Source organism: Cotesia typhae, unplaced genomic scaffold (assembly GCF_013202065.1).
Source record: "Cotesia typhae breed Kobodo isofemale line unplaced genomic scaffold, CoteBio_Ctyphae contig_23, whole genome shotgun sequence".
Classification (NCBI taxonomy): Eukaryota; Metazoa; Arthropoda; class Insecta; order Hymenoptera; family Braconidae; genus Cotesia; species Cotesia typhae.
Window position 1 is genome coordinate 466,140 of NW_027423729.1, and position 1,134,569 is coordinate 1,600,708.

General features: G+C 29.1%; 81 protein-coding genes, 3 long non-coding RNA genes, 2 other non-coding genes and 2 pseudogenes across 158 annotated transcripts; 42 read left to right on the forward strand and 46 right to left on the reverse strand.

The window, feature by feature from the left end:
* Positions 1-11,317: 11,317 nt before the first annotated feature.
* Positions 11,318-38,171, forward strand: LOC141524713 (lachesin). The gene is made up of 10 exons (XM_074238723.1): positions 11,318-11,459; positions 18,030-18,121; positions 20,091-20,197; positions 21,249-21,434; positions 27,982-28,065; positions 29,316-29,436; positions 30,798-30,935; positions 32,858-32,977; positions 33,898-34,068; positions 37,629-38,171. The coding sequence occupies exons 2-10, from the start codon at positions 18,052-18,054 to the stop codon at positions 37,952-37,954; spliced, it is 1,323 nt and encodes a 440-aa protein (XP_074094824.1). The 5' UTR covers positions 11,318-11,459; positions 18,030-18,051; the 3' UTR covers positions 37,955-38,171.
* Positions 38,172-63,392: 25,221 nt separating this feature from the next.
* On the reverse strand, positions 63,393-65,017 carry LOC141525031 (odorant receptor 4-like). The gene is made up of 3 exons (XM_074239281.1): positions 64,856-65,017; positions 63,839-64,538; positions 63,393-63,736 (listed from the first exon to the last, which is right to left on the reverse strand). The coding sequence occupies exons 1-3, from the start codon at positions 65,015-65,017 to the stop codon at positions 63,393-63,395; spliced, it is 1,206 nt and encodes a 401-aa protein (XP_074095382.1).
* Positions 65,018-65,781: 764 nt separating this feature from the next.
* On the reverse strand, positions 65,782-67,230 carry LOC141524950 (odorant receptor coreceptor-like). The gene is made up of 3 exons (XM_074239144.1): positions 67,225-67,230; positions 66,458-66,824; positions 65,782-66,125 (listed from the first exon to the last, which is right to left on the reverse strand). The coding sequence occupies exons 1-3, from the start codon at positions 67,228-67,230 to the stop codon at positions 65,782-65,784; spliced, it is 717 nt and encodes a 238-aa protein (XP_074095245.1).
* A 3,134-nt stretch (positions 67,231-70,364) lies between these two features.
* Positions 70,365-74,909, reverse strand: LOC141524951 (irregular chiasm C-roughest protein). Its single transcript, XM_074239145.1, has 6 exons — positions 74,519-74,909; positions 73,564-73,693; positions 72,558-72,757; positions 71,896-72,216; positions 71,283-71,804; positions 70,365-71,200 (listed from the first exon to the last, which is right to left on the reverse strand). Exons 1-6 carry the CDS (start codon positions 74,907-74,909, stop codon positions 70,641-70,643), a joined length of 2,124 nt encoding a protein of 707 aa, XP_074095246.1. The 3' UTR covers positions 70,365-70,640.
* Positions 74,910-78,057: 3,148 nt separating this feature from the next.
* Hppy (MAP4K3-like protein hppy) lies at positions 78,058-104,162 on the forward strand. 8 transcript variants are annotated; one of them, XR_012478801.1, is made up of 20 exons: positions 78,058-78,671; positions 78,763-78,820; positions 79,199-79,354; positions 79,834-80,066; positions 80,148-80,411; positions 80,491-80,686; positions 80,766-80,869; positions 81,148-81,215; positions 83,132-83,185; positions 83,558-83,628; positions 84,088-84,234; positions 84,447-84,622; positions 84,703-84,907; positions 85,003-85,186; positions 85,275-85,552; positions 85,635-85,718; positions 85,785-85,877; positions 85,959-86,085; positions 86,151-86,462; positions 104,002-104,162. XR_012478801.1 is itself a non-coding variant. In XM_074239416.1 (19 exons), exons 1-19 carry the CDS (start codon positions 78,561-78,563, stop codon positions 86,248-86,250), a joined length of 2,694 nt encoding a protein of 897 aa, XP_074095517.1. In that variant the 5' UTR covers positions 78,058-78,560; the 3' UTR covers positions 86,251-86,793. The 8 variants fall into 8 exon arrangements, 6 of the variants coding, with proteins under 6 accessions (XP_074095517.1, XP_074095516.1, XP_074095518.1 ...); XR_012478800.1 differs by lacking the exon at positions 104,002-104,162 and adding an exon at positions 86,800-87,567; XM_074239416.1 differs by lacking the exons at positions 83,132-83,185; positions 104,002-104,162 and adding an exon at positions 82,459-82,497 and having other exon boundaries at positions 86,151-86,793.
* On the reverse strand, positions 90,712-123,220 carry Gefmeso (Guanine nucleotide exchange factor in mesoderm). Of its 3 annotated transcripts, none has more exons than XM_074239412.1 (5): positions 122,384-123,220; positions 98,811-99,518; positions 97,009-97,946; positions 95,765-95,860; positions 90,712-94,783 (listed from the first exon to the last, which is right to left on the reverse strand). In XM_074239412.1, exons 1-5 carry the CDS (start codon positions 122,463-122,465, stop codon positions 92,024-92,026), a joined length of 4,584 nt encoding a protein of 1,527 aa, XP_074095513.1. In that variant the 5' UTR covers positions 122,466-123,220; the 3' UTR covers positions 90,712-92,023. The 3 variants fall into 3 exon arrangements, with proteins under 3 accessions (XP_074095513.1, XP_074095515.1, XP_074095514.1); XM_074239414.1 differs by lacking the exon at positions 122,384-123,220 and adding an exon at positions 103,483-103,889; XM_074239413.1 differs by lacking the exon at positions 122,384-123,220 and adding an exon at positions 103,220-103,889.
* On the forward strand, positions 110,887-114,599 carry LOC141524820 (uncharacterized). Its single transcript, XM_074238920.1, has 5 exons — positions 110,887-112,503; positions 112,607-112,648; positions 113,725-113,928; positions 114,013-114,191; positions 114,277-114,599. Exons 2-5 carry the CDS (start codon positions 112,624-112,626, stop codon positions 114,457-114,459), a joined length of 591 nt encoding a protein of 196 aa, XP_074095021.1. The 5' UTR covers positions 110,887-112,503; positions 112,607-112,623; the 3' UTR covers positions 114,460-114,599.
* On the forward strand, positions 114,696-116,675 carry LOC141524941 (uncharacterized). Its single transcript, XM_074239128.1, has 3 exons — positions 114,696-114,735; positions 114,806-116,559; positions 116,626-116,675. Exons 2-3 carry the CDS (start codon positions 115,365-115,367, stop codon positions 116,673-116,675), a joined length of 1,245 nt encoding a protein of 414 aa, XP_074095229.1. The 5' UTR covers positions 114,696-114,735; positions 114,806-115,364.
* A 1,876-nt stretch (positions 123,221-125,096) lies between the features above and the next one.
* On the reverse strand, positions 125,097-129,389 carry LOC141524876 (serine/threonine-protein kinase VRK1). 4 transcript variants are annotated; one of them, XM_074239012.1, is made up of 9 exons: positions 129,270-129,353; positions 129,001-129,072; positions 128,492-128,705; positions 128,254-128,379; positions 127,949-128,145; positions 127,611-127,848; positions 127,319-127,516; positions 126,582-127,062; positions 125,097-126,191 (listed from the first exon to the last, which is right to left on the reverse strand). In XM_074239012.1, the coding sequence occupies exons 3-9, from the start codon at positions 128,655-128,657 to the stop codon at positions 126,047-126,049; spliced, it is 1,551 nt and encodes a 516-aa protein (XP_074095113.1). In that variant the 5' UTR covers positions 128,658-128,705; positions 129,001-129,072; positions 129,270-129,353; the 3' UTR covers positions 125,097-126,046. The 4 variants fall into 4 exon arrangements, with proteins under 4 accessions (XP_074095113.1, XP_074095114.1, XP_074095115.1 ...); XM_074239013.1 differs by having other exon boundaries at positions 129,311-129,328; XM_074239014.1 differs by having other exon boundaries at positions 128,492-128,686; positions 129,270-129,285.
* Positions 129,390-130,070: 681 nt separating this feature from the next.
* Positions 130,071-137,059, forward strand: LOC141524819 (RNA-binding protein 25). Its single transcript, XM_074238919.1, has 11 exons — positions 130,071-130,261; positions 130,595-130,737; positions 131,076-131,469; positions 131,564-131,758; positions 131,849-131,970; positions 134,253-134,449; positions 134,515-135,166; positions 135,364-135,997; positions 136,071-136,246; positions 136,352-136,498; positions 136,792-137,059. The coding sequence occupies exons 2-11, from the start codon at positions 130,630-130,632 to the stop codon at positions 136,882-136,884; spliced, it is 2,718 nt and encodes a 905-aa protein (XP_074095020.1). The 5' UTR covers positions 130,071-130,261; positions 130,595-130,629; the 3' UTR covers positions 136,885-137,059.
* A 12,186-nt stretch (positions 137,060-149,245) lies between these two features.
* LOC141524866 (lachesin) lies at positions 149,246-193,467 on the reverse strand. 4 transcript variants are annotated; one of them, XM_074238999.1, is made up of 9 exons: positions 180,018-180,075; positions 177,499-177,536; positions 172,322-172,532; positions 165,933-166,096; positions 161,342-161,527; positions 160,931-161,126; positions 159,881-160,009; positions 155,587-155,877; positions 149,246-153,213 (listed from the first exon to the last, which is right to left on the reverse strand). In XM_074238999.1, the coding sequence occupies exons 3-9, from the start codon at positions 172,374-172,376 to the stop codon at positions 152,954-152,956; spliced, it is 1,281 nt and encodes a 426-aa protein (XP_074095100.1). In that variant the 5' UTR covers positions 172,377-172,532; positions 177,499-177,536; positions 180,018-180,075; the 3' UTR covers positions 149,246-152,953. The 4 variants fall into 4 exon arrangements, with proteins under 4 accessions (XP_074095100.1, XP_074095101.1, XP_074095102.1 ...); XM_074239000.1 differs by lacking the exons at positions 177,499-177,536; positions 180,018-180,075 and adding an exon at positions 193,117-193,467 and having other exon boundaries at positions 165,933-166,093; XM_074239001.1 differs by lacking the exons at positions 177,499-177,536; positions 180,018-180,075 and adding an exon at positions 193,117-193,467 and having other exon boundaries at positions 165,987-166,096.
* A 21,110-nt stretch (positions 193,468-214,577) lies between these two features.
* Positions 214,578-215,545, forward strand: LOC141525067 (B9 domain-containing protein 2-like). Its single transcript, XM_074239381.1, has 3 exons — positions 214,578-214,816; positions 215,025-215,285; positions 215,370-215,545. Exons 1-3 carry the CDS (start codon positions 214,729-214,731, stop codon positions 215,543-215,545), a joined length of 525 nt encoding a protein of 174 aa, XP_074095482.1. The 5' UTR covers positions 214,578-214,728.
* A 178-nt stretch (positions 215,546-215,723) lies between these two features.
* On the forward strand, positions 215,724-218,272 carry LOC141525066 (tectonic-1-like). Its single transcript, XM_074239379.1, has 5 exons — positions 215,724-216,140; positions 216,212-216,445; positions 216,517-216,682; positions 216,771-216,970; positions 217,034-218,272. Exons 1-5 carry the CDS (start codon positions 215,724-215,726, stop codon positions 218,123-218,125), a joined length of 2,109 nt encoding a protein of 702 aa, XP_074095480.1. The 3' UTR covers positions 218,126-218,272.
* Positions 218,273-218,678: 406 nt separating this feature from the next.
* On the forward strand, positions 218,679-238,770 carry Rhogef2 (Rho guanine nucleotide exchange factor 2). Of its 14 annotated transcripts, none has more exons than XM_074239366.1 (26): positions 218,679-219,386; positions 219,897-219,914; positions 219,987-220,295; positions 220,374-220,447; positions 221,071-221,314; positions 221,796-221,845; positions 221,933-221,990; positions 224,196-224,515; positions 224,597-224,668; positions 224,941-225,165; positions 225,630-225,905; positions 226,302-226,595; positions 226,677-226,823; positions 227,025-227,138; positions 227,221-227,319; positions 227,404-227,690; positions 227,769-228,058; positions 228,161-228,340; positions 228,421-228,492; positions 232,192-232,318; positions 232,797-232,878; positions 232,966-233,018; positions 235,385-235,644; positions 235,791-237,667; positions 237,914-238,114; positions 238,275-238,770. In XM_074239366.1, exons 4-26 carry the CDS (start codon positions 220,385-220,387, stop codon positions 238,374-238,376), a joined length of 5,493 nt encoding a protein of 1,830 aa, XP_074095467.1. In that variant the 5' UTR covers positions 218,679-219,386; positions 219,897-219,914; positions 219,987-220,295; positions 220,374-220,384; the 3' UTR covers positions 238,377-238,770. The 14 variants fall into 14 exon arrangements, with proteins under 14 accessions (XP_074095467.1, XP_074095466.1, XP_074095469.1 ...); XM_074239374.1 differs by having other exon boundaries at positions 218,680-219,386; positions 220,374-220,471; XM_074239365.1 differs by lacking the exons at positions 219,897-219,914; positions 219,987-220,295.
* LOC141525068 (uncharacterized) lies at positions 232,175-235,086 on the reverse strand. 2 transcript variants are annotated; one of them, XR_012478798.1, is made up of 3 exons: positions 234,138-235,086; positions 232,504-232,567; positions 232,175-232,311 (listed from the first exon to the last, which is right to left on the reverse strand). It is a non-coding gene; the product is annotated as an uncharacterized LOC141525068 (long non-coding RNA). The 2 variants fall into 2 exon arrangements; XR_012478799.1 differs by having other exon boundaries at positions 234,041-234,224.
* Positions 238,771-239,760: 990 nt separating the features above from the next.
* On the forward strand, positions 239,761-240,560 carry LOC141524823 (uncharacterized). The gene is made up of 3 exons (XM_074238925.1): positions 239,761-239,998; positions 240,113-240,349; positions 240,422-240,560. The coding sequence occupies exons 1-3, from the start codon at positions 239,846-239,848 to the stop codon at positions 240,557-240,559; spliced, it is 528 nt and encodes a 175-aa protein (XP_074095026.1). The 5' UTR covers positions 239,761-239,845; the 3' UTR covers position 240,560.
* Positions 240,561-240,833: 273 nt separating this feature from the next.
* Positions 240,834-242,589, forward strand: LOC141524822 (protein arginine methyltransferase NDUFAF7, mitochondrial). Of its 2 annotated transcripts, none has more exons than XM_074238923.1 (4): positions 240,834-241,155; positions 241,224-241,616; positions 241,684-241,797; positions 241,869-242,589. In XM_074238923.1, the coding sequence occupies exons 1-4, from the start codon at positions 240,844-240,846 to the stop codon at positions 242,397-242,399; spliced, it is 1,350 nt and encodes a 449-aa protein (XP_074095024.1). In that variant the 5' UTR covers positions 240,834-240,843; the 3' UTR covers positions 242,400-242,589. The 2 variants fall into 2 exon arrangements, with proteins under 2 accessions (XP_074095024.1, XP_074095025.1); XM_074238924.1 differs by having other exon boundaries at positions 241,224-241,520.
* LOC141524821 (CWF19-like protein 2) lies at positions 242,585-245,235 on the reverse strand. The gene is made up of 3 exons (XM_074238922.1): positions 245,081-245,235; positions 244,796-244,999; positions 242,585-244,699 (listed from the first exon to the last, which is right to left on the reverse strand). Exons 1-3 carry the CDS (start codon positions 245,162-245,164, stop codon positions 242,639-242,641), a joined length of 2,349 nt encoding a protein of 782 aa, XP_074095023.1. The 5' UTR covers positions 245,165-245,235; the 3' UTR covers positions 242,585-242,638.
* A 25,423-nt stretch (positions 245,236-270,658) lies between these two features.
* LOC141524953 (uncharacterized) lies at positions 270,659-273,712 on the forward strand. The gene is made up of 10 exons (XM_074239146.1): positions 270,659-270,760; positions 270,826-270,916; positions 271,010-271,255; positions 271,326-271,577; positions 271,641-271,886; positions 272,040-272,285; positions 272,364-272,612; positions 272,684-272,932; positions 273,057-273,302; positions 273,365-273,712. Exons 1-10 carry the CDS (start codon positions 270,659-270,661, stop codon positions 273,610-273,612), a joined length of 2,175 nt encoding a protein of 724 aa, XP_074095247.1. The 3' UTR covers positions 273,613-273,712.
* A 25,690-nt stretch (positions 273,713-299,402) lies between these two features.
* On the forward strand, positions 299,403-370,485 carry LOC141524954 (dipeptidase 1). The gene is made up of 12 exons (XM_074239147.1): positions 299,403-299,696; positions 307,057-307,422; positions 336,177-336,457; positions 337,460-337,616; positions 349,640-349,772; positions 355,534-355,684; positions 359,312-359,381; positions 360,667-360,843; positions 368,245-368,329; positions 368,507-368,582; positions 369,058-369,196; positions 370,201-370,485. Exons 1-12 carry the CDS (start codon positions 299,403-299,405, stop codon positions 370,288-370,290), a joined length of 2,019 nt encoding a protein of 672 aa, XP_074095248.1. The 3' UTR covers positions 370,291-370,485.
* Positions 370,486-379,878: 9,393 nt separating this feature from the next.
* Positions 379,879-394,121, forward strand: LOC141524714 (uncharacterized). The gene is made up of 7 exons (XM_074238724.1): positions 379,879-380,175; positions 386,462-386,553; positions 387,207-387,309; positions 387,547-387,678; positions 391,381-392,046; positions 392,287-392,572; positions 392,664-394,121. The coding sequence occupies exons 2-7, from the start codon at positions 386,479-386,481 to the stop codon at positions 393,163-393,165; spliced, it is 1,764 nt and encodes a 587-aa protein (XP_074094825.1). The 5' UTR covers positions 379,879-380,175; positions 386,462-386,478; the 3' UTR covers positions 393,166-394,121.
* On the reverse strand, positions 390,970-391,042 carry Trnat-ugu (transfer RNA threonine (anticodon UGU)). Its single transcript has one exon. It is a non-coding gene; the product is annotated as a tRNA-Thr (tRNA).
* A 2,460-nt stretch (positions 394,122-396,581) lies between the features above and the next one.
* Positions 396,582-406,292, forward strand: Sans (SAM_USH1G_HARP domain-containing protein Sans). The gene is given in 8 exon segments (XM_074238725.1): positions 396,582-396,837; positions 397,658-397,801; positions 401,355-401,581; positions 401,584-401,624; positions 401,723-402,028; positions 402,176-402,496; positions 402,599-402,815; positions 403,041-406,292. Coding segments are annotated over 8 exon segments (1,536 nt in total). The 5' UTR covers positions 396,582-396,814; the 3' UTR covers positions 403,298-406,292.
* On the reverse strand, positions 406,155-410,440 carry LOC141524717 (HUWE1-associated protein modifying stress responses). Its single transcript, XM_074238726.1, has 5 exons — positions 409,649-410,440; positions 409,325-409,396; positions 408,864-409,038; positions 408,570-408,712; positions 406,155-407,464 (listed from the first exon to the last, which is right to left on the reverse strand). Exons 1-5 carry the CDS (start codon positions 409,839-409,841, stop codon positions 407,322-407,324), a joined length of 726 nt encoding a protein of 241 aa, XP_074094827.1. The 5' UTR covers positions 409,842-410,440; the 3' UTR covers positions 406,155-407,321.
* Positions 410,441-411,595: 1,155 nt separating this feature from the next.
* Positions 411,596-419,962, reverse strand: LOC141525069 (sorting nexin-8). Its single transcript, XM_074239382.1, has 10 exons — positions 419,550-419,962; positions 418,582-418,709; positions 415,828-415,960; positions 415,560-415,753; positions 415,355-415,472; positions 414,736-415,195; positions 414,421-414,637; positions 413,905-414,093; positions 412,031-413,834; positions 411,596-411,937 (listed from the first exon to the last, which is right to left on the reverse strand). The coding sequence occupies exons 1-9, from the start codon at positions 419,572-419,574 to the stop codon at positions 413,727-413,729; spliced, it is 1,572 nt and encodes a 523-aa protein (XP_074095483.1). The 5' UTR covers positions 419,575-419,962; the 3' UTR covers positions 411,596-411,937; positions 412,031-413,726.
* Positions 419,963-420,832: 870 nt separating this feature from the next.
* LOC141525070 (UBX domain-containing protein 7) lies at positions 420,833-423,885 on the forward strand. Of its 4 annotated transcripts, none has more exons than XM_074239383.1 (8): positions 420,833-421,042; positions 421,149-421,394; positions 421,605-421,879; positions 422,064-422,388; positions 422,460-422,593; positions 422,685-422,898; positions 423,164-423,252; positions 423,320-423,885. In XM_074239383.1, the coding sequence occupies exons 1-8, from the start codon at positions 421,003-421,005 to the stop codon at positions 423,476-423,478; spliced, it is 1,482 nt and encodes a 493-aa protein (XP_074095484.1). In that variant the 5' UTR covers positions 420,833-421,002; the 3' UTR covers positions 423,479-423,885. The 4 variants fall into 4 exon arrangements, with proteins under 4 accessions (XP_074095484.1, XP_074095487.1, XP_074095486.1 ...); XM_074239386.1 differs by having other exon boundaries at positions 422,685-422,841; XM_074239385.1 differs by having other exon boundaries at positions 422,064-422,337.
* Positions 423,886-424,280: 395 nt separating this feature from the next.
* On the reverse strand, positions 424,281-426,473 carry Jwa (PRA1 family protein Jwa). 2 transcript variants are annotated; one of them, XM_074239393.1, is made up of 5 exons: positions 425,997-426,473; positions 425,651-425,868; positions 424,995-425,108; positions 424,554-424,656; positions 424,281-424,419 (listed from the first exon to the last, which is right to left on the reverse strand). In XM_074239393.1, the coding sequence occupies exons 1-4, from the start codon at positions 426,194-426,196 to the stop codon at positions 424,568-424,570; spliced, it is 621 nt and encodes a 206-aa protein (XP_074095494.1). In that variant the 5' UTR covers positions 426,197-426,473; the 3' UTR covers positions 424,281-424,419; positions 424,554-424,567. The 2 variants fall into 2 exon arrangements, with proteins under 2 accessions (XP_074095494.1, XP_074095495.1); XM_074239394.1 differs by lacking the exon at positions 424,554-424,656 and having other exon boundaries at positions 425,997-426,472.
* Positions 426,474-426,503: 30 nt separating this feature from the next.
* On the forward strand, positions 426,504-433,412 carry LOC141525071 (uncharacterized). 5 transcript variants are annotated; one of them, XM_074239389.1, is made up of 9 exons: positions 426,646-426,794; positions 427,175-427,588; positions 428,239-428,444; positions 429,055-429,266; positions 430,173-430,633; positions 430,809-430,961; positions 431,209-431,563; positions 431,875-432,143; positions 432,243-433,412. In XM_074239389.1, the coding sequence occupies exons 4-6, from the start codon at positions 429,110-429,112 to the stop codon at positions 430,839-430,841; spliced, it is 651 nt and encodes a 216-aa protein (XP_074095490.1). In that variant the 5' UTR covers positions 426,646-426,794; positions 427,175-427,588; positions 428,239-428,444; positions 429,055-429,109; the 3' UTR covers positions 430,842-430,961; positions 431,209-431,563; positions 431,875-432,143; positions 432,243-433,412. The 5 variants fall into 5 exon arrangements, with proteins under 5 accessions (XP_074095492.1, XP_074095490.1, XP_074095488.1 ...); XM_074239387.1 differs by lacking the exon at positions 428,239-428,444; XM_074239388.1 differs by lacking the exons at positions 426,646-426,794; positions 428,239-428,444 and adding an exon at positions 427,012-427,027.
* A 677-nt stretch (positions 433,413-434,089) lies between these two features.
* On the reverse strand, positions 434,090-434,966 carry LOC141525074 (transcription elongation factor 1 homolog). The gene is made up of 3 exons (XM_074239395.1): positions 434,786-434,966; positions 434,564-434,691; positions 434,090-434,404 (listed from the first exon to the last, which is right to left on the reverse strand). Exons 2-3 carry the CDS (start codon positions 434,677-434,679, stop codon positions 434,272-434,274), a joined length of 249 nt encoding a protein of 82 aa, XP_074095496.1. The 5' UTR covers positions 434,680-434,691; positions 434,786-434,966; the 3' UTR covers positions 434,090-434,271.
* Positions 434,967-435,587: 621 nt separating this feature from the next.
* Positions 435,588-437,471, reverse strand: Rpn7 (regulatory particle non-ATPase 7). Its single transcript, XM_074238688.1, has 5 exons — positions 437,239-437,471; positions 436,783-437,134; positions 436,118-436,446; positions 435,860-436,028; positions 435,588-435,799 (listed from the first exon to the last, which is right to left on the reverse strand). Exons 1-5 carry the CDS (start codon positions 437,381-437,383, stop codon positions 435,625-435,627), a joined length of 1,170 nt encoding a protein of 389 aa, XP_074094789.1. The 5' UTR covers positions 437,384-437,471; the 3' UTR covers positions 435,588-435,624.
* A 4,240-nt stretch (positions 437,472-441,711) lies between these two features.
* Positions 441,712-473,329, reverse strand: Tdg (Thymine DNA glycosylase). Of its 2 annotated transcripts, XM_074238687.1 has the most exons (10): positions 472,405-473,329; positions 471,772-472,319; positions 454,145-454,212; positions 453,672-453,889; positions 452,223-452,638; positions 451,505-451,646; positions 448,885-448,954; positions 445,258-445,407; positions 444,123-444,265; positions 441,712-444,043 (listed from the first exon to the last, which is right to left on the reverse strand). In XM_074238687.1, exons 2-10 carry the CDS (start codon positions 472,071-472,073, stop codon positions 441,929-441,931), a joined length of 3,624 nt encoding a protein of 1,207 aa, XP_074094788.1. In that variant the 5' UTR covers positions 472,074-472,319; positions 472,405-473,329; the 3' UTR covers positions 441,712-441,928. The 2 variants fall into 2 exon arrangements, with proteins under 2 accessions (XP_074094788.1, XP_074094787.1); XM_074238686.1 differs by having other exon boundaries at positions 471,772-473,329.
* A 5,214-nt stretch (positions 473,330-478,543) lies between these two features.
* On the reverse strand, positions 478,544-481,640 carry LOC141524703 (polynucleotide 5'-hydroxyl-kinase NOL9). Its single transcript, XM_074238697.1, has 4 exons — positions 481,375-481,640; positions 479,675-481,135; positions 479,163-479,595; positions 478,544-479,070 (listed from the first exon to the last, which is right to left on the reverse strand). The coding sequence occupies exons 1-4, from the start codon at positions 481,540-481,542 to the stop codon at positions 478,820-478,822; spliced, it is 2,313 nt and encodes a 770-aa protein (XP_074094798.1). The 5' UTR covers positions 481,543-481,640; the 3' UTR covers positions 478,544-478,819.
* Positions 481,641-482,575: 935 nt separating this feature from the next.
* Ash1 (histone-lysine N-methyltransferase ash1) lies at positions 482,576-493,874 on the forward strand. 2 transcript variants are annotated; one of them, XM_074238779.1, is made up of 5 exons: positions 482,576-483,316; positions 483,387-490,287; positions 490,380-490,583; positions 490,680-490,863; positions 491,321-493,874. In XM_074238779.1, exons 2-4 carry the CDS (start codon positions 483,493-483,495, stop codon positions 490,821-490,823), a joined length of 7,143 nt encoding a protein of 2,380 aa, XP_074094880.1. In that variant the 5' UTR covers positions 482,576-483,316; positions 483,387-483,492; the 3' UTR covers positions 490,824-490,863; positions 491,321-493,874. The 2 variants fall into 2 exon arrangements, with proteins under 2 accessions (XP_074094880.1, XP_074094879.1); XM_074238778.1 differs by having other exon boundaries at positions 482,577-483,316; positions 490,680-493,874.
* Positions 493,875-493,906: 32 nt separating this feature from the next.
* On the reverse strand, positions 493,907-499,110 carry LOC141524747 (uncharacterized). 2 transcript variants are annotated; one of them, XR_012478756.1, is made up of 9 exons: positions 498,830-499,110; positions 496,738-498,551; positions 496,551-496,679; positions 496,293-496,461; positions 495,968-496,219; positions 495,610-495,889; positions 495,182-495,506; positions 494,238-494,457; positions 493,907-494,144 (listed from the first exon to the last, which is right to left on the reverse strand). XR_012478756.1 is itself a non-coding variant. In XM_074238782.1 (8 exons), the coding sequence occupies exons 1-8, from the start codon at positions 498,954-498,956 to the stop codon at positions 494,302-494,304; spliced, it is 3,252 nt and encodes a 1,083-aa protein (XP_074094883.1). In that variant the 5' UTR covers positions 498,957-499,110; the 3' UTR covers positions 493,907-494,301. The 2 variants fall into 2 exon arrangements, 1 of the variants encoding a protein (XP_074094883.1); XM_074238782.1 differs by having other exon boundaries at positions 493,907-494,457.
* A 318-nt stretch (positions 499,111-499,428) lies between these two features.
* Positions 499,429-501,540, forward strand: Uba4 (Ubiquitin-like activating enzyme 4). Of its 2 annotated transcripts, XM_074238787.1 has the most exons (6): positions 499,429-499,677; positions 499,918-500,131; positions 500,259-500,557; positions 500,622-501,086; positions 501,162-501,331; positions 501,407-501,540. In XM_074238787.1, the coding sequence occupies exons 1-5, from the start codon at positions 499,500-499,502 to the stop codon at positions 501,311-501,313; spliced, it is 1,308 nt and encodes a 435-aa protein (XP_074094888.1). In that variant the 5' UTR covers positions 499,429-499,499; the 3' UTR covers positions 501,314-501,331; positions 501,407-501,540. The 2 variants fall into 2 exon arrangements, with proteins under 2 accessions (XP_074094888.1, XP_074094886.1); XM_074238785.1 differs by lacking the exon at positions 501,407-501,540 and having other exon boundaries at positions 499,430-499,677; positions 501,162-501,355.
* On the reverse strand, positions 501,288-503,262 carry Galt (Galactose-1-phosphate uridylyltransferase). 2 transcript variants are annotated; one of them, XM_074238789.1, is made up of 6 exons: positions 503,042-503,262; positions 502,888-502,967; positions 502,643-502,812; positions 502,365-502,570; positions 501,965-502,193; positions 501,288-501,890 (listed from the first exon to the last, which is right to left on the reverse strand). In XM_074238789.1, the coding sequence occupies exons 2-6, from the start codon at positions 502,928-502,930 to the stop codon at positions 501,429-501,431; spliced, it is 1,110 nt and encodes a 369-aa protein (XP_074094890.1). In that variant the 5' UTR covers positions 502,931-502,967; positions 503,042-503,262; the 3' UTR covers positions 501,288-501,428. The 2 variants fall into 2 exon arrangements, with proteins under 2 accessions (XP_074094890.1, XP_074094889.1); XM_074238788.1 differs by having other exon boundaries at positions 502,888-503,262.
* Positions 503,263-503,613: 351 nt separating this feature from the next.
* Positions 503,614-505,436, forward strand: LOC141524754 (proteasome subunit alpha type-6). Its single transcript, XM_074238790.1, has 5 exons — positions 503,614-503,772; positions 503,962-504,056; positions 504,604-504,685; positions 504,759-505,188; positions 505,251-505,436. The coding sequence occupies exons 1-5, from the start codon at positions 503,697-503,699 to the stop codon at positions 505,306-505,308; spliced, it is 741 nt and encodes a 246-aa protein (XP_074094891.1). The 5' UTR covers positions 503,614-503,696; the 3' UTR covers positions 505,309-505,436.
* Smd2 (small ribonucleoprotein particle protein SmD2) lies at positions 505,424-506,283 on the reverse strand. Its single transcript, XM_074238791.1, has 3 exons — positions 506,135-506,283; positions 505,715-505,970; positions 505,424-505,611 (listed from the first exon to the last, which is right to left on the reverse strand). Coding segments are annotated over exons 1-3 (363 nt in total). The 5' UTR covers positions 506,137-506,283; the 3' UTR covers positions 505,424-505,506.
* A 104-nt stretch (positions 506,284-506,387) lies between these two features.
* Positions 506,388-510,189, forward strand: LOC141524749 (uncharacterized). Its single transcript, XM_074238783.1, has 8 exons — positions 506,388-506,526; positions 506,703-507,314; positions 507,382-507,737; positions 507,824-508,430; positions 508,500-509,155; positions 509,225-509,700; positions 509,780-509,891; positions 509,988-510,189. The coding sequence occupies exons 1-8, from the start codon at positions 506,511-506,513 to the stop codon at positions 510,141-510,143; spliced, it is 2,991 nt and encodes a 996-aa protein (XP_074094884.1). The 5' UTR covers positions 506,388-506,510; the 3' UTR covers positions 510,144-510,189.
* A 125-nt stretch (positions 510,190-510,314) lies between these two features.
* On the forward strand, positions 510,315-517,503 carry Spg11 (spatacsin). Its single transcript, XM_074238780.1, has 8 exons — positions 510,315-510,651; positions 510,951-511,811; positions 512,267-513,067; positions 513,227-513,399; positions 513,485-513,759; positions 513,850-514,017; positions 514,131-517,123; positions 517,275-517,503. Exons 2-8 carry the CDS (start codon positions 511,000-511,002, stop codon positions 517,501-517,503), a joined length of 5,451 nt encoding a protein of 1,816 aa, XP_074094881.1. The 5' UTR covers positions 510,315-510,651; positions 510,951-510,999.
* A 453-nt stretch (positions 517,504-517,956) lies between these two features.
* LOC141524746 (rho guanine nucleotide exchange factor 38) lies at positions 517,957-522,470 on the reverse strand. The gene is made up of 5 exons (XM_074238781.1): positions 522,272-522,470; positions 521,948-522,125; positions 521,434-521,552; positions 518,214-521,300; positions 517,957-518,143 (listed from the first exon to the last, which is right to left on the reverse strand). Exons 1-5 carry the CDS (start codon positions 522,359-522,361, stop codon positions 517,958-517,960), a joined length of 3,660 nt encoding a protein of 1,219 aa, XP_074094882.1. The 5' UTR covers positions 522,362-522,470; the 3' UTR covers position 517,957.
* A 463-nt stretch (positions 522,471-522,933) lies between these two features.
* LOC141524750 (putative GTP-binding protein 6) lies at positions 522,934-526,716 on the forward strand. Its single transcript, XM_074238784.1, has 4 exons — positions 522,934-523,288; positions 523,563-524,764; positions 524,832-525,033; positions 525,209-526,716. Exons 2-4 carry the CDS (start codon positions 523,742-523,744, stop codon positions 525,454-525,456), a joined length of 1,473 nt encoding a protein of 490 aa, XP_074094885.1. The 5' UTR covers positions 522,934-523,288; positions 523,563-523,741; the 3' UTR covers positions 525,457-526,716.
* Positions 526,717-527,354: 638 nt separating this feature from the next.
* Positions 527,355-694,233, forward strand: Plexa (plexin A). 2 transcript variants are annotated; one of them, XM_074239313.1, is made up of 12 exons: positions 527,355-529,654; positions 580,644-582,004; positions 646,094-646,276; positions 681,447-682,184; positions 684,297-684,422; positions 685,248-685,289; positions 685,857-687,997; positions 689,357-689,570; positions 689,802-689,982; positions 690,760-691,470; positions 691,935-692,080; positions 692,189-694,233. In XM_074239313.1, the coding sequence occupies exons 2-12, from the start codon at positions 580,850-580,852 to the stop codon at positions 692,363-692,365; spliced, it is 5,814 nt and encodes a 1,937-aa protein (XP_074095414.1). In that variant the 5' UTR covers positions 527,355-529,654; positions 580,644-580,849; the 3' UTR covers positions 692,366-694,233. The 2 variants fall into 2 exon arrangements, with proteins under 2 accessions (XP_074095414.1, XP_074095415.1); XM_074239314.1 differs by lacking the exon at positions 685,248-685,289.
* Positions 648,041-652,709, reverse strand: LOC141524857 (uncharacterized). Of its 2 annotated transcripts, none has more exons than XR_012478763.1 (3): positions 652,403-652,709; positions 649,837-650,238; positions 648,041-648,529 (listed from the first exon to the last, which is right to left on the reverse strand). It is a non-coding gene; the product is annotated as an uncharacterized LOC141524857 (long non-coding RNA). The 2 variants fall into 2 exon arrangements; XR_012478764.1 differs by lacking the exon at positions 648,041-648,529 and adding an exon at positions 648,896-649,392.
* A 475-nt stretch (positions 694,234-694,708) lies between the features above and the next one.
* Positions 694,709-703,156, reverse strand: LOC141525044 (NPC intracellular cholesterol transporter 1). Of its 3 annotated transcripts, none has more exons than XM_074239316.1 (9): positions 702,195-703,156; positions 701,729-702,067; positions 701,349-701,675; positions 700,561-701,002; positions 700,137-700,373; positions 699,751-700,053; positions 699,061-699,628; positions 698,512-698,997; positions 694,709-698,334 (listed from the first exon to the last, which is right to left on the reverse strand). In XM_074239316.1, the coding sequence occupies exons 2-9, from the start codon at positions 701,830-701,832 to the stop codon at positions 697,874-697,876; spliced, it is 2,928 nt and encodes a 975-aa protein (XP_074095417.1). In that variant the 5' UTR covers positions 701,833-702,067; positions 702,195-703,156; the 3' UTR covers positions 694,709-697,873. The 3 variants fall into 3 exon arrangements, with proteins under 3 accessions (XP_074095417.1, XP_074095419.1, XP_074095418.1); XM_074239318.1 differs by having other exon boundaries at positions 701,349-701,670; positions 702,195-703,155; XM_074239317.1 differs by lacking the exon at positions 702,195-703,156 and having other exon boundaries at positions 701,729-702,080.
* Positions 703,157-704,313: 1,157 nt separating this feature from the next.
* LOC141524740 (endothelin-converting enzyme homolog) lies at positions 704,314-708,885 on the forward strand. The gene is made up of 11 exons (XM_074238770.1): positions 704,314-704,388; positions 704,702-704,923; positions 705,014-705,133; positions 705,203-705,347; positions 705,422-705,645; positions 705,725-706,002; positions 706,069-706,127; positions 706,213-706,264; positions 706,355-706,559; positions 706,697-706,864; positions 706,934-708,885. The coding sequence occupies exons 1-11, from the start codon at positions 704,350-704,352 to the stop codon at positions 707,108-707,110; spliced, it is 1,689 nt and encodes a 562-aa protein (XP_074094871.1). The 5' UTR covers positions 704,314-704,349; the 3' UTR covers positions 707,111-708,885.
* A 640-nt stretch (positions 708,886-709,525) lies between these two features.
* Art4 (arginine methyltransferase 4) lies at positions 709,526-715,819 on the reverse strand. Of its 3 annotated transcripts, none has more exons than XM_074238768.1 (8): positions 715,226-715,819; positions 714,241-714,381; positions 713,643-714,137; positions 713,246-713,512; positions 712,730-712,952; positions 712,362-712,645; positions 710,983-711,119; positions 709,526-710,185 (listed from the first exon to the last, which is right to left on the reverse strand). In XM_074238768.1, exons 1-8 carry the CDS (start codon positions 715,356-715,358, stop codon positions 710,075-710,077), a joined length of 1,791 nt encoding a protein of 596 aa, XP_074094869.1. In that variant the 5' UTR covers positions 715,359-715,819; the 3' UTR covers positions 709,526-710,074. The 3 variants fall into 3 exon arrangements, with proteins under 3 accessions (XP_074094869.1, XP_074094868.1, XP_074094870.1); XM_074238767.1 differs by having other exon boundaries at positions 709,526-710,203; XM_074238769.1 differs by lacking the exons at positions 709,526-710,185; positions 710,983-711,119 and adding an exon at positions 711,433-712,268.
* Positions 715,820-716,708: 889 nt separating this feature from the next.
* Positions 716,709-789,780, forward strand: Alg10 (alpha-1,2-glucosyltransferase Alg10). Of its 3 annotated transcripts, XM_074239333.1 has the most exons (6): positions 716,719-717,308; positions 717,561-717,906; positions 718,254-718,405; positions 759,241-759,291; positions 759,358-759,615; positions 759,693-760,042. In XM_074239333.1, the coding sequence occupies exons 1-6, from the start codon at positions 717,114-717,116 to the stop codon at positions 759,909-759,911; spliced, it is 1,221 nt and encodes a 406-aa protein (XP_074095434.1). In that variant the 5' UTR covers positions 716,719-717,113; the 3' UTR covers positions 759,912-760,042. The 3 variants fall into 3 exon arrangements, with proteins under 3 accessions (XP_074095435.1, XP_074095433.1, XP_074095434.1); XM_074239334.1 differs by lacking the exons at positions 759,241-759,291; positions 759,358-759,615; positions 759,693-760,042 and adding an exon at positions 789,666-789,780 and having other exon boundaries at positions 716,709-717,308; XM_074239332.1 differs by lacking the exons at positions 759,241-759,291; positions 759,358-759,615; positions 759,693-760,042 and adding an exon at positions 718,481-719,732 and having other exon boundaries at positions 716,709-717,308.
* On the reverse strand, positions 719,996-756,736 carry Glcat-p (Glucuronyltransferase P). Of its 2 annotated transcripts, none has more exons than XM_074239338.1 (6): positions 756,638-756,736; positions 729,068-729,137; positions 724,596-724,816; positions 722,056-722,437; positions 721,827-721,984; positions 719,996-721,688 (listed from the first exon to the last, which is right to left on the reverse strand). In XM_074239338.1, the coding sequence occupies exons 2-6, from the start codon at positions 729,069-729,071 to the stop codon at positions 721,290-721,292; spliced, it is 1,164 nt and encodes a 387-aa protein (XP_074095439.1). In that variant the 5' UTR covers positions 729,072-729,137; positions 756,638-756,736; the 3' UTR covers positions 719,996-721,289. The 2 variants fall into 2 exon arrangements, with proteins under 2 accessions (XP_074095439.1, XP_074095437.1); XM_074239336.1 differs by lacking the exon at positions 756,638-756,736 and adding an exon at positions 733,613-733,885.
* Thoc7 (THO complex subunit 7) lies at positions 761,624-762,795 on the forward strand. The gene is made up of 2 exons (XM_074239340.1): positions 761,624-762,142; positions 762,452-762,795. The coding sequence occupies exons 1-2, from the start codon at positions 761,708-761,710 to the stop codon at positions 762,623-762,625; spliced, it is 609 nt and encodes a 202-aa protein (XP_074095441.1). The 5' UTR covers positions 761,624-761,707; the 3' UTR covers positions 762,626-762,795.
* Positions 762,761-764,215, reverse strand: LOC141525055 (alpha-ketoglutarate-dependent dioxygenase alkB homolog 6). The gene is made up of 5 exons (XM_074239339.1): positions 764,064-764,215; positions 763,515-763,691; positions 763,312-763,419; positions 763,111-763,209; positions 762,761-763,042 (listed from the first exon to the last, which is right to left on the reverse strand). Exons 1-5 carry the CDS (start codon positions 764,112-764,114, stop codon positions 762,785-762,787), a joined length of 693 nt encoding a protein of 230 aa, XP_074095440.1. The 5' UTR covers positions 764,115-764,215; the 3' UTR covers positions 762,761-762,784.
* Positions 764,437-770,753, forward strand: LOC141525051 (lisH domain-containing protein ARMC9). Of its 3 annotated transcripts, none has more exons than XM_074239329.1 (11): positions 764,437-764,468; positions 764,572-764,889; positions 765,940-766,321; positions 766,561-766,725; positions 767,008-767,268; positions 767,498-767,809; positions 767,887-768,014; positions 768,872-769,171; positions 769,739-769,791; positions 770,375-770,405; positions 770,595-770,753. In XM_074239329.1, exons 1-11 carry the CDS (start codon positions 764,452-764,454, stop codon positions 770,740-770,742), a joined length of 2,115 nt encoding a protein of 704 aa, XP_074095430.1. In that variant the 5' UTR covers positions 764,437-764,451; the 3' UTR covers positions 770,743-770,753. The 3 variants fall into 3 exon arrangements, with proteins under 3 accessions (XP_074095430.1, XP_074095431.1, XP_074095432.1); XM_074239330.1 differs by having other exon boundaries at positions 765,943-766,321; XM_074239331.1 differs by lacking the exons at positions 767,008-767,268; positions 767,498-767,809.
* LOC141525053 (uncharacterized) lies at positions 770,954-773,109 on the reverse strand. Its single transcript, XM_074239335.1, has 2 exons — positions 773,003-773,109; positions 770,954-772,266 (listed from the first exon to the last, which is right to left on the reverse strand). Exons 1-2 carry the CDS (start codon positions 773,028-773,030, stop codon positions 770,954-770,956), a joined length of 1,341 nt encoding a protein of 446 aa, XP_074095436.1. The 5' UTR covers positions 773,031-773,109.
* Sns (sticks and stones) lies at positions 778,506-816,917 on the reverse strand. Its single transcript, XM_074239327.1, has 17 exons — positions 816,793-816,917; positions 816,383-816,556; positions 792,630-792,818; positions 790,343-790,522; positions 789,664-789,954; positions 789,213-789,512; positions 788,948-789,084; positions 788,714-788,867; positions 788,336-788,638; positions 787,901-788,176; positions 787,535-787,825; positions 787,260-787,438; positions 786,543-786,963; positions 785,256-785,408; positions 784,036-784,163; positions 782,786-782,972; positions 778,506-781,110 (listed from the first exon to the last, which is right to left on the reverse strand). The coding sequence occupies exons 1-17, from the start codon at positions 816,869-816,871 to the stop codon at positions 780,680-780,682; spliced, it is 3,873 nt and encodes a 1,290-aa protein (XP_074095428.1). The 5' UTR covers positions 816,872-816,917; the 3' UTR covers positions 778,506-780,679.
* Positions 816,918-945,338: 128,421 nt separating this feature from the next.
* Positions 945,339-951,246, reverse strand: Rip11 (Rab11 interacting protein). The gene is made up of 6 exons (XM_074239190.1): positions 950,851-951,246; positions 948,868-948,906; positions 947,728-947,974; positions 947,218-947,596; positions 945,803-946,657; positions 945,339-945,705 (listed from the first exon to the last, which is right to left on the reverse strand). Exons 1-6 carry the CDS (start codon positions 950,879-950,881, stop codon positions 945,544-945,546), a joined length of 1,713 nt encoding a protein of 570 aa, XP_074095291.1. The 5' UTR covers positions 950,882-951,246; the 3' UTR covers positions 945,339-945,543.
* Positions 947,667-974,600, forward strand: LOC141524981 (uncharacterized). 2 transcript variants are annotated; one of them, XM_074239199.1, is made up of 4 exons: positions 947,667-947,670; positions 972,403-972,578; positions 973,069-973,338; positions 973,437-974,600. In XM_074239199.1, exons 2-4 carry the CDS (start codon positions 972,429-972,431, stop codon positions 973,644-973,646), a joined length of 630 nt encoding a protein of 209 aa, XP_074095300.1. In that variant the 5' UTR covers positions 947,667-947,670; positions 972,403-972,428; the 3' UTR covers positions 973,647-974,600. The 2 variants fall into 2 exon arrangements, with proteins under 2 accessions (XP_074095300.1, XP_074095302.1); XM_074239201.1 differs by lacking the exon at positions 947,667-947,670 and adding an exon at positions 972,655-972,757 and having other exon boundaries at positions 972,437-972,578.
* On the forward strand, positions 954,898-961,523 carry LOC141524980 (Na(+)/H(+) exchange regulatory cofactor NHE-RF3). Of its 2 annotated transcripts, XM_074239197.1 has the most exons (3): positions 954,898-955,448; positions 955,530-955,955; positions 960,904-961,523. In XM_074239197.1, exons 2-3 carry the CDS (start codon positions 955,536-955,538, stop codon positions 961,246-961,248), a joined length of 765 nt encoding a protein of 254 aa, XP_074095298.1. In that variant the 5' UTR covers positions 954,898-955,448; positions 955,530-955,535; the 3' UTR covers positions 961,249-961,523. The 2 variants fall into 2 exon arrangements, with proteins under 2 accessions (XP_074095298.1, XP_074095299.1); XM_074239198.1 differs by having other exon boundaries at positions 954,898-955,955.
* Positions 961,652-962,781, forward strand: LOC141524955 (uncharacterized). Its single transcript, XM_074239148.1, has 2 exons — positions 961,652-962,575; positions 962,659-962,781. The coding sequence occupies exons 1-2, from the start codon at positions 962,138-962,140 to the stop codon at positions 962,779-962,781; spliced, it is 561 nt and encodes a 186-aa protein (XP_074095249.1). The 5' UTR covers positions 961,652-962,137.
* On the reverse strand, positions 964,637-966,627 carry LOC141524880 (small ribosomal subunit protein eS4-like). Its single transcript, XM_074239025.1, has 4 exons — positions 966,610-966,627; positions 966,050-966,308; positions 964,958-965,357; positions 964,637-964,855 (listed from the first exon to the last, which is right to left on the reverse strand). Exons 1-4 carry the CDS (start codon positions 966,610-966,612, stop codon positions 964,732-964,734), a joined length of 786 nt encoding a protein of 261 aa, XP_074095126.1. The 5' UTR covers positions 966,613-966,627; the 3' UTR covers positions 964,637-964,731.
* Positions 965,886-966,026, reverse strand: LOC141525099 (small nucleolar RNA SNORA16B/SNORA16A family). Its single transcript, XR_012478802.1, has one exon. It is a non-coding gene; the product is annotated as a small nucleolar RNA SNORA16B/SNORA16A family (small nucleolar RNA).
* Positions 967,657-971,655, forward strand: LOC141524913 (uncharacterized). 4 transcript variants are annotated; one of them, XM_074239083.1, is made up of 6 exons: positions 967,657-967,985; positions 968,361-968,774; positions 969,427-969,633; positions 969,903-969,996; positions 970,249-970,456; positions 971,368-971,655. In XM_074239083.1, exons 1-5 carry the CDS (start codon positions 967,878-967,880, stop codon positions 970,305-970,307), a joined length of 882 nt encoding a protein of 293 aa, XP_074095184.1. In that variant the 5' UTR covers positions 967,657-967,877; the 3' UTR covers positions 970,308-970,456; positions 971,368-971,655. The 4 variants fall into 4 exon arrangements, with proteins under 4 accessions (XP_074095184.1, XP_074095185.1, XP_074095186.1 ...); XM_074239084.1 differs by lacking the exon at positions 971,368-971,655 and adding an exon at positions 970,700-971,352; XM_074239085.1 differs by lacking the exon at positions 969,903-969,996.
* Positions 974,601-974,995: 395 nt separating the features above from the next.
* Positions 974,996-1,000,856, forward strand: Sap47 (Synapse-associated protein 47kD). 6 transcript variants are annotated; one of them, XM_074239191.1, is made up of 9 exons: positions 974,996-975,399; positions 979,175-979,408; positions 979,559-979,644; positions 982,580-982,701; positions 994,839-994,976; positions 995,228-995,367; positions 995,577-995,713; positions 996,220-996,408; positions 999,054-1,000,856. In XM_074239191.1, the coding sequence occupies exons 1-9, from the start codon at positions 975,266-975,268 to the stop codon at positions 999,275-999,277; spliced, it is 1,404 nt and encodes a 467-aa protein (XP_074095292.1). In that variant the 5' UTR covers positions 974,996-975,265; the 3' UTR covers positions 999,278-1,000,856. The 6 variants fall into 6 exon arrangements, with proteins under 6 accessions (XP_074095292.1, XP_074095293.1, XP_074095295.1 ...); XM_074239192.1 differs by having other exon boundaries at positions 974,997-975,399; positions 996,223-996,408; XM_074239194.1 differs by having other exon boundaries at positions 974,998-975,399; positions 999,084-1,000,856.
* Positions 1,000,857-1,001,573: 717 nt separating this feature from the next.
* Woc (zinc finger protein without children) lies at positions 1,001,574-1,008,151 on the forward strand. The gene is made up of 5 exons (XM_074238739.1): positions 1,001,574-1,001,718; positions 1,002,430-1,006,599; positions 1,006,688-1,006,809; positions 1,006,890-1,007,037; positions 1,007,248-1,008,151. The coding sequence occupies exons 2-5, from the start codon at positions 1,002,450-1,002,452 to the stop codon at positions 1,007,520-1,007,522; spliced, it is 4,695 nt and encodes a 1,564-aa protein (XP_074094840.1). The 5' UTR covers positions 1,001,574-1,001,718; positions 1,002,430-1,002,449; the 3' UTR covers positions 1,007,523-1,008,151.
* Mrpl19 (mitochondrial ribosomal protein L19) lies at positions 1,007,655-1,009,959 on the reverse strand. Its single transcript, XM_074238740.1, has 3 exons — positions 1,009,814-1,009,959; positions 1,008,638-1,009,382; positions 1,007,655-1,008,452 (listed from the first exon to the last, which is right to left on the reverse strand). The coding sequence occupies exons 1-3, from the start codon at positions 1,009,878-1,009,880 to the stop codon at positions 1,008,323-1,008,325; spliced, it is 942 nt and encodes a 313-aa protein (XP_074094841.1). The 5' UTR covers positions 1,009,881-1,009,959; the 3' UTR covers positions 1,007,655-1,008,322.
* A 157-nt stretch (positions 1,009,960-1,010,116) lies between these two features.
* On the forward strand, positions 1,010,117-1,017,328 carry Oseg2 (intraflagellar transport protein Oseg2). Of its 2 annotated transcripts, XM_074238670.1 has the most exons (7): positions 1,010,117-1,010,267; positions 1,010,533-1,010,703; positions 1,010,776-1,010,888; positions 1,010,956-1,011,141; positions 1,011,225-1,011,313; positions 1,011,531-1,014,676; positions 1,014,937-1,017,328. In XM_074238670.1, exons 1-7 carry the CDS (start codon positions 1,010,232-1,010,234, stop codon positions 1,016,443-1,016,445), a joined length of 5,250 nt encoding a protein of 1,749 aa, XP_074094771.1. In that variant the 5' UTR covers positions 1,010,117-1,010,231; the 3' UTR covers positions 1,016,446-1,017,328. The 2 variants fall into 2 exon arrangements, with proteins under 2 accessions (XP_074094771.1, XP_074094772.1); XM_074238671.1 differs by lacking the exon at positions 1,010,117-1,010,267 and having other exon boundaries at positions 1,010,419-1,010,703.
* Positions 1,016,963-1,024,431, reverse strand: Sec71 (ADP ribosylation factor guanine nucleotide exchange factor Sec71). The gene is made up of 10 exons (XM_074238672.1): positions 1,023,802-1,024,431; positions 1,022,971-1,023,482; positions 1,022,460-1,022,878; positions 1,021,952-1,022,356; positions 1,021,199-1,021,870; positions 1,020,849-1,021,090; positions 1,020,452-1,020,732; positions 1,019,221-1,020,372; positions 1,018,956-1,019,159; positions 1,016,963-1,018,601 (listed from the first exon to the last, which is right to left on the reverse strand). The coding sequence occupies exons 1-10, from the start codon at positions 1,023,929-1,023,931 to the stop codon at positions 1,017,468-1,017,470; spliced, it is 5,151 nt and encodes a 1,716-aa protein (XP_074094773.1). The 5' UTR covers positions 1,023,932-1,024,431; the 3' UTR covers positions 1,016,963-1,017,467.
* Positions 1,024,429-1,027,049, forward strand: LOC141524680 (membrane protein BRI3). Its single transcript, XM_074238673.1, has 4 exons — positions 1,024,429-1,024,557; positions 1,025,929-1,026,042; positions 1,026,523-1,026,668; positions 1,026,766-1,027,049. Exons 2-4 carry the CDS (start codon positions 1,025,973-1,025,975, stop codon positions 1,026,895-1,026,897), a joined length of 348 nt encoding a protein of 115 aa, XP_074094774.1. The 5' UTR covers positions 1,024,429-1,024,557; positions 1,025,929-1,025,972; the 3' UTR covers positions 1,026,898-1,027,049.
* A 1,473-nt stretch (positions 1,027,050-1,028,522) lies between these two features.
* Black (glutamate decarboxylase-like protein black) lies at positions 1,028,523-1,031,136 on the forward strand. The gene is made up of 2 exons (XM_074238749.1): positions 1,028,523-1,028,833; positions 1,029,672-1,031,136. Exons 1-2 carry the CDS (start codon positions 1,028,552-1,028,554, stop codon positions 1,031,046-1,031,048), a joined length of 1,659 nt encoding a protein of 552 aa, XP_074094850.1. The 5' UTR covers positions 1,028,523-1,028,551; the 3' UTR covers positions 1,031,049-1,031,136.
* A 39-nt stretch (positions 1,031,137-1,031,175) lies between these two features.
* LOC141524731 (alanine aminotransferase 1) lies at positions 1,031,176-1,036,033 on the reverse strand. The gene is made up of 5 exons (XM_074238748.1): positions 1,035,681-1,036,033; positions 1,034,409-1,034,857; positions 1,032,530-1,033,304; positions 1,031,895-1,032,163; positions 1,031,176-1,031,801 (listed from the first exon to the last, which is right to left on the reverse strand). The coding sequence occupies exons 2-5, from the start codon at positions 1,034,835-1,034,837 to the stop codon at positions 1,031,523-1,031,525; spliced, it is 1,752 nt and encodes a 583-aa protein (XP_074094849.1). The 5' UTR covers positions 1,034,838-1,034,857; positions 1,035,681-1,036,033; the 3' UTR covers positions 1,031,176-1,031,522.
* A 4,758-nt stretch (positions 1,036,034-1,040,791) lies between these two features.
* LOC141524916 (sodium-dependent nutrient amino acid transporter 1-like) lies at positions 1,040,792-1,045,691 on the forward strand. Of its 2 annotated transcripts, none has more exons than XM_074239090.1 (10): positions 1,040,792-1,040,972; positions 1,042,563-1,042,658; positions 1,043,096-1,043,155; positions 1,043,257-1,043,753; positions 1,043,895-1,044,269; positions 1,044,349-1,044,538; positions 1,044,608-1,044,784; positions 1,044,872-1,045,148; positions 1,045,221-1,045,315; positions 1,045,431-1,045,691. In XM_074239090.1, the coding sequence occupies exons 1-10, from the start codon at positions 1,040,958-1,040,960 to the stop codon at positions 1,045,602-1,045,604; spliced, it is 1,956 nt and encodes a 651-aa protein (XP_074095191.1). In that variant the 5' UTR covers positions 1,040,792-1,040,957; the 3' UTR covers positions 1,045,605-1,045,691. The 2 variants fall into 2 exon arrangements, with proteins under 2 accessions (XP_074095191.1, XP_074095192.1); XM_074239091.1 differs by having other exon boundaries at positions 1,042,575-1,042,658.
* A 143-nt stretch (positions 1,045,692-1,045,834) lies between these two features.
* LOC141524924 (uncharacterized) lies at positions 1,045,835-1,046,959 on the reverse strand. Its single transcript, XM_074239102.1, has one exon. It carries the CDS (start codon positions 1,046,716-1,046,718, stop codon positions 1,046,296-1,046,298), a length of 423 nt encoding a protein of 140 aa, XP_074095203.1. The 5' UTR covers positions 1,046,719-1,046,959; the 3' UTR covers positions 1,045,835-1,046,295.
* A 165-nt stretch (positions 1,046,960-1,047,124) lies between these two features.
* LOC141524923 (uncharacterized) lies at positions 1,047,125-1,048,218 on the forward strand. The gene is made up of 2 exons (XM_074239100.1): positions 1,047,125-1,047,460; positions 1,047,648-1,048,218. The coding sequence occupies exons 1-2, from the start codon at positions 1,047,384-1,047,386 to the stop codon at positions 1,048,105-1,048,107; spliced, it is 537 nt and encodes a 178-aa protein (XP_074095201.1). The 5' UTR covers positions 1,047,125-1,047,383; the 3' UTR covers positions 1,048,108-1,048,218.
* A 149-nt stretch (positions 1,048,219-1,048,367) lies between these two features.
* Borcs5 (BLOC-1 related complex subunit 5) lies at positions 1,048,368-1,050,269 on the reverse strand. The gene is made up of 2 exons (XM_074239099.1): positions 1,049,754-1,050,269; positions 1,048,368-1,049,518 (listed from the first exon to the last, which is right to left on the reverse strand). The coding sequence occupies exon 2, from the start codon at positions 1,049,376-1,049,378 to the stop codon at positions 1,048,560-1,048,562; it is 819 nt and encodes a 272-aa protein (XP_074095200.1). The 5' UTR covers positions 1,049,379-1,049,518; positions 1,049,754-1,050,269; the 3' UTR covers positions 1,048,368-1,048,559.
* A 139-nt stretch (positions 1,050,270-1,050,408) lies between these two features.
* Alas (5-aminolevulinate synthase) lies at positions 1,050,409-1,054,397 on the reverse strand. Its single transcript, XM_074239092.1, has 4 exons — positions 1,054,312-1,054,397; positions 1,052,861-1,052,915; positions 1,051,039-1,052,324; positions 1,050,409-1,050,843 (listed from the first exon to the last, which is right to left on the reverse strand). The coding sequence occupies exons 1-4, from the start codon at positions 1,054,312-1,054,314 to the stop codon at positions 1,050,592-1,050,594; spliced, it is 1,596 nt and encodes a 531-aa protein (XP_074095193.1). The 5' UTR covers positions 1,054,315-1,054,397; the 3' UTR covers positions 1,050,409-1,050,591.
* Positions 1,054,398-1,055,758: 1,361 nt separating this feature from the next.
* Drat (Death resistor Adh domain containing target) lies at positions 1,055,759-1,062,947 on the forward strand. 2 transcript variants are annotated; one of them, XM_074239096.1, is made up of 4 exons: positions 1,055,759-1,055,909; positions 1,060,612-1,061,158; positions 1,061,237-1,061,418; positions 1,061,500-1,062,947. In XM_074239096.1, exons 2-4 carry the CDS (start codon positions 1,060,625-1,060,627, stop codon positions 1,061,915-1,061,917), a joined length of 1,134 nt encoding a protein of 377 aa, XP_074095197.1. In that variant the 5' UTR covers positions 1,055,759-1,055,909; positions 1,060,612-1,060,624; the 3' UTR covers positions 1,061,918-1,062,947. The 2 variants fall into 2 exon arrangements, with proteins under 2 accessions (XP_074095197.1, XP_074095196.1); XM_074239095.1 differs by lacking the exon at positions 1,055,759-1,055,909 and adding an exon at positions 1,059,739-1,060,036.
* Positions 1,062,948-1,063,522: 575 nt separating this feature from the next.
* LOC141524925 (uncharacterized) lies at positions 1,063,523-1,067,552 on the reverse strand (annotated as a pseudogene).
* LOC141524956 (uncharacterized) lies at positions 1,067,441-1,074,552 on the reverse strand. The gene is made up of 11 exons (XM_074239150.1): positions 1,073,723-1,074,552; positions 1,073,478-1,073,577; positions 1,073,303-1,073,413; positions 1,073,057-1,073,212; positions 1,072,927-1,072,968; positions 1,069,779-1,069,786; positions 1,068,481-1,069,287; positions 1,068,302-1,068,401; positions 1,067,859-1,067,969; positions 1,067,600-1,067,755; positions 1,067,441-1,067,543 (listed from the first exon to the last, which is right to left on the reverse strand). Exons 1-11 carry the CDS (start codon positions 1,074,550-1,074,552, stop codon positions 1,067,490-1,067,492), a joined length of 2,475 nt encoding a protein of 824 aa, XP_074095251.1. The 3' UTR covers positions 1,067,441-1,067,489.
* LOC141524918 (uncharacterized) lies at positions 1,070,035-1,072,370 on the reverse strand. Its single transcript, XM_074239094.1, is given in 6 exon segments — positions 1,070,035-1,070,157; positions 1,070,345-1,070,581; positions 1,071,124-1,071,274; positions 1,071,341-1,071,534; positions 1,071,536-1,071,742; positions 1,071,744-1,072,370. Coding segments are annotated over 6 exon segments (1,248 nt in total). The 5' UTR covers positions 1,072,143-1,072,370; the 3' UTR covers positions 1,070,035-1,070,097.
* Positions 1,074,553-1,075,339: 787 nt separating the features above from the next.
* Positions 1,075,340-1,082,144, reverse strand: LOC141524957 (uncharacterized; annotated as a pseudogene).
* LOC141524920 (uncharacterized) lies at positions 1,077,839-1,079,855 on the reverse strand. The gene is made up of 5 exons (XM_074239097.1): positions 1,079,044-1,079,855; positions 1,078,794-1,078,896; positions 1,078,609-1,078,719; positions 1,078,368-1,078,523; positions 1,077,839-1,078,128 (listed from the first exon to the last, which is right to left on the reverse strand). The coding sequence occupies exons 1-5, from the start codon at positions 1,079,853-1,079,855 to the stop codon at positions 1,078,078-1,078,080; spliced, it is 1,233 nt and encodes a 410-aa protein (XP_074095198.1). The 3' UTR covers positions 1,077,839-1,078,077.
* A 577-nt stretch (positions 1,082,145-1,082,721) lies between the features above and the next one.
* Positions 1,082,722-1,084,308, reverse strand: LOC141524921 (odorant receptor 10-like). The gene is made up of 5 exons (XM_074239098.1): positions 1,083,551-1,084,308; positions 1,083,367-1,083,466; positions 1,083,162-1,083,272; positions 1,082,878-1,083,033; positions 1,082,722-1,082,797 (listed from the first exon to the last, which is right to left on the reverse strand). The coding sequence occupies exons 1-5, from the start codon at positions 1,084,306-1,084,308 to the stop codon at positions 1,082,744-1,082,746; spliced, it is 1,179 nt and encodes a 392-aa protein (XP_074095199.1). The 3' UTR covers positions 1,082,722-1,082,743.
* Positions 1,084,309-1,085,076: 768 nt separating this feature from the next.
* LOC141524958 (uncharacterized) lies at positions 1,085,077-1,089,030 on the reverse strand. The gene is made up of 10 exons (XM_074239151.1): positions 1,088,146-1,089,030; positions 1,087,981-1,088,080; positions 1,087,772-1,087,882; positions 1,087,544-1,087,699; positions 1,087,417-1,087,458; positions 1,085,816-1,086,672; positions 1,085,641-1,085,740; positions 1,085,452-1,085,562; positions 1,085,212-1,085,367; positions 1,085,077-1,085,133 (listed from the first exon to the last, which is right to left on the reverse strand). Exons 1-10 carry the CDS (start codon positions 1,088,970-1,088,972, stop codon positions 1,085,077-1,085,079), a joined length of 2,517 nt encoding a protein of 838 aa, XP_074095252.1. The 5' UTR covers positions 1,088,973-1,089,030.
* Positions 1,089,031-1,089,584: 554 nt separating this feature from the next.
* Positions 1,089,585-1,091,458, forward strand: LOC141524833 (aquaporin AQPAe.a). Its single transcript, XM_074238946.1, has 6 exons — positions 1,089,585-1,089,733; positions 1,089,834-1,090,009; positions 1,090,081-1,090,224; positions 1,090,559-1,090,792; positions 1,090,886-1,090,966; positions 1,091,095-1,091,458. The coding sequence occupies exons 1-6, from the start codon at positions 1,089,709-1,089,711 to the stop codon at positions 1,091,242-1,091,244; spliced, it is 810 nt and encodes a 269-aa protein (XP_074095047.1). The 5' UTR covers positions 1,089,585-1,089,708; the 3' UTR covers positions 1,091,245-1,091,458.
* Positions 1,091,459-1,094,073: 2,615 nt separating this feature from the next.
* LOC141524834 (protein lethal(2)essential for life) lies at positions 1,094,074-1,102,140 on the reverse strand. Of its 3 annotated transcripts, XM_074238950.1 has the most exons (4): positions 1,100,685-1,102,136; positions 1,098,783-1,099,025; positions 1,095,295-1,095,516; positions 1,094,074-1,094,302 (listed from the first exon to the last, which is right to left on the reverse strand). In XM_074238950.1, the coding sequence occupies exons 2-4, from the start codon at positions 1,099,020-1,099,022 to the stop codon at positions 1,094,195-1,094,197; spliced, it is 570 nt and encodes a 189-aa protein (XP_074095051.1). In that variant the 5' UTR covers positions 1,099,023-1,099,025; positions 1,100,685-1,102,136; the 3' UTR covers positions 1,094,074-1,094,194. The 3 variants fall into 3 exon arrangements, with proteins under 3 accessions (XP_074095051.1, XP_074095048.1, XP_074095050.1); XM_074238947.1 differs by lacking the exon at positions 1,094,074-1,094,302 and having other exon boundaries at positions 1,095,041-1,095,516; positions 1,100,685-1,102,140; XM_074238949.1 differs by lacking the exons at positions 1,094,074-1,094,302; positions 1,100,685-1,102,136 and having other exon boundaries at positions 1,095,041-1,095,516; positions 1,098,783-1,099,733.
* Pde8 (phosphodiesterase 8) lies at positions 1,101,386-1,112,110 on the reverse strand. Of its 4 annotated transcripts, XM_074238942.1 has the most exons (20): positions 1,111,589-1,112,110; positions 1,111,163-1,111,344; positions 1,109,994-1,110,097; positions 1,106,971-1,107,030; positions 1,106,705-1,106,895; positions 1,106,540-1,106,599; positions 1,105,878-1,105,944; positions 1,105,637-1,105,804; positions 1,105,333-1,105,547; positions 1,104,952-1,105,100; positions 1,104,640-1,104,776; positions 1,104,437-1,104,544; positions 1,104,157-1,104,356; positions 1,103,802-1,104,080; positions 1,103,611-1,103,737; positions 1,103,403-1,103,534; positions 1,102,867-1,103,028; positions 1,102,673-1,102,802; positions 1,102,519-1,102,586; positions 1,101,386-1,102,368 (listed from the first exon to the last, which is right to left on the reverse strand). In XM_074238942.1, the coding sequence occupies exons 2-20, from the start codon at positions 1,111,233-1,111,235 to the stop codon at positions 1,102,291-1,102,293; spliced, it is 2,508 nt and encodes an 835-aa protein (XP_074095043.1). In that variant the 5' UTR covers positions 1,111,236-1,111,344; positions 1,111,589-1,112,110; the 3' UTR covers positions 1,101,386-1,102,290. The 4 variants fall into 4 exon arrangements, with proteins under 4 accessions (XP_074095043.1, XP_074095042.1, XP_074095044.1 ...); XM_074238941.1 differs by lacking the exon at positions 1,111,589-1,112,110 and having other exon boundaries at positions 1,111,163-1,111,394; XM_074238943.1 differs by lacking the exon at positions 1,111,589-1,112,110 and having other exon boundaries at positions 1,110,289-1,111,216.
* A 755-nt stretch (positions 1,112,111-1,112,865) lies between these two features.
* On the forward strand, positions 1,112,866-1,113,957 carry LOC141524835 (uncharacterized). Its single transcript, XR_012478759.1, has 2 exons — positions 1,112,866-1,113,430; positions 1,113,716-1,113,957. It is a non-coding gene; the product is annotated as an uncharacterized LOC141524835 (long non-coding RNA).
* Positions 1,113,958-1,114,548: 591 nt separating this feature from the next.
* LOC141524831 (uncharacterized) lies at positions 1,114,549-1,116,641 on the forward strand. Its single transcript, XM_074238944.1, is given in 5 exon segments — positions 1,114,549-1,114,952; positions 1,115,476-1,115,763; positions 1,115,766-1,116,090; positions 1,116,188-1,116,421; positions 1,116,500-1,116,641. Coding segments are annotated over 5 exon segments (1,134 nt in total). The 5' UTR covers positions 1,114,549-1,114,705; the 3' UTR covers positions 1,116,540-1,116,641.
* LOC141524832 (decapping and exoribonuclease protein-like) lies at positions 1,116,527-1,118,109 on the reverse strand. Its single transcript, XM_074238945.1, is given in 5 exon segments — positions 1,116,527-1,116,718; positions 1,116,721-1,116,777; positions 1,116,857-1,117,224; positions 1,117,290-1,117,513; positions 1,117,643-1,118,109. Coding segments are annotated over 5 exon segments (1,083 nt in total). The 5' UTR covers positions 1,117,933-1,118,109; the 3' UTR covers positions 1,116,527-1,116,574.
* Between the last annotated feature and the right edge of the window lie 16,460 nt (positions 1,118,110-1,134,569).

The window sequence follows — 1,134,569 nt, forward strand, 5'->3', positions numbered from 1 at the left end:
AATAAAACAAAACATAAAAAAATTATTTTTTAAATAATAATAACGTAACAATTTTTGATTAATGATATAAATAAATTATACATACCGACAATCAACCTTAAATCTATAAATGCACTCAAAATAGTTTATTTAAATCAGTTTTATCACTAATATTCAATTTATATATATATATATATATATATATATATATATATATATATATATTTCTAATAAGAAAAACTTAATTTTACTTTCTTTTAATAATTTTATTATTCTTTTTGAAACTAGAAAAAAATATTTATTTTTTTATTAAAATATACATTTAACTAATAATACTTTTTATTTGATTAATATTTAATAGCAGTATTAATATTTAATTAAATCAATTTAATTAATAATTAATTAACTCATTTAAATATTAGAAAGCATTTAGTAAAAAAATTATAATTTACTGTTATTAAGTGCAATAAAATATTATTTTCAATCTAGAAGAAATGTCTATTTTAATAATTGAAAATGCATTAGTATAAGCTATATTAATTTTTAAATTAGTTCATTATAATGATATGGAATTCTTTAAACTTGAAAATTACGCCTTCATTCAAACGATCGATTATCAGTGGATCGATTCTTTCACACTCGGTTTTATCAAAGATCAATTCTTTCGATAAAATTTATTGCGATTCTCGAGATCGATTTTTCTTTTGGAATCGTGCATCCCTATTCTAACTTAGAACTTCTAAGTACAAAAATACTAGAATATACAACTTGAACATAGCTATCGACTTTCATGCCACCTAGAACTAATTTCATACTGTTAAATTTGGGAGTCGGTGTGCGCGCGCATCGTAAAAATTCACCCTCATCAATTTTCTCCAACGCGCCAAAAGAAGTATAACTTCAAAAAAATTTTTTTTTTTCAAAGAAAATAAACATTTAATAAAAACAGGAAACAAGAGGAAATCAGTTAAAATAGTTAAACTTAACTCAGCAACTAAATTTATGATAATAATTATCTGTTTAATTTCCTGTCTTAAAACTTGATATTCGTAACAATTTCAGCAGAACAAATTGAAAGTCGTTTATTTTTTATTCACGCAATAAATTAATGTCTGAGTGAAAACATCGGAAGGATGTAATAAATTTAAGTGGTATTAATTTTTATCTGACTGAAGTCGAGTAAAGAGAGTACGAAGATGGTAATAAGCACGCATGGTAGTAAGTAGTATAGTAGTGTGTTTTATTACACCGACAAGGATCCACGTGTATTACTTACTTGAGGGAATTTATTCAAGACTGGCAGTCATCTTGACAAATGTTTAGACTAAGGTGTGCTAGTGGCAAACCAGACAGCAAAGCCCTCGAATAAACTATTATATATAAGAATTGGGTTACGCTTCATTTCCACTGAATCCTTTATACCCTTTTGTCATATGACAGCTTTCATTATTTTCCAACAATTGATCCTTTATCTTCAACAAGTAGCTGTCAAGATCGTGACTTTCATTTTTAAATCATTTTTATCAATAATTTTGGATTGTTATTGTTATTAAATTTTTATTCCATTATCAATTTTATAAAATATTTCATTCTTTTAAAAGAAAATTTATTAAAGAGAAAAAAAAATTGTAATGTATTTCATATAAAATAATATTTTTCAATAAAAATAATTACACAAGTAATTTTGGTCGATTTTACTGTAAGGAAGATTATGTCAGCCCACAAACAACAGTGGAATATCGCGGAGTATGAATAAAGATACTTTTGAACTTCTGAGAGCCACACAACGATCGAGAGATTTTTTTCCCTTTAAACTTCGAGTAGAGGTATTACTTGAATTGGAATTACTTTTCTCATTATGGTGCATCCAAGAGGAAAATCTTTTCTTTATTCCATTCTTACTTTTATAATTTACGCGGTAAAGGACGAAAATGAAGACCGAGAGAAATTAAAGAACGTTAATCTTTGACAGTTGCTGCAGATTACTGTGTGCTCCTCGGTGACTCCCGACCCTGCCATTACTTTATAAATTTTTATACCTACATTTTTTATTTATAAGCTCATTTACTTTTTTTTTTTTTTTTTTTTTTTTTTCCATATTATGACTTCTCAACTTATAAGGATTCACAGGATCAATATATGCGTGTTCAATAATTTTATAATTTTATAATTAGAATCTTTCTTTAATATTATTAAATCAATTAATGCGATTAATAGAAATCAAGAAAGTTAAAGTTTTTTAAATACATCTTTATCAATTATTTTATTTCACTTTTTCTTGTTAAACAAAGCGTTAGTAACAATCTTAATGCCATCGAAAGATAAATCATTAATCAACAATACTTATAAATAGTTGTTAATCTAATAAATTAAGTTATATAATTAAAATCCTTTTAACCCATGTTTCTAATATTCAGTATAATTACTTGCAATTTTAATAGCACATGAAAAAAAAATGATTCTCCAGTGAAGAACAGAGTTCAATATTCGGGACCGAACTTAATCAAGAATTCATTATTTTAATGGATTTTTAAAAATAAATTTTAATAACATTAATAGTGTAGGTTGCCACTTAGCATTCGATTAAAAAACTTATCCTTTTCTTGTCGAAGAAAATAATAACTGATTACAGCGATTATACACAAGTACTCAGAGAAATGATTTTCTTGGATACGACATATTAGAATGGCAGTATCAATATATGCCCTGCTGTACGACGAAAGCAATAGAATATCTTTCCCGAGTGTCATTATTCAAAACGAAATCGGGTCATAAGTATGTATAACAACATTTACCTTTTTATCACGTCCCTTTCCGTTTTGCCATCGATGTTTGTTAGTAAACTGGGGAACGATCGTCAGGGAGATCGCGCATCTTGTCCTATCGAATTCCTATAAGCAACAATAACCGAGTAAACATATTTACATCTATATATCTATGTATCTGTAAGATTGCCCTTTGATGGTCCTCAACAATTTGGTCGTACTCCTCTCGGTCTCTTTGTCTGCGTGGCGTCTAGTCATGATCGTCTATTTAAACACGACGACAATGAGAAGGAGGAAGAGCAAGAGAAAATGTAGATTACAAAACCTGGTAGTCTGCTAGCAGAACATAGTACATAGGAGAGGAACGAAGCGTCCTTATAATATGAGGGAAGCAAGGGAAAGGAGGGGAACGTCTTCTCCTTCTACACTATATACCCTCAGTTCTATTCCTCGATAAGGACAATATTTCTCTCATTTTTACTACTGTTCCACCCCAGTAGACTATAACTAGTACTAGACTTAGTCCCAGTCCCAGTTGGGGGTGGAAACCTACTGGCACTATTTCTGGTGCCGAGAAAGAGAAAGGATTTTGAGATAACGTGGGACAGGATGACATACAGCGGCCAGTCTGAGAAACTCGACATATATATATATATATATATATATATATATATATATATATATATATATATATATATATATATATATATCTAAGTAAATTAAAGTAAAGGCACAGAATGACTCAAAATAATAAAATAAAATTATGAAGAAGAAGCCACCGTGTGCGGCAATCTTCCGGTGTGGACTGCACTGACTAGTGAGTATAGTGAGCTTTGGTGAATGTGTTAGTGACATATCATGTGGCCGTTCATGTGCCCCGTCCCCGCCGACTCAATGTACCGAGAAAAATCGCTGACTTATGCCCTCGCGGTGAATTCATACTTTTTTTCTTCATAAACTGACTGCTCGGTCTCTCTTTAGAATGGTGCTTTTCCCTCATTCGTATGTTTGGATGGATGAGTGGATGTGGTAGTAAAGGTATGACTCTTTTACGTTTACATTGTACCCAGATTTTTAGCGATTAATTTCCCCGGCATTGTGCGGCAGCCTACCACGACGTAGACGTAAACATATATACAGACTACTCGTTGCACACTCTGCATTCTCACTGGTAAACAAACTCTCAATGGTGGGTATTAAAAAATATCCAAGGTAATAGCCGCTTATAGTTTGCTTGCGAAGATAAAAAACATTTCGATCGACTAGTTTTTTTTTTTTTTAATTTTTTTCTACTCTCATTTACTCAGGTATTTAATCTTTTATTGGATCTTTTATTGTATGGTGAATATGCTAAAGAGACAGTTTTTTGTTATTAAAAACGGTTTCATTATTTTTTAAATAATCCTTTTTTTATTTTTTCCTTCTAAAGACTTTGATGCAAATCTGACTATTTTATTTAATCTCATGATGGAATTTTCGGCAAAATCAGTTGATTTAATCGAAAATTGTGGTTGTTTGATATTGTTGAAAGATGAAAAGATAGAACGCTATTTCGGCTATAGTTAATTTTTTAATAAGGAGAAATTAAAGTTTTTTGTCCCGAAACATAAAAGTGGCCATAACTCCTTAAATAATGACTTTAGGGGCAAAATAGGCCATTCTAAATCGTCGAAAATTAAAATTTGTATTTCCGGATCTTTCAGTGGCCATAACTCCAAAAATAATGACTTAAAATGTAATTCTGACCACTTTCAATTGTTACTCGGGAAATTTCCTACAAGAAACTGTGTTTTATAGAGAAATAATTTATTTTTTTTAGGCAAATATAAATTAAAAAAAAAAATACTGAAGCTTTAAGGAAAGATATTGTCCTTTGGTAAATGAACGAGAAACAGAGACTACAAGTATGAACAACAATTAAGCACCGTGGGCGTATAATGTATAAAAATAAAAACTATAGCGGTGATTCTCGACTGTTATACCGTTTTATGCTCATATCTATACGCTATATCGTACATTTTTATAAATATATATCTACATTCTACGATGGAGAAAAAAAGAGTGTCATTTTTAATACTTTCTTTTTCTTTTTTATTTAAAAGCGTGTTGCCTGAAGAAATAATATGTACGATACCTCTTTCCTGCTTCAGATTCTTGGGCTGTATTGTTGAGTCTTACTGAAAAATGGGCAGACCGTGGTGAGTTAAAAAAGTGTATAAGATAAGGTAAGAATTAAAAAATGATAAATAAAATAAAATAAAAGCTTAAGCGAAGGGGGAAAATAAAAATATTTGAATGGTATCATTTGACATTTGATTGTTGCTGGAAGCAAGTAGTTGAGCTCGAGGTAAAACTCGACGTTCAATATTCCAGTTGGGCTCGTGCAAACGGCGTAACCCCATAAAATGCAAAGGTTTCTCTGAGATTGAAATCATAATGTCGCGGTGTTTGCCCCCTTTACTGGAGATATAAGGACTAACGTAAACGAGGATCCTTACACGTGTGCTCACATCTACTCTTTTTACTCCTCTTTTTTATTTTATTATATTTTATTTCGTTTGTTTTTGTCGTTTTTATTTCATTTTTGTTGCTCTTGCCTCTTTGGCTTATTCCCTTATATGTACAAAGAGCTTTATAAACCCATACTATACATAAGAACATAACAGTGCGTTATATCGTAAAACATTACGAAGAGCCACACCTGTAAAAAACATTTTACACAATGTCCGTATATTTCTTTTTTATTTCAAATTTGTTAACACGTCACTTTTTATCTATTTTAATTTATAAACTTTATCTTTTTTTAATAAACACAACTCTTTTATTTTTTTTTTTTTATAGAAAATCTAGACAACTGTTAATTTTCTATGTTTCATCTTTTAATTCATTTTTGAAAAAGTTTTTCTCTTTTTATTTAGTCATGTCACTATTTTTACCGACCCGGGAAAAAATCATTATATTTTGAAGTCCAGTTAAATTTTACAAGCGATTTTTTTACTCAAAAACAAAATTCAATTCACATAAAACTATCTTTGTTAAAGAGAAATTGTAAGTAAGTGTTTGAAATAATAAAGTATATGCTCATGATCTCATCTGTTAAAAGTTTGTAAAACCGATAAAAAAATACCAACTTTATATTCACTTAAAAATAGCTTATATTTTTAATAAAAACGTAAAAATATAGCTAGCAACCTTCCGAAAAGTTAGTTATGTACGTCCGCATATAAAAAAAGTTTCAAGTCGATATTATAATCCCCAGGATAAATAATATATAAGATAAAAGATAAGACATAAAAAATTTTAAAAAGAATTTCGATGATATGCCGAACGGCGTGACAGCTGGCCGTTGGGATAGTAACAATATCTCAATATATACCAACAACTCTAGTTTGTCCCGCAGTACAAGATTGTTAAAGCTTGATATGGGATAGATATGAGCCCTGCGAAATAGAAATAGAGTAGAGTAGAGTTGAGTTGAATAGTGGAGTGAAGTAGAGTGGAGTGGAGTGGATAGGATAGGAGTTGAGTCGAGTTGATTCGAAAAGAGCTAGAGCCAGAGCCAGAGCCAGAGAGACAAACATTGAAACAGCACATAGGGTTTGAGGCACAACTAGAAGTGAATATAGAACGGGAACAGTAGACCGGGTAGGTATGAGTGGGTGAGACCAGGAAGTGGCTTCCAAGTAGGATACAGTTTAGACTGAGAGGGTGAAAGAGAAAATACCCGGTAGTAAAGAAACAGCTGGCACATACTGGCGACAGCCCGCCCGTCACTAACTCAACCTCGATACACACGCGCCATGTGCGCCGATCTCAACTATACAACAAACTTCATTGATGTTGGGGTGAAAAGAAGAACGGAAGGCTATGTTAGGACTTACGAATATTGTATTCACTGTGCTGCACTGGCCGGACTTAACTCTGTCTTTCTTGTTTTAACTCTATAGGCCGTGCCTTTCCGTAAAAATTAAAATTTTTTTAAGTTAAAGTTGGATATATCCTGAATTGTCAGATTTTCTTTGATTTTCCAGAAAATTACGATTCTTGAGATGGAAATTCCTCATCTGTTTCATCGGTAATGTCAAAAAATTTTTTTACGTTTTACCAGGTTGGACCTTCTCCGTAAAGATGAAGGGTCCGGGCAGTTCTTGTACTAATTTCTGGTAGATTGTATACACAGTAGTCCGTTAAAGTTTAACTAAAAGACGGAGTTGAAGAACCGAATAACTGAAAATAAAGTACAGAACTAAGCAACAAGAGCAATAGTGCCGGATTGAGCCACCAATTTTTCATCTTTCTCCCGTGCCGGGCTTAAGAAACTCTCTTGGTTTTCATGGCTAAAGGACGAAAAGATCATAAAGATGTGAAGGGGAAAACTACAGCATCAAGAGAGAGTAGTTCTTAGAATGGAGAAAGGAGAAAGGAGAAAGGAGAAAGGAGAAAGGGCCACAGTAAAAGAGGGAAAAAGATCCCGTACAAGTTTTCTTTGCGACAGGGACTTTACGAGTCAAGGACTTTATTTTGGCTTGATCGGAAAGGCTCGGACTTAAAAGTAGTTCCCGGGAAAAAAAGTACCGGTCACTTTTCTTTATACACTTTATTTGTCTTTATTTTGGATTTTCAGCGGTATTTACTTCGAGTTATAGTTATAGTTGCTGGTAGCTGTACCGAAACATATAGTTGCGGTTAAGAGGAACTTCTTGCTGCAATTTATACATCAAAGCGTCATAATTATTTGTATGAATGTGATGTATACTGATGTGGGTAAGATGTAGGTAGTAGGTAGTAGGATGCGTTGATTTTATGCCGTAAGCCATTCAACGTTTCAACACAATACCTTACTATGATGAGAGGTATCCTTAAGAGACAGAGGAAAAGGGGATTCATCTTTAAAGCTCATCGTTTATAATTGTTATTGTCAAGCGTCTTATTCACGTATCTCATGTTTCATGTTTCCAGTTTAGTGTTTCGTGTTATGCTATACGACTTCTGGATAACGAACCGCATTAATTAATTAATTCGTTCAGACGGGATTATTATTATTTTTAGATTGTCATTTCGAGGATTTTCGGTTAATTGAGAGTATCCTTCTGAAATCTCTTTTGTTAAGATATCAGATATTGTAAATCTTCAAAGTATAGTCTGTTGAGTAATATCAACAGAAAACAATTTATTTATTTTAGTTGTTTTTTTGTCCTGATATATATTATTTTAAAAATTAAATAAAAAATTTTTCCCGTTTAATTTTGTGAGAACTCAAATATTCGCTTAATTCAAAAAAATTTATTCCAACCTAATTGAAAGTATAATTCACCTCCAACAAAAGAACCAAAAAACGAAAATTCAGTGAATTCAAGATCATAAAGTCCTTTTTTATTAGCGTCTTTCACCCTCATTCGGAAAAAAAAAAAAAAAATATCAACAATAACCCAATAAATCACTCTGGTTGATATATCTATAGATACGAATAAATATAAATTAAAGTTATATTGACGGACGTGATTAATTTAATGGAGAAGAAAAGGAGTAACATAAAGAAGTTAATGCGAAAATTTCTGAGCAAACTGTGCAGCAGTATCAGAAGTAAGCGAGTACTGGCAATCTTTATAGCCATTATCCGCATGTTGTATCGATGATTCGAGCAAGTTTTCTCGGCCAATCGAGCAGTAACGATGGTAGTTGTACCCCATTCGCTTGGTATACGCCAGTCGTATAATCATCGATATTTACCGAGCTTCGTGTGAGGGTTTCAAGTTGTAAAACTGCCGTTCTCTCTCTCTCTCTCTCTCTCTCTCTCTCTCTCTCTATATATATATATATATATATATATATATATATATATATATATATATATATATATATATATATATATATATATATATATATATATATATATATATATAAAAGCTAGACAGTGTATTCAGCACATATATATAATGTAAAACAGTGTTTGTTGATACATCTACAGCAATAGAAATAGGGGTAGCGTAAAATGAAGTGGTAGTTGTTGTAGTCTGGAGACCTTGTCGTTTATTCCCTCTGCTACCTTTCTCTCCTCATTCCAAAAGCATAATGCTACGAAAATACGTGGCAATGGTATGCTTCATCAGGTGTCCATGTTCCGCGACAATGTATTGCGAAATAACGTTGAACGAGCTATCGTAACACACTTTTTATTTTTTAATATTTTTTATTCAACATTATTATAGAATAGCGAAGACATTTTATTCATAAAAGCTATTTATTGCCCGAAATATTTTTAATTACATTTTTTATTCACTGATGGTATATATCATTTGGTATTATTTATTTTTATTTTTATTTTTCCGTTTAGTTTACTCATTTTTCGGAGCTTAAGTGGAAAAAAGGTCGACAGGTGATTCGCAAAAGAAGTAATGTAAAAATAGGTCGCATTTAGCCGGGCAATATGCGAATTTTCCATTGCGCGCGTAACTCTTTCTCGTGTTTACTCAATTCTTGACGAGTGTAAATGAAAAAAATCTCCCCGCTAGTATGTGCGTGATAATGCTCGGGATATAACAATAATAGAGCTCGTTGCTGGAAAAAACGTTAAAAAAATTCTGGATTGTATCAACAAGTCAATAGTCGGAATTTTTAACTGGTATATTAAAATAATAGTCAATTTTTTTTTTTTTTTTTTTTTCTATGTGAATTCGTTTAAAAATTTTGAACAGCTCCCATACGATTTTCAGAGCATTTTGTAACTGATATTTTGTAATCAATTTACTAGTTATTCATTTTTACGGTATTGAATTTTTTTTTACAATACGATTTTGTTTTTTACAAATTTTAAATATTTAACATTGATTGAGTAGAAAGTTATTTATAAATAATAATGAAAAATAAAAAACCTTTATAGCCAAATAAATAATAAATTAAGAGATTAATCTGGAATATATATGTATAAAACTTAAGATTGTTGCGAGGTAAGCTTATCAATCGTAGTCATCATAAATATACTAAATTATATCAGAGAGTTAATATGTATGATTACATATTAATTGTACATAAATCTACTAACTGTTTTATTTAATGATTTTATTATTATTGCTGTTATTGTTATTGTTGTATAAAAAAATAATATTGATTTCAAATAATTTATAGATATAGCGCACTATATCAGGTGGATTGCTCTCGCAATAATTAATCGATCGCAATTAAATCTCGTGGAAGTAGAAGTGGAATATTTTTGATAATGACCCAAATTGGTTGATTAGTTTGGGAATAGCATGGATGCTCCAAATTTTTTTTTTTTATTTATCTACTAATCATATTTCTGTAAATTATAGTGAAACAACACTTTAACTATAAACTTCATGTCAAAAGTTCAATGTTTAATGATTAATTACACAAAAACTTTTGGTCAGATTTTTTTGAAAAAATTATTTCATTAGTTTTTAAATTTTTTTTCAAAATTTTCTCTAATTTTTCATCTCAAAATTAATTTTTTAAAAGTAAGTGATATTACAGCAGAAAAATGAAACTGAGTATAAAATACAATACAGATAAAAAGCTTAGATATTAAATAAGCTAACTTTTTGAAATTTTTCTGCTTTAAAATAATAAAAGCAACCCTTTTATTTTGAGTGGAGCTAAAAGACACTTTCTAAAAGGATAATCAAGTGTCTTATGAGTACCCGCGATTAATTTCTCAAGGCATGTCGAGAGTTGGTATGTTACAAATTAACATTAGTGCTTTGATAATGCAAGGGATTAAGAAGACTTGCCTGGGGTTTACGTCCTGTTTTTTCGCGTTAAAACCTTTTAGTCTTTCACACTTTGTAACTGTTCTTTTACCAACTAAATGAATGTATATATATATACATTTATATGTACAAACTTTACTTTGATATATATCTTACCTCGTGATATTCGTGAGTGAAGCATGTTCGTTCATTTAATGTTTAAGCAGCATAGTACGGGATGGGAGTAGAGTATTTGCGCGCGCGTTGTCTTCTCGCGCCGTCTCTCTTCATCCTATTGGTCTTCGCGTACGCCGAAAAGCATGAGGTGGATTTTAACGCGGTACCAGCAGTTTACCGCCGTCAAGTCGACCCGACGGACGCGCACCAAAATCACTGAACCTCTCAACAAGCCAAAGGACACGTGCACCTTTGCGTGGTTACTTTTTTGCGGCAATTAATAAAACGTTTCTCCACCTTAAAAAAAAAAAAAAAAAAAAAAAAAACTTAATAAGAATTTATTCATGTTTATTTATTTTTATTTTGTTTTTATCTGTTTTATTTTATTTGATGGTGACAGTGAGATCCTTTATTAATTTTAATTTAAAAATTAAATTAGTTTTGTTGAAGGCGAATCTAAGATGAAAAGACTGAAAGAAAAACTAAAAGTAGAAGTAATTATTTATTTTGTTTGAGTTTAAAATGACAAAGAGTATGACTTTTAAAAAAAAGTCACGTGATCGGCTTATAATTTTTTTTGATGGATGAAAAAATTTTTCAAGATTAAATGTTGAATTTACATCGTTAGTGTGAAGTGGTGAGAGTTTATCCAAAGTTGTAATTCTATTTATTTTTTTTTAATTTATTTTTTTTTTTTTTTTTAATATTTATTTTCTCATTTTTATTTGGAAGAACGCTGTCGTTTTTATTGCTGTTCGCTTGCTCAGTGTTTTCAATTCTCGCGACTCTGGTGCTTGGCAAATTGACATTGGGAATTTGCCGAAGATCAGCGGTAAGCCGAGATTATTATTAATATCCGACGAAATTTCTCGTCATAAGTTTTCCCGGGAGGGATTATCTATGACGTTTAATGATATACCGTCTGGAATCGGGATAAGGGTTTCATTAGTTAATCATTAAAGTGTTTTTACTCTGTAATACGGAGGATTTAATTAATCTACCTAAGAGAAAGTATGACTTCAAAGTGGCTTAGAAATAGTCTAAATGTAAACCATTTCTTGCAAATTTTTCATCGATAACGTAATACATTGTTAAAAAAAAAAAAAAAAAAAAACATAATAAGTAAATAAACAAAATAAATTAAAGAACTGTACTGAAAAAAATGGTAATTGGTAGATTGATTTAAAAAAAAAGGATACTTTAAGTTAATAGTTATTTTTTAAGGTAAAAAAATCAACTTTTTTAATTTAAGTCTCAAGAATTTTTTACTGTTGAAAATTATAATGAGAGAGGTTTTATCGTCGGTAGGTTGGGTACAAAGCGGGACAAGTTGCAATGATTGACGTTTAGTTTGTATAAATTCCAATAAAATGTGATCTGATAATCCAATTAAAAGTTTCGGTTGCTTAACATCTTGGAAGATATTTGAGAGTATAAAAAAAGTTATTTGAAACACGAAATTTTTATGGCTTCCCCAGAGATTCTTAGATGACTCTGATAATTTAATTAAAAAAATATTTTTTTTTTTAAATATTATCCATCCATTTATTTGTTCCACAAATAATAATAATGGTTATTTTTTTATTAGTTATTAGTTTAAGTGACGCGCATTATTCTTTAATTAAGGTATGATAGTATAAAATATGTAGAAGCTTAACTGTTTTATACTCTGTAATTAATTATAATATCTGACAGATCAAATTATTAAATATAATTGTTTATTTAAAATTAATGTTAAATGTCCACAGTATAAACTTTGTGAGAGATCATATAGACGTTTCGAATTTTTTTTTTACGGATTAAAATTAATCTTTTTTTATAAATATCATTCAGTTTTTTCGGAGGATCGTTAAAAAATTATTATGACATTTATTTGATAGGAATTGGTATTATATTATTAAACTGTTCTTTAATTGCCAAGATTTATGCTCGTTTCAGTTAATTTGATTCCATAAAAACTTTTTTCCGTAATTGGGGATTTATTAATTATTTTATTTCAAGTGTTGGTTTTTCCAACCCTAATGTCAAATAAAACTGCTGGGAGATTTATGCGTCAGAAATTTTATTAGATATCCGTCTGGCATGAAAAGTAAATTGTATTATTTTTATCCCAGAGAACTGACTTTCAATAAATTTTAGGTTCAATAAAAATTTTTCGCAGTAAAAAAAATTTTCTTGTGTGTTTTATGAGACAATTTGACTGATATCATAGCTAGAGAGAATTTTGTATTCCTACAAATTCTTACAAAGAAGATAATGAACCTTACTAATTAAGCTGCAACAAACTAATGAAGCAAATAGCAAGGATTAAAATTTGGAGCAGAAGTTTATCGTTAAAATTTAAAATCCCTTATGACTTGTGATCAACGTATATCAAAAACTAAGAAGAGATTCTAGCTCTACAACGAATTTTACTCAAAATGCTCTCATCACTTGGACGAGATTAAATTAGCTTTAAGTGTCAAAGTATCTTAAGTGGGTTCAAACCGCGAAAGTTTAACCGTTAGTTCAAATTCAATTGAAATATTTTTTTATTCTATCTTAATTGAATATAAGGTAGGGATTTATAGAAACTAACTTTGAATCAAAAGTAGTCTGATTGGGTATTTAGTTAGAGGCACGTTCAAAAGTGGCTCAATTTGTGAGAACAACTAAACTTGAGAAGCTTTCATCAGTTGACTTTTCCTTAAATTGTTAATAAACTCGCGTAGACAGTAAAATTGATTTTAGAGTTGAAGATCCTTTAAGCTCCTTTTAACTTTTGGTTAATAGCTACATTGATCTTGTACTGTTGTATTATTTATAAATAGCCCATGATCGTAAAAAAATATTAATCATTCACGGTCAATGTTAAAAGAGGTTTTTTATTGGTATACTTTATAGAGTTAGTAAATTTAGAGTTAGAAAAATATTTTTGGATAAAATATAAATTACCTAATTTGAAAATAGGATTAAAATTTTTGAATGACAAACTTTTTCTATTTGTCTTCAAGTGTTATTTACTTTATTCGTGAGGAAATTTCTTGAATTAATTCAAACTGAATATCTTGAAAAAAAAGTGAAATTTGAAAAATAATATTTTTCTTAAATTAAGTGAGTTTTTTTTTTAATTTTTTCAGTATAAAAAGACTATATTACCTCGGCCGTAATATTATTCAGTCTCGGAAAAATATAATAAAATAAACACAACGAAATTTCGTTATCAACACAACAAAAATAGTTTTCATAGTTTGTGACTAAAATAACTTAATCAGAAAATAAAATCTTATTGTTAAAGTTGAATAGAAAAGTAGGCCCGAAATTGATAACATAAATACTGTGCGGCGGACGGTGGTCCACAATTTATGGGCATTGTAATGACCCTTAATGTTCGCGAGTAGTTTGAGGAAGAAGTAATGAGCGTTAGGGTGTGGAAAAAGAGAGGACGCTCTTGTCCGTGATCCCGAGAAAGAGAGCCCTAGTATAAGGACACCGATAACTTAACAGCCGAGAATGTCGCTAATTTTCTTGTGCATCTTCTCAACCTCCAGCCTTACTTTTTTCCACTATTTTATCTCATTCATTTGCACTAAGATGCATAATAATAAATTGTCAACGTAAATCCGTTCAATTTAGCCCGACTATACTGTAGGCTACTCCACTGGTCTATTATTTTAATTTTATATTCCTGGTTTCTTCATTTTTTTCAGCTATTACGGTCTTTTTTATTAAGTTTTTTTGCCATTTAAATGACGAATGGCCTCATAAGCTATTCATCATCAACATGGTCATTCCGATTCTGTCTTCATTCTTATGCAAAATATACCACATCCTATGGATCATTACGAATGTCAAGGACAGAAATTTAACGTTCGCTTAATATTATCAATGTTTTTTTTTTTTTTTTTTTCTCTTCTTCCGTAGAGTAGTACAGTACAGTACAGTATATAATACTTTTAATAAATTATGTTTCCTATTCATTTCTCTTTATCGTATTTCTGTTTCACCTTTCTTCGTTCTCCCGATGCTAATGTTGATGTTAATACTTTTTTTTTTTCTCTTATTTCTTTCACTATTTTTTGTTTATTCGAGTTGAGTAATGAGATGTTATATAAATCATGACATTCCGCAGAATGGTTTTGAACGAACCGATGTTTAATCTCAGTAAAGTTCTTGACTAGACACAGTTACGTCGAGTAGTGTGCATGGTATTCGGAAACGCGCGGTAACTGTCCAAATACGATACGTCGGTATAGATGTTCGAAGGCTATCAATAACGAGGGTATTCAAGTTACAATCCTACATCTCGTTCTTGTCGATATATCTTGTTTAAGTTGTTTGCCTGTCTCTCTTGTCTAATTATACAACGTCAATCAATTGTCCATTGTTTGATAACTCCTAAAATAATAAATATCTAAATTGATAACATTTTTCATACTCACCTTTTTTTTTATTTCTTCTTTTTATTTGTCAATAGTACAGCTTTTTTTTTTTTATTCATAAGAAGACTGTTATAGATTTTTATAATCAATCAATTAATTATTTTGACGTCCATTATTTCAATCATAATTACACTTTTGGATATATTATTTTCAATTTATATCACTCAAGGCAACTATCAACAATAAATAATTTTGTTTTGGATTTATTACTCTGAGAAAGAAAAATACATGTGGTAAGAAAATTTTCTTGATGCAAGAATATTATAAATAATTTGTCAAATCGATTAAAACAGATTTGATTTAATTTGATATTTTTTTTTATCAAAAAATTAATAAATTAAATTAATTCCAATAAATCCTGGACAATGTTTTTTTCTTTTTCTTAGTTCAACAGTCAAATTATTCAAATTATGTATCAAAATCCATAAATGGATTAAATTTTATTTTTATCAGTATGTTCGACAATTCTTCCACCATTTTTACAATTTAAGTAGAATAGATTTTTTCAATTACAGGAAAGTGTATTTTCATAACTTACCACTTCAATAACTTTTAAATGATAAGTAATAGAAAAAATTCTTTAAATTGCTTGTTAAGCTTTTCCTAGAGATAAACTTCTTTCATCATCTTGAATCTTTAATAATTTCTCAAAAAAGTTTATTTTTATAATAAATTTTTTCCACTAAGTAATACAATAAGAAGAAAATTTAGCATTTTTGAATAGTTTGGCGGTTCTATGAGCTAGTTCGATTGTATCTATTATTGAATTATTGGTTGCTAATCTCACCACAGCAATATTATTTTACCTGTCTGACTATTTTACAGTTTTTTATTATTGAGTTGTGTCGGAAAAAATAAAAAAAAAATTTTTTCTCGTTGAAATTAAATTTATGTAAAATTTTAGGGTTGAATTTGACGAAAAATTTTGAGTCTATTATTGGTAAATGTTGATACAGAAATAATAAAGTTATTAGATATTTTTATGAAACTACAATAATTAACGTTAATGTGAAAAATATTAAAAAGTAATTATCAATTATTGAAAGCAGCGAAATGTAAAGTGTTTGTAAAAAAATATTATATAAAACATAACTTTTTGTTATTCTGGGACAAAAATTGCACCGTTGAATAACTCTCTTGGGAAGGATATTCCACTTTGGAGTTGGTTACGACACTGTGCCGTGGTTCTAACGGCATATTAACGCGCTAAAGTATCTTTTTATTTTTTTCTACCTTTCCTTTTTCTCTCGTTCTGTCTCCATTTAGCTTTAACTATCTCGCATTATAGCGGTCTTTTTTTTTCCTTACTGGGAAGCAAAGAACTGGGCTTGCATCCCAGCCCCTTCTCCGAGGTCTTTGCTAAACCACCTCACGCTCGCTTCCTCACGAAAAAATATGCATGTGTATTTTTATGAAAGCCAAGTGTATAAACTTTTGAGATACTAAATTTACCGAATTCCACCGCTAAGAGAAAATACGTTTAAAAGAATAAAAGAATCATACAATAAAATACCGATACGTAATGTCAAAATTAATTATTTCGAACGCGCTCGAAAAATTTACACCGAATAAGATAAACAAGATACAATAATCATCATTATAATATTCCACATTTTTATTTATAACGATCGAACTTATTTACGATTGCCTATTACTGAAAAATAAGTTTTTCCAAATTAATTAAAAATATTTTTTTACTAATTATAAGTTATATATTCATTAATTACCTATTAATTAGTTACACTAATTCGTTAATTAATTAAAATTTTTAATAGTGTTAATTGAAAGAGTTTTGACTACATTTTACTGGATTTATTTTAATTTTTAATTTATTACTTCGATTCTAACGCATCCGTATGAGCATCATAGTATTGCATCTGATGATTAAATTAGTGAAATACTAATTAAATATCATACAAGTCGTCGAATCGAATCTGAGATAGGATAATTAATTTATAAGTTTTAGTCGTTTGATAAAAAGTTTTATTTTCAGATAATGCGACCTGTATTGATAAAAAATTCAAACTTCATATTTTCTGCATTCAATAAAATAATTTATTGGAAATTTTATATTCAGCTTACGTTCGTTCAAGAACTTTGGCTTCATTAAAAATAAAAGCCTTGTAATGTAGAAGATTTTTTTGGATTTTAAATCTCTTGTAAAATTTACATTGCCATAAATTATATTCTGCATATGTCATTGAATTTAAATAAATATTAATTTAATTTAATTTTGTTTTACAGCAGTTTTAAACTGATCTAGAAATTATTTGTCAATCTATTATTCAATTAGATACTGAAATCAAGTTTCATTTTTGACATATTTTGTGAGGGAAGATTGATGAATTTATCAAAGCGTTAGATTGTACACCTGAATATTTTTTTGCAGATTGCGACAAAGTTAAAAATTAAGAAAAACATTCGAAATAATTTAATATTCATTTTTTTTTTCTTTAAGAGTACTGCGGTTTGATTGACTCTTAAAATTAGTCAATATTCACTAATTTAATAAAATTTTTATTAATTCATGTGTAGAGATCATAGAAGACTATTATTTCCACCTTTTACGTATCTGTACAAAATTGTATCAGCTGAGTTTTAGTAGATTTATATTAAATGAACGTTATCTTAGAATAAAGCTATTATAAGATATCGACGAGATCTTACCATCAGGAGATTAATTAAAGTTAATCAAATTTTTAAATAAAATTAAATTTAATAAACTTAATTTGATATTTTAGTGATTGGTCGAACATGACATTTTACCGTCTTTATAATCACTTTACTTTAAGATTAAAACTAGAAATTCAAATTGCGCGCAGACGCGCGCCTTAATTTCGACCAATAAGGAATCGGGGACCATATTTTTTCGATATTTCGATATATTTCGATACTAACCAACTTCAACTCAGTCATGAATTTTATATTATAGTATAATTACATTTATTTTTGAAAATCATTGTAAATAATAAATGTTTCAGAAGCGTCCATGATCGAGGCAACATGATCCACCGTGGTAGAGTCCTCTGGGTATTGCTGATTGCATTATTTATATACCCAAATGACAATTTAGGTGAGTTTTTATTTTTCAAATTGATAAATAATTAATTAAAGCTTAAAAATAAATGCCTCTCAACTTATTCTGAAGCTTGAATTTAAAGCTGTATGCGACAGTTTAAGTAGTTTTCTTGTTGCACAGTAGATGTCCCTTGAGAACGATCGCACGGTGTCACTAGAGATTCTGCATAACGCTTTGTACTTTCCCACAAACTAAACTTTATTTACACGTGTAAATTTATATTTATTTTTATAAATACACTTACACGCGACATCTATGATAAAGACACTTGGGAAAGTGTCAACGAGTTGTGATGTATCAAAAGTAAATATCTTTCTTTATAAAAGCTCATCTGAAGAGAAGAGACGGATTTTTTACATACACACATTTATCAAAGTATAACTAACGATAATAAATGTCGTGTCAAAAAATCAAATGCTTATATAGTTGACAGATCGCTGGAGGAAATAGTTATTTATCATTGAATAAGTTTTAGAGCTGAAATAAATTTGCAGCGCTTTGATCCGGTTATTTCTATTCACTGTTACGGTAATCCTTGTTGCTAAGTGACAAATTTTATGCTAATTATTTTCAGATTCTTTAATTCTATTAGTCAAATTCTCATGAAATTTTAATACTTTATTATTTAATAGTGGTTTTATTTTTTAATTCTAAAAGATTTTAATATTCAAATTAATTTAAAGTCAACTAACTGTTAAAGAAAAAAATTTTTTATTTTAAAAAAAAGTCTTTTGATATTCAATAAATGTTTTCAAAATTTTACTTTTCATGAATTTATTTAAATAGTTAAATTTAAATATTTTTAAGTTCACATCAAATTCAAACCAGCTGATACAGAATATCTGATACTTTTTAAATAAGTAAACCTCAATCGATTTGTAGTGATGAAAGCTACGGTCACGTTATCAATGAACTTTAAATTACTAATTTAAATCTACCAGATATTTTCAATGTGAAAAATTAAATAATTCACCTGCTCAGTATCGTTAAATATTTTTTTTTATCCGTACGAATTAATAATTGAAAATAATAATACCCATGACTATCTTGAATAAAAACAAAAAATTCTTGAGGAAGTTCGAGGAATGGCCTATAGAATTAATTGATTTTTAGATGTTTTTAATTACTTCGAATTCAATGAAAAAGGAAGATCTAAAAGTGTGTGTATTCTTATGTACCCGTTTCAACGCTCCGTCCTTGTTCAATGTTTTGTCATTCTTATTGCGATGCTGTAGTAATAAAATTATATAAAAAAAAAAAAAATCAAAGTAAAAAGGTTACTTTCCGGGTAGTTTTAATAATTCTAAAGGCACAAAGAGGAAACTAAACAAGTAAAGCGTTATTTCATTAGATTAAATGAAATTACACGCAGTATAAGAAAACATTCACAATACGAACAAAAGGTTCAATGGTATATAAATACATATTTTTATCTTTTTAACATCAACCTTCGTGGAAGTTTGTACTCTAGCTCCAGCTTCAGCTCTCCGTACCGTAATAGCTTATTTTACACTTGGTTTTACTGTCAGTTTCCATTCAGCCCCTTATTGTATTCCATGTGGTTGGCTTGCGTAGCGTCGAGCTAGTTGGAAATTTCTGGTTTCACCCGGATATGAGTAAGGAGAGAAAACAAAACGTAATTTTCCTCTCTTCGTCCTCGTACTCTTACTTGTATTCATCCATGCACCAAGGTCCGTAGTCGTAGTTGCTGTTGCATTATATCTATATATACCTAGTAATAGCAGTAAGTAGCAATAGTAGTAGTACTACTAGTAGCAGTATCTCGTGTAGCACAACCTGCTATTTGTTGTTAGTACAGAGCAAAGTTGCTCATTTAAGCTACATCTCAAAACAATACGACCGACTATAAAATAATTTTCCACCGGTCTTTGCTATGTTATTGTTATATATATGTAACTATATAAATATTGATAAAGATGTATGGGTATGTTTCGCCTGACAGGTGGAGCCTTTCAACCTGAATTTGTGGCCCCGATTGCCAATCTTACGGTACCTCTCGGACGAGACGCTCTCTTCACATGTCTAGTGGAGCATTTGGGTGGTTATCGGGTAAGTAAAACGTTATTAGCTTCTCTAGTCAGATCTTAAGTCTTAAGTCACCTCGTTGACGTTGAAAAAGATTATGAAAAGACCCCACATTCATCTTTCCCAATGATACTCTTGTCTACTTTAAATTACGACAACTAAATCCAAACTGACATTCAATTACTTTTTTCTTTTCAATCATACATCCAAAAAAGGAAAGTTTTATTATAATAATAATAATATAAATTCAAAATTTTATTTCAAGCGAATTCTTATTGATTCAGAATTCGTGATTCATTACTGATAATTGATGTTAACTGCTATGAGTATCATCAATTAATTTTGTGTAAATAATGTTGTGTATGGTAATTTTATCAATAATACAATTAATGTATGTAATTTGATTGTTTTTATAAAAAGATTAAGTAATAATTAATGATATTTTTGAAATATAATATTCTTCACAAAAATATTATCAATTGTACAAAGCGTTATATCAATGAATTTTTCTGTTTAAAAACTGTGTAAATTCCATATATTGTCGCGAGTTTAATCCTTCGATGTGAGTTGTTTATGTGATTGATCCTTTGTATAATTTATCAATGAAAATAAATCCGCTGTTCTGTTTATTTAAGCAGAGCTATTTTGAGCTACACTAATATCATGTTACTCGAGATATTTTCATTTGGTGGATGAATTATTACCACAAGAAATGTATTATTGGTCGGCTATTACAGAAGAAATATTTTTAGTGAAATGTCATTTTAGACACACATGGTATTGAATGATAAACGCTAAAATTTAACACATTAATTCAGTTTATAAAATCAACAAAATATCATACTTCAAAAAAATCCAATAAAAAATAATACCTAACTAAAAAAATAAAAATAAAAAAAAAAAAAAAAAAATTCAAATATCAAATTTCGAGATTCCGAACCCAAGAATTTTATTGACAGCTCACTCACTATTCGCTGAAATGCCACTTGAATCTATTAACAGCTTTATCTATAGCCGGTTGACAAATGAAATCAATCTACGGTAATAACCCCTAGAAACCTTAACGAAATTTCAGGTCGGATGGGTGAAAGCAGACACAAAGGCGATCCAAGCGATTCACGAACACGTGATAACCCACAACCCGCGAGTCCAGGTCTCGCATAACGACCACTCAACCTGGAATCTCCACATCCGCGGTGTCCAGCTTGAGGACGCGGGTCTCTACATGTGCCAAATAAACACAGACCCAATGAAATCCCAGGTAAGGTTGAATCTTTATCTTTATCCTCTATCATCAGGATAAACAAATTAATTTTGAAATGCCTTACTTACATTGGCCAGGACAGTACAATATCAAACAAATAGTTATAACCATATCAGGTAAATTCTATAGCTCTCGATTCCCAATTAAAACCACTCAGCGATGTCACATTGCGCGATTGGTTTGTCTATGTCTGAGCAGACTAAAATAACCTGTACCTAGTGTGGAACTAAAAGCCATACATCGGTGTACCTGGGGATGGAGTGGTATAGAGCGTAGAGACTACTTGGATCTACAATCTACAACCAAGTAAAATCCATACGGATAAAGTGATCAAAAGCACTCGACAATGAATCCGGGATACGTTAATCCACAATACCAATCCACAATCCTCTGCTTTTCACCCTTTCATCCATTCGCCCTCCCGACCTCTTTACTTCGCTTGACTCCTCTTCCTCCTCTTCCTTTTCCTTCAACTTTGTGCTCCCTGCTCTCGATGTCCCTTCCCTGCTCTTTCTCCCTCTGGCTTGGTTGCTCCTCTTTGGTTAGCCGTGCAAAGCACACTGATCAGGTTAATTTCGTGGCTACAGAACGAACGATCAGCGGCGTGCTGGGGCACATTAATTATGACCTCTATAAGCTTTGAGTGGACGGCCAAGTTTCAACGGTTTATCCAATCCATTTTAATGCTACCAAATGGCTCGCTCAGTTTTAAACAAGATCGCTCTGATAATATCGAGTACCACCAGCTATTCGTTGTTACACTATACAATGTCGAGTTTTAGTTGTCAAGTACCACCTCGATATCAACTTCCATCTGAAATACATACTTTGATCATGGATTAATCAAAATCATATATCATATATCATACGTTTTATTGCTCTTCAGATAAAATTTATTGCTACAGATAAGTTTTCAGTTGCATCAACTCAACTGAAAGTAAGATATTTGATGTTTAGAATAACAACAATAGCGAAGATGTTAATAAAAATAAATATTAAATCTTTAGTATTTATTTTCATGTGCTTCTATGTTTTACGAGCCTTTCGAATTAAACTCACGCTATAAGTAGCTTTCATTCCCATAATACCTTGCGAGCGAAGGTAATGCCGTTTTGTGAGTTGTTCGGGGTCCAACTCAACTTTCTGACGCATCAAAGTTTCGGGTCTTGTTTTATACTTGGGCGTCTTACACTCCTTCCTTTTATACCTCATCTCTGTTGTAAGCTTCTTCTCTGCTCTGTTGTTCTTACACTTCTTACCACTGGTTCATCATCTCTTGCTACTTACTCTCCTTCATGATTTTCTTTGCTTCCTCATTACTCTTCTTTCAGTTCAACCAGCCTATCTTATAATATTCATAAGCGTCTTTAGTAATATAACTTTAATACTGTAATAAGCTCGTCGAGTAATTGCTAAATAATTCTTGCATCGACACGCAATTGTTTTTTTAATTAATCCGCTAAAAATTAAATGATATTACTTTTCTTTATATATTTTTTTTACTCTTCATTTTAAGTACTGATTATTATTTGTATATTTGTAATTTTAGATTGCTCTATAGTTTGAAAAATAAACTTAAGCTCATTAAAAAATATTGGATGTATGTCAGTTGAATTTTAAATAAATTTCAAATATTAAGAAATCATAAGGGATCGTCTGTTGAAATCAGAACATAATTTCAACAAGTAATTAATTAGAGAATCGAATCTTTCGAGATATAACCATCAGATTTTTTATAGATTAAAATAAATTTTAATTTAAACGTGTTATAAAATTATTTATTGAAATATTAAAAAGTTTTTATAAATAGTAATTTAAAGAAATGAAAAAAAAAAAAAAAAAAAAAAATCTAAGAATTAGCTTGATATAATCATATCAGAAAAATTTTTCACAGGAAACAATAAATTATTTCTCAACAGCAATAGTGATACCCTTGCAACCTTCACCTCACTCTGGAATCACTCTGTATTCAGAGTCAGAGTGAAATCATATTGAAATCAGTGTGGATCCAGAGTGGTTTTGTGCCTTTTTTCCAGAGTCAAATCACAGTGAATCCAGAGTGATCCCAGAGTGAATTCAGAGTAATCTCAGAGTGAATTCAAAATGAAACTAGAGTGTTTTCAGAATGTCTTGAAAATGTTTTCAACGTGGGTTTAGCGCTTTTCAGAGTAAATTCGAATAATTCTCAATTTTGTCCTTAGTATATTTATGATAACTTTAACACGAGTGTAGTGCATTGAGTTTTCATAATTTACCTAATTATATTAACAGTTAGACGACAAATGGTTAATAAATTGATAATCATATAGCATTTTTCAACTACATAATTAACAATCATTTCATTCTACAAAATAAGAGATAACAAATTTTGTAATTTGAAAATACTTTCAATTAGTTAAAGGTCTATTTTTATCTTTATTATATTAAATTATGAAGTCAACAGGTGAATTTAGTATTATACATTATTAATTGGTTCCCTATTTAAAAATTTTTAAATGTTATGAATTTTTGTATGAGACTTAAAAAGATTTTATTTTGAAAATACTAGAAATTCACATAGGGATCCGTTTGATCCCGGGAAAAAAAAATTATATATAATTCTATAGAACCATATATAATCTATATATAATTTCATATAATTTATATATAACTATATGTCTTTACATATGTTTGTTTTTAAGATTATATGTAATTATATAAAGCTATATATAATTGCAAATAATTTATATATAACTACTGTACGTCACTACATACATTCGTTTTTAAGATTATATATAATTTTTATATAACTACATATAATTACATATAATTTATATATAACTATATGTCATTACATGTATTTGTTTTTAATATTTGATCGAGCTAAATTTTAAATTATTTTAATTTTAAATTATTAAAATTTAACCAATTAAATAATTGTCTTCGAATAAATTAATTTATTAATAGTTAATAAATCTTTCTATCAGTGTATATTGATAATTAATAATTTACAAACGAAATAAAAAATTTTATTCATTACGCATTGATTATGTATACGATTTGCATTACTTGTAGTTGTTAAAAACCTTGATATTCAAGTAATTCTCATCGGTAAACTGGTAAAGAATTAGTCTTTCAAGCGTCAGGTCCCAGATTCGATTCCCGAGCGTAACGGTTGTTTTTTATTTGATTCCACTCTGACTTTAGTCTGGGTTCACTCTGGTTCCACTTTAATTTAATTCTGAGTTCACTTTGATTCCACTCTGGCTTTAGTCTGGGTTCACTCTGGTTTCATGCTGGAAAATAGGCACAAAACCACTCTGGAACCATCATGATTCCATAACGTTTCCAGAATTTTTTCAGACTGATTTCAGAATGATTTGAAAGTCGCAAGGGATATGTCATAACCTAAGACTAAATTATTTTTTGAAGTAACACTTAAAAAATAAGAATAAAAAAAGGAAGATTTATGTGAAGAAAAATACTTGATAATGATGTTTATTTAATTTATAAGTATTTTCAGTTTTATTTATCGCTATGAGTTTATACGTAGCACATAATTATAAAACAATTACGAGTAACCGCGAAAGGAATGGCCAAAGTTTGTCGCGAGACGCAGGTGGCTGGCTGACGCGTTTAGCCGTTTACTACTTTTCAACATTTTCAGTAGTAGCTAAGCGCCTTTCCTTCCCTATTTTCCCACTGAAGTCTTTATATTATCTTTCTCTTTCTACTTATCGTTATAGTTGTCGTTCTCACTGTACTTTGCTTCCAGCATACCAGCATACTGGGAGCTTTACGTCCTCTTGCGTACGCGGTACACCGTTTGCGGCGTTACATTTCCAATACCAAATGCCGTAAGCCGACTGCAAACATCTTAAAGTAACTAATTGGCAACGTTACAGTCATTCAATCGATTACAACCTACAAATGCTTAACAAGTAACAATTGTAAATTTTTTTTTGCATGTCATAAAATTATAGTTGTTGCTATTTGTGATTCAAACACTTATTGATTATAATATATTTTTTATCGGATGACCATTTAATAGTCGATAGTTACCCGGTAAGATTTACAGAACTATCGCTTTTCATCATTTTATCAAGTAGGATCCTATCTCAATTTTTCTTTTACGATGGGCCAATTACTTTTCGTTTTCGTTTTCGTAAAAGCCAAGAATACTAGCTCGGTCACTCTAATTTCAACGTCAAGTCTTTCTACCGTTTTATTTCTCAAACTAGCCCAGAATCAGATTTAACTTTTATGCGGCGGGCCTGTATTATCTATATATATATATATTTTGTTGAGGTTAATGTATGTTCCAAAAATTACATTAAATTGTAAGTTATATTTATCTAATGAAAATACATTCATCGAATGGTCTAAAAATTAAAAAAATATAGGTATATCTTCAAAGAACATTTGTCTTTCAAAGTCAAGGACTCAACTATTCGATGAAATCGATTTATTGAATCATTAGCTTAATAAATCCTCTTGATGATAAATTTCAAATAAACGTTTGAAAGAGACGAAGGCGGGTTTTTAATTGATTAAAATTAAGAAGCAAATAGTTAAATGTAAGTAAAAAAGTAAATGTTGGAAAAGTTAGTCAGCAGAGTTTATTAATAAATAATATATATTTAAAAACTAACGAACCTCTTAAAGAGGTAACAGAGTTAGCAGAAGTTAGAGGTAACCACTCGAGTTAGGAATGGAGAAGTGCGTGGACTTACTCTCCTCTCTTACTCGACTCGGCATAAAGCAGCTCGACAAGTTTCACTACTGAAAATAGGCGTAGTACAAGTTAATCCTTGACACCTTCGTTACGCGGTGGTTGCTGTAACAACGTCCTCGTCTTCAGCAGCAGCAGCATAAAGTACACTTGTTTGTACATATTACTATCGAATTCTCTCTGGTAAATTTAATTTTCATAAACGCTCGCTCGTATTAGTTGAACCTGTTGGTAAATAGAGGAATAAAGTTAAGTGACTTTACGATTTTGCCGGTGGTACATGTGTTGTACATTTTCAAGTGTGCCACCAATACAGGGGATGTGCATATATAATAAAGGACTCTGTGACTGTGTGACTGTGTGTTGTGTGAGAGATGTCAGATGTTGGATCTAGGATGTTGAGGAAAATAAAGCGCGAGGTAAAATAATTTAGCTTGATGTCTCTTGAGAATTTTTGAGCGCCCTAACTCTCAATATTTCAAGGCTCCTAGCCAAGATGCCGTGGCGTATTCACTTATTACAGCGGTATTTCAAGAGTACAACCAGCCACCTCCTGTGTGAGAAACCAGGAGACAAGATAGAGCCAACAAGACAACTTAGTTATAATGATTGAAGTTCACTGCTTGCTTCTGCCTCTTTGTCCTCCTCTCTCCTTCATTCTCCTTCATTCACTTTGTGACCTTCTCGACGACATGACTTTCGTATAATTACATGCGTAATACGACAGCTGTACTACTTTAGACTTTTTTCAACAATTTTTAATAATAAATATTTTTCTGCTACTCTAATCCTTTGCTAAGGGAAAATATTTTATTTTTCAGCTTTTACTTTTGTTGAAATTTTTTTCAGAGCTAAGAATCTGGGACAAAATTTTTTGATGTTGCTTATTTAATAAGCCTTATTAGAGTCCTAAAAATCTGAATTTTTCATTATACGAAACTCGAAGACTTGCTGGATGGAATCAGCTTTTTTTATACAAGTCTATATACCTAGGCTTGAAATAAAACCCACGCTTTAACATTCAAGAATGATCGATAGCGATTGTATGATGAATAGAAGCAGAGTTACAATAAACTTATATATCAAAAAATGAATAAAATAGTTTTTGCCAGGATAGAAAAAAATAAAATATTTTTTTTTTTTATAATTCAAATAACAAGTCTCTTTAAAATTTATCGGTGGTACTTAAAAAAGGTGACTGATAGATGTACAATGACCAAAGAGTTACGTGGTGAAAGCCAAGGACTTTATCAATGAAAGGGAATTGAGCAGACTGAACAAGGTGAATAAAAAAAAAAAAAAAAAAAAAAAAAAAAATACCCTGGGTTAGAAAGAGAAGGAAAAGGGAGAAGGGAATAGTGTGGAGTGACTTTAATGCAAAGGAGATAGAGTAAAAGCGGTATAGGCTTTTTGAGGCGGAGGCGAGAGATATTCATTCACTTGAATGTGGGTGGGTTTTCTCTATTAGGTGGGCGCCACTGCCACTGCCACGGCACGGCACGCTACGGATAGGATAGGAGGAGAAACCATTTCCATAGTTTTTCTTTATGTCACGTATTTCAAAGGCAACACGGTAGTCAGTATAGTGCTGTACTGAAGAGAAGCCCAAGACGAAGACGAAGACGAGATCTTTTCCCATTTCCAACTGACGGTATTTTCTCCATCTTCTTTCGTCAAGAAGATGGCTTCGTCGGAGTTATATTTTACGTCCTACTCGCGCTCACGCTCACTTACAAAGCTCGCTCGTATCTTACTAGAGTTTCAGGATGTTGTAACTTCAATTAAAATTTACTTGTCAAGACATTTTCACAGTTTCCGACCGTTTTCTTGCAGACTGGAATGCTTTCCATCGAGGTACCACCGGACTTTGTGACTAATGAGACGTCAGGGGACGTCATGGTTAGTGAAGGTAGTCAGGTAATCAAACAAAATAACTAACATAATTAATAAAACTTTTACATTTTAATAAATAACTTCAATTTTTTATTAATAATCCGATTTTTTGTGTAAATATACTTATATTTTATGTAATTTTGTACTTCTCCTTTGATTAAGTCGTTTTAGTAATTGTTTAATTTTCTTATCTGCTTTAATTTATTTTTACGAATTATTAAATTAATTTTTCTTTTAATTTCATCTATTTCATTGAAAAAAAATTTCTCATATTTTTCTAAATCAAAAGGGATCGATTTCAACTATTGGTCGGTTTTACATGGAATGACCCATAAAAAAAATAAATTTACGATAGTGTATTTATTTACATAAACGGAAAAAACTAAACTGAACTGGCTTCGATATAAAACGAAGATAATTGTATTAAACTAAATATTTTGTCAAAATTTAATATTACGTTTATTCTTGAAAAAATCATTTTCCTCAATATCAAAGCTGAAATATGTGAATTTATAGAAAATTAATTTTAAAAAATTCTCTCGGCGGCATTCGATGCTTTTTTTTTTTAAGTTTAAAAAGTATCTTTGAAGACTGAAGTTGATTAGTCAAATATTTCGAAAGTTATTTAAAAAAAACTTGAAAAAAATTTTTTTCTTGGTTTTTAATTTTTTTTTTTCCGAATGAATTAATTTATTTCTAAAAATCAAGCAATTATTTTTTTTATTTGATTTAGAAAATTAGATCAACTTGAAATTAAACAGAAAAAAAAAATTGTTAGGGTAGTTCAATTTATTTTTCGCTGTAGTACGCCCTTTCGACAAAAACAAAACCATTGTCAAAATCTACTCGATAAAATTTCCAAAATAAGCAACCGGGCTGAATTAATGCAAGTGGACTTAATTGTGTCACAGTAACATGATTTGATCGTTACCTACGGTTATATCTACTTTAGTACAATTTCCAAGCGTTATATAGACAATAGATGATGACAGAAGCACAAATACCCGTAAGACACATACACCTAGCTTCAGTATATTACACACACACACAAGCATTGTAGGTCGTTATTATATACACATACATATTGAAGTAACATTAAACGTATACCAAAATGCATTGACTATCTTCTAAAACGTAAGAGACTGTTGTCTTCTTCGTGCATCAATGATACCATCGAAACTAACCATCATCCTCTATTCTCTCAGTCGCGTCTCACTCATTGTGCTCTCATCCTCATCCTCGTATAGTTAAGTAACGTTGATGATTGTCGACAGGTGAAGCTGACGTGCCGAGCAAAAGGCGTGCCTTTACCTCGCGTCAATTGGAAACGTGAGGATGCCAAGAATATTGTTATTCGTGAGCCAGTGGTTGCTTCCAATGGTCAAAAGTCCAAAGGTAATTCCTTCGATCAAATCTCTTGTTCTATTATACTTTATATTTTTTTTTTAAATTACGTTTATTTGACGTTCAAGAAATCCTGAAGTTGAAAAATGAGATTCCAAATTCTTTTTTAACTTATAAATTTATTCGATTCGGTTTAGTTTACACGGAAGATTTATTACAATGCTTATAAAAAAATTATCATAAAAAAAATTTTATATATAGAAATTAAAAAAAATTAAAAAAGATCAATCACATACAAGTGCTGTTTAGCAAAGTATTATTAAGCTCAAGTATTTTATTTTTGCTGGACTAATGGACAATAATAAATTTATCGCAGTTATAAATTATATCAAGATAAAAAAAAACTGGATTATATCTTAATTTTTAATACAAACATGACGAAACGATGAATAATTAAACTACTTCGATTTTTAAAACTCATAAATAATTATCACATGCTGTTTCAGATTTAATGTTACTAAAAATATATAAAAATTAAAGGCAAAATCAATAAAAACAATTTTTTAAAGCTCCTAAATTTTTAAATTTGCTACAAATTCGTTAGTTTTTCAATAAATAACCGCAAGCTGTCAAATATAAATTTAAAATTGTAAATAGTAAAATAATAATAAAAAAGACTTATTACTTAAAAAAGAAAATCCAATCTCAAGTAATGGCTCTGTAATTACCTACGTATTCCAAGGCAGAATCTTAATTACTATTTCTATTTTATATTAAATATGAAATTAAAATGCATTCGTAAAATTTAATATTTCAAGTAAAAACTAGTTTCAATTATATTCATATTATTTTAATAATCTATATGTAATAATTGAAAATCAATCAATAATTTTGAATTCAAAAATTCAAATTTTTATATTTTTTTACTTTCATCCGACAAATTTTTATTTGATTGTATAACAACATCAATGAAAGTAAAAATTATATACTTTGTATGAATAAATTGACTTTGCAACGAAATTCAAATACCATATATTTGATGTGGCTTGTTAGTACATTTTAATGCATCATGATATCAATTTAATTATTACATTTACAGTTTAATATTTGTTAATTTAAATGATAAAATTTTTAATTTTTGAGTACTCGAAAATATTAAATATTTCTGATGTTTATAGTAAATTTTACATGATGGCTTTACGGAGGAAAAAATATTAATAAAATAATTACTCAATGTTACCTTAAATAGTGTTTTAAGGCCATTGCTGGAATAAAATGAATTTATAAATTTTTTCCAAAAGAGATGATCGACATAAGTTAAATTAAAATGTATAAAAATGATATACACCATTAAAAAAAAAAAAAAAAAAAGAAATAAAATATAATAAAAATAAATTTTAATATTATTCAAGTCTCATCAGTGAGTGAGTACCATGGTGAGGAATTACGACTCACAAAGATATCACGGCATGATATGGGTGCATATCTGTGCATTGCGAGTAACGGAGTGCCACCGGCCATCAGCAAGCGCATCACGATCAACGTTCATTGTGAGTATAATTAGTAATTAGAACGCGAGTTGCGGGTTAGATTGGGTGCTCTTGAGGGATGTTGCTTTACGGCTGTACTGGGGTAGTGTATAGTAAGTTAATTGTGTATATCAGTAAAAGAGGGCTTAGCTATTCGGATTGTAGGGTGTTGTGAGTTTAAAGAGGTTTATGTTGGTAAGTCGGCTCTACTGACTTTTGAATATAATAAGGGAGCATTCTGATATCAATCCTACGGGCATATAAACCTTCTCTTTAACATAAGTTAGTAGTAGGCTTATTCATCTTATATTCATTATTCATTACCATTATCATTATCATTATTATTCTACATAATAAAGCATACCGGGTCCGGGTAGACGCAAAAAACTTTATTACGAATTATTATAATACCAGTTCAGAGTTTTAATTGGCTTGTCGGCACATCTTCAGCCCGCATTATCTTTGTTGTAATTATTTAATAATTAATCATTATAATTATAATTAATAACGACCCACAGATAATAAATGACTATTGATTGAAAGCCAACGGGCACCTGCTTTGTTGGCTGAGATTGACTGAACAATATTCTATAAATTGATCATAAAAATTATAAGCCAGAGGTTGATTTGATCCACGTAAAACTTGTGAATTCTTTGTTTGGTTTAAAACCAATTAACCGGTTAAAAGCAATGGAAATATTCAAGAGGATACTAAATTAATTGAAAATCAAGTTAATGCTTTTAAACGGTTTCAAGTATCATCAGAACAAATCATTAAATTAATTATTGTCGGTTTATTAAATATTTGGTAATTCAATACCTATTTGTTGAAATAATCAATTCTCACTATATTAACAATTAACTATTCATTTTTTAACTTATTAAAACTACGATCCTTATTTGTAATGATGACAAAATAATGTCTCCAGACACATTATTTTTTCAAGAGATTAGCTAAATGTCCGATTGCTTACTTTATTTATAATAAGGTTATTTTAAAACCTATAATCATTAATTCGTTTGTCTGAGTATTATTGCCTCTTCAATTGAAAAATTAATTTATTGCTTATTTATTAAATCAATCGCTCATTATCGCTTTCATGTCGTCTGGTTTGATAAGATTGTGAATAATTTGCAATAAAAAGAATTTAATATTTTTACCCCTTTTAAATTGTACTATTGTAAATTTAAATAGAAACATAAAATTTAAAATTTAACAAAGTTAGAAAACTAGAAGATTGATTTAATTTTCAATGACTCCGAAATGTAACTATATTGTTTATTTTATAATTAATAATAATCGATAATGTCTGTCTTAAATGGGTGTTGAAAAATCTTTTTTAATTAAATGCTTCTCCCAATAAATATTTTTAACTTTGCAAATAACTGACGAATCAAGTACTGAAATAAACCTATCAATTAGTTCTCTGTCAGTCTGTTTTGTCAATACCTATTACATTTTCTCTATAAATAACTTTTTTTAGCTTTTTAGAAATTATAAAATGGATATGAATTTATTTCTATAATTAGTGACGTCATGTTATATTTTTGACGATTGAGAGTTATTTAAATTTATGCATTTTCAACCATTGCAATATTGAATAAAAATAAATGTATTGTTATTTTAATTTTTAATATTATTATCAATTTAAATTCAAGTGTTAAATAACTATATTAAATTTATACTGTAATAACGATAATTGAAGATAAATGTCTCATGTTTTTCACTTAAACGTAGTCTCTTTGGGGGGCGTGCAATAACCCATTAGACAGAGAATTCGCATCGTTAAAAGATAATACCGTTGTATAAATCAATTTGGTAGCAGCATACGATAAAACATGCAGCAAATAATTATTTGTCAGGAAAAATAATCCGTAAAAAAATATAATTAAGTTTTTATGGTGTATCTGAGTGTTATAGAGCAATGTTTTTGGGTTCGCAGTTCCACCGACAATTCATGTACCTAATCAATTAGTGGGAGCACCACTGGGTACTGATGTAGCGTTGGAATGTTTTGTTGAAGCTTCCCCTAAGTCTATTAATTATTGGATGAAGGACGATAGTAAGTTATCTCACAACTATCCTAAATCTATGAAATTAACTTATTGTTTACTATAAACTACAATTTAATGTATTTTGTTTGGAGCACACTAAAAAAAAGCTACTTGATTCAAGAGAAATATTTTTTTTAAAAAAAATCAATTCTTGAATTAAAAACTTGTAATTCTTGATTCAAGAGAAAAAAATTATTTCTCAAGTATTTTTAGTATTTTAAATTAAAATAATTTTTTATCAACCAAGGATATAAAATTTTTAAACTTTTGAATTGAGTTGTTTTTTTTTTTTTTTTTTTTTTTTTTTTTTTTTTTTTCAGTATAAAAAAATAATTTATGAATTGCTATCCCTGAAATTTAATCAGATAAAAATTTTTATTAAAATATTTTTCAAAAGTTAATACTTTAGCGTAGCGCAAGAACGTCCAGAAATGTCTGAAATAAATCTTATGATATTTTTCCATTGTATTTATTTATATTTGAATATAATATATAGTTTATTTACCGAGAAGTTATTGTTCAAATGTTCTCAATACGGTTGACCGATGTCACTCGTTTCCGTATCGTAGGATTTTAGATCACTCGGGCGAGCAAAGCTTCTTGAGTAAAACTTTCGATAAATTTAGAATTCCCTCGGGTACTGCACTTGCGGTTTTTAGCACCCAGGGATAGTGGTTACGGTGATGGGGATGCTATAAAGGTGCTTGTGTAGATGGAGATCCAGGCCAACTGAGAGAGAATTAAACCGATGGACGGACAGTCGGGCGCCCGACAGAGAACGAGCTGACAGGCATCAGGAAACGTCTTTCTTGCTTGTTTATTTAATACTTTTTCATTTTTGGCTCTTTGCTTAAAGACGTGACTTTAAGTAAAATAAATTTCATATGTTTTTTTTTTTTTAGTTTTTTATGTCCCCGTATTTTTTCAGACGACATGATAATATCTGGAATACGACACGAGGTCCAAGTCATACCCAAATCAGCATTTCAAGTTAAAATGATTCTTACTATTCGGAATCTCCAGAAACAGGATTTTGGATCGTACACGTGTGCCGCGAAAAATTCACGCGGGGATGTTGATTTTAGTATCCGTCTTTATGGTAAGAAATCATATACATCTACATATTTATTAATAAAATCGTTTACTTTAACTGTCATATTATAAATTTAAGTTATTATTTCTTAATTTAATGACAATGTCACAATTTTGAACGTAAATTGACGTTATAAAAAATTAAGACGAAAATTCTTTTATAAACATTTTAATAAATTCATTAATTAATTAGTCTTGTACGTATGAGTGTACTTACTATCTTATTTAATTTTCGATTACGAATTAAATCCGATTTAATAAAATTAATTTTGTTCTTGTCATGTTAAAAAATTATTAAACGCCGCTGTGGGAAGACAACTGCAATTAAATTGAAGACAGTCGACTGGATTATTTTTCGGTTTTATTAGTTAAAAAAATGAACATTTAATGTAAACTGTCAGAGAATGTTAATATTTTTTAACTCAATTATTTTATTTCATACAATTATGTAAAATTTTCATATCTTCAGGATTGATTATCTTTGCACACGAATATTTTTTAAGTAAGTCACTCGAAAAAACGATTTCTCGTATTTTAATTCATGGAATATTTAAATAAATTAATTGTTTATTAACCACTGTAACAATTTACTAGTAGGAATGTTTCATTATTTTATTTTGTAGTAAGTTGTAAAAAACAATTTATTTTTGCGGTCTTTTTCGTGACCTAAAGTAATTGTTTAGATGTGAGTTCACCTATTTTCAAGGTTTTCAATTTCAAAGATGACCGCAGATATATAAATGAATCGTTCCAATCCGTCTAGTTAAAGCGTGAAGTTAAGAGAATATTGAGATTAGGGTGGGTCAAAAAAATCGAATAATTTATTTTTGATTTTATACTCTGAAAAATAGGTTCGTAGACACCTAAAAAGAATTCTCTCCAAGTATAAGCTCTTAATTATAACGGGAAGGTCCTCCGCTTTGCGGGTTTCTATTTTTTTCGAATAATCAGATAAAAAAATTTATATCTCGCTTCCAACTGCTTGGAAAAATATTCCATGGCATAGATTTTGTGAGAAATTGAATGCTTTACAAAAAAGGTCTCTTATGACTTTTTCAAAAACTCAACCGATTAAAAGATATTCATAGTTGAAGTTTGGCTATTTTAAGGAAAATATTCGTTTTTATTATGAATTTTATAAGTCGATGAAAAAAATTATTTCGGATTGTGGAACTCATGATTTTGTAGAAATTTACTGCTCTACAAAAATGGTCTCTTATGATTTTTGATTAAGTGAAGCCGTTACGAGATATTCATCGTCAAACATTAACGAATATCAATATTTCCAGTTTTTGATCAATAATTCGATAAATTTTAATTTAAACTATGAGTTTCAGGAAAATTTACATAAATTTGAGTTTCGATCGATAAAGAAATGTTATAATAAGTTAGATAAAGAATTATTGGAATTATCATTGATTTTCCTTGGAGAAATGCCTCAAGAAAAGATTTCTTTCAAACGTCCTGGTGCTGTTCATCATGCTAGATGGATGGCTAAGGCCATTTATAGTTTGAAAATGTATCTATTCAGAGATGAATTCAAACTCTCTCAGAAAGAATTGCATGGTCTTCGTCATTTCTGTATTTTTATAGTCACATTGTATTTAAAAGCTTGGTTTTCATCAACTTCTGCAACAACTGCTGCTTATCATGACTTGCAGTTTATGAAAAATTTATTGGAGTACAAACATATCAATCCTTTGATTTCTTCAGCTACGTGTGAAAAAATGATTTCGCACTTATGGTATTTGAGCGATGAACTTGCCATTTTATCACTGTTTGACGATGGCGTTCCATTAGAAGTAAAAAAAAGTATTGTTGAAGCTGTTAATACTCGTGAAGGTACAGATTCTAAAGCTAAAAGATTTGTAATTGCTAAAAAAGATTTGAATTCATTGGCGCAGAGAACTCTGAGTGACTTTGTGTCTAAAAAGTCATTAAATCTTTTCAAAATCTTCGATCTACCGTATGACTTTCTTGATGTCGATGTTGAATTATGGCCTACTAATGAGAGTTATCTCGAAAATAAAGAATACTTTCAACAACTAAAAGTTGTCAATGATTCAGCAGAGCGAGCTGTTGCATTAGTTAGTGAATATAATCAATGCTTGACAAAAAATGAAGAACAATTCCAGTACTTATTGCAAGTTGTCAAAGAACATCAAAAAACATTCCCAAATTGTAATAAAAGAAATTATTTATAGTAATAGCGTACTGTTATGTTAAAAATATAGACAATTATATTGCAATTGATAATTCAATAAAAAATTTATCTATAAAAAAGTTAAATACTGGTTGTTTCTCACTTGATTCAATACTTTTCATATTAAATTTGACAAAGAAATATGTCATTCACTTCAAATTAAACTAATCATTGGCTATATGTCGAAAAAAATGCTCTAATTTCTTGTTTTAATGCAATCAAACAAGCTCAAGACTGAAAACAATATTAAAAAAATTGTTTATAACATTTCTTTATCGATCGAAACTCAAATTTATGTAAATTTTCCTGAAACTCATAGTTTAAATTAAAATTTATCGAATTATTGATCAAAAACTGGAAATATTGATATTCGTTAATGTTTGACGATGAATATCTCGTAACGGCTTCACTTAATCAAAAAATCATAAGAGACCATTTTTGTAGAGCAGTAAATTTCCTACAAAATCATGAGTTCCGCAATCCGAAATAATTTTTTTCATCGACTTATAAAATTCATAATAAAAACGAATATTTTCCTTAAAATAGCCAAACTTCAACTATGAATATCTTTTAATCGGTTGAGTTTTTGAAAAAGTCATAAGAGACCTTTTTTGTAAAGCATTCAATTTCTCACAAAATCTATGCCACGGAATATTTTTCCAAGCACTTGGAAGCGAGATATAAATTTTTTTATCTGATTATTCGAAAAAAATAGAAACCCGCAAAGCGGAGGACCTTCCCGTTATAATTAAGAGCTTATACTTGGAGAGAATTCTTTTTAGGTGTCTACGAACCTATTTTTCAGAGTATAAAGTCAAAAATAAATTATTCGATTTTTTTGACCCACCCTAATTGAGATGTATAATTTTTCTTTACATCTGCGAGTCTTACTTAAAATTTAAGTAGAACAAATCAATATTAAGTCAGCCAACATATAAAATATAACTTTTGTATTTTCTTTTTTCCGTGAGAGTTGCCGAATCCATTTTAAGCGCGCAATTATGATTAATTATTAAAAGACACAATTTCTCGAGACATCGCTACTTTAAATCAATTAAAAAAAAAATTAAATTAAAAGTTTAAGTCTGAAAACATTTTAAGATTAATAATAACTGAGTTCTTCAATAATAAGCAAAAAAATTCTGATAGTTTTTTGTAATATTTTAAATCAAGACCAAAAATATCTACTTCAGCTGATATACTTTATCTACCGAATATCTTACTTTAAAATATTAACTATAAAAAATAATTCACAATTACGACGTGATTGAAACGTTTACTCGGTATAAATTATAATTAATCGCCAGACTATTCGAGCTCTTCATCATTTAATAGCGATTGAACGATTTTTAAATAAATTACAGAGATATCGGGGCCATCGAGACCGGGAAACCCTGCTCCAACGTACTACGATGAAGAAGAAGACATAGAAGAAATAGTATACGGATCGGCGGACCTCGAGAAGATAGAAAATAAAGCGTACGCGGTAGACAACACGGTGCAAGGTCACATGGGAAATTTCTTTGGAGCTTCAAGCCCTTCCCCACCGACAAAAGTGATCCGAAGAAGGCCGATTTCCGGTACTGGTTCATCTCCAGGAAATCGTGTTTCAGCCTCTTCTCACCCTTATTTCCACAAACTGACTCACGTCTGGCTGGTGATTTCGTTAATCATAAAATGCTTCCTATGAGTAATTGTTGCTCTATTTATAAAATTAAAAAAAAAAAAAAAAAAAAAAAAAAATTAATTAATTAATAAATAAAAAAAAAGCCTTGCGGGCCTGTACTACATATACTACATATACTACATGTATAAGCTTAAAAATATTATACATAACATAAATAAATGAAGTATAACAGCGTCGTTGCTATATTGTGGAGGTCTAAACTTTAGACAGAAACGGACATATCGTTATAGTGAAATTGTTTTTTCCGGCTAAAAAATAATATTTAATATATGTTATTGTCTTGGAGAGACACTTTAAATTGTGCAGCTTGTATGAAAATATACATATAAATATAAATATACAAATACATATATAGATGTAAAAAACATATATTTTTTTTTTTTAACAAAGCTGACACAATAAGAGCCGAATCGCTTTACGCTGGAAACAGATGGCTATATCTTCCAGCCTAGTGTGTAAAATTATTAAATATTGTTACTGAATTTTTTCAATCGTTTCGAGTATGAAAAAGTCTATCCAATACCGATAATATAAATTAATGAAATAATTTTTTAACATAGTGAAATTATTTTAAAAAGCAATTATTTACAACACCTGCATTCAAACTTAGAGGTTGAATGTGTCTGTTCAGTCGATCGAAACACTCGTAGAAAATTTCATATGGATTCGTGGTCTCATACGGAAACCAACTAGTTTCGGATCTATAGAAGCACTAGAAAAGAAATTGGATTGTTTTTGCAAACTTCGACAGTTTATAACTTTATTTCAGATAGTCAGAATCGCGTTTGTTTGTTGTAAACTTTGATAAATTAAAAATACAAGTCTAGTAAATTTTAAAAAGCGTTCAGTATCGATCTTATTCATAAATATGATTGTAGTATACATCCAATAATTAAAAAACTATTTATATTCTTATTGTAAAAATAAATTCAAGTTATCAGAATTTTTTTTTTTTTGTTAATTATTGAGTGTGCAATTACTTAAAATTTGAAAAAAAAAATTAATTCAAAAGCTTAAATGCAGGTGTAATAAAAAAAAAAAAAAAGACACTCGGTAGTGACTGGACCCTTCTCTAGATTCATATTATTTTATCCTTAATACACGATCTTAATTCCTGGAATGTGTTCACGGTAGATAGTGATGATCATGAAGCATATTCGTGTATTATAACATGTAATTAAATAATAAATGTAAATAAATAATAATAACAATTAAGTCTGAACGGTGAGTATTACGGGCATATCAAAAGTTTAGATAAATATCACTTTTAATTGTTTACTAACTTTTATATGCTTGTAATCTAGATACATATTATTATTAATACATATATCCATGTTATGTAAAGGACATGAATATAAATAAATATATTTAAATGAGATGACTTTCAAAGTGACAGCTTTTATGCTCGATACAATTAACAAGGTTACATTTATCATTATCGATATTATTATCATTATTGTTATCAATATCAATAGACATGAATTCAATTGTTAATTTTGCATCTGAATTTGACAGGATGTCGTCAGGAAAATATCACGTTTAATATTTCCATTGTTACCGGTGATTCATTTAAAACTGTTAAATTTACTATTTTTTCCGATTTTCAATTGTTATTATTATTATTCTAATTTAAAATATATTTTTAGATACTGTTGATTGTTTATTTTGATTAATCGGAACAAAGCGTAATCTTGAATAGATACGGATCCTCGAATGGTGTAAATTAAGTAAAGAGGATTGTAAAATAAATATAATAAAGAAAAAAAGGAAATAAACTTTTTGCTGGTGCAAATATAATTTATTAAGATTTATTTCTAGTGCAGTATCTTGTATACTAAGTAAATAATACAATAACAAACTGTTACAGCAGCGAAGAAGTAGACGAACGCGAGAATAAAGAAGAAGAAGAAGAAGAAGAAAATGGAGAAGAAGGGTGAGTAGCGAGGGTGAAAGTTTTGATGGTAAGACGTGAGTAGAGTGATGTAATAGTGATGAGGAGTACAAGAAAGACATCACAGAATGGGATGGATTCGCACGAGTCCCGGATAAATATAAAGGATATTTATTCCTCTAACTATGTATGGATAAATAAAAGTATATATTTTATAAAAAAATCTTTAGTTCGTTCATAAATAAACACAACTGCCCGAACATCTGGCGCGGACGTAATTCATCGTGAATTAATTTAAGGGTTTGTGTGTAAAAGTGTGTGTAAGAGTGTGTAAATGGCGTGTGTCTTCGTTTCTCTTAGTAACTGCTTCCTTAAACTCTAGACGGTGCCTTCCTTCAACTTATTTGTTCTATACTTCTATTCTTTACAGCGAGGTTCAGTAAAAGTAGTATAGAACTAGAACCAGAACGAGAATGAGAACGAGAAGCTAAACCTGAACCAGAAGTAGTGGAACGGGACTGTAGTATGATAAGGGGGGTTTAGAGCCCCTTTCATTAGGGTCTGCTGGCACCATTTGGTGGCTCGCTTTTATGCTGATTTTATTTCACTTCTTTCGCGAACTTGAGATCTCAGTAATTGTGCGGTTTATATTTTATTACCTCTGGCTGGATATAATGGCCGCGTAAAATATGGCTCGTCGAACATGCTCCCATCACTCTCTTCTTCTTCTTATTCTTATTCTTTTAATACCTTAAGTTATTCTTATTTTTATTCGCTTTTTAGTTCTGCTTTAAAGTTTCTTTATTTTTATACCTCTGTGTTTCTGGCTCTATCATGTGCGTTAGACAAAATAATAGATTGCGAGCGGTTCAAGAAGACGACAGTAAACGCGGCTCTATTTCACCGAGTCAAACTTTATTCTTACCAAATTATTACGAGAGAAAAGGAGGCAATAAAACTAGTTTTAAAAACACTTTTATTAAAGATAAAACGTTGAAAACTTAAAAGTTATTTACATTCTATACGTTTTCTGACTTTACTTTCAACAATTAAAAGCTTATTATATATAAAATTATAAAAAAAATATTAACAAGAACCAGATTTTAAATAAATTATTAATTTTTAACTCGATTGATGATTTCTATCTTATAAATTGAATTTTACTTTATATATAATACTTTTTAAATCGATTAAAATAAATTGCCGGGATAACGAATTTAAAAATTCATAATTGAATATTTTATGAAATAATCGCGATATCACGTTAACAAGATTAAGCCAATTATTTATTAATGAATTCATTTACATTTTATCGGCAATAAAATTTCATTATATAAGATTAATTTTATATTTATTAGTTTATTTATTATTCAAAATTTTTCGACCAAAAAAAATTTTTTTACAAAAATATGATTTTTTTTTTTTTTTTTTTTTCAAGTTAATTTATTAAAACCGCTGTTAGATTAAATATTCTTTCTGTTAAAAAGTTGTTTCAATTGATTATTGTGCAGACATTTAATTAATTAAATGAATCAATTTAAATTTGAATGACTACAATGAATATATTTATTGGCACAGTGAATGAAATTGACTATCACTTTCAATGAAATAATAAATTTAATTATTTCATCACTTTATATTGAATAAAATAAATGAAATATTTCTCTTTGAAATTTTTTATGTAAGCTATTTAAAATAAGGAATAATAAAATAATTAATCAGTTGAAAAACGAATATGAAGTTCAAAGTCCCATTGATATTATTACATAAAATTTGAAGTAAAAATTAAGAAGTTCGGAATCTAGAAAAAATTTTAATTGACGCCTTGCTGTTAAGCTGTTAAGCTTAAAGTACTGCCAGTAAAATATAATGGTTAAAACTAGCGCAGTATAGTACTAAAAACGTAAAATAAAATTTGTAGAATATTATGTCGAGTTCAGGAGACACGGCGAGGATCTCTAGCGCACGTGCCTAGTGTAAGGGGTAGCATTCAAACACTTGGCACCAGCCGGCGCCTGGTATGTGACATGAATATTTGTTTCTAATAAGATATGCCACCGTACGGTGCCGCCACTTGACGTGCAAGATTCACCGTCAATCCCGGAAATTCACATAGATCGAATAGAAACGATGCAAATTCTAATACAAGAACGAGACAACAAAATGATCGATTTTAATCAGAAACCATAAGAATTATTTTTACTTTTTTTTTTTTACTTGTAAGGAATATTAAAAAAAAAAAAAAAAAAAAAAAAACATTTAAAATTATTTGATAAAATAAAATCATTTTATTTATTTAAAAATAAAATTTTTAATCGAGAATTGAAATTTGAAACTTTTGAAAACTTTACCGGGAACAAAAATATTTTTCGCTTCACATTTAAATAAATAATAAAAAATTATTACAAACTTTTCAGTGAGTTTGATCAATTTACATAGATCTCATAAAAATGAATCGAAAGCTTCGGAAGTAAACAAGACACAAACATAAATATAAATCCAAGTAGATATGGGAATAAAGGACATGAGAATTTCGACAATCAACTGATAGGGATTTACAAAATAAACAATACTAAAAAATATACTGACATGATTGCATGATAGGGAATGTGATATCTTTGTCCATCGACAACATGAGAATAGAATTTCAAAGCCGTGGGATGTTGGCTACCAAAAGTTGTTTTAAATCCAAGGTACAGAAATATCAGTGTTAATGAATGGCATAAAAGCCCGGCCCTGAATAATGCATTCCTCTAACAAGCTCTCGATGTTGCAAGCTCTCGAGAGTCGAAAAAACACTTGCAACAGACACCCCTACTGTGATTCAACAAGCCTTCTTTACCTTTTAAATAAGTCCGAGCCCGACTTTATATACCCGTTCAGCATTACGACCTTCGTCTATTAGTCTGTAGACAATGCTCTTGAATTATATTACCCGACTTATCGTTCCAATTAAACATTGCATGTTAATATTTTCTTTGGAAGAATTTTTTTTTTCTCTTTATTTATTCAGTTTTATGGAACTTAACGCAAATTCAAGTTTACCTTTAAAAAACAATTTTTCTTTTTTTTTTTTTTTTTTTTTTATTATTTAGGTATTATGAAAAGTTAATAAAATCAAATGAGTTTTAGCATTCTATTCATTTTTTAAAGGTATGTATTTTTTTTTCAAATACTTACACTGACGCTGAATAAATAAAATAATAATAAAAAATTTTTTAATAAAACAAAAGGCTGAATCTCGGAACCGTGAGCTTGAATTATTTTCGTCCAAACCGAGATTCTGTGACTTTCATAAATATTTAATCGAGCAGAAGTAGAAAAGTATAAATAATAACTTAAAAAAAGACAAAAAGTGAGGATAATGATAATAATAATTTAATATAATTCCTAATATGTTTTTAATAAGATAAATAAATTTAAAAGTTACAATAAAATCATACTCGGCATAACTATTGCACGGTTGAAGTATCAAAGTAAATATTTTTATTGATCTAACAGCTACAGGAAATATGTCTTTACATTTTTGAATTTCTCATGAACTATGTATACAAAGTAGCGGAAAATATTTATTGTTGCATTTTAAGTTACGTATTCGTTTGATATTTCTTTGACATTGAAAATAAAACGAGTAATAATAATAAAGAGGAGACTTTTTTTAATTTTTTTCTTCAATAAAGCGGTCGAACAATTGTGTGTGACGAGTGGACGGTCTTAAATAAAGGAAAATAATTTTCTTTTTTTTTTAAGAAAGCTCATAGTAGATGATGTCTGTCGGCCGGTGATGGGGACGGGAATACAAAGAGAGTCATCTCTATTTCCGTTTGCAATCGATAAGCCGGGCGAACGATGGACACGAGGAATGCGGCTTCTTTCACGAGAATCTATTAAACAAAATGCACGAAAAAAATAAATTCAAGTTAAAGTAAAGGAACGGACAAAATAAAATAAAGTAGAACAGTGTAGTCGAGAAAAAGTGAGTTTGTATAAAGTGGGTACTGAATGAAAGGAGAAAATCACTGGATTTACAACGTGGAATAAGTTTAGTGCATCTGAATAAATACAAGCAACTTTTAAATCCCGTTTTATTAAAATTTTAATATAAATCTTCAAATGTTTATGAGCACATACTGTTCTTTTAACTCTTGGTGAATTGATTAAAGTAAAGAATTTTATTTTTTTGAGATGCCTTTTTATCTTTATTGTATTATTCCAAGTCATGGAGAAGGGATATAATCCGTTTCCATATAACTTCTGATCTGTAACTAAGAGACTTCAAGCCGGACATTTTAACAACTGATTAAATGATTAAATAATCAAGTGAAATGAAGCAAATTTATTTTATACTAATACGATTATAAACTCTTTGATTTACAACTGTTTTTTAAAAATCAAAAAAGTCACTGAGCAAAAAAGATTCAAAAGAACATAAACTAAACGAAAACACCCGTCAATATAATTTTTTTTTAACACGATGACAAGAAAAAGCGCTGAATATGTCACCCATTCACTTCATCTCTCTTTCAACAAGTTTCCACTCTTTTATAGAAGTGCACGTCGCATTAACGAGTAAATGGATCACGTTCTTTTCCGCTCGTAAATAAATACATACTGGACTTTGTTCACTCATGAAAGTGTACATAAGCTCATAAAACTTCACATTAAACCTTTCTCTATTCGTTTCCTCTTGACTTACGTATTATTTTTTTCTTCTACAACTACTTTGCCCTTTATGTATAAAATGATAATTTATATTCCTCTCTAGTACGTTTGTACAGGTGCAACAAGATATAAATATAAATATTATTGTTTTTTTTTTTTTTTTTTTTTTTTTTTTTTTTTTTTTAGATTTTCCATCATTGTTTAAAAAAATTCAAGGGCAGTCCATCCCTATTGGTTGATTTTTGAGTTCGAAAAGAAAAATTAATATTAAAGAATATATTTATCACCTATTCATATTTCTCATCTTACTTCATATCAACCTCACTCTCAATCCAATCAATATAGGTTATCATTTTCATCCCTCTCTTCATCAGATATAGTCCGATCGGAAACTCATTCTTGTTTACTTCTTCTATACCTTCACTTATCCTAAGGCATTTACGCATACAATAGGGACACTGGCCGTCTCGGATACTCGTCTAGCCTCAAGAATCCTTGCACGTTTTGGGAATGCTATCGAGACGTTTAAGTGCGCGCACGAACAACATTCAACAGCCTCTAGAGTTTCTTCATCCTTATATTATTATTGTCTATATAGGTATATATACATATTGTGATTAGGTCCTTTAGACGTATATTAAGCTGTATTACCCTATTGCGATGTTATTGACTTATGCCAGAAATTAGATACTGCAAGAGAGATTTTAGTAATCCAACTCTTCTTATTAACAGGTATTATGCACAAAATAATCAACTTCTCCAAGTTTCATCACTAAAATAACTTAATTGAGCTATATTCTACCAGAGCTTTTAATTAATACTTAATTAGAATTTTTCAAAATTGAAATATTGATTTCAGAATAAAAATTTAATTAGTTTGAATTAATTACTAACTCGTAAATGAAGTAACTTTTTAATTAAATTATTACCATTTTTTAAATAAAAATATAAAATTTATTTTAGTATAAAAACTCTGTACTTGAGTATTTTGCGGATTAAAATCTAGATTCACTTTGGTACTCCAAGTGATTTTACTTCGCATTCACTCCTGATTTTTTACAATGTAATAATAATAGTAACTAAATTTAAAAATAATTTATCGCTCCTAAAAATATGGTTGTAAATTTAGATTCTTGGGAATTAATAAAAAGTGGAGCACTAAAATGCTGAAAAAACAACTCGAGTTTATGATGTATTGGATTTTAAAAATAAAATTGTTTTGTAATGAATATGAAACCGATGAAAAGTACTTTAAAATGGAAAACTATATTCTCTTTTTATAAAGAAGAAATTTTTACTCGATGTTTAATTTAAATTTAGTTATTTATTTAAATTTTATAAGAGTAAGTTTAATAAATCCTTTGAGTATTGATTCGTAATGTAAGTCAATATTATTCCAATATCTTACGCCTGAGTTCACTTCAGAGGTTACCATTCATTCATATTTGGATGCTAATGAAAATTCATACTTTTTTTTAAATTTACATAACTTAAGTATTCTAAGTAAATAATTATAATTTCATTGCTTCGTTTCAGAGATTACTTATTTTTAGTATCGGTGAAGGGCTTTGAAACTTTTTGATGTTAACAAAACTTAGCATCAAGCTCGATAATTCTGAGTATGAATTTACGAATAAAACGGAAAAACATTAAAATTAAAAATAATTTTAATTTTACCTGTCTGATTATTAAAATTACAACATGGATAAACATGCAAAACAACCTATTTTAAATCTTCAAACTTTAAAAAAAAAATACATACGCCCAACGTGACCATCTTATCAAGGATTATGTGCATTATCTCTTGTACATTTAACATGATGAAGTATTTGAAAATTTAATCATGTAAATGATGGGGTAGTCGATGTATGTACGGAAATACTGATAACATCGACGTCGGTCAAGCATTCAATACAGCAATACCCATGAAAATACACTCTGGCGCTCCTCCGGAAGTAGTACTACTATAACACGAGATATTTCACAATACCCCGCAAACATACACATACGAAAATTTACAAAGTACAGCGGAGATAAATGTTGGTGTGTGTTGAAAGAGATGAAAAATAAAGTTTAAACAGTTATTTAACCAATGATATTGTCTTCTTTTCGGATTCTAACTCGTTGTGACCCACACTGGCATGTCCACAGGCAAGAGGAAGTGGTGACGCTCGAGAATAAATTACTGGAAAGTTTGTTGTAGGACGAATTCACGCGCTATCTGTTTCAATTCCCCCGAGGGCTGAATGCGATAAAAAAAAAAAAAAAAATATTGTTTAAATCTGTTTGTCGTAACTTGACCAACGTATTTATTTTATTTTATTTTACTTTACTTCATTATTTTTACAATCAACACTTGAGTTTGCTCTTTCATTTACCGTTTCTCTGATATCAGTTATTATACTGCTATATTATTATTATATTTTTTTTTATTTAAATTTAAAAAATTATATATCTTTTTTTTATTGTCTATTTTCAAGGGATGAAGCATGAAATTGTGCAGTAAAAAATTATGTGATAGAGATATTTCGAGTCGTAAAGATATACTGATGGTTGAATGATGATAAAGATAAATTAGATAGTCAACAATATGACCAAATATTTTTAAAAGATAGCAAATATTTTTTATTTTTACATTTTCTACCATCTTGTTATTTGTCAATGTGTTAATTATTATTTTTTTTTTTTACAGTGAAAGACTATTGCTTATGTAAATAATTAATTGAGTGATTTGCATATGAGAGCTTTCAGAGTTAACATAAAAATATTTTCAGACCAAGCAAGGGTATCTTTACAGAGGTAAATAATGTTAAAACAAAAGCAAACGTAAGAGAATTTTTAATGAAAAAAAATTTCTTTTATTTTTATTTAACGGCCGTATTTGATGGTAATTCGGTGAAAATTTACACAGGTCAGTAAAAAAAAAACAAGGTTAAAACTGCAGATCGAGTTACTTTAATTTAAATTGATCTTGATAATTACTCGCATTTAACATTGCAATTCTGTGTAATTACTAAATGAGCGAACAGCGGCAATAACTAATATACCAGGTGATTTTACAGTCATTTTAAAAACAATTATGGTCGGTGCATCAAAGTAATTGCCGCAAATATTAGTCTCTAAAGTATTTTGCTTTTCATTACAGTTATACAATTACCTGCGGAAGCTGATTTACTGTGGAAATATTTGACGAGTCGAGTATAGTTAAATAAGAATTTTGTTAGACAACTTACGAGCAAGTAAAAATAAAATTAAAGAAAACTTGAGTATTTTTACAAACACTTGGGTAAATAGAGTTTTCTGGGGTTTAATAGACATACGAATAATTTATCAAATCGGACAAATAGGACATGGGTAAAATGATGTTTCATGCATTACATATAGATATACATAACATTGTGATTGAGAGAACAAGATTTCTCAATGGTGTCGTAGAGATTTTATTTTTTTTTTCTTTTTCCAAATCATTGTATATTTATATGTCACTGAACGTCGCTGAGTGAATGCTTGTTAAAATTCGAAAGCTATATTTTACTCTACATTTATTTCTTCATTCTTAAAAAATTTTTTTTTCCTATAAATTTTATTATTATGAAGGAAATTTCAAGTATAAAAATTTGTATCAATTTTAAATAGACAAAATTTGAATTTTAAAATTTTTAATTACTGTAAAAACATAGTATTTAATACTGTGTTTAATTAATAGCTCCATTTTTGTAAACAGAAAAAAAAATTTCTGTTTAGTGTTTAAAAAAAAAAAAATATGTTATAAGCTTACACCCGAGTTTTAGAGACGTAATTTATCTGTCTGACTATTATTGACTCTTACCACTAGTTATTTTTCTGAAAGGCAATATCTTTATAGCCAGAGGCCAGAGACATTACAAACTGCCGTCACGGAGAAATCATGTGAGCAATGAACACATGGTTCTTGATTCCTGTCGAAAGACGATGATCGAGAAGGAGTCGTCACAGAACGTCGAGCAATCCCGCAGACGGGCGTAACACCGTCAACGACTATCGTTAATCAGAGGAGCACATCCCTAGAATCCTGTTTTCTACAGGGTAACACGTGTGTTACTCCTGTTCACTTCCTCAATGTCAACTTACATTCCTGGTTTACTCGGAGACAAACTTCTCTCTATTAAAATTATCTTATCTATTACTTAAAATCCTGAGCTCTAACCCAGTTAAATAAATTTATTTCATTATCGCATATATTATAATTTATAATTATCCTAGACATTTATTTTCAATTGATTGCTATCCGATAATTCCGCCATTAAAAACTGTTGTAAAAGTCCCAGATGTTTTAACAACATTTAATATTTACTTTACTTTTATTATCACTCATAATTTGAATTCATAATAATTTTCTACTTTATAGTTTAATTTTTGTGCAAAATAATTTTTAAGTTTTATGCTTAGAAATTTTAATAAATACTTAACTTTAAATGAGCAAGAGACAAGTAGAAGTATCCGAGGTTACATGTAAGGAACCGGATATTTTTCATTACTTTTATTTTATTTCTACGATTATAAGACGAACAAAAGAGAGAAAAGACGCGCCTGGTCAGCAGCCGACAAAAAGAATGCCCGTGAGAAGACGCAGAGTCATTTCTTTCTATCGTTTAATTTATTTTATTTTATTCTATTTTATTATTATTATTTTTTATTCTATTATTACTTTATTTTATCATTATTATTTTTAAAATATTTTTTTTTCTATTTCATTGTTCACTAACTGCTGATGCTTAATTAATACACATTCACAATTAGAATAAATGAACAATCTATTTCAGTGACAATTGAACAAGAGAACCGATAAATGTCAGTATCAGAAATTTCACAAGCCGCAGTTATTGATCAACGGAATTTGTCGAGAGTATGAATAATAACAACAATAATAATAATAAAAAAAAAATGAAGAAAAACATATTAAAATTAAAACAACAATGAAAACAAAAATGAGAATGAAAGCAATAATAACAATAACAATAATAGTAAAACAAACACCAAATGAAATAAAACGGAGATGAATGGGTAATTTTTTTTTTATTAATACACATTATTAAATACACAACAATTCTATTGTTTTTATGGTTTAATTTTTGAGTCTGGTGAAACTCCATCGTTATTGAATAATTCAGTAGATAAGAGGCATCTGTAGAGCCTGGCATCGCTAAGAGGAAAGACAATTACCAGGAAGCAGTACGAGATAACAACGCAACAACAAGCGGCATTTCCAACCTCGGCCGACTCGCCCGGATATGGTACTCGAACAACAAGCTTGCTTCCACCCCCTGCTTTCCACAACCATACAACTGTACACCCACACTATCATCTGTTTCTCTTTATCTTCTCTAACTCTCTCTCTTGACATCATCTTCATCACCTACTGGTACTATTCCCTTCTATAACTTAGATACTACTTACTTCGAGTAATGCGAGTGAGTCGTCCTTCAATCCCCTTTTCTCAGTTGAGGTACTCCTGATGACAAACAGGCAGCCAAGCGCACGTTTAACTCCTCTCGCTTTTTGTGTTATCTTCTACCAGGTACTGTTTGTATCAAGATTACAAATCTTAATTAATGGTATGTTTTTTTTTTTTTAATTATATCCTGCTTGCATTCAAAATTTTTATAATAATATAGAAAAAATGTTAAAAATTTAATAATTAAGCTTTTTTACTAAATAGTGGGCTTTTATTAATTAATTTATTATTATTATCATAGATAACAATAAAAATAAAACAGTAACTTCACACTCAGTGACTTGGAATTATTTGATTTTATTCAGACATCATTAAAATTAATAATTAAAGTTATCTCAGAAGTAAAATAACCGTTATACTAAGAGAAAATATTAATTAAAATTGATAGTTAATGTTTCAACAAAAACTGGAATAATTGAAAATAAAACAAAATCACTAATTAGCACTTCGATAGAGAAGTAACTTGAGTAAAGTTTTATAAAGAGTTGAGTAAGAAAATAAAGTAAATAATAAAAATAAACATAAACGTTTTTAAAAATAGCTCAACTGATAGAAATTTTCTCAAACAACACCGTTAAAGTATCCTCTCATCGTATAATCCTTTTGATAGATAAGGACCTCCAAAAATTTCTTGGTTAGTTATCTTTAGGGCTTCTGGACTCTCCTGGTATCAATATATATATATATATATATATATATATATATATATATATATATATATATATATATATATATATATATATATATATATATATATATATATATATATATATATTGTATGGATGTATACATCTAACAGAGTAGATGTACATCAGTTGCTTCCACATCATGATGTCCGTCGGCGTTGTGCGGATCTCGAACAAGCTCATTCCATCGGTAAAGTTTCTAGGCTATTTGGTAGCCTCCGGCGGAGCATTCCAAACTCGGTAGGATAGGATCTAGTTGCTGGCCGTTGCTTGCGAGAATAAGATGGATGTAGTTTAAATATAAGGTACACTTAAATAAGAGAGAGCTTCTAGAAGTGGGGGAGAGAAAGAGATAGTTTGAGGACATGAGAGAGCTGAAGATAAAGTTATAAGTTATAGTGTAGAGTAAGAGGGTTGTCCACAACCGCGTGTTTTGGGAGAGGAGCTTTCGTCGTTGCTTCTCTGAAACTAGTGTTACACTCAGCAGAACTATATTCTGAACTACACAGCTACTGTCTATGTATATAATATCTTTAACGAATCCTTCTCGGAAAACACGGTCAAAGTAAAACGATGAGCACGGCTTGGCTCTGTGATTAAAGAAAATTATGGAGCACCAAGAGATAGATAATTACAGACAAGCATACGCTGTGTCCACTACCACTGCTCGCGTTATTCCGCATTTCTCTTTTCATTCTCTACTATTCTACCGTACTATCCATTTGCATGGATATAAATGTGTTGCTATTATTTCAGAGTATGTTTGATGCTACCGCCGTTACTGCTGTACCCAGCACCCAGCTCTACTCTTCTACTCCACTACTCCACTATATCTGCCTCCATAGTGGTTGTTCAGTCGCGTGTGTCCATGAAACAGGACCGCAAAATATTCTCCACCTGACCATACACGACAGTATTTGTGTCCACTGTTGAGAACCAGCGCGTGATATAATTCGAGACTCGAGTTTTACTAAACCCAAGAGAGTGTTAAAGTACAGAGACACCTGCGACCGTTTATCCTCTAGTCAGTCTCACTAATTTCCTTTCATCTACTGCGAATTTTCATTCGTTAAAAGTATGTTATTCATATGTTTGTACATATGAAACCCGACACACGACACGTTTATTAGCGTACAGCTGGTTGCCTTTTTTTTTTATTTCCACTGAGAGATATCAAATGTTTTATTTTTCAAATTATATAACAAAAAAAAAAAAAAAAAAAAACAGATATCAAATGTCAGAATATCAATTATTAAAAACAATTGTTAAATTTTATTGAGCTAATTTTTGTATAAATTAATATTTAAAAAAAAAAACTAATAAGGTTTTAATTAATAAATTTGGAATTTCAACAATATTTTATAAAAATGTTTAATAATTATTTTTCAAAAGTTGAATAAAGTTTAGTAATTGTGTTTCATTAAATCACTAAATTTTCGTGAACTTTTTCAGCGCTTAATTATATTCTCGAGTAAATATATTTTTTTTTAAACTTTTTTGGGTAGTGATTTGAAAAAGAACTGTCTAGCTATTGTGTGTGTCTCATTAATTGTATTAACTTCACGAATAATTATTTTCTAGTTCTTTTTATCGAAAAAACAAAAAGCTGGAAAAGGAAGTAAAAAAAAAAAATTTTTTTACAACCCCGAGACCCGAGTTTACTTGGAGCCGCGTAATTTTCCTCATGGTTCTATTGTCCTCGCGAACTAACGCGATTTTCTCGTAGGAGAGACCCCTGAGCGAGATGCTGGTAGTTGTAACATAGACAGACGATCCAATTCGACGTTGAAAAAATTTAACTTGGAAATTTTGCATGCCCCACACTCCCACGCACCTCGATTACATATACATACTGAATCAACGAGAGAATGAGAATCTATTTTACCTAATTACGTTATAGGTCCAGCTCTTCATTTGCATTAACGACACACGAGCTTTTTATTCCGATCATAACGCAGCGATCGCCTCTACTCGCTATTGAGCTTGAACATCCTCATTATATTCATTTGCATTGAAATAAAAATATAATTTATTGTTGAATACCCGGTAGCTTTTTTTACCATCACTTTTTTTCATTAAATAATAAATAATTATCAAAAAAATAAATCACAAAACATTAATATTTTTTTTTCTTTTTATTCTCATAAAAAATATAAATTTTATTTTGATTTTTCAAATATTAAACATTAAATCGATTGATAATTTCCAAATAAATTAATGGATGTAATTAATCAAGTGAATATTTTAAATTTATATAATATAAATTTTTGCGATGAATAAATTTATTGTAATTAAAAAATTCCAGTGTCACTTTGAACAATTTGAATAGAATTTTATTTACATGAATATATGAGTGATGTATAATTCTAGCACTTACACGATTAAATGAGTGTAGTGGATTTTCAAGCTCATATCTGATAAAATCTATCGGAAAATTACACGCATTAATTGCTGACATGTTCCATTAACAGTAATTAAATTGTCGATTTTCAATGACCATTATGTCACTCAAACTAACTATTAATAATTTCCATATTTTTTATTTTATTAAAAGCCGAAAATATTAAAAAATAAGCAAAATTAAAACACTTGACGAAAACATTAAAAATAATAATCAGGAATTATGAATGATGAGTGGATTATTGAGTGGATAAAAAATAATGATTGATGGATTGATTTATTGGCAAATTAAAGGGGAAGGGGCTGGATAAATTTTGACAGTTGAATGAGTTGTCGGAGGTGAGAAAGGGCATTTGTAAGATACGACAGATGACATGGTAACGGGAAAAGGATGTTAGATGGGATCTTTTCTCAGAACTTTCGGTGGAGCATAGAATGCCCCTTTAACAGAGCACGTGAAATTCTACTACTTTGTCCATAATTTAGTTAAGAGCGTCATGCGTGTGACGTGCACAGTATAGAATAGATCGGAACAACCGAACCGCGAATAGAACTGGCGTATGGCCAACCCCTGGATCCAGGATCCGTGCAGTAAGTGACTTATTATCTAGACCGTTTGTATTTGCTGCTGCCACACTAGAGATCCCCTCACCCCTCTCACTCCACTTGCCCCATTTCTCCCTAGAGGGGGTAGTTCACCAGTCTATCGGCATGCATTACCGCGGGCGTACTCATCTTCCAATAAAAACATTACCCATATTTATTGTTCCATTGTAATTTACTTCTATTCCCAGCAAATTATTGCTACCAATTTCTGAATAATTAGGAGGCGTGACCCCTTTATCGGTCAGTTCAAAAAATTTTTTTAACATCAATAAATCGATCATTGTTATTTTTAATTTTAATTCTCTTACATGTTCTACGTCTGGCTATTTTTTACAACCTACATCTCAAAGGTTAACTTACATAAAATCATTAAATATATAAAGTTAAATTTATAAATACAGCAGTCTTCTATTTTATCTTCTTTTTTTTTCTTATAATTTTTTTTTTCTTCATGATGTGTGTATTAAAAATTTTTATAATCTTTAAAAATTACAAAAATCAGGAAAAAAATTCACATTTATATAAAGTTTAAAAAACTGTTATAATATAATAATCTCTTATGTACTCATTCAATGTAAACATGTTTTGCCATCTGGCCAATTGGCTTCGGCATGAAATAAATTATACCGGCCGACATGATTTTTTTTTTCTGAGATATAATAAATTTTTTTCACTAATTTTATAGTGCTGATACCGAAATCAGACCTTATTTTATCATATCACATCAGATTTTTGATAAAATGAATATATTCGCAATTTTTGATTGCTCAGTAAAAATGAATTAAATTAATAAGTCATGGCGCTTTTTTTATCGAATTAAGTGACATCTTGTGAGAAAATATATTAGTTAGAACCTCGACGCGACCATTCGAAACGTGTTACATGGAAAGAAGCCTTTATAGTTACTTTGTTTACAAACGGTTTGCTAAAGTCAGTTTATTTATTTAAAAAAATTGTTTACATTTCATTATTGGTGTTTAAAATATTCAATTGTTGTTTTGTGATTTAAAACTGTCGGAAAAATATAATGTTTTCAAGAAAGTGTCGTAATAGTCCAGATACATTTTGTTACATTTGTGGAAATTTTATGACTTTGAAACAGAAATTGAAAATTACTGAATTTGTGGAAAAGACTTATAATTCTTATTTTGGCTTTAAAATTCAACTCAGATCGTGGATTCCGAACTTTGTATGTACTATTTGTGTTGAACTATTAAGGCAGTGGACATACGGCAAAAAAGTATCTCTACCTTTTGGTAGACCGATGATATGGAGAGAGCAAGTCAATCATTTTGATGACTGTTATTTTTGCTGTACCAATGTAAAAGGTTTCAATGCTAAAAATAAAAACAAAATAGTCTACGCAAATGTAACCTCAGTAACACGTCCTCTTCCGCACGGCCCAGATATTCCAGTGCCTCTTTTAACTTCAATATCTGATCTTAGCTCAACATCATCAGAATAAAATATGCAGCGTCAAGAATCTAATGAAGTTTTTGAACCAATTTTAAATCAGCCTCAGAAATTCACACAGGGTGAATTAAATGATTTAGTTAGAGATTTAAATCTTACTAAAGAATCTGCTCAACTTCTGGGATCTAGACTTAATGCAAAAAATTTGTTAGCTCCTAATACACATTTTGCTTGGTACAGGAAACGTGAAGAGGAATTTCTTCCGTTTTTCAATCAAGAAGAATCATTAGTTTATTGTCATAATATTCCTGATCTCATTAGGAAGTTAGGAGCCGAATATGTTCCTAGAGAATGGAGACTTTTTATAGATTCCTCGAAAAGGAGTTTAAAAGGTGTTCTATTACACAACACGAATCAGTATGCTTCTGTTCCAGTCGCTCATTCTGTTCATTTAAAAGAAACTTATGAAAACTTAGAAACAGTACTTGATATAATTAAATATGAAGAACATGGTTGGCAGCTATGTGGAGATCTAAAAATTATAACTATGCTGTTAGGTCAGCAGTCAGGATACACGAAATATCCTTGTTTTTTATGCGAGTGGGACAGTAGGGCACGAGCAAAGCATTACGTTCAAAAACAATGGAATCCTCGTACAAATCTGAAACCGGGAACCAAAAATGTGATACGAGAAAATTTAATTGATCCTAAGAAAATTTTATTACCTCCGCTTCATATTAAACTCGGTATGATGAAACAATTCGTTAAGGCATTGGATAAAGAAAATGATAGTTTTAAATACTTAAGTAAAAATTTTCAAGGTTATCAGATGCAAAAATAAAAGAAGGAGTATTCGATGGGCCACAAATATGATCTTTAATGACCGATGAAAAATTTGACAAGACATTAAATACAACTGAATCAGAAGCTTGGCTGGCGTTCAAAGATGTTGTCAACAATTTTCTAGGAAATCACAAGCATCCTGACTATAAAAATATTGTGGCAAATTTATTAAATAAGTATCAAAAATTGGGGTGTAATATGAGCATAAAACTCCATTTTTAGATTCACATTTGGATTTTTCCTGATAATCTTGGTGATTATAGTGAAGAACAGGGTGAAAGGTTTCACCAAGACATCAAAACTATGGAAACAAGGTACCAAGGGCGATGGAATGTGAATATGATGGCTGATTACTGCTGGTCGATAAAACGTGATATTATTGACGATTCCCATAAAAAAATTACTCCCAGACGTAATTTTACAGATAAACGCAAAAGATCTCACTCAAAATAGATTCATAGCGACTATTTTATATGACATTTTCTGTAGAAGTTTTCAAATATATGTATTTATAATATAATAATTGATTATTTTTTTTTAAATTAAGAAAAAACCATTTTTCTTGTTTGTAAAAAAATCTGATGTGATAGAGTAATTATGTAGGTAATTTTATGTTTATAACACTATAAATTAGTGATATTTATCACTCATATCAAAACAACTTTCAAAAAGTCCTCTTTTGTCGGCCGGTGTTATCTATCTATCTATCTATCAATCTACAATACTAGTTTATACCCTTTTATGTCTCTATACATATGATAAAAATAATTTATCGAATCTAGACTTGAAGTTCCGTTGAAATATTTATCTTGCTACATAAATGTTTGCTTAAACGGGTTTAACAAGAGTCTCAAGTTTTCAAGAAAAATCAGATTAGTGGTTTTCTGCGTTTTTGAACTTTCTTGTAAATTTTAAAATATAAAAAGTCGGTAAAATATTTAAAATAAATTATCTTTCAATACTAAAGTGTATTAATCAACTAAAAAATAATTTTACGATATAAACTGACTAATAAAAAAATTCGCCAGCTAATTTATTTTAAAAATAAAAATAATTAAAAAAATTTTGTATGACCGTTCGTCCAAGACTACCTTGTATTTTAGTTTGTTTGTTATTTTTTAGTTTCATTCTATTTTAATATCTAGTTTTGCTGCATTTTGATACAACAAAGTTTCGAATTTGTTGAGCACTATATTGTCCCGGTACTCTGTGATTTTACCAATTCACAAACCCACCTTGTATATTTACCAATACAACAATATTTATATAGATATATACATACACATACATACATAAATACAATGAAACTTGAGGACTACGCATCAAATAGGACACTACTGTATACTGCTGGTACTATATACAGTGAGAAAGTTTAACGTTAAAACTCGGTAAAAATTTTTCGTATTCTTCTCGTGAAAAGACGATGCGAATTGGAGACTGCTGTGTCAGCTGGGAAACGCGTTTATATATATATATATATATATATTATGTACTTTTATTGCGATAAAGTATTGAACCTAAAACTTAAATTTAATCTGGGCTGTGTCCATCATACCTTATATTAATACTTGTAAAACTTTGAAATGTCTATGATCAGAATATTTTTATTAACATCAATGAATATTTTAAATAAATATTAATTTTACGGAGTTCGTCACTCCAAAAATTATGAAACTGGGCCCTAAACCTTAGTCTCATATTTTTATCTTCTGTAATAATTTTAATCTATGCGACCTTCGCCCAAAAATTTAAATTTACATAAAATAATGATTTTATTTAACTCATATTAAATAATAAAAATAATATTAAAGCGTAAATGAATGGGTGAATAAGGTAAATACAATCAAAGTCTGAAACACTTTGGCTAATTTCCTTTGGGGTCACAAAATTACACAAGAATCTCCGCACGAGTTCCTAATTACTTATGCAGTTGGCTCCAGAGCAACAAGCAAATAAATATATGCATACATATGCCTATATTTATATGTATAGAGAGAGGGAAAGAGAGAGAAAGAAAGAGAAATAGGTTGACACTTTAGTGGTTTCTATCATCAACGCAAGTACGTTGGAAACAAACCCGTTAAATTGTGGTTTTCTGCATTTTGTTCACGAGCTTTTGAATATGTCACTTGGTGTTTGTTTAGCTGGCGTGAGATGAAGGATCGAGCAACAAGTTAAAGCGTGACGTGCCCGTCGGTTCCAATATATATATATATATCTATATATATCTATAGTTTATATATATATATATATATATATATATATATATATATATATATATATATATATATATATATATATATATATATATATATATACACATATATATAGTACAAGAAGAAGGGTAAAGGGTCAGGGTGAATAACAGTGAATACACGTGGACGCTTTGAATTTTCCAAGAGTTATACAAGCTCATGAAAACGAGCATCGATTTACTCTCACCCTCATATGTGCCTACTCTATCTCTCAACTATTTTTATTTATTATTATATTCAACCCCTTCATAAATGTCCGAACACAAAAGCACTCACCAACAATACCCAAATATTATTCTACGATCAATTAATGTTATTATTGAATAATAACCTGTTAATTAATTAGCCATTTTAATGGAATATTTTATTGCATATCTTTTGTGTTTATGATTTTCAGAGTCTAAACACAAATTGTAAGTTGAATTAATTAGATGTTTAAAACGTAACTTGAATATTATCAACGTACACTGATAAAACAAATTAATTTTATTAAAGAGAAAAAATTTTGAATCTTCTTTCATATTTTAACTCGATATTGAAGTTTATGAACATATATTCATAGATAAGAGAATTATTGATTTTCATGGCTTTTAGTTTTGTAAATATTATTTTTAAAAATCCGTGATTGTTTTTAACAAAAACAAAAACATTCTGTTTACTTTATGAATAAAAGCAACAATGAAAAAATTTCAATGAATTTTCATTGATTTTAATAATTGTAATCGATGTTAGAAAAATGATGATATTTTAAAAATGAAAATGACTGTATAAATAAATTTTTAACTATTTTAAAAAAAATGTTTCGTTATTCATTAAAGCTTTGAAGTACTTGGAGTACTTAATCGCGCCTCTTTCATGCGACTTTTAAACAGAATTTCAATGAATTTATGTTGAAAATATAAAAAAAAAAATAAAAAATTTTGTCGGTTTACTAAATTCAGCAAAAGATGTTGCATCAAGGTGAAGAAGAGTAAAGAGCAGAGTACTGAGATAAAGAGAATGAGGTAGAGACGTAGCTGTATACTGTATATATAGTTACCGGTAACACGTCTCTGCTCTCAACCACTGATATTGCCTCGGGCAGACCAAGTTTACTTACAACTTCACTATCAACTTCTCAATATTCATTCCAATTATATATATACACAAATCTGGAACCGGTTATTTTATAAGATGAAAGAAAATGATATCATAAGTCTATCAATCCATCAGTAAAAAATTTTTTAATCAATAATGACAAATTTTTTAATCATTGATAACAAACTTATGTTCCGTTTAAAAATGTATTAAATTATTTAATTACAACTCGAGATGAATTTTATAAATTATTCATCTTTTATTTGACTTAAAATTTTCAATCTAGAAATTGTAATTACATTTTAGTGTAATTGAATAATCATACATCAAACAAAATCAATTAGATTGTAATACATTTATGTTTGGTAGTAAATTAATTCTGAAGAGGAAAAGTTAAATCGCAAATATTAATAACAATAATAATGATAATAACAATGATGACATTAATCTGACGGAGTTATTGCTGTCGAGGTCTTATCACGGATGTGAATCCTCTTTTGTTTGTTAGTTCATCATCGTTAATTTTACCGGTCTTTGTGGGATGTTGTATGTGTGATGAATGTATGAATGTATGAATATACATAAATGGATGTATTTAATGAATATATATGTATAAATATGGAATATGTGTATATAAAGTGGGCGCGCGTATTTCAAACTTTATTCTTCTATCTTTGGAATTAGTTCAGCCTGTCTTGGCACGTCTTTGTCGAGCTGTTGGTGATAAAGTTTAGTATGCTAATTCGTAGAACAGCTGCGCGGATTCCCCGCCCAACCAGAGTACCCGTGGCGCGCCAAAATTATTGAATTTAAATTGCGGTAATTAAAATGTGTTATACCACAGATTTTACCGGATTGTTAATTTATTTTTTTGTATATTTATGATTTATTAACGGCTAAAATCACACGGTTTTTACACTAAACAAACAACAACTCAAAAACTACCTTTCAGAGTTCATTTAACCGAGGACGTGAATATTACTCCAGGGTTTAATTTACCCATCCTTTCAGCTACGGATGTAATTTTATGGTTAGTTTAATGATTATAGTTATTTTATTAACTATTATCATTCAAAGCGCAATTAATTTTGTTACAATTAAAATTAAAATTAGTTCTTTTTTTAAGATCAAACTGTTACTTAATCAAAAGTTATATTCAAACCTCCGCTCACTAATATAGAGTAGATAATAATTAACATTTTGTAAAATATTTATTGAAAAATTTAATTAAAAATTAATTTTTAAAATATTATATCTGTTTAAATATATCGATTATAATTTATTAGTAACAAAAAGAACTCATCAGCTTTGTAAACGGTTAATTGAAATAAATTCCAATGTTAATAAAAAAAAAAAAAATAACTCGAATGTAAAAATCAATTAAATATATTATTAAGTATATTCATTGCTTGAATATACTGGCTGACCAATTATTTTGTTGAAAAAGCGAAGAATTATTAAAGTATTAGTATATTGCTGTTGTTATTATATCGATTGCAATTAATTAAATGGAATATTTTTGTAGTAAATTACTTTGAGAACAAACTTTGTTTGATCCCATTGAATTTAATGGAACAAATATCAGTAATATTTTACCTAGAATCAAATTATTTCAATTGCACCGCATAATTATTTACTTAGACCATAATTAATAATTATAAAAAGGACCATTCGGTGAATCCAACAACTACTAAAATAATAATTTTCGAAATGAATGCGAGGATAAATTTTTTTATGATTAAAATACTAAAAATTTTTAGCCAACATACATTTTTTTTAAATTCTTCAACTGGAATTAAAATATTAAAATAAATTTACAACAATAGATTTTGGTAAGTTTAATTGATTTAAAATATAAATGCGTTCAAAAATATAAATTACGATTCTTCTCTATAGGTATCCGAGAGAATAAATAAATTTTTAATGGAATAACTTGAGACAATTATACGACAATCATATCTGAATATATTAAATAATCTTATAAACCTTCCGGAGATATATCTATCTCAAATGAAAATAATTATTGCAGTGTAATGAAATTTAAAATAATTAAATTGTAGAATTTAAATATTTAAAGCTTTTTAAAAAAATTTTTGTTCGTAGAAAGATTCTTAAAATTTTTAAAAAAATTATACCACAAGTACTCATTAAAAAAATATTTAAATTAAAAAATTCTTAACAATAAAATGTATGTTAAAAATGTTGAATTCGATAAAAATAAAAAATAAATAATTTTAATTATAGATAAAAAATTGAACTGCCAATAGTAAGGATTTGAAAATAGATTTAAGGATTAAAAAGATAATTCAACGTTGAAATCTTGAAATATAAAGAAAAAAAAAACCGATAAAATTAATTGTATGAAGAACAATGGTCTCACTTAATGGAGCATTGAATCGACAAATCAATTAAGCGACAGCGTTATCTGGTTTGAGTTCGAAAGCTTTAAGTTTGTAGTAGTAGTAGTTGGACGGGAGTACTTAAAAATAGTTGAGTCTGAACATTAGGTAACGGTAGCTAAAGCTAATGTTTGGAAGGATAACTGCTGGCTGGATCGGTTCCATCAACAGACAGCAGTTCATACGTTAACGCCTCAGCAGCGTTGTGCGCTTTTCAGCTTTTCACACACGGGATGAATATATAGGGGGTAGGAGCTGAAGCTACAAAGAAAAGGGTAAGGGCAAGGGAGAAAATAGAGGAGGGTAGCATCACACTGGCAACCCGCCAGACAGCAAGTAACTTATTATATCTGGCATTAAATTATTATAGAGACCGCGTCACCTTCCTTTTCGCCCTTTCGACTCCCACTTTCACCCACACACAATGGGCACAGTGAAGTGCATAGGAAACGATTAAATCCAATGACGAATTATAGAATTATGTTTTCGTATTCGAGGCACACACACACACACCTACCTATACACATACACAAAACGTCTTTTCATGTACACATAAAAGCTAACGACCTCTTTTTGTGTGTCACTAAATTTATCTCAAATCTGCGTATTTAAATTTTAATAACATTCTGTTATTATGCCTCTCTATATCTGTATGTTCTTACCAATATACGTTAAATTTAACATTCAATTATACGTCTGCCTGATAATGCTTTTACCTCTGTAAATTAAATTATTTTTGTCCGTGATTTGTTTTAAATATTTATAAATATCTTGGTAATTATTTGTCACGTTAAATAATGTAATCTTATTCCATTAGTGCCAGTAATTTTACATTCAAAATTATTTGATTAATAATAGACAAGAGAGAGAATATGTAAGTCGAATCGTATTACTAATACTAATAGTATCTACTGGTACTACTTCTGCTATACTATTGTTCAAGCTGATCTTGCTTTCATACTAATACTATAATCATTATGTATACTACCGAGTGTTCACTCGTACTTGGTGCAATATTACGTTCTCACTGTCAATTAGTAAGTATTACAACTCTCGTCTATGAGATTATGTTTCACAAAAGAAACAGGCGCCTATTGGATTGTATTTTCCATTCAACTACTGTTACTCTTTAATAATATTTCTTTTTACACTTCAGAAATTTCATTTTTTAATTAAATTTATTTTTAATTCAAATCAGGGTTGATCTTTGATCCTTAAAGACCCTGATAGCCAACGTTTTCTCAGAAAGTAATTGACTTCCAGTAGTTACGGTTAACTTCAGATCAAGTTTGCGGTAATTATTTACTGACTTACACAACAACAGTGGTAAGAAAATTCAAGAAAAAGTTAACAACCAAACTTGTATTTAAATTTCCTTTTAACTTTACTACAACTTGACTAAAACACTTGAACTGCAAGTCTTGACGTCAAATTACAAAGTAACTTATTAAATTATAGGCAACTTGACTGAAACCGCTTTGCCAACTCTTGCCGTAAAGTTGGTTTCAACTTGATTGCGGCCGTAGATATTAATAAGTTTCAGTTATAGGAGAGCTTTCGGGATTATCTACAGCTGATAATAATTTTACTGCTGCTGGTACTTTATTGACTGTAGAAGCTTTGAATAACGGAACTGGGATTTCCCAATAACCATTTGGTAGCAAGCTGACATCCATTCATTGAAGCAGACTCACAACTTCAATCTTTAATAACATTTACTCAAAAATAATAAGTCTCATTACAGAAAAAAAAGACACCATAGTTTTAACAATATCCGTAAAATGAGGTAAATTCATATGATAAAATTTTCCTGCTGTTAAATGATACTCCTTATTCAATCTTTGCATAATATATATAATGTCCTTACGCGTACTAATTGGAAAACTGTACCAACAACAACTATAAACTTCTATACGTGAGTCTTGAAGCCTTGATGATAATTCATCACCAGCATAACAGTATATAAATATTTGGGCTGAAAAATACAAAATTGTACCGATGGCATCTTCAAAAACCATTCTCATGTTATTGTTCTTAAGTGCTACAAAAATCATTATTACTGAAACAATTAATATAATTAAATGTTATTTATATTATTTTTTTTCTTTGGATTTATGTGAACCATATTTTCGATTAAAAAAGTAGTATTTAAAAGACTTACTCATTATGTTCAAATGAATTCCACTTATAATCAGTACTGTCAATGTTATGTAATTAAAAGATTCGCGTAATTTATCCATCAATATTAACACATACCGTTGACGATAAATAATTTTATAAAAATTATTACGTTCAAAAACTTTATTATTGTCGACTAAGAAATTTTCAATTTTCATGTTGCTAATCTTCACTTGGCCGGAAATATGTGACGCCAAAACAAGAAAATATAAATCAATACCACAACTGACAATATTATAAATTACAAATTCGAAAGTACGACAGGCAAAACGAATTAAATAAATAACAATCGGTATATCTGCTAAATTCCAACAATCTGAACTCATGGGCGTAGTACGTATGTAAACGGTTGTGTTATCATCTGTCAAAACAGTATAAGGAATACTTTCTATGATAAACTTTGTTGTGTACAACATCAACGGCGTCAAGATTCCATAAAATAAGATATTATTCAATGATGAATATTGTCGCATAATCTTTCTAGACTCATTGTCTTTGATTGTATGCCAATCATTAATAACATTTTTAACAATAAATAATATATTTTTATGGTTTAAATTCAACAGAGATATCTTAATTATAGCTGACACTATTCCAAATATCATTCCAAATAATGAAGCTATTTCATAACTTGTTCCACAATGGTCGAGTAGTTCTTGGATCAGAAAAATCCCTGAAGTTATCTGAAATGAAAAAAATTCAATTAATTATTACTTTAGAGATACTATAAGGATCTATAAAAAATTTGTTTTTCAGGGAATCAATGGAATAATGATCTAAAAGTACAATATTGACAAAAATTTAAAAAAAAAAATTTTTTTTTCTGTCAGTATTAAAATTTTTGAACATTATTAAGCTTTTATGGCATCTGTAATGCAATTTAATTCTCATTAATAAGCTAATCAAAATTCTCTACCAGAACTCGATAATAATATAAATTAACATAAATTGTAATCAGTGATCTAACAATAAAATCATACCCATTTAAAATCAAAATTACCAAGTAGACATATAATAAAAAAATCCGGATTTTCCAAAAGATGTTCCTCGGTTCCAAAGGCCACGAACATATTATTTTTATTATATATCTGTATAATTTAATAGCTTTTATTGATTCTTCTGTCCATTTTATTGTTTCACTTTCTGTCACTTTGCTCTTCATTGTCAAAATTTAACTGAATATTATTTAAGCGGTTGCATCATGCAGACAACAGAAAATATTAATTTATTGATGACATTATATATTATTCATAGTCGGATCGGCGTAACTCATGCAGTAGTAATGATGGTTCATATTTCGGATTATCAATATTTAATTAGAAAATATTTGCTTATTTATTTCTATACAAAATATTCTTGGAAACAATATTAATTTATGTATATACATTAATTTTATATTTAGCAAATGCGCATTGGTTGAACTTATTTTTCGTCGACAAGCAGTTCATATTTATATTATAGGTCGTATCAAAAAATTGCGAGTTGTTAGTGATTTTATTTGTACATACTAGATATTAAATATCAGATCTACTTGATTTTAATTGATTAAACTGAGTCAAATTTTAATTTAATGATTTTTTTTTTAATGTTATAGTTTACGTTAACAAGTGAAAATATTCAGTACAATAGAAGAAAAATTATTGAGAGTGGTGATCGATCAAGAAAACCTGAAGGTTGGTTGATTTTTAAACTTTAGAATAGCCAAAGAATTTTTTAATATTTTAATTATTTTTGAATAAACAAACTGAATTAAATTTTTAAATGACACTTGACCGTTCTTCTAAAAAACTATTAACTATTGCTAAATTTAAATAGTGCAGATTTAGTAAAAAATTTTAAAATTCAACTAACAGTATACTCTCTTAATAAAAATAAATTTCAACAAATACATATTCGGAGTACTCATTATCATTTAACACTCTATATTTATTCAAAAATTATCAATCTCATCACAGAAAAAAAAGATATTAGTGTTTTAACAACACTTGTAAAATTTTCCAAGTTCATACGATAAAATTTCCCTGCTGTTAAATGGAATTCTTGACTAGTTCTTAGCATAATATATTTTATATCCTTACAATGTTTCATCGGAAAGTTATACCAACAACAGCTATACACTGAAAAACACGACTCTTGCATAGCCGATTTCAATTTTTCCCCAGCATAGCAGTAAATAAATATTTGAGAAAAAAAATACAAAATTGTCCCAGCAGCATCTCGAATTACCGAACTAATATCGTGATTTTTTAGCGCTATAAATATCATGATGACTGTAACAAACATTGTTATTATTGTTATTATTATACAGTTATACTGCAGATAATTTAATAATCATATACAAATTTGTGAAAATATTTAGTAATGTATTAAATTTTAATTTTTTAATTTTTAGATAAATGATCCAATTTAATCATGAAGGATGAGAGAGATTTTAGAAAAAACATTTACACAGATTTAAATTAATTACACTGAGAAAATAAAATATTTCTTTAAAAAAATATTTCTGGATACAAAAACATAAATTTTTGATAATTATAGGGAACATAATTTTTTCTTAGTATAGTTCAAATTTGTACATGATAAAAAATATATTGAATCATACTTATTATATTTAAATGTATTCCACTTATCAAAACTACTGTAGGCATTATATAGGTGAATGATTTATGCAACATGTGCATCAAATCAATTAAATGTTTTTGTCGTACTATAATTTTATAAAATTTTGTTTTTTCGAATTTCCCGTTACTGACAGTCATGAAATTTTGAAAATCTAAATTTGTTATTTCAAACTGCCCGCAGATATGCATTGCCAAAATAAAAAAGTACATGTCTATTCCACAACTGGTGATATTGTAAATAATAAATTCAAAAATACGGCATGTAAATTGAAAAGCGTAAATGACAATATTTGTGTCAGAAAAATCCCAACATTTAGCGCTCAATGGAAGCAGACAATGAAATCTCTCCTTTTGTACAATTAGAGAGTTTTCTCAATTTGTTGGTAATATTACGGCAGCTTGTCCAGCTGTTAACTATATGGTTGGGTTCATTCAAAAGCATTCGAACAACAGCGTTACTTAGCTCTTAATAATTCTAACAATGATTATGATCAAAATATGCCTATTTCTTCTCATTTAATTAAAGAATTCGATTGGTGGTCTAATAATATATTTATATCAAAATGCCCTATTAGAAATTCCAACTTTAAAATAACTATTTACTCGGATGCATCATCAACAGGCTGGGGAGCTTCTTGTCATGGACAAATTAGCTTATGGACATTGGAACTCGAGAGAAAAATCCTATCATATTAATTATTTAGAACTTTTAGCCTCATTTAACAGTCTAAAAACATTTGCCTCTGACCAACATGATTGTGAGATTCTTTTGAGAATTGATAACTCTATCACCATCGCTTACATTAATAAAATGGGAGGAACTAAGTATAAATATTTGAACGATCTAGCTTTTGATATTTGGTCTTGGTGTGAATTAAGAAATATCTGGATATTTGCTTCTTATATTCCTTCTCAGGATAATATCGATGCAGATAGAGCTTCTCGAATTGAAAATATAGATACCGAGTGGGAATTATCTCCCTATGCATTTAAAAAAATTACTCGACAACTCGGTAGACCAAATATAGATCTTTTCGCTTCAAATATTAACAAAAAATGTAAAAAATACTGTTCTTGGCATCGTGATCCATTAGCAGTATGTATTGATGCGTTTACTATCAATTGGAGTAACTTAAATTTCTTTGCATTTCCTCCCTTCTCTCTAATTCTAAAAATTTTTTAAAAAATCCAAACAGATAAGGCTTGTGGGATTTTAGTAGTTCCAAATTGGAGTGGTCAGCCATGGTACCCTTTATGGTTATCTTTACTAGAATCAAAACCAATTATTTTCCAACCAGATGCTAATCTTCTTCTTTCTCCTTGTAGAACAATTCAACATCCTTTAGCCTCGAAACTATCCCTGATGGCAGCTCGACTATCCAACAGGCATTTCTAAAAAAAGGTTTAAGTAATGACTCTGTTAACATTTTGATGAAATCTATTTCTGCTACAACACTTAAACAATACTCCAAACCAATAAGAGATTGGACATCTTACTGTATATCTGAAAATATTGACATTTTTAACCCAAATGAAGAAAAGGTTGTAGAATATTTAACATCAAAATTTAATAATGGAGTTCTAAGTATAGTTCTTTAAATACTATCCGCTCTGCTTTATCATTAATATATGATAAAGATTTAGGAAAAAATTTTTTAATATCGAGACTATTGAAAGGTGCTTATAATATTCAACCTACTAGACCCAAGTATGATAGGATTTATAGTTTAGATCCTGTTCTCGAAAAATTAAAAAATCTAAACCCACTTAATAATTTTAATTTACACCAATTAACAAAAAAATTAGTTGTTTTACTTGCAATAGTTTCTGCACATCGGGTCCAAACGATTTCTTTAATTAAAAGATCTAATATTCATAAAAGAAATGATGGCTATGAAATTGAAATCCTTGATAGGATTAAATCCTCTCGACAGGGTGCATTTCAGCCCCTTCTGATTATCCCAAAATTTAGTAATATTAACTTATGCGTAGCTTCGACATTACAACATTACCTAACTGTCACATCTACTATTGTAAATAACAATGACTTTCTTTTTCTAACAATTAAAAAACCTTATAAAAAAGCATCAAAAGATACAATCAGTAAATGGATAAGATCCTTTTTAACTGAATGTGAAGTTGGTGAAAACTATACTTCTCACAGCCTTAGACATGCGTCTACTTCAACTACCTTAATCAAAGGAGTTGATATAAATATTATTAAAAGTCTTGCAGGATGGTCTAATAAATCAAAAGTCTTTGAAAAATTTTATAACAGACCTATAATTAACAATAAGACCACGTTTGCGTCATCAATATTGTCTTAAGATTACTTATTATCTAACTATTTGTTTTACTTCATTTAAAAAAAAAAAAAAAAAAAAAAAAATATACCTTTTCACAATTTCAATTTGTTATGATTAATTTAATTGTTCATTATTACTAATAAAAAAAAAAAAAAATTTTATTTTCTTTTAATTGAACTTTACTGTTCCTTATTTAATATTTTACTTACATGCTACAGCTCTGAACATCTACCTAGTGATCTCGAGAACGAAATTTGAAATATAATTATGTAATCGAGCGAGGTCGCCGAAGGCGACCTCGCTCGATTATAATTATATTGATGATTTCGTTCGAAGAGATCACTCCCACCCATCTTTCACCCTCCCAGTGATCTCTTCAAATAAAGCTTTAGCTAAACTGTAATGAGGATAAATAAGTCGGTTACCTGGGAAACGCTTTATATTTGTTTTTACAGTTGAACTTTGTGATGTGAATATGCGTACAAAGACGGTACTACCTAGTGATCTCTTCGAACGAAATCATCAATATAATTATAATCGAGCTTCGGTCGCCTTCGGCGACCTCGCTCGATTACATAATTTCACGAGATATCATGTTATATTTTATTTATAATCGAGTATAATAAATTATAAAAATTATCATAAATATGGCCCGTATCAGGCAATCAATGTTTTATCGAAAGGTATTTATTTATTTAGCCCGATATAAATGCGTATAAAGACAATATGCATAAATGTATATGCCAGAATTTTTAATTTGGCGAATGCGCCGTTTCTTCTGTTGAGAGAAAATTTATTTTAGGGTTACAGAAGGATTTATCATTGGTTGAATAAACTTCAATGGTGTGGTGAGGAAATTTGGTGGGGTATTTGTTATTTTATAAGTGCACTGACATTAGAAATTATTTATCAAAAGTAATCGATATTTTCCTTGTCTTGATTACGTTCTTTACGTTTTTCGCTCATAACTTTTTTAATAATGGTTCAATTAGAATTTTTTTTTTATATTTAAAAAAAAAAAAAAATAATAATAATAATTCGAGCTAATTTTTGGATAAAATTTGTAACAAATTTTTAATTATTAATTTTAAAATTTACATTTTAAAAATAGTACTCAAAGCAAAATCTAACTCGAAAATTGTCATATTAAATATATTAAAAAAATTTATTTTTGTCACATTAAATGCAACCCCTCAATATCCGGACGTTAACCCATTCATATGGTCATTACCCCTGTCGATAATCAATCCCAAGCGTACCGAATAGATTTTGAAGCATTAGTTATTTGCATATTTTATTATTACTCGCAACAGTTGTCTATAAGCATAAATAAACATGGATATATATATATAAATGTATGATTCCTTTTGTGTACTTAGATCTGGTGACCCTCACGCTACCAATTCATAAGATAATTGTTATCAAATCTAGCCAGCTTTTACCGGTAATTTACTATGCACACTTATTTCGTAACACTCGCAATGTTTGCGAATATCTGTTCGTATCGTGTACAACCAAATAAATTCTAATCAATATTCTATACATTTTATTTATTACAATATTAACAATAGTCTTAAATAAATACAAGTATTTTTTTTTTTTTTTGTTGATCTTACAAAGCTCCAATTAATATTATTTATAAATAATAATAACGCATTAATAATTATATAATCACTGTTAACATTTCACACGATAATAGAATAATTAATATTTTAATAAAGAGCGATTATAATTAATAATATATTCTATAAATACAACAACTGATGCGGAACAATAAATAATTCTTCGATGAGTATGAAATGTAAATATATAAAATTAATTTATTAATATAATTAATATCTAATAATTATTTGACTAATTAAACAATAGTAGGTGGCTGAAGAACAGCGGGAGCTCTTCTTATTTTTAATGCTTCAGGACTGAGCGTCCTCGAATGTTTAACAATCTGATTGTAATCATACATAACAGCAAGTCCGCCTTCGGAAGGGCTTTTCCTTACATAAACTTTACTAGCCGGTGAGGCCGTAGTTTTCTGCCTATTTATCGAGGGTGTTGTCGTATAAAACGCATCCGCGGCAATGCTATTTTCATCTTCTTCTTCCGCGCGCTTTTTCTGATATTTTCGGTGTCTCGCTTTCAATATCGCGTAAAATACTAATCCGATTATTACAAACAATAATAGTAACCCAATACCACCAGCGATAGCTATTATTTTTATTTCCATTGGATCTCGGACTATAAGCTTCAAACTTGTCGTATCGCGTCCCTTTTCGCTTTCAATCAGTAGGTTGTAAACACGCGAATCTTCTCTTTGTAAATCACGTATTTCTAATTTTGCGTAGTAGCAGTTTGTTGTTTCGTTACTTTCTTTTATTGGTTCTAGTGGCAAGGCTTCATATTTTGGTTCAATGCTTTCACCTGAAAATTTATTATTTTTATTATAATTATAATTTCTAAATGAAGATCGTTTTTATTTTTAATAAATTATTATCAAGCAAACCTGATCGTATGTGTGAACTGCCCCATTGCCAAGCAATCAATCTCGGTGGTGGTCTCGAGCAAAACTTTGATTTCAAAATATGAAACGAGTCACCAACCCAGGCGATTGATTCATCCATACTCATGTTATCACTAAGACGATCATTGTCATCATCATTGTTATGATTATAACGACGCGTTTGAATTTCCGGCGGTCCTGATACATGTAAAATGAATCGTGTATCACTGGACATTTCTCTGCGGACACTATTTATGATGTTGAAGGCAACGCATCGATATTCTCCTTCGTTGCTCCAGATAACGTTTTTCAAACTGAGTCTCCGCGAGCCTGTTTCTCCATGAACAGAATTATCGATGGTTTGCGGAACACCACCTCTCAAATGGACCCACCGATATCGTGCCGGTGGATTAGCATCGAAATCGTCACATTCAAACGGATCAACAGTGGAGGCTAACAGTGCGGTTACTTCTACATCTCCTCTGGTCTTATTCATTCGGTCATTTATTCTCATTCGCGGGCCGTCTAGTGGAAAAATGCTCAAGTTAATAAATTATGCTATGTTACAGGTCAAAATAAATATCAGTAATGATAATGACAATTAATTGATAATTACATTGAATGTCCAATCGATAATTTGCTGGTGAGCTTTCACCAATTACATTTATTCCCTTGCATGTATAAAGTCCCGTGTCTGTTTGTTTTACAGGTTCAAAACGTATTTCAGACCCGCTCATTGTCCCGTTACGGTTGGTTAAATTTTGGCCAAATGAGTCAATAGAATTACTGCGTGTTAGTGGCACTGAATCTTTGTACCATCGAATTGCTGCTGGTGGATTTGCGTCAGCTATACATTTTATGCTCATGAAACTTGCCGAGTCTTCTAATGCTGATGTCAATAAACGTGGACTAGTTTCGGTATGTACTTCTGGTGAGTCTGGAAATTAATCAAAGTTATTATATCTTATATATAATTTGAGTTGAAAAAAATTTTACAAAATCAAGAACATACAGACTTTACAAAATACCTTTTAAAATTTTGGATAATTATATTTTAAGAATTTAAAAATCTTATAATAGAATTTAAAAATTTTTTAATCTTGAATATAATCAAATAATTTTTTTTTTTATTCCGTAAAGTGACAAAAACATTTGATAAATTTATCACCGGTAAAATTTAATATAAAAAAAATTTTTAAAGAGCCCATGATATTCTAGAAGGTCTAAGTAATTTGAACCTTGCATTGAAAAAGAAAAAAATAAGTCATAAAAATTTACAGTGAATATCAAGTCGACTCTCAGCAATAGCAGGTAACGGACTGGACGAGTGTAAACTGAGACACCTGATAGGTAGACCATGATTCTCCCTAGCTCCTTTGACCCTCAGCAAACTATGCGCAGCCCAAGTTTTAGGGCTGTCGACTTCCGTGGCGTTGGTTTGCTCTCTCAACGGTTCTACCTCATCTCCGCCGATAAACCTGAAGCAATTAAGGTAAATTAAATCTCAATTATAAAGTAAAATAAAGTTAAGTAAAAAATAGCACATTAACCCAAGTCACAGGACTTGAGCGTAGCTGAACTGAAGGAGCGGCTAGCTCCATCAGACCATGAAACGGAAAAGACTATCCTTTTGGACGACAGCCCTTCCTACTATGCTTCGAGGACGTCTTGTTACGGACTCGTGCTTCTTGTATCTTACAACTTACATTTACTCGTCATTCTACTTTTAGATTTTTACTATTAATGTATACTAATTTATACTTACGAAGAGATTGTAGAACATATCATATGAATATGTAATAAAGCTAAGATACTTTTCAACATTTTATTAGCTTTTGAAAAAATATTCTCATGGATTTTAACATAAAAATTAGGGCTTCCAGTCGCTAATTTAATGTTTGCATTTTAGTAACAAGGGAAAATATGTTTTTTCATTAAAAATCATTCGCTCAAGCTTTAATTATTATATCATGTTTATGTAAAATATTTAATTATCAAACAGATGAGATGACTAATGGAGTAATTGTCTTTAATTTTATTCCCATTTACAAATCATAGAAGCCTAAAGTAAATGAAAAAAAATTTATATTTTTTTCATTGATTACAAAATTTACTTCGTGGGAACTTATTAAAATAATTCAACGCCCTGCAGTGATACAAGGAGCAAATAATTTTAGCTTAGGGGTGAAGTGCAATCGAGCCGTAAAAAATTCATTTTAAAAAAATTTTTTCAACAGTTTGCTTACAACACCCTACTAAGTAGATACATATGTGTGTGTTTTACCATTTAATAAGTGCTGGTGGATTGCCATAACGAGATACACAGGAAATAGTGACCTCCTGGCCTTCTCTCAATGTAATCGCTCCAGTCATGATTGTGCCACCGTATTCTAAGCTCGGCTTTCTTGGCTTAACTAGAAAAATTTATCAAGGTTAATCTAGTCCATAAAACGCGAAAAAAATATTTTTGACTCGAGGATGAAATTTTCTGGCTCAGAAAAATGTTAAGGAAGACAAAAAAATTATTAAATAAAGTCAAAATTTCTTGAGCCAGCTCCAAATTTTCTTGGCACAAGAAATTGTGATAATTAACTTTTTTTCCTTTTAAATTGTTCATTTTGTTTACGTATTTTCCAAAAAAAAAAATATCTCAATAAAATCAAATATAAATTTCGTTCAAAAAAATGAAAATTAAAATGTTTGACCCCACTTGTAAATATTAAAGAATTTTTTTAATGATTTAATTTTTTAACAATGGTATTATATTGCACTGAGCAAAAACAAAAGTCTTCAGTGAAGGTATAAATAGTCCAAGGTTTTTTATTTTTTCAATAATTATCATATATTCTCGAATTGAAAACATAAAACTGAATTCTCTTAAAAAATGATCTAAACACAGTATTTTTAATAAAAGTATCATTGTTTCCATTCACTTATTTCAGATCTTTCTAATCAAGAATTAATTTTCTTCTCAATGAATACAAACAATGAATATAAACAAGAAAATCTTGGACAAAATAATAATTTCTATAATATGTAAAAAAAAAAAAAAAAAAAAAAAAAAACAAATAAAATTATTAAAGATTATTCCCACAGAGATTTATTAAATGCACACGCAACTTTTCAATATTTCTATTTTGACATTAATTAAATAAATTATAATTATTTAAAAAATATTGAGTAATTGCAAAATCTAGGATTTATCAGACAAGTAAAATTTCTTCCCAAAAAAAACGTACCCCTCACAAGAAGGCGTGAGGCCAAAGACGTTAATGCATCCTGCCGAGTAAAATCCCCAGGTGTCACCTGGCATTCCCATAATCCGTCGTCAAAATCGAGAGATGCACGTCTGATAAGAAGAGTGCAATCAGCATCCCCACCACCGCCACCACCACGTCCGTTAGCCCACTCGTATTTATCAGGGTGCATGCCAACGGGTTTTCGATCTTTCTGCCAAATACACTGGCCCTTTTTATCCTGGACCTTGCAAACCAGCTTAACATCTTCACCGCTCGAAACTTCTTGATAACTCGGCGGAGTCTCGATAAATCTCTGCTCACTATTTACACCCACAAAAACCACCCCCGACATAAAACACGCGACAACTATCGCTCTTATTTTCACGATCATTATTATTTTATTTAAAATAAATTTATTAATATAAAACTTCCCAACAGGTTTATACAATTCAATTACACACTTTCTAACTATGAAAAATGATAACCATATTTAATAATAATTTAAAATAAATTAACAACATGTAACTGTTTTCCATTATTTATTGATTATAATAAACAAACAATTAAACTTGACATTTAAAGAAAAAATTAAAGTTCATTTTTAGTATTTTATTTTTAAAATAAATATTTTCAAGTCACCTCAGTTCGACGCATCGCGGATTTAAATTAAAGCGGTAAATTTGAACTTTTCCCTCGTCTTCTTCTACTGAGAAGAAAACTTAAGATGAGTTTAGTTAGTAAATAAATAATGAGTATTCTTTAAAATTAAAAATTCGTATTAACGGATTAATAATAAAAGTAACCTAAGCTCTTTGACAACAACAACAGACTGGCGAGTCCTGGTGTAAGCGGAAGACACAGAGCCCCAAACGGTGTGTGCGAAGCCATGCGTGCGTATCCAACCCTGTCTCCTCTATATGCTTCTGTCCTTATTTTTCGAACACGTCTAGGCTGTTATTGTTATTGTATACGCATATGTATATACAAATATATGTAATACAACTCTAAAAAGTCATCATAGCATACACCATATTTAATACATCTTTATATATTTTATTTATTCATCAGTGTATTATATTTTGCTGTATGACTAGTTGGGTGTATACACGTGTGAACGTGTTGAACCACGCCTTGCAATTCATTGCATTACATTGCATTAGGCCATGTCCAACAATGAAAAATCATCATACGTTTTTAACGTATGTAGATACAATTTGCAATATATATATATATATATATATATATATATATATATATATATATATATATATATATATATATATATATATATATAGATATTATTTTTCTTCCAGATTAAATTTTCTTCATTGTTCTGCCTACATTACTCTCATACTCTAATAATCATGAGAGCTATCATTATCATTACATATATTTTTTATCATTCGATTTATTTGGATTCATATTGCAATTGTTGTATTTTATTTTAGTAAGACAAGATACGAGTTGTTTTCTTTTAGTTATATTTAATTAATATTACGCTGTGAATATGATGGTAATTATATTTGTGGAATTTTTATTAACAATATTTATCCAGGTCAGTTGTTTGGAAGTAAGATTCACTTTCTACATCCACAATTCAGGTTAATTTGAATAATAATCATTGAAGAGTATTCTTGAGTAGAAAATTCTTGATTTATTATGCTAACGAAATTCAATTATTTTTACTGGTATCCTAGGTTTAATAATCAGTCTAAACAGTTCAATGTCTTGTAATACTATTTTTGAAATATTACAATTAAAATTTAGTTAAGATAATTTCTTCTTTTTATTTTTTACAGAATGACTTCAAATTTCGAATATACTGAGTGAAATGATAAATATATATTGAAGGATCGTTAACCTGAAGTGTTTATTTCAAGCAGATTAACAATGACTAAACGAGTTTTTATTGGATTCGAATCCACCAGAAATATAAAAATCAGTTTTAGAAATTTATAAAATTTTTAATTTTAATTTTTTATAAATTTTAGCTCAAGCTCGTTGAAAATAAGTTCTTTCCCGTTGTTTTAAGTCTATCTTCTCTTTACAGATGCTATTAATTATTTATAAACTAAACTAATAAGATATTCTGAATATTATTAACATAAAAAGGATCAATTATATTGGTAAAAAATTTAATTTCAATTTATATAAAATTATTAATTATAAAATAAAAAAAATTGATTTTATTGTTATACTAATTCGAATCAGTAGATGATTATTGCATGAGTGCGTTCTGGCCGAATCCCTTCTGGCGGCAATCCCTTGTTACCCTTCGTAGGTTCTGTTTCCGTTTAAAATATGAGGGGCAGAGTAGATAAATAAAAAATACCTTCACTGAATATATGATAGCATTGCGATAGACTGACATTCTTTGTTTTCTTTTTTATTTTAAACATATACTTAGATAGTTGAGTTAAATTCAATGGATATGATAAACATTTCCCGTTAATTGAAAGTTACTTGACTTGGACTAAAAGTCACAGGACTCTGACCCCAGGTACCTTCATCCGGAAAAAACTTTTTATATAAATTGCATATTATTTTATTGTATAATTTGTGCTTTCTTTGATATCTTATAATGACATAATTATTGTTATTATTTTCGCGTTATTCATACTGAGTTCAACAATTTTTTTAATTAAATCCAGTAAGTAATGACATTTTAATTCAATTATTGGTAAAGTGTGAGTAACGTTAAATTTTTTAAACACGACATATCTGTAATTAAATTTCAATAAAAGTATATCAATACTTTTTAATTATTATTTGTAAACTAAGGAAGTATTTGATAAAACGCTGTCAATATTTTTAAATCTCTTTTACGATTTTTCGTGTTTTATAAATTTATTTTGTTGTTTATTTTTTCTTTTGATATAATATTCTGTTACGGAATATTTTTTTCCGCATTCTCAAAGTTTGCTGATGCAGATATAAGTATTTAAATTTTTAATATTTAATTTCTAACAGTTAATTAATATAATGCAAATTAAAAACGTCGGCTAACTAGGAAAATTAAGTTAGTCGATATTTAAAATTTTTCAGAATTTTTTTTATTAATTTTTTAATTTATTTAACGAAAAAATTAGTTTTAAAAAATAATTAAAAAAAAATTGAATTTTAAAATTTTACGTCAATTTTTTTAATTATTTTTTTTCTTGTCATAATTTATTTTACAAAAATTCTAAAAATGATCAAATGTCTACTACATTAATTTATCTAATATAAGACGAGAATCTTGGATCTAAAAATCCATTCGAAGCAAAAAAATTAATAAGATAAGACGTTAAATTAAACATGTAATTATCAGGCTGATAAAATTAGTGACAGTTTTAATAAGTAATTAAAATTTTGGCACATTGACATTGTTATTAGCTATGAAACTAAAATTTTGTTTGTTTTTTTTTTTTATTACTTGAATTAGCAATAAAAAAATATTTTCAAAAAATTGCACGCATAGTTTTTAAAATTTTTTACTTACGGAATTTTTTTTAAAAATTTTTTTGTAATAATTTTATTAATTAAAACAATTCTAAAAAAGTTTAGATGGCTAACTTAATTTTCATTTATTAGTTTCTTCTTTTTCTGTCATATCTTTTTGACTTCGCGTTACTTTCTCTGTTTATCTGACATTATTACTGTGTTATCTCAGTACATTATTGTATTTTTGTGTAATATTTAGTATAATACAGGTATATAGAAGATTACAAGTAAGTATAGCAAGTCTGTCTCGATGTGGCAGCACCAGCTGAAAGAGGCCGCGAGCTGTAGACTAAAAAAACAGATCCATACGCGGCCAAGTTCAGTCCTGTTGTGAACAATGGCGACCATAGCGACATTTCTATCGAACGTGTGACATCTCGCTAAATAAATAATAATTATAACAATAATAATAACAGTAACTTATTGTGTAATTTATAAACTATTGGAATCACAATAAACTTAAAATCATACTACTGTACATAATATTACTTATAATAGTGACAGATATAAATAATTAAATGAATAAATAGTAATAAAATATAACGAATGTTGATATACAATGGCGGTAAATGCCAATGTACTCTCAAGCGACATAAGTAGACGAAATCCACAAGATGAATATGAACTTATTCAAAGAATTGGTAGTGGGACTTACGGTGATGTTTATAAGGTATTTTAAATAAAAATTCTCCAACATTTTCTTACTCGAAATTTTATTATTTATCATCCTTAATTTAATCTTCATTGTTTTAATGATTCAGGCTAAAAGACTGTCCATGAATGATCTTGCTGCGATAAAGGTTATCAAGTTGGAACCAGGTGATGTCAAGTGTTTTGTTTGTTCTTTACTATTGTTAAGATTGTTTTTTTTTTTTTTTTTTTTTTTTTTTTTTTTTTTTTCATTTATTTAATCTATACTATTTTTTTATGACACTAAAATTGACCGACATTAAAAATTTTTTTATGACACTGAAGTTGACAGATATTAAAAATTTTTTAGAATTTTATAGCAATTAAATTATTATAAAAAAAATTTAATTAAAAAATTTCACATGTGAAAATTTTCAAAAGCATTTTTTTTTATTGTAATTAATTTATTTAAAAAATTTTCCAAATTAACAGCCGACCTTTAACAATTTTAGATTTTTTTTCTATCAATTATAATCGAAATAAAATAATAATTGTATCGTTTTACAGGTGATGATTTCGCTATCATACAGCAGGAAATTTTAATGATGAAAGATTGCCGACATCCAAATATTATTGCCTACTATGGTAGTTATTTGAGACGTGATAAATTGTGGATTTGTATGGAATACTGTAGTGGTGGTTCATTACAAGATATTTATCACAGTAAGTTTATATTATAATTGTTATTTGTTTTTTTTTATACTTACAATTACAGTCTGGTAATTGTTGTTTTATTTACGAGCCGCAATTTTTTTCTTACATTTTCAATTTAAAATTCTACATCCGGATAAGTAGGTATCTAATTTGCGATAAAATTTTTGTGATAATAACAGATAAAAAATAATAAAAAAAATTCTAAAAATTGATTAAATAAATTTTTATTAAATAATATTTTAATTTATTTATTTGACCGATTTAGATTAATCTAGATATATCTTAATAAATCTTTTGTTACGCATAATTACAATTGAATTATTATTTACTTGAATCAATTTAAAATTGAATCATATTATTATTATTTTATTCATTATTTATTATCAATGGAATACATTACCGTAGCATTGATAAATAAATTCACTGAATTAATATAATTTGAAATGTATAGTATAATTTAAATTAATTAATATATTAATTTAAAATAGTTACTGGACCGCTAAGTGAAATACAAATAGCATACATGTGCCGTGAAACGCTTTTGGGACTGGCGTATTTACACGGAATGGGTAAAATGCACCGAGACATAAAAGGTGCAAATATATTATTGACGGAATCAGGCGACGTTAAGCTAGCAGACTTTGGAGTGTCTGCACAAATAACAGCAACTATAAACAAAAGAAAAAGTTTTATCGGTACACCTTATTGGATGGCCCCGGAGGTATAGTATTTACTTTTTTAAACTATCTAAACTAAAAATCCTTTCTGAATTATTAATCTTATTAATCAATGGGTTAAATAGGTTGCGGCTGTTGAAAGAAAAGGCGGGTATAATCAATTGTGTGACATTTGGGCATGTGGTATCACGGCGATAGAACTTGCAGAATTACAACCACCGATGTTTGATCTCCATCCGATGCGTGCATTATTTCTCATGTCCAAGTCGGGATTTAAACCTCCGACATTGAAGGATCGCGATAAATGGAGCCCGACGTTTCACAATTTTGTTAAAATTGCGCTGACTAAAAATCCGAAAAAACGACCGACTGCAGAAAAATTATTACAGGTTTAGATTTTTTTTTTTTTTTTTTTTTTTTTTTTTTTTTTTTTTAAATCATAATTTTAATAAATCATTCATTTTACAGCACGCATTTTTTCAAGGAGAAATGAATAAAAGGCTGGCATTAGAATTATTGCAAAAAGTATCGAATCCGAGTCACATGTTTACTGATTTAGAGGCTGACGAAGACGGAGCAGTGCCAAATGTACCTCAGAGAATAGCTTCAAGACATACATCGAGACCTAAACCAAAGAGTCCTATCTCTCAATTAGACAGTGATGGTATTAAATTAATCATTAATCATTTTTTAGATTTTTGGGAAAAATAAATATTAAAAATTCATAATATTATTTATTATAGATCGAATTATCCTTGATAGTGGAACACTTCAAAGAGATACTACGCCACCAATTGACGGTGGTAATCCTGTTTGGGATATTATGGACATCATGAATAATGTTAAGGTAATTTAGCTGTTTTATTTATTTATTAATTTTTTAATAGTCGTAATATAATAAAACTATGATGCTGAGAATTCCGATAGAAGATAAAAAATAAAATACATATGTTGTGCACATGTGATCTATTTAATTATTCTCTTGAAGACACGTGTTTTTTAACCTAATTTCTCACATTAATTCTCTACAATTAACATCTGTGTTTTAAAATCCCTGCTCTATGTTAAAGTAAAAATAATTAATTTTATTACAATATTTGTATGATAATTGGAAATATTTCTTAGACTGTCCATAACTGCGATGTTCATCCTGATTGTGGTATTGGTACAGCGTTCGACGACGTTCCAGAAAAGTGAGTAATTATTAACTAATGAATATTTTTTTACTATGTATATAAATATTAAACAATAGTATAGAATACATCCTGGTGAGATGAATGATAACCGTGGATGAATAAATGTAATTGTAAATTTATAAATTAATTATTAATGTACAGATCTTTAAATTGCTTTCTATTTATTACATTAAAAGCTTTAATAACGACGGACTTAATCCAAAAAAAAAGTACAAGAACCACACGAGTCTGTTAATTAGTGTAAAAGATAAATTTCAAATTGCATTTGGCACGATTGCTTTGGCTATCATTTATTTAAGTCGCTTTCATAATTTTTTACTTGAAAAGAAAAAAAAAATTATAAAGTAAAACATTTTTCTTATTCTCAAAAAAATTAATTCATGTTCTTCGAGCTTTTTGTTATTTGTCTTAAAAAGTACATAAAAAAAATTACATAAATTTTTTGTATTAGTAAATTGTCCCGTCGAAGCAAAATCGGCACTGAAATATTTCATATGAGTCTCAGGTAAAATTAATTTTAAAGTAAAAGTATTTTTTTTTTTGTTTACATTTATCACATGTGCAATCCATTAAATATTTTTAATCAAAAATTTTCACAGTTAATTAATCATATTTATTCCAAAAATTTAATTAGATCCACTTAACAAATTAACAGCAATGACTCAACAGTAGACAATTGAATTATTTAATTAATTAATTCAATCAAAATTTTATTTATTTAAAATACAAGTGCATGGTAGTTTTTTTTTTTTTTTTTTTTTTTTTTTTTTTTTACTAAACCGTATCGCATGGTATGAAATTTTAAAGTTAAATCTTTATTATTTCTTAGTTTAATAAATCAATACCGTAGGTAATGAAACTAAAATTAGCCGACAGCGAAAAATTTTCATTTTTTTTTATTAATTGAATTAGCAATAAAAAAATATTTTTAAAAAATTGCACGTATAGTTTTTCAAATTTTTTGCATGTGCAATTTTTTCTTTTAATTTTTTTGTAAAAATTTTATTAATAAAAAAAATTTAGATGTCGGCTAATTTAATTTTCATCCGTAGGTATCACTTTAAATACATTAGTTATTTTTCGACCGTCATTTATCACGACTACACTCATTAAAAAAAAAAAAAAAAAAAAAAACTGTCGATTACCAAAAAAAAAAAAAAAAATCCCTAAAAATTTTAAATTCAAAAAATAATTACTATCAAATAAATTGGTAATTTTTATATGATTTCTCTCTCAACAGGAGTCTATTGCAGTACATTGATGAGGAGTTGTTGCTAAGGTATCGGCAGGTAACCTTTTCCCTTGCCCCTTGCACTTACGCTTTTTCACATCATGCATTTATTTTCATTATCAATCACATTTAAATTTATTTCATCCATTAAATTTTTTTTAAAAATACATTTAAACTCCCATGTTTAGACTCAATCGACAAATTTTTATTGAAAAATGTTTTCTTTGGTTTCTTGCCAGATAACGCTTCAATTAATTCTTATACGAATGCCTGCAAGTCTTATTTGTTTTTATTATTTTATTTTTTTTTTTTATTTTACTTTTAATAACACATTAATCAATCAACAAACAAACTCGTAATAGCTATGGTCTTGTACTTGTTCCTTATTAAAACATATTTTTATTTATGACAAAAAATTGTGTCAACTAATAAAAATATTGTAGGGTATTTATTTATAAGATGATAATTTTGTATGGATATGAACATGAATACGGATATGGATGATTAGTTTATAAAATAACCAATTGTTAATAAATAATAATATGCTGGGATTAGTTAGTTGAATTTATGATGCGTGGAATAATATTAAAAAAAAGATAACAATCAGGAGAAATAAATTGGGTCAATGTAAAAGTTATTTATTATGGTCATTGAGTGTGTGACAATAGTTTTATATGTGCAGGGGAAATGCAATGTCAATGGTTGATGGTCATTGTGACCAGCTATACTCCCTGCAGTAAGTACATATCCGATTTGATAATTTGAATTTTATTTGCAGATTTTTTTTTTTTATTTTACGCACTAGTTAATTTTTTTTTTTTACAAGACACTTTACAACACTCAGTATCAAATAAAGAAAACATAATAAATTTTTTTTTTAATTTATTTCTAGGATAAAAAATACTAATTGCTAATAATTGTCATTTTTATTTAATACACTGTTCATTTATCATTTTTCAATTTTAATAGACAGCGACTTAACAATACATTAACCATCGTTGTATCATTTTATTATTACCAAATCACAAATGTAAAATATTATTTTTTTTTTTTATTGTTATTAGTTTGTGAACGGATAAAGTAATTGAAAAAAAATTATTTTTTACAGGGCGACACTCCCACTCGGTGAATCTTCGGACAAGTGTGAAGTACATCGAGGCTTTTACTCCAATTTACCGGGTAAGAAATTACAATTATTCATGTTTATGTAAAATAAATAATGTAAACAAAAAAAGTCACTGCACTGTTGTGTTCTCAATATGACTTTAAATGTAAAAAATTACCGAGAGAAATTTTAAAATGGACATTGCTTTATTGTTTATTATAATTTATTTACATAAAGCATGTGGGTGCATGAATTTATTAGTGTAAATATTTGTTTTGTTTAAAAAAAAAAAAAATTGCCGTAGATTTTATTTTGATGATTTTTAGAGTAAATATGTTTGATAGTTGGTTTTGTTCAGTACATGCTTAAAAAATATCCTGCAAAATACCTTCAAGTTAAAGTATAAAATCAAAAAATTTTCTGTTATAAAAAATAATAAAAAAAATTTTTATTAGTAATTAGTGTGTTGAATATATTATTTAAATATGATAACTAAAAAGTAGTAGCGTATAAATAGTAGGTTGGGTGTATAGGGTCACAAGCGAGTCCCAGACGACACAGCTCTGTGGACGAGTTGTATGGTTTAGTCAGCGGTTCCTTGTCTTTATCATCAGTCAATGGCCAACGTCAACGTTCATTGTCAGACAGTGGACCTGGAGATGATTCTCCGCGGTACAATGGTAGGAGCACGTATCTTGTACTTAGAGCATGCTCTAGATTGCACTAATATATTTTTTCGTTCTATCGATCCTTATCAGTTTTTAAATAAAAAAAAATCGTATTAAAAACACTCAACATTATTTTATACATTGTAAATAATTTGGTTACTTTTTAATTTATTTATTTTATTTTTTAATTGATTGTTAATATTAATAAATGTAAATTGATACAGGTGACAGAGAGTCTACGGGTAATGGCGAAGAAGAAGGTATTGGACCAGATTTATTATCTGATACTCCACCAGTTCCACCGAGAAGGAGGGATAGAAAGAGACACACTCCACCTAGGCCTACTAGCAATGGTTTACCTCCTACACCAAAAGTTCATATGGGAGCTTGTTTTTCAAAGGTATTTTTTATTTAAAAAAATTTTTTTAAATTTTAAATTCAACTTTGTCTAAAAAATAAAAATTTCTAATAATCCAATAGGTATTCAATGGATGTCCATTAAGAATACATTGTACAGCTAGTTGGATACATCCTGATACAAGAGATCAGCATTTATTAATAGCCGCCGAAGAGGGTATTTATAATTTAAATTTAAATGAATTACATGAAACGGCAATTGATCAATTGTATCCAAGACGTACGATATGGATGTACGTTATCAAAGATGTCCTTATGTCTTTATCAGGTAAATCAAGTATTAATTTATTTATTTAATTCCTGTACAGACTATAAAGTGAATCACCCATTTACATTGATTAAATAAAAATACTCATGTTACAGGAAAAACACCGCAATTGTACAGGCATGATTTATTGGCAATGCAGAGTAAGCAAACCCACAGGTTTTCGTTGCACATGAATAAAATACCTGAACGATTAGTACCGCGCAAATTTGCGCTCACTACTAAAGTCCCGGATACTAAAGGTTGTAGCAAATGTTGTGTCGGACGGAATCCATACAATGGGTAATTTAATAACGATATTGATTCATTTTTTATTGTGTTTGTTATTAAATTATAAATTGGCTTTATGTGACTGATTTTTTATTTTTAGATACAAGTATTTGTGTGGCGCGACGCCAGCTGGAATTTTCTTGATGCAATGGTACGACCCGCTAAATAAATTCATGCTGCTGAAACACTTTGACTGCATATTACCCTCGCCATTAAATGTTTTTGAGATGATAATTACTCCGGATATGGAGTACCCCATGGTTTGTGTATCCGTTAAACAGGCTTATCAACAAAATAAATTGAAACTTGATTTAATAAATATGAATTCTGGTGCCAGTTGGTTTCATAGCGATGAATTGGAAGATATTGACGGTTCTGGTAATTTTGATATTTTTTTTATCATAAATTCAACAACATATAGTGAGTGAATGTCTAAAAAATGAATTATTTATTTTTTCAGCCACTGTAATTCCAAGGCGAGAGAACCTTCATGTAATTAATGTAACACAATTTGAAAAAGACTCTATTCTTATTTGTTATGACAGTAAGTTTTTATTTTATCAGTGGTTAGTGGGAAAAAATTAAAACTAAATTAATTTCTATATTTCAGATGTTATTAAGTTTGTTACTTTACAAGGAAAACCTCGAACAAGTAAAAAACAATTGTCTGAATTACAATTCAATTTTCAAATTGAATCAATAAGTAAATTTAAATTATTTATTTATTTTTTTTTTTTTTTTAATATTATTCATTTGTATAAATAATAAAATGAAATTTTTTTAGTTTGTTTACCTGATAGTGTACTGGCATTTCATAAACATGGTATGCAAGGACGAAGTTATAAAAATGGTGAAGTAACACAAGAAATAAGTGATGCTAGCAGAACGTATAGGCTGCTTGGGTCTGATAAGTAAGTTCATTAAAATTTTATTGACTAATTGTGTTATTAATAATGGTTTAATATTTTTTTTACAGAGTTGTTATGTTAGAAAGTCATTTAGTTCATTCAGGAACGTTGAGTGAAACAGAAGGAGCTGATTTGTACATACTTGCTGGTCACGAAGCCAGTTATTAAAAAACGCCTTTAATTCTGCATGCCAATAAATTTAAAGACGGGTTTGTGCATCAACGTATCACTCAAAATAATAAAATAAAATAAAAAATAATAGGAGCTATTTGCGTTTAATACCGACAGCTGAAGATTAAGCATAAATTTGTGCAGTTAAGATGAATATTAACTAATTAAGTTTCCACAACCACCAAAAGGAGACGATTTTAATAAAATAGGTAAATAAAATTTAAAATAATATGTAAATTTGTGATTGCGTCTTCGTATATTATTGAAAATATTCAGAGTTTTAATTGCCGGGATAATGTGATAGATATTAACGATTCCAGTTATAAAGACAAGCTCTTAAGTTTTATTTGATTTAAGCCCTTTTTTTATTTAAACAAATTAATAATAATTAGCATGTTTAATTGATTTTGAGGAGATTTTTTGAGATTATTGTTAAAAGTTTATTTTCTATCAATCAGTAGATTATGAATTTTTTTATGTTGTTTATAATTTCATTTTTAATCGACCAAAGTTTAAATTTAAATTATTTTTTTTTTTAATCAACAGGCTGACCAATATTTTAAATGTATACATTGTTTTTGTTCAAACAAACTGCAATTACAAAAAGAGCTTAACATTAATTAATAAAGTTAATAATATTTTTATAAAATTAATATTTCAAAAATTTTAAATGTCGAAAAATCACACTTATCATTTTTGAAAAAATCAAGTCAAAATAATAATTAAAAGTATTGAATTAAAAATATTATTGTATTCATAATAAAAAATAATATTTATAAATATTAAATACCAAGTTAATTATAACGCACGAGCCATTTAAATCTTTTGATCTTCATAATCTGAATGAGTTTGAAAAATTTAAAGATCAAAAGAAATTTATACACGTGCCGGGTGATAAACTTGAAGATTTTTTTTTTGAACATTGTGAAATACTTAATAGATTTAGTTACTCAATATTTCCATTATAAGTCATAACTTGAATGATGATCCAAAAATACATGGAAAGTTTTCATCTGTTGACTCTCAATGTGTGGTCTCATTGCTTTTACTTTTATTACTTTCATCTCGATAATAAATTTTCCCTGTATCATCATCAAGTTTTTATTTATTACCTAATAACAAACAATCATCAATACTTTTACTTTTTTTTATTGCAAACAACTAATTATTAATTATAAATAAAACTATGTAAAAAAAAATTAAAATTATTTTGGATAAAAATAAATTGTAATAATTACCAAAATAATTTTGATTATTTTAATTATAAAAAATAGATTATGAAGAAGAGTATTATAATAAAAACATTTAAATATTTGTCAGCTTGTAATAATGAGTATTAAAAATTCATTATAATTTTTTTCAGTATAAAAAAAGTATTTGTCGTGCGGTAAATATATCACGTTACAGATGCCATAAGGGCGTGTAATTATTATGCGCCCTTCTAGCAAACGGCAACCATAAGGACGTGTAATAAATTGTTTTTTCAGACGGACTTAATTAGAATCTTCAACCGTAAATTTTTTATTATTTCAAGGGGGTATTGTGAATTTTAGGTAATTTTTTTAAAGTGCTGTAAAAAAAAGGCAATCAATATTTTTACTATCCATTTTTTTATATGTTATTTATTAACATTACAAGAATACATAAAAAAATAAAAAAGTAAAAAAAGTTGTAAATTTTTTTAATTTTTGAACTTTTTTAATTTTTTAATTTTTTTCTGTATTCTTGCAATGTTAATAAAAATAACATATAAAAAAATAGATAATAAAAATATTAATTGCCTTTTTTTTACGGCACTTCAAAAAATTACTCTTTTAACTTCTGAAAAAAATTTTGTTTAGTTTAATTAATGTTACAAGAAAAAAAAAAAAAAAAAAAAAAATTACTTTATTATACGTTCTTACAGCACCTGTAACGTGGTGTAAAATTTTATCAACTAGAGAATTAGATAAATAAATAAATAAAAAAAAAAAAAAGTGCCGGGTGCACACGTGGTGTAAAATTATTTTTAAACATTACAACAAAATTATTTCCATTAATTATTATTGTAAATAACGCCTTATTAAATTTATATAAATTAGGACATAACGTAATTTTCAATTTTAATTTTATTTTTAAAAATAATAATTTAATTTTAAAATAATATTTTATCACTTGACATTTATTTATTCTTTGTAATTATTTTATTATTATTATTATTATTATTATTATTATTATTATTATTATTATTGTTATTAAAGTAAATATATAATTATCACCACAAACGCTATGCACGTTAGTGACCGCTAAGTTGTTATAATTAATATACGTACTTTCGCTCGACTAAACCGATAATAAAGACGAAAAATAAATGTTTGTAGCTTAATGTAAAAAAAAATTAAAAAAATATGTTATTCTTCTAAGTGACAGAAATTTTAAATTAAATTTAATTTATTTTAAAATTCACATGTAATCAATTAAAATAATCCATTCATCGTAACCATGAATGTCTTCCCTTATAATAAAGTACGTAATAATAAGAGTAATAATGATAATAATAACGATATAAAATATTGAAAGGATCCATTACCGGTTATAGTTAATTATTTTTTATATTAGAAAATAAATTAATATTATTGAAGAGTCATTAATCACAAAAAGTATATGATTAAATAATAAATGATAATAATAAATGGCATATATTTTCAAATAAATATTATTTCATTTTTCACGGACAAATTATTACATATCTTTATGCAGTGATAATTAATTACTGGATCTCATTTATATTTATCTGTCAGTAGTCATTACTTTTCTTAAATTGACAAGTAATGGTTTTTTTTTTTTTTTTTCTTACTATCAAGACAATAATTTTAAATATCATAATATATTATTACATAATTTATTTGATTATAAACATCAATGTAAAGGTATTAATTGTTAATTGTTAAATGTATCTATTACATAAGGTTTAATTGTATGGAAGAATTACTACGGTATCACTTCGGACGACCATATGGTCAGAGAATATAAAATAAAAAAATCAATGTCTTTGTACTGACTCTTATGAATCATGTGATGAATTTTAGGTATAATAATTTTGAACATATGTCACTAGTATGAAATTATAGCAGAAGTTTTTTTTTTTTTTTTTTTACTAAGAATATTGATTTTTTTTACTTGTTAGTTTTATAGAAAATTTTTCTTTTTTGTAATTAGATCATTATTTTTTTTTCTTAATTTTAGATTTATAAAAAAATTATTAGAGAGGACATAATTGATTTTTTTTTTTAAATTAAGGTAAAAGACTTAGCTATTGACACTTGCAATTTTATTTTAATTAAAAAAAATAAATCAACTCTAATAAATTAATAAATTAAATTTTTGAATTATAAATTTTAAGAAAATTCGTTTTTTTGAGAATATTTGATTTTTTTAATTAGAATAAAATTGCGAGTGTCAATAATTGGGTCTTTTACCTTAAAAAAAAAAAAAAAAACAAAAATGTTTTTTCTAATCATTTTAAATCTTATGATTTTTTTTATAAATTTGTAATTAAAAAAAAAAAATAATGACCTAATTAGGTCGTTAGATTTCTAAATTATTTTTCCGGATATTGTTAAAATTAAATTATGCAAAACTATTAATTTATTATAATTACACAATTGTTAATTGAAATTAAATAGACAATTAAAATAATTAGCAATTAATACCTTTTATTTGAATAAATTATATGATTTAATATTACAGTAGAATTTTGCCTTTAAATATTAAAATTTTTTAATTTAAAATAATTATAAATAAATCTCTTCAATAATTATATGTAAAAAAATTAGCACAGCGAAAAAATGTACCTGCTCGATATGACCAGATCGATAGCTTTGCCTCTGCTAATTTTTAATTAATTAATTTAATCCTATTAAAATTTTGTGTCAAAATATTTTTTTGGCGGATATTAAATTTTTATTTAATTTTATTTGAAACATTTGAATTACATATACGAGGCAAAGCTGTAACGTATAAGAAGAAAAATAAAGAGAAAATATATCTATATATAAATAAATAAATAAATGAAGAGAACATATATTTAATATAAAAGCGTAAAACGGCAATTCTTAATTGAATAATAGAAATAGTTAAAAAAAAAATAGTAAAAAATAGCGGGAAAAAAATCTTTGAAAATTAAGTAGCTGACTATTAAAAAATGTACCTCAAGTTTTACCTTCTAATGTTTAACTAAAAGTTTAAACAATCGATAGTTATAGAAAATAATAAAATTATTCTTGCAATAATTGAGAGTTACTCTCAGCACACCTAATATTACTGTTTGTTTTATTAAATTATTAATTACCAAATGTTTTTTTCTTTAACTTCTATTACTATTAATATTAAACAATTATTAATTAAATAAATAAATTAATAAAGAACACCATTAATTAAACAATAATCATAGTAAATATTAAAACAAATGAGATTATGTTTTAATTATCGACTGAAAAAAAAAAAAAAAAAAAAAAATGGGGATTTAGGTGGATAGATCGCATGCTAATAGTTAATATTTAATATTATTATTTATCTATTGAAGCATATAAATAAATTAATAAAGTTATATATGTGTATAACAAATTATTAATAATATTGTCACTATTAATAATTTTAATTAAAAAATTTGTTTCTTTTTTTTCGACGCTCTCATTTGCCGTAATAATTTTTTTTTACAAAATATGTCCCGAAAGAAGAAAAGAAATGATGAATAAAATAAAACAATTAATTTATTATTAATTATTCAACTATTTATTTACTTATTATGTATACACACGACTAGCCAAAATTTATTGTAAATAGAAGTTCTGATAATAAAAAAAAGTTAAAATACAAGTTTTTCTTACGCTAATCCTTAATTATTTTTTTACAATTTTTTTAGATTATAATACTAAAAATTAAAATTATTATTCTAATTTTAATGGCAATTTACGTTAAAATTGCAAAGTAATTACATATTTTTTAGTTTGATAGATTTATTTTGGGCATATTAAATTAGCGGTGAGCTATAATTTAATAATTTATTTAAGGCCACTTTGTTCTGGGTTAAAATTTTAATTATTTTATTGAGAAAATATCATTGAAAAAATGTAAATTAAAATTAATTTTTTCAAATTAATGTTTCAATATTTTTAGAGCCAGTTTTTTAATCCTGGATAAAATTTTATCCGAGATAAAAGCCAATAAAATAAAAAAAATAAATAAAAACACTAGCCACTAAAATAATTGAATAACTTTAAAAAAAAAAAAAAAAAAATTAAATTGTAATATTTGATACTACAAGGTTATTACACAAGAAGAAAACACTATCTACGAATAATCTTAACGAAAACTAATAAAATTGTAACTGGTGTAATAAAAAAAAAAAAAAATAATAATAATAATAATAATAATAAACTTAGATAAACATTGATTGTACGTTGTCTGGAATAAATGATAATAATAATAGAATATATAAAACAAGTAAAGATAAGTTAGATAAATTCAATAAATGATAACTGGTTTAAAGATAAGAATTAAATAAATATAAATTGACAATCTTTAATTAAAATCAACACAATTATTTACTTTTTATTTTTTAAAAAATAAAAATAATAATAAAATGAATTATCTTATAGACAATTGAATCTCAATTGTACTTTATGGCAAATTTATATTAACTTTAATCATCCAAACAAATTAAATAACTTTCAATTAAAATATTGATATGTTGATTTTAACAATAATCATAAACTATTATTAAATAACATTACAGAGTTTCTATTTGTGCTTGCAGTTGTCCCACCATTTTTTTAACCCAACCTGCCTGACTCTGCCCCGCTGAAACATCAGAGTTATTTCTTCCCTCATTGCCATTTTCGCTATAAAATTCGCCGTTGCTCGTCAAATAACTGGGAATCGAAACAGGAATGGCGCCCCTCTCCTTAACAGTAATTTTAACGCACTTTTCAATATTTCCAGCATTGCCAACAATTAACCTAGTGCGTACTTTCAAGTTATCCGGCTTGAGCGCAACGTCAGGTTTGCTGTCTTCGCAAATAAATTTGGTATTCCTGATTGTTTTCTTCTTTACAGGCACAGGTGGCGCTACTTTTGATTTTCCCACGGCTCTACAATTTACCGGCGCTCGAGAAGAACTAACCTCATTAAGCGACATCCTAAGTTTGCTTTTAACGAACGGCGAAACAACTTCCTCGCCGTCGCTGAATATTGCACTATCCCTAAAGGCGTCATCAGTCTCATCAACATAGTTTTCAATAGATTCAAAGCATTTTTCATAATAATTATCACCGTCGCTCGGCAGCCTCTGCCTGTCAGCAACATCCTTGTCCACCACATCATCTTCATTGTTGTCTAAATGACTGTCAGAAATTCTAGCGCAAGATTCACCGCGCTTGATGTCAAAAAATAGCGTTGACGGGTCTGCATAGTCAGCCTGGGCAATGCGAGCCCCAAGTCCAGAGCTTCCTTGTTTGTAGTACATGTCTGTCAAGTCCATCGATGAATTGCCAGGCATGCATCCGATCGGTTCATCAACATCCGTCGAAGATTCTCTGAAAAGTCTCGACTTGCTGAATTTCTTCTTCTTAATTTTGCTGGCAAATCTCTTGGTCTTATCAAACTCGTCGACACATTCAAGAGTCTCCGCGCTGACAGTGGACCTCAGCCCTTGCAATCTACTGCCAGCTTTGGACAGTACGTTCTTCAGCATGCTTCCGCTGATATTTACCCTGTAAATTTTGTGATCTGGATGAATGTTCGCACTGTTGGTGGTCTGAGCATCCGAGTCAGCGTCCGTCAGATTATCCTCCACTGAGTAAAACGAAGCAGACGTAGACTCCTTAAATTTATTGCCCAAATTAATCTTATTATCCGCAGTGGTGTACCGCTGCTCCACATCATCGATATTTATCTCCGCGGGCTTGTCAGAGGCTATTGTAAAAGGCCGCTCGCTCATCGGCTTACCGTCTCGCTGCAAGAACCTAGCCTTGCTAATCTGCTGCATATCTGTTCCCGTCCCCGACCCCGTCGACGGATTACTTTGATTTATCTGAAAGCTCCGGGGCAACGATCCGCTTTTCTGCGGAGAGCTCGGCAAGTCCTGACAGAGTTTTGTCAGCCAAACTGCAGGCCTGGTTGGACTGTCAGAACTAGTCTTCGAGCATCGCTCACTCTTCAATTCATCCCACACACCATAATGAGTATTACACAACGCGTCGTTATTTTCACCGGTATCAATATCTTTGCCGGCCATTTTGTCGGCACTCGCGGGACTGTTCTCGCGCATGCGCAGTGCAGTTTTAATAATCTTGCTCTCCGTGACGATACTCTGTCGCTTAAAGGCTTCAAACGCAGCTTTTTTTTCTTGAACCCGGTTGATTTTGTTGTTAGATTGAACTTGGTGCTTATTATCATCAACCCGCAAGTTGTTGTACTGGAGCTGCAAACTGGGCTGATTATCCCGGGAAGATAAACTGTTCCAGGCGTTGTTGGATCTTACTAGTCTGTGCTCTCGCCTTACTATTCTGTTTGGTCTTACTCTAGAATTATTATTGCTATTATTATTGTTGTTATTGCTATTACTATTGTTAATATTGTTAAAATCAGTTGAATAATTTTGTTCACCGGTGTCACTGTCATCAGAAGTGTCAACGGACCTTTGATGTTTTTTAAACCGTTGATTTCTGACATTTGCGAGACTGTTATTTCGCTGTTTTTCCAACAGACGCTGAAATTCCTGGTTTTGCATTAAAATGTGCCCGACTATTTCTTCAACAGTCCGTGGTTGTGCTTGTTCTTGCGGTATTTGTTGCAATTGTTGTTGTTGTTGTTCGTTAGTATCTTTATCTTTGGTATTTATGTTTGCAGAAGGTGAATTTTTACTTGACAAATTATTGTTATACGTGTCATTAACAGCGCTGGTGTTGGGACTTGCTGAGTTCGCAGTTTCGGGCGCTGATGAGTCAGCTTGTATCAAAGAATCGGTAGCTTCAGTAACTATGTCTATATCTATATCTTTTTCGTCGTCGAACTGGTTCAGGGAGATGTAAGATTGGAAACCGGGTTCAGATTTACGTCGCCAGTTTGTAAAACGATCCTTCACTTTAGAGGTACGACCGTCGAGAGATCGGTTCAGGCTTCGATCGCGATTCACATTCGGGTCTTCGGTTGATTTTCGAGAGGATGCGGGTGAATCTGGGGTTGATTGATTTTGGTTTAGCTCCGGTGTTTTTGAGGATATGGTTTTCTTTAATTTTTGACGGATGCCGGCTTCTGAGCGCCGGCGCTCTTTTTCCAACTTTCGACGCTCCAAATACTCCGGAGGCGCTGAGTACAACTTCTTTGCGGATCCCCGGTCGCTCACGTTTGTGTTTTCGTCCTCGTGGTGGGTTTGTCCGAGTTGGAGGACTAATTGTCGGGCATGGATAGGAATCACGGCGTTGTAGTTTTCTAGCATCACTCGTTTTATTTGAAGAGCCCACTCGCGTTTTTGTTCCAAGTTTCGTGCCTTTAATAATAAAAAAAAAAAAAATCTTCATTAATTGATGAAAATATTTTTATTTTTTGTATAATTTTAGTGTAATTATTTGACTTTACTTTTTTGAAAATTTTAAAACAATTTTAGATTTTCTTAAAAATTAAAATTTTTGGTAATTTTAAATAAAAAAAAAAAAAAATTACAATTTTTTTTTTTGAGGTAGAAAAAAAAATCAGAGCTTAAAAATTATATTATTTATTTTTCTATATGTATATATATATATATAGAAAAAAAAAAAAAAAGAACTTTTTTTTGTAACTACTAAAAAATGGAAAAATAATATTTATTGTATGATGAAGACAAAGATAAATTTCTCAAACAAATAACAAATTTCGGACATGAAAGGGTTATTATAAATTACACAAATCAACGTGTGCGTTTAAAAAATATTTATGTGCGAATAGTGAAGCCATAATGCATAATATATACAGCGGAGTTATTCTTTTTTATACAATCTCATGAAGAAAATTATCTGCTCCAGCAGCTAAACATCCAGGCTGGGTAAAAGATAAAAGTCTCTCACTATATATAGAAGGCGAGAGTGCCGAAGGTGAATGTCCCTATTACTGATCTTTTTTTAATCTTAATAAAATTGGCTCAATTATTAATTATTTATTTTCTTTGTTTTTTTTTTTTTTTTTTTTTTTTTTTTTTCAAAAAAATGAAACCGTTGCTTTTTTATATCAAACAAGTTTACATAATGTCGTAATTAGACTTAAAAATCAATGAACTTGAATATCAAGAAATACGACTTTTTAATTCTTCATAAAATTTTTTTTTACTTGTATGTAAAAATTTATAGTATTTACATACATACGTACGTAATTAATCAAGAACATAATTTGGCTAAAATTATAAATAATTTTTTTAAAATTTATTTTACTTAAAAAAAAAAAAAAAAAATAATAATAATAATAATAATAATAATAATAATAATAATAATAATAATACCTGTAATGTATATTGCAAACGTGGATTATCAAATGGAATAACGTGAAAACTACAAGGCTCACCGGGTATACTTTCAATCAACATCAAGTTAGAGCACTGAAAAAAAAAATTATTTTTTAATATAAATTTCTTATAAATAAATATGTTGCATATAGATGTCATAAAATTGTATTATATGTAAAATTCATTTTTTTCTTAGTTAAATAATTAATAAATGTATTATACTTGTAATTATTTGAAATTAATAGAATTTCAAGGAAAAGAAAATTTTTTATGTAAAATTTATATTTATTTTTATTTTTATTACTGGTCCTGGAATTTTAAGGGCGTAAAATAAAATTTTATTTGACTAAAACAAATTACATTTGTTTTCAAGTCAGTCGAGAAATAAAAAAAAAATTTTTCTTACATCTATTGTAAGCCCTCAGGGGGTCAATTATATAAAAGTGGGGCTCCGCCTATTTTTAGCTGTAAAAATAAAAGAATTGTGGTTCAGTTCTTCTTATTTGTCGGCGAATCGATAAATAAATTTGATGATCAAAAGTGAATGTTCCTTGTATTGTACTTTGAACGTAAGAAAATTGAAAATTTTTATTTGATTTCTAATTTTATGCTATTTTCTTTTAACATTTCAATTAATAATTCAGTTGAACATCAATTGATCCTAAAACTGTTAAATTTTTTTTTTATTTTTATATTCCAAGAAGTTAACTAAATTATTATTCTTTTAAAGAAGGTTAGTGCAATAATGAAATAAAATATGTGTTATATCTTGAAATTTAATTTTTTAGACTAGCTTATCTGCAATTTATATGAACTGGATACTTTATGGCATTTCTCGTTTAGATGATCATTTTACAAAACCTACATCAACACTCCATATTTAGCCAACGTACCAGGAAGCCTACTCTCATTTAATGATATATATTAATTTATATGAAAGCATTAATATAATCCAAAATATCTATAAATTTATCAAGAAAATTACAAGTATGATTTTAATTAAAATAATTTTTTTTTACTTTTTAAATAAAAAAAAAAAATATATATATATAATAATAATAATAATAATAATAATAATAATAAAATATATAATCAGCAAATTTAAAAATAAACGGCATAAAACTTTTATAGAATTTTAGCTGAAAAATTTATCACACTAATCGTGGCTAAATAAATAAATAAATAAATAATGAATAAAATAGGGAAAAAAGCATAAATATATAAAAATGATAAATGCATACCATAATATGAGCTTTGTAAACAAGTAAGCCATCTTCCTTTTTTTTGGTCAATAGCAGCATCCGTTCGAAAAGAAAAGCATGTCGTGGTGCTTTAGCGCCCCTCATTCTGAATCTACCCTCGGCGATCAGCTCCCCACTGGTGGTAAGATCAGGACCAGACCATCCGTAAAGGAGCGATTGTATCTCCTGAACCCTGACGGCGTGTTCGTGCCGTCGCTTCATAGCATTTATGTGTTTAGCGATACCAGTCATAGTAGCCAATGCCTCTTCAATAATATTACGATCGTCTTTAGCTTTACCGAACAAATCCTTGTCTCTCCTCTTCCTAGTCTCGTCAGCCTCGTACTCCTTTGACAAGTTCTCCAGCAGCAAATGGTACTTTAATATTCTCTGTACCGGCTTAAGAAGAAACGAACCGAGCGGCAATGCATGACCCAGTGCAGCTTGTCTCTCACGAAATGCCTTAGCAGTATCATCACGACTCATCAGATCCGTAAGTACCGATACTGTACGTGGATAATTTGTACAGTATTCCGTGTAAACCTTGAAGCCGGAGTTGTGTTTAGTAAATGTATTAGCGACGCTAACAGGATCTAAACCGCAGGCTTCTATTTCCTTTAGAAATTCGCTGTTGAAACGGAATATGTCCTCGATATTGCTGAACAGATCGTTCAATTCTAGATCCTGCAGCAACGAAGCAGGATCGTCTCGCCAAAATATCAAGTACCCTTGAATTACTTGCCGCAGGTGCTCCACGTATATCGCCTCAGTGTCCACTATTTCTAACAGTACTCGCTCTACTGGATTTCGTTTTGGATCGCAATAACGGGCACGGTGATACAAAAGTGGCGAATCTTCGATACTTTGGCTATTTCGTCTGTTTATATTGTTTGCATTTGTCGCTTCAGAGGCTGTCACTACGCCACTGTCTGCAGAACCTAAAACAACAATTATTACATTTTTTATTTATCTTTAAATTACTAATGATAATAAATACAATGACAAGTTTTTTCAAGGTTATTTTAAAGATTTCTTGGGCTTGTGTAAAAACTATTAGACTACTCTCTCAGTCTTTGTACTTGTATAAGGTATCATTTCTCATCAACTTTGTCTTCCATATAAAAATGAAATCCATTATTGTTCAAGCTGGTAATAATTGTGTTTAACTTATAATTCGAGTTATCATTTGTTGATCCATTGTCTTTCGTAATTATACATGGAGAAATTTTATTTACACAAAAGTCTTTAATTTGTAGTTTCTTTTTTGTCTAAGGCTAGAAATTGACACTTAAATTTATAATTTTAGGACGATAAGATATTATTGTAAAAATTTAATCAATTAAAAAATTTTTTCAAATTATGAAAGCGTAAATAATAATTAGTATTCTGCCAAAGTTTCAGATGCTGTTTCCGGAGTTATTTTCAAAAAGTATAGGTTTTTATTTTAATTTATAAAAATAAATTTTTCTTAATTTATTATTATTAAAGAAGTTGAAGTCAAGAATATTGTACTTGAGTTAAGGTAGCCTTTCTTTCTGGATTTAAATTTATCAGGTTATGGACCTGGAACTTTTTACTTAAATACATTTAATGTAAAATTCTTTGCACGTAAAATACTTTATTTATTCATGTGTCATATAAAGTGCTAGACAACAACAACACAAAAAAAAAAAAAAAATTGAGTTCATGAACGCCAGAGAAGTTAGTCTGATAAGAAAAAAATTTGGAACAGAGGTTGACTGTTAAAAAAAAAAAAAAAAAAAAAAAAAAAAAATTCTGTATCTGGCGTTGATAAAACTAACCTTGAGAGCTGGCACAGGTATCGGCCAGTGACTCGACTGAAGCCAAATAGGGATTAGCGGAACAAGCGTTTCCTTGATTACTGCATCCACTGGAGGACGTGCTTGAGGCAATTGAACTGCCTGATAGTGGACGGTCGAGGTGTTTACGTCTCCTGGTGGCATAATCGGGCATCAATCCACCAGCATTCCCGTCGGTCATTTCTTGTCTGAACAATCGTTTGTCATCCTTATTGGGGGCTACTGCCAGCGCCGAGGAATTATTGCTCTCATTTTCCTGGTGCTGATGCTGATGTAGATGGGTGAGGTGGTGATCAATAGCCTTATCTTGAGCACTAAAATCATCACTAACAGTTATTTCAACTTGGGCAACTCCTGCTGACTCAACTCTACTCTCGTTGTCTCTATACTCGATCCGTAGCTCCTGCATCGGTTCAAGATGCTGCTGCTGCTGCTGTTGTTGTTGTTGTTGTTGTTGTTGTTGTTGTTGTTGTTGTTGTTGTTGATGCTGAGACTGCGGCTGTGAGTTTGCACAGATGTGACCGAATATGGAGTTACGTTGAGAATGCGCTACCAGACTTAAACGTTTTTGAATCGCTGCTGGTATGTGCTCCCCGTGGTGATGATTGTGGTAGTAGTTGTTACAGTCGGTCTTACGTGCCAACTCATCAAACATACCAAGTAACTGCGGCACCAAATCTGTAGACGCTCCTGAAACATTTTTTAATCACAATAACATATTATTATTATTATTATTATTATTATTATTATTATTATTATAAAAAACTCAAAATTAATTTTATTTATTAACTATTAATAAATTTTATCAGAATAGATAAATATTGAAATTTAAAAAATCGATTTTATTAATAAATAAATAATTATAATGCATGGGAATTAATAATATAAAGAAAAATTTAAATTTCTGATGAATTTTATTGTTTACTGACAATATTTACAATTCATTTAATATTTCATTATTATGTTTTATGATAATATCAGATCATTGTTGTTATCAAATTATGTGATTTAAAAAAAAAAAAAGAAAAGAAATACTGAAATTAACAGAAAAAAAATTTTTTTTGTTAATAACTCTCAAGTTAAAATTCTATCTTAAATTATCTTGAACCGCACAACCGATAATTAAAGCATAAAGCCCAGAATTTAACAACAAATTGGTTATCCAAAAATGGCAACAAGCAAACGGTACTTTTACCCTAATTACACTCTAATTATTCGCTTTTACACTGGAAGTGTATTTTGGTGGCCTTTTCCGATAAATCCCTCTGAAAAAGAGTCAAAAAAAAAAAAAAAGCAATGTTTACATGAATGGTCTGTGGGGCGATCTTTGAAATAAAACAGACTTCTCGAGGGAGCGAGGGAGCAAATAAGACCTAAAAACAATGTTTCTTTACTTGGTACTAAAAGAATATACAAGTGCCCCCCCCCCCCTCTTTACACATACATACACAAACATGGAACAAACTGGAACATAAACACAAATACTGATGTGAAATAGTATAAAAATCAAAAAGCGTGTACTGTTAACAGTGCAATATGTAATGTGTAACTAAACTAAGGAATGAACTGCAGAAAAGTTTGTCGTGACTGCTACATTGGATACACTCAACTCACATCTCACATGTACCAGCTAAGCACCAACATCTGAGTCTGAGTCTGCAGCATGGCAGTCTACAGAGCAAGAGCAAACCAAGATCATTGAACTCAACCCGGAGCAATAGCTACTCCGGGTAGTGCCTTTTCTTTCTATGCCATACCATATCTCTTCTCTTGTATATATATATATTTATACCCATACACATATTTCTCAAATAATAAAACAACTTTTTTTTTTATTGGTATTTAACAAACGTGCACGTGTTATTGTTATTTATTTACTATTCAGGGTTTACTTGTTTTATTTATTATTCATGAGCACGAGAATTAAGTTTGGGTGTGCTGAGATAAAAGTTATTCTACATTATACATATAATATAATAATACTCTGGTGCATAATATCTCGAATAAGTTTAAGGTATGGTATCGAAAATAGTGTAGGGTATTTTTGGTGGAGTTGCTTCTTCATCTTCCGCTACTTCTTGTTCTTAATCTATTTCTCATTTTATTCTCTCTATTCATCTTTTATTGCTCTTATTTATCATCATCATCATCATCTTCTTCTTCTTCTTCTTCTTCTTGTCTCGTTTTCATATTAGTACAGTCAGTAGTTTATTTTGTTACTTGTTCTCTTTACTTAGCATACTTGTTTGCCTTTTTAGTTACTTTTTATTCATAGATCTATAGGCGTAATGGATGTCTCTGATCTCACTCACGGGCAATTTATACCGTCCAAATGTTACGCTAATCGATCTACTTATCATTTATAGTTTGTGTGTGTATATAAATATATATAAATATATAAATATAGATATAAAAAGATGCCTGTGTGTGCATGTGTTTATATTTAAGTATCAATTACTATTCATAGCTTCTCACGGTGTTAGATGTTATGTTGGATGCTAGTTTGTTGATGCTGATACGCCTGATCCGGTACTTAAACCTCACATCACTGATTAACTCTCTACTTACTCAATCCCGAGTTATCTTTATCTATTTCTTATTCTATTCTCTATTCTGCTCAGAGATTACGAGGCGCCAAATTAATATTATGATTTATCATTACCAATATTTTGAATGGACCGTTTAAATTGTCTAAACTAGTTTGTCTGACCGGGGTCAGAGTTTTTATTTTTACTATTTTTAGTTACACGTGTAACTTATTAGTTTTTTAATTATGATTATCAGAGCAATAGATTTGGAGGAAACTAATTTGTCAAACTTTTAATGAAAATTCATAATTAATAAAAATTTAATTAAAAAAAAATCTTTTCAAATTCTTAGGAACCATTTTCACATCCAGCAATTTTAACAGCGAACATGCGGATGTATTATAAAACAGTAGTAATTTTTTCCGTTTATATTTATATTTCAGTAAGATTTATTTCTGCTGGTGTCGCTAATCCTGGGAATGCTTGCGCAACTCCTGCATTTTCGAGACTCCATGTCGCGTCACGTGTGTATTAACGTCTAAGCGACATTCCACGTGCGTGATTGGCTTTACACTGTACATAAGTTTAACATTTGTGTTGTTGCATGAATGTTTTACATACACCATTATTCTTAAAGTTAACCCGTATTTTTTGCCATAAAATTCATTGCGTTTCTCCACCGATACAAGATACGAGATAAAGACACATTAGTGACAAATATTAATGCATAGACATACACAATATAGCAGCGGGTGGAAATTCCGTTGAAGACGCGAGAAGGTATTCGTGCTCAGGATGAATCACGGATGCCTATAAGGCTTACATTGGCGTAACATATTATATTTTCTCTCCACGATCCATTGTTCTCTATTATACTTTTTATAATGTACTTTATATTATCTACTATACACATTGTGTCTATGTCACATGTGTATTATGTCCTTACATCCTTACTTACCTGTACTGACAACAATTTTTTATATTAATATTTGTTAAAAATTTTTATTTTCAACAATAGTTTATTGTTTTACCAAAGTCAAGTTCGTTTCATTTATGTACTTAAATACAGACAAATTATTTACGCTATTATATGTTGAATTAATGAAACAAGATAGCAAAACTAATAACAAACGTTATCAAGAATTTTTTTATCAAACAGTTGCTTAATATACTAAAAATAGTAACCGTTTATTGTACATTTTTCGTGTAAATTAATTTAGATTATTCAATTAACTTGATAAAAAAAATATAAATTTTCCATAATTTTTTAATTCTTCGAAAAAAATTTTTTATGCTCCAAATAAAATCAATAAAAATATTCAAAGTTTTTTTTAGTAAAAAATAAATGTCTGCTGATCTATATCAAGTTCATCGATATATAATCGATGTATGCGCGATTAAATAATAATTCACGCCATCTACAATGAAAAATGTAATCAAAAGAATGTGATTATTAAGGGGAAGGACGGCGGGGGAAGATGGTCGATCTTAACAAGCATCGAATGTTATAATTCTACCTTTGAAGTATTTTTCTGGTTAATAGTCTACTATCAGACAAAATAGGTAGAATTTACATAATTTTTCATGTAAAAATTCTTTGTAAAAATAAAAAAATTAATTAAAAACTGAATTGCAATAGATCAAACAATTACGTTGCAAAAAAAAATTTCTTATTCAAGATATTTTTTTTTTAGTTGTAATTATTGTGATAATGTTTTTAAATAATTTTTTTTTATTGAAATTAAAATTACCCGTTTTTTTTTTTTTTTTTTTTTTTTTTTTTTAATTTGTACTCTGCAAGATCAAAAAAATTTCTCTACCCTGTACTGAATTTTTTTTTTGATATCAATGATTTATTTTTACCTATTTTACAGTTTCCGGGTGATTGTCGGTAATATCATAGAAAATCATAATTACAACTGTCAGTTATCAACCACAAAATAATAATCATAATAATAATAATAAATATAAGTATATAATAAAGATTTATAAAGAAAGATTACAATAAATTTTTCTAAATGAAAGATTAAAAATCTCGAGATAAAAGCAAAGAGAAATGAGAAAAGATAGATAAGCGAGTAAATATTGGAGATTCAGTGTGATTCTTATATGAGACTTTCACTCACAATTTAAATAACTTAACTATTTTTCTTATCACGTATTATTCACAACACACTAGTTGGCACGGGTTTACATATAATACTCATATAGTGTATTCATATTATTATCATTAGATATAAAGTGTACATAGGTGATTTTAAAACGCGAGTTGCTTTTCACCAGAGCAACAGGTAGACACTAAAAAGATATAAAGAAGCCTATAGCCTTCTAACCGCTAGCCGCTAAACTGAGAACGTGCCCACTCACTCTACTATATCCCATATTATATATATATATATATATATATTTCAACTCTTTACTCGATATACTCCACTCTTACTCTGTACTAGTCGGTACACTGTTCTACTGAGCACTAGTACCAGATAGATAGATATATGCTAGTCACTACTCAACATCCTTACTTGCATTGACTTTAACTGAATCAGAGTTAATAGTTTAGAAAAAATGTATATCAAATGACTAACTTCATACTATATACTATATACATGCACACACATTTATCTATATCATTATTGTCATTACAGAGTACGAGTATTATTATATACAGCAGAGTCTAATGCATTAACATGAAATGTGGAATCGCAATCTAGTCCCAGTGTCCCTAGTTTAAATTTTAGCTGGAATAAATTGACAAACTCTAATATTACTTATAATGACAGTGAGCCATTGCCATGAGAAATAACTTTTTGAGAAGAAGAGGAGGAGGAGGAGGAGGAAGAGGATTCATCATCGCGATTAATGACGACATGACGAGGCACGTACGTTGCGGCGTATGACTCATTCATGGTATATCAATTCTATCCATATATATATATAGATTTATAAAGAGTTATAAGTTGTACATTGAGTTAATATGTATGTAATAATATAATGGATATATGTATGTATGCATATAGAAAAGATCGTTTTATCAATTAGAAATTAATTTTTACCGGGAATACCTAACGAGTAACAAGTACTCTACTCTCTTGTTAATTTATTTATTAGTCGTTGTTTGATTTATTTATGACATATACTGGTTCTAAAGAAATACCAGATATTGATAAGAACAGCATTTTTTGACACAAATAAATTATAATTTTTAAAAATTCAAATGTGTATGATAATTGTATGTAAATGTTATTATTTTTTCTAATGGAACCCGCAAATATTGATAAGTGTAAATATTTTTCAGCACAAACAATTTTTAATTAAAAAAATTAAATCTGAAAATTTTTTAATAATTTAATTCGCTGAAAAAAAAAAATTGTTATTACCAACAATAAAAAATATAGCTATAAATAAAATTTAAAACCCCATTAGTATAAACTTTTTGCAATATTTTTTTAATGATACTTAACTTAATTTATTTGGTAATTCCATAAAAAATTACAGAAAATTGTAAGTCGGTTGCTAACTTCAGTATAATTTATATAAATAATCTGATCGTTTTGAAATGGTATATAGTTTTTTTGTTAATTAAGTACATCTTTGAGGTAACAGTGAAACACCTGTGTGTACTTATATGGCGTTGTCACGAAATTAGTACGCGGGTTTTAAATGAATTTTTATGTAGGTACTGTGGTATTGTATATATATGCCGTGTTTTACGGAGAAAATAAAAATGAAAATTAAAGGCGATACTAATTTAGTTTTTAAATTATATATGCCCGGATTAATACATTACGAAATCACTCGTTTTTATTTATTTGTTTTATTATGTGGTTTTTGGTAATTAAAGTATGAGGGAAATGCATAAGGAAATCAAGAGGCTATTTTATTCTCCGTAAAAAACCGAAAATTTTTTTACTAAACTCAAAAATAAAAGCTCAATTTACCTTCCAAAACATATACTATTTATTTTAGAAGAGTACATCGACTTTTATAGGCGTTAAAAAAGTGTATTATTAAATAATTTTTTTTTTTTTAATTGAATTAAATTTATAATAATTATAGTTACGAATTATGATGAATAATTCGAAGGATCTTTGAAGATGATTTTGTAAGTTATGTATTTTACTATAATTTTTATTATAATTGCTGTTGTGCAATAATTGAAAAGGTTTTATTAGTATGCTTTCATATATAATATTTGTATTATGTCCTTATTTTATTTGTGTTTTTTAGTGGCTCTAGACTTCATGGCTGAATAAACTTAATTATCTGTCTGTCTAACTATCTGTATGTAGTAAATACGATTGTAGACATATTTATTTTAGTATCTCTTTTCTAACAATAAATTAAGTACCTATTCAATACAAAAAAATAAAAAATTAATTTTTTTTAATGTTCAGAATTAGAATTATCAACTAATTAAAGTTTAAAATTTTTAACGCAATTTTAAAAACTAAAAATAGCTCAATAACGTAAAAAAAAAAAAATTATATTAACCATTTTTTTAAAAGAATTATAAATTTTTTATGGATAAATATTTTATTATAAACAATTCTCAATTCTCATCTAATTTTAAATACTTCTCAATAGTTTTCATTTACAAGCCAAAGTATACCATAATAATTTTTATCATTTTACTTATCATAAAATAAACTTAGAAAAAAAAATTCAGACGCCAAAAAACTTAAATAGCAAAAGTGATATCATTTGTTTTTTATCAAGCCAATAAAAATTTTTTATGGTCGATGGTATATTTTGCTATTAATTCTATAAGTAAAACAATTATAAAAAAAATTGATAGTCAAATTTTTTACAGCGAAATCAAATATAAGTGGAGCCATATACTTGTGCGTAATCGTTTTTTTATATTAAGAAGACGATAATGGTATAGACAAACTAATTATAAACGGTCGAAATGAGAGCTTTAAATCGAAATAAATTTTTTTTTAAAATACATATTCAGTAAATTCAAATAATTTACAGCTTTTATTTATAAAGTTCACTTGAACCAATAAAATTGTAAGTAGCAAAGTTGTTTTAGAGCAAAAAGAAATTTTCTTGGCTCAAAAAAATTTTACGTTATTCAAAATGAATTTTTTTAAATTCAAGTTATTGGAGTAAGTTGAACATTGAAATATTTACGATCGCACAATACGATACTTTTTAAAATTTAAAAACAATACGTATAATAATAACTAAAATGATACTATAAAGTTGATAAAATAAGACAGACCTAGTTAATAGCGGTAAATTTAATGTAGGAAGTAAAATGAGCTCAAGTTAAGAGTTAAGTTAGGAGTAAATTTTATAAAATAGCAAATAGCAATTGCCAATAGAGTGAGACAACCCGTATCTGTATGGTGAGAGTTTGTGATTTTAAAATGAGTTAAGTATATGAATATATATGTATATGAGCATTGAGTATATACCATCCAATATAGTTTGTTATTATATTATTATATTATCTATATACATAAATATAAAATAAAACTATACCGAGCGGTGGATTATGGAGTCGGATTTACCGAGCGTTAGGCATTAGATATGTGAGCATTATACAAGACAATAATAATTGAGTGTGTAGTTAATATAAGTATAATAATAACTGAAAAAAAATCTTGTTGGCTTTCTTGTATCAATTTATATTATGAATTTTCTTATTAACAAAAAATAAAATCCCGCATTAGTAAAAAGTAAAACTAACCAACTAACTAACTAGCTACCAACAAACTTGTACGACAGAAAATGTTAGCATGAGAAATAGCAACAACAACAGCAATAGCAACAATAACTAAACAACAAGATCGCGGTCGTCGCCGTCATCGTCGTCGTCGTCGTCGTCGTCGTCGTCCGAAAGTGGAATTCTTGGCATCAACGTGGCGCCACTCTCAGCGTCGAATGCTCTCTCTTCTGTCTCGGATATCCGACGGCAGATCATTTTTCTTTGGAGAAACGGCGCCTTGCATTGCATTTCGCATCTCCTACATCTTTTAGCAGTATGACCGGATAAAAAGAGAAAGATAAAGTTGTTAAAACTAATTTTTTTTAAAAACCCTTATGCATATACATAGCACATGTACGTAGCATGAGACACAAGATTCGGAGAGAGAGAAAGAAGGAGATTATAATACAAACTAAAGTAAATTTACTCTGTGGTACTCTACTCTGGTTTTCCGTTACATTCACCGTGAACCAACAACCAACTTTGTTACCAACTATGTTATGTTGTTATATATTACATTGCCAAGTGAGAAAGAAAATGAGAGACCTCGTACTTGACGTTCATTTCAGTAAACTTGATTGCTCTGATTAAACTACCGACATATTATATTCATTTGCTGATCTTATCGGTTTTCATTCCAGCTCACAAATTCCAGTTTGATAATACAATAAATAGGTCAGAAGTTTTATGGATAATATGAGAGCTGATAAAAAATATCTTTGTTTGGTAACTGGCATTATTCGATTCAGTATTTTTAGTCAATAACGAAAATACTCTGTTTTTAAACGAGGCTTTCATGGTTCAAAAAAAATTATCATTATTGCAATTTTTATTTCTTTAAAATTCATTGAAATACTCTTACCGGAAATGTTTTAACAGAAAATCATTTTAATAATAAGAATTTTACAACAATGCAACATTTAATTAAACGAAATAATGAATAAGAAACTTTCTAAGGCATTTGAATGAAAAACATTTTACGACTCTACTTAGCACATTCGAAAAATTATGCATTTCGTTACTATTGTTTAAACTTTTTAAATTTAAGAAAAATTACGCTACACTAATTAACTTCAACCATTACAAATATAAAAAACAAACAAATATTAAATTCTATAATTATCTGACATATTTATAATTTTCAAATTATCGAGTGAAATCAAAACAACTTTCTTTAAAAATGTTTTCAAATTTTTTTTTTTTTTTTTGAAGTAATTCCACTTTATTAAATGGATTTTCAAAATATCTTTCACTAATAGCTCAAGCTTTAAATAAATTAATACCCTAAGATTTGGCTTCAGTGCATATATATGATCTAGAAGTTACTCCAAAATTATTTCTAAAAAATTTTGACTCAATAAATTTATAAATAATCAATTGAAATAATTTTTTTTTGTAAAAATATTGAATAAATTACTCAAACAATGATATCAACTACAATATGAGGATTCGAACCCTCTACTGTAGACTTTTCAAGCCTACGCGCTATCATCTAGCTTGAAACCGTTAGAAGGAATCGGATCAATCTTGTATAACAACAAATTTTGAATACAAAACAAAAATTAAAAAAAAAACGAATGATTTAAACATTCGTCATCATTATTTCGAAGTTTTTTCTTATTAAAACTTTAATGACTAAGTATTTAAGAAAATATTCAACTCTTCCTTTTAAAATAAGCGATAAGAGTAGCAATTTTACAAACATTTAATTAAAGAGATTTAAAAAGTAAAAAAAAAAAAACTAAAAGTAGTTGTTGGTAATTTAATGAAAATCGACGTTGAGAATAAAAGTCCAAGCAGAGTAAAGTCGTGAAGTCGTGAAGATTGAAAGGGAGTAAAAAATTTAAAAAGGATAGTCGCATGACCGTATAACTATCTCGTAGGGGGTTCGCGGATAAAAGTCATTGGATCTTCTTTACTTAATCTTATTTTTTTTGTTCTAACTAAACCACATTTACGTTGAGTTAGTTTTTACAGAGCATGCCGGAATAAAGAACACGCCAGAATCTCCTCACATATTATATATATGATACGGCAGCTTTTACCCCATACTTAGAGAAACTACTCGACTAGGCCATATATACAGACTCAATAAGAGAAGACATATATGTATACATAGTAAAGTAGAAGTGTAAAAGTATCGTATCAGGGCTTGGCAATAGGCAGCTGTGTTGAGAGAACATAAACCGGTCGTCCGGATGAACCAGAAGTAATATATTATAATATGTAGGAAGAAGTAAAAATAAAAAAGAGAGCAACTACTCGGTTGATGTAGCAGCTGATCGTCTTTATGTTACTAATATACAATACACACGTGCGGCACGTGGCCGACTCACAACATACAACATAACAACTACAACTCATCCTACGTATTCACACACGTTAATAAAACACAACACTAGTTCTCTTGTCTGCAGTCAAGTCTGTCTTATATTATCCTTATGTATATCATTTATAATTTATAATTTGTAATCTAATTCAAATACCGGTACAGTGCAATCTTTCTATCATTAGATTACTCCAATCGGGCATAGGATTTATATAAGTTTATTAGATCAAGATTCGAGTCTTCATTTTGGTGCTTTATCTTTGAAAGATTTATATTAAAAATTATAATCAAGATTAAAAAATATTTTTTAAAAGTTATTTATTTAAAAAAAAAAAAAAAAAAATATTTTGCTTACTCTCAATAAGTCGTTTTTTCGGGAATTTTTTTCTGTAAAATGAATGCATTAGCCAATTAGCTTGTTTATTCAGCTTCACTTGGTTCGTTTAGCCTCTATGAGCATTTTTTACATCAGAGATATCCGATTTCAAATGAAAAAGGATCCTTGTGTCTTGAATCAACTAATAAGAAAACAGTTAGCCTTCATTTGACCCACGGCACCACATAAACGTCCTTAGAGAAATAATAAAAAAATTATGATATTGTGTCATAAATACATCTTGATTATTTCTTTAATACTCGTCACGGTCAAATTTGCTTGTGAAAATCATTAACACCAAAGAAAGTAGGCAGACGAATAATCAATAGAGTTTGTGGGTAATAATAATTATTGATAAATATTTATATTCTAGATTTAGATACACGGGGGAAATTTTAACGACCTCAAAATTTTATTTTGACTATTTTTAACTTCAGAACTATTCAATTTAAAAAAGTTTCTTTATACAAAACTTGGTTCGAAATTTTCATTTTGGCAAAAGAAAAAAAAATTCCAACAGAGTACTTAAAAATAAACATCAAGGACTCAAATTTCAATAAAGAAAAAAATTAAATGTCTGTACAAGAGATTTCTCAATGTTCTCCCGTGAAAGAAAAGAAGAAATAAAATAAAATAATTTTCGAAAGACTGATAAAAGTTAAAACTCGATACGAGTCCAGACGACGGAAACAAGATTGAGACTGTGACCCGAACCCCAACCCCAGTCTCGACTCTGAATCCCCATTTTTTTTTTTTTTTTTTTTTTTTTTTTTTTGTTTAAAATGATTTCTCATTTCTTCTCTCCTCGCTACTTATAATACACAACAAGATAAACTGACGCCGTAATTTCAGACACGGGGGATGTGTTGATCATATCCGATTGACGGCTTGAATGGATGCGATGTTATTATTGTACACAAATAAAGAAAACAAAATTATTTATTGCAGCGTAAGCACGCCGGTAAATAATTTATAATCAATACTTATGTACGTTTTATGATATACGTGTAAAAATATGAAACTGAATCTTTTCCACTTATGCTGTATGGTTCGAGTGTACATATACATATATATATATATATATATATATATATATATATATATATATATATATATATATATATATATATATATATATATATATATGGACTGTAAATTGTTTAAAATGATTTACAGGGTCAGATGTTGTACCGGGTTTACGTTAAAAATGCTGTTACGCCATTGGTAGGCTTATGAGAATTAGTATGTTGTATGTTGTATATTTATGTGAGTGAGTGTCTTGTATGTTGTATGTTTATGTATGTAACATAAGCGAGTAAGAGAAATATAGGAGTCAACGCAAAGGAAAGCGCGTGGGAGGCATCCTCGACGTTAATACGTTGGACCTGTGCTTTGTATGGGATTCTTGTTCTCAATCTTAAGCATGAACGAACAGAGTTAACTTTAGTATAGTACAATTTCTTCCATTATATAGCCACATATATGAGTATGTAAATATGTGTATGGTTGAAACTGAAACATAATAAAGATAAAAAGGCGAGTGATATTATAATGGGGCACAGAAGTGTCCAATAGAGGTTGATGGATTCAATGAGGCTGGAGAAAATAAAATTGAAGAGCAAACCGGATTTCAAGAGCGACATGTTCACATGTTATGTCTTAAGTCCACGGTATTTTACTTAACTTGCGAGTATCGTTGTTCTAACTCACCGGGATAATTTACCTTTTACCTTATATGTTATATGGTTATAATGTAATAAAAGAAATTAAAAAGAATAGCTAATGTACCGACTTTGAAAATTTAACCATTAAATCTTAAAGCTTGCTCTTGAATGTCCGACACAACAAAATGGAGACAAGTTTATGAAATGGCTGCCAGTTTCTGGGAATAGAGGGTCTGTGACGTTACCGACGCTCATAAAATTAATAAGTTATTGCCCTGGGGGTCAGCATCGCTTCAGTTACGGAGTTCTTTGAAACACAAAGGGTAAAAGTAAATCAAATAACGTTTCTCGAGGTTTTATTGTATACTTTCAGTTGAAGATGAAGCATTTTTGTTTAATATTTTCGTTCTAACTTCATTCAAATTCGGTTCATTGTAATAATCTGGAGGCTGATGACGATAACAATGCGTATTATATTTTTCTACAGACCTACATACAGAAACTTCTAATAATATTTTTAAATGCTACTCGACTATTTAAGACGATAATTTTTTCGGGAGTTGTGTCACGAGGACAAATAATCTTAGAATCAAAAGAGATCATTTACACGGAGAGAAATGGATGTCGTTTAACACAATGTTAGTATGGTCTCCAGACCCATACCAAAATAGTATGTGTAATATTACAATTCAGTATTGTACCGAGTCCCATAAGTATGGCGTTATTTACTATGTAGTATAGTAATGGTGGTATTGTGTTTTTCACACGTATGTATAGCAGGCTTTGCAAGACAGTATGGTCTTGAGACCCATACTACATTGCAGATGACGCAATGGTACTAGTGGTTCCCGCTATAATTTGTGGCGTGTTAAGCAATTATACTATTGTCTTACCGCCAAAACTATATAGTTCTAGTTACCATTCATAACCGATAAATAAAATTTCTAGAAAGTTTGATAACAAAAAATAGTTAAGTTGACCTAAAGTGAAGTAAAAATTGTAGTGAATCAAAACAATACAAATTAAAAAATAATAATTTTTATCTTCGATTGTTCTCAATCCGTAAGTATTTACATTAGATAATATATAACCAAAAAATTATAAACTTATATAAATTATTTAATTTTAACCAAACTAACCTAAAATTGAAATATTTTTATTTTAGATTGTTTTTTATTGATTATGGAAGGCGACCAATTATTGCAACGTAAGTTTGATGCTACGGCGTTATTTTCTTTTTTTTTATAACCTTGCTTTCTATTATTGTGATTGTTATATGATGATTATTAATGCCATTGATCAATGTATTACCTATAAATTTAATAATGATAATAAATTCAAAAACATATTTACAATCAAGACGCACTAATATAAAATTGGAAGACAAAATTTTTTTAACTTCTTGATGACTATAAATGTAATAATTGTATTAAATGAAATAATTGTAATATTATATGTAATAATTGTATTAAAAACTTAAAAATTCACTTAACTTTTAATACCAGCTCAAAATGTTAGAGGTAAAAGAAAAATTGAAAAGTATACATAAATTGGATATGACTTCTTTTGAATTTATTGTCATTAATAATGTATTTTTCTACATTTCATTTTATTATTTCGCACGTATACGTACACATATAATTTTAATTTTAATTTTTATTTTATTTATACCCAGCTGTCCAAGTTACGCTCATGACGCCAAATATTAGTTTATCTAATATTTTATCTGATCCTTCTGTCGGCCTAATTAACCTTTCAGCAATAACATTTTATGACCCAAATGAAATATTAAAAAATTATTTGAGTCGGGATTTTGAAGGGTTAGCTATTTTAAGTTCTTTTCAGAACAACCCTCAAAAAATTCTTCCTGACGATATGAGAACTTTATTAGTAAAAAGGTCATTGATCGCGAAGTTAATGTTGCATTACGAAAAATAAATTTTGAAGTTGGGAAGTATCAATTAGAAAAATTTGTGTAGGTTTGAAAAAAAAAAATTATTAAATATTAGTGTTCTCTTAAAAAAAAATAATAATATTTTCCTATTAATTTTTTAATTTTCTTCCTCACAGCTTTACTGCTTATTAATCAATTAACCATGCACTGCGTAAGCTTTCTTTTATATGATTTCATACGTCTCTTAATTTGTTCTATTAACGCACTTAAAAATAATGACAGAAAGTACTAACATTTGATTTTAATTATGAAAGTATAAAAATATTTTTATTTACAAATATACAATTCTTTTAACTATAAAATTGATAAAGTTAGATTCATAAAATTAGCTGAAGAAATTGAAGAACAGTTTCACGAAGAAGCAGGACTTTATTACACACCTTTTTGCCAAGAGAATGATGTAAGAATCAATGCTAGTGGCAAACTGTGGGAACGCTACAATCTCGTTAAAAAATTTCTGCGAGATGGCAGAATTTTAAAATCCACACCTCAACGAGAAAAAATTAGCAAAACCTCTTCCCTTCCAGCAGATGGTATTTATTATCATTTACTTATTTATATACTCTTCAAAATAATAAACTAATATACTAACTTTATTCTTCTATACATGACTGTAGAGACAATCATTGAAAAACTTAAGTGGCTTGAAACAAACTTTCAACCTTTTGATCAAGTCGAGCAATACTGGATTGATACTTTTGATGAACGGCGAAACTCTTTAATTCAGCAAAAGGATAAAAATGAGTCAGTTTATTCGAAATTTGAGTGCCTGAAAAACGAGAACGCTGTAACTCTGGTAATAGATGCAACAGTTCTTTCTTCTGCTTAAGATAAAATGGTCGCTACGATAATTTTTTGATTTTAATTTTAAACAATTGTAGATTCATCTTGATTTTAAAAAAATTCTACCGAGTGCATCAGATGAACACATCGAAGAGTATTGGCCATATTTATGTCGATTTATTAGAGAATACTCGAAAATTGATGAACAACTTTACTCCAATGCAGTAGCTCAAAATTTAATTTCATTGCTTGCTGAAGAGCCTGATGGTAATTTAAAATAATGTTTATTTAAATTAATATAAATCGTATCATTTTAATTTATTTACTAATCATGATTGACATTTACTAATATTTAGTTCTTTTTAGATAACAATGGAGTTTTAATATTATTATTATTAGCTCACATGCTTAAAAGCACGAGTATTAAGCCAGCTGCCCCAAAAAATCTGGTAAAAAGAGGAAAAATTTGTCTGGAGATACTCCACCTCAGAAAAAAATGATAAAAGTGAGCAGCTGAAGGAACCTGACTTTGTGAATGATTTTTAGCAATTGTGAAGGTAAATATTACTTTTACTCACCTATATCTGTATTAATTTTCTTCGATTTCATATGTAATTTAAATTCAAGATTGACTCGCAAATTAACGAACGAGTCGAAGAAAAAAAAAGAGTCGCTGCACAACAAAAGAAAACTGTTCAGCCGTACATGCTGTTTGTTGGAGGGCCTGAAAAGTGCACCAGTTTTTATGTCATTATAGATGACTATAAGTACAAGGTCGATAATCCTCTGAATGCTTTGAAATTGAATTTTGAACTTTTTTTTCTTCGGAAATTACGAATTTCCGGAGTCATGCTACAATATCTGGATATTCATCCAGAAATTTTTATTCAAGACATCGACTGTTGGCAACAAATACCCAGTAAAAATAAAAAAAATGACCGGATTCATCAAGTATAACATGAAGATTAAACTTTAAATATTTTAAGCATCTTACTTAGTTTTTAATAACAGTTAAAGTTGAAGTGATAGTGTTACGATATAATTAAAATAAGATATTCTATTATATTTATTTTAAACGATTGAAGATCGTGATTCAATAATATAAAGTAATTTATAATTTATAACATAATAATAATTTATAGTTAACCATTAATTATATTAAATTGTGATACTGAATCATTTAAATATGACTTCATTTAAAAGATATGAACACTTTTTTAATTTACCACTTTTAAGCGATAATATGACAGAACAATCATTATCATTTATTTCCAACCTATATAATTATAACGATTTATCTCGTGCTCGTGTACAAAACATCATTGATAGCTGTTCTAACTTCGTCAAAAATTCACCTCTAAACACATTTATAACAGGATTAATACAACGCTTAGAAGACTTGGGTGAAAGATCAGAAAATTTATATGATTTTCGTGAAACTCAAGATGTTTTGAGTAATCCTTTCAAAGATTTAACTAGTGAATTTAAAAGATTAGAAGCTTTTAAAAGTAATGGTACGTACGTTCCTCCTCAAAAAATAAAAATTGGAGAAAGAGAAGACTACCGGAATAGTGAAGGCGTCACGAATCGTGTGAAAATTCCAGTCACGATTGAGTATATTTCAATAACTGTAACATTGAAGAATTTTTTGGAATTGCCAAATATTTTTGAAAGTATCCAAGATTATATGGGTAGTTTATCAGATGAATCTAATATACTTCAAAATGTTTTACAAGGCCAGCTATGGAAAGAAAAAAAAAAATCTTTTGGCGATAAATTGGTGTTACCATTGGTATTGTATCATGATGACTATGAAACAAATAATCCCTTAGGAAGCCATAGAGGCCTGGCAAAAACGGGTGCAGTTTATATAAATATCCCTTGCTTGCCCCCCAATCTTCAATCTAAGTTGGAAAATATTTTTGTTACATTACTTTTCAATTCTCTGGATGAAAAAGACTTCAGTTATCAAATTATTTTACATAAATTACTAGAAGAATTAAAAGAACTTCAGACTACTGGATTAATATTATTTGAAAAAACTCCATCGGAAAAAACCATTTTTTTTTCATTACTCACTGTTGTTGGTGATAATCTGGCTATGAATGCTATTCATGGTTTTATTTGCAGTTTTTCTGGTAATTATTGCTGTAGATTCTGCTTAATTGATCGAAGTCAGATAAAAGATACCTATCAAATTGATGAGTCTTTACTTAGGACACAAAGTCAGTATGAATTTCAAATAGAGACCAAAAAATTTGATTCAACTGGTATCAAAAGTTCAAGCTGCTTCAATTACTTACCAGGATACAATGTGATCGACTCTATGTGTGTCGACGTTATGCATGACATTCTCGAAGGAGTTTGTCAATATGACTTAGGCAAAATATTTAATAATTTCATTTTTAAAAAAAAATATTTTTTGATTTGAATACGCTAAATAACAGAGTACGGGGATTTGATTATGGTCTTCAGCAGAAATGTTATGTCTCATTAGAAATATAAATCTGATATTAGGAGATTTAATTCCTACGAATGATGAACATTGGGACCTTATCATTTTACTGAAAAAAATTGTTGACATAACAACAGCTAAGGCCCTTCATAAAAATACAATTACATATTTTAGAGTACTTGTTTCTGAGTATATAAAAAAACTTTTGGCATTATTTCCAAGCTCTCTTAAATTTAAGCACCACGTGTTGACTCATTATCCCGATTTATTTTTCAAATTTGGACCTATTGGGAACATGGAGTGCTCCATCTATGAAAGGCTTCATAGACATGGGAAAATTACATCCTATAACGCCATAAGTCGTGTCAATATCTGTCATACTGTAGCTGTAAAGAATCAACTGAAATTCAGCAATTTACTCCGAAATTCTAAGAGGCAAATCGAATCTTTTACTACCGCTCCACTGTCTAAAATTTTAAACATCGAAACGGATTCTAATTATCGATTATTTGCACACTGTCTTCCTGCTGGAGTAATAAATGTTTGTTCAACGTCGTCTATAAAGTATATGGGCCAGGAATTGATGAAAAATACAGTATTGATGATGCCCGCTGAAAACGGACCATTATTTTATTATATATATAAAATTTTTTTGGAACAAATTAAAAAATTAATTTTGGTCGTTACATGTATTGATGAATATATTTTTGATGAACACTTTCAAGGATATGAAATTAGTATGAATCATAAAAACTGGTCCTGTTTATTTTACTCAGACTTAAAATTTTGTACGTTGACAAGGTGTGTAACAGCTGGAAATGGAAAAATTTACATTCCTAAACGCTGGATATAAACTATCATAATTAAATCGTGTATAGTAATAATATGAAAAAAAAATAAAATAACAGATAAAAAAAAATTTTTTAAATAATTTCTTTCATACTTTTTATAAGACAGACATAAATTCTTGTCATGTTTGTTTTCATTTTGCTTTAATAAAACCAATTCATATCAAAGTAGAAATCAAAAAAAAAAAAAAAAAAACAATCATGTTATGAAATAATTAATATCATTTACATAATATAGTTCGGACATAACCTACTGTTGCAATTCAATAAACATTGTTGTTACTCCAATGCTGTTATAGCTAATATCGCAATATTGGCTAGGTCTACCTGCCATAAGAATTGTACATACGACAAGCCAGTATGGGCCTGAAGGCCATACTAGCATTGCGGCGTCCGCGATAACTATTGCCGATGTTACCATTCCCGCAATGGTCGAATCATCTATGTCTACAATTTCATAATGGATAAAAATCTTCGATACCATACTGTATGGCGTTCTCGCCTATACTGGTATGGTGGTATCCACCATCCATTTCTCTCCGTGTACATACTGTAGACTTTGATGTAAAAAGTGTCTTTTGTCCTAAAACTCTTCGAATATTCGTAGAAAGTTTCTATTCTTTAAATTATATCAGAAAAAATTATATTCGATTTTATCTAAAAACTTTCGAGTAAAAAAAAAAAAAAAAAAATTGACTAGATTTAAGAAAAGAAATTTTTTCAAAAGACGTAAGTTATTTTGGAGTACGAAAAAATTTTCTTGGGGCAATAAAATTATTTCTCCTACGATGAATTATTTTTTGTATTTTTATTCACTTATTAATTTACGAAATTAGTGCGGTTAAAGTGAGTAAAGAAAGCGAAATGTTAACATCAAGTTCCAAGTCAACGGTCTTTTACTTAATGTAATATCGCCTTCTAACTCAACCACCAAGATAATTTACATTCTACCTTATATGTTTATAATTTATAATATAATAAAACAAGTTAAGAAGCTCACGTACTAACTCTGAACATAAAAGTTGTAAGACTTGCTCTTGGTTTCATTTGGTATTGACCTAAGTTTTTTATTTAGTTAGTATTTTCTATTTCTATTTATATTGTTATTGCACTTGTGTGGGTTATGGGTATGTGAAAAGTTAACTTTTGATTCAAGTCATACAGCGAACAGTAAGTTACGGTTTACGGTACGCCAGACTACTCACGGAATAAAATAGTATACTAATACCTAATTCTGTGTGGTGTAAGACAAGACAAAAAGAAAAGAAAAAAAAAAGTAGAGGATGAGCATGAGACTAAGCCAGTTGAGATAGAGAGTAAGGTCTAAAGGCTACCTGTAATTGACAGTGGAATGTCGAGGCGACATAAGACATAACATTACTATACATTAGTGTCTCAGACACTACACCAGTATCTTCTTTTTTTATTTTGTTGGGCTATCTATTGGTCTCCACTTCCACTCTATCTATACTAGATGTGAGTACTTATATTTATATTATACTGGTATGGTACGGATACTGGGCTGGGATCTGTGGTCCGCACTCTGTAACTTTACTACATTAAATCTAAGTGCGTGGGCGTACATACAAAGATACGATGAACTTTCCTGTCAATGTACGTTCTGGTGGTCTTGCTCGTCCAGGACGATATGATGCCACAGACAACTCTGATGATAACACTGCCATCATATCCAGGACCTCCGGTTTAGGTCATTTCTCTTTAACATTTTATGCATTACACTTTATTATTATTTTTTTTTATCATTATCGGTGTTAATGTCATAGTTATCGTTGTTCTCTACAGCAATAAAAAGAAATTAGTAACAAGTTAAATAAAAAAGAACATTAAGATTTGTCGGTAAGTGTGACTTTATCAATAAATTTAAATGGTTGTATGTATTGTCTATCTGTTATCAAACGTCAACTATTTTCTTATTCTTACTCACTTTCATTAAACAAATTACAAGTAATCGTGAGAAAATTACGATAATAACATCTTGCAATGGCTAGTTTAGCTTATGCATCATGTTTACTATATTTATTTTATTTTCAATTTTTTTCTGATTTAATGAGAAAACTTTGTTGATATGAATATTGTTATTACATAGTTTGTCTGTAAGAGTCTTTAGTATTTTTTTTAAGAATCATTTATTAGAGGAAATTAATGTAGGGTAAAAAAAATTTTTATTAAAAATATACCGACTGTTGACTGAATTTTTAAGATTTTTTTCGGGCCCATATCTTTGAAGATCAAGAGGGACACTTTTAAATATCTAGCCACGATATTTACCTCGTTGAATCTACGGAAATAATTTTTAAAAAATATATATCAATAATCTATGGATCAAGAACTCATATTATTTGATCCTCATATTATAAATACTAAAATTCTTTTATGTATATATTTTTTTTTCTCTGAATAAAAAATTACACTAAGGCTTGTGAAAATTTACATCAAAATAATTTCAAGTCATTAAAAAAAAAAAAATTTGTTGTAAATTTTTTAATTAATTAATTATTTGTCCATTTTTTCGACTTTTTACAATCTCAAATATATTTTTTAAAACAATTTTTGTAATTGTTGTTGTTGTGGTTTGTTGTATAGCTCGCATGATATTATTTATGGATTTATATAAAATGAATATGAATAGGGTAGTGCAGAGAGTATATATTATACTTTAGCCACATGATGTGAGATACATCTTGCATGAGATGACGCACATATGAATGTGCATATATAATAGCTACTGTAGAATTCATTCCTGCCATGCCACAGCACACCACCCATCAGTAGTACCAAGTCCGCAGTATCCAGTACCACCGTACAAAACAACATACAACATACAACGTCCAACACACAGCATACAGCATACACGTTATATTATCCACTATCCTTGTAGCGATGCTGCATCCGGCAGACCCGGGTATTTTTTTTTTTCGCGCCCTTTTTATCACCGACTCTTGAGAATCGCTCAAGTGCTTTTGCAATACTTGTTTATTAATGTGCTACTGATTTTATTTTAGCTTTTTTTAGAGTCATAAAGACGTCATACGTCGTTTGCTTTTTTAATCTATGAATAATTGTCTAAATTCCAGACCCAAGCCCTTACTCTTAATCTGACTCTTTCTCTTTCTTCAATTTTATTTTAGAAATTTATAGTTATCATTACATGTTACGCTTCTTTTTCTTGTTAAACCGTTTAAGCTATCGATAATGTAATTAGCTTTAAATATTTTTAACATTCCTATTATATCAAGTTGAGATTACATTTCTACTGTAAATTATTTATTCAAGATTAGAAGTAATGAGAATTTTTAAAAATAAGTCAACATTGCACGCCTCAAATAAATAAACAAAAAATGTTACAACTTTCATTTTAGACAAAGCTAACAAGTATAACATGGAAATGTTTGAGGCTTCGCCTAATTTTTTTAAAGAATAATTTACACGTTGGCGAAATTGATAGTCAAGGAGGTCTAATCGCTGTCGATGTTCAACAAAAAGATTAGATAATAATAAATTTAGTTTTTTATTATGCTTAAAATTGTAATTTATCTTACTGGGTTTGATTTTACTCAATATCAAATTTTTATAAATTTTTTGTTTAAAATAAAAGTTACAATTTGTACAAGTTTTATCAAAAAATTGCAAGTTAATTAATCGTCCGAGTGTTTGATACGAAATCAATCAAGTTTTATGTGTTTTTCAAAATGTTTTATATTTAAATGTTGAATTTCTTCAATTCCATTTATCAAGAATTGGATATTAAATTTAATTTGAGTCATCTAAAGCGTGGAGATTTTAATTAACTAGAGTAAACATTCGTTGGTAAAACTGGGTCTAAGTTCACTGAAGGCTTAGTTGTTCTACCAACACACCCAGAGATAAGTAATTAATCATCTCTGAACATGATTCCTACAGTTTTCCTCGAAATACATCAATATTGTAATAAAAAAATGAAAATTGTTATTTCAGAGTTGAAATTTTTTTCTGCATCAATCTGGAAGCAATAACTGAATAATCGAGTCGATTCATTGAGTCTTTCGTGAGATGTCTTGTTTATGTTACGCACAATATACGACAGACGGACACCAGTGACAAGATGTATTTATGGCTTTTTAAACATAACCTTGAAACTTGCGGAAAGTATTCCGTCAAAAAATAAAAAAATTCTCAAAATAAAATTAATCAAAATTTTTTTTTGCACTAGTCTTCAAAATTAAAATTAATAATTTTAGTAACTATAAACTTTGTTGATTAATTTTTTTGGAATAAAAAAATTGAAATTTTTGACTTTTAATTAAACTCTCAGATTAAATTTTCTCGTCTAAATAATTTAAAAACAATATTCCAATATTCTGCATTGAATATTTTAAATGCATTAGATTTAACACAAGCGTCATTATAATAACGTGTCAGTGTAGTATAAAAACAGTAGAGTTGATTTAAGATAAGTGTACTCAATTAATATATATATGTATATGTAAGCTGCTCACAGAGTTCAATAATGAATGAGCTTGGTTGCGTTTGAGGCGTGCAATGTTATTTAAACGTCAACGGCAATCGCGTAAAACGTAAACTTATTACCTGAAAAAATATTAAAAATACATGCGAAATATAAATATTAATGAATAAATGTAAATAATTAATTTAAATCAGAATATTGTGGACCAAAATGATTTTATATTGTTAATTAATTTATTTATTTTAATTAAAATCAACTATAAGTACAATTTTTAAAAAATATTTTTTAGTTCTAATTTAATAAATTAAAAATGTCGGCTAACTTTATTATTATTTTATTTTCATTTTAGTCTACAATATTTTGATTTAAATTAATTATAGAAGAATTTAGAGGTAATTAGAGGAATAAATGTAAATATTAATAAAAAATATAATTACCGAAAAAGTCCTCCCATGAAACAGATCCATCTGAGTCGGTTCCAGTGTTTAAATTAGCTCCTGAAAGTTGTTCGTTATCCATTGTTCTTGTCAATTGTCCAGTACATTGACAATGTAAATTTATCCACTATTAAAACATAGCTCAACCTCAAATGTAACTCTCTCACACACAAAAGAGTTTAAATAATAAAATGTGTATACATTATTCACTCGGCTTTCAAGTACATTTTCATATTCGATGAAAAAAATAAACAAATGAATGAATGAATGACTGGCTGGCTTATAAAAAAGAAACAAATCTTTCTCTTGTATTTAAATTTAGAAATTTATATTTTTATTACACGTTACACAGCCAACATATAAAATAATATGGTAAATAGTTGTTTAAAGGAAACAGAGTGCCTACAGTCCGCGCAATGACAATTGAATGGACAAAACATGACATGCACGACATACGACGTTAACTTGTTAACCGCACGGGCGCGCAGAGTAAACTGAACAAAAAACCGAACACTCAACTGGGACTCGCGGCTCGTACTCGTAACTTCTATCGTATCGGATTATATCGACCCTCGGATATTGCTCTTCTGTTGCTCTTTACTCGCCGTCGACGCAACGACATAAAACTAACGACTAACTCGACACTACCACAAGCTCAGCTACTCTTATGCATAGTTATCAATCAAATAAATATATACTAATTAATTATACTTTAATTATTAATTATACCGTCATTTAAATTATCGTACATTGTGAATTACATTTGAAAATAGCAACATCTGTCAACTTCGGTGTTATAGAATTCAAAAATTTCCGCGCGAATTTTTAAATTATGAAATTAAAATTAGCTGACGTTTAACAATTTTAGATTTTTTTTTTTATCAATTAAATTAGAACAAAAAAAGTATTTTTACAAAATTACACGTGTAATTTTTATAGAAAAGTATTCAAAAATTTGTAATACACTAATTTAAGTGTAACAAAAAAACAGAAAAATATTTTAAATGTGTGCTAATTTCAAAACATAATTTTTCTTCAATATATTTTTCTTCTAAAAATTATTTAGACATCTGGTAACATTTACAGTTGGAAAAGGAAGTTATTGATATTTTAAGACGAGGTTTTCTAGGTATGAGTAAAAATTAAAAGGCAAAAAAAATAAAAGTGCCAACTTGACTGTTGGCTTACAACCGCAACGCGGTTAAAGTCTTGTATGTACACATCACAAATCAACAAACTTGTCTAGCAGGCATGGTTTTATTATTATTATTATATATAAAAAAAAAAAAAAAAAAGAAGAAGAAGCTAATGAGTTAATAAAAATGTAGATTTACTTTTTATGAAGATTGAGATGATAATTAAAACAGCAGACAGACATCTTTCATTTTTAAATATTGATAGAAAACAGAGCGGAAAGTTTATTAGAAAATTCATGCAAGTATTTTTTAATTTAAATTAATTATAAAATTATTTATGGTTTTCCAGGCGATTGTGAAGAAATTAAATAATATCTCTTATTATTAATGATGTAAAAAATCAATCAGTGAAAATTGTAAGTTAACTAATAATGGTTATTTATTTATTACATACGACAAATAAATTTCTATAAATATATATTTATCGCAACAACCTGTCGATGAAGTAATTTTTGAAAGAAGAAAAAGGAAAATTATTATAATGAACTATTCTGGTAAAAATTAAATAATTAGTATACTAACACAGTTCTTAGTAAATACGGCAATCAAAATTTCTTACGACTGTCAAATAAATTATTTTTTAAAGTATAAGTATAGAGGTACTTTTTTATTACTTTATTTTTTAAACATTATTAAATATACATACATTAACATCATATTTCCGCTGGTGAATGTTTCGTCTGGATATTTGTCGAGTTGAGGGACTTATTTATAGAATAGTACCTACGGTTTGGTATGATGTAAAATTAGGACGGAAAAAAAAATTCGAGAGTACTAAAGAAATTTTTCTATATAATATTTTTATTAATATTTACATGAATAATAATTAATAATGTTAGCATTTATTAATTTAATACGAAAGTCAAATTCTTTTCTAAATTTTTACTGACCAAACTGATAAATATAAATTTGATGACAATTATTGTTTGATAAATTTTGATTAATTGTATTAATTATTGAAGCATGGTCAGTTATAAAAGTCATAGATAATAATGATTAAACTTTAAATATTTTGTTTATATTTATTATCATAGTATCCCAAGCGTAAGCATTTAATTATACATTTAATGACTTTTAATTAAGCACTACACCGACATTAATTAAATTTCCACAATTTTAATTCTTTTTAATGTATAATTAATAATCAATGCGGTATAGATTATTTTCAAAAGGTTATATTATATTTTCTTCACTATTTTTATTTCAATTTTAATTTATAAGTATAATTATAATTACATTACGCAATTCTTTTTCTTTTCTTTGACTTACAAAAAATAGTAGAATAATACATAAATAATAAACGCACACTTTAATTAATTTTTAAGTAATGATAATTATTTGATAAGATAAACTACTAAACAGACAAAATTGATAATGTATTAAGGAATTAAACATACATAACTATTAAACAATGATAATATAAAATAATTGAAATAATTAATGTCAACTCATTTAACTAATTCACTAAAAAAAAAAATAGAAAAATAATTTTTTGACAATGTTTTATTATATAAATATTAAAAAAGAAATATCAAACGAAACTAAACAGATTTTTTAAAAATAAAAATAAATCACAATGATATATATTATGAATACATAATAAAGAAAATTTTTAAATAAATAAATGATACAATTAATTAAACGAAATTCTAAAATGGAAGTAGAATTATCGAGTTAAATTAAATTTATGTCAGTATTAAAATTGTGACAAATACACAACTACTATTTTGATGGTTTTCAGTTGATCTTAATAATATATACAGATTTAAATGATCAATAGATAAAATTACAATGATAATAATCATAGTAGAAGTAATAAGATTAATAAACAAATGGAGATAATACAGTCTTATAAAAATTGGCGAGACATGTGTCTCAGGCGTAACTTATGAGAGAAGCATATTTTAGATATCTTTTACATTAACTTGACAACGTTCCATAAACCCTCTTTACTTAAAAAAAATTATCCAATTATTTAATCGATTAATTAATTAATTAATTAGTTAACTTAAGTATCGCGATCCAAATGCCAAAAGGGCGTATAAGTTAAAACATACGCCTTTTTAACTTTGGAAATTTATTTTTTTATTTTTAGAATAAGAAAGTGTTAATAAAGCGATTAGTAAAAAAAAAAAATTTTATACGCCCTTTTGGTATTTGATTCGCGATATACAGTAATACTAGCTGTAATAAAAATTACATTTTTTTTTTTTTCAAAACATATTATTAATTAATTTTCGATACTTTGTATTAATTGTTTTTTTAACTCGTACTGCCAACGACTACGTTGATTTTTAACTGTTTTTTTTTTTTTTTTTTTTTTTGGAGTATTGCAAAGATAATGATTATAATTATATTTTTTTTTATTTCAAGATCAGTTAAACAATAATTTAAGTAGATTCCAATATATAATTTGCCTCTTTATTTGTGACATTAAAATAAATAAATAATAATGATTTTTATTTTATCACTTACGTTTTTGTTGTGCCACACGCGAGCGAGTTAAACGCGGGGACATTGTCGTGGTTTTAGCCGCATTGGATTGTTTATTTCTTTTTAACTGAGCGACTTCTTCCATAGCTGGTGTCATCCACTTAACTTTTAATTCATGACTGCAAATAATAAATTCATAAATTAATAACGTAATTTAAAACAAGTATTACAACTAAGAAATGGCCATAAAATTATTTTAAATTTCTTTTATAGTTTTATAAATATAATATTTTCTCTGAAGCTCATAATTGTCTAAAATAACGCGTTAAATAATAGCCTTGTAAATATATTTTTCGTAATAAATATCCTTGACATTGAAATGCAAGCTGATACTCTATTCATGTAAAGTGTCATGGAATATGAAGCCCATCTAAACATTTTACGGTTTGGTGAACGCGAAAAAATTAACGCCTTTGAGCGTAGAGGTAAAAAATTTCTACGAAGGCCATGACTTAAAATTTTTTTTATAATTATTTGTATTTAAATAATAGATGTTTGCGTCAACTTACTCATACGACTTAGATTTTTGTTTCAATATGCCAGACTGCCGATCTTTCATGCGTTGAATAACGTGAAGCATAGCGTAAGTTGGTAAAGACGGTGGTGAGGGTAACAATTGTGGGGGTGGAGACGGTGGCGGAGTTAAAGGTGAGTTTATCGGTTGAATAATAACTTTAGCAAGTTTATCAGGATGACGTGCTAATACTTCTTCCCAGCAAAACTCCTCAGCTTCAATAGCTGCTTGTGTATTTCTTGTTATTCTTCCTTCTCCATTAACTGGCTTACAAGGTCTTCGTTCTCTTAAGTATGGCATTTTTATGGGCCTTTCACATGAATTATTTTCATCGGAAATTCTCTTACGGCGTACTGTCGACTGTGGCGTGCGTTCTATTTTGCCACCGCGATTAAATAAACTACGTAAATATGAATAATTTGGTTTCGCCTCAAAATCCAATGATGCAATGTACTTCATGTATGCCATTATTGCAGCTGTAACATATATATAAATATAAATATTTTTTTTTTTTTTAAATAAACTCAACTTGATAATCTATATTATTAAGAGAATGAGTGAAATTTTGTGGCCAGAGTTTTTATAAGATTTCGAGACAAGAATTAGTGCCTTTTGGTTTTATATATTTTTAAGTAGTCAATTTTTTATGTTAAGTTATTTCTGTTAACTTAAATGAAATGCATTATTTACAAGGATTTCATGATAATTATATTGATAAACTTTAATAATCACCTGGAGGTTTATTTTCAGGAAAACATTTTCGCATGAAGAGTGGAATATCTGATAAAAGTGCTTCTTTTTGTGCGTGAACTTCTTCTGGATTACAGAACGATCTCATGCCGCCGTCTTCTTTTTCCCAAGGTAATTTACCACACAGCCATTGTAATATATTGTAGCCTAGTGTTTCCATATCACCTCTTCGTGAATGAGCTAAAAGAAAAATAAAAGAAAAAAAAAAAAAAATTGTAAAATACCAATAAATTTAATATTTAAAAAAATCTTAGAGAAAAAATAAAATATTTACTTCCATGATGAGCATCTCTAGATGTAAACTCCAAAGTCCCTTCATGAGCCCGTCTTTCATCATGTACAAAAGGTTTGTGAATACCCGCTGCTGTTTTAAATCGATAAGCTAATCCGAAATCCACCAAGTACGCTTGAGGATTATTAGATATTTGCCCGTTGAGTTCCAACACAATATTCGATCCTTTGACGTCTGCGTGAGCGTAACCGTGACTGTGGATGTACTCTAGTGCGTCTAGCTGTTATTATAATAAAAAAAAAAAGCAAATATTTAATGATCAGGGTGATAAAAAAAAAATCTTATCTGTTAATATTTGATTTTATGTTTTAAATAATCACCATTTGAACGGCAAGATTGTTGACGAGTTTAGTATGTAATTTGCGTCCACTGGATACAAATAATTTACCCACATCAACTCCGTAACGAGGAATTACAAGAAACCTAAATCTTTCCCCTTTCCACACATGAGATCCTGCTCCTTCGTAAGTCGGTATTCCTATTCGACTTATTTTTTGTGATTGACAATAGTCTTTAACTAAAATTTAATTAATGTAAATATTAAATTTAAATTGACATCCTTAAAAAATATTAAATATTAAAATATAATAATTAATTAATAAATAAAATAAAAAATAATATTTACTCATATGTTGACGAGCAACTCTAATATAAAAATTCATTTCTACAAAAAGAGGGCCGTTGTGGTGAGGTTCAATTTTAATGACATATTTGGCATCTTGTCCAACAGTCTTGTTCACATCATCCGATGCTGAAAAAAATATAAATGACTTATAATTTAGACATTTAATTATTCAAACACGTGGTTGATCGAAAAACCCTTAAATAAATGATAATGAGATAATTAAATAAATGATAATTACCGAGATAAATATCACCAAAGCCTCCGCAACCTAATCGTGATCCTAATTTCCACTCTTTTTGCGTAATATCAGTCAAAATTTCACCAGAAGGTAAACGTGCTGGCAAACGACATCCTGGAGCAGCGACCCGCTTTAAAGGACACTCTTCTGCGCGACGAGGTGCCATTATAGGATTTTAATTAATTAAATACAACACTAAAACAGTCCATAATTCCTAAAAATATCAATTTAATTTAACTGATGTTGAAAATTAAAATTATTTGTTAAAAAAAAGAAAAAAATAATAATAATTAAAGAGAACGTCAACTTTTTTTTCAGAATACAAAATCGATAATAAAAAATATAAATAAGGTGTTACGTCTCTCGAACTGGAATTACAACACAAAAACAGTAAAAGTATTTTATAAAATAATCGATTGTCATTTTAATTAACGATGTGTTATATTAATAAACCACTAAAATACTTTTTAATATTTTAATAATATATATTTATTTTGTAAAATATTTACCCATGAGTATGTATCAAAAAAACAAATATTAATGTAAATAAAACATTGTTTAATTACTGCAGTATGGCAAGACTTTTAATAAAAATCAATTTGTTTATTTAAATTATTATATATAGTATTAATGTAATTTTTAAATCGCGGTTTTTATTATTTTTTTAATGTACACAATATATATATATATATATATATATATATATATATATATATATATATATATATATATATATATATATATATATATATATATATATATATATATATATATATACAGCCAAACAGAAACTGAGCCACTAGATTTCTGCCATTTTACACTCAAGCGCTTAAGTAAAAGTGACATGAACGCTAGGTTCTAGAATTTTATTTCAAGTCAATCAAATAATCAGCTGAACAAGAACCCGGCGTATTGACCATTTCTTTTAGCCATTTGCTTTGTTTTTTTGGCAATAGATGACGCAGTGATTATTATATGCAATGTTCTACTGTTCCTGGTGGATGTTGCGGAAAATTAAATAAAGTGAAAGCTTTCCAACGTATCGACGTAGTTTTTAACTCGCCCGGGAATATTTAAATGTAAATTAAGTTAGTTGACATGTCAGTTTTTTTTTCTGATTTTTTTTAAACATGATTTGTTTGTTAAAAAAATTCTTAAATATCTGTTAAATTGATTTTCATAATATTTAATATCAATTCAAAGTTTTTAGACATAAATTTTTACGTTTTCGTTTTTGGCGCCACTTTTTTGCGCGGCGCGGCAAATTAAAATTTTGAAAATCAGTTTCCAAAAACTAATAAGTAGTTTGCAATGATACTTGATATTTTTATGATCATGGAATTCATATTTTTGTAAAATTTAATTAATTATTATAAGTAATTATTTTTCCGGTCTAATAATAATTTTTTTTTTTTTATTTAAAAAACTGAAAAACTTATACGGACGAATAGTACAACAGTGATATATTACCAACAGTTGGTTAAGAAATAAAAATGTGTGGTTATAATTTTTATAGAGACACTCTCTCTGCCAATGAGATTCTCCCCTCGTATTCACGACTTGATCCCTTACTGAGACACGGTATTGGTAATGGAGGCAAGATCACAATTATAATATAACGTATAAATATATAAGAGTGGATTACAGCAAGGGTGTATTGAGTGTTAATAATCATAAGTAACAGTTACTATTGTTTATTAACCACAAATGTGAAAATTAAAAGATGATTTTAGTGTAAAAAATTAATTAATACAATATTAATTGTAAAAGGTGAGTTACTGTAATTTATTTAAATTAACACATCGCTATCTATTTAATGGTTAGGTTGCTATGGCCTCCATTAAACTTAAGCTTGGATATTTTTTTGCTACAAGCTCCGAAATTGTTTTCCACCATCAATACGTTTTTTCATCTCTCGTGTCTTCATAATAATTATGAGTGATTAACCCCAGTTTTATGCTTATTAATAAGCTGTTTGTTTTGGAACTTGCTTGTTTCAAAAGGACGCGTGTCAAGATGTCATAAATTGATTGATATATCCACTCATTACCTTTTATACACAAATATAATTTATTATATTAATAGTTTATTATTTTATTTCAGTTTTACGAGTGATAGGAATTTTCAATTAATTGACAATGTCATATCCTGGACAACCACCGATGGGCATACCTGGTATGCCACCAATGCCATACATGGTTGGTGCTCCACCGCCTATGCTTGGCAGTGTAATGCCAATGCCACATGTAAGTAATATTTTAAAAATACATTTTTCATATATATATATATATATATATATATATATATATATATATATATATATATATATATATATATATATATATATATATATATACATCGTTTGAAGATATATTTTCGTCTTTTTTATCACTTCAATACAAATTATAAATAGTTCATTCTTAGCAAGGATATTGAATTTATTTATTTTATAGAATTATCAAAATAACAGACGTTTGGAAAAATTTTAAAACAATAACAATTTTTTATTTGTTAAAATTTCTACATGTCAATTTTTTTACAAAAAGAACAAAAAAAACTTAATAATAAATTTTCTGTTAATTAGATGATACCAACACCTGTATCTGCTATGCAAACATCAGCGCCAGCAGTACGTTACACAAGAACCCAACAACAGCAGCAACAGCAGCAACAACAACCGCAGCAAGCACCTCGACCAGAAGCACCAAAACGCCGCGAACGTGAAAATGGTCCAGCGGTTACTGTTTTTGTGGGCAATATTATGGAGCGTGCGCCCGATATTATGATAAGACAAATTCTGGGTGCCTGTGGTCATGTAGTATCGTGGAAACGTGTTCAAGCTTTCGGATTTTGTGAGTACGCTGGTCCAGATGCTGGTTTACGAGCCGTAAGACTGCTTCATGATATGGAAATCGGTACAAAACGTCTAGTTGTTAAAGTTGATGCTAAAACAAAAGTTGTGCTCGATCAATTTAAAGGTAATTTTATTCTATGTTTTCTGAAATTACTATTCTCTTAATAATATAGATAAGTAATTAAAATTGACTAATTTCTTTTACTAATTTTACGTAGCCGAGAGAAGAAAGAAATTAAAAGGCGGACAATCGCCTTTGCAGGATGAAACTCCAAGTGAGAATGCTGATGGTGACGACAGTGATGATTACATGGATGAAGGAATGCGTGTTGTTGATCAGGATGCATTAACTCGCATTGCCCATATTATAAAAGAGCATGCTGCTGAAATAGAAACAGCCCAAGCTGCTACTGGTAAAATACTTGAATTTTACTTTTTATTTTATAAAAGATAATTTATGATTGCTCTCATTATCAATTTATTATTTTTTTATTTTTTAACAGATGCGAGAAAGTCAGAAGATTTGTTAAAATCAAAGGGATTAAATCTCGATGACGCTGAAATAGAAGAAAGCAAAAGAGACTTGATAACACGTGAGATTGGCAAATTCAGAGAAGTTATGAAGGTAACTATCATTCTTATATTCTGTTATTAACGCAATTATTATATATTTTTTCTTAATATCACTCTAAATAAGAATTCGTAAATTTTTCACGCTTAGTACATTGAAAAAGTATTTCACGTATTTGAATGAATCACAATTTTAATTTTATTGCTCTTTCACGAAACCTAAATTCCGCGATAATGAATACTAAACTGTAATCTATTTGAATTTAAAATGTAAAATTTTAAGCTGACATTTGAATAGCAAAGCAATGTTTACTATTCAACCGTTAATTGAGCTTCACTTTAAAGGATTGGGGTTGAATGTTAACGGTGAGACACAACATATTCAAATACAGATGTATATCATATATGTATATTTATATTAATATTAATATTATTATTATCATCATTATGACTATGATAATTTGTTATTCGTAAGTGGTTGATGGTGAAATGTGTGTGTATATGTGTGAGATTGTTGTAAGCTTTGTTCGATGATGCGGTGATTCGTTGCTGTAATTATAATAACAGGCCGCGTGAGTTACACATACAAGAGAATACTAGGAATGATTTGATGCAGTATATGGGAACATCACTCCCCATACAATCACCCATTCATTTGGCTCTGACGGGAGTCAATTGCAAGTACATCCCTGTTATTTTGTGTCAAGGCAGCTGCAGCCTTTTTGGTAAGTCAGAGTAATTATGCACCAAAAAAAAAATCTGAAAAAAAAAAAATTATTTTAAGCCCGCGTCATAAAACTAACATCAAGTATTTTTATTATATTTTTTAGTTGATTAAATTAAATTAAATTAATGAATACTTTAACTGATAGTTTGCTAATAGCTTTTTAGGTAAATTTCGAATTTAGAATTAGCTGTTAAAAAGAAAAAAAAATATACATTTATAGTTGAGACTGTTGAGTTGTGTTTATTTTGTGTAAACAGCTTTTCTGTCAGCATCTCGATCAGATACATGTAGTGTACCTAAGTGACTTCTTCTTCTCCATACCACCCTACTACGGTACTACACCATACCACACTGACTGACCAAGTCGACTTACAACACTGTGAGTAAAATTGACAACCATCAACCAACCATGATAATTAAGTAACCATCCGGTTGTTTGTTGTTTGTTATAATTTTTTTTGCTAGTGTTACTGCTCAACTCACCTCAGTCTCTGATGGACACTGATAAATTTTATTTTATTTTTTTAATTTTTTCATCTACTCATTATTAACTACAATCATTAATTTTTCACTCATATGTGCATTTTTTTCATAAATAATTAGCGACGATGCATTATTACATTATAGTTATTTAAATAATTAAAAAAATTTTTTCGTAGTTGAATTTTAAAATTTTTACAAGAAATATTTAATACTGCATCGTTAAAAAAAAAATAATAAAATTAGGTGTCTCTTATTAACTTATTTTTTAATCATATAAAAAAGCGTGAATGGTTTTAAAAAACGGGAAAAAAGCAATCGTGCATTTAATCTTCAACAGTTGGCTGGATCCTCTTGAGAAGGGAACAATTACAAGAGAACAATACGCGAGACACGTTGGAATCGGTTGGAAATCGGTTGATGTCCATGATACATAATTGAGTGAACGTCTACACTTCGTTTATTAATCGGTATAATCAATATATACATATTTATAATAATCAATAATAATTATTAACAGGCATTTAATAAAATAGGTGCACTGACAATGTTGTAAGTACATTGTGTGGCCTTATTCTTTATTTTATATAAACTAAGTAATACATACATAAGAAAATTATAAACGAACCCGCTTACTTAATTATTTTATGAAAAAACAAAAAAAAAAAAAAAAAATAATAATAATAATATTTATGCTTTATAAAAAATATCATGCGTATATCTTAAAAAATTTGCACCTAGGTGAATTTGGTTTGTTTACAAGAATAACGTGTAAGATGCTGCTGCTGGTGTAAGATCCAATGGAGTGAGTATACTATTAAACCAACCAAAAAGAAAAAATTTAATAATATCAATTATAATAAATATATATTAATTTTAATTATTAATCAATGATATAATTATTTTTTAATTAATTTATTATGTGCAGAAATTGTTTTAACTTTCACTGAGGATGATATTAATTTTTTTTTTTTGTATTTTTTTATTTTTAAAATTTTATTTTAGTGACAAGTATTTAACTTTACGATTGCTAGTTAATTTAATTTAATTTTTCTTTCTTAATGATGATGAATAATTATTTATTTGATAACGTTGGATTAATGTTTGGATATTTGATTGTATTTTTTTAGAAACAAGAGGAAGAAAAGGCTCAGGTTAAACGAAAACGTGAAGCTGTTGAAAAAGAAGAACGTGAAAAACGTGAAAGAGAAAGAAAAGACAGGAGAGGTGACGATGAGGGTAGAGAAGAGCGGGATGGTGACTTTGGAAGCCCTGTATCCCATAAAGCTCATAATGATCGGAGGGACAAACGTCGATCCAAGTCTCGGTAAATTATTTTATTTTTAATTGAAAAGTAAAATTAAATAAAAAAATTAAATTTATTAATTTCAGATCTAAGGAGCGTGAAAGAGATCGTGACCGAATGCGGAACGACAGAAATCGTGAGCACAATCGTGACCGTGAAAGAGATCGCGATCGTGAGCGTGAACGAGATAGAGACAACAGAGGTGACAGAAATGACAGAGATCGGGAACGTGATCGTGAACGTGAGCGCGATCGTGACAAAGACCGCGACAGAGACCGTGAACGTGATAGAGAGCGTGAACGAGAGGAGGTGAGAAAGAGTGAGCGTGAGATAATGCGTGAGCACGAGGAGGAGGAAGAAGCTAAAGAGCGTAAAAAGATTGAGAGGCGAGCGAGAGAAAAAGAAGCCGCTTATCAAGATCGGCTGCGTCAATGGGAGGGACGCGAGCGCCGCAAGCAGAAAGAGTATGAAAAAGAGTTAGATAAAAAGCGCGCCAAGCGCGAGGCGAGGGAAAAAGAAGCGACGCGTTTGAAGGAATTTTTGGAAGACTATGATGATGATCGTGATGATTCTAAGTACTACAAGGGTAAAGAATTGTCGCGGCGACTTGAGGAGCGAGCTTTGGAAGCTGAAGCTGACTCACGTGACCGGTGTGCAGAGCGTCAAGAACTTCAACGTCTCAGGGATAAACTTTATGCTGACGCTTCTCATCCTGATCCTGCTGCCGAGTTTGAGCGAGTAAGTTGGACTTTACAGTTTAACGTAATTAATTATTTTTTTTCTGTTTAATTTGATAAGTAAACTGATAAAGTTCTCAAGTAACTTAGTAATTATAAAGTTGTTAATATTTGTTTCGCGTTTTCAATGCCACAGAGACATAAGCTGTTTTTTTTTTTTTTTTTTTTTTTTTTTTTTTTTTTTTTTTTTTTCTTTAGTTAAAAGCTGAACGAGAAGAACAGTATAAACCGAAACCAATTATTACGATAATTGATGAAGATGATGAAAAAATAGAAAAAGGCAAAGACGGAGTGATGCCGCCTATTGAAACCGAGCCGATTGACAGTGACAGTGATGATGATGTACAATTTGAAGAAGCGCCTCTGCCAGAACCCTCGAGAACTCCACCGCGTCATCATCATCACCATAGACGGCATCACCGTCATCATCAAAACCACCATCGTGACTCTGATAATATTGACGGAATGGGCTCTGAACAGAGCAGAGATGGTACTAAAGACAGACGTATTTCTTCTCCGGGCATTCAGGTGATAGGTACACCAACTCAGCCGCCGCCGACGCACGACGAGGACTCGAGGATGTCATTGGTCAGCGAACCTGAGAAAACCAGTGGCAGTAACTTTGTACCATTCGCTATGGGTGGGAGTGGTAATCGAAATTCAGATTATAACTCTGGTAATAAGACACCTGCCAGCCCGAATTCTGCTAATAATATGCAAGGTGCCCAGCAAACTAAAAAGAAAACGCGGATGGATGTCAAGGATGTTTTTAACAATGACGACGATGATGACGGAACGAATAACTCGAAAAAACGTAAACTTGTACCTCTAGGTAATTATTATTTTTATTTTGTGGCTCGGATTGATGTTGACTGTTCATTTTTTTATTGATTATTAATTTTCAGACTACGGTGACGAAAAGAAGAAAAAAGGCGGTGACGACTCGAGTAAAGGAGGTAAAGAAGAAAGCACGAAGAGTCAAGAAGAAAAAAGAAAGCATATTAAATCTCTTATTGATAAAATACCAACTGATAAGAATGCTCTCTTTGGTTATCAACTTGATTGGGCGGTTATAGATAATGTAAGTTTTAATTTAATTATTTCTTAGCGGGAAGTTAAAAAAAAAAAAAATAAATAAAAATAATAATAATTATAATAATTTGTATTTTTTTTTTTTTTATTTCAGACACTAATGGAAAAAAGAATACGCCCGTGGATAAATAAAAAAATAATAGAGTATATCGGTGAACCTGAGCCAACATTAGTTGATTTTATTTGCAGTAAAGTTATGGCTGGCAGCTCGCCACAGGGTATCCTCGATGATGTACAAATGGTAATTATCGTTAAATATTTATTCATAGAACGTATTAACTTTTAATTAAATCATATCAAATAATTTGATCGATTTAATAGTATTAAATATTTACATGACTTGAATCCATTTTCATTTGAAATTTATATGGACAATTACAAATTCGTTAAATCTTAATGACTTATTGATTGTTATATTTTATTATCGAAACAAATGTAATAATGATTGATATTTGTAGTTGTTTGATAAAAGTTATTAATCGATGAAAATAAGTTTTAAATTATATTAATAGATCATAAACAAATTTGTTTCAGGTATTAGACGAAGAAGCTGAAGTGTTTGTGGTGAAAATGTGGAGGTTATTAATCTACGAAGTTGAAGCTAAAAAAATGGGCTTAGTTAAATGAATCAATAAATTGTAAAAAGGACAAAAATAATCGATAATTTAAAGAAATAATTGAAAATAGAATTTAATTACTCTTGACTTGGGTTTATATACTGAGAAAATGTTTTCTTGTACGATGTAATAATTAGATACCATATACATACATAAATTAAGATTAAAAAGAAAATTAAAAATAACTACGGACATGTTTTATTAAAAATTATAAACAAAAAATTAAGTAATTTAGCTTTTAAATTATGACAGTTGCGACTTAATTGTAAGATTTACTATAATTATGAATACGCTAATAATTGATAATAAAATATCATAATTCACTTTGAATGCTCTGAAAAGATAAAGAAGAAATACAATTTCCATAATGCTTTATACACAATTCAATTTATTTATTTGTTACAATTTTTCTTGACTTTGAGGTCAATCTTACATTGTAAATTAACTAAAAATATAAAATTTTAAATTTAAATACTATTACAATATAATTATTTTGCATTTAGTAGTCTTTGATACAAAAGTAGTTTGTCATAAATCATAAATCATAAAAAATAAAATAAAAATACCGATAAAAGGATCGGAGCAAGGATAAAAGAAACAAAAGCGATACTTGTTACATTCAGCAGCGAGCTGAAAATATAATAGTACTTGTACCGCGTACTAGACACATTTAATATAAACGTGTCGACAATAAATTGTGAACTTAAGTAAGGATCTATTAAATACTCAAAAAGCTTTTACATACTCAGCAACAAATAATACCCGATGTCAATCCTTATTTTTATGCTACAACTGTTATTTAAAGGTGTCAAGAGTGGATCATAAAGAGCGATAACGTATTTTTATATTTATATATATATTAAGGAGGTACTGCCGCAAAGAAAGACACCAATAGGTTATGGCTATTGGTTTCTTTCTCACATACTAAAAAAAAAAAAGAAATTTGAATAGCGCGCCTTAATTTTAACCAACTAGAAATTTGAATTGCGCGCCTAAATTTTGACCAATAAGGAATCAGGTCCCATTTTTTTTTGCAAGTTTCGACTATCGACTAACTTCACACTTTAATATATATATATTGTCGGGATGAATAACGGTCGTTTATGTTATTTTCTAGCGCCTTAGATCTAGAAATCACTGAAATTTGAAAAATTACCTAATCAAATATCGGATCCAAGTGTAAAAACATTTGTTAGAATATAATCTAGCAATTGTTTATTGGATCCTATATATTCTGATTAAATTTTTCGAAAATCAGAAATTTTTCCGTTAAAATTTTAACCGTTTAGTAAGAAGCCATTTTAAGCGCCATGATTATTAAAAAAAAATTATTCGTATAGAATAATAGTAAAGTTAGCCGACGTTTTTTATTTTTTCATTATTTTTCAATAATTAAATTAGAACTAAAAAATAATTTTTCATAATACTGAAGTTAGCAGTCAGCTGGCAATTTTAATAATTTTTTTAACAAAGGAATTACAATAAAAAAATTCTTCTAAAAATTTTCACTTGTAATTTTTATTAATTTTCACATGTGAAACTTTTTAATTAAATTTTTTTTTTTAATAATTTAATTGTTACAAAATTCTAAAAAAATTTTTAATGTCTGTCAACTTCAGTGTTATAATTTTTCAAGTTTTTTGTAAATAAATTTTTTTTTTTTTTTTTTTTTTTTTTTTTAATAATTTTTCAATAAAAAAATTCTGAAAATTTTTAAATGTCGGCTAAATTAATTTTCATTCGTGTAAAGGACACTTGAAAGTGCGCGTATTTAAAAATTGACGAATATTGTTAGAAAAGTGATTTTGTACAGTACGTCTTTAAGTGAAGTTGTAGATTAAAGGGAATTGTTGGATGATATTAAGGAACTGTCAAACATTAAGTCTGAGGAGGAGGAAGAAGAAGAAGAAGAAGAAGAGAAAGGTAAGAGCTGAAGGGGGTAAAAATTGAATTTAAAATAAATTATTATCTATTCATATCACGTACGTGTCAGTGGAAAAAAGCGAGATAGGTATCTTAAAGAAAAGTATAAGATGGAATCATAAGGGATGCTTCGGGACTTGATAAATAGGTAAGACTGATACCGGAAAAAGATGATGGTAAGCGACGGAAGCTGAAGAGTTTCTTCCTGTCGAGTCTGTAATTTTATTATCCACTTTATTCGTTGAATTTACTCGCTAGTGAATGAAGATTCAATGAACAACGCGGTGAAGAGGTAACGAGAGTACTGTATAAATTAACAGTAGTATGAGAAAGAAGGTAAACAGAGAGGATAAGTTATAGTTATAGTCTTGTTGGTAATGTGAAAATCACATTTTACTTCGATGGTTCTTGAATAACCGAGTAACTCCGGCTCGAGGTACTCCTTGCATCACAATGAGTAAATGAACATTCATAACGCGTAACTCCTCAGAATAATTATTTATATTTTGTTTTGTAAATAGAGTTTTTGAATTTATTGAGTTGAGTCGTACCATTTTTCGTCAATTTACTGAATGAATGCTTTTAATATTTATATTTATTCAATAAAGGCAGATTTTTTCCTTTTTTCATAAATTTCATTTTATACAATCAAAAAGTAAAATTTATTTATTGTAATTTTGATTTAATTAAAAAAAAAACTTTTCTTAACTAAAAAAAAAATTATAAATGGAATTTTTTAAATGATATTAGAAAAACGATCGCTATTCTTACTTATAGTAGTCCTGATAAATCTACAGCGCGACAGTATAAGACCCGTAAATCTATTGCACCTAAATGTATGGGGCTTATATTTACGCGGCTTGATTGCAAAGTTCTTATATTCCCAGTACGTGGATTTATTAGGACTTTTTTACATAAATTGAATTTTCACTCGGTTTAAAATTAGCAGGGGTATAAAAAATTATATTAAAATTAGCCGACGTTTGATTTGGTTTTTATTCATACATTTTTAAAAGTTGGAGATTAATATTACTATATTATAATCATTATTTCAAGTTTATAAAATATTTGTGATATTATTTAAATCATAAATAGACATCTTGATTGAAGTAAAATATATTAAAGCTTTTCAAAAATTTTACACATTTAAAAGGTTTTAAATTTTAACGAAATAAAATTATTCATATATAAAAGTTAACATTTGTCTTTTAACTATTCATATTTTCTTGAATATTTATTGACAATTTTACAATATAGTATTAAAATTTTTAAATATATTGATTTTCATACTCCATGTTAAAATAATCTATTTTTTATCACAAAAAATTCGATATTTTAAAAATTAATAATTCATCAAAAATAAATTTTCATTGAGTAAATTTATCATTTATACTCAGTTATAATAAAATGATATTAAAATAAATTCTATCGATCATACGCTGGCCAATATATTTGTTACAGTAAATAAAAATCTTTGTACATGCATGTACATTAAATTTTGTTATTCTTTTATTTTCAAGGTGAAATATCGGGAGGGAAAAAAATTGAAAATAAGTAAATACTATTTTATCAAAAGGTATGCATTCACTTTGTACACGATTTTACGGTTGCAAACGTTAGGAAACATTTGTCAGGCGAAAAAGCCCGACTGAGTAATATTTCTTTTCTTGATCTTTGAGAAGCTTAAGCTACTCTCACTCTTTCTTTATATCTAAACACATACATATATTATATAGATGTGTGGATCCTTTGGAGCTTTTAGGGAATATATAACTAGAGTACTAACATACATAAACTAAAGATTTTTATGAAATGAAAAAAATATTCACCCGAGTACCACCTTTTTATATTCACATATTATTTCGAATAGACTACCATATTTATAGTTTGAGTATTAACTATAATAATTGTAGTAAAATGTTAAATATTCATTGCAAAATTAAAAAAAAAAATAATAAACTCTCTGAGTTGAATTGCGGCGTGATTAAGTAGGTGACGTATTATACGATAAGTTTATTCATAAAAGGTACCATTGAATGTAGTAAAATGGTAATAAGCAATAATAGCAGCGCTTAAAACACATGACATAAATGTATCTCTGAGGATCTATCATTGCTATTTAATCTACGTGTAATGTACAACACCCGTCGCATAACAATACAGATAAAGATGCTTATTATTTTGTAGGACCGACAAGTAAAGGATAGTATGGAAGTTAGAGAATGCAGTTGAACTGCTGCCGCAGAAACGCCAAGATGAAGAAGCAATTATTCTAATGGAGGCTCTTCTGGTGTGAGAGATTCTGCGCGGGGAATTGGGAGATACGACGACTGAGACAAGTAAGGTAATCCATGAATAATTTTCTCATGCCCTTCGCATGCTTCGTTATATCTTATACCTGTTAATATTATATTAAACTTGGTAATCCTTAAATGCTATTTCCACCACTCTAAAATACATTGTCATAATGTATATACGTGTAAATTGGGTTTTGAATATTTTAATGCTCTCCATACATTTTACATAAAACAATTTAGATAATATTTCAATTGGAAAAATTTTATCACTTTAAACCGTTTTTTAGTAGATTTCATAGAAATCTAATTATTCCATTGACCTTTATGCAACTTTTAAAAAATTTTACTATATTTTTAATAATTATTATTTACTTTTCCGGTAAGTATCATTGCTGAAAATATTATCTTTTAGCTTGAGTTGAAATTCTCTGGTGGTAACTTAAATATTTTTTTTACTCTTTACGATCTTTCATGTATACTTATACATAAAATTTTAAAAATGTACAAAGAGTAATGACAGTGGAAAGGGGTTGTTGGTTTTAATGTAGAAATATTAGTGTAAAAGGTTGAAGGTAAGAAAAGAGTAGGTAGATACGAGGGTTGATGGTTGGGTGGTTTGTTGGTTGGTTGGCAAATGCTCGGAAGGGAGCTGTAGAAAATTGAAGAGATGAGCACCAGCTATACACGTTAGAGTGTTGTGCGTCAACCGGCTGACGATGCACTTAGCAATATTAGTAAAGCTACCACTGCCACTCACTGTTACACGCTCTCTATATTCATATTATACTTTTGTTGAATTTTTATTTTATATTTTAACATTCTGACATTTGTTGATCTGGTAATCGTTTTATCAAGAAGATTTAGTTTTTTTTTTTTTTTTTTTTTTTTTTTATGTTGCTCTACCACTTGGTAAGCTTATTTTTATTTCCATTCCTGATGCTGATAGCTTAAAGCCAGTTTGTGTTTTATATTTCTGAATTTTTACATAAAATTTCAGATTCAGATAGATTTCTACTTCAATTTTGATGAATTTATTTGATCTTAGATAGAATTCATTCGCTATTCAGTTATCGAATATTTACCTCACCGACACTTGAATCTAGTTCATGCGTTAGGTTTTTTTCTTTATCGATTTTTTTTTTTATTAATAACAATATTGTAAGAGCTTTTAGAGGTATAAAATTCCGTGTAAATATTTTATGCAGTAACATTGTATTTAAAACTCTGGTATTGTTTATATATATATATATATATATACATCAAATTATTGAAAATGTTGGAGGAAAGATAATTCAAGTATTTAAATATTTTATAAATTTTTTTTTTTTATTTTTAAGATGAAATTTACTGTGCAAATTCTAATGACATATTTTTGTTGTAAAGTGATGACATTATTGTTATTATAAATTATTCGGATAGTGTAATTTCATCAATATCGTCGTCTCTTTAAATAATTTAACACATTTTAAAGTTCTTGTGTTCTTAGATTCATAGTTCATCGATTGAATTTGTCTCGAGATTAATTATGTAGTCTTGAGTTGCAAAAAAAAAATTCCGATGTAAATGAACTTAAAATATTTAAATATTAAAAGAAATAAAGTGGATAATGTAAAAATATGTTTCTAATATTATCCATCCGCTTTATGAAAAATAAATTATCATAAAAGGCTCCAAAAAAATATAATTTAATTTTATAAAATAAATTAATATTAAAGTATTTAATAGATGAAATAAACGAAGGCGTTACGATAAAACCAGGGATAAATTTAAGTAGAATAGAATGCCGCCTTTTTCGTGTAGTCGTAGTAATTCAGATATTCGTTTTAATTTTCTAGTATGTGATTTCTTTCAGTGACAACTGCCTCGTCTGCTCTCTTTGGCTACGTTCATTGTTAAAACTTTTTTTTTACTTTAATTTCACCTCTTGTTTTATTATCTTTTAATTAAATAAGTTTGAAGTTGTGGAATTACAATTTAGTGCTGAATTGATCGTTAAATATAAGAAAAAAAAGAAATAATAAAATCGAAGTATGTAAAAAAAAGGATAATGAAATAGATATTGAAAAATATGGAGGATATATTGGAATAAGTGGAATAAATGGAATTGAGTATATTGAGCATCGGATGATAGCGGATGTCAGATTATAGTAACAGGTTTTTACAGCGTGTGGTGATTTTTTTTATTTCTTGGGCCTCTTTTCATTCGTATTGTATATACATTCGGAGCATTGATAGCCGTAGGGAAGATTGTGTGGCAAAGATTGAATTGCTCCTTTGGGATAGGGAGAGTGAGTGAAAACGACTCAGTTCTTCGTTCACAAGATTGAGAGTGTGATGAAGGATGGTTTCTTTTTAAAGTTTTTTTATTTACTTTATTTTTTATGTTACTGTTTTCCTTTAATTTTTTTTTTCTTCTTTCAAACCTCAAATTTTTTGTGTTTTCTATCTTTAGAAATTTTTCCACTTTATTTAATCGCAAGCAATTTAGTCGTTTTATTTCTCAAGTAAAAAGCGTGGTTCAATGTCGAGGGGTTACACTTATCCATAGGTCAACTGTGAAAAGTTTATGACTTTGAATTCTAATAATATTGAGTTAAAGCTTTTTTAATAAAAGTCAATAAACTATTTTAGCTACTGTTAGTTTTGTCACACTTAAGAATAATGATTATAAATATTCTTAAAAATATAAAAATCATATTTTAACTACATTGAAAAATCTGAATAAAAAAAAAAACATAAGGTTTGAACTGACACACTATGATTGGATAAGGCTGTTGTCTATAAAAAGAAAGTAAACAAATATATAACTTAGTAAGATGATGAATGAAATATCCTGAAAAATTTTTGTTAAAGTAAAAAAAGTCGATTGTGAAAACCGTCAATTTATAAATGACGTAGAGTAAGAAAAAAATTGTAGTAAGTGGCATGTGACCATGACGAGTGACAGGATAAGAAAAAAAAAAAGGGACGTGCAGTAGGGGTCAAAAGGAGAAGAGACGAAAAAAATATAGAGCTTGTGGGGTAACTGAGAGTGTATATAACTTGGGGATAACGGATCGCAGTGTCGTGTAAAATCGATTGACACAGTGGAGGCAGTTTGAGAAACTGGAAGGACATAAAGAAGATTGGACGAGCTAGGATGTCTACTCACGTTAGTGGTACTTTACGGAGGAGCTTGCGTCTAAACTCGGTATCCTTCGCTTTATTTTATACATACCAGTAAGTTACTAAAGTTTGATGTATCTCTGCTGCTAAAGTCTCCGTTGTATGTATATCTTCCTCCTTACACCTAACTTCATGTATATTATCTTCGTCATCTGGAGTAGCAAATAGACTCCACACTCCTGCCTGAATAATAACACCCCTAGAATATTTTTTCTACCTCAGTCGTCATCCGAACGACTCGACTCGTTCACCCTCTGCCACCATTATAATGCCTCCCTCACTTGTAACCTAACGACTACCCTATTGCCAATTCGAAATTTTATTTTACGTCTTTTTTTTTATTCTATTATGTTATTGTTATTTTTATTATACTGTACGATGCACGTGTTTACTTATACAAGTACATTTATTTTGTTTTTTAGTCTGCTTTAGTTGCTTTTAACATCGAAATTACATTTATTTTTACGAAGCTCTTCGAATGTAGAACAAGTGGTTGTAACAATTTTTATACATTTTTTTGTCAACATTTATTCTGACTCAATTTTAATTAAAAATATTAGTTGCCACGCGATCAAATAATAGACTGTTAAAAATTAATACTATGCATTTGAGTTTTGTCTAAAAAAAAAATTAGATCAAACTAAAAATATAATGGGTTATAAAAAAGTTAAAAATTTCTTATACTTAATTATACATTCTCTGCCTGTATTGATTTTTAGATTTTTTTAAGCTAATAAAAACATTTCGTTGGCGAATTTTTAGTATCGGGCAGTGTAGAAAAATAAACTCATGTAATTGAGATTGATCTACTTTAAAAAATCAAGTTACCAGATAAATGCAATTTCTACCGTTGTCTGAATCTTCTATTTATATTATTAATCGAAACAAACAAACATATAGCTTAATTTATATAAATATATCGTACAAAAGATTTATCGAGTATAAGCACAGATTCGTCAATCCATTATATCTCCGTAAATGACACTGCTGTCATCCTTTGCCATCAATATAAAAATTGATTGATTTTTTATTTTTATTTCGGCCATCAATTTATTGATTTAATACCTTACCTTTGGTATTTTTGTACAGTGTAATAGATTGTTTTATGTAAAAGATTGCTTCTTTTGTCTGATTTCATATTATTTGTCAAATTACAGAGCACTTTTCGCTATAAACATTAATTATATTTTTCGATTAATAAATTCAGTACAATCTTGGATTAATTGAGAAAAAAAAATAAAATAAACAACAAATATTTAGCTGAAAATAAAATTTAATAAGTAACAATGTATTAGGGTGATAGTTAGTGACGGATACGATATCAGCGGAAATAGCTGTGTGATATCCTGAACAATCCATGCGTACATAATGTCATATACAAATAGAATCTATGGGTACAGATATAATAGAAGTACGGGATAGTCCAGTCAGTATTGGACAATGTTATGTTATGAATTATGGCAGTGGTTTCCACGGATATTCCTGTGACACACTCACACTCTTCCTAAACCATTTCTCTTTGACCCCTTGCCCTGACAATACTCGAATAATCGCCCGGATATACTCCGTAAATCGTTGCACTTGTTCATAAGAAATATTATTTATAACATCCGGATTTGCTACAACACTACTTTAGCTCTCTTTTACTTTCTATTCATACATATACATCGAAACACACCCTTTTCATTCATACATTACTTCCATTATTGTGTGGGACACTTTAATATCAAAAATAAAAAATTATTTATTATTGTTTATTTCGCTCGAGAATTTTATTTCAAATTACTTTTTTCGATACCGGTAACACTCTGTTAGTTTCTAGAGAATTGTTTTTTTTTTTTTTTTTAATTTCTACACTATTAAAAAAAAAAAAATAAATTTGAGTCAAAAGAAAAAATCTCGAACCAAAAATAGTTTTTTATCCTAATCAACTTTGAAAAAATAAAATTAATATTGGGATTTCCCGTCAGGATTACAGATGCTTTCAGATTTCCGAGGCTTTTTCGAATAATTCGAATAATTTATTTTTGAAATTAATAGATTGAATTTATCAATTATTTAAAGTAGCGGATATAAAATAATTTTAAAAAAATCAATTATAATTTCAATGGATGTAACGTAAAAAGAATTAATAAATCCATTCTCTGAACGGATGTGGAATTTTTTCTCCAGCTCCATATTTTTTTTAAAATACAATATTTGAGCGTCGAGAGAATTAAATGTTTGATTTAAATATTTTATTGCGTTTAACCCAAAGGTATCTTAAATAACACACCAAGCATGTATGGAGATGCAAACGAAGTAGTATAAAAAGCAAGAAATAAATGAAAGCACCGAGAGTTGGACAGTTAGAGTTAATTGTAAATAAAAATATTTTTCCAATGGGTCTCTTTAATTTTATCATTTTCTCCAGCTACTTTACTTGTTCTCTATCTCAACATTTACTTCTCAAACTCACAAACTCACTGAGTTCGCCCGATGCAAATGAAATTCCGCGGGTTCGCGTTCATAGATCGTTGTGTGTGGCGCATTTTGGTTCTATCCCTTCTACAAAGGTATCTTCTCGTTTGCCATCTGAACAAACCGAACGCCTATAGAGGAAACCGAGCAACGTCTGAGCTATTCTGAAAATCTACTTCATTCTTTCTGTTCTTCATTTATTTTAAATTTATACTTATTCTTTTTGTTATCATTTTTTTCTTTTAAGTTAGTGTACAGTAGTTTGAATAGTAGCAACGACATTTTTCAGCTAAACCAATTTTTTTTAAGCAAAAAATAAAAAAGTATGAAACTTCAAAAATTTTCAAAACGCTCAAAAAAAATTATTTATTAATTTTTCTCAAATTTATTTGGTTCAACCAAAAATAAGCAATACCACAATAAAGTATTCATTTGCTTGTATACCAAATTTCAAAGTTCAAGCTTGGAAAATTTAATTGACATGAGTAACGATCGTACCTCCTCAATAACAATAAATTTGTAACTAGATTTTGAGGCTGGTTTTATCATTACAAAGACAGTATGAGTCATTCGGTGTTATTAGATTAACATTATTGTTGTAATAACACTAATAAGCTTGTTGATAGTAATACGATGGATGGATAGTTGGACAAAGGATTGTTTGAGAGCTAGTTCATTGAATTACCATGCTCATAATATCTACACTCTACCATTGATATTCTCTTAATTAGCTTTGTATTTGAACAGATATCGAGTTATTTCTGTGGTGCTTCTGGGCATGAGTTATACATAATAATACAGTTAAATTAATTTCAATTAAATTTTTATTTCCTGTTAAAATTAGTCAAAATAATTTATAAAGTCAACCCAACTCCCTACTACAATAAATAGAAAAATGTGTTAATATTTACAAATCGAAACATTGAATAAATATTTATAAAAACGAATAGCACAGCAATGAATTGAATAAAATTCTTATTGACTTGAGGGAATAAAATACTTTCTTATTATTTGTTTGACGCGTAAAGGAGTTTATTGGTTCCCTTGCGATTTTTCAAAGTTTACTCAAGCACAGGCTCGTTGGATCTTATCCTTCTCAACCTACCAGCAATCCACTCTTCATTCTTTCCTTTAACTTTCCTTCTTATAGTCCATCTTCAATATCCTTACCCTTATCCTTCAACCCCTATTCCTACTCCTATTTCTTTTCCTTCTCCCACATCTACTATTGCTATTACTGTAACTGCCTTCCTAGTCCTCCTCCAGTTTCTCCTTCCACTTCCACTTTTGCCGCTGCTATCCATTGGAATTCTCTTAGAAAACTTTCCGATATTCATATCTGCTCGCTAGTACATCAAAAATTCCAAGCCCGCTTCTTCGCTTGCTTCCTCTATTCTACTTCCTTCTTTACTATTCAATTCTATAATATAAAGAATTCGCAGCCACTTACAATATCAGTGATCCTTTCTTCTTCTTGTTCTTGTTCTTGTTCTTCTTCTTGGACTTTTTTTTCTTATTCACTGATTTTTTTAACTTAACTATTGATAAAATGGATACCACAAATATTTCTAATTAAATTCCTACTCACCTTCCTTCCATTTCCTAACATTTCACTGTTTCAAATTCCTCTTACGCTTTTAATTGAAAATTTACTATTTAGTATCAATTTTAACTGCCAGTTTATTTATTTGACTAATTATTCCTTTTATTTACCATTCGTTATCTATTTAAACACCAGTGTCTAGACATTTTTAATTATTATCCAAGTAAACTGTCAAAATGTCATTAATTAAAATTTCAAATTGCCGTATCTTGTTTCTGAATTGATATAATACTCTATTCATGCTCAACTCACTTTATTGACTTTAGTATCTCAAGTTAATTACGTTTTTCTTTTATGTTTTATTATCCAACCTTTGTTACTTGAGACAAGCGAAAAGAAAGATCTCGGCACTTCTTTGACACACGAAAAAAATTTTTTTTAGTATAAACATCTGTTTATTATTTTATAAATATAGTTGACGATGAACTTCAACTAAAATAATAATTTTAGGTACATTCAAATATGTTATCTAGAAGAAAATGATTGCTCCCAAAATAACATATCCAGTATCCAATAAAAACTTATGATTAAAAATTTTTTTCTCACTACTTCACTTCCTTATTCTTTCAAGTTACCAATTAGATTTTGACCGGTGGAAAAACTTTTTATTTAATATTAGTTCCTTTAACTATTAGATTCAGACATTTTATAGGTAGAGAGAATAAAAGTTTTAACACAATATAAAATATTTTTTTACCAATCTCTGATACTTTTTCACCAATCTCCCAGGTCAATAAAATGCCGGCTATAAATTCTTATATGTTGAAACAAATTATTTGGGAAAAAATTGATTTTAATCGATAGAAACAAAAAAATCGAAGAAAGTTTGATTCTATCAATTTTTAAAATTAAAAAATATAACATACAATTAAATAGAAAATATATATGTATACTTATAAAATAATTTTGTAAATACTTGCCGTTATCACGACTCGGCGGTCAATAGCGAATAGTTTGTGGCATGAACGTCACGTTTCTGAGGACATGTAGAATAGTTCATTAAGATGAATAGTTGTTGTGGGTTTGCCAACCTGTAGAGTTTCCACCGCAATAGATCGCAATTGTTTGTATTTGATTGAGTGCCACTCATTTGTTAATAAACTTTTCGACGTGAAGCTCAAAACAACTCAAATTACTCTATTAAGTATAATAATAAATAAATAAATAATTAATGGAGAGAAATAAAAATAGGCGAGGTATTTTTTTTATGTATCCAATTGGTCTTTATTATTTATTGAGATATGTATCATCGGTGCCGAGCTAAAACAATGTAATGCTCGTTGTTTATCGATACATGTTCGTGTTTGTATGGGCTTCAGTACTTAGAGGATATAGTGTTTTTCGAGCGTTCAATTTATATATAATTATATGTATTTTTTAAATCAGTTATTCATCACAATTTATTTTTTATACTTCTCATACATTTATACACTATCGATTTCAGCTTATTTCTTTCATAATAATTTAACAGTGTGTAGATTAAAAAATTTTCCAGTTGAATTTATTTTTTATTCATTGATTTGGTATTGAATTTTTTAAACATAAAATATGCTGTGTACTAAAATGTAATAACGCAGAGTTTAATGTTTTTTGTTTTTAATTTTTTGTTAACTGAAATAAAATTAAAATGTAAATGAATTTATTTTTTTTTTTTTTTTACAAAGCGAAGATAAAGTAGATTGAAACATTGAAATGTGAATTTTTTTTTATAAAAATTTACATTAGGCCGTAAATTTTAATGAAAATAACAGAACAGAATGAATCTATAGATATCATTTTTTAACTTGACTGCCGCTGAAATTCTGCCCTACTTTTTCTATTGATCAATTGTTCTCTTGGCAATTGAAAAACACTGTCCCAATTATTGTCATTATCTAATTGAAAGTGAGTAAAAAAAAAAAAACAGTGAACAATTTTAATTATTTTAGATAATAAAAAAAAATATTGACATTTCTCTTGGAAGTAAAAATAGTTTAACGGAAAAATATTTATTTAACAATGACTCGTATACCAGTAGTCATCTATATCTATTTCAATTTTCAAATCAATTTGTTCAATTCATCCATTCACATAAATACATACCTTGTATAATATCATTTACATACACAAAAGTTAAAACCAACAATTTCGCTGCAATCATGAGTAATTATTCAATCATTATACTCTCTATATTAAATGATTTTTTATTTCTAGGATAAACACACTAGCTTTCAGTAAATAATTTTTAAAGTAAAATTATATTAAAATTGTGTAAATTTCAATTCATGTAAAAAAATCTTAATTAAAGAAATTTATCAAAAAAGTAATTTTTGATCTTAGCACCCACTTTGGCTCTTCTATAATATAATATTTAATTTATTAATAATCTGATCCAATACATCGACACATGCATCCGTCTACACCCACACATTCTATAAATTCAACCACTTGATTTTTCCATCTAATTATACATTCGATTGAAGCTTAATAAACATTTATCGACGTACATTTGTACAAACTGGACTTGAATTAATATTTATCTGCAGAGTTTATTTAGTGGTATTGAATCTGTAGTTCCCTCACCAAAAGTTAGCGCATAATTTTATCCCGATAAACCATAGTAAATATTATACTTAGCAGCAAAATTTATTACTTTGTAACTATATAGTACACTTGTTTATTATTTATTCACATACTCTTATGTAGATGTAGATGCAATCACTAATTATTTTTGTTTATAAAATTTATTTACCTTTTAGGAGACCCGGGACAGAATGAAAATATATTTCTTTTACCGCAGTATATATTGTATTTAAGCAAATACAAATATTAATTAATTTTTAATAAAAGAAGAAAAATTTTTAATTTGCAACTCTTCTAACAAAAAATTACTTCATGCTATTTAATTAATTATTATTAATAGAAAAAATTTTATATTCCGTAAGAAAGGCAACATTAACGAATAGAAAGGAAAATAATAGTACAAACTATATATATCGTGTCTGAGCAACCTTAAGAAGAATTTAAATATTTTTTTGAATTTTAATATTAATATCGCGCCCCAGATAATCACCAATTATTTATTTACAGTTCCACTGCATTCCACCCCGGGTTATGTCCATTTCCGTGGGTATTTGAGTTAATTAACTGATAAAGAAACGATTCAGATCTGTTAGGAAGTTTATATTAACTTTGGATACAGTTATTTCATTAAAATAGCCCACCTGAGGCGATCTTCGATAATTCAGTAAAAATATAACAGCATACTTATTATCGTTATAACTTTGCCATAACTTTGTTTCAATCATCAATCCGATAGCTGCATTATTTTCTGAAGTTATATTGTATATTATCCTACGATACCGCATTATACTTCACCTTTTTAATATTTTTTTAAGCTTGTGAAATAACTTTCATAATTTATTATTAACTTTACATTTTGGCACAAAACACATTTATATTACCAATACATTCCATACATAAACTTTTCAATTTATTAAAGTTTACTTTTTAAAATCAATATTTATTACTATTCTATATCTTTATTATCAAACCGTCATGTCATACCTCTGACGTGGATATAATTAATATTTATTGTTACGTAAAATAGAATAAAAATCAACTGAAAATATACCATGACGTATTTACACAATTAATACGTTAAAAAGTCTACACGGATAACAATATTTATATTTATATTTACTAAATTTTAAATATTTACTGATATTTTCAAAAGCTGCTTACGTTACAATAATCGATTATTTATATTTACTTTATTTTATAATCAAGCATCGAAATATATGGACATTACTTCTGTTTTATTTACACTTTATTCGAATTTATATATTTTCTATTTATTTTATATTTGTTACAGATATATTTATTTATAGTGGCACGTTTAGCGTGTATCAATTTAAACTGTAGGGAAATCCGAGGTAAATATGTCACATCGGTTTAAAAATAAAAAAGATATTTTCTCGTTTACTATTTATTCGCATTATTTAGATTATCAATACCCGAATCAATATTTTTAATATGACTTTTCGAAATTATGATTAAAAAATTTTAATCATAGTTTATTGAAAAAAACTGATTGATTCAAGAAAAATATTTTTTCCAAAAATAATACTCCATTTTATCTCGGATCTCCTTTTGAATATTAAGTAGTAAGAAATTTCAATGCTCTTTATTTATCCTTATCAGTGTCAATAATTATTTACAGTTAAAAAAGCCGGAAAAGAAATCATTATGTTCATAAGCTTTTAACAAAGAATTCAACAAACAAAAATTTATTCGTCAAATCACAATACTCTTTTTAAATACATATTAATATTGTATTTCTTATTTGGCACTGCTGTTTATTAATTAACGTTTATATTCGAATATAAAATTGTATAGTTGATTTAATTTGCCAATACTGCTTTTGAACAATGAAGCGAATAATGTATTAGTTCGGTTGAATTTACACTCATCCACTGCAGCAATTATACGTTTAACACTTGTATAAAATACGTGAGAGTATTACACTATAAATTTATTCAATAATTATTATATTATAAATTATAATATTTATATTTATATATTTATAAATAGACTTTAAATTTAACTAATAAATAGTGTTTTTTTTTTTTTTTTTTTTTTTTTTAAATAGCTTACGTAATAACGTTGTGAATTATATTGATTGTACAGTGAATTATTAAAATAATAGATAATTTAGGAAAACTCTTGATAATAGTTGTGGCTGCAGAAGTGCCCTCCGTGTTAAGGGGCGTTTGTCCTGTTGAACCACTTTCCCTGAGGGATCCTTGATAAATACGATTCAGTCTGTGTCCATGGCGCTCGAGTGACTCGCTCAAATCGTCTTCATTCGGCACCTCGTTGTTTTTCCTCGAGTGCTCGGTTAAATCCATATCTTTTTAACAAATTTAATTAAACTAATTAAATTTGAGAGCTATTTATTCAAATCCAATTACTGAGATAGTTAATTACACACTGAAAAGTTCAGTTTTAATTTGTCTCATTGATTTTTAGTAAGCTCCCTCAGTCATAAGGATTATTTTTATTATCATGTAAAATATTATTTAATTTTTAAACTCAAAATTATGACTTAAAATTTTATTCTTCTAAAAAAACGAAAAATTAATTTAAAGAAATTTGTTATCAATGTTTTTAAAAAACTAAGAATTTTAAAACAACTGTCAACATTTATAATTAAAAACATTTCATTACCGGGCCGAAGTAACGAAAAAAAAAAAAAAAAATAATTAAAACACGTCAATCAAATTGAAATTAAAACGTTTACTGTTATTTGTGACGACGAAATAAAATGTATTTATATGTAAAATTATATACACTCAAATAAATTTATTATTTTCTTTTCATTCGGGGAAAAAGCATTTGCTTTGGAAGAACAACCGTAAAATAGTCGAATATTTCAGATAAATTGAAAAGATAAATAGTCTAAAATTTGTGGAAATATTAAAAATGAAGATGCCTAAATGAAATGAACTGTTAAGTTGTATGCACAGCTATCTAAATATAATCTGATTACGTTTAGCAAGTTCGAATAAACTGCATGCATGATTAAGCATTTCAATGGCTATTAAACCTTTTGAATAAATAATTTTTTTGTTGAGATGATTTTGCCTGATATTAATTCGCAATAAAATAGTATTCAGATCATTAATTCCAAATTTTCTAAACTAAACTACCTTAATATATTTCTCTTGAATATCTAATAATTTACGTTGAGAAAACGGATAACTTAGGTCACCCAGAAACGGAATAAATTGAAAGCTCTCTGCTGTGGATTTCAGCTGATATAATTCTGCTATTATTGTTGTATTTTATTAATTATGTTATGAATTCGACATGACAATCGATTTACATGGAATAGCTTGTTATTATGCGGATTAAAGGATCATATACAGTTGTTTATTATTGACATCGCTTGTTATACCTTAGATACTGCATTAAATTTGCCATTGTTGTTTTGCGATCCTAAATAAAAATTTATTATGATAATGATAAATTGCAAAGATTAAAATGAAATATTAAAAAAGTTAGGTTGTTATTTAGTTAGTGATATTCATTAATATCAGAACGAAACTGATTGATTAATGAACGGAAAACAATATAACAAACATAAAAACTTAGTCGAGCTTTTATTGGATTCTCATAATAAAATTAGTGACATAAACTTTAGTAATAAATCAAAGAAAATGAATATCGAATTTCCAACACACAGAGAGACATAAAAAATTGGTTTCACTTTTATTTAATTCAATAATATTTTATTATTTTAGTTCTTTATTACGGCAAAGTGTGAATTTCATTTATTACATTCAATTTATCTTTTAATCCCGGAAAATTGGGATATCTCGGGGCGCAGGGTATCGAGGGAGAACGAGGACACCCGACAACGAGTAAAAGAGACAAATAAATAGATTCGATAGAGAGGAAAAAGTTGAATATCGCAGTTTAGCAGTGATAACACTTGGTGGACTTTTATCGATCATGTCTGGCAACACATGGCTTACACAATTTCAGTTTCTGTTTCAGCTTTCATCTGCCCAACTGATAAACGATAACTAATACGTTCAGGGATATTGTTTCTATTGGCAACTTTTGTCCTAACACCTCCTGCACGTGATCAGGTTTTTTTTAACATTATCGTCCTACTTTTTTATCTCCTTCCGTTATACATTTCCGATCGTTTTTTAATTAGGATTTCTATCTGCTCAACTCTTCTCAAGCATTAGGCACTTTATTTTTCATTGCTTTTGTTGTATCAAGATCTTTTTTCATTAATTTTATTTTATTTTAGTCTATTTTATTTAATCTTCCTAGTGTTTCACGATGAGCTTAGCACCTTCGACTTCACGGTTCAATAGTTAATCTAGATGGCTTATCTGATCGCGTGACTTTACGAGATGCAAACGCATTCTAAGATAAACTAGATATGCACGAGACAGCGAGCTTTCTCTCGTGTTTACTCCGGGAAATTGCTATGCTAATCCATTCCATTCTATTGTAAATTAAAAATATGATATAGTTTTTGCATAGAAAACAATTATATGTGAAAATTACAAAAAAGGTTGTGTTAAAATTACTAAGACATTTTTTATACTTTTATTCAATGCATTTTTTCAATATAACGCAAATTAAATTTGATAATTGAGTCTTGACAAGAGCAAAAATTTTTTGGTTTAAAAAAATTTAACGAGATCTGATTTTTGATTTGATTTTTTTTTAAATAAAATTTAAAACTCCAAAAATAACTCACCATAAAGTCGTATATTACTTTCAGCTTCACCAATAGAATTTTTTGAAATACACTTATAACCACCTAGATCAGTTTTCTGTAAATTACGTATAATTAATCGCATTTGTACACTATAGTCAGACATCCTTTCCTCGGACATTGTATACTTGTGATTGGTTATTATCATTTCACCGGTTTCACGAGTCCAATAGTTAATGGCTTTTGGAGAAGCTTCCACTTGACAAATCAGCGTGACATTTGTCCCTGCTGGTGCGCCAACTAATTGGTTCGGAACTTGAATCATTGGATGGACTGAAATTTAAAAATAAATTCGTCCAATTATGCTTGGTTACAGAGCTTTATCAAAGAGAGGTTTTGTTGAATGAACATAAGCTACTTTTGTTCTGGGATACAAATATGTAAGCTACTTGTCCCTTTAAAATTTAATTTAAAGTTTCTAGTAAGTACAGTTCTGACGGAAGAAACATATAACTGCTTTTCATTTTGAATCAGCAGAAAATAAGATTTAAAGTTCTGCTTAATGGTATTTCTCCTTAAACCACAAGTTCAGTCAGTTTGATCGGTTATTTAATAAATAATTTATCCATTATTTTATCATGAATTTTTGATGTATTGGTTTAGTATTGTCGTTTCAAAAATTTATAAAATATTCAAGAGTACATTTACAAAATGCATTAAGATAAATTTTCACATAAATAAAATATTATTGTTATAAATATTTATATTAATATTATTGTTATAAATATTTATATTAATGTCTACTATCAGTAAAGTAATACATTATTAAAGTGCCGCAAATTCAATCATCTGAGTTTGTCCAAAAATAATCACATTTAAAACTTATTGCAAAATTAAACCTTCGAATAAATTTCCAGTCCTCTCTATGTAGTAATGTCCTAAATTTAAATTTATCTAAAAATAAATCTGTACTCCGCAACTAATTAAAAGTTTCCCATAGTTTTAGTTGTTTAGAATCTAAACCAGCGTTCTACGCTAAATCAATCGTTTGCGCGGATCCTCGATATAACCGTCCTCTACGCAAAAGATCCATGAAATGCAAACGATTTGCGGCTTAACATTGCAATTGTGGGCATTAAACCAAGCTCTCATTGAGAAGAGAATTTAACGACCAATTAATTGAGTGTAACCAATTGTTGGCTTTTATTTCCGTATTTTAAATTAATATTAAGATGGCCTGCAGGGTTAAAAATTTTTCAGATTTTTTTCAGTATGATGAGGGAGAGGATAATAATTATAATAATAATTATTATTATTATTATGCTTGTTTAAAAACAAATTTAATAGCGTGGATGTGATCAAAGTTTGGCCACTGATACTCGATAATTTGATCAGATTGTGGCATTAGATAAGTTTAAGAAGGACAAACATTGGCGTCGTGTAATTTGAGTGTATATGAAGATTGGTATATTGCCTGGTTGTCGCTACATAGTTTGCGGTTTTATTGCTGGAAGCAACGCAAGTAGGTTTTAGTTAAGTTACATATTGTTTCACTCTCTATGTTGCAGAGCTTTGCTGTTGTGTGGGTTAAACAACTACATAGGCGTGGAAGTAGTACAGTAATACAGTATGGGGTTTAGGGAAAAGTCTGCAGTGTGCAGACGTAGAGTGGAAACGAAGGATGTGGCAAACAGAAACGCTCAGGATAATATCGTTTTGAGATACAAGGACACTTAGATATATTTTGTTAAGGTAATAAGATAACGAGGAAGGCAGATTCACTTTACATTATTAGAAATTTAGAAACTTCACAGCCCGTTAAAATTTATTTGTTCCTGATGCTAAGTTTATTGATGCTAATACTTATTAAGGAAAGCCGACACCCAAATTCAAGTCCCGATATCTCATAAAAAAAAATTTTTCAGACTTATAAAACACTAAGTTTCTTGTAGGAAATTTCCCGAGGTACAATTTAGAGTGGTCAGAATTGCATTTAGAGCAAGTATTTTAGGAGTAATGGCCACTTTTATGGTCCAGAGTCAAAAATTTTAATTTTCGAATTTTCGAATTTTCTTCAAGTCCCGATATCTCCTAACCAATAACTTTCCGATTATTGAAAATTTCCAATTTTTTTTTAGTGGGAAGTTAAAAATCACACATACAAGGCGTATACAAATTTTTACCCTCGTCGGTAATATTATTTTCCCGTTGATTTAGCGATTCGCGAGGCTAATTTTTATCGATCTCCTATTCCCAGTTCCTGACGGGTAGCTAGTGCCGCCCCGCAGGCCCTATTCCGCGATACCCATGGGAAGAGGGAATAATATCCCGCTCGCCTCCACCTACTCGGCTAGAGTCACCTCTAGTGGGTGAAAATGTTCAGTAATCTGCGTTGTAGTACGCACCTGGTAAAGTGAACCCTTTTGAATTTCTCCTGTTTTTTTAGTAATAGAATTGATCAAAACAAGAGTATAAATAAGTAAAGGTATGCTTTTCAATTAGCCTCCTAGCTTCAATAATCCGCATTACTTCGTTTGAACTAAAGGCTACAGAGCTATAAGCTAATTCAAAGTATGTTACTGTTTGAAATGTAACACACTCAAACGATCTAATAACTATTTTTTTAGAGGCGCTTTTAAAAAGCGTATTTAGTTTGTGACTTTGGAGTTCAAATAAAAGTATCTGTAGTCTATCTGTAGTCTCGCGGATACACCAGTATTTTGAGTAATAAAAAAGTAAGTTAAGTATGTTGGATGGAAAAGACGAACGAATTGAAAGGTTTTTTTTTCGAATTTAAAGTTTATTGTAATGTTTTTATATAAATTTTATGGCTTCTTTTTTTACATAATGTAATTTATATATTGATTCTTTTATTAGCTGTGAGAGCGTCCACAATTGGGCATAGTGCCAAATATTTAAGGTAATTGACCTGGATTAAAACTCGATTCAATTTTTTGTTCCTTTAATTATGAAATTGCTCTATTTGTTAATTTTTGTTTGAATGTTTTCGAAATATTTAAACTAAAAAAGTTATTTACTTGTATTAAAGTAGTTTAATTTTTCTATTTACGAAATAGTTGGTAAAGTTTTAACAAAGCTTTTGTAAAACTATTTTCTGCATCGTCTACGCTTGTGATAAATTGAAAGTTGACAATTCGTATCAAATAGTTAGCAACTTTTTGCATAATTGTCTCATAATAATCCTTGAAATATATTCAGAATTAACAGAAAGTTTGTTTTAATTTTTATTTATTCTGATCAGCCACAAAACAATTTAATTTTTGACAAGATAATAATCAGAAAACCTTTTAGAGCTGAAAATAACTGATAATAATAAAATTTTTTCTTTCAGCTATCCTATCACGGCTAGAAGCTTGATTTAACTGAAATTAACCGCTTCCTTGATAAATTAACCAAAAAAGGTAAAAGAAAATTAATACCGGCTGTGTCAGCAGATCAAGGCTATAAGTCTAGCATGATCACGCGGTTATTCAATGAGGGTGAATTATCAGGATGGGTGAAGGCAAGTCGGACGTCTACGTCGGGTTGGCGTGAGAGTACATCCAATTTCCTTGGAAGAATTACCTCAGGCAATATTACTAGCCAAAGAGAGACGGAGACGTGAGCTTCAGCTTGGGTAAGTAACCTGCTACATTTACACCAGACCTTATTTTATAAAGTCACATTCTATATACATACATCTACGTACATACAATGGTAAGACTCATTTATACATAATACATGGTTTTTAAAACGTAATTTTATTATCTTTCTTCCACAATGTAGTTTCCAGTTGTTTTATTTTTTTTTGTTTTCTCATTTCAATGCCGGTTTTTTACCGGGTTTCTTTCTCGGCAAAAGAAAAGGCACTCGAAGCTAGGGTCTGCCAGCCCTTATAAACCAACTAACTACTCTATACAGTATAGTATAGTAGTGTGCGAACTTTCTGGTACAGCTATTTGCACTCTTATATATAAGCTATATTTTATACTTTCCTTTATTTTTAAAACTTTTTATTTGAAACCTCAGCTGGCTCTGGCTGACTGGCTGCCCAGAGTTACTAATATAATGCAAGAGCAGTTATTTGAGTAGCGACCTTATATTTAAATTATGCTAAAAGCAACTCTAAGTATCTCGATGGTGTTTGCTTCTAGTTAATAAGCTAAACTAAAGGATTGTTACTGATGCCGATGATGTTTTAACCTGGCTAGAACTGTCAGTTGTTATAGTTATTGTTATCGTAGTTTCTGTTATTGTTGTTCTGTTTGTTTGCTGTGTAAATACTAGAGCTTGGTGAGAAGTGTTAAATATAAGTAAGATTTTGATATTTACTTACAGTTGACATGCAACATCATCTGTTTACTGACCGATGGAGGCACTCCGTTACTTGCTATACACATATAAGTTCCCATTTCGCTTCTTGTTACTTTTGTTAAGATCAGTATCTCGCCTTGGACTGAAGTTTCTGTAATTAAAGTAGTTTTTAGTTAGTAATATCTACGGAGAAAATTAAATTATTTCATCTACAATATTAAAATTTTTTGTGTAATTATCTAAAATCGAATAATAAGAGAATAAAAGATTAGAAGATAACTACTACGATATGAAATGGGCTATTTGCATTGTAGCTTCAAGTTCAAATAGTTAATTGAGCGGAACAATCTAAACCCAGTGACGGATAAATTAATCTGTTATCTTAGTTAATCAGTGCTATTCGGATCCTCAATAGACAAATAAATGCACTTCTGACAGAACTGAAATTTAGTCAGAAACTAATGCACCAAACAGGAACAAGGTAGTTTAGTTCCTAAAGAAGAAACTGATCAGTCAATCCGGTTAGTTCGCAATAGTATAGATCTTGGTTCTCTTAGTTTATGGACTACTCTTGTAATCAATCGCGGTTGGTTGAATCCTTACATTTTAAGAGAGTATGAACTTGTTAACATAAAATTACTCTATGACGATCTTAATAATTTAAATTGATAATTTATACTGACGTTAATCTTCTGTTTTATTTTAAATTAAATTAGTCTTAGTGAGCTTTTTCTGCAATAAATTTTCTTTAAGCTTAAGAGCAAAATTCTTGATACAATAATTTATTTATTATTCAACTAACTGATAAATGAAAAGCTGCTCTGATTTTATTATTAAGCTAATAACTTTTAATGGATTTAATACAAAAAATAGTTCGAAAAAAGTGAACTATTTAAGTGATCATTTAATAATTGAAAATATTATCTCTGAATTATCGGTTGATAATTTCAGTCAATTTATTTCAATTCGTTTTCATAAAATATTAAAACATAACTTACAGTCAAACTTTAAAATTCCTTACAACTTCTTAAATTAGATTGACCTATATTATTGATAAATGAATAAAAATTACGTCTTATTTTAGTTCCGCCGTTGATGTCTCTAACAATAATGTCCCCGCGATCCTCGCGCCGCCAAACTATTTCCGGTTTAGGGTAACCTCGTGCTTTGCAGGTTAGTTTTGCAGAGCTGCCCTCTGGAACCATCATGTCGCCGGATGTTTCTTCGGATATAATATCTGGTGGAATTACTACTTCCAGGAAAGCACTCTGTCGATTAAAATTGAATTAAAAATGATCTCATTGACACTTATGTAGATGAAAAAAAGCTAAAAGCGACATTAATTGATAGGAGTAAAATTATTATTTTTATTGGGTAATTGTATTGTCGAAAATCGGTATTTTTATCTTAGACCTTAGACCTACTTTACTATTTTATAAACGGATATATGCTTGACATAAAAGAATGATAAAAAGAAAAATACCTGGCTTTTCATAGGATCAGTATTAACTTGGCACATGTAGAGTCCACGATCCTCTTGCTTAGCATTCTTTATATGAAGAGTCCAAGTATTGTAGTCATTGTGGGTGACAGATAGACGGGCATTATTCGTGATAACATGTTCGTGGATTGCCAGTATTGCTTTTGTGTCTGCCTTTATCCAAGCTACCTGTCCTCAATAAAATAATCTGTATTGTCGAATGTTAAATTTACTTGTCATTTTATGTCATTAATTGTGGGATTTGGTGCATACAGGTGTATACAAGATATCTAGGTCTAATTTTAGGAATAATTAACAATACTAGATTACTACAGTCAAAATACTTTTTTTACGAAGTTTTAAAATAATTGAAAATAAATTTTAAGAATTTAGAAAATTTTTCGAAATTCAAGAAATTTTATCCTTAATCCTAATTAATCAATTAATTCCTAAAAACGATCTTCGATTAATTTAAAATGTTATGTTTTAAGTCAAATTCATTTTTTTTACAACAGAAATTTTTTTTCAACGCAAACAAAAAGTTTCCAAAAAATCAAGATAAAATAGAATCAACCCAACGATATTTTGACTTTAGGATTTCAATAACGGTTACTTTAGACGGACTGTGTAGGTATATGTGCATCTAACATATATGTATAACACTATAACATAAAATGAAGGAATGAAACGAAAGCAATTTCGATTTTTGTTATAAGAGATTAAACTTCTTTCTCCGTTGATCTCAATCTATTTAATATTATTTGTAAGTATAAGTGTACTTTACATTTTATTATGTATGCTCAAACATCCGTTTTTCCCGTCGATTTTGCCTAGATTCATTCGAGCACATAACATTCTAAAAGACGGACTTACTACCATCCGGTCCCTTTTATCCTCTTGAGAGTATTTGTATATTGATACCATTTGCTGTTTGTGCAATACAAGTAAAGAAAAAATGGAAACCAGGTCTTCGGAATGTCTAGCAAATAGCCATTGATTGGTGTATAGTACACACCATTTTATATTCATCTGTATCAATACCTATACCTATAGTATAGGCTTTTTTTTTTTTTATTTTAAGTATCATATTCTTTTTCCTTTGATCCTCATTCCATGCCGAGAGATTTCAAATTTAATGTCACACTCTTCAGAACTTTTTTGAAGCTCAAAAAAGCTCAATAATCTCTTTGACACGCACACTTGTAACTAACGCCCTTTTTATTTTCAACATTTTTTACTAAATTTTCTTACACTTTTTCCGAACACAGAGATAATAAAAAAACGGTTAACCGTATTCTTGTAAGTGATAACAGAGAGGAATAAAAAATTCAGTACCGTGATGGACAGAGTTTTTTCTTAGTATTACTTTTTTCATATTTTATGCGGAAATTCGAAGCTCGAATGAGGCACGAGGAAAACCCCATGTCCTACATTGCACCAGACTTGAAAAGCTCCTCACCTCACATCAGATGTATATAATGACATAGTTATACGCACACAGTTGGTTATTTAAATAACCACCCAATCTTTCTTTTTCTCTCAACATTATATACTGCCGTGAGCGCTTTCATATGCAAAATAACTGTGCTCTATTGTGTGGTTCATTGTAGAAGCAGACGCCTTCGTCCAGTCTACCACCTCGTTTATTTCCCTTAACAACATACACGCCTTAATATATATTTTTTTAAACTTATTTATTTATTCTTTTTTTTCGAGGGCTACTCTATAACATTCGCATTTTTTCCTCGTTTTCATGTTAAAATATTATTGCTTTTTATTCTTCAGTAGTACTTTTGTTTCTCGAAAATGAGGGGCCAGAGAGTGCGTATTCATGAATAAATTTACTAATTAAAACTTTTGTAATTTGTTATTGTATAGTTCAACGATGAACTCATTAGTAATACCCAAATGAATCTTCTATTTTAAAGACAAGGATGGATTTTATTTAGAAATTTTTGTCATGGTTTGTTACCGCGATTTATTATGATTTTTTTACTGTTAAATGATATTTTCTAATTCAATAATAAAATTATTAACATTTTTTAAAAAAATAATACATTCGACTAAACACTCTCGTGTACAACAATAATTATTGTTGTTCAGAAAATGGAACCGGAATCCGCCAATATTTTCATCTGTAATACTCTGTTTAATTTGATTGAGAACATACATACATTTTACAAAACTCTACATTAATTGTTTTCATTCTGTTAATGAACAATGCATGTAACAAGAAAACGCACTTATAATGCAGGTGAATTAATTTGAGGTATTACCAGGTTTCTGTCGCGTTTCACACAAATTTACATTATTATATTGCAATCACTTATACTGTTTCCTTGAAAATAACAATTCAATTGACGCAATGGATCAATCAGAAAAAAAAAAAAGTGATCGCAAGTAATGAGAACGTTTAGTGAATTTAATTTGCAATCAATTAGTCTGATCCTTTCACAATTTTCATTTATCAAATAATGCTCGGAAAAGTTTGTAACAATAACATGCGCATGCAATTTTGACTTAATAATTGGACTAGTTGTATAATAATCAATTGCATGCACTCCAACATGCCCTGGGGCTTTAATATACGAAAATAATTGTTTTAAACGTTAAATATTTTGCTATTATTAACTAGTATTTGTATTTATTGGGATTTTATTTTAGAAATTCGATTACATAACCCCGCATTACTAATCAAATGAGTTTATTATAGTTATTGGTAATTAATAATTTTACCGATATTGATAAATACGAAACTTAATTAATTGTCCGGGATTATTTATCGTGAATTTATATTTCCATATATACATACTTTGATATGAGATTGAATTAATTACTCGTTTATATTGGTTATCACATGCAGCTTCATTGAGAGTAATCGTTGAATAAGTATAAACTATTAATTGATGAAAATTTTTAAATTATAAACTGCTTCGTATTTAAATGTGTTTTCATATCAAGATTTTTTTCACATTCTTTTACTCGAGTCTTCAAAAATTTTATTTTATTTTGCCTCAGATTTCCTTCAATGAATAAATTATTCATCACACTCCACATATTTTCCCGCTTTTCTCTAAAAAAAGTGTATTCCAGTTCGAATCTGTATAATTTTTATGAAAAGCTAATAAATAAAATATAAATAAAATTTAAAAAGTTCCATATGTGAGACAGTTGCGTGACGGTTTTCCCACCAGAATACTTAAAAATGTTTCATCGGTGTCGTCATGACGAGGAAAACGTGTCTGCGACACATTGCGCTAAAAACTTTCTACAAACTATAGCCAGGTTGTTCGATGAAACTTTAAACTAAACCGTCTATATACAACTGGGTGTATCAAGATTGTCGCATCACGTACTGGCCCACCAGAGCGAGGTATCAGAATCCTTTCATATATTTATGCATACATGTTCGCATATATATTTATACATGTAGTACTATTGCTATAATACATAGCTTAGATACATATATTGTAATATAAGCGACTAGATGGGGTGCATTAATTCACGATAGTAATAAGCGTGTTTAATTCATTTATTTATCTTATAATCGCTCCACATAGCATGATTAAACTCCATACTTTCTATAAGATCCTATAACGAAGTTATAATTCCTAGATCATTAATATAAATTACATACGTTGGGGTGTTTTATTTTCTTTTGTTCTAGTTTACGATCTGATTACTTACAAAGTTAATGATTTGATTAAATAACATAGTAAAAAGTTACTTGGATTTTATTAATTCAATGACACGATCGTATACTATCAAATTTTAATTATTTTAATTGAAATAAAAAATTATGTAAATAAATTTGATCGTAAATGAATAAATGGTATCAATTATTATTCATTTAGCGTACAAATTTTTCATAGTCAACTCGGTACTTTTAATCCCTGATAACCTTTTATGTAGAGCTTAAAAGTCCAATTTCATTCAAAATAAGCGTATCAATACATGTCAATTTGAAGCAGTTCAATTAACGTTGAAATTTTAATGAACAATCTTTCACAGCATTAACATTTTACCGAAAAGTCCAATAAATAAATTTTGTAATTGCAATAGCTTAAACTGAAAAATTTAAGTTAAAAAATCAATTAATACTGGTCTTTTAACATCTGATAGCTGAATTATTGCACGCAACATTAAATAAACTATTTATTTGCCTCTTTTAATAATTTAATTTTTTAATTATCAGCGTGAAGCATCACAGGCGTGTGCATATAACGCGTATGCTCTGTTTAATTGTGAGTAACAAACTTGCGTGCATTGTGCTTTATTCAAAGTATGATATATTATGACGTGCTATATATGTATATTTAATATTTGGGAATATTTTAGTGGTCATTTATTTATGTATCATTTATCATAGTGATTAACTATCAATTTACTTAAGTGGCTATCATTTATTTATTAAATTATTTATTTATTTATTTATTGAGGTGTGCATCGATGCAATGCTGGTGTGGAATGCAGGCACACGCATGTATGTACATAGTGCAGTCAGTAGACAACAAGGTCGATTGCAGGTGCATCGCAGGCACGGACTTTAGTCTCTTTTGTCATCCCACGTAAATGTTGGTAAGATTATAGTTACCCGGGTAGTCTTGCCGCCACTGTGATCTCCACTGGTGTAGGAAGAAGGACTCACCCTGTATCCGCCTAGGTTGTTCACTACACAAGTGAATGTTGCGTCTCGACCTTGCGGGATCGTTACATTTTCCAAAGGATACAGGAAGTCTGGTTCCAAGCCTCTTACTACTGTAACCAATTATATATAGATAGATTATAATATGTTTTGTCATAAAATAGTAACGAAGTAATTATTGGCTCCGAGTTTTCTTTCGCCAAAATTCGTAGGAAGAATTATTTACGAGCGAGTATACATTATATACGACATATGTACACACATTGAGGATGCTATTTATCGTTGGGGAGAATAACACACAGCAGAGTTTCTAGTATAGTTCTAAAGTAACACACCACATCGCACTTCATGTTTTATGAGCGTATTTACATGAATTTTACATTTTATAGGCTACTTAATGCGACATCACGTCCTCGGGTTCTGTCGCCTAACCGTCACCGATCTTATTATGAATCAACGGGGTTTGTTATAGTTATGGTTATAGTCATATACTTATATTATGTATAAATGTGTTGCTGGAAGCTTTGAATAAGTTCAAGGTATAAAAAAATTTTTATTCGACACTTTTTAAAGTTTTTGCTTTAATTTTCATAGAGACGTTAAAATACACCCCTAAAAAACAAATGATAATATTTAATGTCGACAAAAATATCTGTGTTTTAAAGGCTGTAACTTTTACTGGAAATCACAGTCTGTAAAAATTAAAATGTTATTTCATTCCGAAGCATCAGGTTTCTGCTTCAAAAAATTTTATTATTCGTTACATTATTTACATTAAGACCGAGTCCATTTCGTTGACAAAAATTTTTATTTTATGGCTAAATAAATAAACGATATTTTTAATATGGATACATTTTTTAAATAACAAATAAATATTTCTCCGAGCTCTATCTCTATATCTGAAATTGTATATTTCAACCTGAAATTATTTGCTCAATAATATTTTGAACTTTTCCCGTGCTTTATTTGAATTTGGTGCGTTTTATTGACAATTTCCGTGCGGTTATCGTGATTTACTTCGCGGAAGTAATCCTTTGACATTCATAAAAATTATGTGATATCGGTCGATTGACTAAATAACTATTAACCGACCGAAACAATGTACAAGTTGGTACTTATTTTGCATGAGTAATAAACAAATATTTCATATATTCTGTAAACAAGATTTATTGCCCGATATAAAATCAAATTAATTTACATCTATTGTATAGCAAAAAATTTATAATTTAAGTTAGAAGAAAATTTCGTAAAATTAAAATTTTTTTCCGCTTTAAAATTGAAACTTAAACGAATTCCAATGAAAGCCAAAAAGTAAATAATTTTTCGTCAGCTCATGCAATTTATGAACTTTAATTTTTGCGCGGTTTTAAAAAATAAGTTACGATAATTTTTTAGTAGTTTTATCAACGAAGAGGAATTAAAAGAATAATAAATTTCAGTTAAGGTTACAAGCCACAAGATAAAACCATAAAAATATAGTCAGAAAAATTAATTTCCAATTAAAACAAAAAAAAATTGGATAATTTATTTTTACTAAAATTGAACCCTTTTGTCGGTGTAATAACGCGGGAATAATTAACAGCCGTGAAAAAATTTATTGTATTTCGGGACTGATTTTCATTGGTTCTCGGATGACACGCAATGACTCTCCAGAGAACAGTGGCGATATAACGTCGGTAGATCTCGCGCTAGCTATCTATCGAGTGTAGTATTGCAAATAAAAATAATACCATCCCGTCACCGTGTGTTTGTGGCTTGGTAGTGGCTCTACTCGGTAAACGTCCTTAGAGAGTAATAGTTCTCGGTCAAAGGTTGGTTGTCTTGGTGTAGAGCGCATCGTATTAGCGGGCGAATGCGACGGATGTTCATTAAAATTACCCGTACGTCCGTTTCCGTTTCCTGGGTCTAGCTCGGTTCATTTTGTCAAAGTGTGGGCGGTCATAGAAATAGGAGCAATATACCTGGATCACTACCACCAGGAGTCGACGTCACATCATTGGGGGTAGAACAGAGGGAGGAAAAGAGAGAGAAAGAGAGTGAAGAGACGAAAATAACTGATGGAATAGATACAGAAGGAAGGAAGGAAGGAGAGAGGCTAGTCCACCGGGGAATCAGACCCGACAGACAGAATTTCCACGGCAAACAAACTCCCATTGAGCCCTGCGGTAGCTGTTGGTATAACATTCTCTATAGGTATACTTTGCTACCGTCTCTCTCTCTCTCTCTCTCTCTCTCTCTCTCTCTCTCTCTCTCTCTCTCTCTCTCTCTCTCTCTCTCTCTCTCTCTCTCTCTCTCTCTCTCTCTCTCTCTCTCTCTCTCTCTCTCTCTCTCTCTCTCTCTCTCTCTCTCTCTCTCTCTCTCTCTCTCTCTCTCTCTCTCTCTCTCTCTCTCTCTCTCTCTCTCTCTCTCTCTCTCTCTCTCTCTCTCTCTCTCTCTCTCTCTCTCTCTCTCTCTCTCTCTCTCTCTCTCTCTCTCTCTCTCTCTCTCTCTCTCTCTCTCTCTCTCTCTCTCTCTCTCTCTCTCTCTCTCTCTCTCTCTCTCTCTCTCTCTCTCTCTCTCTCTCTCTCTCTCTCTCTCTCTCTCTCTCTCTCTCTCTCTCTCTCTCTCTCTCTCTCTCTCTCTCTCTCTCTCTCTCTCTCTCTCTCTCTCTCTCTCTCTCTCTCTCTCTCTCTCTCTCTCTCTCTCTCTCTCTCTCTCTCTCTCTCTCTCTCTCTCTCTCTCTCTCTCTCTCTCTCTCTCTCTCTCTCTCTCTCTCTCTCTCTCTCTCTCTCTCTCTCTCTCTCTCTCTCTCTCTCTCTCTCTCTCTCTCTCTCTATTTATCCACCCACACACACCCACACACACACACACATACGTACAAAAACTGGATTGGGACAATGAAATAGAGCCAAAAGCTTTTCGTAACCATGTTCAATTGTTCTCTGTGTTATTCGTAAATAAACATAGACGGGATGGTAAAAAATATAACTGGAACGGAAAAATAAGCTAAAAGATATGAGGGTCGTCTTGAAGATCAAGTACGTTTGCATCAGGAATTTATTACCTAGAGCAATATTCGAGTTAATGTTAACATTTGCTTGGGATGTGTATTAGGAAAATCGTTTGCGAGTCATCTTTTTTTTTTTTTTTTTTATTTTATGGTCAAATCACTTTGTTTTATTCCGGCGATGGAATCCCCGAATCACTCGAGCTTTATTTTTTTATCTCAAATATATTTAGACTCATATGCTACGAAAGTTTATTTCAAATACTTCATTTTGGTGTTTATAATTTTTTTACTTTTGAAAACAATCTTTTTTTTTTTTAGGGGGGGAAAAAAATTTTTGAATAAAGTAAAATTGAATCAAACTAGAAAAAATTTCTTAGTTCAAAAATTCTTCTGCTAAATTTTTTGAAACATGACGAATAATATTATTTTAAGATACTTTTAAGTATGAATTTATTTATTTAAGATTAAAGTTTTTACATGAATAAATATCTTAGTCTTTCTGTCTTAGTTTTTTCTACGTATTATTTACAGAAGTATTTTTCCGAGAGCTAGCAGAAACGGGGATGCTGAAAGTTGTGGTAATGTTTAGTGGTGAAGGCGGAAGCAAAGGTTAAGCTATAGTTGGTGAGCCTTGGGAGGAAGTAATAATGGTGATTGTTTCGAGAAGTCGTCTAAGATGTTCTTTCTACTACACCGAATAATGCTCGAGAGAGCACAAAGCTGTCGGTTTCTATTTTTAACATTTACTGGTATACATGTTGCAGTCAGATTATTTACTAAGTTGTAATTCTAATAAAAATATCTGAGCAATTGACAGATTTTAAAATATTTCACATGACATTTCTTGAATCAAATAATGACTAACAAACAGTCAGATTAAATTTAAATGAAATCCGACTTTAGTTTTCGAGAGAATTAATGTCAAAGTTAGTAATTATAAATTTATATTTAAAAACGTAATTTGATAATGTCGTTTTGTAGAAATAAATTTTTTTAATTTTTGTCGTAAAGTTTGAAAATATTTTTGCTATTTTGAGCACGTAAATTTCATATTTACAAACGAACTTCCGCATTACTTCCTTTCAAACACATACTTTGTCTTTTCATATCCATCGAAATATAATTTCGTAATATAACTTGCTCATCGAAGTAGAGAAGTTAATGAAATCATAATTTTAGCGCATCAAAATTATTGACAATTCTTGTCTTTGTCTCTTCATTTAATATAAAAAAAATTTATCATACATGATTATAATTATATTTAATCATGAATCATAAAAATGTATTTTTTATTTTTCAGACGAAAAATTTCCGAGTAAAAAAAAAAACAATCTGATAAAGCTGCGGCGATAAAATGAACACAGCAAACAAAAAAAAGAGCACAGAAAAAATACAACCATCAATTTAGCAGACCGAGTATTAAATAAAAGTAAATAGCATCAATGACACGCGCACAGGAGGTAAATAAAGACAAATGGTGGTTACGGAGTAAAGCGTATTCCTAGGTAAGTGATGATTCGGTTCAATTTAATACAGTAACTGTAGATATAATGATATAACTCAAAGACATTTCACCTCGACAACTTTGCTGTAAATGTGTACGTGGTCCCATCCCCCAAAGGACATTCTTGTCATATACCATTTTCTCTCTAATTTGACGGGAAACGTTGCCTCCCAACCGTATCGCGGTGAAAACCAACTCGACATTTACCGTAAATATTTTTATAATATCACTATATATACAGACATAAATACAGTAATAGTTGTATATCAGAGAAGTAAATACGATGAGAAGTAACGTTAGAGTAGAGACGACTTGACATTTACTTGGATTTTAACGGCTGCTCTTGCCGTCTGGGGAATTTCGTCGAATGCTTTCAACTAATACCCAGCCAATAAAAATCTATTGACAGAAAAAAATATAAATTGAGGTAATACAGTGTGAAATGAGATTTCTTAAGACAAATATTAGAACTGCATATCCACAGACTCGGTAGAGCCTGGCGTCAAGTCTCATTCAAATCCATTGTAAAGTCTTGTTTCAACTAGTTGCCGACACAAAATCTCTTTTACAAAGTCACTGATTTGAAAGTTAGTTTTTAAAAATAAAAAATAATTAGTCTCAGGTTTGTTCGTGATAAACTATTAAAAATAAGCATAAAAAGTTGGGAAAGCAAGCTATGAGATATTAAGCTGTAAGAAAATTAATTTTTATAAAATTAAAAGTGGAGTAAAAAGTTTCGGCAAAGACATTGTTCGGATGGTGGATCTGAGACCGTGGCAATATAAAAAGTAACGTGAAACAGTCGTGCATTATTCACAGCATGAATTATTGATGAGTTGAGTGTAAAATATGAACGACGTCGAGTCGTTATCAACGACTAGCAGCTTGCCATGGGCATTGAGGCTCCATTTCGGTTATACGTTGCCGTACAACGAACAAATGGGATGGGATAGACGACACTGCGCATATTGTATTACTTTTCCTCATACTACTCCACTACACTCCTTTCTCACACAAGACATTTATCGTTTTCCTGTGAGAGTCTTATCAGAGCTAGGACTCGACTAGTTTTTTTATCATTTTTATAATGTGAAACTTATCATTTTACGTCAATCATTTTCTCATTAAAATTGTTTAAGTTGTCATTTAATATTCTTTATGATCTTATCGTTAAATTTATTTACGAGGTAAAGCAAGTTGTAAATTATAGAATATTTTTAACCGCTTAAATACTTATCATATAAATACATTGGCCACAAAATTTTGCTTATTCTCTTAATAATTATAGATAAACATATCCTCGAATAACAACATCAACTTTTAAGTAAATAATTAAAAATTAATTAAATTTAAATTAAGCAAAGTGATGACAGTGACTGTACAGTCGGACAGGATGCTCGCCTTTGGAGTAAATTAATTTATATGACAAATCCAGCTGTATCGGTGTATCAGAAGCAGAAGTTTGAGCTAATTCAACGGTTTACGACTAGTAGCTACATCATATACTAACAGCAAACACCAATATAGCTATCCACGATCTCTCAACAAATGCCACGAGCTGCGAGTGACACCCTCCCTGAATTCAACCCAACAGCTGCCGGTGTTCTCACAACCGATTTGATATCACAGATAAATACTACTGGTCAACCAATCGGTCGTTTTATTTGATGGATTGCAATTTTTATAACATTCAATGTCAATGTTCGATTCAATGTCCTCGGTAATTTTTGACATCTTAAATTTCATTTTTTAGTCAACTATTGACATTTTTATTCACCTAAATGTTTACTTTTATCGGTTGAGCTGCTTTAGTCGCGATAAACAAATTTATTAAATATTATTTACCAATGGGTACTCCAAAAACAGTCAGCAGGCCGACGAAAGTGCGATGGCAAAGCATTGTATAGCACGGGTAACCAAACTGACTGAAGCATCCGGCATCAGAGCGAAACTAGATGAAGAACTACGTCGATGAAATTTTATTCCACGACCTCTCTTGCCCTCCGGACTGCTCGTTCCACCAGTCTTTCACCTTTTCTGTCCTCTTTGAGCATCCCTAAAATGAAAAGTATTCCAAATATTTTTATTGTATTAACGACAGTTACGTGTTTTTTTTTTTTTATTTATTATATTATATTTATTCATTCAACTGCGAAATGTTTTATTTCACAATAAATTTTATTTATTTTTAATAAAAGCGTGCTTATATTTACAAAACGAATATTTTTGACAATATAGAGATAATAAAATATTAGCTCACTGAAAGCTTTCAAAATAACTCTCGAGAATTTATTTATTTTTTTTTTTTTTATTAATTCAGTAGTCTTGGCTTGAGGAATTGTTCTTGATTAACTAACATTGTATTTAATTCAAGAATTCTTCTTCTGGGTTCATAAGATCAAACTCTTCAAAATTATTTTTTTAGTTCAAAATTTTTTCTTTTAATTAAAATTTATTTTTTTATCATTGTAGAAACTTTATAAAATTTTCGGTTGTTTTTTTAATGAAATTCATTGATTTAAATTAACTTTATCTATTTCATTTGTATATTTATAAAGCGTATAAATAAGTTTTATCATCTAAAAGTTATATAGAGAGAGCACAAGTATTTGAATAATCGTAATGCAACGGATTATGAAGATAAAGTGATTGGTGGGTAATACGCGTGCAAGTGATACGATTGAGGATTTATAAAAGTAAAAATTACAATATTATATACACACATAACGATAACGTTTATCATTATTTGCATTCTACGAGCACGTTATCTCTATATAATATACGTTTTATTATTGAAACTATTGAAACATTCGATTTTATTTAATGTTGTCCCAACTAGTCTTCATTTAATGATCTACCGATATTTTTAATTTAATAATTTTAAAAGCTTTTCTTACTCAATCAACACGTGAATTTAAACCCGTATTATGCAAATGTAAAAGCATATAATGGAATAATCGTTAATCGTTAATTGTTGCTGGCTCTTGTTGTTTCGTAGCAGCACACACGTCATTTCAATCGTTGTAGGACGTAACGAACGATTACTGTCAAGTTTGATTAATAACCTGGCCATTTGAACGTCACACTATAAAATCCAGCAGCTTTGTATTATTTCGGTATTTGTCATCCGTTCATGTTAAGACACAATACAACGTATGCTTGCAGACGCGTTTTTAAGTACTTTGTTACAAAATTTTGAACTAAAGAGTACTTACAGTTGCATATTAAATGAATGTCAAAATTTCTAACGCGAGTATAAACAATACATTGATAAATTATTTATTTAATTCAAAATTTTAATGAATCTACCTGTAAAAAAAAAAATATATGTAGAACAAAAAAATGATTTTTATTTTATAGGTTGAGACTTAAAAAATTTATAGACATATCAATTCATCAAAAATGATACATAAACGTTTCTTGACAATTATTTTCAGCAAAAAATATTTAAAAAAATGAAATTTAGACGAAAACTCGATAATAGAATGATTAAAATTCCCCAGCTATCACCAATTAAATATATTAAACTGAGTTCATCGTCAGCGCAATGTAATTGCTCGCTAAATTAAACAGTACTGATAAAAAAATAATGATAAATTTCATAGGATATGATAATAAATTCGAACATAATGTAAGAGGTCTTGGATTCTCGTCTTGGTTGCAGTAATTCAAGGAGAAATTTAAAGCACAAAGTTCATTGAATAATCCAACTTAAGAAATTGATTGTCCCGCGGTCTTCTCAGATTTAAGCTATAAGACAAGTCTGCCGGAGACAAAATCAATTATAGCGGCTCCAGAACGGCCCTGGTGAAACGTCAAAGACCGTCTTAAACTAAAACGAACAGAGCGTAGAGCTGAACCGAAGAATCTGGATTTTATAGAAGACAAAAAACAACTAAAAATATAATAAAAAGTAGTCGAGCAAAAAACGAAAAACAACCATCAGAGAGCAGAGAGTAGAGTCAAGTTGACTGAACGACACCAGAAAGACCTGTCGATATTGCGACGGGACTTTTGCATTTTTTCCACCACCTACTCCATTAACATCTCATTATGAACACTTCACTGCTCTTACCATCTTCAGCATCACCGTTTCGTCTTTCGCTCACAGAAAACACTTTTCCTCTTTTTTCATCAACCGTGGAAAGTTTTTTTCAGCACACCTTAGCTGTATCCTTACAACTTTCATTTCTCATTTTCGTGTACCGCAAAAATATCCAAGTTCTAACTTTCATTAAAATATCTCGCTAGCGAAACAACTTCCTTGTACTTTATTCTGTCATCAGTTATTTTTTTCCGCTCTTATATTCAATTTTTTAATTTAATTCACTTTTATTCTGACGACGGATCATTTTTGTGTAATCAATAACAATAATATAATAGATAACGAAACAAATTTATTTGGACATACTATAATATTTGTCTTGCTGCATTTTAGACTAAAATTTTATTCAATGTAGGAATCTTTATGATTTTATTCAAATATATAATACTCCAGCAAACAATACATCAAAGACAATCTTGAGATTCATGAAGACGAAAAAGATAAATTATTGTCCTGGAAGGGGTTTCGTGTTTTAAAAGGTTGTTGAATTTAAAAGATATTAATCAATTCGGCCAATTCTTCAGTTAAAAAATTATCTTCTCGATAATTATCAAAAATTTATATTCACCATTTTTGCTGTTAGAAATTGTCTCAGGGTATCAGATTGAAGTTTAATTAATTAAAAAAACCCATTAACACTGACAGTTGATCAGTCAAAACAGATTATTTAACAATACATCAGATATTTCGATATAACCTTTTTGCTTGAACAAAGCAAAGTTACTGCGCAGTAAAACAATTGAAAAATAAAAAAGTTAATAGAAAGAACGAAAAAGGTTAGGTATATATTGTTCCAGGTACAGAACGTAAAGTACAAAATGTATAAAAGAAAGATAATCCACACAAGACGTCCAACTTAACAGCAATAGGATTGCAAGAAATAAAACAGAGACAATTTTGTTACACAGTAATACAAGGTTTATGTTCCGTTGGGTTCGCAAGAAGTATTATTTTTATTAATATATATATATATGTATATATATATATATATATATATATATATATATATATATACGTCTATGTCGATGTATACTTTATAAAGATATAAACCGTAGATTTCAGACTAGAAGATTGTTTGGTTCAAGAAAATCACTCGTCTCTGGTATTAAAAATTCACCGGTTAAATTTATTATAACTGGTTATAATAAAAAATGACGCGGAAATCTAATGAAAAATGTCAATGATTTACAGAGTTGAAGGTTTATGAGTAATTCGCGAAATCCTGGGGATCTACGTGACTTTAGTTTGACTATTGAGTGAAGGAAATAAAAAAAGCAGTAAAATAAAATATGCATAAAGCTAATAGAATAATAGAAAGAATGAAAAGATATGTTAGTCAGAATAGAATATAAGGAATAAGAAAAAAAGAAAAAGGGTGGAGTGTGTAAGAAGCCCTATTATTTCCTGCAGTGTCACGGAGGCGTAATGGAAATAACTATGGCGTAGCGGGTGGAATAACAGTTTCGTGAGGAAATTGCGAAATCGCAGATGAGCTGAAGCCGGATTGTATACTAGTTTGTGTGTTGTCTTCGTCTATATTAATGTATACGTGTGTATTAAGAAACACGTTTCATATTCAGCACACACATAAAAGATACGTTGAGCTCGTTGTCTCCTCGTGTTTCGTGTACCGTGTATATGATGTTCGTAGTCAGCTGGGTGGCCACGAATAAGCTTAAGGGTTTGTTGAGCTAGCGGAGGTATCAGGATCGGGATGCTGTCTTACAAATATAATATAATCCACATAACCGAATTAGTCAGGTGATGTAGAGCGGGTGTCGGATGCGGAGAACAATGACAGGACAATGTCTAATGTCTGGTGTCTAGTTTCTAATATCTTGTGATTTGCTTTGGGAACACTTGCCTTACTTTACTTCTGTGTGACTTGGGACTTGGGACTCTCACATATTCACCCCCCCCCCCACACACACACACACACCTCACACTACTGTCTACTGACAAAGACCCGACAAATTAATATAAGATACACTGAAAAAAATTTGACTTTCTTGTCTTAAAGATAGAAAATTATAAAAAAAAAAAAAAAAAAAAAAAAAAATGTCATGAAACTCTTTTTTCTGCTTAAAAAATTTAATTTAATTTAATTTTTATTCAAATATAAATAACATTGCTTCTTTTAATTTATATGTTGACTTTTCCGATTGATCAACATGCTTGGATTTATCAAGACTGTTATTTCGTTAATTAAATGTAATTTTTTTTCCCTAATTAATTAGGATATTTGTTCTGTCATATCGCATCGGAAAAATATTACGCTTGTGTCCATTTAGTAGCAGTTAAATTCATCTAAAGCTTATTTATTTGATTATTTCTTTACAAGATTGCTCGTTAAATTTTTAATAAGTGTAGAGTGCTAATAAAAGAATAACAGGAAGGCAAATTGTTATTTTTGCAAGGTTTTATTTATCTTATTTTATACAACGTTGTTTGTTATTTATTAAGATTCTTAAAAGCTTATTACACTTTTACGCTGCCGTATAATTGTCATTTGTACTTTGTTCTCTGAAATAGAAGGAGAACTTTTGCATGGCTGACATTTGCACGGGTCTTTTAATTAACTCCGTCATATAAAAGAGAAATAAATAAACTTAAACGGTCCATAATACTATTTTTTTAGATAACTAAAGGTTACTGTAAATATTAAAAATCCTTTGACGGAAATAGATTCAATTAAAGTTTACTAATTTTAACTTATCAAATGATATAAAGAATGGAGTAAAATTTTAAAGTTAACATAAAATTAATTATAAAAATGGCATTAAGATTTAGTCACACAAAACATGCAAAAATATTAAAAATTAAATGACATGATCAATGGCAAAATAAAATTAGTGACGTTAAACTCAGTTAACTCTAAGAAATGAAATTAATAATTTAAAAATTAAATAATTTGTACCTCCGTTAAAATTATCCAGCAAGACGAACAATTTTGGTCTGCAAATAGAAAATTAACTTTGAACTATAAGAAGCAATCATCAGTTAAAAAACCCAAAAAAAAGACTAAGGAAAAGTATTTTCCCCAAGGGGTTAATGCACGCTGTTCTCAACTGGTTCTCGCAAGCTCGTTAAAAAGTAACCCCCCTCCCCAACCGACTGAAGTTACAAACTAACTCCTATCGAAGGTTACGCAATTATTCTGGTATAGTCTGGAAATGACCGAGTATATAACTGAGAAAAATAACTTTTTAAACTTTTCAATGTTTAATGTTCAAACAAACTTCGCTATCAATTATTCTTTTTAGTTTACTTTGAAATGTATATCTTAACTGTATATCTATTATGTATATATTAACTTACTTGATAATTAGTTTTATAATGTTGGTAAGATTGACGTGCCGTTTACTAAGAATAAGAATTTCTTGAAAGTTCTCCTTTAAATAATTTTATTCTTAGATCAAAAATATTTTTTTTCAATCAATTATTTTTTTCCTTTCACACTGCAGAACAAACAAAGCAAAATGTTTCAATGTTAAGATGCTACAATAATTAATTACTCGTTAGTACAATGCATAAAACTTGTAACATCATATTATAATGCAACAACAATGCACCTGCCCCGTAACTTGTATGAGTCTAAACAAGATAAACATTATTGTATACGTTAAAATATTTGACATGCGTACAACAATACATAAACTTGAGATGTTATGTGAAGGCCGGAACAACTTGTCAATAAATTTATAATTACATTGTACGGTAACAAAAATAACAAAGCTGTACAATTAATAAGAGTGTATTACGTATTATAAGCTGATACATCAGTGTGTCAATTTATTCGATATAGTTTTAGATTCTTAACACGTGTCAGGTAGTTGGTAGAAATTTATCCGAATGCCCGCTGGATGCCGACGTGACTCTTCGCAATATAAACTTCAGGTAGATTTTATATGTGCGCCTAAAGGAGATTTTGTGTGCTGAGAAGGTAAAACTATGGAATTTCATTTTCATTCACGTCAATTGATTCCGGAATGATACGTGATAAAAGGTTAAAATAAAAGTTCTCTATAAAAACCGATGAGAGTGATGCGCGAGCAAGATAATATTTTTCCGTTATTATTTCCTTCAGTAACCTAACTACACTATCCAAGTTAAAGTATTTTGGGATGTACGTATATTTATAATAATGATTTTATAGGTTTAAAAGTGAAGCGTCTGAGTACGTTTATTTGTAGGTAAGGGCACAAAAGAAGACCCGAGGGCTTGAAGAATCGATTTCCGCCGGAAATTCTCAACATTAACACACACTACCTCACTGAGAAATCGGAAAACTGTCACCCGAAAAATAGACGTTTGTTGCGGTTTATGTATTAATATTTACCGTATTTAAAAACTCTTTATAATACTTTAAGAGTTAACTATTTTCGGGCGCTCTCATTGATTTTCAGTGACATTTATGTTAGGAAAAAAAAAAAAAAAAAAAAAAAAATAGCTAACAGTCACCTTTTATAATCTGGCTAAATAACTGAAAAAAATCTTTGACTATAAAGTGATTAAGGTATTCAATAAAATTTGATTTGACTCCAAAATATGAGTAGAGAATTTTTTTTGAGGATTTACTATTACAATCAATTTGAAAATGACGATAAGGCGTTTATTGAAACGATAGTAGAGTTAGAAGGGCTTTGTGTCAATTGCTAGAGTACTCGTACAATGTTACAGAAGAGAACTAGTGTCAAATTTTTAATACGAACAAGTATCCGTTATTCGATATGCAGGTTACGTCGGAATTTTTATATCGCGGAAAATATAGTCGAAGTATGAACGTATGATCTGCATGATATTTTATATGATCAAATGATCACGTGTGTAAACATGTGTTTCCATGCATGAATATATCAGATAGTTAAATTTCCTTTTTATAGCATATGACATAAAAAATATAAAGCATGTGGCATTTTTATAATATATGATCCAGTTTGTGAATATCTCATTATATTTTTTAACTATCAGAAAAATTCTTGCTTTCTTTATTTTATACTGATAATTTACAAGCTGTAAATTATTAATAAAAAAAAAAAAAAGCATACTGAGACCAAAAAAGCATTCTACTATTAAGAAAATTTTCAATAATTTATGACGAAATCCTTTTTCAGACAACAATTTTTTTTTCTCAGTGTAATCTTAAACTTGTATAAAAAATGTGTTTAACACCAAGTACAAATCCTATATAAAAGAAAATGAATTTATAACGTAGAGATGTCATTAAAGTCCGTAATAAAACATGAGTAAGGCAAAAAAATAATTTAAAACGAGTTGCAGGCGGTAATGATTTTTAATGTATAAAGAGAGGAAAGCAGGCGGAGTTAACATTAACATTAACTAAGAAAAAATGCCAGTGAGGAATAAAGTACAGTGGTTTGGAGTGTCAGAATGCACACTCTGGGTCTGGATATAATAGCAAGTGCATGTATGTACCTGAAACGTAACTGCGATAGCAGACTGGCTTTGGTCTGACTCCAGGTGAACTAGAGGCACTTTAAAATCGGTTGAGTGCCCGTTATATGAGCTTCTGAGCATTCTGATTCTGCTGACCACTGCTAAGTCCAACGCTCGCCCCGATTCACACGCTCTACGTGGTCCGCCTTCAAACCACCCCCTATCTTCTGACATCATCTCTCTTCGCATATGCTGCAAAACTCATTTTACCTAGCTCCACCTGCGCTCTACCTCTTTCTGGTATTATTTTTTATTAGTGTGTGCAGTCACTATTTTATAACTTTGATTGCAAGTGGAACTTGTTTTTACTTTATACGCAAATTGATTTAGTTAGGACAAAATTCATTGTACCCGTGAGAAAATTTGCTGATATGGTTTGATATGCACCTTATAAATTCATAAATGTCGATAAATAATTTTTAACATAATGTCTTCATTTAATATAAAAAAAATATTGATCGATAAATAATTACTTAAAAGAGTTCCAAAATTAATAATTTAAGTAATTAAAATAAATATCGAAATTGGTTCATCTTGTAAAATTTTCTTCAGACTCATGTTTAAAGTCGACAAACTTAAAGTTAAGTATAAAGTTTGTGTTTGTAAAATATATTGGCTCGCAAGCTGAGTCAGAGCAAGAGAACTCGTCAAACGAACGAGAAGACACACTCTAGATAATTAAGAACGTGACGTGGCTCAAGTACAAGTTATTTAAGCCACGATGATGAAATGACTAGTGTAATTTGTTTCCTCTGTTAAAATAACACTGTCTGTAATTAGTATTACTTTTGCCCCGTTTTTTTCTTCCCCGAAAAACGTTTCTAATTTCAACACTCGGATACAGAGTGAGGAGAATATCAATTATACCTTACAAATGCAAATTAAATTTAATTCCTTTCGTAAAACTACATTCACGTGGATGGCAAAAAAATATTTTTTTAAATTAAACATTAAACATTGAAAAAATATTTTTTTTTCCACATTGAAATAAATTATTAAAGCAATGTTCAAAGTGATATGAAAAGCAACTTTTATCTTTTTATCATTTAATGCAATTAATTCTCAGTTGGTTTAACGCTAAAGAATGTAATATAGGGGAATCTTTGTCGAAATAAGACAGGTGGGGTTCACCATTCTTTAATCCACTTTTATTTCTTTCTCTTTAAAACGGTTTTACTGTTAAAGAGGAACTCGCACACAGGTTTGGAAAATAGCGCGAGTTTGGAATTTTGAAGATGGAGTTTTAAACTGATGCAGTTGCTGCTCCAAACACTAGTCAATATTCAACTCGGAACCTCATGTTTCAACTCTATACATGCAAACATTAAACGTATGTATACATTGAATTGAGCGTTGAGAGTAGGTCGTTGGTAAATTGAAAGATGAGCTTTCAATGCAATAACTGAGTTCCATATCACAGGATCGGCTTTGATGTTTATAGATTTACTTATACATTCACTAACTAAGTAGAGCAGCTATATGTTGATAAATCTAAACTTGTATTTACAAACACAACATAAATATACAAATCAATAAATGAACACGTACTCTAGGCAAATATGTATATTTATATCTATAAATACAGGATTATCAAATAATCTTAAATACCCACGAACATTAATTATATTAATAGCATTAAAATCTAAAGCCGTCTTAAATTTTTTTCTTCGTAGCGTTAGACGTAATAAGATTTTGTCGGGAAATAAATCATAATACGAATGATAGAAAAAAATTTTAAGTACTAATCGAGCTTAAAATAGTTTAGTTTTTGGGTTTAAAATCATCAAAAATTTTTATATATATTTTTATGAGGCAAAATAATGTGTTATTAATTATTCAAGAAAAATTGAATGAACTTTTTATTTACTGTAGTAAGATTAAACTTTTGTTTATCTTTTTAAGACGCAACTTTTGAAAAATATATATTGTGTAATATCGTATTGCATTTATATATCAATATCTGCATATCTTTACAGCTATAAATGTATGTGTGTATTTCCACAAGAAACTTAAAGAGTATATTGGGATGAATTTTTAAGAAGTTGGAATCTTTCGCAAAACTTTATGAAATCTCGGTCGTAATGTTTACTGAGATTGAGATTATACCGAGTGCTACGAAAAACCTCAAGAGTCTTGGATGCGGGTTTCAAGTCTGACTTAAACTCTATATTTTCACTTTTTCATAATATAAGTTATTGTCAAGTAATTCAGTTTTAAGTTTATTTAATTCAAATATCATATGCAATTTTTTAATATAATTATTCTTAATAGATGTATCAATTCGATGACTGGATATGTCCAATTAATTAGATATAATATCTAATTATATTTAATCAGTCTAATTGACCCGCTCGAAGATTATTTCGATACATCGATTGACTTCATTATATTCAATGAAGTTGATTATAATCCTGCTTAAATAATTTACTGCTCATATCAATTAGAGATATTAACTGCTAATAAATCTGATTCGCGAATCGCTGTACATTCGAATATCAATTTTTTATTATTTCAATATGGTAATTGATTAGTTATTTCATAAAGAAATTTTTTAAAATAAAAAATTTCATAAAAATTTTTTTTTTTGTACGAGAATTCTTTCAAGGTTTCATATCATTCTCACCGATAGTAAATTTATTATGATATGTATTTAGGCTGCATTCTAAAACTCTCTATCTCTAGATACATTATTAAGAAATGAGCTTGTATTATTTAGATCAATGCTAATTATATAATTAAAAATAAACTGTTGAAAGTTACCAGCAAACTTTAATAAGTAATAACAATCGAAAAAAAAAAAAGTTAAATTAAAATCTCTTAAGTAGTTATAAATTATTAAAATGTACCCGGCTAAGTATTAACGTCTTGCACTGCGGATTATGTTTGAGTGCAGTTATTATTTATTCACTGAATTTATGAGCTAAGAACTTAAATTATGTCGCAGCACCTTTTTGCGTTAGGTAAATTTAGGGGGTAAAAAAGGTTTTCATTCGCACAAATGTAATTTTCATCGCTCCCCTAAAACTCGTCTGAAAATAATTAAATAAAAAGATAAAAAACAAACCGACAGTGTTATTGTCATTAAAGTAATTGAATTAACAAGTCTAAAAAAATTGATGTAATTCTGAGTGATAAACGGCGTTAAGCTTTGGGTATTAATTAAATAAAACCCGACTGGTGGTTTTAAAATAAGACCGCTAATGAAGTTGATATTTAACCGAGCTGAAGAACATTTTAATTGCGCTATTATTACTACAGAAATAGTCATTTATCAGTTCAGTTATTTTTGTCATCAGCTTGCAAGTACATTAATGAAACAACAATTGAATTATAAATTACACAACAACAGTTAGACAGAAATGCTTTTGTGAGAAGAGGTTAAAGTGATAAGAGATAGATAGAGAGGAGTGTACAGAGGGTCGCAACTTGTTGCATTCCCGGTGACATACTACGTCCTTCTACACTGTTTCCGTCTCTGAAGGTCTTCACGGTTTATCAAATTTCACCTGATCGGATATATTGACGTGTATTGAAATTTTTTTAACCTGATTTATCGTCCCATTTTGATCATGTGAACATGTAATAAGAAGCTACCTATTTTATATCACATTACGGAAAAAAGTTATTATAAAATTTAAAATTAGTGAAAACTTAGAAAAATTTTCAATTAAAGTACTTAATAAACTTTTAATTTGGAAAAGTTAAATAAATAATTCACTAGCGCTTAGAACTAGTTGATTATTTTCGTGCTAAGATAAAACTCAAACAGCAATGATCGCTCACGTTATCTCACCCGAGCTTGGAGTTTCGTTCAAACTCTTGCTCCTCGGTGCTAATCACTAGGTGTTGAATTTCCTTATACTCAGTCTCGTTATATGCTTGCCGATGTTTAATCATCCTCTCGGATGAAATTCAAATTTTCAACCTAATTGAATCCCATCATGTAAATTGATTAGCTCCAATCAAGAACTTCCATTAACTTTACTTTTTTTTTTGTTTCAATTTGAATAAATAATTAAGCTATCAGTTTACTTTGTCGACAAAATTTATATTAGTTTTGAAAAATAATAATTTATTTTTTTATTAAATATCTTGCTTTCTATACAAGACAATAATAATTTAAATAAAATTTTGTCTCAAAATGAGCGTCTTATTTTGCTCGGGATTCCCTTATTATATGCAAACCAGGATTATTATAATTAAGTAAAATTAAATAATTTTTTATACAAAAGCTGGAAATAAAGTACGGAACAAGAGAGCATAAGATGGGGTTACATAGCCAGTTGGAAATGAGACTGTTTCGGTAGCAGTGGTATCTAAATCTTAGCTAATAGTTCCGTCTTAGCGTGGCGTGTCGCGTAATTTAACTTCATGGCCTCGTCTGTGTAGTTTCACATCTCTCAACACTAGTTCCCGGTGTATACACTGTACACTATAGACTATCACGTAGCGTAGAACAGCATCCGCTATTCCCCCGAGCAAAAGATTACTTGTAGGATGTAGTCTAGTCTACAATATAACCAAATCTACTGTCTGCAGTAAGAGTGTAAAGTTTGCTATCCTCCTTCAACTCTACTGAATTTCTCATGTTTTCCTTTCGCTAATTTACTGTGTATTCATATATACATATATCTGTCTTTTACGGTAAAGTAACCAAAGTGTTGCCAAGTCTCAACTCCTCAGGGCAATGTACACCGTATTAACACTCTCATCTAACCTTAATGAATCTCTCACTCTAGTTTTACTTTATCTATATATAATGCTACTTACCACAGTCACATATGAGCACGATTACCCCGTCATATCATCTCTTGTCATGCTCTTCTACCTCTAACTTTTCTTACGCTGTTTCAAGTTTAACTCTTCAGACTATTTCTACTTAATTTATTCCCCAGTTAATAAATGGTTAATTACGTTTTCCAAGATAAACTTTTATTTGTCATAAAAAGTTTTTTTTTTTTTTTTTCATTTTTATTTATTAGCTCAAAGTAGAAAATTTAAGAAAAAAAAACTACAACGACGGTATTTTCCATCGGAAAGTACCGTCTGTCAATCACTTAGCAAATCAATAAGATTTAATTGCAGTTGGTTTAATAATTAAAAAAAAAAAAAATTATTTTATTTAAGAGGAATATTTTTAAGACCAATTTTTTTAAAAAATTGGAAAAATATTGAGTGTTAATTTCTGAGTAATTCAAAGAACAATTAAAAAATTAATAAATTTTTTACCACCGCGCTTTCCAAATATTTTAATGATCTTACTAAGTTATGATCGTTAAATTTAAATGGGTACTTAAAAACTTGTGGCTTTATCTGTGAGTGTGAATCAAATTGAGCATTAAAACCGTCAGATAAACAGGATAAAAAAAACTTATAGCATTACATCATTTTACGTCGGAAAGAATAACCCTCGGTCGTTTTGTCATTTTTAGTGTCCGTATAATGCTCATAAAATTGCCGCGATCACTTGTCTTTATTTATAATTAACAAAAAAACATAACAGAACTCTTCAATTTTCCATTTGTTTATCGTTAATTGAATGAAATACGGTAGCGAAATTTTTAAAATAAAATAATTAATAGATATTTATTCAATGTTATTGACACCGTAACACACAAAAAATTTTTTTAATAATAATCATGTTTTTTAAAATTTCAAAATGTTTATTAAAAATTAATTGACTACATTTGATAAAAAATACTTGTTATAATTAAAATAAAAATAATATTTGCACTTAGTTATATACTACAGGTTTGATAGAAGGCTGAAGTGATATAAATAATTTTGCAAGTAAATTTTGAGTAATGAATGGGGAAACGGAAACGCAGTAATTAAATTTGAATATTAAATAAACTATTTGAATAATGGATGTCGATGATATAGAGTGTAATTATAATTGAATAAAGTTGAATGGAAAATAGTTTAAGTACCGGAATATTAAAAGGTATACGAGCTCAAGCAGAATAAGGACGAAAAGAGACAGATAGGAAGCGCGTAGAGGTATAGTAGGCTAGCTGGTGGCAAATGAGAAACGCAAGAGTTAGAGTAAAGGCGTCGCAGGAGTATACCGAGCTTGGAAAAGCTCATTCCCAAGCTCCAGAGCCCATCTCACACTGTACGGTTCCTGGGGACAAATTATTTCCCCATTTTATGGCCGGCTAAAATATAAATCAAGGTCTAAATTAAATTCCTCTCACCCGCCAACCAGCAACATTGGGCGCGTACGCTCACCAAATTTTCCAACCACCTACAAAGACCCTTTTAACTCCACAGTACCCATGTATGCATAAAAAATTATAATAACCCGGATAATGCTTTAATTTTTTTTTTTTTTTTTAATTTTTCGTCAAGTTATTCTAGTAAATAAATTTCTGGTGGTATTATTCAACAATTATTGAAATATATAAGTCTAGATTTAAATTATTCATCACATTGCATAATTATAATTGCATTTTTATAATTACACAAAGCTATAATGTTTTGATATTTTATTTACTATTACTAGAATAGTTGTTATTCATAATTCATAATTTATGATTCATGATTAATGGAATTACTTCTTTAGCTTTTATATTCATAAAACTGGCGCGCGCGGGCTGTGATGGATTTATTTTCACAAACTTGACCTCATACTTTTGTGCTTAGTGAAAAACTTTCACACAACCATCTCAATTTATTTTCAATCACATGTTAAATTAAAATCTTTTGATGAAATTTTTTTTCAAATGTATGATGTTTCTTTGTAACCATAATATGGCTGCACTATTCGAATAAAAATTTGCATGGTTTATGTTACATAATTTTCGATGTTACATACACCAACCTTGCATTAATTTTCAATCAGTCGATGTCGAAAAATGTAATATAAGCTTGGGCACATTTCATTTACTTCTAACTGACGTGTTTTTAATTTAAAATTTTATGAAATATATAGCTTGGAGCTATTTTACTGATGGTTTGTTCGAATCGTTAATCGCATGGATCAATCGAAATGCTACCACAAAACTGTCCGATAACCTCTGTCATGTAGCCTCGGGATCACATAGCTTTACGTATATCAGACATTGTATTTGACTATTGCTGTATTATCCATCGTGGGTAGATACAGTTATAGTTATAGATATATACTTATTATACACATGAATCTCCATGCAAGCATGTGTGGAACTATATCGATTACTGTGTTACCGTATAGAGTTGGAGTGTATGAATGTGCGCTCCTTTCGGAGTCACGCCATCCCAAATCAGTAATGACAAATTCAATCGGCGCAATTTCACGGATGAATTCATACACCACCGCTGCCATCGAGTTGTCTATTGTTCGAACTATTAGTCTTTTTGGATAGTAGCAAGTTTAGCTAATTGCTATTTATCATTTTTGTTATTGTTTTTTCTTTCTGGAGAAATTTACTAAAAGTGACACAAATATTGGCCAAAAATTAGTAATTAAAAATATTTTCTAGAGATATCTTTTATTTTGAATGTATGTTTTATATTTCCACATATACTTACAATATACATTTTTTTTTCATAAAGATAAAATCGATGGCTTCAGTGAAAAAATGTTTTTCAAAATACGGAACTTTATCAATCACTCTTGGTTCCTAAAAGCAAAGCAATACAATACTTGAAAACATTCCAGCAAAATCAACAATGTCATGTCCCAGCAGCGAATCAGGAAGCGCGAATTTAGTTGAACCATCACGTTTATGCTCTTTTCTACGTACTGTTGAAAAACCCATTTGACCGATGAGTTTGCGGTTGCTGTATAGAGCGTTGAAGCCTTTGATAATTCAACTCTCACGTCGGTACCAGCCAACTTGTATCTGTTCCTCCAATCTCTAGTAGCGATACAAAAAAAAAAAAAAAAAAAAAAAAAAATAAATAAATAAATAAATAAATAAATACGAAACAATTATATACACTGATGCTAATGCACTCTATAGAAATCTTGGTATTGTGCAGATAAATCAAAGTGAAATTATTTTGAAGTAAAGATGATATTTGATTACATTTTAATTATGAAAAAACTATTAATTTTTAATGTTTTTAAAATTTTTAATTTTTTATTAGGTCTTTTTAGCTTTCATTAAAAATTCTGATTGTTAATAAAGCTTATTGATAAAAAAATAAAATTAACCAGACTGTTCATATTGAACTAGACAAAATGTAAATAATATTCAAGTAGTATAAAGCTTACTTGATACTTCGTTAGTATACCCCTTCGTTAGTTTATTCATGCATCAGTTCGTTGACTAGCAATAAGTATGAGCATATATGGCAAGGGTATTTATGTATGAGAGCGAGAAAGAGATTTAGAGATATATAGGTAGAAAAGTATAAAAGAGAGAATGAAATTCAAGGGTAGAAGGATGCCACTAATACGATCTAAGTTGTATTACTCGAGCTATGTAAATGAATTTCGTTTAATTATCCAGGGAATAGGAGGTGAGGGGAAAAAGGTCTCTAATAGAACGAAGACCAGCAGTTCACTCTAACATTCACCATTTTAATCTATCTCATCACCCCATAGTCTCAGTTTTCTCCTCAGATATACATTCTGTATAGGAATGAGAGAAAAAGAGAATATTCATGTTATTACTACTAGCACTGGTACTGTTACTGCTGCTGTGTTATATACCGTTAAAAAGTACCCGTGAACTTACTACGACGGCACTTTGCCAGAGCTGAATTTCTCTTACTTCCTTCCTTCCGAAACTTTTTTGAGCTCGCTCCGTCTTACTCTTTTGCTTACACCTTCAATTTATGTATATATTTAAATGATCTCCGTCTGACGAATGGAACTCTTGAACGTTTCTCACCCAATTCTCCTCACCGTTTTACATCCTTTTATACTCTGACTCAGAGAGCTTGACTTTTTCACCCTTTTCCGACGACAAAATCAATTTTTCAGTCAAGAAACTTTTTTTCATTTAAGTGTAGTAATTATCCTTTTAATTTAACATTCCGTTTTCCGTTTTTATGGACTGTTTAGTTTTCATTTCATTATCTTTGTATTATTACTAGGAATTCAAATTGCAATATTATTTCTTTTTTATAAAGTTTTTTTGATCATCATAAAATATTTTTGGTTTAAAATAATTCTGACTGACAAATAAAAAATTTCCATTCTCTTGATTATTTAATTGCTCTTATAACTGTATGGACTGCAGAGATAAAAATACGAAAAGATATTTAAAATACGCAGGAAGGGTGACATGTGAGAGAATAAAAAATTACGTAAATTAGTGTCAATTGCGACCGAACCGTTAAGGTCTGAGGGATGATATGGGCGGATTGCAGAATGAGAGTAGTAACTAAACACCCGTAAATGTATATGTATCTGTATATGTAAATCTATAAATACATGTACAGAAGAGATAGTGTAAGAGAGACGAGTCGGTAGTACTGTGTGTGATTGATGAGCCAGTGATAGCGACGTGTCTGCACTCGACACCTCGGCACTGCCACCGGCCAATGCATATTCATCGGACAGTATAAATAATGCCTGTTTAATACATAAATAAATATAACTTGGCCGTTCATAATGTTACAGCGGCCTTAATTTTAACTGACCATGTTTTTTCAACCCCGATATAAATATATGCGATGCATTGTATCTTGTATGGCTCTGAGATTTACTACTGCTTTAAATTTTCAAATTTATTCACGTAACTGATATCTCTAGAGAGATTTATCTCCGGTGACACCAGTATCGCTTTATTAATTTTTTATTTATTTATGCTAAACGTGCTACTTATTTTTTTTAAATAACAACGGCTTAATTTAATGAATATTTAACTTAAAAATTACTTAAATTCATTTCAAATAAAACTTACTAAAGGAAGTATTTAACCAAAGACATTATGATACCTCTACGCCGTTAAAATAACTTATTATAACTGTCATGATAAACTGGATGTTATTTAAAATTAAATAAGTTTTTGAATTCATTATTTCTTTTATTTATAATTCGATAATTTGAATTAATTATGAAGTTACATGTCAAGCGATATTACATGTTAATTAAAAATTCATGACATACAAGAGAATAACAATGAGATATAAAAATTTTAATTTAATATTAGATCTTAAATCGACCGCATTTTAAACATTAAAAAAAAATTTTTAATTTTATCATTCAATTCGCTAAACTATGTAGATATTTATTTTTAAGTAACTAAATTCAAAAACTTTTTAATTGCTTTATATTATAAAATTTTAATCACTTGAAGCAGTCAAACGGTAAAGTAGATAGTAAAGTTAATCTTTTTATTGATAAGTTTCAGAAAATTAAATTATCTAATGAAATAAACTCCTAATTAGTAAATTATAAACTGCATTAAAGCCGAGAAAACACCTGCATTATCCAGTCTTCTTTTACTTTTAGTTTCACTTTTAAAGATAATTATATTTTACTTAACTAAATAATACCGCGGAACTTAGTAATTTTTTTTAACAAAAATTTTACCCAAAACAATAGCTTCCTGAGTTATTAAAAATTTGTTATTGTTTAGTTAGAAGTTAAAAAAAAAATGTAACGACTTCTCAACATAAATTCAGCGGTGATGAAGAGCTTTTAATTATTTTCCCGAATAATAGCCTCTTCAAAAACTAATTTACTCATGAGTATAAAAGTTTGTTTATGTTTGCGAGGCTATCAATTTTTTCTAAATATCTTTATTTAATATAACAAACATCTACAATTTTTATTGTATTTTTTCCCAAAAAACGAACCAAATTTTCTTAATTAATTTTTTTCCGCATAAAAATTCATGATAGTTTCAAAGCTGAACTTTTATTCAGAAAAATCATCTCAAAGTTTTTTTGCTGAAGCCATAAAAACTTTTTTCGGATCAAGTTTTCTAATTTATAACAAAGTATCATCTTCCATCAAAATGAAATAAAAAATTCTCGATGTACCTTCAAAGAACTCGCGAATTAATCTTCCAATTTATCCTGAAGCAATTGAACAATATTTACTAACAATCTTCAAAGGATATTTTTAAAGTTGAAGAGATAAAACTCAACTTGTTGACTCGAAATTGAATTTAGAAAAGCATTTGAAACGAAAATCAAGCTCAAAATGAGAGAATAGAATAGTGTGTAGTAGTAATCAATTTATAGGATAGCGTGTGATATGAGTTCTTATGTAAGTACCGCATGTATAAACGATTCACTGATCAATTAAGCCCATTTGCGTGCCAAGTAGCCAACGATCATGCTCCCAATGCTCGTGTTTATGCCCAATGTTATATACTGCTATACCTTTTGCAATATAATACTGATCCGACCCGCTTAAGTATATACTGTATACGCCTACATTTATGTCCAATACTGGAAACATTAGCGTGTACGTTTGCTGTGTGCTATACGGGTATACACTGCGCGTATAGTAGGTAACTCTCTACGTCAGAATAAAGAGTTAAGACCGACGCAAATTACCCCATATGTGATATATATGTAATACAGAACAGAACAGAGCATAAACTTGCGGAATAGTATTATATAGTATCTAGAAGAAGATGGGGTTATCGTGCCAGTTAAACTGGCATGCCGAGGTTAGAATTACGACGCGATCGCGTGCTAAACGATTCCGCTTTAGTTTTAACACTGGCAAACTGAAACACCACAAATCTCCCCTTATACTCTTCTCATATTACTCATTTCAGCTTTTTTTTCATTCCGAGCATTCACATGTACTTTATTATTCTTTTACGACTGCTATATTTAATCCGCTGAACGAGCTCGTATTAAAAATGGAAAATCCTGGCTCTGGCGGTGGTTCTATTTTACTTTGCTTCTATTATTTTCTTTTTTATGTAATATTTTAACATCATTGAAACAAGTCAATATCTTGAATCAATGTTATCGCTTATCTTAATTAAAAAAAAAATTCTTATTTAACAGTTTTAAATTTTTGAGCTTTCTGTAATTTTTCATAATCGACTCAATACAAAAAAATATTTGAAAACTCCATTATTTCACTGCATTTATTATTCAAAACAAAAAAAAAAAAAAAAATGAAACATAAATTTATTTCAGTAAATTCTTTTATATTTATCCTGATTTATGTTATTCGAAATTCCTTTCTTTTAGAATCTTTTAGAGTATTGAATTCTAAAGTACGTCAGCGTGGATGCCGAGGTAAAAACGTATACATATACACATATATACACCGATACAAACTAAAATATCTACGTGAAGTATATCTATACTGCGAACCGCACAAGAAAAGTGAGAGACAGGCATGTGGGAAGCGAAACAACCGAGCACGTAACTAGAACGTAGAGTGGAGAAAAAAATAAACAGTGTACAAGAGAATGAGAGCTGAAAACGATTCGCGTTAGTTCTGAAAAATGTCCTCTCTGTTTTTGCACTTCTCCCTTTTATCTACTCACAAAATAAGTAGTACTTTGAATTTCATCGCCAAATAAATACCGTCTGCACTCTTGATCAATATAAAATTATTTATAACTTGTAAATTCAAGTTTCAACAGTCAAAATATTAATTATTCTTTGTATAGTATAAAGAGTAGAAATGCATAGTGGTGTAAATTACAATTTAAATCTAAATTAACTAACTTATATGCAGAGAAATATAAGTGAAAGAAAATACATTGAAATAAGTAGTAAGTGACACTTGCGGTCAAACACACTTAGACTCTACCCACATTCTCCGGTATGTCTGTCGTTTCTCTTTGAGGTTTCCCACACAATAGTAGCTTTTGGTAATACCACTCGCCAGAGAACAAATGTCCGTGACAACAAAGTCAAACGATTAGTGATTAAATAATTATTTATTTAACAAGTAATTAAAAAATGTGGAAGTAACGGAGAGAAATCTTAGAAATTGTGATAAAAATATGAACAATTTTAATTACCGATACCGTGAAACAATCAACCTTAAACAACGACAATGAGTCGTTCATTATAACGTGAATCAAAATGCTGACTCAATTCTTTTCTTAATTTACGGAATTAATCCAAAAGGTACTGGGTAAGCGAATGTACTCGGAGTGAGCAAAAAAATTAAAAATCTTTTTTATCATTTCAGTAAAAAAAAAAAAATATTTACCTTCTAGATAGAAATTTGAATGATGAATAATCCTCTGTTAATGATTACCTGAAAGTCTCAAATTTACATACAACAACAACAGCAAAAACAAAATTAAAGAAACTAAAATTTATTTCACCACAAAAAATTTTGATCACTAATTTTTGAAAAAATTTTGCTATTTTTTAGCGAGCGGGGGAGTAAAATAAAAATTGTAATTTTAAAGAAAAGTCACTAAATAAACTTGACGAAATAAATCGCGGAACGCGTGTCACGTGGGAATAGGTAGATAGAGATAGTGAACGAGAGCTTTATCAAGCACGTTGTATCTTGCCGATGCTTCGACGGAAACTGCATTCAGGGATGCTCCCCACCCTGGTACGGAGGCAGGACGACATGCTTTTGAAGCAAGGATGCTACGACGCGCGACGTTGCTCCGCCTACTTTTCGAAGACCAAAATCCATCCCCGCTTTCAGTCTTAGACTTTTTGGTTAAACTATATTTATAACTATATGTTTATGTGTCGTTATAAATATGTGTCTCGGTAACTTTAGGAAATTCTTTGCTTAAGGGATTTGAGTATTGATATTTTGTCCAATCCGGGCAATAACTTTACTGTGTGACTGGATCAACAGGTCATTTTTAAAGTCGAGAGTAAGTTTGTAGAAAGATTTCAGGTACGAAAAGTTTAAAATAAGAGTAGTTGCGGATTTAAAAAAAAAAATGTTAAGTAATGGAAAAAATTTTGGGAAATTTAAAAAAAAAATGAAGGTAAATTTATCATGAGAAATTTTATAAATTTTGCATTAAAAAGGAAATTTATTGGAATAAAAAAAATTATTTCACTTCGTTATTTTATTACGAAAATTTATTTCTTTTCCTAAATTAATTGAATGCTTTCTCATTTCTGTAAAACGTAGAATAAAAAAATTCTTGTTTAACTCACCAAAGAATAAATTTTTTAATTAAGTCTATCGCTAATTGTGAGAGCAAATATCAGAGAAACGTCAAGTATAATGAAATTATTTGACAAGATAAAAAGAATCCGCGGTCTTTGAGTCGAGGAGAACTTTTTTTTATATTTATTCTTATAAAACTCGACTGAATTATTTAGTATAATTTTTTAAATTTCAGACATAAAATTCTGATTATTTTCCGTACCTACTTAACACCTGTTGCGACTTATTACTGTAATTTAATTTCTGTATATGTCAGGATCAAATAAAAAAATTTTTGCAGTAAAAAAATAACAGAAGAAGCATCGAGAAAGCACTTGGATTTAAATTACATTAAAATGTAATAATAAAATTGTTACGAAAATGACTTTGGCACATGGTTTAGCAGACACATTATATTGTAAGAAGATTGTTATGAAAAAAAAAAAAAAAATGAATATAATAACATGAAAGTAAAATGATAAAAGGTTGAGCGAATAGTGTATAGAGAGCCGTCTGAGTCCTGGGAGAGGATCACCAAGACTCCTTCTAGGAAGTCGTTGTTCTCGATCGCGACATTGAGGTCGAGTGTTTTTATTCCATTACCCGTGCCACAGCAGCAGCCTCTTAACCACTTACTTAACCCAGAACCTTGGCTCTTTCCTTGTCTATACTCGTACTGGTCCCAGTATGATCCTCTTTACGCTCGATGGCATTCGACAACTCAAATATTATCGGCGATTTCTAGGGTCTTCTTGTCGTTTCGTGTACACGAGTATAAACTCTACATTCACGAGTACATACACTTTTACTAACTAGATAGTTTTCAGATCCAACTTGTCAACTTGACACGGATAATAAACCTGATAAATCATGTTGACACTTCACTATCTCAATTTACTTTCTTTTTCTCGCTGTTTACAGATAATCCTTTTTCTGTAGACCACCATTAATATTGACAAGAGATATGACGGTTTTTAAATCATGCATTTTACCAGTTTGAATTCATATCTTTGTCATATTTTTCAATTCTTCTCTGGATTTCGATCTTAAAAATACAATTGAATTTTCTTTCCAGAATATTGTTTTCAATAATTAAAAAATTCACTTGCTACATTTTTTAGATAAGATACCAGAGAGCAACTTGAAATAGAAATAAATAATTGATATGGATTGGAAAGCCTTTAAATATTAATTATTCATATTATTGAAAATATAAATCCACAGTGAAAAGTAACAAAAAATTTTCGACCTCTTTTTCGACTGTCTTCGTTAAGTATAGATAATTAATATAAAAGGTTCTAATTAAAAATATATATATATATATATATATATATATATATATATATATATATATATATATATATGTATATATATATATATATATATATATATATATATATATATATATATATATATCTATATATCCTTCAAACTGTATATAAATGAAAAATTTTCTCATTCAAGTAATTATTCCGGTCATAATTGGCGTATTGCAAAATCAATAGTAACCCGAGATAGGCGATATAAAGCGTGATAAATACGATTATGAGTTAAATCAGGTGTAGAGACTAGAGAGCCAGCTTCAGATATAGAGATAATCTATATATGACCAAATTGCGTATACTTTTGATGCATAAGCGCCAGTCGACCGTCATGTTTATGTTAATGTAATTTTGTACTGCGACGCGAGAGAGGACTGAAATAACGACTATCCAAGAGATAAATCGTTTTTGCACACACACGTGTGTGTTGATAACAAAACTGTATCTGCATAGTAACATCCACGGGCAGGGCGGGAATGTCCACTAAAACGGGCAACTATTTTCGCGGAAACACCCCTGCCACAATTGAATCGTTCTGTATCCAAGTTGAACGAACCCTAAACGTATAAGCGTCCTCACACTTTTTATTATTTCATTCCATTTCTCTCTGGTTCACTTTACTCCGATCTATTTATTTATTTTTTTTGCATTTTACCATTTTAAAATGCATGTATATTTCATCGGTTCCCATATTCCACTACAATTATTTTTCGTATTGAAAAATTCAAAGGCCCAGAGGAAAAAACTTTTTACTATCTCCAATCCAAACTCAAGATTATTTTACCTGGTACAATATAAACATTATAAACATCGAAACATGTCGCCGATAATTTAATTTTATATAAATATATTCTAATTATCGAATTCTAGACAGATAATTGGAGAGTTATCTAAAATTCAAATTAAATTTTCAATCATAGATTAACTTGAATCTAATTTCATGTTAAGTAGGCCCATCTAATTTTAATGAAGCTTAACATAGAATTTATTTCAAACGCAAAAAAGCTAAAATTAAGGTTACAGAAGTAAAAAATTGATATTGATGATATATTCTTCAAGAAATCGCCGTTTATTGAAGAAATCATGAATAGCAAATTTTATGTCGATTGAATAAGTCAATTTATTCAACTCGTCTTACATAAAGAGAAATGTATTTTTAATATTTTATCACATTAATAAAACGATGAGAAATCGTTATTTTTATACTTTTTAAAATAAAAAATTTATATCAATTTTTGGCGAGTCTGAGCAAATCCAAATTTCAAATAATGTATTTTTATTTTTGGCACACAAATCGATTCATATACGCCTTTCCCTATATTGATATATAATTATAATTGATATAATTATAATTGAAGTAAGATACAACAAAGTTATTTTCATTTTGCTGGGGTAAACTCGAAAATAATCCTTTTATATACAGTTATTACCACTAGCTCAATACGGTAATAGCATAAATCTTTTTGTGCTGATTTAATATTAACGATAAATTTAGCTTCGAGTATTTTATTGGACGCAAAACGAAAAGTCACTTGATTTTTTTAAGGCGAGAGTAGAGCACTTCGCTTATGAAGCGTACGAAATCAACATTTCAAAATAAGAAAGTTATTTTTTAATCACCATATTACAGTTTTATTTTTTATTATCAACGAAATTTGTGAGCTAAATGTTAATTATTTAATTACAATTTTGTCAAACTATCACGCTTCATTACATAATTTGAATGCTTTTAGCTATTTTTAATTTTAATCAACAGCATGAAAGTGGTTTCAACGATCAAATTAAATGTATTTTGCACACTAACAAACTGTCCTCATAACATAAACCTTTTGAAGTTCAAAACATTATTTATTTTCAACTAAATGATAATAATACTCTCTTTGAACCTGCTGTCAAATAAAAGCACCCTCGACACAAGCGATAATTATTCATAAGCTATCGAAATTTTAGCTTTTCTAGATAGAAAAAGTTCTCGTCATTTTATACACAAATTGTTTGCAACTATTAATGACAATTACATATTTTTGTGAAGTATATACCCGGGAAAAAATTTTTTTATGAAATCTAATTGAATTTCATGAATGACCAAATCTCTGATTTTGTAAAATTCCAAAAAAATTTTTTTAATTTCACAAAATTTTATAAAATTTTAAAAGAGACATTACATTTGTTTAGAACGTTTTCGGATATTCAATCAATAACAGAATTGCGGGTACTTTTTATAATTCATAAAAAACAACTCGTCTCCATTTATTGAAACTTTATAAAGTTCTCAACGTATTTCACTGATAAACTCTCAATAAACAGAGACGAAACGTTGGAAATCAACAGTTGTTAATTTAAATTGATTTTGACTGATATATTCGAAACATCCGTAATCCTGTTATTCATTACAGAGCATGTTTACTACAAGGTTAAATTAATATTTCTAACCATGTCAGATGCAAACTTGCAACATTAATGTAGGCCAGATGTTATTTTCGGTATCCGCTGAAAACAACCTTGGAATGAATGTAAACAGAAGTGTTACCAATGTTAAAGTAAAATTTTTTACCTATTTCTATAATGCAAACTCTATACCTCGTATTTAAATCACTGAAAAATATTTGACATGTGCATTGAATTTAACACAATACGTGCCACTGGAGTACATAGTTTTGCAGCCTCTTGAGGATAAAAGTTCTCAGTGATGAAGAGTGCGCATTAATCCCGTCTCTTTAAAGTCACCAGAGAATCCGTCACTTTTTTTACAACCGTAACACCAAGTCCCCGTCCAACCTCACGGATAATAAAACAAAAAACATTTATGTTCAATATAAAGCAATGTAGGTAACAAATTCTGGGACGTGTTAAATTAGTGGTGGGGTTATAACATTTTTATTGCTGTGTCTAGATTTTATCTCTGGTTACTGGAGTTTGTACACTAGGATTACGTTAAGCATTGACGTCAATTTCCTCAACAAACAACACGTATATCCCACATTCATGTGTATGTTTTTCTTTGGTTGTAATTGTATGATAGCGTAGAAGATGAGTGTGTGTCTATGTGAACCAATATCGGCTTGCAAGTGAAGGATGCCGTACACGTTGTGCGTTTAACTATGGGAAAACTCTACCAAGAAAAGGCTTTTATCTTCGATTTCTTGGACGCGAAAAGCCATGCCATGCTACACTATACTGTACCCGTCTACTTTCAACAACTGGCACGTTCTTCCGATAATGATTGTACTTGGTGTGTGTGCTAGAAAATTTTTACTCTACATTTTTTTTTACGGAAAACTTTTAATGTAGAATAGCAGAATAGATAAATTTATATTAGTCTGTCATTAGATAAAATCCAACGAATAAAATGTGTTGTAAATATAATTTTTACTGCAGTTGTGAATCTAATTACTCCACAGAGAAAATTAAATTCTTGTCAATATCAAGGATTGTAAATTTTATCGCACGGTTGGTAGATATTTTAATGTAGATAATTTATTTAATAACTTAAATAGTATTCTCAATAAAAAATAATTTCAATACTGAATTAACTTCATTTTAGTCATCAATTTTATATTATAGGACCATTGAGTCCAAAATACACAGTAGGTCAAAACTAAATAGAATAGAACAATTGGCATCGTATTTTAATAGTATCAATTATAGAATATTAAATTATGTAAAGCTGTATTTACATTGATCCATTGAAATGTCTTTACATGTCAACCTAGTTGGTAATGAAATGAATTCTTAATCATTTCCAAAATCGAAGTGCCGAACTTTATATGATATGAAATAATGTAAACTGTGGATTTATGTTATAAAATGAAAATAGAGAAAGATCTGAGCTTCAACAGTTTATTAAACAAATATGTGCTTGTTATTTCAGTGGTCATTAGCTATAATATAAATATTTGCATTGTTTTAAAAAATGTTTCGAGTGAAAACAGAAAATTAATGTCGGCCATGCAGTATTTTGACCTCAAAAGTGCAGTATTTAAAAATAATCAATAATTTGAGTATGGATATTGATATACAAAGCAAGATAATGAGAGTTATAAAAAATGTTTAAAATAAAATGAAATTGAAACTAGAAAAGTTGCAAGATGTTGGATATTTCTCGAGCGTGAATGTTTGCCGAAGGAAACGTTGGGTGAACGATAGAAATTACACGCTCGAAAGAGTTCTTATAGTCGCCTTGGGTGGTTCTATGCGATTCATCTGTCATTTTAACGTAGAGTTTGTACACTTAAATAACGTTGAGACGGCTTTCCTCAATTTACGAACACAGCAAATGGGTTGAGTAATCAAAGGCACTTGGAGCATTAAGATTCTAAATTATATAACATCCACCTATGCGGTATAGTCTAGCTCGACGGCTGTAACTCTCAAGATATTATCGGTAAAATCTTTTTTTTAACATTCCATCTAAATTATTAACGCCAAAAATTGTCCGGTTATTTTTATCGTCATTTCAAAATTTTTTAAAAACTTTTTAATTTAATTTTTTTGTATCAATCATATTTTTTTGTGACTGGATCAATATACCTCTTCACCATGTCTCTGAAAGACTTGAAGTCATCATTTTTCTCTTCCTCAAAAGTATTTGAATTTGATCCCAGCAGAATCGGAAGATATAGTGTTATTATATAACGAACACGTTTATAGCGAAATGATATATACGTCGGAGCAAGTATCCAATGATGGGGTTCTCGGGAAAATTCCTTGTGGGAATTATTTAGAAATAGTGCGAGGCAACTTGACAGGAGAAGGACGTCTGACTATTTTGGTGGGTCAACAGTCCCTTGAGGCTGAAACTAATCACGTTTGGTTTCTCTCTGGGGTCGGATTGTTACAGAGTCTTGACGTCGCTATGGAACATTCATTCACTTGACTCTTGCTCTGGCTCTTAGTCTAGCCTAGCTCCTCTATATCTACGCCTTCAAGAGAAGAGACGTTTAGAAGTGTTGAGTTACGAGAATAGTCCAAGTTCAGGTTACCATCATCTTCTTCAGCATTCGCCATTTGCCATTCGCCATTCAGCATTCAGCATTCAGCATTCAGCATTGAAGCTGTCTCAGGCTGTACCATGAATTTGAACGAATCCCCTTCAAATTTTCTGTCGTCCAATTTAATATTTGGGAATCACGTGTTCCTCTTAAATTTATCTCGAGTCATCTTTATAACTGTATCTATAGAAAATCACGTTCACCTATCTAGTTAGATTATTTAGGCGTATATTTATAAATGAGCCCAAAAATTAAACATTAAATTAAACTGCTCATAAATTTTTGAACTCCGGTAAAAAATGGTTTAAAATCTTATCAACTTAATATATATAAAATTGTATTTATAAGTTTAAATTCAATTTTCTATAAATTTAATAATGATCTTACCCCAGATTCATCAGATGTTTCCATTTAATCTTTAGATGCACCAATTTAATAAAGTGGTAATCTGTTATTGTATAAATGAAGAAATGCGATTTCGTTTTCTTCTATCTAAAGATAATTTCTCAGTGATTGATTGAATTGGTTAACACTTCAATCAAGAAACTGATGCCACACTGTGTTAGTTAAAAGTGTTTTTTATTAATTAAAAAAACCACAATTTGTAGTTAAAAACTTCTTCATAATTAAATTACATTTTTTTTATTGAATCCTTAATTTTTAAAAAATATTACTACCGTATTGTAATGATTATTCTTTTTATAGATAATGAAAGCACAGCAATTTTTTGATCGATTCAACAGGATGGACCTAGCAGGTCCCCTCTGTCACAGAAATATTTTATCACGTAGATATTTCCATATTTTTACTATCTGAATTCTTAAATTCTATGAATTTCATTAATATTTAGAACTATTCCGTCATGCGCGATTTTTTTGAAAAAAAAAAAAAAAAAAAAAAAAAAAAATAAATAAATAAATAAAAAGAGTCATAAGCGCAAATTACAAAAAAAAATTTTTAGTCGACTCTGCAATATTAGAATAAAAGGAGAGCATGGAGGCAACAGATGTGCGACGATAGGTTTACGATAACCCTCGGTTTATACGGACCAATAATGGAAATCATTAAATAATCTTGCTACCAGCAGTACGCGAGAATTAACTGCCCGGTTGTTAATTTTATTATTAAAAACGAATTTCAAATTTTCAAAGTGCAGATTATATGGTGTAGTTAAAAGTACTAAGCAGTATTTATTTCGCAGACGAGGATTCCTGAAAGTTAACATAAAAAAATTGATTTAAAAATGACAGAAGCGTATAATCTCGTAGAAAAATTGAAAGATAAAAAGCTGTAAGCAGATTTCAATTCAGTTTCACGACTACAAGACCAACAAAGTCGATAATTTTGATGATGTAATAAAAATAACAATAACTATCAGCAACGGTGACAGTGACAAGGTAACAATATATTACGTCCAAAGTTGATCCCATTGAATTTTTGTAATCCATCCGGGGAAGGATACCGATAGTTTTCCCATCCTACAAACAACCGTCCAACTTAGTTTCAATTCACTATTACGTATAACGTCACGTAACAGCGTTACACGGAAGCCAAATCGAGAGCAGAATCCGTGTGCTGGTGTAGTATCCGAGCATTAGTTTCCAGCACCGTCTTCGCTTGTCTGAAACCAGATTTCCGTAGAAATTCCAACCTCGATTCACCAGCCCAATATAAATACGGGGCTGAAGCTGTCTCGCTTCCTCCCGCTCAACTCGATTTTATTTTTTTTTTTATTTTATTTTTATTTATTTATTTTTTTAGTCTTCTAGGAAACACAAGTTGGTATCTTGGAATTCACGAAATTCAAATATCCGTTCATGAGAATACGTATCCAATAAGAAAAAATATTAGTCAAGACACTTTAATATACATTGAAAATAAACACACCGAGCTATTCTATTTTTTTTATGTTTCAAGAGTTTTTAATAATGTCTGAGTTATTTTTCCTACTAACTGTGAACCAGTTTTACTTTTATTTTGTGTAAAAACTTTTGAATAAGTAAATAACAAATATAACCGAAGAATTTTGAATTAAAATTTTAAGTCAACAATAAAAATTTTATCGTTCATTTTTTTGAGAGGTAATTTTTCATAACTAAGTGATCGATTTATCCGTGATGGGGAATAGGTTACTATCGCTTTTGTAGCACGATCAATTAATTAAATTTTACGTATGAATTATTCAGCAAAAGGTAAAAATTATAATGCAGTAAAAATGAAGCTTGGAATAAGTGATGCTCATTGTGACGGGTCTAGGTTGTTGGGCTGAAGTGCCAGTGCTCGAGCGAGAAGTCATCGCCACACCTAGCGCTAGCCTGAGGAGCTACTGCCGGAAGAGCTCAAGATTCAGACGTTAGTCAAAGAAATAGAGAATAAAAAAAAAGAATCAAAAGGAAAAAATTGCTGGACTGTGTTTCCGTGGCGGTCGGAAAATAATAAAATATAAAAAGGTGAAATAAGAATGGCGAGAAGATTTTCTAGTGAAAAATAAAAGTTGAAAGCAACAAAGCCGGTTTCTTGACTGTCAAGAGGTTGGCTGTTGTCGTTGAAAGAGTGTAGGAAACTGCCAGCAGAGTTAGTATGGGTTTCTTTACCGCTTCTTAAGCTGGGTTTCGTTGTAATGACGAACAGAAAGGAGTGAAAAAACGAGAGAGCGAGTGTATAGTGGTAGACGAGAAACCCAAACCGGGAAAGGTGTACTACGACACGGTATATAAGTATACCAAGGGAAATTCATCGCGCAAGAAAGGAAAATAGAGTAAGTGAAGGAATAATGTCGTAAATGAGCGGGGGAATGAGAAAGATAGAAAGTGTGGTGAAAAGAGAGACGAGTGAGCATCGACTCGCATTCCAAGCAGGCCCCCGTGAACTGGGGTTCATTATTTTCTCGTTATAAGTTTCTACAACTCCAGCTTGTTGCCGTAACGCCGTTAACGCGACGCGCCGCGAATTGTTAACTGACGACAACCTTATATACCCCTTATACATAACTATATAATGTATATATGTATTAAGCTTAAACTTGTTGGGCACGACCATTTCAATACCGGTTTTATATAAAATATATATTATTCAATTTAACACGAACCACTGACTAAAGTAAATTTCATCTCAACTAGATAATCTATGGACATCATGTTGTTATTGTTTGGTATAGAAATACATATTAGTTTACGATCCACTTTAACTTAAAGTTTATTCATATTTCATTGAAAACTATATTTATATTTATGTAGACTCGTATAAAGTTTTGCCAATATTCAGTAAACTTTGTTAACCGATTATAAATGATTGTTTAACATTCGATGATTTAACAACTGACATGACATAATCAAATAATTTATTTATCATTTATAAATTTTTTTTTTTTCAGAAAAATACTTATTAAACGTTAAAAAAATTTTTTTGAAAATTTATCTATCCTAATATTATAAATAAAAAAAATTTGATTGTTTGTTTGCATTAAATATGCTCCCTTAAAATTGATTTTTAAAATATTTGGATATAAATATAATTTTAGGTGTAAAATTAAACCCGGAAAAGGTGAACAAACCTTTTACTTGTGAGCTTTACCGTTGTTACTTGTACAGAGTTTGTATGTGTGAAAATAACCCGCAACTTATCCCATGAATTAATTTCGCAATGGAATCGCTTATACTACATTAACTTTTAATTTGGTAAACGCCTTATTCCAGGTATATAACTGCACCATGTATTCATATTATGTCTACTGTTCGTTTGCATTTTTAAGTAATAGATTGCCTCGGGAGTAACGGTTGTCTCTGACGGCAGGCTTATTGCACTCAGTTTGTTTTTTTTTCTCCAGCTTTATTCATTTATTTATTTATTTTATAATTTCTATCTTGCTTCCTCAATTCTATTTTGACTTTCTTGTTTTTCTGAATGAAGTTGCCGTGGGCTCTAAGCCTTTCTCCTGCATTCACATCACCGGTTTTATTTACGGTAAATGTCTGTTTATTTTCAATCACTTGCATGAAATAATGATACATATCGTCAAATAGTAGAGTATGGCCAAATATTACTTTTCAACATTTTGTTACTTCAAAAATAACAGGAAAAATATTTTCAATAGTGATATTTATTTTTTCAACTAATAATATCTCGTATTGTTTTAATTAAAAGAGAGTAAATCCAAACAAAAAAGCACTATTATTATTTTTGAAAGTCTTCTATAATAGTATCGTACATGAAAAAGTTTTTATCAAAATATATGTTGATATATACTTCTTATAAAAATTTTTTTCAATTGTAATTAAGAAGTATGAAATATCTACCAAAATTGGCCAAAAAAAAATTTTTAATCAAAATAAAAAATTCTTTCTGGTTCAAGATTTTTTCTTTCGAATCAAATTAATTTATTGTATCAAAATATCTCAGAATTTATAACATCGAATGCTTTACAGTAAAATCAACAATCGAAATTGAATTAAATTTTTTTTTAAATTAATCATCGAAAGGATTTCAATCGAAATAGTCATTTAAATTAATATATATTTATAAAATGACCTACATATTATTTAATATTGACATCTAATATAAACTCTCAATTATCTCAAAAGTTTCCATTAACTGGTAAATATAGTTATGAGCTACTTGAATTTGGATTGGCAATAAAGTGGAAATGTCATATCGAAATGTCAACGGAAACAGGAACCATCTTGATAATAAAATCACTTGTTGGATTTCCTGTATTCGTGATTTACGTTCTTGGCTCGGGTGCTTACCGGTAAAATGTAGCAAGCATTCTGCTGAGACTAGGGCTGATGTTGCCCAGACTATAAAATCAGAAGCCTGGATCTAAAATCTCAATGCTCAATACTTAAACTCCGTCGGTTCTATTATAGGTTTAAGTCTACGGTCTAGCTTAATAGTTGTTTTGAGTGTTTGTATACAGCATCATAGATATAGATTTAGAGAAGTCGGCGATAATCTTATCCTTTGCCTATAGCCCCTCGGGCTCGTGCGCGTTTAATTTCCACCCGCCAGCGAGAGATCAACCCAATGCGATTACATTCCATATTTCTATTCCGAATTCCAACCTGATCGCCTTCAGAGCCAGAGATTCTTCCCTTCTCTCATACTCAACTAAACTTCCTCGCTTACGCTTCCTTTCTTACCGTTCCAATTTAACCCCACCAAGTAGTTTTCTCTCCAAATCAGAGAAAACCAATTAGCACACGTTTTAAAACCCCTACACTTTAATTCTATTTTCTTTACTCTCTCTCTCATTTATAACTTTCTTTTATTTCTTCAACAAAAACTTTTTCATAGAAATTTTCATTACAACTTTTTCATTTTTTTATTTTCATTTCTTTACTTTATTTATAAGAATTATACGGCTTTTTTTCGCTGTCCGAAGCAACAATCTGCTCTCAATGTCGAGCAATAATTTTTTACTTGTTACTATTATTTATTATTTATTACGTAATAATAATTATTGCCTGAGAAACATCACCTGTGTTACTTAACATTCAACACATACAAATTCTACTCGAGGACAGCTTTTCCGACGCTTTGCAAACGAGGAAAAGACCATAAAAGGTAAAAAAAATTAACATTTAATAGCTAGAGATCACTTTGGTAATTTATATACAACATTCCCCGGAACTGCAATAGTATAATCATGATATATTCACACAAAGTATATTAAATAATTCCATTAAATTCAAGATTAATGTTGCACGCCTTACACGCGAATAAACGTTCGGTCTGCTCTATTATCAGAAGTGGGTTTAGTCGGGTATGCTTATCTTAAATCATCTCTTTCATTTTAAGGTTAACACCTACTGCTTTGTTACATAAACTATGATAATATCGTGGAAATCATCCAATAAACGGACCTGATATTTTTTCATCTTCTCTTCCTTGAAAATTAATCTTCTTAAAAAAATATCATTGAGACCTATATTTGATTAGACTTAAAGTTAATCTGGCAATAGAAGACGTTTTCAGGATATCCGAATTTTTTTGAGATAGCTTTTAAATTATTTTTGACCATAATTAAATTTTTTATAGGTAAATTTTGGGGATTTTTTTTTAATTCGTAGTACAGAGTAGAAAATTAATCTATACTATACCGACTGCCGGCAAAAATATAATAACAGAGTTTGAATTAAAATAGAACTGAGGAGAACTTGCGCAATATGTACTACGCCAATAACTACACATCATCACTGAAGGAAGGGAGAATTACCACGTAATAAATAAAATCGTAAAGTTTTTCATTAAATAACTAGATTGTAAAAAGTCGGTGTAAATTCTCGGTGTTGGAATGAAATAATCAGATAATCCTTGCAAAGCTACAGAGAGCTGGCTTGTGTTTCTAGCTTATTGGAAATCCAGATTAGGACTTTTATACCGGTATCTAATCACGGAAATTTTGCTGTGATGTAACAATCGTATATTTTTCAGACTTTCCGTCAATTTTTAATATAGTACTTTATTTTCAATGAAATTATTAATTATTCAATAAAAAAAAAAAGACTCTTCTGTAGAATCGTTTCAGCATTTAATTATTTAATTAATAAAAAAAGGAAGCTATTAAGCTTACGATAAATTAGAGTTGAAAAAAAATTATACCAAGTAATTGTTATCTCTCATTACACGTCTCCAAAACATTACTCAACCACCTTTTTCATTTAACTTTATTCAAGCGTTAGTATTCCATTAAACATGCATCACTCGAGATCCTTTGTTTTTCATCTCGTCTTCACATTATACACGTAACATAGCTTCTTGTGATTATAATTTATTACGTAAGTAAAAAAAAAATAAAAAGGTTTAATAATAATTCATCATTTATATAACATTTACATTAGCACATAAAAAAAAGTTTTTATTGAGTTAGTGTAAAATTCTGTGCTGAAAAAAATAATTTTTATAATTAATCAGATTCGATCAATAATGAATTTTTTTTTGTATAAATTAAATTGTCAAAAAAAATTCCACTAAGTCTCTATACTGTAAAAAAATAAAAATTTTTTTTTTTACTCCTTCAAGCTTAAATAAAATGGTGTTAAATTTTAATAATAATACAATTATTCTACTATCAATTAAAACACCTACAGAAAATAACTCATTTTGAAACGTCTAAAGAGATTTCCGCTCTTAATCAAATGTAAATGAGGAATTGATTTTAGTTTCGGCTGCCGAATGACTTTTCAATCAAATTGTCGATAAGACTCGCATGTAATTTATGGAATCTCCGGTGATAGGTTAATCCTTTGATAATAAAAAGAATTCGATAAATTATTCCCTCAAAAGTAGATTTTTTTTAGCATAATATCAAATTAGATTATCCATGAATGAAATGATTGGCTAGTTTACATAAGTTTTAGCGAGTTAGTTGTTATTCCAGTGAGTTAATTTTCCCTCGAATAATTTCGGTGAAAATAAGACCGCAGACGTGCGTGAATAGACGTTGCCATATCTAACGAACAAGATTAAGGTGTACTAAAATCAAGAGGGAAGAACAGACGTTGAAGTCAAAGTCGAGAGGAAAAAAGAAATAGAAAAATGTTAAGCTATAGGGTAGCAAAAAAAGGATAAGTTAAGTAAAGAATGGTCAGGAAGAATAGTAAACGTATGCAACAACCCACCGAAAGCACGGTTCAGTTAGCATAGCAACGTCAGCAACCAAGACTTGGGATAGTATCCATACCCGTGTATACTTTACTTGAGCTACTGAACTCGACCAAGCTCACTCCCCTTCCTACCTCGGCTCCCACCTCCACTCTTCCTTCCTCCCTCCCTCCGTTGGCACGCCGTAATAATACGTAATATCTTTACTGTTTTAGGCAGCCGCTCGCATTATTCGGATGCCAAGCGTGCCATGGAAGTTTAATTTCGAATCGTATTATATTCGCGAGCGTTGCAATACGAGACTTAGAATAAGGAGGGGGAGAAGAAGAAGGTTTCGTTCAAATTGTCGGATAAAAAGAGATAGATAAAAAGAATGGAGTGATATAGGGATGCTGGTGAGAGATGAAGAATAGCATTAATGCTGGAGAAATTATATCTACGTCTACACATATATTTATATAAATATATGAGAATGCTACTTTACCATCTATATAATACGGAGAAGAAGACAAAGATAGTGGCTTAATAGCTCTTTGGAGACTGAAGACGAGATGGTTACAGATACACCTTACCGGAAAATAAAAAAATAAAAAAACCCTTTTGGGGTAAACTACTTCACAGTGTGAAACAACTTTTTGTAGGGAGTAAAAAGTGAGCGGGATAAGAAAGAAAAATAAATAAAGTAACAAAAGCGAAAGCGAAAGTTAATGGCGAAACAAGTGGTATGTACACGATGACTCGCCGAGTCAGACAACGTCGCATTGCTCTCTGGTTTAACTACTTACGGCGCGAGACTACGATTGAAATTAAGTGGATTGGTTGTTATGTTTCAGTATTTTTCCAAGTTTTTCCTCGTGAATTTTATTTGAGGTATTTAATATTGAATTTAGAAAAATTTTGGGGAGTTAATAATATATAATATCTTAATTTTCCCTCTTGCCCGTACACTTATAATATCGAAAAAAAAAAAAAAAAAATAAAATCTTTTAAAGTTTTTATTGGGATTTTCATCATTAATAAAAAGTAATTTTGGCTGTTATGTTTTTGGATAAAATTTATATTTTATTTTTTTGAAAAGTGCATAAAAAAATGGACAACTTGAAAAAAAAAAAAAAAAAAATATGGAAAATTAATTCTTTAGAGATGAAATGTAAAAAAAAATTATAGACATTATTATTCTATGTAAAATATTGAGAATTACAATTTCAATTTTTATATTTAATATTTATATACTTTTTATAGTTTAAATGGTCAAAATAATTGAATAACCCGTCCATTGAATAAATAGTAACATAATGTACAAAAAGGACAAAACAGGGAATAAAATGGTTTATTGTAATACAGATAAGAGGAACATTTAAATGTATCGGGTTCCCATATCATATTCATATGATACTATCAATATCTGAATAAATTGAATCGCATTATTATCAAAGAGGAAATATTTATTATATTTTTTTAATACTTTGAATCTTCAAAATTGATAAAAAAATGACGTTTAAAAAAGATTTAAGATCTAAACGGAATGTTATTTCAAAGCGGATAGTTTAAAATTGTATAATAACAGATATTTTGTGATAATAAAACAAAGGATTCTCCGGTATATTCCCTCATATATATATATATATATATATATATATATATATATATATATATATGAAAGTTTATGAGCGACATTAAAGTTATATTCGGGAATAATCTAAACCAGCTATTTTACATCGAATCCTTTGAAATAAAGGATAGCGTGTCAGTTAAAATCAGAGCAAAAAATCAGGAGTAAAAATCTGAAAAGATTTATCTGGCTGTAAGAATTTACTGGTTCTAGTGTCAAGTGACCAAGGATTCATGGAATCCTTACCGGATATAAAAGAGTTCTTGTTCGTGTTCACGTATGTACTACTATCTTGAGAATAGATGAACGAGAAGTAAAATAGAGATAATAAAAAGTAAAATAAAATAAAATAAAACAAAAAAAAAAAGGTAAAACTAAATAAAAGGCACGCGGTGTTTTATACACGGATATGTTTTAAAAGTACCGGAAGTTAAAGCTAAGAGTAGTTTTCAAGCTATTACGATTTTCACGAAGGTACATACAAAGAGTACATGATTTTATATCGTTCCGAGTCACGCACATGAAATTACTTTTATTACTTTCTTATTCACATCCGCTATCAAGGCTTTTTTTACTCTTATTCATGTCTCATTAAATCTTTAATGCTGATTCAATAAATTAAGACGACTCTGCAGAGAGTAATGAGTGAGTTTAAAATAAATTAGAATAAACAAACAAGCCGGAAAAAAAGTGGGTATACAAGGGTTGCAAATAAAATATATATTAGAGACAGTAGTCACGAGTACACGTTGTTGATTATATTCGATTAGCAAGATAGACAGAACGTAGAGAAGGAAAACGTGACTTGCTTTACTTAGTTTCTTTTACTTGTATACACGTACACCTCATTTTTATTTGCAAATGTCTCTTCACTTCTCTATATATCCAACTAATTTTGTTTGACATTCATTCGATCCTATATATTTTTTCATTCTCTCACACCCATACCCATACCTATACTCTATACTCTATACTCTATACTCATACCTCCAGTTTATTCAATAATATGTTATATCGTATAATCCACCGTACAGACAAGTGAGATCCAAGTTCCTCAGGAAATACATTTTTTTATTATTTTTATTATAGGTTAAAAAGATTTATCAAATTTAAGTAAATACTTTTATTGCTATTATTATTATCTATATTATTAACTAAAATATGAAAAATTTTACTAAGAAAAAATGCAAAATAAGTAGAATAAAAAATAGAAAAAAAATTAATCATATTCATATAGAGAATAATATTTAGCTCTCTCAGGCTGCGTAATTAACGCTCATTTAAATTTTCGGGTGGATCTCATACAGAACTTACTAACGACATACTACTTCATTCCTGATTCACTCGTTTCGCTCTAGATGTAGAATTAAGAGCCTCACTGCAGCGTTGTAGTTTGTGTCTACTCGACGAAAGGGGTTATATTCTGTTAATGCATATATTTTCTATGCATGTCCGTTTGAATATTTCGTAAATATGTATACCTGCATACATGTTATATCACGTTAAAATTTACGTAATTATCAATCCAATATACCATCCATATTACTATTTCAATCTCGGTGTCATTCTCCACACCTATAATTAATTTACGAACCTTAAGTATGTTGTCTACAGACTTGTAAATTTTTTTTTCCTTTAATAATACTTAATAATGATACTTTAGATCTTATATCACCGATATTAATTAATTACAGTCAGTAATAATTATGAATTCTATTTTTAAAATTAATAAAATTCTAATAAAAAAATAATAAGTTATCATAAAAAAATTCTAAATGAGAAAAATTGACTTAAAGACTTACAATTGCTAGTATATTGATAAAATAAATGACCGAACAGTAATATAACTGAACTAACAATTACTCGGAAAAAAATCTTATCTAAAAAGTTGTCAAGTAGTTCTTTGTATTATCAATCAATTAAATAAAGTACTTAAAATATAGCTCGAAAATACAAAGCTAGTAGATATAACAAGTTACAGCGTATTATATCTCGTTTATGCCCAATCACCTAGTTAAAACTTGATTACTCTTGTAATCATTGAATAATCCATTTGAATTAACTGAACAATAGCAGTTGAATTCAAACTTAGTAAGTACTGAAGCGATCGATCGTTTTGTCACGGACGTACATCATCAGAGTTATATATATTTAAATTCTCATTTAGCTTTAACTGTTAAAGCTTAAGTCTTATCTCGGCTTATCAAAACGATATTAAATTTAAAACACTGATAAAAATTCAACCGTCCTTTATATTCATCCAAACTACTCATCTGCAAAAGTACACCATCAAAAGAATTTTAAATGAGCTGGTTTCTAACGTGAAAAAAACTATAAATTTTTAAAAAATAAAATGTTTCTAGCTAACAGGCTTTTTCGCATTTGCCGTTACGGTTTTCTTCGTTCTATATCTCTCAGAAGTTCATTTTTTCCTCTACATATGTGTATACATACTCACACATACATGTGTTCTGTATTTTCTTACACCCACGTCAAAGTACACATTTACATTCACTTAGAGTCCTCTTGAACTTAAAGTCCCACACACGAACCTCTTGTATTTTGTTGAATTCTTATTCGGTCTGACTGATCTTTTTTTTTAACGTTATTCACTCACTTTCTTCTTTTCTCCCGAGCCCTTTACTTTTTTTAACTCTATGGGTCTCATGGCTTACCAACTACAAGTTCTACAATACTTTTCCCCCGTAATACTCAGTATCCAGCCTGAAAAGTTAATAAAGGTAAAATATATTATTGTGAACCTTAGAAAAAATACAATAGTGAGAGCGTGTCTTCTGTCGATAACATAACTTTATATTTCTTTGTTACTGGTATTTCAAATGCTCTTTTTTCTCAAGTGTTCACTTCTTGTAAATTATTAATAGTTTCATAATGATTGCTTTTGAATTATTCATCGAATTATAAATACCATTTTTTTTTTTTTTTTACTTAAAAACAGATAGTTTCAATTATAATAATAATATTTCCAATGTATTAATTCAGACATTGTTCATCTTCATTATCGTTATCAGTTTTAATAGTGTGTTACTCAATCTAAAACATCCTTTCAACGAGTCCATTAATCTATAAAAGTCTTTAACGGAAAATGTTTCTTATTATTATCATTAAAATTTATTCCTCGCCTCGAATATTCTCGGTACTTGCGTCATTAAATCGCTCAAACATATAGTGCTATAATAAGCGATAAATTATGTTTAATAAAAAAATAAGTTGCGTTCCTAAAACAAAAAAAGGCGTACATCAAAAAAATTTTTTTTCAAACTTTTCACTTTAAAAATGAAACTAATCAAATTTTTTTCATTTTCTTAGTAAATTTCTACTCTTCTAATTTTCTTGAGCTACTTAAAGCAAAAAAAAAAATTAATTTTACGCCCTTTTTGCTTCAGGAACGCAAAATAAAATAATTAATCCGACGATATTATTTTCCAAATTGTCCCAAACGTTTTCACAAAACAGCACTTGATGTCAGACAATATAATTAAAATTAAAAGAATGTTCTTATTCCTACAACGTAAAAACAATGATGTTATTGTAGTTTTTGTTATACATTGTCTTTTACCTTTTTAGTACTCGACGCAATAATCAAAAAAATAATTAAGCACCACTATAACTCTATTGTTTAACACGAATTCCGGTAATAATTAAAAGTATTGCGGTTTCTATTTGTGTAAATATAGTGGAATAGTAACTAACAGTCGACTATTTTACTTTCGGAATGTTCATATTATCGTTTTAAAACAGTTAATATGGTAAGCAATAACTGCAGGTGCAGGATTATGGAGATATATTGCGACGGGACAGTTTATAACTCCGTTGTTTACGGTAAACCTATCTCAACTGTCTCCGAATGACCGTGTATTTCCACAACTAATTATGTATTTCATCGTTCATTACTTTTTTATTTTTATAACTTAAATCTTTTTTTTTTTTTTTTTTTTTTTTTTTTTTTTCTACTCATACTCACAAATATACCCCACTGGTTTTATTTCTTTTCTCTTTCTATCTTGAAATAACTTCTACCTAAAAGGTCAAAAATAAAATTTGACATTCTAAAATGTTAATTTGTTTTTATTGGATTAATTTACTAAATGAATTGTAAATTTTAGGGAAATGGAGACATTTTTTTATTGTTTTAAATTTTCTGAAGTAATTATTCAAAAATATACGTCGGATATTGATTCTAAACGATTTAAACTTATTTAATATGGTTTAGTTATTTTTGGTTATTCTATAAAAATAGTGTCACAGCTATTGAACCAATATCGATAAGATATTATTATTTGAAAACTGAATTCATGAATTAATATCTTTTTGAAATTAACTTTTAAAAGATTTCGATATATTTGGAAATGTGAAAGGTTCTAAAGTTACATGACTAATTTTATTTAGCTATAAATTAGAATGTATCAAATTTTTATGAGCTTGAAAAATACACGAGATACTTGTATATTTTTGGAGTCTTTGAATGAGTGAATAATTCAATCAAAATAAAAATGCGCACACAGGAAAAAAAATTTATTTGAATCAAGGAAACAATTTTGAAGAATTTTATTTTTTTAATTTGAGTAGAAAAATTTTTAATAAATGAAATTACTGTAATTAAAATTAACTTAGCAGATAGTAGATAATTTTAAGAATTTTTGTAACAAATAAATTATGGCAAAAAAAAATTTATAAAAAAAATTGACATTTAGAAATTTAAAAAAACTCCAAATGCAATTTTTTAAAAATAATTTTTCAGAAGAAATTTATTTGTTAAAAAAATTAAAAAATTATCAAGTGACAGCTAACTTTAATGTCTTATTACTGTAGTAAAAATAAAAATGAAAAAATCTATGCAGTTTATCTAAAAAAAAAAAAAATAGTTCCCTTCCGTACCTATTCACCGGAAAATGAGCGGCTTTTTGTTCAGCTGGCGCCATCTGTAAGTTCTCAACCATACTGACCAAATTATAAACACAACAAACCACTGGGCATTGAACTGTCATCCATCACCTGTCATTTCGGTTGCTAGTCTGGTTGTTACCAAACAAACGGCCACAGGGCGTCTTAAAAATTTTTTTTATTCAATCAATAAATCTTTAGTCATCATAAATAGTTATTTAAATCAATAGTTATTATAAATATAATAAAATGTCACATTACTATGGCGGAGCTTCATATATTCGGACGAATAGAATCAGCGGAAAATTTTAAAAAGTCTATTTTATTTTGTAAATGGAGTTTTCATACCGGTAAGTAATTATTATTATTGATACTAGCAACTTGTGAACTCTAAATAAATAAAATTTTGCATAACACTGAAGTTAGCCGTCAGCTGTTAATTAAAAAAATTTTTTTAATAAATTAATTACAATAAAAAAATGCTTCTAAAATTTTTCATTTGTAATTTTTATTAATTTTTACATGTAAAACTTTTTAATTTAATTTTTTTTTTAACAGGAAGTGGCTGGAAATTATTAAATGGAAATAGTGAAGGACAAACTCAAGAGTGTCGTGATTTTTATCGCAAAAAATTAGCCTGGGATCATCCGATCGACTTGCACTATACAACGCACACGCTGCAAGGCTCACCAAAATTATTACTGCAAATTTTTTCACGTGATAATTACGGTAGAATATTATTCACTGCCTACGGTACATGCTCGGTGCCGATGATTCCAGGATTTCATCAAATTAAGTGTCACACTTGGAAACCAATCGGTAGCTTTTTTTTTTTTTTTTTTTTTTTTCTTTTTTAAATTAATCCAAGAATAATAACAATAATTGACAGTTAAATAATTTTAGGTAACTGGCAAGACAGATTGAGAGATAAGTTTTTGGGTATGACATTACAATTAAAAACTCCTAGTCTTCTAGCAAACAGTACTGACCGGTTTGAGTTATTAACTGAAACAGAGGGTGATGTTGAGATAAACTTTCAAATAATAACCCGGAATTTTAATAAATTCGGTTGTCATTGATAAAAATATCACAAGTCACAGTGAAAATACCTACGTGTAAATTTATTACATTAGTTATTCGTGAGAAATTTATTATTTAATGCTCGATATAAAATTACAGTACATTAAGAATTAATCGTGATTATTACCACCTCAATTCTTCATTATTTAGTAGCAATAATTACTAATAAATTATTCAATGATGATGTCAACGTCAAGCTTGCAATCCGAGTATATTTTAGTCTCAATTCTGTTAAATTTAATAATTTATGTCCATTGCTTGACGACAGATAGTTACAGTACCTTGACAACTTGTATGAATGAAACCGAGTGTAAGAGTTCGTCGGAAAATTATGAATTAATAAATGAATCCAGCACTAGCGAAAACATTAATTATTTCACTGAAATGATAAATACTGAAAAGGATTTGAATCCCACTGACGTTCATATTACTAAAAAAGTCAATGTTTCTAACATATTTACGTCATTTTATCCAACTACGACGAGTTCTCATTCTGTAAATAAATTATCTAATTATTCAATAACTGCAAATATCAATAGACAATCAGTACCAATTGTTAAACGAATTACTGATCCTTGCACGTGTGATTTTCAGGTAAAAAAAATTTTTTTTTCACATAAATAATGATCTGTTTTAATTATATTTCATCAATTTATATTTTTCAGATGTTAAGGTGTGATATTAATTGTTGTTGTGATAATGATTGCACAGATTTTCATTTGAGTGTATTTTCTCACTGTTCTGATCATAAAAGAAATAAATATGACAGTCGTTACTGTTACACCAAAGAATTTATACGTAAAAATAATACTGACTTTATCTTAGAACGTATCGCTAATAATTTATTTTGTATATCATACGATAATTTACCACCGATTTATAGTAAGAGCAGCTCAATTGTAAGTTTTTCTATTAATAATTCATGAAAATAACATTTGAGTTGTATTAAATGATTAAAATAAAATTTTAGAAAGTTACAAATAGAGCAGAGTTTGACGAAATATTAAAAATTAAACTCCAGTCTGAATTTACGTGGTCTCAAAAGCCGTATGTGCCTTCACAATTAAATATGAAAAATCCATATCAAGATGGTGACATTTTATGGACAGTTAAATCCAGATCTTTCCATCCTTTAGGTATTATCTTTTCTTGTATCAGACAATTTCAAATGAAACCGTATTGAATTAAACTATTCATTTTTAATGACGTTTGTTCTACTTGCAGAATTACCTATCAGTGGATTTACCAATCACTGTTTGTTTCGAAGAAGTTTGACGTATTTAAGAGAATCGAATTTCCACTGTCTCCAAACAAAATTAAATATGAATAATAATGATCTTTTTATTGAAGCTTATAATAATTTTACAATTATATCTTCGCCAATATTTTTAAATTCATCTCTTTATAATATATCAACAAATCAGGTAGTCAATATAATTTTTATTTGTATAAAAAAATAGTCAACACTTATTTTATTTTATTTTCAGAGTTGCCCAAAAAATATTTGTATACCAATTGAAACAATGTATTGTCTGAAAGCGTGGTCTATGTGTAATACAACATTGCAACCAAAATCTTCTTGCAAAAATGGTACCTGCTATAATATCGTTGAGCGAATTCTTTATACGATAACACACAACGGTACAATGGGTGTACAAAAAATTCAGCTAAAAATTCTTCTCGGTAATTTTTCAACGAGCTATCACCAACATTTTGAGGTGAAATATGAGTGGACCGAACATTCAAACGACCAAGTAATTTATATAAGTGGGAATCCCGGTTATATTACCGGTAAGCCGATAATAATTGGTACTCTAATGAAATCAACGTCGAAAAATATTATCACGGAATTTATTTTCGTTAACAAAACGGATTACAAATTAACAGTGCCTTTGGGAGGGAACAAAAACAATTATTGCTCTGAAGAAAATAGATATACTGTTAAATTTAATGAAGATTTAAAATCAAAGTGCCTCATTTCATTAGAAACAAATAATTTAACTGTTGATACTTGCAACGAAATAAATAAAAAAATAATAGCGACATACTATCAACAGACATTAATAAATATAACGTCTACTGAAGGTTATAAATTATTTATATCAAAAACAAGTAATATCACGAACAATAACGTTACAAACTGGAATCAAATGTTATTGAACAAGCTACCAGCGCGAGCCACTGGCCAAAAGATTAATGACAAAATATCCTGTTGGAATTTAACGACGTCCATACATATTGATATCCTATATTCATTATTACCGAAACCCGATGACGATACTACGTATCATAAAATAGTTGGAGTGGCAATAACTCTCAATGAACGTAATGTCAGTTTATCAAAATGTTCTATAGTTGATTGCACGGATAAAATTGATCATGAGATAAACAGTTTTGTTAAATTTCACGACGTATCAATGCCAGATAATTATTTTTTCACCGGAGGCCCTAATTTAGATATCAGTTTGCCTTATGACTTTTTTTATCCTTTTATAAGTGGCTCTAATTCTTGTCAGTGTAACATTATAATTATTAGTATTAATTTAATTAATGTAATTATCTATAAATTTATTATTTAAGCTACAAATTTAAAAATTTTATACTTAAATATTTCGATGCATTTAATTTAATTAAACATTTATTTCAAACGATCAATTCATTTCATTTACATTTGAGTTATAAAATTTTAATTATAATTTATAAATTATTTTTATTGTATATTGACGATATGAAAATTAAATAATAATTATAATAATAAAATAAAAATAATGAAAAAAAAAAAAAAAAAAAAAATTTCTCCAAGAATCGAACCCAGTTTATTAAATTGAAAAGTAAGCAAAAATTTAAAGCGTTGAACTAATTAACTAGTAGAATATTTTGATGATAAATAATAAATCGCGCTTAATTAATACTGAATGAACGAATTAAAAAATAATAAAATTTTATCATTTTAAATTACAACTTATTGATTATATTTGGTGATACAAATAATTTCTATTACAAGAGTTAACGTGAAAATGCTTTACAAACGAGTTAGTGCGCCAGGCACACTTGTAGCGGCGCGACATCTTGACACATTTCCCATGATGCATTGCGGGATTGTAATACTTTCTTATACATTATCTTAGCGTTACTCAGTTTTAAACAAGATGGCTGTAACTTGTTGGTAGACTTTTTTATATTTTTGTTCATTATTTTTACGTGGATTTTATAAAAAATAATAATATCAAAACAAAGGTTACTTAAATAATAAAAGGTAGACAAAAACATTAAACGAAGTAACTTTTATAAATTTAAATGTTTAAAGTAAATAAATAAGTGCCTCGGTAAAATATATCTCGGTATAATTAAACCGAGTTATTAATTATCCAAGTGTCAATTAATACAACATTACACCATTTATTAAAACAATTAAGGGGACCAGTTTTATACTTTATTATACTTTTTATTATTATTATTATTATTATTATTATTATTATTATTATTATTATTGTTAATCTTAGTCTTTTCTTCTTTTTGGCCCATTTTAAATATTTATATATTTATTATTCTTTTGATAACATGAATTATTATGATAGCGCGTCATCGCAATGTGCCGTGAAAGTATAATCAACGAAACAATTATTATTTGTGTCAGTAGTAATGTTAATCTGTGTTCACATATTATGACAATAGTCTTCCTATTTTTAATAACGTCGATAAATCTAGTGTACAATAAACAATAACTTATTTTAGAGTTACAAGCTACTAGTGTTCAATATCATTTTATTTATTAACATTCAAATTTACATCTACTTATTTTATTTACCTGGAGTACATTACCAGTCATTTAAATGAGAGGTAAGAATTCATGTTATTTATGTTACTGAAAATCGTAGTCATCCGACAGTTTGACATTAAAAAAAAAAAAAATTATGAAAATTAATTTAGCATGATATTAAAGTTAGCAGTCACTTCAATTTTTTTTAATAATTAAATTTGCTCCAAAAATTATTTTTAAAAAAATAATTGATATGTCGAAATTTTAAAAAATTAAAAATACAATTTTTTTTTTTTAAATTAAAAATTGGTCAAGATTACTAACTTTAAAGTCATAAAAAATTTTATCACCCTTGAAAATAATTAAAAATGTATATTAAAATTTAAGAATATCTTCGCTTGCATTTTTTAAAAATTATTTTATATTATAAAAAAAAAAAAAAAAACAATTATATACGTTGATAAATTGTGCAATTGTCTTGAGAAAATAAGTTTCAATTTATGTATGATAGTAATAATAATAATAATAATAATAATAATAATAATAATAATAATAAATATCAATTATCATGATAACGGAATTATTTAAAGTAACGATCTGTCATCAAGGTAAGGAACATTCCTCTGCAGACATCATCATTGTGTATTTATTATTTTTGACCGTAATATTTGTATTGACAGCGAATTATCTACGAAAAGTCGGAAAATGTGTCAATAAAATTTATTAAATAAGTTACTAAGAAGCTAAATGATCGAGTGAATAAATAAATGTCTGACTACTGTGTCAATTGACAAAACAATATTTTCACCATGACACTTATGCTACGTCTTGATATCACGAATATAAAAAACCGAGTTTTAGTATTAAAAATAGCAGACTAAGACTTTCTGTTGAATTTTTACAATGTATTTAAATAATAAATAATAATACACTAAGCATAGGTAAAAAATCAAAAATGTGAAAAAACCAATTGCAACTTAATAGTAAAGGTAAAACAGTATTGGGTATTGTTTATTGTCCATCTGATAATTATAATAATAATAATAATGTTATTGAAATGGGTTTAGGATGTTTGCAGATGATCAAGGTTATTAAAAACTTCCGGATGAGCCACCTGCCGATAGTAGAGCAAAGAGCACCAGTATGAGCATTATTAGCATCATGAGTATGTTCATTGACGCCTTTAGACGTGTATTCTTTATACACTCGACTCACTGTATTCACTATAAATGCACTTATTAACTTAAACTCACTAACTCACTCATTTAATGTAAAATAAATAATAACTACAGTACCTACTACTAAAGGCGTGTCTACAGATTAGATAAATCATTCAAACAATCCTTTAATACCGTTGTTTTCGAAAAATTTTGGATTAATTTTAAATACGCATACAATGCTGGTGTACATTGCTGGTTTTACTGGCAGTTTACCTATTTTTATTATTATTATTATTATTATCATACATTTGATAATTCAATTGATGTAGCCCAAGCGGTTGTAGAGATTAAAAGATTAGCCATAAACTAATTGATTGTATCATAATGTTTTAACTGATAACAACGATTTGAATGTTATCTTTTATCAGTTAAACGTTGTAGGTATTGTAATTGCGGCGTTCAGCGTTTTATTTGCATGCTACATGCTGGTGTGTGTGTGTGTGTGTGTGTGTGTGTGTGTGTGTGTGTGTGTGTGTGTGTGTGTGTGTGTGTGTGTGTGTGTGTGTGTGTGTGTATATGTGTAATTAATGCTGGTGATTTGTAGGAAGATTGGCCGGGGAAGATTGGATTGGGCTGGAGAGGAGAAGGTGAAACCTGGAGTCAAGGTGTGGCGGACAACGAAGGGATGAATGGAACGACTGCGGTACGGCGTGTTGTTGGGGCCGGTGGAGGCGGAGGTGGACAGGAACCACCACCCGTTGCTACACTCGTCGTATACAAGGACGACGCGGGCTACGGGATGAAGGTGTCTGGTGATAATCCTGTTTATGTACAATCCGTCAAAGAAGGTAACTTTCTTTTTATTTTTAGTAATAGCTTACGTTTTTTAGTTTTATTTATTATAAAATGATAAAAATACTATTTATTTTTAGTAAACAGAATGTTTTTATTGCCAGGTTAATTCTATGGCAATAATGGAATATTTGTTATTATTTTAATACTTCATATAAGCTCATCTTGATGTTACACTCATCCAGACCTTTCATTTGAGCACCCACATGATTTTTTATATATTTTTATTTATATAATATTTATGAAATATACAGAAATTAATGTGGACATTTTTTAATTATCAAATTTCTATAATTAAAAATTTATATTGAATTTTTTAATTACATCATTAGATAATTAAAAAATATATGGTAAAATGAGTTCATTCAGACAGTTTTAAACCTTAACATAAATTGAACAATCATTTAGATTTGAAAGATAATAATTATTGAAGAAAATTATAAACCAATTATGATAATGTGATATTAAAATTTCTAGGTGGTGCCGCCGAAAGAGCTGGACTAAAACAGGGCGATAAAATCATAAAAGTAAAATAATTTTATAAAATTATACAAATGTATATTTATGCTAAAAGTTTATAGTTATAATAACAATGTTAATGTCATTATTTTTAGGTAAATGGCGTCAATGTTATGCAGTCGACGCATACAGAAGTTGTGCAGCTAATAAAATGTAAGTTAATAAAAAAATCTCATATTAAATTTACGAGGAAATCAAGTAACATCAATCAAAAAGATAATAAAAAGTTGATTTAATAAAAATGAAGATTCTTTGTCATGCTCAGTTAATACAAGCTATATTTAATTGTATATTTATTAAATCCAAGGTCGTTGCTTTCATTTTATTTACAATATTGTATTGATTGTGGCAAATTGTCTGTATACTTGCCCTAGACCATGTGTGTGAGCTGCGTATGCACCAATAACACAATGGCCCGCGGCGTTAATGATGTAAGCACGTGTGTTTATAGCGGTGACTCGAATTAAATTCATTCTTTACGCGATTTTCTTGATTACTTTATACAATTATCGTTTTTTTCCTTTTTTCATTTTCATTATTTTTTTTTTTTTTTTTTTTTTTTTTTTTTATTATTTTTATTACATTTCATCACTACACTTTAAAATATATTTAAAGTATCGTTGATGAAAAAACAATAACAAATACTTAATTAAATAAAAAATAAATAGAATTATTTATAATGATATTTTGATATTTAATTCGTTGGAATTTAAAATAATAACATAAAAAAAAAAAAATTATGAATTAATTTTCAAGGCGTTACTGATTTCAATTTTCACTTTTATTATCAATTTCAATAGCAATAATAAATTTAGTTTATAAACATTTATTGTGTATACCCAGTCAGTGACGCCTGACACATATTTCCGTCCGAGTATTACGTTATTGCGACAAATACTCGTAATTAAATTTTTTAAATTTACATTTCATACGATTAGTTTCTTTAAAGCGACTCTCTGCATTGCCAGCTACAATTAATATTCAATAGCCAGGTTAATTAATCAGTAACATTATTTTGCAACTTGAACTCTTATTATTAGTAATGGTACGATGATTTTTTTGCTCTCAAAAATATTTAACAATTTGTTGGAGATAATCAAGTTGTTTAGTTTAAAAAAAATAAACAAATTATCGCGAACAATGTCCATTAATCATATAATTTGATGTGTCATATTTAAATATTCATATTTCAATTATAATGGTGTTTTATTTCATCACTGCTGATACTAGTTAAATTATTTAATTAATAATTGATTAGTTTTAATGTCAAGTTGATTTTTTTTTAATAAGAAAAATTCTTAAAAATCCTAAAATTGTCAGTTACTGTGTTTTAAAATTGAGCAGCCGTATTGTTGAAAATTAATATTTTAAAATTCATTTTATATCTAATAAATTAAAATCCACGCACAGTTTTTAGTCGTGTATCTCGTCATTTATATTAATATAACACCTGAAAGTCAAGATGCCTGGTTTGTTGAGATTTCCTCATTTTATTTTGACGCATCACAGACTCTGACGCAGTTTCGTCCATTCCGTTGACTTTAAGAGACGTGTTTTATATTATTATTTATTCATTTATTTATATTTTTATTGCAGTCTATTGGTGTTTAAGAATTTTTAACCAGCAAATAAACATTTTTTTTTTTTTACACGAATAAATATATATAATTACTTTAAATAATTAAAATTATCGGTTGAATAATATGAAAGAACCAACATCTTATACCGTATCTCATAAATGGCACTTAGAAGGTCCTCTTGAAATTTATGCCAGTAAATTAAAATTTTTAATCATAACTAAATAATAAAATCAATAAAATTATAATATAAATCTCGAGTCATTACTCATTTTTTATCCTTTAATAACATTTAATGACCTGCCTTTTAATTTTAATAATTAAATTTTATATTTTATTTGATAATTTAATTACATAAAATGGGTAAAATTAAAAAAAATGATCAAATTTATTTTCATAAAAAAAAAAAAAAAATAAATTAAAAAAAATTTTTTAGGTATAATGTAATAAATTAAGCAAAATAAAAAAATAAAAAATGTCGGCTAACTTTATTATTATCTCCTTGAAGTTTATTTTCGTAGATTACGTTCAAATAATTATAACAATAATAACCAAGACCAATAAAAATTATCAAAAGTTTATTACATTCCAAGAACCCATTAAAGTAACTTCAAACTACTTAAAAAAGATAATAATTATTTAAAAAATGTATTACAATAAATAAAATAAAAAGTATCTAATTGTAAACTATGAAAACATATGTTAAACAATTCTAAACGTCAGAGCGCAAAAATATCTTATGAGTCATAAAAAAGTAAAAACCTTGAACTTGTATTTGCAGCATCGACGCAGGTAGTTTTGACAGTGCAGCAAAAACCACTGGGTACAACATTGGCCGCGTTGCAGCAGCAAGTGGGAACAACTGTGGGCAATCAGCAACAGCAGCCGCAGCATCAACAACAAAGGCCGACGAGTTTGTCGGCAGCGTCAACAATGGTATCACCTTCACAATCCGCTACTTCTTTGCATCGGGCATCAACAGCACCAGCCGGTGGTGCTCCTTGCACTGCACGTATAACTGGACCCCAACCTGTCGACGTAAGTCACAGTAATTTGGGCTGTAGTAGTAATCATACTAATATTAATATTAATCACAATAAAGTACGACATGCTCTTATTTACACCCTCGCTTCTGTTGCTAATCATGTTATTGATTTTTCTGCTTTATCTGTTATTCCTAAGCTTACTTTTCCGTTTTTACTGGTTAGAGCACCGTCATTTACTGATTTCATCTCCACTGCATTTAATAAAAAAGTAAGATTACTATTATTTTACTTATTTTATTTATTTACTTTTTTTATTAACTTATTTATTCATTTATTCATCAATATTTTTTTTTTTTTTTTTTTTTTTTTTTTTACTATTATTTTTTTTATTTTTTTTTTTTTTTTTTTTTTTTTCCATTTTATCATTTAAACATGGGTTTCTGGTTTATTTTTATTCCTACGCACACTGATAGATAAATATTAAATTATGGCATTAAAATAATATAAATAGACATTAAAAAAGAAAAAAAAATATTTTAGCACGAGAAAAAACGTCAGTTGGAGACACAACGTGTTCATACATTTCAGCTGATGTTAGAAAAGGAGCAGAGTTATGTTGATAAATTACGAAGTGAACTTGCTAAAATGGGTATTGGATCCGGGAACGTATCGAGCGTCGCAACATTACAGACTGAGTTGGCTGGAGCTGAAAGACGAGTTCGCACTCTCCAGGATCAACTGGCAGCAATAACAACCAATGATCAGGTACTATATTAGCATTAAAATAAATTTAATAATAACTAAAAACAAGGACAATTTAATGGATAAGTATTTTATTGAATGTTTAGTTTAAATAACCGCTATTTTTAGTTAAGTGTTTTAAATTTATAGTATAGATGTTAACTAGTGATTAGTAAGAATGTTTATTGTAATGATTAGTTGATCGTTATCATAATTTTAACATGTTAAATAAAAAAAGGTGAAAGATCTAATACCAGCATATTTTTTAGATATCTTAGATCGTCTTTAAATAAAATACACGATTTATAATTAAATAAAAAAAAAAAAAAATCTATGAAATAGTTCTGGTATGGGATATTTGACCTTGGTTTTAATTAAAAATTTTATCTAAATTTAAAAAAAGCTTACCCATTCGTTGGAGACCGGAGATAATAGTGCTTGCGCTAACATATATGTTTACTAGCTAACCTGCTGTTATTGTCTTACAGCTTTGCTCATTGGTAACAAACGCCTCGTCTCCCTCTGGTCATTATTCCAGTTCTGGTAGCAGCAGCGGTGGTGGTAGTGGTGTTGTTGTTGTTGGTGACACACCGCCACCCCTGCCCTCACGTAAATCCTTGTCCATGCAGAGTTTGTCCCCACCTCCGTTGCCTCCACGACCACCTCCACCCACCTCAAACACGCACAACGTACAGTTGGAGCTGGAGAGACAACTGCTGATTCATTTAACGCCCCCAACCACCAGTCATGGTATACCTAACTCTGTAAGTAGTGTCATCGACTCATCACACGTGTTAATGCTGCCAATTTTTTTTTTTTTTTTATCATTCTGTTGTCATAGTTATGTTTAGTTGTATTGAGTGAGAATCCTCCAATTGTCTTCCTCATTAATTCATTAATTACATTTTTTTATTCATTAATCAATACGCACATGTGCATAATTTAGAGGAGTTTTAAGGACGTATTTATCAATTCCTGGATTAAATTTGGCACTAACAACACGTCTGTTATAAAGTTTGTTATAAAATTTTATTACCAAAAAATCTATAATCAACTAACTGATGGCTAATTTTTGTAAATAATTAATTTCTGTGTCTTTTTTTTTTTTTTTTTTTTTTTTTTTTTTAATGTGAATAATTTTTAAAATTATCAATTGATAGTTTTCGCAAGACGCGCACTTGGGGTCACCGAATTCACTTAACAAACATCAACGTACTAAATCCTCACCGGAGCAATTGAGTACGACTATGATCTCACCGTCTGAGGCCAGTAGACTGCTGATAGCATCGGAATCGATGAACGATCTATCACCATCCAGACACCATCTCGGACATGGACGTCTAAGCGGGATTGATTTAGATGATCCTATCCATATCACACCCCCGGGAACACCACCGCCGCCTTATCCACAACCGAGTCCTGGGATTGATGTTTTGTCGGCAACTCTCAATGAGGTCAGTTACATTTTTTACTTTTATTAATATTATTTATTTTATTTCTTCTTATTAATTTATGATTGTATTAATTAAATATAGTTTTGTCCGTTATTGCTTCAGAGTGCAGATAGTTTTCTGACAGTAACCCCAAACCGTCAGTCTTTGAATGAAAATAGTCCTGGATTACCCCAAATTCAACAACCTATTATGTCGATGGAAGACGATGATATGAGTGATCAAGAAGTGGTAAAACTTTGTTTCATTAATTATTAATACTGTTCTGTTTATATCTCACAATAATGAAAATAAAAGGTTGACGCTCAAGTAGTTGCCAAAAATTAAATTTTAATAAATTAATTTTGGTATATTACTTAAAATTAGCCGACAGGTGCTTACTTGATTCGTCGTGATAATTAATGTCCTATAATTAATTTTTTGTATTATTAGGGTCAACTTGAAGATCATGGGCCATTTAAATCTTTATCTAGATTATGGGAACACCATGCACATCTTTCTGTTTTTATAAATTACGTTCTATCGAATAGTGATCCTTCAAGTTTGGTACGTTAGTTATCAATATCACATGTATTTTTTTTTTTTTTTTTTTAACGATATATTTAATAATTGAAATAAATTTTTTTAGTTATTCTACTTGGTAACAGACTTGTATAAGGAAGGTAATGCTAAGGAAATGAGAAAATGGGCATACGAAATTCATTCTAGCTTTCTAGTACCTGGGGCTGTAAGTATTAAACTTAATAATTATTTGTATATCAGGAATGTTTATAAAAATGTGTTTAATAATATATGTATTTTCTTTGTTCAGCCTCTACGGCTTAATAACGTAGACGAGAATGTAGCACGCGAAATAGATGACGTTCTTTTACGAGAATCTGATAAGGAAGAAATACTGCGTAAAATATTTTGGAAGGCTCGAACAAGAGCGAAGGAAGAATTGAATGAACAGTTAGCAGACTTCCAACAAAAAAGGACAGCAGGTCTTGGGATGCTATTTGGGCCAAGTGACGCACAGCTTGACGAAAGCGAGTCTGATAAATCTAAAGAAACTAAAATTATAGAGACTTACCTCCTGCCGAAGATGGACCCGTATTTGTACGTGTCAAAGCTTATCAGTAGCATCAGTGACATTACTGAAAATTTTTTAATTAATTTTTGGATTTATATTTACAGAGAAGACATTGAAAAAGATCAATTGGATCTCCGTCAATTTACGACTGCAGCTGGCTTAGCAACGATATTAACTAAAATATTTCAAGTACGATCGGTATCGCTCGATCGTGTGCCTACTTTTGTAGCTAAGGACAAATCAAACATTAAAGCCCGTTTGCTTACCGGCAAAACTAGAAAAATGGCAGTAAGAGGTCATCATTTTGGAGCGCATCAATATTTTACTGTTACGTATTGTAATCATTGTCAACTTATTATCGGTGGAATCGGTCCGCAAGGATACCAATGCAATGGTAAGTTTTTCAATAATTAAAAACAAACATTACTGACAGTTACAATAAGATTTTTTTCTTCTTTTACAAATAAAAACATACGATTATTAATTTTATTAATAGATTGCTCCCTAAGTGTTCACCGTCAATGTGTTCGTGTAGTCGAAGAAAGTTGTCCAGGACCATTGCCACGTAAGGAGCGTGGTAATGATCGTATCAGCAAGCTTATGGACCGTATAAGACCAGAAAGAAAACCACCATCGTCTCATCATCACCATCACTCACCAAATCAAATGCATCTAAGTAAATATTTTAAATAATTTTATAAATATTTAAAAATCAATAATTAAATAAATTGAAATAATATATTAAATTAAATGTAGACAATAAATTATTTTCAGTTGAACGTTCTAAGCGTCTTGAGGAGGAAAATTTATTGGGAGACTGCGAAAATGGTGAGTATAAATATCCACTATTTTTATTAATTTTAAATAGTTTTTAAATCTTGGTAATAATATTTAAGTGAGAAAACTCCAGTATAAAACATCAGAAATGCCCAAGAAAAAAAAAACTAATTTTCAAATTTATAGTTCATAAACATTCGAGTTTACAAATGGCTATTTTCCAGTAATCTTAAAAACATACTTAAATTATTATATATATATATATATATATATATATATATATATATATATATATATATATATATATATATATATTTCTTATCTGTAGATCATTAAGTCATTACGACAGCTATTTATATTTATGTATGCGTAATATGATTAGTCGCGGTAAATTGACCGCTGCGTTGTCCCTGACTCATGTACTTGAAACATCTTAGTATTAGGCGCTATCAGTGGCCACTCAGCCACAACACAATACTTGACTAATACATTTAAAAAAATTATCAAATATCAATTAACAAGACATTTAAACTGTCTTTACGATAATCCCGTTCGACAAAGCATTCAATTATCAACCGCCTTAATATACATTTGTGCTTTGTTAGTGTTAACGTCGCTCTAAATTTAATTAAAAAAAAAAAAAAAAAAAAAAATATAAACCAAATTACGTCAAAAGCCGACAGCGTTGTTTGTGTAAATTGTAATGTGAAACAAATTATTGTAAAGGAAAAGACAGATCATATGGCACAGTAAAAAAAGGCAAACGAGCTTTTCAATTAAATAATTAACATACGAGTACTTGTTCTCTTCTCGTTGTATTATGATCATATGACTCGTAGGCGTTTCTACCCGACACGTCCCCTCGACAATCGCAGTGTCATTAAAACAATGCTGGATCTCAGTGGTTATTTAAACATATGCTACTGATGTCGAGTGTAATAAAACAATTAACTCAAATATATATCTTGTATATGTGGATACGTTGTGTGAAGGAGAAGGTGTGATAAAATTTTGAATAAAGTATCAGTATCATAAATCATTTACTAATTCAATCTACCAAGTGGCGGAATATCGCTCCAAAAACAAGAGAAAAAATAAATAAAAGTAAGCGAGCTGACTCTCAATGTAAGATTGATGAGCAGAGCATATATGTGACTACACCGTAGTAGCAGTATGTTGGATTTTTTTTAGTTCTCACATGTGTACAACATACCTACTACTAATACGGTATTTCTCACTACACTTACAAGCTACTCTACGAATAGTATACCATTTAGGATGGACCGTACGTACGGATGGGATACCAAAGTTCTACGAATACAGAGGAAGGAAATATGCGGGATGTAATGTGAGAAAGTTTTGTCTAGTAGTGGGAGACCGGAAATAAACCGCCGACTGTTGAAAGGAAGTGTTGAGAATTAATTCTCAATGTTTTAATAAAATTAGCCATCAGTTAAATTCAATTTTTTGGTGATGAATAAGAATAAGAAAACTTTTATTACACGTATGTTTATATTTAATTTAATGTAAAATTCACTGTTGAAAATTTCTGTGATATTATATAAAATAATTAATCGTATTATTTTTCATGAGAATTACTTAGAATATTTTTAAATTTATTTCCAGTGAGTAACACTTTTTAAAATGGAATTACTTTAAAGCTTGATAATTAAATTTGCTCATGTAGAATAATTTTTTATCAGATAAAAAAGTAAAGAAGCTTACATTAAGCTTTGTGTGTCAAAGCGACATTTATATATATTTTAATTTAAATAAAAATTTATCAGAATTAAAATTTTAAAATCGTTTTTTAAAAGTGTAATTTTTTTTTTTTTTTTTCGTGTTTTTTATTAATGTGTATGTTAGTGTGTAAGTGTATATGGATTAATACTTACAAATAAAACTATAAATAATGCTTGAGGTAAAAGTTACGGATAAATTGTTGGAGGGAGAAGATCATGACTCCCACTACCAGAATGTGGATACTAATTTTTCACCCCTGATGTCTACAGCCTTTGGCAACCTAAAATTGTCTACTGTGAGACAGAAAAACAGATTTCATCGCAAGTTCAAGACTGACGGTAACGTGAAACATCAACGTTTCAAATTTAAAGCACTTACTGTTGGCTAATTTTTTATTTATTTAATTTTTATAATTTTAATTTTAATTTATTACTTTATGAGAGTAAATAAAACAGTTGATTAATTTTTAAACTAAAATATTTAAATAATAAAATTTTAATTGTAAATTCGCCGACAGTAAGAATGTTATTTTAAATTTAACTGGTGAATAAATAAATGAAAATAAAATAAGTGAAAGAGTAAAATGAATAAAAAAATTGTATTTAGGAATAACGAAGAAAACAACAAAACCGAAGAATTTACTCAGTAATTCAAGCAAAAAAAAAACAATAGCTGTTAAAGTTTGGGAAACTTTTGGAGCTGTTAAACGTATCCGTGGGAGCTGTAGTGATGTGATTAATACGACAGATGAATTAATTGTTCACGTGGATTGTATTCCCGCAAGTGTACGGCGTCTTTCGATCGATGACAATTACGGAGAAACAACTGACACATTTGACATCAATAATTCACTTTATGATCAACTGGAAAGTTACAATTTTAATAATAACTGGAAAGGTTTGTCTGCAAAATCATTATTGCTGATAATTTATGAGAAAATATTAATATATTTTAAGCAACAATTAAAATTGTAAGTAGGACGTTAGTTATTAAGTGGTAATTGTTATTTTATTAAAATTATTTTGTCATTTAAATATACGAGTCATAGCATAAGAATAATATTTTTAATGTGTACTTAATGTATGTATTTTACTATCGCGTGCTACAAATATCTTCTTGCACGTGTATGCAACGCAGTAGTTGAGTTCTAATATAAACCGCACTCAACAAGACTTAATGTCTTTTCTGTTACTTACCAGGCGTACATTTTAGTCTATAAATTCAAATATCTTTAATATACTTAATTGCCAATAAATAAATAAATAAATAAATAAATAAATAAAGCACAAAAATTTAATCTATAAATATGTATTTTGTAGCTAAATTCAATATTTAGCCCCTAAAAAAATTAATAATAAGTCAATGAGATTAGGATGGTAAAAAAAGGGGGTACAAGGGCACGTGTCACACGTCGCGTGTCCACGGTAAAAAATTAAGGCAGTTATTTTCATCATAACATGCACGGGTGGGTAAAAAAGCTGTGTCACGCTTTTTCCTTATCGGTCCTTGTTAGTAGGGGAAAAAAATAACTTTTACCGGAAACTTGATCTTTAAGTCTTTTCCTTAAACAATTAGTCAATTATGTTCAACAGGGGAAAATGTGTAAGGTCTTTTATCCTGGAGTAATTTCTCATTTATTGTTGGTTTAACTCTGAGCGTGTAATGCGCTAATACATAATATTGGTAGCTGTCGAACCAAAATAATAAAAACAAAAAATAATTTTAAAAAGCAGAAAACGATAAAGAGAAAAAAAGAGAGAGAGGTAAATCTAAACTTGGTACTGGGGATTTTGTAAGATTTAACTAACTTTCATGAGTTATGATCTGATAGTTGGCTTCTTGCCAAAATATATCACGATTGAATAAATATGTAAAGATGATAGAAATCACAAGAATTACGAGGTGAAAAAATGTTTTCATGCCAAGATATTATTTATATTTTATTTTATTATATTTAAATTATCATAATTACTATGATAATAAATGTTGGGTGAATTGTCATTTTAGGAGAGCATCGCGGAGGCGGCGCAAGCGGAAACACCCGTGGTAGTGTTGAAAGAGGACGTATTTCCGGTTACGGCGATCATCTCGATAGTATGGACGATCCTTCTTCACGAGAAGATATCTCTGAAATGTAAGTTGTTTTTTTTTTTTTTAATTATCTACATAATTGAATAAAATTTTATTTATTAATTAATAACATTAATAAATTACTACAAATTTTGTTATTAAATTGCCATTAAAATATTTTTGTATATTGGTTGCCATTTTTAAGTAAAGGTTTTTTTTTACAAGTAAACAGAGAGTATAGAGAGTTACCTTTAATTATAAGGGTAGTAGTCCATGTATTTATGTCTAATTACTGTAATATAGTACTGACCATCTGCATACAGACAAGTTCAAAATGTTTAATATTAACAATATTTATTTGATGTAAATAAGAATTTATTTATATAAAAATTATCATCAATTTATTTATTTTATTTAAATAAACAAAGTTGTTAATTTTTTTTTGATTAAACAAATTTTTTATTAAAATTAATTAAAAAAAAATAATTTTAACCTATTTCTACGTGTTTGTAATGTTATTAATATTTAATTTTTGTCATCAGGGTGCAGCAAAATATTTCCAGTAAACCAAAGACGTCAAACATAAATCGGTCTGAAAGTTACAAGGAGCGAATACATCATAAGGTAATATAATATTACAGTTTATCTATGAAAATATTAATTTTTTTGATAATTTTAAAAATGATAATAAAATGAATACTTTGATTTTAGCGACAACTTCGTGAAAAGCGAAAGACCAGCGATCCAAATCTATCGAAAACAAAGTAAGTTGATAAAATATCTATAATTTACAAGTTATTTGACGAATTTCGGGTATTTAAATTTTGTGAAAAGATTTGACCTTCACTGTGTCGATCTATAACAACAAGTATATTTGGCAAAATATAATATCAAGCTGATTGTAGCACCCACAACATATACACGTGCGCAGACTCGCATATTACCTCGTCGCCGGGACTCGAGTTCTGTCTTTCTTTCTTAATGCTTCCTCCTAAAAGCTACGTCGAAGTTTAGTGTGACGTTAGACCCGTGTTTTTACGGACGTAAATATCACTTCTGGTGTATGACAGTGTGTCTAAACATCAGTTTCACAACTATCTCTAGTCAGAAACTTTTATTTGTAATTTAATAACTAATTGCTACTGAAAACTTAAATCATCAATTGCCGTATCAAAACTACAATCATACAAAAAACAATATTTCCTAAAATAATAATTAATCGTGCCTAAAATTTTGTTTTTAAAATTTTTAACCATCCTAGTGGTATTAGTTGAGAATATATATATATATATATATATATGTATTATAACAGCTTCATCGCCAGTGGCCTTGCAAGACTAAAATAAATATTCACTACAAAATACATTCATAAAATTTGAATAATTTTTCTTGGATAAAATTCTTCTTAAAATATGTCATAAAAAAGTAAAAAATAAATTTATAGTTTTATTTAAAAAAAAAAAAAATTATAATTCGCAAAAATTTCTACGTCTTATCAGCAAAGTTTACTCAGTAAAACGATATAGTAAAATTATTTCTTTGACCTGCCGCTCCCGTCATTATAAGTTACGACAGTGGAAAAATATTAATTACATCACTAGAGTACATTGTAAACGTAATTTAAAAAAAATCTAAACACAATAAATTAATATGAATATAAGATCGATAATATTAAATCGTGTAGAGTATCAGAGGATGACTTTTCATTGATAAATAAAAATATATAAATACATAAATCAATAGTAAAAGTGTTAGAATAGTTAGAACAGTGAGAAGAGACGACTACCTCGTTATAATTATCTTGATAGCTAAGTATTAGGGCTGTTTTATTTATATTATTTTTATTTTTTTATCCAATCGATTGAATAAAATCAATACTTAACGATAGCCATAGGCTCAGCCTCCGTCCGAGTATCTACACAAGCGCACTATTCTGTGATACTGTTCATTGGTGGATTTATATAAACCATACGTACTGTACTAGAGAGTACTCCCGCCGGTATTTCCATACATTAACCACCAGCACCAGTAATTGCTCATCCTTACTCAGTATATAACCAACTAACACGTGAATTAAAATAGGGACGAGACGAGAGGCAAGAAGATAATCAACAGCACGTAGATTGTGTGTATGAACACAGATAGATAACACAAATAGATTATACAGTTCACTTGGCTTTAACTGTCGTGGAGTAAACGAGGGCTGGTGGGTGGCAGAACCACCATCTAGAGCTTGATTAAAGTGATTGAGGAGCGGCTTCGATAAGACTGTTAAATAAATGCGTCCACTGACTCATTTAATATATGGATATATTTTTATATTAATTCATAAATCTAAATTTAATAAAAATATTTTTGCTTTTGGTTACTGTGATTTATAAATTATAAATAACTTTTTTTCGAGTTCATTCGATTTTTTTTTTTTTTTTTTTTTTTTGCCAAATTTATAGATTGTATATTTTAATAGTAAAAAATGTCAATGTACTCTACGCGAGGTAGTTTATTTTAACAAAAACAAATCCTCTGAGTGACACATTTGTTGACAACCTTTGAAATAACTTTAAAGGTTTCACAGATTAATCTAACAAGAGGTAATTCTTGTAGGGAGGTGAGAGTAAAAATAAATAAATTAAAAAAGGAAAAAAAAAAAGGAAAAAAAAAAAAAAAAAAAAAACTTTAAGAGGAAAATAACAGAAGAGAGACTGGGATTTATTATTATCATATTAGCGACGGAATTTTTATCGGTTGTCAAGGAGGAGGGTGTATTTATATTTGCATTAAAAAACATAAAACGGAGGTTCACTGGTATATTATTATCTATATAAAATAATAATGAGACAACGAAGTTCTCGACGAGGACGTCCTCGACCTAATTCCCGTGCTGATGATACTATTCCCGATATTATAACGCGTAAAGACGTAGCTTCGTCACATGAAAGGCCAGATGGTCTTGAAAAAAGTTTAAGCGCCGATCAAAATTGTATTAACGTTAATTCTGATAGAGATAGCGCGACTCTTGGGCACATTGAGCGCCGAACTCGCTCTGAGAGGTATTTAATTACTGGTTATTAATTATTATTAGTAATTACTAATTAGTATGATTAATTATTAATTAAAATTATTTTTTCAGTGACTGTGAGGCGACAGTTGCATTCCCCGGTAATTCTGCTGGCAGTTCATCAAATAGTAGCCTATCAACACGAAGTTTAGATAGTCCGAGTACTAGTTTAGAACAAGTTCACCCAGCAAATGCTGGTCATCACACATCTAACTCGTGGGATAGTGACGTTGATGTCGAACCAGATCCACCGGATTGGAGCCATGGAGTTACCGAAGAGGTTCTCAGTAATCTCAGTAACTCTGAAAAGAAAAGACAAGAAGTTATTAATGGTAATTTTATTTGAATTTTTATTACTCTTTATTTAATTATTTTTTTAATTAATTTATTCATAACATCAATTTTTTTTTTTTTATCATCAAAGTTAATAAATTTATAAAAATTTAATTTACAATAAAAATTTTTTTAAATATTTTAGAATTATTCCACACGGAAAGGTCACACGTACGTGCTCTAAAAGTACTTTCATACGTCTTCCACAAGCCATTACTTGAGTCCCAAGTTCTTCCATTGGACCAAGTGCAATTATTGTTCTCAAACTTAGACGAAATGGTGACTATCCACTCGCGTTTTAACCAAGCAATGAAACGTAAAAAAAAAGAAAATCCATGTGTGGGTGACGTTGGTGAGTTAATACTGGAGATGTTTGACGGTGAAAATGGTGAGGCATTTGAACGTGCTGCCTCGATATACTGTGCTAAACAACAGGTCGCATTGGACGCATTGCGTGACAGACGTCGTAAAGACCCGAAGCTTAATTCGTTTTTAAACGAGATTGAGGCGAATCCTCTGTGCAGACGACTGCAGCTTAAAGACCACATTCTGACAGGTATGCTCCGATTGACAAAATATCCATTGCTATTTGAGAACTTGGCTAAGTACACACCCAATAGCTGTGAAAAAGAGAAAGTAGCGGTATTGCGTGCTGTCGAGCGCAGTAAAGAGATACTGAGCTTAGTAAATCAAGCTGTGCGTGAAGCTGAAGATTGTCAACGGTTGACCGAGATACTGCGAATGATTGACAGATCTGCTTTCGACAAATTCGACCACCCAGCGGTCCAAGAGTTTAAAAATCTAGATATTACTAAACGTAATTTAATATTCGAGGGTCCCTTGCAGTGGCGTATCGTTAGTCGCCCGAAGCCTGTTGATTTACACGTGGTGTTACTCGACGACACGATACTCCTTCTTCACCGGCAGGACGACAAATATATATTGAAATTCACCAGCACCAATCCAGCTAACTCTGTGCTGAGTCCTATTTTCAAGATGTCTACAGTGCTGGTCAGAAATAATGCCGTCGACAAAAATTCACTGTTCTTAGTCAACACCTCGCAAAAGGGAGCACAAATTTACGATTTAGTCGCGTCGTCGCCTGCTGAACGTAAGTTGTGGTGTAAGCACATATCAGAAGCCGCTGAAGCCTACAAAACACGCAACCTAGAGGGTAGAAGACCATCACCGCCTACTGTCTTGAACGAAGAGCCATCTCCGCCGCCAGAAGTCCCGCTTAACATGGACGCGAATGCGCCTGATAAAAAAGAGTCTGATAAAGCTGCGACACAAGAGTCTGCAACAAAAGATAACGATGTTCAGAAAGAACAGAATCCAATAAGTACTGAGACAATGACAACAAACACGCAGCCTGAAGAGACTCCCGAGACTCCGGCGACTGAAGAGTCTTCGAAATCAAAGCCCGAAGAACCTCCCCAGTCAGATCAGAATCAAGACCAACAACCACCGCCTCAACAGCAACAGCCATCAGCGTCAGGCCCGTCTTCAGGAATTGGAGAATCAATGAGACTGGTTACTTGCACACAGTGCTCACTTATTGATCCTGTTGAAGTACACGCAGAAGTACGGCCAGTACATGTCGCTGAGCCAGTTCTCACGCCGATCGAATCGCTCAGACGGAAAGACGAAGTTATTAAACAAGCACTCGAGGAGAAACAGTCACTGGTCGCGGATATTCTCAACATCCCCAAGGAAGATTTCGAGCATGTCGCTGATATCGCGTCTGAGCCCTCAGCTGTCGAGAAAGAACCTGCTGAATTGATACTCGCGGCTATCAGTCAAGCCAACCAGTTGGTCGGTATTCTTAACTCCGCGTTGGCTGTTACGGAGACAGAAGCTGTTTTGGCTACACGCGGCACTAATGCTACTGCTAGTACTGGTTGTGACGCTGTTGGATGCCCCGTTCCACGGTCACATCCTCATCCACACCAGCCTGTGATTCCTGTTGTAACTCTACAACCTATTTGCCATTCCCTTACAACACAACTTTCACAGCTTTTGGTGAGAAATATTTTTTTTTTTGGATTTTAGATCATTAAAAATATTGGCAATTATTTACAAGTGGAAAATTGACATTAAAAAAATTTTTTTTTAATCTGTTTGTTATTATAAATTTATTAAAAAAAAAAAAAAAAAATTGCGTTCAAAAAAATTAAAATTAAAATGGTAGACCTTATACTTGTAAATAATTACCAAAATATTTATAGAAATTTATTTTAAATTATTTTTTGGTTTTAACAAAAACAGAAAATCGTGAAAGAACGAGATGAGGAGCGGGATAGATTGCGTAAAGAGTTACGACGAAGCAGAGAGCGGCTTCATGCAATCGATGCTGATGCACAACGTAAGGATAGAGAGCAGTATCAGTTTTCTACAAGTACCATTCAAACACCGACAGATCTCGGGGATCATATTTCCACAGATGCCACTGAAGATATTAATAAAGAAGTAAGAAACGTAGTACTTAATAAAATTAAACATAATATCTTATTACTGAGTCCTCTCTCCCAAAATATGTAATAATCAATTTAAATTATCTTCTAGAGGTACAAAATAATTGCTTAAATTGTCATATTTAAATAATTTATATTGATATTTTTTATTTAAGGAATTCGTCGATGCATGTGGTGATCCAGACGTCGAATTAGAAACGAATGATAACAAGAAAAATACAACAGCAACAGAAATGATGGGCGATAGTGTTGGTTGATAATATAACATTACTAATTAAAAACTAAATTAATTTAAAAATAATATTACTAATTATTATTTTGTCCACTTGGTGCATTTGTAGGGCGTTTATTATGATGTTCAGTTTTAAATAGTAACGCTCGTACTGAATATGCGAATGGAAATAAAAAAAAAAATAAATAAAAAAAAAAAACCATAATGCTAATAATTAAAAATAATAATTAATTAATTAGCAAGCTATTTGCTATAGATGTGTTATCCAAACACATGAAATTGTTAAATATCAAATTTTTTTCTTTGCTGAAAAACGATAAAAAAAATTAATTTTTAATGATACCTTTATTCCAAGGATTTTATGTAAATAGATCGATTTATTATTATTAATATTTTTTTCACTCTATTATTATTAGATTTTTGTTGTCGTGAATTTATATATCCTATTTTTTGACACGGTATCAAGTCACATCATTGACTGAACAATTGAATTTTTTTGTAACGAAAATATTTATAAATACGTAAGATTTTTTAATACAGTAAAAATATATCAATTAAAAATTTTTGCTATAATATTAATATTTAATTATAAAGAAAAAAAAAATGATTCTAAATCAGCGAATGTAATTGAAGGAGAATTTTTAAAAATTTCATATAAATTGTACTTTAATAATTTTTTTTACCAGTAATCAAGCATAAAAATTTATTAACGAATGAAAAAAAATACTTTGTCCAATTAATACTTTTTTATTATTGTCTTTTGAGCTATATACACAAATAATAATCAACTAAGTAATTAAATAAATAAATTTATAGTAATATTATAATTAAAAATAAAAATGTAATGAAGCAGCAATGTTTTTAGAAATTTATTATTCTAATTACATAAAATCTTTGTCTTTATTCATTTACAATTATTATATTATAAAATTTATAAAATAGTGATGAGATACCATTATTATAAATATTATTATAATGTACATGTATAAAATATTTAATAACATTATTTACTATTGTATTAAAATTATTTTGTATTACATTTATTTTTATAAGAACAAGTTCAGAAATTTATTCAAGGATTTTGTTGTAATATTTTTTTTTTTTTTTTTTTTTTTTTTTTTTTTTAATTAATTAAGAAATTTTTTAAGTAATTTTATTTTTAAAAAATTGCATTTTTAATTTTTTAAAATTTCTACATGTCAATTTTTTTTTTGCCATAATTTTTTTGTTACAATAATTTTTAAAACTATCGAAAATCTGCTAAATTAATTTTTATCCGAGAATTTTAACAATCAAAAGTCTAATAAAGACATTTAATTCGATAGTTGACGTATTTAGATTATGCTTAAAATTTTAATTTAAAATCAAATGGAAATTATATACTAGCGCCCTCTAAGTTATTATTATTTACTCGAAAAAAATACAACTTTGAACGGAATAATATTATACAGGGTAATTTTTAGTTTACAATATTTTTATTTTGATATAAATAAAATGCGCAACGTCGAAATTAAAGCATTTTTACGAAATCCAGATTCTGTTAAAGCTAAGGCTAAAGAATTGTCAAGTTCAGAACCTGAAATAATTAAACAAACTGATACTTTTTATATTGTACGACATGGGCGACTCAAATTGCGAGTATTTGAAGTAAGTATTTAAATAATTTATCTTTCATAAATTTATTTTATTTTTAAAAATTTATTTATTTAAAAATTTAGACCCTGAAGTCAACAAATTGATTATATTTATAATTCTTTAAAGGATAATTCAGGAGAATTAATTATCTACGAACGTTCAGATACTAAAGGACCTAAACTAAGTAGCTACAGAAAAGTATCATTCAGTGACAAATCAGGATGCGATGGGATAAATGATATTTTAACTAAAACAAATGGCAAATTGGGTACGGTTAAAAAAACCCGATTATTGTACATTGTTGGACAGTCACGCATTCACATTGACGAAGTCGATCAACTGGGAAACTTTATGGAGATTGAGGTAAATATTTTTGTTATTTTTTGATTTATAAATTCATTTCATCATACTAATTTTGTTTTGTTAAATGTCCAGGTTGTTTTACAAGACAATCAAGATGTAGAAGTTGGAGAAAAAATCAGCAATAATCTGATGAAAGAATTGGGAATAGCACAAGATGATTTAATTTCTAAAGCTTACATTGATTTATTGTTAAAAAAAGAAACCAGTTAATTTTTTTGTCAATAGTTTTTTATTTAAAAAACATTTTTTCAGTATCACAAAAAATTTCCGATGAGAAAATTGGTGAAATCTACTTTATCATTATATATAAATGTTTTTATTTTTTAAATATAGGTTATGTCAATTACATAACACAATAATAAACACTCATGTGTATTTTATTTTAAAATTGTTTGCGCGCTAATAAATAATAAAAAAAAATATGTACAATTAAAATGTGAGAACATTTTTTTAATTTATAATTATAAATAAAAAGTAGATAATTCTGAATTAACATGAGACACTTGGTAAATATCCGAAGCGCAAAATTATTTTTAAGTACTTACGAAAAATTAGTTAATCGATCATCAGCAGCATTGATGAAACAGTACTCATCAAATGCATCTGAAGAATCAAGTAAAAATAAAAAACCTTCACTACACAAACACCTGTATGCTAAAATAAAATCATGTGGACCTATTCCTGTGGCTGAGTACATGAAAGAAGCACTGACAAATCCTACAGCAGGATATTACATGCTAAAAGATGTCTTTGGTGCCGAAGGGGATTTTATAACGTCTCCAGAAATTAGTCAGCTCTTTGGCGAGGTACTTTTTTATCTGATTTTTTAATTTTCTATAAAAATACATATTTAAAAGGTGATTTATATTTTCAGATGGTAGGAATATGGGTATTGAACGAGTGGAGAAAAATTAGTAGTGACAACTTTCAATTAGTCGAGTTGGGGCCTGGAAGAGGGACGTTGAGTAGAGATATTTTAAAAGTATTCAAGCAACTTGAAGCGCTGTATAAATTGTCTCTGCATTTAGTTGAAATCAGTCCTGCTTTGTCAGAGATTCAGGCTACGAAATTGTGTACATCTTCTAAGGAAGTCACCCCAGTTTTAATTAGTAATAGTGATAATAGCAATGAAAAGCACTATCGTGAAGGAGTTACGGCTGATGGTACTCAGGTATTTTGGTATTATTCTATAGAACATGTACCAAAAAAATTTAGTATCTTTATCGCTCATGAATTTTTTGATGCTTTACCTATCCACAAATTTCAGGTAATTTTATTTATTTATTTATTGATCATATCTAACTCTAACAAATGCAAATAATTTTATTTCACAGAAAAATAATGGAGCATGGCATGAAGTTTTTGTAGACATTGACCCGGAAAATGAAGAAAAATTTCGATACGTAATGTCAAAGTTTCCTACTTTGTCAAGCAAACTATTTATATCGGTAAGAGAGTTGATGTAATTTAATTACTTTAAATAAAGACAAAAATAATTAATCAAATTGATAATTAATAGGAAGACGAAAAAAGAGATCACGTAGAAGCGAGCCCGCAAATGATGGTGATAATTGATTACATGGCGACGTTTTTGAAAGAGTGTGGAGGGTTTGCATTTATCGCTGACTACGGCCATACGGGAGATAAAACTGATACTTTTCGCGCGTTTAAAAAACACCAGCAGCAAGACCCGCTGGTTGACCCAGGAACTGCGGATCTTACGGCAGACGTCGACTTTGCAATGATTAAAAAAATAGCTACTAAAGGCGACAGAACGATCGCGTTTGGTCCGGTTAATCAAAAAAAATTTTTATTAGATCTAGGTATTGATGCCAGGCTAAGTATGCTGTTACACAAAATATCAGACGCTGACAGAAAAGATTTAATATCCGGATACAAAATGCTAGTTGATGAAGATAAAATGGGCAAATGTTTTAAAATTATGTCGCTATTTCCATCGATTTTGAAAGACCACTTGATATCGTGGCCAGTTATAGGATTTATTGACAGCAAAACTAATGAAAAACTTAGCGGAGATAAAGATAAATAAATTACTTTGAAAACTCCGACTTGGAGGGGAAGGCGCAGTGTCCTCTTGCAGCTTCCACTGGCAGGTACTTGGCTGCCTAATTTTTAAAAAACAGTAACTGCAAAATTTTTATTTCTAACAGAACCCACTTAATAGCTTTGCTGTAGGGTTCAGTGAATTGTTTAAAATAAAATAAAAATAATTGATTATTTTTATGATTATATACATTTTTAAGATTACAAAATTTATTATTTATTCTGTTATTTAGATTTACCAGTGCAATCATATTTTCTCCACTGGTCAGCAAATTCCATAACTTTTTTCTTTTGCTCGTCAAATTTTTCTCTTCTAGGCTTCCTCCACATGTGAGAGTCCAAGTCAAGGATTCCTCCAATAATCTCTTGAGCGAAATTCTTGGGAAATAATTTTTCATCTTCTATAACATGAGCGAAACCTCCTTGAGTTCCAAAGTTAACAGCAAAGTACGGCAAGCCTTTAGGAATAGCTTGTCGAACATTTTTTCTATCAAGATCAACGACTTTTTTGTTCGTCGACCACTCCATTTCGCACTCAAGCAACGCCTTCTTAAAGTACATCGGCGCCATGCTGCCAACTTCTTCCGGCAAAGGTACACACTCTACATACATGTGAGGATAACGATGTCTTCCAATGTAAACTTCAAAAAATACGGCGCATTGATTGCTGTCCGTAAACATTTTAGTAAGAGCCTTTTTAATTCCTTCCAGCTCCTCCCAGATATCCTCATCCAAGAGCGTTTGTGCGGACACGTGGTAAACTGGTGCAATAACACAGTGCCCTGGAGTGAGAGAAACATGCCAAGGAAGACTGAGATAAACTTTGGAGCCCAATGCAACAATCAAGTGCTTCTGCATCTCCTTGGAATCAACACACAGCCGACAATTGTCCAGACTTTTCTCCCTTCGCTGATGTTCCTTAATTGCACGCATCTTATCACGGTGATCCTGCTTCGCGTCGCTTTCACCACGAGTAATTCGTTCCTCAAACAGTTCGTCCATGTCCATGCTCTTAGAAGCCATCTTGACAAACGCCGCGTCGTCGTCGTTAACCGAAAGTCCTTTCTCTCGTTGAAACATGTCTTGAAGCGAGTATTTGTCGTCGTCGGCAAAGTATCGAACTCTTTGCCCTCCTTCATGAGAGTCCACTTTTTTGTTCTTCCGTCTACCACCTTGGGGCTCTTGGTACTTGCTCCTAGGCTCCAATGGCTTCGCCATGCCTCTGGAGTTGATCGTTGTAAGGATAACATTTTCTTCTCTCCCCAAATTTTCACGAGGCTTGGGCTTGTTATTACGAGCTTCTCGCGCCTCTTCCAGTTCTTTTTTCAGTTTTGCTGCCAATTCTACGTCTCCCATTAATTCTGCTTTGATACATTTGGCTCCCAGTTGATTCATCTCGTCGTCAGTTATAATTTTCACCGGAATCTCCGGGGATTTTTCTTCATCTTCAGCTTCACTATCACTCGATGATGATTGCACCGTCATATGATAATCATTTGAAGCTATTAAATTCAACTTTGCATTATTGACAAGACTAGCTTTTCTGTCAGCCGAACTAAAAGCCTTAGAGTTAGTTTCTTCCATTGCAGATTCGTTAGCTTCAGGCTTCCGCCAATTCTTGGACGAACCCGACTGTCTGGAGCTCGAATAAGAACTGGAACTTTGCGCACCATCACCGTCATCCGGCCTTTTGAAGGCAAATTTGTTAGGCAAGTACCGACTCCTGTCGTACTTATCATCACAACTCCGACGATATCGCTCATGGCTTCTTGATCGAGAGCGACTACGATCTCTGTGAGACCTTTTGCACTCTATTTTCCTCTGTCTGTCACTCTCATACCTAGATTTGTTGGAGTATCTAGAATTTCTCTCAGCTTTCTCGATCATCTGCTTAATTTCCTTCAAAGAACCCCATCTTTCAGCAGCAATCTCTTCCAAGCTCTTTCCTTCTTCTCGAGCCTGTTCCTGGACTCTCTGTAGACTCTTTTTCAGCCATTCTGGATCCATGCCCAACGCTTTAATTTTTTTCTGCTCCTCAGGTAACCCAGTGCCGCCATTTTTCCAGTACGGATTTAATTCTTGAGAACTCTGTCCGGGTTCTGCTATAATACTACCCTCTTTTTTATCTTCCTTGGGTTTTTTCTCCCTAACAGAGAACAAAAATGATCCCGAAAGATTCATCCATTCATCTCGCTCCACTTTTTTATCTGCAACACTTGATACAGAGATTGACTTCTTCGAGTCGTCTTTTTCGACCCACTGATCACCTTCTTCTTCACTGGTACTCTGTAATTAATTGCAAATTATAGGAATTAAATTACATAAATACAAAATAATAAATAACAATTATCTTTTAGTCTTATAATAAACATATAAACTTACGTTACTAGAACTGGAAGAACTGCGTCTCCGCTTCTTCTTCTTTTTGGACTTCTTAGACTTTTTTTCTTTCTTTTCTTTTTTCTTTTTCTTCTTAGATTTTTCAGATGACAACTTAGCATCTAATTCAGGAAGCATCCATTTATCATCACCACGTTGTCTAGCTCTTTCAGCTTGTGCTTCTTTTCTATTGAACCTTTCTTCAGCCTGTAATTATTTACATCAGTAAAAATTCAATAATTAATAACTATAAAAATTTTTAACTTTATTATTTAATTTTTATTATACCTCAAGTAAAATTCGTTCTCTTGTTTTTTTTATCGCTTCACGCTCAGCTTCTTTCACTCTCGAGCTCTCAAATTTGATAAACATTTTTATAATTATTAATTATAAACAATATTCAACTTTAATCCTTGTATTTACGTACGACTGTTGACGTTTTGTGACTGATTTTAGGTTACTTTATTTTGGGCACTAGAAGAATCGGCATTATCGACATAAAAGTAAATAAAACTTATCGTCAGAGGGTAATTCAGATTAGACAACATAAAGATAACTACTGTAACTAGGAGATAGGTATGGAAATCACAAGTGTTGATACTATAGTTTTAAGCTGTAAAGCGCGAGAAAATTTAAAATGATATTTAAGTTAGCTGTCACTTGACAATTTTTTAATTTTTCTTTAACAAAAACTTTAATTCGTTTTAAAAAATTGTATTTTTAATTTATTAAAATTTCTACAAAGTCCATTTTTTTTTGCTATAATTTATTTGTTAAAGAAAATTAAAACAATTGTGCAGCTAAATTGAATGTCATATTTATTTATTAGAAAAATTATTAAATATCGGCTAAATTAATTTTCATCAATTTGCATTTGATTTGAAACAAAATTTATTGGAATTTATTTTTATTGGGGTGATTATTTTTCAATAAAAATTCTGAGCTTTTAAAAATTATTCACGGTGAATAATATAAAAGAATAAAATAAACATGGGAGTGATTTGAAATTGTGCATTCCTCCTAAAAATGAAATTTTAAGTCCTGTATTGCATAAAATATTATTATTATAGTCGACAAGTCGAAAGAGTCACCAATCCGGAATGGAATATTTACATAATTTCCCTCTCAGTTATTTGTTTTGTGTCATGTGAAAAATTGTGTGGATGATCACTCGTATCTAAAAGCCTACAATTTTTTAGTTTTCATATTGCGCATGATAATTGATATTCAATTGCATATTAGTTATTTTGTTAGAAAAAATGATCTCTTTTATTAAAAATTTAATAAAAGTGTGATATATAAATTAAAATAATTCTGATGAAGCTTTCTCTATAAGCATAATGTTATTATTATATTATCAACCTGAATAATTAATTTAAAATTATTAATTATTAATAAATAATTAAAATCCAGGGAAATATTAGCATTAATTATCGTAGAACATTAACGAATATTCTATCGCATAAATATTTACGAAAATAATTTATCAATTAATTAAAATTGATTCACAATCGTGAAACTCAATTAACTGTAATCCGGAGAATAATAGTTAAAATTTAATAGATTAAACAACAGAATTAACGAGCTATTAAAGTAAACTTTTCTAAAATACTGATGTCAACAACAATAAAAATCCAATAAACTATATTATTCAATTAAATTAATGATCAGTAATCAACAAATTGCAGTAATTGCATCAATTACTCTGTACAGCATACAATATTCATTAATACGTAAATTTATTTACGTTTAACTGGAGTAACTAAAAAAATTTTAGGGAAAAAACGGGGCATCAGCTCGTTTAAATTTGTAATCATTAGGTAATCATTTTCATCTGCCATTGATTATTCACTGAGCAACCATCCAGACAGGCAACCATCCAAGCAAGCAAGACGACCGCAACCTCAATGTGGCTCGGAGCATCGATGAATATTGCATTGACACGTCTCGTCTCGACGCCTTTACCTATTTCAATCTTTTGACTCTTTTCTCTCTATAATAAATACCCCTAGAGCTTGTACTTTATATTCTCAGAATAAATCCTGCTAAATTACTTAATACTTGTACTCTATAGGCGTCTGCTCTTGATCTTGATATTAATTTATCTAGAAAATGGAAATAAAATTTTATCAATTTAATTCTGATAATTATTTAAAATTAATATAAAAAATAATAATTTTTTTAACAAGTATATTTTCCAGCCGGTTTAAAAAATAAAGAGTATCTCTTTATATATAATAATGGATAAGACGGGCATACCAGACAAATGTGAGATTAAATTCTGGGTAACCTAGTCCTGGTGCAGTTTCATTTTAAATTAAGACGAGAGCCATCAGACATTTCAATTGACCTAAAAATAATTTTTTAAATACATTTTTTTTTTTATGTATTACATCGCTCTGGCGATAAAAATAGCTTATTTTGATAAAGAATGACGAAAAAAGAAACAAATTAAATTGGTAAACCGCGAGGCTCAGCAGGAAGGCATTCACAAAAATTGCTCTTGCAATTTTCTGTAAAACCTCAGCCAATCTATTTTGACCGGTGCAATTTTCTTTCTACCAAAGCACGTGCATAGACACATACACCAACAAACATAAACACGCTAGCTCTAGTCCCTAGGAAGATCTAAATCCCATGGGGTTAATAGTTTACTTGGTCATTTAACTTTTTATTTTAACAAACAATGAGACTTTTAAAGTCAATTAATTGTTTTCTTTTTATTTTACCGTTTTGGTTCGTTTATCTTTTTTGTTACTTTAATTCAATTAATGACTTTTAATTCTTTTGTGTCGTGAGCAGTTTCAAATAAAATAATTGAAGAGAAATTGGTTAAACAAAGAATTAAAACTTGAATTTTATGTTGTTTCAACTTTAAATTAATTATCTCACAAGTAGTAGTAGTAGTAGTAACAACAACAATAATAATTAAACAATGTATTTTGATTTTGAAATTGAATTATAAATCGGTGTAAAGTGTTCGGTGTTTTAGTGCTCAACAGTTGTGTACATTAATTCTCAACGATAACTTTTCCCGCTCTAGCTTATCCTTTATGTTAATTATTCAAGTTCGGAGGTTATTAATTTTTTTATTAAATTTAATCCGCAAAGTTTCATACTGTTTGATTACAAATATCCAACTATGTGTGATAATTTTGTTAACGAGATACTTTCAATGCTGATTAAATATTATCTACCATTCATACTGTTGCTACAACTCCTATACATAATAACAATAATGACTGTGTAATATTACTTGATTAAATAATTATTTAAGGTGCTTTTATTAGATAGGTAGTTGAATTAATAATTATATTTCTATTACTGTGAACAATTGTTATATAAAAAAAAATTATTAAAAAATAGTATTTTGTGTTAAAAATTTTTGTGTCAAATATTTAACACTTTTTTGTGTTAATTTAATACAAAAATTTTTAACACAAAATTTTTTACTGTGCACTCACGTTACATGAATAATTAGACAAATTGTGGCATAATTTTAATTTTAAATGTTTCGCGGCATTTTATACTTATAGATGAAAACACTGCGGTATCCATATGTGGTGCAAAGTGCCCGTATGTGGTTCAAAAAATTTTTTTCTGGGGATTTTTAAAAATAAAAAATAGTCTCTCTTATTATTTGAACCAGTGATTATGACAAAGGTGACAAAAATAAAAAAAAAAAAAAAATTATTCAATCTTGAAAAATTGAAATTAATGCATAATAACCTCCAGTACTTTGCGTTATGAGGTGTGCAAATTTCTATCCGCCCCAAAAATAATAAATGAAAAAGAGACTAAATATAACTTCAATTACTGAAATTAAAATTTTAATTAAGAAATATACTAAACCATGAAATGATATTTTATCGGTGGTAAAAATATTAATATTAAAACACGTACGTACATGCAAATAAATACTTTGAGTGTCACGTTTATAAAAAAAATGTAGATGTATATATATTATACACAGATAAAAGCACAGTATCATCGCATACAGACGGTGGAGTAGAAGTAGCATAGCAGTGACTTGTCACATCGGTTAATACTAAACAGGATCCAATTTCAAGATTCGCATGTTAGAGCAAAGCCAACCGCAAACGTGTAGTTCACAGTGCGGTACATGGCTGTTATATCTCTTTCCTGAGATCCCGGAGTCTCGAGTAGTCGTATCAACTGTTATATATATGTACAACAAGTGTACGTCGTGGAAGCATGAGAGGAAGTAAGGAATAAAAGTATAAAAGTGGTAGCTAGAGGAAAGGAGGTAGGAATAGGAAGGAAACTGAGCTAGTGCTCCAGGAGAGAGAACCTAACTAGAAAAGAAAGTTAGACGAGCGAACGAATGGTGGCTGGAGCGAACGAAGATAAAGATGAGGATGAGCATAAGAAAAAGCAAGACGCCAGATAGATTAACGTACCACTGCAGTATATGGAAAAAAGAGGGTTGCGGACGCAGTGACATAGGCCAACACGTCGGATCGCATACCTGAGTTCACTACTGGGTCGAGTTGCTGCTACTTCTGTGCTACTAGTTTTGCTACTTTCTTTTACTTACTCACTCACTGACGTTTCACTCTACTCTTTGACTCACCAACTTGTAATACCACCAGCGTACCCAAGAAAATACTCCCGGTAGCTAAATGGCCATGACTCGTCGCATTGCCGATGAGGTAATATACTTTATGCGATTTTCATTTATTTTTTTACCAGTTTCGTTGATTTCGCTCCTGTTTTTCAATGCATTACTACACCCACATGATGGCCTGCATAAGCCTGGCTTGTAAGAATTTATAATTAATCTTTAACTTATGTTGAAAATAATAAAAAAATCGATATTCCTAAAATTCGTCAGTCTACTCTTTTTATTGTTGTGCAGCAAAGAAATTATCCAGTGCTTTTTTATTACCCTTACAATTTAACGAAAAGAATAAAACACAAAAAAAAAAATATAAAGTTTATTCACCACTCTTACTATCCGTAACAATAATTTACCTACGGGCATTAAAGTAAATTTTATTCTCTGATCCTTTTTTTGTTGATTTATACCGCATGACGAGGGTTCGCTAGCGCATTTTGTACTTTAAACATAAAGGAATTGTAGTTTATAATTTTAACGTCAAAGTTAAATAGATCATACAGTAAGTTCTGTTCATGCAGAATAGTACAGATATTAATTAATAATACCGAATGAATTTATTGTTGGCTGTTAATTTAACTGACTAAAACAATACCGCTAACTGCTTGAAAGTTGATGATGAACTAATGACTAACTGACAGATACAAAATTTAAGTTAAATCCAAACAAGAAGATTAAAATATGGTATTTTAACTTTAGAACGTTCGGGTGTGTATCAAAACTTTGTCATTCAATATTTTATCATTTAACGATTGGAAAAATATTTTTTTTTTTTTTTTTCCTAATGATACAGAATTATTTTGTCGTCAGTAAGAATTAAGTAATAAAATCTACAACAATAGAATTTTTACGGAGCCACCAGAATGTTTTTCGATTATTTGAAATGTTTTTTACATTCTTATTTACGTAGTATTGTCATTAATAATCTTTGTTTATTCCTCATTAATACTTGTTTTATTTTTTTATCCATTATCCTCTGAAACGCTGGCGTGCAATTTTCGATGCTTCCATTTATACTGACTGAGAATGAAGCTTTTCAATTCATGCTGCTATAAATTGGAATAAATGTCAAGTTGAAAAAATTCAACAATGAGTAAATAAATAAGTAAAAAAAAAAAAAAAAAAAAAAAAAAAAAAAGAAAATTAAACAAATATGAAATGGCATCTGTAGATATAGATGAAGATAAATTTATATTAATATATAAGTGAAGAGTCAGAATGAAAATAAATGAGAAGAGATGAGACGTGAATCACTCCTCGGCGTTGCATTGTTAAAAGCGATCTTGTTAACTGAAAGTTTTGCCCTGCCCTGTAGCTTTGCTAAGGTTGAACACGCGCAATTGTGGAGTCAGCTTTCTCAGGAGAATAAGTAAAGGTCGATCTTATTATACTATCGTCTTTGTTTCTGATTTTCAACACTGCACACTCAGCCTGTAAATGAACAGCTGAAATAACTTTTTAGTTGCATTTACACACTGAATAATACAACTACTAAATATAAAAGAATCTCATTTATTTATTATTATTTCTGTTGTTAGTACTCGTTATTATTTTTTATAATTTTTCATCACAAAGAAAATTCAATACAATATTAAAATTTCATTAAAAAATTTCTGATATTTTCATGTATAATTTTTCAAATGACTTGAGATGCTTCTAACAAGCTTGATATGGATTATATATGCCCATAAATGCATACATAATTTTTTTTAACAAGTTAGTATTGAAAATTTCTGATAGACGGTACATGGTAGTTGAATTATCTCCTTACAGGAGAGTTTTCTGTTCATTAAAATATATTAAATGATTTCTAGGAGAAATAAAATATTAAAAAATCATAATAAATTAGTTTTTGATTTAATTCATAGTTTATAAGATTCTCAAAAATGTAAGTCATACTTCGGTATTAATTAATTGATTTATTTTAATTAAAAACCGCGAATTTTTTTATATTTAATTTATGCAGTGTGAAATAAATAACTAGGGTTTAAATAGTCACATTGCAGCGGTTTTATTTTATGATAATCTAAAGCTAATGCAACTGGAATTAAGTCAATTCATGGCGTATTTCGAGCATTATCTTGACCGCGGATACATGAATGTACGAACGTAATAACAGAGTAAACGGTGTTGCTGGAATAAATAAAATTTAATTTTTTATTTCAACATATGTTTCAAGCGAAATTAGAGAGAAAAGTAGTTACTTTTAAATAATATTAATAAAATAGTTTTCATATTAAATACTTTTTTTATTCGAGAAAAAATTTTCTGGTTTATTTTTTTTATTAATTATAATTAATAATTAAACTATAGCGCATTGGCGGGAGCTTTTCAAAAAAATTGGTTGAACTTATGGGCCGTACCTTAAACTTCTCGTTATGCTCAAAAATAAATATCTCTTAATTTCGTCTGGGTATACACGATAACTCTAGAAAAGAGTCCCATTATGGACGCCATGCGTCCAAAATCATTTAGCAAATGATAATTACAAACATGCCAAGCACTTTAGTGCATCATTATTCATTTTGAGTGCATCAAATTGATAGATAATTATATGCTTCTCAAAGTGAATTTCATTTTTGTTAAAATTCAAAATGACATTTTAATTATAACTTCATCGTTTAAAGTTAATTATTCTGCATCCCTCATTATGTGATTAATTATTTACTACCAATTATGACGCTTTACTGCTTGGGAAAATAAAAAATTTTTTACTATTGATTTTTCCAGGAACAAAACAAAAAGAATAAACAAATTTGCATTTTTTTAATCGGTATTAAAGATTACGGTAGAATTACCTGGATATAGATAATATATCTATCGAAATGGAATTCTAAACCCACTCGACACTTGCGGCTATCAGATAAAAAAAACATTTCGAATCGATTATCGAAGACAAGCGAAAGTGAAATAAAAAAAAAAGCTTTGCTATCGTTAGGCGACAGGTTTTTTTTTTTATCAGTTAATGAAATGCTGCGATAAACAAAGTATAAGATCACCGAATAAGTTTTTTAAAGTTAATGAAAATAAATTTAAACGAATAAAAAATACTTAATCTGCTAAAAACTTTTTACCTGATACGCGACAAAGTCTATAAATCTCTCAAGTCAATACATTTTAATCAAATAAATTTATTCACACAAATAGTTTTACTTTTTTCAAATAAAAAATAAAAAAATTTACATTTTTTTTTTTTCTTTAAAAAATAATTCAATTGTAAATTTTCTTCCTATGTCCATTTTGATTTTTTATTTACAATAACAGAACGTTCGAGAGTGATCATTAATTCGAAGCGATGCGCCTTCGTCCATTCAAAAAGTCTTTTATTGCAAAAAAAATTATTTGTATTAAAAAAAAGTGTCCTACGACTTTATAATTAAAATTTCACCGGTTTACTGCTCACGTAAACTTCCCGAAAATCAAACATGAAAAGGTTTTTAAACTCGTTCCTTATCTGTTTCATTTTGATTTTTTTCCTTCACTTTTCGTTCATTCGCAGAGTAGGTTAAAAAAAAATTCGCAAATGGGAAAAATAAAGTAGCTAAAAATGATTGCGAGTTTCACTCGTTACAAGCCAATATAACTTGGTTCAATTTGCCGGAATGAGTTGGTAGAAAAAAATTCCCGAGAGTCAGATGTACAAGTGTGTACACCGTAGCAGCCTATATAGAAACTCACACATTTAGAGATTGCTGGAACTCAAATAGAGCAGGAAAGTACACCAGTTCATTTTGTTAGCTGTAACTGTTAACTCTCAGGGTTTCTCTTCCTCTTTATATGTACGACACATATATAGACAAGAGGATAGCAGGAAACTCATCTTCACGAGTAGAGGAGTTGAATCCGAGGACGCGCGGCTTTCTCCAAGTGGCAAGCTCTACGCCCATCGGTTGTGCATTGTTAAACTCGAACTTGTTAACTTGGTTTTGTGCTCTCAACTCGCTCGAGTACCCAGCAGAGGCGAAGAGTTGTCTCCGGAAACCAAAATGAAAAGAAAAAAATTTTAGTTTAAAAAATAAAAAAATTAGACAGACTACAGTGGTTGGATACTATTTTAGTTGGACTTTGCCACCTGTTTTTTCAATCCTGTTACAGCGTATTTGCCGCATCGCGGCCGAACCATTCGGTTGCGTTCATTTCTATTGTCTCAAAATCGTGAGTGACGTTTCAACACTCGACGTTGCCCCATAAAACATGATACGGATAATTTATTATTCGTTTATTGTTATAGACTTCTATACAAAAAATCTGTATGAATTTTTTATTCATCTGTATTATTTTTTGATGAAACAACAGTACGAATTTTTGTTTTAAGAATTTCAAATAATTACTTGTATTTTTTATAGCGAAGAAATATAAAAATATACGTAATTCAAGAGAAATACATCTTTATTAAATCAACGGAATAGCTGATATGAGTACTCAGATGTTACGTTATTAAATAAAAAATATCGAGCGGTACATAAAGATAAAAAGCAGAAAATAAATACCGAAAAGAAAAAAAATAAAAATATTGATATAAATTTGTGGGTTATAGAAGCGACCAATTGCTCCAGTTTCGCATCTCTTGCGGTACCGGACGTAAATAAGGGGTGGTGGAGTACCGAATACAGTGGTATGCTACTATATGAATGATCAGAGTCGACCCAGATGGAGAAGAGTTGGGTCGAGGTAAGCAGAAAAGTAAAAAAAAGAATGCCGGGATCGAGCTGACAGACATGGTTGTTGGTTGTTGTAATGGTAGAAGTGGCGCGAAGGCTTGTGAGGGTTATTCTGAGGGATCTGTGGGCACTGATGTCAGTTTAGTTGTGTATGGATCTGGTGGTGGTAGGCTAAAAGGATATAAAAAGAGTAGAGGGACAGAAAGCACAAAAGTGCATCTTCTCAGCTCTACCAGAGAGAAGACTCCGACGAGTTAAGGTTCAACGAAATGCTTTATGCAAGCGGTTGCGATGAAAATCCAATCAAGGTGAACGCCTCAGGCACAAACTGAGACGACTTAAGTACTTGTGGATAAGAAAAAAGCTTTAAAAAAAATATAAATAATAAAATTGAAACTCCAATCACCTTAGAAAATGCATTTCAATAGAATTTTCTGTAATTATATAAACGAGATGTTAAATTGGAATAAATCGAAACTAAATTTTTAACGAGATCTCAGAAGCAAAATTTTTATTTATATTACTTTCAAAGTAAGCTCCATAAAATTAATGAGAAGATTTTAATGGAGTTATGAGATAACTAACGTAATTTAAAAGAGCTTGTGCAAAATTGTCAAATTTTCTGATATGGTTATATATTATTTCTGATATGCCCATACACTGAGAGAAAATAATACTCCTATTAAAAAAAATATTTTTCTCAACTCAAAAACATGTATTTTTAGTAATTGAGCTTTGAAAAATGACTTTTATAAATGCACAGCAAATAAAATTTATACATTTATCGATAAAAGTAAACGTTAAAAGACTTAATTTGAAATTTTATTACGCAATTCGGTAAAAAATAAAAATTTGAAATAAAAAATCTAAAACATATATAACTTAAAATATCATAAAAATTAATCACAACTTAGAGTTCTTCATATCAATATATGTGTACCTCGAAATTTATATATCTGATTTTAAAAAATAAAATTTTATTGTCCAATAGACTATAAGTATGAATAGTATGAAATAGGTATCGAGGATCGTAGTGATATAGCGGTAACCTGCAAATACCAACAGGCATAGAGCCAGGAAGGAGGATAACTGATGATACAAGTTATACGAGTTCCCGACTATTCCTTTGGTCATAACGGAGTAATCCATGAATGACCTAAGGCTGAGGATTCTACCGCAAATCTCGGATGAGCTTACTGCCTGTATGTTGTTTTAGTTCTATAATTTACTATTATATGTTTAACATTACAGTTTATTTATTTATTTATTTATTCGCTTTGTTGAAAACCGTGGATATTTGCATTTCATTCGGTTAATAATTTATTTCAAAATTTGTATTTGTAGTTTGTAGATGCTCCTGCTTGCACATGTTTGTGTCACTTTATTATACTTGACGAATCTTATTTCCTATGAACAGAGCTTTAGATAAAATAAATAAGAATTGTGTACTGTATAAAATTGGTGAATGACGTTGTCAAACGATAAATGTTCAAGTAAAAGCTTTGTGTTTGATTTTCAAGATTGAAATTTTTTTATCTTTCTTATTTTCCTACAGAAAAATTACAATTTAAACGTTAATACACTTCCTGTTCTTTTAAGATCATTGTTGCTTTTAATCTTTTATAATTTTTTCATAGATTTTTAAATAAAATAGTACAAATCTATTTGAATAAAAACTTATAATTTTCGGATAATTAATTGTCTTTGCACAATATAAGCTAAAAATCACTTATAATGACAATTTGAGAAGTTGTCTCGAAATTAATTACTTTACAACAAACTATAACAGAACAATGAAAGAAGCTGAAAAGACGACACAATGTACTTAACTCGACTACAATCACACCAACACAATCCATAAAATTTACAACTACTGTTACTGGGTCTTGTCGAATAAGAGTAAGCGTACCTACCTCTTGCTCATCTACTTTTCCAGCACCCACTCGTGACTTACTCCTTGATCGTGCTTCGTACCCCGGGCAGATTGTCACGTCGGCCTCGTTATACTTACGCTGCGACGGGAGATGAAGAAATAAAATGATAAGAGGTATAGCCGAAGAACAAGAATAAGATCAAGAGAATGAAGAAGATGAAAATTAGAAGAAGAAGAAAAAGGGCTGAAAATATAAGAGAATATAATAAGGTACAATGGAAGAGTAAGAGATGATGATGGTGATGTAGAAATAAGAGGACTTGGGGATGAGCAGTGCAAAGGACTGAAAGACTTGCACAGTGTGAGCACATCGTTCCCACCTGTCTCTCAACAACGAAAACTTGTCTCGACCGTGCTGTCATCTATTTCTATCCCTTTTGCTTTTCTTCTTACTCATTCACTGTCTTGTTTTATTTCACAGGCTGAACATATCTCATAACTCAGTCCTCAGTACCATCAGCACCCTGACAGTGGTCTATAACTGGAAGAACTTCTCCACGCTTTCGCTAGTTGTCTGCTCTCTTAAATTCAAGGCAACTCACGGCAATGCAGAATTGACTGTATTGCTCCAAAATGTTTTAGATTTTGAAACGATCCTGTAGAAAAAGATTGGATTTTATGGAAGATAGAAATAGTGAAAGGATATAAAAAATAACTAGATTAAGATGCACAAGAACTAAACCAAGATGAAGAAGAAGAAGAAGAAGGAAGTTAAATAGAATTGAAATAAAAAAAAATCTATGGAAAAGTTTAAAGCACAAAAGAGCTGCATGCATATGTCGCCCCTGGGAAACACTGTGGCCATTACGATCCGCCTAATAGCGTCGTTTGGATTACCCACCTGTCCGATTTTTTCTTCAAATATTTTTTTTTTTGCATCGTTATTTTTTAATCTACAGGATTATGAGCACACGTAGTTTGTTTAATTGGCTGCGACAAAATTAATTATTCAGTTAGTAATTATATATTGTGTGCCAAGAGATGATACGGGATGATTACAGGTGAGGACGAGTTTAACGACGATATACTTGTTTATTTATACTTTTTTTTTTTTTTTTTTTTTTTTTCAGTTTTCGTCCCTTTTAATTTCATAGTTGGCTTAACGCGAAGCGAATTTGAAATATGATTAAAATATTTCGTTGATATTAATTTAATAAAATTACATTTACATTTCTGTGTGCAGTTGGTTTAATTAAATTATCTTATTAAAATTAAAAATGCACAAAAATAGAGATAGATTCTTTGTAATATTATTTTCAGATGATGAATATATGTATCAACAAAAATTTATAGAGACGATTAAATATTCCGGGTATTAAATATGTTAAAATTTAACAATCACTTGAATTTTATTAAAATCTTTATTAAAAGCGGAGATTCGTATCGAATTAGGTGGTTTATGATCGTTGATTTAGTTGACAGATAAAAAATAGTTAAAAATATAGATTTTAGTTTTTTACTTGAAAAAATTTTTGTCTGTACCCTGAAGCACTTTATTGGATAGCCGTCGAGCTCTCTCGATGGTTATCAACGGTTTATTACCCGCGCCAGAAAACTCTTGGTTGCATTTGCCTGGTTGCTGCTACTACTGCTGGTGGCGTTGACGGGTTTCCTTCAGGCGTCCCTTCGACAATTGATGTCTGTGGGAGGCAGATGAGTGCTTTGGGAATACGTAATTTGATTGGGGATTTATGTCTCGAGTCCTGAGGGATCTACAAATCTACAATTAAATCTACATTATCGTTCTGTTTATTTATTTTATTCTTGTTAAGTAATTATCATCCTCAATCACACTTTTTTATCTATTATGGCAAATAAGTAAATCTCTCCTTTGAATTTTTATATATTTATTATTACAGTAATAATGTTTATAATTTTCCCATGGTATAACTAGATGATTTTGTTGTTATAAATAAAATGCGAAGCTCTTGAAACGGTACATTATTCTCAACTTGTCATGTGCAAGTAATTTTCTAAATTTAAATCACCTTCATTGTATTCGCACTGTGTTTATACTAGAAAAGACAATAGAAGTATATGAATACCAAAAAAACAAAAAGCGTAAACATACCCGATGTATCAACTTTTTGTGATGATTAAGCACTACACTAAAAAAAAAAAATACTTGTTTCAAGTAAAGTATTCTTTTAAAAATTTTATATTTGTTAGAATTTATAAATATAATTTTCAATTTTACAACATTCTGAGTAAATTAAAGACTACACTAAACACTCGAACGATCAGAAAGTTTTTTCTCAATGAATTACGAGCGAGCATAATTAATTGGGTAAATATTTATAAAAAAAGTACCCTCAATTGAAAGTAAAGTTATTGACGGAAAAAATAAAATATTTAATAAACTATTTAAGTAGAATTGGTTATATAATAATAATAATAATAATAATAATAATAATAATAATAATAATAATAATAATAATAATAATAGATATGTATATGTATAACCGAAGGATCGATCAATCTTTTTTTATTCCAAACGGCCTTATATCAAATGCAGTAAAGCATCCAAGTGGTTACATCTCGAATGTCTCCACCATCTGTTGTCTCGTCGTATACTATCGGTAAATATATATAAGAAAACATGTCCGTCACACCGAAGTACAAATTGTAACATTATAGAAAGCATCAAAATAAATATACAATTTCACGATATATATCTCTTTATACATTGGATAGATAGAGCAATAGCTATATCTGTGTTATAAAATTATCTCATTGTTATGCAGGCAGCGGCTTTACGAACAAATGCTTTGTGTGTTACAGTATAAGCTGGCTAAAATAAATGCGTATAGTGTTGTTGTTGTTGCTGCTGTTGTTGTGTCTGTGTTTGTACGTGTGTACCGAAGTCTACTTGAGCAAAAGCAATGATGAATGTGTTGTGATCTTAGCAATTTTATTTGTTTGGATAGTATGAATATATTGGCGTGTTGCCGTAAGCAGTGTACATTGTTGTACCTGAGATTAATAATACAGAGAAACTTTTGAACCCTCAAAAGCTTCAAGAGAGAGGTTTTCTCCTCTTGTTTTCAGTACCTAATTGTGGTAATACCTTCTATTGTATTTTACCTTTACAACATTTATTTTCTTCAAATTTGTTTTAAGTTTCTTTTTTAAGATTCACTTACTAATTCGCCTCTGAATGAAAAAAAAAAAAAAATATTCTTTAAAGGTATCAGATTACCTTAACAGTTAAGTCTGCTCATAATACTACCTATCAAAATCGGTACAAAATATAAATCGAAATAGTTACTTGATAAAATTTATCCTGAAACTATTTTATAAATTCTAAAATTAATAGAATAAATTAAGCCAAAAGGATTTCAGTTATTCTGGTAGTTGTTGACAAAAAATAGCCCCATATTCATGAGCGTTAATTAATAGTAGCCGACTTCAAGTGGTCAAAATTTACAAGTCCGAATATAATTGAACTTGTAAACTTTAGACAAACTTTTAAACTCTGTCGTCTCATGGCATCAAATATTCCGTAAATGTATTAATTTCAGGTTTAATTTGAAGAAAAAAAAATTACTTTGGTATGTAAATAACTTCTCTTAAGAAAGCTACTTTTCATTCGAACTGCGAACGTCATTTAATATATTTCGTACTTAGGTTCTCTGAAAAAAAGATGAAATAAAATAAAACAAACTTTTTCTTTATTTAAACTTAAAGTAATATTACATACACATATATATATTTTTTATATTTACGGTGATACTATTTTCTCTTTTAGATAATTTTTTATTACACGCATAAAAAGGTCTGGGCTGAATTTTCACGACAACGCCGGGATTAAAAGACTCTTAGGTGGTAGGGAAAGAGGGTAGGAAATATGATGCTGGCAGTGCGGAAATTTTGCAATTTAGACGGCCTCCCTGGGTGGTTGTGCGAGGATTTCATGTATAACTTTTTTATTTTTTTTTTGCTACCAGTAAAACGAGATGTGTCAACCACTCTCCAATAGTGTACACGCCAAATAATTTTTTCATTACAAAAAAAAAAAATTCTGAATATCCGACTATCCATATCTTAAGCATTTATTTCGTAATAAAAATTAATTGAATTTACAGAGATCTAATTTATTATTTAACGATGTAAATTGTTTTCAATTTTAATGATTGCTTGTCAGTTAATAAGTAAAAATATAACAACTATTTTTCCTCGAAAAAAATACTATTTAATGCACAAGTAGATTTGAGTGATGAAAAGTCTATTATGATAATAAATGCTTAGCGATATAAATCGTTTACTCTTCTATAAATATTTGAGGATTTAACGGTTTGAAGGTCTTTCAGAGTAGGAGTATTATACAAGACTGGTGAAATATATGGGACTTTTCTAGAAATGCGTCTAGTTTGACAGGTGCAGAGAGTGAGAAGGAAGGGATATGGGTAAGTCCATAGACACGGATATATCTGTAGATACGGATAGAGATATATGTATGAAATGAGGAGCGAAGGAAAACGAGAGAGATAGGGTTTTCACGGCGGACAGAACCACTGCAGGATCAGGCTGCCCGGAAGGCCTGGCTGACCCGAATACGTCTTGCTTTGGGGCACAATCTCTGAACATTTTCTTCCGGTAATACTTGATGCGAATTCTCGTGCCAAGAACTCGCTTTCATATTATATATATATATATATATATATATATATCTGGGCAGATACATCTATAGTACAAATGACAAACCCTACTAAGTGTAAGCGATCATTTTAATGCTACACTATGTTGCTCTCAATTGAAAGCACGCTTATTTTTAGTTGTTTATTTCATCCATGCCAGAAGAGCGTCGTGGTGTGCTTGAAAGTTTTCAACAGTCCTTATTAACTTCTTCTTGAAATTATCTCAATTCCGGCGGGGTGTTTAATTTACAGGAAACCCGGCTGCTCGAAGTAAGGAAAGAACATTAATGTTCATAGCTGTTATTAGTATTATCTATGGTTTTAATTTGTATCCAAATATTTTTTGTGTTAATTTTTAAATGATTTAAGTGCTTGGTAATATAGCTTGATATGTTTATATATAATTTTCGATATGTTCTTTGTATCTGATGTAATAAAATTTTTATGAAATATAAAATTCTAAATTGTGATTGAATAAGTTAATTTTCATACTGATTAATCGGATCAAAAAGCAGTAAATTAAAGTGAATAAAAATATTTCATCATAAAATACTCAATTACATTTTTTACACGCGGATTAAAAACATATATGTCACGTGAATACTCTGTATAGATAACGGATGAAATTGCAAACAAAATCTTAAAATTTTAAATTTATAAAATAAATCATTTGTTGAATAACAGTTGTAAATACAAAAAAAAATGGAGAATATTTTTTTCTAGAAAAAAAAAATATTTTTACAAATTCATATCGCCGTAAATCAAAAATTTATTGATTTTTTGTGTTATCGTAAAAAAATTTACAGTGGCGTATATATTTTCATCGGATCATTTTATAAATAAAGTAAATAAAAAAAAAAAAATTCGAGTTAAAATTGAATGAGAAAGGTAGAACAAAAAAAAAGATCAGTACAAATGTACTGTGATAACTGATAACATATATATATATATATATATATATATATATATATATATATATATATATATATATATATATATATATATATATATATATATATATATATGTGTGAGTACCTAAAATATACATGTATGTAGACATCGACAGAAGTGAAAATTTAAGCATGGACAAAACGCAAACCACCTGCATTTAGGTAGTTCGATGAAATTACGAATTATAGGCATGACCACAGCCCGACATTCCGACCACTTTTCCATCAATTGAGCGCACCAAAATTACTCAATCTCTATTACTACACGGAGTTTTATTCCTTCAGTAACTTACACACAAAACGTAAAACTTTTTTTTTTATTATTTGGTAGTCTTCAAATCCGACACTTGAGATAATTATCAAAAAGCGTGTTAAAAGAGACAAAAGAAACCTGACAAATGCTCTAATAAAAACGTATAAAATAACTTTAATTAAAAAATCACTAAATTATAGAATCTAGATGAATAAAAATAAAAATAAACTTAGACAATTATCCACATTAAAATAACACTTGTCAGTTTTGTGTCAAATTTATCAGTTAAAAATGACGACAAAGGCAAAAAGAAAAATATTGAATAGAATCTGACAAAAGAAAATGTGGCTCTTTGTTCTTGCCAATAAACGCAACGAAAAAAGAAAAAATCGTTTTTTATTCACATTCTTTCATTTTTCTTTTTCCTCTTTTTCAACGTATCACCGGCGTTAACGAATGCATGCTGTACAAATCGAGATTTAAGGGAAGATGAAAAAGACAATGAGTAAAAATGATGACAATCATGAAGGGAAAAGTAACCTAAAAAGAACGAAATATTACCAAACGAAAATCAAAAGACTCAAGACTGAAAAAAAGTCAAGGAAGTGATGGAACAAAAATAAAAAGAGAATTACTATCATGATGATGATAATGATGATAATAGTAATCGAGGAAAGACACAAAAAAGATCCTGAATCCTTGGATAAAAAAACAAGTGCGTGCCTGCGTGTTTATGTGAGGGCAATTATGAATAGAAGAAGAAAGGCACTGTACGAAAACTTGCTATTGAGAGGAAAAATAAAATCTAAATAATCAGGGTTGTGGAGAAAAACAATAGGAATAGGAAATGAGTTTTTGCAAGATCTGTTGGCTGATGGACAAGTGTTACACTAGTTTCATTGGACAACAGAGGAATAGAACTAGTCTATTTATACATGCATGTATATATGCATGAAGATAAAAATTATTAACGCATGGAAAATCGTAACACCCGCATAGTAAAGTAAGCTTATGTATTCATCTTCATTATATTTTTTAATTTACTGTTATTTTATTATTGATCTTCTTTTATCGAATACTTTCGCTCTTTTTCTGGTGTGTTTGGACACAAAAATTCAATTATAGTACGTGCAAGAGCCGACAACCATAGATTAGTAATGGGTCACTAACGCTATACAGGGTATACCTATTTTTTTATTGTTGCTCTTTTTTATAGCTTTTTTATTTTTTTAAGAAGATGAAAAGTATTAAATAATTGTTGTGTATAAAAATATTATGCAAATTACAAAATTTTATTTTGGTCACAAAAAGCAAGAAAAAAAATATGAAACTAATTTTTTTTTTAACTGTTTGCAAGTAAGAGGCAATTTTGAGGTTTTTTAATACAAATGTAAACATCGTAATACATCAATAGCTTCAATTATGTCACCAACAGAATATAATTTAAGTTATAAAAAATTACGATGATGCTTAGTAAATTTTATTCTATTAAGAGCAAGTGAATATACGATGTGCATGTAAGCTTGTAAGACATTTCATACATTATGCTGATTCTAATACAACTAAAATACTAGAAAAAACATTCGTTTTATGTTCATAAATTTTTATTCAAAAAGAGCTTGCCATAAAAAAATATGATTTTAAAAGCAAACATTAAAAAGCGAATGTGTTTTAATTGCATAGAAATAAATGTATCCAGTAGTATAAATAGTGATTCGCGAGTAGGTTAATGTGTGTTGAGTGTCGAGTGCGTGAATATAATAATCTAAAATGTATATAATTTGTTAAAATGTCATATATATGAAAATATATTATGCTTTCATAGAAGGTGTGGAGTTGGATGGAATGCAATGTCTGTATGAAAATACTAGGGCGTCATCAGGTTATGCTCATGCAGCCCGAGGTATAATTAAAGGAAACTGCCATATACGGAATTAATAATGAAAAACATAAGGTGGCTCGAAACAAAGTTGCAGCTTGCTGCAGAGAACTGGAAAACAGACGCAGATATTATATAACCTACATGTTAAGCGGAACAACCAAAGGAGAGGAAGAAGAAGTGGAAGCAAAAGACGAATATAACTGAACCATGGCCTAATCAAGAAACTCCTGCGCTATTATACGGTTGTGCATATAACTACCGACCATTTCTCCGTTAATTAGATTCACAAGAAAGCACTTGCATTCACGCTTGTCTCCATACCTACTTGTATTTAAGTGTATATGTGTGTAGCTGGAATCTATCCATACAAAATACACACATGGTTGGATAATGACTCTGCAAACGTTGTAATTTTATCATCAAATCAATCGATTACGGGCGCTGATCATTAAGTTCAACTCAATTGATTAATTATCAATTGAAACAATTATCTTTAAATATACATATCATTAGGGCGTTAATTCAATTATCATTTTCCAATTCAGAATTATATTCTGCTTTAACGAAACAATTTGTATTTATAGTTTTTACAGCATATAAATTTTTAAGAAAAAAAATTATCTGATAGTCTTATAAGGCTTTATAAGGAGACCAAGCTTTTTTACTCTGTTGAGTTCATATATCCGTGGAAGAAATAAAACTGAGACCTAAATAAAATTGGCATACTTTTTTTTTCTTAATTTTTTAGATATCTCATTTAGAGTCCTCGTTAATTGAAAGAAAAAAAAAAAAAAAAGAGAGAGAATGAAAAAGAAGCCTCCAGGACGAGTAGAAAAAGCCACGGTCTCATAACTCTGATGGGAAGTACCGAGTAGCAGTAAAAGGTAAAACTCATTAAGTGTGAGCAAACCCAAGTCACTGATGAGACGCACACTGAACCTACGAATCGCTAGATATGAGGGTAGTACGTGTAAAAACGGTATGTATTTATTTCTTCCCCCATATCTTTACCCTCAATATCCTTATCCTTAACATTTTTTCATCACCATTATAAACTAAATGAATTTTTTTATAATCAGAATTTTAATTTGAATTGAATTAAATTTTTAAAATTTGATGATTTATAAAAAAATTTATATCTGTTTGATATTATTAAACGTTTCTGAATCACAGTAAGTAGAGAGCGTACTTCAAAGTATGTAGCAAAAAAATAATTGTAACATTCACAATTAAAATAATACAGCATTACAAAATGAATTTCTTTTTATTACTGTACATCGTAATTAAATGTCGTTTTGCATCAAATGAATAAAAATATTAAAAGTAAAATGTTTGCAATTAAATTCTTCATCAAATTATCATTTATAAGACTTTAATACCTTTTTACTGCTTTATTCATATAGTTAAAATAAATAATTACTTACTATTTCCAAGAATATTTTAATTAAAAAAAATCTTATTCAACGATGAATTTGACTTTTTTTTAATTGTTTCTTATTTTATATTTTGTAACTTTATTGTTATTTTTTTGTTACCACTCGAGCGTAAAAATTTTATGAAGTTTACGTTTTCTTCCATTCGACATTGTTACGACTTAATATTTCTGCAAAAATAAATACAACAGTTTGGTCTTTTTAACCTGGAACGAAAGAACGATATTTTTTTTTCTTTGAGTCTAAATTATCTGAAATCTGCGGAACCGATAGTTTTTAATAAAACCCGAAAAACCAGCGGTTATTTACATATTTACGGGAGTAATCATTTAGTTTTTATTTATTAGGTTTTATATTTTTCGACAATACCCAGGGATTTTCAATTTACGTTTTTTGACTTTGCCGTGTCTTTTGTGAAATAACCGCGAGTCCGGAGGTCGCAACAAAAGAAACGAACGACTTGCAGGGAGACAACTGTAGCTGAAAGTTTGAACGGAAATAAAAAGCTAAAAAAGAGAGAAACGAAAAAGGAAAAAAATAAATAAAAACAAATGTAGAAAGAGAAAAATAAAAATAAAAATAAAAATAGAGAAAAGAAAGAAAAATAAATGAGGAAAAAAACATCCACACAAGCACGCGTGGCTCTGTTTTGGATCAAAGCCAGTCCTTGTGTTTTAAGATATTGCTTTTTGGCGAACACGAATAGACGTCGCCAGGACATTCCTTTCGGCCTAAAAGACCTACCTATATATAAATATATATACATATACATAAATATAAATAATTTCGTATCTGCTTTGGGCTGTTCTCTTCACTTGACTGAGTTTAAAATACCATTTTCAATAGCAATTACTTTGCATAAAAAATATTCAACAAAATTGCATTTTCAGACATTTATAGATATTATAGATTTTACCTATGGTCTATGTTTAGTTTTTACACATGAATTCAATTCAATAGAACAAAAAATGAAAGCGAGCTGATTAAGGCAAGTATTTTTCTAATAATTCAAACAATTTAAATACAATTTTTATCTCTTATAAATAATCTGACGCTTTATCTTATAAAGAGAGTCACGGCGACACAGCTGAGCTCTTGATATGGAATAACATCTATATAAACATAATAATAATTAGATTGAAATGTTAAAGTTCAAGAGTGGAATTTCATAATCTGGATAGTGATTGTCAGTTTCTTATCTAAAAAATTCCTCAACGCTTTATAGCATTTCAAGTTGGTAATGAGATCCCGAGTTACTAGTTATACAGTGAACGAAGGCTTTGAGATAAAATGACATAATATTGTGTGTAATAAAGTACACTAACTCGTGGATTAAAAGTTATATAAAAATAAAGATGCCTGATACTCTTTGAAGTTGAGTAAAAAATTCTTACCAACTTAATAAATACTTAATAATACTCTATCCATTTTATATATTTCATAACTTCTAACTTTTATTTATTGTTGTTGTTGTTTTTTAAAAAAAGTGACAAACTTATTTATCATTTAAAAGCTTGGAAAAAATATTTTAGATTAATTTAAATTTCGAGGACTGTGAAAATTTTTTTTTATTATTTTTGACTTTATATTAATCTTGATTTTTCAAAACAAGTTCAGTATTATCGCAAAAAAAAAAAATAGAGAATAATAATAATAAATGTGAAAAGTATTTCTTAAAATGATTATAACAATGATCCTTGACTAATTAGCAAAAGAGAAAATGTAAATGAAAGCATGACGTATAATTACGTGTATAATGTCAGTTAATGAGATCTCACGAAGCTTGAAAGGAAAATGGTTGACGATGGATGGGAAAGAAAGCACCAGTAGCAGCAGCAGCAACTCTCATCGCTGAGAGTTAAGATCGAGGCTCTAAGTTGTAGTAGTATAAGTATAAGTATAAACTCGTTGAAAATTCGTTTTTATCCCGAAAGGTCTCAATCTTAGAGAGTAAAAGAGGATCACCAGGAGGGAAGGAAAAAGAGTTGAGATAAAAGGGAAAGAACAGAGAATATAGTTGCACGATAGTGAGCACAAGCTAAGTAAATGTGAGTAAAAGATGAAGATGCGGATGAGGATGAGGATAAATATAAAGGTGAAAGTATATAATATATAACATGTAGAGTAGATTGAGAAGTTGAGAAGGAAAAGAAAAAGAGAGGAATGTAAGAAAAGTCAGAAGAGGTAAAGGTGGTGACAGTAGAGATAGAGGAGAAAGAGCAGATTACATGCTAATGTTCCAAGTCTCAACTGTCTCAAGAAGCTGGCTTCGATTTATATAGCCAACGGAGACCTTAGTTTCTTGATATATAGTTATATCCTGGTCTAGTTCGCAGCTACCGTCCTCACTCCTGCGTTTTAATACCATTACCTAATGGATTTATTTCCAATATCAGGCTCTTGATAAAATTGAAAAATAAAATGAAAAGATAAAAAAAAAAGAATTTTTCGCATGCATATAAAAGATCAAACCCGTGGAATATTTTAAAAGCATTCCATACCGGATTTTTTTATTATTGATAAACGAAAGAGCGATCATACTCTGATACGAAGAAATTTTTAAAAAATTTTTTATTTATCAAATTTGCAAAAAAATTTTTTTCGACTTAAGAAAGAGATTAATTTTTCAAAGCTTCTGAACATTTAAAAGTTACAAGAATATTTCAAAAGTTGATAGTTGTATTTTTTAATGGTTACTGAGTACTGGTATTTTTTTAAGTAGAAGACAGAAACAAGAAACTTCAAGATTTAGAGTCTCATTCATTACGCTGTCTTTTATTCATAGCTTAAATATTTTTGAAATAACTGTAAAATATAAGTGATTTATTTTATAGGAATTAAAAAAAAAATACAGAGCAGAAAACAACAGTTCGAAAACTTAAAATTAATTTCCTTGAAAAATCTGTCAACACATTTAAAAAAAAATTTTTTTTATTTCTGAATAATTTGGAAATTTGTTCATTTCATTCCTCTCTTTTAAAAGTGTGATTGATTAACAGTAAATTAAATTTATTACTCTCTGTATTATATCGAAAATTTTAAGCTGTAATTATTATCGGATAAAACTAAATATCGTACATACCGTTTTTAATCCAACATAGCTGTAAATTAATGAGCGATGACAGCAAACGTGAAAGTCATATTATTAAGTTATTTTAATAAACTAATAATTAAATTTAGCAATTATTTTTACCCTTTGAAACTGAGTTTTTGTTTGCAATCGTATTAATTAATATTATTATTAATTAATAAATATTTACCGCACAAAAAGAGCCATCATTTTTTTTATTACAGCTGTTATAGCATAATAATATTTTTCTTTTCAACGTATAATGATACTCAATAATGTTATTTTTTTCTAAGAGCTTCGTCCGCTCGTAAAACATACATTTTTTAGGTGAATCGATTCTCTTTTTATGAGAAATAAAATATCTTATATTTTTTTATTTATTTGAAAATCGGTTGATATCGAAATTCAAAATTTTACGGATTTCAGTCTTTTAATAAAACCTACATATTTTTAAAATATGAATAACTTTTGCCGGTGCACTGATTCTAAATTCCATCGTGTCGTTCCGATAAATTTAAAGATTTTTGAATCTAAGACCTATTTTTTTAATAAAAGTTCATGTGCTAGATATTAAATCAAAAATTTTATAATATTATAATCTCGTTCTTGTATTCAAATCAAATAACACCAAAAATCTATTTCAGCAGACATTTATTGCAATCTAAAGATTTTTTTTTTTTTTAATTTAAAAAAAAGTACGACACCTAAATTACATAATTATTATATAACTATAAAATACATAAATTATAGCAATCGAAAATAGAATGATGTCTCGTGAAGCGTGTCAAAAAGAAGATCAAGTTATAACCGCCCACCATGAAGAGAAGACGACGTACCAGCGTAAGTAAAGTCTACGACCCGTGTCGTTGGGCAACCTTGCTACTTTCTGCCCCGCTTCTCCAATTTTCTCGTTTATCTTCGGCAACTTTCTTTACTTATACGTTGCCTGTGTGACTAGACATCGTTTTCTCGACCGCGGGTTCTTCGCAACAGAGCACCACTAAAACCAAGACTAAAATTGAGACCGAGAGAACCTTCAGAGGCGAGCAAGTAACTATCTCAAAATCCGAATTTAATAATCGCTTTAAATGCAATCTATCGATCTCATCTCCTTCGACCGAACTTTTATATTTTTAACCTCTTTCTCTTTCATACCAATACTTAGTTTTTCTTTTTGAACTTTTAAATTTACCACATGTTACTTTGATTTATAGTTCCATATATTTGTGAGATTTTATCCCGCTCGAGATTGAATCTATCTCTATGTTTTATTTGCTTTATTATTGGTGATAAAACGAAAATATTTTCTTATTGAATTTAAATAAATTTCACGCTGTCTCAATCATTATCATTTATAATTAAAATTTAGTATTTTTATCGTCAAGATTACAGACCATTTTTTTTTTAAGTATCAAAATTTTTTTTTTGTTTTTCAAATTAATTTTTTTATAAAAAGTTTTTATTCATAAATTAATCAGTACTTCAAACAAGATGTAAGATAAACGGAGACTCTTAAATATACAAAACAACGCTTGTTGACAACTAAGGGAACAACGATCACATAAAACATGACATAAAGTTTAGATCCTTTGTATAACTGCGATGCTATTTTACTATCTCATTTCCCCTTAGTTCAACTTTACTAATATATTGCACGTCTCTAATGCGAAATGTTAAGGTGAACTCTATTGTTACAGGATGACAATAATTCAACGTTAATCATTTTCCCTGTTTCTGTAATTGGCTTCACTTTGTTTGGTTTATCATTAAAAAAAATTCTAATAAAAACATATTTATTTGTGTTAATGGTCTCATTGAACTCAAAAGTATAATTTAACTTTTGAATCCTTGAATTTTAACGTTCAAAATTTATTTTAACGTAAAATGAATTTTTTTAAATTTATTTTATAAAAATATAAAAAAAAAAGTAGTAAAATCACAATGCAGGCTAGATAGTAATATTTAAAAATAAAAAAGAATAACTTTAGAACGCACGAAAGAAATATTTAAACATACGAGTTCTGTCATAGACTCAAAATAAATAGTAATAAAAAAAAACATAACGATTAAAAAATAAGAACTGTTATTAGTGTTTAAGAAGTCAAAATGATTTAATGACTAACGCACTGTTTTACTATAAGTATCTACTGATAAAAAACCACCGCTTTATCTAATAAAAATTTTTACTGTTTTTGATTAATGGTTTGTCAACTCTTACTATAGAATTGTCATATTAAATAGTGATTATATAAATTTGACCAAATAAATAGAATAACAGTTAGAAAATTTTCATTAGTACAAGCGTCAGCAATAACTGTAGCTTGGGATTTTATTGTTGATCAATTAATTGATAAAAATAAAAAAATTTATATTTGGTTGGTATTTTTTCGGCTGCTAGACGATCAAAAATGGATAAAAAACTTTTCATATTGGATGGACTAGTTTTGATGTTATTTGTCAGCGTAGTCAAAGGAGTTGAAAATACGGAATGTGTAAATAATGGCGAAACAGTAAGTATATTAAATGATTTTAATTGATACGATAATTGATCGTGTAATTTTGATAATTTTGTTAGTGTGAGTGGTATGACGAACATCTCTGTTGCGATAAAAATTCCATGTGCAAGTGGATAGCTTCTCAAAATAGATATAAATGCGTAGAAAGAGGTGATTGTAGTTTTAATGATAAATGTATTGAATATCAAAAGCATTATTTATGTGAATTAATAATTATAAGAGTTGTTACGTGTATTTAATTAGCAAAACTTGGAGATCCTTGTCACAATAGCTATGATTGCAGTTTAACACTCTATTCTACATGTTCACCAGCAGGAAAATGTGTTTGTAAACGAAATAATGTCCAAGTTAATGGTACCAGATGTGTACCATTACTAAACGAGTTTTGTTGGAAAGAATCGTGCGCTCCCGAAAATTCAATGTGTATTGATAACAAGTGTAAATGCAAGAGTGGTTTTTTAGCTAAGCCCAATGATCAATGTTTGATAAGTAATATTAAAAAAAGAATTACAAAATTAAATTTATCTCAACTTATTAAATTTTTTTTTCATGATTGTAGTTTTACTAAGATTACAGTGCGAAAATGATGAAGATTGCAAATTTATCGAATTTTCAAAATGTTCTTTGAATAAAAAATGCGAATGTTCAAAAAACATGATTGCGAAAAGTCCGACATTTTGCTCATTACTTATAGGGGAATTTTGTAATAGCAACCGCGAATGTGGGATCACCAATTCTGAATGTGTTAATAATAAATGTCAATGTAAAACTCAATACCTTCCCTATTTTAATAATTCCGAATGTCAACTAGGTAAGTGATGAACTTAGAGTTAAAACTTAAATTTTGTAATTAATTTTAACATTCGTTTTCTAGCCTACTTGGGAATGTTTTGTGAAGATTCAGTTTACTGTGAAAATCGCATAAAAAATACGATATGCAATGACAATATTTGTGAATGCAATGCAAATTACTTCTCATGGGAAGATAATTCATGCCGATCATTATCAGACTTATTTTGTGAGAATGATGATAAGTGCTTAAAACTAAATGCTTTGTGCATTGACAATATCTGTCATTGCAAGCCAGACACTGTACTGATGAAAGGAAAATGTTTACCGAGTACGTACTATGCAATTATGCCTATGACAAAATTTCTAAGACCCGAGATCCCAATTTCCGACGGTTTCTTTCATTCTAACCTCTTTGGAGTATGTTAAATATTTTTCTTCTATATATTACATTTATTATATTTATATATTCTATTTATTTCAGGATACTTGGGGAGAACATGCGAAAAAACATCAGATTGTTTTAATATAAAGTATTCAGTATGTTTGAGAAATCAATGCATTTGCAACGATGGATTTAGTTTATTAAACCAATCATTGTGTGCTAGAAATTTGGGCACAATTTGTTTGGTCGATCAAGATTGTTTAATAAAAAACTCTCATTGCTACCATTATTATTGCAAGTGTCGGGATGGCTACATTCAAGGTTCGCTAACGAAATGTTTGCCGAGTGAGTAATCTGTTATAATATACTATAACATGAAAGCTACGCGCGTCTGGGTGTATTTTAAAAATTTTCGACTTCTAGCGGAATTACAAGAGTTCTGTTTTGATGACGATGATTGTAAATTGATGGCAAACGCTCGGTGTTCCAGCGAAAACAAATGCATTTGCAAGATAAACTACAGAGAAATTAACGAAAAATCATGTAGGCCACTGTTAGATGAAAGTTGCTCACACGATAATGAGTGCGTTGTAGCTAAATCTATCTGCTTTGAAAATAAGTGTCAATGTGACAGCAAAAGCTCTAAGAGGCTTAATGAACAGTGTTTTCACCGTGAGTAAAATGCAAAATTAAGTACAAAAACTGTTAAAATTGAAACCAAACAAATAATCGATAATTTTTAGTATTTTTGAATAAGTCCTGTTCACTTCATACTGACTGCAAAGACATTCCTCACGCAAAATGTTGGAACTTTAGTAAGTGCGTCTGCGAGACGAATTTTGTTCAGCTGCAGTCATCTAAATGCATGCCTCTGCTAGGAGGCTACTGTACACAACATAACGATTGTGTTACAAAAAATTCAATTTGCATTAAAAATACATGTCAATGTGATTTAGCGTACACCGAAAAACTTTTCAATAAATGCAAACCAAGTATGATTAATTCAAAAATTGGAATTTAAAATAATTTTATTTCAAAAAATGAAATTCAAAATAAGACAAATTTTTTTTGGCACGATTCAGGCAGAATTTTACAGAAAATTGCATTGGTTTTCAGTTTCATTGGGACAGCCCTGTAAAAGCGACATTAATTGCAAGCTAATACGAAAAGGAACATGCTCTCAAACCAAAATTTGTGTCTGCAAGCCGAATACCTTTGCTCTGGATAAAATGACCTGCCTGCCTACTCTAAACACTTATTGTATGTCCGATGAGTGTCAAATAGAGTTCTCTCATTGTCATAGTAATAGGTGTCAATGCAAGCCTGGATATTCAGAAGTGTCTGCCTATCAATGTATGAAAAGTAAGTATCATTTTTTTTCTGCTAAAAAATTAATGAAAAATTTATTAGTGGATTTTCTGCAGCCCAATCACTACATCCTTGTACGGACGTTTCTGACTGTGTAGAGCATTTCCATTTTGACTGTTCCGAAGACAAAAAGTGTGTTTGCAAAGTTAACAATATTGCAATCAACAATTCGACATGCTTGCCAAATTTGAACGGATATTGCTGGAAACAAGATCAATGCGTGGTTTTGAATGCTGAATGCATTGATTTTCGTTGTCAATGCAAGTCTGGCTCTTATAGTGTTTCCACAAATATGTGTATATAAGAATTATTTAAGGGATAGAATTTTTTAAGACGCTGATTTTCAAGCAAAAATTATGTATGCAGATGCAGTTAGCTATTTTTTTTTTTAAAACAATCTTTTTCATTTTAGTTTAGTTTTTTTTTTTTTTTTTTTTTTTCACTTCCAAATGATTGTTAAAACTATTGGAGTGATCAAAATTATTTTTGTGGAAAGGAAGTTAAAGTAATTATGTAACATATTTCGAGCAGAAACAATAACATTTTTATTATTTCATTCTAAAATTATTTAATGCAATTACAATGATAAAAAATATTTTGGTTTTAAAAAATCAAAATATTTTTATATTTTTAATGTAATCTATTAATGTATTTGTCATCAAAGTTTTTATTTTTATTTCAATTTTTATACAATATCTTAAAATATATCCAGAAAAAAATATTAAAAAAATTGATGGCAAGAATATTTTTTTTTGATTCAAATTTATTATGCCTTGTGAATGTAATATGTTATCTCGAATCTAGACCATACTCTCACTAACAAATCATCAAATATCTAAAAGTATCCTTTCCCTCTCTCTCTTTCTCGAAAACTGAGCAACGAAAGTTAGGTTTGATCCAAGTCATACGAATAGGAGAGCGATATATACATCGAACAAGTGTACATTGAGCAAAACTGATGAGACCAACGTATACATTAGTTCGAAACTGCAAAGATTAGACAAATACATTGATGAACAGTTACAGAAATCCACCAATTGATTTAACCTCGATAGCTTGTGTGCAGTCGTAGGAAATTTAATCTTGCTAAAAATGTTTTAAAGAACTGAGGGCGAAAAAACTAAAAAAGGTATCGATTAATTGGTAAGTTTGTGAAAAAATTTTCTAACATGCCTAAGAATAGTTTGATGTCGAAATATGCCTTATCAGGCCATATTATTTTCAGTGTAAAGCCACAGAGATGATGCAAAAAAATTATTATTAATTTTTTTTTTTGTCGAAAATTCATCTTACAAAAAATTCAACCACTTTTAGAATCTGTTTCATCGAAGAATGTGCGAAAGCTGATAAATATTCTCGCCATAAAATTTTTATTAAGATTGATAGGCAGACATCTAAGTGATCTCATAAATATTCTATTATATGCACTACGGAAAAAAAAAAATTATAAATATTTTGTCACGGTAAAAAAAAAACTTTTATAACAAAAAAATTCTTTATCGATGTATTTAAATTATTCAATCAAAAATACAGTACCTCAAAGTACAAACATCATAATAATATATTCATGAATACCATCAGGATATCTAAAAATTCCTGTACACAATAAAGCAAATAAACTTTTTATTATTTATTTATTTATTTACCTAGGTATTTAAATATATATATATATATTTTTACAAAAACTTGCTATTTATAAATTTTGTGATCTCGCCATAATACAATGAATAATTCATAAAAGTTTCACAATAGAGTGTAGCGTAAGAATAAACACCAGTAGAATAAGAGAGTGGTTGAATACAACAAGAAAGGAACCAAACAAAAGCAGAGAGCCTGAAGAAGTTGTCTCTGGTTAGTTGCGTGGTTAATGAGTTTTCAAGTGGTCACTACAAAGTAAGACTGTATAATGATATATGGTCATTTCTCTCTGTTTTACTCACTAGACAATCTTTTTGCACTCCATAATATCCTCTGTCTTTGTACTTTAACGGGAGTGCCATCCACCATCCACATTTTAAATTTGACTTGTATAGTATATTACACATCTAGGACAGTAAAGTAAGAAATGTCTCAGATCAATATTTTTTATTGTCATAAAATTTGAAAAATAACTAAAAAAATTTTTTTCAATTAATTTTTTTAAAGTTTAAACTTTTTCCTCAGACCTTAAAAAGTGGAAAATAATTAATGCTCGATATTTCCTTCGAAACTTATTGAAATCTGTTATTTAAAATATGATGAAAGTATACTTGAGGCATCCATAGGTATACAATGGATCTGTTTTAAGCTGATTATTTACTTACCAAGGTATTTTTTTTTATTTTTATTCATTTACATCGAGCAGTCACACATCTGATTATGTTTACTATTTGTTCTGCACAGTTCCGGTTAAATTTACAACTCAGCCAAATGAAAAACGTTTCCACTTTAGCTTTGTCTGATTGTCTGACTTTGTGGACTTTTTCTTATTCTCAGTAAGTAAATATATTTATATTTCTATGTGCTTAATTTATGCCTGCATCTATATAAATATGTATGTATGTATGAATATATGTATATTGTATAGAATATGTGTATATGGATAGATATAAAAGTGAGTAGGCAAATCTCGGGATTCTCTCTTGTCGCTTTTACCAACATTTGGTTCTATTCTGTTTGCGGTCGAGTGGACTTTTACAAACCTACTGAACCACGCAGATTCACGGTATCCTTAACAAATAACGAGTGGTCAAAGTGAATAACCGAGTTTTTTGGTTAATTATTTCAACCGTACCAATAATATACATGCATTGTGAATTTCATTTTTGACATACTAACAATTTTTCAACTTACACGAGATAAAGTCTGGAGTAAAAATAAAATTTATCTTCTGGATGCATGATTTGTTATAGATTCAAATTCTTTTGAAATTATTCAAACTAAACTATTTGATCATGAAGTTTCATGACCGACGACAGGCGACGCTCGATCTCAATTATGTCGATAGCTTCGTTCGAAGAGATCACTTCCACCCGGTTTAACCAACTAACATTATTTTTTTTCCCTTTTCCATCCAGTGATCTCTTTATTTTTTAAAAATTAGCTGAACTTCATGCGTAATAAACAGCGATGAGCTTTTTTTTTGCTCTGAAATTTGTAAAAAAAAAGAGTGTACACAAACAGTACTACTTAGTGGTCTAAAGAACGAAGCTCGAGATTTAATTAATGGATAATTTTAATAAAGATAATATATAAATGCGTTATAAGGAGATTATTAGTAAATAACATTACGTATGGTTCTTAATTCACGCGCAAAAGACAAAGCAAGTAGAAGTGGTACGCGCTTGGTCAGACAGACGCTGAGATCATGATTTTTTGATTTTAAAAAGAAATTTAGGCAATTTATGTGTAAAAAAAATCAAACTTCTAGAATCAGATATTAGGAAATTAGTTAAACTATTTTTTATTTTTAAAAATAAAGTGAAAACAACAATGAAAAATTTATTTAATATCTAGAAATTTTCTTGAATGAGAAATAACAAAAATTCAATTCGTATTAAAAACAGTCAAAAATAATAATTTACTATTATTATTTTGATAGTAAAATCAAGTAAAATAAAGTGAAGGAAAAAGTTAGGTTTTGATTTTAAAATGGAATCAATAGACATGAAATAACAAAGACTTGAATTATCTCCAGCTGTGAGTTTCGAAGAGAAATATTCCTGGAGTCGGTCACGTAATTTTGGATGCCATTCCTTGCGTCCTCAAACTATTGAATGCTATAAACATAGTAATACGGCTGGTTATCAGAACTATGTAGGCCCGCGAGATGCATGAATTGTTGAGTATCGGGTAGTGTCTGCACCACAGAAGCTACCAGAAGACCGTTTATTGCCGCACGACTGCCCAGAGAGAATCGGGTGTGTTAGAACCAAATAGAACTCTCTGTTTGCTCTTCCATGTATGGGAGAACTAACATCGAGGTGAATGCTCCTATACCTACCATTAAAGCCTCCGAGCTCTTGGCCACCTTTGCCCAAAGTTCTCTGATGTACAAAAAAAAAATCTACACCTATATCTACGAGTCTACAAATTTAGTTATTCCGATCTAATTGATATTTCTTCTTTTCTTATCAAACACTCTATTGATTTTATTAACTAGTTTTCATTTAATTTTTATTCAATTATCAACTATGGGCTCACGTCACATCCAGTTACTTCTTTTATTGCTATCACTTACACATTTTTCGATATATTTTGTTTAATTCCACTTGGCAAGAGTCGTTTTTCTTTTTATTTTATTTTATTTCATTTTGTTTTATTTCATCGAGCTTAGCTCAATATTTTTTACATTGATTGAAATTTATAATGAATGAAAAATTTATGATTGAAGTAGTAATTCCTATTTTTATGTAGATTTCTTTAGAAATCTAACGATTGCATTTGTCCTCAAGGTGAAATTTTCACCGGATTTTGCTGTTTCGAAAACATAAATAATAATTTGTGATTATTTAGAGTGGTCCAATTTGCCCCTAAAGTCATTATTTTGGGAGTTATGGCCACTTTTGTGTTTCGGGACAAAAAACTTTAATTTCTCAAAAAAAAAAAAAAAAAAATTATTTCTCCATAAAACACATATGTTTCTTGTAGGAAATTTACCGAGGAACATTTGAGAGTGGTTAGAATTGCATTTAAAGTAATTATTTTAGGAGTTATGGCCACTTTTATGGTCCACAGTCGAAATTAGGAATTTCCGATTTTTCAAATTTTCTTAAGTCCCGATATTTTCTAAAAAAAAATTTTTTAGACTTATATAACACAAAGTTTCTTGTAGGAAATTTCCCGAGGAACAATTTAGAGTGGTCAGAATTGCATTTATAGCAATTATTTTTGGAGTTATGACCACTTAAAGATCCGGAAACACAAATTTAAATTTTCGACGATTTCGAATGGCCTATTTTGCCCCTAAAGCCATTATTTAATGAGTTATGGCCACTTTTATGTTTCTAAAACATAAATAATAATTTTCGACTATTTAGAATGCCCTATTTTGCCCCTAAAGTTATTATTTTAGGTGTTATGGTCACTTTTATGATTCCAATTAATTCAATTATGAAAAAAAAAAAAAAATCTACAGAATTATTGAATTACATCGCAAAAGTGTCATAGTTTGACGTCTTGTCTGTGAAGGGTTCATTGAAACGTGATAAAATGGAATACAGAGAAAGGTAGAGGGTTCCAAAATCAAGAAAATTATGTGACGCAGTATAGAAGTATATGAATTTATAAATGGAATTTAAGTACGCGCAGGTGGATGAGAATAATGCTATTTATTTGAATTGAATGTCATTTACGTTTTTGATGAGAATAAAAAAATAATAAATAGCTTTTAAATAATTTCAGTTACTCCTTTTAATGAAACTTTGTTCGGCATAGAAATATCAATGTAATATGTATATTTTTCATAGGTTTCGTGGCTTCAAGAAATGTTTTATGACTACGATTGTACTCACACGGCAGTTACTCTAAACTTCGAAGCAATATTCCAAAAGTCGTTTTTACGATCTCTGAGTACGTGTGTCTCGGAAACTCATAAAGATAGATGCGAACTTTTCGTTAAATAAAGAGAAAATACGTGTTTTGAAGTTTTCAATCTGAGCAGAATGGCGGCTGAAAGTAATCAAGTTTTTATTTTTTATTATTAATTTTATTATTTTCTCTTATCAATCAAAAATGATTTTTAAAGTAGTGTATATTTCTCCACTTTTTCGAAGTATCGATAGTATATCATCTCAAGGAAAAAGAACAACCATTATTTTTCTAACATCCCCATTTCGCTTAACTTTTCCTCCATTCATTAGCTAAAATTATCGAAATTCCAATACAAGAACTACTTACTCAAGTCATTTAAAACTTTCAAGCTTTCTCTTCAATGTGAATTTGAATTTATTTTACAATTCATCTTATTGAAACAAGAGTTTAAAAAATTGCGCGAAAGTTTTTTTCACATAAAAAAATTAATTAACGAAAGCGAACTTTATTGTATGATCTAAAAAAAAAATTTTATTTCATTAAGATGATTGAGATTATCCTGGACAATAGAGGAAGAAAAAAAAATAGATGAAGACCGGGAAGGGGACATATCCCTGACCCTCTCATTTTCTCATGGTCACATATCCTATTATTGAGTAATCCTCTATGATAGTATAATATTATTTCTCTATCTCTTAGAATGAACATTGAACAACCCAGTTACTCATAAATTGATGATCAATCGATGACTATGTCATCGTAGAAATAGTCGGAACAATTATTCGACCAGCGAAATAGGATTATATAGGGTAGAAATCCGTCAACTACGGTGTATGGAATTCAACGTGTTGGTTTTCGAGGTTGTGGATGAACTTTAGTTTAATACTACACCGACCAATGATAGAATGAGAGTAAGGATACGAATGATAACGTGGTGAAAAGAGAGGAGCACTGTCAACAGAACGAGATGGATAAAGATGAAATAAGAGAAGGACGATAACTGATCCTGGTACTGGTACTGGTACTCGTTGGTAGTCACTAGTCACTAGTCATTAGTCACTAGTCACTATTGCTATTACTATAACTATTACCAGTGGTTGTGATGGTGGAAGTGCTTGCGCTGGTCCTGGTGCTTGTGCTCTTACTGGCTCCGGATCCGGGTTAGCTGCCCTGGCCTCTCCCTCTTCTATTCTCTTTTGCTCACCACCGGCGTGGCTCAATGCTCTGTTAGTGGAGAACGTCGACGACCGTGAGCGACTAGGAGAGACGGCATTGATGGGCGGCTAAAGGGGTAGACTACGAAAATTTGGAACGGGTCAACACGATCGAGTGAGACGCCGTCACAGACAAAGAGACCTACTTTTTAGTATGAGTGAGCGAGTCTCCCACTACTTTCTGGTGGAGATACAAGTCCACAGAGAGTGAGTGAGACAGACAGATAAACAGATAGACTGAGTACAAGAGAGCAAAAGCGATCAACCGATTTACTGGATCCGTTTTATGGTGAAAACAATGCGGAACTGGCACAGTTCGAACTCAAGACCCGCATTCAAGTTTTCGACTTAGTAGTTTTTCTTTTCCACTTGCTTATACACTTTTTCTCAATCACCTGCTTGGCATTTAAAAGTTCCGCTGAGTGTCTTAAACTATTTAAAGCTAGTTATTTATGAGTTTAATTTCAGTCAGTCGAGATTATAACCAGGGAATTATTTTATATCTTCTTAAATCATTTTAATTAATTTTCGGATTATTGTTTTTATTTTTATTATTAATTTTTAACTTATAATAAAATATAAAAGGGATTTTTTTTTTTTTTTCAGACCAAGTATAAAGAAAATTTTTTTACAAACCGCAGTGAGTAATTGTAAAAGACTCTTACAAACTATGCAAACTTTATAGACTTTTTATGACTTTAAAATTTTCTTTCTATTTGATTTATTTGATTAAAAATTAAGTTGTAAAATAATAATGGAATGAGAAACTTGTTAAGAATGCAGGTAAGACTGAAAGTTTATTTTTTAGCAAAGAAGCGGTCGTAATTTTTTTATTTTAATTGAAATTACAATGGTTATTTTTAAACTTTTGTAAAAACATAGTTCACGTATTGCTAAAAAAAAAAAAAAAAAAAAAAAAAAAAAAAAAAAAAAGAGATTGTACAGAATTCCAGCAAACTCAGCGAGTTTTATCCTTTTCCCATTTATCTTAAAATTTTTATGTGACCCCGTGACTTTATTTGAGAAGTTTTTGTGAGATTGAAATAGAATAATAAAAATAAGATAATTTATCGGTTAGTTTTTGTGGGATCGTGAATGTGTATTTAATTAACTTCTAAATTTAAATTTTTCTTACAACTAACCATTAAAAAAAATCACCTAAATCAATATATTGAATAGATAAAATTCGATGAAATTTTGTAAATGAATATACATGCAACTGGTACATACAATATTGCAGGATCTGACCTAAGTAGTCTTATTCGTTGAAAATTTCTCGTGAAAGAGCTTTAAGATCCGTTGTCCGTGCTCGGGTGAGTCGCATCCGGATCGTCTAGATTCGAACGACGTCTCGGAACTGCTTTGAAAGATTTATACCAACCCTTTAACAGGATACCTTCTTTTCTCTCCTTTCATACATCTTTTATTTATAAAACTTTTCTCACTTTTTTTCTCTATTTTTCCCCATTTTTTATTCTCTTCTCCTCAGAACGCCCTCTTGTACTGCCCCCTGTCAGTTATCTAGTGGTCGACTGTATACGAAGCTATTCACTGATGTACTTACTCGACAGATTGCTATTGACGCAGCTACTTGATATCTGCTGGCACAGCTACCTCTATTACTATATACTACAACTACTCTATACTTGTTCTATTCCTTGTTGTGTAATACTGCAACGACATGTAAGTGACTACATCCATTTAACTTCGACGTATACTCCATGACATGGGTGTTTTAAACTCCCTATTTGTTCATCGTTTATCTATACCAGTATTTTTGTTTGAATTTTCATTTCTATTTGTTCTTCATTTAAAAAATTATAGTGTCAAAGTGATTTCAACTCATTTTTGACAGATTTCATTTTGATTATTATCTGTCGAATCAGGACTCATTAAATTAAGATAAAAGTGCTTTAAATTATGTCGTAATTTTTTTTTTTTAATCAATTAATAATTAAATGATGAATGTTTCATTAAAAATTATTTCAACTAATCACCTTTAAATTAACTGATTGGAATAATTTGTCATTCAACGAAAATATATCAGTATTTTGTACTTTTTAAATGTAAAAATATTGAGCATATATTTATTAAATGTCCAGCGAATAATTTTATCTAATTTTACACTCATGCTTTTTTTATTGATGATATTGAACAGAACGCAACTAATAGTCATTAAGAGAATTTTCTAAGTTGTATTTCACTTGGAAATCTAACTTTTACGAGCTTGAGCTGTGGGAATAATTCTCATAAAATGTACGAGTAATTTCTTTAAGCTCCCTTCAATTATAAAGTAAGAATTTACGATCTTATAAGACTCGACAAAGGGGAAAGAGAAATTAAATGATCTTGAAACAAAGTAATATTCGATATCTTGAAAACGTAATTTTTTCTTACATGAAAAAAAGTGATTCTAATTTTGTATTACGGTGGTGCTACTTTCAGCTCAGTGGTATACACATTTAAAACCACGTGTAGATACAAATTTAGAATCACTTTTTTTTTCATTGTACTCTCTTTAAGTTATTACCAGCAATTTATAATTAATAAAAATAAACTGGCGCTGAGAAGAAAATTATTATCTTATTAATTCTCTTAAAAGTAGTAAGCACTACTCGTAATTCTCACAACAATACTAAAAGTGATCTTTTCCACGGGCATTTTTACTAAAGCTTTGAGCTCAACTTTTGCGAGCAGTATATTGTCTCCAACTTTCTGTTTACTCGTATAATTTCGTATAATTCATCATACAGAATTCAAAAATAAATTATCATTTGCTGTTATTTATGTGTTTTAATTTTACTCCCTTTCTATACTTTTGAAGTTTTTTTTTTTTTAATTTTTTAAATCATAAAAAAATATTCAATTGAAGTAGAAAAATCTGCGACTTTCATTTTTTTTTATTATTATAATTTTAGCCTTACAAAAATTTATGAAATTTTTCTATTCTTATTTGAAAATTATCTTAATCAAATTTTGATTAAATTATAGCTGATGCGATAATAATTTTCACAAAATTAAAAAGTACCATTTCACATAATGTAGCTTTTCCGATAGTTCGATAACTCATTTTCAGAAATAGAAATTAATTAGAAAGTTTAGTGAAGTAGATTAAAAATAAAAAAGTAAGTATCCGGTGAATTAGGGTCTCGGCAATTTTTCCTAATATCGGGCGTACGATTCAACAACTTCCATGTGATTCTAATATTTTTTCTTCAATAAAAGCAACTTCATTTTTCCCACTTACGAGCAACTCTTGAACGTATCCGGCAATCCTAACCTACTGCTTCTGTCCCTCTTTCTTCCAGTTACTTTTTTTTACTCTATAGCGTTTTATATTTTTTTCATTTCCCACAAGCTCTACCGAGTAATCTGACCCGACAATAATTTTTTTTCTTTCTCCCAGTTACTCATTCCCGAGTATCATCGACCATCTCCTCAAGTTTCGCCGCTACTAGGTATTTTTCTTCTCTTTCGTAACTATAACGCCAAGAGATATTATATACTTCCTCTTTCTATATACTACCCTCACCACGATCTCCACGTACGTCCTTAAAAGAACTATCCGACGTACATACTATATACAAGTATATCTAGCTTATAAAATACAAGAGAGACATCTAAACAAGGTAAGAACTTGGAGAATGCCAATATTGATACTAGCAATGTTCTTTCAGATGCTACTACAAGACTGCAGAAAGTCGAGATTAGTTTATAAAGGACCCCTAAAGTCTTATGTCTCTCACACCACCAAACTTTGACAAAACATCAAAGAAAAAAACTCATTCCGTAAAAAAATTTCCGGCTGTTTATGATAAAAAATAATTAATATTCATATTATAAGAAAATCATAATCAAATAAAAATTTACGATAATAACAAAAATCATAATTATTTTTCACAAAAAGCAAGTCAATCATTTGCAGATGTCATTAATCATCTTCAGTGAATAATCAGCTCAACTCAATTACGAAATAATACAACACAATCACAAAAGAATTATGGATACAGTGAGTTGAAATAAATTATCAAGTACGTCATTGCTGGTGCTTTTTATGCAAGAGGATAAAAAATGACAGATTAATATTATAATTTTTGTTCTTTGTTTGTTTTTGAAACAGATTGTGCAAAATAAAAATGCAATAAAATTTTTCCTTTCACCGAAAAAAATTTTTTTTTCGACCAAGAATTTTTCTTCATCCGTAAATTTGTCAATTGAGTGCAATCAACACTGTATTTATTTAATTCAACATTAAGCACATAAAATTTAATTCAAATTCATCAAATCAGTAAGGCCTTGGTGCTCACCAATCGCGTTAATTAAAACAAAAATTAGACATTGCAAAAAGTAAAAAATACAGGGAAAAAAAAGTTTAAACAATCCGCTTGTGACTTTTCAAGCTAATGAACGCAGTCGTATCTCACAGGCAGACTTTACGACTCGACAGCTACTCATTCAAATAAAAAGAAAGAAGAAAAAGAAAAGAAAAACTCGGGCAAGGATAAAAAAGTAACAAAACACTCGCCATAATCATTACTCACATCATCAGACGAAAAAAAATAAATCTCACAACTAAAACGTGTGCGCAAGCCGCCACTGGGTTAAAAATCTCTTTCCATTCCTTTCGCACCTCTTTTCTCTCTCGCTCTCCCCCGTTGCCTCCAAACGTTATATTTCTTCCCCCAAACGTTATATTTCTTTACCCTTTCTTACAAAACTTCTCAGTACGGTTCAGTAGGAAACCACGGAAAAGAAATAAGTTTAGCCGGCGGAAAAAGCCCAAGAGTTTTTCTGAGCGCGGGGTGGAGTGAAAAAAGCTTTCGCTCACTTGCCTGCAGAGACCAATGAAAGCTCTTTATGGTTTTAGTGATGCATAGACAGACGAAAGCTCGGGTGTATACGAGAGCTACAATCACGGCTTCAGCGCTGCTACGAGCTTTCTGTGACTGTTTATTTATTATTATTGTTCTTCTTTAAGCTTTATCATTTTTATCTTATTCTTCGCTCACTTTATCTTTCTCTATCTGATGATTATGTAGATTCTGGTCTTGACAAAATTAAAAAAGTTTGAAATTTAAAGTTGATAACTTTTTTTTTAAGGAAGATTTTTTTGAAAAATTTTAAATGGAAAAAAAATTTTTTTCTTTCATGTTTATTTTTTAAAATCAATAAAAAAAATGTTTATGCATGTTATTTTAATAATTTTTTGGAAATTTTTCGTTTACTCTAATAACTGCATTAAATATCTGTAGAGAAAATGCATGATAAAATTTTTTTGTTTTTTTATTAACGAATTTAGAAGAGCGCCAGAAATTTGCAACTTCTAGACAAGAATAAAAAAAATCATTCCTACTATTTCCGCAGGCAAAAATTTACTTCCTTCAAACACCTCGTAGACATGGTAAATACCATCACACATGCGCGCGTGAATTTACCGCGCAGGTTAAAAGGTGATGCAGATGGCGTTGCTGCAGCCCGTTAGTTTGTCCGTTATGCGTTCGGAAAGTAGGATTCTGTTGATTCTTCAAGCGGGGATAAGGTTTGTTATCAGTGAGGGGTGGAACGGTTGCTGAGATCCAGGGGTGGGGGTAAACGAGAAGCGCAGGGGTGAGAACAGTAGGACAGCAAGTGTGTGCGGATAGGAGAAGTTGGAAAAGGGGAAATGGTTCGCGGGTAGTAGGGTTGCCATGGGAGCTACCCGGCCGGGTCTCTAAAGCACCAGAAATCCCCAGTAGTTTTACCGCGGCGACTGTTAAGCGCGCTTCGGTTAGCTTTTTACCGTACAAAAAAGCAATGTGTGCATGTGATTATGCGTGTGTGATTTAATACTTGTGTGATTTAATATTAATAATTATTTATAATTTAATCAGTGAAAACTTTTTTAAATGTGTTATCACTGCTGGTTTGGTGTTTTAATAAAAAAAATTTTTAATTCAATTTAACAATTACTCAAAAAAACATAAACATAAATAAATTATTATTGATAACAATTGATAATATGTGGAATTTAAATTTATAAGAAAATTTTTATTAAAAAAAAAAAAAAAAAAAAAAAAAAAAAACAGATTTATAATTACAAAAGAAAAAAAAAATAGTTGTTGAAATAATGTTTGTCCTTGGTATGTCGTTCTCGTTATCCTTGCAATATCCGCACCGTCAGTTTCACTGCCCACGCGTCGCCTCTGCATTTCTACTGACACTCGTTTCTCACCCAGTCGACGATGAGATGACGAGAATGCTTTAATCCTGTGCGACACACTCAAAGAGAATAATCTACCGAATAAATATATGCATATATATTACGGTGGTGAATAAAGGACATTTTTTATTATTTATTTTATTACTCCAAGTGAAGACACTATTTCAAAAGGTGCATTTGTGATTTATAATTCATTTTTAATATTGTTATTGTTCTTAATAGATTAATTGATTTAAATAATCTCAGGTTATGGAATTGCTCAAATTTAATTGTTTCAAAGTAGACATTTAAAAATTTTTCAACAAATCTTATTAATAAGTCTAAACGTGTAAATAAAATTATATGCATTAGAATAACACATTCAAAGTATACTTTTAACACATCTGGTGCGTTATTTTACACGTTACATCCGCGTTGATGAATTATGCATTTCCAATGTGTTCAATCTTAACACGCGTATTTTTTATGCTCAAGCATATTAAAATTAAATGTTTCATAGAAATTATCCGTTAATATATGTTAAGATTTAATGCATTATAAATTGCTAGTTAAATTAGCATTCTAATAAATTTATTAATGCGCAATAGAACAAAAAAAAATAGACTAGGATCTTCATACAAATACGACAATTTAAAATTTTTTTTAGCATAAATATTACAACTTATTGAATCTTACATTCTTAATCAAAATTATTAATTTACATTGAACTTACCGAAACTTAATTTACGTAGATTGATTTATAATTACTTAAAATAATTATATAATCCTTAAACCACGGAGAATGTAGCAGTACATTCCGGTAAAAATTTTCCCTTTTGAAATATTGGTTTTAAATTAAACTTTGGACTTTTTTCTTTGAGCTCCAAAAATCTTTTTCTCTTACTCTAATTACAACAAATTTTTTTACAGTGTAGTCTTATAACTTTGTGCAATTTCAGTTTTATTTATAGAAAAAAAAATTAATTACATTAGATTAAAAAATTATATGCCTATTAAAATTCTTGTGACGATTTTTCCAGTTATATCGAATAACAGTAAGCCTTATTATATTTTATTGCAAAAAAAAATCTTTGTTGTTATTATTACTAATTATAGTAAATTGGAATCAATCTTGTTATTACACGATTGTTGAGAGTTGAACTTAACTATCAGGCACTACGCTCTAGACGTCTCGACGCCGTTATTGCAATTCACTCGGCTGTGCTTCCTCGTAACTTCCTTTCTCGGTAGCTTTGGCATCTTTTGGCCAGGAAACGCCGTTGAAATGAAAAGCTGAATCGCCTGCCTGAGCCCAGCAGAGAAAACACAATTGTTATGTTTATGGCTCTGTGTCAACAATCTATTTATTGTTTTTAAAATCAATATACCTTTTATCGTTCTATTTTTAAGTTATTATTCATATTAATAAAAAAAAAATTTAAATGACGCTAGCAGTTGGTATTAAATTTAGATGAATAAATTTGTTGTTAATGAACGGTAAATTTTATCGATTGGCGTAGGCTGTTGCTATTATATTTATAAATATAAAAACGTATGAGCTAGTAATGCAAGTTAATGCATGATCAGACCGCGTGTTAGTCGGCTGCTGTGCTTTTTAAAAGAGTGCAGTAGATATTTTTTTTTTTATTATATTTATTATTGTTAACTTTTTTAATTTTTTATTTTAATACATTCAAACGATAGATACTGAATACAGGAGGAAAAAATATAATAATAACTAACAATATTAAAATTAGTGAAACGGAATGGGTATTTTGCGAAATATCTATTGGAAAATAATAAAATTTTCACGTCAATGCTCTGTATAATCAAATTATATCAAAAATTTCACGCTGATGGAGGTGATATTCTGAAAATTTTCATTAAATGCTTGATATTGGATACATACAACATTGCTTTCAAACATTATAACAATTAAAGTCGACTAACGATTCACACTTTCTGCTTGTAATTTTTGAAAGTCACAAAAACAAATATTGATAATAATATTGATTTAAAAAAAAAAAATAAAACTCAATTTTTCTATTCATAATGATTTTATTTTATTAATCGCACTTATAGCTTATCAGTACTCATTTTGTTCCGCGTATCGATCAGTTCAATAGGTCTGAAATACGCTTGATCACTTGGGTAATTTTTCTCTGTAAAATACAAGACCGTTCTGTATAATACTTACGGAAGATAAATGTGAAATTTAAATGAGCGCCGTGATGTTGTTACATATTATTCTGGGCAAATTAAGAACTACAGATTACATTCTAGAAACTAATTTTCTTATTTAAATTCTAAATTCAACGCCAAAACGATCATAGTGATGAATAGAATTTTATGTTCTTGTCGAAGTTGTTATAACAAGATAATTGATAGGAAATATAAGTTAAAAAATAGCATTTAAAAATTAAATTTGAAAGTAATCCCTTTTTTTGGTATATTGACGTTTTTCGAAATAATATTTAAGATAAAAGTTTTACTCCTTATAGGAAGAGGACTATAACTAAGCCATTGTTTCCCAGTCAACTGTCTCGGCAGTAGTATCGTCGCTTATTTCTCTCGTCAAATTAATTAACGCTAAACGACGACGGTATTTTGTGTGCTCTCACGGTAAAGATCGGACGAGTTGAATGCACACCATCTTTCTCTGTCCTCCCCTCTTATTACCACTGTCAGTTTCTTCAGTCGCACTCACTCATTCTCTTACTCCTTTCCACTAAAATTCCGCTATTATCTTTCGTACTTTGTTCACCGACTGTTGCTTTTGTTTTCACATCACTCACTATTCTAATAACACAATTCAATTAATTTAATTTTATTAACATTTATAATTTCATTTATCACTTTTATTTACATTCTAAATTGTTGGAGTACAAAAACTACTGACTTTAATTACAATTGCATCCAAGCGCGGTGAAGATTTAATTATATTATTTCATTTAAGTGTTACCATTTGATATTACCTATTCCCTCTCTCAAGTTATTTTATTTCAAGTGTTTTTCCAACCGAAAGATCGTTTAAAAATCGAATCCTTTTTCGTTCATTACATTTGAAATATGTGAGATATAAAATAAATTTTTGGTTTAAAAAAACGCACTTGGACTGAACATTTATTATTTATTAGATTATTAAAGTAAACAATTAATTTAATACATTAATTTTTTATCAAGAACAGACGTGAGATTTAATGGTAACCAAAAAAAGGGTCATAAGCTACTTCATTTAAGCGTACATATTTTACGAAAGAAATCCACTTAGGTGCGATTTAGAAGCACACTTATTTTCAGAACGTATAATTTCATACAGCCACAAAGGGTGAATTTTGCTAAAACTATTCTTACAATTTTTTGTTCCGTGTAAATAATTACAGTAGGTTAAACAGAATGTATTTAAACTTCTAGATATTTTATTTTACTTTTAAAAAAAGAGACATTTTTTGTTCACCACTGTGCGTATAATTGAAAAAAAAAAACATTAACAAAAATATTCGAAGCATTGAAATGTTGAATACATATTTTACTGCATTATATATTTCCATGGATTCCGTTTTAGATGATAAACTGAGAGGATTTTCTCTGATTTCGTTTATTATAATAGTCAAATTTATTCTTATTGTTCTAATTTAGGTTAATACTACATAAAAAAGTTGTAATACTTTTTTGCATAAAAAAATAAAGGTAAAGGTAAAGGTAAAGGAGGCATTTTTTTTTATTTTTCAATTGGAGTAGACTATTGCATTTGCCTTCACAGTTTTCATTTTACTCTCATCGTTGAATCTAATCCGACAACCAGAACAAGCCCTTGTATTTTGTACTGTCATAAAAGAAACTCGCACAACTATTTTTATTTTTAATCTTTTTTCTCTTGTATACTCCTATTACATGATTATCATTTGTTTCTCATAGTGTGAATAGAAAATCATAAATTCTATGAACGGGAACAATTATTTAACGCTTTTTTCCTTTTTCCGTCGTGCAGTTTTAATTCCAACTTTCCGAATAAAAATAATTTTCCGCAATTATGAACCTACATTAGAACTCTGATTTTTAAATCAATTTTTATATTCATACTCTCATATTTAAAATTATTACGTACATAATAATCAAGTGGGAAGGGCAAAATGGGCTTAAGAGAAAATGCTTCCACATATCAAGAAGTCTTTAGCGGTTAAGATGTGTAAATAACGTTCAAAGATACTCCAACTAGCGGTTTCTAAGTAAATTTACGAGGTTGTGCTTTGAATTGGTCTTGAAGCTTCGAAATTTTTTTTAAATTAACGATTTATTTGCAAATTAAACTACCGTGGCTTGTTATTTTGGAACAGTTGATTTCAAAATAGCGCATTAAAGGTTTTTTTTTTTTTTTTCCAGCAGATTGGGAATTCTAAAGTTGCGATCTGGATTAATAGCAAATGGAGCTCAAGCTTCTAACGATGAATTAGCATAATTAGAAGAATTTGTGGTGGAAAAATAAATAATTTAAATAGCCACTAGTCTCTGAATTTTTATACGGTTGAATTGTCTTGTTTGGAGAAAGTGAACTGCCGACCATGCGAGTAAAATGTTGTTTAACAATATAACAGATTCTATTTGCTCTCAATTCGTTTGTTATTAGCTCTGAAATTTAATACGTGAACAAATTCACGATGTTTTTTTTTTTTTTTTTTACGTTTCACGCTCGGGTCACTCCCAAATAATTCTCGAGCGATTTTAAAGCAGTCAATATTAGTTTAACTATTATCGATATTGATTAAATATTTACAAGTACGCTTGAAAATTAATTCAAAAGTATAGTAGCACGCGAAAAATTTTTTTTATTTTATTTAGAAATATGTTTTTATTATTTTATCTTATTTTATAATCATAACGTTTATAAATTGTTGAGTAACTTTCATACAAATTTAAAATTTAATACTTGAAATTTTACATCTAATGAACGTTTCAATGCAAAGAATTATTTCACTAAATTATTTCCGAGAGAATGTAATTAAATTCTCTGATAATAGAATTTTAATAATTACTAATTGCAGAGGGTATTGTCATTAAATCATCCACATTTAACTTTCATTATGGTCAAATGTCTCGATTAAAATGTTCATTATAAACATTTAATTGGATAAAAATCAAAAAAAAAAAAACTAAAACGCATAATTAGAAAATTCTCGGTCTGAGCGGATGAGAGTGAGAAATAAGGGTAGAGAGGAACAAAATATATCGAAGACTGAAGCGCTCGGCAAATACGAATAGGGATACAGTGGTAAGTCAATAAATATTGTGTGAGTTGCCGTGTAATAAGCAAATTACTACCACCCTTTCAGAATACCGTCTGTTGCATTCATGATGACGTGTAGATTTGAAGCAGAAAAATAAGTCGACCAGAATCGATGGTTAGATTATTGTATAAACACTTTCTAGATCCATACTCACGCATTGTTTACTTTAACCAAATCAATTACGTTAATCGAAAGTTTAATATAACGAAATAAGTAAATATATACTTTTAAAATTATACGCAAATATTTTTGGTTTGAAAAATAATTAATTTTTTTAAATATAAATGTAAAGCTACAAGTTTTCGATCATTATCATTATTTATCGTAATTAATAAAGTTAAATGCCTGTATTTTATATAATAGGCAGTAATTCTTTAAATTTATTTGATTGCAACTTCGTTAATATTCCGCAGTGATTAAATATAATTATTTTTATTGTCACAAATGATTCCATTGAATACAATCGGCCGCATTCGAGGTTTATAAAAATAAACTGTAAAATTTTATGATAAAAAATTAAATATTATTGTTTGTTAAAAGTGAATTTAGGTATGGTAAATAACTGGTGGTATTTATATTAGCATTGTGCATTGCTTACACAAATTATAGATCTAATGGATTAAACATGACGTTCAAGATAGTTCCCAGTCGGTCTGAGCCAAAAGTTTAAGTCGAGGTGTTGAATATACAATGTAATTAGCATTATACTCTACGTATAACTTTTTGGCGCAATTGAACGTTTTTGATTTTTACTCAATTATAGGGGGACAAAATCTTCTATTATTTTTTATAAATATTTATTATCGTGTGAAAGGATTTTTTTTTTCTCTTATTATTTTTTTTTTTATGATTTTTTTACGTAAAGTTACGCGAAAAGTTGATTAACTCGCTATACCCTACCAAAGTTCTATTTACTGAAACAAAAAAAATTCTTTAAATTCAAAAATAAATTCTACTGTGTATAGTATTCTGAACTTTACTAATATTCTATTGTAAAATCAGAATTTTAGGTGTAATTGATTTTTATTAAATTCTTTTGATATAATCAAATAAAATTCATGAAGGGAATCAATATTGAAATAAAAATAAATGCGATCAAAGAGATCGTTGGTTAGAGATAGAAATATTAAATTCTATTGAATATATTTATTAAAAAAAAGTGCCTATTTACATGTAAAAAAAATCCTGATAAATCCACGCCCCGTGAATGTAAGGGCCTTTGCATTTAATCTTATATTTAAAAATTTCAATAATATTAATATTGAATATTGAAGATAAAAAATGTTAATAATTGATGCTTTTAGCCTATAATTTTATAATTTAAAAAATAATTTTCTCATCGGGTAGTTTAAACTTGACCGTCGGTAAAACGACTTTAATTAAATGTCAATTTAACTTGATTTCACTTTATGAAGTATCAAAGGAAACCGCAATAGGGAGAGAAAAAAAAATAAAAAATAGAAAACCTTAGTAGAACGGAGGAGTAAAAAGAGATTAAAAATAGAGTAAAAATTTAAAACTTTCATAAAATTAAACGCAAACAACTCAAACAAATAAGTGTGATAAACGTACGATGGCGGTAAAAAAAATGAAACCCTTACCCTCGTGTTTCTTGTCACTCTCGAGGCGTGAAATACATATCTTATTTATAAGCTGTGTCTCCAGAAAAAAAAAATCTAAAGTAAAAGATGAGCGCGAACAAAACGAAGAAGAGGAGGAGATAAAAAATACAAGAGAGAAAGAAGAGAGAATAGATGTCTATGTATACTGTGTTAGGGTGGATTTAATAGAAGAAAAATGTTGTTGTTATACTGACAGGTTAAACTAAAGTTGAAAGACTCGTTCTTTATACTTTTTTTATCTTTTATCATTTTAACGTTTTTGACAATATACTTCTTAGGTCAAAAGTTCATCATATATTTACGATGAGTGGAGAGGGGATAAATGTTTAAGCCGGTGATCACGTTCAATCCCCCAAGTGAATCCAAGATTAATGGAATCAATGTGAAATTGGGTGCATAATATACACCCGTATACGCATACACCTCTGTATTATTAGCCTAGCTGGTTGATGTAGATTTATAATACAATAATAGAGGACCACATATTCGATAAATATTACAGAAATGGTGTAGTTATGATGCAATAAAAATTAATAGATTAGCAGTTAATCGTGTTAGAGGATAAATTATTATAATGATTCTATGTATAAAAGAGGGTTTGATATCAAATAATTCGGTGGTAAATTTGAATAGGTATGCCTTAAAGTACACAGAAAAAAAAATCTTCTTGAATCAATTTTGAAGAGCTTAATATTCTTGCTTTAGGGAAATTTTACTTGATTTAAGAATTTTTCTCTTGAATCAAGTTAATTTTTTTTTATGTGTAGTAACTTTATTTAATATCAGACTGAGCCAGAAAATTTGTTACGGGTTATCGCCAACGAAATTGGTAAACAATCTATAAGACAAAATCTAAAAAAGAGAAATTAAGTTATCGCAATAATAAATATCTATCACAATAGATCAAACGACTAATCCATCAATTTCCTCGGTGTTGTATCTTATTTAGTGTTGTCAAGCCAGCACGTAAAAGTACTTGTGGGTGGCAGGGGATGCGGTTTAACAAACTCAGAGGCGTTCTAACGAAGTTTGTATACCTCAAAGAGACCGACGTGTTCCCACGAGGTCGATCCTAATTGGATCATTCGAGTCGCACTTAAGGATCAAGGGAAAGGCAAATAGATATATATTGCTTTGGATACTTTCATTTTATTATCTCTTATGATTTTTTCACGATCTATAAATCTGTAAATCTCTAAAGACAATTTCTTAACAAAAAATTATGTTTATCTTTTTTTTTTTTACGACTAATTAATGTAACTGTAAAAAAATAAAGTCAAGGATATTACCGAGTAACAGCACGCATAAAAAAATGTTATTAAACTATTAAAAATTATTAAAATTTCAGCAATTTATTTTTATTTGTAATTTTGCACTCGTGGAAACTCAGTCCCTAAATTAAATAAATTTCATGAAATAATTTATCGTAAGCATTTTATTTGAAGCACGCGTTAAACTTGTTTAAGATGAAAACCAGTGAGTTTAGAAACAATTTAACTTGTTGTTAAGAGGGTGAAACATACGCAAGTATGCTAGAAACTACGCTAACCAAATTAAATTGAAATGGAGTATAAAGAAGAGTACTGGTAGATGTAGATGTGGGTAAAAGAGGGTTAAGGATGAGGATGAGGACGAGGGTTGAGAGGAAAAGGTTGAGTTTAGGAGCAAGCAGCAGAGAAATGGAGGAATAGAAGGTTGACCAAGTGTGAGAACGTGCATGGTCTATATCTTCGTTAAGAGAGTAAATGGAGGGTTAGATTTAACGGCTGCATCGGCTTTTCCTTCAGCTTCAACATATCCCCTTTTATCTTTTTTTCTCTTTTGGCTATTTCAACATTTTTTTATCTAGCTCTTTTCTGCACACACTTCTCTTTAATTCTCGTTCACTTTTCAGTCCCTTATACTTTTAACGAAAATTTTTTACGTTATAACTTTTAATAATGCTACACAATCGTCTATTCAAATTTATAAGTCCTATAAATTCATTTTTTTTATTCATATTATTTTAAAATCATATTCTATTCATCTTTATAATATAAAATCGAAAATTTAAGAAGAAGTAACGTGAGAAGTGACTAAAATTAGCAAAAATCAAACTTGAAGTAAAGTAATAAACAAGAAAAAATAACAATGATAATAATGTGTAAACAACAAAATAAAATAAGGAAGTTCAGAAGTCAGTTTGAGTTCTGTATGAGTCATTAAAATTAAAAAATAAAATGTTCATTTATCTGATTCCGTTACATTGTAACTGAGAAGTTTAGTTATTGAAGTGATATAAACTATTGTTCAAAATTGAATTGCTACTACAACAATAACAAAACTTGGTACTATTGTTAGCAAGTCATAATAACTAGAAACTAATAAGTATTGTGTAATTTTTTTCTGCACAATAACGCAAAAAAATATTCATAAAACTATCCTTAATCTCATTAAATTTTTCAATAAGACCGTTTTTGTTATCATAATATATTATAATTTACTAGATAACTGTTTCTGGAATTTTTCGAATATATAGAGTTTGCAACAAGTTGTCCTCTCCATTGAATGTTACCTCAAATTTGTTACAACATTTACAACCACGAGCCTCGTGTAGTGAGCTAATCAGCATTAAAGTCATTCATGTAGAAAATAATGTTATTAATTTCGATAAAAGCAATTTCATAAATTGCGCACCTTTATATTAAATTACTGTCAAAATTGAAAAATTCCAATTTGTAAGAAAAAATCCACTCAATTTTTTCCAGTTTTTCACTTCAGCTCCATATTATTCAATAAATTTATTAAATTTAAAAGTAGCAGTACAATTCTCGTTTAGTAAAAGAACTCGAGTACAATTAAAGCCTTACTGAACAATAAAAAAATTAATATCAATAAAATCTGATCACCTGAAAATCTGGCGTTTTATTACCTTATCGCGGAGTAAAATTTCTTTAATTGAATAAATGAAGTTAAAAAGAAAAAAAAGAGTAAAAATCAAGTGAATGAAGTGGTTATGAATCAGTTGTACTAATAATGTAGTATACCAGACCCGAGAGACTGTACTGACTGGCGGAAAATCGGAGAAAAAAAAAGTCGGAAACAATATCCACATACTTCACTGCGGCACGATGTTACGATGAGTATGACTATTCAGTGTATAGAAATATAATAGTAATGGAATCGTAACTCCCTGTGGAAATAGCACATATCTCCCTTCAATATAATATTTTTCTCATCGACAATCGTCATGGCTTCCCACACATTCCCACGTCTGATCTCATGAACCAAAAAATTTCAATACTCGGCATCCGAATTCTCTGGATAAAATATATAAAAAATAAAATAGATAATAATTTAAATATTATACATTCTTATAAATTATAATAAAAAATAATTCATGACTCCCTGCGCAAAGATTCATGCACTTTATTTTCTTTACAGCATTTTATTTTGTTCGAACATGACATTTTTTTTTTCTCGGCACTCCGTCACGTCAGGGAAGAGAAGAGAATTCTCTCGAGTTTTCTCGTATTGTATTTTTATTTATTTTATTTCATACAACCTTACACCTTTCAGAACCTTGACTCGATTTTTACTGAGGACATTTATATATATTTATCCCATGCTATTTCATTCGTTTTATTTTATTTATTTATTCACTTTACTTGCAACCTTGTGCCTTACGCCTTGTTTTTTAACATTTTTTACTTTTTATTTTTTACACTTACTTCTCTTCATGCGTTTTCTTTTATTTAACCACCAATGTACTTTTTATCTTTCTCGTTTTCTTTGACATGCTTTTTTTATTTTTATTTTTTGTTTCTTTAGTCTGTTTTCTTTTCTTTCTTTTTATTTTTACATGTAATTTTATTTACTCACAAGCTCATTCACAGTCCCGCTCCCGCAATAACGAACCTCAAATCCTGTGTACACAACTCTGAAAAATATATTATCCACAATCTCGCGGTAAAACAAAAGATGAAAAAAGAAAAATAAATAACCATAGAAAAAATATAATGAAATAAATTATAACATTATACTATACTAGCTGTTGTCCGCCCGCTCTGCTGGGCACTTAATAGAATTATAGTTTTAGATCTAGACTAGAAATTCGTATTGAGATGATCCCTATATGAGAGAGGACAGAAAATGTATCATTCCAGCTTTAAAAAAATAAAAAAAAAAAAAAAGTTATTCAAACAGATCAAAGATAAAAAATTTTCTTAATTAAATTTACTTTGTCATAATTAAAAGAATTATTTACGTAGTAATGTATATGAAAATTCTTTACGCAACAAATAGTTTTGTTTAATTTTGTGGAAGTATTTTTTTTTTTACAATTTAGCATATTCATAAATTAAAAAATTCAATTTTGATGACTAGATTAAAAATTTAATTAATTCTCATGTGATACCATTAATTAATAAAAACTCTTCAATAGATTTTAATTAATAATAACAATATTTAATAATTCTCTCGGCTTATAAAAATTTTGTAAAGTTGAAACAAACGAGTTTTCTTCACTTTTGCATAATTTCTGGATTCTAGTGTTATGTAGAAAGTATACTCATGTTGACACGGCAAACGCTACTGTGTTAACATAGTCGCTGTCTCTTTAAAAATGAAAGTGAGAATCATTTAAAAGTGTGTGTTCAACACATGCTTAACCTTTGGTTACGGAATTAAGTCATTTATTGTAATTTATTTATTCGTGCGGTGTTACGTAAAAAAAATTTTTTTTTCGAAAATACTTGGTAAGGTTGTAAAAAAAAAAAGAACATTTTATCAAAAACAAAGTATTAAAATTTTATCATTACACTTAATAAAGTAATGAACTATTGGCTAGTAGTAGTAGTAGTTTATTATCGATCTCTTTACCACTATCAAACTTAAATTCTAAAGTATTGATAAAAATAAGTTCCTTCTGTATATTATCAAAACTTTGTCAAAACCAAAATACAAAAAAACAATTTTATTCGCTTCCGAAACGTGATTCTACGTTCAAAGGCTCGGAGCTTTTGAACCCGCAAAGCTACAGACCTGCAAAATTTACCAGCTACACAGTTTGCATTATCGAAAATCGATACATCAATCAGGAAACCTAACACCGCGACTTTGATTATTTAAAAAAAAAAAAAAAAAAAAAAAAAAAAAAAAAAAAAAAAAAAAACAAATCCAAACCGAAATTTTCCATGCCATCACAGAAATCCCGTCACCATATAAACACGAAAAACAATTTTTCGTTTTACCTGAACACACAAATCAATCTTAATAAAAAAAAACCTCCACTCAATAACTTTATCGTAACAAATGAATTCAATAATCCCGACCAAAAAAGCATTCAAGTTTAGAATGAAATGGCACAATGTTCCGTAGTATACAAACCAAAGACCCAACTAGCGTTCAAATGACTTTTGTATTAGGCATAGAACAATTAAAAAAAATCAACTGCATAAAAAATTTCGAGCAACTAAACCGTGACGTTGCGACAAGGGTGTTTGAAAGTATAGGCGGGAATTCAAGTTTCTATTAAGCCTAACTGATCCAATTATTTAATTTGCAGTTTCACTGGATTCGCCTGGAGCTGAATCGAACAACAAGGAATCAAATAAAAAAATCATTACCATTGCATCACCACAATAGCCAACAATTGAATGCTGTAATTGTGTCAAGAGGAAATAAATTAATGAACTAGAATTTATTTATTGGAGTCAATGATTGATCGATTATGATAAAAGACATCAAGCAGTAGCTTAATACACTATATGAAGGCCAGGTGTAGTTGTCATTAGAGTCAAAGCATAAATTCAATTTGAAATAATCACAATCATAATTACAACGATGATGTAGCAGCTGGTGGTTGTGGAGTTATTAATTAACAAGTGGATCCATATCAAGTTGAAGGGATCGGAGGATGGAGAATTCTGCCGTGTGGGATGATCCAAGGATGAATAGTGCTGCTGCTACTGTTACTGCAACAACTGTTACGACTACAGATAGATTTGTAAATGAAGCAAGTATTCCTGGTGTAACAACTGCAGCCGGTAGTTTATGTGTTGGAAGGGTGGTGGAAGATGAGGAGGATCCGATCGTGTCGTCGGTTTGTCCGTGCCAGCTATTGGTAGTTACCAAACCGATAGACAGAGCGGGTGGATGCGTTGACCACTAGAGCATCCTGCCTAATTCTCAAAGTCTATTTTCGGTGAGGAGGAAAAAGAGAAGAGAGAGACTAACAAAGGAACTCGGAAGATTATCGGCAATCTCTGATCTCTGGAAGAGCTAAGGAAAGGAAAGGAAGCAGAATGCACCACAGCTCCAGCGGTTATTCCACTGGTGGTGGTGGTGGTGGTGGTGGTGGTGGTGGTGGTGGTCCACAAGAACGTGTCCACCAAGTGTCGAGAGCCTCGGGAACCACTGGCACCGGCGTTGATGCTAAGTGTCCGTATGAGAGCTATCATGCACCGATACCGGATTGCTGCGCTGCTGCGGCAGCTGCTGCGGCTCAGGATCCATACCCACGGCCACCCAGTGGCTATGACACGAGATGCTTCGAGGAATGCCGGATAAGGACGCCTTATCCAGATGAAAATACCCAGGTATGAGGTTTATTTTATATAGTTTAGACCTTTTGGGTTAGGTGATATGAATTGGTAATTTTTTGGTTGAGCAGACAGTACTCCGTAAGTCAGATATAGAATTTTATTTTTTTTCTTTTTTTTTAAGGGGATTAAAAGTTTGAACTTAAAAAAAAAATTTATATCGATGGGAAGATTAAACTCAAAAATATTATTCATGATTCAAAAGACGAAAATAATCCAGATTTTTACTTAAATTTATAATTTGTCAATGTTGATAACTTTCAAGTCCACAAACAAATATGGCAAAAAATAACAACACGTTTTTTTACTTCTTTAGTTGAAAATATGAGTGTATTTTAGTCGAACAATTTTCGAAATGAGAGAGTTAAACTATGTTATTTTAAGCTTATAAATAAACCTTTAGGTCAACTGAGAGATTTCCTAAGCAAACTCAGCTTTTATGTATTTAAAGCATTTATCTCGTATTTCACATTTCCGATTTTCTGATTTTCATATTTGTTCGAAACAAAATGTTTATGAAAAACATTGAAAAGTAGAACAATATAGTTCTGGTTTTTATCAAAAAATAATATAATAATTGTGTTATTGAAAATTGAGAATAACATCGAGATTTAATAATAAACGATTAATTAAAAACTCCAATAACTCAATAAAAAATTACCTCCAAAAATAATAATAAATTACTTTTAATTTATACAAAATTGAAATAAAAGTCCGCGCTAATTATAAATTTCAACATAATCAAAAGTATTAATCAGCTACAATAAATATTAAATTAACATAATTATTGTAATTACTCTGAAAATGATTTGTCGCACTTTAATAAATATATAATTAAGCTAATTAATTAAAATAATACTATAAATTTTTTATTTGAGCTTATATAACAATTATATTAAGTAATTTTGAGTTAAAAAAAAAAATCATAATTAAATTAACTTTTGAGTAATTATCCACGGATGATGTGATGTATATAAGTACTTTTCGGGTTTTTCCACTGTAATTAAATAACGGGATAATAATTATGATAAGTGAGAAGAAGAATGGCTTAAAAAAAGTTTTGACTGGTATATAAGAGCGGGACAAGAGAAAAAGGGAAGAGGGGAATGGGGGAGGGGGAGGTTAAGGAATAGAAATATAAAAGATAAAAGATCAAAGGAGGAAGGATAAAAGAGACCAAGTTGGGTAGCATTTAAACCGCGCGAGGGACTGAAGAGCTTTAGGCACTCTTCATCGTTCAAGTGAGACAAGTACCGTCCTATTCTGGTGCAGTTATTCGGAGGCAGACGACGAAAGCACTCATCGCTGTCGATGTACAAAACACACCGAATCCCTCTTCCAGCGAGCAAACGTCTATTAACATTGCTTCGTGTCATATGATGTGAACATGAGTACGCTTCAATTCTCACTCTATATACATTTATATATATTTATATACATATGCATATACATAAGTATATAAACACATAGAAATGACTCTATCACCAACGACAAATTTAATCTGCTTCAGGCATTTATATGAACATTCAATGAGTAAATTTCATCCAGTTCAACCACTTGATTAAATTTATTATTAGCTTATTATGTATTATGTTTTATATGTATATTATCAAACGATACTCATGCACACACTGGCGTATATATCCTGGCTTTATGTCAACCTCTGTTTTACACAATCACTTCACACTTGAATTCTTTTGAGTGTTAACATTTTTTTTTTTTATGCTATTATTTTTTAATATCATGAAAATTTCACTCGCACAAAAGATCGTTTTGATGTTCTTGCAAAGCTTAATAAGTAATCTCTATAGATACTTGGTTTTTTTTTATCAAGCGAAAAAAAAGCTCGGGAATGAGATAGTGATGTTATGATCCGGGAATAAAAATTTTTATATAATCATATAATATTACATAAAATTATATGAGTTTTGGCTTTATATAATTTTATATAATTTTATATGGTTTTATATAATGATGTACATTTTTTAACTAAACTTAGATGTAAGTAGAAATAGTTGTTTTAAGTCAGACGGGTAATACAATACGCATACTACTAGTAATGTATGAAATTAATAGTTTGTAAAAAAATCATGTACTCAAAAAAAGTGATATCTAATATCTAACTATTTTATTTTATAGTAAAGATTGTAATAATAAAAAATTTGATGCCGTTTACATCTTATAAAATATTTAAAGATCCTTTGTATGAGAAAAATTCTTCAATCTATTTTCAATTATACAAAGAGTTCAAAAAGTTTCAATCTCTAAAATCTACTCAACTTAAATTCTTAAAGATAACAATCGTTTTAAAGCACTATATTAATTAAATTTGCATAGTCTCCATTAAATAAAGACGGTTGACTGCAAATAGAATGAAAATGATTGTATAAGCTTTAATGGACTATCCACTCGATGTTCCAACAAATTTACAGTAGTAGTAATAGTTAATGGTAAACAGCTTATGGATTGCATTCGTATTGATCAAGAACTTTACTAGACATTATGAGTATGTCCGTAAAAATTTTTCCATTTGATAAAAAAAAAAAAATGTTCAATAGTCTATTGATATTTCGCATTTTATATTTACTCACTGCCAATTAAAATTTTAATTCCACAGAGACTCATCGGAATAAAATTAGTATCTGAAGTGGAAGAAATGCATTTTATTACGAAGCGCGGCTAAATTAATTGTATCTCATAGTTTTCAATTTTAGAGCAAACAAAATATTTCAGAAATTTAAACAAAACATCAGCTGACAGTATATTGCTCGACAGCGGCAGGAGATGAAATAAAACAATTTAAATCGAGAGAAAGACAACACACCAAGACTAAAATTGTATTTTATCTCGTGTTGCCGACTCTGTTTCCCATTTCGTCTCACCTACCTGCTATATGCATCGAAGTTTTAGTTTCAACGTCAAGAATCCATTGAAATAAATTCAACAGTCGAATTGGTTGGTCGAAATGAGGTTCACTGTAAATAAATGCTCGATAATATAATACTGCAATTGGAAATAAAAGTTTACGAAAATCCAATGAAATTAAATGACTATAAATTAAGTAACTATAAAACTCTTAGGGAAAATAATTTTAAATTTTACGCAACATAGATGTTCAGAAGAGGTCGTTCGTTATGTAGACTATCCAATTAATAGATAAAGATTAAATTAGAAATATCTGTATGAATGTAAATGGGTATCTACGCGAAATTGGAACGCATTTTATAATGGACATTACCATAAATCATAAAGAATTGTGATTCAAGCGTTAGATAAATAGGCTATTTATAATGTAGAAACGGCGGGTCGTTTTAATTAAGACTTCACTTTTTCAAAAATACATTTGATTTATTGATACAAAGGTTCCTCTTTTTTATATATTGGGGTATTTTATTTTATGGGTTTTGACCACTGGATACTTATTCGTTTCTGGTTAAACCTGAGCAAATTTATCGATATTTCAAAAGTATTAAATAATGTTAAAAATAAACATTTTTTTTTATTAGTAAATAATTGGTCAGTTTATTGTTCATATTTTTCATTTGCAGCCGAAAATGTAAGCTTTATCATTGTATTTAAGTTTTTAAGTTGAGTAAAAAATTAAAAGAGATTTCGCAGTTACACAAAAAAACTTCTTACGAAAAATAAAATGAACAATTATTAAATTTGCTTGTTCTTGTGAAAAGCTAAGCCATTAGCTGATTGCATTTACTAAGTTATCCATGCACTAGTTACATGTAAACATTATACATAAGCGGAACTTTTCTCTAGGTAAAAAAAATTTTTAATTTCACTCAACTTTTCTGCGGAATTCTTAATAGAAACGATAATACTTTTTATAGTTTTCATGCTCTGCACTCAATGTTTTTTATTGACGATTTGAAATAAATTTTTGCGGTAGTAATTTTTTTATAACTCACTTGAATTTTGAAAAGAAAGAAAATAAATAAAAAAAAATTTTGCATGCCTCTATCAGAATTATTTCTTGTCTTCAAAGATATATTTACTCTGTGTTGTCAATAGATGTACCTGAATCATCGTAAGAATTCAAAATAACGTCCTAGAAAAATTTGATTTGGCATTTTTTTCCTCTCTTTTATTCAACGAAAAAAAAAATTAAAATTTTCTCAATAACTAATAATTCAAATAATGTAAAATTTTGGACTAACAATAAGTTTTGATGTTGTAATAAAAAGAGTAATTCACTTGGATCTATAAAAAAACAAAAAAATACAAGCTCAACAAATAGAGTTGAAAAGCAACTAGAAGCAGTTATACAAAAGTAAAAAAAATATGAGATCTATCCATGAAACTATCCATGAAACGAAATTTTAATGTCTGTGAGGAACAGAAAAATATATGGAGTCACTTAAAAAATAAAAACGCTGATAAATATAAATTTGGAATTGTTTTCTAATAAAAGTGAATGGGCATGGCCAGAAAAAGAGCTAACAATGGGTAAAATAACAGAAATAGTAGCGGTAACAACAGTAGCTACGACATAATGATATTAAAGAGCAAACATTGAATGTCTGAGTAAAGGTACATTATCAAGTATTTTGAAGATGGCTGTAACATTGCTCCAGAGCCTCATCAAAATCCTATTAAAGGAAAGTTTATTGTTAATGGCAGTGAAGTAAGCAAGACAAAGAGTACCGCATTCTATGGCCATTGAGAGGGTCATTCCAGATTACGGCTTGCAGTTACACTTTCCTAATATTTATTATATAACTCTATTTAAACTTAATTTTCAGCTCAACAGTATCTTTTATTAATTCACTCCATTTATTTTACGTAATCCGGTTATAAATTACTTACATTTTCTTTAAATGATCTGTGTCTACGGAATAGCAATGTTTTCTTCTTAGAGATGTGGTTGCTTAGGATTACTTATATTATTGTATTGTTCTAAACCATTGTATATTTGTATACTTAATGCAGCATAATGCTTAAGAATGTAGATCTGGCTATTTATAACCCTCAATCAACTCATGGTTTGAAACTTTGTAAATTCTTTTCCATAAAATTAATTTTTTATAAAAATTTACTCTTTTAATTTTTAGATTTCAGTAGACAAAAAAAATAAACTATCTCGATATTTATTAATTTTATTTGTTAAAATAATTGTTTGCAAATATATGACAAATAAATGACTTTAAAAATGTATTTACTTGCACAAATCCGACATACTTCGCGAATGAAGTCATCAATAAAATATAGTCAGTTCACTTAACTCTACTTTTTGGCACAAGATATAAACTTAATCTCGTCCGCAGTATCGTAACCCGCAGTAAACCAATCGCAAGTCAAAACAAAGAGAGATAAGTCTAAGATGTTGAGTTCTAAAATAAAAATAATTTTTTTTACCGATCAATTCGCCTGAAGTAAGGATGGACGACGTTAGACGATTTAGAGAAGAGATCAATGCTAAACAATCGAAAGATTCGCCCGGAAAGTAAAAAAAAATTCAGTTAAGAAGTACAAAAAGCTACTTAAAGAAAAAGATGAAATCATATAAGTGTATGTGGAGGAAATGAAACGTCCAGAAGGAGTAAAAAAATTAAAAAAACCTGATAAAATGTCTGCTATACTTGAAAAGATAGATAGATAGATGTATCTGTCAAAATAACACAAAAATGGAAAAAAACAATTTTTCAATAAATTATTTGGAGCCTTGAGTTTACGTTAATGCAATAATTATTCACTTCACTGTTTATTTATTAGATAAAAGAAAAATTACTACTATTACTAATATTTGTCATTTAATACTCTGTGGTTTATCATTATTATTATTATTATTATTATTATTATTATTATTATTATTATTATTATTATTATTATTATTATTATTATTATCGACTGGGGTTTATTAAGCAACTAAATTAGCGCACTATTGATCGTACACGTTGTTGACGACTGAGAAATCCAACTAGCCACGTTTAAGCGTTCAATTTTCACGCTCGGTGGTGTTACCCAGCCCGAAATTACATTAATTAGCATAATTACACAAGTTCTGTTAGCAGAACGATCGATTCCGTTGTCTCTGAGATTATTCAATGTGTAACGTACCGGTGGGACCAAGACCTTGTTTTAATTATTTCGGAATACTGATTTCATTCGTTTATTTAACCGGAACTTTAAATATTACACCAATTTTATCCGATTTCTTTACTCTAGTAATTCCATTTTAAATCATTACCCATTCAGCTCCTAGATGACGATCGAGTATGCTTTTTTTGGTGAGCTTTATAACTTTTCAACCATTCATTCATTCGCTGCTTCTCACTTCTTTTGTACTCGATAAATTCTAGTGGAAAGACCCAATTCAGTAAACCAACTTCAACTTCGAGCTTTATGATTATAATTATTATATTAAATAAAGATGAAAAAATTTTTAACTCTTTTTTTTTTCATGTTAATAGTTTTGAGAATTTTAAACTTTTATTTTGAAAGAAACATTTCATCATTAACTAATTAATTAGGATTATATATGCCGTGTATTTTTCGTTTATCAGAAAGTAAAATTTTCTAGCTAATTAAGTAAAAAGGAACTCAGTTTATTTAAAAAAAAAAAATGCAATAATTTGACGGTAGCTCTAACTTTTCCGTACACAATGGCAAAACTTCAAACTTTCTATGAAAGATAATTAGTATGCCCGTTACGGAGAAAGCGAAATATTTCAATCCGCTTGTTCGCCATCCTTGCTTCGGATAGGCAATTTGACACGCCGAATGAAATGCTCTAAATTTTTTTCTCAGAAAGTTCAACTACATACACAACAGTTTACTGATCATAAAAATGGTTTTTTTTTTCTATTAAAATTTCAAAAAAAAAATTTTGAGTAAGAGTAACAATTAATATCAAACATTAATCATTTTATTTTTATTAAAGATTTATTCAGAAGTTTATAATTTTTATTTACATAATAAAATTTGTAGTTTGGTAAATTATTTTAAATTATTACTTGATATGAATATTTAGACTTCCGAAACTTTCATTAATTTATATTTTAATGAGTTAGAACAATAAATTGAAAAGTAAAAAAATGTCTGACTAAATCTGAGCATAACTTCGTTAAAAAAAAAAAAAAAATAAAAAAAAAATATTGGGCTGATGCTGCAATTCATTTTCTATTTACTTGTCTCGTACCCAGTGGCAAGGAAGTAAAGGGAAAGCCGTAATCCCCTGGCGCATTATATACATGTTTAGAATGTCGTGTTAAGTGTAACATAAAAATAGCATAAGTGAAATGAAAAAGTGGTTAGGTTGACCGTTATTAAAGCTGACTCAGCTCTAACAGTTAAAGTAATAGCAGCAATAGCAGGAGAGTTTTTACATTTTAAATAACAATTTCAGGAAATGCCGCAAGGCTCGCACCGGCCGCAGTCCCGTGTGGGTTTCGAGGATCGTCCGCAGTCTCGAGTGGGTGGGTACCCGACTGACTCGAGGTGTCCTAGCCGACTTGACTACGACGACACTGGAGGTGGCGGAGGTGGAGGAGGCGGCGGCGGAGGTGGCGGTATTGGGATTGGGGGTGTTGGTTACCTGGACCAAAATGATCCGCGGATGTACTGTACTGGTACATACTGCATGGGTGACACCATGATGGCTAGTACCAGGGGCATGTGTGGTGAAGAGGTCGAGCTCGATATGCGTCGGCATATACAAGCATGCGCTTGCACCTGCAATCACATGGGCTACGGAAATTACATGGATTATCAGGTAAAGATTTATGTTATTAAATTATGTTATCATTTATCATATCACGCGAATTGTTATTATTATACCGTGAAAAAATTTTTTTGATTGTAAATTCGGACTTTAATTTGATAGAAATAAAACCAAAATTATAATAAATAAAAAATTTGAACAGAAATTTTGAATTTAACGTCATAAACAAAATGATAGAAAAATTGTTACTTCCATTAAGACCGCAAACTTTTGTTTCGTTATTTAATAGTCATCCCTCCAACAGTTTCTGCCTGTGATCTAAAATTCAATATTTATTTTCCCAAGTTTTTTATAATTTTTTTGCTGTCCTCTCGATTCAATTACTTCTCTCGACGTGAATGCTAACCGCAAATATATAAAAAATCTAAAAAAAAATTAGCCAAGCGTAAAGAGTTTCGGACGTCGTTTTTACATTATTTTTTCTTTATTTCCATTTCATTTTTTCGTATCACTTTACTTTTTTTTGCTAGTTCCAACGTTTTTCCGGTAGCATCATTTGCAGCTAGGATGTTCGGATTGGAAAAAGTTATAATATTTTTCTACAATATCATACTTATTTTTTATTGAAACAAAGGACTATGAAATAAAAACAAATTACTGAATTTTATTTTATCAACGTCCAGACTTTTTTTTTAATTAACAGTACTCTAGTTCAGTAAATGCTACTAGGAGCAATCAATAGCCGTTCGTTGGAATAAAAGACTGTTACACACGATAACTTTATAAAATTATGATATAATCTAAAAAATCAGTAACTGAATCTGTAATCTCCAATTGATTTAATTTATAAGTTTTTAGTTTTCTATTTCATCTAAAAAAATTATCAATCAAAATTTAAATATAATCTGTAATCGCTCAATTATGACGACAAAATCTTTTTTAAATTAATTGGAAAAGTGATTGGACGCGTGTTCAAAGTTAATTGAAAGAATAAATCAAAAATTGGTGTTCGGAAAAAAAATAATCCATCTCGAATCAAGCAATACTTTTTTACGCTACAAATGAACTATTATTATTATAATTTAATTCTATTATAATTAAGTAAATTTTACAACAAAAAATCTGGTGAATGGAAAAAATAGAAAGAACATCAAATAAAAGAAACGAATAAAAAAGAGGTGCATAATTCTATTTTTAACTAAATAAAAGTGTTTTTCTGACGTAACCTCTAAACCGAGTAATTCTCCAATGACCGAAAAGGCAATATCGATTATCGTAACACGTCCACGGTCTTGTTAATTTATTAATTAATTACCCTAAAATACAGATTATTAACAAAACATCGGTTAAATTATCGATAGATTTCGAATTCATCTAGAACTTTAATGATAATAATTGTTGTTGTAACAACCATAATAATTATACGTGTAGTAGTTCTGTATTTTATTCTGTAGATTGTATATGCTCGGCGCATGATTATCAATAAATTAATTATTTTCGCTCTTCAATATTATTATCATCATCAACATTTCTCCAACTATTATGGCTATGATTATGATTATAGTTATTACTATTTCCGTGGAGATAACTATTTTCATGATAAATTTGATTACAAGATTTAATTACTACCATCATTAAACTAAATTTGAATCATATTACTTTTATGAATGCAAACTAATATCTTATTAAATATTTAAATTCAATCCTATCAGAGGAATTTCCAATTAATAGATCTTCAAAAGCACATTTAATCTTGACATATTTACTTATTTAATGTCAACATAAATATACTCACAAGATAAATACTTTAAATAAATAAACGCATAATTAGCGTACCTTTGTAAAAAATATAAATTTATTAAGGACAAATAAAAGTAACGAACTAGTTTTTGTAGTAATAATAATTTTTCTTTCAATTTGTTGGAACTTTGTTCCAACTTCTGTATTGAAGTTACGTTTATTCTGTATATGAAATTTTTAAATGAAGTTTAAATTTAAACTTCACTTCTGAAGTACTTAAACATTTTTATGAGACTTTCAAGTTTTCTATTATTATATAAAAAGTTTTTTTAATTTTACGCATGTCCTTCTACTAAAAATTTAATCCTATTTTAATTTACTTAGGCTTCATAGATCCTTTATAAAATTCAGAAATTGATTGGTTAGATGTAACAAAAAAATAAAAACTTATACGCCAAGATGAAATATGACTTAAAAAACTTGCACACATTTATAAATTAAATAACCTGAAAAAAGAATTGGCAATGTTCACATTTGTCAGCGTTTACACCCGAATTAAAACTTTAATAAAGTTGTCATGTAAAAATTACGTAAACTTTTCCTGAAATTAACTAAACCGTATCCTCCTCATTTTTCAACCTTATTTTCCCCGAGCGAATTTTTTTTTTTGTAATGAAAATAAAAAATTTGGAACATAAAACTTGGAGGGTAAAACTCTTGCCTCTTTTCTGAAAATAGGTGGCCGGGCACTTGCAATTCTGCCGCAGTAAATATTGTCAATTGGCGCGGTGGGAACATCCCTCTCGAAAGTAATAATCATTCTATATGCACATTTATCGATAATAAATCAGTATTAATGAATTTATGTATTAGTTATAAAGTTATAAGTTATATTTAACACAAGTTAGGAAGTAAAGCGGTAAAAGTTGAATTGAATTGAAGCTCATGAGAAAGCGTCGACCGAGAAGTTTAAAAAGCTTGACACACAGTAGGTGGATCATGAAACCACGAAAGCTAGTGTTGAGTGTAGAGAGTAAAGAGTAAAGAGTAAAGAGTAAAGAGTGAAGAGTAAAGAGTAAGCTTAAAGTGAGAGTATAGAGTAAGTAGTAGCGTAGATGAGTGGAGAAATCCGTAGGAGTGTGAGCGAGAGAGAAATAAGCAGTAGCTGGTAGTTGATGCTGGTTAGGAGTTGGAAACTGGGAGGCAAGGAGACGACGGGAACGGTTATCCAACTGGTTTTACTGCACTGCAGTTGTGAGAAATTTAACAAAGTGGTGTGCACCACCAGCAGTCGTAACCTTGTTACACTGAAGCTGGAACTAGAACTGGAAGCATACCACCCAGCAAGGATTCACTGGCTCTTATGCACGTAGTGTCTGTGCTTTGCGTTGTACAGAGCAGACCGAAGTAGAGAAAGAGAGTGATGCCCTCCAGCGCATGCTTTTCCCTTTTCTTTCTTTCTTTATATCTTGCTTTTATTTCGTTGCTTTATGTCTTTTTATGTAATATCTAATATGCATACACAACTCAATGTCGCCCGCTTTATTTGCTCTATCTATTTTTCTCAACTAACTCGTGCTACGTACTGAGATCTAAGTCCATGAAACTCTTAACGCTTGTCAAGCTTACGCTCCTTCATACTATATTATTATTAATATTTATATTTATACTATTGTTGGTGTTGTTTTTGTTGTCGGGGTAGTCTTATCTAGTAGTTGACTTAATGCCAACTTTATTTTACGTTGCCTATTTGTGTTTACGGATACCAACTTTATTTAATAGAAGAGTTTGTGTGCTGACGAATATTTTAAAAGAAATATTGAAATATCAAAATGGATACTGAGAAAAAAATTATTTTTAGTGAGAAAATTTTTTAGAGATAAAAACATATCTTCAATAATTGATAATTTATATTAATTATAAAAATAATTTTCTTGGTTCAAATTATCATTGGTTAGAATTTAATTAAAAATGTATTGAGTTAAATTGATTGATAAAAATTAATTTTTGTCTTTTTGTGCACTAAAAAAAAAATGATCATCTGGTCAGCACATAAATAAACTTAAAATTTTTTTCGGTGTTAATTTTTTATTTAGGTTAGAAACTGAGTGCGATATGAAGTATCAGAACCAACTACTTTAAGGATAAATTTTTCAGTGTTGTACCTTATAACCCAAGAAAAAATAACTTTGTGAAAACAGACTGGTTGTATTTATTTATTTAAGACGTTCCTTGGCCCTGAAGTCTAGACTCCCAGAGGATTGTACTTTGCAAATACGTAGTTATAAAAGAGAGATTTTTACTACGTAATAAGAGCACTCAAATCTGATTTATAAAAAAAATAATTTATCGTAACAGCAATAAAAAATAATTTCATACTGACGTAGATCATTATTTTTTTTCAATTAAAATAATACTTGCAATCATATTATTAATTTTTCATAAAAATTCTACAACTAGATGGTTAATTCATCACCGAGTATCGTAATTAAATAATTTACAAATTTTTTTCACTCTCAATTAATAATTGATTGGCTGTATGATTTAATTCAGGCTGTTAATTTTTAAGAGTCAATACCTTGAATATTAAATTAGTACTTAAATATAATGAAGTAACGTATTCAAAGTTTGCCTGCGTACATCAGGAGGCTGATATTGACGCAGTCTGCCTTAGACCACTTCTCTGCCAATAAGAACAGGACGGAAACGTTCTAGACCGTAGCCAAAGCCAGGTAATTTGCTGAAGGCGAATAGTATTGGAACTCGTGCGTCTGTTTGCTTGGTTATAGGTGTTGCTTCAATATAACTTGGGTCAAATAACGGGAGCATGTAAATGTATCTTCTTTCAATATTTATTGTTATTTATAGAAAAATTGTAATGTTTTTGCTTGGTCATATTTACACTGATTAATTTTATTTACTTTCAAAAACAACGTCAAATAAATTATAAACTCGGGTCTGCGAGTATTTCCGCAAAAACTCATCCATTAAAGGTGCCGCTTTATATCATGTGGGAGAGTAATATTTTATAAATTTATTGCGATGTCATTTTTTTAATTAAATTTTCGTCAACGACAAAATTGGCTGTATTTAAACGTATTGGGGAATTGAGTTTAATTTTTATCATCAGATAAAATAGTTTAAATAATTAAATTTATTAATCAAGCTTTCACTTTATATTTAAAATTAATGTTGATGATTGTAAGGTGGAGGTATGATTAATTATTACTTGACCCAATTCTCGGTTGGGTCAAACGTTATCCAGAGCTATATTTTGTGGCGCATTGTTGTGATTCTCGGAGAAATCTAGGACGTGCCACTCATCTGACTTTTCTCGATTTTTTCGTAGCCCTGGTGACTGTTTGTCGCATTTTAAACTTTAAGAAAAATCTAGATCAGAGTAACCCATTTTATTTTTTGTATTATCTGGCGACTTTTACCCATAAGTTCTGTCAAGTTTTAAAATGGTTTTTTTTTTTTTGCAATAAAAAACAACAGACAGTAAATACAGTGTCACTCGGATAATTGGTATCAGTCAATAAAATAGTTAGCGAAGACTATAAAATTCATCTAGTTCTGCCCAAGTTATATATTGTGGCCTCGACAAACGCCAGATATTTAATATTGTTTTATTAATTTCACTCCGCTATCTTATCGGCTTTGTGAAAATCTCTCGGGACTTTTATTTCACTAATTGTCACTCTACTTCGTATATTGGCAACATATTCGTTATAAATGCAATCTTTCAAATGACCGCTGTTTAAAAAATAAACGAACCAGTTATTTTCAAGATCTTTGACATTATTTTCATTAAATCGGACAAACATCGACTAAACTGTCAATTATTAAATCTGTGACCTCTCTAAAGTACCGTATTTTCGTCCTCTGCTGTTCGATATCAATAACTTATGAAGAAAATAAAAATAAGTCATCGTTTTGTTCTATCTATAAATATTTCGGTTAACCTTTATCATATTTACCCACAGTAACCGTTATCATTATAGTTCTATTTCTCTTTTAATGAAAAATTTCAAAGAGAATTAAAAAATCGGTTTTAAAAATTTTAATTTCACTAAAAATAAATTGTAAATATTTTCCAACAAAAACATGAACACAACCTCTATTTGAGTTGAGATTAAATGAGCTTAAATTAAAGCTTCGGACAATGTAAAATACTGGTATTATATATAAAACAACAACAATAAAAATGATGATAATAATAATAATAATAGTAGTAATAATACTGTAGAGTAATAGATTCAAAAGTAAATTGAAACACGAAATAAACAAAATATCACGTTTATTACTGCTCAGGTATGCACAAACTTTAATTAAAAATTTATAATTACCACAAAAGTTCATATTAACGTTTTTGCTTTGTCAATCACGCATTGTTCACAAAAAATAAACATCAACAACTATATGAAAATATTTCGAGCTCATCGATTTAGTAATACATCGTGAACTTATATATATATATATATATATATATATATATATATATATATATATATATATATATATATATATATATATATATATATATATATATATATATATATATAGATCACGCAAACGTATCTGTATAAACTGAAACCGCAGATGAATTTTTCACTCGATAAATTTTTATCAAAGTCTCGGTCGCAAAAAGTAATTTCCTAGTCCCATTCTACGTTCTCTTTGACCCTCGTTCACGCCTCCTGAAAAAGTGTATAAAAATAAAAATAAAAAAAAAAAATAAAATAAAAAAAACCGAGAGGCAGAAGAAGAAAAAAAGGAAAACACTGTCTGACGAGAGTACTTATTCTTCAGAGGAATAAAAAAATAAAAAGGTAGGGAAAGAGGAAAGAGAAGAAAGCTTGGGTCCACCCTCACGCTTTGCCTCTCAGTACATTTTCATCTTTATCGTGACCACAGTGTATATAGCGTCATGACTATATTTTTTATATTTTTTGTTGTCAGCGAGTGAAAATACCCCGGCCAGAGTACCCCTTCTGGTAGTTGCTGTGCCGGATGATGAAAGGTCGAGAGTACACGCTTTCGTAAGGATTCTTAGGTGAAGCTTTTGTTTTCAACCCTTCTTCTTCTCTTTCGTTTTTTCCTTCTTTTTTTTTCTTCATATTCAGCTCCTTATATTCTGTCTGCTTTCACTTTTTTCCGGGTGGTATATATAAATATACTTTGTATATGATATGAATGAAAGTCCCCTTCGTCTCCAGTCTCAACTCAGCAAGTAACTTCCTCTGTTGAAGGGTGTCAAATATTCACTACCCACTCGTCGGGAAAGTATTTTCTTACGTCAAATAAAAAGTCAACTCATCTGTGGCGAGTAAGTTCAAGATAAATATTTTTCTTAAACGTTCCTTGATAGTTTATAAGTTAATCCTGACTGGGCTTTTCGGAGAATACAACGAATGTAGGTGTGATTTATTATTAAGCCGGTTATCGATTCATCTGTCAATGGCGATGATATATCTTAGTTATTAGTTAGTATTTGATATGTGTTTTAATTATTAATACTGCGACTGAAATAAAATTTATTTACAATTTTTTATTATTGATTCTGTGCGCTACTCCGGAATTTTCTATAAATTTAGGTGTCTTTATATTTTATTTGACAAACATGTCAATGAATAACAATATCACGGTGATTTTTTACAATTTTGTTTCATGTTTGGATGAGTATCAGAGAACAGGGCATAATTTATCTGTATAAAAAATTTATTTACATCGATATTAACGATTGGATGTGATTTATTTTTATTTGAAATGTCTTTAATGATTTTGTAATAAATTTCTATAACAAAAAAAAGTTTTTGTTACTTTTAATGTTTAAAAATGTTTTAATTATAAATCGTTAATTAAATTTTATCAAAACCGATCATTATATTTTATCAAAAATCAATTATATATTTTAAATTGAAATTTCACGATAGTAGCATAAATTCTTGTCCTAAAGCATAATTAAAAAAATCGAATTTTGCATTATTTAAATAATTAAAAGTGTTTATAAATTAGTTTTTTACTATTTTCAGAGAATTACAAATATTCATAAATGTAGTTAATTTATTACCTGGTAAACTTACTTCACTATTAATCTACAACTGTTACTACGACTAATTAAAGTTCGCAATTAAATCGCCTCAATAATAAGTGCGTGTACTCGCTTAGTCGCTATTAACGTTAATTCTGTACTTCTATACTTAATTTGTAAAAAGAAAATAATAAATTACAATAACTACTTCTTTCTCAATTAAAACGCCATCACAAAAATTAAATTTATATTAGTAGAAAAAAAAAAATGAGTTTTAATATTTCACCAGTATAATTTAATCCCGGGAGAATCGGGATGTTGTCAAATGACTAACCGAATAGCGTGGGCATCTGGCGAACCCGTGAAAAGAATCGTAAAACGGTTGCCGTGAAATTGGCAATTGGTACAAGAAAGTGTAGCGAGCGAGTCAAAAAAAAAAAAAAAAATAAGTATGGACGGTTTTGTTGGAGTGTGAGTTTTCTCGAGAAAGTTGGTCGTCAGTAAAGCGAGCGAAATCCACGGGGGAGGCTGACAGGGATGATTATAAGGAAGGGTCGTCGCATAGAAAGCGATGGAGCATAACTAACGCTGCAGCAGTGAGGCCGCTATTACGTATATAGTCAACTACTGGTGTGCTTCCAACCAGGAAAAAAGGGAGACAAAAAGAGAGAGACGGATTTCTCTCTGGTTTTGCAATATAATATCGTCGAGCGACAATGATAGAGGAAAAAGAATGAGGGAGAGAAAGAGAACAAGCTGGTGCTGTGAACATCGGCAGGGGATGATGCTGTTATGCTCGGTATTGATGTCAAGGTCTTACATCTCGGTCGAGTCGTGGGCGACAAGCGAAATCAATAGGATCGAATCGTTACTGCCAGTTTCAAAACCAAAACTTTTATATTTTATTTTACTTTACTTTCAAAAAGTTTATTTTTTTATCATATTGTCACGTTTTTCAGATTTTTTTTGCTATTACTTCACCGTCCGGTGTATTTTTTGGTCGTTTATACCATTTTTGTTTCGATTTTACCCGTTTTATTGTATTTAGTTTTTTATCACCGAACCGAGTGAATAGAAACCTTTCAATTCTCATATTTATTATCGATTATGTGTTACAAATAATATTTATGGTCAGAAAGTTTAGTCAGCCTCGACAATAAGATAAAGATATAAACTTTCGTTTTAAGATTCCATTTAAGGGGGTTTACTTTAAGCCGGTCATTGATTTATGGTCACGTCAATGTGCATTCTTTATGCCGATCTGACGTTCTATTAAATATCGTTTCAAATGAATTATGTGGCTTTGAAAATTGCTACAAGATAGTTTTGAACGAGTTATTTTTGGTGGATTAATTTAACAGAAGTTCATAAAAAATTTATTGCGAGAGTCAATCCAAGACTTGCGGAAACTATTCTTGAGATATACAAGATATCTTGCAAAGATTGTGAATAATGGAGTTTTAGTTTATAGTTGAAATAATTGTTTCATTAACTGAATTTTTTTCCCTTATATTTTTTTGTAATTTAAAAAAAAAATAATAATAAAGAACTTATAAAAAAAAAAAAATTTTTTTTTCTTACGTACACAATTAAAAATAATTAAGTAATATTATATAGTATAAAGTATTTAGAACCTACCATAGTTTACCTCAATTTTAACAAAAATAAAACTTAAATATCTTTACAACAATTATGTTGCTATAAAAATATTTTTAGCTTGTAAAAATAAATCACTCTTAAGCTCATTTATTTTTACAAGTTTATAATAATATTAAAAAGTAGCTCATGCTAAAGCAGCTATTATTCATTCAAGTGTTAAAAATTTTAAGTGGTTTCTTAATATTAACGCATTGCCTTTTCTAACAGTTAAATTTTTTAATTAGTCCTCAACATAATTTTATAATTAGAGCTAGAATAAATAAAGCTAGAATGATTAATAAGTATTTGATAGGTCAAGTGCTTAGTTTCTAGTGTATTAGTTCATGTCACTTAATATTCAGTAACAATTGCTGTCATAAATGTCAAGTGCATCTAATTTTATACAAAATTGATTCATAAACTAGTTACGACAGGAAGTATTGATGCACTTCAAACGTAATCGGAGGAGATTAGGGAAAGCTTAAGTAGTATATTGAAGCTTTTTGTCGTTCAAGTTTACATTAACTTTTAACGTGAGAAATCAATGTTGATCAGAAACGAGAAGTTAATTAGTTTGTGTGACAACAATTATTGAAAACAGGGGATTTCCTATCACAGCAATTTTCAACTCAAAAATGTGTTTTAATCAAAGAATGTCATATATTTTCCACGACTTTCAATAAACTGTTTTCCATTTTTCATTCTTTTTCCCTTCACTTTATTTGACGGCTTCATAAAATCGTTTTGCTTAAGTGGATTTAAATGAATACAAATAAATAAATACTTCTTTTCCAGTAAATTGATCAATTCCAAGATTCGAATTCAATACCTTTCATATTTAAAATACCATTAGAACCAAAGCTGCAGTACATGTTATTGACAATACTAATTAAAGCACAATAGTTGAATTGAGAGAAACAAATCCTTTGCAAACCGATTGTCGATTGGAAAGCAGAAAAAAAATTTAGTTGGCTAATAATCGAAGATTAATATAAAAATAAATATTTTCATTGCCTCACATCCAAACTCTTTCATTAACACACTGTATAAACATATTTTTCAATTGATTTACTTGTCAGTTTAATGGATGTAGTTGACAAATAAATAAAATTTTCTCTTCAAAGAGAATTTTAATTAAAGTGAATTTCGATTACAAGCAAACAATTTTATTTGTGACTGTTGTTGTTGTTAATATTTGAAAAAAGCATCCATCTAACTGTCGGTGAGCCGCGATACAGATGTTGACAAATCCGAAGGATGAATGTTCAAGTGAAATTTGAAACAAAAATAATAAATAATAAAAAAGCAAGAAGTAAATTCGTGAAGCGCGACACCCTTCCGGCGATGCTGCTGGCCTTTAAATCTGTGTCGCTGTGGAAAATTAATAGTTCTCACTCTTTTCCTCCCACTCGGTCTAGCGCCCCGAAAAAAATATAACTCAAGTTTTTTTTTTTTTTTATAATTTAACGGGTCGCAGTTCTGCTAGTCACTTCGTTGTGCATAGGCCAGACGATTGTACCATTCTATTTTCTCGTTATTTATTTCGATTTATTTTTTCACCGACACCTATTCACCTTCGTCACTCTGATAATAATAATAATAATAATAATATAATCGTCTATATCCGTACTTAATCCGTACTTAATTTGTTAACATTTATAAAAATATTAGTAATTATAATAATAATAATAATGAATATAATAATAAAAAATTTTGAGAAAGTAATACTGAGAGAAATTTATAGATTTTTTTATGACCAATAAGATTTTATATTATTCACTTGATATATTTACTATAAACCATTATTAAGACGCATAAAAAAATGACACGATAAAAAAAAAAAGTGTCTTTTATTGGGAATAAAAAGTTGCGGACAGTAAATAATTTTTAGTAGTGAAGATTTATTTTCAATTTAAAAATTCTTGCGAAATTTTATTTTAAATGAAACTGAACTAGGTATATTTTAATCTCATAATTATCAGAAATTTTTTCCATGGAAAACTATATCTTAATTAAGAATTTCTGAAAATTTATCGATTTGGATATTCAAACATTCATTAAAAATCAGTAAATTTAACGAGAGTTATAGTGATATTAATATTTTAAGACACACTCGTAACATATTGATTAAACATTTTTATGCCGTATTTTACCTCAATTTTATGCAGCAATATGTATGCTCTGCGCAGATATTGACATCTACAATTTTATGTGTGTTTAAATACATATTCGTACGTGCAAACATATGAAGTCATAACGAATATATGAGGCGCGTTATCATGATTACGAGGCGTGTAACATCGGATATCTAAATGAATATAGTTTGTAAAATACTGGCGGTTAAATATCACATATGAAAATATTATTTCTGTCATTAGTTTAATAGATTCCAGAGTTAGTTTAACGACTTCATTATTGTGATAGACAATAATTGAAGAGAAATTTATTTTTTAAAGAAAAACTCTGAGAATTTCTTTATTCTAGCTGGCTTTCCTTGAAAATTAACTCGACTATTGAAAAATAAATTTATTTTCGTAATAAACTCATTTAACATTGTGTTTTCGCAGTATAAAATCTACGATATGGGTAAAATCACTCGGCTAACTCAGCGCAAGCTATTATAAAAAAACATCACCGAACATAAACGTTCTCCATTTCTAAAAATTATAACGTCAATTGAATAGAAGCATAAATAATGGTTTTGAAAGATATTTCACTCTTTGAAAAAAAGGTAAATATTTTTTCGCGGATCGTTAATTATTTTCCCGGCTTTCCTATTCGATCCGTTTTGCCTGACCTTACCTATATATAACTAGAGCTAATAAAAAACGACACCCTATAGTTAAGAACCATGATAATAAATAAAAATTTAATTTTTTACATTTTTGGAATTGGTCCAACTTATTCCGAAGGGCTCTTTTACACTGATTAACCGTTTTGGCCGTAGGTAAACATAAAATGAGTAAAAATTTTTCATTTTTACACTTGGCCGATCTTAATTATCTTTTGCCATTAACTTCAAATCGAACGATATATTAAAATTTATTTAAAAAAAAATATTTACCGTAAAGTTGAATTTTTTAAATAAGAAGAAAAAATTGCATAATTAATAAAAAATATCTGGTAATAAAAACTGAAGCATTCCATTAAAAAAAAACTTTTCACTTTAATCTAAAATTTATATCAATGTCGATGCCTTAAAAGCCATTGAAAAGTGTCGAGAAAAAAAATGTAAAGTAAGAATGGTGAAAGACTGAGAGAGTAAGTATAACTCGTTGATCATTGAGAGGCAATACATTAGATATTTTGATGGTGGTTGCATATTGTTCAAAGCATCACATTCTTTTCCATTTCCTCGCTTTCTTAGGTGAAGAGCCACTCTAATCGATATACAGGCTCGATGGCCTTCATTTTCCAGCTTTAAACTCCTCCAGTTCTACCTTTCTTCAGTCCTCAACCTCTCAACCCACTACCCTCCTTTTTTATTTTACCGTTATACATTTAAATGCCAAGTATTTTATTCTTTATTTTTATTTTTTCCTGACACAACCTCCAACTTCCTGCGCCTTTTCCGCCTCTTCTTTTACCCTTCCACCAACTCCCGACTACGACGCAATTCTATTTACTCAGTTCGTATATTTACGATCGTTTACTTGGTGTGAATTTATTAAATGACTCGACTGTCACATTCCCCGTGAGGGTACTTGTCGCTTCACATCTTTTCTAGAAGCTCTTTCGAAGCTCTGGAGAAACCAAAGCTTTCTTTTCGTTTTATATTCATCCCTCTTATCCGTCTACTCAATCTGTATCCTCCACCTTTCACCTTATACTCACACTCATTCCTTTAATAATCTCAATATATTGCTAGCTATTGCTTCGACACATTCTATTCATGCTTTTCAATACTAACATTAGATATACTTTTCATATAAAACATTTCACATTTCATTTCAACCCCAATCTTCTGGGAAATGATATTTTTGATTTTAGTTACTTGATATCTTAAGAAAATAAAAAACGTTTCACGCCTCATAACGCCAAGCGCTAGACTGGTGCATTACTTTCAACAGGAATTCTTAAGACGCACTTTTTCTGTAAGTCAGAATACCTTTTTTTTTTTTTTTTTTTTTTTTTTAACCAATCGAGTGAGTGTTATGGAGCGTGCACTTTTCGATTTTCCAAACTTTTGATTGTTCGACTGCGAAAAATAACATTATAAATTGCTTCTGTTCATGCTTGTTTAGACCACAGATAACCTCATTTTTCTAGATCAAATTATGAGTTGGCACTTCACTAAAAATGAAGTTTTCTCAGACTTTTCGTTGCTTTCTACATGAACCATCGGACCATTTAATAAAAAAAAAAAAAAAAGCCACGAATCCAAATCGTAAACTTTTGCACGATCTCATGACTTAGTTATATACGAAACTGCTTTCGTAGGAAGAGTAATAGATTACTTTCCACAATAAACTTTTCGTAGAACCTAAAAAAAGTGAAAAACATTGATTTTTCTGGAATTTCTGAGAAACATCATTTTGTGAAAAAATTATCTGATCCAGCCATATATGGCTCGATAAGCCTGATCTTGCCCATTAAATATAATCCCCTTTTTCTTCATTTCACCAAAAAAAGAAACCAGTCAATCAAATTGAATTTTTTTTTCAATCAAAATTTCAATTAAAATTCACAAGGATGTTATTTTTTTTCTCCAATCGAACTTTTTTAAAGGATTTAATAATAAAAAATAAAAAGCGTCTGCCACGTGTGCAAGAGAAGAAACATCTGACGGGCGTGGTTATTGCATGAGCTGATGGCTTATGATGCATTCACATGAGTACGAGTGTGAATAATGTAGAAGTCGTTAGAAGACTACAGGCTGTTGGATATCGCTCTCTTTGCGCACGGATTATAAAGACTACTATTTTATTTTATAAACTTATACTTATCTCTTTTATTACTTTTCTTGTTACCATCTCAAAAGTTTGGTAAAGCCTTATTTGCTCGTTAAATTCTTTTCTAAAAAATCCAAATTACTTTATTACTTTGTTCGTGTCTTCGCTCTTGAAACTGAAGACAAATAAGTTACAACATACTTTAGTTTTACGGCAGGATTAACGACTTATCTACCTTTGAATTTTTTTTATGCACATAAATGTACAATCTTCAATGTGTAAGCTGCATAATAAAAAAAAGCCAAGATAAAAATGATTTGTTATAATTAAAAATTTTAATTCTGAGCAAAATATTGAGGACACAAAAAATGTGTCTTATCCTTAAAACAATTTTTTCCTTTCTAAAAAAAAAAAATAATCTTTGTTAGCATTTATTCTCATTCTTCAGATAGCTTTCATTAAAAAAAATAAATGAATAAATAAAAAAAAAATCTCGGATCAAATAAATCCACTTTTCTTTTTTTATTTATATAGAGCCACGTCGATCTCGGAGATCCTTAGCGACTGCGAATAATAAATACATTTGTATGATGGACATTTTATTAAATTAAATAAATACTTGTTCGAGTCAAGAGTTGAATAAAAAATTTTACTGTCATTGTGTAAGCAAATTTAGCTACTGGAAAATGTGTCAGTATAAAATTAACTACAAAAATCAATTATGACAAAAAAAAATTGTAGGAAATTGAGATCAAAATTTTTGAGAAGTAAATTTTTAATTTTAAAATAAAACTAGTCGAATGTCTGCTAATTTTAATATCATAAATTGAAATTTTTATACTGGGTTAAAAAAAGAACCTGAGGGATTGTTGTGTGCATCAGATGGAATGATCTAAATATATGTATAACGTAAATATGTAGGCGACCATTGGATAGACGCGCGACCTAAACTCCCAGGCATGTCGAATGGAGGCATTCCCCTGTCTACCCACTAGTGGTTATAAGTTCAGTCGAGTATATGTAACAATATATGTATAACATATAAGAGTGGCAAACGAGTCTCTGATGAGATTTCGATAATAATTGTATTTTGTACACCTACATACTCTACAAAGTGTGGGAATTATATGAGAGTTTATCAGATACTAAATATCTATCGAACTCGATCATTAACCACTTCCAGCCCCCATGGAATGACATTCTTGTGCTGTATACCACGTGTTCCTTTTACACTCGAGAGCTACTGTTAAACTTATTTACCAGCCCTTCGACCTTTTTTGTGATATTTATTGATGATATACTAATACTAATAGATTTTACGATAAAAGACGTATTATTTTCTTTATCACGATCTTTAAATAGTTGAGGTCAGACCATTCATTTTTTTTTCTTTATAGCTATTTTCCTCAGGAAAATAATGGTTTATCGTTTTCTTTCGTGATTTTGAAAGTTTATTCTAACTGCTAAAAGAGCTTTAATGTATTTTATTGTAGTTTGATTCGTTAGTAATTTTTTTTTTTTTTTAAAGCCTTAAAATATTTATATTTGTCTCCCTCGCCTTCATTAAAAAATGGTATTTACAAAATTAAGTATATGTAAATTTGATAGTAACTAAATTCATCGGCTTTTGTAAACAAATGTTCGTAGGCAGTCAGTGATAAAACTTGAAGAATTATCTTAATCTCATCTAGCATTTCAAAAGTTTTTAAGGATTAAGTATTCAGCTAGCTACTAAACGTTGCGATAATCTTCATCAATGCAAATTTTGAAATAACCGAATTTGAATACTTAAATATATTAAATTCCCTTAATTAATCCATTTTGTGCAGGTTTTCATGATTACATGTAGACATGTTTCAATGTCAGTTATTATTTTTGTTATTATTATTTTGTATCGTTAATATTTTGGAATATTGCTCGTAAAATTTATTTATACTAAGCTTCAATTGTACTTTGTATTTCTACTCTTCGTGATCAAACGAATTACTATGGATGCACGTAGAAATGTAACAAGATCATTTTATCGAGTATGTAATTTGTTAATCGAGCTATCATTTTTTTTTTTTTAATCATTTTCACCGAAGTGACCGAGTCTTAAATAATTGACGTGTAAAAAAGGGGATTAAAATGATAGCAGCTTATACAAAAACTCTATGCATTGCTTTCAATTGAGTAATTTCCACAATATACTATTGAGCGATACAAAATCTGTATCTTTGTTTTTTTATCAGACGAATTTAACGTTTGCTATATTATGAATACTGCAATTTATTAGACAAATTAAAAAGGTGAAATTAATGATGCTGAAAATTGAAATGCGAGGGCGTAAAATTAACGAAAAATTTCTACCAATATAACACTAGTAGAACAAACAGTAATGTATTGATTTGAATTTATACTCAAATAACAGTTGTTTAAAATTGTAATGAGCTCTCAAGATCTTTTACATTATTTTAGGTGTTCTTTTTTTTTTTTGAACATAAAATTCTCTTTAAATGGAAAACGTTTAATGTTCTGGCTCACAACGCCAATGAAGGATAAAAAAATACATTAAATTTGTCTCTTATTATAAAAAAAAAAAAAAAATTAATTTATAAAAAATCTAGAGGAAAAAATGATTGCGTTAAAGTAGATGCTAAATAGTAGCAAAGTGAACAGAGTTCATTTATTAAAATTAAAAATTCAATGCAAAAATAGAGCGTTCGGCTTTTTAAAGTTTAATTGGCCAATAACGAAGTTTAATAATAAATTACAAAAATAAATTTAAAATTTGATTTCATAGATTATAATAATATAATATGAACAATAAAAAGATAGAAGGGAATAAAAAGTTAATATGACTTTTTATTAAAATAACTCGGGCATTTTGTCAAATTGGTTGTGTCTGAAAGAACAGAGATGAAAGCATCAGAAATCCTAACGACTGTAGTAGGAAGGTATTAGTGGTAGAGAAATAGCAAGAGCGGAAGCTACAACGAAAATCAAAGGAATCAGTTGCCACTTGAGTGCCCGTGAATGTCATTACATTATGTCGCATACCATATAGACACATTACTGCCACCCCTATAAGCACAGTACCTTATTCCAAATGTTTATGTGTACACACACCACACAGTGTCATCTCAGTGACTCGTTGGTTAAACGTAAACACCCTGTAACATAACCACAAACTCAACCATTTGAATAAATGAAATATAATAAAACGCTATCAACGGATTATTCAAAGTTCAATTCATCCAATTATTTCATGCCGTTATAAAGTTTATGAAATAAAAATCAACAAAAAGAATTTTTATTTGTTTATTTATTTTTTATTTTTTCATAAAATTACATTTTATTTAATTTTACATAAAATCCATAAAATTAATTAACATTTAACTACTTCGTACGAGTAATTATAACACTTATGTGTGATATCGAGTATAAGAGGCATTGTCAAGCACTGTAATTTATGAAGTACACTTAAATGCTGTAATAAGTACGCTATTAGCGAGTTAGTATAAATTTATTTATTTAATTAATAACGAGCGCCATCATTTAAATTTTTTTTTGTGATTTTAATGCTTAAATTTCGCAAATTAAAATAGACACTATTGTTTAAATTCTTTTAAATTTGAATTTTTTTTTATTTTAATATTTTACTCTCATGTTTGTGGCTCTAAATGAAAAATTTAATTTTTTTCCTGCTTACACCAAAAAAATTTGTATGCTTAACATGTATATGAAAGCTTATAAAAGATGTATATCTATTTTATATTGGTAAAAAAAAAAAATTGGCTTAATTCCAGAAAAAAAATTTCAAGTCAAGAGCATCACTTTGGAGAGTTACAGTTTAAGAATTTGAGAGCAAAAAATTCTTCAACTAACAAATTTTTTTAGGCCTACGTAAATTTTACTTGATTCAAAATGGTGATTATTTTCTCTTGAAACGATTTAATTTTTTATCAGAGTATAAAATAAATATGTGTAAATATAAATTTTTTGTGTGCTTGCCTACGGGTTAATGAATGTTGAGCCTTTATATTTTTTCATTGAGGATTTTTTCTATTGATCTATACTCAGTATATAAATCAAACTTTTTATCAATTTAGTGTAAGCTTTTTTCTTCAAAGGCAAATTTAAAAAAATTCCCGTCGTTCCGTTGTCAAATAGGACAGCCAATATTTTTACTTGATGCCAAAAATAAAAGAGATATGATTAATCTTCCGTAAATTTCGATTAATATCAGTAAAAAATACCGGAACATAAATAAAAAAAAAAAAAAATGTTAATTCAGGGGGTGAAAAGGTGAAGTTCTATCCTTAGATGAATTATTATAAGTAACATAGATAACACATGTGTTGAGTAAAATGTGTGACACTTGATCCAAGTAGAATGTTCATCATACGAATCGTTGTACTATAGCAATTTACGAGAGTACTCCTGGGTCGCATTTGAAGTAGAACGAACCCACCCCCATGGCGGCTGTTACCACCCTCGTCCAATTAACCCTCGTCTCTGACGGGCCTAGTTACTTTCTCTCTCGCTCTTATTCTCATTCACCCGAGTTTATCTTTTTACGATGGTGTTCACTCGCTCACTCACTCACTCACTCACTCACTCACTCACTTACTTACTTACTCACACACCCAGTCAGTCACTTACTCACAGCACTGTCTCCTTAGTATGCTTCTGCACTATATGCCTTCGATCTCACTCACGTGGTTATGCTTCGCAAGAGCTTACAAACTCACAAGGGAGCGTACCAACTGATAAAGCATCCTCCTCCGACCTACTGTATGTTGTCGATCTTCCTCTTCCCTGTATAGTAGTGTCACTGCTCCCACAGGCAGCTGCTACTCCAGCTTCAGCTTCAGCTCCGGCTCCTGTCCCAGCTTCAGCTTCAGCTATTCCATTTCTATCATACATATTACGCTTACATGTATCCGCTATGACTGATTGATCACCTGAGTAATCAATTTTGTAATTTATTCTTTGCATTTTTATAAATTTATTTACCAGAAGCTTTCCGATGAGAAGCTTGAAAATCCAAAATCGCACGCCACGTGTGCATAAAAAAATTACAGTACACGTTATAAATTTTAATGGTTATTCAATAATATTTTCTGCTGTCGTAAATCTTATATGCTTGACGATTTTCAGTCAACTGATAGTTTTATTAAAAAATTTGTTGATTGCCTTAAAAAAAAAATTAAAAATTATTTGTTGATATTATATATCTCCTTTTGTTTTGTTAAAGTAATAACCCAATTATTTATTTCGTATAATTACGCGTATTTGTCAAAGTCTCAGTAGTACTTTATCCTCGACGTGTTATAGATCGTAATATGTTACACCATTTTTCTCTGTTGATGTTTTCCGTCTTTTTCTCTTCCTGCTGAAGCTAATGATCGAATTTTATCGTTAACTAATAATTTCTTTTACAAAAACTGAATATCCCTTACCCTTCTGTGAACAAAATTTATCATCGCTTTTATTCGTAGAGGAGTTAGATAACATGTATTGTGTATTAACAACAGCAATTATCAATTTGTATTACTTGAATAGCAGCATCAAAACCCGGAAACAAATTTTATTAGGCAGCATTTTTCATCATACAATAATAAATGACCGGAAAAATATTTTACTCCATGCATTGAAGAAGAAAAAATAATATCTTTTGACTAATTAAAATGATTGTTTCAACGGATAGTAATTTTTAATATTATAATTTTTCCTACATATGATAATATTTCAACTACCAAAATACTGAACTGACGATCATTGTCTGTAATAGCAACGTTGTTGTTGTTTGTAAATTATGAGTGTGCATTATTATTGAATAAATAAGCAATGGTTGATAATTATTCAGAAATTTTCGATCAATGTAACATACCAGTGCATTTGGAATTTTAATTATCACTTTAATTGTCATAATATCAATTGTATCGTATTGATTATTGAGTATTATACTTTTGGTTGAAAATAATACACAACTTCTTCATAATTAATCACCATTTATAATAAAACGATTCAAATAATTAAACAATTGAACATACAAAATTGAAAATTTTTAAATAAAAAAAATTATCCATGAATATTATTTACAGAAATGCTGATGAATGTTTATTTGAAACCATTTCGAAGTAAAATATTTTCTTAACTAAAATTTTAGGCTACCTTATTGTGCTGAAACTCCCCTAATATAATAAAGAACATAAAAAATACCGCAATGAAAAAAAGTAATTTTATTCTCACATTATTTCTGACTCCTCTCGGTATAAGAATATTATTATATTAAAATGTCACAGTTTCCTTACCTAAATATGCTGTAATAAATGTTTCAAATTTATCAATGGTATAAACTCTATGAAAATAAATTTTTTTTTTATTATTAATAATAATAAAAATAAATAAAAGTGAACATAAAAAAAATAAATAAACAAATTAGTTTAGATGAACCAATGTTCGTCATTTGAATGTTGAAATGTAATAAGCCAGTAACGTTATTTGCTAGAGTTGAATAATACTAGTGATATTATTTGGTAGAGTTATTACTCAGTAGTGTATAATGAGGGTCGACTTGTGACTAGGTGGATGTATTTATTGGTAGAAATGTGATGGTAGAGTTAACTCGGGTAAAGTTGTAATTTGGATAAACTCGTTTATAGCGAGGACGTGATTGCGACGTAAATGCTTAATTTGCTTCAAAATTAATAAGAATCAAATTGAAAATATTGTGAATCACCTGGTGAATTAAATACTATACACTACACACTCTTACGAGCTATAAAACGTTTTTATTTTATTTTTTTACGGATTAGTGGATGAAAAGATTTGGTTGTCACTATAAAGACAACAAATCTACTACAACAAGTGTGTTCTTTTTATTTAGCAGTAGTAAAAGTTGAATTTTCCAAATATGAGGACTTACGTATAATTGTGTATATTTGAGCTAGCAATATTAAAGAATCATATATTTTGCAAGAGCTTTGTAAATTAAATCAGGAACTTAAATTAGTTTGCTGTCGTAAGATGAGATTTCTAACGTAATTTAGAGTTATCCTTTCAACTCCAAATAAAAACTTAGACTGATAATAGCAAAGAATTAAAACAAGATTTCCAATAAAAAATTTGTTGCAAAAAGAAATACAATTCTCGAACGTCTTACGGACTCAAAAGACTAGACATAGAAAATGAATATTCACCAAAAATAATAGAATTATTTATTCAGAAAATAAACGTCAACTATTAGATATCCATTATACAAAAATTATAATAGAAAGTAAATGACAAAAGTCAACACACAAAGCGGAAGATGAAAAGCGAAAGAAAGCAAAATCAAACTATAATAAAAAGCTTCTGAAAAAATAAGAGCGAGCTTACGTTAAAGGAAATTGAAGCACATAGATGATCTAGGGCATCTTGGAACTCGCACGTAGACCTTCGGAGCTAGACCCGATGAGCCAAGCTCCAAGACGACTCGACTCAACTCGTTCTGAGGCTGTAGGTTCGAGGTAAAGGCAAGCTCCCTCCCGGAGCAGACAAATTGAAATTCCAAATCCACCCCGAGGGTGACGTGAAAATATCATGCTTCTTCCATTTGTCCCTACTTCCTACTTCCTATCTTACGTCTTTGTTCCAACCTTTTCGAGACATTCCTCCTTCTCCTACTCCTTTCTCTAAAGATACTTAGTTGCACCGCACAGATACCATCCCGAAATGCATAAAATGTATAAAACATTTTTCATATCTTCTTGATACCTCTTTCATAACTGTATCGATATAAATAATGTGAGGTGAATATGCTCGTAAGAATGAGATTATTTCACGGTTGGAGGTTCGAGCGCTCACTTTTATTTTCGTTGTATTTTATTTTATTTAACATGTTATATATTTTCATTTGACATTGTATCCTTTTTCACATTCAGCGAACGTAACAGATCGGAAAGAAACAGTTAAAATAACCATGTTCAATTTCTATATACCAATCACTTGACATGCGATTCACTACAATCGATTTACTTAACTTTACAACAGCTATCTTGTTTTTTACTACTGTTCCTGTCTATGCTGTTGTTTTTATTGCTCTTATTTATTTATTTATTTACTTTTTTATAACCTTACCCGGCGTTACATCGTAGCCTACCTCGTAAACTACCAGAGTGGTACACTAGAATAGTGAATAGAGTCGCGGGTTAAGGGGTGGGAGGGATCTGAAACAACAGAACATCTGGTATTTCCATTCCTGTTGCCATTAGCTTAAACCATTGAGTCTATCTCATGTCCAGTAATTCGCACAGCACAGTTTTTCTCATTGTACTGACCGAAATAAAAAACGTTACTGGAGCAACAAAGAGGAATCGAGAAAAAAAAAGAAAATAATAATAAAAGGCTGTAGAGAGCATATCAGTTGTAAAGAGCCGCAGATACAAGCACCACCAGTACCAAAAATATCCAGATCAGGCTAGCTCGTTGAACAAACGACCGCATGATTTATCACAACGTTCCCTTACGCTCTGGAGCTATTTCATTGCTACACATTTGACCACTACATATATAGATAAATATATATGTATGTACATAAATGAGTTGCAAGGTGTATGTATACAAACATGGAGGACGTCATCCGCGATATAGCAATTTTGCGCGTCAGTTAGTACACGATACCTCCTCGTTCCTCGTAAAGCAAAATCCAATGCTTCGGTGTCGAATGTTTGTCATTGTAACGCAAGGGTGCTGCTGGTGGTACCGGTGGTGTTGGAACTGGTACTGTGCAGAATCAGAAGAGTGCAGAACTAGTAGAATAAAGTGCTACGAAATTCGAGCTCGTATATTTTACTCAAACATTGATCCAATGTTTCCTCCATACTACGATTCTCTTGGTTGGTACGATTCCACATTGGTACACTGGTGGCTAGTGGGTGGACTGATATTAAAACCTACGAAAGTTTATTCACTCGAAAAATTACTCTACAACAATTTAAACTTGGTAATTCATTTGTTTTTTTTTTTTTTTTATTTTTATTTTTATTATTTACAAATCCTTTTTATTTATTGGAGATTTTTATTTATTGCGATGGACACACTAGAAATACGCTGCTACCGCATTCAAATTGATTATTTGTTGCCGTTTAGTTTTATTTAAGTGGATTCGTTGATCAATATACGGAAAAAGTATGGCTCGATGTGGAGAATTTTGCAAACGGTAAATCTGACTGTTGCTTTTAGAGTCGTTTTTAGTGTCCAATTCTTCACTCAGCCTGTTTTATCTTTCATTGACTGTTTTTGTAATATTCAGAAGAAGCATGTTGACATGTTTTAATATTAAAGATTACAGTGTTTCACTCACTAATAAAAGTAAAAGCTTTCTACGGAGTTATGGATACTATGTTGCGAGATGAGTTCCAGATAAAAAAAAGCTTTTAGAATTTTTGATACTTCTTTTGAGATACACATGGAATTATTTCATGAAAATTAATTTATCTCGAGTTATTTTTCGATCTATTTTTACAGAATTTTTACTTTATAATTTTTAACGTTTCATTTAATTTAATCGAGTTTCAGGGAAGCTTTCTAGGACCGCAGAACATCAAGATCTGATGAATTCGATTTTTGCAAATTTTTCAATTTTCTTAGCGGGAAAAAATAAGAAAAAAAAAACAGGAACTAAATTGCTATGTACATCTTTCTATTGAAATGAAATATTTCTGATGTAATAAAACCTAATTTGAAAAAAAAAAAAAAAAAAATGAACCGATATTTGCTATGTTAAACTTCTACCTTGAAAAAAATCTTAAACTTGATAAAAAGTTATTTCAAGAGGAAAAAAGATTTTAAAAAAAGGTACAGCTGATATTTAAAGTAGCGATAAAACGTAGCTTGTTAACAGAAGTATCAGAAAGTTAAACTAGTATGAAATTCGCTCACACAAGAATCACAATGTATTATAGGTAGAATATAAAGTTGGTAGTAAACGGCTGATGATCTTTAAATAAATGAACATTAAAGAACCTTTGAAGATCGTTTAAGAAACCTATTTAATAGTTGACATAACAATTTGATTACGGTAATACAACTTTTGTACTATTTAAACTTCCGATAACTTTTGGTTGTGCAAGGTACATTTAATACTTTTAATTCTTAAGTTCTTTCTCGCTTGATGTTAAAATGTTTGAAAAGAGTTAGTATTTAAATTCAAAAACAGTCTCCAATTTGCAAGTTCGCTAAACGAACATTCCGTCGAATCTTTTCAGAGCTATTTATTTTTACAGGCTATTAACTTTCACCCTCGCAAGCTCAGATCCCAGACGTATTAAATCTATACTCCTTGGAATTTTTATTTAAATTTTTATATATTACACATTCTTCGAGTATCATAAAATTGGATTGTGGAAAAAAATGATTTATGTTTAAATCCGTTCTGAATTATCTAATAAATTTTCACCTTTATTTTTACTCGGTACTTTCAATTTTTATATCACACGAAAAAATTGTAGAGAAAACACCATGTAAGTACAAAGTAGATCAATTTTTTTTATTCACTCTATTTAGAGTTCATTTTAATTTAAAACCGAATTCTGTTTATGCTAAAAAAATCGATCAGCTCGAGTATCATTCGCTCATTAAAGTTCAATATTTAACAATAGAATCACACAAAATAGAATTTCGCATCTCATTATTGATGAGGTCTGTCTGGTGTTTAAATTTAGAAACGATTTAAATTAAATTCAAAATGTCGAGACAATGTTTATAGCATTGACATTTGTATTCTACTGAATTACTTAAAAATTTATTTTTTCAATCGATTTATGAACTATTTTTGCTTAAAAACAATTTTTACTTCTTCGATTTATTATTTTAATAACACTTTTATCCAATAATTGGATCAAAAAAATTTTTACGGGTAAATATTTGGTATGATAATAAGGTAATTGATGTTGCAAATATTGATTAGTGCAATTACCAAAGTTACATCAAACAATGATTCTCTAGTCCCGAATTGTTTGGTTTGAAACTAATTCAGGCTCAATTACTGTCATTTGCAACTCATTCAGTTCCGTTAATCATTATAATTTCTAAATCCCTTTTGACTTCAATTCTTATTGATTTATTAACTATTAATGATTTGAATTTATTTAAAATAAAAAAAATTTTCTCCACTTTTCATAAAAAAAAATAAAAAAAAAAAAATTTCAACATTCATTTATAATTTAATAATATTTTGTTAACCCCCGTGATTTTTTTTTATTCTTATCTAGCTTGATCCAACAATATTTTATCGTCATTGGTTTACTTGGTAGTGAATGGAGTCTATTTTAAAAGTGTCCAGACAACAAAAGCTGTCGCTTGAATTGTGCGGAAGCTATAAGTCTTCAAAATAAATTTTCTCGTAAAAATTAATATCACTGTATTTTTTCAGACCCAGAGTTAAATTTATGTCCAGTTAAAAAATAAAAAAATGTGACAGTTAGTGTTTGCGAAAATTCTTTTCATCATGACTCATGCTCACACGCTCATATAAAACAATGAACTATCGATTCAAATTTTATTTTACAAAAATTCGCTGCTGCCAAAACTTTGGCCCATGAATCTATAATTCAAAATCTAAAAAGTGATTATCAATCAGATTTAACAATGCAAATACTTGAAAGAGATTAAAGCAATAGAAATATCGATACCATTGAACAAAAAAAAATACTTCAGTTGAACGAACAAATAAAACGGTAAAGCGGATAATAGAAAGAAACAAAAATAAAATAAGAAAATAATGAAAAAAAAAAAAAAGTAAGTCATATCGAGGAACTCGAGTACGTTAGCTGCGGCAACCTGCTGTCTCCATTGTTGGTAATGAAATCCGACAGACTCTCTCTATACAATATATAAAATAAAACATACACCACATTCCAACATCCCCCAGTTTCCTGCATATATATATATATATATATATATATATATATATATATATATATATATATATATATATATATATATATATATATATATATATATATATGCATAAATGAATGAGAGTGGTAAAAATGCAACAAGATCTCTATACTCTTGAAATAGCATTGAAATAGAAACTAGAGAAGATACTGTACATTACTTGATAGATCAAAGTGATGCAAGTGATAAGGCTACAGCCTTTTACACTTTGAAATGTGGTATCCACTTTGTACATCTCAAATACGTTTTTTCTATATTTTTATTTTTTCGTTAGTATTTACTCTTTCAACATCATTTCTTTTCACTGTTCATACATGATATATCTGTTATGTAGTCTTGCATTATTGACTTTTTTACTACTTTGTATGTATTTTATTTAGTTTAAAAACTGTAGAGAAGAAGACAGTTGGTAGAACAAGTATCGTTTGTATAAACTTGATTGTTATCGTCGTCTGGAAAAACAATTTCTTTAAAGTTATTGACAATATATATCAACATTTATTACGCAAATAGCTTAGCAGCAGGCGTTGTATGAAAAATGTTGATGCCGATAAAATTTATAAGTTATGAGTGAGTAAAAAAAGAAAATTTTTTCAAGGTAAAATGACATTAAAGAAAAACAAAATATTTTTAAAGCAATCGTTACAAAAAATCCCATATTTAATGACTACATCCATATTTTCATAAACAGGTCCAAAGTATCGTAATTAGTTCACATTTTATTGCGGATGGTATCCAGATTAAGCTAGTTAATTTTTAATGCTTGTCAACAAATATCATCAGATTAACTTTGAACGCATCAGTTATTGACAACTATTTTAGTTCATTATTACCATTGAGTCAGTAAAATTTAACAACTTTATCCTTTTTAATCCTTTGCTATTGGAAATTACAATTAATTATTAATACTCACAATAAGCATAATATTAAAATTCATTATAGAATTTATCATTAATCATGGATACCGATTAAAATCATTAATGCGGGGTAATGTGAAACTAAATACGTTCCTTGCAGAATTACTTGATCAGAAAGCGGAATTTAAAGCTCTTTAATTCAAAATTAGTGCTCTTCAGCCCTCAAATTGATGCTTGTATTTAATTCATTAAGTTACACGATAATCATTATAATTATCAAAGATTTTGTACTCATTAATGTGAATAATGTCATTGTGTTTTTCAAATTAAATATTTTACAACTCTGGTGTTAACTACACCTGTCTAGGTTTATGCTACATTCTAAATAAAAAATTTAAACCTTCGAGAATATTGAATACAAAATTAAACCCACTCAAACAAAAACAACCAGGTAATTTTCTTCTTTCTATAAAACGATTACGTTTATAATTAATTTTATAATAGCATAAGCATTAAAATCTTTTCTCAACCTAAAAGTAATTGAAGTTTCAACGTTAAATTAATAAAAATGCTCCTCTAATGGACAAAACACCGAAAGGCAAACAAAATTATTTCATCGTTATGATTTTAACAGTTCAAAACACCAGAATAAGTATTATAAATCTAAAAAGAATCCGAACATACAAAATAATAAATTATAGTTTGAAATAAAAACAAAGTAATCATATCAAGCTAATAAAAATAGGTTGCCATTATACATTTGATTAAACCACCTCTAATAAAATCAATGATCGACATAAATTTTATCCTGATAAGATAAAAGGCAGGGACAATGTTGGTTCCTATAATTCGGTTAAGATAAATGTTTTCATCTTATTACCACTCTGGTATAGAATATCCTGAAAGTTACTAATTAAATCGGCGGGTCGTATAAAACCAATAGCAGCATCAGCATCAACATCAGTAACAGCATCTCGAGCAGTACCAGAGTAACAACTGACTAGTTTAACAAGAGTGACACAAGAAACAAAGCCCATGCATTACCTTGTCGGGGTCCTCGACTTTGCTGCCGCTCGGCACTAGATCTCTTAGCTTTGTATCAGATTAGTTGAATTAGTCTCCCGTAGACTAATCAGCGAACAAAGTTCTTCTTCATCTAGTCAACCATATCACAAGATGTCTCCATCTACTACCTTGGACCCAAACTACCACTGTGTCTTAGATTTAATCTTGAATCACCAGTTCAATTGTCACTTTATTATGCTCTATTTACTGTTACACGATGAGCTGTATAACAAGTTAACGCGCCTGGCAAACCTACCACCACCACTATCACCACCACCACCGTCATCATCACCATTACTAAATAACTGAAGGTAGATCTAGTACGGTGTTAGTTAAACAACAACCAGTACCAGTATCAGTGCTATAACTATAACTATGACTCAAATTACTACTAACCAAAGCATTCTAGCAGTAGCTCCACTGCTAGTACTAGCACTATTATCCATTCTGCCCCTTTAAAGCTAGCGAGCGTCTATCCCGTTGGGCTTTTGTCCGCAGTTCCGAACGATCGTATTATTATCAAGTTATTCATCAGATTATCGATTCTACTTTGTCTATATAACTACAACTATTATTTAGTACTATTGAGTATTATTATTGACTGGCGAACTATATCAAATGCTGATAGCCATTATTATTGGTGTATTACAGACAACGTGCCTAACAGAACTCCCAGACGTTGCGCCCTGCAACGGGACTGTGCGTTTACCGCCAACTTGTGAGGAGTCACCCAGCTCTGGAAGCAGCAAGGACCAGAGGGACCACAGTCCGAGACGCAGATGTCGGATCTTAGCACCGATATTACTACTGATAAGTGCTCTCCTACTGGGAGGACTCTGTCTACCGTTTATACTACAAACTGCCCCTGCCAATCACGAACAGAGGCTCGATGTTATCCGAAGAATTCTCATTGAAGTGCCTCTGATTGATGGGTAAGCTATTTTATCTCGTTCTAGTTGTTGTCTACTAGTCTGAATTTATCTCAACCGTTCAATCACAGGTGTTTTAGATTCTAATACAAGCATTATTATCATTGTTCATTCCAGTTTGTTGTTTTGATTAACGGGAAATTGATTAACTGTTTGTTAATGTGAAAAAATATTGGCTAAAATTTATGAGTTTATAAATTTTTTTTTACGAAAATAACAATCGAAATAAATTTCTAAAGGTTTTTTTTTGCATCTCCATGCATATAATTTTTCTATACTTTAATTAAAAATTTATTTCAAACTATATATAATATTTTCTATTAATTTTTACACTTAAATTATTACTAAACTGACACTAATTATTACCAGTCACTGATTTGTTTAACCATAATTCAATTATTTCGTGTTGACTAGTTAACTGATTTGTTATTTAACTATTCATTCGTCTAATCAATTACTCTTTGCGGGTGAATACCATTGAATTATCGGTAAATTCTAATTTTAGAGAAGCAATAATATTTTTTTAAATAAACTAAAATTTACTAGATAACCTCGCATTGTCTGAATAATTAACTAATCGTTAATTGCTCATCGCATTACAATCCGCTCACGGTAGTTTATCATTTATTCATTGAATTTTTCATTCCACATAAATCGAACCCGGCAGTTAAATATCGAATGATTAACAATTAAACTACAATTCCCCGATTATTTTGTCATAAAATAAAAATTTAGTACGTTTAAATAGCTCATTCTGTTCATTTAAAATTTTTCAAGTCTAATTACAATGAAAATAGTAACAATTTGTTTTAAGATCAATGTTTTATTATTTTTTTTTCATACGTTAGACAGAAAAAAAATCAAACTGCTTGCTTAATCCAATAGAATAATTAATTTGTACAAAAAAATAAAATGTGATTAAAGTTTGGGTAATTACGCTCTTAATTATAATAAAAATGAATTTATTAATAAAGTTGGAGTTTGTATAATTTTATGGTGATAAAGGCACAATGACTTGCCCTGGAACGTGAGGAAGTTTGTGCACAATCAACTAGGAGAGGTGAATCTCAGCAGTGACCTGGGCAGAATTGACCCCTGGGCCAGGTCCGACTGGAGTCACACGGATATACCGAGATTGCGCGCCGGACTTGTTGGTGCTCAGGTGAGTTGATTACCAATTGAATTTTGCTTTGCGAGTCTGCTGACGATGTCCACTTCGTTATGTTTGATAGTTGGATGAAAATTCAATATCAAGTCTCGGCGAAATTACTTTAATCTTTTATTAGCCAAATTTTATATGCACCCACACATATCTTGTATACACGCATTTACATGGATGTCAACTATTGTGACGTTTGTTTTACTTTGAGCTTTTTACTATTTTTTTCATTATAATTTTGATCGAATCTTCAGTATTGTTAGGAGAAAGAACCATTTTTTTTTTTAATAAGAACTTTTAATAAATGAAAAAAAAAATTTTTTTTCGAAAAATCTCAAGCTATCGAACTTTTTAATGCTAAGTAAGTTGATTTCTTTTCAATCTCCGATCCAGTAATTTCCGGCATTCACTGATGAATTTATATGAACAATATATATATATATATATATATATATATATATATATATTTTTTTTTAATCGCCTATAACTTATGAACAGTTCAATTCAGGAATTTCAATTGTCGAGCATTTGTTGTTGTTGTAGAAAATTTAATCCTCTTCACAACGATATGATGATCCATGTTTTATTCTGATACTGAGTTTTAAAACATCGAAATGTTATTCATATAAAAAATTTAATAATTCATTGACAAAGCTTTTGAAACAAAAGTTATAAATTAAAAAAAACGGATCATTTTTTATTTATGTGTATCGATATGAAAAAGTATTTTGTGAGATAAAATATTTATTTCCGAATGCTTTTATTTGCTGTAAAAATTGCCTCCGTAAAAAAAAAATTAATTTAGCAATAGTTTATCTCTACAAACTTTGAGATTTGAAACAATTGAAACTTAAATTATTTTAGAACTAAGAAAATTCACGGCTAGCGACAACAGTACTTTTTCTCAACTTCAACGGTAACTTTTTAGAGTTCACAAATAGTTCCGATTAACTTTTTTTGCACTTTCTATAAACAAGTAGAATGAACCTTTTTAGAGCAAGCGGAGGAAAAATCTAAAAAGACTCAAGAAACATTAGAAAAACGTTATAAATTGGTCTTTGCTTTGTGTCTTGTAGTCTAAAACTTCTAATTCAATTTAAAGTTTGAAATTATCTAAAATTTGAATCTTTATAAAATATATATTGTCACACGGGCAGTGTATCTCGAATAAATTACCATTTCAAGATGAATTGTCTGATAATCGATAGAGTTTATTAAACTGATTATATTCTGTAATTAATTGATTAAGTTTGAAAGTTGTTATTCTAAATAAAAAAGTTAGAAGTAAAGGACCGATAGTTGAAATTAATCATTCCAATACACTGTAAAAAATTTTAACGTAAAATGACGAAGTTAAATTTTTTTAGTTAAATCTTTTTCTTCAAAAATAAATGAAAAAAGATTCAGAAGTAAATGTTTTTTGTTTAAAATTTTCACAAAATCATTTACTCTGTATTGGGGCCAATAAATTATTTACAGCACACCATTGACTTGATAAAAACGTATTTCAATAAAATAATTGAAAAAATTCCCTCAAATTGAAATTCTTGGTTGAAGTTAATTTACTTGTTGGTAGTAGAAACAGACCATTAAAAATGATTCACGTGTTGATAGTAATTTACGAATGCAGTTACTCGGAAAAAATGACCAGGTCAAGTCCTTAGAGTTCGATAACTCTCTGCGGAATAGTATAATACACGTCGGCTGGTTCTGCTTCTGTTACTGCTACTACTACTCCTACACTTCAAAGCCGATAGTTGATAGTAGCTCAGACTACTCGATATTTCTATACTCGATATTTGTTATATGTTATATATTATACTGTACACGGGGGCGTGGACCACAACAACAACAACAACAAAAACAACAAAAACAACCTCAACTCCCCGGCATATTCCCAATAACACAGCAGCCTCTCTCACCCAGATCCCAAGATAAATTTGTCGGACGTAAGTCTCGGGATCGTGATAAGTTACGAGTATCCGAACGGGTCAACAAGTGAGCATTAACTCTTATCGAAATGTGAATCCTGTCTTTCGTGTCATCACCGTCTCTTACTATCGAAATCAAATATTTATTTCCTTAAGTACAGTATAAAAAAATGATACAAGGAAACCAGCCAAATAAACCCGTTCTTCATCTTCATATACCTGCTCTTTCTTTTTTTCTTTTTCCGTTTTTTCTTTCTCTTGACTTAAACTTTTTCATCTAATTCCAAGCAAGAGCATCAAAAATTTTTTCTTAATTTATATGACAGGCTCATTAAGAATCCTTGACTAAAGACAATGCATTAAAAGCTTTTTCAAGTTTCTTCTTGAATTTAATGGCTGTTAAATACTCTCATAATGATTGACTATTTTTAATTTAAAATAGCGATCTTACCAAACAGGAAAGTATCGGATGAACTTGTTATCGCCGTTAATTAAGAGCTTGACAGCGTTGCCTTGAGTCTTGAATCTTGAGAGTCGAGGAGTTACAAGTGAACTAGAGTACACACTAATCTATGTTCCAAGTAAGTTATCTAGGTAACATGAATCCGTAGCTGGAGCAAACCATCAGATGATTCAAATGGCCGACTCAGCGGTAACTTAATTGAGCATGAATGTCGGTAATTGACAAAGCACGTCTCGATATTGCATTTGATTCATTCTCCGTCCTATACGCATACATATACAGATAGATCTTCACAACCCATCTCGGAGCCCAATAATATACCATTTAGAAGTACATTTACTACTGATATGGTATGGGTCGTTCAGATGAATATATTCAGAGTGTACCGTGGTAACTCTCTAACCGTCACAATCATCGCTAGCCGACCTTATAACATTCGACGATTATCGAGGTAGTAGATGATGCTTAGATGACTTGTACTCGGGTTCATGTACTGTGCAATCGTCTGTCAATGCTACCACTATTATATGTCCACCAGTAGACCATCAGACCATTCCCACCGCCATTATTATTATCATCATCATCATCATCATCATCATCGGTATGACCAACACCACTAACACTGTCCGCTATTATCATTGTTGTTGTTGCTCTCTTATTATTATTATTATTACTATTGCTATTATCATTATGAGTTTTTGCGTCAGGTTCGCCGTTGGAATCTATTATCACAAGATTTTATTCCACCGATCTTCACACATAAATTTACATTTACAATGCTACATTACACTAGAATGCTATAAAAAGCATTCTACAACTTCCAGAAAAAAACTCTAATAAATATGTATGGTTCAGATTTAACTAGTGAAATTCTGATGTTTGTAAGAAAAAATTTGCTTTTATGGTGAATTTCGTTTCGGAGCGCTTAGATGAAGAAAACTGCATTGAAAAAAATTTTTTGATTCGCGAAAAGTGTTATTTTCAAAATTATTTTAGTTTGATTCACGTTTATACCTCACAGTAGTATTAATTCAAGATATTGCTGATTTTAGTATGCTCCGATTTTAGTATCCTGTGATGTAAAAATGAAATGTTGATTTCAAAATTCGAATTGTATTTAAATCGACGATGTACTGTTAAAAGGTATAATATATAATATGCACACTACAACGGCCATTATTTATTAACATCGATCCGGCATTAGTGATATTAATGCTTGAACGAGTACGACGATTCTCATCAATATTGGCGATGACGGTGCTTATGTTTCAATACTTTGATACTTTACGGTAATGAACAACCAAAATAGCAAGAGGTTCACTCAATATTGATTATCATCGTGCTCGAAACGTGCTTTAATTTTTTTAGTTTTCAAATTTTAGGTTATTTATACGTCGAGGTTGTAGTCGCGAATCAATAAGCTGTTTACAAAAGAAGTTTGTGGTATTGAAAGGCTTCCCAGCACAGAAGGTGAAGGGTTTGAATTTAACTCCGAGCTTTCACTCATTAAAAGTTTGTGATTGGATTATTGTGAGAAAAAACCTACAATGGTATTATTCAGAATGGAGTTAATAAGTATTGCTTGTTGTAAAAATATAATAACAAATTATTTTCATACATTCCGGATGCAAGTTTAAATTAATTAAATCGACGTACAACGCCGAGAAAAGACCTGATACATTATTCATTGGTAATTAATAATATATATTTGTTTTACGAATAACAATACATAAGAACAATGGAAAAAATAAATGATTTTGTTATAAAATATCGAAATAACAGGGTATTAAATTAAACAGGGTTTAAATCTAAAGTGCATTACATTCATTTAGTATCTGTGGTAGATGCAAAGTGGAATAATTGTGAATTCTATCATAGTAATTTAAATCCGTGGAACAATGATGGAAAATGGAAAAGTTAAATTTTGAGGTAGATTTATTTATAAATCTAGCTATTGTAGCTAGTCTCATATCAGAATTTAAATGAAATTTTGTTATGATATGTTTTATTTTGTCAAGTCATGCCGAAAAATAGCATTGATAAATGCTTGATCAAAAAATACTTCAATTGCCGATACTTTCGTCTTAATTTTTATAAGATTTATATAATTTCTGCAGACTGATCTTTAAAATAACTTTGTAGTATTGATTCAACAACAGTTCTGAAATTTTGATGTCACATTGATGTTACAAGCAATAAATCCAATTTTGTATTATGAATTATTCTTATTGTTTTCTGTAGCTTTTCCGACATTTTGTAAAAATTAACCAAAAGAACGGTTTTATTGGCAATAGCGCAGGTTATAAATTTTATGCACGATCCTCACAATAATGTTAGCCATACATACAAAGTACTATTGCTGCTATAGCAATACTTTCAGATAGTTATAGGGTCGGAAGGGATAGAATAAAGACGTGCGGCGAAATCGTATTTTTTTTAGAAATTTGAGGGCATTTTTTCTTAATGTGCTTTGGAATCTTGATTTATTAGTCTTATAAATATTTTTCAACAATTTTTAAAAATACATCAAAACAAGGCACCAATTTGTAATCAATAATATCTCAAGGATGTCAGGCAATATATTTATAGCGCAGATATTTGTAACTGCTTAACAAAACCAAATCAGGGTACTATTAATAATCCTGCTACAGTTATAATTAAACAGTGCCAGTAGTCTCTGTAATAATACTTCACTAAACTCGCTCGGGATTTTATATCAAAGTCTTTCCCTTAGAGCTTTTAATAATTTGTTAAATTTCGGGGATAATTTTTATGTTAATTTCACAAGAAAATTTTAAAAATGACATTAAATCTTTTATAAAGGATATTTAAAATTTTTGAAACAAGTAACTTTCATTTAACATTTAATCAACTCTATGCTATTGTTAATCCATATAACGGAAAAAAAATTATTTTCATTGAATTTAACAAAACCTCATTGTAGAAATTTCCGAGAACCCGTACATTTACTCTATAAATTTATATGCATAACATGAATTCTAATTATTTGAATTAACCCCAGGCGAGTCGGATACCGCGAGAAAATACTATCCAAACATTATTTAAAAGGGATAAAATGGTAAACCTTTTATCTCAAATCATAATTTTATAACAGTTATATTTTAAAGTTAAAAAAAAAAATTTCTATACTCAATCCTAGAATTAACTGAAAGTCATTAGTTTCTAGATTTTCTAACTAAAACAATGGAAAATAATTAAAAAATGAGTTCTTGTCACTAATTAAAAATCTATGCCATTATTATTAGAGTAATATTTAGTTAAAATACGTTTTCTTAAGCACGTACTTAAAAGTTAAAAAGTTAATACCTTCCTATAATGTAACCTTGATAAGTCCCCTCGGTGTTTCTCGAAGTGAATATTGGCTACAATCTTCTTCTGGTTCTCATCCCCTGACATTAAGTAACTGCCGGTGCTTTCCGACATAACATCATATTACCTAACAACTACAACGAAGAGTAAACCCATACAAACACGAGTAATCGGAGAAGGTAAGACAAGGAATAACTAAAGTTGGTCAATTCCAGGTCATTGCGTAACGTCAATGGAGTTTCTGAACTTTACAATTAACAAAATCTAGTCTAAAGCACGACAGTGGCAGGTGTCGATATGCCAATCACGTATCGCCATTACCGCTCCTACTCAGAGCTGTGTGATGTCGTCATTTAATCGTTGAAGGATCTGTTCACTGTGGTAACTATCCTGGTGGACGGATAGGAGTTTAGTATGTGGGCGTACATGCTAATGGTAAAGAGATGCTAGCTCATGATTGAAATTCTGATGTAATGATCGAGAGTACAGGACGAAGGAATACAGGACGAATTGAGATACTAGTTCTCTTGGTTGGTTGCTTTATATCTCGCTGATGGCTCACTAATATACCCCACAACCCAGTTCACTATTTCTCTTTCCATATACATCTACATATATCTACCTACATTTACTAATGTTTAGCTCTCCAACGATGTACGAGAGGAATATACCTAGATAGCTTTGAACTCGATCTCTAAACTTGGCTCGCACTCACAGAACTACGGGATCTATACTGTTAATGCGCTATATTTGTTCCCCGGTGACAGTCCCTCTGATTGAACGCTACAGCTAGTCCATAATTAGGTCATCCTCAATACATTTTGGATTTCATGAGAAACAGACCCTTACATACGAGTACCAGTCACTCCCACTGTAGCTCATTTTGAAGACTCAATCCCATTTGGCAACTTGACAGAACTTTTTCCGCCCTTCCCCCGCCTTACCTCAATTTTAAATTTTTTGCTTTATTGAGTGCCTCGGATTATTCTGCCACGAGATGGAAAATATATCTGATTATATTCTATTTATTAATACAAATATTAGGGTAGGAAAATCCGAGAACACGTTCAAGCTCTCTTTTATTATAAAAAATTATTTATTTGGAATATTAATGATCTCATCTCCATCTCATGGCTTTAATCTAACAAGATAGCTAATAGAAAATGAAATTATACGCATAAAATTGAAATTTTAATCTACTTGAATGTGCTAGAAATCATTTACCGCAGAAGATGATTGAGCAGCTAGCGCTTTTTGCCGAAGCGTGCAATAGATTAAAAAAAAACCTCACTAATCTTTGATGGCTTTTTTCAATTGAATTGAAAAGCTGTAATTGATTTTATTAGTTTTATTTCCATAAATATTTTGTTCATACCTGACTACAAACAAAGATCTTTGACAAAAACTCGCTTTGACACAAAAAAAAAAATTGTCAATTAAATTTCTTTATAAAGCAAAAATTTTATCGATAAATATAATAATCTGTACACAACAATTAACAGTTAAAACGTAAAATTTAATTAAAAAAGCTTACGGCCTGAAAATTTATAAAAGCTGCTTTGTTGATGTTTGTGAATATTTTTTAATTAACTTTCGTCATGTGTGATTTATCAATGTATAGATAGTTTATTTACAGAAAGTGTAAATTGATTGAATCGTTAGTAAATGAATAAATAAAAAATATGAAGTTAATCAGAAAAAAATACATTCATACCTTTATTTACACACGTGAGAAAAAAATTTCGACTTTACGCGTATAATTTCATTGTCGATTTGTTTTATTTTGGAAAATCTTGTCCCGAAAATTTGTAAACAGCTCTCAGTAACATTATACAGTTTTTTCCAATCGGAAAGACTTCTTGCCATGTGTTTATCAAACGCTTTAAAAGCAAATGTTTGTATTTATATTTCATTTTTCTATTTCAATGTTTAAAAAAAAAAAAAAAAAAAAAAAAAAAAACCCTTTTGAACATATACTCATAAAGAAAAGTAAATAATAAATTTTATTTTAAATCACAGCTAAAAAAAAATTTGCAGATACAAAAAATATTTATCTGAAAATCTATATTTATTTAAAACGTGCATTACATATTTTTCATTTCCATATTTTAGCGAAATGAAAAAGTGCATTAACATTCTCACATCAACCACATCTGTAACTACACTAATACGCTTGCTCCCTCTAACTCACTCTCATATTTACGGAAATTAATATCATATGCATATAAGTTTATATGTATGTATATGTTAATGTACAACATCCATGAGTACGCGTATAAACAGTTATGATTTAATATTCAAAATAAAATTATTCCCAAGGAAATAAATATACGGGTTTTAGCTACTTTTTATGCTCGCATGAGTTATGACTCGAAGATAAACAAAACTTAAAATTTTATTTATTTCAATACATACCTTTTGTTAATTTAGTGTACAGATAAATTTAAAAAGCCTTCGGGATAAAAACCCAAATGAGCTTCCTGAGAAAAAATTTCCGGTGTGATATGAATTTAAAAAAAAAATTTTTTTTTTCATTTTAAAATATCTCAGTTCTGGTTGGAATAATTATTTTATGTTAAAATTACAAGAACTTAATCAAAATTTTTATAATTAAGAATTTTTGCGCCGCGGAAATTAGCAAATTTTCTACATCATATTTTTCAGCAGAATTTTTTAATCAAATTCACTTAACTTTAAAACCAATTGAAAAAAAATCTAGTAACACGGATAATCGCACAAACAAACTAATAGACATTCACGTCAATCATACAAAGTGGCTTGTTCAAGTATCCTTTTAGTGATGTTCCATTCCAATATCCTACAAGTGAAACATAAAATCGATGGAGATGACTCGAATTAAGTACATTGCCTCAGCTAGAAAATTCGATTACGGAGAGCAGCTTTTAATCTTCACAATTTAATATGAAATACAAAATTTGGGCTTTTTGATTTTTTTTCAAAGAATCTATTATTTATAAAAATTTACTACGTTATTTTTAAAATAGAATTATTACCGTAAAAAAACAAAAAAATGATAATAAAATTTTTTATGTCAATACATAATTTATATTAATATTGTGTAATAAAAAATGCACCGTAAAGTAAATGAATAATTAAAAAATAAATAGGAGTGAAAAAAGAATATGAATAACGTTGTTACAGAACAAAGTAACAGGAAATTATTACCAGAGATTAAATTGTATATTTTTCCAGCAAAGCTATTTTTTATATTGCAAACCAACTAGCAAAATAAAAAACACTATTCTTAAACATTCCATTCTTATTTCATTTTACCCTTGAGTATATACCTACTTAAGTGTACTTTCTGAAAGTCCAGGAGTAAACGGAAGAAAATGTCACGATGTTTACATACGAATATTAAACATTCACAAGCTTGCTTTTTTTTTCTTTTATATTTCGCCATTTTCAACTTAATGTGCTTGATAAAATCTCACAATACCGAAAAACGCGCAGTTCACTTGAGTACTTTTTTAAGTGAAAAAGAAAAGTTTTTTTAAATAAATCAGTACTAAGGTTAAATTGAAACTTTTATCAACTAAGAATTGTTGGGAAAAGCTTAATCTCAAAAAATGAAGAAAAACATTTAAGAATAAATTGTAAATAATTTTTTTAAAGTCAATCTACCATCGCGCTATCGAAAGTTAAAAATTTTATTCAAAAATTCATTAATTTTACTACTTATTAGTTTTTTTTCACGGCACGTTTTCTTCGAATATTATTAAAATCAAAATGATCCTCTAAAAGAACCTTCGACACTAACTGTTAATTAAAAAATTTTAATTCCATTTCCCGCAAAAAAAAAAATAAAATGTAACAAAAGTTTATTTACACTTTTAATTTTAGCTCTCACTCGATGCTTTGTGAAAAAAATTTTTGTGAGTTTAATTTAATCCATGAATCTTGAACAACTCTACTATTTCAAGTAACAAATGTAAAAAAAAAAAAAAGTTACATGAATTGTAGAAAATGATTTACAGGAAAAGCAAATACTGGTGTACGCAGAAACACAACGTTCATATATTGCAATCTTTCTTGAACAGGCTTTACAAAAAGTAGTAGAATGAGAAGTGAGGAGGCTAGTAAGCCGACGTAGCATTAATAGAGGCCGTGAGGAGAAAATCCGCATTGGTAAAGTTCAACGCTCATGGCGCTTATGCATAGATAAAAGCTTGCTCCAGCAAAAGTAGCTTGAGAAGCTTAGTCAATGCTATATGGAGATAGATAAATATCTGAATACACATATACACACATACGCGCGTACACATTTTTGTAAATAAACAAAAAATACGTCCACATATAAAAACATATATCTTTATCTGTATCTGTATCTGTGTCTGTATCCGTAAATCTAGATGTAAGCGCCTTTAAACTAAACAAGACAAATCGATTAGCTTGTCGTTTTTCTATTGATTGACAAACAACATTGTTTTCCTCCCGTAAGAATAAATATAAAAATAAAAACCTTTTAAAATAAATAATAGTACATCCAATTTTAGATTAAGTGTATCGGTTTAATCGGAACTCTTATTAATATTTTGTAAACACTTATACAAAGCAAATGTTTGTTTTTCAAATCAAATACTTAAAAATTCATCATTTTTCCTCTCATTAATTTATATAACCCGACAAATTTTTTTTTTTTTTTTTTTTTTATATTTTTGTACATCGTTTATAGACACGCCAGAGGTGGGCAATTGTACAGTACAAGTTTCACAAATTTTTCAGAATTCAAACAATGCCAAATAATTGTTTTTTATTTATACACGTTTAACAACTTTATCATCTATAAATGAACGCAAGAATGACGACAAATTTTAGCAAGAATTTTATCAACAAACCGTTGCATTCTTCCGGCGATTGAAAACTGAAATATTATATAATAAAAAGGTATCAAAATTTGCAACTTCTATCAGTGATGTTTATTAACATATTATAGGAACATTTTGAACATGAAATTTCAAGTATTTGAGCAACGTCAAATTTCAAAGTCATGTGAATATGGAAAATTTTTAATAATGATGCAGATAATACGGCCAGCAAACATATTTGATGTTACACTTTTAATATCCTTATTATTAATATTAATAAACATATATTTTTAAAGTTCTCTGTCAGACGTAACTACACGGGCATTGCAAAATTTTTTTTATTATTTGATATTTATTTTCCAGCTATGTTCGATAAAGAGATATTAAATATTTTAAATAAATAAGTCAATTTTTTTTTTTCTATTTAAATTACATTCAAACAAAATGAAAAAAAATTTTAATTTTCATTAAAAAAATATATCATTTAATACAAGAAAAAAAAAAATAGAGATGCTTTTCAGATTAAAAGAATTTTTTGCACTGAAGTTGATAACCCCTTTCATTGACCCTTTCAGCAGTAAATAAAATCATCAGTGGCATATAAACCGAAGTATCAGAATTCGAATTAAAAGATCAATATTGTAGATGTAATAAAGGAAATACAACGTAAGCAGGGCAACACGATCAGAAGATTCGTTTCGCCCTTGCAATATTACTCTCCTCTGAAGTACTAGCAATCCAGTGCAATGTATCAATTGCACAATGTGCCAGGACATACAACTAGAGCCGACTAATTGAATGTCTAGTGATTGTTCGATTGCCGGCCTCTAAACTCATTCGATCTGACAATCAGCGTGATCCGGATTTTCCTCACTGCTGATGGCCCAATGCCATTCCCAACTTCTACATATAGATGTATATATCTATTCATTTATGTATTCATTTACACAATACAAACAGAACTGCAAAATTCCATACATATCCGAGACACGCTAAATCATTTAACAAAGAGTAAAGGTGAAAATTTGTATGCTTAATTTGTGAAAATTCTCAATCAAAAAAGGGTATGTTGAGTAAGTGAAAATAATGCACATCTCTTTACAGTGATATGGTATAAATTGTCAGCTGATCAACAATTACAAATCACAAACCAATCAACTTTGTTTCATTTTGTTTTATCTGAACAGATTTTTATTTTTGCACTTTCATGGACCCACTGTTCAAATATTGATCTTTGATACAGTCCGTTAGGCAGGAAAGATATGATGACTTTTACATAAATTTTAGTGAACGATCAAATAATTTTTTTCAACGATTCATTTTATTTGACTGTAAATCAAAAAAGTCTATCTTTGTTTTATTTATTTATTTTTTATTTTTTTTATTATCCTTTTATGATATTTTTATATTGATGTGAATGGAATTTTTTACTACATGACTGATTTCATTGGTTGAAATAATTTCTCTTTCCAGTTTTGGTCAGCTTATGTGCCCTGCGGCGCAGCTCAACTTAACGCTGTACAGCTGTCTCTAGAACAAATAGACGTAATACGGAGACTTGCTGAGATGAATGCTCAACATCTTACCCTTGTTACTTCTGTACAAGGTAAGGATTTTTTTCTGTCTTTGCCTGACTTATATCTCTACAAAGTTCCTATCAAGAAATTTCATTTGTGTCAACTTCTCTCATGTTATTTGAAAAATGTCCAAGTAAAACAAGTCAAAGAATTTATATCTTATTAAAAATTAATGCATAAATTGAGCATAAAATTTTTTAGGATAATTAAAGTGCTTTTCAGTAGAAAGAAAATTTTTTGGAACGTTGATGAAAGGAATGTGTTAAGAGGCTCATTTTATTTCGAGAGGCTAGTTTCGCTTGAGTACCTCGAAAATCGTTAATTAGATCGTTAAATTGTAAAAGAAATTTCAAGTGTTTTTTATGGCTTAAAAAGATTTTTTAATTAAGTCATTGACTATAGGAAATTCTGTAGTGATAGAGGTTAGTGAATTTAAAGAGTATAATTTGAATTGGAATACAAAAATTTCTTTGTAAAAAACCGCCTTTTAGTGCGAACGTGTCGAGGGAAAAACTTGAGAAATTAAAATAAGAAACATCTGCATACCACGAGGAAGAAACGTTCAAGTGGAATCTGTTTTCACGGAATAAAAAGCATAAAATACGCTTATCTTAATAGGCTTAATAAAATCTTAATAAAATAACGTTATGTAGCACTTGTACGGTATAAAAAGTACATAAATATAAAGATGGTACTTGGATAAAGGAACTTGGATGTTATTTTGAGTTCTTTAATTTAGATTATCATAAAAAATCGATTAAAAAAATCATTTAGTAACCGTGATGGAAAAAGATTCATCAATTTATCTTCTTAGCTTTGGAATTAATCATTTTAATAAATTCAAGATATAAATTAAAATATACTGTAAAAAAATTCACAAAAAAAATTTTTTGGAAACCTTCTGGCTTCATACTCCATTATGACATCTGTAACTCGACGAATTCTAAACAAAGAAATGTACCACAACAAGATAATTAAATGATACAATTACTTTAATCAATATACAAAATCATCATCACCAATATATTCACACCTTTGATTATCATTATCACTATTATCCTGGTCACAGCAAACAGCTGCACTTTAACATATTACGTGTTACAGTAGAAATGGATAAAATACACTAAAGGTATAAATAACTATCATTTGCACTAGTAATGAATTTGTACGATCAATAATCAAAGCTCAAAACTAACCAATCTGAAGCTTATAAATCTACCACCAAATCTCCCCTATCTCATTACTTAACAATAAGATCTACATTTTGTTGTTAGTTGAGACTGTTTAATTAGAGCTCATTTAAGTAGTAAAATGAGCTATTTGTCCAAATTCTATTTATTGTACAATAGTCTCCTTCGGTACAACCCTCTGTCGTTTATCTCATCTCTCTATATTGTCACTACGACCGACTCACATGCAAATTTCCAGTATTTACATGAGTCCATGATGGCAAACATGTGGGTCACGTCGGCTAAGGTCAGTACATTCGGCTAACCTGACAGTAACTTCCAAATATATTAACCTAAATTGATGAATTTCTAAAATCTCTTAAAACTTTTATCCTTAAAATTTTTGCGTACTTGTTTTACTTTTAATATTATTTTTTTAATTGTGTAACTAAAGAAAAAATATTTAATCTATTGTTATAAAAAATATTCTATCAATTTTCTGACTAAGTACCGCAGAAAAGTTTAACTTTACTGATCTGATTATAAACATCATAATGTAATAATTCTCTTGATTAATCAAGTTTAACTTTTAATGAACCATCTTAATAGCCGCGAGGTCTGTATGAATCAGTTAAGACGTTCAATGAGTCACGGAATATTTACTCAGGCATACTCATAAAGTAAGAAAGCTTCCAAAAATAGTCAGAAACCCTTCTAAAGACTTTATAACAAGGATAACTGCTGAAAACTCAATTTACGGAAATCGGTTGCTATATCAGTACCAATACCCCTTTCTCCTATTATTACTTTAAATTGAATTTCATGTAAAGTTCAGAAAACCCACTTATATTAATATTCATTAGATTATTATTTTTTTTTGCCTGACCAAATGATAGAGTACAGTCGTCAACTATTGAGCTTGAAATTCAAGTAACATAACTATAACTTATAAAATAAAACTTATAGAAGCTGACTTACTTTGTACTCCTTACTTTGTATATAAAAGTCTCATATATGGAATAAGGCTGAAACTCTTTTAAATATTTAATAAAATATAAAAATACCAAAAGTTAAAATAAATTATTAAAATGTTTTATTTAATAAAAAAAGGGAATATATTTTCGGAATAATATTTAATTCATGAAATTATTTCAATTTGCGAAACAACTTTACAAACTATAACTGTATTATCACGATAAACTATTCAATGTACCCGAGAAGAAAAAGTTATTTAATAAAATATTAATAAAACTGAAAGATTAACTCGGTCTATAGACAAAATAATAATAAAAATGGTACCAGCAATGATTTAAGAATAAAAAAAAAATTAGCAAGCAGTTTTATGTAAAAGATTACACCGAAAAATTTTAAATGTTTAGAAGCTACTAAAAAGGTACAGCTTTTTGCACCAGCCTCATCCTGTTTACTAACTAAAACTACCACCAACAATTTATCCCCCACACAAATATACACATCTGTCTTATATACGCATTAATACATGAAAGAGAATAAAAAGTTTTCACTCTGTAACAATCTTAAAAACCGAAGAATATGCTACAAAAAACTTGTCTCTTAATAGTGCGCCAACTTTTGAATTTGCTTTTTCTTTCTCACCTAGCACTTTTTATTCCTTAGCCAATACTTTTTCTTCTTTCCTCTGGTATCCTAATTTTTTTTACATGCCTTCTCTTCATCTCTGTCTCATTTTTAACTTTTTTTTTTAATGCTGCGTTACACTTTTATTTGCCAACTCAGCAAATACTGAAGAGATAAGAATCTTTTACAAAAGCTGCTTACCCTACATATGTATTAATACTAATGCACTCATATATACTTTTATTTAGTTATTTATTAGGATTTGTCTCAGGTAAAAAAAGAGAGGTCAAAATAAATTTGAGAAAATTTTCCTTAAAAAATTCATAACATTGATTAAGAAAAAAAATTATTGCATTTTTGAATCTTATGGAATAATTAATGTTAAGATTTTTAAGTGAACTGATACCTCACGTTCTAACTTGCATAATAGAATGATAGAATACCGCGATTATCGTGCAACTAATTATTAATTACTCTCTCTCTCTCTCTCTCTCTCTCTCTCTCTCTCTCTCTCTCTCTCTCTCTCTCTAAAGCACACAATCAGCTTTACTGAGGCTCACTGATGATATTAGGCAGGCGATGGACAAAAATAAACTTACCATAATAGTCTTATTTGATTTGAGTAAGGCTTTTGACTATGTTGACCCCAAGATCATACTGGTTGCGTTATTTGAGCTTGGTTTTTCAATGGAAACAATTATCTGGTTTTTCTCCTACTTATCAAATCGCTCTCAGTCAATACTGAATAATCTTGGGACTCCAATTCAGCTCCTTAGAACTTCATCTGGTGTTCCTCAAGGTTCTGTGCTTGGTCCAATCCTGTTTTTAATTGTCATGAATTCTATTGTCAGATGGTTAGTGTATTGTAACCATGGTCTGTTTGCTGATGACAAATATATTTATCTACACTTCTTTATGTATCAACTACAAGAGGCAGTCAGACAGGTCAACATTGATGCACAATTAGTTGCGGATTGGGCAAGGAAGCATGGCTTGGAGATAAACTTGTCCAAGACCAAAGCAATGATCTTGGGTTCAAATAGCAAGCTGAAACAACTGAGTAACTTTGATCTGCCACCTATTATTATAGATGGTGTCAAAATTCCATATGTTGATACTACCAAGTGCTTGGGATTACACATCAGTAGGAACCTAAGTTGAAATCATCATGTCAAGCTAGTGGTTAGCAAAGTTAATTCAGCCTTGCATTCTCTCAAGGTTCGGAAGAACATTTTCTCAACTGACATCAGGAAATTGTTAGTATCATCCACCATCTTACCACTTCTTGATTACTGTTCCATCGTATTAGTAGATTCAACATCTGAAAATGACTTGAAACTTCAACGTGCAATAAATTGCTCAATTAGGTTCATTTTTAATCTTAGAAAAGATGAGCATATAACACCTTATCAACGAGAATTGGGATGGCTTACTGTGAAATATCGTAGAATGTACTTCATGAGTTGTTACTTCTTTAAGCTACTTCAAGTTGGTAAACCCAAGTACCTACGAGATGCTTTTGTTGAGGAGACCGAAGTCAGACGTTCAGATAGGTTAGCAGCCAAAAAACACTCTCTTTTCACGTTTCCGCATTTTACTACGACCTTCATGGAGCGGACATTCCAAGTGAGTGTAATACGATTGTGGGAAGAACTGCCTGAAGAGATTGTAAACTCATCTAGTCTTGAAGTATTCAAAAATAAAATTTTTGACCATTTGTTGAATTTGGATTATTAATTTTGTTATTGTAAAGTGATAAGTTCTCTGATAATTACTGTTAGATTCTAAGTGTTAAATTCTCCAACTTTGTTCTTTTATCAGCTGTTATTAATTGAATAATTTATTGAGTATGTTAGTTGAATCAGATAAAATAAATATAAATTTTTATATTAGATCTTTATTATAGTTTATGTACTTATATAATTTTTCTATTATTATTGTATTTGTAAATCATATTGTATTTAAAATTGCCATTTGGCTTGTGCCTTGGCATTAATAAACTATCAATCAATCAATCAATCAATCTCTCTCTCTCTCTCTCTCTCTCTCTCTCTCTCTCTCTCTCTCTCTCTTTGAGCCGTAGCATCTCCTTCATCTAAGTTCTGAGTAACATAAACATAATATTCCAATTAATGCGTACGTATACGCATATATATATATATATATACAAATAAGTAATTGGAATAGATGAATGAGAGATTATTAAGTGACACAAAGCAACTTGAACTGTATATACCAACTCGGGAGAGTGTGTAATGGATATACCTACGAATATACGCGGTAATGTTTCATAGTTCAGAGAACATGTGCATCTGCAATGCGGATAACTATTCTGATATACCATTTCAACTTGATATGATGAATACCTATTTGTATAAATATAAATTTATACTAATTAATTTTATTCACGTTTAAAAATAATGTAAATAAAATATAAACTCGAGTCTGTTCGTATTCCCGAAAAAATTCATCTATTAAAAGAGCGGCTTTTATCAAGTGAGAATTTAATATTTTATGAATATTGTATTTCTTAATTTATTGCAATATCATTTTTAAATTAAATTTTTTTTTTAATAAAAAATGATTGACTTTACTTTGATATACTAAACTAGAAGAATTTACTTGAATTTATATCATCAAATAAGCTAGTTTAAGTACGTTAATTTATTAATCGAGCTTTTACGATATATTTAAAATTCATATTTATGATAGTATGGTGAGGTATGATTAATTATTACTTGACCCAATTCTCGGTTGGGTCAAACGTTATCCAGAGCTATATTTTGTGGCGCATTGTTGTGATTCTCGGAGAAATCTAGGACGTGCCACTCGTCTGACTTTTCCCGATTTTTTCGTAGCCCCGGTGACTGTTTGTCGCATTTTAAACTTTAAGAAAAATCTAGATCAGAGTAACCCATGTTATTTTTTTACTATTATTATATTTACTCGAAACAACTAAAAAAATAAAAAATCCTGCTCCTAAAAAAAGCAATACGAAGCTCTAAAAATAGAATTGATGTTTCAGGTCTCCTGGACGCTCACCGGGAAGGTAAAATCGCAAGTCTGATCGGCGTGGAGGGTGGTCATTCCCTCGGCAACTCACTGGGCGTCCTAAGGACATTTTATGGTCTAGGAGCGCGATATCTAACACTGACACATGCGTGCGACACGTCCTGGTAAGTATTGCAAATCCCCAAGGATATAATTTTCTCCATTAAAAATCTTTTCATTTCCCATAAAAAAGAATATAAATCACCAGAGACTACATTATACTCAGTACATTATTCATCCCCTGATCTATACCGAATTCGTTTTAATCCTTCCATTAACATCATACACCAAAAGTCCATACTATACACCATTCATCTCCGCTCTTCAAATCTTCTCTATAACAATAAAGCTAACAAATAAAAATAAATAACTAATGGTACCAACAAATAACCAAAAAAAAAAAAAAAAAAAAAAAATCAATTTTTCACCTAGAAACACTGCGACTGAAAAAACAAAGTTTCTTCAAAAGTCGAGTGATTACATATCCCCAACTCCCCGGAGAATTTTCTCACTACACCCAAGATAGTATTGCACTATAGATATATTTATAAATAAATAGATCTATAGTGGGCAAGTGAAAAGTTGGCTGGGATTCGTGCGTTAGAAAAATGACTTTCTGGAGTAGAGAGTTGAGAGTAGAGTGTAGAGCCGACGCCTGAGTAAACTCTTGCTGTATTCCTATTTCTTTTGTCTCTCCTACAAACTTGTATTGTATCTTTTTCCAATGTCCTCTTATTCTTTATCTTTATCTTTATCTTAATCTTATTTTGACGTTGTTTTTTTTTTATTTTGACCCTCTTGTATGTTCTGTATATATATATATATATATATATATATATATATATATATATATATATATATATATATATATATATATATATATATATATATATATATATCCTTCGGGTTTTTATTCTTGGTATTCTCTTACCGCTGGTTCTTCATTTTCTCTAACAGGAAAAAGTATTGCCCTCTGTTTGTAATGCGGTAGCTTTCTGCTTTCTATGGTAACTTGTCCAACTATTCTACTTGTACTTTTGCACTTGCTTTGCCCTAACTTTACTTGTCTCTCTCTCGCTCCCGTATACTTCAGACTGAAAACTGTAAACGTATAAAATAGTTGGTTGGAAAAAGGGACAAGTTTTCAATCCTTGCACGGCCTCTACTCGCTTTTACGCCTCCCCTGACGCCTCAGTCGACGTAACACGGGAACCATAAATAAACAGCTGGAGTACTGTTGGTGCACATGCCTGACATAAAATCACCTAGCCACTCTAGGTAAATCGTAAATTCCCATTTCACGAGCTTCTGGATCGTTCAGTACCTACCACATACACATCTTGGATCATTTAATCTGTTTGTTACCCTTCATAGTGCTACTTTTCACAGCTTGTTCCTTGTGAATACTCATAACACTTAAGCAGAACCATTAAACCCCATCCTATTATCATTCTCATGATTTTCATTATTTATCATTATCGATGCTGCTGTTATTACTATTCATTTCTTTATACGTTGCATAAAAAAATTTCATTTCATTCTTTCTCGAATTGTATAAGACTTATGGCTCGGGACAAAATGGACCACCTGAGGATTTTATTGGTTTTTAGAAGCCAATGAAACTTATATTAAATTTTTTCATGTATATCGTATCTTACTTTCGTCATTTATTTGATAGATGAAAAATATAAAAATATTTTGTGATAAATAAACTACGACTTGAAGGTATAATAGAAAAATGTTATTGGATATATGAAAAATATTTATCGAAAACTATAATTTCAATTTTAGTCAAAGGTTTTCTGCTCTAGAAACAAAATATCCCTTGGAAGACGGCAAGTTACAATCATAATAGTTTTATAACGAATAACAAATATTTATCTTGCCGACTATTGAAGATTTTTTTATTATTTTAAAAAAAAATTTAATTCTTCGAAAAATTAATAGATCCTTGATTAAATATATGGCAGTTTTTTAAATATAAAATTAGATTTTACGACATATTTTTAATCTCAGATTTATTTTTTACGGTTACCAGAAAAAATGTAATAATGAGAGTTTGAAGGATTCTTAAAAGTTTCAGAGACGTTTTGCTAGAGCCATCTTGCCGTCAACATAAAAAACTTTTAATTCAAGTCTCCAGGTGTTTTTTTATCCTTACAAATATTCTAAAATTTTATCCACTTGTTAAATCAACAAAACCTTTTGTTTAAATTTTTAACTCGAAATTTATTTTTCCCAGATCTCTCTTAATATTGACAACAGTCAATATCAACTGATGAACTAAATTTAATTGTATTTAATTGGAAAAAATAAATAAGTATAATTCTATAGTTTGGGATAAAATAAAAAAAAAAATTGTAAAAAATTGAGATAAATTCGCAAATGCTAAAAAAATTATAAAATACGCATGTTCTATTAAATCATAAAAAACGAGTCCCTCACTGTCATACTAGTAATCTAACTTACCCCTCATGAAAACAAAGATCAATATAAGTCTCGAAAGCTGTTTTTCACGGGATAAATTTTTCTGAGCACACTTTTATATCACAATAATATTATTAGAGCTGTCGGCAACTACGTAATCCCCATACTTTGACCAAAAAAAATAATAACCGTAAGAGGACATGTAATTCTTGAGATAATCTTATAAAAACGTAATGCAATATCACGAAAAAAAAAAAAAAAAAAAAAAATACACACACTATAAGAAATAAGAAAAAAGATGTACGTATGTATCATTGGACAAATTTTCACATTGAAACCCTTTTTTCCAGCATGTATGATACATACGGCTGCTATTTTATAACTCCATTTTGTTGTTATTTTTTTAAATTTTATTTTCTGACTCAAACGTTGCAGCTTTTTTGCGCGATTTACGTGTTGCTCAGCTTGTTCTGAGGCAATTACTTGTCCAGTAGCAAGTCCAAGCAAGCTTCACAACCCCCTTTGAACTTTACACGTCTCTCTGGACTAGACGATCGTGCGAGTAGCCGCCGTGCAGCTGCGTAAATAAAGTGTCAGGACCTTTTTGCTTTCTTTTATTTCTCTTTCTCTTTCTTTCTATATATATCTTAGAGTAACACGTATATACTTCTATATTTTTGAACTTCACTAACTCTTTTGTAGCCTTTCGTTCAATTTTCTCTTTCGCAGAGTACTTTTTTCAAATACGTGCACACGTTTCGAAGAACATAACCAACTCCTGAATATCGACTCACGTAACACATAAATTTATCGAGAATCAAGTCGCAAATTCTTGCGCCTCGTTCCTTTAGTTCTTAATATTAAATAAATTTGTAAAAAACGAAAGGTGAACCAACGGGAGTTTGGTTTATTTTTTTTTCTTATTTTTCCATTACACTGAAACGACATTTATGAGTTTCTAGTTTAATACAATAAAATAAGCCATTTGTTTCTTTTATTCTTTTATCTATATTCATTTTTTATTTCATTTAAGTTTTTTCTTCTTGCTGTTTTACTTCATGTTTTTTTATTCCTGTTCTATAAAATTCTATCTCGCTTGTCTTCTTGTTTCTTTTATCCCGTCCGTTATCTTTCATTGCATTAATAGCATCAAAAAGAAGAAATAATAAAAATATAAAGGCACAAATTGAGATAAAAAAAAACAATTAAATAATTAATTATTATTATTATTATTATTATTAATAATAATATATATTTATTTGTTTATGAATAAATTAATAAAAAGAAATATTTCTAATAAAACGATTATTTTTATTTCTCGGCAGGGCAGTTTGTTCTGTTGGCGAGGCCAATGGTACGCAAGACAACGTTCCAGGTCTTAGTGATTTTGGCAAGGTATTTTCATTTATTTAATTATATTGCTTTTTTTCGCTTTTTACTATTTTATGGTGAATTATACAAGTGTACGGTTAAAATGGAGGTACTTCAAGATAAGTCTCTTCTCCAGTCAATAAAACGAAAAATAAAATTTATTCCTTACATAAAAATACTAAAAAAATTTATATTTTTTCAAAAATGTTTTTGCTGAATTCAAATTCATTGAATCAAAAAATATTTTTAAATTAAAAATCGCATTTATTAATTTCATAATTCATGTTTTGGAATTAAAGAAAAATAAATATTTTTCATGATATTAATTCAAGTAGATTATTTTCTAATTAAAAAAGGTTCTTTTTAATACAAGGTTAAATTACAAGATAATATTCTCGAGTCGTTCTGTACCGCCATAAAATGCAGAAAGTATTACTATCGAAGCTTCTTTGATGTCAATCTCCAGCAAGCTAAAATAATTTTTTCAAAGTAAAATTTTACCCAAGAGAGATGTCTTTATAGAATTTCCCACTTTTCTTACATCTAAATTAATATTCAGGCATTATAGACCACTATAATTTTTATTAGAGTTACTGGCATGTAAAAAAGATTTATAAGATCACGCACCACCAATTCGAACTTTTTAATTTCCAATATAATTAGCTTAATTTACAAGCACAGTATAATTTTATTTTAAAAGAATATTATTATAATTATTTCATTTAATTCAGGAATGAAAAATAAATTTAAATTTACATCTTCATTTCCTCAGTTACGGGTTGATTTTAAATTGAATTTTTATTTTTTATTACACCAGATCGATTGTACTATTGAGTTTAATGGTTAAATTGTATCGAGAAATGTGCGAGGAATAGTAATTGGCAGAGAAAAAAGAAGAATAAAAAGAAACTGGTAGAACGAGACAAGTACATTTCATAAGAATGCAGATGGTTATCCATAAGAATTTAATAGTACGCGAATAGAATTCAAAGGCAAAAAATTTTTCCCAATTAACACCTGCGAAGTGGAAAATACTTTTACTAAATTAAAAAAAAAAAAAAAAAAAAAAGATAACATTCTGTTACCGAAATTTTGACTAATATAATTCAATAAATAAAAAATCACTTATTGATAGCAATAAATATCGATGAGTTTACAATGAAAAAATAAAATATTTACTATTAAATTTTATTTGGTAGATTCAGTAGATTTTATTTTTATGAATATACATGTTAGACAGACAGAGATGTTTAGTACACCTGTAAAGATATTTAACATAATTTAATGTATTTTTGTATTGACAACCCAGGCAGTCGTGAGAGAACTGAACAGACTTGGTATGCTGGTGGATCTGTCTCACGTATCAACGAGAACGATGAGAGCTGCGCTTCAAACCACGAGGGCGCCGGTCATTTTCTCTCACAGTGCTGCACGAGCTCTCTGCAATTCCAGCAGAAACGTGCCTGACGACGTGCTTAGAAATCTGGTAAGTTAAATCCTTCAAATGTCGAGTGTTTTTATGTTAACAATAAATGTTATTACTTTTAGTTTTATTTTCTTACGTGGCTTATATTCTTAGAAGTGCTCCTTTCTGTTCTCGTTTCTTTCTTCAATTGACCAGCTTTCATTGAAAATTATTATCAGGTTATATGATAAAATTTTGTTCAACAAGCATCCGTTTTTATTGAGTCCATAATGAAACTTTCCTTTATCTTCAAAATATCAAGATAGATTTTATCAAAAAATTTTTTTAAATTTCAATATCAATTTATCGAAACCAAAAATTTTGGAAAAAGATAAATTAAAAAAAATTATTTTTGAATTCATTCAAATGATAAATCTAAAATTTATTTTATTCAAATTTCTGATAACCGCTCTCACCCTTATCTCGATTGCGGCAAGCTCCATCTAAATCAGTCGATCTGTTTGCGAGATATCAAACGAAAAAGGTTCCGTTTATTTTTAAATTTTGGTCAACATCATCGTTTGAATAAATCAACCAATTTGAATGAATTTCGTGATAGACAGAACCGATTAAGATACGAATCTTATTCAATTTTTAAATCAATAGCGATTGGATTGCTAACTCTTAAAATTTTATTGTATTCTCGAACTATTTTTATCAACTTCTTCAATCGCTTAAAATATATTTATTTGTTTACTCCCGAGTAAAGAAATAAATTTAAGCGCGGAGAGCTTGAAAATATATTTGTTTCAGAGTTTCAAGTTCTTGAAATTAAATATTGTCAGGTATGACTTTTTTCTTCGAGTACGCAGACAGTAAAACTCTCCGATATTTAGCCCGCAGGGTCAACCAGTTTTCCAATTTTTTATAACCAAGTTTCGCTGATTTATTTGCTCTAAAAACCGACCCGCATACAAGTCTGTGCGGAAATAGAATATAACATTGCTATGTATATATTTCATGCTATAATGTGTGTTAAATAAAGAAATTGTATTTTTTGTTAATTTTTAAAAATAATGCTTTTATAAAAAAAAAAAAAAAAATACAAAATATTCGCGACTTATGGATGTTTAAATAATTGAAAATAAATTAAGCTACTGCGACGTTATTAGCCAGGACTCTAGAGTTCTATTGAAAATGTTATAATTGTAAGCTCAAGAGCCACTTAGTAAGTTTTCAAAATGATTTGCGTTTCGCAGAAGTTACGCTTTAATTTTTAGACTATTCAGTAAATTGAAAAGATTAAAATTAAAATTAATATGTTTCATAATTCAGCGATAATAATGTCGCTAATATATATTATAGTATATATTCAAAACCTTTAGATACAAGTAAAGGCTGTAATTATATAAAAAAATAAAATCACTGTGAACTTTGAATAAGCTCTTTTGTTGATGTATGCGGAGAATAGTGTCAATATTTGATTTACTTAATTTAGATTTTTTTATTCCGCGTATTTTTTTATTTTTCATTAGCCTTTTACTTTCCCACTGCTCATTTAAACTTTTAATCTTATTCTTAAAGCAGAAGTAGTTCTTAAGGGGGATAGCCACTGTGACGCTGGAAAAAATAGGCAATTTTCGGGAATTTTTTTTACTAGGATAATAAAGGAATTTGGGGATCGGGTTTTTTTTGTTTTATAAAGTATATGTTGAGGATAATTCTCCTAAATTTTTATTCAAAAATATTTTGTTATCACAAAGTTATAAACATTTTTGTAGAGCACCAAAAAAATTTCCCCCTCCATTGCCGGTACTGTAACTCAAAAACGGATTATCTGAAACAAAAAAACCAAACGGCATTTTAATCTATAGGAATGTCGCTATCGTCGCACGTAGGGGATTTTGAAAATTTTGATTTGAGAAAAAATGGCGCCATATTGAAAATTTTTTCGTCTTTTTCCTCATTTTTTGGACTCAAACAGCCTTAAAAATCTTAAAAATTAAAATTTTCAAAATCCCCTACGTGCGACGATAGCCACTAAGTAGACGAATACGAGGAAACAAAAAATTGAGAATCGGTTCATATTTACGAAAGTTACAGTACCGGAAAGTTTGAAAAAGTCGTTTTGAGAAAAACGCGAGTAAAGTTTTAAGAAGATTCTCGCAACTTTAAAATCTAGTCTTTCACAAAATATTCATACTCACATCAAACTATCAAGTCCTGGGCCATATGAGGGTTCTTCCTCCTTATCTTTAGTATTGACCTTGACTTTTTTATTTTTTTACTGGCCGTTTCCATGCGGCTTTCAGCAGCTTTAACCCGAGTAGCGTCGCGCTCAGCGCAGTATGAGTAGAGTGTTGGTCCTACTTTAACATCGAGATTCTCTAATATCTTCAGAGTTGCTAGAGCCCCATCATTGAATGTAATTGTTGAAATATATAAAGCTATTTCAACAATAAGGGAATAAGAAGAATTTGTTTTTGGGGCGAGCTGCCACACTAATGCATTGAAGCTTTCATTATTATTTTGTGTAAACCCACCGACACATCGTTCCAATAACTCTGGATTCGATAGATCTTCATAAATCGGTATTAAAGCTTCCGCAATATCTGCAGGAAGTGGTGGTTTTTCAACTAATGAGTCCAAAGTATTTGTTGCCACAGCTTTTTGAAATTGACACCACGAATTTGCACCTTCAGGACAAAGAAAATGCTGCGGATCTTCGGGTGATGAAAACTTGTGATAAAATGTTTGCCAAATAGCATTATACATCTCATCAACATCATTAGAATGACGTCTGATTGCTAAACCATAATACTTTGTAAATTCATTAATTGCTTTGTCCGTTAATCGACCTTTCCCACCTAAACTTTTCTGTGTATTTTCTTCTTTTCCTGTTTTTGTCTTCTTGTTAGTTCGTTGCTTCTTCAAAGCCCTTAGTCGACTGCCCATTCGTTTTTGCACGTGATTAATACATTCCTTTTTTTTATCTTCACCATGTCCCCATACGGTTTAGCATCACAAATATTTTTATACGTTTTAGTGTCACCATCACCTATATAGTTTACATACTTAACGTTATGTAATAACTCTGATCGCATAAACATCTCTTTTATTCCATCTACCTCCATTTGTCCAGAAGAATTTTCATGGTTTATTGGACAGTCTAGAGCATGGTCTTGCATAAATTGATCGTATTCAGCTGTTCCTTTTTTGAGCTCATTAGCGCACACATCTTACAATAACTGGATTTCATACTTACATCTACGATTTTGCCAGTGAAGTAACCAATTAGAGAAGATATACCAAATGAAGATTTAAACCCTCTTTTCTTCCAACTACCGTCACCGGAGACAGAAATTCCAGGAATGTCATTGGATTTTAAATGCTTGCAGGTTTCTTGGATTTCTTCTTTAGCAGCTTTTTTCAACACTAAATCACAACAGTTTCTAGCTGCATTTCTGATTTGTGTGACCAGACGATCGTAAAAGCTATGGAACATTGGTCGTGGTAAATCCATGAAAGCACAAAATCTTTCAGCTCCAGATAACCCAATACCAATTATCCGCATTGCAAAGATGAAACGGCGATTAATTTCATACGCATTCTTGATGAGTGGACATGAATTTATCAAAACTGGATCACATTTTTGCAATTCACAACTAGTTTAAAACCTAATCCTCGAATACTTGTCTCAGTAAAGTTTACATCACCACCACACTTTTTACACGATACACAGCCACTTAGTAAATTAAATATCGAAAAAAATTTATAATTTTGTAGCTAATACTCGAATCAATTGTACAATCAGATTTTTGTGATAATTTCCTCTTGGAAGCACTATCACGTCGTTGAGAGCCAGTATTTTTTCAGTTTCATATCTGTTGAGCGGTCGATTAAATTTTTTCCTGTCGTTTGGCAGTTTTCTTTCGTTTTTAATAACTTTACTTTGTTTACGATCCATTATTTAACAAATTTTTTTGTTAAATAAACAAAAAAAAAGATCAGAAGATTTAAAAAAATAAGTAAGTAAACAATAACGAGTACACTAAGAAACTCAATAAATTAAAGAACGAGTGTGTATTCATACAAAACAACTAAACTATGAGGTACAGTATCTCAACAATAAGAAAAAATATACGTTAAAAGTCAAATAATTGTAACGGTTGACAATCGTGAGGGAAAACAATCGCCAACCCGTACGAATCAAAGACGGAGCGAGCAGGCGACGTTTTCGTCGAAGCGCCGCGCGTAAAACGGTCAATCGACGCGCTCTTATAAAAATGACTATAACTCGAAAACTATTCGGAATTTTTCTATAAAATTTGAAATACATAATTTTGAATATATAAACTTCAGTTTAATGAAAAAAAAAAAAAAATTTTTTTTCCGAAATTTTACAGTGGCTATCCCCCTTAAAGTCTCCAACAGTGACAAACTTTACCTTAAAGTTTTATGTCAATAAAACAAAATTTATATAAATTACTTATTTATTTGTATACAAACTTGTAATTATTTAACAAAAATTACTTTTCATTAAAGCAATTGCCTAAAACTTAAATTTACTGTTTTAAACAAACTATTTAAATAATAAATTAAACAATTGTTAAGTACATTTGTAAATTGAAGAAAAAGTAAGATTGAAAGTAAGGAAAGGGGTTTATATATAAATTTTAAATTAAAAGTTGGTATAAATACTAATGATAATTAAATAGTTTTAAAAAATAGATAGCAAGAAAAAGGATCTAAAGGTGGAAATAACAGAAATAGAATAAAATAAAAAATAGTAGAATAAAATTGGATTGGTGCCCAGTAATTATCGGATATCAGCCAACAAACCGAACCAATTAGCCGAGCTGTGCACCGAAATAGTCGAGCGTGGTTAAATCGTCAATACGATCATCCACCGCTAGTTGCTAGACACCCTCGAGCTTTATGAAAGGTCGAGTAGGTGCCATTGATAGACGATTGATATAAAAGTACTCAAAGTCACTCATTAACACATTTACAATGGCATCGAGTACTTCATTATTATTAATATTATTATTGTCGTTATTGTCCATTAGAATCGCATTATTTTAAGCCCACCTCTTCAATAATTTATCTGATCAAAATTTAATCATTTTTTTGGGAAATACAATTTATTTCAGTTATTCATTTATTAATTTAATAACTTGGTAATTGTTTTGAGTATTGAAATGGTTTTTATAAATTTATAGATTTATTTGGAAAGAATTGACAGTTAAATTAGAGAAAATTAATTTTTTTTTTAGAACATTTTAAAAGTCACATGTAACAAAAAGTTATATTTTCTTTATTAATTCAATTATCCAAATGTCAAATCAAGTAATTTCGCAATCAATTTCAACAAGAACAAGCCTACTAAAACTACAATTTCAGCACATTAAATTCAAAATTAAATTCAACACCAAAATATCAAAAACGCTGATCCCGAAAAACCGCACTACTTCTCTCAAAATAAAATACAACGTCATAGATCTTTAAATCAATCAGCATAAACCATAAAATATTAAACAGTATCACTATAAAATATGCAGCGAATGCAATATTGATAAATTGATAATCAAATTCATGTACTAGATTATTAAATTGGTCTGAAAACTCCTAGTGTCATCATCATCATGACCGTTGGTGATTAGTAAATCGCGGTTGTGGTCATTGTGGCACGTTCCTATGAGATGAACTATTATGAAACTTTGGAAATTCTCCCCAAACACAGATGACATTAAAACTTGTCAACAAGTCATACAATCTCTCCTTTATCTATATACAGATGAGATCTATTCACAGTTGAATTTTAAACTTAGCTTGCGCCGTTATAATACCTCAATAAATTAAATAACAGCAATATCCTCTGGGTTCAATGATCTGTATAGTTCGAACCGGAAGTTTAGATTTGTAACGTGATTCGTATAGTTTAGTTTTACTATTAACTATCAACCATTAACTACCAACTATCGTTCGAAGTATACACGAATATTACTCAATAGTTTCTACATATTTACATTATAATACATAATATATTTATGTGAGCTAATACTAAACCATGGCATACCATGGAATAGTATTTCACGGACCGTTTTGTACCAGGTATTCGATCCAAACTTGTGTATATACATACATATGGATATGTTTCGGTACAATAGTAGTATAGCAGTTATAAGGAGACTTTGGTACAAACGTGGTGTAGTAGTTTGACTAGTTTAAAACCCACGCTATGCTACTATACATGCATACTATCCCCAAACGAATCGACGGATGCAAATACGGAAAGCCTCCGGAGGAAGGTTAGTCAAAAGTTTTCGTCGGACATCCGGCTGGCATGAGAATTATTCGATTCCGGTGCACAAGCTTTCAAAGAAGACAACAAACTCTTGTACATCAAATAAGCGCATTGCCAAATTATTTTTTTCATTCCTTTACTTATTTCAACATATCTCATGGTTTTTCAGTTTTATTTCTATCCAGGGAACTGGATCTCCTTTTTACTTATCTTTTTTTGTTTCACTCATCCATACATCAGTATTTTTATTTTTTTTTATTTGTATAAACTATATAGGCTACGGGCGCGGTAGAAAAGTTTTCAATGCTTTTAAAACGTAAATATATTGAAAAAGTATTGCAGTGAAGAAAAAATTTGTTGGGAGGAGATATTTTTAAATTTATAAGTGAGTAGACAGACGCGGAATAGTAAGTAGATAAATCGATTGTTAGTCAGTCGTAAGAAGGATTTGCTGAATAAAGTACTTTCTTTCTTATTTCGTGAATTTTTTGCAGTTTTAGAAATTTCTTCAAATGGTTTCCGTAAACATGGTGTTAAAACTTTTTAAAGCATTCTGTGTTATAGATAAGATAAGAGTTTATTGATAGTTATACGCCCTTATGTCACCCGGAAACTAATAAGAGTGATTATAAAAATTTTTTTTTTTAGTTTCAAAGTTAATAATTTTTTTTTTCTTTAATAATACTAAGTTCAAAAAATATTTTTGACGAATACACTGAAATGAGGAACCTGTTAGGGTTAATGTGACAACGTGAGTCTCAAACTAATTTATAATGTGACCTCAGCAGATTAAGTTCAGCTTAATCGATTGTACTCTTTGTTTAAAAAACTATTTTATTGCGAACTTGGAATAAGTTGATTTTTTTCATCGCTTGAATTGATACAAGAGTTACTTTTTCAGTTGATAAAAAATTACTCCTCTAATTGAACGCTTGATTTGTTCTATGATTGAAGTGTTATCAAGAATTGATTGAAATTTTCAACACTCTAATTAAAAAAGTTTATGGTAGAAAACTGATGCTTTATTCACTACAAAGAAAAACTTTTTCTTAAAATAAATTAAAAACCTAGTTTAGTTTTTTATATAACTGTTATTGCAAATGAAACAATTTTCGCGCAAGCTCTTTAAAAGAAATTTAAAACTATGTCATTGTAATTATTTAAAATTCTTACAGGCTAAAAACGGCGGCATCGCTATGGTACCTTTTTATACATACTTCATAACGTGCAACAGTACTGCAACAATAAAAGACGTGATCGGTAAGAGAATTTCTGATTTTATATAAGTCAAACTAAATTTTCTTTTTTTTTTTTTTATCAAAATAAAATATTCTACTGTTGAAGTGAATTTTCTTTTTTGAAAAAAAAAAAAATTATAACAATAATAACAAATGTATATTCATTTGAAAAATAAATTCAATCATTGTAATATTCCAGCACACATCAATCATATAAGGAAAGTAGCGGGTATCGATCATGTGGGTATCGGAGCAGGTTTTGATGGAATAAATTTGTAAGTTGATTTATTATTACTTTCATTTTTCGAAAATTATAATAATAATAACATATTTTTCTTCATTTAATGTCATTTAAAACCGAGAAAATTTATTGCTTTTAATATTAAAATCCAATATCACGTTTGACTTACAGAAAAAAAATAAAAAAACCATTCTCAGGAACCTTTTTCATCTACAATCAATCTCAGAACTCAAACACTTAGTAAAATCAATCTAAAACCTTTAAATTATTCCCAAGTTACCATTGGTGAAATGAAAAACCATTAAAATAAAATGTACTTTACTTTTTCATTATTTATGTCTATGGCTATAGACATATATAATGACAGAGACCGAAACTCTACTTTTATGTAAGACTACTTACTTTGATTCAACAAATTTTATCAATACTCAACAATGGCAATTGATTTTTCCAACTATCTCTCATCCTCATTGGACATCTTTTATATTATGCGACTATTGGCATTCCAGTACACCAACTGGACTGGAAGATGTTTCAAGATATCCTCAACTGTTGGCAACCCTTCTCGAAGACCCAATGTGGACTGAAGAGGACATAAAGAAACTAGCTGGCCTCAATCTATTGAGAGTTTTCTCAAGAGTCGAAGAGGTTAAATTAATCGATTTAATAGTTTATTTATTTTTTTTCGCTTCTACTTTCATTTTAGAAGATCTAATTGCTGCTGATCTGATAACAAACCTATTAGAATCAATCCAAAGTAACTTTTTATTTTTAAAAACTATCTGTCATCGAATTATCAAAAAAAAAAAAAAATCATTAAGTTGTTTAATCACGATTTGCAATGCAATGTGATGTAAAAACAGATTAATTAAATTTTTATAAAATTCTTTCGAATTTGATATTGCTATTATTGAGTAATTATATAAAATATTAAATTCAAAATGTTGAATAATTACTTTGTCTCTCATTATTCCGATGATGAAATAACTGGAATATGAATAAACGAAAATGTAAATGAAACTAAAATATAAAAAGTAATGCATCATAAAAGTTGAAATTCTGTAACATTTAAGTAGATTTTTACGTGTTACATTATCTCAATACTAAAAATCGTGAAAATTTCTATTTTTTGCAGTCACAATTCCATTCCGTATTTTGTTACAAAACAAACTGAGCTCTTTGATAAGTAAAAATAATATTTTTTACTTAATATGTGAATTAAAAAAATTACACCTTCATTATATACTTGGATTAAATAATAAAAAAAAATTTTGAGTAAAACTTGAAACAAAATCCACCAAAAAAATATTTATAAATACTATTTAACGAAAATAAAAATTTATTTCAATCGAAAAAAGCTTTGATTATGTTACGAAAATTTATTTTAATGCAATTAATATTTTTTTGTCTCGAATAAGCTTCAAAGTTTCAGTAAATCTCGTTTATTACTCTTTAGTGAATTCCTTATCAATAACATATATATCCATTAAAAAAATTCTCTAGTAAAGACTCATTTTTACTTGAAAGCTTTTAATAAAAAATTTCGGGAACATAATTAGCAGCTCTAAATTTTGGACTCGGCAGCAAATGGATCTCTTTAATTCAATGCCACTAAACTTGATTACTAAAAGTACCCACTATTTCATTTTCAGGTACGTGATGAGTGGCATAAAGCAGCAGTGCTACCTGTTGAGAAAATAAGCCCACCAGATAACTCAGCCTGTGCATATGGCGCATCTTGATCCTCTTTAAGAACATTAGTACCAGGATTCCTCGATTTCGGACATATTCCCAAAATTTATCACGGCCCACCAGATCCCAATGCCAAAATCCACGTGGAAAAAGCAACGAGACATTCATAAAATTAATAAATATATTCAATAATAATAATAATGACTATTATTATTATCAATCATAAATTTGCATTTACTCAAAAATTAATAAATTAACTGGTGAAAAAAAAAAAAAAAATAAAATTTAGAACTTTTTTTTTTAAACTTGATAAAAGATGTTTTCCACGCTCACTTCTCTAGACTCTAGTTTTTGAAAAAATATAGAAAAATTTACGATAAAAAAAAAAAAAACTATAAAATAAAAAAATTTGAATCACTTTCTGAAATAATATTTGCTTTACATCAATTCCTCAGGTATGCTTAGAATAATTATGTTAGACATCTGGAGTAATGTATAACTTTATTAACATAGAGGTAGAATTGAAAGTATGTTTAACGGCCGAAGTTACAATAAGGAAAAAATTAAAAAAAATGGATTAACAAATATTAGAGATTAATAGACTTAAATTAAGAAAATAAAATTATTGTCACTGTTGTCGATTTTGTTCATTAATCTTATTTATTAAATTTTAATTAATTATTAATAAAATTAATAGCTGAATTAAATTAAAAGACCGCTAGCTTTTGCAATAATTAAAATCGACCGGACGCATAGAACGATGAAATAAATTTTTAATGCTTACTGAAAAATTATTTATTGCGGAAAAAGTTCATTGTCGAGTATTTTTAGTTGCCATATATTAAAAGAATTAATTTATACTGTAATTATTCATTTTCAAATGAATATAATTTTGGTACACTTTTTTTAAAAATAAAATAAACCAAAATTATTTATTCGATCAATAAATAAAAAAAACTGGTGATTGACAGGAATTTTTTTTTTAAAACTTCGGAATGGCTCAACTGATCGGGACCAAACTTTGACATTCCAAATAGTATCGTTGCCATTAAGTTTCCTGAAAATTTGAACCAATTCGGTTTGCTAGATTTTGAGAAATCTCAAAAACAAAATTTTTAAAAAATCGTTTTTCGGAATAACTTCTAAATGGCTATATCGATCAATCCCTAAAACTAATCACCTTGGAAAATCGCGTCGACCGCCGCCGGGCCTGTCAAAATTAATTGTTTTGAAATTAAAAAAAAAAAAAATTCAAATTTTTTTCTTTTCTTTATTCACGATAAATTTACTACTGCCAAAACCAAGGGAACAATGTATCGCTGCCATTGAGGTTTTGACCTGTTATTATTACGGTCGAGTTGTACCGAAAAATTGATCAGTTCAAAATATTATTTAATTTGAAATATAAATATTCAATGCTCGATTCCATGAATTTTGAAATAGTTTAATTCTTAGCAGTAAATTATTAATTTACATAGTACACCAATATTTTTTCCATAGTCTTCCATTGTTAAACGTAAATTTTGACAATTAATAAATAGAATAATTTTTAAGAGCAATCTACCAGAATATTTAAAGATAATTCCAAAATAAATTACTTGGAGCTTTAAAATTCACAATTATGCCATTAATTTATTTTTTTCGAACACTAAAAATCTTCAAATAGTTTCAATAAAAATGTAGTGAAATAAATATTGAAATGGTCGATAAAATAATTGAAAAATGTTATTTATTTTAAAAACTGGCGGTCTAAATTCAATCAATTCGTAAAAAAAGTTTCAATAAAGCTTTCACAACACTCGCCGACAAGAATTAAAACTGCCGGAAATAATTTTTTGTTCAACACTAGTGCCAATAAAAAAAAAAAAAAAATGAATCATTGATATTACGGTAAACAACAAACTTATTCAAACTAAGTTTGTCCTTTGAATATTTGAAAAAATTTTTGATGAAATTTTATCATTAAATAAAATTTTATTTGTTAGTTTAAATAAAAATTACAATAAAGTGCAATAATAATTTAAATAAAAATTGATCACAAATAATTATTATTATAAATAACAACAACAAACAACTGCCTAGATCTCAGAATAAACAATTAATAAATAATAATTAATTATTGATAAAGTCCAAACGCACAAAAGTCAAGTTTGGAGACTTATTGCCCAGAATTACTGATGCAAATATGATTATGATAAATAAATAAATTAATAATTGAATAGATAAATTAAATAAACAAATGAAGTATAAAATCTTTTGTCAATGGTGAATGTAAAACATACACCCGTATTTGCATACTAATTCTTGTGGTTAAATATATCTACTTAAAATAAGAAAAAAAAATTAATGAGTTAATTAATATATACAATATACATATGCATACCGGGATGGCTAAGTGTGTACCGAGCCATCGAACGTAATTAATAATAAATAGACAAAATAAATTTATTATATTATTATAAATAAATAAGACAATTAATAGGACACTTTACATATGTCAGTCTTTGGATTTTCTACCAATAGACGACTCCTCACTAGGAAAAAATGAATAAATTTGATTAATAAATAAATTTCTCTAGAAATTTTTAGGACGAGTGAAAGTAGAGTGTTCGTAAGTGCGAAGTTTTTGTTATTTCGCAAATTAGTTCTTGTTGAAAAAATTATTTATATTTATTCAGAATAAAAATTATCGATTTTAATATTCATTGTAATAGATAAAATAAATTTAAATTTATTTGTTAATAAATATGAAGGTTTAAGTAAATCAAAGTTACGGCAAAATGATACCTATTATTTTGGGTGCATCCATAATGACAATCTCAGCCTGAAATTAATATAACGGTGGTGCAAAAATTTAAAAGTTTTTAAAAGTAGAATATTGATTGAAAATTTAGATTTTAATTTAAAAAGTTTTTAAAAACGCTCAAAAATAAAAATTGTCAAGTAAATTTTTAGACTTAGAATTTAAAAGATTATTTAATCTTGAAAGTAACATAAATAAAAAACGAATAAATCTTTTTTAAAAATAACTACTTGGTATTTTAAATCGTATTTAAAGTTTATTTTTCGTTAGTAAATTAAATTTCAACGTTAAAATATTTGACACCCATTGTTGCAAAAATTATTGTAAACATCAAAACTCTGTAATATAAATTTGTACAATTCTCTTCCGAATGAAAAATCAATATGTTACAAATTTAATGCAATTACAACAACGTCACTCAAATAATATCATTTTCAACAGAATACTCTCTCTCTGCTATATCAAGTTTTCAGTTTATTTTTTACCTAAAGTTTAAATAACACAAACACCTAAAAATGGCATCAACTTTCAAAACGTCAAAATACACTGAAAGCGCAAATTTAAATACCAAACACAATAATATATTTTTACAATTCCAAATAAATATTTTGGCATCACCGTCATATTAAGCCGGATCTAAAACTCGAGCATTTCTGATTGCACCTTTAGATCAAAATAAATAAAATAGACTAAAAAATGATTAATTTAGATATTTGAATAAAATTAAAATTAAAAAAGAAAATCTATATCTATAAATATATAAATATGTATAATGAGTAAATAAAACAAAGTTAGCAATGAGTCGTGAAGACTATAGATTATTTTCAAGTAAATTAAACTTAGTAAATTAAATTAAATTTAATAGTTAAATTAATTCTATTTAATTGAAGTATTCAATGCTGCTGTTTATTAAAACATTTCTCAGACGTTTATTACAAATATGTATATGTACATAAGTATGCATACATATGAATAAGTATATTATTAAATAAAAATTATAAAAAGAGTATAATAAATTAATTTGTTTATTTAAATTTAAATATTTAATTATTAAAATTTAAAAGCAACTATTCAATAACAATAATAAATTATTGATAGGTAAAAATATATAAATATAAATATAAATAAATGTATACATAATAAATTATATTATATTACATTATATTATATTATATTATGACTTTTCACTGTGAACGTTTGGTACGCTGTGAGTGTGTGTTTACTATAGTTGATAAGATATTAAAGTGAGTGAGAAAGAGTGAAAGTAACTTTATGATGACGTTGAAGAGCTCAGAAATAGAACTGAGAGTAGAAATGAAGGGATGAAAGAGAAAAAGGAATAATATGGAAAATAAGGTAAAAGAGGATGGGACGAAGAAGAATATTGTATGGAAAACAAAGATACTAGACAAAGTTTTAATGAAGTTATTTAAGCAGCAGAAACATGAAACTGCATTATCTTTAAATTTTCAACATACTAAATCTCTTATAAAATAATACATTATGGATGCTCATTATTGATAAACAGGGCAGTCTACTTGCTTTAAATTTTCCATCATTTATTTTTCATCGCTTCTATTGAATATATTTGTATAGATTATTAATTATAATTATGATCATCAATAAGCCCTATGGTCTTAGTTTGTGGGTTTAATTTTACAAGTTTAATAAACTGTAATTGAGTTGTAGACATCTCATAATTTATTATTGTTCTCAGGGTTTTTATGAGATGTATACAGCTACTTTAATTAAACTGTTTTTTGCTAAGTCTCTGAGTTTTTCCATCAATGACATTTTTTAATTATCTACGTTTTGTTAACTTTAATTAACTCTGTAATATACTGTTTTGTATTTGTAATTTGGATGTTATGAAAATAAAATTATTGGTATTTTTAATTATTACGTTACTGACTCGAATTGTTGATTTAATAATTGTGACGCTCTATCAAGAGCTTTGAAAGCAAATAATTTAATTTATATAAATAATTGAAATCTCTTTTGATTGTCAAATAAATTAATAAAAATTTTTTGAAATGTCAAATAAAATCCAAATGTAATTTTTGCGATTGGTAATGCTAAAAAATACTATTTACATTATTTAGTTACTGGCAATTTAATTTTAGGTTTATCAAATTATGAATAATGAAGGCTTTGCTTTGAAATTAATTTAATTATTTTATAAATGCGTCATAAAATATTTTGTAAACAGATTGTACAGCAATTAATTTTATTGTGTTAGATAGAATTCAATGTAAATAACAATTTTAAATAAACATATAATACTTTAATAGTTTTACATTAAGTAATCATCAATTCAACTTTAAGATTTGATTTAAATTCTTAATTATTAGTGTAGAAACACCAATTAATTAAATATAATTTAGTTAATCGTTTAAATTGATAACATTAGAAGAAATTAATAAATAATGTCATTATTTTAGCATTATTAATCTTGTTAACATTTATATAAGTCCATCAAAAATGGTAGTAAATCATGATTTATATATTGGATTATAGGGAGACGTAGCACAAGCTCAGAAGTGCAACTATATTACCCTACTTATAAAGTATAATAAATTATGATTTATCGTCATTTTAATATATATCAACAAGAGTGAGAATTTAAAAATTTCTTGAGTTAAATTTATAGAAATTAAAAGCCCTTCATCTGACACAATAATTAAATTACCAGTATTATCAATCAATTCAATCATTTTTCTGAAAATTGGCTTGTATTAAAATTCTTTACTGGTTAAATTGGTACCAACTTGTTTTAGAATAATAATTTACTAAAACAGCACATGATGAAAATTAAAAAAATTCGATTATTAATTAATTGAAAATTAATCATAAAATATCATGTGTGAAACATTAATGTAGTTTATAATTAATTGAATGTGATTTGTATTAAACAATTGACTACTTAATAAAAAAAATAAAAAAAGTGTTTTGTATTATCACGAATCAGGAACAAGTGTGAAATAGTAACTTTTTTATACAATTTTTGTGAACAAATGGAGAATAAATAAACACTCTGTGAATGAATGAGTACTTGAATATTAAATGAAATAATCATTAACATTAATTGATGATAAATGATTCTCATGTTGGATGCTGTCGAACCAAAACAAAATTGAATTATGTTTTAAAGTTTAAATTACAACTCAAAAGATACCGTTATCATATATAAATTTTCCTATTACTGCCACATATAAATCACTCAAAATTATAAATATTCAATGGGTATCGTTGAATCTGATCTTTATCAACGGTAACGCTGTCAAAAACTTAAATGCATGTCGATAGTATTTAAATTTATAAAATTTTAAAATAATAAATTGTAACAACAAATATTTAATGCGAATAAATTGAGAGTGTATGATTAATGATTATTGATTAACTACTGTAACTAGTAGTTATGATCTACGATCAAATAATACATTTATATCGTAAGAGTTATTCAGCTGATAAAATTTAAATAATTTACACGCGTTCATCATTTTTCACGTGCAAATATATGAATTTATTTATTTATTTATTTTTTTTTTTTTCTTTAAATTAAAGTAAGACTGTTTTCAATCAATAATATATTTACACTTTCAAAATAGATAATAGAAAAAAAAAAAAAAAAAAAAAAAGAGAAAAAACAGAAATTAAGAAATCAATATTTAAACTTTTTCATTTAAAGATATTTTTCTTATCATGAACGCTGTAGATAATAAATTATCGTGATGAGGTAATGCAGTATTCGACACATCCTCTACATCCTTATAAAAAAAATTACTAAAATAATATATAAAAAAATCAATCTAAAAATCGTAATTAGAAATATACTAATTAAATGCATTTTTAAATCCAGAATTAAAAAATAAATAAAATAAAAAAATGCATAAATGGGGATAACTGTGTTACTACGTGGACATTGCTGGAACAATGAATTGTACACCTTCTATGAAGGATCTTAGATTACATATTATGTTACTTGATAAACGTAAGCACTTATCTAATAAATATTATTTACAAAAAACTACTTTTCTGTATTGTGTTCTATTTAAATTCACCCCCATCATGATTCCCTGATAAAAAATTTACAAACAAAATGTACAATATTTCGTTAGTCAATCGATTTATTCATTTTCTATAATTATGATTTACTATAACTGATATTTTTTTATGAATATCAATTTTTTTATCTTCTTCAATATACTATTAGACATTGGTAAAGGGACTAGAGTATTTTGCAATTTTTTATCTGACTATCGTATCTATAACTTTAGCTTCCTATAAATACATTCCTGTAAATCATACCACTTATGAAAAGCTATTTCCTATTTAAATTATGGATAAGAAATTTTTAATCAAACATTGTTATGTATTAGATCAGTAGTATAGTAAAATCTATCCAACTTAGAGCAGCCAGAGCGACATCGTGAGACGTACGTTCGATTCCCACCCACGACCAGCAAGAAACCACGAAAATTTTTTCTCAAGTTTGACTTCTTAAAAAAATATTCTACTGAGATTTGAATTAAGAAATTTAATAATAAAAGTTTTTGCCACTTTCTCATTAGTCAAGGGAAAATTTTATAGCAAAAAATTAAATTACTATAAATAATCAATTCTTAAATTGGAATTATAAATTTAATACCATAAAATTAAGTCAGTGAACGAGAACAATGAGTTATTATAATAGCTTGGAATCAATATTTATTAACCAGATTCAATTTGATCATGCGTTAAATTCATAATCGGTTCAAAATTATACTCATTACTTATTAATCTATATTGAAATTTTCTGTAAAAAAAAAAGAAAAAAATCCAAATTTTGAATTCACACAAACGGGAATTTTCACTACAATAAAAATAAAAAGCAACGTTTTCTTTCATCTCTATTTCGTCTTGGAAGCAATTCCCAACACTATTCTCCCAATTTCCAACAGATTGTACAGTACTCACTACCAAATAACCATAAAAATAGTAACAATGATAGAAATAGCAACCGTGCTAGTAGTAGTAGTAGTAATAATAATAATAATAATAATAATAATAATAATAATAATAATAATAATAATAATAATAATAATAATAATAATAATAATAATAATAATAATAATAATAATAATAATAATAATAATAATAATAATAATAATAATAATGGTGAAGTGGATAAAGAGTAAAAGCCTTAGTGTAAAATTGTCTTGTAGTATTCGAGATGAAAATAATCACGATATAACATACACATCGATCTGAAAATCGGATTCTGCGCACAGAGATTGAAATTTGCAGCTTCCAACCCCTTCCTTGTCTCTGGCAGCTTTAGCCCCCCCATCAACTACCAGCATCCCGACAATATACAACCTACAAGAGTAGCTCCATACCTTACTATACCTTTCGCGAACAACGGGATGACAAAGCGAGAGAGAGGAAAATAACGTGATGGGTTAGCGTCGCCGCGACCGGGATACGAACCAACAGGTGATGCCAGAGACACTCCCTTGGACTTGTTTCTTTCTTAAACACCAACGTCACGGTTCCTGTCGTAGGCTAACAAAAGTCACGCGTGTTATTCATCATCGCATTTTGCAATTTGAGTAACCTTAACTAAAATTATTTATTAATTTCCGATTTTCGATCTTAAATATTAAATGTTTTGTGCTTAGAGCTTATTTCATACAATTGCAAGTGGATTATTTGAACGTGACACTCGTTTCTTTCAAAAAATGTGCCAAGTGAATTTAAAAGTGTCATTTATCGATAGTAAAATTAATACATATTGTTGTTGTCAATCATAATAATTATAAATATTCAAAAAAGTAAATGAGTAAATTTTTATATAATATTGAAAATTGTAAAGATGAAATAGAAACTAAAACGGTCACTTTCAACAGAATCGATCCACGTGGGATTAGATCCTTGTTAGTTTGCCTGAAGGTACCGCGCTTTAGGTTCATATATTTGAAATATATGTATATCTATATGCATAAATATAAATATACTCGCATCGATAGAAGTATAGGAGTATAAAAGTATGTTACAGTTACACATATGTTAATATTGATGTGTGTGTAGGGATTTGTAACTAAAAAAGAGATAAAAAGTAGTAAAACTGGAGTCAAGTACTACGTAGCTTTTTATGAAATATTTCTTTTTTTATTTTTTTTTTTTTTACGAGCACGCCACGATTTCGCTTCCAGCAGTGAACGTGATGTGATGAAGATGTGCATGAAGAGACGGCAAAATATTTATTTTTAATACTTCGCTTCTAGTTTTATATTTTTGACTGTTGTGATAACAATGACTTTTATAATTGTGTTTTTTTTTTAACTCTTTTTTTGTTTAGTTTTTTATTCTTTTTTTCTTGTGCCTTATACTTATATATTTATTTTTATCTTTTAATTATCATGGTGCGCATAGAACACTATCTGTGTGTATGCAATTATGGTAATTAGTGAGCTGTAATGCAGAATAAATGGAAGAAAAAAAATAGCCGGGTTTTTTAGTTTCAGTTTGAGTTGCAAGTTTTTGAGAGGAAACTTTTTACTTTTTGTTGCGAAAAAAAAAAAAATTCGGCTTTACTTTTTTTTTTTTTTTTGGAAAAGTTTAAAGAGAATTTTATATTTGAACTCGGATCAATTAAATTTTTTTGACAGGTTAAAGTTAACATATGACGCGACTTAATTAGTTTAGTTTGAGGGAAAAAACTGGTTATTTTAAATAGAAAGTAAATATTTCATGGGGGTACTGTTGGATGAAAATGGGATAACAAATGAATTATATTCGAATAATTAATCGAGGAATTTTATTTTTTTCCCGGTGCTTTTATATTCGAGCTTTTCTATGCGATAAAAGAGAATTCGTTAATTAAAAATGTAGATATCAAAATGGAATAATCTGATGGAAAGCGCACAAAAGAATGAACCAAATAAAAGTTTATTAACTGTATAACCACATTGTAATTTTGGTTCTTGTTAAATTCAAAGGGTAATCAGAGCTAAACGCGAGTATCATTAAATCAAAATATGAGAATCGCTTCTAACCCCTGAGGGATTCGTTTTATAAACGATGGCAAGCAAGAAGCACACGAGGAGCCCATAATAAATTAACGACGGGATCAGGTCGCGAGGGTAGAAAGGTAAGTCGCTTTACGATCACGTAAAATTTTGTAATTATTTACTAATTATTTATTACACTATTAAATCGATTTCAAAGAGTAACTCTGGCAATTTTTTTCCTTTTCTAAAATTAAGAAAAAATTATCGTGAAATTTTGGAAACAACTGCATGATTTTTAAATGCATATAGTAATAAATGAATCAAAATTTATAGACGAATAAATTAAAATTTTGAATGACCAATTTGTGAGATAAAATTCTTGGCCATAAATTTTTATTACGCTCGGGAATGTATTTTTAACTGAATAAACTGAATAAAAGTTTAAAATTCCTATGTAACACTGTCACGTTATTTTTATGTACAAATATAACCTAGCATATTAAAATTTTTTTAACTGTGGTAGTTTTTTCATTTCCGGTTAAAACTGTTTTATAAATGGAAGCACACAATCAAACACAAACACCTAAGTGTATAAACGTGTCGGCGTAAGATTGCAAAGCCGAATTCAAGCTGCACTTAAATAAATTGTCGATTGGTTTTTTCGAAGCTTTTTTTTTGAAGAAAACTCATCGTTTCAGTGTTATCGATGTGTTACACATAAATCAGATTGCACTTTTAACGAATGTTATTGATCGAAATAAAAAAAAAAAAAAAAAAAAAAAAATTGAAAGAGAATAATTCGTGTGTGAAATATAGCACGTATGAATAAAATAAATAACTCACTTTTAAGCTCGAAGATAAAGAAAAATTCCAGTACTGGTCCCCAGGGTTAAAAATTTTTTATATTTATTTTCATTGATTTCTCAACTAGAAATAATTTAAAAAGAAATATTAATACACTACATTGTTTCAACAATTGATTGAATACTTTCTTCACTTAAAATTTTGTCTTTTGACCGAAAATAAACAAAAGCTTAAAATAAGTAACAAATTTTTGTTCTCAAGTACTTTTAAAGACCAGAATAAATGAAATTGTACTTCAGCTTTGAAGTATCAAAGTTTTTTTCCTGAATTAAAAACAAAGCTTTTAAGAAATAACGAATTTTTTTTAGAAAGTCATTCTTCGACAGAAACTCTTTGATTATTTTTATTAACTCTTTAAACAAATATTTTTATCTAATTATTTTAAATGAACCCGCTGTCTAGTAACTATCCGAGACATATGGAAATATATAGTTATATTGACGGCGTAATTTATGGAAGCACTCTCCTTAATTTGAAAAGCATAATGTTGTCTGGCTAATGTCACCGTAACTACGATAATTGCTAATTACTATTGTCTCTAGCAGGTAGATATGAAATTAACATTTGCAATTAAATAACGATGTATAACAGGCATTAATTGATTAATAACTCAACTACTTGCATTGAGTAATAAATCTTTGATTAAAATATTTTGTAATTTTTTCAGTAAAAATATATACAATTTGTTATTTGTATCATTTGCAGTCTACAAGTATTTTGCTAACCTAATTTCCGTTTTCTAGTTGTTAAAAAAACATTCCAAGCATTTATCCATTCGCTTTACTTTAAAATAAACAAAAAAAAAATAACAAGCTAAAGTCATTTATAAACTTCATTAAATGCCCAATTAATCCGGAAAACCAACTCTTAATCAACTCCAAATGAATTTTTCTATACAATGTATTTCTCTCTAAAATCCTCTCGAACGAAGCACTCGATAATCATTGAACAGTTTCAATGGATATGTATTTATTTATTTTCATGTTAAAAAAGTTCCATAGCATCGAATATTTAGCTTAATGTTTTTTTCTTTGAGTAATTACGAAAATTTTGAGCGCCGGATAATTAAAATATTAATTTTTTCTATGTAAGAAAAATTAATCCTTACAAAAATTAATTTTCTCCTGAGATTTTTGACAGCAAAATTTCTATCATGATAAATCTTGACGCAAAAAATTATTTCATAAGAATAAAAAAAAAAAAATTGGAATTTTCCAAACCTTTTTTTAATCAGCCTAGACTTGAGCTTTTTGACATATTCACCACACCGATAACTTGTTCGAGTAAAATTATACATACACGGTAGGGAGTACAAATGTATAAAGAGAAATGTCAGAAACAATGAGGCGGCATTTCACACTAAGCCCTTGTGTGGCTATACAAAGTCTAAGTTTATACGTATATACACGAAGAAAAGTCTAATATCCTTTGACTTGTATATATGTTCCGTGTATTTGTAATTTTAGCAATATATACAACTTATGTATGTATTTATATCTAAGTGTAGGTGAATGTAAATATGCAGAAACAATTCAGGCTTTATTGTACGTCGAATACATCGACGGCAAATGACACTCTTGAGTTGAATCTGGAACTATGTTACTGTTACTCTATGTAGGTATATATGTATATTTATAATATGGGAGGAATGTGTTCCGAGTTAAACCGAGATCGTATAGCAGATATTACATAGAATAGAAAAAAAAAGAGAGAGATTCCAAGGATATGAGATAGTAGACAGCATGATGATAAAAAGATAAAAGAATGAACACGAGATAAGGGAGGAAATTAAATGAGTTCTCGAGCGTTGTAGCCAAGTGGAAGAATAAGTTTTTTAAGTGGTTCTCGTGATTTTTCACGTTTTACGATATAAACGTTAATACACCACGGCTTATAATTAATGGTCTGAGTTGAAACCTTCCTTTTTTTTCGCCCTTTTATTTGCGTTCTTGGCTCTTATTTTTCAAGATTCTTCATTACAGAAAATGAGACATGATTCGCGGAAATTTTTCTTATTCTAATGATTTATGATCGGAGTTAACCAACAATACTTTTCTTATTATGATAAATTGATGTTCTTTGAAACTAAACTTAAATGAGACTCAAGTAAACTTTCAATCTTCGTTTACAGCAATTATTGTTTTTGTCACCAATAAATGAATTCAGAAAAATTCATACAATACTTTTGATATTCAGAATTTTAAGTGTATTCAAATTAATTTGGAAATTTATTTATTTTTAAGCTCGGTTTAATCCGTCAGTGCTAATGATAATTAAACTGTCAAAATCGTGACGTGACTGAATAACCGAGGGTAAAATGATCTCCAACGGAACATTGCCCAATAAATATCGAATTTAATTGGGTCATATTATCGTGGATTTGTTCAGGTAAATTATTTTGTCGCAATCGAAAAATATTAAGCATGAAAAAAATAAGCTTTCATAAATTTTTCAGATATTTTATCTTTTAAAATACTAAAACACTTCATCTTAATAGCATTTTAAAAATATACAATCTCGATTCAGCATCCACATTTTTTAATAAAACTACCTACACTTTTTTTCCGTTCATTTAAATATTATCTCATGTATCTAGTATCAATAAACATGAACAGTAGCGTGAAAATGAATATAAAAGCCGCAAGCTTAATAGGTACACGATATTTTTGAAATGAATGTTCATAGAATATATCCTGTGTTATATCAACAGAGAATATTTTTTACTTGATGCAGCATTGAGCTAAATTTTTTCAAACGTGTTTTCTCCCATTTTTAATGATATGTCACTGTTAATTTTTCAATGAAATATTTTTGTTTTCTGCAAGAAGCGTTTTAAAGCATGATATCAAATTTTATTGATTGTAAGAACAAATTTAAATTTTCAATGTTTGAACTATTTAAATTGTGCAATAACATTCTGCAACCGTCAAATAATAATAAGATTTCGGGTTAGAAAATAAAGTATACAGTAAGCCAGCTAGAACCCAGAAAATCCTGCATGACGATTCAAGCATCTTTTCAGACGGAATGGAACAAACAATCCCCTGAAAAATATCTGAACTCAAGCTCACTGTGGACTTAATTCTGCTACGTTGACTAAAGTTTCTTCTTGTAACCAAATTTTATTTTACAAATGTGGCAAGATAAAGAGACATGGATGCAAAAAATATTATTTGAGATGTTATTAAAGATGAAATCCACTGGGAGTTAAAAATATATTTTCTGTAGGCTTATTCGCAATGTTGTTGTCTAAGAAAAAGTTGTTTTCACGCAAAGTCTCCTGGGATCTTGTAAGCTCAATTTTTCGGCTATAATGGTCAATTCCATGTTGAAACCTCGTGTGTGTTTGAAATATTATTTAACCTTATTTATGATAAAGATATACTTGTTAAAAAAACTACTTCAAAAATTTATAATAAATTAACTATTTCAGGAAAGCATATGCAACATTGAAAAGGCACAAATTTAGGTCAAAACTTCCAGTGATACTAAATTTAATTTTAAAAAGCTCATTTTATCATATAAATCCGCCGGAGAAAAAATTTTCCTCATTTTCTTAATTAGATAGATTATCACTAGCTCAAAAATAAAATATCTTTTTTTTGTAACAATAAAATAAAAAATTGTATTTATATAATTTATAGAAAGAGTAAGTAGTACGCTAATGGCTAAAGTTAACTTTTATAAAAGCAACTTCTCTCAAGCAGCTCTATATTGAACCCGAAAAATAAATTGTTCTCTAACAAAAGAATGTCCGAATTTATTTACGAAAAATATTACTAAACAAAATTAACTTTTCCAACACCGGAAATAAATTGTAGTAAGAACAAAAATTGTAGTTTAATTTACTGCATGTTGGGAATCTTAATTGAAGTCCCCTACTTTATTTCATGCTCTAGCATGAAATCTAGCAAATGGCACCACAATTTTTATCGCCCTTGTTACAGTTTATTTTCCGTAAAAAAGAAAATTAATTATAGTGAAACATGATATAACTGCGGATACTTGAAATGAAATTTTATGACTAGGTTTATTATAATATTTTCTGCTCATTATTTTAAGTATCTTCATTATCACGTATATATGATATAAGTAATTGAAATTATTTAACAAATTTATGCAATAAATGTTCACAATGAGAATTATTGTTATACAGAACAAAGTTCTTTCCTTCTGCGACCAATGTTAAAGCTGAATTACAAAGCATATCATTTACATTTTAATGCTTTGAAATTAACTTACAACGAAAGTGCTTTCGAATAGGACAGATGAAAGAAATGTGGGACAGAGTTAAAAATAAAATTTTTTTTAAAATGTCTCGAATTTAATATACAAATTATTTTAATATGTATAGAAAACGTAATTGAAAATATTTAGAGTAAACATAGAAACAAATCTCTTATTAATAATGATTACAATCGATTTATTTCAGATAAGGTTCCATGTCACTTTCTAATTACCTCCGGTAGTCTAATCTGGCTGTTAGTACAACTAGTTCGTTTGATAATGGTAAATCTATTTTGACAGTACATTAAATTCAATTCAAAATCGTCCACCGTTGACTATTAAATCATCAAAGCCTCATTGGTGTCTTTCAAATGCACTATTACGAGTGTCTATTACTATTGATCAGACAAATATTGACAACCAGCATTATAATTATTGTCGGTGATTATTATTCACGGGTAATAATTAGTCGTGGTGATTATAATCTTTACCATTATGATAATTTCGTAAATTAAAGCCACCACAAGTATTTTCATAGCATAAATAAATAAACCGATTTTCATAGTATAACCTGAAATACCAGCAGAGCAATTTTTTTTTTTCAATTTGACAGCTGACGCAATTGATGTTTGAATTTGAATAGAACCACCCCAATAAATCTTTCCGGTTGTTTCAACTATTCAAATCGAACAGTCTGTTAATCTCCTGGCCTAAAAGAGGAATACTGTTCACCGAACCAGAACTCCTGAAAAAAACAATAAATATCCTTCAGATTTAAAAACATGCGAAAAGTTCACAGCAGCAAAGAATTATCTCAATTAGAGTTTGTTATTCAAACGAAAAACAGTTTATTAATTCTTAAAGCAAGTTTCTGTTAAAAAATAAAAAAATGAGACGAAAAACTAATAAAAAATTTTAACAAAGAACTAAAAATTTTAAAATAAATTAATTAATTTTTTTTCTTTTTCAACAAAGCAAACTGGAATAAAAGTTTTATGAGTTTTTAGCATAAACTAATTACTCGTTAATTTATTATACATTTCCGAATAAAAATTCCGAGAATTCTTTTGTGTCCATAATGAATACCCCATCACTCGTAAACAAAAAGGATGAATTGGTCAAAGGAACTTTGAGATTGTATACAAATGAAAATTAGATTGTTAATTTAATTAATCATCGCACACATAAAGTAACAAACAAAAAAAACAACTTGAAAGTTTATTGTTTCGCTACACTAGGACTCAAACTAAACACGTTTAATTAAATAAAAAAAAAAAAATATATAAACTTATCACTGGACTTGTTTCGAGTGAAGGTATATGTTTTCAATTAAAGTTTTAGGAACGTGCAGGATGCCCCAGGGGAGCATTCATTGGCAAGGGACTGAAAGGAGATCCTGCGGTCCTGGGGCACAGTGGAATGTTCAGGTAAATTATTTCTCGGTTTTATATACTTTTAAAACTTGTCATCTTTTCGTATCTCTACCGCAACCAGCAACATAATCTACCACTTGGTATATCTCTCTATCTCTCTATACTTCCATCGACCATGTAATTAATTAAATTTATTTGATACCATCCAGCCACTACATCCTTTCTGCTAAAGCTCTTAATGCACTTTTCGCTTAGTGAATCAAATACTTCAATTATGCTTATTGCTAATGATACCTTTAATCCTCTTCAGTTAATTTTTTTACTTCATTTTCGTCCTACGTGAGTTATTTGCTGAGTTATTTGAGTAAAAAAGAGAGTTATAATATCAAAAATTTAGTGTTAAATAATGCAGACCACCAGCGCCCAGAGTTAGATAATTTTTAATTACAAAGAAAATTATTTTAGGTATACCAGGTTCTAATTATTTTTATAATTTTTTACTCTAATTCATAAAAAATCACAATATTCTTCATTTTTAATTCAAAGCTTTTTGCAAAAACTGTATTTAATTTTAAATCTTAGCTATTTGATTCAAATTTAGTGATAAAATGATGAAAGGTAGCCATATTAACTAAGGAACCTATATTAAATTTAGTGATGACTCATAAGAATAATAAAAGTAATATAATGAAGTTAAAATTAATTAGGTTGTACGTGGCAAAGTAACCACAAGGTGTCTCTGGCACGCTTGTAGAGCTTTGGGAATTGGATTACTGCTGATGCTTTTAGGAGCTTGTATGGCAACTATTGGTGAGTATTTCTGTAACTACCAAGATTAATATGTAGATATACACATTAATATGTATACATGGATGTATGTATGTACGTATATATGGAACATATGGTTTACAGCGTGCATGTAGATACATGTATATACATATATTCATTCAAAGAGAATATTAATTCCAGTCAGTGTAATCAGGATACACTCCATTGACTTTTGATGCGCTATTGTATAGATATATATCCGTGACGCATTTATTCCAGGCTACTACGCAGATCAGTTATCCGTGGCGCAAGAGATTAGAGGTAATATGACGATCAGAGTGAAGAATGAATCGAGGGGGTTTCATCTCAATAATCTCAGCTACGCTGGACCTATTGTCATGGGAGTTGGAGGTAATTTTTCCAAACATTTTTCTTTCTATTCATGTACAGTTAACTTTTAATATCATTATAACTTTAATTAAACTCTGGTGGAAATAAGCTTGGAAACTTTAATTATTCATATCAATTTTATCATTTGATGTGAATATATATTTTCTTCTGTTAGTTAATTCTTTGGGGTATTCACTCAATTTTTTTCATTAGAATTTTATCCAAGAGCAGAATGTTATTTTTTAAATTTTCTTTGTTAAGAGGAAATTCACAAAGCTACAATAGCTGAGACGGCTTTTAAATTAAAATCTGTGAAACGAATTGAAATAAAAATTTTTTTTTTAAATCAGAAATATAATAAACTACTTTTTTATTTTCATATATAGAACCAAATAGTAAATTAATAAATATAAAATACTACTAGAACTAAATATGAAAATTGGCTATGAATGTATGTATGTTAATATCAGAATATTATTTTACGAAATACAACAGTCGACTTTTTAAATAAACTTTTAGTTAATTAATTAAATTTTACGCGTTCTCTATTGAAGGGAGTATAATGAAAAAAATGAAAAGTTAAACTACATTTGTAATATTGCCGGCAAAATCCACAATACTCGGTATTACCATAAATATTAAAAATATTTTCTATTAACTCGAACAAAATATAATTAATAATGTGCGTAAAATTACAGGGAAAATTTTATGAAATATTCGATCATACATACGAAGAATTCGACCGGGCATGTATCAAAGAGATAATGCTCTGCATTAAATTGTTTTTAATGAAAGAATTAATTTAATCCGGGCAACTCGAGATACAACAGCGAGTAATATTATAAAACTTTTAAAAAATTGCTACACTGCATAATTATTTGCATACTCCACGTTATAATATACAAACAATTTATTCATACTCAAGAACCATTTATAAGAATCAATACTATTTATAAATAAAATTGCATAACTCCTAAGGGAACAATTTCTATTTTTAATTTCTAAAATCCTAAACTTTGATAAAAAATTTTATTACGCGAAGGATACTTAATCCTTCATCAATGTGTGGTTAAGAAAGAATCTAGATTCATTTTTAACTCCATAAAAAGCGGTCTATAACATTGAAGCTATTAAATTGAGCATTCAATTTCTGCACTCTCGTTCAACTAGCTCAAGAGCTTTGGAAAATACCAACGATATAGCGTATTATTCGTTCCGGCTGATAGAATCCCCGAATACCAAGAATTCGCACAACCGCGATTTCGATGGTAAATCTATTTTTATCTCTATGGAATGCAGATCGCACAATAAACGTTAATCTGTTGTTATTGACAGCTAGTATTATATATAGTTTTATAACACTTCCAAATGATGAGAATTATTTGCTTTACTCTTTTATTTGTTATCGTCAGCGATGCGGAAGCTAATTTCTACTATGTTTATTATTTTTTTTTTCAGTTTTATACAATATTGGCAACATTAAAATTCTAAAAGGTGTGACACTTATTTATAAGAAAGCTATTCCCCGTGTATATAACCTTATTATCGTTGAGGAATAATCAATCAAACTGTCCCGTATTTTATATTATATATAATATATAAATTTAGTATCAATATTGACGCAAGTACTTTGTCATTTTTCAAGAGGCTAAGACGAGATGGTAATATTTATAACCACCTAGGATGTTGAAAATAATTAAATATATAATGAAACATAATAGTGCTCCAATAATCAGTACACTGTCAATAACTGGGTCGTTTTCTTTAGTGCATCAGTGGAAAATATCTTTATTATATTACGAATGGTTGAGTACTCACTAACTGTAACGAAAATTCAATGGCTTAAATTACTCTTTTAAATAATCAGTAAAAAATATTGAACTTTTAAAATGTTTGTATTTAAAAAAAAAATTTTTAAACATATACGTCGAGTTTGATATCGAATAGAGGATTTAATATGTTAAATTAATTTGTTTATTAGATACTTGAAAAAGCTCAAGAGCACTTCAGTGTTTTGAGTTGGTAACTTTTGAAAATTACTAAAACCGTCAATTAAAAGTTTTCATCTGTCTCAAATTATGAACTTCTCTAAAACATTTTGGCAACCCGTTATGATGTTGAAGTATCAATTTCCGGTTGTGTAGAGAAATTATTCCTCTAGAAAGTAAGAAACGTTTACGTACTTAGAGATAACAATAGAAATTTTTTCTGAACAATTCCTAGCAACTGTAGATGATTTTTTCGCGAAATATATGTGTAATATTTTGATAAGGCTCTTTAATACATTTAAGATACACGGTATATATAGACGAGAGTAAATAGAGCATCTAAATCGCTTATAATTTGGTTCTATGATGCATATTGGAAATTCTATCATCTAAATATCCTATCTCAGGGGAAACCAATCAATTTATTTAAATAGCTCTTGCTACTTAAAATAAGACTATATGTCTATTAAATTTGATTGTTAATTAAAAACATGCAAATTATGTTAGTACAAATTTTTAATGTAAATATCATATGGAATATTCATAAAGTTAGTTATTATAAATATTGGTGAACATCAAATTTGTAAACAAAAATATTTGTAGAAAGCAATCAAGCACACATCGTTATACGGCACTTAACATTCTGGATACTTCATCAATTGTTAATGAAGGCTCTCAAATATACCTTTTACATTTTGAACGAAATTGAAAATTTAATACATTATTAATTAATAAATTGAAATAATTTCTCTCGAATTTAAAATTTTAATTTAAAATCAAACTAGAAATTTCAATAAACTCGGCTGAAATAATATTTTATTTTAAAAAATAATCACAGTATTATTATTATCATCATCAATATTGTAGTAATCATCCATTGAATTTATTATTATCATTCTAAATGAACTATTATCTGAGCGGCATAAAACGAATTGTCCGCTGATCGGTAGTATGATGACATGATGAGCATGTGAATGTATGTATAAGTTATAATAGAGTATTATGTACGCGTCTTTTGTCGATAAAATCAATAGAGTAAATCTACAGACAACCAGACAGACATCTACGAAAACATTAAATATGAAAACGACGATTCCAGTACAACTGGGACGCGGTGAATAATCGATTCCCCTCTACACCATATCACCTCTAGGAATTCAACAGATACGCGACATACCGCGCACTCAATATTTAATACCATTACTCTTGTACTATTTTTTCTCCGCTTACAAGGACAAACTTGAGTTAATTACTGAATTAATTATGCGTTCAAATTTTTCAGACCATAAAAATTTATGACAGTTAAAAAAAAAAAAAAAAAAGTTGCCCCCAGAGAGATTTGAACTCTCGACCCCTGGTTTACAAGACCAGTGCTCTAACCCCTGAGCTATGGAGGCCGGTAATGGTAAATATGAAAAAAAATATGTTATAAGCTTGTATTGCTCTTGTGAACTTCCACAGAATATTTTTAATCTTTGATTTTTATTGATTTAATTTAAAAATGAAAAATTATTAAAATATTATAGCTCAAATATATCACACACTAAATTTCTTTTAATAAAATCGACAAATTGACAAATAAAAATTTTTTATTGCGTTTTATCAGCAAATTGCAATGTCTATTAAGCATTTTTTGTATTTAATAAATTTATAAATATGTATATTGTGTTCTTTAATTGAAAAAAAAAAATGTCCATTATAATCCGATATTAATTAAAAATTTCCAATCGATTAGGTTTCATAGTAGTGGCAGCCTGTGTAATGACATTCGAGGCTCGTGATAGCGCAGCAAAAGTCGTACCAGCGCGTTACCGTTTCAATCAAAATTCATCATCATCAATAAAATATTCACGGAACCAGCGGCCCCGTCGGTCAACGTCATGCCAAACAACGCGGTGGGACCATCACATGGGTCTATTTCGGGAAAAACGAAGCCCAAGTCCAAGTGTTCACGATATAGCACGTAAACAATTGACTGCGGAGTTTCTTCGGTTCTCGAAAAATCTCTATGACAAGGACAAGCCGAGTCATCCGCTGAAAAAAAGCCCAAGTGCGCCGTCTTTGGTGATGAAGAAGTCCCCTTCTAAAAGGAAAGCCTCTAAGTTTTCTGGTTGCGCGCTTTTAAATCCAGAATTACTTCAAAGACACGCTTTGTCAGTCGACAATCCACAATACAGTCCTCCACGAGTCAGTCGAGAAAGCCTTGAGCACAGTAAAATGAATGACAGTCAAGTTTCAATGGCTATGGATCTTTATATTCCTAACAAAGGACCTGTTACGCTTAAAGTTAAAGACAGATCGGATACCGCGAGACGACATCAGCTGTTACGACAGACCAAAATTGAGGACCTTGATGAGGAAGAAGCTAGACGAATTCTCGCCAGAAGAAAACAACATTCTGGTAATTCTCTTCTTTTTTTTTGTTTTTTCTTATCCTACTCTAGTCTACTCACTCTTGCAAAAAATTTATACATAATCTACAAAAAGTTCAAATGACGCATATTTGTTTAGAGCATGATGAAAGTTATAATTGCAATATATAATACAAGAGTGGAGTTGATATTGACAGTAATGTATACAAACTAGACATTAGTTATTAAACTAATGTAAATTGAGTAGTATAATATAATGAACATTGCAGACTCAATAGCTTACCCGCTGGGTGCATGCACGAAACTTCCCGTGGACTTGGTTATGGCACGTAAAAGAGCATCCATAGACGTGCGATTAACCGACGAGCATGGGACCACTGGATTACTCACCCGTGGAAACACTTCGCCCCGGGACTTTCGAAAGTCACCCTCCTCTAATTTTCGCAACATGTCCTTTGATAGGATAAGTGCCTCTGAGCGGCGACCAGATCGGTCGGGACGGAAATCCAGTCTTGATTTCCGGAAGAGTCCCGACTTTTGGAGGTTCGATATTAGGTATGCTTCGATAATGGATCAAATTAATACATTTTTGGATGCAAATACTTTTGATTTTGATCAAATTAAAAAAAAATTTTTTTTTTTATAGACGATTTATAGACGAACTTGATCAACGATCGGAATCAAGTACAACAGAGAGTATTCACCAACGACAAAAATTGTATCATTCGAGGTCTGACGACAGACGCATTTCATTCGATCGAAATCGTCGCGATTCCCAAGTAAGCCGACATTCATTGAATGTGCCTGTTGTCGCCGAAGGATGTAGTCCTGAATACGAGCTCAAGTATCATGATACAAGTTCACTGGAGAAAGATGAAATACGTTCAACTTTTTCCGATGAAAGTCGCAGTACAGACACTAAAGAAAATCAAGTAAGTGTCACCGTTTCGATCGAGGAGTATCCTGTTGACGTTGATATGCCATTTACCCTTGTCGAGGAACCAGAGTTAGAAAATAATGCTACCGATAATGATAACGATAATAATAATAAACCGTCGAGTATTATTAATGAAAATGATGATTCCATCAAATTCATCGACAGAAGTTGCGATGACGACAATGAAATTGTTCTTGACGTCGAAGAGTGAAAACGTTATTGATAAATTTTTTATAAAAAACGAACAACAAGAAAAAAACGTTACGTACGTTCAATAAAGTATTCTAATAATTTTTCAGATTATTAAAATTAAATTAAAGTTAATATTTGATATAAAAAGAACGTTACAAGTAAGCTTGTACGAAGCTGAAGAATTTTAAACAAAAAAAAATATCAGTAATTATTTTATAATAATTATACTGATTAAATTGTCAATTTGAACATGAATTGTTAATTAAAAATAAATATTGTTGATAATGTGTAAGTTTAAGCAAAGCCATTAATATGTAAATGTCTTCACTTCTCAATGCCTTCTAATCAAATGTAATAATATAATTTTATAAAAGTTGCTATATATTGTAAGACTTTCCTGAATTGCGGTTTGGTAATAAGACAATCATTAATCATCAATTTTTTCATTTTTTAAAAGGGCTACCGATTTTATTTTCCGTGTTTTCCATGAAACATTTTTATCTAGTATTAATATTTTTGTTTTTTAATTTTCCAAAAAAATGTATTGAGTAGAAATCGTTTCAATTTTCAAGAAATAATAATAGAAATAAAAATTATTGGTGACATAAAACCATAAGTCTGATAAAAACTATTATGTTCTGGTGTATTGTACAAATTACTGTATCACGAGTAATTCTAACCTATTTGTGGAAATATAATATGGGTAATGCACAAATTTGGTGGATAAATTTTGTATACAAATATTTAACGATTTAAATTTAATACCTACGATATTTATTGCTATATTTATGCTAATGTATGCAAAATATATATTTATCTGCTAAAACAATGAATGACATATCTATGCTACATCAATTTCTTTCGTATTTACGCGTCAATTCACAACAAAAAAATTAATTTTTTTTTTTTTTTTATATATAAATCAATACTATTATATTTTTATACATTTTGTTTTAAGCTTTCGAAACATTTTGAGTGATAGATTGGATATGTAAAACTTTTCTTTCAAAATTTTAAGATTTTAACAAGTAAAAAATTCAAATCTTACATTAAAGTACAAATATAATTTAATATTGATCAATATTTCAATTTTAGAATTATAATAATTTTAAAAAATAACTCTAAATATTTTCAGAGAGAATTTTTTAATAAAATTAATTGATTTGGCAAAAGAAATTTCACAAACTAGTCGCTCTCTTGGATGTACAAAGATTATTTATGTTGTAAGTTAAAAAAATTATCTATAGATTTAAAAGCGATGCTCAATGAATTACGATACGCTGACAATATATTTATTACTTTAAGTTACCGTATTATGTTTTATAAAATCTAATTGTTAAGAGTAATTGAGTAAAATAACTGAACGAAGTATAATATTATTTTTCATTATTAAATGTAAGCATTACTTTTTCAAAGGAAAACATCGCTTATCAAATCATTATCCATAACTACGAATTAAACGTTACCTTGACATTTTTTATGTATTCGAGGCCTATAATATGAAAAAAAAAAACCTTTACACATTTTATAATTAAAAACAAACAAACTTTTTATAGCAAGCATCGATGAATTTTTTTCCTATAAATTTTAGCACTTATATCGAGTAATCAGGGTGTTTTTAATTAGTAACTTTTAGTTATTTGTTTTTTTTTTTTTTTTTTTTTTTAGTTTTATCAAATTCATACTCTGCAAACATGTTGATCTCGTGGCCTCTATTGTCTAATAAATAACTTATCTTATTGATAAATAAATAAATAAATAAAATAACAGCACTGTCACTCAGACGAATGATAACATTTAATGTAAAATGTCGCGTTGATTAATAATCTATTGATGTAAATATATTTTTATACCCTCCGTGAAAGCAAAAAGTAATAAAACTTATTACATAACGTTAACAAAATGTCTATCTTTAAAAATAGAATCACTATATTATACCGGTAATTTCATATCAGAGCCTAGTAAAAGAATAAAAATCTCCACATGACTTACTGGGTTAAGAATAAATAAAAAAAATGGAGATGATTACTATATAAATATACTTCTAGTCTTTTTCATGACAAATTGTTGATTTCTCTGGAATTGTGATGGTAATTTTAATGTAATATGACTTTTGAATTTGTACTGTACTGTTGTATATATAAATTTATATGACGAGAAAAAATAATAATTATTATTGTGTGCTCACGGCAATAAAGATGTATGTGATTTAAGCTGTTGCTATTGATTAACAAAATAGTTATTGTCAGTAACTTAGTTTGTTGGCGAGTAATAAAAATTAGGTTCATTAAAAAAATTTAAGAGAGATCCGGGAAAAAAGACTCGTTCAATATTTTATTGGCTTCTTCGAAAGTTAATGAAACTTTTATTAGATTTGAACGGATATCCTTTAAGTTCTTATTAATTATTCTATTGATTAAAAATAAAAATAAAAATATGAGAAGAATCGACTAAGCTGTAGGTATAAATAAATATTTATTAAAAACTATAATTTCAGCTTCAGTCAAAAATCGTAAAAAAATTCATGTTAGACATAAATGACTTATACTTTTTCCATGGAGGTATTTTGCCCAGATCTCTCTTAATGTTAAAAAAAATGCATGTCATTAAAGAATCAGCAATAATTAATAAGTAATTTTTTTTTTAACCAACGTATTGTAAAATAGTATTGCTAAATGTTTAGTATGTAATTATTATAATAAAAAAAATTACGTAAATTGATAGAAAGTATTATAAAAAATCTAAAGGTAATAACTACAGAATTATTGGATAATGTAATAATCTAAGCAACAAAAAAACATAAATAAACTGTGATGTATAATGTTCGCAATGGCTATTTAATTCGAAAACATTTATTTCTTTAAAATGAACTTATTTCTTATTTTTTTTTTTTTTTAAATTGAAAAAATTGATCAAGCCATTTTTTTATTTACGCAAATAAAATCATCGACAACAGTCAATATCAACTGATGAACTAAGTTTAATTGTATTTAATTGAAAAAAAAAAAAATAAATAAATAAATAAATGTAATACAAAAACGAAATTTTAGTACGTAATTCTATAGTTTGTTGTGAAATTCTTAAAAAATGTAATCATAAAAAACTGTATACAAATTAGCTCATTGTTAACATATCATATGACTTATGAATAAAAATATTTAATATTGAACGAATGAGTTCTTGGAGTAATTAATAAAATAATTAACGAAACACGAAATTCTATAACATATTTTTACTCAGAGGATAAAGAATAAGTTACGCAGACGCGATCGCAACCGGTCGCACAACAGGTGCACGTCTCATAGGTGAGAGACGGGGAAATCGTTGTAAAAAAAGGTAAGTAAAATAAAATAACATGAAACAAAACAAATGGAGAGAGGGAGGTAACCAAGGTGAGTGGTGGATTGAAGGGAACGTCGGTTTGCTCCATGATTCAGTTGCCTTTGCCTTTAGTCCAACGCCGGTTACTAAATCATTAACTTAAACTCTTTGTGTTCTTAACGAGACTCTAGTCAAAAGTTTTTCCGTTACTTTTTTTCTTTTTATTCTATGAATTTTAATAAACCAAAAGTGCTTCCGGAAACTCGAAAATTCACGGCAATTTTTCCAAAGTTTTCTTTATTATTTGCGGCTAATGTGAGTAAATATTTGTTAGAAAGTGAAAGAGGATGTCCTCTGAACGATTTCATAAGTACGTTTTTTAAAAATATTTTTTTGCTGTCTACTTTTAATTTAAAAAATTATTTTGTTATTGAACTCAATAAAAAAGATGAAAAAATAAATTATTTAATTAGTAATAAAAGGACGATTTAATTACAGAAGATACCCAAGAATTTCCTAGGAATTACGCAAAAAAAAAATATCATTTTTTAACAAGTATTGTCAGTTATCAGAAGTATTATCTAGTGATTAATCAACAACACTGGATAAAGAAAAGATAAAAAATTTCATTTTGTTAATTTCATCATATTTAATTTCTAGTTATTTATTTATCAAACTAAAACAAACGACACAGGTTTCCTTGTTTGCAAATTTGAAAAGAGAAAATAGTTATAAATAAAAAGTGTCGAAGTGACAAGTAGATATCGTAAATATATATTACTATTATTATTATGTTACAACAAAACTAAAAAAGAAACTCATCGTTCAGCTCATACTGCAGAAATAATAAAAAGAAGCATCAATGACTGATGATATGACTAGGACGAGAAAATTGTCATGTAGTTCGTTGCACTTGTAATTTTTCTAGTCTTAATTAAGATTTTTATCTCAGCTCAGCTTACGTGCGGACAATTTTATATAGTATAATTAAAAGAAAATGATAAGTTTTAATTTTACAGGAATCGACATCTCGAAAAAAATAATATTATTAATTAACAGAGCAAAAAATTTGTTTGTGTTATTTTTTTTTTTTTTTTTTGTTATGAAAATAGTTTAATTAAATTGAGCCAATAATTAATAGTTTAAAAATAAACAAGCTTGTATTTACACGAATAATTTATCTTAAACAGAGCAGCTCGTGATGGAGCTCTCGAGATCCTCAAAGAAGCTACGCGAAAGGATTGCAATACGCGAGATGAAGGAGGAATGACCCCTACACTATGGGCAGCTTTTGAAGGTCACGTTGAAGCATTGAGACTGCTTGTCGCCAGGGGGTACGTCTATTGTCTTTTATTCTCTAAATAAAACCATTTTCATTATTATCGAGAGTGAGATGACGATGAATAAATGGAAATTTTACTGACAGTGAGAAAAGAATGAAAATATTGAAAGAAATCAAATTGTGTTTGTTTTTCTTGGAGACGATAAAATATCATCATTATTATTAAATAAGTGCAAATAAATAGAACAATAAATCAATTACTTTTTGCTAGTCCATATGATTTTCACGTTTAGAAAGTTTTATCTTTACTTGTGTATTATCATGCTCAATAGCATGAAGTTATAGTAATAATTTAACGAGAATAAACAAAGATGACATCGATTAGATTCTAGGTTATTTATTATTATCATATATCATATCATATTATCAATTGTCGTTATTTATTAATCAAGTACTATTCCAACGACGTTAACGCGTAGTTGATAACAATAAATAAATATCATTCAACTGAGAGTCACTTTGAAACGTCATATCAATCATCAAAACTCTGAATTTAATTGTTAAAATTTAAAAAAAATATTGTTTTTTATCAAACTTTGATAATAATTGGAATTGTTTGATCGAAATTATTTTTATCTTTTAAAAAAATACTATACTAAGGCATCATATTACTTTTTTTTAAATTATATATTTTACCGGAAATAATTTTCGTTAAAAATGTGTGCGTGATACTCGAAATGTCTTTATTTTTCAAACCCATATAGTATCCGAATGTCGAAGGTACTTTTTTAAGTTTAAATAGGGTTGTCCGAGCAGTTAAATCGATAAAATGTATTAAATATAAATACTAGGGTTTATAAACCGTCGGCTTCTGAGACAAATTTAACGTATAGGAGCTTTTACGTATTAAACTTTTATTTAAAATAAAAAATAGAATCGAATAATTTCCTAATTGCTCCAAATTACAAATACTTTAAAAATTTTGTCTTTAATTAGTCTTTGTTGTATTAGTTTATCTAAAAATTTTTTTACTTTCTTACGCATAATCAGATACGATATAAATGAGTCAATTGAATTAAAAATAATAACAACAATGAATAAAAAACATTCGCAATCACTTACATTGTCTCTATATAATAATTTTATCTTAGATCATTTTTCGCTCATACAATTGATATTAATTCAATAGTTCCTTTCATCAAATCATCCCACGTGATTTAATAACACGATAATTTCATTCAAAAAATAGCTCATTAAAAAATATGTATAATATTTTTATTCAAAAATAATACGATTAAAATATCACAGTAAAATTTTTGAAACTCTTTAAAAAACATAAGTAAGCTCATGATTCATGAAAAATATGATGAAACACGTAAATTTAAATTTATATTTTTTTGTAATTCAAATTTCCGTTTCCCAACAACAATTATGAATAATGTAACGTAATAATGAACATAACAAGTGTTCGATGCACCGAACAGCCGGATAAACCACACGACAGGTGGTCCGAAAGAGCCGGAAATGTGCTATGGCGGTAAAGAGTGTAGCCATGTAGACAATAATTCCTCGCGCAAAAAAATATGTATGACTATATATAGATATATATGGATGAAGATAAATATACTCACCCGCACGTGTTTTCCTGATACAAATTGTATATAAATATATATTATATATATTTTATATATATGGTAAGAGGCATGCGTAGACGCCGGTTTACATACGTATGTTTATATGAATGTATATTATATATACGTATGAATGTATTGCGTGGATTGTTATGTACGTAAAGACAATCGGGTGTAGTGAGTGTGAAACAAAACCAAAGTAGAGTACAGTAGACCAGATAAGAGTAAAGCAAACCAGAGCGCACCAAACGAAACGGAACGTACCGGAATGGGAAGTTAAGAGATGTAATGCTTTTTAGCTACTATTATTAAAGAGCCCCCATTACCTTTACTCTGTTACATATATTATAAATATGCATGTTTATATGTTCACTTAACGCGTCATGTTATGGCACACTCAGGCGCCACAAGCCTCAAGAGAAAATAATGTTATCTAAGGCTTTCTATCTTTATATGTATTGTTGAAATCATGATATTAGAATCCCAGATATTTGGGTCAATAACTTTGTTTAATAATTTCTACCCTCGATTTTCTTTTAATTATACAACTACTATTAAAATATTATTCGTAATGGTATTATCACTTAATTATGTTTGTGTCTAAAGCATTAGGTCTGAAGCTTATTTTCATCAACAACGCATTATATTTAAAATTATACCCTAAAATCATTTGAATAACATGAGGCGCAATAAGATATTAATTCTTACAGCACAAACCTAACTATATATTTTTTTAAGTATTCGAATAATTTGTTAACTTCAATTTTGTTCAATAAATATGATACTCTAACAATGTATCTTGTGAACTATTGACATTATTAAAGAAATAAGCTTATCCTGATGTTACATTCATCAAGACCTTTCATTTGAGTACCCACATCAATTTTTCATATATTTATATATATTATATATATATATATATATATATATATATATATATATATATATATATATATATATATAAATGCATGTGGGTACTCAAATGAAAGCTCTCGATGAGTGTAACATCGGGATGAGCTTATATCTTGAAAATCTCTATCAGTTAACTTCAGTGTCTTCAATAAAAGACGTAGAATTTTTTTTTGTAATAAATTATTTGATAAAAAGAGCTTAAACATTTTCAGATGTTTCTTTTCAGATATTTCAGTATCAAATATAATCAATCATATTAAATAAAATAAACTTAGTTACTAAAAGTACTAAAATGGAAATCAACGTCAAAAACTCACAACCGTTCATCCTAACAGCAACAGCATTTTGGCGGGCAAATGACTCATTCACTCCTCGTTCATTCTCCAGTTGAAAAAAATAGCATAATTTATCATACTAGGTTCTTAAAATAAAACATATAGCCATATAACATACCTAACAATAATTAATTTCATTAATTATAATTTTTTAAATACTATATTAATTGAAACAATGACTCAAGATACGCGTTCTTAGCTGAGCTAGCCGGCTAGCAGCATAATAATTGTTACATCCCGATTCAGATACTTTTTAAAGATCTATTTATTTAAATAAATAATTTTCTTAATTAATTAGCGTGTAAAAATTACTCGGACATACTTTTTATAATTAATTGACTCGATTTTTTGGTCTAAAATAAATAAAAACTGTGGAGGAAAGTTCTCGTAACGTCTTTCTTGTAGTCGCCCAACCGCCATATTGAATTATCCTGCGCGCGCATGTCAGCTAGAATGAATTTGCATTTTTTTAAATTAGAATTTGCGCGCGTAATTTAAATTTTTAATTAACAGAACAATTTTACATGTTACTAAAAATTTATTAAATTTTTATAACAATGAAATTGTAATAAAAAAAGTTATAAATTTGAATTTTTAAAAATAATTATTTCTTTTATAAAATTTTAAGACTTTTCAAATCTCTGCTAATTTAATTAATTTTATAATTCATAAGTTTTAATAATTATTTATCAATACTTACTGACAACTAAATTAATAATTATTCCAGTGGTGATCCAGACAAAACAGATTATTTTGGTAACACAGCGCTTCATTTAGCAGCCGCACGTGGTCACGAATTTTGCGTAAAATTTCTCGTTAAATTTGGCTGCAATATTTGGTCTCTGGACATTGATCGACATTCAGCGCGTGAATTAGCAGCTATAAATGGTCGGGAAGATATTCTCCAATTTCTCGACCTCGCTCAAGCGGAACAAGAAGCTATTAATCGTAAAAAAGTAAACTGTTACGAGAAAAAGCGGAAAAGGATGCGGAAAAAGGTCATAATTATTATATTTATTATTAAAAAAAAAAAAAAAAACTATCTAACAATTATAATTTAATAAGTGACTAATTATATGTACGTTTTCTTTTTGTAGGTTGAAAGAGTACGTCAAGCGTCAAAAGATAGCTGACATAAAAGCAGAAAAAGAACAGAAAAAACTACTAAAAAATCGTGCTAAAATGGATATCATAGATACAATTAATAAAGAAAGCGTGTTACCTCATAGGCCTAGTATATTAACATTCAAAGGCCGTATGAAGCCTTCGCAAACATTTAGCGACATTGTTGGTACATTGTCAACAGCTTCGAATACAGCACGAAGACGAGGTAATGGAGCTGTTTGTCGTAAAGCTTTGGCAAAAAAAGCTGTCGCAACTGATGACTTTAAAGTTATTGAGGTAATTATTTTAATAAGTTTATTCTTCTTTTTATAATTAGATTTTACTTCCTAAAATCAATAAAAACATTTCAATATTAATTAAATAAAATAATTTAATATAAAAAGATCAAGAGTTTGATGGATAAATAGATTAATTGATTCTTAGATAGAAGGTGATGGCAAAAAATCTGTGAGAAGTCTCACGGGACTAAGAAGGGACTCAGAAGTGATGTATGTCGGTACTTATGAGACTCAAGCGCAACAACAGATAGGTAAGAGAGGAAAAATATCAGATGTCTGGGGCACCCTCAGTAAAGCTCAGAGCACGCCAGATTTATTGGGCGATCGAGATTACGATGATGACGATATCATCCACGATACCAATGGATTCGGGAAAAATAATCTTGTTGAAGAGGCTGTGCTTTTTCAAGAACCTGCTAGTATCTTCAACAGACCAGGATTTGGTTCTGTTGCTTTTAGACGATCGGTAATTTTTTTATGATTGATTATATTTATTTTATTCATTATTTAGAAGCTGAGTTATTAATTTTTTTTTTTTTTTTTTTTTTTTTTTTTTTTTTTTTTATAGATAACTGCAACCCTAGAGAATTTACCAGTAAGGCAAATTGATGATGACCACAAGTATAATGATGCCTTGGAGAATGCGATGAACAATCGAAAAAATAGTAATAACATCAACAATAATAATAACAGTATCAACGGGCGTAATAATGAGGAAATAAGCATTGGGAGTGCTGGTAGTCTCGCGAGACGACAGAATATGTGGGACGATGATCGATTATCTGGTAAAATATTAGACTTAGTTTTGAAAATATTTTAGAAATTTTTTTTCAAGTCTTTTTTAGCTTCTTTTTTTGTCTCCTTACAGTAAACACCCGCTGCTTATTTTATAATTTAAATAAATTATTATTTAGACTCTAAAAAATCTCAATTAATTTAAAACGATACTAAAATTTATTTTAACGAAATAAAAAAAAAAAATTTGCATAAAATAATAACATTTACTACAGGTGAAGATGATACTGATGAAACAGAAGAAGAATGGAGTCCACTTCAACGTTTTTTAGTGGCTAATAATTTAACATCGATACAACCAGTACTCGAAGCCGAGCAAATAGATTTAGAGGCATTAATGTTATTAACAGATAACGATATTGCTGCACTAAAACTTCCGCTTGGTCCACGAAGAAAGCTCACAAATGCAATAGCAACTCGGAAAGCTGCTTTCGTAACATCTCAACGTATTATTAAAGATAGTAAACTATAATTAACAATGTAATAAATATTAATATTATCATACAATTATTGTGTATAATATAAAATGTGAATAAATTTTTTTTTCAATTTATATTGATAAATAAATTTTTATCATAAAAAATAAATTTACAAGAACAGAAATTATTATTAAATGTTCCTTTTTTCATCAATTTATATAAGTGTTATTATTAATACGCTTACAAATATGATTAATAACATTTGTTTTTTTTTTCTTCTCATATAAATAATCAAAAAAATTTATTTTTACTAATAATATTTACTAATTAGTAATTTATTCGAGTGTTAGTATAAATTAAATTTTTTAATAATTATATTCTTAATTTACTATTATTACAGATAGACGGCGAACAAAATAATTATAAAAGTTTCTTTTTTGTTGATGAAAAAGAAGAAAATATATGAGCACCAATCGTGTATATGTCACGCTTTTCTTCTTCCGCATCTTTCACTCTCTTGTTCGTTTAATTTACTTTATTAATTTTTTAGTAATTAATTTAACGCAATAAAACATGTTCTGGTAAATCGGTTACTTACTGTATCATAATATATTTAATATTAAACTCAACGTGAGAGTGATTAGTTACACAATTTAACAAAAAATTCATTATATTTATCAATAACTTAAATTAACAGTCATAGATTAATTTATTTAACTAATAATTTTATTATGCATTTTTAATTCAAATAAATCTATCATTTTATTATTTTAAAAAAAAAAAAATAATAGATTTATTCATATGAAAATAATTGTAATTGTGCTGTAACAATAAATAATTTATTACAATTATTTTAAATTAAAACGGAGCAATTTTTTGAATTTCAAAATAACTTTTATCTTATTTACACGAATTCAATTATTAATTCGGGTGGACAAAAGAAATTATTTACAATTTTATTCATGATGAAATTAATATTTAATGAACCCGAAAAATTAAAAAAAAAAACATTAACTAAATCAAAAAAGTTTACTTTCTATAATTTATCATGAATTTCATTATAATTAAATTATAAAAAATTTAACAAAGTATGATGTAATATTTTAATTAGTTTTACAAACTAATTAATTAAATTATCAACGCTTTTGTAAGACTAGCAGTTTTGCCAATTTTGGGATAAAAATATTTTTAAAATTATTATCTGGTAAAATATTTGAACCCATGGTCATCTTAAAAACTATAATTATCAAATGACTACAAATAAAAATTTAATAAGCAAATATTAATAAAAACTAGCGATTGTCTAAAAAACAATGATTCAAACATTATAAATTAATGATAAAAATAAATTAATTAATAAAACAGTAAATTACATTAAAATATTGCTCCGTTTTTGATAAAAATTCCTAGGTAATTTTTATTTTCTGTGTTTGTATCAATCTGTTAACAATTGCGCTTAAAAAAAAAATAAATAAATAAATAAAATAAACTGTCGCAATAATCTCATTCCAATAAAATGATCTGTGCCAATTTTTTTTCTCTTTAAATTTTTTCCTACAAGATAGGACCCGAATCTATTTAAAGAACAAAACATTTATAAAGTTAGTCTCATCGTGTACTAGTTAAGCTTTAGAAAAGAAAAAAAAAAAAAAAAAAACTAGTAAAATAAAAATTGTACAATACAAATTTATTTAACTTAATGAATAAAAAAAAAAAAAAAAAAAAAAAAATTCTGATCGCGATTAAAGCTATTATTAATTCATTGCTATTATTTAATAATTAGTAAATGAATATTAATCAATATTAACTACATTACCTAGTTATTTTTTCAACTTTTCGCATTTAATGTTATTTGTTCCTTAATAAATACAATTATTAATTAATTAATTAATTAATCAATTAATATTTATAAGCATTATTTACAACCGAACAACAATACTCGTTTATAAAACAGTATTCTTCGGGGTCTCAATCGATTATAATTTAATTATTTTATAAATAATTTTGTTCTCTTAAATTTCAACTATCTCTTAAATAAATAAAATCAAAAATAAGAGTACGATTGTTAAACTATATCACATATCTACTAGATATATTCAATATACTTTGTACTAAAACGAAAGAAAAAAATTATTAGAATTAAATTAACATAAGAAAGACAAATGACATGTACGAATTAAACCTGGACCGAAAAATGATAATAATAATCAGTGTTCCCAGAAACTTTTGCTATCAGGTTTTTGAAAAATTATCGTACGCACAAAAAAAAATTTTTAATTAAATTAAAAATTTTTTGACTGAATATACATATTTTTTTTATGCAAAAATATTTTTATTTAAAATTCAGACATAAATTTACTCTTGAAAAATATTTACAAAAAAAATGATCACAGCAAAAATTTCTGTGTTAAATATTTATCACTCTTTTGTTTTAATTTAGCACAAAGAATTTTAAGGTATTCCATATTTCAAGAAACTTATAGAACTTTTTTTTTGTCGAAAAATAAATAAATTAATAATTCACCACCAAAATTTCAAATCAATTGACTACTTCAAATTATGTGATGTTTACGAAAATTATGTGACAAATGGGAACACTGATAATAATAATAATAATAATAATAATAATAATAATAATAATAATAATAAGAATAATAATAATAATAATAACTGTTATTATTATAGTTACAATAATAATAATAATAAATAAATAAGTGGGCGTATGGTTAAAAGATAAAACCAGTCCAGCCCGACGTGCTCTCGCATATTTAAATCGACCTTGAGACCCATATGCGAAACGAGGCACAGTGCGTTGCAAGTAATGTACATTTACACTAACCTTCAGTCATTATCGTACAATATTGTGGTGGTACGATAATAAATGAAGGAACCTAACTATTTTTCACATACTTTTACATATTTCACACACACACACACACACACACACACACACACACACACACACACACACACACACACACACACACACACACACACACACACACACACACACACACACACACACACACACACACACACACACACACACACACACACACACACACACACACACACACACACTAAACATATACGCGGATATAATATTAATAAAAATAGCTGCCTGAATTGTTATGGCATTTTATTATAGATTTTATGAGATTTACTAATTTATCAAATATAAACATTTGTTTCAATAAATTAATTAATTACTGAATTTAAATATTTACACTTGCTTTTGTTCATTTAAATTACAATACTTCATTATTTTTCCTGAATATCAAAATCAATACATAATGAAACATCATCCGAAATTAATTAATAAAAATTTATAGCTTGATAATCGATAGAATTATTTGAAATGTTTAGAAATAAATTGAATAAATCTCACAAATGAATTAATGAATTAATGAATTAATTATTAAATTGTCTTTTGATTGATTTGATTAAAAATCTCAGATAACTATTTATTAACATTTCCGCTTATATGTTACCTGTAGATATGTTAAACTATTTATATATATATATAATATGTATAATATTTATATTTATAATATAGAAATATACCAATTGATTAATTATGAATATACAATTATATTTATATACGTTCATAGCAGTGAGAATGTTATAGTAAACAAATCTAAGTATTTATATTTAATAATTAATATTAATATTTTCATTATTATGTAATTAAATTTCCTAAAGCTTTTATTCTACCGCATTATTCAATATTATTATTATTATTATTATTATTATTGTTAATATAATTATTATTTATATTACGTTTATTATTAGTTTTTATTTTATATCTATTGACAATGAGCTACGTTACGACTCATAATCGTAAGTAACAAAAATGTATTTACTTGTGAAAATTAACAATCTCTTAATTACTTAACTTTTTTTTTCCATTGGTGTTGCGATCGAAGTATCAAATAAAATGGAAAAGTTGTTTTTGTTGACATGACTGTTGTTGTGGTTGTTGATCTTGTAATTTTTTTAGTTGTTCAATCAATTAAGATGTAGCAATACATTGAAGGGTAGGAAGGTTTGAAGGCTATTTGATAACGGCACAATTCGTTACATGAAGCGTGAACGTTTGTGCGTAGGTGAGCCCATGTCCACGTCATGTGATGCCGGTCGCTTGTGATGCCGAGCAAATTCACTGCTTATGAATGCTGACAACTCTGATTGTCTTCCAGCACGCCGGGACATTGGTGATCCTGGATAAAATGATAAAACAATTTTTTTAATGATTACATCTCAAGACTTGAATTTTTTACTGTAATAAAAATTTTTATTTCATCCTTTACGGCTGGAAAATTCATTTAATTTCAATAAAACGTTGGTCGGTGTTAGCAATAGTTAGTTTTTATGCTATGCTACCTTCGAGATTAGTATTTTAAATTAATTTATTCTATGCACGCACTAACTTCCGGTACACTTTTGTTAACTATAATAGAGACTTGTATTTAAGTTAAAAATATTTGTCGAGTTCTTTGACATTGAGCTTAATCGGTATTGGAATTTACATTAAATAAAAAACCAAATTTTTTATTTTTATTTTACTTAAGGGGAGTATCCATTTGAATTTCAATCTAAAAGATTTCCAATAGTAAATAAAAATATACCACTGTTCGATAAAAATACGAAAATGAATAAAATGTTATCATAATAATATTTTACAATAAATTTTTATATTTATATTAAATTCTACTCAATCGAATTTAATATTTTATTAGACTACAAGAAAAAATTCTAGTTCAATACGCCTAGTATATATTAAATAGATTGAATAGAACTGAAAAAAAAATCAATGCTCATCTTGTACGCCAGGCAAATGTAGAGCATAGACAATATATTTAAGAAAAGCTAAATTTTTTTATATTTGATTTTTTAAACATTAATTAAAAAATTTAATTTGCACTCCTGAAATTAATTGATAATTTTCATTTTCAATATTTATTAATATACTGTAATTTTCTTTATAAACAAACGGAACGATTTTTTTAAAATAAATAAACCTCATCTTAACCCGTTAAGTTGCAGCTTGACTACAATTAACTATTTCGTTAACTGCAAGACAAAAAATCAGTTTCTATTTTAACGATCCCCAAAACTAAAATTATACATCATGTGTCCTCTGTTTTGCACAAAGACAATGTTGCTTTTGACTCTAACATAGTAAATGAGAATGTCAAAGAACTAGTATTAAAAAATCAACTTCGAAAAGAATTAAAGATCAATTTTATTACTCAATAACCCAAAGGATAAACTGATCTTCGGATTTTTTTAAACTAAATGATATAAAATTAAATAATTATTCACCGGTTAAGGCAATAGCTTCTCTAAAAGTATGAAGTTCTGAATCTTGATCAACTGGTTCTGGAGTTGGGGTTACAACCATACTTGCCGCAGGACTCTGTGATGGCGGGGAACCACACACCATCATACGAGGTTTTGGCGAGCTTCTGAAATAGAGAAAAGAAATAAATTTTAATAATCTGAAATTAAAAAAAAAAAAAAAAAAAAAAAAAAGTTTAAGAAGGACCCTTCTAAAAAGACTAAATTTAATCCAACCGATTGTATGAAACAATTGATTGAAATGACAATAAAAATTACCTATGAGCATGCGGTCTAGGTGGAGGTGGTGGTTTACCAGCCAGATACGCCAATAAATCTTCACGTCTAATGTTCCGTCTTTTCTTCCTCGCCCAATTCATTATTTCTTTACTTCTCTTCTGTCTCCCAATGTCAACTCCTAATTCGTTGCATCTCCTCATACCATCCAATGAATCTGTCAATAAATAAACAAAACAATAAAACCCATCGGTTACCCACAACAATATACAATACATATTGTTCTATAAATGAATTAACAATGATAATTAATTATCATCGTTATCAACGAATATCTACACAACTATTTAATGTCAATACTGTCTGATCTTGAACAAAACGATAGCTTCATACTAACAAAAGCATGACAAATATCTCGGTAATTATTATTATCATTTCAACATGAATAAAAACATTTAAATAAAGAGAAATAAATAAATAAATAAATGGATTAATAAACTTACTTTTGTAAAGAGATGTTACTGTTCCTGCAGCGGTTTGAAATGGTAGCCAAAGTGATGCACCTTGCGTACGATCTAATGAATAAATAAATAAATAAATAAATAAATGAATGAATAAATAAATAAATACATAAGTGTAATTATAAATAATATTTAAAAATAAATCGAGCTAAACAAAATGGATGTCACTTAAAAAATGGCTACACCTTCACTACTATTTACGCCCGACAAATATATTATTTGTAACAATTAATGAAATATATTGAAGCGTAGATTGCAATACTTCTCGAAAAAATCAGCCGTGAAATTGAATGAATAAATAAATACCTTTATAAAGTTGAGCAATGGCTGAAGCTGTTGTCTGAAAACCCGTCCATATTTGCTGGGAATAAATTTCCTTTTCGTTGTGTAATTGACTCTCATAATCAGGTTCTGATTCAATAGCTTCAATACACTGTTGTTCCCAATTTGAGTACCAGAGATCCATGATTTGATCTTCATCACTGCGGTCATCACTCATTTTTATTTATTATTTTTATTGAAAGTCTTTAGAAAAATTGTAAGCTGTTTTTTAACCACTAGTCTAGATATTTTATGTTGTTATTATTATTATTATTACAGTAATTTATATTATTATTAATAGAAAAAGTACTTAATTGTAAAACGAAATAAAAAAGTGATATCTATGAATAAAAAGTATATTTTAAAGACTGACGAGGGCTAAGATCTCGGATGATGATGATGATGAAGGTCAGGTCGCGGCCATTACAGAATTAATCTCGTGCTTTTATATACGTGTGCACATGTATATACATTTATATCAGGATGTAAGTGTGTGTATACACAATATATACGTATGTATGATATTGTCTTTCACGTATAAAATAAACACCAACCACACAACACTAGATTAAAATATTCCTATTACTTTTCTCGTAATTAATGCAGTATTTATTTGTAATTGGTGGATAAATCTGCCCGTTGAGACAGAAATTGCTAGTAGATGGGTAAATTATGATGGTGTTTGGCTAGATGTATGGTTAGTTGGTTGGTCGAGTTGATGGTACGTTATGGCATGGCGGATGAAATTCCAAACGATGAACTCACTCTTCCAACCAACAAATGTCTACTGCCGTATGCTCGCTACGAAATATAGTGAGCGTGAGAATTGTTACCATTCCTGGTAGCACGGTGCTCGGGAATAATAGTCATTTTACCAGATTCTCGTGAAGGCGCGCAGAGAAAATGGTCATATAATATGGTTACTGTTTCTAGTTGTCTTCTTGTCGTTGGCGCTTCATGACTAGATTTAAATAAACGCGGGAAGTTTTAAACAATGACACTGAAGTTGGCAGACATTAAAAATTGTTTTAAAATTTTATTTTAATGCAATTATTAGAAAAAAAAAAATTAATTAAAAAATTTCACATGTGAATATTAATAAAAATTACAAGTGGAAATTTTTAGAAGCATTTTTTTGTTGTAATTAATTAATTATTAAAATTAAAAAAATTTTTTTAACAAATTAATTACAATAAAAAATTTTTAAATTTGTTAAAATTGTCATAATCAACTTTTTTTCTTTTTAAATTGTTCATTTTTTTATGTATTATATTATATTTCTTAAATATGTTATTTTCTTATTAAATTTTAGTTGAATCATTAAAATTACTTGAATTCTAACGATAGTATCATTGAAAAATAATTATTCCGTCATATCTTTTAATTATTAACTAATATTATTGATGAATAACATTGTTTTTTTAGCTGATATTTTATTTATTCAGCTTGTAAATAAGAACTGAAAATCCATTTAAAAAAGTAAACAAAATATATTGTATAAATTTATTTGAATAATTTAGCTTCACGAAGAATTATTCAATCAAATTTTCTTAACGATAATACTTTTATCTATATAAAATTCTTTTGATAAAACATTTTTGTTTCAAATTACCAAAATTATATCATATAATTTTTGTTTAAAAATGGAGGATGAAAAAAAGGAGGATCGATTAAAAAAAATTTATTATGTTTATTTTACAATTGAATTTGATTTAGTCAATACAGTGTCGTTCAATAAATACAATTTACAGATTTTATAGAAAATATCTAAAACTACTTTTAATTACAATTTAAAATAATTTTTTTTTATTTTATTATTTCTTCTCATACAAAATTAATTTAATAAAATCGAGTTAAAAAAAAAAACGTTGAAAAGTAAAAAAAAACATACTGAATGGTTATTTAATTTCTAAAACGATAATTATGGCAAAATAATCTTTCGGAATTGGATAAAGTTTATTGAATATTGATAAAATCATATAATTGTAAAATCAGGTATAAAAAAAAAGTTTTAATGTCCACTGACATGAAGATCATTGAAAACAACTTTAGCCGCGTCTACCAAATCGCTACAAATTCTCAACTCCGACCAATTTTTTAATATTACAGTTATGCCGTTACTTAAGTAGTCGTCTTCTCGTGAGTTTTTCAAATAAAAAAATACCATTAGAAGACATTTTTTGTACGTAAGCACAAGCTCCGGTGCACTCTTTTCTGCTTCTTGAATTATTTTGTTTGCCAGCACCATGAAGTACAATTTGTGGTATGGTTTTGCTAGCAAAACACAAAAAGCACGTGTTTAAATTTCTAATTTATAAAAGCATGATTTTTGCGACTAAAAAATTAAAAAAAAAATAGAATTATTACCTTTGTACAATTCACTCGCCCAAGTATCAATGATCAGCTTGGTTTTTTGTTTATGATGCACGATAAACTTGTACAAGTCTTCAATCGACGCCGTAGAGGCGCGCGTTTGGACCAAGCCGACCAATTTTTCCCGCAACTTATCTTCACTGAAGTGGCAAAATAACTTCATCTTCTTCGCGTATTATTGATGTAAAACCAAGTCATTAGAAAATAAATTCAAAAATAATCAAACATTTACTACTGTATTATTACAAAACGATACTGTATTTATTATAGCCACTGCTATATGGTTTACAAACAGTAACTTAAGCTACCTGCTCTCCGACGTGTCGACGCAAACTGTGAAAATGCTTGAGTGTTTAGATTTTTCCAAAGAAAATACTGTACTCAAATTATCCCTACTGTAATTACTGTTTTACTTTTACTATTACTTAGACTATCAAGTGTCCACCTACAGGATCACTGCTAAAATATATTAACTTTACTTGCTTCCAAGTTAACTACCTGACTATGGATCCTTTACCTTCCAAAATATTCTGTACCTGGTACTATTTTTGTAAATTTTAAAAATAATTTTAAAATTATTAAATATTATAAAATATAAACGGCAGCCAATAAATTGGAAGACAACCAAAAAATTAAAAAAAAATTTTTTTGGGATAGAAAAATAATTTTATTATTTTTAAAATTATTTTTTTGATTATTTGTAAATTAATATTTTTGTAATAATATATTACCTGTGTTGTCATGAAGTATACTCTAGCCATGACAGATATGATAAATTTAAAAACAAATATTTTTGGTATACAATGTACTTAAATATTGATTAAAAGAGAAATTGATTTCAGGGGATAGATTATTGATGGTAATTAAAATTGTCATTGTTATCGGATTAAAATGACACAAATTTTAAAATGCCGCTATAACATTGAATTTTATTTAATGCATGAGTTATAATTAATTTGAAGGTAAAATTTAATAATTTCAAATACTCGAGGAAATCAATGTATAGTTATGTTTAAATATGATAATAAACCATTCGAATATCAACGTAGGTATATATATATGTCGTTAAAATGTATGATAACACACACAGAAATTTGAATGTTAGACCTTTTTGGAAACTTTGACCCAAGGCTACTGTGGAATGTGCGCAAAACAACGTTTTTAGATAATTATTAAACATTACTGGCATTTTAAGCGTTTATATTATTGTCTATTAATTTAAATAGATTTTAAATCTGTTAAATAAAAATATTGAGTATAAATTTTAAAGATTGTATCATTTTAAATATTTTTTATGAATGTAAAAATATTTGTTTGAAGTAATGACTTAAAAGTATTCCATTATATACTAAAAAAAAAGTCATTTAAAAAATAGTCACTTAAATTTATTATGAATGCACAAATATCTACAATTAAAAAAAAAAAATTCGATTTATATATTAAAATTTGTATCCAAAGTACAAAACTACTTTATACGATTTTTGTATACAAAGTAAAGCTTTAAGTACAATCAACCGTGATTAAATTTTGAAAAATAATTTTTTTATACTCTATTGCACAAACCTTAACTTATAACTGCTTACTTAAATAATCTAAATAGTTAATAATATCAGGTAAATGTACATTTCTAATACAAAAAATTTATAATTATAATTAAAAAAAATTAATAACAATTAACATGTATTAAAAATCATACAAGTGGCCCTTCATTGTCTGTAGTTCCGTTTATGTCAATGGCCGTTTTTTCCGGCAAACATTTCATTATCGTTGGTTCTATTAATTTCCACACTTCAGCTAACTGTTAGCAAAAACCAATAATTAGATTCTTTTTTATAGATTTATTGTTAATAAATTTTAATTAAAGTTACCTCTGAGTGTCCACAAATTTGAACTTTAACCAGGCTTTGTAATACAGTAGCTAGAATTTCAAGATGTGCGTGAACAAGTTGCGTCTCCATATGCAGACAGTGCAACGAAAATGAATTTCTTAATTCAACGTTAGCTATTACTGATTCTTGTGCTACCATTTTATTTTCTAAATATTCTACGGTATCAGCCTGTGGAAGAAAAAAATTATTTATTTTTACTGTAAAATTTAAATATTAAAAAAAAATATAAATAATTAGGGTGTGCCAAAACTTCCGTGAGGGACCTCTTAAAATTAGAATTTTAAGTTCCGCTTTTAACAAGAGTTGTGTTTGGGTATTTCGTCTTTAAAAAAAATCTTAAAATAGTCTTAAAATTATCCGATAATAAGTTTTCAACAATTTAAAAAGAGCGTACTCAAAAATGTAGCAAAAATTCTAATTTTAAGAAGTCCATCACGGAAATTTTATTTTGGAACACCCTAATAAACATGTATAAAGCAAATATTAATTACTAACATCGGTACCGCGTATTACACCTTGCATTTGTCGTTTTTTTAATGCCAACATTGTTGACAGCGCGCGTTGATGATCAGCACTAACTCCTCGTTCATGTCTTTCACAAAGTGTTCGATGCGCAACTAAAACGTCTAATAATAAATTCAATCTCTCGCATACCGTCGTTTCTTCACGCACCGCTTGTTGCAATGCACGTGCTGATAATAAATGAAATTCCCTATTAAATAGCAATTTGATAAAAATCATTGATCAATTCATAAGTCAGATAAATTTTCAAATTAATCAAGATCAATTTAAAAAAAAAAAAAAACTTACTTGGCAATTACATGAAATCCTTTTTTCATATTCTGCCAAATAGTTGAACCACCACTGGCCCATCCGCTGTTCCCATGGGGTTCAGCAGCTAAATTGCTCAGTTGCGCACCCAATTCAGCCATGTCCGCTGCGTAAGAGTGCGACCTTATCGCCAAACAATCCGCGATATTTTTTAATCTCGATATTCCACACAGTATCATTCGTATTTGATCCCGGCTGTTGGCGAATTCCGTCAGAGTTTCCGGGGGCACCAGTTCTTTAGCTCGTGACGATAGCTCTGACGTTGCAAATTCGTCGGGTACGCGACGAAACACATCGCGGATTTTGTATTGCGTCTCTTCGCCGGTGTAGGTGAAAAAAAATTGTACTATCGGGTCTGTTCTGACGACTGGATGACGTGCTATTAGGATGAGAAAGCGTAAGAGTGATCTTCTTCGTTCTTCTAAAAATTGCGAATCCGCTGTAAAAGAAGAAAATTCATTTTTCATCAGTTTGTTCATTTTTTACACTAAAAAAAAAATTTCAGTGAATATTTACAAGTAATTAATTTACTGATATTTCTACTCGAATTTAATCTTGATATAAATTGTAATTAAATATATTTATTGCGAATAATTACCTCCGACAATTTTTTTAGGCGGCAGTTTTGGTATTAATCGATACGGAAATCGTGCTAGGAGGAGATCATGAAGAGAAACGAAGTCATTATACCTCCTGTGTACAACTGAATTAAAAGCCTAAGATAGTAGAAAAAAATTTTTAATTTAAAATTTTAAAATATTTATTAGATAAATATTAATGCAATAAAAAATTTTAAAACATACCTTACTTGTTACTTGATACTCTACGTGTTTTAAAAAAATTCCTTTACGCTCCGGAACTAAATTAACTTTTATTGTATCTAATTTACAAATATCTGAGTACGTAAGATTCAACTTCGCTGGGTTGTTTCCTTTGTACAATCTTTGCGCTAATAGAGTTACTTCTGAAAGATCGCCGAGTACAGGAACTGGAAGCTCTGCATTTTAGAATATTAATTATTAAAGAGTATTCATTGAATTAATTTGCTTAAGTAAAAAAAAAAAATCTTACCTTGAGATTCAACATTTTCTAATAATTTATCACTTGGTTGTTTACCCTGTTGAGCAAATGCCACAAGTGCTAGTCCTTTATAAAGTCCACTGCGGCTCAAAAATCCTGTCCTACTGTCCACGAGGTCCCATATCTGTAACAATGATCAATATTTAATTTTGAATCCAGAAATGATTTTTTTTTTAAATATTTATAGTAATTTTTTTTTTAATTTTTATAAAAATAAATTCAGACTATTGACACTAATTTTAATTTTTAATTTTAGTTTTTAAGATTGATTTAAGTCAAGGACGTTTCTACTTATTTTTTTTTAACTCTCGGATAAATTAATCTATGACTTTTATTATAATCTATTGGACAAAAAGAATAAAAATTTAGACACATCTGTGAAAACAGTCAAAAAAATATAAATTGTACCACATGTCAATAATTGGAACGTTTAAGTACTGATAATTTCTATTATATTTATTAAATTACAGAATTACCTAAATTTAATATTTTATATAAAAATTATTTAAAGTATAAAATTACAATAAAAAAAAAATTTTTACATTAAATATTTACATAAATTAGAAGAATAGTAACAAAAATTATTGTTATTATAAAACATTAGCCGTTTGTGTACAACTTGGGTGAATGGTCATTATGATTGTACTATCACGATACATACGTACACAGAGAACATCCGGAGATATCGCAATGCAAGTACAACGTGGTTGATATACAATATATATATATATATATATATATATATATATATATATATATATATATATATATATATATATATATATATAAATATGTTAGTTAGTTGATCGTCCATATATAATAAAACAGGAACAAAAAACTTCAAGGTAATTTTTAATTATTACTATTTACATTTATATATTTAATTATAATTAAATTCTGATAAGCAAACAGCAGAAGAGTTTTAGTTTATAATTTTTATTTTTATTTCTAGATTTATCAATATTTATTGAACTGCAAAAGTATGTACATTAGTAATAAGTCTGGAGTAATCTTATCTAAACTTATAATTGCAGATTAAACTATAAAAATAATTATTAATTTCTTATATAAATTTTATTTTTAACTTATCATTTTATTTATCCATACATTTATGTCTATATGAATAGAAAAGATTTCATTGATGCATGACATATCACCACGGTTGCTAACAATATAGTCTACATCAAGCTAATCGAGTGTCATTAAACCTCAATCGTCAAAAGTTAAAGGGGAAAAAAATTCCATGTTAGCTTTACGGATTTTTTTTATAATTATTTATTATCTAATTTAATTTTAATTGATTTGAAATATTAATTTAATAAATTATTAATTCGTAACTTTTTAGATGATTATATCTCTCGTTAAAAGAAAGTCACTCTGTAGCAAAATCTTATTTATTATTAAATTATTTATGCGCTGAGATCATTAAGGAAAAATATCTATGTGTCATTACATCCGTTTTATCTTCTTATTAATATTCAATATCTTTTTTTTTTTTTTGAATTTGTGTAATTTACAAATTAAAATATTTAAGAATAAACGGTCACTTATTTTTATCATTATTGTAGGTATATATTCTGGCAATTATAAACAATAAAATTTTTTATGTAATTACATAAACTTCTAGTTTCCCTTTTAAAACTCCAACTTATTACAACTGTCAAAGTTTTAACAAATTCCTTTAATTTGATAATTTTATAATTTAATATTTTTATATTTTTAACAATAGAACAAATTTTTCCGTCGATAAAATTTTTAATAAATCAAAATTAAATGACTAAATTTATTTAAATTATTATTTTTCTCGGACAGTAATAATTTTTTTTCCATAATATTTTAAATTTATTTCAACACTCAAACTTTGTTCTATAACATTAGTATTGATAATTAATAAATAATTGTTTTAATAACAATTCAAAATAAAGTATTTTAATTTATTTTATGCTTAATCAATTACACTAATTTTATGTTTCATAATAGTAATTATAAATGAAAATGAATGTTTAATTATTAACAACAGTAATCGTAAAAATAAATTTATACACTGAAAAAAAATTAACTTAAATCAAGAAAAATTTAATTAAATGACATTAAAAATTATTTAAAAATTTTATAATAATACAATTATTATAAAAAAAAAAATTAATTAAAAAATTAGCAGACGTCTAAAAATTTTTTTTTATTAATTAAATTACAACTAAAAAAATATTTATAAAAAATTGCACTTATAGTTTTTCAAGTTTTTTACACGTGACATTATTTTTTTTAAATTGTTTAATTGAAATTTTTTAAATGAAAAATTTCTAAAAATTTTGAAATTTCTTCAAAATTATTTACTTGATTCAAGTTAATTTTTTTTTCTGTATATTATTTAAAAAAAAAAAAGAAAACAATAAGCGTCAAGGATTAATGTATCATTAAACAGGCGTGTAGTTAAGCTGATAATACCGTCATACCGTATACATAACAGTAATTCATCTGATAGTTAATTCTCAAGAGAGATCTTGTGATCAATTTTATTTGAATGATAATAATTTACAAAGAAAAAAAAAAGTGAGTCACTTTTTACTGTCATTATGATTAAAATTTTGTTTGTAATGTTTAAATATTAATAACCACTAGTAAGAAGAAAAACACAAGTTATGAAATAATATTATCTATTTCTCGTTCACGATTAAAAGTTGTGCAATAAGGAAGATAACTAATAATTGATTATGATTGGGAAGATAACAAAAAATTACATACCTGGCTCAAAATAGGACTGCTCAATTGTGATTTAACAAGCAATGATTTGAAGACTTCGCGTTCGACATTTCCACTGGTAGGTGAACATATCTTCTCATAAATTTCACGGTAGAAAGGTGGGATCGAGCCTGGGAACGAATTTTATAAAAACATTACCTTCTAGTCGATTGTTTGAGTTAATATATGTGTATATAATATAAGTAACCAAGTGGAAATATTACATTTTTTATTTAATTATTTTTTTTTGTCCTTTTAAAAAATCTATTTAAGTATCTGGCACTTAAATTATTGTAATAGGTAATTTTAATATGCTGGGCATCGAACTCTCCATAAAATCGTAAATTGCATGAGTTTCTACAAATAACTGTAGTTTTTAAATAATTATTTTTTAATTTAGATTACTAAATATGGAATTTGAGCATACAGTTACGCAAATATTTTATTTCATTAACACTTTCATTGGAATTAACAGTTAAAAATTTTTTTAACTCACTCCAAAAATTTTATATTTAATTTGCGATAGTAAAAATTACTTAAAGAGTTTTACATATTGCATATTAATTTAAAAATAATTATTAAAAAAATGACATTAAATTTAGCTATCGCTCCATAATTTTTTTCATTTTCTTTAATAAATAAATTATGGCAAAAAAAATTATTAAAAAAATGGACTTATAGAAATTTTAAAAAATTAAAAATTCAATTTCTTAAAAATAATTTTTTAAAACAAATTTTTTTGTTAAAAAAAATTAAAAAATTGTCAAGTGACAGCTAAATTTAATATTATTTAATTATAATTAAATAATTATATTTGAAATTTATTACTTTGTTTTAAAATTATTGTCTGCTATTTTCAATATCATTTTTCGGTGGTAGATAATTATAAAAAAAATTGTAAAAGTACTAAAACTATTTTTGAAAAATCAAAATAATGAAAAAGGATTAAATAAGTAACTATTTTTATTTACCGGACGACAAATCGGTTGACGCCATATTGCAGATAGTTAAAAATATTCTCACAACCGGTTATATTGTCTACGTATCCTGGTATATAATTTTTCTAATTAAATAAAAAAAAAATAGCAATTGAAAAAAAGTATTTCAAATTTGCGGTGACATTTGTAAGGATGTCGCTGAGCGGGAATAGTTTAAAACTGCAAGTTGCGATTGTCGGTGACACAGTGTTTGATGACGGATAAAATGATGAGGATTGGAGGTGATTTTTTTTCGGAGAACGATGAACGGACGTTCAACAACACAGTTGATAGTGACACGTCGTACGCCATTGCCATGTAGCGTGTAACTGCTTGTGCCTGGTAGAGAAAATATGTTCGTAGTCGTGACTCTGACAGCCACCACAGAACCAGCGGTATCCGCGGCCACAACACAGATATATGTGCATACGTATAAAGAGAGAGAGAGAGAGAGAGAGAGAGAGAGAGAGAGAGAGAGAGAGAGAGAGAGGAGTTTTAATACAGAGACAGTTCAAAACCAGTTCTCACATTTCCTCCTCTCTACTCCTGTCTATATACCCCGTACACTCTTTTACATTCGTAAGTGGTGCAATGTATAAGAGTATGTTCGAGCTATCTCTTTTGATACTGTGTCTTCTTCATTATATGTCTCCTTTGATGCCGTGCCTTGTCCATTATACCACGCGGATTTGATAATATCTACATATATGTCGAGGTAATTCAAATTGTTCATAAAACGCGCCATAGCGCGACCTTTATTAGATCAAATTCAAATTATTCATATGACACTAGAAATTCAAATTGCGCGCGCGCGTTAATTCTAACCAATCAGGAATCAATATCCATTTTTTCGGGATTTTCGAGATTTTTTCGATACTAAACTAACTTCAGTTCAATCATTAATTTAATTTTATTAATTATTAATAGGATAGGATTCAATTTAGCTGTCACTCGACAATTTTTTAAATTTTCTTTAATAAATAAATTATTAAAAAAGTGGGCTTGTAAGAATTTTAATAAATTAAATAGTTTCAATTCAATTAATTGTATGAAAGAAAATCAAATAATTGTCAAGTACAAACCGCTCTTGCAAGTAAAATTCTGATGATAATTTGTCGACATAAAATAGTTACAACTTTTGAAGCAGCGCTCCAAGTAGTGAGTATTTAAACTAATTAAAAAAAAAGTGAGAAATATTTTTCTTCCTTTCTTTCTATACATAAAACGTTAAATGTGTGAGTTGTGTGTCATATATACATTTCTGACACTACGTATATGTATATAAGTATGTAGACTCCTGTTTAGAGTTTGAGGCTGTTTGTTTCCCTTGGTGTCCCTCAAAGCATAGCATCGTAGTCAATGCACCTTTGCATCAATAAAATAATTGTCGCAATTTAATTGCAAAAAACGTAATTGATAACTCGGGAATAACAACAACACTCAAACAATGGACCGTGAATTAATAGAAAAATTTATAGAAGTCACAGGTAAGCGTTTAAAAAAATAAATTCTTTCACTTATCATGACTATGATATTTTATTTTTATTTCTCAACTATTTTCTCGAAAAAAATTAATACGCTTAACAATTTCAGGAGAGACCGAAGAAATTGCTATCCAGTATCTTACAATTGCTGACGGCAATGTCGAGCATGCAATCACACTGATGTTCGAAGGTGGACCTGTAGCAGCTCAGAGGGCTGCTCCAGTGGATGAGCCAGAAGTACGAGCACCTATTTCACCCACTCAGGAAATTTTGGTGCCAGAGGATCCTATGTATAATCTCGTCCGGGCTCCCAAAAGTGTCTTTGATCGATTCAGAGATTTCAGCGTTGAAATACGTAATTTAAATAACTTAGACCGGTCTTATACTACTATAATACTGAACAGAGCAATTTCTTAAAATTAACATACATTTATTATTAAAATAATTAAAAAAAAAAAATCTTCTATTATTAACTCAGGTTGATTGTTTTTAATAAGATCAACAAATCAATTATTATCTGATATTTTCTTTATCATTAGTTTGTTTATAATTATTCAACCAATAGGTAGACAAGAAGAAGAAATGACAAGACAAGCCAGTGGTGAGAAAGGACCATCTCACTGCAAAACAAAGCGCCTTGAAGATCTTTTTCGTCCACCCTACGATATTTTATTTTTGGGGACGTTCGTCGAGGCTCGAGAATACGCCAAATCAAAAAATCGTTGGCTGTTAGTTAATGTACAGAATCCACAGGAATTTGCGTGCCAAATGCTTAATCGAGATGTTTGGTCTGATAAACAAATAAAAGAAATAATCAAAGATCATTTTGTTTTGTGGCAGGTTTGTTAAATTATTTATATAATTAAAAAAACAATGAAAATTTTTTCTTTGGTATGTTTATATGATAAAATGAGTTTTTAAATTATAAATTTTTTTTTAAGTTTGTTAAAATTGTAATAATCAACTTTTTTTTTTTTTTTTTTTCAAATTTTTAATTTATTATTAAATAATTAAAAATTTTTAGGTACTGTCAGATACAGCTGACGGACGAAGATACATTGATTTTTACAACGTTCTGGAATACCCTTATCTGGCGGTAGTCGACCCAAGAACTGGAGAATGTATGCGTTCCTACAGTACAATATCAATGGATCATCTTCTAACTGGATTGAACGATGTTCTCAGCTCTCAGCCGTCACCTGACTGCAGCTCAGACTCTCCAGATGTCGAGGCCTCGCACTGCGAGCCGACTTCATCGGCTAAACGGGGTGGTCACTTTAATATTTCTAAAGATTCCGGTAGGAGAATTAAAAAATCACGCGTCTCTAATGATCCAACATCTACAGTTGGTTTGTAACTTATTTCAATGAAGTAATTAAGCACTTTCAATAATTAAATAATTATTTTTCTCGGCTCATAGGTTTCAACACTCATAATGGTGAGCCATCTGTCAGTACTAGTACTGGGAGCTCGGTGATTCGTGGCAAAAGAAGTCGTATGGAAATTGATAATTGCGATGATCCTTCTGATGAAGCTGCGATACCTAGTAAAGAAGTAAATACAGTCTAATAATTATAAATTTATTCATTAATATTTTCTTGGGTCAATTTTTTTTAATAATAAATTTTTTTTTTTTCGTTCAAAGGACTCAGTGGCTAAAACTTCTAATAATTCACCCACTGTGTCGAACAATGATAGTAAACCATCTACTTCAAGTTACAATAGTAATTTTTCAACTTCGAGTTTTAATAGTAAAGCTTCTACTTCAAGTTACGACATTAAACCTTCAACGAGCTATAAAAGTACAAAATCTGTTGCAAGTAACAGTACACATTCTACTTCAAGTACAAATGAAATTCGTAAATATAAAAATATTTTTCTTACACTCATCAAGAGCTTTCATTTGAGTACCCACATGCATTTTTGATATATTTTTCATATATATAATATATATAAATATATATAAATATATGAAAAAGTGATGTGGGTACTTAAATGAAAGGTCTTGATCAATGTAATGTCGGGGTGAGTTTATTTCTTCAAAAATGTCAGTCTGGGGTAGAATTACGTCATTTTTTTTTTTTTTTTTTTTTTTTTTTTTTTAAATGAAAATTTATTCTACAGCTAACGGAGAGTTATCATTACGATTATGTCTGCGATTACCTGACGGTGAACCAGAGACTATTTCAATGCGCGCTAATGATACTATTGAGGTAAAATAATAATTAATATTAAAAATCAACTTATACCCTAATTTAAAATATTTATTTATTTTTTTAGTGCTTCATAAAACGTATTGAGGAGATGGGATACTCACGGACAGATCACACATACTTGATTCCATTCCCAAAAACAAATGTAGGAGCATTACCTACGGAAACACAGTTGCGTGATACTATTCTCTACCCATCAAGCACGATATTTATTACTAAGGTCTAAAAAAAGATTTGTTTCGTTAATGAAAATTCACTGCCATTTTTTACTCCTTTTTAAACAAGTGAAATTCAATTAAGAAACTTTAAAAATGATTAATTTTTTTTTTATTATAATTTAATTAATATTTAAAAATTTTTTGATGAAATAATTATCAATGCCAAGTAGTAATCTCATAAGTGGAAATTTAATAGACATTTTTTTTTTAATTAAAATTATTAAATTCGTGTCTTCCACAACACTTTCTTAGTTTTTTTTTTTTTTTTTTTTTTTTTTTAAATCACATCTCACTGTTTTAACTTTTTTTTTTTTTTTAAAAAATAATATCAACATCAAGGCATTAATATTGAACTTAATTTTTTATACAACAATCCAATTGATTTAAAAAATAGAATAATCCACCAATAAAATGATTATAAGATAATAAAAATAAATATTAAATCTTAAAAATTGTAAACCAATAAAAATAAAATTTATTCATTGATACAGAAGACAATTGATGTAATAAATATATAATCTCAATTGAGAATTATAAATAAACTATTTAAAAATAATATTTTTAGCATATATATTATTTAGTAATAATTTAAACACATAAATTAAATATATTAAATTTTTTTTACATTTCTATATTTTTAATTTATTATTATTATTTATTAAAGAGCATTTTATTTTAAGCCAGCTATCCTGGTCTGATTTTAAAATTAAATTTAAAATAAAATGCTCTTTAATAAGTAAAATCACCGATCTTAGAATAATGTTAAATAATTATTATTATTGTTATAGAAAAAATAGTAATGTATGCAGATCAATTTTAATGAAAACTAAAATCTAAATTCAATTAATTTAACGTCGATGCAGTATAAAATTGAAGCACATGTATGAGTTTTATTGTGAAGGTTTTCGCGTGATCGTTTGAGTTTTTAAAGTAATGCCGGCCACATCATCTGTAGTGTGTAGTGATCGCCCAAGAAAAAAAAATAATGAATAAAATTAGACATGTTTATCTATGATTATGCCAACGCAACAGTATAATATAACAATAGAAGATTTATTTCATAGTATTTATATTTATAATTACCTAATGATTAATTATTAAAAATTTTTTTTATTGAGATTATCTTCAGAGTAAATATCAAAACCACACGACTCAAGTTTTATTAACCATTGCGTTAACGTTTCATCTAAAAAAATTAATTAAAGTATAATAAATAATAATTTTAATATTAAAATACGAATACTATAACTTTTAATTAATTTTAAATTGCTAAGCAGATTGTCAAGCATAAATGCTGATTTCTCATTAAATAGTTGTGGAAAAATATTATGAATTTTCGACTATGTAATAACAGTAATACTTTAAAGAGTCGATTTTTATCCCTGCATTCTAATTGAACTTCGTTGATCGATAAACATTATTAAACATATTATTTAAAGCAATAGTATTTTTGTTCAATAATTAATTATTTAAGATTTAAATTATTTTGTTGAATTATTTATGCGAAGAAGACTTGTTCCATACCAAGTTGCTCGAGAAACAATCCCATTGGTGTACGTTTCAGTCCAATTCCTTCGATTTTATTGACGACTTTATTTTTAATACTTCTTAATCTTAACGATGCGTGTACAAATGTTGCTGTAAATTTTAATTTAATATAAAAAATTATTTATTTTGTAGTTATTTAATTTTGAGGTAAGATGTTCGTAATTTTTACTCACAGTCAATCAGAATAACTTTGAATTAAATAATAAAATAATAAAATGTGGCAAAATAAAATAATGACTTGTTAAATTGCACTGTAGTCTCTTATCTATTGACTTTTTTAAAGATATAACCTCATTTTGATGTTACACTCATCAAGAGCTTTCATTTGAGTACCCACATGCAATTTTGATATATTTTTCATTTATATATATATATATATAATATATATAAATATATGAAAAAATGATGTGGGTACTTAAATGAAAGCTCTTGATGAGTGTAACATCGGGATGAGCTTATATTTTTAAAAATTACAAATTACTTGTGACTATTAAAAATTGATAACTTTTTTTTTTTTTGACAATTAAAAAATTTTAATAAATAAATAAAAAACTAATTATAATCGGCAATTCAAAGTTATCTTGAATAAATGTAATACTAATTACAATTGAACACGTTATTGATTTACGCACCAGAAAAAGGTAATAAAATGCCAATAAGAAACACGAGAAGTGATCCTAAAGTGTACGCAAGAAAGCATCCACCTGTGACAACAATAATTACACCAGCTAGTGGGTTTTGTTTCTTAAAATGATGAATAGCTCTTCCTTCACTGGAAACATATCCAAATACCGCAAGTACAACAGTCATCGCCACCATACCCAGTAACATTTTACCTGGGTGAATGATCCTAAAAGAAACGCCGACAAAAAAATTATTTATAGCCATTTACTTACCCAATAGCATTTAAAATTAATCAATATGCGGTCATTAAATAAAGTAGAGTAAAGATAAACAGGTTTATTTTTAGATACATACCCGACGATCAAAAAAATAACAACAGACATAAAAAAATAATTTGTCTGATAATAAAGTAGATTATTGACAACTCTATTTCCCCATTTGTCGAGATCTTTTAAATTTGGAATTTGAAAACGTGCCGACTCTAATAAAAAATCATCAAGACTGCGTAATGGTGGTAACTCCATGCCTGTATTACTTAATTTTGTTTTATCCATTATTATTGCTTATTCTTATTAATAATTTTTATTTTTTGATTAACTTTTTTTATTTATGTACTTAACTTGAATTTATAAAAAATAATTTCGATTGTTATATTATTTTTAAAATATAATTTATGCGTAATCAAATATTTTCAGACTCTGACGTGATCTCCACTGAATTCACTGAATTCAATCAACTTCACTCCAGATTGAATATATAACCTAAACTTCACACTGAACTACGTAATACGAGTTACATACATGCGCTGTATGTTTTTATCACGGAGGCTAGATATAAGGAGGACGATCGACATAGGTAAATGTACAGTTAGTGCGTCCGGAAAACTGAGGATAGATCATTTTCAAAAAGAAGCCGCTAGGGCGTCACTACGTTCGCTAATGTCCGGATCATGGCGTCCGTTTGTTATTGTTTATTAATAACACCAAATTGACATTCAGTTAGTTAATTAGTTTTTAATTAATAATCAAAGTGATAATAGTTTAAAATGGTAAATAAATGTATAGTTGATGGGTGTTTGAGTGGCCGGATAAAAGATCGTAATAAAAATTAAAATTAAATAGTCGAAACACGTCTTTATTTATTGTGCCACAGGTAATATAACCTAACTTAGTATTTTTGTAAGAAATAATTTTTATACTAATTAAATTTATATTAATTAAATGATTATAAAAAAAATTTTACCTATAGAAATTAAAGGAAATTATAAGTGCTCTTTTTTCAAAATATTTTTTTTAAATAATTTATGTTACAAGAGTCCCAAAAATTTTTATATCAGTAGATTTTAGTATCATTTTTGATCAAATTAAAAAAGAAATTGTAAAAAGGTATAACGTAATTTTTTTCTTCTTAGAATTAGTTTTAAAAAAATTGCATCGTTACCATTTTTTTGGAGCTAACGTTTTACTCAAAGTAACTTATTAAAATTATTTCCAAATATAACTTCATGTCAATTTTTTGTTTGTTTATTCAAGTGTCCAGACTTGTTAAAATTGTGGTACTGTGGATTAAAGCAAGATCTCACCCCAAAAAAAGATTATGTCTGTGAATTACATTTTAATGATCAAGATATTATTAAAACTGATAAAATATTATTGACTACTGGAATTTATGAAGAATTACCTCGAAAAAGATACTCGCTAAAGCCTGATGCTATTCCGACGTTGAATCCGAACCGTGTAAACAAAGCTTGCAACAATGAAAATAACGAAGCTCAGTATATGCAATGCCATTTATTAATTACAAATGACCATAAAACTAACTCACCACAAAACCAAGAACCAATAATTAGTAATGATCTCATAAACATAATTAATTGTGAGTCACCAAAACGCATTGACGTATTTGAAAATTTTGAAGAAAATGATAATTGTGAGAACGAAATGCAGGTAAGAAAAATTAAAATTTCGAATTATTACTCTGCAACTTAAGATAAAAGCACAAACAATTAGGAGGCCTAATTACTCTTGTTTGTTAGAATATTTATTTAAGTACTTGAGATATTGAGAAAGTGAAGCTCCCTGCCTTCGTGGAGCAAAAAAATAGTATACACTCTACGGGAAGTAAATAAAAAAGCCTCAGATCACATATTTGTCAACCTCGGCTTCGCCTCGGCCGACAATTACATGTGATCTGAGACATTTCTTACTTTTCTTCCGTAGGTGTGTAATATACTATTATAAATAATAAGAAACATTCACTATAAAAATTATCAAGTTTACTCGAATTTATTATAGCAGTGTATGAGAGTTAAATTTGAAAAATATTGTTATAAAACAAATAGTCTTTCGAAAAGAAATTATTAATTATTTTTTTTTCATATTCACGTTCTTTTCTCTATTCAATTCTTTAAAACAAAAGTAAATGAAATAATTAAAGAATCATGTTATAAGATATTTCAATAAGTCAAACAATCTGAATTATGAATATGTTAAAAAAGTTAAGTCTTTAGACATGTCTCTTATATCGTCTCCTATAAATTTAGAACTATTATTACAAAAAAATAATCATTAATTTTTGTTTATTTAATCATTTCAAGCCACGTGAGTTATCTACTCCTGAATTACGTCTTGAGAAATGTTCTTTATTAACAATTATCAACGTGTTGAAATTCAATGCTTTGCCACAAAATTGGAGTTGGACAACAGATTTAGTTAATCCAAAAATATAGTTTTATGTCATTTAGATAAAGTATCCATGAATTTAAAATTTCGTATAAAAATAAGTGAAGACTTCAATATATCAGTAAGAATTTTTAGATCTTGTAATTTATTTTTTCACAGTATAAACATAAAGTTCCGAACGTTGGTTGCTAACGAATGTTCAAATTTCTTCGAAGCGAACATTACACAGAAATATATCAGTTCTCAAAGTTATTTTCTCGATTTTTTCGCGTATTTTTGAAGATTTTGATAGAATAGCTTTCAAGAATTTTGAAAATTCATAAGAATCTAATGTTCGAACGTCAGTTTTTTTTTTTGTGGTAATGTTAACATTATACTTTTGATTAGTTACTTAACTTGAAAACGCAAGAGTCGGTAGAATTCAATACCAATTTTTCCCAAATATCTGATTTTTGGGAGTTTTTGAAGGAATTGGAAAACTGTGAGTTATGTGAAGGGACTGGATTACTTTTCCATTTTTGGCTACGGACATTAATTTTTTGTTATTAATAAATTTAAAATTTGCTATCGATTTTCCATGTTTAAAAATCGATTACCAAACTTAATAATTATTGTGTATCTTAAGTACGGAGCACATTAGTATACTCTACAATTGCCTAAAAATGATAATTCTAAGGTTTTTTATTACTTGTTAAATGAACTTTACTAGTATCATTTCTCATTAATAATAGATGTTCATCGGCGTGTTCTGGTGTGTCATTGCCTGACGAACAATATAAGAAACAAATGAATCTTTTTCGATGCTTTGCTTGTCGGCAATTGAGACGGAAATTGCAAAATCGATCGTACAAAGTCAAACCCGACATTAAAAGTTCGTACACTGACTTGAAGTACCAGGAGAGCCTGAAAACTAAACAAATTCAGCGCCTCAAACGTAAAGTAGGTATTTACTTATTTATCGTTTCTTCATGTATACTTGATTATTTACAGGTTGTGAGTGTTTAAGATCAATATTCTTTTATTTTTTTCAATAAACTTAAAAGTTTGATACAATGCTCGTTACATTACATTATCATTTCGTCAATACGGTTTAGTTTGTGAATACAAATTTAATCAACTACAATCTGAGAACTTAAATTAAATCACCTGTAAATGCCTATTTAACTATTTAACCCTTTACAGAATGAATCACTCATCAAAATTATAGAAACGCAACGACTTAATTGTATGGCAATTAAAGATGAAGCTCTAAGAGCGGAAATTTCTATTTTGCCTCCCGTGCAACAACTAGCAATTCGTGCTTGTTTTAATGCAGTAAAAGCTAAAAATGCCAAACAACGAAGATATACGGTTGAGTGGGTTTATGAATGTTTGCTACTTGGTATAAAAATGCTGCGGTATATGAACGACTCAGAGAACGTCAAATCCTCCCTCTTCCCTGCAAAGACACCCTTAACAAATATATCCAGAAGTTGGATAGCGCTTTTGGTTTCCCTAAAGCCATATTCGACACTCTTCGTATTAAAAGTTCACGTATGGAACCACATGAAAAACGGGGTATCCATGCACCATTCCTGTCACACTTTACTACTAACTGCAAATCTTAAAAATGCAAATCTTAAAAACGCAACCATTTTAACTATATCTAACAACTCTACTTAGCTATCGAGTATGATTATATTAACAAATCCGAGCGCATAAGTTTTTAGCTGAAAAAGTAATTCGTATTTGATATTTTTAAATAACTCTTTAAAAGCTTCATTAACTTTTAACAGTAGCTGGCTATTATTGTTAGACTACATCTGATTCACATTTATTTCATTCTAACAATTTTTTATTTTTCTCCTAGGTACCCTTTTAATAGATGAAGTAGCTTTAAGTGAAGCCGTGAAGCTAAATCGGAGAACTATGCAGCTTGATGGTTTTGTAGACTTGGGGGCACATACTCCGGAAAATTTAATCAACAGTCGGGCTGATCATGCCTTAGTCTTCATGTACCAACCTTTTCAGGGTAACTGGGTGCAAGTAGTTGGTAGCTTCCTGAGCAGAAATTCTGTCACGAGTGCCATTCTTCACAAATTACTCATTGAATGCATCGTATTACTGGAGAATGCTGGGTTTTATGTTGATGTCGTTACTTCTGATGCAGCTCAATGGAACAGAGGAGCATGGACACTTTTCGGTGTCAAAGATGGACAATGTAGCTGTGATCATCCATGCAATTTTGACCGCAGACTTTGGTTTATTTCGGATTTTCCACACTTAATAAAATGTTTCAGGAACAAAATTATGAAACGATTGTTTTTTTGGGTAAGCTTCTCTTATAATATGATTTTTAACACCAGTGTACTGTTATTCACGATTGAATTTTCAATTTAGTTAGCATTGGAATGAATATATTCATAAGTGACCTATTTAATTTTACAACTATCAAATTTTTCAATGATTGTATTTAATTATTTATGAAAATGTTATTTATTTTTAGACTCCAGATGGTTTTGTAAGAAAAAGTCATTAGGAAGCTTTATTATTGCATGAAATTTATCTGAAAGCCAATCTAAAAATAGCTTATCAACTAACTCCCCAGCATTTAAATCCAGAAGGATATCAAAAGATGAATGTCCCGTTGGCTTATCAGGTAATTATAATTATAAAGCTGCGAGAGTAAGTTAAAATGAATTTAAGATTATCATTAACATCGAGGTAACTGGCCTAATATTTATCTTTAATTTCTAACAATTCATATTATAAATAGCTGATTCAGTTAAAATAAATAATAAGATGTATTTATTCTTATTTTGATAAAAATTAATTTTTATAAATTTTCAATCATAACAACTGCTTATCTAATTTTAATGAGAAAAATTAAAACTTTTTGTTTTTAGCTTTTTTCGAAAAATATACAAGTTGCAATGGCGACTTATAAGAACGCTACTCCTGAGCTCAGTGATTGCGATCCAACAGTGGTTTTTATTAAAAGAGTAAATGATTTAATTGAAGCCATGAGTTCACGTACTCCTTTGAATGCTTTACGTTTAAATGATAATTGTCCCCGAAAAAGGTAATTTTTAATATATACATTAGGTCTTTTGATAGCTTCATACAATTTTTTCGCAATAATAAAGCGAAAATTATAGTTCTAAACGGAGAACCATTGTCAACATAAAACCATCATTATACCATGTGTACATGATCACATATTATAACCAATATTGGAAAATATTTATAAAGTATATATATGTAAGTATATAACTATAAAAATAATTTAAGACACTCCAATCTTATCATGACATTATTCCTACTAATGTTTGCACATAATCCAGTCTCGCAAGTTTACTTACATTTTCAATATGAAACTTATTAAACGAAACTTCAAATGATAGTCAAATTCAATGAATTTGAGTTTATTAGTTGCGGAAGTTCCTAATCTTTATCATAGCTGATATTCTCTTGGACTATGTATCCTATTTTCTGAAACATGCATTTTTCTAGAGTAATTTCTACTACCATAAGATAGAGGATAAATAAGTAATGCTATTTATTTTTGCTAGGTAATAAGTGATTTTATTGATTATCTGAAGATTTGGGAAGCCAAAGCTAATGAAGAAAGAGAACTTTATAAAAAGAAGAAGAAAGGCAAAAACAAAAATCAAAAAATGAAAATGAAGTTGATGATAAATTTTTTTTCGCAATTACTCCTAGTACTCTTACTGGATTAAAAATTACGTTACAGGCTACTTTAGAGCTAAGTGAATTTTTGCAAAAAGAATGTAATTTTGAGTACTTGATGACATCGCGGCTTAATCAAGATCAATTAGAAGTATGTATTAATCGTTGGATTTTTATCAAATGAATAATTAAAAATTGTTATAGTAAATATTCTTTTTTTTTTAATATTTGAATCTTATTTAATTTATAGAAGTTCTTCGGTATAATGCGGAGTGTTTGTCGTTGCAACGATCATCCGGATACAATCCTTTTCGGGCAAGTTTTTCGATTATTGTGTTCATATTCATTAGTCACGCCGCCGAAAGGGTCCAATGTCACAGCTGGTGAATTACTACAATCTTTAATGCAGTCCAAAGATTCTCTGGCTACAGCTAATGCATTAAAAAAATTGGCTGAATGAAATTGACGCTATTGTTGAAAATGGTATTTCTAGTAATAATTATTCGTCTAGTGATGATAATAATAATACATTTTCTCATCCAAATACCTCTGTGGCTAAAAACCCTTTGAAAGCTTGTTAGACGAAGATAGTGATGACGATAATGATGATACTATACCGTCATTTATTAGAAAACCATTCGAAAGTTTATTAGACGAAGATAGTGAGGATGATATAGAGGACGATGATGATTTGTATCACGATAATCATTATCCGTTCGAAAATTTAACTGAGGTTGACGATTCTTCTACTGAAAACAACATTAATCATCATAATCAAAATAAAATTAATATTGATTCAAATGAAAACTTTTACAAAGTGAAAATGATTGGGAAGGAAGTAATAGTTTTCGTGATGACCAGCATTACCATCATGATTATGATGTTGTTTCCACCAGTGATGGTATAGTTGCTTATATTGCTGGATATGTTGCGAGAAAATTTCAGCGAATGACTTCTTGCTGTGAATGTATTGAAACATTACGCTCTGCGAATTCCTCTGAACGTGATCGGGTCATATAATTAATGAGCAATGGTGGATTAATTTTTCCCAGTGAAAATTTATTCAGACTAATTAAAAAATTGGAACAAATAGTTTTAACCGTAGTTGGTACTAAAACTGTTAAAATAAATACTATGCACCAAGTGCTAGAGAAAATAGCAAAAGCTAAATGCCTCCCCATCCTAGGATGTGATGAACACAAAAAGGAGCTTACGGCTAAAATATTGAATAATTTTGTAATTATGAGAGGTAATTTTTTAGCTAATCTTATCAACCGAACTCTTAACGAACGAAAGATGATGGCCAAGAAACATCGTAAAATTTCTAAACTAGCTTAACTTATTAAACTCTTCAGTAATATTCTACTTTCAACATATATACGCTTATTAATTAAGAATAAAATTACCTAAACTATTTGAATACTTTATTATTATTATTATTATTATTATTATTATTATTATTATTATTATTATTATTATTATTATTACTATTACTATTATTATTATCCCAATTCGCAACTAAAAATGAAATTTTAATGTTTTCTTTTGATAAATGTGATTGTACATTGCATTCCGCGTCATTTATTTAAAAACCTGACATTAGAGACACTTGCGCACTCTAGTGGTGAAAGATCTGTCCTCCAATTTTCGGACGCTTGTAATACATTACGATCGTCCTCCTTATATCTAGCCTCCGTGGTTTTTGTGCTTATATAAATAATAATAAAATCGATTTTATTCAAGCTGCTACGAGCATGACAGGCTGACTTACTATTTACCAGTTGGGAAAATTCAAAGTAAGAATTAGAACTTCAATAAATTATCAAAAAATTAATTTTTATCCAATTGTTTAGATGTCAATTGTCACAATACACTTATAGAAAATTCCACGTACTTTAAAATAAATTCCAGTAATTACTTACTTACCAACTGTATCAAGCAGTGAGTTGCAGCAAACTTCGCTGCAAATGATACTGAAGTTAACAGACATTAGAAATGTTTTTTAAATTACTTTGTAATAATTTTTTTATTAAAAAAAAATTATAAGAATTTTTAGATGTCGGCTAAATTAATTTTCTTAAAATTATTAGTGAAAAATTATGACACTGAAGTTTTATATATTTTTATGATATATATAATGTATAATATATATTATTGCAAAACAATTGAGAGCATGCTGAATATTATACTGGTAGCATTGCAATAATTAATTGTATATTTTTCATTAAAACCGATGATTATAAATATTCCTTAAAAAAATGAGATTTATTATTTATGACTTAATTAGCAGCATCACAAGAATCAATCCAATCGTTGTAAACATCCAGGGGATCTGATAAAACGTTGACTGTTGTTTGGTAATCTTCTAGGCAAATACGACAGCAAATTCTTGCAGCTTTTCTTGCCTTATCCCTGTTTCAATAATTAATTTTAATAATTATAGTAATTGTTTTTGATGACATTAAATTTAGTTTACATTTTATGCCGAAATAAAAATTAGAACAAGACATGAATAAATTTGTGTGATAACATTAATTAACTTAGATAATAATAATATTAGGAATTACTTACATTTTAACCTCACATGATTTTTCGTGGTTACAAAAGGGGCATGTAAATTGTGTCTCCAAAGGTTCGATATTCTTTCGTCTTGTCGGTGCCTGTCTTTTACTCTTTTTGCGTCCCATTTTGTTTGTTGCCTGAAAAAAATTATTAAAATAATAACAATGGTGTTATTGTTGTGGTTCATTTTGACAGAGTCCAGTATAATTTAATTGTTGATAAATAACTTACTTTGTTTTGTTAAATTGACAATCAATTGCTTCTTATCAATAGTTCGTGTGAATTTTTTAATGAATAAAAATTTTTTTCACAATAATAAATTATTTACAAGTAAACAAACGCGTAATTTTGTTATGTGTGAACTAAAATGGAGTGATGGTGTTGACTGTTCACTGCTAAATAACAGTTATTTAATGACTGACAATAGTAAAACTGATGGTACTATACTATAGCTCGAATTTGCTATAGTACGAGTTTCCGGTTAGGCAAGGGAAAGGGAAGGATGTAAGTTTATAATACTAAATTTAACCGGCGTTTTTAATTTTTTGATTTTTCTAATTTTTCAATAATTAAATTATAGAAAAAAAAAATTTTTTCAATAAAAAAAAATTTTTTAAGTTTTTAAATGTCAGCTAACTTAATTTTTATAGTTTTTTACAATTGAAATTTTTTTTTAATATTTTTGTAATGATTTTTTCAATAAAAAAAAATTTTTACAAAATTGCACTTACAGTTTTTCAAATTTTTTACAATTAAAATTTTTTTTTTTAAGATTTTTTCAATAAAAAAAAATTCTAAAAATTTTTAAATGTCAGTTAACTTAATTTTGATTATAAATTTTGATGGGAACAGAATTACAGGGCACTTGATTGAAAATTCATATTTATTATTTGTAATTATTAAAAACTGATCAGAAATAAATTTCTGAAATATGTATTCATATTGCTTTACAAAATTACATTAGTTTTGTCAATTAATTTTTGGATTGAGATGCTTATATATGAAAAAAAAAAATGCTTGTTAACAAAAAAAATAAATTTAATTAAGTATAGGCAATAATAGAGATTTATTTAAATGTTAATTACACGAGATAATTTTTGGACTCTATTAAGAAGTAAGTCCCCTTGTTTCACCATTGCTTGATACTGCCAATTTTTGCTGTCAGGCCGGTTAGTTTCGACGACTCCGCCAACACGGTCGACTTTGCAGTGTAATCTTCCTGCAGCGATGTAGCGTGACAACTCTCTGGTGAATTTAAGCAAAAATTAGTTTGATTTATTTATTAAATTGATGGAGAGTACTTACAAGTCAACGTAATCGACGGTGACACCAAATGCCTCAGCCATGTACTGCAATGTCAATGATCTGTATGATTCCAGAAGCTGAGTGTATGCTAAGATACGCATTTCTCGCACGTAGTAACGATAGTGAGGGTGAATCAGGTAGTCTCGTCGTAATAATCCTTCAACGTGAGCTATAATAATAAAATTATACAATTGTTTAGTCTTTTTATAATAAATTGTAATTATAGATGTCTTTTAATTCGAGCCCAGTAATTTTTACCGAGATTTTTGAAGAAATCAGCATAATGACAATTGTATAAAGAGAAAAGGAACTCTTTACAATCCTGATTATTGTGTAACACTTCCAATATTTCAGAGCCTTTAATTATTTTATCTCTCAATTCATTTCTTGGTAGACTAATCATTGATAAGTATACCGTGTAGCGGACAAATGTATTGTAATCCATGAGTTCATAGCTAGTAAAGGTGCTGATGGTATCGAGGAAAAAATTAGCAGCTTCCTTGAAATCACGAACTGCTATACAGTACGTTCCTTGGTAGACTTTCAGCCGGTTACGTCTGTCCCAATCACCTCCTTCGTCTATTAAACTGCAATAAGAAAATCAATTAATTTAGCATATTTTATATCCTGTTGGATAGTATAACAATTAAAAAAAAATGATTGACAAAATGCTCTGTCAAAATCTAATGATGTTTTAGTTTTTTTATAAATAATTAAAAAACCAAAATCATTAAAATTATTAAAATTTGTTATAATAATGATGAAAATAAAATTACCAGATAGTTGACAATTTTTAGATTTTTTTTTTTTTTTAATTAATAAAATTAAAATTAAAAATTGCACATGTAAAAAATTTTAAAAACTATACGTGCAATTTAAAAAAAAAATTTTTTTTATAACTAATCAATAAATGTCACACATACGTCTTTGCCTTGTCAATGTTTCGGGTGATATGATCATGATCCATGTAAAACAACCCTATTCTAATGTTGTGGAAGACAATATCAAGTCTGTGACCGAGCGAAACTGTTTTTTCATAAGTCTTCCTAAATGCTGATATAGATCCTTCTTTGTCACCGATACGACACAAGTGCTCGGACTTTTTGAGATTAGCTTCGCGTACTTCCATCTCACCAAGATTTTGCTCAGCATCCTCGATAGCATCATCCAGAACTTTTAATTGCTCGCGATTGCAAGCGCGCATTTTTTCCATAAGTGCGGTGTCTACTGGCCATTCAAGATCACGGCAAACTTCTTCGTAAAAAGGCGCCATGTCTGTGAAACATTAACAAAGGAATAAATTAATAATTTAATATGACATTAATAAAACTATTTTTAAACAGATTTAATAATGAATAATTAATTAATTTGCTACTCACTGTCAGCTTTAATGGCATTCATCAACTTAGACTTTAAATTCTCGTCATTTTTGTGCTCCGGTAAACTCAACAAAAATTTAGTCTGCGCTAATTCGAAATTCGGGTTCTTCTCCAGTCCATCGTCTTCCAAGTTTTCAATCGGCATTTTGTTTACTTAATTATTTACTTTACTAATTATTATTGAATCTATCAACACTTTTTCCGTGATGAATAAACACTTTCGAGATCGTATCTAAACCACATTCATAGATTGTCAAGAAGTATAACCTTTTATTATTTTTTCACAAGTCATCTTCATCACAAATGACAGTGAATTGTTTTTCTTTCTACTAGGTGGCGGCTAAATTTAAAACTGGCGCTAAAATTTAAATTTATAAATTCAAAAATTATTTATTATTTAGGTGAGTAAGTAAATTAAAACTTATAAAAATTAAGTTAGCCGATATCTAAAAATTGATTAAATTATTTTTATTAAAAAAATTATTCCAAAAAAAAAAAAATTTAATTTTGAAGTATTGAACATTTTTTATGAAAATAAAATAATTTTCACTTATCTGTCATTAGTTGGATAATTATTTAAAAATGAAATGTCAAAAATAGTTACCAAAAATTAGTTATACATATTTCAATTTATTAATTTAATTTTATTTCTTTAAATTCATCAAATAAAGTATATTATTTATTTATAAGGTAGATACTGTACGGAGCATGCCGGATTTATAAAAAAATACGTTGCGGTCGGAACAATTTTGTTCGAAGGATCGAAAATTAATTAGATACTCTATAATTAATAATTATTATCATTACTAGTATTAATTAATATTATTTTGTATTTTTTGTTCGTGTTTTCAAACAAGTACAGAAATATTAAAAGCTAATTCGTGATTACTGGCAACGCTTTGAAATTTTTTCCATGAAACATGAGAGATTTATCTGTAAAAAAAAATAATAACTAGACATAAATTAATTAATAATTAGATGAAAATGTAGAGTCCAGACAGATAATCTGAAGTTCTTGATGATTTTATTATAAAATAAAATAACACTTTAAAAACACACTTGAGGATTTTATTATAGATCTTAACAATAAATCTTAAGCTATAAGATTTAAAAATCAAACAAATTACAATAATTTATAATTTTAGTGAAATTTTTATTTTTTAAAACGGTAACTTCTTATAATTACGCAAATAAATTTTCTAATTAATTTTTAATTACAATCATAATAATAAAAAAAAAAAAAAAAAAATAATATATATATTTATATATAGTATTTGTATAAATTTAAATATAATAATATCTTGTACTCAAAGATTGTTAAAATCACAATAAAAAATTTTCTTAAATAAAAATTTAAACATCTGGACTCTACTGAATTAAAAGATATCGCTAAAATTGAAGAAACTAATTTATAAAATAAAATAATAATAATTTTCAATAATTTGTAAGCCATTAAAAATTATGTATGGCCCACTTTTATGGGCCCAAGCTCTTCACTTACACTTTAAAACTCGATGCGCAACAGCGATTCATTGATCTGTTTGTTTAATTAATTATTTATTTATTTATTTATTTATTCATTCATTTATTTATTCAATATATCATAATTAATTACTGTATCTTAATAGCTAGAGTGTTTTTTTAATTACTTTTATTTTATATAATATATATTAATTTACAATTAATTTATGCTGCCCCTGTTTTACTTTTTTTAATATTATATATTTAATTAATTATTATTTCGTTAGTTTTTTTTTTTTTAAACTCAGTTTAAAATTATTGAATCAATGAAAAATAAATAAAAATAATTTCATTATACTTGTATTATTTTTTTTTTATATCAATTAGAGTACAATGTCATCGTACTTAAATAAATAATATTCATTACACATGACACTTATGTAATTTTTTTTTAATAATCAATCTTATTTCAAGTATTTTTTTTTCTGTTACACAGAAAGATCAAGATAACACTGTATATCATACCAGATTATAATGAGTATAATCTAGATTATAATGAGTATAATCCAGACATCACTCAGTATAATCCAGATATCACTGAGTATAAATCCAGATATCACTCAGTATAATCGAGATATTACTGAGTATAATCGAGATATCACTGAGTATAATCTGGGATGATATCCAGTGTCATCTTATTTTTTCCGTATACTTAAAACATCAAGTAGATAATAGCTGTCGACAATTTATTTTAAATCTGAGGCCGATAGAACTAAAGAAATATTTATTTTTATATATATAATAATATAGACAGCATATTATAACAATAATAATAATTATTATTATTATTACTATTGTTAATTATCAATATTAGTATCATTATTGTTATTTTAATAACAGCATCAACTTCATCTATACCCTGTGCATCACCTCCGTCGTCAACTCATCGACACATTCAATTTAATGATTATTTGACAAATTGTTAATTAATTATTTTATTTTATTTATTTATTTATTTATTATATTGGCTAGTTAATAGTTAATTTATCATTATAATATCTATTTATATTTATATTTGTATCAATAATTTTTTTTACTTTTTATATATTTATATTATATATATATTTAATATATTTATAATATATGTATAACTGATGCATCATTTTACAGCAATATATTTTAATTAAAGATGTAATGTCTCGGTGCGTCAACGATATTTTAACTTACGTCTCTTTGTATGGTTTAATTACTAGTATAAATAAATAAATATATTCAATTATTTATTTATTTATTTATATGCCATGCATCAGTCATTAATCGCGATAATATAACTTGTAAAAACATAATAGAATATTAATTATGGCATAAAACGTAACACAACGCGACTCCATTTATATCGTAATGATAAGTCATCTTCATTATCGTGATCATAAAAAATAATTATTTTCAGTTCACTGGGTTTTTTACTTAATTTTTTTTGTAATTAACTAGCAATTAATAACTATTATAATGTTAAAAAAAAAAGTTCAACGATTACGTTAATGAAGATGACAATCCGCAATGGCAAATTTATATTTAATTAGTTTTTTTTTTTTACATTTATTAATCATATATTCGTGTTTCGCGAGAATAAACTGTGAATGACAATGATAACAACACCGATGAAAATTCGTTTGTTTATTTTGTATTATTAATATATATAATTGTATATACACAACGACCGCCAATGTATATTAACAGAGATCGGCGAAATAATTTATTTCTAAAATAAACCAGATCGCTACCTTTTCAAATAATTATTTATTTATAATTTTGCAAATAAAAAATTTAATAAATATTTCTTGTACTTTGTTTCCAGTTTAAATTTAATCACAAATTTAAAGATAGCGAACTTTAAATTAATAAAATTAATGATTTTTTTTTTTTTTTTTTTTTTTTTTTTTAAAGAAAAATAATAATCCTGACTTGCAATAGAAACTTATATCGTTCGATAAAAAAAAAAACATAAACAAAAATTAAATGTTATATATAAAATTTTAACGAAACTATAAAATACTCTAAGATGATAATTATATGTACATACATAATAATAATATGATATTGATATATTTCTTAAACATATTTTCTATTTTTTCTCTCTTTTTTTTTTTTTTTTTTCAATAATTATTACAATAATAAACGGTAAAGTTTATAACGGAATGTACTGATTGACATTCAAAGTTTTTAATATAATAACTAATGACAATTGAAGTTAGTTAAGGCAACAACAACAATAACAACAACAACAACGTAGTCAGGAATTTATAAAAAAAAAAAAAAAAATTGAAGAAATAATAATTATAAAACGTACGGTAATAAAATTGCACATTTATTACATAGCACCTCACTGGCCTTATAACAATTTACTTTCCTTTTGAAAAAACTAAAAACCAATATAACTCAATCATAAATGCAAAAATAAACCGTACAAATAACTCGGAAAAAAAAAAAAAAAAAAAAAATAAACTTTTTAAATAATTGGATAATTATTTTTGAGCATCACGAGTATATTCATATCTATCACTCGTTATCAATATTTCTTTGTTAATATTTTTCGCCGACCTCCGAAATCACGCCGAGTCGTTAAGTTAAAACGACACAATTCAACCCAGCGAAATTGATTGACATCATCCGAAAGCACTATTCGTTACGGGTGGACTAGATTTATTCTAATCGCGTCGCCGTCGTCACAGACTTATCATTACTATTATTATTTTTATTATAGTTAGTATTTATTATTATTAATCATTTTTTTCTTCATCATTATCAGTATCATTATCATCATCATCATTATTGTTATTATAATAATAATTATTATTATTATTATTATTATTCTTACTGACTATAATCGTTATGATCATCATTATCGTTACTATTTACTATTATTATAATAATAATAATCATTAAAACATAAATTACACATTATTAATAAAGATTAATTTCTCGAAAACGGCGACGCGGTCTTGAAAATACTTGTTTTTTTTTTTTTTTTTTTTTTTTTTTTTTTTTTTGCCGTAATGCCAACGTTTTTTTTTTTCCTCAACGATGCAGCATTCGGACATGCCAAGAAAATCCTAAGAGTGTAAAAATACGTAAAAAAGGTAGTATTCAGCGTATAATATATATATTTATTTTTTTTCCTTTTTTTTAATATTTTTGAGTTAATTAAGCATAACGCTTACAATGATTATCATACGCCGTCATAGCCGAGGTCAACGGGTGGCCTGTAATGGGATTGAAGGTAAGAAGGAGGTGTAGAGTTACCAGGACTGCTGGTAGTGCTAGAAATACCGTAACCACCAGGATAATTTGGACTGGGGGCATGAATGCCGGCTGGAGGTGTTGGATATGCCTCGAAGGAACTCGAGTAGGATGTATTGTATGGATAGGGATTAGCCATGTGCCCTAACGAGGGGTGCATACCACCCATACCGGTCATGCCGCCCATTCCGTAAGTACGTTGCATCAGACTTGACTCTAATCCCCCAAAGAGATAGCCGTTGGTGGGTCCCATAGTTGGTACAGGATAATGTGGACCAGGGATAATGTTTGAGTAGTTATTTCCCGCTTGACTCATGCTCGGAGTATAATTGCTCGAGGCGAGATTTTCTACTGTATAAGATTTACTGTGTTGCTGCTGTTGCTGCTGTTGCTGTTGTTGCTGTTGCTGCTGCTGCTGCTGCTGCTGCTGCTGCTGTTGTTGTTGTTGCTGCTGCTGCTGCTGCTGCTGCTGCTGTTGATGTTGATGCTGTTGCTGCTGTTGATCAAGCCGTCCGTTCATCCCATACGGCGATCCGTAATTTTCACCTGGATAAAGCGGTTGCGAACCAGGGTAAATCCCACCTCCAAGCGGCAGACTGTAATTGTTCATACCCGGGCCAGAAAACCCGGACAAATAAGATTGATGATGCGGCTCCATTTTATTATCACCGAGGCCGTCATCGGGCATTCCGGGATGGGAGTGTAAGCGTTGATTGCCACCGTCAGCTATACTCGGTATCTGATCAACCAGAGACTCGAGGTCGCTTAGACTCTTGGAAGCAACATCTTGTCCGGTATTTCTCTTCATGACGTACTGCTCATGCGGATGCGGGGACATTGATGAGTGTGTCGGCGTGTGAGGATGACTCAGAGGTGGTGTGTGATGCGACTGATGTGAGTGCTGCTGGTCTTCAGCGGGGTTTAAGCCCGTGGGCGTTGTTTGATGTCCGTGCCCGTGAGAATCGGGTGTCGGCTGATCGTGGAAACCCATGTAGCTCGTATAACTCGAATGTGACTGCGTACCAGGGCTTCCCGAGTGCGGTATTGTCCCGTCTGTTGTCCCAGCCGGATTATAAGCGCGATGGTCATTCGTGAGATTCTGCTGCTGAGACATACTTGTCGGTGGTTCAAAATCCGGATGCTCAACGCCCGGAGAGGTTAATGGTGAGGGTTCAAGATTATTTTCAGATGATATTGCCGTGTTTATCTCAGACGATAAGTCCGAGTGAGTGAACGACAAGGACATAGATTTAGGACTTTGGCTATAGTGCTGCTGTAAGTGTACCGGGCTTTGTTTAGCGCTCATGTTATACGGACTGTCATTTATACCCTGTGAAAAGAAATTTGAGTCGGGCTGCGGATATGGCGCCATGTGAGCGAAAGGTTTTGGTGGAGACATAAGAGGAGGTGAAAAACAACCTGGGACATTCCCGTAATTGTCACCAAGATGTCCCATGTTTTGAGGATGGTGTGGATGATGGTGGTGATGTTGCTGTTGCTGCTGTTGGTGCTGCTGATGTTGCTGGACCATTTGCTCGCGCTCCCGAGCTTCACGCTCCTGTTGTTTCTGCTGCTGATGAATTTTCTTGGGACGTCCACGGCGTTTCTTTATCACCTCGCCTCCAGATCCGATATTTGATCCCTCGACGTTACCACTCCCGGGGTTGCTCGTGTCCATTTTAGGGTCAGACTCTAATGGAATCATCATCTGATCATCCGGATTTTTTATTTTCTTGGGTCTACCGCGTTTCTTTTTCCCCGGTATCAATCCTTGCTCCGGCTTTATCTCGCTTAATTCGGACATCCTGCTCTCGCCGTCAATATCTTCGGCTTCGTACAGAGATTTTTTATCTTCAATAGCGTCTGAATCTTTCTTTTTATTTATTTTTGGATCAGCAAATACAATATCCGATTCGTCCAGGTGTGATATTGTACCATTTAAATAATCACGAAATTTTTTAAGAGCTGCATAGTATGGCACCTTATCCGCCGCGCGTGGCAATTGCGCACATCTCGCGCTACTCGATGGCATTACCCACATATACTGTAAATAATAAAATTATAATGTTTAATAAATTAATAAATAATTATAATTAATTAATTAATTAAAGAAAAAAACTTACTGTATTTGTACCCTCAATTAAATTCGGTTGTCGACCAAATCCAAATTCTTTTTTACCAGAAAAAACTTCATAAATAAGTTTACCATTAAATACTGCTATTTTTGGCTTGTACCTCTTCAACTTTTCCAACAATAAACTACTACCTGTAAAACAAAAAGCAAAACAAGGTTTATGTTATGAATTTATCATAGTGTTTAAACATAAATATTTTTTTTTTGTTTGAAACAAGACAGCAAGGTCGTGTATAAGTAAACAACAGAAGTTTAGAGAATCCATTAATCTTGAGCAGAGAATTTGTTTCGAAACAAAGTTTTACGTCTACCGTAAACTTATGTAGATATAAACTAGCATAGTGCACAATAGATAGATAGTAGTGGTAACACAAGGTATTTGACTCTGTAAGTACGATCCGTCTTAACGATTAATCTATGATAAGCGGTGTCCAATAGTTTCGAGGCCAAGTAACAACTCAAGTTCTATCCACTTTTACTGTATAGCTAGGGATTCGTTGTGTCTGTAGTTAAGTGAAAATTTAGTGGTTTACTTGGTTGTTTTCAGCAAACTCTATTACACTAGAGTCTGATCAAGAGACTAAAGATCTTCACAATGACACGGATAGTCTCGTTTATAGTATATTGTTCGGTATAGTTTCAAACTACTTTGTCACGGCCGCTCATTCAACACCCCGAGCAACTTGATCTTCAAGCTCCATTACTTGACCATCAACTCGGATATCTTTAAATAATAAAAACTCGGTGAATTTCATCTAGAACTTAACATCTTTTTAAATCTTTTATTTTTAAATCTCAGATTAATCGATTTATCGATTGTTTTAATTGAGGATGTAATTATTATTTAGACCTTTTTCAATTTTTTAAACTCATTAAAAAAATTTTTTTTAAATTTTTAATTTTTTTATTTATTTTTCAAAAAAAAAAAAAAAAAAAAAATGTATAAAAATTTTCATAAAAATGAAAATTAAAATAATGGACCCCACTTTTGAATAATTACCCAAATCAGCTATAAATTTCACCAAAAATTTTTTTTTTCACAGTAAAAAAAATTTTTTGTCTCAACTCTTGTCGTTTACTCATTTTTAGTTATTTAGCTAAAATATATAAAAAATAATATTAACCTTCTTTAATTTCTTTTCTCGTTAAATCAGCACTTCCTTTAGTCGCACGTGCGACCATATTAGTAAAACCAATTCCTAAACGTAATAATGTATAGTCGTCTTCAGCAGTAAGTGGATCAGGTGTTAGGCCACTCAAATGTAAACATTTCCCTGAAAAAGAAAAAAAAAATTTTAATTAATTAAAGTTTGAAACTTGTCTAATTATTTATTAGCAGTAATGATGATGTCAATTTAGGTGTTTATGTGTAAAAGTTTAAGATTTAAGTAAAGAAAAAAATCGGAGGGAACTTTTAAGATAAAAAATAAATAAACAAAAACAAAAAGAAAAAAAAATAAACTATTGGAAAATCAGTTAAGGGAGTACAAATGTATAAACTTTAGGAGTAAAAACATAAGAGAGTTACCAAGAGTAGACGAATAAGTAAGAGGAGAGAGTCATGGTAGTACTGGCGGATAGTAAAAGAGAAGTTGTTAGAAGTTTTGGGATACAGAAATTTATGACTTTGCGGAAACTCATTGGTGCGCGCGAACGATCCACACAGCACAGCGAATGGCCCCGCGACCTTGGCTCAACTTCGGAAACAAAGTTAAGAGGTCGAAAGGAGAAAACGTTCAACCGCGTGCCCATAACATTTTCCATTTACCTCTTCACAACGGAAAGAGTAAAAAGAATAATAAAAAAGGAACAAAAAAAATTGATGAAACTTTATCGAAAGCTACACTTTCATTTTTTTTTTTTTTATCTCAAACCCTCTTTACTCAATCTTTATCAAGATTAAATGGGTAGTATCTAAGATACCGGTGTAATCAAGTCCTCAAAAAAATTTTATTCACTGATATGCTAAAACTTGTTAATAGATTTTTATGTTTTATATTTTATATTTTATATTTACTTCATCTTCTCGGTATTTAATATTAAATACATATATAAAATTTATTTTTACAAGTATAAAATGTACATTTATACATTTATACATTATATTATATTATATTTTTCTGTAGATGTGGATTGTAACGCGCCGGTCAGGTTTGAATCCAGGACACAGGTCGATCGCAACCTGTGACTGCGCTCCGAGACTCGTGTGCGTTGGGCGCGCCGGGAAAATCAATTTTCACAAGAGCTTTCTTAACATACTAAATATAATTTAACGAAAAAAACTAAAATAAAACATACATGTAGCTTAAAATATGCGATCAGTCCAAAGAATAAAGAAATTTATTCCCTAATTTTAAGCGGCTGGAATTTAAAATTTACCGATTGATTATAATACCAGCCAGCGTAGCACGTAATGACATTAAGCGTGTGTACTTCTAACTAAGAAAATTTCTAAGTAACTTGACAAATGCCCCGGAGTCTTTGAGATAAAACGTAAATAGTGAAGAATAAAAGTGAGATAACATAACGTAGAAGAATGAGACAAAGACGAAGGGGAAGAATTAGAAGAAGAATAAGAAAAACCTGGGTTGATTTGAAGCTTAGGGTACGCAAGGGGTAGTTCAGCCGAACGTGGACAGGGTATGTAAGCTGCTATCGAGCGAATACGCGGGTTTTACCCGTCCGTCCTACCCTTCCCTCCCTCAACATCCCTTTTAGTACTCCGCCCTCACCCTCGTCCCTGTTCCCTTTTTAGCCCCTCTTTCACTTCCACACCCCTAACCCCGTAAATCGAGGGTAGATCGTGACGGCTGGGACGGGCGGTCCCGGGGGTGGTAGAACCACCAGTATAAGCTGTAGAAGCAGCAGCAGCAGCAGCAGCAGAACCAACAGGAGCACCAGCAACCAACCTAGAGATGTAGAGATCCCAGCAGAGAGATGTAGTGAGGAGAAGAAGAGGTATAGAGCACTCGAGTACACGTTTTCCTACACTTTGCTTCTCTTTCCGAGTCTCTTTTCTCTTCTCTATATATTATATATGTATACCGTAGTCGTAGTCGTCGTCGTTCTCCTCCTCCCTACACCACCCACTCCCCATCATCCCCCATCATCTCCCTACAACCCACCACCACTCATTACACTTACTACCGCCATTGCGGCTACGACAAACTCTCACTCTTTCTATTTCTACTATTCTTCCCTTTTTATTTTATACACAAGTATTTCAACGTTGATACCTTTCTTATATTTTAATTCATCCAGCGAAATTTTGACTAAAATTTCTTGTCAAGCAACTTTTACTGGCGCATTCTTGAGTAACGCGACAATATATATATATATATATATATATATAACTCTTAGAAAAGGATTCTTCATGAGTTGGCAGACGTGTCCGCAAAACTTTCTCGCACTTCCCGACAACGCGCAAAAGTTTGCCGCAAAAAAACTTTTCCCGGATCTACCCGAAACATTAAATTAGGTCATATCAAACGGACACCAAGTTACACTTTCCAGGATTACTAAATACTTTTGACTTTTAAATAATTAATTCTACAATTAATCACCCGATCAATTTTAATAACTTACTTTTTGTCAATTAATTTCATTCATATTCATAAACTTCAATAAAAATAAAATAACTCTTGGAATTTAATTCTTTTAGTAAATTTAAAAATTTAGATTTATTACAGAAAATAATCCAAGCAATCAAACTACCTTGAAGCTCAAAAAGAATATTTAAAAGAAATCGTAAATAATTAAAGTGAGGATGAATCAACTGGATCTTAGCGTAAAGTCTTTGATAATTTTAAAAAATATGCTACAACGTTAAACAAAAGAAAACTAGTTACAAAGACTTTCCGATAATTAACTGAGTTTTTTTATCGTAATAATTATCACTCTACCCTTCACCGCAATAATTTTATCAGTTGATATCTTGCTCAAGAGTATAAAATACCTCACACGTATAAATTTTAAATTAAACCATGCAATGATTTACTGTATCTCATTACACCTTTCTAATTTTTCATAATTTAACCCTTTCATATATAATAACTTTATACTCTTTTGATCCCTTACAACTTTTTCTTCTTCTTCTACAACTACATAAATTTTTTGCACGGTAGTTCTCATTATAATTTACTAAGTACACATCTCTTATTTTCTCATGATTCTAGGGTCGTTTACTACCCTTTTCTATTTTTCCTTTTTTTTTTTATTTCATTTTTTGGTTTTTTTTTAACCTACTCATACCACACGCAATATTACTACTCATGCTCCCTTTCTATCACCCACCCTCTGTACTCTTTCAGTAAACTACGAAACTAACGGCACATAACCCGGGAGAAACCCTGGAAAATCGAACGCCATGTACAGATCTATAGGTATATAGACCACCAATAAAAGCTTTAAAAGGACGATGTAAAACCCACGCGTCGATGCGTCAATGTGTGCATAGGTAATAAGGTAATAGATAATATAGGTGCGAAGCGTATTAATCGTTTGATCTATTGAGCCATGGAATTGTTTAAATCGGCATTAAATTACGGCTTTATCATAGCGCAATTATCATACCTAAGATTTACGGTACGTCTATAGTTTTCTAAATATTTTATATTAAAATAAATACTAATGTATTTTATTTTATTTAATTTTAGGTATTTTTTTTTTTTTTTTTTTTTTTTTTTTTTTTCCGTGTGTATATGTGAGTGTGTGTGGTGTCAATGACATCTGTAGTGTATTGATCGACTCACAAAAGTGGTTTCCTGGTCCGGCGTAGTGGTGGCCCTTGTAAGCCGCGAAAAGCCCAGGGTTAATGCCAATCTGAAAATAAAAAAAAAAATTAGATTAAATTAAATAAAATAAAAATCAGAAGAAGAAGAAGAAGAAGAAGAAGAAGAAAAATAAGTTGTAGTATTATCATGACAATAGATAAAATAAGTAGAGTAAAATGTTTATCAAGTATTTAACATTCTTAAGGACACTTAAATGTCGGTCGATAAACTTTTTTGTGAGGTAAATAAAAAGTTAAGAGCCGGATAAGTTTTTTATAAGAATGCAACAAATGGATTTGACTAAAAGATATTTAGCTTTTTATTTTTGTTTTTCAACAACTTTTATTGGTTTTGTAGTTTTTATTTTCATTTTACGGATGTATCGCTTAACTTTTACGAGTTGAAGGGAAGAAAAAGTTTTCTCGCAGGATATATAGATCGGAATAGTGGTTTTGTTGAGAAGGTTTGGAATAATTTCAACAGCCACGGATAGCAGAGAGATAGTAATAGAGTAGAAGAGATACATGTAGTATTTCGTTAATCTGAATTTGGTAACGGTGATGATTATTATGCAACGGTCGGTCGAACACGCCGGTTACCTGTTGCACAACACCCGAGATGTTATATTCGCTCTTTACTTTACTTTTCAGATTAGGTAACTAATAACCGGCCAGACCAGAGAGTCCAAGGATAAGACATCATCAAGTAATACTTGTCAGTATGGTACATGTATGTATAGATAGATATATAGATATATAGATAGTACATTCTCGAGGGCGTTATTAATCGCGCGCGAGTTCTCTTTCAAAGACAACCTTGCGTAATAATGACTACGTGAATTGGTTGTGACGTACTTAATTCATATTGATGTGACGAGTGATAAGATTCTTTAATGTAATCAAAAATAATATTTATTATAAGGTGAAAGGCCCAATTATTGACAGGGGGTCTAAATATTGACTACCTAAATTATTTTTAAGTATATTTAATTATCTGTAGTAAGAATAACTGTCATATAAATTTTTATTAAATTATAATTAATTAAAAAAAATTAATTTTAGTTTAAAATATTAAATATTAATTATTTAAAAAAATAATTTTTTTTTATTTTAATCTAAAAAATTTTTCAGAGCTTCTAAAAATTAAATTTTTCAATAAAATTTTCTTGCTATAATTTATTTGTTAAAAAAATTCTAAAAATAATCAGATGCCTCTCAATTTGAGTATCATAAAAGAAATTGATTGGTAAAAACATTACTTGAAATATTATCACAAACAAACTTCAACGATATTAATATTTGATTGCTTAAAAAAAAAAAAAAAAATGAAATCATTTACCTTACTACTTGTTAGACAATTTAATATTCGGAAAAAATTTTATTGATAATTGATTACCGTGAGAGTTTAGATTTAGCTGGATATAATGAAGCCGAGTCATAACGATTCTATTCACAGTGTGTGTGTCTATATCAAAATTTATTTATGTGAAAACAAAAAATAATAAAAATAAAAAATGTACTTTAGTTGTATTTAAAACGTATCATTTTAGAGAGCTGTGAGTACGCCATGTGGCAGAGCAATAACCGAATTTCCGCGGATCGACGCGTTCCACAGTCGAATGACGAATGAACCATGAGGATGAGGGCGCGTGAGCAATTATCGGCATCGTGCTCCATCATGCAGCACGTTATCGCATTAAACGGGCTTTCTCGCCCGCAACATGCCCATGATGAATATATGTCAGATACTATACGTCCATTTTTATTATTTTTTAAAACTTTCTATTTTCTTCGTGCGCTTTTTTTTAAGTTCTTACATCGGTGATTTACTTAAGTGTCAACAGTTTTTAAATCTAAAAAAAAAAATGTTTTACTGTAACATTAGCTTGCAATTATTCTTATTTACATAATTAGATAATTACATATCAATAACTAACAGAAAGATTGATTATATAATTCAATATGATATTTAAAAATTTTAATTAATTACCAAATTATCATATTTCAATGCGCTACTGCTTGAAATATACATAAATTCATTGTTTTATAAAATACATTTATTTACTTTATTATTCAAATGCATTGAGTGTAAACATTTAAAAATAAAAAAATAAAATCGGTCTTCATACGCGACGCGCGCTCTCGATTGATTCTGCTACTCGAAAGATAGCGACTCTGTCGTTTATTATAATAATTAATTTCAAATTAATTAATGCATTAAAAAAAAAAAAAACAATGATAATATTTAATAGAATTATGCAGAAATGATTACTAGGTAACATTAAGTTATTGATTAGTTGAGTAGTTGGAATATTACATACACATTAAGACTGTATATTGAATAATATAATAATATATCATTTTCTTACCCTTTTGATCACATATTACAAGCAGTACTTAAATTCTATACGATAAGTATATAGCAATATAGATTGTGATATAATTTAATTAATCGATAAGTATTCAAGTACCCGATAACAATATTTAGTTATTTTTTTATAATAATTTAATCAGCAAGTTGTCGAATATTGATAAAATATATAAATAAAAAAATAAAACAGTGCATTAATAATAATAACAAGTGGAAAAAAATGACTTACGATAATAATATCAAGATTATCGGTAAGATGATCGGGGAGCACTCGTTTGCTAACTTCCTCTTCAGGCATACCATCGAACCTGTCGTGCTTTTTTCTTTCTTTGTAGGTTTTAGCACGTTTTTTAGCCTCAGCAAGCTCCGCCCTAAGTGAACAAGAACAAATTGTACATATAAGACACGTCTTGTCGTTAGTATATTTAACTTTTCATTTTCACAACCTCCAGTCCAAACACCATCTCACTATCTCACTCTCTCACCTCTTTTTTCCATCACACAATTTGCCTAACAAATGACGTGACACACTGTGCATACTCGATATTTACCCATCACCATTGCCACCATCTCTCCTCATGCATTCATTTTTTTAAATATTTAATATTTACATTAAAACACACAAATTACTCAATATTTGATCACAATATTCTTTTTTTGTACCAAATTCATCAGATAAATTAATTTAATTGGATCAATGTCTTATTTAATTCCATAAATGTCATAAGAAAAATATTTCAGTTAGAGAAAAAAAATATTTAACAAGTAAATAATTTAATTTATAAATAATTTTCAACGATTTTATCAATAAAATAAATTGGAAATTGAAAAAGTATCAAAGTAAAAAAATCTAGCATAAAAAGTTTTATTGAAGAGTATTAAAGTTTGATTGGCCAGAATTAATTAATTAAAAGTGAATAATTCAATTAAGGAAAATAAAAACTTACTCTTCAGGTGTAAGTATCATTTCTGACTTCTTCTTACGGCCTCGTTTCTTCGGTTGATGGGGTAATTGCATTGAATTAAGCGCACCATTCATCATCATGCTCATATGATGCTGCTGTTCAAGCTCAAGCTGATGTTGTTGCTGTTGTTGGTGATGTTGTTGCTGATGATGAAGTTGCTGTTGTTGTTGCTGGAGCAGATGTTGCTGCTGTTGCTGCTGCTGTTGTTGACTGGGCATAGGGCTTGGGGACGATGATGATGGAGTACCAATACTTGACTGTATGTTACTACTTGTAGAACATGTCAGTCCATCTATGTTTTCACCAGGACTACTTGCCGTTCTTATGCCGCCGCTCATAGACATTTCCTCGTCGACAAACGAATAAGGGTCTACTGGCGTTTCACACTTCATCGGCACCTAAATCGTAATTAATATTTATTAGTTAATATTTAAATATGTAATATAAATCAAAATCTCCAGTCTAAATTTTTTTCATTTTAATTATTTAATATTTTATCTTCAATTAATTACGAGAAATTATTTTTATTTACTTTCTCAGACGAGTACAGAGTAGACAGTAATTTAAATACCGAATAGTCTGCATAAGGTATTTACAAAAATATGTACACTATTTGAACTACAAGTATGTATGAAATTTGCAAATAATATTTGCGAAAACTTTTGAAATATTTGATAATTATCTTGAAACTTTTAATCATGGGCAAAATTTATAAAGCTATGTTATTAATTTTCAGAAACGCGGTGATTTTTTTTTTTTATTAAAATAAATTCAGACAAAAATTAACTTACAATTAAGTAATATATTGGCAATAAATAAAAAAAAAAAATATATATATATATACGTAGCAGAGCAACAATAAAATAATGAGTGTACAAGGTGACAAATGTGATTGCAATATGTAATAAGAATAAAAGTGAATATAAATCAAATGAAAAGTAAAATAAAATCTACAATACATATGGATATAATGTAAAAGTTGGTGACATTTGACCTGGATAAAATAAAGTCGTGACAATCGTCATCATCGAGGTAGGAATCAGTATAGCAGTATCGGGTGTATAATTTAATTCTGATGAGAGAATTCGGATCGTGGTCGAGTGTGCTTCGTTAAGTCAAGTGCTAGCACCTGTTACCAAGTGAGAGAAGAGAATGAAAAGAGAGGAGAGAGATTGGTGCATAGACGGTTGAATGTTGGAGAGTAAGAGAGAAAATTATCGAGAGAGTGGATGGATAGTAGAGTGGACGGGAGTGTGTGGGTGGATGGATGGAAAAGGGTGGAACAGGAGTAAAAAGGGTTGAGGCTGAGCCCTCAGGGATGATAGTGTCATCGTTTGTGGTCGCACACCGTGATGGCAAATGAGTTTGCTCATGAGTGTGTGAGTGTGTGAGTGTGCTGCGCTGTGCGTTGTGTGTTCTGTACTCTCTCACCTGTCCTACCGTGGCCCCAGTGGAGCTTGGCTGTTGGGGCTGATGCGACGTTGCCGATATCGGTGTTAACGGTGTATGGGGTGTGTGCGGGGTGTGGGGCGTATGCGGCGTCAGTGGAGTGTGATACTGCTGGCTACTGTCACCCCCGTTGCTTCTCATCTCCAGGTCCGGACTCGTCTCGTAACCGTCGTCCCGTGCCTCCTGCTTCACCATCAACCCTGTCGGATACAACACATATAATATAATATCGCTATTATATATATATATATATATATATATATATATATATATATATATATATATATATATATATATATACCACCGTAATATGTTTAGTAAACTATATTTTGATTTAGTTATATGTTATATATTATGTATATATTTAAACGCGTGTATATGGTTTCCGGTTTAAACCATCCAACATGTCTAGTCAAGTTTGTTATGACAGTCAATAGGATTAATTTGAAACTTACCTTGAGAACCAGAACAGTTCATTGTACTATTATTTTGCACGCCATTTTGCACCGGCGATGGGTAAGACCTGCAATCAGAAACAAAAAAATTCATCATTTTTTTATTTTTGTAACTCGTTTGATTTTATATTTATTAATAATTCATCAAAAACTGGTAGATATCCAAAAAAATTCAAGACCAACTTTTATTAACTATTTGATATGTGAGCTGTGATACTAAATTAAAATAAATTCTTATAAAATTGATCAATTTTTATTTTTATTTTGTTTTTTAAGCCAAGTGAATTTTCGATAAAACTCAGCTACAAATTTATCATATTTTACAAATTTGCACAGTAAAAAATTTTGTATTAACATTTATTATATTTAATTAACACAAAAAAGTGCTAAACATTTAGCATAAAACCTTTTAACACAAAATTTTTTGACGCAAAATTTTTTACAATAAAAATTTCAACTTTTAACTTTTTTATAAAATAGAATAATATATTTGAAAATATCTTAAATCTTCTACAAAAAATATAAAGTTATTTTTTTATAGTACTGATAAGTACTATAAAGTAAGTTTTTCAACATAAATCACTCGTGAAAAATTAACTTGAAGTACAGTTTCTTATGAGTTATAAGCTTGCAGTCTCGCTAATGTGTCCTATTTTAAGGAGCATAAGTTAAAAATTTATCCAATGATTCAAATTTAAACAAATCAATAGAATGCTTGCAACTATTTTTTAAGTCACAATTCAATATTTTAAAAGTCTAAGCACAAAATATCATTGCAAATGATTTAGTTAAGACTAAAAATAAAATATCCTTTTAAATATTACCATCACAAAACGTAATAAATCAGAATTTGAATAAACTTTAACAATATTGTCAAAGGAGAAAAATATAAAAGACTTTTATATGGATGATTGTTTAGCAACCAACAAAGAAAAAATGACGATATTATCCCAAGTGTATTTAATAATCATGTTCATTGAAATAAATAACGAAATAAAAAAGAACAATGCGCATAATTTAAACATGAACAATTACGCAAGCAGATAGAAAGTATTTGCAGTAAAAGAAAAACTTGGAATAACAATAACAGGCTGATAAATCTGCCAGTTGCATTTCGTCTTAAAAGTAATCTTGTAACTGGGGAAAAAAGGTGCACCGGGCATATTTACACCACAATAAATATTTGTTGTCATAATAATTTAACAATATATAAACCAACAAAATATCTATACAAATACATGTACAACATATAAAAAAATATAAATAAATAATAGAATAGCAAGTAGAGAGACAGAACTGACAGGATTTTTTATTATGAAAATGATGATTGGCGTGCGGCAAAGGTATTCACGATTTTATCTTAAAGTATAGTCGAACTCAAGTGATTAAATTATGAGTTTAGTTACCCGGGGAATTTAAAATATTTATGTATCTCTAGCACTCTCCCAAAATATGTCACTTGACATTTATCTCAACTTTATGTTATATTGTTCTCTCTCATTCTCATTCTCTATCATACTGGCACCCTTTTTTTTTTGTTAATCTTCCCATTAAAGCTTTCCATATTATTTTTTTTATCTTCATTCCTTTAAAACCCCTTCATTCGGTAGTACTTTTTTTTGTTAATTTTTTTTATGCACATTTTTTGTTGATTTTTTTTTGTTGATTTTTTTTTTTTTTTTTTTTCCACCATGTCAGTCGCTAATTCAAAAATACCTGGCTGGAATGATTTTGTAGCTGGAGTATACCTGGCTTATGTACTTTTTACGTGGGGCTGTACTTGGTATATATGTACTCGGAGGGCTCAGTGTATATATGTACAACATATAAATATATATATATATATATATATATATATATATATATATATATATATATATATATACATGGAAGCAACGTACAATACATAACACACACAGCACACCGGTGTACATAGAAGGTTGATGGTCGAACGGGTGTGCAAGCGAGCAAACGAGTGTTGTGAGAGTTCAGCAAGAGTGAGACCAACTTGGATGCATAAACCCTCGTAAATATGTACTGGGAGTTAAATACACAAGCTAGTATATACAGATATATATATACATATACATCTACACCCGGTAGAAGAAGGGCGAGAAGGGATTATCGGGGTGTAAAAGGGGAGGCTGGTTGGTTGGCGTGTAGGAGATGGTTGGTTGGTACATAGAAGTACTTGCTGGAAACGGCGACTAGGGCAGCTGATGGCGGGGAAGAAGAGCGCTATCAAGAGAGAAAGAGAGAAAGCTTGGAGAAACGAATGTCTAGTGATGGCTAAGCGCACTACGTATTTTCCAACTCAACTATTTTTTTTTAAAAAAAAAAAAAAAAAAAAAAAAAAGTTTTTATTCAGTTTTTTTATATGTAGGTCATGCATTTACTATTTCAAATAATATTGCACACTTTAACACGGTGCGTTATGTTCTCGCTTAATAATTTGTCATCAATACACTCTCTGGAAATCGCTCCGCAGTTCATCACATGCAGGATGATAAATTGTGGCAAAAAGTATGCTATCAAGAGGGTACTGCGAAAAACAAGATTGATGTCGTTCGAGCTAATTTACTTTCATATTTTTGTAAGGAAATATTTATTTGCTGATTTAGATTGCTCGGGGTATAAAAGTACTTATTGATACGACAAAATTATCAATGCAAGATTAATTGACTCCACTTTTTTCAATTCACTTCATTATCTGTTAGAATATAAATATATAAGAAGAATGAACGTGCAAATGTAATCTGCATTTAAATAATAAAGATTAAAAATTGAGAAGATCTGAGATAACTTTTTTGTTGAATGTTAAAATCATTTCTGAGGGAATTTGTTTAATAATATCTTTGACATAATTTTAGAGAAACGTCATGTGAGAACTTAAATAAAAGGTCTCGATAAGTGTAATGTGGGGATGATCTTAAAAAAATATCATTAATTGAGAAAATATAATATCATTTTTAAATTATTGACATTTCCTAAGATACAAACTCATTTCGATATTACACTCATCGAGACTATTCATTTGATATCTACGTGAATTTTTTCATTTATTTCATATATGATATTTTTTATACATTCACTCCGAAAATTTTTTACAATGTATGTTTAGTATTTTTTATTAAATATCGAATCATACGAAAAAATTTTCATTTTTATTTAATTAAAAAAAAATTATGTGAATTTATAAATACAAAGAAATAAAAAATTCATAACTAATAAATGAAATTAATTTTCATAGATATAAAATATCTATATATTTAAAATTTAATATTTTTCACATGCACTCATAACTTTATGATGTACTGCTGTTCCATATTTTCAATATTAAATTAAATGTTTGTTCAATTGGCTGCAAAAATTAAAAAAATTTGTTCATCAAACGAATAAAAGCAAATATTGCATTACATCAATTTATGATGCATTTAATGTTCTATGTAAACCATTTAAATATTTTATTTTAACGTAAGGATAATTAATGAATTTATAATGGGCGATTAAAATAACAACAATCACTTAATATTTAATTCCGCAATATCATGGATTGTTTAAAAAAAAAATGTTCGTTTATTTAATTATTGTAAAGACGAATTCGATTTTTTTTTGTTCAGGTAGGAAAAAAATTATTTTTAGTGAAACGTTCCACGTGATCGTATTCACAGTAAGATAAAGATCTTTTAGATAATTTACGATCGATTTATCACGCTATATGACTTTCGGCTTACGTTATCTTCTTAGATGTCTCAATGATAGCTGCAGTAAGTTAACTACCTACCGACTGGGAGATAGATGTTCTATCTTGGTTTTTAAATGTACAATATTTTAACTTTTTTTCTCTTGTGTATTTTTTTTATTACTGATTATCTCACGCAGACGATTCTCTGAGGAAAAAGTGATGTAACGTGCACTATTACGAAAATTCATTTATCATTTTTATTTTGATTTTGATCAATTAATGTTTTGTATTCAATAAAGTTTAGATAGTTGTGCAATTATTATCATAGATTATTTTTTTTTTATTTTTCTAATTGCTAAAAATTTAGATTCATTGTCGTCCAAGTGCTTTCAATGAATTAAAAATTTTTTCTAGTCCTTAAACGATACGATAATTAGGTCACACTTTTGTTGGAATTTATAAAAAAAATTATTTGTTAAATTTTTTATAAAAACAATTTAAATAAAATCTTCTGGATTATAATCAGTCAAATAAAGTCAAATTTAAGAGAGAAAACCAAGATAAAAACGATAAAATAAAACTGATACAAATTATTTTATGGTCAGATATTGGAGCTCTTCCTATGTACTCAGACAAATTTAAGACAGATTTGAACTAAAAAAAAAACCTTAATATAAATATTGGAAAAGTTGATAAACGTTGACTAAATAAAATATCAAGCTATTTTTGAGTTATTTGACTATAAATATTAGATAATAAGTTGCACTTCGGCTATCAGACAAAGTTTTAAGAGTTTCAATTATGTATATAAGCATATTTATTATATAATAAAATTAACAAACTTTCAAACTTATTGTTTATACAGTCAGTGTATAAATAAATTGGACTATTAAATAATTCGATCGCATACATTTTTTTAGTTTAAATTGAAGCATCAAAAATTTATAAATCAACTGGAAATATACTCTAGAAATAATTTCAAATTAATAAACTCAATTAATTAATGAATGTCTGTATTAACTGTTAAATTCTTGGCTTAAATTTTGTTAATAAAGTATTTCACCCAGGAAGTTCATATTCAAAAGAACAAATCAAATATGAATTTAATTAAATATTATTATATTATCAAAGGACTTTTCAATTAGAGTTTATTAAAAAATATTTATCGTAATGATGACTGAAATTTGTGAACTTCCGTAAAATGAATAGATTAATAAATTCAAGCTTTGATAAATTTAAAAATCTTTTGATTGATATATTAAAAAAATCTATAATATTAAATTCCAGTCTATTTGAAAGTAAATTCTACACAATAATGATAATGTAATATTAATGTAATATTAGATATTATGTTAGGAAGCAATTAATTATATGAAATAATATTGATATTTTAAACGGCAAATAATATAATTAGCGAAAATAATTTCTGTAAATTAAATGATATTTACATACCGCACATTAATAACGTAATCTCAACGACAGTGTAAACTCGTGTGCTACCGCAATAATAACAGTGGCGCGTGGTAAGCGAAGCAAATAAAAAAGTGAAAATAAAAAAGAAACAAATAAGAGCAGTAAAGAAAAAAAAAAAAAAAAAACAAAATGGTTAAAAGAGAAACAGAAAAATAATAACATGAAGAGGGGCAAGAAAAAGAGGTAAAAAAAAATAATAACAATGATGATGATGACAATAATAATAATAATAAATAATAATTATTATTATTATATATTTTATGTATAGATATAAAAAAATGGACCAAATGGGTTAGTTTCGCGTGGGTTTCAACGCCACCCCTAGACGACAGCAAGCGCAAGTGAGCCCGGTCGTAGCCGGTATAGCCAGCACTCTCGTTGCCAGGGGAAACCTCCAGAAAACTCAACACACGTATAAACGTGCGGGTATATAGTGTATATAGAGCACCAACAGCACCAGCAGAAACGAACGCGAACATACATATATACACAGAGACAGATATGAGGGGCTGCACGCAAAGAGAGAACAAGAGAGAGAAGGGTGGATAGCATCAGTAGCAGCAGTAGCAGCAATTGGGTGGTGAGTTAAAGAGAGTGAAGGGTATATAGAGGGTGTATTCATCCTCTTCTTCCTCTGGTGGGTGGTAAAAGGGGTGGTCGAGAGAGACCGACAGTAATACATAGGCAAAGCCGTCGACCCACGCACGTAATCAGGCACACCCAGCAGCAGCTCTACCTAGAAAATGTCGATAACGAAAAATACTGTGATAATGTTTGGGGAAAAAAAAAAAATTTTTTTTTAAAAAGAGACAAAAAATTTTGTTCCTTGCAAAGTACTAAAAAAAAAAAAATAATTAGTTATCGTTATATGCTTAGATTTTAACAAGTTTTTTTTTTTTAATTTTAATGTGACAAGAGACGTTTTTTTTTCTTTGCTTGATTTTTTTGCAGTGATATACAAACTATTAACGATAAAATCACATATAAGAATTCCCTGGGAGGATAAAAAGGGAAAAAATGTTTAAAGAGTGGAATGGTGGAGAAGAGTCATATAACCCATACCAGCTATCGAATATAATTTCGTCACGTTCAAGGAATTTAAAGTTTTTTATTTTTCCCCCTTGAATGACTTGAATACCGCGATAGTCAGGCACAGGCAGAAGCTGAGAGCGGAGGTAGAGGTATAGTAGAGGCAGAGGTTGATGCAAAAGCAGAGCCGGGATGCCTACTACAAGGAACAGTGATAGGGAATGAAACGACTGTACTTATATTGATGTGAGCTGATCCAGTGTACCAGGCATCGCAGACAGCCACGAGACTACAGCTACGCAAACTAACAGCAGGGATCGTACAACGGGGAGAATAATTTATATCTCTTTATTCTTTTCCCCTTATTCTACACCACACACTACTACCCTTGAGAAACGGCGGCATCGTAAACTGTCGGCATGCCCACAAGGGATTTTTCTCCAGAGAGAGTGTATCAAGTGACGGTTCATTCAGAAATTGTAAGCAATAATTCTTTTCTCTCCTTTTCGTCTAGTGGATGCACATATATGTATGCTAAATTTTTCAACTGACCTACAGTTGTCAACATTTAAATAATACACACACTTTATTTGATTTTGCTCCATTTTTTCACTCTCCAACTTCAGTTTGTTCCAGTTTTCCGTCCATTTTTTTTACTTCACTTTTTCCGCAATGACAAACCTTTTTTTTCCGTGACTTTTTTATTAAAATATCAACAAAAAAAAATACACTGAAAAAAAAGTTTTCTGCTCGGCATTATCTACTGTATAGTAAAGAGTGAATCGTTACCGGTACAATCTGTACAACTACGATTAGCAGACTGGATAGTGACCGTCAGGATCCATTCGGGTGCCATTCACGATACTATTGCTCCGTTAGTATACAGTTTTCTTAACATCACTCTCCTTTAAATAGTAACGTGTAGATCGTGACAGTAGCAATATCGTATCGTGAGGAGTAGAAAACTTTTTTTTCAGTGTATGTAAACATATGAACATGCTTTTTAATTGATATCTGTTGATTTTACTTTTTACTCCAATTATTTACTGATATTGAGTAAAAAAAAAAAAAAAAAGTATTTGCATGAATTGTTTGATGTAAAATTTTTATTATAAAATATTTGACTTAAAACGGAGTAATTACATCGTACTGATTGATGAAAACTAAATAAGATGATTAATTCACAAAAATTAAATTATTATTTTGACTACTCAACAATCAATTACATTTGACATCAAACATGTCAATTACACCTAACTGGTAAATAATTTATCTAGTTATACACACTTAAGTATCAACAGACTGAAAGTTATGTTAAATAATTTTTATAAATAATTTAATATTTATCAATTATCATCCAAACATTTTATAAATAATTCATTAAAGAGAAAAATAAATGAATAAATTTCATAGTCAATTTATCTCTTGATTCCGTTATAATATACCTGTTATATTGTACAGATATTGTTTTTACTTTTTTTTTTTTTTTTTTTATTAGTTAATATATACATAATAACACTAATATAAACAGCTGTCAAAATAAACTTGATATCTTCATTGACAAAGAAAAGTTGAATTAGCTGATTACAGTACTATACTTGTCTCCTTGAAATAAAAATGTAATGTAATTCTTGTTTTTCCTTCATTCAATATAAATACACCGATTCATCCATACATATATATTAATTAAATATATAACACACTAACTAACAGAGAAGAAACAAGTTATACGATCAAAGCAATACAAGTCTTTTGCACGATGTGATGCTTAAACTTTTTTGTCCTGTTGTAGCCACATAGCAGCAAGTGTCTCGGGCGCTACTCTACTCGTATTGGACCAACACATTATAAGTTACCTTTGCTTAACTTGTAGCAGCTCTTGTTCTATCCACCGAGTTTTATGTGAGTATTGTCTCGTAGTAGTAGTATACGAATAATGTAGAAGTTAAGTACAAGAAGTAAAGACGATGGTGTGGGATGAAATGGAGTTGAACCGCTCGATGATGTCGATATAATCGTGTGTCACGTGCTAACACACATGGACTAGTGATGCTGACTCTGGTGCATCTTCCAGTCGTCTCTCATCTCTTCTCTTGGCATTTCTACTCTCGAAACTCCACTCTACAGGAACTGTATCTAGTCTACTACATGACACAACTTCTCAACATCTACTGCACTCCTTGGTTCACTATTGAGTCCACGCGCATTTCCGCGCGTGCTACTAATTGGAACTGAGCCACGTGTTCTCTCACGCGTTTACTCCTGTCTCTCTCTCTCTCTCTCTCTCTCTCTCTTTCTCTCTCTCCTTCTCTCTGTTCCCTGTGTAGTATGTACTCGATGGGAAGGATCGCATGGAATCCGAGGATCGTGTCCCATTCCCAATGCTTGTTATTCCAAAATCTCAAGGGATGTGTCGATTTATGTTTGTCGTACATAACACATTCATGTCGCTACATCGTTAATTATTATTTCATTACATTTACTTGTTTCTTTTTTAATCATTGTTTTATTTAATTGGAAATAATTAATTCCGAGATCTTTCTAATTACTCAATGTTTTTATTTTTTAAATGCTTAGAATTTTTCTAAGGGTCCAATGTTTCTAATAAATTATTTAATTTTACTGTTCAATGAATTGATTTAAATAAATTTTGTTTCTGTCGATTTAAATTGGAGTTTCAAAGATTTAAAAATTTAGGGTAATGTGCTAACCCTAGAAAAATCGTTTTGACAAAGCACGGAGGGACGACCACTGAGGGTTAAAAGAATAAAATAAATTATTGATGTAATCTGAATGAATCTTTGACAACAATTTTTCAGTCATTCCAGTTCACTGTATTAAATCCCAATTTAAGTTATAGTATTAATGGCCAACACCGTTACATTGATTTATATACATAAATACAAACTGTAAAATTGTATCACTTGCTTGGCATGATTAGTATAATTAGTTATGGCAAGAATATTTTAAAATATAAATATAAAATTGAAGTTTTATGTTAAAAATATTTTCAAACTTCTAAAAACTCTTCTACAGTGCATTCAATGGTAAATGTAATAAATTCAAGTCAGTTATCACAAAGCTCTAGAGTACGAAGCAATCGAAAGCAAAAGTAGGAATAATTCTGTTTCTACTTCTACTTTTGACGTGGCTTAAAATTTTCAACGATGATAATTTTAAAAATGTGTTTTTGGAGTAAACTGTTGGTTTAATTTTTTATTAGTTAATATAAATATTATGTATTAATAAAAAAAATAAAAAAAAAGCTTTTTATTTGTTATAAAATTATTATTTTCATGTTCTATGAACTTTGAAATATTATAAAATAAAAAGAAAATAACTTCATTGAGAGTAAATAAAGAAAATTTAAATAGTAATTTATATTAAAAAATATAAAATTCATAAAATAAGCAGCTTACTTCTTACTATTATTAATAATTACTCATTAGCTTAATAAAACTCTGTTATCTACTACATTACCGAGTTTGAATTTTTGATATGAAAATTTTCCGATAATGTAGAGTAAAGAATAATGAATTATTTACTTCATAACACACATGTGCATTGATGTTTTAATAAAAAAAATTATTATACTTAAATAAGTGATTGATTGATAGCTACTATGTATTAAATTGATAGTCATTAGTAGGCGAATAAGGGGAATAAAAAATGAAAAATAATTGATTGAAATGATAAATGGAGATTGAAGAAGACATTAGTAATTTAATTTCAATGAATAGTCAATAACTTTCCGCACGATTCAATAACCTTTAATTACATTATCAAGAAATGAATGAACGCGAAATAAAAAAATAACTACAGTATTACGTTTTCGCTTTCTTGTAATCCATAAATATGAATCGAATATATATGACAGTGTTATTGATAAATTTTCGCTTTCTTTCAAATTTATTGATTCATAAAATCTCTTTTTGGAGTTAAAGCAAAAACATTAGAGCTGGATATTAAATAATTTGTATTTGATATTTCTTTCAATATTAAATGCAAATATTTGCGCTTACGTATACGTTACATGCCAAATAAATCATTTAAAAACGACAACAGTGATATAAAATAAAAAATAAATAGACAGGTGTTTGATGAAAAAATATCGGTGATTGTTTGTTTAAAGTGTTTAATTGGTTATTGCGGATATCAGTATGTTATTTGAGCACAATACACTTTCAATGTAAATTTCCGTGAAAATTGGATGGGATAACAGACACGAGTAATATTGGAATATATACTTGTATTGAATAAAATAGAGCGTATAATAGAGTAGTGGCTGCGTCAACATGACTCGACTCAATCCAAAGTTTACGATTCTACATCCATCAACTTGTTTTTCTTTCTTTCAATTTTTTATTCGCTCTTTTTTTTTTATTTTTATTTTTATTTATTTTTTTTTTATTTCACTCGTAAATCGTAAATCGTAAACCTGACCTACCTTTTCTTTCTGCTTGGTGTCTACATTATTTTAATATCTTATTAAGTGAATCATCAAATTATATAAATATTTAAATCTACATAATAAGCTTTTCTTTCTTTCTCTTTTATTTTATTTCAGAATTAATTAAATCACGACACGAGCTATGATAATTATTTTTTTGGCCCCTTCCCATTAATAAAAACACTTGTTAGACATTTTTATACGACGATTACGAATTTTATTGCTTTATTATCTAGTCTAAATTAAATAAAATAAATATAAAAATCATTCATTGATATTATTTAAGTAAAACTGTATAAATTAGCGTCTATGAATGACCAATATATAAACTTGTTGACCGTCAGCGAGAAAATTGAGGTCTGGTCCTGTTTAACGAGTACAGAAGAGTTGATATAAGTTTAAAAAAAAAAAAAAATAAATAAATAAGGATAAGAAACAAGACCTGGACATAACAGTTGCATCACATGGAAACAGTATATCCTCTTAAGTAAACCAAAAGTGTAACCTACTACACTAGTGCAGAAAATACGTGAGTGTGTGCAGTAGCCAGTAAATAAGTATGAAGAGAAATTGAGCCAGATACTGTACAGATACAGTAATACAGTAATACAGAGAAATCCTCGAAAGATAGATATGGCAACGTGAGGGAGAGTTCAGTTTGAGAGTTTTGTCGAGAAGGGAGCCTGCCGAACAGAGTTTAGTTCGAGGTACGAGAGATACTGAGTAAATGGAGATGGAGATGAAAACGACCCTTCGAATTTCCAAAGCAGCCCGTGTGCCGCCTAGCCGTATAGTACCGTGGTACAAACACAAGGCGACACGACGAGACTTTGACCGAGTTTTCAGTTTACTGTTCCGAGTATCCACCTCCACTCTCTACTACTAGTTTTCTCACTTTAACTTCCCCGTGTCCCTGTCACCTTCCTCGTTACCCAGCACCACTGAGCGTAGTAAAACACCCCCGGCACACCAACCGGCTTATGACCTCGCTGCCACATACCACGAGAAAACCTCTTTAAGAAAAAGTAACTCTGCCCACGCTTAAAACTTTTATTCTCATAATATTTTATTATCTTACTTTGACTATTTTTTTTAATGAGGTTCAAGCACTGATCATCTTTGTTAAAAAAGTACCTGGTTGTACTCAATTTTAAATTTTATATTTTTAATAGAGGAATATTAATTTCTTTTATTTAAGTTTGAATTGATTGAGTTTACTGGAGAAATTTAGAAAATTTTGTTTTCTAGAAACATGAAAATTTGTCATGAGAAATCAGGATCTATTTGACACTTTCTCGTAATTTATACAGACATTTGTTGATGCATAATGAGATGCATCGCTTTAGAAGAGACGAGGTTCTGTTTTACTGTTTCTGGGGTAATAAGATACAAAAAAAATTTTCTTGAAGTGAATTTTCACTGCAAAATTTATTAAAAAATTTAAAAATTTCACCAATAAATTATTAATGCCAATTTTTGTAATTTCTACTCCATTTTTACTCTAAATTGAATTTCATCATCTAATAATCAAAAATTGATAAGTTTCCCATAACTTATGACATTATTCTAATTAAATTAAAGATAAACATCACACCAATTAGGCTCTGACGTGCAGTGCATGAACCATGTTTAAAAACTCGGTAAAATTAAACCAAACCATTTACGTAAAAAAAAAAAAAAAAAAAAAAAAAAAAAAAAAAAAAAAAATACACAGATATCATTAATTTTTGATAAATGAGTAGAATATCTTTGTCTAAATCAAGATTTTTTTTGTATTAAAATAAAAATGCCAAATAAAAGCACATGGTTCTTAAAAAAATAATTAAAAGTTAAAAAGTAGCCCAAAGTGAATGTTTGAAAATCATAGCATACAATACACAGTGTACATAATACAACAACGAATAAAGAATGACGTGATGGTTGGCAAGTTATCTTGGAAAGAGAAACCGAGTGATGGAAGTTAAGCCGTGTACATATATACGCATATATCCACGTATACATACAGATATAGATATATATATATATATATATATATATATATATATATATATATATATATATATATATATATATATATATATATATATATAGACATGTACTTCATGTATCTCTTCACCATACGGCACATAGCATACATAAAAAACAACGTCTCTCTTTCTCAGTTCTGGCGAAGGTCACGTTGTTGTGTATAGTTGTTATATACTGCCAACCATCCAACAATACAATTGCGGCGCTCACGTTCGCTCTTTATTCTCAAATGACTGCCAAAAGGAGAATAAAACAGGTGTTTCAAGTTGATGTATTATATGTACATCTATACAATAATATTAATATAAATTAACATCAAAATCGGTAAAATATCGCTTGCAACAAAATCAACAACGACAATAATAATAATAATATTGATAATATTTAAAAAAAAAAAAAAAAAAAAGGGGAAGAAAAAGAAACTACAAGGTCAAGCGAATAAAATGGAGAAGACGGATGAGACTTGGAGGAATGTGCCTCTGGGTTTCGAAAGATTCCAAACGGAAGTGAGATAGTTGGAGTCGAGATTAAAAAAGTAAGACCGAGATAAAGATATACGAGCAAGAGAGAATCGTGAAGCGGGCAGGGGGCGAGAGGCTGCGGGGGAGCAAGAGAGACTTAGGACGTGTGTTACGAAACGCATGGTATGGTCCGAGATCGGTAGACGATAGAGAGGCCTCTACTCTTGCAACAACTACACACTACTGTAGGTACAAACATATTTATATCTATACAATATACTCTAGCCTGTCCAACAAGCTCTCTCTCACTCTGATCCGCAACACACACACACACACACACACACACACACACACACACACACACACACACACACACACACACACACACACACACACACATGAGATGTTGTCTCTATCCGAGTTGTTTTCTCTCATCTCTACCTTTCCGCCCCCACCAAAGTAACCGCCGCCCCCCGCAGGGACTTGAGCTCTGTGCGCAACACATTTTTGCTATTGCTATGCTGCTTCTCGAACACTTTACTCGCTTACTCTTGCCTCGGGCTAAAATAAAAACTAAAACTTAACTCAACAACATAACACACAACTTCCAAGACTGTTGAGTACACAGAACGGGACGGAACAGAGAACATAGGAGAAGAGTATAGAATGGAAGCGAACCTGAGCAGTGAGCATAGCATATGAACCAGCCGTATAGTACTGAACCTAATGTTAATGTTGTACACACGCATATTGATATCGTAAATATAGATATAAATATAAATATATAAATAAAAAACTCTTACACCTTGATGTACTTTTATTTTAGTTGGATTCGGATTCTAATGGATGTATGTTATACAATACAACTACAGCTAAGTATAACCGTGTACCGGTGTATGTAGAGACATAATAGAATTAAAACAATACGATATCGTGAGGGAGCTACGCCAAGTCTATGCCCCGCGAATTCACGCAGTCTTTTCGTCCAGACGTTACTATTAAACTAAATACTACATACACTACAATCCTACTCGATTTCTTTTAATTTTAATGTCATGTTATATGAGTGTAAAGGTACACGCAAAAGCAAAAAGTACATACTCTACACATAACATTTATTATCATCTATAACGTTATAACTTATGTAGTACAAGACTGGACACACCAAGTGAAATATATCAACAACCTGTAAGCCTTTGTTGTAAGAATCTCTGTCTATCTTTATCCATATGTATGCACGTATGTGTTTGTATTATATATTAATATTTTACTGACATGTGTAATAAAAGTTTTCATATGTAATTCATGAAAAACTAGACTGTATTTTTTTTTAATATTTAAATATTGTTATCATTATTATGGGTACATATAAGTTGCTAAAGATGATACGATGCCGATGAGTTTTCCTTTGTATAATAAATTTTTAATGAATTTTCTTTTTACATACACGTGTTGTGTCTTGTAACTTTTACTGGTTAATGTACTACTCTACGGTGAATAACACATATTTATATGGGTGTGTGAAGGTATAATATACATATTTTACCACACGGACAACGCCCGTCGCCGTATTGTCGCGATGTACATGCAAGCACGCTTTTGCGGGGGAGATAGCTTCTCAACACGTCAGTTCGCGTGTACACACGCTTTTTAGGTGTCACTTAAAAAATATTTTTTTATATGTTCTTTGTTTCAATAATCTCTAAGTTAGTAAGTAATGTACATTGAACACTTTGCGCGTGACAATTGAGTGGTTAAATGTGATATAAACGAATTCATTATTATTATTTTTAAGTAGCTGCAAATTGGGTAAAATTTTATCTTATCATTGTCGCACTTAGTGTCAATATGTATTAATTTAAATGAGTCTAATTTTACATATACAAAACACATATTATATTAATATGTATGGACTATTGTTTTTTTGTAAACAAAAATATTTTTTGTTTCAATAAATTTTTTTAGATTAGACTCTAATTTTAAGACACTTTCATGAAAATTAAATCATTGCGGTAATATTTTTATTACACCCAAACTGATTTGTTTATTGAAGTTAATTTATCTATTAAATACTAATTACGACCCCAACTAAAATTGTACTAAACAAAAATTTATAAATTATAAATAGAAGCACATAAAAATCTCATTAGATAAAATACTTAGCAGTGGATATTAAAAGAATCCAATATCTACTGGGACTTGACTCCACTTTGATTTTATTTTAATTTTAATTTGATTTAACTCTAACTTTTTTCCTATTTCTTAAAAAAAAATTGTAATATCATTGGCAAAAATGAGGACGCCGTATTATGACTAATTAAAATTGAAAAAAAAAAATTTTGTTAAGCAATTTGCACTGCACTGGGAAAGATAATGTTTACCTGACATTAGATAATAAGTATAATCCTTAAATTGTATTATAGAAATTTTTTTAACTTGTAATATTTATACAGTAAAATGTTAGAATTCTCAGTTGGTATTTCGATGGAAATGAATGTATAATATGTGGAGTAAAAGTAGTATAAATTTGCTGAGAAGGATACATGTCTCTAGGCAAATAACAAGTCATCTGGTAGCAGCAGAGTTACAAGGGGATGATGAGTGCAAATGCTTATGCTACATCTATCCATTTTACATTTCCAACTTAAACATCACATTATTATAATTGCTCTCGTCATTATCTTAGATGATAAATGTATAAGTATATACATTTATTTGTATAATATTCCAAGTATATAAAATGAAATAAAATAAAATAAAATAAAACAAAACAAAAAAATGAATCAGCAAACAGATTTGATAAAAACTGTTGCAGCTGACCTATTTTATTTTTATGTAAAAATTGTTGGTAAAGAAAAAAAAACAAGACATATATTCAGTCATAAAAATTTTTAAACTATTTTCCTATACGTAAAAAAGTTAACGATGTATATATGTATGCACATAAAAAATATATACAACAAGCACCGAACGACTTTGACCTTCTGGAATATTGTAGGAGAGAAAGAAAAAGAGGAGAAAAGAAGGTGAAAGAACTTTATCGGAGAATGGATACGCGCACATTCATTTTTTCTTTTTATTCCTACTAGATATATATATATACTGGGAGAGGACGACGGTATCGTCGCTGTCTGACAATTGTTATACTTTTTTATCCTTTTTTTTCTTCGCTCATTGTATTGTAACCAGCCAATCCGTCGAATAACGTTTGGCGAGTGTAAAAACGCAAACCGAGTCAATAATATACAAAAAAAAAAAAAAAAATAATAAATAAATAAATAAAAATAAAAAAAAATAAAAAAAAAACAAACAATGTAAGTTACGAGAAAAATGCGGCCATTCGGTCTCGCCAATCATTTTTCTTTCTACACACTTTTTTTCTATGATACCATTCTTTTTCCTTTTATTATTATTTATGTCTCCATACATTATCCTCAATTCAAGTTCAAGGATAATGCAATACAATCACACCGAGAATTAAATTATGCATGTACATTTAAAAAAAAAAAAAAATAAAAAATAAATAAATAAATAAAAAAAAGGAAAATAAATAAATTTTAATGGTAAATTATTGAGTAATAAAGTTGATAACTATTTTACATAATGTATATACTTATATATTGAGTATACGATATTACGACTCATTAAACGACAATGATTTTATTACTCTCATAATGCAAATCCATTACTGGTCGTTGGTGGATATATAATTGCCGTGTTACGATCCACGTGCATACTCAATACATATAGATAGGTGTAGATATAGATATAGATATTCATATATATAGACATATTGGAGACAGTTAGACCAGCAGATAATCAACACGTGGCTCGTTCATCCTGTGCCAATTAAACGTCAACACAATTTCCCGGTAAAATTTTCCAAAACAGTTGTCGGCTTTAAATTATAAATAACAATTATCGCGAGTACCTACTAGTATACATAACACCAGTACATGCATAATAAAGTATGTCCGTTAAAGTACATATTTATTGCGTACTAAATGAACCATTGAATGTTAAAAAAATTAAAGGCCCGTAGAATGAAGTTGTAATTGAAAAAAGAAAACTCCCTAAATTCAAGAACAGCGTTTTTCAAATATTTCTATATTCACGTTTAAATCTCTGGATCGACTTCTACTATACTTCTTCTTCTTCTTCTTCTTATTCTTCTTAACAACCGACCAAACGAACGTGTTACATCATAAGACTGCGGTGAGTCACGCGGTCGTGAGAAGTAAGTCGTGTTTCACGTTCAATCTTTTCTTTTTATTTTTTTTATCCATAGCAACCACTCTTTTAAATCTACTCCAAGTTAAACTTATTCTTGCGTTACAAAATCAAAGTTTCGCGATTACTTTGGCAATATTGCTAAACAAGTCTTTTTACATATATTTGTACTTAGTTTTACTCAATTTCTAATTTAAATTAAGGAAAAATAAATTTAAATTGTATTAGTTTAGTAGGATTAAAAAATAAGAAATAATTGTATTTAACTTACATTTTATGATAATGCTGCATATGATGGCCGAGATGGATATCCGAGTTCTGTTGTTGAATTTGCTGGTGGTGTTGAAGTTGCTGCTGCTGTTGCTGGTGTTGGTGCTGTTGTTGCTGCTGCTGTTGTTGTTGCTGCTGCTGCTGTTGTTGTGGTGGTTGTTGTTGTTGTTGTTGTTGTTGTTGTTGTTGTTGCTGCTGCTGTTGCTGTTGCTGTTGATGAGCCTGATGATGTTGCTGCGGAGGGTCCAGATTAGAAGCACCCAGCAGAGTAGCACTCTCGCGAAACAGCGTTGCCACTTGCATTTTTACAGAGGACGAGGTTCTTGAGCGTACCCGTGAAACTTGACAAGCCACCTCCTACCCAGGAGATGGTAAGAAACAAAGGCAGAAAAAATATTCCGAAAGGTTGAACGAGAATAACACAGCAACTATGAGCGTTGTGTTAATTCTCGTAGCTTGTTCATCCTCCAGCGGGTAAGGTTCCCCTTGTAGGAGAATGGACTGCTTGCTTAATGTCTCGAAAACTTTCTTGGCTCTGTTGTACGCCAACTTGACAAACAGTCCACAACTATTATAAATAATAACAACAACAGCAACAACAACTTATGTGCCAAAAAAAAAAAAACTAACAAACCTTCTCACTGTCTTCAAACAATATAAAATGAAAGCCTCCCGGCTCTTTAGCTTGTTGGCCTACACCAGCTAGCCAGTTACACGTTTTTAAGTGTATCCGGTTTGCTATCGCTTTTTGACCAAGACCAATAACACAACTAGTCCGCCAGGCAATGTATCACACGTCCTTAAAAACACACCGCTGCTTTTAAAACAACCACACAAGTATATAGATGTATATATAAATATATAATATTGTAATAAAGCCTGTGCCTATCCGACTTTATTATTTTTTTTTTTTTTCTACAAGTTGCTAGACTACTTTAAATACAAACTCTTGCTTTATTTCACAACCACATATCACCAGCGATTCCACATTGGATTCTTCAAAGAGTTTTTAAAATCAGCTTCATGTTTTCCAGCAACTGCCAGAGATAAGCTTACAGTTTTGAATTATTATGAATTGCTAAATAAATTATTTACTATTATTATTATTATTATTATTTAAAAGTTTATCCTATCGGTTTAATATGCCGCACCCGTCGACGTTTTGTTTAATCACCATCGTCGGTGTCCTCGCGACGGCGAGCCATGGCCGTCGCGGTGTTTTTCGTTCTCGTTTTTCAATCTACCGTAGTAGAAGAAAAAATATATATAGAAATATATAATTTTATTTTTATATATTTATATATATTCAACTCCACTAGTAACCGCTAAAATTTAAATAAAATTACATTAGATCTGAAGTAGTGATTGACGTTAAATCCTGGAGGGCGATGCGTTCCACTGTTGCTTTAAAATAAATATCACACGTAAATCCACTGGTTCTGGTTTTAGAAACAAAATTTAAAAATTTGTAATAGACAAATTAAATGCACGCACAAACCACGCACGGTACGAAAAATCAGCGGAGGTATAAAACTGTGTAACCCAGCCACGGCACTAGATTCGGCCGCACTGCTTTTGGCTGTGCCTCGACTTAACTTCGGATTAGCTCGGGACTCTCGGGTTTAATCGTCATCCTTATTCGTAAAACTTCGTACTAACTCGCGTAGAGTCGGGTTGTAACGTGAAAATCCGCCTCGATTGCCCGCCCCGTTACTCGGGTATCATCGTTAATTTTCGTTATTTTGCTCACGCACACAGACATAGATCGTGCGCCGCCGCGAATTTTAAATTGTATGTGTGTAGACTCGTGATATTGATGGTGATGCGCGTGCTACTACCACACTAACGTCCCGAGCTACATAACTGCTGCTGAAGGCAACGGTGTGTGAGTGAAACACGCGCGCGCACACACATCCTTGAAATTCATACGCGTGTGTGTGACCCTGCTGTTCAGCCGGTGGGTGGGAATTCATATTCAGGGCCGTAAGAATATATTTTTATTTTTTTTTGTGCAATTTTTTACAATAAAAAAATTTTTTAATCATTATATAATTAATTATTTATTTCTGATTATTATACATTAAATATTGTTTTTTAATTTCTTCTTTTTTTTTTTTTTTTTTTTTTTTTTCAGGTTTTTGTTTGGATAATTGATAAATGTCGATGACCCAGTGGAACATGTGAATTAAAATAATCGGATTAATGACAAAAATTATAAAAAAAGTAAGTAATTTTTTTTTGATCCTAAAAAAAGTATAGAATTATTTTTAATAGTGTAATCGGGCTCCGTGAAAAAGTTAGTACTGTTGTGTCTTTAGTCTGCGCGTGTACTGTACGTGAGTACACGAGATTGTTGAGTGCACAGGATAAGAGGACGGGCCGGGCGAGGGGGCTGGGTAAGGGGCGTAGGGGGTGAGTAGTCCGCAATTGCTGGACCGGGTGAGTTGGCGCGGCAGAGGGCAGGAAACTCCAGAGTAGAGCCACGAGGTGGATGTGGATGAAGCGACAGCCGTACAAGAGACGAAAGGAGAGTGTAAATACAAGGGAAAGAGAGAAGAAGATATAGATGGATACATAATACCTGTGTATTGAAAGCAAGACAGACTGAGAGCGTCAGCACACCACGATCTTTACCAACACACCAAGGCCGACAGAGGTATGTCCGTGCGCACAACCGATAGTCAACTCCACAATTCCCACCAGCTAAACTTTTGGAAAAATCAATAGAATACGAGAAAAGCCTTTGCCGTGTGTATGTGCTATATCTATTATGTGTTGTATGTTCGCAAGCGAGTGGAGTGTCTGCAGACGTCCCACGGGCCATGATAGAGCTTCCTCTTTCATTTCATTCTCTGCTGCCTGCTGCGTGTATCACCCACACAATCCATCTATCCATCCCCTTTTCATTCTTTTCATACTTTTTTTCTTTCTCTTTTGAATCTTCCCTACGGCTAACCCTTCTTGTCATTCTACACTACCTGTCTCTCGTGTAACCACGGCAATCTTTACCTTTACCTTTACCTTTGCCTTTACTTTTACCTCAGCCTCTACATTTATATTCTTCCTTCAATGTTTATCCCTTTTACAATTACGACCCCTGAATTGGAAATTGGTATTTTCCAAAATCCACGATACGAGAATAGATTGACGACCCTCGATCCTCGACATCGACATTTAGATGTACATTGTACCTCAAAGTAAGTGAACCTTTACCCGACAGCTGCTATAAAAAGGTTTCTTATATCACCGAGTATGGACAAAGCGAAATAGTGCAGAGAGTAAAGTAACACAAGCACAACAGAGAATGGAGAACCTCCGTTTGGCTATACAGAGTATAATTGGTTAGTTGGATGGTTGATGTAGAAACGCTTGGGATAATCGTCTCCATCAACCGTCTCTTTGCTCTCGTAACGTAACCAGAAAAAAATAGCATGTGCACACTTGCGGAGGATAAAGGGGCGAGAGGAAATCAAGAATAAAGATGGCGGGTGTTTGAAAATACTCACAAGATCCCACGCATGCGCAGCTAAGCACCGAGCTCTCGCAGATACTCCGATCGACATGATGTTCCCTGTCTCTCTCTCTCTCAAAATCTTCTGTCCTCCACTATTCCTCCCACGACTTTGCCTGTCCCTCTATCATACGTCTACCTATATCTGTACATTACATACTCCATCTCCCTTTAACTTGTATGTGTACCGTAAATCTGTGCACACAGCATTTTAGAAGCTTCTCATGCGGTCTCTCATGGTGTCCTGGGGATGTTTTTCCCCATTTCACTCCACTCTTTCTTTCCTTTTTGCGCTTTTCCTTCAATTACATACACGTACATCTATATCTGTATCAACGTAAAGATCTTTTTTCATTTTTCTAAAAGTCCTGCCCCAGTTATAACGCATACTTTGTCCACCTCCCAAGAGATGTACGTTGAAAAAAAAAAAAAAAAGAAAAAAAAAACGGTAAAAAGGAAAAGAAGATTCAAAGATACTTCTCGATTGTCGCTTTATAAATCCTGTCCCTCAGTACAAATAGACAACCTACAGAATGACCAAGTTTAAGTTTATTCTATTGTGTAATGCATTGTTAAATTCTTACTATTCCCTTGGTCCCTTGTTTTTAAGCCGTCCACTAAATTTCTGAGCCTAAATCCTAAAACTCGCTTGCACTAATCCCCAACAGCAGTCCAGGGTCCAGAGTCTACAACAAGACACAAGGTTATCTGTTTAGTTACGTTATATTTTCCCTTATTTAGGCTTACTGTGTAATGTCCAAACGCAGATAAGACTTTACTTCTTTTTATCCTAACATGATCCTCCTCTATCTACTCTGTCCGTCTACATCCTTCTACTTCATCAGCCCAAAGTTTTAAGCAGTAAGAAGGCACTACGCAAAGGGAAAGTAGGTTTAGTTCTTTGTTTGCGTTTCTAGATGATGTAGACATAGATTTTTTTTTTTTTTCAACTTGGGTTTTTTTTTTTTTTTTTTTTCGTTTTACTTTATGAGTGTGTTAAAGTGCATATACAGGGTGCAGATGGTGAAATCGCTGAGTGAATTTGAGGTCAACTTCCGATTGTACGATTTCACCGCTTCCACCCTGTACTTTAAAAACCGGTCCTGCTGTGAGAGGCTCTTTTGCCGAACGCACTTAACTGTTAGTACCGGTCTGTGACTCTCTGAATGCTGTACACATATAACTAACTCTCTACCCTGTCGTCAGAAACACGATGTTGTATCAGTAATAAACCTTAAGACATCAAATATTAACTTCCTAAATCCTCTTTTTTATAATAAATAACTCCATTAACTTCTTACCTCATAATTTTCTTCACAAGTAATAATTAATGATGTCATAAGAGAGTAGTTGAATGAGTGAATGAATGAAAAGATAGAAAAAAAAAAAAAAAAAAAAAAAAAGACATTTCACGCTCCAGACCAGACGCTTTTCAATTAAAAGTATAAAATTCAATTCTAAACAAATTAAAAGAGAACTGACCCCGCTATTATATCTATTCATATACTTTTACTACTCCCTTGGCCTGCCTCACAGGAGAAGTTTTTTTTATTTCCTCTCCACTTTATATTATATTATATTATATTATATAGATATATCTATATGCATACATACTTTCTTTCCTTTATCAAGTGGCTTTTTCTCTTGCTCTTATCCACCTTTCCTGTCGTCTGACTGCTTGCGCTACATTTTTTTTACACACAGTCCCAAGTGTGTTCTTTAACTCTCAATTTATTCGGAATATCAGAAGGTTGATTAACCTGATCTATTCATCTTTGTTGACATCACAATGTCAACTTTTAAAAGCAATATAAGCCTCGAGTTATTCAATAGAAAAACTTTTTTAAAAAATTTTTTTTATTGCTCCTATATTATCAGCATCATCGTAATCATCATCATCATCATCATTATTGTTATGCATTTCTTCGTGTTACTTTTATTTGTTGGCTGTGTGTTTCTCCATATTTTCTTTTTGCCGTAGATTTAAATCAAACAATCATGTGGTAAACGAGACCTCAAAGACTTTCAACAGGCTGTATGAGCCTGCAAAAAGCTTTGTCGGTCTCTTTGGTTGTAGCTCTTAATAAAAAAACGAGTGAATAAGTTTTTTTTTATCCTGACATTTTTATATCGTGACTCTCTTTCTTAACGGCGCGCGACAACACCTGTCGTTGTTGGGCTATCGAGTTCATCGTATCGCGAACAAGTGAGCCAAAACTTTACTTGCTACTCAGTACACAGCGCACAGGGTTGAATTCTTGCATACTTAAAGTTACTGGTAGAGATATATAGATATATAAAAGTGAAGGAAAAAGCAAGAGTAGTAAAGAGAGAGCCCCTTTTTTTAAAAGTTGCACCAACTATAAACCCTCTCTTCTCTCTGTCCTTGTACTTTTCAACCCCCTCAAATCTCTCAACTGACTCTCCCACTCGGTCTCTTTCTCTCTCACACTTTACTCTATATATTTGGTATTGCCCCGAGGTTGGAACAAACTTTATGAATGAATGTTTCCGAGCCAAGTGTAAGCGAGAGCGACTGAAACTGTCGCCCCTTTATGTGTATGCCGTTAACCCAACAAACGCGAATCCGCGTTTTCATTCATCAGTTCCCTTTTTATTACTTTTTTTCCTCATATCTCTCATCCCCTTTTTATTTACTGACACGTTTTTTAAGCTAGTTGTCTTTTTTTGTCGCACTTGTTCAAGTGTCAAGTATCATTAGTATGTTTATCGTATTTTTAGAGACGCCCTGCTCAACTGTTCTCAATTCAACATTATTTTTCTTTGTATCACGTGCTAATGTAATTTAAATCAATTTCATACTATCGTTTTATGTGATTTCAATTTATTATTACGATATTTGACTATGGATTTGTTTCTTTTAGAGGTAAATTTTAAATGAGCTATACATTTTTAATTATAAATTATTATTAACGACTACAAGAATAGTTAATCGTGTAAAATCACAAAATATTACTGAGCTGAGGTGATAAATTTTATTGAACATGTCAATCAAAAATATTTAACTCGGAAGGCATATTTTGAGTGTACCGATATCGTTAATTTTATTCTAGATTAATCAAATATAATTTAAATAAGAAATTAAAAAAATAAAAGTATCAAAAATAATAATGATAATAATAAAATTATAATTATCAAAATAATATACTCTAACAATATTCCCAATCGCTCTTAATGAGAGGTAACAATGTGAATATATATATATATATATATATATATATATATATATATATATATATATATATATATATTATCGGAGGAAAATGTTATGGATCTAACTGCATAGTAGTACATATAATAGTGATGATGGACAAATTAACCGTATGCTTTTGCTTTGATGTATATTCACTAGGATTTATATTGTGAAGATTGTTACGTTATCAGCAATTTAATATTCTATTCATAGATGTATTTACCAGAACTGTAATGAACATAAACCGTACAACTAATTTTATTGCACAAAAAATATTTTTTTTTTAATTATGTAATTTCTTTATCAATATACATGAAAAATTAGTTAATCATCGGTGGATAAGAGTGACGTATCTTTGAGGTTTTTCATATGAAAGCATCCTCTTCTTGGATCTCGACTAGTTGGTAAATTACACTCACCACTTGTATACGGCAAACCAGATTTATTAAGTTGTCGTAAGCCAACAGGAACTTGAATGCTTCCGATTAAGCAATTTACATACTTTAACTCAGCAACAGACAATGGAGTGTTTAGAAATATTTTTTCTTGCTCCATGTCTATTCCTCTAACAATTCCTGTTAAAATAAAAATTATTATAAAAACATTTTTAATACTACACAGTTTAATTAGTCAAGAACATTGCGTTCAAAATTTTTTTTTAACTTACCGAATCCATAACATGTAGCTAGAGGTGCTCGTACAAGTACTTTTGGATATGATACTTTCTCAGTATCACATTGGTCATCATCAAAATCAGTACCACATAAAGCGACGACATTACCATTGATAACAGACAATACGTGAGAAACAACCGGAAATCCAAGTGATATTTTGACTGACGAAAATGAAATTTGATACGGCGTTATCTCATTGATAGTTGCTGGTACACTTGTTGAGGTGAAATACGATTTAGAATTATTTATAACTTTCGTTATATCACTCAAATAAGCTAGCATAGCAATATCTCTTAATTGATGAGGTTCAATGTTCCAAGTTTCGCCACTTTTACCTCGAAACTCAGCATCTGAATAAACCAGATAATGTTTATATTCGTTTAATGAAGTATTATCAACACTGGTCCAACTTAATCCTGAACTTTTCTGTCAAAATACAAAAAAAAAAAAAAAATTTTTTTTATTAAAAAAATTTGCTAAAGGTAAAATCATTAATCAGTCTTACCTCATTAATAACAACTTGGTGCTGTAATAAATTATCATAATTACATTTAGTCTTCTTGGAGTTAATCTGAATGACATCTGTCGGCTCAATACTCTTAATAATATAACACATAATATCCCAGCCGAGATCTTTACAAAAACCCATAGTATTTACAATAACCGGTATTGAATTATCGTATTTGTCTAAGTAATTGTTTGAGCATTCAATTATTTTTTTAATTCCTTCGATGTAATTAGTCAAGCAACGAGTCACATCAATTCCACCAATGTAAAATTGGTAAAAGGGTCTCTCTAGATGAGTAAAATTAGGCCCTAGAAGTGGCTTTTTAACAATACTCATAGAAACACATCCCGCTGGAGTGAACTCACTCTGTCCAGGATCAAAATCCAGTACTATAACTTGCTCAGTCTTTTGTAATAATTTATTAACTAGATAACGAGTTGTCGTTGATTTGCCAAGATTTTTGGCACCAGCTAGAATTATTCGTGATGAATTTCTGGATATAAAATCATTAACAACTGTTTCAACAGTTTCTTTAGTATTATTAAAACTAATAACACGTTTACGTGCCTTCGTTGGGAAGATGTAGCTCTGTAAAATAATTTCAGCTCTACGAAGTTGTGTCCAGCAATTGTTAGTGCTACTTTCGAATGTAGGAAACAGGCGATGAGAAAAATGTCTTTCGATAAAGTCAGTCAAATTATTGTCAAAATTTTGGAGTGTAAAAACAGACCAACCAGGTTGAATATTGTCAACGAACGTCGTGAATGCTTCTGAATTACAGTCTATGTTATCTTCTTTCAATGCGTCCCAAACAACTGATAGATCATCCAAGTCACTGGACTCAGAGCTACACGCACTCTGTATACGCAGTAAATTAGAACTACGGGGTGAATAAATCTCTACCGGTGTAATGGTATTCGATTTATTTAAAGTATATCCGTAAATTTCAACAGCGCCATAGAGTACTTTAATTTTTAATTTACCGTGGAATGAAAAATGTTTATGAGCATTCAATGCACAAATTACTTTATTTCTCAGACAATAAAAATGAAGTGATGTTTTGTCGTCGGATGAAACTGAGTCATCCAAATTTGGTATTGACTCATCTAGCACTGATGTATTTGTATCTATTGTGTTATCCAATTCATCTGAATCTGTTGATGTATCTACTTCATATTGCGATTCGCTAGATGATTCATGATTTTGCTTATCACTTTTAGCTTCTCGTTTTTTTATTACTGATTCAGGTATTATCGATGGTCCAATCGTTACGTTCAGATTTGATTTATTAAACTCAAATTCACGAGGAACTTTAGTTTTTCTACGAGGAATTTTATATCCAGCAGACCATGAATGACGTAAAATATTCGGCAGAGGTTTCATTAAATTTGTTTTTATGGTTATTGGACTTTTGAATTTGTTCTTGACCACTTTTTTTGACGTAGCATCGCATGACTCCTTAGTAAACACAATTAAAAAAATTAATAATACTGAAATTAGCCGTCAGCTGTTAATTTAAAAAATTTTTTTAATGAATAAATTGTGATAAATTTTCACTTGTAATTTTTATTAATTTTTACATGTGAAACTTTTTAATTAAATTTTTTAGAGTAATTTAATTGCTATAAAATTCTAAAAAAATTTTCAACTTCAGTGTCATAAACATTAATTTAAATTAAATGAGATTTTAAAATTACCTGTAAATGATTGACGAAATTTTTTATGGAGATACAGTCACTGGGAGATTCATCACTGTAAACTATTTGTATATCCTCAGAACTGGAATCATCAACAGTTATGCACCCATTTATTGATTCATCACTTAAACTGTCTTTATTACTGGTAGCTGATTTAATTTTACTCATTGTTGTAATTTAATAACTTAAATTTTATAAGAATTAATTTATTTAGATTTTATTTTTCATTACCACCACGTGTGTGTTGAAAATGTAAATGTTTATCTTATTGTTATTATCCAGATCAGAAAAACAAAGTTTATTTTTTTGGACACGACGGAAGATGGCGCTCTATGTTTCATCAGAAGCTGTTGATAATAAATTTTTTTCGAGGTTTGAAATTATGATGGTACAGCAGATTTTCTTAAAAATTAAAACAACAATCGTTTAAACAATAGAATTTAGTAATAAAAAAAATTAAAAAACATTATTTACAAATATGTAAGTAATTATTATACTGAAGTTAGCCGTCAGCTGTCAATTTAAAAAATTTTAATAACAAATCAATTACAATAAAAATGTGCTTCTAAAAATTTTCACTTGTTAATTGACAGCTGTCAATTTTTAGAAATTTTTTTTACTAATTTCACTATTATTGTTATTTATATTAATTTTCACATGTGGAATTTGTTTATTAAATTTTTTTTATAACAATTTAGTTGTTATAGAATTCTAAAAATTTTTCAAGTGTCATAAATAATTTTTAAAGGTTTGTTATTCTCAACAGCTGATGGTAGAGCTTCTAAATCTTATAAAATAATAATAAAAAAAAATTATTAACTCTGAAGTTATAAACTTTTTAATTATTTTTCAGAGTCGTCAGAAAAAAATATTATTACTGATATTTTTTTAATTAACAGTGAAAAAAAAAAATAAAGATTAGTCAACAATGGTTATCAGTTTGGTTACCTGTCGTCCCTCTACTGGGATAGTATTAAATTTTAAAGTATTCAAGGAAACCTAACAATTGACGTATTATTGTCAAAGTTAAAGTGACAGTTAATGACTTTCTTAAAGCCAATTGTAAGAAAGTAATGAGCAAGTAGGTATAATACAATTTTATGACCTGAAATATATAATAATGTAGTTAATTATTATCTTAGAAGTAAAGAAAAAAATTTTTTTCTAGATTTTTTAAAAACTAAATATGTTTTAAAAGTTAATTGTTTTAATTAAAAGAAAATAAATTTAAAAAGTGGAGCCGTATTATCTCTTTCTCATTGTGAGTATAAAAGGAGCGGAACAATAAAATTGTGAGCGATATTGTCGATCGAGTTTTGAGAGTAGAATTAAATAATAATCCACTTGGCGGTGTTGGTGATGCACTGACCGTCAAGAGAAAATAATAATGTGAGACGCGATGTTGTATGCATATTATACGACATTTCCGTGAAAATATGTGATTTATTGTGTGACATTAATAATCCGCAGGTGCGGATAGCATGCTATTATCAACAGCAAATCAAATGTTTTAAGTGTTAAACATTTAAAAGTAATAATAAATACAATTATAAATAATAACAATAAATAATTAATATTATATGTACGCACTTAAATTTACCAACGCCATTTTGTGTAGCACGCATGAAGATACGTAAACATACAGATCAAACTTTCTAATTGTGTTTGTATATATGTTGTGTAAGTTTTGACAATTTTTAAATAATCCCAGGCATAATTGAATATCATTGTTGGCTAGTAATAAATAGATATACATGAATTATCAATAATAGTGCGTTAAATATAAATTGGTGGATTATTTTTCGCGCCAATTCAACTGATGCACCTGGGGGTTACATCTGCTTATCAAAAGACAGCTGTCCAATTACTAATTAAAACACTATTATTATCATATAATATACTTGTCAATTGCCGAATAATTATTCAATACAAATAATGCAAGGTAATATTATTTTATTAACTATTATCAGCAGTATAGTTTTAATAATAATTTTATATTTGTTTTAAATCAGGTAATTGACGTTGCAGAACTCATCTCTACTGACAGAGTCTGATAAACACCATCATCAGTACAAACGGTTGATATATGAAACCCGTGAATGTCATTTAAACGGAAAAATGTCAGGTGATTCAGGATGGAACGCTGTTATCCATCGTCCGTCGGAGCTCGAGCTCCAGAACTGGAATTGGGACGAAAACGATGGCGAACCAGAACGCGAATTACCATCTACCGTGGACATGGACGCCATAAAAGGTGGTGGCAGTTGGGTTCCTGCAACTGAACAAAATGACAGTGAGTCTGTTGATTCAGAGGAAGATTCTGACTCAGATGATGAAAGTTCTGGTGGTACCGATGGCAGCTGTTCATATTCTGACTCTGAATCGGATGATGAAAGCAGTGGTGATGAATTTGATGATTCTGTCAGTAATTCAGATTGTTCTTCCGAGCATAGCGAACAAACATTTTCCATACGTGAAACAAATTTTGATCAGGGTGGTCTTAAATTAAAAATAAGTATGAAAGCACAAAAAAAAGATATTAATATTGATAATAATGTCGTAATTCCTGATAATAAATCTAAATGTGATAATAATAGTAAAGTTACTAAAAAAATATTAACGCGTAAATCCAAAGCAACGTTGAAAACATCTGAATGTACTTCTGATGATTCTGATTCGTCGGCAGGACCGATATCTACAGTGAATCAATCATCACTTCCAGTTACATCACAATTACAATTACAAAATCAATCATCACATTCAAATCAACAACAACAACAACAACAACAACAACAACAACAACAACAACAACAACAATTACAACAGCAACAACAATTACAACAACAACAACAACAACAACAACAACAACCATTACAGCAGCAACAACAACAAAATCAACAACAGCAGCAGCAGAATCAACACTCATCATCGTCATCATCATCATCATCATCTTCATCATCTTCATCATCTTCATCGTCATCATCACCATCATCACAACCTCCTTTACAAAAAATTGATCAAGAACATCTATCAGCAATAATTCCCGACCAGGAGGATACACCATTTGATGGTTTCGAAGACTCAGAAAGTGGTCGGTTAGTATCAAAAGCCATTGAACGTATGTCATTGAGTGCTGATTCAGATTCCAGTGAAAATACTGATCAAAATCCAGTGCCTGTTTACAGTTCAACGCTATTACAGCAGTTTGTTGAAAAAACAGCGTTATTATCAGAACCGCGAAAGAGACGTAGTAAAGTTGGGAAAAAAACAGCCGATTCTGAATACGCGTGCACAGCTAATGTCTCACCAGACTCTGGTATACAATCTGTTAATAATAGCCCACTGCATTTGACAACAACTCCAGCTAGTCCGCCTGTTCGTTCACAATCACCAATACAATCAACATCAGCACCAGCGTCAGCACCACCACCACCACTACCTCCACCTAAACCGGCAGTTAATGTTGATCGAGTTTTGTATCCGCCAAAAAGAAAACCCGGTAGGCCTGCTAAAATGGTGTCAACACAACCACGTGGTCCTGGTAGGCCACGTTTGAAGCCGAATGTCGTTGAAAAAATCACTAAAATTGAACAAAATTCAAGTCCTATTGTCAGTGGTAATAAACGGGATACTAGTGCTGGCAAACGTACTGGCAAACAATCGATAAAAAGTACTAACAAATTAACGGTGCAACAAGAAAATAAAGAAGAATTGACGAGGAATCAAAGGTTAAAAAATAAAAAAACAATTGTTAATAACGGTGAAACCTCGGTGTCTACTAGTACTAATAATTGTACTAATAGTAATAATAAAAATAAAACTTGTTCGACTGATAATAAAAATAATTCACATGATGATAATAAGTGCCTGAATAATAAATCTAATGTTAGTAATAAAAAAGTAACTAATAAGGATAAGGATACATTAAAAACATGCGAAAAAGTGTACAAAAAATTACGGCATGATAAATCTGCTGAGTCAAATAAAAGTACTTCACCATTGAGACAAAAAATCAGCAATGATCATACTTTCAGTGATGATAAAACTATTAACAATAGTAGTAACACTGCTACGAAAAAGGGTTCAAAGGAAAATAGGATTTCTGAATGTTGTTCTTCACCATCGGTAAATAAAAAACAAACTGTAATCAAGAAAACAATAACCGCATCATCAACGTCTGTACTTTCAGGACCAAAACGTGTTCATAAAGAAAATAAAACTTGTAAAAAAATATCTGAAACAAGTGGAGTTGGCGTGCAAACAGTAATATCTGTTCCTATTGATATGAAAGCTGAGGATATTGAAATAAAAACAGACAAACGTGATAAATCAATACAGTCATCAAATCATCGTTTTAAAAACAACAACAATAATGCCAATTCTCATCATCATCATCATCACCATCACCATCATCATCACCACCATCATAAACATAAACGACGGGTTGTTGTACCACCGAAAAAACCATTACGTGTTGATCCGCTGATTGTCGAAGAGTTGGAAAAACTTATTGATGATTTTGCTAAGTCATGCAGTCTTGGCAAAAGTATTACCATTTCAAGTACTGAATTGCCACAGATATTTCGCGTTAAAAAAATTACCAAGAAACGAAAGGGTGATTTGAGTACTAATGACGAACAAAAATCATTGAAACGACGGCTAAAAAAAGACAAAGTTTCTAGCAGTGGTAGCAATGGAGATTCAAAGAGCAGTAATCAAAATTCAAATACTCCGTCAAATCCTAATGAACAGAGATTGCCGTTGAAAAAACGGCATTACCATTTATCGAGTCCACACAGTTCACAGAGTTCAAATGCCAGCTCGACTGATACCAATCTAAATGAATCAAATTCAATGGAAAGCCATATTGAAGAAGCTATTGAAGCAACTATTGAAAGGTACAGTGGTAGTCCATCATCATCATCACTGTCTAGCAATTTATATCATCAAAAAGAAAAAGATATTGCTTCTCAAACACTAAAAAAACGCTTACGTGATGGTACTGACAGTACTGCTGTTGCTGAAACAGCTAGCGAAAGTTCAGACACCGAAGACAAACCTTTAAATCGTTCAGAGCAACAACCCCCACGTCGTAAGAAAAAAATAGTACGTGATTTACGTGTTACTGTCACTAAATTAATTACTTCGGACAACAATCTCACGGCAAATAATGGAGACAAAGTTGACAATAAAGCGACCAATGAAAAGATTAATAATAAAAATAGTACAGATAAAAGTACAAACAAGGTGGATAAAGTTATTGATAAACAGTTAAAGACAGTTGACAAGAGTAATGAACAACAACAACAACAGCAGCAGCAGCAGCAGTCGTTTGAAAAAAATGACAAAAATGAACAGCAAAAAAAATTATCATCCGATAAAAACGACAAGATTAATTTAGCTATTAAAGATACAGATGGTAAAATAAACGTTATAGATCGTAAAGATAATAATAAAAAAGAGTTATTGAACGTACCAAATCCAGTTAATCCGATGGCAGCATTAATACTTACTAAGAAAAAAATACGTCGAAGAAAAGCTATTAATCGAACTGGTTTTCCAACACTCAAGAAAAAGAAGAAAAAGAAAATCGCTGTGGTTATTGATGATGATGATGATGATGATGATGATAATGATAAAAATGATGATGTTAATCATGAGGATAATAATGATAATGACAAAGATAAATTAACGCTAGTACCCCGTGTTGATATCACAATAACAGATTTGGAAAAAATATCTAAAATTGAAGAAAAATCCGTACTATCAGAGAGCGATGTTAATACCGTGCTACCTATTTTAGAAGAAACTAAAAATCAAGACAGTGATAATAATAACGAAGAAGATGATGATTGCGGTATTATCGACGATGAAGATGATAATGATGATGACGACGATAAAATGGATACAAATGATTTTAAAGATTTTCCTGAATTATCTTGTCACAGCTATTCTGATGAAATAATGGACACTTGCCATGGATCTGGATTGAGAGTACGAAGAGACTTAGTTGAATGTGATGGCAGTAAACCGTGTGACAAATCCTGCCCAGTAAAGTATGAAAGAATTCAAGATTCGAGAATTTATGATGAAAATGCAACACTTGAAGAGTCATTGGAACGTTACAATCAGAGTCAGCGCATAGCTGAATTAAACGAGGAAAATTTAAAGAAACTTGAACGTACAAATTCACATTCAAGTGGGTCATCTAAAATAATAGATTCACCAGGTTATCTTAATAATAACAATCACAAACGTAGAAGAGGTTCAACTAGTCCGTGTAATTTAACACTAAGAAGTATTAAGAGGCTTAAAAATAATGCTGCTGGTTATGATACTGAGAGTGACGCATTACCAAGCAGCGATGTTGCGAGTGATGGACCAGAAGTCGGTAGTAAACAACAGGGTTCATTGCATTTACGTAAAAAACAGCCGAGATGGAAGAAAAGATATCTACCAGCTGGGCTATTCTCAGATTACTACAAAGAAGATGAACCGCGTAAAGTTACAAATGCTGACGGCGCTGGTAAAAATAAACTTTCATATGATCCAACAGAGCATCCACATGGTTTGCTGCCACCACCCTATCACTGTGGTAAATTTTTGCGGCAACGTAAAATACCATTTCAATTACCTTATGATCTTTGGTGGTTGCACACGCACTCACGTTTGCCTGGCCGTGACTTGGTACCCTCTTGGAATTACAGAAAAATCCGTACAAATATTTATTATGATGTTAAACCGACAACTCTGTATGAACCGCAGGCATGTGAATGTAAAACAGACAGTGGTTGTGGCGATGATTGTATCAATCGGATGGTTTTCAGTGAATGTTCATCACAGATGTGTCCTTGCGGCGACGGTTGCGGTAATCAGAAAATTCAACGACACGAGTGGACACCGGGCTTGCAAAGATTCATGACAGAAAATAAAGGATGGGGTGTCAGAACAAAGGATTCCATTAAAACAGGTTGTTTCATACTGGAGTATGTCGGTGAAGTTGTTTCTGAAAGGGAATTCAAATCACGCATGGCGACAAGGTACGCCAATGACACGCATCATTATTGTCTTCATCTGGACGGCGGACTGGTAATTGATGGGCATCGTATGGGTGGGGACGGACGTTTTGTTAATCATTCATGCGAGCCTAATTGTGAAATGCAAAAATGGAGTGTCAATGGCTTACCACGCATGGCATTATTCGCGTCGCGTGATATTGAATCTGGGGAAGAATTGACTTATGACTACAATTTTGCTCTATTTAATCCATCGGAAGGACAAATATGCAGATGCGGCAGCAGTGCGTGTCGTGGAGTTATCGGTGGAAAAAGTCAACGCATTGCGAGACCACTCGCCACTCCGGCTTTGCCGTCTGTCGAGAATACCGAGCGTAGATCTGTCGGTCGGCCACGTAAAAATGTACGTAAATCAAATCAAGTACAAGCAACATCAAAAGGCTTGTGCAAGACTCGTAAAGTTGGAGATTCAAGTTTAATAAATACTCCGATGGTTAAACCGATGTCTCAGCAACAGCGATACTTTGCACAACAGCATCACTGCTTCTTGCTGAGGAATTTAGAGAAAGTTAAACGTATGAAGACGCCAGTAGCTCAGCAAGTAAACACTCAAGCTAAGAGCAAAGATAATAAAGTTGTTCCTGCTGCTAAAGAAAAAATAACTACCGAGTCAAAGTCACAATCAGAAGCAGCGTTGTTTACACAGTTGACAGCTTTGACGAATAATGCTTCACGGACGGTGAGAACTCGTCGTTTAGCTCAAGCTCAAGATGATCCGGAGGTTAATAAAACTGCTAAGTTAGCTAAAGTTTTAAAAGATTTGTACAATGTTATTACTACTGCTAACGATGAAAATAGTTTATTACTTTGTATGCCGTTTGTTACTCTGCCATCTAAAAAAAAATTGCCGGATTATTATGAGAAAATTCAAGATCCGATTGATTTAACGATTATTGATCAGGGTATTAACACTGGTCATTATAAAACAGCAGAACAATTTGATCAGGATATTATTAAATTATTTGATAATAATGTTAAATACTTTGGCAGAACATCTGAAATAGGTATAGCAGCGGCTCGCCTACGTAAAATCTACTTAGGAAGTAAAACAAACTTCATTGAAGCAATAACTGAAGCAACAGGGTCACCACCTGCCCAATGTTTCTTACCGCCTCGAGGCTCGACAGCTGGCGAAGAAGACGTTATCAGATGTATTTGTGGCTTACACAGAGATGAAGGTTTAATGATACAATGTGAACGGTGTTTAGTATGGCAACACTGCGACTGCGTTAAAGCTGATACAACTGCTGAATCTTATTTATGTGAACGGTGTCAACCCAGACCTGTTGATTATGAAATACCGCTTGAGGGCGAGGAAGAGGAAAAAGGTAAAAAACACTACGTTACTTTGATGCGTGGTGAATTACAATTAAGGCAGGGTGATACTGTTTATGTATTGCGTGATACACCTGAAAAACACACCTACAAAACTCTTGAAAAGTATGATTATGAACAAATGGATATATTTAGAATTGAAAGATTGTGGAAAAATGATCAAGGTGAAAGATTTGTTTTTGGTCATCATTATTTACGGCCCCATGAAACTTACCACGAGCCAACGAGGAAGTTTTATGAAAATGAAGTTGTTTGTGCGCCGCTTTATGAAGCTGTGCCGTGCGATTTAGTTGCTGAAAGATGCTGGGTACTTGATCCTCACACATATTGCAAAGGGCGACCTGTTGGTGCTACTCCGGAACACACTTATGTTTGTGAATACAGAGTTGACAGAGCTGCTAGATTGTTCACTAAAGTTGCTAGAGCTCGTCATCAAGTTTGTACTAAACCATATGCTTTTGAAACCTTTCCGCAGCGTATTAAACACTACCGTACTTATTTGGTAAGTATTTAATCAAGTCTAGCTACTTGCTTTTAAAAAAAAAAATTTAATTTTTTTAATTTTTATCACAAAAATCAATTTATTAATTGCAGCCTCACAGTTTGGAAAGTATACAAGCAATAAAAGCGATGAGAGAAAAGAAAAAGAGCGCAGCACATATGGATAATGACCATAATCATAAAACGGAGATTGATGCTAAAGTAAATGGCAAAGAACAATCAAAGTCAGTTGGAAAAAACAGAAATAAATCATGTGATGATCAAACTACTACGCGGCTTACGGTGTCACCTGCTCAAGTAATATTTTATTTCATTATTTATTATTTTTTTTGATAATATATATATAATTTTAATTTAAACATGTTGATAAAAAATTTATTAATTTTTATACAGCGAGAAGAACAACGAAAAAGATTGAATCAGATCCTTAAAAATTTACTCCAACGAATGCCAAATAAAAAGGACCCATTGGACTTGTCATTTTTATTAGAACGTAACCGTAGAAATCGTAAAAGACCAAGTGGATGTAAACAATGACAGTGGATGACACGCACGCATAAGTGTTGCGCTGCTTTGTGTGAGTAGTTACTATACAAATAATTTTAGACAAAGAAAATAACGCCACCGAGACAAAAATAAAAACAAAATTGTGAGTAATTGAATTAATTTTTAATAGATAAATATTAGTTTCAAATATTGGCATTATTAATTATAATCTTTATTGAATTTTTAATTATTGATAACTTTTATTAGTGATCTGTTGATAAAAAATTTTATTGTATACTTTTCACATAAAAAAAGCTATCCCGTCCAATCAGCTTAATTATAGATTCTGTCATATTATGTAGTTATTATTGTCTATATTATATTGGAGCTAATGTGTTAAATATCAATCGATTTATCTAAATGAAAATTATTTGAATAATTGAGCTTAATCTATGACCAGTGGAATATGTGTATTTTAAAATAATTAACAGTAATATCATTTATATTAATAATAATTATTAATAATAGTCTTCTTCTTCTTCTTCTAGCTCCAATATATTAATATTTTACTGTCTTCTTAGGTAATTATGTATTATTAAGTTACATAAATTTTAGAAACCTTAGACTCTACAATAAGTGTAAAAGAATGATAAATTTTTCGATTTGATAAGATTTAAACCTACACTCTACTAGACAAGATTCGAAATTTGTACAGAGATATTTGTAAATTATTTCCTATTATTTGATAGAAAAAAAAATGTTGTTAAGTCCAGATTATAGTTGATTATATAAATTATAATGGAGAAGTAAACTAAAAGAAAAAATATGATGAAAAATTAATAAGTTGAGGTGTGTATTGAATATTAATAGTACACACGTAGCTTTGTTGCACAAAAGGATAATATTATATTTTTAATAATCCCAGTGTTATCAAAAGTACTGTAAATTAGAAAAAAACAATCAATGTTTTTTGCTGATGTATTTAAATTATTATTATTATTATTATTCTTATTAATATTATTCTGACTAATATTATATTGCTTTTATCTCAGCAACTGCAAATTGCTGAAATCATTTACTGTAAATATTTTTAACTGAAAGGAATATTTATTATTACATTTATTTTATTATATTCTTATTGAAAAAAAAACAAAAAAAAAAAAACAAAAAAAAACAAAAAAAAAAAAAAAAACGTTTCACAAAATGTACTTGCACTTGCCTCGATGCCAGATTATTCAATATATATTTTATTAAGCTTTTAAAGTATAATTATTTCTTTGTTATTATTATTAACTATTACAATAATAATAACAATAATTATTATCATTGATAATATTCAAAGCAAAATTTATTAGTTTGCTAATTTATTTAAAAAAAAAAAAAAAAAAAAAAAAATTAAGATTTATGCTTTTTTGTATCGTACTATTTATATAAAAATTTATTTATTAAATTAAATTTATAAATTTAATTGATTTTATTTTGATTGGATAAAAAATATTTTGAATTTTAATTTTTTTAGTGAATTTTGATGGTTTTATAAAAATAATCAATTATTGTATTATTAATTATTATAAATATAAAATAGTAGAGCCGTGACATACATTATTTGTGTATATTTTATTTTAAAATCTACTCGATAATTACAACTGTAAAATATTTTCAAGTCTTGCATTATAAAAATCATTTTTTAAAAATTCGAATCTCTAATGCATTTTTTTTATTTAAGAAATAATTAAAATTTTAATTAATTAATCATTATTAGAAAAAAAAACTAATACTATTTTATGTTAGTGAATAATAAAAAAACAAAATTTTTTGGTTTGTTGCGCCGGTAGCTTCATAACTAATTTAATTAATATATTGTATACAAAAATAAAAATACTGTATTCTTTTTTAGAGATCATAAAAATATACGTTGAAGATGCAATGTTTTATTTTATTTTCTTTTTTTTTTTCATTAATTTATTTATTTATTCTCCTTATGACTCTATGATTAGAATTTATTAATAAAATAGTAAGTAATTATAAATTTATAATGGATAAAAGGATCAAATCTATTATAAATATATGAAAAAAATATCAAACAATCAAAAAAAACAATTATATAAGACACTTGTTTATTTTTAATGAATCAGTTTGTACATTTGTATCAACGAATAAATTCATAGAACACTTTAAATGTACCTCTACTTTGTTATTATGTATTTATATGTAAAAAGATGACATTTATTATTATAACTAAAATTAATATAACTGTGACCATTATTTTTAAACAATATGTTTTATTCTATAATTATTAAGGTGTCAAACTACAATCAAGTGAATTGAATCAACTGTCAATTTAATTATAGGTTTGTCAATTTGTTGTTCATTTTTCAAATAATTGTACTTGAAATTTAATTATAATTTTTTATGCTCTTGACAGTAATTTTTACAAAAAATGATAAAGAAATAATATTTTCATTCAATATTAAATTGGTTTTTTTTTTTTTTTGCACACTGTACAAAATATCGCAGATTATTAATAATCCGACAATAAAATAAAATTTAGTAATTATTATAGTCAAAATAAATTGTAAGCAATTGTCGATTTAAAGTTTGTTTGAAATATCCACTGGATTATTTAAATTTAAATTTATAATACAAATTTAAATTTTAGGCTTTAATTTTTAATAAAGATTATTAGAAATTTTATTTTTAAACATTACTGTGCAAAAATTAATGTTTAAATTATCATTCAAATTATTTGTACATAATCGAAATTTTTTATTTAAAAAAATGTAAGTAAAGCCCGGTAATATAAATATAATACTTGTGAAGATAGTATAATTAAAGAAGAAAACGGAATGTATGAATTAAGTTTAGCTTTTTAAAGCTTCAGTAACTGTCGCATTAATTAATCTTAAATATTATAAAACTGCACTTTATTTTTATTATTAAACTGTTACTTATTAATTTGCTACTTGCATTAATTTATGACGATAGTGAAAAAATACAAAACACGAATCGCTACTGATTGTGTTTAACAATATAAATGACGAACACTGTACATATTTACATTTTTTTGCCATAAAAAAAAAAAAAAAAAAAAAAAAAATGAAATTTTTTTAATACAAATAAAGTAAAAGACCCAGTTATTGACACTTGCAATTTTATTTTAATTTTAATTTTTCAACGGGAGTTGTATTTGGAAATTTCCTGACATATTTTGAGCGTAAAGAATTTTTTTTGATTCTCAAATAATTTTTTAAAAGAGCTTTGTTTGGATTATCCCGGCCAAATTTTGAAATTTCAGCGGCAATTCAAATAATTATTTTCACTTGTGGTAGTTTGAACAATAAAATTGTACATTTAATCACATAAATGCAGCGTCTACGAATGAGAAATTACAAACTAACGTATAAATTTGATATATATAATCCAGTGGTTATATATTTAAATAATCATTGAGTAAAAAATACTTACTTAATCTTTTAATGATAACAACAACTACTATTTGTATTATTATTTTTTTTTAATAATTATTAATTCACTTTTGTTGCTGAGCATTAGGTGTCGAGCTATCAGTTGAGTAATAAGATGCCGAATATTGCCATCCTTGTGGGTAACTACTGCTACTGCTGTTATAAGTAGATCCTGTACTAGCTGCTGATGCCGAGGTTGAACTACTTCCAGTCGTACTTCCCTACAAGTAATTTTTATTTTCGCGTCATGCAAGTTAATAATAAAACAATACATTCATTTTAATAATAAATTAACTCCTTAACGACCTCTCAAATAAATAAAAACTAATATAATTTTTAAATAATAAAAGAAAGTCAAAATAAAAGCTACTGGATTTAAAAAAAAAAAAAAAAAAAAAAAAAAAAAAATAATAGGGCATTAAATAAATGCATTGGTAGGCAGATAAAATTAAATACAAGTATTTATTATTATAATATTTAAAGAATGAACATAACTTACACGTTTAATATATATTCTAATGTTAATTTCGTATTTTATTTCTTTAATTAACGCAGTAAGAAAAGTTACAGGTGTGTTATTATTTTTATTGATTTTTTTTTTTTTTTTTTTTTTACTTCATTTTAATTATATTTTTATTTTATCAACTTAAATCAAAAGTTAAAATTAGAATTATAGTAATTCATGATTGACAAAAGTATTGATTAACGTTTAACGTTGATGATAATTTAAAATCTTGTTTTAAAAATATAATCGCGTTTTTATTCTACCAACAGACAATTAAATTCATCATTTGATAGTCAATTATTAACCATAATTACTAATTAGTTAGTTAGTTTGTGTTTAAAAAGAAAAATAGATTAACAGACGGTTGGTGTGTGTGTTTTTGCGTGTGTGTGGTCGTTAAAGAGCTAAAGCTAGAGTCACTTTTTTTAAGTTTTCCTTACAGATTGACCAGAGGAACTGAGAGACTGACTCTGTGATTGATGCGAACCCCAATACTGATGATTGTAATACTGTGGCTGGTTCCAACTACCCCAATTACCGTTACCGTAACCCGATTGATAACTACTTTGATTTGATTGACCACCGTAACCTTTCCAGTTACCCCAACTACTTTGTTGTTGCCCAGACCAACTACCACTACCACTACCACTACTTCCCCAACTATTTGACGCTTGAGCTTGTGATTGAGAACTCCAGCCACCACTACTGTGTCCACTTCCACTCCATGAACTCGATGAGTGTGATGAGTTATGATAGCTGTTGCTGCTAAAATAAAAAAAAAAAAATAAATAAATAAATAAATAAACGTTAAATAACTCGTGAAGGTAGAAAAAAAATTAAGATATTCAAAATGGATTTATAAACTTACTTCATGGGACCCCAGCCGCCACCTTGTCGTAAAGATCCCGATCGACTGCGATCAGCAACTCCCGATCGTCTATCAGTGGATGAACTTCCACGTCTGTCACTGCCACGGTGTGATTGCGAAGAACTTGGTCCACCACGGCCACCCCAGCCTCTTGATGAACTACCGTAACTACTGCTGTGTCTCATCGGCGGGCCGCTACGAGGTCCGCGGTCTCTCCAACCACCACCACCGCTATTACCCATGCTACCACGCCACGACGAGTTACGACTTCTATCAGAGTCTAAAATAAATTATTTAATCATTAATTTTAATCTTAAATGAAAATTTTTTCATATTTATAATTTATATAAAAACTTACAATTATTGCGTCGATCACGGTGATCTCGAGTGTCTCTACTGTCACGACTAGACCGCATGTCACGATTGTCTCGATGAGTATCGTTTTTCTCCAATCGCGGTCTCTTGCTACTGCTTGATTGCTGCTGACCAAATCCAGCGTCTTTGCCTTCTTTATTATACTTTGCTATCAATTTTTTAGCCTCTTCTTCGTCAAGTTCAATCCATTCAATTGTGTCAAATGATTCTCCGACAGTCGGTGCGGCAAAATTGGCTAAAATTAAATATTAGAAAATTTTATTTTTCAAATTACACCAATTTTGTCGTTTAAAAAAATTAAAACAAACCTTTCATTTCCATAAATTCAGAATCAGGAAGATCTTTGCCATCAACCTGTTCTCGTTGCGCAGCGCGTGATTTAAATTCTTCGTCTGTTGGTACTATTATAATAGCTTTACGTTGGAATCCACTGAATTGTCTCATTTTACGTCTTTGTGCTGATGGGTATACATTTGTCTATACAAGTTTCATAAAAATATATAAGATGAAATATATTTAAAGAGTAAATATTAAATATTAAAAACAACAGATTATTAATTTTTTACCTGATCAAGTATGTAATTGCGTCTCCTTGTTGCTGCAACTTCAATTAATTTATTAAGACAGCGTGTACACTTTCCCACTAATTGATCCCAATTTCCTTTGTGGTTATCTCTTCTTGGTAAACCCATGACCTATAAAATTAAATAATATTAAAATTTAATACAATTAAAATATAAATAAATAACGTACCTTCATTCTATTAAGGATATTGCTAACACCTAAAATGTTATATTTTTTTTCCAAATTCTGATTTGAGAATTTGTTTGCCCAAACAGTTTTTCCAGCAGAGGGGAGACCAACCATCATAAGTATTTCACAATCTTGTCTATTATCAGGTCTACGAATTCCAGGTATCCGTTCATTGACATCAACTTTTCCAACAGGTGTGTAACCATCTAAAACATTTGTACTCCAGGGTTCTTCGTCGCCAAAATTACAAACGAATGCATAATTCTTAGTCAAAATATGTGGAAATAATGCTTTGCCATCCAGCTCGGATTTTGAAAATCTAAATGCTTCGCCTAAACTTTCATTGTTTAATGAATAAGATATAACAACATCGTCATCATCAGACATATCTAAGTAACATCCAACAATATCATTTAGACCAAAGGCAGGTCCATACTCTGTAAAATTACTATCGGTACATTTTTTACCGGTTTCACCGTAGCCATAACTCAATTTTTCCTCTCCCAATTGCATGCTGGTTAATGGCACAGACCAACCAGCACGTAAAATATGAGGATTCTCTTCATGATCCAGTGTAACATTACATTGATGTGTAATTTTAACCTCGTAGTAAACTTTACCATTTGTGAAACCAAATGACGCTCTTGTACCAGCCCAAACGTATCCAAATCCGTCGTTGTGCATTGGAGTTGCAGATAAAAATTTTGATTTGTCGATTACCAAATTTAAATCAGAGTCGTACCAGGACAATAAAACGCGAGAATAATCAATCTCCGGTTCATCGTCCATCCTGCTAGGACTTTTATGGCGCTCATCCTGTGAACTGTTGGAACGTTTTCTTTTTCTGTCTTTACGATCACGTCTGTCTTGATTATCTTTAGGTTCAATACAATCTTCGTGTTCTTTTTTCTTGTCTCCAGAATCTTCACTTGCTTTCTCACCTTCAACCTCTTCTTGCTTTGACTGAATGTTCGACATTAGATCTTCTTCCTGTTCAGGCTCAACCTTCATGACTTCAGTGGCTTGATTATCCGCAGAACTGACCTCTGTTTCGTTTATTATGCTCGATTTTTCACAGCTATCTTCGTCATTGACTTCCATAGTATTATCAACTAACTCACTTTTGTTGTTTTCATTTAAATCTGTTGCATCATCGCCAACGTCTTCATTGCTCTCAGAAATTTCTTCATTTTCTTTTGGACAATCTTTCTCCTCTTCATGCTCGTCTTCCATTTTATTTTCAGCTACTAATTTATCCGGCGATTCCTCGCACTCGTCAGACACCTCCATCTTGCTAGCTTCGGCAGTGTCGATCGCTGTTTTGGAAACTGCTTCAGGCTCATCTTGAATAGACGGTAGAATTTCTGGCGCTTCTTCAGCAACTTGGGGTGTACACAATTCCGCTTTCGAGGATTCAACTGGTGTATTATCAATTTTAGTTAAAGATTTGTCATTTTCGTCGTCAGTGTGATCGTTAGTAACGACAGCAGCTGGTGTAGCTACGGGAACTGGTACAGATACAGAAACTGGTGCTTCAATAATTGGCGAAGCTTTTTCTATGCTTGGTGATTTAACTGGTGATTCCTGGGTAACTTTATCAGGACTTGCCGTCAAAGCCTTGGGTGAACTACGTGTGCTAGTTGCTTTTGTAGGACTACCACCCATGGAGCTTCTTTTTGATGATTTAGCGGGTGTTTTTACGGGACTTGGAGGTACTTTCGTAACTTCCGGACTTTTCTCACGTTTCTCAACATCATCCACACTGGGTTCCGATGAATTTTTTGTACATGAGTCACTCGTCGCTTGTTCGACAGCTAAAAATAAAAATAAAATAGATTAATTTTAACCATGTGCGACAATAACATACTTAAAATTATAAATATAAAATTGTAAATGTTTGTGAACAGACTACAGATGGCCAAGCCATAACAAAACAGACTGTCTATAATTTAGACGCTACAATTAAATACCGATAAAAATTAATTATTATCAATGATAACTCGCCTAATTGTTGACGATAACAGATAATTATTAATAAAAGTTAAGTTTATTTTAAAAACATTAAATTAAATAATCGGTAAGTAATACAAACCATCAAATTCGTCTTCCAACGCCTTGCGAAGCCGCTCAACAAGCACCGCTTTAACTCCTTTACTATCTAAATTACGTTTTTGCAATTCGCTACGTAATTCAACAACTTTCAATTTAGCTGGATCCATTATATATTTTTTTTTACGTTTGTTAATATATTTATTAACACAATTATCCTTCAATCACTGTTTATTAGTTGCAACAAAAAAATATTTTACTAAAAAAACTTCCATGCAAGTAGCATAAGTAGTAGTTGACCCGCGCTGATGATAGTCACACAATATGGCGGCATCTGAAAACGCAAACAACGCGTTACGTATAACATCCAAACGTATTCTATTGGTTCAACAATATATCTACAGTGTGTGCGTCTACTTACATTATAACGGCGATAACTTCACGTGGTACTTTTATTTCTTACTATTGGCTCTTTCTCTTGCATCTGCTATTTTATTGGATTAGTTTTTAATAAAATATAGCGATAATATTTTTTTTAAGATATTTTATTGGTGGATTACTCAACAGTCAACATAAAAATATGATATTAAGAATTAATACTATGCATATTTATTTCAGAATTTTTTTTAATAAATTGTATTTTAATATTATTGTTATTTTTTAGGTTTTGTAATTAATGGTGAGAAACTTTTTTTTTAGATAACAAGAAAAAAATGTCTGAGGAAGAATTAGTACGTGAAATAAATAATTTGAAATTGTTATTGAAAGAAAAAGAAGAACAATTAATAAAATTAAGATGTGAAAAAGAAATATTACAGGATAATGGTTTAAATAATAAGGAAATAATGAGATATAGCAGACAAATTCTTATCCCGAGTATTGGAGTTCCAGGTACTTAAAATTTTTTAGCAAAAATTAATAAAAATTACAAGTGAAAATTTTTAAAAGTATTTTTTTATTGTAATTGATTTGTTAGAAAAATTTTTAAAATAAACAGCTGACCGTTAACTTTAATATTATAAATTTATATGAAAATTAAGTTAGACGACATTTAAAAATTTTTAGAATTTTTTTTTTTTATGTAAAAAAATCATAAAAAATTTTTTTTTAATTAGTATATTTACTTTTTAGGACAATTAAAAATAAAAGAGTCATCGGTATTGATAATTGGTGCTGGTGGATTAGGATGTCCTTGTGCACTGTATTTAACTGGAGCTGGAGTAGGCCGAATTGGTATAATTGACTATGATGACATAGAATTAACTAATCTCCATCGACAATTATTGTTTACTATTAATGATATTGGACAAGCGAAAGTCAATGCTGCTGCTGAACATTTATCTAAGTAGTTATCACTTATTTATAAAAAAAAAAAAAAAAAAACTATATAATAATCATAGAGAGATAAGATATAACAAGTCTGAATATTATTTATTTACTGATGTTCTTTAAAATTTTTTATAAATTTATAGACTGAATAATAATGTAAAAATAATTCCATACAAAATTCAAGTCAACAGTAAAAATATTATAGAAATAATAAAAGAGTACGATGTCATAATAGATGCTACGGATAATGTACCAACAAGATATTTAATTAATGACGCATGTGTACTGATCAATAAACCATTAATATCTGGATCAGCACTAAAATTAGAGGGACAGTTGACTGTTTACAATTATAATGGACCTTGTTATCGTTGTGTATTTCCTAAGCCTCCACCACCGGAAACCGTAACTAACTGTGGTGATGGTGGAGTCCTTGGCGCAGGTAATTGATCTAAATTTATTTTATATAAAAGCAATTATAATTAATTTATTAATATTAATTGCAGCTGTTGGAATTATTGGAGTGTTGCAAGCATTAGAAGCACTTAAAATAATATTAAAAATTCCCGGGGTACTTTCTGGGCGGTTGATGCTTTTCGATGGACTTGAAATGACATTTCGCACAGTTAAATTACGTGGAAAATCATCCAGTTGTGCTATTTGTGGCGACAACTCATCAATAAAAAAGCTGATTGACTATGAGCAGTTTTGTAATAGCCGAGCTAATGATAAGAATCCAAATTTATCACTGTTGAATAACGATGAGAGGATTACTGTTGAAGAATATCGTGATATTAAAAATCTTTCGAAGCCACATTTATTGATCGACGTGAGATCTTATGAGGAGTTTCAAATTTGTCACCTAGATAATGCTACCAACATTCCTTTTACTGATATTAAAAGTAAAGGAGGCTTACAAGTCGCAAAAAATATTGTTGATAAAAAATTAAAAGAAAATAATAATGCACAGGGTAATTTATTTAATTAATATTGGTAATAACTATTTTTACACTATTAATATTAATTCAAGGATGTATTTTTTTCAGTTTATATTGTATGCCGTCGTGGTAATGATTCACAGCGAGCTGTGAAATTATTAAAAGAATCATTGGGTGATCAAACAGATAGAATAAAAGATATCATTGGTGGTATACATGCGTGGACGCATAAAATAGACCCAAAGTTTCCAATTTATTAATTATAAATCATTGAATATGTAAATACAATTTCATAAATTTAATTACTATTTTTAATATAAATATTTATAATTTTTGTTTTATAATTTCTATAGTTACTAATCATTGAATTACGATTTAGTAATATTTGGCTATTAAATCAGGAGTTAAACTAGTCTCTGGATAATGATAATGAACATCAGGTAAACTACGTAATTTATCAGCAGCTTGTTCAGGCGTTAAATCTCGCTGGGCTTGCGCTAATAATTCGTAACCGACCATATGCTTTTTTATTGAGGCTGAGCGAAGTAAAGGGGGTAAATAAATACCGTGAAATGTCCAGTGTTTTGAATCATTGTTGATTAATGGTCCAGTTGGTGCACCGTGCCAGCCCATTGAATATGGAAACGAGCATAAAAATAAATTATCGTATTTAGTGCACAATCTTTTCATGATACATGCTAACGATTCTTGTTGATCAGCTGTAAGGTCTTGAATTCTGGTGACTTGTTTCTTAGGAAGTAACATTGTTTCATAGGGCCATACCGCCCAGAATGGTACCAAAACGACCCAGTCACGATTTTCTATGACTATACGCTCCTAAAACATTTAAAAAAATTTTTTTGACATCAAATGGGTGCAAAAAAAAAAAAATTATAAAAGTAATTCTTCACCTTTTTAGCTAATTCTTTTTCAACGTAATCCATTAAAAGAGGACGGTGATGGCGGGAATAATATTCACGAAGATTTTGATCTTTTCTTTTCGCTTCAAATGGTAGAAATGAACTTGCCCAAATTTGACAATGAGGATGTGCATTACTGCATCCCATTAATGCACCACGATTCTCAAATATTTGTACCCACGTCCATTTTTTTCCCAGTTCTAGCATTTCATTAATCCACCTAAACACCAAAAGTAAAATAATTTCAAAGGTTAACGTCAAATAATTCAATTATACATTCAATATAAATTGAATTTAATGCGTTGTTTGAAAAAATTTTGCATGAAAAATTAAAATTTGATACTGATGAAAATATTTGATAATTAATGATATAATAATTAATTAGACTTGCTGTTTAATAACTTCAGCTATTTCATCAATCTTCATTAAAGCAATGGTAACATTTGATTTAGGATGAAAGCACATAACTTTACAAGTTCCTCGTGCTTCTACCATTTGAAACAATTCATCATCAGAAGCTGCTGGTCCTGGCACATCTTCAAGTAAGGCCGGAAAGTCATTGACAAATGAATAAGTGCGATCATATTTTGGTGTCACCTAAATACTTAGAAATGATTTTTAAAAATTGCAATTAATGAAAAATTACATTAAATAAATTGATAAACTTACTTTGCCTTCAACTCGAGGATTTCCCGGACACAACGGATTAGTTGGATCATACTCGGGAATCCCTGCATCGTTGGAAGGTTCTACTTGACCATCCCAAGGTCTCTTCATTCTATGAGGTGACACCAACACCCATTCGCCTTTTAATGGATTATATCTAATGTGTTGATGATCTGAGTAATCAAAAGGATAATTATTAATTAGTTAACTCTGATCATAATAATAATAATTATTATTTTAAATATTACCAGTTGGATTAAAAATCTCTCCAGTTTTATTTAACTCAGCCATTTTTACTGAAGTATCTTTCACAAATTTATTCAAGTATCTGTGACAAACTGACCTTTTAATGACAAGTAAGTATAAAAATTAATGATAACTAATAAAGTCTCGTTATCTAACCTTCAGAGCAATAAGCGTTAGCTCAACCAATAAATATACATAACACTGAAGTTGACAGACATTAAAAATTTTTTTAGAATTTTATAGCAATTAAATTATTAAAAAAAAAAAATTAATTAAAAAGTTTTACGTGTAAAAATTAATAAAAATTACAGGTGAAAATTTTTAGAAGCATTTTTTTATTGTTATTAATTTGTTAAAAAAATTTTTAAAATTGACAGCTGACCGCTAAGTTCAGTATTATTAAAAACATTAGATGCCTGCTAAATTCACACTTATATACTTGTTCTATAAAAAAATAAATAATAAATATACAATAATTGTGTCATATTTAAAAAGATATATCAAAAATAAATAAATGACAGATAAATATTGTCATTCAAAATTATTTATTTTTTTTTTTTAAGAGTTAAATAAAAAAGTCAAACATTTAAATTTTGCGATAAGAAAATTTTCGTTGACTCCTTCAATAAATTTTTTTTTTTGAAATCCACATAAATAAAATTTATTTAGGCCGCAAGAGGGATTTAAAATTTACCTTAAACGCCATCGTGACCAAACTTAACCAACTTCATTTTCAGCAACGTCTAGCTTGGCTGTTTTATATTTTTCTCTGCTCAATAATAATTAATAATCATCATCATTATAATCAGACATGGCGCGAGGTAGCAGTGCAGGTTTTGACAGGCATATTACTATTTTTTCGCCTGAAGGGCGATTATATCAAGTAGGCAAGTATAAAAAATCTTCTTTGCTCTTTATTTTACATAAAATTGACAATTATTGTCAACTAAAATTTTTTATTTCATCCTCTATTGACGTTTGTGTACAGCATGACACGGCGTGATAAGCAACTTTTGAATGAAGCTTTTTTAATGTTTTATATATTTTCACTAATTATTTATTGTTTAATTTTACAGAGTATGCTTTTAAAGCTATCAATCAAGGTGGACTTACTTCAGTCGCGGTTAAGGGTGTTGATACCGCTGTATTTGCTACCCAAAGAAAAGTCCCCGTAAGTTTTAACCTCTTAGCAGTAAATTATTCATGAAAATTTTAACTTACACTTCAAGTTACCGACACAATAATTTTTAAATCATAATAAATAATATTATTGACAAAATTAATTAAAATAATCTATATTATTAAGAGAAGACAGCTAACTTTAGTATCATCAATTTATGATGATAAGTATTTAGGCTACATTCGAAAATGCTCTATCTCTAGATACATCATTAAGAAATTACCTTGTATTTTGTAAATTATTGACATTATTAAAGATATAAGCTCATTCTGATGTTACATTCATCAAGAGCTTTCATTTAAGTACCCACATCAATTTTTCATATATATATATATATATATATATATATATATATATATATATATATATATATATATATATATATATATATATGAAAAATATATCAAAAATGCATGTGAGTACTCAAATGAAAGCTCTTGATGAGTGTAACATCGGGATGAGCTTATATCTTCAAAAAAGTCAATAGTTAAGAAAGTACAGTGAAAATTAATAAGAGTCATTATTTAATTTTTTACAGGATAAATTACTAGATCCATCCAGTATCACTCATATATTCCAACTTACTGAGCATATTGGTTGTGTTATGACTGGAATGATCGGTAAATACAATTATGATTAAATTTATTTTTTCTCAACGTGTAAATCACTAAATAACACGATTTTTAATTGTAGCTGACAGCAAATCACAAGTCCAGCGTGCACGTTACGAAGCTGCTAATTTCAAGTACAAATTTGGCTACGAAATACCAGTCGACACTTTATGTCGTCGTATTGCTGACATTGGCCAAATTTACACGCAGAATGCTGAGATGCGACCACTTGGTTGCTCGATGATGCTGATTGCCTATGACAAAGAAAAGGGGCCTTGTATTTACAAAGCAGATCCAGCTGGCTACTTCTGTGGTTACCGTGCGATTTCTGTTGGTGCTCGACAGACAGAAGCAAACTCGTACTTGGAGAAAAAATTGAAAAAGAAACAAAACTACAATTACGATGAAACTATTCAATTGGCAATAACTTGTTTATCAACTGTTTTGTCTGTTGACTTTAAACCTTCAGAAATAGAAGTAGGTGTTGTATCGAAAGACAACCCTAAATTCAGGTATTTATTTTTTTCATAGTTTTAATTTAATGATTTAAAATTAATTGATTTTATTTTTGCAGAGTCCTTACGGAACAAGAAATAGATAAACACCTCACTGCCATCGCTGAGAAAGATTAATTGAATATAAAACACCTAAATTGCATTACAACTTTTATAATTAATAATTCATTTAATAATTTTTTTTTAATCAGGTAAAATTTATAATAACAATTAAAATAAATTACACATGCGATTTAAATTAAAAAGTTGGTGTGTTTTATTTATTATTGATTAATTGTTATTAATAATATACAAAGTTTTAAAAAAATGATGAATTTATTTTCCTGAGGCAGTTGCAAGTGGATTTCTCAGCACTAAAATTACCGAGTCACCACGTAAAAACATTTTTGATATAAAACGGTCTTTGTTGACGGGCTTTGCCTGAAAATAAATTAACAATCATTATTAATAATTTTAATATTCATTTTTTGTAAAGACTGGTTTTATAATACTTTATATTAAATTTTATTATAAATATACTTACTTTCTTTTTGCCTTTGCCAGTGCGAGGCAACTCGGTCCACATTTCTTTGACATTCTCCAAGACCATATTACAATGTCTGTCAAAAGCTTTTACTCTACCCAAAAGTTTTTTATTATTTCTACAGTTAATTAATACTTGGGTATTATTTTTAACAGACTGAGTGAGTACTGAAAGTGGTCCGGTGTTGAATTCTTCTTCTTCGCGTTTTGATAACTCCTCGGGAGTCATTTCAGACTTTGGTTTCGCCAAAGAAGTCCTAAAAATTTTTAATTTGTTTAATAATTAATCTTAACAATAAATAATAGATATATTTCTATTTAAAAGCACACGCCGGTTAGGTTATGTGGAAAATTAAAAAACTCCAATGTGTTAAAATTATTTAACACAAGTGATAAATAAATATTTGTAATTGATACTTACATTTTTGAGCGCTTTTATTAATTTAATTTAATTAAATTCACGTACAAAAATTTTAGCGTCTGTTTATACGTTAATCAACGTCTTTGTGTCTTGATTTTTTTATTAGGTATTGGAGTGCATTCAAGTATTAAATCATTCTTAACAAATGCATTGACAGATGTCAGGAAGTGAGAATAGTGGAGATAATGTAGAGAACTTTCTTAAATTTAAAATGTCGGAGCACAAAAAAATTGTTAACTAACGCCATCTTGATTTCTTGAGATTTGAATTAAGTATTTAATTTTTTAGGTTAGCTGGTAGAAAGTAAATAAGTCTATCGTTCACCACGTGTATAATTGTGTAGTTACAATTTAAATTATTTTATTATTTTATAACAATGGTTGTGAAAAGACGTAAGTATAATTAAATTTTATAATAAATTAATTTAAATCCATTTTTTTAATAACAATAAAGTTAGCTGACATTTAAAAATTTTTAGAATTTTTTTTATTGATAAAATTATGACAAAAAAAATTTTTTTTTTTTAATTTTAGATGTCAGCTAATTTAAATTTTATCATTTTTTACAGCATTTTTTGAACAGATAAATAATAATTGCCCAAAGCGAATAAAAGGAAAGCCAAAAAATGAAAATAAATCAAATGAAATTAAAAAGCAAGAGCCTATTAAATCTAGTAGTTCAAACAATTGGGCTGAAAGTTTATTACCATCATTACCTGAAGAAATTCAAGCCTTGATAAATGATAATGAGGTCCAAAATGTTATTGATAAAATTATACAGCTTGATCACTTAAGTCCATGGGCGTATGATTGTTTGAGTAAAATCGCTCAATTTAATCCATTGATGATTGAAGAAAAGCTACCGGATGTATTTAAAAAAATTCTTCTATCAAAAAAATTATCTGAGGATGAAAAATCATCGTACTCAGCACTCTTATTAACTATTTTAGAGGCTTGTGCACGACTCAGACGCGAAACTAAACTTGTACCATGGATTCTGATGGCTCTGGACAACCATGTGTCAAGTGATTTAGATCAAAGAGTTATTGATATTCTCCCAAGTACATTTACTGAAAAATTTACTTTATCGACTTGCAATATGACCCACTCTCAAATAATCAGCGTTCTTATGAGCTTCATTTATCACATAGATCTTATAAAATCACAATCTTCTCTCAAAGGTTTGAACCATTTAATATTTTTTAAATCAATATTTATTCATTTATTATATATGATTATTATTTTCAGGTAAAACTATTTTAATTGATACCGCAGGTCATTTAATAGTAGCATTTTTTGACGGAGTTCATATACTGGGTAGCAATACACCTGAAAATATGCAAAAAAAATTTATTGATGGTTTAATTAAGTTGGGGAATATTTTAAAACAATTTGTCGCAATCGCTTTTACTGACAAAAAAAGCAATGAAATAATTATTGAGTCTGTATTGATGGTCATTAAATCTTGGAAAGCATTAATTGCTTCTATCAAAAAATATTCTGACGCACTAACTAAAGATTTGATGACTTCAGTCAGGCAAATTATTGATGACATTAATCAATCATTTAATACAAAGGATATTAGTATTAGAAATAAAAATATTGTAAGTTATTTTATTTATTATTTTTTATGCAAAGTATTTTTTTTTTCTCAGTGTAATTAAATGAATAATGCCAATTTATATTTCAGATTAAAGCTCTAGTGGCCTGTCAATTAGAAGACGATAAAATTAATAACACACTTGAAATCGATAGCAAATTTTCGGATAATTTGGATAACTGTTGGGAAATGATAATTGAAAAATATCCTGCCACTATTGCACGAATGAATGAATTGCAAATTAACACGTTGGCTCGTTTATTAATAGCTAACACACATTTTTCAGTTGAAAATCTTTTATTGTCTACTCCAGTTTCTTACTATCATGTACAAAATGACAAACCATTGGTGATTCAGTGTGTTTATAATATTTTTCATGATTTAAATGAAAACATCAGAGACTCTACTGGTACAACGAAAGAACTGTTGGAGATAATCAGTAAGAAAAAGTGGAAAAGTAAACGGATTAAAAAAATTTTGACTGAGTGCAAAGAAATTTTTGACAAAGCTGAGTGGTTGTCAATCGATGAAAAGTTCGTTAATTGTATTGTAAAAAATTTACAAATACTTTTAAAGCTACCTTTGATGTATTTAACAGCGGAATTAAGGACGGTTATATTTTTAATTATTTTTGCAATTAAAAAAGAGGGAGAAAATTTTTCGAGTATCACGGATTTAAGTCTTTGTATTTTATCAGGTAACTTAAAATTTTTTTTAATTTAAAAGAAAGAATTATAAAAAAATTTAATTTTCAATTTTGTTTCAGATGTTTCAGAAAATAGTAATATCGACATTTTACAATATCTTGATCTAGAATTACTCGTCAATGATTTATTGAAGTACGAATCAATTAGAAAAATCTTTGAGTATTCACTACGCAATGTTAATCACTACGAAAAGATTGGAACCTTTATAAAGGATAATAAAAACATTGTTAACTGTGCAGCACCTATTTTGATCGAGTCTTTAGAAAAAGTAAGACCTAAAATGATAGTGAAAGCTGAAAAAATTGTTGTTAAAAAATTGCAAAAAAAACTGTGCAAACGGATATTGAAATCTTTGGAGGGAGGCATTAAAACCCCGTATGACGTTAAAAGCTTTAGAGCAGCAGTGAAAGTTTCAATATCGACGAAAAAAGTTGATGATTCTTTACTGGAAAAAATTAAAAAGACAATAGATGGTATTTTTGGTAACAATATTGAAGAACTAGATCTAGAAAATAATCCGTTAGTCGATGAAGGCTTGCACTTGATTCAAATTATTTTATTACATCGTGCGAATGTTAAGATTGATGATGCAATAATCAAGTGTATTTGGAGTTTGATGATGAGAAAAAATGTAACCGATATTGTGTATAATCTAATAAATGCAACTCCTTCAAAAGTACTGGAGGAACAGTTGGATACACTTGAGAAAAAAACGGTAAGTTTTTTAATTATTATTTTATTATATATCATTAAAATTTTTAAAATTAATAAATTTTCTTTACAGATACACAGTTTTACAAATTGTAACGGAACGATGTTTAAAAATAATTTATCAATATGGTGTAGTATAGCTCAAACAGACAAAGGACATGATTCAAATAGTGTTTGCCAAAAGCATTATCTAACACTGATGAGAAGTTTTGGTGCACGGACAATAACAAGTGATAATTATTCTAGCATTTTGAAATTTTGTCAGGTGATAGTCAAAGCAAAAAGATCAGAAATAAGTGACCTGCTTATCGACTTGATTATACTTGTCTGCAATGTGTTTGTTAACAATTCAGGCAATGGGACGATCGATTTATATGAACAAGTCACGGAAATTTGTTTAGCTTTTCTCAAACATCGAACTGCTAAAATAACTAGTCGATTGCCAACTTTATTGACTTTGTATCGCAAGGTTGTCAAATTTGTTATCGATGAATCAAAAAAAATTCCTACAAGTACTGAATTGCTTTGTCTCGTTTTAAATACTCTAAAGTAATATATTTTTTTAATCATTTATTTTATTTTTTTAATATTTTATTCAATATAATATTTTATTTATTTATATTTTCAGATTGGCAGTTGCTTTTGTAAAATTGAAAAAAGATATTGCGAGAATAAGTCCGTATACAATTGCAGATATAATACAAATGTATTCGGAAGGTGTAATACCAACTTACATCAAGGTAATCATTTGATTTTCTTTTTAACTTGATAAATAAATAAAAAATTAAAATTAGCATTGCGATTTATTTATTTATTTATTTTTTTTTTAATTATAGGAGCCATTAGATGATTCAATAAATATATTTTTGAGCGTTTGTGATCAACATGCCGTCTCATTACTTTTACGGACACTTCCATCATCAATGCAAGAAATATTTAAAACATCATACGATACTTATACTAAATTTTATAAATTTACTGGAAAAATTTAATCATTGTCAGTTGAATAGTTTTTATAAATAAAATCATTTTACAGTTTTTAATTTTTTTTTCTTCAACTCAAATGTTATGCTTAAATTATCTTACCAACTGGGATCATGGTTATCGACAGTTTCTTAAATTTCATCAACATGACAGCTAACAGCTGATTTAATCAAGGTTCAATAATTTAAAAAAATAAAGAAATTAAGTTAGTATATATGATATGTTATTTATTTTATTTATTTAAATAAATAAATATTTTATAAGTAAATCTATAACAATTATGTAATCAAGTGTCAATGAACAGTGTCTCTTTTTGTAAATAATCTATATAAATAAAAATTTATATAGAATGGTGTAAGTGTTTATAAACAATGACAGTAGTAACCTCAATGTTCTGTATTATATAGCAGATATTTCGACATTAATTACTGTAATATTGGACTTTGAACAATGAATAACAATAGTATTGATAATAAAGATACTCTCAGCTATTTATTAATTTGATGCAAACATTCAGTAAGTTGTGTTTGATATTAAGAGTTTGGATAAATCATATATCAATAAATGACATTCAAGTTAGCTGTCACTTGACAATTTTTTAATTTTATTTAACAAAAAAATTTGTTCCAAATAATTATTTTTAAAAAATTGCATTTTTTTTTTTTTTTTTTTTTTTTTTTTTAAATTTTTAAATGTAAATTTTTTTTTTTGCCATAATTTATTTGTTATAAAATTTTTAAAATTAATAAATATTATTATTTATTTATTTTTTTTTTTTTAATTTATATTTAAATATTATTGATATTTAATTTCAGATGAAAGTGTAATAATAATAATAATAATTATTATTATTATTATTAAATAATGGAGCAATTGGGTGGTGTGCCAGCTGAATGGTTGACGACTGCAGAATTAGCTGGTGTTTGGTCCGGCTGGTCATCCATGAGAGATCGTGAAGTCGTTCGAGAGTCATCAGCCAAAGGAACGCACATTCAATTGGCACATAAATTTTTGTGCCACCGAAAAAATATTAATCTTGAAGATGCCCAGCTATTTTTCAACAATGAAGTTGACATTTGGATTGACGAGCTACTCAACAAGCAGCAAATACATCGAGCTTCACATATTTTACGAAACGTTGGTCAAGATCCTATTGCGTATATTCGTAAAATTTGTTTCAAGTTACCAGACAGTAAAATACGTGATTATTTGGTCAATCATGTTGTCAACAGTTATGGTTTTTCTAGTGATGATATCCTGGCATGGGACGTCATTCAATGTCTGAAGAAATACAAAGACAAGTGTAAATTTACAGATAAAATATTTTATAATAAATTAATTCCAAATATTTGTATTCAGGATGTATTGAATCTTGATGATCACTTAAAGGACTCTCTTATTACTGAATTGTATTTTATAACGCTTGAAAGTAGCTTGTCGAGCAAACTAAAGACTGAAATTGTATGGGATTACTTGTTGCTGAATAACAAAATTGATTTTTTGATCAACTGGATTGATGTTCATTACAATAAACGGGAGAATATTAATAGTCACAGCGAGAATATTGAGTTCGAAATATTTTCAAAACTTAACATTACGTCGGACATGATTGAAAGGATTGACACGTCGGATGTTACTGTTCCCGGAAAATTATTAATACTCAACCATTTAGCCAGGTAATTATTTTTTTGTCTACTTGATATTTATGAGTATTGTTGTAAAGGGGCATAACTAGTATAAAACTTTCAAAAAATTAATTTTTTTTTTTTTCATATTTCGATAGGTCATACCTCTAAAAATAACATACTAAAATTTTAAATCAATATCTCAAATAGTTTTTGAGTTACAGCCATTTAAAAAGTAGCCGCTCGGCAGTTAGAATAGGATCAATTTATATTCAAACGCGTTTTTCGAATTTGCAGCAGTGATTAATCAAAGAAAAATGATCCGATCACTACCAAATTTTTTTCTGTATGTTCTGTATATAATTTTCCATACAATGACCCTCCAGTTTTTTGATCTAATCAAAAATCGAATTTTGACAGGCCAAAAACGACCAAAATAAGCTTGTTTATTGTATCAGCTTCACGAAAATAAAAAACTTACAATTATTAATTTTTTTTTTTTACAGATATGGAGTATTTTTAAAGAAAGAGCAAGAAGATATTAAATTAACATTGTCTCGCTTGTTCAGTGCATCAATAATACCATCAGAATTTAATAAAATATTATCTAATGAGCACTGTTGCGTTAATGTTAATGCATTTTATCAAAATACCTTTTCAATTGTGTACCACCAGAAGATAGTAGATGAGGATTTTGACTATAATGTGCATTTGCAAGAAAAAAAATTGCTACATTTACTGCGTGACATCAGTAAATCAAGTAATATTGATCAAAAAAATATTATAAATGCTATTTTTCAAACAATCAACAACGTAACTAATGACTTATCCGGATATCTTCAATCAAATCCTTATCTCGCATTAACATTAATAATTATTAAATACCAAAATGATTGTTATTTAATGCAACAGGATGGCAATAATAAATTAATAAATTTTAAAGACTACATTCGTAGTTATGAAGTGGTAATTGAAGATTTGACTATTAAAAAAGAAGTAATTGATCAGATCTTAAAATGTTTGCCTTATTTAAAAGATATTCTGGGTGAAAATTTATTAGAAAGAAACGACATTTCAATGTACCAACTCATTAATGGATTTAACAATTTAAATGTTCAAGAGCTTTTTAAATGGCGAAATAAAAATGAACCGTTGCCGTCATTTACTAGTGAACACTTGATTAAAAAATATGGAGATAAAGAAAAATTAACTTATAAGTATTATTTAAAAGAATTGAGACCAAGTATGGCTGCTTATATTTTACAAAAACAGCGGAGTAAAATATCTAACAGTATTTCTTCTAAATTGTAAGCATTATTTATATTTATTAATTAATTATATTAATTAACTTTGCGTAATTTATTTAAATTAATAATCATCAAAAGAATTATTTTTTAATGCATAGTTATATTAAAATTTTTCTTTCAATTTAATAAATCACATTTATAATAATTTATATTTTACAGAAAATCTGAAAGTGCATTTCATGCTCATATTTATGGACTTAAAAATATAAATGATAATAAAATTATAAGTACCTGCATTACTTTTATAGAATATCTCGGTATTGATTCAGAATGTCTGAGATTTCATGCGACTGCAGCTAATTATATTAAAACTAAATTGGATTTATCAATAAGTAAGTATACATCTTAAAGTAATAACAGCGTACTCCCGTTCATTTATTTTTAAAAGAGGTGATAAAAACTTAATGTGAACTTTAGATGACCTCCTCGAGTCTATAACTTATCATAATTCACCCAAAGATTTGGCTATAATCACTAATTATCTCGAGGATAGCTTCAAAAATGAATGTATCACGTCGATGAGTAATGTCAGTGAATTTATATCCGCTCTAAAGTCATGGGATTTTATAGTCCAATTTTCTTGTATTCACAATACTAAATTTCCGTCTTTATTTTTGAAATATTTGGCTAAAAATAATTTTTGGTTTGAGTTTGTCCTCGTTGGACATATTTTCGGTTATCCATTGGAACAGGTAAATTATAAATATGACTCGTTGAATTATTCATTTTTTTAAAATAATAATATGATAATATATATTTTTTTTTTTTTTTTTTTATTTTAGATATTCGATAAAGCTGAATTGTTTAAAAATAAAAACATACGAGAACATTTATTGATTTCATTAAATAATTCACATTTGCTGGCTGAAACTTATTCTCGGGTAAATTTACCATTAATTAAACTACCAGATACAAGACAATTAAATTTATCAAGAATGAGTCGTAAAAATGTAAGGATATTTTAGTATTATTTTAATAATTTTTTTTTAAGTCCAAAAAAATTTTTTTTTGCATTTCTGCCCATTTAAATTGTCTTTTTTAAATTTAACCCTTTATTTTTCAGGATCAATCGAGCCCTGTAGTAAAAACAAACCCAAATGACACTGAAGAATTACCAAATGTCTTTAAATACTTTCCTTTGAACCAAATAAATTCATCGTACAATAAAGATTTATGGTTGACAATACTAAAATGTCATCAGAGTCAAGATCCACCTGGAGCATTATTGAAATCATCACGCGACTGTAAATCATCGATACCAATAGTCTTAGCAGCCTGTTACGAGCCATCAGCAACGACAGCTTATTGCTATTCCTGGCTGTTAATTTCTGTGAACGATGAAGACTTAATAATTGATTATACAAACTGTTTAAACGATCAAATATGGTCAGCCAAAAAAGTGTCGGATCTTTTCCGTAAAATAATATCTCTTGGTTACATCGAGACCTTAAGCCGCGGGTTTCAAATCTTCATGCCTGAAAATCCGCTCTCAATATTCTTTGATTTTTTGGTAAAATGTATAAAGCACGCAGACTTTAAATCATCAGTTGATAGTTTGAATAATTTTTTAAGTACCTGTTCAACGTTTAAAAGTAACAAAATGATTGATTGGACAGATGCTGACACTTCGTATTTAAATAATGAATATTGGATTGCAACTGTCGCTACTCAATGTATTCTTTCAGCTTTGGGACGTTGCTCACAGAGCATACAAATACAAACAAAAGTGCTGCGAATTCTTGTTGAAAATAATTTTAATTCTTCATTGAATATTGATGGGATTGAATTTAAAATGCTCTGGGAAATAATTATCAGTCTTGCGACGACAAATGTTAAAATTGATTTCACTGCTATTAAATTGATCGACAATTGTTCTAATATAATACAAGAATTTAATCGTTGCATTCAATTATTGATTGACAACAAAGATTTTACAACCGCATTGGAATTATCTAAAATATCCAACTTACCCTGTTCAAAAATAATAATCGATCAATATCGCTGTGCATTCAAAGCTTATTCAAATAAAATAAATTGTAATAAATCAATAATTAGTGGAGAAAAATGTGATTTAAATTTTTGGAAAAAGTGCGCTCTAGATATTAAAAAATATAATGTCAATTTCGAAGATGCAGCTGGATTTTTTATCGAGCATGCTGAGAAAGTTAATTCACATAAAGAGCGTTATGAAATTTTACAAATCGCTCACAGCACTTTAAAACCTATTTCAACTGATCAGCAAACGATAGACACTATTGAAATGGCCATGTGGAAATCCTGCATACTGGCTGGCCCAGAAGCGATTGAAATTAATGATGACAGGCGATTATTCAATAAATTAAAAACAGAATTATTGTCCGGTGTCAGTAATTTGCGAGTTAGTTGTAAATTAAATGACAGTGCTGAAGAAAAAGCAATCGATGAGTTAATTAACAAATTTATCGACATTGAAGATCTTGAAACTGCATTGCGTATAAGTGCAATTTTTAATTACAAACACAATGACCTGAAAATACTTATGCTTTGTTTGAGTATCGCTGAGGATGAAATATCACCCTATGAATTAAATTCACAGCATAAAGTTCTTTTAAAAGAATTATCGCCAGTAAAACCGCAAAAATATTCACTGTTACGTCCTCGAGGGCTTAAAAGACAACCAGAAGGATCAACTAATTTATTAGCGTCTTACAACCAGTGTGACGATGATGTTACGGATATACCAACGTCGCAAATTACTACAGACTGCATTGAGTTGTTGGAAAAATTAGTTAAAAATCTCTTGCATGGTAATAACGTGGGTAACAAAATTCTTTTATTGTACAAATTATCTGTTAGCTTAAAAAGAAATTATCAAAATTTATTAGTGTCCAAAGATCCGATAGAAATACTTTACGATATTACTGGAATTAATTGCCCGAATAAATTTGATCTCATTAAAGATGTAATTACTATCTACAGAATAAAAGATTTTGTAGTAGCTAAATTTTTAGCTGGAGAAATAATTTTACACATAACGCGACAAGTTGAAGATGGTTACGAATTATCAGCGTCAATGTGGGGCTACCCGTTGGAGGTACATGCACATTTAATTACTGATTTATGCAGCGATCCTTCAACACTCGGATGGGAGTTAATTAAAAATGTTAATATAAGACTGGGACATTCTCATGGAAGCAAACGTGATATCGTGACAATTAAAATAATTATTGAATTACTTTTACGTGCTCATAATTATTTTACCGCTGCTTGTCACATGGAGGGAATCGCATACGTTCTGAGAAAGTGTCAGAATGTAGCAAATACGTTGCAGCATCTTAAACTCTGGAGCCTGTTAGTCAGATTACTAACGGGGATAGGACGCTTCACAGAAATGAATTATATATTTCAGATACTGAAAGAAAATGATCAGTTTGAATTTTTGCTCGGTAAAGGACTTGATAAAATTGCAGGTTTAAAAACTGCTACCATGGAATTTTGTAAAAAACAGTGTCCTGATAATAAAGAGCTCTTTAATTTAGTTGCTAATCATTTTCAACTTTATACAGAAGTCGCAATTGTCTGGGAAAATAAAGCCAAGGCTGTGATACGGGAATTATTACAAGATATCAGAAAAGAAAATATAAGATTGATGAATAATTTACAGACGGTTATTAAATTAACGCGTAATGAAAAAACTGAAAAAAAATTACAATCTGCAATAACTTACTATACAGATGCTACAGAACATTATTTACAAGATAGTAAATTGAACACTGCTAATAAATGCTCACATCAAGCACAATTAGTTGCTCTGCAATTGTCTTTATTGAATGGAGTGGCTGTTAATCATCAAGTTACTTGTTTATTGAATTTAAGCAACGAAGAAATAAATAAAGCACTTTGTCAAACTTTAACTTTCCCTCAAACATTGATTCTCGTTCAAGCTTACAATCACAATGCCGATTGGCCGAGTATTATTTATCATCATATTATTATCAATGGAGAAATAAAATTTTTGAAAGATTTTTTAATCTATAAACGACTTACCAATGGTATTGTGCAAGACTGCGTTTGCAAGTAAGTAATTATCTAAATTATTAAGAGAATAAGCAAAATTTGTTTAATAATAATTATAAATTTATTCATAAAGTACTTTGGTAGTATAAAAATAAAACTTTGTTAAAAATAATTAATAAGTTGTTTAAAATTAATATTGATTTTATTACAGGTATCGTATGGAAAAAAATTTAACCAAACAAATGACACAAAATATGCAAAGCTTAATTGGTGAATTGAATAACGTTGAATGTAAATATGTAATGGCAAGTCAATTGGGATTCAAAAATATGATTGAAGCAATGCTTTCTAATTTAACTATCGGATCATATTTAAAAGATACTGTGTGGAAACAAGGATTCAATCCTCAAGAATTTATTGGAGAAAATTTTCGAAGTTAAAATATTAAATATTTTTTTTAATAATATATTTTATATAAATATAATATATTTTATCAAAGCATACGTTGTATAATATCAAGTACTGTATATAAATTTTTCTAAGATACACGATTCAATGCCCAGCATTTGTATTTTTAAAATAACGTAATTGATTATAATTAATAATTATGTAATCTCCATTTATATACAATAAAATTAAAAAATTGAATTTAATAATCGATTAAAAATAAATTGATTGGCATATTGCAGTATCTGCTACGATATCACAGATATGAATAATTAACAATACTTTGAATATTAAATTTAAAATTAAATACATATACCTATACAAATAATAATTGATAAAAGTAACTGAATACTTATTGGATATCAATTGATTTTTTTTTAATTTTAATAAAACACGAGGCACTCAGTGTTAAGTAAGATATAAAATACCGCCGTTGAAATAATTATTTTAAGCTCGGAATAAATTTAAATAATTACTAGGTACGTATCCACTATTCCCTTCACGGGTTTCCATTAACCACCAAGCAGTGTTACCTTTTTCATCATTTGGTCTAATCAGCTTTAATGCTTGCCCTTTTTTAACGGCCAGTGTTCCAGGCAAATTACCATCGAAATCATATTCCGCATAATAAAACTAAAAATAATTATTAAAATAGAAAAATATTATTTTAAAAATAAATATTTAATTGATTAAATTAAATTACCTTAGAATCAAAATTTTCATATCTTTGCTCCTGTTTGCTTGATAAATTTTCGTAATTTTTATTGTCATTATTTACTTCTGTAACATTCAAATACCACTGAGACTGTGAATTTGAATTAGAACCAGATGAAGATTCCTTTTGAGGACTTTCAAGTGAAATTAAATTAGTATTAACATTTTTTACAGGTGATTCTAAAGACATAAGATCTGGAGTATTAGAACGTGAATCGACGACATCGTTGTTATTATTATTATTATTATTATTACTAAAAAAACTCATTTGTGATAAAGTTTCAAGTATTTTTGACGGCATAAAGCCCTGTGTAATACCGTTGTCAATAAACCACCTAGAACTATCGCCCATTGGATCTTGAGTTTTTATAACCGCCACAATAGTCCCTTTGCTAGCCCCCAAATCCAGCGTCGATGTGCTAACTAAATTATCCTTTACAACAAATAATTTATCCCGTTGATATTTACGTAACAACTGAGTTTTCTGTTTGTCGTTCTGCGGACTTACGTCAATACTTGCTTTTTCAACACGGGGATTAACGCCAGCGAAACTAAATCTCGATATTTGATTCCACAGTAAATTGTGATTAATCAAAAACAATTGTAAAATATCCTCGGATGGATGTTGTGTAGTTGATTTAGGTAAATCTAAATATTGTTTCGTTATTTTACCATTAAATAATTTACGGGCTTTTGTAAAATTACGCACACATGATATTGTTATTTTAACTCCTGCATCGATCAATATCGGTAATTCTTCTAACAATTGTTGATTCAGTGCTTCATAATTACTTTTGGTATTTGTTAACTCCTCTTGTATTATTCTCGACTCTTTATTTTTCTCATTCTTTGATATCGCGTTGTCATAGTCCAATAATTTATCATATCGTTTGGTAATAAGCATTTCCGGCCCTTCCAGTAAAACCATCAGCGTCGAGAGTGGTTTAATAACAGATCTATCAATATTTTCTTTGAATGTTTTGATAAATTGATTTGAAATCATAGAGCGCACTTGACTATATTTTTGTACTTCAACATCATGCACTCCAGAGTGATATTGATTTATAAATTCTGCCAGCAATTCACCGCAAGAAGCATCATCGTTTAACCAAATTAAACATTGTTCAATATCAATGGCCAATAATTCAACACATTTAGCTAATGATTTAAATTGCTTCTCTAGCTCCTCAAATGCCGAGTCTGCTGGTACATTAGTTAGACCAAGACTCGCTGATAATTTAGCGCTTAGTCTGCTTGATTTTTTAGCAACTGAATGCATGCTAATCTTAGCCATTTTACGCATCAATGTGTTGTCAGTATCAAGATATTTTGAAACAATATCTTTTCTTCTTTTATACTCATTGATATGAGAAGCGACGTCCGTCATTGCTTTCCAAGCGGCTTCAATACCCTGACGATCCGGATGATCATCTTCAGTGCACTTGGTTAACTCGTAGAGCATCAATGGATACTTGAGAATTCTCTGGACGGGTTTTATTAAAATTGAGCTCATATCAAAGCAAGCTACTTGATAGCGCAATGTTTCAATACCTTTCTCAAAAACGGTCATAATTTCCCGATTTTCTTCATATTTTTTTAGCAACGACAAAGCAGCCTCGTGATTGCCGCAATATTTACCGTAAACTGTTTGTAATCTGTCGGCCATTGATAAAAAACAAGGTGAAATCATTTGCTTAGATTCATCGCATCCTTTCATCGCTTTCAGCAACGAATCCAGCAGTTCTTCCGCGACATGAATTACCTTTAAAAAATTTCCAAACAACAGTGGAACATCAATGCCCCGTTCTTCCAATACCTTTGGATTAAATAAATAAAATGTTTCATAAGTAACTTTCAAATCTCGGACAAATTCTTTTTCAGTCACCACCAACTCAGATATAACATTCTGCCTTTTATCCGCTCGTTTCTGCTTGGCAGCTTCAACTTCATTTATTTCATCAACTGGACCAGCATTAGTTTCTTCGAGCTGCAGTTGAGTTTTATCGGCTACAGACTGTTTTTGCAGAGGAACAGATCCGGGGGCTGGCGCAGGTGGAGCTGGACGATGTGGCTCAGACAATCTTTTAGTTCGTTCCTCTTTTGGAGCTTCTGCAGTTTTTTCAACGTCTCTTACAACGACAAAGTCTTCAATCGAATCGTGTTTAACCAATGGAGCTTGAAATTCTTCACTTCGAGTAAGATATCCACGTGGACAGAGCCCGACATCCCCGAGTTTATTCTCAACACTCACCCAATCATCATTAGCCATTTCAATGACAGTCAATACATCACCTTCAGCCACACTCAAATCGCCATTCATTTGAGCGTTAAATGTATGCTGAACTCTCACTAAATCACCCGCATTCAAGCGCTCGTAATCTTTTGATTGCTCAGCTTCATTACTCTCCGTTTGATTGACATCACTAGCATAACAATTCACAATAATATTGACGTACGTCGTAGGAAATATCCCTTTTTGATTGTCTATTTCACCTTCCGCCCACTCAGAATCTATGTGACGTATGAGATGCACAACTTCGCCTGCTTCAAAGTTTAATTCATTTAGAAATTGAGCATTAAACGGGTACAGTGTTATGGCGTATGGTTTTAAACCTAATGAATTTAATTGCCCGTTATTATCACTATCATTATTGATATTGCTGGATGCATCAACAGAAGTAGGTCGCGTTTCCGGGAACAAATCATAGTAAGATGGTGCTGGTTCATTATCTGCATACTCGCTACTCCTACTTGGTCCAGATTGATTGAAATCTTTGAATATTTCACCGCCTTGGGCAACTGATCCTGGAAATGGATCCATTGCTATATTTAATGCAGATGAACGATCACTTTCATCAACGCCACTGTCTTCCTCCTCTTCCATATAACTTATAAATCCTTCGGGAAAACTTCCTTGTCTGCCGTCATCAGTAACGCCAAGGACCCAACCGTCTTCTAATATTTCTAGTACTGTAACTATTTCACCAGCTGTTAAGTCTAATTCTTCGTCTAACTGCGCTTTCAGTGACGTTTTTACTTTAGCTTTTCTCCTAACTTTTGTTTTATCTGTTGGTTTCTGTAAAAAAAAAAAAAAAAAAAAAAAATGTCATTAAATTTCAGTCAAGTCAGATAGAATAATTAAATTATAAAAAAAAAATTTTTTTTTTGGAGATCAAAACTGATAATAATAAATACAATATTTTTAATACTTTAAGTATTGAAGAGTCTATCAACCAGACATGAGTTAATGGAAATAATCCAGTTCTTGAATCAGTATATCCAGAATACCAATCGGTGTCTACTTGTTGTACTCCAATAATAAGTTCTCCTGATTAAATAAAAAAAAATAACATATTTTTAAATTGTTATTAATTGTAAATAATTTTTTTAATGTATTAAAAAATCAATAAAAACAAAATAGTAATTATAACAAACACTTGAAAAATTTATAAAAATTAAATTAGGCCATCTAAAAATTTTTAGAATTTTTTTTCATGGAAAAAATGATTACAAAACTTTTGTGGAAATTTTTAATTAATTTTTTTTGATAATAATTTAGAATAAACAAGTTAATAATAAAAAATATTATTAAAATTATTTAATGTATATTTTTTATTATTTGTTATTGTTATTTCATCGTATTGATTTTTATATATATTTTTTATGATTGAAAATATTGATAAAGTAGAGATTTATCAAAAGAAAAAAAAATTATAATTATACCTTCAGCAAATGTTAAATCGCCGTTTTGTTCACCAATAAATGGAGCAATAGACACGAATAATTTTTCGGATTCTTTAAAAATACATAAATTAATTTTGTGTAAATGATTTGAGGGAAATCTACCACGTCTGCCATACGACTCGCCATAGCACCAATGTTTATCGATGACGTTATAAACCTGTAATTTTATTATTATTAGCAATGATTATCATTTAAAAAATAGAGACAGAAATATAAGAAGATAAAAACAAAGATAATTCATAATCTTCTTGGACTGACTATTACGTGGTATTTGATACGTAATCAAATATGTGATATTATTACCAAGAAATAATCTCCTTTTGACAGACTCAACTCTCCATCCACTATTGTCAGAAAATCATTTATAACTTTTGTTAATAAACCGGCTTCCATTTTGGATTATTTATCTTTCTCATGTATAATTATTTAAATCAACATTAATGAGATTTATTTATTATCATTATTTCGTGTGTTTATGTTGGAGTACAATTATTAAATAACTGACAGGTTTCTTGTGACGTCAATAAATATGAAGTTAGTCACAATACTGAAGTTAGCCGTCAGCTGTTAATTTAAAAAAATTTTTTAACAGATTTTTTAATTACATTTTTTTTATAATAATTTAATTGTTGAAAATTAAGTTAGCCGACATTTAAAAATTTTTAGAATTTTTTTTTATTGCAAAAATGATTAAAAAAAAATTTTTTCACCTGTAAAAAATTTTAAAAACTGTAAGTGCAATTTTTATAAAAAAAAATTTTTTTTTTTTTAATTTAATTATTAAAAAAATATCAAAAAATTAAAATCTAACCTAAAAGCTAACTTTGGTATTATTTTTTAATTGCTATAAAATTTTAAACAAATTTTTAATGTCATAGTCGCGTAGTTCTGGCACGTGGTAAAATTCGATTGTCGAGAATCGATAGTTACTTTTTTTTTTATTGTTGTCATATTATCGTAGTACTTCAAGTCGTATGTAAACGTGTTTATAAAAGGTTAAAAATCACTTATTACTTATATAAATAAATATTATTCATGTGGTTGATTGTTAATTTATTAGAATAAATAAATAATAGTGAAATGTTTAAAAATAAATAAGTTAAATGTCGGCTAACTTTATTGTCATTTTATTTTAATGTCGCTAGGTTATGTTACATAAGTAATTCAATGTTTTAATTACCGAATTGTTAATTTCTTTTAAAATGAGTGAAGAGAATAAAGTAGCCGTCCAAGAATTGATAAGTGAAGAAAGTTATAGAGAGAAATTAGCACGTTGTTCGAAAAATGGTCTTAAAGCCTCAGTCACATCATTTTACATTGGTAACTAATGTTTATTAGTTTATGTAATTGATTAAAAAGAATTTTTTTTTTTTTTTTTAATTATTTTAGTAATAAAAAAAATTCTAAAAAAGTTTAGATATCAGCTAACTTAATAGATTTTTCATTTGACCCCTTAATTAATTAAAAAATAACACTGTCTTTATATAGTCTCATTTCTAATTAGTGACTTTTAAGACAATCAATTTTTGTATGTAAATTTTTAATTCAAAATATAATTTTAATATTAATATTAATTATTTTTTTCTCATTACAGGTATAATTGGAATACCTATGCTACTCAAAGGTTTCAAACTGTTCAGAATACCAACTGAAGCAAGAGTAGCAATTGGATTAATGTCTGGCCTCCCGATATTGTATTATACCGGAAAGTCTGCCCGAGAATCTTGTATGAATGAAGTCGAAGAAAACTTTAGATATCAATAAACTACTACCATGAATTTATTTAAAAATATTAGATATACGTCCCATTTTATTTTATCAAATTATAAAAAACTTAGAAGTAATACCTGTAATAATAATGTAACTTCGTTGTGTGTCAAAAGATTTATACATGCATACGAAGATGAATTAGCGCGTGAAGATCCTTCCGTCAACACGGAGTATGCAGAATTATCTAATGAGTACTTGAATCCAGCTCAAAATGGACACGGAGCTTTAGTATTGCAGCCCTACATTAAATGGGGTACCGACAAAAAACGCAATACGAAGCCTGAGCTGCAATTAGCTGAAGCAGAAGCATTAATAAGAACATTACCACACTGGACAGTCGTTGATTCTTTATGTATATCATTAATGACATTGACTAAAAAGAAACTTTTAGGCAAAGGTAATTTAAAAATGCTTGAAGAACGTGTTAAACAAAATTCACGAATAACTGCGTTATTTGTAAGCATGAATCTTTTACGGCCAGTACAAATTCGTCAATTAGAAAATTTACTTGGCATCCCGGTTTACGATCGTTATTCAATAGTTATCCAAATATTTCGTGAACATGCTAAGACCCCGGAAGCTAAATTACAAGTTGCACTTGCTGAGTTGCCTTATATATGGAAAAAAATAAATTGGTTAACCGAAGACAGCGAGGGTAGAATAAATTTGTCCGAGAAGAGAAAGTTTGTTCTTCATGCTCGCGAATCTAAATTACGGAGTGCGTTAAATAAATTAAAGGAACACCGAAAATTAATTCGCAACAATAGAGTCAGTAAGAAAATACCGTCTGTTGCGATTGTTGGTTACACAAATGCGGGTAAAACTTGTTTGATAAGAGCATTGAGTGATGATAAATCATTGATTCCACAAAATAAATTATTCGCGACACTTGATACGACAGCTCATGAAGGTTTATTGCCATGCAGATTGAAAGTTTTATATATCGATACTATTGGATTTATTCAAGACATACCAGAGGGGCTTATTGAACCTTTTATTGCGACATTTGAGGATGCAATAATAGCTGTAAGTATTAATAATGCATTTTAAAATTGATTTCTCTAGTTAAATTAATACTTAATTTATTATTCAGGATGTTATTGTTCACGTTTATGATGCTAGTCATCCGGATAAAGAAGCCCAAATAGATCATGTCAGGCAGACGCTTGATAATATAATGACTGAATTGGAGATACCAAATAAACCGATAATTGAAATTGCTAATAAGTGTGACATAGCACCCAAAGGCAGTGTACCTGATGATGTTACAGTTATTTCAGCTCTTAAACTAACAGGTTTCATTAATAAATCAATACATTTAATTTAATTAAATAAGTATTTTAATATTTACTGTATTCAAATTCCACTTGCTAGATCCAAGTTATAAAATTAGATTCTCGGAGTTTTTGCAATAAAATTTTCAAATAATTATATTTTCATAATAATCGATAATTGATTTTTATTTTATAGGTATTGATTTACTGAGAAGGCAAATAGAAAAACACATACTGGAAGTAACTAGTCGTAAATCATTAAAAATACGCGTACTCGCTGGAAGTAACATCGCTGCTTGGTTGTATAAAGAAACTACTGTTACAGATAGTGAAGCTGATTATGATAATCCACAGTATATGTTTATAACGTCACTTGTTACTGAGGAACAAATGCATCGGTTTAAAAGATTTATTAAAGAACAAGCTGCTAATCGTAAAACTTGATTTTCAAATAAATAAAATAATTTGAAAAAAAAAATAGTTTCATTGCAAGTGTATTTTTTAATATCAGTGAAAGATAATTGGATTAAATGTGAAACATACGAGAGGCACGTATCTTTGATGAGAACGCTGTTCTCTTTTGTGATCTGTACACGTGCAGAACACGTGTCTCATTTTGAGTCTTTAAATATCAAACAAATGGCACGTGGTTGCCAAAGATTGAACGAGCTTTTTTTTTTTATTATTTATCTTTCAACACTTTTTTACATTCTTCATTAAAAAAATGTAAAAAAGTAAAAGACAGTTTTTTTTATTGTCAAAAAATAATTTATATTCGTTGCATTTTATGAGATATTATATATAAAAATACACTAACATAACAGCTTAAGCTTGCAATAATTCAACAAAAAAAGTTTAGTTTTTGAAAAATTATAATGTGTTATAAATTTTAAGGTGATGTAAAAAATTGTCACTAATATGATTAATTAAGGACAGTAAAAAAATTGTAGATTGTAATTAAATGTTATGAATAATTTTAAAAAGTTTTTACCAACTACATTTTTTATTGTTAAGATGTAAAAAGTGAAGATGATGAATTAATTAAATGTCAATTAATTTTTATTTAATTTAAAACAAATTTTCATAAAAAAATTACTATAAACAAAATAAAATAATATACATAGTTGTATTAAAAAGAAAAATTAATTTTATACAACATAGAATGTTATTTTTTACAAGTAAGAACCAAAAGTAAATTACTGATATCTCCCCTTGGAGCTTGCTTTTTTTTCAGTGTCGTTTTTTTGCGCTCCGATAATTTTCGTCTTCTACTTTCAACATAATTTAACTTAGTTAATTACTGAACGAGTTTTTTTTTCCAGTTTAAGTTTAGTCAATCTATTAAATATACAGTTTTTTTTTGTTTTTAATAAAATTTAACAATAATTTATTAATTTATTAAAATATCTAATATTAAATACGGGTGAACTCTTTAACCCGTAACACGTTTAATTATCTACCGACAATGCATTAATTACAAATGTACAATTCGTAATACCCATTATGATTCGACAATTACACAACCGATTGATCAGTACTGTTGATGTTGTGCCGTACGTAAACACACATAATGAAATAACATTATGCAGGTGTGCACTAAAATAAATTACAGTACCAAACCATTCGAATATTTTTTTATAATCAATAAATCAATATACTAAAATAATAAAATCAATAGCATTGTAAATAAAGATGTATTATTCAGATATTTGTTTTTAAAAGACCTAACAAAACTGTAAAGCATAAATATTCTGAATGGAAGATTACTATGAGATTCAAACCAAAATTGGATCGAGAAAAGATCATCGGTACGTGCTCTCGCAAATCGACACAGCACATCCGTCTTATTTTCTTTCCTCTCAATTTTTTTTTCTTTTTCTTGTATTAAATCCTCTTTTTGAATTTCCATCGTTTCTTGCATTAAATTTCACTATCAATATCAACTTCAAGTTAATCTTTTTGTTTTAATATTTACTTAAAAATAAAAAAAAATTTATGTAACATAAAATCAATCAAAATGAATTATACTGAAGTATAATAATAAAATTTGCCGACGTTTTTGACTTTTTGATTTTTAATTCAATTTTATTTTAACATGTGAAATTTTTTTATTAAATTTTTTTCATAAGAATTTAATTGTAATAAAATTAAAAAAAAATTTCTAATTGAATTAGGAATAAAAAAATATTTTTAAAAAATTGCACGTATAGTTTTTTGAATTTTTTACAAGTGGAATTTTTTTTTTAATTTTTTTGTAATTATTTTAGTAATAAAAAAAAATTCTAAAAAAGTTTAAAAGTTTGCTAACTTAATTTTCCGTGTTATCAAAATTATAAATTTAAAAAATAAAAAATTATCCGCGCAAAAATTTAATTGGTCGGTAAGCATAAGCTCCTGATTGGCTGTCAGACGGGCGTGAGAAAATGGCATAGAGGGCGCCACTGTAGCGTAAAGTAGCTCGTAGCTCTGGTTGCTCTGGTTAAAGTAGAGGGGGTTTTAGTTTAGACTCGGATTGGTTTTTAGATGAGGTGACTTGAGGGGAAGAAAAGAAGGTAAGAGGGAAGCTAACAGTGGTAGCAGGAGCAGCCCAGCAGTTGAGTCCCGTGAGTGGTCCGGGCAAGCACAAACGTATAAATATATTCCGCGTCAGTGGTGGCACATTGTACCGGGTTGTTTAATATTATAAAACTGCCATCGAACGTCGAGAGGGTGCAGAGCGGTGCTTAGGGTGTGTGTGTATTAACGAGACGCGTGACGGTTCTACAGACACTCAACTAAATAAGTTGCAATTTACAACAATCCACGATACAACTTAACCAACCAACTCATGTTCTAAATTACATTATTTTCATTTATGTTTTTAATTTTTTGTACATCCAACGCAACTATCTACGCATCAAATTATATTTAATGTGGATCAACAATTAACGGAGTTTTATGTTTCAAGTGAATTATAAATGATAATTGAGTTAACAGTGGATGAAAATATTTTGGAGGATTGAGCCGGCGCGAGAGCTGTCACTTCGATCGCCATTTTAGCGCCGTTCGTGCTGGGGAATGCGCGGACTCGATCACGTTCTGAAAAGGGACACTGGACGCTCGTGTTACTTTATAGTAAATAAATAAATAAATAGATTTTTTTACAAATATTTTTTTTATTATTATTAATAGTTAATAACAATTAATAATAATAATTAAATAAATAACTGAGGATTAAAGTGAGTGCACGAGCAGCGCTGTTCAGTGTAGAGGATAGTTGTAGTTGTAGCAGTGAAGACAGACCAGACAAGGTAGAAAAAGAAAAAAAAAATAAATAAATGGTTATGCCGAGAAGGAAAGAAAGCTAAAGTGAGAGTTGCCGGCAACATTTGAGAAAAAGAGATAAATATAAAAACAAGTGTGTGTTTGTTATACATACATACATACATACGTATATTCACCCAGTGTGTGTATTTGTGTGTCGTGGGAGGCAGGGCTCACCGTATTCTTGTGGCTCGGCCAGTTTTTTTTTTTATTTAACTTACGCTCCTTTCTCGTTTCTCATCTTTCTCTAACTACGAGCAGAGAGATTTTTTCCTTAATGGCCAGATATTTTTTATGTGGAATTTTTTTTAAGTATTGATACTGAAGTTAAGTGATAACGCTGGTATTTATATACACCCGTATTATGTATTTGCATTTATATTTGTAAATTTATTAACGTGGTATTTTAAATACATCCCACGCAACCAGGAGATTAAATATTATTATTTTAAAATATCAATTTCAAGATCGATGGTGAGTAGCTGAACCTTACTGATAAATACGTCATATTCTGGTTCACTTTTTTATAATTAGTGTATAAATATAGTGACTAAGTGTATGATAAATATAATATATGTGAGTGAACATTGTTTTTTTTTTTTTTTTTTTTTAAACAGATAAAAATAAAGATAAAATAAAAAATTGTCGTGTAACAGATGATTAGAAGTGAAGTGAAGGGTGAATTTGGAAGCCGACGTAGTTAGGTGAAAATAAAAGTGACCCGACAAAATTGACCTTTACTGTTTATAAATAATAAGCATTCATTTGATACCGATAAAATAATTCTCTATTTATATGAGAGCGTGATACTATAAACTTGTTTAAATAATACAAAGTCAATAGTTGGTGTCTTGTGTATATGACGAGATCGTTGACTCCGATTGAAAGTATTGTATACCTGTCGTGGTCGCTGAACAGACGTCTGTTATTAATATAATTTTGAATCTAAATACGTAATAAATAGTATCGCAAGGTCAAATCGCGGTGGTGCGTGAAGAAAGGGTTCTTTCACTCTTACTTTGATAATAATTGGAGTGACAAAAATAACAGTAATAATAAAATACCAAGAGAGTGTGTGATTATTAGTGTGTGCGTGAAATACCGGTCGAGCGACTGGCAAGGGTCGTGTGTTATCGGCCACACAAAAAATATATCCTATGGTAAAAGTGGTTAATCAACTCCGTGGATAAGGGTTGTTAGGTTATTTTATTTTTTTCAAGTGTGCTAAGGGATCGAAGGCAACGGCCGCTCGAAATGATTCTGCGCGTTTAAGGGGGTGGGTGGAAAGGAGCCAACGATCGACCAAGATAAACGAGAGCTGGAGGCCGCCAGAAAAACGGTGAGTTTATCTAATTAATTTTTATCATTTTTTTTTCTTTGCTAAAATATACGTCATTTTTACGTCAGAGTCCTGGCGAATATTAATGTAAAATATCGGTTTGGCATTCTATTATATATTTTATACCTGGCCGAGGGAGTTCTACCTGATTTTTATAACATCTTTGGGTTTTTCGTCGGCCGCATCGTCCGTATTCTTAAATCTTAAATAGTTGTATATATACATGTATACAAATGTATATGTTAAAGTTGAGAAGAAAGGAGAGTAGAGTGAATTTGTTCTCCGTTGCTCTTATTCAATCTGAATAAGGTATGCCGCTGTAAAAAGGAATTATATGGCGAGACGGTTGAAAAATTTTTGGTCAACAGTGCGCCAATTAATAAAATCTACATGGAAAAATATTACAAAGCATAATACGGGATTAAATTTCAATAATTATTTTCTTTTTTCTTGTAATAACTTTGTTACAAGCAAATAAAACTAAAAGAACACAAAGAACAAAATATAAGATAGATAGGAATTAAATGTTTGTCCATACTGCTATTTCATTGGCTCTTTTATCTGATAAGAGTCTTCAAGGTCTGTATCAGGGATTTTATATACATATATATTGCGTTAAATGAAATATGAAGACCAAATAAAAATGAATGGAGCAGTTACGCGACCTCTGGCCGCGTGAATGATTATTTATCTTCACCTTCGTCGCTTTATATTACTAATACCCGCGGAGATTAAAAATTTTTTAATAACTCACACTAATCTAAACCGGCCTAGAATTATATAGTTCCATCGAATCGGATCACTCGGGTGTTTATTTTTTTTTTTATTTTTCATTAATAAATTGATTGTCATTTATTTTTTCCAACTTTGATATTATTAAGGCACCCTATTAATTGGCTGGTCAGTGGAGGTATATTATTCATAATAATATTAAATCTCGTGTTTTAAATTAAAATAATAAAACTCGGCAAATGAAATTGAGTGAGACTATTTAACTCTGTATTATTATTAACTTTAATATTTATCTATATATATATATATATATATATATATATATATATATATATATATATATATATATACATAGCCTAAGAGTTGTCTTGTGGCGTGTCTTGGGTTATCTGGTACTCCTTTCAGTTACTAAAGCTAATATTACGCGCGGCTTTGGCTTTCTCACAACGACCTTCGACGGGAGGCGGCGATTATTAATCGAGCGTTTATCCATCCGGCGGTTCGATTCAAACCTGATCGCAAATTGCCACCAATGTATAATACTATATACAATATATATTATACATTATAAACTACTATACAGTCGATAGTATTAAAGTGTAAAAGAAGAAGATGGAATACCGGGATCCAATACTCACTATCATCGTCACACCATTGAATACTGTAAAAAAAAGTACATACGAGGATGCGGCGCCTCCGGGGTACCCTTCCATTGAAATATACAACAACGCAGTCTGATGATGGCAATGGATTTTTTTTTTATTTCGTATTGGTGGCTCCCGGCATTTAAGAAAAGACCGCGCCTATATATATTCTACACTCAATCCGTACCGGTGCTATGCACTTTTTTAATATATACACATATTATATATACATACCTACCGCCCTTTATGCTACGCTAGTCTGTGTTCTGGTTATGGATGACTAACAAAAAAAAAAAAACAGGATAGTTTTAACCCCTCGTTATACTTACCCAATCGTCTGTACTCCATTCTGAAGCGAAGTAGATACAGGGACCAATAGACCCAAACCAAACTACTCAAAACTTATATACATATATATATATATATATATATATATATATATATATATATTTTTTTTTTTCTTTTAAAAAGAAATAGAGTGAAAGAGATTCGTCATGCTCAATGATAAATTGTTAAGCTTTTCACTCTCCCACAAAACCATCTTGTCTAAACACTTACTTTTTTAAATATTTATGGATCAGTTACTTTTATTATTTATTGTTGTTATTGTTACAATTTAATGATGTAAAGTGATACTAATTTATTATTAATACTGAAATGTTTGTGTCGAGCTTTTTTTTCGAGTATCTGAATAATAATTCAGCAAAGGTAAACCCGGTTAGTCAGTCTCGTGCGAGAATATAGTTAGACGCTTGCGGTTTTTCTTGTCTAACTACCGAGTATAGTAAACTTTATGGGTACATGTATTTGTATTTCTGCAATGTATAAACATATATGTTGAATGCACGAGGAAATGTTTATTAATTACGTGAGAGTGTGTCGGCACGGTTTATGATCACGGTGTCCCGGACATGTTCGCCGAACTGTGACCGGTACTTTGGTCGACGGTTAAACAATTAGAAATTTTAAAAAAGAAACGGGTGTAAATAAATGAAAATTATATTGAAAAAAGTAAAAAAATGTGTCTTGGTTTAATGTTTTGCTTCTAAATAATTTGATTTTGTTAAATCTATAAAACGTTTATTATTCGATGGATCAAAAAATATTTTATTAGCAAGGTACTACTTGTTTTTTTCCTCGGTGTATGTTTGAGAAATAGAAAACAAAAGTATGCGCGTGCATGTTGAATAAATAAAAAACAACATGGAATAATAAAATAATAGAAATAGAACGGAAAATAAAAAACGTAAAAAGAACAGCGAATCCGATTCACAAAGAAGGATTACACGAGTACCTGAAATAACAGCAGATCTAGACGGATTATCCTTGAGTATTTGTTCAAGGGAATACGCGATGACCGGTTTTTAGTTCACACGCTTTTCATTTTATATTCTTTTATTATTATTAACTAATTTTGCTATTATATTGTACAGCATCAGCCGTAGAGCAAACATTATGTACTTGTTTTATATAAATTAAACACACGATGACATGCTCATTGGATTTATAATCCATCTCATTTTCTCTGCGGCATATAAAATATACTCTGTTGGGTTTTTATTTCCTATCTGATCTCGAGACTGTGACTGAGAAAAGAGACCAAGGCACTAACGGGACATTAAATCTCATCTCGGTCCTTTTTTTTTTTTTTATCTTTACTCATTGTTTGTTTCTTAACTCTATTATATACTCGTCATAATAATGGCTATGTCTACGACTATCGCAATAACAACAATAATAATAATAATAATTGTAGAAAACAATAACAAAAAAAAAAATAAATAAAACAGTAGCAGCATAAGCAGCCTCGGTGAGTTTTCAATAGGAATAAAACCGTGAAAATCTGAATCCCAGTGTGATGCAACGGGCAAAATGGACGAGAAGTCTTGAACAGAGAAAACACATTATGAAACACAAGGTGGTCGAGAGCGAGTAAGGATAAAAAAATATTTAAAAACAAAAATAAAAAATTAAAATAAAATATCCTGCTCCTTCTCTTGAGACGATGGTGTATGTAGCGGTGGTACAAGACTGCGCGCGTCGACTGTGATGGCGAACCCATGTTAATATATATACATCCCCAAGTCCTAGATTCTTGGATTCGTATCCGTGAGAGCAGTGTAGACTGTAATATGGTGGAAAGAGACGGAGCTAAGCGAGATTTCTTCGCGGCAGTCCCACGGGGTCTCTGAAGAGTATACGCTGTATATGACCAAGCATCCTCCATGGTATCGGTGTATTTTATATTTATATGTATAATACGATGTATAGATGTAGATGGTAGAGAGCCAGCCGGGCCTTAAAAGCCTTACCTCAGTCTTGAGAGTTTCAGAGCTGTATCTTATGTGTATGGCTGTAGCTGGTTTAGTTGATATCGGTGTGGTGTGCTGTAGCATAGACTACCCATAAGACGATCCTCTTCTCAGTTTCTCGGTTTAGTTCCCTTTCTCTTGATGCACCAACAGCATCTGAGTAGTATTATAGAGTAGAGAGAAGTTGTTGTTGTATATAATATATCACATCAGAGCTAGTCCTTCGTTGATGTCGACTCCTTTTTTATCCTTTCGCGTTTCTCTGCTCGCGCCTACCTTTACTTGTCTTCCTTTCATTCTCGCCTCGACAATGCATTTGGATTCATATAAAACCCGTGTGGTATAATCACTATACATACCTTTTTCTTCTTTTTATTATTAAGCATTTATTCTTTCTTTTATTTTTTTATCTTAAATCCTTCCATGGCCTTTTTTTTTTGTTAATAATAATATCTTTGTGTGTTTCCTTCCTTTGACTCTTAGACCTTTATGGAGTCAGGCGTGTAGGTAACAATACAACAACGAATGAGACTGATATTTTTCTCGCCTATTTTGTCCTAATGTTTGTGTAAATACATACGTCTTCCGAGATTGGAGAACAAAATATTAAGAGACAAAAAAAAAAATAAAAAATAAAATAACAGAGAATAATAAAATTCCAATTTCATAGTAAATTGGTCTACTCTATCTTGATCCAAGATTCAGAGAAAAATAATTTTTAAGATGGTATTATATACTATATTATAGGGAATGGAGAGGATGAAATGAGTTAATGTGAATCTTTTTTAGTTTATTGTTTGGTTCTTATTATCATTTGGGTTATTGAGTTTGTCACGCTCAAAATCCCAAGCGTCCTACGAATTAGTTATTTACGAGAGGAGCTGGGAGTCGAGATCTCGAGTAAGAGGTTTAATTCCCAAGACAAAGTTGTGTAAGTGAGTAACTATGTTCATATATATATATATGTATTTAAGTTTTGATGGTGGTGATGGTGATGGTGAGATATAATACAATGATAGAGAATGAAAAAGGAAGTGAAGTGGACAATGGTAAAGAGAAGATCAGAAAAGGATTTTAATAGGCACCAGGAAACCTATCGATTGTATTCTCTCGAGAGAGAACAAAGAGAACGATACGGACAGATCGTGACAGAGAGAAATTATTAAAGAACCCGGGATTAAGAGTATGAGTATAGTCGAGCTATACCGATCAAAAGGTAGAAGAAAAGGAAAGTAAAACCGATGAAGAATAATATAAGAATATAAGAAGGGCCATTGGTTTTCTCAACACGAGTCCTGCATTCTCTTGAGACTTTGGCTTCACTCTCATACTCCATACTCAGCTTAAACCTTCTTTGTCTTTCTCTTATATTTTCTTACTCTTCTGGTGGTTACTTGTCCAATCGTCTTTCTCTGATTCGCGTGTCCAACCGTGCATACTCTTCAGGTTCTTCTTGGTGATTTCTTCGTCCTTGACTTTGCTTTTTTTATTTATTTATTTATTTATCTTACTCATCATTTCATTTTAATTTTATTTTTTAGTCTTTAGTCTTATTCTCTCAACTCTTTCGTCGATTCTCATCTCTACTTTGTACCGGGAATTCGTTGTCGACAACTCGACATGCGCTCCAAATTATTTAACCCACATAGAATAAAATCGCTTTTTAAATTTCTTCGATCTTAGTCGTCACCAATGTCGAAAGCCACATTCTATCTTTTCTATTTTTTACACATTTTATCGTAGATACACACTCAAGAGACTTTCTGGCCACTGGCATCTATTTTATTTTTTCTCCCTTTACTTTCGTATTCGTATTTGTAAACCTCGACTACTTCAGCTAACTTAAACTTTTCAGTCCTTCGAAAATTCAACGTTGCGTTCGTGCCCAGTGTTCTCGCCTCAGGCTTTCCAAACTTTCCCATCTCTTGGGCTTTAAAGACGACGAAGACGCCGACGACGACGTTGGCGACGACTACAACTACAACTACCGAGGAAGAACTGTCTACAGAAACTACTACGACTTCTTGACTCTCTTTCCACCAGCATTTCCCTCCTTCCTTCCTTCCTTCCTAACCAGCCATCCCATACTTCCGTCTTTCTACGGATACTTTCTATCTTTTAGTTTCAATCTTAATTTTTCCTCCCTCTCGAACTCATTTAGTTCGTATTCCCTTGACTCACTTGGTTGCCGTTGCCCGAACCGAGAAATAGAGTAAAGATAATTTCGCGTCCTTGCCGTTGTCATTCTCATCTTCACGCCTCGAGGTACCTCCTTCACTTCTTATTCTTTTCTTGTACACCCTTCTCTTCTCTTCTCATCTCATCTCTCATCTCAACTCCCTCTTTCCTTTTCCGCTTTCTACTTAATGATAATCACCAAGTGCCTCAAGCGATTAATCCTACGACAAGGTTATACTTTTCATTGTTTCCTCATTCAATCAACCGTCTCACTACATAAACTTTTTAGAAAATTTTCGTCACGATTTATCCTCCTCCTTCTTTTACCAAATTAAATATAATCATCCATTTTGAATTTAAACCCCTTTTATTATTCCTCAACTCGCACCAATTGCGTGTCACAATTATCTTCATTTTAAAATCTTCTATATAAAATTTTCTTAAAAAATTTTTGTACATTAATTATCAAGTCTTCTTCATTCAGTTGAACGCTTAAATATGTAATTATTGTAAGCAAATAATTATATTAAAAAAAAAAAAATTAAACATAAAAATACACTTTGCTCCAAATTAAAATTACATTACCATTAGTCATTATCGCTCCATAGAAAAATAAAAGATAAATAAAAATAAAAAACAGCGATGACAATCTATTGATTACTTTCTCACACTCTTTCATACTTACATTTTCCTCTATGCCATTCAACATGTATTTTTTTTTTATTTTTTATCTTCATTCCACTCTTCGCTTATTCTATTATTGCTCGGTTCATAAATAGACTTGTCTCGTGATTGTGTTGTCTGACTAATCGACAGTTGTCATTTTTTTTTTTTCATATTTTAACGTACCCATTCGACAATTACGATTATTATACTTATCGTGCTGGTTGATTCACTTGACGATAAATTTTCATAGTCATGATGATGTGATGTTCATTCTCCGAGTGAATAACATATACGTACGCATATATAGACGGTTTAAAATAAACGGGCAAGAGAAATGGTAGATAAAGAGAATTTGCTAAAATAAAAAAAATGTGGGCGGAGGGCTGAGGGCGGATAATCTACCTCACCGCGTCGTAATAATTTTGTGCGGTTGACTGCGCTTTGTAATAACGTTTAATACTAGATTATTGAAATTTGAATACAAAACCACCGCCATTCCAACGTAACTATATCATAAAATTTGGTAACATTAATGAGTTTGTGAATATATAGTAACCTGCAAATATTATACAGTCTATGCTATATATATATATATATATATATATATATATATATATATATATATATATATATATATATATATATATATGTAGCTGTTAGCTGTTGAGTGTTGTGAATGCTGCTGATACATAAATATATATGCCCACATTAATTTATAATAAATTATTACGAATAGATATGTACTCAGTGAAAAGCTATTCTAAAGCTAAAGTAAATTGTATTAATATTTCAATGAAATAATCACGTGTTGGTTAATTAATTATTCCGGATTATTTGCATTTTGTTTTATGTAATTTATATTTCAATCATCATCGCGAAATCATAATTATAATCTATAATAATATTGCATTACGCAATTTATCGTTTATTTTGGTCAATTTAATTAATTATATAGCCGCTAATGGAAAAGCTTACTTTTTGGTCTACCAGGTACAAATAGTTTATAGATAAGATGCTTATCGTTAATTAGTCTTATAGAAGGATAAATTCTTTTCAAGTTCTTTGTCTGAGTATTTCAAGGCTCTGAAATATGATTTTTTTTTTTTTTTGGCATTCAGTAAATGTTGATGATACTAATGATCGACTAAAAACGTTTAAATTGAATCAAAGTATTTGTCTATCGAGTTAAATAGTTATTTTAAAAATTCAAAGAATCTTTGGAATTTTATTCGCTTTTAAACAATTCAGCAGTGTCTCATTTCTTCGAACAGAATATATCGTTGGGTAGTACGGATAGATTTTAACAAAAAATGTTAAAATTATTTATTATATGAATTTTTAATTTATAACGGTTCAACAAACGTAACTTGACTCTGCTGGGTAATGTAACAGGAAACTTTTTTAAATTAAATATCTTAAATTAACTTACAAATCTCAGGTGATAAATGAATTCTCATAAACTTTTGTTATCTATAAATTTTCTAGATTGAGTTCAAAAAAGATATAACTGACTGACTTTGTGTGTGGTATGTTGAGAGTATATATAGTTGATGTTGAGAATGAGAACTCATAGCTCTTACTTGTTTTTTGTAGTCAGCTTCCCATTTTTTGCTTCTATAATTTTTCTACTTTTTCTGCAATATTTTTTGTCTGTGTCTCTATTTTTTTTTCACTTCTTTACACCTACCTGCCAAGCAGAACACGACCCGGTAACGCTGTCGTGTGAGCTAGTACCGTCGCAAAGTACAGTACTCTCGACCTTCTTCTGTGGAGAGATTAACGCAATATGTCACTCGAGCATAGGGTGTAGTAGGGTGAGTTGACTCACCCTTCATTTCATTTCATAATTTCTTTATTATTTTTTTTTCTCTTTACTGCCTTACATTGCTACTTTTTTCTATTTTTACCTTTGGAAATTTTTTCAACATATTTCCACTTATTACATTATTTTTTTATTATTGTTGTTGTTATTATTATTATAGTTTACATGATATGACTCGTCGATAAAAATTTTTATAATATTATAAAAAAAATATAAGGGTATAAAATAAAAATAAAAGTTTAGTAAGAAGTCTAGGTTGATTTATTCTGTGATTAAATAAAGGCAAATAGTAGTAAAAAAAAAAAATAATAATAATAATAACATAAAAAAAAAAGTAAATTTGTTTTACCACAGAATGTTTATGTTCGATCAAAGTACTTTTTCAGCTTTCATCTTGACTTTACTTCGTTTTCATCGCGATTTAAAGGAAAATAAATAAATTACGTAGATGATCAAATAATAAAGGAGAGAAAACGAGGAAGATAGGACACAAGTTTCAGAGGGTGTATGTTAAAGTATGCATATATGTATGTGTACATACGCATTTTGAGGAGTTTGTAGGTATAAACAAGAAGGAAAAAAAAATAAAAGTTGAGAAGTAATGCGTGAATTTTCCTAGTGCAATTTTGTGCTTGTCACAACATAACTTGGTAAAGTTTATTGCTCTTGAAAAGAGGAAGAAGATTCAGAGTGAAAGATATGTTGGGGTAATATTGCAAAAAGATGGGAGAAAACAACGAAACTGTTATATTAACTTTAATACAGTAAAAAACTAAGATTTATAGGTTGAATTAATACGCAACGGGGGTTTATTTAATGTTAAAGTTTAGTGTTATAAATATTTGTTCTATTGTCCATTTTTTTTCTTTATTACGGTATGAAACCTTTATATAACGGCCTTATGAATAAATTATTTGTTTCTCGGAATCGGAATATGAATTTTATTCAAGTTGTAAGAGCTTTATTGAGTCACTTTTTGCAAAACTAACTCTACGAAAATTAAACACTAAATTTCTTTTATCATTTCTGCGTATTTGTCTGAGGTTTTTTTTATGCCACGCTTGATAACAAAGAAATGTTTCCGGTTAATTTTTTTTTTCCATTCAATTAATCAATTTTTTATTATTATTAACCTATTTTACTTCTCATCTTGTGACAATTATTTATAGTCTGATATTAATTGAAAGAAAAAAAAAATTGTCATTTATTGTTGGGATGTTTCAAATAAAATATTTTTTTATCTTGACTATACTTCATGCATTCAATAAAAATCCATTAAATTTATTAATAATTCACAATCAATCTCTTGCCTTTTGTTCATCATCTTTTTTTTATGAACCGATGGTATAAAAATTTAATTTATCTTTTATTTCACGAAAATTTTTAGCGAAATAATTTTTTACTCTAAACAAAATGTTTTATTGCGCATTCATAATTTTCAAGTTCAAAATAATTTATATTTATATATCAATATTTAATTAAAAACTTGTCTCAAATTCGAAATCCGCAAGTTAAATTAGTCCTTTTGAGCCACTAATAAATAGTTAATTTGATTGCTTAAATGAAATTACATATATACGTACGTTTGAGTAAAGTAAAAGGATTCAATCAGTTTAAAGTTTTACTCTAAACTAAATCAGTTGGCTTTTAACCCTTGACAGCCATTTAATTTGTAGGTACTTTCTCTATTGTCGATAATAAAATAATAATAATAAATATTATTATTATTATTCCTTATAAACATGTTCCATTTAAACTTTTAACATAAACGTCAATAAAAAGTCAGACATTTTAGATGAAGATTATTAAATTCAGTGAAATATAATTCTTAATTTCATAGTCAGAGTTCGCTTATAACTAAAAAGTCAATAAACCCACGTAACTATACTATCAGTAAATTTTATTATTTATTGTTTATATAATTTACACATACTTGCTAATGAAAGAAAAAAAAATAAATAACAATTACCAGCAGTACAATAAGTTGTTAAATTGCATTAATAAATTGTAAAATAATTCATTAAAAAGTAAAATAATAACCAGGATAATTATTATTCACGCACAATGAGTACAAGTGTGAGTAGATTAAATAAGATAGTTGTTGTGTACACATACAAGAATGGAATGCGTGAAACCAAGTTCACCCGCGTGCCAAGAAATGCGTACATATCGTATTTACGGCAGGATCTTATTACGCATGTCGTCGACTTACATTTATATTTCTCTCCTTGCCCTTCAACATCGAGTATTTTATTTCATTTAATTTAATTCCTTACTTCCATATCCACGTACTCGCATTACTTGTGCTCCAAATAATGTATTGTGCTTTGTATTGTTGATATGAGGAATGCCGGACGCAGGTTGATTTAGGTCGTGCTTACTGTGTGTGACGTGAATGATGAAACTAATATTTACTGAAAAAACACTACACATACAAACAATATCGCTCAACTTGGTAATAGAAAAAGGCAAAAAATTTTCATTTATCTTTTTTATTTACAATATTTGTCAATACTTAAATTTTTAACTGACATGAACGTTCATACTCTGAGTATCGTTATTTTCCTATTTTTATTCTATTTTTCATCTGACCAAACAATTTTTCTACAACAAACTTTTTGTCTGCGTTCTTTATAAAATTTCATAAACAATACAACGTAACACAGTAAACAAAAAATCCAAAAATCTACACAGTACTTTTACTCAGTACAAGTTGATTCTCAAGATTTATGATGTCGCCGTTTGCCAAGCAGTCGTTTCTGAGCTTATCGACGCGTGTCGTTGTACTGACGGAACGAGACACTATATACATGTATACAGTATAGTATAGACGCTACCTCACAAACGGGGATGATTGTGGGGTGAAAAACTAGTAGAGTCCAAAAAATATAAAATATATATCCAAAGAATTTCGAGTCAAAAAAAAAAAGTAACCAAGTGTGCTGTAATATAGTTTAGTGTAAAGCGTATAGTAGCATTGAACAGAACAGAATGGTGTGTGTATGTTAGTAGCGGGTAGTTCGAAGGATCGATCGGTCGTAGGTCGCACGTGTTGCCAAGGATTTGCTGCCTCAAGATGCTTCACTTCGCTTCTGCTTTCTTATACTTCTTCCAATTCCTCCTTCTTACTGTACTTTCTTTCCTTCGTATAATATATAACACGCTGCCATCTATAATATCTATATCTATACGTGGAAGTATATGGAAGAAAGTATAGTGAGGGAAACGTTATTTCCAAGTGTATCAGGGTGTGTATCGTCGACAAGGGGCGAGGTCGCGTGGAGGATAAAAAAAGAGTAAAAAAATAAAGATCGAGACTGATGCGGAGAAAGCCATGAGTACGGGGGGCTCTACTCAGTGTAAGGACAAAGTGGAATGCGTGTGGGAAGGGTCGTAAGCGTGAAAGGAGCTTCGAACGCACCAGCGAACGCGAATAACCCAACAATAGCTTTTTTTTTTGCCTTAGCTATTTCTACCCTTAGCTGTACCCTCTTAGAGAGCAGAGGTGAAGGGACTTTTTTTATTACATTATATTATATTATATTTTTTTGCTGGTATCGCCGTGTAAGTGTAAACTCACGTACCGAGATTAAATTATATTTTACAATGAATGCTGCTAAAAAAATTAAGTTTAAATGGCTTTGCGAAAAAACTGAATACGGTTTTTAAAAGCGTTAAAATTTTCGAGAGAGTTGATATTAATGGCGGGGGACACATTCAAGACGTTTAATTTAATCCCGTTGACAAGTTGTCGAAGTGTATCACGTGTACAAGTTTGATAATTTGTATTGCTTAATCGTCTGAATGTTTTCCTTTCAAAGTCTTCCTCGAGAGTTCTCGGTCTCGGTGGCATGCTCTGCTCCTTTCCAACCCAGGATAGTATTATATTATATAGTCGTGGAGTTTAGCCGTGTTGTCTGTTACTGTTATTTTAGTATAGCTTCAAACTCTCCCATATACATACCGCATACCCAAACCAGTAATATGTTGTATATATGTAACAACAAGTAAACATGTATAAGTCAGCTTTATTTCAAGGTTACCCACAGAAGGGGGAACCATGAAAATATATGTAGGTACATAAAGTCTGTCGTAGCTGTTGCTGATTCTTGGGCTAAAGTTATGCTAATCTGATGCCACCCCTTGTCCTTCAGATCGTGTTTCAGCTACTGACTTAATATATATATATATATATATATATATATATATATATATATATATATATATATATATATATATATATATATATATATATATATATGCGTTATTTATATTTACCTTTTTTAACAGTTGCTGTGTTTTACATGATCGTGCTTCACAATCAGTGTGTGTCTTGCCGTAATATCCTTTATTTTTTTTATTATACTTAATACCATAATTTTATTTACCCCTTTGGCTGTTGGCTCATTCCCTCTGCGCTGCACCAGCTACTCTACTCATTTTACAATTGAGTCTGCGGGTATAGTTACGAGTCATGGAGAGTCATGTTCAAACTACTGTAAATAATATCGCCTTTTTTTTTTATTTTTTAAATACAACTGTATAATTTCAAGTCTTTTGTTTTATTCATTATCATTCATTTTTTTTTTCTGGTAATTCACGATTCCTTGCTGAGGCAAGGAAATTTAAGTATACGATGAATTTTTTAAATTTCAACAAAAATTTGACGTTTAACAAGATTATTAGGAAAATTTTTGCCTGAAGTACTTTTAAAAACAAATTTTAAAGTCATTATTTATTAGCTTTTATGAAGACGATTCAATAAAATTGATCGCCCTGTGAGTAGAGGACTTATTCGATAAATATTTCTCAGCGAATAGTTTAGCAGGGTCACTCTCAAACAAGTGAGATAAAAACAAAGTCTGGCCAATCGTTAAAAAAATATAAAAATTTACTAAATCATAATTACGGTTGACAATTATGGGCCATCAAAACTTTCATCTTATCTATTTGTTGTCAAGGAAACTCCCACCACACCGGGTTTCCATCACCCTACTTCTTAACAACTTAAAAAGTGTAATCAATAAACAACCGGATGCAATATTAGTGGGTGTTTATTAAGTTAGATAAAATTATCGAATTGTTATTATCAAATTATTGGAACGTAAATTGAAAATCTAATATCAGTAATTCACGATTTTAAATTTATGAGTTGCTATTCAAAATCGATTTCTAATTTATTAGTTTATTTGATTAAAATTTAATCATCTTATATATAATTTTGTAGAAGATGATATTTTTTTTTTATTTAGCGCTTGATTATTATTTTCATTCAAGTACATCCGGGATAATTATTCACTTAGTTAAATTAACGATAGAAGGAGTATTTATAAAAAATGATATCGTTAAATAAATATAGTTAAGTCAGAGGCAGAGTCAGTTAAGAAGATTAATAGGGAGTGATAAGAATAAGATGTTGAGATGAATAAAAATAATTTTTAGTGAAGCTGTTCTCGTATAAAATTCTCTTGAGACTTCCACTCAATTACCGAGTTCTTGAATCTATAGCCGGATGATATTGGAAAAAATTTTCAATAGACTGATATTTTGCCTTTATTGTTAAGTGAGAATATTATTATTTGAAATGGAGAGAGAAAGAGAGATACACATATTTACAGTAATATAAGGATAGAGAAAGACTTGTGAGATGGATCTGGAGGACTACGACGAGGAAGACAAGAAAGACTATGACTACGACGACGTTACTGTTCCCTTGCGACAAGTGGGATAATAGAGTCATTGAGATTTTGAGCACGCGGCGGCGCGACACTCGGGTAATACGCCGAGTCTGGTCGTGTTTCATTGACGAACGTTGTATGAATCGAAAGAACGTGGTAACTATAGTTATATGCGCGCGCTTCCGTTCTCTGTACTGGGTCGAGACTATATTTCCTGGCTATTCTACTCTTTTGCTACGACATAACACCTCCTTCTTTCTCACCCCCTCTCGCTATCTCCCCGTCTCTTTATCTCTCTTCATTTCTTTATTTATCCCCCGATACTTATATTACACACTGCTAAACTTGTATTATATTCCATGTTACATTACTCCAACAGAGCTACACACTCATGCCCTGCTGCGTTGTTCGGAGTGAATAAGATTCTTCTGAGTTACAGCAACCAATTGAATATTCCCCCCTCGTGATATCTATCCTCGGGGATTAAATTTCCGTTTTATCGTCAAATTTGTTTTATTTATCGGTGATTTATTATGATGTGAGTAAACATTTCCACAATATAGATTCTATATACTCTTAATAAATTTATTTTATTTTATTTATTTTATATAAGCTATTGAAGTTTCATTAAAATCTTAAAACCGTCATTATTTATATCACATATTTAAATAAGACATCATTAGTACATTAAAAAAAGTTTCGCCATAATGTCTTTAAAAATTTTAATGTATGGGTATCTAGTTTAAGCTCTTGTCGCTCATATATGAGATAAAATGATAATGAACTTTGGTATGAATATTTTATGAACATTTAATAAGGGCAACTTCATGGTCAAGTAGTGAAAACTGCTTTTAACAGAGCTTTCATGTCGATGCTCTTGTTTCACATGAAGCTCAAACTCCTGTGAGTGTTTTTTGCCTCTACTGAACACAGTTAAAAAAAGAGGTTTTTTTTTTGGAGGATTTTTATACACATACCAAAAAGAATTTATTTTTTTAGACATTTCTTAATTTTTTTTAGATTTATAATAAAATTTCAATTAATTGGGGTTGGATAAAAAAAGATAAAGAAATAACAAAATTGATGCTACTTTACCACTAAAAGCACTTATGTATATTGACCGGCTGTTATTGGTAAAGGACCTGACAATTTGTGTGCAAGGTGTTTTAATAATAATATATTACAGCAATTTAGGTCATTAATTTGAATATATCATTTTAAAATAATCTGAGATCGAAATTATTCATTTACTTGTGCAATAAATTTCATTAAGCTGTTATTTTATAATTATAAATATCAAATTAATTATTGATCAGTTTTTATTTTTATTGTGTATCAAAGTAAATTCAAATAGATACACAGAGTTATTCATAATAATACACTACTGGAAAAAATTAAGGGATCAAAAAAAAATTCCAAATTTTTCGGTAGTTTTCAACAGGCCGTAACTTTGAGAGAAATGGTCGTACAGGAAATAAAAAAAAAAGGAAATTGTAGCTCCAAGTGTCTAGTTTTTGGATTGGAACTTCAAAATTTTGTAGCCTCCGCGGTTTCTGAGTAATCGTAGAAAAACCAGCAACAAAAAAATTCTCAAAATTTTTTTAGTTTTTTTTTTTTGGTCTACGGGCGTGGAAAAAATTTTTTTAGCTTAACCACCATAAGGATCGGATACTTTGTTCATTAAGCTTTAATTTCTTTTTTTAAACACCCTGATACGTCCACTCCTCGCTGAGATATCGGTCTTCAAATGGAAAAGGATCTTTTTGTCTTTGATTATCGATATCTCAGCAACCAATGATCGCACAGAAAGTTAAAGGTGGGTTTCAAGAACTTGAATGAATTCCCCTTAAAGACTGTCCATTGTTTTTTCGAAAAAAAATTTTTTCTTTCCGTCACATGAATTTGAAAATGCAACAAAAAAGGGCTTTTAGTGGTTTTTGGAAAATCAAGCGCTGGATCGAAAATATTGAGGAAACCACTAATGTTAAGTGTGCCTTTTACAGTTCAATATGTCCACAAAAACCCTACAAAGAATAAAATTAATCCAGCCAGCCGTTTTTTTGTTTCACTTGATCGAATTTTTGAAAAAATTAAAGGATCACGTTTTTTGCTCTGAAAAGCTCATAATTTTTAAAAATGAGAAAAAATGGTTTTTTCGAGCTTTTTCCACATTTTCGTTCCAAAAAGTGCTTAAATTGAAAAAAATTTTTTTAAATTTTTTCTCTTGAAAAGTTTAAGAAAACAATTACCGCCGGCATTAGCGTTATCCAAAGCGTACCACGTGGAGGTCGCGCGGTCGGATTTACGCTGTGTGTGTGTGTGTGTGTGTGTGTGTGTGTGTGTGTGTGTGTGTGTGTGTGTGTGTGTGTGTGTGTGTGTGTGTGTGTGTGTGTGTGTGTAAGGTATTTCAGGAGAATTGAGACCCGGTGGCTCGTCAGTTCCACCGTATTTAATGACTCCAAACTCATTCTCTGAAGGTTTTTGTTGGTTCAATACCGGGTATTACCACCCCTGTTTTCAATAACGGCTCTCAAACGTTCAGCCATGTTTATGAAGACGGTAATTTGAGGCTGCGGAATGGTATTCCAAATGTGCTGAAGCGCGCGCTCCAAAGCAGCTAAGTTCTGCAAATTTGGATACTCTGCGCAACCGACGGCCCATTATGTCCCAAACGTGCTCTATGGGGTTGAGATCTGGACTCATTGCTGGGTGTCGCAACAATGTGATGTCATACCGCTCAAAGAAGCGCCGGGTAATGTTGGCTGTGTGTGGACGTGCATTATCTTGCATCAATATGAACGACCTCAGATGTTGTCGTCTGCGCAGAACAATGGGCCTTAAAATTTGGTCGATGTAACGTCTAGCTGTCAAATTTTCGCGTACAATTACCAAAGGTGTTCTCCAATTTCGTGAAACGCCGCCCCACACCATAACTGATCCACCGCCGTAGGCAACGACTGGACGGACAAAGTTCTGGCGAAAACGTTCTCCACGACGGCGCCAAACGAGAGGACGTCGATCGTTGCCATACAGATTAAAACGAGACTCATCAGTGAATAAAACATTTGTCCATTTCCTCAAGTTCCAATTTCGATGATCGTAAGCATACGCTAAACGAGCTCGACGATGTCTTGCTGTCAACAGGGGTACACGATTAGGATGTCGTGCGTGTAACCCAGTTTCACGAAGACGGTTGATGATTGTTCGAGAGCAAATGTTTCGCACTTGATGCCGTCGTCGCTGTTGCTGTTGTTGTTGCTGTTGTCTGCGATTGGGGAAGTTTCGAGCGACAATATTCGCATTGACGAAAGGTTGTCGTCGAACTTCTCTAACAATTGTTCGATCATCGCGGGCATTAGTGACTCGATGGCGACCTTGTCCGGGGCGACGATGATATTGATTCGTCTCTTGGTATCTGGTATAAGCTCGAGATACGACAGATTGACTTACACCCATCCGGATAGCAACTGCATGTTGAGTGTAACCTTCGTCGATGAGAGTCACTAACCGAGCAACTTCCACCTCCGATAAATGTCGTCTAACCATGATTAAGAATCAAAAGTCAGAAATTTTCAATTTTGACCAAAAAATTAAAAAAAATTTTTTTTAGCGCAGAGGGATTAGTTTTGAAAAAACTGTTGAATGAAGCGATTTGCTAAGGATTCACAAAAAGAAAAGAAAAAAAACTCCGAAAAGCGTATGAAAAAATCGAAATTCGATTGGGGGTATTAACTTTTTTATTAATTTAATTAAAAGGAGATCAGTAGAATCAAGGAATGCAGCGGTGGAAAGGTGATCAAAATCATCGGGCGATGGTTTTTGAGTTTCCTTAACTTGTTAAAAAAATTTTTTCCAAAAAAATTTTTTTTTTTTTGAAAATTTTTTTTTTTGAATTTTTTTTTTTTTGAAAATTTAAGCACTTTTGGAACGAAAATGTGGAAAAAGCTCGAAAAAACCATTTTTTCTCATTTTTAAAAATTATGAGCTTTTCAGAGCAAAAAACGTGATCCTTTAATTTTTTCAAAAATTCGATCAAGTGAAACAAAAAAACGGCTGGCTGGATTAATTTTATTCTTTGTAGGGTTTTTGTGGACATATTGAACTGTAAAAGGCACACTTAACATTAGTGGTTTCCTCAATATTTTCGATCCAGCGCTTGATTTTCCAAAAAACCACTAAAAGCCCTTTTTTTGTTGCATTTTCAAATTCATGTGACGGAAAGAAAAAATTTTTTTTCGAAAAAACAATGGACAGTCTTTAAGGGGAATTCATTCAAGTTCTTGAAACCCACCTTTAACTTTCTGTGCGATCATTGGTTGCTGAGATATCGATAATCAAAGACAAAAAGGTCCTTTTCCATTTGAAGACCGATATCTCAGCGAGGAGTGGACGTATCAGGGTGTTTAAAAAAGAAATTAAAGCTTAATGAACAAAGTATCCGATCCTTATGGTGGTTAAGCTAAAAAATTTTTTCCACGCCCGTAGACAAAAAAAAAAACTAAAAAAATTTTGAGAATTTTTTTGTTGCTGGTTTTTCTACGATTACTCAGAAACCGCGGAGGCTACAAAATTTTGAAGTTCTAATCCAAAAACTAGACACTTGGAGCTACAATTTCCTTTTTTTTTATTTCCTGTACGACCATTTCTCTCAAAGTTACGGCCTGTTGAAAACTACCGAAAAATTTGGAATTTTTTTTTGATCCCTTAATTTTTTCCAGTAGTGTATTTTATTTATATTTTGACAGATGATAGAAGATTTATAGGAAGTATTGTTCAATATTCGATATTAAATGTCTGTGGGGGTAAAAATAACATTTATTTTGGGTACTGAATGAACAATAATAAAATAAATATGACAAATAAAAAAAGGCGATGTTCGGAATATAGAGAGAACAGAGTCTTTTGTCTACCATTAGTCAATATCAAAATGAATTTGTCTGGAAACTAGTCTAGTTACTTTTCAATATTGGAGTATAATCAGTGAAGACTATTGAGATGTCCCTCAGAGTATAGTTGGACATTGAATCGGATTCTCATCGATCGGTCTTGTCCATCTCTCGACAACTCGGTTATGGAGTTGTGGCGTAAAAACCCGTCAGGTACATACATATGTAAGCAGCGTAAGTGAGTGAGTGAATAAGGATACGCATATGTTTTTGTATCCACGTATCGCATCAGTAATGTAACCTGGTACATATATATACATAGTATAACTATATTTATATTGTAACTACACACTACGTGTGGTGTGCGAAAGAGAAAAGAGAAAAGAGGAAAACGGAAAGGAAGGAATGAATAAGCGGGACATAGACAGTAACAGTGAGACTGCAAGACGCCTCTGATGGTATAGTAATAGTGCAGAAGCTCAAGGTATCGTCGAGGTATCAAAGTAGTCGTGTTATATATTGTATGTTATATGTTAGATGTTATAGAGAAAATAAGGAAAGATAGAAGAGAGAGGATGAGGATAAGGATGAATAAAAAAAGAGTACATGAAGAAGACCCCCGGTTATAAAAGTGTATGCGTATGTATTTGAATTGAATCGATTTAAGCGTCGAACCGACGCCGCCGTTGTCGATCGAGAGCCTTTTTCTCCGTGTACTAGTACCTACATACAGCTGCTGAATTATTGCCACCATTGTGCGAACACGATCGCTGTCACTGGCCTGTTTGGTCTCTACTCACACTTTGGTTACCTGGAGTGGAGTAAAGTCGATGGCATTCCCGATCAACGAATAATGCTCGACACTATCGATTACACCATTTGGGTATATAAGTCCCCAGAGATTCGTCTGTCAGTTTAAAATGGATTAAAGAAATATTTTCGCCTCCAAATAACACAAATATTGTGTTTGTACTCTTCTATCACTACTGATATCGATTTTCAATTTTATCTTTTATCCGCAAATGTTTTTGTTATCGTTAAATTAAATTTCTTTTTTTATAGTTTTATTCTTTGTTGCTCGACAGTTTTTTATGATTGATCGATACGAAAATTTGTTTTTTGAACGATAGGATAGACGCTGCGTTTCAAATTACCGTAATCGTTGTTTTTTTTTTTTTTTTTAATTTATCTAATTAGTCACATCTACAATGATGAAATTTGCGGTAAAAGTTTTTATGGTCAATGTCAAACCAGAAGATGGTCAATTCTTTGACCTCGAAGCATTAGATAAGCCCGTATTCATTTAGATTAAATACCGCAATTGTTGATAAAACGTCACTTGCGGTTAAATTCTGCAATCAAATAAGTTACCCATAAAAAAAAAATATATAAAAATAAAAATCCTTATTTTTATTCTTTTTTCGTCGTAAAAAAAGTAATTATTTTTTAGTGCACTTTATTTTTGAGAATATGTATCATCCATAATGGACATGTGTTATTTTTAACATCACCACGTCGACGAAAACATTGCGGGGGAAGTGCAATAAAAAAAATTAAGTGCTAAAAGAGTATGCACGATATTCAGAGGCGTGGAAAATTCACGCAACCAGTCGAACCGAGTTAAAATAGACTCGAGGGATATTTAACGCTACATCTTTTCTTTTGAAGGCCTTCTTCTTCCATTGTATATTGTATGTTGTATATACGCGATTGAATATATGTAATGAAGGCAAAAGTCGTGTGAATATTGTTAGCGCACGAATAAGTATTAAAAAAAGGAAAAAAACCAGTAGAAGAAAAGAAAAGAAGAAAGAAAATAAGTAAAGACACAAGTAGCAGCTCGATGAAAAGGCAAAAAAGTAAATTTCTATTCCCTTACTTGGAAGAATGTCGATGCGAAGCATTCCTACGTGACGCGTATGAAAAATAGCTACGAAAAAAAAAAAAAAAAAACGTAAATACATTTTGTTGTGTCTACTGACGTTGTAGTGGTTAAAAATTCACGGAATCGACAACTTGACATTACGTATAGTACCATCAATGAATTTAAAAAGTCCAAGGACGTTAATTTAAATTCGATACCATCTATCGATGTCACAGCGAAAATTATAAATATTTTTAAAAAGGTTGTAAACAAAAAATAAAAGTAATATAGATAATATATAATGCATGTACATGACCATACTTACAAGATAGTAATCTATTGATTATTAATAGCCGCCGTAGATTAATTTAATTATTTTATTATAATTGCCGGAGAATTATAATCAAATGATGAGTGTATAAATGACAAAGCAGAGTTATCGCTTCAATACATCACTTCCAAAGTCAAATTATATTACAGTTTGTTTTAATTTTAACAAAATCATTTATATTTCTATCTTCGTATTATATTACAATTCTGCTTAGTGTGGCTCCTTTCTCTTTTAACAACCGGTTTGTATTTATACTTTTTTTTTTTTTTTTATTTTCTTATATTTTTATTATCTCCCGTAGAGTCGTAAAGTTTATGACGATCTTTTAGATCTTGGTGCAAATTATCGGGCTTCAAAATCACATTATATCTGGAGTAGTAGAACAGAAGTCTACACTGTTACTATTACTATTATAGTTAGCAATATCATCTACAAAAAAGTACAAGCTATGTATGTAGAGTCTGACCGTACTTAGACTACTACATCGGCAAGCCTAGGCTGGATAATCTGAAGAGTATAGAGAAAGGCTTCAGGTTGTATTGAGAAGACGGGAAAACGAGAAGAGGATCAGAGATTGTTTAAAGTGATGTCAAAGAAAAGGGAGCGATAGAGAAAGATCTCTTGTTGTGAAAGATCTTGAGACGAAGCCATATTACCAACAATATTTTACTTTTTTTTTCTTCCTCTCTCTTTGCTTATTGTCGCGTCTATTCATTCTCTTTGCTGATACACTTTGACAGACTTCTTGAGGGTAATCGCGAGTTCCTTAAATGTCATGGCTAAGAAGAAAGAAACTCGTCTCATTCCAGTACACCAGTTACGCCAATACAGTAATGATAGGCTTGTCGACATTTCAACCGTCTATTCTTCCGGTTTCCGTTTTACTTGAATTTACAAAAGTAAATTTATCAGTCCGTCGGTATCGTCTAATTATTTTCTCGACTGGAATAAAAATAATAATAATTTTTCGTACTGCATACTGATCAAAATGATGAGATACATTATTAAGTCTTGCAAATATTTATTTAGCTTGTTATGTTTTTGGGGTAGTCACTGTATTTATTTAAATTACTTTAACTTTGACTCGGATATGAACTAGAGCAGCGGCCAGAGACCAGAGTCTCGAGACCAAAGACCAAAGACCAGAGAAATATATTTATTGTATAATGTAAATTTGTATTACATAGTTTGAGTAAAGTCAAACGAGTAGAGTCAGAGTTACAAAAATTAACGTCGTGAAATTTAGCTGTTCAATGTGATATCAAATATTTGTTGAGTTGAATGTACTCAGTCGTTCGTTAGAAGTCCACCATCTATCTACATCCACCACTTTTACTTGTCAAACCCGTAGTTCGTAGTATTATATATATAGTAGAGAAATAGTACTTTGGACACAACTTGTCTCAATACTTTGGAATGTAATGACATCACTATAAAATACACGTTTACATTTAAAATTTTTAAAAAATTCGAGAATTTATTTAAATTTTAAATTACTGAAACGGAATTCAATTTTTGGGCTTGTTATTATTATTATTATTTTAATGAAATAAGAGGAAATGAGTGTTGTCACTAACAGATTACTTGATCTTGGTTGGAGTAACGACAACTATAACTTGATCTAGTCCATCATCAACTCTGTACTCAGTGCTCTGTGCTCTGTGGATTTTCTTCTATTCCATTACATCCAACTGGTCCTGGAACCATAAAGCAAGATAAGAGTAAGATAAAGATGAAGAAGAAGAAGAAGAAAAGAGAAAGAGTTATGTAGTAGAGTACAGCAAGTCTACGTGGATTGAATAATTTAAGGTTGTGTTGGAGTAACTCGGATCCGGATAGGAGTTATTTTTATTTATTTTCATTTGTACGTTTGTTCATTCGTTGGTTGATTCGTTTCTTCAGTTGTTGGATATGTAACACATACAAGTAAAGTTCTTTGGCCGAAAGCCGAGGCGGCTGAACTACTTGGACGTGATGTGGACGATACGATGGACAGAATGTAAGTAAGTAAACTAAAGACTAAAGTAGTATGTATATGTGATATGTCTATGTAGTGAGAGAAAGATATACATTTATATAGTATATAGTATAGTATACTATAGAAGCCGGAGCAATGACAACGAGGAATACGAGTTCGCCTTGCCGCAGCCTTGCAAGACTGGCCAACGACCGTTTTATATACATCTCTTTATCTTTGTCTCTTGTCCAAACATATATGTACCGGTATTAGTATTAACTTATACTACTTGGACTCGGACATACACACCACACTATCTTTCTTAGTTTTTACACATTTTTAGTTTGTTGTTTATCCCCTTCTTCTATTTTATTTTTTTCAAAGCCCTTCTTATTCCTGCACTGTCCTTTCTTCCTCTTCTTCCGTGGAGAATCTCACATTCCCGTGATCCTCGCAACGACTCGACGATCACTTCTGGAATTTCTACATAACCCAAAGACAGAGCTAAGAATTAAATACGATAAAAAATGAGCATTCTATCCTTCTCTATATTAATACTTTGTTCGCTAAATAAAACGAGAGCTAAAGAGTTGAGTTAATTGTGTGACTTTGCGTCAACTCACTTCACCTCGCCTTCTTCTTAATATAATAAAAGGATATGATAGAAATCAGAGAATCGAAGTTATGTATAAAGATCACTCATAAAATTACTGTTAGAGTAAGGCCAAGTCTTGAAACTTTGAGATATTCCGCATTCTTATTATTATTATACATATACAAAACTTTACCTTTATTTTTATTTTATTTTTTCATACTTTGTATTATGTGCAATGGTTAACTTTGAGATAAAATAAAATAAAATAAAATAAAATAAAAATAATAAAGTAAGGCTAGTTAAATGAGCATGCATGTAAAGAGGTATGCTGGCGTGCTACTTTAAAGAAAGTTAAAAAGAATTTTTCAGAAACTTTTTTTATTATTTTTTATTTTTTTTTATTTCTGTGCGGATAACATAATAATGGCGCACATGTACCAACGAAATCGTTATCTGGTGGATCGATTTCTCTGTTATGCTGTCATTTCATTTGTTTTAACTGACTGTGTGTTTCTCACTGGAGTACGGAGTATGTATACCACGAGTACTATGAGTAGAGGCCAGATCAGTGGTTACAGAAGAATGACTCGGTTCGAATTCGGTCGAGCGGAATCAAACAGCCTGTATGTTTGTGTGTCCCTGTATATCTCTGCTGTAATAATGCAGTAGTTTAGAGCATCGAGTACAGGGTGCATCGTTGCGTTTGAAACTGTATAGCGGTATTCACTTTAGTCTGGGATTCACATTTATATATATATATATATATATATATATATATATATATATATATATATATAAATATTACTGTACTCATATACAGATATAGAGGCGTGAGTCTGTTTCCGTATCGCGTCCAATCCTATCTAATGTACCGACATCGAACGGATGTCGTGATAACACGTTTCAGAGAATGTGCACGTCATGAACAATGAACCCAAGCGTAGTCAACGTTGAGTCGACGTTTCTGTTTATTTGTTGTATGTTCTGCCGATTACGTTAGTATTGGTGAGTCTTAACAGTCGTTTGTGGCCGCTAAAATAATATAAAAGTGCATGTAGTGTGTGGTACAGTAGATAAGTTACAGAGTAAGTCTGTACTTGTATTAGTAGGGGACTAGTTTTAACTCTCACTCTTTATTACTCGTATGTTATCGCTCTTTCTCTTTCTGCATGACATACACATGTATTATCAAGCTAACTGTATGTATGTATGCTCACATATTTGACTAAACTGGAATAAATCTTATTGGGGTACAACTCACACGTCAAGTACGATTGTGCTGTATGATAATAATGCTCATTTTTAATATATGATCGACGTTTTGTCTAATGAAGCAGTCCATCATTCGTTTAATCAGCTAGCGATATAACACATATAACAACCAGCAGTTTTAAATAATAAATATATGTAATATAATATAGATTGAACATTCAGCTAGCCAATATTAAGTGTATAAAGTCACTTAGAGATACTAATCACGTTATCTTATTCCGAGTCAATGTACCCGGGAATGTAATTATAAAGAGATACATTTATAATGAAAGTACTCAGATGTTTTATAGATATATTTATATATTTTATTGCTGTTGTTGTTGTCGTTGTTGTTATCATTTATTTATTTCATTTTTTCATGCAACTCTAGAGGACTTATCGTGTTAAAAAAAAAGTTTATCTGCGAGGTGTGTTGTTAAAAATAAATGAGATGCATTTTATACTTTAATATCCGTTCCATAAAATATTTTTATTCATTATTGAGATTGTTATTATTTTTTTTTTTTTTTATTTTATTTGAGGATATTCCAGCACGACATTTAGTTGTTAGAATTTTTCTAGAGTGAAATATGAAGATTTTAAATATAAATAAGCAGAAAGTTTTGAGATAATGATGCACTGTCGAATCACTGAATGTTATCAAATGTTGCACCTCATCTTGCAGATAACTTGTGTCGTCCTCGTCTTAGTTATAACAGTATAAGTGCATAAGTATAAGCATAGGTATGTTTACTAGCTCTGTTGTTCTCTATTATTATTACGGATAGAACTGCTTTGGGTTGTACTGGTTGTCTGTCTTGTCTTATTCCGACAGCACTGTGCATTTAAACCCCTCTGCTCTGCAGAATCAGCATCCGGTCGCAACTACTGCGACACTTGAGTGAATCTAACGCTCCCTTACACCCTTCGCTACCCCTCATCATTATTTCCCAAACTATATAATATATATTCGCCTGTTTTAGGTTATACTTAACTTTAAAATATCACATTTCTCGAGCTGGGATCCTATACGACGCTAGTAGAGAGCAGAGTAAGGTAACATCTCTCGTTCTGGTGTCATACGACACTCTCGTGTCTATATTCTCTTGATGCATATAATATATATGGATACAAATTCAAGGAAGAAAAAGTTTTGAACTGCTCTAGCTCTACCGAGTTTTCTCTTATCCGTGAGATGGTAAACCGTAATACATGCCTCAATGCGTAACGTGGATTTTCGAAATACTCTTCCTGTTTGAAGGAGATATACTATATACTATACTATATATTATATATGTAGGATCTAGGATCTGGGATATACTATTAAGCCTTTCTCCTTGTATGTACTCTCTACGTATGTATAATACTGATGGTTGCTTACTTACTTTACATTACTGACTTATCTTCATCGTCGTGTTTGATGTATATTGAGGATTAGAAACTCGATCAACCGTACTGTGTTATTGAACTACATCCTCTACTTCTACCTACCTCAAATTTCAGCTTTCAATCAACTTGGATAAATATTCAAGATAATCCTTTTTGTTGCTATTGTTAGCGTTTATTTTTTGTTAGAAATATAAATTGATATTAAATAAAATTTTAATGTATCAAGAAAAATTAAGTGAACTAGATTGACTTTATTATTTAAATAATAAAAAAATCAGCATACTAATTTTTATAATTTTACTTTAAAATTACATTATTTTATTAACAATTTAAAAATAATAGTCCCGAGGATTTTATAAAATTTAAAAACTTTTTAAAAATTTAATAATTTAATGTCAGTAAAAAAATCACTCACAAAATTTTGCCTTTCTTAATGTAAATAATTTCTCGTTCTATCAGTGAATTTGTTATGAGATCTATTATTTAAATGAAAAGTATGTTGATTTTTTATTACTCGAAAGAAAATATCTCGGTAATATAAAATATTATTCTAGGTTGCGTTGGATTATTTTCCATATTGTTTCTGTTGTTTTATAAAGTAGTCGAGTCAAGAATTTTTCTTTGTTTCATTTTTTTTTATTGACGCAAAATTGATATGCCTGGAAAAAAATGTTGACAATAATGAAAATAATAATAATAATAATAATAATAATAATAATAATAATAAATGATGAAGCAAGAAGTTTATTTGAATTCTGTAATACATCACTGTTATCTGAAATATGTAAGTAGAACGGAGAAACAAAGTAGTACGTGGATCACACGGGTGAAGTCTATAGACGTCAAGAAAGCGCGACGGTGGCTCGCTGTCAGCTGGTTTCTTTCACGCGTCGAAAGAATTCTTGCTCGCGAAATATCACGTTACTCACGTCCAATGGATGTAATCAATCTTAAGATTAATCTTTTTGTCGCTCCATACTGACAAGATTTAAAGCCCGCACGCGTCATTACTATTTTTTTTATCACTCACGAAAACAAACGAGAACCAGAAAATATTGATAAAAAATTAAATACTCATAAGCATTAACTAAGTTGAGTTGAATAATAATTATATATTTGCCCGGTAAAAACGCGTTATTTTCAATTAACTTTAATGTTTGAATTTAATGGGTAAAAAAAAATAAAAGTTAAACGTACGTGTGTAATTTAAATTAAAGTAATCCAAAGGGAAATTGAGAGAATGTAGTTCTCTGAGTGTAATATCACGTTTCTCAGCTAGACTGTCACGCGACACCGTTGATCGTCTACAATAGGAGAGAGAGGAAAGCTGAGGCAAAGCTTCAGCTTCGGAGCCAGTAAAACTACCATGCCCATACCATGCTATACCATAATACAATTTAACTTGATGTTGGGTTCTCATATGACGGAATAGACGAGAAAAATAAAACCAACTCGTCCACTCAACTTTCAGATATTACAGTTAACTTTAAATACATTACATTACATTGTAAATAAAAGAATCACAAAGACGTAAATCCTCTTCTGCTTTATTACATCTCATCTTTTATTTTATTTTATTTCAAAGTCTAAAGACGAGATTTGATTCTACAAGCTTTAAGACAATACCATTCACGTTCTGTTGATTGATTTAAAGGTTTTTTATTATTTTTTTTTTTTAACCTACAAAATTATCTCAAAAGAAGCAAAATAATAACTATAAATATTATTTTTTTTTAACTGTTTAGAAAAAAAAATTTTTGAGAATTTGAAGCCGGAAATATTTTTTTTTAGATGCCTGTAATTTAAATTTTAAATATCTTACAAAAAAATTAATTTGTGAAATTATAAAATATCTAAACTATAAAAGCGTAAAATTGACTACAAAAATATGTATCAGACGTAAATAATTTTTTGCGATGATAATTACAACGATTGTTGAATTTAACTTTCTCTTTCTCCGCCTATTAAATAAATGACCTTGTAAAAAAAAAAAAAAAAGTCAATTTTTTTTTAAATCAATCAATCAAACATTTAGTTTTAGTTCTATTGAAAGTGTGTGTTAATGATAATATTATTATTCCTATTATTTTTGCGATTTTCTCAAAAGTGGACTAATGAAGACTGAGTCATTATTTCCATTCTTATTTTCGACTTACTCTTAGTCATTGTTACAGCTGAGTGAATGCCAATAATCTGTGTGATGTCTTGAGAGATTGCTAACAGTAATGGTCTCTCAGCTCATTTTGTAAAACTCGTGTATTATATTGTTATCATTGTTATATGCATATGTATAGTCAATAGAAATTCAGTGATGTTATTTTTTTGTTCATTAATATTGAAAGACTTCCGTTGCGTGTTAAGATGCCTCATGCGTGAAAGAAAATAATGACAAAGGACTTTGTAATTCAGAGTACACTCCGTGAGATATTCTCCCCGATTAAAATTATTGATAGTCTGTAGCAGTGATTAATGCCTTCTATTCCTATCGGGTCAATATATTAATATATATGCACATACATGCCGTTAAATTTAACTTACAACAATACAGCATCAACATAGACGTATAATAGTTCATACATACTATTCTGCACGCGTGAGTGTGTCTGATAGCACGGAAATGGAATGCAGTGAGTGACGCGACAGAATTTTAAATATTTGGGGTATTTATTTAAAGATTGTCGCTTTAATCTGACAGGTAATTAATGTTGTAAATTATTACTCCTATGACTTGGTTCAAATGCTCTTTTAACTATATAACTAATTACTCTGAACATGATCGATATTTCATTATTAAAACTCTTGAAAAAAATTAAGTCACGTTCTGTCAATTTTTATTGCCATACAATTTCAATAATTGCCAATTAAAAGACAGCTATTTAATTTTTATTACTTTTCAACAAAGTAGACATGTTCAAGTCCATTGGAGCAGTAAATTTTAAATGCTCTTAATATTTAAATTTATTTACTGCAGTGAGCAATGGCAATGACTAATTAAAATCTAAAATATTCATTATAAATTATTGACCAAATAGTGCTCATCAGTAATTGGTGATATATGAGTTGGATTATCGTTATTATAAAATATAACTTAATAATGATGATTTATCAGCACAATTAGTACCATCAAACCAAATCCATGTTACTTTAGAACAATGGTGCCCGCATTAGATAAAGCTCAATAGCTGCTTGTGTATATATATATACTGAATCATGCACGATAGTCATTGGGTCTGAATCAAGCCGAGTAGATTTGATCGCATTCGTAGAGATCCACTCATGATAATTCCACTTACTCACTCACGGTCTTGGTGGTAGTTGTTAAAACCCGGTATACAAATAAAATCAATTGTTACATTGGTTGGTCACAAATAAAATAAACAAGACGTTTTATCCCGTGAAAGCGTTAAAGGTCAAAAGTGATAAAGGAAAACGATTAACTCAATCTTTCTATCACAATCACAATCACATTGACACTTATTTGCACACACATACCTCAACTAAAGCAAATGCCTTTTTTGGCTTTAGAAATAGTATTATATCTATCGATCGCTATTGTACATCTCGTCTTTGATGATACAGTTAAATTATACACTGTGAATATGCTATTGAGTCGATGTTATGCGGTACAGAGCTTGCTGAATCTGATCGAAAAGCAATTAATCACAATTAGCCAAGAGCTGACTGCGAGGACGTATTGTACTTTACATTTAAACATTTAATTTGCATATAGTATGTATGTATGTATGTACGGCAGTGAATATAGATATATAAATAAATAAATATACATATATGTAGTGAGTGAGTAGAGTGAGGAAATGGTTGGAGAGAAGGTTGAAAGGGATTAACCGTTATTGCAAAGCTCATATATACTTTTGCTATATAATATATAGTATATATATATATATATATATATATATATATATATATATATATATATATATATATATATATATATATATATATATATATATATATATATATATATGTATATGTAGATACCCAAGTAAAGTATCTCTTAGGTATATATTAAGCTGACGAATAACTGTATACACTCTGAGAAATATATGTATGTATAATCCGTTGATTAGACTATAGACATCAGAGAAATGACACTGTGCGCGCCCTCTTTGAACAATTACTGTTGGGGATTGTCTGACACTTATGGCGACGGTGATGTAGTACTGGTACAACTCTGACAAACCGTTTCAACGTTATTACCAGTTACAGTTCCACCTACTCCTACATATACTCTCATACTCTCATATCAATCAAAATAAATCTGCGTGATAATATAAAATGAGAGTGAGATATATTACATCTTTATGTATAAGGATATATGATGGTTAGATGGTTAAAGAGGAGAAAAAAGGGCAGAATCATCTGTAAATATATTAATGCAAATCCTGGACAAATCCTCTTGGAACATATCACAGTCATTTTCTTGCTGTTTTTCCGCAATCGCTTGAAACCTCAGTTTCAAGTTAAATTCCAGCTTCAGTTTTAGTTTTAGTACCAACGGAGGCAGGCTTCTTTACGTATTTTATACTGAAATAGTACATATATATTTATATATATCAGTATGTACCAGTAATGTATAGAGATGAAATGAGATGAGAAAAAAAGAGAAAATGGAGAGAGTCAGCTCTTGAGACAAGCTCAGAGAGAAGCTGTGATCATGCGCAGGAGACTTAAACTCTTCCGTGGAGCCATTACATCACAGGTAATTCGATAAGCTCACTCGGCAATAGTTGTTGAGGTATAACTACCTTCAAAGGATGACTCTATAACAAGGACCGTTGATGGTGAAGTAGAAGGGCGTTTCCCACAGCCAGAGTTGGAATAAATCCAATCTAAACGATCTCAAAGCTTTCAACGTCAATCAATATTATTATTATTATTATTATTATTATGATTTTTTTTTATTATTAGCCGTACCAGTATTACTGTTGTTATCATCATTGCGGTGATTATCATTATTAATATTAGTATAATAGCTTTTATTCGTAGATTTTATTGTTAACGTTAGGTAACAATTGAAGCAGACGTTTTTTTCTTCTCTTTTATTTATTTATTTTTTTTTTTTTCTGTTTTTTCGCTGATAAGCTTCACTTGTCTTGTATTATAGCCCCCTCGAAAATGTACGATTACAGTGGTAGTTAAAGCCTCTATATCTCCATTAGAGTTGGATCGTTAACGTGAGAGGAGCGTAGTCGAGCAACAGCAGTAGTGGCAGCATTTAGCTCGTTGTTGCTGTTGGTGCTGCTACTGGTGAATTCCTAGAAAACAAAAAGTTGTAAACTAGAGCTCTTGTAAGCGTAAATGTGTGGGCTTTTAGAGTTAGTTTCATTGCTCTACGTCTACTTCATGTCTTGTTTTGTAATTAATTTCCAGCAATAATTAATTTTAAAGTACGAGTCTTTATAAGTATGTGTATCGGTGTAAATTTCAATCTTGCTTTGTTATTACATTTAATTATCTATTATTATAATATTATAATATTTAAAAAATTTTTTTCTTTTTATTTTAATAGAGTTGTCACACAGTTTGTTTTATGATAACTTCATGATAATTGATAACAACTTAATACAGTTGACGCGTGACTCGTTGTTGGATGATAATATGACTGTTGAAGCTAATAAAAGTTAGTGATTTCATCGGATTCGCAGTTGTCTGTTTCTTTGTTATGAGTGTTGTGAGTTTATAAATAAAGATAGCGAATAATGCTGATAAAATTATTTTTCGTTTGTATATTATGTATGTTATGTATATTAATATATTTTTTAATTGCTAGTTTTTATTTGTTTTTAAATAAATCTAGGTTAATTCTTATAATTACAATTGGTTAGCTTGACAGGGTATTTAATTAAAATCATTTATATTTTGACGTTTTAAATTAAAATTTTGAAGTTAACTAATTTTGACGAGTAATAGGATATACATTTAGTTCAGACAACTGTATTGTTATTTGTTACTTATACAGAGTAAAGATAAAACAGTTAGATGCTTAGTTGATCTACTGCAAACAAATATTGACAGGATAATTATAATCTATCCGTACTATCCGGACTCAGTGAAGTTTACTTATGGACAAATATCAAACAATTAATCGAGACACTTGAATTGCGGGTATAAATTAGATCAAAACTTTCTTTGTCTAAACTATCTCAATCTATCCAATATACATATACATTAATATTAATATTGGTAATATATTAATACTATCGAGCAGGTTATGAGAAACTAAAACGTAAAATACGGTGTATAATAAGTCTTTAAAATAATTAAACTTGTCTTTTATCGTTTTATCGTTATCTATCGGCACTGTTACAATATTCACATACCCGTAAAAGATAATTGCTTATAATTTCGTCTGAAAATTTAAATAGCTGTGTTTATCGTTCTTAGATTATTATCTGGAGATCTTGACGTACGTGTGAAGTTAGTTATGACTTAATGTATATGTACATATATGTAATAACAACAGAGTTAGATGTAGAGGTATATGTACTAAGCGTATGTACACAAGTTTATATCTATGTTGGGACATCTATATGGAATACTATATTACAGGACACTAGACGACTTGATAAAAACAGGGTATAGTATAGTGTGCAGATAGCTGCGCTGAGCACACATACATTCCACACACGGATAGATATTTATGCAGCGTGAATAGAGCCAATAGACCGAGTCTTTATAGTTAGTTGATTGTCGTGTCAATGATTCAGAAAGTCGTGACTCGACGATCTTGTTTTTCTTCACTTTAGAACAGAGCCATATAATATAATACCACGTGATTCTACAATACTTTAGTCTCCGAATATAATAAGCATATTCCACGTATGAATAAATCATTCTTACTCGTATCATGTATTCTTTCAATTTTTTATACTTTGACATTAAATGACTATTTAAATTATTCTTTCATCGCATCTCTATGACACTTTTAAATAATAATGATAATTTAAAAAAATAATAGATTTTGTTTTTAACCAATTTATCTTCTCAAATAATTTACAACGTCCGCCTGGTAAATTAATTATTGTTTTTTATTACGTATGCAAGTTTTCTTAACTTATTCAACCGAAAATCCCGATTACTGCTCTCGGTTTTAAATTTAGCATTGTTATTACCATTATCATTATATCCCTTATGGTCTTTATTATCGCAGCAAGCAACCTACCGCTGGTGGTTCGCCTTTGTGGATTTTATTTTTTGCCCATCAGCTTGCTGCCTCACTTCCCTTTACTTGCATTGCTTTTCTTTTGGTCTTTCTTCCCCCTCGCCTCGTCATCCGTACCTGCTCTTTAACCCCATTACGATGTAAATCATCTCTGTGATTCTTACCGAAAAACTTCAGCTGAAGCTAAAGAAAATGGTTATGAGGTCAAATGGTAATTTGATGGCCAAAAAGAAATTATTTTTTTTTTCACTTTTAGATTTTTCCTTCTTTATTATTATTATCATTATTATTTCATTTTTCCCCACATCTCGGATTTTAAGGTTTTATCTCAAGAACGTATGAGCCATGAATTCAATCGTTCATTTAAACTTTAAGCTTCTTATCCGAAGTACCATGATTACTGAGTTCTATTCGTTTCATCGCTGGTGGTAGTGGTTTTCAACCCCACGGGTCATTTCTTTAGTGTACTACTTTCTTAGCCACCCTGATAGCAAGCCAGCTAGCTAGCTGGTATTAATAGTAGTAGTGCAATGCTCTACTTTATTCTCCCTTTATTTTTTATCCTCCTCACGGAGGCTAATTTTTACCCGTACCGGCAACGCTGCAGGCGGTGGGCTTCTAATCCCGACTTTTACTCTTCTTACATTTTTTTTTAACCCCTCTGTTAGCTACTTTGTTTTCTTATACTTTTCCGGTTCTATACAGCAAATTTTTCTTCCTTACGGCAAAATCAAGAATTTTCCGTAGACGAATAACATAAAGAAAAAAAAAAAAAGAGAGAGAGAGAGACAAAATAATGATGATAATGAAAAAAGACTATTATTGAATAAAGATTACAAAGAAAACTTCTCTGCAGTATCCGTTGGTATAAAAGATTAAAAGTATCGATGATGTTAAGAAGTTTATGATTAATTTTCATTCTGGATTAATCGTATTAAAACTTCATCTTTTGGCAGTTTTCCAACTTGCTTTTTTTTCTTATCATTTTCAAGATTGTAAAATTATTATTATTAATCAGCCAATTCAATCTAATAAAAATTATAATTTACGATAAATTCAATATTTTTAAACAAATTATAAAAAATTTGGAATTTTTTTTTTAATGCATGCAATTTATTTTCTATAAAAAAAGTGATATTAATTTCACTTTTTAACTGATAATTTAACCTTTTAAACTTACATTTTAATCAGGATAATTATTCTATTGTCTAATCAAAATTATCATACTACGATTAATTTAATTACTTTTATAATAGCTATTTTAAATAAATTACATTTACTAGCTAAAATATTATTAATGACAATCGATATATTAAAGTCAAAATTGACCAACATGTAAATGCAGTGAAAATGTTAATACCTAATATGTTAGAGATTATTTTTTATATAAATTTTCTACTATGTTGCACCATTGAAATTTTTCAACTTCACAAAATCAGACTTTAAACAAGTTTCATCTTCTCGTTATAATATAATTGAGGATAATTATAATACCGTTTGGCTGCACCGACGAATATCCGTCGTGGTGTACGTGGTGTGCAATCTAGTATAGGTACGGCCGCCGTTGTCGTGTTTCATGTTATGTAGAAAGGAGTCGTCGAGCCGTGAAACGCCTCGACAGTTATTACGAGGCGAGACATTTTGTTTCCTTACTCTGTATCCTTTTACTCGTGCTACTGTTACTGCTTTACACTGATACACTGATACATTGATACGTTCTACTGCTACTGTTGTTTTTGTTTTTGTTTTCGTTTTTTGCTTCTATTGTTGTTAGGAAAAACCAATGACGACTCGACGTAAAACATTGTGAACAGAAGGTAACAAGCACGTATATATATATATATATATACAAGCTTAACTTGGTGTATAGGTGGTACAAGACCGAATTCTTATCACGTTTTTTCATCACTCTAGATGATACTTATGAGTCTGAAATTTATTAAATAAAAAAATTACTGAACCTGACTTATTTGTCCTTTCTTTGCCACCTGATACTATTCTGCCAAGCTGAGAATTATTTAAATCCTTTAGCTAAATTTAAATTATATTAATTTTCATTTCTCAAATAGTGAAATTACTTACAAAAAAAAATTGAAAGAAAATAATGATGAAAAAATTAAGATGAAAATTTATTAGATTTTTTTTTTTTTATCGAACTACTTTAGACATTAATTTATCGTATATTGTAGATTTAATTTTAAAATTTACGATTCAATTTAATTAGAGTTTATTTACAATAGACTTTTTTTGCTTGATATTTAGTGAAGCTGTAAATACTCTGCACTGATGGTGCAAATAAAACACCCAGTGAGTAAGTAAGTAAATAAGTATCTATCTTGTTTTCTTTTCTCTAGGTTTCACTACTCGCGCTTTCTTGACTCGACTCGTAGTCTCGTAGTCTCGACTTTGCGCATAGTACTAAAAAACCGTTTTCTCGCTTCTTGGTCTTCAGTACTAGTTTTAGCAGCAGCAAAAGCAGCAGCAGCACCATCACCACTAACTAGTAACAGCAAACTACCTTCTACGTGACTAGGTGCCAAGACGGATTACGAGAAACCGTGAGAAATTATGGCCCAGTCGAAATGATTTATACCATACCCAAGCGATCGTGTCTCTTCAATTTTTATTATTTTTTACTCTCTTAAAGTTAGTCTGCATGACTTGCTTTATTTAAGCAAATACAAAATAGAAAGAAATCTCACTATTTAGTAAACATAACTCTGCCAAACTGTTTACTTATTTATTTAAATAAAAATAAAACTGTTAAATGTTGTGGCTAGCGGCGTATCTAGAAAGCGTTTTATCAATTTATTTTCTTATATTATGATTACAATAAATTCAAATGGTGAATAAACATTAGCATAAGAACATTGGTGTTAAACTTTCTCTCCTTTAACAAAAATTTGCTGGTAAAGTCTGCTCTGCGGTTAATATTTATTATATTAAGTTTAAAACTTCCAGTGTAGGTATAATATACTGTAGTGTACTGTACGTATTGCAGCGTAATAACCTACAGCTGTCGATGTGCGTAGCCGTTTGTAAGAGAGGTGGATCAGGACAGTTGACAACCGAGATATCGCATGTCGGGGCTTCCTGTCACGCTAAATTCTCCAAGGCATTGAATAATACGTGATGCGTGCAAACTTACTCTTGAAGTGATCATCAGGTAAACGGTTTAGGGCCATTGGGCTGAATAGTGATATCGCTTTTACAGAAACATACAGCTAGTAGCTACTGAGTGCATGCTCCATGCCTGGCAGCCTCCAGGCAGACGATAAACAGTTGTTGATTATGTCAAACTGCCCCCTTACTCCAGAGGCTAATAATAATCGTAAACTCTTGTTTATACTAACTTACCCCCCAACTAATGCAGACATCTATATCTACGACTGTATCTATAACTGGTAATCGTATATTTGTTAATATAACCTTGTTTGCATCCATCTATCCAGTTATTAAATATATATTACCACTCGGATTGATTGTAAATTATTACCAAATGGTAATCCTTTTGACAATCATGTCTATTTACCACCGAATATTAATTCATTTATTAAAATTACTGATTGAAATTTTCATTGATGCAGCATGGCCATTTTTTTTAATTATTTTTAATGAAAAAATTAAATTTTTATAAACTTTGAATATCAATTTATAATATCGGTAGCTGGTTGAGACAAAACATTTCCAGAGCAATGAAAATTAGCAAACAAACTAATCAGCTTGATCTCCAGAGATGAAAACATTGCTCATTTCCGTTTTTTACTCAATTTTCCGTGTTCATTTCAACTTTGCCTAAATCGCATTGGTCCACTGTAAAAGTTTCATATAACTAAGCAACTTGATAATTAAAACATGAATTATCTCATTTCAACTAAACTGCAGATACTTACATGAAACCTCAAACTTTTGATAGCTGATGTAAACCGAAAGTAGTTTGTAGTCCAGAAACATGATGTAGATAATTTTATTATTTTTTATTATAAAATATGTTAATGTCAATTTTAATATTTTTGGTTAAATTTAATACTCAATTTTAGTTTGAATAATGAGTAGTATTAGTAAAATAAAGTTTTTTGCATGTAAATCCCAAAGTAAATAAAAAAAAATTTGGCATAAAAATTAAACTGCTCTGATTTATTGGCAATGAATATTTTTATTAATTTAGAGCAACATAACTCGAATTAAATTGATAATAATAATAACGTTTAGAAGAAGTTTACGATAAGTAAACAGTTGTATAATATTGTAAAAGCAAATCTAAATTATAAATAACAAGAGGTATAGAAGGTAGTCTTAGTATGTCTGTATGTAAGTTGACATTTTAATTAGTCAATTGGTAAATGCCAGTCGCTCGAATTCCAAAACGTAAGTTTGTCGTTAACTAACTGCGGTTTGCAATATTCCAACAAGACTCCAATGTCGTGGTTGTCTGTCTACGAACTCGAGTAAACAACGTACAACAACTGTTAGAGAGTGAAGTAGTATAGACTTGAGGAGAGTAGACGGGATTTTGTCGCGTACGCGAGAGTTGCATTATCCTCGAGTGCGTTCGCTTCTCCCGCGGTGTACCGTGGAAACCGGATATATAGAGCTTCACACATAAGAGTCATCCTTTCTTTGCTGCTCTGTTGTAGGTTTAATGTTGTTGGCTGGTGTAGGTTGTAGGTTGTTGCCTGGTGTTACTGGTGTTGTTGCTGTTGCTGTTGCTGTTGCTGTTGTTCTTGTTTCTGCTCTGGCTTTTGCTCTTGTTGGTGGCTCTATAAGGCTTTGGATATTCAACTCGTATACCTTATCTCCAGGTGCTCTTCATGGCAATATTAATGCCCAAGTCATTTTGCGGTTAATGCTTTAAGATGCTAAGAGGGTAAATTATAAATTCTTTTATATTTATGGATTTTCATTTTTTATTCAAATTCGAAAGATTATGAAATTATTATTTTTATTTTTACTATAATCGACGTCCTCAAACTTTTTTTTTTTTTTAATTAAAAATATATTCTTTTTTTTTCTTTACACAATCTAAGTTAAATATATCAATTTTCAATGAAAGTGTATCCAGAATTAAAATTGCATTCAGTATAAATTTAAAACTGTCCCTCCAGGGCTTTGAACTCGAGACTTTGGTTAATAAATTAATTGAAAGTTTGGGTAACTGAAAAAAAGATACCTTTAACCGTCAAGTTAATTTTTAAAAAAGATATATATTCCATTCAAAAGTAATAACAAATTGAGTAAAAGTATATCGATTGATAAAATTAAAAAAAAATACAAATTTTTAATTATAATTAATGACTTTTCAAACACACTGAATTTTTTTATTACTTCTAAATTCTGAAGTTATTTTAAAGACATCACTTGTGCAAATAAAAACTTGGAAAAGTTTATTTCCCAGGGGATTAAAAAAATTCAATTAAATTTTTTTTTGGCACTTTAGAATGATCCTGTATTTTTTTAATTAATAGAACAAGGTACTATCGTAGAATCTCTTATAAATTTTTCAATTATAGCCAACAATGGTAATAAATCTTCTCGAATCGAAATATATAAATGTCTATGTGTGTAATGTGTAATGCAGCTTAAAGTAAGTGAATGTAAAAGTAAATCGAGCCATCAAGTTTTCGACTTGGCGCAAGTATGGCAATGCAATTTAATTTTTTAAAGGATTTAATTTGTCTTGCTGTGTAACGGTTATTTTCTTTAGTTTATTTTATTTTAAAAACTGATAGGATATGGTATCCAAGGTATATACTAACTCGTTCTCACCGTATAACATCTACCTTACGAGAGAATCGATCGCGATCTACTGGACAGAGTAATTAATTGAAAAGGGCGACGAACGGTAACTCTAGAGTCGGTATCGTATAGATACATAGATACTAACCAACCAACCAACCAACCAACCAACCAACCAACTCGTTCGTCCCTAGTCTCTAAGTCTCTAGTCTCAACTCACCAGGCTTTTATTTCTTATCCAACTACTAGCGGCACTATATAGTTACTCTATCCAACTTTTTCATTTACTATTTCCGCGTTACTTGTCTTCTGACAATGTACCAAGATCACCACTGCCACCAGATTTAGCTTTATGTTTGCTTCGGCTTCGGCTTCGGCATCAACTTTTGCTACTGCAACAACTACTCCAACTTTTCCATACTCCATACTCCATACTGTATCAGCAATACTCTTGGCGACGTACCAATGCACCACTCTTTCTCTCTCATTCTCAACTCGCGGTGGTAACCACGCAAACGGTTATCTTTATTTTCGCGGAAAACATTCTCCCGGTTCTCTGATGCTTTAAACTTTATTCTTTTTCATTCTTTATTTTTTATTCCATTATTATATCAAGTAAAGTAACTTATTCATTAGTATTGTTTTTTTTTTTATTTTTATTTTTATTTTTATTTTTATTCATTATAAGTAATATCAAACGGATATGACTCATCACAGTGTGAGTACAATGAAATTTATTTTGTTCAACCAGTAATTTATTTAATGAAATAATATTTTCATTTTCTTCACATGAAATATTTAATAATTTATTATACTTTTGTACTTTTTGCTTTTTTATTTGTTATTTATTACATTATCTCTCTAAGCCACACAAAGTTTGTCCGTAGATTGCTAGCAATCTTTATTTGATTTACCATATCACGCGTGACTTCTCCGGAAACCTCTGAGTAATGATAATAATAATACATAATAATGATTCAGTTAACAATTGAATTAAATAAAGATAAAAATATCTTTATGTTTATTTTATTTGTTCATCCAGAAAATATTTCCACTGGTCAAAATTTACATGAATTAAAATTGGACAATTTATTCTAAAGATATTTCAAGATTTTAAATTAATAATTGATTTTATTTTGGCTTTTTCTTGTTTCTATTATTAAATTTTCAATAATTAAAATCAAAATATTTGACTCTCTTGACCTCCACTAACAAATGTACAGTCGAATGTACCATAAAATTTTAAATTTATAAAAATATAAATAAAACAACATCCGTTCTTCGGATAATTTAAGTCGTCTGCGGTTGACGTCACACGATTACCCTTAACTCTAGCTCCTTCCTGAGCAGTATATCCACTTCTTTGGTTCATGCACCAGTAGCGACAGCGGCAGCAACCAACTGGGTTTCATTAGGTCGACGTTGACCAAGACATTAGTTACCCCGAGGCTCATACGCTCTCGCTTGCCGTTCAATCTTCTCTTTCTCTTTCACTCTTTCTCACTGTATTTTTTTAAAGTTTTTTTCAAGCATGTCTTGCTTTCCCGTGACTATTTTATTTTATTTTTGCACCTCCAGCCGTGGCCAGTAGCCGCGTAAAACTTGTGCTCATCCTTACCTAGAGTCTAGTCTCGCTATTAAATTTAAGTGGATCAGGTTCCTAAATCTCACAGGCTAGGATAAAAATACCGGAAATTACTCTTTGAGATTGTATACATAAAATTTAACGTCCGAAGGAAAATCTTAACTCCATTTGGGGGATAGTTTTTTTATAACTCAGATTAAAGGATCTGTACGCGTATACGTAACAACTTTAATGTGACAATAAACTCCATAAATAAGGGGAGTCTTTGACACTCGGGAAATAACTGAAAATTATTTATGGAGTCAAAAAAATCACATATGTACTATTTTTTTTTACTTTCCCTTTAAAATCGCTTGTGTTAACACTTTTCAAAAATCCAACGATATATTTTATCATTCGTTGCATAATAAATAATAAAAGATTAAACGGAAATCGGATTAAAATGATGTAATTATTGATGCAATTATTAAATGCTATTAACTAAGTATACATGCATATGCATAGACATGTGAGTTTTATGAATCGTTTAATCGCAATATACATTATCCATGTTTTAATGTATATATCTATCTATATATATATATAGAGATAATAAATCGGTTAAATTCATATTTAGTAACATCCGACAGGAAAATATGTACGTGGGACTTTATGAACAGTTCACTGAAAGTAATTCCCTGACCAACTGCCAGAAAAATTCACCACCGATTCTCCCGGGACATGATGCAGAGCATTATATGGTACGCAGAGCATAGGATGCTGATATAGTGTGCGTGGGGAAAAGAGAAAACATCCATTGCGAATACAAATACAAATACAAATAAATAAGTAAAGCAGCGTACAATGACATAACAGTTGTCATAGAAGCTTCACCGGTCGCGCGTAGCGGCGGTCCCCTTTACCAATTGTGTATGCACACTGAAAATAAATAATAAAATATGTAGAGGGACTTGCTATTGAATGTCATGTGTGAACATACATACTCATCTTTATCTGTTTATTTTAACTCAGCTTAACTCAACTCTTCATTGTAAATTATTTTGTTCCCCCGTTATTTTCATTCCCCGCCAACTATATCACCACCATATATGTATCTAACATTCTCCCAAGACTATGTACTACTACATATTACATATAGTGTCGTCTTAACGAGTTGAAATAAATTTTTCCTCGTGTCGATCGCCTCGAGGCTTCTTCACCTCCACACCCTCGCTACTTTCCCATAAGACAAAACGTATGTAAATTTTAACATTCAAGACAAGAAAGAGAAGACTCTAGACTGAAATTTACCCTTGCATTGTTAAACTTTTTACATATTTGTCAAGGTTTTGAATAAATTAAAAAACACATACATACCCATACATACTGACTATTCAAAAGTTATTTTCTTTGCGGAGTAGAGTAGAGGTAAAACCTGTAACTGTAAAGCAATTTTTTTTCCCTTCGTTCAGTTTTTTTTAAATTCATTTAGTTTAAAGCCAGTGCACGAACTAACATTCGCCTGATCTGCCTGCCAACTCACTACAGTATTTTCGCTCTTCTCATTCTCGGTTAATTTTATTTTTATTCCATATAACCTACCGACACGTACATATGTGCATACATACATATATGATCATCTCTGTCTTTTACATTCGTTTTTGTTCTTAGCTACTTACACATTTTCAGCTGAATGGTACCTACTCCACCTCTTTTTCTTTCTCATTTTCATTTTATTTAACTATATTATTTTTTTCTTATACATTTCCACCACTTTCTCACTATAATTTCATTTTATTCATCGCACGGACCTTGGAAAAACGCAACTCTCGCTTATTCGAATGGACGCACGTCCGTCCGTAAAACGAAACATCTGCTTTCACGGAAGTCTACTACGACGAACAAAAAAAACTAAAAAAAAAAAAGAAAATAAATAAATAAATATATATATATATATATATATTCATTACATGTGTATGCATATAAATATATATAATATATAATATACAACATAAAAGCAGTACGCGAGCACAGAGTTTAGCGTGAAGTAGAGTCCAGGGTAGAGAATACTGCGATACACTTCCACATCAACCTCTTACTCATTCTTCCTCTATACATCATATATTTCCTGCTTTATTTTGCAGCTATGAAATCCCCATATCAAAACTTTCACTATACTGTTACACCCTTAGTTACTTATACCTATATTTATTTATTTATTTATTATATATATAAACCATAGAACACTGCGAAACTCGTAGAATTTCCATCTCTTCCTTCCGTTTCTCGATTTCCTACCGAATCACCAGACGATAAGATATTTATGTCCTTCACATTGCCGCGCAGTCGAAATTATTTCCGAGATGAGAAACTGTGATATCGTTTTATATTATTAATTTAGTTTCTATCTAATTCCATCTTCCGTCTATTGTAAACATGATATCATATCATATTATCCTGCTACTAATATTTATAAACAACTGATATTTTTTTTTTCGCTGTCCATCATATTTTTTGTAGATTAAATTGAAGTAAAAGAAAAAAATTTCATGTCTAATTTAATATTTGTTTGATTGAAATTAAGAAAATAAAAAATAAAATCAAGTGAAAAGTTTCTATAATTTTTTTTTATAACAAACTGATTCAATTAAAATAATTAATTTTATTTCTCATCAAATAAAACTTCTTGATTAATATTAGAATTTTTATTGATTTATAAATTATTTAATTTCAACAAATAAAATAATTACTTGAAAAAAAAAAAAATAATATAATTTATAAATATTTATAGAAAATTATTATTTTTATTTTTAATTGAGCATTCGATGCCCATTGTATTAAATTTCTGGAGTGCAGTTATAACGTCAGAGCTTTTCCATCAGATGAGTAACTCAAGAGGGTGATTGCTGTTGTATACAAATGCTTACAACGAAAGTATGTTACTAATAATCCTAATAACGGGGTTGAGATGAGTATAGATATATAGATGGATATGTAGATGGAGTTATATATATATATAGCGACATGTATATGATACGTGTACAAATGTGTGCTGTGGGAGAAGCGGTACTGGGTTATGTATTGTATGTAGAAACAACCCGAGAGCAGGAATAATAATGACGATGTACGACTACGACAACGAGAGCTTGGCAGCCTCCAACCTAAATACGAACACACGTATCCCGTACACTACTCTCTTGGTTCTGTTCAACTGAGTTCTGTACTGTTCTGTCCTGTACTGCACCTACTGGTAGTGATGTTAGTGGTGGTACTGTTACTGACTGGGATGTTATATAGTACAGCTATACTCCTATACTCTTAGCCTTCCTGGTGACTGCCGAGGCTGGCAATGGGGCGGAGTACAAAGAAGTGCATGTAGACGGGGAGAACGAGACGTCCGGCTTTGTAGTTACAATTAGCCTCGAGTATCCCCGGTACGGCCTATCCTCGATTCTAAACAACTGAATGAGCATTAAGCGTTTTGTGTCCTCGACTACTTCAAGCTCCGACTTTTCACTCAAGTTCCTCCCTAGTTATGCTTTTTTCTCCATTTTTCTATTTTTTATTTTCGTAATATGATTTATTTAATAACCAAGTTATTAAATTTACGAGAAAACTAGAAACGTTCTATAAAGTCATCTCAATGGAAATTTTTAATTGAATTATTTTTTTTATAATTACATAAAATTTCTTATTAGATGATTTTATATAAATAATTAGTTTTAATTAAAGCCGGCTGGTAGTTATTTTTTAATAACTTAAAAAATTGTTGACATTATAAAATCGTAAAATAATTTTTTCATCATATCGTTTGTGTCTGTTAGCTAGCGCAATTTGTCGTTAATTTGATACATCCTTAATACACATCCTCAAAGAGTATTTCCGTTCTATTCTATTATATTTAATTACTCATTGACCATATTAGTAAGCCTTATAGTCATTAGATATCTCATACAGAACATACTGAATATACTCATATGGTATATGGTAAAGAATACAAAGACAGAGATATTAGGTGTATAAAGGTTTTATTCGTTTCTCTGTAGCGGATTCTCGTGACGGAATTCAACAGACTTGAGAAGACGTCGGAAGGTAGCACAGGAGGTACACATAAGCCTTGAAGGACTCGGCTCTTTATCTCTGTCACGAACGATTGGTGTATGTGCGTATGTGCATAGAAATGTACTTATATACTCATACTCATACAGTTACACTACTGTAAAGATACAACTATTATAACAGCAAGTACAACGAAGACGAGGACCTCCGTGTTTCTTGCGCTGTAGTTCCTTAAGCTCAACGATGGACGACACTTGGTCGCCGGACCGTCTTACAGCTAAGTGAACAAACTGAAAAAAATAAAATTACACCGATTTAACAATCTTGCCAAGCCGGGAATTAAAATTTAAACAACTAAAAAAAGTGTGTAATCGTTAAGATGAAAGAAAATAAGGCTGTTAAAAATATATATATGTATACAACAGAAGACATAAAAAATTCTTAAACTAAAAGTAAAACGTAATATAAATTAAAAAGGAAGAATAAAAAGAGAAATTAATTAAACAGCGTCTGGTTCTTTTTGACTTTACGGGAGTTTCCACGCGGAATCTATACTGGCAGTCGCAGTTACCGAGTCGCAGGAAACAGCTTTAAAACAGCACTTTTACTCTACTCTCTGAAAAATAAAGTGGCGTTTTGCGCGACACGTAATGTAATAGGTAGAATAAGATGCCCAGCAGGGGAGCTAAGAGAGAGAGAAAGAGATAGAGCGAAGGAGTTCCTTCTTGAAGTGCAAAAAAAGAGCAAGTTGGCTAGTATAGCTAGATTTTGTTACGGGGAATAGAAGCAAAGGGGGAAAACCGGTTGTAGATAATTCGCCCGTGCCTCACCGACGATACGGTTAATCTTCGCACCGAGCTCTAAATAAGGAGATTAAAGCACAGCGAGGGAGGAGGAGTTGTAAAAAATGCATCAACAAATAAAACTAAGTAAAATAAGAAAATAAGAATAAAAAAGTAATAGCATAGTAGTATAGTAGTATAGTACTATAGTAGTATAGTAAGAAAAGACACGACCCAAGTCAGTCCAAGAGATGGCTTGTCCCGCGAATAAAAGCTTATCACACATACATGTACGTAAAACATCGGTGTATTCTAACCTTATGGCGAGGATGCATACGGAAGTGTATAATGTACGTGATTGTGGATCACAAGGAGTTTCTTATTTGCGCGTAAAATAGTATCGCGTGGTTACAACGGAGACCGAGAATTTACTTCAACTCTTAACGATTGTTCTGCTCGTTCGGGTATCCATTAACGCGTCTCCCCTCACTTACGTGGGAATTTTCCCCCTTAACCGTCACCACCTCCTCCTCCTCCTCCTCCTCTTCCTCCTCCCTCGCGTTGACGAGGATCTAAGGCTAAGACGACCCGACCCGGTCGAGCAAGTAAAGTATAACATAACCAAGCCGCGGCAAGACGTTGGCTCTTTTTTTACTCTCGTTTCCTTTTCCGCTGGCTGGCGTTTATATGGCCTCGGGCTTAATCCAAGTTAGCCCGGCGATCGCATTCGTTACTCGAATCGCTATTTTAAAAGCCAGTTTTCCTCCAAAGTACTTTACACACTCGTAACGGTCTCCACCTATCCTATTCTTCTCCTCTCAGCTGCTTTCTCTCACTTTATTGTATCCTCAAAACGCTATTTTTCTTCCTCCTTCCTCCTCACCAACTTTACTTCCCAGACGTCCCTTTATTCTTTTTTTTTTATCCATCGTCTTATTGCTCTGACCAAAGACCAATAGTCCCGTTTCTTTTTCCTTTCTCACCTTTTTTCACTTGCGGACTTCTTGATCCCTTTCTTATTTTCATCCTGATATACATGTATACATTTATACATTTATACATTTATACATTTATACATTTATATACAGACTCTCTACTTTTATTTTTATATTTATTTTTCTTTTACCTTACTTTTTTTTTTTACCTCTGCCCTGAAACATCACCCAGCGATTTAAGTGCCGCGTAATTCGTTTTGACCGGCTATTTAAATTCCATTCTCGTACAGGAGACTGCTTTTTCCTTCCCCAATGTATACAGATTTACATTGTTATTTTTTGTCAATAGAATATTTAAAAAAAGGTTGAATAAATCGAAAATCATACGCGTTTATTTCTTCATTTACTGGATCTGAAAATTTTCAATCGATTTAATAAATAATAATTTAATTTATTAATCTGCGAAAATTCCTAAAAATAATTAAATATCTTAGGGATTAAATTTGGTTAATGTCAAATTACACTTGTGCTAGAGATGTGCAAAAATATTTGTAAATAATTTCACGCAATAAATTTTTTTTTCTCGATTATCATTTAAATCTATCAACACTCCTCAGCTTGGTGATATTTTTATGCTTCTCCATATCCAACACAGGATTGACAGTTTTCACAATAAATTTTATTTCCGTAGATCGTGTCACTAAAATTCTATTCCCATTTATGAACATATGGATATCGATATAGAGTGAAGTGAATCGAGAATAGAAGACTGTAAGGATTTTTCGTAAATGTATTTCAGTGAGAGAATATATATCGATATTTGGATTGATGCATATACGTGTTGTTGTGGGTTAGGTGAAGAAGTGTATCGATGCATTCATGACTTTGACGACATTGACGACTAGAGACGCCAAAGAGCTAGTGAAGACTAGACGAGCACGTCTATTACGACAGTATAAACTTAACATTTCTCTTATCTCTTGTCTCATATTATTTTCTATCCTCTTAAGTTCGAAACTCGTGGCATCCACGTGGCACTTGTGCGCTAATTAACGACAAAGGTCAGATTTAATTAACTTCATGTAGCATTGCATGTCACCTTCAATGACTACGACTATATGTCGTTCCTTGTGGCGGAAATTTGATACTCAAACTTTGATGCTCGTATATATGATATATGTTTTAACTTACAAACTATATCACGTGCTTTAATCTAATTTTGCTTCTTTATGATGATAATAATTATAGCAATAAGTTTTTGATATAGGAGCTTGACTCACAAGAGGAAAAGCCAAAGAGTCAACTTGTTCTAAGCCTTTAAATTGAAAAAAATTATTCCAGAAGGATGTATGTTGTAAAGTATTATACGCCTTATCGGCTTTAAGCTCTTTTTTTTTTAAAGCTTCAACAATTTATCTTTTTAAGAGTCATTTAGTATATTTTCTCTTTTGTACTCAATAAGCTAAAATGGTAGTGTCCTTGTCGTATTCGTAAAATAAATGGGAACTTTGCCTTAAATTTGCTCTTAAACGAATAAAATTTTTCAAATAAGCATTTTGAGAAAAGCTAGATTATTAAATAATGTATCAGCTTTAAAGAGAGTTTTAGTTTCTTAACTTTTTGATCGAAGCGATTTTTAAGCAAAATAAATACTTTTTTTATTTGTAAAAATTTTGACCGCAACATTTCATTTAAAAAACAAATTGGACATGTTATCAACCAATAAAAAAAAAAAACTGTTAATTAAATGTAAATTTGATCACTAAAAAATTCTAGTTAAATCGCTACTTAAAGATTTAAAGAACGTCTTGAATATTTTATCTTAAATCCTGATAGAAAAGGAAATTCATTAAATATGTCCTTTGACATTTATATTATGTAAAATCTTAATCTCTAATTTAATTTGATGTAGTTGGTAGTTTTAACAACAAACTAATTGACACGGTAACAATTAAACCAAAGAGTAACGATTTTTAATGAGAGAGTACAAGTAATCTGTGCCACGTGCGCGATCTTGATACAGGTATGTACTAAGTTGCTGGGAGTTCTTGAGGCAGAGGACCTCCCTCCTCGCGGTGAAGTCTCTTGAACCTCATCATCATCATCATCATCATCATCATCGACTTTATCATTGTCTATATTCCACTTGAGAGTAAACAGAGAAAACTCGGTTTAAATGTAGACAGAGTTTGTTGAATTACGACTTTGGCTTCGAGGTTTCGTCGACTTAACTTCAGTTCAGCTTCTATTCAAGTCAACGAATATTCGAAGCGTCAGTGATTGCGTACATGATCCACTTTCCTGGCGATCCTTTTACCATATACCTACGACCTGGCTTTCACGGTGAAGCCATTTCAACAACTAACAGCCATCCGTATGAGGCACCTCAAATCTCAACCTCAACCTCTGCCTCTATCTCTTGGCTCTTTCTTCAAAGCATCTCCTTAACATCTTGGGCACGTGCTCGTTAAAATTTAACATCGACTTTAAATTAAGCTAACGGTTAAGCATAAATAAATAAACTGCTCCCGCAGTCTACTGTCAAACTTTAAGGAAGGAAAGGGAAGGGAAAGTTTTTTTAAATCCATAATGCTGGTTAATATTTTTCAGGTTTAAAAGCTGCAATAACTGTAATGGCTATTTGTTATGTATTATTTTAATATACGTAACAAATCATTTAAATACGGCGAGTAGTGGGTTTTAAAAGTAGAGACGATAAAGCTGAAATAGCAGGCAAGGCACCTGGTACCTTGTCGATAAATCCCTGGTGGTTCATAAGAACTCAGACTCTTCTCTTCTCTGCTCTTGTGTCTCTGGCTCTAGCTCTGGTAAATTTTTTTCATTTTTTTCCGTTACCTTCGTCTCCCGTCCTTCCGCTTCCTTTTTGGGTGCGGGAGACAACGGGAGAACAGAGCATGAGCAAAACGAAGATGAAAATAATAATAAAGAAGGACCGAGTAGAGGAGACGAGGAGACTTGTTTTGGTATTTGAGACAAGCTCATCGACCAGACAATTTTATATACCCGGTGTCGTAATCCCATCAGAAAACTTTCGCCTCCGTTTCTTGTAAACTTACACTAAATTTATTGACCATCTTGTGATGAAAAACACTAAAAATAAAACGATAACAATCAAGGGTATAAATAAAAAAAAAAAAAAAATATTTTACAATATTCACAACAAGCGTCTGGTCTAGCTTACCGCTAAAAGTTTTGTTAAAACCGCACTTTTGCTCCTACAAAACCCCAACCCAGTAAAATAATGTAGTAGTTGCTTTTAGATTTATCGATGCGTGACTTGTCTTAACACTAGTTCCGTACTAGTACACTGGTACATTAGTATTTTAGTACAAACGCGATACACAGTCTTAGCCGGTCAAGCGAAAATGTCAAAGAAAAGTTTTGTTAAAATGAAGATTAAATCGTGCAAAAAAATAACAGTGACTTCGTTAGTGTCACTGTTAAGCTCTATACGAGTATATCACGATTGATATTTGTGGCAAGCTGTCTGTCAGCATGCCTAAGTCGGTAAATTCACTCTGTACGACCGTGTCATGGACATACACTCAATAGCAATAGTTAATAATAATAATGATTAAAATAATAATAATAAATAAATAAATAAATAAATAATGTTGCAAAAGAGACAGAGAGGAAACAAAGTTCTCTGTACGCATATCTCGTTGAGTGAATCTCAGTGAAGGAGGCTGGAATTTCATGGTGATCAGAGTTGTTGCCGGGTCGGTCCATCATGGGTGAATATACCTGAGTAACTACCACAGTCGTCAGTGAAGATTGGACGCCAGAACAGACCAGAACAAAATGAAAGAGTTGGATAGAGAAAGAGAACAATACTGCAGCAAAAGCAACAGAAGCAGCCAACAACTAAAGTGGAACCCCGGAGGCATTGCTTGTGCTGGTAGACTGGTACACTGGTACGGGGACCAGACCGAGTGAAATCAATCCAAAGTCACTATCGATCCCTAGTTCGTCGTCTTGGTCGTCGTCCTCCTCGTAGTTCCGTCTGTCTTGGTCGTTCGGTTCCACCTCCGCAGCACTTCGTTAGTTACTCGCCCACAAGGACTGGCCCTCGTTAACCAGCGTACGGTTTCTCAACTTTCCTCCGTAACGCGCATCGCCCTTGAGAGATCACCCTCAAGAGCACCGGCTTTAGCTTTAAGTGAATAGAGAAAACGGAAAAAGAACCCACTCGAAGCTCAATCATCCCGTCTATACAATCTCTGATGAGTTTTATTCATTCGGTTTATTTTCTTTGTTTATTTATTTGTATTTGAATAAAAATACGCATAAGCTACTTGAAAGTTCTTATCTCCTTAATAGATAAATACTTCCCTCTGAGTAAACTTTTATCATCATTTATTGAAGATTTAATGACTAATTGGAGATTTTCTTTTGTGATTTCAGGAATACGAGGTGGGCTCCAGAAGAAGCAGTAGCTCGGTGGAGGCGGGGGCGGGTAAAATCCCGTCCCGTAGGATAGGAAGGTAGTTTATAGGGGCTGGCAAGTGGAATTTGCCGTTATTATAATATAAATAAGAAAAAAAAAATACCAAAATAATTGTCGTAGTGAATAATAATAAAAATAAAAAAATAATATCAAGGAAGTAACGATGACGACATTGGTGGTGGGTCTTGTGTTACTCCGCTATTGGCGGCAATTGCCGCTTATACTTAACATTTTCCTGGTACTTGAGCAGCTGACATTGATAAACGGTGCGGCTTCTACCGATATCGTCCATCAATTTTACGATCCGGATGTCCAGCGCATGAATCATCTGGTAGTTGACAAAAATACCGGTCGCGTGTACGTCGGTGCTGTTAATCGGCTTTACCAGTTCTCTCCGGATTTGAATCTGGTGGTGAAGGCAATAACGGGTCCTCAGGAAGATGCGCTTGATTGCTCGAGTTTTGACTGTCCGCGTGAAACTGTTAAACGCAAAGTGGACAATGTTAACAAAGCTCTGGTAATTGACTACACAACAAGCCGGCTGATTTCCTGCAACAGCCTGTTTCAGGGTACCTGCGATGTGAGAAATTTACACAATATAACAGATGTAGTGCAAAAGGTTAAGGACCCTGTGGTTGCAAACAACGCAACGGCCTCGACGGTGGCATTCATCGCGCCGGGACCACCAAATCCACCGGTATCCCAAGTAATGTATGTTGGTGTCACGTACACAGCAAATTCACCCTACCGGTCAGAGGTCCCCGCGGTCAGCTCGAGATCCCTCGACAAAGACAAGATGCTGAACATCGCGGAGTCCGCGGTCACGACCGGCACGAGGATATACGTAAACTCACTTTCGAGGGAACGCTATCCGATCAACTACATATACGGTTTCAGCAGTGAAGGTTTCAGTTACTTCTTTACCACCCAGTTGAAGGACACCGAGGCTACCAACTTTATCTCGAAACTCGTTAGACTCTGCCAGGATGACATGCACTACTATTCCTACACTGAGATACCTGTCGAGTGTAAAAACGAGGGACGTAATTACAATTTAGTCCAGGCGGCTTACGTCGGTAAAGCCGGGTCAGTATTAGCCAGTGCACTTGGTATTACTGCACAGGATGATGTACTTTATGCCGTATTTGCCGAAAGCAATGACCCAAATAGCCAACGACCGGGTAATGATTCTGCTCTATGCATCTACGCGCTTAAGAGCATACGGAGAAAATTCATGAGAAATATACAGCGATGTTTCAGTGGTGATGGCCAACGGGGTCTTGAATTCATATCCCCCAGTCACAAGTGCGTCCTTACGGTGAGTAAACATTTTTTTATTTATTTATTATTCCTCTTGCTTTTACTCTTACTCTGTATACTCTGTATATACGCCGTCAACAAACAATAATTAAACATTGCCAATGTAAATACAAACATCCACTGTTAGGTATATACTATCGTAAATATATTTATTTTTAATCTATGAGCAGTACAGCAGTGTCATAGGTACTTCTGAGAATGACAAGCATACAGTCCCTGACACATAAAATTTTATTTTATTTTATAAAAGTTTATGATAAATCTTTGATTCAATACTTTGTATACCAGTACACTTACTCATCTATTAAATGTGTGCTCAAATCTATTTTACGTCTAAGCTCGGTTATATTCTTCGTAACTTCGTATATATTTTCTCAAGGAAGTAGTTGGCTCGTGAGCACCAAGATCATTCGATATGTCCTTGTCGTCCATTAGGAGGATAAATCAATTGGCGAGGAGTCGATACACAACGTGGTGCTGGTAGTAGTAGTCTAGTGCACCTGTATTTACGTAACAGGTGGCATTGATGCTACTTAAACTAGTGGTATTGCTACTGCTACTGCAACAGCATTAACTCAACTAGAATAATATCTTTCTCGCACGTTACAATATTCAAAGACTATTCTAAATGCAGTCAACGTCACAACACCATATGCTAACTATGATTTATTATTACAATAATCTCTATGTGTATATATGTATATATAAGTGAATATAATAACCTATTAATCTCAGCAGAGTTTGCTATAGACTCAGATTATGATACTCACTAAGTATATTCTCAGTGATTATTCACGGAGTTGTTGATGTCGTCGACTAACAGATAATGCTCTCTAGCTATATTGTACCTATATACTTATATACATATATTCTTGTGCGATGATCTCTTGCGACATTCTCCGATCCAGGGATTAAAATCATCCCTGTGGCGACCACGCCAATCTCATCTTCAGGTGAATCGATTCTCATCTTTCTCTCTCTCTTGTATTATATTATCAATTATCCATTGTTCTAAGTTATTCATTATTGTCAGAGGTGAATAATTAATCTATTGTTCAACGTCAATTGCTCATAATTCACTTTTTTCTCTCGGTATTATCATTATTCCCGATTATGTATTATTATTGATTGTTTTTTAAATTGCAGACTTCGGATTCTAGACTCTTAGTAATTATTTTTACAATTATTTTCCATTCTTTTCAAGAAGCTCGTTAAGTAGGTAGACCACCTGATGCATACATAGTCAACCGCTAAAAGATTACTCTTCTCTGCGTAATCTCCAGTAGATAAGGCATCTTTTTTAGCAAAAAGGTGTCAAAGTTGTAGATTAGCTTAAGAAGATTCTTATCACGATGAAAAAAAAGTAATGTATGAAAATAGTATGATAATGATGGTCCATGTATGATTTCATCATGAATATAAACATTACGTAAATCATTTACTAACGTTTAAATACACTATATGGACTTTAAATTTACTCATGCACGGCTAAGTATACGGTCTACAGTGTTCTTGATTTATGTTATGATTGTTTAAGATTTATATAAGCTTTATTTACATAGAAATTATAAATTATTATTTTATTTAGTTTTTTTTTTCGCTCCATAAATATTTGAACAGTCTTCACTTTTTTTTTTTTTTTTTTTTTTTTAATTGAGTCATTTTAAACAGTAAAAAATTTTCCGTAAATGAATTTTTTTTTTAAATTCATGCTTATTAATTAAATCAAACATATATTTTTTTTTTAATAATTTGAACATGTTATATTCGTATTAAAGTATATTTTTTAAATCACCGTTGAAAAAAATTTATGCAAATTAAATTTTAATAGCAATTAGAGAAGTGTCACAGTAATTTCATCAAGAAAAAAATCGATAGAAAACCATATAGTTTTTGATAGAAGTAAGTCATTATTTTTTAATAAAAAGCTTCCGTGGCAATAAAATTTTTTTATATTCAAGTAGTAAATTATTAGTGACCTTGAACTGGAGTTAGGACCTCACGTTTCGACTGTCAAAGTGATCCCCGGGGATATATGAAAAAAACGAACTGAAGAAGGAAAAGGTTTTATTTGGTTCCCCGAGTAATGGCAGAAGGTAGTAGGTAGGAAGGTATTTGGTTTAAAGAAAATAAAAAAATAAATGGTTGAATTGAAGTCTAAGTAAAAAGTGAACAAGAAATTAATGAAAAGAAATAGATAAAGAAAAAAAAGTAAACGAGACGATTAGTTCCAATTAGTTGCAAGCAGCATTAGGGAACAGATCGACGGTAGATAATTTTCAGTGAGAAATCGGGTCGCTCTAATGCTCACTCACTCGTAATTTTATTGATGTAGAATTATTTATACAATGTAATGACAGAGTTTCTCGTGAATCATTTGGACATTTATGTCTATCGATCCTGCATTGTCATTACTCATCTATACATGATATTATTTTACTTTTTAATGCTCCTTTGAGATTATTTAAACGTGTTCCCACAAAAAGACGTTGCCTTCAATAAATAAGCACTAGATGCAGTATCAATACCGAAATAGGGTTAAGTCGTTAAACTTAAAAATTTATAAATAATTAAATACTTAATGCTTGATGCTATCGCTAAGCGAAGTGAAATACTACTTTATATTATTTATGGTAACACAATTTGTTGTTTATTTTCATGAATTAGGAAACGCTCATAGTCATAGTTTTAGTTATATGTTGGCAAATCGAATTTTACTTGGACCTGTTAAAGCTCAACGAACAACATGGCGTAGGAAACCTTATCTACTTCGATAACTCGATTAATTTCTCGAGTAGACCGAGCAAAGCGAGTGGGTGTTCAAGCCCGCGGATATTTTATATTCGCAATTCGATTTACGCTTGAAATTAGATATTCACGTAGTCTGAGAATTTTCTTACCTCACTTCGATTATAGAATATTTTCCCCCAACATCTTATACATTAAATTACTTTTTTTTTTTATTATTGATATTGATTATTATTATTGTTTTTTAGCACCAATATGAGAATTCAGAATAGTTTGGCCGTTGTCATTTTTTTCAGCATCCCGTTAATATCCGGATAAAAATGTACGCTGGCAAAGTGCCAAACGTTTTTTCCTATTAATAATATATTTTTTATTTCTGTCCTGTACTGTACTGTATAGTACTTCACAACAAGTATTTTATTTTAATATTGTCAGCTTTTTTTCGAGTCGCTATCCTTTCATTTTAACTGTTTTCTTCAATACACTTATTTGTATATACTTGCTATCTTTTCTCAAAGTTGAACATGAAAAAAAAATATGTTTTGTATGTAATATACTTAAAGGTCGAATGCGCGTGCGTTTTACCTTGATTGTAGCTTGCTTCAGTTTATCGACCTTTTGTGTTTGGTATGTTCGAAGCTAAACAATCATTACATTAGTTTAACCAGTAACAGATTACAGAGATGTATGCTTACAATGAAGCTGAAAAAATTTCAAAAATCACGTGTAGTGGATTTTTTTGTTGCCAGCTCGTTAGCGGTCTAAAAAATAAAAAAATAAAACACAAACGAAAATAAATTGTGTATACAGTATTTTTATAGTTTCGGTTATTTTTTTTATAATTGTTTGTTCAAGTTGCACTTAATTCTTCGCGGGTAACAAGCGAAATCAGTCGAGTGACTGGGATGAAAAAAATTTACAGAAAAAGATCGTATGATTGTAGAGGTGGAGGACGAAAAAAAAAAAAAATAATAAAAATAAAATGAAGAATAGAAAAGAAGGAAAGACAGAAAGATTGTAGATAGAGGTTTGGCAAACTGTAGAGTTGAAATAAAATGAAAAAATCTCGAGAGAAAGGAAGGTCGCACGAGTTGAGTCATAGGTTTGAAGGAAAACCCATTCGCGCAAATTGGATGGTCGTACACGGGCAGAGATGGCAAACTATGCAATTAAAAAGTTTCCGATGGATAAAAAATCTGGTACACCTGTGATGGTGGTGGTGGTGGATGCTGGAGCTGGATTGAGAGATCGAGATTGGCACCACCGATTTCCCATGTCGTCTCACTTGAGATCTCTTATGTATTAGTGAATTTATTTTATTTTTAGATTAATTTTATGCAGAGGTCAATGACGTTGATGCAAAAAAGCTTTAATAATTTCATCGAGTCAATGTCTCGAGTGGGGCTGGGTTTTACTTTATTTAATAACAAGTTTTACGTCGACGACACTGCTTCCCTTGCTGTATACTTTTATTCAATTTTATAAAGAAACGCTCTACTTTTTCAAAAGTGTTACTGCTCAACTTTTATGGTTTATAATTATAATATTATAATGATTTTACTGAGAAAATTTTGTCTTAAAATCATTTTATTTCCAATATATATTCGAAAAATTCATAAAGTTTGTTTAATTCAAGTTCATTTATCTCGAGCATTAATTCCATAGTAAATTTTATACGCAATCATTTTTAATTGGAAATATTTATTCCATTAAAAATATATATTGATGATAGTTGAATGAAACAATAATGCGCTAAAATTTTTAAAATTATTAACTTTACAAAAAAAAAATTTTTAAAATAAATTAGGCCCATAACCTGTTGAATAATTCATTGAATCAATTATTTTTATTTATCTGTCTGATTCAATCGATTTAAAAGTAATAACAATTACGAAATTTAAGTCGAAAGTGAAATTTCAATAATTAAAAATATCCTGCAGATTTAGCTCAACAAAGTTTGACTACTGAGAAAACATTTGGACGATATTGTCTGCAAACATTTTTTATAATCCATTAAAACAAGTATCGGTTGATCATGTAGAATTTTACGAATATATTAAATGCATTAATTGCAATTGAGAACAAAAAATTAACAATTTTAAATCCAGTCTATTGCTAGCTTCAATAGTTTTTTTTTTCTTCAATTATTGTACTCCTTGATTCAATAGCCTCCAATTAAACAAACAAAAAATTTATCCGGATTACAATTAATTTAATTAGATGATAAAATATTTGTATTTAATATCGGTAATATTTATCAACGGGCAAATCAAACGTCGGCAACTCTTCCGGACAAACAAGTCTGCTAAATTTCATACATCCATATTCGACTTTAATACCATATATATACACAACTCTCAAGTCGATCATATCGATCGTCTCTTAGATTGCATTCGACGCACGCAGCTCTCTCAGCTTTCACTTCTTTAGCGGCAGCAGCCTATGAACAAATCGATACAATCACACACACATACATTGCACACGCCTACTGAGTAAGTACAATGTGCGTGCAACCTCTATCCGTCCTGCGCTTGGCCTCTGAGCTTCGTCACCGCAACTATTTCGACAAGAGGACACACAAGGTATATATTAACATGTACCTAACATATAACTTGATCTACATGTATAGATTCCTCCTCCTCTTTAACAACCTCATGACTTAATTGTCATTTACATCAAACACAATGAACTTGTCACTCCTTTATGTGTCTATCGTATAAATTCTTTCTTCTTAGTAACAGATTTCATCATTCTTTTCTTTTTTATTTCGACAATATTTTTTCTAAATGAAATTTCAAAAAGAAAAAAATTAAATTTCACTTTTCCACCAAATAGAAATGACTCAAATTAAAAAAACAAAAATTTTGCGAATAAAAGATGAAAATGAAATATTTTTTAGTTACTCTTAACGCCGTGGAATTAACACCAGCTTCAGGTTAAATTTAAACAAGCTCCTGATGATCTAAAGGGAACATTAACCCTCTGTAGGGCAGCATATTTTTACTAACGACCTCAGCAAGCCGGGACTTTAACTCACCCTTACTTTCTCATGATGTGTCTGAATTAGAATTTTTTTAAATTTTACAATGCTCTTCAATGATTAATGAAGCCTACAGATAATTTTTATTTTTAGTCATTACATACGTCTGAAAACTGAAAAAAAAATTTACTGCCTAGATACCTTGAAAAATATACACAGGTGATGAAAAAAAAAATCAATAGAGCTAAATAATTGAAAATTTTAAGACTTTATATTTTATTTTACTTTGAGACATATAACTCGCGTGGTTTCTTTTATAATACAGCACAATTTTTCTTTATTTTTTTTTCTCCAACAAAGTCTGGAACCAAATAAGATGAATAATATTTTATGCAGCCATCTTGAGTAAACTGGAACACCTTTGAATTTTTAAAGTACCCTATAAAATTTTAAGGCATAAAATCATTAATTTATACTCTAAATAAAAATTCTCAATGTTTTATTTGACCCGCTCTGTAAATAGTCACGACATCTTTATTCTGAAATTATTAATTCCCAAAGTTACTCATTCTAAACTCAATATCGTTATTTTGATGCTAAATATAATTCAAAAGACCGTCGTTTTTATAATCAATAAATAAAAATAATCCAAAGCTGGTTGTCAATTGCAAGTATCAATATTTTAAAGCTTAATTTTATTAAAAAATACTTGAAGCCTCAAACTAGGTGTCAAAATTACTCAAATTGGATGCGATTTAATTAAAAATATTTGACTGAATTTTCTCATCAAAATTGTCAATAAAAATAACAAGTTGTTGAACATATTCATTTAAACATCATTTCCGGTGCTGGGATAGATGAAAATAGATATCTTGATATTCATGATTTCATGATAACATTATTTCATCTTTGAGAACAGTTGTTATACAGTTGTATACGTAGTTACAGCAGAATTATATAAAAATATATAGATATATACATGTACAAAAGTATAGGCGTGTGCACGCGGTTACTTGATTCTCTTGGTCGTTAACCAGGTTATAGCTCGTGTTGGAAGTCCGTTAAGCCGTCAAGTCTTACGCCCGCGCCAGCTTTCACTCGCCCTTCGGAAAATCGTACCCAACAATGTACTCTTTTATTTTCATTATACATTTAATACTCTGTATTTTTATACACTTATTCTATTTTATTATTATTATCATCATTAAATTTTTTAAAAGTTCATTTTTATCTCGCCATGTTATTCATTTCGTCGGATTTGTGTTGTGCTTACTATTCACATACTAGTAAACCCATGCGCTAGTGAACCACGTGTGTGGGCTTTATAAATCGCCTGAGACTTTCCATTGTTGTTTAGGCACAACACATACGGCTTTCGCTTATTCACTCTTGTTATGTTGACCAACAGGACTTTGACGATTTAAATCTTTTAACGTAATGCCGTAGATACTTTGAAGTCTTTATTTATTATTTATTAATATAATATAATTCTCCACGCAAAAATATCGAGTAAAATTGACTAAGGTACCATCAATAATTTACATAAAAAAAAAAAAATACACTAACTATTGATTAAAATTTGTTCAAAGACATGGTATGTTATCAAAAATTAGTACAACTAAATTTTTTCCAATGATAAAATACATATTAACGCACATATCTCATCCAAGAATAATTATCGTTTTTACATAGTTAAATATAACTCAATAATCATGACGATAAACTCTTGGAAGGCACAGAAGCTGAAAGATATAAGAAAATCCGCGATAAAACGTCCAAGACGATTCACGACGCCGCCACGTAAGGCTTACAAAGTCTCTTCGGGTAGTATGGCTATGCTGGTAGAGTTCTACTGGTGGTGCTTTTGCTTCCACCGGGCTGGATAGTACGCTCAGCTTCTCGTAAATCAATCGGGGCGCTTACCATTTACCGCAACCCTTAAGCTCTATACCCTCGCTCGCTCGTCTCTGTCAAGGGTAAAGTCTGACTTGGAACAACTACTACTACTACTGCTGCTACATCCATTTCCAACTTTGTCTTATCTTGTTTGGTTATACTTTTTCAGGATTTTTTCCACCTCTCACTTAACTTTATACTCTTTTAAATAAATTTAAAAACCTTTACTTTACTCAGGATATATATATATATATATATATATATATATATATATATATATATATATATATATATATATATATATATCTACAATACACCACATTTGCATTACCATAATATTTCGTTATTTAAAATAAACATTGAATCATCTCACATACTCTGATTAATCAACGAATTATTTAATATCAAATATTTATTTTAATTGAGTGTTTTCGTGAAATGAGAAAATTTAACGCTGTTTAAATATCAGAGAATATTATATGTAGCACAATATTGTAACGCAAGTAAATGTGCAAAACTCTATCGACACTTGGTATTTAAAAGTGTTTGCTGCGAGATACCGTATTATATAATTTATTATTTTGGTTAATTATTGTATAGTACGCGAGTTATTTAATACTGATAATTTAATCCATAATAAATGAATACTCATTATATTTATTAATAATGACTCCATACACCATAAACATATTATATTATAGATTACGCGCAGTTATATAAATTTATTTGTTCCATTAAATTCGATTTAATCTTTTCGTCGGTTTATATTAGAAACACAGTTAAATGCCAAACTATAAATAAATTACATAATTTTATTTTAATTATTAACATATACTTTTAACACTCAGTAATTAGTAGAAAATAAATAAATTCTATATATTACCATTTATAAAAATAAAGAATATTTTTCTAGTATAGGATTTTAAAGAGCATTAATTATTAAAAAAAAAAAATTCTTACTTTAAAGTTACGAGAGTTTTAAAAGTACTGAATTCAAAAAACAACTGAACATTTTACAAAGTCATTTTACGATCCCGCGATTTGCACAGTACAGAGAGTTTTTTAAACTTTGAAGCCTATGCAACTTGCTAAAGAATAAAGATTTAATATTTTATAGTTTTTTTTTATTGCTCATTTCGCTAAATCAATAAAGCAATTGGGAAAAAAAATTAAACCTCTGGCGCTACTGCATAATTTTTTGCCAGCGAAAACAGACGGGAACTCACTTACAGGTTATTACCGATAGTTTTTCTAAAGTCCTCAATGAGGTATACCATTATCGGAAAAAACCTTTGGTAAGCTAACAATTTTAAGTTAAAGACGCTTTACAGTACTAATTACTTTATTTTTATCAAAAGACGATCTTTTCCAAGAGAGATAAAATTCAGACGACAGCAATTATATATTAGATCGTGAAAAAAATTTTCTATAATTAATTTATAGTGTTATGATAGCTCAGATCATCGATTTGTCCTTTATAAATGATAAGAAAAAATATACGTCCTCGAAATAATCTCGAAAAAAAAATAAAAATATCCGTCGAAACAAAGCAGTACAATTATAATTTATTAGTATCGACGAATAAAATCCGGCAAGGTTAAATAATTTTTTTTTTCTCTTTTTTTTTTATCCCGTCGAAGCTTTCGTGTATCCACATACCTCGATATAAAAATTTATTTCTTTTTTTATACTTAATCGAACAAATTTTATAAGAATCGCAGGAATTCAAGGATGAGTATCTTCTAGGTTGTAGCAGATGAAATTGAACCTCGAGGATCGTGGTGAAATTTTATCCGCAAAAATCTTTAGATATAAAAAAAGAATACGAGATAAAATAAAAAATAATAAAAATAAAGTGAGCAGACGTAGACTTGGACTTGGATTGAGGTTTAGTATTACTCCCTCGATACTTTTCTTCATCTTATAATTCTTTTAATCTCGTGTATCCGGTCTTAGTTACGAATTTACCTCGAAATCTCATTAGTATTTCTTTTATTTAGTTAATTTAAATGTGGTTTATTTAAATTTTATTACTATTATATACTGAAATGAAAATTTATTTGAATTAAAAATTCAACCAGTAAACAGAGATCCAATTAAAATGAAAATTATTCTACCATAATTAAACGTGGTATTTGTGAAAGAGATATTCTCAATAGCGTTTGCATTGATAGCCTGAATTACCGATAATCAAGGATCCACATTTCGAGTTAAGTATAATAATGGAAGCACACTCAGCTCTGAATGCTCCTGATAATTAGAAAACCTAAATTTTAGAACGGATAAGAGGGGTAGAGGATAGAGGGTTGAGCCATCAGAAACGGGATGGGAAAGGATATGTATTCTCTCTCATCCAGAGCCTACAGACCACTAGCTCGGTTCAGTATACTGCAGATATAGCACAGTAACCAACTAGCCATCAGCCAGCCAGTTCACCACCAATACACCAGCACTAAACACAACTTGCTCGCTCGCTCGCTAGTCTAGTGATAATGCAAACGACTGGACGCCGGGAAAATGCAACAGGCCGGAAATAATGTGTAATAGATATAGATCACGATAGATAGAATTGTATTGGAGTTGTTGGGGCTCAGGTCTATTCTTTCGCGTCTATTCAAGCTTAATCAATTGGCTCATACGTTGTTGGTGTTGCTGGTACTCTTGTTGTTGTTGTTGTTGTTGTTGTTGTTGTTGTTGGCGTTGGCGTTGGTGGTGTTGTTGCTGTTGTTGTTATATTCGAACGCCCAAGGGATAAACCCAGCGCAGCCTATTTCGATAACAAGTATGCTTTTAGATTACTATCTTGACTTTTATTTACCAAAGTAAAAAGCTTTTGCATCGATGAATTTTAATCTTTACTTGATATAGAGTTTTATTCGTTATTTTATTATTTAAATTTAGTATCAAGAAACAATAATACAAATACGAAGCATCCATTTCTTTAAATGTATCCTTAGTGTAAATAAAATGATATTTTTATTGCTATCCATTATCACTGAATGATTTAATCTTTTTGTATTTTTTTTTTTTTTTTTAATGTAATATTCAGTTATGTAAATTATTGACTTTGACAGTTTTATTACATTTACACTGAACGATATTCTCAGAAGATAAGCCGGGTATTGCTAAAATTTATTCATAAAAAAAAAGTTTATATATTTTATAAATTTTTGAGGTGTTTCGTTATTCGAGAAATATAGATTTCGCCGCTCGATATTTGTATAAATGGCGAGGATATTCGCGCTAAATATTCTTCAGTAACGGCACAGGAAATTGAAATAATCGGTTATTCATGAGGTGAAACGAATATTTTGTTGTGAAAATTGATGTTACGGGTAATTTATTGACACGTATAGTAGGTGGTATCGTTTCAACAAAGAGAGAGTAGGCGCCTGAGAGAATTAGAGAGAATGAATGAAATGAATTTTGAAAATTGGGACTCATACTCTAACTCAATGGTTGTGTGGAAATTTTGAAGCAATCCCAATTAACCATGTTCTGTACAGTACCCCAGTACAATATACACCCTCTATTTGTTTGATGCTCTGGACCGTGTAGTGTACCTTTGGTAGGTGTAGTGGATCGGTAGAATAGTTCGGGTGCGTCCTACAACGCCTCAGCACATATCCTATCCGGTACTATATGTATCTGCGTCGGTGTAATCAACTCTCGATTTACTTCCGCGAGTTTCTAATTAGGATTCGGCAGCACCATGCACCAACTTCTCCCTTATCATTCTCATTCTCTCCCGCTTTACGGTTTACGGTAGCTGAATCCACCCCTGGGCGCTGAGAGTCAGTTTCGTCGATTCCATCCTGGGATCCTCACTCATATTATCTCACTCTCTTTGTACATTATATTTTATCCTTTTTCATTAATTCTCTGCTCACGTATCTCTGTTTTATGCCCGGTGGTGTATTAATCTCGTGTAATCGCGAGAGACTCTCATATATCCCATCGCATCGCGGTTGTGCTTTTCCAATTCGCTGTTGCTGTTGCCATTACTAATACCGCAGTGAGAGCGACCGGGCAAAGAGAAGTTGAAATAGATCTATGTTTATAGATAGATAGATAAATTAATACATGCATAGATTCATAGATGTAGATGTAGATGTAAATGTACTCGAGTATCGAGACCGAAGGGTGTGTACAGTATTATCAATGTACCTCGGATTTTCGGATTAATTGCGCTTTGCTACCGTCTGCTTTGGTCATCACGCCACGATAAATAAATAATTCACGATAAATACCGTAAAATTTTATACTATTCAATACACTGACGAGCTTTATTATTATATAGCTATTGCTTTGATCTTTTATTCTTTTATATTCAGTTTAACAAATTGTCGAAATGGGTATTTCAAAATAATAAAATACATCAAATAGAACTATTTTATCTTCCACTCAATTGAAAAACTTAATTAAAAATAAAATCCTTTATTTTCTTTTTTATTTTTATAAATTACTCGGGGCATTCAATTTCAATCTATAGATTTTTTAATGAATTTCGTACAAACACAGATAAAAAATCCTTTAGTTGATAAATTTTATATCGGGGTACTTGATAAGTTTTAGTTTAAAACTATAAATATGTAAAGAGTTACGTTTTATCAATAAACTTTAAATTGATTTTATCTGTACAATTTTATTTTTAGTTTTAATTATCAGGAAAAGTTGTTGAGAATTTAATTATCTATTAAAAAGATCTCTATATCAATGCTAGACTGATTTTTATCTTCTTCTATAAAAAGATTACTGTCTAAAGTTTTTAACGAAAAAAAAATTAGGTAGATTTAAATTTTCCTAAGGCATTTCGACTTACGAATTGCTTCTTTTATTTTTAAATGAAGAAATCTAAATGAGATAAAATCGGCGAGTAGTTGGTAATTTCCTGGTAAATGTTTGACTAAAAAAGGTTTAAAATTTTCATATATCAGACACCTGTGTGTATAACCTTGATCTGAATGCTTACTTGGAGCATTTTCCTCACTTGATTTTTCCCTTCAGGCAATTCACCGGTATGGCGTTTTATGGACATATATATATATATATATATATATATATATATATATATATATATATATATACATTTTATACTGTTCGAGAAGCGTTAAAGTACGGTAGCACGTCGACGACTGAAAATGCCCGTCAGTAATTTTCAATTTCAATCTCTTCTATTTCCGAATTCTCAGCTGCGTATCGTCGAAATATAACGATTAAGATTTTAACCGAGTGAAGCAGGAACGGAGAACAAAAATAAAGCAGAGATAAAGATAGTAATAAGAAAAAAAAGAAGCAGAGTTTACAGCATAGCCCTATAGAGAGTAAATAAGAATAAGACAAGGCGCCTGCTCTCTTTTCTCTTTTCTACGTTCCTGAATTTTCTACAACATTCATTATTCACATTTTCCCCTCATTCTCACTGTGTTCTTTTTCAATTCGCGATTGTCATCTGATAAATTGCCGGGCATCTAAAGGAAATTTTTCCTTTTTATTTAAACATATTTTATACAGAAGCTCAACTCATCTATCTTTATTTAGCCTCATTCTTTCGGAAAAAATGTAGATGTACAATACAAAATAATAATAAAAAAGAAAAAAAAAAACAGAAAATAAAATCTTAAATGAAGTGAGGAAGTCGATAAAATGATAATTTCCTTCTTGAAGGCTTTGAGGCTCTTGGATATCGTAAAATTTCGTTGAGATGATAGAGAGTAAAGGATCTGCTGGTAGACGTTATTGTTGAGCGCCAGTACAATGTACATACATCAGTGTGTATAATATAAAAAATAAAAATATAAATAAAAAGACATCATACGATGGGTAAATATCTTTTACGTCTAGACGAAAAAATGCAACAGGGCGGAAGTATGTCGAGTGGATGGGACGTCGATAATATTGAATGGTTCTGATGTTGATGCTGGAGGTGCTGAAAGAGAGAAAGAAAAAAAAGCTTTGGTTGAAATCCTAGCGGGTACGTATATGATGGTGGTGTTACTGATGGTTTTACAATTTTTTTCGACTCATAGTTGCACTCGGTACGTACGATAGCTTTCTGGATCGGTTGTAAAGTATTCGCGTGTTGAAACCTACCAAAAGTACCTAAACAGCAGCTTTCGTGTACATGATGTATTGTACTTCATACATAAGTACATATTGGTTTGTAAACACTTTTATTATACACAATGTAAGGTGGGATGTATGTCAGCCACATGGATAAACCTCTTTTCCACGTTTGCTGGTAAATAACTAAGCGTAAAAGTGCAAATACATTATATGTACCAATACCTTTGTATTTTGTTGTATTTGTTGTGTGTTTATGTGCACAGTGAGAAATCAATATCGCTTTATCCACTAATATCATACCATGGACGGTTTTATGGACAAACATCTGTCACGAACACGCACATTGTGACTCACGGGAATTAACCTGCCCGCAATTTCATAAAACTACCCACCGTCAATTGTCTATAATTTTACTAGATAAAAAAATATATACTATTAAAGAGAGTTTATTACTTATTTTATCTTTCTGCCATCGCCCAATTTTATTTTTTATGAATTTTAAATTCATAGTGATTATGAAAACTTAATAAATAATGCTATAGAATTATTTGAGAATTTTCGTTAATCTGTGAAAAAATTTTCTGACATGATTTGATGCCATATGTGACCAGATCAGGGATGTAAAAAATTTTTTTCACATTGATTCCTACAAATTAGCTCAAAAGGAAATGTCATCGCTACAGTTGATGTTAATGAATTGCATAACCACACATGTATTAGTATTATTACTAATAACTATTAATTATTAAATGACATTAATAACTATGGGACGATAAATAGTCTTTCGAAAAATGACAACAATGAATCAACGAACGTAAATGAAGAGGAATTAATCCACAATCAGAAGGCATAGAATACATAATTAATTAATTATTTAGATGGATTAATTCAGTATTCAATAATGAAATAGGAATTACACATTAACGGTCATGTGAATCGATCAATTATGGCCTGAAGGATTAAATGCATCCTTATCGTAATATTGGTGTGTGAGTGTGTAGTATTGCCAGACGAAGCTTATTCGGCATGACATCACGTATAGGTAGATCAGACGTCGAGGTAAGCAGGCAACCAACCAGCCCGGCAAATGGAGTTGAAGCTTTGTCACAAGGGGTGCAATGAGCACATAACTGCAGGAGCATTTCAGTCTATATATTAGAGTGTTGGTATGTATTTATCCATGTGTATATAGGTTGTACATACAATCTGTATGTAGGATATATATATGTAGATACGGAATAGTACCAGAGACTAATGTATACAGAGGTCCTTGAGGACACGTGGACAACGAGAATGTTATCACGGGGATCAATTCAATTGTCTTCAAGTGAGTTACTGCCTTTAGGACAACGAGTTGCAGCCAGAGGAGCAGGAGGGGAATAAACTCGTTGATCGTTGATGTTGTAAGCCAGCAAGTTAAGCTAGAGCAGGAAAATCAGGGATCTGAGTAGGAATACAAACCCTTGCTCGAATGTATTGGGAATGAACAAAGTAAATGTCGGTTACGTGATAATGATACCATCCTATCGGCTGTAGGTACCCGTTAGATGAGAATGGAGGTTGCTAGCTACTTCTACCTTCTACCCTCTACCTGTCTGTACCCACTAGCCACCTATCTCAACAGTTATATCTCGAATTCAATATCAAACAGTCAATGCAAGTGTCTTTTGTTATTTTGTCCCTTTGATCCTGGCGTATTGGCGAACGAACAAACGAACATTTGCTGGGTGAAAGGAAAAAAGTAACTGAATAAGAGAATAAAAAACAGCTAAAAGAAATTGGAAAAAAATAGAAAAATTTAGAGGAAGGAAGAAACGTACATTTTGTCAAACTCTATACAGGTTTCTCTTTGATTCGGAATTACTAAGGCCTTTTTTGTTAAAGCCTTTGTCACATGATGGTTACTCTTTTGAATTTATATACCTCTTTGTTGGGTTCAGTAAATTAAAAACTGTTTTTGATTAGCGTTAATTACACATTTTGTTCCATTTCGGTAATTATATTAATTAATGTATATTTTAGTTGAGTAAATATTACTTAGTTACTTTATTTTGACGAGTTTCTAAATTTACTCCATTAGAAGTAAATTTGAATTTTTTAAAAAAATTTATTGAATTACAAGTTAAAAAAAAATAGTCAACAGACTTCACCCTGTTGGCACCATATGCTACCAGCAAAAGTAACTCTGAAAATATTTTTCTCGTAAATTTTATTAAACAAAAAAAAATTTTTTTCCCCACACTAAACAATGACCTTGTAATAAATTAAAACGAATTTAAAATTGCAATAAAAAAAATAGTTTCATGTTAACCGTCGGTATTTATCTGAAATTAGTCGATGTAAATAAGTAACAACAATAATTATAGGCGTAAAATGTAAGATAAAATTTGTATAATTTAATGAATTTAATGACGGAGAATGGTTGAAGCAAATTGATGGCATGAAATGTCTGTCCTGTAATAATTATAGTGAATGGTTAAACTTCCGGCGTGAGTATCAGCATCAGCATTGTGTTAAACTCCCCCGTCGCTATTGTTGTGAATATAGCGGATATTGGAAATACTCAAAGATGAACTTTCCAAAGTAGGTTTCTCACAGCGTATCGCAAACGACACCATCACCACCACCACAACTACTCACTTATGAATAGAAACGGGTCGTTTGGGGGTCGCGAGATCACTCTCGGATCTGCTCTCATGGGTAAATCAGGGTGAACTACTCTCAGAAACCGATTAATATTCATGATATCGCGATAACGCGACCCACTGTTAAATTGGTGCCATTGCATTACATTGTACTGAAGAAGAGCAAAGTGGAATAAAGGAAGGTAAAAACCCATTACCCACCAATACAATTTTCCTTCAATATTAGTATTTGCTCCAGCGATAATGTCTACATGTCTATGTCTAAACCTTACCGAATGGAAAACATTCCAACATAATTTTACATTCTGAACGCGTGCACACTTTTCATTATCATCATTCTGAATGCACTGTTGTAATAAAGGTAAATACATGTACACAAAATTTATGTCACTAGTGAGTTGAAGAGAGAATCCACAAAATAAAATACCCGTTTTAGTGTGTAATAGCGACAACAATAGGATAATAAAAAAAATTTTATGTACTTGAGCTGTAATAGTTGTGGGTTCTAAAAATAAGTTGTTCCATTATAAATTAGGAAAAAATAATGAATAATAATTGGTTAGACTCATTTTTTCAGTCTTGACATCTATATTTATTCTTTTCTTTTTTTTTTCTTCTAAAAGAATCCAGTTTGTCCTTTAGTTCTCTACCTCTACCTCTTTCTCCTCCTCCACCTCCGCCGCTACCCTGTTTAGTTATTACAGTAATTTTTCGCGATGAGTTGTAAATAACCTCTGATGCAATTCCGTTGACGACGCGTGTGCAAGTGCTCTGCGGATGTGGAATATTTAAAAAAAGGGGAAAGTAAGTGCCTCCCTTTGTTCGTGTTGACAATAGTGCACCTGCTAGGTTTTTATATACATTTTTTTATTATTATTTTTTTATATTTCAAGTTCTATGTACAGCTACTGTGCATTTACTAGCGAATTATGTAACACCAACACCAAGAAAAATACTACACCTTAATTGCGTAATACTTAATATCGTTGTCTCGCTTACTCTAAAGATCTCTCAGTTCCTTTACTTAACTTGCTCTCTGCCCATCATCTTCACCATTAAATTATCACCGACGCATCCGCTTATTAACTCGCTTAGAAATGTTGCAAGAAAACGTGATAGACAAATCTAAAGATAAATGCCATACGAGTTAAATTGGTTTACTAATTTAATATTATAAATCCTATGAAACTATTAAATTATAATATATTAAATTTATACTTTTATTCAATATTTCATAATATTGATGAAACTCCGTTATGCAATTTCTTCAAATCAATTTAATATTACATCTAACTTATGATTTCAAGGAGGAATCGAATAATTTTATTAGAAAAAAAAAAAAAAAAAAAAAATATTTCCTATGCTTTTAAAAATTTTAAAATAGTTAACTAACAACTGAGAGCAACAAGCACTATCCGGTGTTAAATATCGAATAGTAGCAATAAAACCTAAAAAAAAAAAAAAAAAAAAAAAAATTGAGTAAAGTTAACCGCAGAATGCACCGCGTAGAGCGTACATCGTTTTATTCATTTTTCACGTTAACGTTTCTTATTTCCCGGGTGGTGTAACGAGTCGCGTGATAGTCCACAGCCCTTCAGGTAGTGAGGTGGGCACGGAGGTAAAACCACCGAGAATCATGTTACTCAAGAAAGAGACTGCGACGAGGGGGAAGATCACATGGAGGCAAGAGGGGTCGAGGATACGCTCGAATCACTATGTATATAGATAATAGCGTGAGTGAGGTTACAAAGAGGAGGCGAAGAGATCGAGACGCGGAGTAAGTTCCAGCAGAGGGCATACCAGCAAAATATAGAGCCCGGCTTCTTGCTGTTCACGAATAAAACTCACAAGTATACGCTAAACACTCGTACACTATCAAGTATTTATACATATACATATATTTATACATATGTATAATAGCATCAGTACTGACAATATTGCCCGTATTGTACATTGTACAGAGTGGAAAGGAGCATAAGCTCACTGCAGATACCCTAGACCCTACCCTTTACCTTTACTGGGCTTACCTTGGTGTGCCTTTACTGCATTTAATACAACTCATGGATATATAGGTAGGACTGGGACTGCAAAAGAGGACTGAGTAGATAGTCAGTCGGCAGCCGGCAATCACTAGCTGGAATGTCTGGGAACGCGTGGGACTCGAGCTTGAGTAAGGCCCCGCAACGACACACATATACATCCTTGTACGAGTTGAATCTTCTTCTATTCTCTTTATTCTCCTCCTCACATTACTATTATATATCCTATTCTCGTAGTTATTCACTCCGCTGTTAACTTTACAGTCAGGAGTCAGCAGTCATACTGTCTGCTGGTATTATATATACATATATATATATAGTAAGCTCTCATCTGCACCCAAACTCGCTAGTTAGTTGCATTGTGCAGACACAGATCCATGTGCGGAATTACGCGGACAGGTATATCACCCGTTCTCTCTCTCTCTCTCTCTCTCTCTCTCTCTCTCTCTCTCTCTCTCTCTCTCTCTCTCTCTCTCTCTCTCTCTCTCCCTCTCTGTACTCAACTCTACGACCGTCCAAGTATTTTCTATCCCAGTTGACACTCGAGACTCGAAACTCGAGACCCGGGTTGTTTATAGACATGAGTAACCCCGAGACTCTAATCTACCATTTCTCTTCCGTCTGTTTTCATTTAATTCGTATCCTATTTGTTGAAAAACGGAACCTAACAGAATAGTAAACCCTGAGAGATATACACGCAATCTTGTGGCGGACCGCGAGGATCAATGAGCGTGTAATGAGCGAGCAACCCAGAGGAAGAGAGATCATCGAGGAAAGTTTTAGATAAAAAGAAAGATAGATCTAGATATATAGAGATGGGAATATAGCCCCACCCACACTGCCCGGATGTGCGGCATCTCCGACCTCGAACCTCGAATAATTTCAGAGGACGCCCTGCTTCAGCTACAGAACTCTCTTGATACCTCAAGTACTCCTTTTGTAAGTATAAGTGTCCGCTGATTTATCTTTCGTGTATTATGCACACGGTGCTCGCGTTTGTATATATTGAAACAGTGGAGGAGTAGTAAGAGACTGACCTGTTGAAATATGTTGTGAGCGAACGAGCGAAATATCTTCTGGCGATGACTTTCTCTCGAGGTTTAAAACTTCCAGAGAAGAAAAGAGGTTTATCTTATTCATCTGGACGTGTATCCGCGCCTACGCAAGTCCTGGGCTTACTTGCTCCAGCGGAATTACTCTGCTACCAAGAAAGTAGCGAGGAACTGAAAAAAGCATCGGTATTTTGTACCAGACTACACGTGTGTTTTATTTTTTAATGAAATTGAATGAAAGAATGGGATAAAATCGAGGTGAAAAACAAAAAGAAAACATAACGTAAGATGAAGGTAGGAGTGGCCAAAAAAAGGGTAAAAAAAAATAACAAGTTGGCGACGATCAACATCTGGTGGAGCGATTTGCCCCAGGGACCATTCACGCGATTGGGCGCGAGCCGTGAAGATAAAGAACACTGATTCCTTTTTCCCTCCTTTATATTCTACACATCCTTTCCCATCTTTCTTTCTTTCATTTATTTCCCCTTCTTTATTCTTCTTTTCTATCCGGCACAGCTACTCTACTTCTTCTTTTTCTTCTTCTTTCTTGTTTTTCAGATATATTTACTGTACATGTATATTCTGTGAGCTGTAAGCTTGTTTGCCTCCTTGGTATCTCTCGTAATTGTGCACGCGTGCCTACAAGTACGCACTTACCAAGACTCCTGTTTTCTTTAGACACGCTTCTGTGCGTTTCAAGGCTCACTATTTATAAATCTATTAGATTCCTAGGTCGATATTTTTATTCTTTTTTTTTTTTTTTAATTTTTCTAATGGTTAATAGTGCAGTGATAAAAATTTTGCAACAAAATTAACATAAGTTTCATGTGGGAAAACGAGTTACATAAAGTTTTGTATTGTTTCTGCGTAGTTTACTTATGTAAGATAACGCACGAATAATTTTTGAATTTTAATACTATTGGATCTATTGTTTTCACGTTTTGTAAATGTCAATAGGTGCATAAATTTAAAGTTAGTATCACTTTTTTTAAATTTATAACTCAGACATTTTAATAACTAATTAAATAAAAAATTTTCTTAAATATTTAATCAAGGCAATGCTCAAATTTTTAATCTGCAAAAATCTTTACATGTAATTGAATTAAATTAGTAAAAAAATGTATTACGATTAGAGGGTTAAAGTGTGACAGTGTGATATCACATAAGGGGAGGGTTCAGTGAATATGTGAGATAGGGGAGAAAAAGGTGTAAAAATCTGGAAAATCGTGTAACGTAATACATGGATGGCCCCATTATATTTAATTATCGTGTCTATGGAACACATCCGCTCATTTGTACAGTTTGGAATACACATATACGCTTTTAAATCATACAATAATATAATATAACACACTAATTGGTAGTAAAGAAATTTCATACAGTCAATTTATGTTAAACTCACCGTGTAAAGCGTCACAGGACCATCAATTAATCTAAAATTTCATTGTATAATTATTTATTTCAAATGAACTGAGTTTGATTTATTAGATAAGTGTATTAAAATATTAATAATATTATTAAGTTATTTTAAAAATACATTTTTTAAATAAAATTTGCACAACTAATTTAATAACTCATAAAAACTCAAAAGTATATTTAAGATATTTTCGTATTTACTATTTCAAAAGTTTCAGCTTTAATAATAGTAATTACAAAGTTTTTGATTCTTAATGAATTTTCTTTCTTGAAACTATCTTTCACTTTAATCGTCTTTTCAACAAAAAATAAGACAAAGAGCTTTGAATCTAAACTTTAAATTATGTCACTAAATAAAACTCTGGAAGAACAATTATATGCAATAACAGATTAATGCACTCTAATGCTTCTTGTTTAATTAGTCCTCTCAAGAAAAATACTTGATTTATTATTAACTTAAACAAAATAAAACAAAAACTTTGTATTTAATTGGTTATTTAGCAACTTGAAGATATTTATCAATAAAAAACGATGCGCATGCGAACACAATATTTAAGCGCAATAAATATTGTGAAGGTTGAGATTATTTTCAATCGAGTTTGCCCAGTAACTGAAATAAATTTATAAATAAAATGTAGCAAACAGTTCATGGGTAGTAGAGCATGTAAAATAATAGTTATTGGTAATTTTATTATTCGATATTTTTTTATAAAATGAGTTTTTATTATTTAATAACCCAGAATACTATAAACGGGAGTGAGTTAAACGGTAGTGCATAGAGCCATTGTGTGTCACTGGGAAAGAATAAACACTTTACGAAGGAAAAAATAAAAGGCAATAATAATAAAAACAAAAATGAAAGCTAAAAAGACACGCGATTTTGTATTTAATTCAGGTCACCGAGCCACGAGGCACTGTCATACTTTTCCAATTGATCGGGTGTATTAGTGGATAGTAAAGTAGTTTGAGAGAATTAAACACACATATATATTATCATATAAATACTACCGGAGATTATCGATCACAAAACTGTAGCTTTAGTTTTTTTTTTATCTCTCCGACTCCTGGCAAACAAACGCTTAGTGAGCCAAAAGAATACGATGAATATTAAAACACAAAAAGGAATAAACAGAAAAGGTAATGAACACTTTTATCCTTTTTGTCTTTCTCTGTGAATTTAATAGCTCAACGTAATCGCAATTTACAATATAATAAAAGAGAGCCGGTCTGCAAAATCTTAAACGAGCCGTGATCGACATAAGTCGACACAGAATAAGATTAAAATAAAAAGAATAAGAATGGCAACACTAAAGAAAATAAGTGGAGAGGATATTCCTCTGTCCGGTGGCGGCAGGATTACATCCGGCTTGGAGTAGAGCTGGTCCGATTGTTTCGAAAAGTGAGAATTAAAGAATAAAAATAAGTAAAGAGCAAAAAGGATAAAAAAAATAATATAGGATTGAGTATTTTAATACACGGAAAGATCAGAGAGCCAAGCGGTAAGGATAGAAAATGGTTTCAAAAGCACTGGATAATATTACGAGGCTTTAAAATGCTAATTAGAATATACCAATTAAAACAACGTTAACCGTGGACTTTTCCGTCTACCACCTGGGACTCGACCTTCCGTGAATTAATCGTCACAATCCACTCTTCTTCAGTTTTAGCTTCGGCTTTACCCTCTCTGCTCTTTCTCCTACTTAACCGCGTTAATACCGGGAACATCAATAAATTTTAATGCACAAGGATCCTTTATTTTTATTTCCCAATACGAGCTTTTATATGAAATAGTTTACGGTAAAGTGTAGTATTTTTAATCGTTCGGTAAAAAAAAAAAAAAAATCTTTGCTTGTTCCTCGTCATTAAATTTCATCGCTGGTTTTTTTAATTTAATTAATTTTTTTTTTTTTTTTTCCAATTTAAAAAGTATAATACTCAAAAGTCTCATCTCATTTTACCCGTGCCGGTTTGGTTCTTTGGTCTCCTGATGCTGATGCTGAGTTTATACATCAACGTGAGTATGAGGGGAGCTGAGATCGAAAAAAAAAAAAAAAAAAAAAAAAAAAAAAAATCTAAAAAGAGCGTATACATATATATTTTATACAGCTGAATCTGAAATGAAATAAAATAACAGAAAAATAAAAAAATTACGTAAGAGACCGACGACCGAAGATTACGAGGCATAAGAAATAATGAGATCTGGAAAAGGAATGAAAGCAAGGCCGAATAGTTGAATTGCCGACAAGGTCGTCGAGTTCGAGAAAGTAACGAGTTGTAGTCATATTCCCAGGAGTTACTTTTCCCACGTGCTCGAAGAGTTGAGGACGTTGAGAAGGCGTTGAACGTGAATTATTAAACGATATAATCTGTCTAGTATTTATAACAGTAATAGTTGTATGTAGATGAAATTAATGTATAGTAATTAAGAAAAAAGAAAAAAAAATAAAAGACCACGGTGTGATGATAGCTGTCGCCATTCCCCACGATTCTGGTATTGATATTGATATTGAAGAGTTCTAAGAGTGTCCTGATAGAATGAAATTGAAGAGTTGAGATTTAAGATTAGAAAGATGAATCCAATTCGTCGTGGTAAGAATCATCACGTCTTCAAGGATATATATCTGTGATATAATCTTGATAACTACAAGATCGATGTTTCGTGACGACAGATCTTTTTAGCGATATGTACTGTTACTATGATGACGATCATTATCTTGACGTGATTTTGTTTTATATACTCATCGTGTTTCAAAGTACAGTCCAGTGAAGTCCAGTTAGCTTGTATGTCTACCATCCTAATAGAATATCCGTTGAAGTTTAAAGTAATTGATTTTATAATGGAATGCATGCAATTGTACATTATTGAAAAAAATTTACTTAAATTATTATCATCATGTATATTGTTTTTTTTTTTTTTTTTTTTTTGTGTAATGGCTGGTTCTCTTTTAATTCTTTACCAATTTAAAAAATTGAAATACTAAATTATTTAATATTGGAAAAAGTAAAAAAAAAAAAAATTAATAAAAAAGTGCAACACATTTTGTTGACAATAAATTTAACTAGGTAACTGAGCGGGTGAGGCAAAGAGTAGAGAGAGTGTGCTAATTTTCAACCTTAAAAGTTGATTTACTTTGTTTTAATTAGTTTCCTTCATCATCTGATAATTGTAAGAAAACTAATTACCGGACGGTCAAAAACGACAAAATTAAAATATCGACGTAATAAGTACCAAGTATTGTTATCTCTGTTAAAAGTAATCAAGTATACGTGTTATATGCTGTCTGATGGGTTTGTCGCGCGACGGGTTTCTCACTAAAGTCCATAGCAACGTAACTGAATGATTAACATATGAATAGAGTCCAAGCGAGTGTATTGTAAGCCCACTCTACAGCAGTAGACTATAATACGTAGTGTAGTAACTAGGGGCCCTCCCAGAAGCTCGAGATGTTTAATCCTCTTTATACTTTCAACGTATTTTATATTTATATTTATATTAATACTTTTGTTTGTACACAGAACCGTTAAGTGAGTATTTGAATAATTATCTATTCAATTTAAATTTAAATTCAAATTACTGTATTTTTTGGATTAACTGCGGTTATATTCTATTCGGTGCTGTTGGTGGTGGTGGTGGTGGTATTTATTCTATTGACACCATCCAAATAATAATAATAATGATTATAAATTATAATAATAATAGGAATTTATTGTGATGTGGTCCGGGGTTAGGGTTTTAAAATTTAAACAACGCCTTTCAATAATTTCACTAAGCGAGTTAATTACAATTTAGCCAATTAAAGTGGCAAACAGCGAGTGTGAGAGATGAACGGTGGCGGGAACATTGGGAATGGCTGATGGCTTCAATCGCATTTCCATCATCACCATACGCACCCGATAATTTGCGGCTCAACTGTTTTCCTCCTTCCCGAGTGATTTTCTTTCTCACTTGTATCACAACGACAGACTGTTTTACTCTTGTGTATATAATGCTCTCTATAGACGTACAAATATCATACGTGCTTATACATACATGTTATATGTTATGTGTTATTACTATATCTATATTTACGGTATCGTGCCGATGGCGTCGACCCGACGCTGTGCGAACCAACGCATTTCCATTTTCTCGGTTGGATCAGGCGGCGTGTTTTGCCGGAGGGTGTAAGCACCCAACCACTAGTATAGTACTCGTATCTATCTGCCCGTCGGCAACAACCGCAGTCGCGCAAGGTAAAACGTGTCGCCAGTGACTGAACCTTGGGTTTCATAATAATAGAAAAACTTTTTTAAAATTTATATAGATAGTCATGATATTTATATGTACAGATAACTCTACTGAGTTATTGATTATTTGCTTATCCTATTTCAGTCTCCAGACCTGGAAAATTTTAAACTGGGTTAAAAAAACCCAGAACTCGCGAATTTTATTGAGTTAATCTAATAATTTTACTAATTCGAGATAAAGTCATTTACTTTATTTTTCACAATAACATTAATGTTTTTTTTATTGAAATAATTCAATTATTTTTTCGAAATATTCTTTGAATAATTTAACTGAACAGCTTTTATTCAGAATATCGATAATTTAATTCAAATATAAGTGCAATCTAAAAATATATCACCGTGTGGTATTGATTGAGTAGTAAAATGAGATAATCAATATTTTGCTAATAATTTAAATAACCTTGATAATAAATTAAAAATTAAAGCATTGAAAAGTTTTAAATTTGATTGATTTTTTAACAAATTATGTACTTTAATGTTGCTCGCGTTATTGCTAGAGTCCACAGCCTGAAAGCTTTAATTAGTAGTTTGTAAACATGACCTCAATTGATATGATTTTAGGCTAGCAACTTTCGAGCTCGATTGTATGCTTGCAAAAAATAAAATTGAAAATTAAAAAAATAATTCACAAGTGTCTGATGATTGGGGTCGACATATTGTTGCAGTGAATACTTTAGTTAAAGTGCATAAAATATGATATTTTGTTATCAGTTTTAGATATTAAAAAATTTTAAATAACCAAGTTATTGAAGCGATAATTGATTCATTCATTTCATCAATAAAAATAAAATAGCACGCATTAAAAAGATTGTTTACTTTGTAATAAAAGTAAATTAGACTTGATATTCTTTAAATACTCGCGATTATTCATGCTTCGATTAATTGCAAGTTATGTCGTCAAATATTACGTCATATTTTATGAAACTATCGAATAATACTGGTATTTGAATGCACTCATCATTTAATCTCCATTCTTTCTTTATTAAAAGCTTTATAAATTTAACATTATCCATTAAATTTTATCAATAAATGATGGCCGATGCTTGATAGAAAGTCCCCCATTTCTCCAATAATTAATATCATAGAATTTCCATTATATAAGTTTTCATTTTAAACAAAAAGCGCTGAATATTTAGTAATTCAATGACTCAAATTAAATATTAAATCAATAAATCAATTCACCGCTCATTACTCATGAAAATTCACCTGCCTTGAAGAGAAGGTAATAAAAAATGCAGATTGATCCGTTGCACTATCCTGATAATAATAATTTTCTTATTTAGATTGGTTGTGCTTTTCAATAATTCCGCCTCCTCTAATTTACTTTTTTCCGCGATTGTAGTACTGTCTATCATCAATCCACGTCTATTATCCTTGTTCACTAAAAGTGAAGCCGAATATCGACAGACCGTTATAGCTTCGATCACCATCAATATACTGGAAAGCAGTATGGTAGTATGGTAGTATGGTAGTATGGTAGTATGGAGAACAGAGAAACCCAAGATATCCACGGGAATCAGCATCATAGAGAGAGCTATTGAAATTACTTCTCGTCTCACTGTCTTCTCTCACTACTGCCGTTGCACTTCGTACATCGTACATGGTACATAGTATGTAGTATATAGATGGACAGTACATAGTATGTAGTAATGCAGGAGTATCAAATCCTACTCCTACAATAACTGCCGCTTCTGGTTGTATTGCTGTCCACCTCTGGTTAGTTATTCCTTCCTCTCTCTACAATCTCCTCATACTCACGGCAATAACCTATACGGAAATACACATCGTACCGTGATATTATTCCTGGCCCATTCTCGGTCTCGGTTTCGGGTATCCCGATTCGAACAACGACTACGACTGCAAGTACGACTACTAATCCTAGACGATTATCCACTGGTTCGAACGTGTACAGATTGGCCTCTTCATCCATTCCAGACAGGCGTCAAAACGGAATTCAATAGCTCTTCTCTCTCTCCTTTCCCTTATTTCTCGTGTTCTCACACATCCTCCAAGTCTCACATATGTAATACGATGCCGTTTCCGCGTTTATGCAATCTATTTGCACGGATACAGGTTGATGCAATCGTCATCATATTCTATCGCGTGTGCCAGCAGTAAACTATCAATAAACTACACGCCATCAATACAGTTGATGGTTACATTAAGCGCTCTCTCTCTCTCTCTCTCTCTCTCTCTCTCTCTCTCTCTCTCTCTCTCTCTCTCTTTCTTTCTTTCTTTCTCTTTCTATCTGTTTCTGTATCTTTATCACTTCCTCTTAAGTAATAAATGTGCAAGTTGTTAAGTGTACAAAATCCGCAACTGAAGCTAGCTAGTATAAAGAAAATAAGAATAAGGTGGCTACGGTACGTCTTTGGCAACACTTTAAATCGTGTCTTAAACCCGTGAGAACTTTCTGCCTTCAATCGAGCTATCGTGATCCATTGCTGCTGTTAATATTTATATGCGAAGGACGCACGTGAGGAAGTTTCATATTTTTACTCAAATAATATACATTGTTTATAAATTGTAGTTGATAAATAATAGTCATAATATTATTTGCTACATTTGGGGAAAAAAAATAATTTATTACAACTTTTAATTTTTTATTACTTTTTAACAGAAACATATTGTGTAGAAATGAAAAATTATTTGAATTTAATAAACATAGATGTAGAGATATATATTCCCGTGAGGATAGTAGGATGAGAAAATGGTCCGCGGAACTGACGGTAATCCTACGTTGGCCCCCAAACGATAAGATTCAAGCTGATGGGCTTTGTCTAGAACTCTTTGAGTTTGCTCGATAAAAGCTCGGATTTGCAGAGTTATTGGACTCCACTGCAACTCTGTTTTAGAACCAACTTTTATTGACGTCACGAATATTTCATTTCTCAAGTAAGGTTTTATATTTCTTCTTTCCTTACTCTTTACGGGTTCCTTAAACTTAAACTTAAACTTTCCAATTTTTTAGTTACTTTTCTAGGTTCCTGAATTTAATTAAAAATTATAAAATTTTTTATCGCCGCCAATATTATTATATCTAATTATTCAAATTTATAAAAACTTTTATTTTACGGACCAGTTATATTTATTATTTATATATATTTAAAATTTTAGATTTTTTGTCTTTGAATGTCTATGAATTCTCGTGTGTCATGTAGCATCAAAATGATCGTAAAACCCAGGTACTCAATGAGATTCTAAAGATCTTCTCAGACATGTTTATGCTCACAAACGGCGACAGACAGGTAAAAATATTTTTACTTCATATCTCCGAGGAGTTTGTCTATAAATATATCTCTCTTATATAAGTATATAAATATATTGTTGATGGGCAAGACGAGCACATCGATTCGAGCGATGAACGCCTGGTCATATACTCTCGTAAAAGCTTGACTGGCACACGCGCGTGAAATATCCTCAGGACATGTCTTGCACTTTCGAAATATCTTTTGCGTTTCTGCTTCTCAGCACCAGCAGGAGCAAAACCACCACCCCACCACCAACAACATCAACAACAACAACAACAACCACAACAACGACATCCATGTTTTTCCTTACTCGTAAAACTATAAGATACGACCCTCGGTATGACGTGCTCTATATATTTTTGCTGGCTAACAACTTCTCTCTTTTTCGCTTCTCTTTCTTACTCATATTTTCTCGCATATTACTCTTGTGTTCTTACTTACCTACCTTTGTGCACTTATCTAACCAACCACAGTACCCATCAACTCGTCTCCTTTCTTTTCCCTTGAAATGATAATCCAGGCATCTCATTCTCATCGGTGCATAACGCAAGATATTACTTTCCGCGAACTTCACCTAATAATCAAAGAAAAAATTTTGCCGCATAGCACTCGCACAAAAGAATCAAGAAACGATAAAACTTGTTTTAGTAACTCGAACTTTAATGAGAAAAATTGTACGGACCATCAAACGTTAAAACTGGACTCTATTTCTGATTTTAAAATGAAAACGATAAAAAATATTAAAATAATAAAATAAAATAAAATAAAAAAACAAAAACAAAGGGATATTTTACTTGAATAAATGAACAAAACAATAAAAAAAATTCATTTTTCATTATTATTATTATTAGTATTATTATTACTTTCAATATAACTATACAAGCACGAAGGAAAAAAATTAAATTACGACGTCGATGTATTTCGAGTGGAATGCGATGGAACGAAAATCGACACGATCGCGTTCGCTACTAGCATTTGAAAAATGTAGAGGAGGGTCGCCGACCCGGACTGACCCGTCTGTAGCTCTCGACCCTATCCTCCTCCGTCTCTCTCACATTCTCCTCTCGTCCTCTGGCGCTATCACCTCTTCTACCACTACTCATCTCTCTAACTCGTGTGTCTACTTTTATGCCATTTCTCTCACTTGCACTGTCACTGCTGCAAATATTCATACCAATTCAAATGCATATAATACACTAGACAAAGACCTCAATGTTATATTATATAATTTAGTGACCCGTTAAACTGCGACCGAGGTATCACTGCTAGTAACAATATCAACAACTCACAGATTTCAAAATTTATCGAATGTGTCTACAACCTTTATCTGCTCTCCATATAATAATCTATTCTCATATCACCTAATCTGTTCTTCTCTCATATCGTCGCATAGAGTGAGAGCTAACGTGCTGCTACCGTAATCTCATACCTAACCGAGATAAATTTCCTCAGCCCGATCCTCAGGGCATTAATCCACGCGGATTGGCGACACGACACGACACGACTCTTAAGGACCAATACTACCAAACCAAAGTCTTGTGCTACACCAATAGAAGGTTCCTTCCAATATTGGTGTACATATGTGTAGATCTTGTATGGAGCTAGTATTAGTACCCCGCGGGCCATCTGATCAAGCAAAACCACCGGCAAATTGCGTCTCAACTAACCTGTTTCGTGAGATTTATCCAATCACACAGATTATCTAAACTATATATTTTTTGTGTGTACTTATACATACCTAGATTTTCGCTCTTGTTGAAAATATACATCGATATAATATTGTACATTTGATTTCACTCAAGACATGTCTTTTTTACTTTTAAAAAGTCATCAATCAATAGAAAAATTTTTTGAAAATAAATAGTAAATTCATCTGAAAGTCAGAGATTGATTTATAATATTATAAAGATGTTCAATAAATTTTAATTGGTTCAAAAAATTTTTTTTATAAAAATTTTGATAATTATTTCAAGATATTTTTGATTTATAAAGACAGAAATTAAAAATTTTTAATTACATAATCTAAAATTTTTTTAAATTTAAATTGACACCAGTAAAAAAGTAATTACTGGCTCCTTTAGATAAATTTTTACGATACAAAACATTTTTTATCTTTTCATTATTAAATGATAAATCAAGCCATGCGTAATTAGACCGATCAAAAAAAGTACATCATTTATAAAAAATCCTGAAATTCAATTTGTCGATACAATTGTCTGATCAACTCATCACCAGTGACAGATATGACACATTTTCAGTAAATCCTTCACACTTGATCTTCCTTCATCAATTCGTGCTATGCGTCTTTTCAGTTTTACGTGACACGGTGAATCATCCACTGTCACGAGGTTACGTCACGTTTATCGTAATACATGTACAGTGTATATTACGCATTCACATCACGGTTTTTTATTTATATTATGTTATCCAATCTACGTCACTTTTTATTTTTATTTCTATTCATCCAATAAGTTATTTTAATTCAATTAAATTTTGAATTTTAATTAAAATTAAATTTAATCAATGGACTAAACTCTGTTGATTCAATTATTAAATAATTTATCACTTTTTAAATACACCGTCCGTGTAATTAAGTAGTAAACTGTGTTAATGGTCAGACGAAAACTGAGAAATCATTCAAATAATATGATATCGTTATTAACAAAATTTAAAATAGAATTCTAGTAAAGTAAAGATAAAATGCATAATATATGGTAATGAAAAGTGTATTTAACTAAAATTTAATTCTCCTTTGAAATTCTTGGCTATTAGTTTCTGAATTCAGGTATAAATTGGCAATTAATAATAAGCAATTAAAGTTTAAACCGAACAAAAGTACAATAGAGAATAACAATAACAAACACCAAGTTTTCATGTATTTCAAATCGTACGAAAGATAAAACTTGGGTTTGTTTGTATAAAAATGCAATATACGTGAGGCTCTGGTACACAAATAAAAGCATAAACATTTCAGTTTTTATTAAAAACAAAAAACATCAAAATAAAACCGTACTTTTTGTTATTTTAGCATGCAATTCACTCAACTGAATTAAAATCTTTTATAAGTAAACACAAATATGTTATTTTATATATTTTTTTTAAGCAGCTTGCGCAAATAAATTTATTCCGATATTACAAGACTACAAACAACGTTCGTAGTTAACTTTCCACCGATCATCGACAGAACTTTTAGTTTTGAGAAAAACCAACAGTTGCAAAAAAAAAAGCAAACAAAATATTAATTAACTTTAAATATTCATAGAGTTGATTTAATTTAAAGGATTAGACATGTGTACGCGTAATTAAATATATTTTCTCGAGTGGTAAACTCTTAACTAGTGTATTGAATCTTTCATACTATACGGTGATCGTGAGATAAATTTTTATTTAACAATAAATAAAATAAAATATTCAATTTATCACCGTATACATGTATAATACAAGGTAACATTGTAGTAAGAACTCGTTTACCTCTTCTTGGCGTACTCGTTTGCAAAGAAGAGTAAGTACACGGCGAAAGACACGCGATACAATTTGTTGAATCCAACGTACACGCGTCTCGTTAGCACCGTCTTACTTGCCCGTTCTCCAGGGAAATAAATGAAGATTAAAACAAAAATACTGGGGGATGCAAGATAACTCTATCTCTACATTTTATATACATTTATATATAAATAAATAAATACAATAATAATAATAATAATAACAACATAGATACAGATATAGGAGAGGGTGTGATAAAAAGTTTGAATGCAGTGGTGTAGTGGAGGTATCGGCAAATGAAAGCCGGTGACCTTTCAGGCCTTACCTTAAAGTATAAAGTCTTCTCTTTTGCTTCTCATTCGTTTCACAGCTCAAGTACGAGCTCTTCTTTCTTCTTTTCCTATTCCAGAAAAGATGCTCAGCTACTTATACTTACACTCAGCTTCTTCACTGTTGCCGAGGAAGATCTATAGATATATAGAGGGAAAAGTTGCCCTACGAGAGCTTCTATTATCTGAAATTTAAGATTCTTCTGGGTCTACCTCAGATTATTTATATTGTGTTTGTTCCTACTTTGTTTGCAACTTCTTCTTGGCTCAACTCGTCCACATGCGATCTTTGTTTTACTTCTGCATTTAAGATTTCTGAGAAAGAGTTTCAAAATGTAAAATTGGATCATCCTCCTCTGTGTACAGATCTTTATTGTTAGGCTTTGCGCTTTTATATGCGAATCATTTTTTTATGTATTTTCTTAAACGTAAAGTAGGACTGAAGTTTCAAATAAGGCCGTGGAGTTTGTAAACATTTAAACAATTCAGCTGAGAATGTGAATACATCTTTTACTTTAGAATAACGTTATGATTTCGATAAAAAAAAATTCTTCAAAATTTAATCATTATAAATGAGTTGTCAAGATTTTTCTCATAATATATATTTTTAAAGTAAAACATCTTATCTTCCCGTTACGCATAATTAAAGATTATGTGTGGTTAACCGTATTTATCATTTTTTAAATCAAATCCAATGCACTTACCGAGAATATTTCAAAAGTGTAGACAACAGGTAGCCTAATCAATTGGAAAATATTTGAACATAGAATTAATCTTTTCAACTAACGAAATTAAATCATTAAAATGTTTCAAGAATTTCTGGCAATCTAAAAAATTTTTATTTCTTTTAAAATAATTTTGGTATTTTAATTCCTTCGATACAAATTTATTGTCTTTTGTATTCCTACGATGTTTCTTTTAAATATCGTCCCAGTAAATTCTACGTTTTTTATCTTAATGAATTAACTGCAGGTTGATTTAATCCGACCAAGTCTAGACTAATTTATCACTGTTAATTATGTAAAATAAAGTTAATTGAGGAGATTAATTTGAGTTTATTAAGTCATTGTAATTTTAATCAACGTCGGTTAAACGTCACGTTTAAAACTCCTATTAAATTCTAAGATCTATTAATACATTTTCATGTAAAAAATTTATATTTTCTCGGACTGTTAACATAAATTTCAAAGTTTAATAACTATCGATAAAATATATACTCACCATTACTGACAGTAATAAATATTAAAGTAGAGTGAAAAGGATCATTAAATTAATAAAGAGCAATTGATTATTCAACAAAGTTGATAATAAATCAATATCTTAATGCATGAAAACAAAATATTTTAAAAAGAAAAATTTAATTGAGGGTTCAGTAAATTAACGGAAGTAAATAGTTTAAAAGTAATTTAACTATGAAAATAAATAAAATATTGATTGTAATGAGAGGAGTACATTACCCGTTACCGTGTACATACATCAGTCAATTCCATGACTTGAACTCGACACATATTCACACTCAGGTTTGCTCTAACGAGGCACTTGAGTCACTACTCGCAACTCTCAACACCTCGATCGTCGATATTTTCACGGAACTATCATCGACGTGCATGCATAGGCATCATGTATTGTCTCGTACATGTACGTACATACATTTATATATATGCTGCCCCAGTGTGTATGGATAGAATAGCATAAGCATACGTAGAAGGTATAATAGAAGAATGAGAGTTGCTCCATGTTATCTCGCGCATCAGTACACGTTACAGCTACACTACACCGGTAGCTCATACAGTTGCACATAGCAACTGTGTATAATACATTCTACATACCTTTGCTGCACAATAACCACCTAGACTACCTGGATATACATATACATGTACTTATACATAAATAATGACACACACACACACACACACACACACACACACATATATATATGGATATATATATATATATATATATATATATATATATATATATATATATATATATATATATATCCATAAATATACTCGCACTTTACCGTCAGTTTTCTTTCAACAAGACGCGTTCAGAGGCTAATGGATACGCGGGGGTCTTGACAGTACTGAGTTGAGTGTAGCCACGTAGTTTAACAACAGCACGTCTGGTTCAAGCCGACAGGGCTCGCGAGAATACCTTTTACAAAAGTCTCACGACCTCTTAAAAACCCAGCTAAAAAATTTTAAAATAATTTACTATCCGAGACAGCTATTTTCTTTATTATTTTCTACTCAGACTAATGTGAGGAGCTTTAAGGAGAATTAATAATAATAAATAAGTAAACATATACATACATGCATGGTAATAAGAAGTAACATCTTAACTAATATTTTTTTATAAGGTATTTTAATCAAACAACGTTTAAAAAATGTGATTAAGATTTTATTGTTTATTACCCATACGGTAATTTGTCATTCTATTACAGAGTTAATGTTACAAAGTAAACGAATTTTTCGTATAATTATAAAAATTTTGTTTTGAGACGGAACCTATGTATAAAAACATGTAATACATAATTAGCGTTAATAACATGATATATTATTTGGTATATCCACTTAATAAGATTTTGAAAAGGATTAAAGCGTATTATATTAATAGCGTACAAGTGAAATTAAAAAATTAGTTCTCGCTTAGTATAAAAGAAGGAATTAAAAAGATAAATGAAATTTCCATGGGGCTTCCAATTAGTTAAATAATTCCGTTTGAAAAGTCACTGTAGTAGATCTCGGTTAAATCCTCACAAATAAACGGTGCTGTTAAATCTCTTGACTGTGCCTCTAATCAGAGGCCAAGACAAAGATAGAGTAGAGCTGTGTAAATGTAAAATGTATATATATATATATATATATATATATATATATATATATATATATATATATATATATATATATATATATATACGAGATGTAGAGATGCTGTAGAAATGGATGGAGCATATAGTCGTCTGTTATCCCAGGAGACCGGTTTTGAATTACCCTGAGGCCGGACCAATGACCAGTCGGCGATTAATACGACGAGATCGCGTTTGGAAGATTGTCGAGGATCGAGGACGATGATGAATTTTCGGAGAGCAATGGACCACGATACGTCCACCTATATATCTCCTCATCTTTTATCTTACTCTCTTTCACCAATCTCTCTGATGATTTACTAAATCTGGAGGGTATCTCACTCTCTGTTGCGCTCATTTCGGTCTCCTGCACTCTCTCTGGTCTCTCCGGAAAGAACCTATCCAGTAATTATATTGCATAAGCGAGAGTATTTGATGAAAGGTTCAAAGCCCATCCGGGGCTTACAAGAGGAGATAACTTGGGGAGATACCAAGAGATCAAATTAATTACACAGGGAGAGGAGATTCGATTGCTCTTAGCGGATTGCCACGAGGGTGGACAAGAGCCACGGAAGACCAATGCCAACTACATTTCGAGTATCTTCTCATGTCCTATAATATCTACTATATACATACACATGATTATAATCATAACTTTAATAATAATACAGGCTTATGTGTGTAAATATCAGGGTGCCCGGGGATCAGTATTAAGTATTAACCCAAACAACCACGTTCAACCTAAAAATCTAATTATAAAGACTTTCGATTAATCTTATGTTTATTAAACAAAAAACAAGATTATTACGATCGCTTTGAGATAAGATAATTTTAAAAGTACTAAAATAATTCATGCAGAACTAATTTTAATCATAAATTTAAGTAAGCTATATTTTTTATTTTATGTCTTAAAAAATTTAATTGCCCCGCTCTTAAAATATATATTATCATTATAAAATAAATTTTTATTTTCACTGACGAAATTTATCATTTTTAAATTAAGAATTTTGAAACTTAAAAAAAAATCCTTGGAGAAAAAAAACTAGCTTTTTAAATCAAGTTAGGGCTTCTTATTGTGATGTCAACACTTAAGAATAAGAACAAAGAAAATCTAAATAAATTGTAAGTCATTGCGTGCTCCAGCAGTGCAATTGAACAATAAATATAAATAATATCAATTAAATAATTTTTAAACGGTGGCATAAAAGGTAAAACAACATATCTAATTATCTATTCGTCGCATGCGATTCGGTGGATTTTATCAAGCGATCGTGAATCGCGGTTGGTATTCACGGTCGTAAGAAAATTACGATCTTATGGAATGTCGTGAAAGTGAATGAAAGACCCGAGAGAACATAACATAAATATATACACTCCCATATTATATAGTGCAGGCATATATGTACACCATACAAGTAGAGCTTGAGCCGAACCTTGAATCGTGGATAAGGAATATTTAAATTCGGCAGTATAACCATAATAATTGCAGTATAGAGATAAGTTTGGCGGTACATCCTGTTTAAAGGGAGTGGAATAAAGGACCGAGAGAGTGAAGAAAGGGCCAAGACGACCCTCCGCGACTCGGCAGGAGTCGTGCGCGCAATCCTGACGACCCCCATCACGCGATGGCTCCGGGTCGGGTATGAGGGAGTAATACTGCTGCTTTGGGCTAGGTCTTAGGTTACATTCGTGGAGCTCGTTCCTTAAAGGTCCTGTCACGCGAGAAACAGAGATGAGAGTATAGCCAAGTGAGTATTTCCTCTTCTTGTCTTTTCCTCCCCTTCAGATACTATTCACATACCAACTTATACCATCTTCTTCATCTTCTCATTCTTAGCCTCAGCCTTAACTTCGTCCTTGTCCGGATACTTCTCTCTCATTTCGATCCTCTTGTACTCCCATCGTGTCTCTTAGTTCCGGCTGTGGGTTCTTTTCCCATTTCCACTCTACATCTTAACGCCTTTGTCAATCTTCTTCATAAAAGACTCGAGTTTCGTCAAAGAAAATAAATACTAACAATGATAATAAAAAGTATAGTCAATCCAAAAGAACTCATTTTATAAGAAAATTTTTCATTCCTTTTCTGCAAGCTTTTACTTAAAAAACTTCTGAGTTTACACGAAAAAAAAAAAAAAAAAAAAAAATTGTTATATTTTTTTTTACCACTGAATCTTCTTTTTTAAAAAAGAATCCGCTCTTTTGACCATTGAAACGCCATTTTCAAGTATAGTTTTGTATAATTTTATTACTACTGTTATCTTTTTTAATTCAAAGAAATGTTATAAAAAAATAATGAATGCTACAAATGACCATAAAAATGGCTGCTTAAAAAATTAAACAATTCATAATTTTTATTCATGTATTCCAAAAATTTTTTTACCATTTTGAACGTCACTTTCAGACTTAAAAAAAAAATGATAGTAATATTTAAAAATAAAAAAAAAAAAAGACTAGATTTAAATCTTCAGGTCTTGCATTAAATTTATAATTTAATATACTAAATCAATTAGATGCCCTCATTGTCCAAGCGAGAATTGTCAATATTAAAATATAAAATTTTTTATTATTATTTAGAGCAAACATTTGCTTGACGTAACGTTAAATAAATGTAGCGCAATCTGCATAGCACATTCATGCGACAAAATGAATCCCGAGATAGCAAAGTGAATAAATAAATGACTCATATACTGGCAAGCTCCAGTCTCTTATTCAAAACACCTAGTGCTATACAGCCTAGTGTTGTTGTGTGTATTATTGTACGCTGTATGCTCTATGCTCTATGCATATGTATATAATAGTGAATAGTGTATACATAATAGTGACGTGAGCATGTATACAAGTTTATGTAGGTACACATCATCTGGACAATAGTTCTTGTGATAAACCACTAGACAGTATTTAATTAACCATTTATAAATCAATTAACTTCCAAATGTTATTTTGAATATTTTATTTTGTATGCACTAAAAATGAGCAATAATTTCAAGTTTCATTTAATTTATCTGCTACATTTTACGACGACCTGGCAGTTAATTTTTTATTGCTGAATAATTAAGACTATAACAACTCTGCGCTTTGGATAAACACCGTATTTACAAAGTTATCAAGATAATTATTTATTCTTTTATAAGCCCAGTAACTTTATAATTCTTACTAGCTTATGTTTTTAGTTATTATCGTTGCTTATATATGTTTTATGAATTGAATTTATTCAACCGCATGAACTTTGTTTTAATCTTGTGGAGTATTTTCATTTTAATCAACTGATTTTCTGACAAAACCCCTTGCATTATCCTCGCTTAATTCATCTGACGCTTTATTAATTATTTATAAATAGATTGACATTTTCTGGAGCGAAATTTTTAGTATTCAATTTTGAAATAGGTTTTTTTTATTTCTTTGAAGTGCTAATAAAGTTTTAAAAACTGCACAGAAAAAAAAAATCTTTGTTTAAAGAACTCATTTTCTTAACTCAGAAAAAAAGTTAAGAAAAAAAAAATTTTCTTGGTTAAAGCAAATGTTTTTTTTTTTTGTATGCAGGAATGTTAATTGTTATTTTATGCAATAGGTTTATGAAGAAAAAAAATTAAAATTTGTCGAATTTATACGATACATATATTTAATATTCTCGTTTATCTTTTATATTTTTATTCACGAGCAATATAAACCGTTGAGTTTAAGCCAGAAAAGGAGCATATCCATAACGTGAGTGGACGGTTAAAGGAGTGCCAGTAAAAGAGGGAGGATTTAAAGAGAGGGAGGTAACTGGTGGGTCGGCACCATATTTTCATTGAAAATGGGCCATCTGCCTTCGGTTTATGCGGTGAAGATGAACGACCACCTCGGCTATTGGAATCCGTAAAGAGTCCAAACTCCCGACTCAATCTTTCCTTAGAGAAACTACTTTTGGCACTCGTCCCATTTGGTTTATCATTGGCCTACTCAATAAATACCAACGAATTACTTTTTATTACAGCTCAATTGTTAAAGTGGTTTCTCCAGGTCCGTGAATAAAAGGACAAACGATTTATTAGAATTCAATAATTGTTCATATCTAACATTTGAAATGCAAGTTAATAGTTCTAGAAATGAATCTATAATCCATTTATTCGTATGAATAAAGAGACAATTGCATTGCTATAAATCATGAAATACAAGAAATAAAAACAAAGCTGAAGCTAAAAGTGTTAGTTCCCATGCGTATAACTATATCTCAAAATTCAATAATGAAGGAATTGTTTGTTGTTGTGTAAAGTTATTCATGATAATAAACAGAATCCTCATTCCTTAATTTTCTCACGCGGCTGAGCGAATCAAAGTTTTGCCACTAGTTTCTCTTACTTGTACCTACTGCCGAGGATGCAGTTCTAGTGATAGCAAAAGTAGAAGTAGAAGCAGTAGTAGTAACAATAGCCTAAAGGACTTTTTGTAACGGGAACTCAAGTAGAATAGAAGTAACTGGGACGCTGAAGAAGAGAAGATAAAATGAAATTAAGTCGTGGTTCTGGTTCTGGTTCTGGTTCTGGTTCTTAATCTGGTTCTGGTTATACGTCTATACTATACTATACTATATAATAGTTCTCCTACTGTCACTAGCCTAGACCAATAGCATTGTATGGTATTACGTGGAATACAGTGCAGTATGGGCTACACACGGCGCCGCCGGGAATCAACCAGATACCAAAAAAATAAATAAACTTTTCAGTAGAAATGGAACGACAGAATAAAGCAAAGGAAGAGAAATGGCTTTAGCTTGAGGACAAATTCCACAATACCATTCACAAGAAGATGCACTAAATTGCAATAAGGTCGTTGGAAAGTATTGACGAAAAAGAAGAAAAATAAAACAAAAAATAACATTGAAAATAAATTCAAGTAGACATGTACAGGATTTAAAAGAGATAAGAACAAAATATAATAAAAATGTCTTTATTATATTGGTACTAAACTAGATATCTACGTTTGATAAAAATTTCATTCTCGAGTACAACAGTTGAGGTGGAGGTAGATACAGAGGTTTGAGCAAAAAAAAAAAAGGAGAAAAAGAGAGAAAGTATTTCAGCACACGCTCATTTCCTCACGCCGGGATTGGATCCATTTGAATAATTCATACACTTAGCGCACGTATTTATCGCTCGATCGATGATCACAATAGACAGGAGAGGCGATACTCGTGATCGAGGTCGGCACGACTTTGCCGGACCGTCGAGTGTGAGGAATGTCCAAACATCCGTAACTTGATACACGTGTCTGCCTGAAACTGAGTATTATCAACTTGAACACATGACACACACACACACATTTAAATTTTTTTTGCATTTACGTTTATATTGTGTGAAGGTATTATATAAAAAAAATTTTTATTAATTTAATACTTGAGTAGCAGTCAGTTACTTGATGAGCCTGGACCATTTTGGCAGCAGACGTGCTTTTTTTTTTTTTGTTTTGTATTTTAAATTTCAATTACCTTCGTTTATGTAAATCAATATCACGTTCCATTGAAATTCATTGTAAGAGATATTTAAATTCAATTTAAATTAATTTATGATAAAATGAGAGTACATATTTTTTAGCGTATAAATTATTTAAAAAATCCCCGCAACATAAAGGAGAAATAGAATGGATAGAAGGAAGGAGGAGTAACTAATAACAATTGGTTTTTATTCTCTTGGAAAAACAATTTCCAATGTGCCTTCTAATGTATAATAATAGCGCTAGTAGTAGTAGAAATAACAATCAAGTGAGCTCTCCAACAATGGAAACGATAATATTCAAAACCGTTTACTGACCCACGACGCCAGTTGTCGATGAGGCTGGCGTCGGCAAGGGCGCCTTGGTTATCGACCCAGCCATTACGGTGGCCTGCCAGCAGCATATACCTACGGCCTCCAGAGTTCCTCCTCAGTCTTTACTCTTTGTACACATACGTTATGTACCTATCGTATAACTAAATTTATATTTCTTCAACTACGATCTGGTATCTTTAAAACTACGGCACTAGTTTGGTAGTTAGTTACGACTTTGAACTACTACACTTGTAAAGATTGTGGTATTTTATTTCAAAATAGAATTTTTGTAGTTCTATTGCACGATTCTATGACGATGCAAACCATCAGAGAGTGCTTTACGATGAAAAGCACTATTTTTGTTATTATAGCCTTGTTAGTTCACGGAACCAAGATATTTTGCATACTATTGTCAAGATAATTTAATGGAGATTAATTCCATACTTTTTAAAAATTTATTAAGTGCAATAGAAACGGAAAAAACATCAAAATATCATATTCCCTTAAAAAAAAAAAATGCTTAGTTTGCACAGAGATTTTAGAAGAGACTTTATCCCTTACAAAATGGTCTTCATTACAAGAAAAAAATCATGAGTAGAGATAAATGGAAATTTTTATAAAAATAAAAGCTAATTTTTTCACGTCAAGTTTCTAATAAAACTTTAAACCCAATCTGTAATCTATGAAAATAAGAATCAAAAGCTCAACTTTTTTGGAAATTTTTTTTTTCGGCACTTACAAGATTTTAAAATGGGATTGTAAAAACTACATCGCTTTGGAGTGGAACACCTTATTATAAATCCATAAAATATATATATGGGCATACATTCTGCTCAATAAACCCCTGGACGAAGTACTTTAAAGGGTGATCCTGTCTACATGGTTGATTTAGAAGAGATCCAAAAAAACATTCGATCGTATCCCGAGCAAACATGAATTTTCTCGAGTGGAGGACGGCATCAACTCAAATGCTAATCCTAAGGGAAAGTTTTGTGTCTGGCAATGACACGAGTTTTATGTGTATGCTTATCTTACTCGTCTGGTCCTCAGGCTCAGGCAGGGCTCTGGGTTTGCTCCTTTTAGAAGTATCCACCATCACCATCAGTCTCCAGTTGAACATCATGCTCTATATATCTATGTAGATGATGTTAAACTATATGTATACAGCTTTTACTCGTCATCGCCCAGCAGCCGACCCTCGTCGTTGGATCGCCGGGTACCAGTACGATGTATGCTCTACCCTAAAACTTAAACTCAATCTCTGTCTCTGTCTTTTCAGAACCCCCGGAGAATAAACAAATCTCTAAGCGACTGTGGGCTTTCCTTTTCTTTTTTCACCACCATAAAATTTTTGATTTGGATCGAATAGACTCTTCCCGTATAGTACATAACAGTAGTAGACATTCTTTTGTTCGGCAAATAGAGACTTTGATCGGACAATTTTTTACAATGACATTTTGTTGTAAGGTATTACAGCCGAACAGATATTGAATCTATTGTCAATATGTCTGTGTTTGATATGTCGATTGTTGAAAGATGCCTATTATATTGTTTGTTGATATTCTGACATTTAATATTACATATGCGGGGCTTATTTAAGATTATTTGTAGGCAATTATTGTTAATGTTAGGTCTTTTCCTGGTTCCCTTAATTCCTTTATTCAAAAAAGAATTTACACATTTTTGGTATTCATGAAACAATTTGGTAATATTGTGAACCAAGAGTTTTATGTTTTTGACTTATGAATTAATTTCTTGGATTGTTTTCAACTAAACGTCTCGAAACAAGAGTGAAATTTTAAAAGAGAATATTTTTCTTGAATCAACTAGTTTTTTTTTTTTTTTTTTTCAGTGTTAGTGCCTTAAAAATAAAAAAAAAAAAAAAAAAAAACAAGTAATATTCCAGTAATATAAGAAAGATTCTCTAGTCAAGTATCCAGAACGAATTCCTTTTTCCAAGACACAAGAAATGATTCGATATGACCTGACATTTCTCAACGACCCAATTTTCTTTAAGCACGCGATTTTCTTCCAAGTGCCTCCATTCAAGAGATTAAACTTTACTAAATAAAATAGAATAAAAAATAATAATGATGGTGATGAAAAAAACGTTCTCCACATCGAAGTATAAATATCCGTATCCAGATCCGTGTCAGTAAAATCGACATTTAAAAAAATATTAAAAAAAAAACTATCACCCTCAAACAAAGGAACATTGTAAATGTCATTGAGTAAAGCAAAGCTCATCACTCACCGAAAGGGTTGATAGTATATGCAAGGCACGGCTACTGGTATACACATTTAGGGTGAGCGAGGGAGTGAACAGATTGGTCGTCGTTTCCAAGTTAAACCTCTCGGCGTTGACGACATGACCAGATATACTAGTCGAGACAGAACTAGGTGCCGGTCGGTAAGAGCGAGCGAGACTTCTGGTATCGGCTTTACCAGGCAAACCATTGGTAGATGGAACGCGCGGTTAGGACCTGAATGGAAGGCTGAAGGGTGAGCGGGTTATCAAGAGAACCCGAACCAGAGAAGGAAGAGAAGGAAAATTAGCTGTAGGGTTAATACATGGAGAATATGACCGAGAGCCCTGACATGGCGCTTCAGCTGACTACTTTCTTCTCTCTTTTCGCAAACTGTCACCTTCGTGGCCACGAATCGTCCCGAGATGCTTTATGCGCGTAAATTTGCGTGTGGCCTAATACACATTTGTGGTTAGACACCACTATCATAATCTTCTATACAGTATGTGCCATAATCCCTTCTGTAGGTATTTTAGTCGTTTCATTTATTTACTTAAGGAGATCCTGTTCTAGTGAAGTTTTCGTTAATATAATAATTTAAAAAATCATATTGAAATCAAAACTTATTTTTTTCTCTTTCACTTCCCTGTCTATAACGAAGATGCCTGCGCATTTAAGCAGACTTATTTTAATTTAAGAATAAAACAAAATTTGACTCTGACTCTGATGGGAACAACCTCAACCGTTGGAAATGAAGCTTGAAATATAAAATGGAATGAAAGATAAAGAGGAAAAGTTGTAGTGCGTTAGTGAGTTTATCCGTTAGTTAGTTTTCGTTGGGACTACTAGGATTCAAGTAGTACAGTCATAGCAAAAGTAGTATAACGGTAGTAGTAGTAGCAGATATAGAGTATACAAGAGTAATATACGTCCTATACCGATGGACTATAGAGTAAAGAGAAAATGTATAGCAACCCTCGGTGAAGTGTACTGCTTGAGAACTCTTCTCTCATCCATTTATATTACTCCCCGAAACATAGATCTCAACGAAGGAAAATACACCGGTTGTTGCCTTGGACGCACCCTATAGTATACTCGACTCGTGCCTATTGGATTATATAGAGGGAGATATTAAGAGTGAGGGGGCGAAGGGGTGAGGAGATGAGAGTGTGAGGTGTGAGTGGATGAAGCGGGTGAACGAGCGGGTCTATATCTTTTCACGCACGCAAAGTGTATGTTCCGACCAACACACAGACTTTGGGGTGGAATAACCATCCCGAACCCCGAGCTCCGATCCGAACGACATGGAGTCGCGCGCGCAGGGCCGTCAGCTCACGGCTCAGCCGGTCTCTCGAGGCTCGACGGTGGCCCTCGGCAAAACCCCTGACTGACTCTGTCTTTGTCTCCCTCCTGTCCTCTATCGCAAGCTCCAGTCCTTCTTCTCGCTCTGCTCCTATCCCCTGCAAATCGATAGTGCGTACCTAGTCACGGCGCCGCTACGGGGCAGGACCAACGTCGACGCCCGATCACTGACGAACATATCCGAGCTAGAAAATTTTATCCAGCTCGCTTGCTTTTATATTCCCAACATTTTTCCTTCTTTTATTATTTTCCTTATCCTATTCTTCTCCTGATCCGGTTTGTTCTCTTTATTTTTGCGAGTTTGCGCTTCTTTTCCTTTCGGTATAGGTATAGGATACAAAAATCCACACAGATCCATCCGGGAACTTTAAGGAGTCTTTTACTTTCTCGTACTCTTTGCACTGCATTCTCTTCCCGACGATAATGCGAGTGAGTACCGGTATAAATCCTACGGGAAATTTTTTTTACGATTTTTATTATCAGTTTTCTTTCTTTCTGCGTTCCTTTTTTTTATTTTTTTATTTTTATTTTATTTTTTTGGCGTTTTCTCCAAGAAAATCCGATCAACATTTTTTTTCCAGCTATTTTTTGTTATCTTTTGCATAACCGTCTTTTATTATATTTATTTTCTTCATTTTTTACCGAATATTTTTTAAATATAATGAGACGTGGGATTTTACAAGCTCGAGATTTTGCATCTACAAAATTTACGTATATTTTGCATAAACTATTCCCTTGTCTTAGTTGTCTGTTGTATTTTTATTTTTATTTTAAAAGTCTCTTAAAATGTGAATAAAAATAACTTCCACTCTATGATAATAATAATATTAATAATAATAATAATAATAATAATAATATCAGCAGTAGTAATAAAATAAAAAAGCTGTTGAGGCCATCATCATTCTGAAGAGAATCCATAGAATCGAATTGTACGAATTCAAAAGCGCACCTGCACAACAAAATCACTTTTTTTATTTACTATTTTATTATAAAGAGACCGAGAGCCAGAGAAAAAGAAAGTATGAGGGGAAAAAAGGACTGAAAAGTGAATGGCAACTTTCGTGTGGTACATTTAGGGGCTTTTCGATCAACGCCCGAAAAAAAAAAAGTGATATGGAATGGCCTCCAGCCCACCAACCGAGCCCATTGCACACTAGATAATACCACTCCATACAACCTTTAAAATATCTATCTATATATACAAATATACAAAGAGAAACGTCTGTTGGTATAAGAGAGGGTATCGCCCCATTGATATCCTTTCAGTGCTCCATCTCTTGGACACTGCAGACCCCGAGTTCTCTCGTAATAATGTCTGGCACACTGCCCCGTTAATACCCTCAGGCATTATTTCATCTTCATCTCACACTCACCCTCGTCATCTCTACATATATATATATATATATATATATATATATATAGTATACATGTATACATACCTTTTCGAGGATATTTACTTCTGTTATTAAATATATAAATAATGTTATCAATTTATTTATGAGAGTAAATGGATTACATCAAATTATTGGAGTCACTGGATACTGAAGATTGAGATTTAGATTTAGATTTACATGTAAATTTGGCAATTATTTCGGAACAATAAACTGGGCTTATTGAAACTCTTTTAAAAAATTTATTACAATCAAATAAATTGGAATTTTCTCTTAAATGTAAACATTAAAAAAATTATCTTACATTGAAATAAATATTCAAGTTTTTAATTAGATGCATTAGAGGATTACTAAGCCAATTTTCTAAATCAAATGAAGTCTTGTTAAATCCAAATACATCCTTATATCATTATAAGGATCGGACAGTGTGCTATGTAAACATCAGGATAAAGTCATTCATGTACGACTACTCACTCAAATAGACATTGTCTTTGTCTTTGTCATTGTCGGGTATATCCCTTCGGTACTTTGGTTGGCCTACTGATAATTCTGTGATAGTCTAACATAGTCACATTCTCTGGTATTTGCTTCTACCGACTGGTAGATACTACATACTAGATAGTAGATACTACATACTCAACTGATAGTTCCGTCTTTGTCGGCAATGTACCGTCGAGAGTCATTGTTCCATTTTCAGAACAGTGGCTTGGCACTTTGCCCTATGGTACTACTAGCCATCTCTACTACTCCTTTGCCATTCTCCGACTATCGTAGACTGCTACCCTGTTTACATCGGGTTTCTCTGAAAATTGATTTAGGCCAACGTACTTCCGGTGCCACTGGTTGAACTTGATGCCAATTCAACTAACACCTCTTCTATTCTATTGTATATACTTTTACATATTAAACATACAGACTATTTGATCTTTATTAAATTTATATCAAATCTTAAATTTAACATCTATATATCATAATGGCAATCATAAAATTTTTTTACGATTAATTCACATTCTTCTGACAAGTTTTGACTCAAGTTTAGCCGACAAATGATTGCTAATGATAAATTTAGCTTCCTGTCGGCTCATTGCAAACAATCGAGGGATTGTTTGCTTTGATACTGAAGCTCTAACAGTTCAAGAGGAAGTCCTTGTAATATTAGTTTATGAAATAAGTTTCTTCATGATTAGTTGTTGATATTGATAGTTTCTAATAAGGTAATTTAATATTTAAATTAAACAATATTACATTAGTGAGTGTTGATTATAAACTTTCATCTGATATGCTTCACTGGATATTGATATTTCAGAATTATCGTTTATTGAAGTAATAATTAGGAATGGATTTCATAGTTATGGCTCACCAGACTATTTTAGAGTTTAGTTAGCCAACAGTGATGCATATTAATTTTGTAATTAATCTTAGTGCTACAGATATATTTATAAACTCAAAAACTTTTTTGATACTAATTTACTTTTTTGTCGATTATGGTTAAATTAAGATTATAGAATTCTAATTTCGTCCATTAATTTAAAATAGCATTCTAGAACAAAAGTTCATGTATACCTCCACTTACTTAGCAACTACAAAAATACAAGTCTTATTTTAGTTGGGTCAAGTTAAAAGTTTCATACGCTAAAATAATATCCGTTTCGCCTCTCTTGACTTTAATTTTTCTTGCAATTTTATTTAAATCATCCTAATTTAATATTTAACTTTAAAAAAAAATCTCTATTAAATAAGGATTAAATTTTAAAACTCTTTTCACACTTAATAAGTTCTCATAAATAAATAAAAACCACTCATATTTAAAAATTCCAGAGGCGAAAAAAAACTTTAATTAGTTGTCAAATATTCGAAGAGATAAAAATTTATTTATATATCATAATATCTGAGTACTTTTATAATAATAGGAAAATGTAGATTATTCCACGTGGTTTGCGTGCGGCAAACGTTACCCAAATAAATAAAATAATGTTAATTTTTTTATCCTTTTTGGGTAACCTTCTTCTCTTTGGTTCTCTTCATCTTCATCTTCTTATATGATATACATTTGTGATTTCAAGCACGCGCGTATTTCTTCTGTATCATTCACAAAACTTAGTTCCCGGTACAGAAGCTGTCGAGATCCCTCGGGAGATTATCTGAAGGGCGAGTGTTGGTTGGCAAAAAGAGAGAATAAAAATAAAAAACTAAATAAAATAACCATATAAGAAGAAATAAGATGAAGTAAAACTGGGCATACAGTGTGCTAGCTGTCTACTCCATAAACTTCAACATTTAGATGGAAAACCAAGTAAATAAGAGAGTAATAGAAGGAACAACAAAAGTGTTGTAACTTACTATAGACCCTAACAAAAAATAACCAAACAAAGCTAAATGTACTGTAAGAAAATGACAGGAAAATGGTGGCGGACAAAGTAAAAAAATATAAGGAATAAAAGAAGCAAAGTAATTTGCGAAACGTCAGCCGCGTCATTCCTTTCGACGAGGTTTGCTTCCAATTTTTGCGGGCCTTAATTGGCATTGCCCACTCCACATTTTACCTACCAACCAAGTTACCCTCTTTCTTTTCATCTTTTTCTTCACCTTCTATACCTCCACCTTCCTCTCGTTCTCCGTCTTTAACCCAACTTTCGGCTCGGCTCTCCTTGGTACGGGTTTGTGCTTGAGTTTCGACTCCACTCGGGCTTTCTCCCAAACCACTTTCCCTCAAAGATCATCTCCCTTCAGAATGGCGAATGGCGTTTCCTTGACAGCAATCAAGTCCACCTTACATTCTTACAGTTTCCTGGGGTTTTTCAACATCAATAAATCGAAGCCTTTTCAAACCGAGGGATGACGATGAGAACGGTGACTGTTGTGCTACTTGCAATCAACCAAAACCCATCAAATTTATTCATTCAAGCTCATGCACAGCTTCTTCATAGAGGCTCCGTCAAGCTTTAAAAAAAAAAAAAAAAAAAAAAAACTGCTAAATATAATTCAATTTTAGTCTCCGCCCATCAATCTAATACCGTCGATGAAATTAAAATGCCAGGATACCAAGGTAAAATTGTTTTTCGCAAAAAATACTCCCTAAAAAAGCCTGAGAGACTTTAAAAGAAAAGAAAAATTATGAGAATATTCCATGAGTTTTTGAGTACGAAATGGATAAAAAGCTCAATTGCCATTGGAGTAGTATTTTCTTTTCTCTAGCTCCAGATCCGGTTCCATACTACTCTCTTAATTTTTTTTTTTTTTTTTTTTTTTACTCTCATAAGTCCCGGAATTCCGGCTTGATTTTCCACATGAGCTGATCGGGCACGGCTGTGCATCGCCGGATTTTTTACCCACAGTAAATCGAATATGACGATAGTAATGTATGTCTACCACCATACATCCCTTCAGTATATACATATAAATGTATTTCATCTCTGTCGAAATTCTTTTGTCTTTCTTTCTTCATATCACTCGTCAAATACATTTTCTCTGCAGATATAGATATAGATTGGGATAAGCAATGGTGGTGGTGGTGGTGGTGGTGGATATAGCAGTGGGAACCAGTATACGTATAGATACAGAACGCAGATAGTTATAGATAGGAGGAAAACGGCTGGCGGTTAAGCGATGATTCGATGGACGAGCTGCACATGAAGCTACGACCCCTCGTATCCGACCAATCGTCAATTCGTCCGAATTTCCGGAATGTCACAGGTGCAAAGGATATATAATATCACTGCTATGCGTATAACCATCATAAAAAAAAATACGTCGCTTTTATTATTTTATTTAAACTCTATCATGCTTCAGTAACTCGGCTCTCCTTTCTCGTTATATTTTTATTATATTCACCATACACTGTATTCTGGTCTCCTCTCCAGCGAAGATTTACGCCTATGCTGGTCGTAAAAAATAACAGAAACTAAAAATAGAAAAAAGTGCAAGAAAAAGTAAATAAAAAAAATAAAATGAAAAAGTCGCGAAAAAAATAGTATAGGGACACTGAGAGAATGAATGCCGCCGATAAATCCATTAAATTCGATTGGTCATTCACGATTCGTTTGCAACACAGATTTACCGTCTCTTTTGGCAATGAAATAAACTCCCACGGACGCGACACCACCAACTCTATATATCTCATCGTTTCTATTCTATTGAAGCGATTTGGTGCTTATCCAACAATAGAGTTTAGTTCTAGGTGCCACAAAATGTGCGGGAAAAACAAGTGCAGGCACGCGTCTCCCTTATTTTAGCGCAATCTATTTTTTTATTTTATTTTATTTCATTTCATTTATATTTTTATTATTGACTTTTTTTTCCGTTCATTCATACACAAAAAGGAAACAGTAAACTACGATAATGTGTAGGTGGGTACGAGCGTATAAGTTTAGAACAGACCGTATAACGGCAACGAGTGATTGGAGGTTATCCTATTTTCGCAAATTCGATAGCCAGATTGGAAACGGAGGGATAAACCTGAGACTATAATGTATACATATATATTTGGGTGAATGAGTGAGGGACCTTCCATCTGTATATATGTACAAACATGTATACAAATTGACCTCTCTTTCTCAATTTTTTCTCTTTCAGTTAGCGAAACCCGGGGAACCCATTAAATGTTTAAACCTCTTTCAGTTGCCCCTATTTCGTGTAACAGCCGGCTAAATTGACGGTTGATTGGACAATTTTATAGGATTCAAAGAGAGCACTGTTAGGAGGAACATTTTGCCGTGTGATTAATTATTATTGTTCTCAGATCTATATTTTTCCATTCGATCTCTATTTTATTTGTTCTTCATAATTTTTTTTATTTTTTATTTTTTTTATTCTATTTTCCATGCTTCTATTCCTTTTTTCCTTTTTTCATTCGAACGTGATATTATCCAATAATGAAAAATGTCTATCATGGATTAATTTATATTGAAATATTTTTACTTCGTCCAGATTATTGTTGTTATTATTTTCTTAAAATAAGTTATAGCTTTTTTTAAAAATTTTTTTTACCAGTGAATAAACTATATTTCTTCGTTGTACATATATATATCCACACTTTACGACAACGTCGAGAAATTACCAATGGGGAAAGCATAAAAGAGCAAGCTAAAAACAAATAAAGAAAAAAAAACGAAAAGTATAACGTACAAGCGAAAGAAATTAACCACGAGAAACAATTTCTCCCAGAATTTTACTCCCCTCGAATATAGTGTATATTTTTTTTTTCTCGTATTTTTCAACTGTTCGCATTCTATCTTCGCCATTTAGAGGTTCGTCGGTATAATTACTTATGCTGACGAATCCGTGCGACGCAAATATATTCACCTACATATCCTCTAGCAAATATATACCATACATACCCATTTCAGTGAAGATAGAAAACTCAGGGAACCAGAGAAAGGAGCTGCAAGAAAGAAAGAGACCGAGAAATAATAAAAAAAAGCAAAAGAAACAAAGATAAAAACAAGGCAAAAAACGACAAATAGTGCAAAGAGTACCCAGAGTTGTCGATCGAATCAACGAGAATGAGTCTCGAGAGGTAAAAGAGAGCCTTCCTCGTGTTCATCTATCCTTTATTTTATATTGTTTTATTTTTTATTTTTTATTTTTTGTTCCACCACTCGACAGGGTTAGTGAACTTTACGCTCAGGCGATAAAGAATCGCGATCTCATTTTCTCTGGTTTTCCACTCACGATTCCAATAATCTAGAATAATTCGTCAAACTAGTTCGACTTCTCTTGAGCTTTTGCTTCAGTTTCATCTTCATCTTCATTTTTTTTCTCCTTTTTTTCTTGTAAAATTCATTCTTTTCCTTTTTATTATTTTCTCTTTAATGTCAACGTCATAATAAATCTCATTTTTCCCCCAAATCAATCGTTTTTACGCTATCAACAGTCACATATACTACATGTTTAAAACCATTTCTCTAAAAGCTTTTGTTTTTTATTTATTAATCAAAAAAACTTTTTATACCGTAGTTATATTTTCCATCGTTATATTCACTTTATTATCTCTCTAATACATGTTTCAAACTCATCAAACTCCATTTTCTATATTGTTTTACGTTTTGTTATCCATCAACATCAGCGTCAGTAGTATTAAAACAAAAAATAGGAAGAAAAAAATAAAAATTCATTTAGAGGAGCACACCTGAATGCATTAATAATGAAATAAATAAATAAATATGCGTGTATATATTCGGAATAATTATCAAGAGGGTCGGAGAATTACATGGGATTGAAAGGGTCGTCGACAGGTCCAGAGATAGTCTGGGTTGATTCACTAGTAAAAAAAGTTTACAATGAGAACTCGGGAACACGATGTTCAGTGAGCGAAAAACGAGGGCGACACTACTAGTCGCAAGTTCCAGGGGCTGGTAAAATCAAACAAGAGTAAGTGAGAGCAAAAAAAGGAAAAAAAGAGAGTAGGAAAAAAATAAAGGCCGGATAGCAACCCTCGACCCTCAGCCTTCCCTTGCTGGGAAGAACGTTAAGCCGGGTTTATAAGCCACAGGCGGGTCGTTGCAAGTCGACCCTTACGTTCAATACATCTTGTACCTTACCCGTATATATATATATATATATATATATATATATATATATATATATATATACATAAATGAAATATACCTTCTCTCTTTTTCTTAATTCTCTAAAGGTGTAGTGCTGTATCATACCTCTACGACCTCGTGTATAGTACCTTTACCCTCTTATTACCTTTTAGCCTCTTTATTGAACCTTAAACAGCCACCTTTAAAATCGTTGTATATTTTAATCAGTCCTAACCCATAATTTACCACACACACTCGACCTGTTTCCCAAGCATTATTCATCTGTGCTATTATGTATGCACAACCATTAAAATTACAAAGTTAGTCTTAAACTCATCTTGACACGTTTACGTTTCTGTATTACGGATGTTTCTGATATTTATCCGGTCTTACTCTAGGTCAGAGAATAAATACTCACTACCACAACAGTTAATTTGCTCTCACATTATATTTCACGACAAGCCGCAAGTTGTTGGCTCTACGCCAAAAATTTATTTTTTATTTGTTTACGTTTTTGCTTTTGGTTCACTCTCATATCCACAACATATTTTATTTTACCCAAAACAACTCACTGTCAAGAGCATACGGGCATGTGCTCTACGTTATCCAGCAATACTTACTTGGAACATATATAAGAATTAATTGATTTCAACGTGTCTTTCATCTGGAAAATAAATCGTCCTGTCTACAGCCTGTCACCCTGTTATCCAACTCCAACAACTTTAACAACATACAGATATATAAAGATATGTTTACATATAATAATGTTGACGTAACGTTTCTCAACACGTCGAGCTCAGCAATTTCGCTAGCGGTTTCGCACGAGATCCGGTGTAAATCCGGCTGGAGATGCGCGTCTTTCACAATCTGACGACGAACCAGAGAAACGGAAAATATAAAGGACATTATGTGTTGGCTAGACCATTTTTATTTTTTATTATATTATATTACATTATATTCTATTTGTATCATATATGTATATACATTTACACATCTACATATTTTGTGCTAAACCATTTACGGGTGACCATTGTTTTGCACAAACTCGAGTCGTAAAGGCGCGTATACAGAAGCTCAGAGCAGTCTGTAAACTGAGTTTGAATGGTACGGGCAAAGAGACGCCAAAAAATAGTGAAAGAGAAAGAGAGAAGGTTGAACAAGAGAAGAAGCAGGCTCTACTCTGCGAATAAGGATATCTCATTCGCCGGATGTCGGGGACTGCCGCTTTGTGTTTCATTTTTTTTATTCCTCTTCCTCTTTCTTTTATCTCGGCCTCTCCTTCATTTCCTCGAGCATCCTACAGCGACCAGAGATCTGTGTTACAACCAAATGAAACTATACCATTCCACCAGAAGTCACGGAAAAAGACACACTATTTTTATTATAAAAGTATAAAAGTGAGTGAGCGCTTGCGCGAAAGATACCACAAGTCGATAGCTGATGCAAGTATCCCAATACACAAGGCTGTTTTCAGCATCTTAAGGGTCATTCTGATGGACTGTCTCTCCAGTGACTGGTGACCGCTGACCGGTGATCCTAGACCTAGACGCTCCGCCTCTTTCACTTGCTCCTGGTTTTTTTTTTTCTTTTTTTTTCGAGACGCTGACCCTTTCCGGTTAGACTATTATTATAAGTCCGTCCTGTCTTCAGCGGATATCTAAAATAAGGTCCTTACCCCTGGACTCGAAAACATTCCCGAACACTTCGGGCTCGTAACATTCCCGATCCCTGGGCTGCAGCTCTGAATCTCAAGCTCTTAATAAAAATCCGAGGATCCCTCTATAATATGAGGATTCCGAAAATTATTTGGAGAATGCATCGAATGGTCGAGTTATTAACTTTATATTGATATCACGTTTTATATATTATTTTATTATTCAAAGATATTTTTAAAAAAATTTGATTTATTGTTTTGTGATAAAAATTTTTATTATCAAAAGCGTTCACTGACACCAGTTGGTTGTTTGTAAACCATAAAAACTGCCGCATCATACTAACACAGTATATTTAGGAGCTTTTTATAACAAAGCTATAATGATTTTTTAACGTTGTTGCTCTCTCGAATTCGTATTATGTAGTAAAGTAAGTATACGGACCAGTTTTCCGGGTACTCTTGTTTATGATGAACGAGTGGAAGGACAGAAATGCGAAAAAGGTAGAAGGAGACGGTTCAGGGTTTTAGGGGCTCCAAATAGATAGACAGATATAAAGGGAGTATCTAGTTAGTTGGAAAGAACGTGAGTTTGTGTGTGTGTTATTTGGTATGGGTTGTATACGCGAACATACACGTGCACAGAGTTAAACCCCGGTTGTATTAGTTGGTCGCTCATTAAAATTGCAAGACCTGGGAGCACGGCAGCTACTGCTACCTTTCTGGAGGGTTGTCTCTCGCAAGTACCCCTCGACTCGCGAAACTTTCTCGAATGCCTCGATATAGTCGGAAGTTTTGCTTCTGTGAACGACTCATTATGCTAATTAATTACTGTCAAGCGTACAACTTTACTAAACATATGATATACACACATTTTAATTTCACCGTTATTGCGAAATTTCTTTCTTCGTTTTTTGCGACATTTATGTTTATTATTCTTTAAACGTAATTCGTGTCCCAGTTTATGATTTTTTTTGTTGCTCGTCTGTAAAACAGTTTTTTATCTGAATACTGAAATTTTCATTTAATACATTGCTTGCACTTTTTTTCAGAGAATGTAATTATTTTTTTTGGACTCAAATTAATTTGATTTAGTAGTTACATTTAAAAAAAAAAAATACTTTTAATCAGAGAAAAATAATTCACCCTCTGGGTTAATAATTGATAATTTTTTACATACGGCAAAATTTTTAAATAAAAAAAAAATTATTTTTTAACGAAAAAAAAAAAAAAATATTTTTCTATAAAAATGATTAAGTGATCTACCTGTAGCAGGATGCGGTATGAGTACTTGCAAGTCGATGCATATTTTATCTCGTTTTCACTGAATTATCTATAAATGTTATCTAATATCTAAAAAAAAAATAATGGTATAAATTTAATGTTAGAAATGCAATATATATTTGAAAAAATCTATTTCCAACATTTATCATTTTATTTTTGACCCCGTATATCTCCCCTTCTATTGGAATGTATTGAGAAGAAAATTTTCATACATCAGAAAATAATACGTGAGTTTCGTATATAAAAAGGTTGTGTCGCATGATTCGATGGTGTGCCAATCCCTGTGTATATATCTATAAGTATACACGTATACAAAATGATCGATAGCAATTTCGTAAAAATTCCAAGAGAGTCGACGTCTCGAAGCCCGTGCATCAGCAAGGATGTGAGGGGATTCCAAGAACGTGGCCTAGTGTATAAGGTATAAATAAAAAGAGAAAGAGGAAGATAAAGATAAAGAGCCGAGATGAAGGGGAAGGGGAAGAAGAAGGGGTTGAAGAAAGAGAAGAAACTTATAAAAGACAGAGGTAGCTGATGTACACAGATGCATGCCTAGCAGGAGATAAAGCGAGAAAGAGATACATAGCAAGATGAAGTAGTTTAAATCGTTTCTGAGAAAATTGCACAGCACCTCGAGACGACTTCCGGCAAGTAGCCGATCGCGTACTACCACTAGAGCAGTGCTGCCGCGAAAAGGAAGAAGCGGTGCTATGCGACTGACGTGGATTCTCGTTCATCTAAATTGCATGCCGTCCGCTTCGCTTGTTTTCCCAACCCACCTCATCTTAAACTACAACCCACCAAGATCTCACCCCCTTTTAGTTTTACTTCATCGCTCTTGCCATCCACCATACCATTTTCAACTTCACTTCTGCTTCTACTTCCACTACTGCGACTGCTAACTGCTCCTGTTACCTATTTCCTCACAATTGTGTTCGCTTCATCATCCAGATCTACGATCTACTTGCTTCTTCATCTATTCAGTGACACATAGGTATTCTAGGTGGAATACCGCTTTTGTTAACGACAGTGTGTGGCAAAACGCGATATCAAGAAAGACGTTGGGTAAACTTTGGCGCGTGCCAATTGCTCATTTGCGCGGCTTCCAACATACTTAACAAAGATTTTCCTCTACCGTAGTTCCTCCACTATTACTATCAAACCCCCTGGGATCATTAAATTACCCGTATCTTTGTTTATACCTATCATATATATATTACTACTTTTTGTTTCTTATCAACCAACGTTGCGCTAAGTCCCCTTTCCCTTACAATATAATGTAATCAAATCACTTAGCAGATCCATATCATTATTGCATTTTTTTTTTCAATAAACTGCATAGCAAAGCTTTCTCTAGCCTGAATTTACTTCAAAAAAAATTTTTTTTTTAATAAATTATTATCAGTACTGAGATTTTTTCAATTTATTTCAAAACCAAGCTTTCACAAATTTAAATAACTAAAAAAAAATGTGATAATAATGATAACGATTCGATGAACGGATATTAGAGGAAATTGAATGAGAAGATATATCATAAAAAAATGAAAAATAAAAAGGAGAAAAGCAATGTAGTTTTCCTCTCTTTAGTGATATTGAGCACATCACGTGAGGAGACAGAAATGGGTTTTCGGGTAGCAATCTTCTCTTTTTTCCTTGTTCAATGAAGTTTTAGTGGTCGCGCTCTGACACGGCTCTTCGACACCAACAGCAGCATCATAGAAGGAGAGAGTAGAGCAGAGTAAAGTAGAACCAGTAGTACTATACCACCAGCCTCGTTTCCTTCCGTACTCATGTCTCGTAACGAGTGGCTTTTCGACCCTCTTCCCACTATCCCTCTTCATCACTTGGTTACCTCATACCCTTTTTGTATCCCTGTACACACTAAATCTCTCGCTCGATCTCTCTTTCTCTTTCATCTATCCACTGCCATGTCTTCTCGTCCCATCGACGTTCTCTCTACGCGGTTGCGTATACACGTTCCCGGGACTTTCCGGGACGTTGGTTTATAACGTTAACAGCTCTTCGCAACGCTTGTCTCTCTGTACCACCGCTGTATAATGCTATATACTATATACTTTATAATACTACTATCACGCCTCCACTCACTTCACCTCCGTGTCATCGTTGGTATTAATCAAAATCAATCGGGTGAAGATTGATTTATTAACATTTTATCACCTTTGTACTACCTCTGTGCATCAATTTTCACCTTTTAGAAGTCTACGTCAAGTTTACTAGCATCGAAAAATAAGAAAAGCATTTTTTTTATCAACATCATTATCCAGAATTACGAAATTTAATTTAAAAAAAAAAAACATCGACGAAACCAAAGTCTAATTATAAAATTGACATATAATATACCCTGGTGTACTTGGTAGAGCAGTTTCTCTGGCGAATTGATATACACATGGAAAATATAGCACATGAGGATATTCCTCTTGGTTTATTCCCGCAGAACAATACACACTACAGGCATATATATACGTCTACTGAGTATATGGATGCATATATATTTAGACAATGTCGAGAAGGAGATAAACGTACATTCGCTTACAGTCGGTGCGTATTTTCCAACAAATATACAATGTACATGTGTGTTAAATTGCACAGTGTTACACATTGTCGAATAGCAGCTTCTCTGGTGAAGCATCCTCGTAGAGGCTCTACTCGTATGGTGTGTGCTGACGATATAAGCGCGTGTAATCGGTCCACCAGTGTCGAGCAGACGTATATGCACTGTGTACCAGACTTGGCTCGTCGCGTCACGAATTATTCCCTGAATACAGCTAGTCCATTAGTGTCATGTTCAGTGACCTGAGGCGGGCGTGACAGTGTCTCAACACACCCTGTTAATCCATGTTCAATTACATTCATCTACGAAACCAAATTATCTCAATTTCATTAAATCAATTGGTTAGACTTTTATTATATTTCATTTAAACCAAAAAATTGTTGAAATTTGGAAAAAGTAACTTTGAAAAATGAAAAAAATTTTGAAATAGGATTTAGAATGTCGACTAAAGGTCATACTTTGATTCAAGCAAAAAAATATTGACTGATAATAGAATTTTCAACAAAAATGATCAAAACAAAAAGAAAATAACTGATTTCCTATAGCGCGTAATTGAAACCATTTTTTTGCTGGTTGAGTTTTTTCCAGAGTATCAAAAAAATATTAAAAAAAAAAAAAGTGATACCCATGTAACAGAATTTTTCTCCCAACTAAAATTTATTATCACGGTTCTAATCAAACAGTCAAAGGTAAAAAGATTAAATAAAACAGAATTTAAAAAAAATAATAAACGAAAAATAGATATTTGAGCAAAATGGTAAATACAATTTAGCTGTTTGTTATTATTTTTTTTTTTTTTTTTATCGTTTTACAGTAAATCTATTGAGCCGAAATATACCTGAAAGCAATTTTAACTCGAGTGAAATTAAAATTGAGTTTACGTCTCTGTGGTTGTTGTTGATATTAGTATGAACGTAGTATATGTATTTTATTTTGTATTTTGTATTTTGTATTTAAAATAGACAGATGTAGAGTGTGAGGTGCACGCAGGTACACGCATACCAACGTAAAAGCAGCGAATTGTAATTGAGTTGGTCGTTTCAAAGCGCCAAGTAATTATAAACGATGCTGTTATATTATTATGTATACTATATACTGTACTAGACTATACTGTTTTGTATATGCAGTGTTCAGTGTATAGCAGAAGGAACAAGACAGACAGGCAGGCCACCTTGTCTATCTTTTTCTTTCATCCCTTGGTTTCTACTACTGTGGCTTAATTAGATGTAACATGAAAACAAGCTCGTCTGAGATTTATAAATGGTCTTGGTACACCTCGACTAATGTCTGGGCTTATGTATATTACCACAAACTTTCTCATGAAATTTAATTCTACACATCCAATGGTCTCATCAAATTATTTTAACGTTTAAAACAATCTTTGTTCTTATTCCGGTCTGTAATTTAACGTTTATTTTGTTATTAAATTAACGATAAACCCCCATCATCATTCCATTTATATTTGTTACGAAAGTAAGAAAATAAAAGCTTTTTAAGTAATTGGCTCGATATGTATCAAGTGATGCATTAGATTAAGTTTATTATATATTTATATTAATTTAAAATGTCACGGAAAAAATAGTTTTATAAAAAAAAAAGGATAAAGTGTGCTGTTATATTTACATGCAGTCATATGAATATTGTAAGTACATTTAATGACTATTTATTCTATCTGAAGTCGAAAGTTTGATAAAAATTCACGATTTATCTGACGACTCAATTTTATAACTTTTTTTCAACGTCTATACTCTTGTTATTTTCATTTTTCTTGATGAGAGGTCAAAATTTAAACTTCACCAACCATTTCATCGCTTAATTTTTACAAGTAGAAGAAGTAAATGTTACAGAGAACAAAAAGCTCGCTGAAATCGAATGAATTATCTTGTAAATTTATTCTTGGATTAATGTAAAAAAACATTTATTATAATTTTAGTTCTCATCAGATATATTTAATACCTCTTTGATCTTTTTTGTTTAAAATTATAAAATTTCTTAGTTTATGGAAATTATTTTTCTTGGTTTCATAATTAGGATGTCGCATAATGCTCTTAGAAATCTATTCTAACAAAATTAGTAATTATCTGGATAAAAAATTTTTGTCTTAAATATTTAACACTTTTATATGTAAATTTAATATTTGTCGTGTTAAATTAATACAAAAAAGCGTTAAATATTAAATATAAAAATTTTTAACACAAAATTTTTTACTGTGTAAAAAATAAAAATTTGCATTCCATAAATATGATGTAAATAACTAAGTAGAACAAGAACAATTTATACTAAAGAAAATAATTAAAAACTTTCTTCATTTTATATATTATTGACTTTAAAAAATAAATATTTAAGTAAATAAAATAACACTTTTAAAATAATTATTTCTGTTAAAATGGTGTTGAGATTAGTAATTAATATTAATGTACCTTGCGATAAATATAAAACCGATTGATCTGTGTAATTATTTTCAACTACGATAACACATACGGGCGTTGATTAAATATATAGCAGGGCTATATGTATATGTATATTTACTATGAACCACGTACGTGTAATAGTAATAAGGATTCTAGTGTAGATACATTGATTGGCAGACGAGATAAAAGTCATCGATAGACTCCGGTATAATTTACATCACATATATTTTAAAGCTCTCGAGATATGTATACACATATAAATAATATATTTCCTCTATCAGAAACGTAAATATCCAGTAGAGTCTACTATACTCTATTGGTGTAATCGCGTGCCCGGGACTCCTTTCACTCATATCGCCACACGAGGGCAATTATATTTATGCACATGCAAAAACGTACGCAGATACATTTGTGTGCGTTCATGTCACACACCATATTTTTAGTATGTTTTATAGATATACATAAATGATAAAGTTTTAATTGAAATATACAATATCAAAAGTTAATTAAAATGAGTTATTTTATCATTAATTAGATAATAAATAATTTATTTCGTATTTATTATTAAAAAAAAAAAAAACTGTTTGAAAATGAGCTGCTCAAAAAATTTATTAAATTAATCCTTCGTTACTTGCATGACTGACGAGTGTCATATTGTTAAATTCACGAGGGTTACACATAATATTAATATAAGAGACTAGATATGTCTAGTACGTCTAACATATAAAGTAGACGCGTGACTTGACAACTGTGAACCGATGTTTTACTGATTATCCACTGTAACACCGCTTTTCAATTTCCGTTCTATTAATTTTTTTTTTATACTTCAAAAAATTCCATTTTTGTCGGAATTAAATTTTCTGTAATGTCGAAATGGATATTTTTACCAGACTGAATATATTTATGAAAAAAACTACAAAACTTTGTCTTACTTTTTCTCAGCTTTTTTTTTATATGTTCTTTTATGAAAAATTCACTAAGCTAATTCATACAATTTAATAATTTTTAACATCAAAGTTTTAATTAAACTCATAAGCTAAATACAAAAATAAATTCTGAAGTTTTTTAGTATTTTTTCACGGTACTATTTTTATTTTAATTAGAAAAAATGTCAAAATTCAGATTTTTTCTTTTGAATCCTTTACAAATTTTCTTCAATTAAAAATTTACATTTTAAAAGTCTATTAAAATTGTTTCTCAAATCAAAAAAATTAAATTAATTATTATAAACTTTCCTTCTAAAATTTATTTTGACAAATATTTTTATTAATATTAAACAATAAAAAATAATTTACTTGAATCTGAAAAAGAAATTCATACAATTCTTTAATGAAAACATTATTGTAACCATAAATGTGTATGATTACTCAATAAATGTAAGATGAACATATTGGAATAGAATTGATGGCTCAACAGTACTTTTATTCCTTTTTTTTTTTTTGCAATTAATAGAAAATCTCCTAGAAAACCATTTTGAAATCTTTGTTAGAACAGATCAAACTTGATATAATTAATGAATAAATAACGAGCTTCATACCATTTATGTATGGATTAATTAAGGATTAATTTGATGATTTTATAAGCTCGACTGAATTTCTATTGAGTTGATTGCATCCGTTTTCTCGTAAAGTGGTTGATGATCAGATGAGTATGCATTGCATTCTATTTCGTGATGTTATGTATGTGAATGAGTGTCTTAACGACTCAGACCTTCTCGTTCTTTCAAAGTGTAATACAACGTCTAACATGCCGCAATTAATTGTCAGCTTCTAACAAGGATATTCGAATCGATACTCGCCGGCATTCTTGATCTTACTATAATTAATTAATCCTCTGAACTAGAAAGCGCTATGCTGCAATCATTTATAGTTTACTAATTAATAATTATTCACATGCTTAAATACTTGCGTTTAAATTGTTAAAAATAATCATAACTCCAATTGATGAAAGATATTTTGTTTCTGCTACATTAATTCGGTGATTTGAGTGGAAACATCGATTAATTAAATGCATTTTCCAATGTTTCTAATTGAGAAGTTTTGTAAGTTGTTAAAACAGTGCCAAACTTTTAATTAATACAGTTATTTATTTAAATATTCGGTACCTAAGTTTGTGATTTAATTGAATAAGTATTTTATTTCATTTTAAATTATTGATTCCATTATTTTTTATTGAAAAATAGTCAAAGGCTCGGTTAATATCATTAATATAGAACAAATATGAATCATCAATTTTTAGGGAAAAAAAAATTATCATGTATTTTTTTTTTTTTTTTTTTACTTTACTATTCATTATAATCACAACGACATTAGCGCTTACTCGGACATTACACCCTAAAAGCCCTGTTGTTGTTGTTGTTTATTTTTTACAAGTAATTAAATTCATTTGTTGGCGTACTGCCAGGCATTTTGTGTCCATCCGTGTCATTAATTAAAAAAACAAATTTTCACACTCAAACATCGCCAGACTAAAGCAATTATAACCGAGATTTACCAATTTAAATACTAAACTTGTGAACATTAGTTTTCATGCCTTTTTTGTTGTTAAAGTTTACATTTAATTAAAAATATAATTTAGACTTCAGTCACTTAATAATTTTACTTGCATCTATACGTGAAAACAAATATTTTTTATCATAGAAATTTTTTTAAAACCCTGAACCGATGTTCACTCAATATTTGTGCTCATACGGGTTTAACTCTTGCGACGTTTGTTCCGCTTGTCCAACTCCGCGTGGGTGAGAATCGAGGACATTTTACCTTTAACTCGTTCAGGCGCCACTTGGCTGCACATTGTGCCATTAGTACCTTCTAACATTATTAGTGATCTCACACACATTAAACACGTGAATTACACACATCAGTGTGTATAAATAAATGATAATGCCCTCAAGCCCTCAAGTCTACATTCATTTCAATTAGATTATTCTTCATCCTAATTGATGTATTGTTTTCGTTGTATAATATTTACAATTATTAATTGCTATTATAGTATTATCCGCGGGCCTGATTTTAATTAAATTATAAGAAATATATCAAGAGAAATATAAATAGAAATATTATTTATTTATTTCAATTACAAGTTTAAATAATTTATTCGCCTCAGAATTGATTGATCGCACCATAAATATAGTCGGAAAAAATTTTAATATAAACGTCTGTTATAAAATTTAACCGGAAAAAAATCTGCAATAAATATTTATAAATAAAAAAAAATAGTCTTATAAATAATATAAAAATTCATAGAAGCTATTACATTACAAAGCATGACAAAAATTTCATATGACTCAGTATTGTCGGTCAAAATTTTTACTTTCGGTAGCATGCAGTTAACAATAAAATTCATATTTTCTCTTTGCCATTCACCACATGCTTCGTTATTTAAAAAAAAAAAAAACTAGATAAAAAAAGTGTGAAAAAATTGACAGGCAATATTTATAAAATGTAACATTGTTTAACACCCTCAACTTACCTTCGTCACGAGTCTTTAGCAAATTATTTTCCTTCATCCAGATAATTAAATTTTTTAATTTCTTCTGAGAGAAAAAAAATTAGCCAACGCCAATACATCACGATAATTTTAGAATAAAACGTCATGATTAATGCCCGATTGCCAAACTTTCTGTTCATTGAATTTAAAAAACTTTCGACGTTTTAATAATTAATTTTTAACTTATGAGCATGAATAAAGTTCGTTAACATTTAATATAATTAAAAAAAAAAAAAAAAAAAAAAAAAAAAAAATTATTTATCTTCAGTTGAAGTAAAATAAATTTTTTTTATTGATTTACTGAGCGTATATTTATTTTTAATTTCAGAAATTGCAAACAATTGCTGAAGACTTCTGTGGTCTAGACGTAAACACTCCACTCGGCGGACAAGAACCAATGACAGCCGTACCAGTGCTAACTTTTCCAACATTGTTAACAGCAGTTGCTGCGACGTCCACCGGGGACTTTACTGTAGTTTTCATAGGTACTCGTGAGGGCCACTTAAAGAAGGTAAGTTCAAAAAAAGATAAAATAAATAATGAAGGCTTGAATGTAATTATATATACTTAGTCTGTTGTCAATATCAACCGCGCAATTACCCTCAAATTGGTCATTGTCATTTTCATTACACATTTAGAGCCTTAACAACAGTAATAAAGATGAAAGATAGAAACAAAGTAAAGGTTGAGAAAATTAACTAAAACTGCGTAAAAGATAAATAAATCCACAGACAGAAGGATTATTCGTCAAGTTGTCTGTTAGGTACATTTCCTTCTCTTGGAGAGTGTACATCTCCGGAAGGGGAAGGATCTTGAGAAAGCCTCAAGCGTTGATGTAATTTAGCAAGGATGTGAGCGAACAACGTTACTGGCACCATGCTCGTGGGTTTCCCAACGCCCGCGTTCCTTGGTCAGGACGTGCTCTATTGCTCCATTACTAAGTTTACCAGCCCGAGCAACGACCATCTAACCCACGGTCTCTTACGTATAACCTCTACTAATAAAAGAAAAATATATATCTTATATACACTATACCCTAGGCATTGAAGTCTCCAAGAGGGTAATTTCGTGTCCGCAAAGCCCTTTGAATACTTACGTAAGTTCCCCGACTGGCAATAACATCTCCATTAACGTCTTTATTGCTACTTAACACTTTTTTTCGACTAACTTTATTTCTCGGGTTTATTAATTATTTAATTTTTTGTTCAAAACTGAAAGCAACTTAATTTTTATCAAAGTTTTATAAATATGCCACAAATTGAGAGCAAATAATTGAATCCTTTATTTAAATCGAACGGATATAGCAACGTATATTTTTATTTTATTATTTATACTGTTCCTATATTACATTTATAGATTTTAAAATTTTTTTCAATAGATTCTATCGTTAAAAAAAGAGCAATCACAATATTTTCACAAGTGTCTGTTATCCTGTCACTTTGGATAATATTTAGAATTACGATTTCAACAAATAAAATATATATGATTGCTAAAACCTATGATATAAGTGGATAATTGTAATTGTTTATTTTAATCTACTTTTTAGATTGTTGCTTAATATTAAAACTAAATCTGGATGGTAACAACAAAGCTTAATTTATTTTAAAGTGTCGAAATGTCAAAAATTAATATTTAATATGTCTCAAAATAATCGGATCGATTTTAAAGAGCTCGGGGTTTAATTTAAACTTTAATATAATCTTAATATGATACTTGAAATGAAGTTACATAAAAATAGCATTAAATTTACCTTCCAGTGAGGAGATTTTGAATAAATTTTAATGCAGTTGCAAAATAAAGCGAATAGAGGATTAAGAAATTTATTTCTATTATAAAAAATCAGCTAGAATCTTTCGGTACATCCTTTATAGATAAAAGCAGTTCTCTGCAAATTACTTAACCTATTGAACGTTGCGTGACTGCAAGGCAAAATAAAAAACCCCGAGTAACGGATAGTTGATAATTATTATCTTGTAAAAATTTTAGATACAGTTACTGAACTTAGTTGCAACAACAATCCATTTATTTTGTCTCTCGAGTTCAATATATTATCGAGCTTTTTATATCACAATAATTATTGGACTCAATATTGAATCATTATTTAGAAATAAAATGTTTCAAATTTTGTGTTATTTAAATAAAATCAATTTATTTATTTTTTTGATTTTACAAACAAAAAAAAATCTATTTTGGATTAAAATTCAATCAAACAATTTTTCAGTTTGTTTCTAAAAAATTTCTAAACAGTCGTAATGATTAAGTGATTGATCGTTGAACAGTAATGTAAAATACACATGTATATTGTTAAATGATAATGAAATATAAGTTGAATTGAATGAAATTGAAGACAAAGAATTTATAATCTGAACAAGATGAAACGCGAGTCTAGTTACATGGTGATTACACGCACGTCGTAACGTTTAGCTCAATGAGATAGAAAGAGAGATAAATAAAAAGAGAAACCGACAGGCGGCATTTGATTCATTGCCGCGCCCTGAAGGTAATCACGAGGCGATTGTGATTAATTAATGAACGCGCGTAGGTAGTCCGGAACTGTTGTTGTTGCTGTTGTTTACGTTGTTGTTGTTATTATTGTTGTTGTTGTTGTTGTTGTTGTTGTTGTTGTTGTTGTTGTTGTTGTTGTTGTTGTTGTTGTTGTTGTTGATGGTACGGCCGGAGCGTACATGAGTCGAGAGAGAATAGGAGAGTCGAGCATACTCACTGTCTCGTTGATATATCTGCGCATCTCCCCCGCGAGAGTTTACTATCATGGGAAAATTCATAGAAAAATATACATTGCTATTATTTATACTTGTGTACTATGTATCACTTTATGCAAACGTGTTGTCTGCATGTAAAGAGTGTAATTATTTCTGGTAATCGTGTTGATTGAATTATGCGTGCTGCTAAAGGATTATTAGTAACTTGTTTTCCTTTTATTTCATTTACTAAGCTTTAATGCAAGTCTTTTTTTTTCTCAAATTCATTTCATTTATTTGAGTGATGTTTTTTATTTATTTATTTTTTTTTTTTTTTTTTTTTAATTGATAAATATCAAAGAATATTCCTTTAAGTAACGTGATATGATATTTTTATTGAGATATTATTTTACTAGAGATAAATTTACCAATTAACCTTAAGCATTTATTATTTATAGGGAGATCATTAATCATTGGTAGTGTAAAAATCTTTTTAAAAATAACATGAAAGGTAACGCTAGCGTAAGCGATCAAATGTATATATTTTATTACTTTATAATGAAGCTTTGAGCGGGTATAAAGCCAACGACCTTATTTTCACTACACCGTAAACCGCGCAGAGAAGGAACTTTAAAAAATTTGTTATGGTAGATATAAATGGAGAAAAAAAAAAAAATTGAAACAACAAGCAAAAAAAAAAGGTTCCAATTATTTGAACGATTTTAGTTTTTTATTTAATAAATATACGTAACGATCAACTGACTTTTTTAACGATTGATTGTTTTGTTCTTATAAATAATGAAAATAAAAGAGTTTTATTTTTAGTACATAAATTCGATTAAATAGAATATGATTGATTGAATACGAAAAAAATATCGAGGTTAAAACTGATTCGGTAATTTTTACACTCCTGTCACTATCCTGTGTCCTACTGAAAAAAAAAATATATATATATATATAAATTCTCTACAATGAATAAAAACAGAAAACATGGATTTGAAAAAAAAAAAAAAAAAAAAAAAAAAAAATTGGATAAAAATGTCAATTGAGTTAAATTTACGACGAATGACAGTCGGATGTCAACTGCAATAATTGCCGGAGCGATGAGTTCGCGATTGCTATTAATTATCTAGGAACACGCGTGTCGGGTCTTTTTTATCAAACAAAAAAGGCAATTCAAGAATTTAATATTTGATTTTATTTTTATATTTTCTGTACTAGTGTTTTGCTTTAACAGTAAAAAATATTATTAAAATGTTGTTCTATTTTTCAAAAATATAGAAGAAAAAATTTTTTGGCAAACAGATTTCTTAAAAATAATTACTCGCTTAAAAAACTAAATAAAAAAAAAAGCTGAAGTTGTTACAATTACCGTTTTGATAAAATTAATAATTCAATCTCGTCCGGTGAATGAAATTTATTGTAGGAACAAGACACGAGTACCAGGCTGTCGCATGAACTTGATGCATGGTCCCACATATCTGCTGGTCCCGGAAGGATTATTAATTAATGATCGAGCCCTCTCTTTCCCAGTTTGCCGCGCGTTCGACCACAAGTGCCGAGTCATTTGGCTGAGCTGCGGTCCAGAGGTCACAGAGAGATGACACGATCTACGACCACAGTAGATTCGACGACCTACGTGACCGTTCGAGTGCCGCATAACTTGAATCCCGTATTCCGATATCACCCGCCCGCTACCTCCGCGCTATCCTTTACATCCTGCAGGGACTTTGTTTATAATCTCGTGCTGCTTTATTCAAAGCTTATTCTGAAACTAATTTCACCCGGTGTTAAATCATCCACGGTTATTATTTATCAATCACAATCGTAATCATGATCATACAATCATACTAATAACAATTGATTATCAATAATTACGGTTGTTTGCTGGTTATTTTTTATTAATATAATCCAATAATTCAAGAGCTCTGCAATTGATCCTATTCTAACAATTAAACTAATAATATAATTATAATTATATGAAAATTAATAATCCATTATTTCGATACTTAACACTGTGGATGGTGTCATTTTAATTAATTTTCTCTGTATTTGTGAATTATTAATAATTCAGAGATGTATTTTATTTTTAGTGTCAATATAATACATCAAATATTGATAAATTAACGTTCATTTATCATTGATGAAAATTAATACTAATTGGTCTCTATGTGAATAATATTTTTCATTGTAATTTTTTTAAATTAACAGTATTTTTTTTTCGTTTCATTATTTAAAGTATCAAAATCAACATTCGACAATTATTGATGCCATTTATTCATGAAAGATTATAAAACAATAATATTAATTAGTGCAAAAAATTTGACGGAATACAAAGATTAATTGAAAGATCATTTATTTTTTTGGTATACTTAATTTCAAAACCAAATTTATAGTAAAAAAAAAAACTTTCAAAGACTCAAATGACTAAATTTGATTTTTATTAAAATTAAGAGTTTAAAGAGTTGAACTAATAAATTTAATTTGTGCGTATAATATGATTAAACTTCAATATTGATGCTTTGGACTCAAAATTGAGAAAATTACATTATCTTCGTGGTGGTGCAAGTATATAATTATTCAATGCCTTTACTCGCGTTTTTTGCTTTCTCTGTGAATGTTTGATATTTTAATTTAGAAAAAAAAAATGTTTGAATTGTAAAATGTTCATTACTTCAATAATTATTTATTTTTATTTGATGTACTGAAGTATTTGACATTGTTTTGGATCGTAGGTATTTTTGTTAACTTTAAGGCTATTCTTCAACGCTAAAGTCCTTTCAACAGGTTATCAGAATTCTGACTGTCTTCACTGTGAACCTTGTTTTCAAAATTATTAAATTTTCTTTATGAATCTTTAAAATAGTTCCTGAAATTCCATCAAAGTTACAGAACTTCATGTAACTTTTGAACAGGAAAGTCCTTAAAAATTCATTTAGCTAACTTAATATTTTTTTAAATCAAATTAATATCTGATTAATAAAGAATGACTTTCTTTCCTTAAGAAATTGAGATTTAAATTACGTTAAAATAATTTAGCTCGACTTTGTTGTTAATTGTTATAGAAAAGAAAGTTACTGTGTGAACCTACAAGAGAACATGCTCATAATTATATCCTCTACAATAATTGGAACCCGACATCATGATCAATAACAGGGTAATAAAATTAGCATATTCAAATAAACAGAAGTATTATAAAACAAAATGTTAAAAAATGAAAGATAAAAATATCTTTATTAAATAATCGGGTGTAATAAATAACAATAGCTTGTCCATTTATTCAGCGAGATGAACTTTATTGCAGTATTATACAAACTGCAGGCCTCTACTTGGTTAGCTTTATTTGTCTTGGAGTTAATAGCACTGCTTCGATAAGTCCGCAGTTTATAAATTAGTACTTAAAGTTGATTTACTCATACTTAACTTTATTTATTTCAATTAAATTTCTACTTTTTTCGTCCTTGTTTTTCACCCGGTTATATTTTTATCCTTAATTATTTTTTTCCTAATTAATTAAACAACTATTGGGCTTTTTTTATGATTATCGAAATTCAAAGAATATAAAAATAAAATAAAAGCTCTGCTCGTATTAATCTTTTAGTTCATTTAGCTTTAATCCCTCAATCATTGAGTATAATTAAGGTAAATGCAGATCTATTTTTATAGAATCACTGGCAGTAGTAGCTCTATCAGTAGAGTTAATTCTGGCAATTAAAAATGAGTAATTAATACCGTATAGTTCATTTCTTTTTTAGTACGGCGTAATTTCAAATTTCATGACTTTAATTCCACCAATTTTCGATAATGGATAATCGATTTTCTTCTCTTTTTTCTCCCTTTTCGTGGCGTTACATGTAACAGAATGTTACGTACAGGAAATCAGCCCGAACATATAATGGTTCTAAAATGAAAAAGCATGCCCATACACGTGTACTCACATGAACATGTTTCTTTGTTCATCAGCGGGTTTAAATCCAACGCAGAGTGTATATACATGTCGTAATTTTTTTCCGTCATACTAACAGAGGGTGAAAGAGCTGAGTGCTGGATACAACAACATAAACAGAAAACAACGGATGATCGATCACGTTAAAATTACTACGGATTTTATTTTTTTAGCTCCCGCCCTCTCTCGCTCCGCCAGCTTTAAAACTTTCTCTTTTTATTCTATGTGAATATAAATTTTTAGTTGTTTTAATTGGACGTATTGAGTGTGCGAACCTCACGAATTCCCGTGAACCAAACGCGTTATTTATTTTATTTTGCACTGGAAATATATTTTTAAATAAATTCAACATGCCTATTATATTCGCGTCAAACTCCAACGTCACTAGATGACGCGTTTTGATATTGCGTCAATACTATTACATTTTATTTAACGATCGATCTATCTATACCATACTTTACCTCTGTAGATTCATTTCATATGTATTTTTAGATTATCAATTGAATATGTAAAGTTTACTAAGAATTTTTTCTTTTAAAAACATACACATGTGGTTCAAAAATTATCAGTTATATATTTAATTTAATAATTCAAACGTCTTTTTTTTATTTTTTAATTTAATACTTATCACTTTGATTATTTTAAAAATAAAAATTTCGGTCTATATTTCGGTAAATAAAAATCAAGAATTTTTCCTCTAGAAACATGGTAGTATCTCGCGCCAAGTATATTTTACTTTTATACCGTCTATCGTATCCATCTTAGCTGATAAAAAAATGCAAGTTTCTTTAACGAACAATTTCAAAGAAATCGTGAAAAATTATCAGTCATGCATTGTGATTTATTTACACGTTATAAAATATAAAATATTAAACACGATATTCAATGAAGCTTTATTTATTGCTACCAAAAGTTCATTGCGCTTGCGTAAACACGCGCATCGATAATTTTGTGATTGACTTTAATAGTTTAATCCTGTTTTGTGATCAATACATAAATATCTATAATTTACTGCAACCAATACCGTGCTCAGAGTATAAAACCCCTGATAAAAGATCGGAGCTCATTTCTTTAGACCTTTGACCGACTTCAATTCTCTCACATCAGAAATTTTTATTTATTGGATTGTAGGATAAGATCTTAGACTTAACAAATACGAGATCGATCACTGCAAAGTCTTTTGGAAAATATATTATCGTGTTCAAGTATATTTTTCGACTAACAGCAGCAGTAAAGGCTTTTGCATCTGGAAGTGCAATATTTAATGTAAAAAAACTAGTGAAATAAAAAGAAAGGTTTGTTTATATTAATAGATAAAATCTAAATAATATTATCTTTAATAATATCCTTGATTGTATCTCGGATAAAAGCATACACCTTTTACTTTTAAATTGACGAGATTAATTTATCTATTGGGAGGCTTAAAATTATATAGAAGTCTAGGGAGAATGTTTAGTTATTTTTCTGCTCAGTTGATCTTACATTTTACAACCACAAGAATAGTCTCTTTACATAATTGATGTACATTCACAGTAAAATGCCGACTCACTTTGGAAGTATACCAGCCTCTCGTGCACTTGAGCACTATAAATAAATGTTTTAATACATAAATAATGAACGTAAGGTCTAATCGCGAATTTACAATCATGATAAATATAAAATTGTATTTTTAAAGTTCATGTATTTATAAATCATAAATTATTGATTACAGACAGGGCTATAAGTAATAATAATTGAATTTATAACTAAATCCAACTCTAACTATAACTAAATCTTAGCAACAAACTAAAAAAAAAAATTATTTTCCGCCTAAATCGTGTTAAAAGCACAGGTTAATCACGGCAGGAGTTAAAAACTACAAGATGTGCTAAAATAAAAGTCTTATCCGAAATGTTTCGAACACAAGCCTCTTTCGTTAATGGTTAAACTTTGGTAGTACAAGCTAACGCGTTGAATTGATAAGTTCAATTGAGTTTTGTTGATTAAACAAGATTAATTTACTCGATATTAAACGATTACCTCACGGAATTATTTTTTTTAATCGAGTTCTTTAGAATTATTTAGAATTCTATTTTCAGTTTTTGATATCTTTTCTTTGTTGGTATAGTATAAATTACTTAGCAAAATTTTGACAAACTAACTTGGAAGAAACCTCTGAGAACTTTTTACCGAGATTTTTAATTCATTTTAATAACTTAACGTTACTTTACTTAACTTTTCCCAATAAATATTCTATTAAGTTTACTTTTCGACCTTTCGTTTTAAATTGGAAAGTAAAGAAAATGTTTTATGTTATTTTGTTATTCATAGAATTATTTAAAAAATTTAATGTCGAAATTAAAAGAATATTATTAATTTAAAAAATTTTTTTAAATAATTTTGATACGAATCAAGATAAAAATTGTTCCCATAAAAAAAATTAAATGAACAGAATTTTTTTTTTCGTTCTCCAAATCTGCAAAAAAAAAATTAAACATTTTTCGGTTAAGAAAGGATAAGAACGTTTCTCTAATAGAATTATAAAATATTCGAGACTCTGTTGAATTTTAATTGGTTGCGAAAAAATCGTTGTAGCAAAATAATTGTCAAGAATCTAGAGAAGATTTTTTCGTAAGTATTCCGAGAGAGTACTTTTACGGAGGAAAAATTTAACAGGATTCTATTCTATTGTTGGAATAAATTTGATGTATCTGAAAATTCAATTTTTTGCAATGTGTAATTGGCTTTTTTACTTTTTAACTTCCAGTTCAAAGCTCAGACTAAGTAAAAAAATGCATTTAGCAGATCAAACATCGTAATAAAAAATAAGTATTAAAAAAATCTATCAACGTTATTTATAATACATATTAAAATTATCGTGACTAAAGTTTTATAAAATAGCATTTAAAAATCCTTTACTATAAGAAGCAACATAGTAACCCGATTTAATTTTCATGGCATTAAAGTTTTAAAGAGACCATCAGTTGCTTTATCCATCACTCTGTGTCACAAGCAACCCAACAGTCGCAAGCAAGTAAGCAATCAAACAAGCACTGTCTTATTACTCCTCTTTGTACGCTACTTACTACATAATACAACATACCTATGCCACACAATATATAAATTTAAAATAAAATATTTTTTTGTTCGTCAATTTGATAGCAAAGCACTTGCTGATTAAAAGCTCTTTTCTAAAAGAATCCCTCAACATTTTAATTTCAATTACAATTAAAATTTCTCTCTTAACTAAGTATAGTCAGCATCAGTGTCAGTGTTTGCAAGCCTTATAAAATATTTTCCCACATTTAGAGTGAAAATGGATGGTAATAAATTGAAGTTAAAAAATGTAACTGTTTTCTCATAATTTACTACAAAATATTTAAGCAATTATTCATTATAGTACATTGGATTGGACGTTTTATTAGATATATTTTATAAAAACGGTACTTTTATGGAGTAGAGTTTAACAACAAAATATAACTACAACTATTACTCTAAGTTGAGTAAAATAATAAAGACGCCTCATCGTAAAGTAAGATTAAGTAAATCTCTCAACATACAACAGAACTCTCGTCATATCTCGTGTACCAATACTTTATCCTTAGTTACTGTGTCTCGTGTCTGATATAGTGTTCGTGGATGTAGACAACCCGAAACCGGATGTACTTAAATTCAAACTTTAACAACATCCATATACATATAAGAGTTAAAGTATATAATATAAACACTGATACATTATAAAGTAACAAAGTGATGGGGGTACAGTGTACAGTATACAGTATACAGTATATAATACTGTGTATAATATAAAACGGTTATAGTTTAGGTTTAACCTGGTATGGTGGATCTAAGCGATTCGGTTGACCCGATCTAACCCCATGGCGTTGTTGTATCCGCATCGAATCTGTCTAACCAACTACAAGTTAGTCTTTAGTCTAACGCTATCCAGGTATCCAAGATCCAAGATCCAAGATCCGAGCATCGAAGATCCAAGTACCACTGCTAGCACTTTACCACATCCAACGGTTTTCTCATGGCATTAAAATTTTAACTTCCGCGATGCCCTGTTTGCTCCAGCTTCAGCTCTAGCTCTAGCTCTAGCTCTACCTCCAATCAGGACAGTCTCACCGTACCAATCTTATTCAGCATCCACATCTAAAATAATCCTTAATCCGCCTACAACGGTAACATCTACATCTACATCTACAAGTACAACCACAAGTCTAGATCACCATCATCAATACTGAAGCATCGCCACGAATACTATTACCCAAAGCCTTGTCTAATCGCATAACGCACGATCGATCCTTTCTGAATATAACCATAGTTTTAGTACAGCTCCATCCGATCTAATGTAGTATACACTCCATGAATAACAACGGGAACCTAAGTACTTGGTACTTTTAACAGTCTACCGGTCGAAGGTGAACACCAAGAGCCAACTCTCATCTCCCTTCTTGCTTTCTATTCTTCTTAATTAATCCCCTTCTACTTACACTTCATCCTGTTTATTCTCTTTCATCTCCTCAGCTGCTGCTGATGCTGATGCTGTATTGGTGCTCCTGCTTTTTGCCTTTAACTTATACCGCTCTTGCTCTTGCTTATAATTTAACTTCCCGTGCCGGGAATCCGTCATACCAAGAGACGTGTCGCGATTCCTATCTTCATTCACCCTGGCTTTTATCGCCCTTATTCATCGCTAATTTCAAGTGTTACTTTTAAGTCTAAAAGTTCGATCGATCAGAGCGACGTTTAATTTTATGATATGGTCGTTTGGAGGTATAATGCCTATTCAGATACATATATCATGCCTTAAGAAGCCTCAATCACTGACTATAGTAAATAGAAGTTATAAGAATTAGACGATTGGGTTTTTTGAATATTTTGGTTTTAATCCAATTACTTTTCAAAATTTATTTCTAAATAGTACAACAAAAATAAGATCCCTTTAATCCTCAATCTAAAAGTTTGATAAAAAATAATATTTATTTATAAATAAGTCATAATTAATATTGCCTGAAAGAATCTTAACTAGTCTTTTAGTCTTTCCACGGCACGTATATCGAGTTACATGATCATATTTCTACTTAATAATAGTAATAAGTCGTGAAGCAAGGTCACGACCATCGGGGTCACTGAGATCGATCAATCGCTGCGGCATTGTTAACCCGAGTAGCCGCTGAGAATAAACAGGTGCTCGTTAGACAATCCTCGTGAGGTTATACATACACATATAGGTACATACAATAAGACTATTATTGCCTCTGCCAGTAGAGGATCCATTCGAGTCAGGTCTACTGGCGATTAGTCAAAGAGATACTTGCACTCTCACATGGGACTACCAACTTGATTCTCGACATCGGGGAACCAATGGCTAACGACAACAACCTCAATAAACCGAGGAACCTAATCCCCTCTCTCATGTATCACCACATCGTATTAAATAATTAAGTTTCCAACACCCAATACCGATTACATCCCTACAAATACAAAATAATGCAATAATCATTATCAAATAACAATTCCTTTCCCCGCTACATTTGTTCTGCACCGTCAGTACGTCTGTCGTGTGTCGAATAAATAAACATTCGTATTTTTTTTTTATTTCACTACTATTATTACCACAATAATTTTTTTATTTTGTACCCAGCTTCTATTGTATAGCCGGTATCTGTTCTGTCGATTACTATCTACATGCTCTCTCGAGGATTGTGTGCAGATCACAACGGTCTCACGCGTGTCTCAAGAGAGTGCAGTCTTTTAATACGATGGCGTTAACGTGATAAGGATAAGCACATACATATATTTACATCCGCGTTTACCCACATATACATATAAACATAAATAGAACTACTAGTGGTGGATGTATTAATAAGAAAGAACGCACGCACGTCCAAATGGACACACGCACGCGCTTAGATTTTCACCATCATCATCATCAAGTGTCATCATCATAACCACACTATAATAAGCGTAATATAAATGCAGGAAATGAATTTGTATGCACATGAAATGAAACTAGTAATAATATATAGATATATATTTCTATATATATATATATATATATATATATATATATATATATATGGACTGAGAAACGTATTAACATCAAAGTAGAGGGACGCGTGCGCTGTTTGAAATTGAACGTCTCTAATGTCGTATTCGGGAGGATAGAACCAACGAACGTAGGATGAACAGAGCAGAATGAATCGTACCAGTGAATTCCGTCCCTGGGGATGAGGATAGGAATCTGAATGGAATACGATGCAGGATGGACGAAAATAACGAGACGTCATACGGAAGGTGAACACAATATAACTATCTTCTATCTTCTATCTTCTCTGCCGATGATTCCTTTGGCCACGGTCTATTTCATCTTTATCTGGTTAACATCTACAATGCAATACATCTTTTTGTCTATCCATTTCGCTCTCTCTCTCTCTCTGGCCTGGAGTCTATATTATGTGTGTTGATGCTGACGTATATATATTATGGATGTACAGTGCAATGTACGCTCACTAGACCGACGCAATCGAGTGGCAAGCATGCCCATGTCTCTTGACGGTGGTACATTACGTATTTTCCAGGTTGATATCACTCCCGAGTGTATACATGCACGTCCGACCCCAGCCACCAACTGCTCAAGAAAAAAAAACCACGCTAACGCCTGAGGTTAATGGTACAAGGGAAGAGAAGAACGAACCACGTCGTATTATGTTATATCCTGGATGCTGAGAAGTTGAGGGAACAACTCAAGAAGAAGAAAAGGGTTGAAGGTTGGAGGTAGAAGGTAGAAGGTATGTTTGCAAGAAAGGAAGAAATGAGAACAAAGATGCCTGTAGATGCTGCTGCCATTAAACCCACTCGAATCACGTGGATAGTCTGCCAGGCGAGAAGCCACAAAATCCCACCACTGCTACTACTTCCAACTCTAGTCAGCGAATTTTCCACGAGAATGCAGTGGAATAAAAATGAAGATGGCAAAAGAAGAATAATGTATATAGACATTATTTATAAAAAGAGGATGCGAATATTTTCTACGAACAAGTTTAAGAAACGACCTTCTTTTTATTTTTATTATGACATACTATTTTATTATTATTATTTTTTTTTATGTGTAAGAGAGAAAATTTAATCTCGAGATTTTATTCAGACTTTTGCCTGTGAGAAAAGATTATAAAGTATATTAGATTTAGAGTTTTTTTTTAAATGCAAGATAAGATGAAGTTCTAATATACATGCACTCTATATCTATGTACCGGTTCTAGGAGTAGTATCTGAAACATAAAAGGTAATGTAGTTTGGATTATATAAGGGACTCAATAAGACGAGAACCAGATGAAACGTTGCTGGAAATGATGACGGCCAAGGGAAATTGAAAAAGGTTTCATTGAAGAGTTACAGACGGAACTTCGACGTCGAAATAAGAACACGAGCCCTCCTTTTTTTTCTTCTTGTTAAAATAGACGAAAACTGTTAAATTTTATTTACTTATTTTCTCATCTTTTTGGTCTAGTTCTATTTGTTTTGTCTTCAGCCTCGTCTAGTTGCTCAGTTACTGCTCAATTCGATTTACAATAATTCTATTTATATTTCACCTGAAGAATCGAGAGCGCTTAAATAGAGCTGGATTTCCGGTTTTTCTTGATGCAGAAATATTTAATGTTGATTTAGTTAAAATGTGACGACAGATAATCGATGATTTATTTTCTCTCTTGACGAGGATTCGCCAATAGTGTATTTATTAAAACAAAAGGAAGCAAATTTGCTGATAGCTGGATATCTGCTTTGGAAATGTGAGTGGTTTAGAGTTTAGAGCACTTGATTTGAACCGAATGACAGTATACGTTAAATTTTTTACGGAATGTCGAATTTGAACGGATCACAGAGTAATAGTAGTATCTGTACTTTTCTTGGTATTCGAGGGGAAAAAAAAGAATTCGATTTAAGCGCATTTAAATTTCCCAACGGAGACACGGGCAACTTGCTTGCTTGCACTCTATATATAATACTTTAGTTTGCTCTCATTTTATCTCTCTCTCTCTCTCTCTCTCTCTCTCTCTCTCTCTCTCTCTCTCTCTCTCTCTCTCTCTCTCTCTCTCTCTCTCTCTCTCTCTCTCTCTCTCTCTCTCTCTCTCTCTCTATCGTTTCCTCGTTCACTTCCAACTGCCAGCAATAGTAAAGAGTGAAGGTCCTGAATATATCTGTATGTACAGATCCATAAGTATAATACATATATAGTATTCTTGGGGCTTCGACGAATTCGAGAAAAGTCGGATGAGCTTCTGGTGGATTTCCATGAAATGAGGTCACACGTTGCAGACTAAAGTCTCAGAATGTTCTATTATTCGCAGGATCATGGAAACCATTAAAGATTCATTCAAAAATAAAAAAATTAAATTCCAAAAAGTTGAGAAAAAAAATACCTTCAATAAAACCGTTGTCATTTAAATACTTTACTGTTTGAAATTGATTTCTACTTTAAATGTCAGTCTAACATACAAAATCTCTTAAGTCTAGTTTTTTTTTCTCTTTCATCACCCTACAATCCAGCTACACTGAAGTATGGTAATTATGCAGGATCAGGCAAAGGACCTGAAAGATATTTTTGTGGCTTTAAAGAATTTTTTTCCGATAATTTATTCCACTTTTAATATTGGATAATGCAAAAAAATAAATGAAAAAGTCGGTACTTGCGTAATAAAAGAACGAGAAAAATTCAGTCAAATGTGAATGCTCGTGCAAATGATTTTTCTCTTATCAAATATTTAAGATGATTAATGGACACTACTACAGTTGAGTAATACTCACAAGGATTAAATTCGATTTTTTCAATAGTCTACATGAACTTTAAAATTTTTATCTCTTTTTTTTTTTAAATTGAAACTAATGTTTTTGCATAAATTCACTTTAATATTAATTTTTTCTCAGTAAAAGTAAAGATTACTGAAAAATTACAGGATTATATTTTATCTCGTAAAAAAATGATGAAAATCTAAGAAATCATTACAATTTAAAAAAAAATATCAGCACTCTAAAAATAAGGAATAATAAATAAAATGGTGTATATTATTTCACTCATACTGTCAGTTAAAAAAAAAAAATATTATATTTGTAACGTTAGCTATTAAAAAAAAAAAAGAATTTCCACGTAGTACGTTAAAGGAACTTGATAATTTTCCGTATCTAACAACATAAATCAGTAATATATCAATATAGTTATAAAAATAACTAAAGGAATTGATAATATCTTAAATAACTTTCTATTACACACGAGGATGTCGCCATACAACAGTCCAAGGATCTTTTACAACGCCTCTCCCTCGTACTCGGCGCCGTCGTTGACGTGAAAAAACTTGCACAAGGCCTTGAGCTGACCTGATAGGAAGCAAGAAGACGAAAGTAGGTGGCCCGTATTCGCGACGTTGCCAACCGGAGCAATCACCGCTTTGCGAATAAAGAAAAAAAAAAAAATAAAAACACGTCATAATACTAAACAACAATAACAGTAACGAAACAAGAAAACAATAATAAAAAAATGAAAAGACAATAGGTCATGCTTCACGTTGATTGCAATGCGTTGTGATGAATTTACACGTCAGTGAAAAATCCATAGCTCCAGTTTCAACATTTATATGTATATAACTGTGTGCTAGAAACAAGTATCAGTGATTAATCTCATCTTATGTTTAGATTTTTTACTCTCCCACATAAGCCGCAATATCCTTTATATTATTGTGACTTTATTCTAGCGTTGGTTTGTTTTATTCATGGACATATATGTCAGGCATTTTTATTTAATCTGTACGTGTATATGCTACATATTTATCCACACATTCCCGTAAATATATATATGTATATGCTGAGTACGGACTGAACCTCAGGAGTTTGATGATTGAGATGAGAGAGAAAGCAGATCATGCACTTAGATTATTCAGTGCCAGCTGTAGCTGTAAGATATTTGCACAAATGGGACAAATGTGTTTGAGAAGGAGAAAGACATGTATGAGAAGGAGGCAGGCGGGTGGACATGTTTAATGTACGCGACACCACGTCGTTTATTGCAAGTTGGTTTTATAACCCACCAGGATTTTAGCCAAACTTGGCGTTGAACCCGGGTTAACTTTCACGCGAGGATTTTACTCGGGCTATTACACTTTCCCGACATCTTGTACTGTACACATAACCTAACCTTCTGTGTTTGTATTTCTATTACTCTGTCAACTTGTTGGTATGCATTTACTTTCAGACGGGAATCAACTCCGGTTGTTAGAGATGTTAAAACTTTGTTTCATAAATTTTTTATATTTAAATAAATTCATAATTTATTTATTTTTTTTTATATTTTACTCGGATACGAAGTTGAGATTTTGTTTTAAAATAAAACAGTAAATATATATGCGAGCCTCCGATACTGATGTTGATGCTGATGCTGATATAATTTAAAGAAAAAGTGGAAAGTACTAAGTGGAAAATTTTTTGGAAATAACGAAAACTTTTTAATCGGGCTGTTAGATCTAATTTTATTGGGATTCGTTTTATGCTTGACTCGGCGATCATTATAACTTTTAGTGAGTAGAGCTTTTTTTTCTTCTCTTCTTTTTTCCTCTTTTATTCAACTGAGCAGCTATACTCTCTCGTTCATCGAAAGTCTTTATACTTAATATTTTCCTACCAAGATGTTGACAGTTATTGACAAACTTTATAATTTATTAAATGTATTTTTTTTTATTAAATGTCTCTTGATAACTATAAATATAAACATCGACTTTTATGGAGAATAAAATATTTTAAAAATCAATAAAAAAATTTATTGGAATAAATTTATAGTTGATTTAGAAAGTTATAAAAAATAATAAACAAAAAATTTCATTATTTTGGGGAAAAAACTTTTAAATCAAACAGTTTATCCAAACTTTTATTTCATTAAATCTTTTATTAATAAACTTTGAGAATAAACCACTGAAACTTGTATATATTATATGTATGTGATAAAGTTTTAAGAAAAAACAAATAAAACAAAAATTCATGTATATGCAAGTTGATATTCGTGCACAGACATACTGCGCCTGCTAAAGTAAAAATAGTATCCACGATAATACAGTGCAGCATTCAGTGGGGAGTATTATGGAACTTCGGAAGTGTATATTGAGCTTACACGACGCTAAACACCAGCTATACTACTCGCAAATTCGTATAACGACACTCGGGGGTAAGTTTAAGTCTGTAACACACACGAAAGCCGGTCAGTTTGGTGGAGCACTGTCCGTGGAGAGCTCGAATAAAAAATATAATCCTCTTAGTGTAGTACACAGTACATAGACACCATTGTACCACGTGCTAAAAATAAATGTTTCATAGAAAACGTATGTAATAAGCGTCGACAACAGACAGTAGTTTAATTCACTATCGTTCTCTCTCTACCGTGTCATTATTTTATTTCTTTGTATTATATTGTGTACTTGGTCAAGTACATGGTAAATTTTTTTTATCAATATTAAAGCTTTTGATATTATTGATTTTTTATGCGGGTATAAAAAAAATTTTTTTCCAATTAATTTTATTAATTCAAACTTTGATATTTTAGAGTTTTTTTTTGTTATTCGATTGCTAATAAAATATTGTAGAAAACTTTTTGGAGCTTAAAAAACTTGAAAAAAAAATTATTTGAATGATTTAAAAATTTTTTTAATTTTGCTTTTGGGTTTTATTGAAATTTTATATTATACCCGTTCATTTAATTGAACTATGGTAAACAACCAATTGCTTTTTTTAAATTAATAAAAGTAATTAAATTATTGAATAAAATGCTACAACTTGATCGCTATTTTATTTGACATTTAACTGATGATGCTCCATTTGATTTAACAGATAAATTTTCATAGGTATTTTTAAATTATTTTACCGTCGTTCGAATTTAAAAAAATAAAATAAAAAAGTTCCACTTAAACATGTGGTGGGTTGAAAGTAAAATAAAGGTCTCGACAAATTTAATACTGTACAAAGTATGTCGAGCCACAACGGGGGTGTTGATCTTAAGATTGAAAGACAGAGGTTTATTATTGGTAAAAAAAAAAAATGGAGCTTTTCCCAAAAAAGTACAAATAACAATTAAAATTTCAAAATAAAAAATTTCTTAAAAATCACAAAAGAAAATTTCACATAATTTAAAGACTAAAAAAAAGAAATGAAAGTATTTAAAAATTAACATTCAAAAATAATTATTTAAATTAGCACGGAAATAATGTAACTGCGTGTGTTTATTTTAACCTTATTATTTTGGTTATCTAAAATAATTATTCTTAGTTTATCTTATCGTTAAATATAGCAAGCAGAGTACTCTTGTAATAAAATAAAAAAAATCAGGAATGGAATTTACTTTTATGCCAAAAGCATTGAATTCCACCCGCTAAAATAATTCTCCAAGGAAACCGGTTTGACGGGCGTGCGAATGAATTGTTAATGTGTATGTATGTATGTATGTATGTATGGAGAAACCACAATGTGCGTGTATATGGTTATATAGTATTTTACTTCACGTAGTACATGCACGAGTGTTACGCGATTAATCGTACAAAAGAGGCACACGCGACTAATCGATTCTTTAAATGATTTATCTGGTAAGATTTCAATTGAAAAAAAATAATAATAACAGTAACGATAGTTATTATAATTATTTTTATTTTTTATTAAAAGCAATGATAATTGTTGAAAGTAGAATCATTAATGGATAATTCGAATTTTTTATTAAGTAATTCGTGTCTGTTTGTCCTATTGAAGTCATTTGACCTTTTAATTCTACTCCTTTTCCTACTTCACATTACTAAACACTGTAGTGCAATATAATACTAAATATATTTTAAAATGTCGTATATTCATTAGAATTTACAGTTACAAGTGTAAAGTATTTACAAATTATTTAAAAAAAAAATTCTGCGCATAAATTTTCATTAGCAAATTAATTTCGTTTTAAATCCACGCGGCACATATGGATTTTATTAAATAATATTTTTCGTGAATATATTCAGTGATAATTGATGCATAAAAAATATTTATTTAATTATTCATCGAATACGAATATCAGTGGAAGCGATAATTAGTTTGTCAATTTAAATCCTGACATTATTATAATTAATTTTTCGCAACTGATATCATTTTAATTGATATTTATTTTACATAATTATTTATTTATTTTATGTTTTATAGTAATTGTTATTTAATTAGAACTTATAGCAGCGCTGGAAAAAAAAATTTAAGTAGTTTTTTTATTTTTAAAGACAATGAAACATAAATAAATACTTTTCGAAAGTGGGACAGTAAAAAAAATATTGTTTTTTAATTACTAAAAAAATAAATAAATTTAATTTCATGTTTACGCGACAGTAAATCATTTAATACAAAGGGAAACCGGGCACGACAGGGTACCTAAGGGAATAATTTATTTCTCGTGATTTTAATTACCGTATATAATTTGGTTTCATTTATTTCTAACGAATTTGCAATTATTTTTTATTTATTTTTGTTTCGCTACCATGACAAGTCGTGTAATTATTTTTTTATTTTGTTAACTGTGATTATAATTTTTGTTGGTTGACCAAAATTAAAATACCAAAGACACTTTTACTTCTAAAAAATATTTTTATATAAATTCAATAAACAAAGCTTATGTATGTACAGTTTCAAGAATATTCAGAACCATCAAATAGAACTCGTGAATTTTATTTTATTTTTTTTTTAGTCGACTTGTAATTTCTGTAATAATGAAATATTTTATTTCCATCTGAATAAATTTAATTAGCTCGCTTCTGTAAATAGTATACGGAATGTAATAGAATTAACTTTGATTAAATTATTTCAATTAAATTTTGTTAATTATAACTTAGCTTGAATTTATGAAGATTCAAAACTTAAAAAAAAATATTTTATAACTTTTAATTATTATTTATTTAACTTGGAAAATTTTTTTAATTATTTTGGCTTCAGAAAATTCTTTTGAAAAATATTTCGGATGCTTTGTTCTTTATTAAATACGTCAATACTAAAAACAACATAGAAAACAGTAAAAAATGTATCTTAGAAAAATTCTAGAGATTCTTTTCATAATTAACATTATTTATTAATAATAAATCAAGAAGATTCTTGATAAAAATCGTTTAATTTAAAAAAACAATTTTAAATCAAGAAGATAATTTTTAACAGTTTTATTTTAAGTAGAAAAATTCTTGAATCGCATAAAATTTACTTAAACGAAGATTTTTTAGTTAATTTTTCAGAAGAAAATAAAACGAATAGAGACTAAGAAGTAATCCCCGTGACTACTATATTATATTAACTATAAGAAACTATTGGAACTGAAGGTATAGTACTATACTGAGAGTATTACTATAACTACATGAAAATCCTCAAACGAATCGAAGAGATTTTACGAATGAAATCATACAACGACTCCAGCGCGTCTGAGTAGGGATGATAAAAGAAGGGATGAGGTGGCAAAGTGGTCTAACGTCTATTTCCCACAGAGTCTTTCATCTCGTGTTCAGTGAGACCGTCTCTCGAAAATGTCATTCGATTCGTTGAACCTAAAAGTATTTTCTTATATCCTCAGCTGGTGCAACCACCACCCACCACAGTACCAGTCTCATACAAGCGAAAAATGGCCCATCCGAAAAGTGTTCATTTCATTTAGACTCATTTCATTTAACATTTTTTTCCTTTTTTCATTTCATCTCATTTTATTTTCCATCCTTTTTCCAATACATACACTTTCCTCCATACATACGTATTCAAAAATAAATATAAATTTTTTTTTTCTCCAAAACCCATCACCGAGGTACATTAAATAATTATTTTCACACTTAAATACCCGCCGGCAAAAGTACCCTCTAATTAGCTTCGAAATTTTTATTATTATTTTTAACATCAATCAAATTTAATTTTTTTTCATCATACTCTACTAATTTCATTAAATTTTCTCCATCTCTTCCATCTATACTATGTACTATCTATACTAAAATTAGACATTTTCATTACCCACAGTTTCCATTTTACATTTATTATTTATTCCTCTTATTCTCTTTTTCGTTCTCCACCTCCAACCTTCATCCTAAATTTACATTATTTTTTTTTTCCCGCTATTACTAACATTAAAAAAATTAAAAATAAAAAACACCTGAATACCTATGACAATATAAAAATTTATTAACAACCGGTAGATTACGCAACACCGCATGTATTGGCAATACGCCTCCAAATATCTATAAAAGTAACACAATATACAGCAAAAAATAAGCTGAAAAAAAAAAAAAAAAAAAAAAGAACCAATACCAACTGAAAACACAGGGAAAATGTTAACGTACCGAGGTTTATTTTTTATTCCATTTTTTTTTTATATTATTTTCTGCTCTCGTACCTTCAGCTTCAGCAGCACAAGTTTGAGCTGAGGTATATTAAAACGGAAGCCCAGGGATTTCGTAGCAGGTACACGCCGGGAAGCAAATACATACGCGAGAGTAGAGTAGGTAAAGGTAAAAGTGGAAATAGAGAAATCGAGGTGGTGATGGTGATAAAGATGAAGATAGAGATGGAGAAATAGTTATAAAGCACGTGAAAGGAACAAGGATAAAGACGGGCGTTTCAACATATTTCAGGCCGTCGCGACAAAGGGTTTCGAGTTGGTTTGGTGAAGTGGGTGGTGAAGGGTGGTCTTGCTTAGTTCTTGTCTTGCTACAATATAATATGTGGATACACATATGTGTAAATGCATGTGAAGATAAATGTGAATGTTAGTAGATGAAAGAGTGACTCGTCGACGTTAGCAAGTAGCATATATATAGAGTTGCACTACTGCGGGCTCTACTCAAGGGAATGTAGTGAAACAGTGGAGACGTACAAACGTACAGGCATACAGACTGAAAGAGAGTAAAGTAAAATGGTATAGAGTACTGAGAGTAGTGAGTTGAGTACGAGGTGACCCTGGTTGGTTAATATATTACAGGGCAAATGCCACGAAAGGCATAACGTACGATCTCCATCCTCTATTCTACCTACCAAGACGCTAAACTACTCCACACACTACCAAACTACACCGATAATACGCTATGCAGTTATCCTCCATATCCAAGCTTGCATTTCTTGCTCGGTCAATATCTTTAGCTTCGTGTTGAATTTTAACCACCCTCTACCCTCTACTGCCCGGATATCGTTTCCTGTACAAATCGCCCGGGTGATTTAATTCCGACGTTACTGCTGAGTAGCAACTCGACTTAGTCTTGTCTGGATAATTGTAATTTTAATACTCCTTCACGAATTGTTACTATTGCTAAGAGTACTCTTCAACTGGATCATTTATTTTTAAGTGCTTGGATTGGATCACTTATGGTTTGTAATTTTTAATTCCAAAAAAATTAAAATTGTACTGTAAAAAATTTTTACAGTAAACACGGATTGATTTTTTATTTATTTATTTAATACTCTCAAAGAGACATTCACTTTAGAGAGGATTTTATTCACGGGATGTTGAAATCTTGGGGTGTTAAAATTTTATTTAATAAAAAGTTTGAAGTTCTGAGATATAAAGTGAATTTTAATAACTTAACTTTTAATTTTTGTAGCACATGTAATTACAATTGTAAATATTATTTTTTTATTTAATAAAATTAATATGACAACTTGAAGCAATAACTCTCTTATCAAAGATTTTGAATATATGAATAAATTTTTGGATTTTTGATGGTGCCGAGTTTTTTTTTTTTTTTTAAAGACCCAAGCATTGGTTTTAATTTACATAAAGTGCGTGGCGCGAAATGAAATACGATTCTTAAACTTTGCGTGAAACTCTGGCAGTCAACACTCACCCTTGTCTGGAATGGTCTTATTTCATCCCTTGCGACAAAATATACTCTTTCCGTAAGATATTTATGTTAATCATGTCTCTTTAAAAATTTTATTAAAATCTGAAAAATTATGTTTGAATAATTATGCGACACATTTTTTAAAACTATAACGTAAGAATTTTTTATCTTTTTACTAAATCAGATTTGATAAAATGAAAATTTTGAATTTAAAAATTTATATTGTAAAAATATTAAATAATTCTAATGGCTTTTAATGTTTAGTACTGTTGTACAAATGTGTCTCGAGGCAAAATAAAAGTACTTTAATATCTACGACTGAGATGCTTCGCGATGCCTTGAATAAATTTATAATTTTTTGTCCCGGTCTCAGTGACGTTGAGAAGCTCCAGGATATATAAAATAAGTGGTTTTAAGTCCGTCAACCATTTCTTTCGCTTCTCTTTTCTCTTTATACTATTTTACGGTGTATTTTAAAATTTGTAACATGACAAATCATTTATTATTAAAGTTATATCTCCGCTGTCATGCGACGCTAATATTTTTTTTATTCAAATTTTTCTTAAATATTTAAATGTGAATTGGGCTTGTGAACGACCATCACTTAAATTCAATAGTGAATTTTAGTTTCAATTATTTATTTTTCAACCCAGCGTTTTATTGATTTTACGGTTAAATTAATTCAATGTAAATGCTATTGATTTCAACTATAACCAAATATATTGATTATTTTTAAAATGCTTATTAAATTTAAAAAGTAAAAAATTAATGAATTAATTAATTAAAAAATGACTTATTATTAAATAAAATGAACTAATACTAAAATACAAAGTATTTAAAGCCACAGATCACGCATATTTAGTCTATCGTGCTGACATAATCTCACCCTCTCGAACGAATCAATAGTTTGAACTGATCAATCTACATTGCTCTGATGGTGTATACGCATCACTGAGCGAGTAATTCTCGTTGAATTTTCACGCATCGCCAGTGGGCAAACGTTGAAACGCAATTTTACCAATCCTTCCCCTCGCTACCTGCCTGCATCATCTCCCTCGGAGTTATCTACCGGCAACCACTGACACCACTACAAGCGCCAGCTTTCTCTCATGTCACTCATCAGATCAGCATTAGCATTACCAATTCCGTCCTCTAGTCAGATTTACCTGCCGTCTACCTCTTATACCTCCATCTTCTTCCTATTTTATATTTTCCCTGCATCCGTGCCCATTTTACAATGTTTTATTTATAAAACGAAGAGCAAAACACGTGCTCTATTCATTTTCATCTGTACTAACGATTTTAGCTCCCCAGGATACAAGTTGATAATTAAAAAGAACACAACTAAATGTACTTCCTTTTTTTTATTTATTTATTTCTGTCCATTCTTCGATATCGCGATCGGGTCTACTCTTTTTCTTTAGAGCAGAGGTACCAGGGGCGCGGCACTTCCTGTCAAAACTCATTGAGAACAGTGGTAGTAGTAACAGAGTAGTTGATAAAAAGAGTTTAGTTTGAAAAAGATAATAATAAAATGAACAAAAATTATGAGAGTTTAAAAGTTGAATATAACTTGGACAAAGCATTCGTTGGGCATATAAAAAGTAATCGACAATTTCGTTTGCCGGGCACCGGGCACTGAATGAAATCAAGGGACAAAAGTCTCATTGACTTGATTCCTCGGGGCTTATAAATATATATGTATATAAAACGTACAGAGTAGTACATACATACATTTATACTATATTTACTAGGTATATATCATATATATAAAGTATAAAAGAGTGTTGAGCTAGTATAGTCCAGAATGGCACACAGGGAAGAAAGGGGATAGAGAAAGAAAGAGGTAGAGTAAGAGTATAGAGGGTCTGCTCAGATTTGTCACTGTATTCTTTCTTTCCAAGTCGACAAATAATGCAACTGTGTATTTGTTATTTATTTTAACGCTTTTTTATCTTATTTTAAAAAGTCGGTTTTAGTGAGAAATAAAGTAAGATAAATAGTTAAGATAAAGGGTTAATAAAGACGTGATTTATTAGTCTAAATTTATTGGGTGAAATGAGGATAAAGAGTAACAGTAAAATGTTATTTACTCTTTATATTTTCAGTCTTTAAGGATGCATTAAATATTATTCTGATTGATGGACGAGCACCAAGCGCCGTTGGGGTGTCGTGATAAAATTTAACCACACTAACAGGAGCTGTAAATGTAGATGAACAGGGAAGAAAGAAAAGTATAGTACGACAAATTGGTCGTGGAATTTCTTCTCGTTGGAAACTCGTTCGCACGATGTCATTCGCGTCTCTACCCATCGATCTTTACTCGGGTCACGAAGTGGCTATGCAAAATATATGAGGAAAAAGAAGAAAATAAGAGGTGAAGCGAGAAGGTGAGAATAACGACGGAATGTGTAGGTGTAGTGTGCAAGTGCAAGTTTCAAAGTGTGAGCCGGAGAAACCGAACTAGTAAAAAATGACTCTGATAAAAGTTATATCGTTTTCCAGGCGGCACCTAGACCAAAAAGACTAAAACAAAGACGATATCTTAAAGTATATAGATATGTATATAGATATAATACATAGATTGAATAAAATTAAGGGAAGAAAAGAAAAAAGGGAGGATGAAACAATGATAATAATAAGGTAGAAAAATTAAATTGGAAAAACAAAGAGAAACAAATAAATTCTTTTGGAGAAACTTTATTTACTTAGTCTTCTATTACGTCTCTTTATCTTTCATTCTTTTTATCAAACTATCTATCTATCTGTCTGCCTATCTATGTATGGACGAAAGAAGAGTAGAAAAGAGTAAAGGGACCTATCTATATCGATTTATCTATACTCACTTTCAGTAACATAGGTTTTTCGTTAAACGAATTTCTTGAAGAGGAATGCCGTATATACCCTGTGAGAGCGAGGAAGTTTGCAAAGATTTAAGTGGAATCGTTGGAAGAGACCGAGACGTCGCGAATTTCATTTCTTCATCATTGGAAACTTACGCGAGGTTGTGAGAACTGGAGATCCTTTTACTGTATAACTTATATTATATCTTTCTCTATTCCTTCACTAGTAGGTATATATATATATATATATATATATATATATATATATATATATATATATATCTATTTATTGAATATACGCACAGCCAAAAAATATATATATTTAGATGTACACAAGTTGAGAGCAGAGAGTAGAGAGAGTTGTCGCGAGGCAACGCCCGGGATTCTCTATCATTTCTCTTTCTCTTTATCGTCGACTCTTCTCGTTCGCTTTTCTCCCCTTTGGGTGTGACTCGATTCGGAATTTCTCGTGTAAGGGTTTATTGACGAGCGCTGAGCTCGACAGAAATTAGTTTAGAAATTTCCAACCGTCCTGTTCACTCACTCTCTCACACTTTCACAAACTTCGAGTTACTCTCTCTTTTTCTCTCTTCTCTCACTCTTCCTTTATGTACCTGGTAGCTCTTGTCGTATTCACTTGTGTCCCATGTCATCGTACTAACATCCAAAGTGTAATTCCACGAGTCCCTCAATTTGATTCACGCGGAACAACCATTTCCACTAACTTTATATCGTCAAGTTTGTCATCTCTGACTGATGCCATTCAGATCAATAAATACATTAAATTTCCTCAATAAATAATGATAAGTTTGCTTAAATCTTTCTAAGTTTTATCAAAAATTATTTGAATGAAAATAAACGTACCTGTGTTCAAAAAAAAAAAAAAAAAAAAAAAAATCGAATATGGAAGAATTTAAGTGGCTTGTTAGCAAATTTAGCTACTTTAAGCGGTCCTGATGGTGAACAGATTTCGAGGGTAGGTAGGTAGGTACTAGCAGTAACTAGTCATAGCAGCAGAAGTAAGTTGAACTTTGCTAACGAGCAAGTCAATTCGCGTATACGAATAAAGGGCTCCTTTGTGCGAACTCTCGTTGTGCGATGACGATTTAGACGCGACATAACTCTTCCTCATCTAACTCTCCCAATTGTAAGCTTTGCTTTGAGTGTGAAATTTACCACCTACACACCTACACTTATAAGAACAGTATAGTACATCTTATGACTCTGACGATAGTTTCTCCAATAATTGCCGTTAAATGCTTGGTACATAGTTCGCTCAGATTTTCATCAACTGTCAGAAGACCTCTTTGTTAATTAATACATAAACGTTCTTTTGTATACACACCAATAGCAATTTGATTTAATTAATTCATTCTAATTCAAAATTGCAATACATTTTGTATTGCTTTTTTCTTTTGTTTTATTTATATAGAAAGCTGCGTAGATATATATATATATAGTGCTTTAATTAATTACTGTGGAAACAATATAAAGCAGAATAGTGCCTTTTGAGCGATACATCTAACAAGGCTGTCATACTACCGACTTTTACGGCCCGATGGCTTACAATAAAATAGCTATTTACTTGGTAAAATGCGATCGTTTCATTCACGATGAAAATGTTTTAAGTTTTGCGAATGCGGAAATGAAAAGAGAGTCTTTGATGCAACGGAAAATTAACTTGCTTATCGATAAATACAAGTACTATATTGCGTTGTAATTTACTGAAAATGAAGTTATTTGATTTTAAATGCAGAGAAATTTATGATAATAATTTCATCAAATGATGGTAAAATTTCAAATTTTGGCATGATAGTAGTCATTACCATCAATATTATAATATTTAAAATATTGATATTAATATTGACAATACAAGATAGTAATAGTTTGAATTCCAAAATATTAATTGAAAAAATAACTAAAAGCAAATTTGATGAACTATTTCAAAATTGATCGAAGGGCACTACGAAAGAAAAAGAAAAAAAAACAAAATTACTGGTTTATTTCTCTTTCCGGCTGGTATATGAAACCGGAAGTTAGATTAGAGAAGCCGGATAGATTGAATTGAATTTCAGTAGTTTTTTTTAGTTGTTGATTTGATTTAAAACAGAATATAACGAGATTGAAAGTTAATACGATATTTCGATAACTATCAATGCTTTTCATCAAAATGATAAAACGTTCCCATGGAACAAAATAAAAAATATGAGAGAGTAACAAGGGTAGTATTTTTGCCCGTCTCTTTGATTATTCATTTTTATTTTAGGATTTTTTTGCATTTATCTTTTCTTTGTCGTTTATCCAAGAGATAAATGCGTGGTAAAAGACAAGACTTTGAAAGTAATATCAAAGGATATATGACAACGATATCGCTGTCCTCATTCATATATATATATATATATCTTTAACATTCAAGTATATCACATGTATTCCACTTGAATTATAAACCAAAAATATGTTCACTTTTTCTTTGACTTCTTTCTCATTTATCGTTGGTATTAAATCTTCAAACAAAGTATCTTTGGTAAATATTTTTTTATATTTTTCAATTGTCACTGGAAAAAATATCACAAAATATCTTTGTACTTGTTAAAATCAAAATACTTAAAACAATAATTATAAATTTCAATTTTTAATTTATGCCACCAACAGATTGACATAGCTTTAATTATTTACCTTAACGTGTAACATCACTGACACCTGACAAAAACATTAATTAATTGAGTAACGACCAAACCATTTATTAATTTACTTTTAACAATTAAATAACTCAAAAATTAATAACAATTTTGTCCATGTCAATAACCAGTTATTTTTTGAAATTTCTATGAAACTCTGATCCTATTTAGTCAAAGCTCCGATTTTGGAGTCAGCTGTCAATTTTAAAAATTTTTGTAACAAATTAATTACAATAAAAAAATGCTTCTAAAAATTTTCACTCGTAATTTTTATTAATTTTTACATGTGAAATTTTTGAATTACATTTTTTTTAAATAATTTAATTGCTATAAAATTCCAAAAAAAATTTTTAATATCTGTCAACTACAGTGTTAAAAAGAATCAACTGAAAGATTAAAATTTCTGTTGATAAGAAAATTAATTAAAACGTTTCCATTTTTATTTATATATTTATTATTTATTTCTTGTCTCAGGTAAAATTATATCTGCCGTGTAGTTGAAACTTATTTCCCATTGGGATCGTTAGTGACGCGTAGATCACGTAGATGAAAAGTGTGCCAGACTTTATATTCTCCGGTCTCTCATTCTCTATGTCAATTTCCCGAGGGCAAAGTGTATGCACAAAATGAATATACACATATATCTTTATATTTATACATACAAATAAATATGTAAGTAAAGTAATGTACAGCATATAAGACCAGTAGCATGTTACAGAACTGGTTAATCGTAAATCTTTTAGGTAAAATCGATATACGTATAAAAGCACGTGCATTACTTTTATTATTTTATTTTATTTAGTTATTGCATTTTCTCCGAGTAACTTTCTTGCACCCTGCAGTACAGTAAAGTACAGTATAGTACTACATGGTATATAAAACAAGTAAAACAACTTGCCATAAGCATAACACTCGTCTACCGGAAGCGTTGCTTTGAAACTCAAGTCCTCGAAGCTTCCTGACTTGTTTTCTTCTACTTGTTATATTCTTAGAACACTACTCTTACTTTTACATTAGTTTAACTACTGAACCTATATAAATGAATTTAGTTAGCACCGAATACGTTAAAGGGTATTCAGTTATAAAGATAACAAGTTAAATGCAAAAGATAAAAGATAAAAGATAAAGTCAAGTAAAGATAAAGGTAATTTGGTGTTTTGTGGCCCACAAATATAAGTACAGGGGATGATAGAAAGCTCGCTAGTATGTGAAGTAAATGAAGAGGATAAAAGCGAATACTGTAGAATGTGAAATAGGCACGGATACCAGTTCAGAATAAGCTATTGTTTTCTGCGGGTCACCCGCCAGTATCGAGACTAATGAATTGCATTATTGGAAATCCGGCATAAATAAGGTTATGCCATTAGCGATCGCCGACGACCGTAATTGCTGGTATTATGTTTCGACGTCATGCGCCCCTTTTCTCTCAAAGTTACATTATTTTCTACATCTATATACAATATATATAAATATACACTTAAATTTTTTATCAACATCCCTCATCCTTATTTCTCATCAATTATAGTTTTTTCTTTTTTCATTTATTTATTTATTTATTTATTTTTTTTATCTATTACTTTTTTTCTCAGATGATTGATGACTTGAAAAAATTCAATACTCTTTTCTCACCGCTTATCGTTTTAGCTACATTATTTCTTACTACACCCAGTATTTGTAATTTGTTTTTCTTTATTTTTATTCTTCTTATTATTTTTTCACCGACAAAATGAACGATCGGTAGTAATTATTTGACGATTAAATCGTTAAACCGAAGATTAATTTATCGAGATTGAAATGAAATATCTAGACTAAAAAAAAAAAAACGTGTATTTAAGCGTATAGTTGGTGCGAATCACGACCGTATCTTTGGATGTTTACTAAAGAAATAATTTTAAATAAAATAAATTTTTCTTGAGTACATTCAGAAAATCCTTAATGAGAATTATTTTTCAACTTGCCGTTTACGATATTTAAATTATTTAATTACCCGGTAATAAATGCCTAAAAAGATAATCTTAATATTCATGAATTAACGTTTATGTAGTGTATATTAATGAAAGAACAAATTATAAAAATAAACATAAGCTCATTAGCGTGGACCTAGCTAAGTAGATTAGACATTTAAAATTTGAATACCGGCAACATGCAGCAAGCTATTTTTATTTCACTCAACAACTTTATTTTTACATAAATTTAAAAAATATTATTATTACTATTGCTATTAATATCCATAAGCAAGTAAACGGCGTCAGTGTTTGAGTAAAATAAAGTAAGATCTCTGTGAATAAAAAGATTGACTCGAACCGGCGTTGCCTGAGGGAAAATTAATTGGCCTACGAGAAAATTGCAGATAAGAAAGAGCTATACGGACTTGGCGTTCATCCCCAAGCGAAGAATGAGGGAGGAGAGGAAATAAAGAAGTTAGCCTAGGATTTAGTCTTCATTTTTCCTTTCATTGACAAACTCATCTTGAGTGGTTGGTCGAGACACTCCGTTCGACCTTAATTAAGACGTCAAGAGAATTTTAACCTCCCGCTTCTGCCCGTCTATCCGATCAGTTAAATTAATCTCGAAGCAAACATCTAGTTTTTACTTTATACTTGTCACTTTTTCTACTCTTATACTTTTTTCTTTTAGTCGTTTTGATCCTCTGATCATACTTCTACATTTGCATCGAGATAACTTAATAATAATCATTCATCTTTACACTCGTCCAATTATTTATAAACACACAGATTTGTACTCGAAAAGTAAAAATCAATAAATAAAAATTATTTTATTTTAAAACTACCATCCACAATAATTTAATCTGATATCTTGGTGATTAACAAGATTGAAGAATCTCTTAAAACTTCCGGTTGCAAGTAGCAATGTCCGTTGACAGATTAAAAATAAAACCATCAAATAAATATAAAAGCTTAATTTACTTTACAGTAATACACCGTAGATTGAACCGTAAACTGACTTCTATCGTATATCGTATAATATAGCATAAGTTAAGTTGAATTGAGCTGAGGTGAGGCAGAACATAAAAGAGTTAACTTTAACTCACTTCTATAGAGCGTGTCCTCGGTAGTCGATGCGGGAATGTCGACGATTTCTTTCTCATCATCATCCACATCACTACAAACAACATCTTTTACCCGTCAATCGTTCACCGCGTGTACCTACCATCCCGATAATTAAGACGTCCCGCTGCGCCTTCCGTTGCAAGTGGCGTTTCATTATTAATCGTCCGAGACTTTTGATGAAATTGGCGTGGAATCGCCGTACTCTATACTCCTCTATAGACCAGTATACATAAACACTGTACATAAATATATAATCTGTAAGCTTTTTGCCCATTTATTTATTGCTATGAACCTTAATATACACCAGCAACAGCTAGGGAACTAACTTTTAAATAACTACTAAGTAATGCCCGGCGTATCTTGATAAATCACAGTCTATTTAACGCCACAACCACTGCAGATAAAGTGCTCAATGAATTTTATATTATCATTAATATTAATATAAATATAACACAGTACAATAATAATATTAACAAATTTATTGGACAATAAAAAAGGAAGTTAATAAAATTAATCCTAAAAATTATATTGCAATTTAATTAAATAACCCAATGAGGAATCTTGATCAGTTAATATTTCAATTCTTGTTCTCGTCTGCATTCCTTTTCCTTATTTCTCCCAGTTTCTTGTTATCCTTATTATTTATATTGCGGTCATGCACAATTTTATGCATATATTTGCACAAGATCTGGAGAAATCACCGGTACGGCACGAGTAAGCCAGCTTATGATCCCCTTTGTTCTCGATCTTGACCCTTTGCTTGCAGAGTTCGATCATCGTTTGAGATTTTGTTGGATAAGTGAGGAGGACATGGTATACCTAGCTAGACTATGAGGCTGAGATGTCTCTACTTCTCGTTCCACTATTTCTTCCTTGGCACAACACCCTCTTCTTTCCTCTTATCCCGACTCTTCTCTTGCAGTACTTTACCAACAATCATCCAAGTATGGGAACACCACATACCACAAACTACATCACATTCCATAGCACACCCCGGCGACCCACATCTCCACTTATTTGATATTCCCTCATCACCATCATCAGCTACCCTAAAACCGCAAATTCAATCTTTTATGCCTAACAAGTCACGTCAGCATTTAAAATTCACAACAAATACAATCATACACTGATTTATAAAATTATTATTATTATTATTATATTTTAAAAAGAATAAAAGAACTTTGATCTCGACGTGAGACCGCCAGTTATTATGACCTCTCCTCACGCTATATTGAATTATTATTCTTGTCATTGTCTAACTTTTTTATTATCACTCTCTTTATCATTCATACATATTATATTGTATAGTTTTAAAATATCAGTCTAGTAATAAATTTACAGTTACATAGATTAGTCTTAATCCCACCCGCGTGGTCAATTCAATTGGTCGTTCATTAATTAAATTACATTTTAAGTTTATCTCAATAGTATATATCGCGGGAATTGTTTAGATTTTTGTGAGACATTTAGAATAGATCTCCTTGAGTTTAGATCGTGATTCATGGGAGAGCAAAAATATCTACTATTTTTTAGTTTGAAAATACTTTTAAGTTTCTACACTGAAGCACTATAAAAATATTTTCTTCGAAATTTCTTAATTTAAAAATTTCACTCTTAACCGAAGCAATTACTATTTTTAAAGAAAATAACCAATATTTGACCCAAAAATTTTTTTCTCGACTAAAAATAAGTCTCAAATACTTTTCAGAATATTTACAAATAAAATATATTTTTTTTCTTCAATAAATGTAAGTAGAACTAAAATGTTAACCTCCCGACATTTTAAAATGAGACGAATTTTTTATTAAAATAAATGACAATTACCAGCACAACGGATTTATATATTTTACAACTCATTATTTTATTATCTCATTTCCTGGATGAGTCATTGCATACTAGTTGGATAGACCACAAATATCATGCTCACCGCTCAATGACATTCATATATAATCTACATATATGTACATAAATGCATTAATATTTCTGTTTCTATGTACTCTGCACACATACAACATTCTACATATTCAGACAAAATGAATCCATATATCCATATAAATACATATCCCACCATACTCCTACAACTTTTAGCCTATATATATATATATATATATATATATATATATATATATATATATATTCTCTCTCATCCGGGCAAATTATTGCAAATCGATTTACTGTCTGGCTTCTTTCTCGCTCTAGCAATACCATACCGAGCGTTGAATCGCTGTCTTTATCTTCGCGCCCCTAGGAATTACATCGACGATAGAATTCACCGTTCGCAGTTTCTATTGTTCGAATTCAAGGGAATTAAAGGGGCATAGAGGGACCAAACGATAATATATCTATGTATAGACATATATACACATAACACCGATATAGAAGATGAAACATTCGTCTCGACTAATGGTTTTTGCGCTCTCTTTACCCTCCGGTTCTACACTAGTTGGCACTGGTTTTCTACAACTTTTGGATTTCCTATTTCTTCTTCCACCTTACTTCTCTTCTCTGTGTACCCAGGGTGTTATGTGGAATCCAAGATAGATGGCCAGTGGTACAACTGAAAGCTACACGTAGTTTAGTCCTTAAGGAACCAAAGAAAAATGTCTGTACCCAAGGGTGTGCAAATGCGGTCACAGACTCTAAAACCCAGACACACACCAAGCAATATTCTCTTCTTGTCGACATCGTTAGTCCCCTTGGACTTGGCTTCTGTTGTTATTACACTCAACACGTTAAACTCACATTCTCTTTCTTACTCTCCCTCATTATATTATTTCTCTTACTGTCAACTCTCGTTACTCTCAGCCGTACACACAAACAACTAATATATTGTATAATTAAATACATTAATACACCGCAGTAAACAGAACCGATTTGCTTCTTTGAAAATTTCCGAAGCGTTTTGTTTCTTCGACAGAACGCGAAAAGAACTTTTTAAATTTATTATATTTATAAAACTAAATAAAAATAAAAATATAAATATCTATAGCTCATTGCTCGTGCTGAGAGTTACGAAATCTGGGGTCTTTGTTTCGTCGAGTCAATAAATACCGTTATGATTGAGCAACTACATTTATTATAATTGTATATATGTATATGTAGACATTTTTAAGCCTTTTTTTTTTCGATTATCAAACAAATGCGTCTAGTAAATAATAAATGCCGTTGAACTGTTGCTGTAAGTCCTGTACCGTAAGTCCTGAGGCTTTGGCTCTGGTAAAATTTAACAAATCACTGATTGTATATCGATTAAATTCGAACAATATTATACTTTATTGGATTTATTATTGTTTTAAGTCCTCCTCTAAAACCTGTTGCATTATTATTGTACATGAACATGTATACTTGTGAATATGAAACAATATAGAATCACTATTATGTGTATAAATGACTCTACAATGTACAAAGTTTATACCGTTGTTACTGTTATAATATTTATAAGAATAATAGTAATGACTTGGAACTATTTATAGCGAAAGGAGTTGTATTTGTTGGACAAAAGTTTACCGACAACACCATTAATAATAATAACAAACATTAGGTATAATAAACGTATTAAATTTTATACTATGTAGATAATTATAAAATATCGTTTGGTTTTTTTTATGCTTCCAGGTGGTTGTGGAAAGTGCAATGCTTGCGCAAGAGTACGGAGATTTGGAAATCGATACTAATTCGACGGTAAATGCGGATCTACTTTTTGACTCCCAGCAGCCGCCAATGCATCTCTACGTGCTGACCGAGAAGAAAATATCAAAAGTTAAAGTGCAAGAGTGCTCAGTTTACAAAACATGTTGGGACTGTTTGGGCGCCAAAGATCCATACTGCGGGTGGTGCTCACTTGAAAACAAATGTAATTTACGCAGTGACTGTCAGGATGCTGCCAAAGATCCACTTTACTGGATTTCCTACAAAAGTGGGAAGTGTACGACAATCACGTCGGTAACACCGGAAAAATTGCAAAAAACAACCGCGAGAACTCTCGAGCTCAGTATTGACAATTTACCAACTCTCAGCGGGGAATTTTTATGCGCGTTTTCAGTCCTTGACAAAACATTGATTACAAATGCCACTAGAAAACAATTTGGTGTTAATTGTACGACACCTCGGACTGATTTATTGCCCTCGATTCCGATTGGGCATCATCACTTCACCGCTAAATTGTCCGTCAGAATGACCAATGGCCCAGATCTTGTTACAACTGACTTTACATTCTTTGATTGCAATACTTACGCATCCTGTACTGAGTGCGTTTCTTCCAGTTTTCCTTGTGATTGGTGCGTTGACGGTCACAGATGCACACACGACACTGCCGCTAACTGCCGTAATGATATTCTTGTTACTGGTGTTAGTGTAAGTATTTTTATCTTCTTTAATATACATTATTATTTTTTATAATTGAAAATAGCAACTTTGCAGTCATTTGATTTAAAAAAAAAAATTTTTTTTAATTTTTTAATTTTTTTCAGTGTTTATTGTTCAACTCAATTTTAAATCTTTTTAAAAAATAATATTTTAACTCTAAATGATAGCAATGTTTAAAATAACTCTCAAAAAACTTGTTAAAGGTAATTAAGGGTTGAAATTCTATGCGCCATCATTTCAGTATAATTACTGAGACAAAAAAAAAAGAATTTTTACTATAAAATTACATAATTATCCAATCAAAATAAATTTGTGTTTAACTTTCTGAAATGAGACCATTTATTTAAAAGAGCAAACTATCCGTTATGAAGGTCACAGACCAATTAAAACTATTTGTTTTAAAGTGCAAACCATTTATTTTATAGCGACCGCTCCTTAAATCTGATTATTTGTTTGAAAGGGTTAATATTAATAATTTTTTAATTTAAACTGTTTCTTTCTAAATCATTTAAAAATTTCATGCTAATAAAATTGCAAGGCTGTAAAATAAAAAATTTTTGTCTCCGAATCAACTGACAAGCATGTAATAACCATTTAATTATTTAAAAATTATGAAAATTTCCTTGAATACACAAAAGATGCTCAATATTTTCCGTTCCACAATTGATGTGATTGATGTGAATGGTCGCGTGTATTTAAAATAATTATTTGATTAATTTATATTTTATAAGTATACTCAAGCTTGTTGTCGTACAAACCTTGACTAAAGTATGCAATAGAATAGTTAATTACTCAAACCATTGAATATAAATCGCGTGAATGAAATTATAAATGCATATGCGCCAGGTTTACGCCTTAGGATATAGTAAAAAATTTATGCATGTAATTTTTATTATTTAACTTATTTATTCATTCATTAAACTTTTTACGTACCACTAATTACATTCATAAACATACGGTAAAAATATTCACAATAAAGACTTTTTTAGCCCGTAATTATATTTTTTTAGCGTCAGAATTTTTATTTTTTAACCAAAAAAGTTAATACCTTTCACCAACTCTTGTGCTACATATTTTTAACAAACGTATGCCTGACAATTAAAATTTTCATTATAAAAGTCATAATTCAAATTATCTGAGAAATATTTTCTTTCATTATTTTTATTATTAAATTAACAAAATAATTGGAAAGTAAAAAAATATCCTATTTCACTTGAAAAAAGGAAAAAAATATATTTATATTCAAATAAAAAAAAAAAAAAAAAAAAAAAAAAAAAAAAGGATATCAATTAAATTTGTAGCGACGACAATTTTTATTTAATTATCTCTAGTGTTAATGGAATTAAACCAGATTTCAATTAAAACTGAAATTCAAACTAAAAATAAATAATTTAAATTTATCGACAGAATACAGGAAAAAATTAATTCCCATCAGTATTGAATAAATCAGTATTGATTATCAAAATGCGTTGCATAATTTCAGTAACAAAGTTTATCATTACTGCCTCTGAATATTCATTTAAAACTTTTAAATCAATGTAGTATTTTTGTTCAAAATCCAATTGATTTTTTTTTAAATCATTTTTTTATCAAATTGGCATTTATTTTCAACATTCACGTATCATAAAATTCTACGAAATATAAAAAATTGCCTCAGGCTTTATCCGAAAATTTACACGCCAATTTGATTTAATATCAAGCTATTGTCAATTTCAGAGAATTATAATTATAAAGAAGAATTAATAATAAATCGTAAAATTTTACATAATTTAATGGATTTATGGAATTAACATATCAATTTCATTATTAAATATTAAAATAAACTTTTTCCGACATTTCTCCGATATTGAATTAGAAAATTTAATATTTAAAATTATGTCGGTGCAATGTATATTTAAATACTTAAAATTATTACTTTTTGTTTTGCGATAATTATGAATTGAATGCAAAATTTTTAATGACATTAAAAAAAATTTACTTGATTCAAAAAAAAAAAATTCTTGATCTAATAAATTTTTCTAAAATAAATTTTACTTGATTCAAGATTTTTTTTTTTTTTTTTTTTTTTCTATTAACTCTAAAATTTTTTTTTAATTACAGAGAATAGGACCAAGTTACCGAAGTGGTCCAGCTTTCTGCCCTACAATAAATGCAACTGGTTCTCAGGAGATATTAGTGCCTTCTGGTGTTAAAAAAGCAATATCTGTCCAAGTTCACATTATTGGAGTAAGTATATTCAATGTGCCAGGTGTTGTCTCTGCTTATCAGCTCGTCTGTGCTCAGAGTCGACTTTTTAGTGACAAAATCATCATTTAACATAATAATAATTAATTATTTATTATTTATCATGAAACCAACTTATTTGCCTTGTTTGTAAAGAGTTTTATTTCATGAAAAAATAAAAAAGTCACCCAGATTTAAATAATACTGATAAAATTAAAAATAATGAAATAACGGATAAAATTGAGGAAGATTTGATTAGTAAAAACGCGGTATAATTTAAACAATGCTAATTACCTTCCTTTTTTTGGTGACTAGTCGTCCCCTAGGAATCCTAAATTTTAGCCGGCCAAGAGCAAATAGTATCCTTTTTGAAACGCCTATAGTTTGGGTTGCCTACAGTAATTTCATATAAGGTAAAAGTACTCTGGAAATAAATCCAGTTAATAATTTAATATGTAACTAAAGTTACATATTAACCAAAATTAACTGGTTTATTTACTCAAACTTACCTTACAATTTTCCTAGCAGACCAGAGTAAAGTAAATTTGATGAGTTTTATCAGTCCAGCAACTAATAATACTTTAAATACAAATTGAAATAAAATTGATTAAAATAAAATACAAAAAATACTTTTAAATATTGCTAAAATAATTAATACGGTATATAAATAGTTCGTATGATTTTTTTTAAGAACAAATCTGTCTTAACTTTACAAAAATAATAAGTAATACTAATGATAATAATTAAATAAATAGTTAACACAATAATTAATACTAAAATTAATAATAGTGAAATAAAACTAATAATAATAAAACCATTTCGAACTAGCTCCGTGACTTCATTAAACCTGAACCTGAAAGTTATCATCCTGTAAGTATTATGTTTCTTTTTTTTTTTTTTTCTTGTGCTCCTTGACGTTAAAAAATTTTGAAAATATCTCAATTAGTTTGAATAAAGAATTTTTCCTACTTGAATTACTGGCCACAAGTTCTTCGAACTAATATAGCGGTTATTAGTTTTCAAATAGTTACCGCGTTTAGATTAAGCTTTTCGCCGACGTTTCGCAAACGTTTCAGTGCTTATCAGTATTACAAACGCCGAAACTATACTTGCTTGTAAGAAGATCATTAATTAACGAGTAAATTTGATTATCATTATCAAATATTTAAACTCTAAGCAATAGATTACTAACTTCTTTATAAACTTATTATAAAAAAGAGAATTTTGGAAATTAATCGATGAGTAAAATCTTAACTGTAAAACCTATTAAAAAAATTAATCTTGAAGATAAAAAATTGATAATTATTGTTAAATTTAATCGATAAAAAATATTTTTAAAGTTGTAAAGCATCGTCCTGATAGAATAAAAATAAAAAAAAAAAGTAACAACTTGCTTATAATTGAATGAACTAACAAAAGAATGAATTTTTGTTCCAGCAATTCATAATCCAGACTCGATTCGTATGCCAATTCAACATAGAAGGTCGAGTAACGAGTGTGAACGCAAAATTAAGAGCCGACACAATATTCTGTGATGAAATGGAATTTTCATACAGTTCAAAGCCTCCGAACATCACAGTGCCCTTCGCAGTAATATGGGGTGGCTCAAAGCCCCTCGACAATCCAGACAATATTCATGTAGTTATTTATAGATGTCGTGATATGGCGGACAATTGTGGTATGTGTTTAGCAATTCCACCTAAATACGGTTGTGGATGGTGTCAAAGCTCGGACCGGTGCGAAGTCAAAGAACAGTGCGATCGTGGTTCTGGCATATGGTTGGACAGAAATATGACATGCCCAAATCCCGAAATTCACTCGTTCGAGCCAATGATGGGACCCTGGGAAGGCAATACCAACATCACAATACGTGGTATTAATCTCGGTAAAACATTCAACGATATCTACGGCGGAGTCAGTGTCGCCGGAATGCCATGCCAGCCGTATGAGAGTCTTTACATTCGTACTAAGCAGATAACATGCCGAGTTGACGGTCCGGGTTCTAAAGAGCCGAAACAGGGCCCAGTTATAGTTAAAATCGAAAACTTCCGTGGACAATCTCGTCACAACTACCAATTTGTCAATCCCGTGATCACCAATATATTTCCAAGCTACGGTCCAAAAAGCGGTGGGACCATCGTAAAAATAACAGGACGTTACATGAATGCTGGAAGTGAAATCAAGGTGATGATTGACGAGCTACCTTGTCCGGTAATCAACACCAACTCAAATGAAACTCTGTGTATGACAAGTGCCAGCGATGTCAACCGGAATGGCACCCTGCTAATAACATTCGACGGACGTAATCGGACCTACAATGGTTTCTTCGAGTACGTAGACGACCCGACGATCAAGGGGGTCGGCAGCGGGGTTGCGGGACAGATGAAGATTCCGAAGGGTATTCCAGCGGGTGGAATTAAAATGTCTGTTTCTGGTAAGAATCTCGGGTACATACAAAACCCTCAAATGTACGTATACTACGACGACAAAATGTTTATCTCGCATTGTGACGTGCTGAGTCAAACCAGCATGGAATGCAGCTCCCCGACAATAGACGTTCCCGAGCATGTGGTGCTGGACGCTGATAGACCCATGAGCCTGGAGTACGGGTTCCGGATGGACAATGTCACGGGTGTGCAAAATTTATCTCGACTTTTGTTGAATAATTTTCTGCTCTATCCAAATCCGATTTACGACAAATTTGACGAGGAGATAAAATACTACAAGAGCGACTACTTGACGATCAACGGGCAGCACCTTGACCGCGCCTGCCAGGATTCGGACGTCATAGTCCAGATTGGCAGCACGTACTGCAACGTAACATCGTTGTCAAGACAGCAGCTAACGTGCAAGCCACCGATTTCGCAACCTCCCGCGTTAAATGCCGAAGGGCTGCCTGATAAACAAGAGCTACCGGAAGTGATCGTTATCGTTGGCAATACATTGAGGTTTAAAATCGGAAAACTCAGCTATGCATTGCCCGCTGGATTAAACGGACCGCTATCGAAGCCCGCGCTGATCGGTGTTATTGCTGCAATAGTTATTCTCATCATTATATTTATTGCATTTTTGATAGCGTACAGGCGGAAATCGACGGAGAGCAACCGGGTGTTGAAAAACATGCAGGAACAAATGGACATACTGGAATTACGTGTAGCTGCTGAGTGCAAAGAAGCGTTCGCTGAATTACAAACTGAAATGACTGATCTGACCGGCGACGTTACTAGCAGTGGTATTCCATTTTTGGATTACAGGACTTATACTATGAAGATATTGTTCCCGAATGTTGAGAATCATGTAGTTCTTCAGTGGGACAGACCTGAGTTGTCGAGGAAAGAAAAGGGGTTGAGGCTCTTTGGACAACTTATTATGAATAAAACATTCTTGCTGTTGTTTGTACGCACGCTTGAGAGCAATCGTTATTTTTCAATGCGTGATCGGGTTAATGTCGCAAGCCTCATTATGGTTACTCTTCAGAGTAAGATGGAATACTGCACTGATATTTTGAAGACTCTGTTGGCTGAGCTTATTGAGAAGTGCATGGAAGGAAAGAGCCATCCTAAATTGTTGCTTAGACGGTAAGTTACTAATTTTTTTTTATTATATGGAAATTAATAAAATATTTTTTAATAAAAATTAATGACGCAAAATTTTTTACTGTGTAAAATTCAAAGTTTGAGTTTAGAAAAATTTTATTTCAAACTGCAATTTTTACAGTTTTGAATACAACGAGACATTTATTACAATTTATAATTAAAGCGTGTTTTTCGATTTTTTTTTAAATTATTATTTATTTACGGTAAATTTAATTTCAATCGTTCAAATAAAATGACAAATCTCTACAAGAAGTTTAAATTCGTAATAGTTTGATTTTACAGTATTTAACTTTTGATAAGTATTAATCTGCTTCAATTCGGTTTGTTTGAACTACTAGCTATTCGTTAGTTACCAACTCTCATGAATTGGATTTAACTCACCCGGTCTTTTCAGTTAATTTTTATCAATACAGCTATTCCAACTCTAAGCAAAATTTAATTCTAGAGCAAGTATTTTTTTTTTTTTTTTTTTTTTTTCACATAATCTTATTAATTCTTTATAAGTCGTTAGTTTTATTTTTGTTCTAGCGCTTAAAAAACTATTTAATTACAGTAAAACCGCGTTTAAATTCTCAGCACAAAATAAAGTTATTTAAGAGTAATATATAACGTCGGTTTTATTTTGTTGTATCCGTGTTATTATAGAGAACTTAAAAATTTATTCATTATTAAAGTATGCAGTATTGTTTTAACCCAACAATTACTCTCAACTTTCATTTTTTACCTCCAATTAATTTAATGACAACAATTACACTTTTCTCTAAATTAATACTTAATAACAAATAATTAACTTTAACTGTTGAATAACTTTTTTTTTTGTTATTAATTTCCCTGCATAATTAATTTCACAGCGAAAAGTTTATCGTTAAAATTTTCATTTTAAAACTCACAGAGAAATGTCGTTGTAAGATATTTTGTTATGTATGAGTTCATAATTAAGATTATGTAAAAACTATTCTGGAAAAATTGCATATAAACCAGACTGTAAAATGTTAAATCCTTTGTTTCTTTTCTCGTAACTGAAGTTAATGTTTCTTCTTATTATTTTTTCTTAACTTACATAAGAAATATTGTTGTAAAAATAAAAATAAAAATAATAAACGTAGTAGTAATAATAATAATTATAATTAATAATAATATTAAAAAAAATGAAAATAAATTATCAAGAAAAAATATGAAAATATAATATAAAATAATAGGTCAGTTAAAAATAAAAAAAAAAAAGTAGTTTTGTACCTTTGAGTCTGGTTACGCTCGGTGAGATTTAATTAACTTGGGAAAGTGAAAATAATAAATAATAGCTAAATTATTTTTTTGTTAATTTTTAATTTTTGTCCTTAGAACGGAAAGTGTAGCTGAAAAAATGCTCTCCGCCTGGTTCACTTTTCTTCTGTATAAATTTATGCGCGAGTGCGCTGGCGAACCACTTTATATGCTGTTCCGTGCGATGAAGCAGCAGGTTGACAAGGGTCCTGTGGACGCTATCTCGTCTGAAGCACGATACTCACTCTCCGAGGAGAAACTTATAAGACAGTCAATTGATTTTAAAGCAATGGTAAGCGATATTACTCAAGCTATTACATTATTCATCAAGTTAATTAATCAATTACTGTATAAACTTTAATACTTTTTAATAATTTAATATACTGGTCATTATCTATCTATATTAACTTAATTATTGAGTAAAGTATGTAACCAAAGTTATCCTCTTGACGTTTAAATAGAATATATTTTAATTAAAACTTGCATTTTTTTTTTTTTTTTTTTTTATTTTATTTAATTTCAGACCGTCTATGTAACGATAGCTCAACAAACAGTCTTCAGTGGTTTAGATCCAAGTACTGAGAATGTTCCGGTTAAAGTACTTGACTGCGACACCATTTCTCAAGTTAAAGAAAAAGCACTGGATACTATTTATCGGTCTACACCTTACAGTCAACGTCCTAGAAAAGAAGATCTTGACCTAGGTATATTTTTAATAAATTTTTGATTTAAATTTTTAATATAAATTTATGATTTAAAATTTATTTAAAAAGTTTTTAAGGCTTAGAAAAATTTTAAATACATATAAAATACTTTCTAGATATTTATATTCTTTAAATATTTCAAATCATGAATTTTATTTTAAATTTAAAATATTTTTATCAACAATGGATATTTGATATCTATTTTATGTCTTGAAAATATAATAAAGTTAGACCATTTTTATGATAAATAACAAAAGTTATCTGCTACAATATTTATTTATCAGAGCAAAAGTACTTGGAATACTAATATAGCTTTACTTTTATAAAACATTAATTTAAATGTAGTTTTTAAAAGTTGATTGATGAAATACTTTTATAATTTTTCTCCTCTTATGGACTTGCCATAAGTACACATTATTAGAAATATTTTTCTGTATTGAATAACGGTAAAAAAGCACTTAAAATAATTTTTCTGACTAAGTTTTACATAACAATATTTTAAAATCCATCTCACGTATCTTTATTTATTCTCAAGTCGATCTAACAAACTTGAATTGGAATTACAATGAGAATATTGTACCATCAAGTTACATTAAACAAACCTATTGAGAATAGCAGTTAGTTTAAAAAAAAATCTCACGGGAATTTCGGTAAATTTTATCTCTAGAAGATAAAAATTTATTTTTATGACCAACTCGTTAATTGTAAATTATAATTATAGAATATAACTAGATCAATAATGAATGATAACACTAACAATAATTATTATTGAAACAGAATGGAGAACAGGAGCATCAGGGAGATTAATTCTGTATGACGAAGACTCAACAACTAAAACAGAAGGGGAATGGAAGAAGAGAAATACATTGAATCACTACCGAGTACCAGATAGTGCATCACTGAGCTTAGTATCTAAACAATCCTCTATTTATAATCTCTCAATACTATCGGAGAAGACTGACAAATCACACAAGTACGAAACATTAAATCTAAGCAAATTCAGCTCTGCGAGTCCACCATTGTCACGTGCAACATCACCATTAAACCACGACCACGACGGGGGTCTAAAAGTTTGGCATCTAGTTAAACATCACGATACAGATGCGCAAAAGGAAGGAGAACGTGGCAATAAAATGGTGTCGGAAATATATTTAACGAGGTTATTAGCAACAAAGGGTACTCTTCAAAAGTTTGTTGATGATTTGTTTGAGACTATATTTAGTACGGCACATCGTGGCTCTGCCCTGCCATTAGCTATTAAATATATGTTTGATTTTCTTGATGATCAAGCATTACATCACGGCATATCGGATCCAGAAGTTGTACACACGTGGAAGAGTAATTCATTGCCATTAAGATTTTGGGTTAATCTTATCAAAAACCCTAATTTTGTATTTGATATTCATAAATCCAATATTGTTGATTCCTGCTTGTCTGTCGTCGCACAAACATTTATGGACAGCTGTTCTACGTCTGATCATAGATTAGGTAATATTTTTGTTTATTTTTAATGAGCTTAAATTGGAAAAAAAAATTTTTTAAAAATTGATTATAGTACGAAAAAATGATTAAGTTTAAATAAAAATTTCCAGTTATTTTAATCTGAAAAAATTATGACAAATTAAAATAAAAAAGATAATATCAATGTTAATAATACTGCAATAAATTAATGAAACAGATATCTTTTAAAAACTCTTTATCTAATTAAATATAAATGAATACTTAAAGTATTTAAAACCTCAATCTTCTGACTTATTGATTTTATCAGTTAGGTACTTAGTTGAGTATAAAAGCTACTTTAATTTAGCCAAAAGAATATTAAATGAAAATAATAGTCTTTAAAGTAAACAATTTATAAGAGTAATTAAAATTTTTAAGGATCTCATTTCAATGAAATAAATTAACGATCAATCACTGAAATAAAAAAATAAAAATAATTGTTTTAATTACAGGTAAAGATTCTCCGAGTTCAAAGCTGCTTTACGCAAAAGACATTCCATTGTACAAAGAGTGGGTAGAGCGTTATTACTCGGATATTAAAATAATGCCAGCTATATCCGATCAGGACATGAATGCGATGTTGGCTGAAGAGTCGAGGGTAAGTTTTTTAAAAATAATAATAATAATATTTAATGCTTAAATAAACCTAATATAAGTGGTTTAAATAATAACAATAATAATAATAAATATCGTGGTATACTTACAGTCACACACGACGGAGTTTAATACTAATTGCGCACTGTACGAGCTGTATACGTATGCGGGTAAATACAACGAGCAATTAATAGTGACCCTTGAAGAGGATGAATTTTCACAGAAGCAAAGGTTGGCGTACAAATTAGAACAGGTGCATAATATAATGGCTGCGGATGTTAATCCCTGATGCCCTGTGATTCCAACCAAGCATCCGACAAAGCCTCTTCGACATGAATGGCCGTGCTGAGTCGTTATGCTCTTGGCTGGTTCTAACTACTGATATTTAATGTTTAATAAAAATAATTAGAAATAATAATAATTATAATTAATACCGCTATTTTAAAATAATGCCACGTCAACTGGCCTAATTGGACATTTAAACCATTTAAAAAAAAAAAAAAAAAAAAATGACAACTGTACGCGATGTGAATTTATTTATTTATTTATCTCGTATTTTTTGTTAAATTTTTTAAAAAACACAGACTTTTATTGCGATATATATTTAAAAAATATTTGAGACAACTCATAATAAATAATTTAATAATTAGATAGGATATGTGAATGAGTGTGCGAACAACGTATATTATTTATAATATACAGATATATATTTAATAAATCACGTAAATAAATAAATAAATAAATAAATAAATAAGTCTTCGGGTAGGCCGCTGGCTGGAATGTGCGAGTTATCATCGCACTTACCAGATTATTATGTATATAAAGTACCAAAATAATTATTATCTATTGCAATAGGATAATTTATTATTATTATTATTGTTTATTTTTTAAATTAGATATTTTTTATTATTTTTATTAATTAAACTTGTAATTGTAAACGCTCACTCCGGCGGCCCAATGGACACGCAGTCTAAAGACATTTGATAATTTTAAATAATACGAAAAAAAAAAATAATTATAATTATTAATTGATTATATTAATTAATATTAATTATTATTATTAATAATAACAATAATAAGAATAATAATAATAATGAGCGAGTGAACATTGTTCAACGATATATTTGTAAATGTATAATTGATCGATCCGCGCCACGTGCCGAGCAAGCGACTGTGACGACCTTAATAAATAATAAGTGTCGAATTTATAACGAATAAACATTTCCATCCACTGCTAAATAAATAAATAGCCGAAGACCCCAGCTTTTATTATTATAATTATTATTTATTAAATATTAACGGCTAGGTCTTGGCGGGTTGCGATTAATTTAAAATAGTATTTAGCTAAAGTAATTGAAATAAATATAAATAAATGAAATAAATCTATATATATATATATATATATATATATATATATATATATATATATATATATATATATAAATATAAATATTATACAATGAATGTCATATGTATATGTGTATATATACTTAATTAAAGGTGATGTGACGTACATAAATATATACGTCTATCCTTCCGAAATGTATTACGCGATATAAATATTATACATAATTATTATAAATTATAATAATTATATTATATATATAAATATAAAAATATTAATTTTAATTGTAATTGTAATTTATAAATAAACGCACACACATTCGATGAAGAACGAAACGATTAAGTAACAATAAATAATTAAGAAAGAAGATCACTGTGACGGTCGAAAAAAAAGAGCTGATTTTTGGGAATTTTTTTGACAGGGAAAATTAAGGAATTTTGGAATCGGATTTTTTTTATTTTATTAAGGGTACTTTAAAGATTATTACGGCTGCCCAATTTTAAAACATAGTTGCTGCAAAATTTTTGTACTTGGGTTTTTATTTACTGGGATTTGTATTTGGAAATTTTTTTCTAGTGCTCTACGAGATTGTTTATAACTTTGTAATAATTAAATATTTTTTACTAAAAATTTAGGGCAATAATCTTCACTGTACCCTTGATAAAATAAAAAAAATCCGATCCCGAAATTCCTTTCTTTTCCCTGTAAAAAAAATTCCCGAAAATCACCTATTTCTCTCGATCATCACAACGGTGTTCTCTCCCTTAAAGAAAAAAAAAAAAAATAAAAAAAAAAAAAACAAAAAAAAATAATATTGTCGTTTACAGTGACATGAGAACGTTGTATTATTTGATAGTTATTAATTATGTGGACGATGGTCACGTGTGAGACCAACTCCAAGTGTGACGGTTGTGACGAGTGTGCGTGCTTCCCATTTGACAATTTATAAACGTCCCCTGAAATGCCATATAATCGTAATAAAATTTTTTTTTCATCAATAACTCTATCATTGTCATGATTATTCATTATAATTATTATTATTATTATCATCATTAAAATTTCATGTTAAATGAGACAGTGTAAAATCGCATGAAATTATCTATCAAACCACCTTTGTGCCACTACTCTATTTCTCCTAAAAAACAAAAACAAAAAAAAAGTAATTAAAAATAAAAAACAATGCTTTACGCCTCCGTCGTCATTGATTGTTGTCACTTTTTAATTATTGTAAAATATATATTTATATTTATTATTATTAATGATAATAATAATGATAACTGTTGAGTATTGTCTGATTGTAATACATTGATATTGAATCGATATGAATTGATAATCATTAATTAAAAGAAGATAAAAAAAAAAAAAAAACAAATATAAAATATAAAATAATAGTGATAAATTAATAATGAAACTATGTAATAAAAGTAAAATTAATCTAGCCATAATAAGTGATTGTGTGTTATGTAAGTTGTCGATTCGAGTCGCTGTGCAAATGGATCGGAATAAATGGATTATTTATAATTTAATAATAACAATGATGATGTACGGATGAATTGTTTTATTTATAAATCAAGATGAAAATAATTGTTTTTTTTTTTTTTTTATTTTTATTTTTTTTCTTTTTTTTATTTTTCCAAGTGCGTCAATTTAAAATGTGCATGGAAGTGGAGAAAGTATTTATTGCTCAAAAATATTTGGAAAAAAAAAAATAATAAAATGAAAAATGATTTAAGATCAAGACGTGGAGAGGAAGATTACGAAAGAGTTATTAAAAGCGAGCGAGATTATTTAAATAGATAATAGGGGAATAAAAAGGGATGAAAGAAAGCAACTACGAGAGAGGAGGTAATACATTTAAATTGGACATGTAATAAGAACGTGAAAGAGATAAAGGAGATTAGGAGTCTTTGATAGCCAGAAAATAATACATAATCTGAATACGAAAGTCGGGGAAAGACCGATCAAACGATTTACGATAAATGTACGAAAGTTAACAATGATTATGATTTATGAATAATAAAAAAAAAAAAAAATATTGAGATGGAAATTTGCCCGATCAAATTTGTATGATGTGTCCCTTTCCTCGCGCACACCAACTTTTAATGGTACTAATAAACCCAAAGTGCCTCTGGTAGATTTTTGGGCATAAGCTTGAGTAATTGAGAAGAAAAAATATTAATGATGATAATTAATAACAATAATTAATTATGAGAGAGACAATTAATGAGTAATTGTTGATTTGATTACGAATTAAAAAAAAAACGAATGAAATTCTTAAGGACAAGGGTTTTAAATTGTAAAACAACGTGTGCACATGCGTATACATATCATGGTAATTACTGTACTGTCGCGTGTATGTATACCGTGTGCATGTGCATATAGAATAGGGATTATTATAGATAGATAGATAGATAGATAGATAGATAGTTGATAATAGCCTAGTCTTATGTATCTGTGTGTCTGTCTGTACCCCGAAGTGTCTTTCCCCGGCCGTCAATTCCTCAGCCTTTTTACCTATTTATTTTTATTATTGTTATTATTATTTTTTTTTTGCAATTTTTTTTATTAAATGTCGTGTCTCATTTTATTTACACAGTAAAAAATTTTGCGTCAGTGTTTCAAAAAATTTTGTGGTAAAAATTCTTATGTTAAATATTTAACACTCTTGTGTGTTAATTTAACACTTTTTTGTGTGAATTTAATACTTTTGTGTTAGTTTAACACTTTAAAATTAATTTAACACTTTTTTGTGTTAATTTAATACTTTTTTGTATTAATTGAATACAGTAAATGTTAAATTGACACATAAAAGTGTTAAATATTAACCAAAAAATTTTTTAACACAAAATTTTTTAACGCAATAACACAAAATTTTTTACTATGTAAAATCTCGTATTATTTTTATTGATGTAACATTTAAATATTAAAAATTTTTATTCAAATAATTATTTTTATTTTTGTAAAATATTTCAACATTATTAGTATTAATTTTAATGTTACATTGGTAAAAATAATAATCATTTATTTGTAAAAAAAAAAAAAAAATTGTTTTAAAATATGAAAGTTATTATAAAAATCCACGGCGTCTGACGGCCCCTGAGTTCACGACAATTGTCATGTAACGACGAGCTTTTTTCCATATCCTTCCCAATTCCAATTAAAAACTAATAAAAAAATCTAAAAAAATAACAAAAAAAAAAAACGTATAAAATTTAACCTGGCTGTCCCAATTGTCGCATTGATAATAATTATCTGTGCTCACGCCACGCGTGCTACATCCTCCAATTTTCCCACTAAAGCACTTACTAATTGGCACCTTATGCTAAAACGTTTTTAATAAATCAATATTATTATTATTATATCGATGGTTCCTTATTGATAATAATAAATAATAACTAAAAAAATATATGGCCCCGAATTAACAATAAACAGAATATTTAAATAAAAAAAAAAAAAAAAAAATAAATAAATAAATAAATAAAATAATAATTGTAATGTGTACTCACAAAAAAATACAATGCGCAGCTTTCTGCCCAGCAGTCTACCGTCGTGTGCGCTAATAAACATATATTTAAATAAATAAACGTTTGATAAGTAAATAAATAATTAATTAAACATACTATTGTGCGCGCCTAGTGTAATAAAAATTATTATTTTATTTAAAATCGTGCATTTGTCGAGGATCACTTGCTGCTCCGTCCGTGAGGCCGATCAAGAGAGACGGACAAATTAATAAATATTGTTTAAATTAATTATTTAAATTTAAAGCACGATTTAAAAAGGGGTGTGAAAAAATAAATAACAAAAATAATTAAAATACTAATACTACTACTACTATTACTATTACTATTACTACTACTAATAATAATAACAATAATAAAAGTAATAATGAAATATAATTGATAAGGGTATGTATGAGTGGACGAATGAATGAATTTGAACTGTGCAAGACTGAGAGAGACAGCGATGGGGATTTGACTACCTGTCGATTGGGTAATTCCCCTCGCCGCTCATTTTTACGTCATTATTAATTATGAGTATAAATATAAATATATATAAATAAAAATTAATAAATATATATAAATAAATAATGGATACAACATCATTTTTACGTTTACGTTTTATAATAGTCATTTCATTAATTTTATCTTTTTTTTACAATTATTGATGATTAATAGAAAAAAAAAAAAAAAAAAAAATTAATGGATCAATAAACAAAATCATCACATGGTCCATTCCATTATTAATTTTTTTACTTGTTTTTCAATCTTATATACAAGTAATGCATTTTTTTTAATTGATTTATTCCATTATTATTTTTTGTATAAATGTGTGATTAATAGTATGGATAGGTGTAATAATTTTGTATGTTTATTGAACCAAAAATAAATATTGATAAAGATGAATGAATAAAAAATAAAAAAAAAAATAATAATAAAAAAATATGATTAATTAATCGCTTTCCACTGTGTTGAGAGAAATTTGTACACTTAAATCCTGTGGATCAAATCTAATCAAATCACTGTCTAATTCGTCTGTTTTTTCTTTATTTTCTCGATAAATATTCTTGGTTATTTTAGTTTTATTGACTTGTAGACTACGTGGCCCAATGGAGCTTAAAATTACTGGTAGAAGAAGGAGACCGTGCCAGACGCCAAATAAAATAACGAGGAAAAAAATCTTGAAGAATGTACGGAAAACGTATGCTTCTGAAAATGCTAGAAGCGATTGAGCAAGTAATGTTGAACCGGCACCGTAAAGTACCGCTGCACCAATATGTCTTACAGCAATTAATGCTCTTTCAGTACGATTATTTTCATCGCTCTCGGCATCATTAAGTGATTTACTGTTTAAAAACGCGTGGGCTACGTGAGCTGCGTAATCGACACTCAAACCCACTGCTAATTCAAGTCCTGTAATTTATAATTATCCATTAATTTCTTCTATTCTGCTTCTACTTTTTTTTAATTATTTTTTTTATTGCCAGTTTTTAATTTACAAAGTTATTTACAAAATTATTCAATTAAATTTACCGTCAAAGGTTATCGTTAAATTATTCAACAAATGGGATAATTATAAATTATATTTACCTATACAGGAAACGATGTCAACGGATAATCCCCAGTAGTACATAAATCCACAAATGTCAACAAGTGTTAAGCTAACGCACAAAAGTATCCAAATACACGTCTGTGGTTCAGCAATCAACACTGCTGTTGTACCCATTACACAAATAAGCGCAAGCATTATATTTCGAGTTACTTCACGGGCAATTACTTTATCTGTTACCCATGCTGCAAATATTTTGCTCCATACTGTAGCGTAATTGCTGAAATTCATTTCTTTTACTGCTAATTTAACGCTATCCATCGCTGGTATCCATTCATCTGGTCCAGTGAACTTTTTGAATGTTAAACTTATACTGGAAAGCGTAATTTTTGGTGCATTTTTACCACATTTCAGAGTGCCATTGAACCGGAAATTTTTTTGGTAACGACCTCCACTTTGGCTAAATAAAAACTTTGACAGATAAAAATTAAAGTCATGGATTGCAACTGTATGATTATTTATTAAATCTGAAAATAATTTTAAATAACGGTAATTAATAATATTTATAAATATTTTATAGCTAAATTTACCTCTATTATAATGAAGCTTAACAAAGTCAGCGAAATCGTGTGGCCAAGATTCAACACTATTAATAATTGTTGTCATGTTATTTAATCTTTCAGTCACAGCGATTAATTTTGGAAATTCATTAATATAATCAATATCAGATATATAAATAGCCGCTGGATTACCGCGGTTTGGGAACTGTTGATCGTTAATAACAATATAATTACTGAGATAAGATTCTTTAGGTAAAAACCAATTGGGATCAAACCACTGTTCCAAATGATAAGCACCGATAGCACCCACTACTGTCACTGCAGCAGTTATTATTAATATCACTATTTTTCCTGATAATGTTAATACTATTTTGGAGTAAAGCCTATTTATTATACGCCATGATAGTGTTTTACTTGGATCAACTTGTAATGATCGATGGTTTTTGTGTACTATACATGGTATCACTCCATTGCGTTTACTCTCAATTCGTTTTATGTCGAGCGTAAATGCTGCTACGAAAAATGTTACTTGTAACAAAAAAGTTACCAGAACACCAACTGCTGCGTAGATGCAAAAAGATTCTAATGAAGGAAGAATCTAAAAAAAAAATTGTTTATTTTTTTTTAATTAATTATTAAACTAAATATCGAATTAATTAAAAAAAAAATTATTTTAAGAGGGTATTCTGGTCTAGAATAAATAAAAATAATAATTATTACCGTAGTTGCACCGATAATAAAAGCAACGACATCAGTTAAAGATGTAATTGAAATAGCAGCACCAGCTTGACTTAACATACGGCCAATCCGTTCTTCTATCGGCCTACCCCGATTTGATTGATGAGATAATACTTCTTCCCAAGATGCCATCATTATAAATATGTCATCTATCCCTAGACCCATGAGCATAAAAGGCAGTGAAGAGTGAACGGGTCCATAAGGAACACCGAATAGAGAGCAGAGTCCAACTGCGGCAATAAAAGCCGCTCCAACACACAGCAAGCCAGCGCTCGTTAGATAAAACTAATTATAAAAAATCTTTAATTATTCAATTATCAATTATTAATTATTGACTTTGCAATTAATTACTGCAAATAAAAACTTACACGCCACTCTAACCAATTGAAACGTGACAAAATAATCTGAACGTACAGAGTCATTAATATTATTCCTATAATAACTTTTTTAATATCTTGGAACATTGTCGACGCGCTGATGTCACCAAAACTACGGCCTGCTTCGTACCATATTTTTATTGATGAATTTTCATTCTTTAGATGCTCAGAACTTGAGTGGAGCTGATTTAAAAATGATTTCTCCCAATTTAATACATCAACTGTTGCCTGGAAATTTTAATTATTGATTTATTGATGAATATTTAAAATTAAAGAATGCTTTATCACATTTTATGATCAATATTAATTATTAATTGTTTGATTTTAACCAAAATGGTGATTAACGGTGAAATAATAATGAAATTAGAGTAGTAAATGTGATTAAGCTCGATGAATTATTAAAAACTTACCGTACCCAATCAGAAGTTCCAACATCATTGCCTGCATCATTCATATTTATTTTTTTAAAATCTACATGCAGCATCCAGTGAGTCTTGAGAGCTTTGGCGCTGACAATTTTACCCGCGTCATCGATGACAACTCCGCCTAATAATTCAGTAAAATTCATAGGGTGTCCCAAAGTTGGACTTATTTTAATAGAATTTATTTTCGTAATAATATCAGCTTTGGTTTGATTTAATATCAAATGAGAATTATACTCCCATAAGTCAAGAATACTAAATATAAGACAGCCAGTCGGTAAATTATTTAAAATATCGCAATATATATCAGTCGGAGCATGAACTGATGGATCGAAGTTTATTTTGTCAGAATGTGCTGCTGGTTCTTCTTCAAAAAAATCGTCTTTTTTTATATCACGCTTTATGCGATTCGTAAATCCAGATATTATTGGAATCCTAAATTTAATATTTAATTTAAGATACAGATATTTTAATGAATATATTTAACAAAAATAAATATAATTAGCAATCTTGCAGTCACTGTGTGATTGACGTGACTTGTGAATTATAAATAAAATTTTGCTTTATTAAGTAATGACTTTTGTTAAATTGCACTGCTGTAATTTCTTAAATATTGATGTTTTTAAAAATATAAACTTATCCCGATGATATATATATATATATAAATATATGAAATTTTTCTTATTCTTTTAATAGTATAGATACGACTTTAAAGTCAACAAATAAATTTAATAAAATATATTTATCAAGATATTGATTTAAAAATGGATAAAATACTCACTTAAAACATACATCAGTCCAGTAGAGTTTAGGTTGACTATCAGTTTCCATAGCCAAAATTCGTTTTATTATTTCATTCATTTCAGCTAAGACATGAGGTTGCAAAACATCATCAGCAGTCATAATAACAGTTTCTACACGCTGTCCTTCATCAAAACGTTCCATTAGCCATTCTGTGTCTTTCACAAAATCTGAATCAGGAGGTATCCATAATTTCAGTGGATTTTTTTCTTGACGAAAGCGGTACAACCCACCCAAACACAGCAAAACTACTATTGAAGATCCTATCATCCATGTTATTGGTTGTCTTGCTATTTTTACTCCTAAACTACACGATTATTAATTAAATAAATAAATAAATAAAAATTAAGCTAAACTTACTTGTAGAAAAAATTTTCAACAGTTGTAGCAATATATTGGGGAATACGTCTAAATAAACGACTGACGGATTTACGCTTGACCACAGATTCTTGAGTTACGTCCATTGCTTTATAAATATAACGGTTGTAATGTTTAGCTCGAGTCTATATTAATCTAGATGTACATTAAAATTTTCTTAATGATAGTCTTTTATAATTGACAAGACTAGCTCTTAAATTACGAGCTAGTTACTCATTTAACTGCTATTGATATTTTTAACTTTTGTTTTAGTGAAATTGACATGTTTTATATCACTCCTTATATCAACAACTGTACACATAAACGTGTGTTTTGTATTTTCTGCAAAGTTTATTTTATTTAGAGTTGTCTATAGTCAAAATACAATTTATTATTGAGATATTGAAATTCAGATTTAATAAAAATATTTACTAAATACTAAAAACAAATTAAAAATATAAAAACTTACTGTGACATTTTTTTTAATACAATTTAAAATTTTAATGACTTATATTTTAACTGGACAATTATCACAAGAACCTTTGGACCAAGATTTCTCATCTTGATAAATTAAAAGATCCAATGACATTCGTAATATATGAAATATGCATAATAATAAGATTATCAGATCATCTTGCATTACGTTTCACATTCTTGATGCTTAGCTGAAAATTAATAAAATAATTACTGAGACTGAATTTTTAAATTAAAATATAAATTGAAATTGTTAGTAATTGATCTAATTAACATGTTTATTGGCTAATTTCTTGATTCGACTGACAAATGACAACATAACCACAATTTTTGTTGTTTCGCGAATTTTTTTTTAGCAAATAGGTTATATACATTAAAATTCATGAAAAATCAAATTTATTATCTCAGAGTTGATAGTAAGAAATACAAAAAATATATTTTTAATAAATTTGTCCTTGAATAGACGGGTAGTTTTAGATTTTAAATAGTTACTTGAGACGTGTGACATTTTTAAACTTATTTAAATTTTCGCGGCAAAAAAATTGCGCGCGCAACTTTAATTTTTACGCGGCAAAAGTTTAAAATGATAAAATGTAATTTATAACAATATTTAAAAAAAAAATTATAAAATTAAATAAAAGTTTGTGCAATATTTATTTAACTAAGTACAGTTAATGAAAATTATTTTTAAAAAACTATTAATTCTTTAATGAATATAGATTAATTAATAAAAAAAGTTTTACTTTCTTAACGATAAGTTTAAAAATCAATAACTACGATTGATTAGATCAAAAGCGATAACTTTTTAATTTTTGACAACATTAATGAGAAAAAATCAAACAATTATTATAATTAAGCTAATACAACTGTACAAATACACGTAATTTGTCAATAAATCACGGAATTTCAAGAACAATCATAAATTACTCAAGTGTAAACAAATAACATCTCATCGAATTATTGTCATCACATCAGTTATAATAATTAATAGCTTTTTTATAAATATGTATTTAAATGTAAAAAAATATAGAACAATCTATTTTAAATAAAAAATAATACGAAAAAAAATTCAGATATTTATTTCAATGCACCTTTTTTTAATCTATCGATTTAAACTACAGATAGAATCATCTATAACTTTAATTTACTTCAATCAAACAGATCGAGATGTTCAATAACTTTTGCACTTGACCCAATTAATTAGAATTTAATTCAGGTTCACATATAAAAACAATTGACCGCAAAAAATATTTGTAGTCTGTTTACAGCTTAAGACTTTTCACGCATCGTTGTAATTTTTTTTTAGTAAAAATGGAATCAAATATTTTTAAATTTGTACTGTAAGAGTGTCCTGTTTTCAAATTATCAGTCGAAGTATGAGTATATCTTTCCGATTCTAATTAAAAAATTTTTTTTACAGTTTTTTCTGTATAATTTGTGCGACATTTGATTTACAAGCAGTTTCATACTTCATAAAAAGTAATAACTTCCTAATTTGTAAAAGTGAAAGATGTAAAAAAACAGGTAAAAAATAAAAAAGTTAATATTTTATATTTTTACTGATACTTTTAAAATTAATTTTAATTAATTAGCTGATGAAATCATAAGTGCAATGAATCAATCGATGGATCCGTGTGACAATTTTTTTAAATACGCATGTGGTAATTGGCACAGTGGTATGTCACATAAGAGTCATTTTCATATTTTAAATAATAGAAATAATCTTCGTTTGAAAGGTACATTGAATTTTTAGAACTTTAAAATTTTTTTATTGCATTAAACTAGTTTTTAAATGATATTTACATTGAAAATAGAAATTTTTGAAGCTCCTTGGACACCGCAAGACAGCTCGGCATTGACCAAAGCCAAAAAAATTTATAAAGCTTGTATGGATGAAGGTAATTTAATTTCTTTCACTATTTGATAGTTGTTTTAAATCGATAAGTATAATTTATATTTTTGTGAAAAATAAAATAGATTCTATTGAAAAAAGAGGAGTCAGGGATCTTGTAAGCTTAATTGATGAAATGGGTGGCTGGCCAATGACAATGACTCTATTTGAATGGTCTTATAGGAACAAATCATGGCAAGAAGTTGATAAAAGTTTTAGACAATTAATAGGAAACTCTCCATTGTTTAGTTTAAAAGTTATGGATGACGTTAAAAATTCAACGAATTATATTATACAGGTATAAATATTTTTAATTTTATTGATATATATATATATATATTTTTTTTTTTTTTTGAAAAATATATTAAAAAAAAAAATTATCACAATTTTGAAAAATTTTCCAAATTTATAAATTTTTTAGAAAATTGTAATATTTAAATTATTTTTTTATGTACTTTTCAAAAAAAAAATATTTCAAAAACATCGAAAACAAAAAAATGGAAATTTTATCCAAAAACATGAGAGTCAAAATTTTTTCCAACTTTTGAAGCTATCGAAATATTTATTTTTTACTTTACTTAAAATATTTAATATTTAATGTATTATTTCAGCTTTCACCACCTCTAGACGGTATCGCCGAATACATAACTCGTCAAGCAGCAGCATTGTTACCGTTAGACGGCATATTAAATTTACCAAATGTAATGAATTACCGAAATATTGTTGCAAACATCAGTAGAATATTTGCCAGCAATAGAGGAGTCATTATAAAAGAAAGAGACATCGAAAAGGATGCTAAAGATATTGTAGCTTTTGAGTGGAATTTAAAACTCGTAAGATTTTCAAAAATTAATTAAAAAAAAATGATATTCTTATTTTTTGTCAATTATTATTTAAAAAATTTTTTTAATTTAAATAATCAGATTTTGTTATCATCTTCGAACATATCAAACGGTGAAGTTGATTCTATGTATGAAAAAATAACGATAAGCGATTTCCAAAAATTCTACGAGTCATCGCTGCCTGATAATTCTGCTACACGCGTAATATTTTTTTTTCTCTTAATATTCAAGATTAAAGCAGCTTTTTTCAAATTGAAATTTTTTTTACAGATCAACTGGTATGACTTGATAGTAAATCTCTTTATTGCAGTGCCTGGAATGACTATTGAACAATCAGAAGTTGTTGTAATAATAAATAAAGATTACTTTGTTAAATTAGCGGAGCTTATTAGGCGAACTCCGGCCAGAGTTGTTGGTAATTATAATTATTAATAATATTATTAAAAATTCCTGATTAAAATTTAATGATTCAATTTCTTTAACCGGTAGTTAATACAATGCATTGGTGGTTAATAAGAAATCTCGGCTCTTTTACAAATAAACAAATGAATAATTACATTAAAGACGTCTTACCGGGAGGATTGACGTCTTTTTCAAATAAAAATTCAGAATTAACTCCTAGATGGTTAATTTGCACCCGACAAAATGAAATGGTTCATGCTTTTTCTTACGCTTATGTACAAAAACATTTTCCAAAACGTTCACAAGAAGTCGTAAGTTTTTATTAATTTTAAAATAATTATTAAAGTCAAATTTTAAATTAATAATTTATTGAATTTTAAAAAATTGCAGGCTGCAGAAATGATCCATGAAATAATAAACGGAATGAGAGAAGAAATAGAAAACAGCAAATGGTTAGATGATTATTCGAAAAAAGGAGCTTTGGAAAAAGTTGAAGCTATGAGAGAATTCATTGGATTCCCTAGTTGGTACAATGATGTCAATTCTGTTGATAATTACTACAAAAGTATTGTACCAAGCAAAATTCACTTCAGAAATGTATTGATGATGTTAAAATTCAGGGTGAACGAAGAATTGAAGTTATTACGAGAACGCGTCAGTGATCAAAAGTATGTAAAATAATTATTTTTATAAAACATTTTTCTTATTCTCTTAATAATATAGATTATTTTCAGATGGATTGGAAGTCCAATTGCTGTCAACGCATTTTATTATTACCCATCAAATGCAATAAGTACAATCAATATATAAATTACAATACTATGAAGCAGCGCGTTGATTATTTGTGAATAAAGTTAATGATTAAATTTTTTTTTCAGCTATACCAGCAGGAATTTTGCAGGTTCCGTTCTTTGAAAACGAGCATCCCAAGTTAGTATTAAATTTTTTTTAATAATTAATAATTAATATAAAATTCATTTATTAAGATATAAATAAATACATAAAATAATTATTTTTCAGTGCTCTCAATTACGGTGCTCTTGGTTCAATAATAGGCCACGAAATTTCACATGGATTTGACGATGTAGGTCGTCAATTTGATAAAAATGGTAACGTACGTAATTGGTGGTCAAATGCAACAATATCCGAGTATAGAAAACGTGCTCAATGTTTTATTGATAAATTTAACAACCTTAGTATCACGTACAATAATACAATTCACAGGGTATGTATATAATTTAATTCTTTTAACTAATAGTTTGATTAATTTAATAATTATTTATTAACTAGTTTAATGTTTTTAACTAATCAAAATTTTTTTGAATCATTTGATGCATAAATTAATTAAATAAATTATTAAAGGTAAATTCACGAAAAACATTGTCGGAAAATATTGCGGATTCAACGGGTGTAAAAGCTGTCTTTGAGGCTTTCAAAGTTCATAATAAAAAATCCTCAACATCAGATGTTAAGCTACCTGGTCTTGAACATCTCGATAGAAATAAACTTTTCTTCTTATCTTATACACATGTAAATATGCTGCAAAATATCTATCTAATTATTTTAAAATTTTATTTTAACTGTGAATTTTTATTTCAGTCTTTCTGCTCGAATTTACCAATAAATTCATTAATTTACCAGCTGAAAAATGATAATCATAGTCCAGCGACGGTTAGAATAGAAGGTCCGCTCTCAAATATTGAAGGATTTGCAGAAACATTCAATTGTCCTCTAGGAAGCAGAATGAATCCTCATGATAAGTGTAGTATCTGGTAATTTAATTACCCCACTGTTTTAATTATTTGTGTATATATTGATATATTGTTTATTTAAAAAAAAAAAAAAATTTATTTATTTTCCAATTAATTTTATTTTCATCCAAAAGAACAGACTGGAAAAAAAAATGAATTAACCGTATCGTCAGTAATGATTTATTTCTAATGAATAATCACATTAAATATTAATGAATATTACTAAATAAAAAAAAACAATCATAATTGAGCATACACGTGTGTATATAATTATAAAATAAACATACATTTATTCATTAATAAATCGCCTAATTTATTAACTTACCTAGGGACATGAATTAAAAAAATGAACAACTATCCGATCCAGCCCATTGTTAATTAATAGAATTTTTTTTTTTAAATTTAATCAGTAACTTTTTTTTAATAACATTGATTTTTAATAATTTTTAAATGTTATTAATTAGTAAAAAAAATTAAATTAAAAATTGATCAACTGCAATTTTATTTTAAAATGTATTTAAAAGGATCATTCAAGTTCAAAAATTGTAAATCTAACTATTAATTTAATAATAATATAAGTAAAAAAATTTATTAAATTAAGTAAAATGAAAGTAATGAATAACATTAAAAATAACCGGCTCGGATCGGCATTCTGAGGTATATTTATCATATTTGAGTGAAAAATTTCAGTCATTTGGGCATTAGTATTTTATTATTGTATTAAAAAAAAAGCACCTATGCATAAAATCATCCATACACACGCATACAGAACAGAAAAAAATTTATGGAAGATATTTCGTATATGTACATTTTCATTTTTTTTCTCATCGGACTATACATACATTTATTTGTAATTCTATCATTCACCATTTTATTTTAATTTTTTTTTTCACCTATTTTTCATATAAATAATAATTTTTTTTTAATTATTAATAGCACTCGTGGAATGCTTGTTACCCAAGTGGCTGTTAAAAGTACCGCAAGATTTATAAAACTAATAATTTAATATAAAAATGTTAAATAATCAATTACTGTAATTGAAGTATGCTAATTAAATAAACACACAAAAACTTATTTAAAGTACATCAAGCAGGACAACAAATGGATAAAAAAAAATGATTTTTAAATTACATAAAGTAACGTAAAAATGGCAAAAAGAATCAAATGGCAAGTTTGTGTGAACACGACATGAATAATAATTTAAAAAAGAAAAATATTTAATAATTAAAATATCTTAAATGCTATTATATGTTAATGGGCAAAAGTGATGATTTTGAGATCATGGTGCCGTAGTTGTATTTACAAATTATTTTTCGACACTTTGTTATACGCCAATACCATTCGATTCGTTGCAATCATTAAGCTAATTTATGTTTATTATGCAATAGGCAATTGTATCTTAGTCTACATTAAATAAAAAATAAAACCTCGCTTTTTAAATAAAAGTTTTTTCGATTAAGCCAATCCGAGAGAAAAAATAAAAATTAAAAATTTTTAAATAATTTAATTAAACTTGTTTACAAATAAATTGAACAGTGCACGCTGTATGCAATAAATACATTAATAAAGCGATAGGTACTGTCACACAGTAATTCTTTAAACTGTTATTATTTTTAAAAATACGTTTTATCAATGGATTGGATTAAATTATTACTGCTTGCACTGTTTACATAATAATTAATTATTATCATTACATGTTCGTGATTTTTTTACAAGCTTTTGAAATATTTTTTAGACTATATAAAATCGAATTTTAAAAAAAAAAAAAAAAAAAAATAATAAATAAATAAATAAATCAATTTACGTCAAGCGATTTTATTTTTAAATAAATAACTTAGTTGAAAGTATTAATTATTAAAAAAAAATTATCTTAATTTTTTTTTTTTTTTATTTTATAGTTTAAAAAATATTTACAGCTTTAAATAAATGCACAAAACATACTACACAGAAAAAACAAGATGACAGTGGATATTATCCTAGATTATACTGAGTAAAAAAATTTTTTAGATAGTAACTAGTATAATCCAGATTACAATGAGTATAATCCAGATATCACTGAGTATAATCTGGGATGATCTCCAGTGTCATCTTGTTTTTTCCGTCTAATGAGCGCTAAAAATATTACAAATCTTAATAATAATTAAAATACCGACACTTGATCAAAAAAATCTACATTGTCTATGCAAACGCTCAGATAAGATATAATACTCTAAACAGAGATTAATTAAATACGAGTTCAATGAACTTGAGATTTGATTATAAAAAAATTACAAATCATTAATTGAGGAAAATGAAATTACACTACGAAAAAAAAAAAATCTACCGTAATTTCCGTAACATTCATTAATTTAAACGCATATAACAGTATTGTCATTAAAAAATATCGCATCTGTTATTAATTTAATAATTATTATTCCTGGGTACATTTGGCAAGCGTGTGTTTTTTTTTTTTTTTTTTTTTTAATTCTCCACTGATTAAATATTTATCATTGTCAGAGATTTTTATAAATGGCTACGAGAAAATAGCGCGGAGTTTTCTCCAACGCAAATCCCATGATAAATTATTATAATAGTGATTATTATTATTATTATTATTATTATTATTGTTATTGTGATTGTTGTAATGACAATAATAATAATTATTATTATTAGTGAAGTTTCTTAATGGAGAAGGTAATCCAAAATCGATGGAATTATCAAGAGTTTTATCGATAAATCGCATTCGCGCTTCCTTTAGCTTCAAGTCATAATTAATTTCATTTAAATTAGTAGCATGTAATATACGTACAGCTGATGATAATCGTAATTTACTCGTAGGTGAGCTGAAGACTAAACGACGATTTTGACGATTACTTATGGTATTAATATTACCACTATTACATCTGCTGTTGGTGTTTGAATAACGTTGATTGTTGTCCTGCGGTTGTTGTTGATGATGTTGTTTTAGTTTCCGTGAATATTCCATAATCCGATATAATTTGGCCGTAGATCATTGACGGTACGATTGGGGTGCTATTCCATTACCAGGCGTCACGTAATCACCAATCATCAGACTTGGATTCACCGGATAGTGTGATGTATTGCTGAGTACCAGCGATTGCTGGAAAGTAACACCAAGCTGTAGCCGCGAAAGACACAGACACCAATTTTATTTAGTATATTCTATGTCATTTTTATAATACCTTCACCGTTATGACTGAGTTACTCTACCGCTTTTATTGTTAAAGCATGCTTTTTAATAATAATTAATATTTTGAAATACGATTAATTTCTTTTTACTCAAAATATTATTTTATTATTAAAATTTTGGAATTTTTTTCAATAATTTGTAATAATTTTTTTTAGAACGAAATTAAATTCCAAATGAACTTTCGTTTGAAAAATCAATTAAAATTTTCTGATATAAGATAAAATTTTATTTTAATTAAAAAAAAAAAAAATCAACTCTGATAAATTAATAAATATAATTTTTGAGTTATAAATTTTAAGATAATTGGATTTTTGAGAAATTTTCAAAAATTGGAAAGTTATTGATTTAAATAAATACTATTAATATTTTTTTTTTTTTTGAAAAAAATTCCTCCAATTTTTTTAGCAATATCAAGCAACCAAAACATTATTTTAAAAAATTATAAATAATTTTTAATAATAAAAATGATGATAATTAACAAAAATATAAATAAAAATTATTTCTATAATTTAACTAACTACTTAATGTCTAACTAACTACTCATTAACTTATACTTGTACTTATAACTACAATAAAAATTAATGTAAGCATCAAAAGTGATATTTTAATTCCAATTACCCCAGCAAAAAATAGGGATGATGTAAAATAATCTTACAAGCGGACAAGTATCTCGTCATGGATTGATAGCGATTGTACTCGATACTTACAGTTGCCGGTGATGTGAACATATTTGGCGTAATACCGCCACCAATGAGTTGTGCTGCTTGTGTACTTGTAGCCGTTCCTCCGATTCTACCTCTTCCAGTACTTGAAATCGAACCCGGGTGTATATTTGGTTGACCGCCTACCAAGCAAATTAAATTTATGTATAATCCAAATATTTTAAAATAACAAAAATGATAATTAGAAATTAGAAAGTGGAAAGGATTATAAATAATAATTCATGCAGGATTTAAGGTGTTACATGGATTTCACGGTTTCACAAACTCCATTTTTATTTTTTTTTATTTTTTATTAAATTCTACAACATCTCTAGAATATCTATTAAAAAAAAATTGTTGAAAATAGACAATTTTTCTCGGAGGAAACCCATGTAACCCCTTAATATACAATAACATAAATGAAACAAATTGAATGATTAAAATTAAACCAGTTAGTCATCTTCAAAGAGCCGTTTATTGACACGGATTCAGTCTTACAAATTTACAAAATATTATCACAACGGATTTTTTTACTGAAATATTTACAAATTCTTCTGATAATACAGAGTGTCATACGAAAAATATACCTCACAAATTATTATTTTATTTTATTTACTGATAAGTTGAAAAAATAATAAGTATCTGTTAAAAATAATTGTTTACCTTTATTATTTTTAAAAATATATATACGCGATGTTTAGTAAAAAATTAATTTATTATTTTCTCTCTAATTAACATTATTTTTTTGTGATATATATGCATAAAAAAAAAAAATTAATAAACTAATTTTCATCTTAACACATTAAAAGTATTTAATTCAATATAATTTTAAGTATAATTATAGTAATAATAATAATAATCGTAATTGGATAATTAATTTTGAAATATTTGTAAAATTAAATCCTGTTGTCGAAACGATTTTTTTTTTAATATGTATCATTCATTTTAATTATTAAACTTGAACGATGGCGTTGCTTAATTAATTTATTTTAGTCATAATTGTTTACAATTTAAATATAATTTTTATCTTGATTTTTTTTATTTTTATTCTTTTTTCAATCAATTAATTAATTAATAATTAATCGTATTAAATAACAAAATACATCGAGTATGAGCATACATACTCGTACTACTATACTTGTTACACAATCATTAAAATAGTAAGCGAAAAATAAAAATTACAATCCATTTGATAAAACGTTATTTGTATCCTGATTTCAAACTATGGAAATTGACACGTCGATTATTGCAAATAATGCAAATAAATTGATATTTTTTGTTTATTTTTTACACTAGATTAAAGCCGTGAAATATAATAAAATTTAGTATTTGAGTATTTTCTTACATAGAGTAATGATACAGTGAGGGATCAAGCCAAACCTTACCTAGTGCTAGTAAATTACTGGGATTGACAGTTCCTGTGTCCATTGAAACTTCACCCAAACCATTAACGGACATTCCATTAACCATATTAACAGCCTGTCGTGCACCTTGAGCATCAAGTGTTGTCCAATATGATTCACTTGGTGATGTGCTATTTAACCCGGCAGGTAATTGTGCTGCAGCACCAGTGTATCTAAAGTAAGGATTTTTAAGGTCTAGAGTATTGCTGCTGCTTTCGATGTTCGTTCCTTCTAACTTCAAATCTATCGTCACATCATACGATTGTCTGAAAAATAAACATTTTAAATAATTTAATTTTACTATTTGCGAGTGTTAAAAATGATTAAAAAAAATAATAAAAAATCACTACCTTTTATTGGCTATTAAAATAACTTTTCCAGAAAGTAATTGGCCACTTTTACAGAACAAAGGATTTTCCAAGAGACACCGTACTTGATACCAATGAGTGAGAGGTTCCGTTGGCGCTGTACTCAACCAAACTTGTTGAGTTGAACCAATAAATGCAACGTCAAACCAAAATGCAAGACCGTGACATGTTCCACTCTCCAATATATGGAAATCAACGTCTATTTCTGTAATCAAATGTATTATTATTATTATTATTATTATTATTATTATTATTATTATTATTATTATTAATTTATTTATTTATAAAAATATTTAGAAAAAATTCTCTCAAAAATAAAAACAAGTTTTTTTGTATTACTAATATGTACAAAGCCGATTGGCGTTTAAATAAATAAATAAATAAATAAATGATTAATAACTCAGTAATGAATATATATTTTATAAGTTAATTTATCACTACTAATTAGCATAAAATACTGGTAGTAATAGTACGATATAATAAAGATAGATAAATTACCTATTTTATGTAAATCAGTCTCGTCAGCGGTTTGGAAGTCAACAACATGTCTAACAGATTTGGCCATACAAATACGTATATCAAATGTATCAACAATAGGTTGTCGGAAGTACTCTTTGATTGCGCTATTTCTCAAGGATGACAAATCAACGCCATGGAAACACGTCTGGTACCAAAAGTTAGCTTTATTAAATTGTTCCATGTAAAGTGTTTCATCAGAGAAGGGAGCTATGTGAAGGTCACCGCGAGAAGGGAACATTCTTCCACCTGTTATATATTAAATAAATGTTACGGGAATTATAATATTTCATATTATTTATGAGCATTAGTAATGTAATATGTATCAAATAAAAGTTGATTTCAAAACATCAAACGTTGGGATACTATTTTTTGTTACCTGGTACGAGCCATTTTTTAGCATGGAGATATGTCTCGAGCATTCTCTCATTGTACAACATGTAGCCCATGGGTTCACTGACAATACAATCAACGCGCTCTGGCAGTTCAATCTCTTCTATTTTGCCAGCAATAACAACTATTTTATCCGACAAATTGTTTGCGGCAACAAGAAGCTCCGCATGATTCGCCATATTACTGGCTTCAACGGCGTAAACTTTTTTAGCACCTGCTTGGACTGCGAAGAATGATAATATTCCTGATCCGGCGCCTACGTCTAACACTATTTTGTCTTTAAAGTCTGATAAATTTCCAAGAATCGCACGCTGATATGTGCTCGTTCTAATGTAATCTTGCATCATGTTTTGCTGTTGTGATAAATAGCCGTAGAACTGAAAATACTGCATCGCTGATAAGTCTTCTGTTCTCTCATTGAAAGCAGACATGCCTTTTCCATTTTTAAGTTTTAGCACTTGGGAATGGAAGTTTCGAAAATCTAAATACATTTTTAATTAGTATAATAGTTAGTCATGTACTTTTAAATATTAAATTTAAAGATTTAAATATACAGCTTGATTGTTATTTTTTTTTTTAATTACCTGGTTCATTAGAAAATGTAATAAGTAGACTCTCAGCATCGAGAGTAAATACATAACTCCTAGTAGCAACTCGCGAGCACTCAGTTGTATGGGTTATGGGAAATTCCAATAATTGTTTTGGTTCTTTTTCGGTAAAATCCTCTGTAATTAAATAAATTAAAAACATTATTAACATAAAATATAAAACATTAATTTAAAAACACAGTAACTGAAAATTTGAAGATTTTTTTTTTCATTTTTCTGGTTAAAAAAAAAGTTTGCGCGCCAAATTGATAAAAAATTTGATTTATGAGTATAAAATACTTGAATATAAATATTTTTAAGAAAAATCACTTGAAATTAAGGTCTAAAAGTTATAAAAATTTTGCAGTTACTGTGTTTTAAAATTGGGCAACCGTATAAAATTAAATAACAAAATATGATAACACTGAAGTTGACAGATATAAAAATATTTATATCAATTAAATTATTATAAAAAAAATTAAATAAAAAAATTTCACATGTAAAAATTAATAAAAATTGCAAATGAAAATTTTTAGAAGCATTTTTTTATTGTAATTAATTGATTAAAAAAATTTTTAAAATAAACAGCTGACTGCTAAAACTTCAGTATTATCAAAATATGAATAAACGTTTGACAATTAGATTATACAAAAAAATAGTTTTTACATAAATCAAACGTTCAACCGTCGATACAAAGGAACCATTTCCACCTGCTTTATGAAAATTATTCATATTGATTTTCATCAGCAACCGTTTAAAAAAAACCACTACCAAAATTAAATGAATATCAGACAATTAATAAAAATAAAAGTATCTTAAATGATAATTAAAAAACAAATAAATACAATAAATAAATAAAAATAATTATTGGAGCGTCTTATTTTAAGTGTGGTTAGGTCGCGTCGTTCCAACCTTCCAACACAGATACGGACATGATCAACACAGATATTGATCGTATTTTATATGAGTAATAAATAAATACCTGATAACAATTCAATGCTGAGTCCTTGAGGATCATAATTAATGTTAAGTGTAACCGGTCTGTTGAATTTTGGCGTTGACTGTCCATTGTTTGACAAAGTAGAAACTGTCACCGCGCGAAATGCCTTCGCCATTTTTATATAGACACCGCGTGCGTTTTTGTGCGCTCCAGTCTTTCTTTCTTTCGCGGCGTTTTTTTATTTTTATATTTATCTTTTCTTCTTCTTCTTCTTTTTTATTTATCCCTATTGTCCCTTTGTTGCTGCGACACACACACACACTGATAAATAACCGGCGTTGTAAATATTTTTAATTAATTATTTAAAAACATATATACTTTAAGTAAAACTCTCTCTTACAAATATTAATAAATATAAATACAATAAATTAAAAAAATACTGATAATTGATACAATTATTGTTTTTATAAATACAATTAAAATAATGAATCGTTTAAATAATTGTTGTTAAATGATAAGTGTACTGATGATTGAAATGGGAATTAAAATGGAGCCGAACAAAATTTTAATAAAGACAAGATCGTATGATTTTCGGAGTTCGGACCACCGACCGACCAACCACCCCCGGCGTGGTTTGCACACGCGCACGTTGTTATATCCCTTCTCTTAACTTCCCTTCCTTTGGCTTTGGTTCATTCCTTCCCTTTTGCTTTTGCTTTTATAATAATGTACCCGCTGTCGCTGCTGGCTGCTATATACTATACACACATCTATACTATTTAACTTTTGCTTGCTTTGCTACCCCACTCTCACACTGGAAACTGGGAACTGGGTTCGCTTTATTGTTTTCTCTCTCTTGCTTATGCTCATTTTATTTATCCCCGTCCCCGGGCCCCTACGGCACTTTTCATTTATGAGCTGCTGAATTTACAAGTTAAGACCCGGTAAAGGAAGGAGTGTAGGAGATAGAACCCGGATGCTGATCGTTCGAATCAACCAAAGGGCTAACTTTGACTTTTACAATTAAATATCTTTTTTTATTAATTTTAATATTTAAAGTGACAGGTATTAAATTTCCAATGATATTTTTATTTTTCAATCAACAAATTAGTAATGGCAAATTTTTTTGGTAGTTTTAAATTAATTATTATTCAGTCAATCAATAAAAAATATTTTACTAAAATTAATTTTCTTTTTTAATAATTTTTGGCTTTGTTGACCGAAAAAAATTTTTTTTTTAAATTTTAGAAGTAAATTCCACATGTGAAAATTAATAAAAATTCTTAGAAGCATTTTTTTATTATAATTGATTTGTTATAAAAATTTTTAAAATTGACACATGTTTAAATTTACGCGCGCTTTTAAAATCCCATCGTGGTTAAATTCAATTGGAGATTCACTAAAAAAATTGAGCTTTGATTGGTCGGATTAGTCCAATTAACATGCAAATAATTTTATCAGCGCGCATGCGCGATTGCTAGTGCGATATTTGCGCCATTTTGAATAATCAAGCGTCGAAGGATAATTGTGATCCGGCTTTACTGATTATATATAAAATATAAAATACGTAAACAACAAAGAAATATATACTTGTATATTTTGACGTACGGTATTATTGTTTTAGTTTTTGAAAAATGTTTTGAACAAGATTTCTTTTAATAAGTTTATTTGATGGGTTGTTGAAATACGGTGGGAAAGTTATTTTAGAACGACTATTTATAAGTTTTCCGGCTAATTTTGGGGTTGGGAGTTTATTCTTTTCTTTGGTTATGTATACGCGTCATTATTGTGTTGATTATTTAATTTGTCACATACGTTTGCTAAATATTGACTTAAAATTTATGAAATAACATATTTTATATTGATATACGGGATTAATTATATATTTTTAAATTATTGAACATATTTTTTTAAAAATAATTTATCCACAATGGTTATTATAAAAAGTTTATTTCTGGAAGCGATCAATCGACCGATTATTTATCAATCAATTGTATCGCTTAGTTTTGTTTTATTGACAACATTATTATTTTTATTTCTTAATAAAATACAACCGGACCACTACATTGACGAAGTTTTTCATATTCCGCAAACAAAAAAATACTGCAATGGTTCCTTTTTTGAGGTAAATGTGTAACCAATTATACTGAATTTAATGAAAATTAAGTTAACCGACATCTAAAAATTTTTTTTTTGTTTTAATTTAATTATTGAAAAAAAAAAAGAAATTTAAAAAAATGAGTGAATTTTTAAAAATATTATTTTTGTAATAATTGATTTCTTATAAAAAATCAAACAATTGTTAGATGTCTGCTTTATGATATTGTTTATATTACATAATGTCTTACAACTATAGAAATAAATTTGGCTTTTTCAGTGGGACCAAAAAATCACGACACTTCCCGGCCTTTACATACTATCAGCAATAATATTAGCGCCGTTTCAGCTATGTACCACAATATACTTACGTAGTATTAATCTAGCCGGTACATGTCTTAATTTGTATCTAATATACCAAATATTGAGTACAAAAAAATGGGTACAAAAATGCAAAGCTGAAAATAGAACCTGGTTACCGTTCATGGTATCAATAAGTGTAACGCTGTTACCACCGCTTTATTTTTGGCATTTTCTATATTATACTGACGTTTTATCTGTAAACTTAGTCTTAATGATGTTTTTGTTACATCAACGTCAATATTATAAAAACTCTGCGATCATAGGTAAGTTCAAATACATATATAAATACATGTATAAATTTCAAGTCAGCTAATTTTTTCTCTTTCAAAAGAATGATGAAAAACGATTTTTTTTTTTTTTTTTTTTTTTTTTAAGACAACACATTCCTTTAATTAATTCAATATAAGTAGATAAATTTTTTTAGGTCATTCTGAAATCGTTTTTTATCAACCCTCAGGCATTATTTATCTTAAACCATAAAACAATTCTTTATTAGATTTTATGGACATTTTTTATTTTATCAATAAAAATAATTTCTTACTTTAAATATGATAAAAAACTGCGATAAAATTTAATAATAGTATTAAATTGAATGTAATTTTTGTTTCAGGTGCCTTGGCAATTTTAGCGAGACAAACAAATGTTATATGGTTAATATTACTCATGGGTGAAAGAGTTCTGAGCATAATTGAAGCCGAAACTCCACAGAGTATATCAGCATTACAGGATAGAGGGATCCATGGAACGTCAATTCACGCAAGGGTGAGTGCTGTTTATAAATCTATAATTATTAGCAATAGTTAATAGTTATTCGAAAACTAAGTAATTAACTTACAGTTAATCTGGAATAACGTTCGGCATTATGTTCAACGTGGGATCCGTCCATTCGGATCATTTGTGATGCGTATGATCTTGTATTTAAAGTATCAATTAGCGGTAATACTACTATTCGTAGCATTCGTAATATGGAATAAAAGCATTGTATTAGGAGATCGTAGCGCTCATGTAGCAACAATTCATCTGCCTCAGATATTTTATTTCTCGATTTTTACTATGGCATTCTCCTGGCCTTACATGCTGCCACATGTCAAATCGTTCATACAATGGATCTGCAAACACTGGATCATCACAGGCTTATGTTTAGGAATTGTGACAGCAATTATTCACAGTAATACGCTAGTACATCCATATTTGTTAGCTGACAATAGACATTATGTTTTTTATATGTGGAACAGATTTATAGGACGTTATTACTTTGCCAAATACGCTTTAATACCTTTATATGGATTTGTAATCTACGCCACAGTGATGTGTCTCCAGGATATGAGATACTTGTCAAAAGTGTTATATGCAGGATGCATTGCTGTTGTTTTGATACCACAATTATTACTAGAACCTCGTTACTTTATAATACCGTACATATTAGTACGTTTGAGCTTGCCAGAACCAAAATTATGGCAGATGTCTTTGGAATTAATGACAACTTTAGTTATTAACTTTCTGCAATTTTATATATTTGTTACTAAAACTTTCTATTGGACTGACCAACAAGGTCCACAGCGGTTATCATGGTGATAATTTATTTATATTTAAGTATTTGAAATGACCATTGAAATAATTTAATAGGTTTAAATATAATTTGATTTTGAATACTAAATTTTTATTTAGATAATTCGTTCGGTTAAAATCATTAAAAAATTTCTTAGGTAATACAATATTTCAGATTTTATTTCACGTCAAACTTCTTTTGACACTGTAAAATCATGTTTGTAATTTAATCCGTCTGGCACTTGAAGAGCTTAAAAAAAAAGTTTCAATGTCTGGAGAAATATTTAGACAATTAAATTACATAATTTTAGTTTATCGATTACTAGCTTATTAGCGGTCTAATATATTACAAAAAAAATTATTTAATGCTTAAATTAAAATTTTTTAGCTTACATTACTAAATTATTTCTATAATTTAATAATTTGATTACTTTATCCATCACAATCGATTAAATCGATTAATATTGCCAAAATTATCATACGATTGATAATTAATAATAAAATTTTTATAAAATATATATTGTAGAAAAGTTTATAAATAATAATGACAGTAGTGATAAGGTAAAATGGTTGAAAAAATTAATAATAAATTAAGAAAGAGTATAATAGTTTATTATAACTAAGCGAGATCTTATATTTCAATATTTTACATTTTATCATTAAAACAAAGTAAATCTTAATAATTATAATCACCTTTTTTTTTTTAATTATTAAATTTATAATTAAATATAAGAATAAGTAACATTGCAGTATATACTTTGTGTATTATACAAATATAATACATTATATTTTTTCATTATCATATGTTATACTCGTCATTAAAATCAAATTCATTAATATTATAATCAAATTAACAACATATAATTATATGAATAAATAAGTAAGCAATTGAATTTATTTTTGCATTATTGTGCTCATAATGAGGTTTTTTTTTTTTTTTTTTTTTTTCTCATTAAATATTGAAATTAATATTATTGCAGTGAAAATATTTTTATTAATAAGTATTGTCTCCCAATTGAATCCACTATCCTGTGATTTAATTTATTTATTAATAAATTTATAAATTATTTTTTTAAGAAATTAATTAACTTACAACTAACTCTTATAATAAAATGTCATAGTTGTGCAAGGGACTCGATGCATTTGCTACCAATAAATATGCAAGTATGCATTTTTATTTTATAAATGCGTTATGTAACAATTTATTACATATCATATTCAATTTCTAAGCTCCATTATTTATTTATTGCTTTATTTTTATTTATAAATAGTATTAGTATTATTATTTTTTATTTATTATGTTTTTTACGTATAAATTGGAAATTTTTATTTATTAATTTTGAAGAATTAATATATAGGATAAATACTTAAAAATTTGAATATTATGTAGAGATAAAAAAAATTAAAGTTCCTTTTTATCTAAAATTCTTGTAGCAATTAAATTTTTATGTTAAAAAATTTTCAAACTACAAAAAATAACCATCAATATCTTAGATCTAGTCACGGGAATATATTTTTCAAGTTTCTGAGTATTTAGAGTATAAATTTTGAATAATTTAGTTTTTCAATTAATAAGGAGCAATAGAAGCTGCTGCACAACTCGGAAGCGCTCGAACTTTTATCACTTTTAAAAAATTATCTTATCCATAATAAGTATTAACAAGTTATTTTATTTGTTCTTTGAACTAAATCACTGGTTTATTTTCAATAACTTAATCAATTTATTACTATAATAATAATAATAATAATAATAATAGTTAATATTATTACAAAGTACAATCTTCAAAGTATTTATTTACTTAAAAAGACTGAAATGAGTGAGAAATTACAAGCCTCATAAATTTATAATTTAAAAATTATAAATACTATGTAGTAGTTATTAAAAGTTAACTAATAAATATTATTATCATTAATATAAGTTAATAATTATAAATAAAGAGGGGTCATTTATAGGCACTGGATCACATTATTAAGTGCAGTTGGTGGTTTAGCACTCGTATCAGTTATCAAAGATACCAAATATTACGGATACAGTAATAATTAGTTATTAAAAAAATTATTAAAACCTTTTTATAATAATCAAGCCTAATTATTATTATCATACTATTTGTTGTTTCAATTCAACAAGATTTGTTGAGCGATAAAGTTTCATATCAAGTGCCGCACTTGGTTCATTTTTTTTCGTCTGTGTATGCCACGCTAGTATTTTCGTACAATTATCACCAAGTAGTTCTATTTCACGCGGTTCAAAGGGGGCTAAACTACGTAAAAAACCATCCTCCTCAAACCCAGCACGATAAGGCATCGTGGCATTTGGCCTTTGGAGAAGAAATTTAACGCTGACCGCGAAACCCGCCATGTCAACAGGAAATCTACGACCTGCTACCCATCCATCGTAAAATCCACTGAACTTGCCGTCTTTTACGACCGGAGAACTCAACCCAAACTTTGTACACAATCCCACGGGAAACATTGACACTTTTTTTGTCCTCCGTATCTGAAACAATGAAAACACACGTGAGAATTATTTTTACCCGTAAATTTTTTATGCGTCTAATATTTCAGTAAAGGATTGAAAGTGTTGCTTGATATATACTTTAAATCGAGGGTAAAATAACCAATAAAAAAATCTTACTTGGGTGAAAAGATCAAGGTCGTATGTATTGTCATCATCAGCAAAGTAAAAAACTCCTTCTGTTGCGTTAGCGCGAATCCACTTGAGGCCACGATTCCTATTAGAAACACCTCGTGGTTTTACACCTTTTTTCTGTTTGTATTTTGCCGGCATTGGTGCTATAAATATTAATATTGATTGATCAATTAATTATTAAAATTATACTTATAGATTTATAATTATAATTTACCAGTTAAATGTTGAAATCTTAGACCAGTACGATTTAAAAACTTGGTAACTTCTTTTGTCGGTACTTTTGCGTCTTCTATAACTAACCAATGAACATTTTCGACCAACAACAATGTGTGAGACATTCTTATAAGCTCTGGAATCTGTTCAGGTCGCCTGTAGGTCGGTGTTATTATATAAAGTGGTGGAATTTTTTCACTTGGATTGATTGTCGTAACTTCTTGCATCCGTTGCTTGAGCTTTAAATCTTCAGACGCTCTTAAATGCATCGGCGAGGGTATTCTGGTCTTTCGAAATTGATTTATTAGTTCAGCGACTAAGATATTTTGCAAATCCGGGCTCAGACCGTGAACATTTTGAACCCACTGCACTGCCGCCCGTATCTATAAAAGTTAAATTTATTCTTTAGCTTTTTAATATACTTGAATATTTAGTTATCGATTCGAGTATATTTATAGAAAGCTCAAAGCTTGAGGAATAAAGATTCAATTCAAAATTTTATACTGCTCAGGCCACAAAATCATTTATCATAATAAAAAATAGAAAAAGGCTATCAATAGTTGATAGTGATTGATTAAACCCGGATACATTACTTTTGATTAAAAATATTAATAATTTATTTTAATCAAGGGGATTAAAGTACGTAATATTATGGGGATTTTTGTTCGATTCATCATCATCAAATGTTCAATACTTCCACTCATTAATCTTTTATTGTAGCAGTCCAATGTGAATATATACTTTTAATTTATGCACCCGATCGATAAAGTGAATAATTATATTATATGGCTGTAAATTATAAATTTAAAATTGATAGACAGAATCTATATCAGAAGTTATAATTTTAAAAATTGAGACAATAGCGACACTTGAAAATTTTTTTAATCAAAAGTCATTATTTAATAAAGCGAAATTTTATTTATTTTTTATAACACCACCCATACAAAGTTGCCGTTAATGGAAACAATCCCAACCATCGGCCGATATCTGGCAGCCAACGATTGGCCAGTTATAGGGATATGTCAACGGGCCATACTTGGTTAAACGCTGGTCGCCGTCTATTGCGGACATTAATGTTTTGCAATTAATGTCCATTTATCGCCCAAAGTCTGGCTGTTCTTGGCCAATTTGTTATTTTATAATAACACAAATTTGGGTTTTCGGAGATGCATTACGCGAAGTATAATATTTAAAAAATTAAAAAAGATATTGTAATGTTTATTTAAGATTATTATTGATACAAATAGAAGTTATATATAAACTTATATAAATAAATAAAAAAAATATATAAACTTTTATACAAGATTATCGTAAATCTAAACAAAAATAATGAGTAAATAAAACAAGACAATAAAAATTTTAAATGTGATTTTGAAGTTTGACTTGAGAAAAGGATGGCATAATTTTTTAAACAAACATATAACTATTGGAAGGATCAACTATCCCTTATTAGAAAAAGAGATTTAAAAAGATTAAAATTATTTGAAAAAATTGAAAAAGATTTGATTTTTACTACTACATAGATATACACTTTACATTGAGGTAATCTTTTTGAATCTCTTTTTCTAATAAGGGATTAGCCTAAATAGGTTTGGTGCAAATTAAATTTAGAATAAAAAAAAATAATCGTCTTCAGACATTTAAAAACTTTATACAAAAATCAACAAAATTGAGTACTAATAAATTTCATAATCTGTATATGCAGTAATAAAATATATTTCAATAATTCAAATAGCTAAGTAGAATTTTTCAGTTAGATTCCAGCATGCAGTGCAACCGGTAATGATCGAAACTTTCACGCGGACGAACCAGGTTCGATTTCCACTTCCACTTAACCTTTAAAATTTTTTCAGAATATCCGACTAGGATCGATGCTCCTGTGCTACATCTTCTACTACTTGACTTCATAACGCCAATACGACTATAGGAATCAAAAATTCTACGGCATATCGGCTAAATTTTTGGTTTTTTTTTTTTTTTTTTTTTTTTATTTTAACATACTCAGCCGATGATCAGCCATTAACGGCCCGATAACTTTTTTTAGTCGACCAGTATCCTTCGTCCGTCGATGGGCCATCCGAGGGCCGGTTTTCGAACTTTGTATGGGCAGCAAAAATTTGCTTATGTAATAAAAAATATCAATTCATCAAATATTTCAACAATTTTTTATTGAAATAACTCGTAGGTAATTGGATTATTCAATAAAATTAATTAATTTCGTTTACAAATAAACGGAATCCATTTAATTACTTTACACGAGCAGAATAAACACCGATAAAAAATATCGAGAGTGTTTTGCCGGTTGAGGTTTTATTTTTTTCCCTTTACTGATATACCGATCAATAATAATAATCATTTTATTCATCTATCTGGCTATCACTATAGCTGATCAATTTCGACTACTGATAATAATTAATAGATTGAATTTATAAGTATACGAAATAAATATATACAAAATAAATTTATATAAAAATAAGTATTCTAAAAAAATAGCATTTGCATTTTTTTTAAGTATCTAAAAGTTAATTTTTTTAACATTACCTTATCTTCGACAACTTTATTATAATTATTATCATCGTCCTCGAGCTCATTATTAGGAACATTAGCAGCACCGTAAGATACACCAGGATCACCAGCATTTAACTGATCAGTTAACTGATCAAATCTTACACCTGCTGATAAGTGGTACTGATATAGGATAACACATACGCCGACTAAAGCAACTACTCCAACCTTCATTGAGGGCTTCATTGTATCGATACCTGCAATTTAAAGCACAAGCTTGTGTTTACAATATCCTCTAACAAGTCCGCTACTTCACTACTCTCTACTACATTATTCTATCTAATCATTTCAGTTGTAGTAAAAGCTCTACAGCTAATTCTCGATTTTACGAGTAGAGTTTAACTAAATGTTTACTATTCCGACCCAATGTTGATTCATCTGTAAAGATACAGGACTTGGCTGAAAATTTAAATTGTTATTACGTTTCGCAACTTTAATATTCTCATCCAGTTCAGTTTACAAAAGTAAGATAGTCTAAATATAATTTATATACATATAGATGTTTGTTGGTTCAGTGGCGATGTATAGTGACCGATGGTTTGTTGCTTTAGTAGTATTCTCAAGCGCATTATATCATTTATTATCAAACATCCGGAGATAATGAGTCGCCGCCTACTAACTTTCAAACTTTTTCAGATGTTAGCTTTTCCGCTTTATATTGTGACTATTTGTATTTATCTTTATTAAATTTACTCATTAATTATTCGGCGTTACATTACTTTATTAATATTTTTGCATGGCTTATCACGTACTAGTTTTTTTAATGGTACACCCCAAACTCATTAGCAATTTGCAATATGCCTAATTCTCATTTTTCCAAAAATTTTATTACTTTCAAAAATGTTCGATCGATTTTCACGAAAATTAATTATAGAAGAATTTAGTCCTGATTAGAGCAATTGTATTAATTTTTTTTTTATTGAAATTGTTGCGATTCCAGCCAAAGTTACTCCAAAATTTTTGGATTTATCACGTATAAAACATTCGAAAATGATGATAAATATTTTCTACGGCAACAGGAAATTAAAAGATTCTTATCTAACTTTAAAAATAGATCTATTTTATATTTTTCGTTGTAAATTGATATTTTTTCCTACCGGAATTTTGCTAAAATATCTTTACTGAGTGCCGTGTTTTAATTAAAACTTATAATTTTTTTTATTTTTTCTAATTTATAAAAATAACTGATATTTTTACTGAGAAAATTTTTTTCTTTTAATTAAAATTTATAATTCTGCGTAAATGTTTTCTCTCTGAATGTGAAAGTAGGATATTCTAGCTTTGAGATATTTTTTTACGAACTACGAATTTACATTAATTACTGAATTCAGTGAGTAAAAAAAAAAATCAGTCTTCCATCCCTTAAATTTCATACTTAATCAGCTAAAAATTTTTATCAGTGAAAGAATGTTGAATAAATTATTTCGCTAAAAGCTTTGAAGGAAAAGAAATTATCAAGGCAGAACCCTTGAATTCTTCATATCGATTCTTATTAAATTTTCTTCCTTTTAATAAATTATTTCTTCCAAAAAAAAAAAAAAAAAAAAATTAAAACGATGGATACAAAAAATGAAAAAAATTCTTGAATAATTATTTTTAAAAATATTATATAAAAAAATAAGATTTGCAAGTCAGCATATGTGTATCATGGCTGAAACGTTTAAGCGCTTAGAACGTAAGTATACGTGTATCAGGTCAAAAAAGTAAGAGAACACATAGTAAGCATTTTTCATTAAGTTTTTATTGTCGTGTCACGGTAATCGTCAATCTTTTCTTTATAGTATGCCATATAATAGCGAGCAATCTGATCCGATAGATTTTATTAATTAAATTTTTTTAGTCTTCTAAAGCCATGTATCAGCGATACTATTATATTGAGTACTTTGAATTTTAGATAAGACTTAATCCGGATTTGTACAAGTATTAGTGTTTGCATTAAAGTTCTGTATAACTTTCAAACTAATGTTAATTCTAAATTTATCGAGCTATAAGGCTTAGCATTGATTCCAATTATCGAATAAATAGTTAAATATAAATCGATAGTTGATTCAATACAGTCTACATTTAATTATTATTTTTAAAATGACATAGATCAAAGTATCTAATAGTTATTAATATTCTGTAAGGCTATAAGTTATAAACATTCTCGTATTTAATGGAATAAAAATCAATAACTAAGATTATTAAAATGGTAGCGTGTTCAAACTTCCTTGGAATCTCAACTAAACGTTCACAGTAACTCTCTTGTAAACTTTGAGATATCTAACTACATAACAAATAATCCCGTTGCTTGAATACTCAATCTCTTTCAAAGCAGTTAATAGTTGATGGTTATTTAAAAAAAAAAAAAAAATTAAACTATTTTAGTAAGAAGATTTCCGTAAGCCGTTCATTTCTTGCGCTGATATTTACGTAACTTATTTTATTATTTTAAAGTTTTATTTGTAGATATTGCTTGAATTATTCACGTGTGCTATAAAAGACATTTCAATGAATAATATATTGTTTTAGGACAATTTTCAGTTAGTCGCTATTTTCAATCAATATACGTTTAAAGTAAATACAGTTTCAGCCAGACATAAACGTACAATTGACAGTTCGTTTTACTTATTGCATAGCTTTATAAATTTATTTGAGGTATAAATTTAAATATACCCTTAAATTCTCAACACTTGATTGTAATTGTTTAAAAAATTAATCTAGGTTTGATAGCATAGCTCGGTTGGTTAGAATTTCCATTCAGTAACTGTCAAGTGCGCGTGGAAGTAATTAAAATTTTACTGCAGTCATGTGAAATGTTAGATTAATGAAGTAGTTAATTTGAAGAATTCATCGATAAAACATTTCTTTGTTTAGTTAAACAATTAAAATGGTTATAAATGCCAGGATTGAATAAAAATGATTTATTTTCTTTTTTAAATATTTTCTTTACTTGAAAAAATAGTTTTATTATTTTTAAAAGTATAAAAGTGAAAATTGATTATTTTCAATCTGATTGTTAACTTTGGGAAAAATAAATAATATCAGTTATCATAAGTCCATTATGTAATTTTTATATTTTTATTTTTGCAAAAAAAAAAAAAAAAAAAAAAAAAAAATAAAACGGTAATTAATATAAAACTAAATTACTTATAAAGCTCTACACTTAAATAATTGAGCTGAATTTAACTACTTTTCTTATAATAACAAATTTAATTAAACACCTCAAAGTTCATTGACCCTGAAGTGTATAAACATAGTCTGTAATACTATACTCCTGTAAACGGTGATATTGCTTATGCGCAAACATTCACACAATTCAATTCGCAATTTTGTCGATTGTTTACTCAATCAACTTGTATTTTGTTCTATCAAATGTTTGCTGTATAATACATGCATTAAATTAATTTACCTATGACCTACTCCAAGAATTTTTTATCTCTCGGAAAAAAATAAAACATTTTTTTTGCGTTAACGTCATAGTTATATGTTTAATTAATAACGACCATGAAGTTTCTGATACTGTTTGCGGTTGAATGTTGGCAAATAATAAAATTGAATATCACATAGTAAACACATTCAGTTATAATGATAATAATAATAATAATTGGCGGTTATTTTATTTGGTTAGTGAGGTCAACTGATAAGTCGGCTAAAAAAAACTAAAATAACTAAACTAGCACATTTTGTTTCACACGGAACGAAAAATAGTTAAAAAAGTAACCAAAGTCAAGGAGACTGAATGAATTAGACTATGAGTAAAAGGGTTATCGAATTTCGATTTAGACTAGGTCTTTTGCTCGTATCTCGCGTCAACAATTTAACGATTTTTTTAATTCTGTTATTGCCTAATTTTCACCCGGTATATTCTATTTTTATTAGTTACATTTGGAAATTGTCCATGCATACATTTAACATATTTACTTTTTATAATATTAATATTTATTACTTTCTATAATAATAATCTTTATTAATATTAAATATTTAAATTTAAAATTAGAATTATTTATAATGGTTGAAAAAAAAAACAATAATAATAATAAAGATGCATTACATTCTGTATGTAAAATTGTAATAGAATTTGTGAATTTTGATTAGTTAGAAAATTTGAATATTCTAATCTAAGATTTTACCTCTAAGAAAGTTAGAAAACTCTCTAATTTGATTAATTAGAGAAGATTATAAAATTTAATCAAAGTTATACCGTGTAATTATTATAAGAGTAGAACATCAGTAAAGTATGCTCAAAAATTTTTAATTTCATAGCGAATTTTATAAAATTCTAAATCGAGATTTGATTTTTTCTTTCTAAACCTCATGGAAAGTTTTATCAGTGATAAAAAAAGTTAATAATAATAAAAACCGAAACGATCATTTCAAATAAAATAAACATTCACCTGGTGAAATGTAATCTCGATTATTTTTATTACTATTATTTCATGCAAATTATTTATTAGTGTATTACATACCCATATGCTATATTTGATTGATATTTCGTCTCTCGCCGTCTCGCCGTCGTCGTAAATCAAATTTTTTTTCCTGTTGATAAGAATAATTTTCTTTAATAATTAACTTATAGTTATAATAATAATAATTAGCAATTATCATGATTAATAATTCATAATATATGGTTCGATTATTAGTAAATGAAAAATATTTATGAATATTACTTAATTATTGGATAGCTATAAAAATTATTGTATAATTTTTTTATGAGCAATAAAGATAAAGAATAAACTCAGACTCGTTTTTACGATTAAACTTTGTGTTTAATATGAATAGAACGGAAATATACATCCTTTTTCATAAAATGATAATTATCATAAAAACTTAATTTATTTAACGATAATAACAATAAAAATCAAAATTTTTTGTAGTTAATTAAGTTTACACGACTTTTTTTAATTATCTGAGTCACGTAAATTAATTACTTTTCGTCAAGTATAATAATTCTAAAATATATCAATAAATTACTTTGTTTTTTCCATTATTAAAATCTTAGATTCAATTAAATAGTTTAAACGTATTTAAAAAATTCATACTCTTTTAAGGAAATTTTTTCTTTAGACTAAAATGTTATCGGCTGTTTTTTAATTAAAAAAATTACTATCGACCGCAGTGCATATCAGTATACTGATTATTTACTGTATACTTAACAACAATGACATGTAATATATTTCGTACAAAAGACAGGCATGAAAAATGGTAACATACATAATTGGACTATAAAATAAATTATCCCCGTCTGTTATTATTTGTCAGTAGCAACTTTTATTGATTAAATTTTCATTTAAATATAACAATTAATTAATTCATTAGAACTGCGTTTCACTATAACATTTATCTTCATTTTTAAAGAGTTAAAAATATTACCATAATTATAATAGTAACGGCTATTGTTTACAGTGATAATGATAATTGCATAAATATCTTAATGGATTTTTGTTTAGAGCAAAAAACAAATCGTATAATAAATGTTATCAGTTAAATGTATTTGCTAAGTAAAGAGACACAATGGATTTAGCATATCATAGAAAACTACAGACTATAATTTTCTGTACATATAACATTATTCCATTATTATATCATATCTATCGTTTTATATATACTCTAACTATAATTGTTTATTATTTATATTATGTATTATATATTTTATAATATATAATTGTTTTTTTTTCTTATGAGCTGGATGAAACCGTAAAATATGTATTTTATTGTATGGAAATGCTTTTGTTCGTTGCATTGTCAAAGAAAAGCTCTTTTAGTACATTGCACAATCACCTGAAGCTCGATAAAATCTCAGTACTATTGGAAAGGCAATTCATGAATAAGATTCATATATAAAGAAAACTATATACATTATTTTCTCTCCCTTTTATCGTGTACATTTGCATTCCTGTAGTTTTATTTTTAAAGTAAAAAAAAAATCCATCTTCTCCCTGTAGATTGGACCAATAACGAGTAAATGCAGTATTCAGTTGGAAATTATATTTTCCCGGTATTAATAATTTCACGGTCTGTTTTTAGATGGATTTTCACGAATCCGTTTTGAAGCTTTTACCACGTTGAATTGAAAAATCTTTACCCTTTTTTTTTTTGACGTATATATTGAAGATAGTTATAACTTCATTAAACTAGAAACGTATTATTAACTTTTCTTATATCTATTTGCATATAATTCTACAAAAATACCCCTCATGAAAATGTAGGGCTATTGATTATATATAATTACAATTCATAATCAAATATAATTACATAAAACTGGCTAACAACCATACATTATAGCGCGCTTCAGCTATGCAACTATTTTCTTTTATGACAATATAATTATTCTTGGTTTTAATTATTTATAACCATTTGATCCTAGAGAATTTTTTTATTTATTTGTAGCGAAACGCCTTCGGCAATTTACATAAATATGATTACATTTTTATATGTAGAATGTTTAGTAATTATGATTTTATACAATACATAGCATTTGCAAAGAGAAGATAAATTTAAATTAAAAGAAAAAAAAAATTTTTTTTAATTTAAAAGAAAAAATTTTAAAGAAATTTTTTCTGATAGTTTTTAATCACTTTTTAATAGAAAAATTTAATAGAAAACTTGAACATTTATAATAATTTATCTTATCAAATTATTTAGTTCCATAAAATAATTTTCTCTTGTGACAAAATGTCAGTATATAATCTGTCATAAAGAAGATACATCTCTGTTTGTTGTCACTAACCATGAAATTTGACAGCCATATACACATAGTCTAAATAATATATTTCTTCATCGTAAAAAGATGTTGAAAATGTTCGCATGTGTGGTTAACTACTTAAATCTCATTGGTTAAATTTTTTTTACAATTTTAAAAATTAAATATTTAATAGTAATATTTATGTGATTAAATATACCGATATTATTTTGTATTTAAATACTAATTGACAGATTTAGGCTAAACAGATAAACACCCGTTTATTTTTTTAACGAGTTTCATATGTCATAATTGTGAATTTAACAATAAAAATAATTTATTTTATTAAAAATCAAATTAAAAAAAAAAAATAACGACCTATCATATTAGTCTAATATTTTTATTTATTTTTTTTTTGCCTCAAATGAATGGGTTCTGTAAATATGTACACATACGAAGATAGACTATGTTTATCTTTTATCGTTTAGCTTCGAACGCGCATGTTACGCGTCTGTAAATATTCATATATCTGACTATATGCAAATGCGTACGTATATTCTCTTTTGGTCAATGGTAAACATAGATATCATATCTGGTTTACGCACAAATGATTGGATGAAAGCCATTAGGACCACAGTAATCGCTATCAGGTTTATGTATTCATGGGAATACCTAGCATGCTTAATATAACATTCTCGAAACGTGTTAGTATTGAATCATTCAATTCATGCCTCGAAACGGTAAGCGTAAATTCAATAGCTTCCTTGTCTGTAATATTATTGTTTTATTATTTTATTCACTTTTATCATAAATTTTCTTTTAAAAGAGATTTGTTATACCGTAAATCGATTTTTCGTTCATTATTCATTATTTATAATGATATACATTAATATACATTAAAGTATAATGTACTGTCAAAAATAATCTATTGTGCAAATATAATTCCATGTCAACGCGGATTGACTTTATGACAGGTATAACACTTTTTTATCATCCTAAAAACTCAGTTGCTACTTCTCTCTCTCTCTCTCTCTCTCTCTATCTCTTATTTTATAATAATTAAATAAAATAAAATACTATTATTGATTTTAACTATATACAAAGAGCTACTTGATTAACTTTAATTAAACTAATTTAATTTTAATGAATTCGTAGCAAGTCGTCTGCTCAATTTGTTTCGACGACTTTTTAAATTCAACTTTGTAATTTTCTATTCCACTCAACGCCAACGCGTAATTGTTTCAATTCATTTTTTTCAACTATCGAGTTTCCTTTAATTATAAACAAACTTTTTTTATTTTTATTTTATTTGATTAAAAAAATTCCAACTTATATTACATAAATTTTTTTACACAATTTTATTTTTAGAAAAGTTTTCTTTTACGTAAAAAACATATGTGAAATTGACATTAAATATTTTTATTGCGAATAAACAAAAATATTTCTTAAAAAAAAAAAAAAAAAAAAAAAAGCCGATGAAATTTAATATTTTACGATGTTACTTTTACGATACAACCGGTAAAAAAACTCGACGCTTTTTTTTGTGAATTTATCATTGAATCGTGATAGAAAAAAAAATATTTTAAATGAAATTTTTTTTTCACAAAGTCGATAATAGACGTGAAAAATTTAATCCATCCATAATTTAATATCGAGTCGGTTATTTTAAAATTCTTAACATTCCTGAAACATGAAATTTTATTGCTCAGTTTGTAAAGAGAATCAGAAATTAACTTTGTATCCACTGAAATTCCTCTGCAAATTTCAAAAGATTATCAAGCATTTACCTTGATATGAATTTATACATATATCTACGCCACGAAATGATATTAGTATCAACAGCGATTATCGGAGTGTCTATTTAATAAATATACAAACACTAATAACTATATTCTCAATGACTTTATAAATTAATCCAACCCAGTTAATTAAAGTATCATCAAATATAAATTAGCATTAAATGTATCTCACAGGAAATTATTAATATCCTCACAATCCGGTGCTATTAATTACCATAATTCATAAAAGATAAACGCTGGTAAATTATAGACGAATAATTTGCTATGAATTGATGACCAATTTAATTAATTAAAAATAATTTATCAAAACTCGAAACAATAGTATCCCGTTTATTGTATTACAACAATAACTAATGAACTCACGATAATAACTAATTAACTTTTCATCATTAAAATCAGCCATCGCTAAAAATTATTTCAATTTAACCGCTTTTATTTTATAAAAAACATACGCGTGTAACAATGTTGTGTTTTTTTTAATTAAACATTTCAACTACCCTAAAATAAGTGATTTTATAAAACGAGTAACTCACTCAAAATAACATTTTAGGGTTTTCATAAACAATTATTTATACCGTTATCGCACAATGTTATGCACTATTGTCCTATATTCTATTTTACTCTTATTTCTCTTTAGTTTTCATGCTCATGTATTTTTTGTTTTTCACTCTCATTTTTATTTTATTTTTTAACATTTATAGCAACGTCGATTTGAAGCGACATTTGGACGACACTGTAAACAATTCTCCAAATGACTAAACACAGGTGTCACTTTGTCGCGAAATTTAAAAACATAAATAACACACTGATAGAACTTTAATAAGTCATAATCGTAACTGTTTATTACATATAAAATTTACAAGTAGTTTATTTTATATTTTACACATTTGCAAACCCTTGGTTTTATTTTTAATTGTCTCTTTGATTAACTTAATTAATTATTTATTTAACTAATAATTTTTTTTTCACAAAAATTCTATTACAATAATTAAAAAAAAAATTTTTTTTTAATTAATTAATTAATTTTAAACCACAAAAGATTTTTTTATTTATTAAAACACGAGTAAAAAAATAAAATAAAAGTGTACATGTAGAAATGCCTGTGTAAGCTCGCAATAACAATAAAGTCTCGAATATAAGTAGTATAAGTAAAGGGTATTTTGTGAGATGAAGCGACGCGAACCGCGCTCACTACTGAATAAGAACCACCACGATCTGGGTGGCGGTGTATGGGTAGTGGGTACTGATGCACCGTCATGTGTAACGCCCCACCATCTAGTACATCTGGCACAGCAACCGCTCAAAACCGTGCACTACTATTATTATTCTTCTTCTTATTATTATTATCATTATTATTATACATATATGTATATGTTGTTAGTAGTAGCATGTAGTAAGTACCGGTTTTTATACCGCGGCAATTGACTTGGGTACGGTCAACGTCACGTGCAGTAATCACGTGGTGCTGACGACCGTCGTGTTCGTGCAAGGATTACTACAACTAGATACAACCCCCGACCACACATCCCGATCTCGTTTAAGCAGTATAATAACAAGACTGCTAGACTTCTAGACTCAGACTCGAAGACTTGAGACCAGACGAGACAAGACTATAGGTGCCATAACTACTTTTCAACATCCGAAATCGTTTCCGAGTCCTTCGTGTCCTTGAGACGTATCAATTGAGAATATAAACTGTTTACCAAATTCCCTTTAAGTTTGTATTGAGCTTTTTTTATGTCTTGAATGAGAAGCTTTTCTTTAAAAATTTAAAAATCGATCTCGGCATTTTTTTAATTCTATACTTTAAAGAGGCGCATTAATTTTTTTATTGAATGAAGAATTTATCATTTTTATCTCTTTAAAAACTTTTTATGATTTTTTGCCAATTAAAAATTGTTGAATTTGATTGTTTTGAAATGAAATTTTTGCTTTAATCTACTTTAAAAAATTATTAATGATCAAAATTAGATTTACCAATTTTTTATGTTTTTTAAACGAAATCATTTGATATAAAAGCGATAATAAAGTTAATTAATAAATTAGCGGTTGTCTCAAGAGACTTATATAAAAAAAAAAATAATTAAACAGCTTTGGTAAGAGGTCAATGCGAAAACCGCCGCCCTGCGGTATTGAGGGACTCTGAAAGCGCACGTGCAGAATCTGTGTCACTTAAATGTTCTATTAGATGGCCCATAAATATTTCAATTTAATTTGATCGGTATTGGTTCAGACATATACTTTGTTAATGTTCTCACCCTTGAGATTCAGCTTCTACACGAAATGGAATATTTAAAAAAGGCCAGGGGACAAACACGATAGAAATGGAACGATAGTACCGGAGAATCTAGGATAAATGAATAATCGTAAATAATAATCTATATAATGCATTACATATATTATAATGCAGACAAAGACACGTAAAATGTAGGTGACCCTGAATAAAATACATCACGCTATCGCTTGCCAACAGTTAGATCTATCTGCAGTGTGCATGTGACCGAGACTCATCGTCGGGGGTTACCATTGTGACTCAAGGGAAAATTGATCTGAAAATGGGGGTCGTACGTGCACGATTATTCTGCTGACTAAGGATATAAGCCACTCGGTCAGACGAAAGTCTATTATTATTCGAAATACAATCGTTAACTTTTGTAAAAAAATTAATCTCTGCTTTTTAAAAAAAAAAAAAAAAAAAAAAAAGGATTATTTATGGCCAGTCTTCTAATTAACCAATCAAGTGACATTTCTTAACCAAGTATTCCAACAACTAGCTTCGTTAAAGTTTTTCCAACACTCGCAGACCGTGACACTATTAAAAAGTTTATGAAATAATATTTTTTTTTTTTTGCTAATTAATAAAATTATAAAACTTTAATTAAATTACCTGAAGTGATTGTCGTATCAGTTACTATAATGAAATAAGTAATCGAAAAACTGGTTCAAGTAAAACTAACAGATAAAGTACTGTAAGTAAATAGACACTAAATAATCAAATAAAAAGCAACCTAGGTGTATTTACTTCCTAATAATAGAAGATTGATTGTACGATAAAGCTGTTTTTTTACGGAAAAAAAAAAAAAAAATTACTAAAAGTTTTATACGATATTGTATCTAATTGTATCCTTATAATATGATGTATAAAGCAGTAAAGCTTATATGCTCGCGTGACTAACTCACCGACTAAAATCTCAAGTTTTTTGAAACATTGATTTTACCAGTCATAAATCCCTGCATCCTTATTTTTTTATCACGCGATGTAACTTTGAACAAGGAGATATCATTCGATAACTTATTGTCTTATTTCCATTTATTCTTTTTACTCTTGTATTACCAAATTATCCTGACATGTTTATATATTTACAGCCGGCTATTCATCACTGTCACTATTTATTATTCAACAACTTTAAATTGCGCTTGGTTTGCTTTATTATATTAACTAAAATAAATGACTAATTAATTTAGTCAATCATCCGTCTTTTTTTTTTATTTTACTTTTCATGTGTCTAACTTTCATGATAAAATCAATTATAATTTATTTTAGTGAAATTTAAATTTTTGATATCTGTCAAACTAATTTAGTTTCTTTGACTTCGTTCTAGAGTCAAATTTAAATTCAATTTCAATTAATATATTATAAATTATAATAAAAACTGTATTGATTAAAAGTATGATACTAAAATTAACAGAAGTTTAATCATTTTAAAGGATTTTTAAATAAATACATTAAATAATTTAAAAATACATTAAAAAATTTTGAGATTTCTGCTAATTTTACTATCATTTAAAAACATTCAAATTTACGAAAAACAAATTAATTAAATAAAAATAAATAAAGCTTAAATATTTCTTTCAAAGTCATTTATAATAATAATAATGATTACCGTAATAGACTATAAACATCAATAAATGTGTACTACCCTCGCATTTACATTTCATAGCATTTTAAAACCATGCATCGAGACATTGAACATGTACGTCTATACAGCTGACTTTCAGATATTATTGATTGCCACGACACCGCATTGGGCTGGTAGGTGTGTATTGTAATATACTCTAACAAAGGCGCTTCTGTATGTAATTAAACGGTGTTATGACTTCCCTTTACCTTCATTATTCCATCGTAAAATCACATGGTGATTCTCATAATACATACCATTTACCTTTGCGTCTCCTATTATATACTATTTTTTATCTATATCAAAGAAAGCACTACCCTCTAACCGACGACTTCCTTTGTGGTCGATAATTACGTTTCGCTATTTCTTTACTTCCATTTGCTTCAAGTTCTTCTCCATATATATATATATATATATATATATATATATATATATATATATATATATATATATATATATATATATATATCTATATAAATACATATGTATTAACAGAGTTCCAACCCTCAACTATCTTTATTCATTTACATTTTTTTCATTTTTTTCATTACCGTTCTTCAACATTCTCTCATTTAAGCTTTTTTTTTCTTTCCAACTCCAACTTCTCAATATCACACCGAATAATCTCATTCCGACATCTGTTGATGTCATGTTTTTTCCTTACATCAAAAAATGTTTTACGCGGAATTATTTTATTCATTCATTCATTCATTCAAAATTTTTTCTTTTTGTTACTTTACAAGTTCTACAGAAATCCGCTTGTTGTAAAGCTTCTCATTTCGAAATTTACATAAAACTTTGCTAAAATAGGATTTATATCTTATCCATTTACTTTGAAAAATAACTATAGTTCAAAATCTCGGATAAATTCGAAAATTAACTGAATCATTCGATAAGTTTAAAAGTTGTGGGTGTTAGAAAAAATTTTTCAATCAAAAAAACCGAAATTTCTTGAAGCCTCAACTAAGCCTTTAACTAAGAATTTTTATTGCTTTTAATAAATTTTATTTGATTGAAAAAAATGAAACTCTTCAAAATTTTTTTCTAGATTGAAGTAAATTTTTTTTCAATGTATAGCTTTAAAATTTTCTCAGAATATAAGACATTCTGACAGATTTTTCTTTCAAATAACTTCCGGATACATTTTACCTCAGTTTTATAAAAATGCATGTGACATATTTTACGCGAATTTATATATTTTTTTTTTTTTAATACTCTGAAAATGTTTGAAAAAATTAAATGTGGTTAAATTTATTTTTATTTAGTGATTATTTAAATCGATATGCAGTTTTCATCACTCTCTTGATGTAACTTTAACTTATTTGCATTGTTGAAAGCAGTAATAAGGGTACAAATTAATAAATGTTTTGCTGTAAACACAAGAAGAAATAATGTGGTTAGAGTATAACGCCTCCAGGAAAATATATATTTGAATTTAGTGCGGTTATAGAGAAGTTGTGCGACAGAGCCAGCGGTAGAACTAACTTTAGAGATCATGATAAGGGTCTTCCATTGGAGATTTTAAACCACCATCGGGTTATATAGAGATATATAGATATATTTTATAGCGGTATGTACTCTATACTTTTGAGGCATACACACCCACACCATAAATGTAGGACTTTTGCTGAAAACTGTGAACGCTCAGGCACTTTGCTAGCTTTTTGCTAGCCTCAGGCTCTCGGTCGCACGTACTAAAGTACAAACCATTACTCTCTATTTTCTGTGTGCAACTCGTTTCCGCCTCTCAACTTCTCGTTTAGGTTTTTTTTTTTGTGACTCTTCAAATTATTATTTGTATATGTTGTTTCAAATTTATCTCATGTTAAAAGGCTTTTATCTCATCCAAAAAGCTTTTTTTCTTCATAACTAAATCTTTGTCATAGACAGTCTCTATGATTATATAGATGCCAGTTAGTAATTTCATTTTTATAAAATATAATTTTATAGAACCGTAATTAAAATTAACATAAAGCTCTTATCCTTTTCTTTCTAATATCATTAATTAAGATACTTGCTTGGTTTTATGAAGCCATCGTGATTTTTTTTACTGTTGCGAAAGAGTTTTTTTAATTTTATCATTTTTAATAAATAACAATTTTCAAATATTCACATTTGATAAAATAGAAAAAATTTATTGACAGTAATTAACGATAAATTACTTCATTTTTCTTGTGCTTGAATAGCTAATTTTTTTATGAAAAGAATTACAAAATAAGTCATTTTTATTATCTTAAAAGCAAAGTAAAATGTGTAGGAAATAAAAGGTAATGTTTAGATCATTAGAAAAATTTTATTCGAGAGATTAAAATTATCTAGATATTTATTTTTATCACGAAGAATAACAGCTTAAATTTAATAAGACTAATTTAGAGTAACTCTTTTCGAGTGAAATTTTGAGCCTCGTTCACTTCAGATCTTAATCAAGTAGGATCCCTATTCAACCTAACCGGAATTAAAAGGCACACTGAGCTTATAAATCTAAAAAAAGACTGAATGATCCTCTTATCAAACTAATGAAGAATGAAATAAAGTATTGATGTAACATTGGTTTAAAATAAAAAAAAAAAAAAAAAAAAAAAAAAAAAAAAAAGCAGATCGAATGTAAAAGAATTGGATCTCCGTATTGAATTGCAAATAACGATTTTTGGACTTTTAACTTGGTACCAAAATATAATGGTATTTTTATTATTGTTTTTATGATGTGAAATATCGATACCGCGTAATTGTAATAAAATCATCCTAAATCATGGATAAATTCAATCACTGTAAATATCCACTCATAATACATAAACGTTATTATATTATCAATAGCATACATAATATGAAACACCTGTCACTACTTGTTGTTGAATAAATTGGATACATGAATACGTTAATTATCTGAATATTGTTGCATGAAATGGCTTAGAGGTTTATTAGCAAAGTGCTGCTTGTAATGTAAGTCGAAAAAGTAATAACAAGGAACTCCGATTTGTGATTGCAAGCCCTTTAGAATCCCCAGACGAGAAAACTCTGTCGTTTGATTGGTTTAGGAAAATAAAGTAGGTTATGCAGGGGTTGACCGTCAGTTTTAAGATTCATTCATTTACATGCATAAGTACGTTGCAAGAACGGAGCTTACATTGTTAACACCGGGTTCGTTGTTGAATCAAGGACTAACCAGCTTACGTAGAAAAATTACATTAACATCTGTTTAAGTTAGAATTGAGGGACTACTAAAATGACGCGGACTTACATTTACTAGTTTGTGATTTTTTTTCATAAAAAAATTTTTCAGGCTAAAAAATTTTTTTAGTAAAACTAAATTTTTTTATTAAAATTTTGAATAATAATCTCTTAATAATACAGATGAAATAAATTTAATTATAACTCGGAGTCATACTCTAACTATTTTTTTCTTCTCTATTCAATATAAACATCATTATTCTTCTCAGGATTAAATATAGATGAAAGGAGATTTTTTTTTCTGATAAAAGAATAACTTTAATAAATTCTTTACAAAGAAATATAAAAATTCTTTATATTAATAATAACAATATAATAAAATAAAATTGAGAAGATGGTAAGCTAAAAAAATAACCAACAGTTGAAATTAATATTCTGTGTCGAGTTGTTACCTCGTGAATATGAATGTAAAGAAAGATATAACTCATAAAATATTGAAAGACTATACAGGAAAGAATAAACCACTTGCTTTCGACACTTATCGTTTATTTTCACCGTTCTATGTGGACAAAAAAAAAAGAGAGATAAAAAAGAAGAGAAAAAATCTCATGCCCGAATTCATGCTGTAAAATCTATACAGTAGATGAACGATTGTGAGAGATAAAATGTAAGGATGGGGAGATCGAAAGGTCGATGATGAAAGCTTTGTCAACGGATGAGAAATGAGAAGCAATCACTCAACTACATCTCACCCTCTGTATATTCTGATAAAAATTCTATATCTTTTTATTTGTTTCTTGGTCTCTTTAATTCAACACTTTATGATTACCTAGAATCTGTTTTGTTATAGAGAATCAAATAGTCTTGTTTATTGTGATGCTCATTTTTAAAAATACTTCATTGATATTTAAAAAAAAAATAAAAATTGATAAAAATTAAAATCTTAATTCAGATAAAATATTTTTCTTTATCGGTTAAATCCATGATATTAAATTAAATTTTTTTGTTCTACTTAAGAAATGAATTAGCATAAATTTTTATCTTGATCCTAACTTTATTTTTCGTTTTTGATTTAATCATAATTTTTATCTCAATTATGTTCTATAATTTAATTCGTGTCACTCAAATTGAATAGGGCTTAGGTTAGTACACGGTTTAGAATTATCATTTGTTCTGCCTTGATGTATGAGAAATCCAATTGAATCCGATTAGAAATAAAATAAGCTAAAAGTTGAATATTTAATTTTTTTTTTTAAATATTTGAAATTTTTTAAAACAAATAAATTATTAAATTATTATAACCACCTGAAAGTCCTGTCCATGGTTACAAAAAATCAAAAGAACATTGTAAATCTTGCAGTTTTGGATTTCTCAAATTTTTTTATCACTCCGAATACAATATGTCTCTTGAACGATAAATACAGAGAATTTTACTGTTATTTAAACGTTTTGACAGTTATTTAATCTAGTAGCGCACTACAAGAAGTTGGTTGACTGAATAGCTTTGGAGAGGCATAGAGTATTTCACATGAGAAATACCATCGACAGGATGATCGCCAAAACTGAACCGAACGAGTGGTACTTTCCGCATTCTCGCGAGCTACTCAACTGAATGCACTAATAGAATGCAGCTCGATAATATATACGGAGAATACTTCAATGCAGTACTTTTGCTTTGATGTTTCATTATTTTCAGTTATTCGTTCTCAGAAGTACATAGTACTGTTCCTTCCTTCCTTCCGGTCGCAAGGTTTAAATATAAGATTTTCTTTTTACTCATGGGCTCACTTCTCGCGACATAACTAATATTTAAAAGCAAATTTTTTAGTATTTTTATTATTTAAAAAGGCTAATTTTTTATTATTCCTTACAAAGTGATTGTAATTAATTACTCAAGGACTGTTACGTATAAAACGCTAACAATATTAAACTCCAAGGTTTTATGTCCTGGAGTTTAATTGAAAATAGCCAAGTTTATGACTTTGTTAGTACTTTGTAGAAAAAATAAATTCCCTTTTATATTTTTATTATTATGCGCACAATAGTTTATTTCTACAAAGTGTATCGTTTTTAAAAAATATCCATTACTTCAAGCTTGGAGAAGTTATGAGATAATAAAATTGTACTGTTAGTATAATGGAAGGTAAAAAAATAAAATAGATTTTTTAGGAATTATTTTTCGATTAAAATGATTTTTCATCATTATTTTTACCAAGTGATAATAATTCTATTATATTTAATATTGAAACTCGAAAATTTTCCACTACATAATAATAGAATCGATCTTAGACGGACTCATATTGGAAGTCAGTAAAATATTATATTACTAAAGGTGAAATTTAATAGTTTTGATCGTAAAGCTTCACGATTAAAAAAAAACTATTTTATAAATTTGAAATCTTTTTAAATTTGATTGGTATCTTTATAATATTACTTTAATGATATCTGATCATAGAAAAACATTCGTAGCTTCAAAGAGCAGTGAAGTGATAAGAAACGCGTTAAAAAGATTTAAATATTTTTTTTCATCTCAATAATACAAAAGTTCATAATTTAAAAATTAAAAAGTTGAATATTGTGGAAAAAAGAAGATCAGTAAAAAGTAACAGCAATTTTATTCAATCAAGTATTTATATTATTAAAAAATGAGAAAATATGAATTCGACGTATCGCTTTTAAAATTTTTCAACACTCAATAAAACTTTTTTTTTTTTTGTTTTGCAACTTTTTATAGAACATCAGCGTTCAAACGTATTTACAACTTTGATGTTCATATAAAAAAGTCCACTTTACCGATATTAGTTTTAAAGTTATTTACATTTTTATGTATAAAAAACCTGCTTTAAATGTAAAATTGCCGCTTCAAATCAATGATTTTTCACCAATAGTTAAATTGCTTTTTTTTTAATTAAATATCAATCAGCTAACATCGTTTGTAAATGTTAATTAATATTGAAAACCAGGTTAAATTATATCAAATAAATATTTACTCTATATCCATCATATTATGATTACTCAATATAAATACCAGCAAATTATTGTGCCTCGTGCATAATGTTTTTAATACAAACAGATCTGCAGTAATTAATGTACAGTTTAAAAACTTTTCCTGACATGAGACATGAATGAATTGGTATAATTTCCGAGACTGGTATCAGCAAGATACGAACGGCCATAAAAAACGGTTGTAGCCATTGATCCAGGAATGCACCACACGCTGCATGAAAGTTAAAAAAAAAAGTATTAAAGTACAAGATAAACATTTGTGCACGTATACCCAAAACTACCGCAACGAATAAAATATTGCTGCTGCAAAAAATTGTTGAAATTAGCACTTTTACAGTTATTGTTGTGCATTAATTTACGCTTCAGATATCTAATAATCCCATCAGTATTTAGCCAGAAATAAACAGTAAAATTATTTTCATCATGAAACTTTAGTTATGACGATGTTAGTAGAAAATTATAAACCTGAAGAAGTCATAAATTATTATGAAACGTCACGTAATAATAAGCTGTAGTAACTGAATCATTTTAACATTAATTTAGCGTGCGAACAATGAAATTGTGATACTTCACGTAGACATTTCATTTTGGTATCATATTAACTGCTAAAATTAACGCTAAATAAACTTAATTAATATTGCTTATCACTTCCAAATAATTTATTCATTTATTTATTTATTTATAACGACACAAAAAATTTATTATTTGCCTGCCTAAGACTTTTCTTCCAATAAATACTCCATAAAAATTTTTTAGATAAATAAATTCACGATTAAAGCACGACAAACAGTAGAAAAAAAAATAATTAAAATGATTTATGGCGTAGTTTTGATGCTTTAAGTTTTACCCAAATTTTTCTTTTCATATCAGCAGTTTATATTGATGTCAGATATTTATTTTACGACTAAAAAAAAGTCGAGGTATCAAAAAAATCAAATAAAAGCGGATGAGCTTTTTTTTCTCTTTTCTTCTGGTTCACTTTGACTGCTACCATCATTTATTTAAATATTGTACTAAGTAATTAACAGCGCTATCATTTGCGATGATAGTTGAAAATAAACTCATTTAATATATTATTAATCCATCAGCGTATATAACTTAACAACGATTTTATTTCCCGGGAAAAAAAGATCTTAAATTAGAAGTAATTAACACAGATATCATGTGAGTGCATTAAATATGTATTATCTTGAATCTAGCCTGTATAGCGGTCTTAAAATGTATCTAGTTTCGTGACTATTATCTTTGCGAACATTACCATGATAAAAAAAAAAAAAAAAACGTTAGTAACATTGTTACTACACAAAGTTTATATAGCGGGTAGAGTTGTGTTGTTATAGCGAGCGCTATTCTGTTAGTTTTACAATTCTTGTCACGTTTTAGCAAATCCTAACGAAACATTGAAAACATGGGGTGCATTCGTACTTGATTGGTTTGGTTCTAAAGCGTAATGCTGTATTTGCTATACAGTGCATAGTTAATACAAACCCATTTACATTGCACAGTGTTTTGTTTTCTCCATTACTCCGTGGATATTTTAGATAGCTATTATGTAGAAAGCTATAAAAGTTAAGCTGACGGTATAAACTCTGATACACGAGTTTAGTTAAGATAGGATTTAAGGTGGTGGCATTCGTATAAAAAATCGATGTTCAAGCAAAAGAGCTCGCTGCTGCTGCTGCTGCTGCTGCTGCTGCTGCTGCTGTCGCTGCTGTAGATTTTTTATGTTTATATATAACGCGAAAGCGCAATATCACTGCGATACCGCAAGGAGAAACGACACGTGGCCGAATGCTCCCGAGATATAACGGCATTTTTATTGAATTAAAATGTCGAACTTTATAGAAGTCAACTTTAAAATTTTGGAAAAAGTTTCTGAATTGTCAACTTGATTTTTTCATATTTATTTTATATTATTATTATCATATTTATTGATTATTCATGAATAAAATTAATTTTTTCTTTTTAGCGATATCAAAAAAAAATTTTACTAGAAAAATTTTTATCGCTAAAGTCAGTAAAATGTAATTAAATTTTTTTAAACAAAAAATATTGAAAATAATATAAAGAACTAACACAAAAAAAATTTTTTTTTTAAATTTAATGAATATTTTTTATTAAAAAAATATTTTTTAATAAATATCTTTGCTTATGTAACAAGTGAGCTCTTTTTCCATTTATTCGATTCACCGTATTTATAAAAGACAGAAAGCGGGTGTAAGGGTGGAAGGATTTTTTGTAGAAATACCAAACTAGAAAATTTACATCCACATATAAGTTCATACTATGAAAATGTAATAAGAATGTAACAATACCTACGATGTAGAATATACATACTCTTTTTATCAGCTACAATTTTTTTCAATTTATTTGGATTTTATTTTGGGCGTATAGAAGTTCTATTGAAAAAGATGTAGGTAGCATGTTCTCGATATAGAATTTATTGACGTAATTCTTTGCACCATTTCTCCGTTTTGCATATATATATATATATATATATATATATATATATATATATATATATATATATATATATATATATATATATATATATATATATATATATTGTAAGTATATCTTCATTCATGTAGATATATATCTATGTATATTTTGTAACTTCAAAGTACTTTTTCTCAAGGATACGACGCTGATAATTTTTTTTTGTAGAGTGCAGACGAAATCAACGAGACATTTTCCAGATTACTTCGTGAGCTTTTTATATATAATATAAATATAAATATAAATATATATATATATATATATATATATATATATATATATATATATATATATATGTTTGTCTATTGGATGTTTTGGGGACAGTAGATAGAAACCTGTTTAAATAGTGGAAAACATCAATATAGATTAAATTACATTAATATTTCTGTGAACTATAATTTTTTTTTTAACTTTTCACACAATTTTTTATCGACTGTATGATATGAGACCAGTTATGTAATAGATGTTTCGAGGACCTATAACTTTGTTCAAGTATCGACTACTATGGGGACAGCTATACTGAACATATCAATATAGTCTATATTTTAAGGACATTTGTCTGGTGACTGTTTTGAAAATGCTAATGCTCTGATTTTTTCAATTTTCTGTACATATTTAGAGTAATTATTGCTCATATAATTTATAAAATTGGTAGTTTTAAACACAAGTTACTATTTTTTTTCTTTTTTATAAAAATGAGAGATAATCTAAGATATCTAAGAACAATGTATGTCTGGTTATCTAATACTTCAAAGCACTCATAAATGTTTCAAGGAAATAAATTATGCTTTAAACGTCAATCGAATTATATTACATACAAAAGAATATTTAATTGATTCAAACGAAAAATAATTGAATTACATCAAATCATTGAATTAAGATAATAATCTTGAAGAATTTATTAATTTAAATGAAAACAGAAAATTTTGGATTCAACTAAAATTTACTTGAGTCACAAAACATTTCCAAATTCAAAAATTTGTCTACTTCAATCAAGACAATGAAATTCTTCAAAATAATTTTTTTAATTAAAGGAATGTATATTTTATATATTGTATATTTTTCCGAAAATGGGTAAAAAAAAAACAAATGTCTGGCAGAGACCTCATACCAAACGTTGTAAGTACAAACCAATGTCTTCATAATGACTGTTCCATAGAATGAAAATGTCTCCATAGTTTTCTAATGTCCTCATAGTATACAAACAGTAAAATTTACAGATTACCGTATATTTCACCGCTTGTATACCAATGTCCTCATAACGACTGTTCCATAGAATGAAAATGTCTCCATAGTTGTCGGATGTCCTCATAGTATACAAACAGTAAAATTTACAAATTACCGTATATTTCACCGGTTATATACTATGAGGACATCAGACAACTGTGGAGACATTTTCATTTTATGGAACAGTCATTATGAGGACATTAGTTTAATTTACTGAACGTATTAATATAGTCTATACTTTGAGGACATTTGTATGGTCACTACTTTGAAAATGCTTGTATTCTGATTTTTTCAATTTCTACGTACATATTTATAGCAATTACTTCTCATATAATTCATAAAATCGATGGTTTTAAACATAAGTTACTATTTTTTTTTTGTCTTTTTTATAAAAATGAGAGATAATCTAAGAAAGTTAAGAAAATGTATGCATACCTAATACTTCACATCAATCATGAATGTATCAGGGAAAATAAATTATTCCTTAAGCGACAAAAATCATATTACATACAAAAGAATGTTTAATTGCCTCAAGCGAAAAATTATTGAATTCAGATAACAATTCTAAAGAGTTTATTGATTTGAATGAAGACAAAAATTCTTAATTCAACTAAAATTGACTTGAGTTACAAAACATTTCCAAGTTAAAAAATTTATCTACTTCAATCAAGACAATGAAATTCTTCAAAATGATTTTTTTAATTAACGAAATTTTTTTTTTTTTCAACCAAGTTCATATTTTTTTTTTTAAAATTCAATTTAATTTTAAACAAGTGATAAAGTACTATTCGCGGGTTTTATGTTATTTTCCTCATTTTTGTATATTTTTCCGAAAATGGGTAAAGAAAAAAACAAATGTCTGGCAGAAACCCCATACCAAACGTTGCAAGTATAAACCAATGTCCTCATAATGACTGTTCCATAGAATGAAAATGTCTCCATAGTTTTCTAATGTCCTCATAGTATACAAACAGTAAAATTTACAGATTACAGTATATTTCACCGCTTGTATACCAATGTCCTCATAATGACTGTTCCATAGAATGAAAATGTCTCCATAGTTGTCTGATGTTCTCATAGTATACAAACGATAAAATGTACAGATTACCGTATGTTTCATCGCTTGTGTACAATGAGGAGATCAGACAACTATGGAGATATTTTTTTCTATGGTACAGTCATTATGAGGATATTGGTTTGTACTTGTAACGGTTTGTATGAAAACTTTGAAAGAAATTTTTGTTTTTACTTCATGTCTAATAAAATACACTCTCCAAGTATAGATGAGGGAAATTTTGTGTAACTTATGTAGATAAGAAAATATCTCTCAAAGTTCTCATACGATCTGTTAGAAGAACAAACCGATATAAATATTTGTAATTTTTCCTTTCAGCTTAATAGTTTTTTAATAATTATTTGTCATCGATTTTGTGGAAATTACTACACACATTTTAAAATGATTAATTTCTAATAATAATAGCATTTATTTTTATATCAATTTATGAAATTAATAAACACGATCGTTTTTTAAATTAATCAAATGAACAAAAATTTTTTTGAATCGTTGATATTTAATCTTCGTAATCGATTCAAAACGTGGCCAATAAATTTTATTTGTTTGTTGTCAATTCTAATATTGACCGTGTTTACAATTTGCTGTAATCAGTCGACAAAACTTAAAAAAATGTCATGAACAATCATTATAACCAAACATACTTTATAAATGACGAACAAAATAAATTAATCGTAACAACTTTTAAGAATCATTACGTGTTTTTACCTTGTATTTAATACCTTCGACTAATCAACGTCTGTCCTTAAATCATACTTTTGGTGATTAAATATTATGGGGACACTGTCCCGGTTTACACCTATCAGTAATGCTGTCCTTAATTAAACCTTTATATTGACGGTGTATACTTTGAAGACAGTCCTCGAAGTATACAAAATATGAAAAGAATTATGAGGACTGTCTTCAAAATAGCCATATGTCCTCAAATAATACTTTATATAAGATAAAATGGTCTTATAATAACCAATAGACAAATATATATATATATATATATATATATATATATATATATATATATATATATATATTAAGCAGAGGTCAAAGTCAAAGACTTGTACAAAGTAATCCAATAAGTTGTCTAGTAAGCGTTTCGTTCTTTGAGTGAATGAAAAACTTAAATTATTCGGATGTAATGTGTTACAATAGAGTTGAATTTGGGAAGGTTGTTTTTCGATCTCTTCCCTTTAACATTTTCATTATAAATTCTCTTATTTCCTTTGACATTTCGTTACCTTCTTTTATTACATTTTCATCATCCAATGTCTATTTTACCTGATGCAAAATTAAAATCCCCTACGTCTGCTTGGAGATTAAAAAAACAATAAAGTTAAAAAAAAAAAAAAAATGACAATTTTAACTCTCACTATTTTTATTTAATGAATTTCGTCGACAAGAGAATATTTTTCACGTGTATGCTTCGACGCCTCCTGAAATGTCTGCGTGTTCATTTACATTCTCTACTGTACAATACGCAGCTATAAGTGTGTATGCGCGTGTAGTGTAACTACATATGAAGAGATATAGAGCTAAATATGAGATTATTATTTGATAAGAACGAGTTTTACTCATTTTTTCTCAAATCTTCTCTCATTTAATTATGTTTAATATTTATTTTTCTTAATTAAAGAAAATGTTGAGGATAAAAAATGAATATCTGCGTGGTAACGGATGTGTCTTCTTTAGTGGCGTAGATATATAGAATTTGCAGACGGCAGATTATCAAGTTTAAATGTTAGCAAAGGAATTTTACTCGTTGATATATATATATATATATATATATATATATATATATATATATATATATATATATATATATATATATATAGTAAAACGGGTTGTAAATTGTTTTGGATGACTTTAGAGTCTATGAGCTATCACACGAGGTTGTAGAAAGTATTATATGGCGAAAATCCTTAGTGATTAATGCATCAAGAATTCCATCTTCTGGTTTAATGAAAATATTTTGGTCTTTCTCATCTGCATTAGTTTAAGTGCATCATTAATTTTACAGGTAAATAAGAGCTATAAATTTCATCCAATTATTTTGTGTGTGTTTGCTTTAATTAAGATTCTAAATTAACAAAATATTTCTGACTTAAAGTCTGTTTAGATAGAGATTTAAATTAAGTTTGTTTAATTTAAAAATAATTATATACTGTAAAAATCTATTTGAAATCTACTTAAAAATTTTTTTAAAATTATTTATAAATTTGAAAATCTCTACCTAAGTATTTTATGAATTCAAAACAAGTAACAACAATTTTTTTTATTATTATTCAATAAAAAAAAAAAAAACATTCACTTCATCGAGTGAATTCCATTAATAAAATAAATTAAATCTGTCTTGAAGTGAATTAAACTCCCGAAGAAAGTAAATCAATTGAAAATCATCCACTCTGCATTCACTCCATGAATTTTAAAAAGTGTAAACTTTCCGCATATTAGATTAATTTTTTTGGAATGTTAAAAAGTTAAAAAACTGTTAAATTTTTTGAATACTTTAAAAATTTCAAATTTATTTCAAGACAGAGTTCTTTGATTATTTTATAGATTTTTTGGTTTTTATTTTAAAGTTAAGTTTGAAGTTTTTTAGCACAATTTTCAATTTTTAATTGAGAACACAATTGTCCATACTTTTTTTAAATAAAGAAAAAATATTCTAATTTTATTGCAATTACTTCAACCAAGAAGATTTCTTTAAATTATGCATCATTTTCATTGAAATGAAAATATTTAACTTCAATTGCACACTTATAGAACTCATACTTACAAATTTATAGAGATGAAAAAAATAGAATCATTTAAATTGTCGAGAAAATATAATTGCATAATTTTCCGATTAAATTAGTCTTCAAGCGACAATTCCAACTCTATCTTGCTTTTATTAAAAAAGTCTATAATATTTATAATATCCTACTCTTCTTTTAAAATAAACTAAATATAAAAAGCTATAAACTTAAGTAGTATTAAAATTCTTAATCTTAAAATCCAAATATACACAAAATAAACCGATACTTTAAAGATTATTCGTCAGTAGATTTGCGAAAATGAAAATTAAAAAAAAAAGTAAATAAATAAATAGAAAGTTAGTTTATAGAAGTGCAATTCAACGTTCAATCTCGGTGGTTATACGAGCAGACGAACTCAATACCCCATCCGCGTCTACCATTTCGAAACTTTGCTTGTTAACTATAGGGATATATCCCTACCCTTATAGTTCTTTCAACTTCCACCCCGGTTAATCCTCTACCCTCTACCTCTATCCTTGTATCACTGTCCAAGTTTCTTCGAATTAGAGTAGAAAAGTACAAAAAAGGAAGTAACGTTAAGACCGAGAGTGAGCAAAGAGCCAATTTATGGCACTTATTTTTTATTTTATTCTTCGAACTTTTTTATTTAATACTTTTCTCACGGAAGCTAAATTACACAAAGCTATAAATAAACTTGACTTATCGTTTATTAATTAATCTTTTTCACTGAGGGAAAATTATACAAAGTACACACTATATATTTATAAATATATTTTCAAGGATTATGTTTATGATTTATGTATATAACGGGTTTCTCGTCTATTATTCTCTCTTTCTCTGCTCTCTATTGTATAAACTGCTTACTTCTCGGTACATAGAGAATGCTTAGGAGCTTTCGTCTATTAATATATATACAATAAGTACACGAGCGTGCATGAGACATACCAAACTCATCTTTCTTATTTTATTTTATTTTTTCTTTTCCTTTGCTTCTCTTCCTCATCTCTACTTATTTTCAGCAAACTCTAAAAGTTGTAACTTTATCATTAATTTCAATTTTAGTATTCTACTTTGTAATTTGCACTTTTGCTCACTCACAAATTTTACAAATTTCAAATTTTTTTTTTTTTAAATTCATAAAAAAACAAACAAACGTATAATTTGATAGTAAAAATTGAATTTTTTATGGAATATCGCATATCCATCGAATTTCCATTACTTCGCATAGAATTCAAAATAATAGCGCGATTTAATTTACCAACAAGTACGCTGGTAAGCAAATATTTGATTGTGTCGTACGTGATTACCCGTATTGAAGTAGTTATACATCGTCCGGCAAATAAACATTTCAACCCTTGCGGTATATTTTTTTTTATTTACATCCAACTATAATAATGCTCTTTAATTAATTGTTATTTTCCAATTCACGTAATTGAAAACCGATTAAACGTACAAAATGTTACCCCGTTATTGAGTGAATTCAATTTCACTCTATAAAAAAACACCCGATAAATAAAATAACATTTTGGTACTCAGATCTGTACAAACCGTCCAATAAAATACGAGAATAAAAATTAAATATTGTATGTTAATCTTTAAAGTATTTAACAGATTAATAAATATAAACATTTACATAAAAATATAAAGTACTTCAAATAATCGGATAGACGTGGCAATATTTGCGCTCAACTCACATTCCATTCGATATTTCCCAAAGGATAAATGTTTAATATGGATAGCTGCGTTTCAGCCATACGTATCTACATTCTCTGAGAGTTATTAAAGAAAGATTTGCTGCATATAAATACATTTATAAATATGTAATTTTGTAAAATTTATAGATAGACAAATATAATTAATTTTTTTTTACGTTTTCTATGAAAGTATTTTAGTTTATTATGTTTTAAAATGTCTCTTAAAAAATTAGTTCGATGAAAAAATTTTTAGAGGACGCTCAAGATCTTAACGACTTTCTACTTTCAAAGTTAAGTACTTAAAATATTTTCGAGTGAGTTCTGAATATGAATATCAACGAATTTTTTCATTAAAAAAAATTAACTGATATGGCTCAATATATCCTGATATTTTGAAAGGAGACGAATATCAATATTTTCAGTTATTTTAAAGTACAGGGGTTGCGAGCTAAAAGAATAATTCTTCATTTTGAGCCGGGTTGATGGCCCAGTGGGCTTAAGCGTAAGACTTTAACTTCTCGAGCTTAATCATTGGCAAGGCGTGGGTTCGAACCCCGTACTCGACACTAGTGATAGCTGGGTAAAATTTTTCACAAAGCGAAAAGCTTATCAGCCTCGGAGAGTCTGCCTGACGTCGAGTTCACAAAAACACTATCCCCACAGAAGTCGTTAATGATTCTTAGCTTGACAGTTAAAAATTAGCTTTAACCAGCAGTGGAAAAGAAGAATATATTTTTTATGTACCTACACTTATCAGATGTTATTTGTGTTATCTTCCGAGTAACCATAAGTAGAATAAATCGGGATTATCGGGAATTATTGGGGAATTTTAGCTGCGGAGGCTTATAGAAAATATCAGAGGATTGTTTTTAAGGGAGAGATCCGATTTGATCTTGTTGGAAAGTGAAATTTGAGTTGTAATGTTTGCTCAATCTATTGAAGCAAGATAATTTCCTATCAATGCTAATTAGCTGGTGGAAACTAATCGATTTGTCCTAGAGGAAAAGACTGGCGTGTTTTCTCGTAATATTTTACTTTTTTTTCCTTAAATTAATTCTGTAACACAAAATGTCGGAGAGAAAAGTAACTAATAGTGTCAATAGTAACCAAAACCCTTTTTTTTATTTAATAAAAATCTTAATTAATTAAAATAACAAACAATACTGATTAGTAGAAGATTTGATCACTGGTTTTATTTGAAAATTTTTTATTATTTTAATTTTTTTCTTAATTAATTCAAAGTTGAAAATTCTCTCTTGAATAAAAAAGATATTCATTATTTTACGTCTTTTAAATATGACAAAAAAAGATTATCACGATAAATTGAGAGCAAGAAAAAATTTCATGTAAAATTAAAAAGCTTTTTTGTTCATATTAGAAATTTTTAAAAGGGTTCATTGTGCAAGTAAAAATAAATGAAGCGTAATTAAAAAAAAAAAAAATGAACAAATTTTTAATTAAATCAAGAATAGAAAAAAATTCATTTGCAAAAGGTTATGAAAAATTTAGTTTGTTAAATTATAAATAAATTCGAACTGTGTATTGAATTTTTTCAAATGAGTTCGTAAGCTCTGACCAACGCATAAAGCTTGTAACAATTTTGACGTAATTAGTCTACGTAATTAACTGATTTATATTCACTGATTACACGTCAAATTTATCAAAAAATAATTAAACTCGTGATTTTCATTGAACTTGTAATTAAAATTTTGGATTTTATTTTTTTTCATAATTTAAACAATAACTGGCGAGTGAATTGAATTTTAATTTTTAGTTGGTTTGAATGAAAAAAATGGAATAATTACGCGTTCTTTCTTTCCCTTTTAAATAATGGAATAATTATAATTCATTTTAATCAATTTATGAAGCAATGATCAGTGTCAATAATAAATTAATGACGATTCAAGAGTTGAATATTAAATTTGAATTTACAACATTGTATGAAACAAATTTATCATTAAATACGCTTAAAGATAATTATAAAAAAAATTAATTGATAATTCATTACACATGATTAATGCACAATCCTATAATTTTAATTTATTAATTATTTCCCAGCGTTCATTGTTCAATCGATTAACTTTCTGTTTGTTTAAATTGAAATTGAATTTTTTTTACCATCGAGTTTTTGAAAATCAATAATCAACTCGATGATAATAACAATAATCAACAGTAATAATAATAATAATAAATATAAATGGATGAAATGTATGATGTATAAAAAAGAAAGAAATATCGAGAGACTCTTGATAGTTGTAAAGGTATAAAGTAGAAAATGTTATCGAACGCAAGGGAACGAACTAAAGAGTCACGAGAGGCTTGCTACTGAAAAGTGCGAGTGTCTTTGAGAGTCATCTGCCAGAGTAAGTCTTGAGACGAAAGAGTTGAAATAAAACTAAAAATGTAAAAAAAAAATATGTAGAAAGTAAGAAGACGTATGTCTATTATTACAGTCATTATTATTCTGGGAAATGACTGGAGTAAGAGTAGCAACTAGATATGAGATAGAATGCGTTCTACAGTGCGTCACATTGCCAATAGTAAGCTGATCAACGTAAGCCGATCTAAGAGGATTTGATCTACCCATGGTAGAATATTAAGGATTGACATTAATGGTATTAGATTACAGTCAAATGTCAACTCTTACATCGACTATTAGCTAAATAAATTTTTCGACGTCATTTAAATAAATTACGCAACGAATAGTTTGTTTATTATTTTATTATTGTGGTGGAAAAATCATTAAACATCAATGCATGCTTCAATGTTTTCTTAATAGTTTTAAGAAAACATTTTTTTTTTATTTTTGTAGTTTAAAAGTAGGTTTCGCGAAGAAAGTATGGCTAAACGCTGGATTTTGTGGAGCGAAAAAACTTGAAATTAAAATAAAAGAAAAACTTGAAGAATTTTATTCTGATATTCACTGTTCAGTAAACTGCGAACTTTAATATTTTATAAATATTTTCAGCTTAGAAACTTGGTCGTTATATAAAATAAGGTGATATCAAAACAATATTATTGATCTTTGAAAAATAAAACATTGACATAACAATCGTTCAAACACTAGAGACAATGATGTTTGCTAAATAAATTTTCATTTAAAAGTTAAACATAAATTTACAAATAGTATTTGCTTGTTTACTGTAATAAATTTTTATTTGTCTCGACTTAAAAAGTTCATCGTTTCAATTTAATTAGATATATCGCGTCCCACATATAAAACTATAATACTAATTGAAATTATATTTCAGACAAAATTAACAAATTTAGCTTTTTTTTTTATAGTAAAAATAAAAAAAAAAGTATATTTATTGTTATTGTCAAAATTATGAGCAAAAATTCACTTTACATCCCCGAGAATTTCATAACGTAAATGAAATGTCGAAATAAAAAATTAATGATAAAAAACGCACCTGTTATTTGACGTAGATATATAAACGTCCATAAATAGATCAAGTAAATAAATTATTTGGGTAATTTAATGGCTAATATATTTGGCAAGTAATTACCGTAGTGAACAACGCTGAGACTACGAAATGACGTTAGAGGTTATCGCACGAAGTAAACATTAATCAGTCAGAGAGAGTCTAGTTCATTCGGGTGAACAACATTGAGCAGTAAATAAGCCATAGAATTATAAGTAAGAAATAATAATAATAATAATAATAATAATAATAATAATAATAATAATAATAATAATAATAATAATAATAATAATAATAATAATAATAATAATAATAATAATAATAATAATAATAATAATAATAATAATAATAATAATAATAATAATAATAATAATAATAATAGTTGAACATACAAATATAGTAGAACTACTAATATAAGATTTAACGTCGAAAGTACATAACTGGTAACCAGGGTGCAAAGCCAGTAGAACTTGCAAATGTGCACCACCACCCTCTTTCCTTTTAATATCCTAGTCAGGATTCAGGACGTACGGTAGCACAAAGTAAAGGAGAAAGGAGTTATACATAGTCAAAATTCTCAAGTAGTATTAGTACCGGTACAAGAAGAGGAAGTGCAAGTGGAAGCTAAAGTTGAAGTGGGAGGGAGGGAGAGAGAAAGAGAGGGGGGTGGGGATGAGAATGAGAAGAAGGGTGGTGGTGGTGGATAGAACCGCAAGCTCCTAACAGTGCGAGGACGATCGAACGTGTGCCATTGACTATCGGTGCGGGGGGGGGGGGCTGTGATGTGCCGCTGCCGCTAGTACTACTGCAGTACTTACCATAGTAATGAGTGAGAGGTGTCAGCCAATTTCTGGGGATGACACGAGAGCGCAACAGCCTGATGTAGATCAGACTATGTACAAAAACCACCTCTATGTATCTTAATGTTTAGATGTATGTGTACTAGATACTTATGTGCTTTGGAAGGAAGAGAATAAGGACAGAACCGCGTCACTACGGGCTGCTAGGCCGAAACTGCTAAAATGATACCATGTTAGCTCTTATAACCTTCCTTTCCTGGTTGCAGAGTCACTAGTTCTGCGCATGATTATATACCCATCCCTCTTTTTATATAAATACACACAGAAAAAAAAATTTATTTGAATCAAGTAGATAATTTTGAAGAAGTTCATTTTTTTTATTTGACTAGAAAAATTCTTAAACAAGAGATTTTTCTTAGTTAGAGTAAAATTTACTTGATTCATGAATTTTTCGTCTTGATTCAAGATAATTAAATTTTTTAAATTGAAAAATTATTTTCTTGGTTCAAAATTTTTTCATTTGATTCAAATCAATTCTTTTTTTCTGTTCATGTATTTTATTTTTCATTGTATGTTATTTTGGTTTGGACAGCAAAGGACAAGATCCTGAAACTACTCGCGACTGTATAATTGCATAAGACGCTAGATTTGTGAGCCATAAGAATACCATTTTTATAAAAATTAAGTTTCAAAATAATTATTCAAACTTTTCGCTACTTGTAGGGAGTTTGAAAAGTAAATTTAAAAGAATTTGATAATTGACGGTTCAACAGAAGATTTGGAGATTATTTTTTGAATTCAGACAAAATCTCAAGATTGCACACTTATCGGTTTTGATTGAAAAATTGTGTCAAGCGCGAGCTCTGTCGTTCAGTGGAACAAACAGTAGATTGAGTAGCCTGTGGTCGGACAGTAGTAGAATTTAGAGTCAGCAGAAAACAACTTTATCGTCGAACAGTGCCTCAGTTAGCACGAATGAAATTAAGTTTTGACGTAAAATGGATTTTCAAACTGTCTGTTAATTTTTTTTTTGCTCCCTTGACTATTTTAAAAATTATTTTATTCCATTATGAAGATAGATGTTGAATAAAATATGTAGTATGTATCAAATTAATTGTGAGGTTGTTAGAAATTATTAAATAACAGGATAATATTTCATTTTTATTTATTTGATAAATGTAATATGTAAAATTAATGAAATTAAAATAATGTGTACTTCAAATTTTGTCAAGTTCTAGCAGATAGATTTCACTAATTTCATAAAAAGTAAAATATTCTGCAACCACGCACAAAGTACGTTCCAAAATTGTTTCTTTTAATTTTAAATGTACAACAAAATTTTTTTTAAATTCCGAAAATCATTTACAATCAAATTGGTCACTTGGATTTTTTTTTTAAATTTTACATCTTTTTGTAAAGGAAAAAAAAATATTTTCAAAGTATTTAAAAATTTCAAAGTATCACCTTAAAAATATCGAGGCAATTTCCTAACTAGAACATTGATAGATTTTGTATAACTTTATAAAAACTGAAATTTTTATCAAGTATAATTATAAAAACATGAAATTCCAAGTTAAGATAACAACAAAAATATTTTCTTAACAGTTCTTTTAAAAATTTAACGAGTTAATTATCTTAACACGGCATTGAATTCTCAGCAGTAATTCTCACACCGAGAATACTAATTAACCTACTTACTCATTCATTTTTTTTTTATGATATAAAAAAATCAAATGCAGAAAATACTCTTTTATATCCGCAACTGTTAAGATAGTGCATCATCATAAGAACACCTTATCAAATTTTATTTTATATTTCTATGGATTTCATTAATATACATAAGTTACCGCTGTTATCAATATCGGTGAGCTGTATTAGTTTGAAACAATAAAAACGAACGCTTATCACGGCAAAACCTTGCAAGTATTCTGACACGTTGAACAATTCAATAGTATGTCAGTGATTGATATCAGCACGTCAAAGTAATATTGAAGCAGACACTTTTTTTCAAGAGCATTTTGATATTAACAAAGTAATTTTTATTTAAATGTAAGATATTTAAATTTATTTAATTATTTTTTCCCGAATAATAGATAACTGTAATTATTTTTGATAAAAATTTAATAATACTTAATAATATTCATTCAATCAATTGGTTCTTTAAGTAATTAATATTAATTAAATAGACTAATTGAAAGATTAGCGTAATGATAAAATTTACGATAAAAAATTTTATGTGAATAATCTTAAAATTCTTGATAGTTATTTACATAAAACACGTGTTCGGTATCAAGACTTAAATGTCTATTAAAATGTAATTAAATTTTTATTGTACATATTTTTTAACATTCTGCTATGAAAAATAAACGATTTAAAAAAATATTTTCTTTAGTGAAAAAAATTATTCTTCTTACAAAAGATTTTTGTTTATAAATATAAATATATATTTTTCTATAAATGTTTTCATAAATATTAAAATTTATATTTCTTATTGTCATTATAATTTCAAAAAAAAAAAAATTATTTTATTAATTACTAGAAAACATTAGTCACTAAGTGTTAGAGTAAATTGATTTGATTAATCTTATCTAATAATAATATTTTTCTGTTTATCATCGAAGAGCATCATGGCCTGCTGTCCGACAATTTCATTCATAAAAATCTTACAATTTGTAAGTTAAAAATAAAATTGACTTAAAATACTAATTGAATTATCAAATTAAAAATAAAAATTGCAGATAGTTGTCTGTTGTATATTCGGCCTCGATATACGGGGTAAAGCATATTCAGATTCTTCAAAAAATGAAACTCTTTTAAACGAATTAGTGGATAAAATACCAGAAAATAACATAACGATTCCACTTTTAAACATAAAATTAAATGCTGAATCAATTCCGACAGAATACATTTCGACTGGCACAGTAGTAGCATATTTTATTATTATTTTCGTATCATTCATAAGTGGTTTGTTCGGATCCCCGCTAACTAAGCTTCCTGTAAGTATTTGTGAAGTCATCAAATTATCTGAGCTAGTAAAATTAAACTTGAACCTGTAATAAAAATTTATTTACAGAATGTTACTTTTTGCGCACTCGGAGCTTTTCTTTTCGTTACATCAGGATCACTGCTTATCAAAGATTATCAAAGCATAAGTTTCGAAAGCATTAAACAAATAGATTTAAAAGATCTATTTCAAAATTTGCGTAATCTAAATCTTGCGAGAGGGCCTCTATGTATTTTTGAAGCTGCCTTACTTCTTCTTGATGCTCTTTGCAGTTTTCTACCTTGTTAATTAACATAATTTTATTAATTAATTGTATTTAGATTTTATAAAAATAAATTTTTTTCTTATTTCTTAAAAAATATTTATTAAAATTTTATGAATTAAATAATTGTCTTCAAATAAATTAAATTATTAAGCGACGTAATTTTTGATTGATAATTGACTACATTCAAAGTAATTAAATTAATTTTATTAATCTCTATTTAAACACAATACCCGTCAAAATATATTATTTTATTTATTAAGACTCACATTACAATGTCTTGCTGTCTTATTAACATCTGGAAGTCGGTAAGTTAAAATATAATTACATACTTGTAACTTTAACTACTTATTAGTGATTTTACTCAAAAAAAAATCTTTTTAATTCTTATTTATTTGTCTGATATTTTGATTACATGTACTCCGGATTTTTCAGATATTTCCAACGCAATTGCCATCAATTTCAATAATCAAAATTCTGCAATTGGTATAAAAAAAATTTTGAATTAATTAATGTTTTAAATACAACGATATGTGGGTTGATTTTTTTTTTATTAAAAAAAATAATTTCAGATTGTAGTATGTTGTATTTTTGGCATTGACGTGCATACAAAAAATTATTCACAACCCGATGACAGCAGTGCTCTTTTGAATGAATTGGTTGATAAAATACCCAATTTAAACATCAAAATAAATGCTGAATCAATACCAACCGAGTACTTGTCAACTGGTACTGTGTTGTAGCATATTTAATCATTATATTCGTATCATTGGCAAGTGGTTTGTTTGCATCACCTATTAGTCAAATTCCGGTACGTAAAAAATTTATTATTTATGTCAAATATTGAAATTAATTTTTAAAACTTGTAAATGTTCATTTAAAACATTGTAATAATTTTTGGTAATTATTTACAAGTGCGGTCAAACGTATTTTTGGTCATAATTTCGATTTTTTTTTGATACATTTTTTTTTTGAAAAATGAACAGTTAAAAAAAATCCAATATCACAATTTTTTAAAAAATGAATTTTTTTTTTTTATTCCAGAATACAGCTTTTTGTGTCATCGGAGCTTTTCTGTTTGTTATTTCTGGATCCTTCATTATTCATGAATTCCTCCACATCAGTTTCGAAAGTATCAAAGAAGTTGTTTTTGAAAAATCATTACAATTTGTACGTAGTTACAGTATTGCAAGAGGATCATTATGCATTGTAGAAGCCGCTTTACTTTTACTTGATCCTATTTGTAGTTTTATACCTTTTTTATAATTATTAATTATTATAATCCTTATTATTGATTGTTATTCCAATTTATATATACATGTAAAGTATTTATAATCATATGGAATGTTTTATTTTCTTCAATTAAAATTAAAAATCTCAAAGTTGTCAAATCTGTTGATATATAAAATATAACACTAAAGTTAGCCGTCAACTGTTGATTTTAAAAATTTTTTTAACAAATCAATTACATTAAAAAAATGCTTCCAAAAATTTTCACTTGTAATTTTTATTAATTTTTACATTTAAAATTTTTTAAAACTAGAAATTTGAATAGCGCGCCATAATTGTAACCAATAAGGAATCAGTTCTCTCTCAAGATGGCGGCTTGTATTTTAAAGTGTGCGCATGCGCATAAACCTTTAGTTGGCGCTTGAGTTCAGTAATACTGAATCAGTATAAGTTATTATTTCGTATTATTTCGTATCTGGATATAATTCTGTGTAGACGTACAATTCAAATAAATATACACAAAATCATAACCTAAAATAACCAGCTCCTGATCACGTGTAACTAAGTGCAAAACTAGTTTAAATAAATTAAAATGTCTGACGAAGAAGTGATAAGACGTCGTCTGCTAGTTGATGGTGACGGTATTGGTGATGACAGACGGATAAATATGCTATTAAAATCATTTATAAAGTGGGCTAATAATCCGGATGTCGACAACACGCTCCATGAACGTATTTTAGCTAGTCTTGCACAGTGTGAATTCGCTCAGAAAAAATCACGCTTCATGTCGGCTATGAGTCAGGATGAATTGAAAAATTATAAAAAATTGTACGAAGACATTGGAAATGAAATAGAACAGGCCAAAAAGGATATTGAAACTACTAAAGCTGAGTTGCAAGAAGCCAAACAAATACGCAAGAATCGGATCGAGTATGATGTCCTGGCCAAAGTCATCAACGAGCAGCCTGATAGAAAAGAAACTAATTTGAAATTGGAGACTTTAAATCAAGAACTTGGATTTTTGAAGGTAATTATTTTTAAAAATTAATTTAGCTGATACTTAATAATTTTTCTAATAAATAAATTGCTGCATAAAAAAATGAGTATTTAGAAATTTTAATAAATTAAAAATGCAGTTTTTTTTTAAATAATTCTTTAGAACAAATTTTTTTGTTGATAGGCCTTAAAAATACACTTATAGAGAACTTATTATAAATTTATAAATTTACAATTTAAATAATATTATTTATTGATTTTTACTTCGACCCATGAGATTTAGAATAGTATAAAGAATTTTAAAAAACGTGAGAAAATAATTATTTTTGTTTTACTCTAGGAAAAATCTGAGCAACTAGAACATAAACTGGAGATGCGAAGAAAACAATTCCACGTGTTAATATCATCAATTCATTCATTACAAGAGATGTTAGACGAGTCTGATGAAGAAATAATGGATGTCAGCCTTGAAAATTATGAAGATAATGATGTCGCCATGCAAGTATCATCATGAGAATCGTGTCGGAATCAACTGTCATACTTTTTTTTTTTTTCAATAATAATATTAGTATTGAAATCTTTACAAAATAATTAATTTAATTAATGTTTTATAAAAATAACAATAATTGAAAATATTATCAACTTTTATATTTATAATAAATAATATAGAAAATTAGAATTTAAGCTTTAGTTTACTAGTTTTTGGCACATGACGTATGGTCAATGAAATTCTTGTCTTACGATTAAGTTTTTCACCTTCTTCATATTTAAATGAACATAAATTTAAATTGCGTATGTAACTTGATTCAATTGTATCATAGTTGCACTCACTTATTGAGTGTAAATAGTCGTGATATAATGTATCTTGAAGAACTAAGAGACTTCTTCGTTCAAGTAGGAACGAAAATTCTGGTTTCAACTGTCTTTGATTCTGAAAATAATATAGTGTTAAGTAGATGCCTGTAATAAGTAATAATTATAAAAATAATTGTAATATACTTCTTCAGTATCTAAGCGTTTTGTAAACTCAAGAAGTGTGTAAGATCCACAACTTATCGTTGTGACAATAGGGTGAAAAAGTGGTCCATCAGTGTGTCCCTTAATTGAAAAAAAAAAAAAAAAAAAAAAATATATATATATATATATATATGTTAATATTGTAAATAATTAGTTAAGAATTATTATTTTATAAATAATTACCATTATTCCTTGACCACTTAAATATTCATTAATTAGAACGTGATTAGGCAGTTTATCATTGCTAAAAATATTTAATGATGATATTCTGTCCATATATTTTTTCAACCACTGTTTAAAATTAAAAATTAATGTTTATAGGTATAATTAACCACTATCTATAATTATAATTAATAAATAATTATTTAATATAAAAAAATAAATACTTTTGGTATTTCTTCAGCAACCATCCCCTTTTGATGTGGAATTCCACCCCAATTTTGTAATCTTCTATTACTCAATTGGGTCCATTTAGGCAGTGGACATAAACTTACATGCTTCATTAATTCCTCTTCTTCATTATTAGTTATAAAATTCGGGACGTAGTACGCCGAAGGTGGTATCTGTTGTTAGAAATCCATAGATTAATTAATTAATGTAAATTAAGTTAACTGACATCTAAAAATTTTTAGTTCTAATTTAATAAAAGAAAAATAATCGAAAAATTTTTATTTTTAAAAAATTCGATAAACTCTAAGTGCAATTTAAAAAAAATATTTTTTAGTTTAAATTTAATAAATTAACTGTTTTTCAAATTTTTTACAGTTGAAAATTTTTTTGTCATCATTTTTTCAGTAAAAGAAAATTCTAAAAATTTTTAAATGTCAGCTAACTTAATTTACATCAATTTTTATTGTAAATACTTAACCTATAAATTAGATGAAACTTTTAAATAGTAATTTATTTTACATTATCACTAAAAATATTGTACTTACATTTTTAATTAAATTTAACGACGTCAACATATTTGTCGAATTAGTTTCCATATTTATTTATTAACTCATTTAAATTTATTTTTATTATTGTTGATCTTAATCGCTGACGCGAGGTTAGTCATTTGTTTACACTAGAAAGTTTGACATAATTCAGCTAATAACAAAAAAAAATTAGTAAAACAATAAAAATAATTATTAAAAATACTTCCATTTAATCAATAAATAATAAAATTTAATTATTAAATTAATTAATTAATTAATTAATAAAATAATATAAAACCACAAATGGAGTATGTAAATTAAAAAAACGATCAATAAACGCTGGTTATGCATGTAAATTTATGTATTTGTTTTGGTTTCATTCTATTGATTTTTATTTCTATAGTAAATGGAAATTTTGTCCAGGTAAAAGCTATATTAATTTATCCTGAAATTTATTTATTTAAATGAAGCTAAGTAGTTTATTTTTTAATGTTTTAAATAATAATTTCAATTGTTATGTTGACAGAAATGAGAATCTCAAGATGAATTCAAATAACGCGGTAAAAACATCCGGAGAATTTATAAAAAATCAAAAAGTTATGATTAATCGAAGTACTTCCAGTGGTTTCATACAATTAAATAAATCTTTAATAGACAGCTCTGATGAGGCTAAATTAGAAAGCGAAAATAATAGTTGTGGTTTTAATGATAAAAATGAAAAGTTTGAGAGTAAATTTATACCATTACCGTTAAGTGTAAATGATCGAGATATACCCGACTTCTTAGGAGCTAATCGTGAAGAGTATAATATTATGAATAACAAACGGTTTATTGTTTGTTCTAGGTAAGAGTTTTTTTTTTTTTATATTTATTTAAAAATTTTAATAATTTATTTTATTGAAAAATTATTTAAAAGAAAAAATTTCACATGTAGAAAATTTTAAAAATTACATATGCAATTTTTTAAAAATATATTTTTGTTATAATTTAATAAATTAAAAAAAATTAAAAACGTCGGCTAACTTTATTATTATCAGATAATTGCAATTTAATTAAAATTAACTGACGTTCAACAATTTTGACTTTTTTTTATTAATTAATCTTAAATTAGAATTTAAAAAAATTGCACGCATAGTTTTTAAAATTTTCTAGATGTGAAATTTTTTCTTTTAATTTAAAAAAAAAAATTTAGTTTTATTTTCATATAATATTAAAGTTAGCCGACATTTTTAATTTTTTAATTATTAAATTAGAACTAAAAAATATTTTTTATATTATTACTTACTTTATTTTTTAATTCTAAAATTTTAGCTCGAGAATTGCACAGAAATAGGTTTATTTAGCGATGTTTAGAAAAAAATTAAATAATAAAAAAAACTATAAACAGCTAACTTAAATTATTTATATTTACAAAATGAAGAGTATGTACGAGATTATTTTTATGTATAGATTATATTATATTTAACTTATAAAAGGTCACATTCAAGTAAGCGTGATACTAAAAAACAAGAAATTACTAAAGAATTATAAATAAGTCTGTAAGATAATTTATAAAGTAAATTCCACTGATCTGATTTATTTCGTGACACGTTTTTTTTTACTGCTGAATGATATTTTTAAAATTTATTTGTAAAATTTTTTATTAATGTACCTAGAAATAATATGAGATATAAGGGGTCTGAAACTTTCAGAGCTGACATGTTTTTTTAGTATCTACTTAGTATTCTAATGTTATGATTATAAACATATCTCCTGGGGGCGGATGCACCACATGTTTACTCTCCAGTTTTTTTTTTTTTTTTTTTTTTTTTTTAATTTAATTTAATAGAATGACAATATTAACTACATAATTTAAAGATTTAATTTTGAATTATTAATTTATGAAATATTGAAGAAGTACACAAACCGATAATGGCAATGAGGTGCCTCCACCAAATGTATTACGCACAAATGGATTTAATCATCCGGCTATAATAATAAACACATCAGCAACTCGTCGATTGAATACTCCAAATAGTACTGGCACTAATTACTCCAACCAAGAGTTAATGCTGACTAAATCTCAATTGTATAATGTACATCGTAAATATCAAAAATTGAAAAAAAATTTTCATAAATTACACTTAGAGTACCAGAGAATCCGTGATATTGCAAGTGTATTTACTGAAGCTATTGAGAAATCCATACACGGTGAACCCGTTGATTTACGTGTAACACTTCAAACTTGTCGACAAATCTATCCAGATGTTTTTAATTACGATTCTTCTCACGAACAAGTAATTATTTACTATCATTTTTTTTTTCACATTAAATATAAATTAAATATTTTTATTTTTGCAATTGTGCTATTTAGAAGTGAAATTTTTTCGTGCTAACTGTTCAAAATATTGAAATATTTTTTTTTTCCATTAGAACTAGCAACTAAAAAACAATCTTACAATATTTTTTACTGTGATAAAAATAAAATATATAGAAGGATTAATGATTAGTAATTAAAATTATTTTTTTGGTTTAGCTACAATCCGAGCAAGATGATGATTTTTCAATTGCAAGTAATAGAAAGTCTATGCTGAGTATGGTCCCGCTGTTATCAAAGTACCTAAATTATCATAAAATTAAATTACATCTTATTAGTGAAAGCGTTAAAAAAAAATTGTTACTCCTACAAGCACTGCGATGGGTAATTACTAGAACTATTATTACATTATTACTATAAGTCAACAACATAGTTTTTGATTATTAATTAAATATCACTCCTACGCCAGTAAATAATTTTTGTCATTGTGTAAAGTATAAAAATTTTTACACTAAGTTTGTGTAAAAAAAAAATTTATATGTTGAATTTGACGAAAAATTTTTTATTGTGTATTTACAGATGTTTTTAATTCTCTATTATAGCGATGAATAAATACATATAATTATAATGAATATTAATAATTAATAATTTAATTTTAAATATTAGAAAATAACACTAAGTCAACCAATTGAACGCGCTGAAACGATAAATGAGTATGTAAAAAATGATTTACTAGAATTAAATCATAATTCACAAACTTCAAATGATCTCAGTGGAAAATCTTCAATTTTACCGTATTTATTAATACCGTTGGATGTAGTTGAGCCACATCCTTTACAGCAGTCAGCAGCAAGATTATTAAATACCTTCGCTTCATTTAAATCTGGCCGGGATTATCTAGCGGTCGGTCCTACCATTTTAAATGTGGTAATAATTAAATTTTAATTTAATTAATTGGCTAAAAAATCATTTTACAATAATTGGTGATTAATTTACAAATTAAAATTGAAATGAATTTTTATTTCTAATTATTTTAACAAGAAGTTGAATAATTTCTGTAAAATGACTCTTTTGTACTAATTATTAATCACTATTAGCTTAGACATTATGAATAATAATAATTAATTATAAAAAAAAAATTGTAACTGTTATAAAGGTAGTACAGTGCTTTGATAGCACAAATGCTGAATCAATAGACGCTTTTACCTGTGACATGATAATCGCAACTCTACAAAAACTTTCTTTACGAAGAAATCAGAGATTATACATGATCGCAGCTGGTCTTGTAGAATGGTTGATTCATCATTTGAAAGCCGAGTGTCATACAATGGGCACGTACAGATTAGAATATGCAACAGCACTTTTAATGAATTTATCACTACAGAAAGAGGCACAAGTGCGTGCTGCTGCGATGCCAACGATCCTCATATCTACATTAATCATTCTACTGTCATTAGAACACTTGCCTGTAATACTAATAATCCACTAACACGCCTACAATTTTTTTTTTTTTTAAATAAGCTATTTTAAAAATTATTTTTATAGGCTTTACCGTATGTCAATGGCGCTCTTAATAATTTTATTGCCAATAGTACTATTAATAAAGAAGCTAAGGTAATTGGATTGGGATCTATTCTGGAGTATCATCGAAGATATAGATCTGGTGAATTAAGGTTATTAAAAATCAATTTATCCTTTATTAATAATTGAAAAAAAAAAATTTAGCGATATCTATTTTTAGAAAAAAATAGGTTAAATTATTTTTAAAATAATTAAGACATAGAAAATTGCTTCAATTATGATTTTTAGACTTCTTATAACAACAATATAGAAATCACAAATTTTTTATCAGTACTTTTTACTCCAATTTATTTTTTAACTTACTGTAAAAAATAATTAGTCTCTTGTTTGGTGAAAAATAGTATGAAAATTATTTTAACACTGTCTTTTATAATAAAAATTAATTTTTAAAGCTTAATCTCAAATTTTGAGTGAAATTTTAGTAGAATAACATTATTATAAAAATATTTTATTTTTATAAAGTCCTTATTAATTTTTTCGTATCTTTATTGCTTAAAAACAATTTAAATTAAAAAATTTAGAAATAATATCAATCATTAAATAATAAAATAATTTAGAAATTTTAATTTTAACTCCAATATTGAAGAAAAAATAATAACCGTATTTTTATTGTTATATTGTTAGTATATTTGTATTAATTTTAGCATTTAGTTTAGTTATATTTTCACAGTAATCACCAAAATTTTGTAGAAAGTAGAACACAAAAAATAATGTCAAATATTAATTTTTTTAATGACCTTAAGTGATAGAAAACAAAATTTTAATTGTGATAATCGCTTACACTTGCGTGTGAAAGTAGAATAGAAGTATTTTTTTTCTTTTGCAACAATTTTTCAAATAATTATTTATTTTTTCTACTTACATATTAAATAGTAGTTTGCATGCATTAATTATTTTTTATAAATTACATAAAAACATAAACTAATAATCAAAGACGTAAAATTTTTAGAAAACACATCGATCACATTCTATTGAGACATCGACGTCCCGCCAATGAAACAATTGATGAAATAATAAATGAGGATGACGACCGTGAAGATTATGACAATCTGGATGATGAATTAGACGAAATGGACCCGGTTAAAGTTAATCCGGGTGATTTATTTGGTGAAACATTATTAGCTGCTAGCTACTCATTATCTCTGAACACGTTCCCGGATGATAAATTCCGCGGACCTGTCGAAATTACAGATAAATCAAAATCAGCAGATTTCAATTTACAGTCTGTTGAATCAAGTCAGTCTCCGCGGTAATTACCGATTCAATTACTTTTATCTCGATGTAATTAATATATAATTTATTGATTTATTTATTTTTCGCCAAGATTATCGTCTTTCAGTTACAAATTAATAGTTAACCCAATAAAATTAACAGCAGTAGAAGAAAATTATATAAATAACGGAGAGTTAATTGATAGTAAAAAATTGAAAGTTAATTGTTCAATTTCTACGTCTGCTATTAACATTGATAATTTATCAAGTCATGAAACAATAACAAGAGAATTTAATTTTTCTTCATTAAGTGAAACAATTGATAGCAATGATAATGACAATGATGAATTTATAATTTTTAAATCTAATTTAATATCGGCATCGCTGCTAAATGTTTATGATGAGAAAGTCAATTCGCAGTTTGATATTTGAATTGTTTCTATTCAATTCAATTCTATTCTATAACTAATTTTGAAGAAATTAAATAATATGTGCGTTTATTTTATTTTCATTATTTATTTGCAAATAATTATTAAATATTACTCGTTAATTTAAATGAATAATGTTATTAAATTATAATAATGATTGTAAAATTTTTATTGCAGAAAAATAATGGATGAAACTTTAACAGCAACTGCAATTGAAGACACAGAAATCGGTAAGTAAGACAAAATAAAATTATTATATTTATTATTATTTTCTACAGTTATAGCTTATAGTATTATGGTTCTATAAGTTTTATATATGTATACGAGCGTTTATATGAGAAACTTATAAAATAAATATGAATTATATATTAAGTTTAACATCTATGACTTTCTCTATAAAATGTGTTTATGTCTGTAGTATTGATCTTGAAAGAAGAATACAATATTTTTAACGGAAGTAAAGGAGGAAAAATAAAATTTTGTAGTAATTTAGATTTAAAAAATTTTAAAATAAATTTTTTTCTTATAAAGTTTTTTAAAAATAGAATAATTTAAAAAAAAGTCAATGGTTTAATAAAAAATTATTTTTGAAAAAATTATAAAGAAAAAAAAATTTTGAGATATTTCAAGAGTTTTTTAAATTGTTTGTTTTTTTACACGCAGAAGAAGAAAAATAAATAAAATTATAAATGTTTTAAAATTTATCAAAAAATGGATTTTTGACTAACTTAATAATTAGCATCAGTAAATTTAATAAATTATTAGTAAAAATAAAAATTATCAAAATTTTAATGAATTTTAATCTTGTTTCAGTTCATGAAGATTTGAATACTTTTCCATTATTGTAAGTTTGATTGAACTTCGATTAAAAGTAATTATTGTTGAGATATGCGTAAACGACACCTATTATTATCTATTTTTTGCGATTAAATATTTTTATATTTGTGGTTTTATTTTAAAAATTTTTTATAGTCAAGTAAAAACAATGAATTTAAAATCTAAAAAATGACTTTAGAAATAAATTTATTTTTAGTGTCAGCGAATTATCAAAAGTCGCAAATGAAGTATCAACCAGTGAAGAAGAGGGAGCATTTACATCGAAACCAAAAATATTTCGAACACCGCCTCAAAGTGCCTCACCACTTTCAATAAAATCTAACTCTAATTTTATAAAAAAATAAACAGTATAATTATTATAAACAACTTTATTATAAATTGTAATTTATAACAGCAATTAAAACAAGATCTACATTAATAATAATTTAAATAAAATATATCAAAATACAAACACAAAATCAAAAACACGCATAAAAAATAATCAAACATAAATTAAAAAAATAAATAAATAAATAAAACATTAATAATATTAATAACAATGATTTATAACGAAAATCAATATCCAAAATAAGATCCAGTCGGAGAAGAAGCTGCCGCAAGAGCATGGTGATGTCCAACAGAGCCTGAGTATCCTATCGAGGAAGCGTGACCGGGATGACTTGGATAGTTCCCACTGGTAAAATGATTCGTGGATCCCGCAGAGTACGGCCCGGCACTCCTGACCTTGTAACCACCATTGCCAGCAAACATTCCTCCGGAAAATCCTCCTCCTGTCTCCGGATGCATCAAATGACTCGGTCCAGCACCACCGGCGTCTTTAATGATCACGAATTTGTTCCCCGCTTTGGGACCAAACGAGCCCGAGAAAAATGAAGATGGACTTTTGACAAACGTCGGGTTAACGCTTGAAGCAGCACCAAGTAAAAATGAGGGAATGTTGCGATGAACCGGAGAGGAAGGTCCGCCCCCATGGATTAAATTTCCGGGACCGCTGCCGTGATTGCCCAAGTAATTGACCGACGATCCAGAGTAACGAGGCCCGTCGTTGAACCCGTGCGATCCGGGGTAACTTAAGCCAGGTCCTCCGTGGCTGCCGTAGCTCGTCAGAGCAGCCGAGCTGGGCAATCCCGGTCCTCCGTGCCTTCCACCGGAGTAAGCACCAATGTGTCCGGGGTACGAGTTCAAATGATTCGATGCGGGGTAATTCGGGTGCGGGTTAGACAGAAATTTCATCCCCGAGCCGATTCCGTAGTGCCCGCTGTACCCGCTGTGCCCGTGAGGGTGGCTTTTGGGATTAAAAGCGGCGACTTTCGGGCCAAAGCCCCCCGCAGAGGAAGAAGACGACGCACCGTAAGAGTTGTAGTCAATCGAGTTGTGGTCGGCACCAATAGAATGACTAGCGTAATTTGATAAAGATTGAGATCCATGCCCGGCATTCCCGTAACTGCTGTCCGAGGACCCAGAGTATGGATTAACATCCGTGGAGGTGTATATGTCATTGGAATTAGTATTTGTATTGGTATTTGTGTAAGGACTGGAGATACTATTTATGTTATCGGTATTAGAGGACGAGTACCCGGTGGCAAGTCCCTGAGTGTTATCGTCACTTCCACCGGCAGAGTGGCCGCCAGTCGATGTTGAGTACCGATGAGATCCGGCTCCTCCGTAACTACCGCTACTCGTTAATTGATCCGTTAAGTCCGCGTGGGTGTCTTTTGATAACGATGACAGTGATGATGATCCTTGCGAGGATGATGATGATGATGATCTTTGCGGGGATCCTGATGATGATAGACCGACGAACCCTCCCGATGTACTATAGCTTCCTGGATTGTAATCGCGGCTTCGTGTTCCCACTGTGTAGCCAGCTGCAATGGGAAGAAAAGAAGAAGAAAAAAAATTAGTAAAAATCAAGTTTTTTTTTTTTTTTTTTTTTTTTTTTATATTTAATTGACTGATAATAGCTAATGTTAATATTAACTATTACTTTTGATTTATTTTATAACGGTTACTATGCACTAGTTGGTAATGGAAATAAAATTCTGTGGCCTTGATGATTTAGAAGAGATTCTACTGAGCATGAAATAAAATCCACGGCCTTTCCAATTTGCAAGTGATATCTAGTAACTCGCGAGTAAGAGAAATTATTCTGGGAGAAAGTCGTAAAAAGTCAGATGTAATTTCCACGTTTGTTTTTTTTTTTTCTTATCTTATTTTCTTTTTATTAGTTATATTGTTATTGTTGTTGTTTTCTTTTCAGCGTTATTATTATTATTATTATTTTTTTTTTGTATTTATTATAACATTTGGTTTTCTAATCCTTCGGCATGAAAATAACTTTGCGAACCCGGTGATGCATGCCATCGAACATGTGTGTCATGCATAACGTTACATATTACAAAGAAAGTAGAACACTCATTTTTCTATCTAGCTTGTAGGAATCTTTTATCCTCAATATTCAAGTTCACCGTTTCTATGCTCATTATCTATTCACGATACTAATTAAATAATTTACCCACTTAATTTTTTTTTCTCACAAATTTCATACAAATTTTGATTTTTTTTCTACTAATAAATTATTTTATTATATTAATAAATACTTACCACTAACAGTGAGGCAGTGAGAAGTCATTAAATATGACGAAACAATTAATAATATCTACAAAAAAAAAATAAATTTTTAAAAATTAAATTTTTTATTGAAAGAAAAAAATTAATTAAAATACTCACTCGCAACATTTTCACTGTTAAAAATTTTTACATAAATAAAAAGATTTATTAATTTATTAATAATAGATTAAAATGTTTATTTTTTTTTTTTTTCTATAAATAATAGATAAAATTTATTGTCCCGTGGTGTAAAGGACGGGGTTCGTACACAAACTGGCTGGCGAACAGTTTCCCAGGTGATTTTATACTACAAGTAATCCCTTCTTATTTCACGAGAAGGTAAAAGCAATCTTCTTGTAATCAAGTACGCCAGGACATTGGCTACAATTTAACCATATACACGCTCAGTTTAATGCTATAGTGTAAAGTGCAATGTATTGGGGAGAAAAAGTTTGTTATGTTTATTTTCAAATATTGACCGGATTTTATCTGAGCTATTCTTGCTTCCTATCATATGATAATAAAAATCATGCATAATAAACATTTATAAGTCCGTTAAAACGTAATACAGTTAACTAATTAATTCTAATTAATTTTTTTTTTATTAAAATTTTTTTATTGAAAATTTATAACACTAAAAGAAGAAATTAATAATTTTAATTTTTTACGTATTAAAATTTTTAATTTTTTTTTTTACTTTAAAAAAATTAAAAAAATGATCAATTTTTGGAAATATTAATATCAAAATTTCAATAAAATTAATTTAATTTATTTTTTTTTTTTTTAATATTTTTCTCTATCGTATTTTTACTGTTTGTTTATTTAATTAGTCAATTCTTGATGAGAAAATAGTACTTTCCTTTACTTTTTTTAAAAGACGGATTATCAGAATATTAAATAGGCTTTAATTTAAATGTGAGAGTAAAATATAGATGACTGTTTGTATTCCAATGTTTTAATTCGCAGTAAATAAATGTTTGTGAATACAAATGATCAAATTCACGATTTAAAATGAAAGTTTTAGTTTTTTTGTGAAGATAAATCTTTTTGATAAGATTGTTGTTAGAGATTCTCAGAACGCAATGTGACTACAGATAACTTCTGCCTATATGAAAACCCTGAGACAGTATTCATTAATTCTATCGACGTAGGCTCGATTTACCGGTACGGGTCAAATCTGTTAAAAAATAAACTTTTTTTTTATTGCTACCTTTTACCTTTTATTATTATTAATATTATCATTATTATTTATATACCTTTTTTCTTCGATGTAAAGAAATACAATTTTAATTTATTTCAAAAATTTAATCTATGTCAAACACAGTTACTAACAATTTTAAGATTTAAAAAATTTTTTTTATTATTTTCTATTCATACTTTCTTCTCTAAAAAATAAAAATAAATTTTTTTGTATTTTCAATTTGTATGAAGCCGATTGGCGTTTAAATAAATAAATAAATAAATACGTATAAATTTTTCTTCGGTAAAATCAACCTGAGAGTAAATATTAAAAGAGCGAGTTGAAGTTATAGTAATCATCATGCAGGCTTTAATAACTCGAGTTACCTTCTAAATAAAAAGTGGGAGTGAAAATGAATTAATGTGTGGTATTTTAACAAATATATATATCTTTTCAAGAGAAGATGACAAGTGGAGCGCGTTAATATTCACCCAATGAAAAGAATCTGCTCTGTTTTTATTTTTATTATTAAAAAACTGTAAAAAATTGTAATTTAATGCTTGAATTATTTCAATATTAAATTTTTTTGATTGCCAGCAACAAACAGAGGGGACAAATTTCAATTGCCATTAAAAAGAAGACAAAAATAAAATCAACTCACTGGATTAGCGGATAATCGTCCTGCTCGTTTACATTAATTAGCTGGGATGTTCCTAGGAGCTGAGCTGGAATAGAACTGGCCGAAAACCGCCATGCCACCGCTACTTTAATTAATTTATCGCTAAATGTTTGGATATTCGGATATCAGAAATGGATTAAGTGATAAATAAAAATGATATTAAAATAAATAATAATTATTTTCATGTTGACATTTAATATTAATTTAAAAAAAAAAAAAAAACAATAAGAAATGGTGTACAGATACATTACGTTCAATAAACAATGCACATAATTAAATAGTTAACTATTAAAAAAATAAGTCTTAAAATAATAGAAACAATAAAAAATAATGATAATAATTAAATGAAATAATATAATTGTAACTTATAATTAATTAATAATAAAAAATACTCGTAATACGTCGCTTAGATGGTTATCCTATTCCTTAATCGTATTATCTAATATACAATGATTGAGTTTTATTTATTGTTATTATTTTATTTATTTTTATTTTATTTAAACATACTTATCTTGGATTTTTTAGACACTCAAGTGTACAATACGATGGAGATTCTTAATCACTACATTCATTTTTATTTCTCATTACTTTGGTTTTAAATTAAAGACTAGTCTGCTGAGCTTCACTCTGTCTCCATGCGTAATTTTAAATAAGTGTAAGTATACAAACGAAATAATTTATTGTAATTTATAAAATAATAAAAATTATTGAGCTCAAGTAAATTTTTACATTTATTTTATTTTTATATTTATATTCACGTTTATTTTTTATATTTATATCGACACACATACGCAATTAAATTTATTATAAAATTTTTTTTTTTTTTTAAGATAATTGATTTATTTTTATTTATATTTTTAAAATTAGCGAAACTCGTTGACTTCACTCTTGTTTGTTATCACAAAAGGCAGGAATAATTTGGCAGTAACTTAATAATATTTTTTAAAATCAATATCAAATCAACAAACTAATTATTAGTGTGTTTATTTTTTGTCATTTTTATCGTGTTCCAGATGCCGTAAGGGCGTATAAAAAAAATTTTATAATTTTTTCTAAGTTCAAAAAAATTTTTAGTTTGAAGAAAAAATTTTTTTTTGCTTTTTTCTGTGGTGAAAAATTTTTTCAGATAGTAGATAGTATAATCCAGATATTACCCAGTATAATCCAGATATCACCCAGTATAATCTGAATTATACTAGCTACTATCTGAAAATTTTTTTCATCACAGAGAAAAACAAAAAAAAATTTTTTTTTTTTCAAACTAAAAATTTTTTTGGACTTGAAAAAAAAATAAAATTTTTATCTTACGCTCTTATGGCATCTGTAATGCGATATATTATCATTATAAGTTATTATTATAATTGTTATTTTTTTTTTTTTTTTTTCGTGTATAAAAAAAGTAAATTGCGATATCGAGAATGCAGAGAGATTGTCGAGTGATACAGAGATGACAGGCGAAGCACACAGAGTAATGTACCATTTAGAATCGGAAATGGAATTTAGAATTAGAATGTAAAAATACTATATATATTTACAATTATATATTAATTAATTAATTAAATTATTAATTATATAATCTGTAGTAAAATTGTCTTTTATAAAAAATTAAATAATTTTAATAATTATTATTCGATAAATACTTTTATAATAACTGGATCAAAGTGAATCTGTCTTTTTTCTTTTTTTTTTTTAAATTATATATAATTTCTTTGATTAAAAAATTTACGAATAAATTATTTTAATAATTAATTATAACAGACAATTTTATTACAGTAACATTTATGCTGATGACAAAGAGTATTAAATTATTTTTTACGATACGTTGTTATTTATAATGGAGAACATTCTTTAACATGTGTACATTGTACTCAAAAACAGTGATTGCTCCTATATAAGTGATAACGAAAAATCTTTAGCTGATAATCATTACACTCAACATTTAATTCACGTTAATAAATTTTTTTTTTATTTTTCATATCATCGTAATGTTTATTGAGTAATGTATATTTATTTTATTTATCGAATCATTCAATTCAATTCAACTTTACATTCATTTAAATAAAAAAGGTTTCATTCTTGTTGTTTTTTTTTTTTTTTTGTTTCTTTTATAGTTGGCACATAAATGGAAGCAACATACCACACAAAGGTATGTGTAAAATAAAAATTTACCAAAAAAAAATTTTATCATTAGGACTTGTTTGTTTTTTTTTTTTACTAGTATTTATTATAATTTATAATATAATATTTATTTAATTTACGGTGAAAAAATTCATTGTAAAAAATTCTAATGTAAATAAAAAAATATTTATTCGTTAAAAAAAAAAATTTGTTAAAAATCAATAGTTTGTATTTCTTAAAGTTTAAGAGATTAAAAAGTATAAAAAACAACATAAGAATGTTACAAAGATATTCTATAAGAAAAGCTCCATCATTTGTATGTTTAAAAAATTCTCTCTCTCTCTCTTTCATACTTTTAGCCTTGATATAATTCGTTATTTATATTTTCAATTAATTTTTATATCTATCTAACTTTTTTTTTTGTTAATATATATATTTACACTATTTACATACATTAAAACGATTAATTATTTTTAAATTTTATAATTATTTATCTCTAATTATTAATTAATAGTTAATTTTATTTTCATACCTTAATGATTGTATAATTAGGATTGACTATACCTTACAATAATCAACGGAATAATTTTTAATAATAAAAGTGATAATAATAATTCATGTAATCAATAATAATAAATGAAAAATTATTTTAAACATATCAAGCCATTCAGATGGTATCTCCATCTCCAAGGTACCATTCTGGACGAATATCGGTCCGTTATTAAATTAATTAATATTTTTTAAAATTAATTATTAACATTTCTAGCACTTTGATGAGCAAATACTTTGGAGATTACACAATCTATAACTTTATTCGTACCTTTCAATAATATCTTTATCTTTCACGCTAATTAGGATATTAATTCAATATTTTTTTTTTGTCATTTTATAGTAATTAATCAATTAATTGATCAACTTTATTATTTAAGTATTTTAAGTATAGACAATTTTTATTTTTATTATTCTTCTTTATCAATTACAAATATAAAACATGTATATGTAAATAGAATTCTTAATTATGCGCGAACATGTTCTCTAATTGAGCATACGTGAATGTTTTTATTTTATTTATTTATTTTTTTAGGGTTTTATGAGTTTTTTTATCAGTCTAAGCCGATCAGTGCGGCTCCACACACAACAGCATAACAATACACGTTATTATTTAATTATTTTCTTTATCTGTTTTAATAATAATAATAATAATAATAATAATAATAGGAATTATATATAAGCCTGTGTATCTACTGTAACAAATAATTGCAATAATTAAATAACAATTGGCGTATGCTAATTAAATATTTTTTTTTTTATTTTTATATTTTATTAATCTTCATAAAATTTTTTTAAAATACTTTGCGCTTAAAATACACTATTTTTATTTATTTATTTAATAATAAACAATTTTTATTGAAAATTAATTTACTGTAATTTTAAATAAGAAATTTTATAATCAAATTTAAGGGTAAATAAATTAGCAATTAAAAATAATGTATTTTATGCAACAATTAGTATTAAATATCAATAAATAACTTATTAAATTTTTGAACAAATTTTATTATTTTTTCTTTCAAAAATATATACGCCGACTAATAAATATTTAGGCTTAATTCCATTAATTTTAATTTTCAATAAACAAAATCACGCATTGATTTTTAATTTTATTTAAATATAACGCTAATAAATTTTGAACGTACTCGTAATAATAAAATTTAATATTCAATGCCTTAGCAAATAGTCCTCACTATTTAAATGTTTATTCATTTATTAATAGCGTATATTCAATAAACAAGAGACCCTCATATGTTCCATTATTTTTCACATGTCACGTTGTTATTTATTTAATGTTTTTACAATCAATACTTATTCCATTAAATCAAATATTCATGATACATTACGTTTCATTTATTTATTTACACAAGTTAATTTATTATTCATTATTAATATTCCTAATTAATATATCAAAGTAATATCAATAAAATTTATCGATAAGCCAACGATACCCACTTTATTATTTTTTTTATTTTATAAAATAAGATACCGGTGGGTAATAAGGCCTAGCTAAGGGAGATTTTTGGAAAAAATACTTTTTAAAATATTGATAAAAATTATAACGATTTACAATTTTTAAATATAAAATTATAAAAAATTTTTTACCATTTATTCAAATTTTTTTTTAGCAAGCGGCTTTTTTAAATAGCATTTCTATCACTTAGACCTTATTACCCGCGAGTACCTTAATCTTATTTTTATAAATCAATAATAAAAAATTAATTATATCTACGCTTATAAAAATTAATGTCTTTTATAAAATGGAATAAAATATATCAACTAAAAAAAATATCACCGTCCAGAGATTTTATTTTTTTTTTATAATCCCATTTGTACGTAACTGTCAATTTAATTAAAATCAACGATATCGTAAACTTAAAAATGTATTTAAAAAATGTAATTTTTTTATTTATTGTAATATTTCCTAGCAGTCGGTGAATAAGCACATTAACGTACTGAGGAAAGCGATAAATAAATTATCTATTGTAGAACATACGTAGGTATATGTTTATATACTATCAGACTTGATGAGAGGTTTAGGATTAAATATAACTACCTCGTTAAAACTTTTTTAAATAATCCACTCTGTAATTAAATGTATATACATTGACTAAGTGCGGCAGTGATAAATCCGTACTTTTTGCAACACCATTTAATCTGTCTTTTTTATTTTTATCAGCAATTATATAAAAACAATATTTACTTATTGTAATATAAATATATATAACAGACAGTCCAATTATTTATTAATTATTTTTTTACTCAAGTTTTAGAACAAAATAGTAATTAATAAAATAATCTATATAAATAAAAATGAATAGCTGTGCGTTAGTCTCGCTAAAATTCAAAAACAAATTTTTTTTGTTTTATTTGCTATAATTCAGGGATGATTTTGAAAAAATAAAATTTTTGAAAAACCCGAAAGTTAATCTGAAGAAATCAACAGATCTAAAATTTTAAATCGTCTTTCTTGATTTTTAGGCGATAATTAGAAGCGAGTTTCATTTAATAACTTGAGAAAATTTTAACCGCACTTCATACAGCCAATATTTATTTTTTATCGAATTAGATTAGAGTTTAAAGATTGATAATCGTTGATTGAAAGGTGTAATAAAATATATTGTATCAGCTAGTAATAGTAATAATTAATAATAATAATAAAAGTAATATTAATAAGTGGGTACTTGGTCTTTTCTACTCACAAATTATCCAAAAACTGGATAATTAATGATTTAAGCGAATAAAAAAAAATCTTATGTAAATAAATTAAAAAAATGAATTAAAACCGCATTAGAGGATTATCTTATCAATATGTACAGGTATAATAGTTAATTACTTAATATGAAAGAGTTTGTTACGTTCGATGAGGATTGATATTAATCACACTAGTTGCACTGTTTTGTCTCTATATATATATTATGTATATTTATCACACTCACTCAGTATATTTTAATATTTATATATTATTATTTAAAATAATAATATTTTTAGTTTACTGTGTTGTAAAAAAAATTTAGAGTCGAGTAACCCGTTCAGAGTGAGTTCGCGTCTCGGAGTTCGGCGTCGGTGAGTGGACAAGATGATGATTGTGGTGGTGGAGGTGATGGTAATGGCCGATGCGGATGTCCGAGACGTCGGATGAATCTCAGACAAGATGTCCATCAATGTCAGAGTAATTAGGTGTTGAGGTGAAAGTTGACAATGGATGGCCGTGGGAGTGTACGGGGATTGGACCCGCACGTGCAAAAGTGATTGGCGGGGGCGGCACTAATGGGGGCTGGGGTGATTTTGTTCCTGCAGTCATTACAGTGACGTCGGGAGGGGGTACAGGACGCGGTAGCGTACGATTCCTCGTCAGTGTCCCGGTATTCGCTCCCGTGTGTAACGCACCAACGTGGTGATGCCCGCTGCCAAGGGACGGATAATAAGCGCCTGGTCCGGGTTCGTTCAACACCGGCACCGGGCTAGGGTTCGTTTCATACCCCATATAGCGGCCACTGTCCATCTCCACACTGTAGAAATTTACGTCGCTGGGCGGAGCTGGACTGGGATTCCCGATGTAACTCGATTTCGAAACTGAAAATTTTTTCATTAGTTTTTTATGTTTTTATTCTCATATTTGTCATTTATTAATGAACCCATTTTTTTTTTTTTTTTATACTGCTCAGTGAAAATTTTTCGTCAAAGTTTGTTAAGATTTTTTTTTTAGTTAATAATTAATTTTAATATTAATCGTTTATTTTTAAATTTTTAAATTTAATAATTTTTTTTTTACTAAAATTTTCAATTGAAAAAATTTATTTAATTCACGAAAATTATTTTTTTTCAAAATTGCATTCTCGTGGCACAATATTTAACTCTTTTAATTAACTTTTGAATTAATAAAATACTTGCATGAAGAGTACAAAATTTAATATTCAAAAATTCTATTCTTAATCAAGCATTTTATTATTTTAAAACACATTGGTTCAAAAATTAAACAATTTTCTGATTTCTATTAAACTTTTTAATGATAAAAAGAAGCTTTAAATATTTTTCGTTATTTATTGAAGCCTAAATTTATTTTTTTTTTTTTTTTTTTAATGAAAATTTAGTTTTTTTATAAGAGAGAATGAAATTTTGAAGCAAGATAACTAAATTTTGTCTTTAAAAATTATTTTTGATGTGAAAAAATTTTTTTCTATGAAATTAATTTAAATCCGCTTGAAAAAAAAATTGCATTCAGTTTGGATGTGATCGATACTAAAAGATATAATATTGTTATAATTCAATCGCGTTCACCATTAATTAATTATCGAATAATGATATTAAATTTTTATTAACTTATTGATCAGTATTATTGAAAAATAAATGGGTTAATACTGAGTTATCAGTTATTATAAATATAAATAAATGCTGGCAATATGTACCAGAGATTAAAGTTAAAAATATATTAACAATAAAATTATTGAAATATATGCATGCATAAAACAAAAACCTCGCAAGTGTATTGTTAGCTTTGCGTGCCTCATTATGTCTTCACCATCATTATTAATAAATAAACTATTATTTCCTTTTTTGCGTCAGTGTTTTGTAAATTGTAATTAAATAAGCAGCTGATCAAATAATTCATGCCAGAATTAAATGAATTAATGATGAAGTTGATTGAGGATAATGTTCTTTTGGTTCATTTTCATTCTGTTTCATATGAACAAATGTATGTTGATGATTGCTCATGACAATGTTAATTATTTATTTCTTATTTTTTCACTAGAATTTAATCAACATTTAATGATATAGCAGTCGAAGGGATGATGGCTGACCAGACTTATTTAATGAAGCTGATGAATGAATAAATAAATAATTATAAAATCTACATTTTTAAAAATCATGCGTGCATATTTTTTTTTTCTTTAAGGCTGCGGCAATTTGAGGTCGTAAAGGGTCTTTTCCTCAAAATCTGACTACGGCCTTTAATCAAATGCATGTAAAGAATTTAAAGTCAGTGAAAAATTAAACAAAAAATTAAGTGCTCAAAATTTTTATCAAAATAATTTTTGTAGAATTTTTTCTTAGGGAATTATTAATTTTTAGACTGGATTAAAAAAAATAAAGAAGCTGCGGAAAATAATTTTACAATAATTGTCTGGTCAGCAATAATTAAATGATGGGATCACATCAATCAAGTGCAATAAACTTGAGAGGTTTTTGCACCTATTGAGAGTCTCAAGACGAGTAGCAGTTGTTAGTTGACATGTAGTAGTTGACCCACCAGAGAGAGTCCCACTGGCAGTGGTACGTTGCGGTGGCGAGTCTAATGGCATCACATTTGGCACATGATTGATACGTCTACCGAGGGTACCTTGATGGTGTACTTGCATTTCCAGACCACCCTTATTGAAATCTTGGATACTTTGATCTATTAAATAGGTACTAGCCGCTGTTTTTCTCCCTTCATCCTATTTTTAATCACAGTAAATCAAGCGTAAAAAATATTTGTCTTTTTTTATTAATTATTACTAATTACTAATTACTTAACAACTAAATGGCTAAATAACTAATTGTTTAATAAAATTATTTTTTATGAATATTTAATACTAATTTAAGAAGGTTTTAGCTTAGAGGGCAACTAAGTTTTTTTTTTAATTTTCTTAAGTGGAAAAATAACATAATGTAACTTTAATGGATTTAAAAATGTATTAAATTATTATTTATTGCAAGCTTTAGACTTCAAACAGCTGAGACGAATAAAAAAAACTTCTTAATCGATTCAGTTGAATATTTTATCGATAAAGAAAAACTTCTACTAAAGGGGACTGCTGCCTTCTAAATAATTTTTACATTAGCGTGCATTTGTCAACTCTAATATACTTTTTTATAGTTATTTAGGTGAATATTTTAAAAAATTATTTATGTAATTTATTTAATAATTTTCTCGAAAAATAGTCATCAATAAATTTAATAGAATAATAATTGAGTATTCTTCCAAAAAAAAATATTTATGTTTAGCTATCTCTCCTAAAACCTTCTATTTTATTATAATTAAAATTAAATGCGTCTATAATAAATTATTACTACGTTTAATTAATTAACTACAGCTATTTTTCATTATTAGTGATTAATAATTATAATTATGATTAATATTAATATTACGGTATTTTAAGTTCATTAGCAATGCAATTACTCGGGCCATGCACATTGGAGCATGATGAATTAATTACAACCCCCCAGTTTATTGAAGATAGACCTGATCTGACGAGAAAGAAAATTAAAAGCATAAAAAGTTAAATAATAAATAAATTTAGAGAAGAAATAAATCATAGATAAATGAATAAACTAACGGAGAGTAAACGGAAAAAAAAAATAAAAAGAAAAAAATTTAATAAGATAGAATTTAGAGAAAAATTAAATTAAGAAAATATTAAAAAGATTAAATGATAGAAACAAAAACGTGTTAACAGAACTCAGACCTACCCTCCGTAATTACTTGTTACTAAGAACATACTGACTGATCGCACTGACCACGTAATCATTAGCGTCGAAATTAACGTCGCTTTTCTCGTCCGAGACTGAACTTAATTCCCCTGTCATCGTGTCACCATTCACGGTTGAAGGTGCATACATGTCCGCTGTTTGAGACTTGTTGATGTCTAAACAAAAAAAAATAACTTTAATTACTTACTTATTCTTATTGAAAGTTAATTAAACATTTAATATTTCGCTATAAAATTATTAGTTTTAATTAAGAAAAATATCTTTTACCTTAATAAGTTTACGTAATTATTTTTCTCAACTACACTAGCTTACAGATTCAAAATTAATTAATTATTTTTATCTATATTTATTTACAAGTATTTATAGTTGAAATTTCATTTTAATTAATTTAATTTACATTCCTTGAGTTACTGAAAAATAATCTAGAAACCCATTTAATTTGAATCTTGTTTCTTTTCGCTCTATGAATTCCGACTATTCACTGTTAATGCAATGTAATAAATTTATTTAAAGTTCTTTAAGTTTGAAGAATATTTATTTTGTTATTTTTATTTTTTCAATTAGTTCTTAAAAATTTAATGATGAAAAAAAAATTACAAGATATTTATTTTTAAAATAAACAAAAAAATTAAACATGATCTTTTTGAATTTGAAACGCAAATTTTTCATTAAAAAAAATTTTTTTCTAACTTTAATTAAAAAAAAAAAAAAAAAAAAAAAAAAAAAAAATCAGATTTTTTTTTAACTTTAATTTAAAAAAAAATTTTTTTTTTTTGTAATTAAGTTAATTTTATCTTCTTACTTATTTTTACAAAGCACTTAATTCAAATCATTTAGTTTTCTAGTAAATTTATCGAAAAAATTTTAAGCATTTTTCACAAACTAAATTAAAAAAATTTTTATTTGAAATAAATTATTCTATGTCGGCATAAAAAGTGACTCTACAAACGTAATCTGAATAGACGAGAACTCTGTGAGCTAGTGTGATTAATAAAGAAAAAAAAAAACTGGATTTATTTATTTTCAAAACTTACGGGCTTTATTTTTTTTTCGCACAATGTACCATAGCATGATGAATAGATTAATAATAAAAAAGATGATGGAGGTAGCGGCAACTGTATAGATATAATTCATCGGAAAATCACTTTTCTCCAATAAATCCTGGTGGCTATGGCTTTTATCGAGTCCTTGTGTCGTAGTGGAGATAAAAAAAAAAGAAAATAAAAATCAAATAAATAAATATTTACCAGAGCGATGTATCTTCTTTTTGGATTTAAGTGTGGCATAGAGTATGGGTGTAGCAATGAGTAGACAAGCACAGGCGGATGCAACGATGATTATGACGATGGTGTAGGAAGAGTTAATCTCACTGGCGGTCAACTCTGTCGGTGGCGCTTCCCCTGTAACCCAAGCCATTAACCCCGTCACCCGGATGTTACTCATGCACCTGACCATTTCGTTAGTTACGTTTATGTTTTATCTAATCAAACTACTTCAATTGCGTTTTCAATTATTCTACTGTTTTGTAAATTTTTTTTTTGTAATATTATAAATAAAATATTTTTTTCTTTCGCACACAATACTACTGACGCCGTCATTATTATTGACTTGTACTACTTAAATCACTGTTTAATAATTTGTATAACAATATTTCTTTTAAAAAATTTACTAAAATTTTTTACACTTAATTATTGAAAAATTTAAATCAAAAAATATTATTTTTAATAAAAAAATTTATTTTATTTTTTAATATTATTTGAATAAACGATGTAATAACCGGGAGTTAAAATTACTCGACGACTTACAAATTATTCAAACTATTCGATTTTAAAGAAACAATTCGCAAGCTTGAATTACTTAAATTAATAAATGAAAAATTTATAAATTGAATACTGATTTTCAATAAACAAAAATAAATGAAACCGAATTTCTGAATAATTGCGAAATCAGGGTAAAGAATAACTGCAGAGAAACAAATTATTAAATAGAAGTGATTATGATTATCAGTTATAATTTCGGCATGCAAAATTTCATAATTTAAATATTCCGTTCGTTAAACATGAAAATTGCATGCCTTAATTTCGATTACCAATTTTTATTTTTCTTTGCTACTATATACCAGAGTCGTAAGTTACTACTGAGCAATATTAACTTTTGTAATTTAAAGTTTATTATTTATTTAACTAATTTATTAACGGTCAATGCATTCATTAGCCCCACAATTAAAATAATTTCCGTATAAGTTTTTTTTTTTATTCATGCAAATATTGCATTTACTAAAAGTTACATTAAAAATAGCATTTAATAATGATAATTATATTCAACTATTATTATTATTAGTTGATTATTGTTATTAAGATTTGAAAATTATTGAGCGAAATAAATGATTAAAATGATTAAAATGATTAAAATGATTATGATGATTTGATAGCAATGAAGTTGTTTGTCTGTTTATTGATTTATTATAAGAGTATTATAATTATTTATGTACCTGTTATAATAATATTACTGTTATTATTAAATGAAATACTTACGGAGAGTTTGAACTTTAACGAGATCAGGCAAATACGAACTCTCGCCTTTACTATTCCTCGCCATTATACTAAAGACGTAGTAAGTTCCCAAAGTTAGCCCGTCGATAGTTGCAGTCGTTTGTCCAGCCGATATGTCACGGTAATCATAATTGTCTTGATAATCGAGCGCTTGTCGCCAACGAATGCGATAGGAAGTTGGTAGACCCCCGTCAAATCCTTTTTTCCAATTCAACGTCACACTATCGTGAGTTACGTTAGACACTTGCAGGTCTGTCGGCTTGTCTGGCGGCGAAGTAACATCCAATTGTACAAAGTCTGTTATTTGACCCATTGAATTCATTGCTCGACAACTGTATTTTCCATAATCACGTTGTGTAACTCGAAGTATTGATAATGTTGACTGAGCTTCCAGTTTTGATAGCTTTAAAAATAATTTTTATTAATTTTTTTTTTAATTATACACAAAAAGAAAAATTTCTTGACTGGAGAACAAAATTCTTGGCTCTTCTTGGAAAAATTTACTTTAATCGAGATATTTAATTTTTTGGAGCAAGAGAAAAATTTTCTCAAGACAAAAAAATTTACTTCTATCAAGAATTAAATTTTTTGGAGCAAGATACGTATTTCTTAAAGCAAGATAATTAATTTTGTTGAAATAAGAAATTTTTTGTGTCAAAAAATAATTTAAAATTTAAAATCCTATTTTATATTATTTACCTCTTTTCTAATAATTTTATATTTATCTGTAGTAACATTAGGTGATAACGTTTTATCGCCAAATGTCCAAATAAATTTAGGTAAAGGTGATCCACGTGCACGGCAATGTAATTTAACCTCTGACCCGACATTAGCGGCAGCTTTTCTCATTAAGTGGTTGTTAGTAATTTGTGGCTCAACTAAAAAATAAAAAAAAAACCATGAAAAATATAAAAAAAGTAAGCCAATTTAAAATGCGCTAAGTAATTGAGAATATAAATTAGAATTAAACATACAATTAGTGATGAATAGAATGGGTTTAGATGTGACATTTCCAATTCCATTGTTAACATTGCAACGATATTCTCCAACGTCTTCTACACTTGGATTGCTGATATGCAGGAAGGATGTTTTGTTTGCAAAGGAGGTCGAATAACGATTAGATAGTCCCGAATTCGAGCCAACTTTGTACCACGTTACATATTCATCACCAATGGGACTGCCATCCAATTCGCAAAATAATTTAGCCTCGGTATCTGGCGAATACACTACTCCAGATTCGGATGTCCGTTTGATTTCAGCCGCATCTACAAAGTCCATTAAATTATTATTACTTCTGCTTCCTCCCATTTTTATTATTTATTTTTATTTCATTTACTTACATTGAACTGTTAAATTCAGCTGATAGTACGACGAGCCTTCTTTATTTGTCGCTTGGCATACATAAGTACCCGCGTCGTTCCGATGTAAACGAGTTATGTTTAATGTTGAATCGCGCGCTTTAATTCGCGAGTTCTCGCGACTCAATGGCAAGCCATCACGTGTCCACGTGAAATTAATGGTGCTTGGATTGCCTCTGGCTGTTACCGATATTACGTAAGGCTCGCCTTCCATTCCGACTAATTCACTTGGATCCATCGATGAAAATATTGGCTTAACTGTTTTTATTGCATAAGTAAATAAATAAATAATTGTTATAAATTATAAATCCCTACTAATATTAAAAATGTAAATGTAAGTTTGTTTTACAAAAGATAAAAAAATTGTTTGTCAAAAAAATCGCGGGTAAAAGCTAGTTTTAAATAAAAGTAACTTACACAAAACATTTAACGCAGTAGCGTCATGAGTCGATCGTTGCATCACTGCATTACGGGCTTCGCAAGTGTAAACTTCTTCATTCATATTTTCAGTCAATTGAAGCTGAAACTCAACGGTTGATACAAATCCACCGTGAAGTCCCACGCGTGTCATATTTTTAGTCCCCTCGACAGCTAGCCCTCCTTTCCACCATGACATCTCTGCGGGTGGATTACTCGCGCTTGATTCACATATCAATTTGCCTACTCTACCCGCACGAAATTCCTCGGGTTCGCGAGTTATTTTCACTTGTGCCGTTGGGACTGTTTCATTAAATTTATCAATTATTGATTAATCATTATTTATTACTAAAAGACATTTTTATTATTAATACTTACAGTGGACTTTTAAGATTAATTTTTTACTCATTGGAATGGTAGTCGCTGAATTAATGGCATCACATCTTATGTGCGCGTTATTATCCGATGCGTTTACCAGCATTTCTAATTCATTCGTGACTGCGTGATCCCTCGTAAAAACAGTTCCTTTTATCTGTTATTGATAAATTTTTTTTTTTTGATTATTAATAATAATAATAAAAAAAAATAATGTAAAAAAAAATTGTTAATTACCTCTTTATCATTTTTATACCAAGTAACATTGGCAAGAGGATTACCAGCGGTTGCAATACAAAGTAACTTTAATATAACGCCAGCATCAATCGTTGTATTATCTTCGTAACCAGAAATAATTAAACTTGCTGGTGGATCTATAAAAATTTTTAAAAATATTCTACTTTTTGCTATTTGGCTTTATGCCTGGGCATTTAAATTAAATAAATAAATAAACAAATAAATGTAAAATATTTAATTAATAAATAAATAAATAAAGACTTACATATAACATTAATAGTGTGTGCCTTGGTAGTGTAATCAGCAAGTTTTTTATTAGTCGCTTGGCAAATAACGACAACACTTTTAGCATCAGGATTAATATTAAATGTTATATTTGACGTTGTAATATAACCACCCTGGGGTGCTAAATAAGTCCGTGAGTTATTTGTATGAAACTCACTACCAGCAACAGTCCATTTTATTTCCGCAGGGGGATTTGAATTTTCCGTTGTGCAAATAATTGTAACTGTTTCCTCAGCTTTAGCTTCTGTCGGTCCGGTTATTATCACTGAAGCTGGATGGACTGTAATTATAAACCCGTTATAAATGAAACTGTTGACAATAACAATAATAATAGAGACAGAGGCATGTTTTATTTTAAATAAGCATGTTATTAAATTAATTAAAAGAGTATTTCAGGTATTAAATGGTGTTTAATCTATAATTATGCTTACAGAGAACGCTGAGATCAACGTGAACTTTGAGAGGTGTTACACTCATGACATTAGATACTTCACAGCGATATCGTGCTTTGTCATCCTCAGATTTCGCCTCGAATGTCAGTAAATTCTGGGATATTCTATCGTCCGTACGGTAAAAGTTGCTCTTTACTTCGTCATTTCTGAACCAGACCACCTGAGCTGGCGGATTACCGCCGCGTGATTTACACACTAGATCAACTCTTTGCCCTCGTTGAACTGTTTCACCCTCCGTATATCCTTCAATGTACGGTGGCCCAGGTGGATCTTTAATAAATTATATTCACGTTACATTTTTTATTTTCCATTAACTTAAACTATTTTTTTTTTTTTTTTTTTTTCCATTACATTAATGTAAATTATACTCTAAATACTCTTTTGTTTACTTTATTCTTTTGACGAATACTTATAACTTTAAAGCTTCCTTCTAATGAAATTCTAATGAGACTTTAATGATAAGCTTTTTGAGCAAAAAATTTTTTCTTCGTTACATTAGGTGATACAGAATAGTTTTAAAATAGTTTACTTTGTTTAAAAAAAAATTTAGATTTTAAACAACGATTTAGTTGTAAGTAGTTGTCAATTAATATTTTTTAATTTAAGAGTATTAATTATTATTTCTTATCTCTAAAAAAAAAAAAATAAAAATACATACACAATACAGAGAGCTTAACGACCGCTCTCATCGGCCTGTCAAGAGGAATAGCCGGATGCCTAGCTTCACAAGCATAATCCGTACCATCATCTTCGACAGTTGGTACAATAGTTATTGAACTGTGCGTATCATATTTTTGAAGTTTCTTCTTCGGTTCACCGGGTTTCGGTGCATCTTTATCTGAAGCAAATAACAAATGACAAGATATCAGACGGAGTAATAAGGATAAAGCTTAGTTGGAAGATAAAACTATAAATAAAGACCCGGAATTCCGCAAAACGGCGTATCGATAAATGCGCATACAATGTCGAGACATGAATAGAGATTAAACTAAAGGTTGAATTTGAGGTAAAAGCCTGAGCTTGAAGGCTCTTACCAACTGTCCAACTCACAAGACTTGGACTTGTACTTGTGGGGTTTAAATTTAAGTTACAGTCAAGACTCTTGTACGCCTTAAATTCAAGCTTCCTCTAGTTCTTGTTTCTAGCAATTTTCTTACTCTTCCTTTTATTTTATATTTTTACTCTTTCTCTCATTTCTTTTTAGCAGTTGCCGGATAAATTTCTACTAAAGATTTAAATCCAAATGTCGTGTGTTGGTAACAACCGAAGAAAGAACGGTAAAACAAGTTGGTGAACATTGGTACTAGTGGTTACCAGTAATAGTGGTAGAAACAGAAGTAGTTGTAGGTAGTGGGTAGTGGGTAGTGGGTAGTGGGTAGTAGGTAGTAGGTGAAGAGTAAGAAACAATGAAAAAGGTTGAGAGGCATGAGAAGAAATAAAAAACAACTCGAGTAACAAAAGAAAGGAGTAAAATAGAGGGAAAAGGTTGGAACAAAACAGAAACGTTGATTTTAAAAGTTGGAATCATGCCAGAGTTATGTATAAAAGCTAGCTGTTGGATCTTGAGGTGAACCGGGATGGAGTTGAAGAGGGAGAAAAAACAAAGCCAAAGATTAAGAAAAGGGAGAAGGGAAAAGAAAAGATGAAGATGAAGATGAAGAAGGAGGATCCAGGCGGAACGGAGGAGTTAAAGGAGAGAGAATTTTCCAAGAGGTGATATTTCGTTTTTCATTGTTTTGTAAGTTTGAATCCGATGGGCATATATACTGAAGAGTGTGGAGTGTAAAGTGTGGAACCAGTAGAGCAAGTGAGTGGGCTGTACAACAACAGAGCTGCTGGAGAAAATGACTTCCAGAAAATAAGTAGTTGGTTGTGAAGAACGGGGTTGTTAAAGAGAACTTTGAAAATAGTTTTTTTTTTTTTTTTTTTTTTTTTTTGGCAGGGGTTGAGAGGTTATAGACGTGGGGCTGATGTGATGAAGAGGGAGAGGAAGAGAGGAAGAAAGGAAGAGATAAATCGATAGCTGTGTAAGGGAATCTTGAGAAATGTCGTCGAGTTCCAGTGGGATCTTGTGCTTTCTCTTCTTATACTTTAACTGGTAGTTCTTTTGGTTGCTGGTGGTTCTTCCTTTTTCTTATTCTTATTCTGGTTTTATGTCTATTCTTCTTTTTTCATCCAGTTTGTCCCTTTTCATGCTATCCATTTCGCATCTCAACTTGCTAGTGATCTCTGGCGAAAATGGCGAGAAGGGGTATACACTGGATAAAGAGAGTAGAGAGTGACAGAAAGTTTCTGATGGAGGGTAAAGAACCCCTGTGCTCATGAAACTTGAAACCGACCCAATTCGTATCCGTCCGAGGATTTCTGGTGGTCGACCTTATACGGAAAGAGGAAGAAGGAAGGGGAAGGGGAAAAACGATATTCTTCACGAGTCATTGAGATTTCCGCGTGATTGCTGATGCTAGCAAATGTCCAAGTTATTTATTATTTTCTTTTTGCTCCTGTTATTTAGGATTCATCGGGGGCGCTTGGCTATGACTAATTTTTTTTCATTGAAATTTGATTGTTCAATTCAGATAAAGATAAAATTGACGCGTTGTAAATTATCGTTTTGATTATCAATATAAATATAATAACAATTTAATAGATGATTTAATAATAATATAAAAATATAAATAAATAAGTAGGATGAATAAATGTGTAGACAGACATGCCCGACTAAACTTTAGATTTTTCACTGGCGTCTGACGTCACGTTTATCACATTCCCTTTGTCTTTGACACGAAAGAGAAAAAGCAATACAGGGTGACCTTATTTGATCCTCAGCCTCGCTTTTCATTTTATTCCGTCTTTTTTTTTTTTTTTTTTTTTTTTTTTCGTTCGCTCTTATTTCCAATCACTGAATAAATATATGTAGAAAGAAGCTGGACTACAAGTAAACTTACCGTCTTCGATGGAGATTGGCTTGATGCTCGTTTCACCTCCTGTGATCGCGTGATTTCCGCGATACCACACAATTGTAGCAGCTGGCTTCGCGTAGCTGACTGTGCACTCCAAACTCGTTGACTCCCCTACTTTTAGCTCGATTTTATTGTGGTTTGGGTAGTTGCTGATTTCAACAGTTTGAGGCGATGCTGAAAAACGCAAATTATTTTTTTTTATTCTCAATAGTTCAGAAAGAACACTTTTTATGAATATTATTGAACATCTTTCTTGATATTATTCAAGCATTGATATAATGTATTTACATTTTTTATCGATTAACAACGTGAAATTTTACTGAAAAAATATTTACTCTGGAAAAAATAATATTGGAAAATTATTTTTAGTCATTTTGTACTTTGACCTATATGTCCAAGTTAATTACATGTACATTTTTTCTTACGTATCGTAACGCTTGCAAAATTCAACCGCTATGTAAATATTTTTATAAGGTATTAAGAATAATAATAAAAGTCATAGAGTAGTTATTTATCTAGATATTTTTTATATTCATTAATTTTTAACAGTATTTATTAATAGAACTAATTAAGTAAAAATGATAGAAAAATTTTAATAAAAACTTTCTTAATATAAAAGAATTTTTGACTTTATTTTTTTATTGCAATTCATTCACCGATGACAGAATGAAAATATGAGAAATATGCTTGCATGAAAAATAGAGTATCCGTTGGGAGTACGTGAGAAAGTTTTTCTGATTTTTTATATTTTTTTTCTTCGCTGAGATTTGGAGGGTCGGATAATCCGGTACGATAATTCATTGAGCTTTCGATGTGACAATTCGTCATAGTCTTTATACTCCTCTGTGACGAATAGTTGGATATGGTTTGCATTTTCCCGTGAGGGTTCCGAGAACTTGGTTAGATGAGATAAAAAAATAGAGGAGAATAAAAGAGTAAGATGGAATATATGGGAGTGATTACCGCAAAATCTAGATTTGGTAAAAAAAATCTATATAAGTGTATATAAAAAGGAAGAGAGTAGAATGAAATAAGAGATAAAAATAAAAGAGAGTGAGAGAAAATGATCATTAATTTTTATTATGATACGCCAAGGCATCTCCACCTCTTTCACGCTTAGCCCGCGTTCTCTGTATAAATCAAACTCGTGAGATTTTACTGACGACTTAAAGCTGCAAGTTGGAAATGATTCGCGAGGATCGTTGTAATAAATTTAGATTTCAAGAAGCTCTACTGTTCTCTGTACTTGATAAAATACCACGTCATTTACTCTATTACCACTTTATTTTACCTTGCTATTAATTATTCTTAACTTAATCGTTAATAGCAGTTTCTTTAAATATTATTTTAAGTTATTAATTATTCTTATGTAGGCATAATAATAAATTATTATCAGTTCGAAAAATTTATTTTTTATAATTAAATATTCATAATAAATAAAATAATTTATTTAAAAGAGTTGGATTCATTTATTGACATGGCAACTGATGGGTAAAGTTTAAATAAAATAAATAAATAAATAAAGTTGATACAAAAATTTTGAATTGGAAAAAAGATTACTTACAAATAAAATAAAATTTAACTTTAAAAGATAATCAAAAGTGTAATAATGGGATTGTGTAAATAGATAAATCTCAGAAAAGATAAAGTTTACCAGAATTTCATCACTTTCTTTTGTAATCGAGTCTAAAGATGTTAAAGTGAGACTGACAAACACTACACAGAATTTAATTAAATAAAATTGCAGTCGCCAAGTTTTACTCGCCGCTTAGAAAATTAGAGTGATAAAGGAGAGGATAAAGAAATAAAGAATAAAAAAATAAAAAATAAAAAGATGATAATGATAATGGTAATGATGAAAAAAAAATAAAAACAAAATTCACTCTTTGCAAAAAAAGTCAAAGGGGTCATATGAATTAAGAAAAAATGACTAAGAGTGAAAAATTAGTCTTAATGATCCTCGCCGCCTTCGTCACACTTGCGACGCCTACTATTAAAATTAAATTTTATCATACAAAATAAATTACACTTAAAATAAAGCTATTTTATATTTTTTCATGAATTATGAAATATTATTATACTTGATTTTTAATTATGAAAAATAACTTTCTGAAGTTAAGTTGAAAATTTAATTAAAATAAAAAATCGAAATAAAATGAAAATGGATAAAATTTATGTACTCAAAGGTGAGAAGGTGAGTACGAACTAAAAAAAACTAAAATAAAGATCGTAGGTCACAAAAGTTTGGAATCGTTAGCACAGGCAAGTGGAAAATTTACAGGCCGTTCAAGAATCGCTCGTAAATTTAAACTGTTACTTGGTGTTTCTATACATTAAATTTCTACGAGTAAAGCTAAAAAAGAATTTTATCGAGAGTACATGACTTTGTGAGCTTGTCACTTTGGGTAGTCGAGAAGCCAAACCTCTCTAAAATCTCTTTTTTTTTTTTTCTTTATTTTCATTTTAATTTAAAATATCATACTTTTATAACTTGGGAGAGTAAAACATCTTTTATTTTCTGCAAAGTTTACTGGATAAAATTAGTCAAAATTATGGAAAACTTGGATTGTATTCAATTTCATTGGAAACAAATTATTTTCAGAAAATTAATAAACTTTCTATGAATGGTTTTACTGTAAGAGATCGTATATCTTCAAGAATTCAGGGATAGGTTGTTGAATTTTTTTTTTTTTAACGATATAATTTTATCTAAATAGTTAAAAAAAAAAATATAATGTTCATAATTTTTTTGAGAAGAAAAATCTGAAAAATTGTGAAATATTGTCTGTTAATTCCAGTATCATCTGCAGTAAAATTTACAATTTATGTTCTTCAATAATTTAAAGTATATATTCTTAACAAAGTTTTCCGGAAAAATGGTTCGTTGACGGTCGGAGATGTTTAATGGACGGGTAATCTGTATAAATAAACATAAAATAATTTGTTAAAGTAAATTTGAAACGATTATTATAATGAAATGAAAATAATAAAGAAAAAGGAAAGAGACAAAGTTGAAATATATATATATATATATATATATATATATATATAGGGGTGTATAAATATATATTTAACGTTTGCTCAGGATGGTACCACTCTTGCTGCTACCGATTCTTCGTCTAGGTTGAAACGGTTGGTCGCTCTGTAAGTTCGCGCACGACAGCTTTCCAGGGCGCTGGAGTGTTTGGAATATAAATGCCAAGTACCTGCGGCTTGGTGGTACCTGTTTCGGATAATAAATGCGAGCGCCGGAGAACGGCTTTCTCAATATTTGACTATGTATATATAATAAAGTAGATTGAGAATTCACATAGAGTGCCATTCTGTCCAGACAACAATAGACGAGAAGGAAGAACTAGGAATAGCATGAGGAGAAAATGAACTAGGAGAAGAAGATGAAGAAGAAGTACTGGATCTAGATGGTAATGTAAGTTATGGAGAAAAGAAAATGATAAAGAATAATTTTTAATGATAAAAATGCATCGTAATAAATTCATTTTTTTTCGTGTCTCTGTCTGTACTATTTTTTTATGCTATTAAATATTTCGTTGCTACTGCTGCTGCTGTTTATTATTTATTTATTAAACTGTTAAATGTATTCATTACATTTCCTGTTTAAAAATTGATGTTTATAAATAATAACTTGTAAATTATAATTTTGCTCCATTAAGATAGTTAAATTATTCAAAAATTTCTCGTTACTTTTATTAGCGGCTTATTTTTCCCTTTACTTTATTCAGATGTGAAAAAAATGGAAAGAGGTAAAATAATTCGCGGCTTAACTCGATAAGAACCGATGAAAAATGAAAAATACATGATGATGAATATCAGACAAGCTCTTTAAAAAGTTTTTGGTACTCGGTACTGAGAAAAAACTTTTTCATCATCGATCTTGGATATATAGACATCAAATACAAAGTTAATGAAAGGTATAAAGCTGTCAAAATACGCGATCGAATAAAAGTTTGATGAGTTGAAAATAAGATGCCAGTTTATTATCTGATTTATACTTCATCATTTTTTCTCTTTCCGTTTCTTTTCGATTATTTATTTATTTCATTTGTTTTTTTTTTTCCTTTATGTGAGAAATGGGATTGTAAAATCTGATATATCATTTATATACTCTTTGATAATACTGAGAGCTTTATGAGGATTCTAGGGATCAATGAAAGAGGGTCTCAAACTTTGTATTTCGAAGATCTGAGAAATAAATAGAGTCTAAAGTATCGGTAGAAGAAGGATTTTTTAAAATATTTTTCTACTTTTTTTTTTTTTTTTTTTTTATTGATTCTTCCATCTTAGACGCTGCTTTCATATTTACGATAAAGTAAAAAAAAAAATTATTAAATTAAATAAAAATATTCAATTTCTGATGCCCATTTTTTATCTTTATTTCTTGTTTGATTACGTAATAAATGCTCCATTTTTTGCAATAGCAAGTTCAAGCAAATATCTTGGATAATATTCTTATGATCGATTTGTTTAAAAATTAGCGGGCTTCGATCATACTACTGTGAGATAACTCGTAGGAAGAAAAAATTATTTACCAATAAAAACTTTTATCATGAAAAAAAAAAAAAAAAAAAAATACAACAGTATAATAAGGAATTTCTTCTTCTCGATAAGATTTTATTATTAAAATATAATCAAAGGTATTTGTGAGGTAGTTGGTTATTTTTTATCAAGCTAATAAATTTTTTATTGCATCCAGATTTTACTTATTAATTATTTAGCAACTTTTACAGAAAACTAGGTGTTCTTTCGGAAGTAAAGTATCTCAAAAAAAAAAAACAAACTAATATTGAAAGTTTCAACGGCTTTTGATCATTTCACTCAAGTATGTAAATGTTTTAATTAATATTTTACTATAAACAACAGAAATTTATGTAAAAGGTAAGTGTAAATATCTCGTTTGTTAATTTTATATTGTGTGGTAGCTCATGTGAAATTTAAATGTCCTCCGCATCGTTAAAGCTTCTCGGGCAAGTGTGTAAGAGACTAATATATGTATTATGTCCGTAATAGTTTATAAAGAATGATAAACTTTAACTAGTTTTATTTTTTTTTTTTTAGTTATTTTAGACTTTTAGCGAGTGACTACAAGAATACCACTGTGAATACCACAGAGGCGTGTTATAAAATAAAAAAAAGCTTTTATTATTGTTCGTAGAGTGTATAGACAGGAAGAGAACATCAACCGCCACGTGTGTAAACGGTGTTTCATGTTTCAAGTGGCTGCTACGACATGCTGTAAAGCCTCACGCTGAAAACCAATTGCTTTGATCTGCATCGACGTTTTTCGTGGTTGTTGATGTGCTGTGGTTAATTTATGATGCTAACATGTGAGGCGTGCTGTTAATACTGCGATAACACTTTCTTCTCTATGCTCTGTTCGATAACTCGATATTATCTATTCAATATCCTATGAGTCGAATAAAATCAATCAAAATATTTTTTTTTTTAAGAAAAATATGTTAGATTTTTTTTAACGTGTCAGTGAAATTTAACAAAATTTTGGGTTTATGCATACATTCAAAAGTTATTCAGAAAATAAATCGGAAAAATATGAAAAGAGTTTCCTTAAATCTAAACATAAAAATTATTTTGATTTTGTTCTATAAATTTTTTCAGTATGCAAAAAAATGATAGGGAATTTTTTTTCATTCAATTTAAAATCAAATTTTATTTTCGTAAACTTTATACTGAATTATTTTTAAAAAATAACTTTGGGAAGTAAAATTCGAATAAATTTAGAAAAATATAAAATTGTGATAGAAATAAAATAATAAAGTGTAATAAACTGGCGAGAATACGAGTATTGAAAAAATAATTAAACGGTATTACCTTCTTAAGAAGCAAGCGAAGAAAATAAATATTTGAAGAAAGTGTGTATCAGAGAAGAGATAAGAGTATAAAAGGGCATGATATGAACAGGAAAGTGTAAACATCGTATCATCTTAATGGTCTTTGGACTTTATGCCTTAGTGGTATATAGAAGCTGTCATGTACATTCCCATTGCAGCAGCCGTTGTCGATGTCGTTGTAGCCCAACGCCCTCGACCGCTTATTAGTCAGAGAGACGAACGGCTAGCAAACACTTGTTAATCGAGACTCATCAGAGCGGCGTCTGCTCCCGAGAGACTGGTGTCTTCTCATCTAGACGACGAAAAGCGAGAACCCGTGATAAAGAGAAGAGTAGTATGAGTATATAGGAGAGACACTAACAGCTATAATATATTGCTACTGGCTGCTTCTGTTTCATCTGCTTTGCTACTGAGTTAACCAAACTGTGTTAGTAGGATATATAATACACTTTACTTTGAATATGTCAAAGATGACACGAGCGTTAAATGAGATCCTATATCAAATACATACAAGCTAGTACAAACGCACATACGTTATATATACACAGTATTATCATGATCAGAAATTACTAATTCACATATAATTGATTGCTTCATGTTTACTTCAAAATTTTAGAATGTCGGAAAATCAAGTATTAGCTCACATCACTCAATCTTCGGTTAATATGTTACGGATATATCTATAGATGTTCAATGTATTGATTGTTTTAACTTCTTGTTAATTGAATTTTCTGATCGATAGTTCACCCGTTAATGTTATCGCTCGTATAGTCTCCGTCAAAATATCGAGTGTCAATCCAATTACTTGAAGCTGTTAAATATTTTATAAAACACATGTCTCAAAGAAAAAGAGATTTTCCCCAAATATACTTTGGTATTGGCAGTAATATGATGTGATTGATGACTTACAAATGTCTTTTTGGGTTTTATCATGTTCTTTTATATAATATTACAGAATTTACAGTTACAATTAATTGTTTTTAATTTTATATTACAAATTCATGGCAAAAAATAAATTTTTGGAAAAAATTTATGCGTCAAAAATTGGATAAGTATATAATTCAATGTTAAATGATCTTATTAAGAGTGAAAAAAAAAATTATTTCTCTTAAGAAAAATTATATGACCATGTAAGTCCTGAAATGGGTATACCAAGTCATATGAAGCGAGATATGTCTATAGATCCATTATTGATATAGCCACTGTTCATATCAGATCATGTGCGGACAAATCAGAAAACTTTTTGACATGTAATTTAAATTTGAAAAAGTTTGATTAGAAAATGTTAATACGAAACGAAGAAAAAAAAAATAACTTTCTCATAAAGTCGATAAGCCAAATTTTGACACTATAAATATTAATGCATATATAGACATAAACATAAAATGTAGGATAGAAATACCCAGGGGTTGCAACAGCGATACCCCTCGAGTTTAATGTACGACTTTGGTGCACTACTTGCTATTGTAGAGAATACATAAATACATATTTATGTACATAAATGAGCTCGTGCAATGTTAATGCACATTACTTGCGTTGCTTTAGCTTTACCCGTAGAGTTTCTCTGCATAGCCCTTACATTACTGTTCCTTGGTCTCCCTTGTCTGTATGCATTATTTACAACACACTTACATTATTTACCATTCTCTTTTCTTTACTTTCTCCAATTACCACCAAGTCTCAATCTCATTTTTTAAGTCTCACTCATTTAAGGATTATGTCTTGTGTTCAACTTACTACGTTAGTTTTAATTAAAGCCATCCCTATTATTTTTTATTTTTTATTTTTTCTATCTTCTACAAAATAAACCTTATGGTTTATTTAATAATCTTCATTCTCCATCTCTGTAATTGTTATCATCACTTATTTAACTTTAACGACCTTTCGTTCTTAACCTTTCTACTCGATAAGAGAATAATTACATAAATAAAATCTACTAAGGATGTATTAAATTGATATAAAATCATATTTGTTTAAAAAAAAAAAAAAATGTGTTCCGAAGTTTTAGAAAAAATTTTGTTAATCAGTAATGATAATCATAATTATTAAGTATTTATATTGTAGTAAAAAATTCATAAATATATTTCAGTAAAAACGAATGCGCAATAACACTTTTTACTTGGATTGCGTTTATCGAAGTGAACTTTTATGAGATTTTTTGATTGTTAGTTAATAAAAATATATTTTCATGGAGCAATAGAATTGATATTTTTTTTATTGAAATAATAAAATTGTAACAACATAAACTAACTTTGATTTTTATATACAATATAAAAATAAAAATTATTTTTAAACAAAAAATACTAAGCAATTAAAATATTATTGAAAATGTACATTTTAACGTTTATAGTTTTAAAATATCATGAAAGGTCTGTGAGATTAAATTCTAAGAATTTAAAGCAATTAATTGACCCCAATAAATTTGGTCTTGTGTTAAACACTATTAAATCATTTACATGTGAGTGTCAATGACAAAGATTTGTCTTTTACAACATTCATACGTTCAAGACCTCTATATTCGCTCTTAAATATAGAGTAGGTGACGGATACGATTAAATCACACAATCAGGGAAGGGAATATCAAGAGGAATGCGCTGATAATTGATTGATGGTCTTCCTGGCTATTGGTTAAACTGAACTCTCAAGCTATTGCTTTAGAACTACTAGTAGTATCAAAATCCTCAAGTATGAATTCCTGAATATCTCTCTGCACCCCATTTAAATCCGGAAATTTCGGTTATTCTACTTTGTACGCCGAGGATATGTATGAAATTTACTTGCCTTCTATTTGTACACATTTCGCTTCGTCACCAATCACGATCACCTTTTGCACACAAATTTTAATCAAAGTTTATATCACGATCAAAGGGACATAATTATCATCTCTAATTTCGTTCACATAATTGGTTAATTAAATTAGAACCGTGGTTTTACTAATTAATGTAAACTTTTCTTCCCATTATTTTAATCAAAATTCGTTAATTTTTTTTGCATAATTTTTATCAACAAGATGTATGAAAATTAATATATTTTTTTTTCTACTCGCTAAAAATAAATATTAGTGAATAAATTATCATCAATACTAACAAATAGAGACAACGCCTTATTATTATACAAAGACTAGTAACAAATGGAATTGTTTTTTATTTTGAGCGTAACTCTCTACTGTTAGATACAAAATTCTAAACGCCGTCGTCGCAAATCAGACACCGTAAACGCCTTGTGTATACACTCGTGCACAGAATTTCCCAGTGGAACGTGAACTAAACTGGCAAGACTGGCAAAACTATATAGATGATCGGAGAGGAGGATCTATACAGCGTAAATCTACAACAGCGTGAAGGGAAAGGGGTGTGTACTTTGTGTGTTTCACTTACACTTGTACTATTAGTATTCGATATAACTTTGGATACCTTACCAGTTTGTGTCTTTAGTACCTTCGTCGACGTGCTTGATACTAAATATATAGGCACAGACAGGAAGGACCAGACAATTCTCTTAGAAGTGAGAAGAAAGAGAGAGATAAATCTTAAGAGCTAGCCAGATTGATTTGTCCACGGACAAATGTCAACGTCCTTTAGATTCAGGGGTTAAATCAACGCAAATTAATCACCTACCTCTGACGAACCTTCTCTTTTTTGAAGGTGGTTCATGTAATGAATGGAAAAAAAAAATTTTCTTTACTCTGAAATTGAATTTGTTTTCTGAAGCAATAGTTTTTCTTCACTAATTTCTAGAAAAATAAAGTCGAGAAAAAAAAATAAAGTTCTGGAGTGAGTGTGGATATTTATATGTTTGTGAAGAAAGAAAACTAAAAGACGTGGAGAGTTAGACAGCACGGAAGCTCCCGAGGGATTTAGAACATCACGTACGGCTTGCTAGATGCGATTCTCATGAAAGTCTGACTTGGCCTTGGCTGTTCTCTTTAAATGGTGGTATATATATCTGTATATTGTGGACGTGGTTTGACCATCTTAAATATCTATTCGTTGGAACGATCGAATATTTATTCATTTTTTATATTACTCGTGTTTTTTATAATATTGTTGCTGTTGTTGTTCTTGTTGTTGTTGAAAAAAATCTTTAAAAACAAAAAAAAAAAAAGGGATTCAATGAAAAAAATTTTTCGAATAAAAATTGGAAATTTCAAATAGTTCATTTAAATGGATAGCTTTATTTCAATAATGAAATTTTGATATCCAAGTGAGTTTTCGTCGTCTACAGGATACCAATATTGGTTGAATCAAATTGTATATATATGTATATAAAACCTCAAACCTGCACTCACCACGAAACTATCCAATCCAACCATTTTGCTCGCTAAACTCGAATGAATTTCATCGGTTACAAACTATTAGATCGCAAGGTTTTCTTCAACAATTTTTTTCTCTATTTTTTTTTTTTTTTTTTTTTTGTATTTACTTTCTCATTTTCTTTTTCATTCTGATCCTTCTCACTTGGCATCTTCAGTTGTCGTTTTAGCGAGCTCAAAGCAGTAGAAATAAAAGTAATTTAATCGATAGCTACCTTTATATTCCTTGGGTCGTTCTTGTTTATCATCCCCCTACACCCTTAGATAAGGATCTAAGGGACGAGATTCGCACTATCAAACGAGACGAATAAGAGTTGAACGAAAGAAATATATATGTATATAGATTTTAAAGGCGGTTTAAGAGGATTCAACCTAGCCAAAGAAAGCGGCAAGTTGGCCAACTGGTCAGACGAGATTTCTTCGGGAAAACTACTGAAGATCAAATAAAAGACAGTGAATGAGAAGGCAGCGGAGAAAGAAATGCAATGAAGTAAAGAAAAAATACGAATTTAGAAAAAGATAAAAAATTTAATAAAAAATAAAAAAGTTTAAGGGAAAAACGGAAGTTTTAACAGGAGAAAGTCGAGACAGGATAGAGAACGTGAATCTTTCTGAAGACGTCGCTCGCACGCTCCCGGCTACCTAGGTAAAGTAATAAATTTTACATCCGCTGTGCAGCTAACCAACGAACGAATGAACAAACCAACCAACCAACCGACGATCCAACCAACGTACTTTACAGACTTAGACCGTCAGGAGCTACGTACTCGTAATTTCCGGCAATTTGCACGGCATTAAACGACGAAATATTGATGGTAAATAAAAGATTATTTATTATTATGATAGTAATTATGAAAATGATAATAATGAATACTTATGCCGTTACTCCTTAATTGATAATATTTGAAAGCTATTATCAAGGGTCAAAATGAACTTCAGCATTAGCATCATTTAAAATGTCAAGCATATGTCAGCGTACTTAGCTTCTGGATTGCAATCAATCCCGTGCATGTCTAGGTGGCATAATTATCTTATAATCAAGGATCGTTATCTCACTGCCCCCTTGACGATCTTCTCTTAAGCCAATTCGAACTGTCTAATCGGCAAACTAGGCCAGAATACTTAAGAGCTGCTGCTTAGCTAAGTGAAAGACGAATGGAACATCAATGACGAGAGCGTTTCTGTTCGGTGTTAATGGGTGTTTGAATCACTTTCATTCAATAAGCATCCAATGTTCGTTTAATATCAATTATTACGAGTCAAAAAATTTTATGATTTAAAAATTGGTCAAATTTGAGATGTTAATTTCTAAAAAAAAAATTTTTTTCCATGTGCTATAAAATTTATCTGGTATTGATATTTAATTTAATTAACTATCAAACCAAATTTTGTTTTCAATAACATGTTAATTGGTGTTCAAGTTTCTAAAAAAATTGAAAAATTACAATAAATTGTTTGTTCTCATACGCAGCCATATTTAGTCATTTTAAAAAATGTTTCCGCGGGCAGTAATAAAAGAAAAAAAAATGAAAATAAGCAGTAACATAATGGGCAGTTGATTTTGGTACCAGAGCTTAAATTTGAGCTAAGCAGAGTTTGTAAGAAGGATTAAATGTTGACATTAGGTAGGCTCTAGGGAAAATGAACAATTATCAGTGTACCCAAGAGGACACGGCTAGGCTGATCGAGAATTCAGCGAATTTCGAAACAGCATTGCTAGACTCTGGAGATAAATGGAGGGTGGATAATCTGGCATAGAGCCTGAAAACTTTCCTCCTCATCTCTATATACTATATACCTACTCTACCTAGTATAATACTCTATACTACTACTGGTACTGCTAATACAACTACAACAACTGTCGCACCGGTAGTATTTCCATTTTGTCTCACTCTACAACGATCCGTGGACGTATAATTTCCTCTTTCTCGTTCTCTTTTACTTGGATGTTGGTAACTCTCTGTAACTACACTGACTAGAGTTACGATCGATTTATACCCAAGGCACGTATACACCAACTCTCGCAAAGGTGTGTATATACTGAAGTTTGCACCAACGCAGCATCTCTTGCAAGTACTTGCTTTAGCTCTTGCTCTTGTGCAGTAACTAGATGGTGGGCTGTGGAACCATGTTGGCCTGGTTCTCCCTTTCTCTCTCTCTCTCTCTCTTCGGGTGAATCGTGAGCACTTGAGCTACACTTTAGACAGTAATACAAACGAAAGCTCTGAAATTGAATTTGGTCGAAAAATCAATCTTCTCTAACTATTGAATCAACTTCAATCACTGTAATTAGTCTTTATTACTGTATACTTATCCTCTTATCGATTTTATATTATGAAACATTGATTATTATTTCACTTCGTTTATTAATCCCAATAAATCATCTCCAATTTCGCTAATTCTTTGATTTATCATTCAAACCTTGTTTTTTATCCTCACAATGCATTTTTATTACTTCGTAAAAACTAGAACACTTTTAAGAGGTTTAAAATTCTTAAAAATATTCGAAATGTTTGAAGCTTTTACGACATTGCCGAAAGCTAAAAACTTTCCGGGTCTTTTGACCAGCGTTTATATGCTTTCAAATGTTCACAAGTTCACAAGTATTTAACTTAACTCATAGCTTATACTATATTGCATTACATGTGTCTTCAGGGTGTACACAATGTACTAGCAAAGATCTTGGTCACAATTTTGTCGAAAAGCTTGAAAACAAACGGAGAGAATTTCGCCAGGCTGATTTTTTAGCTCTCATGTAAAAAAATAAGACTATAACAAACTCCTGGATTATAAATTTTTCAACTGTAGAAAATTTAACTAGAACTAGTTACACTCCAGTGTTGTGAATTCTAACAAAACTCATTCTGCATGGGTTCGCAAATTAATTTATCGAAGTACAGGCAATCTCCATTATTTCGGTTGAATTTTTGAAATGTTTATTTTACTCTTCTGTTAAAAAATATTAAAATCTATGAAAACATTCGAGTATATTTTCTCTTAATTAATTACACTTATATCACATTTATTTAGATTCGTATAGATGAAAAATTATGAAGCCAAGTGTGGATTTTTTATATTTACATTCGGAAGCGACGAAATGTAATAATTAAATTTTTATAATAATTCGAAAATTTGCTCAATAAAAAATTGAAAACTCACCAAATGCCACGCAACATGATAATCATCGCCAAAAGAGGTAATAGTACCAGAAATTTGTACGTAAAAAAAAAACACGCTTACGATATTATCTCTTTGATGTTATATGGTCGTTTTTCCATTTAATATATCACAGATGTCTTTTATAAATGTCTATTCGTTATATCATATCCTTTTGGGATCATATATGGAATAGCTAAGGAGTGAAATTTGAGAGGAATAGTGTAAGAGTGATAGTAGGACGGTAAGGGACAGCAAATTGAATGAGTGAGAGAGTTAATGTGTGAATGAGATAGACAAGACAGAGAACTATAGAGAAGAGAAATATGCGCGTAGCTTACATTATACGTCACGTATAAACGCGCATGGAACGCCACCGTTATGGCAACTGAGAAGACTACGTGTAGATTACACCGGCCGACAAAAGAGGACTTTTTGAAAGTTGTTTTGATATGAGTGATAAATATCACTAATTTATAGTGTTATAAACATAAAATTACCTACATAATTACTCTATCACATCAGATTTTTTTACAAACAAGAAAAATGGTTTTTTCTTAATTTAAAAAAAATAATCAATTATTATATTATAAATACATATATTTGAAAACTTCTACAGAAAATGTCATATAAAATAGTCGCTATGAATCTATTTTGAGTGAGATCTTTTGCGTTTATCTGTAAAATTACGTCTGGGAGTAATTTTTTTATGGGAATCGTCAATAATATCACGTTTTATCGACCAGCAGTAATCAGCCATCATATTCACATTCCATCGCCCTTGGTACCTTGTTTCCATAGTTTTGATGTCTTGGTGAAACCTTTCACCCTGTTCGTCACTATAATCACCAAGATTATCAGGAAAAAATCCAAATGTGAATCTAAAAATGGAGTTTTATGCTCATATTACACCCCAATTTTTGATACTTATTTAATAAATTTGCCACAATATTTTTATAGTCAGGATGCTTGTGATTTCCTAGAAAATTGTTGACAACATCTTTGAACGCCAGCCAAGCTTCTGATTCAGTTGTATTTAATGTCTTGTCAAATTTTTCATCGGTCATTAAAGATCATATTTGTGGCCCATCGAATACTCCTTCTTTTATTTTTGCATCTGATAACCTTGAAAATTTTTACTTAAGTATTTAAAACTATCATTTTCTTTATCCAATGCCTTAACGAATTGTTTCATCATACCGAGTTTAATATGAAGCGGAGGTAATAAAATTTTCTTAGGATCAATTAAATTTTCTCGTATCACATTTTTGGTTCCCGGTTTCAGATTTGTACGAGGATTCCATTGTTTTTGAACGTTATGCTTTGCTCGTGCCCTACTGTCCCACTCGCATAAAAAACAAGGATATTTCGTGTATCCTGACTGCTGACCTAACAGCATAGTTATAATTTTTAGATCTCCACAAAGCTGCCAACCATGTTCTTCATATTTAATTATATCAAGTACTGTTTCTAAGTTTTCATAAGTTTCTTTTAAATGAACAGAATGAGCGACTGGAACAGAAGCATACTGATTCGTGTTGTGTAATAGAACACCTTTTAAACTCCTTTTCGAGGAATCTATAAAAAGTCTCCATTCTCTAGGAACATATTCGGCTCCTAACTTCCTAATGAGATCAGGAATATTATGACAATAAACTAATGATTCTTCTTGATTGAAAAACGGAAGAAATTCCTCTTCACGTTTCCTGTACCAAGCAAAATGTGTATTAGGAGCTAACAAATTTTTTGCATTAAGTCTAGATCCCAGAAGTTGAGCAGATTCTTTAGTAAGATTTAAATCTCTAACTAAATCATTTAATTCACCCTGTGTGAATTTCTGAGGCTGATTTAAAATTGGTTCAAAAACTTCATTAGATTCTTGACGCTGCATATTTTGTTCTGATGATGTTGAGCTAAGATCAGATATTGAACTTGAAAGAGGCACTGGAATATCTGGGCCGTGCGGAAGAGGACGTGTTACTGAGGTTACATTTGCGTAGACTATTTTGTTTTTATTTTTAGCATTGAAACCTTTTACATTGGTACAGCAAAAATAACAGTCATCAAAATGATTGACTTGCTCTCTCCATATCATCGGTCTACCAAAAGGTAGAGATGCTTTTTTGTCGTATGTCCACTGCCTTAATAGTTCAACACAAATAGTACACACAAAGTTCGGAGTCCACGATCTGAGTTGAATTTTAAAACCAAAATAAGAATTATAAGTCTTTTCCACAAATTCAGTAATTTTCAATTTCTGTTTCAAAGTCATAAAATTTCCACAAATGTAACAAAATGTATCTGGACTATTACGACACTTTCTTGAAAACATTATATTTTTCCGACAGTTTTAAATCACAAAACAACAATTGAATATTTTAAACACCAATAATGAAATGTAAACAATTTTTTTAAATAAACAAACTGACTTTAGCAAACCGTTTGTAAACAAAGTAACTATAAAGGCTTATTTCCATGTAACACGTTTCGAATGGTCGCGTCGAGGTTCTAACTAATATATTTTCTCACAAGATGTCACTTAATTCGATAAAAAAAGCGCCATGACTTATTAATTTAATTCATTTTTACTGAGCAATCAAAAATTGCGAATATATTCGTTTTATCAAAAATCTGATGTAATACGATAAAATAAGGTCTGATTTCGGTATCAGCATTATAAAATTAGTGAAAAAAATTTATTATATCTCAGAAAAATAAAATCATGTCGGCCGGTGTTATTCGATATCCTTACTTCCACACAGATTCTCGACATTACAGATCTTCACTCGGGAATGGATATTCCTATAATGTTCTCTATGATTTCATTTCATTTAGATATTTATTGTGATTAAAAACTTTGTGTACCTCAGGGTTAATTGACAAGATCAATCTCGTTAAAAGGTTTCTGATATGGCCATATTTTTTGTAGAAAGAATAAGTAGTCTTATACAACCGAAAATATGAAAATTTTCACGGGGCTTATTAAAAGTTATTGGAGGATATTTCAGACCATAACAGGCCATATTAAATTTCTGATATGGTCATATGTATTAGAAAATTTACAGCAAAAATACATTTTAAAATCTATTATGTATATCCATAATTTAATTTATTTATTTTACTAACAGTAAGTGTATTTTCTCGTAAAAAAAGTTCTTCGCAACTCCTAAGTACACATAATACTGTGATAGACTAAAATAAGCTTATCGTATTCTGGGGCACGTGCATTGTTCATTATCGATTCTATGAAAAATAATTTAATGGATTTACTCTTTTTCTTAATGTTTCTTGCGCAAAGACCATAAACGAGATACTGAAAATCTTATTTAGATTTTCCCGTGCAGATTTAATCTTTTAGTCTTATTCTATTTGAGCTTTTTTTTGTTGTTGTATCGACGTCTTTCATGTATCTAAAAAAAATTTAATATTTCATCGTACAAAATCTATATAAATTCTTTTTATATCAAATCCATCTATATTTATGTGATTAAATCGAAAACAGATTTATAAAAAAAATTGTTTTTTTTTTTTTTTTTTTTAGTGAAGATAAATTTTTCTTTGCTTTAAAATTGATATAGTTCATAAAAATACTTTTTAGGTAATCCCAAAAAATTACTCAAGTGTTATAATTTTATTTTTAATAAAATTTTTAGTTTTATGTCTTTCATAATTCAACTGTTCTATATAAATCAAAAATTTTAACATAAGTTTTTTATTTTTACATAAAAAAAAAATTTTTTTTTTGTGTACTTAATTAAAAAATAAATCTACCAATTACTCATAAAAAAGATCCTTAAGGCAATTAATGAAAATAATGAAGTTGGATAATAGAGTTATTAATCAACATTACAAGACACATGAATTGCAGAATTGGATGATTATTGACGATCTTTGTAAATGTAATTGTATTATCTGTGTCCAGAGAGCCAGAAAGCACGTCCATAGATGTGATACAATTAGAGAAGAGCATCTATATCTATATCTATTTGTATGTATACAGATTATTATTATGTGGTGGGTAACTAACACGAAAATGGATCGTTGAAACAATTATCTGATGTTACAAACTAATGGCATGATTCGCGGTTACTAGGCTCATCGAAGACGACATTAATGCCAGGACGATTAACGAGAATTCTCAACAAACAAGTATTGCGGATGGTGTGTTAAACCACACCAGGACGAACCGACAATCGGCTTTGTCTTTAATCCTTTTTGGTGAACGATATCAGGCGTCGGAAATCGTTAATCTTAACTAGTAGCTACTACTCTAAAGTTACGAGCTTTAGAATAATGTTATCCTTACCACTTTAACCTTTGCTCTACGTTATTTTCATTCTTTTTTTAACTTTTTCTTTTCTATATTTCTTAATCTTAATAGTTTATAAACAGAATAATTTATACTACGTGATGATGTACGTTATAATTTACAAACATTATAAATTACCAGCAGCGAATTTATGCTTGCTTTATAACATTAAATCATTGTCATCTTTATTTTCACATTCATAAACTAATGCTGCGTAAAAAGTTTTTCGACAGTCACACTTGGGAAATTACGGCTTAAATATATATGTGAGTATAAATATGAACCGTGGAAAGTACTCAGCAATTTACTGTTATATTCATGACAAAATTGTTTCTCTGATTTATTTGTGTTATGTTATGCTATGCTTATTACGATTCTCTTGTTATATTATTCTATATCAAGATTTTATGGTATGTGTGAATTAATTAACTAGACTGTGTAGAAAAATTTTCTTATACGCCCATATATAGTTTGATAAATTCATATAAGTCCATATTTGATTTTCCGACCATAAAAAATATTAAAAATCTCAGACGGAAGGCGCATCGTCTCTTTACAAAAGATTTACTAGTTTGAGGTGTTAATTTTTAAAATAAAAAATATTTTTTAACTCTCCAAAAAAACGTATTTAGCATAGATTTTTAATTTTAACAATTACTAAACAATACGGAATGTTTATTTTTATTTTGAAAAATGACAGTGATGGATTTTATTTCAAGATAATAATAATAATAATAATAGATATAAAAAAAAATATATAAAAGTTTGTATATTGAGAAATACTGTCGAGCGAATTGAGAAATCGTGTCTTTGCATTTTGTACGACCTATTTTCTGATAACAAGGACATATTCTGCCGACTCGAAAACTAGTGGTGAAGCCCTCTTTGATGTCTTTTCATGATAAATAATTCTAGATCGATGTGATATCAAGGCGAATAAAAATCCCAAAAAAATACTTTAAAACCCACGATTGAAATGCATTGATACCAGAGATTTTTTTTGCCGCTTGAAATTTCACCATTATGTTGTTACAAGTAGCGATTAGCTGAGATAAGATTTACCATAGATTTATGTTAAAAAAATTTATTTTCCTCTCTATTTTCAAGTGAAATTTTTATCGCAAATTAACCAATCTTTATCCGTTATAACTTTTTATTTAAAATTTTTTTTAAATAAAAATTTTTAAAAATTTTTACTGATATAATTTCACGTGGAAATCATTAATCAAAATGTCACGTATGTACTTGTTATAATTTATGTTTATGTAGTTATAGTTGTAAGATAGCATATGGATAAATGAAATTTAAATAACGCCCATGCACGAAGTAGTAAAGCTCCACGTGTGGTACGACCACATCGTAGTACCCAAAACGCTCATATATTCCATATAATTCCTCGTGGAATACTCGAGAAAGCGTGAAACAGATCGCACACAACTATGAATACAAATATACAATTTTAAATACACTATGCAATTGAGTTGATACATAAATCTACCTAAGTTACAATTATTTTTTTTTTCCATTTTAATTTGAATCTCGTAAATCCACTTTTTAATAAACTTTATACTTTCATCACATAAAATCCTTTTCTAATAATAAATAATAAATAGACCAAATATTTTTTTTATTTGTAATCTTCTTTTCGTTTTATTATAGACCCAAGAAAAAATGTAAATCTGATATTGTTACTTCATCGATATAGTTTTATAAAATTTTAGATACATTATGTAGCTAAAATTTTTGGATTTTTTCGTATTAACCCGTCAATAAAATCTCACAACCTCTTTTTGATAATTTATAATAATTTATTTGTTGGGTTATAGCTTATTAGAGTGAAGTAAATCAAAAATCAAATTTGCTACGCCTAAAATATGACAATTTTTCTCATGAGACCTTTTAAATCTATGAGGAGAAATTAATTTAAAATTTATGAGTCGTTAAAAAATAAAAGTTTTTACTTTGATAAATTTAAAACTGAATAAAAATTTATAATAAAGAACATTGAGTTATTATTCTCTTTTAATGTTACTACAGTAAAATAGGAATGCAGCAAAGCATAATAACTAAACTGAGTGAAGTAGTTATTAAGTCTGAGGTAAAGGTAAAGAGAAATAAAAAAAAAAGAGCACAGTTATTATGTACTAAAGCTTCATAGTGAAGTAGTCACTATCCTAGTTGGCGGTAGGGCAAATATTGGCGTGACCGTTGGGCTTTGAAAGAGCTAACTATCCATCGATTTACTCATCTAACTTTGTAGTTCTGGTGAACTTTACTACAGGTCTACACATACATATATCTTCCATTCAATGTAATACACACACATATACAATGTATATGTATATACTTTTTTTTCAATGTATATTATACATTGAAAAAAAAGTATATTTACATCAATAGAAAGTTCAAAGTACTCGAGACTAAAATATTATCCCGCCATTAATTTAATTACTCATACCCGTCGGAAAGTTTAAGCAGATAAAAAAGCATAGACGGAATAATATTTTTTAATTAATTCAGAAGTATTAAAATTTTGTTTTTTTTTTATTTTATATATATATATATATATATATATATATATATATATATATATATATATATATATATATATATATATATATATATATATATATATATGTATGTTTTTTTACATATATATAAACACATTCGAGAGAGTTTTCATTCAAATGATGACGCACCCGTACAGTTTGTGCGGACTTTTTTTACTTTCATCATCGCTTTATATTCGATTCTTCAATGCTTTCACAGTCTAGTGAGCTTTTTGGAAATAAAAAATAATAATAATAATTATAATGAAAAATAAAACAAAAATAGAAGTGTAAAGAACAATGCTAAAAAAATAAAAAAGTAACAGAAAAACAAAAAAAAACTAAAGAAAGAAATATATTCCTATGACAAAAGAGAGAAGACTTTAATATTTATTATTCTTTTCCTTTTTTCACACGTCTGCTAAGTACACACACATTTATATATAGACTCATAGACATATATATTGTTAAAAAAAAAGTGATGACTTTCAGTTGTGACTTTTATTATTGACAAAATCGCAATACTGCTACCCAAAATGTAAATATACGAGAATTTACCAACATCCATTTGGAGAAACTCGATAAGAATATTAAAAAAAAAAAAATAATTTTAACGCTACTGAAAATTTATATTCAACTCATCAAATTAAATTTTTTTTTGTAATTAAATGTAGTTTATTTCTTTAATTAATTTCAGATAAATTAAAAATATATTTAAAAAGACTTCAGTTTAATTCTTTTCTTAATTCATTATTTTTTAATTTATACATAAATAAATAGTAAATACAATATTTTTTATTTTTATTTGTTAAGGTACAGAGAATATCTTTTTTACTTTTTAAATTCTTAGTTGTGTTAGCATAATGTCAAGTCTAGTATTTAAATTAAATATAACACTCAGTATTTCTCGTGACTGGTGGAACTCTTATTGTTTTCTAACAATACTTACACGGTTCAAAAATAATAAATAGTTTAAAACATTTTTTATTATATTTTTAATCGATGTAGCTAACAAAAAAGTATTCCTAAAATTATAATTATAATTTATCTTCAAGTTTAAAAGTTTCATAAAAATGTTATTATTAATTATTAATACATATGGATCGAAATTTAAATAAATAAGAGGATTCATTATTCAATTTGAATGGTAATCTATAAATTTTATCGATTCAATTACCGAAATACCTTTTTAAATTACGTAATACAAATCGTTTCAGGTATTCTCACAAGAAAAATGCATAGTCCTTGTGTGTGTATTCATGTGTCAAATAGTATAGCTGTAGCATGGATATACATATATATTATATAACATGGGATTTGGTGTTGAAGGATATTGGAGGCTATTCCCGTCGGAAATATCGAGTGTACGAGGAAATCGTGTCACTGACCACACGTCTGCCGTCTACTTACGAATCTCACCAGTTTTCTCTCTATATACGGTTCCTTTCATTTTCCCTGTCTCTCTTTTTTTTTTTTTTTTTTTTTTTTCAATATGCACCTTTAACGTCTTTTACACGATTGAATCTCCAGCATTTCCTATTATCCGTTCAAAAGCTCCTTTTGTATGAGCAAGTTAATAATCTTTCACAACCTCATCACACATTCTTTATTTTTTATGGAAAAAACCTTTTTTTAATATAAATCTTTGATGCTTGACGTGAGATTGTTTACATATGAGTGTTGATTTTGTGGATGAAAATAAAAAAAAAAATATAATTGAAAATAATAAAAAAAGTGACTTTGACATTTGATGACGGGAACATGGCTCTAGGGGTGCGTCGATTGCCGGCGTCGCTATCGGCAAAATATTTTAAAATTGCGAGCTGAATTTTCCTGGTGTGCGTACGCATATTCAATGATGACGAAGGGATGGTCATAAATAATACCGTGTCCACCGGATAGCTCGTATCAGTTTGTCATCTATTGCTTGACATTCACGACAAACGATCGTTGGTATATGAGCTTTAAAAATTACGTCACGTACTATTCTTTTTTTCACTTCCTTTTCCTCTCGATTCAGCAATTCTCTTTCTCACTCTCTCTCTTTTTACAATACGTACACCTATTTTTTTACCCATTTTTCATTTTATTCGAAATTTTTGAATGAATCGCTACAACCTCACAATTTTATAGAATATTGAAAATTTACTAAACTATATTGATTATGATTGCTACACTTCAAATTGAGAAAAAATATTTATTTTTTTTTTTCTTCAATGTAAAGGGAAATAATCTTGATCTAAGAAATTAATTTGCAAGGCAACTTATTCAAATTTTAAATTTTGGATTAAAGAATTAATTTTTTACATTAAGAAATAATTAAATTTATTATCAAGTATCAAAAGTAGACGCTGTTTTCATCGAAAATAATTAACGTTGTAAAATAATGGTCCGACCAATCTCTAAAATTTATGTAAACAGTTAATCAGTCAAGTAGCCACATCCATTAACTAACTATTAATTATCTACGTTTGGAAATTGATGGCACTACTAATAATTAATTAATAAAATTGAAATTTTAAAATAAGAGTACAATTTTTGAGAAAAATATTTTTGTCATCAATATTAATTTTGAGAATTAAAATCTTAACACGCTTCTTTTTTAACCTTTTTGCAAGAATACAACCTTTTTTGTAAGTTTAAAAAAAGCTTTCTAAAAATGACAGACCCTAATGTATAAATATCTTTTTTTTCTTTTTCTAATTTACATTTGAAATTTAAGTACATAAGAAGAAGAAGAAAAAGAAGCATATATTTACATATTTATACATACATAAAGTAAATGTGACACTTAGTTAGCTAGTATATGCATGTTAGAAGTGAACGAGTACTTTTGGGAATTTTAAAGTGCTCCCGTGAGACTTGGAGACCGGGTTAGTTCGTCGTTTCCCTCAAAATATTGAGATACTGCATGTGAGCCCGTGACGGGAAAGGGGACAATTGGGAATACAAAAAAAAGGTTACGGGTGTTCTCTTTGCCAAGACCGTTGTTTCTCAGTCAGTTGTTGAGTTTTTGTCCGGGCTTGTAATAGTCAAATAAAAATAAAATAAGTATGAAGAACAGAAAAAATCTAAAATAACAAAAATGATGATATTAATAATAATGATAGTAGAAAAATAAATAAACTACAGGTCAATATACTTTGTAAAATTTCCCAGCAGGAATCGGGTGCCAAATAGTTCTCTATTCAAATACTGAGTATTTGCACGGAAATATCCAATATCTTGATTGTCAAAGAATTTTAATATTTCCGCATTTTAACAGGGTACTTGTGTTGGAAAATTTATTATTTAACTTTTATTTTTACCGTCATATTTATTGTAAATTAATAATCTCTTTTATTATTTATTATGTCTGCATATTTATCGGACAAGTATTATTCATCAAATTTGATATCGAATTCACGAGAACACTTTAAATAATTTTCAATAGCTTTACGTTTAAATTCTACGATTAAATTTGATTCCAATTGATTTACAAAATATAAATACTATAAATTACCAAATAGCATAATAAATTAAATTATATAAAAATATAAAGTACTTACATATCACTACGAGATTAGCATTAGCACGAATCGCTTTTATTTTTCCATAAGGACCAACTTGACACTGATACTCTCCATCATCCGTCAACGAAGCATCGCGTATCGTCAAATTGTAAACTCCTGAATTTTGATCACCCTCCAATTTTAGTCTCGGATAACCAACAATGCTGCCACCTTAACAACAAAAACACAACAACTATTACATATATCCTATTATCCTTTATGAATATCAACATGAAAACATTAAAGTTTATGTGTATTTATAGATTTTGGTTTAATATAAAGCAAACGCGAACAACTATGAGTTGTGGGATGGAATAAGTAAAGTGTAAGTATAAGCAGGAAGAATATGACGTGGATCAAGAGATGAAAGTAATCTGTCAGAAAATTTTCTTTAACAAAAAGCTTACCCGGCTGAATGACAAAGGCGAAACCATCTTTAGCCCACTGTACTATTCCCATTCTTTTTCCAACGACACATGGTATCATTACTCTTCCTCCTTCTTGCACAGAACTGTTTATGGGTCTTACTTTGAAATACTGCTGATTTGTGTCACCTGAAAAAGAAAAAAACAAAATAAGTTATATTACTTTTTTTAGATCCGAATGAAATTACAGTAAAAGTTTTTTTTCGTGTTACTTTTTTAGTAATTTTGAATTTAAATGAACAAAACAAATATACATATTGTCATAAATGGATTTATGAAATAAAATAAAATTTTTAGAACGCAAAAATCCAATAAATTGAAAATTGGATAAAACATAGAAATTTATTTTAATTAATTTCTGCTATTTTTTATAAATATACGTGATTTTTTTATTCTAATAAATCTATTGAGTTTACATAGAGACAATTCCATTATTCTTCGGTATTTGATTCTAGTCTACCTTCCTTCTCTTAAAATTTTTTTTTGTTTTACCGAACGCTTCGCTTATCGTTCAATTTTCCACGTTTTTAGTAATAAAAAGACTTGTAGAGTTTGAGTAAACTTGTGATTTACTTTTTTTATTTCTCCTGTATGTTCATATTTAAACAAACGATTGATTTTTTTAATTTAATTAAAATGTGATAAAAATTACACATAAAAAAGTAGTTAGCTATAAAATTGTAGTTCTCAATTTTAAAAGCTTTATTTTATAATTTTTCATTACTAAATCAATTGTCATATTTGAGTTAATAGTCTTGTGTTTAATTAATTGTCGACATTTAAATAGGAATTTATTTACGATGAAAAAGTTTTTCTCTTTCAAAATTGCAACTTTGTATCCAAAGTTAATTAATTAATTCTGATTCCGCATAGATTTTTACAGAATTCTCTTAAATTTAACTAGTTAGAACTGTCCATTAACGCATTTCAAAGTTTTTAATTAAATATTACATGAAGACATATGAGAAACTTTTTAAAATCAAAGTGTCTGTGCACTCAAAATATTACAGCGAGTCATTTAAAATTTACATTTTATTAAATAATAACAATCGCTTTTTTAAAATATCAATTATGATATTCTCGACAGTGTTATAAGTTACAAGTTAAAATGAGGGCAAATAAAATAATTTTTACTTTTTTCTTTTAAGAAATCATAATAGTGACATTAATTATCAAGCTTGAGTACTGAAGTGAAAAAATTTAATTAGATTAAAAAAAAGAGCATTGTATTTCACGATTCCTAGATAATGTTAACAATTTAATTTTAATTAAAATTCAAATAAATTAATAAAGTTTTGATAATAATTCATTGAGTATAAATAAATTCAACAAATCAACGCAGTTAAAAAAATTTTTTTTTAACTGTACGAGATATAATAAAGATCTAAGTTATAATTGCCAACAATTTTGCCAAAATGAAAAATTATTAGAGCAGAAAATTTGAAAGTTCAAGCTTTTCTGTAGTTAAAATTTTCTTATCCTAATCTACTTTTAAAGTTCTCTGATCTTCGATGTTTATCAAGTCAGACAATGGATTTAAGAAATGAAAAAATAAATTTTTAGAGTTCTAAAAACATAATTTCCATGTAAGTATTTAAATAAAAAATGTAACAGAAACTGGCGCACATAAATTTATTGAAATCGATGATGCATAATTTTTTGGCATTGTCTGTTGCAATTTGTCGCGGACTTGTTTGAAGCGATGTGAAAAATTGAGTGTATAGATCAGAAGGAATCTGGCAAGTGTCCGTACACTAAAATCGAATAAAGCATCACAACTTTACGATATACTTATTCTTCTTTCACTTCCTCTCTAGTTTTCTATTTCTTTTTCTTTTTATCATTTTTCTATACTCTCCCTTTTTTCACTTGATTTTATTTTATTTTTTTTCTATTCGGAGACAGTGAAGTAAAGCAGTTGGTTATTCATTCGAGCGATGAATTGAAATCGAATCTCTGAATTCAACGTTCCGTAAGTAACCAAATGACTGTTTTCTTCCGCGCGATAAGATAATCCGATTGATTTATATATTTTAATATTTATAATTAACCATGCCAAAAATTTGTCTCCATTAAACTTTTTATTGCTAAAGTTTGCTATAAACTATTTAAAATAAAAATTAATCGACCCTTTTTTTTTTTTTTTTTAACTGAAAACTTTACTTTTTATGTTATATAACTATTGAGGTCAGATAAAATGAATACCGGTAATTTCTCGTTCTTGTCACGTTTAAATTAAGTGAGAGAAAAATAACCTGAAAATAAAAGAAGCCTCACTTTTTATTGTCTATTCTTTCTTATGAACTTATATATGGTGAAAAAAATAAAATCGAGATAAATAAAAAAAAAAAAAAAGATGCCCTCCACTTTAATATGACGTGCCGTTGCAGACATATCGCTATTTTCTGATGATAATAGGCAATCGTCTTTTACCACAAAAGATCACTATATAAGTGCAGCAATATATTTATATATCCGCCTATGTCAAATGCCTTTCATCGTAATTTTTAATCAATATTGGCAGACGAATTTTGATAAATAAATTTTATTTAAATTAAAAACTAAAAATGTTTTCTTTTTTTATTCAATTAAAAAAAAAATTTCATTTCCCGCAGATCAATAGCGTATGCGCATTATGAGTGACAAAAATTAAAGCAACAGTAAACCAATAATTGGATTACAAGATTTTTAAACCTGTCAATAATATGTGTTTGAAAATGAACTTTATCACTCGAAGTAAACTACTGAATTCAGTAGATTAAAGTTGAAAAAAAAAAAAAATTGAAAAAAAATTCAATTGAGAAAAAATTAAAAAAAGTTTTTAAACACAGTAAAAAAAAAATTTACTCTCCAGTGTCAACAACTGATGCCTCTGATCAATAATAACAATAACGCCAATAATTAAAATATGAAAAATATATTGAATTACGAATCAAAATTATCAGTTGTAATAAATGATAGAATGCGGATGTTTTTATATAAATGGTACTATTAATTACATGAATCATCGAAGCGCAATGTCTTAATTAATAGACGTAAATAAACCGTTCGACATTTATTACATTCCTATCCGTTAGCATTAAAACTAGACATCATGGCAGGAGGAAAGAATAAATCGATCGGTAAGAAGAAGAAGAAATAAGAAATAAAAGAAAAGAAGGAATTTAGTGAAAAAGGTGGAAACTGGTGTTAAAATATAATTACGTTAATAGTTGTACCCGGGATGACGTCTTGGAGAACGTAGAAGGGATAGGAGTTGCAATTAAACATGACGCAAACGCCGATCGATACAGCGAGGGCAGAAAAGCTGAACAAGGTACAAAACTGCTTGACAGAGACAGAGATACGTGACGTATATATATATATATATATATATATATATATATATATATATATATATATATATATATATATATATAAATATAAAATAAAAGGCAGAAGAAGATGGTTAATATAAGTGTGTGTAATAGAGATAGAAAGATCGAGTTATGTTAGTGGAGTAGAGACAAGGGTTCCCGATAAGTAATGTAAGGCAAGGTAAAGTAAGGTAAGGCTGTTCACCCGCGGGTGAAACCAACGACTATCTAGTCTTACACAATGAACTTCACAAGCTGATTAACATGCCCCTCTATCTGGTAATCTAAAGTGCACGCGGTTGACGATCGACGGTCGACGTGACGGACGTGAGCAGCCACTTCTCTCTACCTATGATATAAATATATATATATATATATATATATATATATATATATACTGTCATGCTCTAAATCTAATAGGATTGGTTTTGCCAGCAGAAAGTCGGTTGTCTTCTATTCTCACTCGCATTGCTATTATACGTGTGGTATAAGCGCTCTGGTTATAGTTCTCTGCTCTGCTCTCGACTAGAGTTGTATGTCGCTTTGACTGTACTCTGTATCTGGTACAGGTATAACTAGTAATAGAAGTTGTACTAATACCACTAAAACCACCAATACTACCTCAAACTTTAGCTCTACTATTTACTACTACTTCTACTATTACTATTACTATTACTATAGGTGACATCAACTGCTGGTGATACAATTGGTACGCAAGCGTCTACAAAGCATGTACTTCAACACGAATGACAGAAGTGGATTCAGTGGATCCAGTAACCAGCAGCACACCATGGAGAAGCATAATTAGCAGAGGATGATGTAATACTGTGACAAGTTTACAGGGATAGTATAGTATGGAGAGATAGAGAGTAATTATGTTGACGTGAGAGGAGAAAATCAAATGCCGATGGCAAATCCAACCATGGATTATTGTCAGACGGACTTGACTTTTGTTATTATGTGTAGTTAATCTAACAACCGTTAACTTACACAATGGCTTTTTACTTTGTTTACTCACATTAATGATATGTTGCAAAAAAATTTTTTACGGTGTCATACTCTAATGGATATTGATATTTATGTTTCATACAGAAAGAAAATTGATGAAATATTCAAATAGACGGAAGTATGATGAATGGATTTTAAAATCTGGTTAATTATAATTATCTCTAATAATAATAATAATAATAATAATAATAATAATAATAATAATAATAATTGCAATTTAAATTTAATGAAACAAAGCTCTATTCAAGCATCAAACATAAATTTGTTTTGTTTGATTTAATTATAATTCGTAATTGCAATCAACAAAAAACCCGGCACTGATGATGGATGACAAGTTTAACTGACATTTGTTGATTTGTAGGCTGTTTTTACTACTGAATAAGCGTGACATCTATACATGAGGGAGTTTATTCACCAAATTAATGAATATTACTCAGAGAATTAAAAGTTGATTTGCATATAAATATTTTTATTCCAGAAAGAAAAAAAAATTAATAATATAAGCATTATTACCAGAGCATAATAGTTTATAAAAAATAATTTTGAATACAAGATAATAAAGTACAGAAGGATTGCATGCAATTTATGATAAGAGACTTCATAAGATTAGAGGGAAGCATGAACTTAAAACGAGAAAAAATAGAGGTATATATATATATATATATATATATATATATATATATATATATATATATAATAGTGGAGTATAAAATTATATAACAGTGAAGCGTAAAGAAGCCGTAGAGAGTGTGGATAATTGGGAGGCGTTTATCTAGATACGTATGGTTTAGTTTGGCCAGACGCACACTAGAGTAAAGCATAAAAGAGCGTAGTTAAGTGTAGAGCAAATATATATGTGTATATGTAGTAACTATTTTAAGCTCTCATGAAGTAACTATATGATAATTTAGGGTCGTTATAATCACATGAGGTCATTGTCAGGTTTTACGCTTTTCTTTTTATTACGTATGTTATGCTTGGATTTTTTTTTATTTCATTAGTATTATTTTTATCTTCTCATGGCTATTATTTGCTGGTAATTATTACTGTTGTTATAAAACTCCTCAAATTATAACATTCACATTAAAATATTTATATTAATATAAGACATAATAGAGTAGTCTGTCTGTATAATTATAATTAATACTTCACTTTATATTGTCTATGTTTTATCAACATGAATGATGTGAATCAACGTTGTCTTTCGTAATTTATTTAGTCAACACAAATATTTATTTTAACGTTAATACAAACGTTGGATGTTTTCAGTAATATTAGTTATGCTGAAAAAAGTTTACCGAATGGTATAAAAGAGAAGAGGAGAAGATAATAAAAAAGAAGAACATACTATAAAGGATATAGTAGTAATATATATATATATATATATATATATATATATATATATATATATATATATATATATATATATATATATATATAGATAAAAATGCGTGTACGGAGAAAACAGTAAAGTTAGATTCTTAGTCTTGGTCACAATGATATTTTTTTAACATATATACATATAATATAAATACAGAGTCGAGTGGCTATAACAAAGACAATTTCAAAGAGAATGTGGTATTCATTTAAGTTATGTGTACACGGTTTTAGTTTATAGTCGGATGATTACAATCCTGACAATTATTATTGTTATTATAAACAATTCTAAAGTTTGTTTTTCATTGTATATTTTATACTGTTAATTATAAATAGAGACGACTGAGATCAATTAAAATATACGCTACAAAAAGTTTAAAAAATTATAAAAGTCATATTCATGTTTTCTTTGACTGACATAAAACTCCTTTACTTACAATTGTCAAATTCATCGCAATTAATTATTTTTTTTTTAATCAAAACTCTAATTGATTTTTTTGCAGCAATTATATTAATTTCGACAAATAATAATAATAATAATTGTCCTCACTTTGTGAGATTAATTCTATAAAAACACGCGTGACTTCTACATAAAATTTGATTGAATTTAATTTGAATTAAAAATTTATAGATCAATTGAAAAATTTTTATATCTTAATTTCATTCCGGGAAATATGTCCCATTTGTATGATATAAATGCCAAAATTAAATATCAACGATATGTAATATTATAAATTACAAATTAAAATAAATCAACGAAATGAAGAAAATTTTAATTGACTTTGACAAAATTTTATATTAATTAAATAAATTATTTTTTACGGTTTTGTAATAAAAATACATTGTATTTTTCAATTCGATTGAGTCTAGTCTCTTCTAATAATTAAATTTATTAACGAATGACTAATGTAATAGAAATACCAAAAGTAATTAAGGATACAAAGAACGAGGGACCAGTACTGAAAAGAGATTTCTATTTATCATCTCCCTCTCTTTAACTTGTGAAGCCAAAATCCTTCTCTATATTCTCTTGACTGCACGTTCATTCATCTCGTCGCTGTTTCCCGACTATTTACGAGGTCACGCTTGAGCACGAGCTCTCGACTCGGCAAGCGAATATTTTCGCTGGACACGAGGGATTATTTACGGGCGTTTGGGATCGGTGGACGTTGCCACTGAACTACCCTCACCCACTTTTCGTTTTGCTCCTCCGCTGGCATTCGTAACTAGTCTCACTGTTTTCTTTTTGTATCATTTTTTTTAGTCCCCTTTACTTTTTTCGTCTACATTTACCCTCTACACTCATACAGAGCGTACTGAGCAACGTTGATCGTACCAATGAACGAGATGTAATAGTGAATTCGTGCTGGATTTGGCGCTTTTTTGACGCAACTCATCGAGGGGCGTATTCCGACAGTCAAGTGTCTCACGCCAATTCTACCAGTTTTATTGTCATAAAAATATTTACTTTTTTTACCTTTTTTGCAATCATTAGTCGTCTTGTTTTTCTCTTAAAAAATATTAAAATCATTGTACCTTTTAGACATTTTTTTTTTAATAAATTATAATCAAATAAAAAAATATCAAACATCAGAAAAGTCTTGACCTGACTTTTTACCAGTTTACGATCTTATATTTTTTTTTGGTGACAGTCAATTAATTGTTTTAAGTTTATGAAAGAGTTTGAAATAGTTTTTTGATTCTTAAAGTTTGTTCTGTCCCATTTTTCATTAAATTATTGATCGTAGATCCTGTAATAGCAATATTATTTTTTTAATTTATTTCAAAGTACCCAAACTGTGTATATTACGATTTAAAATATCGTAAAATTATTAAACCAAAGTTGTTTTTATTCGTAACTGGTGACTCTCGGTAGTCACGTAATGGCTGCAGGTTTCTAGTTTTGAATAACTTTATTTGAAGGGTATTAATATTTTATTAATTTTTGAGATTTATAATTAATAACCACAAAAAATTAAAAACTTGACTTTCATCTGAAACAAAATTTTAAACTGTGAAATTAGAGAAAACTTTTAATGAAGAACAAACTTTATGTTGATAATACGATTGTAAAATACCAAAAGTATAAACCGCTTATTATTCAAGCTCGAGTTAAACCACTTTCTTCATTCTCAATGCGCTTAATTTTCAAAACGCACGTTATGGTTAATCTGAATTTTCTTTGTTAAGTGAGTACGATTTAGCTTTTCAATTTTTTATTACAATCTCGGTCGTTTATTACCTTTTTTGCTAAACTCAGTTGTACGATGTTTTGCCAGTTTAATTAATATTAAAATATACGAATTATGTATGTATAAATATGAAATCCTTCAGCTACAAAATTTGTTTTCAATGACAAAGTTGATGTGCATGAATACTTAAATCTGTTTCCCCTACACTTAAAGCAAAACTAAAGAGGCTTATAAATTCAGATAGACAAAATATGAGGGGTTGAGCTGAAAAGTTATTCATGGAAAATTCTGAAATTGTGTATAATCATGAGCCTAACTTGGTGATTAATTAGTTTCAATTTGTTTTCAAAGATATCCCAACCGTAAAAGTCGCAAAGGAATTTTACAAAATATTTTTTTAGATTTATTTAATTACCTTGGAATTGTATTCATTGTCTCATGGATTCCATTGTAATTTTCATTTCAACAAGAATAAAACGTATCAAAAAAATTTCAATTAAGCGAAATAAGAGAGGGAAATTCTACCCTGAGGTCTTTCAAGTGCCTATACTCATTTAAAAATGAATTGCAAAATATACTTTGATCTCATGATACCAAAGATATTTTTTACAGACAGTTTTTGATAATAGTTGCACTTCAAAAATTCACAATTTTCTTCTCTTGGCCTTTTTTTCTCTTAGTTAAATATAAAAAATATTTACGATGAATTTTGCACCGCATAATTAGAATTTCCTTTCTTAGCAATTTTCTATCCTAAAATATTGCATCCATGAACTTGATCGTTTGGAGTTTAACCCTAATCACTTCGTTTGACTAAAACTTAGCAGCGAGCGAAGCACAAGCCATCGATTTACACTGATTGGCAGTCATTTTGATCACGCTAACCAGAGTTATTGATGCCAGCCAGTAAACTTAATCTTTTCCCTGATTTGTTTTATTGCGCAATTATTTATTTAAATACTTAATTTTCTACGTATATTTACTGCAATTTAAATTTCACATAGATCAAACTGCTTCTTCATTACTTTATTACGAAAAGTACTTTTACAATTATCTCAGCCTCTTTTATAAGTCAATTATTGACTTATATTATTATTCAATTAACTAAAATTTTTCAAAATGATTTTCTGGTTCAAAATACTTTCTTTTGATCTAGATTAATATTTTTATCAGTTTTATTTTTTTTTTAAATTGAAATAAATTATAAAACTGACCACCCATTTTTTAACCGTGCACAAATAAAGTGATTAAGAAAAAATAGGATTAAAAAATCAAATAAGAATAAAATTTACCATGCGAACATTATTAAAAAAATGACTTTTTAAACGAGAATAGAAAATCGAAACTGTAATTTTAAAATTATTAATAGATGAATGAAAATTGCACGTAATTGATAAATCAGTTATTGTAAAAAAAAAAAAAAATGGTAGCAAAAAGAAAAATATATTAAAGTCGATTAGTGTACACATCACCACCTGTATCATCAGCATCTCAAGGCTCGCCTAAAGGTAAGCTGAAACGGGTATACAGAGCGGATGCTGTCAATTACTTGAGATAAGAATAACGACACTACTGCCCTTGGACCCACGTCGTTTTCTTACGTCTATTATTTATCTTTTTTTTATTAATCATTTTTAAAAAATATAATTTTATTCTATTAAATTTTTTTTTGCAAAAGCCATTCTCTTTTTTTACTTTGTAGTCACATTTCCTCTACATCCGACACGGAATAAAGATCCTGCGCTACCTGCAATTTACTGGAGAAATTGTAATCCTGATAATCGTACCAGCGCAGCGTAACACAGGTCTCTTGAAGCTAGATTCCGCATGATTTATTGTACTTAATGGTGCTGAGATTCAAGTTAAAACAAGCTTGTTTCGATTCTTAGATAGGCAATATCCGTAAATCATGAGCTTTCCTGAATTACTCTTAATATCGCGACTAATTAAGACTTTTTATTCATTTTTTACTATAATTAAAAATACTTCTTAATAACATCCTTTACAAATTAATAAAATAATAAACTAAAACGTTTAAAAATAAAATCCACTCGATAGTAAAATTTATAATTATTTATAATTTAACATTTATTAATTAAAACATAAGTTATTGGTCTGACGCATCAGATTTGTGGTGCACTTTAAGTAAAATATAAGTTGTCTCGAATCTTGAGAACGAGTTTGTGATTATCGTTAGCAATCAGTAAATCAGGATGTATAAAAAGTATTATTATCAAACTTAAGAGATTTAATTTAAATGACTTAATCGGTCACGTCAATTTATTTTAAAAGTGAGTGATTTTCACGCTACCAAAATAAATATTCACATTTTATAACTTTAAATAAAATGTCAATTATAACTTTTAATAACGTACGTAGTTAAAAATGATTGATTTTATAGCTGTTATTTTAAAAAATTTAATGAATGGCTTGATTCATTCAAATAAATTGGAAATTTGAGCGGATGTGTGACAAATTACAGAGTTTTATTAATGATTATTTCTACAAATTTAATAATAAGTTAAGCCACGAAATAAGTATATAGTGTCTATCGATTAATATTAGGATGCTATTCTAACATATAATAAAATTTTGAAACTTATAGTCTTCGTAAATACTTCTTCCGAAATTTCAACTTTCACTAAGTTGTATGACAACACTGAGAAGAAAAGTTATTTGATTGAAAAAAATATTTTTTTCCATTCAAGAAACTTTTACTAGAAACAAAAATATAAAGTTTAAAAAAAAAGCGGTATTATTTTTTTAAATATAATAGTCTTAGCCGGAGAATTTGATTTATTGACTTTAAATAATATCTTTGGAGAACAGAACAATAATTATTGACTAAACGTGAAGCCAGCTCAATCTAAGAATTTAAAAATTAAGAGAATATATTTTTCTAACAATATAACTTTTATCCAGTTAATTTAATTAAAGTAACACCTAATTTTAACTAAATGTTTTCGCGTGATATTATTACACAGTATGTGCCAAAAGTAAGCAACGAAAAGTATAATATTAAGAGGCAAAATTTCAGAATGGATTCACAAGTGAAAAACAAAAAGTTGTAGAATGATGTTGATAAGAGGTAAAAAAGTAAAAAGCATAAAAGTTAGAGGTGGTGGTTTTTGAGAAAGAATGGATGAGTTATAATTTAATTGAGGACCGACGGACTGGCGCCCGACCTTTCGTCTGGCGATTGGGAAATCCGTAGGAAAAGCGCCAGGAAAACTTGGCTGTAAATGAAACTTGACGGTTTAGTTTTAGATGAGAGCGAGAGAGTTGAAGTTATAGTAAAGAGTCAAGAAGAACGATTCGTAGTAAGTTCGGGCTGTCGGGTGCAAGCATCCGCTTCTTGCGATGGTATGATTAACCCTGCTGCTAGTTTTTGCGGAAAAAGAACAAAAATTAGAGAGAAGCGAAAAAAGAGTTTTTAAAAATAAGAAAATTACTTTTTTTTTTTTTTTTCATGCTTTTATTTTTCACTATGAGGTCCTTGTATCCATCGCCACTTCAACAAACTTCAACTCTGACTTTTCATAACTGTTTGCTAGCAGAAATTTGCGGATAGAAAAAAAAACTCTGCATACTACATACGTATTTTTTCATGGTCTATTAACATACACCCAAAGTTTCTGCTTTTATATTATTTTTATTAAAATTTAACATACCTCAAGCGCAGACTCAGGTTTTTTTTTTTTTTTTTTTTTTTTTTTTCAATTAAAATATTATATCAATGATTAATTAACTTTGACGTCTACCACAATAATCAAAGTTACGTTGAGATTAAGATTAAATTAAATTTTTTTTATCTTGAAGAAAAAAATCATTAATTTTAATCCGAACTAATAAAAACTTTTTTTGAAATAATTCGGGCATTTTAAGCTGACAAAGAGCTTTTGTTCACTCGGATACTATCAATTTTTTCACAAAAAATTAAAGTGAGAATTAAAAAATTTTTGCAGAAAAGAGAAACAATTTTTATAGTTTTTTTGAGCTGAAAATTAATCATTTATGGACAAAAAGCTTTGTAATTATGTTTAAAAGATAGACTAATATTACACACCAGAACAAACAGCCTCGGTAATTAATTTTACAAAGTACCTAATGATGAAAAAAAATTTTTTACAAGAAAAATATCATTCAAAAGCTTTAATTGTGTGTAATTAAGAGCGTAATTGTCAATAAAATGATTTTGTATTTTTTATTTAAATTTTGTAACTATACGCAAATACTTTCATGTAAAAAAAGAAAGATAAAATTTTTATAGAGAAGAAAATAAATGATAAATCCTCTTGAAAAATTTATACGATTGTTTTATCTGTCGTTGAATAACTGTTTTAAGTATTCGAAAGATAAGACACTTCAAACTGGTGTTTTGAGCACTTCAAAGTGTTTTCTTTGGACAAAAGTACTTTTTCAATTTATATAACAAGAATTCAACTGTTTTACATAAAATAAATATATTTACGTCAAAACTATATATACAAATATTTTATTAAATTAATTTTGATCTTCGATTCTAATGTTTGTTTTCCGTATTTTATGAGATTCTATTTTATAAAAAAAATAAATAATAATCATAAAAACTCACCGCCCTAAGAATCCGCATTGAAGAGTATATCAATAGAAATCTAGTAAATTGAAGTAATACCGGAAACTTATTTATTCTATTCTATTTCATTCTCCTTGACCTGATGATTTTTCGCAATATTTTTTATTTATTGCTATCCTGATTTAATATCCTTTTGCCAAAGGAATGTTTTATCTAACTTATTTTTTAATAAAATGCCATGTCTCTTTATTAAAAGAGACATTTTTACATTCGGTTTTTAATAATTTAAAATTAAACCAAAAATGATATTTTATTAAGTTTTAATAAGCTCAAAATTTTTATTTAACCGCTTAAATTTTTAATGTAAAAATTTTTTTACTCGCATTTGGTAATAATTAACTAAAAAATAATTGTTTGAAATAAATAATGATTTCAATCTAAGAACAATAAAATGAATTAATAAGCCCCGTAATTAATCTCGTTATTTTAACAAAACTGTTTTCTTTGTGTCCGACTTTAGTTGAGATGATGCTTCAAACAATATAACAACATACAAATTAGTATATTCACAGAAGAAAAGACATAAAAAAGCACCTATATTATTTAAAAACATTTCCGCTTCATGACGTTAACTTTTTAAGTCAAAACTAACGATTTGAAGGAGGGTGACGAACGAGGGTAAGGTGGTTAGATCACAGGGCAAGGTGTCAAGGGGGCGTACATATATATATATATATATATATATATATATATATATATATATATATATATATATATATATATAGCGTATACATTTATACAGAGTTTAAAGGCAAGACTTTTTACTTAAGCCAACTTACTAAAGACAGAGAAAGAAGAACGGAGTTATATTTTTGTTCCGCTATAGTGAACTGTGTGTGACTCTCCCACGGACCAATATAACTCCTTAACACTACACACTACATGGGATAGCTTATCCGTTGACTCATCTATGTAATACGACCGAAACGCCGGTAAGACACGAGCAACTGCCTCCTATTTGCCTCCTACTTCTTCTTATTATTCTCTTATACTACTTTAGCTTTTTTCACCTCATTTTGTGTTTCATGGCCTTTATGTTTAACGATAATTAGGAATTCATGTCTCCCCTCTTGACTTTTCCTCAACGTCTCTATTTTTTTTATTTTTCTTTTTTCATTTATTTATAATACATATTTTTCTTTTTAGTTTTTTTTTCTACTGCGGATGAATTTAAATGAGATGTCGTTACTGAAATTTTTTTATTCAATTCACCTTAATGGTTGAATTAAAAATATATTTAAAACAAATATATTTAAATATATTCATGTAGCTATTATTTATTTTTTTTTATCCACCGTTGTTTTTTTTTATTATTTTTTTAAATGAAAATTATTTAATAAATATATTACCTCAATGATTATTTATATTTTTAATTAACTAAAAAAAGAATAGAACAGACAAAAAAAGGTTGTTCCTACATAACAACTAAAATATCTGTCAAGCATAAGTATAAAAATACATATATGTATATGTATCGTTAAATCAATTGGCACGTTAAATTATATAATATATATTTCACATGGATTGGCAATAACTTAAACTCATTGAATTGGTACTTTTAATCATTACTCCAATATCAAATGCAATTGAATATTATTATTTATTTGTTCGATACTTTTAATCAATATAAAATATTATTTTTAAATAAAGAAAACGGTATTTGTTTTCGATAAATTATGATAGAAAAATATCACGAAATTTCCTATATATATTTTGCATATTTTTATTATTTATTTACTTACAGGTTGTATGTGTATGTATATATAGTGTAGAAAATACATTATTGAGTATATAAATAAAAATATCCAGTTTAAATTTCACGATGGAAACGAAGCGAAGAGACAGAAGTCCGCCAGTCGTGATTTACCGTATCTCTCGTCTAGGTACTGTGACATATTTGTTGTATGATTTATTTCGAAATTCAATAATATCATTTTGTAAAGTGTGGTCGGATATCAAATATATTGTTGTAAATATATATGAAAATTACCGAAATATTATATTAATGTTAAGAACATTATCTATTGAGGTTTATAATTTTTATTCATGATTTCAGAGGTTGTGAAAAAATAATTTTTGTATCAAGGAATGTCAAATGATATTGGACGAAATTTTTTTCAATAAACATTATTTTTAAATAAAATTTTTTGCCCTTTCCCTGCAAAGTTTTTTTTTTTAAATGTGTAATCCTATTACAAGCTATTTATTTTGCTCTAAATAATTTAAAACAGCGACAATAAAGAATTATTCATTTAAAAAATGATTAATTTTTCTTAAAATAAATAAAAAAAAATTGAGCTGATTAAAAATAAATAAGAAATAAAAGATTTACTTTAACTGATTTTTTATATAAATTTCCTTTGACAAATTCAAACTGCAATTTTTTTGTAAAAGTATTAAATAGAAAAATAGCATCTGAACGAATCGGAAAAAAAAAATGATAAATGAAATAATAAAAAAATGATCAGTAATGCGGCGAACGCGGCTTTGCAGTTGACTGCACTTTTGTCTGTAGATATACAGCGAGAAAGTTTACAAAGGATACAGGAAGGTGGATATTTTCATGGTTTCACGGTATAACCGTGACTGGAGAAATGAGAGTCTACGAAAGAAGAGTAAAAGAGAATAAAGAACGCGGTTGTCTCGTGTGTCACACACATCCGTGGCCTTCAGGCATACAAGGACAAAATGTACGAAAAGGATAACTAGAGAGCTAGAGAAATAACGAACGGGTAGTCAACTCATGGCTTTTATGTATTTTATATTTAGATTTTTTTGTTGTTACTCTCATATATAAATATACATACTTTTTTTGACTTTGTCATGGTCTCTGATGTTGAAAGAAAATCTTGCGATAAGGTTCAAACGTTCACTCAGCATATTCATTAATATTTAATATTTTTATATGTAACATTCTCGTTTTTTATTTTTATTATAATTTTATACTACACACATAACGTGTACATAAGTATTTTCTAAAGCACATGCTGCCTTTTGTTAAATAATAACCGGCGACCAGTGGCCCATCCCGACCCCACGGGTTTGCCCTGCGTTTATATTACTTGGCATGACAAAGCGCAGAATAAAAAACCACTGTACAGTACAAAGATGTCGATCTTTTGACGCAAAAAAGTATATCACGCCCTTGGGCATTCCTTCGAAAAAACACCTAAAGAAAGGATGGCTAACCTTTGCCCCTGTGAGTACGAGTTGTCTACTAAATTACAAATCGACTCTCATTACAAAGAGACTCCAAGTTATTTTTTGCGTACTTTCATTTAATTCGTCCATAAAAAAAACCATAAAGTATAAGTTGACAAACTGTATTTAACTTCAGTAAAAATTATGATTTTTCAAATAATTATGTAGATCATAAACTTTTAAATTAAATGTTATAAATATTAAAAAAAAAATAAAGCTTCTATCTATTAAAATATCTATATTGTTAGTTAATCATTAAATAAATAAAAGTAAATAATTTAGTTCCACAAAATTTATGCTGCCAATAGAAATCATTCTGATAAGTTGCAGTCATCGTAATGCAGCATAATAATTTTTAACAAAATTCCAAATAATTGGATTTAAGTATCATCCATATTTCGCTTTGATTATTTCCCTACTGAATACTTGATAAGCTTGTGAAATTGAAATATGATACACAGGCCCATTATGCTGGTAATTATTTCAACAAATGTCATCAATTCATTGTTAATCTACAAAAGAGGAAATCAATAACTGTCGGAATTTCTGCTATAATAATAATAATGATAATAATTTTAAAAATAAATCAGTGGTATTTTATAAATGAATTATAATGACAGAAAATAGATCTCATATGAAGATGACAGAAAATAGATCTCAAAGAAATAATATTACATTGTAAGCCAACGATTGCAAATATTTCAGTTAAACAGAAAAATAAAATTAAAAATATCTAACCGATTTTTTATAATTTTTTAGTTTGAATCAAGAGTCTTGATACTGTCAGATAAGAGCCGAGTGCATATGCACACACTAAAAGAGTAGAAAAATGGATTAAAAAATGAGAAAAATGATTTAAAATTTTCTCGTTATATTCGGCACTCGGTACTGTTAGGAGAACGTTTAGTTGGCGAACAGCCAAGCTCTGCCGCGGAAAGATTAAACCAACAGACGCCGGGATTTAACCACTGATGTGCTACCCACCCGTACCCTTTTCTCTACAACTGCAACTTCTACTTATACCACTGGCATTACGACTTGCACTAGCTCTAGGTACTATTGTGATTTTCTCCACATCCACTTCACTTTCTTTTTTTACTCATGGTTCAACGATTTTATCGTTAAATTTTCTTTAACCCTCCAGAGTTATATTTTTTTCTTAACTCTCTCATTTTCTCCTCTTTCTTTCCTTTAGTCAAAGTCTTATCATGAATTTATCGTAGACTAGTTAATTTTTTGTTGTGATCTCTGATTGACAATTACATAAAAAATCGGGCGACTTGTCTTTAGATAGTTTCGTCTCAAGTATCTTAAATATATCGCATCTATACATAGTCTATTTTTTGTTGGATGCTGAGAAAGCCAAAAACAAAGACAACCATTCCTTTGAAATCGACCTAACCGCGAGACTTTATTCACAGAAAATGTGTTTCTAGTTGATTGAAAACGTAATATAATCTTTGCATTAAACTAAGAAATTTACTTAGGGTGGCTATTACTATTTTATATTCAAGCTGAATAAATACTATCATGGGATAAAATATTCACAATTATTCGGGCAGAAAGCACCAAACCAGACAGCCAGTTCAATACTTTAATCTATTCTTAAGCTACTTACTTATTCACTTGAAATTTTACTAACGTTAATGAGTTGTCAAAAATCTAGGGAGGTAAAGATGTAAAAATTTTTTTTTATCTTACTATTTATAATTTAGTTCCAAAATGAACATTGATGTTAATTATAAAATTTTAAGCGTTCAATTTTGGAGGCTTATCTAATTTCCTTGAACCATAGAGATAAAATTTTTTAAATGTTTTTCTTTATGCTCTTTTTATTCTGCAGTTTTCCGTTTATTTTCACTTCAATTTATCTCATTTGCATGAAGTATAAAAATAGGATTTGAGTGTAACCGAAAATTACGATATTTCCAGAATGTTTTAATTTAAATAAATATTAAACTTTAATCGTCGGATTCATTAAACGAAAAAAAAAAAAAAAAAAATGAAATAAGGTAATTTATTTTAGCACTAATATAGCCCCTTTGATTATAAGAGCAATTGTTGATTTATAAATACGTAACTAAAGTGATAAATAAAAAAATTAAAAATAAATGCAAAGTGAATAGAAATAAGAGTTAAAAAAAAATAAAATATTGAGTCGGTCAAGAGTAAAATAATGAAACTAACGAACGGAGGTGCTTAAGTTTCGCCTCGGACTTAAAAAGTACTCGAGACCCTTAAAAATATAGTTAAACGGGTGCGATTGTTTACCCTCCGTTTGCCCGGTGTATATATAGGTATATAACTGTATATTGTATCAGGAAAAGGACTAAAGGGGCGAAGCTTTTAATGACCAAGAGGTTCAATTGAGACTATATGATAGAGAACACTCGAGGGTGCAAATATAGATGGAAATTGTGCGCGGTTCGTTCAACCGTGTAGGTATTGCATTGGCTTTTATTGATATGAGTGGATGATGGTGAAATTGTGAGAAATAAGAGGGACTTTAATAAGTAACGATTAGCACTCTTCAAGTGAATTAATAATCCTTTAAAAAATTAAGAAATATTGTTCTTTATTTTAAAAATCAAAACTATTTATTATTTCATTACTTATAAATAATTTTTATAATTTTATTATTTATATTTTTTTTTTATAAAAGAATATAAGTTACGAGGGACGTGTTTGTCGCGCGTAAAAAGAAAAATTCAACGATGAGTGTACACGAGTTAAGGAAGGATAAGATGAAAAAGTTTAAATCCATATAAGAAGGAAGAAAATGCCTCGTTTTTTCGTCCTTAGTCGCGAGATAAATGATTTTATGCTTCGCTTACCCTGTATCATGCTTCAAGCTTTAAGACATTTTCCCTCTCCTCCCCTCAGTTTGTTTATATCGCCATCCTTCCCCGTCAGTATTTCCCTTTCTTCTTGAGCGTTTTTTTCGTCTTTATTTTATTTATACTTTTTACGTGTAATTTTTTTCCAAAGTTACTATGAAATGAAATAAGAAAAAAAAAAGTACATGGGATCATCTGAGTATTTTCTAGTATCTCTAAAAGATGCCCGTATGAGCTTGCTATAAGAAGCTTATGGCAAATGGATTTTACCGTATAGCGAACAGTAAGAAAGAGAAATCTCATTTTCATCTCTTTGTCATCTTCATACTCATAACATTTACACTCATTCTCACCCTTTTCTATTTTTTTTTCTACCCTCACTCTTATCCACGAGTGAAAAAATATTTTTTTTTCTTTTATTATTATTACATATATTTGTTTTTATTTTGTCAACGTTTGGTTCTTGGACAGTCAAGTTTATCGCAGCTTGCGCTCCAAGGAAATCCAATTTATTGAGACGGTACTAAAAAGCGAGCTAGCTGAAGCTGCTGTGAATATAACTTTTTAATTCAACTATACTTTTTTTTAACAAAAAGTTAATTCACGTTTAATGACGTCAATTTGTTTTCGTACGTATTGATAATTAGATATAAATATTATACATATTCCATTTATTAAGGCTTGACATCATAGACCAATTATTAAGGCTTGATATCTCTGAAACAGTGACTAGCGGAAATTCTAGTTCAAATTTTTTTTTATTGAATTTTTTATCCGCTACAAAAAAATACCTCGGTCATCCTTGTGTGGCAGTTTGTTATCAAGTTACGAAATTAAAAAAAAGCTGAAAAAAATTTTTACTATAATATCTGGAATCTGGATAAATAAACTTTGTTAAATAAAAATTTGAACTTGTGAAACTTGCTTTACTTCAATCTTCGATAAGTAAAAAACTTAGCTTATCGAAGATCTGCTGCAATTTACAAGTTAAAATTTATGATATTAAAATTAGCAGACATAAAATAACTTTTAAGATTTTTTATCAAATAATGATGAAAAACTTTTAAAATAATTTCTACTTGTAAAAATTATAAAAATATTATGAATAGAAATTTTTTGAAATTTTCTATTTCTTCTAGATATTCTTTAGAGAAAACGTAGTCTCTTATGGTTTTTGGGATGAGATCTGCTAAGATCTTAGTAAACTTGAACGGGTCCATTGTAATGTCAAAACTTTTAGATGTTTATAAAATTATTCCAAATAATTAAAATAATATTTCATAATTTAAAATCATCCTCGATCTTTTGTACTTATTTAACACTATGTTCTAGGTTATAGTTATTGTCTGAAGACTCCCACGCTCCAGGTTAGGTACAATTCACGCGTTCGCTCACATCCTGCTATTCAAAGGTGAATTTTTTATTCTTTATACTTAAAGTTTTTTTATTCATTTTTCAGTTTCCACCCACCCTTTTATAGGATACAGTAATTACTGACGCGATGGGAAAAGCAAAGAGTAGAGCTGCGTCGTGCTCCCAGTCTCTGCACATTCGTGCAAGCATACACGTACTAGATCATAGAGTAACGTATGAAATTAATTATTGTAATCAACAGTCGTATGTTATATAAATATACATACACTTTTGTGTGTATCCACGACCCTTTTGCCTTTGCTATCACGTAATGTTACTTATTTCATGCATGTAAACCTTGCATTTTAATCACGTAAATAAAATATTTATTTTGTGAATTATAATTAAGAAATTAATGTTATTAGTATTTAATTAAATACCGAGCATTATTAATAGAATCTTTTTTATACATACAATTTTTATTTTTATCTGTCAACGCTTGCTTCATCATTGATTTATTTTCAGTCATAATATAAATGACTGCAAAAAAAAAAAAATAAAATCATTATTAAAATTTTTTAAACGTAATTTTTAACTATAGCTTCTTTAAATTATTTACAAAACTGACTTTCTTTAAAGATAATTGTAAATTTTTTATTTGTTCATGAAACTTTATACGCTAGTCGGTCGTATGTGATGACCAGGTCACTGTAACAGTCCATTTTATCATTTTTGTAATATAACTTGACCGGTGGTTTGATGGCTCATTTCGCAGAATAAGTTATTACCTGGTAAGTTGTTTTCTTTAGCTCTCTAATAAAATTACATGCTTTATTCCTGCCTTAAAGGATTTATTTGATCATAGAGGATTAGAGTAGATAATACACTGACAAAAAAATAAACTTGTTTCAAGAGAAAAATTCTTGAAAAGAAATTATTCTGGAGTCAAATAAATTTAAGAAAAGTGTAAAAAAAATTTTCATTTAAACTTTTTTTTTTTTTTATTTAAACAATATATTTATAGAATGATACGTGAGGAAAATTCAAAAGTTAGCTTCCGACATTTGACAAGCCTGTGAATATAATATTCATCCTGTAACGTTTATTTAACGTCAATCACTAATCAAAATCAGCATAGTACATGATCGAAACAATGCTTCTGTTTTTATTTTTATTCACGTTGAATAATTAATCATTAATCATTGAAATTATTATAATCTGAAAGAGGGAACAAACTAGGGGTTGGAGAAAAGAAGGAGAATGATTTATGAATAAAATTTTATAAACAAGTTAATAAAATACCTGAAGAATGATAATGTATTCATTGGTACAAATTTATAAAATGATGAAAGGATAATGGAAAAAATAAAAAATAAGATACAAGGTATTATTTTTCCCTGACATCACAATTCGATATTATTTTTACCAGAGAATATCGTTTTATATTCCTTTCCTTCTGTTGCCATTATTTTACAGACGAGCCACAGAAGACAAGAAAGATATGTACGAATAAAGGGAAAAAACGTCTAAAAATGCCGAAAAAGAACAGAGAATTTCTTATATATACAACATATCTGTATGTATCAGAGCTATTCGATTCTCTTTCTCTTTTTATTTTATTCTTTTTCTTCTCATTTCTTTGTGTTTGAAACTCTCTCTATACTATTTCTTTTCCTATTTCTATATTCTACACTACTCTCGACGTTATGCCATTTCCTACACTGCCATTCACTCGACCATTTTGCTTTACTTGCCCTCTAGGTCTTCCAACGCATTTCCATACGTCATGTATCTTTTTTACAGATGACTGTCGAGGATGGGAAAAGATAGAAATGATTTAGCTTTTAAATCTCATAACACTTTTCATACTTTTATTTATTTCACAAATAAATAGATCAATATAAAAATAGATTGCCTTTTTTTTTTTTTTTTTTTTTTTTTTTTATTAATAAGTGAAGCTACTCCCCAAAAATATAATCTTTTATATATTGTCGATATTAATTTAAAAAATGATATTTTTTATTATTTTTTGTACAAATTTTCATCTTTAATGTAAATTATCATTCGCAAACTTATTTTTTAATAAAAAATCTACGTAAAAGGGTTAAAAAAAGTTAAATCTCCATAAAGCCCAACATAAAAAGAAAAAGTTAAATTATTAAACCTTTATTTCACATAAATTTTTAATTAATACCTTAAATAGAATACATGAATGGGTTATTTTAGTTGTGTGGTCACTCTTAGGTTTTCCTCAACTTTGGAACTAATTAGATGAAGCTCATGTGACCGTAATTCAAGTAAATAAATCATTAATAAATTTACAGCAAAGGTTGAGAATTGTTAATTCTTCTTAACTGAATATTTAAGTAATTCTATGGACCAGAACTAACACATGTAAAAAAGCTGTGTTCTTAACGAATATATTTAAGATGAATATAAAAATATTATCAAAAAATAATCGATTAACTTTATAAAATTTTTAACAACTGAATAAAAGATCGCTATACAATCTAAGGGATAATTGTAAAAAGATTTTTTTTCCATGCAATAGCAAATGGCTTAAGAGTATAAACAAATAATTCATTAAAATATTTTTATTCTCCTAACTGATTAAAACTAATCGGGATAAAAAATTTTAAATCGTGGGATTACTATCAGTATAGTTAAAACGAACAAAAAGAGAGTGTGAAACAAATAATATTTAGCCACGTGCGGTGCACAAAAAAGAGGCACAACAGGAGGCAAATAGAGTAGCGAAGGCGCGATTTATATCGCCCACAGTTTAACCATGTCTTTATTGTTTGTGAATCATCAAAAGAACACAAGCACATGTATTTGTATGCATTATTTTATTATCATTATTATTTAATACTTTTATTTTGTTTTCAGTGTTTTTTTTTTATTTCCTCCAAGTTTTATTTTCAATTATGTCTATTTTCTCATTTTCGTTTCTCATTTAATTTTGTTTGTCTGAGCGAAGCCACTCATCGTCTCGTGCTTCCGTAGCAGATGGCGATTCACTTCTCTCTCTTGCCGTGCATTTAATAAAACACACATATAGGTATTATTTCGTATGGAGGTTTATTTTCAATAGCCAGAGCTCTTTAAATCACATGCAAAGCTTTATTAGAGCGTTCAGCCTGAGGGCAAACACCGACCGATCAGATGTGTATTATTATTATCAAGACTATTGCATGCGACAATTATTTTCTCTGTCTCTGTCGATCGGTAGGCTTTTTTATCATTTTTTATTTATTTATAAATTTAATTATTTATCAGCCCTGCAGTTAAATTTTCACTTTGAAAAAAAAAAAAGTAGTCTACGATATATTAGACTTTTTAGTCGATAAAATGTATTTATTTTAATTTTTCAATTTCTTACGGCTGAATATAGGCCATAGAAAAATTTTATAAGAATTCCCTTATAATTTTTCTTAAAAATAGATTTATAGAACAACGTAAATTTTCCGCATTAAACATGCAATTTTTAATGATTTAAAAAACTATGCATCTAGTTCCGTGAAGCTGCAGAAAAATTCTTACTAAAGGTCTTCAATAAATTCATAACATACTTCTCAATATTATTTACCGGAAGTATACACTACATAAAATGTTTTGTCGCTCCCCTGCGTAATCGATACTGTAAATATATGTAAACCTTTCTCGCGTGATACATCCGTAAAAAAAATATTATTTTTTTTTTTTTAAGTATAACCGAATAAACAAGTATAATAACAACTACATCAACAATAACAATACTGTATTCATGTACCAAATTGGATTTTTTTTTCTGGATATGACAGTATTTCAAATAGAATTAACACGCTGTCAATTTATTTAATATACATGTCATTGTCATTGACAAACAAAAATTATAACAGTTGAGTGCAATTTATTTATTCACGCAGTATCCAATTAAAGTGTAAAAAAAAATACCAGATTTCTATTTCTCATTTCTGAAATATATTTAAACTATTTTTTAAATTCATAATAAAATATCTAGATGAAAATGAAACATTTCTCATTTATTGAGTTAAGTGAAATTCAAATAATTAATCTAAAATCCGAAGAATAAACTATTGATTTACTCAGACATAAATTCATTAAATAATTACACTGCAGACCAAAATTAGAAGCCGATCTATGGCGGTGCGGAGATGAGTAGCGGAGAAGCAATCGACCTCTGTGTTTTATCTGCTCAGAGTTTATTGCTCTAATTTTCTCCACTTCTGGTGCACATTTTCTCGCGCATCAATCCCTATATGGGTATATAATTATAACGGATGATCGATATAAATCTATCTACATACTTATCCCTGCAAACATGTATACCTATAGATCGCAGACCTCTTTATAAACGCCCATTTAGGTACTTCCTGGATTTGGCGCTACCGCATCCGCCTCTTCTATACGCTTGACTCTGTACAGTGAAGCATCTCTTCTCCTCTCATCGGCGATTATACAGTTGAGACTAGTCGAATGGTTCTGCTCACGGTTTTCGCGTCCTCACACCCTTCAATGTTTCCGCGTCCCTTACTTTCCTTCCCTTCAATTCCTGTTCCCTCCACGCGTTTCTGCCTTTCCAAAGTTAAGTCGCTATCATGTAAATTGGAGTTTGAAATTGGCGTTAGAGCTCTCTTTACGTAGTATAAATGTACGTTCAGTAAAATCGAGATTCACGCTGAGATAGTTTGAATACTGAGAATTAAAGTCCATTTATTTTTTATCCACTAGGATAGAAAATATTTTTGTTTAAAAAAAAAAAAAAAAAAAAAAAAAAAAACTAAATTCAACTCAGTTTATTTATTTTTTGTCCAACACTCATTTGTTATTTTTTCCAAGCCCTGTAAATCAAATTATTCAGATAAATTTTATTTTAAATACACCTAAATTTACATTTAAAATAAAAGTAATAATAAAAAGTTTGAAAAAACCAAAAATACGCGATTCGTAATACTCATTCAATTTTCAATAAAAATTGTATTTTATACCGTTGATTTATAGAGCAAAATGAAAAAAAAAAGTTTGACAATGATAACGAACGTGAATGCTTTAAACATGTATATGATAATATGAAAAAACAAATAAATTTGGACGTGATATTTATTTTATACATGAGGTGAAGTAAAAACGTGTACGCGCGTTGAAATAAAAACTTGCTAATAAATTATTATATATCTGATTTCTCAAAGATAATTTTTTTTGCTACGGCTAGCTCTCTTTTTAATCCTTACAAACATTAAAAATTCAAATATCAAAAAAGATTTATCGACTATTTTTTCGTTCTTTTATTTTTATTACATTAAATCATTTTATAAAAGATCATAATTATGAGAACATAAAATTAAAAATATGTGCAGAGAAAACTAGAAAAAAATTTGGCTAGGCATTATCAATCGTACAAATAAATAATGATATTCAATTTTTGAATGTTAAATCATTGTTTTAAATAAGCTATGAAAACACGTGTGAATGGCTAATATTGATAAATATAACATTTGACATAAATCAACAGTAGAATGCAATGGAAAACAAACAATTTGATGAGTGTAAACAATTTCGTTCGTTTCATCGCTCGGTATAGATGATGACTCGTATTCAAAACACAAATGACCTATATTTGTATTATTCATCGATGCATACACAGTAGTATTATCATTTTAAAGATCATACTGTATACCATATACTCTTAGTGTACTTTTCATCTACATATAGACATTGTACCCATCTATAAACTTAAGCTAGCAATTCAAAGCCTTTACTCTCTAGAACATAGAATATAGTATATTGTATAATCTAAATGATTATTCTCTCATCTGACGATCTGACTAGCATGTTGTATGTTTATAATTATAAATATATGTGTTGTTCAAGCTTCGTGGTAATGAGCTTTCTCTACGTGCCTGGCATACATCAACACTCGATAAATCTGAGGAATATTTTATAACTCCTGCCCAATAGTTAATATTTCATCAAAATAGTTACCGATCCGACGAAATGTCTTCGCTCATTTTCTTTTAATAGCTAGACTGAAAAATAAATTAAAAAATTCTTGAATTAAATAAAATTTATTGAAATAAAAATAAAAATCAGCTCAAGAATTTTTACACTTAAATCAAGACGATAAAGTTTTTAAAAATGATTTTTGTACCAACTGTTCAATCCATTTTTCAGTTTTGATTTTAGTTAATTAAAGTAATGTCGTTCTGTTGTTATTATTGTTATTCTCATACTTGTTTATTAAAAAATTCAATTATAAAATTTTAATAATGTTGAATAAATTCCAATTACGCACAATGGAACGTGGTATTTTAAACTAGGCAATAAATTAAAAACGCGTTGAATGAATAAGTTTGTCACTAGTACACTGTGGTGGTATACAATTTATCTCATCTGTTTTTTGATTGGACTCGAGTAATTAGAAAAAAATTTTTTTTTACCATTACTGTACACTGATAAATCGTATGCAAAATGACAATTTATTTTTTTTAATTTATTATGGTTACAATTTAATAGATATATTCGTGAGCATATATGTTTGCTTTATTAATTGCTAAAAGTTGTCATCATTAATATTTGAATTTTAATTCGATATTTATTCATAAAAAAAAAGTATATAAATTTGTTACATTTAATAATTCGGATTCTTTTATTTTTATTTAAAAAAAAAAAAAAAAAAAAAAAAAACGAAATAGCTATTCTTTGTAAAAAAAATTACTTATGAATGTGATACCTCTTTTCGGGTGTGAAAAATTTTTTCGAAAAATAAAAAAGAAAAATTGTGAGCATAAATGATAGTGGAACTATTTTTAGTAAATGAGGGTTATAGCCAAAGTGATGAGCCTTTGACGAATAGAGGGATAGAAAATATAACAGGTGCGACCACGCATGAATATTTGAACAAACTGAACAATGGCACGTCGATTTGCTTCCCTTGTACATACTCTCTCTCTCTCTCTCTCTCTCTCTCTCTCTCTCTCTCTCTCTCTCTCTCTCTCTCTCTCTCTCTCTCTCTCTCTCTCTCTCTCTCTCTCTCTCTCTCTCTCTCTCTCTCTCTCTCTCTCTCTCTCTCTCTCTCTCTCTCTCTCTCTCTCTCTCTCTCTCTCTCTCTCTCTCTCTCTCTCTCTCTCTCTCTCTCTCTCTCTCTCTCTCTCTCTCTCTCTCTCTCTCTCTCTCTCTCTCTCTCTCTCTCTCTCTCTCTCTCTCTCTCTCTCTCTCTCTCTCTCTCTCTCTCTCTCTCTCTCTCTCTCTCTCTCTCTCTCTCTCACACACACACACACACACACACACACACACACACACACACACACACACACACACACACACACACACACATATATATATATATATATATATATATATATATATATATATATATATATATATATATATATATATATATATATATATATATATATATATATATATATATATATATATATATATATATATATATATATATATATATATATATATATATATATACCTCCAGTCCATGTGCGTGCTTTGAAAGTTATCATGTGACAATTTTATTTTTCCCTAACTTTTACTCTTTTTTCTTCTCTCTTATTTTCATTTTTTCTTTTTTCTGTTGTAAACTTTAAACTTTATCCTTCTTTTCTCAAGTGTAACAAGTTAAGACACAACCGTTCCTTCCGATATTTTAATATGTATGTCGTCCTATGACAGATATGTAAAAATGTAAGAAAATAAAATGTCAAACTACATAATTTAGTCAGAGAAAAATATCAGAAATAATGCAAAAAATTTTTTTTTACTGATACCTTATTATTAAACGTTCATGTCACAAATGCTTAAATAATACCCAGCTATTTTTTTCCAGAGAGCACTTTTGAATATACTATCTTTAATAACAGAATAAAATTTTCTTTAAAAATTTTTGTTTATAATTTTTTTTTTTTTAACAAATAAAAGCAATAAAAATAGAATAAAATTTTTTTTGGGTAGAAAAATTAAAAATATTTCTGCTTTTTAATAATTTGCTTATGAATAGGAGAACGCATTAAAATTAAATTATCGTAACTTGAAGTTAGAATAACGATGATAAAATAATAATATAAAATATGCGGAGAAAAATAAATTAAAAATTAAAGTGGCACTTAAGTGATCTACGGTTAATATGAATTTCTTAAAGGAATATAGGAGACGATGTAGTTACTGTAAACGAATGACAATTTAATAGGAGACAATGGACCATTATTAAATCATTGCATATTGAGTTGTATTAACGTTCTACTCCCTCGTCATTGTCTTTGTGAACTTCCTATGTATATAAACGTATAACTATCTATCTATATATTACATCGACATTTTGCACGACATCCCAACTTCATACAGAGTAAATCAAGTATCTCTATTCTGGGTTCTCGTTTGTCGTTCAACGAACTCGATTATGCAACCCTCTTCCAACTATTTCGAAATTCAAATTTTCCACGTTTATTAATTTATCTATACTTGACGGTAGAAAAAGAGAGGAAAATAAAATAGACGTTTATTTACTTCAGCCCTGTGATTACTTTATTTTGCACGATCGAACATTTTGAAGGTAGAGACAAATTTTTGCATAAGTTAAAAAAAGGAAAAAAATGATCGATTGAAACAATGATAACTATGACCGTAAATACTTCTGTAATTAAATAATATTTTATCTTTATGTTAGTGTAAATGTCATAAGTAAATTTTAAGCTTACATAGAAAGTGCTTTAGTAATCGGATTAGATGAGTTTCCGAGCTTTATCTTTCATAACAGGTTTTCACATTTTTTTTTAAATTCAAACTAAAAATAAAAATTTAAAAAAAATGTTCTTTATCATCATTTCACAGAACAAATTTATTATTAAAAGTGAATACTCATATGTAAAAAAAATATATATTTATGAGATTCATGATATTCGATTTAGCTTAACAATTTTTCGTTGAAATTACTTGCCTGTCATCTAATTTATGAGTTGATGGCTATTCAATACCATAAATACAATTTTAAAGATTCATTAAAGTTATTTGACTTCTATATCTATGATTGAATTAATGTATTCTCAACATTTAACGGATTGAAATTTAATTCAATATTAAAGTTATAAATTGAGACGCTAATATATATGTATAAAAATTGAAACAAACCGATAAAAGATTATCGTTTAATACTATTATATATAAATTTGAATAATCATTTATTTATTTCATCGGATTTTATTATCAACTGTTTTTATCTGTTACAATCGTATAAAAATACAGAATTGATAAAAATTCACCGGAAAAATGTCAAAACGAGAGAATAGTTAAAACTTTTACAGGAATTATTTTTTAACTTTAAAAAAAATTCATGTCAAACTTATTTCATTAGCCTAACTATTTTTTTTTAAAGAAAAAACGCATTCTTATTTGAAAAAATTTTTTTTTATCCTAAAAATTATTCATCGGCTTGTCAGAGGTCAATTGTAAATTATTCAAGTGACATGAAACTGTACGGGATAATACAATATCAAATATAAAATTATTTAATTATTAATGATCATTTGTCGTGAAAATTAAATATTGAAAAAGTACGTCACCAAAAGAGCAGATAAATTTTGAGAGACACAGCGAAATGTAGCAGTATTGACCAGTGATTGGCGGCTTACCTGAAAACCAGAGAAATAGCAAATTAACGAGACACTCAATGTTGGATCGACGTTATATATTTGTGTGAGCGCGTTGCCCTGATTGAATTCAGAACAGAATATAATTACTGAGTGAATTCATTGGTCCATTCGATGTCGATTCAATGTGATGTATCTTCACGGGCATACAATGTATATATGTGAGCGTGCGTATGTGTTCAGGTATATAAATTCAAATGAGTATATAATTTTCTCGGTTATTATCGATCTCATTACTTAATTAAATAATGCGATCAGGCACATACTTGAACAATCTACATTCTGTGAAAGGTATTATCCTCATTAATCCTCGAATAATTAATATTAATTAATTATTTACCATTAAATCATTTCTTTAAATTCCAAATGATGATATTAATTAAATTGAACGATACTATTTGTGATTAATTGGTTGTGAATTTTTGTTTTATTTTTGCACTTAAAAATTATTCAGTCAAATAAATTGACTCGTAAAAATTTTTTTCTGTTTTTAATTAAGGTTGTACATTTTATAAACTAACTGAAGATATTAATTTAAGGGTATGACTAAGGGAAATTTTATTTAAAAAAAAAAAAGAAACGTATTTAGAAATAATAGTTCAACTATGTTACGTTTTCTTTAACATAAAATTGAATCATTTAAACAAAGTCAAGCTTGTAGAAGCGGTATAAAGTTTCTTATATAATTCAGCCAGACTGTAGCTGTGCGATTTTCAATGCTTGAGTAAAATTTAGCACTGATTACTTTTCTTGCGTTGCGAGAAGAAAAATTGAAATTTAGTTGAATTGCGTCAAGTTATCGACGCTACTGTTATGCGAATAAAATGAATGTTTTGAGAAGAGAAATAAATAATAAAAAATTCGTCAAAGGTAAAGGTAAAGGAAAGAAACAAGAAAAGTAATATAAAATAGGAAACAATCGTTTGTACAAAATATTTTGAATTTAAAATCTAGCCAAAGTATTTTTATTTATATTTATAAGTTTGTATTAATTTACTATTAACCTCCGATCTGTATAAAATATTGTAATAATAATTCTAAAGGATATTAGAAAAATATTGTCGTTTTTTTTTCGTCAGAACAATGCAGTTTAAAAAAAAATAATCGTAATATAATGAAGAGAAATAAAAAAGTAAAAATACAAAAAATTCTTCTTTAGCTCCACTACAAAGGGTCATTATCGTCTTTTCATTTCTTCCTAAGATCACTCGGCTCGATTATAGTCCAGCTCTACTACTTTCAACAGCGGAAGACTCTTCAAAGACAACGTAAGAGTCCTTTCACGGTTACCAAACGGAAATGTGCGATAATAGTCCGCAAAAAAATTAAAAAAAAAAAATATTAAATATAAATAATAAAAAATTTAGATAACATTCAAGGAATCTGCGATAAAAAATCTAGGATATATTTATATGCATATCACGTTCACGTTTATACGCATCAATTGAACAATGCGAAATATTTGTCCGTTTAATTAATTAAAATTAATAAGCTCGATAAATTGAATTAACGTTAATAAATGAAATCCTATGAATATAATAATATAATACAATATAAATGAAATTTCACAATCAATCATTTCAAATAAATAGCGTACTTTATCAAGTATGACGTTAAATTACAATCTTGGTCACTGCAAACCATATCATCATATCAGCCCAGTGAAATTGTGGAGTGTAATTTTAGTATGCCAGACCGTACTATATATCACGTGAAAAATACTATTTGCGGAAACGTTATTGCGACGTTGTAACATATTAGAGTTTTTATTGATCCTATTAAAGCCACTAAGTGTTAAAATAATTAAAAAATTTTTTTTTTAATTTTCCTATAAATCATAAGTGCAAAAATTCATATTTGCTCATAATATGAGAGTCATTGAATAATTAATAATATGATGTCGTTAGAATGCTCGTAAAATGCCGGCATCCAAAATAAGAGAGCTCAAATGCTCGTATAGCATATCTCTCTGCACTGTTAACGTTAATATTAAACTAGTGTTTCGCCCGAGGGCATTTCACTCTGTGACATACAATAATGTCGGGTTAGTTTATAAATATAAGTTTGTATGAATTAGTCAAATAATTATTTTCGAAATAATTAATACCTATTCTTTATTTGAACGTTTCCTAAAATTATACTCAGTATATTTATTTTTTTTAATTTATTATTTTTTTAATGGAAAATTAATTTGATCTGTATGGATATATGAATGTCAATAATATTTTTGACAAAACCAAATTTCAATATCATGATGATTATTAATGGTTGTAATTTATGCGGGCACAATAAAATTACACTCATTTATAATAATTACAATTTTAACATTCAGATACGTTAATAAACAAATATTGAACTCTTCAGCCGAAAATCATAATTTACGTTTCATTTTGATGGCAAATATTTAATATGAAAATATCTGTCAGGCTACGTTAATAAACTCTTATAATTATCAGGATTTATTTTAAAAATTGTTTACAATCAAAAATAAAAATGTATATTTGTAGAGTGATCAATTAAATAATACATGGATTATTCAGTACTCCATCAGCCAACTGAGGCGCACTGCTAATTGCTGTTGTTATTATTATTATTATTTTTGTTGTTGTTGTTGTTATAACTATATATGACGTATAATTCACATTTTTGTAGTCAATAATATCTAAACCATAAAAATATTTGTATTTTTTGTGAAATAAATTTTTTTTGAAAAGAAGCCACATAGATTATTTTTAATATGATCCGTGAAAGAATTTTCTGATATAATTAATTTTTAATAGTTTAATTTTTAAAATAACAATCATTTTAAAAATGTACATAAAGATAAATTGTTTTAAGGATTAAATGTTTGGTTTACAAACACTAAATTGTGATGGAACTATTTATCTAGTAATAATTTACGAAAAAAGCCGGGTAACTAAAAAAAAAAAAGGAAAAGCTTGAGATAATGACAGAAAATAAATTAGTAGACAGCAGTGACGGGATTAGTTTTGGAAACCGCGATCGTTTTGAAAAGCTCGTTCAATCTATTGCCATGTGAATTAACCTACCGAAACGGATAACAGCTTCAAGGCAACGGTCCGGCACCATATTTGTTAGCTGATGGTACCCAGTAGCTTATACAGTACAAACCACACATACACGTATGTATGTTCACTATAGTCAGTATGCAACACATTGAAAATACACCGATACACCTACTGGTAGTCCTTGAATATTTGCTGGACCGAAAATTTAACCTTTGATGAATAGGAACAAGGGTAGACAAAAAAGAGACGGCAATATTGTTCGAAATTTACACAATGCCCCTGTGGACATTTTGTTTTAAAATTTACCTGCTTTTTCTGTCACAACAGTGGCAATATTATCGTTATTTCCGCCACGACAATCCAATAAACCTTCATAACAAAAATATACATCCATACCTGTATATTTTACGCAGAGTATATTAATGACCGTGTAGCACGTTGGAACAATATCGTTTGCACGGAAACTAAAACTTTTTTAAAATTATTTTTTCCATCACTCATCGGTTACATAAACTTACTTTTTTCGCTCTATTTTTTGAAAAAAAAAAAAAAAAATAAAATAAATAATAAGCTGTATAGAAAACAATGCAGAATTTTTTCATTTGTTTTCATAAAAAATAGATATTCCTACCTTTGAAAAGTTTAATATAAAAATCTAAAATAAATCCATCGCCCGTATACAGCGATGACAATTAGTCACAAGTACAAAGGACAGCGAGGTAAAAAAAAAGTAAAATAAAATAATAAAGGGCTATTATTAACTGTAGGGAGATCGAAGTGATGTGACGTCATACGCGAAGCTATCGACGTACATACAGGTATATATGTCTATGTATGTATATCTCCATTATTATTGTTATTCTGATTGGTATTGTCATTATACTGTGAGAATGTGTGACAAGAGAATGAGAAACAAGAGAGTACGGGTAAGTAATATGAGAGTACCCGGTTTTATTGAAGGCAGCCAGTATTTTGTCAATGGATGATGTGTTGAGGGTCAAAAGAATTACGAGAAAAACTAAATAAATTCTGTTGACTATTTTTAGCTCTTGACACCGCACCGCATGTCTACTATCTACAGTTCATGTAGAGAATAATAACATATGTAGATGTGTTGTCATCACTGAAATACAATAACACAGCACATGTGTTCGTCCGTATAGTTTTGTATAGTTTTAGTTTAAATCCATGATTGAAAAGTCCGTTTAATCGGTACTATGTACATTAGATCCGAATATATATGCATATATGTATGTATAGACATAGACTATTGGCAGGAGATCGATTTACAGATAAATTTTTCAGCAAAGCTGGTATAACTGTTAATGGAATTTCAATTTTCTTCTTTAATAACTTTGCTCAAATAAATTTCTTTATTTTGTTTATTTTCGTTCTATTCGATTCAATTCTGTTTCATTAATACTATCGGGATTCTATGATAATCATTTTATTGTTAATTAATTGGTGAATTTTCATCAAATGAAAATTGAATTAATTATTCAATAAATAGCGGAATGTTTAGGTTTAATCAATATATATCATTAAATAATAGTTGAAAGCTGTAACTCAAACTCAACTAATACAATATTGAGACTATAAAATGTGTTAGTAGGAAGGTCAACAAAATGAACTGGTTTGCAAATAAATTATATAAGAGCGGGGGAGTATATAGTCATTGCTGAAAGTGTATTGTAGGTTGTAGGAATAGCAGTATTAGATGATACTGTTGAACAACAAACATTGTCAAGTGGCTCAACGGATTTCCGTACGACGTGAAAATGTGTACAAGTGATGAGGGACATCACCCCGATGATAGTATACGTTGACCACCTGTCGTGTAGCCCGTGCGATGGCAATCTCATGCTGTGCGGTTGGTTAAGACTCTCCAGAGATCCTTAATGTCTCGTCTGGTTTATTATTTTCGTAAGATAAATTTACCCATGTCCAACTTTATGTATGTATAGTTGTATAGTCGTATAGTTACTGCACAGTTATTTCATTTAAATCTTACTAGACATGGTTTACTCTACTAAACCCATTTAAAACTTTAACCAATTTCATTATTTATGCGCTTAATTTAATTTCTCCAGAAAAAATTTATTAATATAGCCATCTATGACCTGAAATGACTGAAATGACATTATAATTTTTCAATTTTTCTAAAAATTTTTAATTCAATTAAAAAGTCTTATTCAGCCAAAATTGGTTTTATAAGTTCAATAAACTAAAATCCAGAGTCAGATAAGTATTTTGAGGGAGCCAGCAAATGATTTTTGATCTAGAAGTCAAGATCTCAAACTTAACTCTCTTAGAAGGAGATAACTCAGCGATCATGCACCTCCCATCGGAGATTTTTAACACTACCTTTGGCTAAAAAATTATAAATGGTCAAATGTGATATAACCAGGCATGATATGGACATGTAAAGTCATATCAGGATGTACCAAACCAGATATGTCCTGATTAGGCCTGATGTAGTCAATTTTAATTAATATTAATACATCAGAAAATTATTTTACAAGAAGATTTCCAGCGAAAGGCTTAACTAGAGATCTAGGTCCTGGTATGTGACCTTGTCAAGGTTTCTCACCAACGGACACTCTGAATCAGCAGTTGGTATGTGGGAGGTAGAGATGTGTATTGATCGAAGTAGCTTTCGGGCGCGGTAATATCACAATGAACCAACAGCACCCTCAGTTCACTATTAACATTAATAGATATTGAATTATAGACGGCGATCCAAGGGTTTTTAGTTAGTACGACTAGCAGCGAATAACGACGTTAAATCCATGATGAACGTATATAGTACTCAAATATCACATGTCTCAGTTGGAAAATTATGATACGATACTCGGAGATTAACATTTGATAACTTCAACTAAGACTTGAAATCATTAACGATAATGCAGGTAATGGGGCAATGATAATACTCCATTTGATTGAGCTTTATTTGATGTTAAATTAGAGGATTTGATAACAAAAAAACGACGGAAATTCAAATTTCATCGCCGATAATTTCAAAGACTATCATTGGATCATTCTCACATTTAACTGATATTTAAAGGCCCAATCAATTGATTAATCTACTCCGATTAATTTCAATAGGCTCACTCATTCAACATCTGTATCTATCTTTCTCTCGCCCTATTTCCTAACCATGCTCCGATAATGCGTTAATTATTTTAACTATTTGCAAATTTATCAATGTCCTTCAGTAAAGATACAATAGATGCTATTTATCAACGAGGACGGTCATTTTACACTGTTAATTAATTTCATTCTCTAGATCATTCAAGTCATTAACATCATTGAAATTATTCACTTTTCATTTATCTTGGAATTATCGTACAACCATAAGATTGTACTTATTTTTTTTACAAATAATTATTATGATAAATCGATACAATTTTTAACTTATTGCTTTGAAAATTAAAAATTTATTAACTTCCCATTTTAAAAACTAGAAATTTAATTTTCAAACTTTGAGAATGCGAATCTTTCATTTAAAAGTCAATCAATTAAAAGATTTTCCATCGTTTCAAGCTCGAAAAATTCGGAAAGTTCCAGGGATAACCTCTCGGTAACCTCAACTGTTTTTTAAATTTTTTTTTGGAGTAAAATAACATTTCAAAAGCTTCTATAAAATAATTTAGCTGCCAATCAACACATCGATTATCCATTCTCATTAAAATGTATATAAAGTTATTAAAGTGCTACACATGTTATGTAGGAATTTATGTTTATCACGAAAGCTTCAGGTGCCAAGTTTGAAATAGTAATTAAATTAAATTGATTTTATCAAGTTGTTTATTAACCTTAATCGTACACATTTAATTTGCAAATTTAATTTATAGTTTTACCAATAAATGGACAACATATTTCGTTTATGTGGATATATAATGTGATAAATCGTGATTAAATAATTCAGCGTATGTTTTAAAATGTTTACCAAAAAAAGGCCCACCCCCAGAATTGGTAGTCGTAAATTGTAAGATAAAGATAAAAAATAAAATAAAAGAAGACTCATGAGTTAAACGGTCAAGTAGAGAAGTAATCGAGCGAAAAGGATAAACGCTCCCAATCGAGTTTGTCGTTCAAGTTCTAATGAATTGCCCTTAGTGGGTTTGCCGACGTCGTCGTTGGTCGTTTCTCTCAAGTGTCTACTAGTGTCATTTTCTCCGGGGTGTTATGACACATCGTTTTCATCCACTAAACTACATACACGCGCGGCCGTATAATGCCCATAATTGTCACACTTATTTGACCTGTCCATTAAAAATACGTGACTTTACTTTTCATTGCATACTAAAAAATATATACCACCAACAAAATTTAACCTTTAGACTGAACATTTACATTTTCTCTAGATTCCACATTATAGTCTTATTTTAATTGAGAATATTTCTAGCTTCTAAAAAAATAAAATTCATGAGAGACCAATTGAAATGTCAATACACCCTTCTGAAGTTTGATATTTTAAATTTTACTGCGTTTATTTATACCAATCTGAAGATACACAATCGTTAAATTCTATTTTATCACAAAAAAAGGAAAATTGTGCACTTTTTTTTTTTTTTTGACACTTTTTTTTATATTTTAATGACATAAAATAAGCATTTACTGTAAAAAACATTATACATGACATTTCAATAGAACTTTTAACAAGTAATATTAAAGGATTATAAACATATATCTTTCTAGTGGAAATCAATTTTAATTAGTGATAACACCTGATACTTAAACGATGCAGACAATTATTCTTGCCAATACAACCAGATTTTAATCCTATAACATACCGCTAGGAAAGCAACAAAACTACTGTCTATTCTACGTAGTCCCACAAATACCACAAATTGAACGTATAGCTAATGTAACGGAGGATGTAGGTTTCTCGATTCTACATTTCTATTTTTTTTGTTTTTTAGAGTTGCGACTAGAGTGATCCTGTTATTACACATTCTCTAATCCTTTTTGTGATTGATAGTGTACTCGTTGAAAATTTTAACTCAAACTGATATCAGTAACAGTTTCAAGTATGTTTCATTGGTACTCACTCTACATTACTAACAACAAAGTTTCAAGTATTTTTAATTGAGTAAGCTCATTAAATGTTGGATTTATTTTAAACTTTTTGATAAATTTAAAGTTCAAATCCTCATACTGCAGAAATAATTTTGTGTTATTTTTGAGCTTATTTTATGGGAGCTTTTAAAATGGTTAATTGAAATATTACTATTCAAATGCATTCAATTGAAATACATCCGTGTCCTCACAGAAACTTTAATCTAACTTTGTTGAAACTTTAAGTTCAGATAATTGTATTCGCTGTAGCAACATTAATTCAATACGCATTCAACGTGCGTTACTTATTGAAGTACAATATAATACATTTATTATATATATATATATAAACTATAAGAAATTTATATTTCGTTTGGGTTTGTATGAATTTGTCCAATAAAAAGCACATACGCCGATATCAAGAAATTTTTTTAAAGGTACCAAAAAAAGGTTTTTTTTTTTAAATAATTTAAAAAGTTAATTTTATTAACAATTTATACCTGAATCGCAAATATTTTTAAGTTTATGGTTGTTATGAATAAAAATAAAAATTTATTTTTAAAGATGAATTTTCATTTTTATAAACCGTATAATCGGTGTATAAATAGTTATATTTTACAATTAAAAAGCAAATACGAAGAGAAATTTTGCTGAGGTAAGCGAAACAGAAGAGCAAAAAAGTAAACGAGAAAGCACCAAAGAGTTAACGAGAGTGAGACGAGTGGGTGACTTTTGTTAAAGGTGCTCAGTGCAGATGCTGCAAATCATTAGGACAAAACAACCATTCTACTCCCTTGCGTAAAGTTCACCCTGTCGTTCTATTGCTCTACTACTACTACTACTACTACTACTACTACTACTACTACTACTACTACTACTACTACTACTGTTAATACATCTACAACAATATCGACTGTTTCTCGTCAATTAATAAAATTGACGTTTAATTTAATTTTAACGACGTTTTAATGAAATTATTACAAAATAAATTAGTATTTTAAACATCTCTAATTGACACTAGCATTACACGCATCTATTTGGTGCAAACATTAAATAATTTGTAATACAAGGAGACAAAGAACATAAATTTAGAGCAAAGTAGCGTTGAGGGTAACCACCGTGGACTTTACTGACAAAGTTTGTTCAGTCACAAAGTGGATAGTACACTTTGATTTAGCTCTATATATGGCATGGTAGCTATGCGTCAAAGCTACGCGATCAGAGGCTTGTATAATAGCTTTTATATATACGGCTATTATATATTCTAGCTGACATAGAAATAAAACTTATTTTAATGCATTACACGCTTAAAGCTCGAGAAGACTCAACAGTCGAGGAACTAATTACAGATTGACTAATTAATGTACTTAAATATTGTTCAAAATTTGTTGAAGCAAAAATTTCATTTTCTGGTTGTGAATGATAGAATTGGGAACAGAAAACGATACAAAACAAAAATATAAAATTATTGAAAGAATTTAATTTTACAAATTGAAAATAATATATTTATGAATAGTCACAATAGTTATCGATAGAATATACAAAGATCTTAATTCAAAACTTGAGAATCTAAGACAGTAAATTCTTAAAGTAAGATAAAAAAAAACCGTGCATGTTTTTTAGTTTACCAAACTTTTCTAACCTGTAAGTAGTAACTTTTCTCAATAATCTTGGGTGGATTTAACTTTATTATTTGTTGCACTAGATTCCAACTGACAGCTATAATTCTCATGTTCTATTATTTGAATAAATTGTGAGCCAAGCTGACAAACATACTCGTCAAATAATACAACGAATAAATAAATATTGTGATAAATCCAGTCAGCAAAAAAAAAAAAATTTAACGTTGACCATTGAATCAAGCGGAAATGTTCTCTGTATCCTTCCTTTGTAAAAAATAAAAAAAGATTGTGGATAATTAAAAAAAATACAGGAGTAATAATAAAAAGTTGAATGAGAGCAAAAATGAGTGTATTATCATAAAAGAGGTGAAAAACATACGGTATGTTATCTTTACTTGTATGGCCAGTGGTCATTTTCTGTGTGCAAAAAAAAAGGATATTGTATCAAAGTACTGCAGACTAAAAATAAAATTTAATAATCAGCAGCAGCAGTTAGAGTTTTTCAAGCAATATTAAATTTATTGTTGCTTCAAAATAAAAACAATGGTAAGTAATAAAATTACCAACCTTTGGACATAAAAACGAGTTTATAGATTTTGTTGCACTGTCAGAATTTCGAACGATGTATTAAATTAAATAAATGAAAAAATAAACCAGAATTCAGTTATTCCTTTGTATTGGGATAGAGCTGGAGTGTTAAACCGAATTCGAAGTAAGTTGTCTACTATTGAAACGATGACGCGACAGATCGCGTGTTTATCTGTCGGACGTGTTCTGGAAAAACGATGCAAGGTGAAAGGGATGAAAAGTAGCTGGTAAGAGACTTTCTGCAGGAAGTAAAAGAGGCATTGGAGTTGGTACTTTCAGAGAAAATGAAAGAAGGCGAGTAGAAAAATGGAGGCAGAGAAGGAATAGAACGAAGAAAATAAATACAGTGAAGTTACTTTCGAAAAGTGTAGAACGGTATCGTTCCTTTTCTACATGAAAATAATTTCAGCACGCGAGTGAACCATTTTCTTTTATACCTTATCGTTCTTGTGATCTTCTTTCAACGGCGAAAACTACAACTGCCACTAAAACTACAACTAGGTTTTAATCGATTATTCAGTGGAGCACGCCATGAGTTTACTTCTGAAAACTATATCTACAGTAGCTGGCGCGGGAAATAGTTGGTTGAGAAAAAATGAAGAATTAAAGTAAAGCCATGAGAAGAAACAAGGGGAGAACAGAGGAAAAGAGAGGAGAAATTTTGCAGAGAGAATTTTCGCGAACATTGCTGAACTAACAAGAGGATTTAGGATGAAACGATGAAGCGAGATGGAACTAGGAAGATTTGTAGAAGCATTGCATCAGTATAGACACGACCAGGGTCTACGTATGGACTAGTCTATCAGTGCAAGGCCGACAGTTGCAGCAGACTAACGAAGATCTAAATAGATACGGAACACCAATCGAACTAAAATGTCAAAGGGGTTCCAACACCTATACATCTATACGTGCATGGATGTGTGGGCGTGTTGTCCTATTTCAAATTGAGCAAGACTGTCTATCCCGGCGGCTTTATAACGTTACACTAATTTCACGGTTTATCCCACTGACGCTCTTGATCATTGTCACGCTCCAAGCGAATTGTTAATAATGTAATCAAATGAGCTCTATGAACTTACAATTTTCCGTTTGCTGTTACAACACAATGCATACAGATGTTAATCGAGTTATTAAAACACTTGTTGCATCAAAATTAAAAAAATAAAGATCGTTTTAAATGGAATACGTTGAATGTTCCGGTATGTTTTTCAAAAAACTTTTTCAGATTTCAGATTTCTAAAATTATTTTTATTCGAAAAAAAATTTTTTTGAGACTGATTTTAAAAATAAAATGTGTTAGTTAATTTTTATTTTTTGACAGCTGTCTACCAAAATGAAAAATGAAACAACCTCTAAAGATCCACGTAATATCCGGTGGTTTTTATATTTTTTTTTAATAAATATTGACAAGTCTTAACGCGAAGCTACTTAGCGGAAGGCACTACCGTATCTCTGGATTAAATCTCAGTTAATTCTTGTATCAGTACGAAATAGAATTAGCTCTTAAATAAAATAATTTCATAAACACACTGATCGAAATGGGAGCACTGACTAACACTGTGAGAAATAAAAAAAAATCTAAATTGTAAATTTAATAATAAAAAATAAAAAAAAAAAAAAATACGTAACAACAAGAAGATGAAATAAAAAAATATTCCCGGAGAATTTACTACGAAGAGCGATTCTCATATGCTGTGCATAGAATCTAAACTCAATTCGCTTTACGTTGAACAATTCAACATTTAATTTCACCTGTCTGTCATTTCTGTTTTATTTCGGTTTCCAGATAAAATTTGTATTCCATTAACGAACATCGGGATTCTTTATATTGTATTGTAAATTTCTTCATCTATCATTATTGAAGACATCCAATTTTATTTTTTTATGCGCAATAACTTCAAAAAAAATGTAATAATGTTTTACTTCAAGTTCAATCGATTCGTGGGAGTTAGCTAACAAGAATAGATTCGTTTCCGTTGGAATTATAGCATATCCTCACACTTCCGTTCTTAATGCTACGTACAGTAATTTCCTCTTCATTAAGATACCCTGAGAAGATCTGAGGAAAAAAAAACCATTGACTATTGCGTTCTTATTATTTTGTCTTCATCATATACCGTTAAACTAAATTCTATGTAATAAGTAGTGAGATTGTACTTTTTAGCAACATAATTCTACACAAACAATTCGAAAAAAAATTTTCTAATGATAACAGAAGGTTCATTTAACAATTATAATTATTAATTGTTAATATTTATTAATTATTAATTTTTCAGAACGTAATCAAAAATTTTTAAACCAAGTCTAATTTTTTTTTTTTGCTCAATTCAAAAGTATTTCTTTTTCTTTACACTAAACATTTCTTAATGATGAAACTTTGGCTTTAATCAAACCATCAAAAATATTTTCATATTTGGTCGAAGTTTTCGACATAATATAATTACACCTAAAATATAGATGTGCAAACGATAGCTTATATACTTATTCGTAACACAGAAAATTGCGAGGAAAGTTATTAAAACTTAATATCGAGCTCTAGTATACGTGTATATAGCAGGTAATATCTTCAAAAGTCTTCCCGATTAATCGAAAAAATATTACTAAAGATAAAATGAGATAAAGAGGACGTACATCAGTTCATGATTGGATCATATTTAAAACTTTTATGTTGTTAAGTATATCTATATCACTTGACTGGCGTACTGTCGCTAAATATTAATTATGTTTGTGTGCATACAGTAAGGAAGAATGAACGTTAAATAAAATACCAAGTACTTTGATCTTCAGAGACATAAATTTGGTACATGAATATATTTCTGAAGAGAAGGTCCTCATTAATTCAAAAACGAGGAGATATTAAGTTACACTTCTATTTACAATTTGATACGATTTTCTGGTTCTATTTGCTCATCAACCCTTTAGTGCACCAAATATATAATCAATGCCATAATACTACCCGTTTATGCGGGCAAATAGGTTCATGTTTCAATGAGGATTTGAATTAAGCTAAAGAAATTACGAGATTAAAATCAGAAACTCAATTTAATTATAAATTTTTTTTGTCCCCTTAATTATAAATTTAATTTTGTTAATTAAATTAAAAATTCAGAAAAATTAGTCAAAATTTTTTTGTAAACTATAATAAGTTTGTATAAAAATATATTTACCATGAAAATGTCTGTAAAAAATAATGCAATGCAAAGTGTACTGCTTCCACAGTAAAATCAGGTTACACGCGGATTTTTGGTTTAAACACTTGAGTGGTTACATCTAATTCAATTTAACTCATCAGTAAATAGAGGCTAATGGATTTCAGTTAATAAATAAATATCTTTATAATATACTTAAAATATTTAGTATTGATTTCAAGTACTGAATACGTTTTTTAAATTGTTAAAAGGAAAAGTATTAACTGAATACAAGTTTTAGCCGATTATTTTTTTTTTTTGTGTTGAATCTTTAAAACAATCATTTACTAAGCAATTATATATTGTACAATGTCTGAGAAAAGTTTATGGTTCACAGGATTTAAAGTTTTATTGCACATTTATAAAGGAGGTTGAAATTAAATAGTTAACGGACGAGCAACGTAATAAAAAATTACTTCAATACAAATGGAAGTTTTATTAAATTTTATTTTCATGTTTTGTTTTATTTAAATTTCTTTCCCTACGAAATATGAAACAAAGTTTAATGCATACTCTGTGTTTTGTCATACATAATAGTAAATTTTTTCCTGTTAAATAGTAATTAAAACTTCTTTTATTTATCCAAATTCGGTTAAATAAGAACAATTTTAAACGTATGCAGCACAATATTATTATTTTTAAACATTCAATCGTTATTATTGAACAGTATAACTATTTTTTTGTGTCGCATTTTTTACTTTGACATATTTTGAAAAATAGTCAAGACTTTTTTTTACGATATTAATTTTATTTTTTTAACCCAAGAGTTAATTTCAAGCATAAAAAAATACTGATTATCTTGAAATGAGTTTGAAATCAGGCTATCCAAGCGCGTAACACACCATTTGCATATTGAACTGTTCAAATAAGAATTATAAAAAAAGCAATTTTTTTGAAGTACATTATTAAAATGCAACAAATGTACCTTGGTCAGTATAAGACTGACTGTTCATCCCAAATACAATGCGAATGAGGGAAGTAACGGGAAAAAGAGCCATACTATTGAAATGAAAATAATAATAATAATAACAAACGATAAAAGTAAACCGAGAATAGACCAAATCTACATGAGAACTAAGAGCCAGAGAGCATCGCAAGCTCTTCTAGCATCTCTATCTCTTGTTTTCATTTGACATATACACCCGTACTCATTTAACGCTAGACCATGTGTATGTATATGGGAAAAAGATCTGAATCGCGTATTCTGTCTCACGCGTATTCTTTCTCTATATAAACCACGTACAAGCACAGTAGTATCTATGCACACTCATACCTATGTTTAAAAATATCACACGTCGTTGTTCCATCAACGTGGAGTATTTTTCCAAGTTCTATAAAACAAAGACCGCGCGGGCATAATAAAAAACGGAAGAGCGGAAAGGACCAAAAGAGATCGATAAGAAGTGGAGTAAATAATTGAATCGGCCACTCGTACACGTACTTACAAGCTCCTCAATTCTAAACGTATATTGTTCGTTTTTCGAATTTAAGATTCTAAATATTTTCTCTACACGGCTACATGATGACACTAAAGTGCGGCTCCTCGATATAACTAAGTGCATATCAACCTTTACGTCAACATCACCATCTTAGTCGAAATTTAACTTTATAAAAAAGATAAAGTTGTCAGCAGCAGTTGTGAATAATATTCAGAGAGTAGATAAAAGTAGATGGAGGTAAAGCAAAGACTCTTCACTACGTGGTAATAAATATTAAATGAGCAGCTGTAAGCACTCTTTTGAAAATCTATGAAAAGAAATTTCGAGTGTTGCCATTTTTACTCCTACTTATGGCTTAATATCTTGCCTACAGTCTTTTCACTTAGGTATTAGATTATACACGCCTTTATATAACGCGTATTTTTTTTTCTGGTTTTATTTATTTTTTTTTTTTTTATTAGCTCATCTTTTTTCTATTTCTTTTTATAATCTTTTAGCGACGTAATATAATTTCGGTGGATAGTACTCTGGTTAAATTTCATTTCGGCTGAGCTTGAGCGTAATAAGTTTCAGTTTCAAATGCATCACTGTTAAATGTTCAAAGCAAGGCTTATACATACATACTGATAAGTATGTACGGGTACGTATATATACATATGTATATGTTTGTATATATAAGAGTTGATGTTGGCAACAGACATGACTTTAATCTCAATCCAAAGTGACATTAAGTCGCAGCAGTGACTTTGCTCTCGTATCAATTTCAAAGTGCATCATTTATGCGACAAAATTACTGGATAAAAATACAAAGTTTTCATTGATTTAAATTAACAATCGCTGCTCACCTATAATTATCACTAAAAGTATTTGAAGCTTAAGTTGTTAAAGTCATTGCTTCAGAAGGAGTTCTAGTAGAAATTAAATTGCTAAGTAATTTAACAAAAGCTAAGATTAATTTACATTGTACATATATGACTGATCCTTGAAAGTTACCTTGAAATTTGGATAAACTGCGTTATGCACTATACTGTATTATTTGATCGCGTGCGAGGGTGAGGAAGTTAGGACACTACAGTTTGTTGAGCAGGATAGACACAACAAGACTATCTCTACTCGAGGGGTTTTACTTTGCACTTGCGTGATGTGTAATTTAAACCACATCAATTGTGTCTTCGAGCTACTTTGACATACATTTTTAAATTTTGTTTGCTTTGTATATTTTAAAATAATATTTTCATTCGAGTGTCATTTTTAATATTGCTATCCTATATTTGATTGTAACTGTTTACATTCCTTAGAATTTTTATTTTTTTTATTAACATGATATAAATATTTTCAAATAAAAATTCATTTAAAATTATCGATTTTTCAGTTAATGGAGCTGTAAATTCTTCCTTTTTATTTTATGCAGTTCCGAGTATTATTTTTTTTAAGTATTTCAATTTATATTTTTTTTTTGTTTTGTTATTAAATTTAATAACAGTTTTATAACTATTTTGTAGACCTCTCATTCAAAAATTATTTGTGCAGTTAATTAATACTTTGTTTCCATAAAAAAAAATGTCTATAAAACTCGATACATTATTTTTTCAAACAATGTTATAAAAAAATCAACAATTATTTTTTGCACGCCTCATAGCGCGAAGCGCGTGAGGTTGTGCTTTACACTCGACTCGTCAATGTCAAGCAATTTTGCGATCTTTAAATGTCTCTATCTCAACCATATTACACTTATACAATAATTTAAGTAGATGTACACCGAGAAAACACTTAAGTTAAGCCATCTTTTACTTTCTAAAATCATTTCTTGTTGTTATTTTGAAAAAAAATTTTACGTGGACGTCCGGATGTCACCCCATTTAGGATGTACCAACGATTACTCCCGAACGAATTGATATTTCGAGACCGGGTTTTTTTTATTAGTTCAAAATTGCGATGAACTGGGTCCGTATTTCATTTCAGTACTCTAGCTCACGTATTTTTTTTTCTTTAAATTGACTTTTTAAAAAATTCACTATCACATACACGTACAGAAAACGAACCTTTTTGTCTTTTCTTTTTCTTTTTTTTATTTTCCTCACGTGAAAACGATGGCGCCACTTAATCCAGTTAAAATGAAATAAAGCAGTTCATTTTTTTTTTTTTTTTTGGTACTTCTGTGTATAACGAGTATATACGAAATTTAATAATAATAATAAAATATAAAAAAAATAAAAAAAAAAAAATAAAAATGTTTTTTTTTGCTAACTGTGACATACCAGACTTCCATGCTTTTTTGTATTTACAGAAACATATAGAATTCAGGAACTAAATAACGAAAAATAAATACTTAGTGTTTATTTTTTTATTATTGTTGAATTATATACAGACGCTAAGCAGTACTGGCTAAACATTTAAAATACCTAGATACCGATTAGTTATAACCTGCAACATCACTAGATTTTTTTTTCTCTCTAGATGAAGCCACAAGAGGAATAAGTGTCTTTATATTTAAAAAAAATATTTTTTTTTTTTAAACTGCACACGCAAATGGCGTGAAGAATTTTTTATATTTTACTTTAATCAATTTTATTGTGAAATATGAGATTATGAGGCGTGCACTTTTGGATTTTCCAAACTTTTTTTTTAATTTGATAGTACTATAAAATTTATTGATGAAAGAATTTATTTGCTGTTGCCCGATTTTATTATGTTGAAAATTCTCCACAACAGTTTTAAATATCCTATAATATAAAATTGATTATCAAAGTGAAGTTAATTTAGTATCAAGTATTAGTTTTAAAATTATTAATATTATTTAGAATGATTGAAATATTAACACTGATTTTTTTAGAGAATACTATGAATAAAAAAAAATTTTATGTTAAGAATTTGATTTTTAATCAAGAACAAATTTCTGAAATGATCAATAGAGAGTTTTCAATTTTTAGGATAGACAACTAAGTGGTTAAACTTATTGAAACAAAAAAAAAATAAATTTTTCTTTACTATTAAGACTGACGTACAAACACTCTTAACTTTTTAAAAATTTATTAAATAATTCAGATTTCAGTTTGTGCATTTTTAATAAAGATAAATACTACATCTGGAAGGAGAAGCTACTTAAAAAGTTTTTTCAACACAATGGTTCTTTTAAAACGTTCATTAATCAATAATAATTGCTCAGCCTTAGCAGAGAAAATTTTGAATTTTCAATAAATCAGTTGAACTTTGAAATGATCGATCATAAAAGAATCGAAATATTTCAAAAGTCTACAGTTAAATACTTTTTCTTTTCAACAATTCCTTTTTTACAAAACTATATTTAGCAGTATTGCATGTTAAATGTTACATAAAATTGTGAATACTTAATACGCTTTAAAAATCAATTAAATTTTCAAAAAATAACCAACCAAAAATATTTATCGTTTCATGCAAACGAATGGATATTTGTTTCGAAAAAATTTCTTTTTGTGTGCAAATAATGAAGCAAAAAAAATATACATATATAAAATGATAATTACGCTATGGTAACACGCGATCTACATTTACAATGTTATATTGACATGTTTTTACTAAATAAAAATTTCATCTCACGATACCCTCATTCAAGTATAAGTATGTATGAATGTATATATTGCACAATTATGTATTTTTACTTTTAGCTGCAATAAACTGACCTTGCGATTAAATGTTGAATTTAAACCGTATGTAAAAAAGAAGAGTTTGCGTAAATGGAATTTTAAAAAAATCAAAGAGACAAGAGACGTTAATGAAAAAAAAAATAGTATATTGTGCCACAAGGGACGAAAGTACTACATTCTGTCCCGCGTGTGTGATTGCCACCCGAGCCGAAGACGAGGGTGGCAAACACGCGGGTGAGGATGTAGTACTTTTGTCCCGTGTCACACATACTATTTTTTCTCCTGCCAAGCCAAAAATTCGCGAATCTTTTAATGCAATAGCATCGTAGGTAATCATGGAAGGGGTCCAGGGGCGAAGCCCCGGCGGGGGTTGGGGGGCGGAGCCCCCAGTCAAGAAAAAATACAATTTAAAATTATTATTTAAGTAAAGATATTAAAAAAAAATAATTAGTGTTATGAAAATAACAGAATAATTTTTATTATAACTTTAAATAATCATATTGATAAATATTAATAGTAATTATAAGCATTCATTTAATAATAATTATGGATAATCTTAATGATAATATTAGATGATAATTTTAATATAAGAATAATTTTAGTGACAATTTAAAATTTTTATTATTAATAATTTAAAATTATTATTTAAGTAAAGATATTAAAAGAATTAATTTTGTGTTATAACTTCAAATATTCATATTGATAAATATTAATAGTAATTATAAGTATTCATTTCATAATAATTATGGATAATCTTAATAATAATATTAGATGATAATTTAATATAAGAATAATTCTAGTGACTTGGTGATTTAACATATTTTATGTAAATCAACCTTTTTTTGGTACAATATGATAATTTTTGAAATTTTCAAACTATAACATTGTCATATCACAGTTATAGCATTATATTACTCTTATAACATATCACTCTAATATTATTTAGTGTAATTTATTGGTTATGTTTTGGGCTTCTCCCTCGATATCTCTACCAGCCTCGTCGTTAGTGTCACTTGAGTAGGGACTATCTGTAGAACTCATGTTTTACGACGAATTTTTTTTATTTAAAATCAAATCACTAAATTACATTATTTTTATTATAATTATAATGCACTAATATATTGCACTAATGACGCAATATCAAGTGCTGACGGAGAAATTATGTATTAGAGAGAGAACATACAATGCGTGAGAGCCGATGTAGGCACTATTGCGCGTGCGCGTTCATTTATTCCGAGGATAGAAACTGCTGTTTTATTCCGGCTGCAAGCGGACGGAATTTGAATTTTCGGCTTAGGCAGGAGAAAAAAAAAAATTAAAAATAACAGAGACCGGAAATCACTCCTGAGCGAATAATTATATTTCACGAATCAGTTATTTATGTGTCCATATACACAGAGTTTGGTAATAAAACATTACGGAAGCCGGTCGAGCAACTTCCCACGTTTCGACTTTATTCTCCATCTTCTTTCCTGATGATATTCTTGGGGCTCGGGGCCCCGTCAACGTCCGTTGCTAATCGTCGAAATCTAAGAAAATAACCCACCCGTAACTATCCTCGTTCGTTCCCTAGATCCTTTTTGTACATTACTCACTTTTAATCCAAATATTTTACAACAAAACCGTATTTTGTTGATTATAAAGTGCAAATTAAAAAAAAATAAAATTATTTACAAATTTCCGTGTCATTTTAATTGTTTTCTTCAACAACCGCTTCTTAATTATATAAAAAAAAAACTTAAAGAACACAAGAGACAATTAACAAAAATTGTCACGAGTAATTGATTTTGTTTGCAATTGCCCATAGATTGAAATACAATTTAAGTTTAAAGGGTTCTTGCAAAAAAATTATCTGGATACTTTTTGTGGTATCAAATTACTTTCATTCATGTTTGCCAACAGCTGGACGGTGTGTACTCAGTGAGAAGCCATACAACTCACACCCACGTATTGACTCCTCAGATCAAATTCTCCACTTCCTTTCTTCTCATACTCTACCACTTCCTGATATGGTTTGGCTAATTTAACATTCTCAAAATTATTTTTTTTTTTTTTTACCAGCTACAAATTCCTCGATCTAATAATGCCATCAAATTTAATTTAATTTAAATATTTAATTACCTAATAACTTACCAACATTTAAAACCACCTAAGTATTAATTTAAAAGTTTCAATAAAATTAATCAAAAAAAGTTTCTCTTCATTAAGAATTTATAATTTATAAAAATAAAACAACATAGTTCATGTTAATCGAGAATTTAAAAACTATCGTAAAGTTACGACTTCCACGAATGATTAATTTAAGGATAAATTTTTTTTTGTTTTTTTTTTTAATTTATCATTTTTTTTTTTATATTTTTTAATACTGAGCATTAAAAGAATAAAATTGAAGGCTGCGTATACGTATAATTTCCACCAGGTTTCTCGTCATTCATGTCTCTCGCGATATGTTCGTGTCTCTCGACGATTACCCCCTGTACACATATTTATAAATACATATATGTATATATATATATGCGGGCATTTCAAGTTCTTTGACATTATTCGAGTCCACCGTTAACAAACTCTTGCAGTTCTCTCTTATACAGCATCAATAGCTTAGTTTGAGTTAAACCGGTTTTGTCTACAGCTTCTCATCAAAACGAGAAATAAAGGAGTTGAGATTTTAAGTAAAAGAGTAAGAGAGCTGGAATATAAGGTCCGATCATGGGTTTACACTTGGATGCCTCCATTTACCTTCATCTTAATCCCCTGCAACCCCTTACTTGTCTTGATCTTCTCCTTCCTTCTGTTAGCGATGTTTAAGCCTCTCTTTATCTCTCTCTGTTCATACCGAAGCAGACCAGAGCACTACACCGTCAACCTGCGGTTTCGCGTTGGCTCAACGTCGCTCGTTCATTCATCCTCTGGATTACAACGACGAGCTAATGCGCAATTACGTGTCTGTGGCACCTCCTGACTCATCTCCTTACTCACTCCTTTTCGTTTCTGAAACTGCTTCACCAAGATCCATCCACCATTTTACGTATTCTTACGCTCACAACCACCTTTCTCTTCTTACAGCTTCTCTTCACACAGATATTAACTCTACACACATCCACTCATATATTCTCGAACCCTATTATCTTCTCAACTCCTCAGATCTCAGGTCCTTGCCACTCTCTGATCCTCGTACCCATTCCTCCGAACTTCCTTTTACTTCTATTCCTTTTTTAAGAGGCTATAAGGCTCATTTCTTTTCCATACGTGAGAAGATTTCATTCAATAGTCTTCTCCTCCTCCACTTCCCCTTTTTTATTCTCCTTCCCATTCTCTTCTGTTAAAGTGAGAGGTTTACAAACTTGGGAGTTTGTTTTTTCTGACAATTAACAAAAATGCCTGAGTGTTACTTTTACATGCGACAAGTAATAATTTTGTAATGTTACTGCAAACATTTCAATAGATTTAACAAATATGTAATAGCAAATATATAAAAAATTATTACATTAAAAACTTTTTCGTCTTTTATCATCAAGTATAATAAAATTCCAATTCTTACCAAAAATTTTTTTTCGTCTCATTTTATCAAATTTATTCAAATTATTGAAATCAAGACCCTAACTTCCAATAAAATGTCTTTAAAAAAGCCAAAAAAACCCAAAAAAAAAAAAAAAAAAAGAATGATTTTAAAATTGATTATTGCAGTGATACGACTCAATAGTTGTTTTCATATCGGAATAATATTTTCTCTTTACAAAAGTTTCATTGAAAAATAACTAAACCGTAGCACTATAAAAGCATTATATGAGAAAAATAAAGGTTGTTGAAAAAATCAAAACAAATAGTAGTTATGTATACGAACAGAAGAAAGTTAGCACATTGAGAATAAGAATCGATGATAATGCATCGATAAATATGTTCAAAATAAAAATGTTGTGTGTACAAACATTAGACTTATTTATATAAAATAAAATAATAGAATAAAATAGAATAGAATAGAAAATAAAGTTGGTACAGTGTAAGATTGGCTGCTGCGGATGATAGCCTCAGGCATTATGGACAAGTTTCCTCGTGAAATGGACCGGTCCAGACGCCTGGGATACGCTCCCAAGACTTACTACAGAATAAGAGTACACAATCGACAAGGACTGGAAAGATGTATAATACAATATAATATAATATTCTATCCATGAGTGCGCGGAGCAGGGTGGTATTGGGCGAGCTGGAAGCTCGATCGAGATACAAGATTAAAAATAAACGAGTACAAGGAAGATAAAAGATGAAACTCGTCCTGGTTCTATCCCGGGAATCGCTTCGAACGGGTACAGTAGATATAGAGTAGCATAGAGAGTAGAGAAGAGGCAACTGGACTCATGGAGCTTCGTGCAACCGTAATATATATATTTATGTATATATAGATATGATAGTGGAGATCCAATACGAGTCTATACCAAGGTGAGGCAGAGGAGAAGCAAAGTGAAGGTAAAGGTAAATGTGCTGTAAGAGTGTATGGTATATAAAGAAGAAGAAGAAGAAGAAATGTAAGAGTAGTAGTGGAGGTAGTAGTTGTAGTAGTAGTAGAAGGATAGAATAAAGGCGAAAGAGCGGTAACTGCAGGTGCACCCAAGTCGTCCGTCGTTCGCGTGGCGGCCAACGGAGATGTAATATCGGTTTAGCACAGGTGAAACGAGGATAAGAACTTACAACCGGTTCCCAAGCTCACGGCTGCCTTCCATTCTGTCTTACCCTGGTTGCTGCTCGTCGCGTGTCTCAGGCCAACCTTATTTCTACTACATTCATTCTCATTCTATCTCTATTCTTATCTTTAACTTCATTACCCTTTTTCTTCGTTACTCTTTTACACTATATATATATATATATATATATATATATATATATATATATATATATATATATATATATATATATATATATATATACGCTCGCTTTGTAAGAAACTATATTTACCAACATTATTTTTTTTAACAGTTTCTCTTTTTAAAGCCTTTGATGAGTTTTAAATTATTTATTCGCTTATTTTTACTCGGATTATTCAAGGACTTTTATATCTAAAAGGCTTCAGGTAAATCGTCAAGAGACTTCGCTTTATATATTCAATTTAAAACGAATATTTACACTTTTAGCCTTATGGGCTATATAAATTTTTAGATTAATATATATAACATAAGTATTTGAGGAAAAAACGTAGCAGCTGAATAAGCTGAAGTTGGCAAAATTTAAACTCCCTAACTTTTAGTTTCATATTGAAGATTTCATACTGGTTTCTGCTAAATCTACTTTCGTTTCAATCTGTGCGATTGCTAGTGTACCTATGTGATATATATATGTAATATTATATGTGTATATCTTATATCTATAGAGAGTTTGCGCGCGGGAGCAATTGCAAGACGTAATCGGAGGTCGTGAGATAAAATTTAAGAAAGGGAAAAAGGATATCGTAAATTCATCGATGGATTCATGGTTGGAATACGAGAGAATATAAAACCGCGAAACTGAGATCTCAGATCACAGACGATCTGTGTTACGGAGATATATCGATGGAAAATATAAACGCGTGTGTGTTTGGGACTGAGAATGTGTCATTTGGTGATTCTCACAATCGATACTGATGTTGGTTTAATTTTTGCCATTATTATTATTATTATTATTATTATTATTATTATTATTATTATTATTATTATTATTATTATTATTATTATTATTATTATTATTATTATTATTATTATTATTATTATTATTATTATTATTATTATTATTATTATTATTATTATTATTATTATTATTATTATTATTATTATTATTATTATTATTATTTGTTATTAATTGCTCAGGGGTTTTCCCGGAGTCCGACTCTCCGAGGTCCCAGCCTGAGCGCCATCCATTACTGCTGCACCACTCCACACAACAAGGCGGTTAGTGAGTGCAGCAGGCCAAATTCATTTGCCTAAGTAGACGCAGGGATCCCAAAATGACAGCCTTTTGCATCCGCACTGCTAGAGACACGGCTGCTGAACTGCAAGCCGGTATCTTCGCAAGTGAAGACACAAAAGACTGTTTCATCCCTCCAAGGACGCCGACAACCAAAACGACGAGCTTGACACGGTAACCTGGGTACAGTTTGCCAATTTCAAACAGGAGATCCTGATATATCTGGTGTTTGTGCTCTTCTTTGGCCGAGATATTGTATTCGGCTGGGGCCGAAAACTCAATGACATAAATGTCACGAGTAGCCTTGTCAAAGAGCACAATATCAGGTTTGTTGTGGTCAATCCGCCGGGTTGTTGCGAATGGTATGTTCCAATAAATTTTGGAACTGTCATTCTCAACAACCTGCGGAATATCTCCTGGCAGATAAGGCAACACTGGTGTCTCATCGATACCGCAGCTATATCTGAGATGATAATAGAGTACTCGCAGGGCAGCATTGTGACGCTGTATGTAGGCACCTCTTGCCAGCACAGGACATGCCGACAAAAGGTGCATCAGCGTCTCCGGATGTTGTTTACACGTCCGACAGGACGTGTCCGGAAGCTGCGCCTGGAGCACCTTGCTACGGTATTCGAGGTGTTGATAACACCATCTTGGCAGGCAAATATAAACCCTTCGGTCTCGGACATCAGGCCAGCTGACTTCAAGAAGGAGAATGTCAGCTGGGTGGACAAGCCATGGTCACGGACGTGTTTGAAATACACGCTGTGCATGGACTTGTCCATGTGTTCACCGAGGAGTTTTTTTCCTCGGCTATCCTGACGACGCTCTTGAACTCCTTTTTCGGGAGTTCAATGAGAGCGTTTATTTCTCCGAGACCTAAGGTATTTGCCGCGTAGATTGCTGCCTTATACAAGAACGACCCCTTCCGCGCATTTTCATGACTATGAACAAATTGCATCAGGAAGTCGTCCTCGTCTGCTGTGAAATTGGCAACCTCGTATGTTAAACCCAGAACCAAACGATCGTGAAGCCGCTCCAAGCTCTGCAATCCTCTCCTCCGATGTTCCGGGAGAGGTACATCCTGGCGACTGATGAATTAGGGTGCACGCTCTGATTCATATTGATGACTTTACGGGTTTTGATGTCGAGATCTTTCAACTCATTTCGAGGCCATTTCAGGATCCCAAAAGAGTAAAGTAGGACCGGGACAGCGAGCATGTTAGTAGCTGAGACTTTGTTCTTGCCGGAAAGTTCTGATGACCAGATCTTCCGGAGTCTCCTAACATACTCACTGCGAAGAGTTGTTCGGACTTCAGAGACGGCATGCATTTGCCGCTCTTCAATCCCTAGATATCTGTACAACTCTCCGGCGTCTAATTCTCTTAAGACGCTCCCATCCACCAATTCGACATCTCCACCCGTATCAGAGCACTTACCCTTCGCCAGGTGTACGACCGCACACTTGTCCAACCCAAAAGACATTCCGACATCTCGTGTGTACTCTGCTACGATGTTGATGGCCGTTTGTAGATGATCTTTGTTGGCACTGTATATCTTTAGATCATCCATAAACAGTTGGTGAGTGATCGAGTATACTCGATCACTCGGTAGCCTTATTATTATTATTATTATTATTATTATTATTATTATTATTATTATTATTATTATTATTATTATTATTATTATTATTATTATTATTATTATTATTATTATTATTATTATTATTATTATTATTATTATTATTATTATTATTATTATTATTATTATTATTATTATTATTATTATTATTATTATTATTATTATTATTATTATTATTATTATTATTATTATTATTATTATTATTATTATTATTATTATTATTATTATTATTATTATTACTTGAGAAATCGTAGATCGGTTTCTTATGTTTGTATTTGACAAATTAATTGATGATCATATTATTGTTATTTTCATTGAAATAATAATTATTATGCTTGTAATTGAAATTGATATTGTGAGTGGAAGAATTTTTATTTATTTTTTTTTACTGTAATTCTTATTTACAAGAAACCGTTATGGTAACGATGAGTCAATTGAATTACCCGTATTGTCACTACAAAATGTTTAATGAGATGCAAATTAATGTATATTTATACTTTGAAACAGTCAATAGTATTATTATTATTATTTGCCATTAAAATGATTAAAATAATAGAAATTTATTGGACTATCTAGAAATAACTTTTAAAAAGATGATACTTTTAATTAATTATATGAAAAGATAAATATATTCTTCGACTAACGATTTTCCAAGACTTAAGCTTTGATTTTATCTGATAAATTTTAATTTTTTACTTTTTGATTGAGAGATTGCGGGTAAGTTTCCTCGTTAAATGACTTTTGAAGAGTCATTTGGAAGAACCCTCGGTATCAGATGAATAATGAAAGAGATTTGCGAGCCGAGAGAGAAAAGTTGAGAGGAAAAACGTTAAAAGTATATTACTGTAAGACTCACAGGGCTTTATCACTGTCATTTGAATCGATGAAATCTTTCCCTGGTTTTATTAATCAAATTCAATGACTGATGGAATAATCTCAGATAATTATGACAGCTAATTGAAATATCTAAATTATGAATTTTACTTAAATTAAGATATTAATCATAGTAAACTTTTAGCTGGGTGTGTGACGACAAAACTTTACTTTATCAAGAACGTAACCGCGAGGTTAATAGAAATGTATTCGTCATAGTCAGAGAAATAACAAGAGTAATTATAATTATTGCAGTCCCTGCGTATACAATTTAATTCAAAACAACTAACTTTAAATATCAACAATTCTATTATTCGTATTCTTATGTTTCAACATTTCAATCAAAGCTATTATTTTACAAACAAAAATCACGTAAATAATTTTTTTCTTAATTATCAATGACACATAATTACGTCACTCAACGATTTTGTTATTTTATTTTTTACCTTTTCCTGTAAAAAGAAATAATTAAAAAGAGTTTCGTAATACCTAGCGTGTTTCATATCACAGCTTGGCATGTTGATTTTTCAATTTTCTTTGATCTCAAAGAATCGATAGCGATGCTTTTGAGCTGCACCAAACAATTCAAAAAGGCTCTATTGCCTGGAATATGGAAATAGGAAAAAAAGTAGAGAAGAAAAAAAAATACAAGGAGGAAAAAAAGTTTCGAAAGAAAAAGAGGAAAAACTAGAACATGAGCTACTGAAGTCTATAGATAAAAAAGAGATGAATAATTTGGAATATGGCTATTATGCATAAATGTATAGATATAATATCTGTGTATATGCACATATAGGAGGTGAGATAGGAAAAATGAAAACGAACGGAACGTGAGGGAGCAAAAAACCATTAAATTCAAATCCTCAAGGCAATACTGTTCATTGTTCTAACACTTTAAATGTTCATTTTCATCATGCGTTTTTTTTATTGTCGGAAAAGATTTCTGTTTTTTATTTTTTTACTATTAATTATTATACTCTTTCAAATACTTGCTGGCGCAATTGAGTGTAATATTCAAATCGAAAATTGTGTGAATAAAAAAATTTACTTGCAAGGAAAAAATTTGGCACTTATTTAATTTTCACAAGTCTAAATTTAAAAACATCCGTCTTGTACACTGTTTTTACATGTTTTGTAATTTTAATAATTAAAACGGCTATAAAAAATGTAATAAAAAAATCATTTTTAATTAATAATAAATTACAAGTTATGTAATCAAAAAAAAAGATATAAAGTGCCAATTTTTAACATTTTCTTCAAACTTTTCAGATTTATAAATTATTAAATTATGAAAAAAAATTTTTTTTTTTATTTGAGAAAATATAATTCACTTCGATGAAATTTATTCAAAAAATCACTTTCAAATGTTTACACTATGCGCAATAAAGTATAATTTTAGCAAACAATTAGCTAAATGACTTAATTATTTTTTTTTTTAATTTTATTTTATTCCATCTCGGCCCTCGAGATGTGAAATGAGAAATAAATATTTTTTTTCCTCGAGGAATTAAAAAAAAAAGTGAACGATAGAAAATAAAATATTTATGTGTACGCCTACGACGGTTTATTCGCGATATATAATGTTGATCGCGATTTCTCACCCCGTGATACTGAAATAGTGAAAATAAAATAAGTTGGGATGTATGAGAGTTGAGAGTATAAGCAGCTAACACGATGAGAAGCAGGAGCAAAGCTGTCAATCTAGTTTTTCTTGTAGAAAAGACGCGGGAGTAACTGATTATGGTACAAGAAAAGAAGAAACCTGACGACTTTTTTTTCCAATTAAAGGAGCCAGCGAATACGGCATTGTCCGAGATTGAAGCCGAACAGATCTCGTTCTCATCTATTTTCTCGCTGGTATTCTCCTTTTTCTAAACCACTATCAATTATTCTTATCCTAAATTGGTTCGTTTTCACTTTTAAGGATTTATCTTCACCAGTTTTCTCCCATCAATTATTTCATTTCCACTCTGGTATTTTCAATAAAAAATTAATACTTCATTTTATCTTTTATATAGATTATTCCAATTAATAAAGATTATTTATATTTTAATTTTCAACATAAAAGCCATTAAAATAATACTTTTAAAAAATTTTGTTTATTTATAGACACAAATTATGTACACAATAAAACTTGTCGGTAACAAAAGAAAGCATTTAGTTTAAATTATTCGCAAAGTACGTTTCTACTTATAAATGAAATGCAATCAAAATCTAATTGAGTTTAAATGTACAGAAATTGTTTGCTGAGTGTTTTCTTGTTGCTGAATAAACTTTTACGTTGCTGTACCGTCGTTGGAATCTTCGATAAATGATTCAACGTCTTAATAGTTCCACATAAACATCGTTTACTATTTAACACTCCCAATAAATTTTATTTATAATTTACAAATATAATGAAATATTTTAAATGCAAACTTTTTTTTTATTTAATGGTTTTACTTTAACTTTTAAATAGTATTCAATTTTATATGATCCATCAATTTATTCTATGAGGGCTTAATAAAATTTGGTTGCGTTAAAATTGGCTATTTTTCATTCTGAGAGTAAAAATTATCGTATGGATATAAATGTAATTTATTATGCTATAAATAATTGGATGAACAATCTGAAAATTAGATTAAATGCCGTGGTCTAGAAAAAAAGGATTTTTTTTAATTTTTAATTAAAGATTATAAAAAAATTCTTGCACTCTTTTAAAAAAATGTTAATTTTGGTCTGAAGAATTTGTTTTCGTCTTTCGGATTGAGTTTAATAATTTCCAAGCCTTGATATAGGCTATAAAATAATTTGCCATATTTATGGAGCATAATTATACAATTAAGCATGACTGTTAATGTATTGTAAATAAGAATTTAGTAATTTACGTCTTTTATTAATAATTTACAAATCTGGTCGTAAAAAAAAATAGTAATCTTTTGTAAAATATCTTGTTTTTTATCTCAGTAGTTTTATTCTAGTAAGGAATAACATAAAAAAAAAAAATAAATAAAAAAACAAGAGGGTAGAAGCAATTTGGAACACATGTTTGCCGCATGTGTGGCAGGTTTAGTGTAGTGTACCAGCCGAGGTCAAGTTGTTTGGTCTAAATTTCTCTAAACCTACCGTCAAATTTTTCAACGGAGTTCAAATTAAACTTTTTTCGGCACCTTAAATCCGGCTTTAAAAAATAATCTACAAAAGGGCGGAGAAATATTGCACAACACACAATTTTTTTTCTTATTAAAACAAATATTTCATGCAAAGTAGAGGCCTAAATAGATTCAAAGAAAAAAAAAACGGAGACTTTGAGGACATTAAATTTTTATTAAAAAAAAAATAAAAAAAAAAAAACAGACAATATTGTGGACTATTTATCTTAAAAACTGTGGGTCATAAAAGAAGAGTATACTGTGACCAAGTATTTATTGACTTGAGATGAGAAGATGAGTGGGATCAAGAAAATTAGTTGTGTGATGTGTGTTGTACACATGTGTGTTAAAGACACAGCGTGGGTTAAACGACGTATGCACTTATCTCACGGAGAGTTTTGCGTCGGCATGGGTTCACTAAAATAACATGCATCGTTTCTCAGTCTCCCGCGAAGGAACATCTGGCACGGCAAAGATTTTTTTCTTCTTAAATCACCAGATTAAATTTTAAAACACACAAACAAAAACTAGCTCACACAGTCATGCTCAAAATTCACAAAATTATTTTAAATACTTGGCTTACTTTTAATTTATAAAAATAACAATTAATCAATTTGAAATAAACTTCTGGATTATATTTTAATTTTCAATTCTCTTATACTTGGGGAAACAATGTACGTCCACAGGGACTATTTTTGAGAGCTTAATAAATGGGTCAATTGGGAGCGATTGAATGGGTGCAATCGAATTAGCACGTAACAATTATCGCGCCACGCCCACGTAACTCGTTGAGGAATTCTCCCGGGAAGTAATCATCCTCATTCTTATTCTCTACTTTATTCTTTATCCATTCTTTTATTATTTCGCTTTTTTTTCTATTCAACTTCAACTTGGTCACATCACTGAATACTTTATGATTGATCAAAAAAAAAAAAAAAAAAAAAACACAAGAAGAAAGACAGAAGACTTATTTTTTTAATCTCTGAATTTTTATCAAATAAAACCAGGTCATCTGTACAAGAAAAATTTTAATCAAACTATTTACAAACTCGGGTTTTTTTTTTTAAGACAATTCTATCTTAATTATTTCATATCACAATTGCTCTGTCTAGTTTTTTATATTATACATAAAAATATTAACTTTGCGTTTTAATTAGATAAATTACTGAATTACAGACTCGAAGAAAAAAAAACATAAAAAATAGCGCGTGTATTAAATTAAGATAAAGAAATTTAAGTAAATTAGCTTTTGTACATAAATAAATTTTCAGCTAACCTTAAAATCACCCTTACACGCTGGTAAAAGTAATACGTGGTTTAGCGAGTCATAAACCGCCCTTTAAATCAAGCCACAATCCCTTAACGCTAAGATGAATTTCATTTCACTCGTCGTGAACTCAAGTTAATGAAGCCAAACTAACGAGTATCATCTCAACTGTGAAATTACTTTAGTCTACTAAAGGGTAAAACTAAAAAAATGTAAATTTTAAAACTTTAGATATAAATTTATTTTTTGTTAATCATACTTTGTTAAAAAATGAACAAAAATAGATAAATTGTAAAAGTACAGAGATATACTGAAGGACTATATGCGGTAGAGGATTAAGATGAAATCAAAAGCGTTGAGTAATGTCGGAGGTGTCCTAAACTTATGTAAATATAGAAGATATGGAGATACGATATGATCAATATAGATATCCATGACGTTACTTAGCAATGAGTAGTGCTACATTGGCTCGATCATACGCGCATTATTGGTTAACGAGGCATTAGCCAAGTCTCGCCACCGCGGTGGCTGGAATTGGGCGACATTTGGCTTCCGTACGTCAATTGACATAGCGAGTTAACCCTGCTTTGTGTCGGTTACTGTTTGGACTCGTGGCAATGGCGCCGTCCACATTTCACTGGGTTTATCTATATCTCTCTTACTCTCATCTCTGCAGATCCATATCCGATCCTCATCATTGCTCAATATATACATACTCTCTCTGTCTGTCTCTCTACTCTGTACTCACAACATTCCAGTTATGTGTACAATTCGGATTCTGCTCATGTTCCTACAGAATATAGATGAAAGCTCTGCAGTCTCTGGATGCCGCTGACTTTTGATCCACAACCAACACTATCATACATAATGCACCGGCTTACAATTAGACAATTACTCATTTATCTTCCGACAGAATCAAAGCTCTATCATACTTTACACAGTTTATTTCCAACTCAGACAGTGTTTTTTCTATTTTAAATTCAACAAGACAATTGACCTTTTTTTTTTTCTCTTTCCGTTTTATTTCACTTTTTTTAGAATCGTCAGGTGGACTAATTTGCCAAACTATTTTCGAAGTTTAAAAGACATCATTTGTGGGCTCACGTACCCGAATTAAGCTTTACTTTTTGCGGTTCAAATTATAGATAATGCAATGGTAGTAAAATGCCTGTAGCATGAAACATGTTGTTATTGTTATTTAATTACTGTAGTTATTGTAAATATTATTCAATACAAAATTTTGGGTTGGTTAAATTTCAAAAATAATGATAAATATTAAGACACTGATTAAAGTTCATTTTTTCACCGTCTAATGTCAATAAAATAATTTTTATTTGGAGTTTTAATAATTAAATTAATTTCTATTGACTTTCAAAAGTTAATAAGCATAACTTTATAAACTATAATTATTCATCTCACCAATTAACGTTTACCGTGTAAAATGAAGAAAAGATACAAACTTAGTGCTACAATTCAGAATTTAACACAAACTTTGTGTTTATTTTTAAGTAACAAAACAAAATGCTGCAAAAATCACCACTATAATGTTTAACATAAATTGAAAAAGAAAAAAAATTTTTAAATAATGAAAAAACATTTTTAAAATAATAAAATAATGGATATTGTTTTTTTTTTTTTTTTTTAATAATATTTTAATAATATTGAGTTCAAATTTTATTGAATTAAATTTTTTTATGTCGTTTATTTGTACTTATATTGTGGCTCAAGTAACGCGGCGAATTATACACTTATATATGTATAAGATAAGGAGATATAAATCTATTTGTATGAATAGAATATGCACTGAGATGCTTTTCAGTAAAATCTATAAACTCACATATGCACATAATTTATACGGCTCTATGTATGTTTATATATGTAGTAGGTATTCCATGTACGAGGATGAAAATTTACTTATATACATATAGGTAATGCTTAGTATTTGCGGTAATAATACTATAGTAAACGAGATTAGTTTCTCTAATGGAAGGTGTTTAGTTTGTGGCAGGCAAATTATCTATTACCCTGATTTTTGTTTTCAAAATAAATCAAGTGAATAGTAATATTAACCATTATGTTTACACAAATATGATAAATCGAGTCAATGTACAGAGTGTTCTTTTATATTATTAATTATTGAGAGTTTAATATTTAATGTGCTTTAAAAAATAAATGTATGTGAATCATCGTTGTAATTAAAGCACAAATATCCGTAGGTAATTTTTTGATATAACCAGATGTGCGAGGAAAATTAATCATTTATTGAATATAAAAAATGTAGATTTATAAAAGCTTGCTATAATCAGCTAAAAAACATGTAATTATATTACCATTCACTTACATTAATGGAGGTGCTAGTAATTACATCATAATTGCACCAGAATTTTCAATTAATATTTCATGATAAATAGCAAGCTTTCTATATAATATATCGTAAAATACTCCCTTAATAAAACCAAAAATATCGTAATAATTTAAAATATTTTTAAAACGTACTGAGAAAATCAGAAACAACAAAAAAATGTTGGATGGAAAAAAATTACTGTATTTTAATCACAATAATTATTTACTTTTTGTTAAGAGTGGAAATAATTTTTTATGATTAATGGAAAAGCTTTTGTGATAATAAACAGAGATATTTAAAAATTTTTATAACATTTTTATCTTCTCCGCGGTGGATTTATAATAATAATAATAACAATAATTATTGTTGAAAAATTCAAATTCATAAAGATTTTTGCGTTCGAAAAATCGAAAATTAAAATTTTAAGGAAATACAATAATTTTTCTGCATTGTTAAGATGCCCTAAAAATTCACAATATAAAGTTGCTATTGTGATGAGATGAAAAAAATAGGAATGCCTGAAGAATAAAGAGAAATAAGTATAAAGAATCTTTAATAATATCAAATAGAACATCAAAATAATTATGACATAAATATATGAATAATTCTGTGAAGAATACATGTCAGCATTAAATTTTGAAAAATACGGTAATCAAATTAGCATATAATGAAATGAATAAATTTAGTTTGTAAATAATTAAAACAACGAGGTTTATATTTATATAAGAGATAAGTATTTGTTAATGTATATGGAAATAAATAAAACCGGAAAATAGTTAACGCTTGTGAATGAAGAAAACACAAAAGGTGTATAAAGGTCTGTAGTTGATGGAATACGGTTTTAGTATCTTTGGTATAGCTAAAGGTGGTAACATAAAATATAAGGTGTGAAGAAAATCGAGGTAAAAGCGAGAATATTAGCGAAGATAGAGGACGGAGAAAGAAGAAAAGTAAGTTGGGATAGCTGAAATAATATTTAAATGTTAACAAAGTGCTTAAATGCTAGTGCTGGCGTATATATATAATAGTACAGGGCTGGCTGAAGGGAATAGCCCAAAGCCAAAGAGACTGAGTTAAAGGAAGAGAGACAGCTAATGAATAAAAATGAAAAACCGAATAACTGAGCAAGAGGAAGAGAGACAGAAAAAGGAAATGCAGATCGTTTTATCGGCGTGGGAGTAAACTATACCCCTAGGGTGTTTCCGTTGTTTCCAGCAACGGGCGGTTTTAACGAGGTTCATCCCTCACTGGTTAACGTCGAGTGCTTTTCGTTTTCCCTTTACTTTTTTTTTTTTTTAATTTTTTTCCTTTTGTTTCGTTATTTTTTTTTTTCAATTATCAAGGATACAAGAGAAAGATAATATTGAATCTGGTAATTTTCCATTATACTCGATGAAAAACTCAACAAAATATGTTAATTAATTAATGTGCGCCCCGAAAAATGAAAAGGAAATAATCGGCAATAATTCAGCTATTAAATAAAAATTTTATTTATACACTGATGGAATAAACAAGAAAATTTTAACATATAAAACGATTAAATTCAATACGAAGTATCGGAACATCCCCAAAACAAGAAAAAAAGGAAAAACCTTATCATGAGGGTCCGTTAATCTCCTGCTCGGGCAAATAGCACATAAATACCTTATCTTTGATAGATTAAATTGACTCGATTATCTTTGTACTGTCTTCGGATTTCTACCGTATAAAACTCGATCGAAATTTATTTCATTTTTTTTTTTAATTCTGTTTAATAATTTGTTGTAATTTTTGAATTTTATATTTTTTGTAAAATTCTGTACTTCAATCAATATTTAGTATTAAACAAAAATTGGTTTAGTAGTTTGTAAAACTAAAAACTAATTCCAGATAAGCTGCTTAGAAAAGTAAAAAAAAAATAATTTTTATTTTATAACTTGATATCTCTATTATCTCGGTCGTGCCTAAGAACATTTTTTTCCGTGTAGCATTACAAATTTTACGAACGTTTTTAACCGATTTTTTTACGTATATATATAAATATGTTTATTTTATATTTATTTTATTGGGCATTAAAAATTTGATGGAGATCGATAAACGAATTTTCAGGTCAAATACCACATATCCATTTTTTCCTTTTAACTGGAAATATAAAAAATATTTATGATAAAACTATATCAATTAATTTGATATCACATATCACGTATTTCGACGCAAGTATTTATGCGTAAAAATATATTTTAAACGTCAAAATTTCTCTATAATAAATAGGTATGTATATTGCCATCGGGTAAACGCTGTCGTTGACGTGTGTGTTAGTGACGGTCACAAATTCCGAGAATCTACGTCAACATTTCCGGGTTTTGGCTCTCGCCCGCGTTCATACCTATACCGGTGCACGTTTTCCATGACATTCGTCATCTAGTATGCCCATTACGGAAAATAGTCCGACATCTGAAATATAACTTGAACGAACCCGCGTTAACTCACTCACATGTATATATATATATATATATATATATATATATATATATATATATATATATATACAGTAATAACAAAACCGAGGCATGTTCCATTTAAATTACTCACACGTTTACTTTGTCCTTTATCTAATCCCGGTTCAAATAAATTGGGAAATTTAACCGGCGAGCCGTTGAAACAAGTCTCACACTACCAACTTTTAGAACTACCAACTCTTAATACATAACATTCGCGTTACGGCCAACAGAAACTAAAGTATATAAAAAACAATCCAAATAAAGTTTCTACTAAAGTGCTAAAGATAAAAAAACAACCGAGGATTTCTTCATCCATGTGATTTTTATTTTTTTTATTTAAAATAAACAACCATCGTTCCGTAAATTTTTTTAAACCCTTATATTTCTTTAAAGCACAAAAAATACCCGTGAAAAAATTTTTACATAATATTATATATGCCCATGTATGATTTTTAGACTAAATGTAACATTGAAAATCTCTGATGAAGAGCGCATGATGGCTGAATCGTTTCCTTCCAAGAGAGTTAATAGTTACTAGTTTGACGAGTTGAATTATAAATTAAGAATCACTTTACTTACTCTCTTAAGGAGCGTAAAATGTTTGAAATTGATTTTTAATTTAATCAAAACTATTAAAATAATTTTTTTTAACGCGATATGTTAATTGACGTGCATATTTTTAGTAAAATTTAAAAATTAAAAAATTGTTTTTTATTCTCGTGTATGGAGAAAAATAAAATATTTCCAAGACTATTTTGAGAAGTGTGTACAGACAAAGTTACTCCAGTGACCGCATTGTGGTCTCTTTTATGAAAATACGTACACAGAACCATAACATCGATTATATTCATGCATAGATTATGTGTACACATTTGTAGGATGTATATATTTATACATCCATATTATCCATGTAGGATACACAGAATAATGGACAAAGAATCAGTTTCCATTCCCACGAGACAGATTCAAGGGCTAAAAAGTCTCACCAAACTTGAATATTGCATTTTCATCAACATTATTGTTATTAGCATTATGATTGTCGTATGTAATAATAATTGGGCTTTCATTATTATCGAGTAGCGAGATATCCCAGGTGGATGGACGACAAGAGCAGTAAGCGTCGTAATTTTATTCTTGAAGGACATCAACTACAAAAATCCCGACTTGTTCACGCTTCGATCTCTCACAGTCTCCGTTGAGGATAAAATAAAACAAAGTAAGAGAAAAAACAACCTGAAGTAAAATAAAAGATTCAATTCAAGTACAAATACAAATACTCGGTGCATATAACGTGATCCGCGATCATACTTTACAATACATACTGATATATTTGAGTTGACGAGTCAGTGAGTAGAGTAGTATAAATATAAGCATAAGTATAAGTAACCAGGCAGCGAACCATGGGAAAAAATAAGTATAGAGTATAATGAGGGGATAGAGAGAGCCTAAGTCTTGAGCTGAAGCTAAAAAACCCGGTGAAGCTAAAAAAGAAGAAGAACAAGTATCAAGAATGAAGAAGAGGAAGACGAAGAAAAAGAAAGACTGTAACTCTATAGGAGAGTACGATTACGCGTGGCTTCTCAATCCTTTCTCGAGCTGATTGGACGGTGGCTCGTGGCCGGCGTTCGCCGTTCACCGGAAACTCAACCAGCGCCTCTTGGTCATCGTCAGTAAAGCTTTGCCGTTGTGTTGTGAACCAGCACACACAAAGTAACACAAGACAACAACAGGAACAACCACAACCACATGAACAACCAAGAGCAGCTACTCGTTCCCCTACTGGATCACCACATTCACTCTTGTTTCTCTTGTTCCTTTCAGACACGCTTACTCTTCCCCTTCTATTCTTATTTGGCCTTTGGTCAGCAGCACCAGCACCAGCACCAGCACCAACACCAATACCAACATCATCGAGCATCACCGTGGTACTGTGAGTGTATTTTGTACAAAGAGATTTCTCAAAGTCCAGCGTCTAATGTTGAACAGTGTCGAGTGGCGTTGAACGCTACGTTGGTTGCTGGTTGGTAAACTTCAGTCCAACTCACTATACTACCTGTTTCTTCAACCGAGGACTCAACTAAACCCGTTTGACCTGTTTCTCCTTCACTCTCAAACTCAAACTCTTTTGCTTCACTTCTTGATACACAACCACTTTATGCTGCTGTTGTCCTTCTCGCTTTAACAACCTGCATCTTGGCTTAGTCTATCATGTGGATCGTATGTATACATACACATACACATATTGTGTCCTCGACATGGGCGAACGTCCTCGCACTTCGCACTGTATACATACAAAACAACTTTATCTTATTTGCATTAATATTATTATTACATACTCTGAGCTTTTAGCATTAACAGCAAAAATTTACGGATTATTGTAGTCAACGTTCAAGCACATCAACGTAAAATTTTGCTACCGACAATGACTAACGAGACTACAGACAGTAGACATAGTTGGTAATAAAGATCGTCATGGGTGTCAATTAAAATGAGAGGAACTGAATTAAAATCCTTTATTTATAGGTTAGTTGATCTGGTAAAGATATACATAAAAAACATGGCATTATGCATATATCTACGGTGGAGTATGCGGTGCTTTGTATGTAGTTCAAGAGCTGGTGTGTTGCACAGCAGAAGCTTAACAATATATTCTGAGTAGTAGTCTCATCGCCGTGGAAGAGAGTGCTGTAGGCAACAGGTGGAGTGTATTGGAGTGAGGAGCTCTCATCGAGCCACCGCCCTGATCAATAGTTAATTATGCGTTTCTACTCCTGGATCTCATTTAACGACGGTTGTGTTATTTACTTGGTAACAATGTATCAAAGTTAAGATTCTATTTTGGTGAATCATACATGGGTCTAGAGTGCAGAGATCCAATTTCATCTGTACTTTTTGTATTTCAATGTATTTCGTCCAAATTTCCATCGATATTAGCCCGGAGGTTTGATTAGAATCAAATCGGATTATTGGAATATCGAACGCATAATACGTGAAGTATTAAAAGCTCCTAATAGTTCCAATCCTTTGAATAATTTAATATAATTCGAGCTTTAAAGTTGCTATTATATACTTTAACTTCAAAGTATTTAATCTACTCGAATCTTTTAAGGAGTCAGTTCAAATCTTGAGGCGAATTCAAATTTCCGAGTTGTCAGACACCCTCAATTATATCAGAATTGAACGAATCTTCTCAAGAATTCAGTTATTTTACACCATTTTTTTAAAAAAGGATTTTGCTCTTCATTATTTTGATACGCTTTGATAAATATACATTGGAATTAATGATAAATAATTTTTTAACATTTATTTGGCTCTATTGTGCTTTTCATTGCATTGATTAGTTGAAAAAAATAATAAACGCAATGAAAAAAAAATTTTTTTATTTTACTAGGTCGAAGGATATACCTCTACCAGTTAACATGTTTTGTTTAGCTATATAATAAAAATAAAACTGCGTGGTATTCATACGCGTGGATGCGTGACTATATCCGCGAGATGAAAAAATGTGCAACGCGACGATAACTACTGGAATAAATTCACATCACCTCATTGAAAATGTTTAACACGTTATTTCATTTTTTTCATTGCTCCGTTTTTTTTTTTTTTTTTTTTTTTTTTTTTTTTTTCAAATAAAAAAATTCAACACTTTTCTCCATTAACAAATATTTCGTATTCCATTTTTGAAATGTGATTCATTTTTTAATCACACGTATCAATTGGAAAAAAAAAAAATAATAATTATGTGATGTATGATTGAATCAACTGAACCAATATTCTCTAAAGTGATTAAAAAATTATTTATCCACATAGAATAATGTAAAGATATAAAATCTGAAATTGATGTCGGGCTTATTATTTAATCAATTGATGAAAAAAAAAAAAAAATTCTTCCGCTATAATTGACAATAGCAGTATCGATAATTAGATTGGTAAGCTTTCAAAAATCCAATACAAAATAAAATAAATTGGTTGAGTAACCCAGCTTGAGTTTCAGTCGTTCAATATTCCCAAATCGATTATCATACTAGCTACTGATTCGTATGCTGTGTATATGTATAGGATTTGAATGAACCAAGCAAGCTTTGATAGCATATTCGAGTACCTGCGGTGTCATACTCAGTTAATAATTTATTTATCTGCAGGTTATGGCAACAGTGAGCTACTGTAATATATGTAGTATAGGCTTCTGTAATACTTTGTAATGCAATACACTCGACAACTATTACATATTTAATAGCACTGTTTCCTCGAACTAAGATCTTAGATCCTGTGGAAAATACTTAATATTTTAAGATCTTATAACTGTAATAGATACATGAATAAAATCAAGCATGAATATCTAAATCATAATCTTTTGTCACATCTCAATATGTCTTACTTATAAATAAAGTATGTTTGCCAACTAATGTAACAACTCTAAAAAAACTTTGCATCATCTTGAGATATGTACGACTCTCTTTTCAACTCCGAGTATGATAAAAAACGGTTCCGAGCCAACAAAGTTCCTTAGGCGAATGGAAGTGAAGTCGAGTTTGAAATATATAGTGTATGATAAAAGACTGCGTCAAATATCCGGTGAAAGGAAATTCACAACTTACATATTGAACTTTACTTACTAAACTAATAAAGTTTAAACGGCTAAGCTTTAAGTGTTCATGTATACATCAAGATAAGCTATGTAACTGTTTATTAGTCGAAATATTTTTACGGAAGACCATACTTTTAAAATTAATCTAACTTTTAAATAAAACAATGATTTTTAAGTGTTTGATCGGAATTTGTTAAATATAAGGATACTGAGAAAAAAATTCTGTTTGTTAAGAAAATTTTTTGGGTATAATAATTTATCATAATTTTTTATAATTTGAAAAATTGATCGAATTAATTGAAAAATTTTTAAGTTACTCAATACAACAAAAATTTTTAAGAGTTATAAAAATTAATAAGTTGCATTTGATGTATTGATCAAAAATCAATATTTTAATTGTTGAACTTTTTAAATTTACAAATTTTCATAAAATTTAATTTTCCGACTAAATTTCTATCATCAACATACTGCTAAATATTAATACCCCATTTACAATTAAATTTGTTACATTTTGCGGTCAAAGGACTCGAGTATAATCAAGACTAATTAAAATAACCAAGTTAGAAATAACTTTTATTGAGCGGAATAGGACCTTTGTGAATTTGAATGCAAATGTCAACGATGAAACAATATAAGAGTTTCTCTATGAATTTAAATTCTTTTGCTGAAAGTAAAAGAGTAGAAAGGTTTCTCATTCAGTACTAGCAAACTGTTTATTCCCGATAATACGAACTATTATGTGCTATCAATTTATTAAAAAACGAATAGTAGAACAAGTATTGGTAATTGTACCAATTAACGATGTACAAGATCCTTTGATTGACCGAGCTAATAATTTTTAGCGAATGATACGAAGCACCGAATTTTTCTACATCTTATAACAAGAACTATAAACGTGTATAATATTGGATCTCTTCCATGATTATTATGTACTGTTATAAGAAATAGATCTTACGTATATATCGATTATAAATTTTTCAGATTGTAAGATTGCGTGATGCATGAAGGGCTATGCGGAAACAAGAAGTAATTATAAAAAAAAAAAAATATTTTTTATTGTTATTTCTTCTCTTAAATAATAACTCTCTGGTTAAAAAGTATTTAATTCTTTCAAGCCCAGATAGGTTCAGTTGAAGAAAGATTATTATGGGAAACTTAATCACTCAATAGTAAAAAAAAAAAAAAAGAGAAAAAAAAAAGGAGGGGCAATTTGAACGGTTGTTTTTAAATAATCAATTCAATGACCGTATAAACGATGGATCTTGATTAATAGTATTTTTTTTAGATCAAGAACCAAGGGGATGTCACAACTTTTAACCCATTGCCCTGTCGATAAATTTTTCGAGGAATGTTTTTTTATTTTTCCTCGAACGTGTTTCACGCTCATTTATTCTTTCCCTTTATTCTTTAGCTAATTGTTTTTTTTTTTATTATATTTTTTGTCAACTTACTTTAGTTGTTTTCCTCAACTGAAGCTAACTCGGAAAATACCTAGACTGTGTACCGGGAAAGCATGTATTCTTTAGTTTATTTTATTTTAAAAACTTTCAGCTCTCTTTCTTCTCTGACGACACATAAAGCCATTCTCTTGAAGCGAACACGTGACTTGACATCCTTATCGCAAGGTATCCGTCAGTTCAATCGGGAGTAAAGAGACCAACGTGAGATACTAATACAGACTCCAGGGTTATCCAGTGTTTTTTATCGATCAACCGAGAGATTTCGTGAGGATACTTATTCAACTTTACCCTATTGTATTGTATTGTATCTCATCACGAGTCCGGCTATATCCTTGCTCAAAAAAATCCTCAAAGCTCGAAGACTAAAGTCGTTTACCGAAAATATAAATATTTACGTCGCAAGTTAAAAGTATCGAAAAGTTTTTAAATGTTCGGCAATATCTTGACATGCATAAGAAACAAGAGCAATATTGCTACGTATTTTACGTAGTATAAACTAACTCTCGGGGGAAGAGCAACGGGCGTTTTTTAATGGGCGGTACCGATATACACTATCCTCTATATATTTTTATGTTTTATTTTATAATCCAATTTTCTTATCCGTTTACGTGTTTTTAATTTTAATGATCTCAAGCTCATTTGGTTTAATTATCAAAAAATTAATGTAGTCTAAACGCCTCTTTCAAATATACTGTAGATATAGTTAAAAATTTTGTTAAAAATTGTAATTATAGTAGCTAGTAGTATGTTGTTACGCTGTAAATAAACAAAGTTTAGGTGAATAGGAGTGATTGCTTTTGTAGCATAACCCAAGACATGAATCATTCCCATGCTGAAAGGAATCAGTCCTGCTATGAGAAATTAGTCCCGTGTCATACAGCACTCACTACTATTCAAGTACAACAAACTTTGTCCAAATTAATTGAAACATATTGACTTTACTGAGCAATTTAGTGTCCAGTCATATTTAACTGTTTAATTTCAATGCAATAAAATAAAAATTTTTAACATTTATATTTAAATTGAATTTACAATTAGATAAAAAAAATCTTTGACAAAAATTTCCGTATTAATTAAAATTTATTACTAAAATAATTATATTAGAAAGATCTGAGTAAAAATGGATTTTAATAAGAAATAACGGCATTGATAGTAAGTTCAATAAACCTGTGCAATTTAAATCAAGCAATGTTATAATTTAAGATCTAATCATGTTTGCACGTGCCACATCATGTTTGCACATCAAATGACGGAAGACCAAGTAAAGAAATCTAACAGTTAACTCATACATCCGGAAAAGTCATTTCAATTATTTTCAACCGGTTATACTAGATGAGTTGAATTTTTTATTATTAATTCATTTTATTTTTTAACATGATAATGATAAAAAATAATAATCGTGCCCAAGTACTTGTTAAACACTTGCCTTATTTAACGGATGATTGATCACGACATATATAATAATATTAAATGTTAAATTTTAAGTTTACTTATTTTAATGATCAATGATTGTAATTTATAGCATAACGGATTGATGATAAATTTAGTTAGTAATGTAATCGGTAAAGTGATGATAAAATTATGGTGATAAAACCGGATTTTTATGCACACGCCTCTGCTCTCATTGAACATTTTTCACAATAACTAGACCAAGTTTACCAGCAGGTACCGGGATAGTAAAGACACGACGGGAATATTAAAAAAATAAATAACTTTTCTTGTAAAAAATGTCGTAATAAGTCTTGGAAAAGTAAGTAAGCTTCATGTAAAGAGATAAAATATAATAATAAAATAACAAACGAGTAAAAATGTTTAAATCATTAGCTATTTGTTACTTTATTTATGATCCTAATGTTCAGGACAATAAGTTTCATATGGAACAGTCGACGAACTGCTTGGAGGAAGTAACTTTTTCAATTTAATAGCTCGCTCATGTCTCTAAAGTAAAGAATAACCCAGCAAATACAACTGAGTTTTCAAGGCAGTGAAAAAAAAAATAAATTTGTGAAAAAAAAAAAAAAAACTAAGAGATGAGAGTAAAAAAAACCCGACGGCAGGTTTCGAACCACGTAATGCTGGTATGCAAATCCGAAACTCAGTCCAAGAGTTTAGTCTCCTTCCTAACTATACTCCGCTACTGCTTCTGCTACAAAACTACAACTACAACTACAACTACAACTACAACTACAACTACAATATAGTTACGAACCAACGCTTAAACTTGTCTTCCCAAAAGTTTCATAGACTATCCGACTCTATTCGTGTTTCACTGTCTTTCCTCTACCTTTGTCTACTTTAACGCTTTGTCTACTTTTTTCTTTGTCCTTCGGGCTTCCTCAAGCTCGCTCTGCAGCTTCTCCGTTCCGCGTACGCTGCATTGCAACGCTATCCAGAATTTAACAAGAACATGCGTGTTGGAAAATTTCATTTTGTGCCGAGATAACTTATAACTGTCTGTCTATATAATGTATCTTCCTTCACTTTATCACTAAATTGACATTAGAGAGGAGTAAAAGAGGAAATTAAATTACATATTACGTGATATGGAAAATTTTTTAACTTTTTATGTATTTGAATGAATTTAAAAAAGCTGAGTAAATTTATTTTACAATTATTGTATTGGAAATTTATGAATTAACAAACCTTTAAAAAAAAAATTATTTCAATTTATATTTGATAAATCTTTTATTAATATACTCATTCTACTTTGTGATAATAATCTTTTTAATGTACAATATGGTATTAATTTCTGTAACTTTACCGAACAAACTATTTAAATTTGAAAATTGTTAACTTTGTATTCAAATTTAGCATTTCAAAAAGCACTTTAATATTATAAATTTGCATAAATCTAATTTAACATCAAAAGGACTTTCCAAAACCCCTTGATAGCTTTTAATAGTCAAAGGGGTAAATATATTTAAATTGTGACGTTAAAAAATATATTTCAATACTAATTTTTAACAAGTTTTTCAAAAGTTTGCTGTAAAAAATCATAAATCTTATTTATTAAAGGTTCTTTTCATTTTACGGCTCGATAATTTGTAATTTTTTAAAGCTTATGTATACGACTATTGAAGAAAAGTATAAAAAAAATTGAAAAAAAATTTTTTCGAATTTAGTAAAATTATTTGCTCATTAATTTATGTTTAGTTTGTTATTCTCTATAGCGAAAAAATTAAAGTAAACTTTAATTATATTTCTATAGCAAAAATTACAATGCTAAAATGTGTAAATTTAAGAAAAGATGTTTATTTTAACGGTAGTTAATTTTTAACGAATCTTTTTTTAAAAAGAAAGTAAAGAGAATCAGTGGATAAAGTGAAAGAAGCAACTAATCAGCACTTGAACACATGTCATGTTATGGAATAGGGCAATTAGGCGGAACAGCTTTTGACACTAAGTTTCAAAAATCAGAAAATGAAAAAAAATAAATACAAAAGTTCAAGGACAAGAACACGTCGGAAGAAAAGAAAGGAATAATAAAAATTCAAAGAAAAATGGTGTCACAAGGGCAATTGCTATTGCTACATATTCAGTATCGGTTTTACTGTATTTTTTTTTTAAACTTCTGGTAATCCTGAACTCATCATGTCCGAGGCTGCATCCGAGAATGACACATTTAGATTATTTGTATTATTTTAAAGTCATGTTTTTCAATAAAACATCAAATTAAAAAAAAAAAAAAAATTAAAATTCTTAATTGTTATGAATATCAATTTTACTCAAGGATTAATGGAATAAATGAAACAGAAAGTGATATATAACATGATGTATTAGTAATTAATTCATTTATAAAATAGCGTTCAATTCTATTAGACCGACAGTGCACTCTCAAGTTGAAGTTGTTAAAGGCGTCGGTAATTAATTCCAAACTAATTGCTGTATTCTAACATTCTATAATTGGAATCAATTAATTTACACACCCTGTTCCGTAACTTTCAATCTGTGCGATCGATATTTTACGTCATTAAAAATCTCGGTATAATAGCTAATACTCTATTCTATGAAGCCTCTACCGAAAGGAAAAGTAAATTTATTGTATATCTTATGTATTGAAGTTCATTCTTTATTTCTTTATTACTTTATTTCTCAATTTCTCGTTTCGTTATCCCCATCAGGAAAATAATGCCATATTTTCGATTTATGTCTCCCAAGCGCATTCTCGTTACTAAGTTGACTCGAACAACCTTTATATACTTCAACATCGTACTCCGTACCATTATCAAAAGTAAGTATTTTCCTTCGTCAATTTCCCTAGATACTATTCACTTACTTTTTGTGTAGTACACACACAAATACCTGTATATTCGCCTGAACATTGCTATAAATACATGTTTTCTTTTCTTTTTCTTTTTTTTTCTGCTTTAACTAATGATTTCCATACCTTAAAATTGTTGGAATCACAGCACAATTTTTTATTTTATCTCTAGGGGTAATACCACTTCAATTATATTGCTAGGGCTTACCTGTAACAAAAATAAAACCGTATTATTAATATTTATTCTTTTATTTTTTAAATTATCAGTTAATTAATGTAACAAATATCTTAATTAATTTTCTGCATTTTACAAATCAAAAAATTGAATTCAAGAATCATCTTTTTACTTTACTAAAAGATATTTTTTTAGCTGAGGAATCTTGAGCTTTTAAATTGAATTCTTTTTGTAATTTAAGAGTAATGCTTTTAAATCCAAGCGTGATTGCCTTAGTTCAATATTTTCGATTGCATTAATTCAAGAAAATTTTCTTGAACCTCTAAATGATTTTTTTTATTATTTGTAGGACGATAATTTTTCATTATAAAAGTTTTGGTTTATAAAAAACAATGAAACTATAAAATTAATTGTTTTTTATAATTTTAGATAATTAAAAATTTTTTTTAATAAACAAGTTTATTTTGTATACATTTTAATAGCGGGAAGTGTTTTACCAGAAAGCAGATTAAAAAACTAGCCCCATGAAAAGACAATAAACTAGCAAAATAAATATTTTTTCTCTCGAGTTTTTAAACATTAATTACTGTCAGAAAACAATGAAATAAATGAGATAGTAAATTTGAGTGTATTCAGGGTGAATTGATGGTCAAAATCGTGGGATTATAAAATCGATTATATATATATATATATATATATATATATATATATATCGAAGAGTATCAACATCAATATCAGCTCGGTATATAGTGTACGGTATATATACATATACATATGTATTGGTGTAAATAGATAGTGAGGGTAACGCTCGCAGGTTTAAATATTCAAGTATAGAGTAGAGCGAACCACGAGAGGACCACCACGTGAATGTGATCGACTCTCACTGATGGCATTAGAACACAAATCGCTTTGCGAATTTATCCCCAATTTCCTCAATACTCTTTGCACTAAAACTACTATGTATTTTACGGAACAAAAGACCTGCAGATGCATTGATAATTACTACAAAAACAGCAACAACAACAACAACAACAACAACAACAACAACAAGGATAACTACAAACTAATCCATCAACATGGTTGTCAGCGATGGTTGTCAACCGAGTAAATATACATAGTCAAAGCATTTATTTGTTAATTAATTCAACCTACATACCATATCCACATATTACTTAGGGATTAGTATACATTTATATTAGTATTAGTGTGAGTATATTAGCAGTAACACCTGTGCGTATTCTGTTTATAGTATAATAGTGATGATGAGTACGATCTTGTCCTACACTGGCCACGGTACGCTATACTGAATCTTATTCCCTATACATTAGGATCAAGAGCATCCACGTGTTTGTATAAATGCTTTACCAGCTGCAAGACAGGTGAATCTTTCTTTCACCTGCCTGCAACCTGTTATTTCTCTCGCTCCTAAGCGCTCATCTCTTTTACTTCTTCTTCTTAACTTAACTTTATGTCTCTAGAGGCATATATAGATGTATACATCTGTATAGATAAAAATTTCTGCATTGCGCACGAGCTGCCTCTACCCAATTTACCATCTGGATCGAGATAAAACTTTTCATTGCCGTGGTTATGTGAGACAAAAATAAAAATATTACGGAATGATTTACGTTTTTTTTTTTTTTAAATCTCTGCTTAATTATTATTATTATTATTATTTTAAAACTTAAAATAAATTTAAAAATATGTAAGGATTAAATATAAAAAAATTTAATGTGCGATAAATTTTTTTTTTTTTTTTTTTTTTTAGAAGTACACAGATAATTTTTTTAATAAAAATAAAAATAAGAAATGATAGGTGAGTGTGTATATACATTCTCATACACATAGAGTATGTAAAAGTGTTATAATAAAATAAGTCAAAGTGTAAGTGAGTGTATGCAAGTGCACATAAGTTTTACGAGGTAATATTACCAGTTGACGACGCGTGCTCGAGCAAGATGCAATGTCAGATGGGAGGGTGAAGTGTTGGAGAAAACCGGCTTATATAGCTTCGACCTGTTTACTGTGCAACTATTCCAATATTTCATCATGATAAATACGAGAATACTACTCCCGTGAATATTTTCATTTTTGTTCGAGTCATTTATCATATCGAAAAAAAAAAAATAAAAAAAAAAGTAAGAAAAATTTTAATTTTCAATTTTTTATTCAACAACAAGAATATTCATCAAAAATTAAATGCTTGTTAAAAAAGAGATAAAGTAAAATAATTAATTTTACAGAGCTCAATTGTATTGAACTACCCGCAGTGATTCGATCCACATATCCCACAGCGTGTGTATGCCTCGTCGACAGTACAAACACTTTATGTAATCCGTTATGACAAATGTGGATGCTCGCATTACAAACGATATCGCCAAGCTAGATAGCTGAATGATAAATAAACGAATAAAAATATATGTAATAAAATAAAAAAAAGAAAAAAAAAAGGCATAGCAGAAATGAAACCAAAAAAAATATGTACACGCACATAGCTTTACCGTAAAGAATTTTATCGTCGAAGCCGATGCCTCTGCTATTTCACAGTAAACTCCATTTTGCTGTACAGGGAGTAGAGAGAGTTAATCCCGGGCAATCCGGACTGCAGTCTCTGCAGCACGAGCTACTGCAAAGCTGAGCGGGAGAGCGAGAGAGATAACTAGAGAGCTTGTGTGCATCAACGAGCCACACCCCGTGTGCATCTCCATACGTGATTATTGAGGATTATATTACGTGATATTATCTTCTAGAGACCCTTAATGATAAATAATAATCTTTCCTGTAGTTTCTAAAATATTAATAACAATAATAATAATAATAATACAGAACTATCATCAAGTTACAAATTGTAAAATTCTTCATGTAAAAAATAATTAATGTATCAATTAACCAGAGAAACATTTTCTTCAGTTAATGCTTGACAATTTAAATTGAATTTATGTTTTCGCGTATACATTATTTTTTATTTTTTATTTATTATATTAAATATTGTAATATCTGAATTTATTAATGATATTTTTATCATCAACCGGAATATCATACGTTTAATGTATTAATTAGTCTTATTACAGATACACAGCAGGTATTAGTGATATAATTATATTTTATCCTGCGAAAAAAAAAAATTAAAAAAAAAAAAAGCTGAATATACATTTATGCACAGGTATAAAATATATCACATGTGGCAGAATATAATAAAGTGGTAAGTATTTTTTTATATGATTCAAACCATAAATTTTTATATACACGTATAAAAATACATGTACCTGCTTTAAACAATATATTATTTTTTATGGGATAAAAAATTTCGAAAATTCATAAATAAAAAAAAAAAGGCAGTGACCACGAACATTGAAAGGAAGTTTATTTTATGATGAAAAAAGTATAGCTTTGTAATACTTTTTAAAATTCTCGCAGTAGCATTTAGTCGAGATTAGCGCGTGGCACGAGAACAGCAGCTGGTGTTCGCCACGAAGCCATTACCGGTGAACATCGAGAAAGTGTATAGTGGTACAAGTAAAGGGTATATATATACGGTACTATAAGGTACACGGGAAAACTGGTTGATGGTCTTGCAGTAGCTGAAGAACCAAATAGTTTTCAGTCCAACGACGATGACTATGGCGACGACGACAATGTCGAAAACGACAACAAGGACAACGACGATGGCGATCAAGTCCATTACAACCGAGACTGCACTTATTCAAGCACCAAAGTATCCTCGAGCAACACTTTCATGCATCCGCCTTTGCTCTCTGGTATTTCAGCCTTTGAAGTACCTGCTCATATGCCACTGTGACTTTCTCAATTGTAAAAGTGTGAAAAAAATGTGTATGAAATAGGAAAAAAAAAAAAAAAAAAAAAAAAACTAAATAAAAAAGTCATAAAGTATGGCGGCGGACTAATGGAATTAACTGATGGAAATTTACTTTTGGTTCTTTAATTTAATTTGTTCAATTTTTTTTTGTAGTGGTCTCTCTGTATGTTTGAATTAACGAATGTTACTAAAATGTTTGATTGACCCCACTATACCCATAATGGATCCAATCGTCATTCATCAGAGGTGACGTTATCGTGTGTCAATCTATTGGATTTTCTCGGACGCGGGCTAAACGGTTATGTTTACCGATAACAATGATACAATACAATACAGTTTAAATATTTGTTTAAACATACATGTATATTTGTATGTAGGCGTACATCGACGACGTTATTTACAATTTATAAATTCCGATGCAATCGTCTGCATGATTTTTCCCTAGCGGATTAAATAATATAATGTTATTCAATAAAGGAGTCACAAAAATTAAAGTATATTTATATATACACATTAATATATGCACGATGTCCGCCAAAAACTTGTGCAAAGAAAAATAAAGTGTTTAGACTTTGTGACCATGCTTCATTCGGGATTAACTAAGTAATTCAGGATTACCGAAGTTACTCGACAGCGTAAATTTTTTTTTTTTTTTTAGGTTTTTCGTTAAAAATTTACAAGCGCACTTTTTACATGAAAATGCGCAATACTTATTAATTCAAGCTTTCATTGAATAAATGAACCTTTTTCATGTTAAAAAAAAATAAACGACTGAATTAAAGTTATTTCAATTTCGAAATTATCAAAAAATCATGGCCGCTGATTTTTTTTTTTTTTTTTGATTAAAATTACAGGGCAAAATTAAAATTTCTAGTCCATTGTAAAAAGTAATTATAAATGAAAAATAGCCGTTTGTTATTTAATTTATAATTTTCCATCACAGAAAGCATATTAATATTCGTTGGGTTTCAATTAATCTGACTTACACATATTTATTTACACAGATGTAAATATGGGAAAGCGGATTTTAGATTAACGCGTATATGAATATTACGTGTCACCTACTTTTAATATTCATTTTTAATTGGCTTTTAAAAAGTTTTAATACAATAATGCAGCGTGATATTTGATTCAACGGATTTGTACAGAATACAGATGAAACATTGTATAATTACTATGAAATAAACTATGGTTCAAATTATTTCAATGCATTTAAGCTTCAGTTTGTTGAAGCAATTTATCTAGAATATGACAAAGTTTTAAATCTAGAAAGTACGTACGTAATTAATAACAGATATCAACTTCTAAAAACGAATGTGAGTAGTATTTCAAAACTTTTAATGAAATATCAAAAATTTGTTATTAATTTTAATTTTAATGTATGGTGGAAATTTTTTTCCAAAAATTGTAATTTATTATTTTAATTATAAAGATTTATTTTAATTAGAATTTTTTTATGCATTTTTAAGAAAATGCAGCAATATCCATTTGTGAAGTTATTTTGATCCGAATTATTTTTGTATGAAGTTATTCTAACCAGAGTTATTTTTATACTACCGAGTTATTTTGGTCAGAATTGTATTGATGAAAGTTATTCAAAATCAACAGATCCTACCCACAAAATATTTGTTTCAATAAAAAATTTCTAAAACAAATAATCTATTAGAATTATAAATTTTTAAAATCTCAAAATAAAATCCTTCAGATGTTATTTGAGTAAAAAAAAAATAGCTTAAAAATGGTCAAATAGTAATAAAAAGGTAGAAGCATTACTTTAATGTGAACTACACCGAACATTAAATATTTAGCACGGACTTTTTTCAACACAACTAAAAAAAAAAAAAAAAAAAAAAAAACAGTTACTGTATAAAGCTTTTTTTGCATTAATGCTAGCTAATGTAATCCATAAAGCCTGGTGTAGATAAAATGAACATGCATGGTAGCGCATACGTGACTAACAAAAATGAAGGTAAAAGATCCTGTAAAGCCCACACAACTAAATTGCTCGATGGCAATTAGTACGAACGCAGACATGATTTTACGTAACGCATCAATACATCGACTAGAGAATATACGAAAGGATAAGTCATGCATACGATTGATTGCAATCGACTCTCAGTAATTACGAAAGCTGTTGTACCAAGAGCCTATAAAAAGTTCACGAAAAACAAAAAATAAACAAATAAATAAAAAAAAGATCTGCAAATAGAAATAGAATAGAGAAATAAAAATAAACAACAAAAAAATGGTCGGGAGATTAGGATCATTGATCTGGAATCGCGAGAAGTGACGCTGAAAATGAACCGTTTGATTGATTAAAAATTTTTTTATCGTTTATTATTTCGCGCTTTTATATATATATATATATATATATATATATATATATATATATATATATATATATATATATATAAATTCTATTATAAATTGATAATGGCGATTTGCCGATGCACTGCTAAGATCTTATCTCCATTTTATATCTATAGCTTGAGAATTGTAAGAGAATGAATGAACAGAAGTTTAGTATTATGTCGGTATACATATATGTATGAACGTATAGAAAAGGACTATACTGGTAGATCAAGAAATATAGAAATAGAAGAGCGACTATTCTGAAGATCAATATGCAAATTACTACCTTGACGACGAACTTTATTCTCCGTTCTTTAACTATTTTTTTTTGCGTGAATTTTAGTCAATAGATTCTTACATATTTGCATAAAACTTGAATGATTATCAAATTAAGAAATATTAAATGTTTTATTGTATACGTGATTTCTATTTATAAGTTAATAAATTAGTATTCTCGTTGTTTTCAGAAAACTTAATAGTGACTTATTTTCCAAGAGTTATCGTGATGTCAAAGACAAAGACGAAGGTTTAACAAGAAATTTTCACACAAATTCCCTCAGGGTATTAACTTTATATATTATATAGAAGGTAAATGTATATATGTATATATTAGAGAAGCTTTTCAGATAATAAATTTGAATTTCAACATTTGACTCTGATAAATCGAATAATCACAAAGATACTATTATACTGTCCGATCTACATTGCTAAATCGCAAGTAAGAAATATTCCTCCAATGAAAGTTTCATCAAATTTTTTTTACATTTCTTACATCATTATCGTTTTAAAAGAATAAATATTTAAAATTTTTTACAATCATTTACGACCAGATCAAGTCATATCAGTAAAATGTTTTTCCCTGAAAATATGAAAAAAAAAAAAATAAACCCAAGAATTGTTTACGATAATAAACAGACAAAATACAGAATTTCTTGTAACATTAAAAAGAGCATGGGATTATTAAAAATAGCAAATCTACTTGAATTGAATGACAAGAATGAGCTAGTCAAAGTAAAATATTTTAAAGAGCTTATACAAGACCGAGAAGAAGAAGAAGAAGAAGAAGAAGAATAAGAAAAAGCGTCTTTGTTGCTCTTTATGTTCATCTTTTAGTAGTTGCTTTGTACATGAAACAAAGTATCTATTCTTGTCTCGATCACTGAAAGATCAAGCACTTACATGTGAAGATATTGTTGTAGAATCACTGTCATCAAAAGTCACGGTAAAATATACATATATACAGTATAAGTACGTATTATATTTAGATGATGAAAGATAAAGTAGAAGGGAAAAATGTAAAAAAGAATGACGGGCATCGTAAAGAGGGAACATCGAGCCTTTCGTTTGAGAGAGGTCGATTATCGGACTTCCACTCGATATATTTTTTCCAGTAAATTCAGCGCCCATGCAGCAACTACTACCCAGCTCTTTCTCTTTTGTTGTACGGAAAATGCCCTTCTTGCGATATGATAACGCGTGTGCATACGCGATTACTGACTCTTGACATTCCCCTTACATCTATGTAAAGCCCGTTGATCTTTATTTTTTTATAATTTTTTTTTTTTGTATTATAAATAGTTTTAAAAATATCGACGTTTTACCTTCACTTCTTTAGATTCGCTGTTACTACACCATAACCTATGTACTAACTGCATTAGAACTCAGTGAGAGTAATCCGATCGATTGGAAAATTTTAAAAATGCTCGAGTTAATCATATGAATTTTTCAATAAAAAATATCAATGATAATAATTTTTTGCTAACGCTGGAAAATTTTTTAAAGTTTTGATTTTTATTAAAACGTGTTTTAATTTAAATACGCGTGTATATTACAGAAATTTATTCTATTTTGCAGTGATGATATTTTTTTTTTCTACCTCCAATTTGCTCAACTTAACAAGCAAGCTAATCAGAACGCTGAGAAATGAATAAGTGTTGAAAAAACGATAAGAGGAAGGAAAAAAGTAAAAATGTTAATAGTAATAATAATGAAAGTCTAGAAAATAATTGAAAGAGGACGAGAGTGAATAAGAGTAAGAGAGGAAAGAAAGAAGATCAAGGCGAATGTACCATAAGATACACTCATATGTATCCGGTAGACTCTTGTTACTGACAGTTGTATCTTTATGTGTTTGCCTACGTATGTATAGCTGTTGTTCACGCAAGAGATAGGAGAAAGAGGGCGAGAACCTCACTCGAGATAAGGGAGGATTACAAGGAAGTACCGGTGCAGCTAAATAGCACAAGAACCAGCACACTAAGACCTTAATATAAGGTATAAGATACCTCAGTAAATTAGTGGGAATTCAAGTTGCGCGTAGACGCATATCATCCAACTACTTGATGTGTTGGTGTTAGCGGCTAAGGTACTGTCGGTGTTACTGCTTGCTGTTGCTGATGGAAGTTAACTCCTTTCGAACTCTAGGCGTTGTTTCTCACGCCACTATTGCGCGTCCAAATATACATATTGTATATTTGTTAGTGAGCTTATATGTACACCCCTGCAATTCCCTTTTAGTTAATTAACTAGTAAGGATAATTATCTGTAATATCGTTGGGGACTGAAGCGCGGATGTGAGCAACTACGTTCACACGAATCCTGATTATTATGTTTTATATTGATGCCTTTTGTTTTGTCTTATCACGGTTTTTATTTTTTTACTCATAATTAATTACACCTAGCAGAACGTTAAAGATGAACATTTTTAATTATAACCCGCCTTCAGTCACGATACCACTTTATTTGTCGCAAAAACACCATGTAATATTCATTAATTAATTTTTTATACACGTCGTTAATTAGTTATTCGGTTTTCGTAGGTTTTTTTTTTTTTTTTTTTTTTTTTTTCGATCAAAATAAATTAACTTTAACCATGTGAATTAAGATTGATCGAGTAATATCAATCGTTTAAAAAAATCCCACGTATTTTTTATCTTTATACTATTTATCAAAATTTTACGCAATTCATTTTAGAATTGAGAAAATTTTTTAGCTTACAGATTTTTATTACATATTCTAAATATTTTTAAGAAATTTATTTTAAAAGTTAAATAAATATAAATATAAATAAGCCATTAGTTTGACTTTATTTTAAGGCCGAATAAATATTTGATTAAACTTATCAAAACTCAAAAAAAAAAATTTCTCTCTGCTATCTCTGCTAATCTCACACACAAGCGGTGCTATTTATTTAATAAAATTACGCTTTGAAAAGTTACGTTTTTCTTCTACTCGATTTTTTCTTCACCAACAAAACCTTGGGGTTAGTTCGTACGATCCACTTTGGAAAGTTACCCTAACCCTGGCACCGTAACTACATTTATCGTATACTGTACATGATGAGACCTATGTCTGCTTCGTAAAGATAAAAATGTCATCAAAAAACTACTCCGACGTTAATCCCGGCGTTAATTAAAAAATCTACTGTGTACAGGAAGCTATCCAAAACTATCCATTGACTCATTCGAAATTATAACGTCATTAAAAAATTGTAAACATTAATATTTATTTAAACGTTTCAATGTAGATGTGAAGCTATTGGTGGATACAATCCATATCAAATTGCAAGATAGTAAAATTTGTAAACACGTGTTGACAGGCTATCTATACGCTACTTCTCATTGAATGTTAACTCTCTATATTCGTGTGTAAATACTCGTTAGTTGTGTACGGGAAAATTATGTCGAGAACGATCAAGTGTTGATCTACAATTGATTCGATATTGGTACTATGGTTATTTACAATGCAACAAAAAGATTTATATTATTACAGGCATTCAATAAAAACAATATAATGATTCATTTGCCCAAAAAAAGATCTCATAACAGAGAAGTTGCATGAAATATAAAAATAACAAGAGTTTCATAAAAGCTGTAGGGCTTATTTTTATTTGTAGTATTTTTTTTAAATTCTTCATCTCTCTGTTCCTTCCTGTTCTCTTCTATCGTCGCAACTTTGTTCAAAAATTGTCGCAAAGTTAACATTTCATAAAGCGAAACGTGGCACTATAGTTGATTTTTTTTACTTAATTATATATATATATATATATATATATATATATATATATATATATATATATATATATATATATATATATAACCAGACAAGAGACTTCCCGTAAAATAAAAAAAAAAATAAAGAGAACAATAAAGAAAAGAATAAAAGTGTATAAGAAGAACTAGACTGAAGCTGCCATTTTGTTGAGCATTGATACATGAAAAACAAGTTTAAGAAGTTATTTTGCCTTTTTTTGTTACATCCCTTTTGTAAATAACTTTTTTATTTATTCTATTCTACATTCACTAGAATTTATTTAATGTCAAAACTAATTGTTTAAAAATTTTATAAAATGCTCAAATTTCAGTTCAAAGTATCCAATTGATGTAACAACATCCATCACTGTAAGTAAAAAATTGATAACCAAATTCTAACAATGTGAAACTAAATATTATTGTTAATTCAAAAACATTTTAACCACAATGAAAATTCTGACAAATAGAAAAAACAAATATTGGATTTAATATCAATGCAATAAAAAATTATTTAAAGTATATTAGCTTGTAAAAATCCGTGCAGTAGAGCTTACAGAGAAAAAAAATAAATTTCAGTCTGTAATTAATTAATTTGTCAAGCGTAACTCGTTATGAGAATACAGTACAACTAAGATCCAACGAACGTCTCTGATGGCATGAATGTTGACAGTGCAATACTATAGTATAATGATGGTGATGTACTCTCTCGAAGGTATCGTAGCCACGATGTCATTTTATAAAACTCATTACTCTTCACTTGCACACCTATACGCTGTGGGACAGCAGCCGCGCTAGTTGGCTTCTTGTGTGCGACAAAGAGAGAAATATCCTCATAACTGCTGTCTCGCTAATTAGCTGGAAAAGCTTCACGACATTACGACAAATAAGCAGAAAGGGAGTACAAGAAAATCAGACAAAAGCTATACAGGGAGGACTTCATCACGATATGATAGTTGAAAGGAAAAGATACATTTTGAATCATCAAAACATTTCATCTTTCATGTTATTATTTTTTTTATAATAATAATAATAATAATGAAAACTTTTGAAAAAAATGTTGGTTGATTTTTTTTAAGCCCTGTCCAACGAATATATGTTCATAAAGTAAGGATCCGTATAGATGATTCGTGAATTTTCTCTTGTGTTCATTGCTGTCCAATGACAAATTTAGTAAATCGGTTGGTCCTGTCGTGTGGTACACTTTGCCCTTATAAATAATGACGGCGCTTTGTGCTGCTCACCCTCGACTCTACAGGAGCAACATCACCAAGATTCCCAGTAGTACGCCAACAGCAACAGCAGAAGTATCCTACTAGTGTTACAACTAGTACATACATAATATTGTATATATACTACACCGTCACCACTACCACCACAACGCACATTCTGACACAGTCTCCAGCAGCGTAAAAGGTCGGAGGTCAAGTGGAAGCAGTCTTCTTCTATTTTCCTGTTTGTTTCACTCACTCGCCTGCTTCCTTGGTTATTCTCTTTTGCTATATTTTGACCCTCTTTCTCCCTCAGCTCTATTCACTGCACCAATATACTTTCTCTGTCTCTGTCTCTTTGTATAGATAGCATATCGCCCTATCCTTGTAGCACGACGGCGGTTGGGCATCGACAAATTGCTTTTGCTCCGAGTACATCCTATTCGCTTAATCGCAACCGAATTTTCCCTTGGTACTTTAACCCAGGAATTATTACACAAAAAAGATATTTGTTCTAAACAAATAAATGAAATGACCGATATTGGAAATGATAAAAATTAAATAATGAAAATTTTTAGAGCTTTACCTGGTCTTTGTCTAGTCAGAGATGTGTAATTTTTTTTCCATTCCATCGAATTCAAATAACTAAGAGTTTTAAATATTTTTCTACGAAAATTTAATAAAAAGTTTGAATTAACAATTTCATTATTTATATAAAAAAAACAATTTTTTTTTTTTTTTTTTTTTAGGGCCTTTTTTCCAGGAGTAAATCCATGTAACCCCTTTAAGACAGAGAGCTGTTTTAGTTCAAGATCAAATTTCAAAAGACAAAAATATTCTGTAATGATAAGAATGATAAGATACTCAATATATCACTAACGCTCTGATAATTCCCATACTTTCTCGAATGCTTCATACCTTTGTAAAAGCACAAATTGAACGGAGGAATCCTGTCGCACAAAGAGTGAAGAAGCTCCTAAAGCCGCGAGAAGAGGCAATAGCATGACCTTAATTCGATACTCAACTTTGGGAAGACGACACTCGGCTTTTTCTGTAGTGCCCATACCAAGAACGCGCATTTCTGACGATTGAGCAAGGTCTCACTGTGTAGGAACAAGAAACCCAACTAAAGTGCCAGGACTCACGATACTCTTATTTTCTCTCAACCTTTTTACTTGACTTTGCTTTCCTTTTTCCTACTTCCTTTTTCAACAATCCAGAGGAGAAAAAATAAAAATGAGCAAAGAAGCAAATAGACGACAAGATGGTCAACGAAAATCTCGAGATGAGAAAGTAAACGACATGAAACTTTTTGGTAGAATTACTCCTTGAAGGCTCTTGTAACATCAAGTGAGGTCAACAGAACGAGTTACCGTGTGACACACAAGCTAGTATTGAGCATTAAAGGAGACTATCATGGTCCTTGCTGTATGTGCAGGAGTCTAGTGCCGGAATGACTAAATTGCGGTGACACTACGTATGCCCTTCTAGTTTATTAAATATCACGCGGTCCTCTGAGCACAGAGTTACTCATTATCCGTGTAACCTCTATAATGAACTTGATATCATCCACTCGCATATTTTGGATACTTACTCGAGACATCGACTTATTTAAGGTATTTCTTATTTACCTCAGGAACTTACTAAATATTTTCTCGAGTTTTTATCCTATCCTATATACTAAAATTGATTGTACAATGAAGTTAGCTTAGTATCGAAAACATGGACCCTGATTCCTTATTGTTTTAAGATTAGAGCGCGCGCGTATGCACGCAATTTGAATTTCTAGTATACTATATTTCCTACATTCTCAACTTCATAATATTACCACAAATACCTCTTCACTGCGTTAAGCAACCTATTTGAGTAATTAAGCGTTACGTAGAGTATTTTAACTAATTATTCGAGTAATTAAAAAAATAAATGTGCTTTTTTACAAAATGTTTAACTTTCAACTCTAAAATAAAGGTGGAAAATTTTTCTAATATACCCGCCAAAAATGCTGACGACCAATTTCAGTTGCACGATATATCCTGATGAGGTCATAAATTCAAATTTAAATTTAACGGTGTTAATATAGTTTTAATTTATATTTTTATCAAAATAAATTCAATAAAAAAAAAAATAGTTTTATAACTATTATTACCCTGATTTTGTTAATTACAACACAATACTTGACAATTTAAAAATTAGCTAACAAAATTAAACTAACTGCAGTTTCCGTATAGAAAATAAATAATATAAATTATAATAAGCTGCTGTGATGATTTAAACAAATTATAAACCTTAAATTATGTTTCAAATAAAATAATATGAATACTTTTTCTGCAACAGTGTTTGCGACTTATAAACACGCGGATTATTATAATAGATGCAATAATTAAAAACAAATGAAAAGTTTAAATTAAAGTCTTTCATTATTTCGAATAAGAAATACTAGTACTAGCTTAGAGGTAAAATTTTCAGTTTAAAATTAATTAAGTAAAATAATTATTCGATAAAGAAATTTTTTTTTCAACTCCAATCGGAATAGTTAGTCTCAATTTTCCTAAATAAAAATAAGATTGTCGTCAAACGTACTCTTCATTCTCTTATACTGATGTTAATGGAACATCCGCTTACAGATTGACTTCGTTAAACGTCAAGCTTTTCAATCAACTCAAGTTTGCCTTTAATGTTTGGAATGAATAAAATTTCTTTCTCAAGATTAATTTCTTATCACTGAGTCGGTGCCACGGTAAATTTATTTTTTTTTCACAATATATTTATAAGGTAACTGTATTTTATGTAAAGCTTCTAGTTTTTGCTTAGCAATGCTCACTTAGTAATTAAAAAAAAAAATTTTTTTTAAATTACAAGTTATTAAATGTAAATGTAAATGAAAAAAATTTATAAGTTTTCATGTCTTAATATGAAATAAATAAATAATAATTAAAGAGTTGTTACTATTACTAATGTTCGTAATAGGAAATGTAAGACAAAAATTCTAAATTATACACTAACTTTATAAAAGAAATAACCGGTTTTAAAATTTATCATACCGTTACATTTCATATATAATGAATACTTACGCGTTTAGTACCATCGGATAACGATCTCAAATATTTTTATTCAATTCAGAAATTTTCCAGTTAAAAATAAAAACACACGAAATTATTTGAACTCTAATAATAGATTTACTTGCTCAAATAATTAAATAAATGAATATTACATCGACGTAGATTTTAACTGAGTAATAGAGTAAAAAAAATAGCTCTCTGCCGGAAGTAATTAGATATGAGATATATAGATATAAAAAAAAAAAAAAAAATGAATGAGTGAGTGAATAAAAAAATTAAAATAAAATTTCGTTAGTCTCATTTCCAAGTTTGTTCTTGCGAAATTAAGTAGCCTCAGGCTCATCATACCATCTCAAGCACGAAAAATAAAGTAAAGAAAATATATATATATGTATATATATATATTTCATGAGAAGCATTTGCTCTTCATTCTTATGTTAGTTCCCATCGAGATATTATTTTAATTATGAAAATACGCATTATACATTTTAAAAATAAAAAACATAAGTAATTAAAATTATCTTTAAACTCACTATTTAAATATATAAAGAATAACGTCAGAGTTTGAGTACAAAAGAAAAGTAATAAAAGCTAGTATATAAGTCAGTTCATTTTTCGTTACATGCTAATTAAGTTCATGTTCATGAAAATTCTACCGTAACCATAAAAAAGAGATTCAATTAAAAGAGATAAAAATTTTTGATTTCATTAGTTACTTTTATCGAGTGCGCAATAGATTGTTTTATTAACTTTTGAAGTGGGTAAATGCTGCAGGGCAAAAAATGAAGGACTGCCGTGCCGCTGCACCTGAATTCTGAATATGTACCATATTTTTATCTACATAGACAGAAGTAGAAGTATATATTATACGTGCGCAATATACTATGTGGATATATAAATAAAAATGTGTATAGGAAACGAGGCATGGAATAAAAGTTGCCACAAGAGAATGCATTAACAACCTCTGCATATTTATCGACGTCTCTATTCACTTTTATACAGTTTTTTTTCCTTTTTCTTGTTTTTTTTTTTTTTTTTTATTTATTTTTTTCATTTAACCTGCTTTAAAATGCAGTGAGGACCAACGACTGCAATACTATATGACAAACGAGCTTTGCTTTGTTTGGTTTATCATCGAACCAGTGAATTCAATGTGTATATGTATCTAACGTTTCTTCACACACATATATACATGTATATACGGACATCATAGGCTTTGTGTTCGTGTCCGATGAGTCTCGTTCGCGCTCGAGTGCCCCTTCTCTATTTTCCAGGCTTCTGAGCTTCTGATTCGGTGATGAATATCATTATCTACATTAAAATCTTTCTGATAGAATGATAACTAAGTGGTGTATTAAAATACCGTGAAATGGTTAAAAAATGGCGTGAATAATTTTTTTATTTTATTGTCTGAAAATATTATATTCTCTTATAAAAAAATTATAACGTTAAATTGACGTTTACAAATGGCCATGTGGTTGATTAATTGACCCGCGGCAGCGGCGGTGGTGGTGGGCTTGAAAAGTTTCTTTGCTTAATATCAAAGCAGTCTGACCAAAGAGGGGTTGTAATCCCTTGGATACTCCGGTGCTTTTCCTTCAAATACTTGTCTTTAGTCTTTAAGTATTTCAGTTTCCGTCACACGAGATTTATTATACACCATCAACTTAACGATGGTCATTTATTCGTATTACGTTAAAAATAAATCGAATTTTGCACGATTTAAGAAAAGAAACGGCTTGAAAAAATTTTATTTGCAGCGTAAAAAATATAAAATATTGATTGACAAAAACAATGGAGTGTTAATTAATTTTTCTATACGATTGCGACATTTTGAAAAGTCTCTTGAAAACAATTAACAACACGTCGAGACGAGGCAACATTTGGAGCTTTCAACATTTGATGTTTACACAAGAGATACTTTAGGGTGTCTCTGATGTACTTGGTTTTCCCTACACTTGCTAACTTCATCATTGTTAACGCCTTACAATCAATACATACCTATACATAACAGCCTAGTAGTATAACTACATGCTACATGTACATTTATCGTCAAATATACGATAAAAAAATTTGTTTTTCATACTTTATACTTTTTACTTTTTCATTTTTTGTACGCCTTGCCTCACTTGTTCTCTGTCTGCATCCTTACACCCTTATTGGTCCTTCAGACACACATGAGGATCACAGCGACCCTCTGTCAGGCACTTTCGGAGCACCCACGTGAATTAATGAGGTTGAAAAATCAACAGTAAAATTCAAACATCATTTTTTTCTACGCCTCAAAAAATAATTGCGTTTTTAACTATTTTATTATTTTAAAAATTATCCTCGGCATATATTAAGTATATATTTACTTAATTTAATAACTAGAGATACAGATTAATTTTTATCTCACTAACTATTTTTTTAAGATATTTCTTTTTTTAATTTTTTAATTATTTATAAATTAATTAAATTAAAATAATTAATTTTACAATAGTTAAAGAATGAAAAATACTTTTTTTGCAATTAAATTTAAGAATATTTTTATTGTACGGCCAGTGTAATTTTTTGTTTGAAAAAATACTTTTATATAATTATTCATCTACTAATTATTAATACTTTTGTATGCTTGTATATATTTCAGCCCATTAAGGAACGCTTCTTTTTTTCTCTTGATTTTCTGGGTGTATAACGCACACCACGGAAAAACAAGATCGACCTTCTGGAGGACTCTCAACGCGGCAACCGCAACCCTATACCACATTGGCGCCAGTCTTGGAAGGGTGTGCGAACGTTGGCGTGAATTAACGAGGTTGGAAAGATGGTAGAAAAAAAAATAAAAACAAGAAAATTACAAAGAGTCTGCTAGAATATACCTCCACACATGCATATTATATAAATTTAACAAAAATAGACAAAAAAATTCGACATTCAGGTGGTCTTGCGCGCAAAAAGTTTATTGTAAGCTTTTTCAAGTATTTAGTTTTTTAGATAGAAAAAAAATTAGTGAACATTGTTTATTTTTTTTTCTATAGATAAAAAAAAAATTATTTGCAAGTAAAATGAACTAAAAATTTAACGAAAATTTTTTGAGACAAAAAAACGTTCATTACAATCAAATAAATCGCTTATTATTAACTAAAATTACGTCAATAATTTTAATAAATACTTTTACAACTATAAAAAAATTAATTTGATTTAAAAGAACAATTTTAAATCAAAAAAATAATTTTTTTTAATTATGCAAAAAATTTCTTGACCGTGAATTTCCTTCCAAAATTTTTTAAAGTGATTGTCTTGGATCAAAATTTTTTTTTCAGTATAAAATATGATTTTTAACAAACTTTTTCCTAATTATGAACAAATCTTATTTAATGTGGATGAATTTTTCAGTCAGTGAATTTTTGTTACTTTTAAAAAGTATCGTCTAAAAATAAAAAAAAAAAAAAAAAAACAATTAACTCAACCTTTGAAACGTGAGAAAAAGTATGATGAAAACGCATGACTATCTAGCACAACGCAATTTTAACGACGTCAAAAAAGGAAATAAAACGATTGTATTCAACCCTCTGCAGATAGCAGAGACAAGAATAATGAAAAAAATAATAAAACTAACATAAATAAATGCATATGTATATTCAACTACATAAGACAGTACAGATGACGTTAACGTCGAGATATATATCTGAAATGGGCTGCCGGAGGCCCAGGCATCAGCATCAACAGCAGTAGCAGCAGCAGCAGCAGCAGTAGCAGTAGCAGCAGAGCAGCAGCGACGTGGGTTGGAATTGTAGGTTGCAGCGGCCGCAGCCTCACAGACCGCGGATGTCGGATCGATCTCTCGGTCCATGACGTCACTCAGTATCTCTCCCTTCCATCGCAATATATATACATCCCCTTCTATTCGAATGGTTCAGCCAGCAACCCTATACTCTATTACGCCACGCAATACTCTTGTCTATTCCATTGTATTTTACACTACGCCAGAGTCTAGTATTATATTATATCAAGAGAATATTATACAAGCGCGACATACTATACTACTCTGATGTCCACACACGTATTCAAAAATTACATAAATGCAGTGGTATATTTCTCTTGATAAATAATTACAATCAGGATGTTGATCGAAGCCTTTTCTTAACTATAAATTTATCTAGTAAGATAAACAACAAATACTCCACTCTTACACTGGTTAACTTCACAAATACCATTGTCATCATGTTTCGTTCAATGTAAACAGTAACAAACAGCCAAACACTTTTTTTTGTAAAGTAAAATCGAAGTTTGCGTTATAAATTTTTTTATACTAAAATCAGCAGAAATTTGACCACTTTTTGATTAAAAAATGTGATAAATTTTATTTGTACACAAAAAAAAATTTATTTGAATCAAGTAAATAATTTTGAAGTTTATTTTTTTAATTTGAGTAGAAAAATTCTTAAACTAAAAGATTTTTCTTGGTTCAAGAATTTTTCATTTGATTCAAATCAATTTTTTTTTTGTGTATGAACTGAAGAATGTATACTTTTGAAGCAAGTATAGAGAAATTTTGAATTAAGAAATAAATCTAGAAACTAAAAGAAGAAATTTTTGAAAAAGATTTTTTTTAATGATTTTTTTGAGTCAAAATTAAAAAATGAACATATGTTGACTATAAAAAGCGCATGTATTTATATGTTTTACTTAGACTTGCGCATTAGCAGAGCTTTACTTCAAAGGCATAGTGAAGTAGTATAATGGTATAGTGATGGATGTTAAAAAGGAGAAGAAAAAATTAAAAAAAGAGAAATATGGGTTGATGAAGGCTCTCTCATTCCAAGACAATACTCAACTCAAAGCTTTTGTATTTCGCAATGGGCATGTTGCATCCAATGAGATGATTGTAAAAGTGTGCTAATTTTCAGTGTTGTCATGAGATCGCAACTACATGGACAGAAACGGTAAAACAGATATAGCAAGCACAAGGCTGGAAAAATACTTCATTTGTTTTGGTTAAAAAAAGTGTATAGAGAGGATGGGTTACAAAAAGATTCTAGTAATCAGAAAAATGCTTCGACATGTTACAGATAGACCAAATACAAATAAAAGAAGTTGTTGCTACTACTACTGCTGTGACTGCTGTTACTTTTTTGTGATGACATTTTCCTGACACTTTACGAACTACGATGTACTTTTTCATCCATTACATCATCGCGAGCAGATGAAATTTATCTGATAAAAGCTATCGCTAGAATTTATAGTTAACTTGTGGATACTTTTTGGATAACTTTTTTAAATTTATATTATTTTTTGCGAGTTATCTTAGGGTTAAGAGATTGAGGATTTAGTTTTTTGATTTGGAAAACGGATTTTTAAGATTTTTCAAGTAACGTACTTTTAGATGTACTTTTCGAAATCTTTCCATTACTTAATGGCTTATGAAACTGCTGGAGTTGATTTAAAAAGTTACATTCAATTTGTATGAATGTTTTTCATCTCTTTTTTCGATTTAATAAAAGTAACGAGACTTCTTTACAGGTAAGCTTTTATCATATTACATAATAAATAAATATACGGATATTTATTACTATTTTATTTTTTAAATAATAATCATAAGGTTTACTAATAAAAAGCATCATTCAATTTTCAATGGACAACAAAGTTAACAACAAATATCATCAGAGTAAAAGCTTTTAAATAAAAATATATCAAACAATTATCGAATATTTCATTGTTTACAAGTTTTTGATAGATAAATAAAAAAAAACTCGGTATCAATGCTAAAACAAACTTGGTACAAAATTACTAATAGAATTGAAATATAAATGGAACAAGAGCATTTATAAATATGATATAAACAAATTCCACAAGCTTTTCCGTATGATAAGCAAGGGTAAATTCCAACAATTTTCATAAAAATAAGAATTTTCCTTTTTGATCTCAACAAAGAAGCATTGTTCGTCGAAAATTCCTACTACATTGTCGTCTTGTAAAGCTCAAACAAATGACGACTTCTGTCTTATAAATACCCGAAAATACTGAAGATAAATAACAACTGAAGAAAGGAGATACGTCGTTCGTATATGCAAAGACGAATTTTACATTTGTATATAATTTAAGAATCCTCTTTTTTTAATTTAGCGTGGATACAATTTTAACCATCAAAGAAAGAAATGAATTTCTTTTGTAGTGATAAATTTATAGCTTTCTCATTCACATTGTGACTTTTATTTGGCGAATTTTTCAGAGTGGACCACGACCAAGATATATATTAATACCACCGAGGATAGATTTAATATGATAGTGTTGTACTTTTTATATGAAAAGTAAGTGTGAAAAATATGAAATGATATAGAAAAGCGACTTAAATTGTACAAAGAAATTTTTTTATTAAACTAGAGTTTTTAATTCTGAGATACCCGAGTATTAAATACATCTCAGATATAAATAATTCTTAATAATAGTTTCCTCTTGTCATAAATTTAATCACACTGACTAAATTTCAACAATTTCCTAATTGAAATTTTTCATTAAACTCATTAAACTTCCTTTCCATTATCTAGAAGTTATTAATTAAAAATATGCGATTTCTTAAAAGAAAAATTTATTTAAAAAATATTTTCTCATTATAATTCTAACGAAATTATTCACGCGAATTTATAATCTTCTATTCGTCACTTCAAGTATTATAATGATAGTGATAGCGATAACTATTTATAAAAAGCGAATAAAGTAATAAAAAATTCGAAAAACTTATAATTTGAGTTATTCATAATCGCAACTTGGAATTTTTTCTTTTTCAGTTAACAAAATGCCTTAAATTATAAATTTATTCATACCTCTGTCAGGTGAGTTTTTTCAATCTTCCCCACGCAGAAGCAATTTCTTGTAAATTTCTTGTTATTTTTATCTCATTTATAAATTTTTATTATTATTTTATTTTAATTTATATTTATACAAAGTGTCATTGTCGAAAACACGCAATTGTAACTTACGCCTTCGTAAAATATACTTTTAATATTTATGTACTCTGTTTACTTCTTTCGATTTTTGTAAATTAAAATATTATAGATAATAATAATAATAATAATAATAATAATAATAATAATAATAATAATAATAATAATAATAATAATAATAATAATAATAATAATAATAATAATAATAATAATAATAATAATAATAATAATAATAATAATAATAATAATAATAATAATAATAATAATAATAATAATAATAATAATAATAATAATAATAATAATAATCATTACTGCTCGCATATCGTAAAAATGTTGCTCTAAGCCTTCGGACTTCATCGAAGGCGTATAATGGTTTTATAGACTCATTCTAGTTACCATAAAAAGTAATAAAAAAAAAAAAATTCTATAAAAAAATTCCTATCGATTTTTATTAATTATCTAATTAACTCTATATTGTTATTATCATTTACCGTTTTCATTTTATTTTATTTTGAGTAAGAAATTAATTTGCTAGATTGTAAACGAAAGCAATCGAAATCGTTTTTGATTAAAAAGAAAAATACTTTCAATAAAAATAACACAAATCGTAGTGTCAACTTTTTCTCCGCACAATTTGTGTGATTTTACAGTGCATATATTTCAACGGGTACTTGGTTTAAGATGCCGCCGTATTTGGCGTGAGATTATTTGGCATGAATATACGAACAATTTTTTCCTTGATCACGCTAGTGTATAAAATTTCTACCAAAAATATAAACACACTAAAAAGGGGCCACTTTTTCGATTATTAGCGATGTAATTTCAATACAGTGCTCCCTCCCTAAGATATTTAAGCTGTCTCAATTTTTCCATTATTTATTAACAAGAGAAAAAAAAATATAACCTGTCATATCTTAGGGAGAGAGCACTGTACTCAAATAACGTGATTTTAGTCATCAATTTTATGTTATAAGATAATTACAACCAATTAAAAAAAAAAAAAAGTAATATCCACATACAAACATAACATATATAATTAAGTTAAAATGGGAAAAAAAAGTAGTAATGTGATTGCACAACATAAATATTTCGACACACCTCCTTTGTTGACAATAAAATGGAACAATAATGCCCGGGCTTATTATCATCGACTGTTAGTGACAACAAAAGGGTTCACCTTGGCATTAAGTTTACCGTCCGCAGCGTGAATTGTCAAACTTCCGGCATGAGTCTACTTGCGATGACTACTTATGTTTATACCTATATATAGACAGATGTATATAGGTATATAGGTATAGGTATAGGTAGAGGTATAGGTGTATGTGTATGTGTTGTGTATAATAGCGCGGCTCTTGTGTTATTTTCTCTATTACTCTCTCACTATCCAACAACAGCTCTTACATTCTCTCGTTTTTCCCATCTCTGTTGTTATGTAGAGAAACTCGCGAGAGCCCGACTTTAAAGCCAGTATGAACGTCGGAAATAATTTTGCGCCCCAACGAAATGGAATGTTAATGCGGTACACGTAGGTATATAAACTTACCACAATCGCATTTTGACTTGCATAATACAACTTTACACACTATTATATTACTATATAGATTTTTATTTCATTACCAACTGTACTTAGTTCTATGAAATATACTTGATTTTAATTTAATATATAGCAACCAAAATATTATTTACGATAATACAACTTTGGTGTTTCCCGGAAAAATCTAAATAATAAAAAATCTGAGCAACACAAAAAAAAGTCAACTTGATGCAAGAGATAAATTCTAAACTGATTTAAGAATTTTTCGTCTTCATTCAAGACAATAAAATATTTAAAAAATATTTTATAGCTTCAAGAATTTTTCTCTTGAATCAAGTTAATTTTTTTTCTGTGTATTTACTGCATAGTATATACAAATACAAATGTTGTTTTTCATTTTTATAAATTACGACTTAGTAATTACTCTAAACAATTACGGCACTACTACAGTAGTGCAACTGAACGAGATATTATCACGGCAATCTGTCTTGGCCAGTGTGGCAGTTAACGTAGCCTCACTTTTCACAAGTTTCTCACCCGCCTCACACGATGCACGGTCCAAACTACTATTCACATACAGAACTAACTCATACGAGCTTTTCCCTTTTTTTTTGACTTTTTTTTTTTTTTGACCGGGAATAGCAGAGCGAAACGACGTATTTACGATGTTACGCAAGAATAAAACTATAAAAAATGAACAAAATAAAAAAAATATACATTTTTTGCACATATATATAAGTAGGATGTATAAATTGTGTTTTGGATGTGTGGAAACAATTTTCCCGAGCGTTGTAAATCCCCGCTCCACACTGCAGGCGAGAAAAACGCTGAAAAAGCTTCGAACGTCGGGTTACTTATAACAAGCCAAGGCAACAATAAAGGTGAAACTGAGCTGTACATGCTTTCATATATATATTAGAAAATTGGGTGTATATATGTTCTAATATTGAACAACTACAATCCAACGTTATGGATTAAGTATCTGGAGAATGAAATCTCTATAGCGTTTCAATCTCACAAGAATAAAAAATATTTTATCGTTTACTCTTTTCTAACATGTTTTTCAACCGCAAACTAGAAGTACAAACATATGTCGGATATCAGATCAAAAAAAAAAAAGAGAAAGAGACAAATAATGATAAAAAATCGGAAAAACGGTTGACCATCCTTGAAATTTTTCTTGATATTTTTTTTTACTTTAAAAAGTTTAAAAATTGTTCTGGAACAATTTTTCAAAATTTTTTGGCTACAATAATGTAAAAAAAAATGAATATTAAAAAACTCAGATAAAGTCATACTGCTATTTTTTTTTGTCTAACTTGAAGAAAAATTGAACAAAACTATTAAGCATCAAATTATTAGATCCTAATTTATTTCCATTATACTTTAATCGAAAAAAAAAAATGATGAAAGGTTTATTATCAGTAACGGTTACCAGACTGTCAATGAATATTCATCCGTGTCGGTTATTAAAATTTTTTTTTGGAAAAAAAATGTAAAAAGGAAAAGAGCTGACGATTAATCAAGCCGTAAGCATAACAAAGCCACTTTTGTACGATACACTTCTTGGACTTTTGAAAAACCTGCAGCCGGAAGGGCACACAGCCCCAGGGCACAAGAGATGAGATGAGGGAAAAGCCGAACAACATGCACACCCCCACATATATATATATAAGCATGTATATGTATGTGTACATGGGTTTGTATTGAAGAATGAAGAACTGCTGCTGCTCAAGTACTCCTGATAGTTCATAAGTCTATATTTTCGACATTTATAAATTACTTGCTCCATAAGTCACGGTCAGAATATTTTTCAATCATACCAAAAGCTCAATAAAAAGTATAAAAAAAATAACAAAACTTTTGATTTTTTTTTTTTTTTTTTTTTTTTTTTTTTCATTTTCTTTCAACGTAAAAATAATAAATACCCAGTGACAAAATAATCACATGTCACTAAACCCCTTTAAAGTTTTTTTCGTTTTATCAAAGTATATATTGTACGTGAAATGTAATCGAATTGCAATATATTTTCTGGTGTTATCTTTTTACTCGATCTTCTTCTAAAACTACTACTACGTGCTTTTATAAAGCTCACCTGCGTTACAATTCTCTACCTCCGATTTCTATTTCCATACTTTTTCTTTTTGCGATAGAGTATCAATAGCAGAAAGTAGTGAGCGTCCTGGAGCCATCAATCGTATTGAGAAAAATATATACGAGACTTTTATGGAAATTTTGTCGCTCAACTATGCAACTACAAAAACAACAACAACAACAATAATAATAATAATAATAACAACAGTATTAATAAGAAAAACAACGATAACATATACGAACGAAACATAACAAAATTTAAAATGGAATATGGATCCTATTACTTATGCACGGTGAAAAATATTCAATATTTACATCAAAACGGTTTGTGTTTGAAATTTTTTCACATTTTTCGTAAATTCGACGCCTAGAATATTAATTTAATTTAATTAGCTACTAAATCAATTTTTGTCGTGTACAATATGTTAATTAACGTCAAAAGTTCTAGACAAAAGAAAAAATTAAACAATGAAATATTAAAAAATTGAGATAAATTATTTTATACTTGTCATTGTCCGATATGGCCAATGAAGAAAATTTTTTCACGAACATTTTAAAAAAATAACAAAGTAAATAAAATGTTAAATTAATCAGATATACGTTGATTAAATTTTGGAAATTTTAACTCTTGTTAAAAAAAATTTTTTTTTCAACTGGTTACTATTTCATTCTACTCCCAACTGCAAATTACCTTTCTCAGTATATGTAATTGAAGATACATATATTATACATTTATCCAGCAACTTTTAATGGGAATGAAATGAATTGTAAACAAGAAACGGAAACAAGTATTATTTTAATCGGAAAACACTCTTATGTTTTCGCATGTAATATAGCTGCATAAAGAATATAAAAATAATAATTAATATTTATGTATGTGAGAAGCAATTAAAAAACGCGGTAAAGTTGAGTTTAATAAGGAGACTCCGGATGTGATCCTCGTTGTCTAATGGCATAATAGATTGAGCCTGGCGTCGATCCAAATTTCCTCTCTCGTTGGTTCCAAGCCGCATACGCCACATTACGTGGAAAAGTACTTTGCTTTAGACAAAACGACTCCGTGATAGAGTAAGATAGACATATAACACTTTTTTTTTATCTGTATGCTGTTTGTAATGTTTCTCTTACTCTTATATGCCCTTATCCTGCGAATACTCGACTACTTCACCATTTCTGTATGCATATGATACTACTACCACTAAATACTATTACTAGCAGACTAATACAGGGCTCTTTTCTTGTGCCCATTCCTTCTCATCTATCTATCTAGTTCGACAGCTCTTACTTGGGCGTTAATTGCTGGCATTCATCGGGTGTTGGTGTTTTTAATCGAATTTCACCGACTATCTTTCATCAGAGTTTTTCTTAACCTCTCTTTAATTCCAACCGTTATCCTATTTTTAAATTTATTTATTTATTTTTTTTTTTAAATAATTAATTTTACAAAATTGTTAATTAATTTTTTAATTTATTTTTCGTCATGAAAATCAACAAAAAATGATACTGTAAAGTAAAAAAATAAATCAAAAGTGTTAAAGTAATGTTTATCGTTTTGTAAGACAAACGGAAAATTATTTATGGATGCATAGTGTAGAGTACACAGAAAAAAAAAATTACTTGAATCAAGTAAATAATTTTGAAGGATTTTATCTTTTTGATTTAAGTAAAAAAATTCTCAAACTAAGAATTTAAATAAATTTTACTTCATTCAAGAATTTTTCCGTCTTAATCCAAGACAATGAAACTCTTCAAAATTATTTTCTTGGTTTAAGAATTTTTTTCTTGATTCAAAATTTTTTTTTTTCTGTGATTGGGATTTATGAAAATATATTTACATGTATGTATATGTATATAAATCTAAATCGAAACGAAACACAACATAAAAAAGAGTAATATAATATAAGAGAGTAAGAAACAAGCGTTTGTATCGTATGCAATCTGTCCCCTCACGCTTTCGTGCACACTTCCGTCGCCGGTTTACTCCCGGTGAACAAAGACATTTGGTGCACGCAAAATAGTCCTTGGCATTATATTCCGGAGCTTTTCTAGAGTTTCTCACTCACTCGCTCGCTGCTACTACTACTAGTACATCATTTTTATACGCGGACGAACTACTGGTGCTATTACTGTTACGTTAGTATGTAGATCGGTAAGAAAGAGAAAGAGATTGGTATAGTTGTTGCGAATAAGAGGGTGTAAAAGACGGGGGGTGGGAACGAAGGAGTTACATAGCGTTGCAAGTGGTTGTGTTGGGAAAAAGGATGGTATAAGTTGCGCCAGACAGAGTGGAGAAAGTTAAGGGGTTAGAAACTCGTATGGGGCGAGAGCTCTGCTGAAGGAGGATGTGAATAAAGAGCCAGAGGAGGAATTTCGGAAGAGGAAAAGAGGAAGGAAATCGAATGCCGCGAAGAGAGTACTGTACTGAGAAGAAACCATCACAGCCAGTGCACAGAGCCAAGCTGTCGCGCCAGCAACACAAAAGGAAAACCTCGTTCTCCTCTTCCTTCTCTCTATCCTTCTCATCCTTGTACTCTGCTTTCCTCTTTTTCCTTCTACTCCCTGCTACGATACTTTTCCACATTTAAGGGGGTGGAAATGAACGCATGGAAAAGTATACGAGGCAGGCTTCCTATCTTTGATACATATATAACCAAAAACAATTTACTTTTTTACGGAAATGCAAACTTTTGCGGTAAAAAATGATCAGATAGCAATATACGTATACATTTAATATTCAATATCATAATACATTACTCACATGAATATTTATGAATCTATACTCTACTATATATTTTTAACTATTTAATAAATCTTTTATTAAACTTTAATTAAACTTAATAAATCAAAACTTTTTTAATATACAATTTATGAATTCTTAAAGAAAGAAGGAAATCCCCATTTTTGTCATTCATTTTTTATTTTTATCACTTTCTTGTCGTCCTTTAATTTTTTTTTTTGGTTTTTTTTTCAGTATATGGGTAGGCTTTGTTTTTTATTTTCCTTAGAGCTATTTCAGAAACGAAAAGCTCGTTGTATTGTCACGCGCAAGCTATAGGTCTATTCTACATGTAGACTTTTTACTTATAGATATATATATATATATATATATATATATATATATGCATACGTATATTTATATATGCCAACACACATGTATACGTGGGTAATGGTTATTACTATATTTGAAGGCGTGAACAGTTGTAGTACTTCCCGTAACAACGCACCCACGCCATCAGAATTTCACATTCCCGTTCATAAAAGTAAAAAGTAAAGGAAAAACAAACAATAAAAAAAAAAAAAAAAAAAAACGAAAATAAAATGTTGCGCATTTCCAAAATTGCTTCAAAGTTTGTCTTGTCTGGCTCTTTTTTTCTTTTTGCACTTTTAGAAACTTTTTTTTTGTTTTCAGGTTTTAGTTTTCAGAAACAGTAGACAATGTGAAAAAAATTTGAAATATAACTGACAGATAATTTAATTTTACTTCTCACTGTTAATATGTACTGAAGAAATAATAAAGTTGTTTTTCATCTGTTATTTTTAAATGTATTTTTAGTCTCACTTTCATCGGTATAATACCCATATTAACAGTAACTTAAATAAGCGAGTGATAAAAAAAAATTATGTTGTATAAGGGGAAACAAAGAATATTAGTTTACAACTTGAGTGCTCGGGAAAAGTCTCATGAGATTATACTTTTTTTTTTTTCTGAAGCTATATAGATGTTTAAATGCAAAAATTACCGGAAAACATAACTTTAATTTACTTCCATATCCGCTATAACATTGAAATTTGAATTCAAAAGTGTGTAATGAGCAAAAGTGATTAATTTAACTGTAAAAAGTTTATTGAATTAATGGGGAAAAAAAAAAAAAAAAAAAAAAAAATAGAATTCGCAATCGACTATCGATTCTTTTTATCTTTTGTAGACAAAACTATTGATGATAGAAATAAAATTTAAAAAAATTTTTATTATCTCTTGTAGCTTTGAGCAAGAAGAAATGTATCAAGTAAAACTTTATCCACTATGTTTTTGAAAGCTTCTTGAAACAAACTTTATTTTCGAAATCGACAATTAAGTAGATTTATGTGGAAACTCGGGTAAATCTCTCTATAACGATACATTATTTCGACGATTCTTATACAAATGCATCACGAATATTTTATAACAAAATAGAGCACAAAAGTATACACTTTGAGAAGAGCTTCCAGAGCTTTAGGACAATTGTTTTCAACGTATGTACGATATACGTACATAAGCCCTTCAATGAGATAGTAGATTTAGAGGGATAAAAAAACTTAAATAAATTTCATTTTGACATTATTTTTGTTGTCCGTAGACTACTTTTGTAAAGACCATCTCTATCACCCTCTAGATATCTATATATGTAGCAAAGCATAGAGTGTGGTCTCTCACGAATTTCCGATGATAAATATCTCTTTATATCTTCCAAATAAACTCTCTTTCTACGTTTTCTTTAAACTTTATTTCTTTTATCGTTCAACAGAATCCTATTGGCTGAATAAAAAAATAATTCTATCTATCGTTATCGGCGGAATTTATAAATTTACTTTTTAACGATTAAAAATAAAATAATAATAATAATTATTATTATTATTATTATTATTACTTTAATTAAAATAATATTTATTTACTCGTGTTTCATCAAGTTGAAACAAGAGAGATGTTCGAAGCTTGCAAAATGTCATATGCAAATCGTATTGTATTACCTCGCTATACACGATTGCTTTCAGCGTATATATGTGATAGCGAATACAGAGTATACATAGTAAAAGAGATAAAGATAATAGTAAATGAAAGATAAGACGAATGCTCAGGCAATGTAATTGTCATTCGTTTCTGCAAAGTGCTCTACCAAGTAAAGATTGAACCAAATGTAAACTGAGTAAAATAACTTGCGCGTCTCGTTTTTTAACGTCTCTGTTCTTTAACTAAAAGGTAGAGATTCTGTTACAGACATTAAAAATGCAACACTTCAATTTAAATAATATTAATTATAATTATGTATTATCTCTACCTGTTTTTTTTTTTTAATTTAATTTCAATTAAATTGTTAAAAAACACATTATATTAGAATTAACATCCGTATTGGACACCTGTCGTGTTAAACCGGTGGGAATATCCTAAGAAACCTGCGGCGACGGTTGAAAAGAATAAAAAATTGAATAATTATTCAATAATTCTTTATAAGTTTTTATATATATACATATACACACATATATATCTGTTTCACGTTACGTTTACCCACTTACAGCTACAAACTCCTTTTAAGTAGCAAACAAACATAAGGCGCGTAACCAAGGGAGCGTAAATAACTAGTTTATATAAGATTATTATCAGTAATATGTCTTTTCAAGAGTTACAGAAAAATTATTTCCTTACAGTGTGACTGTCAGTTGGCAAATACTAGAAAAAATAAAAGTAATTTTACTGAGTAAAGATAATTTTTTTTATCAATGAGTTTTTTTTTTTTTTTTTTTTTTTTTTTTAAGTGATCGTAAAAATATAGAACGCCACTGTATAACTTTAGAAATCGAATCAAAAGTTTAAATGAAAAAAATTTCAAATAAAATTAAATCTAAAAATATGAAATATCTTTATGTGAGAAAATAAAAAAAAATTTTTATTAAAAAAGTCGTATATTATAATCGATCAAGAAATTTTTTTGACAGTTGCATTGTATATATTGCAGATTGCACGATAAATCGATGACTCGACGTGGCTTGCTCTCGTTGATGAGCGAAATCAAGTGGACAAGTGGCGATAAATTCCAAGTCCTTGCGTACTGACACTACTACTATCACTACCACTATTATATTTTATCTACCGCCTAGGTACCACCATTCATATACATATAAATATACATATAGATATATCCTTGTTGGCTCTCTATGTCTTTCTCACCTGCTATCGACGTCAACGTGACGGTGCTTGGTCGGTCTTAATGAGATTCCGGGTTCAGGCTGTGAGCGTGAAATTGCAAATAACTTTTTTGTTTTTTATATTGAGATTTTTTCTACATTCTGATTCTCAATTTTTATTATTTTTTTTTTTTTTTTTTTTTTTTTTTGTATAAACTACTGTAAGATTAATGGTTGATTTTCAGTGACATTCTTAAGTATAAAAATAAATAAATAAATAAATAAGTGAAATATGCAAAAGTATCTGATTGTAACTGTTACATCGTCTGGGGACTTTTACCCACAACTACCTTACATCGAGTGAATATAAATTTTTCAACAACCCTTTTTCACCCCTTGAACACACTCTTTGCCACAACATGAGTAGGAAACGAACGGAAGCTAGACGCCGTGAATTCCTTCGACAATCGCCTCTGGCTTAGCTCCAAAGGAGTTTCTCTAAAACTTTTTACTTTTCCAATCTTATGTTTTGGAGAGTAACCTTTTCCAGCTCTTTTTCATCTCCATCGTTTATTTAACTTTTATTTTTTATTCGTCTTCTTCTTCTCTTTCATATTTATATTTTTCATCCACACGTACTTATATATTATCATCTACAATAAATATAGATTGATACACGAGCTGTAACTCAAACTTTTCCTATTCTCATATGAATGAATATACTTACATACACGCTTACACATACCTCATATATAAAATCTTTATAGTCCCCATTCAATTATTTTTCCGATGGGCATTTTTATATTTTTATATTCGCTCACGCGCGGCCTGTAATATTTTATGAGTTCATAAATCAGTATTTTACTTCTCATAACTTGGTAAATCTTTGGAAAAAATTGAATGAATAATGTTGAAAAAAAAAAAGGTACTTGTAAAACGTAAAACAAATTTTAAATTAAATAAAAAATAAAAATTATTTTTTTCTAATTATACTTCTTCCGTCTTTAGTTTTAGTTTTTGTTTTTTTTTTTTTTTTTTTTTGTCTTTTTATTTCTCATGGACTACCGGGGATAGGTCAAAGGAAAAAAAAAAAAAAAAGGCATGATGACGGTAAAAAAGGTAGGAAAAAATAAAATAAAACAAATAAAATAAACGAGACGGTAGTAGTAAAATTAGACTAATTCGAGAATCCGTAATTACACCACCTGGTTTACTACGAAAGACGAATAGATCTGGCAGAGGCGAAAGAAGTAGTAGCCAGTAGTTGTAGATGGTTTCCGGCTGACGGTGAGTTATTTGATGAGAAGTGTAAAAAAGAAAATTTATTGAGCAAAGTACTTTAAATAGTTGAATAAAAAAATAAAAAAATAAAAATAAAATTAAGTAACTATATGCATATAAAGTTTAAGTCGTTATTGTAACTACAACTCGTATATACATTAGCCAAATAAGACGCTCCCTTCAGTTGCAACGCCTAAAGTTAATTTGCTGTACTAAGAGGATGATGATGACAAGGACAGACGTTTACGGAAAGGAGAAAACAACGCATATATATGGAGAGACAAGGAGAGAATGATCGAAAGTTAAGACAAACTCTATATAGCTGAGTATGCGTGGGAAGACAAAGTCAAAGTTACTTTGACCTCGGAGAAAAACATACTTGACTTTATGAAGAAACTTCTACCAGCAATTATCATATATTACTTTGTTAATGAAAGACAAAAGTCTGCGTTGAATTTATGAAAAAAAAAAAGTCATTTTTTGTTTCAAATACTTCTCCGAAAAATCCTGAATATTAATATAGTTTCGCTTCTAGTTTTAAATTTTTATAAATTTTTTTTTAAACTTGCTTTTATTTTTCGACTTTACTTTGATTTATGGCAGCTTTAGGTATCGTTTGTATCGCTGAACATGCATCAAATAAAGGGAGGAAACATTTGCGCAATCAAACTATTGTTGTTGATTTTATGAAAACGTAATACTGTATTTCACATGAATATGTTTACCGTTGACTGAAATGAAAAAAAATATTTACATTGGCTGAAATTTTATAAAATTCACTCTACTACTATTTTGAATATAAAATTTTACGAAAATATTTTCCCTAAAGGATAGTTGTAAATTCTAAAAATAAAAATATATTTTTTATTTAAAAAAAAAAAAAAAAAAACCCGAATAAAATTGTATATATAAATCAAATGTAATTGTCAATTGCATTCAATATAAAATTAATTTGTGATTTTGTGTAAAGATATATGTGTACGCGATACTTGAATGTTTTTTAAAACTAATAGAATATGAATAAAATATAAAAAAAAAAAAAAAAAAAAAAGAGGGTAAAAATGTCAACAAGTTAAATTAAAAAAATCAATCGTCAACTATTTGAAACAAGTCGGTAGGTTGCGACCGCTTCATAGAAAACAAATATATAAATACACAACTATATATAATATATTGATAGATAGATGTATATAGATTGAAAAAATATCTATAGCAAACACACGGTCACGAAGCGGATATCCATTTTGGTCGAACGATATCTGCGGCATACAACACCCGGAGAACGTATATATATCGTGGACAAGTGCATTCACCTTTATGGTGACAGTCGCGAGTAGTGTGTAGAGTAAAGTAGAATAGCACTTTCGTATTCAACGTCATACGCTCGTTGCCTCTGCCACCACCACACCACGACAACCCGCGTATATACCAGGAGAGTACCAACATCTCCATCATATCCTCTATATCACCTCCCCTGGAACACTACCACTACCCTCTCAACAGAGACACCCAATGTCTCTGACTTTCCATCATATACAACATTCTTCTTCTCACACTCATCCTCTCATCTTCTCATCCTCTTATCCAGCTACTGTACAGTAAAATCGAGAGAAAAATGTCTCTGCGACGAAATAGTAGAACAAAACAAAATAAAAACAGCCCACATTGGCTCTCGCACTCAACATTATACGTGCACCAAGATAACTGCGAATATAAGGCAAATGTGGATGCTAAAATCCAGAAATATTCTGATTTCCACGTTCAACCTTCTTATATACCTCTCATCTTCCATGTCCTTGTCATATTACACGTATCTCTCACCGTATGTAGCATTCTAATACTCCATCCACCCAATACTTTCACAGTGGCTATACTTGTCACGAGTATTTTCACAAAAGCTATACAGGTTGCGTCCTATATCAGAATTTTTTTAAGTCAGCTCTATTTCAAATGCTCCAATAATTTTAAAATCACTAAATTAAAATTTTACTTTAATCAAAAAAATTTTCTTCATAGATTTTTTTAGTATAAAAGAAGAAAATTAACTTGGTTCTAAGTTACTAAGACAAATTTTTCTAATATAATCTTCCTAAGTCACGAATTTTTAATTTTGAAATAAATCAGCGTATTTAATACAAATGATTTGTGTTATGTATTACTCTGTTATATTCCTTCATATTTGAATACAGCTGTTCAATATTAAAAACAACACTACCTTAAAGCAATATTTTATTCTGTATATGTTAGCAAAAAAATTCAATAAAACAATATTTTACATTAAAATTGTAAAATAATAAAATATATAAACATGTATACGGATGAAAGTAAATCATGAATCAAATAAAATCAGAGGTAAAACTCTCACGCATTTAATCAATCGACGAATCAAATGCCGGAAAGTTATGGTCTAGACGTGCCAAACACGATAAAGACTTGCTGAAGTATAAGAGTTAGTTCTTATTAAATTTACTCTCGTATCTAAACATAAATTCGAATAAAATACATATTTTTGTAATTACATTTATATCTTTTTCGTAATTTAATCATCGAAATGAAGACATCAAAACATTTACCTTCATCATATAAATGAGGCCATGTAAATAAACTTCACCTTGTAAGTAATTGAAATGTTAGATAAAAAATTAAAACTACCAATTTAAAATGAAATGTAAATTAAAAAAATTGAGCAGCGAAAAATTAAATAAGAATTTCATTAAAAAAATTGTAATACTTTAAATGATTTTTCAAGAATATACCAGTTAACTTCTATTTAACTTTTAAAAGTTGCTTCTTTCTCTTTTCCTTTAACATTTTCCTTTATTATCTATTATATGACGAGGACATGTATGAAGTAAATGAGTGATATAAATTTATAAAATAAGATGAAATATATTTAATAATAAATTATGGAATAGATTTAACTTGAAACTATTCAAAGTTAAATAAATTACATAAATTCACAAGGGTGATAAATAAATGGAATATTCAGAGTAAAATCTTCCGTGAATTTATAAATACAGATGGACGAGCCGTTTAATTTAACCAAGTTAGACTTAGTACAAAATGAAGAGTCTTCTTGAGGTTGAGGATGAGGCTAAACAATTTCTCGGAAGTTTATTCTGATGAAATTTAACCTCGAGAATAATATTCCTTAATATTAATTATTTCAGCGAGTTAAATGACGTTATACGAATAAGAGGTAAAGGGATACGTTGGATAGTTATGTATATCAGGTATAAAATACCTGATATTACCAGCAGACACACACACACACACACACACACACACACACACATATATATATATATATATATATATATATATATATATATATATATATATATATATATATATAATACGAATACTGCACACAGAAACGATCGAGTGTTGGTTGATGGTGAGACATATGTCGAGCCTAGATTGAACGCACAGGTGCAACTTGGGGCATCCGATTACGTGCCGATCTAAAGCGGATATAGTTTTGCTTCTACTATTGCTGGCATTACTGCTGTTAGCTGTTAGTGCAATAGCCGTTATGTGAATCTGTAGTTTCACCAACTAAACAGAGTCCAGAAGTAGCTAGTAGCAATGGCAATGCACCAGAGAACCTCTCACACGATTCAGGTATTTCGGCGGAGTCTTTGAAACAATTAAACCAGTGGTATTACGCTTTGCCGCAAACATCATTCGCATTAAATTTTACCGCAAGAGCTTTCCGAAAGAGAATAGAACCACCAAATTCTCAATGGTTTACGTTATTAAATCAACTATTTATAATTTAGCAATACATCATCTTGATAATAAATATGTACTATACGTCTGTATAATATATATTGATGATTAAGCTCTTATTACGCTTCATTCGTTGCATACGGCTTATCATTAGAAGGTTATTAGGTTTGCAGAATCAAATGGTATTAACATCAATGAATTATATCGTTGAATCGATAGCAATTTACTCCGCCACGGCTATTAATTTTCTTCTCACAGGATATGTCAATTTTCGATCTACTAATTTTATTTTATAACTGTATTCTGCTATCGACTGATGAAAAATGTTTAAGTGTCTATTTATTGTTTTTTATTATTATATTGTTTAGAAAATGTTTTTCCGAATTCTCAATGCATAATATTTACAAATGTATCGAGATAAATAGGGTTGTTTAGACTGAGAAATAAATAAATACTGAAGAAATAAATAAAAATCAAGGCATACTCGGGATGAGTTGAGTTGAGTGATAGGAATTTTTCTCTCTTCCGTTCGTAAATATTGATTATGGAAGAAAATGTAAGTACTTGAGAAAACACTGGGAAAAATTTTTATTGAGATAAGAATATTTTTTTTTGTTACCGTGATTTTCATTTTTCCGATAATAAACTTGATCACTCTGCTGGAAAATTTATTTTTAAATACAATTTCATTGTTTGGATAATGGTTAAAAAAAAAAAAACTTTATATGTAGAAGTATCGTTTTATATCTACTTTTAAATTGTATTTGCAAAGAACAAATTTTTCTGCGTATTACTCTACGGGCGAGTATATATTTAATAATTTTGTGATATTTATTCTTTTTATTAAAATTGGAAAAAATTTTAATTGTACTTGAAGTGACTAAAATCCTGCGATTTTTTTTTTATGAATCAAGATTGAATATTAATTTGTATAAATTTTATCCAATACGGATGAAAAATTTTTTCAAGTTAAAATAGGCTTATTTACCATTTTTAAAAATTTTTTTTATAAAAAGCAGCAGTAAAAAAATAAAAATAAAATTTTATATCAGAAATTAAACAAAAAATTTTTTTTGTAATAATTTGTTCATTAAAAAAAACCCCCCCAAAAAATTGTCAGATATTTATTAATTATTAATGTCAGTCTCATAAATCTAATATAATTAAACAAATGAAAAAAAAAAAAAAAATACAGAATAATTAATTAAATAGAAAATAAAATAAAATTCTTGCCTTTAACAATCGGTGATATAAAAAATCCCACGAGGATAATCATTATCATGATGTGGACAGAGTCCCGGGATTTATCACCGGAAATTGATCTAACGCCTTCCATTATTACAATTTAACGTTGTTAAATCTATTACTGAGTTCTTCTAGGACATCTGACGATTTTATTTAATTCACTTAAAAAAGCACTTAAAACTTTATCACACAAATCTGCACGAGTTTTATAAACAACAAAAAACAATCCTTTCGATAACTAAAATTTTATCTTATTTTTTCTACTTTATTTTTATTGATAAACTTTGTTTCATATCCGATGCAACTGGACAATCAAAAAAATTTCATATACGTATCAGAATATCGATAGTTCAATAATCTTATTAGTCCAGATTTTCACTGCATATTTTTTGCACAGCGTTTTACTCCGAATGTATGAAAATTGTATCGACGTTTCACAATTGTTTTTTTCAAACTTTTTAATGAAAAAAAAAAAAAATCTAGTATTTTCACTTAATCATTGCTCAATAAAAAAGTACTCACATATTTAAAAACTCAGTAAAATCGTCTTCATCATGTCATTATCTGTCATGAGAGACCAATAACTCAAATCTTTAAAATAAAAATAATAAAAACGTCAATTACAGTAATCATGACGTAATGGAGTGGGCGTCACACGTTTTCCAATCCAAAAATCAAATAATCCAGTCACAGTCATCACTAATAAATGCAATAATTATGCAAATTAACAAAACACTATTTTTAAAGTAAAAAATAAAAGCACACCTGTAACTCGTTGGTAAAAATAATTACAACAATAAAATTATAAAATCTTCTCTAAGCATCAATAAAAATTTACGTTTCACATAATAAATCGTACGTCAAATAGGTACTCCATAAAAATTTAATCCGTACACTCGACGAATTTATTTTTATTTAAAATTTTTTCAGCTCGAGTTTATAACCCGGAAGCGCGAATAAAGCGTACGTACAAGCGAAGATAAACAACTGCACTGTCACGCCAGTGACCTCTTTTGATCTGCACCACAACCTTTTTTATACAATTATAAAAACCTATTTTTTTAATAAACTTATTATCCAATCACTAATTTGTTAACTCAGTCAATCACCAAACAATCACTCAAAAGTAACTAATGGCGGTAAAAAATTCAGCTTGTCTCAACAGAATTAAAATAATCTCTTCTTTTTTTAATTAACCGTTTAAAATTTACATCCACCAAGTCTCGTTAGATCCTCGGTCATCTAGTGACACCTGTCATATTAAATTCTTCACTCTGATGTACAAAACAAACCGTTTTTTATTTTTTAAACAAAAGAAAAAACGGAGTGGTGGTGTTAGGCATAAAGCGCGGGAAAAATTTGAATTTAAAAAAAAAATAATCTGTCTTTTTTGCTATCACTTTTTTTGATAAAATAATTTTAAATTATTTTATAAAAACACTCGATTGAAATTTCACGTTTTAAAAACAATGAGTGAAAAAACGAGAGTTTAATATTGCGGATAAAAAACACGGCGTATTGATTGAACACTCCCGAATTAAAATAAAATAAATAATAAAAACTTTTAAATATATTATTAAAAATAAAATATCATTATGTATCCATAATATATCCGTATCGATATAACGATAATAATAATAATAATAATAATAATAATAATAATATTACTCTCCTACACTCACGACCTGGTTCGACGAAGGAGCAAACGCGTGTGTGCCTCGCGAGCTGGAGGGAGCAGTCGCGGAGTGCCGTCGAGAGAGAAAGAGTGAGCCTCTGCCCCCGCAGAGATCCGCGGAAATACTCGAACCAAGCCGAAGAGGGACGAGCACGCGCACGAACCGTCACAACCCCCAGATCCCCCAGGTTCTCGACACCTATGTCTGTCCTTGTTGAGGACAGGGGCACACGACCCACACGAACAGAAACCAGAGAGGTGGATATACCGAGCAACTTTAAAGCAGATGAGCATGAGAACGGGTACGGTGAGTTAAATGTGTACGTGTATGGAAGAATAGAAGCTGGTATGGAGTGAATGTGATGCTGGATGCTGGATGCTGGTACTGTTAGGTGGTGATGCTGCTTCTGATACCAGAGCAAGACCTGCTTTTACTGTCTTCTGTCTTGCTACTGTTCTTCTTAATCTATATGATTCTTTCTCTTGCGCATCGCGCATCCTCGTCCTCATCTCCCTACTTTCCGTCTCTGCTCAGTCGTACAGTATATGTATAAGTATAAGTAATATAAGTAAGGCTTCAAGCATTAAGCATTAAGGTTCTGGATCGAGACTCTGACCGTATGGTCACCGGTGGTACAGGTGTACACCGTCTGGGCTATTGCCATTGCTTCTCATAGTTGATATTACCTCTTCTCATATCATTATCTTTTCCTCTACTATTATAGATCGTATTTGCTCTTTATTATTGTTATACTATTACGATTGCTTACTCTAATTATTTCGATATACACACTCGCTTTTAGGCAAACTCCTCGTAAACACGCTATATATAATGACCACCGACTACATGGATGAATATTATTTAACTTTGTGCTAAGTTCATTTGTAATTTTAATTCATAGTTATGTATTATGGAGGCTTTTTTTTTTAATTAATTGTTGGGTTCGTTTTCTTATGTGAAAAATTTTGCTGAGATAATAACAGATTGTTGTTATGTTAAATAAATTTTTTTTTAAATTAACGTACGCTGGGGTACATAAAATTCTTGTAATTTTTTTTTTTATCATTGCGGAGGTTCAATCATTACTCATAAAACGACTATATTGATCTTTATATTATAGTTTCAATTGTAATTTAATTTAAAAATTTTTTTTCCACAATTGACTTTTTTAAAAAATTATAAAATGTGTTTAAATATCGTTTAAATTTGTCCGAGTTTTTAAAAAAATCAATAATTGAAAAATATATTTTTGAACAATTATATTTACTGATCAGATGAAGTTAAAAAAAATTATGAATTAAGTATTAAAGCATACAAGCTTACTTTTTTTGCAATAAAATATGTAGTGAACCTAAAAAATTGTTTATTTATTTATTTAGTAAAAGTTTCATAGACCCTAAAGTCTTAGCTCCCTTAGGACCTTCGATACAGTATTATATATAAATCAATATCACACTAAAATAACTATACAATATTAAAGAATAATAAAAAATGCATACAGCATGATAGTATGTTGACAAATTATAAATTAAACCGAAAATTAATTAACTATTATTGAAAAATAAGGAAAAAAATTCGGAATGTTACTGGTGTTTGATTTTAGAAAGTCGTTTTCATTAGATCTTCACATTTCAAGATCCCACAGGGAGATATTCTATTTATAGCTGGATGTCCAGCAGTGGGTGTGCGTATGTGCGTAAATTTTGTCGCTCGATATCTCAAGAATGAATTGACCGAATGAAATTCAACTTAAAACATTTGAAAGGGTTTGTTGCGATTTATATCAAGTTTGATTTTGCGAAAATTGAATTAAAATCGAACGTTCTGGTCAAAAAGATATCACTGAGTTTAAAAAAAGAGAAAATCTATTTCAAATTTTTTGTTCTGTACGAATGCACGCGATAACGAATGTTCCATTAATTTATTTAAGTGCAACAAAGAGGATGAATGCTGTTACCACTTAATGTGAGTTTTTTGGAGGATTTCCCGCGTGCTCGTAATCTAGATTTAAAGCCAGAAATTTGTACTTGTGATGTAAAAACTTAAAAACTTCAAAGTATAATTGTAGTTGCATCAACATTTTTTTGTAACTAGATGAAAAATTTAATCTTTGTGTCCTTATCATGGAAAACTTTATGTACAATTTTGTAAAGATATATCCTTGCTTTTTAATTTTTTTTTTTTCATTTTTACCAAAATTTTTGTTTCCAAAAATCACCGAAAAATTTAGAAATTCTCAAATAAAATAGTTATCATAAATTATAAAAATAAAGCGCTCTTGTACCTAAATATTGCCAACAAATAAAAGCTATTTTGTATACATCGACAACATAATTAATTTTCGTCATCTAGAGTCAATTAAAAAATATTTTAAAGCAGTATCTTTCTAATTAAATATATATAAAAAATTATAAACACCAAATAAATAAAAAAAAAATTAATGTGGTCAGAGAAGAATTGAATGATGCAAATAAAATGCATTCTCACAATAAATTTTCTCACAAAACAATAGCACGAAAGTTTTCTTTCAATATTTATTCAGAGCAAAACAAAATTATATATTTATATAAACTGACAAACAAAAGCCGTGAAAATGTTCCACCTGTTAGTTTTTTTTTTTTTCTCATTTATTAAATAGAAATAATTTTTTTTTAAGGACATTATTTGTACCGATTCTTTTATTACCAATAATATTTTTTTGTTTATCTTATATATTAAATTGTCTACCATTTACTATAAACATATATTACGATATTAGATTGTCCTTTATAGGTAATGAGTAAAATAGCTTTATAAGCTTGGATTTGTATTGGCATTACAGCTGAACTTGAACAAGATACGGTCGATAAAATAGAAGATCTACAATGCGACAGTAATACAGTAATACAGGCTGTATTGCATTAATGCTAACCACAAAACTATGAATATTCGATTTTGCTAAATCATCCCGCTTTTATCTTCACCGAACTCATGCGGGTAAAGCAATCGTTTACCGCCGAGTGGAATAAATGTCTAATAGAAGTCGAGGTCTATTCTCTCATCTCCATATTTACTTTCAACTTTCAACGATTCAGGTCACGTTAAGATTGCCGATCAAGTGAATAATGAGTAATTTATTCTTTCTTTTAACTTGGAATAATAAAAAACTTTTTAAAATCTAAATGTGCGCACCTACTCAAGCCTTCATTTTTTTATTCAATTGTTAACAAATATTTCAATTCAAAAATTAAAAAAAAAATTAAAATATTAACAAATCAATGAATATTATTGTGTGTGTCTATTTTTCGAAATAATTTAAGAGATCCTCCGTTATAAATAACAAAGATTAAGCTTAATAAATGTCTTTTTTGACCGACTTTGATCCTCACTGTACTTTTAGGGTAGTATGCCGTAGTATCGATTTTTTTCTCCTCTGTATATGTGACAAATATTTCATTTTTGACTACTTGAGATTTGAATGAACTAAAAGAAAAAAACTGCTAATTTTTAGATGTTTTAATTTTTTAAATATCAATTTTTTTTTTTTAAACCAAATAATTCTGATTTTATTTTGGAGCCTATAATTTTTAATTATACCTATAACTTGATTTGAATTAAAAAAATTTGGATTAATATAAAGTTCCATGACATTTCAAATTAAATTACTCAACTAATTGAATCTTGTAACTAAATATATGCCTTCAATTGAGTATTTCACATTTGAAGATTTGAAATAGAAATTAATCCTACGTAAGACTTAGCGAAATCCTCCCTTATCTCAAACAATCATTGTCTCTATCTCTCTTCTTGTAGAACGACTACGTTAATATCAAATGAAACGTTAACATTCAACTAATCTAGAAACAAATATATTGTTGATAACTTATTGAATGTATACTGATTTTAATTTTTTATGGACATAAAAAAAAATAATGTATATTTTTTCATAAATTTCTTCATTAAAAAAAAAAAAAAAACTCTTGCACTCTCCTTTAATTTTTTATCTATTATGCAACCACTTTTTTCTAAGATACTATTATTCAAGAATAATATTATTCATTTTAAAATTATTTTCTTTGCAGAAATTAATCATTTTTTTAAGACAATTCAAATCTAGTATTTCTACGATTCAAAAATTCTGTTTTTTTTTTTTTTCTATAATATTAAATTTTTATTTTAATCTTTAAAAATTTCTACTCAAAAAGTATTAAACTACTTTAACAAAATGAGCAGTAAATTTTCGAGTGCTTTTTTTTATGTGCAAATATTATCATTCTTATAATAATTATAATTTAAATATTAATAAATATCAAATAATATTAAATATAGATAAACATAATCTAATATATCCAAATGTGTGAAAATATATCAATATTAGAGTGTTATTAAACATTTATTGACAAAATTAATTAAATAATAATAATCTACGTACAAATGAATTCTACATAAGTATATTTATATTCAGCATCAGCTTTTTAAGCACCCTGTATGCATGCTCTCTCATATTTTCAGGAATAGATAATTATGATAGTGGATGACAGTGACAGCAATCAGATGACGCTTTCATTATAATTTAACACAAATGCGCCGTGTCAACCAAAATTTTGTTACGCCCCAAAAGCACGTTAATATATTATATGTATATTTCAAATATCCGTTAAATATATCCACCCGCATATACACCACGATACAAATCACGGGTTATCATTTGAAAATTTATTCATTAAACTAGAGTACCATTATATTTATAAACGGCGCCTAAAAAATAATTCATTACCAATATTAATTAATATCACACATAATGGTATTGTGTTATTGTATACATTATACATTATATGAATGTGACAATTAATCAAACACCAATCTGTGGCAATTATTCAAATGTACGATTGAGACATGTGTTAATTAAGGACGCTCCCACGGGACCTCAATGTGTAATCTAATTTATTGTTTTGTTTATTTTCAATTATAACGTAAAATATCTCTTTAAGTTAGCTGTCTCTTCACAATTGTTTTAATTTTTTTTTTTTTAAGAAATCAATTATGGCAAAAAAAATTATTTAAAAAATGGATTTGTAGAAATTTTAATAAATTAAAAATGCAATTTTTTAAAAATAATTTTTTTGTTAAAGAAAATTAAAAAATTATCAAGTGACGGCTAACTTTAATATTACTAAATTTAGCTGTCACTTCACAATTTTAAAAATTTTTTTTAACAAATAAATTATAGGAAAAAAAATTATTAAAAAAAAATTTTTTTAAATCTTAATGAATGTCTTTTTTTAAATTACAGTCTTTGCTTTGTCGCTATTGGACGAAACTTCAGGATTATTTAAAAGAAAAAAAGTTTTATTATGAAGACAAATAAAATATTTAGATTTCTATGAAGTATAAAAATGAAAAACAAGATTTCCAAAGTCAAAAGGAAGTGAAAAAAAATTTTTTTTAACTGCCTGTCAAAAATATTCTAAGCTGAAAAATAAAAAAAAAAAAATCCGCGAAATTTCAAAAGGTTTAAACACATGGTTTATTATTATAAATTTTATGAACCGCCAGAAAACCCTTCTCTCAAAATTTGTAGATTTAAAAAATTTTATAATTTGTCACTTCAAAATAAATAAAATAAATAGTTACATCAGTAAGTTGTTTGATGAAGAACAATAATTGTAAACTGATGATAAAAAAAGGGAAATTATAATTGAGCCAACAATCAGCATAAAGTAATTAGAGTCTCCAGTCGCGCAATTATTAATTAGCGAAACCTCAACAGCGTCAGTAGAAGGGAAATGTATGGCACATATACGATGGAAAGATACACGAGAGAGCATTTTGGTTTCTACTCGAATAATCATGCAAACAACGTTAGCGATAATGTCGACTTGTGCAAAACGAATATATCATATGTATCTATAAACATATATGGCGTAGAAGTGTTAGTGATGTTTCCGTCGTACAGTAAGTTGTATGACGGTGATCTGGCATTTGCCATTGCGGCGAGTGCCTAAAGCCAAAAGCCAACGTTTGGTTGTTATATTATTCCTAAATCAGTCGAGCGAAGCCCTGCGAACGACGTCAACGCGGCGATGTAACTAAGTCTCGTTGAATGTTTCACTCGAGTCTACAGATACAGATATAGATACAGAGATAGAGACAATATAATGTATAGCGATAGGAATGATTAACAAGTAAGAGAGCAAAAGAGCAAGAGAGTAAAGTTCTAACCCTCTGAAAGCATGGCAGCAAATGACAAAGGAAAATATATGATATATGATAAATACAGACAGATCCAACTACACAAACAGAGAATTTTGTATCCTATAAGTATAGGAAAGGGGTTAGTTGATCGAAACGCACTTGATGACCCTTGCACCCTGACTGGATCTGTATATATATGTCTATAACACTACTCTCTATATCTCATATTATAGTACTACACAATATACTATGCAGTATGTCAACGACTATAATCGATATTTTCCTCATACGTGTCTCCGGACGGTAATAACTATGACCCGGCAACTATTATGATGTATGTTTGATAGGTCATTGCGACAAGGGGTAGCACGTTATCAAGTGAATGACCTGGTTATATTGCGTGCCAATCTTTCTTATACTTCTTCCTATTCCACCGTACGCTAGATATATTATATATTCTTGTTGTTATTATATATTTTTTGTAACTCTTTACCGTCATTATTATTACATGCATACCGTCTTTGGCAGATGCACGCTATTGCTGTGCGAACATGAAACACTTTTAACTATTTAATTGTGTCAACTGTGGTAACTGCTCTTTCATTTCAACTCACTTTGTTGCTAATCTTTTATTTTTTTAATGCTCAGTATGATTATAATACACTTTATGGTCGTTTCTATCAGAATGGACATCTACTAAACAACTTTTATGTAAAAATATGAAAATTTACAATACATCCACGGACAGTTAAATTATATGTGGTCAGACATTAATATTTGTCCGGGTCTGAACATTTATAATCTTGTAAATCTTGTAAAATTTTCTTAAAACAAAAATACTTTCTCAGTTCAAGAGTTTTTCTATTTTCAAGACTACAAAATAATTTTTTTTTGGTTCAAAAATTTTTTTTTAATCAAGTTTATTACTAAAAACCCAATAAAAAAATCAAATTGATACTAGATTAATTTATCAGTATTTTAACATTATTTTCTGCGATATATTCAAAAATTCGAGTCAATTTTTATTAACAAAATTACTATTGAAAATAACCAACCCTTTACGATAATGAAAAAAATGAAGTAAAAAGAGGAAACTGCTTTTAAACTTATATTTAATTTTCAGAGACTGATTCAATATTAAAATGCATTAAAGAAATACTGATAATGGTTTTTATAAGTTAAATTCATTTTTTTACCTTTAAGATTTTAGAATTTAATTAGAGCAATGAAAACTTGTGAAATTTAATGCAAAAAATTTTTATTCTGTTGAGAAAATTATAATTTTACAATTACTCAACCGGATGTAAAATTGTAAAAGTAATTCAAAGTTTAATTGAAGAATATTAAGATTAAAAAAAAAGAAAAAAATTTCCTGAATCGAGTAAAATGTTTTAAAAAACTTAATCTTTTTGATTTGAGTAGAAAAATTCTGAAAATAAATTTTTCTTGGTTTAAGTAAATTTTTCCTGATTCAAGAATTTAAAAAATTACAATTGAGTGGATAAATGTACTAAAAAAAATAATATAAGAAACTATTAAAAGAAATGAATAGCGATAGTTATGTTTGAAAATAACATCGGCGCAGTGAAGCCTTTCTTATTAGCGTATGAATTTGTGGAAAAGTTTAAACGACCCTTGAGGTTTCTATTGTCAACTTGTGATAGTATTATTATAATTGGCGTCCATGGTATTTTGGTCTGGCAATGGGCGCAAGCTTTAGCACAAAAGACGATTCGGCGAGGCATTTATATTATAGCCCGCGGGTCTTGCAAAGTTAATTCGACTACAAGAGCTCAAGAGCCAATGATACTCTCCGCATACTTCGCTAGTGTGCTATAGTTATGCATAACGAGCTCTCGAATGAGGTAAAAGTAAACCAACCGTAATGACTAAACAAAAAAACTCATCAAACAGTACCAGCGAAAAAAAAAAAAAAAGAAAAATATTAACAAGAATTCCAACTGTCTAGATAATATTTTATTCAATTAAATTTTTTTATACAACCGAGTATGACCTGAAACCAAGGATTTCAATCATTTTATTGAATTAAAGTTACAGAAAAGCTCGTTATATATTTTCCATTTTATTTTCGCCAAAAAAAAAATGTAAATTTCATTACTCTATATTTTTTAATTGTTTTCGGATGGTAATTGTTTGAAAATTGAGTCCATGTTATTTTTAATAATAAAATATTGAAAAACAAATACGATTTATTTACAAAAATTAGTGAAAATAAATTTTTCCATTTAATTTTTAGTTTTTAATTTTAACAAAATTTTTTGTCGACTAAAAATCGTTAATAAATCGTAAATATATTTTTATAAGTTTAACAAAGTCTAAAATTTTTGGAATAAAATCAAAAAAAAAATTTTAAAATACCAATTTTTGTTTTTTCTTTTTAAATATTTTTCAAAAAAATTTTTTTTCAATTAAAAAAATTGAGATTTTAAAAATTCTATTTGCAATAAAATTTAATTAATTACATAAACCTACATTATTTAAAACTCTAGTGCGATATTGATTATGACTGTAAATTTTAATAAGACAAATAGAATAATTTTTGACAGTAAAAGGATTAGCTGATATTAAATATAAATTAAACTTGCAAACAGATTGAAAATTACTAATTATCAAAACATTAAACTGGTGTTATTATGAATTATAGCATTAATAAGTAGAACAACCGAGTATTTAACGCGTCAAAAGAAAAATATTTCACTGCTGTTAATATAATGATATAAAAAATAAAAACTAAATAAATAAATGAGTTTAACTGAGCCCGAGGGATGAGATTGTAACGGGTTGACGAGTAAGAAGATAAATCAATACAACTGAAATTGACGTCCGTATGAAGCCGACAGATGCTGTAACTCTGAGCAAGATCGTTGTTGATGGCTCATATAACCCTCCGGCAAAGCGACGGCCTTTCACGCTGACGCTTCTTGTCTATCACGTGTCGATGAAGAGACAACTCACGGAAGTACACCAGACTTGCATACTGTCAACTATTTTTGCTTCTAATCTTTTTATTATTAATTATTAACAAACTTTGCTTAAGTTTTATCACGAGCTATTATTTTTCTCTTTACAATTTTCTCCAGTATCAGATCATAGTCGGTTGATTTTTCCGAAAGCTATTGCAATTCAAATATTTTCAAAAACATGTCTTACTAAGTAAAAACTCGATTTTTGAGCTCAAAGAGTTTTATTAATTTTTTTTTTCTAAACAAAAAAGTATAAGTAAATTTCCCTTGATTAAAAATATTTTTTTTTTCCATGAAAAAAATTTTTTTATCAGAGTATAAATTAAGAATCATTTATAATAAAGAGCCAAGACAGCTCAAAATAACTGTAAAATTATTTTTTTGAGCTCAAAGAATTTTATAAATTTTTTTTTCCTAAACAAGCAAGTATAATTAAATTTCCCTTGATTAAAGATATTTTTTCTTCAACGAAACAAATTTTCTTATCAGTGTATAAATAAAGAATCGTTTATAATATATGGACGGTAATGACGAAATAAGTTGATAATTAAAAAGTAATTTACCGACTATGTATATTACAATTTGATTGAATATTTATATACAGCATATATACATACGTGAAATGTGCTTGGTTTTTTTTATCATGTAATCGATTTAAACGATCAGTGTCGGTATAGTAGCAGGCTAATGTTTATATGGGTAGTACCCATACTAATACTCATAGCCATAGCCGTAGCCATAGGTATTTTATAGTTCTATATACAGTTATATACTCTTATCGACTGGAGCCCAGCCAAGTTGGTTGATTGGAGAGTCGTCGTGGTGTGTGCACATATCGCGTGCCCGACAGATCTTGGACACTCATGACCATCGGTTTTTCTCACTCATCGTATATAAACCTATATCTATATCTATTATATCTATACACTGAACCCATACTCTAATCTGGCAGGAGACTAGTGGAGAAGAGTGCAGAGTATAAAATCAAGCTACACTGCTATTATGGTGCACATATATAGAAGGACGCTGACATCAGCATGATAGTCATCATACTTTCTGTAGTTAGCGATTTGGAACAGTTGCTCCGGCTCATTTTACCTAACTTTATATTATACATTTTTTTTTATTCTATGGTATTCTTTGATTTTATTTTAACGTATGCACAAATTTCGACAATATTGATGACTTTAATTGACGAAATTACAGTTATTAGTTATTTTTCTAGCTAAATTATTGATTCTTGATCCCTCGATAAAATATCCTCGAGACTAAATATTTAAATGTACACTGATAAAAAAATTAACTTGACTCAAGAGCCAAACTTTTGAACCAAAAATACCATTTTGAAGAAAATGATTTTCTTGACTAAAGAAAATAAATTTTTGAGCTAAGAAATTTTTGCCCGCGAAACTGCCGTATCTCAAGACCTTCCAAATAGTCAAATAAATAAACTTTTCTCTAAAAAAATTTATAATCGCTGATATTTAATGATTTCTTTCATTCCTTTGTATTTTGATTCAAATCATTCATAATGCAGAATTATGAGTCTGTAAACAAAGACTTGTAATTACGATAAGTGCTTGCGTGAAGACCGCAACATGGCGCCAAAAGTAAATTATACTATTGAAATTATTGTCTTCAGATTCTAAAATAAAAATAATTGGGAAGAAATAATCTCTGGTTTGGAGTGATTAGAGAAAAAATTTTACTCGCACTTTTAAAACGATAATAAGTAGAATTTAGTTAAAAAATAAATAATAGATTTTTAATCAAAGTAAACTTACGTTATTTGAGAAGATGTTGAAGCAAAATTAACTGTTTAATTATTTTCTTCGACAAAGAGTTAAATTCGAGTATTGAAGACTTTAAGTGAGTTTCCCGAACTTGGATTCAAAATAATTCAATTTGTTTTTTAACTTATAATGATCTTTAACTTACTGTCAAAGAACTTAAAATTTCACAGTATTAAAACTTTTCTAGATTTTTTTTTAGAGTGATTTTAAACCTTAAGGATCGATTAATTACAAAATTTAATTCCGCCGAGTATTTCGTTAATTGAAGAGATTACTAAAAAAACTACCCGGCTATCAAAAAACTAAATAGCTCAAGGCGAAATGACCATGTAAAATAAAATGGTAACCATAGAACAAGCTGAGTCTGTTTAAAATGTTTAAAAAATTATTTTATGTAAAAAAAATCTTAAGTGGTTGATCCTGCAGGCTTGCCTCAAAACTTTCTAGTTCGTTTTATCTCAAAAACATTATTGTCCATTAGGGTGCTGAAAAAAATAATTTTTTTTTTTTACTCACCTTAGAATTTCGGGGCTGCTGAATGCGAAGTTTAATCTCAGCTAATTTAGTTCTTACTGTTGATTTCTATTTCATTTATTCTACTTGAATAACATAACTAAAAAAGACTGTTCGGCAGCTGAAATGAAAGTAAATTTCTCAAATAAAAAAACCATATTTTTTATAAAATAATATAAAAATTCTGTTGCGACAAAACGAATGAAAAAATAAAATTTCATTAAATTTGTTTGAAAAAGTGAGCAATTTTTGGCCTAGATTGATCGTGAAGTTTAAGAATTTATTTAATAAGCTTTCAGACTCAATTTTTTAAATTTTTACAAGTTATGGCATTCATTAATTATTTCGCAAAAATTTGAAAAATTGCCAATTTGTAAAGATATTAAAGAATTCAAATTTTTGTCATTCTTAAACTATTCAATTTAAAGAAATATGTAAGTATGCAAATTAAAGCTTACTTGATAAGCTTTCAGATAAAATTTATAGAAATTCGATAAAACATCGCGTTCAATTTTTATTGCACGGAAATACGGTAAAAGTGAAAATTTTTGCGTCATTGGGTAAAAAAATTTTGTGTTAAATATTTAACACTTTTATGTTTAAATTAAACATTTATTGTGTTAAATTAACACAAAAAAGTGTTAAATATTTAACACAAAATGTTTTACTGTGTATTGAATTTTATAAATAGCCATTTTTGCGGTAATGGGCCGATATCCCAAAAACTAAAGTTATAATACGATGCACAGTACCATTAAAAAAAAGTTTTTTTGGGTAAAATTGAGACATTTTCTCAAGAATAATATATAAACCCAAAGTATAAAATTTTAAAACGCTATTAAAGAGACGAGAAGTTGATGAAAAAGTTTTATTTCAAGTTTAACTTTCATTCTTAATTTGATGCTTAAGTTTTTTCCGGGATTTTTTTTTTATTTATAAAATTGAGCCATCTCGTGCAGTGTAAAAGGAGTCAGAGCTATACAATTGCTTTATAAAATAAGTTGACATCGTTTTAAAAGTAAGCTTTCTTAAAAAGTTTTAATTCATTTTCTATTTTAAATTAAACTATCAACTTTTACTGAGTTTAATTACGCTATTGTATAAGTCTAACTTTGTACAATGAATATAAATAACTTGTATTTATTTACTTTAATTCATATTCACTATTTTTCGCTATTTTCAAAAGAATTTAATTATTTATTCACAATAGAGGGTCTAATGATAAAAAAATAATTCCGTTTTATTTTTTACCCTACTTATTATAAAATTAAATTTCCTTTCAAGTCAAGTACGACCAAATACTAAAGCTGCAATCAAGCGCCATCTAGTGAACACAACAAAATACTTTTAGCGCTAAAGTCGGTAATAAAAATGTTTAATTCAGCGCTAATTTTTTAATCCAGGATCTTACAATTTTTTTTTATTTTTTATAACAATTAAAAATTGATTAAAAAAATAATAAAAAATAATAATTAGTGATCAAAATATATTTATATTTAATAAATGATTTACATTATTAAGAATATTTTTTTCATATTTTATTCTAAGAATATAATTTCAATTTTCTTATCTATAATGCGTAAGGCACTGGCATTAGTTTTAATTAAATAATAACAATAGGTTAATTATTATAATCACTGCTTGATAAATTAAATACAAGTATCTTTCAACAGGTCAATGAAAATACTCTTTGGGAAAAAATACAAAAAAATTAAGACGGAAAAAAAAATAAAATTCATGAAGGAAGACTTTTTTTTCTATAAATTATTTATAATTAATAATAATCAGGATTTTTATTAAAATTTCAACGCAATTAAGAGGACCCTTTAGCGCCATTTTTTTAATTAAAATAAAAATTTTTTTTTTGTTTTGATTTTCATTTTCGTGTAGTTGATAAGTAATAAAAATTTGAAAGTATTAGTCATTACCTTCATGTAGAAATAAAATTTTTAAAATAGCTTAAATTTTAGGCCGGGTCTCCTTAATCTATAACCCAACAGATTAAATTAATAAAATTTTTACAAACTAATTTGAAAAAATAAAAAAAATTTATTTTTATTTTATAAAAATATCAATTTAACTGCATTAGCTGCAATCGGAAGATTTGATTAATCTGTAAGATTTATTTCTCATAAGTATTATAATAAACGGCGATTATTCGAGTAGGGATTTTGTAATATCCGCGGTGAAGTTTCAATAACTCGGAGTAAAAGAGAGTCGATGTAATCTTCGAGATCAGCTAGTCGTCGTTTTTTATCATTAACTTCTGTTTGCAACTGTAAAGCCATCTCAATGAGATCCTGAAAAATAAAACAATGATTTATAAAAATCTAAAATAAATTTCCGATAATGATAATAATAATGACGATTATGATGATGATAGTTGTATATTATTACCTCTCGTGTTTTACCGTCAAACTGTGCAAGAACCTCATGAGGAAGTCGACTTTTTACTCCCATATTATTTTTAGTAGCATCTTCACCGCCAATAATAATTCTCTCGGAGGATAATTTAACTTCCTCATTGATATCTTTACCCTTAAGTAATTCTTTGTCTCTATTCTTTTTATCTTTCTTAGATATTTTATCATCCTTTTGATTTTTATTGCCCGCTTTATCGTCCTTAACATTAGGACTGCGATCTCTACCACCGCCAGTGCTTCCACTAATCAACTGTTTTTCTTCTTTCGAATTACGATCTTTCATACTTATTTTATCGTCTTTATTAGTACGTTTAACTTGAATTATTTCACGTGGTGCAGGACTCGGAGGTTCTGGAGTATCACGAAATCTCATTGCTGTCGTCGTTAGTGATGGCGATAAATTTACTGATGATGTCGTCAATTCACGATTATCTTTCGCTTGATCTATTATTATTTTAGGGGTTAATTTATTATCCCATTTTTTATTACTTATATTCGACGATTGTAATCCATAAAGTTTTCGACCCCATTCGTCTTGTTCGGCATCATTATTATTGTTAATATTATTATTATTATTATTATTATTATTGTTATTGACGTTATTATTGTTACCAGTAAGATTATTTGAAGATAAGGATGAGTTTAAATTAGAGCCCGTGTTAAAACGTGGCGGTTTATTGGGAGCTGGATTTGTGGGTGTTGACAATATATTTAAATCCGTTGTTCGTGAACTTTGCGTTGTTGAATTGCTGGAATAACCAGACGTTAAGCCACTTGATACTGGAGCATTGAGTGATGAAGCTGAACTTTTGTGTGATAAATCATCAAACTGGAAAATAAAATTTATGGATGATTTTATCCGTACATGAAATCTATGAGATTTCATGTGAGTTTTAATTAATTTAGTTTAGTAGATTGTAAGAAAATTTTTAAAGAAATGTGTTTTGCAATTACTTATAAGATAGTGTAGTTTTTTCTTCAAATAACTTCAAAATTTGTCTTCTGATCGTCTTCAATTTAATGTTTATTGCTATTGCTTAAAAAACTGTATCATGTTCGTTAAAATCAAATAATTCATTCGTCAAAAATCCAATTATAAAAAAATTTTTAAAAATGTGATTTTTGAAATAATTTTCATGTTCTTCTTCCGATTGAATTTTTTTCTAAGAATTTTAGTTAAGCTCTCTTTACCGCGCGAAATACCGCCAAGCAGATCAAAATTTTGGAGCTCGGAGAGCTTAAAATAGTTGTGTTTTTTTTTTTATTTTTAGTCAAATTTTAAATAATTTTGAATGATTATTAAAAAAAAAATATTTCTCAAAACTAGAGTGACAGACGAGTTTTGAAAATTAAGCAAATAAAAGATAAAAATAAAGAAAAATAACAAACCGTAAATTCATCATCATCTTCACTAATAACACCAGGATCAGCTTCACCAGGTTCCTGTCTAGTCGGCCTAATTTGATGTTCCTCAACTTCATCAAATTCATGTTCATGGTCCAATTTATTTTTACTCTTGCCTTTGACACGATTCCCGATGGACTTGGCTAATTTTTTCAAGCCCTTACGTTTCTCCAAACTACCAATACTCAAAAGACTGCCGCCAATCGAGTGAGCTGCCGTTGACAACTGACCCAGTGAACTTTTATGACGTTCTTTACGCGTTAAATCGGTAAGGCTGCCGGCTTTAACAATAAAACCTATTTTAACTTCAAGCTCACCGCGTTCTTTTGTATTTTCTTTTCCGGGTTTACTACTAAGGCTATACCTGTTGACATTAAAGAGAGTTTAATCAGTATTGTATAATTTTTTTCAACTTTCAAAAAACCTGTCTTATCAGCTGTGATAAATGATAAGGCATTTTTTTGTTTTTGTAACCATTTACTAATTAGTAATTACCATCTGTTTCTCGGTCTTTCGTAAACATCGAAACTCGACAATGGAACGGTGACCATTCCTAAGAACTCGTCGACGCCCAGGAAGTTACGATGAAGAGCAGTGAGGACAATTTCCGCCGTATTGCCCTGTGAAGGAATCTGGAGTTCGCATTCCTCATGCCACTCAACATTCTCGCTGGCCTTCTCTTTAACTGACGTTTGATATTTCTCCTTGCCAAGTCCGATTGTCACGAAGCAGTCGTTAGTCTCTGATGAAAATAAAGTAGGCGTTGAATAAAAAAGGTCAAATTACAGAGTTCACTATTTAAACCTTTTCGTAATTTATATGTCATAGAAAAATTTTGGGTCAGAATATAAATTCATTATAATAATTTATCATTTCAATTTTTATCGTTCAATCAATTACTTCTTTGAAACTTTTTTTCTATCGTGAATAAATTAATTGTTAATTATTATATTAACATAAAATTTTGCACGAGATTCACGTCTTTTAAACAAACCTTCAGTATAAATTTTATTGTAAATTATTCGCTATTATTATTAACAAACAAATTGAATTATTTATTTATTTTTTTAATAATCGAGTCACGAATTTCTTGCTAATTTTTTTTTTTCTTTACTATTATTATTTCCATTTTAATTTTAGTATTTAGCCAATACATGAATTTTATTTCAAAAATTATTCGGAATAATTTTCGTAAATAAATATAACAATAAAAAAAAAATTTTTTTTTTTTTCCAAACAATATTAATTTTGTAAATTATTAATATTATTTAGGTAATGTACATTGTATAATAATCAAATGTAAATAAACGTCCATGTGTTGTATGCAAATTGTATAGTCTTAACAATTTAATACCACGCCTTTATTTACGGGCATTCTTTTGCGCGAGCTCATCATCACCATCACCATCGTCACCACTACAACACTTGCTGTATCAGTATATATATATATATATATATATATATATATATATTTGATGATGAAGATTATATAGTTTTATTTCCCATACAGTGGTTTTAAAACATTCTTCATACGAATTACCTTCATTATAACAGTATCCCTCTCGTTAAGTTTAACATAATTCAAATGAATTTATTATTATATGCATACAGAATAAAAATGCATAAAAAACTCACTGTGTTTTCCTTTTGTTAACAATCCTCGTGCCCTTTGAACTGAAACACAAAAAAAAATTTATTTAGTATATTATTTATTGACACAAGTTATAAATATATCATTTATAAGACCACGTTTAATTATTTAATTTAATTGCTATAATACAAAACATGCGTGCACTTAAATGCAACATCCTGTCACTGATCTCACGCATTCTGGAGTCGTCAAACAAGTCAAGTAGCTAGTTATAAGTGTAGCATTGCTAGTTGGCATCTCTGCACACTATTATTATTTTTTTTTATTTTAAATTACAATTAAAATCAATCGCACTACATTTTAAATTAATGTATAAATAATTAACATGTACATTGATTTGAAAAATAACTAAATTAATTATTCAAATTAATGATTTAAAAAAAATGTACTTAATCGTTTGAGAATTTATTTCACGGACTACGGAGCAGAGGGAATAGAATAGAAGAAAAAAGTCTTGTATGGATGAGAAGCTAAGGGAAAGGCTGAATATGTACGGGTGTTTTATTTGTACGTGACTGGACGTTGATGTACATTGAATACATTTTTCTAAACAGTAACAGTATAATAATACAACCCAGGTATCCAAGGTATGTTAAAATTATTTTCTTTGAGATCTTCTCGTCTGCTTCTTCCCCACATTAAACATTCATTTATTTTTTTTTACCCCATCCTTTTTATTTCTAATCATCTAGATACGTAATTAAGAAATGAACTTTTATCTTGTGAAAAATTGACATTTTTAAACACATAAACTATCCTTCAATTTTTCTATCTTTCATTTGTACTACGCACTGTAAAGTCAACGGATGATATTTATATAAATTACTATCTAAACCTCAATTATCTCTTTCATTTATATTTATACTAGCCTTTACCCGCGGTTTAGCTCGCGTTGAAGCCCTTAGATAAATATCAAAGATCATTACATTTCAATAGAAGTCAATCAATATGATTTTAATTTTTTGACAAACAATTTTTTTATTTTTTATAAATAATAAATTTTTTTTTTTTTTTTAATAAAAATGATTCTATGTTACTTTTAATACCTTTAATAATATGTGTTTAGAAGAGAAATGAAAAGCTGCAATCATAGAGACCGGCTCTTTTAAAAAAAAATAAGAATTGAATTTTTTTTTCAAATTATTTGCATAATCATCATTTTAAATAATCATTTATCAATGAATTATAAATACATAAATACAATTTTTATTTATAATTTAATAACATGATATCACGCTTGAAAGCAGGGAAATCGCGATCCAATTTCTCAAAACATCACGTGTTTTCACAGTAACTCTATCAGTTTCTTTAACAAAATTTTTTCTCTTCTCATCAATTCATTAATAAAATTAAATTAAAATAAATCGTTAATAATTTTCTATATTTTTGTGAAAACATGAATTATGAGTAAAAATAAATAATAAAAAAAAAAAGATAATAATTTAAACTGTAAAATAATTGAATTTTATCGGTGTCACATGTAATGTAACGGTTTTAAAACCAAGATATCATCATTATCATCAACAGCTGAGAAAGTGGAGTTGGCAGTTAGACTGGCTTTACAAATACCTTGATTAACTGGAATTTTGCATGGTTTCACTGGATCCATATAAATGTAGACTAGTTAAATAAAAGTACACACTCACTAAAAATACAATAATTATTAAAAGTAAAAAAATTATTAATTGTATGCAATTAATATTATTATTATTATTATTAATAATTGTGTGAATATTCAAAGTGTTAGAATGAATAAAGTGGCCTTGTGAACGGTACATTGACTTATTTGACCCAGCTACCTACTTTTTTATAAATAAACAACATGCACGCATTTTTTCCAAATTTTAAATATTTTTTTTGTACAGAAAAATAAAAATCTAAAAATTAGTTTGCGCAAAAAGAGAAAATTAATAATTATAATTACAAGCAAAGACAATAATAAACATGATTGGTATAAATATACATACCTGTTACCTGGACGTGTGTTGGACTCCACATGTTGCTCTACTACAATCTCAGTAAATGTCAAATACGTCAGAGTATCATTGGACAGGTGTATTATTATAAAACTATAATCGTTTGGTTGTTTAGCTCTCCACTCGTAAATACAAGCTGTTGTTGGAGATGACGAATCACTTGGACGACTCACTAGACGTCAGTTAATTTATAATTCACCATTTTTGTAATCCGGATTACAAATTCTTTGTTTGTAAACACTATACTTTTTTTTAATTGTTCTTATTTTTATAATTTAATTATTATTAAATTTGTGTATTTATTACTAAATTTCAAAGTTTTATTGTTTATTAAAATTACGTTATTTTGTTTTCGTACTCCGTAATGTTCGGTTGGTCGCGGATAACTATCCGAACATTGCCTCTTATTATATTTTACCGTCACACAGATTCTGCGCAGTTCCTCTGCGCAGGCCCGCACGCGCAGGGCCGTAAAATCAAAATTCAAAACCCCGCGGTATTTTTATTTGAATTTTTTCAACTTGACTGCTAATTATTATGCGGTTATTTATTTTTATTATTTTATTGATAAATAAACCTTGAAGTTTATTTATTTTTTTTAATATGACACTCAAGTTGGCAGATGACATAAGAGTTAGCTGTCACTTGACAATTTTTTAATTTTTTTTAACAAAAAATTTTGTTCTAAAAAATTATTTTAAAAAAATTGCATTTTAAATTTATTTACATTTCTACAAATCTATTTTTTTAATAATTTTTTTTTTTTGCTATAATTTATTTGTTAAAAAAAATTAAACAATTGTAAAGTGACAGCTGAATTTAATGTCATAGTTGGCAGACATTAAAAATTTCATTATAATGCAATTATTAAAAAAAAGATTAATTTAAAAGTTTCAAATGTAAAAATTAATAAAAATTGCAAGTAAAAATATTTAAAAGCATTTTTTTATTGTAATTGATTTGTTATTATAATTTTTTAAATTGAAAGCTGACGGCTAACTTCAGTATTATTTTTTAATAATATATTTCACTTATAACTTAACGTTATAAATAACAGTCAACAGATATTTTTTTATTTTTATCGAATTTATTGATTGATTAACAGAAATATTGTTTAATCTTTCAAAAGTTTGACTTTACAGATAATTAAAAACCTTTGGGAATTTTTTCAACGAAAAAAATAGAGGCGTAATAAAAAAAAAATAGATAAAATAATAACTGTGCTATTAAATAAAAATGAGATCATCATTTTTAATGGTTAAAATTTGACGCTTATTAGAGAATTATTAACTGATGGATAGAAATGACATCAATCATTAAATTTAATGTATAATTATTATCATTCTATAAACTAATCGGTAATGAAATAAAATCGGGTCACATTCTCATTGTTTTTGACATTAAAATACTGTTTTAAGTTATTTTGATATCTTGATGTAGACAATTATTATTGTCACCAATGCGATAATATGAAAAGTTAATTGTTTGTACAAAGGATAATACAAAGATTCGTCATAATTTATGAGTATTATCATAAATGATTCACAAACATACGTTGTGAATACAAACAGGGTGAAATGATAATGATTTTCATAATTAATCATAGTATAATGAAGGTACACGCTGAAAATTGTGTACACTTATTTATTAATTTGATCTAATTTCACTTTCTTCTAGTAAGTAAATATGCAATAAGTTTTGCTTGTTGTCTCTGTACTTTTACTTAAGAATTTGGGACACCCCTTACGTCAGTTAGACTGTAATGGGTAGTAATATGTGATGAAATGTGAATAATAAATAAATTCATAAGCTTGAAAATATTATGAATTTTTTACGCATGAAAAAATTAATCATTTCGATTATATGTTAATATTAATGTAATAAAAAATTGTCTAATTAAATTACATTTAAAATTTTAGTACACCAGATTATTTTTTATTCGTTTTTCTATTCAGATAAAAATCAAATGGCTTTTAGATACTAAGCATATATTAAACACTAGTTCATTATTTATTGATGAATAGTTAAAGAATTAATAATCAAAACGTGATTTGTCACACAGATATTGAATTGAGGAAGAAGACTTATTTTTATCATAAATAAAATAAGTTCAAGCTTTATTAAGTGAGATAAAAGTTAAAGGTAATTAATTATTTATAACCAGAGAGATAAAGTGCCCTATTAATTTTTTTTAAATATTATTTCGAATAAAAAATAATTTTATTAAATTTATTTTTTGTCACCTTTTAAATAAAATTCATTTTAAATATTCTTCAAAACAGAATTACTAAAATATGTTTGAAATTCTTCACTTTTATTTTTCTAAACAAATTAATTATCATTAATAATTTCCATAAACTTGAATAGCTTGTTATCTTTATAATTGTAAACTTGAATTTTCTACTCATTAAAACAATGTGATATGCATAAAAAAATTACAAGGTGCTGCACACAATGGATCATTTAATTTTAAATTAATTATTTAATCATATATAATTAGAATCAAGTGTCGATAATAGTGTTATTAAAAATTGTTTTTATATATTATTTATTATTTTTAGAAAAAATATTATTTAATTATTTTCATTTAACAGATAGAAGAAAAAATATCTCACCGCTTAAAATTTTCCACTGACCAATTAATAAAATAAAAATAGTTCGATATTTTTTAATGATAAATAAAAATAAAATATTTCCCTCGAGCTACAAGAAAAAAAAAAATTAAAAAAATGATAGAATAAAAAATTGCACTTATACATATAATTGTTTTTGTATTATTCTCAACATTAAACATTATTTCGTAATCATGATTCCGAGGCCATAAAAAACAGCGACTGGTACCGCATGTATCTACAGGATGTCGCACTTCCTCAAGTACAATCTTATCAAAAATCGTTTAATTTTATCCATTATTTAAACTCTTAAATTATCAATTAAGCTGTTAATCAATCAATCTATCAATTTATTGCAATTATTATTATCATATGCTGTAAGAGTTAATTTATAACAAGCTTTTACATTTCTCACAATCCAAATGTAACAGAATTATTTTTATTTAATCGCAAGAAGCTATCACATCTATCTGTTTTACTGCTCTCATTGTTATGTCAACGAATTACATCACACCTGCACTGAGATTATTTATTACACACAAGATCCACCTATCTTCTTAATTGTAATTGTAACATGGGATTACGAAACATTTGTTTTCTTTATTTTATTTATTCGGCACAATTGTTTTTGTGCACACAATTAAATTTGTAATTCTATCTCACAGAGATTATCTGTATTATTAAGAGAAAAAACAAAATTTTGTGACCAGTGTTGTAAACTATTGACATTTTTAAAGATATAAGCTCATCCCGAAGTTGCACTCATCGAGAGCTTTCATTTGAGTACCCACATCAATTTTTCATATATTTTTCATATATACATATATATAATATATATATATAAATATATGAAAAATTCATGTGGGTACTTAAATGAAAGCTCTTGATGCGTGTAACATCGGGATAAGCTTATATCTTTAAAAATGTCAATAATTAAAAAATCACAGTGCAATTTAACAAATGGGATGATTTAATAAAGCAAAATTTTATTTATTTACAGTTCACAACTCACATAATTGCTGCAAGGTTGCTAATATTTATCATCTAGGATCTTCAAGATTTCCCGATAAAAACTATTCATATGTCCAAGGTAAATTGAGAAACTAAATATATTTATTTTAATAATTAATAATTAATATTAATAACATTAATTAATATTTTACCTGATGATTCTGCATGCTCAGCAACAGCGGCAATAAAATCCAACAGCTTATAAATTCAAAATTTCCCGCGCAATAATTATTGTGATGTATCACGTGTTGATGATGTCGCCACTGTCGATTATAAGCCAAGATGATTTTAAAAACGCAACAGATTCATCCCTACCCTTTAAATTCACATAACTTTTTCATTTGGGGGGCAAGCTTACCTTCTCTGCCTTCTCTTTGCTCCTTGTCACGAGTCAGCGAGTGCCTCGCATGGATCATTCGTCGTGTCTTCGGTGAATGTCCGTCGATACTAAACCGTATAATTATCGTTACATTATATACTAAATATCGTAATTATTATTATTATTTTTCTTTTTTAAAAATTTAAGTCTTCGGATTTTTACAATCGGTTCGTCCTTGGCTAGGATTTTTAGTTATTGTTTTATTTTAAACTTTTTAAGTGAAGAAGAATAAAAATAGTCGAAGAACCGGCGGCGATTGGTGTGACAGGTAGACTGCGAAAGTGAGTAAGAAGAAGAAGAAGAAGAAGAAGAGAGAAAGTTTATGTTGAGAAGAATCTGGAACTTGGAAAAAAAAAAAAAAAAAAAAAAAAACTTGTGGGAAAATAATTATTTTAGAAAAAAAATTATTTTACACAGGAATGTTTAGAGAAGAAGATAAAACAATTTAATTTTGTTTTACCTGGTTGTTAATTTCAGTTTCGTTTGTTGAGCAATTGGATTAATATTAACAAAGTGTGCAGTTTTTAATTCGCGCGCTTTTTTGTTTTGTTTTTTTTATTTAAGAAAAATAAAAAAAAAACAGTGAGGTGGGTGCAGTTTTTAATTATTTATATTTATGTAGATGGATTTGTAAAATTTAATATTAATAATAATAATAATAAAACTAGGTGAGGATGTCGATGAAAAACGATAAGCAACCGTGTGCACGACTTTGCCACATAGTAAAGTGGGAGGACTTTGATGGTTATGGTTTTAATCTCCACGCGGAGCGCGGCAAGGAGGGCCAATTTATTGGCAAAGTTGATGATGGCTCTCCGAGTCAAGCCGCTGGATTACGTCAAGGCGATCGCATTATCGAAGTCAACGAAATAAATATTGATAATGAAACCCATAAACAAGTTGTTGATCGTATTAAGGCTTTTCCCAATGAAACGAAATTACTCGTGGTCGATCAGGAGGCTGATGATTATTACAAGGCCAACAACATTATTATCAAGGGCACGATGTCGGGCATCAAGGTAATCAAGACGCCCGAGAAGAATCCATCCTCTGAACACGAGGCTCCGGATGGAAGCATTTCCTCTTTTGAAGATGTAAGTTCCCGCTTTTTCATTTTTTAGACAAATTAAGTTAACCGAAGTTTGAAAATTTTTTTTATTGAAAAAATTATTACAAAAAAAAATTTTTTTTAATTTTTATTTGAAAAACTGGAAAAAAAAATCTAAAAATTAAAAATATCGGCTAACATTAGTATGATTCATTTTTTTATTTTATCATAATACAAATATTTCAATTAATAAGGTATTTTATGCTTTTATTGCAGAGAACTTAAGATTATTTAATTATTAATTGTTAAGAGGAAAATTCATTACTCATGACCAGCTGACTTTTCTTCCAATAATAAATTAGAAGAATTGTATCACTGAAATTAATGAAAATTAAGTTAGCCGACATTTAAAAATTTTAATAATTTATTTTATTGAAAAACTATTTAAAAAAAAAAATAAAAGAAAAAATTCCACATGTAGAAAATTTTAAAAAATTATCCATGTAATTTTTTAAAAATATTTTTTTGTTATAATTTAATAAATAACAATAATTTAATTATTACAAAATAACAATTTAAAAACTTCAATTAAAAATTCTACTAAAGATTACTCATGAAATTCACAATTTCCATATAATTAAACAGGTAATTAATTAAAAAAAAAAAAAGCATTAACTACAATTATGAAAATCTTGTTTATTTATTAATAATTTGATTACGACAAATTTATTATCTAATGCGTGATAAATAATAAAAGCTGACTGAAAAAGCGTACTTAAAAAAATCGAGTCTACGTCCTCCTGAACACTTGCGAAACAATATTAATTACGATTAAAAAAAAAAACTTAACACCTTCATTTGAGCAAGTGACTTTCTACATCTCAGTATGTATTCACATTTGTGACACATATAGTACTTTTTTTTATTTTTAACATAAAAAAAATGCATTCACAGGCCGCATTGCAGGCAAGTCGATTACGATTATATTTGATAATTACAAACGTGTGTCGTAAAAAATATATGTACCAATATACATGCATACATGCGTACATAGTACATAGTACATTGTAATAAATAAATATATTTATAAGTATATGTATAAACATGTATACACCAAAGCTATTTGTTTCAACGACTTTCTAACTGAGTGATGTACGTATCGTCTGCAATTAAATGTTCTGACGGCATACCTGTCCACAGAAAAAATGAAATACTCCAAGGTCATATTGAAAAATATTTAAAATATGTTAAATGTATATTTATCTATTTATATAATTACCAATATTTTAAAGCGCTTAACGATTTCTTAAGCAATGCTGCTGTGTTCTATGGATTAGCTAATGATAATAACTTATTATCAAGAATTGATATATGTTTATCTCCATAATTTTAATTATTTTTAGTCTTCATTAGTAATGATTTAGAAATTTAGTTATTTAATTTTTTACAGCCGCTTGAATGAATAAAAAAAGCCACGTGATGTAACAATGATTCATATATTTAAGTGTTCTTCATGTGAATCTTACCCGTGTTGCTATACTTGGTTGTTTCTTATTTTTCATGTGAAAATTTAATTACACGAGTGACGAGAATAATTAATCACTTTTTTTTTTAGTGTCGACAAAACAATTCCGATAATCAACTCGATAAATTTTAAACAAAAATAATGTTTTTTTTTTTTTTTTTTTTCAAGAATATTTAAATGATAGCCTTGCCTTATTTGAGTATTATTCATAAAATGAACACAATATATGATGTTACGAAAACATCTGTGTTGATTTAACTAATCAGACGAAATTGGGATTAATAATAATTTTACTCAAAAAAACTTTCACTCAATTATTCCATGAAATAAATTTTTTAGTAAAAATAAAAAACATACACTAGATGCTATTACGTTCCTAAAAACTAAAATTAATATCAAAGTTTGATTGTAATTTTTTACCTCACTTCAGAGTGCTCATTAATGAAATAATAATAAGATTAAATTTTCTATTTTTAAAGGCGTAGATAAATTTAATTATTATAGATATTTATTAAATAATTTCAGAGAAAAATAGTAACAATTAATTTGTAGAAAAATCTTTTTACTAATTTATTGGAGCAGTTTATTGTAATTTTGTTAATAAGTATTAATGATTTAAAGGTACTTAAATAAAAATAAAAATATGCATTAGAATTACGTAAGATTAACGAGAAGTAGTGTGCTAAATTATTATTACAGATAAAATATATGAACGATAATTCTTTTTAGTGATAAATTTTACGGGGTCAATGTACCTGTATGTCAACCGTGTTTTTTCCATATTTACTTTCACGTATACATTTGACATATAAATGTATTTATGTATATCTGTAGCTGCAAGAATCTTGTCAATTAATAAAAAATAACCCGTGCGTATAAAATGAGGAAAATAATTCGTCTGGCTCTAGTAAAACACTGATCAGTATCTAATCTAATATCTAATCTACAATTTAATAAAATTGCTGATTTTTTAATCAGCGGCTTTGTAATAAATTATTTAACTTTATTTTTTGAAACTAAATTTCATTTTTTAAAACACAGCCTTGTTAGTAAAAAGCATTATCAAAAAAAAAAAAAAAAAAAAACGATTAAGAAGCACTTATAGAACAATAAAAAATGATTAACTGAATTTCGGACGTTAATAGGATAATTTAAACGTAGACATAAAATTTATTTCATCAAAAATTACATGTCAACTTATTTATTATATCTCGAACATCAATATTATTTCAACCTCGAGTCTTGTCTATCATTACAATATAATTGTTTTATTTTTAAGCGGAAGTTGGAAGTAACATCCCTACCGGAAGCTATTTATCTCATTTGATATTCCAAAATACTTGAAATTTTTTTTTTCCGCCAAATTTTCTTATTTTTTTTTCTTATCGACGTTACGTGCAATTTATTGATCATCTTTTTTAAATAACACTGTATCTCTTGATCAAATACAAAAAAGCATCCAAGTCTATTAACATACTCGTATAAATTCATAAAAAACATCCATTTTCTCATCATATTGCTTGTAAGAACAACTACCTTGAAAGAGTATTGTGCAATAATATAAAAACTTTGAGTTGAAGAGTTATTGTGAGCATATTATTGTTTTAAATGCGAACCACTCTAGCGTTTCGATAATCATTAATAACAATAATTTTAATCAGTAAGAAATGGTCATTGCGTTTTCAATAAAACTGTTGAATCGAATGTTAAAATAAAAAAATAAAACTATTTCTTTTTCTTAATACGCGTAGACAGTAAAAAATTTTGCGTCAATATGCGTCAAAAAATTTTGTGTTAAATATTTAACGCTTTTTTCTTGTAAATTTAACATTTACTGTTTTAAATTATCACAAAAAAGTGTTAAATATTTAACATAAAATTTTTTGACGCAATTACGTAAAATTTTTTTATTCAATAAAAAAAATAATTATGATTTTACTCTAAATACTCCTAGTTTGATCATGTACTCAATTTATCAAGCCCGTTACGTCTTGATGAACACTCGATTTCCTAGAATGCTCATTGAGAATGTCTCTCTTTGGATTATTTCCCAACATTTTATGATCCTTGAGCTGTTTTCAATCAAAATCAACCAACCATTACATTTTACTGTACAAATATGTTTTATTTTATTTTATTTATTTATCTGGTAGTTTTATTGTAAATACTAATAACTAATGATTTTACCAATCGATTATTGATCTAAAGTATAACACTGGTTAACAGTATTGATTGTAACAAGTAATACCTTAAATATTAATATACAATAATGAGTAGATATATTATATCACGACCACGTGTTCCCTATCAGACACAGAGAGTAAAGTTCCGTGCTCTGTGGAAAACCGGTTTCGTGTCGCTCCTGTCACCGTTTTACTGCATTAAAAACAACTTATTGGAATTCTTATTCTAAAACACTACTCTTACCTACAATACCATTACACTATCAAATATCTTTACTATTATATGTGTGTAGATCTACTCTACACAAATATTAACACTAGATTATCCTTTATTTACTCCTACCAATTATCACTAGCTTAATTATCCGACTAATAAAAGTCTAATCGCGTTCATAATCGTCAAAAGGAAAAAAAAAAAAATACTTTTATTAAAATATAGCTTCTTTATTTGACTCCAGAATTAATCTTTAAATTTTAAAAGAGTTAACAACTATTTATTAATTACAATTAGAGTTTACGGTCAATAACCAATTGATCCGGACAATGATCTCATTTAAATGTCACTATCACGAAAGGAATAATAAAATATAAATTATTATCTTTTTATTCCACTGACTAATAATTAAGTAGAACAAATAAAAATGCTGAACGATAAATGAGGTCTTGTAAAATGACTAAAAATAACTTTTTTTCCCAAAACATATGCTATAGATATTACAGCAATAGCAAAAAAGTAGCGCGTTTGCAAGACACGATCGGCCTTGGTACGCGACATGCATCCAACTCATCTTTACATTTTTTTTTTTTTTTTTTTTTTGTTCTTGTTCAATCATTTAGGTCATAAGCACGTGAATTGTACGTCAAACTTGATAATTTAATTTTTTTTTTTATTATTGTGAGTTGTAATAGTTTCCGTATGTGATAATCATAAAATAATTTAATTTTCACGCTTAAATTAATTTATTACTCATAATCTGATGATTCATTATAATTAGATTTTTTTAAATAAAATTCTTATATCGCTTAATGATAGTAAAAAATTAATATATCTAATTCTTTTATTCTATTAATGATAAGAGAAATCCTTGACGGCTTGCAATACTTTACAAAGCTAGCTTATCATTTATACAGATTTTTTTATTTACGTATGTGTAAGTTTTCTTGACAACACCGTAAATCTTAATTAAAACATCTGACAATTTTATTTTATTTTATTTTCTACTTTGTAATTATTATTTTTATAATAATTAATTTTTTTAAATAATTAATTAATCATTTTTTTTTAGAACACCCACAAGTCAAATAATTCAGCCGACACATTGTCAAATACTGGGAGCACAGCTACAATGACAGCCACATCGATCAACGACAGTAATTCAAAGGAGAAAATCAACAACAATGGAAGCAGTGATATCTACAATAATGATAAATCAATTAGCAATGAAACTGGAAACAACGGAACAGAACACCTCACCACGGGGAACGGAAATGTATCGACGACTAAAGAAAGCCTCAATCTTAAAATGAGTGCCAAGGAAGTACGCGCTAAATTGGCGACTAAGAAAAAATACGATCCTAAAAAAGATACTATTCCATTCCAGGCTAAATATGAAATGTTAAATCAAATGTAATTGCTTGTAACGCAGCATTAAATTTCGCGTGCTGTTATTCTCATCGTAAGCAAATGTATTACTATACAAATAAAGTTTAAAACTAATTTTTTTAGATATCAATGAAATTGAGATTTCAATGTTCATTTATAAATTAATAATTGTTTCAAATGGATTAGATGTTGATATTTTTGTTTAAAATATAATTACATTAATAAAAAATCAAATTATCTTGTAATATAGATTGATTTTTTTTAAATTGTGTTAAACAATAAAAAAATGTTCAATAGATGTAATTAATTAACTACTTTTATTTTTTTTCATCGCCTTATCTTTTTAGTTTTTAAGGACATCCTATTTGCTTTATTAAATAATTAATTTTGTTAAATTGCACTCTGTAAAATTTTAACGATTAAAATTGAGTAATGCGATAAGGTAAGATCGACTCGATAAATCGTAGTAACTTGAAATAATTCGTCAATTATAAAAAAAAAACTGTAAATTATTTTATAGCACTGCGTGTCCTAAATTCGTATTTAGGACACGCTCAACTGTTGACTTAAATAAACAATTATGAAACGAGCTGAGAAGAATTTTTTAGGCTACGGGCTCATATTTACGATCAATCCATACATTTCTGCTCTAAAAATTTGACTTTCACCGCAGAAAAAAACGAAAAAATGTATCTAAAAACATTCAAAGCTCCGAAAAAATAGAAAATAATAAATAATTAATAATTAAAATTACATCTTTTTGTCGGTTATGATTCAGTCTGAAGTATGCTGAAACCTCAATTGATGATTCGCAAATGTTTTTTATTATCGATTTCGCTCAGTTGTAAACATTATTCTGGTGTGAAATATTTGCTAAACGTTATTTAATTTAACAAGAATCCTATTCCGTAATAAATATGGACAGTGATTACAGTGATTTAGACGATGATTATAATGATTTTGTTCCTGACGAGATAAAAGAAAAGGCGAAGAATATAGCTTTGCAATCAATGCCAACAAAATCTAAACGAATGTATGTAGCAGCTTATAATGCTTTTAAAGCATGGCGTAAAGAAAATGTTAAATCAAATTCTTTTGCTGAAGATGTGATTTTAGTCTATTTTGATAATCTTTCTCAAAAATATGCCCCTCCCAGTTTATGGGCTTTTCATTCGATGTTGAAAACTACTATCAAAGCATTTGATGACGTTGATATTGGTAATTACAAAAAAGTAACGTTTTTTTTGAAGAAACAAATGAGTAAATATGTTGCTAAAAAATCTGAAGTATTTACAAAAGAAAATATCCAAAAATTTTTAAATGAAGCCCCTGATAATAAATATCTTGCTACAAAGGTAATTAAATATTTATTGATTTTTTGAGTATGAAAATGTCTATATAGTCTAAATATTTGTTTATTTTATTCTTACTGTTGCAGGTTTGTTTAATATTTGGAATTTCTGGTGCTTTAAGAAGAAGTGAATTCATGAACATGAAACTGGAAGATGTCAAAAAATTGATGAGAACACTTTATTTATTAAAGTTCCGATTACAAAAATAATCAGCCAAGATCATTTACCATTGATGGTAAATATTATGACTACGCAAAAGAATACATGGATGCTAGGCCCAAAACCTGTAAAACAGATCGATTTTTTTGAATTACCAAAATGGTCGATGTACTTGTCAGCCCATAGGAATTAACAAGTTTGGTTCAATGCCTAGAACCATTGCTGAATTTTTAAAATTAGAGAATGCCAATAAATACACTGGACATAGTTTCCGTCGAACATCTGCCACATTATTAGCTGATGCTGGAGGTGATATGACAGTGATGAAGAGACATGGTGGTTGGAAGTCATCAACAGTAGTTGAAGGTTATATTGCCGATTCCGTTAACAACAAAAAACGTACTCATTCTATGATCACCGATGGAATTGTTTTGGATAAAAAAACAAATACTGTTGAATCCACTCCTCGATCTACTAAACCATCTCCTGTAGTTACAAACAGTACCGTTTTAAAAATCAACCAGTTTAGACGTTTCGACGAAAAAAATTTGACAAAAATTACAAATGTTTTATCAGTATTAAATGAAAAATTAATTGAAACAGCAGTCTCAATGTCCAAACCCGAAAATAGTGTTTTATCAAACTTTGGCCAACCGTGTTCACCAGCATCAAATGTAGTTGAAGTTGATACATCACACCATCAAAAAAATTTAAATCTATTTCGCAAGAAAATACTGTTGCGAAAAAGAAAAATTCAACTTCTCAATTCAACGATTGTGGAACTCCTGATTTATTTATCAGTTCTACAGTATTTTATGATCAAGATTTAGGTTTATGCGTGAAAAAATTTTAAGAGTCTCAATATAAGGTATTCCAAAACTGCCATTTCACCATTGAAGTTCAATCCGAAGAAAAATAAATATTCGTTGATTTTACATTTTATGATTTTAATAATAAATAGAAATAAGTGGAAATAAACATTTTAAAAATCGTTAAAAAAATAATAAAAACTAATAATTAAATGAAAAATTATTAAGTATATTTTTATTTTTTTGTTAATCATTTCAAATTTTTTTTTTTAATTGACAAGTGGGAATTTTATAAAATAAAAATGCAATTTCTTATGAATAAATTTTTGGAGCAAATTTTTTGGTTAAAGAAAATTAAAAAATTATAAAGTGACAGCTAAATTTATTGTTATTTAATTTTATATATTGAGTGTTTTAATGTGTGGATTAATTTTTTTAATTACTATTAATCACTTTGGATTTAAAATTTGATATATATTTATTTCTTTTTTTTAACTTTTATTCGTTTTTAGGACTGGGGGCTCCCCCCCCTCTTCCGACGGGGCTTCGCCCCTGGACCCCACCGGGGCTCTGCCCCTGGACCCCGATTTTGGGTCTACATATATCGCTACATTTGTAATAATGATAGTGCGTGCCACTCGTGTAACGTTGTCGATTACCACAATATACTATCATACTATTTTTAAGCAATTATTTACTTTAACATTCTAGATTTTATTTATGCACGATATACTATTTTTGTTTTTGCTTAATTAATTTTTATATTTAAATTTAAATAATACTGAAGACGAATTTAGGACACTGGTGCTACAAAATAGTGTAAGATACTCGTAGCTTAAATGAGCGATCATTCACGGCGTGTTAGCGCACTCGCTTCGCTCGTGCGCCAACTTCACGCCGTGTCATAATCGCTCATTTAAGCAACTCGTATCTTAATGTACTATTTTGAACTGAGTTATTGTACCTTATTAAATATTGTCCAATTAATATTAATATACTCCAAATTTTTTTAATTATACAATAACACTTTAATGATATAAAAAAAAAAAAAAAAAAAAACAAGAAAAATAATAAATAAATAAATAAATAACATTAATACGTTTAAAGATGTATTTTGTTATCAAGATTCCAAATGTTTTTATACAGTGTAAAATCTGGAGATAACAATGAATTATATGCCACTTTAATTAATTAAAGGCCTTTAGCGGCGAGTCTCTTATCACGTTCTTCGGCGATAGAAAGCTTGATTCCCTTGCCTCTGGGTAAACTCACGTAAGGCTTAGCACCTTTGCCAATAATAAAGACGTTGTTTAATCTAAAATAAAACAATCAAATTAATATATTTAATAATTCCAATTTTGATTCAAAAAAATAAGAAGCAATTAATTAAATTTAGTAAATTAAAATATTAATTTACCGTGTGGCAAAAGTGTGTCCTTGAGCATCTTTGATGTGACAGATATCGAATGATCCAGGATGACGTTCACGATTTACAACTGTACCAACACGTCCCAAATTTCTACCTCCAGTGATCATGCAAAGATTACCGGGCTCGAAACGAATTGAGTCGAGAATTTTGCTTGTAGCAATTTCCAGCTGAATTGTGTCGTTAACCTTGATAACTGGATCTGGGTAACGGATAGTCCGACCGTCGTGTGTTACTATGAAAGGAATACCCTTTGGTCCAGTTTGTACTTTGCGTACTTTACATAATTTGTATTTAGCTTCTTCAGCGGTGATTCTGTGGACAGCAAAACGTCCCTTTACGTCGTAGATCAATCTGAAGTATTCACCAGTCTTTTCGATGGTGATGACATCTTAAATTAATTAATCAATCGTTAGTAAAAATATTTGGATAAGGTAAAAGAATTTTATTTTAATTAAAAAACACAAATAAATTCTGATAAATTATTAAATAGTGATTTTTATTAAATTGCACTGTAGTTTCTTAAATATTGACGTTTTTGAAGATATAAGCTCATCCTAAAGTTACACTCATCAAGAGCTTTCATTTGAGTACCCACATGCATTTTTTATATATTTTTCATATATACATATATATAAATATATAAAATATATGAAAAATTGATATGGGTACTCAAATGAATGGTCTTGATGAGTGTAACATCGGGATGAGTTTATATCTTTAAAAATGTCAATAGTTCGCGAGATACAAGGTCATTTCTTAATTATCTAGAAATGGAGCATTTTTAAATGCAGCCTAAATATTTATCATGTCATCAAATTTTAAGATAATTAATTTTTTTAGACCATTTAATTTTTTTAATTAGAATAAAATTGCAAATGTCAAACAACTGGGTCTTTGACTTTAATATTGATAATTAAATTGTACTCTTTGTGGGTGATACTGAAAAAGTATAACAGTAACTTAGCCAGTGACCTAAAAAAGAGTTTATTTACTATTGGTTTACTTTTGACCACGACATTTTATTTAAGAAAAAGTCATAGCTTCGATAAAGCCAATTAAATACAAGTAATTTAAATTTACCCATGAAACCAGCTGGATAATTGATGTCAGTTCGAACTTTGCCATCGATTTTAATCAAACGCTGCATGACGATTTTAGTAACTTCTGAGTTCGTCAAAGCATACTTCAATCTGTTACGTAGGAAAATAACCAAAGGAAGACACTCTCGGAGCTTGTGGGGACCAGTTGATGGTCGTGGTGCAAAAACACCACCCAACTTGTCCAACATCCATGCTTTCGGAGCATGTAAACGCTTGAGATGCTTCTTGGGCCCACGAGCCTAGAAAAAAAAATTTTTAATTAATATTTAAATAAAAATTAGTTCAGTTTTTAATTTAAATTTTTACAAAGTTAGTAAAAACATCAATTAAATTAATTTTTTTTTCTTTGAGGTTAGGAACGAATAAACAAGTGTAACCTAAAATTATTATTTTTTATAATTATAAATTTTACTTATAAATAAGTAAGTATAAATAAAGATTTAATTATACCGAATATTATTTATATAAAATAAGTATTGATTCACTGATATTTAACAAGATGTGGACGGATTTAATGACGGTGAAAAACACACTACTCACCATTTTGCAGCCGAGTTAGAAAAGGAAAAGATTTGTAGCGGTTGAGTTATGTATCAGTAGGTAGGAAGAATGAGATTTTAACGCCAATACTCCGTCGGTATTTTTAAAAGTTCGCGCTTTTTATTTTTTGTCACTAAATAAATTAATTAAATTCTTATTATTAATATTTTTTTATTAATTAATGGTTTTATTAATAAAACCATTAAATACAATATTAATGGTTTTACATTGTAGATATTAATGAATTAATTTAATTACAAGTTGACAAAAAAATTGACATGCATAAATTTAAAAAAATTAGAAATAATTTTTTAGAATTTTTTTTATTAAAAAAATTACTCCAAAAAAATAAAAAAAAAAAAAAAATTCAATTTAAAAACTCTCAGTGCAATTTTTAAAAAATTTTATTTAGTTCTAATTTAATAATTAATGAATAACTCAAAAAATTACAATTTACAAATGAAAATTTTTTTGTAATAATTTTTTCAATAAAAAAAAATTGTAAACATTAATTTTAATTAAAAATGATCATCCAACTTACTAAAAGACTCTTAACCTAGAATAAAATTCAATTATTAAAGTATCCACTAAAATGTTTTTGAGTAACATGAATTTATAAATAAGTGCAAACTTTTAATAAGATTAGGCGCTTGATAGCTTATCCTAAATACCTATTAAAAATAATAATAATATAAGCGTTTAGTAGACTTCTTATTAGTTTCTTCCATAAATAAAATTATAAAATATGTATTGGACCGCACAACAATAAATTAATTAAGATTATTAAATTTTAAGCAATAAGCCAGCTGACACATAATTGTTAAATTAAATCTTTTTAAAAAAAAATTTGCTTGCGCAAAAAAAACTGTTTAATTTTGTGAGTTTTTAATTTAATTAATTTTTAAAAATCTAATAAACAATAATAAAAAATTATTAAATTTCCAAACAAAAAGAAAAGATCGATAACTTAAAATTTGAGTTATCAACAGAGTAATATATACTGAGTGCTCTGTAACTCTGTACCCTCATCCGCTTCACGGTCACGGAGGCTAGATATAAGGAGGACGATCGACATAGGTAAATGTACAGTTAGTGCGTCCGGAAAACTGAGGATAGATCATTTTCAAAAAGAAGCCGCTAGGGCGTCACTACGTTCGCTAATGTCCGGATCATGGCGTCCGTTTGTTATTGTTTATTAATAACACCAAATTGACATTCAGTTAGTTAATTAGTTTTTTAATTAATAATCAAAGTGATAATAGTTTAAAATGGTAAATAAATGTATAGTTGATGGGTGTTTGAGTGGCCGGATAAAAGATCGTAATAAAAAATTAAAATTAAATAGTCGAAACACGTCTTTATTTATTGTGCCACAGGTAATATAACCTAACTTAGTATTTTTGTAAGAAATAATTTTTATACTAATTAAATTTATATTAATTAAATGATTATAAAAAAATTTTACCTATAGAAATTAAAGGAAATTATAAGTGCTCTTTTTCAAAATATTTTTTTAAATAATTTATGTTACAAGAGTCCCAAAAATTTTTATATCAGTAGATTTTAGTATCATTTTTGATCAAATTAAAAAAGAAATTGTAAAAAGGTATAACGTAATTTTTTCTTCTTAGAATTAGTTTTAAAAAATTGCATCGTTACCATTTTTTTGGAGCTAACGTTTTACTCAAAGTAACTTATCAAAATTATTTCCAAATATAACTTCATGTCAATTTTTTGTTTGTTTATTCAAGTGTCCAGACTTGTTAAAATTGTGGTACTGTGGATTAAAGCAAGATCTCACCCCAAAAAAAGATTATGTCTGTGAATTACATTTTAATGATCAAGATATTATTAAAACTGATAAAATATTATTGACTACTGGAATTTATGAAGAATTACCTCGAAAAAGATACTCGCTAAAGCCTGATGCTATTCCGACGTTGAATCCGAACCGTGTAAACAAAGCTTGCAACAATGAAAATAACGAAGCTCAGTATATGCAATGCCATTTATTAATTACAAATGACCATAAAACTAACTCACCACAAAACCAAGAACCAATAATTAGTAATGATCTCATAAACATAATTAATTGTGAGTCACCAAAACGCATTGACGTATTTGAAAATTTTGAAGAAAATGATAATTGTGAGAACGAAATGCAGGTAAGAAAAATTAAAATTTCGAATTATTACTCTGCAACTTAAGATAAAAGCACAAACAATTAGGAGGCCTAATTACTCTTGTTTGTTAGAATATTTATTTAAGTACTTGAGATATTGAGAAAGTGAAGCTCCCTGCCTTCGTGGAGCAAAAAAATAGTATACACTCTACGGGAAGTAAATAAAAAAGCCTCAGATCACATATTTGTCAACCTCGGCTTCGCCTCGGCCGACAATTACATGTGATCTGAGACATTTCTTACTTTTCTTCCGTAGGTGTGTAATATACTATTATAAATAATAAGAAACATTCACTATAAAAATTATCAAGTTTACTCGAATTTATTATAGCAGTGTATGAGAGTTAAATTTGAAAAATATTGTTATAAAACAAATAGTCTTTCGAAAAGAAATTATTAATTATTTTTTTTTTCATATTCACGTTCTTTTCTCTATTCAATTCTTTAAAACAAAAGTAAATGAAATAATTAAAGAATCATGTTATAAGATATTTCAATAAGTCAAACAATCTGAATTATGAATATGTTAAAAAAAGTTAAGTCTTTAGACATGTCTCTTATATCGTCTCCTATAAATTTAGAACTATTATTACAAAAAAATAATCATTAATTTTTGTTTATTTAATCATTTCAAGCCACGTGAGTTATCTACTCCTGAATTACGTCTTGAGAAATGTTCTTTATTAACAATTATCAACGTGTTGAAATTCAATGCTTTGCCACAAAATTGGAGTTGGACAATAGATTTAGTTAATCCAAAAAATATAGTTTTATGTCATTTAGATAAAGTATCCATGAATTTAAAATTTCGTATAAAAATAAGTGAAGACTTCAATATATCAGTAAGAATTTTTAGATCTTGTAATTTATTTTTTCACAGTATAAACATAAAGTTCCGAACGTTGGTTGCTAACGAATGTTCAAATTTCTTCGAAGCGAACATTACACAGAAATATATCAGTTCTCAAAGTTATTTTCTCGATTTTTTTCGCGTATTTTTGAAGATTTTGATAGAATAGCTTTCAAGAATTTTGAAAATTCATAAGAATCTAATGTTCGAACGTCAGTTTTTTTTTTTTTGTGGTAATGTTAACATTATACTTTTGATTAGTTACTTAACTTGAAAACGCAAGAGTCGGTAGAATTCAATACCAATTTTTCCCAAATATCTGATTTTTGGGAGTTTTTGAAGGAATTGGAAAACTGTGAGTTATGTGAAGGGACTGGATTACTTTTCCATTTTTTGGCTACGGACATTAATTTTTTGTTATTAATAAATTTAAAAAATTTGCTATCGATTTTCCATGTTTAAAAATCGATTACCAAACTTAATAATTATTGTGTATCTTAAGTACGGAGCACATTAGTATACTCTACAATTGCCTAAAAATGATAATTCTAAGGTTTTTATTACTTGTTAAATGAACTTTACTAGTATCATTTCTCATTAATAATAGATGTTCATCGGCGTGTTCTGGTGTGTCATTGCCTGACGAACAATATAAGAAACAAATGAATCTTTTTCGATGCTTTGCTTGTCGGCAATTGAGACGGAAATTGCAAAATCGATCGTACAAAGTCAAACCCGACATTAAAAGTTCGTACACTGACTTGAAGTACCAGGAGAGCCTGAAAACTAAACAAATTCAGCGCCTCAAACGTAAAGTAGGTATTTACTTATTTATCGTTTCTTCATGTATACTTGATTATTTACAGGTTGTGAGTGTTTAAGATCAATATTCTTTTATTTTTTTCAATAAACTTAAAAGTTTGATACAATGCTCGTTACATTACATTATCATTTCGTCAATACGGTTTAGTTTGTGAATACAAATTTAATCAACTACAATCTGAGAACTTAAATTAAATCACCTGTAAATGCCTATTTAACTATTTAACCCTTTACAGAATGAATCACTCATCAAAATTATAGAAACGCAACGACTTAATTGTATGGCAATTAAAGATGAAGCTCTAAGAGCGGAAATTTCTATTTTGCCTCCCGTGCAACAACTAGCAATTCGTGCTTGTTTTAATGCAGTAAAAGCTAAAAATGCCAAACAACGAAGATATACGGTTGAGTGGGTTTATGAATGTTTGCTACTTGGTATAAAAAATGCTGCGGTATATGAACGACTCAGAGAACGTCAAATCCTCCCTCTTCCCTGCAAAGACACCCTTAACAAATATATCCAGAAGTTGGATAGCGCTTTTGGTTTCCCTAAAGCCATATTCGACACTCTTCGTATTAAAAGTTCACGTATGGAACCACATGAAAAACGGGGTATCCATGCACCATTCCTGTCACACTTTACTACTAACTGCAAATCTTAAAAATGCAAATCTTAAAAACGCAACCATTTTAACTATATCTAACAACTCTACTTAGCTATCGAGTATGATTATATTAACAAATCCGAGCGCATAAGTTTTTAGCTGAAAAAGTAATTCGTATTTGATATTTTTAAATAACTCTTTAAAAGCTTCATTAACTTTTAACAGTAGCTGGCTATTATTGTTAGACTACATCTGATTCACATTTATTTCATTCTAACAATTTTTATTTTTTCTCCTAGGTACCTTTTTAATAGATGAAGTAGCTTTAAGTGAAGCCGTGAAGCTAAATCGGAGAACTATGCAGCTTGATGGTTTTGTAGACTTGGGGGCACATACTCCGGAAAATTTAATCAACAGTCGGGCTGATCATGCCTTAGTCTTCATGTACCAACCTTTTCAGGGTAACTGGGTGCAAGTAGTTGGTAGCTTCCTGAGCAGAAATTCTGTCACGAGTGCCATTCTTCACAAATTACTCATTGAATGCATCGTATTACTGGAGAATGCTGGGTTTTATGTTGATGTCGTTACTTCTGATGCAGCTCAATGGAACAGAGGAGCATGGACACTTTCGGTGTCAAAGATGGACAATGTAGCTGTGATCATCCATGCAATTTTGACCGCAGACTTTGGTTTATTTCGGATTTTCCACACTTAATAAAATGTTTCAGGAACAAAATTATGAAACGATTGTTTTTTTGGGTAAGCTTCTCTTATAATATGATTTTTAACACCAGTGTACTGTTATTCACGATTGAATTTTCAATTTAGTTAGCATTGGAATGAATATATTCATAGGTGACCTATTTAATTTTACAACTATCAAATTTTTCAATGATTGTATTTAATTATTTATGAAAATGTTATTTATTTTTAGACTCCAGATGGTTTTGTAAGAAAAAGTCATTAGGAAGCTTTATTATTGCATGAAATTTATCTGAAAGCCAATCTAAAAATAGCTTATCAACTAACTCCCCAGCATTTAAATCCAGAAGGATATCAAAAGATGAATGTCCCGTTGGCTTATCAGGTAATTATAATTATAAAGCTGCGAGAGTAAGTTAAAATGAATTTAAGATTATCATTAACATCGAGGTAACTGGCCTAATATTTATCTTTAATTTCTAACAATTCATATTATAAATAGCTGATTCAGTTAAAATAAATAATAAGATGTATTTATTCTTATTTTGATAAAAATTAATTTTTATAAATTTTCAATCATAACAACTGCTTATCTAATTTTAATGAGAAAAATTAAAACTTTTTGTTTTTAGCTTTTTCGAAAAATATACAAGTTGCAATGGCGACTTATAAGAACGCTACTCCTGAGCTCAGTGATTGCGATCCAACAGTGGTTTTTATTAAAAGAGTAAATGATTTAATTGAAGCCATGAGTTCACGTACTCCTTTGAATGCTTTACGTTTAAATGATAATTGTCCCCGAAAAAAGGTAATTTTTAATATATACATTAGGTCTTTTGATAGCTTCATACAATTTTTTCGCAATAATAAAGCGAAAATTATAGTTCTAAACGGAGAACCATTGTCAACATAAAACCATCATTATACCATGTGTACATGATCACATATTATAACCAATATTGGAAAATATTTATAAAGTATATATATGTAAGTATATAACTATAAAAATAATTTAAGACACTCCAATCTTATCATGACATTATTCCTACTAATGTTTGCACATAATCCAGTCTCGCAAGTTTACTTACATTTTCAATATGAAACTTATTAAACGAAACTTCAAATGATAGTCAAATTCAATGAATTTGAGTTTATTAGTTGCGGAAGTTCCTAATCTTTATCATAGCTGATATTCTCTTGGACTATGTATCCTATTTTCTGAAACATGCATTTTTCTAGAGTAATTTCTACTACCATAAGATAGAGGATAAATAAGTAATGCTATTTATTTTTGCTAGGTAATAAGTGATTTTATTGATTATCTGAAGATTTGGGAAGCCAAAGCTAATGAAGAAAGAGAACTTTATAAAAAGAAGAAGAAAGGCAAAAAACAAAAATCAAAAAATGAAAATGAAGTTGATGATAAATTTTTTTTCGCAATTACTCCTAGTACTCTTACTGGATTAAAAATTACGTTACAGGCTACTTTAGAGCTAAGTGAATTTTTGCAAAAAGAATGTAATTTTGAGTACTTGATGACATCGCGGCTTAATCAAGATCAATTAGAAGTATGTATTAATCGTTGGATTTTTATCAAATGAATAATTAAAAATTGTTATAGTAAATATTCTTTTTTTTTAATATTTGAATCTTATTTAATTTATAGAAGTTCTTCGGTATAATGCGGAGTGTTTGTCGTTGCAACGATCATCCGGATACAATCCTTTTCGGGCAAGTTTTTCGATTATTGTGTTCATATTCATTAGTCACGCCGCCGAAAGGGTCCAATGTCACAGCTGGTGAATTACTACAATCTTTAATGCAGTCCAAAGATTCTCTGGCTACAGCTAATGCATTAAAAAAATTGGCTGAATGAAATTGACGCTATTGTTGAAAATGGTATTTCTAGTAATAATTATTCGTCTAGTGATGATAATAATAATACATTTTCTCATCCAAATACCTCTGTGGCTAAAAACCCTTTGAAAGCTTGTTAGACGAAGATAGTGATGACGATAATGATGATACTATACCGTCATTTATTAGAAAACCATTCGAAAGTTTATTAGACGAAGATAGTGAGGATGATATAGAGGACGATGATGATTTGTATCACGATAATCATTATCCGTTCGAAAATTTAACTGAGGTTGACGATTCTTCTACTGAAAACAACATTAATCATCATAATCAAAATAAAATTAATATTGATTCAAATGAAAACTTTTTACAAAGTGAAAATGATTGGGAAGGAAGTAATAGTTTTCGTGATGACCAGCATTACCATCATGATTATGATGTTGTTTCCACCAGTGATGGTATAGTTGCTTATATTGCTGGATATGTTGCGAGAAAATTTCAGCGAATGACTTCTTGCTGTGAATGTATTGAAACATTACGCTCTGCGAATTCCTCTGAACGTGATCGGGTCATATAATTAATGAGCAATGGTGGATTAATTTTTCCCAGTGAAAATTTATTCAGACTAATTAAAAAATTGGAACAAATAGTTTTAACCGTAGTTGGTACTAAAACTGTTAAAATAAATACTATGCACCAAGTGCTAGAGAAAATAGCAAAAGCTAAATGCCTCCCCATCCTAGGATGTGATGAACACAAAAAGGAGCTTACGGCTAAAATATTGAATAATTTTGTAATTATGAGAGGTAATTTTTAGCTAATCTTATCAACCGAACTCTTAACGAACGAAAGATGATGGCCAAGAAACATCGTAAAATTTCTAAACTAGCTTAACTTATTAAACTCTTCAGTAATATTCTACTTTCAACATATATACGCTTATTAATTAAGAATAAAATTACCTAAACTATTTGAATACTTTATTATTATTATTATTATTATTATTATTATTATTATTATTATTATTATTATTATTATTACTATTACTATTATTATTATCCCAATTCGCAACTAAAAATGAAATTTTAATGTTTTCTTTTGATAAATGTGATTGTACATTGCATTCCGCGTCATTTATTTAAAAACCTGACATTAGAGACACTTGCGCACTCTAGTGGTGAAAGATCTGTCCTCCAATTTTCGGACGCTTGTAATACATTACGATCGTCCTCCTTATATCTAGCCTCCGTGTTCACGGTCAACGCGCAGTTAAATTTCTTTGTCCAAAGAGCGCATGCGCGGTCTGATATGTCAAGCACAATGTACGCAGTCGATGATGGTCGATGAGCCTGGAATCGCGAGGGCACATCGAGTTCTTTACCCCACGTATTCGGAATTTCGTTAGAGGTTACGTGACACTTGGAGAAGATACATAAAAATTAATTAATAATTAAATTGAGATAAAGAAGAAATAGAAAATAATTTAATTCATCTCCCAGCAGCTGACAGACGTGAAAAAAAATCCGGTGAAAAAGTTTAAGCAAGACATTTAACTGCAAGCTGCTTGCTGCAATAATAATAAACAATAAAATAAAATATATTGACAAGTTACGCGAATTAAAAAAATAAAACAAAATGTTTTCCGGCCTGACAAATCAGGTGTCCACTTGGATGGGAAAGAAGGGTGAGGACGGTACTGAAGTAACTGAAGAAAAGCCTTCATCACCTACTCTGGAAGGTGATCAAGATCTTGAAAAAAAAGACAGCAGGTACTTGATAAACTTTTACAATTGTTTATTTGTTTTTAATCTGATTGTTTTTTTAAATTAGTCGCCCGTGATTTATGTAAAACTGGTATTTTATTTTATATTGTTAATGATAATGGTCATGCGATGCATGACCGGAGTAGTGTACGTGATGACGTCCGGAAACTTACACTATTAAGTTGTGTTAACAATTATTTTAATTATAAATATGATCTTTTATTGTTTGTAAAAAAAATTTCAATTGTCTCGTACAACTTTTTCAGTAAATTCTTCGTCACAGAGGTATTTGATTTTTAGCAAGCCCGGCCCTCTCTTTTCTCTCTTTGTCTTTCTCCCTTAACACGATCGATAAACTACGACATTTTTTTTTTATACTATATTTTCATTTATTATTATTTTTTTATACAAAAAGATTTTATGACATTTAATTTAGATTAAAATTAACTTGGGAGATAATTGATAATTTTAAGAATTTTTGTAATAAGAATCAATTTAGCAGATAATAATTCATTTAAAATATTTTTTTTAACAAATAAATTATGACAAAAAAAAATTGACATCTAGAAAATTAAAAAAGTCAAAAATGCAATTTTTCAGAGTAAATTTATTTAATAAAAAAATATAACAATCATCATAGTGACAGCTAACTTTAATATCATATTTTTGTAACAAATAAATTATGGCAAAAAAAATTGACATTTAGAAATTTTAAAAAGCTACAAATGCAATTTTTTAAAAATAATTTTTTGGAGTAAATTTATTTTTTAAAAACAATTAAAAAATTATCAAGTGACAGCTAACTTTAATGTCATAAAGGTTTTACTCAAAATTTTAATACACGTTTATTTATAAATTTTTTATAAAATTACTTACATTATTTTTTTAATGTGTGACCCTTAACTTTTTACCTTTTACTTTAATTAATTTTCTATTACTGAATTTTATCAAAAAACTTTGAATTTATTTACAACCAGAATTTCCAAACAGTTTGATTCTTACCAAGGATTTCAATTAAAGTAATTAATAGACGTTATTAATTACAATTTTTTTTGACATAACAAAAAGAAAAAATTTCCATTAAAGAAAAGATAATATTATGGAAAATTTATTGCGTGCAATCAAGAACAATGAATAAATGTTAGATTGAAATATTTTTATCTTCCAGTAAATCACAATTTTTATTGTTTTTCATCATCGATTTTTTGTAAATGAAAGGGGAGTCGCACACGAGCCTAGAATCTTTAAAAGAAACCCTCCAGTCTGATATTACGTAAAAGCATCTCTACGGTTAACAATAGTTGTGAAATCGATTTATTATAAGTTTTCTTAACTCATTGTTATTTTTATCAGTATTGTTGTGTCATAACTTAAACTTATTCGTCAAAAAATTCATTAGATTAATTTATTTATCTCAAAATAAAATAAAAATTGTAATCTAGACAAAAAATTAATTCATACGACCACTATTTAAAAAAAAAAAAAAAAAAAAAAAAACAATGGTTCTTCCTTTTCATTTAAATTCTGCTTCGTACACCAAATTTATTTAATTGAATTTAAAATTAAACTTTTCTTTTGACGCCACGTTGATTACACGTAATTAGATGTAAATTAGAACGTTATCAGCGTACTTAGAACTGTCGATAAATATTTTTTACACCATATCTCCGTGAGTTCGAAAAAAAATAGGAATTATTTTGTAATTTACAAGATTGTATTGTTACAATTTATCTTTAATCAATTAATCAAATTAACAAAGTCTCAGTCTCAATAAAATATGACTGTTATTAAAAAATAAATGTCATCAAGCATAAAATTTATTGACATCTCATTGGATCGATCCAAGGACAAAATATTCCAGCTTCGGCCTGCAAGGTGTGAATTATAATCCTACATCTCAATGAATTCATCCCCGATATTTACATTACTATCTATGCATCTATTTTATCAACAGTATCAAATATTGTGGTCAATAATTTAACAATTTTAATTAATTAATTTATTTATTTATTTAGAAAATGCCAATTGGTAATATACATCCCTGAGATTACAACAAAAAAATAAAAAAAAATAAAAAATATCAAATTTATAATTTAGAGAAAATAACAATTTCACATTTTAAAAGTTTGTCAAAAAAATACTACAATTTATCCGGTGAAATTTATCAGGATACCAAAAAAAAAATAGAAAAAGAAGAGATAATTAATTTATTCAAATTTTAACTTGATTAGTTTGATTAATTTTTTATATTTTAATGATAATAAAAATAATGTTTGACTTTATATTTGTATAAATTTGAGTTTCTAATTTTTTTTTTTTTTTTTTTTTATTACTCCAAAAAATAAAAAAAATATTTTTATTAAAAAATTAATAAGCAAAGCCCACAGAGACGTATAATGTAATCCGTAACAAGTTCCTAGCAATTTTCACGAGTACCAAAAGCGGTCAATAATCAAATGCGAGTACTGACATTAATAAGATTTCGATAGTGCGTAATGCGACTAGTCGCTGGTCGATTGAATTAGAGACGAAAAGACCATGAGCTATCTTAAATGATCCCCTATCGTATCTCACAATGACAAGGATATAATTATCTAATACAATAGCCTTCATTTTTACTTAGAAAATTTGTAGAAATAAAAATAATTGAATGAATATCAACCGGAGTTAAATTTGTGGTATCAGTAAAAAAAATTTTTTTTTTTTTTTTTTAAATAAAAATACTTATGAGCTTAATTTTTTAAATTATATTATGATAAAGAAAATTAATCGATTTATATTCTAAAAAAAAATGACTTTTATATATTAATGATCTGCATGCTTATTTTTTTTTTAAACTTGAATTCAATGCTCTAAACAAATAAGAAAGAGGATATATATTATGTCCGTAGATTCAAGCGTTAAAAGAGTCAATATAAAGTATGCTAACATTAAAAATAAACGAAAACATGGTTTACATTTTATTTTGTGCTATCAATCAGGTAATTTAAAAAAAATTTAATTTTTTTCATTTTTATATAGACAAACAGATGAATACATTTTTTAAAAAATATTCAAAGTTTTTGCAGGAGTTATTTGTTTATAATGCAACACAAACGCACGAATTTATATTTATACATCATATAAACTACACAGCTTTTGCATTGCTTTTTATAATAATATGAATAAAACATTTATTCACACGCTAGAAAAGTTTATATTTATTTTTATCTTTATAGATTTATTATGTTAATTATGAAAAAATCACGTTACCAAAATTAGTCGTACTTGAATAGAAGCGTTTAACAATATTTTAAAATTTTATTTTATTTACTAATGATGTAATATTAAAATTTTTTTTTTAATTTTAATACTATTAGTACTAAATATAGGTCATTAAATAAACACTGATAATACCTGCCGCAAAATATTAAATAACTATTAAATAAAATATCGCTTTTATAGTCACCATGCAACCTAAATAAATACTTAAATAACTAAGTTATCACTAACTAGCATTACAAAGTTTAAAAATATTTTAGCTTGTAGTAAATAATAATAAATTTAATTTTAAGCACGTAGAAAATGCTTGATACAATTATTTATTTTTATCAGCCATTAAAAATTAGTTCAAATAGTTTTTCAAAAAATATTTTAAATAAATAAATAAATTTATTAAATTTATTAAATACCCAGCATGTAAACTCTCAAGCGGATAAAAATTTTTATTTAAAATTTAACGCATTAATTTAAAATTCTAAAATAAATAAGCATAAAAAAAAAATTGTAAATTATATTTCAGCCCGACAAAAGGTAGTAAATTGGAGATGCTCGCCGGAGTTAAATCACAAATGACAGGATGGTTGAGTGGAGGAATCCCTGGATTATCAGGTCGTGGCGCTGCTGAAGCCACTGAAGGTGGTGAAATTCAACCTGCATCAGCAGAAGCTACTGAAAATCAAGCACCGAGGGAAACTACACCAGGCCCATCGTCTGAACATGTAAAAGATGATGACGCAAGCAGGTGGGTCTCAGGGTATGTGGATTCTGTACTACAAGCTACTGGGCACGTTCCCATTCTAGTTTTAGTTTTCCGCATATCATACATTTTTTATATCTCAACAAAATTAGTACAATAATACTTATATCATTTTTTTTTTTTCTATTTTAATTTTAATTAAAACAGTGCTACTGGAGGTGCTGATAGTGGACCAGCTAGTCTTGAAGGTACACCTACTGAAGACAAGGATGGTCAACAACCATTTGGTGCTGGTAAGTTATAAGTTATAAATATATTACGACATTATTATAATTATTGTCTCTATTGAAGGTAACATTTGCATATGAAAAAATAAAACTAACAAAATTTTTTTTTAAACTGAATATTGGATTTATACTTCAAGATATTAGTTTTTTAAATTAATATTGATATATTAATTTTTAAAAAATTGTTAAAATTGTTTATTTGGCTCAAGTAGAATCAGTTAAAGGACTAAAGCACGTACAGCATCTCTAACTGTAGAACAAAAGGGTTTAAACTTATTGTATACTCACTCCAATCGCTTTAGAAACGTGTCGATTGTAAAGATATCTCCGTCATCTATCTTTCTATTCCCTGTAATTGCGCACACAATATTCGAGATCTAAATTCATATCTGATGTTCTCAAGGGACTTTCTTCAAGAAGTATTTTTTTTTTTTTATTCCTTAAAAAAAATTTCCACATCTTAAACTAAAGCCGTAAATTTTATTTAATAATAAAAAATATGTACTTCTTTATTGTTAAGATAAGACAAATATGGCAATGGTAAAGTTTCTTTACTTTTCTTTCGTCGATGTAAGTAACATCACGTGCAGCACGCTACGTGATTCGATTTTCTTTAAATTTTATTACAAAAACTCTTTTCAAAAAAAGTTATAAAAATAATCTAGCCTCGTTTTTAAGTAGCTGTTATTTTCATTTAATTTTACCAAATTTTCCTATCCATAAATAAATTTTATTTTACATTTCTTTCAAATTTTTATTAATAATTTATTAATTTATAAATTATATTTAAATTCCAGTTAGAATATTTAAATATTACTATTAAAAGAAAAGTAATAAAAAATAAAAATAACTAGATAAATTAGTAGCCTTTTTTTTCAGGATTCAATTTGAAAACTTATCGGTTCGAGGACGTGCAGTTGATTACGTACTCTCAATCACAAACCTGCTACTGAACAGCTTGTATATGTAGTAAATGCCTATATAATCTCCATAAATTGATGGTTATGGATTCATAATATAGCTTCACAAAATATATAATACATCTAGCGAGTGAATTTTCATTATTGGTGCTTATGAATGTTCATAAGCAAACCACAAAATAGTGTATTTTACCAAAGCGAAAGAGAGAGAGAGAGGGAAAGAGAATTTGGAAAATTTAATTGAAAGCACTTGTGATCTATAACTTTGTGCTATTGGAATCTAGATTAAACATTTTCCAACATGTACTATTATATCCAATGCTTCTCGTCATGTATACATGACGGTTTTATTAAGGTCAAAAACATGATATCCCTTGAATATTCATGTGCCTTGTAATAATGTAAAAATCACGTCATCGTTTTTTTTTAAACTCCCCATGCTATGAGCATAAAAAGGTCATTTGATTTATTATTCACCAAAAAAAAAAAAAAAAAAAAAAAAAAAAAAAAGTTCTCAGTAAGCAGTAAAAAAGTCGAATAATCAAAAATCAGGTTAACATACAGAGATCTAGGAAAAATATCCCAAGAGTCGTACTAATTTATCCTGAACAAATCCACGTGAATCTCTTAGGGATTCTAGAATGAAAAATCGATTTTAAATGAAAGGGTGGAGAACATAAAAAAAAAAAAAATACCGAGTTAGCTAAAAATTCTCTAAAAAAACAAGACTTAAAGCGGATTTTAAGAATCCAGATTAAATGACGGATATTCATCGAAAAAATGGTGTAGTTATAGTTTTTGAATGAATGTTTTTAAATTAAAAAAAAAAAGAAAAAAGCACAAATACTTTAATCTGTAAAAACTTTTGGCGTATGAGCGAAAACTGATTGGCCACAAGCATAACTCTGCAGTAGACTTGGCGGCTCCAAATATTTTAAGTATTTGTGTAATTCACGTGTATGTATACGTAAATGTGGGTGTAGATAAATGAAAATACCGACTGGAGAGATTCTTGAATTTTCTGAACTATAAACGGATTCAGTCGACAACGAGCTACAGTCATTCGCGTCCTGGGGCGATTGGTCCATTTCACCCCGATCAATACACGACACTCGACGTTCTCTCTCATTCTCTCTCTCTCGAACTCAATCTTTCTCACTTACCCACTCATTTTCTTTATTGCTCTTGCTAACCGACCCTCTGTTATCTGTTTTCTCTAAGAACACACTGACATTGACAACAGTTATTGGTAAAATCAACGGAAAGTGTTAAATAATAATTTAAATCCTATTAAATGTAATCGTTCTCGATTTCCTATAAAAGATTAGTTTTTGTTGATTTTTCGCGACTACCAACTCAATTTTTTTATATTTTAAATTTTAGAATTTTTATTTTATTTGGTATTTTATTTAAAATTGCAATACTTTACACTTTAAAAAAAAAAACATCAATAATGTTGGTTCGAACGATGCGACACTCATCAACTTGGCCTTTAGAAAACTCGCTTGATTCTGAGAAGATTAAATTACCATCGTCTAAAACGCAACAGTTTTTTGAAGGTGACCTTGTTGTTAAACCTTTTAAAAAGATTAATTGTTAATTAAAATTTTTTCTATTTTTATTCTATAAATATTAAACATTTAAAATTATTTCTTGAATTTGATAAAATATATATGTAGATTGCCGTCATTAACTATAAAGTTGTACGTCTTTTGAATTCAATTAGAGGAAACGAGCAAATGAGATTGCACGGCATACCATACTATGAAAAGCTCCGTTTATTGCGTCTGCTACTAGACTGGCTGGTAGATATATTAGTGGCTACCGAGCCAAAGTTCATAAAAGTACAGTCAATTCTAGGCCAACCTGGGATAATCTCACCTCGACCTCACACTAAATGACTGAGATATGGAAACCCCCGGCTACTATTAGAATTAATTTTTATTTATATTATTTCAACAAATTTTCTCTGTTTTTTTGAAAAATAAATAAAAGTTTATTGTATTTATATATTTCTTTAGTTTCAACGAAAGCCTTGGCCGGAGCTAAAAGTCTTGGTGGGTTTCTCTACAGTGCTGTTAATAAAGCCGGAAAAACAGTGGTTGAAGCAAGTGCAAAAATCAAGAAAACTGTTGAGGAAAACGTGAGTAAACTTTTTTTATATTAATATTTCAAAAACACATATTTTCTTTATTGTTTTCATCAAAAGAAAAACTAATTAAAGCATCTATTGCTTTTACTTTTTCTTTACTCTTCACATTTTTATCAAAGTAATAGAACATTTAATGAAGGTTTAAATTTATCAGTACGTTGATTACAATTACAATACAGTCGTTGAATTTTTAATTTGACATAAAAACAAAAAAAAATCACCTGTAACGCTGGGAAAAGACTTATTGATTCATGATTCACCGGTTCGCTTATTGAGAGTAGATCTAGGTTCAGTAAAAGTCATGGTATATCAATGACAAATCACAAGGACACGTATGAATATTGACGAGTTAAGTTGGTCATCTGTTAGCGAGCTTTCGCACTCAGACTTTCAATAATGAATATAGATGACTCGTTTAATTTGTTCAAAAGCACTATCTGAGGTAAATTGTTTCACGTTAACGGCTTGTCAAACTCACTAATATGTACTTACTTGCTTCGTAAGCATGTGTGAGAAACCGTGCACTAGATCTATGAGGACTACTCGGCAAAGTGTGAGAGCCTATCGAGAGTAGTAGTCTAGTCGAGTAGTACGAACAGTTGGATAGTCAGACAGTTCAAGTATTTAAATTTCCTATTAACAAAATATAAATCATTTAGTTTGTCATTACTCTAGATTTTTGATTGACATTTAACTCAATTTTCCTCGATAATGATTTTTAAATTATTTAATTTAAATATTAATTACTTTAAAGTTTGCTTTAAAAAATTACAACAATCGGTTAACTAAGCAGAACTATGTCACCAACGGTTAAATATATTTAATGATTCTAATAATTATTGGAATTTAAAAAAGGATTGCTTAAAAATTTAGATTTTTTTAAATTAACACTTTCATCTAAGTTAGAGATAATTTTTCAATTGCTAAAAAATTTGTTAATCGTTGTCCTAATAAAATTTATACTAATTTTAGCGTTCACAATTTTGCGCTTCAATCTTTAAATTGACATTGTTGAAAAGTTTATTTTCTATTTTACATAAATTAGTAATATCAAATTATCAAGAATTCTCATTTAGTCATAAATTATGACTCATAATGATAATATAAAGAAGAAAATACTCGCGAAAATGGATAATTTGTCAGTTTCTTGGTGAATAAAATCTTTGTAATTTATTCAAAATTATTTTTGAGTCGTACTAATTCTATTGTCTTTTATAAATTGTAATTGGTATAAAATTTCGGAGCAGTATTTTATTTTAATTAGCTAATTTTTAGCGTTGTATATTATTGAAAACAATATTACTTCAATTAAATTCACTTAAGTTCCTGTGGAGAATATTTTATGAGAATTAATTACATTAGAGTAATTATCAGTATTATTGAGACGAAGTAAAAAAAAAATTTAAGACTATTGTGATTAAATTAACACGAAAAAAAAAATAGTATGATTAAAAGTTTTTTTTTACATTATTTTTATACAAATCCCTAGGAGTTTTGTCACTTTTACAATGATAAACGTAAGGTACATATATGAGTAAAAAAAAAAAAGACAAGATGAAAATAAAAGGTCAGTAAAATAAAAATATACGACTGCATACGTATTTGAGCATTAATATTAGTACACATAAAATAATAAAAAGAGAAAAGTAGCCTTAATAAAAGTTTAACAAATAAAATGGATCAAAGAAGAATATGGGTTTGTACTATATCGTATTGATCCATTAGAGACGCTACCCTCGTAACACGGACACACCTTTTAACGTTAAACTCGACGTATCTTGTTAGTTACGTTATCGTTACGTTATTCGTGCCTACGAACGCGTACACATCTGTTGTAGTATTTTGAAACCAATGATACAACGCAAGTATTTAAGTTGCGGTTTTTCGACCTTACCACTAAATTCTATTTATAAAGTATATGATGCTCTTATGGTTACCTAAAATTTCTTATATTGTATTGTATCACCTTGGAGGAAAATTTGACAATACAATACGTCAATATATTACAAATACCACATTACAGGCACATTTACCACAATAATTTAATGATAAATCGATTATCCAAGCCTTGAACTTTATAATGCTCTGTCTCACATCTGAATATCACGTTTTAGATTAATCATTCAATCGGATTATTATATTTTTCATTCAATATGTCATAATTACATCTTCAATTAAAACTTTATTATATTTTATACAATATTATTTATTGGGAAAGACTCGAATATTACAATGAAATTCAAAAGATCTAATTGCTATATTAAAATATTAAATTCACAGTTAATTTGATTGAAATATGTAAAAAACTAATACCAAAAAATTTTCAATTTTATAATTGACACAGAAAAAAAAAAATTTACTTAAATTAAGTAAATAATCTTGAAAAATTTAATTATCTTGATTTGACTTGAAAAATTTTTAAACTAAGAAATTTTTCTTGGTTTAAGTAAATTTTACTTGATTTAAAAATTTTTCGTCTTGATTCAAATCAATAAAGCTTTTCAGAATTATTTTCTTGATTCCAGAATTTTTTTTTTTGATTCAAGATAATTTTTTTTTTCGGTGCAAACAAGTATTGTGTTCAATTATTTTTTTTTTTTAAATAACAATGTCTAAAAATATTTATTCCCGACAAATATTGTTTCTACTAGTATAAAAATTTATTTCTATTTAATTTATAAAATTTTTGATGTTATAAATTCAGTGGAATTTTAAAAGTAAAAATACAAAGTTTTCATGTATTTATGCTAAACATTTATTCGACTTAAAATCACTTTTATGCATAAACTTTATACTAAAAATTTGTTTGCATATAAAACATATAAATTTACAAACACCACAGATGATGTGTGTAAACTTGGTGTGTAAAATTTTCTGGAAAAATTCAGCATGAGCTGTACAAAATTATTCATAGGCTTTTACAGACTAGCTATTAATTCTCAAACAAAAGATAGAACAAGTTGTACCATAAATAGTTGGTTATAACAACGAATTTTTTTTATCGTAAAGTTTTGTACTTTTTTAAACTTAACAATGAATACTTACATACTATAAAGTCTGGCTTAATACCCAAGTTTTTTAATTATATAGTAGTTAAACAAAATGCTAGCATTATAAACTTTCCATATCTTTATATTGTATGTGTTTGCTTTCACTAATTAAATATAATAATTTTCTCGTTAGTTTTCTGATACTCTGAAATTAGACTCGAGTGTAGTACCCCGTAGATATTTCAACAATTAATACCACACTTTGTCAACTGGTAACTTTGTGATTTCAACCAGCTTGCGGCATATTCGCTTTCTAATAGTTAAGTGACTACGTAGATATCAAGTATCAAGGTCTAGTTATTTTCCAACCATCCTCCTGGTTAGTTGGGTCTCTGATGGTCTATTAGGCCATCGTTGTCATACGAATCCTACTTCTCCCGCTTACTGTATAATTCAATTTATCAGTAAGATGTAATTCTCTATCGTTAGCAAGTTACTTAATATCTATTTAACACTTTGGTTATTAACACTTCATAATCTCTGAGATCCCAAAGAAAATGTCACTCTATTTTTTTTTTTTTTTTTATAATAAAATTAATTCCTTTTGGCCAGTGACTTTTTAATTTGTTAAAATGTCTTTTTTTTCGCCATAATATTTATGATTTTTTTTTTTTTACTCTTTTTGCTTGAAATAAAATTATAATTAATGTAAAAATTAAATTACAAAAATTAATGGAAATTTAAGTGATAATTAAAAAGCTATAAAATACAGTTAATTAAAAGCTACGCGAGTACCAATGATACCCAGTAACTATAACTCTTACTTCATGTAAAAAATATATGTCATGTTTTTTTTAATTTATTTCACATCTGTAATTCACAATATTGTACTGGTTAATTCAATAAAACTCATAAAAAAAATTTTAAAAAAAATTAGGCCAGTGAATAGCGTAGAAAACTGTCAACCATAAAGTACCGGGTTCAAGTCCATCTCCAGGCGCGAGCAGTTATTTTATTAGATAAAATTACAAAATCCATTTTTCAGAATTATTTTCAGTTAACAATTAATTAATAGCAATTATTTCATAATTATTTTCAATTTTATTCCATATGGATTTTTTTGATAGGAATGACATAGCTTCAAACGACCTGTATCTTGCAGTCTTTAACTGAAGAGAACATAGTCGCTGCCAAAGAAAAATTGGACTTGTGTAAACTCAAATATTTCAAATCTTTTTTCATTTACTTCAATTGAAAGAAAGTGAAAAAGTTTCCAGTTGTCATGGGAAAAAAAAATTTACGGACAAAATCAAGTACTTGGAAAAAACAAACTTTTTTCTCTAGATTGTCGACAAAAAGATAGTTTGTTATAAAAAAAAAAAAGTAGTTACTCTTGATCAGTGGAAAAAATTGAGAAAAAAGATTAAACGAACTTGAAAAAAAAAAATTTATAACATTTTTAGAGTACATAAATTTTTTTTATAAGTCTCTAGTTCAGTAGAGGATTCTTAAATTTTCATTATTCACACTGAAAAAAATTAAAACTACCCACTAAACTTTTTCCATATTTTCTACATAATTTTCACTTGAATTCCATGGAGATTATTTTCTTCTTCACACTTTAAACGCTTTATATTTCCTTTTCTCCCATGAGACCGATGCAACGATTCAAAAAAAGCGTCAGCTAAAATATTAAATAAAGCTATTAAATACTTTTTATCAGAACTTCATTGTTTGAACAATGAAATTGACATAGATATATATCCGATAACCCTTTTCTTTCAAATATACAATCAATTATTTCAACTCAAACGAATCTTTTTTTATTTTATTGCGTTTTTTTTTTTTTTTTTTTATTCCGGTACGTATTCAGTCCTCAAATAAATTAATTGACCTAGTATATGATAATTGAAGTTCTATCGACTCTTGCTGGCTGCCAAAAAAAGCAAAATAAATAAAGCAATCATTACTCCAGTATTTTTAATGATAAAATTATATTACTTCTTATTCTTAATTTTTCTTTACTTCTGAAATAGATAATAGACACACTTTTAAGTTAATTATTGTCCATTCTTTCATGTCTTACTCACTGCATGCAATTAATTTATGCAGGTAAACAACCAGGTAATATTTTAAGAGCTTTCATTCATATTTTATAAATAACCTCTTATTAAATAAAATAACAAAATCTTTTTTTTTTCCTTAATTGAAGCGCTTAGCTTGGTTCATAATTTAATGTAAAATATAATTAGAAATACATGTTTATTATTTTTTACCTCTGCTTCAACATCTTTGTCTGCCCGCAATAGTTAATTGCTTCTATTTTCATAATAAATAAAAGACAGCCGAGTAGTTGCGCGAAATACTAAATTCTCAACCACAATAAATTAACTCGACTACCCACTCGATTCTCCACCGTAGTTACATATTTGAATTTTAGACAGTTGAAAATTACTGTGTATTTAATCTACAAATTACCCTGAAATAATTGTTCAATTAATAAATATTCTCTCTGATTTATTTTCACATAAATAATTTTAATATGAAAACTTTTACAAATATAATTGCTCACAAATTTTAAAATTAGTCTTTAACTAAGTGGTTAGCATGCTTGCCACTCGAATTCACCAAATAACCGCAGTGATTTTTGAATAGAATTTTTTAATAACAATTTAAGTCTATAAGTGGAAAAAAAAATTTTTTTAAATCCGAAAAAAAAAAGATAAAATTGTAAGATTATTTTTATTTTATTAATTAATTTGAAAGTGAAGAATAAATAAATTTATTCTACAAAGTAATTGCTATCAATTCAAAAAACCCTTTTCCTGGCTGTGAATATTTAAGGTCACTGAAAATAGTTCATTTGCAAGCAAATTAATCTTCCACTTAGATTACTTAAAACTCTTGCTTAAATAATTTTTGCTTTTAATTTCAAATATTACTGAAAGATATTATCTTTAAAGAAGCTTAGGAAAAAATAAAAATGTTTTTCAAGTAATGATAATATTTACCAAAAATAAAAAAAAAAAAAAAAAAACAAGTGAAGTAAAAAATCTCAATGCGATTTATATTTAAATTTAATTTAATTCAAGCGCATATGCATGCCGTTTAATAAAATCATTATGCTATTTAAATGTAATTCAAACTTTTTTTTTTACATTTTTATACTTTCGTAATTGATGTTTTCCAGTCTAGACTATATTGTGTGTCGAAAAATAAATTCTAAAGATCAGTAAAAGATTTTTTGAATTCCGTAAAGAGGCAGAAAAAATGAGGCAAAAAAATGGAGGCAAACTTGAAGTGATAAATGAATTACATACATAATAAATAAAGAAATCCCTGAGAGTGTTAGGGTGGTGACCGTCGATCTGTTTAACGATAGATATTCTTTGATAGTAAGGTTTGAATGCGGCTGATTGTATAGTTACAATTTATGACGTCACATGTACTAGATATATCTAGGTCGGGACATAGACGCCGTCGACCCACATTTTGCTTTTGGCCTTCTCACCCTCTTCCTCATCTTCTCCCACTCCTGTAAACTTTAACACCCTCTTGTACCTCCGATGCATGTTCAGTTGGTGCTTTTACCTAAACTTATGCGCTGAAGCAGCAATTTCAATCCACGACCATCAGCTTATTGAAATCCATCTTTTTTCCTTTTTTACTTCACTTATTCTCTTGTAATACACACTTGCTATGCAATCGATCTGTCTTGATGACGCCCCAATGTCAGGATTCAACGCGCATGACTTTTATGTATTAATATTCGCCCAGTCTGCATTACTAAGTTCAAGTATATCTATGTAGACACAATATACATTGTAAATTTATCTCTTTGATAAATTATTACGAAATTTAAATTAAATAATATCTTAATCATTTGGCGGCTGCATTTGAAAACGCAGTAACTACTCAATTTTTAGATCTCATTTTTATCAGTACAGTAGAACTCGTAGAAATTCGGTCTAGAGGGAAACCTATTCTTGACTTCCTTCAATCATGCACAAAAAAAAAAAAAAAAATATAAATAATTTTAAAGAACTTCATCCTCTTGATTTGAGTAGAAAAATTCTTGAACTAAGAAATTTTTCTTGGCTTCAATAAATTTTACTTGTTTCAAAACACTTAAACTCTTCAAAATTATTTTCTTGAATTTAAAAGAGTCCTAGACTTTTTATTAATTTAATAATCTGATTTTTTTTACTTCATTTATAAATCAAATTTTTCACCAATTTTAAGTCTCAGCTATTTTTTAAAATATAAAATAAATTTTTAAAAAATCTACGACTTTAAATGTACAAATGAATTTATTTACAAATTCACAATTAATTTAAATTTACAAAATTTATTGATTTTAATCAGATCGTGATAAATTTCTTTCATTTGAATAACTGAATTGAATACGCTGTAATTTATTGTCAATTGATTAAATTACTAGTTTATAAATGATACATATCTGATGAATTGTTACAGACTTATATATCATAAATTTATTTGATGCTTGACTAGGGTAGTAATTTTTTTAATCTCTCGAACAAAAAAAAAATAATATAATTAGCAATTACTTTAATCCAGAAAAAATGTACAAAATAGCATAAATGAAATCATTAAATTAATTTTATTAAAATGAATAGATAAAAAAAAAAAAAAGCCCATTGAAAATTACTCAGCATTCAAATAAACTCAAGCATCAATAATTTTTCCAAATCCCTTCATTAGATTAATTAAACTAAAGTCTTAATTTAAACACAAAAGAACTATTTAAAATTTTTCTCCAGTAAAATTGCTTAAGCCTGCATATGTATTTATAATTTGGCTTTAATTGTAACTAACAATCTTTATCATTGCTGTGCATGCTCATGCGAAAGCCACTTGTAATATTAAAAGAAACATAAACACTTAAATAATAATACAAATACATTACACTTAATCCCTTGACTTGATAAAATTTTAAAGCTTCTTTTGGAAGAAAATGTTCGAGTGGTAAGTTATCATTTTCCCATTCATTTTATTTATTTATTCATTCATTTTTCCACATAATAAACTCATTATAAAGTTCGCTGTACGGGTATTACATAATACGTCAAAAAAATAAAGAGTAATAGTATGGAAGGTACTACGAAAGACTTTTAACACGGCTAATCATTAGCATCTTTTACACGTACTATTTTTTAATCTAGTATCAGCAATATAATTCACTTTTTCCCAGCAAAATTTTTTTCTTAACTATCTGCGTGACAAAAAAATGGTATTAACTACAGCACGATCAAATTTAGTATTTTAATTTATGTATATACGTGTACTTTGTCGTCTGGATAAATTTTTTTATAATTCATTATGTTTTACTGAATTACTGCCTTGAAAAAGGAAAAAATTATATTATTCATAAATGAAAAAAAATTACTATATTTATCTCCATTGAAAAACCCTGTAAATTATGCGAGTAAACCACCGAAGAATAATAAATAAATTTTCAAGCTTACAATACATTTATCTTAAAATAACAAGACAATTTATTCTTAAAATGACAATTAAAGTAAAAATTTCTGCTGAGACAAAGACTAAAATCTGTAAGGAAAATCTTTAAAATTTATGTAGTTATATACACCTAATAAATTTAAGAAAAACCTTCGGTAATTTATGTATATATGTGCATAAAGAAAAAAAAAATCAGTAATGTTCTACTACTTGAGCGGGACAGCTGATGTTACGTCAGAAGCACGAGCCTTCTCTCCTTAGCCTTCTTCTACTACTTTCTGGCTGCGTTTTACGGATCAATAAACTCACATCTGCAGAGTACAAGTAATGTTCTTTTACTACCACGTGCTACTATATACACTATTCGACTTGACTTTTCTTTAAGAGGATTATTCGAGGCCAAGTGCGAGTTTGAGTATCAATATACTGTCTCATATATGGTTTTCTATTACATAAGTAATAAAAATAATTTTTTCTTAAAAATTGGCTTTTATTAATAATTATTAATTATTATATTTTTTAGATTAATTTGTGGAAAAAATATTCAATCATTTTCTAGTCATGTAAAAAAGTAATTTATTAAACAACGTAGAATTAATTATTAATTTACTTTAATAATAAATTTTTAAACGGACTTAAAAACGCGGGGATAAAAATTTGATCCAGGCGGGGAATTGAACCCGCGATCTTTAAATAACTTGTTGAGTTTTCTACCACTAATCTATCTAAATTAACATAATGATCATATTTTATATTATTAAATTTTTGTAAATCTTAATATTCTAAAAAAAAATATCTATAATTTTAATGTTACTTTTTAAAAGTAAAAAATAGATGGATTTATTTATTTATTGTACTTTATTTCAATTAAGACTAATTATACAAGATTTTAAATTTTACCTTATGACACTTAATAACAAGAATAAAGAGTAAAATTAAGGCATTTAACAATTTTACTGCACTAGATGTCCTTTTCTTTGGCTGCCAACTAAACGACGTCACCCAGTTCGGGATGAGTTGTCTTAAACTTCATACTAAACTTCCCCAGCTTCCTTAACTTCCTTAATAAATTTACCCAGAAATTGACAAATTTCTTTTATCGGCTCGCCTTTGAGCATCTAGCGTAGCAACAAATCAACTGCTTTGCCTCCGAGTCAGGACAAAATAAAAAAAAATTTGTTCTCGTTATTCAAATTAGATAACAGCAAAAATACAAAAGACAACAATTATATTGTTCAGAATTTTATTAAAAATTTAAATACTATTATAAATTTAATTCTGTTAATAACTTGTTAAAGTTAAATGAACAACTTTATAGGAGCAATTCAGTTTGTGTTCAATTAAATCATCTTTGATGATTCAAAGTGAATAAAGTTAACTTTTGAATAGCTTTTAACGATGACACATACACATGTATATCAACATACAAATTTATTAGATAATAACAATCATAAAAACATCGATTTCGCTAATGGATGATGGAACGTAATCAATATTAAATTCCACAAATGGATAATATATCTTCTGGCCTATTATTTCCCACCATAATTAAAATGATTTCTTTGTTAATTAATTCAAATACATCAGTATTTTTTTTTTCTATATTTATTATCTTTTTTTAATATTTTAACTATTACTTGTTCTCATTGTGAATATACAATTTAATAACATCAGTTAATTTACAGTACGGTATTAATAAATTGACAACAAAACAAATTCGCTTTATTTTGTTGTTTCAATTAATACCCATTTTAATGGTTTTATAAATTTATAAATACGTGACATTAATATTGTATGACGTATATCAAATAATGCCATGACATTCTCATCACGTACCATTCGATTGATAGCAGGACAATACCTGCCTATTTTATTGAACAGTTAAAAAAAATAAATAAATAAAATAAAATATATATAAATAATTTTCAGCGTATTTTAAAAGACCAAAGTTATAGTTATTTTAAAAAAATACAAAAAAAAATCTATAAATTCAATAGTAAAGATTTCATTATCACTTTTATTTCCTATACAGTATTCTACTGTTAACCGTACAATGAAATTATCCTATTGTAGTGATTTTATTGATTTAAACCTCCAACTGAATAGAAACAAATAATTTTTTATTTGCTAATACAATAGCAAATATCATTTGTTTATTTTTTATTTCGTTGAATTTTTTATTTATTAAAAAGTTTCTGTCAATAAAAAAAAAAAAACATCAATTTTAAAGAAAAATATATCGAGCATATTTTCCGATTCAAGTTTAATGAGAAAAAAAAATGGATTTATTTTTGAAACAATTTTTTTGAAAAGTTTCCCTGCAATTTATACAAACGTAAAAGATCTACCAAACTGAATTACTTCTATATACCTTATTATATTATACATATGTAAATATATATAACATGACTTGAATACATAATTTTGATGCTTGCGTCAAAATATCCCTGGAGATGCGTTGCGCCAAGGGTTAAGAAAATCAATGTCCGTTATCTGATGAATACTCTGTGACATTATATATATATATATATATATATATATATATATATATATATATATATATATATATATATATATATATATATATATATATATATATATATATATATATATATATATATATATATATATATATATATATATATATATATATATATATATATGGATGTATAGCTCATGAAGGCATATGACATACATTCATTTATATAAACTTCAAAGATTTAACGACACATCAGTCATTTGATCGAAGATAAACTCTAATACTGCGCCATCATGCTATATTGTTTTTCTCGTATTATATTTATGTCAAGTAAATTATTTAATTTAATTTAAAATGAATTTTCAATGTAAATTTAAAAATTTAGAGGATACTTTTAAAAGATAAAATGTAAAACAAAAATACTTTACAGTGTCGAAAGACAGAGTTATTTTTTAATCTCAAAAAAATTTAATTCAAGAGTTAGCAAATAGTACTTCTATAGATTCTTCGCAAAGTCAGTCAATTGCTGGAGACTTTTTTTATTTGTACGAGAAAAAAAATTAGATTAAATAAAATGAACTATCGATAAGTGAGGTCTCATATTATTAAAGTTGCTGAAAGGTTTTATTTTTTTTCACAATATTGGTTGAATTTTTAAATTGAAAAAGACAATGATCAATTTTTTTTAGCAGGCAATAGAAAAATTTTTATCCGTAGAATTTACATTCAAAAACATTAAAATCTAGTATTGTAAATTTTTTTTTATAAAACGGTGTTTTGTCATCTAGTTGGAATTTAAATGGTGGATTCCTAAACGTAGTTATTTTAATGTGACACAACGCGATTTAAAGTGCAGAGTAGAGTAGAGCAGAGCATAGTAGGACATAACAATTTTATGTATTAGTTGGGTAGTTTGGCGCACAAGAACATTTTCACAACCTTAAATCGATATTGAACGAACAAGTCGTAGTCGTTCCATATAAATTTTTTCTGCTGTTCTATTCCGAATAGCTTAACCCAATAAGACTGTTTTATTTATCATAAAATTTTTGATATAGCCATCAATAAATACGTTTTTCAATTAATCTTTTAAATATTTATTTATTGTAATTATTATCATTGATTCATAAATTGCTTCTATTACTTAAACATGAAACATATTTTTTTTTATATTCCAGAGGTTGATCGCAGAATTGAACAAAGAGCAAGATGCTTTTATTGCCGGTAAAAATAACGAAAAAGGTGAGGCTGTAGCTCCATGGATTGGAGCACCAAACGAAGATGCGTTACGCGAAGAATGTCTGGCTCTTTCAACTGTGAGTAATACCATATACTAACAAAAGTATGTTTTTTTCTTATTAGATGGTTATGTATTTTCTTGTCTATACATAGATTTAAACGGGCATAAGAATTTATCCCAGAGAGCTTTGCAAATATGCTCTCTGAGAAATTTTATGTTTGAATAAATTTTATAAAGAAATCATAACACAGTTGCCTTTTTTTTATGAAAAAAACATTTTATTATTATTATTATTATTATTATTATTATTATTATTATTTGTAATAGGATCGTCGTAACTTTGTAAGAGCTCCACCACCAGGTGTTGAATTTGATTGGGACTTTGAAGCTGTACAACCTATGGCTCAAGCAACGCTTGCTCTTGATCCTAATTTAGAGAACATGAGGTTCGAGCTAGTACCCAAAGTGTAAGTTTTTTTACTTTTTCTTTTTTTATTTAAAAATAAAATCCTGTAAAGATATAAATTAAAAAAAAAAAAAAAAAAAAAAAAAAAACTCAGTATAGTATTACTTTACAAGCAATTTTATGGTTGAGAAATAAGTTTTTATTTTTTTTTTATGTTAAAAGTAATCAAGTTTTTGTGTCGTTCATAAAATAAAAAAATTTATATTATAGAATTAGCGAAGAAAACTTTTGGCGTAATTACTTTTACCGAGTCTCACTACTTCGACAAAGTCACGAATTAAATGCGATGGCAAGTCAAGCGGAAAGTAATCCTAATCAATCCACCGGTAGCATCGATCACCCTCAAGGTAAATTTTTAAAAATATTAAGTCACTTACATGCATACTTGCATTTTTATTACTACTATGTTTTAAAAGTATTAAATAATAATTATTATTTTTTTTGACATTGCTTTTTATTATGCACTGCATAGACAATTATTTCATTAAGCATAATTACTGTATTCGAAAATTTACGTACCATAATCACGTAAAAATATTAATTTTTTTTTATCTACACTAAAATAGTCACTTGAATTCATCCACTCAAACAATGAAAATAAAATTTTATTTTCTCACAATTTGCTACAGTGGAATGAAGTTCACACTTAACAAGTCAACAATTAAAAGATCAAGGTTTGAATATAAAAATAATAATTATTAAAAGTTTATTTGTTTTGATAAATTATCAATATATCAAACATAGTAGTAAAGTAACACAATTATTGTACACTAGTTGGCTTGATTATTAGTTAGTTAGTTTGTCAGTTAGTAAATTACTTAGATGCAAGTGTTATTCCTACGTACTGTTAAAGTAGATAGCAATAAGGAAGCTGTAAAAGATACACCAACAGGATCATTAAAAACCAAGGTAAATCCAACAATAACAACAACACCCAATACATCAAAAGATGAGTTTATTTCCGACAATATTCAACCCTCTGACAATGATGCGCTACAAACCAAAGAGAGTATTAAAAAGTTAGGAGCGAAAGCGTCAAAAGGTCAGTAAATATCGTGTAAGCTTTGTTCAAACTCACGGAGAACTTTAAAAAAAAAAAAGGAGAACAAAATTTTGCGAACCAAAAAAAAATGGATTTTTCTCTTCATTAATTCAAAAGAAGTTTTTTTTATTATTACTGGCTAGTAATTAAAATTTATAGATTATTGATAATTGATAATTTATATATTATCCTTCTTTAAGAATTTATAGATATACATGTATTTAAATTATTATTATTATTAATGGCACTGAATGTAATTATAAATTTAGAATTTAAAAAATATTATTGAAATCAATTTTAACTAATAATTACTACTGTAATAAGAAGTATAATTGTTAACTCTAAGAAGACAATTGTCTTACAATATTCAACTGGCCATTAATCGTAAGTATCAGCATTACATGATTCTTTAACGAATTGAGCACGCTAAAATTTTAACGTGTGTTGTAGATGAATATTAAAAAAAAAAAAAAATTAAAACACCGCTTTAAAAAAATTTTATTTTGCAAATGCATATTTTGCAATTATTTATATGAATGTTATAAATGTTTGTAGTCACATTTGCTGCAGTTACACTTTAATTCAGTTTATGGTTTCTGCTTTGTATATTTTAGAAAATGCGAAAAAGCAATTATTTTATTTTGTCTACAGCCTAAGAAGAGGAGAATCCCGTATTATCCAAAACAACATCATCCTATTAACATTCGTTTATAATTTTTTTTTTTATTATTTTTTTATTACATATCATTTTTAAAAATTTATTGTTATTGTTTTTATTGTCATTTTATCAAGACACAAAACACTTTTCAATGCCATTCACTCATCAATCATTTACTTGTTTATTTATTAATTTAAAAATAATTTTTTTACTTGACATGGCAATTTATAATTAAAAAAAAAAAAAAATTATGTGCATCATCATAAATTGAAGAATTTATTTGACAAAAAAAAAGAAAAGAAAAATAAATAAAAAAAAAATTTTATCAATCAATAAAATTAATAAAATAAAAAAAAAAATAAACTCGCAAATAGACTACTATTATTATTAATAATTAGATGAGATGTTCGTTAATATAATAAAATTATTCTATACGAGGCAAAAAATAAAATAAGATAAAAAATATAATTTAAAGAAAAAAACTTGTGAGAAAATTCAAATAAAATAAAATAATTCGATTATCTGTCTGTTAATCTGTCCGTCTATGTCAAATTCAATCTTACCTTGACTTTGTTTTTTCCGTGTTAAAAAGTTGTAAGTTGTAATAAATATACATATTATTAAAAAGACAGTGAATATATTATACAATTTAAAAAAAAAAAAAGATTTAATAAATGCATTATTACAATGAAATAATAAAATAAAAAAGTTAAAATAGGTACCTAATTAAATTTGTTGAATGACAATACGTGTTTTATTGGGTAGTAAAAATATAAAAAAAAATAAAATAAAATACGCGTTATTCTGGAGTATATCTGTGCAATATAACAGTACTATATAAAAATAAAAAAAAGTTAAAAAGCCTGCGGCCAATGCGTCTTTTTTACACGACAACTCATTTCACTGGCAAAAAGATAAAAGAAGAAAAAAAAAAGTATATTTTCTTTTAATTTTTTTTAAACGCGAATTGAAATAAACTGTGGTATTTACACTTGTTTTACAAGCTTTGTAAGCACAATCATGTAAGATTTTCATTCAGAGTTTTGGTCGTAGGTACAAGATCGGATTCAATTAAGACAGCAATTTAAAAAAAAAAAAAAAAAATATATATATATATATATATGAACTAATAAATTGAAATCAATAGTTATAAATATGTGAATAGAGTTTGAAAAGTTTATTACATAAACTAAAAATAAATATTAAAGGAATAAAGTCTTCAATAATAATTATTATTATACTAAAGAGGGTGTTGAGCAGCACAAAATTTATATGAAAATATGGTCATTTATTATTTATATTAGCAGTCAGTAAAATTATTTATTGTCATTTCATATCATTATTAAAAATAAAAAATTTAAGTGACTGTATTTTTATTTATTAAAAATTTACACAAAATTAAGCATTATCTGCAAAATTTTATAATTAATATAATTTATAATATTAGAGAAAAGAATGAAAATTAGCTCAGCAGATAGTTGATAATTTTAAGAATTTTTCTAGCAAATAAATTATGGCAAAAAAAAATTTTTTTTTAAATTGACATTTAAAACTACAAATGCAATTTTTAAAAATAATTTTTGGAGCAAATTTATTTGTAAAAAAATTTTTTAATTGTCGAAGCTAATTTTAATAATGTCATGAGAAAAAATCCATTTGAAAATTGTTCTCCATGGGTTTGAATTATTTATATTTATTATTATTTATTTTTATTTTTATTTTTTATAATTTATTTTGTTCATCCTCCAATATTTTCCATTGAAAAAAAAAAAAAAAAAAAACCTTCATTACTACATTACTCAATACGTAATCACGGTATTGTATTATTTATTTTTCATACATTTCATAAAATTCTTAAACCCAAATATAAAAAAACAACAGATCCAAAAAGACACATAGACACTTGCATTCATTTAAATACAATACAAAAAAAAAAAAAAAAATAGTAAACACATACCTAATAAACCCTCGAGAAAATATCAACTAGCTTCAACGCTGCTTGTGACTCTCTCCGCAGAAGAAGAATGGGAAGGTGAATTGGAAGCTGAACTGAAGGATTTCGAGATTGTACCTGGTGACAATAAAAAGACAACGTCGTCAAAAACAGGCAACAGTTTCTCGGTATCATCAACAGCATCTGTTAAGGAGGGAAAAGAAGACTGGGAACACCAAATGGATGAGCTACTCGACGAAGACGAGGATCTTAAATAAATCAACAGTTATAATTATTAATTATTTATTTATCTGTTAATTAATTCAAATTTTGTTTTTTTTTTTTTTTTTGATAATATATTACTTATTTGCGTAATCAAAGATAATATAAATTTGAATGAACATTATATATTGAAATATCTCTTAAAAAAAAAAAAGAATTAAAATAATAAGCAGTCTGCAAAATGCTTGTGCGTAATCATCGCTCATATTATCAATCGCACAAAACTCATAAATGTGTAATAAATAAATAAATGCTGCGCCAGCCTCTGTACAGACAAATTAACTGTTGTTAGTCACTTATAGATAACTGAATAATATAATAATAAAATTAATAATAAAAATAATTATAATGATAATGATAATATTAATATTAAAATGAAGTATAAATTAATAAATAAAATAAATAATAAATCTACAACCGGATTTTAGCTTATTCGTAGTTAAATATATAGAAATATGTGTATATTATTTACATAAATATGGTTTTTTTTTTTTTGTTTTTATCAAAAATAATTGATTAATTATGCATTAGAATCAATATTAATATTGATAATTGAATGCGCAAAAATGATAAATAAAAGCTTCCCTTTTTTAAATAAAAACAGAAAAAACAATAATTAAAAAAAATATATAAACTCGTATAAAATATGAGCTATGTTTATAATTAATTAAATATTTTAAATGAGTTAAATATTATTTATTAAGTGAACTATTTATATTGTTAATAAATTGTAATTATACGCAGCATTTTTCGTGAGTTTTGAGTTGGAAAAAGTTCATTGCAAAGGGCCTAACGTCAAGGATAATGAATAAAAGATGATTACTGAAGAAAACTAATTTGAAATTTAAAAAAATATTATTTGTAGTAACAAGTTAATATATTTATTAAACGTACTGGATATTTGCATTTTATTGTTACAGTTTAAAAATAATATTTTCAAAGACATATTTATTATTAATTAATACTATATAGTTAATAAATAGTATTTTTTTTACTTTCTGATGTAACACGATTGTTAATGATTTATTGTTTGTTGTTTTTTGATATCGTGTTTATTCAGATGCAGCAATATTTTTACTTGTGAGAAAAATCATCATTAAAAAAAAAAAAATAAATAAATAAACATGACACACATATTTTAGTCATATCTCAGTCCAGTGAGTTAATGTTAATAGAATATTATTTGAATTATCTATGATATTTATTCATTAAAAAAATAAATAATGAATAAATAAATAAATGAAGAAGAATATAAAACATTTAACCGTAAGAATATATACTTCGGTACTTATGTATGTATATACGGCGTACACATACCTATATAAATAAAAATATATGTTGTTGAATCCATTGAAAGTATGATAATATATACATATATATTAATTAAATACAATTATACAGCAGATTTAAATGATAAATAAAAGTTATCAAAATGACAAAAAAAAAAATTGAAGAAATGAAAATAATTAATTGATTGAATAATTATTGATTATTATATTATTGCGATAATGTGTAACAATAAAACTCGTGTACCTCGTGAAGAAAAAAATAAAAACAATATCGCGTGATAAAAAATTCAATTTTTTTAATTATTTTTTCCTTATCATTTTTTTATAAATCTTTAAGAGTATTTATTTGAATTCTAGTTAAACTAGAAATTTAAATAGCGCGCCAAAATTTGAACCAATAATGAATCGTGGCGCGATTTTTGCGAGTTTCGACCTTTAACTAACTTCAAGATTGTCATGTATTTTAATTTAGAGGATTAGAGGATTTATTATCTTTTAAAAAAAAAATTAAGTAAGTTAGTTCTGTTTATGATACTGAAGTTGACAAATATTACAATTTTTTTTAGAATTTTATAGTAATTAAATTTAAACTAGGAATTCATATTGCGCGCATGCGCGCGCGCTTTAATCTTAGCCAATAAGGAATCAGTAACCATTATTTCGAGATTTTTTTCGATACTAAACTAACTTCAGTTCAATTATCAATTTAATATTATAGGATAAAAAAAATTAATTAAAAAGTTCAACATGTGAAAATTAATAAAAATTTTTAAAAGCACTTTTTTAAATAAAATTTGTTTTGCAAAATTAATTGAAAAAGTTGAAATGGTAATTCACATGTATTCCGCAGAAGCGCTTCTATCGATATCCACGATAAAGCCAGTCCTGTATTTACTTGATGTATTTTACAAAACAGCCAATAATATAATTTTATTTTTTCAAGCGGGTAATAGAATATAAACTATTATTGCTAAATAAAAACTTACCTTTATAAGCTGTTGGTGTGCTAAACTTTTGTCTCCATCCTCTTTCATAGGTGTATAAATTCAATTCGTGTAACGAGAGTTTGGGCAACTTAACAGTACGATAATAATGTTCTAAATGCAAAATTATAACTCAAAAATCTACAAACATTGACAAATAAACAGGTATGATAATTTGTAAATAATTTATCTTCAATCAATAATTATTAGTGTAAAAAAAAATATGTTTTCTTTACAATTTTTATTTTATATCTTAAATCTTAATCAGCGACTCAGCGGCTAGTAACGCACTTGTATGCCGATTTATGATTGTAATTGTATTATTTTTTTATTATTAATTGATATTTTTTTTTTATATACGTTACCTTGATAATAATAATTTATATTGAATATAAATCTTCATTTAAGTAATTTTATTATTTGTTTATTTATTTAATTGAACATTGTCAAAAAATATAAGCAATAATATAACCTAGCTTTTTTTTACACTATTTAATTTTTTTTTTTTTTTTTTTTTTTTTTTTAAGAATGATTATTGCATCCATAAGCTTAAAATTTTGTTTTTATTCCTATAATTTTATATTTAAAATTAAGTCACAATAATCTTGCTTAATTTATAACACTGAAGTTGACAGATATTAAAAATTTTGTTAGAATTTTTTAGCAATTAAATTATTTAAAAAATTTCACATGTGAAAATTAATAAAAATTACAAGTGAAAATTTTTAGAAGCATTTTTTTATTGTAATTAATTTGTTAAAAAAATGTTTTAAATTGACAGCTGACCGCTAACTTCTAATGATAACTAATAAATAAATAAATATTTAAAATTAAGACTATGCATAAAATAATTAAATTATTTATTTTTTATTTTAGATTCATCACGAATAATTATTATGGATAATCAAGACGAAGCAAGTGTAGCTGCTGCTTCAAGTTCGACTAAAATAAATGAATTATCAAGTAATTTAACAGTTGATGATACTCAATTAGTTGTTAACAATGAAGAAACTTTAAAAAATGCAAACGAGACTTCCAGTGATACAATTAGTCATGTTAAATTAAGGACCAATGAAAATGAATTGATTAGCGTAAATGAAAGTACTTCTGAAAAGTCTGCATTGGCTCATATTGCCTGTGAAAAATCAAAGTCGTCTCAAGACACTGATTTATCGGGAAAAAAACCAGCGGACGATGCAACTGAAAGAATAAATATTTCTAGTGAAGCAGTAAAAACGGTTAAATCTAAAGCGACTGATGAAGCAGAAGTTATCTCGGAAGAAAATCAAGCTGAAGATACTCTATCAATGTCTGTTGACGAGAAGGGACCGTCAGAAATTGAACAAATATCTGTTGATTCTCCTAAAGAAATGACGGATTCAACGGATGTAGCTACGACTGAAGAAAAAGACTCGAATTCAGACAATAAGTCAGTGTCAATGGAAGCTGATGTGGAAATACAGAGCAAAGATAACTCCTCGAGTAAGCCAGAGCAAACAGAAAATACCGAATTCGTGCAAGTTGTTCAGGATAATAAACAAGACGAGGCTCAGATTGAGAGCCACTCCATGGATGCCGAAGATCCTTTTGGTGGCGATACTTTAGCCTCTGAGCCAGAAGAAGGATTAGATACTGCTGATCTGGAAGAACGGAATATTAATTTTAAAAAACTTGGAGATCGAGCTGACAATCTTCAGGACGTATTGAACGCTAAAGACTCCGCTGAGCATGCTGATGACAATTCTTCGCCACTACTTGGCAATGAATCCGATAAACCTCTGTCTCCTAAGGAGCGCAGCGACTCTGAAGACAAAGTAATTGAAGAAATTACCATTGAATTGTCCGATGACAAGGACGACGATCGTGTAAACAAGGATGATAAGTCTGATGATGTCAGTGAGCAGGAGAAGAGTAAAAATAAAACCTCCAAGGACAATCAATCACCTGTTTTACCTGGCCAAGACGACGAATTGTGTATTGTTCCGGATAATACCAAAATTTTACCACAGTCAGAAAATAAAACGACGGATAAAAAAATAGACGAAAAAAATAATGAGTCAAATGAAAAATCTAAATCAAAATCTACAGACCCAGTCGATGTTGCGGATGAAGCACAAGTTAACCAAGTAATTGACGGTCCTGCAACTACTCCGACGATTACTGTAACTTCAGCAGCATCTCTGTCGGCTGTTGATTCTAATGCAAAAGAAAGCAATAAAGACAAAGATAAAAATAAGGATAAGGACAGTGAGAAAGAGAAGAATAAAGACTTGAAAAAAGTGACGGTTGCTAAAATAGCTACGGGTCTTAAAATGATAGACAACATAATTGACGTAGAAGCTGAATCTAAAATTTCTGAAGTTCAAGAAATTAGTAGAGTTCAATTTTGTAAACAATGTAAAAGTGAAAAAATATGCAATTTTGAATTGAAAATAGGTAGTGAAATTCATAAATTTTGTTCAAATATTTGTCAATCGGCGTATGCGACTAAAAATAATGTAGCTACAGATATACCAAGCGATGGAGCCAATTCAAAATATGAAAAACGCTGTGCCAATTGTTTATTAATCGTTGAAACAAATGACGAACGAAATTTATCTTGGGAAACCATGGAGTTTTGTAATGAAGAATGTTTGGGTAAATTTCAAACTAAATACGGTAGTTACTGTCGAAATTGTAATGGAAATGTCGCAGCGATGAGCTTAGGAAAATATTGTGTACGTTTCGGTTATGATGTACGTCAATTTTGTTGCTCAACATGCTTGGAAGAATTTAAAAAAGGCTTAAAGGTATGTAGTTATTGTCAAAAAGATATAAGCTCTGGTTCTGATGGATTTTTAGCTCCAGTTGGCGATAAAGGACAATTTAAAGATTTTTGTACACAATTTTGCATGGAAAAATATTCTAAAATGAATTCAACAGAACCACCAATACCTGAAAAAAAATCATGCAGTGTTTGTCAGGAAGAAAAAATAGTTTTTTGTGAAGTACAAGTTAATCATTTGGCGCCTGTAGCAATTTGCAGTGAGCCATGTTTTGCGGCATTTAAATTTGTCAATAAAGTTGATCCAGATCAATGTTCAACGTGTAAAAAATATTTTGATCAAGGTAAAAAGAAAAATACAGTTGTGTTTTATCAAAATGAAGCTCACACATTTTGTAGTAAAACTTGTCTTAATATTTTTATTATAACACACCGTAAAATAGTACCGTGTAATTGGTGTAAAGTTAAAAAATATAATTTTGATATGATAAAAAAAGAATTGAAGAATGGATCTGTTATCACAATGTGTAGTTTAAATTGTTTGACACTTTATCAAGTATCAATGAATGCAGTATCATCACGACGTATTAATTGTGATTTTTGTAAAGAATTTTCTCAAGCTCAATATCATTTGACGATGTCTGACGCCACGATACGTAATTTTTGTTGTTACGATTGTGTGATGAAGTTTCAAGGACAGTACACTAAATCACCGATAACAATTCCTGGAGGTGATGATCCTAAAACTCCAGCAACGGCGACAATACCAGTACCAACGGGTACACCTAAAAGGACATATCCAGCAAAGTATCAAATGCAAATGCAAACAGCTGCTAAAAAACCAACTGAATTGGTAACTCTGCCAAGTATAACAATTGCTGGTCAAAAATCAATGCCTGTGATATCATCAGTTAAAAGTTTAGCGTCTAATGGGCAGACTGTTACGCTACCGCAAAAAAATGCTACGACAATAACTGTTGGGGCTAATAATCTTACCAATTTAAATGCCAATGCCGCTCAAATAATTTATAAACAACAAGTAATAACCCGACCGCCAAGTCCAGTTAAAGTTCACAACAAAATGACTCAGTGCAAACCTTTGATGCATACAAAAGGTGTCTCAGTCAAACCGCATCCTTGTAATAAATCTACTCAAACCGAGGAAATTCCGAAGATTATGGTGCCTATTCCAGTTCCTATTTATGTTCCATTTCCCGTACACATGTGGAGTTTTCCGTTTCCAGTACCTGTACCATTTCCATTGCCAATACCCGTACCTATTTTTATTCCTACCACTCGTAATACTACTAAGGGTATTATTAAAGAATTTAAAAGAATACAAGACAAAACGCCGACTGATCCATTTGAGGCAGAATTGCTGATGATGGCAGAAATAGTTGCTACTGAAAAAAAAACTACAGAAAGTGATTCATCGGATTCAGCAGATGAAAATACTCTTGAAAATACTGTATCAAGTAATACATTGGGTGACGATATGCTGCAAGAAGCATTAAAAATGACAACCGGAGAACTTGAAGATGCTGCTGTGGATTTAGAAGCTGCTCTGACACCCAATACCATTACAGCGTCGCAAAATTCTACAAAATCAACGGAAGGTAATGTTGGTGGTGATTCTACAGATAATGCCGAATCAACGGCCATTGCTAAGGGACGAAAACGTGTTATTTCTCATAATAAAACACGTGCTGGTTCTATTAAAAAGGGGCGTAGATCGAGTAGCACTGCTAGTAATAATTCAAATGATGCTCCTGCTGCTGGGGGTTCACCAGAAGAATCCAATTCAACAAGTACGACAACAGAAACAGCAACAACAACTACTGAAACAGGAACAACAATAACTACAACTGCTACGGAAACAACGCTGGCTAATATTACTGAACCTATTAAAAAGCCAGACGCTAATATGGCACTCAAGTATACGTTTGGTGTTAATGCTTGGAGAAAGTGGGTTGTTGCTAAAAATAATGAATTAGAAAAACAAGTAACACCCATGAAAAAATTTAAATTATTTAAAACAGAATTATTGCAATTAACTGCTGATGAGCTTAATTATTCACTCTGTCATTTTGTTAAGGAAGTTAGAAAACCTAATGGATCTGAATATGCACCTGACACCATTTATTATCTATGTTTAGGAATACAACAATATCTTTTTGAAAATAATAGGATAGATAATATTTTTACGGACACATTTTATGAACAATTTACAGATTGTTTAAATGATGTAGCTAAAAAATTTTCTGTTTTATATAATGACGCCCGTAAGTATTATATTTATTTTATTTCAATTATAAATATATTATATTTACTTTTTACTAATAATTTTTTTTTGTTATTATTTTATTGCAGAATATATCGTGACACGTGTTGAAGAAGAGCACTTGTGGGAATGCAAACAACTTGGAGCACATTCTCCACATGTACTACTAAGTACTTTAATGTTTTTTAATACGAAGCATTTCAATTTAACGGTAAGAATTATTTTGGTAAATTAATCCGTTAAAAATTGCTGTCTGTTGTACTTGGTAATAAAATTTAATATAAATTACAGTCGGTAGACGAGCATATGCAGCTATCATTTTCTCATATTATGAAACACTGGAAACGAAATCCGACTGCACTGAATGCTGGAACTGCTAATAAAACTCCTGGCGCACGGAATGTACTTTTACGATTTTATCCACCACAGTCAGCCTTAGGTTTGTATTTTTTTTTTTTTTTTTTAATTAATTTTTGTATTTATGATTGAAGTAAAAGACTTAGTTATTGACACTGACCTAGTTGTTTGACACTTGCAATTTTATTCTAATTATGCAATTAATAAATAAATAAAATAAAATTGTGAATGTCAATAACTGGGTCTTTTACTTTAACTAGAACAAATATAAATATAACAAATTATCTTACAGAAGCCAATTCAAAAAAGAAAAAAGTTTATGAACAACAAGAAAACGAAGAAAATCCATTGCGCTGTCCAGTTAAACTTTATGAGTTTTATATCTCCAAGTGTCCTGAAAGTGTTAAAACCCGGAATGACGTATTTTATCTCCTGCCAGAACGAAGTTGTGTTCCAGACAGTCCTGTTTGGTATTCAACATCGCCACTTGCAAAAGAACATCTTGTAAAAATGTTGAATCGTGTTAAAATGGTTAAAGAAATTAACATCGCTCTACTGTCGACATAAAAATTTTAATTTTACTATCATTATTTTTATTATTACTATTATTTTATGATAAATAATAATTCTTTGTTACAATATCAAGAGATAAGAAACTTTTCACTGAAAGTGAAAGTTAATTAAGGAGTCGATTGAAAAAAAAAAAAAAAAAAAAAAAAAAAAAAAAGGGAATAATCATCGTTCAATAAAAAAAGACAATTTTTTTTTTTCTAGTATAGTTCTCATGATTAATTATTTTGTCTGACCTAGATCAAAATTAAAATATGATAAACTGTATATAATTATGAAAATGAATAAGATAAATTTCAACTCCATTATTAAGTGAAAATAATAATGATTTATAGCTTCCAAAATTGATTTTACAAGTAAATAGTATGATTTTGTATGAGCTCTTCTGTAATAATAATTTTTAAGTCAAGTATTATATTTTTTTTCCCGTACTGTATAAATAATCAGTACAACGATATATTGAGAAAAAAACTTTCCTACAAGTTTTTTTAAAATCAAATTCTTTTTTATAACACGAAACAATATTTACACTAATTCAAATTCAAATACTCCTTTGTATATAGGACGACGTAATTAAGAGTTCTTGTATGGTAACAAAATATGCATTCTAAAAAAAAAAATTTGTATTGTAATAACTATTGTTTAAGAGAATGGTTCTAAAACAAAATAAAAAAAGTATGACATTGCATGTAAGTTGAAAAAAAAAATTTTTTTTTTTTTTCAAATACTATCATTTTTTCCATCCATTGTTTACTTTTTATTGGTATAACATTAAAAAATTGTACAGAAAAACAAAATTAAGATTTTTTAATTGGACGAACAATACCACGCTTACGTTTGAGCTTCTTTCTTGATAATTCTAAAGTGTGAAGCTTCATAAACACTTCTGAATAAATAGCTTGTTGTTCTTCTTCGGGAATTGTTTCTCTGAAAATAAAAAAATTAACAGTTGGAATGAAAGATTTTCTAAAATAAATTTATTTTTTTTTAATTAATTTTAAATTAATTAATTAAAAATATTAGTCTGTAAAAATAAGTATTGATAATTAATTAAAAAGTTATTTATCGAAATTTTTGTACAAACATATAATTGAATAATAGTAAAATGTTACCTGTATATTTTCATAAGATCATATTTTTCCCATGGTTTAGCACTGGCATCTCGTTTTCTCAGACGATTTTTAGTCAACAAATCAAAGTTAGCTGACAATCCTTTCATATTTCTTTGTTCCCATTTAGTGCCCCAAGGTAATGGTTTCAGCGGAACTATAGTTTTGTTGACAGGAACTGGAGCTCCTTCTGGTAGATACTCTGGCTCCATATCAACTGGAAATGTACTAAACTCATCAGGTGCATCTCTCAGATACATCAACTCGTCATCTAATCTTTTTTCAAGTTTCAAGCACTCGATTTTTTGAATAGCCGGGTCATACATATCAAACTGTACTTCAACTCCTTGATGGTCGATTACGTTTCTTAGCAAAAAATTAGCCCGTAAACCGCAACCTGATCGTTTAATACAAATTCCAACAAATCTGTTTGATTTTCCTGGAGCATGTGGCTCTGAATAAGTAACAGCAAGTATGGAGCCGACATAAAACTCTGGAATGTCTATCAATTTTCTTCTTGACAACATATCCATGCGTTCTAATTTTTCTCTCATAGAATTGCGATGTTGTGGAGCTGGATCCGGTAAAAATTCTGGATAAATAAATCGGTACTGTTCTGGAATAACTGGTCCACAACCAGCAGGCGTTGAAGAGTGAGGTTCATGTTTATTTTTATCATTAGATTCTGATTTATCTTGAATAATTTTTTTTTCCGTTGCTTCTGTACCAAAACATCTTAGAGAATTTCCTGTAAAATTTTATATAAAATTATTATCAACATATATGTATATAAATATATAAATATATAAAAAATTTTGCTTATTCTTTCAATAATAATGAAAATTAATTTAACAGATATTTTACAATTTTAAGAATTTTTTTAACGAATAAATTTTGTCAAAGAAAATAAGAAAAAAAAAAAATGACATTTAAAAAATTAAAAAATGTAATTTTTTAGAAATAATTTTTCAGAGCAAATTTATTCATTAAAAAAAATTAAAAAATAGTTAAGCGATTGCTAATTTTAATGTTATTCAATAATATAGATACTCGGCATGAAAAATTTAAGGTTATAAGTCTATTGACTTAAAACTACAGAAATTTTCAATTAAATAATTTTTATCATACGAAGCAATTAGTTTACATTGTAAATAATCTACTTATTATTTTTATTTTTACCTGTTGTTTTAAAAAAATTGAAACTTTTTATAAGATTTTGTGTAAATACTCTTCTTACAGCTGACATTTTTAATTTTTGTCTCTCTCTCTCTCTCTCTCTCTCCAACAGTGTGGCCAGATCGTGCGATTTTTTTACCCCCACTTTGTACCGCTTTCAATATAGTCAGATGAGAGTGTCCTACAAAGTGGGGGTAAGAAAAGAGCACGATCTGGCCACACTGCTCTCCAATCACGTGACAGTTTATTTTCGAGTTTACTCTTGATACTGAAGTTAGCTGACAAGTGTCAATTTAAAAAATTTTTATAACAAATCAATTATATACAAAAAAATATTGTAAAAAATTTTCTCCAATAATTTTTTTTTTAATTTTTACAAGTGTTATTTTTTTATTAAATTTTTAGTGTCATTACAATTTTTATGTTAATTAAAATTGTAGTTAATTTCTTTTTAATGGTAATATATAATTAAAAAATAGCTTATCATTTAAAAATAACTTTTAATAATACAAAAAAATATTTAAATAATATATTAAAATTATTTTTATAACAAATATTAACAGTGTAATAATTGTCACGTGGTGTTATTAAAATTTGAATTAAGAATTTAGTGTCGTTGTCATGACAACAAATTTGTAAACAAAATATCTGAAATAAAAACTCTATAAATTGTCATAATAATTAAATTTTGTTGTTTGTTGATTGAAATAATGATTTTAAAGTATATAGGTTGTGTGTTAGCTGCTAATGATGGTGAAAATCGTGTTGTCAGTATTGCTTGGTCGCCAAATAATTTAAAATTAGCAGTTGCTTTAGCAGACAGATCAATTTATCTTTTTGATGAAGCAGGAGTTAAGAAAGATCGTTTTTCTACGAAGCCAGTTGATGCTAAGGTTTGTTAAATATTTATTATCAATACAATAATTATAATTACTTAAAAATAACAATTTAATTTTATATTGCAGTATGGAAAAAAAAGTTATGTTATAAAAGCAATTTCATTTTCTCCGGATTCAACAAAAATAGCTGTTGGACAAACAGATAATATTGTTTATGTTTATAAAATCGGTGAAGATTGGTAAGTTGTAAATTTTTAATGTAAGAGCACATTAATTAATTAAAATTCATCAGGATAAATTTTTTAGGGGCGAAAAAAAAGTTATTTGTAATAAATTTGGACAAAGCTCATCAGTGACATGCATGATTTGGCCATCAGAGGGTCCAATAATTGTTGGTTTAAGCGATGGAAAAGTTCGTGTTGCGATTTTAAAAGCCCACAAAGCACAAACACTTTATACAGCTGACGCTATGACAATAGCATTAGCAGCCAAGTAAAATTATTAAATTTAAACTCGATAAAATATTTTAATTTACTTGGAATGATATTATTAATAATAGTAAATATTTATTTCAGTGATAGAAAAACTGCATTTCTATCCAGTCATGCTGATGGCAGTATCATACGATACCATTTAAAGAACGATGGTCACACTGAACCTTCAGGTAGAATTTTTATTTTTTATCGCATCCAAAATCGCACCAAAAAATTTTTTTTTCGGGAAACAACGTATTTTTATTTTAAATGCATAGAAATAATTAAATAAAGAAATTATCACAAATTTCAAATTCTAAAAAATTAATAATAAATTAATTTGAAATTTGAAAAATTTAATTCAATTAAAAAAATTATTTCTCAGAGAACACATTCAATTTTTTCCAGGTAGAATATTAACTCATGGAGTACCTGCCTACGCTTTGGCTTGGCCTCACGACCACATTTGTGCTGGAGGCAGTGACAAAAAATTAACCTTCTACGATTCTCACGGCAAAGTAATAAAAACCCTGGATTATTCACGTGACAATACGGACAAAGAGATCACAGTGGCATGTTGCAGTCCAAGTGGCCAAAGTGTTGCCATAGGTTCGTGGAACAGAGTCAGAATAATCGATTGGAGCCCACGCCGAGCTGTTTGGGAAGAAACAATCAGCCGCGAGCTGCCAAATTTTTACACAGTCACAGCATTGGCATGGAGACGAGATGGCTCTCGACTGGTCATTGGAGGTCTTTGTGGCGCGGTTGAACAGTTTGAGACAGTCCTGAAACGAGCAATGGTCCGAGGAAGTCACGAAGTAGCATACGTAGGTCCTAGCCAAGTTGTCGTCCGGTCTCTCAGTGGTTCAAATCGTCCTGTGAGCATAAAGTCTTACACCGGGAGCGAGATTGAAGATGTCAGAGTACTAGGTCGCAAAGACAACCATATCATAGCTCGTACAAGTTCAACTTTGCTTATCAGTGACATCCAATTAAATTTATTGAGCGAAATTCAATGGGAAGACAAATCAAACAGTGAAAAATTTTTCTTCGAGTATCCTGGAATTTGTTTGATATTTTTTTCCGGAGAATTGAGCATTGTCGAGTATGGAAAGAATGAAATACTTGGCTCGGTAAGAACAGAAGCTGTTAATCCACACGTTGTAAGTGTGCGCATAAATGAACGCCAGGTTCCAGGCATGCCAGAAAATAAACGGCTAGCTTATTTGCTAGACTCAAGAACTGTAAGAATTGTCGATTTGATAAGCGGATCAACGATAAGCATTATTGGGCATGATGCCCGGGTAGATTGGCTGGAATTAAGCGAAACCGGTCACAGATTATTGTCGCGAGACAAAAAAGCTCGACTGTGGTTGTGCGATGATAAAGCCAGCAGAATCTTGCTGTTAACTGGGACAGGTTTTGCTTCTTGGGTGCCCGGGAGTGACGTGGCTGTCGCTCAAACCGGAGATAAGCTTGCAGTCTGGTACAATGTCGATGCACCTGAAGCTTCAACGCTTATTTCCATCCGCGGTGATGCCGTTGACATTGAGCGAGATGACGGTAAAACATCAGTTATCGTTGAAGAGGCTGGTTCTTGTCTAAACTATCCGCTAGACGAAGGATTGATTGAATTTGGTACAGCATTGCATGACAATGATTTTGGAAGAGTTATTTTATTTCTTGAAGACTTGGGTGATCGTCCAGAAGCAGAAGCTATGTGGGAAAATGTAGCGCGCAATGCTATGACTGAAAAAAAATTATTAATCGCCGCTAGATGCTACTCGGCACTTGGAGACGTTGCTTACTCGAGTTTTCTCAAAGATATTGTCAGAATTGGTGAAGAGTATGCTCAAGAAACGGGTAATGATCCTTTGACGAGCCCTGAATGCTGGGCAAAATTGGCTATTTTAAATGGCGAGTTAAAAACAGCAGAAGCTATTTATCTTGAACAAAATGAACTGGACAAAGCATTGGAGATGTATCAAAAATATTGGCACTGGGAGGAAGCCTTGGATTTAGCGGAAAATCGTGATTGGATTGGATTAAAAAATCTTAAGGATAAACATTTGGCTTGGCTGCTGAACAGTGGACAGGCAGCTAGAGCAGCGGCGATTATTGAGTCAGAGGATCCTCGTCGTGCTGTAAAACTTTTCTTAGATGCAGGTCGTGCTGGTCGAGCCGGGCGTCTTCTTTTGTCAGACGAATCTCTGTTAGAAGACTCTAAAATTACCGGTGAAGTTGTAAAATCGCTTAAATCATCAGACCTTCTGGAATTAGCTGGAGAAATTTTAGAAAAAACAAATGATACTTCTGGCGCGATAAAATGTTATCAAGACGCTGGAATTTTTGCACGAGCTTTAGATTTAGCAAGATCTGTTGAGCCAAATTCAGTTGTCAGCATTGAAAAAGATTGGGGTCATAATTTAGCAACAGCTGGACATCATGACGCTGCTATAAATCATTTTATAGAAGCTGGTGAAATAGCGATGGCTTTGAATTCAGCGATAAATGCTCGTCAGTGGCGTAAAGCTCTTCAAATAGTTCAGGTGATTGACAGCGAGGATCCAGCTATTCAAGAAAAATATTACAAGCTTGGAGAATATTGTGCCTCAAATGGTGATACTAATTTAGCTGAAAATTTATTTTTACGCGCTAAAGATCCTAAAAGGGCAATTGAGATTCATATTAAGACAAACAACTGGTCGCGAGCTTACGAAGTTGCAATGGAGCATATGGAATCCACTGAAGCAGTCAAAGTTTTAACAGAACACGCTGAAAAATTACAAGAGGCTGGGAATTTTCGCTACGCTGAAGCTTTGTTTGTTGCAATCGGTGAGTATGATGCAGCTATTGCAATGTATCGTCGAGCTGGCCATCGTCATGACATGATTAGGCTGGTCGCTGAATATCGTCAAGATTTATTGAAGACTACTCATGCGTACTTGGCCCAAGAATTGGCGGCAGTTGGTAAAGCACGTGAAGCTGAAGAGCATTTCATTGGGGCTGAAGATTGGAGAGGTGCTGTGGCCGCCTACAAGGCCACTAATTTATGGGAAGATGCCTTGAGAGTCGCTAAACAGGAATCTGGTGATACGGCTGCTCAACAAGTTGCATTAATGTGGGCACGCACTCTTGCACCGGAATTGGGCGCTCGATTATTGATACGGCTTAATTATTTTGATCCTTGTCTCCTGATGGCTTGTGAAGCTAATTTATTTGATTGGGCACTCGATGCTGTAAGATATGGAACTCCAGAACAGCAACAAGAGGTCCACTATAAATACGCTATGGCGCTGGAGGATGAAGGCAAATTTGCTGAAGCAGAAAAAGAATTCATTCGAGCTGGCAAAGCTACTGAAGCTGTACAAATGTATATTCATACGAGAGACTGGGACGCTGCTGAAGAAGTCGCCCAGTCTGTCAGTCAAGAAGCTATGGCACAGGTACTTGTTGCCAGAGCTGCTGAGGCTGTTGATAATAAAGATTATGCTTTTGCTGAGTCACTTTTGCTTCGAGCTCATAAGCCTGAGATCATTATTGATCATTATAAGGTAAGTTTTTATTCATCATATATTTTTTTAAATAATTAAATTTTTTTTTTTTAATTATTCGTTTTTTATTTTCTTCTTTCACGACATTTTTTATAATAAATCCGGCATAAAAACAAGCAAAATAAAAAAAAATAAATGAAAATTTTTTTATGAAATCTTGATAAAAAAATTAAAAAAAAATTATCCAATTTAAAAATCATGTAATTTAATACAGAATTATTTTTCCACCATCAAATAAAATTTTTTCAATTTATTTCCAGTCAGCAGGAATGTGGTCTGAAGCGATGCGAGTTTGCCGAGAGTATCTTCCCAGCCACGAGGCAGCTCTCCGCCGAGAATTAACGCACAGAAGTTCCGGAATCGACGGAACAAACAGTCTAGATGAGGCAAGACGTTGGTTAGAAACCGGAGAAGTTCGTACAGCGTTAGATATTTTAATTCTCGATTCATCCCGACCAGCACTGATCCAGGCAGCAGATATTTTATTGAACCAAGCAGATCCGGAAATGGTTCTCCAAGTAGGCGGTGAATTGGGCTCCAAGTTAGTAGTAACAGGAGAACATGCTCTCGCAGCTCAGGTTTACCTCCAAGCAGACAAAATGAAGGAGGCTATCAATGCACTGGTGTCAGTTGGAGATTGGATGAGAGCTCGACGGATTGTCCAAGAGCTAGCGCCTGATCTGGAGTCTTACTTGGACGATAAATACCGTAAAAGTGCTCGAGAGAGTGTTCTTTCTGACAACGACCAAGGACGAAGCGAGCGCGATGGCGACGGAGCTAAGTCTTTAGAAAATTTAGCTCGCAAAGGACAGTGGATCCAAGTTTTCGAAATAGCTAGCTCACTGAATTCTGAAGTCTTGCATAAGTATCTGGCCCAACGTGCTGCCCAATTACTGAAGTCTGGAACACCAGAACCGGCTTTACAATTATATTCACAGTATGGAGCACCTCCTATTGCTCAGTATCACAATCTTTACTATCGTCTGGCTGAAATGATTTTAAATTTGTATCAAGGATCGCCTGAATCACGATACACACGATTATCGCAGCTAAGAACTTTTCTTCTAGGTCTTACAAAGCAAATTGAAGGATCTTCAGCAAGTGAAGATAAATTTGGAAGACTTCTACAAGCGACTCATTATTCAGCTGTAAAATGCGCCTGCCAACTGTTCCCTAATCTTGCTAATCTTATAACTAAGACATCAGTTTCTCTCCTGAGATATACCGACGTGTTACTAGCTGACCGCTGTTACTACGAGGCAGGAATTGAACTGCGTAAGTCCGGATCACACAGCGAGGCTTTTGTCTTTCTCAATCATTTTTTGGACCTTGAAGAGTGCATCGAAGAGGGCGATGGCAGTATTCTGGACGTCGATGATCTACGAATCACTGACTTTCCTCTAGAAGTTCCACTTCCTGGAACACTCAGCTTAACTCAAGAAGAGCGAGAAGATGTACGCGAATGGGTACTGGCTGTGTCAATGGATCAAAAAGTCGAACAAGGCTTGCCGGTTGATCAGAGAGGCGTCTACATTGGGTCTCTCACCTGTCCAGCCAATGGTTCAGCTGCTTTGCAACCTTGTGCTTTAACTGGGTATCCAATTCGCTCATCGGTTGTTAGATTTGAGGGGAGTAATCGTGTCGTTGATCGAGACGATTGGAATAAACTTATTAGTGCTTCTAGACAAGCTCCTTCTGAGTCACCACTTAATGATGTTATTGCTTTTATTCACGAATGGTGTGGTTCGTTGCCTAGTTTTAGTTTTTAATTTAAAAATTTAAAAAAACCTTCCTAATTTTTAATATAAATAATTAAATGTATAATGTACATGCTGTTAAAATTTGAAAATGATTTATCACGTCTAACTGAAGATAATTGCAATTGAAAATTAAATTTTTACACAGGTGATATAAGGGAAGAAAGAGAAAACCGCCAAGTTTTATTATTTTTGTATTGAAGAAATTTTAAGAGTTTCACGAAAAATTAATATTACTTAAATTAATACATTTATAATTAATCTAAAAAATTCTGGAATTTCCTACCAAATAGTTTTTAAGAAATCATTGATAATAATAAAACTCTTATTATTTAGATGAAAAATATGAAAATATATCATGCAAGCAAACTATTCGTAACGTAATTGGTCAAATATATCAAAGCATGAAAATGTATGCAAATCTATAGTCAGCATAAACTATAGATTGGAAAAAAAAAACTACCTTAAATTCTGTATTGCATAAAAAAAATTACAAATTTTTAATTTCTTTTTTTTTTTTATTAAAATCAGACCGACTCTGTCGTCAAATATTCAATATTCATATTTCAATGTACACTTGCTGCATAAAATAATATTATTTAAAATGATAATAATAATAATTATTATATTCTACGTATAACAAAAAAAAAAAAAAAAAAAAAAATTTAATTCCATTGATACTGAAAACACAGAAAAGATTAAATCATACACGCCCCTTATTTCAATCGTGAATTCAATGACTTGATACGTTTTTTGTCACCATTGTTAATATTTAACTACTTAATATATTTATATATAATATAATATATTTATAAGACGTATATAACATTAAATATACATATGTGAGAATATCTTCGCATAATATAAATTAGAAAAAAAAAAAAAAAAAAAATAAGTTATTGCAATAATAAAATAATGTTACACAAGTTACATTATTATTATTATAATAATAATTTATCGGCTGTCTTTTTGTTTGAAACAATTATCGATTATTTTAAATTTAATTATACAAAATAAAAAGATTAAAATTATCGTTACAATTTTGTAATTCTAAATACGGGTCCAATTCGTAGGAAAAATCTTCTTAAAACAGACCGTGGTTCCGGTTTAAGATCAAAACACATTACTTCACATAAAAGTGGATAACAATTAGCCGCGTGTACGGCAAAACGATTATCGCACATTTTAAGAATTCTATTAAGTAGCAGTAATAAAATAGGTGTCCAAGCGTCACGATGAGCTTCATTAGGTAAAACTAAAAAATATTCCAACGCTTCTCGTGATATTTCAACTAAATGAGACTCAACTGTTGACCAATTAGTGCGATGTGTCTCGTCATTATACATTTTAAATAGAATTCGTAGAGCACATGCGAGCGACTGAGTCTCTTGCTTTAGCAGATTAGGTTTAACCGTGCCACGAAATCCAGCTTTCCAAAGAATATTACGTTGTTCATTGTTGACATTAAAGCTCTTTGCAAACCTGTGTGATCTTAAAAGACAATCAACTAATTGTAAAAGATGAATTGTATTTAAAGAACAGTACATTCCTTGTTCTTCTTTTTGCTCACTGCCTGATCCATCGAGACCTGAGTCACTTGAACGACCGTTCAACATATCTGCTTGTGCTAGAGCCAAATTTTCTTGGTCCTCTTTACGCGAGGTCGCTGGATAAAATATAATGTTATCAATCGTTTGAATTAACTCCAATTGTACGACACATTTTATCAGCAAAGATGAAAATAATCGCGACCGGGGTAAATCATTGTTATTGTTGCAGAGACTTTGAGTACTTTGACTACGTTTTAGTATTCCCACGTGGTTATCATTGTCTCCAGTGATAACATCCATGTCGGATTCTTTATTTGTTGATGGCGGTTTCCAAGTGAGTAGGACAGACGGTAATGTACTTTCAAAAGTATCGAGAATACAACGGGTTGTTTTAGTCCAGGTGTCTTCGTCAAATTTTATACCATTGCTTATCACAAGATTTTCAAGGCAATTTGTACCAGAGCGAGCCAATTGTTCGTTATCTTGCTGTACACACCAAAGTAATTGAGAGTACAGTTGGCCGAGAAGAAGAGGACCCAGAATATCGTAAAATTGAGAAAATACATCGACGATTGCGTAAAGAGCATGATTGCAGGTTGTGGTCATCCATTCGGCCTTCTGAAAAATTATTAAATATTGAGAAAAATTTTTAAATTAATGACTTGTTAAATGGCACTGTATTTTCTTAAATATTGACATTTTTAAAGATATAAGCCCATCCCGATGTTACACTCATCAAGAGCTTTCATTTGAGTACCCACATGCATTTTGATATATTTTTTATATATTCATATATATGATATATATATAAATATATGAAAAATTGATGTGGGTATTCAAATGAAAGGTCTCGATGAATGTGATGCCGGGGTGAGTTTATTTCTTTAAAAATATCAAAATTTCACAAGAAATGAAAAAAAAAAAAAAAAAAAAAAAAAATATTATTATACTAATAATAATTTTAATAGTTACCTCTGTATGTTGTTCTGGAAGTTTCATATTATCAAAAATACGAAATAGTACTTGAAATAAATCTTTCCACCAGTGAGGTTTAAACGAAGCACCGTGTGTTTTAACAACGTCAAATAGTACAGTTAATGCACGTGTTCGTACATCAAGTTTACATCTACTTACAACACAAGACAATTCAAATAACAATGGAAACCATCCTCTCACCTGTTGAAAAAGATACTCTTTTAAGTGATGTTTGTGATGGATTATTATATTAAAAACGTACCCATGATCGATCTTCCTCCGACACCATCCCATTGTCATCCATCATTCCCTCAGCAAACATTTGAGGATTAGCATCGATATAGGAGGCACTCGTGCGTATCAGTCTTATTGCTTCCATGCTTGTGTCTGGAAAAGATGCATTGCAAGCAAATTCACTTAGGCACTTTACGGCATCTTGAAATGAATCTACCATAATACTAAAATCCTTCGCATATAAATCATTTATTATTTTTCCCGTCATTGTGAATGCCAGGTCAACAACTGATTCATCACGATCACTAGCTGCATGATGAAATACACTAAATATATTTTTCCAACCGGAGCGTATGTTTGGTGCTTGTGAGTTAACTATTTGAGCGACACATCTTACAACCATGTCACGAATAACTGGTGATCGATTTTTTTTCATTATGTGTTCAAACGGGCGCAGAAATTCTTTTTGAAATCTAAAATTTGCAAATTCTCCTTTTTCAATAAATTTTGTCGCTAATTGTCGTAATGAATCAACCGCAAAAAAAGCAATATTTTGTCTTGGGCTGCATCCAACCCGATCAAAATGATCACCAATAACTTGCCATATTCTTGACCACTGCAGTCTGATACGACCCATATTGTAATAAGAAATCTCAACAATTTTAGTAAGTGAAAACATGCGTGGCTGTGACGGATGAGATAATTCTTCAAGTGATACTTGACATAGAGCTTTAACAAATTCTACAATAGCATCACCATCCAGCCGTATTGAGCCAGTAAAAATTCTATCAACAGCAACAACGACACTCTGTGAACTTGTTTCACCAATTGATTCTTTAACACTAGGATCTAGTGAGCTTAAATTAAGACTATTTGATTGATGTGAATTATTGTGAGTTAAATTTGTAAAATTATTAAGCGGCAATGGAAAATATGGCTTTGATGGTGGACCCAACAGCTGCGGTCGTATTCCTGTGCCTATTAATTGAGCAAGTTCTAACTGTGAAATGCACTTTACAACGTCCAGCCATGAGCTGCCTAAATAATTGCCGTCAGTATGAGCAATCGTTATTAACGTTTTTATCGTATCAATATTCTTGGCTTTCATTTCAGTTATCGGAGAATTTGCTGTTAGAAGAGTAAACCTTGCCAGTGCTTGAACATAAGCATCACGCTCCAACTGTTAATAAAAATGATATTAATTAAAGTATTGAGAATTTATTTACTTGCATTCAATTAACTCAATGTATATTATTTACCGTCATGTGAAAAATGCAAGCTATACGAATAGCACACCGTATACCATCTAAACACAACGATGCTATTTCGGGATCATCACAATCCTGAAGACCAACTGAAAAAGCAGCGAGGAAAGGAGTCCAAGCTATTTTAAACATTGGACGAACATGCTCTAAGTGTTTTGCTGTTGTAAATGGAGCCTGGACATGACTCACAGAGTCCATTAAATTTTTAGCCGCCGTTGATATCAACTCCATCTCCATGTTCCACAGCAACCGACGTTTCTTTTCACTTGATATCACTAGAAATTTTAATGTTTTAAATAAATGTTTAAGTTTAAACGTTAAATAAAAAGAAAAACATATATTATTTGGTCTACTATATCGTGATATAATTTTTGAAATTTTTTTTTTTTACCTTGTTTTCCTGGCCTGTTAGGATGTGACTTCATTTTTATTTCATTACCAGCAATTTCGTCATAAATTTTTGACAAATATTCTTCAGGTAAATCTTCATTATCACTTATCCGTCGATTTAATTTGATATATTGCTCTTTAGTCATTTTATTTTTCACCTGTGGTGAATGTAAATCTGTTGTCAGCATAATTATTGAAAAACCTAATACGTAAGCTGTGTCAGCACTTGTAAACAGACCGTTGCTAGTAGAGAAAAATAAAATAATAATAAAAAAAAAAAAAAAAAAAAAAAAATAATAGATTAAAAAACTGATTAAAAATACAATAATAAAAATAAAAATTTGAAATTACTTTGGATTACACTCGCAGTATCGACTAGCAAATTTTTCCATCAGCCGATCAATTTTTTGAGCTTCACCAGGCAATCGGAAACCCTCCAAAAAATATCTCAGTGCAGTGACTAAATCTCTATTAGCAAAATCCATTTGATCAATATAATTATACATAGTTTGATTATGGTTGTGATCACCCAGAAAATCACCAATAGCTGTTTTATCTAATCTTTCATCATTGTGAAGGAATCTTGCGACATCGTCAGGTGCAGTACCCAATAAATGTTGTTCCTGAAGATACTGGATACCTTTAGCAGGTTTTCTATTAAATATTTCAATTCCGGCTTCCCAAACTTCTTTTTGCTGCTTTTGAACTTCAAATTGTTCGGGTGAATCAGGCATCTCTTTGATACCAATGAGACTAGAATTTGCTGACGATAAACTTCCAGCACTGCCATAACGTGGTAGGGATGGTTGTCCTAATGGTGGATCAGGTGGTTCTGTCGGCAATTGTTGATCAACAGGCACTCCAGAATTCACATAAAGATCTCTGCTCCATTCTACCATACATTTTAATATAGACACTAGACATTCTAGACCGCGTATACGCATTGATTTTTCTTGATTAGGAGAAGCTCCAAGCTCTAAAGCTTGACGGCCTTGTGCTATTTTTGATAAATCATTTACGAGTCTGAAAAAATATACGTATAAATGTATGTATCTATAAAAAATCATAAAAATGAAATAAAGGAATATTTATCAACTATATTACCTTTCAAATAAATTAGCAGCCGAAAGATCGCAATCATAATTTACGTATATATCAACAACACTTTGAGCGTCTCCACAAATTCTCGTCAGCGCGTGAATTACCATCCACTTGTGTTCAAACGAGCTACTCGAAGTCTCAAGTATATTCATAAAAATTTCTTTAAAGAAAACTTCTATTTGCATCTTCAGGTGGACTTTGAATCGCGATAACAAAGCAAGAAATAATGCCAATGATAACTCAAATACTTCAGGTACTGACGAAACGCCGTTTTTTGATAATGCTACACACAAATATTGTTTTATTGCAATAACAAACATTTCATTTGATCGCAAAACTGGTCCAGCGTTTTGTAAAATACCCAAAAGTAATTGCAATGATAATATTTTAGACCTCAATTCGTGTGATCTAAAAAAAATAATATTAATTAATATTCAACAGCTAAAACCGTTTTCCTAATTTTTTTTTTTTTTTTTTTTTTTTTGTAATTTATTTTACTATTAAAACTTACTTGGGATCAGGTGTACCTTCCGGTAATGGTTTCATAGATAATTTACAAAGAGCCCGAAAAACTAAGAAAGCGTCTTTTTGAAGCACGTGGGTAAATTTAGCAGTAACCATATTATCATTTTCAGCAGTTGTTTCATCGGTATTGTCATCAGTGTGGACATGATCAATACTTGGTTGTTCCTCATTTATTGAAGCCTTAAGACTGTTGTCTTCTGGTACAACAGTATTAACAATATCATCCAAAATTTCACTAACAACTTGGTGCGCTTCAAATGATGGAGTTGTATCATTAGATATTGTTGGCGTTATCACACTGCCTGTATCAACAATTGAAGAAGTTTCACATTCAATTTCAACTCTGGGTACGACCGGTGTCTCTGGTTGTTGAGGTGTTTCACTAGTTCTTATAGCTTCTTCTTCCTATTGTTGTTGATGATGATAAAAATAAAAGAAATAATGCAAATTGAAATGACAATAATTAATTAATTAATTAATTAACAGATAAAACTTACTGCTTGTGTTTCCATCCGCGCAAAAATGACATTAATCATCTGAGTAAGTGTTGCTCGTGCAGTAGTTTGATTAACTAAATTTCTTGAAGCTAGATAAACATTATAGACAGTACGAATAGTAAGCAAAACAGTTCCTTCATGGACTTCAACATGTTGACTAGTCATTACAGTTAATAATGCTTTTATTATTTGCAACTGTACTCCTTCATCAGTTTGTGGACCCATAAAACAGCTGCATATTGTCTCGACAATTCTCACAATCAATAGTTTATTTGGATCCGTTGAGTCTGGTACATTACCAGTCAAATGTCCATATGCTATAAGCTTTTGTAAACAATCTAATGCAGTGACGACAATCCGTGGGGATTTACTTTGACATGCCAACTCAAATGGAAGGAAATATTTTTCAGCTGATATGACATTTGAATCATTTCGCGGTTGAGGCAATGCATTGGAAATGGCCTCTTCTCCTTGAACATTTGGTACCTCTTTAATTTCATTCCGTAAATCATCTATTGAAGAAAAAAAAAAAAAAAAAAAAAAAATCCATTTTATAATTAATATTCATTTTAAATAAACAGCTGTTGCATACAATTAGATAATTGATTTAGAGCTATGTGTACTTATAATCATACTGATTTTTAATGAAAATTAAATTAGCCAACATTTAAAAATTTTAATAATTTATTTTATTAAAAAATTATTTTAAAAAAAATTACACATGTAATTTTTTGAAAATATTTTTTTGTTACAATTTAATAAATGAAAAAAAAAATTTTTTAAAGTCGGCTAATTTTAGTATTGTTAATTTTTATTATTAATTAAACTTACCCAATGCAGATTCGCATGATTTTCGTAATTGCGACAAATGTGATCGTTTGACATCTTTATCAGCGAGAATCTTTTCCAGTGCTCTTACTATAAACATTTCTCTCGTTTTAGAATTATTTCGCATTGTCATTAGAAAGCCCAATAGACTTAAATATCATTTAGCCTTTTAATTAAGGCATTCAAAATTACAGATAATTTTTTATTTTCAACTGGTAATTTATTGCTGATGATATTGAAGGTGATAACTTTGAGATGAGGTTACTAATGCTTCTGACACTATACATTGATACAATTATCATTTTATATACTTGTTATGATTTTTCTATTTAATTATTTTTTTTTTTATTATTGATAATCACTGTCACTATTTTTTAAAATTCAAACAAGTACAATCAAATCACATTGTTACACTCAAAGGGCGTTAATGTTTTAATTTTTAGTAATATATACCTAGATGTTATAAAGCTGTTGAATTTTTGTTTAAAATTTCATTATTCAATTTTTGTTAACCTATTATTTATATTTTGTATTGAGATAAATCTTTAGAGACGAGCGGTACCTGGGTAATGTGAATATAAAGATGGTTTATTGTTAATTTATGTTTTTTTTTACTGACACATTTCAGTTGTGATGTCGTGAATCGTGAGTGAGTTAAAAGATAGCCACAGCCACATTATGATTTTGACGTAGCTCGAAAATACATCGTCGACGTTACCGTGCGTAGGACCTGTATCGAATAGAAACACCAATAAACAGGTAGGTGTACTAACATAAACATGGATAAAAAATACGTACGTGTATATTGATGAATAAAAGAATACATAACCTAGTCCTGTCAATTTCACTAAATTAATAAAAATTAAAACCCTAGATAAAATTATTTAAATTCGCGGGAAAAATTCAAACTAAAAAATATAATAATTTCATAATAATGACATTAAATTTAGCTGTCATTTCACAATTGTTTTAATTTTTTTTAACAAATAAATTATATCAAAAAAATATTATTAAAAAAATGGACTTTTAAATATTTTGATAAATTAAAAATGCAATTTTTTTTTAAATAATTTTTTTGTTAAAGAAAATTAAAAAATTGTCAAGTGACAGCTAACTTTAATGTCATTTGATAATAATAAAGTTAGCCGACGTTTTTAATATTTTAATTTTTTTTTTAATAATTTAATTATAATAAAAAAATATTTTTAAAAAATTTTGTATGTGTAATTTTTTAAATTTTTTACATGTGAAATTTTTTCTTTTGAATTTTTAATTAGTTAATTCTTTTTAGACACCGCCAAATAAATTTTTTTCAGTTCAATTTTCGAGTTAAAACATTAGAATTAAAAAATTTATAATTTATATCTTGTAATTTAAAGAATTTATTCATTATTGTATAATACCGATTGGCGTTCAAAGGAATAAATAAATGAATAAATAAATTAGAAAAATTATAATCAACATATATCCTGAATAGTATTTACAAAGTATGTGCATAAATGAAAGATTTTTATATCTAATATACTGATACATAGTATAAAAGTTGATTTGAAATAGAATTGATTAATACTTGTCATTCCACTGAATAATAAATTGTAAATAATTGGAAAGTTAAGAAATCAAGTATCATTATTATTCAGGGTTATTATTTTTTTACTCCCATTCTTTAATAAAAAGAAAAATAATTTTAATAAATAAGATTACAATTTAAAGAAAAAAACAATTCAATGTTAAAATAAATAACATTTAATTAATTATTTCAAATAAATTATTGAATCTCGCGCTATTAAAATTGCGGAAAAATTCAAATCAGCTACTATACAATTATTATTAAATTATTGCATCATTTTTTAATTAATATAATATACATATTTATAATAATTATAGTGCACACATTTATGATTTATTATCATATAATTTTTTTTTTTATTAAGTTTTAAAATTACTTGAATTAATGTCGCTATTTATTAATATATTGGCGCACAATAATTCTGCGCACTCGACAGGCTTGAAACGTTAATAAAAAAAAAATTAATTTAACTCTATAGTAATTAAATAACTGTTATCTCAGCTGAGATAACACTTATGACTAATTGAGCATATAATAATATACAAAATATTTCTTGACAGTGACGACAAGATAATTCAACAATTTTATTTCACTACAATTCATAATGGAAAATCAACCTTTGTATTCTAAAGATGATAAACCACCGCCTTATTCGGCTGCCACAGCACCTCCAGGTAAATTTTTATGACGTTCAATTATCTGATTAAATTTTATGCTTTTTTTATTATTCATCATTGAGTTATAATTGATAATTATTGTTATTAGCAATAAGAAATAAATAATATTATCAGCGACTTCATTTTCCCATTGTCAACTACTTTTTTCTTTTAATATTCAAGTTCAATCATTATTGTATTAAATAATTTATCAGTCATTTTTTTTTTCTAACTCCATTTACATTAATATTTCACTTTATCGCGTAATTTCTAATCACAGGTCAAAAATAAAATATTATCACATTCATATATTTTATTATTCATGTTTGTTGCTAATAAGAATTAATTTAGCAGCTATTTATTTATTTTAAGAATTTTTTTAACAAATAAATTAATGCAAAAATAAATGAGAAAAAAAAATTAATTCTACGATTTAATTCCTAGAAATTAAAAAAACAATCAGTTAATTTTTTTTATTAATTAATTATTGATAAACAGTCGGATTTTCTTCATGGCAACCACCACCTGGTTATTATCCAAGTGACGGAACAACTTATCAAAATTCATCCATTCCGTCGTATGGAGCTACAACAACTGTCATTGTACCAGAAATAATTCTTGTTGGAGCTTGCCCAGCTTGTCGTGTTAGTATATTTAATTACTCATCATACTAATTATATATCTTACTTATTTTTAGTATTTTCTATCATTAATAAATTTACTTAATTGTTAATAATTTAGATTGGGATTTTAGAAGATGATTATACGTGCTTAGGATTATTCTGTGCAATTTTCTTCTTTCCAATTGGGATTCTTTGCTGTCTACTTTTAAAAAATAAAAAATGCTCAAATTGCGGAGCGTATTTTGGATAACTTAATAATATCAGCTATCTCAAAATGATGATTCCACTTAATTATTATTTTTTATTTTAGGTAATTTAAGAAAAAATAATATACCTAATTTTTCATAGAAATTTTTCATTGCAATATTTTTTTTTCATTTAAGAAAAAATAATATACCTAATTTGTCATAGAAATACGGTCAAAAAATTAAATCCTATTGATAATTGTTTTATAGTGATATTATAATAACTGTTAGTGTTATTTAAAGTTAAAATGTTCAAACTTGTTGATTTTTTTCTGTTATAAAATTATTTATAGGTGTTATTTCAAGAGAAAAAAAAAAATCAAAACGTAATTGTATTTTTCAATTAAGTATTCATAGTTAATTGTGATCAGAAATACTAAGATATATAAATAATTTTTTTTTTTATATACATAGAGAAAGTAAATTTAAAAATTTCATACTCATTATTAAATGTTTTTAAGCCTTGTAAAATGTCTACGTAAAGTTAACATACATAATAAATAATATTTTATTAAAAATATGAAAAAAATTGTGTCGAATTTTTTATACAACTCTTATAATTTGCTTTCTGTTAAATTACGCTTTGTTATATTTTTATTAGCTTTATATTAAGTAATAATTCTGTTAAATAAGCAATGTTGACCTTGAGATATTATCGACAATTTAAAAACTTTTGTTCCTTAATAAGGATTAATCAGTAAAATTATAAGGCATTGTTACTTAAATTTAATTTGGAAAATTTACGCACTAGTTTAAGTATGCTTAAACAGATAATTTATTTATTTTTTTTTATCGTATTTAAATAGAATTTATTATTTATTAGTTTTTCGTGAAAATTATGTCCAAAAATTTCTCTATGATTTATGAGTTGGGTATTTTTTATGAGAATTACAAAAATTAAAAAATTGGGATGTTAAAAAAAAATTATAAAATCAATTTAATTGCTGAAAAAAATTTGGTAATAAATTATTTGAAAATTACGTGCAAGTATATGACAGAAAAAAAAAATATTAAAAAATAAATTGGCTTGCAAATAAATAAATAAATATTAAAGAAATCAAATAAAAAAATTAATTGTAAAAAATCTATTGTTCAAAAGATAAATTACTATTGAAAGTTAATTTTTTTTTTAACCAGTAGCCTCGAATCTTTTTAATTGGATAGTTTCAATGTTCTAAATAACATTGATTTTAATATTACTTCTGACAAGACACTGATACTGACCTTCTACTACAATAATTAAATAATTTACAATACTGTAAGAATAAATAATTAAAAAAAAAATTTCGAAACAGGATAATAAACGGACTATTTTTTCCTAGTCAACAATAAAATTAATTATCATTTAGTAATTCCATTCAGGAATTCTTGGGAATTTACATTGACGACGATAAATATTTATATTTAAATATTTTCTCCCTTTCTCGAGGGAACAATTTAAGTATCGGGGAAATCTGATTAGAGTGGACAGGAACGAGTGCGAGAGTAAAGATGTGACGTCGGTTGACTGACTTTACATTAAATTATTTAATGCAACACAGAAGTAGAAGTTGGAGGGGTTTTATGCAATTATGTCCTTGATCAAACCTTTAGAGCTTATAAAAGACGATCAGCTCTCCAGGTAAGTTCAGAGTTAGTTTTAACAGCATTGAGTGTACAATGCCGGCTAATGAAGGTACTTTCTGTGAAGATTCTGAGCAACAGAGCTTTGAAGATATCAAGGAACTGACAATTTTCAACGGCAATTACTTCTCTGAAAAAATCGCCGTTGATGATCTGAAAATCAGTAAAAAACAATTAAACATTATGGAAAATTCAAATGCTTGCACTAATGGTTGTTCTATTTCTTCTTTAACTTATCCGAGCGCTCCATCAAAAGCGATTCACGAAAATTTTTTACGAGATTCATTTGAAATTATTTTAAAGTCGGCAGTATTTGACGTAAGTTAAATTATCATTATTTTATAATTTTTAAATTATTTCATGCATTCTTTCAACTAATTATATACTTCACAGTTTTATAATAAATTACCCATACCTTATTTGATTTTATTTTATGAACAATCTTGACAATACTGAAGTAGACAGATATTAAAAAATTTTTTTAGAATTTGATAACAATTAAATTATTTAAAAAACAATTAATTAAAAAGTTTCACATGTGAAAATTAAATGAAAATAAATTTAGAAGATATTTAATAATTTTTTTTAACAAATAAATTATGGCAAAAAAAAAATTGACATTTAGAAATGAAAAAAAATTAAAAATTCAATTTTTTAAAACTAATTTTTTTGTTAAATAAAATGTAAAAATTATCTGACTGCTAATTTTAATTTCATGAAAATTAATAAAAATTACAAGTGAAAATTTTTAAAAGCATTTTTTTATTGAAATTAATTTATTAAAAAATTTTTAAAATTGATAGCTGACTTCTGTATCATACTAGAACACGGAAATAATATTAAATATCTTTAAAACAAGAATGGATAAGAATAAAATTAACGAACTATTTAATAATAAATAATGATTAATACTAAAATTATTCAATATCTATTACTATAACTATTTGACATAAATAATAAACTTTCTGACAACCATTCTCCTCGTTACGTTTCACTTGATCATTGAACTTTCTGAGACAGTTAATTTCCATCATTACGAAATTATTTCTCGACACGTAGTAACTATTCGTAAATTACAGTGAAAATATTTCAATAAAAATAATGCAATAAAATAAAAAACTGGAGTATGATTATAAAGTAAATTTTTAAAATCTAGGGCACTTCACGCAACACTAAAGTGGTCGAGTGGGTGGATCCAGAAAGTTTACCCTCATTGATAAATCTGCAATTGAAAAAAAATGGAACATCTCATGAAGAATTATTGAATTTAATTCGTGGAGTCATCAAGTACAGCGTCAAAACTGGCAATCCACGGTTTGTAAATCAATTATTTTCCAGCATTGATCCGTATGGATTGGTAGGACAGTGGTTGACTGATGCATTGAATCCATCGGTGTACACTTACGAAGTATCTCCAGTATTTTCATTGATGGAGAGCCAAGTGTTGTGTGAAATGAGGAAAATCATCGGGTGGAAAGACGGCCAAGGCGACGGAATTTTTTGTCCTGGAGGCTCGATGGCCAACGGATACGCAATAAATCTAGCTCGACATTATAAATTTCCAAAGTTAAAAGAAACCGGACTGTCCGGGCTGCCAAGACTCGTCGTATTTACCTCAGAAGATGCTCATTACTCGATAAAAAAATTGGCCGCGTTCTTGGGCATCGGTACGAGCAACGTTTACTGCATTAAAGTTGATAAGACAGGAAAAATGGACGTTGACAATCTTGAAGAGCAAATTGTTGGTGCTCTGGCTGAAAATGCAATACCATTGATGGTTTCAGCAACTGCTGGGACAACTGTCCTGGGTGTCTACGACCCTATCCGGCGTATCCACGAAATCTGCACCAAGTATGATATGTGGCTGCACGTTGACGCTGCCTGGGGCGGCGGTGCTCTGATGTCCGCTAAACACTGGCGATATCTTGACGGCGTTGAGCTTGCTGATTCAGTCACTTGGAATCCTCATAAATTATTGGCAGCGCCTCAACAATGCTCGACACTCTTAGTGCGGCATGAAAACCTTCTTCAGTCAGCGCACAGTTCCAATGCAACTTATCTGTTTCAAAAAGATAAATTTTACAACACTTCTTTTGACTCTGGTGATAAACACGTCCAGTGTGGCAGAAGAGCTGACGTATTGAAATTTTGGTTCATGTGGAAAGCCAAAGGTACCGCAGGCTTTGAAATCCACATTGATCGGGTGTTTCAACTATCCAGATACTTTGCTGATTTAATTCGTGATAGAGATGGCTGGAAATTGTTTCAAGAGCCAGAATGTACAAATGTTTGCTTTTGGTATGTTCCTAAATCAAAAAGACACTTGAAAGATGATCAATTAAATCAGGTATTACATAAAATTGCACCGATAATAAAAGAAAAAATGGTTAAAAAAGGATCTATGCTGGTTACTTATCAACCTCTGCACGGTAGACCTAATTTCTTTAGACTTGTATTACAGAGTTCAGGATTAAATGAAGATGATATGAGATTTTTCGTTAATGAATTTGAAATACTTGCTGATGATTTATAATTATTGTTGTATTTAAATAAAAATATTCATTTTAATTACTAGTAAGCATTTGGATATTTAATTTTTATTAATAAATAACTTGAAATTATTTATTGTTTTTTTTTTTTTTCATTTTATAACATTTCAATTTGAATACACGACTGAGGCTATTAAATATTTGTATAACAATATATAGACATTTAGTTTCTGTGATAATAATTATGATAAATACTTTTGTATTAGTTGTGAATTTTTTTTTTTTTTTTTTTTTTTCTGAAAGTATTTACAAATAAGAACGATCAAAAATTTTAAATTGTTAAAATAAAAAATTTACAGGTCGTTATTAAAAGATAATTATGGCATAGATTATAAAAAATCAATTGACTAATACAAATAATTAATAAAAATAGTGTTAAAAGTATTAAATATCAATGAAATATTATTATTGTCAAATTTAAAAATTAAAAAATATTAATTTATAAATAATGTAAATTTTTAACTATACTCTTTCATAAATTTCAAATGGAATTCCTTGAGACTGTTAAGCATCATTTTAATCATTTCTTTTTGTGGTAAAATAGTTGTACGTATATGATAAGTTCCAGGTTTTTGGCCAAAACCAGATCCAGCAATTACACAAATACCCGTGGCTTCAAGAAGTTTAAATGCATAGAATACATCAGGTTCTTGACCTGCGGCTTTAGCTGCTTCGATCGCTTTAGGTGGTAAATCTATTCTAGGAAATACATACATAGCGCCCATAGCTGGATTGCTCTATTAAAAAAAAAAAAAAAAAAAAAAAACATCATTTTATTTAAATTAAATAAATAATAAATTAAAATTAATTAAATACATTTAATAATTTACCTTAAAACCTGGAATGCTGTTGAGTGTATCGACAACTAATCGTGATCGTTCAGCCAATGATTCAAGTACGGCTGTTTTTTCTTTAATAAATTGATTGTACGAAGGTTCACCGGGTTTGGGAGGATTTACCACAACATCCATAGCTACTTGACCTAGTACAGTTGGACACAACATCGCTGAAATTGACTTTGAAAGTATTGCCATAACATCGGGGTCCATGTTGAAATATTCAGCATACCCACATCGAATTCCACATTCACCCATGTATCCTGTTTAAACATTCATTTTAATCAATATTAATTTTCTTTGTAAAAGTAGACACAGACTGTCCTCAAATAAGCAGTACCAATTTATGATTGATGGAAAATAATGAAAGATAAGATAAATCAATGAGATTAAAAATATTGCGTTATAAATTATAAATTAAACTAGTTCAATATTCAATATAATAACAATAACAACTACTTAATTATTATACTGTTAACTTTAGACATAAGATCCGTGACCTATTCTGTCTGATTAATGATTCAAACAAAAACAACTCCACAATTTTTTTTTAAGTTTCCTACATGTAGTCGTCGGTTAAGCATAAAAAAAAAAAAAAAAAATTGAATTAAAATACTCGAGTTAAGTACCTTTTGATATCGACATGAACGATGCCAGTTCCATTTTATTAAAAGGAGCTCCCATTTCAATCATGATCTTTTTAAACGAATGGAATGCACTGTCTGGGTCATAAATATTGTCTTGATAGACTTCATCAGCCAATATAAATAGGCGATTTTTCTGAGCAAAGCGAATGACATTTTCGATGTTAGCGCGTGTAAGAACTTGTCCTGTTGGATTTCCAGGATTGATAACCACGATAACACGCGGATTACAAGTCTTTTTGGCCTCGTTATAAGCCCGCTCTAGCTCAGCTATATCTAATCCCCATTTCTCATCTTCATCAAGATAATAACCAATCTGTGAAAGACCAAACTCCGCCAATGCTGCTGAATAAAGTGGATACTGAGGTATTGGAATCATAACGCCTGATGGCAGCCCATTTAATTCTTCGTTGAATAATTTTAAAAATGACTTTATTCCATCTGATGCACCATTTGATAAAATAATATTTTTATAATCAGCTGGATGACCATCACGTCTTTCAATATATTCAGCTGCATGTCTACGTACTATTTCTATTCCTGGTGATTCAGAATATGAACCAACACTACCACCCTTACAATCATTCAAAATAGCTTTTGCACGATTTTTAACGTCTTCTTGATAACGGGGATCGTTCATAAGCTCTGGTGATATTGTTAATAATAATAATTGACGTAAAATTGTAATTGGTCGTTGGCCCATAGCATGTGCATCTCCAATGTTGGCTTTAATTACTTCTTTGAATGGTTTTTTTACACCCTACAACAAAATATATTATTATTATTATTATTATTATTATCATAAGTATTGTCTGCATAAAAAAATTTAATTGACTTTAATTTAGTAAGTGAAAATAAATAAAATAAAATATCAGTAAAAAATAATAATACTACTTTTTAAATACTGTTTTAAGGTCATGATAATTAACTTAATAAAATACTATGCTATATTTTTCTGAGAACATATTTGCATGAAGTTTTTATGTACGCAATTCACGTTGATCAATTCGAGTTATTCATTTGTGTATGTACTCTAATTTACTGGCAGGAAGTACACAATTTATCTAATAAAATATTTTAATCGTAATAATCATGAGAATAAAAATAATTTTTTTTGTATACAAAAAAATATTTACTTTATTATAATCTGTTAATAATTAAAGAATTATCTGAATAATATTATTGAGTACAATTAAACCGGAATTAACAGATTATTGTAATTAAAAAGAGAGATTATAGCTTATGTTATCAATAACATTAAATATGCATCATTAGTATTCAGAAAAATCGATAAAACCAGATTAAAATAGTAATATTAATTATATGTCAGGTCAATAACACTTTAATTTTATATTAAATATTATTATCGTTTATACTATGTTAAAATTACAATAAAAAAATTCTTCTAAAAATTTTAATTTGTAATTTTTATTAATTTTTACATGTTAAACTTTTTAATTTAATTACTATAAATGTCTAAATAAATTTTTATATCTGTCAACTTCAGTGTCATAGCTAACTTTAGTGTAATATAAATTAATAAAAAAAATAAAGCACACGCCGGTGTTATGAATTTCAATAAAAGTCACGTACTACGTTATCATCTGTTTTTTTTTTTTATAACGTAAAACTATAAAAAAACTTGTAAAATAATTGTAATAAAAATCTATTCTTACAATATTATTAATAGATGTATTTATCAGCTTAAATAATTATTTGTCTATAAATAAAATCTGTAAATAAAGAATTAAAAAATGATTACTCACAAAACGTAAAATTCAACGCGTTTAAATTTGGCACACAAGCCGGATTATTTTAAAAAGAATATTTATTTAAAAAATAAAAAGTAAATTACTAAACATACTTTTTTAAGTTCCTTTTCAATTTCTAAAGCACGTAGAAGAAGTGGTCCACGTACAGCGTATTCCATACGCCGTAAATTGGAGAATACATTGTCTATCGTCAGGGTATGATGTTCACCAGCTGTAGCCATTGTACTACTGAACGTTCGATACTTTGTTGTTGGTTTACTGGATGTTTTTATCAGTGATGACGCTACCGCCGCTGTTGGTGTTTTTGATGACAGTGATAGCGATGATGACAGTGGGAATGAAGCTGATGAACCACGTTGAATTGTTGAGGTTGAAATTCTGTTAATACAAGTTATTGGCGGTGAATCTGGATACAGCGGCCGTCTTCCGTACTCCCATGATCGTTTTGAACTCGGCCAGGCCCTACTGATAACTATGCTCCTACTTCTACCCAATGTTGTGCCGCTACAAACGAGAGGCATGGTTTATTTTATCGACGCGGCTGTTAAGAAAAAGACAGAGAGATAGAGAGAAGTAGAGAGAGAAAGAACGATGAAAAAAAAAAAAGATTACAAATTATGACACTGAAGTTGACAGATGTTAAAAATTTTTTTTAGAATTTTGGAGCAATTAAATTAATAATACTGAAGTTAGCAGTCAGCTGTTAAGTTTAAAAATTATTTTAATAGAATTAATTAAAATAATAAAATTCTTCTAAAAATTTTCACTTGTAATTTTTATATGTGAAACTTTTTAATTTAATTTTTTTTTATAATAATTTAAATAACATTGAAGTTGGTAGATGTAAAAAATTTTTTAAATATTTACAGCAACTTAATTATTGTAAAAAAAAATTCCACATGTAAAAATTAATAAAAAATTTACAAATGAAAATTTTTAAGCATTTTTTTAATTGTAATTAATCTGTTAAAAAAATTTTTTTAATTGACAGCTGACGGCTAACTTCAGATAAAAATTGATTTAGCCGACATTTAAAAATTTTTAGAACTTTTTTTCATTGAAAAATTATTTTTAAAAAAATAAAAGAAAAAATTTTACATGTAGAAAATTTTTAATATATTTTTTTGTTCAAATTTAATTATTAAAAAAAATTTTAAAACATCGGCTAACTTTACTATTATTAACAAAATGTTTATAGATAGATAAATGACAACACATAGTCAAGCTATAAGTGTTGGTTGATAATACTCTTATTTGGACGGAATAATAGAGTCTGAATGATAAATAGATTAAAAAATAGAGAGATAAGTAAATTAAATCTCGTTGCAATTAATATTATATACACTCAATAGATAATTAGACACCTGACAGTAATTAACACTTGAATAAATAAATTATCACAGCCAATTAAAAAAATAATTGTATTAAAAAAATAAAATGATCAACAAGATAATTAAAAATTTTAAGCACTGAAGATTATAAATTATGATAATAAAATTGCATGAACATTATTCACAGTACGAGAGTAAGACAACAACTCTCCAATTCCAATGCCCGGGTGATTCTCGTTTGAAATAATTATTAATAATAACAGGGTCAAGATGTTTGATGTCACTCTCACTCTCGCGTTTTGCTGTCACGAACAATTTATTCAATAGTTTTATATTTTTATTTTATTGTCATTTGGCAGCTGATTTTATTGTCTGATGACGTTGATGTTGATGATGTTGTCTTGATGCTGCTGGCCTGATCCTGATCTTCAAATATTTTTATAGAGGGCGTGATTGCAATTTTATAAAATTCTTGTGTGCGTTTGCAAAAAAATGCGCGCGCAAAATTTAAATTTAAATAGCAAAAAAGGTTACTAGTCTATGAATAGATTTGATGGCTCAGATGTTAAAATAAATTTCAAGGTTATATTTTTCTTTCATATTTCATTTATTTCCGACAGTGAGATTTTAACTTGGATTTTGATAGACAATATGTGTACTTAACAAACAATTTATGCTAGTATCAGGGATATAATAAGTATTTCAAGGTCTAGAGTGATTATCGGTGTGGAAGTTTTTACATTGACTTTGTATTTATTCTAACACTTTCATTATTTGTGTTGACATTATAATTGACTTGGATAACAATTGTTCTTTACTGCGGCTGAATTTATACAATTGAATGAAAAGTCTTTTTTTTTTTTTTTTTTTTTTTTTTTTTTTTTTTTTTAATATTTGGGAATTCGAATATTCGCACTCTTCTCTCTTAGATGTTATTTAATTGGTATTTTTATTTCTTATCATTAAAAATCTGTTTGATTTTTAATGATAAATTTAGAAGATAAAAAAAATATAAAATTATTTCTTCGATTTACTGATGAGTTTTTTTTTTTAAATATTTAATCAAAAAAATTTATTTTAACAACTTAATGCAATTAATTAAATTTATAATTGTAAAATAAAAATTTAATAGGGAAGAAATCATTAATATATGTAAATGAAAATTAATTTAGCACTTATTTAATAATTTTAAGAGTTTTGTAACAAATAAATTATGGTAAAAAAAATTGGCATGTAAAAATTTAAAAAAATTAAAAATGCAATTTTTTAAAAATAATTTTTTTGTTAAATAAAATTAAAAAACTGTCTAGTGATTGCTAATTTTAATTTCATTATATGTTAATTCAAATTACAAAGATTTATAATTACCAAATAGGTTTAATTTGTATGTTACTGAATATATGTGAATTTATTTTAAATAAATAAACTTGCATAGTTTTCTTCTTTGTTTAATGAAGGTAAAATTGAAATTATTGTTAATATAAATAACTACACTTGGTAGCAAACTGACATCTATCTGTTGCCGCAGTTTATAATGCTAATCTTCCTGTTTTATCATTAAAAATTGGGTAAGTCGGACCAGAATGCCAAACATTTTGACGCAAACTGAAATCTAAGCTTCATACTGACATTAATAAATTAATAAAAAATGAATTTTAAGTTGAACGATAATTTTTATAATGCGATGATAATAAAACTTAGATATTTATAAACATTAAACGGAAAATGATCTATAGATCTTAATATTTGTTGTTCTTTTGTATAATGTGAAACAATGTCTTCACATTAGAGTAAAAATCCAACTTAAATATCAATTTATTTTATTGATAAAAATATTTCAATTTTGAAACTTTCATAATTAGTTTCAGAAATTTTTATTTCTTCAGCACACCAAATAATAAAATTAGTACAATTAATTAAAGATTTAGTACTATAAATCAGTAAAAAATGATGATAAATTTGCAAATTAAAAAAATAAAGAGTTATATTATAATATTTAAGTGAAAGTATATTTAAATGATCTTGCAAAATCTAGTATTAACTGGATAAAATATTGACTAAGTATATAACACGTAAATATAAATTAAAATCTCTTTGTTATTTCTGAAGCGTCACATAAAGAAATTTTTTTTACTTCTCTGTAACCAAACGTGATCAATCGCTGAATTAAAATAACGAATACTTGATCATTTTCCTCAACTAATTACCGTGAATAAATTCTTTTCTATGTGACTCATTGAAGTATATGTTAAATAATGTACATTCTAATTAGCGGAAAAACAGAAAAAAAAATCCAACGTCATATGAAGAAATCATGGAATTGCAGTTTGAATGTATTAGTGTCCTCCAACTTCTCCCAAAATTTGGATTTAACGGAAATAACCATCGACCTAGACACCGGATATGTTTTTATTTATGCTTTCCTACAGGATATCCAAGCTTCTATGTTGAAATAATTAAAATAATAAATTCATCAATGCCTAAAAAATTTACAAAAGATTTATACATTTTTTAATTTATTTGTTTGCTTATTTAAACATCAAATAAGAAGGTTTAAATTAATTAATAAAATAAATCAAATTAAACAGTTGTTTTCTATGTTATGGTGCTTAAAATGATTGTTAAATTGGAGGCCTTGATGCGAAACCGCAAATATGACATTAACTGTGAAAGGCATTTCGACAGTGAATGTTTTTTGTATAGTCATGTTAAGTTTATATGCAACAATAATTTGTTCAAAATTAGAATCTTTAAATTCTTATATTCTTCTTCTATTAACAATTAAATTGAATCTGCAGCATTTATTTTTGTTTAATGCCAAAAAAAATTTTTTTTTACACAATATCTTGGTCTCTCATCATCATCATTTGATATTCAATTAAATAATACTGTGAAATTATCTAATACATAGTAGTAATCGAATAATTATATAAACGCTTGTAATTGTATATTAAATTTGCACTTACGAAAGTTAAAATATTATTTAACAACGGTAGACAATTGACTTTTGTTAATTAAGATAATTTTTATACCGCTATTTTTTAGTGTAATTTTTTATTATCAGTAGCTGCTCATATAAAAGTTGTTCGTTTAATTTAACAAGTAATTGCAGAATTTTAATATTCAGTTAATATTTAATTATGAGGATCGTTTTTCCATATGATTGCGCATAATTTATGTTTAATGAATATGATCAAATAAATTCAAGTTAATCTTTTCTCTATATATATTGTATATTGCATATTACTAAGCCGGAAATAGAATTAAAGCGCTATTATAAAAAAAAAAAAAAATCATAAATATAAATAATACAAAAAAAAATTTTTTTTCAATAAATTTTTGAATATTGAAGAAATAAATTTTAATTTTCTTCAACAAAAAAATTATTTTTAAAAAATTGCATTTTTAATTTATTAAAATTTCTACAAGTCTATTTTTTAAATAATTTTTTTTTGCCCTAATTTATCTGTTAAAAAAAATTTTTTTTAATTGTGAAGAGACAGCTAACTTTAATGTCATTAAAAAACAAAAAATTTCCAATAAAATTCCAGATCATATAAGTTCAACGTTTAGTTTTGTTTCTTCATCTGAACGGTATTTATTACCTTTTTTGTTTATTTTTTTTTTTTTTTTGCGAAAAAATTAACATAAAACACTTTAGCGCATTCAAATGAGAAGCATTCGTCACTTTCAACTCTCAAAATATCGCATTGATTTGCAACCAGTATCAGCAATGTCTTCTATTTATTCGGAAATATTTTTTTCTTAAACAAGTATATGCGTACATATATGTAAATTTTAATTTCTCTTTATTTGATTGAAATGTATTGAAAAAAAATATGATTATATTTTGTCGCTTCTCTTAATATGGAATTAAACCAGCTGTATTATTTAAAGTATACGCTTGACTGATGAATTCGTAAAAAAAATTTGATTGTACATCAATAATATTGCCGCGTAATTGCAATAACGCTCGCAGGGTTTACGTGACATGTTTACCTAAATAATGTTAATACTCCATAAAAAAAGAGTATTTTTTAATGTACATTATATTTAGACAGTATTTTTTAATTAAAGAATATTTACGTCAAAAGCTCATCTAATTAGATATTAATAATAGATATATAGATATAATTTTTTAATTAACTGTTTAATTGAAAAGAAGAAAAGTTCTTGAGTCAAGAGTAAAAATTCTTGAGTCGAGAAAATTTTTTTGGCTTAAAAATTTTTCTTCTTTCTTCAAAAAATTTATTTTCTTGAAAATGGTGTTCTTGGTTCAAGATTATTGCTTTTGAGCCAAGTTAAATTTTTTATCAGTGTATATGATTTTAATTCAATGGGTTTACCTACGTGTGCGCTTCATTATAAATATTTTCTTTAAGAACTGCTATTAGTTACATACCCGCCAATGACACTGATAATCATACAACCATGACTTACGCTGTGTTACATCAAGTAAATTATATGCATACATATAATAAATGAATAAATATATTGCTAAGAAATTATAATAAAAATAAATCTGGTGATTAAAAATCAAAAGTATTTTTTATTTATTTTTTTATTACCAAAAGTATTTATTTATCCTAAATTACTCGTTCAAGTAATTAGTGTATGTGACACCTTAAGCGATGCCAAAGTCTGGCTTAATAGTAGTAATTATTGAATCATCTTGAACTATTTACCTAAAAATAAAGAAGAAATGAAGAATATATTTGATTTTTATTCTATATGTTTGTATAAATCTAATTGATCAATTACTAAACGATAGGATCACTTGATGACCTCGTGTGCGAGAACTATATATAATTATTAAGATTGAAAGATATATTAGTTTAAATATCAATAATAAAAGTCTATGCAATATTTCAAAAAAATTTCATCATGTTTTTTATGTAGAAATGATAAGAGCTCAAAGTCGTTAAATCAACTAATCACCTTTTGGAGTATTGTTAAAAAAACATAAAATTGTATATCTATAGATGTCAAATAAAAATAATTAAGATTAGATCTTTTATAAATGTACGAAGAGATTTAATCTAATTGAAAAAAGAGAGGGAAATTTAAAAATATTTATAATCCCTACTTCTTTTTTTCAGTTGAAATTGAATTGACGCAAAAGTGGACGACCATTCTGTTTAGGTATTCCCCGGTGTCAGTGAGTTGTTGTTCAGCGTATAGTTCACACTGCATTTCAAACATACCTCGACTAACTTAGTTGAGGGTTCGTGTTTCTTTTTATTTATTTCATTTTTTGTTTCTTAAGTTTATTTAATTTATACCCTTTAAAGAATTTTTAAATTATTTACAATGGATTCTTCTGAAGTAAGTTTATTTAATAACTTAATTAATACTTAACTATGCGAAAAAAAATTATTAATTGATAAGAGTGTCTTTGTCTTATTTTTAACAACAATTACCTGTCAGGTATCAATAATGTTGATGACAAGTTAATTTTTAAAATTTTTCTTCGATAAAATTTTTAAAGATTTAAGTCATGTTTTTTAATACTAATTTTACAAAAACAGCAATTAGTTTTTCAATAAATGTATGCCCCATTTAATGCCTAACAATTGTATGTACGTACGTAAAAACCAGTTTTATTTGTACATACATTTTACCTAATTACTGGCTACTACATTCACCCACATGTGATTTTTTTTAAGTTCAGCAATCACTCTGGTTCTGAAAGTGAAAGATAGTTTTATTTTAAATCAAGGATAAATTGTCAAAAGTTTAATTGTTTATTGTAAGATTTATAATTTATAAAAATTATAATTTACTAGGATTACATAAGTATCTTTCTGAAAGACGTGTTGTTCAATTATCTTCTTTTGATTGAGAAAATAATTTTTTCAAACGTGACCTTTTTATAAAAAAAACTTATTAAATATTGAAAGGTAATATTTCTTAAGATTAAAACTTACAAAATAAAATTTTAATTAATATTTATAAAGTAGAATTTTCTGAAAGATAGAAATTAAATTTTTATAAGAGAATAATTTTTTTAATTTACTTAGAAAGAACAAGATGACACTGAATATCATCCCAGATTATACTCATTGTAATCTGGGATGATATTCAGTGTCATCTTGTTTTTTTCGTCTAAATTAAAAAAATTATTAAATAATTCGTGATAAAAATTTTGATATTTTTTTTTTTTAATTTTGGAGCTAAAATTTAAAATTTTATTTTATAATTTATAATTTAAAAAATAACTTAATAGTAAATAAATAAATAAATAAATATTTATAAATCTAAGTATGTAATAATTTCTATTATTAATGAAATTTTATCGTAATGTCTTTTGAGAATATTTAAATATTGAAATTAAAGAATTCTACTAGGAAGTTAATATTTTTCTCTGAGCGCTGCATATTTTGCATAACATTTGTGAGCAGAGATATGCTTAGTAAAAAAATCTCACATTTATTGAATGTATATGCATCATAGGGACAATGTAAAGTTATCTTAAATGTATCAAGAATTAGAAAGCTTATTTACGACTACTAAGTTGTAGTACAGAATTTTCTTATTTACTCTATTATACTATGAATCATGAATTTTTGTGAATAGAACGGGAAGTAAAAGTCAATTAATTTTTTTCCATTGTTCACTTGTTAATAAACATTCGAAAGTTTACATATATAAATTATTTGAAATATCATAATTGTCACTTGTTATCATACGTACGTACTTACACGGTATTTAATGTTAGGAAATAGACATGAGACATAAGATTAAAGGTTTCAATATGTTTTATAGCTATATGATAAAGTGAATCCAAGTGCATTTACTGCAACCTTGTATTAATTTTATTCATTCATGTATATTTACTGTCATATGTTTACTTATAACGTCATTAAATTTAAATTGTGTTATCAAAATTACTGTATTTAATAAAATAAATTAAAGCTTTATTTACAGGGCGGAAAACCGAATCCAGCATTTATTAATGATGAAGGCAGTAAACTTGATTTGCAAATACTTGAACAAGGATTATCACCAAAAGTATTTATTTTATTTATTTATAAATAATAATCAGTCCGATAATTATTTACAAAGGTTTGCCCAATTTTTGGCCATATTTAGAGTGAAAAATTAACATTTTTAATTTTTTTTTTATTCTGCTTGTTTTTACGACGCATTTATGATAAAAAATGTCGTAAAAGAAAAAAAATAAAGATTTCAACAGCTTTTTTGCTTTAAAAAATTGGAAAAAATTTATGGCAATAAAGTTAGTCGATATTTAAAAATTTTTTGAATTTTTTTTATTGAAAAAATAAGAAAAAAAAATTCATATGTAGAAATTTTTAAAAATTATATGTGCAATTTTTTCAATTAATTTTTTTTGTGCTAATTTAATTGGACCGCACTTGTAAATAATTACCATAAATCCTCAAATTATTATTAATAATTAACAATTACTGTATTTTAAAATTTGTTAGGTTGATTACGAACTCGATAATGTTGATCTCGAGCCAAATAAAGCTACACCCCCGCAAACGGTAATTAAAGAAAACTTTTTAAGTGATTATAAAAATTTAAATTTATTTACTTAATAATAAATTATTTATAGCCGATTGATAACACTTAATAAAAATTGCAGGCATCAGAAGGAAAAGAAAGACCTACATGGAATAATGGAATAGAATTTTTAATGTCATGTATCGCAATGTCCATCGGACTGGGAAATATTTGGCGGTTCCCATTTACGGCATATGAAAATGGTGGTGGAGCATTTTTAATCCCGTATATTATAGTATTATTTCTCGTCGGCAAGCCATTTTATTATCTTGAAATGATAATGGGACAATTTACAAGTAGATCGTCTGTTAAAATGTGGGCTGCTGTACCAGGATTTCGTGGTGTCGGATGGGCTCAAATGTTTTCAATGTTATCCGTTGGAACTTATTATTGTTCACTAATGTCAGTAACACTGGTTTACTTATTTGCAAGCTTTAGCTCAGAGCTGCCGTGGGCTACTTGTCAACCTGACTGGGGTAATAATTGCGTTGATTCACAAAAGAAAGAAGCAAGTAATATAACTGTACAACCTTTGGTTAATATGAGCAACATGAAAAGTTCAGCTGAGCTCTATTTTACGTAAGTAAATTATTATTTATTTATTTATAATTAATAATAATAATAATAATTATAAAAATTGTAGCAATTGCACATAAATAACGCCATTAAATTAATAATTTATTAAATCAAAAAATAAATTATTTTTTGTGACTTTTATAGGAAATCAGTTTTGAAAGAAAAAGACAATATTGATGACGGAATTGGCTGGCCAGATTGGAAGTTGACACTCTGTTTGCTAGCCTCGTGGTTTTGTATTTTCGGCGTGCTAGTTCGTGGAGTAAAAAGCTCTGGAAAAGCCGCATATTTTTTGGCATTATTCCCCTACGTAATTATGATTGCGCTTCTTGTACGAGCAGTAACACTAGAAGGAGCTGTTGATGGAATTATTTTCTTCATAAAACCAAACTGGGCTAAACTGTTTGATCCCAGTGTCTGGTATGCTGCTGTCACTCAATGTTTTTTCTCACTGTCAGTTTGTTTTGGCGGCGTCGTCATGTATTCATCTTACAATGAATTTAATCATAATATTTATCGGTAAGAATTTATTATTTTAATATTAAAATATTAATTTTATTTTTAAATAAATACTTATGATAAATTAATTATATTTTAGAGATGTTATGGTTATTACGACACTTGATACATTTACAAGCCTTCTTGCGGGGATTACAATTTTTGGAATTCTTGGTAATCTCGCTCATGAACTCGGGGTAGAAGATATAAGTAGTGTTGTCAAAGGCGGTACAGGCCTTGCATTTATTTCTTATCCAGACGCAATTGTAAAATTCACTGTTTTGCCACAGGTATAGTCTTAAAATAAATAAATAATATTTTACAGTGAATTTATAAACTAATATTAATTTTTATTTCAGCTGTTTTCGTTTTTATTCTTCTTGATGCTGTACGTATTAGGAATTGGTAGTGGAATCGCCCTTGCCGGTGGTATTATCAGTATTATTAGCGATCAATTTCCTCATTTGAAGTATTGGAAAGTCGTAGTAGGTGTATGTATCTTCGGAATGTGTGTTGGAAGTGTTTACTGCACGTCGGTAATTATAAAAACTCTTTCTCCTTATCATTCATCAAGTAAAATAATTTATTTTAAACACTTCTAATGATTTTTTATATTTTAATAGGGAGGACAATTTATTTTGAACCTGGTTGACTATTATGCAGCATCGTTTATTGTATTTACATTTGCATTTTTTGAAATAACGGGAATATTCTGGGTCTATGGACTTGAAAATATCCTCGATGACATTGAATTCATGATAAAAAAAAGACCGTCTATTTATTGGAGACTTTGTTGGGGCGTCATTACTCCAGTATTACTTGCATTAATATTTATATACAGTTTAATTGATCGTAAACCTCTTGAATATGGTCATATTCTTTATCCAGACTCCGTTTATGGTATAAATATATTCTTTAATGTTTTTGTAGATTTTTTTTTTTGATAATAATTATTAATTTTAATTTTAACAGCCATTGGTTGGTCACTCCTGGCATTTGGTGTTCTCCAGTTGCCGTTTTGGATGATTTACGCAATGATGACAAAAAGAGATTTAGGAATTTTTAAGGTAACTTTTAAGATTAATTAAATTGTCGATAATAGACATTTTGACAAAAGCGTGTTCAATTTTCTAGTTCTATAAATTTTAAATTAATTTTTTTAATAATTATATCTATTTACAGATGATTGCAAGTGCATTTAAACCTTCGGACGATTGGGGTCCAGAAAATCCAACGCTTTATTCTGAATGGAGACAATTTAAAGAAACTTTAAGAAAGAAAAAAGAAACACGAACAAGCTCGCATTTTAAGCAAGTTATTTATATTCTTTTCAATCAAGAAGAAAAATTGTCATAATAAATTTTAATTAAGCCATCGAAACCATTTTAAAGGAATAGAGATGGTTATGGCAATTACTGTAAATAAAACTTTACTGCTATGTTATAGCTTAGTAATTTTTGGATAAAAATATCTCAGCATCGATAAAATATCACTAGCTAGTTGAGATGTACATTTTGGACTGATAATTTTGTAAATAATTTGACAAATTGGTAATTTTAATGGTAATTTATCTTAGTAAGATTATAGTTTTCAGTATTATTAATTGCAAGAATGATAAAGCAGATAAATTCTGTGATTTTTATTCTAGCGGCAACTTATTTGTTTATCAAATAGTGTAATCATTATTTTAACTACAATACCTAGAGTTTTTTGGCTTTAATAATTATTAATTTTTTAATAAAATGAACCAAAGTAAATTATTTTACTTATATATCAAAAAATATAATTCATGGTATTGTATTTAATTAATGAAAAATGTTATTATTTATTGATCTAATCTAAATTAATAATTTATGAAAATATAAACTTAATTAATTTATTCATATTCATTTTACTAATAAACTTGATAATAAATAACTCGTTGAAAACATGCAATTATTTATTAATTAAATAAACTCTATTTTCATTGGTATTACATGGCATGAGCGCATAAACCAAAAAGTCTAAAAAAATATTTATACAATATAACAACAACAGTAATTAATTATCATTTAATGATATTGCGTAATCTTAATTCCATGGATAAAAAAGCACGCATATTTGAATCCGTAACTTTTTCCATAATTATTTTCTGTACATCATCACTGCTGTTAGTTAAAGTTTCACTTAATTTCTCAGCGTATTGTATCCAAACGCAGTTTGTACATCCAGACATGCAACAATTCACCGGTTCAACAAAGTCATCAGCATGGTCAGTTGGATTCGACGAATTATTATCGACGTTTTCAACTTGATCAGAATTTATATCTTGTTCAGTAACCATAGTTCTTTTTGATAATTTATTTTTATCACTTTCATTGGCAGGATAATTAGTACTGAACTTTTTCTTACTTTTAAATATTTTCCAACAGTAAATATATTCACTATTATTTTCTACAATAAACGGTATAATTCGCGATACTTTTGACATTTTATAATCACTTAGTTAATTATCGTATCAAAATTATCCATTGTCTAAATAATTAATTATAGTTTATTTATTTATACTCTAAATTATTATTATTTATAACTTACTTTTGTTGCACAAACTAATGTCAATAATAACATCACTTCTGATCAAAACAACAACAGTCTGTTGTTATAAAATATTTACAATAAACACTATGCTGCCATAAAACACTTAGTTTAATTGTTTTATTGTTTATTTTTGACGTTTTTCAATTTAACTAAATCATATTAATAAGTTGCAATTATTTATAAACAGCTGATATTTTCTTGTCATTTTTTAGTTTAAATTTTTCGATAGTGGCGGCAGCACCATACTCTTTAAAATTTTTAATTATTTGTCATAATAATAAAGTCAGCTGACATTTTTAACTTTTTGATTTTTTTTTTGATAATTAAACTAGAATAAAAAAATATTTTTTTTTTGTAGGTTACATTCTACAGTGTCACCTATAGTTTGTTTTTTTTTTTTAAATTGAACTTTAAATAAGTGTATATATTATTATTTTTGTTTACTAAGAGCAACTCAGTGCATAACCTATAATTAACAGTGTGTGGTTGTGTAGCACGTGGTTATTGTTGTTTCAGTCAAAAAAATTTTTATATTGAATTTTTTATTGTGTTATTAAAATGGGTAGAAAAATTCCAGGAAAAAAACACAAAGGTACTAAGGATCCGGAGAAGCAGCGTGCAAAACGATGGGCTGAGTATGAAAAAATTTTTACTTGTATTTGTTATGAAATTAAATTAGCTGACATTTAAAAAATTTAATAATTTATTTTTAAAAAAATTAAAAGAAAGAATTTTTACTTGTAATTTAATTGTTATAAATTGTTAAATGTCAGCTGATGTTAATATCATACATTTATTTATTTAATTAATGATTTGTTGCAGAATTAAGGACAAAGTTGATGCTCCACCAACTGATATTGATGATCAGCCGATCCCAAAAAGTTTAGAACGACTGATAAACTTGAAAAATAGTATGATAAATCGAAAAAAGTTATCTAGAGAAAAAAAAAATAAAGAAAAGAAAAGTAAATTGATAACAGTGGGCTTAGAAAGTAATAGAAAAGTATTGGATCCAAAAGCTAAACCTGAAAAAGTAGTCCCAGTTTTCAGCCAAAGGCCTGGTGAACCAGATTACAAATTTTTGCGTCGTGTTAACGGCGAGACATTAAATTATTTAAAGGAAGCGGAGTTTGAAAATAAATTTAATGTGCAAATAGTTAGAAATCTGGAGACTGGTAGACCAGAAGGCTTACAAAAAAAACCAAAAGACGAGATTGATGAGTTACTACGGCTTAAAATGAAGCACAAAAATACTGGAAAGACAAAAAAAGTTAGATTTTAGATTTAGATTTATTTAAATTATGCCAAAGGCTAGGCCTGATGGCAAATTATACATATACATATATATTAATTGGAAATGTATAAAATATAATAAAATAACAAGTTAATGAAATAGTATAATGAAAACAAATACAACTTAATATGTTGAGATAAATCTGAGGTAAAATATGTTTTTTATGTAAACATTGTATTGAATATGTACAATTTTGTAAACTTTTTGTAACATGTGTGCAAAAAAGTATAACATAATTTATAGTTCCAAATTTTTACTCAATTCTGGGTATTAGGTATGAATTCTGGAAAAAAAAAATTATTTTAAAAATAATTTGCAATTATAACGAATATTTGAATAACAATTATTTTTTTGTAGGCTCTGGAATTTTATTTTTGATCAGGGAAAAGTCAGGGAATTTTAAAATTAGTGTTCAGTTGTCACTCTGTTAATGTATTTTATTATCCAGTTGTCCAAACAAAAGGTTCTAAACGATCTTTGATAGGTAATAAATTATTGAGTGTCTCAAGACTTTCTAATGTTTGATTTAATTGCATATGGCACTTGGTTAATTGTTTACTAAGTTCATGAACTTTGTTCATGTGTTCTGCAAATTTGGCAAATTTTTTTTGCCGTTCAACAGCTTGTGTCATTATTTTATTTATTTCAGTATCAATATTAACACAGAGTGAATTTTGTTCAGTAGCAATCATTTGTGCATTTACATTTAAATGATACTGATATCTAGCACATAAATTATACAATCCAACAGGATCAAGTCGCTCCAATATTTCAGGATCACGTACTCCTGGTGGTAAATTAAGTGTGCCGCGCATTATTGGTAGAAACATTGGTATACTTTGTAATTTAACTAAGTCTGGATCCTTATCTGTGTCAGGATCACTTATTGCTGGTTTTACAACGACAATATTGTGAGCTGTTGTTGACGTTGATTTCACCGAGTTAACGGTAGTTTTTCTCAAACCTAAACTAGATTTACGTCTTGTTACTTCTGAGCTACCAAAACTTTTTCCTCTTATTAGCGATGGTTTATTTGATATCTTTGGAGAGTCACCAATCGGTTGATTAACGGTATAAGATATGTAAGGCAGATCCGAATCAGAACAAATACTAGGTCCTGGACTCGATGAACGTGGCGTTGAGTCATCAGGTAAATGCTCACGACTGGGTACACTTTTACCACGTCTCAGTTGTCCTCGAGATTGTCCTCCAAATCGTCCACTTCCATGAGCTCCTTGTGAACTTTGCTCTGAGCCCATTTTTTTATTTTTATCTTACTTCACACTGACAGCAATAGTATTTAAATGCAAAATAATAAATCACTCCAATGCGTACTTATTTTTTTTTTTTTTTATATTCAATCCTTGAAAAATTATAATTATTATTTGAATATTTAAATCTGCAAATTAATTTCCAATTAGAATGTTGTTAATTACATTATATTATTGTAATAACACTGAAGTTAGCAGTCAGCTGTTGATTTTAAAAATTTTTTAAAAATTTAATTTTCACATGTCAAACTTTTTAATAATATTTTTTTTTTTATAATAATTAAATTGCTATAAAATTCTAAAAAAAATTTTAATATCTGTCAACTTCATTGTCATTTTTTGTAATTTAATTTTTAAACTTACTTTTACTTAAACCAATAATAAATGTTTTGCTAGTTAATTGTTTGTTTTTCTTAATTAAACGTAATGATTAATTATAATTTTGTTTTTTCATGATTCAAATGAAATGCAAACTTAGGTTGGGTATTTTTTATAATTCAGCTGAGTACTCTAAATAAATTTTTCATATTTGTGCGCATGCGCGCGTTCTTAATACATGCGCGCGCACATTTATATATTTTTTTTAAATTACAAAGCAAAGAATAATTTTGAGTAGGTCATCATAATAATAATAATAACCAAGATAATATTTATATAATTTAACTCTTTAATTAGAAACAATAGATATTGATTTAAGGTAGTGTTTTTTTAAATGAAAAAATTCTTTTGTTAATATCACTGAAATGGATATTTTCATTTTTTTAAAAAGTCTCCATTGCAGTGTTATTTTATTTTGAAAATTATGTTTTTAAATCAATAAAATAAATTATATGTTCAAAATATTTAATTTTAACAGTTATTTTTTTAACTGTAAAATATTAAATAAAAAAAAAATAAGTTTTCATCATGAATATTAATTTAAATCATAATCAATTGCGTCATGTTTGTTAAATATAAATGAGAGAATATTAAAAAAAATGCAAATAAATCAGTGACGTGACACATATAGCCAATAGAATTACCATTAGACCCGAACAATGTATGTATATATTTTAACAATCGTACATATTACACATAATGAATGCTGTAATACATTAAAAATTGAACAATTTTTTAATTCATCACCATAAATATAATTTTCATTTTTATACTATTTTTTTGTACCACTTGTACGATTCGCCTATAATAATCTATACAAACATTAATGAACTTTAATAGCTTGGACAAAATGTTCAGAGCTACGTGGCAATTTAGGTACATTGAGTTCATTAAAAACGTCAAGTAGGTCTTGTACGAATTTATCAATCATTTCTGGTGAATGTTTCGGTGTAGGTGCGATCCGTAGTTTTTCTTCACCCTTTGCCACAGTTGGATAATTAATAGCTTGAATATAATGTCCTTTATTTTTCAGCAGTGCATCAGCTATTTGACTACACACTAGTGGATCTCCAACCTGAGTAAAAGAAAAAAAAATTAATTTTAGAAAATAAAAATGCAATTTTTTAAAAATAATTTTTTGGAAAAAATCTGCTAACTCTAGTTCATCAATTTATAAGACGTTATCACGTCAAAAAAATAATTTCAACATAAAGTACTAGTGATTAATAATAATAATTGTAAATAAAAATTTTTTAAAACCATAAATTACCTTAATTGGAATAATATGAGACGGCGATTGCTGTAGAGGAAGACCAGCAGAAGTAAGCATTGATTTTAAATAAGCGACGTTTTGTTGCTGCATTTCCCTTAGAGCTCTCCCTTCATCAGACGCTAAAATTTCAACAGCAGCCAGCGCGCCATAGAGAACCGTAGGAGGCAGTGAAGTAGTAAAAATAAATCCAGCAGCATAACTTCTTATCATATCAATAAGCGTGGAGGAGCCTACAATATATCCACCAACATTCCCAAAAGCTTTACCAAGTGTACCCGATATTATATCCATTTTATGAAGCACTCGGTCACGTTCTCCGATGCCAGCACCAGAGTAACCATACAGTCCAACAGCGTGTACTTCATCAATGAATGTAATGGCTCCATATTTTTTAGCAATGTCACACATCTCTTCTAATGGACATATGCTTCCATCCATGGAATGTACTGTTTCAAATGCTACTATTTTAGGCAATGAACGATCAATACCAGACAGCATTTCTTCAAGATGTCTTACGTCGTTATGTCGAAATATATGCTTAGGAACTCCGCTATTTTTAATGCCCTGTATCATGGAAGCGTGATTACCAGAGTCGGAAAATATATGACAACCTGGCAGACTTTTAGCTAGAGTAAATAGCGTTGAATCATTAGCTACAAAGCAAGAGGTAAAAAGAAGACCAGCATCTTTTTGATGCAAGTCGGCAAGTCGTTTCTCCAGCATTTCATGGCCCATTGAATTACCGGAGATATTTCTCGTGCCACCGGCACCGGCTCCATATTTATCTAATGCTTTACGCACAGACACGGTTACCGTTGGATGGCGGGACATTCCTAAATAATCGTTTGAACACCAAACAGTTATTGGCTTTTCACCCCAAGAGTATTCCATCGCTGTAGGAAACTCTTGAGCAAGACGATTTACTTTCTTAAATACCCGATAAGAATGGTCCTTTTTTTTCTTGACTATTTGCTCATGGAAATATTCTTCATAAGGAAATGAAGACTTTTCTTCTGTTTTAGGATCACCTAGGCTAATTATGTCCTCTTCAACTGCTGAACTTGCTTCTTTTACCGCATCGGGTTCTTTTAAAAGGAACGGGCATTGCTTAATTGCTGGTTTAACCTTGTCAGTTTCGATTTCAGTGTCCGCTAATGTGCTTGACAATCTCGACATTACTGGACAGTACTGACGGTAATTAGTTATCAGTGAAGCGCTATAATTACGCACGTAATTAGCGGATAGACGTGTTAAAAATGGGCACGGCATTGCGTCAGCTTTTCCTAAAAATAATTTTTGATTAAACAATTAATTATTATTATTATTATATCAAGATGATAGGTCCATATGTAAGTATTGTAAGATTGCAAAATATGACCCTGAGATATAAAAATTAAATTAGCCGAAATTTAAAAATTGAAAATTTTTTTTTATTGAAAAAATTATTACAAAAAATTTTTTTTAAAAAATGTCACTTGTAAAAAACTGTAAGTGAAATTTTGTAAAAATATTTTTTTGTTTTAAATTAATTTAAAAAAAAAAAATCAAATAATTAAAAACGTCGGCTAATTTTAGAATTATCATTGAAGTTGACATAAAAAATTTTTTAGATATTTATAGAAATTAAATTATTACAAAAAAAAAAAATTTTTTTTTTAATTTTAAAAATTAACAGCTGACTGCTAACTTTAGTATTATTGCAAAATAATAAGGAATGAGGTCTAACTACAGCTGGATAATATCTAAGAGAAAGTAAGGTAAAAATGAAAGTCAACCTGTTTATGGTTTTTATGTGGATAATAATTGAAAATTAATTTACCTTTTACAGCGCCTGCTAAATGATAAGTTACTTGGGTGAATCCTTGACGTATCAACTGCAATTCGAAAAAAAATATATCTATATATATTTTTTTATATTTAATTGTTTTTTAAATAATTATTTTATTGAGGTCAGGTTAATGGCTTACGGCCAACTGGTCACGTCTCCTTAACTATGATGTCAGGTAAAGATTAAAGAATATAGTCAGGTGTTTGTTGCTTAAAACGTCTTTCAGTTTATATACAGAATGTACGCATGTATAACTACAGTTACTACTCAAGGTGAAAACATTGACTGTGTGGTCATTCGAGAGATCGATTATTTCATAAATCGACTTGTTATCATTCGAATATTTATGACAATAAAGTTAGCCGACAACTTCAGTGTTGTAAATATATATAACACTGAAGTTGACATTAAAAATTGTTTGGAATTTTACAGCAATTAAATTATTAAAAAGTTTCACATGTGAAAATTAATCAAAATTACAAGTAAAAATTTTTAGAAGCATGATTTTATTTTATTATAATTTTTATTTAAAAAATTTCACATGTAAGTTTAAAGTTTAAAAATTATACGTGCAATTTTGTAAAAATCTTTTTTTTTCTTCCAATTTAATTAATGAAAAAAAAATCTAAAATTGTTAAACGTCGGCTAATTTTAATGTCATAAATATTTCTCTAGCAAGATAGCTTCATTTTAGCTGAGCCATCATTACAGTGCATTAATTTAATATGCAATTTTTTTTTTTAAACACTAATTTTTTGCTTGTTGTATAACATGTATTATATTTTTTTTTTTCTAAATAGTTTTTTAATTTTGGAGTAAATTTTTATCGGTTATATTTATAAATAACCTTTTAAAAATAGTAACTTAAAATAAAAATTTAGTTAGCCGACACTCACCAATTTCTAATTTTTTTATTAATTAAAATTTTAACGAAAAAGATATTTTTTAAAAATTGCACGTATAATTTTTAAAATTTTCTATATGTGAAAATTTTTTTAAAAATTATTTTTCAATAAAATAAATTATAAAAATTTTCAAATGTCGGTTAATTTAATTTTCATTAACTTAAATTATGAATATTGTTGTAGCAGACGTCCGGTAAGTTTTTAAAAATTCATAATTCATTCACTTACTTCAAAAATAATAATATAAAAAAATTCAATTGGATTTTTTTTTTTTTCAAAAACTATTTCTGAACAATTTTTTAGATTTATTTTTCCAATCATTGAATTTAAAATGAATTAATTTAAATATAATCAAGCTTTGGAATAATTGATTTATAATCTAGGCTTATCAATAATAATAATAGATTAATATGATCTGATCAATGAGGTGACATTGCAATTATTAATTTAAAAAAAAGATATTATTATTTTATAAGTTACATAAAAAAATTAATATTCAAATTTAATGTAATTGAAAGTTATAATTAAAAAAGTTACCATTTCGATGGGCAAATAGTTTAAATATATATCCAAATAATATTATATAATAAATTTGATTTATTGAACTGTTTGGCGAATCAATCACTACTGATTTCTCGTATACTTTTAACTACACTACCTTTGGTGAATGCAATTCGAATGCGATTATTCAAATCGAGCGGAAGAGAGGGTTTGAATTTGATCAACTTATATAGAAAGTAATCACAACGGATAAATATATACTCACTTGCAAACGACATTCGTGATGCGGGCTAATTAAATATTCAATTTCATTTCAAAATTATAAAATTAATAAATACGAAACAATATGAATTAATAATCTAAGTGGCTTTTATATTTGGGTAACATAATTATTCATGCACGCATGTCATGCGTCATTTACATAAGTAAATTTCAATCCGTGATTTACTTTTTAATTTCCTGTGTGAGCAAACACCCGAAGTGTCATTAACAATTTGTAAATTATTAAAAAAAATTTAATTTATCACATTATTTTTTATTACTTACAAATCATATAATTTGGTATATTTTTTTTTTAAAGGAAAAAATATTGATTTGTAAAATTTAAAATAGAGTTAATTAATTCAAATAATTACGATTGAGAAAACTGCTTCATGGAATTTTTATTCAACAGTTTTTCAAGTTTTTTACAAATAAAATTTTTTTATAATAATTTTTTCAATAAAAAAAAATTCTAAAAATTTTTAGATGTCGGCTAACTTAATTTTCATGAAAAACACGTGTTTAAATTTAATGATAAGTTGACTTGTATTAGAAATTTTTTTATAATTTTGTAGCAATGAAATTATAATGAAAAAAATTTCACATCTGAAAAATTAAAAAAAATAATAAGTGGAAATTTTTAGAAGAATTTTTTTTTGTAATTAATTTGTTATAAAATCTAAAAAAATTGATAGTTGTCTGCTAACATCAGTATTATCATCAGAGAACATGAAAATAATGGTTTCAAGTTCTTATTTCAATTGTTAGATGTCAGTATTATTGAGAACGAACTCCGCGTGCGTAACAACAAAAATACTATTTGAAATACAATTCAAAGAATAAATTTTATTTAATTTTCTCTTATTCAAATAAGACTTTCAGTTTTAGTACTGAATTTGGTGTTATAGATTTTTTTGAGGAAATGAAATTGAACCTCATTATTTTTTGCCATAATTTATTTGTAAAAAAAATTTTTTTAATTAATTATTATCTGCTAAATTGATTTTCATTGAAATAGCAATAAAAGTAATTTATTTATGGTTTTTTTAACAATTTATAATTTTGTAATTACTTGTTTAAAAAAAATTAATTTGTCTGGAACGAATTTAGCGTCGGCGCGTAAGTAATTCAACGCGATGTAGCTTTTTTATAGCAGACCCTATCAGGGTCGTCCATTATTACGGACATCACTGCGTGCAGAAACTCTTTATTGACTCACTCATCAGAATTGATCAAGAAAAGCACACAGTTTTTGATAAAAATCAGTCTAATTCTAAACTTCGTTCAAGTATAATCCTCGAGGAGAGATAATCTTTAAAATAAAAATTTTTTTAGTGTACGTCAGTGTTTCATTGTTTGCGCTGTCAATTTAAGTGAGTTTTTTGACGTCTTTTTAAATGTATGATTTATTTGCATGCAAAAGTCACTATTCTTACCAACAAATTTAATTTTTTAATCCCATCAAATACAAAAAAATTAATATTCTTCCTTTAAAATTATAATTTAAGAAAGCCGGGTGTTTAAATACTTGACAAAGACTATATATGTAGTTTGCCTCTCGATCAATAGAAGTCTTTGTTATTACTCTGATTTTCGCTTTGTTTTTTGTTGCAAACAGCATTTATTTTATGCAATATTTTGTAGTTTGTAATTGTTGCTATTTTATAAATTCCTTAATTCAATAATTATACATAAATAAATGATTGACAATTAAATTAAATGGCTCTTTTAAATGAAAACTATTCATTATCAGTTGTTGACCTCAATTACGTCATAAGCATTGTTTACGTTATTAGGCTATCATGTGATACGCTATTTTTAGTTATTGAAGAGAAAAATAATTGTACGCCAAATATATAACGTAGATTTGCAATTTATAATCCTTTGTACAATTACTCGGTGAATACTCATCATGAATCATAAAAAAATTCGCTTTGTCTGCTTTAAAGCGTTGTTTAAACTTTTATTTTAACGTTTAACATGATTCAAGGTGATATTGATTATCAAATTATCTAAAACCTATCATAAAATATACCAGAAATTTTTTTATATATAAAAAACCGATTATTAAAAAAAAATATTAATGAGATAATTTAGTTAAGTGGAAAAGTTAATTAACTAATCGATTGTGATGGGTCATAAAAATTTATTACAAAAAGGTATGATTCATAGTTGATTAAATTGTATAAGTAAAAATTTTTACCGTTTAATATTATTATTATTATTATTATTATTATTATTATTATTATTATTATTACTATTTATTATTTAAAGAAACTAATGGCTTAATTTTAGTTTTTAATTTAAATTAAAGAACTTTAAACTGTGTTTAATAATATTTTGCGAAGAAAAAAATTTCCTATCAAGAAAGTTCTTATTAATTTTTCGGTCAATTTTCGTTTCTTTAAAATTGATTATATTTAAAAAATCATAATAATTTTTATCAATATATATCGTCCGTAAAACTAAAAATTCTTTAATCTTTACTGGGTTAAATATTGAAGACATGATAAAGTAGTTAAATACGTTGATGAGGAAGTTTTTATAAAAAATTCTATTTTTAAGTGGAAAATTTTTAGTTTTCCACGTTAAATTTGTTGATTATGAATCACCAAATCGGCTGCCCAATTTCAAAACACAGTAACTGATAATTTTGAGATTTTTAAAAATTTTTTTTATTAAACAAAAAAAATTGCGCGCCAAATTGATAGAAAATTTGATTTATGAGATTTATGATAAAAATTTTGTAATTGCTGTGTTTTAAAATTGGACAATTTAAACATAATAATTTTTTTAATTTATAAAATTGTAAATTCATACTTAATTTAAGCGTATTAACCCTTGAAGATTATTATCTATCTTTTCATAAAATGAATTGTTTTTCGTTGTAAAATTCTCAGTTAGTTTTTATTAATTGATGATTATGATATATTTATTTAACGCGCAGATTGAAGCTCTTGTGTTAATATAAGAACGTATTACTTAAAAGATATTTATTTCAAGCTAAAAATATTTCTGTATTTAATTTTTTTAAATTTCATATCAAATATTTATTTTTTGGTCAAAATACATTTGATAATTATTATATCATAATAATAAAATAAGAAGAAATATTTATAAAACGTTGATGATTCTTTTGAACAAGTATAATACAATGAAATATCATTTCATAGATCATAGATTAAAAACAGCTCATTGATTTATCAGCCAGGCACCTAGAAATCAAAATAAACTCATTTAAAAATCAATTATTATAATTTATATTTATTACAATATTGTATATGGCAGCAAAATAAAATTTGCAGTGAACGTTGCAACTCGCAGCAACGTGAGATGGTATTAGTTATGTATGATTTTACTTGCAATGAACACGCGGATGTTTGCTGATGTGCACGTGATCCAGTCGTGAGTCGGTGGCAGCATCGACCGCTTAACTTCTCCTTCTCTGCTTTTTTACTTTTCGCTTATATGCCAAGCATATATATGATTTTATGTTGTTTTGTTGGAGTAAATCTCTGACAATTAATTTTTTTTTAGAACAATTTATATTTTATATAAATTCAGCGATTTTATAAAAAATAATTTAATTACATTATAAAAAAATAAACAAAATTTTCTATTTTAAAAATTATTTATTATTCTAATCAATTTACAATTTGAACTTGTTTACAGTCTTTTATTATGTTTAGCCTTGAGCCTCTTGTTTTCCATCGCTGGAAATAGAAAATAACAGTGATGGATTTTGTTTAATATGATAAATAAAATTAAATTTTATTCAATTGCGTATTACGCTTATTTTAACAAGAATAAATCTAATTTATTAATTTTTTTATTTTTCACCACATTTAATAAAATTTAAATAATTTTTATTCACATTTTAATTAAAATTAATTTAGCATTTAATAATTTTAAGAATTTTATAATAAATAAATTATAGCAAAAAAATTTTTTTTAAAATTGAGAAGAAGAAATAAAAAAAAAAATAAAAAAATTCAATTTTTTTAAAAATAAATTTTTAGAGCAAATTTTTTAGTTAAATATAATTTAAAAATTGTTCAGTGACTGCTTACATTAAAAGGCAGAAACAAAACTAAACTTTTAAACTATTACATTATTTTTAGATCCATGTCGACGACTTATGACTAAGTTTTAAGCTTTGTAACAGAATAAAAATAAGTCTTTCAAATGAATAACAATAATATCACAAAGAGCTTAAAGACTATTGTATTTTTTATCATTAAACTCTATTGATATTATTGAAAAAGATAATTATTGATAACTAGTATATGATCCACATTTTTTCTTTTTAATTGAATTTCAATTAATAAAACCACATATTATATTAAAATAAATTTCTTCATGGGTTAATTAAAATACTTTACATTATCTTTTTTAAATTAAAAAAGTTGTTCTTTAAAAAGTCAATTAATTTAAATACTACTCATTATTTTTAAATTTATATTTCTTCCGCTTTATCATGAGAAGTATTTAAATATAGATATTGCTTACAAACTTTTTTTAGACTTGTGAATACTATGCATGCAAGTTGAAACAAATGTTCTGTTAAATATGATAAAATTAATAATTATTGTGTCAAGGTTATTTTAATATTATTATTGCTATCAATAATTCTTGTATTTCATAACACTTTGTTCAATTTTTTATCATTTAATCTTCAATTAAAAACAATAATATTATCAATTTTCATTTTTATGTTTATGTCTTGGCTGTAAACAACAATTTTTTATTTTAACTTGAATATAGTTTTTAAAAAGTAGATTTATTTAAAAAAAAAAATTATGAGATTGAAAAGTTGGCAGAAATTTTATATTTTTTTGATTTTTCTTTAAAAATAAACTAGGCATAGAAAATTATTTGTAAAAATCTCATTTATAATTTTTTAGAGCTTCTAAAGATGAAATTTTTTTGTTAAAAAAATTTTTAAAATTGCCAGATGTCTCTCAATTTCAGTATCGTAAAAAATCGCGGGTATTTTGAAAAATTCAAAAAGAGTAATAAGTAATGAGTGTACTTGTTTTTAATACTCAGTACACCTATAAATATAGTATCTTTGGTAGCTCGTGGCTTACGAGTGTTCATCCAGGTTATCCCCACTTGATTTAACTGTTTTCCCCTCTTGGTTGTTATGAATACAGCACGTTATAAAGACGGAAGAAGGTTGTTTACTCCAGTTAGTCAATTTTGCTCCGTTGTTCTATGAAGATTCTTCTGTGTTCAGTTTTTCTTTAAAGTTGTTATTGTTTTGCTTATTGAAATTAAAAATTTCTTTTCTATACATATTAAAAAAAAAAAAAAAATAAACAGTTTGAAACATCAATATTTACAAACAATTATTGTATGTCTCAGTAAAAGTTGCTTGTTAAAAAGTTCACAACTTTGAACAAGTTAGAAACTTTTTTCTCCATTGTTTTTATTTAATATAACACATTATGCCTGTTGAGATACAATCGATTAACTCAGCACACATTGCTTCAAATGGGTAAAATATATAATTATAATCAATATATAAATTATTTTATAATTTTTGTAACAATTAAATTACGGCAAAAAAATTGATAAATAGAAATTAAAAAAAAAAACTAGAAATGACATTTTTTAAAAATGATTTTTTATTAATTTATTTGTTAAATAAAATTAAAAATTGATCAAGTGACTGTTAACTTTAATGTCATTCAATAATAAAAATTAATTTAGCAGATATTTAATAATTTTTTAGAATTTTTGTGACAAATAAATTACAGCAAAAAAAAAAAAAAAAAAGAAAAAAAAATTTACGTAGAAATTTTAAAAAATTAAAAATAATTTTTTAGAATTAATTTATTTGTGAAATAAAATTAAAATTTAATCAAGTTACTGATAATTTTAATGTCATCTAATAATAAAAATTAATTTAGCAGATATTTGATAGTTTTTGTAACAAATTAATTTTGGCAAAAAAAAAAATTGTCTTGTAGAAATTTAAAAAAAGTAAAAATAATTTTTTAGAATTAAATTCTTTGTTAAATAAAATAAAAAATTAGTCTTAAAAGTATTCTTTGTTTTTTATGTTCATAGCGAAACAAAAAAAATGAATAAGCTTTGTCGTCAACTGTCAATCGAGAGTCCTAGCGTAACCGGACGTGACTGCGTCTTCAGTTTTGATGTCCCTGTACCAGATGTACCGATAAAAGGTGCAAGGATACGCGTAGTTTGTGCCGGTGCTTGCTATCATCCGAAACGATCACCAAGTCTAGGAAGTTTAACATCAGTATCAAGTGCAAGCAGCCTTGCAACTGAGTCTTCTGTTGAGGGTGATTTTCCAGTGATACTCCCTCATTATGGAGTTAGAGATGCTGCATTATTTCCCGGCTATGAAGTTGCTGGTATCATTGAATCTCTTGGATCTGGAGTTACGGATGATTGCAACTTTGTCGTTGGTGATCGAGTAATTTTGTATCCGTTTGAGGGAATACCTAATGGATACGTTGAGTACCTAGTTGTTCATGATCTCAAGTATCTAATTAAAGTTCCTGAGAATATGTCACTCAGTATCGCAGCAATGTTGCCAGCTGGAGCTTTGCTTGCTATGAATACAGTTTTTGCTGCTCATGAACACGTGCAGGTACATTGCTATTTTTAATTTATAATTTTTTTACTTCAAATGAAATATAAATAAATATTGATATTTTTTTTGCAACAGCAACTTTTGAAAGAACGTCCGGAAGATCAAGTTTGTAAAATTCTTATAGTAGGCACAGGAGGACTCGCTCTGTGGACACTTAGAATAGCTGCATACTACTTTAGTAATGTGCAGAATAAAGTTACTATTACAGTAGCATCCCTGAGAGATGATGGGTTATTAATGGCCCAAGAATTTCAGCAGTAAGTAGTTTTACTACAAATAAAATTAAATTTATCATTTATCATTTATCACAAAATCTTTAAAATATAATTGATCTACAGAGTTAACGTAGTTGAATGGAACGAGGGATTATACGAGAAGCAATTAATTGAGCGTACCATGGACGCCTGTCAAGGGCAAGTAGATGTTGTGATCGACTATGGCACCACTTCAAGAAGTCTTCATCGTAGTTTACAATGTTTGGGTAAAGGTGGTGTCGTTTTTGTGATAAAAGAAGTAGCTGACCGTCTTTTACCTAAATTCAGTAAACGCGCTGACGAGCGCCAGCAAAATATAAAATCTATAGAGCCGGGTAGTCTTGATCAACTCAGCGAGCTCGTACAGCTAGTTGCAAGTGGGAAAATTGAACCGCCACCTCACACAGTTTATCCTGCGGAAGAAGCGATGGACGTTGTACATAAACTTTGTCATTCAGAAATTCAGGGTAGGGCAATTCTTCGTTTTTACCCTGCAGATTAAATACTTCGTTGATAGTAAGTCATGGACGATAAAAAGGGGCAAAAAATTATTGAATAAAATTTTAAAATCGATTTTTATATTTTCAAATCGATTAAGCATTAGAGATATGTAAGAATACTTCATTTAAAGTAAAAAGATAAACTAAGTATCGAATGAGTAGTTTGACATGACCTATAAAATTGTTTGACATCGCTTATTGTCTGTTTTTATAAATTTCTAATGCTTTAATAAGCAATGACAAAATACTCATTATACAATTATATACTTATTTATATAGTATTTGATATAAACCATTATTAAAATCTTTACACTAAAAATTAAATGAATACATAATCAGGTAGTTTCGTATTTACTATTCGATAAATAATTATAAATTATTAATAAAAGTTTGATATACCCTCATTCTGCATAACAAAAAATTTACTCACAAAATGAATCGCTGAAGTAAATTAATGAAGCTATTTCTGAGGTTTTTTTCTAATTTCAAATTAATAATAATAATTGATCACTGTCAGATTTAATTATCTTAAATATCGTGTAAAATAAGAGATTTTATTCAAGGATTTTTTATTTAAACTATATAATGGATGATAGAAAAAGAAAATGAAAAATTGTATCAGGCAATTGTGAAAGAAGACAAGTGTTTAGAAATCACATCAATATTTTTCAATTGTTTTCCGTAATAAAAATGCAAAAACATTAACTATAAATATTTAACACAAATTCGATGAGAATACTTTAAAAATAACGTAGAAATTTAATTACGGGAGAAGCTTTTTTCGTACTTTACTGTAATCATAGGTGAACTAGGAGTTTACTGTGAAAATTTGTTAGGTATTACTAATATGTTAGTGCGTTGTATGTATATACATTCAATTTTTGTACTTATAAAAGACTGTTTGCTTGTATTATAATTATTAATTAATGATTTTTTCAAAATAATTGTTGATTGCCTTACCAGCAACGGCTACAGACTGTGTGTTATTAATTGTATTATAGAAATTATTACAATAAATATGTTTATTAAGAATCTATCATTTTTACTTATTGATTATTCTGAAATAATTATTGAAATCAAATTAAATATTTATAAATATTTTATAAATAAAAATTATTTTTTCAGGAATTACTTATTTTTGTATGAAATGTGCAGAAAAGCAAAAAAAAATTTTTTCTTCAAACTAAAAATTTTTTTGAACTTAGAAAAAAAAAACGGAATTTTTATTATGACATCTGTAACGCGATATATATTTTTATTTTGACTAAATTAGCAGTATAACAGTATAAGTAGTCCATTTTCAGATTTTCCAATCTCGATTCAAATTTTTTGCTATATCCGAACTCGCTTCGCTCGGCCGGATAACTACCTCGGTCTTGATAAGAATGCGCCTATAGTCTCAAACTCGTGACGTCACTTCACGCCGTCAGAATCTCTACTTTTGCGCACATGTATCGAAAATAACTATTTCGGAATTATATTTTCTTTTCACAATAAAACTGCATTTGAAATTATTCATATGATTTTTGAGAAGGATTTTAGAAATTCGCTGCTCGTAAAAGTTGTAGGTAAGCAAATCCTGTTTTCAATATCTAAAAAAAAAAAAAAATGTTTAATAAAAAACATTCGAAAATAACTTACACTTATTGAATTGTTTTTTTTAAACTTACTTGAAGATAAGTCATAAAAGACAGATCAACGATTCCACCTGCGCTAATTTTTTGAGGCTGTTGAGACATAATTATAATCAAATTATAATACTGTCTTGTATTTACTGGAGTTTTATACCACTCAACCGAATTAAGTTTTTCCTCTATACTCATAAACTGTTATAGATTTATTTTAGAAAAACAATTTCATTTTTGTTACCCATTATGTGAATATATAAATATAGTAAATACCTGAGCCTCGAGAAGTTCGCTAAAATAGCATACTATGAGTACGTTTAAACTCAAAGAAAAAAATATCATGATATAAGATGTCATATTTGCGAATTCTTTTTTTTCTAACATCTAAAATTTAATTGTTGTAAGTAATAAATATTAAATCATAATGTAAATGTCAAAATTATATCCATATACCCTTAAAACGCAAAATTCATCTATACAAAGAAGAATAGAAGAAGCACCAACTTCGATTAGGCATAATTCAAATATCATTTTTTTCAAAAGTTTATTCGAAAATCTAAAATAAATAAAGATCAATTTACCACATGGAGAAAAAAAAATTTCTTTTGAAAAATATGGAAATTCTTGTGACAAGAAATTAATTTTCTGGAAATTTTCAACAATTTTATTTCTTAGCTGAAGAAATCAAAATTGTTGGAAATTTTTTATAAATTAATTTCTTGTCACAAAAATTTTTATTTTTTTCTGAAGAAATTTTTTCTCTCAGTGCATTGGATAGTGTTATGTAAAGAATTTTTCTTTACATATTTATGAATTATAAAAATCGAGTATGATTCTATTTCATTTTTTTAAAGGATAATTCGAGTGTGATCATTAAGTGTCTCGTCCGATCTCTCTCTAAAATTTTACTGTACTTAGGCTATCTCGGATGCGTCAGGGAACAAATAGTCCTAAGTACACAAAATGTTTTTGGGAAAGTTTTTAGATTATCTTTAGATAAGTAAAATAAGAACTCCCAAAATAAATAATACAAAAAAAAAAAATAAAAGTCTAGATAGTAAATAAGTTTAGGAAAAAAATAGTTTAAATAATAATGATAACAAATACGTTAAATAATAATTAATAATAAATAATTTAGCTAAATAACTATTCGGATGTTAAAATGTTAAAATAATAGTAAATAACTAAAATAATGTTCAAACAAATAAGAAATACTTTAGTAATGACAAAACTTTAGATAAAAGGGGATTTATTTTAAACCAAAAGATTTTAGAGTAACTCAATCACCGAATTTGAGTGTTAAGACAAATGTCTAAAGAAATTTTAATAACGTTTTTTTATAATTTTTAGATAATAAAATTGAACATAAAATGAGAAATGAACTTTACGAATATGAAACAGATAAAAAAATATAGAACTTAAAAGTTAAACAATTTAAAATGAACAATTATTAAACCACGAAATTCTAAAATAATACAACTTATAAATTAATAAAATAGAAATATTTCTACAAATAATAATTAAATTTAGAAAACAAAAGAGATGCTAGATTCAAGTACATGCACATTTATTCATACGATTTTTAATAAATAAATTCTTGTTAAACAGTACGAATGTATGTATTTGTCTATGCGTAAATGCGCTTACGTATACACAAACACATAGATGATTAATAGAACATAAGAGTAAGTGAGAAAAATATATTGCGCTCTGACCCAAGTAGAGGGGACTCATACGATATTTTTGAACAACTTAAGAGAGAGGGTGAGGGCCCAAGAAAATAGACAAATAATTGGACATTCGGTTCCCCCAATGAGTGGAAATTAGTAACGCCCTAAAATTCGACACCTTATAATTTTCTCAAGGAAATCTCTCTCGTTGTCCTGACATCCTAGTGTTAACATCGTAAAGTATAATTGTGAAGTGAATCAAATCAAAAGAATAAGTCAAATCAACAAGATTCATAAATTTTTATCAGGTACATTTTAAATAAATAACTAATAACTAATATTTGTGAATTTAAAAATATTGTAAAATCGTTATATGAAAGAGAAGGGTTAACTTTGAATCACTGTGTAATAATTGTAATTATTGTAATTTAACTAATGATATTAATTTTTGATTTAAACAATATATGTATTAAAATTATTCCACGTACAATTTATTCAACAAACCTATTATTCTCAATAAATATGAAACTCGGAGTTCCCAGTCTATTAGCCTGATACGCTAGGACTAAATACTAAAATAAAACAATTAATTACCTGTAAATTAACATAAATTTTTACATAACAATAGAAATATTTACAAGGTTCAAAGTGTTATTAAAACTTACTCAAGCACTCTGACGTGACGACTGATTTTAAATGACAATTTTGCGTAAGGGAAATTTTTTTCTTTGGAAAACTTATTTAACAATGTATCGAGTTGACTCGTAATTATTTCGAGTTGGCTGTAAGCATGAGTAACCAAAACTACTATTTAGTTACAAGAGATGATAAGAATTGTATAGGCGGATAACGCAGTTAATTGATGAAAAAGATAAGTAATTTGATAAATCGGAAATGAATCGACGTCGAATACAACATTATAGCCAGGAAAAATAACTATTCGTTCAGAAGTATTTCGAACACCACGATTGAATAAAAAAGGTATCACATGAGGCATAAAGCAATCATATAACACACAACTCACGTACATCATTGCTGCAAATACGAAAGTTATGTTATTACTCATGTTTAAATTTTTTTTTTAAATATCTTCTTCTTCCTGATTTTCAATCATACTCCAATCATCAACTATATGTTTCGTGAACTTTTTTATGGTGTCATGACGATATATTATAGACATATATTTTGATATTATTACAGCAAGCAACACAACTGGAGCGAGCAAATCCATTTGGTCATCTAGATCGGTTACGTCAAAGTACACATAGATAAATTTAAAGGACATTTCCCATAAGCCAATAGCTACAATAGTAACTGACCATATGAAAGAAACTATTTTTGTAATTGTCAATGATTTAGTTGTCAACGGTCCAATTCCTAATAAATTAAAAAAAAAGTATGTGTATTTAACAGCTCTATGTTTATGAGAATTTTTACTTCTATTTGATAATATCGTCTCTCCCTGATTTCGAGCCATGATACTGTTATGTTAAAATTTTTTCCACATCTGCTTATGAAATTTAGTTTATATCTCGCGATTGTAAAAAAAAAAAAAAATAATAATTTTCATAAATATCAAAAAAAGATACGTTAATAAATAACTAGAACTATAAATTTTTTGTGAACTTTAGAATATAGTTTTAATTTAAAGTGCTCCCTCTTTAGGATATTTAAATTATTCATACATTTTTCATAAATCCTCAACATGGTTGAAAAAATAAAGAAGAAGTACTGATGTCACTTTTGATGAGGCATTAAAATTCATGCAGCTTAAATCGATTCAAGTTTATAATTTATTTAAAGTACTCAGTACTCATACTCCAGTGATAAGTTTTTAGTGCGTCCATAGTTTTAAATTTTATACATTCTTCTTTTTTTATTCTTTATATTACGATGTTTAGAAGAAACGAAAATAATATTTTTTAGTATAAAATGTTGACGTTAGAAAAATGGTCAATAAAATATCGAAAATTAATATAAATTTTACTATTATATATTGAGTAAGTAATTTATATTTAAATTAATTATAAAAACTAATCAATATTGTTTTGTGAGTGAATGAATATGTATATTAGTTATTGGCGTTTTTAAAATATTGAGGAATAGTAAATACTTCAGACATTCGGAAGATATTCACCAGGCAATTAAGCCTTTTTTTATGTCAATAACTTTTTAATACAGAAGTTTACACTTTTATATTTTTATTTTTATATTTTCTCTTTTTATTTTAAAATATTGTTAAGCAGTTAGCTCATCATTTAATTAGAACTAAATTTTCAAAGTTCCATCATTCGCAATATGTTTAAATATGCCACTGATGTTTTTAAAACCTGAAAATAAAATTTAAAAATATTCATAAAAAAAAATGTATATTTCTTGTACATACACTAGAAAAACCTTTGAATGATAACTCAAAGAGACCACCAGCTGTTATTTGTTGAGGATTTTGGCTTATAGCTATCATCATAATTAAATTTGAAGAATTTTTTGGAGAAAAATTGTACCAATTGATTTCATAAATAGAATCTCCAATTTTACCAAACTGCAATATTCATAAGTCTTGTACTCTTAAGTAATTCGATGAAATGATTTATAAAAAATTATTTAATAATTTTTTATATTAAATAGTTGAAGAAAATTGTTACCTGTTGTTTTAATAATTCTCCAATATGACAAAAAATGTAAATATTAAAAATAAATGCCACTAATAATGTAGAATAAATCATTAAGCCAATTTGATTATCATTTTTCCAAGCCTGTATAAAAATAAAATTATCGATTTTAATTAAAATAATTTATTGATTAAAAAAATATTGCGATTAGATTTTTTTAATTTTATTTTTTAGTTTTAACATTAAAAAATTTTTTTTTCGGATAATTTTAGTCTTTTTACTGAAAGATTATCCAAAGAAAAATATTGATGCTCTTCTCTTCTGAAATTAATAATTAATTATAATAGAATATTTAATTGCCATCGAGTTTTTTTTTAACCAAAAAATTATTAATTGAATAAAAGTATTTTTTTTAGTGTAGGGGAATTTTTTTTTAAATTTTTTCGCATTAAAACTGTAAATATTTGAATATTTACCAATAAACAATAATATTCATCCATGCAGATAAATAAAGTAGTTGCAACAACTTCAACTAAACACACTTCACGCAAAATTTGCTCTGTAAATACTGATAATCTGTGAAAAAAAAAAAAAAAAAAAAAAAAATAATAATAAAAAACAAAATCTAAAATGAAATTTCTTTTATAAATCTTACTTGATAACTTTGTTATGACGTTGAATAATTGCTGAAATACTTTGGTCAAAATTTTCTCCATTACTCTGATAGTTTTCAAAATTCTGGAGCTTTTGAATAATTATTTCGATTTGACCACAAATATGAGTGACTAAAATAGCTCCAAGATTGCAAGTGCTAACCATCATAGTGCAGACAACAACGCCCATTAAAATGTGTGATAAATAAAATGTTTCATAGATAGGAGACTTTTGAGTGTTGAAATAAGGATCAAACATTGATGTGGGATAAAGTAACGGGCGATCTGATGAATTACGTAGTAAAGTTGTCGGACTACCGGGTAAAAAGGGGGCCACCGATTGATGAGAAACTCCCCCTCCATACATAACGATAATACAAAAATAAGTTACATTATTTCCTTTTTTTGCATAATTTACCATAATTTTCCAATCATTCTTATTTGTTGTCATTTCCCAATCTTTTTGAATTTGTTTAAGGCATTCTTTAATATTTTTCAAGTGGTAAGTAATTGCAAAGTACTTAAAAACACACGCTACAGAAACTCCTGTGGGACCAAACAGAGCTATTTTCACATTGACACTTTTATCGTACCAAAACATGTGATAGAAAGATGGAATTATTGTGAAAAACAACGTAATATAACAAATAATCTGTATTACCGCAGCTAAACATAATTTATGCCTCGTTAAAGCATAAAACATAAAAGGCCACAATCCAAGAATATAAAATAACCATCGTGTGTGTTTCACGTAAATTTCTACGTCGCTCCGATTATTATTTTTTGGCGTTAAAATTTTTTCAGTTTCACTTTTTGATAAAGACATATTTTTTACTTAATACATATCGCTAATGATATTAGAATAGATATCTTTGTTAGATGTAATGCGCAAGTCAATAATAAATTTTTGATGCTTTATCTTGTAATAATGTTCGCACTAAATTAATTAAATGAAGTTGCATTTATAGATGTAAATGCAAATTTATTGATGAATACCGTTTTTTTTTTATTGATTTTGTTGAAAAAAATATTAAATTTTTTCTCATAATATTGTCAAATAAATAATGCTATGACTGAGAAATTACTATTGATTTCTACGGATTTATTTATAACTTATATCTAATTAAAACTTAGGGTATAGGAAGGCGTAGTTTTTTTACACCTGCACAAAGTCGCAATACGAAAGATAAATTATCTTACCATTAATTAAGCTTTTTGTTGTTTTTATTTTTACTGTTGCTTTCAAGACGTTGAAGAAATAAAGTTTTCCTGGTTAAAATAAAAAAAAAAAAAAATTCACGGGATTGACTATAAAAGACAAAGTTCAAAAGAATTTAAATTCCGTTTTTTTTTTAATAATTTTGAAACTGTTTTTTTAATCAGGTTTTAATTTAATCTTCGGGTACTATATTTATTGAAAAAATTATTGATTTTGTCACCTCTAATATTTTATATGTTTAATAATTTTTTTTATTATTCATATATTTTTTTACCAAGGTATAAACAGTAAGTTCTTATATTTTAATATGTATATAAAACGAAATTTACCGATAAAAATCATGTCATTGTGTTCTTCCACTCCTAAAATTTATGTTCGACAAATTTTTGGAAAAACAAATTTATTGGTGCGTGTTCGAAGCTCTTAGAATTTGTAAGTATGCAAATCCAGTTTTAATGATCTGAAAATATATATATATATCAGGAACGGCTGTTAATTAACATTAATTTCAATTGCATTAAAAATTTAATTAATTTTATTTTATTAAAGGAATGTAATTTAATATCAATTGTTGAGAAAAATTGCCTTTTAATCAGGATAAAATAAATTTTGTGCAATAAATTATAATGTAATTGATTAATTCTTACTTGTATGTAGGTAATATAGGATAAATCAATTATTCCCCCGGCACTTATTCTTTGTGGCCGCTGAGACATATTAATTATGAAAATAAAATATCTTCTTGCCTTAGATGGAATCCTGTACCATTCAGTCATGTATAATTGATTTCCAACTTCAATAAACTTTTGTGGGTTTTTGTAAAAAAAATTTGTAGATAAAGCTGACGTAAAAATTTTATACTTAAAAAACAGTATAGATCTATACTAAGAAAAAATATTTTGCAGTTTTCAATGAGTAATATACTTGACAAGGGATCATTCAGATTTTTGAATAAATTCGCAAAAAGACTTGCAAAAAAATTTAATTGAATTAAGTACGCGATATCTTTAAGTTGAAGAAAAAAAATTAAATTTTTACTTAAACTCAAATTATTTTTCTATTGATGAAATTTTGAATTAATCCGTTTTTTTATTTTTTTTTAATTTTTTTTTTTTTTTTAGTCTAAAGGAAGAGATTAAAATATGTGAGCTTATTAAATAAATTGTTTTAGAATAGCAGTTAAGTTTATTTAAATTAATTTTTTCAACTCGGGGAATTACTAATTAATTGATGTTAATTTATATTTCTTAGTAATGTAAGTGAATTTTTAAAAATAATTTAGTATACTGACTTATTGTGTATCAATGACAGAATCTACTTTCCGCTTCAGGTGTGTAGTCGAATGGCTCTTTGTTCATTACGCAATAGTCACAAAACAATTTCAGGATTTTTTTTCTTTGTTAAAAAATTTTCTTGAATATGTAACTTCAGCTAAAAATTTTTTTCTGTGTAAAAAAATTAATTCTTTACGTACCCTTAGAGAAGAAAATTCAGAAATGCAAAGAAGTATAGTAGTTGCAGCAATTTCTACGAGACAAATTTCAGATAAAACATTTTTGAGAATTTTGTTAGAATATCTAAAATTATAAATAATATTTTTACGTTCAGTCAAATAAATACTTAAATTTAATTTTAAAATTTACTGAAGTACTCTATCGTGAGTTCGTATGATAGTTGACATTTTTGCGTATGAAAACTTCACATCCTTTATCAGTGAATTGAATTGAACTGTAACTATATCAATCTGACTGTCTGCATGGCTCAGTAAAAATACAAGTAAATTACAGATGCCTACGAGAACCGTGTAACAAGACAATGTCGCAATAATATAAAAAAAAATATGTTATTTCATAAAACGGAGATAAACCAAATATTCTTATAATATTGTAACCAGGAAAAATAATTAGTCGTTCAGAAGTTTTTTGATCATCACTTTTAAATATAAGTGGTATCACATGAGGCATTATAAAATTATAAAATAGTCCGCCAGCGTACATGATTACCGAAAATATCGAAGTTATTTTTGTACTTATTTCGGCTTTTTTTGATCATAATATCCTTTTGTTCTTGACACTGTGTTATACTCCAATCGGTGTAAATATGTTTTATAGATTTAGTAATAAAATTACCGCGATAAAGAAGTGATAAATATTTGAGTAATGACACCAAAATAAATAGCATAGGGCCCAGTAAAGTAACCTGATCATCTAAGTCGATCACATATAAATATATATGATAACATCTAAAAACTATTTGCCATACAAGAACAAAAATAATAACAGACACGTGAATGATTGTGAATATTTTTTTTAAATTGTAATTTTGAAATAATAGTGGCCAAATTGCAATCAAATTCAAATAACAGTAGGTATATTTGAACGCATTATACACGTGTAAGTTATTTGAGCGACTCAGGTGGCTAATTTTTTCAAAAGATCGATTCATATTTCACTGTTCTGTAATAAAGCGCGCTTTATAACTCATTTAAGTGAACTTTATTCTTATAATTGTATGGTATAAAGATTCGCGCTTACGTGTAAAGAATTACAAGGCTTTTAAAACAGTATATTTAGATAATATCAATGATAAATTATAAATTTTTTATTAGCTATTTATGAGAGCAATAATAAATAATAAGATTTGTCAATGTATTAAAGTAGTAATGAATTTTCAATGGAGTTGAAATTTAAATTGAATGAGAGTTTAAAAAAAAATTAGCGCTTGTTTTAAAACTAGTCTGGTTCCTTAGCCTGAAGAGGATCGAAAGCTCTCAATAATTAATTCAACTGAATGTCTGGGAGCTTACGTCTCGATGTGTGCATGTATTATGTGAGATTTTTATTATTTTTCTTGAAAGTTGAATTTTAAGCCACGAAATTTAACAAAAAAGTTGGATTTTTAATTTCGTTGAGAAAAAAATTGAAAAATTTTCCGAGTTAAAAAAAAATTTTTTTTTTATAAATTATTACGATAATTTATGAACAGTGATAATTAATTATAATTTTTGGATTAAATTAAGGTCTATACTGATTTAAATTTGGTATTTATAAAAAGTAAAAATATTAATCACTCCAGATTTTGAATAAAATAAGTTTATTGTTTAATTTAATGAAATTTTTTTTAAAATCAACATTATCAGTCAATTGATTAGAGAAATACTATGTATAACAATCAAGCCATTTTTAATAATGGAATTAATCAATCAATAAATAAAGTTTCATATTTCTACCATACGCATGAGATTGAAATACGCAACGGACGTTTTCAGAACCTTAAAGTAAATCATAAATAGTTACTTATTTATTTAATCATGTTAGATTTAATAGTGTAGTAAAATTTATATAGATTCAGTTACTCACAGAAGTAAAACCATTACAGGATAATTCTACTAAACCGCCTGGAGTAATTTTACCTGGGTGTTGTGTCATCGCAATAATGAAAATAAAATCTCGAGTAAATTTAGATGGAAGCAAATACCAATTTACCATGTAGATTGATTGACCTATTGTATTACACTGCATAGAAGGTATAAACATTTTTGTAAGAATCTTTTAAGTATTTTTTTGACATTGGAGTCATAAGAATTATTAATTCACTTTACATACTTGCTCTTTCAGTAGTTCACCGATGTAACAAAATATTCCAACACTCGATACAAATGCTACTAATAGCGTCATGTAGATAGCAAAGCCAAACATTTCATTGTATCTCCATACCTATAAATTAAATTGAAACGACATAATCATTTTTTATCAGCAATTTATAAACATCGTTTTTTACCATCATGCAATAATATTCGTCTAGACAGATAATAATAGTTGACGCCAAAATTTCAATGAAACACACTTCATTCAAAATTATTTGGATATTCTGTGATAAACTATAAAAATTCAAGTGGCAAATAGTAATAATCATAAGAAAAAATTTTACTGCCTTACAAAATATGGCATATTTCAATTTAGATGTGCAGTTAATTAATTTATTAGCTATTTATTTTTTTCCGTACAAGTATTTTGAAAACTCACTCGATAACTCTATTGTGAAGAATGATAATTTCAGCCATCCGTTTATGAAAATTATCGTCTTTAACGGCCTTGTTATTATTAGTAATAACGAGGGATTCCACTTTGGAAATCATTATTTGAATTTGTCCGCACAAATGAGTGACAAAAATAACACCGAGGTTACAAGTACCAACTGTCATTATACATACAATTGTGCCCATTAAAATGTGATTTATATATGTGATTACATATATCCAAGTACGTTGAGTATCATAAATGCCATCATACATTGAAGTAGGAAAGATAAGCGGCTTATCTGTTGTGTTTCGCAGCAAAGAAAGCGGCGTTCCAGGTAAAAATGGTGCCGCTGCTTGATGTGAAATCCCACCACCGAACATAAATATCGCAAAATAAACAGTAACTTTGTTGCCTTTTTCTATATTTTTCATCATGAGTTTCCATTCTAAATCGTTGTTTATTCTGTTCCAGTCTTTCGTTAGTTCGTTAAAACAATTTTTAATAGCTTCTTGTCGATAAATAACTGCAAGATATTTCAAAATAGTTGCTATACAAACTCCAATAGGCCCAAGAAATGCAATTTTTATCTTATAATTCTTTTCATAGTACAGTAAATGATACAAAGCAGGGACGATGACAAATATCGTCAATCCCACATAAACGATTCTAGTTATTTTATTAATATGCTTTTCCGTATTTGTTGTGTTATTTGATATCGATGTCCACAGACCTAATAATGTGAAAAGCCATCGTGTATGTTTGATTGATTTAATAACTCCAAAATTGTGCTTTGAATTTTCTTCAATTAATTTTTTTTTGTCTAAATTTTCCATTTCATTTAATGAATTATTTCCTTAGAAAAAATTTGGACATATAAGCAATGGCACAAAAAAAAAGGTATATTAAACTATCACAAGACAAATTCATAAACTTTTGCCTAGTATCTTATATTTCTTACTATTGATTATCACCTATTATAATTAATATAATACTGTAGTTGATAGCATAAGAGAAAAAAAAGACATCTACTTAGTTTAATTATTTAAAGCTACTGTATAATTGACAAAACGATTCTTCAATAATTCTTATTCTGGATACAATATTAATTTGTCAATTATTTATTCATACAATTAATTTGAATTTTTTTAAAAAGATTAAGCCTTTGCAAGTATTCGCAAGTGTTTGTGTTTAAAAATAGTATTCTTTTTTCTTAAATTTAGTTCACAGTGTTTACTATAAAAAAATTTTTTATTTTCATAATTTTATGTGTAAATACTAAACAAAATTTTTTTTTGTCTCATCAATAGTTAGCAGTACATAAAAATTTATTATTACGGCAAAATTATACTGATTAATGCGGCAAAATATTATTTTAGTAGTGTAAATTTTTTTTATTCTTCATAAAAATATTTTTTATGACTTATTCATTGAGAGGAAAGGGATGTAAGTATGTAGGTATGTAGGTAAACTGAAGAATTAAATTTCTTGTATAAAAAAATAAACTATTGTTATACTTAAAAAAAATATTGTACTATAAAAATTGTTTATATTGCGTCAAATAACATTTTTATAAATAGTTTTCGTTGATTCTAAGAAATGTCTATTTGATTTTGTGAATAGAAAAATTTTTTTTTCTATAATTATTTTTCATGTAGTTTTAATAATATTTTCAATCATCTATTATTTTACTCAGTCACAGTTCTAAGCATATTTAAGTACGCTACTGAAGTTTTGATAATCTGAAACAAGGTATAAATTAGAAAGTCAAAAAAATTTATTTTTAATAAATAAGTAGGCGGGAGAAAAAAATTTTGTGGGTAGACAAGAGCCAAAAAATTGAATTATCAATGAATAAATACTTCTTACATTGCCAAAACTGCGGAGAGATAGGTCAAGCATACCACCAGCGGTTAATTGACGTTGATTCTTTGACGCGGCAATCGTGAGCATCAAATATTTACCTTTGTTCTTAGGTATTTTATACCAATTTATCATATAGTTGGATTCTCCAATTGAAGAACACTGTTGAATAAAATTTTTTGATCAAAAACTATAATATGGTTGGAAAAACTAATAAATGCACTTGTTTAGTGCATGTTCATAGAAATAATTTTGAGGATACTTCATTTAAATTATTTTTCATACGAGTTTAGATTACCTGTTGGTTTAAAATCTCTCCAATGTAACAAAATATGAATATATTAAAGGTCAATGCTGTCAGTAACATTAAATACGTCAAAATATTTATTGTTTCACTATTACTCTATTCCTATAAAGATATTAAGTGCTAAATAGTTATAATTTAGATAAAAAAATTTTTACTTTATTCTTAGACTAAATACTTGACAAAAAAAAATGTTTCTCCATTTTTGCAGAAAATTTTGGTGTTAATTTCTTTGCAAATAATAGTAAAATTTAAATTTTTAAACTAAAATGAAAGCTCAGATATTATTTTTAATTATTTGTTTTGATATGCAAATTATTGCAAGATAATTACCGATACTTTTGTATCGATTTGCTCCAAAGAAAAAATTTTGAACCAAAAAAAATTATTTTGAAGAATTTCAAGAATTTTTTCTCGGTTGAAAAATTTTTCAACTTAGCTCAAAATAATAAAATTCTTCTGAATGGTTTTGTTGGTGCAAATTTTTTTTTTCAATCTAGTAAATTTTTTAACAAGTGTACTGTTTTTGTCAATAATCAAAGACGGGTTGTTATTAAAATTAAAAATTATATAAATTATTTTTCATCATCAATAATTGTAAAAAAAGCTTTTTTAATCTTACTGTCATGCAGTAATATTCCAGTAAACAAATAATCATAGTAGATGCTCCAACTTCAACAAGACAAACTTCACGTAACATTCTTTCAATACTTTTTGAGAAACTGAAAAATATTGAACAATTTTATTAGTAAAAAAAAAAAAAAAATCGAATAAATGAAAAAGAATACGAAAATATTGAAGAAATTAACTCTAAAATTCTAACATGACTTTGTATTATAGATGTGATGCGATTATCAATAGTATCATTTATTTTTGAATTCTCTTTCTTTAGCAAATTTTCTAATTGTGACTTGAGTATGTCAACTTGTCCACAGGCGTGAGTAGCAAATATAGCAGCTAAGTGGCAAGCTCCTGTTGTAATGGTTTGCATTACCATACCGCATGTGAAATGAAGAAAAAAAATAAATTCGTAGATTGGAGTTTTTTGACAGTTGAAAAAAATTTCGTTTCCTGGATAAACAAGCGGTCGGATTGTTTCGTTAAGTTCATTTAATGTACTACCTTTCCACATAGGCATAAATGTGTGGTATGAAACACCGCCAGAAAACATAAAAATTGCACAAAGTTTAGTGATGTTACGACCTAAATTAACACTTTCGATCATTTTCTGTCGATCTTCCTCAGTTTTTACTCTAGCCCAATCAGTTTCGAGATGATTTAAACAGCTTGTTATAATATTAGAGCGATACATTATAAAGTAATATTTACAGCAATTGGTAAGACAAAAACCAAAAGGTCCCATTAAAATAATTTTCACAGGCGGATCAGTTTCTCTGTAGATCATATGTACACAACACGGCAGAAAAGTTATGAACATTATGAATAAATTTACAAAAATAATAAAAATTGACGTTAATTTACTAGTTAAATTAGAATCTCTCGAAACAAACGACCAAACTCCGAGAGGCTTAAGTATCCATTTTGTTAATTTTAAATTATAATTTATGTCTTCCAAAAGCTCACTATTTTTAATAATCATAATTTTTATTTTGACAGTAATAATGATTAACTATGTTTCAGAAATAGCCAACAATTGTGTTACTATATTGAATAGATGTTGAATAGAAACTGATTAAAAATGAGTAAGAAGTGCTGCTCACAAATTACTTCTTCTGAAGCTAACTATTTTTGCGCATGCGTTAAAAAGTTGTAAATATACAGTAGATGTAAATTTTAGTTGTACATACAAACTACCCTCTTAGTAATACTTTGAAAGTAAAACAAAAGTTTATATTTTGCTACAGTTTTAAAAATTTTTAAATATTCTAAAGTAAAATAAAAGTTTACAACAGTTTTTAAGTTTTAAAAATATCCTTAACTGAAACAAAGGCTTACTGAGTGTTTTAGTCTTAAAATATCCCTTGATAACAAAAGTTTAAATATCAACTAAAGTTTTTGTTTCTTTGTTTTCAATAATATCGATATTTTTAGTCACAAATAATTTTTATGAAAATCTAACAAAAAATTTTTGATCCAGGAAAATGAAAATTGAAGCTTATTCCACAAGCTTTCAGATATGGTGAGTTAATTTATTTTTTCTGGTCAGACTAAATTTTGGAATTTTTTTCCGTATTTACATCGTCGCGCTCAAAAGTTGTAAATATGCGAAGCCGGTTTTGAGAATCTGAAAAATATTAAATTTATCAATAAGATCTATTTCGTAGACCTAAAATTATCAAAACTATAATATTACTGGGTGCAACAACCCGAAAGTTCTATTTTAAAGCAGAGTAACTGCCAAATTTTTACATCTTTTTTTTTTTTTTTTTTTTTAATTGTTACTTTCTTTAGTTCTTTAAGTAAGCAATCTGATATTTTTTTAAATTCATATCTTTCTGTTGCAATTGATTATTTCACTTTTACCTGCACAAAAGCAACATACGATAGATCAATTATCCCGCCAGCAGTTATTTTATATGAGCGTTGAGATATGATAATAATTGAAATCAAATATGTTCTTGCTTTTGGTGGTAGTTGATGCCAATCAATCAAATATGCTTGCATTCCAGCTTCGATGAACTGTTACAGATAATTTTTTTCTCTTATAAAGCATTCATGGTAGTTTAAAACAGTACAATTAAATCGAAAATATATAATTTAATACCTGACTCTCAAGAAGTTCACTGAAATAACAAATTATAAGTATGCTCGCAACTAAACTTGCCAAAAGCATAGCGTATGGTACTATGTTTGCGTAATTTTTATTTTCTATCATCTGTAACGAAAATTAATAAATCAAATATGTACTTTTGTGTTGCTTTATTAGAAGTAATGATTTATGATGTTTACCTTGAGAAAAAGAAACTCTACAATGCATATAAGTATTGACGATGCGCCGATTTCCACAAGACAAATTTCGTAAAGAGCATCTTTGATAATATTGTTTGAAAATCTATATGTTGAAATAATCAAGAAAAATATGAACATTTATTTCCATACATTAATTCATTCATACGTATTAATAGTTGGAGTCAAAATACTCGATTTGATTGTGAAATGTAGGAGAAAATTTTTCGTTAAAAAAAAAAAATCAACTTACTTTATGACTCGTACGTGACGTCGGATTAACGATGCAAATTCGATAAATACAGTTTTTTCGTCTTTCATAAAATTATCAATCAAGGAATTTAGCTGAGTAATTATTATTTGAATTTGTCCGCAGACATGAGTCACCAGAACAATTGTAAGATTACAGGCGCAAATAAGTACCGAAAAACCAGCAAATACACTGAATATATGAAAAAAAAATGTTATTTCGTATATCGGTGACTTTTGAACATCAAAAAGCACATTGTAACCAGGAAAAATGGTCAATCGTTGAGTTGAATTTCTTGAACCACGATGAGTCAATAGCGGTATTATATGAGGCATTACAAAGTTATAAAAAGCCCCACTTACATACATGAGAAATGCAAAAACCAGAGTTACTTGTCTGTTAACTTGTACATTTTTCATCATAATATTTTGTTGCTCCTGGCATTCCACGTTATTCCAATCAGTTTTTATGTGCTCTATTATTTTTTTTATCGTTCGACGATGGTATATAATAGCCAAATATTTAAGTAAAATTATCACTCGGAAAAAAGTAGGCCCGATTAGCATTATTTGATCGTCAAATTTCTTGACATAAATGTAAATGAATATGCAGCGAAAAAGAATATTCCAAATTAAACTACCGATTATTACCAAGAGATGAATTACCGAAATTATTTTTTTTATGGTGGATGATTTTGAAACTAGCGGCCAAATCGCTAATATACTCAACAGTTGTTGAGTGTACTCAATATCGTCGAAAATTGTTGAATTGGTCGTTCCTTTTGTCTTAACATTTTTTTTCCTTTTTTGATTCATTATTGTTCTCGACAGTACGAGCTCTTATTAAACTCGACTAAACAATTTTAATTTCACAGCTTGACTCTAAATTGTAGGAGGGATAAAATTTATTGCGCATGTCTCGGAAACTTTTGAGCTCAAGCTTGAATAATTAAAATTTTAATTAATTTCTCGATATTTCGAACACTATTTTAAATGGTATATAAGAATAATTTGCAAAGTTGCGACTATAGCAGCTGACACAAAAATAAAAAAAAATTAATCGAAAGTTCCGTGGCACCTGTTTCTGTCAAAAATAAGAGTACGTTTAATATTTCTTTATTGGATTTTTATTCGTTGTTTAGTTATGTCGGATATCAATTTTTTTTTTATATTGTTTTGAAGTAAAGAAATTTTTTTTCATATTTTAAAAGTTTTGACGGAGTTTAGAGATCAGTAATTAGATAATTAAGTGATTTTTATCATTTTCATTCAAATTTAGTATCAAAATAATTACATTACAACAGTTCGTAACAAATTTAAATATGCAGCTGCACTTTTAAGAATCTGAAGAAAAAAAAAATCAAAATATAAGTAAGCTTAATACTAAAAATAAATAATTTAACGATGAAGTAAGTAAATGAATTCTATATTTACCCCACAAAAACTGTTATAAGATAACTCAGCCATTTTTCCAGCTGTTATACTATTAGGATAGTTAGCTATTGTCAAAAGTAATATTAAATCTCTTGCTTTCCTTCCTGATAATTCATACCAATTGATCATATAAGCTGTTAGTCCAACTTTAAGACCCTTAAAAATTATGAAAATTCCATTATATTCATTAATGTGTAGCACTGTTGGTTTTAGTTGATCTTCAAAATCTTCAACATAATAATCGAACTAAATGATTAATTAATAATAAAGAAACCAATTACTTGTTGAGTTAGCATTTCACCAATATAACAAAGAATAAAAATATTAAACGTAAACGACACCAGAAGAACACAATAAGTGACGGTAGCTATTGTTTCCGCTCTTTCAAATTCCTGAAAATCAAAACTGTAAGATCTGATCATATTAAATTTTTTTTTTTTTTTTTTTTTTTTAAATACTTACTGTCATAAAGTAGTAACCAAGAAAACATATATTCATAGTACAGCCAATGAATTCGATAAGGCATACTTCATTTAAAATTTTTTCAGTGCAAACTATAAAACTGATAATTATTAATATTAATGTTTATAAATAAGGCATAATTATTCGTTTATTCTCGTGGATAATTAAAAAAAAATTAACTTGATTCCAGAGAACAATTTTTGAACGAAAAAAAATCACTTTGAAGAGCTTCATTTTCTTGATTTAAGTAAAAAAAAATCTTGATCTGAGAAATTTCTTTGATTCAAGAATTTTTTGTCTTAATTAAAGCCACTGAAGCTCTTAAAAATAATTTTTTTGGTTCAAAAATTTTTTTCTTGCGTTAAGTTAATTTTTTTTCGCATAGTAGAGTATCATGCAATTACTTGAAAGCCCGAAGATGAAGTTGTACAATCTGAGCAATTCGATTTTCCAAAATATTAGTAATTTTTTCATTTCTTCCGTCAATCAAATTTTCCAGTTGTGACATGACAATTTTAAGTTGTCCGCATGCATGGAGAACAGAGCTAAACTGCATATTCCAATTGTAATACTATACAGTACAAAACCTGAAAACCACTGAATGGTAAAGACAATTTCATAAGACGGAGTTTTTTGAGCTGCAAAGAGAGGATCGTAAACTTGGTACGTCAATGGGCGAATAGTAATGTTGTCAGGAATCACAAAAGAACCAGCTGTCAGCGGCATTATCGTGTGATAAAAGAATCCTCCTCCGTACATAAATATTGCTGAAAGATTAGCAATGAAACGACCTTCTTTAGCATTTGTAAGCATTATATCTCGTTCAGTCGATAATTGAACTCGGCGCCAGTCTGTTTGGATGTGCTTCAAGTATTCACGAATTTTTTCTTTTCTCATCACTAAAAAACAATATTTACTGATGGCCATGAGGCAGAAACTTAAAGGGCCAATCATTTTCATTTTCATCCGTGAATCTTTTTCATCGAGGAAAGTATGTAGGCTACATGGTATTAAGAGGAAACATATTAAACAAAAACTAACGATCACTAAAATTTCAGACAGAATTTTTTCGCAAGTATTTGAACTTGTTGGCCAAATTCCAATGGGTGTTAAAAACCAGCGGATAAGTTCTATACTATATTTTATATCACTTTTAGATTTTTCTGTTAAGTCAGGAATGGGACCGAGAATTTCTATTTCATTCCTCATGATTGTTATTACTTGAAAATATACACCGGACTAATATAATATTATGCTTAATTACGAAAAGTTGCTGTTACAGCGCATGCGTTTTCGATAAATTAATTCTATTAATATTTGAAGGGGGTAAAAAGTTGTCGAAAAAATATAAAAAAGTTTTATCAAGAATAATCCACAAAAACTGTTTGCCTTAGTCTTCATTGATTTATAAGTTATTTTTATAGTTTCTTTAATGTCTGATAAAAGAACATTCATTGTGTAATGAACCTGTGAGGACGAATTTTTATTATAAAGTGAAAAAAAAAAATTCTTTCGTGATTAAAATTTGAAACTCGAAAGATTATTTTATATTGAATGTTTTTAAAAAATGTCTGTTAAATAAAAGTAGTTTTAAAAAAAAATTTTTTTTCACAACTGAGAGGTTTTGGGGTTTCAATTATTTAAAAAATACTAAGGAAAAAATATGGACATAATTTTTTATCCATCAAAAATTTAAGTCCTTCTTCATAAAATATATTCTAATTTTTATTCATGTCAGTGAACATTTGTTATTAATTTTCTATAAAATTATTTTCTAATGAGACTGAGGAAAAATATTATTCATTAGCTTACGCCATAAATGTTCGTAAAATATTAAGATAGGCCACTGACGTGCGAATTACCTGCAATATAATTTAGTTGTAAATAAAAACATGTAATAACAAAAAAAAATTTTTTTATTCATTGTTTCTTCTGTACTCACCGTACCAAAAGTATTTATAGAGAGGTATATCAATTTTCCCGCTTTTAAAGGCTCATAATTTTGAGCTGTGACAATTGATAAAATGAATCCTCGAGCTAACTTTACAGGTAACTCATACCAATCAGTCAAATATACCACATTACTTACACCCTGGCACTAAAAAAAATTTTTTTTTTATCAAAAATTTTTTTCTTCGAGCAAAAAAAAGATTAACTATTTTTTGGATATTAATTAATTATATTTAAAAAAAGTTGTGCAGTGTGGTAAAATTTTTCAAGATTAACCTTTTGCGTCAGCAGTTCACCCATGTAACAATATAAAAAAATATTATAAACAAACGATGTTAATAGCAGAAGATATGTTACTATCCCACCTGTATCGTTTGCATTCCACTCCTTGAAAATTATTATTTTTATAAAATAAATCAAAATTTAATTCATAATAAAATTAAAATTAATTGGAGAAGTGATAAATTGAAAAAATACTTACAAGTAACGTATAATATCCTAACAAACAAATATTTAAGGTACACCCAACAACCTCAACAAAACAAATTTGTTGAAATAATTTTTCAACTTTATTTATGAATCTACAAAATATTATTAAAATTAATACAAAATATTATGAAAAAAAAAAAAAAATAATAAATTATAAAAATGGCTTAAAATCTTACCGCAAAGTTGTCGCATGCTGTTCAATAACAGCAGAATATTTTAAGTACATATCTTTACTTTCGCTATCATTATTTCTAATATTATTCAACCACGACGTTAAAATTTCTAACTGGCCACAAGCATGCATTATAAATACTGTAGCTAAGTTGCAAGCACCATTGGTTATTGATGCCATCACAAAAGAACAGCAACACTGAGTAAAGAAAACAATTTCATAAGCTGGGCTTTCATGTTCATCAAATATTATAAAGTGACAAGGATATGCTAAGTTTCTCATTGTAATGTTATCCTCATTTTTCATTTCTGGTGAAATAAAAGGCAATATTCCGGCGTAAAATACGCTACTTGCGTACATAAATACGGCACTCAATATAGAACTATAACGGCCAAATTTTGCATAGCTTATCATTATCATTTTGTCATCATAATTATTAATCTTCTTCCAATCAGAAATTAAATGATTTATACAGTCACTGATTTGCCCTTTTTTTAAATTTAAATAATAATATTTCATAATTCCCATTACACAAAAACTTAAAACTCCAGAAACCTGGAGTCTTATCGCAGGATCTTTAATTAGAACGAATGCGAATAAAATACCCGGAATTATAATAAATCCTAGTAAAAATGTAGAAATAATAATCAAAAAAACAGCCATTATTTTTGCAAAGTAAGACGATTTCATTACAAATTGCCATATTCCCAGTGATTCAAGGCACCAACGATTGATTTGCAATGCATAATTCTCATTAATCATTGTTGAATTTTTCATTTTATATTTCACATTCTCTCCATCAACGATTTTTTCTAGTAAATTTTTCTTTGCTGGAAATTTATCATTCAACTGACTCTTCTTCTTTCGATAACATTGAAGAATAATACTTACGCTTGCGCACTGAACTTTAAGTTTTATTTTAAAATTACTGATAGTTTTAATAGCCATTAATAGTCATTTAATGACCATTAAATAAAATTACTTTCCTACAGTTGCAACAAAGAAATCAATTAACAGTTATTTTTTTCTCCCAATCATCCCATATCAATACTAATGAGTAGAAAAACTTATTCTTAGTAATTATTTTTAAAAAGCACGTATTATACTTTTTTATAAAGTTTTACGATCCTATTTTTACATGGACTTGTTTTATTGCAAGGGGGTTTTTATAATTTTTTATCAAGTGCTAAAAATAATTTTTTAAAAATTTATTCTTTTTTTTTTCAAAAATTAAAAAAAAAAAAATAAATAAATAAATAAAAATTTTCTACAATTTTTGTGATAGTGAATTAAAAAATTGGCGATTTATGTTAATGGTAAATTTTAGCAACCAAATAATAAAATAAAATTTTAACAAATTTTTACTACATTTAATTTACATACTAAAATTTTACTTTTCCATCAAAATAATTCGGCGATTTATTCCATTCATCAAATAAAATTCAATAAAAACACAAAACATAACGATATCCTAAAAATCGAGACAGCATACGTTAAATAAATCGATGTAATTGAAATAAAATTTTTATTTCACTCCAGCATAAATGTACGAAGAAGATTTAAATATGTAACAGATGTTCGAATTACCTTAAGTTAAAAAAATAAATTATTTAAGTAATAACATTTGGAAATTAAAAAGGAAAATAAGTTGAACATTATACCCACCGTGCAAAAACCATTTAACGAAAGATCAAAAATTTTTCCCGCAGTTATTGTGATTGGATTTTGTGCCGTTGCGATTGTTAAAGTCAATCCAAGTGCTTTTCTTTCGGGCAAACGATACCAATCAATCATAAAAGTTGTTTCTCCAACTTCGCTGCACTACGTTAAATTTAAAAACTTTTAATTATAAAATTGCCAGTTTAAAATAATCATTATTAATCAACCCTAAAAATAAAATTATACTTTAGCTTTAAGAAGTTCGCCAATGTAGCAGAAAAGAAATATATTAAAAATAAAGGATATTAAAAGAATTGTATAAGTCATTATTCCAATTGCGTCACTTTGTTCCCATTCCTTTATCAAAAAATTTAAGTTATAGCTAGTAATAAGAATGCACGTCGTTATTAATGATTAATTCAATTATTTACTCACTAACATCAAATAATATCCTAAAAAACAAATGTTTAAAGTACACCCAATAACTTCAACGAGACAAATTTCACATAGAACATTTTCTGTACTAGCAATAAATCTATTGGAACAAAAAATTTAATGTTACATTATTTTTGGAGGTAAGTCTTAATTTTATAGAGTAATTTATAAATACCTAAGAGTTTTTGTATGCTGCTCAATTATTTCTGAAAATCTTCCATTGATTCCGTGGGTGTTTCCATTACCATCCACCAGATTATTCAACCAAGCAATAAGAATATCTAATTGTCCACATGCGTGCATCACAAAAACCACCGCAAGGCTGCAGGCTGCACTTGTAACCGAATGCATTACAAATGCACAGTAGCAGTGCAAAGAATAAACTATTTCATAAGCTGGACTTTGTTGTGGATCAAAAATTAAAAAATAACTTGGGTATGCAATTGGCCTAATAGTGACATTGTTTTCATTTTTGACACTTGGAGATACGTGCGGAAGAATACCTGCGTAAAATAAACCTCCACCGTACATAAAAATAGCACAAATTATCGAACCAAAACGTCCTAGCTGAGCATAATTCAGCATAATTTCACGATTACTCAATGAATTTACTTGCACCCAGTCTGAAATCAAGTGCTGAATGCAATTTGAAATATTTTTACGCCCCGAAACTAGTGAATAATACTTCATTATTGCCATAACACAAAAACTTAATGCTCCAGTTAGTTTTATTCTTATTGCAGAATTTTTTATTTTCACATAAGTAAGAAGACTTCCAGGAACAATTATAAATATTAATAGCAATGAACATATAATTATTATTAAGTATTGAATTATTTTTTTGAGTAAATTTGATTTTGATGACAATGGCCAAATACCAAGAGGAGAAAGAAGCCATCGATTTACTTGAATTGCATATTCTATGTCTTTTTCCACAGAATTATTATTTTCCTGATAAACTTTTGAATTCGCTAATGCTTTTTGCTTCATATTTAACGTTCGGTCTTTACTTTTAGAAATGAAGACACAATTCTTGGACAGTTAAGAGATTTAAAATACAGAAAATATACTGCAATACGCTTGCGTACACAAATTATTAACTTATTAATTTAATTGAATGAAAATATCAACTTATAAAAATTATAAGTTTGTAATAGGCTCTATTTAAATTGAACATCGTATGTATGTGAATAAAAAAGTTGATTAAATTACAAAATTACATCATTCAAGCACAATTATGGTAATTTGTTTTTATTAGATCAGAGGTGAATCACCGGGTGAATTTTATGCTGTAGTATCGAAAGTATAATATTAGAAATAATAGTATTTATTAGAAATTTAACCATAAATAAGAGCATAAATATTTTGACGGGATAAAAAAATTTTTGGAAAATAATTTAACGACAAAGTGTATTTTTATTAACTATTAATTATTTTTGTGAAGAATGATTTTTTTTTAAATAATAAGAGAGTTAAGAAAAAAAATTAAATAGAGCAATTGACTGGTTTGTAAGTGTAGATGCACATAACAGGTATTTATCGAAAATTGAAGAATTGTATTTTCCGTCATAAAATTAAAAAAATTATTTAAAATTACATTGCTGTAAAAGATATGATAATGCTTAATATTTTTAAGTTAGAGAACGTATTATATAATAATATGTATCATAAATATGAAATGAAGATTCAGTTTTATTTATAGACTACTAAAAGATAATGAAATCTTTCTAATATTCGTGACTATTTGGCTGAAAAATGATCGAGGCTTTAGACAACAGCTCTGATGAAATTCAGGTATGCTGCCGAGGTTTTGACAACCTGTTATTTAAAATTTTATTAGGCTGCTGTTGATTGTTAGAAAGTAATTGTAATTAATATAAATTAAAAAAAAAAAAAATCTTACACCAGCGAATCCTGCAAGTGATAAGTCACTGACTTTACCGGTAGATAAGGTCACTGGTTGACTTGTTCTTATCACTATGAGCATTAAATCATACGCAAAACTATTCGGTAAAGAATACCAGTGTGCTGCGTAGGCTCGCTCGCCAACTCTAATGCTCTTTAAACAGGAAAATAATGTAAGTAGTTGAAATTTTTAGATGCAGTTGTTACTTAAAATTATTATAAATACTTGTTCTTTTAAACGTTCCCCAACGAAAGAAATAATAAAACAATTAACGAAGATAGATGTCATTAATATAACATATGTTACCAAGCCTAATAATTGACCGTCTTCCCAATCCTGAAATTTTTTAATTTTTTAATTTTATTTTTTATTGAAAATTGTAGATCTGAACTTAAAATAGTTTTTTTTTCTTTTTTTATTAATTTTGTACGTACTATAATAACACCATACTCCAAAAAACAAATTATAACCGTACACCCAACCATTTCACAGAGAAACACAATATTAAGCGAACTTTCAAGTACTCCTGCAAATCTAAAATAAATTTCTTCTTGCATTAAAAAATTGTCCCTGAAAATGATTATTTTAAAAATGCTTACTCAATAGCTCGATTATGATTATCAACAATCCAAGAAAGCTCTGTCTTCAAAGCAGCATTTGTACTGTTTTTTGAAAACTCATCCAAATGTCGGCAAACTACTTCAAAGAGACAGCATCCATGCGTGATGTAAGTAGCTATAAGACTGTATATTCCACAATTTGTTGATAGAATCATCGTACTGATAATAATGTGCGTTACGAATAGCATTTCGTAACCAGGAGAATCTTCAGGAACAAAAAATACGTAGTCAGTAGGATACGGTAATGGTATTTGAGTGCTGTTGTCTTCTTTAACGATTCTTTCAGCTGACAATGGTAAGAAAATATGATACGGCAAGGCACCTCCGTATGACAAACTTAAATATGCTATTGTAAAGAATCTACCGATTTTAGCATTTTTAACCATGATTAATCTGTCTTCCTCGCACAATACATTTTTCCAGTTATTGTTCATCTGAATCAAGCAATTTCTCAGTTCTTTTTTGTGGATTATCATGGTCCAAAATTTAATCAAAGCTAATGAATTAAAAATTTGGGCGGCTATTATCTTCATCAATTTTTTAAGATCTTCAGCATCGAAAAACGTCCAAATAAAGTGAGGTACTAGCAGAAATAACATTAAGCCAAAAACTATTATTATTTGAATTTTTACAAGAAATTTACTTAAACTCGTATCTGATCCGTGTAATGGATAAATACCAAGTGGCGTTAAAAGAGTTCGAGCTACTTTTACCGCGTAATTTGAATCAGATTTATAATTTAAATTCTGATACTTAAAAGTTTTACTATTATTTTTATTTTCCATCGAAATCGAAAGAGATTCCATTTATATTTATCTTTCACGTCAATTTAGAATACTCTTTAAGAAAACAAGAGCTTGACTACAAATAGACTGTCAAGCTTGGTAGAAAAAAATAAGTCGATTCAAAGTACGCATGTACGTTTAAACTTAATTTATTATTCAAGTATAATTTAGTTTGAATTATAGGATTGTACATTTCAATTTGGTAATGACTAATAATTTACATGGGTCATCAAACTTACTCAATTTTCCATGAAATACAAAAGACAAATTATGTTTATTTTTATACGATAATCAACGAGACCGTTTAAATCGAGTTTTATTTTTGTAAAAGGTAAAACTGAAAGAACAGTCATTGTTTATAGTGAAGGTAATGAAATTAAAGTTATTTTATCTTGATCATTTATGTAAATTTTGGCAATATTTATTCAAATAGATAAAACTGATGATAAAATATTGTTATCAATTATAAATTTTTTTTTATTTATTTATTTATTTTTTTTTTTTTAAGGAGACAATTCTATAAAAGATAACATTAACTTGAAAAAAATATCCAGGAACGATGATAAAATATCAATTTACTCGAGTTTATATCGTGATTTAAAATAAAAAATAAATTTATAAAGTGACCATCACATTGATAATGTGATTTTTTTAATCACCTATCTCTGATTGTCATTATAGTTAAATCATACAGTCGTGCCATTAACTGTGATTGAATCAGTTGAACTTAAAATTTGTATTTATTAATTTTGTAATAATGAGTTCTAGTAATGATAAAGAAAGTGAGTTAGTTGATAAATAAATAAATGGACATGAATCTTGCTGGATAATTTATTTTTTACAATAATTTCAATAAAACTTATAATATAAATTCTGATGCAGATTTAATATGGAAACTCCAAAAAGGAACACTGACAATGTTTATTGCAGAAGTGGTTGGAACGGGAATTTTAGTTTTCATCGGATGCATGGGGTGCATCGGCACAATGGGCCCTCATCCACCTCCGCCGATGCAAATGGCATTTACATTTGGTTTTACTGTTAATTTACTCATTATGGTTTGTATATAAATTTAAAAATTTTCTTGTTTAGTTGACACTTAAAACAATTGGCTGTTAATAAAAAATAGATGATCGGACATATCAGCGGAGCCCATTTAAATCCTGCTGTAACAATTGGAGCTGCCATTGTAGGATTGAAAACTATTCCAACCAGTGCTGTTTATATTCTAGCACAATTCATTGGTGCCACCGCGGGATATGGTTTATTAAAAGTATAAACTATTTTTTCATAGATAAATAATTTTTAGAAAAATTAAAAAATTAATTTCAACTGCAGTAGAAAAATTTATAAAAAAAGTTGAAAATTCTTAAGATCGGTTAATCAATCAATTTAAGCTTTTTTTTTTGTCGCTGGAAATTATTTTAGACGATGAAAATTCCCTGCCACTTTTTCGGATGTCTCATTTTGCTTCTCTTCACAATTTTCAACCTTCATAATTACATTATTTCTTGTATCATCACTTTTTAAACTTTTTTATGTAGTTTCTAAATTCAGTACCATAAAAAATTATGAGTGTCAAATATAATTATTCATTATCTGCTTAGGTAGTAACACCGACACATTTATTTAATGATGGTATCGACAATTCAACCGTTCCACTATGCGTTACAGTTGTTCATAAAGACCTGACAATTGTTCAAGCAATTTTGATTGAAACTTTTTGTACTGGGATTATTTTATGCACGGCTTGTGCTACTTGGGATGAAAGATGTGCACATACTACTGATTCTACCGCTCTTCGATTCGGTTTCTCTGTAGCTGGTATTTCATTTGCTGCTGTAAGTCATATGTATTAAAATAAAAATTCAAAATCCACACCAAACCCTTACAGTATCATCAAAATAATAAATTGATAATTTATAAATTATTAGAGTCCTTATACTGGGTGCAGTATGAATCCAGCCCGAACGTTCGGTCCAGCATTTTGGAATGGAACATGGGATAATCAATGGGTAAGCTGTTACAATTAAATGTATTGTAAATAAAAAAACAAATCACATTGTTTAAAAACGCGGGGGACGATTTTTGATCAATACTTTTGGCTTCATTTTGACTTACTTTTGACTTTATTTCTGGACAGGTATATTGGGTTGGTCCAATTCTTGGGGCACTGCTGGGTACATACATTTATCAAATCTTCTTCAATGAACCAAAAAAGAAGAGATATACAAATCATATCGAGCTAGTTGAAGTTCAGAGTGATCAAAAAGAAGATGTTAAAGAAACATAAAACCATAAATCAATAAAAATTAACAGTATCTGCCATTTATAGAGACTTATAAAATTCTAGAAATCAGTATGCATAAAATATTTTGTGAACTCGAATGAATTTTAGCGGAATCTAAAATTCTACTGCCATTATTCGCGATATAAGATTTTTTTCTGAATTCTATTTCCACTAATTTTTTTTGTACTATCAATAAATTTTTTTTTTTTTGTGTTTATATGTTTCTATTCTTTTATTACTCAGTTCTATATTTTTATTTTTAGACTATCATCAACAATTATAATTCTTGAAGCTGATTTGAGTTCATGGTGAAAAAAAATTTGAGACCTCCTCTGAGAAAGCTAAGGACCTCCTCGATACTCACTTTAACTACGACCGATAGTGTCTAATATAAAAAAAAATTACCTAAAATAGATACTGAAGTATGAATATGTTTTACCGCACATCGGTATTATTTATTCACACACGCACACGCATATATATATATATATTATATATTATATATAGAAAGACAGAGCGGAATAAAATGAAAGAGAGATAACTACATCCAAGCTAAACTACATTAAACTGGTAGTATAATCTTGACCTTGAACTCAGAGAGACAAACATGTATTACCTTGGATAATACTTGTTGGTCAAAAATAAAATCATATTCCATAACATTAAAAACTAAAAAACAAATAATGTTAATATTTTAGTAATTTTTTTGAGGAATAATAATTTATTCAGTATATACAAACAAAATCTAAAATTAAGCTATAGAAATATTTGTTTTTTACTGAAACTGTAAATATTGATAGTCACAATTATCAGATAAAATTTTATATTATAAATAGCTTGAATCGTACGTATAATTATAAAATGTACGACCCCCATACGTAAATAAATCTTAATAAAATATAATTCTTTCGTTCACAAATACTTACTCCTTGATCGTAGATAGATAGATTTATTTCATTTTATGTCAAGGCTAAATGACCGAATGGCAAGTAGCAAAAAAAACGTAATAAATGACAATATTCGTGAAATAAGACAGGTTTGATTAAATATAGTTCTGTATAAAAAAAAATGTAAAAATAAAAACGAAAAGTAATCGTATTCATAATTTTATCTGTTTTAAAATACATAAAAATTTCAAGTTTTATGTTATCTCTATCAAAAAGTCGCTAAAACTCGTAAAAATTGCAATAATAACAAAAATTTTTTTAACGGGTTGGTTTATATATTTCTATGCTCCATCCTTCCAAATTGAGACGCAATTCCATTTATCGATTTAACCTGGTTGCACCGGGCCATAGAACATTCGAGACTCCAAAATAAAACTCTAGAAACCAATTGACGTAGTTGTAAAATTTTTTCATTCGTATTTACGAGCGAAACGTAATTTTCTTTAATTTTTAGAATCAATTTATATAAGAATTAATTCAATAAAATTCAGTAAAAATATTATCAACACCCAATCCTTTATTAAATGTTTTATTTTTACTTTAGTCATAGGAAAAATCAATAAGTAATGTGTTATAAATAATAACAGTACGGCTGCTCCATTTTACAACACAGTAATTAAAAATTAAATTTTTTTCAGTATTGCTGCATTTTTAAGTACTTTAAGTACACAACTCAATGTTTTTTTCATTTATATTTTATTTACAAATCAAGTTTTCTATTAATCTGGAGTGTGAGATTGTTTTATTTAATTTAGATAGATTTTACTTCTCAGAGCCTTGAAAAAATTTTTAATTTTGAAAATTGAATGATAAAAATTATAATAAAACATCTTTAGATTTATAAGAAATTAATTAATAATCTTAAATTTTAATCATAATTTTTATTTGCAGTTGTTGTTAAGGATTCAAGGTTTATTAATAATTAATAATATGTCATAAAAATATAAATAAGTATTAGTAAACTATAAAATTTATTATTATTGACAATAAATTTATTTTGAATGGCTCGATTATTTATTTAATCGTGTCATTTTAGCAAAGATAAATAAATTTATTTAAAAACCGATAAAAAATGTGATTAAATAAAAATAAAACAATTTGTTTACAATTTTGACGGATAAAAATACGTTGCATAACTGCGTATATAGTTTACCGGTTCCTTTTATTCTTTCAGTTCGTAAACAACATAATATATCATTAAATTGTATGTCTATACCTGAAAAGTGCAAATGTGTTGAAGTACTAACACAGTGAAATAAGGTGGCCTACGTGCCGGCTGGGAGGCTGCTGGCCTGGGATATGGTGGGGTCTAGAACGTACCAGAAATCTCGTCTTTCACCGGCTCGATCAATACTCCAATGACACGAATATTTATTATAAAAACAAACAACAGAATTGTTTATTACATAAATTTATAGCCAAATAAATATCCAAAAATTATGATGATATTGTAGTTAAAATTTCGAAACTAAAAATTTTGTAGTTTTTTAATTTTAAGTAAATGCGTAGTAACCCGGCGGTTTAGTAGCCTCGTTCCACTGCGTTCCAGAATATTCTACGGCAAACTCGGTCTATAAAAGCGCGCCGGTATGCCGGCTCCTGATCATTCAATAACCAGACATCGCTACATTCACATCAAGAGTATAGTCGAAAATTTGAGTTATTTTTTAAAACTTTTTGAGATATTTAACATTTATTTACTGGTGACAACAACACTGAAGGATCATGTAAAGTCATCGATTGTGCGTGCGGAGCGCGCTAATAACCCGTAAGTGATTAATTATTACTTACACATTTTAATTAATTTGAATGCTAGCATGTCTGACCAAAAATATTATTGTTCTACTTCAGTAGTCATAGTTTTTAAATTAAATACTCCAAAACGTAACATTAAACTTTTGAATTTATTTATTAATTAATTAAGATAATTAAGATGATTTTAGTATAAAAACACATTCTTAGATTCTAATATTACAATATTCATCAGCAATTGAAGTAAAATTTTATTAGTTTTCTTCAGTAGTTACAATATGTCTGATTTCTTCATTTTTTGTCGCCGGTTCTCCAGTTTTGACAATATTGACGATTCTTTCATTAGAATTCGACAACAATCGCTGCAATAAATTAAAAATTTAATAAATGATTTAATTAAAAATAAATATTATTTATTTACTTTTCATTTAGTTAATAAATACTAATTTATAAAAATAACATTTTAAATGGTAATTAAATTTTGGCGTGGATAATTTTGAAATTAACGATTAAATAATCGTATATCATCATATGAAACAAACATTGTAATTGTTGACGTGTTACTGAGTCAAATTAAGCTTATTAGTAATAATAAAGCAAGAGTAATTAAGAAAAAAAAATAAATTTAAGTCTAATAATTTTTAAAAATCCAGTCTAAAGTGCGTGAATAAAATCATTCCGGAAATTTAAGCATTCTTACTATCGCGAGGTCAGGGTTTGTCGCCCACATACTCCTTTAATAACACATTAGAAGCTTATACAGGGTGCAATTAAAATTTTTTCCAGTCCAGTCTCTAGTATGAAATGATTTAATTTTGAATAAATATTATTTAATTATTTTTCAGAGTGCCCGAAGGGCTTGGTGTGCTGAAGTAATCCGTACTCTGCAGCTTCAACTATTCATCTAATACTCCTGTGCTGGGTCAGGTTTAAACAAAATCTGGTCACTTTCAATGAACAAACCAAGCAAGTAATAGGTAAGATAAAAATTTACCCAAAAATAATTTTCTTTTAAAAACAAATCTTTAAAAACAACGAAAAGTAAATTTAAAATTATTGTCTATAATAGAATTGTTCTTTTGTTTATTATTTAGTGCTTGCATTACGTTCGGGATGTAGCGTCAACAACATTTTCGCCGAATATACAAACGGTGATAAAGAATACCAATTAATGGAAGCAGATTAAGTTCTTTATTTATAAATTGATTGAAAAGTAAAAAAAGAAAGGTCACATCAACAAAAGCTATAGTTTAAAATCCGGATAGTTAGGAGCTCGTAAGCGAGCCCTGCTCGCTGGGCTTATGAGTTTGAGAGGCAGGTGAGAAAATATAGTTAAAAGCTTAACATCCGTTACCTTTTTCGGCGCAGTAATTGTAAGCACTCCGTCTGAAGAAAGACTTGATGTAACTTCCAGGGGGTCGTGACATGAGGGGAGAATATATCTTCTTATAAAGTGCCTACTGATATAGCCGTGCTCGTCTTTTTTTTCTTCGTGTTTTGCCTCAACAATAACATTATTGTCAACTGTCTTTACGACTATTTCATCTGGCGAAAATTGTTGTACGTCTAAGATTACCTGCGTCACACAATTATCAATAATTAGCAACTAACGGAGCTTAATTATTAGTAATGAGGTACAAACATTCCGTAATAAGAAATTCATAAATAACAGCAACTTAATTAACAAATAAATAAATAAAAAATAATTGTCAGTATTTGAAAACTTAGCTGTTTAGTAATTTGTAAATTTGCTATTTATAGTTTGTTATTTTTTACTGAAAATTTCTAGTCCATTTTTAAGCATTTTCTAACAGATTGGTAGAGTTCCCTTTTTGGCTCGCGAGTTCGCTCGCGAGTCGAAAATTGACGCGATAATAACGTAATTTAATTGTAAATATTCATTTTTTTTTTTAATTTCTTTTTTATACAAAAGAAATATCAATTTTTACCTCAGTATAAAAATAACTTTTAAAAATAATAATTGATAAAATGTAGCGGTTGGCACACCTGCTTGTGTGAAGAATACTCTTTCAATTAAAAGTTGTAAGTTGACATACAAGCGGGGAGATTTAAATGTAATCGTTATGAGCGATTACATGAAAATAAAATCACGTATTTCATTTTATCACATATTTGATCATTATTATTTTCAATTTGATAATTATTATTACAAAAAATAAAACTATAAATAAATAATTAATTTTATCATCTTTAATTTTTTTTTTCTACGCAAATATATACTGACTGTGAGAGTAACGAGGCTTAACAAATAACGTCTCTTGTGTTATTACATTGGCTGTTTGAATTAAAGTCTATTTATTTTTTTATATACATTTAGTAAATAAAAAGAGAGTTGATAGTAAGTTACACTTAACCCGGCGCCCCTTTGGGGTGTCCAGGGTGTTTGAATTATTTTTTATGGTATGACAATATACAAAATATAAAAATTAAAAAAAAAAAATGAAACAAACAAATTTTGGGTAATTATTTAAGAAGACTGAACCGGAAACTTGAGTCAACATTTAAGTACATAAATAAAAAGAATTAATATGATAAATTTTTGATAGTAGTTGATTGAACTGTAATTTATTGAGATTGAATCTGAAGAATTTTTATTGATATTATAAAAGCTTATAAAAAAGAAGAAAAATATTTAAAATCAGTGTTGAAGACAAAAAAAAAAAATAAACGTGTTAGAGTTTTAAATCTACATCTTGTTGTCGCCCCTCTTTAGGGAGGGGTTCATTGTAAACATCAAATTTTTTTCAAATTAAGATTTACTTATTTTAATAATTTTTCCTTAATTTACTAATAATTATTTTGTATTAAATATATTATAAAATTGTGTTTAAAATGAAATGATAATATAAACTAATTAGTTCTTTAGTTTTATTATTTTTTTTCTTTTTTTGTTGAAATTAAAAAATTTTTTTTCTGAAAAAATTCATCATTAAGTATAAATAAAAAAAAAAAAAACATTTTTTCACTAATTTAAATAAACATTGATGGTTAAATAAGAAGATCAAAGTTAAAATATATGTTAATAAATATTAATTTATAAAAATAACATCTCAAATGGTATTTAAATGTTGGTGTGGATAATTCTGAAGTTAACGATCTAATAGTCGTATATCACCATATTAAACAAACATTGTAATTGTTGACGTGTTACTGAGTCAAATTAAGCTTATTAGTAATAATAAAGCAAGAGTAATTAATAAAAAAAAATAATAAATTTAAAAATAAAGCATTTGAACGTTTTATCCAGCAGTAAAGTTAGCCTGTTTTAAAAATCAAGTATCAAAGAATATATAAGAACAAATAATATTTGCACGGCTTTATCAATTGTTAGCATAGTGGTTATAGGGCACAACTAGAGAAGCTTTCAATTCTTATTTTGGAATATCATTAATAGGGACAGTTGTCTAATTTAATTTTTTAAAAAGTAAAGACCATTTTTTTTCTTCGTGTCGTGGAATTAAAAGATACGTTTATCGTATCTTTTAATTTCCACGACACTGTGCAATTAAAATATTTTCCAATCCAGTCCCTATTATGAATCCAGTCTAATAATTGTTAAAAGTCCAGTCTAAAGTGCGTGAATAAAATCATTCCGAAAATTTCAGCATTCTTACTATCGCGTGGTCAGGGTTTGTCGCTCACATTCTTTTTTCATAACACACTTGAAGCTTACACGGGGTGATTTGGAACAAAATATATTAGAGTGTTTCTTACGCAAGAATTTTTTTATTCACTAAGTACTTGCTGAATCGAAAAGGCTTATTACGAGTGTTTAACTTTGATTTAAAAAAAAAAACAATATTTTTTAAACATTCTTATAAATTTGATTGAAAATTAAATATCTTTGTTAGCTTATCATTTTTGTTAAAAGTTTTATTTTAAAACAAATTAAATCGGATAATTTTTTTTATTGAAATTACTGAGGCTTCGATCCTTCTGACAACAATTTAAGTAATTAATTTTAATCAGTAAATTAAGTTTATATTTTTTTTAATTTATTGAAAAGTTTGTGTTTTTGCTTCTCTGTTAAAGCATTATAATAATTGATTATTAGCCGTTAAAGGTTTAATAAATTTAAACCCACCAACGACTCTTGTTTTTTCTGATATTGTATCTATTTACAGTATCAGAAAAATCAAGGGTCGTTGAAGAAATTATCAAAAAAAATGAAATAATAACATTTGTAAAATTAAAAAAAAAAAAAAAAAACAGAATGCATTTTGATGTCATGATTAAAGTTTTCTTGTGCAGAAATGTGGAAAAGTTTTGGTAGATTACCATCAATATGACGATATTTGAAAACTATCTTTGAATAAATAACATCTAATAACAAAGTTGAGTATATTTATTCCTGAGAATATATATTATAATACCTAAAATATAATTACATCATAAATTAGAGCTTTACTCGCTTTGCTTAGTAATCGTCTTCTACTCATAAAAATGAATAATCAATTAGTAATAATCAGCATAATAACTTGTACTCTTAAAAAAAAAAATAATTTTTATTTTATAAATGATTAATAGATTAATCATGTCTTCTTATGTTTAATATCATAATCGTGAAGTAAAATATTACGATATATTCTTCATAATATTATAATTAGTATTATTGATTCATAATTAGCATTTCAATTGATAATATCTCTATTATTAGCAAAAAAGCATTATTGCATGTTTCTCGGAATTTATTGTCAGCTTAAATATTTAAACATTAAAATAAAAAAGCTAATGGTTCTTAAAATTGCAAAAAAAAAAAATAATTAAGCGCGTGAAGAAATAAAAATAAACTTAGAATATTAATTAATCACCAATTCTTACTTCGAATTTATCTTTGTCGCACTGGATGGTGCTTGCACCACTGGAATTAGATCTTGCGAGATTCCTCCAAGGTCTGTAATACATTGAAGTAGGAAAAACTGAACGTGGTCTATTGATATTCCATGTTGAAAATAAATCATCACGGCTTAAAGCGCTTCCAAAGTGTTGATCTATTAATCTGGAAACTGGACGATCGAAATCATCCCACCAATCGCGATACATTAAAGGCACGACGGACATATTCTATTAAAAAATAAATTAACTAAATATAAAATCAGTAATAAAAATATTTTTTAATGTAACAAACAGAACGATGAGTTATGTGGTTTGTATTATCATCAGCGTTATTCTTTAGCTTAAGTGAGTGAGGGTTATTAATTAATCAAATATCATATTGGACTTTGGTAGTATCTGTTCAGTCGCATAAACATCTTTGAAATTAAAATCGTAAAGTTTGAAAATAAGTGTTAGGATATTAACGGAGGGAGTTTAACACCGAATAATAATTACTACTTTAATCTATTATTAAAATTTACGTAATAACTCTACGTAGGTTTAAATAATTAAGATACATTACTTAATGCTATCTAGAGTAACTAAAGTAATATTGATTAATGATCTTCAAGCTAACAAATAGTTATATCATTCAAATATCATAGTTATAACGTTAGATTGATAATAAAAGTTTATTTGAGAAATATTGGATTGGTCAGTAAATAATGATCGCACAATTATTTGAATAATTAGGATAAGATACTTAAATAATATACAATTAATGGATTAAACTTATCAGCAACAGTAGTAATAATAAATTGCATTCTTCCAGTATATAAATTTTTTTTTGCTTTGTAATTATTTATTGCATTGTTAAAATACACATCTAGTTTGCAATGAAGAGATCTAGTCCACTTAATTAGATCTCGATTAGGTGCTCGTCATAAATTAAATGCAGATTTTAACAATGCAATAAATTATTTATTTACTTTATAACTTTTTTTTTTTTTTTTTTTTTTTTTAAGAATAATCAAAAATTAGTTTCGTAATTTCTTCAATTAATTTTTTAGCCAATCGTTTGATTCTTCCTTAATTATTAATTTTTACAATTAATATATTTTTTTTTTAGTTTAAAATTTAATAAATAAAGTTCAAAGTTATGAGTAAAATTTAATCAATAATTACACTAAGGACATAATAATAATAATAATAATAATAATAATAATAATAACAAGAATAATTATAAAAAATGGGTAAGCTGTGACTCGAGACAAAAAATAAAGAAAATAAACTTTTAACAGCAAACTATCTCAGGTTACATCGAATATTAACATTCACAGTGAAAATAAAAGGATACTGAATAATGTAGTGTTTCTTGTATCATGCTTTTAGATTATATTTAATATAAGGTACGCATTTAAGAAAGTCATCTTTGGAAAATTAATTTACTTATATAGTTAAAAAAATATTGATTTCATAATTTTTTGATTTTTAATTTAAAAAAAAAAACTGGAGTTAAAAAAAATAGAGAAACTGACAATAATGTCTTCGCGCTTGTGGTGTGCAATGGAAGAGTGACATTATCAATCAATCAATTATTGCACACCTCAATTAAAAAGAACTGTCGTATTTTTTTCTCCAAAAATTTTGCCTTGTGCTTCCTTTTGATTATTAAATTATTAATTTTATTATCAGTTAATTTATTGGAAATTTTTTTAGCATTTTTTAGATTGAAAAAAAATTGAAGGATTTATTTTTTAATGTAAGATTAAGTTAGTATCACGTAATATTAATAAGACATGACATATTCAATAGAATAACAACAAATTTAACTCATCGTTATATGCATTTACATGTAAAAAAAAAAAAATTAAAACAATAATGAATGATAACACAAATTATACGCACTTTTAATCGAACTTTGGTTCTACTTCTTGTTTCACTGAGGAGTAACTGAGAGTTAGTGACGCAAAATCATGAACTTTAAATAGTTTTTCTCGCGGGTGGGATAGTTTACCAGAAAATTAAACAAAATTTATGAACCATTTGTCTAAAAATAAATTTGTAGTTTTTTCCGATATGATTCACGTTGTCTAAAATATTTCTAGGACAAATAATAGTCACAAGTATCAGAATAAATTTGAAATATTAAAAAATAGCGAAACTGATGTTTAAGATACTTTAATAACATAAACATAGATAATCGCGATAATATTTTGAAAATTCTATACTTATGAATGTGAAAAGAATAGTAAATATTAAGTATGTAGGCAAACAAGTAATTAAGTTCAAATTTATGCTTAAATTACGCATAAGCACAGTTTATCGCAGGTTGTTGCTAATTACTTAAAAAGAAAAAAATAATAGTAATTATAATATGAAAAAAAAAAAAGTATTTAAAGCGTGTGTATCTTATTATTTAGTAATAGTTAAGAGAAAAAAAATAATTTTAAAAACTATCTACCATTTAATAACTTTTTGATTTTTTTAATGAACTTTAATAATTAACGAATCAAAAGCTACATGGATCGTAAAAATACATTGAACTATTTAAAATTTTCATTTGCTAATAATGTCTATTGAAAAATCTTATAAGAACTTAAATTGGAAAAAAAAAAAAAAAAAAAAAAAAAAAAACAATTTTTAGAATTGATAAAGATAAGGTGATTAGTAAATAAGCAACTACTAAACCTCATTACTATTTACAACAAGTATCACTATATATTCCAATAATTTTATTGAAAGAAGAAAAGAAAGAAAGAAAAAAATGGTTACTCGTAATTTTCAATAAAACAAAATGAATGTAATGAGGTAAAAACTACTTACATTTAGATGAAGCCGTGTAAATACATTATAAGAATGTAAAATTTATATTTAGACACTGGTGGAACTGGATAAAACGATAAAATTAAATAATATTCAATATGAAACATTTATAACTATTAAATCATCATCTTACTCGGTAGTTTTAAATGTTGTAATAAAATAATTCTTGTCAATGCTTGCAATTACGTTAAATTTAAAAATATTCTTTTATGGGCGAAAAACTTGCGTTTAAGTTAATATATGTACTATGTAATAAGCTAATAACTTGAAGAAAAATCATCCTATGAAGCCAAACAGTAACAAAATATTTTACCACCAATGATATGAATAACGGAACATGTTTAACGAAAACTTTAAATACCATTAAACTATTTAAATATTATAAATAACCATCATATCCTTTAATGGAAATGAGACAACGTTTAGTAAATAAAATTATATAAAATGTCTTGACACTGCTACTATCTTATATTTGTATTAATCTTGTCAGATAACCTGATAAATAAAAATATAAACAAGCTCCAACCATATAATTCTGTCTTTTTTTTATTTACTTGTAGTTTATTTGATTTTATTTATAAATAAATAAAAAAGTAGATTAAATAATAAACAATTTAATTAACAAATTATAGTTTTTAATTAAAATAGTTTTTACAAATTTTAAAGAATAACATGTTTACGTGATATATCATCGTAAAGTAGGTATTTTTAATTCTGGTGTCGTTTGAAGTCGTTCTATATCACTTAATGTGGAAATTCCTTTTTCCTAAAAGTATAAAATAAAAAAAAAAAATTAACATTATTTAATTATTTCACAAATTAAAGCATTAAGTATTAATTTACATTAATTTTTTTTTTACATAAAAATTTTAAAAAAATTTTTAAATCGAAGTATAAAAAAAAAATTTGAACTTACATTATATTCTTTCCACTTATCATAATTTTGTTTCATATGTGTTACTATTTCCGGCATGTCAATGAATGCTATTTAGAATTAATAAACATTTTTTAATTAGAGAAACATCACAGTTGATGATAAAAAAAATTATCTAGATGATTTATGTACATACCATCCCATGCTTCAATCATATCATTGATGATATAATCAACAAATCCAATTTGAGATTTGGGAATGGAACAAGTATTGCGATCAAACAATGGCATTACAACCGGCATTTTTTGTTTCTTTTCTTCATCAGTCTGAAACAATTGGGTGGATTTTTTATTTTTATTATTTTTAGACTTCAATATTAATTTTTCAAACCTGATCAAAATATTCTTGGGCTATTCTTTTAGCCCATTCTATACAACATCGTAAAGGACGAGTAGGATTCGACACATCAGCACATTTGATCATCATTATTTTTACTAGCGTCACATTTTCTGGTTGCAATAGCGTTACCATGTCAATTCCGTCAGAGTAGTACTGAAATCATATTGATTGAATTTAATTTATATTAAAATACAGTTTCAGATTATAATTATTACAGATTTTGTAAGAATTACATTGTAAAATGTATATATTACATTAAAAGCTCTGAAAATTAACATTTAAAATTTGAATTTATAAAAATGTTATTTCAAACTGTAATTTTTCTAATTTTTTATACGAAGCGACGCTTATTACCATTTATAGTGTAATTTTTAGATTTTTCTTTTTCGAGTATTTGGACCTATCAGGCCCAATAAAGTTGTATTGAAAATTTTTCGATGGATAGATAGATAAAATTTCAATTTTCAACCATTATATAAATAATTTAGTAAAACAAGTGTATAAAAAAATGAAATATTTTTTCTTACCTCATCACCACTTGTACCACTGCAAATATTGACAAATTTAGCCAAATGTTCAAAATGTTTTGTCATTTCTGTAGCCAAAATCATATCTATGATATTTTGTCTTATAATTTTATAAGTTTCTTTTTCTAAATTCTAGAAAAAAAAAAAAATCACATCATCTTCTACTATAATTTAAATTTACCATACAAACCGATTTTAAAATACCAACTTTAAAAATGTTGACATTGTCATCAGATAGAGTCAGTTTGAATGTCAATGCAGCATGATGAGACTCAAGTACTGATATATCATTATAAAGTATTGCTAATTTATTATCAGCATTACATAAAAATTGACTATAAAATAATAAAATTGAAAACAGGATAAATTTTGTTGAATTTGATTATAAAAACGACGTACCTCGATTTACCGGGGTGATCGACATCATGCGCTGCAGCGGCAATCAATGCAGCGACTTCATCAAGAGGCTCTAAAACCATTTGCAGTCGTTCTGACTGCATAAATCGTGCCGTTGCTTGTAAAACGTCAGCCGCATGAGTCGAATTATGATAACTATTATCTAAATGATATTTATATTCGATTACACTAAGCCAATTTCGTAAAATTTTCTCATCGCAATTTAATTTAGCAGGGACATTGTATCGACACATTAAATTCATTCCCAAATGTACTAGCGGCCTATAATTCAACAAATCGCTTATCTTAATAAAAATATTCAAGATAAAAACGAAATTGATGTAGAAATTTAATAAACCTTCTTTCAGTTAGTACTTCTAGGCTAAAAATATCAAAATCCCAATCGAGACTGCGATCTAGCAATTTATCAATTTCTCTTGGACCTTGGAGGTTTTTTGTGTGCGTTCGATGGCTTATTGAATGTCCAAGTTTCATAGTTACACTGCGCATTGAATCATTCGATGATCTTCGGCCATCGCGAATATAATGAGATGGTTTCTGTCGAATTATCCATTTTTTTTTTTTTTTTTGTACTTTATTGATAAGGAATAAATGTTTAAAAAAATAATGAGGCTTACTGATAACAGTGCTTCCACTAAATCTGATGCAACTGGATCATTAGTAATTTTATTATCTTCTTTGAGATACGGTCTGTAAAGTTCTGTTGCTTTAAGAGTTTCAATTGCCTTTCAACATTAAAAATAATTTTTTAATTTAGTAACTGCTTCTACACATTTTTTAAAAAAAAAATTACAAACATCTTTGATGCAAAAATTAATACCCTATCAATCTGCGTAGCTATTTCAGGATTTGCGGCATTTATTTCAGTCATGGCATTTGTCAAAAGTGTCATCACTTTAGTGATGGGTGATTCTAATGGTAAATTATTTAGTTTTTGTAAACTTGAACGTCGTTGAGCTATAAAATAAATTAAAAAAAAAATATGGTTACCTAGATACTGTTATTTATCAGTTATAAGTTATAAGTAAACAGCTACCGGAAAAAGTATGTGTAATTCTCAATAATATCGAGAAAATATATTGCGTAAAAAGATAAAGTTTAGTATCGATAAGATAATGTGATAAATACTCACTTCCGACATCACTGCCTACTGATTTAAGGTCGTAGGATCCGCGACGAAGTGAATGTAAACTAACACGGGGATTTTGTCCGGTATGTGACATTCCGATATTTTCCAGTAAATACATGGTATCATGAATATAAACGTAATGAGTAGGTTGCCTGATTAAAATTAAATTGAAGGCAATATTTACATATTAAAATTATTTTTCTGCACAGTAAAAAATTTTGTGTTAAATATTTAACACTTTTGCATGTTAATTTAAGACAATAAATGTTACATTTACACATAAAAGTGTTAAATATTTAACTCAAAATTTTTTGACGCAAAATTTTTTACTGCGTGTAAGCAAAATTAAATTATACGGTGACAAAAACTGTAAAAAATACCTACTTTCCCGAAGCGCAGAATGGAATGATTCTACAATTAATTGTAATTGTGTCCTTGAATTTTCTCTTGCAATTCATATTACCTTCAAATTCTCTGCCACGCTGCAATTGTTGATCCATCAATACAAAATTTTCATGTGTTATTATTTCCGAGAGATTACTTCCTAAAATTTCATCATATTGGTAGCCCAGTAATTTTTCACTTGCTTTATTAACAAACTAAAATAAAAAGTAATTGCCGAAAAGAAATTAATAATATTAATAATAATAATAATTAAAAAATTTCAAAAATTCAATATTTATCTCACTCGGACTATATGGTGTTCGTCAGTTATATGTACCATATCCTTACACCTATCCATGGCTACATACAGAGCGTGTGCTGCTGCAAGTTGCAGTCTTGGTTGTATTTCACTTACGTAGATCCCGATCAATTGATTGCTAAGCATTATATCATGTGAACATTCCATCGTTGCCTTAAAAAATAAATTTATCTATTTTAATTTATTTTTTATTAATTATCAATTAGATAGATAACGTCAGACTTACTCTACTGTAGCCAATATTTAGGAGATCTAATGTCATAATTTTTTCATTATCAGTCGTTGTGAAAAATCTTAATAAAAAAAAAAAAAAAAAAAGAATAAAATTTTTTTTCATTCATATTGAATAAAGAAGATACATTAAATATTAGAAATTTGGGGAATTATTTACAAGTAGTGTAATTTAAAAAAAAATACATAATTTTAGATTAATTATTATTAATAATTAATTATTGCCGTAAAAACAAGGAGAATAGGAAAAAATAAAGTTAAAAACATTAATTTCTGGATTTTTTAAAAATACATTGAAAATTTGCAGTGAAAATTTAAAATGCGGTAGAAAATTGAAAAAAAATTATTTTGACATCAATTTTTTTTTTTAATTTTTTGTTTTTAAATGTAAATTGCGAAAAAAAATGGTAACAAGCTTGAATACAATGAGAATAAAATTTATTTAAGATTGTTTGCAAAAATAACCATTTTTGAACTTTCAAAGTTGATTTTTTAATTGAAATATTGATTTTTTTATATGACCGCCATAAATCCGCTGTAATACCAAAGAATTAAAAAAATAAAAATATGACGATCCAATTCATTTATTTTTTATGGCCAAAAATAGGTTTAACCCCACTTGTAAAAAATTACCGAAATTCATTTATATTAACTTACGATTTTTTAACCAGTGCCAAAATTACACTACTGTGATGATAGTTTGTGGAACGAATAGCTCTTGCAACAAAAGAAATACATGATACGACTTAATATTTTGCCTTACTATTTTTTTTTTTTTTTCTATCAAATTATGTTCAAAAAATAATAATAATTAATGTATACTGGCAAATAATATCGGCTTCGGGTGCTCGATGACCTCGGCGGTCGATTATTATTAATTCGTGGTATCGATTTTGAAATATTTCTACAGCTTGTTCTGCATTTTTGGCTATTGATACGCTCCATCCTAAGTTTCTTGTAACAGTACTCAAAACTTCCAACTGTTGATCGTCTCGAGGAAATATTAATAAAATCTATTTGAACAAAAAATAAACTTAAACATGCAAAAATATTTTTAGTTGTGAAAAATATTATTTTTTTTTTTTAACCTTTACTACTTGAGATAAAGCTCCTATTGACAAAGTTGATTTGAAATCTTGCGGTCCTTTCTGTAAAAAATAATTTAAATATTTTAATTTGCATTAGTGAAGATAAGATAACCCTTTCATAAAAATTGAAACACAGGATGTGACCGAATATGACAAAGGAGAACTCTCCTCAATATTTTCATCGTTTTTAAATTCTAATTTTTCGCGACGTCGAGTACGAGGATCTTTTGTAAGATTTTTTGTATTTGGAGTTATGAAATTCTTCATAAATATTTTTTTAAGATTGGCAAAATTAAATAAAAGACAAAAGACGATCTTTTTATCGATTAATCAATGAAAAAATAATAAATAAATAAATTATATAAACAAGTTAAATTAAAAGAAATATAAATAAGTGAAAAAAATTTTTAAATTATGGATAAAATAAACAAAAAGCTTTTCTAGCAAATTTTTGAAAAAAAAAAAAAAATTTTGTAAGCTCAATTAAATTTTTTTACTTTAAAAAACATATCATTTAATTATCATATATTTATAAAAAGAATATAAACAATTTAAAAAGCAAATTACATTAAATCAATCAGTTTCATTTTGTTTAATTAATTTTTTTTAATAATTGCACAAACTACGGAATATTCATAAAAATAAAAAATTTCGAAATTAATTTTCATTCTTTAAAAAAAAAAATAGTTCTCATCAATTTAATTTCAAAATAAAAGAATTTTATAAAAACTAGTACGTTGGTGTTACTCTAGAATCACTGCATATAATCACAGAAAATTATTTTTCAAACTAAAAATCCATGATGAAATATTTAATTTAATTTTTTTAAAACGTAAAGTAAGTTTTTTTTGACAATAATTGGTCGATTAAAAAAAAAAAAAAATTACGAAGCCGTATTATTATTATAAAGTATGAAATTCATAAGTATTACTTTTTTTGAATAATCCCGCGGGTTTTAAAAAGCAAATTAATGCAAAAAAAAAATTAATAAATAAAAAAAAAATATTTTTAAACAAAAATTTTTAACTAATGCAATGAAAAACATGAATTTCCGTCTAATCAATGAAATAAAAACTAAATTGCTGTTCGATGTATACACTTAATGTTTACACTTGAAAATAAAAAAATCAGTCGAAATCATACATCTCTAATTAAAGGATCGGGTGGTAGAACCATCACGTGCATTTTATTTGAGTTTGAAAATAACTTTCTATTGCTTAATCGTCCACAAAAAATAGAAAAAAATCTCGAAGACCAAGATTCCGGTGGATCATCATTATTAATCACATCATTACTTGTGGAACCCGAAACATACAACGTTTGATGAGTTAACCGTCTAGTATCTGACATTTTTTGATATTCACTATTAAATTTTCAAAAAAAAAAGTATAAATTAACACATAAAGTGGCATTTATTGTGTTAGAATAATCCAAAAGAAACTGTTGTTTTTCACCACAAAGCACATTGTTTAAATCAATTATAAATGATTAAATAAACCTTCAACTCGAGTAACAAAATTAATTAAATTTTCGAGTTATAACTAGTTTAGAAGTTAGTTAAGAAAAAAATATAAAGTATGATTTAACACTACGCAAAGTGTGAGTGATATTTATCTCGACTGTCAACCATATAATCATCAAAGTTAAAATAATACTGATTGAGATAATTTAAAAGCTAGTATATTCTCACACCTGAGAAACTATTAATGATAAGACAATTTTACGTTTCAATATCTTAAAAAAAAAAATAATGCACTGTTGAAGGCTAACTGAGCTAATATCAAGTCTTAAGAATGACACTCAACGCTTGAGAAGTAAAGTATGTCGTACTTGTATCTGTCTATCTCACCTGTCAATCAATAAATGTATACGACTCGCGTTATATTATTGTAGAATTGAAATGGATTGACCGAGGGCGCGAAATAAACTGACAGCTATAAAATCAAATGCGCAAGCGCTTAATCATACAACTGTTAAGCATGTGGTGGAAGAAAACTTTCTTTCTTTCTTTTCAGACAATCATCTTTAATAAATGAGAATTATTCATATCCTCAGAAATTATTAGTTGCGCAATAAAAATTATATTAACACACGAACAACCCTTTTCATGTTTCTATCTTTGGTAATCAATTATCCCTACTCAAATACTTATGATCTGACGTGCATAAACTCCCGCGCTGAAAATAATCTATGAACTCGACATCAATTGCAGACAAAGAGTTCAAGTTATCTTTAGAAGGTTAACAAACTCCACGTCACTTGTTAAAGAAAGGGTTGTCGCGACAGTTGCATTAATATTTTAAGATAACGTCGGTTATCAACCCTTGCTTTATACTTCATGCACTATTATTACAACTAACTCAATTTGCAAACTCTAAGAACAGTTTTCTAACAATTGTTACTATAATTTACATAAAACTTTGCAACAAAGTCTATAAAAGTCTATAAAAAGTCTATTATTCATTTATCATATCAAGTTTATATTCAAATTTATCGTGGTAGGAAAAATATGCGCAATTGGCTGTGCAGTTTACTTACTAACAAACCACCGATACGATCACTTGATTTTCTGCGAATCTCAGTGGGTTCACACTTTAAATGTTGACAAAATAATTACTATACCAGAAGCTTATGTATTTTATCTACATATTAAAACTACGTGGAGAGATATTGAATTAATACTGCTACGAATTATTATCTTGTTATCAAATATAAACGAACTTATTGGAATTAAACGAACTTATCGTTGACTTATTTTCATTTGATAAGGAAAAAATAAAAAATCTACTTTATATGGAAATAGTATATTATAATACAGTTTTTAATGGAAAAAAATGGGTCAGTATTAATATTTTTTAAAAATAATTTAGTACTGTTATTTTATTTTTTATTTTCAGCTGATTTTTATTACTACATTTGAGAATTTATAGATGGTGAAAAATTATTATGGAAATAAATATTTATTAATGATTTTTTTTTTTTATTGATGAAAAGTCATTAAAATTAAAAAAAAAATCGCTTACGGGTATTGTATATTCTACGTCATCTTCATCTGGAAGTGAAGGTTCAAAATTTGATTTTTCAATCCAATCGACTTCTTGAGTTTGGTCCAATTTTTCAAGGTCTCCTATAAAGATATTTAAATATTTTTAAAACGACATACAAATTCAAGATTTTTATTTTTAATTATAAATCATCTTGATTAAATTAATTCACAAGAAAAAAATATTTTTAGATTATTATAACTATTTTTAACTGAAGAAAAAATTTAGGAAAAATTAAATTATCTTGGACGAAGTTTTTGAAAATTTTTCTTGCCTTGAAAAAGTTTTTGCTTCCTCAAAAATAATATTGGTCTTTCCTTAAACATTTTATCGATTCAATTAAGCTTTATTTCCTTTATAAATACTGTAAAAAATCGGAAGTGAGTTCACATGAAAGAAATGACATCCACTCTGAATTTACTCCTGATTTTTTTCACTGTAGTTTTAATTTATATATTCAGCAGACTGATGTTTATCTACTGAACTACAATCGCTTGTTTACTAATTATCATCGTTGATAATAGGCGAAAGTTACGATAGTAGTTAAATTTGCATTAAATATGCGGGTAAACAGCTATTTGATAAATAAAACATAAGTGTGTGCTTCTATTAAATGAATAATGGGAAAAACTTCCTCTGGACTTTTTAAAGTACAGGAGCTCAAATAATTTAAAAATCTGTGCAGTTATGAGAATTTTATACAAAATCTACTAATTTTTAGGTGTTGGTTTTTGTTATATTTTTATTCAAACATTAACTGTTGATTTTAATACTTAATCGTGTATTATTTTACGCAATAGCTGCGCTTTTGCGAAAGAAATAAAAAAAAAATAATGTAGAACGTCGATAAGAATTACGTCACACATTACTCTTTGGGCAAAACACCAATAGGGACTTATATGTGATTACATATCTGGAGTTTATTGCCTCGGGCAGAACTTTCTTGTCACAACAAACCAAGGTCACAATAAAAAAATAGTGTAAAAAAATTTGCTCTTTCATTGTTAGCACTTCGAAAGTTCGAAGCAAAATAAACTATCCGGATTGAATCAGCTGATTAGTCTTGCATGTAATTGAATATTGAAAAACTTGATACAGAATTTTGAGGACTTTTTAACTTTGTAATAATATTTATTGTACAAACGTACCATTAGCAATAAGTCCTTGAATTTGATCTTCATTCTTCGCCGATAGATGATAATAATTGTCATATGGATCCATACAGTATCAAGATCATTTAATGAAAATTTATTTAATCGCAGCAATACTAATAACTTGAACTTGATCACAGCATTATTATTTTTAACTTCTCCGTATTTATTTCACAATTCTAAAATAAAAAACATATAAAACTTTTACATTGATCCAGAAATATCATTTATAAATATCCAATTGAAAAATATTTTATACGGACATGTAGGAAATAAATATATGCAATTTTATGGAAAAATCTATTTTATAAAATTCGAATAAATATAAAAAAAAATGAATGTTCAAAAATTTTTATTCAAATTATGGATAATGATAGTAATTGTCACTCTTTTATTACTTCATGCATTTTTTCAATTACTTACAACTTTAAAAAAACTATTAACTATCTTTCCACGTTATTTTAAGTATCAATAGAATTGAAATAAAAAAATATTTGTTAACTCAATCAATTTTTAATTATATCAAGACTTTTAAGTCAGGGTAATCTGAGAGAACACAGCAGCAAATTTGAAACAATGGATATCCGAAGGAGAACTATCGTTAGCACGGTTGTGTATGAACTGGCAAGTCTGAAGAATGGGCGAAAATATTCACCAAGGAGTGAGTGAATGTCATACCAAGAGTTTTGACAGATGAAAGTGTAATAATTAACTTCTGTAATGAGAATGAATTTACCTCAGAATTTTTGTGTCTTCTCTATTAAAATTTATTATGTAATATTTACATTCTTAAAATTAACATTTAACCATTTAAATATGAAAAACATATTTAAAATATTTAATCTTTTTTTTTTTTGTGTTTATTTAAAAATACTTTTCGATAACTAAATTGGTAGTCCATCTAATTATTTACTTTCCAACTTTTACTTTCACATTTTTGTAAACTTCAACTGCTAAAATTATTTTCACAAAACTTGTTTAAAAATTTGTTGTGTAACGATAAATGTTTACCAAAATTAGCATTCAAAGTATATTAATTATTTTATTTAATGTTCCAAAATTTTTGCCTTTTATTTTGTTCCATACACAGTTTATAATTTTCATAATTTGCATTCTATAATTTAATTTTACAATTTTTGTCATTTATAACTCAAATCAAATATGAAATTAGCTAAAAATGGAATATTGGAGATTTTTTTTTAAGCTTTGAAATTTTTTTAAACAAATAAATTATCCCTATCATCCGAAAGTCTCTTAATAGCAGTAAATATAAATTATCTTGTTAATCTATTTAAAAATCTTTTAATCTAAATACTCAATTATAAAAGCGATTGTTAAAATATTTTTTTTTTTATTAAATTTTTAGATACATGTTGAAATTGTATGATTGCTGCATTATTCTGATGTAATACGGAGTCCCACTCATGATTCGCATATAAAATATTTGATACAACGTTTGATATACTGCATACTAATAACCCGAAAATGTTGAGTGGTATTTGAATACTGGTTATGATTACTGATAAATCGTTTTGAAAAACTTATTATTATTTAGTAATATATATATATATATATATATATATATATATATATATATATATATATATATATATATATATATATATCCTGTAGAGATACATACTTAAATTCTAACGCAATAATAAACAGTATCATTTTTTAATACAAAATTTTTGAATTTTTCAAATAAAAATTTTTTTTAAACATATCCTAGTAAGCCAAGACGGATGACAACCCTAAGACAACCAGAATAGAATTTTAATAATTATTATAATGAAGATAATGGTAATTAATTCAATAATGTGGCCCATGGCCACTTTTTCTTGTAACGTCTGATGAAAAATTCAGCAACTAATTTCCTTGAGAATCACATTTGTTGTAATAGATTTATTATTATAAGCATGTATTATTTGTTTAATGAAATCATTTAAAAAAATCAACATTTATTATCGAACATTAAATAACGCGAAATTTTAAGGAGTGCGTTTAATTTTTTTTTTTTTTTTTATAGAATCAATAAATTTTGTACTGTCTTGCTGTTTGTATTTTTTGTCAATTTCCAGGGCTTACTGGGCACGCAACGTGCCCACACTAACCGAATTAATTGAGAAACGAGCTGGATCGAAAAACAACAATCAATAAGAGCGATCACTCACACGATAGATGATCTACGTGGAATATAAAACAGTCCTGAATACGCAAAGCAGTTTAGTTGGTCATTCTCCAAAACACCCTACATAAATAATGGTAAATTAATCATTGAGAAAATATTAAAGTCATGCACTGAAAAAAAAATTAATTTTAATCAAGAGAAAAATTCTTGATCCAAGAAAATAATTTTGAAGAGTTTCATTGTCTTGAATCGAGACGAAAAATTCTTTAATTGAATAAAATTTACTTAAATTTCTTAGTTTAAGAATTTTTCTACTTAAATCAAGAAGATGAAATTCTTCAAAATTATTTACTTGATTCGTTAATTTTTTTTCTGCGTGTTTTAAATTCAGTTTATTCATAATTTCATTTTACTTTTAGGTTGCGCAACCCAAAGTTAGAACAAGAAATGAACTGGAAAACTACTGAGCGAATTTAGAAACTCAATTCTACAAATAAAAATTGAAAATTAGTGTTACGAAAATCGTTTTTTTTTATTTATTACATATAAAAAAATTTATTAAACACTTGAACAATAATTTTCAATCATCGTTATATATTTCATAAAATTTTGTATAAAAAAATATATTTTATAAAGTGAAAATATACTACTTAAATAATTATTTAAATTGACTCGATTTTTTTTTAGTTAAGATTCAGTATTAAGACAAGAAATTATTTTAATTTGTGTGATTATCGAACTGTGTTATAATTTGTTAATTTTAAATGAACATCTGTCTAGGCTGTTTGATATCAAAGAGTGGGGATTGTTATATTTATTTCTATGGAAACCCTTGTTCACAAAACTAAGTTTCAGTCTGCTTACTGTAGATACTCATTACTCATTAGTATACTAACAGTGATAACAACCACAGATTAAAAAAAAAAAAAATTAATCTAATTCGATTAGACTTGTACGGTTTATTAACATGAGTTTGTCTGGAAGATTAGAGTATATAAAAAATTTTATTAAATTAAAACAACAAGAAGAAATAATAGAAAAAGGAATTGAATTGTTTTTAAATAATATCAAGTCAGATTCGGAAATTTTAAAAAGCTTCACGGAAGAATATAAAAGTTGTACCAAAAAAGGTAGTACAAGAAATTTTGAAAAATTAAATTATTAAATTATTACGTTGGTAATTTTTTTTTTTTTTTTTTTTTTTACGTAGAGGAGAAACTACAAAACATCTTTATAATAAAATGATTGAAATAAATACAGATTTTGAAAATATTAAAGCTATAATAAACCAATTTAATAATGGAAAATTAATCGGTATTGTTTTTTATGATTTATAAAAATTTAGATTATTAATTTTAGACCTTATTAAATTTTATTTATTGATAGATGTTAACGATTGTAAAGCCAGAATGAATGAATTATTAGAAAAAATAAAAAAGTTCGGAAACGATTCTGATTTGGAAGTTTTACAAAAAGAACAGAAGAATTTGGAAGATTATTTGTATGATTTCAAAGTAACGCTCAAAAAATACGAAAGTAAAAAAAATTCAACGCCAATAAAATCTAAAATAATCAGAAAATCATCGGAGGAGAAAAATAAAATTGATACAGATTACAGTGAAGTCAAAGATTTTGAATCATTAATTGTGAAGACAGGTATTTTTTTCTTAATAAAATAAATAGCAATTGTAATTTTTTAAATTGAAGAATTACTTAAAAAAATAATGTCAAGTATTGTAGAATTAATTTTACTAAAACTAAGCGGGCAAATTACTCAATTCTGAACAGTTTTAGCTTACAATACATTCATATATTCTTATGAATTCGCATACGACTATAATGTAAATTAACATAATTATTTATTTAACATATGAACTATTTTTGAATAGCTTCGATTGCGTCACTAGTGTGAATTCAAGAGTCGTTAAAAATAAAAACTTATAATTTGTTTAGTAATATTTGTGCCGTAACAAAAACAAATTTTTTAAAATATATATTTGTCTTTACGTGAGTAAAGTATTTTTAATAAATAAAATTTTAATTTAAGTCAATAGATTAAAAATAAAATTTTTAGTCTATTCAGTAAATAATAATTAATTGTAATTTTCTCAAATAATATTTTAAAAAATCCCAAGTTTTTAATTTATTAATGAAGACTGAAAAATTTTTTTTATATTAGGTCACACTCAGCATTGGAAAGAAGAAGACCATAACTATTTTCTTCAAATTAGAAATAAGTTTCACAGTATACCAGCAATGGTGACGGAGATTAAAAAAAAATATCCTGATTTATCAGCAGAAAAAATAATTAATCATGAAGCATGGTACAAAATTTATGTTAATTTACGAGAAAAGCAACGCAATAGTGTAAAATTGTGGCGTGCAAAAAAAGAATCAGAAAAAAAAGAAAAAATAGAATTGATTAAAAATAATGAACTTAAAAATATTGGTCCCCAGTATGAATCAAAAGCGGCAATGAATTTAGCGATGACGAAAGTGAGTCAGCAAAAATATTAATACTGAAAAGAGATGAGATAGATAAACAAAAAGAATTGATTAAACAATGGAAAATTGAAAAAACACGTACTAAAATTGAAAGCGAGATAGAATTGAAAAATAGATTAGAAAATAAACGTATATTACGCGAAAAACAATTTTTAACTCGAGTAATGAAGAATAAAGAGGCGCTTTTGAAATATCAACAAGATAAATTAGTAAAAGTCCAATCGCCGCGTCATGAAAATAAACAAAACGATAAAATTGTAAAATCTTCTACTATTATTAAAAGTTTCAGGTAAAATTAGTTATTCACATTTAAAAATTAAATTTACTCAACAAAAATATTTTGTTTATAAATTAGAATATTTATCTCAAGGTTCTTGTATTTACAGACAAAAAGACAATGCATTTATAAATAAAAGGAAACATCTCTTAGAATTGAAAAATCAAAATTCTATGAAGTATCATTCTAAAATTAATAATGATAATAAATCAACTAGTTTTAAATCTGATCATCACAAGTCAACTTTAATGAAATCGACAATATTATGGGATGAAAAGTGTAGGAAGGAAGAAACATTGGAAAATCAAAAACCGCTTCTTTATATTAAAGATATTCCAAAACTGTACGTAAAAATAAATGCAGTTTTATAAAGTTTTCTTTAAAAAAATATTTACATGTGTAATTAAAAATATTATTACAGATCGCGACATAATTGGAGAAATCAAGAATCTTTTACATAATTTATTGGGATATCAAAAATCAATATTTACAAAAATTATTTATCAAAAGAATCTAAAAACCACTTGGGTAAAAATGCATATTCCGAAGTCGGTGGAACTTCCGTCATGACAATGTGACTGTGCGGAATCCTTTCAAATTTATAGATCGTATGATCATAAATTTTTGTAACAGTTTTTTTTTCACGTAATTCAAAAACTCATCACAAAAGTTCATTGCGACTGATGCACTCCAAAACCTCTGTATTGAAAAGAAAATAAAATGATTATTTAAAAAAAAAAAAAATATCTTTAGCTAGTTATATTTTATTTCAACTTACTTCCGAAATTTTTGGTAAATCCGCAACTCGATAGTTTTCCAAACGCCGCACGACTCCTTTATCATCTCGAAATCCGCACAAAATAGTGTCAATCCCGACTAAAAAACTTTGACTCCACCATCGGATAAATTTGAATTTTTTCAAATTAGAAAATTGACGTTCATTGTCTACCAACCTACTGGTCTTTAATTCAATAAATCTCAAGTTTTCGATCGGCAGTGGATCTGACAGCAATTTATCCGAATACACTCCATCCATTTCAGCAGCATAAAGTAATTTATTGTCATTTAAATGACTCTGGAATACACAACAAAATTCTTCTCGTTCATCCACTGGCTTGGACGTATCGGGCGATTTATTTGGTTCATCTATAATAATTGTTTTAAATTAAGATTATGAATTTTAAAAAAGTTTAGAAAATAATTACAAGTACCTGTTAGAATATATTGTTCAAATTTAAATCCCCAAGATGAAAACTGCAAATCCTTTTCTGTTTGGTTTAGTATTTCAAATTTTTCAGCTTCAGTATCAAAAGCCATTAAATAAATAGTTCCTTTCCATTTAGCCGCACATATAATCCAGCCTTCTCTTTCATCGTATGCCGTTTTTATCAGCCGCGATAACAAACCACGAAAACAAACAATGTTTGGTTGTAAACTAAAATTAAAAATTATATCAATAACAAAATGATTTTTCTACCAGAAGTAAAATAAATAAATTAATTAATTAAAATTAGATTTTTTTATTTTTAAATTACTGTAAAATAAAAATATATTTGCAATCTACCTTCGTCCACTTTCGGGATCAGCACGAATTTTGTCAATATTGTTAACTATCCATTGCAAAAATGTGTCGATTTTTTCATGCTTTGTTGGTTTAATTTTACGCTTTACAGATTCAATTCCTTGATTCAAATTAAAATTTACTTCATAATTTTTTGGAGGTTTATAATACGTCAATTGAGATGAATCAAAACATATTGATCTTGAGCTATCAATACTGTAGTAACCGATGGCTTTTGGCCTTTCAAAATATGGAAAATCTTTATCCCATGATTTTTTTATTCGATACACCATCTTAATAAATCATCAATGTGTTCACGATATTTAATTTAAATGAATTACCTATCTAAAATAAAAACTAAAAATCTTTTGAATAAATTACTTATGTTTAATTTTTAAACGTCAACACAATTTTTTTTAAACTCTTAAGTCACAAAAATATTTATTATAAACAAGTACATATACAAGAAACATATGTTTACATTTTGTTGTCATGGAATTATACATATATATATATATATATATATATCTAATTAAATAATGTGCCGATAAATAATCATGCTTTATAGAAAAATAGTTACTGAGAATACTGATAAATAATTTACTGACGGTTGTGTCAAATTTAAAAAATGGAAATAATAATTATTAACAATAAGCTCCAATCAACAAAGAAGAAAACAATCTTACTTACTGCCCGCTTTGTTGATTTAAAAAGCTCCCGCAGAACAAAGTGACAGTTCAGAATAAAAAAATACAAGTCACACTGCAGTATCCACTTAGCTATGGAACAAGTGACAAATCGGCTCCAAGATGTCGTAAGTATGTCTGTTGACCGACTCATTAGGCTTTTAAGGATAATGATATTTTTCTACCTGATTAGTAAGAATTGATTATTTTTCAGAATATTAGAATTAAAAAAAAATTTATAAAAAAACAACGACACGAATTTATGATATTAAAGTTAGCCGAAGTTTTTAAATTTTTTTTAATAATTAAATTACAACAAAAAAATTTTTTTTTAAATTGTACTTACAGTTTTTCAAGCGAAATTTTTTTCTTTTTTCAATCATTTTTTTTTCGATTAAAAAAATTCTAAGAATTTTTAAATGTAGGCTAACTTAATTTTCATCACTAAAGTTAGCCGAAGTTTTCAACTTTTTGATTATTTTTCTTTTTTCACAACTAAAAATATTTTTAAAAAATTGCTCTCACAAATTTTAAATTTTTTACAAACGAAAATTTTTTTAATTATTTTGCAACAATTTTATCAATAAAAAAAAATTATAAAAATTTTTAGATGTCAGGTAACTTAATTTTCATGAAAAAACATTTAACTTTATTTTTATTGTTAAGAAAATTTTTTAAAATATCAACTAATAAATTTAAATCTTCAGATTGGTATTTAAAAAAAAATATTCCAACTTCCTCAATTGTAAATTAAACATAAATATTCAAAGCGAATATTGAAAAAATTTTATGTATTATTTAGAACCTAAATCACTTTGATAATCAATCATTTTTATTAATAAAAAATGTAAATTTATTTCTATTCTTACTTTATCAATAGAACGTGACATAAAATCTCATATCAAATAAAACCACGAGACAGGACTATAAAGTCAAAAAAAAAAAAAAATAGAAAAAAAATTCAAGCCGAGTGATTCAAAGTACAAATAGAATAAGCTAGAGCAGCCAAAATATAACTTATTATTATTATAATAATTCTTTGAAATGTATGATGTATTATGTACATTTTGTGTGTCACATAGCACAGTAAACTGGTATTGGTATATGGATCCCATTCCCGGAAGATACTCTCGAGGCAAACTCTGAAAGGATGGGCACAGCTTGCCGTGTAAATCTTGTGTCTTAGTTTTTAAAATTTTTTTTCAACATCTCATTCTTATTTACCTCTCTCTCTCTCTCTCACTCTCTCTGTACACTTCACATACGAATATTTGTGGTACACATACTACATACTACACATATTAGTTGTCAGAGACGACAAAGGGTTTCCATGCACACAGACCAAATCCATGTTCATTCTTCCATTCTACATCTCTTCTCCTCCTTCTTGGCCTTCTTTTTGCTCCTTTTTATCCGCGAAATGAGACTTAACTTTAACCGATGGCTGTGCCTTTACTTTTAAATTCGTAGAAAGACCAAGTAAATTTTGTCTTCAGTCCTACCCTGACATGATACAAAAAAATTTATATATATCACATAAATACATAGGTTTTTTAACAATAATAATAATTTTTTGATATTTACTTTTTCTAAAGACTGGTTTTAAAATACTTTATATTTTTAGTCATTATTGGCTATCCAGTCTAATACAAAATTTTTTTCATAGACCCTTTTGGAGTATAACCAAAAGATCCAGGTTTGAGTCCTGGTCTGTACCCTCCGAATTATTTTTTCAGTCAAATTTCAGCTAACAATATTAGAGAAAAAAATTTTTGTATTAAACTGCACGGAAAGAACAAGATGACACTGGATATCATCTCAGATTACAATGAGTACAATCCAGATATCACTCAGTATAATCTGGATTATACTAGCAACTATCTGAAAATTTTTTTCGCCACAGATATCACTGAGTATAATCTGGGATGACATCCAGTGTCATCTTGTTCTTTCCTTGTGGATAGCCAATAAAAAATAAAAATATAAAATAATAATAATAAGATAAAAAAATTTTAACCAAACTTATTTTTATTTATTCCATTAGAAATAATGTTAACGCAATAATAATGTATTTCGTTATTTCTTCCAGGCAAAGAGATTTTATCGAGTGATTTTATGATCGAGGAATTCAAAAAAATTTTTCATCGGATCCGTGTAATGATTGTGTGAAGAATGAGGGTAATGATAATTCAACGAATGCGGATGTCTTGAGTATAAAGGTACGTTAAATAAAATTAAAAAAAAAAAATAATTTTTTGTTCCAATAAAAGTAAAGGGTGAAGCAATAGTCATCATAAGGTCATTATACCCAGCCCAGAGGCTATACTACATTAATTCTTCTTGTCTCAGGCTCAGCTCTTTTAGTCAGTCTTCTCTACTCTGAACTCTCATTTATCTTAACGAAATTTTAATCCCTAAAGAGTTCATGGACCGGACGGACACTGAGAAGAGTATATTGAGTTTAAGTTGTGTATATAGAGGATAGGATAGAGGTTTACAAGGAATCGTGATCTTCCGCGAGCAAGCAGTTGCCCTTGCAACTAAACCAAGAATACGCTCTTTTATACTCTGCTTGACGATCGACCCAGGCTTGATCCTTTTGTTCTCCGTACTGAGAAATCATGTGATAATCTTATATTATATATATGTACGTGTAAGTACGTGACTTTGTCGGCTTACACGAACCATATTTTATCGATTCCAAGATTATTTAATCAATATAACGATGTTAAATAACGCTTTTTTATTTTTATCGTTAATTTATTATTTTATCAGATAATTAATTTAAAGTGAATTTTGAATAGAACTTTTATTTAATTTCAATAGAAATAATTATTTAGAAATTAATGCTTTTAAGTATAGACGTGTAAGAGCTAGATGTCATAAAGATAAAAAATAATTTAAATTCTACGAAGTATATATAAATGAACTGAATTTCTTTTTTAAAATTTTTACGTAGGTTGAACTACAAGAATTCGTCACGACGTCAAAGCCACATTTAACAGACCGATTGACGTCGTAGAATCTCGTGCTCTTTATATATTACTCACACGTATTTATTATATGTATACAGTAGTTTTAGTTTCCTCAACACTACGGTTAGAGTGAGTGGTATATACAAGTGTCTACTTTACTGTCTTGCCTATTTTAAAAAATATTTCCACAAGTCGCCGACCGCATCATTTATAGATAAACCATTTACTGGAATAGATAACCGATTTTATGGCAGTTTTTTTTTAAATATTATTTTTATTTTACTTTATTTTATTTATTTATGATTTTAAAAAACAAGTTATCTTTATAAATTAAAACATATATATCACAAATGTAGTAAAACTGGCTCGTCGGTGTCTCGTCGAAATTTTTTATGTTAAAAATAAATGGCGCCGGTTGTTATAACTTCGATCGACAATGACATTCTGGCAACTCTTGTCTGTCAGACACTCCAACAAATTCACCTCTAATATTTTTAATATATCTATTTTTTTACTCATTTCTTAGGAAGTCTATTTAATTTTTGACCATCGCAATATTTAAACTTCGTCTCTCCTTTAATTTTTAATCTCACATACGTCATACTTGCAGACTATCTATGTTATCTGATAATTTAATTTTGTAAAAATCAATCAACGTGTTCTAAATTTATTTAAATTATTTTCGCGATAAAAAGTCTATTTGTTTGATAAATTATCACTAAATAAAAAATAGATAAAAAGTTGTAAGGCCAAGTATTATTTAAACTTCTTAGAACTGAGATTTAAAAACAAAATAATGACGTTTATTATTAATTTACAAACATTTATTAACGTCATAAATGTGATATTTATTTAAAAAAGATTAATTGTTCATTTTTTTCCCGCCAATCATTTTAAATGTAATGATTTATATTTTCGGTTAAATAAATGATTTATTAGCATTCATGACCTACATAAGATTTTTATAATAAATCATTATCGACAAGAAAAAATGGATACACAATTACGAGTTAAAATAATATTTATATTTATATTTATAATAGAAAAAACAATTTAAAAATAGTATGAAAAGTTGTTTTAAGAAGAAGAAAAAGAAGAAGAAGAAGAAGTAGCTAAAAAAAAAAAAAAAAGTAACAAATAACAGTTATTAATAAACGTCTGAGAAATTTTATAAAATTTAATTACGATTATTATTTTTCTTTCTCATTTGCTTAATCGTTAGATCGTGAAGGACACTCCTATGAACTCGTTAACCTACATTACTACTCATTGATCTAAGGCAGTGCCAAGGCATAAAAGATGACGAATGAACACACAAATAACCAGCGTATTGCATTCGTAATAAATTAGCACGTTCCAACAAAAAAAAAAGGCCATTAATATGATATTGAGTTATCTTATTAGCCATGAGCGTAATAATAATTACCAAATATTTCAATAATTAAATTACACTTCAGAATGTCATTATTTGATTTGTTTACGTACATTAAATTCGTGGAACATTTGAATTTCATAATAATAAAAATAATTAAAAAAAATGTTATGTGATATGTGATAGTGGTCTTATATCAAACTCTTGGAATAGGGAATTGGCTATCATTTTATGATACGTAATAATTACCAGACACGACAAGACAAAGTGAGGGTAATCGTAGTTCGTAGTATTCAATAAATTATTAGGTTTATATAGACCAGCCTACATGCATAATATACTTGGATATTACATTATATGTATGACAGTTTTCGATAGATATTAATAAATTAAAAAACTGTAATTTTTCTTTTAGAATCTCTAGTACTTGTAAATCTATTTCACGTACGGCGTTGACGCGTAACGACTTCTACGAATAGCCACTTGTCAGATTCTGATATGTGTCGGCAATTATTTTGTTTTTTACGGTTTTTTTTTTTAGTTACTATTATTATCAAACGATTGTCTTGTCAATCATCTATAAATATAGAACATTCGAAAAATAATTGTTGACATGAATTAATAGTTGTTAAGATAACATATTTTTTATTAATTGTTTTCTTAGAAAAGTTATGTTACTTAATTAGTTTTGAAATTACGTTAAATGATAACAAAAGACCTCTGGAATTTTTGAAACAATTATTGAACGAATTAAAAAGTTAATTTTCACTTTTGCTTTTTGGTATTTTTTTATAAATTTATTTTAATGATAAGATTGAACATTATTAATCTACTAAAAATCAATAAATAAATAAATAAATAAATCTTACTGCATTTTTCTTTTATTTTTTTTTCAGAAAAATGACATTATTCAAAAGCTCTAAGGGTATGAGTAATAATTAAATTTGTTGAATACTAATTTTTTTAATAATCAAAAATCTGAAAAAAAAAAATAATTAAAATTTTTTAGATCTTAATTTTTTTAAATTCAAAAAATTTTATTGGACTATTTTAAAGTAGTATAGAAGTTTGCTTGTTAAACAAATGCGTCAGTATACAAACGTTATCTACAGATAATGCTTTCAACAAGTAAAAAGCAAATTCTTGGTTGTAATTGCAATTATAATTGTAAATTTAACAATGCAAATAAAAGTAAGATCGAAACTTGCTAAAATGATAAATTTATAAGATGGAAAAACTTATTAATTTCTTACTCTAATAATTCAAAATATATAAGATTTTCCAGAATCTATTTAAGCATACGATAATTCCAAAAATCATTAAATTTTATTTCACGATATTTTAATCAAGAAAAAAAATAAATAAGTGATACAATAAATAATTCAAAGAAATTATTAATTTGTTAGTTTATTTTTTCGGTGATAATTTAATAAAAAAAAAAAAACATTGACTTATGTCTTATCATATCTCGTTAAAAGATTTATTGCTAAAATATAATTTTTAAAAACTAAGTTCGGATTTATTTATTTATGATATTACTAATAAAGCAATTAATTAAGTCTAGATTCAGATTTAAATAAAAAAAATTTTGAAATTTAATAGACGCATGTGTGCCGATTAGATTAACGATCTCTTCCGAGGGATTATAGTGACGGGTATAGTGATATATATGTATGAGACAGTAAAGAAGAAACTTCGTATGACACGCTCGTGTATAGAAGCACTTATACTGTTGTCTTCAGTGACTGAATTAACCTGCGTGTCGGTAAGCGCTTCTTAGAAGTCACGGAGATCGCTTCAAAATAGTCAGGCTCTCGGTGATGTCGACAATTCGTAGAAAATAGTGTCTATTAAATGTACGCAACCTCAACCATCGTAATATATGTGTAACATACGTGAATACATGTTACATACCCGTAATGTAAAGTGTAATGAAAAAATTTTTCTACCGTCGTGATCCTTATTTAATATTTATTTATTTAAAGTTTTTTTCTTCCATGCTATAACAACTCGGCTGTGGGAATTCGCTTTTATTACGCGAGTCTATTATATTCTTTTTTGTCAGTACACACGCGATACATAAATGTGTTTATTAACCGAGTTAGTGGTATGCGAAGGCAATGGCAATGTCGAAACTAATACACTATGACCTTGTAACCCTTTTGTGTTAAAGATTTAGTTTTTACATTTTTCTGATGACACTTTGACACGCAAATATTTTTTTTTTTTTTTAAATGATTTATTGTATTGAATTTTTTATTTTTATTTTTCATAATGCCGCTATAGTTGCTTTTATCATTTTATTAAATCAACTGGCCAAAGTCCTATTTGATTCTTATTGTTCGTTTGAAATTAAAGGACGATGATTGAATTTAAAAAAAAATTTTTTTACAAGTCTTTAATATTTTATTTATTTATTAATTTATTAATTAATTAATTTATTAATTAATTTACATAAAGATAATAATAATTGCACAATTAATGTAGGACTTAAATTTGTGTGAATAATTTAATAATTAATTTTCTTGGTCAAAGAAAATTTTTACTTTGCCTAAAATAATTTTGGTCCTTGATATTTTTAATAATTACCTTTATAAATTTTTTGGATACATAAAATATATGCTGAAAAAAAAATTATTGCCAAAATTGTAAATTTATTCTATACACCTCATTTGAAAAATTGACTTCTTACACACGTGTGAAATGAAGTATTGTTGATAAGATTAGTATGAAATCTTTTATAGCACCTGCGCGGTAAAATTGATTTTATATTAATCTTATCGACTTTCTACACACCTCAAAAGCGGTATAAAAAATGTTTTGTTAAAAATGTAAGATAACATTTTTTAATTCTCAATTTAACAAAAAATTACACATGTGAAATTAAAAATTAATCTCTCAAAGCTGCAATGAATAAAATAAAGTTTTGGCAGTAAACAAAACATTTATCTATCTTTTTGATAATAAAAATTTCAAAGTTTTCTTATCGTTTGAATACATACATGATTAAGCAAATTAACTTAAATAAATCTGCTTTCACTGGCAAAAATTAATGTTTCTTCATTCGTGTTTCTTTATACATTCAGCGTATGCAATGTATTTATACTTTTTATTTACGGACATATATGCTTTGAGCAAAAATAGATTCATCATTTATGTTTGAATATATCTTTCATATTTATTTGACATAAATATTTTTTCGCGGTGGAGTTACAAAAATAGCTTGAGCCAACAAATTTTATTACAAAATAATAACTTTTGCATTTAAATGTTTTGGAATGAAATAATACAATCGCTTGGATGAGAGAAAATATATATTAATAAATAAAGTGATGCTAAGTAAGAGTGAATACTTTTTACTACAAAAATGCAGTTTATTTTGTATTTTTATCCTAAAGCAAAAAATGTTTTGTTTAAAGTAATTTAAATCTAAATTCTTCGACTTAAGGATACACAAAAAGTAAAATAGGTCAACGAGGGTAAAATTTAAATGATTTCACATAAAAAATTTATCGATAATTGACAATAAAAGCTAGGGTGATCGGATCAAAAGAAGGGAAATTATTTTTCGGGGTAGCCAGAGCAAATTTTATCCGAAAAATTAAAAAATTGTCTTATAAAAATTTTACATTCACTACTAAATATTTTATCAAGCTTTTACGATCTATTATTACACTCGGGATGTACAAATATAACAATTTGTTAATTAAGTAAGTAATTTCACGTCCAATAAAGATATGATTGAAAATTATTACATTAAATTAAAAGTTAAAAGTCCGGTAAATTTGCCAGCTGGCTAAGTGTATGCGCTAAAAACTCGGTCGTGTATGTAATACTCGGAATTGCCAAAATAGAAAATACGAATGCTAAGTATGTAGGTTAAAATTTAAAAAGAGTAATAAATAAAAACTATCAAAACGTTTGTTGAATGATTTTACATTAGCCATTTTATTTTTTATTTCTTCTTCAGATGTACATCTGTAAGATTCCTCATCTTTCATCACTAATCTCATTTTATTTTTATTTTTTTATACACTTTACTATAAAACAATTAAGCGATAAAACGCTAATGTTATACGTTTCGTCGAATATATATAATCTATGACAGAACAAATTTTATCATCTTCAAGATCAATTGTTATACGAATTCTTATAGTTAAAAGTCAGTCACGAATACATTCTCAGAAAGTGGGTAAACACACTTTATATATATATATATATATATATATATATATATATATATATATGTATAACAGTATAAATAAAATAAAATAACAATAATACAATAGATGTCACTTAAAACGGTGGTCCACCACGCTAATTGAAATCTCCTGCAGAGAACAAAAAATTAATTGCGACAGTTCTCAGAACCAGAAAAAAATATCCCACTAATTCTACCCACTTTTTATTCTCATTGTCTTATCTCGGGTTATTTTAAATGTAACGCGATATTATTTCTTCTTAATAACAAGTTATTTACATTATTAATTAATATTTACAGTCAAATACAGGCTACTAGAATTTTATAAAAATTTTTTCAAGCTAAAAAATGATTTTTAAAAACTCTGTTAACGTATAATGTGTATAATGGCTTTTTGTACGGAGCGTTGTCTGTTTTGCAAATTAAAGGTCGTGGGTTCGAGCCTCATCCGTTGAATATTTTTCATAACTCAAGTATTATATAATATAATTTTACAAATGTACATTTACAATCGAGTTATTTTTTTTTTTTAATTTATTTTCAATGTTTTTTTTTTTTTTGTAGACTTTAATTTTTTTTTATTTTCGATTAAACGCGAGAAAGGAAATGACTTTTTTATTGCAAATTTATGCAGAAAACAGAAAAAAAATTTTATTCTGTAATATATTCTGATTGTACTGAGAATCGATTGAACATCGTGAAGAATAGTGTTTTGTGAATAACAAGAGAGAGAGAAAAAATGATTAACTGACTAAGAATAAAATAAGGATAGGAAGGTCACGATAAATAGAATGACTACAAAATTTGAAAAAGTGAGAAAAAAAAAGGCATCAGACCGTAACTTCTGTAGATGATGGATGCACAATGTAAAACGAGAATCTCAGGTATTACCATCAAGGATTTACTAAAAAAAAATATTTCAAAAAATTCTATTTATACACTAAATCATTAAATGTGCGTAGATATATAATCGTGTTGTATGATTTATCTGTGACGTTATTATTACGGCAACGAAATGAAATCCACTAACATTAACACTAACTTTTATAGCCGCTACTTGGTATTTAATTGATTATTATCTATTATTACGTGTGTAAATAAAAAATTCTATGAATATTCAATGAATTCAATAAATTAAAAATGATATCACAGTCATAAATATGTAGTATATATATTTACTATGTAATTTTTAAATTCATTCGTAGAAAATTTAATCGCTATCATTAGTGAGATAATAACGTCATTTGTAATTATACATTTTCAGAAAATATAAATTACTGATAAAATTACTTTTATGTATCTTGAGATTGTTGTAATCAGAAATTAAATCAGAAATTTAATTCTTCAGAGCATAAAAAATTGAAAAAAAAATCTACCTCAAGTCATTTAAAATAATTTATTTATTAAAAAAAAAATAAAATATAAATAGAGTCATATTTAAAGTCAAAATAAACCTGAATTATTAATAAATATGTTAAATCATAGTATTTTAAAAATTAATTCGTCATATTTTTTATTGACAATTTACTTGGCTACCGGTTTTTAAGCCCAATAAAATAAAATAAATGATTATTTTTATTTATTACACTAAAATAAATAAAAATATTATTTACAGTTGTAAATAATGCAAAAAGAAAAATTAAAAAAAAAAAAGTCGAAAGTGTTTTTTATTATCATTTATATTGACCAATATATTTTATACTGATACAACCTTCTGATGAACCTTCTGATTTTCGATGCAGCGTAACAGCACCAGCCCCCTATATATTCTTTTTCTCGGGACTAAATATCATTCCCAGAAGGTGGGAACGGGCACGAGACATCGTCACGGCAAAATCCGGTTAAATAAGGCGTGGTTCGTGAAACGTTTCATCGGAATCGACGCTATCATATCTTGACGAGGTTGCTTCGTGAGTTACATACCATTTCTATTCACTCTTTGAACAGCTGAACGGTGTACTTTTACCTGTAAGTAAAAATAAATGAGAAATCAATGATAATCGTAAGCCTCAGAACAAGATATTGTACACTACAGATGTATGTAGTCACTTTTATTGTATTACGTACTCCAATCCCGATTCCGTCGGAGCATATTCTACGTATGTACACAAATTGTGAGTCACTGCAATGCCAAACCACTCAGACTCAATGTTTCTGATAAGTCGTTACCGATATCAGCTGTAACGAGTTTTCGTTAACTGCGGCTTACTGGAAAGAGATGGGTCGGAGCAAAGCTGAGTGGGAAGTTATCACTTGGCTTTTATGTTTATTTATAAGCTTACAGGACATCTTCGGATATTCCGAAGAATGTGAAACCGATTTTACTGACTTTAAAAAAATCCAAAAGCTTATTCTTTAAATTAAAAAAAAAAAAAAAACATTCAATTGAATCGTTAACCAATTAGCTTCTTTAGTCAATTTTGAAGTGTATAAGTTTCCAAAAATTTTTATTGATCAAAATTAATTGTTTAAATCTAATAAATGGTATGAAAGACCACTATAAAAAAATTAATAATTGTTTTTAGTAAATTTCATAGAAATCTAACTAATTAAATGGTCTTAATGTCAGAACTTATGAAAAGTTTATCTATTTTCCGATAATTATTAGGTAAAAAAATTCAAAAGTTGATAAATATATAAGGTCAAGTTTGGAAACGGTCAAATTGTTCAATTAGCTGAAAAATGACAGCAAATCAAAATTTTTAAATAACTTATCATATTTTTTAATAATTAAATTTAAGTGATATAAAATTTGTAAATTATAATCTTGGATAACCATAAAGATTATAAGTTTTTAATTTTACAAGAATAAAGAATAAAGATTTCTTTGAGGTGTGCAGAAAATAAATTTGATTAATTGCAAAAATTTCAGAGAAAAATCATTAAACACAAGGAGATGCAGTGAAACAGATATACTTTATTACTTGAACCAGTGACACCAATAAAAAGAGGTTAAGCTATATAAAAATATTTCCTCTTAGCTTCTATCACATTTGCACTTGTGACCGAGCGATAAAAGTTAATTTATAACAAAACAACTTCTTGTTTTATTTGTTCGTAAATCGGTAATTTGACTAGCTCGGTTCGTCGAAGTGTCATAAGTAAAGCTTCTATAGAAAGTAAACGCATATTAAATTCTAGTAATATACAATGAGTATGATTGTGTACTTAGACCTGGATGACCTGCCGGTACATAACAAGTTTAAACGAGTCTTAAATTCCAGAGTTTGGTTTGGTTGGCTTTGACTCACATTGGCGTGAAACATCCTCATCAAGAGGTCGCCGGTTACCTTTTTTTGACTAGTCTTTTGATCCTTTTTATTTGTATTATATTATTGACTATTTCTTCTATATTAAAGTGAAATTAAAAAAAGATATAAATAAAAGTAAAAAATTTAAGACGAGGATCGTCTCTGATTCCCACTTGCTCGCATGACTCAATCGACTCGTCTTAGTCTACTAACGTGGTGTAGAGGGAATATAAGACCCGAGATTCCAGGTAGTGCACCCGCTGAATCTTCGCGTAGCTATTTATGGAACGTTCTTCTTAGAAGAACGTAACACACTCTCTCTAATGTATATAGGATATATAAAATGACAGAATCACCAAAATTATATCTGCTATGTCGAAAAATTTTTTAATGAGATCATCTACACTCAAAAAAAAATTAACTTGATTCAAAAAAAAAATTCTTGAACCAAGAAAATAATTTTCAAGAGAAAAATTCTTGAATTAAGTAAAATTTACACTACACTGAAGTTGACAGACATTAAAAATTTTTTTAGGATTTTTTAGCAATTAAATTATTAAAAAAAAATTGAATTAAAAAGTTTCACATGTGAAAATTAATAAAAATTACAAGTGAAAACTTTTTTTATTATAATTGATGTGTTAAAAAATTTTTAAAATTGCCATCCGTCATTTTGATTTCAGGGAAAAAAATTTTAAGATATCTTCTTTATATAAATCCTATAATTTTTATGGTATGTCAAATTCTCTTGGCAAGGTTTTTTTTTTATAAGTATAGCCTTGTGGTTATCTAATAGAGTAGTGAAAAAATCACAATTTTACGTCGTAGACATCGTCTAATCATACTACAGGATGTAGCGTCGATTGAAATCGCAGAAAAGCCAAAAGACCGCCTACGATTTCCGTGTAAACAATCAGACGTCTCAAGTTGCCGCGATTGCTCGAATATATATAAGTATAAAGTGTTATTGTCTCCCATCCCTTGTACTTTTATACTTTGACTTACCTATACTTTGTCTCCAGGACGATTAAGTTCCATTCTATTTTTCGTTCTCATTCTTGTGGGCTCTTGGAGGTATTAACTTGAATTTTCAGGCCAACCGATCATGATAATGATGTCTTAGAAATATTTTCGTCATTTTTATCCGTCTCGACGAAACCTTTAATTCACTAATGGCTGCAATTGTCGCGAATGCTTTGATATAAATGATGAGTTTATCATTCAGAAAAAAAAATAAACCAGTGTTATTTTAAAGCCTCAAAGGATGACCATTAGCGGCAATTTTTTAGTGATTCATGAGTTTAAGTATGAGGAATTTCTCGGAGCTGTATTTTTGAATGGATTTTTATCAATATCGACATATCGGTCATTGATCATATCTATATTGACTTAAAGATAATATTCGTTTATCTTTACGGAAAATTCTTTCAGTTCGACGTAATGATGTGGTGATAAAAATTACATTACAATTTTTTTTTAATAATTCAGTAATCAAGTTCCACATAAAAAAAATTTTTATAATTAAAATTGAGCTATTTTTTACGATTGGTAACAAAAATGCCCCAATAATCTTTATTAATAAAGACAGTTAAAATCAAATTTTATACTTATTTTTTAGAATTTTTGACCTAAAGTTTCTTTTTTTTTATCTCAAAATCCATCCTGTCTTGTTCAATTAAATAGAACTTATTTTTATAAATCATCAACTATTTTATTGACCCATTAGTTCATGATTAATGATAGAATAAAGTGACAAAACTAAGTAATTATTGTTAGCCACCGATTTCAACACAACTTATATTTATCTATACCTAAAATTTTCCAAAGCGGGTGATTAATGCGGATTTCCTTAATATTTGGAAAGCTGCAGGATGTCACCACCGATCTCACTTGAAACTGGTAGCCGGGTGTTCGCAATGCGTTTTGTTTCCCTGAATAAACTATTCCAGGTACGCATGCAGCTTTATTCCTCAGCAGTTTAATTTTTGAGAAATGTCGAATTAAACAACAGTAGCTCACACATACACACGGTAAGACTTGAACTGCATATAATAGCTCTCACAGCTGTGGCATAATAAAAATAAGCGCGTGATGTATATGTTAAGTATGTACATGGAGGAAAAAAAGAAATAATAACAATAAAACTAAAACCCGTACAAAGGAAAAAGAAACGGCAGATGTTTCTGTCGAAATTGGTTTTTGATGCACTTATACTTATATGGTTTGATTACTTGTTCTGTGTAATTAGTCTGCTTCCACAATCATCCGACATTTTATCACATCCTCTTCCATTGGTTGTACACGCTTATATATTACCATTATCATTACCATTTGGTGTAATATACTAATACTATTAATGCGCTGCAGCAACCTGTCAGCCCTCCGGCGTTTTCGAGAATCCACGTGTGGACATTAATCATATATTTATTTTTGGCTACATTTCATCCGCATATACATGAGCATATTTCTTCTTTTTTTTATCCTTTCATTTTCGCTCATTTCTCGTTAGAGTGTGATTTATTTGACAGTCTTCCTTTTGTTTAATTTGAGGAGTTATTTATTGTCGATATGCCTATAGATCTCGGGGTTCAGTTCAGTTTTGTTGTTTTAGTAATTACACATCCTTAAAAGTCCAAATGTGTGAACGTGTATTCGGAAGAAATGCGTATATATATTCTTCCCTCGTCATTATAACTCCATATATAAGATACATATAAAATTTAGTACAAAAGTGTGTGAGAAATAACTATCCTACTCGAAAAAGCAGCAGATGTGGGCCTGATTTGAATAAAGGCTTCCCTCCGGTTTTCAACTTCCACGAAATCTCTCAATGGACGTCTCGACAGATGCGTCCAACAGCCAAACCACGGTACGGGGCCTTACAATGCTCCTCTCAAAACTAGTCTCTACTCTTTTATATACATATTATCTTCTTGGTCTTTTTCTTCTTCATCATCTTCAGCTTCTTCCTTTTTTTTTTTTTTTTTTTTTTTTGCTAAGTTTAGTTATTCTTCTTCATCTTCAGCTTCTTATGCTCTTACTCTTCTCTACATTAATATCGACTCACTGATGGACAACAACAGTCTATTCACATGTTAAATCACCTATCTTTTGTTTATTTAACTTCTTAGAAAAAGATTATGATGTAAGATGGGTAACTTTTTTCGATAAATTTTTTGTTGAATAATTTCTCAGATTTCAAATTTCTAAGATTCTTCTTATGGGAAAAAAAATATATATATTTTTATTTTATAAATTTTGTATCTGGCCTTTCCCCTATTCTACTTTCTCCATATAAGTATTTCTCTGAAACAAGATTTATGTACATTTTTACATAATTATTAGTCATCTCCCGAGAAATCACGTGACAATATACTCAACCTTACAATTATTCTTTAATACTTTCACAATTCCGCGTAACACGTGGGCTAATAAAAACTCCCATTGTCTTTTACATATATGTATGTTGCTTTAACATATTTATTCTCTTTTCTGCTAATTCTATACATCTAAGAAGACATTAAAGCTGCAGTTTAAACAATTCCCACATAAATCACTTTACACATAATTAGGTATTTTCTACATGTCGCTGCTCTGGACTTTAATTTTAAACATTGCAATTATAATTATAATTATAATTATGATTGTTAGGGTTGTAATCATTTTTATAAATGTCCCTTTATGTAATTGTCCCGGTTATTTTTATATTTCTTTATTTTCTGTAAAAAAAAAAGTTACGAAGAAGCGGAACAACGGGGAGTTAGGAGAAATAATATACTTTTGTGAATTCAAACACTTTGAATTATTCTTTTTATTTTTTTATACAAGTAAAACCAATTTCAAGTTATCATGAATTTTTTTTTACATCCAAAAGTTATTCTCACAAATAAATATATACAGTGAAAAAAAATTTAATTTAATTAAAGAGAATAATTCTTGAGCTAAAAAAAATTATTTTGAATCAAGTTAATTGTTTTTTTTAATGAAAACATATAAAATAAATATTTTTGTTTAAAAAAATTAATTTAAAACCCAAATAAACAATTTTTATAAAAAATAAAATTCAAAATTTTTTTTAACTGAATTCAGAATAAAAATAATTTTTTTTTAATTTTTTAAATCATAATTAAACTGAAAAATAGCAAATTATCACAAAATGAAACCATGTCTCAGTTATCGCCTCGATACGCATCTCTCATTAAAACAATTAAAAGCAAAAACAATTTTTTCGGGAACCTCGTTTGCTCATAAAAAATTGCTGGTAAAAAATTTTCATATGTTGATGCGTATGACGAGTACTAACAAATTAAATAATGTAATAATAAGATGGCCTGTCGCTCGGACAAATTGTTTCGAAGAAGAAAAGAAGAACGGAAATGGCTCACTCGTTAACACACAGGTGATCACGCAAAAGCTATACGTGTCTTCCTTCCTTTAACCCTTAC

Coding starts and splice junctions, on each gene's coding strand:
- LOC141525071 (XM_074239387.1), top strand. CDS start 427,563: ATGATAATTGTGAGAACGAAATGCAG. Junction 427,589..429,054: donor ATTGTGAGAACGAAATGCAG/GTAAGAAAAATT, acceptor CATTAATAATAG/ATGTTCATCGGCGTGTTCTG. Junction 430,634..430,808: donor TGAAACGATTGTTTTTTTGG/GTAAGCTTCTCT, acceptor ATTTATTTTTAG/ACTCCAGATGGTTTTGTAAG.
- Sec71 (XM_074238672.1), bottom strand. CDS start 1,023,931: ATGACAATGCGAAATAATTCTAAAACGAGAGAAATGTTTATAGTAAGA. Junction 1,022,357..1,022,459: donor GAAGGTACACCTGATCCCAA/GTAAGTTTTAAT, acceptor TATTTTTTTTAG/ATCACACGAATTGAGGTCTA. Junction 1,020,733..1,020,848: donor TAACAGGCCAGGAAAACAAG/GTAAAAAAAAAA, acceptor TAAAATTTCTAG/TGATATCAAGTGAAAAGAAA.
- LOC141524731 (XM_074238748.1), bottom strand. CDS start 1,034,837: ATGCCTCTCGTTTGTAGCGGCACAACATTGGGTAGAAGTAGGAGCATA. Junction 1,033,305..1,034,408: donor TTGAAAAGGAACTTAAAAAA/GTATGTTTAGTA, acceptor ATTTTGTTGTAG/GGTGTAAAAAAACCATTCAA. Junction 1,031,802..1,031,894: donor ACAGCATTCCAGGTTTTAAG/GTAAATTATTAA, acceptor TTTTTTTAATAG/AGCAATCCAGCTATGGGCGC.
- Glcat-p (XM_074239338.1), bottom strand. Junction 722,438..724,595: donor ATAAAGTTGTCGAAGATAAG/GTAATGTTAAAA, acceptor TAACTTTTATAG/ATACGGGCGGCAGTGCAGTG. Junction 721,689..721,826: donor ACCTTGATCTTTTCACCCAA/GTAAGATTTTTT, acceptor TCATTGTTTCAG/ATACGGAGGACAAAAAAAGT.
- Art4 (XM_074238767.1), bottom strand. CDS start 715,358: ATGGCGAAGGCATTTCGCGCGGTGACAGTTTCTACTTTGTCAAACAAT. Junction 714,138..714,240: donor TACATTTTCTAATGAACCAG/GTAATTAAAAAA, acceptor AAATGTATTTAG/ATTTTCGAAACTTCCATTCC. Junction 713,513..713,642: donor TAAAAAATGGCTCGTACCAG/GTAACAAAAAAT, acceptor AATATATAACAG/GTGGAAGAATGTTCCCTTCT.
- Sap47 (XM_074239191.1), top strand. CDS start 975,266: ATGTTTTCCGGCCTGACAAATCAGGTGTCCACTTGGATGGGAAAGAAG. Junction 975,400..979,174: donor CTTGAAAAAAAAGACAGCAG/GTACTTGATAAA, acceptor ATTATATTTCAG/CCCGACAAAAGGTAGTAAAT. Junction 982,702..994,838: donor AGAAAACTGTTGAGGAAAAC/GTGAGTAAACTT, acceptor TTTATATTCCAG/AGGTTGATCGCAGAATTGAA.
- LOC141524747 (XM_074238782.1), bottom strand. CDS start 498,956: ATGGATCCAGCTAAATTGAAAGTTGTTGAATTACGTAGCGAATTGCAA. Junction 496,680..496,737: donor ATATCCTTAATAGAATGAAG/GTACGTTATTTA, acceptor TTAATTTTATAG/GTCATGGGTTTACCAAGAAG. Junction 495,890..495,967: donor CCGTGATCGACGCAATAATT/GTAAGTTTTTAT, acceptor AATTTATTTTAG/ACTCTGATAGAAGTCGTAAC.
- LOC141524981 (XM_074239199.1), top strand. CDS start 972,429: ATGGCGACTTATAAGAACGCTACTCCTGAGCTCAGTGATTGCGATCCA. Junction 972,579..973,068: donor ATAATTGTCCCCGAAAAAAG/GTAATTTTTAAT, acceptor TATTTTTGCTAG/GTAATAAGTGATTTTATTGA. Junction 973,339..973,436: donor TTAATCAAGATCAATTAGAA/GTATGTATTAAT, acceptor TTTAATTTATAG/AAGTTCTTCGGTATAATGCG.
- LOC141524866 (XM_074238998.1), bottom strand. CDS start 172,376: ATGCTTTGCCATCGCACTTTCGTCGGCCTGCTGACTGTTTTTGGAGTA. Junction 166,097..172,321: donor TGTTTTTGGAGTACCCATTG/GTAAATAATATT, acceptor AATTGGTTACAG/TAGTAAGAGGCTTGGAACCA. Junction 161,528..165,932: donor GTGGCGGCAAGACTACCCGG/GTAACTATAATC, acceptor TATTGAGGACAG/GTAGCTTGGATAAAGGCAGA.
- Hppy (XM_074239415.1), top strand. CDS start 78,561: ATGGCGGTAAATGCCAATGTACTCTCAAGCGACATAAGTAGACGAAAT. Junction 83,629..84,087: donor CTTTTACTCCAATTTACCGG/GTAAGAAATTAC, acceptor TTGGGTGTATAG/GGTCACAAGCGAGTCCCAGA. Junction 85,878..85,958: donor TTTTCAAATTGAATCAATAA/GTAAATTTAAAT, acceptor AAATTTTTTTAG/TTTGTTTACCTGATAGTGTA.
- Galt (XM_074238789.1), bottom strand. CDS start 502,930: ATGGCTGAGTTAAATAAAACTGGAGAGATTTTTAATCCAACTG. Junction 502,194..502,364: donor ATAGCTGAAGTTATTAAACA/GCAAGTCTAATT, acceptor TTTGGTGTTTAG/GTGGATTAATGAAATGCTAG. Junction 501,891..501,964: donor AAAAAGAATTAGCTAAAAAG/GTGAAGAATTAC, acceptor TAAATGTTTTAG/GAGCGTATAGTCATAGAAAA.
- Pde8 (XM_074238940.1), bottom strand. CDS start 1,108,320: ATGTCAGATACTAGACGGTTAACTCATCAAACGTTGTATGTTTCGGGT. Junction 1,107,031..1,108,113: donor CCGATCCTTTAATTAGAGAT/GTATGATTTCGA, acceptor TATTTTTTACAG/AAAGGACCGCAAGATTTCAA. Junction 1,102,369..1,102,518: donor ATAAGTGGAAAGAATATAAT/GTAAGTTCAAAT, acceptor TTATACTTTTAG/GAAAAAGGAATTTCCACATT.
- LOC141524920 (XM_074239097.1), bottom strand. CDS start 1,079,855: ATGAATCAAAAAAGGAAAAAAAATGTTAAGACAAAAGGAACGACCAAT. Junction 1,078,897..1,079,043: donor CGTCACGTACGAGTCATAAA/GTAAGTTGATTT, acceptor TTCAACATATAG/ATTTTCAAACAATATTATCA. Junction 1,078,524..1,078,608: donor GTGAACTTCTTGAGAGTCAG/GTATTAAATTAT, acceptor TATCTGTAACAG/TTCATCGAAGCTGGAATGCA.
- LOC141524821 (XM_074238922.1), bottom strand. CDS start 245,164: ATGTTTATCAAATTTGAGAGCTCGAGAGTGAAAGAAGCTGAGCGTGAA. Junction 245,000..245,080: donor GAGAACGAATTTTACTTGAG/GTATAATAAAAA, acceptor AAATAATTACAG/GCTGAAGAAAGGTTCAATAG. Junction 244,700..244,795: donor GTTCTTCCAGTTCTAGTAAC/GTAAGTTTATAT, acceptor AATTAATTACAG/AGTACCAGTGAAGAAGAAGG.
- Ash1 (XM_074238779.1), top strand. CDS start 483,493: ATGTCAGGTGATTCAGGATGGAACGCTGTTATCCATCGTCCGTCGGAG. Junction 490,288..490,379: donor AACACTACCGTACTTATTTG/GTAAGTATTTAA, acceptor TATTAATTGCAG/CCTCACAGTTTGGAAAGTAT. Junction 490,584..490,679: donor TTACGGTGTCACCTGCTCAA/GTAATATTTTAT, acceptor ATTTTTATACAG/CGAGAAGAACAACGAAAAAG.
- LOC141524754 (XM_074238790.1), top strand. CDS start 503,697: ATGGCGCGAGGTAGCAGTGCAGGTTTTGACAGGCATATTACTATTTTT. Junction 504,057..504,603: donor CTACCCAAAGAAAAGTCCCC/GTAAGTTTTAAC, acceptor AATTTTTTACAG/GATAAATTACTAGATCCATC. Junction 504,686..504,758: donor TGTTATGACTGGAATGATCG/GTAAATACAATT, acceptor TTTTAATTGTAG/CTGACAGCAAATCACAAGTC.
- Rpn7 (XM_074238688.1), bottom strand. CDS start 437,383: ATGCCGATTGAAAACTTGGAAGACGATGGACTGGAGAAGAACCCGAAT. Junction 437,135..437,238: donor GAATGCCATTAAAGCTGACA/GTGAGTAGCAAA, acceptor AATGTTTCACAG/ACATGGCGCCTTTTTACGAA. Junction 436,447..436,782: donor AACATTGACAAGGCAAAGAC/GTATGTGTGACA, acceptor TTCTTATTGCAG/TTTAATAGACGAAGGAGGTG.
- LOC141524717 (XM_074238726.1), bottom strand. CDS start 409,841: ATGAGTGATGACCGCAGTGATGAAGATCAAATCATGGATCTCTGGTAC. Junction 409,039..409,324: donor AGTAACATCTCTTTACAAAA/GTAAGTTTATTA, acceptor ATTTATTGACAG/ATTCATTGGATGGTATGAGG. Junction 408,713..408,863: donor CCTAGACCGCATGCTCATAG/GTAATTTTTATT, acceptor TCTCTATTTCAG/AAGCTCGCCAAAACCTCGTA.
- LOC141524921 (XM_074239098.1), bottom strand. CDS start 1,084,308: ATGATTAATGAGAATTATGCATTGCAAATCAATCGTTGGTGCCTTGAA. Junction 1,083,467..1,083,550: donor CAGCATGCGACAACTTTGCG/GTAAGATTTTAA, acceptor AATATTTTGTAG/ATTCATAAATAAAGTTGAAA. Junction 1,083,273..1,083,366: donor TAGGATATTATACGTTACTT/GTAAGTATTTTT, acceptor ATAATTTTCAAG/GAGTGGAATGCAAACGATAC.
- Rip11 (XM_074239190.1), bottom strand. CDS start 950,881: ATGTGGAGTCCAACACACGTCCAGGTAACAG. Junction 947,975..948,867: donor GTTAACAAAAGGAAAACACA/GTGAGTTTTTTA, acceptor TATTTTCATCAG/AGACTAACGACTGCTTCGTG. Junction 946,658..947,217: donor AAGATGATGATGAATTTACG/GTTTGTTATTTT, acceptor TTTATTTTCCAG/TTTGATGATTTATCACACAA.
- Jwa (XM_074239393.1), bottom strand. CDS start 426,196: ATGGATAAAACAAAATTAAGTAATACAGGCATGGAGTTACCACCATTA. Junction 425,869..425,996: donor GTTATTTTTTTGATCGTCGG/GTATGTATCTAA, acceptor CGTTTCTTTTAG/GATCATTCACCCAGGTAAAA. Junction 424,657..424,994: donor ATTGTTTCTCGAGCAACTTG/GTATGGAACAAG, acceptor TAATTTTTTTAG/ATGAAACGTTAACGCAATGG.
- Sns (XM_074239327.1), bottom strand. CDS start 816,871: ATGATACCATGTGTCGTTGGAAAAAGAATGGGAATAGTACAGTGGGCT. Junction 789,085..789,212: donor ACACACTATTAATGTTATAT/GTAAGTCTTTAT, acceptor AAATTTTTATAG/ATCCACCAGCAAGTTTAATT. Junction 784,164..785,255: donor AAAGAAGATACATCGCTCTG/GTAAATATTTAT, acceptor TTTTTTGTTTAG/ACATCAACAAGTCTCAAACA.
- LOC141524876 (XM_074239015.1), bottom strand. CDS start 128,657: ATGGCACCTCGTCGCGCAGAAGAGTGTCCTTTAAAGCGGGTCGCTGCT. Junction 128,380..128,491: donor CTTTGGTGATATTTATCTCG/GTAATTATCATT, acceptor TATTTTTTTCAG/CATCGGATGATGTGAACAAG. Junction 126,192..126,581: donor CAAAAATCTAAGTCGTATGA/GTAAGTTGACGC, acceptor TATTATTTGCAG/TCATGAATTAAAAGTTAAGT.
- Smd2 (XM_074238791.1), bottom strand. Junction 505,612..505,714: donor CTGGCAAAGGCAAAAAGAAA/GTAAGTATATTT, acceptor ATTTATTTTCAG/GCAAAGCCCGTCAACAAAGA.
- Thoc7 (XM_074239340.1), top strand. CDS start 761,708: ATGTCTGACGAAGAAGTGATAAGACGTCGTCTGCTAGTTGATGGTGAC. Junction 762,143..762,451: donor AAGAACTTGGATTTTTGAAG/GTAATTATTTTT, acceptor GTTTTACTCTAG/GAAAAATCTGAGCAACTAGA.
- Alg10 (XM_074239332.1), top strand. CDS start 717,114: ATGGTTATTATAAAAAGTTTATTTCTGGAAGCGATCAATCGACCGATT. Junction 717,907..718,253: donor TAAAAACTCTGCGATCATAG/GTAAGTTCAAAT, acceptor TTTTTGTTTCAG/GTGCCTTGGCAATTTTAGCG. Junction 718,406..718,480: donor GAACGTCAATTCACGCAAGG/GTGAGTGCTGTT, acceptor ATTAACTTACAG/TTAATCTGGAATAACGTTCG.
- LOC141524740 (XM_074238770.1), top strand. CDS start 704,350: ATGGATGACGTTAAAAATTCAACGAATTATATTATACAG. Junction 704,924..705,013: donor TTGAGTGGAATTTAAAACTC/GTAAGATTTTCA, acceptor TTAAATAATCAG/ATTTTGTTATCATCTTCGAA. Junction 706,128..706,212: donor TTACCCATCAAATGCAATAA/GTACAATCAATA, acceptor TTTTTTTTTCAG/CTATACCAGCAGGAATTTTG.
- LOC141524822 (XM_074238923.1), top strand. CDS start 240,844: ATGAGACACTTGGTAAATATCCGAAGCGCAAAATTATTTTTAAGTACT. Junction 241,617..241,683: donor TACCTATCCACAAATTTCAG/GTAATTTTATTT, acceptor TTTATTTCACAG/AAAAATAATGGAGCATGGCA. Junction 241,798..241,868: donor CAAGCAAACTATTTATATCG/GTAAGAGAGTTG, acceptor GATAATTAATAG/GAAGACGAAAAAAGAGATCA.
- LOC141524703 (XM_074238697.1), bottom strand. CDS start 481,542: ATGAGTAAAATTAAATCAGCTACCAGTAATAAAGACAGTTTAAGTGAT. Junction 479,596..479,674: donor ACCAAGTTGTTATTAATGAG/GTAAGACTGATT, acceptor GTATTTTGACAG/AAAAGTTCAGGATTAAGTTG. Junction 479,071..479,162: donor AGCTACATGTTATGGATTCG/GTAAGTTAAAAA, acceptor TTATTTTAACAG/GAATTGTTAGAGGAATAGAC.
- LOC141524916 (XM_074239090.1), top strand. Junction 1,043,156..1,043,256: donor AAGCTACACCCCCGCAAACG/GTAATTAAAGAA, acceptor TAAAAATTGCAG/GCATCAGAAGGAAAAGAAAG. Junction 1,045,316..1,045,430: donor GAGATTTAGGAATTTTTAAG/GTAACTTTTAAG, acceptor ATCTATTTACAG/ATGATTGCAAGTGCATTTAA.
- Alas (XM_074239092.1), bottom strand. Junction 1,052,325..1,052,860: donor TTTAGCAGGCGCTGTAAAAG/GTAAATTAATTT, acceptor AATTATTTTTAG/GAAAAGCTGACGCAATGCCG. Junction 1,050,844..1,051,038: donor CTCATATTATTCCAATTAAG/GTAATTTATGGT, acceptor TCTTTTACTCAG/GTTGGAGATCCACTAGTGTG.
- LOC141524819 (XM_074238919.1), top strand. CDS start 130,630: ATGTCATATCCTGGACAACCACCGATGGGCATACCTGGTATGCCACCA. Junction 135,167..135,363: donor CTGCTGCCGAGTTTGAGCGA/GTAAGTTGGACT, acceptor TTTTTTCTTTAG/TTAAAAGCTGAACGAGAAGA. Junction 135,998..136,070: donor ACGTAAACTTGTACCTCTAG/GTAATTATTATT, acceptor ATTAATTTTCAG/ACTACGGTGACGAAAAGAAG.
- LOC141524823 (XM_074238925.1), top strand. CDS start 239,846: ATGCGCAACGTCGAAATTAAAGCATTTTTACGAAATCCAGATTCTGTT. Junction 239,999..240,112: donor TCAAATTGCGAGTATTTGAA/GTAAGTATTTAA, acceptor AATTCTTTAAAG/GATAATTCAGGAGAATTAAT. Junction 240,350..240,421: donor GAAACTTTATGGAGATTGAG/GTAAATATTTTT, acceptor TTAAATGTCCAG/GTTGTTTTACAAGACAATCA.
- Spg11 (XM_074238780.1), top strand. CDS start 511,000: ATGGAGCAATTGGGTGGTGTGCCAGCTGAATGGTTGACGACTGCAGAA. Junction 513,068..513,226: donor AACAGTATTTCTTCTAAATT/GTAAGCATTATT, acceptor TATATTTTACAG/AAAATCTGAAAGTGCATTTC. Junction 517,124..517,274: donor GTGCAAGACTGCGTTTGCAA/GTAAGTAATTAT, acceptor ATTTTATTACAG/GTATCGTATGGAAAAAAATT.
- LOC141525074 (XM_074239395.1), bottom strand. CDS start 434,679: ATGGGACGCAAAAAGAGTAAAAGACAGGCACCGACAAGACGAAAGAAT. Junction 434,405..434,563: donor AAATCATGTGAGGTTAAAAT/GTAAGTAATTCC, acceptor TTATTGAAACAG/GGATAAGGCAAGAAAAGCTG.
- LOC141524956 (XM_074239150.1), bottom strand. CDS start 1,074,552: ATGGAAAATTTAGACAAAAAAAAATTAATTGAAGAAAATTCAAAGCAC. Junction 1,072,969..1,073,056: donor CCTGTAATGGTTTTACTTCT/GTGAGTAACTGA, acceptor ATTTACTTTAAG/GTTCTGAAAACGTCCGTTGC. Junction 1,068,402..1,068,480: donor CGTCATAACAAAGTTATCAA/GTAAGATTTATA, acceptor TTTTTTTCACAG/ATTATCAGTATTTACAGAGC.
- Woc (XM_074238739.1), top strand. CDS start 1,002,450: ATGGATAATCAAGACGAAGCAAGTGTAGCTGCTGCTTCAAGTTCGACT. Junction 1,006,810..1,006,889: donor CGAAGCATTTCAATTTAACG/GTAAGAATTATT, acceptor TATAAATTACAG/TCGGTAGACGAGCATATGCA. Junction 1,007,038..1,007,247: donor TCCACCACAGTCAGCCTTAG/GTTTGTATTTTT, acceptor ATTATCTTACAG/AAGCCAATTCAAAAAAGAAA.
- Tdg (XM_074238687.1), bottom strand. CDS start 472,073: ATGCAAGTGGCAACGCTGTTTCGCGAGAGTGCTACTCTGCTGGGTGCT. Junction 453,890..454,144: donor GAACTGTTCTGGTTCTCAAG/GTAAGTTTCAAA, acceptor TGTATCCGACAG/GGTTGATGGTGAAGCAGGAG. Junction 444,266..445,257: donor GAGAAAAGAAATTAAAGAAG/GTTAATATTATT, acceptor TTTGTTTTACAG/GTAGTAGTTTATTGTTGGAA.
- Gefmeso (XM_074239412.1), bottom strand. CDS start 122,465: ATGGATAACGAACAACTTTCAGGAGCTAATTTAAACACTGGAACCGAC. Junction 99,519..122,383: donor TTCATGGGAGGACTTTTTCG/GTAATTATATTT, acceptor AAAATGTTTCAG/GAGCGTCTACAGATTTGGTG. Junction 94,784..95,764: donor GTTTGCAATATACATTACAG/GTATTATTATTA, acceptor TTATTATTAAAG/GCACGAAACTTGGAACAAAA.
- LOC141524958 (XM_074239151.1), bottom strand. CDS start 1,088,972: ATGGAATCTCTTTCGATTTCGATGGAAAATAAAAATAATAGTAAAACT. Junction 1,088,081..1,088,145: donor AATCATAATCGAGCTATTGA/GTAAGCATTTTT, acceptor AATTTATTTTAG/ATTTGCAGGAGTACTTGAAA. Junction 1,085,368..1,085,451: donor GCGAACTTCTTAAAGCTAAA/GTATAATTTTAT, acceptor AATTTAACGTAG/TGCAGCGAAGTTGGAGAAAC.
- LOC141524953 (XM_074239146.1), top strand. CDS start 270,659: ATGGATAAAAAACTTTTCATATTGGATGGACTAGTTTTGATGTTATTT. Junction 272,286..272,363: donor GCTAACGAAATGTTTGCCGA/GTGAGTAATCTG, acceptor TTCGACTTCTAG/CGGAATTACAAGAGTTCTGT. Junction 272,613..272,683: donor TAATGAACAGTGTTTTCACC/GTGAGTAAAATG, acceptor GATAATTTTTAG/TATTTTTGAATAAGTCCTGT.
- LOC141524950 (XM_074239144.1), bottom strand. Junction 66,126..66,457: donor AATACATTTAAATATAATAA/GTATGATTCAAT, acceptor TGTTTGTTACAG/TCATCATGATATTTATAGCG.
- LOC141524951 (XM_074239145.1), bottom strand. CDS start 74,909: ATGATCGTGAAAATAAGAGCGATAGTTGTCGCGTGTTTTATGTCGGGG. Junction 72,217..72,557: donor GAGTCGACTTGATATTCACT/GTAAATTTTTAT, acceptor ATTAATTTCCAG/ACTCACCAGAAGTACATACC. Junction 71,805..71,895: donor TTATCGATTGGACATTCAAT/GTAATTATCAAT, acceptor TTTTTCCACTAG/ACGGCCCGCGAATGAGAATA.
- LOC141524680 (XM_074238673.1), top strand. CDS start 1,025,973: ATGGAAAATCAACCTTTGTATTCTAAAGATGATAAACCACCGCCTTAT. Junction 1,026,043..1,026,522: donor GGCTGCCACAGCACCTCCAG/GTAAATTTTTAT, acceptor ATTGATAAACAG/TCGGATTTTCTTCATGGCAA. Junction 1,026,669..1,026,765: donor GAGCTTGCCCAGCTTGTCGT/GTTAGTATATTT, acceptor TTAATAATTTAG/ATTGGGATTTTAGAAGATGA.
- LOC141524955 (XM_074239148.1), top strand. CDS start 962,138: ATGGACAGTGATTACAGTGATTTAGACGATGATTATAATGATTTTGTT. Junction 962,576..962,658: donor ATAAATATCTTGCTACAAAG/GTAATTAAATAT, acceptor TTACTGTTGCAG/GTTTGTTTAATATTTGGAAT.
- LOC141524749 (XM_074238783.1), top strand. Junction 507,315..507,381: donor ATCACAATCTTCTCTCAAAG/GTTTGAACCATT, acceptor TATTATTTTCAG/GTAAAACTATTTTAATTGAT. Junction 509,892..509,987: donor TAATACCAACTTACATCAAG/GTAATCATTTGA, acceptor TTTTAATTATAG/GAGCCATTAGATGATTCAAT.
- Uba4 (XM_074238787.1), top strand. CDS start 499,500: ATGTCTGAGGAAGAATTAGTACGTGAAATAAATAATTTGAAATTGTTA. Junction 499,678..499,917: donor CCCGAGTATTGGAGTTCCAG/GTACTTAAAATT, acceptor TTTACTTTTTAG/GACAATTAAAAATAAAAGAG. Junction 501,087..501,161: donor AGAAAATAATAATGCACAGG/GTAATTTATTTA, acceptor TATTTTTTTCAG/TTTATATTGTATGCCGTCGT.
- LOC141525044 (XM_074239316.1), bottom strand. CDS start 701,832: ATGGACGTAACTCAAGAATCTGTGGTCAAGCGTAAATCCGTCAGTCGT. Junction 699,629..699,750: donor TTATTATCGGTGCAACTACG/GTAATAATTATT, acceptor TTTTTTTTTTAG/ATTCTTCCTTCATTAGAATC. Junction 698,335..698,511: donor TGACATCGTTTCCTGTATAG/GTAAATATAATT, acceptor TATAAATTACAG/GACTTGAATTAGCAGTGGGT.
- LOC141524820 (XM_074238920.1), top strand. CDS start 112,624: ATGGAAGGCGACCAATTATTGCAAC. Junction 112,649..113,724: donor AGGCGACCAATTATTGCAAC/GTAAGTTTGATG, acceptor TCATAAAATTAG/CTGAAGAAATTGAAGAACAG. Junction 114,192..114,276: donor ACGAGAACGCTGTAACTCTG/GTAATAGATGCA, acceptor AAACAATTGTAG/ATTCATCTTGATTTTAAAAA.
- Plexa (XM_074239313.1), top strand. CDS start 580,850: ATGACGACATTGGTGGTGGGTCTTGTGTTACTCCGCTATTGGCGGCAA. Junction 684,423..685,247: donor TCCAAGTTCACATTATTGGA/GTAAGTATATTC, acceptor ATTTCGAACTAG/CTCCGTGACTTCATTAAACC. Junction 691,471..691,934: donor TACGTCTGATCATAGATTAG/GTAATATTTTTG, acceptor TTTTAATTACAG/GTAAAGATTCTCCGAGTTCA.
- LOC141524713 (XM_074238723.1), top strand. CDS start 18,052: ATGATCCACCGTGGTAGAGTCCTCTGGGTATTGCTGATTGCATTATTT. Junction 20,198..21,248: donor AGCATTTGGGTGGTTATCGG/GTAAGTAAAACG, acceptor ACGAAATTTCAG/GTCGGATGGGTGAAAGCAGA. Junction 32,978..33,897: donor TTATTGGATGAAGGACGATA/GTAAGTTATCTC, acceptor GTATTTTTTCAG/ACGACATGATAATATCTGGA.
- LOC141524913 (XM_074239083.1), top strand. CDS start 967,878: ATGGTAAATAAATGTATAGTTGATGGGTGTTTGAGTGGCCGGATAAAA. Junction 968,775..969,426: donor ATTGTGAGAACGAAATGCAG/GTAAGAAAAATT, acceptor AATCATTTCAAG/CCACGTGAGTTATCTACTCC. Junction 969,997..970,248: donor TTTGAAGGAATTGGAAAACT/GTGAGTTATGTG, acceptor CATTAATAATAG/ATGTTCATCGGCGTGTTCTG.
- LOC141525031 (XM_074239281.1), bottom strand. CDS start 65,017: ATGAAGAGCAAAGTGACAGAAAGTGAAACAATAAAATGGACAGAAGAA. Junction 64,539..64,855: donor TTTTATTATATGTCTACTTG/GTAATTTTGATT, acceptor TTTTCATTTCAG/ATAACTTCAGGGATTTTTCT. Junction 63,737..63,838: donor AATTCATTTGAACATAATGA/GTAAGTCTTTTA, acceptor TAATTGTTTCAG/TAATAATGATTTTTGTAGCA.
- LOC141524833 (XM_074238946.1), top strand. CDS start 1,089,709: ATGAGTTCTAGTAATGATAAAGAAA. Junction 1,090,225..1,090,558: donor CGGGATATGGTTTATTAAAA/GTATAAACTATT, acceptor TTATCTGCTTAG/GTAGTAACACCGACACATTT. Junction 1,090,793..1,090,885: donor CTGGTATTTCATTTGCTGCT/GTAAGTCATATG, acceptor ATAAATTATTAG/AGTCCTTATACTGGGTGCAG.
- LOC141524941 (XM_074239128.1), top strand. CDS start 115,365: ATGACTTCATTTAAAAGATATGAACACTTTTTTAATTTACCACTTTTA. Junction 116,560..116,625: donor AGTTTGTCAATATGACTTAG/GCAAAATATTTA, acceptor GCTAAATAACAG/AGTACGGGGATTTGATTATG.
- LOC141524924 (XM_074239102.1), bottom strand. CDS start 1,046,718: ATGTCAAAAGTATCGCGAATTATACCGTTTATTGTAGAAAATAATAGT.
- LOC141524746 (XM_074238781.1), bottom strand. CDS start 522,361: ATGGAAGCCGGTTTATTAACAAAAGTTATAAATGATTTTCTGACAATA. Junction 521,553..521,947: donor CGATTTAACATTTGCTGAAG/GTATAATTATAA, acceptor TTATTTAATCAG/GAGAACTTATTATTGGAGTA. Junction 521,301..521,433: donor TAGACTCTTCAATACTTAAA/GTATTAAAAATA, acceptor TTTTTTTTACAG/AAACCAACAGATAAAACAAA.
- LOC141524714 (XM_074238724.1), top strand. CDS start 386,479: ATGCCCCAGGGGAGCATTCATTGGCAAGGGACTGAAAGGAGATCCTGC. Junction 387,310..387,546: donor AGCTTGTATGGCAACTATTG/GTGAGTATTTCT, acceptor CATTTATTCCAG/GCTACTACGCAGATCAGTTA. Junction 392,573..392,663: donor TTTTGGAGGTTCGATATTAG/GTATGCTTCGAT, acceptor TTTTTTTTATAG/ACGATTTATAGACGAACTTG.
- LOC141525066 (XM_074239379.1), top strand. CDS start 215,724: ATGATGATGTCAACGTCAAGCTTGCAATCCGAGTATATTTTAGTCTCA. Junction 216,141..216,211: donor CTTGCACGTGTGATTTTCAG/GTAAAAAAAATT, acceptor TATATTTTTCAG/ATGTTAAGGTGTGATATTAA. Junction 216,683..216,770: donor CAGATCTTTCCATCCTTTAG/GTATTATCTTTT, acceptor TTCTACTTGCAG/AATTACCTATCAGTGGATTT.
- LOC141525053 (XM_074239335.1), bottom strand. CDS start 773,030: ATGACTTCTCACTGCCTCACTGTTAGTG. Junction 772,267..773,002: donor TCACTGCCTCACTGTTAGTG/GTAAGTATTTAT, acceptor TTCCCATTGCAG/CTGGCTACACAGTGGGAACA.
- LOC141525070 (XM_074239383.1), top strand. CDS start 421,003: ATGGACCGTGAATTAATAGAAAAATTTATAGAAGTCACAG. Junction 421,880..422,063: donor ATCATTTTGTTTTGTGGCAG/GTTTGTTAAATT, acceptor AAAAATTTTTAG/GTACTGTCAGATACAGCTGA. Junction 423,253..423,319: donor GCGCTAATGATACTATTGAG/GTAAAATAATAA, acceptor TTATTTTTTTAG/TGCTTCATAAAACGTATTGA.
- LOC141525055 (XM_074239339.1), bottom strand. CDS start 764,114: ATGGAAACTAATTCGACAAATATGTTGACGTCGTTAAATTTAATTAAA. Junction 763,420..763,514: donor TTGCTGAAGAAATACCAAAA/GTATTTATTTTT, acceptor AATTTTAAACAG/TGGTTGAAAAAATATATGGA. Junction 763,043..763,110: donor AACGCTTAGATACTGAAGAA/GTATATTACAAT, acceptor TATTATTTTCAG/AATCAAAGACAGTTGAAACC.
- LOC141524750 (XM_074238784.1), top strand. CDS start 523,742: ATGAATTTATTTAAAAATATTAGATATACGTCCCATTTTATTTTATCA. Junction 524,765..524,831: donor TTGAGGATGCAATAATAGCT/GTAAGTATTAAT, acceptor TTTATTATTCAG/GATGTTATTGTTCACGTTTA. Junction 525,034..525,208: donor TTCAGCTCTTAAACTAACAG/GTTTCATTAATA, acceptor TTTATTTTATAG/GTATTGATTTACTGAGAAGG.
- Borcs5 (XM_074239099.1), bottom strand. CDS start 1,049,378: ATGGGCTCAGAGCAAAGTTCACAAGGAGCTCATGGAAGTGGACGATTT.
- Mrpl19 (XM_074238740.1), bottom strand. CDS start 1,009,880: ATGTCAGCTGTAAGAAGAGTATTTACACAAAATCTTATAAAAAGTTTC. Junction 1,009,383..1,009,813: donor CAATTTTTTTAAAACAACAG/GTAAAAATAAAA, acceptor AAAATTTTACAG/GAAATTCTCTAAGATGTTTT. Junction 1,008,453..1,008,637: donor GATCTTATGAAAATATACAG/GTAACATTTTAC, acceptor TTTTATTTTCAG/AGAAACAATTCCCGAAGAAG.
- LOC141524834 (XM_074238947.1), bottom strand. CDS start 1,099,022: ATGTCCGTCGTGCCTTTAATGTATCGCGATTGGTGGGATGATTTCGAT. Junction 1,095,517..1,098,782: donor GCGACAAAGATAAATTCGAA/GTAAGAATTGGT, acceptor TGTGTGACGCAG/GTAATCTTAGACGTACAACA.
- LOC141524923 (XM_074239100.1), top strand. CDS start 1,047,384: ATGGGTAGAAAAATTCCAGGAAAAAAACACAAAGGTACTAAGGATCCG. Junction 1,047,461..1,047,647: donor CGTGCAAAACGATGGGCTGA/GTATGAAAAAAT, acceptor GATTTGTTGCAG/AATTAAGGACAAAGTTGATG.
- LOC141525067 (XM_074239381.1), top strand. CDS start 214,729: ATGGCGGAGCTTCATATATTCGGACGAATAGAATCAGCGGAAAATTTT. Junction 214,817..215,024: donor TAAATGGAGTTTTCATACCG/GTAAGTAATTAT, acceptor TTTTTTTAACAG/GAAGTGGCTGGAAATTATTA. Junction 215,286..215,369: donor TCACACTTGGAAACCAATCG/GTAGCTTTTTTT, acceptor AAATAATTTTAG/GTAACTGGCAAGACAGATTG.
- LOC141524980 (XM_074239198.1), top strand. CDS start 955,536: ATGTCGATGAAAAACGATAAGCAACCGTGTGCACGACTTTGCCACATA. Junction 955,956..960,903: donor GCATTTCCTCTTTTGAAGAT/GTAAGTTCCCGC, acceptor ATTTTTTTTTAG/AACACCCACAAGTCAAATAA.
- Oseg2 (XM_074238670.1), top strand. CDS start 1,010,232: ATGTTAATTAAAATTGTAGTTAATTTCTTTTTAATG. Junction 1,010,704..1,010,775: donor CGAAGCCAGTTGATGCTAAG/GTTTGTTAAATA, acceptor TTTATATTGCAG/TATGGAAAAAAAAGTTATGT. Junction 1,014,677..1,014,936: donor TCATTATTGATCATTATAAG/GTAAGTTTTTAT, acceptor ATTTATTTCCAG/TCAGCAGGAATGTGGTCTGA.
- Rhogef2 (XM_074239365.1), top strand. Junction 221,315..221,795: donor TGTACAATCCGTCAAAGAAG/GTAACTTTCTTT, acceptor TAAAATTTCTAG/GTGGTGCCGCCGAAAGAGCT. Junction 232,879..232,965: donor AGGAGCGAATACATCATAAG/GTAATATAATAT, acceptor CTTTGATTTTAG/CGACAACTTCGTGAAAAGCG.
- LOC141524954 (XM_074239147.1), top strand. CDS start 299,403: ATGCACCACAGCTCCAGCGGTTATTCCACTGGTGGTGGTGGTGGTGGT. Junction 355,685..359,311: donor CATGCGTGCGACACGTCCTG/GTAAGTATTGCA, acceptor ATTTCTCGGCAG/GGCAGTTTGTTCTGTTGGCG. Junction 359,382..360,666: donor GTCTTAGTGATTTTGGCAAG/GTATTTTCATTT, acceptor TTGACAACCCAG/GCAGTCGTGAGAGAACTGAA.
- Drat (XM_074239095.1), top strand. CDS start 1,059,987: ATGCCTGTTGAGATACAATCGATTAACTCAGCACACATTGCTTCAAAT. Junction 1,061,159..1,061,236: donor CTGCTCATGAACACGTGCAG/GTACATTGCTAT, acceptor TTTTTGCAACAG/CAACTTTTGAAAGAACGTCC. Junction 1,061,419..1,061,499: donor ATGGCCCAAGAATTTCAGCA/GTAAGTAGTTTT, acceptor ATTGATCTACAG/AGTTAACGTAGTTGAATGGA.
- Black (XM_074238749.1), top strand. CDS start 1,028,552: ATGCCGGCTAATGAAGGTACTTTCTGTGAAGATTCTGAGCAACAGAGC. Junction 1,028,834..1,029,671: donor TAAAGTCGGCAGTATTTGAC/GTAAGTTAAATT, acceptor TTTAAAATCTAG/GGCACTTCACGCAACACTAA.
- LOC141525069 (XM_074239382.1), bottom strand. CDS start 419,574: ATGGCGTCAACCGATTTGTCGTCCG. Junction 418,710..419,549: donor GTCAACCGATTTGTCGTCCG/GTAAATAAAAAT, acceptor ATTCGTTCCCAG/GCTCGATCCCACCTTTCTAC. Junction 414,094..414,420: donor GTGTAATACGCGGTACCGAT/GTTAGTAATTAA, acceptor TTTCTTCCACAG/GCTGATACCGTAGAATATTT.
- LOC141525051 (XM_074239329.1), top strand. Junction 767,810..767,886: donor TGTCATTAGAACACTTGCCT/GTAATACTAATA, acceptor TTATTTTTATAG/GCTTTACCGTATGTCAATGG. Junction 768,015..768,871: donor TATAGATCTGGTGAATTAAG/GTTATTAAAAAT, acceptor TAAAATTTTTAG/AAAACACATCGATCACATTC.
- LOC141524880 (XM_074239025.1), bottom strand. Junction 965,358..966,049: donor TTATCCAGCTGGTTTCATGG/GTAAATTTAAAT, acceptor AATTAATTTAAG/ATGTCATCACCATCGAAAAG. Junction 964,856..964,957: donor GGACACACTTTTGCCACACG/GTAAATTAATAT, acceptor GTTTTATTTTAG/ATTAAACAACGTCTTTATTA.